Here is a 1079316-nt window from a genome sequence, read left to right as displayed (position 1 = left end):
TTGAGCTCTTACTGTTTGCAGAGCACTGTACTAAGCGCTTGGGGAAGTACAAGTTGGCAACATAGCCCACCCCATGCTGTCCCCAGCCACTGCCTTCCAGTGGAGGCCTTAGGAGGCCTTCCCAGACTGAGCCCCTTCCTTCCTCTCCCCCTCGCCCCCCTCTCCACCCCCCATCTTACCTCCTTCCCTTCCCCACAGCACCTGTATATATGTATATATGTTTGTACATATTTGTTACTCTATTTATTTATTTATTTATTTATTTTACTTGTACATATCTATTCTATTTATTTTATTTTGTTAGTATGTTTGGTTTTGTTCTCTGTCTCCCCCTTTTAGACGGTGAGCCCACTGTTGGGTAGGGACTGTCTCTATATGTTGCCAACTTGTACTTCCCAAGCACTTAGTACAGTGCTCTGCACACAGTAAGCGCTCAATAAATACGATTGATGATGATGATGATGATGACGGCCAGGTTGGCTGCTGCAGACCTGACTTCCAAGGTTACTTCCTCCACGACCTCCAGGTAGGTACCCACTGGCGTGATTCAGGCCGGGCCATTGAAGACTTATAGCCCAAGTTAGGCTACTTAAAAGAAAAATGTGATGTTCCTCCAGGTTTGGGAGGTTTCAGACTTTTCTAGTGTGGCTTCCAGATTTCAAATGTTTAAAGGGAGATATATTCATTCATCCAATCGTATTTATTGAGCACTTACTGTGTGCAGAGCACTGTATGAAGCGCTTGGGAGTGCAATATAGCGATAAACAGACACAGTCTCTGCCCACGCTGAGCTTATAAAAATAATATTAATAATAATGATAATTGTTAAGCACTTACTATGTGCCAAGCACCATTCTAAGCTCTAGGGTAGATACAAGATAATCAGCTTGTCCCGCATGGGGCTCACAGACTTAATCTCCATTTTACAGATGAGGTAACTGAGGCACAGAGAAGTTAAGTAACTTGCCCAAGGACACACAGCTGATAAGAGATGGAGTCTGTATAGCCGAGACTCCTCACTCGCGGCTTCAAGGCTGTCCATCCCCTGGCCCCCTCCTGCCTCACCTCCCTTCTGTCCTTCTCCAGCCCAGCCCGCACCCTCCGCTCCTCTGCCACCGCTAACCTCCTCACCGGGCCTCGTTCTCGCCTGTCCCACCATCGACCCCCGGCCCACGCCCTCCCCCGGGCCTGGAATGCCCTCCCCCCACCCTACCTCCTTCCCCTCCCCACAGCACCTATATATATGTCTGTACAGATTTATTACTCTATTTATTTTACTTGTACATACTTCCTATTCTATTTACTTTATTTTGTTAATATATGTTGTTTCGTTGTCTGTCTCTCCCTTCTAGACTGTGAGCCCGCTGTTGGGTAGGGACCGTCTCTATATGCTACCAACTTGTACTTCCCAAGCGCTTAGTACAGTGCTCTGCACACAGTAAGTGCTCAATAAATACAATTGAATGAATGAATATAGATACAGAGATACAGATATCTGTCTCCCACTTCTAGACTGTGAGCCCGCTATTGGGGAGGGACCGTCTCTATATTTTACCAACTTGTACTTCCCAAGCGCTTAGTACAGTGCTCTGCACACAGTAAGTGCTCAATAAATACAATTGAATGAATGAATATAGATACAGAGATACAGATCTCTGTCTCCCCCTTCTAGACTGTGAGCCCGCTATTGGGTAGGGACCGTCTCTATATGTTACCAACTTGTACTTCCCAAGCGCTTAGTACAGTGCTCTGCACACAGTAAGCGCTCGATAAATGCGATTGATGATGATGATGATGATGATGATGATAAATATGATTGATTGAATGAATGAATTAATGAATGAATAAATATAGATACAGAGATACAGATATCTGTCTCCCCCTTCTAGACTGTGAGCCCGCTGTTGGGTAGGGACCGTCTCTATATCTTACCAACTTGTACTTCCCAAGCGCTTAGTACAGAGCTCTGCACACAGTGAGCGCTCGATAAATACGATTGATGATGATGATGATGATAAATATGATTGAATGAATGAATTAATGAATGAATAAATGTAGATACAGAGATACAGATATAAAGATTTAGCCTGAGGTTGGGCTCCCAGGCTGTTCAGAGTAATGCTGGATTCCTCCTTGATACCTGGGACCACAAGTCCCAGGAACCGTTGCAAGTGTAAGCTCCCCATTCCTTCCTCCCCCCTCTCAGAATGACCTAGTGGAAAACACATTGGACTGGGAGTTGGGATGCCTGACTTCTAACCCCAGCTCTACCAGTTCATTCATTCATTCAATCATATTTATTGAGCGCTTACTGTGTGCAGAGCACTGTACTAAGCGCTTGGGAAGTCCAAGTTGGCGACATCTAGAGACGGTCCCTACCCAACAACGGGCTCACAGTCTAGAAGGGGGAGGCAGACAACAAAACATGTGGACAGATGTCAAGTCGTCAGAATAAATAGAATTACATTACCACCAAAGTACCATCCTTCTGAACAGCATTTTACATATCCACCTCACTTCATACTTCAGAGTGCTTCTGAGTAAGGCTACTTACTAGGTGTCCCCTTTTGTCCTGAACAAAGCCCATTTTGGGGATCTCCCGCCTTAACTAACACATCCCCAGCTTCAGACAAAGCCAACGTTGACTCACAGTGACTATTGCTCCCATTTCTTCCAAAAGACCAGGAAGAGCACTTAGTACAGTGCTCTGCACCCAGTAAGCACTCGGTATCAATCAATCATATTTATTGAGCGCTTACTGGGTGCAGAACACTGTACTAAGCGCTTGGGAAGTACAAATTGGCAACATATAAATACGATTGAATGAATGAATGAAAGGTGGGACAACCTGATCACCTTGTATCCCCCCCAGCGCTTAGAACAGCTCTTTGCACGTAGTAAGTGTTTAACAAATACCACTATTATTAGTATTATTATTATTATTCTCTGAGCCTCAGTTACCTCATCCGTAAAATGGGGATTGAGACTCTGAGCCCCAGATGGTACAACCTGATTACCTTGTATTCCCCCCCAGCACTTAAAGCAGAGCTTAGCCCATAGTAAGTGCTTAACAAATACCATCACTATTGTTATTTTTCAGTTTCGACTCTTTGGACACAACCCCAATACCCTCTTGCCTTTCCTTCGGGACCAAGGGCAAGCGGGCAAGAGCGCAGGCTTGGGAGTTAGAAGGTCATGGGTTCTAATTCTGACTCCACCACCTGTCTGCTGTGTGACCTGGGCAAATCACCTCACTTCTCTGGGCCTCAGTGACCTCATCTGTAAAACGGGGACTAAGACTGGGAGCCCCACATGGCTCTGACTGCCTTGAATCTCCCCCAGCGCTTAGAACGGTGCTTGGCACATAGTAAGCGCTTAACCAATGCCATCATCATTATTAGTTGTCTCTGCCTCAGCTACCTCATCTATAAAATGGGGATCCAGAGTGTGAGCCCCATGGGGGACGGGGACTGTGTCCAACCCGATTTGCTTGTAACCACCCCAGCACCTAGTTCAGTGCCTGGCACAGAGCAAACGCTTAACAAATACCCTAATTATTCATTATTATTATCCCAGATGAATGCTGTGCCTGTGTGTAAGCATCATTTAACTTCTCTCGGCCTCAATTTCCTCATTTATAAAATGGGGATTCAATAGCCGCTCTCCCTTCTTCCCTCTTAGACTGCGGCCCCAGGTGGGAGCGGGCCTTTGCCCACACTGCTTACATTGTATCTACCACAGAGCTGGGCACACAGAGAGGGCTTAACACATGCCACAAATATTACTATATTTTAGTAATATAAATTGGCTAAAGGGCCACAGGATTCAGGACGTTAGAAGGACCTGGGTTCCAATCCCCGCTCTGCAACTTGTCTGCTGTGTGACCTTGGGTAAGTCACGTCACTTCTCTGTGCCTCAGTTAACTCATCTGTAAAATGGGGATTAAGACTGTGAGCCCCATGAGGGACAGGAACCGTGTCCTTCCTCTCCCCCTCCTCCCCCTCCCCATCCCCACCACATTACCTCCATCCCCTCCCCACAGCACCTGTATATATGTATATATGTTTGTATGTATTTATTACTCTATTTATTTATTTTATTTTTACATATTTATTCCATTTATTTTATTTTGTTAATATGTTTTGTTTTGTTCTCTGTCTCCCCCTTCTAGACTGTGAGCCCACTGTCGGGTAGGGACCGTCTCTGTATGTTGCCAACTTGTACTTCCCAAGTGCTCAGTACAGTGCTCTGCATACAGTAAGCACTCAATAAATACGATTGAATGAATGAATGAATGAATGTTGCCAACTTGTACTTCCCAAGCGCTCAGTACAGTGCTCTGCACACAGTAAGTGCTCAATAAATACGATTGTATTATCTTGTAGCCACTCCAATCAATCAATCAATCAATCAATCAATCAATCGTATTTATTGAGCGCATACTATGTGCAGAGCACTGTACTAAGCGCTTGGGAAGTACAAGTTGGCAACACATAGAGACAGTCCCTACCCAACAGTGGGCTCACAGTCTAAAAGGGGGAGACAGAGAACAGAACCAAACGTACCAACAAAATAAAATAAATAGGATAGAAATGTACAAGTAAAATAAATAAATAAATAAATAAATAAATAGAGTAATAAATATGTACAACCATATATACATATATACAGGTGCTGTGGGGAAGGGAAGGAGGTAAGATGGGGGGATGGAGAGGGGGGCGAGGGGGAGAGGAAGGAAGGGGCTCAGTCTGGGAAGGCCTCCTGGAGGAGGTGAGCTCTCAGCAGGGCCTTGAAGGGAAGAAGAGAGCTAGCTTGGCGGAGGGGCAGAGGGAGGGCATTCCAGGCCCGGGGGATGACGTGGGCCGGGGGTCGACGGCGGGACAGGCGAGAATGAGGTACAGTGAGGAGATTAGCGGCAGAGGAGTGGAGGGTGCGGGCTGGGCTGGAGAAGGAGAGAAGGGAGGTGAGGTAGGAGGGGGCGAGGTCATGGACAGCCTTGAAGCCCAGGGTGAGGAGTTTCTGCCTGATGCGCAGATTGATTGGTAGCCACTGGAGATTTTTGAGGAGGGGAGTAACATGCTCAGAGCGTTTCTGGACAAAGATAATCCGGGCAGCAGCATGAAGTATGAATTGAAGTGGAGAGAGACATGAGGATGGGAGATCAGAGAGAAGGCTGGTGCAGTAGTCCAGACGGGATAGGATGAGAGCTTGAATGAGCAGGGTAGCAGTTTGGATGGAGAGGAAAGGGCGGATCTTGGCAATGTTGCGGAGCTGAAACCGGCAGGTTTTGGTGACGGCTTGGATGTGAGGGGTGAATGAGAGAGCGGAGTCGAGGATGACACCAAGGTTGCGGGCTTGTGAGACGGGAAGGATGGTAGTGCCGTCAACAGAGATGGGAAAGTCAGGGAGAGGACAAGGTTTGGGAGGGAAGACAAGGAGCTCAGTCTTCGACATGTTGAGCTTTAGGTGGTGGGCGGACATCCAGATGGAGATGTCCTGAAGGCAGGAGGAGATACGAGCCTGGAGGGAGGGGGAGAGAGCAGGGGCAGAGATGGAGATCTGGGTGTCATCAGCGTAGAGATGATAGTTGAAGCCGTGGGAGCGAATGAGGTCACCAAGGGAGTGAGTGTAGATTGAGAACAGAAGGGGACCAAGCACTGAACCTTGGGGAACCCCCACAGTAAGAGGATGGGAGGGGGAGGAGGAGCCTGCAAAAGAGACTGAGAAAGAACGACCGGAGAGATAAGAGGAGAACCAGGAGAGGACGGAGTCTGTGAAGCCAAGGTCAGATAGCGTGTTGAGGAGAAGGGGGTGGTCCACAGTGTCAAAGGCAGCTGAGAGGTCGAGGAGGATTAGGACAGAATATGAGCCGTTGGATTTGGCAAGCAGGAGGTCATTGGTGACCTTTGAGAGGACAGTTTCCGTGGAATGAAGGGGACGGAAGCCAGACTGGAGGGGGTCGAGGAGAGAGGTGTTGTTGAGGAATTCTAGGCAGCGCGTGTAGACAACTCGTTCAAGGCGTTTGGAAAGGAATGGTAGGAGGGATATGGGACGATAACTAGAAGGTGAGGTGGGGTCAAGAGAGGGTTTTTTTAGGATGGGAGAGACATGGGCATGTTTGAAGGCAGAGGGGAAGGAACCAGTGGAGAGTGAGTGGTTGAAGATGGAAGTTAAGGAGGGGAGAAGGGATGGAGCGAGAGATTTCATAAGATGAGAGGGAATGGGGTCAGAAGCACAGGTGGCCGGAGTAGCACTTGAGAGGAGGGAGGAGAGTTCCTCTGAGGATACCGCTGGGAAGGATGGGAGAGTAGCAGAGAGTGTTGAGAGCCAGGGTGATAGAGAAAGGGGGGAAGAGACTTTGGGGAGGTCGGACCTGATGGATTTAATTTTGTTAATGAAAAACATTAACAGTGCTTAGTACAGTGCCCAGTACATAGTAAGCACTTAACAAATACCACAGTGCTTCCCAAGCACTTAGTACAGTTCTCTGCACACAGTAAGTGCTCAATAAATACGATTGAATGAATGAATAATAATAAAATGATGGTATTTGTTAAGCGCTTACTATGTGCATAGCACTGTTCTAAGCTCTGGGGGGTTACAAGGTGATCAGGTTGTCCCATGTGGGGCTCACAGTCTTAGTCCCCATTTTACAGATGAGGGAACTGAGGCCCAGAGAAGTGAAGTGATTTGCCCAAGGTCACCCAGCTGACAAGTGGCAGAGCTGGGAATCGAACCCATGACCTCTGACTCCCAAGCCCATGCTCTTTCCAGTTATTATTATTATTATTCAGGGCAGTCACCGGGGTGGGGTGCCCTGGTTTTGACTCATTTTTCCTGTTTCCCAAATTATCAGGCATTAGCGATGACTTCCTTTCATGTTCCTGGAGTGGCCCCCTGGGCAGTGCAGTTGATGAAATGGGAATCAATCAATCAATCGTACTTATTGAGCGCTTACTGTGTGCAGAGCACTGTACTAAGCGCTTGGGAAGTACAAGTTGGCAACATTTAGAGACAGTCCCTCAGTGGGCTCACAGTCTAAAAGGCGGGAGGGAGGGGGGGAAGAAGAGGGAAGGATGTGGCCAGGGACAACTCTCATTGCTGCGTGTTATCCAGGCTTTCATCCCATGGGGAAGGCATCCAGGAAAAATTATTCCAGTCCATGCAGCCAAATCACATGGGAAGCCTGGGGATTTTCGGGACCAAGTCACCTTATCCCAGGGCCGCCAATAATTGGAGTCGAAAACTGGAGTTCGACACCGTGTTTGTCATAGCTCTGTCCCGAGAGCACGGGAGCTTCTGGGAGGTGGCAGAGGCACCAACTGGAGAGGGGATGGGGCGGACACAAGCCCGCTGCCTTGGGTTCCTCGTAAGAAGGCATGGAGAAGTGCGAAGGAATGAGTTTGAACATCAGTGTTCTCTGACTCGGACGTCGATTCAGATTTCCCCGCCGTTCGTGCCGCTCGGACGTGCCTCAACCTGAAATCGTTACCAAAACGAATTTGCTGCCTCTGTGTTCAAATTACCTGGAGACTAAGTGTCCCGGTGGGTAGGTTTGCTGCTGATTGACAGGGGTGAAAGATTGTTTTTAGTGAGAGGAACATTGTGTTTTTGTCCTGCGTAGGTACACCTGCCTCGATTTCACGGGCGTGACGTGAGCCCTCCTGGTCTAGAAGAAGAAAGGGAATGTGTCTGCCAACTCTATTGTATTGGATTCTTCTCCCAAGCCCCAAGAAGAGGGCTAAGCGCTCAATAAATACCATTGATGATGATTAAGAAGGGAGGGCCCGGCTGTATGGTCCAAATGGACAATGTCTCCTCGCTTCTTCCCAGGAAGGAGGGCGGGCGACGCTTCATCCTCAGGAGAATGCTCTTGGGTTCTTGGTCTTTTCATGCTGCTTTGTCTTTCCGGATGAAATCCCTCTTCAAGGGTCCATCGCCAACCCCCCAGCTCTTCTTTAGCACCAAGTTTCTGCTCCGACATGAGCTTCCAGAAGAGTCCTCTCCTCAGGAGCGCTGGATGGGAGGGAGAGGAGAGGAGTAAGAGGAGGTTTAATCCAGAGATGTGGAATAATATCTGCAATGACAGGTATATCTGTGAAACAGTTACTATGTGCTGAGCATTGTGTTAAACTCTGGGGAGGAAGCAACCCAATCTGGTCTGACACAGTCCCTGTCCCTCCTGGGGCTCACAGCCGAAAGGGGAGGGAGGACTTGTATTTTGTCTCCATTTTACCGATGAGAAAACTAAGGACAGAGAAATCAAAGGACTTGCCCAAGGTCACGCAGCAGGAAAATGGTGGGAGTCAGGGTTAGAATCCGGGTCTCCCGATTCCCGATTTCCACTAGGTCATGCGGGAAGCAAATGTAGCAAATAATTAGGTATGTGGCAAGATCAATAACAGAAAAGATGGTGTCAGACCATGACATATGAATTCTGTTCAAATATTGGACCATTTGACACTGAAAGAAAATGGTACTAAAATCTCCTGGAATGGATCACCAGAGGCAACCAGGAAAGCAAGAACTGACATCTTCATCTAGGGTGGGTTGGGAGATTCATTCATTCATTCAGTTGTATTTATTGAGCGCTTACTATGTGCAGAGCAATGTACTAAGCGCTTGGGAAGTAGGAGTTGGCAACATATAGAGACCGTCCCTACCCAACAGCAGGCTCACAGTCTAGAAGGGGAAGACAGACAACAAAACAAAACATGTGGACAGGTGTCAAGTCGTCAGAATAAATAGAAATAAAGCTAGATGCACGGCATTAACAAAATAAATAGAATAGTAAACATGTACAAGTAAAATGAATAGAGTAATAAATCTGTACAAACATATATACAGGTGCTGTGGGGAGGGGAAGGAGGTAGGGCCGGGGGGGTGGGGAGGAGGAGAGGATAAAGGGGGCTCAGTTTGGGAAGGCCTGGGAGATACAACGCTAGCCCATACCTGCATTACCTCAGCTGTCTTACAATAATAATGATGGCATTTATTAAGCGCTTACTATGTGCAAAGCCCTGTTCTACGCGCTGGGGAGGTTACAAGGTGATCAGGTTGTCCCACTGGGGGCTCACAGTCTTAATCCCCATTTTACAGATGAGGTAACTGAGGCCCAGAGAAGTGAAGTGACTTGCCCAAAGTCACACAGCTGGCAAGCGGCAGAGCCGGGATTTGAACCCATGACCTCTGACTCCAAAGCCCGGGCTCTTTCCACTGAACCACGCTGCTTCTCCCTTATCTCGTCTGCAAACCCTCATCTCTGGGAAAAAGCCAAATCCAGCCGCCCATCCCGGTTCAGTTTGAATCAGACCCAGCAACCCTCTGTTCTTCGGCAAAATAAGAGGGGCTTCCTTTGCCTTTCACCGCTTCCTGTCTGGGAGCAGGAAATCGGTTGGAGCCGACCTGCAGTTGAGTTTCTGGGTCACTTTGATTTCCCATATAATAATAATAATAATAATGGCATTTATTAAGCGCTTACTATGTGCAAAGCACTGTTCTAAGCGCTGGGAAGACATGCTGGGAAGATATGCATGGGAAGACAGTGGCCTCTCCACAGGGCGAGGGGAGAGGGAGAGTTGGTAAGAAGGGAAAGAGGAAGATGGAGAGAGAGAAAGAAAGGAAGTTGGACAAGCCCTTCTAGACTGTGAGCCCACTGTTGGGTAGGGACCGTCTCTATATGTTGCCAACTTGGACTTCCCAAGCGCTTAGTACAGTGCTCTGCACACAGTAAGCACTCAATAAATACGATTGAATGAATGAATGAAGAGAAGGGCCTCTCCCAGAGAAAACACGGTAGTAAAACTTCCTTTCTGTTCTCCCGCCACTTGGAAGGTTCCCTAGAAAGCAGTCCTGGAGGGCTCCTCTGTTCAGGCCCATTAGGGCAACTGCTCAAGTTCACTCTGCCAGGAATCCCAAGACTATTTATTTTATTTTGTTAGTATGTTTGGTTTTGTCCTCTGTCTCCCCCTTTTAGACTGTGAGCCCACTGTTGGGCAGGGACTGTCTCTATGTGTTGCCAATTTGTACTTCCCAAGCGCTTAGTACAGTGCTCTGCACACAGTAAGCGCTCCATAAATACGATTGATGATGATGATGATGATGACACGTGGAGAGGAAAGCAGGTTTGGGCCTGGAACCGTGCTGCTAGAGCCTCGTTCGCTCAGTGGCATTTCTTGAGCACCTGCCGCAGGTGAAGCCCCATTCTGCGCGCTGGGGAAGAACACCATAAATAAAGGGTAATAAAGAGGATTTGAACCCTGGCCCTCAGGGGGCTCTCAGTCTAAAAGAGGGCTGGGGGGGTTGGCGATGAACCCTTGAAGAGGGATTTCATCAGGAAAGACAAAACAGCATGAAAAGACCAAGAACCCAAGAACATTTCTTCCTATGAGCAGGTGGCTCAGAATCCAGTCACATGATGCAGTGGTTAGAGCACAGGCCTGGAATTCATAAGGTCATGGGTTCTAATCCTAGCTGTGCCACTTGTCTGCTGTTCTATTTATTTTGTTAATGATGTGCATTTAGCTTTGTTCTGACGACTTGACACCTGTCCACGTGTTTTGTTTTGTTGTCTGTCTCCCCCTTCTAGACTGTGAGCCCATTGTTGGGTAGGGACCGTCTCTGTATGTTGCTATCATGTACTTCCCAAGCGCTTAGTACAGTGCTCTGTACACAGTAAGCACTCAATAAATACGATTGAATGAATGAATGAATAAAGACTGCCCCTAACAATTGACCATATTCCTTTCTTCGCATCCATACTCCATTAACCCTTCCTCTCCTCCTTTAAGGACCATCTGTTTTAGTATGTGCTCAATAAATGCAATTGAGTGAATGAATGCTGTGTGACCTTGGGAAAGTCACTTCGCTTCTCTGGGCCTCAGCTAGGTCACCTGTAAAATGGGGATTCATTCATTCAATTGTATTTATTGAGCGCTTACTGTGTGTAGAGCACTGTACTAGGCGCTTGGGAAGTACAAGTTGGCAACATCTAGAGACGGTCCCTACCCCACAGTGGGCTCACAGTCTACAATAATAATAATGGCATTTATAGATAGCAGATAGTAAGCACTTAATAAATGCCATCTGTTCTATTCTATTCTATTCTATTTTATTTTGTTAGTATGTTTGGTTTTGTTCTCTGTCTCCCCCTTTTAGACTGTGAGCCCACTGTTGGGTAGGGACTGTCTCTATATGTTGCCAACTTGGACTTCCCAAGGGCTTAGAACAGTGCTCTGCACACAGTAAGCGCTCAATAAATACGATTGATTGACTGATTGATTAGACGGGGGAGACACAGTCTAGAAGGATTGAGACTGACAGCCCCTTGTGGGAGAGGGACTGCGTCCAACCTGATCTCCTTGTATCTACCCCAGTGCTTAGTACAGTGCTTGGCACACTGTAAGCGTTTAACGAATACTGCAGTTATTATTTTGATTATCCCAAACCGGCCCAACGGTCTCAGATGCTGGGAAGCATCGGACCCCTCCCCAACGGCCCCGTTCTCCCAGACGGTCGGGATGGCCCGGCGGAGGTGAAGCCAGATCCTGGATGAACATGAATGAACATCCCAGAGGAGAGGCGGGCGTGTTTTCCAGGCTGGGAGGGACAGGGAAGCCACAAGGAGAGCAAGTTGGCACGGAAGGCGCTCACTCCCCTGAAAGCTTCCCAGGCTCAAGCTCCTCTGGTGATTTTGGCTCTGCCAGGGGCCTACACCCTCATGGAGCCCAAGCGGATTAATCCAACGAGCCTTCTGGGCACTTCCGAATATCGGTATTTAAGCACTCAAGATTTCCATTGCAGAGCAAACTGGGAATTAAATAGGGAGGCAGTGGGGTTTAGTGGAAAGACGCCGGATGTAAAGGGACCTGGTTCTATCACCAGCTAGTTCTGTGATCTCAGCTGCCCCGCGGGCCTCGGTTTCCTCATCTGTAAAATGAGGATGCTAATACTTGCCTCACCATATCTCCAGGGATGTTGTGAGGACAAAAGAGAGTTCAGTAATATGGAAGTGCTCTGGAAAATTAAAATGCTGTATAAATTCAAGGTAACACGTAACACATAAATTTTAGAGAAGCAGCGTGGCTCGGTGGAAAGAGCCCAGGCTTGGGAGTCAGAGGTCATGGGTTCAAATCCCAGCTCCGCCAATTGTCAGCTGTGTGACTTTGGGCAAGTCATTTGACTTCTCTGGGCCCCAGTTCCCTCATCTGTATATATATATATATATATATATATATCTGTATATATGTATATATGGTTGTATATATTTATTACTCTATTTATTTATTTATTTATTTTACTTGTACATATCTATCCTATTTATTTTATTTTGTTAGTATGTTTGGTTTTGTTCTCTGTCTCCCACTTTTAGACTGTGAGCCCACTGTTGGGTAGGGACTGTCTCTATATGTTGCCAATTTGTACTTCCCAAGCGCTTAGTACAGTGCTCTGCACATAGTAAGCGCTCAATAAATACGATTGATGATGATGATGATGACGATGATGAAGTTCTAATCCCGGCTCTGCCACTTGTCAGCTGAGTGACTTTGGGCAAGTCACTTCATTTCTCTAGGCCTCAGTTCCCTCATCTGTAAAATGGGGGTGAAGACAGTGAGCCCCACGTGGGACAACCTTGATTACCTTGTATCCCCTCCCCAGCGCTTAGAACAGTGCTTGGCACATTGTAAGTGCTTAACAAATACCAACGTTATTATTATTATTATTAACACAGGTGGAGGCAAACAAGCAAAGGCCTCTGGGAAAGGCACTGAGTCAATGCCAATGGACTGAGGTTGGATCGAACCGGATGATAGGCGAGGCAGCGTGGCTCAGTGGAAAGAGCATGGGCTTTGGAGTCAGAGGTCATGGGTTCAAATCCCGGCTCTGCCAATTGTCAGCTGTGTGACTTTGGGCAAGTCATTTGACTTCTCTGGGCCCCAGTTCCCTCATCTGTAAAATGGGGATGAAGACTGTGAGCCCCGCGTGGGACAACCTGATGACCCTGTATCTCCCCCAGCACTTAGAACAGTGCTTGGCACATAGTAAGCGCTTAATAAATGCCATTATTATTATTATTATTATCCGGTGCCGCAGGGAGCAAGGGCCTGAATTCCAGTGGACAGGCTGGTCATGACGAGCAATTGAATACTCTCCGAGCAAGTCTGAAAACCAGCCAGCAGTCAGGGACCGAAAGCACCTGTCCCGCTTCTGCCCAGCTGTGTTTTCTGGGGTTTTTCTTTAACCCTGGAGAGGCCTGTCCCATGGATCCTGGTTCGGGAATCCATTCCCAACCTAGGACCAATCTCCAGTCTCCACTTGGAGTGGCACAAAGGGAAGGGGGGTGAGATGCTTTGGTTCTGCTTTCCCATTGCCTCCAAGCTCAGGGAGAAGCCAACCACCTGCAAGCCTAGTGGTCTATTGGACCCTATTAATGTGGTATCACGGTAGCGGAGTTGATGTCTATTTAAGCAACCTGTGAGAGAGACTAATGTCCCTGGGTGAACCCTCTCTCTGTCGTTTCAGCAAAGCGGTCATCACCTAAATGAAGCTTCGTCTCGTCGTGTTTAATATACTCACCTCCACTAAAAGACACTCGGAGCTGCTGTGGTAGGCTGCGCAACTGAATTTCACTGCACAACTTTGGGTTCGTCAGCCAGATCAGGACAGTCATATCATTGGAAATGCAAGTAAGCTGTCTGGTGCCTATTAATAATAATAATAATGATGGCATTTATTAAGCGCTTTCTATGTGCAAAGCATGGATCTAAGCGCTGGGGGAGGTTACAAGGTGATCAGGTTGTCCCACGGGGGGCTCACAGTCTTCATCCCCATTTTAGAAGTCAGCTGTGTGACTTCGGGCAAGCCACTTCACTTCTCTGGGCCTCAGTTACCTCATCTGGAAAATGGGGATGACGACTGTGAGCCCCATGTGGGACAACCTGATCACCTTGTAACCTCCCCAGCGCTTAGAACAGTGCTTTGCACATAGTAAGTGCTTAATAAATGCCATTATTATTATTATTTTACAGGTAACTGAGGCCTAGAGAAGTGAATTGACTTGCCCAAAGTCACGCAGTTGACAATTGGCAGAGCTGGGATTTGAACCCATGACCTCTGACTCCAAAGCTCGTGCTCTTTCCACTGAGCCACGCTGCTTCTCTGAGTCTCTTCTATTAGAGACCCGTTTGCCCGAATGAAGGGTCGGCCCTGGGGAAGGGGGGGAGTGGGCAAACTGAGACTGTGGAAATGAGGAAAGGGATGAGATTAAGTCCTTTGGCTGGGCTAGGGAGGTGAGGCTGGCCCGCATCAGGCCCCAGTCCAGGCCCCAGTTTTGTGTGACCTTGGGCAAGTCACTTCACTTCTCTGAGCCTCAGTTCCCTCATCTGTAAAATGGGGATTAAGACTGTGAGCCCCACGTGGGACAACCTGATCACCTTGTATCCTCCCCCAGCGCTTAGAACAGTGCTTTGCACATAGTAAGCGCTTAACAAATGCCATCATTATTATTATTATTATTATTATTATTACTCTGCCCCTCACTCTCTCTCCAGCCAGAGAACTAATAGGGAGCACTGGACACTGCAGCAGTGAGCAGGGAAACAGTGGAGCCCCCCCCACCTTAGCCAAAGGTACCACTGTGAACCCGTGAAACAATGCAACCGGGTTGAGGGGACAATAACTTAAACTGATGCTCTATTTCCATTATTGAGAATCAATCGATCAATTGTATTTATTGGGCAAGTCATTTGACTTCTCTGGGCCTCAGTTCCCTCATCTGTAAAATGGGGATGAAGACTGTGAGCCCCGCGTGGGACAACCTGATGACCCTGTATCGCCCCCAGCACTTAGAACAGTGCTTGGCACATAGTAAGCACTTAATAAATGTCATTATTATTATTATTATCCGGTGCTGCAGGGAGGCAGAGCACTGTACTAAGCACTTGGGAAGTACAAGTTGGCAACATATAGAGACAGTCCCTACCCAACAGTGGGCTCACACAGCATGATGTGGTGGATAGAGCAAGGACCTGAGAATCAGAAGGTCATGGGTTCGAATTCCTGCTCCGCCAGGATTTGCTCCTGGGCAAATCATTTCACCTCTCTGTGAAAGTAAAAGAAGCAGTGTGGCTCAGTAGAAAGAGCCCGGGCTTTGGAGTCAGAGGTCATGGGTTGAAATCCCGCCTCTGCCACTTGTCAGCTGTGTGACTTTGGGCAAGTCACTTCACTTCTCTGGGCCTCAGTGACCTCCTCTGTAAAATGGGGATGAAGACTGTGAGCCCCCGTGGGACAACCTGATCACCTTGTAACCTCCCCAGCGCTTAGAACAGTGCTTTGCACATAGTAAGCGCTTAATAAATGCCATCATTATTATTAGTTACCTCTTCTGGAAAATGGGGATTGAGACTGTGAGCCCCATATGGGACAAGGACTGCGTCCAACCCAATTTGCTTGTATCCACCCCAGCACTTAGTACAGTGCCTGGCACATAGTAAATGCTTAACAAATTCCAGAATTACTATTATTATTATTATTATTATTATTATTAGGAGAGCAGAGAGGTATGGTAGGAAGGAGCAAGGTGATTGAGTGATTGATTGATCAACCTGCCAATGGTACTTGATCTCTTAACTCACTTCTCCCACCCTGTTTTTCCATTTCTACTGGAAATAGGAGTGACGTTTACTGAAGCACCATGGCGCAGGGGATAGAGCATTGACCTCATAGTCTGAAGGTCATGGTTTCTAATCCCGGCTCCACCATTCGTCTGCTGTGTGACCTTGGGCAAGTCACTTCACTTCTCTGTGCCTCAGTTACCTCACCTGCAAAATGGGGATTGTGACTATGAGCCCTACCTGTGACAGGGGCTGTGTCCAACCCAATTTGTTTATATACAACTCCAGCGCTTAGTACAGTGCCTGGCACACAGGAAGCGCTTAACAAATACCATAATCATCATCATCATCAATCGTATTTATTGAGCGCTTACTGTGTGCAGAGCACTGTACTAAGCGCTTGGGAAGTACAAGTTGGCAACATATAGAGACAGTCCCTACCCAACAGTGGGCTCACAGTCTAAAAGGGGAGGTAGTAAGATTTTAAATTTCCATGTTATAGATAAGGAAACTAAGGCACAGAGAAGAGAAGTGGCTTGCCTGAGGTCGCACAGCAGACAAGTGGCAAAGAAGAGATTAAAATCCAGGTCAATCAATTGTAACAATCAGTTGTATTTAATAAGCGCTTCCTATGTGCAGAGCACTGTACTAAGCGCTTGGGAAAGTACAAGGTAGCAGGGTTGGTAGATGCAATTCCCTGCCCACAGTGAGCTCACAGACTAGAGGGGGAGACGGACATTAATATGCCTCTTTCTCGCCTGTCCCACCGTTGACCCCCGGCCTATGTCCTCCCCCTGGCCTGGAATGCCCTCCCTCCACACATCCGCCAAGCTAGCTCTCTTCTTCCCTTCAGTGAGCCCACTGTTGAGTAGGGACCGTCTCTATATGTTGCCACTTGTACTTCCCAAGCGCTTAGTACAGTGCTCTGCACACAGTAAGCGCTCAATAAATACGACTGATTGATTCAAAGCCCTACTGAGAGCTTACCTCCTCCAGGAGGCCTTCCCAGACTGAGCCCCCCCCCCCCTTATCCTGTGCTCCTCCTCCCCTCCCCATCACCCCCACTGCCCTTCCTCCGCCCTACCCTCTTTCCCTCCCCACGGCACTTGTGTATATTTGCACATATTTATTACTCTATTGATTTTATTAATGATGTGTGTATATTTATAATTCTATTTATTTTGATGGTATTGACACCTGTCTACTTGTTTTGTTTTGCTGTCTGTCTCCCCCTTACAGACTGTGAGCCCGCTGTTGGGTAGGGACCGTCTCTATATGTTGCCAACTTGGACTTCCCAAGCTCTTAGTACAGTGCTCTGCACATAGTAAGCTCTCAATAAATACGATTGAATGAATGAATAGGGACTCTATATGTTGCCAACTTGTACTTCCCAAGTGCTTAGTACAGTGCTCTGCACACAATAAGCGCTCAATAAATATGATTGAATGAATGAATGATTAGGGACTATATATCTTGCCAACTTGTACTTCCCAAGCGCTTAGTACAGTGCTGTGCACACAGTAAGCGCTCAATAAATACGATTGAATGAATGAATTAATAGGGACTCTATATGTTGCCAAATTGTACTTTCCAAGTGCTTAGTCCAGTGCTCTGCACACAGTAAGCGCTCAATAAATACGATTGAATGAATGAATTAATAGGGACTCTATATGTTGCCAAATTGTACTTTCCAAGTGCTTAGTCCAGTGCTCTGCACACAGTAAGCGCTCAATAAATACGATTGAATGAATGAATGAATAGGGACTCTATATGTTGCCAAATTGTACTTTCCAAGTGCTTAGTCCAGTGCTCTGCACACAGTAAGCTCTCAATAAATATGATTGAATGAATGAATGAATGAATAGGGACTCTATATGTTGCCAAATTGTACTTTCCAAGTGCTTAGTACAGTGCTCTGCACACAGTAAGCGCTCAGTAAATACAATTGAATGAATTAGTGAATAAATCAATTATGGTTATATACCTAAGTGCTGTGGGGCTGAGAGAGGGGATGAATAAAGGGAACAAACCAAGGCGACACAGAAGGGGGTGGGAAAAGAGAAAATGAGGGCTTAGTTGGGGATGGCCTTTTAAAGGAGATGTGCCTTCAATAATAATAATAATAATGGCATTTATTAAGTGCTTACTATGTGCAAAGCACTGTTCTAAGTGCTGGGGAGGTTACAAGGTGATCAGGTTGTCCCACGGGGGGCTCACAGTCTTAATCCCCATTTTACAGATGGGGGAACTGAGGCACAGAGAAGTGAAGCGACTTGCCCAGAGTCACCCAGCTGACAACTGGTGGAGTCGGGATTTGAACCCGTGACCTCTGACTCCGAAGCCTGGGCTCTTTCCACTGAGCCACGCTGCTTCTCAATAAGCCTTCTGCTGCTTCAGTAAGGCTTCAAAGGTGGAAATCCAAACCCGTTGGGTTGGAAGAGAGAGAGTGTTCCAAGCCAGAGGCAGGATGTGAGCGAGAGGTAGGTGGCCAACTTGTACTTCCCAAGTGCTTAGTCCAGTGCTCTGCACACAGTGAGTGCTCAATAAATACGATTGATTGATTGATTGATTGATTGAGATAGGGGGGATCGAGGTACATACAGAGAGTAGGTTGACATTGGAGGAGCCAAGTGTAGGGACTGTCTCCATATGTTGCAAATGTGTACTTCCCAAGCGCTTAGTACAGTGCTCTGCACACAGTAAGTGCTCAATAAATACGATTGATGATGATGATGATGATGATAATAGCAAACCCTGCCCTCTCCCTGACTTTCCCATCTCTGTTGACGGCACTGCCATCCTTCCCGTCTCACAAGCCCGCAACCTTGGTGTCATCCTCGACTCCGCTCTCTCGTTCACCCCTCACATCCAAGCCGTCACCAAAACCTGCCGGTCTCAGCTCCGCAACATTGCCAAGATCCGCCCTTTCCTCTCCATCCGTACCGCTACCCTGCTCACTCAAGCTCTCATCCTATCCCGTCTGAACTAATGCATCAGCCTTCTCTCTGATCTCCCATCCTCGTGTCTCTCCCCACTTCAATCCATACTTCATGCTGCTGCCCGGATCGTCTTTGTCCAGAAACGTTCTGGGCATGTTACTCCCTTCCTCAAAAATCTCCAGTGGCTCCCAATCAATCTGCGCATCAGGCAGAAACTCCTCACCCTGGGCTTCAAGGCTGTCCATCACCTTGCCCCCTCCTACCTCACCTCCCTTCTGTCCTTCTCCAGCCCAGCCCGCACCCTCCGCTCCTCCGCCGCTAATCTCCTCACCGTACCTCGTTCTCACCTGTCACGTCCTCCCCCGGGCCTGGAATGCCCTCCCTCTGCCCATCCGCCAAGCTAGCTCTCTTCCACCCTTCAAGGCCCTACTGAGAGCTCACCTCCTCCAGGAGGCCTTCCCACACTGAGCCCCTTCCTTCCTCTCCCCCTCGTCCCCCTCCCCATCCCCCCCGCCTTACCTCCTTCCCTTCCCCACAGCACCTGTATATATGTATATATGTTTGTACATATTTGTAACTCTATTTATTTATTTTACTTGTACATATCTATTCTATTTATTTTATTTTGTTGGTATGTTTGGTTTTGTTCTCTGTCTCCCCCTTTTAGACAGTGAGCCCACTGTTGGATAGGGACTGTCTCTATATGTTGCCAACTTGTCCTTCCCAAGTGCTTAGTACAGTGCTCTGCACACAGTAAGCGCTCAATAAATACGATTGATGATGATGATGATGATGAGGTAGGAGGGGACAAGGTGATTGAGCATTTTAAAGCCAACAGTAAGGAGTTTCTGTTCGATGCAGAATTAGATGGGCGACCGCTGGAGGTTCTTGAAGAGTGAGACACACTGCCTGAACGTTTCTGTAGAAGAACGATCTGGACAGCAGAATGAAGTATGGACTGGAGGGGGGAGAGACGGGAATCAGGGAGGCTGATACAGTAATCAAGGCAAGATGGGATAATCAATCAATCAATCGTATTTATTGAGCGCTTACTGTGTGCAGAGCACTGCATTAAGTGCTTGAGAAGTACAAGTTGGCAACATATAGAGACAGTCCCTACCCAACAGTGGGCTCACAGTCTAAAAAAGTGCTTGGATTAAGGTGATAGCGGTATGGATGGAGAGGAAAGGGTGGATTTTAGCCATATTGTGAAGGTTGAACTAACAGGTTTCCAAATTCCCAGTTCTCTTATGATTGTATGGGTATGTCTTCCCACAGACCGACATGTAAATTGGGGCTCTGTTCCAAAACCTCTGAAAAAACAATCTAAAATTATTTTATGTAATAATAATAATGATGATGGCATTTATTAAGCGCTTACTATGTGCAATGCACTGTTCTAAGTGCTGGGGAGGTTACAAGGTGATCAGGTTGTCCCATGGGGGGGCTCACAGTCTTCATCCCCATTTTACAGATAACTGAGGCACAGAGAATCAATCAATCGTATTTATTGAGTGCTTACTGTGTTCAGAGCACTGTACTAAGCGCTTGGGAAGTACAAGTTGGCAGCATATAGAGACAGTCCCTACCCAACAGTGGGCTCATAGTCTAAAAGGGGGAGACAGAGAACAAAACCAAACATACTAACAAAAGAAAATAAATAGAATAGATATGTACAAGTAAAATAAATAAATAGAGTAAAAAATACATACAAACATATATACATATATACAAGTGCTGTGGGGAAGGGAAGGAGGTAAGATGAGGGGGATGGAGAGGGGGACGAGGGGGAGAGGATGGAAGGGGCTCAGTCTGGGAAGGCCTCCTGGAGGAGGTGAAGTGACTTGCCCAAAGTCACCCAGCTGACAAGTGGAGGAGCCGGGATTTGAACCCATGACTTCTGACTCCCAAGCCTGTGCTCTTTCCTCTTTCCTGCTCTTTCATGTGCTCTTGCTATAAACTGGGGTATGTCTGTATACATAAATGAATGTATTTCCTCTGTGAGAAGCAGCCTGGTGTAGTGGATGGGCTTAGGAATCAGAAATTCATCCCGCTCCCCCACTTGCCGGCTGTGTGACCTTGTGCCTCAGTTCCCTCATCTGTAAAATGGGGATTAAGACTGTGAGCCCCAGGTGAGATAGGGACTGTGCCCAACCTAACTACCTTGTATCTACCCCAGAGCTTCGAACAGTGCTTGGCACATAGTAAGCACTTAACAAGTACCATAACCAAGAGCTTAGTACAGTGCTCTGCACACAGTAAGCGCTCAATAAATACGATTGATTGATTGATTGATTGATAAGTATTATTATTATTGCTCTGATGTATTCAGGTATTTCATCCTGGCATAATTGATCCTCTACCCTATTTTATCTTTGTCCATCTGTTCCCACTATAGGTAATTTCTGCGTCTACCTCCCTAGATTGTAATGTGTGGTCTGTTTCTGCTGTTCTCTTTATTTTGTTAGTATGTTTGGTTTTGTTGTCTGTCTCCCCCTTTTAGACTGTGAGCCCACTGTTGGGTAGGGACCGTCTCTATATGTTGCCAACTTGTACTTCCCAGGCGCTTAGTACAGTGCCCTGCACACAGTAAGCACTCAATAAATACGATTGATTGATTGATTGATTGACAGTATCAGCAGGCATTCAGTAAACAGAACTGATTGATTGATTTACCCCGAGGAATCGTGGCCTTCTTCGAGAAGCAGCGTGGCTCAGTGGAAAGAGCCCGGGCTTTGGAGTCAGAGGTGATGGGTTCAAATCCCAGCTCCGCCAATTGTCAGCTTTGTGACTTTAGGCAAGTCACTTCACTTCTCTGCGCCTCAGTTCCTTCATCTGTCAAATGGGGATGAAGACTGGGAGCCCCCCCGTGGGACAACCTGATCACCTTGTAACCTCCACAGCAGTTAGAACAGCGCTTTGCACATAGTGGCTCAGTGGAAAGAGCCCGGGCTTTGGAGTAAGAGGTCATGGGTTCAAATCCCGGCTCCGCCAATTGTCAGCTGTGTGACTTTAGGCAAGTCACTTCACTTCTCTGCGCCTCAGTTACCTCATCTGTCAAATGGGGATGAAGACTGGGAGCCTCCCCGTGGGACAACCTGATCACCTTGTAACCTCCCCAGTGCTTAGAACAGTGCTTTGCACATAGTAAGTGCTTAATAAATGCCATCATCATTATTATTATTATTGGACAAAGAGGATATTGGCAGAGATGGGAAGGTTAAGGGAGTGATTTTAAGAGGAAAGGTGACACGTTCAGCTTTGGCCATGGTACGTTTGAGATGCCGATAGTGTGAACGTCCTGATGACAAGGGGAAGTGCAAGAATGCAACTGGAGCGAGGTCAATCAATCAATCAATCAATCAATCGTATTTATTGAGCGCTTACTGTGTGCAGAGCACTGTACTAAGCGCTTGGGAAGTACAAGTTGGCAACAGGTACAGGTCGGAACTAGCGAGGTAGATTTGGGAGTCGCCCACAAGGAGGTCGTAACTGAATAAATACGATTATGTTACCAACTTGTACTTCCCAAGCGCTTAGTACAGTGCTCTGCACACAGTAAGTGCTCAATAAATACGATTGATGATGATGATGATTGAATGAGTGAATGAAACCAAGAGGGACGATGAAGTGCCCGAGATTAAGAAGCGCTGGGGATCTCCCGGCGATGGGCTTTTCCAAACCAGGCGGAGAGATGGAGACCATATTGGGAATACACTTCCTTACCCACCCAAAGCTCCTCAGGAGATTTTGGGTCTCTGGTATAAATGCAAGCTCGATAGCCACCATTCTGCCTGCAGAGAAGACCACGGAGTAGCACACTGGGGTTTCCCCCACCCCCGGTCCCATTCAATCAATCAATCAATCAATCAATGGCATTTATGAGCGTGGCTCAGTGGAAAGAGCCCGGTCTTTGGAGTCAGAGGTCATGGGTTCAAATCCCAGTTCCGCCAACTGTCAGCTGTGTGGCTTCGGGCAAGTTACTTCACTTCTCTGGGCCTCAGTGACCTCATCTGTAAAATGGGGATTAAAACTGTGAGCCCCCCACTGGGACAACCTGTAACCTTGTAACCTCCCCAGCGCTTAGAACAGTGCTTTGCACATAGTAAGCGCTTAATAAATGCCATCATTATTATTATTATTCATCAAACCCACACTCGCCCCATGGAAATGTATGAAAAAAATCACAAAAGCCGCAAGTCTCTTTGCATATAAATGAGTGGCTTTCAATTTCTACAGCTGCCCCTGGCGTGTCCTGAAAAGTGGATTTTCCTGGAAATATAGGCTCTTTCTGAAAAATAACCCAAAGGATCTTAATACAGGCAGACACCAGGACAAAAGGCCTCATCTGGTTTTAGTCTCCCACCGTCCGGGAGCGCCCAGTTTGGAAGGGCTCACCAGTCCTCGTCCCTCCTCCAGCAGGTACACGGGTGGGCAGCAGCCCCCAATTAATAATAATAATGACGGCATTTATTAAGCGCTTACTATGTGCAAAACACTGTTCTAAGCGCTGGGGAGGTTACAAGGTGATCAGGTTGTCCCACAGGGGGTTCACAGTCTTAATCCCCATTTTCCAGATGAGGCAACTGAGGCACAGAGAAATGAAGTGACTAACCCAAAGTCACCCAGCTGACAAGTGGTGGAGTCGGGATTTGAACCCATGACCTCCAACACCAAAGCCCATGCTCTTTCCACTGAGCCACGCTGCTTCCCGATTGACATCTGGAGCTTAAGTAAGGTTGTGGCTGCTGAAGAGCACGGTTAATTCCAATCAAGAAAGTCCCGGGGCCCAGAGTTATTAACTTTCATTGCTTCCTGTTTATTCTGTCTGTCTTCTTTGTGAGGGCCATGGAGGACAATCGAGGTCCAAATACCCCACCGTCAGCTGTGTGGCTTTGTGGATAGGGCCTACGCCCGGGAGTCAGAAGAACCTGGGTTCTAATCTAGGCTCCACCACTTGTTGGCTGTGTGACCTTGGACAAGTCACTTCACTTCTCTGGGCCTCAGTTACTTCATCTGTAAAATGGAGATTAAAACCGTGAGCCCCATGTGGGACACGAACCAATCCGATTACCTTGTATCTAACCCAGTGCTTAATACAGTGTCTGGCACAAGACAAGCATTTAATAATGGTATTTATTAATCAAGCAATCAATCAATCAATCATATTTATTGAGCACTTACTGTGTGCAGAGCACTGTACTAAGCTCTTGGGAAGTACAAGTTGGCAACATAAGCATTTATTAAGCATATTAAGCATATAAGCATATTAAGCATTTACTGTGTGCCAGGTACTGTACTGTGCTTATACCGGGGTGGATACAAACAAACCGGGTTGGACACAATCTCAATCCCCATTTTACAGATGAGATAACTGAGGCACAGAGAAGTGAAATGACTTGCCCAAGGTCACACAGCAGACAAGTGGTGGTGGAGCTGGGATTAGAACTCCTGACCTTCTGACGCCCAGGTCTGTGCTCTGCCCATTATGCCATTAACAAATGCCATTAAATAAATAATAAAAAAAATCATCCATCCTTATCATCATCATCAATAGTATTTATTGAGCGCTTACTGTGTGCACAGCATTCAACTAAATCCTTGGGAGACCACAGGGCAACAGAGTTAGCGGACACATTCCCTGCCCACAACGATCTAGCACTTGATATAGTGTTTTACACATCCCAAATCCTTGATAAATGTTATAATCGACATGGAATCGTGAGCCTCTTCCCTAGTGAATTTCACTCTGGCCTCTCTTAGGTGTGGCAGAAGTGACAGTTTGCCAGGTCACAATGACATTCACCTCAGAAATCCAATCTCCAGTGCTTAGAACAGTGCTTGGCACATAGTAAGCAGTTAATAATACTACTACTAATAATAATGTTGGTATTTGTTATGCGCTTACTATGTGCAAAGCACTGTTCTAAGCGCTGGGGTAGATACAAGGTAATCAAGTTGTTCCACAAGGGGCTTACAGTCTTCATCCCCATTTTACAGATGAGGGAACTGAGGCCCAACAAATACCATAATTATTATCATGATAGTCATTTCTTTACTCTTCTTCCTGCATTCACAGAAATGTGAGGGGTCAGGGCCCACAGCTATTTTGGAACTTTCCCAGTGACTCTGTGGGATGCGGGAGCCTGAAAATCTTCAGCGGGCACGTTCCTGTGCGCCCGGAGAGTTTCCGACCCAGTGGGGCGAGTGGATTAGTGGTGAAAGGATTTTCTGCTTTTAAACCCATTTGCAAGATTCCCTGCCCTGCTTTTATTAGACACTCTCCTCCCTGATAACTTGCGTCAAGTCCAGAAAAATAAAACTCACGGGGAAAGGATTAGTGAGCTGCAAGCCCTGGGCTTCATTTGGAAAAAAATGTACTCTGTTGTTTTTCTGTGGAACAAATTCAAGGGTTAAGATCTCGCTTCCCCCAGGAATGAACCTTCAAAGATTGTGTTTCTGACTCCTATTTTGCCTGATTTCGTACTGTGAATCGAAATTTCTGTAGTCCAAAAAACTCCAAAAGACCAAAGTTCAGAAGGAAGTTGGTTATGGCAGCAATCCCTAATAATAATTAATACTAATTATGGTATTTGTTAAGCACTTACTATGTGCCAAGCATTCATTCATTTATTCAATTGTATTTATTGAGCGCTCATCTCCTCCAGGAGGCCTTCCCAGACTGAGCCCCTTCCTTCCTCTCCCCCTCGTCCCCCTCACCATCCCCCGCATCTTACCTCCTTCCCTTCCCCACAGCACCTGTATATATTATATATGTTTGTACATATTTATTACTCTATTTATTTATTTATTTTACTTGTACCTATCTATTCTATTTTATTTTGTTAGTATGTTTGCTTTTGTTCTCTGTCTCCCCCTTCTAGACTGTGAGCCCACTGTTGGGTAGGGACTGTCTCTATATGTTGCCAGCTTGTACTTCCCAAGCGCTTAGTACAGTGCTCTGCACACAGTAAGCGCTCAATAAATACGATTGATTGATTGATTGATTGATTGTTCAGAGCACTGTACTAAGCGCTTGGGAAGTACAAATTGGCAAGCACCGCTCTAAGCACTGGGGGAGATACAAGGTAATCAGGTAGTCCCACGTGACGCTCACAGGCTTCATCCCCATTTTCCAGATGAGGTAACCGAGGCACAGAGAAGTTAAGTGACAGGCCCAAAGTCACACAGCTGATAAGTGGCGGAGCCGGGATTAGAACTCACGACCTCTGCCTCCCAAGCCCGGGCTCTTTCCACTAAGCCATGGTGCTTCTCAGTTTCTTCTTCAGTTTCTGCTTCTTCTAATCTCCTCAGTTTCTATTCCCACACCTATGACTTCAGTATTTCTGTACCCTCTAACCACGACTGTGTTCACAAACTCCCTTGTTAACCATGAATGTACCTTCTGTACCTCAATTTAAGCACCAACTCATATCTACATACCCCTTCCCTTCTCTCTGTAAATTATTTTACTGCTTCTTCCGCAGCTAAATTGTAAACTCCTTCTGGACCGTGCCTGTTTAAGGTATCCTCCCAAGCGCTCAGTACAGGGTTCTTCCCACAGCTGGGGCAGGGGCGGTCAATAAATAATATTGAACATCAGGTTAGACTTTAAAATTCCCGTCTCTAGAAAGACCAAGGACAGGGAAAGGTGGAACTCCCAGAATATTTGCTGAAAAACACTATATTTATTCTTGATGGAATAGGGCAGCTCTACTTAACCAGAAACCATGAAATAACATCAGCAGAAGAATTATTTTTATTGATCTTTTGGGGAATACAATGCTCCATCCTGGTGATTACAGGTAGCAATCTGAAGATTTAGTTAAAATGTATATTTGAAAAATGAACTACTAATGGGAGCATACTGTGCCCACAAGGATTCATTCTGTTTAAAAACCTTTGCACATAACTTTCAACAAAAGACATGGTAACAGCTATTCATATACAGGTATAAAGCTTACTGAAAAAAGTACAAAAATAACAAAAGGTTAAATGAAATGCTAACCTAGAATTGCGGTCACTTGTCTAACACGTTTTTTTGCCACCTAGATACATCACAGTTTAAAAGGCACAGAAGAGATGTTTTGCAAACATAAGATCTAATGTAGATCTAAAGAAAAGAATAAGCTTGTAATTGCATTTCACAGATAAAGGCTAAGTTCTGGGATATGAAATATTTTACCTAACCCACAAAACGTACCTGAGATGACTCCTATTAGATTTTTTTAAATATGCAATCCCCTTCCATTAAATTCAAAGATTCGTTTTTCAAAAGGCATCTCATTCAAGAGCTTAGTACGGTGCTTTGCATGTAGTATGTGATCAATAAATACCATTGAAATTTAGTTAATGATCAAATAAGCTTGAGGAATTATCTGAAATGGAGATCATGCCTCATATTACAAGGCGACAAAACTCCATCTGCAGTGTAGCCCGGTAGAGCCACAAAACAAGAAAAACGTGACCACAGCGATTTGTCTTTACAGTGGTGTTTTTTTTGTGAATTGTACAGTGAAGTCAAAGGGGGCAGATGCTTTTCAGGTAAAAGTTAACACGGCCAATTCCTTGTTGGAGAGGTGTTCCGGACAGAACACAGTGGCAGGAAAGGAACGGCTCTTCCAACTTGGTGTCTCTGCCCAGCAGGATGCGGTGATGGATGGGAGAGACGGCCGTGAGCAGTGGGCCGGTGTTGACGGGAGACAGGGATGGTTTTCCTTAGGACAACGTTCTGCAAGATCGTGAGACACCTGCTCTAGAGGAGAACTGACGGGAATCATTCCATGACTTTTCTTGCTGCTGCGTAACCTTCAAAATTGACAAGGAAAATGCCACTGCACTTTTTGAACATTTCTGAGTTAAGCTTACCTCCAGGTGAAATATTATCGACAAAGAAGCTAGTCTCCATTCAAGTTAAAACCTGGTGTGTCTGACATTCTTTTTCTAAATTCCAGGTTCTTCAAGTCTAGAACATTGAAATTCATGGGAGGGGGAGACATCTCAGTTTTCCTTTTACTAGAACAAAACTCTCTGATTTTATTATCTGCTGAATTTAAAGGGGGCTGAGCTAAAACACGTATCTTTCTGATTCATTTGTCAACTTCACTTTGAAGGAGACGATTCTATTACATCTGTCTTGTCGTTTGGAACCATTCATTGATAATTAAACAATTGAGTGTGAAATGTCTATGATGCCATTATCTGGTATTTCCAAAGCAGTTTGAGAGATGGAAAGGAGCAGAAACTTAGAAAACATCTAATTTTCTCATTCATTCACCACCCAGATCTGAATTTCCACTACCTTCGGATGGAGTCAAGCACATTTTCCAGGTAAGGTTTGAAATGCAGGTGTAAGGACAATTATTTAGATCACAAATCCAGAAGTTATTGTGGTTTTTTGCCCCCATGATGATTAAAGAAAACATTTTGGAAGCTCAAAAGGGATTTTCGATGTGAAAAGATATGCCACCCTTAAATCAGTTCCTCTCCTATCTCTTTTATCAGTACTTCTTTACTGCTTATGAATAAATGTAGAAGTTCTTTGTGCACGTTAAGTACAATTTGGTGATGTGACCGTTTTAATTCATACTTGAGACGAAATGAAATCAGTGCATCACGTTCACATCTGCTCTGAAATGTCATTGTGCTTGTAATCAGCTCTTTGTTTCTATAACACATATTCGTAAATACTTTGGAAAATACAAGGCAAGAAGACATGAGCCTGAAATGGTAACGAGCAATCACCATAAAGCATTAAAACCCACCCTACTGACACAGCAGGAGAGAGACCAATCTCCGATTCTCCTCTCGAAACTAGCGCCTTGGCCCCAACCTGTAAAATCCCTCCAAACCCAAATCAAGAGTTGAGGAAGCGACACCAGGCAATGAGGACTAAAACCCAGCTTTGTGTGTGAGGGACCTTTACGGATTTCAAAGGAATGTCTTGGGAGAGCCCTCTGACAGAGCCCAGAGGTCTTCCTTAAATCACATTTTGCCTTCTAAAGCTTAAGCTTTGCGGTGTCAGCACCGTATTTCCCAGGTCTCCTCGACTGTTTACAGCCCTCAGGTCTTCCTGTCAGTTGTTCATCCAGTTCCAAGAGCTGCTTCCCCTCACTTCTCGGGCTCATGACTAGTCCCCTTGGGCTCATTCTCCCCCATGCGCAGCCCCCGGACCCCATCGATGGCAGAGGGAGACTCTGTTTCCTCCCTACTACAAGGCTGCTCGCCTTTCACTGGCTGTCTTCCTCCTCTTGCAGTCTTTGGACAGCTTTATCCAGAAGCTCCATTGACTCCCTAAGGGTAACATTGATTTTAAACGGCTTGGGTTTGATAGTCAACCCGTAGCTGAACTTCAGGTTCGCGAGCTCGTCCGGATCGGCCACGAAATTGCACTGGTGGGCGAGGATGGCGGTGAAGAGAAACAGCTGTAATTTGGAGAGCTCTTCTCCGATGCACCGCCGTTTGCCCAGCGAGAAGATCATCACGCCGCTGGCCAGATCCTTGTCCACGAACCCTTTCTCGTCCAGAAACCTGGCTGGACGGAATTCCTCCGGGTTAGGCCATTTCACCGGGTCGTGATTCACCGACCACTGGTTGATGAACACCACGGTGTCTTTGGGAATGTGGTACCCCAGGATCGAGGTGTCGGATGTGGTGGCGTGAGGGATGGTGACAGGCACGAAGCTGCTGAAGCGCATGGCCTCGTAGAGGAAGGCCATAAGGTAGGGCAACGCTGGCTGATCGGCCATACACGGCAGGCGCTCCCTTCCCACGACTCTATCCAGTTCTTCTTGCACTTTGGCTTGCACTTCGGGGAACCTGTTTCAAAAAGCACCAAAGAGAATAACGGGACAAGGTGATTCCTGGTGGCTCTAGAGACTCCTGTCATCCATGTATTATTCTCTCATCCTGCCGGTTTCAATCATGCACTCTGGGGGAAGGAATTCCACATAACCCTTGGGGATTCATTCATTCATTCAATCGTATTTATTGAGCGCTTACTGTGTGCATAGCACTGGACTAAGCGCTTGGGAAGTGCAAGTTGGCGACATAGAGAGACGGTCCCAACAATGGGCTCACTCCACAGCTGGCTTAACTTAAGCATTTCTTCAGGGGCAGATACAGAGACTACGGCACGGTAGTGGATTTGAACTAGAGAGGATTACACCTAGACCAATTCTAAGGTGGAAAAGCATCTCTTAAGTTTCCTTTCACTTTTACCTAAAGGGTACCAAAAAAAAAAAAAACTTTGAGTACCTTGGCAATGTCCTCTTTCTCTCGATTTCCCTAAATGGCAGAGAAAGTTCCACTGGGAAGTGAACATATATACTTCTGGACCGTGAGCCCATTGTTGGGTAGGGATTGTCTCTATCTGTTGCAGAATTGTACTTTCCAAGCGCTTAGTACAGTGCTCTGCACACGGTAAGCACTCAATAAATATGACTGAATGAATGAATGAACATATTTTTTTCACCCAATCAGGAGTATTTACTAAGTGCTTACTGTTTTGCTTTTTGTTTGTTTTTTTTTTAAATACTATTTGTTCAGCACTTGCTATGTTCCAGGCACTCTACTGAGTGCTGGGGTAGATACAACCTGATTAGCTTCTATCTATCCCAGCATTTAGTAGAGCTCCTGGCTCATAATAAGCACTTAAGTACCATAAAAATAAAACAAAGTTTCTCATGTTGGACATGGTCCATGTCCCACGTGGGGCTCACAGTCTTAATCCCCATTTCACAGATGAATGAACTGAGGCTCAGAGAAGTTAAGTTTGCCCAAAATCACACAGCAGACAAGTGGCAGAGCTGGGATTAGAACCCGGGTCCTTCCGACTCATGGGCCCTTGCTCTATCCATTAGACCGCACCGCTTCTCTGTGTGCAGAGCAACGTACTAAGTGCTTGTGAATGTGTAATGGTGCTAGTTGAAATGATCCCTCCCATCAGGGAGCTTACAATCTAGCTGGGAGAGGGAGACACTGAAAGAAATTACAGGTAGGAGGAAATGAGTATAAAGAGATATCTCTAACTGCAACCGGAGTGTGGGGTATACCCAAATGCTTAGGTAATGAGGAAATGCTGAAGCGAGAGTTGGAGCCGATGTAGGGTGGGGAGATGGAGTATAATAACAATAATAATAATAAGAAGAAGAATAGTACTGGTTATTAATAATAATAATGATGGTATTTGTTAAGTGCATACTACGTACACCGTTCTAAGCACTGGGGTAGATACAAGATGATGGTATTTGTTAAGTGCATACTATGTGCACTGTTCTAAGCACTGGGATAGATACAAGGTGATCAGGTTGTCCCACGTGGGGCTCACAGTCATAATCCCCATTTTCCAAATGAGGTAACTGAGGCACAGATAAGTGAAGTGTATATATATATATGTTTGTACATATTTATTACTCTATTTATTTATTTATTTTACTTGTACATATCTATTCTATTTATTTTATTTTGTTAGTATGTTCGGTTTTGTTCTATGTCTCCCCCTTTTAGACTGTGAGCCCACTGTTGGGTAGGGACTGTCTCTATGTGTTGCCAACTTGTACTTCCCAAGCGCTTAGTACAGTGCTCTGCACACAGTAAGCGCTCAATAAATACGATTGATTGATTGATTGATTGATTGATTGAAGTGACTTGTCCAAAGTCACACAGCTGACAAGCGGCAGAGCCGGGATTAGAAACCAAGACCTCTGACTCCCAAACCCGGGCTGTTTCCACTGAGCCACGCTGCTTCTCTAATATGCCAAGCACTGTTCTCAGCACTGGGGTAGATACAAGTTAATCAGGTTGGACAGAGTCCCTGTCCCACATAGAGCTCACAGTTTTAATCCCTGCTTTACATACGAGGTAAGTGAGGCCCAGAGAAGTGAAGTGATTTGCCCAAGGTCACACAGCAGATATGTGGCAGAGCTGGGATGATGATGATGATGATGATGATGATGATGGCAGCATTTATTAAGCGCTTACTATGTGCAAAGCACTGTTCTAAGCGCTGGGGAGGTTACGAGGTGATCAGGTTGTCCCACGGGGGGCTCACAGTCTTAATCCCCATTTTACAGATGAGGGAACTGAGGCCCAGAGAAGTGAAGTGACTTGCCCAAAGTCACACAGCTGACAAATGGCGGAGCCAGCGTTTGAACCCATGACCTCTGACTCCAAAGCCCGGGCTCTTTCCACTGAGCCACTGGCTTTATCCATTCAGGGAAGGCCTTCCAGAAGAGATGGGATGTCTGCTGGGCTTTGAAGTTGGGTACTTCCCAAACGCTTAGTACAGTGCTCTGCACACTGTAAGCGCTCAATAAATACGATTGAATGAATGAATGAATAAGAGAGCAGACAAGAGCAAGGAAAAATAGAGGGGAGAGAGAGTCGGTTGAGTGCCTCGAAGCTGTCAGTCGGGAACTCTGAAGATGAATAAACAGTCACTGAAGGTCTTTGGCGGGGAATGAGGTGGAGAGGTGAGAGGTGCATAGAACAGTGTTTTTGAAAAATGATTCAAACAGCAGGGTGAGATGTGGACTGGAGAGAGGAAAAACTAGATGCAGAGAGGTGTGGGAGCAGTGATGCAATAGTCAAAGGAAAAACATTTGTTTTGGAAGGTTAAAATATTCCATTTATATTCTGTAGAGCTGAAAGGTTTGGGAAATCCCTTCCGATTTGGTGTCTAAAGAAAGACGGCCTTGGAAAACAGCCCAAATGTGAAGTCATTAGGTAAGTATTTAGTAGTAGAGAGATGAAGTGTGGCCACAGCTCAGGCCTGGGAGTTAGGAGGAACTGGGTTCTTTCTAATCCCAGATCTGCCACTTGTCTGCTGTGTGACCCTGGACAAGTCACTTCATTTTCCTGCACCTCAGTTACTTCGTCTGTAAAATGGGGATTAAGTCTGTGCGTCCCATGTGGGATGTGGAGTGACCAACCTGATTTGCTTGAAACTTGTCCAAGGTCCCAAAGCAGACAAGTGGTGGAGTTGGAATTAAAATTCAGGCCCTCCAACTCCCAGGCCCATTCTCTTTCCCCTAGGCCACACTGTGTGGCACAGTACTTAGCACACTGTAAGCATTTAATAAATACTATAGCCAATAAAGAACACAACGTGAACTCCTGAGATTTTCAGGGGCGCTTCAAATCGGAGCCTTGCTTCTGAATCTGACCCTTCCCTTGAAAGAGAAATCATTATACCAATCCTGTTCTACAGGTCTGGAATACAGGCTTTAGATACTTTTAACCCAAGTCACCTAAACCCAATAAAGGGATTTATTATAGTGGTCATAAATAGAGGGCAGGTGACGTACTGCCCATGGTCCTTTTCTTGCTTCAAGGAATCCTAAATCGAAAAATACGATTGAATAATAATAATAATGATGATGATATAGCATTTATTAAGCGTTTACTATGTGCAAAGCACTGTTCTAAGCACTAAGCACTGTTCTAAGCGATTGAATGAATGAATGAATGAATGATAAATAGAGGGCAGGTGACGTGCTGCCCATGGTCCTTTTCTTGCTTCAAGGAATCCTAAATCAAAAAATACGATTGAATAATGATGATGATGATAGCGTTTATTAAGTGTTTACTATGAGCAAAGCACTATTCTAAGCACTAAGCACTATTCTAAGCGATTGAATAAATGAATGAATGAATGCAGTCGATGCTCTGAACCGGAGTTCTCCCAGGTTGAAATTACTGGGCTGGAAGGGATTACTGCAGCTGTCTAGTTCTGCGCTGCTTCGCCTTCTCCCTCTTCTCCCCTCTTTTTTATAATAATAATAATGATGGCATTTATTAAGCGCTTACTATGTGCAAGGCGCTGTTCTAAGCGCTGGGGAGGTTACAAGGTGATCAGGTTGTCCCACGTGGGGCTCACAGTCTTGATCCCCATTTTACAGCTGAGGTGACCGAGGCCCAGTGAAGTTAAGTGACTTACCCTAAGTCACACAGCCGACAAGTGGCGGAGCCGGGATTTGAACCCATGACCTCTGATTCCAAAGCCTGTGCTCTTTCCACTGAGCCACACTGCTTCTCCCCCCAGTTCCCTGCAACTCCATCACTCGTGCACTGAGTGTAGTGTTTTTGGTCCTTGGTTCAATGGGATGGGGCGCCCAAGGCTCCCTGCTCTGCCTGGGCCTCCATTCATTTATTCAGTCGGATTTATTGAGCGCATTTCGTGTGCCCAGCACTGTACTAAGTGCTTGGGAAAGTACAGTGCAGTGCAATACAATGATAAAGCAGTGACACTCCCTGGGGGTTCTCCTGGACCCTCGCTCTGCAGCATCCAGTCCCCCTTCTTCCAGAACCAATGGCTGAAACCCTCACCCTGGGGTGGGGAGGAGGGCTGAGGGTTTCGCGGAGCAGCCCTGCTGTCTGGCCAGGGACCGAGGGACTGTGAGCCCACTGTTGGGTAGGGACTGTCTCTATATGTTGCCAACTTGTACTTCCCAAGCGCTTAGTACAGTGCTCTGCACACAGTAAGCGCTCAATAAATACGATTGATTGACTGATTGATTGAATGTCCACAGCCAATCCACCCCTGCGGGATCGGCTATTCATGGGGGTCGGAAGGTGGGAGCTGTCTTGAGCAGGGAGGAAGGGCGCCTCTAAAGCGGGTTCCCCAGTGGGTTTGAGGAACTCTTTTGTCATCTCTTGCACCCGGCCGGCACCCCAAGAAATATCGGCAGGGCAGGCTCGTGGGCAGGGATTGCATCTGTTTATTGTTGCATTGTCCACTCCCAAGTGCTTAGTTCAGTCCTCTGCACGCTGTAGGTGCTCAATAAATACGATGGAATGAATCAAAGGGAATTCCCAGATCAGGCCGCGGATGGGCAAAGGAAGGGGAAGGGGCAGGGGGGAGCCCATCCCCACCATGGAACTGGTACCTTGAGGGTCCTCAAGACCCCCCTCCTGCCCCATTACCACCACCACCACGTCGACCACAAACACACCAAGCGAGCGAGCGAGCCCCGGAGTCACCTCCCTGAACCAGCTTTTTGGCTGGGGCGGGAGGGTGGGGAAAGGTGGATGCGGCATTGGCTGGGCAGTCGCTCCATTTCATTCATTCAATTGTATTTATTGAGTGCTTGCTACTACTACTACTACTACTACTACTACTACTACTGCTACTACTATTACTAATGGCATTTATTAAGTACTTACTATGTGCCAAGCCCTGTTCCAAGTGCTGGGGAGGTTATAAGGTGATCAGGTTGTCCCACGGGGGGCTCAAAGTCTTCATCCCCATTTTACAGATGAGGTAACTGAGGCCCAGAGAAGTGAAGTGACTTGCCCAAAGTCACACAGCTGGCAATTGGCGGTGCCAGAATTTGAACCTGTGACCTCTGACTCCAAAGCCCATGCCCTTTCCAAGGAGCCACGCTGCTTCTCTACGGGAACTGAGGCCGAGAGATGTCAAGTGATGTGCCCAAGGCCACCCGGCAGATGTGTGGCGGAGCAGGGGTTAGAACCCAGGCCTTTCTGACTCGTAGGCCCGGGCTGTAGCCACTACATCAAGCTGCTTCTCCTCCATGCTGCTCACTGTGTGCAGAGCACTGTACTTAGAGAAGCAGCGTGGCTCAGTGGAAAGAGCCCGGGCTTTGGAGTCAGAGGTCATGGGTTCAAATCCCGGCTCCGCCAATTGTCAGCTGTGTCACCTTGGGCAAGTCACTTAATTTCTCTGGGCCTCAGTTACCTCATCTGTAAAATGGGGATTACAACTGCGAGCCCCACGTGGGACAACCTGATCACCTTGTAACCTCCCCAGTGCTTAGAACAGTGCTTTGCACATAGTAAGCGCTTGATGAATGCCATCATCATCATTATTATTATTATTATTACTAAGCACTTGGGAAGGTACAATATGGCAACATAGAGTGATAATCCCTTGCTGAACCTCCATCTCTTCCCCCTCGCCTCCAACCCCTAGCCCTTGGCCTGCCTCTGGCCTGGGATGCCCTCCCTCCTCAAATCCGACAATTAGTCTCCCCCCACCTCCATAACCTTATTGAAGGCCCACTCCTCCAAGAGGCCTTCCCCGACTAAGCCCTCAATTCCTCTCCTCCCACTTCCTTCTGCATCACCGTTTTGCACCCTTTATTCCCCCCTTCCTCAGCACAGCACTTATGTCCACTGATCTGTCAATTATTTATATCAGCATCTATCTCCTCCACCAGAGTGCCAGCTCGCTCTGGGCAGGGGACGTGTCTACCAACTCGGCTGTATTTCACTCTCCCAAGCGCTTAGCACCGTGTTCGGGCTTGGGAGTCAGAGGTCATGGGTTCCAATCCCGGCTCTGCCACTTGTCAATCAATCAATCAATCAATCAATCGTATTTATTGAGCGCTTACTGTGTGCAGAGCACTGTACTAAGCGCTTGGGAAGTACAAGATAGCAACATATAGAGACAGTCCCTACCCAACAGTGGGCCCACAGTCTGAAAGGGGGAGACAGAGAACAAAAACAAACATACTAACAAAATAAAATGGATAGAATAGATATGTACAAGTAAATAAATAAATAAATAGAGTAATAAATACGTACAAACATATATACATATATACAGGTGCTGTGGGGAAGGGAAGGAGGTAAGATGGGGGGGATGGAGAGGGGGACGAGGGGGAGAGGAAGGAAGGGGCTCAGTGTGGGAAGGCCTCCTGGAGGAGGTGAGCTCTCAGTTGTCAACTGTGTGACTTTGGACAAGTCACTTCACTTCTCTGGGCCTCAGTTCCCTCATCTGTAAAATGGGGATTAAGACTGTGAGCCCCACGTGGGGCAAACTGATCACCTCGTATCCTTCCCAGAGCTTAGAATGGTGCTTTGCACATAGTAAGAACTTAACAAATACCATCATTATTATTGGTTCTGACACCTGTCTACATGTTTTGTTTTCTTGTCTGTCTCCCCCTGTGAGCCCATTATTGGGTAGGGAACGTCTCTATATGTTGCCTACTTGTACTTCCCAAGCGCTTAGTACAGTGCTCTGCACACAGTAAGCGCTCAATAAGTACGATTGAATGCTCTGCACACCCCCAGAGAAACAGCTTTGCGTAGTGGCTACAGCCCAGGCCTGCGAGTCAGAAAGACCTGGATTCTAACCCCTGCTCCACCCTCGTCTGCCATGTGGCCTTGGACATGTCACCTGATTTCTCTCGGCCTCAGTTCCCTTATCTGTCAAATGGGGATGAGGAGTGTGAGCCCCATGCGGGCCAGTGACTGCATCCAACCTGATTGACTTGCATCTACCCCAGCATTTAGAACAGGGCCTGGCACATAGTAAGCACTTAACACATACCATAATTATTTAACGTTATTATTTATTCATTCATTCAATCGTATTTATTGAGTGCTTTCAGTGTGTGGAGCACTGCACTAAGTGCCCTAGGCTCTCTGTGAATCCCTCTCTGCTGGATGACTTGAGGATGGGTGGAGGGGGAGCAATTAACTGAAAAAGAGGAAGCGCAGCCAGTGCCAGCGCTTACAACAGTGTTTGGCACATAGTAAACGCTTAACAAATACCATAATTATTATTACTAGGTGCTCGATGAACCCCCCTCTGATGGACGCTGGAAGATGGGTTGAGGGAGGGATTATTCTTATTCTTACTAGGCTCTCAGTGAATCCCCCTCGGATGGATGAATGGATGGACAGAGCAATTACCTGATGAAGAGGAGCAGCAGTCAGTGCCAGCGCTTAGAACAGTACTTGGCGCATAGTAAGTGCTTAACAAATACCATAATAATAATAATAATTATTATTATTATTATGTATTAAGGCTCTCAGTGAATCCACCTCTGATGGGTGGCTTGAAGGTGGGTTGAGGGATGGATTATTGGTATTCTTGTTAATAGACTGTTGGTGAATCCCCCTCTGATAGATGGCTTGAGGATGGGTTGAGAGATGGATTATTATTTATTCTCATTCTTACTAAGCTCTCAGTGAATCCATTCTGATGGATGGATGGATGGATGGATGGATGGATTTACCTGACAAAGAGGAGCAGCAGCCAGTGTCAGAACAGTGCTTGGCACATAGTAAGTGCTTAACAAATATCATTATTATTATTATTAATTATTATTATTATTATTATTATTATTGTTAAGGCTCTTGGTGAATCCCCATCTGATGGATGGCTTGAAGACAAGTTGAGCAATGGATTCTTCTTATTCTGATGGTGTATTTAGGGGCTGGGTGAATGGACAGAGGGCCTGAAGGTAGGTGGAAGGAGAAGGATTTACCTAATGAAGAGGAGCAACACCTAGATCCAGTGCTTAGAACAGTGCTTGGCACATAGTAAGAATTTAACAAATACCATAATTATCATTATTATTATTATTAGGTGCTCGGTGAATCCCCCTCTGAAGGATGGCTTGAAGAGGGATTGAGGGATGGATTATTCTTATTCTTGTTAATAGGCTGTCAGTGAATCCCCCTCTGAGGGATGGCTTGAAGATGGGTTGAGGGATGGAATATTATTCATTCTTATTCTTACTAGGCTCTCAGTGGGTGGATGGATGGATGGATGGATGGATGGATGGATGGATGGATGGATGAACAGAGGGCCTGAAGGCAGGTGGAGGGGGAGGGATTTACCTGACAAAGAAGAGCAGCAGCCAGTGCCAGTGCTTAGAACAGTGCTGGGCACATAGTAAGTGCTTAACAAATACTATAATTATTATCATGTATTAAGGCTCTCGGTGAATCCCCCTTGGATGGATGGACTGATGGATGGACGGATGGACGGACAGAGGGCCTGAAGGCAGGGGTAGGAGGAGTTATAATAATAATAATGATGGTATTTGTTAAACATTTACTATGTGCCAAGCACTGTTCTAAGCGCTGGGGTATATACAAGGTCATCAGGTTGCCCCACGTGGGGCTCACAGTCTCAATCCCCATTTTACAGATGAGGTAACTGAGGCAAAGAGAAGTTAAGTGACTTGCCCAAATTCACTCAGCTGACAAGTGGTGGAGCCGGGATTAGAGCCCATGACATCTGACTCCCAAGCCCAGGCTCTTTCCACTGAGCCACGCTGCTTCTCATTTATCTGACGAAGAGGAGTAGCACCCAGTGCCAGTGCTTAGAACAGAGCTTGGGACATAGTAAGCACTTAACAAATACCATTATTATTATTATTATGTAGTAAGGCTCTTGGTGACTCCCCCTCTGATGGATGGGTGAACGGATGGATGGATGGATGGATGGATGGACGGACGGACGGAAGGATGGATGGATGGATGGATGGATGGATGGATGGATGGAAGGATGGAAGGATGTATGTATGTATGGATGGATGGATGGATGGATGGATGGATGGATGGATGGATGGATGGATGGATGGAAGGATGGATGGATGGATGGATGGACGGATGGATGGATGGATGGAAGGATGGATGGATGGATGGATGGATGGATGGATGGACGGGGGTCGGAAGGTGAGTGGAGGGGGCAGGATTTACCTGACAAAGAGGAGGAGGAGCCAGTGGAGTGCAGTGGAGAGGGTGTCCTGGCTGGCGCCAAAGATGTCGGTGAGGGTGGCAGGCACGTGGTTCTCAGGGAGCGGGGACCGTACCCCACGGGCAGCATGGACGAAGGCGTCGAGCATGTGCCGGGGAGGGTGCCCGGGTGGCGGGGCGGGCCGACGTTGGCACTGGCGGAGGACGAAGCCGTAGAAGCGTCGGTTGAAACGCTGGAAGTCTTGGAAGGCAGAGCGGGCAGGGTTGGGGAAGCGTCGCAGCCAGGGCAACGCGTCCACTAGCCCGCCGGCGCCCACGGTGCGCCCAAACTCCTCGTTGCAGCCCAGCAGCTGGCGGAACTCGGTGTCGTCGGGACCGGCCCGACGACCGAAGCACAGGGCGCTCATCACGTTGGCCACGGCCAGGCCGGCCGGTGGGGCCGGGTCCAGGGAGGCGCCACCCACGCTACCCCGTGCCAGGCTCCGCACCAGCTCCCGCGCCTCGCCCAGCACGGGCATCTCCAGCCAGGCCCGGACGGAGAAGGCCCGCACCGTGCCGTGTGCCAGCCGCCGCCGTGCCCGCCAGATGTCCGAGTAGGGCCCGAAGGCCATGCTGCGGCCTCCGGACACCTCTCCGAAGGACGGGAAGGCTGGCCGGCTGGCGAAGGCCGGACCCTGCCGGACCAGGGCCTGGCGGATGGCCCGCTCACCGCTCAGCACCACCACCGGGCGGGCACCCAGGCGGATGCTGAACACGGGGCCGTAGCGCCCGGCCAATGCACCCAGGGCCAGATGTGGGGCACCGCCCAGCTGCAGCAAGTTGCCCACCAGTGGCCAGGGGAAGGGGCCCGGCGGGGTCCGCAGGCCGCCCCGAGGACGCCCTCGCAGAACCAGCTGTGCCACCGCCAACAGGGACAACAGCACCAGTAGCAGCAGAAGAACCAAGGCCGGGCACAGGCCAGGACGCCCCGACTCGCCCTCTCTCGACGTGGCCATCCTGCAGAGACACGATTGATTGATTGATTGACCGAGTTGCACCACCCAAGCGCCTAGTCGTTCATTCGGTCGTATTTATTGAGCTCTTACTGGGTGCAGAGCACTGGACTAAGCGCTTGGAAAGGACAATACGGCAATAAAGAGAGACAATCGCCACCCAACAGCGGGCTCACAGTCTAGAAGGAGGAGACAGACGACAAAACAAAACAGGTAGGCATCGACAGCATCAAAAGAGCGCTTGCTTACTGGGTGCAGAGCACTGGACTAAGCGCTTGGAAAGGACAATACGGCAATAAAGAGAGACAATCCCTACTCAACAGCGGGCTCACAGTTTAGAAGGAGGAGACAGACGACAAAACACAACAGGTAGGCATTAACAGCATCAAAAGAGGGCTTGCTTACCGGGCGCAGAGCACTGGACTAAACGCTTGGAAAGCACAATTCGGCAACAGATAGAGACAATCCCTACCCAACAATGGGCTCACAGTCTAGAAGGGGGAGACAGACAACAAATCAAGTAGACAGATGTCAATAGCATCAAAAGAGTGCTTGCTTACTGGGTGCAGAGCACTGGGCTAAGCGCTTGGAAAGCACAATTCGGCAACAGATAGAGACAATCCCTACCCAACAACGGGCTCACAGTCTGGAAGGAGACAGACAACAAAACCAGTAGACAGGCGTCAGTAGCATCATAAGAGTGCTTGCTTACTGTGTGCAGAGCACTGGACTAAGCGCTTGGAAAGCACAATTCTGCCACAGGTAGGGACGATCCCTACCCAACAACGGGCTCACAGTCGAGGAGGGAGAGACAGAAAAGAAAACAAAACAAGAAGACAGGCCTCAATCCAGTGCTGTGCACACAGGAAGCGCTCAATAAATAGGACCGAATGAATGCGTGAAGGGCAAGGGAGACGTGCCGTTATGGGGGGGCAGCCCGGCCCCCTCTCTGCCCCAGGCTGATCGAAGGGGGGGACGAGAGGGGACTGGGTGGCGAGGGATCTGGTGCCCAGGAAAAGGTGCCCTTCCCTCCACCCCCTGCCTCCCCTCACCCCCTTTTCTCCCAGGGCACAGCGGGTCCTTGGGCACCCAACTTGTACTTCCCAAGCGCTTAGTACAGTGCTCTGTACACGGTGAGCGCTCAATAAATACGACTGATTGATCTCCGGGTGCAGAGAGGGAAGGTTCGCCACCCACCTGCCCCCTTGTCCGCCCTCCGACCCCCAAGGCGCTTAAGTTTGCACCAGCAGTCCAGAGGAGGGCACGGGAGAGGACTGGGTGGCGAGGGACCCGGTGCCCAGGGGAAGGTGCCCTTCCCTCTGCCCTCAGCCTCTCCTCGCCCCCTTTGCTCCCCAGGGTGCGGAGAGGGGCACACGGGTCCTTGGGCACCATCTCCGGGCCCAGAGAGGGGAGGTTGGCTCTGCACTCCCCCCTCTCCACCTCCTGACCCCCAGAGTGGTTTGGGTAGCGCCGGAGGGCACGGAAGGGGACTGGATAAAGACATACCTGGTGCCCAGGGGATGGTGCCCTCGTCTCCGCCCTCTGCCTCCCCTCGCCCCCTTTGCTCCCTAGGGCGCTTAGGTTCATTCATTCATTCAATCGTATTTCTCGAGCGCTTACTGTGTGCAGGGCACTGTACTAAGCGCTTGGGAAGTACAAGTTGGCAGCGCAACTTTTGTGCTCCCCAGGGCGCTTAGGTTTGCACCGGCAGTCCGGAGGAGGGCACGGGAGGGGCTGGTGCCCAGGAGAAGGTGCCCTTCCCACCGCCCCCTGCCTCCCCTCGCCCCCTTTGCTCCCTAGGGTGCGGAGAAGGGGCGCACGGGTCCTTGGGCACCATCTCCGGGCACAGAGAGGGGAGATTGGGTCTGCACTCCCCCCTCTCTCTGCCCCCTGACCCCCAGAGTGGTTTGGGTAGCGCCGGAGGGTACGGGAGGGGACTGGATGAAGAGGGACCTGGTGCCCAGGGAATGGTGCCCTCTTCTCCGCCCTCTGCCTCCCCTCGCCCCCTTTGCTCCCTAGGGCGCTTAGGTATGGTCCAGCTGTCCGGAGGAGGGCACGGGAGGGGCTGGTGCCCAGGAGAAGGTACCCTCCCCGCCACCCCCTGCCTCCCCTTGCCCCCTTTGCTCCCCAGGGTGCGGAGAGGGGCACACGGGTCCTTGGGCACCATCTCCGGGCACAGAGAGGGGAGGATGGCTCTGCACACCCCCCTCTCTGCCCCCTGACCCCCAGGGTGGTTTGGGTAGCTCCGGAGGGCACGGGAGGGAACTGGATGAAGAGGGACCTGGTGCCCAGGGGATGGTGCCCTCTTCTCCGCCCTCTGCCTCCCCTCGCCCCCTTTGCTCCCTAGGGCGCTTAGGTTCATTCAATCGTATTTATCGAACGCTTACTGTGTGCAGAGCACTGTACTAAGCGCTTGGGAAGTGCAAGTTGGCAGCATAACTTTTGTGTTCCCCAGGGCCCTTAAGTTTGCACCGGCAGTCCGAAGGAGGGCAAGGGAGGGGCTGGTGCCCAGAAGAAGGTGCCCTCCCCGCCGTCCCCTGCCTCCCCTCGCCCCCTTTGCTCCTTGGGGCGTGGCGAGGGGCACACGGGTCCTTGGGCACCATCTCCGGGCCCAGAGAGGGGAGGTTGGCCCTGCACTCCCCCCTCTCCACCTCCTGACCCCCAGAGTGGTTTGGGTAGCGCCGGAGGGCACGGGAGGGGACTGGATGAAGAGGGACCTGCTGCCCAGGGCATGGTGCCCTCTTCTCCGCCCTCTGCCTCTCCTCGCCCCCTTTGCTCCCTAGGGCGCTTAGGTTCATTCATTCATTCAATCGTATTAGTCGAGAGCTTACTGTATGCAGAGCACTGTACTAAGCGCTTGGGAAGTACAAATTGGCAGCATAACTTTTGTGCTCCCCAGGACGCTTAGGTTTGCACCGGCAGTCCGGAGAAGGGCACGGGAGGGGCTGGTGCCCAGGAGAAGGTGCCCTGCCCGCAGCCCCCTCCTTCCCCTCGCCCCCTTTTCTCCCCAGGGTGCGGAGAGGGGCACACGGGTCCTTGGGCACCATCTCCGGGCACAGAGAGGGGAGGATGGCTCTGCACACCTCCCTCTCTGCCCCCTGACCCCCAGGGTGGTTTGGGTAGCGCCGGAGGGCACGGGAGGGGACTGGATAAAGACAGACCTGGTGCCCAGGGGATGGTGCCCTCTTCTCCGCCCTCTGCCTCCCCTCGCCCCCTTTGCTCCCTAGAGCGCTTAGGTTCATTCATTCATTCAATCGTATTTCTCGAGCGCTTACTGTGTGCAGAGCACTGTACTAAGCGCTTGGGAAGTACAAGTTGGCAGCATAACTTTTTTGCTCTCCAGGGCGCTTAGGTTTGCACCGGCAGTCCGGAGGAGGGCACGGGAGGGGCTGGTGCCCAGGAGAAGGTGCCCTCCCCGCAGCCCCCTGCCTCCCCTCACCCCCTTTGCTCCCCAGGGCGCGGAGAGGGGCGCACGGGTCCTTGGGCACCATCTCCGGGCACAGAGAGGGGAGGATGGTCTGCACTCCCCCCTCTCTGTCCCCTGACCCCCAGAGTGGTTTGGGTAGCACCAGAGGTTACAGTAGGGGACTGGATGAAGAGGGACCTGGTGCCCAGGGGATGGTGCCCTCTTCTCCGCCCTCTGCCTTCCCTCACCCCCTTTGCTCCCTAGGGCGCTTAGGTTCATTCAATCGTATTTATCGAACGCTTACTGTGTGCAGAGCACTGTACTAAGCGCTTGGGAAGTCCAAGTTGGCAGCATAACTTTTGTGCTCCCCAGGGCCCTTAAGTTTGCACCGGCAGTCCGGAGGGGGGCAAGGGAGGGGCTGGTGCCCAGAAGAAGGTGGCCTCCCGCGGCCCCCTGCCTCCCTTCGCCCCCTTTTCTCCCTAATCAATCAATCAATCGTATTTCTTGAGCGCTTACTGTGTGCAGAGCACTGTCCTAAGCGCTGCGGAAGTCCAAGTTGGCAACAGGGCACCCCCTTCTCGACTGTGAGCCCCCTGTTGGGTCGGGCCCGTCTCTCTCTGTTGCCAACTCGTCCTTCCCGAGCGCTTAGTCCAGTGCTCTGCACACAGTCAGCGCTCAATCAATACGATGGATTGATTGATTAGCCCAGTGCTCCGCACACAGTAAGCGCTCAATCAATACGATTAAATGACTGAATCTCCGGGCCCAAAGAGGGGAGGTTGGGCCTGCGATCGGCCCCTCCTGGGGCGAGGGCACTGACCTGGTTCCGGGGGTCGTGCGGGTGGGTGGGTGGGTGGGCACGGCTCAGGGGGCGGCCCGCCCCATCCTCCCCGGGCACCGGGCCGCGGGGCTACCAGGGCCCCCGCCGCGGCTACTTATCAGGTAGCTGGGCACCGGGGGCGGGGAGGGGCGGGGGGAGGGACGGGAGGAGGGACAAGCTGCCCAGCCGGAGCCCCCGGAACCAGGCCGGAGGGGGCAGGACCGCCCCCCAATCCGCCACGCATCCCATCTCCTTTCGGGAGCGCTCACTGGGTGCACAGCACTGGGCTAAGCGCTGGGAAAGGACAATTCATTCATTCCTCCATTCCTTCTAGACTGTGAGCCCGCTGTTGGGGAGGGACCGTCTCTATATGCTGCCAACTTGGACTTCCCAAGCGCTTAGTCCAGTGCTCTGCACACAGTAGGCGCTCAATAAATAGGATTGATTGATTGATTCCTTCCATCGTATTGATTGAGCGCTTCCTGGGTGCAGAGCACTGGACTAAGCACTGGGAAAGGACAATTCATTCATTCCTCCATTCCTTCGAGACTGTGAGCCCGCTGTTGGAGAGGGGCCGTCTCTATATGCTGCCAACTTGGACTTCCCAAGCGCTTAGTCCAGAGCTCTGCACACAGTAAGCACTCAATAAATACGATTGATTGATTGATTCCTTCCATCGTATTTATTGAGCGCTTACTGGGTGCAGAGCACTGGGCTAAGCCTTGGGAAGGACAATTCATTCACTCAATCGTATTGATTAAGCACTGACTGGGCGCAGAGCACTGGACTAAGCACTTGGGAAGGACGATTCATTCACTCAATCGTATTTATTGAGCGCTGACTGGGCGCAGAGCACTGGACTAAGCGCTTGGGAAGGACGATTCATTCATTCCTCCATTCCTTCTAGACTGTGAGCCCGCTGTTGGGGAGGGACCGTCTCTATATGCTGCCAACTTGGACTTCCCAAGCGCTTAGTCCAGTGCTCTGCACCCAGTAAGCGCTCAATAAATACGATTGATTGATTGATTCCTTCCATCGTATTGATTGAGCGCTTACTGGGTGCAGAGCACTGGACTAAGCGCTGGGAAAGGACAATCCATTCATTCCTCCATTCCTTCTAGACTGTGAGCCCGCTGTTGGGGAGGGACCGTCTCTATATGCTGCCAACTTGGACTCCCCAAGCGCTTAGTCCAGTGCTCTGCACACAGTAAGCGCTCAATAAATATGATTGATTGATTGATTCCTTCCATCGTATTGATTGAGCGCTTACTGGGTGCAGAGCACTGGACTAAGCGCTGGGAAAGGACAATCCATTCATTCCTCCATTCCCTCTAGACTGTGAGCCCGCTGTTGGGGAGGGACCGTCTCTATATGCTGCCAACTTGGACTCCTCAAGCGCTTAGTCCAGTGCTCTGCACACAGTAAGCACTCAATAAATATGATTGATTGATTGATTCCTTCCATCGTATTGATTGAGCGCTTACTGGGTGCAGAGCACTGGGCTAAGCCTTGGGAAGGACAATTCATTCACTCAATCGTATTTATTGAGCACTGACTGGGCGCAGAGCACTGGACTAAGAGCTTGGGAAGGACGATTCGTTCACTCCATCGTATTTATTAAGCATTGACTGGGCGCAGAGCACTGGACTAAGCACTTGGGAAGGACGATTCATTCACTCAATCGTATTTATTGAGCGCTGACTGGGCGCAGAGCACTGGACTAAGCGCTTGGGAAGGACGATTCATTCATTCCTCCATTCCTTCTAGACTGTGAGCCCGCTGTTGGGGAGGGACCGTCTCTATATGCTGCCAACTTGGACTTCCCAAGCGCTTAGTCCAGTGCTCTGCACACAGTAAGTGCTCAATAAATATGATTGATTGATTGATTCCTTCCATCGTATTGATTGAGCGCTTACTGGGTGCAGAGCACTGGACTAAGCGCTGGGAAAGGACAATCCATTCATGCCTCCATTCCTTCTAGACTGTGAGCCCGCTGTTGGGGAGGGACCGTCTCTATATGCTGCCAACTTGGACTCCCCAAGCGCTTAGTCCAGTGCTCTGCACACAGTAGGCGCTCAATAAATACGATTGATTGATTAATTGATTCCTTCCATCGTATTTATTGAGCGCTTACTGGGCGCAGAGCACTGGACTATGAGCTTGGGAAGGACGATTCATTCACTCAATCGTATTGATTGAGCGCTGACTGGGCGCAGAGCACTGGGCTAAGCCTTGGGAAGGACAATTCATTCACTCAATCGTATTTATTGAGCACTGACTGGGCGCAGAGCACTGGACTAAGCACTTGGGAAGGGCAATTCGGCAATTTATTCCATCGTATTTATTGAGCGCTTACAGTATGCTGAGCATTGGACTAAGCACTTGGGCAGGACTATTCAGCAATTCATTCCATCGTATGTATTAAACACTTACTGGGTGCAGAGCACTGGACTAAGCGCTGGGAAGAATACAATTCATTCATTCATTCCATCGTATTTATTGAGCACTTACTGGGTGCAGAGCACTGGACTAAGCGCTGGGAAGAGTACAATTCAGTCATTCATTCCATCGTATGTATTGAGCACTGACTGTGTGCAGAGCACTGAACTAAGCGCTTGGGCAGGACAATTCAGCAATTCATTCCATCATATGTATTGAGTGCTTACTGGGTGCAGAACACTGTACTAAGCGCTGGGGAGAGTACAATTCATTCATTCATTCCATCGTATTTATTGAGCGCTTACTGGGTGCAGAGCACTGGACTAAGCGCTTGGAAAGGACAATTCATTCATTCATTCTATCACATTTATGGAGCACTTACTGGGTGCACAGCACTGGACTAAGAGCTTGGGAAGGACAATTCAGCAACTCATTCAATCGTATTTATTGAGCGCTTACTGTGTGCAGAGCACTGGACTAAGCGCTTGGAAAGGGCGATTCATTCATTCATTCCATCATACTTATTGAACGCTTACTGTGCAGCTCTTGGAAAGGATAATTCAGTGATTCATTCATTCAATCGTATTTATTGAGCGCTTACTGTGTGCAGAGCACCGTACTAAGCGCTTGGGAAGCACAAATCTGCCACATATAGAGACGGTCCCTACCCACCAACGGGCTCACGGCCTAGAAGGGGGAGATAGTTGCTTGACTTCTCTGTGCCTCAGTTACCTCATCTGTAAAATGGGGGTTGAGACTGTGAGCCTCAGCCACCCCCCGGAAAAGCCCAACATCTTCAGACAGATGTTCACAGACCAACAGAGCAGTGGCGGGGCTTAGAGGAAAGAGCCCGGGCTTGGGAGCCAGAAGGTTCTGGGTTCCAATCCTGCTCTGCCACTCGTCTGCCTGTGTGACCTTGGTCAAACCACTTCACTTCTCTGAGCCTCAGTGACCTCATCTGTAAAATGGGGATGAAGACTGTAAGCCCCACGTGGGATGATGATAATGATGGTATTTGATAAGCACCTACTGTTTGCCAAACACTGTTCTAAGCGCTGGGGTCATCAGGTTGTCCCATATGGCGCTCACAGTCTGAATCCCCATTTTACAGATGAGGGAATTGAGGCACAGAGAAGTCAAGTGACTTGTCCAAGATCACACAGCAGACAAGCGGCGGAGCCGGGATTAGAAGCAGCGTGGCTCAGTGGAAAGAGCCCGGGTTTGGAGTCAGAGGTCATGGGTTCTAATCCCGGCTCTGCCGCTTGTCAGCTGTGTGACTTTGGGCAAGTCACTTCACTTCTCTGTGCCTCAGTTCCCTCCTCTGTGAAATAGGGATTAAGACTGTGAGCCCCACGTGGGACAACCTGATCACCTTGTAGCCACCCCCACCACCCCAGTGCTTGGAACAGTGCTTGGCACATAGTAAGCGCTTAACAAATACCATTATTTTTTTTTCAGCAAATCTGATGCGAACCATATGTTGCGGACACAGGGATTACTGGACTCTCCAGCCCCCCACCCTGTCCCCATATCCCCCTCCCCAACCCCCCGGCAGCGGCTCCGACTCGGGGGTGGGCTTAGTGGAAAGACAACGGGCTTGGGAGTCGGCGGTCGTGGGTTCTAATTCCGCTCCCTCATTCATTCATTCATTCCATCGTATTTATTGAGAGCCTACTATGTGCAGTCAGCTGTGTGATTTAGGGTTTAGTAAATGCCACAGTTCTAGACTGTGAGCCCATTGTGGGCAGGGATTGTCTCTCTTTGTTGCTGAATTGTACTTTCCAAGTGCTTAGTCCAGTGCTCTGCACCCAGTAAGCGCTCAATAAATACGACTGAATGAATGAATTGTCCTTCCCCAGCGCTTAGTCCAGTGCTCTGCATCCAGTATGTGCTCAATAAATACGATGGAATGAATGAATATGTTGTACTCTCCCCAGCGCTTAGTCCAGTGCTCTGCACCCAGTAAGTGCTCAATAAATACGATGGAATGAATGAATATATTGTACTCTCCCCAGCGCTTAGTCCAGTGCTCCCCTTTTAGACTGTGAGCCCACTGTTGGGTAGGGACTGTCTCTATCTGTTGCCAATTTGTACTTCCCAAGTGCTTAGTACAGTGCTCTGCACATAGTAAGCGCTCAATAAATACGATTGGTGATGATGATGATGCTCTGCACCCAGTAAGTGCTCAATAAATACGATGGAACGAATGAATGAATTGTACTGTCCTCAGCGCTTAGTCCAGTGCCCTGCGCCCAGTAAGCGCTCAATAAATACGATGGAATGAATGAATGAATTGTACTCTCCCCAGCGCTTAGTCCAGTGCTCTGCACTCAGTAAGCGCTAAATAAATACGATTGAATGAATGAATGAATTGTACTGTCCTCAGCGCTTAGTCCAGTGCTCTGCACCCAGTAAGCGCTCAATAAATACGATGGAATGAATGAATGAATTGTACTCTCAGCGCTTAGTCCAATGCTCTGCACCCAGTAAGCGCTCAATAAATACGATTGAATGAATGAATGAAATCACCTAACTTCTCTGGGCCTCAGTTCCCTCATCTGTAAAATGGGGATGAAGGCTTTGAGCCCCACGGGGGGCAACCCGATCACCTTGTATCCTCCCCAGTGCTTAAAACAGTGCTTTGCACATAGTAAGCCCTTAACAAATACCATCATTATTATTATTATTATTATCTGTGCCTCAGTTCCCTCATCTGTAAAATGGGGATGAATGACAACCTGATCACCTCCAGCGCTTAGAACAGTGCTTTGCACATAGTAAGCGCTTGATAAATGCCATTATTATTATTATTGTATCTCCCCCAGCGCTTAGAACAGTGCTTGGCACATAGTAAGCGCTTAACAAATGCCATTATTATCAGGATTATGATTTAGCAATCCTCCTGGAGCTGTCCCAATCCTCCCTCCTTCCTTCCTCCCCTGGGGAGGGGGCGGATTCCTCCTGCAGCTTCAGAGGGAGAGTGGGGGAAAGGGGCTTGCCTTGGCGTGCGGAGCGTGTCTTGCAGTGCTTAGCGTGCGCCTGGGCGGGAAAGCCGGCCGGGGCCCCTCCCGTTGGCCTGATCCCTCAGCCCCGGGTCCCCAAACAAGGACCCGGACCGCCCCTCCCTCCTCACATCCTCAGCGCTTAAAACAGTGCTTTGCACATAGTAAGCGCTTAATCAATCAATCAATCAATCAATCGTATTTATTGAGCGCTTACTGTGTGCAGAGCACTGTACTAAGCGCTTGGGAAGTACAAGTTGGCATCATATAGAGACAGTCCCTACCCAACAGTGGGCTCACAGTCTAAAATTATTATTATTATTATTATTATTATTATTATTATTATTATCCACTAAATTAGCTCTCTTCCCCCCTTCAAAGCCCTACTGAGAGCTCACCTCCTCCAGGAGGCCTTCCCGGACTGAACCCCCTTTTTCCTCCGCTCCTCCTCCCTCTGCCCCATCCCTTTCCCCTCCCCACAGCACTTGTGTCTCTCTTTATTTTATTTATGGTGTGTATAAAGCTATAATTCTACTTATCTATTTTGATGCGCTTGATGCCTGTCTACTTGTTTTGTTCTGTCGTCTGTCTCCCCCTTCTGGACCGTGAGCCCGTTAATTCATTAATTAATAATGGCATTTGTTAAGCGCTTACTATGTGCAAAGCACTGTTCTAAGCTCTGGGGAGGATACAAGGTGATCAGGTTGTCCCATGTGGGACTCACAATCTAGTGGAAGGAACAAGGGGCTGGGAGTCAGAAGGACCTGGGTTCTAATCCCAGCTCCGCCACTTGTCCGCTGTATGACCTTGAACAAGTCATTTCACTACTCTGTGACTTCGGGCAAGTCACTTAACCTCTCTGTGCCTCAGTTACCTCATCTGTAAAATGGGGATTGAGACTGTGAGCCCCACATGGGACAACCTGATCACCTTGTAACATCCCCAGCGCTTAGAACAGTGCTTTGCACATAGTAAGCGCTTAATAAATGCCATCATTATTATTATATTATTAATCCCCATTTTCCAGATGAGCCACGGAGAAGTGAAGTGACTTGCCCAAAGTCACACAGCTGACAAGCGCCGGAGCCGGGATTTGAACCCGTGACCTCTATTTATTCTATGTATTTTATTTTGTTAATATGTTTTGTATTGTTGTCTGTCTCCCCCTTCTAGACTGTGAGCCCACTGTTGGGTAGGGACCGTCTCTATATGTTGCCGACTTGGACTTCCCAAGCGTTTAGTACAGTGCTCTGCACACAGTAAGCGCTCAATAAATACGATTGAATGAATGAGGTTCACCTGTTCACCGGGATTCCCCAGCGTCCCCAAGACCCTCCCTATTCGTCCCCACCCTGCACTCCTTTTCCTTCCCCTTGAAATGTCTCTGCGTGCGTGTGTGTGTGTGAGAGAGAAAGAGAGATTGAACGATCCATAGCTCGTTCATTCATTCAATCGTACTTATCAAGCACTTACTGGGGACAGGGCACTGTGCTAAGCGCTTGGGAAAGTACAGTACAACAATAACGAGCTCTTGGTCTCAGGGGGCGGGGGAGAGACATCAATACACATAAGCAGACATCAATATAAATTAATAATAATAATGGCATTTGTTAAGCGCTTACTATGTGCAAAGCACTGTTCTAAGCGCTGGGGGGATACAAGGTGATCAGGTTGTCCCACCTGGAGCTCACAGCCTTAATTCCCATTTTACAGATGAGGTAACTGAGGCCCAGAGAAGTGAAGTGACTTGCCCACAGTCCCACAGCTGACAAGTGGAGGAGGCGGGATTAGAACCCATGACCTCTGGTTTCCAAGCCCAGGCTCTTTCCACTGAGCCACGCTGCTTTTCTAAATACAATTAATGAATAAAATTACATCCTCTCCCGTTACCCGTCCCATCTGCCCTCCCTCAACCCCCCATTCATTTTTTTTTCCCCCTCTGCTGCAGAAGAAGCTCAGATAGGAATGGCTGGAAAACTAGCTGCGGAGACTTGGTGCGGGCAGGCCTGTTTTCAAGGGTCTTTCCGAAATTAATGATGGCATTTGTAAAGCACTTACTAGGTGCAAAGCACTGTTCTAAGCGCTGGGGGGATACAAGGTGATCAGGTTTTCCCATGGGGGCTCACAGTCTTACTCCCCATTTTAAAGATGAGGTAAGTGAGGCACAGAGAAGTTAAGCGACTTGCCCAAAGTCACCCAGCTGACAATTGGCAATGCTGGGATTAGAACCCATGACCTCTGACTCCCAAGACCATGCTCTTTCCACTGAGCCATGCTGCTTCTCTATCCTGCTTTCCTAAAGCCCGTACTAGGCGCTCCCATGAGCTTTCCATCCAACCACAGGAGAGGACCTGCACCTGGGAAACCACTCCAGGCCCAGAAGCACAGTCCTGCTCTTGGAATCAGGTAGGGATGGGTGAAAGTATCTGCTTGGGGCCTTCTGGGATGACCTTTCTGTGATTTTAGTGGTGGAAATTCATTCCGGTCAATCAGTGGCTATTTATTGAGGTATTTCCGTGCATAGGGACCTGTACAAAACGTTCAGTATAGTACGACAGAGTTAGTAGACACGGGGGAGACAGACTTTAAAAAAAAAAAACTATGGTTATGGACAAAGTGCTGTGGGGTTGAGGGTGGTGTGAATATCTGGAGCTTAAAGGGTACTGATACGAGGGCCTCCCTTCAAAGCCTTACTGAGAGCTCACCTCCTCCAGGAGGCCTTCCCACACTGAGCCCTCTTTTTCATTCATTCATTCATTCGGTCGTATTTATTGAGCGCTTACTGTGTGCAGAACACTGTACTAAGCACTTGGGAAGTATAAGTTGGCAGCATATAGAGATGGTCCCTACCCAACAGCGGACTCACGGTCTAGAAGGGGGAGACAGACAACAAAACAAAACACATTAACAAAGTAAAATGAATAGAATAAATATGTACAAATAAAATAAATAAATAAACAGAGTAATAAATACGTACAAACATATATACGTATATACAGGTGCTGTGGGGAGGGGAAGGAGGTAAGGTGAGGGGATGGGGAGGGGGTGGAGGGGGAGAGGAAGGAGGGAGCTCCTTCCCATTCCCCAGGCCCTACCTCCTTCCCCTCCCAACAGCACCTGTATATATGGTTGTACAGATTTATTACTCTGTTTCACTTGTACATATTTACTATTCTATTTATTTTGTTAATGATGTGCATCTAGCTTTATTTCTACTCATTCTGATGACTTGACAGGTGTCCACATGTTTTGTTTTGTTGTCTGTCTCCCCCTTCTAGACTGTGAGCTCGTTGTTGGGTGGGGACCGTCTCTATATGTTGCCAACTTGTACTTCCCAAGTGTTTAGTACAGTGCTCTGCACATAGTAAGTGCTCAATAAATACGATTGAATGAATGAATGAATAGTAAGTGCTCAATAAATACGATTGAATGAATGAATGCCAAAGGGAAGGAGAGTCAGGGAGACGAATGCTTAGTCAGACGGCCTCTTGGAGGAGATCAATCAATCAATCAATCAAGCATCAATCAATGGTATTTATTGAGGGCTTACTATGTGTAGAGCACTGTACTAAGCACTTGGGAGAGAACAATATAATGGAGTTGTGATTCTAGGAGGACTTTAAAGGTGGAGAGAGTGGTGATCTATCTGCTAGGAATGGGTTCCAGGGAACTTCAGGAGAGAGGGAAGATTCATTCATTTAATCGTATTTATTGAGCGCTTACTGTGTGCAGAGCACTGTACTAAGCACTTGGGAAGTACAAGTTGGCAACATATAGAGACGGTCCCTACCCAACAGCGGGCTCACAGTCTAGAAGATGTGGGGAAGGGGCAAATGGTGGGTTAGGCAAGATTAAGGTACAGTCAATACATGGGCATTGGAGGAGAGAAGCGTGCAGGATGGTTGCAGTGGGAAATCAGCAAGGTCATTGGATCTGGCAAGAAGGAGGTTGTGGGTGACCTTGGAGAGGGTAATAATAATAATAATAATAATGGTATTTGTTAAGCGCTTACTATGTGCAAAGCACTGTTCTAAGTGCTGGGGAGGTTACAAGGTGATCAGGTTGCCCCACGGGGGGCTCACAGGTTTAATCCCCATTTTACAGATGAGGTAACTGAGGCACAGAGAAGTGAAGTGACCTGCCCAAAGTCACACAGCTGACAGTTGGCGGAGCCGGGATTTGAACCCATGACTTCTGACTCCAAAGCCCGGGCTCTTTCCACTGAGCCACGCTTTTTCAGGGAGTAAAGGGGGGCAGAAGCTGGATCAGAGGGGGTCAAGGAGACAATAGGAGGAAGGAAATTGGAGGCAGTGGGTGTAGGCAACTCACTCCAGGAATTTGGAGAGGAATGGTAGGAGGGAGGGTGGAGAGATAACTGGAGGGAGCCGTGGGGTCAAGGGAGGGTTTGGGTTTCGGGGTTGGGATAGGGGAGACATGAGCACGTTTGAAAGTGGGGAAGAAGTCCCCACGAGAAGCAGCATGGCTTAGTGGATAAAACACAGGCATGGGAGTCAGGAGGTTATGAATTCTAAACTCGGCTCTGCCACTTGTCTGCTGTGTGACCTTGCACAAGTCATTTCCCTTCTCTGCACCTCATTTACCTCATCTGTGAAATGGGGATTGAGACTCTGAGCCCCACGTGGGACAGGAACTGTGTCCAACGCTAGTTACTTGCATCCACCCCAGCGCTTAGTACAGTGCCTGGAATATAGTAAGTGCCTAACAAATGCCACAATTATCATTACTAAGTCATTGGAAAGTGAAAGGTTGAAAATGTTGGCCAGGAAGGGAAGAAAGGAGGGGTGAGTGATTTGATAAGGTGTGAAGGGATGGGGTCAGAGGCAGAGGCCTAGGTGGAGGGGGTGGATTTTGAGAAGGGGGTGAGAGAAGTTTCCGGATATATTCATTCATTCATTCAATTGTATTTATTGAGTGCTTACTGTGTGCAGAGCACTGTACTAAGCGCTTGGGAAGTACAAGTCGGCAACATATAGAGACGGTCCCTACCCAACAACGGGCTCACAGTCTAGATAAGCCCTGTGGGGGTGGGGTGAGTTCCTATGTGCTCAGGGGTTAGGACTAAGTGCATGTGTGAGGGAGGGAGGGAAAATAATAATAATGGCATTTATTAAGCACTTACTATGTGCAAAGCACTGTTCTAACCACTGGGGAGGTTACAAGGTGATCAGGTTGTCCCACGGGAGGCTCACAGTCTTCATCCCCATTTTACAGATGAGGTAACTGAGGCACAGACAAGTTAAGTGACTTGCCCAAAGTCACTCAGCTGCCAAGTGGTGGAGTCAGGATTTGAACCCATGATCTCTGACTCCAAAGCCCGCGCTCTTTCCACTGAGCCACGCTGAAAAGGGGGTGGGGGAAGATCAGAATGTAATCATGGAAGGCTTCCTGGAAGAGATATGATTTTTTTTAGTAGGGCTTTGAAGACGGGGAAGAGTGCGGATCTGTCAGATATGTGGCACGAGGGATTTCCAGTCAGGAGGGAGAGGATAAGGAAGGTGTCAATGCAAGGCAAAGTGAGAGTGAGGGACGGTGAGTAAGGTTGGTATTAGAGAATTGGTATTGAATTAGAGAATTAGAAATAGAGAATTAGAGGTTGGTGTTGGGAAGCAGTATGGTGAAGAATTTCTGAGAACAATTTTTAGGAAAATGATCCAGGCAGCAGAATAGATTGGGGAGGGACTGAAGGCAGGGCAGTCAGTGAGGAGACTGATGCAGGAGTCAAGCACTTAGAACACTGCTTTGCACATAGTAAGCACTTATTAAATGCCATTATTATTATTATCATTATTATTAGAGGAGTGAAAACAATGAGGATAAGTAAGGAGGAGAGAGCTAGTTGAGTGCCTTGAATCTGATGGTGAAGAGTTTCAGAGAACAATTTTTAGAAAAATGTTCCAGTCTGCAGAATGGATTGGGGAGGGACTGAAGGCAGGGCAGTCAGTGAGGAGACTGATGCAGGAGTCAAGCGCTTAGAACAGTGCTTTGCACATAGTAAGCACTTATTAAATGCCATTATTATTATTATTATTATTTTTCAATAAGCTTTGAACTAGAATTGTCAGCCAAGCCGGACACAACTGCGTGCCAAGAAAATACCACTCAGTAGCATCGCCTTCCACTCGGAATGCTAGTCCTAAACATTTAATAATAACGATGGTATTTGTTAACTGCTTACTATGTGCGAAGCACTGAGAAGACATAGCCTGTCTTCAAGGAGCTCGCGCTGTTGAAAAGACTTCTGAGACGCTGTTGTTCGGTTAATTAACGCTATTTCGGGTAAGTCCTCACAAATCCCCGCTTTCTCCACAGCCAGAGGTATTTCTTCTCTTCTCTTGCCCAGTTGCTATTAGCACATATAACAATTATTCCTTTTCTCTGTGGTTTTCTTTGGATTCCTTTGTTCAACCAGCACCTGTTAGGATTTGCCAACTCCATTGGAGTGAGCTTTTGGAACACTGGGCCCTTTCGCTTCCCCCTTAGGTTTCTCTTTGCACGTTGGGTTGAACTGCAATGTCCCCAACAGTAACAGCAGTAGTGATATTTATTAGGGCTTTACTGCCTGCAAAGCACAGCGCTGAGCGCTGGGAAAAAACACACAGTAAGAATTGGACACTGTCCCCAGCCCCTAAGAGATTCACCATCTAAGGCTCACAATCTAAAAATAAAAATGATGATGATGATGGTGGTATTTGTTAAGCCGTTACTAAGTGCCAAGCACTGTTCTAAGCAGTGGGATAGATACAAGGTAATCAGGTTGTCCCACGTGGGGCTCACAGTCTTAATCCCCATTTTACAGATGAGGTAACTGAGGCACCGAGAATCAATCAATCAATCAATCAATCAATTGTATTTATTGAGCGCCTACTGTGTGCAGAGCACTGTACTAAGCGCTTGGGAAGTACAATTTGGCAACATATAGAGACAGTCCCTACCCAACAGTGGGCTCACAGTCTAAAAGGGGGAGATAAAGAACAAAACCAAACATATTAACAAAATAAAATAAATAGAATAGATATGTACAAGTAAAATAAATAGAGTAATAAATATGTACAAACATGTATACATATATACAGTGAAGTGACTTGCCCAAAGTCACCCAGCTGATAAGTGGCTGAGCCGGGATTAGAACTCATGACCTCTGACTCCCAAGCCTGTGCTCTTTCTATTAAGCCACGCTGTTTCTAAAGACAAGGACAATGATAACTACAAAAAAACTCATAAAAAGCGGCAGGGCACTGTGATCAGAGGAAGAGTTGCAGCTTCCATACCAAGTTAGGACCCTTCCTAGGAGCTTTGTGAATGGTCAGAGTGATTTACCCACCCACTTCTTCTCCAACTCCCCTCCGTTAGTCCCTTCCATCTGATGAAAGGCTGAAATGAAAGAGGGGATCGGCAGGTAATTCGTAGTATTTATTGAGTGGTGTTCCATGCTTGGGAGTGTGCAATAGAGCAGAAAGAGGGGTGATTTTTAGAGAGGATTGGGATGTGGCCGGAGCTGTGGTCTGTCTGATCTTGGAAGGGAGGGAGGTCCAAGCTGGGGGGACCAGCGAGGGGATGGAGGTGGAAGGGTCAAGAATGAGCTATAACTAAGAGGTTGGCTTGGCAGGAGCGAAGGCAGTGTGTTGGGGAATAGTGTGAAAAGGAGCAGAGAGGTAAGGTGAGGCCTATGAGAGTGCTAACCCTTGGGAAATAAAAAGCAAAGAAGTAGCCCCTTTTCTGCCCACAAGGAGCTTACACTCTAAGGGGGTAGACGCTCATAGACATGGAGCAGACTGAGCCCCCCCACCTTTTTCCTCTCCTCCTCCCCATCCCCCCGCCCTACCTCCTTCCCCTCCCCACAGCACCTGTATATCTGTTTGTACAGATTTATCACTCTATTTATTTTACTTGTACATATTTACTATTCCATTTATTTTGTTAATGATGTGCATTTAGATTTAATTCTATTTGTTCTGACGACCTGACACCCATCTCCATGTTTTGTTTTGTTGTCTGTCTCCCCCTTCTAAACTGTGAGCTGGTTGTTGGGTGGGGACCGTCTCTATATGTTGCCAGCTTGTACTTCCCAAGCGCTTAGTACAGTGCTCTGCACACAGTAAGCCCTCATTAAATACGGCTGAATGAATGAATGAATGAATGAAATAATTGAATGGATGTGTAAAGGCTGAGGAGGTGTAGAAGTAAGTTCATTGGTGCTTGAAATGGCTAATAGGATTATATGAATTTGGGAGTTAATCAGGGAAGGCTTGTTGGAGGAGGTGAGATTTCAAGAGGGTTTTGAATATGGGGAGAGCGGTGGTCTGTTAAAGTCGGGGAGGATGTCCCTAGTCCTCGGAGCTTGATTTAGAAGGTTGCTAGTTTCTTTGCCCCTTGTTCCCTCAAAGTCATCGTGATACCCAACTTGTTTCTAGTTAATGCACTTCGAGCGGTGGTCTGTTAAAGTCAGGGAGGATGTCCCTAGTCCTCGGAGCTTGATTTAGAAGGTTGCTAGTTTCTTTGCCCCTTGTTCCCTCAAAGTCATCGTGATTCCCAACTTGTTTCTAGTTAATGCACTTCGTTCTGTTTTACCCAAGCCTCATCCATTTAGGACATTTGGCTTCATTTATTTGTTAGTTGCACTTGTTCTTGCTACTCGTGCTGTTTTTTTTTCCAATATAGAGGATGGGTAAAAATGCTTTTGAGTGTTTTTCCATGTGTTGTCACTTGGAGGGTGCAGGGACCTTGGCCTCATCCTAAATGATTCTGCGTGACAGTGGGGCACTGGAGAAGGAGCTGCAAGGGTAATCCAGTCAACAGGCAGCTTGACATTAACGAAAGAGTACGGGATTGGGAGTCAGAGGATCAGAGTTCCAATCCCAGCTCTGCCACTTCCCTGCTGTATGACCTTGGTCAAATCACTCCACTTCTCTGAGCTTTTGCTTCAACTTCCTGTACTTATACATAGTACATAGTAAAGGCTTAACACATAACATTATTATTATTATTGTTGTTATTATTGTTATTATATTCCCACATTTCCTTATCTCCTAGAGCTTCAGCTGGGGGAAATGTGGGAATGTAATAACAATAATAACAACAACAATAATAATAATGTTATGTGTTAAGCATTTACTATGTACTATGTATAAGTGCTGGGGTACAACTAAGATAACCAGGTTAGACATAGTCTTTGTCCCACATGGGGCTCACAGTTTAAGTAGGAGGGAGGAAAGGTACTTAATCTCCATTTTACAGGAAGTTGAAACAGAAGCACAGAGAAGTGGAGTGATTTCCCCATAGTGAAAAATCCTTATCACCCTTCTGCCTGTGGGAAGTTTCCCTTTTTCACCATGGGGAAGAACGCTTAGAACAGTGCTTTGCACATAGTAAGTGCTTAATAAATGCCATCCAAAAAACATTTGCGATGTCCAACCATAGGGTGTTTACACCTCCTCGATCCCCATACTCCCAACTCTCCCTCAAAGCGATGTTTGGCCCACCAACCGGTCACCAAGGGGCTCAGTAGCACATAAAATGACTTGGGGATATATCAAATCATGAGGTCTGGTTGTCACTGATGCCCTTGAAAGTAGGCAGCACCCAGAAATCCAACATCACATTCCCTCCTGAGGTAAATGGCGGGTTGGCCCGAAACCATGTCTTCCAAGCTTTATTTCAGTCTTTTTTTTTCTAATAGTATTTGTTAAGTGCTTACTATGTGCCAGGCACTGTATTGAGCACTAGAGTCATAATAATGTTGGTATTTGTTAAGCGCTTACTATGTGCAAAGCACTGTTCTGAGCGCTGGGGAGGATACAAGGTGATCAGGTTGTCCCATGTGGGACTCACAATCTTAATCCCCATTTTACAGAGGAGGTAACTGAGGCACAGAGAAGTGAAGTGACTTGCCCAAAGTCACACAGCTGGCAAGCGGCGGAGCAGGGATTAGAACCCATGACCTCTGACTCCCAAGCCCGGGCTCTTTCCACTGAGCCACGCTGAGTAGATATAAGATAATTCTGGTTGGACACAGTCACTGTCCCACATAAATAATAATAAATAATGATGGCATTTATTAAGTGCTTGCTATGTGCAAAGCACTGTTCTAAGCGTGGGGGAGGTTACAAGGTGATCAGGTTGTCCCCTGGGGGGCTCATAGTCTTAATCCCCATTTTACAGATGAGGGAACTGAGGCCCAGAGAAGTTACATGACTTGCCCGAAGTCACACAGCTGTCAATTGGTGGAGCTGGGATTTGAACCCATGACCTCTGACTCCAAAGTCCATGCTCTTTCCACTGAGCCACACTGCTTCTCACCGTCTTAATACCCAGGTAGCTGAGGCACAGAGAAGTTAGTGGCTTGCCCAAGGTCACACGGCAGACAAATGGAGAAGCCAGGACTAGAATACAGGTCCCTTTTTGAAGGGTGTAAGAAACTTGCCCTCATCTTACATGATTCTGTGTGTCAGTCGGGCACTCTCCCCCTTCTAGACTGTGAGCCCGTTGTTGGGTAGGGACTGTCTCTATATGTTGCCGACTTGTACTTCCCAAGTGCTTAGTACAGTGCTCTGCACACAGTAAGCGCTCAATAAATATGATTGAATGAATGAATGAATGGAGAAGGAGCTGCAAGAGTAATCCAGTCAACGCCCATGCTCTAACCACTAGACCATGCTGCTTCTCAGGCTGATGCCTATCTGCTGCCTATCTTTTAGACTGTGAGCCCACTATTGGGTAGGGACTGTCTCTATATGTTGCCAACTTGTCCTTCCCAAGTGCTTAGTACAGTGCTCTGCACACAGTAAGCGCTCAATAAATACAATTGATGATGATGATGATGATGATGATGCTAGTTCTCCACTGGCACCTCTCCCTCTCCCCCTCCCTCCACGTCCATGAATGAGTTTGCTTTAGTCTGGGTCCTGCTGCAGAAAAGCCTAGCACGGAGCCCTCCAAGATCCCCAAACCATTCCCAGGATTTTGTCAGGAATATCTAGCTTTTAGGATTCACCTTTGTTCTATATAATAATAATGATAACCGTGGCATTTATTAAGCACACATTATGTGCCAAGCTCTGGGGTAGATCCAAGACAATCCAGATTGACACATGGCACTGGTATGTATTCTCTATTTCCCGGGTGCCAAACAATAGGGGAGTCAATCGTTCTTGCAACAAGTCATTGTGAAAATGGCCATTCTGGAGCCTGTGTTGCATTCCTTTGTCCTGGGCAAAGTTGCGGTATTGAGAAACTTCACTACAGGACCAAGTCATCCGGATTCCAAGCAGGTGTTAAGTTTGAAATACCAAGGTACATTTCTTCCTGATTTCATTGATCTCCGCCGCAAGGGGAAGGCCAGCTCAGATGGTTGCAGGACTATCACCCCCAAAACAAGGGCAGAACCTCGCAAAAGTTCGTCTCTAGACTCTAAGCTCTTCGTGGGCAGGGAATGTGTCCATTTATTGCTAGATTGTACTCTCCCATGAGCCCACTGTTGGGTAGGGACTGTCTCTATATGTTGCCAACTTGTACTTCCCAAGCGCTTAGTACAGTGCTCTGCACACAGTAAGCGCTCAATAAATACGATTGATTGATCTAGTGCTGTGCTTTGCACATGGTAAAAGTTCAGTAGATGCTAGTGAATGAAGGAATGAATAAGCTTCTGAATCCACATCAGGAGGAGACTCGCCTGATTGATCTATAATAATAACAATAATGATGGCATTTGTTAAGTGCTTACTATGTGCAAAGCACTGTTCTAAACGCTGGGGGAGATACAAGGTGATCAGGTTGTCCCACGTGGGGCTCACAGTCTTCATCCCCATTTTACAGATGAGGTAACTGAGGCAAAGAGAAGTTGTGATTTGCCCAAAATCACACAGCTGACAATTGGCAGAGTTGGGATTTGAACCCGTGACCTCTGACTCCTAAGCCCGTGCTCTTTCCACTGAGCCACGCTGCTTCTCTGAAGGTGAAAACTACTCCAGCCCCAGGGACATTTGGTGGCATTTACCAGCCAGTGAGAAAGGTGGTGATGATTTCTGGGCCAGGAAACAGAACCATAGGTCAGAAGTCATTTTTCTGTACAGAAGGTGAAGCCCCACTAACAAGAATCCCCTCCTCCCCCTCCCTATCCCCCCCTTACCTCCTTCCCCTCCCCACAGCACCTGTATATATGTATATATGTTTGTACGTATTTATTACTCTATTTATTTATTTATTTTATTTGTACATATTTATTTTATTTTGTTAATATGTTTTGTTTTGTTCTCTGTCTCCCCCTTCTAGACTGTGAGCCCACTGTTGGGTAGGGACCGTCTCTTTATGTTGCCAACTTGTACTTCCCAAGCGCTTAGTCCAGTGCTCTGCACACAGTAAGTGCTCAATAAATATGATTGAATGAATTAATTAAGGAAAGAATGCCCTAGAGGTGGCTGAGGTCTGGAGCAGCGGGTTGGCAGGGGGTGGGATAGAGAATGAACGCCTGGCAAGTTGCAACGGCCCACGATGGGCCATTTCTCCTGCACGCTTTCCCTGAGTCCAGCCGGAGAGGACCACCAAGAAGGCGTTTTTTAGGTGGATCATCTCTCCCTCAGCCCCACAGCACTTATGTAGGTGTCCATAATTTATTTCTTTATATTAACATCTGCCTCTCCCTCGAGGCTGTAAGCTCCTTGTGGGCAGGGACCCTGTCTACCAACTCTGTTGTATTATTCTCTCCCAAGTACTTACTAATCAATCAATCAATCAATCAATCGTATTTATTGAGCGCTTACTGTGTGCAGAGCACTGTACTAAGCGCTTGGGAAGTACAAGTGGGCAACATATAGAGACGGTCCCTACGCAACAGTGGGCTCACAGTCTAGAAGGGGGAGACAGAGAACAAAACAAAACATATTAACAAAATAAAATAAATAGAATAGATGTGTACAAGTAAAATAAATAAATAGAGTAATAAATATGTACAAACATATATACATATATACAGGTGCTGTGGGGAAGGGAAGGAGGTAAGGCGGGGGGGTGGAGAGGGGAAGGAGGGGGAGAGGAAGGAGGGGGCTCAGTCTGGGAAGGCCTCCTTTGTGTCCTTTGCACAAGGTAAGTGCTCAGTAAATACGATTGACTGACTAACACAGGCACCTGGGCATCAAGCCCAGTTTTTGCACAGCGCTCTGCACAAAGTAAGCACTCAATAACTACCATTGATTGATTGATTGATGATTGACTGGAGAAACTGTGAGCCAGTATGGACTCCCATCCCTTGGCTTCCCTTCCCTGAACTGATCCCAGCCAGAGGGCGAAACAGACATCAAAATAAATTCCGGATACCAGTCAATTAATGCTATTTATCAAGCACTTACTGTGTCCGGCTCACTGTACTAAGCGCCTGGGAGAATACACTACAACAGAGTTGGTTGCCAAATGTCCTGCCCACAACGAGCTTACGGTCTGGAGAGGGAGACGGGCATTAATATAAGTAACTGAGTTATTGATAGGTACGTCAGTGCCGTGGGGCTGAGGGTGAGTAAAAGATACAAATTCAAGATCGAGAGAGACAGAGAAGGGAGGGGGGCAGCGGGAGTCTGCTGTAGGCCCAGGCCTGCCCGTTGTTGGCTTTCCTCCGCCTGCCCACCATCACAGCAGGCCGAGGTGTGAAGCACAAACAAACGAGCCCTGCCCTTGGATTCCCTGAAAAATAAATAGCGTGATTCCATGAGCCCACCTCCCCCCGGCCCTCTCCCTTACTCCCTCCCCGGCTCTGATGATTGCGGCTTTCCATGAGCTTTTAATTTGTGCGCAGGTGAGTACAAAAGGAACAACCGGATATACCTGTTATTTCCCAATGACCTGGGACCCTGTAGTTTACGTTAAGCCTTGGGTTATGGTAACGTTTGCACGCGATGCCTCTTGCCTCAGTGCATTTGCTGCAGGCCACTGATAGGTGGTAATGTTGAAGGGCGGAGGCGAGTTTTAAAGCAACAGACGGTGCATGATTCAGTCCCCCCCTTGAGCCTTCCAAGTATGCGGCCTGTCTTATTTTTTGTTAGCATGTAGCTGAGGCTATTTACTCTACTCGGGCAAGAGATGCGTAATTTAAACCACATTTCTGCTGAGCACTTGCCATAATGCGATAATAGCAGTCACCAGGAGTGTGCCCCCGGCCCTGATTTTAAATAGTGGGGAGGCACCCTTCTCCCCTCTTTGAATTTTACGTGCCCTCAATCAGAGGACTGCGTTGGGCCCACATGGGACAGTGCCGCCCCTTTCCTTGGGGTTGGCCTGAATAATAATAATAGTAAGAATGGTATTTGTTAAGCATTTATGATGTGCCAAGCACCATTCTAGTACTAATAAGCCCCATTCCAGTTCGTATTTCACTCCACTGTCTGGATCATTTTTCTTAAAAAAAGTTCAGCCCGTTCATTCATTCGTGAGCTATTCAGCCCATGTCTCCCCACTCCTCAAGAGTAATTCCTCTAGCGCCAGCTTGCTCACTGTGCCCCAATCTGGTCTAGTTCACCACAGACCCCTTTCCCACGTCCTGCCTCTGGCCTGGAACTCCCTACCCTGTCCAAATATGCCAGACCACCGCTCTCCTCACCTTCAATGCCATTTTATTTTGTTAGTATGTTTGGTTTTGTTCTCTGTCTCCCCCTTTTAGACTGTGAGCCCACTGCTGGGTAGGGACTGTCTCTATATGTTACCAACTTGTACTTCCCAAGCGCTTAGTACAGTGCTCTGCTCACAGTAAGCGCTCAATAAATACGATTGATGATGATGATGATGATGATTAAGGTCACATTTCCTCCAAGAGGCCTTCCCAGATTAAGCCCTCTTTTTCCCTAACCCCCTCTCCCTCCTGAATCACCTCAGCACTTGGATAATAATAATAATAATGGCGTTTATTAAGCACTTACTATGTGCAAACCACTGTTCTAAGAGCTGGGGAGGTTACAAGGGTGATCAGGTTGTCCCACGAGGGGCTCACAGTCTTCATCCCCATTTTCCAGATGAGGTAATTGAGGCTCAGAGAAGTGAAGTGACTTGCCCAAAGTCACACAGCTGACAACTGGCAGAGCCGGGATTTGAACTTCCATGACCTCTGACTCCAAAGCCCGGGCTCTTTCCACTGAGCCACGCTGCTTCTCATACCCTGGATCTGTACCCTTGGGGCATTTAGTATTCACCCCACCTTCAGCTCCACGCCACTTATGTAAATTATTTATTGATTTTAAGTGTTTGAATCCCCCTCTAGACAGTAAGCTATATGGTTGTACATATTTATTACTCTATTTATTTATTTATTTTACTTGTACATATCTATCCCATTTATTTTATTTTGTTAGTATGTTTGGTTTTGTTCTCTGTCTCCCCCTTTTAGACTGTGAGCCCACTGTTGGGTAGGGACTGTCTCTATATGTTGCCAATTTGTACTTCCCAAGCACTTAGTACAGTGCTCTGCACATAGTAAGCGCTCAATAAATACGATTGATGATGATGATGATGATAAGCTCATTGTGAGCAGGGAACATCTCTACCAACTCTGTTGTTTTATACTCTCCCAAGTGTTTAGTACAGTGCTCCACACACAGTAAGCACTCAATAAATACCATTAATTGGTTGATAATGATCCCAGCCTTCCATGCCTGTGGCTTCCTTCTCCAGCATGCCAGGATGGACGGAGAAGCTCTGGATTCCCTCTGTAGAATTCATTCATTAAGTCACTTGTATTAATTGAGTGCTATGTGCAGAGCATGGTACTAAGTGCTTGGGAGAGTACAATATAACAAAAAACAGACACATCCCCTGCCCACAATGAGCTTACAGGTAGGTCCTACGATCCAGCATGGCCAAGAGAGGAGTGGGGTTGATAGAGAGCTGCTTTTGGATTGGGTTGGGTTGGCCTGGGGCTGCTTTAGAGAAGCAGCATGGCTCAGAGGAAAAAGAGCACGGGCTGTGGAATCAGAGGTCATGGGTTCAAATCCCTGCTCCGCCAATTATCAGCTGTGTGACTTTGGGAAAGTCACTTCACTTCTCCGTGCCTCAGTTCCCTCATCTGTAAAATGGGGATGAAGACTGTGAGCCCCCCGGGGGACAACCTGATCACCCTGTACCCTCCCCAGCGCTTAGAACAGTGCTTCGCACATAGTAATCACTTAATAAATGCCATTATTATAATTATTATTATTATTATTCAGTCCCAACAGGTGGCTGGAGGAGCCCAGAGAGGCTCCAGGGCTGACATCCTCCAGACCCCCAACTCCCACCTCATTCTCTGGCGGGTGCCCCGACTGCCCCACTGTTTTAAGTGGAAGAAGCCCTCCCTCAGCCAGTCTGTGAAACTGGTCTCCCTCTCTAACTTGTTCCAAAGTTACCCCCAAAGAGGCAGAACTACAGTTTAATAATAATGATGGTATTTGTTCATTCATTCATTCAATTTATTGAGCACTTACTGTGTGCAGAGCACTGTACTAAGCGCTTGGGAAGTACAAGTTGGCAACATATAGAGACGGTCCCTACCCAACAGCGGGCTCACAGTCTAGAAGGGGGAAACAGACAACAAAACATAGTAACAAAATAAAATAAATAGAATAAATATGTACAAGTAAAATAAATAAATAGAGTAATAAATATGTACAAACATATATACATATACACAGGTTTGTTAATCGCTTACCATGTGTCGGGCACCGTACTAAGTGCTGGTGTGGATATAAGCAAATCAGGTTGGACACAGTCCCTTTCCCAATCTTGGTCTCAATCCCCATTTTACAGATGAGGTAACTGAGGCACAGAGAACAATATTAATAATAATGATGGTATTTGTTAAGCACTCACTATATGCGAAGCACTGTTCTAAGCACTTGGGTGGGGGGATACAAGGTGATTAGGTAGTCCCACGTGGGGCTCACAGTTTTAATCCCCATTTTCCAGATGAGGTAAGTGAGGCACACAGAAGTGAAGTGACTTGCCCAAAGTCACACAGCAGACAAGTGGCAGAGCCGGGATTAGAACCCGTGACCTTCTCACTCTCAGGCGCCTGCTCCATCCATTATTCTATGCTGCATTAGATCCAGTAAACCGACAAATGACATTTGCTCCCACTGGGGATTTGGATTTCTCCAACAGAAGGCAGGAAAATCCTCTGAACAGGTGCTTGAAGGGCAGTTGTATTTTGAAGTGGATGTTTCTAGAGAGACTTTCTTTCCTGCTGTAATAATAATAATAATGGCATCTATTAAGTGCTCACTATGTGCAAAGCACTGTTCTAAGCACTGGGGAGGTTATAAGGTGATCAGGTTGTCCCATGGAGGGCTCACAGACTTCATCCCCATTTTACAGATGAGGTAACTGAGGCCCAGAGAAGTGAAGTGACTTGCCCAAAGTCACACAGCTGACAAGTGGCGAAGCCGGGATTTGAATCCATGACCTCCAAAGCCCGTGCTCTTTCCACTGAGCCATGCTGCTGTGTTTGCAGAGGGAAAATTCCCCTCTTAGCCCCAGGACCCTGTTTGCCTAAGAAGCTCCTGTCAGACAGTATGGATGTCTCTGTCCTTAATACAGCCATTAGCAATGCCGCCTTCTTCCCATCCAACATGCACACACTGGCCTCCATTCCTGATCAATCAATCAATCACTGTACTGAGCGCTTGGGAGAGTACAATACAGTTAGTAGACATGATCTTTGCTCACAAGGAGCTTACAGTCTAGAGGGGGAAACAGACATTAAAATAAATTATGGATCTCAATCAATTACTGGCATTTATTGAGCACTTCCTGTGTGTAAGAGTACTGTACTAAGCTCCCAATCAATCAATCAATCAATCGTATTTATTGAGTGCTTACTGTGTGCAGAGCACTGTATTAAGCGCTTGGGAAGTACAAGTTGGCAACACATAGAGACGGTCCCTACCCAACAGTGGGCTCACAGTCTAGAAGGGGGTGACAGAGAACAAAACAAAACATATTAACAAAATAAAATAAATAGAATAGATATGTACAAGTAAAATAAATAGAGTAATAAATACGTACAAAAATATATACATATATGCAGGTGCTGTGGGGAAGGGAAGGAGGTAAGGCGGGAGGGATGGAGAGGGGGAGAGGAAGGAGGGGGCTCAGTGTGGGAAGGCCTCCTGGAGGAGGTGAGCTCTCAGTAGGGCCTTGAAGGGAGGAAGAGAGCTAGCTTGGTGGATGTTGGGGGGGGGCGGGGGGGCATTCCAGGCCAGGGGGTGTATGCGGATGTGTAGCGGGTCAAAAGCGAGTAAAATTGAGGAGCTGGATGTTCCCCAATACTGCAGGTGCGAGATCCAATTTTTCTTCATAAAACCGAGTAACTAAGCAGAAGCCATCATGAGGCCAAAATGCAAGGGTTCTGCCGAAGCGGTAGCAAGCCAAGACTAGATGGCTCCATCTTCACGCCTCCTAAAGATGATTTCTTACTTTGTCATCGGCAGGCATTGACTGAAAACGTTTGTCTGTGGGGTGTGATGAAACCAATCCAATAATCTGTTTGTAATGCCCAACTCCTCCTCTAAACTCCTTGTGGGCAGGGGTCCCATCTACCAACTCTGTAGGAGCGTACCCTCCCGAGCGTTTTGTACGGGGCTCTCCACAAAGCCAGCGAGCACTCAGTATATACCAGAGATCAGTCGATAACCATCGACAGATAAGCAGTATGGCATAGGGATAGAGCACAGGCCTGAGAGTCAGAAGGCTTGCTGCCATTTGTCTGTTGCATGACCTCGGGCGAATCACTTAACTCCTCTGTGCCTCAGTTCCCTCATCTGCAAAATGGGGATGGAGACTCCCAGGAGAATGCAATGCAACAGAGTTGGTAGACATTGGCCCTGCCCACAGTGAGCTTTCAGTCAAGGTGGGGGGGAGATGAGTACTAATAAAAATAAACAATTTATAGATAATAATAATAGTAATGATGGTGTTTGTTAAGCACTTACTATGTGCAAAGCACTGTTCTAAGCACTGGGGAGGATACAAGGTGATCAGGTTGCCCTCTAGGGGGCTCACAGTCTTAATCCCCATTTTACAGATGAGGTAACTGAGTCACAGAAAAGATAAGTGACTTGCCCCAAGTCACCCAGCTGACAAGTGGCAGAGCTGAGATTAGAACCCATGACTTTTGACTCCCAAACCCAGGCTCTTTCCACTGAGCCAGGCTGCTTGTACATAAGCAATTTCGGGCTGAGAGTGGAGTGAGTAAAAGAAACAAATCCAAGATCGAGGGTGACACAGAAGAGAGAAGGAGTAGAGGAAATGGGGGCTCTGTCAGAGAAATCTTCCAAGAGGAGAGGTGACTTCAATAAAACTTTAAAGGTGGAGAGAGTGGTGACGTTGGATGTGAAGCCGGAGGATGTTCCAAGCCAGAGGTTGTCTACGGCTGCCACTCTCTTCATAGATCACTCTGGAGCTATTTTGACCTGAGTTCAAAACCCACCTTAGGCCCAAGAAGGCACGGGGTCATGAGGTCAAAGGTTAAAGGTCAAAAATGGACTTCAAGCCCCACGTTGACAAAGAGCCAAGTGAATAATAAAGAAGCTCCTTGGTCAGTGAAGGGCCGGGAATGACATCTTGTAATTGTATAGCCCTTTCATTTTTCCACTGTGCTTTCACCTTGATAATCTCATTTCATCCTCTAAACATCCCTGGAAGGTACCAACGAGGAAACCGAGGCCTAAAGAGGTTTAGTGACTTGCCTAAGGTGACACAGCAGCGGGCCAGGAGAAGAGCTGAAACTAGAATCAGGTTTATCCGACTCCCAGGACATAACGCCTTCGTTTGTATTGTACTGTCTCAAGTGCTTAGGGCAGAGTTCTGCACCCAGTAAGCGTTCAGTATAAATGATTGATTGATTGATTGCTTGATTGAGTGGGCCACCCAGACATTGAGAGTCCTGGAGGTGTTCACTAACAGGAGAGTTCCAACCCTTACTCTCACTGGTAGCTTTAATGGAAAGAGAAGCCAGTGCGAGGAAGGCTTAAGCGCTTAGTACAGTGCTCTGCACACAGTAAGCACTCAATAAGTACTATTGAATGAATGAAAGTGAAAGGCAGTGTTGGTGAACGAGTGAGAAGGACCTGGTTGAGGAATAGAAGGCGAAGTGAGAGAGAGTGTCAGAGCGAGTATCATTTCCCAGAGAAAGTTTTATTTTTTTTTTCATTCTTGAAGCCCCCAATTTTTTTTTGCAGGGATGAGGAGTGGGGGGCGGTAACTTAAATCTACCGTTGCCTTGCTTGTGGAGTGACACAGTACGTGCCCTGAGAACTGATGTTGAAATTCCAGTCCAAATCTCTGGGGTTCTATCTCACGGATGTCGAAAATGAAACGTCTGGCTTTCAGCAGGCTCATTTCCCTAGTCATTATTTTGCAAGTTAATTCTGTACTTCCAAGGAAAGTTGAGCACTCACGATCCTGTACCCCTAATAAATAGGTTCCCAAGAGCTGCAGGCAAGTGGAAAGAACTGGAGGAGAGTAATGGTATGGGAGTATTTTATTTGAATGCTTCCTACCTAGAATTGGAGAGGTGAGCCTGTTGGTCGAACACAGGGTTTTCCAGAAACAAAGAAAGTTTTACTAGAATGTTAATAGGGCAGACAGGAAGCTATATGTTACTAACTTTGCATTTAGCTTCCTGACTGCCCCATTAACATTCCAGTAAAACTTCAAGTTCAAAGCAATGGTGAGATTTTATGGGTGCATGTGACTGATTTATCCAATGTGATCATTCTTCCCACCTCATGTCACATTTTTTTGAATGGTATTTATTAAGCATTTACTACGTGTCAGACACTGTATTAATTGCTGGGGTAGATACAGGATAATCTGGTAGAACACAGTTCCTGTCCCAAGTAGGGCTTACAGTCTTAATCCCCATTTTACAGCTGAGGTAACTGAGACACAGAAAAGTGAAGTGACTTGCCAAGGTCACACAGCAGGCAAGGGGTGGAGCTCATATTAGAACCCAGGTTCTAATAGACTTCTAGACAGTCTAGACTTCTAGACTGTGAGCCCGCTGTTGGGGAGGGACCGTCTCTATATGTTGCCAACTTGTACTTCCCAAGCGCTTAGTACAGTGCTCTGCACACAGTAAGTGCTCAATAAATGCGATTGAATGAATGAATGAACCCAAGTCTTCCAACTCCCAGGCCCATTCTCGTTCCCGCTAGACCAGAGCACTTCATGCAAAGCTTGCCCTTCATTGTGTGGTTGCATTTGTTACCCACAGTGCTGATGTTGTTTTCTTCCTCCCTTACCCCAAATCCTCCCAGGAGAAACAATCTTCCCCCAAACCTTGTCCAAGAAGAAAGGATAAAAACAGCAATTCTGATTGTTCTCGCCAGTCTGACCTGTCTTCTGCAGATGTCTCCCAAGTTCCCATTGCTAAGCCATAGTGTTTGAGGCTTTTCTTCACTGATTTTTAAAGTCTCTTCTATTCTCTAGACAGTAAGCTCACTGTGGGCAGGGAATGTGTCTACCACCTCTGTTCATTCATTCATTCGATCATATTTATTGAGCCCTTTCTGTGTGCAGAGCACTATACCAAGTGCTTGGGAGAGTACAATATAGCAATGAACAGATACATTCCCTTGTCACAGCAAGCTTACAGTCTAGATTATGTTGTAAGAAAAATCATGATACTGATGGTATTTATTAAGCACTTACTTTGTGCCAGGAACTGTACTAAGCACTGGGGTGGATACAAGCAAATCGAGCTGGACACAGTCCCTGTCCCATGTGGAGCTCACAGTCTCAATCCCCATTTTACAGATGAGGTCACTGAGGCCCAGAGAAGTGAAGTGACTTGCCCAAGGTCACATAGCAGACAAGTGGTGGAACCCATGACCTTCTCACTCCCAGGCCTTTGGTCTACTAACTATGCCATGCTGCTTCTCCCAAGCTCTCTCCCAAGCACTTAGTACAGTCCTCTGCATTCATTCATTCACTCAATTGTATTCATTGAGCGCTTACTGTGTGCAGAGCACTGTACTAAGCGCTTGGGAAGTACAAATTGGCAACATATAGAGACGGTCCCTACCCAACAGTGGGCTCACAGTCTAGAAGGGCACTGTACTAAGTGCTTGGGAAGAAGAAATTGGCAACATATAGAGATGGTCCCTACCCAACAGTGGGCTCACAGTCTAGAAAGGCACTGTACTCAGTGCTTGGGAAGTACAAATTGGCAACATATAGAGACGGTCCCTACCCAACAGTGAGCTCACAGTCTGGAAGGGCACTGTACTAAGCGCTTGGGAAGTACAAATTGGCAACATATAAACACCTCCCTCCGCCCGGCCTTGGAGGAGCACAGACACTGCGGGCTGAACGTACCCTTGAGGCGATGGGAGCTTCCCGGGTGATGGAAAAGCGGGCTCCACGGGCAGCGGTTGCTGAGGCCGCACACAGTAAGCAGTCAATAAATACGATGGATTAATTGATTGATTGATTCTCCTTTACTGGGATTCTTCCATTTCAGCTCACCATGCAGCAGCTGTCTGAGTAAGCCTCTGTGGGTATCCAGTTTGAGCTTTCTCACCCTGCCCAGTGAATGTACTTTAATTGCCCCACCTCCCTGTTCACATTATTCCAAACCTCTTGTATAATTAGCTCCTTGTCCCCTTCCCTATCTCCAAAGCAGTGGGACGATTCCCCCTCACTTTCACCCAAACCCTCTAGCTTGGTCCTCCTGTTTCTAAACCCCTGACCCCAGCAGACGTCCTTAGGGAGAATATCATTGCCACAGGGCCCAGGTCTTCCAGCTCCTAGGCCCATGCTCTTTCCCGCTAGATCAGAGCATTGAGGAGCAGGCCGGTTCCATACAGCAACCTATCCAATTGGCTTGTTGGCAAATTCTCCATTTCCACCTGCTCGATGCTCTCCTGAATTGATATTCTGGCTTTTATTTTCATTTTATGGTATTTGTTGAGTGCTTACTATGTGCCAAGCACTGTACTAAACACTGAGTAGATAAAAGATCCCCTCTCAGAGTCGCAGCTGAAGAGTTTCCAGTACTCTACCAGTCACGACTACAGGAGGGAGAGTCAAGCATAAGCCAACCCTTTCCATCCCTAGCTCGGGCAGAGGCTATCAATCAATCAATCAATCATATTTATTGAGCGCTTACTGTGTGCAAAGCATTGTACGAAGCGCTTGGGAAGTACAAGTTGGCAACATATAGAGACAGTCCCTACCCAACAGTGGGCTCACAGTCTAGAAGGGGGAGACAGAGAACAAAACCAAACATACAAACAAAATAAAATAAATAGAATAGATATGTACAAGTAAAATAAATACATAAATAAATAGAGTAATAAACATGTACAAACATATATACATGTATACAGGTACTGTGGGGAAGGGAAGGAGGTAAGATGGGGGGGATGGAGAGGGGGACGAGGGGGAGAGGAAGGAAGGGGCTAGTGAGTGGAAGGCAAATCTGCTACCACTCAAAACTCACCTGTGCCAGGCAGCAGCAGCATGGAAGAGAGTCGAGGGCAGAGACTCATTTACTGTGTGGAAGGAGGCAGTGGTAAACCACTTCCATATCTTTACCAACAAAACTCTATGGATATGCTACCAGAACGATTGCAGATGGAAGTGGGGCGTTCTGGGAGAGATGTGTCTGTGGCGTCGCTATGAGTCGGACACGACTCGACAGCATAAGACAACAACAGCAACAAGATAAAAGATAATTAGGTTGGACACAATCCCTGTCCCACTTAGGGCTCACAGTCTTAATCCCCATTTTACATATGGGGCTAACTGAGACACAGAGAAACAAAGTGACTTGCCCAAAATCTCACAGCAGACGTGAGGTGGAGCCAGGATTAGGACTCAGTTCCTTCTGACTCTCAGGGCTGTGCTCTATCCACTAAACGACGCTGAGCCTCACACTTAATGCTTAACATTTCTCAATCTCGACATTGTCACAAATGAGTTCTTTATGTGGAGAATCAATCAATCAATCAATCATATTTATTGAGTGCTAACTGTGTGCAGAGCACTGTACTAAGCACTTGGGAAGTACAAGTTGGCAACATATAGAGATAGTCCCTACCCAACAGTGGGCTCACAGTCTAGAACCCATCAGTAGGATGCTGGAAAGCCAAAAACGTCATCATCATCAGATTCAAACCTTTGCATTTTAAAAGCAACCTAATGGTTCAATTCTGCCATTTGAAAGGTCGTAAAAGGTCAACAGGATGACCTGGAACAAAAGCATCGTGAAAACACAACTCAAATTGCACCCTCTTCTAGTACCCCTGACTTTATATTGTACTCTCCCAAGCACTTAATATAATGCTCTGCACACAGTAAGCAGTCAATTAATACCACCGATTGATTGATTGATGGATTGTTTTGCCTTCCACCACCCCACAGGCTGAACTCTTCCCTGTCCAATGAATAATGGGACAGTAGAGGAAACAGTCGGGGAATCCAGTGAAAAAGTCAAAAATCGTTGGGATTTTTCACAGCTGGAAAGTTCCCAAGTCTAGCCCTCTCCCTTCCTAAAAAGTTATAGAAAACAAAATTAAAGAACTGCTCATTGGATGCATTTTTGGATAAATGCAATGTAAACATTCATGGCAGGGTGCTGGGGTCTGAACTTCAAAACCAGTGGATCTGCTTCTGTTTTAATGGTGCTACTTCTTCTGTCACCGTCTTCCAACTAGGTCAGCCCAGAGCTCAGGCAGGTTGTTTTTTTCCCATGTTAGCAGAAAAATGGCCATTCAAGTCCACCTCCTCCAGAAAGCTCTCTCTGATTTTCCCCTTCCCACTACCAAGAAGCAGCATGATTCAGTGGAAAGATCCCGGGCTTTGGAGTCAGAAATCATAGGTTCAAATCCCGGATCTGCCAATTGTCAGCTGTGTGACTTTGGGCGAGTCACTTAACTTCTCTGTGCCTCAGTTCCCTCACCTGTAAAATGGGGGTTAAGACTGTGAGCCCCTTAGGGGACAACCTGATCACCCTGTAACCTCCCCAGTGCTTAGAACAGTGCTTTGCACATAGTAAATGTTTAATAAATGCCATTATTATTATTATTACCAGTCAGCGGGCACAATCCTTGTTATAGTGTATTCTCCCAAGTGCTTAGTACAGTGCTCTGCACACAGTAAGTGCCCAATAAATATGATTGAATGAATGAATGAATGAATGAATGAATCTTTGACTATTAATTCCTAACTGTGTATTCATATTCTTAACATCATGTCAGTGGAGATTTGTCTCTTTAATACCTATTGCTTTAAATTCTCATTTCCACAGTGAAACCATCTCCCCAGTCGAAATGGATGTCTCCGCTGCCATTTCATTTCCCAACTTAATTATAGGTTCACCTACAGCCAGCCTACGTGCCAGGATTCATTTATGCCAGTTTTTGTTTTTGAACTGAATCACGCACAGCCCATACTCCTTAATTGGATTACAAAATGTGGTTGGCAGAATCTGATCATAATGCCCAGTTCACCGCTAGTTCCTGAGTCAAGGCCCAACAGAGGGGCTGCATTGGAGTGACAAATCTTTGGGGGGCACAAAGATCTTCCCTTTCCTAGGACACCTCACCACCCCCAGGCTCGAACCTTTTATGAGCCTCTTTCTCGAGACAAGGCATTGACACTCCCATCCCCAAACACGAGTGGGCAAGTCGTATTCTGCAGCTGAAATCACTGTTCCCGTCAGCTTCTCCCGCCCAGTTGCGATCTTCAAAACCCAGCCCCTATTCTGAACATGCAGTTCTATGTCCTGTCAAAGTTCCCTTTGACTCTCTTCATTGAAGCAGCGTGGCTCAGTGGAAGGAGCCCGGGCTTGGGAGTCAGAGGTCATGGGTTCAAATCCTGACTCCGCCACTTGTCAGCTGTGTGACCTGGGCAAGTCATTTCACTTCTCTGGGCCTCAGTTCCCTCATCTGTCAAATGGGGATGAAGAATGTGAGCCCTACGTGGGACAACCTGATGACCTTGTATCTACCTCAGCACTTAGGACGGGGCTTGGCACATAGTTAGCGCTTCATGAATACCAACATTATTATTTTTGCTTCAGGAGTTACAGTGAGGGAAGTTGAAATATAAGCCGGGCGTTAGCTCCAGCGCTTCAAGCTGGCAGGGCCGTTTGCCCAGAGTGCCAGCCGGAATAACTCTGCTCTCCATAGAACTAATGATCGATGTCGGTCGTGATCTCTCTGAAAATGACAGCTTCCCCAGCTGGCCCCTTGGGCCTCCCTGTTTCTGAGTAACGGCGACTGCTTCCCCCAAGCCCGGGGTGGGCAGAATGTGCAGATAATGGCTGCACAATCCTCCTTTCATGGTCCCCTGTCTCAGATGCTGACAGAGAGCAAGGATGGATGGATGGAAGCTCATGGATCCCAAACGCTCCAATCTTGGTCCACTGGCGTTCTCGGAAAGCCGATGACTCGGGCATGGACTCCCTGGGGTTCGGGGTTGGAATGCCACAGATCGCTCTGGTGATCCTGTGCTGCAACTATTTTTTTTCTTTTTGTTCCCTGTGTTGAAAGTTGGCCCCCATCAAGCTTCTGTTCTAGATAAACTAACAGGTTTGAAGGTGTCAAGGACCTAAGTAGTGGGCAGGTAAGCTAAGGCTTATGGGGAAGCTTGACCCTGTGTGTGCATAGCTGGATGAGCCATCAAGTCAACACACTCTTGGGGTTAAATGTCAATTTCTCAGCTCAGCTCTTAGAGAGCAGCTTAAAGAAGAACCGGTCTTTAGCAGCGGTCAGCCGGGCACTCAAAAAGGTGGACTTGGTGATCCTTTAGTTCATGTTTCGGTTTTGTTTCTCAGGAGACTGGAGGGTGTCAGAGTCCCTCTTTCTGGGGCTGAGTGGGCTGTTGTTGAGGAGGGTCTGAAGGGGCTGTTGTGAGGGGAGGGACTGAGGGGGCTGTTATCAGGGAGGGTCTGAGTGGGCTGTTGTCGGGGAGGATCTGAGGGGACTTGTAGGGGAGAATCTGAGGGGGCTGTTGTTTAAGAGGGTCTAGTGGGGCTGTTGTCGGGGAGATGCTGAGGGAAAATACAAACTCTGTTCTCGACCCATATCTGTGCTGTCTCCTCTTCCCAGGCCCTTCTGCCTGCCCTCTGACAGACCACTACTGTCCCCTCCTTCAAAGCCTTACTGAGGGCCCAATTCCTCCAAGAGGCTTTCCCTGACTAAGCCCCCCTTTCCTCTTCTCCCTCTCCCTTCTGTGTCACCCTGACTTTCTCCCTTTGTTCATTCCCCCTCCCAGCCCCACAGCACTTAATATACATATCTGTCATTTATTTATTTATATTATTGTCTGTCTCCCTGGCTCTATGCTGTAAGCTTGTTGTGGGCAGGGAACGTGTTGTTCATTGTTGTACTGTACTCTCTCAAGGGCATAGCACAGTGCTCTGCACACAGTAAGCACTCAAAAAATACGATTGAATGAATGGAAATGGGAGCCAGGAGGACCCCTGGTACAACGAGGGGCAGGAAGAGAGGCCTATCCTGTCCCTCCCTGATGTAACCAGGAGGCTTTTCCTGGTACATCTCTCCTCTTCCCTCCCCCTCTCCCTCGCCAATCAATAAATAGCAGTGATTGATTGACTGAGGAGCCATAAACGAGGAAAGCCCTCATAGTTTTCAGGATGACTCCAGCAGCTGGGAGAGGGATAGCTGAATGAGGCCATTCACTGCACTGTTTTCTGTTGAACAGCCGAGAAGCATCATGGCCTAGCGGATAGAGCACTGTCCTGGGAGTCAGAAGGACCTGGGTTCTAATCCCAGCTCTGCCACTTGTCTGCTGTATGGCCTTGGGCAAGTCACTTCACTTCTCTGTGCTACAGTTTCCTCATCTGCAAAATGGGGATTAAACTGTGAGCTCTATGTGGGACAGGGGCTGTGTCCAACCCGATTATCTTGTATCTATTCCAGCACTTAGTGTAGTGCCTGGCGTAGTAATCACTTAACAAATATCACTATTATTATTATTACTATTATCAGCATGCTGTTTTTCTGGGGTTACTGCAAAGGTGATTGGAAGCAGAAGGTAAGGTGTTTTAGGCTGTTTCAGAATGTCTTCTTAGGATAATCAATCAATCAATCAATCATATTTATTGAGCGCTTACTGCGTGCAGAGCACTGTACTAAGCGCTTGGGAAGTACAAGTTGGCAGCACATAGAGACAGTCCCTACCCAACAGCGGGCTCACGGTCTAGAAGGGGGAGACAGAGAACAAAACCAAACATACTAACAAAATAAAATAAATAAAATAGATATGTACAAGTAAGATCTTACCCCCACATCTTACCTCCTTCCCTTCCCCACAGCACCTGTATATATGTATATATGTTTGTACATATTTTTTTACTCTATTTATTTATTTATTTATTTATTTATTTTATTTGTACATATCTATTCTATTTATTTTATTTTATTAGTATGTTTGGTTTTGTTCTCTGTCTCCCCCTTTTAGACGGTGAGCCCACTGTTGGGTAGGGACTGTCTCTATATGTTGCCAATTTGTACTTCCCAAGCGCTTAGTACAGTGCTCTGCACATAGTAAGCGCTCAATAAATACGATTGATGATGATGATGATAAATAATTAAATAAATAGAGTAAGAAGATATATATTGCCAACTTGTACTTCCCAAGAGCTTAGTACAGTGCTTTGCACACAGTAAGCACTCAATAAATACGACTGAATGAATGAATGAATGAATAAGTGCTTAGTACAAGTGCTTCGTACAGTGCTCTGCACAGAGTAAGTGCTCAATAAATACAATTGAATGAATGATAATTGCTCCATTTGCCCCTCTGTGGAAAGAAAGAAATGCTGGACCATCTTGCCGACCCTGCCCTCCTGCCTTGTGAGGTTAAACTTTCCCATCAGACAACCTCACAGTGTCCTGTGGTGGCAGAAACCTAGACAACAAACATTTTTTTCTGCTTCCTGGAGGGCAGTCTGCTGGGGAAGTGTGATGGGAAAGCAGCCTGGGAGAACAGGAGAGGCTGTAGAGGCTGAGAGCCCTGAAGCTACCCGAACCTATGATAATAATGGTGGTGACATTTTGTTGCCAAGGTTTCATCTTATTCACAAAACATGTTTGAGTTTAAGTGGAAAGCTAGATTGGGTAGCTAAACAGAAGTAAATTTGGTCAGTCCCTGGGGAAAATCAAAGAAGCAAAGTTAATTAAGATAATCCTAAAAATGTTCAGAAAACTAAATACAATTTGAATCATTACTGTTCAGGGTACCAACTATACTTGTCTAGCTAAATCCTCAATGACCTAAGCTAATCTCAGGGTAATTAGCTCAAATAATCAGCTCTTTTACCCTACTATTATGGCAAAGAGTTTCTCATAGGAAAAAAGTAAATATGCTCCACTGTTGAAATAAGATTTAAAATGCTACAAGTTATTGCCCAGCAATTTGCTTTTTCTGGCTTCGCCCTCGTAACTCTGGAGAAATATTTGGGTAATGGACTAACGTGATCCAGATTACCTGCTTCCCCAAAACCAAATTTCCCATATCTCTGCAAATAAAAGCAAAGCAAAGCCATCGCTAGACTAGATTATGGCCAATCCAAGTCAGAGTTCTATCTCCAACTGTGGCACCAGGATGCTCAGAAGAACTACATGATGGATGCCTTCTAGGACATAATAATAATAATGATGGCATTTATTAAGCGCTTTCTATGTGCAAAGCACTAAGCGCTGGGGAGGTTACAAGGTGATCAGATTGTCCCACGTGGGGCTCACAGTCTTAATCCCCATTTTACAGATGAGGTAACTGAGGCACAGAGAAGTGAAGTGACTTGCCCAAAGTCACACAGCTGACAATTGGCAGAGCTGGGATTTGAACCCATGACCTCTGACTCCAAAGCCCATGCTCTTTCCACTGGGCCATACTGTTTCCCAACGGACATCCATTTAGATGATTAAGGAGAGATATTCCAGCTGTCTCTGAATTTAATCGATCCCCTCTTAAACATACTGGTGTTTTTAAGCTACATATTTTTTGGTGGTAATAAATTATGTGTGCTTATTAGCCACAAGGTGAAGAAGTGTCTAACTATAGTTATTTTTTGCGGTTCAAAGAAAACACTAATTGATGATGTGAGTTTATCAGTCACTGCCAGAGTGATTGATAAAACTATTTTGTGATGAACGATCTCTTCCATCTCATGGGCATTTGTCCCAATCCTTCTCCTATCCTTCACTGCTATCTTCAGCCTATCACTTTCTGTTGGCACCTTCCCTTCTGCCTCCAAACATGTCCAACCCCCCAATACTTAGAAAGCCCTCTCTTCAAAATAATATTTAATAATCACGGTATTTGTTAGGTACCTACTTTATGCTATACACTGTATTAAGCACTAGGGTGGCTACAAACAATTCAGGTTGGACACAGCCCCTGTCCCACGTGGGGCTCACAAACTCAATCCCCGTTTTCCAGATGAGGTAAATGAGGCACAGAGAAATGAAGTGACTTGCTCAAGGTCACGTAGCAGACAAGTGGTGGAGCTGGGATTAGAACCCGTGACCTTCTGACTCCCAAGCCTATGCTCTCTCCACTCTGCCAAGCTGCTTCATCCCACAGCCCCCTCCACCTATTGCCCCCTCTCCCTGCTCCCATTTCTAGCCAAACTCCTGAAACAGGTTGTTTACACACGTCACCTTTGCTTCCTCTCCGCCAGTTCTCTTCTTCACTCCTCTGCAATCAGGCTTTCAACCTGTTCACTAAAACTACATATACTCTCTGAGCTATGATTTCCTTAGAACCAAACCTACTGGGCTCTAATTCTCCGTGACCTCTCGGCTGCCTTGGCACTGTGAACCACACACTCTGCCTCAAAACAGGTAGACTGTGAGCCCGCTGTTGGGTAGGGACCGTCTCTATATGTTGCCAACTTGTACTTCCCAAGCGCTTAGTACAGTACTCTGCACACAGTAAGCACTCAATAAATACGATTGAATGAATGAACTGAATGAAAACACCATCGGGGCTTTTATTTTGCTGACATGGTGCTAACCTAGTTTTCCTCTCTGCCAACTCACCCCATCTTACAGCGTGGCTCAGTCGAAAGAGCCCGGGCTTTGGAGTCGGAGGCCGTGGGTTCAAATCCCAGCTCCGCCACTTGTCAGCTGTGTGACTTTGGGCAAGTCACTTCACTTCTCTGGGCCTCAGTTCCCTCATCTGTAAAATGGGGATGAAGACTGTGAGCCCCTCGTGGGACAACCTGATTACCTTGTATCTACCCCAGCGCTTAGAACAGTGCTTTGCACACAGTAAGTGCTTAACAAATACCAACATTATTATCTTACAGATCTGCTGTCGTAGCCCACTACTCCTCAATCTGCTGTCTTCCCCCCTCCTAAATTCACTTGGTAACTGTACCTCACTCTCATCTACCTCCTCTGTCCCCCCGCTCGTGACTTTTCCCTGGTTTGGAACTCCCACTCGCACACAGATCCGTCAGACCACAGCCCTCCCCAGATTCAGAGGCCTCCTGAAAGTTCACCTTCTGCTACAAGCCTTCCCTGATTAATTCCAACATCCCAAGTAATAGACACCCACTAGCCATCTCCAGCATTTATGCACTTATTTAGAGAGATCAGGGCTGGAGATGTAGATTTGGGAATCATCTGCATAGAGATGGTAGTTGAAGCCATGGGAGAAAATGAGATCTCCAAGGGAGTAGGTGTAGATGGAGAATAGAAGGGGATCCAGAGGAGGGATCCATGAAAGAGACAGAGAAGTAGAGTGACTCAGTGGAAAGAACACGGGCTTTCCAGTCAGAGGTCATGGGTTCAAATCCTGGATCCACCAATTGTCAGCTGTGTGACTTTGGGCAAGTCACTTAACTTATCTGTGCCTCAGTTACCTGATCTGTAAAATGGGGATTAAGACTCTGAGCCCCACATGGGACAACCTGATCACTTTATACCCTCCCCAGCACTTAAAACAGTGCTTTGCACATAGTAAGCACTCAATAAATGTCATTACTGTTATTATTATTTTACCAGTATACCAAATACCCTTAGTCATTTGTGCATTCCATTATTCATTTGATTATTCTGTCTATAAATACCTGTATGTTACTCTACCCCATTAGTAATCTCCATGTGAGCAGAAAATGTGTCAGCATTTTGCCAGCACTTAGTATGGTGCATTTCAGGCAGTGGGCATTCCATAAATGCAATTTCTAGTATTACTACTACAGTGTGTACACATAAATCTGGTTTTTTGTTTGTTTTGTGCCACAAGGTTAAAATCCATCAATTAATCAATCAATTAATAGTATTTATTGAGCACCTACAATCTGCAGGGTCCTGCACTAAGCAGTTGGAGAGAGAACAGTGGATAGAGGAAACATGATCTCTGCTCACAAGAGTCTTACAATCTAATGGGGGAGGCAGTCAATCAGTCAATCAAAGGTATTTATTGAGTGCTTCCTACGTACAGAGCACGGTTCTAAGCGCTCGGGAGAGTACAATGCAATAGAGTTGGCGGACATGTTCCCTGCCCACAGTTAGCTTACAGTCTAGAGGGGAAGACAGACATTAATATATATAAATAATTTATCATATATAATTTAAAGATAGGTACATGCATTCTGTGAGGTTGAGGGTGGGGCAAATATCAAATCCCCAAAGGTCACAGATCCAAGTGCAGAGATGACGCGGAAGGGAGAGGGAACAAGGAAATGAGGGGCTTCATCGGGGAGGCAGACATAATTTATTCACAGGAGAAAAAAGAGTATGGTAGAGTGTGGCAGTAGATAGGTACAAAAGTCTAGGTTGCAAGTTAAACAGGGCTAAAGTGGTACAAAAATGTTAGTTGGAGGAAATGTATCCCAGGGAGAAGAAAAAGGAAAGAGGGAAATCATTCTCTGACCCTTGGTGAGCTTAGTTTTGATGAGGCAGGACATATCTGGGGGCATCCTCTGCGTTCAGGAGGGTTGGAAGTCCAGAGTGAGACTGCTGCCTCTTCAGCAGTCCATCAATCAATGCCACGGTCCACCTCCTCATAAAATAATTTGTTTAGATTGCCCACCCTCAGCAGGCCCTACCCTTGAGTTGTTTATGAGAAGCAGCGTGGCTCAGTGGAAAGAGCCCGGGCTTGGGAGTCAGAGGTCATAGGTTCTAATCCCGGCTCTGTTGCTTGTCAGCTGTGTGACTTGGGGCAAATCACTTCACTTCTCTGGGCCTCAGTGACCTTATCTGTAAAATGGGGTTTAAGACTGTGAGCCCAATGTGGGACAACCTGATTACCTTGTATCTCCCCCAGCACTTAGAACAGTGCTTGGCATATAGTAAGTGTTTAACAAATGTCATCTTTATTATAATTATTATTATTATCTGGTATTGGTGATGGATTGAAATGAGCCATATATACCCTTTGGCCCAGTTCCAATTGAGCCAGGAACACATGTTGTGAGATGGCTAGCCAGGGCTTCAGAAATTACCAACCATTAACTCCAGAGTCATAGTAATAATAATTATTATTACGGTATTTGTCCAGAACTTACTATTTGCCAGACACTGTACTAAGGTCTGGGGTGATTACGAGCAAATCGGGTTGGACACAGTCCCTGTCCCACGTGGAGCTCACAGTCTTAATCCCCATTTTACAGATGAAGTATCCGAGGCCCAGAGAAGTGAAGTGACTTGCCCAAGGTCACGCAGCAGACAAGGGATGAAGCCGGGATTGGAACCCATGACCTTCTGATTCCCAAGCCCATGCTCTATCCACTCTGCCTTCAAGGCCAATATGGAATCAATAATCATACTTTTGAAAGCCAAACAACCTGTTGGACCCACGAAACACTTTGACCCCATGGGTCTTCTCCTAGCTGTCTGCATGCACGCTGGGATATCAGCGCTCACGCGAGATGCACAAACAAGAATCCTAATGGCTGGAAAGTTTGTGAAATAAACACCGTCTCATCAACCGTGAACTGCAAGGATCCTGACGGCAAGGCAGAATGATATCATTTCTTGGCAAATACCCGTGACAGCCTGAGTTTGATTTAAATTGTATTGGACTGATAACACTATGTACATATGAAGCTCAAGTAATAGCAAGAATACTAGCGCTTAATAAGGTTTCGGATTCCGTGTTAGTGCTTGAAATGTTGCAGATGGGAAATTTGCTGATACTCTGACATTTACACTGCCTGTATTTGAAGACACGGGCCTGGTTAATGTAAATTCTATATCACTAACCCAGTAAATATGATTACAGCTGTACTAGAAAAAGTACTAGCTTAACGGCAATGTTAACTGAATGAGTGCCATTTCAACCAATGGCTGCTTCTTTTTAGTTCCTAAAAGCGATCAAATAGCTGTCTTACATTAATAGCATTTTCCACCAGAATTTAGCCATTCAAGTGCTACTCCTTCCTGAAATGTCAGATCACTTCAATCTGGAACAGTATTTTGAGAAGATGGAAAAGAGGCGGAAGTCATTTTTCTCCTCAACACTTACTGGGAAGTGGGTTTGGGTGTGTAGAACATCAATCAATCGATCAATCAGTGGTATTTTATCTAGTGCTTACTGTGTGCTGAGCACTGTGCTAAGGCTTGGGAGAGTAATAATGAATTGGGGTATTTGTTAAGTGCTTACTAAGTGCTGGGGTGGATACAAGGAATTGGATTGGATACAGTCCCTGTTCCACATGGGGCTCACAGTCTTAATCCCTCAGCGCTTAGATCAGTGCTTGGCACATAGTAAGCGCTTAACAAATACCATCATCATCATTACACATGAGAGAACTGAGGCCCAGAGAAGTGAAGTGACTTGCCCAGAGTCACACAGCGGACGAGTGGCGGAGCTGGGATGAGAACCCACGACCTGCTGATCCCCAGGCCCTATCCACTAGGCCATGGGAAGACACGTTCCCTCACCACAACAAGCTTTCAGTAATAGACAATAAATGAGATGACCCGAGCTCTCATTTTGAGAACTATATTTGTTTCTTCATCTACAATTTTATTACTGGCTCAGGCCCAGTGGTCCATCCGGCCCAAGATTCTGACTCTGGCAGCACTCACAGTGTTGTGATAACTACTTTAACCTTTCCAACCTTAACGTCCAGTCTGTTTTTTCAAGGGGAGGGAAAACACGTAAGTGAAAATAGAAGAGCACGCTAAAAGTGAAATGGCAAAATGAGCCCTACAAACAATAAGCGATGGTTTCACTGCAAAACTATGGCATTTCTTGGAAACTCAGAAAATAAAGCCCACTCAACAATTCAGCTTTTTTACTTCCCGTGGAGCTGGATTATAAAATTGAACAGCTCTGAACTTACCGGCCAAACTGTTAGTGTAGGGCATCAGTAACCCCTTCTCACTAGGTTTTGGCTTTATTTAGGCCAGTAAACTCGAAGGTTAAGACTTTCCTTGAGATGCCAATTGGTAATACCTACCTTATGAAGAAGGCCTCTCTCCTCAGCCCTGTCTGCCCAGGTTCATAAAGGAAGCAGCACAGGCCTAAAGGAAATCAGCCGTGTGTTTAAAACGATCTGTCTCACCAGTCCTCTTTTGTCTGGATTTTGTGGGAATTTGATGGCATTGTAAGCTATAGATTTTGCTCAACTTAAGATGTGGGGGAGCAGGAGAAGGGGATAAGAATAGCTGGGATAGAGAAAAATGGCAGGGCTAGTGCCAATGTAAAAGGTGTGAGTTGACCACAGTTTTGTAGGCCTAATTGAAACCATGTAGCAAGTAAGAATTAAGCCATTTTCAAGCTGTGGCTGGGTTGAAGTGTATTCTGGATCATTGGAGTTTTCTCTGGCATCCTCCAATTGTATTGCCTGATTCTCTTGTGCTTCTGCTGTTTAAGTGTGTACACACTGAAAAGTGGGCTGGGAATATCTCATGTATGCCTCCCAATGAAGACTTCAGCGGGCCAGTTCTAGGCAAATTCCCAAATCTGGTGTCAAACCTCAGTATTGGTAATAGAATTGCTGGCCATTTTTACCTCGAGAGTCACCGTTATATGATGCATACCTTTTTCTGCTTTAACCAAGAGAGCAAAGCAACTTCAGTAATGAGCAAAGATGATTGTGTATTAAATATTAACATAGCCTCACCCTTCCTTAACAGAATTAATGGGTGTTCCAGCTGTTCCACTGTTACATTTTAATTTCAAAAAATGCACACTTTGCATTGCAGAAATGGAGCACTTGCATTTAATTTCCTTGTTGTGTATAAATCTAGCATAAAGGTCAGCCATTTGCTTTCCAGTGGGTTTTGTCATACAACATTTTTCTTAAAAAAAATAACAATAGAAGTCAGTTATTATGCTGCTCCAACTTTCTAGAACTTCTCCCCCTTCAAGTGGAGACCAACAGCGTTGCAATTCTTGGCCAAAGGAGATGTTTTCTGAACAATCAAAGTGGGTGGGGGAAGAGATGCAGGCAGTTGGGTTGAAGATCTGTCCGTGACATAAGGGAGTGGCTTGGTTGGGTTTCCAGCTTCTTTCCATCCCTCACTCTGTCTCCTCACACAATCTTTATTTTTGTTTCCTCAGGGAAGCTAACCAGAAATCCCAGAAGGTCGGAGGCAGTTCATTCATTCATTCAGTCATATTTATTAATGTGTGCAGAGCACTGTACTAAGTGCTTGGGAAAGTACAATACAAAAATAAAAATTGACAATCCCTGTCCACAACGAGCTCACCCTGGAACAGTCAGTGATCCCTACAGTCAGCGATTCCATCTCAGACGGTGGCTTTGAGGGACACTTGGAATGAACTGAGTGATGGCTGCCCTCTTGAATGTCCATCTTCATGGTTTTGGATGGACCCAACTCCCATCCCTTACTTTTCCTTCTAAGAATCCATCTTGCCCTGGGAACCACTGAGGTATGTAACTCTGCCCAGACCTTCGCATATCTCTAAATTTTCCCTCTAAGACCCCAACTTTTCTCTCCTGATAAACAGTGAGGGATTGTATCACACTGAAACCCTCTTCAACGTACTCATATCTTTGCCTGGGGGGACCAGTTGCATATTGTGTCCCTTAGATTTGCTTTAAATCTTCCACCTTCAAACTATTGAGTGAGTAAATGATATGGGATTTGGTGAACAACAATTCGATTCCCCCTGCCCCTGCTACAACCCTTCATGACGTTTAAGCTTAAATCACGTTCTCACTCAGCCTTCATCTTTCCAGACTGAAGGGTCCTAACCCTCACAGCCTAGTCTTCTCCCTCTCCTTGATCATCTCGCTTGTTGGTTGGTCGTTAAAGCAGCGAAAAGTAGGTATTGTATAACTATGGCTCTTGAAGTAAAAATGGAGGACAATTCTACTACCGATGTTGCAGTTTGTCCCCAGATTTGGGAATTTTCCTAGAACTTATCCAGTAAAGTCTCCGTTGTGATGCACACATAAGATATTCCCAGCCCCCTTCCCAGTGCATTCACAGTTACACAGGGAATGTGTCTACCAACTCTGTTATATCGTACTCACCCAAGCGCTTAGTACAGAGCTCTGTAGACACTAAGTGCTCAGTAAACACCAGTAATTGTCCTTCTTTGCAGTGATCATTCAATCGTATTTATTGAGCACTGACTGTGTGCCAAGCACTGTACTTTGCTTGTAGCATTCCAGGTATGGATTCATTTTGAGGTCCCAGTCTCAATTCTTTTCTCCTAGCACTCTCTTCTTCTTCTTCCAAGTTCTCCCCGTCCTCAGGAATAAGCTGGGAACAGCTCTGAGGGGGCTTCCGGGGGTGGGCAGTGGGCAGTAAGTTTGCGGCTCCTACATGGGAATCAGCATGGCTCAGTGGAAAGAGCATGGGCTTTGGAGTCACATGTCATTCATTCATTCATTCAATTGTATTTATTGAGCGCTTACTGTGTGCAGAGCACTGTACTAAGCACTTGGGAAGTACAAGTTGGCAGATATATACACATCATTCATAAAGTAAATAGAATAATAAATATGTGCACATAGATACAAGTACTGTGGGGCGGGGAGCGGTGATTATGGAAGAAGACAGGACGTTCTGGAGAAAGTATATCCATGAAGTTGCTATGAATCGGAAATAAAAATCATGGTATTTAGGTGCTTACAATGTGCCAGGCACTGTACTAAGCGCTGGGGTGGATCCAAGCAAATTGGGTTGGACACAGTCCCTGACTCACGTAGGGTTCACAGTCTCAATCCCCATTTTACAGATTAGGTGACCGAGGCCCAGACAAGTGAAGTGACTTCATTCATTCATTCAGTTGTACTTATTAAGCACTTACTGTGTGCAGAGCACTGTTCTAAGCGCTTGAGAAGTACAAATCAGGAACGGATAGAGACGGTCCCTAATCCCAGCTCCACCAATTGTCAGCCGTGTGACTTTGGGCAAGTCACTTAACTTCTCTAAGCCTCAATTCCCTCATCTGTAAAATGGGGATAAAGACTGTGAGCCCCACGTGGGACAACCTGATCACCTAGTATCCTCCCCAGCACTTAGAACAGTGCTTTGCACATAGTAAACGCTTAACAAACGCCATTATCATTTTTTTTATTATTATTGGACCACGTTGGAAAGTAGCCTAAATCCAGCAGTGACTTATCTCCTCTGGATGAATGTGGGTATTTATCCTCTTGCGACTCCTTGGGCTCGATACCGATGACTCGGCCTTCTGGTCAGCGGCCAGGAAACAGGCCCTGATTTGGAAAGCATTTTTGAAGAAAACCAGGGCCAGAGCGCTAAGGGAGGAGTGGGGTGGTGGCCCGTCTGGGGTTTCACCAGTACCATCGCCTCTTTTCAGTTGGCACGTCTCCCTCTCTGGCCCCTGATTCCCGTGATGACTCCTTTCATGGCTGTTCCACAAGCCTACCCGTGCTCTCCCGGGCCTTGCAAGATGGCAGAGCAGAGAAGAGGTGGGGATGACTAGGAGCCGTGGTACAGGGTGGGTGAAAACTCTAGGCTTTCTGGAAACAGGCTGCCTAGCCCACAGAAGTCTAAAACTACACTGGCATTTTCTTCTCCAATTTCCAAGTCCTGTCATTAACTTAGCCGTTCCAAACTGTGAAGGGTTGATGGCCAGAGGTATGGGGCCTATGGCCACCCTGGGAAAGATCTGCAGCTGAAATATGCACCTCTGAATAATAATAATAATAATAATAATAATGGCATTTGTTAAGCGCTTACTATGTGCAAAGCACTGTTCTAAGCACTGAAGCAGTGTGACCTAGTGGAAAGAGGAGAGGCCTGGAAATCCAAGGACCCGGGCTCCAACCCTGGGTCTGCCACTGCCCTGCTGTGCGACCACCAAGTCACTAAACAATAATAATAATAATAATGGTATTTGTTAAGCGCTTACTATGTGCCAAGCACTGTTCTAAGCACTGGAGTAGATACAAGGTAAGCAGGTTGTCCCACGTGGGGCTCACAGTCTTAATCCCCGTTTTACAGATGAGGTAACTGAGGCACAGAGAAGTTAAGTGGCTTGCCCAAAGTCACACAGCAGACAAGTGGCGGAGCCGGGTTTAGAACCCACAACCTCTGACTCCCAATAATAATAATAATAGTAATGGCATTTGTTAAGCACTTACTATGTGCAAAGCACCATTCTAGGCACTGGGGAGGATACAAGGTAATCAGGTTGCCCCATGTGGGGCTCACAGTCTTAATCCCCGTTTTACAGATGAGGTAACTGAGGCACAGAGAAGTTAAATGGCTTGCCCAAAGTCACACAGCAAAGTGGCAGAGCCAGGATTAGAACCCGCAACCTCTGACTCCCAATAATAATAATAATAGTAATGGCATTTGTTAAGCACTTACTATGTGCAAAGCACCATTCTAGGCACTGGGGAGGATACAAGGTAATCAGGTTACCCTATGTGGGGCTCACAGTCTTAATCCCCATTTTACAGATGAGGGAACTGAGGCACAGAGAAGTTTAGTGACTTGCCCAAAGTCACACAGCTGACATGTTACGGAGCCAGGATTAGAACCCATGACCTCTGGGCTCTTTCCACTGAGCCACGATAAAAGAGAAAGATGGAGCTGGTAGAACCAGAACTCTGCCAGAACATCTTCAAGGTGCTCCCCAAACGGCTCCCCAAATCGGGAGGCAGATCAAGTGGGACGTCGGCCTTTGCCCAGTGCAGTTCCTAGGTTAGATCCGCATCCCTCCAGTCCAGGAATCATGGGACAGTTGCCATCCTAAACCCCCATCCCCATGGTTAGATTTTACCGTCCAACACATCTACCTTTCCCCTCCACATTCCTATCTTTCTCTCTAGTAATCCATTATGGGTTGATTGCCCATCTGTGAATTTATCCACACATTTAAAAAAAAATTACTTTTCTTTTTGGTATACACAACTTCCTGGGGGAAATGAATTCCACACACATGCCTTCTGCTGGGTGAAGATGTGTTTATTTATTTAGTACAGTGTTTGGCACATAGGAAACATTTAATAAATACCACTGTTCTTAATAATATTATTAGTTATGTGATAATAGTTGGTTTATTTTGAAGTCGCTACCCTCAAGCTTCACCAGATGCCTCCTTCGTTCCGGAGGTGGGGATGTGACAAACAACATTTCTGCATTTGCCCTCTCCAGTGGGTTCTGTGGGCTTCGTTCCTGATTTTGGAGACATCATCTGGCCTCACCCTGGAAGGAAGATGTGTATGGGGTGATGCAGACTTTCTGGAGGGTCAGTGGATCCAGATGGATCGTTCTTTCATCATGGTGACAGACTAGGCTGTTTCCCTTTGTGATCACAATATGTGCCAGCCTCAGTTTCCCCACTGACTTTGTCTCAAGAGGGAGGACGGGAGTGGGAGTGGAAGAGAGGGTGGAAGCATGACACTGAGTCCTGTCTTTGTATCCTTTGGAAGCGGGATCTCTCCCACTCTTGCGGGACAGCCGCAAAGCAGAGAGGAGGTGAAATAACAGATGTGGATTTGACCTGGGCTTCCGACTGGTTATTAAGTGAAATGCTGCAGCACTCAATGTCCTTAAAGCCTTGTGAGTTTTCAGACAGCACTGATTTAATTATTCCTTGGGAAACTAAGACAAGACTAAAAGTCTTTGTTTGCTAGGTATTTGTTAATCTGGAAATACTGGCTCCCGGGATTTTGGTAATCTTACAAGACCCATCCTTGCTCTGGAACTCTTTTCCCCCTCCCACTGGGGTTTGCATCACCAATTGTTCATAAGCTAAGTTCTAATGAGGAAATCATGACATTTTTTTTTTCACCATTTTGTTTTTCCACAGAGATTCTGTTAGTGCCTAAGGATATTAAAATGTATTTCACTTACAAAGAGAAAATCACCTAATCCTGAACAAACAGGGCTGGAGAGGGTCATGATTCACTTCTTAAAAGGAAGAATTATTCCTTGCCAGAGGAACGTTTCCTGGGGAGGTTAGCGAAAGGGCCAATGGGTCAGCAAGGGCACACCCCTGTCCGGGGCCCTTGGCACCATTGTGGCTCCGGACTGGGAGATGGTGAGCCGGTCACGCTACAAAATGCCTCAGTATTCCAGGGGCCCCTCACTGATGCCCGATTCTTTGGGAAAACTTTCCAGGGAACCCCACCTAGGGCTCTAATCCAACGTAATGCTCGCATTCACTTTGCTCCAGTCTGCTCTGGCTCCAGGGTTAACCTCCAGAGAAAGTACAATCCTGCTTATGCTGAAAATACAACTCCATTGTCTCGTGGCATCCCCAAGGAGCCTCCTGAGAACTTTCTTTGGCGATTCGGGACCAAAGAACTATTCCCAAAAAGATAGATGCTGCTCCCATGCACCATTCATTCATTCATTCATTCAATCGTATTTATTGAGCACTTATTGTGTGCAGAGCACTGTACTGAGCCCTTGGAAGAGTACAACACAACAATAAAATGACATTCCCTGCCCACAATGATCTTACAGTCTAGAGGGGGAGAGACAGACATCAATACAGATAAATAAAGCTACAGATACGTGCATAAGTGCTGTAGTGCTGGGAGCAGGGAAGAGCGAAGAGTCAGGGTGACATGGAAGGGAGTGGGAGGTGAGGAAAATTTGGCTTAGTCTGGGAAGGCCTCTTGGAGGAGATGAACCTTCAATAAGCTTTTGAAAGGTGGGGAGGGAGTAATTGTCTGTCAGATTTGAGGAGAGGGAGGGTCGTTCCAGGCCAGGGGAGAGGAATTTGAGGCAGCGGGATAAGAGAACTCACTCTAGGAGTTTGAAGAGGAATGGTAAGAGGGAGACAGGGCAATAACTGGAGGGAGCCATGGGGTCAAGGGAAGTTTTTTTTTAGGGTAGGGGAGACATGGGAATGTTTGAAAGCAGTGGGGAAGAAGCCATTGGAGTCTTTCCCTAACATGTCATGGAGCCTCTGAGGGTTCCCCTCTCTTCTTTGGCATTTTTTAGGGTATTTATTAAGCACTTACTATTTGCCAGGCACTGTTCTAAGCACTGAGGTAGGTACAAGCTAATCAGGTTGGACATAATCCCTGTCTCACATGGGTCTCAGAGTCTTAATCCCTGTTTTACAGATGAGGTAACTGAGGCACAGAGAAGTGAAGTGTCTTGCCTATGGTCACGCAGCAGAGCTAGGACTAGAACCCAGGTCCTTCCGACTCTCAGGCCTGTGCTCTATCCATTAGGCCATGCTACATCTCATTTTTCTACCCATTTGCAAGTGCTCTGCAGACACAGGCCTGACCCAACCCTCCAATGATGCCCAGTTCTGTTGGCCTAAGTTGGGACTTGTGTCCATTTTAATTCATTCATTCAGTTGTATTTCCTGAGCACTTACTGTGTGCAGAGCACTGTACTACACTTGGGAACTACAAATTGGCAACATATAGAGAGGGTCCCTACCCAACAAAGGGCTCACAGTCTAGAAAATTCATTCATTCAATCGTATTTATTGAGAACTTACTGTGTGCAGAGCACTGTACTAAGTGCTTGGGAAGTACAAATTGACAACATATAGAGACAGTCCCTACCCAACAATGGGCTCACAGTCTAGAAAATTCATTCATTCAATCGTATTTATTGAGTGCTTACTATGTGCAGAGCACTGTACTAAGCGCTTGGGAAGTACAAGTTGGCAACATATAGAGATGGTCCCTACCCAACAATGGGCTCACGGTCTAGAAGGGGGAGACAGACAACAAAGCAGAACATGTAGACAGGTGTCAAAATCGTCAGAACAAATAGAATTAAAGCTATATGCACATCATTAACAAAATAAATAGAATAGTAAATATGTACAAGTAAGTAAATAGAGTAATAAATCTGTGCAAATATATATATACAGGTGCTGTGTGGAGGGGAACGAGGTAGGGCAGGTGGATTGGGAGGAGAAGAGGAAAAAGGGGGCTCAGTCTGGGAAGGCCTCCTGGAGGAGGTGAGCTCTCAGTAGGGCTTTGAAGGGAGGAAGACAGCTAGCTTGGCGGATGTGCAGAGGGAGGGCATTGTAGAAGCAGCGTGGCTCAATGGAAAAGAGCCCGGGCTTTGGAGTCAGAGGTCATGGGTTCAAATTCCGGCTCTGCCAATTGTCAGCTGTGTGACTTTGGACAAGTCACCTAACTTCTCTGTGCCTCAGTTACCTCATCGGTAAAATGGTGATTAAGACTGTGAGCCCCCCGTGGGACAACCTTATCACCTTGTAACCTCCCCAGTGCTTAGAACAGTGCTTTGCACATATTAAGCACTTAATAAATGCCATCATTATTATTATTATTATTATTCCAGGCCATGGGGAGGACGTGGGTCGGGGGTTGACGGCGGGACAGGCGAGAACGAGCTACAGTGTGGAGGTACAGTGAGGTGAGGAGGTTCAGTGAGAAGAAAATGTGACCAGGTATCCTGTTTTGGGTGGGTCAATCACAAATTTCAGAGTTCTGTCCCACCTTTAGTCATGGTCATGGGAGGAGATACCGTAGGCTTTCAAGCAGCAGCAGCTGTGGTGGTGGCATGGAAGCAGGGAGGAGGAAGGAAGGAAAAAGAGGAGGAATAAAAGAAGAAAGATCAGAATGAGAGAGAAGAAGAAGAACAGCAGAAGAAAGAGGAAGTTGGCCAGCTTCTGTTTCCTTTTTGGTCTCAGCAGTGTGGCCTAGTGGAAAGAGCACGGGCCAGAGAGTCAGAGGACCTGAGTTCTAATCCTGATTCTGCCATCTGTCTTCTGTGGGATCTAGGGTAAGTCACTTAACTTCTTTAGGCCTCAGTTCCCTCATCCACAAAATGGGGATTCAATACCTGTTCTCCCTCCAAATTGGACTGTGAGCTCTATGTGGGACTTGATTACCTTGTATCTACACCAGTGCTTAGTACAGTACTTAGCACCTAGTAAGCACCTGGCAAATACCGCAGTTATTATTAGTATTATTGTCAGCTGTGTGACTTTGAGCAAGTCACTTAACTTCTCTGTGCCTCAGTTACCTCATCTGTAAAATGGGGATTAAGACTGTGAGCCCCCCGTGGGACAATTTCATCACCAGCGCTTAGAACAGTGTTTTGCACATAGTAAGCGCTTAATAAATACCATCGTTATTATTATTATTACTATTTTTATTAGCAGCCACCATCTTCACTGCTGCCCCAGATCTTCTGCCCCATCCTGGGGTCGAACATGGATTGTGGCAACGGTGACTGAAGAAAGCTACATTAGGGAAAAATGGTGGAGGCTGTAGCAGCACAGATAAGGATGGTGAGCCACTCTCCCTTTACTCATTTTTCTCTCTCCCCATCTTTGCTCCCCTTCCCTCCCACTCCTCATCATAATCCCACCTCCTGAGGACCCTACTTGAGTCTCGTAATGGCACTAGTCACGTTGGGCTACACTTGCAGGCCCTCCTTACTGGAGGCTGGGTGGGGTGAGCCCTGCTCTTCACATTATACAACAGACCAACCTAAACAACAAGCAGAGCCCCAGTAGGGAGGAAAAAGCTGAGATTTGACTTCTTTCACCTGGGATTGCTTTGAGCCAAAGTCACTCCACCTGCGAGGGCTCCTACCCCATCCCAATCAATTAATCAATCAATCTTGCTTATTGAGCACTTACTGGGTGCAGAGCACTGGATTAAGCACTTGGGAGAGTATACATATATACATATACAATATATATGTTGCCAACTTGTACTTTATGTTGCCAGCTTGTACTTCCCAAGCTCTTAGTACAGTGCTCTGCACACAGTAAGCGCTCAATAAATGTGATTGATTGATTGATATAACAATACAACAAGACCATTCCTTGCCCACAATCAGCTTAAAGTCGAGAAGGGGAGACTGACGTCAACATAAATGAATTACAGATATGTAAATAAGTGCTGTGGGACTGGGAGGGGGCATGGATAAAGGGAGCAAGTCACAGTGACACAGAAGAGCAGAAGGGCACGGAAGAGAAGAAAAATAGGCATTAGTCAGGGAAGGCCTCTTGGAGGAGATGTGCCTTCAATAAGGCTGTGAAGTGGGGAAGAGTAATTTTCTAAGAATAATAATAATAACGGTATTTGTTAAGTGCTTACTTTGTACCAAACACTGTTCAAAGTCCAGGGGTAGATACAAGGTAATTAGGTTGTTCCACCTGGGCCTCACAGTCTTAATCCCCATTTTACAGATGAGGTAACTGAGGCACAAGAAGGTAAAGTGGCTTGCCCAAGGTCACACAGCAGACAAGTGGCAGAGCCGGCATTAGAACCCACATCATCCAACTCCCAAGCCAGTCTTTCCACTGAGCCGTGCTGCTTCTCAGCATATACTCCTTCTCAGAATATGAGGAGAAAAGGCATTCCAGGCCAGAGGCAGGACATGGATGAGAGGTCGGTGGTGAGATCGATGAAATCAAGGTACAGTAAGAAGGTTAGCATTAAACGAATAAAGGGTGTAGGCTGGGTTGTAGTAGGAGAGTAGCTAGGGAAAGTACGAGAGGGCCAGGTGATTGAATGCTTTAAAGCCAATGGTAGGGAGTTACTGTCTGAGGCAGAGGTGGATGAACAATCACTGGAGGTTCTTGAGGAGTGGGGAAACATGCAACATGATTTTGTTGAAAAATGATCCTGGAAGCAGAGTGAAGTATGGACTGGAGTGGGGAGAGACAGGAGGCAGGGAGGTCAGCAAGGAGACTAATACAGTAATCAAAGCAAGATAGGATGAATGCAGGCAGCAGTTTGGATGGATAGGAAAGGGCTGATTTTAGCTCAGTTGTGGAGGTCGAACTCATGGGATTTAGTGGTAGATTGAATTGTCTCTCCCTGAAGACTGCAAGATCCTTGTAGGGAGAGAACGTGTCTACCAACTCTGTTGTATTTTCCCAAGTGCTTAGTACAGTGTCCTGCACACAGTAAGGGCCCAATAAATTCCACTGATTGGTTGACTGATTATGTAATGTAGATGTGCTGATGTGGCAGTAGGGAGGGAAAATGGGTGGGGAGATGAGAGGTATTCAGGGAAGGGCTTCTGGAGGAGATGTAATTTCAGAAAGACCTCGAAGCTAGGAAGAGCAGTGTTCTGCCGGATGTGAAGGGGCAGCTTGTTCCAGGAAGGTGAGAAGGTGTGGGCAAGAAGTTGATGGTGAAAGACAAGGTTGAGGCACATGGAGTAGGTTGGCATCGAGAGGAGCAAAGGATGCAAGATGTGTCACAGTGGGAGAGGAATGAGGATAAGTAAGGGGTAGAGAGCTGATTGAGTGCCTTAAAGCCAATGATCAAGAGTTTCTGTTTGATGTGAAGAGGAATAGGTAGCTACTGGAGGTTTTGGAGGAGAGGGGAGATGTATTTTAGAACATTGATCGGGGCAGCAAAGTGTAGTGTGAACTGGAGAAGGGGGAGACTGGAGGCAGGGTGATCTGTGAGGAGACCGATGCAGTAGTCGTTGGGTGCCTAGACAGCCACAGTGACAGTTTGGCCGGAATGGATTTGGGGAGTCAGAAGGACCTGGGTTCTCATCCTGATTCTGCCACTTGTCTGCTGCGTGACCTTGGGCAAGTTACTTCACTTCTCTGTGCCTCAGTTACCTCATCTACAAAATGAGGATTACGATTGTGAGCCCCGTGTGGGACGTGAACTGTGTCCAACCTGATAATCTTGTATCTACTCCAGTGCTTAGTACAGTGCCTGGCACAGAGAAAACATGTAACAAATACCATTAAAAAAAGCAAACAATGAGAGAGAGGAGTCAAGGTTATGGGCTTGAGAGATAGAAAGGGTAGTAGAGCTGTCTACAGTGATGGGAAAGTCAAGGGAAAGGACAGGGTTTGGATGGGAAGATAAGAAATTCTGGTTTTGACATTTTAAGTGTGAATCGATGGCAGGACAACCAAGTAGAGATGTTTTGAAGGCAGGAGGAAATGCGAGAGAGAGGGGGAGAGATCAGCGCTAGAGATATAGCTTTGAGAATCATCAGCATAGAGGTGGTAGTTGAAGCCATGGGAACAAATGGGTTCTCCAAGGGAGTAGGTGTAGATGGAGACTAGAAGGCGACCCAGTACTAAACCTTGAGGGACTCCCACGGTTAGGGGGTGGGAGGCAGAGGAGGAGCCCACCAAAAAGACTGAGAATGAGCAGCCAGAGGGATAGGAAGAGAACCGGGAGAGGACAGTGTCAGTGAAGCCAAGGTTGGATAACATTTCCAGGAGAAAGGGGTGGTCAACATTGTTGAAGGTAGTTGAGAAGTCAAAGAGTATTAGGATGGAGTAGAGACTATGGGATTTGGCAAGAAGGCGAAAATTTGTGACCTTGGAAAGGGCAGTTTCTATGGAGTAAAGGGGATGTGGAAGCCTGGTTGGAGAGGGTCAAAGAGAATTGAGGAGAGGAACTTGAAGACAGTGAATGTAGACAACTCACTCAAGGAGTTGGGTGAGGAATGGTGGGAGCGAGATGGGGCAATAACTGGAAGGAGGTGTGGGGTCAACGGAGGGTTTTTTTAGGATAGGGGAGACAGAGACATGTTTGAAAGCAGTGGCGAAGAAGCCATTGGAGAGCTAACAGTTGAAGATGGTGGTTAGGGAGGGAAGAAGAAAGGTGGGGTAAGTGTTTTGATAAAGTGTGAAGGGATAGGGTCAGATGTGCAGGTGCGGTGGGGGGAGGGATTTTGAGAGAAAGCAGGAGATCTCCTGTTGTGATACTGCTGGGAAAGTTGGGAGAATTGAAGGAGGGGCATTCATTCATTCATTCAATCATATTTATTGAGCGCTTACTGTGTGCAGAGCAGTGTACTAAGCGCTTGGGAAGTACAAGTTGGCAACATATAGAGACGGTCCATTCCCAACAACAGGCTCACAGTCAGTCATTTATTCAATCGTATTTATTGAGCGCTTACTGTGTGCAGAGCACTGGACTAAGCGCTTGGGAAGTCCAAGTTGGCAACATCTGGAGATGGTCCCTACCCAACATAAGTGCTCCATTTTATTTTATTTTATTTTGTTAATACATTTTGTTTTGTTTTCTGTCTCCCCCTTCTAGTTTGTGAGCCCGCTGTTGGGTAGGGACCATCTCTAGATGTTGCCAACTTGGACCTCCCAAGTGCTTAGTACAGTGCTCTGCACACAGTAAGCTCTCAATAAATATGATTGAATGAATGAATGAACTTGGACTTCCCAAGCGCTTCCCTTCTAGACTGTGAGCCCGCTGTTGGGTAGGGACCGTCTCCATATGTTGCCAACTTGTATTTCCCAAGTGCTTAGTCCAGTGCTCTGCACACAGTAAGCGCTCAATAAATACGATTGAATGAATGACTGACTGTGAGCCCGTTGTTGGGTAGGGACCATCTCTAGATGTTGCCAACTTGGACCTCCCAAGTGCTTAGTACAGTGCTCTGCACACAGTAAGCGCTCTGTTTTATTTTATTTTATTAATATGTTTTGTTTTGTCATCTGTCTCCCCCTTCTAGACTGTGAGCCCACTGTTGGGTAGGGACCATCTCTATATGTTGCCAACGTGGACTTCCCATGCGCTTAGTACAGTGCTCTGCATACAGTAAGGGCTCAATTTTATTTTATTTTATTTTGTTAATACATTTTGTTTTGTTGTCTGTCTCCCCCTTCTAGACTGTGAGCCCGTTGTTGGGTAGGGACCGTCTCTAGATGTTGCCAACTTGGACTTCCCAAGCGCTTAGTCCAGTGCTCTGCACACAATAAGCGCTCAATAAATACGATTGAATGAATGAATGAACTTGGAGGGCAGGGGGAGGAAGGGACCGGGGAGGAGCACGGGAGGCTTTAGGGAGATCATGCTTAATGGTTTCTATTTTCTCAATAAAGTAGGTGATCAGATCATTAGGGACAAGAGGTGGGGGAGGTGGGGAGACATGGGGTTTGAGGAGGGAGTTAAATGTCTGGAACAACTGGTTCCTGGCAGTGCTTTGATTTTTACTTGGGAGGCCTCCACCCTGCCCCTCCCCTCTCCCTTGTACCAAATCTAGCATCTTCCCTAACTCCCCAGCGGTCCTGGGCTCGTGCTGTGATGGGACTGCTTAAGGCCTCAGACTTGCTTCCAAATCTTCTTGATTTCACTGGGCCAGACAGCATTAGAGACAGACTATGACAGAGCCCTTTCTAATAACATTTTCTGTCTCAGTCCCCGGCGCGGGATGGCAGCAGAAAGCCCAGTCTGAGGCCGTTCCCAAGCCCTTTGCGTGTGGCAGGGCTGAACTTCCTGACTAGCCCCTCTGCTTCCTCAGTGGGGCCTTGGGAAGACCATCATACAGGGCTTGGCTCATTGCATCCTGACTGGGACTGCACTGTACCATTCTTTTGTTCATTCATTCAATCGTATTTATTGAGCGCTTACTGTGTGCAGAGCACAGTACTAAATGCTTGGGAAGTACCAAAACAAGAGAGTTAAAAAGTAGCCAGTGAATTTTAGATGAACCAAAACAATCAGCATGGTGGCCTAGTGGATAGAGCACAGGCCTGAGAGTCAGAAGGACCTGGGTTCTAATCCCAGCTCCGCCTCTTGTCTTCTGTGAAATCTTGGGCAGGTCACTTCTCTGTGCCACAGTTACCGTATCTGTAAAACGGGAACTAAAACTGTGAGCCCCATGTGAGACGGGGTCTGTGCCCAACCTGATTAGAGTGTATCTACTCCAGCGCTTAGTACAGTACCTGGCACACAGTAACTGCTTGACAAATAATTCTAAAAAGCTCCGTCCCCAAAATAGGTGTGTTTTAGCCTAAATCATCCGGTCTGGATCTTTCTATGGCTGTTTTCAAGGGTCACTTTAACCTGATCAAAACCAAACCCCCTCTTCCTTCCAGGCTGTGCAGACCCCACCTGTTTTTCCCAGGCTGCTCTGGACCCTGCCCACACTTTTTTCCTTTTTTTGATGGAATTTGTTAAGTACTTGCTATGTGCCAGGCACTGCCAACTTGTACTTCCCAAGTGCTTAGTCCAGTGCTCTGCACACAGTAAGCGCTCAATAAATACGATTGAATTAATGAATGTACTAAACACTATGCTAGTGTCATCATCTCGACCGAGTAAAGGCGCTTGGCAGATTAAGCAGATGAAGGAGAGAATCAAGAAATGGAGAAGAGGAGTTCCACTTTCTTTTGCCCCTCAGAAACACACTCTCCCCAACTCGAGAGGGAGAAGTCAACTGCTAGGCAGTTCTGCAGGAGATAGCAACACCCGAGGGCTCAGAAGAATGCAGCCTTTTGCTGAAATGTTTCTCCCACTTCAAGGATGACTCAAATGTCTGAGGTTCTGCCCCTACCAGATGAAGTCGTGGACTGACCACAATGGCTCTGAAGGGAGCCACTTTCCTGGCATTCTACAGACTAGCACGTATGGTTGTCGAGAGCCAACAGACCGATCCCTTCAGGCCAACTGTGTAGCTCTCCTCCAGGATTTTCAGGGTTGAGTCCACTGGGACTGGTATGTCCATGAATATGGTTGATCTTTGAGTTCCAGCTCCCATGTCTAACGCTAGCATCCTAATCACAAACAGCCACTGTCTGGTCACGTATGAGGTTTCCAGCTAGTGTTTCCTCAGAACGCCCCAGTAGACAGCCGCCCGCATCATCTGCTGTTTAAGTCCTGCTAAAAGCCACAAGAAGCATTTGGGGTTCATCTCACCGGCCCTGCCCACGGCGAGGCCGGGAACTGTAATTGGGAGGGATTTCCACAAGATAACATAGCTCTCTGAACGTTCATGGGGTTCACCTACCGAACACATAGGTTTTCTTTTGGGGTATGACCTGCTATCCAGGGCCCTTAGTTCTCCTGTAACCCAAACATTGCATTCTTGCAAAATTCTGCAGGAAGGAAATCTCACGCTGAAGACGGTAGTGGAAAGAACCCAGAACAGTCTGGAACCACCAGGATCAGTAAAACAGTAAGTTCCAGTGTGAACGCTCCGCTCTGAATTCTTGCCTCCTCCGCTGTGGTGCGGGAGTGGGGCTGGCTCGTTGCGTCCGGGAGTTGTTGGAAGGGACTCTGGTCCGAAAATGCCACGGCAGGGCTGGGATGCCCTTTGCTGGCTTGGGAATCTTGTGAGTGATTGTGCCTGCAAAGGAACAGATTAGCCACAAATTGGCCCTATCCTATTTATTTTATTTTGTTGGTATGTTTGGTTCTGTTCTCTGTCTCCCCCTTTTAGACTGTGAGCCCACTGTTGGGTAGGGACTGTCTCTATGTGTTGCCAATTTGTACTTCCCAAGAGCTTAGTACAGTGCTCTGCACATAGTAAGCGCTCAATAAATACGATTGATTGATTGATTGATTGAAGCTGCTGTACAAGTCACCCTCCGGCAGCGAGGTCAGCACGCCTTCGGAAGATGCGGGAGCCATTCCCCAGCGGCGAGCTGCCCACATGGCCCCTGGACACTGGCCCCTCACTGCCACAGCTGAAGCTGTTTTAAATCGCAGGGCTTCAGCAAGAAAACTTTTTTACTTACACTCCCAACCACAGGATTCACCAGTTCTGATGCCACACACATATGTACTAGCTGTGTCTTCCAACTCCACCACATGCAGACCGGTTTGTTTGGGGACAAACTTTCCCTAAATCCCAGACGCAGTTCTAGTGAAAACACACATCGTGGCAGAACTGAATGTATTTACTCGGTATAGAGGTTTCAAACAGTAGCGGTAACCTGATACAGTGGAATCTTTGACTAAATTCTGGAATAAATACCGCATTTCCCAAGTCTCGCACTCATCCTGACTTGGACCCAAAATTCCCGACCCCCTATATGCTGTTCTCATTTTTCTTTATGATATTTGTTAAGGGCGTACTATGTGCCAGACACTGTACTGAGTGTTGGGGTAGATACAAGCTATTCAAGTTGGACACAGTCCACATCCCACAAAGAGCTCGCGGTCTTAATCCCCATTTCACAGATGAGGTAACTGAGGCAGAGAGAAGTTAAGTGATTTGCCCAAGGTCTCATAGCAGGCAATAATAATAATAATAATAATAATGGCATTTATTAAGCACTTACTGTGTCCAAAGCACTGTTCTAAGCGCTGGGGAGGTTACAAGGTGATCAGGTTGTCCCACAGGGGGCTCACAGTCTTAATCCCCGTTTTACAGATGAGGTAACTGAGGCACAGAGAAGTTAAGTGACTTGCCCAAAGTCACACAGCTGACGATTGGCAGAGCCAGGATTTGAACCCATGAACTCTAACTCCAAAGCCCGGGCTCTTTCCACTGAGTCACACTGCTTCTCAAGGGATTGGATTTTAGCAGATTCCCCTATAACTCCCTCCACAGATCTCTCCTTGGCCTCAGTTGACTGAGGGGTTAGCTTCTTTTTGTTCCAGCAGCAGATCAGAGGTTGACCCTACTTACAAACCGAACATCCCAAGAAGTTTGCTCTTGCAAAAAGCCCTTCATTCCACATCTCAGGGAATTTTTATAATAGTAATAGTGATTAGGATTTATTGAATGTTAAGCAAAGGAAGATAATTCACAGTTGGGAATTAAACATGGCCCCTGTCCCTCGCGGGCGCACAGTTCAAGATCTCAATCTTTTTATAATTTTTATGGCTCCCACCTCCTTTTCCCCAATTCCTCTCTTGGAAGTGACTGTGCGCCAGCTCATTCATTCATTCATTCATTCAATCGCATTTATTGAGTGCTTACTGTGTGCACACTTACTGTATGGGAAGCGGTGTGGTTCAGTGGAAAGAGCCCGGGCTTTGGAGTCAGGGGTCATAGGTTCTCATCCCCGCTCCGCTGCCTGTCTGCTGTGTGACATTGGGCAAGTCACTTAACTTCTCTGGGCCTCAGTTCCCTCGTCTGTAAAATGGGGATTAAGACTGTGAGCCCCACGTGGGACAACCTGATCACCTTGTAACCTACCCAGCACTTAGAACAGTGTTTTGCACATAGTAAGTGCTTACTAAATGCTATATAAAAAGGACTGTACTAAGCACTTGGGAGAGTACAGTAAGATAAAGTGCTTCCAGCGCTTAGAACAGTGCTCGCACATAGTAAGCGCTTAACAAATGCCAACATTATTATTATTATTATAAAATGTCATCAGTGAGCAATCAGATCAATCAAGCAGTCATGTTTACTGAGTGCTTACCGTGTGCTGGTAGATAATGTTAATAGCTTTCCCCTGGGAGGGATCTTGGGGAAAATAGAGGTTCCCTTGAATTAGATATTTCTAGAAACTTCCATCACTGAATGGCCTGGGGAGTTTATCCCTGGCTACGCCCCATTGGACAGAAAAAGTGGAGTAGAGAGACGCCCATTCTGGTGTGCAAGCCACTTTCATTCATTCAATCGCATTTATTGAGCGCTTACTGTGTGTGCAGAGCACTGTACTAAGCACTTGGGAAGTACAAGTTGTCAACATATAGAGACAGTCCCTACTCAACAACGGGCTCACGGTCTAGACAGGGATCCTTCTAGATTCTTATCCGGATCTCAACTCACAACGGACTTGGGAGTCTCTCTCTCTGCAGGATTAGGTTGTAGAATCTTTGAGGGAGGGGAATACGTGTGCTGCTTTGGTTGTGCTCTCCCAAGAGCACGGTACCGAATGCTTTGTGTGCGGAAGACAGACACTCAGTAAATACCATCTGTGGATCTGTGGTTTGTTTGCTCGCCTCAACCTTGCTCCCACCGACCAGGCCGAAAGGAAGCTGGGGCTTTCCGCCTAGGAAATTGGCACAATGGATTGGCCGAGGCGAGGGGGAGTAGGCGGGTGTCGCTGTTGGAAGCAGAGCAGGGAGGTTTGCTGAGGCGGTGGGAGAGGCATTGCCCCACATGGCTCAGGGCCATCATCGCTGTTTCTGGTCCCCATGGTTTACTGGGAATCGGCAGATCCGGGGCGTTCAGACTTGGCCCTCTCCCTCCGGCCCACTTGGCTGTAGTTCAGAGAGCTTGGAAGAGCTGACTCAGTTGCAGTTGTGCTTATGAGAAGCAAATAGTTGGATTGCTGTCCAACCCTGGGACAGGCCCCAGTTCCTTACAAATCTGGAGTGCGGGAGATACCTAAATGGGCATCACAAGGCCGGTCATCATCATCATCATCATCAATCGTATTTATTGAGCGCTTACTATGTGCAGAACACTGTACTAAGCGCTTGGTAAGTACAAATTGGCAACATATAGAGACAGTCCCTACCCAACAGTGGGCTCACAGTCTAAAAGGGGGAGACAGAGAACAAAACCAAACATACTAACAGAATAAAATAAATAGAATAGATATGAACAAATAAAATAAATAAATAAATAGATAGAGTAATAAATATGTACAAACATATATACATATATACAGGTGCTGTGGGGAAGGGAAGGAGGTAAGATGGGGGGGATGGAGAGGGGGACGAGGGGGAGAGGAAGGAAAGTGGCTCCGAGATCAGGGATAAGTGTTGGGGATTTCCCCAAGGGGTAGTGGCTGGGAATGGAAGCAGTGTGGCTCAGTGGAAAGAGCACGGGCTTTGGAGTCAGACGTCATGGGTTCAAATCCCACCTCTGCCACTTGTCAGCTGTGTGACTTTGGGCAAGTCACTTAACTTCTCTGGGCCTCAGTTCCCTCACCTGTAAAATGGGGATTAAGACTGTGAGCTCCACATGGGACAACCTGATCACCTTGTAACCTCTCCAGAGCTTAGAACAGTGCTTTGCACATAGTAAGTGCTTAATAAATGCCATTAAAAAAATGGCCTTGGAATGCCCGAGAAAAAAAGTCACAGAGAGTGGTGTTGAGAAGGTGGTGGTGGTGCTAAAAAGCATCGTGGCCTAGTGAATAGAGCATGGGCCTCAGAGTCAGAAGGACCTAGGTTCTAATCTTGGCTCTGCCACTTTCTGCTTTGTGACCTTGGGCAATCACCTCACTTCTCTGGGCCTCAGTTCCCTCATCTGTAAAATGGGGATTAAGACTGTGAGCCATATGTGGGAGAGTGACTGTGCCAGCCTGATTAACTTGTATCTGCCCTAGCGCTTAGTAGAGTGGTTGGCACATAATAAGCGCTTAAAAAATACCACACCGTGCTATCATCTCGCTCTCCATCACCTCGCCCCTCCCACCTCGCCTCCCTTCTCTCCTTCTACAGCTCAGCCCGCACCCTCCGCTCCTCTGTTGCTAACCTCCTCACTGTACCTCATTCTCGCCTGTCCCGCCATCGACCCCCAGCCCATGTCTTGGAATGCCCTCCCTCTGCGCATCCGCCAAGCTAGCTCTCTTCCTCCCTCCAAAGCCCTACTGAGAGCTCACCTCCTCCAAGAGGCCTTCCCTGACTGAGCCCCCTTTTTCCTCTCCTCCTCCCCACCCCACCATCCTACCTCCTTCTCCTCCCCGCAGCACCTGTATATATGTTTGTACAGATTTATTACTCTATTTTACTTGTACATATTTACTATTCTATCTATTTTGTTAATGATGTGCATGTAGCTTTAACTCTATTTGTTCTGACGACTTGACACCCATCCACATGTTTTGTTTTGTCGTCTGTCTCCCCCTTCTAGACTGTGAACCCGTTGTTGGGTAGGGACCGTCTTTATATGTTGCCAACTTGTACTTCCCAAGCGCTTAGTACAGTGCTCTGCACACAGTAAGTGCTCAATAAATACGATTGAATGAATGAATGAGAGTGACCATCCACTGCCATGTCTCCATCCCATGGAAGATAAGGAATCAGGAGGGCTCTTGGCCAGCCCTTTCCTTTTCCTCCACCTCCTCCTCCCTGGTTTCCTCCTCTCCTCACAGTTGGTTGCAAGGCTTTCCAGCATTATCTCCATCTCTCTTCTCCCACCATTCCCCAACCCACAACCTTGGCTCCTCCCAAGCCAACCTTCTAGCTGTACCTCATTCTCGACATTCCCAACTCCGTCCCCTCTCTCACATGGTTCTCCCAGCTTGGAGCCCCTACCCTCCTCACATCAGACAGACCCCAGTTCTCTCTACATTCAAAGCCCTTCTAAAGTCTCACCTTCCACAACAGGCTTTCTCTGATTAATTTCCCAGCACCCTCTGGCATTTCATCCCTTCAGCTAACTCTAGCAGTTGTGAATCTATTTAGCTCCTCCTTAGAATACATATTTGTACTCATGTATTTTGACCACTCTCATTGCAAAAGCGTTTATTTATGTCTCCATTAGCATCTCTGTGGGCAGGATATGTGTCTCTTTGTTATTCGTACTTCCAAAACTTGTAGTACAGCCACCGCACCAAGTGGTTGCTCAATAAATACTATTCATTCATTCAATCAATCGTATTGAGCACTAACTGTGTACAGAGCACTGTGCTAAGTGCTAAGTGCTTGGGAGCATACAGTACAACAACAACAATAATAATAATAATGGCATTTGTTAAGCACTTACTATGTGTAAATGCTGGGGGGATACAAGGTAATCAGGTTGTCCCACATGGGGCTCACAGTCTTAATCCCCATTTTACAGATGAAGTAACTGAGGCTCAGAGAAGTTAAGTGACTTGCCCAAGGCCACCCAGCAGACATGTGGCAAAGCCAGAATTGGAACCCATGACCTCTGACTCCCAAGCCCGAGCTCTTTCCAATGAACCATGCTGCTTCTCTAAACAGACAGACATATTCCCTGCCCATAACCAGCTTACAGTCTGGACAAAAGTGTGGGAGTTGGGGGAGCCATCCTCTGCTCAATTCATTCATTCATTCAATCGTATTTATTGAGCGCTTACTGTGTGCAGAGCACTGTACTAAGTGCTTGGGAACAGGCGGGCTCACAGTCTTGAAGGAGAAGAAAGACAACAAAACATATTAACAAAGTAATATAAATAGAATAAATATGTACAAATAAAATAAATTTAAAAATTCCTTTTTAAAAAATATATATATAGTATTTGTTAAGTGTTTATTATGTGCCAGGCACTGTTTTAAGCACTGGGGCAGTTACAAGCTAATCAGATTGGACACAGCCCCTGTCCCACATGGGGCTCACAGTCTAAATCCCCATTTTACAGATGAGGGAACTGAGGCCCAGAGAAGTGAAGTGATTTGCCCAAATTAGGACAGCAGACCAGTGGCAGAGCTGGGATTGGAACCCATGACCTTCTGACCCCTGGGCCTGTGCTCTATGCACTAAGCCATTGCTGCTTCTCCTAAATATTACCACTAATACTTCTACTACCACCACTACTATTACTGCTCTTCCTCCTCATTCTTCTCACCCTTCATTCCCTTTTCCTCCTCTGCCTCCTCCTTCTCTTCTGCCATAGCTGGCCACTTCTCTACACTATCTATCAATCGATCAAGCATTCGCCTTCTCCTCTCTGCAAGGGGTCACGAGTGGGAGGAAGATGGCCAGAGAGCGGAGATGGAATTCAGCTGGGTCTAGCTGCAGCATGGATCTTTTAGACTGTGAGCCCACCGTTGGGTAGGGACTGTCTCTATATGTTGCCAATTTGTACTTCCCAAGCTCTTAGTACAGTGCTCTGCACATAGTAAGCGCTCAATAAATACGATTGATTGATTGGAGAATGCAATAGCAGGTTGAAATCAGGGGTTGGGATTTTCTAAGGGTATATGTGATCTAGGTTGCAGTCCCATTCCCACAGAGGGAGAAGAGTTAGCAAAATGAGTTTCAGTTACCTCTCTGTGCCTCAGTGACCTCAACTTTAAGTGGGGATTAAGACTGCGAGCCCCATGTGGAACATGGACAGGGTCCAACCTGCTTTTCTAGTATCTATCTCTGTGCTTAGTATACTGTGCCTGCTCGTAGTAAGTGCTTAACAGATACCATTAAAAAAAAATGGACATTACTAGATTTTCCCTGGATTCCCATGTTCCAGATGCTTCTGTTGGATCTCTAAGCTAGGATGACTCCGCAAAACAGGGGCAATCAGCCCGATTTTGCTTTTTTTATGATATTTATTACCCCTTACTATGTGCCAGGTACTGTACTAGGACAGGGGTAGGTAAAAGCTACTCAAGTTGGACACAGTCCATGACCCACTTGGGACTCACAGTCTTAATCCCCATTTTATGGATGAGGTAACTGAGGCACAGAGAAGTGAAGTGTCTTGCTCAAGTTCCAACAGTAGCCAAGTGGCAGAGCCAGGATTAGAACCCAGGTCCTAGACCACTAGACCATGCTGCTTCCTTTTCCCTAGAATTGGCTAAGTGGAATTTGCAAACCTCCCCAATGTGGGCCTGGGCCTCCGGTGGAGTAGGTGGTTTGGCTCCACCACAGAGCATGGGAGGGGTACCCAAACTCTTCCAACTTGGAAGGGTCGAGGTGGTGATGAAATCACAGTCTCTTTGGGAACCAAATGAGGTCGTCCCACGTCTGCTGAAACACCTCTTTGGGCCAGAAAACGCCTTTTCCCAAACTAGGCTGAAAACAAACAAAAGTCCCTTTTTTATCCTGGGGTCAGGATTTCCTGTTTGACCCAAATAGTCTAGGAAATTGCCTCTTGGTCTCTGGTATATCAAAAGATAACTTGGAGGGGACTGACTTCATTCATTCATTCAGAGAGTGGGGTGAATGTCAAATGCTTAAAGCGTTCAGATCCAAGTACATAAGTGACTGACTTCAATTAATCAATCAATGTTTTTTATCGAGCACTTAATAATAATAATAATAATAATGGCATTTGTTAAGTGCTTACTATGTGCTAAGCACTGTTAGTGCTGGGTGGGGGGGATACAAGGTGATCAGTTTGTCCCATGTGGGGCTCACAGTCTTAATCCCCATTTTACAGATGAGGTAACTGAGGCTCAGAGAAGTGAAGTGACTTGCCCAAGATCACACAGCAGACGTGGTGGAGCCAGGATTCAAACCCATGACCTCCGACTCCCAAGCCCGTGCTCTTTCCACTGAGCCGTGCTGCAGAGCACTGTACTAAGTGATTGGGAGATACAATATAATAGAGTTGACAGACACATTCCGACTCATCAGAAGTTTACAGTCTAGAGGAAGAGACAGATATTAAATCAAATTATGGATACATACATAAATGCCAGGGGACTGAGAGTGGGGTGAATGTCGAATGCTTAAAGCGTTCAGATCCAAGTACATAAGTGATGGAGAAGAGAGAGGGAGTTAGGGAAAAGAGGGCATAGTGTGGGAAGGCCTCTTGAAGGAGTTGTGATTTTAATAATACTTTGAAGATGGAGAGAGTGGTGTTCCCTCATATATGGAGAGGGAGTTTCAGACCAGAAGGAGGATGTGGGCAAAGTTCTGGCAAGACCCCAAGTCCCTTCCCCCAAACACAGTACAGGCTGCTAACACCAATGTCCCTACAGCCATTCTCACACTTTCAAAATTTCAGGAAACATTTCACCCAGCAGGGTGCTGCTCTCCCCAGGAAGACCCTTAAAGTCCACTGAACCTCCTCTTCTCTCTCTGTCCAAGGCATCAGCTTTGACCCTGAGTTCTGCTCCCCAATGTTAAGATGTCTCCCCTCCTAACCCAGGTGCCAGGAACAAATTCAGCAGCATCCTCTCCCCCTTCTAGACTGTTGTCTCCCCCTTCTAGACTGTGAGCCCACTGTTGGGCAGGGACCGTCTCTATATGTTGCCAACTTGTACTTCCCAAGCCCTTAGTACAGTGCTCTGCACACAGTAAGCACTCAATAAATACGATTGAATGAATGAATGAATGAATGAATCCTCAGCCTCCCCCTCCACCAACCAGCAGGATTTCGTGGGAACCCCTCTATAAACTCACTCCAGTCCAGTCCAGCCCTCACCCTCTACTCTTCTAATGGCAACTTCATCACTGTACCCTCCTTCCTACCTAGAATTCCTTCCCCCTTCATATCCAACAGACCTCCACTCTCCCCACCTCCTAAAAACACACCTCCCCCAGGAAGTCTTCCCTAACCTCACCTCCCCATCATATTTTCCCCTCCCTTCTGTGTGCCTATGCCAAGGAAATTCTCATGGCTTGGGCTGTTGAATCTACCTTAGGAAAGGGTACAGGACACTGGGTTCTTGGAGGTCATAACCACATTCTTCTACAATGACTACATGAGGAGGGTGGGTACATGTAAACATGAAGCAGCGTGGCCTTGTGGAAAGAGAACAGTCCTGGGAGTCAGGAGGGCCTGGATTCTAATCTTAGCTCGGCCACTTGTCTCCTGGGTGACCTTGGGCAAGTCACTTCCCTTCTCTGGGCCTAGTTTCCTCAACTGTAAAATGGGGATTAAGGCTGGGAACCCCCTATGGCATAGTGGAAAAAGCCCGGGCTTGGGAGTCAGAGATCGTGGGTTCTAATCCCGGCTCATTCATTCATTCAATCGTATTTATTGAGCATTTACTGTGTGCAGAGCACTGTACTAAGCGCTTGGGAAGTACAAGTACAAGTGGCTCTGCCACTTGTCAGCTGTGTGACCTTGGGCAAGTCACTTAACTTCTTTGTGCCTCAGTTACCTCATCTGGAAAATGGGGATGAAGACTGTGAACCCCACGTGGGACAACCTGATCACCTTGAATCTACCCCAGCGCTTAGAACAGTGCTTGGCACATAGTAAACGCTTAACAAATCATCATCATCATCAATCGTATTTATTGAGCGCTTACTATGTGCAGAGCACTGTACTAAGCGCTTGGGAAGTACAAATTGGCAACATATAGAGACAGTCCCTACCCAACAGTGGGCTCACAGTCTAAAAGGGGGAGACAGAGAACAAAACCAAACATACTAACAAAATAAAATAAATAGAATAGATATGTACAAGTAAAATAAATAAATAAATAAATAGAGTAATAAATACGTACAAACGTATATACATATATACAGGTGCTGTGGGGAAGGGAAGGAGGTAAGATGGGGGGCATGGAGAGGGGGACGAGGAGGAGAGGAAGGAAGGGGCTCAGTTTGGGAAGGCCTCCTGGAGGAGGTGAGCTCTCAGTAGGGCCTTGAAGGGAGGAAGAGAGCTAGCTTGGTGGATGGGCAGAAGGAGGGCATTCCAGGCCCGGGGGATGACGTGGGCCGGGGGTCGATGGCGGGACGGGCGAGAACGACGTACGGTGAGGAGATTAGCGGCAAAGGAGCGGATAATATTATTATTATTGAGACTTGGATTGTGTTCAACCTGATTAGCTCATATCTATCCCAGAGCTTAGAACAGTTCCTGGAATATGGAAAGTGCTTAAAGAATATCTTAAAAAAAAATTAGCCACTTGTCCAAGGTCACAGAGCAGGCGAGAGATGGGGGAGGGATTAGAACTCTGGGCAGCTCATATAACCTCCTTGCACCTTCCGCATGTTAAGATGAGCTTCTGGTAGCCATGGAAAGTAGTCAGGGAAAGTAGGGTGGACGACACCCAGAGACCGGCAGCGGCCAGGGCCAGTGCCCAGGACTCTTGTCCAGTTTGAGCCAAAACCACATCCTGTTCACGGCAGCATGGCTTCACCCAAATGCCATAGGCCAAGTGATCCAAACCCAGTTCTCCGAGAGGGACATAAAGTCATTGGGAATGCACTGGTTCAGGAAGTGAAGACAAAGAAAATCAGACCAAGGGAAAAAAGACAAGGTGGCACAAGAAGGGAATAAATTCAAGAGCACCAAACTTAGAAAAGATGTTTCAGTCCATTAGGGTATTTTTTGAGTCTTGCTGTGCTTCGGAGCAGACACTGCAGTAGAGTAGGTAGATGCAATTCCTGCCCACAAGGAGCTTACAATATAACAGGGGAAATAGACATGAAAATGAATCACATTATGTTTCCTTCGGCAATTCCAAAGCCGAAAGTTATGCATTTATCATTTGATTGGAGTTCCGCGAGTTCTCAGAAAGATGTTCTTTTTCCTTACAGGAAATCCCCCAAGCCCCCAGCAGACTCATAGTGGGGCCAGGCTAGAGACTGAAGAAGCCACTTCTGACCTTCCAAGACATGATTGCCGAGATTCGGTTGGCAGGCCTGTCTTCCCAGCCGTCTCCCGGTTTTCTTCTCTCAGGCTCCGTGTCCTGTCAACATTTCTCATCAAAAATGACCAAATGGAGCCCTGATAAATTCAAGCTCACCCTCTGGTGCAATGGTCTTTTTGACTTCTGGTGCCTCTGGGACAGAGCCAGAGGGGCTGATGCCAAAGCCTCTATCGTAACATTTGGGTTTTTTTCTAAAAGGATAATGATGGCTGAGATCGGGGGAGGCGTGGAGATCATCTCGCTGCATGCAGGAGGAATGTTTTGGGAACATGGGAAGGGGATTTACAGGATTGGGGTGTTAGTCCTCCCTGAGTGGGAGCAGGTTCCAGGGCTCAAACATCATTTGCGAAGGGAAAGCTGGAAATAAAGGCTCAGGGAAGAACAAAAATGGGAAAAGTCCATCAAGTCGAGATGACAGGAAGCAACTGCCAAAAGTCATTCACAACCCATTTCTTTGGCCCTGGAACAAGTCATGGAGATGCTAGGAAGAAGAGTCATTTCTAAGAAGGAGCTGGAAGAGTCTGCCATGATCCCAGCTGAGAAAACATCCCATGTTTTGGTAACCGGATCGTCACTGGAGAATACCGTGAGCGAGAGAGATACCGCAGTTCCAGTTGGGTCAAGAGAGGTGATCTCCCTTAAGGACGCAGGAGGTGGATATGAAAGATGTAATGCTGCCAAGTTCTTAGGGTGATGGAAATCACCGAAGGAAGCTAATGTTTGGCTTGGTAGCCGGACAAGGGGTAGAATTCACCGAGGTGAACAGCTGTCTGGTGGCCCCATTCTCCCTACCCTCACAGTCCCATTCAACCCGTCGTATTTATTGCACGCTTACAATGTGGAGCCCATAATGTGTGCAGAGCGCTTGGGAGAGTACTTTATAACAGAGTTGGCAGACCCTTTCCCTGCTCACAAGACGTTTACAATCTAAAGGGGGAGACAAACATGAAGAAAAATTACAGCTATGTCCATAAGTGCTGTGGCTGAGGGTGGGGTGAATGAAGGGGACAAATCCAAGTGCAAGGGTGATAGAGAAGAGAGAGGGAGTTGGGGGAATGAGGACTGAGTCGAGGAAGGCCTTTTGAAAATGTGATTTTAATAAGGCTTTGAAGGTGGAGAATTATGGCCTGTCTGACACGGAAGGGGAGGGAGTTCAGGCTAGAGGGAAGATGTGGGAAAGAGGTCGGTGGGGAGATAGACAAGATTGGGGCACAGTGAACAATCTGGCTCTAGATGAGCAAAGTGAACATGCTGGATTGTAGAAGGAAATCGGCAAGGTCTGATAGACGGGGGCAAGGTGATTGAGTGCTTTAAAGCCAATGGTAAGGAGTTTCTGTTTGATGTAGAGGTGGATGGGCAACCCTTGGAGGTTCTTGGCAGAATGGGGAAACATGGACTGAATGGGTTTTTTTAAATGATCCAGGCAGTAAAGTGAAGTATGGACTGGAGTGGGGAGACAGGAGGCAGGGAGATTAGCAAGGAGGCTGATCAGCAGTAGTAAAGGTGGGATAGGATAATAATAATGATTATGATATTTGTTAAGAGTTTACTTTGTGCCGGGGACTGTACTAAGTACTGGGGTGGATACAAGCAAATCGGGTTGGACACAATCCCCTGTCCCATGTGGAGCTCGCAGTCTCAATCCCCATTTTACAGATGAGGTAACTGAAGCCCAGAGAAGTGAAGCAACTTGCCCAAGGTCACACAGCAGACAACTGGCAGAGCTGGGATTAGAACCCATGCTTTATCCACTACACCATGCTGTTTCTCTATGCTTGGATAAGTCCTTGGACTAATGTGTTTTGATTGAGTGGAAAGGGTGAATTTTGGCGATGTTGTGAAGGTAGAACTGACAGAATTTGGTGACATATTGTATATATGGGTTGAATGAGAGACATGAGTAGAGGCTAATGCCAAGATAATGGACTTGTGAGACAGGATGGATGGTGGTGTTGTCTACAGTGATGGGAAAGTCTCGGGGAGGACAGGGCTTAGGTGGAAAGATGAGGAGTTCTGTTTTGGACATGTTACGTTTGAGGTGCCGACGGGACAGCAGGACATTCAAGTAGAGATGTCCTCAAGGTAGGAGGAAATACGAGACTTCAGGGAAGGAGAAAAATCAGGGCTAAAGTTGTAGATTTGGGAGTCATCAGCACAAGACATAGTTGCTGAAGCCATGAGACTGGCTGAGTTTTCCAAGGGAATGGGTGTAGATGGATAATAGAAGGGAACCCAGAACTGAGCCTTGAGGATCTTCCAAAGTTTGGGGTTGGGAGGCTGAGAAAGAACTTGTAACAGAGACTGAAAATGAGCAGCCAGAGAGAGAGAGAGAGAGGAGAAGAACCAGGAGGAGAGGACAGTGTCAGTGAAGCCAAGGTTAGATAATGTTTCCAGGAGAAGGGGGTGGTCCACAGTATCGAAGGCAGAAGGCCGAGGAGGATAAGGATGAAGTAGAGACCATTGGATCTGGCAAGAGGAGATCACTGGTGTCCTTTGAGAGGGCAGTTTTGGTGGAATAAAGGTGATGGAAGTCAGACTGGAGGAGATCAAGTAGAAAATTGGAGGAGAGGCAGTGGAGGCCATGGAGTTTGGAAAGGAATGTTAGGAGGGAGATGGGATGATAACTGGAGGGAATCGTGGGATCAAAGGAGGTTTTTTTTTAAGCTAGGGGAGACATGAGAATTTTAAAAGCTCTGGGGAAGAAGCCATTGGAGAATGAACAGTTAAAGATGGTGATTAGGGAGGTGTTTTGAAAAGGTGAGAAGGGATGGAGTTGAAGGCGCCAGTGAAGGCGGTGGATTTTGAGAGGAGGAGAGAAATCTCTGGAGTTACTGCTGGGAAACATGAGAGAGTAGAAGAAGGGGTATAGGAGGAGGGAGAAACCGGAGAGGAACAGGGGAGATTTTAGAGTGAGCACCCCTGATGGTTTCAATTTTCCCAAGAAAACAAGTAGCCAGGTAGTGTGGCTCAATGTAAAGAGCACGGGCTTGGGAGTCAGAAGTCTTGGGTTCAAATCCCAGCTCTGCCAATTGTCAGCTGTGTGACCTTGGGCAGGTCACTTAACTTCTCTGTGCCTCAGCTACCTCATCTATAAAATGGGGATTAAGACTGTGAGCCCCCCGTGGGACAACATGATTATCTTGTACCCTCCCCAGTGCTTAGAACAGTGCTTTGCACATAGTAAGTGCTTAACAAATGCCATCATTATCATTATTATTAGAGGGGCAGATGATGGTGGGGGTGGGGGGAAATGGATACCAGTTCAGTTTCAAACCGACTCCGGGACAGGGCGGGGGGCTTCGAGCCCTGGGCCAGGCTGAAGCTGTCATGAGGTCTCAGCCCAGCCTGGAGTCCCCAGCTGCCTCAGTGGGCCCAAGAAGGGACTCGCTCCAGGGTGGGCAACCCACAGTTGCCCTAGGCTGATCAATCAAACAATCGATGGTTTTTATTAAGCATTTACTATGTGCAGTGAACTGTACGAAGTGCTTGGACGAGAACAGTAAAACAGAATTGGCAGAGACGTTTCCTGCCCATAATGAGCTTACTGTCTAGAGGGGGAGGCAGACGTTAATATGAGTAAATAAGTAACATATACAATTTTTAAAAATGTGTAATTGCTGTGGGGTTGGGGGTGGGGCAAATATCAAATGTCCAAAGGTCACAGATCCAAGTGCCAGTGTAGTGCAGACCTGAAAATCTGAGCCCACTTGGGGAACAGTTTAATCTTCCAAAGGCCACTCAGTCCATCGTATTTACTGAGCACTTACTGTGTGCAGAGCACTGTACTAAGCACTTGGGAGAATACAGTGCAATGATAAACAGACACATTCCGTACCCACGATGAGCTGTTGATGACCTGAGGTGGGTTGGCTTCCCTTCTGGACTGTAAGGTCATTGTGGACAGGGAATGTGTCTGGTTATTGTTATATTGCTTTCTCCTGAGCACTTAGTACAGTGTTCTGCACACAGTAAGCTCTCAATAAATTTAATTAATGAATTAATAATAATAATAATAATAATAATGACATTTATTAAGCGCTTACTATGTGCAAAGCACTGTTCTAAGCGCTGAATTCATTGATCATTGACCTGGTCCAGCAGCTGGGATTCCCTTGTCCATTTTTCTGCCATGTTTCAACCAGTAGAGGTGTGATGCCGTCAGTGAGCGTTGCTTCAGTGCTGGTGGTCTGTCTCTGTTCCAGAGCCTCACTGTAGCCCCAACTTGCTGTGCGAAGGACAATAGGGCGCGTACACAGTGGTGGGCTGCAGCTATTTTGAAAGTTCATTCATTGATTCAGTCATATTTATTGAGCGCTTACTGTGTGCAGAGCACTGTACTAAGCGCTTGGGAAGTCCAAATTGGCAACATATAGAGATGGTCCCTACCCAACTGTGGGCTCACAGTCTAGAAGGGGGAGACAGAGAACAAAACAAAACATATTAACAAAATAAAATAAATAGAATAAATATGTGCAAATAAAATAAATAAATAGAGTGCAGAAGGTCATGAATTCTAATCCTGGCTCTTCCACCTGCGTGACCTTGGGCAAGTCTTTTCACTTCTCCACCACAGTTACCTCTTCTGTAAAATGGGGATTAAGACTGTGAGTCCAGTGTGGGACAGGGACTGTGTCCAACTCAATTCGCATGTAATAATAATAATAATAATAATAATGATGGCATTTATCAAGCACCCACTATGTGCAAAGCACTACTCTAAGTGCTGGATTCCCCCCAGCATTTAGTATAGGGCCTGGCATACCGTTGGCTGTGATATCAATCACTCGGTGGCATTTATTGGGCATTACCTGTGGGAGAGCAAAATAGAGTAAGGGGACACTTATCAGTGGTAGGGGTAGATCATCATCAATCGTATTTATTGAGCGCTTACTATGTGCAGAGCACTGTACTAAGCACTTGGGAAGTACAAATTGGCAACATATAGAGACAGTCCCTACCCAACAGTGGGCTCACAGTCTAATAGACTGTGTAGGGTAGATCTAGCCCTAGAGATGGAGAGGCATGAAGGTCAATAGGACACATAGACGGCAGGGGAAGAACAGCTCAAAAGTTGGCTGTGGTACCAATCAATCAATCAATGCCAATACCAATACCAATACCAATCAATCAATGGTATTTATTATTATTATTATTATTATTAATTGTTATTATTATTATTATGGTATTTGTTAATTGCTTACTATGTGCCAGGAACTGTTTTACTAAGCGCTTACTGCATGCAGAGCACTGTACTAAGTGCATGGGAGAGGACCATAGAGTCCTGTCTTATGCTGAGTCATCTCTGACCCGTAGCAACACCATGGACGCATCTCTCCCAGAACGCCCCGCCTCCGTCTGCAATCATTCTGGTAGTGGATCCATAGAGTTTTCCTGGTAAAAATATGGAAGTGGTTGGCCATTGCCTCCTTCCGCGCTGTGAACTCGAGTCTCTGCCCTCGACTCTCTCCCTTGCTGCTGCTGCCCAGCACAGGAGAGTTTTGACTTGTAGCAGATTGCCTTCCAGGCGCTAGCCACTGGCCAAGCTAGGAATGGAATGCATAGGCCTCTGCTTGACTCTCCCTCCCATAGTCGAGACTGGTAGAGGACTGGAAACTCTCCAGATGTGGCCCTGAGAGAGGCAACCATAAAGTAGACTCTTTGGGTAGGGTTAATCTCCTAGGCTTAGAGAATTGCCCTGTAGTGGGGTGAATCTTGATGTCACGTGGGCACCTAGATCTGTCTGTCTCCCAAATGCCCCGCTGTAATCTTTTGGATTACATGCTCTACTTCTTTGTCCATGCTTGCATTGCCAGACAATGGCCCAGCCTGCTAGTGGCAGGACAGACCTTTCCCCTCTTAACTGCTGGGGTCTGGACATTGCTCTCTGGAGTGGCGAGGGTCCAGAGAAGATGCTCTTTTCATGGACAAAGCTGGTAAGTGTGTGAGAGATTCTCCCTCAGAAGACACTTTCTTGGATGCAGTCTCGCCCTCAGCAACCGCACCTGTGGCCCGAAGGACCGCTCTTCTGTTTCCCGAGCGGGGTCATTGAGAGCACCTGTAGGAATGATTCCAAGGACTTGGAATCATGCTCTCTGCCTATTGTGCGTAAAGCAGCATGGTTGTAGTGGAGAAAGCACAGGCCTGAGAGTCAGAAGGTCATGAGTTATAATAATAATAATAATAATGGCATTTACTAAGTGCTTACTATGTGCAAAGCACTGTTCTAAGCGCTGGGGGGTTACAAGGTGATCGGATTGTCCCACGGGGGGCTCACAGTCTTAATCCCCATTTTACAGATGAGGTAACTGAAGCACAGAGAAGTTAAGTGACTTGCCCAAAGTCACATGGCTGACAATTGGCAGAGCCGGGATTTGAACCCACGACCTCTGACTCCAAAACCCGTGCTCTTTCCACTGAGCCACGCTGCTTCTCCTAATCCCAGCTCCACCACTTTTGCAGATGAGGTAAATGAGGCACAGAGTCATTAAGTGACTTACCGGTGGTCATACAGCTGGCAAGTGGGAGAGTCAGGATTTGAACCCAGGTCCTCTCACTCCCAGGCCCGTGTTCTTGCCCCTAGGCCATGTCGCTTCTCCATTCAGTTGTGAAATTGCTGCTAGCGAGACCTGATTTTATGAGGCGCTACCGTAGACTGAGAGAGGCTCAAGATTTTTGTCTCCGACATTTCCCGTTCTGTAATGAGGGCAAAGCTGATTTCATGCTTCTTCACTGAGGTTTGCAGACGCAGTTCAAAAATGAACATAAAGCCTTTTATTCTCTTTGGTGCCTTTATTCCTGTGGCACATTCTGGTCAGAGAGCAATGGAAAGTTGGATCGAGTTACCTTCTTAATAGCCAGGAAAGGTTCAAAAGCTAGTTTTCTCTTAAGAAACAGTATTTCATATTGAAATTGAATTACATGAGCCAACGCTGTTTTCACAATTGATAATTATTTGTAAAAGAGGCATCTAGGGAATCTTTCCTCGATGAACAGACTTGCGTATCGAGTTCCAGTCTTAGGTTTCAACATTGTCTTGTAGGCTGCCCTCTCACAAGACATGGAATTGGGGGCTGATATTTCCCACCTCCCTTGCTGGGGACCTTGGAGGGTTAGTGAGATCATTGTTTATAAAGCACTTAGACCATGGCAGATGAAAGGTGCTAGAAAGCTTTTCTGTTTCCTTTGAGTCTCAAGTCTCCCACAGCTCAGAAATGTTTCCAGTTTCAGCGTAACAAGGACATACTCTGGCAAAAATCTCATTGATTTAGCGCTTTCCATGGGCAGATCACTGAACTAAGCACGTGGGAGAGTACAATATATGGAGAGTACAATATAACAATATAACAGACACGTTCCCTGCCCACAATGAGCTTAGAATCTAATTCCTCGTCCGCCTCCTGGAGATTTCTCTGGTCTGTTGAGTCAGGTTTGTAGATTTTATTAGCTGAGAGATGAAAATCATGTTTTCGCTAATAAATCTTCCCCCAAATCTTGGGATTATTTTGCGGGATGGGTTTAAAGGTTTATTTGAGGGGCAGAATTTTTTGACACACACAAAAACAGGAGGGCCTAAAACCAGAATCCTAAGAAGAGGAAATGCTTCAGAATTATCCAGGAGGGGCTAATTACTGCGCGCTAATCCAATTTAAAATACAAACAAAGGCATTGCACTAAAGAATGGGTCTGATTATTTAGGTTTCAGAACAATATTCTGTGAAGGGCAGGCTGGCTGCATCTGCTGGGAACCAAATCAGATATCCATCCAAGGCAGGGAAATGAGAAAGCACCCCATGGTAACAGACCTTGAACGTTGAGAGTAGGGCGGGGGGTAAGGGGAAATTAAATAGTGTTATGGGAAACCACTGACTCATTTCATGTCATGACAGGTTGTGTTGTTTTTTGGAGAAGTTTGCTTTGAAAGAGTGATATGTGAAAAAAAAAGTGGAAACAGGATTGTTTTTTGTAATCATGACCGGCATTATCATCGTCATTGACGGTACTTCCCTGTGCAGAGCACAGTACTAGCTCTCTACTGCATGCAAGGCACTGTACTGGACACACCTGTGGTGTACAGATTACCGTTCTGAAAGCCTACTATGTGTAGAACCTTGTACTAGGTGCTAGAGAAGCAGCGTGGCTCAGTGGAAAAGAGCCCGGGCTTTGGAGTCAGAGGTCATGGGTTCAAATCCTGGCTCTGCCAGTTGTCAGCTGTGTGACTTTGGGCAAGTCACTTAACTTCTCTGGGCCTCAGTTACCTCATCTGTAAAATGGGGATTAAGTCTGTGAGCCCCCCGTGGGACAACCTGATCACCTTGTAACCTCCCCAGCGCTTAGAACAGTGCTTTGAACATAGTAAGCGCTTAATAAATGTCATCATCATCATCATCCCTTGGTCAATGTCAGTCAATGGTATTTATTAAACACATTAGAGCACTGTACTAAGCGCTTGGGAGAGTACAATATAGCAAGTAGGTCTAGGGCACCTACTGGGTGAAGAACATTGTACTGGGTTCTTGAAAGCATACAATTGGGAGTAAAAGACATAGTCCTTGCCATTAGCTGATCCTTCTAGACTGTTCATTCGTGGGTGGGGACCATGTCTACCAATTCTGTCGTATTGTATTTTCCCAGTGTTTAGAGCAGTGCTTGGCACACAGTAAGAGCTTAATAAATAGCATTGATTGATTGATCACATTTCATTTGTCAAGAGCCCTGCTCCACACCCCTTTCCCATCACTACTGATAAAACCACCATTCTCTCTGTCTCGCAAGCCCTCAACCTTGGCATTATCCTTGACTCAGCTCTCTCCTTCAACCCGCAAATTCCGTCAGTCATGAATCTTTGTCAATTTGTTCTCCATTGCATCTCTGACCGCTTGCTCACACCCTTATTCTAATTATTTGGGCATTTATTGGGCACTTACGTATCAAGCACTGGGTTTAAATCTGGGAACAACACAAAATAATCAGATTGGGCAGTCTCTGTCCTCACTTTAAGAACTAGAAAGAGCAAGTATTTTATCCCTCTTTTACAGATCAGGAAACTAAGGAAGAAAGGGGTTGAGTGACTTGACCAAGGTCACACAACAGGTCAGTGGCAGAGCTGAGATTAGGGTTCAGGTCTCATTAATCCCCACCCTATGCTTGTTCCACTAGGTCATGCTAGTTTCCTGGCTCCTACTTTTTTTGAAATGGTATTTATTAAGCGCTTACTCTGTGCCAGGTTACTCTCTCAGGATCGCACCTGGAAAGTTTCCAGTCCTCTACCAGTCTCAACTACGAGAGGGAGAGTCAAGCAGAGGCCTATCCATTCCGTTCCTAGCTTGGCCAGTGGCTAGCGAGTGGCAGGCAGTCTGCTACAAGTCAAACCTTTCCTGTGGGAGAGAGTCGAGGGTGGAGACTCAAGTTTCCTGCGCAGAAGGAGGCAATGGTCAACCACTTCCATATTTTTTACCAAGAAAACTCTAAGGATGCACCACCAGCCTGATTGCAGATGGAGAGTGGGGCATTCTGGGAGAGATGTGTCCATGGAGTCGCTATGGGTCGGAAACGACTCGACGGCTTAAGACAACGTGCCAGGCACTGTACTAAGTGCTAGGCAAACTAATCAGGTTGGATACAGTCCCTGTCCCACGTGGGGCTCACAGTCTTAATCCCCGTTTTACAGATGAGTTAACTAAGGCACAGAGAAGTTAAGTGACATACCCAAGATCACACAGCAGACAAGTTGTGGAGTCAGGATTAGAACCCAGGTCGTCTAATTCCCAGGCTCTACCCACTAGCAAGGGCAGCGCTCTCCAGCCAGTGACCAGGGCCGAGGGAGACCCGGGGGCTTCAGGGATTTATGGGGTAGGGGTGGGGTCTCCTGCCTGGAATGCCCCCCTCCCAACCTCTTACCTCAAATCGACCAGACTACGGCTCTCCCCAGCTTCAAAATCTTCCTGAAAATCCATATCCTGCCGTCCTCATTCCCTGATTAATCTCCTCCCTCCCAGGTCCTGTCAGCCTAACTTTCAACTTGTACTTCCCAAGCGCTTAGTACAGTGCTCTGCACACAGTAAGTGCTCAATAAATACGATTGATTGATTGATTGACTGACTGTAAACTCGTTATGAGCAGGGAACGTATCTGTTCATTCTGTTGTATTGTACTCTTCCAAACACTTAAAACTGTGCTCTGCACATAGTAAATTCTCAATAAATAACATTAGTTGACTGACTGATATACATTTCTTCATCCTCCCTTAGCCCTGATATCTAGAGAAGCAGCAAGGAGAAGTGGAAATAGCAGAGGCCTGGGAATCAGAGGACGTGAGTTAATGATGGTATTTGTTAAGCACTTACTTCTAATCCTGTCTCTGCCAGACGTCTGCTGTGTGATCTTGGGCAAGTCACTTCACTTCTCTGAGCCTCAGTTACCTTATCTGTAAAATGGGGATTAAAACTGTGAGCCCCACTGTGGGACTTAGACTGTGTCTAACCTGATTACCTTATATCTACCCTAGTGCTTAGAACTGCACTTAACAAATCAATCAGTCAATCAAACAAATAACACCATTATTATTATATTTCAATATATGTTGACTTATGTATCTCTGCTGCTAAAGCTAATCAAAAGTATTTATTGAACACTTACTGTGTGCAGAGCTTGGGAAAGTGCAATGAGTTGGTAGATTCAGTCCCTGCCCACCAGAAGCTTACAGTCTAGAAGGGGAAAGTCCCACAACCATTATATCAGTGTTTCTCTTTTTGCCACCATTTTTCAATAGTTTGGATCTGTCTGTCCCCCCTGCTAGACTGTAAGCACCCTGAGGGAAGGAACCAAATCTCTTATTGTTGTTGTTATTGTTATTTTCTCCTATTTTTGGAAGATCAGTGTCCTGCTTGGTACAGCGTTCCTTACAAGTAGGCGTTCAATAATATAGAGCTTGGGCTTGGGAGTCAGACGGTCATGGGTTCTAATCCCCGCTCTGCTACTTGTCTGCTGTGTGACCTTAGGCAAGTCATTTAATTTCTGTGTACCTCAGTTCACTCATCTGTGAAATGGAGATTAAGATTGTGAGCCCCACATGTTTGTCCAACCTGATTTGCTTGTATCCACCCCAGCGCTTAGTATGGTTTAGTGGAAAGAGCCCGAGCTTGGGAGTCAGAGGTCATGGGTTCTAATCCCAGCCCTGCCACTTGTCAGCTGTGTGACTTTGGGCAAGTTACTTAAATTCTCTGGGCCTCAGTTACCTCATCTGTAAAATGGGGATTAAGACTGTGATTCCCCATGTGGGACAACCTGATAACCTTGTATCTATTCCAGTGCTTAGAACAGTGCTTGGCACATAGTAAGTGCTTAACAAATACCATTATTATTATTATTATTATTATCATGTTAACTGTAGTCCCCACCCCACATGAGTAATTAGGGTTACCAGACATCTGTTTTTGTACAGAATAGTCTGATTTTCAGTTAGCGTGACCCCATCTGGTTCTGATAAGGTACTGGGTGCTTTTTTGTCCAATTTAAAAATTTTGGCACCATGCTTCCCTCTGCCGTGGTTTTTGCCACCAAATCCCATGGCTCAGATGTCACGCTAGAGTTCACACTGACCTGACTGAAGACTGCCAAGCTTCTGAGGCAAGTGGAAGGTTCAGGAGTCATCCCAGAGAAGCAGTCCACGATTTCATGAAGTCAGAATAGTTAGTTTAGCAAAATATCAGGGTTAGGATCTGAAAGAGAACCTTGCATTCATTGACCTTCCTGGAATCCAGGGCCAAATTGTTATATAATAATGACGGTATTTGTTAAGTGCTTCCTACATGCCGAGCACTGTACTAAGCACTGGGATGGATACAAACAAATCAGGTTGGAAACAATCCCTGCCTCACAAGGGGCTCACAGTCACAATCCCTATTTTGTAAATGGGGTAACTGAGGCCCAGAGAAGTGAAGTGACCTGCCCAAGATCACACAGCAGACAAGTGGCAGAGTCGGGATTAGATCCCATGACCTTCTGAGTACCAGTCCCAAGATCTATCCACTAAACCATGCTGCTTCTCCACATCTCACTCAATCAATCAATGATACTTACTGAGCATTTACTGTGTGCAGAGCACTGTAGTAAGTGCTTGGGAGAGTACAGTACAAAAGAGTTGGTAGACAAGTTCCCTGTCCACAAGGAGTTTATGCTCTAGAGGGGAGCTATTAGTAATAATTCTAGCTATCCTGTTTCCGTAAGGATTGAAGGAAGTTATGGACCTAGAAATTCCACCCAGGATCCCATGGATGAGGCTCTATAGGTCTCAGTGGTTGGTCATAATAATAATAATAATAATAATAACAATAATAATAATAATAATAATGGCATTTATTAAGCACTTACTATGTGCAAAGCACTGTTCTAAAGGCTGGAATAATCATCATCATCATCATCATCAATGGTTTTTACTAAGTGCTCACTGCATGCAGAGCACTGTATTAAATGCTTGGGAAAGTAAATAAACTCCCTGCCCACAGTGGCCTTACGTGATTGAACTGTTCCCATAAACAGACAAGATAAATAACATGGATTTCATTTGGAACATAAAGATTATTATAAATTTGGAACACGATTAAAATTTATACCTCCAAAAGGGATCAATAACCCCCTTTTTATCAGCTTAGTTAGAGGACCAAGGCCTTACCTGTTTGGAGCCAACCTTGCAGAAGTAGATGAAGAGACTCCTCAACTAACAGAGAGGGTTCAAAGAGAAAAAAAAAACAGCTCCAGACATTTCTTCCCAATCTCTGGAGAACTCAGGTCTTGGCTCCGCCCAAGATGGTCCCCTACTGTGGTGCAAAGAGGTCTTGAGTCAACCTCTTTGTCAACTGGGAAATGTAGTTTGTCCTTTACTTCACTGTAATTCTCTTACCAACCTTCAACAGGCTGACATAATACATCACCAACAGGTGATTCTGACTAAATGAGTTTGGTTTTGTTTTGTTTTTGTTTTTAATGGCATTTGTTAAGCACTGGCTTTATGCCAGGCACCATACTAAGCGGTGGGGTAGATACAAGATAGTCAAGTTGGACACAGTCCATGTCCCCCGTGGGGCTCACAGTCTTAATTCCCATTTTACAGATGAGGTCACTGAACCACTCAGAAGTTAAGATACCTGCCCAAGGTCACATAGCAGACAAGGGGTGGAGCCAGAATTAGAACCCACATCCTCTGACTCCCGGGCCTGAGCTCTTTCCATCAGGTCATGCTGCTTCAAATGGTGTATGCCACATGTACCTTAATTAATCAATCAATGATATCTATTGAGCACTTACTATGTGCAGAGCACTGTTTTAAGCGCTTGGGAGAGTATAATACAATATAATTAGCAGACACAATCCCTGCCCATAATGAGTTTATGGTCTAGAGGGGATAGTCTCCTTGTCTAGTATGAAGGAAGACAGTCTGTGGCCACCCATGAGTGGTAGAACCCCTAAGTCCAGAGATGCTGAGGGATTCCCCCCTTTCCCTCTCCCTTACATCTCAGTGGCACAAGTCTTTGGCAGGCCTGGGCTGAGGGGAGAGGAGAAAGGAGAGTACGAAGAGTCTGGTTTCCTACTGTTTCAGTATTTCTGCTCCATAAACCTCCCTGCCCTGGCTCAAACTTGGGGGAGGCGGGAGTCCTTGGAAAGGGGTCAGTTTAAGGAGTGGGATCTACAGCAGGTGGCCCCTCCCTATAATCAATCAATCAATCAATCGTATTGATTGAGTGCTTACTATGTGCAGAGCACTGTACTAAGCACTTGGGAAGTACAAGTTGGCAACATGTAGAGACAGTCCCTACCCAACAGTGGGCTCACAGTCTAGAAGGGGGAGACAGAGAACAAAACAAAACATATTAACAAGATAAAATAAATAAAATAGGTATGTACAAGTAAAATAAATAAATAAATAAATAAATAAATAGAGTAATAAATATGTACAAACATATATACATATATACAGGTGCTGTGGGGAAGGGAAGGAGGTAAAAGACCTCTATAAAAGGACTATAAACCCCTATAAAAGACCTCCCTGCCCACCCCCACCTCACACAGGGCACCCAGATGATGAGCACCAGCCCTGGTTTTTGGAAAACTCGTGTGGAGCCTGAAGGAGATTGTGGTTACTGAAAGTCTCCCCTCAGGGCACATGATGGTCTGAGAACTGTAGGTTTGCTGTGATTTGACTCTGGAAGTCGTAAGCATATTAAGTTGGGCTTGAAAAATTTTTATGGCCCAGAACTGGCCTGCCTGAACCCATCTGAGGTTTGGTGGTTGATGAAGAGGATTAGCCCCGAGAATTATTGGGGGTTTAAATTATTTGTGTGGGGAAGATTTAGCCATTCACCTCAAAGAGAAAGAGGGCGGAGAAGGAACTGGAAGTGCTCTCCAATGAGAACTCAGAGGCCGAGGTGACTTAGAGTGTTAGTACTAAGTGCCAAGCTGTCTGTAATGCCTGGCACATAATAAGTGCTTAACAAATACCATACAGAGCCACACTGAATGTGGGGCTGAAATTCACCGTGCTTTACAGAGAGGGGTGGTGGAGGGCATTTAACCTGCAGGGCCCTGCTGAAATAAAGCCATCACTTTCTGAGCCCAGCCCGGTCCAGCTTGAGGGAAAGGCGGGCTCCTCTTCAGAGAGGTATGCCCAAATACCCTCAGGGGTGGCCCAACCCTGTAACTACCTAAGGGGCATGCCATTTCCCTTTGTTGTGACTCTGCTTAAGCCTAGCTCTATCACCTTGCCAGGGCCCGCGCGGTACTTTTCTGAGATTAGCCCCAAGAATTATTGGGGGGTTCAAATTATTTGTGCGGGGAAGACTTAGCCCTTCACCTCAAAGAAAAGGAGGGCAGGGAAGGAAGTGGAAGTGCTCTCCGATGAGAAATCAGAGGCTGAGGTGACTTAGAGTGTTAGAACACAGTATCGATTGAGCCTACATGTGTGCCAAATACCGTACCAAGTGATTGGAAGAGTGCTGGAGCGGTAAACGATTCTATCCCTGTCTTCATGGAGCTTACAGTCAATCCAATCACAAGCACGGCTCCAAGCTTCCCCCGACCTTTACTTGTTTCAGCCCGTCTGTTCTTTTCTAAATGATCTGACTGAGACTGGGGCTGGCGGGGATGGCAGGCTGAGGCTGCATGGCTTGGAAGATGAACTTCTGAACATCTTTCCTCATGTTGTACTTGTACTTCCCAAGCGCTTAGTACAGTGCTCTGCACACAGTAAGTGCTCAATAAATACGACTGATTGATTGATGTTCCTAGTTCAGTCCAAGGTGCCTGGAGAAAGCAGCCTCATCTCCACCAGGGTCATTCCATGGGCCAAGCAAGGCCGGGGGAGGTCCACAGGGTCAAAGCTGCTGAAAGGTATGACGGTGCTCTAGACAATATCAATCAATCAATCAATCGTATTTATTGAGCGCTTACTGTGTGCAGAGCCCTGTACTAAGCGCTGGGGAAGTACAAGTTGGCAACATATAGAGACAGTCCCTACCCAACAGCGGGCTCACAGTCTAAAAGGGGGAGACAGAGAACAAAACCAAACATACTAACAAAATAAAATAAATAGAATAGATATGTACAAGTAAAATAAATAAATAAATAAATAAATAAATAGAGTAATAAATATGTACAAACATATACATATATACAGGTGCTGTGGGGAAGGGAAGGAGGTAAGATGGGGGGGATGGAGAGGGGAGCGAGGGGGAGAGGAAGGAAGGGGCTCAGTGTGGGAAGGCCTCCTGGAGGAGGTGAGCTCTCAGTAGGACCTTGAAGGACAAGAGGTGACAAGAGGTGAGCCAGTGCGGTTGCATATAATAATAATGATAAATGTGGTATTTGTTAAGTGCTTCCTATATGCCGAGCACAGCACTAAGTGCTGAGGTGGATACATGCAAATTGAGTTGGATGCAGTCCCTGTCCTGCATGCGGCTCACATGGAGCTCACAGTCTTAATCCCCATTTTACAGATGAGGTAACTGAGGCCCAGAGAAGTGAAGCAACTGGCCCAAGGCCACACAGCAGACACATGGTGGAGCTGAGATTAGAACCCATGACCTTCTGACTCTCAGGCCCGTGCTTTATCCACCATCCTCCCCGGCGCTTGGAGCAGTGCTTTGCACATAATAGGTGCGTAACAGATAACATCATTATTATCAAGTGCGGGGGTAAATGCAAGGTAATCAGAATGGATTACCTACCTCCTTCCTCTCCCCACAGCACCTGTATATATGTTTGTACAGTTTTATTACTCTATTTTACTTGTACATATTTACTATTCTATTTATTTTGTTAATGATGTGCATTTAGCTTTAATTCTATTTATTCTGACGACTTGACACCTGTCCACATGTTTTGTTTTGTTGTCTGTCTCCCCCTTCTAGACTGTGAGCCCATTGTTGAGTAAGGACTGTCTCTATATGTCACCAACCTGTCCTTCCCAAGCGCTTAGTACAGTGCTCTGCACACAGTAAGCGCTCAGTAAATACAATTGAATGAATGAATGCCCAAAGCTCTTGAATAAGTGTCAGTTCCGGGAAGGAACTCCACCTGAACTCAGAGCTGAGGGACAAAGAAAGGCAGGTATTTGAGCAAAAGCAGTGCCCAAGCAAACTGCTGCACCGCGAACTCCCAGGCGGTATGGCCGCAGTGGTAGACAGGTGCCATGACTCCCCACCCTGGGTTCCTCCAGGCTTCCCGTTTCCCAGCTCAAGGGGAGAAGTGACTCCCCTTTTCCTCCCACCAGCCTTTCTCGCTCACCAAGGCAAGCTTTGAGACTGGATTCTGGCCCAGAAGATGCCCAGATTTTACCGGGCAGACCTCTCTGATGCTGGAGCTGAGGGCCTCCTTTCCCCCACCTCCCTGGCTTCGCTTCCACCAACTATTTCAGGAGAAGGCAGAGAGAGACTGTTTGGGCTCCACTGGACCTTCAGGGGGGCAATGGTGCATCTGGGGCTGGGCAGCTAGAGCGCTCTATCCCTCTTCCCACGGTATTCCTCATCCCTCATCTCCTTGGCTTTAGGTTTTCTCCACTTCTGGGGTTCCTGGCTATGTCTCTGCCTCTTCATCTTCACTTCCCCTGCATCATCTCTCTCTCTGTCCCCCCGTTTCCAGTGCAAAGTGGAAGTTGCTTTGCAAGTCCGTGCAGATGAGAAAGTGGGGACTGGGGGTCTAAGACTAAAACGTGCCATTCAGAAAGAAAACGTATCCTAGGAATCCATAGTCGGAGAATCCTGAGATGCCGTTGATTGTCTCAGACACGGAATTCTGGGCTGGAAGGGCCACTGGTCTGACCTAGAATGGCATTTTCCACGGTCTGATAGCCCACAACTCCACAGCACTTCATTTAAACTTGAAGGTAGTATGTTCAAAATAAGGAGGAAGTTACACCATCTCCCAGAGGGAGCTGAACATGAAAATGAAGTTGCAATAATAATAATGATAGCATTTATTAAGCGCTTACTATGTGCAAAGCACTGTTCTAAGTGCTGGGGAGGTTACAAGGTGATCAGGTTGTCCCACGGGGGTCTCACAGTCTTAATCCCCATTTTACAGATGAGGTAACTGAGGCACAGAGAAGTTAAGTGACTTGCAATTGACAACAGCAAGATGGCAAGGATATTGATAGAAAATATAAGAAACGGCAGAGCACAGTAGATGGAACACGGGCCTGGAAGCTGGGTTCTAATTCTGGCTCTGTCATATGTATATTGTGTGACCTTGGGCAAGTCACTTTACTTCTCGGGGCCTCAGTTACTTTATCTGTAAAATGGGGGTTTAGACTGTGGGCCCCATGTGGGACATGGACTGTGTCCAGCTTAGATCTACCCCAGAACTTAGAACAGCGCCTGGCACATAGTAAGCGCTTAAGAAATACCATAAAAAAATAATGCTAGCTTACATTGAGCCTGGATTCCAGTTCATTCATTCATTCATTCAATCGTATTTATTGAGCGCTTACTGTGTGCAGAGCACTGAACTAAGCGCTTGAGCACTGTACTAAGCCCTTGGCAAGGGTGCTGAGCCAGGAAAATCGGAAGGAATCTGTTTCTTGAATAACTGACTTTTTCCATATCTTGTCCTGTGAACCTCCTATCCTAGTCCAGCCCCGGCAGGAGGAAGATGTCACATTATTAATACCATTATTATTATTATTATCGATAATAATTATCAATAAGAATAATAACGGTAATAATATATTGGTAATAATGGTAATATAATATAATGGTAATAATGGTATAATAATATAGTGATAACATAATATGATAATTATAATAATAATTGTTATAATTATAAATATATTGTATTTATATTTGTGGTTTATCAATTATATAAATTATGTAATTATAATTATATAATTAATAATTATGATTGTAGTTGATCGATCATCATAATTATTCATTATAATTAATAAACTAATACATGTATTACTTATAATTAGCAATTATAATGTATAGATTTATGATTTATATTATAGTTATAGTATTATAATTATAATTGATAATGATAATAATTAATTGTGATATTTGTTGAATGCTTACTATAAGTCAAGCCCTGTACTGAGCACGATGGTAGATACAATACAATAAGATCAAAGAGTCCTTATCCCATCTGGGGCTCAGAATCCATGGACTCAGCTTCCCCTACTTCCTTCAACACCAGTAACAATCAGTGACCTCCATGGACCTCCGTGGGCTTCCATTGATGCTGCCGCTCTAGACAGTAAGCTCGCTGTGGGCAGGGAGTGTGCCTACCAAGTGTTATATTGGACTCGCTCAACCATTTAGTACCATATTCTGCGCCCAATAAGCGCTCAATAAACTTCACTGATGGATTGATTTATTGCTGCTACTGAAACGAGGGTGAGAGGTACAGGGAAGACAAAACCAAGCAAGTCACCCCACTGCTAGCTCAGGAGAATGGGACTCCATTTTATTTAGGGAAAAGAATCCACCGGGCATTCTTTCAGGCAGCAGTTTTCAGTAGAGGTGAAACAAGAAGGGAAGATAATATCTCCCAAAAGGTTTTGGAGAGGTCCCCATCATGAAATATTTAGCCAGACTTCTGGGCTCAAGGGTTGAAGTATGTGCTTTGGGAGTCTAGACAGTGTTCTGTGGACATGCTCCGTAATTCACTAAGCCCCGAGACTTCAAGACCAGCAAGACCTGGGATTTTTAAAGTTCCTCCTCTCTCCCATCCTCCACCCCACCCCTACGTATGTTTGATGATGTGTGATGCTTGATGAGCAATGTCAAAAAAAGACAGCCTCCGACAAGGAAATTGGCCCTGGGGCATGCTCTGGAAATGTTGCTTCATTTCCGATCAAGTTCGTGACAGAAAGTTCTCAAGATTCTAGCACCTCCAGGAAAGAAACAAATTGGGAAATGGGGGCGGGAAAGTGGAAATGAAGTGGGGCGGGTTGGGCGGACTGTATTCACACTCTGCGTCAACAACATTTATTCAGCGTGGTAAGGACTCCACATAATATGACCCCTTAAAAGCTGATTTTCATTTCACCTGTCCAGTTCTATAACAAATAATTCTGAAATAAGAAATAATAAAATTAGTTACACTTCCACTCTGGGGGTAAGGGAGGGGAATAATAACAATACTATAATAAGAAGAAGAAGAATCCTCCTCATCATTGTCGTCATGGTATTTGTTAAGTGCTTACTATGTGCCAGGCTAAGTGTGGGGTTGGATACAAGGTAATCAGTTGGACACAGTCCCTGTCCCACGCTGGACTCACAGTCTCAATCTCCATTTTCCAGGTGAAGTAACTAAGACACAGAGAAGTGAAGTGGTTTGCCCAAGGTCACGCAGCAGTCAAGTGGTGGAACCAGAATTAGAATCCGGGTCCTGGCTCTATCCACTAGGCCACACTACTTCTCATCATCCTGTCCCCAAGACTGTGAGATAGACATGTGTACACACACACACACAGACACACACACGCAAGATTTGGGCAACAAGCATACATTATATACCTAAAATCACATCTCCTCCAAGAAGCCTTCCCCTATCGAGTCCTCTTTTCCCCAGCTCCCTCTCCCTTCTGCGTCATCTCTGCACTTGTACCTGTGACCTTTGGGGATTTGGTATTCTTCCCCCCGCCCCTCAATCCCGCAACACTTCTATACGTACCCCAGCTCTGCCACTTGTCAGCTGTGTGACTCTGGGCAAGTCACTTCACTTCTCTGTCCCTCGGTTACCTCATCTGTAAAATGGGGGTGAAGACTGTGAGCCCCTGTGAGACAACCTGATCACCTTGTAACCTCCCCAGTGTTTAGAACAGTGCTTTGCACACATTAAGCACTTAATAAATGCCACCATTATTATTATTATCTATAAATTATACCCTATAAATTATTTATTTATATTAATATCTGTCTCCCCTTCTAAACTGTAAGCCTGTTGTGGGCAGGGAATGTGTATGTTTACTGTTAAATAATACTCTACAAGCACTTAGTACAGTGCTCCGCAAACAGCGAGTGCTCAATAAATACCACTGATGAGATGATGATGATACCTCAAATGACAGCCCTGACTTTTTATTCTTCAGGAAAGTGTAAACGCGACTGTGTAATTTCATTTTTTCATTTATTACAGCAAATGACCTGGTACTTCATCATGTATCGAGAGGGTTAAACAACCCCCCTACTTTCATTTTGATTTCTTCTTTTAAGAAAGGAGATTGAGAAGGCTCGGAATGGGACCCTGTATTAAAAGAAGTAACTGCCCAAAAATTTATTTATGAAATAATCACAGCTCAAAATTTCCATTTGTAAAATTCATGCATTTATGGTTCCTCAGGTCTTTCTCCCCCTTACTTTGATTTTCATCTTTTGGACTGTTCAATGCTGGCAGCTGTGTCTAGAACAGAAAATAAAGTTCACGCCCAATTAGGATTATTCCCCTTTCCAGTTTTTCAATAGAAACAGACCCAATACAGAGGTTGACACAGACCTTCAAGACAGAATGGGGGGAGAGTGCTGGTTGTTCACGTTTTCACCTGCGTTATTAGTAATTCTTTAATAAGGCCCCTCCCAACCCCTCTAACCCAGCCCTCGTTACCAACAGATCTGCTGAACAACAGCCATTCCAGGGATGTTCAGATACCCCGAACAAGGGTTGATTAACATGTTCAGAAGCAGCGTGGCTTAGTGGATGTCAGAGGTTGTGGGTTCTAATTCCACTCCGCCACTTGTCTGCTGTGTGACCTTGAGCAAATCACTTAACTTCTCTGTGCCTCAGTTCCCTCATCTATAAAATGGGGAGGAAGACCGTGAGCCCCACGTGGGACAACATGATTACCTTGTATCTCCCCCAGCGCTTAGAACAGTGCTTGGCACATAGTAAATGCGTAACAAATGCCATCATTATTATTGTTATTATTATGTCCAATGCAGGGACATGTCTTGTGCATGACATGTGCATGAGAAGCAGTGTGGTTCAGTGGAAGGAGCCCGGGCTTTGGAGTCAGAGGTCATGGGTTCAAATCCCAGCTCCACCACTTGTCAGCTGTGCGACTTTGGGCAAGTAGCTTAACTCCTCTGTGCCTCAGTTCCCTCACCTGTAAATGGAGATGAAGACTGTGAGCCCCCCGTGGGACATCCTGATCACCTTGTAACCTCCCCAGCGCTTAGAACAGTGCTTTGCACATAGTAAGCGCTTAATAAATGCTATCATTATTATTATTATTATTATGTGCATATATGTATTTATTTATATTAATGCCTGCATCCCCTTCTAGACTGTAAACTCATTGTGGGCAAGAAATGTGCCTGTTTATTGTTATATAAACAATATATATTATTGTTATATTAATATTGTTGTACATGATATAATACACTATAATGCATTATTGTATGATACAGCTATGTGCAGTATAATATAATATATAATCCCCACCTGTAAAATGGGGATTAAGAGTGTGAGCCCCATGTGGGAATGGCGCTGTGTCCAACCTACTTAACTTTAATCGACCCCAGTGCTCAGAACAGTGCTTGGCACATAGTAAGTGCTTAACAAGAACCATTGTTACTATTATCATTATTATTATATTGTACTCTCCCAAGCACTTAGTACAGTGCTCTGCACTCAGTAAGCACTCAATAAATACAATGGACTGATGATGATTAACTGACTGATGATTGGCTGACAGGGCCCCCAAAACAGAGTTTTTACTTTAAAAGTGACCCATTTCACCCTCCTCACCCTCCTCCTCATCATCATCATGATCATCAATATTTTAAATTTTGAAAAAAGTTTGGTATTTGTTAAGCACTGCACTAAGCACTGCGGTAGATATGCTTCTCAAATAATAATAATAATGGTATCTGTTTAGTGCTTACTATTTGCAAAACACTGTGCTAAGCGCTGGGGTGGATACAAGGTGATTAGGTTGTTCCACGTGGGGCTCACAGTCTTAATCCCCATTTTACAGATGAGGTAACTGAGGCACAGAGAAGTTAAGTGATTTGCCCAAAGTCACACAGCTGATAAGTGGTGGAGTTGGAATTAGAACCCATGACCTATGACTCTCAAGCCTGGGCTCTTTCCACTGAGCCACGTTGCTTAGTTCCAGGCTCCACATGGGGCTCAGAGTTTTAGTAAAAGGGAGAACAGGTAATGAATCCCCATTTTACAGATGAGGAAACTGAGACACACTGCGAAGTTAAGAGGCTTTCCCAAGGCAAGTGTCAGAGCTGGGATTAGAACCCAGGTCCTCTGATCCCCAGGATCATGCTCTTTTCTCTAGGCCACACTGCTTCTCATTAGCCTGAATGCCTGCTAGATGTCTGCTGTGTGGTGGAAGAATCCCAAATGAGAAGGCACAGTCCTGCCCTCAAGGAGCTTCCAGTCTAATGAAAGAAACTGGCAGACACAGGTTCTAAGCAACATTCCAGTTCCTTCCATTCCCTCTCAGGAAGTCTCATGCCCAGCTGGATCCCGGACCATGAGATAAGTACCATTGATTGATAGACATACCCACTTGCTTCCCCTGCCTGTAATATATTTTCATGTTTGTCTCTCCCCCTCTACTGTAAGCTTCTTGAGAGCAGGGATCACATCTTCCAATAGTGTTGTAGTCTTCCAAGCACTGAGTAAAGTACTCCACGGAAGTAAAGGCTCAGTTGATTAATTGGGAAGGGAATCCTTAGGAAAGCTCAGCAAATAAATGACCAACTCTGCATGTTCTTCTAGAGAAGAAATGAAGCAAGAATCATTAGCAACTTCCTATGCAAGAACTGATGTAATCCCTAGCGAATCTGAGAGGCCCTGTCTTTGTATTTTATTTCGATCTCCTCCTCTTCTACCCTCCTCCTCCTCCTCCTCCTCCTCCTTCACTACCACCCTCCTCCTCTCCTCTTCTCCCTTCTGCCCTCTTTCTCCTCCCTCGAAAAGCACACATATCTTCAATGCCCTGTTCCAGTTTCAAAAGACAGTTAAGTTAAGTAAATGTTAAGACTTCCTAACAATAAAACTATCACAGTCAGTTTTATGGTCAGGGGAGCCTGAAGACATAGGTGGTTCACAGGGGGAGAAACTCCCTTTTTTTCTGAGCAGATGAGTAAGAAGGGAAGCAAGCTTTATGTTTTGCAGGAGAAGCAGCAACAAAAATTGCTTAGTTAGTGCCCATATGGGACTATGCTGTATTGGTCACCCTACGGTGCATGTAAATCAGATATCTAACTTACATTCATAAGTGGACAGCAGCCAATGTGTCTGTTTATTTTTATATGGTACTCTCCCAAGCGCTTAGTACAGTGCTCTGCACACAGTAAGTACTCAATACAATTGAATGAATGAATGGAAGTGGGAGACAGAGGGTGAGTTGAGTGCAACCTCCAACCGAATTGGGCCAGTCCGTCGATATCATCTGGCTTGTTCCAAGCCAGGAGTTTCTGCTCCCTTATATAGTGGATAGAGCAAGGGCCTGGGTGCCACAAGTTCATGGGTTCTAATCCTGGCTCTGCCACTTGTCTGCTGTGTGACCTTGGGCCAGTCACTTCACTTCTCTGGGCCTCGGATACCTCATCTGTAAAACGGGGATTGAGACTGAGAGCTCCAGATGGGACAGAAACTGTGACCTGATTATCTCATATCTACTTCAGTGCTTAGTACAGTGCTTGGCACTGGTATTACTAATAGTAATTGTGGTATTACTTTAACTCTTGGCACGTAATAAGAGTTAAAGTAATACCACAATTACTATCATAGAATATGCTGTCCTTATCCCCTTACGGCCCCTGGCAGAGGGGTCTGAGCCAGGCCACGATGGCTAAGAGTTGAATCAGGTTGAGGAGCAGGGGGAAGAGGGAAGATGCCAGCTCCTTTCCAGCTCCCAAAGGACTGTGAGCCCACTGTTGGGTAGGGACTGTCTCTATATGCTGCCAACTTGTACTTCCCAAGCGCTTAGTACAGTGCTCTGCACACAGTAAGCACTCAATAAATACAATTGATTGAATGATTGATACTCCGAAATCCTCTTCCCATGTCAGGCAGAAGCATGTACTTCATGAGGAATTCCCATCTTCCTAGATCACATCAACCTGAGCTCGAGCCTTTCATTCTTCTTTCCACCTCTCATTCAGTCATATTTATTGAGCTCTTTGTGCACCGCCCTGTACTAAGTGCTTGGGAGAGAACAGTATAATAGACACATTCCCTGCCCACAATGAGCTTTCTTTGATCTTTGCCTGTTCAAACATTGGAAAACTTGCCTAAAGTGGGTCAGACAAAGAATTAGGAGTTGGCAGACTCTTAGATGGTGAGCCCCTGGAGAGGTAGGAGTCATGTCTAATTCCTCTTTAGGTTTTTAATGATATTTGTTAAGTGCTTACTATGTGCCAGGCACTGTGCTAAGCACTGGGGTAGATACAAGCTAGTCAGATTGGACACAGTCCCTGTCCCATGTGATTAACCTGTGTGCATTTTTTCCCAAGCTCTTGATTCAGTACCATATGCCCAGGAAGAAGAAGAAAGAGGTGGAGTAGGAGAAAGAGGAGGAGGAGAAGGAAAAGGAAGAGAAGAAGGAGAAGGCGCAACCTTTGGGAGACTTTTAGATGGTGAGCCCTGAGAGATGCAGGGACCATGTCTAATTTCTTTTTTTTTAATGGTATTCATTAAGTGCTTATTATGTGCCAGAATAAGTGTTAGGGTAGATACAAGATAATCAGGTTGGACACAACCCCTCACCCACATAGGGCTCAAACCCTTAATCCCCATTTTACAGATGAGGTAACTTAGGCACAGAGAAGTGAAGTGACTTGTCCAAGGTCACACAGCAGACAAGTGGCAGAGCTGGGATTAGAACCCAAGTCCTTTTGACTTTCAGGTCCACGCTCTATCCAGTAGGCCACGCTTCTCAAAAGCACCTGTGTAGTCTTTCTCAGTGCTTAGGACAGAGCTCTGCACATAGTGAGCTCTTAAAAAAATACTATATTACTACTACTATTCCTGGATGGCTTTCCTGACCTTCTAACCTTCTAACCCACTGACAGACTCTCCTGGAAGTTGTGCTCGCCAACAGAGAGCGGAGCTGGTTATAGTTTAGCTTATGGAATGGTAGAATGAAGGGCTGGTTCCACGCTGAAGGCTGGTGTTTTGTCCATCCTTACTGTTCTCCGATCGATGTCCACTTGAATTGCGTTTCCAGATCGCGGATTCTCTCCTTTCACAGCAATACTGCTTCTAACCCCACGTCCTAAATAAGGGAATAACCAACTGCTCATATTTAGCCTTCAGAACTGGTCCCTCTTTGCCTTTTTCACCACCTGCTGTCCCCTTAAATTTGGGAGTTTTTTCCACAGAATCTCTGTGGGACTGATTATTCACATTCATCATTCTATCATATTCATTGAGTGCTTACTGTGTGCAGAGCACTGTACTAAGTGCTTGGGAAGTAAGGGTTGGCAACATATAGAGACGGTCCCTACCCAACAATGGTCTCACAGTCTAGAAGGGGGAGACAGACAACAAAACAAAACATGTGGACAGGTGTCAAGTCATCAGAATAAATAGAAGTAAACCTAGATGCACATCATTAACAAAATAAATAGAATAGTAAATATGTACAAGTAAAATAAATAGAGTAATAAATTTGTACAAACATATATACAAGTGCTGTGGGGAGGGGAAGGAAAATGGGGGCTCAGTTTCAGCCTCAGTAGTTCTGAAGAAACAGGGTAACAGCATCCAGAAAGCAAGCTTGTTCTCCATGCCCTCCTTCTTCCACTGGGCTTTTCCAGCCGGTTCAAGACTTTTAACTCCCTCCCTTCACGTAGGCTGGGCTTTCAGTGGAAAGTTACCTGAATTTTACAGGCTGAAAAATATTTCCCCAGGCCTGAATTGTCCAGGTATTTCTGGCAGATGAAAGGTTTGTGAATGGAAATATTTGGATAATTCAGTCCAAGGTGAATATTTGCTGTGGGCAGAGAGTGAGTCTGCCAACTCTGTTACATTGTACTCTCCCAAGTGCTTAGTACCAGAGCTTCACATACAGAAAATGCTCCATAAACATGACTGATGGAGTGATATTTTCAGGTTTTAATTGCCTGGATAATTTGTGTGACTGGATCTGTGCTGAACCAAAGCAATGTTTCACACACTACATTGAAAATAGAACAGGGCACACTAATGGTCAGCCCATTTGATTGGTTAGTTAAGGTGCTTCTTGAGGGTACTTCAATCCATAAATGACATTTATTGAACATTTACCATGCACAGAAAACTGTACTAAGCACCTGGAAGAGTACAATACTACAGAGTCGGTAGATACATTCTCTGCCCACTGGGACTTTACAGTCTAGATATTTATTAGGCATGTACAGTGGTAGATACTTGATCACTGCTTCAGTCAGATTTATTCCTACAAGTTTCAAACAAGAATTTGGAGCTTTCACCAAACTCCTCCAAACTGCTCTTAGTATGTGGCTGCTCTAGCCACCAGATCTCACCAGCTCTAACAGCCTTACTCTAGTCAATCCTATTAGTGTTTTGTGCCAGCCCCAGTGGATAAAACCCAGCTGCTGCCATGAATTGTTGATATCTTGTGAGGAAATATCATAAACCATCACTAAGCTTCATGATTTTTAAGCTGATGGTTTCATAAATACGACTACTCTTTTGGAAATGCTTCTTTAGCATGAGGTCAATGAGAGGCTGGGAAAGGAACATGGGAAAGAGGGAGAGAAAACCCCTCTGGTGTCAGAGTTCGAGCCTGGGGTACCAGATGGGTCAATTCAGTGTTTGGCGTGGTGGCGATTTTGATGAGAAAGGTTGGGGGTGGTGGGGGGGAGGTCATAGCCCAAACCAGCTATTCATCTGTGTGCTGAGTGCAGTTAAATGGAGAGTTGAGAGAGAAAGACCAATCATAGTGTCCAGGATGTCCCCTAGTCTTCCTTTTCTGACAGAGATCAATGCTTAAGAGCAATTTGGAGAAATTAAGATAGTAGGACGAACTCACAACTGGCTGTTTGCCCAGGCTGCCTGGCTGGACTTAATGGGAAAGTGCTGGCCGGTTTCATACGATCCTGAATAAATTCATTCTTCCAGCATAACCTTCCGTGGTAAAGTACCGTTTCTCCTGCAAGAACTATTTGGCTGAACTTTCTCCACTTATCCTGTTTAAACAGTGAGACCAAATTATTAAAAATAAGCATTCCATTTAGATAAACCTCAGTTAGTGGGTCAGGAACAGGGCTTTCTGGATCCTAGCACATGGGTGAGGAGCTTCACAAAGAGAGTGTTGAAAGGTTTCCGTGAGCCCAGGCAGGCTTCCTTGCTTGTTTACACAATTGTGCAATGTTCTTGAGGTCACAGGGTTTGCCCTCTCCCATCTCTGATCCTCAGTTCTCACCAGAGGAGATCTGAAGGGTCTTTTTCCCTGGGCTAAGGCAAACCACAGTGTAGAAGAAGTGATAAATTGGTTCTGTAGAAAGAGGTGTGGTAGTGCCCAAGGAATCACTCCAGCTCTTCATCACCTAGCTGAACTGCAGGCCTCAGTGGTAGCGTGTTTACATCAAATGTTTTTATTTTGTTTTTTCCTCATAGAGTGGCTGTAATCTTCAGAAAGCCAGCGAACCGCTTGGTGGTTGGAACTGTAGTATCTTGGGCAGATTGGATTTGTGTTAACATTGGACCGCTTAGGGAAAAACAGTGGGGCGTGATGAATCTGTTTTCAAGAGAAATTGGTAAAATCGGTCAAAGGTTAATGATTTCCTGGAGGCTTTGTCCGCAGCAAAAACAAATGACGGTTTGTGTAGGGGTCAGTGTGCGCTCTGCGGTCTGGGCGCTGACCCTGAATTTCCCCGGAGACCACAAGAGCGAGGAAAGGTGTAGCCTGCAAGTATTCTTCCCCAGTCGGGACGCCTGGGATGGAACAGGGGATAAATGGCCCTCGGAGAGAGGGCTGTGTGTGAAATGTCTCCAGTGGGAGAAGAATCTGCTCCTGGTTTGCTCTGCTCCCAAAAATTCAGGAGAATGTAGAATAATAACAGTAATAATAATTATAGTATTTAATAATAATAATGATGATGGCATTTATTAAGTGCTTACTATGTGCAAAGCACTGTTGTAAGCGCTGGGGCGGTTACAAGGTGATCAGGTTGTCCCATGTAGGGCTCACAGTCTTAATCTCCATTTTACAGATGAGGTAACTGAGGCCCAGAGAAGCTAAGTGACTTGCTCAAAGTCACACAGCTGACAATTTGCAGAGCCGGAATTTGAACCCATGACCTCTGACTCCAAAGCCTGTGCTCTTTCCACTGAGCCACACTGCTTCTGTATTTATTAAGTGCTTACTATGTGCCAAGCACTGTACTAAGTGCTGGGGTGGATACAAACAAATCGATTTGGACACAGTCCCTGTCCCACATGGGGCTCACAGTCTCAATCCCCACTTTGCAGATGAGGTAACTGAGGGCCAGAGAAGTGAAGTAAATTGCCCAAGGTCACACAGCAGATAACCGGGATTAGAACCCATGACCTTCCGACTCCCAGGCCCGTGCTCTATCCTCCACGCCACACTGCAGGGACCACCTTAGGCAAGTCACTTCACTTTTGGGTAGGGATTGTCTCTATCTGTTGCCGAATTGTACTTTCCAAGCGCTTAGTACAGTGCTCTGCACACAGTAAGCGCTCAATAAATACGATTGAATGAATGTAGTATAGTAGTACATAGTATATGTAGTAGTATAGTAGTAGTAGTATAGTATATACTACTGTATATATGTATATATGTTTGTACGTATTTATTACTCTATTTATTTTACTTGTACGTATTTATTCTATTTATTTTGTTAATATGTTTTGTTTTGTCATCTGTCTCCCCCTTCTAGACTGTGAGCCCGCTGTTGGGTGGGGACCGTCTCTATATGTTGCCAACTTGTACTTCCCAAGCGCTTAGTACAGTGCCCTGCACACAGTAAGCGCTCAATAAATACAATTGAATTGAATTGAATTCTCTGTGCCTCAGTTACCTCATCCGGAAAATGGGGATTGAGACTGTGAACCTCTTGTGGGACAGGGACTGTGTTCAACTCGATTTGCTGCTTTCTACCCCAGTGTTTAGGACAGTGCCTGGCACAAACTAAGTGCTTAACAAATACCACAATTATTATTATTATTATTATTATATTTGACAAACTGGGAGCAGGAATGGAGTCCCATCCCCACCCCCCGAGGAAAATTCCTTTCCTGATTCCATCCACCCATTACATCAGAATGGCTTTTTACTGGCAAAGCCCACCGTCTCTATCTCTAGCCAGTCCACCCTGGCCTGTAAAAGGCGGATGTCGGGATTCGGGATCTTTCTCTTCATTCATTCATTCATTCATTCATTCAATCGTATTTATTGAGCGCTTGTTGTGTGCAGAGCACTGTAATAAAACATAAATAATGAGAAACATGTGACCCAGTGGATTTATCATCGGCCTGGAAGTCAGAAGGACCTGGGTTCTAATCCCAGCTCTGCCCCTTGTCTACTGCATGACCTTGGGCAAGTCACTTCACTTCTCTGGGCCTCGGTTACCTCATCCAGAAAATGGGGATTAAGATTGTGAACCCTGTGTGGGACATGGACCGTGTCCAATCTGATTATATCTACCTCAGCACTTAGCATAGTGCCTGGCACATAGAAAATGGTTTATGAATACCATAAAACATATATATAGTCTCATCATCAGCATCATTATCAGCACCCATATGCACTGAACACTGGAGTAAGGTTCGGGAGAATACAGTCCAGTGTTTCCCAAAATTTACTAGCCTACAGTGGATGTGGAATAACCTGATCACCTTGTAACCTCCCCCGCGCTTAGAACAGTGCTTTGCACATAGTAAGCACCTAATAAATGCCATCATTATTATTTGTTTCACTGGCTTGTTCACCTCCCCTCCTCAAACAACAGCCTTTCCAAGTAAATATCGGGCAGGTTGGATGATTTATAAATTCCCACTGCTTACTACCTGCCTCGTATAATGCATTACTAAATCAAGTTCGGGACTATTGCAAGGCTTTTTAAATTGCAAGTTCCGGGCCAGAGATAGGATGTGGGCAAGGGGTTGGTGGCAAGATAGATGAGACTGCAGTTCAGTGAGTAGGTTGGCATTAGAGGAGTGAAGTGTGCTGATTGGGTGATAGGAAATCAGGGAGAAAAGACAGAAGGGGATAAGGAGCAGATGGTCTCCATCTCTCTAAAGGCCCAAACAATGAAATAGACTTAAAGACCCTGTTGCTGGGTAAGGATTGTCTCTATTTGTTGCTGGATTGTATTTTCCAAGCGCTTGGTACAGTGCTCTGCACACAGTAAGTGCTCAGTAAATACAAGTGAATGAATGAACTTAAAGCAAGAAAAATTGGGGTTGAAAAAAGGAAGAACTTCCCGTCAAGGTAGCAAAACACTGGAGTTGGTTACCAAGGAAGATCCTTGGCGAGCTTTAAGTAAAGAGATGCCCACTTTTCCTGGGTGGTTTAGGTGTTCACCTGCCTGTGGTGAGGGGTTGGACTAGATGATCTCTTGAGATCACTTTTGATTCTGGAATTCTAGGATTCTCTGCAAAGCATCCTTCAAGCAGTGTGGCTCAGTGGAAAGAGTGCAGGCTTTGGAGTCAGAGGTCATGGGTTCAAATGCCGGCTCCGCCAATTGCCAGCTGTGTGACTTTGGGCAAGTCACTTAACTTCTCTGGGCCTCAGTTACCTCATCTGTAAAATGGGGATTAAGACTGTGAGCCCCCTGTGGGACAAACTGATCACCTTGGAACCTCCCAAGCGCTTAGAACAGTGCTTTGCACATAGTAAGCACTTAATAAATGCCATCATTATATTCAAGACAGAACTGTTTGAGGACTTTATTCCAAGCCAAGGACCATAGAACCCCATTGCATTAATTATGGAATTTCATCAAAATATCACAAGGTGCCTGGCTGCATTGTCTCTGTATTGAAAAGATCCATCAGGCTATCCCATAGGTAAGTAGGGGACCCTAGAATCCTGGGTAGGAACCAAGAGGGATTTTTGATCAGACCTGATGTTATGTCAGGTGTCCCCTACCGAACCAGGCCCCTGAGTGCTTACTATGTGCAGAGGGCTGTGCTAAGCGCTTGGGAGAGTACAATGCAGCAGAATTAGCAGACATGTTCCCTGCCCATAACGGTATTACGATCTAGCGCGGTAGACAGAAAGGAGTGGCTCTTTGTCATTGAACGCTCCATTAAGAATGAGAAACAAAGAAAAACCTGAAAAAAAAGGGGCTACAAACCCTGACAATCAAGAATCCTTTTTGGAGACACCGAACGCTGACACTAAATTCCACCTCAGAGGCAAGATAAACACATAAGTTAAAAATCAAATCAAAAAAGCTCACTTGTCCATTTTGGAGACTGAAAGACAAAGTACAGCTCTAATGGCACCTCAAGTTTCAGGCCAAATAAAAAGTGCATTGAGCAATTAAAATGTCCACCCTTCCATAGGGCTATGTGGTCTCTTCAAAACACAGGCACCAAATCTGAATTCTCAAGTAGTTTCATCAGCCTCACTTGGGCGCCGCAGACACCGCATGTGACGTCCAAAGTGGTTCCACCAGCACAATTCATGTGCAGTACTTAAGACCATGTGATAAAACAGGATCACAAACAATGAGATCCAAGAACATATCCGATCAACTGGCATCAAAGCAATTCTTGTCACATCACACCTTTGCCGGGCAAGACACTTAAAGAGAGTAGATGGCAGCAAGCTACCCGAACAGCTGTTGTCTGGTGAGATGTTTCTTGAGCTGGAGGCACTTTAAACAATGAGGATAAAATAAATGCTTTATAGAAATATACGTAGGTTGTTTATCATGGGAGTTAGTCATTTTAGTTTATTGCAAGCAAACTCTTAAATACAGGAATGAAAGTGAGTCCTTTCTTATTCATCATTACTGGGCAGTATGGCATGAGGCTGATCATTAGATTGAAAATTCATTTTATTTAGTGGGGCAGGGTCGAAACTAAATTGGAAATAAAATTCAAGACATTGCACCTTAGTTACTTCCATATGTGGGGTTGATTTTAATGAATTATGTCATGGACCAAATGCCATTTATAGGAGGAACAATCTCTGCATAGGGTCCATAGATTTGATAGTTGAGCATTGAATTTTCTTCTCCCTCTTCAAATGATCCACTAAGTTCAGGATTAGTCATATTAGTGAAGAGGGCAGATCTTGATACGGGGTGACCATTGCATTTTTATGGTATTCGTTACTGTGTGCCAAGCACTATTCTAAGTCCTGGGGTAGATACAAGATAATAATAATAATGATGATGATGACATTGTTAAGCGCTTACTTTGTGCCAAGCACTGTTCTGAGAGCTGGGGGTGATCAGGTTATCCAACATGGGGCTCACAGTCTTAATTCCCATTTTACAGATGAGGTCACTGAGGTCCAGAGAATTTAAGTGACTTGCCCAAAGTCACACAGCTGACAAGTGGCAGAGCTGGGATTAGAAGCCATGACCTCTGACTCCCAAGCCCGTGGTCTTTCTAGAACCTATGCTGCTTCTCTGGGATAATCAGGTGGACACAGTCCCTGCCCCACATAGGGCTCACAGTCCAACTTGAAGGGAGGAGATTTAATCCCCATTTTACAGAGGAGGTAATGAGGCCCAGAGAAGCTAATGACTTGCACAAGGTCACACAGCAGCCAAGTGGCAGAGCCGAAATTAGGACCCAGAGCCTCCTACTCTCAGACCTGTGCTCTTTCCAGTAGGCCACACTGCTTCACTTCATCTGACTCATCCCACAGGTACCCAGAGCGCTTTGAGGCCAAATCTGATCATTAGTCAGTCAGTATTTACTTACTGTGCGCAAAACACTGAACTAAGCACTTAGAAAAGAACGATACAACCGAGTTGGTAAGCATGTTCCCTGCCCACAGGGAGCTTGAAGTCTACACGGGGAGACAGATTTAAAATAGTTTAGGGCTAGGGAAAATAGCAAAGTAAAAGTAGCCCAACAGAAAAAGCGGGGACTAATCCCAGTTCTGTCAATGGACCTCCTACGTCATCTTTGGCAGGTCTCTTAACTTCTCTGTGCCTCAGTTTCCTCATCTGTAAAGGGAAATTATATTGCTTACTCTCCCTGCCTTAGACTGCAATCCCCATATAACCCCACCTGTCTACTTGATTTGTTTTGTTGTCGGTCTCCCTTTTCCAGACTGTGAGCCCATTGTTGGGTAGAGACCGTCTCTATATGTTGCCGATTTGTACTTCCCAAGTGCTTAGTACAGTGCTCTGCACACAGTAAGAGCTCAATAAATACGATTGAATGAATGAATATAGGACAGGGACTGTGCCTAATCTGACTCTCTTGTACCTGCCCCAGGGTTTAGCACAGTGCTTGGCACATAGTAAGTGCTTACTAATATCATAGAAATAAATAAAGACAATGAAAGAAAATCTTCACTATATGGCATAGCTGGATATAATTGGGCAACAGAATTATAATCAGTTCTCCAGTACTGTAGGAGTTATGTTTTTGACAAAACTAGCAGGAATAATAATAATAATGGTATTTGTTATGCGCTTACTATGTGACAAACACTGTTCTAAGCGCTGGGGGAGATACAAGGTAATCAGGTTGTCCCACGAGGAGCTCACAGTCTTAATCCCCATTTTGCAGATGAGGAAACTGAGGTACAGAGAAGTGAAGTGACTGGCCCAAAGTCACACAGCAGACAAGTGGTGGAGCTGGGATTAGAACCCACGACCTCTGACTCCCAAGCCCAGGCTCTTTCCACTGAGCCACGCTGCAGAAAAATTCTCATTGAAGGGTCATGCCTCGATCAATTCACGGTGCTTGCTCTCTAACCATTTCTTTCCAAATTTACATCAGGTTCCATCGAGATGGAGCTGCACTCTTGGGCGCTCCCCAGTTCTCCAGTAGAGTTCTATCCTAATCTCAGAGTGAAAATACACGCTATGGAAGAATGAACTGAAGTAGACAGAACAGTCACACCTGTAGGAATTAGAAATGCAGTGATTTAGAGCTGAGGCATCAGGAAGATTGTGTAGAATACAGACTTGTTCCTGGAACAAATCCAATGGCTCATACTCCATCCTAATCCTCCTCGACCTCTCAGCTGCCTTCGACACTGTGGACCACCCCCTTCTCCTCAACACACTATCTGACCTTGGCCTCACAGACTCCGTCCTCTCCTGGTTCTCCTCTAATCTCTCCGGTCGTTCATTCTCAGTCTCTTTTGCAGGCTCCTTCTCCCCCTCCCATCCCCTTACTGTGGGGGTTCCCCAAGGTTCAGTGCTTGGTCCCCTTCTGTTCTCGATCTACAGGCACTCCCTTGGTGACCTCATTTGCTCCCACGGCTTCAACTATCATCTCTACGCTGATGACACCCAGATCTACATCTCGGCCCCTGCTCTCTCTCCTTCTCTCCAGGCTCACATCTCCTCCTGCCTTCAGGACATCGCCATCTGGATGCCTGCCTGCCACCTAAAACTCAACATGTCCAAGACTGAACTCCTTGTCTTCCCTCCCAAACCCTGCCCTCTCCCTGACTTTCCCATCTCTGTTGACGGCACTACCATCCTTCCCGTCTCACAAGCCCGCAACCTTGGTATCATCCTCGACTCCACTCTCTCATTCACCCCTCACATCCAAGCCGTGACCAAAACCTGCCGGTCTCAGCTCCGCAACATTGCCAAGATCCGCCCTTTCCTCTCCATCCATACCGCTACCCTGCTCGTTCAAGCTCTCATCCTATCCCGTCTGGACTACTGCATCAGCCTTCTCTCTGATCTCCCATCCTCGTGTCTCTCCCCACTTCAATCCATACTTCATGCTGCTGCCCATATTGCCTTTGTCCAGAAATGCTCTGGGCATGTTACTCCCCTCCTCAAAAATCTCCTGTGGCTACCAATCAATCTGCGCATCAGGCAGAAACTCCTCACCCTGGGCTTCCAGGCTGTCCATCCCCTCGCCCCCTCCTACCTCACCTCCCTTCTCTCCTTCTCCAGCCCAGCCCGCAACCTCCGCTCCTCTGCCGCCGCTAACCTCCTCACTGGGCCTCGTTCTCGCCTGTCCCGCCATCGACCCCCGGCCCACGTCATCCCCCGGGCCTGGAATGCCCTCCCTCTGCCCATCCGCCAAGCTAGCTCTCTTCCTCCCCTCAAGGCCCTACTGAGAGCTCACCTCCTCCAGGAGGCCTTCCCACACTGAGCCCCTTCCTTCCTCTCTCCCTCGTCCCCCTCTCCATCCCCCCATCTTACCTCCTTCCCTTCCCCACAGCACCTGTATATATGTATATATGTTTGTACATATTTATTACTCTATTTATTTATTTATTTTACTTGTACATATCTATTCTATGTATTTTATTTTGTTAGTATGTTTGTTTTTGTTCTCTGTCTCCCCCTTTTAGACTGTGAGCCCACTGTTGGGTAGGGACTGTCTCTATATGTTGCCAACTTGTACTTCCCAAGTGCTTAGTACAGTGCTCTGCACACAGTAAGTGCTCAATAAATACAATTGATTGATTGATTGGAACTGTAAGAAGCAAATGAAGCAACCCAAAAGGGACCGTTTTCACGTGCATCTGTTATGAGGGGAATTATGAATCACATAGCAGTCTCTTCAACTGCATTTGCATGTGTACGTAAACCTATTGCCAGGGGCAGCATCTCCCAAACCCCAAGTGTAGATGTATTAGTGTGTCCTCGTGGTTGAAGAAATCCAATGTTGACCTCCAGAGCTTCATTTAACTCAGAATATCCCAAAAGGGACTTTCTTAGGGTCTTAAAGGATAACTGCTGAAAGGTCCCTCTCCCTAGTCACACACTGTGGGTAAGGGCATTATTTTCTCAGTTAAAACTACAGGTTCCAAGGGTTTTGGCCATTCTGACTTTCCACAGTAGTAGTGATTGCATTTATTGAGCACCTATCCTGCACGGAGCACACTGTACCAAGTGCTCAAAATAAGTCTTAGCTACTTCATTTACCTTTAGAAAACTACTGGAGTAATTATTGAGAAGCGAGAAGCAGCATGGCCTATGGAAGCCCAGGCCCGGGAGTCAGAAGGACCTGGATTCTAATCCTGTCTCCACCTCTTGTCTGCTGTGTGACCTTGGACAAGTCACTACTCTGTGCCTCAGTTACCTCATCTGCAATATGGGGATTAACATGGTGATCCCCATGGGGGACATGGACAGTGTCCAACCTGATTAGATTGTATCCACCCCAGTACTTCGTGCAGTGCCTGGCAAAATGAGCAATTGACAAATACTATAAAAAAAAGATTAAAAAGCTGAGGTGACTACAGCTGACAGTAGGAGAGCAAATGAATAGAATTAAATGGAGGGAGGAGCATTTTTAAACAGCTGTTCCACCCCCAGCTACTACCAAATAGCTGTTCACCATCTCTCAGCTCTGCCTGGGAGCCCCAGCGGAGTCTATCTCATCACACCCCCCCTCGCACAGGTAAGCTTTGTTCTGAAAATTGACAGCTCTGGGATCTTTTTCTTAGAAGACAAAAACCTGTTCAATGCCAAGACAATATCCGCTTTCTCTTCCCTCCCTGCTGAATTAATGCTTTCTTTCTGAGTTGGTTTTAAAGTCTTAAGTCCTTCATCATGGCACCCTATATATAATAATAATAGTATTTGTTAAGCGTTTACTCTGCACAAAGCACTGTTCTAAGCGCTGGGGAGGTTACAAGGTGATCAGGTTGTCCCACGGGGGGCTCACAGTTTTAATCCCCATTTTACAGATGAGGTAACTGAGGCCCAGAGAAGTTAAGTGACTTGCCCAAAGTCACACAGCTGACAGTTGGCGGAGCCGGAATTTGAACCCATGACCTCTGACTCCAAAGCTCTGGCTCTTTCCACTGAGCCATGCTGTTTCTCATATGTATATATATTTATATATCTATATAATATATCTCTATATAGGCTCCAAGTTTCATGAACCTCTTTCTTCAAAGGGTTTCTCTTTCATAGACTGCTTTCTTCTTTCCTTGGGCCTTTAAGACTGTTTGGCATGAATAACAGTAAGTAGCAGTAATAGTAGCTAGTAGTAATAAAAGTACCATTTATTGAATGTTCACCGGTTGCAATGCATTGTATTAAGCCCTTGGAAAATATCCGATACAGCACTTAATTTTTCCAAAACATTTTAGCATGAATTATCTCCTTTTACCTTTACAGCAACCTGTCAGGAAGGGAGAGTCAGGAACTATTATCCCCATTTATAAATGAGAAACGGAGGCACAGAGAGGTTAAGTGAGTTGCCCGAGATCAGCCATCAGGCTAGTACAGAGCTGGAAATGGAATCCGGGTCTCTTGGTTGCTGGCCCAGACCTGCTTCTCCATATTGCCTCATTAGTCTTCTTATTTTAACTGAGTCAGCCTAGACAGTTGTGATCCTGAATATGCCTTGAATGGTCTTCTTCGCTTAATCTTAGTTTTGGAGAGGAAGGGTTGGTTGTGGGGAGGGGGCGGGGAAGTTTGATTTGACCCTCCAGAGTCCTATTTTGCCTGATGAATAAGTGCAGGGGTTTCACTGCTTGAAGACCTCACAAGGCCTAAGACAGAATGCCACAAATAAGATGCCCTCACCCTTTCTTCTCAGCCCCTTCCCGGAAGGGCAGGCCAGGATGATCAGGAAGTCCTGCTTTAGTCTGGCATCTCCAGACCAACTCAGCCCCATTCCAAATAGTTCCTTAATATTCATCACCACACTCTACATAATATTTTGGGGGGTTTTTTAGTGGTATTTGTTAAGCGTTGACTATGTGCCAGGCACTGTACTAAGCACTGGGATAGACACAAGCTAGTCAGCTTGGACATACTTCATGTCCCACACAGAGCTCACAGTCTTAATCCCCATTTTAAGACGAGGTAACTGAGGCACAGATAATTGACGTGACTTGCCCAAGGTCACACAACAGACGAGTGGCAGAGACGGGACTAGAACCCAGGTTCTTCTGACTCCTAGTTCCACCCTTTATCGGCTAGAATGTCTTTAAAGAAGCAGCGTGGCTCAGTGGAAAGAGCATGGGCTTTGGAATCAGAGGTCATGGGTTCAAATCCCTGCTCCGCCACTTGTCAGCTGTGTGACTTTGGGCAAATCACTTAACTTCTCTGGGCCTCAGTTACCTCATCTGTATAATGAGGATTAAGACTGTGAGCCCCACATGGGACAACCTGATCAACTTGTAACCTCCCCAGCACTTAAAACAGTGCTTTGCACATAGTAAGTGCTTAATAAATGCCATCATTATTATAGGTATATAGATGTTTGGATACACATATATGTAATATGTCCAACCTGATTAACTTGTATTTAAACCAGTGCTTGGAGCAGTGCTTGGGACATAGTAAGTGCTTAACAAGTACCATAATTTAATTAAATCAAATCACATACATAAAGAGTATATCTATAGGTGTTTGGTTATACATACATGTCCATATATCCAAACATCTATAGACATATTCTCTATGTAAATGTATTTACTGATATGCATATATATACATACTCTCACAGAATGCAATCTACAGTGCCTAAAAGCAGTGAATAATCCCTCCCTCTCTGACTCCTCTCAATGAATCTGTATTTGGTTTTGTTTAGTCTACAGGAGGATGCTGACTGCATCATTTCAAACCACCGGGGAATGCAGCTTCTCCACGGGCGCTTCTCCGAGCTCCAAGAAATATGAGCTGAAACTTCATCTGGAAGAGCCCACAGTCCATTTCCACAGTGAGCTTTTGTTTAAATTTCTTTCTTTCAAACTGCGATGAGCTCATATCCAAAACGTATTGACTCAATTTGCATGGCAGCATGGCAGGGTCTCAGAGAGGAGTGACCTGTCATGGGAAAGAGTCAAAAACCAGTATGTCAATAAGGCACGATCGCTTAAACAAGCTATTAGACTTTTATGTGCTGGGCCTTTTGTTCAAAGAATCTAGCAGAAAATGAAGAGGGGTCTCAGCTCCTACCCCGTTCTAACTCAAATCAACCAGTCACCTGAGCACTTGGATCTGTTTCCCCTTCAAGCACTTAATAATAATAGCAATAATAATAATAATGGTATTTAAGCACTTATTGTGTGCCAGGCACTGTACTAAGTACTGGGGTGTATACAAGCAGATTGGGTTGGACACAGTTCCTGTCCCACATGGGGCTCACAGTCTCAACCCCCATTTTACAGATGAGGTAACTGAGGCCCAGAGAAGTGAAGTGACTTGCCCAAGATCACACAGCAGACAAGTGATGATGACGATGATGATGATGATGATGATGGCATTTGTTAAGCGCTTACTATGTGCAAAGCACTGTTCTAAGCGCTGGGGGGGGGATACAAGGTGATCAGGTTGTCCCACGTGGGGCTGACAGTCATCATCCCCATTTTACAGATGAGGTAACTGAGGCTCCGAGAAGTTAAGTGACTTGCCCAAGGTCACACAGCAGACATACGGCAGAGCCAGGACTCGAACCCATGACCTCTGACTCCAAAGCCCAGGCTCAGGGCTGGGATAAGAACCCATGATCTTCCAACTCCCAGGCGCATATGATATATTACATATATATAGAATATGTCTACATGTGTGTGTATATATACACATACACATAGACATATTCTATATGTATGTAATTTAATTTAATTACGGTACATGTTAAGTGCTTACTATGTCCCAAGCACTGTTCTAAGCACTGGAGTAGATTCATTCATTCAGTCATATTTATTGAGCACTTACTGTGTGCAGAGCACTGTACTAAGCGCTTGGGAAGTACAAGTCGGCAACATATAGAGACGGTCCCTACCCAACAATGGATACAGGTTAATCAGGTTGGACACAGTACATATATGTATATCCAAACATCTGTATATCTCTACCACAGTCTAGTCGATAGAGGGTGGACCTTTGTCCCCCTCTCCATCACCCCCATCTTACCTCCTTCCCTTCCCCACAACACCTGTATATATGTATATGTGTTTGTACATATTCGTTACTCTATTTATTTATTTTACTTGTACTTATCTATTGTATTTATTTTATTTTGTTAATATGTTTGGTTTTGTTCTCTGTCTCTCCCTTCTAGACTGTGAGCCCACTGTTGGGTAGGGACTGTCTCTGTATGTTGCTAACTTGTACTTCCCAAGCGCTTAGTACAGTGCCCTGCATACAGTAAGCACTCAATAAATACGATTGATTGATTGCTTGACTGACCTGGGAGTAAGAAGTACCTGGTCCTGGATCTACCAATTGTCTGTTGTATGACCCTGGGCAAGTCACATCAATCCTCTGTGCCCTCACCTGTAAAACAGGGATTAAGACTATGAGCTCTGTATGCGACATTAAGTATGTCCAATCTGATAAACATGTATCTATTCCAGTGCTTAGTACAGTGCCTGGCACGTAGTCAGTGCTTAATAAATACCACTAAAAACCCCAAAACTATCCACTACTCCGTGCTGCTTCTCACCCCATCCTCTGCCCCACAGCAATTATGTACATATCCATCATTTTGTCCAATGACTGTCTTCCCTTCTAAACTGTAACCCCGCTGTGGGCAGGGATCATGTCTACCAACCCTGTTGCATTGTACTCTCCCAAGTGCTCAGTGTAGTGTTCTACACACAGTAGGTGCTCAATAAATAGCACTGATGCATAGATTAATGGGCAAGGGGAAGAATTCACCCATCTTTCTTTTGGTTCACAGATGGCCCCAATATTGTTTGCACAGGAGAAAGCAGTCCAGTTTGTGGGGTTGCAGGTTCCTGTGGGATGATAGATTTATTTTCAGGAAAGTAAATTTTCCTGCCATTTTGAAATTCAACATCTACCATGTTCTCTGCACTCTTCTCTTCTTAAAAGACCCCAGAAGGGAGCGAGAAGGAAAAAACCCATGAGGTCTTTAACCTGGTACTTGAAATCAATCAATCAATCAATCAATCAATCATATTTATTGAGTGCTTACTGTGTGCAGAGCACTGTACTAAGCGCTTGGGAAGTACAAGTTGGCAACATATAGAGACGGTCCCTACCCAACAGTGGGCTCACAGTCTAGAAGGGGGAGACAGAACAAAACAAAACATATTAACAAAATAAAATAAATAGAATAGATATGTACAAGTAAAATAAATAATTGAAATGATAGAAAACAAGCAGAACGGGTTTGTGGCTGAAGAAGATCGAGGTGATGTTTTCTCCAGAGGCCTCACGTTAACTCTTGGGAAACCGCAGGATAATTTCAGTCTTCTTGAAAATGTGCGGGATGACACCCTACCTCATATGACCCCACACCAAGCCCCAGTATCACTAACAAAAATTATTCATTTTTATTCTTTTATATCAGTTTACCTTAAGCCACAATCCCTTGGATTGGCATACCTATAGAGCCATTTTCTGGAACTGGTAATTGAAACTTTTTCTCTTGTTCCCACCAGATTGTTGTTGCTGTTGTCTAAGCTGATCCAGGCAAGAAAACCTGATTCTGTCTTGAAGAAGACAGCAAAGGAAAGCAGCAAGAACAGGATAGGTTAGTGGCCTGCTAATCTATGACTCCCGCAGCAGGTGATAGCTTCCAGGTAATATTTGTTCTTCAGATGCCTCCAGTTATAATTTTGCCCTCCTCTAATTGGTTACCCCAGGCAGGACCTGATGGGTGGGAAAATCTGCCTATTGAGCCCCTGCACCAGGAATGCAGGAGTTTTTGTGCCGCGATTGAAGAGCTTTGGTGGAATCTAATAGCTCTTTCCATAGGAAAAGGGGCTGGGAAAAGAGTAGCCGTTTTTCCAGTTCCTTTTCCTATGGAAAGAGCTACTAGGAAAAGGAACTGGAAAAACGGCTACTCTTTTCCCAGCCCTCCTGAGTACCAGTCCTGTGCCCTTCCATAGCAAAGGCAGCAACTGTAGGGGCAGAGCAAGAAGGTTGGATGCCACCAGGAGGGAGTTTGAGCTGGGTCACGCTCGCTGCCACTCATTCCAGCACTTAGAACAGTGCTTGGCACATAGTAAGCACTTAACAAATACCATCATCGTCATCTGAGACTGGACTCTAAATCTGTCCTCAGGCCTGGAGAGGAAGAAAGAGAGGAACATGTTGCCTAGTGGATAGAGCATGGACTAAGGAATCAGAGGACCTGGGTTCTAATCCCTGCTCTGCCACTTGTCTTCAGTGTAACTTTGGGCAAGCCATTCATTCGTTCATTCATTCCATCATATTTACTGAGCACTTTGCTTCTCTGTGCCTCAGGTATCTCCTCTGTAAAACGAGGATTAAAACTGTGAGCCCCATGTGGGACATGGACCGTGTCCAAATTGACTAGCTTGCATCTACTCCAGGGTTTAGAATATTGTCTGGCACACAGCACTTGAAAAATACCATTTACCAAAAAAAAAAAAGTGTCCTCAGTCCAGGGGGATGGAAGTGCCCTGTGGAGGAATGGAGAAATGAATCCCCCAGGAAATGTGGAATAAACTGTTCTGGATTCCCAACTAGTGCAACTAGAAGTACACAGTAGTAGTATACGGTAGTAGTGGTATTTGTAGTTATGGAACACCTACTGAGTGTAAGGCACGGGACTAAGGCTTGGGAGAGTACACAACGAGCCCATTCCTTACCCTCAAGAAGCTTACACCTAACTGGCTGGTGGAGGGAATGGGCCTCAAAATGTTAACAAATAGATAAACCAGCAAAAACAATTGAATGTTCAATTGAATAAACATATAATAATAATAATGGCATTTATTAAGTGCTTACTATGTGCAAAGCACTGTTCTAAGCGCTGGGGAGGTTACAAGGTGATCAGGTTGTCCCACAGGGGGCTCACAGTCTTAATCCCCATTTTACAGATGAGGTAACTGAGGCACAGAGAAGTTAAGTGACTTGCCCAAGGTCACACAGTTGACAATTGGCGGAGCTGAGATTTGAACCCCTGACCTCTGACTCCAAACCCCCGGCTCTTTCCACTGAGCCACGCTGCTTCCCCCAGGTGCTGAGGATGGGAATAAATAAGTACATAAATGCTAGAGGTGGCAAATGAAATAATATGACTTGGGGTGTTGGGAGTCGGTCAGGGAAGACGTGTTGGAAAAGGTGGTATTTTAGGAGGGTTTTGAATGTAGGGAGAGCCATTGCGTGTCAAATTTATAAGAGTGGGAATTTCAGGCAGGAGGAAGAGAATGGAAGGAATATGCATGTGCCCATGAAGGCCTAAATTTCCCAGATAATTGGCTACGGAAGATCAGTGTAGCTGCAATGAGTGATTGGCAGATAGAACATCAAGTGGGGAAGGGCCGTGCTAATACTGAGCTTTGTCTTTTTTGTGGCAAAAAAAATTGGAGATTGCTTATCCATGTAGGAAATGACTGCTAGCTTTCTTGTTTTCTCATCAAAGTTGACTCTACTAAGCCCTCTTTCCTTTTCCCACTCCTTTCGGCTTTGCCCTTGCACTTGGATTTGCACCCTTTATTCACCCCTCCCTCAGCCCCACAGCACTTCTGTCCATATCCATCATTTATTTATTTATATTAATGTCTGTCTCCCCCTTTAGACTATAAGCTCCTTGTGGGCAGAGACCACATCTACCAAGTCTGTTATATTGTACTCTCCCAAGTTCTTAATGCAGTGCTCTGCATACAGTAAGGACTCAATCAATATGATTGACTGATTGACAGTAGTAGGATTTATTAAGTACCTACTGTGTGCAGAGCACACTACTAAGCACTGGGAAAAAAACCCAGATGAGAATTAGATTTGTTCCTTGGCCCTCCAGGGGCTCACAATGTAAGAATGATGTGAAGAATGATGTAGAGAAGCAGCGTGGCTCAGTGGAAAGAGCACGGGCTTTGGAGTCAGAGGTTGTGGGTTCGAATCCCGGCTCCACCACATGTCTGCTGTGTGACTCTGGGCAAGTAACTTGACTTCTCTGTGCCTCAGTTACCTCATCTGTAAAATGGGGGTGAAGACAGTAAGCCCCACGTGGGACAACCTGATGACCTTGTATCTATCCCAGAGCTTAGAACAGTGCTCGGCACATAGTAAGCGCTTAACAAATGCCATCATTATTATTATTATTATTATGTGGGGAAGGATTTGACAAGAGACATAAAGAAAAGATGAAATTATATATATATATATGTATATGAAAATGACCTAAATGACAAATAATGGAGTCCATCAAGTCCAGTGGTAAAGGGAACCAGGAGCCAACCAGGTCATCAAGAGTTCAGTCACAACCTAAGCATGCTAATGATGAAATTACAGCATCTGTGAGTGTGGGCAGAGTGAGAAGGCCCACCCCAGAGAAGTGGTGTGGCCTAGTGGAAAGAATATGGACCTAAGAGTCAGGAGGACCCGGGTTCTAATCCCGGTTCCACCACTTGTCTTTTGTGTGACCTTGGGCAAGTTGCTTTACTTCTCTGCACCTTATCTGTAAAATGGGGATTAAGACTGGGAGCCCCATGGGGGACAAGTACTTATCTTGCATCTACCCCAGTGTGTAGTAAAGTGTCTGGCACATAGTAAGCATTCAACAAATACCATTTTTTTTAAAAAAAGGACTGATGAGTAATGGCTGGACAAGTCCCTCCCCTCTTTACACAAACAGCATTTTTTGCTGGGCTGTGGTGTTCACCATTGGCAAGACCAGGCATTGTTCTCTATGCTATCACTCGCTATCATGATTTTTCTGTTGTAACTGCAGTTCAGAAAGACCCATACCTTTTTGGTTACTAATTGCTACAAACTGGTCTCCCACCCTGATGGATTTCACTGAACCTTTATACTGTTTAGAGGTATTTGTCAAGCACTCACTATGTGCCAACCACTGTACTAAGCACTGGGGTAGATAAAAGTTAATCAGGTTGGACGTAGTCCTTGTCCCACATGGGGCTCACAATCTTAATCCCCATTTTACTGATGAGGTAACTGAGGCACAGAGAAGTTAAGCGAGTTTCCCAAGATCTCACACAAGTGACAGAGTCAGGATTAGAACCCAAGTCCTTCTGACTCCAGTTCCATACTCTATCCACTAGGACATGTTGCTTCCTCTACCTTCCTTGTTCACCATCTCCCCCTCTTCGACTTTCCACAGGACAGCAATTTCCTCGTTTCATTCCACCAACTACCTTTTCATTGGGGACTACCTTAAAATGACCCTTTTCCCAATCTGCCTGACTTTCTCTACCCTGTTGCATAAGGAAGTTTTTAGAAAACCACTAGTATGTGCTTCTGAGGAACATTTGACCACATAGCTTCCTAGATTCAAAACACATTCATTTTGTGGGAAGAAATGCATTTCTCCCCTTCTATTCCAATTTTGAATTGATTTTCTTTCTGAATAATAGACACCGCCTTACGGTGGCATTAAAAGAGCAAAGCTTCCTTAAACCCAGGAGGCCGAGACACGGTGAGAACCAATAAAGTGGAAATGCAGGGAACAGCCTAGGGTACAAACTAAAATTCTTTCCAAATGTGACATCGCAGGACCCAACTGGAGTGACAGTGATGAGGGGGCTGGGATAATAATAATAATAATAATAATGACATTTATTAAGTGTGAAGCACTGTGAAGCACTGTTCTAAGTGCTGGGATAAGGAGATGGTGCCAGGGAGACGAGGGAGGAATGTAGAGCCTTGAAGCCAACATCAGGGTCTTGTGGCACCCGACGGAGGCCATCCAAGACTGGATTAATTAACACTTTGGGGATTCTCAGTCATGTAAGGTAGGCAGACTCTAATAATAATAATAATAATAATGGCATTTATTAAGTGCTTATTATGTGCAGAGCACTGTTCTAAGTGCTGAGGAGGTTACAAGGTGATCAGGTTGTCCCACGGTGGGCTCACAGTCCCCATTTTCCAGATGTGGTAACTGAGGCCCAGAGAAGTTAAGTGATTTGCCCAAAGTCATACAGCTGACAAGTGGCGGAGCTGGGATTTGAACCCATGACCTCTGACTCCAAAGCCCGGGCTCTTTCCACTGAGCCATGCTGCTTCTTATAGGAAAAAGGGTGAGGAGAAAAAAGAGAAGCAAGGAAGAAGGGAACAAATGGAAAAAGGGGGAAAGAGAGAGGCAAAGAGAGCAGAAAAAGAGCAAGTTCTCCTGTTCTGCTGCTGTACCAAGGCTACTGCCGCCAACACCGCCACCGCCGCCATCACCACCACCACTGCAACCACCACTGGCCACTGCCACCACCACAACCATTGTCCCGGCCTCTACCGCAACAACCACCAGTCATCCAGCAGTGGTGCCCGGCCCAGAACAGGCCAGCTCAGTGTTTCAGCTGCTGCTTGGATGGTGTCAGAGGGTGGGAGAGTGAGCCAGAGCTTTTGCAGGTCAGCCTTTCATGGCAGTCTCTGAGGCCAGCTCTCACCCTCTGCCCCAGGGCCCCTGCCTTACTCTCTGGATCTCCTCAGGGAGAGGAACCTACAACCCATACCTGGAAGCCAGTGGCTGTAAAAGAAACCTCATGGGCATGGGGGGTGGAATTCAGGAAGCCCTGGTAGGGGACAAAAATAGCACTGCAATCTTGGCTCTGCTTTAGACCCCTTTCCACTTGGCCCAAAAGTCTGACTCATCATCATCATCATCATCAATCGTATTTATTGAGCGCTTACTATGTGCACAGCACTGTACTAAGCGCTTGGGAAGTACAAATTGGCAACGTATAGAGACAGTCCCTACCCAACATTGGGCTCACAGTCTAAAAGGGGGAGACAGAGAACAAAACCAAACATACTAACAAAATAAAATAAATAGAATAGATATGTACAAGTAAAATAAATAAATAAATAAATAGAGTGATAAATATGTACAAACATATATACATATATACAGGGGCTGTGGGGAAGGGAAGGAGGTAAGATGGGGGATGGAGAGGGGGATGAGGGGGGGAGGAAGGAAGGGGCTCAGTCTGGGCCACCACGAGCGGGACTCCCTGAATGAAAACTTGTTCCCTGCATGCCCCCAACTTATCCAGGACTGAGACCATCTGAGAGCTCTATAATCAAGGTGGGGAGTGAAATAGGGCCCAGCATATCCCCACAGCTGCCTACCTGAGGCCCGAGGCCAAAGACAGAGCCCAGAGCCGCCATTCCTTCTGGGCAGAGTAGGAAGGAGCATTGCCCAGACTGGTGTCATGTCAGATGACCATTTATCCCATTTGTTACTGGACAGTGTGGTTTTCAGATAGTCTGTCTCCTGTTCATTACCGATGCGGCATCGAATGCCTTTATGTCCAACGGCCTCCTACCACTTTAACCTTTGCTGTCGAATCCCACAACTCAGGAGAAGTACTCATATTCAGAGGGAATTGGGAGGGAGAATCCAATTCCCCTGGAACTGGCAGGAAGCCTGCGGATTTCCATAAAAGGTTTCACACAACGTCATTACTTTGCTGTGAGTAAACTGTGTAACACATATGATGTAACATGCATCTGTAACTTCTGGGTTGGCGAAAACACATCCAGGATCCATGTGTACTTAGGTAATTATAATAATACTAATAATAATAATAATGGCATTTGTTAAGTGCTTACTACGTGCACTGTTCTAAGTGCTGGGGAGGTTACAAGGTGATCAGGTTGTCCCACGGGGGGCTTACAGTCTTAATCCCCATTTTACAGATGAGGTAACTGAGGCCCAAAGAAGTGAAGTGACTTGCCCAAAGTCACACAGCTGGCAATTGGCAGAGTCAGGATTTGAACCCATGACGTCTGACTCCAAAGACCGTGATCTTTCCACTGAGCCATGCTGCTTCTCGCTGCTGTGTACATAGAGAGTCTCATTTATGTCTGTTTAATGTAGGTGTTTATCTACACCATCAGTTTTTGTTCAGCTCTTTCATCCTGGTGTGTTTGTGTGTTGCTTCTTGGTTCATAGTTGTTCTTCCTCAAGCTTTTACTTTGTATAAACCAGTTTTGTCTGCCTCTTCCTTTGGACCATCCACTCTTTGCAGCTAGGGAATGTGTGACTTGCTACTGTTATACTCTCCCGACTGCTTAATAGAGTGACCAACATTTAGTAGGTGCTCTACAGATACTATTGATTTTTTTTGGTATTTATTAAACACTTACTATGTGCCAGGCATTATACCAAGCATGGGGGTAGATAGAAGCTAATTCATTCATTCATTCAGTTGTATTTATTGAGTGCTTACTGTGTGCAGAGCACTGTACTAAGCGCTTGGGACGTACAAGTCGGCAACATATAGAGATGGTCCCTACCCAGAAACGTGCTCAGAGTCTAGAATGGGGAGACAGACAACAAAACAAAACATGTGGACAGGTGTCAAGTCGTCAGAATAAATAGAAATAAATCTAGATGCACATCATTAACAAAATAAATAGAATAGTAAATATGTACAAGTAAACTAGAGTAATAAATCTGTACAAATATATATACAGGTGCTGTGAGGAGGGGAAGGAGGTAGGGCAGGGGGATGGAGAGGAAGAGAGGAAAAGGGGGGCTCAGTCTGGTCAAATTGGACACAGTCCACGACCCACATGGGGCTCACAGTCTTAATCCCCGTTTTACAGGTGAGGTAACTAAGGCACAGAGAAGTAAAATGACTTGCCCAAGGTCACCCCGCACACAAGTGGTGGGGCTGGGATTAGAACCCACGTCTTTCTGACTCACAGGCCAATGCTCTGTCCACTATTGAACGATCGCCTGAGTGCTGTCAGCAGCCACTTGAATAATGAAGGTATTTATGAAGTGCTTACTGTGTGCCAACCACTGGGCTAAGCCCTGGAGCAGATACACGGTAATCAGATTGGACACAGTCTCTCTCCCACCATGCCCTATGGCCCCATTCCTCTCCCTCCCGTTGTTGCAGTCCTTCAGAAGCCTAAGAGGAGGCCCTCTTGGGATGAAAGAGAGAGGATACCACTATTACCACTCCCAACAAGGTGGAGAGTTGAAAAAAAAATGTGTCAGATTAGTGGCCCATATTCCCAAGGTTCCCTGTCGTTCTTATCCCTTAGTGATGTGCTCTATGAGTGATTTGGGGCTCTGAACTTTAATCTACTTGCTCTTCCACACACTCCCTCCCCATCTGAGGCAGTCAATCCATACAACTCCTCTCCCCAGAGTTAATACCAGCATAAAATCTCCACTGCCCATCACTGGTAATTGGACAGAAAATCCACCCTCAGCTTCAAGAGTCTGCCGCTCCCCGGACTCTTTTTCCTTTATGGTTTTCCTCAGGACTTGCCAGCTTGGACTGCGGGATCCAACTCCACGGTTGAGATGCTTTGGAGTTGATCTCGCTGCGGAGATGAGGTCTTCTGGTGGGAAGGGAGGTGGATTGGTAGACTGTGAGCCCACTGTTGGGTAGGGACCGTCTCTATATGTTGCCAACTTGTACTTCCCAAGCACTTAGTACAGTGCTCTGCACACAGCGCTCAATAAATATGAATGAATGAATGATTGGTTTCATGGCAGAGGTGGCTCATGTACCAATTAAGCACTTAGTACAATGCTCTGCACACAGTGAGCTCTCAATAAATGCAACTGATGGATTGACTGATTGATTACCAACCCTATCTTAAGCATGGGGCCCTGTTTTGGCCACAGAATTCCTCAGTTCATCAACAATAATTTACTTATATCTCCCAGTATGCATAATGCTCACTTAGCCACTGGGGATTCTTGTTAAAGAATAGAGCCAGCCTCCACAGAGAGACAAAGATCAGGGAGGATCAGCAGTGGAGTTCCATCTTTTCATCAACCCCGGTGTGGAAACCAACACTGCCATTAAAATGAGCTGAAATTCTTTTTTCAGTCAATTGCGGGAAGCAGCATGGCCTGGTGGAAAGAACATGGTCTTGGGAGCCAGAACTTGTATCTATACCAGCGCTTAGAACAGCGTTTGGCACATAGTATATGCTTAATATACTACAGTAGCAGTTGTGAGCCCCCTGTGGGACAACCTGATCACCTTGTAACCTCCCCAGTGCTTAGAACAGTGCTTTGCACCTAGTAAGTGTTTAATAAATGCCATTAATAAATATAATTAAAAAGTACTTATTGAGCACTTATGGGATGCAGAGCATTGTACTAAGCACTTGGGAGAGTGTAGTATAACAGAGTTGGTAGACATGTTCTCTCCCCACAAGGAGCTTATGGTCTACTCTTTTATTCCATTGAGTGGTGGCATTGTTGAGTGAACTTTCCAGGATCTCTGGCAGGCAGCTTTTTCTCTGCGGAGGGTCCCTGCCTCTGGAATTGGCTCCTCTTGGCGGAATACCAGAGCTGGTGTTTAGTGGCCCCTGAAGCACAAAGCAAGACATGTGCATTTGATTTTGTGGTTTGTTCATTCTTATTTGTTTTCGTTGTGTACCTGGCACTGGGATCAATTACTGAGTTCATCCTGGTATGGGAATCCATTCCTCCTAAGGCGCCATTGATAATTTGGAGATTTTCTTTATTGATAATTTGGAGATTTTCTTTTTCAAGTCCTCTTTCCTGAGAGCCGTGAGTTGGCCTAGCGAGTGCCAACGTGCAAAGAGACAAAGCCAAAGAAAGCCAGGGAGGGAGAACACGAGAAAGGGAAGGATGTCTTCAGTCACTCTGGCCTCCCACGAGTCCAGCATGTGCTCTGCTGAAGGAACGAAACGAAGGAGCTGAAGTGACACCAGAGATTTGGAAGAGAAGAAGTTGGCGGGACAAACATGAGGTCTGTCTGGGCTTTTTTTTTTTATGGTACTTGTTAAGCGTTTACTATGTGCCAGGCCCTGTACTAAGTGCTGAGTTGGATACAAGCTAATCAGGTAGAACACAGTCCATGTCCCCTGTTAAGCTCACAGTCTTAATCCCCCATTTACAGATGAGGTAACTGAGGCCCAGAGAGTGAAGGGACTTGCCCAAAATCACACAGCAGACAAGTGGAGGAGCCAGGATTAAAACTCAGAGTATTTCTGGGGGAGAAGGCCACAACCTGAGCAATGAAGAACTCTGCTATCTCACTGTCTCTGGGCTGTGAAAACCAGAATGACTTTCTTGGAGTACCCTGAAATTTCTCTTTCGGAACCAGTCTAATGCAGGATTTTTATATGTGAATTGTTTGGTTTTTAAAAGCAAAACTGTTTTCTCGTAACCACTGACAATGGTCAACAACACCCAAACCACCAGAAGCACTGTTCCTTTCTCCTTTTGAAGAAAATTGATCAATCAATCAATCAATCGTATATATTGAACGCTTACTGTGTGCAGAGCACTGTACTAAGCACTTGGGAAGTACAAGTTGGCAACATAGCTAACATATCCTAATCAGTGGCGGCCCATCAGCCCCAACACTCCCTTCCTCCCCTGGTGCTCCTTCTGGATATTTGAGTGAATGTTCAAGGGACATCAATCAGTCATATTTTTGAGTGCTTCCTCTGTATTAAGCACTTGGGAGAGTACAATATAACAGAGATAGTAGACAAGTTCCCTGCTCACAATGAGTTTGCAGTCTAAAGGGGGAGACAGATGTTAATATAAATTATGGATATATACATCAGGGCTGTGGAGCTGAGGGTGGGGTGAATAAAGGGTAATAATAATAATAATGATGATGGCATTTATTAAGCACTTACTATGTGCAAAGCATTGTTCTAAGTGCTGGGAAGGTTACAAGGTGATCAGGTTGTCCCACGGGGGGCTCACAATCTTAATCCCCATTTTTACAGATGAGGTAACTGAGGTCCAGAGAAGTGAAATGACTTGCCCAAAGTCACACAGCTGACAATTGGCAGAGCTGGGATTTGAACCCATGACCTCTGACTCCAAAGCCCGGGCTCTTTCCACTGAGCCACGCTGCTTCAGAGTTCAAGGTGACGTAGAAGGGAGAAGGAGTAGGGGAAATGAAGGCTTAGTCTGGGAAGGCTCCTTGGAGGAGATGTGAGTCTAATAAGGTTTTGAAGATGGGCAGAATGATGGTCTGTTGGCTATGAAGGTGGAGTGTGTTCCAGACCAGGTGCAGGATGTGGGAGAGAGGTCAGCAGCAAGATAGGTGAGATGGATGTACACTGACTATGTCAGTGATAGAGTGAAATGTACAGGATGGGTCGTAATAGCAAGTCAGCAAGGTAAAATAGGAGGGGGTGAGGTGATTGAGTCATTTAAAGCCAACAGTAAGGAGTTTCTGTTTAATGCAGAGATGGGTGGCCAACCACTGCAGGTTTTTGAGAAGTGGGGAAACCTGGACTGAATTTTTTTTAAGAAAAACAATCTGGGCAGTAGAGTGAAGTAATGGACTGGAGTGGGGAGAGACAGGAGGCAGGAAGGTCAGCAAAGATGCGGACTCAGTAGTCAAGGTGGGTTGGGATAAGTACTTGGATTAACGTTGTAGCAGTTTTGATGAAGAGGAAAGGGCAGATTTGAGCGATGCCATAGAGGTTGAATTGACAGGATTTGGTGACCAAATGCTTAATAGGGTGCTCTGTGCACAGTGAGCACTCAATAAATATGATTGATGGATGGATTGATTGACTGAGAGATTGAATATGAGGGTCAAATGAGAGAGATGAGTCAACACTAGGACATTAGCCCTATCCCTAAGCTTCCTCCCTGGGAATCATTGGAGACAGCGGAGCTTGCCCCTCCTGGGAATGAGATGGTGGGCAGACAAAGGAAGCACTTCTCCACCCTGCCTCCTGACTGCGAGCCATCACTTAACTGCTGTAGGGGACACCAATGGCAATGGGAATGGGGTGACTCCATGGCCCAATGGACCTGAGGCAAAGTGGGAAGTCCGTGCCCTCAAAAAGTCAGAGGAGCACTGTAACCTCCTTGACGGCAGGGATAATGTCTATCAACTCAGTTGAATTGAACCCTTCTAAATGCTTAGTACAGTGCTCTGAACATTTACTCTTCTAAGTGCTTAGTACAGTGCTCTGACCACACTGATTGATTGATTTCTCGACATCAGAAATCTCGGCTCACTTTTCAGGTATTCTAATGAGGATGGGCCTCGTGACCTTAGGTCACTGACTAGCCTTTCCCTGAAAGGTCTGAACCCCTAATCGACAATCCCCAGCAGTCACACTAAAGCACAGCTCACCTGCTTTATGTACTTTTGTTTGCTTCTTGAAAAATTCACAAAAAGTATTCCACATAGAAACTGAACCAGGGTCACAGGATCTCTGCAATCAGATGGAAAGTAGCCTAATGGATAGAGCACAGGTCTAGAAGTCAGAAGGACTTTGGCTCTAATCCCTGCTCCGCCACTTGTCTGCTGTGTGACCTTGGACATATCACATCACTTCTCTGTGCCTCATTTGTAAACTCTCTGTTAACTCATTTGTAAAATGGGATTGTGAGTTCCAAGTGGGATGTGGACTGTGTCCAACCTGATTAGTGTGTATCACCCCAGCACATAGTGCAGTGCTTGGCACACAGTAAGTGGTTAACAAATACCATACAAAGAAGGAAGAAAGAGAAAAGAGCAAAGCAAATAGCCATTCTTGGCAAATTTCACCCTTCCATGCTAGCGTAGCTGAGAAGAGAGATCCCAGTGCTAGCCATCCCTTTCAAACAGAGCCCATCTGAATATCTTTTTTGTTTGTGGTCCTGTCTTATTCACCCTTTGAATCCCCGGTCCTGTTTTGGGATTTCTGACTCTTCCTATAACCATCTTCCCAAAGGTCCCATCCATCTTGGAGCCTCGGGTCGGGCTGCTCTGCCTGTTGCCGCTGTCTCTCAGCAGCGCCCAGCTTTACTTAAGTATCCTTCAGACGGAGCTTCACTCTGTCCTCAAAAACCTGCTCCTGTCCTCCCTCCTACTAGAAGCTGCTCCACTCTGGCTCTCCAGATGGAAGTCGTTTTAATATAAAAGAAACAAAGTGAGGTAAAGAATAAAACCATCGTGAAATTCCTATAATCATATAAGGAGATAACATCATACTTGAAACATGCGTAGAACAAAAGTGTTTCTTTCCTCTTTAGGGGAAAGCAGTTGCTTAGCATTTCTAGAAATATATTACATTATCTACATTATCCCCCAGATCTGCCCTTTCCCAACCGCCCAAATGGCCCCCACACTGGAACAAGCTCTTGGCTTGACTAGGCTATGTCATTAGCCTCCTCGCTGCTCTCCCAGCTACTGCACCGATCCTCTTCCTGAGGCGTTGACAAGTCCTCGTCTCTTCTGTCCCCATACAAAAACTCCTCACAACTGGCTTCCAGGCTTCCTCATCTGGCCCGACCTTTCCTAACTGCTGCCTTGGTTCATCCCTAGTCACCTTTCTAGCTGCACCCCAATCCGGATAATCCTCCCTCAGTCCTCTCATTCACCCTGTTCCCCGGAGTTGGATGTCCTTCCCTCCCCAGATCATACAGACCACAGCTCTCCCTATATTGAATCCCCTCCTAAAATGTCACTTCCTCCAACAGGCTTTTTCCAATAATTTCCCAGTACCCCGAGCCTAAATCAGCCTTTCAGCCTACTCTAGCGTTTATAAGTTTATCGATACCATTCTTAACACTCATGTATATTTAGCTGCTTTATTTATTTTGGCACTGTCATAAACATTTTTTTACGTTTTTCTTCCCCATTAGAGTGTAAGCTCCTGGAGGGCAGGGAATGTGTCACTTTGTAATTCTGTATTTCCCGAGCTACTCCTAAAATAGAGGAGTACCCTAATTGAGGGCTCAATAAATTCATTCAATCGTATTTATTGAGCGCTTACTGTGTGCAGAGCACTGTACTAAGTGCTTGGGAAGTCCAAGTTGGCAACATATAGAGACGGTCCCTACCCAACAATGGGCTCACAGTCTAGAGAAGCAGCATGGGTCAGTGGAAAGAGCATGGGCTTTGGAGTCAGAGGTCATGGGTTCAAATCCCGGCTCCACCACTTGTCAGCTGTGTGACTTTGGACAGGTCACTTAACTTCTCTTTGCCTCAGTTCCCTCATTTGTAAAATGGGGATTGAGATTGTGAGCTCCCCGTGGGACAACCTGATCTCCATGTAACTTCCCCAGCGCTTAGAACAGTGCTTTGCACATAGTAAGCGCTTAATAAATGTCATTATTATTATTATTATTCTCTGTGCCTCAGTTACCTCATCTGTAAAATGGGGATGAAGACTGTGAGCCCCCTGTGGGACAACCTGATCATCTTGTAACCTCCCCAGCGCTTAGAACAGTGCTTTTCACATAGTAAGTGCTTAATAAATACCATTATTATTATTATTATTATTATTAGAAGGGGGAGACAGACAACAAAACAGATACTATTACTGGCACTGCTACTACTACTACTACTAGTACACTACTACTAATGAGAAGCAGCCTGGCTTAGTGGAAAGAGCACAGGTTTAGGAGTCAGAGGTCATGGGTTCTAATCCCGGCTCTGCTGCTTGTCAGCTTTGTGACCTTGGGCAAGTCACTTTACTTCTCTGTGCCTCAGTTACCTCATCTGTAAAATGGAGATTAAGACTGTGAGCCCCACGTGGGACAACCTGATTACCTTTTATCTGCCCCAGCACTTAGAACAGTGCTTGGCACATAGTAAGTGCTTAACAGATGCCATCATTACTATTATTTCTACTGCTTCTCTAATGCTAATCTTCTCACTGTACCTCGATCTTGTCTCTCTCACCGCTGACCTATCGCCCTCATCCTGCCTCTGGCCTGGATCACCCTCCCTCCTCATATCTGACAGACAATTACTCTCACCCCCCACGCATATTCAGAGTTTTACTGAAGGCCTCCAAGAGGCCTGCCCTGACTAAGCCCTCCTTTCCTCTTCTCCCACTCCCTTCTGCATCACCCTGACTTGCTCCCTTTATTCATCCCCCCTCCCAGCCTCACAGCACTTATGCACATATCTGTAATTTATTTATTTACATTAATATCTGTCACCCCCTCTAGATTGTAAGCTCATTGTGGGCAGGGAATGTTTATTGTTATAGTATACTCTCCCAAGTGCTTACTAAAGTGTTCTGCACACAGTAAGTGCTCAATGAATGTGACTAAGTGAATATGCCTGCTACTGCTACTACTTCATTTTATATGTACTGCAACCACAGTCTTTTATTAACCGATCTTCGTTGATCCAAGATGAGGAAACTATTCTCCCCAAATTGTTCCTACACTGTCAGACTGAATATCCTTTTTACAAAAATTTCAGGACACCCGAAGCTTTCTGTCCAAGCAGTGGCAAGTCACAAATACCTCGCTTTTTAGGAAATGACCCACGGTGGTTTGAGTAGAAAACACCCTTTTGGTCAAAAATAAACTATAATCAGTCAGTAAGTCAGTCAACCGTATTTACTGAGCGTTTACTGTGTACAGAGCACTGTACTGAGTACTTGAGAGAGTACAATACAACAATAACCACATTCCCTGCCCATTTTATTTTGCCAAATGAGGATATAGGTATATTTCTGGCTTCCCTGAGAGAATCTGACCATTAAAATAAGAGATAAGTTCACCTCTCCACAGCCTCTGGTGCCCTAGAAGGGACAGTGTGCTTCCCAGCTGGCTTTTAAAAACACTAGAAAGAAGTACTTGACCACTGTGTTTTAGAAGATGTTAACTATAAACAATCAAAGGGGAAAAAGTCCCATATAATCCAGCAATTTATGAACAAAACACTTGAAAAAAATCTTCAAATTCTGAGTCATAAATTCAAAGACATTCAGTAATAAAGTGCTCAGTTTGTTGTGTTGAAGTATAGTCCCCCGACAGTGTCAACACCCCATCAATGCAGCCCGTACAGTTTTTACCACTAGAAGCCTCATGGACTAATGGAAAGAGCACAATTCTGGGGATCGAGGGATCTGGGTTCTAATCACGGCTCCTCCACTTGCCAGTTGTATGACTTTGGGTCACTTAATTTCTCTGGGCCTCAGTTTCTTCATCTGCAAAATGGGGATTAAATACCAGGTTTCCTCCCTTTCCCCTTAGATTATGAGTCCCACGTGGGACAAGGGACTGTGTCCCTTCTAATTTATTTTATATCCACCTCAGCAGATATACAGGGCATGGCATGTAGTAAGCACATAACAAATTCCACAATTATAACCACAGGCCCCATCCTGTAATTCTGTACCTCTCCAGAACACCGCTTTTGGTATTTGAAATGAGAAGGGGCGGGCAGCTAGAGATTCATATTTAGATGAGCAGAGAGAGAAGAGGGAGAAAAGGATAATTTGTTCAGCCAGGGCAAGGGGCAAGTCATGGTAAATGGAATCCTGCTACCCTGAAATATTCGTTCTCACCCATAGACCCAAGTTCTTACTTCTTACCTTGGTTAACCAAAGAATTTGATCTCTCAAGTTTTTTTTTCCCTTGAATACAGTTACAGAGTCCAATTTTTCTTCTATCCTCACACTCCCCATTCCAATGGAAGTGAGAACTTTCTGTTAAAAAAGCAGAGAGTTCTCTTTATGGTTTTGTGGGGATCAGCATCTACTATGGTTCCCTGCAAACAGTCGGCACATAACGCAGTACTCTGCACACGGCAGTTGCCCAGAGGAAGAGAAGCAGCATGGCTAAGTGGATAAAGCATGGCCCTGGGAGTCAGAAGGATCTGGGTTCTAATCCCAACTCTGCCACCTGCCCGCTGTGTGACCTCGGGCAAATCACTTCACTACCCTGTGCCTCAGTTCCCTCATCTGTCAAATGGGGATTAAGACTGTGAGCCCCACGTGAAGCAGGGCCTGTTTCCAACCTGATTAGCTTGTATCTATCCCAGGACTTAGATCAGTGCTTGACATACAATAAGTGCTTAACACTGTTATTATTATCATTATTATTATTATTATTATTATTATTAAGACTCTGCCAAGTAAGGTGGTCAGTATAATATTTTGTACCCAGTAGACCCCTACTTCCATCCTGTGCACATAGTAGCTGCCTTACTACAATGCTCTGCACACAGTAGATGTCCGACTCAACCTAGTGTTCTTACCTACTAGACGGAGTCAGCGTTGTGATTTCCACACAGTAGGAGCTTCAGAAATACTGATGATGATTCATTCATTGATTCAATTGTATTTATTGAGCACTTACTGTGTGTAGAGCACTGTACTAAGCACTCAAGGCTCTCCATCACCTTGCCCCCTCCTACCTCACCTCCCTTCTCTCCTTCTACAGCTCAGTCCGCACCCTCGGCTCCTCTGCCGCTGCTAACCTTCTCACTGTGCCTCATTCTCACCTGTCCCGCCATCGACCCCCAGCCCACGTCCTCCCCCTGGCCTGGAATGCCCTCCCTCCTCAAATCTGCTAAACCAGCTCTCTTCCTCCCTTCAAAGCCCTACTGAGAGCTCACTTCCTCCAGGAGGCCTTCCCAGACTGAGTCCCCCTTTTTCCTCTCCTCCTCTTCCTCCTCTCCCCATCTCCCCCCTCCCTCTGCCCTACCCCCTTCCCCTTCCCCACAGCACTTGTATATATTTGTGCATATTTATTACTCTATTTTATTTGTACATGTTTATTACTATATTTTATTAATGATGTGTATATAGCTATAATTCTATTCTTTTCATTTATTAAGTGCTTACTATGTGCAAAGCATTGTTCTAAGCACTGGGGAGGTTACAAGGTGAACAGGTTGTCCCACGTAGGGCTCACACCCTTAATCCCCATTTTACAGATGAGGTCACGGAGGCCCAGAGAAGTTAAGTGACTTGCCCAAAGTCCCCAAAGTCACACAGCTAACTCCTAATCCCGTGCTTTTTCCACTAAGCCACACTGCTTCTCTATGTACATAAGTGCTATGGGGCTGGGAGGTAGGAAGAGCAAAGGAAAAATGTTGGGATGATGCAGAAGTGAGTGGGAGATGAGGAAAGGTGGGGCTAAGTCTGGGAAGGCCTCTTGGAAGAGATGTGCTTTCAATAAGACTTTGAAAGGGGGGAGGGTAATTGTCTGTCGAATTTGAGGAGGGAAGGCATTCCAGGCCAGAGGCAGAACGTGGTGAGGGGTCGGTGGTGAGACAGGCGAGATGGAGGCACAGTGAGAAGATTAGCACTAGAGGAGTAAAATGTGTGGGCTGGGTTGTAGGAGAGAAGTGAGGTGAGGTAGGAGGGGGATAAGGTGGTGTAGTGCTTTAAAGCCAGTGGTGAGGAGTTTTTGTTTGTTGCGGAGGTGGATGGGAAACCACTGGAGTTTTTTGAGGAGTGGGTTTACATGTCCTGAACGTTTCTGTAGAAAGATGATCTGGGCAGCAGAGTGAAGTATGGACTGGAGTGGGGACAGACAGGAGGCTGGGAGGTCAGCAAAGGACGTTGATGCAGTAATCCAGGCGGGATAGGATGAGTGACTGCATTAACATGGTAATCCCGGCTCTGCCACTTGTCTGTTGTGTGACCTTGGGCAAGTCACTTTACTTCTCTGAGCCTCAGTTACCTCATCTGTAAAATGGGGATTGAGACTGTGAGCTCCACGTGGGACAGGGACTGTGTCCAACCTGATTAGCTCGTATCCACCTCTGTGCTTAGTACAATGCCCTTCACATAGTAAGCACTTAACAAATGCCACAATTATAATTATCATTATTTGTAAATCATTTTATATCTGCATCTCCAACTAGATTGTAAGCTTCTTGTGGACAAAGATTATTGTCACTATTGCTAGTATAGTATTTGTGAAGCGCTTACTATATGTCAAGCAGTGTTCTAAGCACTGGGGTAGATACAAATTAATCAGGTTGGATACAGTCTGTATCCCACATGGGGCTCACATTCCACAAATACCACAATTATTATAAGAAAAAACTGTACGGTGAAGTCTGCGCCTTACCCAAAGGGTCCTCAGACTGCAGAAAGGCCCTAATTGGCATGGGGACCATTTCTCTTAGGGAAGGAGAAAGATCAACGAGGGCAGGGGACATGAGTTTGTAAACTGCACCTCCTGGGAGACTAGTTCCATGACTGGCTAACGCTGTTCGGAACAATAATTCATCATATCAGTAAACAGCATGCTTTAACAATGAACTTCCTTAATTTATGAGGCACATATTTGAGGGTCTTTGTGAAGTATTATTTCCCTAAGCAGCCAAATTAATATGGGGACTTTTTGCTGTGTCTGTTTAGAGTAAGCAGGCTCTGTGGTATAACATTCAAGGACCGCTCTCAGGAAAGAAAAAAAACAACTATGTGTTCTGAAGGAAATGGCTTAACAGTCTTTTTTCCATTTTGGGAGGCCTGATGTTGTGGTTTTTGGGCAGGTCACCTCACTTCTCTTTGCCTCGGTTACCTGATTTGTAAATGGGGATTGAGACTGTGAGCCCCACGTGGGAGAGGGATTGTGTCCAACCTGATCTGCTTGTAACTAACCCTAGCACTTAGTACAGTGCCTGGTACATAGTAAGTGCCTAACAAATACCACTATTATGATCAATCCCAGCTTTCCATTTTCTGAAATAAGGCCCCATTGCCTTTTCAAAGCTCCAAATAAAATGATTTTTAATTCTCCCCTCAGTGTGCCGTGGTACATCAGAAGCCTAGGTCTCTGTTGGCCTAGGTGGATAAGTCCCTGTGGGCAGTGGACCCTGAGAATATACCCAATTTAAAGTATCCCCAGCCTGACTTCCCATTGTCCTTTCTTGCAATTATGATTCCAGAAGTCATAGCCTAACATCCTTAAGCCTCTCACACTCTGTTCTAATGTAGCCTTCCAGTTGGCCCTCTCAGATTCGCTTCTCCAGTGGTCTGACTCTGCATTTTCCAGGCCCGTAAAGACCCGACAAGCTTTCAATTCTCAGGAGCTTTCAATTCAATTCCAGAGTCTGATCTTCAGTGGCACATGAGAATCATTAAATCACAAAGTCACAGCACTGGAAGCTTTCTCAAGATAATAACCAACCAAGCCGGCCCCTGCCTACCTCAAATATTTCCAACGGAGACCACAAAACCCTTGTCAGATGAGGCCTGATACCTCTACTGAGAAAGAAGTCATAAACTGCCTTTTTCAAAGGCGCCCTTTCTCCCGAAGTCCAAGGGCCGACCCCGATCCCCTATTAAATTGGAAGTTCACATACCAAGGGGACCCTTAAACATGCATGCTTACTTAAATACTTTCTGGGAGTTGGCGGCGGGGGTCTGAAGAGGGCACATGAACACAGAAGTCCGTTGGCCGCTTTCAGTCACAGACCAAGCTATGCATCGCATTGTTTATATAAGAAAAAGGCGCCTATTCTCGGACGGAGCCCTTTCACTGCTCCAAATGGCTGCAACCAACAGCGCGAAGGCCCTAATTGCCGCAGCCCATTAGGAATAATGAGTTTTACATGGTAGAAGCCAGGGATAAAAGAAGAAAATTCAAACATAAAAGGTTAAGAGACCAACATATACTGCCTGGAAGTGTAAAGGACATGTCACTCGGTGGCTCATTACTGCAGACCGACCCATGGGAAAAAGCATCATCCAGTTCAGAGGCTTTCCCAGGATGCGGCCGCAAAAATTACAAAAGATAAGGACGGGCCGGTGGAACGGGCTCTACTAATGAGAGTTGAAGGTTGTCTGAAATATCCCGATGACTCCGCAGATGGGATGCTGATTTCTGGCTCCTTTCTGGTCTGACGGCCCACTACAAAGCTTGGCCAACGTGCAGCCAACAGTCCGTGAAGGTGTCTCCATCCATTCTGACATAGCCGGGGCTGTAGGGACTAGAAGAAAAAAAAAAGGAGAGATACCAACCAGCTCAATGCCCAAATGTTGTGTACGAATATGTTGGGGAAACAGCGCAGGAAGGTAATCGGCCACGATTGCCTCATCACTGTGGGCTTCGCCCCGCCACTTATGTGACTAATTGCACGACCGCGCTGGGAGCAGTCCAAAAGCAAATTTAGGTCTCCAGGGTTTGAAGGGGGGGGAAAAAAATCCACTGAACTGTGTGTGCTGGTTCATCAAAGCCTCATACGGAATCGAGCCAAAGGTTCACTAAAGTCAAGGCCTAGATCAGTAACTATGGATTTGAAACTCAAAGCAGAATGTTTTTCCCAAATTGAAGTAGATGCATGGGCCAAGGAAGAATGAAACTTGTTTTTTGTCTCGAGGATTTCCGGGCCAGCTGTGCTTATGGCAGAGACCTCTTGACCTCCAGGGTGTCTCTTAGAGGTGCAATGTGAGGGCCAAGACGGGCATTTTAATTTCTTCTCCGCCACCACCTTGTTGTTTTTTCAGACACTCAGCCAGTGTCTACACAAACGAAGCCTAGAAGCTATTGAGAGTGGATAATTGTCTAGAGAATTTTATTAGTGTGGTCAATTGATTTTGAGAATTTAGGCCAAAACAAACATGTCCTTCATGCAAAAGCGGGTTTGGGGCCTATTTCCTTGGACAAATGCCTGAATAAGTTCAGCCTTAATGAATGGCAAAACGAAAATATTCTGATATGCTTCCTATAAAGACCTATTAATTGCACACACAACTTCAAAGAACCATCTAAATCAAAGCAACTTCCCTTCCATAGCCAGCCAGATTGGGTTTTATCCTGAAAGATTTTTTTTAACCCCCCAAGGAGGATAATATATCATTCAAAAAGGAAATTAGGACTCTAGAATGTTCTGCAGTCTGATGGCTTGAAATGTCATCAGCATCACAATTATTTATTAGGACCCAAGCATGACTAGGCACTGGGGAAAATACAGGGAAAATGAGCAGACAGTCCCTGCCCTCAAAGAACTGACCATCTACAGAAGAGGAAGCACAAGGAGAAACTCCATACAACAAACCCACCAGAAACAACTGACTTTAAACCACCAGCAGTGCTCAGGACCAACCTCCTTCCTGAGGCATTAGAGGTCCCGGATGTTCCCAACATCTGGAACGGACTGAATGCTGCTTGGCCAAATCTTCCCTTGTAGTAGCTCTGATGGAGGCAAACACATGATCCCTTCCTGAAAAGTGGTGGGAGTTGAGGGAGAGGCCTGGTGTTGGGTTTCATCCCTGCAGGTCTGAGGACGTCCAGAGTTTTTTCATTATGGTATTTGTGAAGCACTTACTGCCCTCTCAGGATGGCACCTGGAGAGTTTCCAGTTCTCTACCAGCCTCGGCTATGGGAGGGAGATTCAAGCAGAGTCCCAAGCATCCCATTCCTAGCTTGGCCAGTGGCTAGCGAGTGGAAGGCAATCTGCTACAAGTCAAAACTCACCCATGCTGGGCAGCCAGTGGCACGGGAGAGAATCGAGGGCGGAGATTCGAGTTTACTGTGTGGAAGGTGGCAATGGCAAACCAATTCCGTATTTTTACCAAGAAAACTCTATAGACATCCGAGCAGAACGATTACAGATGGAGAGCGGGGCGTTCTGGAAGAGATGTGTCCGTCGTGTTGCTATGGGTCGGAAACGACTCGACGGCATAAGACAAGAAGCACTTACTATGGTTTGTGTGTGTGTGTGTGTGTTTTAATGGTATTTGCTAAGCGCTTACTATGTGCCAGGCACTGTTCTGAATGCAGGGCTAGATACAAGCTAATGAGGTTGGATACAGACCCTGTCCCATATGGGAGACCCAGTCTTAATCCCCACTTTACAGATGAGGCAAGCAAAGTGACTTGCCCAAAGTCACACACAGAAGACAACGCAGTTCCTTCTAAGTTCCAGGCCCGTGCTCTATCCACTAGGCTATTCTGCTTCTCAACCACTTCGTGTCAAACACTGTTCTAAGCTCTGGGCGTATGGTCTCCTCCTGAAAAGTGGTGGGTGTGTGGGGAGAGGCCAAGTCTCAGTCTCATCCCTGAAGGCCTGGGGACCTCCAGAGCTTGTTTATTTTTTATGGTTAAGCACCTGCTATGTGATCTCCTCCTAAAAGGTGGTAGGAGTGTGAGGAGAAACTGGATCTCAGATCTCATCTCTTCAGGTCTGGGCAGCATGGCTTAGGAGATAGAGCATGGGCCATGGAGTTAAAAGGACCTAGGTTCTAATTCCAGCTCCACCACATGTCTGCTGTGTGACCTTGGGCAAGTTGCTTCACTTCTCTGGGCTTCAGTTACCTCATCTGTAAAATGGGGATTGACAGTGTGAGCCCCATGAGGGACAAGGACTGCATCCAACCTGAGAAACATGTACCTACCCCAGCGCTTAGATCAGTGCTTGTCACGTAGTAAGTGCTTTAAAAGTACAGTGATGATTACAGAGGTTCTTTTGTGTGTGGTGTTTGTTACACATTTACTATGTGTCAAACACCTTTCTAAACACTGGGCATGGAATCCCCTCCTGAAAAGTGATGGGAATGCCAGGAGAGGCTAAGTCCCAGGTCACATCCCTGCAGACCTGGGGTCCTCCAGAGTTTGTTTTTTCTATGGTATTTATGAAGCGCTTACTACATTTCAAGCACTGTTCTAAGCACTGGGGTAGATATGAGTTGGGTTGGATACAGTCCCTGTCCCACATGGGCCTCACAGTATAGGTAGGAGGGAGAACAGGCATTGAATCCTCACTTTGCGGTTGAGGAAATTGAGACTCAGAGAAGTTAAGTGACTCGCCCAAGGTCACACAGCAGGCAAGGGATGGAGTCAAGGTTAGAACCCAGGTCTTCTGGCTCCCAAGCCCGTGCTTTATCTGCTAGGCCATCCTGCTTCTCAGACTAGGGGAGCTCCAATACGTGAATGGTTCAGAAAGTTGGGGAGAAGCTGCGTAGTTTGCTGCCCTGTTTGGTCAGATACCACCCTGCAAATCTTGCCGAATAAGTTCAAGACAGCCTATGCTGAGATAGCAGCGACAAACCATCCCAATTAGGATCAATCAATCAATCAATCGTATTTATTGAGCGCTTACTGTGTGCAGAGCACTGTACTAAGCACTTGGGAAGTACAAGTTGGCAACATATAGAGACGGTCCCTACTCAACAGTGGGCTCACAGTCTAGAAGGGGGAGACAGAGAACAAAACAAAACATATTACCAAAATAAAATAAATAAAATAGATATGTACAAGTAAAATAAATAAATAAATAGACTAATAAATACGTACAAACGTATATACATATATACAGGTGCTGTGGGGAAGGGAAGGAGGGAAGGCGGGGGGGTGGAGAGGGGAAGGAGGGGGAAAGGAAGGAGGGGGCTCAGTCTGGGAAGGCCTCCTGGAAGAGGTGAGCTCTCAGTAGGGCCTTGAAGGGAGGAAGAGAGCTAGCTTGGCGGATGGGCAGAGGGAGGGCATTCCAGGCCCGGGGGATGACGTGGGCCAGGAGGTCGACGGCAGGACAGGCGAGAACGAGGCACGGTGAGGAGATTAGCGGCAGAGGAGCGGAGGGTGCGGGCTGGGCTGGAGAAGGAGAGAAGGGAGATGAGGTAGGAGGGGGCGAGGGGATGGACAGCCTTGAAGCCCAGGGTGAGGAGTTTCTGCCTGATGTGCAGGTTGATTGGTAGCCACTGGAGATTTTTGAGAAGGGGAGTAACAAGCCGAGAGCGTTTCTGGACAAAGACAATCCGGGCAGCGGCGTGAAGTATGGATTGAAGTGGGGAGAGACAAGAGGATGGGAGATCGGAGAGGAGGCTGATACAGTAGTCCGGACGGGATAGGATGAGAGCTTGAACGAGCAGGGTAGCGGTTGGGATGGAGAGGAAAGGGCGGATCTTGGCAATGTTGCGGAGCTGAGACCGGCAGGTTTTGGTGACGGCTTGGATGTGAGGGGTGAATGAGAGAGCGGAGTCGAGGATGACACCAAGGTTGCAGGCTTGTGAGACAGGAAGGATGGTAGTGCCGTCAACAGAGATGGGAAAGTCAGGGAGAGGGCAGGGTTTGGGAGGGAAGACAAGGAGTTCAGTCTTGGATGAGAGGATGAGAGGAAGAGAGAAAAATGTAAACAAAATGGCGTTTCCGTGACTTTCTCCCTCTACCGACAGTTAGGACCATTCAAGGCTATTCCCATATTTTCTCCACGAATTAACAGGAAATATCAGAGTTCAATCGCTTTAAATGTGTAATTACTTTTTCAGTTTCCCTGAATTGTGAAGGAACAAGATTTTACTGAACTCTATTCCTCAACCCACATAAATCCAAATTATTTTCATCCTTTGGCCCACCTAATACTGCGCTCGCTCTATGAGGAAGGTATGTCTCAATTCATTCATTCAATCGTATTTATTGAGTGCTTACTGTTTGCAGAGCACTGTACTAAGCTCTTGGGAAGTACAAGTTGGCAACATATAGAGACGGTCCCTACCCACCAACGGGCTCACAGTCTAGAAGGGGGAGACAGACAATAAAACAAAACATTTAGACAGGTGTGAAAACCTTCAGAATAAATAGAATTACAGCTATATACACATCATTAACAAAAATAAAGAGTAGTAAATATGTACAAGTAAAGTAAATAGAGTAATAAATCTGTACAAATATATACAAGAGCTGTGGGGAGGGGAAGGAGTTGGGGGGGATGGAGAGGAGGAGAGGAAAAAGGCAGCTCAGTCTGGGAAGGCCTCCTGGAGGAGGTGAGCTCTCAGTAGGGTTTTGAAGGGAAGAAGAGAGCTATGAGTTTAACCAATATTTTTTTTGCTGCAAACACTGAGTCTATGCCCAAAAAACTGTGTCACTGAGGCTCAGGATAAAAGCCTAGTAAATCCAGTAGTATCCTTTCCTCCTTCAGAGGTTGCCTATCATGAGAGTTCCCAGAATCCATGTCAGAAATGACACAGGCGCCAAATCAATCAATTAATCAATTGTCTTTATTGAATGCTCACTGTGTGCAGAGCACTTGTACCAAGGGCTTGGGAAAGTACAATATAATCAATCAATCATTCATATTTACTGAGTGTTCACTATGTGCAGAGCACTGTACTAAGCATTTGGGAAACTACACTATAACAAAGTTGGTAGACACATGCTCTGCCCCCATAAAGACTTGTCTTGTTTTGTCATATGCCGTTGAGTTGATTCTGACCAGTAGCAACACCACGGACACATCTCTCCCACAGTGCCACACTCTCCATCTGCAATCGTTCTGGTAATGTACTCATAGAGTTTTCTTGGTAAGGAAATGGAAGTGGTTTGCTATTGCCTCCTTCTGCACAGTGAACTCGAGTCTCCAACCTCGTCTTCCATGCCGCTGCTGCCCGGCATGGGTGAGTTTTGACTTGAAGCGGGTTGCCTTCCACTTGCTAGCCACTGCTCAAGCTGGGAATAATAATAATAATAATGTTGGCATTATGGAATGGGTAGGCCTCTGCTTGACTCTCCCTCCCATAGCCGAGACTGGCAGAGTACTGGAAACTCTCCAGGTGCGACCCTGAGAGATCCCATAACGTCTAAACTGGCATTAATATAAATACATTACTGATAAATAATGAATAAAGGATGCTAATCCAAGTGACAACGCCAAATATCATATTATGAAGTAAAGAACTGAGGCGAAAGCAAGGATACACTATCACTTAAATCTTTTTCCCTGAGAATATTTTTGCCAGTCATTCTTCCAGTAACTTTTTCTCCTTCTCCATCAAGGTAGTCAACTGGTGGTTTTCAGGACGGAGCTTGGTTTTTTTCCTTAGAAAAGCAAAACGAAGGATCAATGCAAGTTCTTTCCTCTCAGGGGAAAAAAGACATCTTGAAGATAAACAAATAGACGGTGTTTCCCCTGAATGCTGAAGTTTTCCAACTCCTGCTGATATCTAAGATCTCGATGTCCTCGGACATCTAAGATGTCAGCTGGAGTAGGCTTTTACTTTTCCAGAGAAAAGTGGCAGGGGCTAAAGGGGATTGGTCTTAATGGCCTGATGGATTTTATTGTAAATCAGGGGAAAAGCTTGAGCTTTGAGGGTAAGAATTTATTTTAAAATAATAAAAAATGGCATTTGTTAAGTGCTTAATAATAATAATAATGGCATTTATTAAGCACTGACTATGTGCAAAGCACTTTTCTAAGTGCTGGGGAGGTAACAAGGTAATCAGGTTGTCCCACGGGGGGGTCACAGTCTTAATCCCCATTTTACAGATGAGGGAACTGAGGCCCAGAGAAGTTAAGTGACTTGCCCAAAGTCACACAGCTGACAATTGGCAGAGCTCGGATTTGAACCCATGACCTCTGACTCCAAAGCCTGCGCTCTTTCCACTGAGCCATGCTGCTTCACTATGTGCTAGGCATTGTTCTAAACACTGGGGTGGATACAAGCAAATCGGGTTGGACGCAGTCCCTGTCCCACGTTTAAGCATCTAATTTGGTGTTATACATCTTAAGGACTCTAAAACTCTTGTTGTGATTCATATTATTCTTGTATCACAGATTCATCTGGTTTCCACACATCATAACAATGCACACAATAGCTAAAAATATCCAATTATATTTTGTTGAAATTTTAAAAACTCCTTTTAAAATGACAGGTACCTAACAGTTCTGTCTTTTAAATAGAGTCTGTACAAAATAAAATGTTGACTTTACATATATGTAATCCTTCCAGCAGATGAGTTAATAATTGGCTTTATTTTGCTTACTATAATTCTCTCATTCAATTCCTTTAGTGGACCCTCAAAGTTACTTATCTTCTCTGAGTCCTTCTTGACGTACATCTGCTTAAAGGAGCAGCAATATCAATAAACAACATGGGTTGGTTTTGTTTGTTTATAAAGCAGGGTTTGGACTGGGATTATTGGTAATCATCATTATCATTATTTGATTATATTGAATTAGTCTAAATCCCCAAATGAACCTTTAACATTCCCCCTATCTGAAATGTAAAGATGCCAATGTAAATGAAGGCAGAAGTGGGCTACATCCTCCGGAGTTCACTAAGTAGCCATCTGCCTGGGCTGGTTTTAGGTGAAGCTCTCCTGGAGGAGGGGCATGAACTAGAGGAACCTCCCAGCCCGATCTTTTCTGGGAAACAGTCGTACACATTCGGAGAGCTGAACTTCTAGACTGTGAGCCCATTGTTAGGTAGGGACCGTCTCTATATGTTGCCAACTTGTACTTCCCAAGTGCTTAGTCCAGTGCTCTGCGCACAGTAAGCGCTCAATAAATACGATTGAATGAATGAATGAATGAACTTCAGGTTGCTCTTCCGGGCCTCCAGGAGATCTGGATCCAAATGGGGCTCTATTTTCAGACTGAAGTGTAGCTCTTTCTTAGAGCATCGGCACAAGGAATGAAAGGCAGAGATAAGGGTCTTGCTTGGAAGCCCCATCTCTTCAAGGCCCAACTTCTTTATGAGGGACCGTCATTTCTTATGATCTAAGTCTAAAAGGGATCAAGTCAATCAGTGGTATTTACTGAGAATTTACTATTTGCAGAGCACTCTACTAAGCGTGTGGGGGAGTACAATACAACAGAGTTAGTAGACGTGTACCCAGACATGAAGGAATTTACAGCTCAGAGTGGGATACACACCTTAAAATCATTTATGGGTATGTACATAAGTGCTGGAGGGCTGATGGGGTGAATATTGAGTGCTTAACGGGGACATATATAAGTGTATAGGAGAGGAAGTAGGGGAAACAAGAGCTTATAAATGAATTACTATCAATGACTGCTGCCAGATAAAACTCTGGCATCATCAGACAGAACAAAAAGTTCATTATGGGCAGGGAATGTATCAACCAACTCTGTTGTATAGTACCATGGCTCAGTGGAAAAGAGCACGGGCTTTGGAGTCAGAGGTCATGGATTCAAATCCCGACTCCACCAACTGTCAGCTATGTGACTTTGGGCAAGTCACATAACTTCTCTGTGCCTCAGTTACCTCATCTGTAAAATGGGGATTAAGACTCTGAGCCCCCCGTGGGACAACCTGATCACCTTGTAATCTCCCCAGTGCTTAGAACAGTACTTTGCACAGAGTAAGTGCTGAATAAATGCCATCATCATTGTTATTATTATTATTATTACTATTATTAATCTCCCAAGTGCCCATTGCTGTGCTCTGCACACATAAGTGCTCAATAAATACCATTGATTGATTGATTAAAAGAATCTTTAATTTCACTGGGTACTCCCCAAGCAAAACATAATGGAATCTCTTGGGCTCAAGTTGCTGGTGATTTGCAAACTATTTCAGGTTTGCTTATTTAAGGTTAGCCTGGCCCAAGTGGTCTAGGGGCTCATGGAGATATCTGTTGGAATGAAGGCTGAGAGCAATTGAGGGCAGATGAGGCACTGATTGGTCACATCAGGTGCTTTCAAGGAAACAGTTTAAAAGAAAGGACAGCAAATTCCAACCACTCTACAGTTTTCAGTGATTCTTCCCCTATCCTCTTGTGAGTTTCTCAGGCTCTGTGATCTTAAATGATGCTAAACATTCTAAGCCTGCACTTAATATTCATTCAATTGTATGTATTGAGCACTTACTGTGTGCAGAGCACTGTACTAAGTGCTCAGAAAGTAAAATTTGGCGACAAAGACAATCCCTACCCAACAAAGGGCATGGGATAAGCTTGATTAAGCAAAGAACATAAGAGATATCATATGGGCTAGTGAAGAGAGTATGAGCCTGGGAGTTAGAAGGACCCTGGTTCTAATCCTGGCTCTGTGCCTTCTCTGCTGTATAGCCTTGAGTAAGTCACTTCATTTCTCTGGGGCCCAGTTACTTATCTGTAAAATGGGGGTTAAGATTGTGAGCCCTATGTGGGACAGGGACTGTCTCCAACCTGATTAACTTGTATCTGCCTCAGCACTTGCTACAATGTAAGTGTTTAACAAGTATCATAAAATCAGCTTTACTTCCTGTTCTAATATGAGTACAAATCTTTGTAGGCTCCATCATCATAATCATCAACAACAATAACTCCACAGCTCTTAATTGTAACTTCAAAGGGAAAATTCGAATAGCATGGAATCGGGAGAAAATCACGGAACCTGGTGATAAGTTCTCCATCTTGTGAAGCCCAACTTGAGACCAAGTGCAAGGTATGTTGGCTAAGTGTGTCCATCTCACGGGGTTGAGTAAAAGCATAGGGAATTTGATACAGCAGATGGCAGGTTGTTGGGGTGGCCACCAAATCAATCACTCAGTGATATTCACTGAGTACTTATTATGTACAGAGCACCGTACTAAGCACTTGAGAGTACAAAAAATATCAACATTAGTTCAGAACTGTATATTGTGGCACCCAAAATAGGGGACAGGATTGTAAGTAATGCTCGAAATCATTTTTGGAAAAACCAAAGTAGGTTGGAGAGAACTGTACTATGAGGACTGAAACTAAGGGGAAAACTGTCACCATTTTAGAGGAGTAGCGTAGCCTTGTGGATAGTGCAGAGGCCTGGGAGACAGAGGAACTCAGTTCTAATCCCAACTCTGCCACTTACTGCTGTGTGACTTTGGGCAGCTCAATTCACTTCTCTGTGCCTGTCTCTTCATCTGCAAAATGGGGATTCAATACCTGGTTTCCCTCTTATTTAGAGAGTGAGTCCCACATGGGAAAGGGATAGTGTCCGACCTGATTATCTTCTATCAATCTACCCCAGTGCTTAGTACTGTGCTTGACGCATAGTAAACACTAAACAAATATCACAGTTGTTATTCTATGGCTGGAGCCTCTCAGTGTGGATGAGGCATGACTATTTTGCTGGAAGCAAGACCAGCGGTTTCCAACCATGAAGCCAAGAAACAGCGTCATGTCCGATGCGAGGAAAGGAGGGGTTGAGGGGAAGGCCTGGCTACTGATCCTGAATGCTGAGACATTTCTGCCAGAAATTTATTCCCCAGTCACGGAGACAACTGGCAACTGTAAGGGATTCTAAGGCAACAGATTGTCCTTGAGTCATCCTTCTAGGTGGGGCAGCAAAAGAGACATTGGCTGGGACACTTCTGATGCAGTTAAATAGAAAACCACATGGGATTAATCATAAATTTTCAAGTTACTCAGTAAACCTAATTCAGCTAGCAGGAAGGGAATACATTGCTTCCATTTGGGAGGTGAATTAACTTGCTTCAAGTAAAATTTTTGTGCCTTTCATGAGGCCATTGACAAATGGGAGTGCAGTGGCTTGGAGGAGTCATTCCTGCTTCCCCATAATGACCATTTTACTCATTCATTGAATCGTATTTATTGAGCACTTACTGTACTAAGCCCTGAGGAGAATACGATATAATAATAAATGGATACATTCCCTGCCCACGTCGAGCTTACAGTTTAAGGCCGCATCACAGTCGGTGAGTTCTTCCAATGAGATAGATTTTTAAGATTATTTCCCTTGTTGTTCAGGTTTTCAAGAGCGTTGAGCGGGGTCACTGTCGTATGTGATGTGTGGGACCTTTGGATAAGTCACTTGACTTTGCTGCTCCTCTGGTTCCTCGTCTGTAAAATGGAGATTCAATACCTATTCTCCCTCCCACTTGGTCCGTGAGGTTCATGCGGGAGAGGTTCTGGGTCCAACCTGATCAACTTGTATTATAATAATAATAATAATAACGATGGTATTTATTAAGTGCTGTAACGCAGGAGCTTAGCTCCAAGCAGATTCATTCTGGATTCGGCAAGACCGAAGAAAGAGAGAGGAGCCTTTGCAATGGGGTTCATATCACTTTTAATCTCGCGGCGGCCAGTTGAGGTCCTGGTGCAAGGACAGCCCCCTTCCATGGGACATTCGTGGAGCATCCGCACCGCAACAGGTGTGGGGTGGGCTTTTATTACAGAAACAGATAAAGGTAGCTGCTTGCCAAAGGCTTATCTAAGGCCTACATAAGTGTGGCACAGTTAGAAATATATGGCGCATGAGCAGAAAGCAGAGCAAAGAATTCTAGGTATCATAACAGAGAGAGGGATCCTGGGTATCACGGTATTCTGTGGACATACAAGCACTTACTATGTGCAAAGCACTGTTCTAAGCCCTGGGGGGATACAAGGTGATCAGGTTGCCCCACATGGGGCTCACAATCTTAATCCCCATTTTACAGATGAGGTAACTGAGGCACAGAGAAGTTAAGTGACTTGCCCAAAGTCACACAGCCGGTAAGTGGTGGAGCCGGGATTAGAACCCATGACCTCTGACTCCCAAGCCCGGGCTCTTTCCACCGAGCCACACCGCTTCTTGTATCTACCTTGGCACTTAGAACAGAGCTTGATATTTTAGTTAAGTGCTTAACTAAAATAATAATAATAATAACAGGATGATTTGTACTCTCCCAACCACTTAGTATTGTGCTGTGCACATAAGTGCTCAATAAATAGCACTGATTTATTTATTGATAATTCCAGGTTCACATCATTTTTCTACCACACAGGAAATTTCAGTGTTCATTTCAAATGCAGGAGTGAAAGAGGATGGGATCTTTAAGGAGAAAGCAAGCGAAAAAGAATGTGGAACTACAAAGGGTTTTGACCAGCAAACAGATCAGAAAGACATGACATGGGGTCTTTTCAGCCCTGTGGGAAACTCTCCAATCTTGTCAAAGACTTAGATCGAGAAGCCTAATGGATAGACCACAGGCCTGGGAGTTGGAAGGACCTGTCTTCTAATCCTAGCTCCACCACTTGTCTGCTGTGTGACCTTGGGCAAGTCACCTCACATCTCCAGGCCCCAGTTACCTCTTCTGTAAAATGGGGATTAAGAATGTGAGCCCCATGCTGGACATGAACTGTGTCCAGCCTGATTAGCTTGTATTTACCCCAGCTCTTAGTACAGCGCCTGGCACAAAGTAACCCATTAACAAACACCATTTTTTTAAAAAAAAGGCTCAAAATTCAACTCCAAAAGCAATGAGGGTGAAATCAAAGACTCTTCCCCACAATAAGAATCAGTCAAACTAATAGTGGTATTTACTGAGTGTGCAGAACACTGTACTAGGATTTTGGAGAAGCATAATTGAGTAACATGATCCCTCCCCTTAAGGAGATCATAATGAAAGGCAGACATTAAACTAATGTTCCTCTAGACTATAAGCTCATTGTGGGCAGGGAATGGGTCTATTAACTCTGTTGTACTCACCCGAGGACTTCTCTCCACATAAATACCATTGATTGATTGATTGATTGATTTAGTTACATGTAGAGGGAGCAACTATGTGTAAAGTTATGTACCTAAGTGGGGTGGGGTGAGAACTAAGGTACTTAGAGTACAGACTCAAGTGCACAGGTGACCATAGTAGGGAGGGGAAAATAGGTTGGGGAGGTGAGAGATTAGTCAAGGCAGACTTCCTGGAGGAGATGTGATTTGGGGCTTTGAAGATGGGTCGAACAGTGGTCTGCCAGATGTGAAGGGGGAGGGAATTCCAGACAGGAGGCGGGGAACATGACCAAGCGATCAACGGGAAGAGACAGGACACCCAACCCGTATTCTTCCTGCTTCTGAAACGGGCTTGACAGATTAGATCGAACTGTTTCTTGTCCTTGAAAGGCCTTTCTCAGCAGGGTGTTCCTCTCCCTGAAAGTCGATGCCTTTTGTAACCATTTCAAACTTTCGGCTTCTGATTCACCGCCGAGCACTTTCTCCCCGTTCATTCTGCTGCTCAGTTATTGGAATCCATCCTGTTCCCAGCTGGCTGACTCAGACCCAAGAGTCTTGCCGTTGCACGCTATGCCGCAAGTATAGAATAAAAATGGAGGGTGTGCAACGGGACGGAAGGGAGCCAGCCGATTCGACGGCTCCGAAAGGAAGGCTTCTGCTCTGTCGAGCTTCATTTCAGCCCTGCACTAGAGGTTGGAAAGCAAATTCAAGCAAACTCTCCTGTCCCCCAAAGAACAGTTTAAGGCAAGGAAGACAGCCCTCTGTGGGATGATCAATGAAGCCCCAAACAGGAAGACCACCCCCTCACCCCAAAATTGGGTGGTCACCAGCTTGCTGCCTCCTTGCCTTATGGGCCAGTTCAACTGCTTCTAGCTGGCCTTCCTCCTATCTGAAAACTTGCTTTACTCCCTCTCTCTGCAGCTCAGATTCAGCTGTGGAGTGGTTAGACCACATCTGATTTTGCTTATCATTAGTCATGTTATTAGTCATATCATTGCAAAATGCTTTCCAGCCATTTATAGCAACTTCCATTTAATTTCCTTTTCTAAACTGTATTTCTCAGGAACCATTGAGGTCCCTAAGGGTTATCCAGGATCTTCTGACAGGGAGTGATTCTGGCTCCTTGCAACAACAGCATTATTGTTATTAAACAGTGCTGACTAATGGTTTCTTAGGTATTCAGCCTGATGCCCCTACCTTGGTGTATGTGTTGAGCTAAAAAAGGGAAGTACAGAAAGAAGAGTCTGTTTCTTCCCCTTGGATACAGATAAAGGGGTCATCGACCCCCGGCCCACGTCATCCCCTGGGCCTGGAATGCCCTCCCTCTGCCCATCCGCCAAGCTAGCTCCCTTCAAGGCCCTACTGAGAGCTCACCTCCTCCAGGAGGCCTTCCCAGACTGAGCCCCTTCCTTCCTCTCCCCCTTGTCCCCCTCTCCATCCCCCCATCTTACCTCCTTCCCTTCCCCACAGCACCTGTATATATGTATATATGTTTGTACATATTTATTACTCTATTTATTTTACTTGTACATATCTATTCTATTTATTTTATTTTGTTAGTATGTTTGGTTTTGTTCTCTGTCTCCCCCTTTTAGACTGTGAGCCCACTGTTGGGTAGGGACTGTCTCTATATGTTGCCAATTTGTACTTTCCAAGTGCTTAGTACAGTGTTCTGCACATAGTAAGTGCTCAATAAATATGATTGATGATGATGAAATCAAAAGCAAAATAGTCGTTCTCCAGAAATTCATCTTCCTCATAAAATTGTTACTTGTACCCGGGGGCACAGCTGCAGGAGTCACAAAGCAAGGCCCCTGGATATGTTCACTACAACCTTCCCCTTTTTCCCCTGCCCACCCACTTTTCCTCCCCCGCTGCACACCATCAAAGGTTTGTAGTCTGAAAAGCTAATGCAAAATCCCTGTGCTGCACCTCTCCCCAAGCGGAAAGTGAAGCCAGCATGACAGACATTACACGTGACAAAGCTGATGAGGAGAGGACCTAGCAGTGATCACCAGAGGACTGTAACTGGGCAGAGCCTCAGGCTGGCTGTGAGAGTTGTATTTCAGGCTGCCTCTGGGGAGAACAGCCCCCTAGGAACACTACCCTCTGAGAAATGCAGCTATCCAAGAGAACTGCCCTCTGAGGAGAGCAGCCCTGCAAGAGCTGTCTTTGGAAAGCTGCCCTCTAAGCTACCCTCTGAGGAGAGCTGACCTCTGGCAGCTGCCCTCTGAGACCTCATGGGAGAAAGCTCAGAATAATCACTGTTGAACGTAATGAGGCACCACACATTGGCCCAGCCTGGAATGGAAGGGGCCACAGGGCTGCTCTGTAGATGAAATCACAGCAGGATGGCAGAGCTGTTTTTTTAACCTTAACAAGATCTCTCATTAAAAGTTACTGGAGCCTGACTTTCCTTCTTTCTCCTCCAGTCACCCTGAACCAAGGCTGTGGGCCACATTTCCCGGAACCGGGGTGCTTGGCTCTGCCTTTGTTCCCCAAGCAATTTCAGAGTTCATCAGTAGCCTGGCGCAGAGATGACCATTGAACCATGACCCTTCACCACTGGTAGCCCAGAAGCCTACCAGGGAACAAGCTCACACAATATTTACCGTGTCCCATCTAAGTAGATTAGATTAAACCTGTGGAGCCCAGAGGAGTTTCTTTAACCAACAAACTTGGGTCATGTCATCTCAAGACCAGAGAAGAATCAGCCTAAGCTTATACAAGAAACAAGTTAGATTTTACAGGATCTGAATAAGCCCCTTTGTCAGGGTGCTGAATTGGAGTTCAGGGTTTGGAGCAGTTTTTGGACAAACACATAAATATTTTGGTCCCTGACCAGAAGCAAAACCATTTTTCTTCTTTAATGGCAATTAGCCATCTAATGTATCAAATGGTAGAACACCAGTGCTGCTAGAGAGGTCTTGCAGCACCAGATTTCCTTTAAGATCCTAAAATTTGTCATCTTAATAATAATCTTAAAAGGGCAATGTTAATATAATGATATTAAGGGATTATAATATAATTGTCAATATATTGTCAATATATTATTCTTGATGTTCCTAATATGTTGATGATAATGGTATTTATTAAGTGCTCATTATATTTTAAGCATCAGGGGAGACATGGGGTTTTCTGATCAGAGACAGCACCTCGCCCTCACCAGCCTCACAATCCATCCTCATTTTACATATGAGGAAACTGAGGTCCAAAGAGGCAAAGTGACTTGCTGAAGTTTTCACAGCAGACCAGTTCTGGGACTCTGCCACTTGTTTCCAAGCTCCACATTTTTCTGCCAATCGATCAGTGGATCTGTGGGCAGGGATTGTGTCTACCAACTCTACTATGTTGTACTTTCCCAGGTGTTTAGTACAGTGCTCTGCATTTAGCAAGTGTTCAATAAACACAATTGATTGAGTGTCTTGAGTTCAGAGTACTGCACTAAACTCTTAGGAAGGTACAACAGAAGCATAATACGTATTTTTTGTCTTCAAGGGGCTCACAGTCCAACGGGAAGCAGACATAAATTATTTTGGAAGAGTGGGAGCAGGAGAAAGAACAAAGAGATAAATTATAGCACAAATACATCTAGATGAAAATAGCTGAATAAATAGACACACTCATACATGCATACATACAGAGTGAAGTATGGACTGGAGTGGGGAGAGACAGGAGGCTGAGAGGTCAGCAAGGAGACTGATGCAGTAATCCAGGCTGGATAAGCTGTGTGATTGTATTAATGTGGTGGCATTTTGGATGGAGAGGAAATTGTGGATTTTAACGATGTTGTGAAGGTGGGACCAACAGGATTTGGTGACTGATTATGAGTGAATGGCAGCGAGGAGTCAAGTATAGTGCCAAGGTTATGTGCTTGTGAGATGGGAAGGATGATGGAGCCATCTCGTCAGTGATGGGAAAGTCAAGAGGAGGATAAGGTTTGGGTGGGAAGATAAGATAAGGAGCTCTGTCTTGGACATGTTAAGTTTGAGGCAACAGGAGGACATCCAAGTAGAGATATCTTAAAGGCAGGAGGAGATGTGAGACTGGAGAGAGGAAGAGAGATCAGGGCTGGAGATGTGGACTTGGGTTTCATCTGCATAGAGGTGGTAGTTGAAGCCATGGGTGTGAATGAGTTCTCCAAGGGAGTGTAGATGGAGAACAGAAGGGGACCCAGAACTGACCCTTGAGGAACCCCTACAGTAAGGGGATGGGAGGGGGAGGAGGAGCTCGCAAAAGAGACTGAGAATAAACGGCCAGAGAGATAAAAGGAGAGGACAGAGTCAGTGAAGCTAAGGTTGGATAACATTTCCAAGAGAAGGGGGTGGTTGACAGTGTCAAAGGCAGCTGAGAGGTCGAGGAGGATCAGGATGGAATAGAAGCTGCTGGATTTGTCAAGTAAGAGATCACTGGTGACCTTTGAGAGGGCGGTTTCTGTGGAGTAAAGGGGCTGGAAGACAGATCGGAGGGGGTCAAGGAGAGACTTGGAGGAGAGGAATTTGAAACAAGCAGGTGTAGATAACTCGCTCAAGGAGTTTGGAGAAGAATGGTAGGAGGGAGTTGGGATGGTAACTGGAGGGAGCCAAGCAACAAGGGAGGGTTTTTTTTTTTTTTAGGATAGGACATGTTTGAAAGCAGTGGGGAAGAAGTCATTGGAGAGTGAATGGTTGAAGATGGCAGTTAGAGAGGGAAGAAAGGAGGGAGCAAGAGTTTTGATAAGGTGTGAAGGGATGATGTGGTAGGATGTGGAGGGGGTGGATTTTGAGAGGAAGCAGGAGATCTCCTCTAGAGAAACTGCTAGGATGGGAGAGATAAAGAGGGCACTGGAAGGGGGAGGGACCGAGGAGGGGAGAGGTGATTTTAGAAAACTCAAACCTGATGGTGTCAATTTTCTTAATGAAGTGGCTAGGTCATTGGGGACAAAGGATGGGGGGAAGTGGGGAGACAAGGTCCCCGAGGACAGAGTTAAATGTCAGAAACAACTGGCGAGGGCGATGGGTATGGGTGTCAAGAAGGGTAGATAAATAGTTTTGCCGGGCAGAGGAGAGGGCAGACTTAAAGCATGCACAGATAAACTTGAAGTGGACAAAGTTGGCCTGATATTTAGATTTCCGCCAGCAGCGCTCTGTGGCTCAAACCCAAGAGCCACAGTGCTGGTGATTCAGGCCGGTGGGTCAGCTGTATGAGATCTACTAAGGGATAGAAGATCGAGTGAGTTGAGTTCAGTAGAGAAGGTTATGTTGAGAATGTCTGTTTGGTCATCAAGGATGGGTAGTTGGGGTATGGGTATAATACAGTGCTCTGCACCTAGTAAGTGCTTAATAAATATTATTAATAATAATAATGTTGGTATTTGTTAAGCGCTTACTATGTGCCTAGCACTGTTCTAAGCACTGGGGGGATACAAGGTAATCAAGGTTGTCCCACGTGGGGCTCACAATCTTAATCCCCATTTTACAGATGAGGGAACTGAGGCCCAGAGAAGTTCAATGACTTGTCCAAAGTCACACAGCTGAGAAGTGGCAGAGCCGGGATTAGAACCCATGACCTCTGACTCCCAAGCCCGGGCTCTTTCCACTGAGCCACGCTGCTTCCCCAGGCTTTTTAGCTAGGATAGCTAAACTGTGGGTTTCACATGAAAAAGACCTACAAAAGGCAAAGGAGACCACTTGGTGTGACCACTTGGTCACATTGGCAATTCCTCGGGATGCTGGCTCACAGAGACAGTGATTTTTCTGGGCTCAGTCTTGAGTGCAATCTCCCAGCCTATTTTCTCCATGTATCGATGGGGGGTAATCCAGATCAAGTTCAGGGAGGGCTGACAAAGGGTATGACTTGGAGCAATTCAGAACACATACCTGTTTAGTGGAAGAGGAGAAATACACGGTGACTTGTCTCATTGGGGTGGAAGAGAGGAAGAGACCCTGTAGACTTTGTCCTTCCTGTCCCCTTTTTAGCCAATAGTTTGACCCCAGACCCAATTTTGGAGAGAATTTGGTGTTTTGGTTGGAAGGAAGATTTTTCTGTCATAATAATGATGATGATGATGATAATGATAATGGTCTTTGTTAAACATTTTCTATGAGCCAAGCATTGTAATAGTAATAATAATAATAACTGTGGCATTTGTTAAGTGCTTACTATGTGCCAGGCACTGTATTAAGCACTGGGGTGTCAAATGAATTCATTCACTCACTCAATCATATTTATTGAACACTTACTGGGTGCAGAACATGGTACTAAGTGCTTGGAAAGTACAATTCAGTAGCAAATAGAGGCAATTCCTGCCCACAATGGACTCACAGTCTAGAAGGGGGAAGACAGATATCAAAACAAGTAACAGGCATCAGTAGAAATAAATAGAATTATAGCTATATACACATCATTAATGTAAATAAATAGAATTATAAATCTGCACATATATATGCAAGTGCTGTGTGGTGGGGGGGGAGGGTAGAGCAAAGGGAATGAGCCAGGGGGATGGGGAGAGGAGAGGGAGCTGAGAAAAAGGGGGCTTAATCTGGGAAGGCCTCTTGGAGGAGGTGAGTCTTCGGTAGGGCTTTGAAGGGGGGAAGTGTGATTGTTTGGCAGATTTGAGGAGGGAGGGCATTCCAGGCCAGAGGGAGGACGTAGGCCAGGGGTTGACCACATGACAGGCAAGAACGAGGCACATTGAAGAGGTTAGCGGCAGGAGAGTGGAGTGTGCAGGCTGGGATGTTAAAGGAGAGAAGGGAGGTGAGTTAGGAGGGGGTGAGGTGTTGGACAGCCTTGAAGCCAAGAGTGAGGAGTTTTTGCTTGATAAAGAGGTTGATAGGAAACCACTCGAGATTTTTGAGAAGCAGCATGATATGTCCAGAATCAATCAATCAATCAAATGTATTTATTGAGTACTTACTGTGTGCAGAGCACTATACTAAGCACTTGGGAAGTACATATCGAGACGGTCCCTACCCAACAGTGGGCTCACAGTCTAGAAGGGGGAGACAGAGAACAAAACATATTAACAAAATGAAATAAATAGAATAGATATGTACAAGTAAAATGAATAGAGTAATGAATACGTACAAACATATATACATATATATAGGTGCTGTGGGGAAGGGAAGGAGGTAAGGCAGGGGGGATGGAGAGGGGGAGGAGGGGGAGAGGAAAGAGGGGGCTCAGTCTGGGAAGGCCTCCTGGAGGAGGTGAGCTCTCAGTAGGGCCTTGAAGGGAGGAAGAGAGCTAGCTTGGCGGATGAGGGGAGGGAGGGCATTCCGGTCCAGGGGGATGACATGGGCCAGGGGTCGATGGCGGGACAGGTGAGAACGAGGCATGGTAAGGAGATTAGCAAAATCCACCCTTTCCTCTCCATCCAAACCGCTACCCTGCTCGTTCAAGCTCTCATCCTATCCTGTCTGGACTACTGCATCAACCTTCTCTCTGATCTTCCATCCTCGTGTCTCTCCCCAATTCAATCCATACTTCATGCTGCTGCCCGCATTGTCTTTGTCTAGAAACGCTCTGGGCATGTTACTCCCCTCCTCAAAAATCTCCAGTGGCTACCAATCAATCTGTGCATCAGGCAGAAACTCCTCACCCTGGGCTTCAAGGCTGTCCATCCCCTCGCACCCTCCTACCTCACCTCCCTTCTCTCCTTCTCCAGCCCAGCCCGCACCCTCCTCTCCTCCGCCGCTAATCTCCTCACCGTACCTCGTTCTCGCCTGTCCCGCCATCGACCCCCGGCCCACGTCCTCCCCCGGGCCTGGAATGCCCTCCATCTGCCCATCCGCCAAGCTAGCTCTCTTCCTCCCTTCAAGGCCCTGCTGAGAGCTAACCTCCTCCAGGAGGCCTTCCCAGACTGAACCCCTTCCTTCCTCTCCCCCTCGTCCCCCTCTCCATCTCCCCATCTTACCTCCTTCCCCTCCCCACTGCATCTGTATATATGCATGTATGTTTGTACATATTTATTACTCTATTTATTTATTTTACCTGTACATATCTATTCTATTTATTTTATTTTATTAGCATGTTTGGTTCTGTTCTCTGTCTCCCCCTTTTATACTGTGAGCCCACTGTTGGGTAGGGACTGTCTCTATATGTTGCCAACTTGTACTTCCCAAGTGCTTAGTACAGTGCTCTGCACACAGTAAGCGCTCAATAAATGTGATTGATTGATTAGTAGCAGAGGAGCGGAGGGTGCGGGCTGGGCTGGAGAAGGACAGAAGGGAGGTGAGGTAGGAGGGGGCGATGGGATGGACAGCCTTGAAGCCGAGGGTGAGGAGTTTCTGCCTGATGCGTAGGTTGATTGGTAGCCACTGGAGATTTTTGAGGAGGGGTGTAACATGCCCAGAGCGTTTCTGGACAAAGACAATCCGGGCAGCGGCGTGAAGTATGGATTGAAGTGGGGAGAGATAAGAGGATGGGAGATCGAAGAGGAGGCTGATACAGTAGTCCAGATGGGATAGGATGAGAGCTTGAACGAGCAGGGTAGCAGTTTGGATGGAGAGGAAAGGGCAGATCTCGGCAATGTTGCGGAGCTGAAACCGGCAGGTTTTGGTGACAGCTTGGATTTGAGGGGTGAACGAGAGAGCGGAGTCGAGGATGACACCAAGGTTGCGGGCTTGTGAGACGGGAAGGATGGTTGTGCCATCCCTTTCTGTAGAAAGATAATCTGGGCAGCAGACTGAAGTATGTACTGAAGTGGGGAGAGGCAGGAGGTAGGGAGGTCAGAAAGGAGGCTGACGCAGTAATCTAGTCGGGATAGGATGAGTGATTGTACTAACGTGGTAGCGTTTTGGATGGAGAAGAAATGGTGGATCTTAGTGATGTTGTGAAGGTGAGACCGGCAGGTTTTGGTGATGGACTGGAAGTGTGGGGTGAATGAGAGAGCAGAGTCAAGGGTGACACCAAGGTTGCAGGCTTGTGAGAAGGGAAGGATGGTAGTGCCATCCACAGTGACAGGAAAGTCAGGGAAAGGACAGGGTTGGACACAGCCCCTGTCCCACGTGGGGCTCACAGTCTGAAGCCCCTTTTTACAGATGAGGTCATTGAGGCACAGAGAAGTCAAGTGACTTGCCCAAGGTCCTACAGCAAACAAGTAACGGAGCCGGGAAACTAAGCGCTGAGGTGGATACAAGCAAATCAGGTTGGACGCAGTCCCTGTCCCACACGGGGCCCACAGTCTTAATCCTCATTTTACAGATGAGGTAACTGAGGCACAGAGAAGTTGAGTGACTTGCCCAAGGTCAAACAGCAGACAAGAAGCAGAGCCAGGATTAGAACCCAGGTCATTCTAACTCCCAGGCCTGTGCTCTATCCACTGGGCCATGCTGCTTCATAGCAACCCCACAGCTCTTCTGGCTCTTACCCAGTCCTGGAGCCAAGGTGAGGTCTTACACATTGCAGCCACATTTCAAAGCGAATGCATTACTGATGAACGTCTCTGGGGTTTTGGTCTCTGTGCATGGTGTTCACACTGGAATATATGTAGTAGTAGGCTGTTCTAGCATGCTACTGTGGCTTGGGGGGCCTCTTGCAGGATTCCTCTGTAATTAGAAATTGATGTTTCCTTCTGATGCTTGTAAAACAGTGTCCTACTCGTCACAAACATCTGTTTCAAAGCGAAGGCAGATTTCCCCCATCAAGGACAACATCAAAGATGTGCATGTCATGCAGGGAAACACTTCAGTCTGCAAGTGAAATATAATCCTTTTTATAACTTGTCCACCCAAGCAGCTGCAAGGACAGAAGGGGCACAATTTCCAAGAGACAGACCAGGGCAGTGAGGCCCAGGCGGTAAGGGGCTTTTTTAAGGAATCGGTCGCTTAGTCAGTCAGAGCCCATAGCCCACCACCAAATCAGGACCAATTTCTAGAGACATATACATTACCTAATGATAATCCTAACTATCTGGATTCTCGGTTCAATATTGGAGCTGAAAATTTAGTCTCAGGTGCACAGTACCATTTGGTTCCTGTGTTCGATCTTATCTCCCTCCAGTGAACTACCTGGATATACTCTATGGAATGAAAATTTGGCTAAATGCAAGCCTCTGTTTTGCCTAAGATTTGTACACCTGTCTTGGAAATTGGTTACCTAGAGTGTGACCTCTGATGATCCAACTTCTCTTGGCCCAAGTGTGACCTCTGACTGTCCAACTCCTCTTGGCCTACAGAGTGGATGACCTTTTTCTTTTAAATGGTATTTATTAAGCGCTTACTATGTGCCAGGCATTTTACTAGAGAAGCAGCATGGCTCAGTGGAAAGAGCCCAGGCTTGGGAGTCCGAGGTCATGGATTCTAATCCTGCCTCCGCCACGTGTCTGCTCTGTGACCTTGGGCAAGTCACTTAACTTCTCTGAGCCTGTTACCTCATCTGTAAAATGGGGCTGAAGACTGTGAGCCCCACATGGGACAACCTGATTACCTTTTATCCCCCCAGCTCTTAGAACCATGCTTCGCACATAGTAAGTGCTTAACAAACACCATCATTATTATTATTACTATGTTCTGGGGTAGATACAAGCTAATCAGGTCAATGTCCCACATAAGGCTCACAGTCTTAATCCCCATTTTACAGATGAGGGAACTGAGACCCAGAGAAGTTAAGTGACTTGCCCAAGGTCACATAGTGGACAAGTGAAAGAGATAAGATTAGAACCCAGACCTTCTGACTCTGAGGCCCGTGTTCTACTAGGCCACGCTACGCAGGGGCCTCAGTTGGTGATCCTCCCAAAAGACATCTGGATTCTGAATTCACATTTTGAATATAAATAGGTTCTGAATATAATCTCTGAATATTTTTCAAGTCTTGAATGCAAATACTGGATCTCTAAATGATATTGCCTAGTGCTTTTCCTGCCCAGACTTGAGAAGTGGTAGAGTTGAGATAGTGAAGACAAAGCAGTAAGAACAGAAGAGCAATTCTCAGTTCAAATGCAAGGGGTTTACTAAAATCATGAACCTATTTTTTCATGTGGTTAAAAGGGTCAGACACTAGTGCCGACCACAATGGAAAGCCCAGGGCAACCCTCCCTCTGCCTGAAAATAAAATGAATGGTAACCCTAAAATCCAAGAGTGTTTGTTTTTTTTATGGTACTTGTCAAATATTGTTCTAAGAGCTGGGGGAGATTCAAGTCAATTAGGTGGGACCCAGTCCCTGCCCTGCGTGGGGTTTACAGTCTTAAATAGGAGGGAGAACAGGTATCGAATTCCCATTTTACAATTGAGGAAACTGAGGCACAGAGAAGTTAAGTGACCTGCCCAAGATCACACAGCAAGCAATTGGCAGGGCTGAGATTAGACCCCAGCTCATCTGACTCTCAGGCCTGGGCTCTTTCCACTAGGCCATGTTGCTTCTGCTAAGTAGTGATTTAGCTTGGAGCCTGGAGACAGCTTTATGCCACAAAACAGTAAATATTCATTCATACTAAGTGCTTACTATGTGCCAACTGCTGTGGCAGATTCAATACAAACAGACCTGCTACGGTCTGAAGGAGAGAGAGAGAACAGGTATTTCATTTCCAACTCACAGAGGAGGAAACTGAGGTACAGGGATGACAAGTGATTGGCCCAAGATCACGAAGCAGACGAGTGGCGGAGTTGGAACACAGGTCTTCCAACCCCGAGCCCCATGCTCGTTCCAACTAGATCACACTTAAAAAACAATACAATGATAAAGGGTATTGAAGTGCTTTCCATTTGTCAGACACTATTCAAAGTGCTGGGGTAGATACAGGTGAATTAGGATACAGTCCCTGTTCCACATGTGGCTTACAGTCTAAGTAGGAGGGAGAACAGGAGAAGTTAAATGACTTGCCCAAGGTCACTCAGCAGGCCAAGGCAGATCTGGGATTAAAACCCAGGTCTGCTGACCCCCAAGCCCGTGCTCTATCCATTGGATCACGCTGCTTCTTAACATCGACCCATCGTCACCAACTTTGTCGACTTCAATCAGTCGACCAACAATCTGACACCTGCGACTTCTGCAGCTACAGAAGCAGCATGGTCTAGTGGATAGAGCATGGCCCTGGGAGTCATAAGGACCTGGGTTCTAATCCCGGCTCTGCCTCTTGTCTGTTGTATGACCTTGGGCAAGTCACTTCACTTCTCTTTGCCTCAGTCCCCTCATGTGTAAAATGGGGATTAAGACGGTGAGCCCCTTGTGAGATAGGCACTCTATCCAACCTGATTATTTGTATCTAGCCCAGCGATTAGTACAGTTCCTGGTGCATAATAAGCACTTAACAAATACCACAGGTCTTATTATTATCTTTCTGCCCTTGCATCTTCTGCAGACTCCATCAGTGGAGTTAGCTGATAGAGGGGCCGACTTCACCACACCCCTCACTCTCGGCTTCAAGGCTGTCCATCACCTCACCCCCTCCTACCTCACCTCCCTTCTCTCCTTATTCAGCCCAGCCCGCACCCTCCGCTCCTCTGCCGCCACTAACCTCCTCACTGGGCCTCGTTCTCGCCTGTCCCGCCATAGACCCCTGGCCCACGTCCTCTCCCTGGCCTGCAATGCCCTCCCTCCGCACATCCACCAAGCTCGCTCTCTTCCTCCCTTCAAAGCCCTACTGAGAGCTCACCTCCTCCAGGAGGCCTTCCCACACTGAGCCCCCTTTTTCCTCTCCCCATCCCCCCCACCTCCTTCCCCTCTCTACAGCACCTGTATATATGTTTGTACAGATTTATTGCTCTATTTATTTTACTTGTACATATTTACTATTCTATTTATTTTATTAATGATGTGTATATAGCTATAATTCTATTTATTCTGATGGTATTGACACCGGTCTACTTGTTTTGTTGTTTGTCTCCCCATTCTAGACTGTGAGCCTGTTGCATACAGTAAGCGCTCAATAAATATGATTGAATGAATGAATCAACATCAATCGTATTTATTGAGCGCTTACTGTGTGCAGAGCACTGTACTAAGCGCTTGGGAAGTACAAGTTGGCCACATATAGAGACAGTCTCTACCCAACAGTGGGCTCACAGTCTAAAAGAATGAATGAATCCCCCTTTCTGCCCAAACCCTTCACATTGAAATGAAACAGAAGAACAGCTGTGATCAACTCTCTGGCCCAGGATCCCTTTGATTGCAAAAGTATTTCCCCTTCGTGTGGCTGCTTTGATCGTCTACGGCGATTGTCTACGGAACAGGACTCTATTATCTGCCTGACTTAGTGCTAACCACTCTGTGCTGAGCTCCCCTGCAACTTCTAAACCTTGACTCATCTGATCTGAACAGAATTTAGGTGGCATCACGATCCCATTGGAAGGCGCCTTTCCTGTGTATTTGTTCCACCCACCCATTGTTCCCACTGCTGTTTGTTCTCCTTAGGTGGCTGTTCCCCTGGCAGTGGCCCTGAATGAGATTCTTGGTTCTATCTGGCCCTTCCCCAGCATATTGTTCCAGAAGAGAAGCAGCGTGGCTCAGCGGAAAGAGCACAGGCTTTGGAGTCAGAGGTCATGGGTTCAAATCCTGGCTCCGCCAATTGTCAGCTGTGTGACTTTGGGTAAGTCACTTAACTTCTCGGTGCCTCAGTTCCTTCATCTGTAAAATGGGGATTAAGACTGTGATCCCCCTGTGGGACAACCTCATCACCTGGTAACCTCCACAGCACTTAGAACAGTGCTTTGCACATAGTAAGCACTTAATAAATGCCATTATTATTATTATTATTATTATTATTAATCCCAGCTCTGCCACATGGCTGCTGGGTGACTATTGCAAGTCATGTAAAGAAGCAGTGTGGCTCAGTGGAAAGAGCACTGGATTTGGAGTCAGAGGTCATGGGTTCAAATCCCCACTCCGCCAATTGTCAGCTATGTGACTTCGGGCAAGTCACTTAACTTCTCTGTGCCTCAGTTCCCTCATCTGTAAAATGGGGATTAAGACTGTGATCCCCCTGTGGGACAACCTGACCACCTTGTAACCTCCCCAGCGCTTAGAACAGTGCTTTGCACATAGTAAGCGCTTAATAAATGCCATCATTATTATTATTATTTAACCTCTCTGGGCCTCAGTTACTTCATCTGCAAAATGAGGTTGAGTGTGAGTCCCATGTGGGACAGGGGCTGCATCCAGCCTGATTAACTTGTATCTACCCTAGCTCTTAGAACAGTGCTTGGCACATAGTGAGCACTGAACAAGTACCATAATTATCATTATTATTATTAGAAGACTCTGAGCCACGTGGATTCCTGGGACCCTCTCAGCATGGTCTTCTCAAAGGCCCTAGTCCCCTCCATCCTGGCAGTAGTTGCCAGAACCATGGATCCTAATCCCCAGTCCTCTACTTGTTTTCTGGGTGACTTTGGGCAAGTCACTTTACTTCTCTGTGCCTCAATTCCCTCATCTGTAAAATGAGGATTGAGCCCCACATGGGACAAAGACTGTCCAACCTGATTTGCTTGTATCCACTGCAGTGTTTAGTACAGCCCCTGGCACATAGTAAGAGCTTACCTGATTACCTTGTATCTACCCCAGCACTTAGAACAGTGCTTGACACGTAGTAACTCATCATCATCATCAACAAATACCATAGTTATTATTATTATCCACTCTTATTCCTTCCCCCCAGCTCCCACCATGAGCATCCCCAAACTGGGAACCAGTTTCCCAGTTTTCCCACAGGATCCATGCCCTTATGGTTCACTGGCAAACCAGCTTCCCCCGAACCCCCAACACCCAGTCTTCTCCTATGTCGGTTCGCAGGGTACCAAACTCTAGAATGTCATCGGTCTTGGTATTCTCTATGATTGTTTTGTTGGTAGTGTAGTTGAGGGAGAGGATTAGCACAACCTCTGAGCCAGAAAAGCTACCGAGACAGAAGCTGGGACTCCCGTTGAGAAATCCCAGCTGCCTCGGGTAATTGTGGTATTTTTTAAGTGCTTATTGTGTGCCAGGCACTGTAGTAAGTGCTGGGATAGATACAAGCTAATCAGGTTGGAAGCAGTCTATGCCCCACGTGGGGCTCACAGTCTTAATCCCCATTTCACTGATGAGGGAACTGAGGCCCAGAGAAGTGAAACGACTTGCCCACTGCAGATGGGCGACGGAGCCCTTATTAGAACTCAAGTTCTTCTGACTTCCAGGCTTGAGCCAAAGCTCTCTGGGAAGCCAGGAGGAGCAGTGTGTTTCAGCTGTGGCCCCTGGCTTGTGGTGTCACTTCCCCAAAGTGAATACGGAAGCTCCGTCTAGGAGGGAGGGAGACTTGCTGAGAACCCATCACCTGCTAGGGAGGAGGCGAGATGTGTTTAATACAGTGCCTGGCACATAGTGAGCACTGAACAAATACCATAACGGTTGTTATGTGTTCCAAAGGCACATCAGTTCTCTGAGAAGCAGCATGGCCTAGTGGAAAGAACACGGGCCTGGGAATCAGAGACCCTGGGTTCTAATCCTGGCTCTGCTAAGTACCTGCTGTGTGACCTTGGACGAGTCACTTCACTTCTCCGTGCCTCAGTTCCCTCATTTGGAGGAATCAATACCTGTTCTACCTCTTACTTAGACTGTGTGCCCCGTGTGGGGCCTTATTATCTTGTATCTACTCCAGTGCTTAGTGTAGTGCTTGACACATAGTAAGCACTTAAAACATACCATAATTATTATTATTATCATCTGATAAGCAGTGTTGCCTAGTGAATAGAGCCCAGGCCCAGGAGTCAGAAGGATCTGGGTTCTAATCCCAGCTCTGTCATTTGTCTGATGTGTGACCTTGAGCAAGTCACTTCACTTTTCTGGGTCTCAGTTACTTCATCTGCGTGGAACAGGGACCTTGTCTAACCTGATTAGCATGTATGTACCGCAGCACTTAGAACAGTGCTTGGTACATATTTAAACTCTTAAATACCATTTAAAAAGAAAAAAAAACACTCCTCTCCTTTCTTGCCCTGGGACTCGTATTCTGAACACCCCATAGGGAGCAGGAATGAACTGGTCTGTGTCTTTCTAGCACTCTGATTTAAGCTAATATTTCCTCCCCAAGGTCAAAGACAATCTTTTTTTTTTTAATGGTATCTGTTAAGTGCTCACTAAGTGCCAGGCACTGTAATAAACACTGGGGTAGTTATGAGCTAGTCAGTTTGAACACAGTCCCTGTCCCACATTTTACAGATGAGGTAACTGAGGCCCAGAGAAGTGAAGTAACTTGCCCAAGGTCACACAAATGGCAGAGCCAGGATTAAAACCTAGGTCCCTCTGACTTCCAGGCTCCCCCTGCTCTAACCATTAGGCAACACTGCATTTCTAGTTCTTTCTGCATCCTAGATAGTAGGGTGGCCAATCATCCAATTTTATACTAGGTAATCTGGTTTTCATCTTTCCTGTTTTCTGCCGAGGCCGGTGTGAAATGCGAAGCTCTGATGGCCCAGTTTTTAATTTCACAGGTGAAACCTCCCTACACTGCCATCCTTGCTCCAAGTCCCATGGCTCTGCTGTTGTGCTGGAGTTCGGTCGGAGCAGGGAGCAGCTCCAGAGCAAGTGCAGGAGTCAGGGATTCCCCGAGAAATGCTCCGGGATCAGTCAAATGTGGGCTTATGTAGTATTTATGGAACACCTACAAGGCCCTGTGCTAAACACTGAGGAAAAAATCACCAGGTGAAAATTGGTCTCTGGCCCTCCCAGGCCTTGCCATTGAAGAATAAGTTGGGGAGGGACTTGCACATGTGATGTCATCACATTATGTCAGGTGTTTTGCATGACATTTCAATCAGTTAATAACTGGTATTTGTTGTGCGCTTACTGTGTGCAGAGCACTGCACTAAGCACTTGCAGAAGTACAGTATAACTGAGTTGGTAGGCACTTTCCCTTCCCAAAAAGAGTTTACACCCAAGAGGGAGAGGTGAATGTTAATATACATAAATATTAATAAGTATTTATTGAAAATAATAAATCCTCGTATTTGTTAAAGTAATAAATGAGTGTTGTGTTCCATCCAGGACTACCCCCGTATTCTCTCTGATTCTGGTGGTGGTGATGTCATAAAACCAGCTTCCCCTTGGAATCAGAGAAGCATGGCCTAGTGGAGAGAGCAGAGGCCTGAGAGTCCGAAGGCCCTGGGTTCTAATCCCAACTCTGCCACTTGTCCGCTGTGTGACCTTGGGCAAATCACTTCGCTTCTTTGTGCCTCATTTACCTCATCTGTAAAATGGGGATTAAGACTGTGAGTCCCACGTGGGACAGGGACTGTGTCCAACCAGATTAGCTTGTATTTACAACGGTGCGGAATGCGGTTTGTACCCTAAGCATCCCCAGTTTCCCTCCCCAGGCCGGCCCCCTTCCCCTCTGAAGCAGGCTGGTCCCCAGAGGAATCAAATCTATTTCTTTCTCTGGCCCTTATCTGCTTCCCCTGAGCAAGCTCCGGCTCTCCAGGGTCAGGCCGCTCAGCCGTGACCCTGGTCTCGGTCTCCTGAAAAACTCGAGTAGGTGATGGAAACCGTCTGCCTGGCCCCTCGCTTGGCTCCTAGAGCACATTTTCACATTCTGACTTAATTTGAGGTTTTCAGACTGCGGTGAATGGTATGTGCTTTAGGGAGGGGGCACAGACAAACAGGCTGATCACGGACAAGACTCCCGCAGGGAGACATTTAATCCAACAGTCACTGACTCCTGCATTTATTGCTGAAAAGTAAAAGGTGGGGTGGAGAGGGGCAACTTGGCGCGTACCACTCTGCGGTCTGAAATTACATTGTGCTAATGAATCCGATCCCAGAGCACAAGATGTTCCAACGAGACGAAGCGGAAACAGGGGAATTGTGTTTGTGCTGCAGATTTCTCTTTCAATTTCAGGTTTATTTTATTGAGCTAAATAGCGCCTTGATTTTCCTATCGAATGTTTGTCATATAATGATAATGACTGAGGTATCTGTTAAGTTCTTGGCACATCAAGCACTGTACCACCTGCTACCAGAGATACAAGATGATCAGAACGGACACAGTCCCTGTCCCATATGTCCCTGAGTATGGTGCTCAGCACATAGTATGGGCTTAACAAACACCACAATTTTCAGTATCCGTTTTGGTCAGCTGTCTTGATCGCCTGCTGCTGCCAGGTGGAAACTTGGGCTGATTGAACGTCTTGTCCCTCCCTGTCCGGGATCTATCCTGAGGTGGGCAGCTCCCTGAATGAATAAGGAATGAGCCAGAAGGCAGATAATGGGAGACCGGAGCCGCTCTGACCCTATTCTTTGCCCTCAGACTCCCTATCCTTCCTCTGATAATTTACCCAGAATGGCTCAGTGGAAAGAGCACGGACTTGGGAGTCAAAGGTCATGAGTTCTAATCCCAGCTCTGCCATTTGACAGCCGTGTGACTTTGGGCAAGTCACCTAATTTCTCTGTGCCCCAGTTACCTCATCTGTAAAATGGGGATTAAGACTGTGAGCCCCGTGTGGGACAACCTTGTATCCACCCCAGCGCTTAGAACAGTGCTTTGCCCATATAATAATGGCATTTATTAAGTGCTTACTATGTGCGAAGCACTGTTCTAAGTGCTGGGGAGGTTACAAGGTGATCAGGTTGTCCCACGGGGGGCTCACAGCCTTAATCACCATTTTACAGATGAGATCACTGAGGCACAGAGCAGTTAAGTGACTTGCCCAAAGTCACACAGCTGACAACTGGCAGAGCTGGAATTTGAACCCATGACCTCTGACTCTACAGCCCGTGCTCTTTCCCCTGAGCCACACTGCATAGTAAACGCTTAACAAATACCATCATTATTATTATTATTACCCACCACTACCCCCTCCCACCCCCACACACATAATTCTCCCTCCTCCTCCTGCTTCTTCTTTCCCTTTCTTCCCTCGGGTCAGAGAGGGCAGAGGTGGTTAAGCTGTCCTGCTCGTGGACAAACACCTGACTGGTCTCCGGTCTCTAGAGGTCACAGGGCAGCCATGGGCCGGGCAGCTCATACCGAACCACTGGCCACAGGGCATAACTTTCTTCTCCTTGGTCCTCTGGAAGCTAGAGAAACAGATAGTCCAGGTGAACTTCAAAGCTCCCTGTGGGCAGGGATCACATCTAGCAGCTCTGTTGTATTGGCCTTTTTTTATGGTATGCGTTGTGTTTACTATGTCATGCACTGTGCTAAGCTCTGCGGTAGATACAAGCTAATTAGGTTGGACACAGTCCGTGTCCCACATCGGGCTCACGGTCCTAGGGAAGCGGTGTGGCTTAGTGGCTAGAGCATGGGCCTGAGAATCAGAAGGACCTGGGTTCTGATCCCAGCTCTGCAACATGTCTGCTGTGTGATCTTGGGCAAGTCACTTATCTTTTCTGGGCCTCAGTTACCTTATCTGTAAATTGGGGATTATTATTAATAGTAATAATTATGGTACTTAAGTGCTTATTATGTGCCAAGCACTATTCTAAGCACTGGGGTAGATATAAGGTTAGTACAGTGCTTTGCACATAATAAGCGCTCAATAAATACGATTGATGATGATGATGATAAGGTAATCAGGGTGGATGCAGTCCCTGTCCCACAGGGGGCTCATACTCTTTATCCTCATTGTTTACAGATGAGGTAACTGAGGCACAGAGAAGTGAAGTGACTTGCCCAAGGTAACACAGCAGACAAGTGGAGGAAGTGGGATTAGAACCCATGACCTTCTGACTCCCAGACTTGTGTTCTATCCACTACACCATGTTGCTTCTCATTTAGAGTGTGAGACTGTGCCCAGCCTGATTAACTTGTATCTAAACCCGGCGCTTAGAACAGTGCTTGGCACATAGTAAGCATTTAACAAGTTATTAATTATTATTATTAATCCCCATTTTTACAGGAGAGGCATCTGAGACACAGAGAAGTGGTGTGACTTGCCCAAGGCCACATGGCAGACAAGTGGCAGAGCTAGGATTAGAACCCAGGTCCTCCTGACTCCCCGCAAGTCAATTAACTTCTCTGTGTCTGTTTCCTCATCTGTAAAATGGGGGTGGGGGGGGTTAATACCTGTTGTCCCTCCCCCTTAGACTGGATCCCCATGTGGGACAGGGTCTGTGTCCGACCCTATTTTCTACCCCAGCACTTAGTAAGCACTTAACACATAGCATTATTATAGTGATTAGAAAGTACCCACAAAGTATGTAGCAATGCTTCATCCTCCACGGCCGAAATCCCTCTCTCTGACCACAGCCTTCTCACTTTCCTCCTCTCTCACACTCCTCCTCCCTGTAAATCTGTACTACTCCCCAACAGAGACCTCCGCTCTCTCGACCCCATCCATCTCTCTCAGCGCATCACACCCCACCTTGCCTCCCTACCCACTCTACCCACTCTTGATAATAATAATAATAATAATGATGGCATTTATTAAGTGCTTACTATGTGCAAAGCACTGTTCTAAGTGCTAGAGAAGCAGCGTGGCTCAGTGGAAAGAGCCCTGGCTTTGGAGTCAGAGGTCATGGGTTCAAACCCTGGCTCCACCAATTGTTAGCTGTGTGACTTTGGGCAAGTCATTTCACTTCTCTGTGCCTCAGTTACCTCATCTGTAAAATGGGGATTAAGACTGTGAGCCCCCCCCCCCCCCCATGGGACAACCTGATCACCTTGTAACCTCCCCAGCACTTAGAACAGTGCTTTGCACATAGTAAGTGCTTAATAAATGCCATTATTATTATTATTATTATTATTATTACAAGGTGATCAGGTTGTCCCACAGGGTGCTCACAGTCTTAATCCTCATTTTACAGATGAGGTAACTGAGGCACAGAGCAGTTCTTCTCTTGATCTCTTCTTGATGACCAACTATATGTTCTCAACTCCACCCTCTCTAACAACTCAACTCACTCGCTCCCCTATCCCTTCGTTGCCCTCGCACCACTAACCCCCAACCTTGGATAAATAATAAGAATCATAATAATGGCATTTATTAAGCACTTACTATGTGCTAAGCACTGGGGAGGTTACAAGGTGATGAGGTTGTCCCACAGGGTGCTCACAGTTTTAATCCCAATTTTACAGATGAGGTCACTGAGGCACAGAGAAGTTAAGTGACTTGCCCAAAGTCACACAGTTGACAATTGGCAGAAATGGAATTTGAACCCATGACCTCTGACTCCAAAGCCCGGGCTCTTTCCACTGAGCCACGCTGCTTCTCTTCTGCTTCCATGCTGGATCACCACCACTGTCTGCCTCCTTTGCTAATATGCTCAAGCCGCTGAACACTGTTGGTGGAAATCTAAACACCAGGCCAGCTTTATCTTGTCCTTTCTTGCCTTAACTCTGCCATCTCCTCTGCCCGGCAAAACTATTTCTCTTCCCTTATTGACACCCATGCCCATCACCCTCGTCAGTTGTTCCGGACATTTAACTCCCTCCTCAGGCCCCCTGTTCCTTCCCCTCCCCCATCCTTCACCCCCAACAATCTGGCCACCTACTTCATGAGGAAAATTAACACCAACAGGTCTGAGGTCCCCAGAATCACCCCTCTCCCAGGCCCCCTCCTCTCGACCCCCTCTTCTACTTTTCCATCCTTCCCGGCAGTATCTTCAGAGGAGAGCTTCTCGCTCCTCTCAAGTGCCACCCGCTCCACATGTGCTTCAGATCCCATTACCTCCCACCTTATAAAAACTCTTACCCCTCCTCTCCTCCTTAACTTCCATCTTCAACCGCTCACTCTCCAATGCCTTTTTCTCCTCTGCCTTCAAACATGCCCATATCTCCCCCATCCTAAAAACCCCTCCCTTGACCCCAAAGCCCCCCTCCTGATCACCCCACCTCCCTCTTACCTTTCCTTTCCAAACTCCTGGAATGAGTCACCTATACTCACTGCCCCAAATTCCTCTCCTCCAACTTTCTTCTGGACCCCCTCCGATCAGGCTTCCGTCCCTTCCACCCCACAGAAACCGACCTCTCAAGGGTCACCAATGACCTCCTTCTTGCCAAATCCAACGGCTCCTACTCCATCCTAATCCTTCTCGACCTCTCTGTTGCCTTTGACACTGTCGACCATCCCCTTCTCCTCAATGCGTTACCCAACCTTGGCTTCGCTGACTCCATCCTCTCCTGGATCTCCTCTTATCTCTCTGGCTGTTCATTCTCAGTCTCCTTTGTGGGCTCCTCCTCCCCCTCCCATCCCCTAACTCAACTTTTCTCCACCTATACTCACTCCCTTGGTGAACTCATTCATGCCCACAGCTTCAGTTATCATCTCTACATTGATGACACCCAAATCTACATCTCCACCCCTGTTCTCCCTCCCTCCCTCCAGGCTCGCGTCTCCTCCTGCCTTCAGGACATCTCCACCTGGATGTCCTCCCGCCACCTAAAACTCAACATGTCCAATCCAAGACTGAGCTCCTTATCTTCCCTCCCAAGCCCTACCCTCTCCGTGACTTTCCCATCACTGTGGACTGCACTGCCAGCCTTCCCTTCTCACAAGCCCGCAAACTTGGTGTCACCCTTGACTCAACTCTCTCATTCACTCCACATATCCAATCCATCACCTAAACCTGCCAGACTCACCTTCACAACATCACCAAGATCCCTCTTTCCTCTCCATCTAAACCACTACCATATTAGTACAATCACTCATCCTATCCCGACTGGATTACTGCATCAGCCTCCTTTCTGACCTCCCAACCTCCTGCCTCTCCCCACTTCAGTCTATACTTTACTCTGCTGCCTGGGTTGTCTTTCTACAGAAATGCTCTGGGCATGTCACCCGCCTCCTCAAAAATCTCCAGGGGTTGCCTATCAACCTCCATATCAAGCAAAAACTCCTCACTATTGTCTTCAAAGCTCTCCATCACTTCGCCCCCTCCTATCTCACCTCCCTTCTCTCCTTCTACAGCCCAGCCTGCGCACTCTGCTCCTCTGGTGCTAACCTTCTTACTGTGCCTCGTTCTCACCTGTCCCGCCATCGACTCCTGGCCCACGTCCTACCTCTGGCCTGGACTGCCCTCCCTCCTCAAATCCGCCAAACAATCACACTTCCCACCTTAAAGGCCCTATTGAAGGCTCACCTCCTTCAAGAGGCCTTCCCAGACTAAGCCCCCCTTTACCTCAGTTCCCCCCTCCTCCCCATCACTCCGACTCACTCCCTTTGCTCTGCCCTCCCCCCTTACCCACAGCATTTATGTATATATGTACATATCTATAATTCTATTTATATCAATGCCTGTTCAATTGTTTTGATGTGCTTATATCTCTAATTCTATTTATATTGATGCTATTGATGCCTGTTTACTTATTTTGATGTCTGTCTCCCCCTTCTAGACTGTAAGCCCATTGTGGACAGGAATTTTCTCTCTTTATTGCTGAACTGTACTTTCCATGTGCTTAGTTCAGTGCTCTGCACACGGTAAGCACTCAATATATACGACTGAATGAATGAATGAATGAAGCACTTTCTGAGCTCTGTGGTTTTCTCAGTCTGTGAGTTCCTTCTATTGAAGGATAATTCCTCTGTACTGAACAATTTCCTCACTCCTTTCTCCATAGAGAAGCAGCGTGGCTCAGTGGAAAGAGCCCAGGCTTTGGAGTCAGAGGTCATGGATTCAAACCCCGGCTCTGCCAATTGTCAACTGTGTGACTTTGGGCAAGTCACTTCACTTCTCTGTGCCTCAGTTGCCTCATCTGTAAAATGGAGATTAAGACTTTGAGCCCCCCGTGGGACAACCTGATCACCTTGTAACCTCCCCAGTGCTTGGAACAGTGCTTTGCACATAGTAAGTGCTTAATAAATGCTATCATTACTATCATTTGGTGGGCCCCAAGTGGGAAAGGGATGGTGGGAAAGAGGCTGACCCTGAATTGATTATATAAGCATGGTGTTTATACTTGATAAACTCTTTAACTTCTGGAACTCATTTACACACAGCAGGTGGAAAAATATAGAATTCGTCCCCACAGTAAGTTGTGCAGGCAGAAAATATCACTTTCACATTAACAGAAACTCCTGACAATTGGCTTTACTGCGCTTTCCCCTCTCTCCCACTTACCTATTCAGTCTCTTCTCCTACCACACCCCAGTTCACACTATTCCTCCAAGTTCATCTTCTCACAGTCTCTCCCCACTCCAGTCCATACTTTACTCTGCTGCCTGGATTATTTTTCTACAAAAAACTTTTAGTCCACGTTTTCCCCATTCCTCAAGAACCTCCAGTGATTGCCCATCCACTACTACATTGAACAGAAACTCACCTTACCATCAGTTTTAAGGCAGTCAATCACTTTGCCCCCTCTTACCTCACCTCATGGCTCTCCTACTACAACCCAGCCAACACACTATGTTAGAAGAGCGTCTAACGCCAAACTTCTCAATGTACCTCTATCTCGCCTGCCTCACCGCCGACCCTTGGCCCACGTCCTGCCTCTGGCCTGAAACCCCCTCCCTCTTCGTACCCGAAATACAATTACTCCCCCCACTTCAGATCCTTATTGAAGGCACATCTCCTCAAGAAGCCTTCCCAGACTAAACCCTCATTTCCTCTTCTTCCTCTCCCTTGTGTGTCGCTCTGATTTACTCCCTTTATTCACCCCTCCCTCAGCCCAAAGAGCATGGCATAGTGGTTAGAACACAGGCCTGGGAGTTGGATGGTCAGTTCTAATCTCAGCTCTGAACTTATCTGCTGTACACTGAAATAATAGTAATAATAATAATGGCATTTATTAAGTGCTTACTGTGTGCAAAGCACTATTCTTAATGCTGGGGCAGTTACAAGGTGATCAGGTTGTCCCACGGGGGGCTCACAGTCCTAATCCCCATTTTAAAGATGAGGTAACTGAGGCACAGAGAAGTTAAGTGCCCAAAGTCACACAGCGGACAGTTGGTGGAGCCAGGATTTGAACCCATGACCTCTGACTCCAAAGCCCATGCTCTTTTGGTAAGACAGAATTAGGAAAGGAGGGGGAGTACAGGTTTAATTGGGAAGATGGAGAGTTCTGTTTTGGACATTTTTCATTTGAGGTGTCAGTGAGACATCCAGGTGCGGATGTCCTGAAGGCAGAAGTGATAGTAATGGTATTTATTGAGCACTCATGGTTGCAGTGCATATTACTCTATTTATTTATTTTACTTGTACATATCTATTCTATTTATTTTATTTTGTTAATATGTTTGGTTTTGTTCTCTGTCTCCCCCTTCTAGACTGTGAGCCCACTGTTGGGTAGGGACTGTCTCTATATGTTGCCAACTTGTACTTCCCAAGCGCTTAGTACAGTGCTCTGCACACAGTAAGCGCTCAATAAATACGATTGATTTATTGATTCTGATTAGCACTTGAAAGTATGAAAGATCCACGGAACAAGTTTTTTACACCCATGGGAGTTTATTCTCTAATGGGGGAGGCTGACACAGAAGTATTTACAAATCCAGTGATCTAAATAAATATCTAACTGCACATCTGCATATGCATATGTACATAAATGCAGTTGAAGATGGGTATAAATAAATATGTAGGTACTTAAGGTGACTGGTGTGTTAATGTAACTTGGGCTTTGGGGGAGTTAATCAGGGAAGGCTTGCTGGAAGAGGTGGGATTTTAAGAAGGCTTTCCCCATCCCCCCGCCTTACCTCCTTCCCCTCTCCACAGCACCTGTATATATGTATATATGTTTGTACATATTTATTACTCTATTTTATTTGTACATATTCTATTTATTTTATTTTGTTAATATGTTTTGTTTTGTTGTCTGTCTCCCCCTTCTAGACTGTGAGCCCACTGTTGGGTAGGGACCGTCTCTATATGTTGCCAACTTGTACTTCCCAAGCGCTTAGTACAGTGCTCTGCACACAGTAAGTGCTCAATAAATATGATTGAATGAATGAATGAAAGGCTTTGAACTTGAAGAGAGTTTTTATCTGTCATATCAGAAGGGGAGGGAGCAAGGCCGGTGGAACAGTAGTGGTCTAGTGGAAAGCACTGGCCTGGGAATCAGAGGACCTGGGTTCTAGTACTAGCTCCATCACTTGTCTACTGTGTGACCTTGGGCAAGTCACTTCATTTCTCTGTGTCTCAGTTCCCTCATCTGCAAAATGGGTTTTCAGTACCTGCCCTCCCTCCTACTCATACTGTGCTGTCCCAGGTGGGCCCTGATCACCTTGTATCTACCCCAGCACTTAGGACAGTGCTTGACACATAGTAAGCACTTAACCAATTCCACAGTTATGATTATTAATGGCATAAACTCAGGAGTGAGGTACTGTTCGAAGGTTAGTTGAAGAGGAATGAAGAGAGATTGCAGGGAAGAAGCAGAAGAGGAGAGAAGACATCCAGAATGGACTGTTGGCAGGAAGCCTTGAAGCTAAACATGCAGGAGTCTTTGCTTGATGTGGAGACATGGAAAGCTTACTTGTCCTTCCCAAGCGCTTAGTCCAGTGCTCTGCACACAGTAAGCACTCAATAAATACGAATGAATGAATGAAGCCAATGGAAGTTTTTGAAGAGTGGAAAGATGTGTGCTGAGTACACTTTGAGAAGATGAGCCATATATAGGATATAGGTCAATGTAATTGGCTTCTGTGTTAAGGAGACAGGTTAAACAATCCTTATAAACTTCAGTGAGTTCCCATATGACATCTCATAAAGTATGTTCTTAACCATAATATCATTAGGTGAGCTCAAGCTGACTCAGAGATGGGACCCAGAGGGTAGTTATCAATGTCTTAGTGACGACCTGGATCGATATGCTGAATGGGATGATGATAATAATAATAATTCTGGTATTTGTTAAGCACTTCCTATGTGCCGAGCCTTGTCCTAAGCGCCGGGGTAGTTACAAGATAATCAGGTCAGACACAGAGTCCTTGATCCAGATGGGGCTCATAGTCTAGGTTGGTGGAAGAACAGCTATTTCCCCATTTTACAGATGAAGAAACTGATCTTCTAGACTGTGAGCCCACTGTTGGGTAGGGACTGTCTCTATATGTTGCCAACTTGTAGTTCCCAAGTGCTTAGTACAGTGCTCTGCACACAGTAAGCACTCAATAAATACAATTGAATAAATGAATGAATGAATGTAAAGAGTTTAGTGATTTGCCCAAGGTCACCCAGCAAACAAGGGGCAGCCAAGTGAAGTGAGTTGCCAAGGGTCGGAGCAAGATTAGAACCCAGGGCCTCAGGCTCCTGCTCTATCCACTGGGCCTCACTGTTTCTGAATCAGTCCTTCTGAATGAATACATTCCTACCACAGATAAATTTATTCCAAGACTTGGATGGAGTTGTGCATCGTCTCACCCGTTGCACAGAGACCACCGTATTGGGCAAGACTCTTAGCCTGTGGAAGTCGGAATAAAATTTAAAGCGACCACAATGAATTAGATAAATTAGAAAACAAAGACCTCAGAGACAGGATGAAGTTCAGTAGGACTGGGAGTGAGAAGATTCTTCAGATCTGTCCTATATTTCAAGGACAGTTCTGTCCTTCCCCTGAGTCTGGAAAGGCCAGAGCCCATCCCCTCCCTCCATGGGGTCCTCAAATAAGGGAATTGTCTGCCCACAGAGCAATAGGTAGGCCATTCCTCTCCCTCTCTAGACTCTTCTCCCCCTCTAGACTGTAAGCTCGTTTTAGGCAGAGAATGTGTCTGTTAATTGTTGTATTGTCCTCTCTCAAGAGCTCAGTACAGTGCTCTGCACACAGTAAGTGCTCAATAAATACAATTGGCTGACTGACTGACAATGGGTGAGGGGGTGGAGTCTCCATCCTGGGAGAGCTTTAAGGAAACTGACCTGAATAGCCATCATTCACATGTCTGGAGTCAAGGGGAAGGGGCCAGATAATAATAATAATAATAATAATGGCATATATTAAGCGCTTACTATGTGCAAAGCACTGTTCTAAGCGCTGGGGAGGTTACAAGGTGATCGAGTTGTCCCACGTGGGGCTCACAGTCTTCATCCCCATTTTTACAGCTGAGGGAGCTGAGGCTCAGAGAAGTGAAGTGACTTGCCCGAGGTCACACAGCAGACTTGTGGTGGAGCCGGGATTCGAACCCATGACCTCTGACTCCAAAGCCCGGGCTCTTTCCACTGAGATGACCTTTTATCCCTCCCCATCTTAGGGGAGCCACAGAGGAAGCCCTTGTCAGTCATAGTGGAGAGGAGTAGGAAAATCAGAGAAGCAGGAAGGGCAGTGGAAGGGGAAAGGGAGGGTGGGGGTCTGACATTGCTCTTAAATGATTTTGAAACTCCAGAAACACAAATAAGCTTGCTGGCCCCAGAGTCTCCTCAGGGACTCGGAGAAGCTCTAGTCTCCTGCCTCCTTAGCAATGCTTCCAACTCCAAGGTGGTCCTGGAAAAGAAGGCGAGAGTCAGGGCGCAAGCCCAAATGTCAGACCCTATTCACTAAACTCAAGTACCTGCTCAGCATGGATGTTTGAATGTTCAACAGTATGCCTGTATGTGTGCATTTATGTGAGTAAGTGTCTGTCTACATAATCATGATAATTATGTTATTCATTAAATGCTTCCTAGTTGCCAAGCAGCATGGCTCAGTGGAAAGAGCACAGGCTTGGGACTCAGAGGTCATGGGTTCTAATCCCGGCTCCACCACCTCAGCTGTGTGACTTCAGGCAAGTCACTTCACTTCTCTGTGCCTCAGTTATCTGTAAAATGGGGATGAAGACTGTGAGCCCCACGTGGGACAACCTGATCACCTTGTATCCCCCCCAGAGCTTAGAACAGTGCTTGGCACATAGTAAGCACTTAACAAATGCCATTATTATCATTACTAAGTGCTGAGGGGAAGCAGCATGGTGTAGTGGATAGAGCACGGGTCTGAGAATCAGGAGGTCGTGGGTTCCAATTTTGGCTCTGCCACTTGTCTGCTGTGTGACCTTGGCCAAGTCACTTCTCTTCTCTGGGCTTCAGTTTCCTCTTCTGTAAAATGGGGATTGAGACTGTGAGCCCCATGTGGGACAGGGACTATGTCCAACCCAATTTGCTTGTATCCACCCCAGCACTTAGTACAGTGCCCGGCACACAGTAAGTGCTTACCAGAATTATTATTAATATTACAAAATAATCAGAATAGACACAGTCCCTGTCCCACACAGGACTCACAGTCTAAGAAGTAGGGATAGCAGGTACCTTACCCCCATTTTACAAGGGGACGGGGCCAGCAGAGCCCCATTTTACAGATGAGGGAACAAAGGCACTTGCCAAAGAGGCATACCGACTTACTAGAGATCGTACAGCAGACCGGTAGCAGAACTAGGATCATAAGTGACGTCTCCTGTCTCTCAGTCCCTTGTTCTTTCCACTAGGCAATGTGCTCTCCCTTGACTGTGTGTGTGTGTGTTTGTGTGTGAGAGTGTGGGTGTGGAAGTATACACGAGCATATTTGTCTGCAAACCAGTGGGTTGGTACAAGTGTGAATGAGTGTGTGCATGTGGGTGTTTATGTGAACCTGTGTGTACATGTGAGTGTGTTTGTGCATGTGAAAGCACGTGTGTGTAGATATCTGGTGCGGGGGGGGGGGCGGTCGGTGTATATGTGTGGTATTAGTTCATGTGTTCATTTCCCTTCATGTATTCCTGGGTAGAATTATTTCTGTGCATTTCTATGTCCCACCTGATTAATTTAGAGGCACCTCTCAGATGAGTTTAAGGTCCCAGCACAGATGTCAAGTTTAATTATTAACTGACTCTGCGAGGTAAGGAAACCATCAGTGCTGGTGTGGGGCAGACATGTCCTGGGCAGTTACAAAGGAATTCCCTCCCATAATAAAAGAGAGAAGAAAGCAAACCGAAGAGCCCTGTAGAGAAGCAGCATAGTCTAGTGGAAAGAACATGGGACTCACAGTTAGGATTCTCCTGCGTTCTCATCCCGGCTCTGCCCCTTGCCCTGCCGTGTGACCTTGGACAAATCACCTAACTTCTTCCTCAGTTACCTCACTTGTAAAATGAAGATAAAACACCTTTTCTCCCTCCCTCGTCTACTAAGAGCCTCTTGTGGGATAGAGTCTGTTTCCGAGCCAATTATCCTGTATCTAGCCAGTGCTTAGCACTGAGAAATGCTGAACAAATGCCACAATTATTATTAGCTTCAAGACTAAGGAAAGGCCACCGGAGGTAACATGGAGTTATTGCTCCACTGAGAGAAGGGTTCACTGCGCTCTCCGGCTATCTCTCTGTCAGAGAGGGGAGTTGGAAGGGTGTGGGGACATAAAACCCCATCCCTCTTGCTGTTGGGAGGATTCTCAGTGTCCTCAGCCATTAGTATATTAGCTGTGCCTGACTCCTAGACTAACGAGTGAGCATAGCGTGACTGACTGCCTCAGCTAAAGGTGTACGGTGCCAGGAAAGCCGTCTGAGCCTTTGAATGTGTCTTTGTTGTCTTTGAGGTTGGGAGCTGCCAAAGATCTGTGGTTTGGCTGGAGCAGGGCGGTGGAAGCACTTTTTCTTTCACTAGATCAATGTAGTAGGCTAGCCAGCACTGAGTTCTTATTAAGTCCCCACACGCAGCGTTACCGGCCCTTTGAAGGATTGCGATCTCATCTCAGTGACTTGGAGATAGAGGATATCCTCCTGCTGCTTGACTGAGGTTTCTTTTTTTTTTCTCCTCTTGCTGCCTCTTGCTTTCTGTCTGGGTTTCCCTCCTGGGATCTGTGAAAAATAATTAATAATTATGGCAGTAATTATGGTATTTGTTAAGCTCTTACTACCCACTGGGAGCTGCAAATAACAATTAATAATTATGGTAATAATTGTGGTACTCTATAAGAGCTTACTATGTGCCAAGCACTGTTCTAAGTGCTGGGGTAAATACAAATTAATCAGGTTGGACATAATCCCTGTCCCACAGGGGGCTCACAGTCTTAATCATCATTTTACAGAGAAGTGAAGTGACTTGCCCAAGGTCACACAACAGACATATGGCAGAGTTGGGATTAGAACCCGGGTCCTCCTGACTCCCGGGCCCAAACTCTATCCACTAAGCCTAGCTACTTCTCCTAATCTTCAGCCTGCTGGTCTGAGGTTCTCAAACTCAATCTATCAATCAAGCCATCGATGATATTATTTATTGAGCACTCACATGTGCGGAGCGCTGTACTAAGTGCTTGGGAGAATGCAATAGAGAGCTGGTCAATCAAGCAGTCAACTGTTTTTACTGAATGCTTACGAGTAGCGTGGCTTAGTGGAAAGACCATGGGCTTGGGAGTCAGAGGTCACTAATTCTAATCCCAGCCCCACCACTTGTCAGCTGTGTGACTTTGAGCAAGTCACTTAACTTCTCTGGGCCTCGGTTACCTCATCTGTAAAATGGGGATGAAGACTGTGATTATGTTGTATCTACCCCAGTGCTTAGAATGGTGCTTGGCACATAATAACACTTAACAAATACCATTATTATTATTATTATTACTGTGTGCAGAGCACTGTACTAAGCGATTGGGTAGAGTTGGTCATCATCAATCAGTGGTATTAATGTTTATTGTGCGCACAGTGCTTACTAAGTACTTGGGAAAATACAATAGACTTCATCATCAATCAATTGTATCACCATATCAATCATATCAATTGTATCAATCATATCACCTGTATATATGTATATATGTTTGTACATATTTATTACTCTATTTTACTTGTACATATCTATTCTATTTATTTTATTTTGTTAGTATGTTTGGTTGTGTTCTCTGTCTCCCCCTTTTAGACTGTGAGCCCACTATTGGGTAGGGACTGTCTCTATATGTTGCCAAATTGTACTTCCCAAGCGCTTAGTACAGTGCTCTGCACACAGTAAGCGCTCAATAAATACGATTGATGATAATGATGATGAATCAATTAATCAATGATATTTATTGAATGCTTACTGTGTGCAGAGAATTGGACTAAGTGCTTGGGAGCATACAATACAACAGAACTGGTAGATATAATCCCTGCCTATAAAGAACCTACTGTCTACAGGTAGGCCTGATCCCTGTCCTCAAGGGGCCGACAATAACAATAATTATAGTTATGGTACTTGTTAAGTGCTTACTATGTGCCAGGCACTGTTCTAAGCACTGGGGGAGGTCCAGATAATCAGGTTGGACACAGTCCCTTGTCCTACACGGGGCTCACAGTCTTAATCCCCATTTTACAGGTGAGGAAACTGAGGCCCAGAGAAGTGAAGTGACTTGCCCAAAGTCATACAGCAGACACTGGCGGAGCGGGATTAGAACCCACATCCTTCTGGCTCCCAGGCCTGTGCTCTATCCTCTAAGCCCTGCTGCTTCTCATTAAGTGGAGGGAGCTAGACATTAAAAGAGATTACAGCTAAGAGAATTACAGAGATCTGAATGAGGTCTCAAAGTCTGAGCAAGGTAGTTTGGGATGCCCCAGTCCCTACCTGCTCCTAACATTCATTCATTCATTCAATCGTATTTATTGAGCGCTTACTGTGTGCAGAGCACTGTACTAAGCGTTTAGGAAGTACAAGTTGGCAACATATAGAGACGGTCCCTACCCAACAGTGGGCTCACAGTCTAGAAGTGACACGATAATGCGAGGTCACTCAAAGAATCCACAAACCGCCTTGCTCTTCCTAGCTAGTGTAGGTGGCAGGGGAGAAAATAACAATAATAATAACTGTGGTATTTGTTAAGGACTTACAATGTTCCAGCAGTCCACTAAGCCCTGAGGTAGATAGAAGATCATCAGGTCTCACATGACTTGCAGAAAGGAGAACAGGTATTGAATCCCCATTTTGCAGATGAGGGAACTGAAGCACAGAGAGGTTAAGTGCCTTACCTGAGGCCACCCAGCAGGTACGTGGAAGAGTCGAGATTAGAACCCTGGTCCTCTGGTTCCCGGACCCATGCTTTTTCTGCTAGGCCACTCAGATCCACTTGGGCCGAGAAACATGACTCTGAAGATGGACGTGGGTAGACCAAGAGTTCTGATGATGCTGACGGGCCAGTCAAGTACCCAGTAAGGTGGTGGGGAGAGACTTGCCCTCTACCTTTTGATTATTAAAGGGAGAGTCAGGTGGGGCTTATTGAATTCATTCATTTATTCAGTCGTATTTATTGAGTACTTACTGTGTGCAGAGCACTGGACTAAGCACTTGGAAAGTACAATTCGGCAACAAAGACAATCCCTGCCCACACCAGGCTTATAAGGGGGGAGACGGACATCAAACCAAGTAAACAGGCATCAATAGCATCAATATAAATAAATAGAATTGTAGATATCTACATATTCATTCAATCATATTTATGGAGCGCTTACTTGTGCAGAGCACTGTACTAAGCGCTTGGGAAGTACAAGTTGGCAACATATAGGGATGGTCCCTACCCAACATTGGGCTCACAGTCTAGAAGGGGGAGACAGAGAACAAAACAAAACATATTAACAAAATATAATGAATAGAATAAATTTGTACAAATAAAATAGAGTAATAAATATGTACAAACATATATATATATATATATATATAATATATACAGGTGCTGTGGGGAGGGAAAGGAGGTAAGGTAGAGGGGATGGTGAGGGGGAAGAGGGGGAGAGGAAGGAGGGGGCTCAGTCTGAGAAGGCCTCCTGGAGTAGGTGAGCTCTCAGTAGGGCCTTGAAGGGAGGAAAAGAGCTAGCTTGGAGGATGTGCGGATGGAGGGCATTCCAGGCCAGGGGGATGACGTGGGCCGGGGGTCGACGGCAGGACAGGCAAGAACGAGGCCCGGTGAGGAGATTAGCGGCAGAGGAGCAGAGGGTGCAGGCTGGGCTGGAGAAGGAGAGAAGGGAGGTGAGGTAGGAGAGGGCGAGGTGATGAACAGCCTACATATCAAAATAAGTAAACAAGTATCATTATAAATAAATAGAATTATAGATATATGCACATATACATAAGTGTTGTGGGGTGGGGAAGGTGGGAAGAGCAAAGGGAGTGAGTTGACGCGGAAGGGAGGGGGAGTTGAGGAAAAGGGGGGGCTTAGTCTGAGAAGCCTCTTGGAGGAGGTGAAACTTCAGTAGGGTTGGGAAACGGGGAAGAGTGATTGTTTGGCAGATTTGAGGAGGGAGGGTGGTCACTCATTCATTCAATCATATTTATTGAGCGCTTACTGTGTGCAGAGCACTGTACTAAGTGCTTGGGAAGTACAAGATGACAACATATAGAGACAGACCCTACCCAACAGTGGGCTCACAGTCCAGGCCAGAGGTAGGAAGGTGGCCAGGGTTCGACGGTGGGACAGACGAGATTGAGGCACAGTGAGAAGGTTAGCACCAGAGGAGCAGATTGTGTGGGCTGGGGTGTAGAAGGACAGAAGGAAGGTGAGGTAAGAAGGGACAAGGTGAAGGAGAGCTTTGAAGCTAAGGGTGAGGAGTTTTTGTTTGATACGGAGGTGAATAGGCAACCAATGGAGATTTTTGAGGAGAGAGGTGACATGCCCTGAACATTTCTGTAGAAAGATAATCTGGCAGCGGAGTGAAGTATGGACTGAAGTGGAGAGAGGTGGGAGGTTGGGAGGTCAGAAAAGAGTCTGATGAGGTAACTGAAGCACAGAGAAGTTAAGCAGCTTGCCTCAGCTACCCTATCTGTAAAATGGGGGTTAAAGTTGTGAGCCTCACGTGGGACATGGACTGCGTCCAACCTGGCTAGCTTGTATCTACCCCAGCACTTAGCACAGTGCCCGGCACATAGTAAGTCCTTAACAGATACCCTAAATAAACAAACAAACAAAGGAGGAGGAGCCAAGAGAAGGAATTGGGCAGAAAGCTAGATGCCAGAACCCATTGGTCCTAGAAACAGTCTGCTTTATTGGTTTATTATTTCCTGCATCAGTCTCCTCTGGGATAGATAGAGCTAATCAGTTTGGGCACAGTCCACGTCCCATGTGGGACTCACAGTCTTAATCCCCATTTTACGGATGAGGTAACAGAGGCATAGAAAAGGGAAGTGATTTGCCCAAGGTCACACAGCAGACAAGTGGAGGACCTGGGATTCCAGGCCCGTGATCTGTCCACTAGGCCTCACTGCTCACCATCTGAAAGGGTTTCTTGAGTCCCATCTGGGACATAGGAAATCATTGCTGTGACTGCCTCAGAATAACCCGGGATAGGGAGGCAAGGTGACACTGACTCCATCAGTCAGTCAGTCAATCATATTTATTGAGCACTTACCATGTGCAGAGCACTGTACTAAGCGCTTGGAGATACAATATAACAACATAATAGACACATTCCCTACCCCCAGTGAGCTTACGGTCTAGAGGGTATTGAATAGGTATCGAATCCCCATTTTGCAGATGAGGAAACTGAGGCCCAGAGAAGTCACCCAGCAGGCTAACAGAGGGGCCACCCTTGGACATGGAAAATCACTGCTGCGACTGCCTCAGAATAGCCCAGGGATTGGGATGGAAGGTGACACTGACTCCACTAGAGGGGTGGCCCTTCTCATTGCCCACCTGGCCCTTGGTGGGAAATCAGCAGTAGCTCCTGCTCTGGAGAGAGGTATCTCTTGATGCAACAGTGCTCTGCACATAGTAAGCGCTCAATAAATACGATTGATGATGATGATGCAACAGAAAGTGGCCACATTCCCTTCCAATGGATCTCCAGCTTTTTCCAGCCCTCATATAGTATTTGTCACTTACGAATGCCAGGCACTGTCCTAAACACTCCAAAGTTTTTATTTTGGAATCTTAATTTTCCCTCTCAGGACTTCTCTCCTTCCCACCCCAAGTCCCAGGACCTCCCCAAATCATCCTTTCCCCATTTTGTGAACACAAAAGATCTTAACGTGACGTGGGAGATGCCAGCAATAGACGAACCTGCCTCGTGGGCAATTGGGAGAGCAGAGACTTTGTGAAGATTGGGATTGAGGGAGAAGCTCGGAAACGGAGGGGGCCAAACCATTAGCTCTGCGAAGATCTACCCACGTGCAAACTACGTAGAAGTGAGTGTTGGTCTCAGCCATATCATCTCTTCAGACACACTCCCTGGTATTGTTAGGTCCTCCGAGGTCAGCAAAGTCATCTTCAAAAACAAAGGACAACTATCCTGTGCATAGACACACAAACACACTCCCTATTTCAGCATTGAAAATGTTGGAGTGTGTAGGCGTGTGTGTGTGCATGTTCATTCGTTTAGTCATTCATTCAATCATTTATTGAGCGCTTGCTGTGTGCAAAGCACTGTACTAAGTGCTTGGGAGACAATATAACAATGAACAGACACATTCCCTGTCCACAATGAGCTCAATGTTTCGAGGGGAAGATAAACATTAACATACAGATATATACAGAAGTGTTGTCTGGGTGAATGAAGGGAGCAAGTCAGGGCAATACAGAAGGGAGTGGGAGAAGAGGAGAGAAGGGCTTAGGGAAGGCTTTTTGAAGGAGATGTGCCTTCAAGATGTGCCACTTGCCTGCATATGTGTGCGCGTGTGTGTGTGTGTGTGTGTGTGTGTGTGTGTGTGTGTGGTTTTGTTGTCTGTCTCCCCCTTCTAGACTGTGAGCCCGTAGCTGGGTAGGGACCGTCTCTATATGTTGCCAACTTGTACTTCCCAAGTGCTTAGTACAGTGCTCTGCACACAGTAAGCGCTCAATAAATACTATTGAATGAATGAATGAATGTGTGTCCAGACCCTCTAGACTGGAAGTTTATTGTGAGCAGGGAATGTGTCTGTTATAGTATTATAGTGTACTCTCCTGAAAGCTTAGTACAGTGCTCTGCACACAATAAGCACTCCCTAAACACGATTCACTGACACTCAGTACCTCTTTCAGCATTGAAAATACAGGAGAGATTGCTGTGCTTTAGATACTGCACAAGTCACCATCCTCAACTGCACCTCTTGGCCAAATTAGACTCCCTTGCCCCTTCATGGCCCCTTTGTTGCCCTCCCTCCATCCTGCCGACCCCCCAGCCCCCAGGTCCAGGTCCACTCTGCAGTCTTCCCCTGCTCCTGGGCGTGCCCAGGCACCAGACCAGTTTCAGCCACTTCCAATTCACCCTTTCCTGCTTTAACTCCCACCGTCTTCTCTTCTCCTCAACAACACTACTTCTTTTTTATGGCATTTATTCATTCATTCAATCGTATTTATTGAGCGCTTACTGTGTGCAGAGCACTGTACTAAGCGCTTGGGAAGTACAAGTTGGCAACATATAGAGATGGTCCCTACCCAACAGTGGGCTCACAGTCTAGAAGGGGGAGACATTCATTCATTCATTCAATTGTTTTATTGAGCGCTTACTGCGTGCAGATCATGATAATCCTAAATTTTTTGCTCCAGACATTTTGAGATTAAAAGGATTTCAGGAGACTACAATTTCTTTTAAAATATGGAACCTTTAGAAAATGTAGTTCAAATGATATTTAAATATACCTAATACTGGAAGATTCTGCTTCTCTCCTGAAGCGGACACTTTTTCTAGTATTCCTGAACTTAGGTTTACACATTTTTAATACGTGGAAGGGTTCACTGAATTTTAAATTTCTCTTGTCAGGCACCGGACACAATAAAATCAGAATCAAAATGGTTTAAAAAAATGAATAGGGTAGCACTAGGGCCCCTCCGCATTGTGAGGCTGTATTCTCAGCTCCCGTGACGTTTTTTTTTTAAAGGGATGTGTGTGAGATTGGGGAAGGAACCTATGAGATCGTACCCGAATGCCATGGGGAAGAAAAATGTCCAAACTTTCAGAACTTCTACCATTGATCTATAAGATTTGTAAATGGAGGTGCTTGGGGGTTCAGTGATTACATAATTTTATGCTTTAAACCTGTAACAAATTTAAATGAAAATAGTGTTTGATTTATAAGATTAATTTACTTAAAAGAGCATCCTAGAGTATGGTATGTGTTAGATACTTATTAATCTAAAATATGGATTGCATTTTTATTTTCATAATTGGAGCCAGGGCTCCAACCTACTAATTTCAGTCACTACTGAGCACAAACAAGCACTGCTGATCTGGGAACAAGTGCAAGGAACACCAACCCATCCCAAAAGCCAATTCTTTTACTTGGGCATGTTTTAGGTACTCCCATAATAATGACAACAGTAATTATTATAATTTATAATACATAATTCTATTATTTTAATTGGAACTTATGTGCATACTTTGTGCCAAGCACAAAGATACAAGATAAGCAGAGCAGACACAATCCCGTCACACATGGAGCTCACAGTCTTGGGTAGGAGGGTGAACATGTACCGAATCCCCCTTTTATATATGAAGAAACTGAAGCACTGGAAAGTTAAATGACCTGTTTATGGTTAGCAGGCAAGTGGCAGAGCCGGAATTAGAACCCAGGTCTTCACAGTAAGGGCTCAATAAATACGATTGATTGATTGATTGATTCTGATTTCCAGGCCCCTTTTCTTTCTACCAGTCTATGCTGCTTCCCAGATTGAGCACTGTTCATTTCTTTTTGTCTCCACAGTTCAAACTTCGAGGCAACTGGTGTCCTTTTTTTCTCCCAATGGTATCTGTTAACTTCATTCTATGTGCCAGGCACTGTACTAAGTGCTGGGGTAGATACAAGACTAATCAGGTTGGACACAGTCCAATCCCCACATGGGGCTGACAGTCTTAATCCCCAACGTAACAGATGTGATTACTGCTGAGGCTCAGAGAAGTTAAATGACTTGCCCAAGGTTGTACAGCAGACAAGTGGAGTAGCCAGGATTTGAACCCAGATCCTTCCAACTCCCAGGCCCGTGCTCTATCCACTTGGCCTACAACCTACTCTCTTAGGCACACATCACCTGTTTTCTTCTAGTTCTTTTTGAATTACGCTTCTTGATAGAGCTATGATCAGCTCTATCTCAACCTAATGAAAGGTATTATAGAATGGACCATACTTTCTAAATCATATTCCTTGACTTGGTGTAAAGACAAAACACACTTATCCCATAACAGTAAATCTGACTGGTGTTAAAAAAAACGTGCCAAGTGTTTCCTAATCAAGGAGGTCAAGCAAAAAGTATAATGCTTCTTCCTAAAACTGTCCTGAGATTTGTCTTCCTTTTTAGTACGCAAAATACTAGAGAATTGTGTGTCAATTTAGGGAGTCTACAGTGGACCTAGTGATAGTAAGAGTGAGGGTTAACATCTGCTTATAGAACAGGGAGAAAAATGAAAAAAGAAAAGTGAAGAAAAAGTAAAAGTCACCTATTTGTGGAGAGGGAATTCTAGAGAGGATTTGGGATTTGGAATTAATGCTGTGTTACCTTAAAAAAAAAACCCTTGATTTTATCTTAAAAATGTTATTGAAAGTTTTTCTGGGGACTTAACTAGTGAAACTAGTAGTTCTTCCTATCTGAAGCTTATAATTAACTAAGGAAAAGACAGAACATCCATACTGCTTTACAACTGTTGGCTATCAGACTTGCGGTCTTCTTAAAGGTCTTTTCGAGGTAGTGAGCAAATCTCTCATTCTCATTTTCTTTTGAGCCCAGCTGAAGAAATTCACCATGCACCAAGTCTTCAAGGACTTGAGTTAAAACGGATACAATAGTTGTATTTCCAATTCTTGCCAGAGCCACAGAAGCTTCTTTTCACCCCAGATCTGATTTACTATGTGTTTTCCTCTTTGAGAACTTGCATCATCAATAACATCATCATGAACCCAACTAGCAGTGTGGATCATTTCTGCGATTAAGGCTATGGTGCGTTGACTTGCTTGCACATCTCTGGAGTTATAATGATGAACATTGCACGCTCGAGCCATTAGCACTACAATGATTGGTCAGAAGGCTTTTCCTCTTCCATCAAAGTAGTATTCACACATTTCCTTAAGTTCTGTTGTAGATACGAGTAATTCCTTTTTAATATCTTCATATAGATTTTTCAAGTCTCTTCGGCCAAGTTTAAATGGGTCGGTGTATTTTTCACCACTCTGTGTTTTACTAAAGCAGCATGCTACTGGTGTTGAATGATAAAACCGTGATAATAAACAGGGAAGTATATTGGGGATGGATAAAGCTGAACTTCTTACTGCTGAAGTGCTTACTATGTGCAAAGCACTGTTCTAAGCACTGGGGAGGTTACAATGTGATCAGGTTGTCCCATGGGGGGCTCACAGTTTTAATCCCCATTTTACAGATGAGGGAACTGAGGCTCAGAGAAGTGAAGTGACTTGCCCAAAGTCACACAGCTGACAAGTGGCAGAGCTGGGATTTGAACTCATGACCTCTCACTCCAAAGCCCAAGCTCTTTCCACTGAGCCACGCTACTTCTTCTTGCAGGTTCCCATATCCAGTACCCCCATTAATTATTCTGAGCCGTTAAGCTCACCACTCTCTTGTCCCTGTTGACAGAGACTTTGTTGATAAAATCCAAATCAGCAGGCATAAGCTCCCCTCGAAGTCCCTCCTCACCTGTCCAACTTTCCCCATCCCAACATCCACTTCTCTCAGCCTTCTCCAGGATGGCTCAAGAGGAGATCACCCACCTGCTTTTAAAATCTACCCTCTTACACACCCATTTCTTCTCACCTAAAAACAGGTCGGTTACTCCCCCACAGAATTTCATGAATCTGCCCTTCCTCTCCGTCCAAATGGACCACACCGGACCACACTGTAGACTGTAAATTCATTGTGGGCAGGGACTGTGTCTGTTTATTATTGTACTGTACTCTCCCAAGCGCTTAGTTCAATGCTCCACACATAGAAAGCGCTCGATAAATTTGAATGAATGATTGAATATCCCAGATGTTGCATCTGCCTCCTTTTTCATCTCCTGCCTCTCCTCTCTCCAGTCCATACTTCACTCTGCTGATGGATCATTTCTCTAAAACCCCTTTTTTTTCTGCCCACATCCCCCCGCTCCTCAAAAATGGTCATTTATTCCTCTCATCTAGCTGAAACTCCTAACTGCTGGCTTTCAGGCAGTCGACTCTCTCCCCAATACTTATCCTATCTCTTCTCACACTACATCCCGGCTCGCGTTCCTCATTCCTCTCAAGTTAACTCACTCGCTCCATCTTATTCTCATCTCTTCAGACTCCAACCTTGTGCTCTTATCCTCCCTCCCTCTCTCCTTCACTCCATTTTGCTGGGAACTTCCTCTCTTGACACATCATCAAAGCCCTTCTAAAATCACGTCTCTTCCACAAGGCCTTTTTATGATTGTCTGTTAGTCTCCCCACTTTATATTCCCCCAACTGCCATTTTAGCACTTCTATACCACCTTCGCACTTGAGTACTGACAACCCCCAGTAGCATGTATATGCATGCCTTTATCCTCTACAATTTCCTCCTATCTGTCATTTACAGTCTTTTAGACTGTGAGCCCACTGTTGGGTAGGGACCGTCTCTATATGTTGCCATCTTGTACTTCCCAAGCTCTTAGTACAGTGCTCTGCACACAGTAAGCGCTCAATAAATACAATTGATTGATTGATTTACATTAGTGTTTGTCTCCCCTGCTAGATTGCAAGCTCCATGAAGCGAGGGATCATTATCTACTCATTTCTACTGCATATTCCCAAGTCTTAGTACAGCGCTCTGCCCGCAGCAGGTGCTTAATTAATAACATTGATTGATTTAGGTAAGCAATACTGGAGGGCTGAAGAGTAAAAATAGGAGTAGTAATATCAACCAATCAATCCATCAATGGTATTTATTGAGCACTTACCTTGTGCAGAGCACCGTACTAAGCGCTTCGGAGAGTACAGTGTAACAGAGTTAGTAGACATGTTCCCTGCCCACAAAGAGCCTGCAGCCTAAAGGCAAGCTTGCAGTAATAGTATTTATTAATAAATAGTATTTATTGTGCAGAGACCTCTGTACTAAGTGCTGGGAAAGAGAAGATCCAAGGAGTTTAAAGACTAATTCTTCTAATCGGCACCCAGCTGTTACTTGGTACTGTTGTTGTTGCTTTGATATTACGTATTTGAGACTATTTTCTTTTTGTTCTCTTTCCCTGTATGGCTGTCCTTCCTGACTTCCCGCACTGCTTTCTAGACTGCAAATCTTTGGCAGCCAGAGATTGGATCCGAATTAATTTCCCAGGATTCTTCCCAGTGCTTGGTGTGGTCCTTTCTTTATTGTAAGTGTTTAATTAATGGGATTATTGATGGATTATTTAGGACCTACTTCTTGGTCCCTAGAAAGTGACTTCTGGCTGGGAGCCATCCCCCACCCTCCCAGTCGCATTCGGAAAGGTTTGTTATTATTATTATTATAATATTTGTTAAGCTCTTATGATGTGTCAAGCATTGTTCTACATGCTGGGTATATCAGGTCAAAAACAGTCACTGTTCCACTTGGGACTCACGGTCTAAAGTAGAAGGAAGAAAAGGTATTGCATCCCCATTTTACAGGTGAGTGAACTGAGGCCCAGAGAAGTTAAGTGACTTTTCCATGGTCACACAGCAGGCAAATGGTGAGCCAAGATTATAACCCAGGTCCTCTGACACCCATCTCCATGCTCTTTCCGCTAGGTACATATACTTCCCAAGCGCTTAGTACAGTGCTCTGCAGACAATAAGTGCTCAATAAATATGATTGAGTGAATGAATGAATATTTACTATTTTGCTATACTATTCTATTTATTTTGTTAAAGATGTGCATCTAGCTTTACTTCTGTTTATTCTGATGACATGACACCTGTCCACATGTTTTGTTATTTTGTCTGTCTCCCCCTTCTAGACTGTGAGCCCGTTGTAGGGTAGGGACTGTCTCTATATGTTGCCGTGTACTTCCCAAGCGCTTAGTACAGTCCTCTGCACACAGTCAGTGCTCAATATGATTGAATGAATGAATGAATGAACTAGGTGTTATTTCTCTTGCTATGCATTGAGAGTCACAGTCCAATAATGATTGATCTGTGAAGTAGTTCAGAGTGTCAAATACAGATGAAATGCCTGATATAAGCTATCAGCTGAGATCCTGTGAGAATTAGAGAAGCAGCATGGCCTATTGGAGCCAGAAGGACCTGGGTTCTAATCCCCGCTCTGCCACTTGTCTGCTGTGTGACCTTGGGCAAGTCACTTCACTTCTCTGTTCCTCAGTTACTTCGTCTGTAAAATGGGAATTAAGGCTGTGAGCCCTATGCGGGCCAGGGATTGTGTCCAAGCTGATAAACGTGTACCCTATCCTAGTGATGGGTACAGTGCCTGGCACATCATAAATGCTTAACAATTGCCCTTAAAAAAAATTAAATGGACAGAAACCACCTCTCCCCTGAAAATGGTAGCTAGGGGAATCTGAGGGGAATCAGAAGCCCAGACAAAACCGAGGCATTTCAAGCCATTCCCTGAGACCCTGGAATTCCCGGGACTCTACCACATACTAAGCGCTAGTTCCCTCCCACCCATTGCCTTGGCAAGAGGTAAAGTGATGGGCTATAAATGGGTCTGGTTGGATCAACCAGATCCCGGGGAAGCAGCATGGCTCAGTGGAAAGAGCCCAGGCTTGGGAGTCAGAGGTCATGGGTTCTAATCCCAGCTCCGCTGCTTGTCAGCTGTGTGACTTTGGACAAGTCACTTAACTTCTCCGTGCCTGTTACTTCATCTGTAAAATGGGGTTTAAGACTGTGAGCCCCACGTGGGACAACCTGATCACCTTGTATCCTCCCAGCACTTAGAACAGTGCCTTGCACATAGTAAGCGCTTAACAAATGCCATCATCATTATTATTATTATCAACAGCGATGATCCCTGTTGCACATTGGACATGTTTCCTCAGAAGAGGCAGTTCAGTAAAGGGGGGCCCTGCTCCTTCTAAAGGCTGAGTCTCATTAACAGAGATGCTCAGAGGCTCAAACCCCAGCTCTCTGGGACAACCACCTCCTTCCCAGCTGGTCTCTGCATGCCATCTGCCAGATAATAGTAATTATGATGGCATTTATTAAGCACTTACTATGTGCAAAGCACTGTTCTAAATGCTGGGGAGGTTACAAGGTGATCAGGTTGTCCCACGGGGCTCACAGTCTTAATCCCCATTTTACAGATGAGGTCACTGAGGCACAGAGAAGTCAAGTGACTTGCCCTAATAATAATAATGGTATTTGTTAAGCGCTTACTATGTGCAAAGCACTGTTCTAAGCGCTGGGGAGGTTACAAGGTGATCAGGTTGTCCCACGGGGGGCTCACAGTCTTAATCCCCATTTTACTGATGAGGGAACTGAGGCACGGAGAAGTTAAGTGACTTTCCCAAAGTCACACAGCTGACAAGTGGTGGAGCCGGGATTAGAACCCATAACCTCTGACTCCCAAGCCTGGTCTCTTTCCACTGGGCCAAGCTGCTTCTCTAGATGGGGATGCTAATAAGAAGCAGTATAGTAATAGTGCCAATAACTGGGATTGGTAGAGTGCTTTCATCTTTCCACAGCACTTTCACAACAGTTATCTCATTTTATCTTCATAACATCCCTGTAAGGAAGGGAAAAGGAGGTATTGTTAATAATCCTCATTTTACAGATGGGGAACCTGAGGCCCAGAGAAGTTAAGTGATTTGTTTAATGTCACACAGCAAGCCAGTGGGAGAACTGGGTCTAGAGCCTAAGTCTCCTGATCCCCACCCCGCTACACTATGCTGCTTCCAGGGTTAGGGTTAGGGATGGAGATATGGTTTGAGATTGAAGTTAAGGTTAAGGGGGTGATTTTTGCAGTGAAGAAGCATGGCCTAGTGGATAGGGCAAGGGCCTGGATGTCAAAAGGACCTAGGTTTGAATCCAGGGTCTGCCACCCGTCTGCTGTGTGACCTTGGGCATGTTGCTTCACTTCTCTGAGCCTCAGTCACCTCATCTGCAAAATGGGGATTGAGACTGGGAGCCCCAAGTGGCACAGGAACCGCGTCCAACCCGATTAACTCGTATCTACCCCAGAGCTTAGTACACATAGTAAGCACTTAACAAATACCATAAAAAAACACTTCTCCCTTGGCTATGTCCCTGATCGATCAATCAAACAGTGGTATTTCTTGAGAGCTTACTGTATGCAGAGCACTGTGCTAAGCCCTTGGGAGAGTACAACAATAGAGTAGGGTAGAGACAATCTTTGCCCTCCAGTTGGTTGCACTCCAGTGAGAGAAACATGTTAAAGTAAATTACAGGTAGGAGAAGCCACAGAGTATAAATTTACGTGCATAAGTGCTTTAAAGATGGAGGTGGGGAGAATAATAATAATGGTGGTATTTGTAAATAAGAATAATGGCATTTATTAAGCACTTACTATGTGCAAAGCACTGTTGTAAATGCTGGGGAGGTTACAAGTTGATCAGGTTGTCCCACGGGGGGCTCAGAGTCCTAATCCCCATTTTCCAGATGAGGTAACTGAGGCACAGGAAAGTTAAGTGACTTGCCCAAAGTCACACAGCTGACAATTGGCAGAGCCAGGATTTGAACCCATAACCTCTGACTCCAAAGCCCGGGCTCCTCCCACTGAGCCACGCTGTTAATCATTGACTATGTGCCAGGAACTATTCTAAGTGCTGGAGTAACTGGGTAATCACAGATGGTTCACTTAACTTCTCTGGGCCTCAGGTTCCCCATCTGTAATTCCATAGTTCTTGTCCCACATAGGGCTCATAGTCTTCTCCATTTTACAGATGAGAGAACTGAGGCCCAGAGAAGTGAAGTGACTTGGCCAAGGTCACACAGCAGACAGGTGGCAGAGCCGGGATTAGAAGCCAAGTTCTTCTGATTCCCACGCCTGTGCTCTATACACTGGGACATACTGCTTCGTACCTGCGTGCTTTGAAGGTGCAGACCCAAGTGGAGCAGAAGGAAGGGAGAATCAGGTAGGGAGATGAGCACTTAGTCAGGGAAGGCTTCCCGGAGGAGATATGAGTTTGGAAGGACTTTGAAGATGAGGAGAGTTCTGGTCGGTGGTTTGGTAACAATCAGTTGTATCACTTCAGCGGGTTAATAAACCCTACAAAGTGCAGCACTGCAGAAATCAAAACCTAAATATGAAGCTCACAAACTGATCCTTGAGGAGAGGGTGGGTCCCAGAAGTTAAAAAAATAGGGAGAATGACTCGTAGGAGCAAATCAATCTATTGGTCAATCAATGGTATTAACTGAGCACTTGTGTACGGAACACTGTACTAAATGTTGGGGAGAGAACGATACCACGGAGTTGGTGAACACAATTCCAGCCCACAAGGAGCTTGCTGCTGTGGAGCTGGGGTGACTATCAAAGTGATTAATGGATACACATGGGTACATAAGCGTGGCTCAGTGGATAGAGAATGGGCTTGGGAGTCAGAGGTCAAGGGTTCAAATCCTGGCTCCGCCACTTGTCAGCTGTGTGACCTTGAGCAAGTTACTTCTCTGTGCTTCAGGTACCTCATCTGTAAAATGGGGATTAAGATTGTGAGCCCCACATGGGGCAACCTGATCACCTTGTATCCTCCCCACTGCTTAGAACAGTGCTTTGCACATAGTAAGTGCTTAACAAATACCAAAAATTAAATTAATTACCAACTCTGCTATATTGTACACTCCCAAGCACTTAAAACAGTGCTCTGCACACAGTAAGCACTCAAAAAATCCAACTGACTGACTGATGGATTGATTGATTGATTGATACACAGCCAATTGCATAGTTGATGCAGAGGGGAGGGAGGATGGGGAAATAAAGGGCTTAGTCTGGGAAGACCTCTTGGAGGAGATGCGATTTTAGGGGTGTTTTTGAAGTCACTTCATATTGGACAAAGATCATCTGGGATTCTGAATTTGGCACCTCAAATTCTGATTAGTACCTGGTTACTTTAGTTTTTCATTTCCTTTTCTGTCCTGTTACCCTCCAGCCCTGAGTTGAGGCCTCGGCCTGAACCGGAATAGCCATCTTCATTTCAAGTTCCTCTTTTCACTTTAAAAAAAATTTTGTATGGTATTTGTTAAGTGCTCACTATGAGCCTGGCACTGTACTGAGCGCTGGGCTTATCAATTTTGATTCAGTCCCTGTCCCGCATGGGCTCACAGATGCAGGACCAGAGAAGTGAAGTGACTTGCCCAAGGTCGCATAGCAGATAAGGGGCAGAGTTGGGAATGGAATAATAATAATAACAATGGCATTTATTAAACACTTACTACGTGCAAAGCACTGTTCTAAGTGCTGGGGAGGTTACAAAGTGATCAGGTTGTCCCCCAGGGGGCTCACAGTCTTCATCCCCATTTTACAGATGAGGGAACTGAGGCCCAGAGAAGTGAAGTGACTTGCCCAGTCACACAGCTGACAGTGGTGGAGCCAGGATTTGAACCCATGACCTCTGACTCCTCAGCCTGTGCTCTTTTCTCTACACCCTGCTTCTCTACACCCTGCTGTAGACTCACTGACATCTAATAGTGTGGCAATAATGCCTCATAAATCAATGTCTATTGATTTTAGTGTTTCTGCACAGTGCTTAGTTTCTTTGCACTGAGGCATTGCAGGTTTCCTGCAGAAATCAATCAATCAACCATCAGTGGTATTTCCTGAGTGCTTATTGTGTGCAGTGCACTGCTCTAAGCCCTGGGGAGAGTACAACACAACAGAGTTAGTAGACACAGGTTACCTACCCACAGTGAGTTCACTGAGTTCATTCATTCAATCGTATTTATTGAGCGCTTACTATGTGCAGAGCACTGTACTAAGCGCTTGGGAAGGACAAGTCGGCAACATATAGAGATGGTCCCCACCCAACAGCGGGCTCACAGTCTAGAAGGGGGAGACAGACAATAAAACAAAACATGTGTACAGGTGTCAAGTCATTAGAATAAATAGAAGTAAAGCTAGATGCACATCATTAACAAAATAAATAGAATAGTAAATGTGTACAAGTAAAATAGAGTAATAAATCTGTACAAACATATATACAGATGCTGTGGGGAGGGGAAGGAGGTAGGGAGGGGGAGAGGAAAGAAGGGGGCTCAGTCTGGGAAGGCCTCCTGGAGGAGGTGAACTCTCAGTAGGGCTCTCTGAGTTCTTCGCTCTGCCTTCCAGAAGGCAGGTGACTCAGAACAAGAGACAGAAGACTTGGTGATAGCAGTGGGTAGGACTTCTGCATTTAAAAAGTAAGCTCCTTGTGTAAGCGCTCAATAAATACCATTGATTGATTGACTGAAAAACAAAGTGTCTTTGGAAGTGTATGTAAAGTTATGTGGATGAGACAAATGGGTCAGAAACTAGGACAGTGTGATTATTTCTGGGTGTTTCATGCTCCCTTGGCCCCAGTGGGGCAGCCAGCTAGAAAAAACACATCAGTTAGTACAGTGCCTGGCACATAGTAAGTACTTAACAAATGCCATTTAAAAAAAAAAAAAGAAACAAGCCTGGGTGTAAGAAGACCTGAGTTCTAATCTTCTGCTGTTCTAATCGTCTGCTGTGTGATCTTGATTGGGCAAGTTATAACTTCTCTGGACCACAGTTTCATCATCTATAAAATGGGGATTGAACAGTCAGTCAATCATATTTATATTGTACTCTTCCAAGCTCTCAGTACAGTGCTCTGCACACAGTAAGTGCTCAATAAATATGATTGAATGAATGAATGTTTATTGAATATCTGCTCTCCTTAGACTGTGGACCCCAAGTGGGACAGGGACTGAGTCTGATCTGATTACTTGGTGTCTGCCCCAGCACCTAGTATAGGGCTTGGAAGATAATAATAAGAATAATAATAATTATGGTACTTGTTAAGCCCTTAGTATATGCCAAGCACTGTTCTAAGTGCTGGGGTAGATACGAGTTAATCAGGTTGGACACAGTCCTTGTCTCACATGGGGATCACACTCATCCCCATTTTACAGATGAGGTAACTGAGGCACAGAGAAGTTAAGTGACCTGCCCAAGATCACACAGCAGACATTTGGCAAAGTCGGGATTAGAACGGAGTTCTCTCTTTGACCCCCTTGATCCATGCTCTATCCACTAAGCCATGCTACTTTTATGGCATAAGGTAATAAGCAGTTAACAAATACCCCAGTTATCATTATTATAACACCTCAGTCTGATGATGTTGCACCCGATTCAAAATGGGAGAATTGAATGACAGTGAAATCAATCAATCAAAGGCATTTATTGAACACTTACTATATGCAGAGCACTGTACTAAGCACTTGAGAAAATACAATACCACAGAGTTGGCAGATATATTCCCACCCACATCGAGCTCAGGAGGAAGTATTTTCAACATTCCTTTTGCTGACAAACCATCTAGAAGTTGGCCTTGCCACAGAGCATTTCTCTTTTTCTTCTCTAGTATTTGGAAAATGGTGGGATGAGAAAAAATATCCCTTGCCTTGTCGCTAAGAAATAATTTCCCATGGACAAGCCTGAGTTGGTTTCTGCTTCCTCATTTGGAAAATACTGGGAAACAGGTACGATTTTCTACTAATTCGGTTGGCTGTTCCCCAAGAAGAAACGGGCTTTAGAAGATTAGAACCACGCTTGGCTCTTACCCAGGTAAGTCAGCACAGTTACAATGCCACCGAACGGCCGACAGCCCATTTTCTTTTATGTCCCTAAGCCAGGGGAATTATTTGGTTTGCTTTTGCGCTCTAACGGAATATCCTGTCTGATGTTATCAGTGACTTTCTCCATTTAACAGAGAGCTCCTTTTCACAGGTTGCAAAACACAATTCGGTGGCTCGCAGGTGGTGATCTCTCCTGTTCAGGACATCCCGTGCGACTCGTTCTGTACACTGATTTCTGCCAGAGCACATGTCTTTGCTGTGCTCAAATGTGATGGCAGAATTAAGGAGCTTTCTTCTGACAATGTGTATCAGAAATCATGTGATAGGGGTGTTGGAAGAAACTGTTGCACGCACACACCCGCCTGGGATGAACACTGCAAAGCAAGTTTTTGTTGACACAGAATTCTTCAAGAATGCAACTTTCATTATTATTCAAGAACTTCATATACTGTATTTCCATTCAAGCCCTCTTAGAAGCCATTTTGAATTGGCTCCCGTGACAATGTGGTGGTTTTTACTAGCCAAAGGAAGCACACTGAGGCTTTTTTGAAGGACGTTGAGGCTTATTGATGTTATTTGTTAAGCACTTATATGTCAAGCACTGTTCTAAGCGCTAGGGTAGATACAAGTTAAGCAGGTTGGACACAGTAGTCCCTGTCCCACATGGGACTCGTGGTTTTATCCCCAATTTACAGATGAGGTAACTGAGGCCCAGAGAAGTCAAGTGACTTGCCCAAAGTCACATAGCATTCATTCATTCATTCAATCATATTTATTGAGTGCTTACTGTGTGCAGAGCACTGTACTAAGCACTTGGGAAGTACAAGTTGGCAACATATAGAGATGGTCCCTACCCAACAATTGGCTCACAGTCTAGAAGGGGAAGACAGACAACAAAACAAAACATGTGGACAGGTGTCAAGTCATCAGAATAAATAGAAGTAAAGCTAGATGCACATCATTAACAAAATAGAATAGTAAATATGTACAAGTAAAATAGAGTAATAAATCTGTACAAACATATATACAGGTGCTGTGGGGAGGGAAAGGAGGTAGGACCGGGGGGATGGGGAAGAGGAGAGGAAAAGGGGGGGCTTAGTCTGTGAAGGCCTCCTGGAGGAGGTGAGCTCTCAGTAGAGCTTTGAAGGGAGGAAGAGAGCTTGGCGGATGTGCAGAGGGAGGGCATTCCAGGCCAGGGGGAGGACAAGGGCCGGGGGTCGATGGCAGGAGAGGCGAGAACGAGGTACAATGAGGAAGTTAGTGGTAGAGGAGTGGAGGGGGCCAGCTGGGCTGTAAAAGAAGAGAAGGGAGGTGAGGTAGGAGGGGGTGAGGTGATGGACAGCCTTGAAGCCGAGAGTGAGGAGTTTTTGCTTGATGCGTAGGTTGACTGGTAACCACTGGAGATTTTTGAGGAGGGGAGTAACATGCCCCGAGCGTTTCTGCATAAAAATGATCCAGGCAGCAGCGTGAAGTATAGACTGAAGTGGGGAGAGACAGGAGGATGGGAGATCAGAGAGGAGGCTGATGTAGTAATCCAGTCGGGATAGGATGAGAGATTGAACCAGCAAGGTAGTCGGTTTGGATGGAGAGGAAAGGGTGTATCTTGGCGATGTTGCGGAGGTGAGACCGGCAGGTTTTGGTGATGGATTGGATGTGAGGGGTGAACGAGAGTGCAGAGTCGAGGATGACACCAAGGTTGAGGGCTTGTGAGATGGGAAGGATGGTAGTGTTGTCTACAGTGACGGGAAAGTCAGGGAGAGGGCAGGGTTTGGGAGGGAAGATAAGGAGTTCAGTCTTGGACATATTGAGCTTTAGATGGTGGGCAGACATCCAGATGGAGATGTCCTGAAGGCAGGAGGAGACCCGAGCCTGAAAGGAGGGAGAGAGAGCAGGGGCAGAGATGTAGATTTGGGCGTCATCAGCATAGAGATGATAGTTGAAGCCATGGGAGCGAATGAGGTCACCAAGGGAGTGAGTGTAGATAGAGAACAGAAGGGGACTGAGAACTGACCCTTGAGGAACCCCTACAGTAAGGGGATGGGAGGGGGAGGAGGAGCCCACAAAGGAGACTGAGAAAGAACGCCCAGAGAGATAAGAGGAGAACCAGGAAAGGACGGAGTCTGCCAAAGCCGGGATTAGAACCCAGGTCCTCCGGACTCCCAAGCCCCACCATCTGAAACATGTGGTCACAGCCACTTACAGTGTGTCATGTACATTTTCATTCAATCGTATTAAGCACTCAACTGTGTGCAAAGCACTGTTTAACAGACCTAGTAGCACTTTATTTTACAAGGTTCTTTCATTTTTATTAGCAATTTTACCTTCAGTTCCACCCTCCATGCTTGGTTGGGAAATAGGATAATTTCCTGGTGAAGATACCTGCTCAGGTATAGGAAAGCTAGGAGAATTGCCAAGGCCAGGATCATGAAATAAAACATCTATCTACTCCAATAAGAGGTCTATTTTTGCAACTATTGCCACAGATAGCCAAGTTTCAGCTTCTGATATTTCCTAAACAATTTGGATGTTTTCATTATTGGTGCTAAAGTAGTCATTTTCCATTTATTTTAAAAATATCTTTTCTAGCAGAGAAACCAAATCACCTAGAATTAAGTATTTGAAGATTCACTGTTGGCTAGTTGTGAAATCATTCATCTTTCCAGAAATTGAACTCCACCCAGGAGAACATTCAGTGTAAGGCTATTCTGGGAAACACAGGCAGACTGACTCAACAGAACACCCGCACGGCAAGCAATCGTTCACAAATAGAGAAGGAGCGTGGCCTAGTGGATCGAGCATGGTCCTGAGAATCAGAAGGACCTGGGTTCTAATCCTGACTCTGCCACATGTCTGCTGTGTGACCTTGGGCAAGTCACTTCTCTGTGCCTGTTACCTCATCTGTAAAATGAGGATTAAGACTGTGAGTCCCACGGGGGACCTGGACTTTTATTCATTCATTCAATCAAATTTATTGAGAGCTTACAGTGTGCAAAGCACTGTACTAAGTGCTTGGGAGAGTGCACTATAACAATAAACAGACACATTCCCTGCCCACAACGAGCTTACAGTCTAGAGAAGGAGACCGAAGCAGCGTGGCTTAGTGGAAAGAGCCCGGGCTTGGGAGTCAGAGGTCGTGAGTTCTAACCCTGTCTCTGCCACTGGTCAGCTGTGTGACTTTGGGCAAGTCACTTCACTTCTCTGGGCCTCAGTTACCCCATCTGTAAAACGGGGATTAAGACTGTGAGCCCCCCATGGGACAACCTGATAATCTTATATCTACTAACACTTAGAGCAGTGCTTGGCACATAGTAAGTGCTTAACATATACCATAATTATTATTATAATTAAATAAATTACAGCTATATACAGAAGTGCTGTTTTCAACCCGATTACCTTTCCAACATTTAGTACAATAACTGATATATAATAAGCACTTAACAAATACCATAAAAAAAACAGGCACTTGAAACACATATCCCAAACATTCTCCTGGGAAACACTTGCTGAAATGCCTTTGCACGAGGTAGTCACAGAAAGAAACCAGCAAGAGAAAGCACTCTAAAACTCTTCCAGAGTAATACTAAACGTAGTCATCATTCATTCATTCATTCAATTGTATTTATTGAGCGCTTACTGTGTGCAGAGCACTGTACTAAGCGCTTGGGAAGTACAAGTTGGCAACATACAGAGATGGTCCCTACCCAACAGCGGGCCCACAGTCTAGAAGGGGGAGACAGAGAACAAAACAAAACATATTAACAAAATAAAATAAATAGAATAAATATGTACAAATAAAATAAATAGAGTAATAAATACGTACAAACATATACATCTATACAGGTGCTGTGGGGAGGGGAAGGAGGTAAGGCAGAGGGGGAGCATCAGAGAATGCTAGTAGGGAAACAACTCACGCAAAAATTTCCATTTGGAAATAGGATGCCAATGATGACTCTCTCAAGTCCCGGCACACCCCTTTGCCAGCTGGGACATAAAAGAGACGCATGGTATTGGGCAGATTATAGCTGGCATGTCCTTTAACGTGACGACATCATATAGAAGCCTTTGATGAAGCCCGCAAAGCATTAGGGTGCTTCTGTGGGAGACTCTCCTGACATCCCCCTTAGCCCCTTGCCCCGGACCCTTTACGTTGCCCCTCCGGACTCCTGTGGGCACCGGGCTCCGTTTTCAAACGACAAGAGCCAAACCAGAGGGATACTAAGAGCTCACAATAGAAATGCCACATATAATGGCAACCCAAACCACGCCAGTACCCAGCGAGGCTCAGATCGTCAGCTGTGTGACTTTGGGCAAGTCACTTAACTTCTCTGTGCCTGTTACCTCATCTGTAAAATGGGGATTGAAACTGTGAGTCCCCCCATGGGACAACCTGATCACCTTCCTTCCTCTCCCCCTCGTCCCCCTCTCCATCCCCCCCATCTTAACTCCTTCCCTTCCCCACAGCACCCGTATATATGTATATATGTTTGTACATATTTATTACTCTATTTATTTTACTTGTACATATCTATTCTGTTTATTTTATTTTGTTAGTATGTTTGGTTTTGTTCTCTGTCTCCCCCTTCTAGACTGTGAGCCCACTGTTGGGTAGGGACTGTATATGTTGCCAATTTGTACTTCTCAAGCGCTTAGTACAGTGCTCTGCACACAGTAAGCATTCAATAAATATGATTGATGATGATGATGATCACTTTGTAACCTCCCCAGCGCTTAGAACCGTGCTTTGCACATAGTAAGTGCTTAACAAATACCATCATTATTATTATTACCTGAAAACAAGACTCACCCATATAAAACTGGTCAAAGGGCCACCCTCTTCTAAAAGTCGTGTATAAAAAACTCTCACGGAAATTTATGGAAACATCTGTGCACAAACACTCCCAAGAGAGCACTAAAGAACGCTCTCAACAGGACATCTGCAAGAGAACAAACTCACAAAAACATGATAGAATTAAGAAAACAAAGAAGAGGAGCAACCTGGCTTAGTGGATTGAGCCTGGGCCTGAGAGTCAGAAGGACCTGGGTTCCAATCCTGCTCCGCCCCTTGTCCGCTGTGTGACCTTGGACAACTCGCTTCACTTCTCTGGCCTCAGTTCCCTCTTTTGTAATAACAATAATAATAATAGCATTTATTAAGTGCTTACTATGTGCAAAGCACTGCTCTAAGCGCCAGGGAGGTTACAAGGCGATCAGGTTGTCCCACCGGGGGCTCACAGTCTTCATCCCCATTTTTACAGATGAGGTAACTGAGGCACAGAGAAGTTAAGTGACTTGCCCAAAGTCACACAGCTGACAATTGGCAGAGCAGGGATTTGAACCCATGACCTCTGACTACAAAGCCCGTGCTATTTCCACTGAGCCATAAAATAGGGGTTAAGACTGTGAGCCCTGTGTGGGACAGGGACTGTATCCAACCTAATTATCTTGTATCTATCCCAGTGCTTAGAAGAGAGACTGGTGCATAGCAAACACTTAACAAATACCATAAAAAAACAAAATCCCCCCCTGCCCCCCGGCCTGCATGGCAATCCCCTCCTTGACCACAGCCTAATTTCTTCCAACACAGATGGGGGTGATGTCATCCAGTTCCAACTGGCTCCAGGGTACATAATAATAATAATAATAATAATAATAATAATAATAGCATTTATTCAGTGCTTACTATGGCAAAGTACTGTTCTAAGCGCTGGGGAGGTTACAAGGTGATCAGGTGATGTCCTCCGGGGGGCTCACAGTCAATCCCCATTTTACAGATGAGGTAACTGAAGTGCAGAGAAGTTAAGCGACTTGCCCAAAGTCACACAGCTGACAATTGGCGGAGTCAGGATTTGAACCCATGACCGCTAACTCCAAAGCCCGTGCTTTTTCCACTGAGCCACGATGCATGGCGTGGCCATCATTCATTCATTCAGTCATATTTATTGAATGCTTACAGTATTCAGAGCAGTGTACTAAGCGCTTGGGAAAGTACAATATAAATAAACAGATTCCCTGCCCACAGCGAGCTTACAGTTCCTTGTCTCACCCCCATCCTAGTTATAGGAATACTCTGCCACTTTTTATGGTATTTAATAATAATAATGTTAATAATAATAGTTATGGTATTCCTTAAGCTCTTACTATATGCCAGGCACTGTACTAAGTGCTGGGGTAAATAATAATAACGATGGCATTTATTAAACACTTACTATGTGCAAAGCACTTTTCTAAGTGCTGGGGAGGTTACAAGGTGAACAGGTTGTCACGGGGGGCTCACAGTCTTAATCCCCATTTTACAGATGAGGTTAACTGAGGTACAGAGAAGTGAAATGACTTGCCCAATGTCACACAGCTGACAATTGGCGGAGCCGGGGTTTGAACCCATGACCTCCGACTCCAAAGCCAGGGCTCTTTCCACTGAGCCACGCTGCTTCTCTTAGATACAAGCTAATCAATCAATCGTATTTATTGAGCGCTTACTGTGTGCAGAGCACCGTACTAAGCGCTAGGGAAGTACAAGTTGGCAACATATAGAGACAGTCCCTACCCAACAGTGGGCTCACAGTCTAAAAGGGGGAGACAGAGAACAAAACCAAACATACTAATCAGGTTGGACACATTCCAGGTCCCATATGGGGCTCCCGCTCTTCATCCCCATTTGACAGATGAGGTAACTGAGGCACTGAGAAGTGAAGTGACTTGACCAAGGTCACGCAGTGGACAAGTGGCGGAGCTGGGACTAGAACCCGGAGCCTTCTGACTTTCGGGCCCCAAGCTCTATCCACTAGACCATGCTGCTTCTCACAGGCACTGCTCCCATCACGGGTGCTGTTGTTGGACGTGGTTGGGACCCTCACCGCTTGTCCTCAAAGATAGGAACTGGCCGCACTCCCAGGTGGCCTCCCTGGCTAGCGTCTGCCTGGCTCCTATCTCCCACCCCACCAACTTCCCAACTCCTGCATGAGGAAGGAGTCCTCGAAAATCAGCTGCCTTGCTTCCTCCTTCCTGTAATTTATTTGCATGGGGGGGGTCTATCTACCCCACTGGATCATAAGGTTCTTTCTTGAGGGCGGGAGTCTCAGCTTACATGGCTTTGCCTTAATCCACCACGTCTGGACTGCAGTCCTTGGAAAGGAAACTTCACTGGATTTACACGTAAATCTTCACAACAAGGGTGGAGACATGTTGTCCAGACTCTCCGGCTGAGAAACGGTCTCTCCATCCGAACTGCTACCACGTTAGGGGAAGCAGCGTGGCTCAGTGGAAAGAGCCCGGGCTTTGGAGTCAGAGGTCATGGGTTCAAATCCCGGCTCTGCCAACTGTCAGCTGTGTGACTCTGGGCAAGTCACTTCACTTCTCTGTGCCTCAGTGACCTCATCTGTAAAATGGCGATTAAGACTGTGAGCCCCCTGTGGGACAACCTGATCGCCTTGTAACCTCCCAGCGCTTAGAACAGTGTTTTGCACATAGTAAGCGCTTAACAAATGCCATCACCGTTAATACAGTCACTTGTCCTCTCCTGCCTGGATTACTGCATCAGCCTCCTTGCTGACCTCCCTGCCTCCTGTCTCTCCCCACTCCTGTCGACACTTCACTCTGCTGCCTGGATCATTTTTCTACAGAAATGTTCAGGACATGTTTCCCCACACCTCAGAAAACTCTAGGGGTTGCCCATCCACCTTCGCATCAAACAAAAATTCCTCACCAGCGGCTTTAAAGCTCTCCACCACCTTGCCCCCTTCTACCTCCTACTCAATACTCTCCTTCTACAGCCCAGCCCACCCACTTTGCTCCTCTATTGCTAAACTTCTCAATGTACCTCAATCTCATCTATTTCGCCACAGACCCCTCACCCATTTCCTGCCTCTGGCCTGGAACGCCCTTCCTCCTCAAATCCGACAGGCAATTACCCTCCCCCATTTCAAAGCCTTCTCGAAAGCACATCTCCTCCAAGAGGCCTTCCCTGGCTTCCTTTCCTCTTCTCCCACTCCCTTCTGGGTCTTTCTGACTTGCTCCCATTATTCATCCCCACCTCCCAGTTCCACAGCAGTTCTGTACACATCTGTAATGTATTGATTTATATTAATGTGCATTCCTCCCCCCCGCAAGGCTGTAAGCTCATAGTGGGCAGGGAATCTGAATGTGTCTGTTTATTGGTGTATTGTACTCTCCCAAGTGCTTAGTACCAGTAGCTTAGAAGTGCTTAGTAGATTTGAGAAGCAGTGTGGGTCAGTGGAAAGAGCACGGGCTTTAGAGTCAGAGGTCATGGTTTCAAATCCCACCTCTGCCACTTGTCAGCTGTGTGACTTTGGGCAAGTCACTTAACTTCTCTGCGCCTCAGTTACCTCACCTGTAAATGGGGATTAAGACTGTGAGCCCCCCATGGGACAAACTGATCACCTTGTAACCTCCCCAGCGCTTAGAACAGTGCTTTGCACATAGTAAGCGCTTAATAAATGCCATCATTATTACTATTATTAGTAGTAGCACAGTGCTCTGCACACAGTTAGTGCTCAATAAATAAGTGCTCTAGAAGGGAAGACAGACATTAATACAAAGAAATGCCTTAGGTTCTGGGTATAAGACCAAATGTCAGCAGTAGGACAGTAGAACTTTACTCCCTCTTACTTATACTGTAAGACCCATGTGGGACAGGGATTGCACCCAAACGGATTAACTTGCATCTACCCTGGTCCTTAGATCAGTCCTTGAAATACAGTAAGGGTTTATTATAATAGGGCATTGGTGATCCTCCAAATGACACTCAACCGCAGCAGGGGAAATTGTAACAGCAACTTGAATACTCACAGCTGGGATGGGTCGTGAAGGAGAAGATGGGAGTGGGTGAGGTTTTGGCCTTTATGAGGTCTTCTTCCTGCCCCATTCATCAGTGCCTTCCCTGGCATTCTCCCACTGTTGTTGAAGGTTTTGAGTCATTCTCCATCCCGTACCCAACTCACTGAGTGGCAGTTTCAAAGTCTTCTTTTGTGCTTGAGTTTCCTCCTCCAGAAATCAAACCTATAATTAGAACTGCCTCTTTCCCATAGGATGCTGCCTTTGCCCGCAGTTTGGATGACATACGGACTATAAAGTCTTGTGGGGGGACAAAGGTGATCTGTCAATTACAGGGAGGAGCTGAGTCCCATTAATTACAATCCTTGGGCCTTTTTAGTAAGATTTCTCCATTGTCAAACTTTTATATCCAAGCATAATACTGGATCTAATTGAGAAGCGGTGTGGTCTAGTGGAAAGAGCATGGGCCTGGGACACGGAGGACCTAGGTTCTAAAACTGGCTCTACAGCTTGTCTGCTGTGTGCCCTTGGGCAAGTCACTTCACTTATCTGTACCTCAGTTACCTCAACTGTAAAATGGGGATTAAGACTGGGAACCCCATATGGGACAGGAACTGAGTCTAACCTGACAACCTTTTACCAACCCCAGAATGTAAGCTTGCTGTGGGCAAGGAATGTGTCTGTCACATTGTTATTTTGTACTCTCGCAAGCGCTTGGTACAGTGCTCTGCATACAGTCAGCGCTCAATAAACATGATTGATTTATTGAATGATTAGTGCCCGTTAACAAATACCATTTTAAAAAATATTTAGGGTACAGTCTGTTGCCCCCCACCTCGGGATCACACCTATAGAGTTTCCAGTCCTCTACCAATCTCGCCTTTGGGAGGGAGAGTCAAGCAGAGGCCTATCCATTCCACTCCTAGCTTTGCCAGTGGCTAGTGAGTGGAAGGCAATCTGCTACAAGTCCAAACTCACCTGTGCTGGGCAGCAGCAACATGCAAGAGAGTCCAGGGCAGAGACTCAAGTTTACTGTGCGGAAGAAGGCAATGGTCAACCGCTTATGTATTTTTACCAGGAAAACTTTCTGGATCCACTACCAGAATGATTGCAGATGGAGGTGGGGTGTTCTGGGAGAGATGTGTCCATGGAGTCACTATGGGTGGAAATGACTCCACAGCGTAAGACGAGACAAGACGGTCTATTGCACTAAATCTGATCTCTCCAGAAGGATGCTCAATGCGCACTTCACTGATAGTCTGTTACATCTGAAGAAAAAAGGGAAAGTTGGCCGGGCCTCTTCCTCTCCCTTCCCTTCTAGAGAGCCGTGTGGGCCTTGATGTCCAGCCACAGGGGGCTTAGGGCTGTTTGTCCAGCTGCTCTTTGTCCTGACACTGTTTGCCATTAGAAAGCAGACCCTGAGCGGGAAGAGCCTTTGAGTAAGAAAGAATCTATTATGCCCCCCTCTAACCCTTGCCCACTCCACCATTTCCCAGAGCCCTCTCTCTCCTCTTTGGCCTCCCCTTGGCTGAGTTCCCACCTGCCGCTGCTGACACAGCGCAGCATTCACTGGAGAGCCTTCCCGGGCTTTACTTAGCCAGCAGCTGCTCTGTCGTTGGGTGGGCTCTGAGATCCGTCTGACCCGCAGACTGCCCCCCACCCTTCGCTCCAGGTGCAGGAAGTACCCCTGAACCCGGGCCTCCAGAATGGCTGAGCAGCATGGAACAGCCAACCCAGGAGGAAAGGCCCAAGTGTCTGAGATGAGCAAGGGACAACTGGAGCATTGAAGCTGGGCCTATTTGAACTCGTGGATATCGGGGCTCAGGGTGGAGTCGCTTTCCTGGCTGGGGCTGAAGTTCTTTTGATCCTCCTTTCTCCGGCCCCAGTCAGGGTGAGCACCGCACCTGTGAGTGGCAGCGGCCGAGGTCTTGACTTCTTCCTATGCTGCAACTTCCTGCAGGACTTCAAACACCTGCAGAACTGGGAGAAGGGAGGATGAGCACCCCTCTCCATTCAGGGGAGGAAAGGACATCCCACCAAAGAGGACCACCCAAGTTAGGAACTCCACCTGGGATGTGACCTCGGACAGAACTTCCGTGACATTAAGAGTGTTTTGGTCCGGATCTTGGTCCAGATCTTCAGGAGGATTTACGGTGGTCAGGTTAACCTCCTTTCTGATCTCCCAACCACCTGTCTCTCCCCACTGTCTCTCCTCACTCCCAGAGTGAGTCCCTTCACTCTGCTGCCCAGATTATCTTTCTACATAAACGTTCTGGCATGTCACCCCTCTCCTTAAAACTCTCCGGTGGTTGCCTATCAATCTCCGTAACAAATAAAAACTCCCCACTATTGGCTTCAAAGATCTCCATCCCCTTGCCCCTTCTTACCTCACCTCCCTTCTCTCCTTCTCCAGCCCAGCCCGCACTCTCCACTCCTCTGGTGCTAACCTCCTCACTGTGCCTCATTCTCGCCTGTCCTGCCATCGACCCCTGGTCCACATCCTAACTCTGGCCTGGAATGCCCTCCCTCCTCACATCCGCCAAACTAGCTCTCTTCCCCTCTTCAAAGCCCTACTGAAAGCTCACCTCCTCCAGGAGACCTTCCCAGACTAAGCTCCCCCTTTCCTCAGCTTGCCCTCCCCTCCCCATCACCCTGACTCACTCCCTCTGCTCTGCCCCCCTCCCCGCCTGATAGCACTTGTGTATATATGTACATATTTATAATTATAATTCTATTCATTTTTATTAATGATGTCTGCATATCTAACATTTTTTATTTATTATAATGCTACTGATGCCTGTTTACTTGTTTTGATGTCTGTCTCCCCCTTCTAGACTGTGAGCCCATTGTGGGCATGGATTGTCTCTGTTGCTGAATTGTACTTTCCAAGCACTTAGTAGGGTGCTCGGCACACAGTAAGCGCTCAGTATCCCGCCTCTGCCACTTGTCTGCTGTGTGACCTCGGGCAAGTCACTTCACTTCTCTGTGCCCCAGTTCCCTCATCTGTAAAATGGGGATTAAAAGTGTGAGCCCTACGTGGGACAACCTGATTACCCTGCATCCACCCCAGCACTTAGAACAGTGCTTGACACATAGTAAGCGCTTAGCAAATACCACAATTATTATTATTAAATACAATTGAATGAATGAATGCACCTCGCTGATCACTGTGTTGCAGAACACAGACCCTTCGTAACCTACCATGAATCAGTGAAAACACGGGCTTAGAGCAATCTTCAAGCTATGAAAATTCACTGGTGTGTTAGGGCCTCGAGAATCCATGTCCTGCGATCAATCAATCAATCAATCAATCAATCGTATTTATTGAGCGCTTACTATGTGCAGAGCACTGTACTAAGCGCTTGGGAAGTACAAATTGGCATCACATAGAGACAGTCCCTACCCGATAGTGGGCTCACAGTCTAAAAGGGGGAGACAGAGAACAGAACCAAACATACCAACAAAATAAAATAAGTAGGATAGAAATGTACAAGTAAAATAAATAAATAAATAAACAGAGTAATAAATATGTACAACCATATATACATATATACAGGTGCTGTGGGGAAGGGAAGGAGGTAAGACGGGGATGGAGAGGGGGACGAGGGGGAGAGGAAAGAAGGGGCTCAGTCTGGGAAGGCCTCCTGGAGGAGGTGAGCTCTTAGTAGGGCCTTGAAGGGAGGAAGAGAGCTAGCTTGGCGGATGGGCAGAGGGAGGGCATTCCAGGCCCGGGGGATGACGTGGGCCGGGGGTCGATGGCGGGACAGGCGAGAGCGAGGTACAGTGAGGAGATTAGTGGTGGAGGAGCGGAGGGTGCGGGCTGGGCAGTAGAAGGAGAGAAGGGAGGTGAGGTAGGAGGGGGCGAGGTGATGGAGAGCCTTGAAGCCCAGGGTGAGGAGTTTCTGCCTGATGCGCAGATTGATCGGTAGCCATTGGAGGTTTTTGAGGAGGGGAGTGATATGTCCAGAGCGTTTCTGGACAAAGATAATCCGGGCAGCAGCATGAAGTATGGATTGAAGTGGAGAGAGACACGAGGATGGGAGATCAGAGAGAAGGCTAGTGCAGTAGTCCAGACGGGATAGGATGAGAGCTTGAATTAGCAGGGTAGCGGTTTGGATGGAGAGGAAAGGGCGGATCTTGGCAATGTTGCGGAGCTGAGACCGGCAGGTTTTGGTGACGGCTTGGATGTGAGGGGTGAATGAGAGAGCGGAGTCGAGGATGACACCAAGGTTGCGGGCTTGCGAGACGGGAAGGATGGTAGTGCCGTCAACAGAGATGGGAAAGTCAGGGAGAGGACAAGGTTTGGGAGGGAAGACAAGGAGCTCAGTCTTTGACATGTTGAGCTTTAGGTGGCGGGCGGACATCCAGATGGAGATGTCCTGAAGGCAGGAGGAGATGCGAGCCTGGAGGGAGGGGGAGAGAGCAGGGGCAGAGATGTAGATCTGGGTGTCATCAGCGTAGAGGTGATAGTTGAAGCCGTGGGAGCGAATGAGGTCACCAAGGGAGTGAGTGTAGATTGAGAACAGAAGGGGACCAAGCACTGAACCTTGGGGAACTCCCACAGTAAGAGGATGGGAGGGGGAGGAGGAGCCTGCAAAAGAGACTGAGAAAGAACGACCAGAGAGGTAAGAGGAGAACCAGGAGAGGACGGAGTCTGTGAAGCCAAGGTCAGATAACGTGTTGAGGAGAAGGGGGTGGTCCACAGTGTCAAAGGCAGCTGAGAGGTCGAGGAGGATTAGGACAGAGTATGAGCCGTTGGATTTGGCAAGCAGGAGGTCATTGGTGACCTTTGAGAGCGCAGTTTCCGTGGAATGAAGGGGACGGAAGCCAGACTGGAGGGGGTCGAGGAGAGAGTTGTTGTTGAGGAATTCTAGGCAGCGCGTGTAGACAACTCATTCAAGGAGTTTGGAAAGGAATGGTAGGAGGGATATGGGACGATAACTAGAAGGTGAGGTGGGGTCAAGAGAGGGTTTTTTTAGGATGGGAGAGACATGGGCATGTTTGAAGGCAGAGGGGAAGGAACCAGTGGAGAGTGAGCGGTTGAAGATGGAAGTTAGGGAGGGGAGAAGGGATGGAGCGAGAGATTTCATAAGATGAGAGGGAATGGGGTCAGAAGCACAGGTGGCCGGAGTAGCACTTGAGAGGAGGGAGGAGAGTTCCTCTGAGGATACTGCTGGGAAGGATGGGAGAGTAGCAGAGAATGTTGAGAGCCGGGGGGTTGGAGAAAGGGGGGAAGAGACTTTGGGGAGGTCGGACCTGATGGATTTAATTTTGTTAATGAAGTAGGAGGCCAGATCGTTGGGGGTGAGGGAAGGAGGAGGGGGAGGAACCGGGGGCCTGAGAAGGGAGTTGAATGTACGGAAGAGCTGGCGGGGGTGATGGGCATGGGTGTCAATAAGGGAGGAGAAATAGTTTTGTCTGGCAGAAGAGAGGGCTGAGTTAAGGCAGGAAAGGATAAACTTGAAGTGAACGAGGTTGGCATGGTGTTTAGACTTTCGCCAGCAGCGTTCGGCAGCTCGAGCATAAGAGCGAAGGAGGCGGACAGTGGCAGTGATCCAGGGCTGTGGGTTAGTGGTGCGAGAGCGGCGAAGGGAAAGGGGAGCGAGCGAGTCTAGCTGAGTAGAAAGGGTAGAGTTGAGAGCAGTAATCTGATCATCAAGACTGGGTAGAGAGGAGAGGGCGGCGAGGTGGGGTGTGAGGCGTTCCGAAATGGCATAATTATCGATTATGCGATGGCATAATTATCAATCAATCCTCTGCACCTGAAGCAGTTTTGAACTCGCCACATTCCAGTCACTTGGGAGGTGGTAGGGGTAATATCCTGCTGTCCGTGAGGTCTGTTAAGAGATTTGTGAAAGATCTTGTCCCTTCTCTCTTGATTTGCAAAAAATCCTTGCCAAACCAAGGGCATGATTAGAATAAGGGAAGTACAGAATCTGCCCAAGGCTCAAAAAAAATTCTGCATAAACATTTTGGAGAGTGGTGAAACTCTGATTAAACGTATCTGTTAACACGGTATTTTAGTTACCAGTGGTTCACTGGATCACTGGTACATGGAGTGCAAACTGCAGAATGAATAGGAATGGCTTAGTGGAAAGAGCATGGACCTCAGAGTCAGAAGAACTGGGTTCTAATCCTGGCTTTGCTATTTGTCTCTTGTGTGACCATTGGTCACACAAGAAGTTAAGTCACTTAACTTCTCTGTGCCTCAGTTTCCAAAAGTGTAAAATGGGGATCCCCTTAGACTATAAGCAGCATGATATAGCAGATAGAGCATGGGCCTGGGAGACAGAAGGTTGTGGGTTCTAACCCTGGCTCCGCTACTTGATGATGATGGCATTTGTTAAGCGCTTACTATGTGCACAGCACTGTTCTAAGCGCTGGGGAGGATACAAGGTGATCAGGTTGTTGCACGTGGGGCTCACCGTCTTAATCCCCATTTTACAGATGAGGCCACTGAGGTACAGAGAAGTTAAGGGACTTGCCCAAAGTCACACAGCTGACAATTGACAGAGCCAGGATTTGAACCCATGATCTCTGACTCCCAAGCCCATGCTCTTTCCATTGAGCCATGCTGCTTCTCTTATTTGTTTGCTGTGTGACCTTGGACAAGTCCCTTCACTTCTCTGTGCCTCAGTTACCTCATCTGTAAAATGGAGATTGAGATTGGGAGCCTCACGTGGGACAGGGACTGTGTCCAACCCGATTTACTTGAATCTACCCCAGTGCTTAGTACGGTGCTTGGCACAAAATAAGCACTTAACAAATACCATGTTAGACAGGGACTGTGTCTGATATGATTATCTTGTATCTACCCCAGTGCTGATAGAATTTTTATTTATTATTATTATTATTAAGAAGAGGAGGATGAGGAGGAAGAAGAGGAAGTAGAGGAAGAAAAGGAAGAAGAAGGAGAAGAAAAAAAGGACCTCTAAAAATCAAATAGCAACAGAATAGCAGAGCAAAAAGCCAAAGGCAATTTAGGCAGCTTTGTTATAAAGTCAGCTCAGATTGCACCTTTTTCTGGAAGTATATAAAGTTACCCCTTGGTTTAGACAAAGCCACCACTGCCGGTGAAGTTCACTTTGAGCGTGCATTCAGGTGAAGAGGCCAATACAGGACCCAGAACCCTGGCTACATTTTGCACACAAAAAGGCTGTCCCTTGTTGAAGTGTTAAGTTTAACGTTTGCAGCTATTGGTGCTGTTTTCTCTTTTGTCTCTCTGTCTCTTATTCCTTAGGAAGCTTTTGCTCAAAGAGAGTCACTTCTTTCTCGATAGCAGTATGCTATGCTGATCCGTCCTTGGCAACTGACTCCCAGTTTTCCACTGGGATGTAGTAATAATAATAATGATAATGGTATTTGTTAAGCACTTACTATCATCATCAACCATATTTATTGAGCGCTTACTATGTGCAGAGCACTGTACTAAGCGCTTGGGAAGTACAAATTGGCAACATATAGAGACAGTCCCTACCCAACAGTAGGCTCACAGTCTAAAAGGGGAAGACAGAGAACAAAACCAAACATACTTACAAAATAAAATAAATAGAATAGATATGTACAAGTAAAATAAATAAATAAATAGAGTAATAAATATGTACAAACATATATACATATATACAGGTGCTGCGGAGAAGGGAAGGAGGTAAGAAGGGGGGATGGAGGGGGGCGAGGGGGAGAGGAAGGAAGGGGCTCAGTCTGGGAAGTCCTCCTGGAGGAGGTGAGCTCTCAATAGGGCCTTTAAGGGAGGAAGAGAGCTAGCTTGGCGGATGGGCAGAGGGAGGGCATTCCAGGCCCGGGGGATGACGTGGGCCAGGGGTCGATGGCGGGACAGGCGAGAACGAGGCCCGGTGAGGAGATTAGCGGCGGCAGAGGAGCGGAGGGTGCGGGCTGGGCTGGAGAAGGACAGAAGGGAGGTGAGGTAGGAGGGGGCGAGGGGATGGACAGCCTTGAAGCCCAGGGTGAGGAGTTTCTGCCTGATGCGCAGATTGATTGGTAGCCACTGGAGATTTTTGAGGAGGGAAGTAACATGCCCAGAGCGTTTCTGGACAAAGACAATCCGGGCAGCAGCATGAAGTATGGATTGAAGTGGGGAGAGACACGAGGATGGGAGATCAGAGAGAAGGCTGATGCAGTAGTCCAGACGGGATAGGATGAGAGCTTGAACGAGCAGGGTAGCGGTTGGGATGGAGAGGAAAGGGCGGATCTTGGCAATGTTGCGGAGCTGAGACCGGCAGGTTTTGGTGACGGCTTGGATGTGAGGGGTGAATGAGAGAACGGAGTCGAGGATGACACCAAGGTTACTTACTATATGCCAAGCACTGTTCTAAGCGCTGGGGGAGATACAAGGTAATCAGGTTGTCCCACGTGGGACTCACAATCTTAATCACTGTTTTATCGATGAGGTAACTGAGGCCCAGAGAAGTGAAGTGACTTGTCCAAAGTCGCACAGCTGACAAGCTGCAGAGCCGGGATTAGAACCCTTGACCTCTGATTCCCAAGCCTGTACTCTTTCCACTAAGCCACGCTGCATGAGGCTGTGTTTTACCATGTCCCTAAAGCATTTCCTCTGCTCTCTTTGCTTCCAGTTTCAGGTCTCCATAGAGCAGTTGTTTAGGTATCAATTCAATCACATTTATGGAGTACAGTGCTTTGCACGAAGCGCTTGGGAGAGTGCAATGCCACAATAAACAGACACATTCCTGCCCACAATGAGCTTCCAGTCTAGAAGAGGGGGGAGACGGGCACTAATATAAAAAATAAATGACAGATATGCTATGGGGCTGGGAGTGGGGAAGAACAGAGGGAGAAAGTCAGGGTGACACAGAAAGGACTGGGAGAAGAGGAAGGGGGGGCTTAGTTAGGGAAAGCCTCCTGGAGGAGATGTGCCTCTAAAAGGGCTTTGAATGGTGGGGGAGAGTAACTGTCTGGTGGATTTGAGGAGGGAGGGAGTTCTAGACCAAAAGTACGAGGTGGGCGAGGGGTCGGCAGTGAAATAGACGAGAATGAGGCACAGTGAGAAGGTTAGGACCGGAGGAGCCAAGCGTGTGGGCTAGGTTATAGAAGGAGAGTAGTGAGGTGAGTTAGGAGGGGGCAAGATGGTGGATGGAGTACTTTAAAGTCAATGGTGAGGAGTTTTCGTTTAATGCAGAGGTGGATGGGCAACCGCTCCTGCTATGGCTCATTCTTCTCACATGCCTCACCCTCTGTAGCACTTTTTAGACTGTGAGTCCACTGTTTTTAGACTGTGAGCCCACTGTTGGGTAGGGACTGTATATGTTGCCAACTTGTACTTCCCAAGCGCTTAGTACAGTGCTCTGCACACAATCAATAAATATGATTGATGATGATGATGATGATGGAAAGCTATGGAGTGTGGCTTCAGTGCTAGGAATCTGGCTACATTCCATAACATCACTGTTTGTGATCTTATCAGTCAACTGACCAAAGGTATTTATTGAGTGCTTACTATGTGCAGTGCCCTGTACTAAGCACTTGGAGAATACAACACAGTAGAGTTGGTCGAAATGTTCCATGCCTGTAACGAGTCTAGAGGGAGAGACAGACATTAGAGAAGCAGCATGGCTCAGTGGAAAGAGCACGGGCTTTGGAGTCAAAAGTCATGGGTTCAAATCCCGGCTCCACCAATTGTCAGCTGTGTGACTTTGGGCAAGTCACTTAACTTCTCTGTGCCTCAGTTACCTCATCTGTAAAATGGGGATTAAAACTGTGAGCCCCCGTGGGGCAAACTGATCACCTTGTAACCTCTGCAGTGCTTAGAACAGTGCTTTGCACATAGTAAGCGCTTAATAAATGCCATTATTATTATTATTATTAATTAGCTTGACTTCTTGGGGTGCAGGCCTCTGTGAACAGTAATTCTTGAATTATTGTCTCCAGGATTTGGGATTCGAAATTAGAAATCATTTATTTATATTAATGTCTGTCTCCCCCTCTAGGCTCGCTGTGGGTAAGGAACGTGACTACCAGCACTGCTGAACTGTACTCTCCCAAGGGCTTAGTACAGTGCTCGCACACAGTAAAAAGCTCAGTAAATACCACTGATTGATTGATTGACTGACTGATCGACTCAGATGATGCTCAAAGTCCGTGAAGGTGGAAGAGTTTCAAGGAGCGGGGACCAAATTGGAATTGGCCAACGGCAGGAGTAGTAATCATAATGGTAGCTACTGACACGTGCTAATGATGATGATGACGACGATGATCGCTCATTAGTATTTTCTGGGCACTGACTGTGTGCAGAGCACTGCTGTAAGCACTTGGGGTGAAGATGAAAGTGGCAGGATCTACCTTGGAGGACACCGGCGGAGCCCCGGCCCTGAAACAAGAACGGGCTCATCTCCACCCATAGCCTGGGATGACTTGCAGTCTCTCATTCCGTCAGACAGTTCCCACCGAGGCATGGAAGGAGATGAGAAAGCAGGTAGGCCAAGGGGCGGCACATTGTAAATTGCACCTGTATCAAATAAGAATAAAACAACGATAATGTGTGGCATTTGTTAAGTGCTTATTACGGGCCAACTAAGAGCTAGGATAAATACAAGATGATCTGATCAGACACAGTCCCTGACTCACATGGGGCTCACAGTCTTGGAGGGAGGCAATGAAGGTGTTTAATCCCCATTTAATAGATAAGGAAACTGAGGAAAAGAAAAGTTAAGTGACTCAGCCAACGTCATAGAGAAAGCAAGAGGAGGAGCCCGGATTGGAAGCCAGGGCCTTTGACTCCCAGATCTGTTCTATTGCCTCCAGGAATTTATTTATTTTTATTAATTAATTTATTGATTATATTCATTTATATGACTGTCACCCTCCTTAGACTGTAAACTTGTGGGCAGGGAATGTGTCTGCTGTCGTAGTGTGCTCTCCCAAGCGCTTAGTACAGTGCTCTGCACACGGTGAGCGCTCAATAAATACAACTGAATGAATGATTCAGGCCACGAAGCTTCCGTCACCAAGAATTCATTCATTCAATCGTATTGATTGAGCACTTACTGTATGCAGAGCACTGTATTAAACGCTTGGGAAGTACAAGTTGGCAACATATAGAGACGATCCCTACCCAAGAATTATTCAGAGCAATTGCTAATGTGTGAATAGATTTTTTTTTGTTCTCTAATAAACTATTTAAAAATCCATAGGAGTTTCTTTCTGTCCAATCCCATGTACTTTGGACGAATTAGCTTGGACAATAACCAAAAATAAAAGTGAGGAACAAACCTATTCTGCCATCTGCTGCATATTAGGCAAAGTGCATACCAACATTTGCACCCAAACTTTTTTTTATGGTATTTATTAAGTACTTACTCTGTGCCAGGCATTATACTAAGCGCTGGGCTAGATACAAGCAAATCAAGTTGGACTCAGCCCATATCCCACATGGGGCTCACTGTCTTAATCCCCATTTTACAGATGAAGCAACTGAGGCACAGGGAAGTGAAGTGACTTGTCCAAGGTCACACAGTGGTGGAGTCAGGATTAGAACCCCAACTCCATCTGACTCCCAAGCCCATATTGGCTCCAATAGGCCATGCTGCTTCTCTATCTTGGCTGTACATCAAATTCAGAAGTCCGGGGAGCAATATGGAGATCGGGGAGGATTTGTAGGGTTTACGGAATAAATCTGAGAAGCAGCATGGCTTAGTGGAAAGAGCTTGGGCTGGGGTGTCAGAGGTCATAATAATAACAATAATGATGGCATTTATTAAGCACTTACTATGTGCAAAGCACTGTTCTAAGCACTGGGGAGGTTACAAGGTGATCAGGTTGTCCCACAGGGGGCTCGCAGTCTTCCTCCCCATTTTACAGATGAGGGAACTGAGGCCCAGAGAAGTGAAGTGACTTGCCCAAAGTCACACAGCTGACAATTGGCAAAGCAGGGATTTGAACCCATGACCTCTGACTCCAAAGCCCGGGCTCTTTCCACTGAGCCACGCTGCATGGGTTCTCTGCCACTTGTCAGCTGTGTGATTTTGGGCAAGTCACTTCACTTCTCTGTGCCTCAGTGACCTAATCTGTAAAACGGAGATTAAGACTGTGAGCCCCACGTGGGACAACCTGATCAGCTTGTATCCCCCCTCCCGGTGCTTAGAACAGTGTTTGGCACATAGTCAGCACTTAACAAATACCATCATTATTAATAAACATCTGACACCATCAGCAGGCATGGGCCTGAGCATAAATGGATGATTCCTGAGACTCAAAGCAGGGCAGCCAACGACTCTCCCCGGCTTCAAAGTCCTCTCCATCCCCCCGTCTTACCTCCTTCCCTTCCCCACAGCACCTGTATATATGTTTGAACATATTTATTACTCTATTTATTTATTTATTTTACTTGTACATATCTATTCTATTTATTTTATTTTGTTAATATGTTTGGTTTTGTTCTCTGTCTCCCCCTTCTAGACTCTGAGCCCACTGTTGGGTAGGGACTGTATCTATATGTTGCCAACTTGTACTTCCCAAGCGCTTAGTACAGTGCTCTGCACACAGTAAGCGCTCAATAAATACGATTGATTGATTGATTGATTGATCTCCTCCAAGCGGCCTTCCCCGACTAAAGCCTTCATTCCTCTTCTCCCACTCCTTTCTGCATTGCTCTGACTTGCTCCCTTTTTTCTCTCCCCTTCCCAGCCCCACAGCGCTTATGTACATATCTGTAATTTTATTTACTATATTAATGTCTGTCTCCCTCTCTAGACTGTAAGCTCGTTATGGGCAGGGAATGTGTCTGTTTTATTGTTGTACTGCACTCTCCCAAGTGCTCAGTACAGTGGTCTACACAAAGTAAGCACTCACTAAGTACAATTAACTGACTGGCTGACAGGACGGAGACAGGGTTTCTCTGGGACTCCCATATGGGTGTGATCATTACAAGGGAGGAATGAAAAGGGGAAAAAAAGATGACTGAATAGACAGAGATGCAAATGGAGAAATAGATTAAAAAATGGAGATTTAGAGAAACCCAGATAAATACTCAGCCAGAGATGAAACACACACTCCCTCAGATACAAGGAAACATTCATATAAGCTCAAATGTGTACAAACACACAAAAAGACTCAGAGCACTTGACCTGTTAGCTCTTCCCCGCACAGCAGCCGTGATAATAATAATTGTGGTATTTGTACAGCGCTTACTACGTGCTAAGCGCTGACACAAGAGCTGGGGTAGATACCAGATAATCAGGTATTCATTCATTGAGTCATATTTATTGAGTGCTTACTGTGTGCAGTGCACTGTACTAAGCGCTTGGAAAGTACAATTCAGCAACAGAAAGAGACAATCCCTACCCAACAACGGGCTCACAGTCTAGAAGGGGGAGACAGACAACCAAACAAAACAAGTAGACAGACATCAATAGCATCAAAATAGACAAATAGAATTATAGATATTTACACATCATTAATAAAATAAACAGAATAATAAATACGTACAAATATACACAAGTGTTGTGGGGCGGGGAAGGGGGTAGAGCAGAGGGATGGAGTTGGGGCGATGGGGAGGGGAGGAGGAACAGAAGAAAAGGGGGGCTCAGTGTGGGAAGGCCTCCTGGAGGAGGTGAGCTCTCAGTAGGGCTTTGTAGGGAGGAAGAGAGCTAGTTTGGGGGATGTGTGGAGGGAGGGCATTCCGGGCCAGAGGGAGAATGTGGGCCGGGGGGTGGATGATGGGACAGGTAAGAACGAGGCCCAGTGAAGAGGTTAGCGGTGGCAGAGGAGCGGAGGGTGCAGGCTGGGCTGGAGAAGGACAGAAGGGAGGTGAGGTAGGAGGGGGCGAGGGGATGGACAGCCTTGAAGCTGAGGGTGAGGAGTTTTTGCTTCATGCAATGGTTATAATAATAATAATAATAATAATGGCATTTATTAAGCGCTTACTATGTGCAAAGCACTGTTCTAAGCACTGGGGAGGTTACAAGGTGATCAGGTTGTCCCATGGGGGGCTCACAAGTCTTAATCCCCATTTTCCAGAGGAGGTAACTGAGGCCCAGAGAAGTGAAGTGACTTTCCCAAAGTCACACAGCTGGCAATTGGCGGAGCCGGGATTTGAACCCATGACCTCTGACTCCAAAGCCCAGGCTCTTTCCACTGAGCCGTGCTGCTTCCACTGGAGATTTTTGAGGAGGGGGGGTGACATGCCCAGAGCGTTTCTACATGGGGCTCATAGTCTAAGAGGAAGGGAGAACAGGTATTCCATGTCCATTTTACGGATGAGGCAATGCTGAGAAGATTGGTGTAATGGACAGAGCCCAGGCCTCAGAGTCAGAAGGTCCTGGGTTCTAATGTCCGCTCCACTGCTTGTCTGCTGTGTCACCTTGGGCAAGTCACTTCACTTCTCTGGGCCTCAGTTACCTCATCTGCAAAATGGGGGTTGAGACTGTGAGACGAGGGATTTTGTCCAACCCGATTTACTTGTATCCCGCTGTTGGGTAGGGACTGTCTCTATATGTTGCCAACTTGTACTTCCCAAGCGCTTAGTACAGTGCTCTGCACACTGTAAGCGCTCAATAAATACAATTGAATGAATGAATGAATGAAACCCCAGTGCTTAGTTCTGTACCTGACACATAGTAAGCACTTAACAAATACCATAAGTATTATTATTATCATCAAGCGACAGACAGCAAGTTTATCCCTCCCCCGGGAGTCCCTCCTCATGGAAGCAGACTGTACCGCCTCTTTCTGGGCATCTCATCGGCTGTGAGATTCCTCCAGGATGGTCCAGGCTTGACGCAGTCTTCTATGTGTGGGGCTGAATAATAATAATGATGGTATTTGTTAAGCGCTTACTTTGTGCAAAGCACTGTTCTAAGCGCTGGGGAGGTTACAAGGCAACAAGGTTGTCCCACGAGGGGCTCACAGTTTTAATCCCCATTTTACAGATGAGGTAACAGGCACAGAGAAGTTAAGTGACTTGCCCAAAGTTACACAGCTGACAGTTGGCAGAGTCGGAATTTGAACCCATGACCTCTGACTCCAAAGCCCAGGCTCTTTCCACTGAGTGGACCATAGCGCCTAGACGTGGGGGTAGGGAAATCAGCCTGCCACCTTCTCTCTTTCTCTCTCTCTCTTTCTCTCTCTCTCTTTCTCTCTCTCTCTCTGTGTTTTCTTGTCTGCTGTGAGACCTTGGGCACATCACTTCACTTCCTCCGCACCTCAGTTTCCTCATCTGTAAAAAATGAGGATTAAGAGTGTGAGGCCAATGTGGGACAGGGACTGTGTCCAACCTGGTTAATGTGTATCTACCCCAGCGCCTAGAAGTCTGCTTGGCATGTAGTAAGTGCTTAACAAATGCCATAATCTTTTTTTCTCTGCCCGCCACCATTCCCACCACTCCGCCCCAAGCAGGACCTTGGGGGTTCCCACTGGCCATTTTCCTGGGAAATTCAGGCAGTCCATCCATTTTTTTAATGGTATTTGCTGAGTGCTTACTATGTGCCAGGTACTGTCCTAAGTGCTGGGGTAGGTACAAGATAATCAGGTTGGAGGCAGTCCCTGTCCCACATTAATCCCCAGTCTTAATCCCCATTTTACAGATGAGGGAACTGAGGCTCAGAGAAGTGAGGTGACTTGCCCAAAGTCACACTGTAGACAAGTGGAGGAGCTGAAACTAGAACCCAGGTCCTTCTGGTTCCCAGGACCGTGTTCTATCCACTGGGCCAAGCTGCTTCCTGATGTGAAAATTCTGGCCGGATTATTTTGGCAATCCCTAATAAGGTATGCCTGAACGAAAAAATGTACTAAGAATTTAAGATTATTCCCCGAAGACTTGGAGAGCACACCTCACTGTCGGTGTTTTCTGTTTTCAGTGGCATTTGGGGATTTTGAGGGGAAAAAGTTTAAACCACAACAAAGGAGGAAACAGAGAGATGAAGCTGATCTGCCACCCTCCGGTAGGTAGGGAAACTTGTAGCGAAGCAGACTGGAGAAAATCTAGTTCAGAGAAAAATCTAATCCAAAAACACGGTGGGGGGAAGGGGGGGGCGGGGAGAGAGAGAGAGAGAGAGAGAGAGAGAGAGTTTGTGTGTGTGTGTGTGTGTTTTCAAAGCCTTAATAACATCATATCTCCTCCAAGAGGCCTTCTCCAACTAAACTCTCATGTCCCCTACTCCCTCTCCCTTCTACATTTCCTTTACATTTGGATTTGTACCGTTTATTCACTCCCACCCTCAGCCCCATGGCATGTATTTTTTTTAATGTCTGACTCCCCCTCTAGACCATAAGCTCCTCATGGGCAGGGAACGTGTCTACCAATTCTGTTATTACTGCAGACTGGAGAAAATCTAGTCCAGAGAAAGATCTAATCCAAAAACACAGGGGGAAAGAGAGAGAGAGAGAGACAGAGAGAGAGAGAGATTGTGTGTGTGTGTGTGTGTGTGTGTTTTCAAAGCGTTAATAAAATCATATCTCCTCCAAGAGGCCTTCTCCAACTAAACTCTCATTTCCCCTACTCCCTCTCCCTTCTACATTTCCTTTACATTTGGATTTGTACCCTTTATTCACTCCCACCCTCAGGCCCATGGCATGTATTTTTTTTAATGTCTGACTCCCCCTCTAGACCATAAGCTCCTCATGGGCAGGGAACGTGTCTACCAATTCTGTTATTACTGCAGACTGGAGAAAATCTAGTCCAGAGAAAGATCTAATCCAAAAACACAGGGGGAAAGAGAGAGAGAGAGAGAGACAGAGAGAGAGAGAGATTGTGTGTGTGTGTGTGTGTTTTCAAAGCTTTAATAAAATCATAGCTCCTCCAAGAGGCCTTCTCCAACTAAACTCTCATTTCCCCTACTCCTTCTCCCTTCTACATTTCCTTTACATTTGGATTTGTACCGTTTATTCACTCCCACCCTCAGCCCCATGGCATGTATTTTTTTTTAATGTCTGACTCCGCCTCTTGACCATAAGCTCCTCATGGGCAGGGAACGTGTCTACCAATTCTGTTATTACTGCAGACCGGAGAAAATCTAGTCCAGAGAAAGATCTAATCCAAAAACACAGGGGGAGAGAGACAGAGAGAGAGAGAGAGAGAGAGAGAGAGAGGGAGACAGAGACAGAGAGAGAGTTTGTGTGTGTGTGTGTGTGTGTGTGTGTGTGTGTGTGTGTGTGTATTTTCAAAGCCTTAATAAAATCATATCTCCTCCGAGGCCTTCTCCAACTAAACTCTCATTTCCCCTACTCCCTCTCCCTTCTACATTTCCTTTACATTTGGATTTGTACCCTTTATTCACTCCCACCCTCAGTCCCATGGCATGTATTTTTTTTAATGTCTGACTCCCCCTCTAGACCATAAGCTCCTCATGGGCAGGGAACGTGTCTACCAATTCTGTTATATTGCACTCTCCCAAGTGTTTACTGCAGACTGGAGAAAATCTAGTCCAGAGAAAAATCTAATCCAAAAACACAGGGAGAGAGAGAGAGACACACAGAGAGAGAGAGAGAGAGAGACAGAGACAGAGACAGAGACAGAGAGAGTTTGTGTGTGTGTGTGTGTGTGTGTGTGTGTGTGTGTGTTTGCAAAGCCTTAATAAAATCATATCTCCTCCAAGAGGCCTTCTCCAACTAAACTCTCATTTCCCCTACTCCCTCTCCCTTCTACATTTCCTTTACATTTGGATTTGCACCCTTTATTCACTCCCACCCTCAGCCCCATGGCATGTATTTTTTTTAATGTCTGACTCCCCCTCTAGACCATAAGCTCCTCATGGGCAGGGAACGTGTCTACCAATGCTGTTATATTGCACTCTCCCAAGTGTTTACTGCAGTGCTCTACAACCGTAAGTGCTCAATAAATACCACTGATTGATTGATTCACAAATGAGTAGAAATATACCCTCTTTATGTAATGTTCTGAAAATGTTTGGTTTGTAGACAATTCATAGGAGAATTTTCAAAGGCTGTTCAAATAAATAGGGCAAATTAGATATTGATGGATTGTTATTGTCAAGTTGATTTTACTAACTTAATTCCAGTACATCCTTTCCCAGAGATTCTGCCTTCCCCATCTACTTTTATCCATTCATTCATTCAATTATATTTATTGAGTGCTTACTGTGTGCAGGGCACTGTACTAAGCACTTGGGAGAGTAGATTATAAATCCTCTATGGACCAGAAACCAGGTCCAATTCAATACCCTTTCCCCATTGTTTAGAACGGGGCTTTTCACAGAGTAAGAGCTCACCAAATGTCAGGAATATAATTAATAATAATTACAGATATGCTTTCCTTTCTCTAATAGATCCAATGACCACCTCAAGGCAGTTAAACTGGAATTAAACCTGGCAACAAACAAATCAGGAAATTATCTCATTTATTCACCACTACGTGTGAATGTAATTAAGCCCATCTTTCTGGGACACATGAGGGGAGGATGTATGGTAAGAGGGAAAGGGAGCATTTTGGGAGAAGAGCAAGGAGCTGAGAAGGAGGTGGCGGCACAGAGTTTAAGGGGAGCAGGACCAGAGCTCCACAGGTGGGCCCTTTTAGCGATCATTCATTCGACCGTATTTATTGAGCACTGACTGGATGCACAGAACCGTACTAAGCACTTGGGAGAGTACAATATAACAATAAGCAGACACATTCCCTGTCCACAATGAGCTTACCATCTACAGGCGGAGATAGACATTAATATAAATAATAGATATGTAAATAAATGCTGTGGGCCTGGGAGTGGGGGATGAATAAAGGGAGCGAGTCAGGGTGATGCAGAAGGGAGTGGGAGAAGAGGAAAGAAGGGCTTAGTCGGGGAAGGTCTCTTGGAGGAGATGTGCCTTCAATAAGGTTTTGAAGGTGGGGAGAATCCTTGTCTGTCGGATTTGAGGAGGGAGAGTGTTCCAGGACAGAGATACCCACCCCAACTCTGCTCCTTTCCGTATCTCAGCTATTTTTTCCTCTCCAGTCCACCCCCAACCCTCCGAGATGCACTGATGACCGGGGAGACCAGGCGGATTGCAGTGGGCAGGCCTACCAGCACAGCCGTGATGGACTTAACCAATCTCAGTGGCCTTGCCTGACCCTGCCTTCCTTCCTCATTCTGATCTTCAGATGTCCGCAAAGCGAAGTTTCCATTTCCAACGGTGGAGTCGGCCATTTCCTCTCCAGGCCCTCCAGGCGGCCTGGCCAGGGACCTTCTTGGAGATACGAAATTCTGAAAGGCAGGAGAGCAAAATTCAGGTGATGAGGCCACGTCCGGCAACCAGGAGCTGGGTGGGGGGTAGGACATCCTCACTCCCTGGGCTTCAAACTGGTGCCACCGGACATGCAACTGGCTAGCCTGGGGCAGAGAAGCCCGAGAGAGGAAGGGACACCAACAGGTCCAGCTATCAGGGTTATCAATCCATCAACCCATCAATCGATGGTAATTACTGAGCACTTCATGTGGGCCAAGGACTGTACTAAGCACTTGGGAGAGTACAATACAATAGAGTTAGTAGACACGACCTCCCTCCTCATATCTGACAGACAGTGATTCTCCTTCCCTTCAAAGCCTTATTGAAGGCACATCCCCAAGAGGCCTTCCCTGACTAAGCCCTCTTTTCTTTTTCTTCAGCTCCCTTCTGCATCTCCCTAACTTCCTCCATTGTTCATTCCCCCTCCCGGCCCCACGGCACTTATGTACAAATCTGTAATTTATTTATTTATATTATTAATTCATTCAATTGCATTTATTGAGCACTTAATGTGTGCAGAGCACTGTAAAAAGCGCTTGGGAAGTACAAATCAGCAACATATAGAGATGGTCCCTACCCAACAACGAGCTAATGTCTGTCTCCCTCTCTAGATTGTAAGCTTGTTGTGGACAGAGAATGTGTCTGTTACATTGTTACACTGTACTCTCCCAAGTGCTTAGTAGAGTGCTCTGCAGATAGTAAACGTCCAATAAATATGATTGACTGACATGATTCCTGCCCTCAAGGAACTCATTCATTCATTCATTCATTCAATTGTATTTATTGAGCGCTTACTGTGTGCAGAGCACTGTACTAAGTGCTTGGGAAGTACAGGTTGGCAACATATAGAGACGGTCCCTACCCAACAACGGGCTCACAGTCTAGAAGGGGCATAATGATGGCATTTATTAAGCGCTTACTAGGTGCAAAGAACCGTTCGAAGCACTGGGGAGGTTACAAGATGATCGAGTTGTCCCACTAGGGGCTCACAGTCAATCCCCATTTTCCAGATGAGGTAACTGAGGCCCAGAGAAGTTGTGACTTGCCCAAAGTCACACAGCTGACAATTGGCAGAGCTGGGATTTGAACTCATGGTCTAGAGGGGGAGACAGAGACTAAACTGAATCACAGATAAGGAAAGAGGCAGAGTATAAGAAGGGGTATGTAAGTGCTGTGGGCAGAGGTGGGAAGAGAATCAAACTGCTTAGGGGATAAAAACCCAAGGGCATGGGTGAAGTAGATGGGGGGCGGGGGGTGTTAATGGGGAATTGGGGGCTTTATCAGGGGAAGCCCTCTTGGAGTAAGTGTGATTTTAGTAAGGCTTTGTAGATGGGGAGACTGATGGTCTGCCAGGCATGAAGCAGCATGGCCTAGTGGATAGAGCACAGGCCTAGGAGTCAGAAGGACCTGGGTTCTAATAATAACAATGGTATTTGTTAAGCACTTACTATGTGCGAAGCACTGTTCTAAGCGCTGGGGAGATACAAGGTGATCAGGTTGTCCCATGTGGGACTCACAATCTTAATCCCCATTTTACAGAGGAGGTAACTGAGGCCCAGAGAAGTGAAGTGACTTGCCCAAAGTCACACAGCTGACAAGTGGTGGAGCAGGGATTAGAACCCATGACCTCGGGCTCCCAAGCCTGGGCTCTTTCCACTGAGCCACGCTGCTTCTGATGGGGGGGGGGGGGAGGAGGAGGAGGAGGAGGAGGAGGAGGAGGAGGAGGAGGAGGAGGAGGAGGAGGAGGAGGAGGAGGAGGAGGAGGAGGAGGAAAAAAGGAGTGGGATTGGAGGGGAAAAGAGGGGCAGCGGGGCTGGGGTGCAGGGGGAGGGAAGAGAGGAGCAGATTGGGAGAAGAGTAGGAGGGGGAAAGAGGGAAAGTGGAGGAGGAGAAGGGAAGAGAAGGAGTGGAGTTCTGGGAGAGAAGGAGGGGCAAAAGGAGGAGGAGAGGGTTTGGGGAAAGAGGAGGAAAAAGGCTCCACCAGGCTTAGAATTAGATGTGCTGTGTGACTTTGGGCAAGTCAGTTCACTTCTCTGTGCCTCAGTTACCTCATCTGTAAAATGGGGATTAAAATTGTGTGAGCCCCCCGTGGGCCAACCTGATCACCTTGTAACCTCCCCAGCGCTTAGAACAGTGCTTTGCACGTAGTAAGCGTTTAACAAATACCATCGTTATTATCATTACTATCATTATACTGACCATCACCTTGTAACCTCCCCAGCGCTTAGAACAGTGGTTTGCACATAGTAAGCACTTAAGAAATACCATCATTATTATTATTGCTATTATTATACTAACCATCACCTTGTAACCTCCCCAGCGCTTAGAACAGTGGTTTGCACGTAGTAAGCGCTTCATTCATTCATTCGTATTTATTGAGCGCTTACTGTGCACAGAGCACTGTACTAAGCGCTTGGGAAGTCCAAGCTGGCAACATATAGAGATGGTCCCTACCCAACGGTGGGCTCACAGTCTAGAAGGGGGAGACAGACAATAAAACAAACCAAACAAACAAAAGGAGAAGCAGCGGGGCTCAGTGGAAAGAGCACAGGCCTTGGAGTCGGAAGTCATGGGTTCGAATTCCGGCTCCACCACATGCCTGCTGTGTGACCTTTGGGCACGTCACTTCACTTCTCTGAGTCTCAGTTCCCTCATCTGCAAAATGAGGACGAAGACTGTGAGCCCCACATGGGACAACCGATCACCTTGTATCCCCCCCCCCCCCCCACCCAGTGCTTAGAACAGTGCTTGGCACATAGTAAGTGCTTAGCAAATGCCATTATTATTATTAAAACAAAGCATATTAACAAAATAAAAGAAATAGAATAAATAGGTACAAATAAAATTAATAAATAAAGAGCAATAAATACATACGAACATATATACATATATACAGGTGCTGTGGGGAGGGGAAGAAGGTAAGGCAGGGGGGTGGAAAGGGGGAAGAGGGGGAGAGGAAGGAGCACTTCCACAGCACTTACATACATATCTGTCATTTATTTATATATGTTAATGCCATTTTCCACCCCACCCCCCAGACCATAAGTTCGTTGTGGGGCGGAATGTATCTGTTTATTATCTGTAATTTTATTCATTTACACTGATGTCTGTTTATTTGTACTGAAGTTTGTCTCTCCCCCTCTAGACTGTGAGCTTGTTGTGGGCAGGAATTGTCACTCTTTATGGCTGTACTGCCTTTTCCTAAGCACTTAGCACAGTGCACTGCACACAATAATAATAATAATAACGGCATTTATGAAGTGCTTGCTATGTGCAAAGCACTGTTCTCTGTCTCCCCCTTCTAGACTGTGAGCCCACTGTTGGGTAGGGACCGTCGCTTAATAAATGCCATTATTATGTTATATCAGCCCCTTCCTTCCTCTCCCCCTCGTCCCCCTCTCCATCCCCCCCATCTTACCTCCTTCCCTTCCCCACAGCACCTGTAGATATGTATATATGTTTGTACATATTTTTTACTCTATTTATTTATTTTATTTGTACATATCTATTCTATTTATTTTATTTTGTTAGTATGTTTGGTTTTGTTCTCTGTCTCCCCCTTTTAGACTGTGAGCCCACTGTTGGGTAGGGACTGTCTCTATGTGTTGCCAATTTGTACTTCCCAAGCGCTTAGTCCAGTGCTCTGCACATAGTAAGCGCTCAATAAATACGATTGATGATGATGATGATGATGATGAGTGCTCTGCACATAGTAAGCGCTCAATAAATACGATTGATGATGATGATGATGATGAGTGCTCTGCACATAGTAAGCGCTCAATAAATACGATTGATGATGATGATGATGATATTATTATAACATATAATTATGATATGTTATATAATTATAATATATAATTACAATATATGATGTACTTATAATATATGTATATGTATTATATATTATATAATATATTATGATTATATAATATGTAATATTATAATATATTATATATTTAGCGCTTAGAACAGTGCTTTGCACATAGTGAGCGCTTAACAAATGCCAACATTATTATTATCATCATATGATATAATTACATTATTATTATCAGTTCCTCCACCGATCAGTACCTCCCCCCGCCCCCCCCCCCCGGCCCGGACTTTTTCCACCAATCAAAAGTCCCCTTCAGCGGCGAGCCCACGTGGTTTCCGGGCGGCCAATGAGGAGCCGCCTCCGGGAGCGCGGCCCCGCGAGGGAGGCGGACGGGGCGCGGGAGACTGCGCCTGCGCGGGGAGGGGGAGGGGGTGACGCAGACGCGCGCGCCGCGGCGTCCGCGCCTGCGCGTGGGGGGTGCGCGCGCGCGCGTGCGGCGGCGTCTGCGCCTGCGCGCGCGGCGTCGAGGTGCGCGCGCCGCCGCCGCCGTGTCGGGGGTCGTCGTGTTCTCCTCAGAGGCGGGTCCGGTGAGGCGATGCAGCCGTCGGGGTCCCCGCAGCCCTACCCGCCCACCGGCGGGGACTTCACCTTCGTCTCCTCCGCCGACGCGGGAGGTGAGGGGACGGAGGGAGGGCGGAGCTTCCTGTGAGGGCCCCGAGGAGGCCCGGAGTCCTGTCAGGACTCTACTTTACCTCACTTCTCGTCTTCATCATCATCATCATCAATCGTATTTATTGAGCGCTTACTATGTGCAGAGCACTGTACTAAGCGCTTGGGAAGTACAAGTTGGCAACATAGAGAGGCAGCCCCTACCCAACAGTGGGCTTCACTCACTCACCCATTCATTCCGTCGTGTGTACTGAGGGCTGACTGACTGGATATGTTTGTACATATTTGTTACTCTATTTATTTTACCCGTACATACCTATTCTATTTATTTTATTTTGTAAGTCTGTTTGGTTCTGTTCTCTGTCTCCCCCTTTTAGACTGTGAGCCCACTGTTGGGTAGGGACTGTCTCTATGTGTTGCCAATTTGTACTTCCCAAGCGCTGAGTACAGTGCTCTGCACACAGTAAGCGCTCAATAAATACGATTGATGATGATGATTTTAGACTGTGAGCCCCCTGTTGGGTAGGGACTGTCTCTATGTGTTGCCAATTTGTACTTCCCAAGCGCTGAGTACAGTGCTCTGCACACAGTAAGCGCTCAATAAATACGATTGATGATGATGATTTTAGACTGTGAGCCCACTGTTGGGTAGGGACTGTCTCTATGTGTTGCCAATTTGTACTTCCCAAGCGCTGAGTACAGTGCTCTGCACACAGTAAGCGCTCAATAAATACGATTGATGATGATGATTTTAGACTGTGAGCCCACTGTTGGGTAGGGATTGTCTCTATGTGTTGCCAATTTGTACTTCCCAAGCGCTGAGTACAGTGCTCTGCACACAGTAAGCGCTCAATAAATGCGATTGATTGATTGATGATGATGATGATTGAGTGCTGACTGGGTGCAGAGCGCTGGGCTAAGCGCTGGGAAAGGACAATTCATTCATTCATCCAATCGTATTTGTGGAGCACTGACTGGGTGCAGAGCGCTGAACTAAGTGCTTGGGCAGTGTTAGTCATTCATTCATTCCATCATCTTTATTGAGCGCCGACTGGGTGCAGAGCGCTGGACTAAGCGCTGGGAAAGGACAATTCATTCATTCATTCAATCGTATTTATGGAGCGCTGACTGGGTGTAGAGCGCTGGATAAGCGCTGGGAAAGGACAAATCATTCATTCAGTCGTATTTCTAGAGCGCTGACTGGGTGCACAGCGCTGGGCTAAGCGCTGGGAAAGGACCATTCATTCATTCAGTCGTATTTCTGGAGCGCTGACTGGGTGCAGAGCGCTGGATAAGCACTAGGAAAGGACAATTCATTCATTCAGTCGTATTTCTAGAGCGCCGACTGGGTGCAGAGTGCTGGACTAAGCGCCGGGAAAGGACAGTTCATTCATTCATTCAGTCGTATTTCTGGAGCGCTGACTGGGTGCAGAGCGCTGGACTAAGTGCTTGGACAGCCTAAGTCATTCATTCATTCCATCGTCTTTGTTGAGCGCTGACTGGGTGCAGAGCGCGGGACTAAGTGCTTGGACAGCCTAAGTCATTCATTCATTCCATCGTCTTTGTTGAGCGCTGACTGGGTGCAGAGCGCTGGGCTAAGCGCTGGGAAAGGACAGTTCATTCATTCAGTCGTATTTCTAGAGCACTGACTGGGTGCAGAGCGCTGGACTAAGCACTGGGAAAGGACAATTCAGTCAGTCAGTCGTATTGACTGAGCGCTGACTGGGTGCAGAGCGCTGGGCTAAGCGCTGGGAAACGACGACAGTTCATTCATTCAGTCAGTCGTATTGACTGAGCGCTGACTGGGTGCAGAGCGCTGGGCTAAGCGCTGGGAAAGGACAGTTCATTCATTCATTCATTCATTCAGTTGTATTTCTGGAGCGCTGACTGGGTGCAGAGCGCTGGACTAAGTGCTGGGAAAGGACAGTTTATTCATTCGGTCGTATTCATGGAGCGCTGACGGTGCAGAGCGCTGGTCTAAGCGCTGGGAAAGGACAATTTGGCAATTCATTCATTCAGTCGTATTTATGGAGCACTCGCTGCACAGCACTGGACTAAGCGCTGGGAAAGGACAGTTTATTCATTCCATCATATTTCTGGAGCGCTGACTGGGTGCACGGCACTGGACTAAGCACTGGGAAAGGACAATTCATTCACTCATTCAGTCGTATTTATTGAGCACTGACTGTGCACAGAGCACTGAACTAAGCGCTTGGGCAGGACAATTCACTCATTCTTTCCATCGTATTGATTGAGCGCTGACTGTGCGCAGAGCACTGGACTAAGTCCTTGGGCAGGACAATTCACTCATTCATTCCATCGTATTTATTTTGTATAGAGCTCTGGATTAAGCGCTTGGAAACGACTGTTCGTTCATTCATTCATCCCGTCGTATTTCTGGAGCGCTGACTGGGTGCAGAGCACTGGACTAAGCGCTGGGAAAGGACAGTTCAGCAGGTCATTCATTCATTCATTCAGTCGCATTTCTGGAGCGCCGACTGGGTGCAGAGCACTGGACTAAGAGCTGGGAATGAACAATTCATTCACTCATCCAATCGTATTTATGGAGCGCTGACTGGGTGCAGAGCACTGGACTAAGTGCTTGGACAGTATAGTCATTCGTTCAGTCCATCGTCTTTATTGAGCGCTGACTGGGTGCAGAGCGCTGGAGTAAGCGCTGGGAAAGGACAATTCATTCATTCAGTCGTATTTATGGAGCGCTGACTGGGTGCAAAGTGCTGGACTAAGCGCTGAGAAAGGACAATTCAGCAATTCATTCATTCAGTCGTATTTATCAAGCGCTCACTGGGTGCACAGCGCTGGACTAAGCGCTAGGAAAGGACAATTCATTCATTCAGGCGTATTTCTAGAGTGCTGACTGGGTGCAGAGCGCTGGACTAAGCGCTGGGGAAGGACAATTCATTCATCCAATCGTATTTATGGAGCACTGACGGTGCAGAGCACTGGACTAAGCGCTGGGAAAGGACAGTTCATTCATTCATTCAATCGTATTTCCGGAGCACCCACTGGGTGCAGAGCGCTGAACTAAGCCTTGGGAAAGGACCATTCATTCATTCAATCGTATTTCTGGAGCGCTGACTGGGTGCAGAGCACTGGACTAAGCGCTGGGAGAGGACAATTCAGCAATTCATTCAATCGTTTTCATGGAGCGCTTCCTGTGTGCAGAACACTGGACTAAGCGCTTGGGAAGTTCAAGTCGGCAACGTAGAGAGACGGTCCCTACCCACCAACGGGCTCATAGTCTTGAAGGGGGAGACAGACAACAAAACAAAACATGTAAATGGGTGTCAAAGTCGTCAGAACAAATAGAATTAAAGCTTAATGCACATCATTAACAAAATAAATAGAATAGTAAATATGTACAAGTAAAAAAAATAAAGTAGTAAATCTGTACAAACATATATACAGGTGCTGTGGGGAGGGGAAGGAGGTAGGGCCCAGGGGGATGGGGAGGAAGAGAGGAAACGGGGCTCAGTGTGGGAAGGCCTCTTGGAGGAGGTGAGCTGCCCAGCTCTGTTCTAAGTTCTGGAGTAATAATAATAATTATTATTATTTGTTAAGTGCTTACTATGTGCCAAGCACTGGTGGTGGTAATAATAATAATTGTGGTATTTGTTCAGCGCTTACTATGTGCAAAGCACTGTTCTAAGTGCTGGAGCAATAATAGTAATTGTGATATTTGTTAAGCACTTACTATGTGCCCAGTACTGTTCTAAGCACTGTAGTAATAATAATAATAATAATAATAATAATAATAATGGCATTTGTTAAGCACTTACTACGTGCCCAGCACTGTTCTAAGTGCTATAGTAATAATAATGATGGCGTTTGTTAAGCGCTTACTCTGTGCCCAGCACTCTTCTAAACAGTGGAGTGATAATAATCATAATAATGATGACATTTGTTAAGGGCTTCCTATGTGCCAAGCACTGGAGTAATAATAATAATGATGGCATTTGTTAAGCGCTTCCTATGTGCCAAGCACTGGAGTAATAATAATAATGATGGCATTTGTTAAGTGCTTACTATGTGCCAAGCACTGTTCTAAGCAGCGGAGTAATAATAATAATGATGACATTTCTTAAGCGCTTACTATGTGCCAAGCACTGTTCTAAGCACCGGGGTAATAATAATAATGATAATGATAATGGCATTTGTTAAATGCCTACTATGTGCCTAGCACTGTTATAAGTGCTGGAGTAACAATAATAATGATGGCATTTGTTAAGCGCTTACTATGTGCCAAGCACTGTTCTAAGCGCTGGAGTAATAATAATAATAATGATGGTATTTGTTAAGTGCTTACTATGTGCCAAGCACTGTTTTAAGTGCTGGAGTAGATACAAGGTGATCAGATTGTCCCACTGGGGCTCACAGTCCTCATATCCCCATTTGACAGATGAGGGAACTGAGGCACAGAGATGGGAAGGGACTTGCCCAAAGTCACACAGCTGACAAGTGGCGGAGTTGGGATTAGAACCCACGACCTCTGACTCCAAAGCCCGGGCTCTTTCCGCTGAGCCATGCTGCTTCTTTCATTTATTCATTCCATCGTATTGATTGAGCGCTTACTGTGTGCAGAGCAGTGGACTAAGCGCTGGGGAAGTACAGTTCATTCACTCATTCCATCGTGTTTATTGAGCGCTCCCTCTGCAGAGCACTGGACTAAGCACCTGGGAAGTACAATTCATGAGCCCACTTTTAGACTGTGAGCCCACTGTTGGGTAGGGACTGTCTCTATATGTTGCCAACTTGTACTTCCCAAGCGCTTAGTCCAGTGCTCTGCACACAGTAAGCGCTCAATAAATACGATTGATGATGATGATGATTCATTCTTCAATCGTATTTATTGAGCACTTATTGTGTGGAGAGCACTGGACTAAGCGCTTGGGAAGTACAATTCAGCAGTTCATTCAGTTGTATTTATTGAGCACTCACTGTGTGCAGAGCACTGGACTAAGCGCTTGGGAGAGTACAATATGGCAACAGAGACAATCCCTGCCCACAACAAGCGCACAGTCTAGACGGGGAGGCAGACATCAATACAAGCAAGCAGGCATCAATATAAATAAATAGAATTATAGATATGTACATATATACATAAGTGCTGTGAGACAGGGAGAGGGGGAAGAGCAAAGGGAGGTGACACAGAAGGGAGTGGGGGCTGAGGTAGAGGGGGCTCAGTCTGGGCAGGCCTCCGGGAGGAGGTGAGCTGTCAGTAGGGCTTTAAAGGGAGGAAAAATGATAGTTTGGTGGATGTGCGGAGGGAGGGCATTCCAGGCCAGGGGGAGGACGTGGGCCGGGGGTCGACGGCGGGACGGGAGAGAACGAGGCCCGGTGAGGAGGTTAGCGGCGGCAGAGGAGCGGAGGGTGCGGGCTGGGCTGGAGAAGGACAGAAGGGAGGTGAGGTGGGAGGGGGCGAGGGGATGGAGAAATCTAAAGCTAATAGTGAGGAGTGTTTGTCAGCAGCAGCCACAATAATATTTATTGAGCACTCTCATCCTCTTGTGGCCTCCTCCGGGGCAGCCAGCCATCGGTCACCGCTCCATTCTGTCGTATTTATTGAGCACTTACCGTGTGCAGAGCACTGTAAGCAGCGTGGCATAGTGGATAGCACCCGGGCCTGGGATTCAGAAGGTCTTGGGTCCTAATCCCTGCTCCATCACTTGTCTGCTGTGTGACCTTGGGCAAATCACTTTACTTCTCTGCGCCTCTGTTCCCACATCTGTGAAATGGGGATTGAGACTGTGAGCCCCACGTGGGACGGGGACTGTGTCCAACTCGATTTGCTTGTATCCACCCCAGTGATCAGTGCCTTGCACGTAATAATAATTATTGTTATTAAGTGCCGTCGAGTCATTTATGATTCATAGCGACTCCATGGATATACTGTCTGCAGAAAGTCCTGGCCTCTAGCATAATCCGCAACCTTTCTAATGGTTCTTCTTTATCGTTGTTACGGTCTCTATCCATCTAACTGCCGGTTTACCTCTTCCACATTTTCCCTGGAATTTTCCTAGCATAAGTGTCTTCTCCAGAGATATAGTCCTCCTGATTATTTGTCCAAAATACGCTAATCTAAGTCAAGTCATTTGGCCTTCCATAGACCACTTGGGTTTAATTTGCTCCAAAATCCATTTATTTGTTTTTTGGACAGTCCGTGGTATTTGCAAAAGACTTCTCCAATTCCACATTTCAAAAGAATCAATTTTCTTTCTATCCTGGGTTTTTTTTTCTGTCCAGCTTTTGAATCCATATAGCACACAATAAGCGCTTAACAAATTCGGTAATAATACAGAACATCGGGAGCAATGTCATAGCACGTCGTGGGCAGGGGTTTGTTTGTTTATTGCTCCCAAGGGCACACAGTAAGCACTCAGTAAATATGACTGACTGACTGACTGGGCCAGGCCTGGGATGCTTGGAGAAACAGGGGGTCTGCTTAATAATTGTGGTGTTCGTTACGCGCCAAGTGCCAGCACTGTACTAAGTGCTGGGGTAGATCTACAAGCTAATCGGGTCCCACATGGGGCTCTCAGTGTAAGTAGGCGGGAGGACAGGTGTTGAAACCCCATTTTGCAGATGAGGGAACAGAGGCACAGAGAAGTGATGTGCCTTGTCCAAATTTACACAGCAGCTATGTGGCGGAGCTGGAATTAGAACCCAGATCCTCCGGCTCCCAGGCTCGTCCCCCTTTCTCTAGGCTTTGATCCTTCTAATGGGTCATGCTGGTTGTCCTTCTTGACATCCATCCCAAGGTATGTGGCTGTAGCCCTCTTACTAGCCAGGCAGAATAGCTGGAGCAGATTTAGGGAATGTGTCTGTTTATTGTTATAGTGCACTCTCCCAAGCACTTGGTACAATGCTCTGTCTCCCTCTTGTAGACTGTGAGCCCACTGTTGGGTAGGGACTGTCTCTATATGTTGCCAATTTGTACTTCCCAAGCGCTTAGTACAGTGCTGTGCACACAGTAAGCGCTCAATAAATACGATTGATGATGATTTAGGTGCAATTAAGGCTGAGGTAATTGGGAAACTGTTGGACAGACGTTTCCCACAGTAAAGAAGGGAAGCATGGTGTTTGTCTCCCTCCAGCTGCTGTCACCCCTGCCCCCAGTATAACCCACATCCCTTATCTAACTTCCAAAGTATACTGACTTTTGTTGAAGCAAGAACGTGGTGACCGTTCTAGGTAGTCTTATAGTTTAACAGGAACAAGATGATTCTTTATAGGTGCTGAGATTTTCCTCTTGGCCAGTAAAGATGAAATAAGCTTATAGTCCCTCTCTAGACTGTAAGCTCATTGTGGGCAGAAAGCGTGTCAGCCGATTCTATTGTACTGTCCTCTCCCAAGCGCCTAGTACAGTGCCCTGCACAGAGTAAGCACTCAGTAAATGCCAGTGATGATGATGATTTAAAGTGAATAAAGTGGGAAGACCGTCATACCTTGAATTGTTTTTTTCCTCTTCAGTCTAGTTTGCCTAGGTTTGTATTTGTTTTGGGATTGTTTCCTGGTTACAAAATCAATACCAACTTGCTCTGCTTTTTAGATTGAAAGTAGCTTGGCACCTGTTAGGTACTATGAAAATACATGGCTAATTCATTTGTTGGGTATTTGCCAGAACACAAAACACAGGATACTGGTTGCCTGCTTAATTCACCTGTCTGTTGGCACAAAGAGCTGAGGGAGAAGAACCTGATTTAGACAACTGAAAAAACTGCTACAATTTCTTACGGCGTTTGTCCCAAAACCTTACTATTACACAATAATTTCATTTTATTCAGTGCTTACTTTGTGCCAGGCACGGGGTAGATGTAAGATTATCAAGTTGGACACAGTCCTTGCCCTACTTAGAGCTCACAACCAAAGTAAGAATAATAATAATAATACTGATGGCATTTGTTAAGTGCTTACTATGTGTGAAGTGCTGTTCTAAGCGCTGGGGGGGATACAAGGTGATCAGGTTGTCCCATGTGGGGCTCACAGTCTTAATCCCCATTTTACAGATGAGGTAACTGAGGCACAGAGAAGTCAAGTGACTTGCCCAAAGTCATACACTTTATCAGTGGCAGAGCTGGGATTAGAACCCATGACCTCTGGGTGAACAGGTATTGAATCGCCGTTTTAGTGCTGTGGAATCTGAGCCCCAGAGAGGTTAAGTGCCTTGCCCTAGGTCACACAGCAGGCAAGCGGTAGAACCAGGATTAGAACCCAGGTCCTCTGACTCCCAGATCCATGCTCTTTCCACTAGGCCATGCTGCTTCCCAGTGCTGTTGAGTATCAGGGACTGGTGTCAATTCTCAGTAAATCTCATACCATCTTACTACAGTAACTTCCATAATTTCCCTACCACCACCGCCAAATTGTTTTGAGGGCGAAATAAGATTATTTTTTGTCAGTAGTGCTAATGGCACACAGCAGAGGAGGAAGAATGTCCTGCCTTCAGGACATCTCCATCTGGATGTCTACCCGCCACCTAAAACTCAACATGTCCAAGACTGAACTCCTTGTCTTCCCTCCCAAACCCTGCCCTCTCCCTGACTTTCCCATCACTGTTGACGGCACTACCATCCTTCCCGTCTCACAAGCCCGCAACCTTGGTGTCATCCTCGACTCCGCTCTCATTCACCCCTCACATCCAAGCCGTCACCAAAACCTGCCGGTCTCAGCTCCGCAACATTGCCGAGATCCGCCCTTTCCTCCCCATCCATACCGCTACCCTGCTCGTTCAAGCTCTCATCCTATCCCGTCTGGATTACCGTATCAGCCTCCTCTCCGATCTCCCATCCTCCTGTCTCTCCCCACTTCAATCCATACTTCATGCCGCTGCCCGGATTATCTTTGTCCAGAAACGCTCTGGGCATGTTACTCCCCTCCTCAAAAATCTCCAGTGGCTACCAATCAACCTACACATCAGGCAGAAACTCCTCACCCTGGGCTTCAAGGCTGTCCATCCCCTCGCCCCCTCCTACCTCACCTCCCTTCTCTCATTCTCCAGCCCAGCCCACACCCTCTGCTCCTCTGCCGCTAATCTCCTCACCGTGCCTCATTCTCGCCTGTCCCGCCGTCGACCCCCATGGCCTGGAATGCCCTCCCTCTGCCCATCTGCCAAGCTAGCTCTCTTCCTCCCTTCAAGGCCCTACTGAGAGCTCACCTCCTCCAGGAGGCCTTCCTAGACTGAGCCCCCTCCTTCCTCTCCCCCTCCTTCCCCTCTCCATCGCCCCGCCTTACCTTCTTCCCTTCCCCACAGCGCCTGTATATGTGTATATATGTTTGTACATGTTTATTACTCTATTTATTTTACTTGTACATATTTATTCTACTTATTTTGTTAGTATGTTTTGTTTCGTTCTCTGTCTCCCCGTTCTAGACTGTGAGCCCACTGTTGGGTAGGGACCGTCTCTATATGTTGCCAACTTGTACTTCCCAAGCGCTTAGTGCAGTGCTCTGCACACAGTACGGTCAATAAATACGATTGAATGAATGAATGAATGAAGAAGAGATAGCTCAGAACACTCTCTGCCTGTTACCTTATTTGTAAAATGGAGATTAAGATTGTGGGCCCTATGTGGGGTCATAGACTGTGTCCAACCTGATTGTCTTGTAAGCTCATTGTGGGCAGGGACTGTTTCTGTTTATTGCTGAACTGTGCTCTCCCAAGTGCTTAGTACAGAGTGATCAATAAATACTATTGAATGAATGAATTTATCCCAGCACTTTCTACAGTGCCTGACACACAGTAAGCACTTATCAAATACCAGTAACAAAAGAACACACTAATGGCACACATACAGACTCACACTGGGAATTCCTTCCTTCTCCCCTCCTTCCCTCCTCTTTTTTTCCTTCTGCTTTTTCCTCCTGCCCGTACCCTGTCTTGGGTCTGCAGAAATGTGATGCGGTTATGTAAATAAATGTGATAATTCAATTGAGTTATTTGCCATGTACATCCAGAAACAGTTAGGCAGCATAGCATCCCATAGAATTGACTTCATAACATTAAAGATTCTTGTATCCAGTCAAGTTACTATTACATAAGAAGAGATTAATTTAAATTTATCTGCTTAATTTTACATGAACAGTCTGGTAACTTTAAAAATGAGTAGCTAATTAAAATGAAACTGGAGTTGGCATTTAAGTAGACTTCCAAATGATAATAATAATAATAATGATGGCATTTGTTAAGCGCTTACTGTATGCTGAGCACCGTTCTAAGCGCTGGGGGAAATACAAGATCATCAGGTTGTCCCACGTGGGGCTAACAGTCTTAATCCCCATTTTACAGATGAGGTAACTGAGGCACAGAGAAGTCACGTGACTTGCCCAAAGTCACAGTTTATCAGTGGCAGAGCTGGGATTAGAACCCACGACCTCTGACTCCCAAGCCCTTGCTCTTTCCACTGTGCCACGCTGCTTACCTGACATCTGTTTCTATCTTTTAGACTGTGAGCCCTTTGTTGGGTAGGGACCGTCTCTATATGCTGCCGACTTGAACTCCCAAGCGCTTAGTACAGTGCTGTGCACACAGTAAGCGCTTAATAAATGCGATTGATTGAAAGAATGAATGAATGAATGAATCATGGGTTTCTCCCAGTTCATGTAGCCAAATGATATTCGTTACCTGATTGTGCAGAAAATTTCTTTTTAACCTGACTACAATAATCAGTTTTGATTTGTGGGCAATGTCATGTCAAATTGTCAGTCTCTGAGTGTCCCAAAGGAGGTTTGTGAATTTGAAGATCTCAAGATTTTGAGGTACTAGATGTTAGAAGTGGGCCATAGATGGGGTTCTTGTGTAATGCGAGGCCTGTGTTGTTGCGACGTCACCCACTAAGGAAAACTCATGCTGAAGTGCCAGTGTCCCGCATGTGTACCCGTCTGTGCGTACATGCATGCACACAATTTTTTGATAGCATGGCACAAGCAAATCCAAATGAGCTCACATAGTGAAAAGGTCGTTCTCTGGTTCACAATTGTGTCTGAGTCACAAAGTATAGTTCTAGTCAAAAAACGTATTGAAAGCATGCATTTTGGCTGTTCTGTGGTTTCTTCACTTTCTCAGTAGTGCCTCCATGAATTTATATGTTGTGGTGGAGAATTAAAACAAATGTAAGAGAAGTGTCACATCTCTGTTAGCAGAAAGACACAAACTGGGTCACAGCTTCAGATTAAAACTTGTTAGAATAGTGAGTTCTGGTAATGATCCCCTTTCAGTAGGGTCACGTGGTCACAATGCTGCTGAAACTCCCAGGATTTCTTGTAAATTATGGTCAAGAGTGATCATCCCAATCTGTGTTTTCGTTTCAGTTTTGAAGATGAGGGGTGGAAGGATTGTGGAAATAAATCATGCGGATAGATTCTGTCAAGTTATGATAAGCACTCCACAGCGAGGCACTATAGCTGGCTGGTTTTCAGTTTATCTTTCAGCCACACGATCATAATTCTATATTCTAGTTAGTAAACGCTTAAGGAGCAGGGTCATTAATTTTGGTATTTGTTATTTTTGGTATTCATTAAGCACTTAGTTCAGTTCCAAACACTGTATTGAGTGCTGGGGTAGATACAAGATAATGAGATCAGTCACACTCTGTCCCACCCAGAGCTCACCATCTGAGAGGTAGGGAGATTGAGATTTTATATCCATTTTACAGGTGAGGAAACTGAGGTCCAGAGAGGTTATGTGATTTCGACCAACGTTACGCAGCAGACCAGGGTCAGTGCTGGGACTAAAGCCTGGGGCTCAGATTCCAGTACTTTGCTCTTTAACCTGGATCCTACTGTCCTCCTGTCAATCTACATTTACTGATTACTGCTGTTGTCAGACACATTTTGAAATAGGATAAGGTAGGATTTTGTTGGGTTTTACAAGAAAGGCTAACATTTCTTTAGAATAATGCAAAATGTTATTGTTCATACCTTTATTGTTTGAGATCATCTTGACGACGAATTGGTTTCAGAGTTACAAAATAGGAAGAAATATTAAATGGAGGCCCACAGTATTGATCCTGGGTGTGGTTTTAATTTTCTTAATTGTAATGTGAATGATGACATAGGGACCGTGTTTGGCATTTATGGTGTTGGCGATCAAATTGGAAGAGAGATGACTAAATGTCCTGTACAGGAGACCAAGAAAGGGGCATCTTTTGTCATGGAAAGCGTTTCGTTATTTCAAACCAGTGATCTTAGGCTTGACTGAAACTAGGCCAGAGAGATCAGAGGAAGAAATTTGAGAGTGTTGTCGTCAAAAGTAAGGACATTTGCCCACGAAATGTCACGATGGTGAATATCTTGGACAGTCATAGTTCCGACCCTTCAATTAAGGAGAGATAATAAAGGACAACATTCTGACTTGTACTCTTTGCATCAGAATGAAAACTTCTATGTGTTTAATTTGGCAAAATTCCACAAGACCAGATGGGGAATCCTTAAAAGTCAAAGGCGTAAAAAAACAATGGATTAGAACAGATAAGAGATTTTAGATGACTCAGCACACTATCTACATTTCTGGCTTTCTTCATCTATGGACAAGAAGTCCATAGATGTACCTGTTTTAAAGCAAGGTGATCCAGTGAAATACTTTTACTCTCAATAGATGTATTTTGACTTTTTTTCTCTTCCTCCTGTGTAAAACCCAGACTGTTTTTGTTGTTGTTGTTTTTAAACACACTAGCAATAGTATATAGGAGGTCCCTTTTAAGAGCTGGTGGCCGAGTGCAGGTCAAATTTAGAGAGCGGTATGTTTCAGGTTTTAAAAATAATAAGGGTACTAAGAATTTACTACGTGCCAAGCAATGTGCTGAGCACGTGGTAGATAGAGGATAATTAGATTAGAAACAGTCCTCTGCCCTCATTGTCTAACCAGGAGAGAAAGCAGGTATTTTATCCCCAATTTACAAATTAGGAAACTCCGGCACTGAGAGGATCAGTGACTTGGCCAAGGTCGCAAAGCAGGCACATAGCAGAGTCAAGATTAGACCCAGGTCTCCTGACTCCCAGTCTTGGGCTGAATCCACTGGGCCATGCCATGCCGCTTCTCATCTGTCTTGGTAAATTAAATGGGGTTAACTCATTTTTCGGCTCTTTCGGGAACAGTTTTGCATTTTGCACTGAAGTGTCAGTGGATATTTAAAAATTCCTTTGGAGAAAGGAAACCTAGGAAGATCTTGAAGGAATTTTTGTCGGCTTTTTTGTCCTTTCAGATTTTATGTATTTAAAGTTGTCTTTTCTATTTTGTATGCTCGCATACTAAATTTTTGAGCCGAGTTCATCGTGGCTCAGATATTGAACTGTTACAAGTAGCACTGTTTTTCTGTTAAGGCAAGGAAAATTTTACCTCCTATTTTTTTCCCATTTTTTTTCTCCTAAGATCTGAGTGGATCGATAGCCTCTCCAGATGTCAAGCTAAACCTCGGTGGAGACTTCATGAAGGAATCTACAGCAACTACATTTCTAAGGCAAAGAGGTTACGGCTGGCTTTTGGAAGTGGAAGATGACGATCCCGAAGATACCAAGCCTCTTTTGTATGTCCAACTAATACCATTTTTCTTTGACAGTTACAATCAACCAGTCAGTGAATGGTATCTCTTGAGTGCTTACTATGAGCAGAGCATTCAGTCAATTAATGGTATTTATTGGGTGTTTACTATGTGGAGAGCCCTGTACTAAGCGCTTGGCCTGGCTTAGCGGAAAGAGCCTGGGCTTGGGAGTCAGGGGACGTGGGTTCTAATCCCGGTTCCGCCACTTGTCCGCTGTGTGACCTTGGGCAAGCCACTTAACTTCTCTGTGCCTCAGTTATCTCATCTGTTAAATGGAGATTAAGACTGTGAGCCCCACATGGGAGAACCTGATTACCTTGTATCTACCCCAGTGCTTAGAACAGTGTTCGGCACGTAGTAAGCGCTTAACAAATACCTTAATTATTATTATTATTATTATTACAATTCAGCAGAATTAGCAAACACCTTCCCTGCCCATAATGAGCTTATAGCCTAGAGGGGGAGACAGACATTAATATGAATAAATAAGTAGTTTATAATGTATAATATAAAGATACATACAGTATGTCAGTATTGGACTAAGTGCTTGGGAAAAATACAATACAGGCGGTAAGCATGATCCTTGCCCACAAAGGATTTGCAGACAATAAAATAAATTACAGATAGTGGGGAGGGCATTCTGTCCTTGGACAATGGAATTACCCATTTTACATTTTCAAAAATATTTGTTTCAAAATGTTGAGGTCTTGTGTGTATATATGTATATATAATATGTACAAAATATATGTTGTATATTTTCAACCAATCTATCAAAAATACTGCCACTCAATCAAACCACCTTACTGTGTGCAGAGCACTGTATTAACCACTTGAAAGGTTAAAGTAGAATTAGTAGGCATGATCCCTCCCCTCAAGGAGCTTAAAATCTACTGGGGGGTCACAAATATTAAAATCAACGGCATATAGGTGAGAGAAATAGAGAGCAGTGATATGTGCATGAGTGCTGTGGGGGAGTGCAAGCGCCCAAGTACCTTAGTGGCTGGGAGATGCTGAAATGGAAATGGAGGGAAATATAAGGCAGAGAGATTCACAGTTAATCAGGGAAGACCTTGAGGAGATGATGAGCTTTCAGGAGGGCTTTGAAGATAGATGTGGAGGGAGAAGGCAGAGGGAAGCGTAATGCACAAAACGTTGGTGTTGGGACTCATGAAAGCCAGACACGGCGTGTGGGTTAGCTTGGGAGGAATGAAGTGTGCAAGTTGGCAATAGTGGGAGAGGAGAGTGGATAATTATGGGGGAAGAGAGCCGACTGAGTGCCTAAAACCCAGTGTCAGGAAAGGAATGGGCAGCGATTGGAGATTTTTGAGTAAGAGGGAGATGTGCAGACCACTTTAGAAAAATGATCTGGACAGAGGAGTGAAGTGTGGACAGGAGAGGGGAGGCGACTGGAGGCCAAAAGATGGTCAAGGTGTCTGTTTTAGTTGTTAGGCTGGGATGTGACAAACATCTGGACCAGCGCAGTGGTCATATGGATGATGAGGAAGGGGACAGTGCTGGAAAGGCTGGGAAGGAAAACCCATCGGGTTTGGCGACAGGCTGAAAGAGAGGCAGGAGACCTAAGCATGGGCCTGAGAGATGGAGTGGATGTTGGTGGTGGTGTCACCTCAGTTGGGAAAGTTAGGTGGAGGAAAGGATTTGAGAGAGAAGATTTTGTTTTTGGACATACCGAGCTTGAGGTGCTGGCTGGAGCATCCATGGAAAGATGTGTGGAGGGAAGAGGAAATATGAGATTGCAGAGAAAGAGAGAGATCAGGGCTTGTGAGGTAGATTTTAGGAGTCATCAGTATAGAGTTGGTGGTTGGAGCACCCCGAGGGAGTGAGTGTACAGTGAGAAGGGAAAGGCCTCCAGAATACAGCTTTGAGAGGCACCCACAGTCAGGTTGCAGGAAGTAGAAGAGCCTGTGAAAGAGACTGAGAAGGATTTGACAGAGAACCAGGAGAGGTCTGTGTGAACCAATCCAGGGAAGTTATGTTGAAGGATTTTTTTCAGGGTAAGGTAGACCTAGGCACGCTTGAAGATGGAAGGGAAGGAGCCCTCAGAAAGTGAGCAGCTTCAAAACACTCCTCAAATCCCCTCTCCTCCGAGAGGCCTTCCCTGACTCAGCCCCCATTTTCCCTATCGTCCTCCCCTCTGTGTCACCTGTGCACTCAGATCTATACCTCTTAAGCATCCGATATACACCCCATCCTCATCTCTGTGGCTCTTATGTATGTATTCTTCCATACCCTCTGCCTTTTCCCGCAATGTATTTTAGTATCTGTTTCTCCCTTTAGACTGGAAGCTCCTTGTGGGCAGGGATTGTGCCTACCAAGTCTCTTGTATTGTTCTTTCCCATGTTCACTTAGGACAGTGCTCCACGTACAGTAAGCACTCAATAAATTCCATCGACTGGTTGGTTGGGAAGGGAAGAAAAGGGAGCAGACGTTTTTTAGAGGGTAAGAAGTGAGGCACAGGTGGGGGAAAGGCAAGATATCTTATGAGTGATGGTACTTCCCAAGCGCTTATACAGTGCTCTGCACACAGTAAGCGCTCAATAAATACGATTGATGATGCTGATGAGAGTGGCAGGTGCGGGGCAGAGTTGGGGAGGTCTCTCCTGACAGATTTGATTTTGACGATAAAAGCAGTGGGCAGCGTCATTGCGGGGGCAGGAGTAAGGGGGAGGTGGGCATGCCGAGGATTTCAGGAGTTAATAGTTTGGAATAACTGGTGGGGACTTAGGGCATGGGGACGGACGAGGGAGGAGAAGTAGCGTTCCTGAATGGAAGAGGTTGGCAGAATTATTATGACTTTGAAGAGGCCAAAGTTGGCCTGGTGCCTGGATTTCTGCCATCAGCGCTCGGAGTCCCAAGTGTGGTAGCAGACTAGGACACCGTGCCGACGAATCAGGGCTGGGGATCGGTGGTGCCAGATTGATGCGGGGGGGCACGGGGGCGAGGGAGCTGAGCTCAGCAGAGAGGATGGAGTTGAGGATGTGGATTTGCGCATCGAGCAGGGAGGTTGGATAGGGAGTCCAAATGGGTTATTGGCAGCGCTGGCGTGCCGGGCTGCTTCCCTATCACTCTGTATGTGAAGCGCATTGATGCTGAGTGGAGCACACCGTCATGAACTGATTTTCCGATTTTATCCTGATAATGCCCCTTTTCTGAAATTGCTCTGCAACCAGCCCGACATCAAAAACTGTATTGTCAACGATCCCCATTTTCAAATTTTAGGGAGGAACTGGACATCGACCTGAAGGATATTTACTACAAGATCCGATGTGTATTGATGCCAATGCCGTCACTTGGTTTCAATAGACAAGTGGTGAGAGACAATCCAGATTTTTGGGGCCCTTTAGCTGTTGTCCTTTTCTTTTCAATGATTTCATTATATGGACAATTCAGGGTAAGTATGCCGTATCGTTTATTTCAAACATTCTAAACTTGTGGGATGGGTCCTAAGTGCGGTCGTAACATGGGTATCTGTGGGAGATTAGACTTGAGAGTACCTCGAATAATAGAACAGTTGGACAATAGGGAGCCTCACTGAGCCAATAATGAGATTTTAGGGAGAAGTATCTGCCAATGCCAGAATACAAGCCTGTCATTCTCCAGTTAGACTTTGTTCCTTTTCCTTTTTGGAGAGATCAAAGCCTGTTGGGAAAGAAGGAAAGTTGGGAAAATAGTGAATCTGCTTCAGATCATTTCCAGGACCTGGATAATTGAGACTGTGTGTTGTTTAGACATCTGAACTTTTATCTGCCATCATTGCCTATCGATCAGTCGCATTTATTGAGCACTTCTTTGTGTGGGGTACCTGACTGAGCACTTGGGAAAGTACAGTGTAACAGAGTTGGTGGACATGTTCCCTGCTCACAAGGAGCTTACGGTCCAGAGGAAAAAGCAGACATTACTGCAAAAAAATGTTACACATATGTATGTTAAGTGTTCTGGGGCTGAGAGTAGGGCAAATAAAGGGTGCAAATCCAAGAGTGATGCAGAAGGCAGAGGGAGAAGAGGAAATGAGGACTTAGTCGGGGAAGGCCTTCTGGAGGAGATGCAGTTTTGACAAGGCTTTGAAAGTGGGGAGAGTGATCGTCTGTTGGATATGAAGGGGGAGGGAGCGGCAGGCCAGAGGCGTGAAGGGGTGGGGGTGGGGGGTCGTGACCAGATATATTTTTTTTAAACTACACTTCATATACAGCTCTGTAAAGGTATTAAGAGGGAATCTGGTATTGGTTCAAGATATTCCTTTAAGATCCATATATTCAGACATTTAGAGTAAAATACTTGTATTCTCCCTTTTATTTTTTTATTACTGTCAGTGGTTATGTGCCTTTTCTATGCCTAACACTGTATTAGGTGCTTGGAGGCTCTCTGGCTATTTATTCATGCTGTCTCCAAACTTCAAAAGCTGAGAACGTGGTTGTGTACAGTTACCGATTTCTTTCATTGAGGAGAGTGGTGGGAAGGGGAACGACCCGAGCCGAACAGCGTTGTCCTCATCATCGCTACGGCACTTCTCGAACGCCTCCATGGCCGAGCCCCGGGCCAGACTTTGAGGGAGATTAGCGGGAGAATCAAGACGACGGAGGTCCGGCCTCGATGAGCTTATAATGAAAAGAGATGGGCAAAAAGAGAAATCCCACAAAAGTGATGTCTCTATCGAGACGTGTGATGTCTCTTCTAGACTGTGAGCCCGTTGTCGGGTAGGGACCGTCTCTATACGTTGCCGACTTGTACTTCCCAAGTGCTTAGTACAGTGCTCTGCACCCAGTAAGCGCTCAATAAATACAATTGAATGAATGAATGAATATCCATTGAAGAAAGCCCTTGCCCAGCTGGAAGGGGGGTAAATTTTCGAAGCAGGTGGGAGATGTCTTTTTGAGAGGTGGCTGGGAATGATGGAAGGTGGAGGTCGGGGTAGAGGGATTGTGGTGGCAGGGACATTGGGGAACTCAGCCTTCCCTAAAGTTTGGGGAAGTTGAAATTTTCCTATAAAATGTTGCCTCGAGCAGTTCTTTACCTAAGGATGGGAGGTATATTATATTCTTAGTTTTAAAAGGCCAATGATGACTTTTCATTGTACTGCACAAGTAAAGAAATTAATCGTATGGGGTTTTATCGTCTCATTTTCTATCAAGGTTGTTTCATGGATCATAACCATTTGGATATTTGGCTCTCTAACCATCTTTTTGTTGGCCAGAGTCCTCGGTGGAGAAGTAAGTACTTTTTGAGGAATTTGTCGTATGCCTCTGCGGTAGAACTGTGGGAAATAGAAGCCGCAGGTGCTATGGGTTTGATTATCATTTTTTTAAAAAAGAAAAATCATAAGCCTCTGCTATTTGCTCATTTTAACCAAAATTAATATTAGGGAAACTGAACATTTTTCTGTGAACTGGCTTCTATCCCAAACAGCTTTTTAAACCGTGAAAGTTGCAAAATAGTCCGTCTCCCTTTCTTTACTAAGCCTTGCTTTGAACTTTAAAAGAGTTTAAACTCTGATAATTCCAGGTACCTTGCATGGCTTTAAGTTGACTGAAGAGGAATCTAATGCAGATTCATTTGGAACTTTGAAAAAAATTCTGACCTTATTTTGAGTATCAATTTCCCTAGCCTTTTTGCTTCCTAATTTTTGCAGCGATCTTGAAACCTGAAATACCAGAGCATTCCAGCTCCGGTTTTCAGGTCTGAAAAGAAGTGTAATGTAAAGCTCTGTTCGGCCCCGAGCCAGATGTCTTGCTTTCCCTTTCTTCCCCACTCCTGCCCCACCTCAAAGGGTCAGACCTTCTGCTGGTCCATTAGGGGAGGGGGGCCTGTGGCAATTGTGGGGGCAGGTTTGTGCTACTCATTGCGTGTTTGAGGACGACTATATTGCTCTTCCTCAGGTCAGATCCCCACAGCACACAGACAATCTAACATTCACATCACACACATGCAGCTCCCTCACGATTCCTCTAGTAAGGTAGTTTAAGCTTTGCCCCAACTCTCCCCCTCATCCCTCTCTCCATCTCCCCATCTTACCTCCTTCCCTTCCCCACAGCACGTGTATATATGTATATATGTTTGTACATATTTATTACTCTTTATTTTACTTGTACATATCTATTCTATTTATTTTATTTTGTTAGTATGTTTGGTTTTGTTCTCTGTCTCCCCCTTTTAGACTGTGAGCCCACTGTTGGGTAGGGTTGCCAACTTGGACTTCCCGAGCGCTTAGTACAGTGCTCTGCACACAGTAAGCGCTCAATAAATACGATTGATTGATTGATTCAGAGTCCAAACTCTTCAGAATTTTGAGCTGGCAAGGCTCTACGTAATTTATTTCTATATCTGTAATTTCTTTATCTATGTTAATGTACTTCTCCCCATCTAGACAGCAAACGCACCGTGGGGAGGGAATATGTCTGTTTATTGATACCTTGTACTCTCCCAAGTGCGTAGCATGTTTTGTACACAGTAAGCGCTCAATAAATAAGATCGAGCGAATGAAGGAATACATTGAAATACCATCTCCAGGTCCTCCGTCATGAATTCGTGAAAGTAACCGGACTCTCCCAAGATTCCCGTCGGCTAGTGGGTCTATTCCTCGATTCCTCCAAGAATGGAATCTGGATGCAAGTAGTTGTGACCCGAGTAAAGGCTGTGGCCTGAATAGACATATCCCAGGAGGATTTTCACCTAGATACAGCAGGGAGGAGGACCTCCTGTCTTTGGGTTGATAAGCCTGAGCCAGGTTGGAAGAACTTCTGCAGCCGCAGCCTGTCGGCAACCAAGCTAAACCAAGGTCAAGTGTCTGAGATTCCTGAAAAATTAGAGAGAGGTACCAAAGAGGCAGTGAAACCTGGCCCGGATTTCTTCAGGGCCAGAAGAAATTTCACCCTCTACCCCTCGACCAGTGAGTCCTTTTCTACACTTCCTGTTTCTGAGCCTAGGAATGGCCTGGAGAAAAAATTTGTAGAAGCACTTGGCTTCTCTGTACTGTTTCTGCAGTCCGTGGTTGTGTCTTCTGTCTGCTAATTCTATTGTATGGTACTCTCCAAGCGCTTAGTCCAGTGCTCTGAGCATAGTAAGTGCTCGGTAAATACCATCGATCAGATATAGATGGAAAGGTCCTTTAGTGTGGGAACGGAGGCTTATCTTTAGCGGTATTTAATAAAGGCATTCGGTTTTTCAGAGTACATCCGTAGCACGAGCCATCTCTGGGCTTAGGTGACCAGGCAGCTTGTGCTTTGCACATAGTAAGCACTTAATAAATGCCATCAGTATTATTATTATTTAAGGAAATTCTCTAATTTTTTTCAGCATTTTTGCTTTATGTAAAACATCTTTCCAGTGAGTCTTTTCCTTTTTTCATTTATGAAACGCAGATAGCTAGAACCGAGGGACTAAATAGCACTGTTATTCCGACGGTTGGGCTGAATTGAGGCCCAGCCTCCAGAGCTGGCAAAAGGGTGAACGATGACAGGGTCCTTGCCCCTGGCCTCAGGTGACAGGAAGCTTTGTGCCAGTGGCCCCGGAGGCAAGGGATTGCTTGGGGCATCTCTGTGCCTTCCCATCTTAAAATCCAGAGTCGCACATGATGATGATGATGATGATGATGATGGTAATTGTTCAACGCTTACTATGTCCCAGGGACTTTACTGAGCCCTGAGGTGGATACAAGTAAATTGAGTTGGACGCAGTCCCTGTCCCACGTGGGGCTCACAGTTTCAATCCCCATTTTACAGATGAGGTAGCTGAGGCACAGAGAAGTGAAGTGACTTGCCCAAGGTCACCCAGCAGACAAGGGGCAGAGCTCGGATTAGAACACATGACCTTCTGATTCCCAGGCCCATCACTGATCAATATGAAACTCAGTAGGGATCCCAGATTGTTCTCCCTCACCACCTTCTCTCTTCCCTCTGTGGAGAACCGGATGAAAACCTTGAAACAGGAAAAGTGCCCTTTTGGGTCGGACCAGTGGCTCCATCTGACATTCAGCAAGCTTTTTCTTTTTTAAATGGTATTTAAGTGCTTATTACGTGCCAGGCATTGTTCTAAGTGGTGGGGTAGATTCATTCATTCAGTCATAATTAGTGCACTCTTATTGTGTTCAAAGCATCGTACTAAGCGTTTGGGAGAGTACAGTACAACAACAAGCAGGCACATTCCTGCCCACAGTGAGCTCACAGTCTAGAGGCTACAAGGTGATCAGGTTAGACACAGTCCCTGTTCCACGTGGAGCTCACAGTCTTCATCCCCATTTTTCAGATGAGGAAACTCAGGCCCAGAGAAGTGAAGTGACTGGTCCATGGTCACTCATCAGACAAGTGGCAGAGCTGGGAGTAGAACCCAGGTCCTCTCACTCCCAAGCCCGTGCTCTTTCCATTAGGCCATCCTCCTTCTCCGTCGTCCTTTTCATGTGTAGAAGTATTATTTTGATTAGAGTTGACATCAGGCTGCAGTGATCTAAAGGAGTAGTTTGGGAAAATTACAAAGAAGCAATTTCTTAAAATGAGTTAAAAAAAAATCTGTACTTCTGCCGTGCCTTTGGTCACTTTACGTAATTTAAAAATTCACAGGTTGCATACGGTCAAGTTCTAGGAGTCATCGGCTATTCGTTACTTCCTCTCATTGTAATTGCCCCACTGCTCTTGGTGGTTGGGTCATTTGAAGTCGTGTCAACACTAATAAAAGTAAGTAATTTACTGCTTCGTGTTTCATTAATGTAATGTTATCCTTCACCGGGAAATGGGCATCTCTCACTAGGGATAGAATTCCAATTTACTCCCGAAGACCTTGTGCCCCTTGGAGGAGGGGGAGGAGCATAATCTCATCACTCCACCTCCCCTATTTAGCCACTGAAACTCAGGCCCTGATTCACGGGCGGTGGGGAGGGCGAGAGCGGGCACTTGTGCTGTACCCTACAGTACCACAGCTGCGAGTTACCCACCCTGATGCCGAAGTCAAGGGGTTCCCTGAGCCAGGGTCCCCCCAAATCCCCTCACAAACTCCCTGAAAGAGGAACAGGCCATTTCAGGTCAGGCCCTCTGTGCTATCTCTAACACACCTAAAGAGAACGCCTTATCTTGTTGCGTCTGTGCTGATGGAAGTTTCCTTATTCCAAAAGCTTTTGTGTGCTCTTCCCTTTCCAGTCCCTGTGATTATAGAATGACAGTTACCTGGGGGTTATCAAATACCGTATTGGTACTTTTTGATAAAAAGAGCAGAGAAGGAGGGGGCTGAGTTAGAGGAAGAGAGAGAGGGGAGGCAGAAGATAGGAGCAAAGTGCGGAGAGGGAAGGATGTCAGACTTCATTTAGCCCTGAACCCCTGTGTTCTCCCTCAAAAGGGGTTAGAGGATGAGGAGAGGGTGCTGCTGGATAGACAACGGGAGTCTTATCGGAGGTTATACTTCCTCAATCCTGTGCTCTCGTGGCTGGGCCTGGGTGGGCTGGGGAAGACAGGTGGGGAAAAGTGCAAGGGAGAAAAGGGTAGAGAGGTCGAAATCTCTGTCAGTCTCCCATTTGAATAGGGCTTTCGTACAACCCATTCTTCCAATATAGTAAGTGAGGAATAGTGTGGCCTAGTGGATAGAGCAAGGACCTGGGAATCAGAAGGACCTGGGTTCTAATCGCAGCTCTGCCACCTGTCTGTTGTGTGCCCTTGGGCAAGTCACCTAATTTCTGTTCGCCTCAATTGCCTCACCTGTAATATGGGGATTAAATCTGTGAGCCCCGTGTGAGATGTGGGCTATGTCCAATCTAATTAACTTAGATCTGCCCCAGCACCTAGTACAGTGCCTGTCACGTAGTAAACCATAAATACCATTAAACAAAGGGGAAAAAAATGGAACATACAGAACTATTACCACTGAGGTGTTTTGCTAATTCGTACTGGTCTTTAGTCCAAGATAGGTTTTATTGACTGTAAGTAGCTAAAGGCAACAGGAAAAGTTGCAGGTGAAGAAGAATGAAACGTTGCACTTCAAATTTTATCTTTTTATATTAATACCTTTTGAGTGATCATTTTATGCCATAGTAGTGAGCTTATTTTGGTCAGGGATTGTGTCTGCCAATCTTGTATTCACTCAAGCACTTATTACGGTGCTCTGCACACAGTAAACACTCATTAAATATGATTAATTGATTGTAGTAGTTTCTTGGGGATGTACAAGGAAGAGGTAAATTGAAGACTGTCCCCTTCACAAGGGGCCTAATGTGTGGGGTGGAGACAGACGTCTGAGCTAACCCTTGGGATTGGCATCGTGGTACTTCATTTCCTTTGCTCTGACCCTTCCCCTTCCAGACGAATAACAGCAAAGCCCCCAAATTCTCAATATTTACAAAGTAGGGAGTTCATCCTCCAGCCTTTTCCAATGTGGGGAGGTGAGGCTTGGGCACCCCAGCGACAGGCGGAGCAAGAGGGATCCAGCTCTGGCCCGTTCCCACTCCGGAGAGCTTGTGAAGGGGTAGGGGGGACTCTGGTCCAGAGAACCCCCTGAACTCAACAGATGGAGAACAGGTTTTTTATCCCCATTGAAGAGCTGAGGAACCGAGGCCCGGAGAAGTTAAGTGATTTGCCCAGGGTCACTCGGGAGCGAGTGGCCGAGCCGGATGTAAAACCCAGGCCTCTTGACTCCCCTAGTCCCGTCTGTGCTCTTTCCCTTAGGCGACGCTTTCCTTAGCTATGTCGGTGCCAAGAGAAGGCAAAAGGGTGCCAAATCGACCCATCGTTTTGCATGGCAGTAGATTTTCAGAAGTTTTTTTTCCACGTGACTTTTTCCAGAAATTGTCCCACGGTAGTCATAACGATCGCCCTGTAAATACATCTCTATAGGTACGTTGGCTAAGACGAGAAGGGTTCCGAAACAATGTACACGTGGTCAACTCTTCAGCGTTATCCTGTGTTTTATAACACTTTGTATTGCTTTTAAGGACATCTTAATATATATATATATATATATATATATATATATATATATGTGTGTGTATATATATATATATATATATCTTAAATATAAGGAGCTTTCGAGTGTACCCCTTCTGCAAAGATAATGTTGAGAATTTCTAAGTAGCCATGAGAACCGTCACACTGATTTCATCAACCATAGGGGTCGTGGCATATAATGCTGTTTAATACTCAATTCTGTATTCTGCGCACACTCTCTGTATGTTTTTACTGATACCAATAAAACACACGCTTTTTCTTTTTTAAGCTGTTTGGAGTCTTTTGGGCTGCCTACAGTGCCGCTTCACTATTAGTAGGCGAAGAATTCAAGTCCAAGAAGCCGCTCCTGATATATCCAATCTTTTTATTATATATTTATTTCCTGTCCTTATACACCGGGGTGTGATCGCAAGGAGCTGGACATGGGCGGAAGCAGGAATAGTGGATTCTTGTGCAGGTGGGTAAGTTTCATGTTGAAAGAGGATGGAGAGACACCGAGTGATGATGAAGGAGTCCCCGATGTTCCAGTCGACAAGACGGATTCATGGTCCAACAGCCTACTCGTACTATTTAATTAAACAACCGTAGCTATCTAGGTTTGTATCAGAATTCTAGGTTTTGTTTAAGATTCTTCTGATTTCAGTGAATAAAATATGAGGGTACCATGTTTATGAGATTGTGACAATACACAGCTGAATATCTGTGCCAAAAGCACCAGGGCTAAGCTATTATATTAAATGGAACGTGGAATATGAGAAGATCTTGTTACTATGAGTGCAATTTTTTTTCATTTAAAAAGTTGACTTTTTTCACATGGCAGATTCTGTGAGTATACATGTATGTTATGTTTGTATATATTTATGAAACAGTCCTTATTCGCCATCATCTAAAAATGAAGATACTTTAAATTTGTTGTCTCTTTAATTTGGCCATCCAGTTTTATAAATTCAGATTTGTTTAAATAAATTGTACATGATGCTTTTTTATATCTTGCGCAGCTTCCACAGTGTCTAAGTTGAAAATTTTCGGTAATGCCATAAATTGGGTTCATGACTTTTCAAGACCCAAGAATTGGATTTAAAATTCCTCTTTACGTTTCTGACCAAAGGAATGGGAAGAGGGACGCCTTGTGATGTTTATCAGAAATGATTGATCTTAGAATAATGAAGTGCAGCAAAAGCAAATTGTTTTTAATTTTAAAATGTGTGACACTGACGTTTGTCAAATTCTGTGGATGTCAGAGATTAAAAATAAGGGAAACTTAAACTCACGTGGTTACACTGAACTTATTCCATGTGGAAAAATGAAACGAAATATTTTCCAGCCCTGTGTTTTATCCAGACGTGATCTGTATTGCTTTTAATGCCATCACGTGTTAGCAAATATAAGGTGCTTTTGAGGGTACACCTTTTGCAAAGATAATGTTGAGAATTTAGCCATGAATCCCATCACACTAATTTAATGAACCGTCAGGGTCATGACCATATAAAGCTGTTTAATACTCAATTCAGTATTCTCTGTACATGTGCTGTATGTAAGTTTGTAATATTTAGGCTTGGTTCAGCTAGTTAAAACTGATGTTTTCTACCCAAGACCACTCGATTTATAACTTTAGACGATTTTCTTTACAAATAGTATCTATTTTGAAAACCTGGATAATCAGATTATTTCCAATCAAGATCTTCATTGATTTTATGAAAACAAAGGCAGCCTCTCATAATGTGTATGCAACTGTTGCTCTTAGATGTCAAAATATTCAGATATCCTTTGTCTAGGTTACAGACAGTAGAAAGCGAAATTCAAGTGTTTTAAACCGTCGGCTTTTTCAAAATGAATATAAAATTGGGAGCTTCACGTTTAGGAAGCTTTAAACACTGAGATGAGAAGTTGCAAATGTGAATGCTGAGTTATTTGGTCTTGGAAAAAATTTTAAATACCATAAAATTCCTATCAGTCAGTAGTATTTATTGAGCACCCACCGTGTGGTTAGTACTTGGGAGAGAATACAGTAGAATTAGTAGACAAGAGCCCTGCCCTTCAGGAATGTACAGTCTGGTGAATTTATCCCTTTGATTGATTTTCTTTAAAAGAGGCCTAATTAAAGTGCCAGGATTTTGTAAATTGCTTCAAAGTACTTCAGAACTCTCTGCCTTCAAATTTGAAACCCTTTTGCATTTGGTGGGAGATTTGCAAGATGTGTTTGTTCTGAATCATAGGTCTGGAATTTCCAATTTGATGATTTACTTTTATTAAAGAATACTCAATTTGCATGAATCAATTTGGACTAGTTGGAGTTTAGTTAAAAGCATTTAATTCCTTAAGGTATTAAATCTTATGTAAAATTAGTGTGCAGTTAGTAAACATCAAAACTTAGTTCATATCCTAGCAAAAATCTTAATTTCTGCTAGTTTGGATTTTTTTTTTTCTCTTGAGGGATGCTTAGTGTTTGTCACACCTGGTTCCTTAGTGGTTTCTGTTCCAGAATACGACTTTTTCATGAGCAGTGTCCCTCTTGTGAATACTTTACTACAGTATTAACTATTTTATTATTCATTCATTCAATCGTATTTATTGAGCGCTTACTGTGTGCAGAGCACTGTACTAAGCGCTTGGGAAGTACAAGTACAAGTTAGAGACGGTCGCTACCCAACAACAGGCTATGACAGCATTGGCAATTTTTAATTCAGAAAAATACCTTTAGTAACTGATTCGATTTTTATCTCTGAATGAATAAATTACATGAAACCTTAGAAAACTGGTATCTAAACCGAACATTTCCTTGAAGAGGGATTATTGATTTGGTGCTTTATAGATGTAGACCCTGTGTATTACTTTTTAACAAGCTGCAGTAAATATATATATAATTTGCCTGGTCCGTGGATTGGCATCAGATGTGTGTATTGCAACAAAACAGGAAGTTTCACTGAAATAGGTATTGATTCATAATTATATTCTGTTAACTATGAGACCTCTGGTTCCATTTTTTTTTTTTAACGCTTCTTTTGACTTGTTAAAGTTTGGTTTGGAGGCTGTTGTGTGTTGGGGCAAAGTGAATGTTTACCTCCACTGCTCCAGGTGCGCATTTAGATGGATGGTTAACCCCAGGAAAGCTTTTTAGTTTTGAACTGAATATCTGCATTTTTTTACTTTGATCTTTTGCCAAATGCTATGCAAACAGCAACTGCACACCCTTAAATGTGTACTTTATAACGACCCATCTAAATAGTTTTCATTATGCAATCAAGGAAGTCACTTTAGAGTAGCTATGAATGTAAAGTGAGTTAAAATGTATTTTATAAAACTGATTTTGAATTGAATTTATTTATAGGATGTGTAAAGATTGATATTCACTACACAATACAGACATTCCTACCTGTAATCGGTTTATATTAAATATTGAATCTTGGAATAAAATTTTAGGTGTATGGCGTCTACCAACTTTGGTTTGTTGTAGCCGGAATGCTGGAGTGTATAATTAGCCACCGGAGCAATTTCCAGTTCTTTAGAAGAACACCGCTAAAACAGTGTATTTCTTAAGGATTTAGAAGTGCCCAGGATGGTTATTAAGGCGGAATTTTATCTTCCGGTAATAGAAGGGGAAACTGACAATTTGACCAAAAACTATTGAAAATGAGACACTTTTTTAAGGGTATTTGTTAAGTGCTTATTTTGTGCCAAGCGCTAGGGTAGATACCAGCTAATTAGGTTAGACAAAGTCCCTGTCCCACGCAGGGCTCACAGTCTTCATCCCCATTTTACAGATGATTTAACTGAGGCCCAGAGAAGCAAAGTGACTTGCCCAAGGTCACACAGCTGACAGCTGGCGAAGCCGGGATTAGAACCCATGACTTCTGACTCCCGAGCCCGGGCTCTTTCCATTAGGCCACGCTGCTTCTCAACATGGTCATTCATCTGTTCTGTAGTTGCCATTCTACTGGTTAGTCTAGGCTCTCGAAACTTGTACATTAAAATTGACACAAGACAAATATTAAAGTAGAATGCTGTACATACCGAAGAAATTCTTGGGTTTCAGTCTGCGCTCTCATGAAGGCCAAAGTTGTCGTTATAACAATTACGGAAAGCCATGGGACTTTCCATAATTGGACACTTTACTATTCAGTTTTCTATTAATTTCTTGAGGAATTCCTTCCTTGGGGTGAAAGAAAAAGGACTAGTGGTTTCAGTAGTGATTATAAAACTTGGAAACAAAAAGTACAGTGCCACTTATGCCTACTTTGAAATCTTAGTAGCTATTTAGCAGAAATAATAATAATAATAATGGCATTTATTAAGTGCTTACTATGTGCATAGCACTGTTCTGGAATATCAGGTAGGACAGAGATAAAGTGCCTTTTTGAAAATGGATTTTGGAGCCCCTTGCATAGCTGGAGTGGTCAGATTTGCCTGAGGAGATTGGGAAAGGGGTGAAAGAGCATTGCTACCCTGAAATCATTATCAAGAAAAAATACTAGAGAACATGATAAACCTATAAATTAAGATTTATGGCCACACCCGAGACAGCCTTTGCGTAGGGTGGGAGTCACTCTAAAGTCCATCGTCCATCAATCGTATTTATTGAGCGCTTACTGTGTGCAGAGCACTGTACTAAGCGCTTGGGAAGTACAAGTTGGCAACATATAGAGACAGTCCCTACCCAACAGTGGGCTCACAGTCTAAAAGGGGGAGACAGAGAACAAAACCAAACATACTAACAAAATAAAATAAATAGAATAGATATGTACAAGTAAAATCAATAGAGTAATAAATATGTACAAACATATATACATATATCCAGGTGCTGTGGGGAAGGGAAGGAGGTAAGATGCAGGGGATGGAGAAGGGGAGGAGGGGGAGAGGAAGGAAGGGGCTCAGTCTGGGAAGGCCTCCTGGAGGAGGTGAGCTCTCAGTAGGGCCTTGAAGGGCCTTAAAGTCAGTACAGGAGCAGAGACCCTTAAACGTTCTCCCGGTTTGGATTCCAAGGGGGCCGATCCCGGACTTCCAACTGGCTAATCCGTGTTCCTCAACTGCATACTAAGCATTTGCCGTCCCCCCAATTCCAAAAACCAACCGTTCCAAGGCGAGACTAGCTTAAAGCAAGCAAGCTGCTCATCGGCCTGCACATTGGATTGGTAAGTGAAATTCAGCAAATGTTCGTAGCGGGCTCCCACAAACCGCCTATCCTACATTTTAGGGGTTGAGTACGTTCTATGATTTTTTTGAGGGGTGGGGGGTTACTTTTAATGGAAAGAAAGAAGGGTCAAAATGAAGAGGGCACTGGTTGATTTACCCTGTCGATTGTCACATCTGCCTTTGAAGAGGGCATGGTTGTATGCAGAGAGTAAGGGACCACAAAAATCTTCCAAAATACAGCAGTGGCTCCAAGAACTTGTCTGAGGGCCAAGCTCTGCCGTATATCTTGTTCAGGTGGGTTGCTCTGTCCAGATTTCATATTTAATAATACTAATAATAATAATGGTATTTATTAAGCACTTACTATGTGTCAAGCACTGTTCTAAGCGCGGAGGGAGATACAAGGTAATCAGGTTGCCCCACGTGGGGCTCACAGTCTTTAATCCCCATTTCCCAGCTGAGGTAACTGAGGCCCAGATAATAATAATAATAATATTGATGGCATTTATTAAGGGCTTACTATGTGCAAATCACCGTTCTAAGCGCTGGAGAGGTTACAAGGTGATCAGGTTGTCCCACGGGGGGCTCACAGTCTTCATCCCCATTTGACAGATGAGGTAACTGAGGCCCAGAGAAGTGAAGTGACCTGCCCAAAGCCACCCAGCTGACAAGTGGCTGACGTGACCTCCGACTCCTAAGCCCGGGCTCTTTCCACTGAGCCACGCTGCTTCTCTGTTTGTAAAGGAAACCGCCGCTGGACAGGCGGAGCTGAAAATATTTCCTAACCGGAATGCCGCCACCTGCCACGGGGTCGATCCAGCCAGCATCGAGGAGTGGGCCTGGATTGTCCGCGTCCTCCTCCGAAAGTTTCCAAACCAGGCCGGGGGGGAATCACAAATGGCCAGCAGAAGGCAAGAAGTCGTGGGGCGGAGGGTGAGTTAACTAGACAGACCTGTATATGTGTATATATGTTTGTGCATATTTATTACTCTATTTGTACCTATCTATTCTATTTATTTTATTTTGTTAGTATGTTTGGTTTTGTTCTCTGTCTCCCCCTTTTAGACTGTGAGCCCACTGTTGGGTAGGGACTGTCTCAATATGTTGCCAACTTGTACTTCCCAAGTGCTTAGTACAGTGCTCTGCACATAGTAAGCGCTCAATAAATATGATTGATGATGATGATGATGTTGGGTAGGGACTGTCTCAATATGTTGCCAACTTGTACTTCCCAAGCGCTTAGTACAGTGCTCTGCACATAGTAAGCGCTCAATAAATATGATTGATGATGATGAAAGGGATGGGTATCTTACAACTATCTTCTGGGACAGAAGAAAAATCTAGGAAATCTAGACAAATCTAGAAAAAGAAGATCTTAACCACAGATGGCCAGTAGAAGGCAAGAAGTCGTGGGGCGGAGGGTGAGTTAACTAGATAGACCTGTATATGTGTTTGTACATATTTATTACTCTATTTATTTGTACATATCTATTCTATTTATTTTATTTTGTTAGTATGTTTGGTTTTGTTCTCTATCTCCCCCTTTTAGACTGTGAACCCACTGTTGGGTAGGGACTGTCTCTCTATGTTGCCAACTTGTACTTCCCAAGCGCTTAGTACAGTGCTCTGCACATAGTAAGCGCTCAATAAATACGATTGATGATGAAAGGGATGGGTATCTTACAACTATCTTCTGGGACAGAAGAAAAATCTAGGAAATCTAGACAAATCTAGAAAAAGAAGATCTTAACCACAAATGGCCAGTAGAAGGCAAGAAGTCGTGGGGCGGAGGGTGAGTTAACTAGGTAGACATGTATATATGTTTGTACGTATTTATTACTCTATTTATTTGTACATATCTATTCTATTTATTTTATTTTGTTAGTATGGTTTTGTTCTCTGTCTCCCCCTTTTAGACTGTGAGCCCACTGTTGGGTAGGGACTGTCTCTATATGTTGCCAACTTGTACTTCCCAAGCGCTTAGTGCAGTGCTCTGCACACAGTAAGCGCTCAATAAATACGATTGATTGATAGGACACACCTGAAGTCACACTCCCTAAATTCCAGGCCCGCAGCCATGGGCTTCGGGAGAGAAGTGAAAATGAAATAGGCGGGCTAGTGACTTGTTGGCTACCAACGAGCTGCTGGAGATGGGGTGCTGGCTGGACGCCCCGTTTTGGGTGCACCATCCTCAGCTGGATGAATGGAGCTGCTATTGCTGCTGCAGAAAAAAATCATTTTCACCTTCCGGAAAGTTTTCTTCTATTCCGAGCACCTACCGGCCCGTTCCAGTTTTACTTCCATCCCTGCGGGCAACCATTTCCTAGTTTCCCAGCTCACCCCAAGATTCATCATCATCAATCATATTTATTGAGCGCTTACTGTGTGCAGAGCACTGTACTAAGCGCTTGGGAAGTACAATTTGGCAACATATAGAGACAGTCCCTACCCAACAGTGGGCTCACAGTCTAGAAGGGGGAGACAGAGAACAAAACCAAACATCCTAAGAAAATAAAATGAATAGATATGTACAAGTAAAATAAATAGATAAATAAATAGATTCTAGACTGTGAGCCCGTTGTTGGGTAGGGACCGTCTCTGTATGTTGCCGACTTGGATTTCCAAGCGCTTAGTCCAGTGCTCTGCACACGGTAAGCGCTCAATAAATACAATTGAATGAATGAATCCATTGGTTTTCTGAAAGGCGAACATCTCCTGGGTCTTGGGATAGAATAGTGCTGAGAACACTCATTCATTCATTCATTCACTCAATCGTATTTATTGAGCACTTACTGTGTGCAGAGCACTGGACTAAGCGCTTGGGAAGTACAAGTTGGTAACATATAGAGACGGTCCCTACCCAACAGTGGGCTCACAGTCTAGAAGGGGGAGACAGAGAACAAAGCAAAACATATTAACAAAATAAAATAGAATAAATATGTACAAATAAATAGAGTAATAAATACATACAAACATTTATTTTACTTGTACATATCTATTCTATTTTATTTTGTTGGTATGTTTGGTTTTGTTCTCTGTCTCCCGCTTTTAGACTGTGAGCCCACTGTTGGGTAGGGACTGTCTCTATATGTTGCCAATTTGTACTTCCCAAGCGCTTAGTACACTGCTCTGCACACAGTAAGCGCTCAATAAATATGATTGATTGATTGATATATACATATATACAGGTGCTGTGGGGAGGGGAAGGAGGTAAGGCGGGGATTTCAGGGACAGCTATTAGCTCAGTGCCGAGGACGCTGACCGCTTTCCTTAATTCCGGACAGGACATATCCTTTGGGTTGTGTAAATTTCCTTCCAATCCGTATTACTTTCCAAAAATCACAGCAGTTAATCAGTATATCCTCAGGAGGTGATAACTGGTGGCAGCCCAGGTTCAGTGAGAAGTAGCATGGCTCGTGGCATTAGAACCCGACTCCACCTCTTACCTGCTGCGTGACCTTGGACAAGTCACTTCACTTCTCTGTGCCTCAGTTACCTCATCTGTAAAATGGGGATGAAGACTGTGAGCCCAACGTGGGGCAGGGACTGTGTCCAACCCAATTACTTTGTGTCTACCCCAGTGCTTAGTAGAGTGCCTGGCACATAGTAAGCGCTTAACAAATGCCACAGCTATTATTATTATTACATGCAGAAGCAGTGTGGAATAGCTAAAAGAACATAAGCCCAGACCTATGGGTCAGTAATAACCCATCAGAGGACCTGGGTTCTTACTCTATTTATTTTATTTGTACATATTCATTTATTTTACTTGTACATATTTATTCTACTTATTTTATTTTGTTAATATGTTTTGTTTTGTTCTCTGTCTCCCCCTTCTAGACTGTGAGCCCACTGTTGGGTAGGGACTCTATATGTTGCCAACTTGTACTTCCCAAGCGTTTAGTGCAGTGCTCCGCACACAGTAAGCGCTCAATAAATACGATTGAATGAATGAATGAACCCCATCCCCATCACTTGCCCTCGGACAAATCATTAACTTATCTGGGCTTGTTTTCTCATCTTTAAAATGGGGATTCAATGGCTGTTCTCCCTCCCACTTGAACCGTGAGCCCCGTGTGAGTCTGTGGCCAACCTTGAATAGCTTGTATGAACCCCAGCACTTAGTTCAGTGCCTGGGATGTAGTAAGTTCTTAAATACTGTTCAAAACAAAACTGATAAACTTGTAATAATAATAATAATGGCATTATTAATAATTATAATAATAATGATGGCATAACAACAATATTATTATTATAAGCTATGTGCAAAGCACTGTTCTAAGTGCGGAGGAGGTTACAACGTCATCAGGTTGTCCCACATGGGGCTCACCATCTTAATCCCCATTTTTCAGACGCTTGATACTGTATTTGGCACGTGGTAAGTGCTTAATAAATACCTAATCATTATAACAGGGCTTAGGAGGCCTCTAAATACTTGAGTGGCGGTTAAGGGGATATTACTTGGAAAGACTAAGTTGACCCGGGCTGCTAATACTCCCTCTTCAACCTCTCATATGCCCAACTTCCCCACGAAAGCAGATGATGCCCTCACTTCACTGGGCTGCCAAGAAAAACCGGCCGTCCCATATTATTTTCCCCATCCTTCACCATAGGCTGTCGGCTCGTGGTTGGCTGGGAACCCGTCTACCCACTCTGTTGTGGTATGCACTCCCAGGTTCATTCATTCATTCATTCAATCGTATTTATTGAGCGCTTACTGTGTGCAGAGCACTGTACTAAGTGCTTGGGAAGTTGGCAACATATAGAGATGGTCCCTACCCAACAGTGGGCTCACAGTCTAGAAGGGGGAGACAGAGAACAAAACAAAACATATTAACAAAATAAAATAAATAGAATAAATATGTCCAAGTAAAATAAATAAATAGTAATAAATATGTACAAACATATAAATACAGGGGCCGTGGGGAGGGGAAGGAGGTAAGGTGGAGGGAGGGGGAGGAGGGGACTCAGTGTGGGAAGGCCTCCTGGAGGAGGTGAGCTCTCAGTAGGGCTTTGAAGGGAGGAAGAGAGCTAGCTTGGCGGATGGGCAGAAGGAGGGCATTCTCTAGAGAAGCAGCGTGGCTCAGTGGAAAGAGCCCGGGCTTTGGAGTCAGAGGTCATGGGTTCAAATCCCGGCTCCACCAATTGCAGCTGTGTGACTTTGGGCAAGTCACTTAACTTCTCTGGGCCTCAGTTCCCTCATCTGTAAAATGGGGATGAAGACTGTGAGCCCCCCGTGGGACAACCTGATCACCTTGTAACCTCCTCAGTGCTTAGAACAGTGCTTTACACATAGTAAGCGCTTAATAAATGCCATTATTATTATTATTATTATTCTTCCGGGCCAGGGGGAGGACGTGGGCCAGGGGTTGACGGCGGGACAGGCGAGAACGATGCCCGGTGAGGAGGTGAGCGGTGGCAGAGGAGCGGAGGGTGCGGGCTGGGCTGGAGAAGGACAGAAGGGAGGTGAGGCAGGAGAGGGCGCTTACTATGTGCCAAGCACTGTTCTAAGCGCTGGGGAGGTTACAAGGTGATCAGGTTGTCCCACGGGCGGCTCAGTCTCAATCCCCATTTTCCAGATGAGGTCACTGAGGCCCGGAGAAGTTAAGTGACTTGCCCAAAGTCACACAGCTAACAGGTGCTTAGTACAGGGCTCTGCACACAGTAAACACTCAACAAGTACCACTGATGGCTTGAGTGATTCAATCTGCCCTTCTAGTCTTGTTTCCCAGACCTACTATTTTCTCTTCATGTCAGTTTCTCCTTCCATTCCCAGCCCCTACCTTAGTCATCCCTACCTGAGGGCAGGGCTCAGGAATTTCATGCACTTGGGAGAGGACAATAGAATTAGCCTGGTATTCCGCATGTAGTAGGCGCTCAATTGATGCTGTCAATTAACCGGTAGACTTTGCTTTCTCTGGCCTTCCCCTTCAACTACCTTGGAGCCCTAAATTTCCCAGCTGATTTTCTCTGCAAGGGAGGCAGCGTGGCATAGGCCTGAAGTCGGAAGGTCATGGGTTCTAATTATCATCATCATCAATCGTATTTATTGAGCGCTTACTGTGTGCAGAGCACTGTACTAAGCGCTTGGGAAGTACAAGTTGGCAACATATAGAGACAGTCCCTACCCAACAGTGGGCTCACAGTCTAAAAGGGGGAGACAGAGAACAAAACCAAACATACTAACAAAATAAAATAAATAGAATAGATATGTACAAGTAAAATAAATAAATAGAGTAACAAATATGTACAAACATATATACATATATACAGGTGATGTGGGGAAGGGAAGGAGGTAAGATGGGGGGGATGGAGAGGGGGACGATTCCGGCTCTGCCGATCATCTGCTGTGCGATCATCTTGGGCCTCAGTTACCTCATCTGTAAAATGGGGATCGAGCCCCACGTGCGACAGGGACCGTGTCCAACCCGATTTGCTTGTATCCACCCCAGTGTCTGGCACGTAATACGCGCTTAACAAATATCATCATTGTTCCCAGATGAACCTCCTCACTGTCCCCTTTGTTTTGCCAGTCTCTTCTACTTCTAAGCCTTCTCTCTGTCCGCACTCAATGCCCTCAATTGTCTTATTAAAGTGAGCGGAAACATGGTGGCAGTCAGAAAAAGAGAGGTGGAACCACTGGGGAGTGGGACGGGAAGGGGAGGAGAGGGAGAAGGGGAAAAGAGAGAAAGGGAGGTGGAGGAGAATTGGCGAAAGAGATAAATGGGAAGAAGAGGTAAATAAAGGGGCAAAGGGCAAAACGTCCCTGTATCTTCCTTCCCGGCTTCCAGCTCCTGTTACTTCCAGCTGGCAGCAGCACATCATCATCATCAATCGTATTTATTGAGCGCTTACTGTGTGCAGAGCACTGTACTGTCGTCATCATCATCAATCGTATTTATTGAGCACTTACTGTGAGCCCACTGTTGGGTAGGGACTGTCTCTATATGTTGCCAATTTGTACTTCCCAAGCGTTTAGTACAGTGCTCTGCACATAGTAAGCGCTCAATAAGTACGATTGATGATGATGCAGAGCACTGCACTAAGCGCTTGGGAAGTACAAGTTGGCAACATATAGAGACAGTCCCTACCCAACAGTGGGCTCACAGCTCCGGGTGGAACAGGAGGCATGCCTGAACACACAATTTAATAAGGAAAATGTTCTATCCGCATAGTCATAGTCTAGCACGTATAATAACAATAATAATGGTATTTGTTAAGCTCTTACTATGTGCCAGGCACTGTCCTAAGCACTGGGGAGAATGCAAGCAAATCGAATTGGACACAGTCCCTGTTCATTCATTCATTCGCTCAATCGTATTTATGGAGCGCTTACTGTGTGCAGAGCACTGTACTAAGCGCTTGGGAAGTGCAAGTTGTCCCTGTCCTACGTGGGGCCCATTTTACAGATGAGGTATCTCCCTCCCCATTTGTCCCCTTTTAGACTGTGAGCCCACTGTTGGGTAGGGACTGTCTCTATATTTTGCCAATTTGTACTTCCCAAGCGCTTAGTGCAGTGCTCCGCACATAGTAAGCGCTCAATAAATACGATCGATGATGATGATGATGTGTCACTTCCATCCCCATTACTGGATGAGGTGACTGGGGCCCAGAGAAGTGAAGCGCCTTGCCCAAGGTCACACAGCAGACAAGCGGTGGGATTAGAACCCACGACCTTCAGACCCCCCCAGGCCTGTAGCCACTACACCCTGCTGCTTCTCGGCACTTCCCAGCTAGGGCCGACTTCAGGTAGTAAGGGGGGTGAGTGGTCGCTGAAGGGTGGCAAGAGGGAGGGACTCTCAAAATGGTGACCGCCCCTCTCTGCCAGAAGCACAGCAAGCATGTTCATTTAGTTCACCACTCCCCTCAACTCCACCACAAAGAATTATCCCCTAAAGGTTTGGCGTTGATTTTTTTTTTTTTAATTATTATTATTTTTGCTAGTTTGCGCGGCAGGGCGTCATGGAGCAGTGGGAAGCAACGTGATTCGGAAGCGTCCCGGAGCCACCAGCGATGCTTGCAGCGGTGATCTGGGGACGAGCGGAAGGAAATGGGATTCAGCGAATTCAAGTTGGTGCTCTCTGCCTTGGGGATGGAGGGTGAGTGGGAGCAGGGGTCTTGGGGGCGCACGGGTTAGGTGCTTGGAGGCGTCAAACGTGGGGTCTTCATGCCCCTGGACCACAGAGGCAGCTGAGGAGATGGGGGGGTAATAATTATAATAATAATAATAATAATAATAATGGCATTTATTAAGCGCTTACTATGTGCAAAGCACTGTTCTAAGCGCTGGGGAGGTTACAAGGTGATCAGATTGTCCCACGGGGGGTTCACAGCAGCCGCAGCCAGAGAGGCCTTCAGCGTCTGGAAACTCGGGGTCCCTGGGCCAAGCGGGAGCTGCTCCGGCTGTCAGAGCGAGTGGGCGCCTGGAGATGATAATAATAATAATGGCATTTATTAAGCGCTTACTATGTGCAAAGCACTGTTCTAAGCGCTGGGGAGGTTACAAGGTGATCAGGTTGTCCCACGGGGGGCTCACAGCAGCAGCAGCCAGAGAGGCCTTCAGCGTCTGGAAACTCGGGGTCCCTGGGCCAAGCGGGAGCTGCTCCGGCCGTCAGAGCGAGTGGGCGCCTGGAGATAATAATAATAATAATGATGGCATTTCTTAAGCGCTTACTATGTGCAAAGCACTGTTCTAAGCGCTGGGGAGGTTACAAGGTGATCAGGTTGTCCCACGGGGGGCTCGCAGCAGCTGCAGCCAGAGAGGCCTTCAGCGTCCGGAAACTCGGGGTCCCTGGGCCAAGCGGGAGCTGCTCCGGCCGTCAGAGCGAGTGGGCGCCTGGAGATAATAATAATAATGATAATGGCATTTATAAGCGCTTACTGTGTGCAAAGCACTGTTCTAAGCACTGGGGAGCTTATCAATCAGTCAATCAATCGTATTTATTGAGCGCTTACTGTGTGCAGAGCACTGTACTAAGCACTTGGGAAGTACAAGTTGGCAACATATAGAGACGGTCCCTACCCAACAGTGGGCTCACAGTCTAAAAGGGGGAGACAAAACCAAACATACTAACAAAATAAAATAAATAGAATAGATATGTACAAGTAAAATTAATAAATAAATAAATAAGGTGAGGTTACAAGGTGATCAGGTTGTCCCACGTGGGGCTCACAGTCTTCATCCCCATTTTACAGATGAGGTAACTGAGGCACAGAGGAGTTAAGTGACTTGCCCAAAGTCACACAGCTGACAATGGGTGGAGTCGGGATTTGAACCCATGACCTCTGACTCCAAAGCCCGGGCTCTTTCCACTGAGCCACGCTGCTTCTCGTGCTTCTCTAAGGGGTGGCAGAGAAGCGGGTTGGGGGAGCTGGGAGAGGCCGGGACGGGTGGCCGGCGGGGAGAGGGGTCGCACGAGCTGGGCCGGAGAATGGGCTGACGTCCTCCCCTTCCCTCCGGGAGGCTGTAGAGGAAGTGATTCAGGGCAGCAGCAGCCAGAGAGGCCTTCAGCATCCGGAAACTAGGGGTCTCTGGGCCAAGCGGGAGCTGCTCCGGCCGTCAGAGCGAGTGGGCGCCTGGAGATAATAATAATAATAATAATGATGATGGCATTTATTAAGCGCTTACTATGTGCAAAGCCCTGTTCTAAGCGCTGGGGAGGTTACAACGGGATCAGGTTGTCCCACGGGGGGCTCACAGTCTTCATCCCCATTTGACAGATGAGGGAACTGAGGCCCAGAGAAGTGAAGTGACTTGCCCAAAGTCACCCAGCTGACGATTGGTGGAGCCGGGATTAGAACCCATGACCTCTGACTCCAAAGCCCTTGCTCTTTCCACCGAGCCACGTTGCTTGCCAAAAAGATGGAGATGAGGTTCGGTGCTCCTCCGCCATCCCCCCGCCACGATCCCTTGGGCCTCCGTGGCCCAATAATGGTAATGGCATTTGTTAAGCGCCTACTATGTGGGAAGCACTGTTCTAAGCTCTGGTGGGGGGATACAAGGTGATCAGGTTGTCCCACGTGGGGCTCACAGTTTTAATCCCCAGAGAAGTTAAGTGACTTGCCCAAAGTCACACAGCTGACAAGCGGCGGAGTCGGAATTAGAGCCCGTGACCTCTGGCTCCCAAGCCCGGGCCCTTTCCACTGAGCCATCATCATCATCATCATCATCAGTCGTATTTATTGAGCACTTACTATGTGCAGGGCACTGTACTAAGCGCTTGGGAAGTACAAATTGGCAACATATAGAGACAGTCCCTTACCCAACAGTGGGCTCACAGTCTAAAAGGGGGAGACAGAGAACAAAACCAAACATACTAACAAAATAAAATAAATAGAATAGATATGTACAAGTAAAATAAATAGAGTAATAAATATGTACAAACATATCCATATATACAGGTGCTGTGGGGAAGGGAAGGAGGTAAGATGGGGGGATGGAAAGGGGGGCAAGGGGGAGGAGGGGAAGAGCCACGCTGCTTCTCTGCTGCTTCTAGAGGGAGAGACCTTGAAATAAGTTACAGAAAGGGGAAATGACAAGATAAGGATATGTGTGAGCAGTGTGGGCCTGAGGGTCGGGTGAATATCAAGTGCTGAAAGGGTACAGATCCAAGTTCTTGGGCGATGCAGAATGAAAAGCGATTAAGTCAGGAGAGGCCTCTTGGAGGAGATGTGATTTTCGGAGGGTCTTGAAGGTGGGGAGAGTCTGGAGGCTTTGAGCGGGAAGGAAGTTCCAGGTCAGAGGGAGGATGGGAGCAATGGGTCGGCGGAGAAACGGATGAGATCGAGGCACAGCGTAATGTGGTCACGCACAATGGGGGGGAAGGGGGGGCAATTTTTCCCTGCAGCTGAAGCCTGCCCTATTTCCAGCACAAAAAGTCCCCGAAACAGCCCCCAGGCATCAGCCGACTTACACTTCGGCCATCATTAGTGCACACTAGCTGATTTTTTTTTTTTATCAACCCTTTTTGAGGCTTGCCCTGGGCCCACATTGTCAATCTGATTCGCCTTCAAAAATAAACTCCCGAGAAGGTAGAAACATGCTTCTTTATCATCATCGATCGTATTTATTGAGCGCTTACTATGTGCAGAGCACTGTACTAAGCGCTTGGGAAGTACAAATTGGCAACATCTAGAGACAGTCCCTACCCAACAGTGGGCTCACAGTGTAAAAGGGGGAGACAGAGAACGAAACCAAACATACTAACAAAATAAAATGAATAGATATGTACAAGTAAAATAAATAAATAAATAAGGTAATAAATATGTACAAACATATATACATATATACAGGTGCTGTGGGGAAGGGAAGGAGGTAAGATGGGGGGATGGAGGGGGACGAGGGGGAGAGGAAGGAAGGGGCTCAGTCTGGGAAGGCCTCCTGGAGGAGGTGAGCTCTCAGCAGGGCCTTGAAGGGAGGAAGAGAGCTAGCTTGGCGGATGGGCAGAGGGAGGGCATTCCAGGCCCGGGGGATGAGGTGGGCCGGGGGTCGATGGCGGGACAGGCGAGAACGAGGTACGGTGAGGAGGTGAGCGGTGGCAGAGGAGTGGAGGGTGCGGGCTGGGCTGGAGAAGGACGGAAGGGAGGTGAGGTAGGAGGGGGTGAGGTGATGGACAGCCTTGAAGCTTGTTATCCTAACACCGCCGCTCTCTACACAAAGGAACTGATTGATGACAAAAGCCACCGTCGACTTTAGGGGAGCCCAAGGTTGGATCGGCCTCGCGGGATTGATCCAGTTGGCTTTCGGGAATCCCTCAGAGTGCCGGGAGCTTCTGAATCTGTGATCCTGGCCGCCCAGTTCTATACTCCGGGTTGCCTGGGAGCCAGAAGGCAACCGGAATTCCCACAGCTTCGGAGTCGGCTTCCTCGATTAGGTCGCTCCTTGAAGCCTGCTGTTAGCAATGTCATCGCCCTAGGAGGGAGTGTGTGTTCATTTTCTACGTATCTAAGGGGATAACGAGCATCTCCCCGGGATCCTGGCTGTGGTACAAAATGATTCCGAGAGTCTGAACAAACCTAATTAAAACTGCAAGTCATGCAAACTCTCTGCGTCTAATCCTACCACTCCAAACCAAGAGCTAAGATGGTTTCCTTTTTAAACCAGTGGAGAGAAAGCACTTCTGGGTGCTTATTATTGGGGGAAAATTTTCAGATTCATTCAATCGTATTTATTGAGCGCTTACTGCGTGCAGAGCACGGGACTAAGGTCTTTGAGCCCATTGCGCCCTTGAGCCGCTTTCGAATAATCTAAGCATTTTACGTTTCATATAATGTGGAACTGTTTCCAATGACAGAAATTCATGCCTAACTTTTTCCAATGAGCTTTCTTGATCTGTTGGGTTTACATCACAACCATTCTTGTAAAGCTAGCACGGAGAAAGGTAGCATAGAGAAACAGGGAAAAGTTGATTTCAGCTCAAAGTCCTGAAAAGAGACTGAAAGGCAGAGTATATGTGTCTCTTATCAGGATTTTGACCCCTCGTAGGTTATCTCCCAATCGCATGTCTAAGATAAAGAAATATCCCATGTTTTCTCTGCACTCTCGGATTTCCTCCAGCCTCTGAGACATCTCAAGTTGGGTATCATTCATTCATTCAATCGTATTTATTGAGCACTTACTATGTGCAGAGCACTGTACCAAGCGCTTGGGAAGTACAAATTGGCAACAGATAATAATAATAATAATAATAATGGCATTTATTAAGCGCTTACTATGTGCAAAGCATTGTTCTAAGAGCTGGGGAGGTTACAAGGTGATCAGGTTGTCTCACAGGGGGCTTACAGTCTTAATCCCCATTTTACAAATGAGGTAACTGAGGCCCAGAGAAGTGAAGTGACTTGCCCAAAGTCACGCAGCTGACAATTGGCGGAGCCGGGATTTGATCCCATGACCTCTGACTCCAAAGCCCGGGCTCTTTCCACTGAGCCACGCTGCTTCTACGGTCCCTAGCCAACAATGGGCTCACCGCCAACCCCTCAAATTTCTCCTGTTCCTACCCAAATTCGGTCCTCCCCCTTACTTTCCCATCACTGTAGACAGCCCCGCCATTATACCTGTCTCACCGAGACTGTAACCTCGGCATCATCTTGGACTCACCTCCCTCCTCCGACCTGCATATTCGAACCGTCACCGAATCCTGCCGGTTTTCCCTTCAGGACATCTTTCGAATCTGGCCTGTCCTCTCCATCCAGACTACCACCACGCTGATTCAAGCACCCGGTCCTATCTCACCTTGATCGCTGCCCCAGTCTCCTCGCAGGCCTCCCTGCCTCCCGTCTCTCCCCGGTCCAGTCCGACATCCCATTCTGCTGCCTGGATCATTTCTGTCAAATATCATTCAGCCCACGGTGGCTCCTATAAACAAAAACTACGTATGGAGGGAGGGGGAAAGCACTGGGGCTCAGCAGCACAAATCTGGAGTGTTTTCCTCTCCCTTTCCTCTGATTTTGAAAGTGTTTGTATACGAAATGACCGTCCTGACTCCTCGTCTGCAGTTAGGTTTAAATACATTTTGCCAATCTTAGAATCGCCAGTTCTTCATATTTTATCCTTTTCTATTCCCTTCCCTGCAACTTTCACGGCTCCAGCTCTTTTTTTGTGCTTGGTGATCTAGAGCACTCTACACCCCAGTGGGAGAGCACATTTCTGAAGTTGATTCCTGCAAGGAGTGACAAGATGTCATCGTTCTCGTGAACCTTCATTTCCCGTGCAATGCAATTATGGTACTCGTAAAGGGCCTAGTAGGTGGCTAAACACTGTGCTGAGCGCTGGGGTCGTGATACATCAGACTGGATACGACTGTTGATGAGCCCAGTGGGGCTCACACTCCGACGAATGAAGTGCATGTGTTTGACTACCTTGAGTGTCTCTCCCTCACTCCATTGCCATCTCCTTGAGGGCGGGAGTTACATTCATTCATTCATTCAATCGTATTTATTGAGCACTTACTGTGTGCAGAGCACTGTACTAAGCGCTTGGGAAGTCCAATTTGGCAACATATAGAGACGCATAACTCTATTGTACGCTCCCCAACCTTTAATACGTGGAAAGCACTCAATAAACACTATGGAGTGTCAATCCAATTTTATGGATGAGGAAACTGAGGCCCAGAAAGACTAGGTACCTCGGACCAAGTCACACAGGAGATGGGAGGATTCAAAACCCAGGTTTATCAACTCCCAGTTGACTGCACTACTACGCTATGGCTTTGTTTAATCGATCGATCAATGGTATTTTTTTGAACTCTTTCTCCGTGCAGAGCACTGTACTAAGCACCTGGCGGAGCACAATACAACAGATACGTCCCCTGCCCACAAGAGTTTACCATCGACAGGTTTAGACTCAGTGCCCACCCTAATAATAAGAATAATGATGATGGCATTTGTTAAGCGCTTACTATGTGCAAAGCACTGTTCTAAGCGCTGGGGAGGTAACAAGGTGATCAGGTTGTCCCACGGGGGGCTCACAGTCTTAATTCCCGTTTTACAGATGAGGTAACTGAGGCACAAAGAAGTTAAGTGACTTGCCCAAAGTCACACAGCTGACAATTGGTGGACTCGGGATTTGAACCCGTGACCTCTGACTCCAAAGCCCGGGCTCAGGGAGTTGAGGGGTTGCGGGAAGGGGGCGAGGACGGAGAAAGGGGAAAATTAGCAGAGAATAATTGAATTCACAAGGAAAAATTAGCTAATTGAGATCATGGGGATGGTGCAGGGGACAGAGAGAGATCATGTTTAATCAGACCTGACTTCTCGAAGGAGGAGGCAGTGTTTTGGCAGGAAACTCGGGCCAAAATGCTGTTAACCATTCATTCATTCATTCAATCGTATTTATTCATTCATTCATTCAATCGTATTTATTGAGCGCTTACTGTGTGCAGAGCACTGTACTAAGAGCTTGGGAAGTCCAAGTTGGCAACATATAGAGACAGTCCCTACCCAACAGTGGGCTCACAGTCTAGAAGGGGGAGACCGACAACAAAACAAAACACATTAACAAAATAAAATAAATAGAATAGCAAATAAATAGAGTAAAAAACCTGTATTCATTCATTCATTCCATCATATTTATTGAGCACTTACTGTGTGCAGAGCACTGTACTAAGCACTTGGGAAGTACAAGCTGGCAACATTCATTCAGTCACTCAATCGTATTTATTGAGCACTTACTGTGTGCAGAGCACTGGACTAAGCACTTGGGAAGTACAAGCTGGCAACATTCATTCATTCACTCAATCGTATTTATTGAGCACTTACTGTGTGCAGAGCACTGGACTAAGCGCTTGGGAAGTACAAGTTGGCAACATATAGAGACGGTCCCTACCCAACAGCGGGCTCACAGTCTAAAAGGGGGAGACAGACAACAAAACAAAGCACCTTAACAAAATAAAATAAATAGAATAGCAAATATGTATAAGTAGAATAAATAGAGTAAAAAACCTGTATTCATTCATTCAATCATTTATTGAGCGCTTACTGTGTGCAGACCACTGTTCTAAGCACTTGGGAAGTACAAGTTGGCAATATTCATTCATTCATTCAATCGTATTTATTGAGCACTTACTGCGTGCAGAGCACTGGACTAAGTGCTTGGGAAGTACAAGTTGGCAACATTCATTCATTCATTCAATCGTATTTATTGAGTGCTTACTGTTTGCGGAGCACTGTACTAAGCGCTTGGGAAGTACAGGTTGGCAACATATAGAGATGGTCCCTACCCAACAGTGGGCTCACAGTCTAGAAGGGGGAGACAGACAACAAAACAAAACATATTCACAAAATAAAGTAAATAGAATAAACACCCGGGTCAGGGCAGGGACAGGGACTGGGATGGGATCCCCTTCTCTTTCTGGACTAGGCTCTTTGGGACTATTGAAATCGGGAGAAAAAAAAAATAATGGCATTTATTAAGCGCTTACTATGTGCAAAGCACTGTTTTAAGTGCTGGGGAGGTTACAAAGTGATCAGGTTGTCCCAAGAGGCTCACAGTCTTAATCCCCATTTTACAGATGAGGTAACTGAGGCCCAGAGAAGTGAAGTGACTTGCCCAAAGTCACACAGCTGACAAGTGATGGAGTCGGTATTTGAACCCATGACCTCCGACTCCAAAGCCCGGGCTCTTTCCACTGAGCCACGCTGCTTCTCCATAATAATAATAATAATGATAATAATAATAATAATAATAATAATAATAATAAAATAACGACATTCAAGTGCTTACTATGTACCAGGCACTGTGCTAAGCACGGGGGGGAGGTGGGAAAGCAGCCTGGCTTAGTGGAAAGAGCACGAGCTTGGGAGTCAGAGGACATGAGTTCTAATCCCGGGTCTCCCGCTCATCTGCTGTGTGAACTTGGGCAAGCCGCTTAACTTCTCTGTGCCTCAGTTCCCTCATCTGTAAAATGGGGGATTAAAACTGTGAGCCCCCCCGTGGGACAACCGGATTACCCTGTATCTACCCCAGGGCTTAGAGCAGAGCTCGCCACATAGTAAGTGTTTAATAAATATCGTAATTATTATTATTATTATAAGCAAATCGGGCTGAACATAGCCCCTTGCCCGCATAGCGCTCATAGTCTTGATCCCCATTTTACAGATGAGGAAACTGAGGTCCAGAGAAGTGAAGTGACTTACCCAAGGCCACACAGCCCCGAGAAGCAACTCGGCCTAGTAGAAAGAGCACCGTCCTGGGAGTCTGAAGGACCCGGGTTCTAATGCCGCCTCGCTGGGAGGCCTCGGGCAAGTCACAACTTCCGTGTGCTTCAGTTCTCCTGTTCTTCCTCTTACTGAGATCAAACATCATCAGTGGTATTTATTGAACGCCTACTGTGTGCAAAGCACTGTCCTAAGCGCTAGGGAGAGTACCAAAAGAACATCAGACACATTCCCTGCCCACAAGCTCACAGTCTTACTATGTTCCCAGCACTGTTCTAAGCGCTGTGGGGGACGCAAGGTGATCAGGTTGTCCCCCGTGGGGCTCATAGTCTTCATTCATCCCCATTTGACAGATGAGGGAACTGAGGCACAGAGAAGTCAATAATAATAATAATAATAATGATGATGGTATTTGTTAAGGGCTTAAGGGTGTGCAAAGTGCTGTTCTATGCACTGGGGAGGATACAAGGTGATCAGGTTGTCTCACGTGGGGCTCCCAGTCTTCATCCCCATTTGACAGATGAGGGAACTGAGGCACAGAGAAGTCAATAATAATAATAATAATGATGATGATGGTATTTGTTAAGGGCTTAAGGGTGTGCAAAGCACTGTTCTATGCACTGGGGAGGATACAGGGTGATCAGGTTGTCTCACGTGGGGCTCCCAGTCTTCATCCCCATTTTACAGATGAGGGAACTGAGGCACAGAGAAGTCAATAATAATAATAATAATAATGATGGTATTTGTTAAGGGCTTAAGGGTGTGCAAAGCACTGTTCTATGCATTGGGGAGGATACAAGGTGATCAGGTTGTCTCACGTGGGGCTCCCAGTCTTCATCCCCATTTTACAGATGAGGGAACTGAGGCACAGAGAAGTCAATAATAATAATAATAATAATAATGGTATTTGTTAAGGGCTTAAGGGTGTGCAAAGCACTGTTCTATGCACTGGGGAGGATACAAAGTGATCAGGTTGTCTCACGTGGGGCTCCCAGTCTTCACCCCCATTTTACAGATGAGGGAACTGAGGCACAGAGAAGTCAATAATAATAATAATAATAATAATAATGATGATGGTATTTGTTAAGGGCTTAAGGGTGTGCAAAGCACTGTTCTATACACTGGGGAGGATACAAGGTGATCAGGTTGTCTCACGTGGGGCTCCCAGTCTTCATCCCCATTTGACAGATGAGGGAACTGAGGCACAGAGAAGGGAAGTGAGTTGCCCAAGGTCCCACATCTGACAAGTGGTGGGGCCGGGATTAGAACGCATGAATAATAGTTATGGTGTTTGTTAAGCGCTTACTATGTGCCAAGCACTGTTCCGAGCCCTGAGGTAGATACAAGGTGATCAGGTTGTCCCACACGGGGATCCCAGTCTTCATCCCCATTTTACAGATGAGGGAACTGAGGCACAGAGGAGTCAAGGGACTGGCCCCAAAGTCCCACAGCTGACAAGGGGGGGAACCGTGATTAGAACCCGTGAATAATAGTTATGGTGTTGGTTAAGCACTAATTATGTGCCAGGCCCTGTTCCAAGCACTGAGGTAGATACAAGGTGATCAGGTTGTCCCACACGGGGCTCACAGACTTCATCCCCATTTTACAAATGAGGGAACTGAGGCCCAGAGAATAATAATAATTAATGATAATAATAATAATGATGGTGGTATTTGTTAAGCACTAACTATGTGCCAAGCCCTGTTCCAGGCGCTGAGGTGGATGCAAGGTCATCAGATTGTCCCACATGGGGCTCGCTGTCTTCATCCCCATTTTACAGATGAGGTCACTGAGGCACAGAGAAGGCAAGGGACTGGCCCAAAGTCCCACGGCTGACAAGGGGAGAAGCCGTGATTAGAACCCATGAATAATAGTTACGGTGTTTGTTAAGCACTAATTATGTGCCAAGCCCTGTTGTAAGCACTGAGGTAGATACAAGGTGATCAGGTTGTCCCACATGGGGCTCGCAGCCTTCATCCCCATTTTACAGATGAGGGAACTGAGGCACAGAGAATAATAATAATGATGGTGATGGTATTTGTTAAGCACTATGTGCCAAGCCCTGTTCTAAGCGCTGAGGTAGATGCAAGGTCATCAGGTTGTCCCACATGGGGCTCGCAGTCTTCATCCCCATTTTACAGATGAGGTAACTGAGGCACAGAGAATAATAATAATGATGGTGATGGTATTTGTTAAACACTATGTGCCAAGCCCTGTTCTAAGCGCTGAGGTAGATGCAAGGTCATCAGGTTGTCCCACATGGGGCTCGCAGTCTTCACCCCCATTTTACAGATGAGGTAACTGAGGCACAGAGAATAATAATAATGATGATGATGGTATTTGTTAAGCACTATGTGCCAAGCCCTGTTCTAAGCGCTGAGGTAGATGCAAGGTCATCAGGTTGTTCCACATGGGGCTCACAGTCTTCATCCCCATTTTACAGATGAGGTCACTGAGGCACAGAGAAGTCCAGGAACTGGCCCAAAGTCCCACAGCTGACAAGGGCAGGAGCCGTGATTAGAACCCGTGAATAATAGTTACGGTGTTTGTTAAGCACTAATTCTGTGCCAAGCCCTGTTGTAAGTGCTGAGGTAGATACAAGGTGATCAGGTTGTCCCACATGGGGCTCGCAGCCTTCATCCCCATTTTACAGATGAGGGAACTGAGGCCCAGAGAATAATAATAATGATGATGGTATTTGCTAAGAAGCACTAAATATGTGCCAAACCCTGTGGTAAGCGCAGAGGTAGATACAAGGTGATCAGGTTGTCCCACACGGGGCTCGCAGTCTTCATCCCCATTTTACAGATGAGGGAACTGAGGCCCAGAGAATAATAATAATGATGATGGTATTTGCTAAGAAGCACTATGTGCCAAGCCCTGGTATAAGCGCAGAGGCAGATACAAGGTGATCAGGTTGTCCCACACGGGGCTTGCAGTCTTCATCCCCATTTGACAGATGAGGGAACAGAGGCCCAGAGAATAATAATAATAATGCTGATGGTATTTGTTAAGCATTAACTATGTGCCAAGCCCTGTTCTAAGCGCTGAGGTAGATACAAGGTGATCAGGTTGTCCCACGGGGGGCTCGCAGTCTTCATCCCCATTTTACAGATGAGGTAACTGAGGCACAGAGAAGTCAAGGGACTGGCCCAAAGTCCCACATCTGACAAGGGGAGGAGCCGTGATTAGAACCCGTGAATAATAGTTATGGTGTTTGTTAAGCACGAATTATGTGCCAAGCCCTGTTGTAAGCGCTGCGGTAGATACAAGGTGATCAGGTTGTCCCACACGGGGCTCACAGACTTCATCCCCATTTTACAAATGAGGGAACTGAGGCCCAGAGAATAATAATAATAATCATAATAATAATAATACTGATGGTATTTGTTAAGCACTAACCATGTGCCAAGCCCTGTTCTAATCGCTGAGGTAGATACAAGGTGATCAGGTTGTCCCACGGGGGGCTCGCAGACTTCATTCCCATTTTACAGATGAGGGAACTGAAACCCAGAGAATAATAATAATACTAATAACAATGATGGTGATGGTATTTGTTAAGCACTAACTATGTGCCAAGCCCTGTGGTAAGCGCTGAGGTAGATACAAGGTGATGAGGTTGGCCCCACATTGGGCTCCCAGTGTTTATCCTCATTTGACAGATGAGGGCACTGAGGCCCAGAGAATAATAATAATAATAATAATAACAATGATGGTGATGGTATTTGTTAAGCACTATGTGCCAAGCCCTGTGGTAAGCGCTGAGGTAGATACAAGGTGATGAGGTTGTCCCCACATTGGGCTCCCAGTGTTTATCCCCATTTGACAGATGAGGGCACTGAGGCCCAGAGAATAATAATGATGATAATAATAATGCCGATGGTATTTGTTAAGCACTAACTACGTGCCAAGCCCTGTGGTAAGCGCTGAGGTAGATACAAGGTGATGAGGTTGTCCCCACATTGGGCTCCCAGCGTTTATCCCCATTTGACAGATGAGGGAACTGAGGCCCAGAGAATAATAATGATAATAATAATAATGCTGATGGTATTTGTTAAGCACTAACTACATGCCAAGCCCTGTGGTAAGCGCTGAGGTACATACAAGGTGATCAGCTTGTCCCACACGGGGCTCACAGACTTCATCCCCATTTTACAGATGAGGGCACTGAGGCCCAGAGAATGATAATGATAATGATGATGATGATGGTGGTGGTATTTGTTAAGCACTAACTACGTGCCAAGCCCTGTGGTAAGCGCTGAGGTAGATACAAGGTGATCAGATTGTCCCACACGGGGCTCACAGACTTCATCCCCATTTGACAGATGAGGGCACTGAGGGCCAGAGAATGATAATAATAATGATGATGGTGATGGTGGTGGTATTTGTTAAGCACTAACTACGTGCCAAGCCCTGTGGTAAGCGCTGAGGTAGATACAAGGTGATGAGGTTGTCCCCCCATGGGGCTCACAGACTTCATCCCCATTTGACAGATGAGGGCACTGAGGACCAGAGAAGGGAAAGGACTGGCCCCAAGCCTCACAGCTGAGCAGGGGATGAGCCCCCCACCACCTGGGCCCAACGGTCACGGCCCTGAGGAGAAGGGTCGAGGTGGGGGGGAGGGCGGGGGGTGAGGAGGGGCTGCGCGCGCCGACTCAGAGCGGGCGGGGCTTGGCGCGCGAGGACTCAGGGCGGGCGGGGATTGGCGCGCGAGGACTCAGGGCGGGCGGGGATTGGCGCGCGAGGACTCGAAGCGGGCGGGGCTTGGGGCGCGCCCACGCAAAGAGGGCGGGGCTTGGCGCGAGCCCACTAAAAGAGGGCGGGGCTTGGCGCGCGCCCACTCAGGGAGGGCGGGGCTTGGCGCGCGCGGACTCAGGGCGGGCGGGGATTGGCGCCCACTCAAAGAGGGCGGGGCTTGACGCCCACTCAAAAGAGGGCGGGGTTTGACGCCCTCGGACTCAGGGAGGGCGGGGCTCGGCGCGGGCCGACTCAGGGGGGCGGGGCTTGGAGCGCGCCGACTCAGATCGGGCCGGGCTCGGAGCGCGCGGACGCAGAGGGCGGGGCTCGGAGCGCGCGGACGCGGAGGGGGCGGGGCTTCCGCGCGCGGACTCAGGGAGGGCGGGGGCTTGGCGCGCGCCCACTCACTCCGAGCGGGCGGGGCTTGGCGCGCGTAGATCTAGAGGGCGGGGCTTCCGCGCGCCGACTCAGGGAGGGCGGGGCTTGGCTAGCGCCCACTCCGAGCGGGCGGGGCTTGGTGCGCGCGCCCACTCACTCCTAGGGGGCGGGGCTTGGCGCGCGCGCCCACTCAAAGAGGGCGGGGCCTGGCGCGCGCGGACCCAGGGCGGGCGGGGCCTGGCGCGCGCCGACCCCGAGCGGGCGGGGCCGGGCCCGCGCCCGCGCACGCTCGGCGCGGCGGCGTGCGTGCCCCGCTGTGCGTGCCCGGCGCGGCGGCGTCACTTCCGGCCGGCGCGGGTCGGCCCGGCCCCGTCCCCTCGTCCGTCCGTCGGTCGGTCCGTCAGTCCCTCCCGCCCGCCCGCCCGCCCGCCCGGTCAGTGGGTCGGCGGGTGGGGTCCCGGCCGGGCCCCGGATGGTGACGGGCGTCGGGGCCGCCCCTCCCGCTCCTCCCCCCGCCGCTCCTCCCGCGGGTCCTCCGGGGCCCGGCCCGATTGTGCCCGCCGGCGGGAAGATGGCGGCGGCGGCGGCGGGGTCGGCGGCGTCCGCGTCGTCTCCGCCTCACCCTCCGCCCGCTCCCGCTCCCCCTCCGCCGCCGTCGGCGGGCTGCTCGGGCTGGTCGGCGCGCTGGGGCTGCCGCCCGGCGGCCGCCGCGTCGTCGTCGTCGTCGCCGCCGTCGTCGGTCCCGGAGTGGTCGGTGGTGCGGGACGGCCGGCTGCGCGGGGACGCCGACGGGCTGCACAGCCTGGCCTACCACCCGGCGCTCAACGCCATCCTGGCCGTCACCGCCCGCGGGGACATCCGGGTCATCGACGGCACCTCCGGGGCCACCCTGCAGGCCTCCAAGCTCGCCGGTCAGTCGCCGCCCTCGCTCGCTCCATCCATCCATCGACCGTATTTACTGAGCGCTCACCGCGTGCAGAGCACTGCGCTAAGCGCTTGGGAAGGACGAGTGGCCCGCGCGGCGCCCCGGGACTACGCCGCGGTGATCGTTTACTAAGCGCTCACTACGCGCGAACCACCGTTCTCAGCGCCGGGGAGGTTGTGAGGTGATCAGGTGGTCCCACGGGGGGCTCGCAGCCTTCACCCCCATTTTACAGAGGAGGGAACTGAGGCCCAGAAAACAATAGTAATGATAATAATGGTATTTGTTAAGCGCTTACTATGTGCGAAGCTCTGTTCTAAGCGCTGGGGAGGTTACGAGGTCATCAGGCGGTCCCACGGGGGGCTCGCAGCCCTCACCCCCATTTTACAGAGGAGGGAACTGAGGCTCAGAGAATAGTGATATGTTTGTTAAGCGCTTACTATGTGCGAAGCTCTGTTCTAAGCGCTGGGGAGGTTACGAGGCGATCAGGTGGGCCCACGGGGGGCTCGCAGCCTTCACCCCCATTTTACAGAGGAGGGAACTGAGGCTCAGAGAATAGTGATATGTTTGTTAAGCGCTTACTATGTGCGAAGCTCTGTTCTAAGCGCTGGGGAGGTTACGAGGTCATCAGGTGGTCCCACGGGGGGCTCGCAGCCTTCACCCCCGTTTTACAGAGGAGGGAATTGAGGTCCAGAGAATAATAATAGTAATGATAATAATGGTATTTGTTAAGCGCTCACTATGTGCGAAGCACTGCTCTCAGCGCTGGGGAGGTTACGCGGTCATCAGGTTGTCTGGCGGGGGGCTCGCAGCCTTCACCCCCGTTTTACAGAGGAGAGAACTGAGGCTCAGAAAGTAATAATAATAATAATAATAATGGATTTGTTAAGCGCTTACTATGCGCGAACCACTATTCTGAGCGCTGGGGAGGTTACGAGGCGATCAGGTGGTCCCACGGGGGGCTCGCAGTCCTCATCCCCATTTTACAGAGGAGAGAACTGAGGGTTAGAAAATAATAATGATAATAATAATGGTATTTGTTAAGCGCTTACTATGCGCGAAGCACTGTTCTCAGCGCTGAGGAGGTTACGCGGTCATCAGGTGGTCCCACGGGGGGCTCACTCAGCGCTGGGCGGGAAGACAAGGTGATCGGGTGGTCCCTCGTGGGGCTCGCAGCCTTCACCCCCATTTTACAGAGGAGGGAACTGAGGCTCAGAGAATAGTGATATGTTTGTTAAGCGCTTACTATGTGCGAAGCACTGCTCTCAGCGCTGGGGAGGTTACGCGGTCATCAGGTGGTCCCACGGGGGGCTCGCAGCCTTCATCCCCACTTTACAGAGGAGGGAACTGAGGCCCAGAGAATAATAATAATGATAATAATGGTATTTGTTAAGCGCTTACTATGTGCGAAGCACTGTTCCAAGCGCTGGGGAGGTTACGCGGTCATCAGGTTGTCTGGCGGGGGGCTCGCAGCCTTCACCCCCGTTTTACAGAGGAGAGAACTGAGGCTTAGAAAATAATAATAATAATAATAATAATAATAATAATGGATTTGTTAAGCGCTTACTATGCGCGAACCACTATTCTGAGCGCTGGGGAGGTTACGAGGCGATCAGGTGGTCCCACGGGGGGCTCGCAGTCCTCATCCCCATTTTACAGAGGAGGGAACTGAGGCTTAGAATAATAGTAATAATAATAATGGCATTTATTAAGTGCTTACTATGTGCAAAGCACTGTTCTAAGCGCTGGGGATAATAATGATAATAATAATGGTATTTGTTAAGCGCTTACTATGCGCGAAGCACTGTTCTCAGCGCTGGGCGGGAAGACAAGGTGATCGGGTGGTCCCTCGGGGGGCTCGCAGCCTTCACCCCCATTTTACAGAGGAGGGAACTGAGGCTCAGAGAATAGTGATATGCTTGTTAAGCGCTTACTATGTGCGAAGCTCTGTTCTAAGCGCTGGGGAGGTTACGAGGTGATCAGGTGGTCCCACGGGGGGCTCGCAGCCTTCACCCCCATTTTACAGAGGAGGGAACCGAGGCCCAGAAAACAATAATAATGATAATAATGGCATTTGTTAAGCGCTTGCTATGTGCGAAGCACTGCTCTCAGCGCTGGGGAGGTTACGAGGTGATCAGGTGGTCCCACGGGGGGCTCGCAGCCTTCATCCCCATTTTACAGAGGAGGGAACTGAGGCCCAGAAAACAATAATAATGATAATAATGGCATTTGTTAAGCGCTTGCTATGTGCGAAGTACTGTTCCAAGTGCTGGGGAGGTTACGCGGTCATCAGGTTGTCTGGCGGGGGGCTCGCTGCCTTCACCCCCATTTTACAGAGGAGGGAACTGAGGCTCAGAAAGTAATAATAATAATAATAATAATGATAATAATGGATTTGTTAAGCGCTTACTATGCGCGAACCACTATTCTGAGCGCTGGGGAGGTTACGAGGTGATCAGGTGGTCCCACGGGGGGCTCGCAGTCCTCATCCCCATTTTACAGAGGAGGGAACTGAGGCTTAGAAAATAATAATGATAATAATAATGGTATTTGTTAAGCGCTTACTATGCGCGAAGCACTGTTCTCAGCGCTGGGCGGGAAGACAAGGTGATCGGGTGGTCCCTCGGGGGGCTCGCAGCCTTCATCCCCATTTTACAGAGGAGGGAACTGAGGCTTAGAAAATAATAATGATAATAATAATGGTATTTGTTAAGCGCTTACTATGCGCGAAGCACTGTTCTCAGCGCTGGGCGGGAAGACAAGGTGATCGGGTGGTCCCTCGGGGGGCTCGCAGCCTTCATCCCCGTTTCACAGAGGAGGGAACTGAGGCTCAGAGAATAATGATATATTTGTTAAGCGCTTACTATGTGCGAAGCACTGTTCTCAGCGCTGGGGAGGTTACGAGGTGATCAGGTGGTCCCACGGGGGGCTCGCAGCCTTCATCCCCATTTTACAGAGGAGGGAACTGAGGCTCAGAGAATAATAATAATAATGGTATTTGTTAAGCGCTTACTATGTGCGAAGCCCTGTTCTAAGCGCTGGGGAGATTACGAGGTGATCAGGTTGTCCCACGGGGGGCTCATAGTCCTAACCCCCGTTTAACAGAGGAGGGAACTGAGGCCCAGACAATAACCATAATAATAATGGTATTTGTTACACGTTTACTATGTGCGAAGCACTGTTAATAATAATAATAATAACAATAATGGTATTTGCTAAGCTCATACTACGGGCGAACACTGTTCTAAGCGCTGGGGAGTTTATTGAGGTGATCAGGTGGTCTCACGGGGGGCTCACAGGCTTCATCCCCATTTTACAGAGGAGGAAACTGAGGCCTAGAGAATAGTAATGGCATTTGTTAAGCGTTTACTATGCGCGAAGCACTGTTAATAATAATAATAATAATAATAATGGCATTGGTTAAGCGCCTACTATGTGCGAACACTGTTCTAAGTGCTGGAGAGGTTACGAGGTGATCAGGTTGTCCCACGGGGGGCTCACAGTCTTCATCCCCATTTTACAAAGGTAACTGAGGCCCAGAGAATGATAATAATAATAATGGCATTTGTTGAGCGCTTACTATGTGCGAACCACTGTTCTAAGCGCTGGGGAGGTTACGAGGTGATCAGGTGGTCCCACGGGGGGCTCGCAGTCTTCATCCCCATTTTACAGAGGAGGGAACTGAGGCCCATCCAATAACCATAATAGTAATGGCTTTTGTTACGCGTTTATTATGCGCAAAGCACTGTTAATAATAATAATAATAATGGTCTTTGCCAAGCGCATACTACGTGCGAACACTGTTCTAAGCTCTGGGGAGTTTATTGAGGTGAACAGGTGATCTCACGGGGGGCTCACAGGCTTCATCCCCATTTTACAGAGGAGGGAACTGAAGCCCAGACATAACCATAATAATAATGGCATTTGTTACACATTTACTATGCGCGAAGCAGTGTTAATAATAATAATGATAATAATAATAATGGCATTTGTTAAGTGCCTACTATGTGTGAACACTGTTCTAAGCTCTGGGGAGTTTATTCAGGTGATCTCACGGGGGGGCTCACAGTCTTCATCCCCATTTTACAGAGGAGGGAACTGAGGCCCAGAGAATAATAATAATAATGGCATTTGTTAAGCGTTTACTATGCGCGAAGCACTGTTCTAAGCGCTGGGGAGTTTACGAGGTGATCAGGTAGTCCCAAGGGGGGCGCACAGTCTTCATCCCCATTTTACAGAGGAGGGAACTGAGGCCCAGAGAATAATAATAATGATGATAATGGCATTCGTTAAGCGCTTACTATGTGCAAAGCACTGTTCTAAGTGCTGGAGAGGTTACAAGGTGATCAGGTGGTCCCACGGGGGGCTCACAGTCTTCATCCCCATTTTACAGATGAGGGAACTGAGGCCCAGAGAATAGTAATAATAATAATGGAATTTGTTAAGCGTTTACTATATGCGAAGCACTGTTAATAATAATAATAATAATAATAATAATGCATTTGTTAATTGCTTTCTATGTGCGAAGCACTGTTCTAAGCGCTGGGGAGAATACAAGGTGATCAGGTGGTCCCACGTGGGGCTTACAATCCCCATCTCCCTTTTAATAATAATAATGAGGGTATTTGTTAGGCGCTTATTAGGTGCCCGGCACTGTTCTAAGCGCTGGCATAGGTATAAGGTGGTCAGGTTGTCCCACTCAAGTTTCGTCATCCCCCTTTTATTAATAATAGTGAGAGTATTTGTTAAGCGCTTATTATGTGCCCGGCACTGCGCTAAGCGTTCGGTGTGGGGGGGAATACAAGGTGATCAGGTGGTCCCCCGTGGGGCTCGCAATCCTCATCCCCCTTTTAATAATAATAGTGAGGGTATTTGTTAAGCGCTTATTAGGTGCCTGGCACTGTTTTAAGCGCTGGCATAGGTATAAGGTGATCAAGTTGTCCCACTCACAGTTCCTCATCCCCTTTTTATTAATAATAACGAGGGTGTTTGTTAAGCGCTTAATAGGTGCCCAGCACTGTTCTAAGCACTCAGGGCAGGGGGGAATACAAGGTGATGAGGTGGGCCCCCGTGGGGCTCACAATCCTCATCCCTCTTCTAACAATAATAGGATATTTCTTAAGCACTTGTTAGGTGCCCAGCACTGTTGTAAGCGCTCGGGGAGGCGGGGGGATACAAGGTGATCAGGTGTTCCCCCCGTGGGCCTCACAATCCTCATCCCCGTTTTAATAATAATAGGGTATTTCTTAAGCGCTTATTAGTGCCCAGCACTGTTCTAAGCGTTCGGGGTGGGGGGGATACGAGGTGATTGGGTTCACAGCCCTTGTCCCCCTTTTAATAATAATAGTAATGGCATTTGTTAAGCGCCTACTAGGTCCCCAGCACTGTTCTAAGCGCTGGGATAGATATAAGGTGATCAGGTTGTCCCACTCACGGTCCTCATGCCCATTTTAATAATAATAGTGATGGTGTTTAAGTGCTTACTAGGTGCCAAGCACTGTTCCCCGGGCGCTGGGGGGATTCAAGGTGATCAGGCTTTCCCAGGTGGGGCTCACAGATTTAATCCCCCTTCTAATAATAATAGGGATGGTATTTGTTAAGCGCTTACTAGGTGCCCAGCACTGGTGCAAGTGCCGGGATGGATATGAGGTGATCAGGTTGTGCCACGTGGGGCTCACGGTCTTCATCCCCGTTTTGTAGTAATAATAATGACGACGATGGCGTTTGGTTAAGCGCTTACTAAATGCCAAGCCCTGTTTTAGGCGCTGGGGGGGATTCAAGGGGATCAGGTTGTCCCACGTGGGGCTCCCAGGCTTCATCCTCCTCTTAAAGATGAGGGAACTGAGACCCGGAGAAGGGTAGTGACCGCCCCACAGTCGTACAGCTGACAAGGGGCTGAGGCGGGATTAGAACCCCCAACCTGTGACTCCCAAATCCGGGCTCTTTCAGTTAAACCGCGCTGAAAGCGAAAGAGTGGGAGAGGCCAGCCCGGGAGCGGCAGGGAGGGAGGGATGGGCCCCTCTGGTGGTGCGCTGCGCTTTCCCCAGCGCTCAGCACAGTGGCCCGCGCTCAATCAGTGCGGTCGGAGGAGAAGAAGGGTCTGGCAGGGAGCCACCCAACGACTCCCTGGCCCCCCACCCAGCCCTCCCTCCCGCATTCATTCAGTCATTCATTCCATCGTATTTATTGAGCGCTTACTGTACGCAGAGCACTGGACTAACCCTCCCCTCCGTCCTCAGGCCCGGGGGTCAGCCCCCCCCCCGAGAAGGACCGGCCCGGCACCAGGGCCGCCCGACGCACGGTGATCATCATGATGATGGGATTTGTGTAGCGCTTACTCTGTGCTAAGCGTGGGGGGGGCAATCCTCTAGACTGGGAGCCCGTTGTTGGGTAGGGACCATCTCTATCTGTTGCCAGTTTGTACTTCCCAAGCGCTTAGTCCAGTGAGCGCTCAGTAAATACGATTGAATGAATGACTTGTACTTCCCAAGCGCTTAGGCCAGTGCTCTGCACCCAGTAAGCACTCAGTAAATACGACGGACTGAGTGAATAAATAGTACTTCCCCAGTGCTGTGCACACAGTAAGCGCTCAATAAAGACGACGGAATGAATGAACGATCCAAGCCAGTCGGGGCGGACACACAGTCCCTGGCCCCCGTGGGGCTCACAGTCTCATTCCCCATTTTACAGATGAGGGAACCGAGGCCCGCTGGACCGTAGGCCCGGGGCGGGTGGGGACTGCCTCTCTTTACTGCTGAATTGTCCTCTCCCAAGTGCTTAGTACAGGGCTCTGCACACGGTAAGCGCTCGGGAAATACGGTGGGGGTGACTGAGAGCGGAGTGACTTGCCCAAGGTCAGCTGGCAAGAGAGGTGGTGGGGCCGGGCTTAGAGGGCCAGTAGTCAGCAGTAGGGCCAGGTGGCCCTGGGGAGGGGAGGCGGGACCCCCGGGGCTGCCAATGGGCTTGAGCCCCCATCATCATCATCAATCGTATTTATTGAGCACTTACTATGTGCAGAGCACTGTACTAAGCGCTTGGGAAGTACAAATTGGCAACGTATAGAGACAGTCCCTACCCAACAGTGGGCTCACAGTCTAAAAGACTTTTAGACCAGGCTTTTGGTTGCCGTTGGCCCCCAGCCCCAAACCGACCGGCCCCAGGGTAGTCCTTCCCCGGGCCTAACCCAGGGAAACACCACGGGCCCCCGGGCAGATTTAGTAGTACTAATAATCATCATCGTAATCAGGGAATCTGTTAAGCGCCTACTATGTGCCAAGCACTAGTCTCAGCGCTGGGGGAGATACAGGGTAATCAGGTTGTCCCACCTGGGGCTCACAGGCTTCATCCCCGTTTTAACGGATGAAGGAACCGAGGCCCAGAGAAGTGAAGTGACTTGCCCAGAGTCCCACAGCTGACAAGTGGCAGAGCCGGGAGGAGAACGCATGACCTCTGACTCCCAAGCCCGGGCTCTTTCCACTAAGACACGCTGCTTCTCTAAGCGCTTGGTACAGCGCTCTCTGCCCACAGTAAGCGGTCAGTAAATACGATCGAATGAAATTCCGGCTTGGCCGCCTGCCTGCCCGCCCGCTGGCCCTGTCACCTGGAGCCAGTCACTTCTTCAGCACTTGGAGTTGTGCCTCATCTGTTGAATAATGACGATGGTATTTGTTAAGCGCCTACTAAGGTGCCAAGCACTGTTCTGAGTGCTGGGGGTGAATGAATACAGGTTGTCCCACTGAGGCACAGAGAAGTGAAGTGACTTGCCCAAGGTCACACAGCAGGCGAGTGGCAGAGGTGGGATTGCAACCCACGTCCTCTGACTCCCAAGCCTGGGCGCTTTTCAGTCCCTGTCCTCCCTCCTCCTCCTCCTCCTCCTCCTCCTCCTCCTCCGGGCCTCATATGGGATGGGGTTGGGTCCGACCAGATTGTCATGCAGCGTGGCTCAGTAGAAAGAGTATAGGCTTTGGAGTCAGAGGTCATGGGTTCAAATCCCGGCTCCACCAACTGTCAGCTGTGTGACTTTGGGCAAGTCACTTAACTTCTCTGTGCCTCAGTGACCTCATCTGAAAAGTGGGGATTAAAAGCTGTGAGCCCCCCATGGGACAACCTGATCATCTTGTAACCTCCCTAGCACTTAGAACAGTGCTTTGCACATACTAAGTGCTTAACAAATACCATCATCATCATTATTATTATTACCCCAGCGCTCGGTACAGTGCTTGGCATTTAATAATAATTGTGGTACTTGTAAAGTGCTGACCGTGTGCCAAGCACTGTTCTAAGCCCTGGGGGGAGATGCAAGTTAATCAGGTTGGACACCGTTCCTGTCCCACGTGGAGCTCCCAGTCATCATCCCCATTTGACAGGTGAGGTCACTGAGGCCCAGAGAAGAGATGGGACTTGCCCAAGGTCACACAACAGACAGGTGGCAAAGCCGGGATGAGAACCCAGGGCCTTCTTACTCCCAAGCCCTCCACTAAGTTGTAGCGCTGTATTGTGCTTCCCAAGCACTTACTAGAGTGCTCTGCGTGCAGTCAGCACTCAATACATGCGACTGAAAGAATGAATGAAGCCTCGCTGCTTCTCTTAGCAATTATTATTTATAACTTTATTATTCATTCCTAGAGCAGCATAGGTTTTTGTCATTGTGGGGATGGGGATAAAGATAAAGAGAAGCAGCGTGGCTCAGTGGAAAAGAGCCCGGGCTTTGGAGTCAGAGGTCATGGGTTCAAATCCCGGCTCTGCCAATTGTCAGCTGTGTGACTTGGGGCAAGTCACTTAACTGCTCTGTGCCTGTTACCTCATCTGTAAAATGGGGATTAAGACGGTGAGCCCCCCGTGGGACAACCTGATCACCTTGTAACCTTCCCAGCACTTAGAACAGTGCTTTGCACATAGTAAGTGCTTAATAAATGCCATTATTATTATTATTATTATATGTATAAAGAGATATATATGTGTATATTATACACACACACACGTATACACGTATATATACATATACACACATTGTACAGGATCTGTGATCTGGGCTAATAATGTCCAGTGATATAGGGAGAGTCGTTATAAGGGTGAATGTGGGTTGACGAATGAGGAAGGGGGTAGTCAGGCTCTGACTGAAATGATATTGTGGTGGGATTTGAAAGAGTTGGGGTGGTTCAAGACATAGTAGGTGGTTCAAAAGTGGCATTTAAACAGGTAAACGGAAGACGGATCTGGAATGAGTTTGGTTGCAAAGGAACGTGCTTCGTGAATGATCGGAATGGGGTTCTAATGATGTTTAGGTAACTGTTGAGAAACTTAATTTAAAGGTATATTTTCAAGACTAATGAGAATTAATGTCAAAGTAACCCGTCTTCTCTGATGAGAAGGTTAGGAGTGCGCTACGGCAGGGGCTCTGTAGAGGTTGAGTGGCACACACGTTCTGATTAGAGGGTCTGACCGCCCGAGCGTACGGACACACTTCGGTAAGTGGGATTCGTTGGAACTTGAGTGAGCACGGGCATCCTAACTGGCGTGAGTAAATAATCAAATTACCACATTTCTGATCAGTCGTTCGTTATGGGGTTTTCCCCCTTCTGGACTGTGAGCCCGCTGTTGGGTAGGGACCGTCTCTGTATGTTGCCAACTTGTACTTCCCAAGCACTTAGTACAGTGCTCCGCACACAGCGCTCAATAAATACGATTGAATGAGTGAGGTGTGTGGGGTATCCACGTGCGTACATCTGGATGATTAGAAAAGTCCACAGTTGGGTTTCGCATGTGCAGTGTACGTAAAGGAAGAAAGAAGAACCGGAGGTGTGGATATTTGTGACGGACAGACGGATGGATGGATAGTCGCTGTGGTGACTGTATTTGTGACAGATAGATATTTGCAGCGGTTAATGATGGGGATGTTTGAATAACGTGCATGTGCCTTTTAATTATCAGTGATTCTGAGGAGAAGATGGTGTAAGCAGAACCCGAGGGAGGGTGGTGGCAATAGTTGATGTGCATCAGTATTTTTTTAAGTTACCAGGGGGATGACCGTCGCCCACCTCGAACCCTTTAGTCTCCTCTTCGTCTTCATCCATCCACATCCCTCCCCTTCTTCAAGCACCTCCCCAAAAGACTTCTTCAGAGGCACTCCTTGATTAACCCTCTTGCCTTCCCAATTATGCTGTCCTGGCTTTTGTGTACTTTGTTTATTCTCTTGGGTGTATAATTTGTATTATCTGTCCTCTCTGTATTTGTCCATTTAGCTCCACTTTCTCCTCAGATCAGACGGTAAGCTCCTTAGGCAGGGTTGAAGTCTTCTGTTTCTTTTGACGGTTTACCACCTGCTTAGTCCAGATGCCCGGTAAATCCTGTCGATACTGGTAGCGATGGGTGCGTTTCAGCCTTTTGAATGGAGAGAAGGTAGTGGTGGGTGCGTTTCAGCCGTTTGGATGGAGAGAAGGTGGTTGAAGCTTTCTTATCTGTTAGGTGAGGGCTTAAGTCCACTTCCTGGAACCTGATTATCTGACGAGGTAGTAGTCTCTTTGACGTGAAGATTAATAAGCTTTTTGGGAGTTCAAAGCGTAGCACGCATGGGGCGACCCAGTAAGTACTCAATGACTTTGAATGCTAGAAAAATACATATCTTTTCAGTTTAATCAACCCCTGTATTATGTGTTTGTTCATGGATGGCTTGTTTGGGTATCGTGGTTCAGTGAAAGGACAATTTGGGAATTGGAAAATAGCGAGAGATCCGTGGTTCGGTGCTTGGCAGAACTGCATGGAGTTTCGGGGGTGTACGCATGTGTAGTGCTAGAATATTTGTAGATGGCTAGCGAGGAGGATTGCAGCGTGGCCTAGCGGAAACAGCACAGGCCTAGGAGTCAGAGGACCTGGGTTCTAATCCCAGCCCCGCCACCTGCCTGCCGTGTGACCTGGGGCAAGTCCGTTCAATTCTGTGCCTCAGTTTTCTCATCTGTAACCCCGAGATTCAATTCTTGTTCTTCCTCGCTACTTAGACTGTGAACCCTTTGTGGACCGGTACTGTGTCCAACGTAGTTAGCCTGTGTCCGTAGTTAGCCTGTGTCCGTCTCAGAGCTCAGTACAGTGCTTGGCGCAGAGTAAGCGCTTAATAGATACCACGAGTATCAGAGGCTGGAGGTATCCGTGTGCCAAGGATTCGGACGGGTGGAGATCTTCGGTTGCGGATGTGGGATCCCGAGGATCAGGTTGGATTGTGGTTTGTGTGTGCCTGTTAATAGATGACTGGGGCGGGGGGTGAGTGGATCGCAGAGCTTATATTATTAAATAGAGGGCGGGTCAGTTCCCTGATGAGTATCCGGAGCTGGGTAGGTAGAGATGTAAACGGATGGATCGGTGAGCGGTGAGGGTGGATGCAGTAGATGAGGGTGAATGCGTAAACGGCAGTTTTATAGCCGTCTGGGAAGAAGGATCTCTGGAAGGAGCCAGTGGTAGGAAATAACTCCAGGGGTGACCCTTAGGTCTCTTTCCGGCTAAGGCAAGTCAAGACGTTGTGCAGAGCTCTTAACTAAGCTCTTTGGGGAGTTAAGAACTTTACACTGTTATGGGAGCAGGGAAAGAGCAAGGGCCTGAGAATCAGAGGGACCTGGGTTCTAATCCAGGCCTCGCCCCTTGGATGCTCCGTGTGACCTTGGACGAGTTGCTTCACTTCTCGCGTACCTCACTTCCCTCCTCTGTAAACTGGGGATTAAGGCTGTGTGTGAGCCCTATGCGAGATGGGGACTGTGTCCAACCTGATTAGCTTGGGTCTGCCCCAGCGCTTTAGAGTGGTGCCTGGCACGTAGGAAGTGCCTAACAGGTGCCACTAAAAAAAAATAAACGATCAGGTGGGAAAATCTAAATACATAAATATGGATGACAGACACCAACATGAAAAGGTACACGAGAGCTCCTAAGGTTGTGTAGGAATGCTGTTGGCCTGTGAGAGGGGCTGGAGTCAGGTAGTGTGATTTAGAATCTGGCTTAATAGGGTAAAGAACTCCAACTCAGAGTCTCTCCTTTTCCAACACAAGCACTTTTGTTTTCATAATTCATAGCTGAAATGGGGGGAAGTGCATTTGGATAAGTAATAATAATAATTATTATTATTTGTGGTATTTGCTCAGCGCTTATTGTGCGCCAGGCACTCTGCTAAACGCTGGGGCGGTTCCAGAAATCGGGTTAGACTCAGCCCCCGTCCTACCCGGGGCTCACAGTCTTCATCCCCATTTTGCAGGTGTGGTAACTGAGGCCCAGAGAAGTGAAGTGACTCACCCAAGGGCAGACAAGTGGGGGAGCCGGTATCAGAACCCAGGACCACTTCTTCTCCAAATTGGCAAATAATAATGATTATGTTAAGTGCTTACTTTATGCCAAGCCCTGTAGTAAGCGCCGGGGTAGATGCAAGATAATCAGGTGATGTTCCCTGCCCCACATGGGGCTCACGGTGTAAGCAGTGGGGGAGAACAGGCAATGAATCCCCATTTTACAGATGAGCCAGTGGGCACAGAGAAGTTATGTGACTGGCCCAAGGTCACGCAGGAGGCAAGTGGCAGAGCCAGGATCAGAACCCAGGTGCTCGATTCCCAAACCTACGCTCTTCCGACTAGGCCACAATGCGTTTAGGTATTAACTGGGATTTCAGAAATTTGGAAGGTCAGAGAGTGACTGGTAACAAGGCAATAGATATTCATTTCCCCTTTCTCTTCTGCTCCAGCTCTGGAACTTCTGGAAGCTTTGACCAGAAGCAGTCAGCTCAGTGGAAAGAGCCCGGGCTTGGGAGTCAGAGGTCATGGGTTCAAATGCCGGCTCCGCCACTTGTCAGCTCTGTGACTTTGGCCAAGTCATATAACTTCTCTGTGCCTCAGTTACCTCATCTGTAAAATGGGGATGAAGACTGTGAGCCCCATGTGGGATAACCTGATCACCTTGTATCCTCCCCCAGCGCTTAGAACAGTGCTTTGCACATAGTAAGTGCTCAATAAATGCCATTATTATTATTATTCAACCGCTTGATCAAAGCCTTTTGTCTGAATTAAAGCTCAGACCTTAGCGTTACCCACCGCAAATGTTTCTCTGGATATTTTGTAGAGAAAGCTGGTTAGGCCAAGTTAAGCATTTGCAGTTCTAAAGCAGCAAATCAAATTCTGTGGGTGGAGTTCAGCCATCATCAGCCAACCTTTCCAATTATTCTTAATTTCTCCACTTCTTCGAATCAAGCCAAGCCAAAAGAACTCCAAATATAATAGCAGGGAAAGTCCAACTACACCTGGGAACCAGTGAAACTCGTTACTTCTCAGTGCGGTCTTTTCTGGGTTATCGACTATACAGTTGTGCTTACTTTTCTTCACTTACAGCTGGCACTTGGCTGGTGAACCGTGTAGTGCTTTCAATTCATCTCCCGGCTTTTGTGAATGGCACTTTTGGTATCAGAGGTCTTTCCTTCCCAGTGTGGAAGAAAAACTTCACAGACTCTACGTTGTGTTTAAAAAAGGGTATGTCAGAGACAGGTTTATTAGCTTCTCGCACTAGTAGGGAGTGGTGGTTGATGGGCAGAGTCTCCTCGGCTCGTCAAGGCCAGCTCAACTTCAAACCATTCAGAGTTTCTTGATATTGGTTGGTTGGTACAGCATTCGTAGTGATCAGAAGAGTACAATACAGAAATACTCTAGGATAAAAAAACAAACAAACTGGTAAGTAGGTTCAAAAGGTATCTCCGTCCAGCCCCAGGCCTGCTTTATTGTAGGTTCATTCATTCATTCAGTCGTATTTATTGAGCGCCTACTGTGTGCAGAGCACTGTACTGAGCGCTTGGGAAGTACAACCAATTATCAGCTGTGTGACTTTGGGCAAGTCACTGAACTTCTCTGTGCCTCAGTTCCCTCATCTGTAAAATGGGGATGAAGACTGTGAGCCCCCAGTGGGACAACCTGATCACCTTGTAACATCCCCAGCGCTTAGAACAGTGCTTTGCACATAGTAAGCGCTTAATAAATGCCATTATTATTATTATTACAAGTTGGCAACATTGAAGAGACGGTCCCTACCCAACAGCGGGCTCACAGTCTAGAAGGGGGAGACAGACAACGAAACAAAACAGATTAACAAAATAAAATAAATAGAATAAATATGTACAAGTAAAATAAATAAATAAATAGAGTAATAAGTATGTATAAACATATACATATATAAAGGTGCTGTGGGGAGGGGAAGGAGGTAAGGCGGGGGGTGGGGTGGGAGGGGGTAGGTGATTTGGTCCTACTGATAAGCAGGGCCAGGGGTCTTGATGAGTTGGAGGGAGTATTGCTAAGCTAAGAAGGGACAGAAGAAAGAAGATATGTTGTGTTATGTTTGCCGTGATTAGCGAGGCTCAGCAGTACTTGGGTTCCTTGTTATGAGTCAGTCAAGTAATCAAGCAGGCCTAGGGTTGAAACAGCTCCGAGGGGAAGGTCAGAGAGCAAAAAGGGGCAAATGCACGCCCTTGACCATTATGCTGCCACGCCGGTAAATTCCATTAAAGCCCTCTCAGGAAGTTCCCACTTGTATAATCTATTCAGAATATTTAGGTTTGGCCAATCTACCTCTCATTTTCCACCTCCCTCCTAGGACTTCAACTGGGTTGTAGTAACTGGTCTCTCCAGAGGCCCTAAGGTTTTGTCAAAAGTGCGGTAGCACAGAAGTTTGTGAATAATGGCCTCCTGGTGATCTCCGGGGGGCGGCGGGGTCAGACCTTTTCTGGCCCCTGAATTGGCCGGAGAGCCAGGAAAACAGGAAGTTTTCTGGGGGCGGTAGGTAACCCCACCCCTGGCTGGGATCCCTCTCTGGTCCCGAGCCAGCAAATCTCCGATCACTTCCTCCCGCTTCAGAAACAGGATGGGATGTGCTTCTCCTCTTCAGTTCCTCCGTTAACGAGGAAAATTGGTTCCCTAAAAAAGCGTACTCTCATAGCTTAGCGGCCCTGGGTTCTAATCCCGCCTCCGACACTCATCCGCCACCTGACCTTGGGCAAGTCACTTAGCTTTTGAGCCTCGGTTCCCTCACCTGTAAAACGGGAATTTGATTCCTGTTCTTCCTCCTACTTAGACTGCGAGCCCCATGTGGGACCTGATGATATTTTATGTGCCCAAGCACTTTAATGCTTAGTAAATACCACTATTATTGTTGTTACTTATCATAACTATTCTCTCACATCAGCTGACTCCCTGAACTTCTGTCTCATCTTTCTCACCATCAACCCCTTGCCCACATCCTTCCTCCAAAACTCCCTCCTCGTCATATCCGGCAGACATCTCCCCGCCCCCAACCGCCCACTCTCCCCACCTTCAAAGCCATACTAAAATCATATAACCTACAAGAGGCCTTCCCTGACTAAGTTCTATTTCCCCGTCCAAACCCTCCCTCCGTCGCCTCCGTGCTTAGGTGTGTACCCCTTAATTATTTTGATGTTCATCCTTCCCCCAGGCCCACTGCACTGGTGTACGTAGCTGTCTGTAATTTATTTAAATACCTGTGTCCCCCTCTGGACCGTAAGGTCCTTGCGGGCAAGGATCATGTGTGCAGGCTTTCGTGTTGTACTCTCCCAAGGGCTACACTACTCTGAACGCACTCAATAAATGCCACTGTTTGATGATCAAAAGTAGTGTCTGTGGTAGCAGATTGACATTAGAGGGTGGCTCTGCGGATGCTCATCTCCTCATAGGCGTACGTGTAGACTACTGATTTTTGCGTTTTGTCGTTGGTGGATTTCTACACGTGGAAATTGATCTGTTTTGTAGGTTGTGTATTGGATAGATGAGTCAATCGTAGTTATTGAGCACTTACCGTGCTCAATTATTTATTATTTCGTTATTGAGCACTTACCGTTTGCAGAGCACAGTACTAAGCACCTGGGAGAATACACTGTTACAGAGTCGGTAGACATGCTCATTGCCCACAAGGAGCTTACAGTCTAGAGGAGTATATTGAAAAAGTTTGGTAAGGTAGCGGGTTTTGTGGTGGAATATGCTCCTTAATCCTTAAAGGCCACAAGGTGATAATGAGGAAAGCTAGGTTAGGGTTACTGTCAGTATCAAAGGAGAGTGCCTATTATGCCCAGAGAACTCGAGAAAATGCTTGGGGAACAAACACAGTTTTAGGTAAATGAAAATAAGTCAGTCACTTAGTCACTGTGTCCTCAGGCTTACAATGAGAGAGAGAGAGGGAGGGAGAGAGAGAGACACACACACACATACAACACGAACAGATATCCCATTTATTATCACTGAGCACCGAGGTGCCAAGTACTGTACTCAGCACCAGTGTAGATACAAGATAATCAGGCCAGACAAGGTCCCTGTCCCTCATGGGGTTCACAGTCAAAGTAGGAAGGAGAACAAGTATTGAATCCCCATTTTACAGATGAGGAAACTGAGGCTTAGAGAACTTAAGTGACTTGCCCCAGGTCACGCAGCAGGCAAACGGTGGAGGCGGAATTAGGACCCTGGTCCTCTGGCTCCCAGGCCCGTGGCTCTTTCCACTAGGCCACACTGCTTCTCGCTGTTTCCCGCTCGACTTCCCAGTCGACGTAAATGGACGAGTATATGCCATGGTTAAGAGAGGATTTAAATGCGTTCGAATGAATAAATAACCAAATAATTAAATTGAAGAATACTCATCCTGTTGATGGAATGGCATGATTTGGAAGGTGGGGCATTAATGGTACAGTGCTCTGCACACAGTAAGCGCTCAGTAAATACGACTGAATGAACAGCGTTTCCAAGGGAGGTGGCGTTTTAAGCGGGCTGTAAAGGAGGTAATAGATGGAGTCGGGCAAAGCTGAGAGGAGGCGGGGCGGATTGCAGGAGGGTGGGGGCCGTTGCCCAAAGTGAAGCAGCATGGCCTGGTGGATAGAGCACGGGCCCGGGAGTCGGAAGGTCCTGGGTTCTAATCCTAGCTCTGCCACTTGTCTGCTGTGTGGCCTTGGGCAAGTCACTGCTCTGTGCCTCAGTTGCCTCTTCTGTAAAATGGGGATTGAGACTGGGAGCCTTATGTGGGACAGGCACTGCGTCCAACCCGATTTGCTTGTCTTCTCCCCCTCCCTCCCCAAGCGCTTCGTATAGTGCCTGGCATGTAGTAAGTGCTTAACAAACACCATAAAAAAAGCAAATCCTAAAAGGGTAATACTAAAGTATGTTAACTTATGACAATTCACCCTCGGGAGCTGTCGTATTTCTCCTTTCTCTACAGTCACCTGTACGATAATGCAAGTCTCCTGCCCAAGCCGTTGCTGTCATCTCTTGCAAACACCTGCATTCCAGAAACAAACGCATGCATTGCATCATTATCATCCCAAGCAGCATTTATTTCAATACCCACTACATGTGGAGCACTGAACAAAGTGCTGGGGATACACACCCTACAATCTTCCTTGTACCACATACCCATTAGCAGTCTTCTAATTACCCACGAATAAGCCCGTAAATATCTGCAGACCTCCCCAGTGATCTGTGGCCCACTGCAGAACACATCACTGACTGCAGAGAGAAGCCTAGCGGAAGGCTTAAATAGGCTGGGGAGTCAGAGGGCCTGGGTTTTGATCCTAACCTCTGCCAGTTGCTTGCTGTGTGACCTTGGGCGAGTCGCTTTACTTTTCTGGGCTTCAGTTTCCTCAACTGTAAAATAGGGATTCAGTCCTACTCCCTTCTACTAAGACCGCGAGCCCCATTTGAGACGGGGGCAGAGTCCCATCCGATTGACTCCTATCGACCCCTGCCCTTAGGACGGTGTTCGACACATAGTAAGTGCTTAATGAATACAATAAAAAAAGAGTAATAAGTCGCTCATTATCTACAGAGCCCCGTTTTTGGCTGCAAGTTACTTTTGAAGGCCCAGATAGCGGACACATTAAGACAGAATCCATTAACTGGTGTGGGTATCTGCTGTCACGTAATAAAATAGTAATAATGATAGTATTTGTTAAGTGCTTATCAAGTGCCAAGGACTGTTCTACGTGCTAGGGTGTATACAAGGTAAGCAGATTGTCTCAAGTGGGGCTCACAGTCTTCATCTCCATATTAAAGATGAGGTAACTGAGGCCCAAAGAAGTGAGGTGGCTTGCCCAAGGTCACACAGCAGACAAATGGCAGAGCCTGAATTAGAACCCAGGTCCTTCTGATTCCCAGGCCCGTGCTCTATCGACTAGACCACACTACCTCTCAACATATCAATAGTCACAAATGGTGGGAGCCCTAGGATAAGAGAAGATAATAGTAATAATCATAATGATGGTATTTAAGCACTTACTATGTGCAGAACACTGTTCTAAGTGCTGGGGGGGGGGTACAGGGTGATCAGATTGTCCCACGTTGGGCTCACAATCTTAATCCCCATTTTCCAGATGAGGGAACTGAGGCCCAGAGAAGTGAAGTGACTTGCCGAAAGTCACACAGCTGACAAGTGGCGGAGCCGGGATTCGAACCCATGAGCTCTGACTCCCAAGGCTGGGCTCTTTCCACTGAGCCACGCTGCTTCTCTGTTGAGACTTGAATGAAGATACCAGAGTGAAATGTCAGGACAGATGAGTAATCTGTATGTACACTCAAGTGGTAGAGGTGGATGTTGTTTCGATAGAAGCTCTGTGCATTGGGAAGTAGGTGGGGCAGGCTTACTGCAGGTGGTGGGGTTTTAGGAGATCTCTGAAGATGGAGAGGGCCGAGAGATTTGGAGGGGAGGGGGTGCCAGACCCGGGGACCTGCGTGGACAAGGAGAGGCGAGAGGAAGAGACACTTTTAAATAGGCATGGAAGGATCTTGGGGAGTTGGGGGTGGACGAGAGCCGGCTTTTAAAATGGAAAAAGTTGGGGGACAGCCTTGAAGCCAGCGTTAAGAAGCGTGATGTGTGTGAAGAGCGGGAGCCATTGGAGACCCGTGAGGAGATCATCATCATCAATCGTATTTATTGAGCGCTTACTGTGTGCAGAGCACTGTACTAAGCGCTTGGGAAGTAAGTGCTTACTCTGTGCCAGAGCACTCTGTGACTAGCTGGGAGGGATAGAAGACAAGTAGACTGGGCCCTGTCCTTGTCCCACATGGGGCTCAAAAATGTAAGAGGTAGGGTGAGCATTTCGCGGATAAGGAGGCAGGCACAGAGATTCATTCATTCAGTCGTATTTATGGAGCGCTTACTGTGTGCAGAGCACTGAACTAAGCGCTTGGGAAGTACAAGTTGGCAGCATATAGAGACGGTCCCTACCCAACAACGGGCTCACAGGCTAGAAGGGGGAGACAGACAGCAAAACAAAACATGTAGACAGGTGTCAGAATCGTCAGAATAAATAGAATTATAGCTATGTGCACGTCATTGACAAAATAAAGACAGTAGTAAATATGTACAAGTAAAATAAATAGAGTAATAAATCTGTACAAATATACGCAAGTGCTGTGGGGAGGGGAAGGAGGTAGGGCGGGGGATGGGGAGGAGGAGAGGAAAAAGGGCGCTCAGTCTGGGAAGGCCTCCTGGAGGAGGTGAGGTCTCGCTATGGAGAGACCTGCATAAGGAAGCGTCAGAGGCCATTGACAGAACTGGGAGTAGACCCTGGATCCCCTGACTTTCATTAGGCCCCCCTGCCTTCCGCCCGTGGGCCGTTAGGGTCAATCAGGAGTCCTCAAAACTGGAAACTGGATCGTGCCTCCATGTTGGGCTTATCATCATCATCATCATCAATCGTATTTATTGAGCGCTTACTATGTGCAGAGCACTGTACTAAGCGCTTGGGAAGTACAAATTGGCAACATATAGAGACAGTCCCTACCCAACTGTGGGCTCACAGTCTAAAAGGGGGAGACAATCCCTCTCTGAATATCCAGGAGTTGGCTTATAGTAATGACCCCTCATTTTTGGTATCTTGAAAATGCAGTCAGGAGAAACCCCAAGAACGGAGACGAAAAGAGTTCTAAGGACGGTAGAGTCAATACGCTTCAGACTTTGCACTGCCCTCAGACACTGCCCTGGATTTCCTTCATGGCATCAGTTTCAAACATACACACACAGGCACATGGAGGCACATTTTATTGGTGGGATGATTGAAATACAACGTGAGGATACAGTATAAGCTCTTGTCAGGTAAAGTTCTGTGTTGTCAGTGGTCCTGTGAATAAAACGGCCCGAAGTGAACCCTGCTGCCTGAATAAGGTTCATCTGAGTGGCCTTGTCCAACTGCTTCTGTTGCATTTAGAATCTCCTTTCCTCTCCCCCGCCACCACCCTCCTTCCATCAGTCCTTGCTTCTCCTTTATTGAGCCGCAGCAAGGGCAACTGTTGGTCTTGCGAAAATACGACTACGGCGGCATTCCAGTGATCACTGATTTATGGGAGTGAGGCAGGTGTCTTGTTTTTTTTTGAAACTCAGCATTAAATACAGGGTGTACCATTTGCATTTAGTCAAGCTCGACTGGTTGTTTTTCTCTCCTCCTATGGAAAATAGTTTAGGGTGGGAACTTGTTGAAAATAAGCACTGCGTCTAGATGGCCTTGGGCCACCCAGTTTGTGTAACAAATTGAAACAAGTTGGAAGCCGGAATGGTAGCAGTTCATCGAGGAGAGTAGCCCAGGGAGTCGTTTGGAGAGACATAACGGATTCCCACTAGAGTGGAGGAGTTGGAGAGAATTTTGGCAGTGAGCTCATTGCGGGCCGGGAATGTGTCAGTTGTTGTAGCCTACTCTCCCAAGTGCTTAACACAGTTCTTTGCACACAGTAAGCGCTCAGTAAATACAAATGAGCCAACGAAAGGGTAGCACAGTGTAATCCGGTGACCTACAGACATTCTGAGAATGACCACTACCACCAGTGATTTTTCCCACCGTTTTCAAAGCATAAATTGGGTCCCCGTTCTAGGGTGACGGCCTGGTCGTTATTTTTCGGTCTGCCAAGACGTCTAGGTCTCGCCCTGCCGAAATATCCCAAGAGCTGATAAAGAGTAATCTGTAGATGTGGTCCTTGCTCGAAGCACCGCAACCGATTTGGAAGTTGGTCTGTTCGGTTAGTGAATGTGTTCGGAACTTCACCCGTTTCTGAGAATTGAGCTGAACTGCAACTGCAGAAGTGGTCCTGATTTATTTGTTTTCAAACATGAGAGAAAGGACTCTTGACCTCAGCTGAATGAGAAATAATCTCCCCCGAAATAATAATAATAATGATGGCATTTATTAAGTGCTTACTACGTGCAAAGCACTGTTCTAAGCGCTGGGGAGGTTACAAGGTGATCAGGTTGTCCCATGCGAGGCTCACAGTCTTAATCTCCATTTTCCAGATGAGGTAGCTGAGGCACCGAGAAGTTAAGTGACTTGCCCAAAGTCACACAGCTGGCAATTGGCGGAGTTGGGATTTGAACCCATGACCTCCGACTCTAAAGCCCAGGCTCTTTCCACTGAGCCACGCTGCTTCTCTAGAAGCAATAGTCTCTTGGTACTTGGTACTCAATAAATAGTCTCTTGGTACTTTAAAGAGATGCGGCACACACCTCGGGGGGCCGGGCGAGACCCCCAATTCCACAGTCCCATGGTGGATTCAATATGATAGCCCAGAAACGAACCCTTCCCAGATTATTTCAAAGGTGTCAGGTGTGATGATTGAAAGCAATTTCCTGCATAGTTTTTTCTCTTTGACATTTGTAGTCTGCTTCAGAATGTTCATTCTGCCTATGCTGTGGCTAAAGTCTGAGGATTTTGCAGGCTGAAAGCACTTTTTTTCTACTGTCCATCTTATGGCCATTTTCCTGCCTATGTTTTCTTTTTTTTTTTTTAAATGGCATTTCTTAACGGCTTACAATGTTACGCACTGTCCGAAGTCCTGGGGTAGATACAAGCTAATCAGGTTGGACACAGTCCGTGTTCCACACGGGGCTCAAACTCTTAATCTCCATTTTTCGGACGAGGTAACTGCGGCACAGAGAAGTGAAAGGACTTACCCATGGTCGCACAGCAGACACGTGGCAGAGCCAGGGTTAGAACTGAGGGCCTTGTGGCTGTGCTCTATCCACTAGGCCATGCTGCTTGTCATCTCTTCCAAAGGGTGGCCGGGTGAAGGAGGAGGATTGGAAAGCTCAACCAGGCCATTTAGTAGCACAGGGGAAAGGTTTTGTGGGAAAGGAGGATGAAGGAATGTGGCCTAATGGAAGGAGCCCCACCCTGGCATTCATTGGATTTGGGTTCTAATCCTGGCTCTGTGACGTGGTTCTCCTCCGTGACCTTGAGCAAGTCACTTCTGTGCCTCAGCTTCCTCATAATAATAATAATAATAATAATAATAATAATAATAATAATAATGATGATGATGGCATTTATTAAGCGCTTACTATGTGCAAAGCACTGTTCTAAGCACTGTGGAGGTTACAAGATGATCAGGTTGTCCCACGGGGGGCTCACAGTCTTAATCCCCATTTTACAGATGAGGTAACTGAGGCCCAGAGAAGTGAAGGGGCTTGCCCAAAGTCACACAGCTGACAGCTGACTGAACCCATGACCTCCGACTCCAAACCCCTTGCTCTTTCTACTTAGCCACACTGCTTCTCATCTGTAAAATGGGGAGTAAATCCCACCCCCTTGGCTTAAACTGTGAGCCCCATGTGGGGCTGGGTCCCACCTAGATATCATGTATGTATCTCATGGCTCAGTGGAAGGAGTTTGGAGTCAGAGGTCAGAGGTTCAAATCCCGGCTCCGCCACTTGTCAGCTGTGTGACTTAGGGCAAGTCACTTAACTTCTCTGGGCCTCAGTTACCTCATCTGTAAAATGGGGATTAAGACTGTGAGCCCCCCCGTGGGACAACCTGATCACTTTGTAACCTCCCCAGCACTTAGAACAGTGCTTTGCATATAGTAACGCTTAATAAATGCCATCAATCAATCAATCAATCGTATTTATTGAGCGCTTGATTGATTGATTGATGGCATTTATTAAGCGTTATTATTATAATTATTATTATCATTATTATGTCTCTATCCCAGTGTTTAGTAGAGTGCTTGCCACATAGTAAGTGTGTAACAAAGTGATTAATTAAACTTTTTTTTTTACTAAAACACCCCTTTTATTTGGTTAGCAATTGTATTATCTCCATCATCTCTCCATCTACCACTGCTGATAACTTAAAGGTTTACATTGAAGTGCTTCTTTATTTACTAAATTTTGTAGGGCAAGACTGTCGTATATTTAATTTGGAAAGGGGATGCACAGCCCGGGTAGGAAGAGAAATGGTGCTATCTTCCCCCGCATTCCCTTCGGAGAAGTGAGTTGGGAGAGGGGGCCGCTAGGCAGACCACTAGGGTGTTTTCAGGGGACGATTGAAAAACAGAGTCTCTTTCCCTGCCCTCGGACCGTACGATCTGTTGGGGGAGGCCAGGCACACAGGTATTGAATACATTAACTAGAAAAGGAGTAAAAGCACAATCCCAACCGGTAAAATAGAAAGAGAACAGCATGGCCCCTCGTGGATGGAGCACCTGTCTGGGAGTCAGAAGGTCCTGGCCTATAATTCTGGCTCTGCCGCGTGACCTTGGACAAGTCACTTCACTTCTCAGTTCCCTCACCCGTGGGGACTGATCCTGTGAGCCCCAAGTGGGACAGGGACTGTGTCCAACTCAATTTGCTTGTAATCCACCGCAGCTCTTAGTGCCTAGTAAGCGCCTAACGAATGCCAGCATCATTATTATTTCTACAAAGAATAAGCGGAAACTCTGCAATCTGCAGCACAGAGTCCTGTCCTATTCTCCTTGTTGCTTGCAGCCTTAAGGCCCTAGTACAGTGCTGTGCACATAGCAAGCACTCAATAAATGCTATTTATTGAGTATTGTTCTGTGGTAGCTTTGAAGCCCCAGACTACTTGGGAATTTTGCCTGTAATTTAAATTCACTGGGCTATAGGAGCATGATTTCTATAGTTTGCTGTACCATACCAACTCCGTTTTATTGTACTTTCCCAAGCGCTTAGCACAGTGCTCTGCGCACGGTAAGTGTTCGGTGAATACGGTTGACTGATATGGTCCCTGAGGTGTCATTTAATGGGTAGGGGTCGGCCTGCTACATTCACTAAAGAGGAGCAGATGGCTCTTGAAAGCGAATATCAATTCTCCTAACTAGAATTTGAGAGTGCGTGGTCAGAATTGCACTGCCGTGGGAAATCTAATAACCAGTCTTCTTTGGGATTTAGTTCCACGTTATTAATCTCCTCTCATGTTGCCTCTTTGGCAACTTTAGGGGTATTCAATTTCTATTTAAGCATATTAAGTTCTAGAACTTTTTAGATTTGGTGATAATATAGTGAACAGTGGATGTCACTGAAGGCTACAAGTTGGGAAATAAACATTGAATTTTATATTCTTTAAAATGCTGACTTCTTAGCCTTTCACATGCCTTTTAGTTTCTTTTGCCTTTTTGTTTATGCCGTGCAACCCATGTTCTCAGGGACTGTTTTCTTCATCTGTATAAACATTTATAAAGATTTTAAACATTTGTGCTTTACTAGGTTGGCATATATAGGCGCTTCAACAGTGGTTGGAAAATGGCAACGTTTAGTCGTCAGTCCGCTTATCTGACCTGGATTTGCATGTTGTAGTTCACTGAACCAAAATTCCTTTCCTCCCCCGGGCTCCTATTGGCGGGAATAATGTTGCTAATGCTGCGAGGATGGAATTTGTGTTTTGTTAAGCCTTAGAACCCAAGTCTATTTTTACTCTGTTTTTTTTTTTAAGCAGCGGTACTGCCAATGCACTACAGACTGCGTCGTTTTAGGCAGCCCTCTCTGTGGTTTTAATTGATGAAATATGTAAAATCCCTTGACATTCAGAAATCGCAGAAGCTATATGCACTCCTAGGTCTTTTGTATTTTTTGAAATTTGAGGTATTGGGGGTGGAGAGCTGTTCTACCGTGGCATAAAAGTTGAATCTAAAAAACATATACAGATGTTCCGAACCCTCTGTTTTGTCTTAGCAATTTTGAAGGTACATTATGTGTTAGGCTATGTGTGGAGTACCTAAAATATCCATTTGTAGATTCAGACTCCTGGAGGTAAGCACTGAACAACTACCCACTGGCTCTGACACGAGATATTATGGTGTAATTTTCCCTGAAAGGATTGGGACAGTTCAGATTGAAAAAGTGTAGGCCGAGAGGGGACATGATTGAAATCTACAAAACTGCAGATCGTGGAAAGGCAGAAAGCTCATACCACTGAGGCAAGGGACCATCCTTTAAAGTTCGAAGGTGACAAATTTCAAGCTAAATGAAACATTTCCCCCAGCAGGCGGTAAGCATATGGATTTGGTTACCACAGGAAGTCGGGTTGGCCAAAAATATAGGCAGGAGGAAGCGGAGTTTGGATAAATTATTTGTGGAGAGTTCCAAAAATGTTAGGAAAGGGAAGATTGGGAATAAAGGGCAATTGAGGGATTGTAGGTGACACATCCCTAAACATTGTAGTAGGGGTTAGAGAGAGCAGTCCTTCCCATGGATCTTCCAAGCAGCCTGTGGTCTAACTGAGTTAATGGCACGGCTAATAGTAATGATAATAATAATATTTGTTAACCATTACTCTGAACCAAGCACTGGGTAGTGGATAGAGCAGGGGCATGAGAGTCAGAAGGTCATGGGTTCTAAACTCGGTTCTGCCACTTCCCTGCTGTGTAGCGTTGGGCAAGTCACTTTGCCTCTCTGTTTCTCAGTTACCTCGTTTATAAAGTGGGGTTGAGACTGAGTGTCCCATGTGAGACAGGGACTGTGTCCAATCCGATTTGCTTGTATCCACCCCAGCGCTAAGCACAGTACCTGGCTCATAGTGCTTTTAACAAATGCCACAGTTATTATTATTATTATTATTATTATTAAGTGCTGGGCTAGGTGCAAGATAGTTGGATCTGACAGACCCAACCCACGTGGGGCTCACAGCCCACATGGGGCTCAAATTGTAAGTAGGAGAGAGAAAAGGTAGTGAACCTCAATTTTACTGGTGAAGAACCTTAGGCACAGCTAAGTGACTTACCCAAGATTGCATAGCAGGCAAGTGGCGGAACCAGGATTAGAACTCAGGTCCTCTGACTGTTCCTCTGTTCTATCATGTTAGTCTGCCAAAATGTGTAATGAAAAAGGACATTATAACAGAAATGATTGTACATTCATTCATTCAATCATATTTTTTGAGTGCTTACTGTGTGCAGAGCACTGTACTAAGTGCTTGGGAAGTACAAGTTGGCAACACATAGAGACGGTCCCTACCCAACAGTGGGCTCACAGTCTAGAAGGGGGAGACAGAGAACAAAACAAAACATAATAACAAAATAAAATAAATATGTACAAGTAAAATAAAGAGAGTAACAAATACGTACAAACATATATACATATATACAGGTGCTGTGGGGAGGGGAAGGAGGTAAGGCGGGTGGATGGGGAGGGGGAGAGGAAGGAGGGGGCTCAGTGTGGGAAGGCCTCCATTACATGCGTAATTCATTCATTCAGTTGTATTGAGAGCTTACTGTTTGCAAAGCATGAGAAGCATCGTGACTGACTGGAAAGAGCACGGGCTTGGGAGTTGGAGGTCATGGCTTCTAATCTCGGCTCCGCCACTTGTCAGCTGTGTGACTTTGGGCAAGTCACTGAACTTCTCTGTGCTGCAGTGACCTCATCTGTAAAATAGGGATGAAGACTGTGAGCCCCACATGGGACAAACTGATTACCTTGTACCTACCCCAGAGCTTAGAACAGTGCTTGGCACACAGTAAGTGCTTAGCAAATGCCATCATCATCATCATCATCATCATCATCACTGTACTAAGCGGTTGGGAAAGTTCGACAGACACAATCCCTGCCCACAATGAGCTTGCAGCTTAGAGGGGTAGACACACATTGGCACACATAAATAAATAAATTACATATATATACACATATATGTGTATAGATGTGTGTAATATATACATATATGCAAATATGTGTGTAATATATACCTATATATGTATATGTGTGTAATATATGTACATATATATGTGTATGTGTGTGTAACATATACATATATGTGTGTGTAACATATACATGTATGTATATGTGTGTGATATATACATATATGTATGTATGTGTAATATATACATATGTGTATGTATATATTTGTTATATATATATACATATATATGCTATGGGGATGGAAGGGATGATGAATGAAGGGAGCAAGTCAGGGTGATGCAGAAGGGAGTGGGAGAAGAGGAGGGCTCAGTCAGGGAAGGCTACTTGGAGGAGATGGACATAAATGTGTAATGTAAGAGATGGGGATTGAGGGGAGAGCCAGGGGCCAGTTGGAAAGAGCTGGTTGAAGGGATCTCAGGTGATGGGAAGCCTCCTTCCAGCAGGACCTCCCCGTCGAATCTCTCATCTCCCCATTTTATATTATCCTCATTTACCATTTCTGCATTCTCCAGTAGACCAGCTCCCTATGCTCAAAGAGCTTATAGTGTACCAGGTCTGTATCTAGCTACCTGTCTGTGTATAAATTGAGTGCTTCCTCCTACCTTTAATTTTAGTGTCTGTCTCTTCCTCTAGATTGTAGACTCCTTGAGGGCAGGGAATTGTACCTGCTAGTTCTGGATATTCCCCCGAGTGCTTAGTTGACTGCTCTGCAGAGAGTAAGTGCTCAGTAAACACTATGAACTGAAGGTTTGAGGGCCGGTGAGAGGCCCAGCTCTGGAGACCTCGTCTCTTTCGGCTGCTTCTCGGCCCCCCCTTTGCCGGGCTGGAGACGGAGCGAGAGAGAGACCCCACCCCCAGAACCGCTCCTCGGATCTTCGCCAGGTTGGGTCGCGGCCCGCCCTTTTTGTCGTTCTTTGCTTTGGAGAGCCAGATGGGTGGTGGATGGATGAACTCCCCACGGAAAATCCCAGCCAGCCCCCGCCGTGTTGTGGTGGATGTGTGTGTTCTTTTTCCCTAGCCAATAAATAACTTCAAAGCGAGCTTCAGCCCTAACCCATATGGTCCTTGCTGTTTGGGAATACTTTTCAAGATCCTTTTTATGCGTCCTGGGTTGCTGAAGAAACACGTCTTCAGTAGGATGTGTAAGGTAGGACTGAGATGTGTGAAACAAGACTGAAGTCGTCAAACTCACCTTGGCGAAGCGGTCACGTTACCTTGGTGTTAAATGGTAGTGAAATTGTTATGTTTCCCAAGTCCTAATTTCTAAATTCTTTGTAAAGTGTCCATGTGGCCAACTTTTTTTAAAAATATGGTATTTGTTAAGTGCATACTATGTGCCAGGAACTGTATTTAGCACTGGTATAGGTACAAGCTAATTAGGTTGGATTCATTCATTTAGTTGAATTTACTGAGTGCTTATTGTGTGCAGAGCACTGTACTAAGCCCTAGGGAGAGTACAATATGCAAATAAACAGATTCCCTGCCCACAACGAGCTTACGGTCTAGAGGGGGAGAATGACATTAATATAAATAAATTATAAATATGTACATAAGTGCTGTGGGCCTGGGAGTGGTGATGAACAAAGGGAGCAAGTCAGGGTGATGCAGAAGGGAGTGGGGGAGGAGGAAAGGAGGGCTTAGTCAGGGAAGGCTTCTTGGAGGAGATATGCCTTCAATAAGGCTTTGAAGAGGGAGAGAGTAATTGTCTGTCGGATTTTAGGAGGGAGGGCTTTCCAGTCCCAGAGGCAGGTTCTGGGTGAGGGTCAGTGGTGAGACAGACGAGATCGAGGTACAGTGAGCAGGTTAGCATTAGAGGAGCAAAGTGTGCGGGCTGGGTGGTAGTAAGTAAATAGCGACGTGAGGTAGAAGGGGGCAAGGTGATGGAGAGCTTTGAAGCCAATGGTGAGGAGTTTTTGTTGGTTGCGACGGTGGATGGGCAACCATCGGAGGTTTTTGGGGAATGGGGAAACATGTTCTGAACGTTTTTATAGAAAACTGATCCAGGCAGCCAGGTTAAGTATGGGCTGGGGTGGGGAGAGACAGGAGGTTGGATGTCAGAAAGGAGGCCGATATAGTAATCGAGGTGGATAGGCTAAGTGACTGGATTAATGTGGCTGCAGTTTGGATGGAGAGGAAAGGGCCGATTTTAGCCATGTTGTGAAGATGGGAATGGCAGGATTTAGTGATGGATTGAATATGTGGGTTGAATGAGAGGAGTCAAGGATGACATCAAGATAACGGGCTCGTGAGATGGGAAGGGTGGTGGTGCCATCTGCAGTGATGGGAAATTTAGGGGGAGGACAGGGTTTGGGTGGGGAGATAAGGAGCTCTGTTTTGGATATGTTAAGCTTGAGGTGATGGGAGGACATCCAAGTAGAGCTGTCTCGAAGGCAGGGGAGGAAGTACAAGACTGCATAGAGGGAGAGAGATGAGGGCTGGTGATGTACATTTGGGTATCATCTGCAGAGAGGATGTCCCATGTGGGCTCTCAGTCTTATCCCCATTTTACTGATGCGGTCACCGAGACAGAGAGAAGTGAAGCGACTTGCCCCAGGTCCCTTAGCGGACAAGTGGCGGAGCCGGGATAAGAACCAAGGTCCTTCCGACTCAATCTGGTGTTCTATCCACTAGTCTAAGCTGCTTCTTCTACCGATGCAAGTTTGTCTTTTTGTTTATTAGGTGCGTTTGCAAAACACATTACTTACTGGGAATCTGACACTGGCAGACTTAGAAACAAACTCCAATTATCAAACACTAAATTGCCCTCCTGCTTAAAGATTGTGAGCCCTTTGAGGGACAGGCCCCCTGTCTGATTCCCACTTGTATGCTCTCTCCCAGAGCGTTGTAGAGTGCTCTGCATGCAGGTAGCGCTTTAGTGAATACTGCATCTCCCACTAAAGTAAGCCTGTCCCATAATATTTCAGTAGAGACTGTGAGCCCATTGTTGGGTAGGGACCATCTCTACATGTTGCCAACGTGTACTTCCCAAGTGCTTAATACAGTGCTCTGCACACAGTAAGCGCTCAATAAATGCGATTGAATGAGTGAATAGAGATGAGGCCCTACCATAGTCTACCTGGCGGAGTTTTGGTAATAACTACATAAGTAGGAGCCATTTCACCAAAGCCAGTTTCAAGATCTGTTTTTCCCAAGGTGAGGGCCTCAACAAGGGGTGTGAGAGGTGAGCAGAACCGTGTGCCCTGTCTTCATTTCTCTTCTGGCGGTCCTTAGGCCAAGCTCCTTAAGTCCTCCCTTGCCGGGCAGCAGGATACACAATGGCCAATCCTGGAAAGCCCCCTGGATGGCTGGGACTGGGCTTGCAACATTCAAGTGCTTAGTACAGTGCTCTGCACACAGTAAGCGCTCAATAAATGCGATTGAATTTAAGGCAGCTGGAGCTCTGCCTCCCTTTCCAAGCTTGGCCTGGGGTAGTTCCTCACCTGCTAGGTTCCGTCCTAGGCCCCTCACCCCTTCCTCTTCATTCCCCTCCAACCCCAATTACCAGCGTGGCTCAGTGGAAAGAGCACAGGCTTTGGAGTCAGAGGTCATGGGTTCAAATCCTGGCTCCGCCACTTGTCAGCTGTGTGACTTTGGGCAAGTCACTTAACTTCCCTGGGCCTCAGTTCCCTCATCTGTAAAATGGGGATTAAGACTGTGAGCCCCCCATGGGACAACCTGATCACCTTGTAACCTCCCCAGTGCTTAGAACAGTGCCTTGTACATAGTAAGCGCTTAGTAAATACCAATATTATTATTATTATTATTATTACATGAAACTCTACAGTGCCTGAAAAAAACCTCGCACCAACATTTGCTGGTATTTTCTCCAAGGACAATGTGGTTCATATACAATGATGGTATTTGTTAAGCGCTTACTAGGTGCCAGGCACTGTACTAAGTGCTGGGGTCGAACTAGGCCCAGACCCTGTCCTGTGTGGAGCTCACAGTCTTAATCCCCTTGTTCCAGATGAGGTAACTGAGGCACAGAGAAGTGAAGGGACTTGCCCAGGGTCACGCAGCAGACCCGTGTGGTGGAGCTGGGATCGGAGCATGTGACTTTCCATTTCCCAGGCCCATGCTCTTTCCACTAGGCCACACTGCTTCTATCTAAGCGTGAATGTGCTCAGTACAGCAGCCGGACACCTTCGACCGCGACTCGTGGATGAGTCAGTTGATAGATCACTTTAGGAAGCACGCTGGTGGTTTCGGGCGAAGGTGTCCTAAATGTGTCGAGGAGCCACTTTTTGTGATAAGGCTTCCCCGATCGATCCCGGCTACTCTCCAACTTCTCAGCACAATTCCCGAGGTCTGCCGTCTCCCCGTATTTACTCTTGGAGGTAACGTATGTCTCCGAACTCATTCGTACTGATTGTGTATGGATCTATCTTGGAATGCTACGAGGTGGACGTTCACTTAGGGCTTTCCCCGCTGCCTCCTAGTTCCTGGTAAAATGCGATTGATCCTCTCGATGCTCAAATACTTCTCAGTTGATTGGGTGGCAGTTTTCAAAATCCGGGATCATATTCCAGCTACGTCATTATTTTTTGGCTCCGGAGTGGGTTTCTCAAAAACATCTAGCTAATGAAGGATAATTAAAGGAAGGGGAAAAAAAACAGATTTTGAAAGTGCATTCTAGCTTTCACAATTCGTGCGTTTAAGCACCCCGCAAGAACTCGAGACAAACAGTCTTAATTTTCAAGATTCTAAAAATCACATGCATCTGGAAGCATAGTCAACTTTTAACCGCCTTTTTGTCAAATTGATTAAATTGGCCTGACCACGGATCCCGGAATATTTGGTTGTAGTAGCAGGGAAGCAGCATGACGTAGTGGATGGAGCATGGGCCTGGGAGCAGAAGGTCATGAATTCTAATCACAGCAGAGCGAAGTATGGACTGGAGTGGGGAAAGACAGGAGGCAGGGAGGTCAGCGAGGAGGCTGATTCAGTAATCCAGGCGGGATAGGTGAGTGATTGGATTAACGTGGCAGCAGTTTAGATGGAGAGGAAAGGGCAGATTTTAGCCATATCGTGAAGGTGGGACCGACAGGATTCATGGATAAGATGCTTGAATTCATAAAAATACTGAAGTTAGTAATAGAGGTTAAATTTCAAATAGTAATTAATTCAGTGAACTAGACTGAGCAGTACGTGCCAAAGAATAAAATCCCCCCCCCCCCCCCCCCCCGGCCACATCTTCCTTTGTGCAGGGCACTACACTAGGAGGTTGGAAGAGTACAGTCTATCAGTGGTATTTATTGAGTGCTTTCTGTGTGTAGAGCACTGTACAGTACGATTGATAGACCTGATCCTTGCCCTAGAGGAGTCTACGATTTAGGAGATGTTCGATATTAAAAGAAATTACAGCTAGGGGAAGCAACTGAGGATAATAACTTCCCACCACCTAGTGCAGTGCCCTGCACACAGGAAATGCTCGGTAAATGCCATCGGTTGATTTACTATAAATATATACCCAAGGGCAGAAGAAGGGCAGGAGATGGGAATTGGTCCGAGAATGCTCGTCAGGTGAGTTTGACTTTGAGGACAGCTTCAAACAAGGGGAAAGCTGTGGTGTGCTGAATATGACCAAGGCTTGAGGAACAGCCTAGGTGAAGGGATGGTGGCTGGCGAGTTGATAATGAAGCATACTCAGCTTGAGAAAAACAAAGAGACGAGGTGGGGAGTCGTGGGTGAAGAGAACTGACACCAGTCCATCAACCAGTCACTGGTATTTATTGAGCTGTGTCACTGTGTTTGCAAGGCACTGTACTAAGCTCTGGGTTGGGAGAGTACAGTACAACGGAGTAGGTAGGTACAATCTCTGCCCACAGAGAACTTTCAGTCTATCGGGTGAGTCAGACATTCAAATAAATTACAGATACGGGAAATGGCTGAGTGTACAGCTATGTACCCGAGTCCTCTGGGCCTGGAATGAGGTGACTATCAAGTGCTTGAGGAGCACAGATCCCAGGGCATAGGTGGCACGGAAGGGAGGGTGGACTGGGAAAATGAGGGTCTAGGGACAGGCTTTTGGAGGAGATGTGATGTTAGGAGGGCTTTGGAGGTGGGGAGAGCTGGTCTGTTGGATCTGAGGAGGGTGGGAGTCGCAGGCCAGAAGGAGGACGGGAGCAAGAGGTCAAATGGGGGAATAGACAACATCAAGGTACAGAGAGTAGCTTGGCGTTAAAGGAGTGAGGTCTGTGGGTTGCGAGAGCTGATTGAGGGCCTTAAAGCCAGCTGTTAAGAACGAGTTTCTATTTGATACAGAGGTAGATGGGCAACCGTGGCCGGTTTTTGAGGATTGGAGAGATGTGGACTGAATGTGTTTTTTACAGAATGTTGATCGGGGCAGCAGGGTGAGGTATGGACTGAAGAGGGGAGAGACAGGCAAGGAGGATATTAAGGTGGCTTATCCTCTAGACTGTAAGCTCATTGTGACCAGTGAGTGTCTGCTATATTGTTAGATCGTACTTACCTAAGTGCTTAGTACAGCGCTCTGCAATCAATCAATCAGTCGTATTTATTGAGTGCTTACTGTGTGCAGAGCACTGTACTAAGTGCTTGGGAAGTACAAGTTGACAACATATAGAGACGGTCCCTACCCAACAGTGGGCTCACAGTCTAGAAGGGGGAGACAGAGTACAAAACCAAACATATTAACAAAATAAAATAAATAGAATAGATATGTACAAGTAAAATAAATAAATAAAGTAATAAATATGTACAAACATATCATCATCAATCGTATTTATTGAGCGCTTACTATGTGCAGAGCACTGTACTAAGCACTTGGGAAGTACAAATTGGCAACCTATAGAGACAGTCCCTACCCAACAGTGGGCTCACAGTCTGAAAGACAGTGGGCTCACATATATACATATATACAGGTGCTGTGGGGAAGGGAAGGAGGTAAGACGGTGGGGATGGAGTGGGGGACGAAGGGGAGAGGAAGGAAGCGCTCAGTAAATATAGTTGATTGGATAGAAGTGCTTGGATCAGTGTGGTAGCAGTTTGGGTGGAAAGGAAGAGTTGGATTCTAGAGATGTTGCAAAGGTAGAACTGACAGGATTTGGTGACATTGCACGTGTGAGGAATCGAGGCTAACACCAAGGTTATGGGCTTGTGAGATACGGAGGGTGGTGGTGCTATTTTCAGGGATGGGAAAATCATGGGGAGGACCGGGTGTATGTGGGGAGATAAGGAGCTCTGGCATGGACGTGTTAAGCTTGAGATGCGGGAAGGGCATCCAGGTGGAGGTGTCCTGAAGACAGGAGAAAGTGGGAGACTGCAGAGAAGGAGAGAGATCAGGGCTGGAGATGTAGATGTGGGAATCATCTGCATAAAGGTAGCAGTGAAAGCCATGGAAGAGAATGATATCTCTGTGGGAGTGGGGGTAGATTCCCGAAGGGAGTTGGTGGAGAGTCTTGTGGTCAGTTATGAGGCGTCTTGAATGCGGTAACAATTTTATGAAGAAGATGAATTGCTGGAGAACGGCCATTTTGCTTTTGATTTCATTACCCCTTTATCTGTACCAGAGGGGAAGAAACACACTCTGCTCTTTGTACTTCCCGATGATGATGATGGTATTTGTTAAGCGCTTACTATGTGCCAAGCCCTGTTCTAAGCGCTGGGATAGATACAAGGTAATTAGGTTGTCCCCCGTGGGGCTCACAGTTTTAATCCCCATTTTACAATGAGGTAACTGAGGCCCAGAGAAGTTAAGTAACTTGCCCAAAGTCACACCAGCACATACATCAAGGTCAAGGCAATGGAGCATCAGACCGAACAGCTGTGGAGCCATTGAGGAGGCTTGTGATTAGTGTGACAAGTGTTTGAACCCAGGGTACTGGTAATTTGGGCAGAGGGGAACTCTACTGTTTAGGGCAGTTGTTTTCATCTTCGTCTTAATCTGGCCATCAGCGAACTCATCCATTGAGCTGTTTCCTGATTCATTTCTTTATATGCAGGGCCTCACTCATGCATCACATAATGCCTTATTATCTCTCCCTTACTCTCAATCCCCATATTAGTAAATTATAGAAGGCAGGGATCATTTCTATTTCTGTAGTGTGTTTCCCCAACTACTGGAACAGTACTCTCCGCTCACTAGACTCTAACCTCGTTGTGGGCAGGGAATGTGTCCGTTTATTGTAGCATACTCTCCCAAGTGCTTAGTGTAGTGCTCTGCACACAGTAAGCGCTCAGTAATACAACTGAGTGAATGAATGAAATGCCGTTGCTAGTGGTGGGGACAAGAGAAGTTTGGGCCTGACTCATTTTGGCTGCTTTCCATTGGTGAAATTGTTATTAAGTTCATCTTTTTCCTGTTTCACAACAGTTTAATGAGAATTTACCTGGTGTTCTGAGTTTTCTTTGGACCCTGAACGGGATACACATTCCCTGTAGGGAAGTGCAACAGGAGTATAAGTCTCACCCAGTTAAAATTCACATCAATAGTCCCCAAAGTAATTGTCATTATTGAATAATTTTGAGGATGTACATTTTCTCTTGGTAGTTTGCATTTTAATTTTATTTTTGGATATAAGCCGGTTAAGCCATATTGACTTTTTGTGAACTGCACGTCAGTATATATGTTGATCTAAATTGATTGCCGTGTTTTGATTTTTAAATTTGATTCTGGAATTTTAAGTCTGAAACTTGATTTAAAATCCAGATTAGATTCAAATTCCATATTTCTTCTTTGCGACGTGAGCAGCATGAACCCCCTTCACAAGCGGACAAGCTAAAGGCATCAAGAAACGCAAGTAACATTCCAGAGCTCGTTCATGACACAATTTGGGCTTGAACCCTGGCTACTAATCCAATGCCCTATCCATTCCATAATACTGCCTCTGATAGAGTCCTGTAAAAGGCTTAATTCTGAGCACCCATTTTCTCAAACGTTGAAGCTCTAGTTGAGAGAAACTGTAAGAGATTAAAATGAAAACTTGAAAGTGTGTCTGCAAATGGTTCATACAAAGTGTTTAGAGAAGCAGCACGGCCTAGTAGATCGAGTCAGGCCCTGGGAGTCAGAAGAACCTGGGTTCTAATCCCGGCTCTGCCACTTGTCTGCTGTGTGACCTTGGGCAAGCCACTTAATACCTCAGCGCTTCAGTTATCTCATCTGCAAAGTGGGGATTAAGACCGTGAGCCCCATGTAGGATATGGACTGTGTCCAACCTGATTAGCATGCCCCAGAACTTAATACAATGACTGGCACCTCGTAAGTGCTTAACAAATTTCCATTAAAAAATAAATAAAATAAAGATAAAAGTGAAATTATAGTGTCAGCTCGGGTATTTGAAATTTTCAGTCCAAACAGTGAAAATATTGAGATACTTTAAAAAACTTATTTTTGTTGTGGTTGGGGGCGGTGGGGGGACTCTGATGAGAAGCTCAGAAGTGTTTTATGAATAGTTTTAGTTTTCACAGAAAGGTCAGTCTGAGTGCTTAGTACAGTGCCTGATGCATAGTATATGCTTAACAAATACCGTTGTTGTTGTTATTATTATTATTATTATTATTATCATCTTTCATAACTCATTTGCAAAGTCATCATCTGGTAATAACCAAGCAGCATAGAGGGCTTGGTTTTGCTTCGTGGGACCTTTCCTAAATCTCTTGTATAGCATGTTGGGGGTAAGGCCTTTTTATTGTTCAGGTTGTGCATAGTTCAGTTCTTCAGTAGCTCATGCAGGTGGATTCTGGATGATTGATCGCTGGGGTCTCTCTGGAAATCCAGGGGTGCCCTGGTTGCTTTTCCCTGGCCACCAGATTCTTGAAAACGGTGATGAGAACGGCGTCTTGGAAGTTTTGTGGGACCTTTCTGTGTTTGTGCAGTTGTCGGAGCTTTAGGTCTCCTCTTTATGTGTAAATTTCGGCAGGAATGCCTTTGAATATCATCATCAATCGTATTTATTGATGAACTGATTATGAATATGATGAACTGATTCAAATCCAGAGGGGTTGAGTTCTCCTAAGCACTTGGAAGAGTACAATCCAAGTTGGGGGGCATGTTCCTTGCCCACAAGGAACTTATTCATTCACCCAGTCATATTTACTGAGCACTTACTGTGTGCAGAACACTGTACTAAGCGCTAGGAAAGTACAATTCAGCAACAGAGACAATCTCTGCCCAAAACGGGCGTACAGTCTAGAAGGGGGGAGACAGGCATCAAAAAAAGTAAACAGGCATCACTAGCATCAGTATAAATAAATAGAATTATAGAGAAGCAGCATGGCTTAGTGGAAAGAGCCCGGGCTTGGGAGTCAGAGGTTGTGGGTTCTAATTCCGGCTCCACCACTTATCAGCTGTGTGATTTTGGGGCAAGTCACTTAATATCTCTGTGCCTCAGTTACCTCATCTGTATAATGGGGATTAAGACTGTGAGCCCCACGTGGGACAACTTAATTACCTTGTATCTACCCCAGCTCTTGGAACACTTGGCACTTAGTAAGCTCTTACGTGACTCAGTGGGAAGAGCCCGGGCTTGGGAGTCAGAGGTCGTGGGTTCTAATCCCAGCTCTGCCACATGTCTGCTGTGTGACCTTGGGCAAGTCACCTAACTTCTCTGAGCCTTTTACTTCATCCTTAAAATGGGGAGTAAGACTGTGAGCCCCACGTGGGACAACCTGATCACCTTGTATCCCCTCCAACGCTTAGAACAGTGCTTTGCACATAGTAAGCGCTTAACAAATGCCATCATTATTATTATTATTAACAAATACCACCATCATCACCATCAATATAAATAAATAGAATTATAAATACATACATATATACACAAGTGCTGTGAGGGGGGTAGAGCAAAGGGAGCGAATCGGAGCGATAGGGAGGGGTGAGGGAGCAGAGGAAATGCTTACAGTCTAGGGAGGAAGACAGACATTAATATAAATGAATAATCTATAACATATATCTGATTGATAGTGATAGCTCACCAAATGAGTGAGGGCCCAGTGATACCTGCTGCTCAGGAGATCCCAGACCCTCCGTTCCCATCTAGTCTGGAGGTCCCAGTTCTCCGGACCAGCTGTTTTCCAATGCTGACCGGGAGATTGTAAAGGTTTCATCACTGCTCACCGGGAGATTGTAAAAGGTTGGGAAGAGAAAGGAAAGGTTTATTTTACTGTCCCAAGGACATGCACTTTGTTTTTCATAATAATAATAATAATAGTACTTGTTAAGCGCTGGGGTAGATACAAATTAATCAGGTTCGACACAGTCCCTGTCCCAGCACCCTCTCCCCCCTCCTTCTGCCCAGTGGAGCCAGGCAAATATTATAATATTATTATTATTACTCCTCTTATTTTTAAGACCTTACTACATGCCAAGCATTGCACTGAGCAGTGAGGTGGATGCAAGATAATCGGGTTTGGACACTGCCCCTGTCCCACATGGGGCTCACGGTCTGAAATAGGAGGGGGTTGAATTTAATCCCCATTTACAGATGAGGAAACTGAGGCCCAGAGAAGTTGTGACTTGCCCAAAGTCACGCAGAAGACAATTGACTGAGCTTGGATTAGAACCTAGGTCATCTCACTCCCAGGTCTTTTCTTTGCAGGGACAAAGTTTCTATTGACTCTAAGATGGAAAGTCGTGGGCATCCCCTCCTCTTCTCCCATCCGTATCCCACCTTTTGTTCCATTGCTGCCTTTTCATCCTGTTGGTTCCCGTCTGGACTGTAAGATCGTTGCGGGCAGGGGACGTGTCTGCCAACATTAATCGCTCATTAAATACTACTACTAATAATGATGGCATTGATTAAGCGCTTACTATGTGCAAAGCACTGTTCTAAGCGCTGGGGAGGTTACAAGGTGATCAGGTTGTCCCACGTAGGGCTCACAGTCTTAATCCCCATTTTACAGATGAGGTAACTGAAGCACAGAGAAGTGAAGTGACTTGCCCAAAGTCACACAGCTGACAAGTGGCGGAGCTGGGATTTGAACCCATGACCTCTGACTCCAAAGCCCGGGCTCTTTCCACTGAGCCACGCTGCTTCGGCTACTACGGATTGATTCCCTACTCCTTGCTCGTTTTACTCCAAAGTGTAACCAATCAACCAATCATCTCTGTCTTCCCTCTGCTCTCCCCACCCCCCCCGGCCAATTCCTCTTTCACGGCTCTCGGGCAGCTGTGCTTTGAGGCAAGATCCAAATGTTCTCTACGGGACCGCTGGCGGGGCAGCTGTGGGAACTGAACGTGGCCGTCCAGAAATTTGGCAGGGGATCTAGTCACCTGTGACTTCAAACCATTCATCAATATTAGCCTAGGTGTTAAGAGTCACAGCCACAGCAAATATTCTTTAAAGGACTCTTGGGCGATTCCAAAAGTTATCCAAACTTCAAAGGTGATATTTCTTTCCCTGTTCTCCCTCCCTGCCGTCTCCTGCGTCCCTCATTACTTTCACCGTGCGGCTGTGTATTTTGAAATGACAGCAATTCACCACCTTGCTAATCTAGAGAGCAAGGTAATGAATTTTGGGAGTTATTTTTTCTCTCGCTCTTTGGGCCCCTTGTATCATTCAGGTTGGAGGTGCTCTAATCTGATCCAGAAAGAATTGCATTCTTTGAAAATAAACAGATTTACTGGTCTAACGGAGACTTGGTTGTAGGGCAGTCATCTAAGCCACCTATTTAAGTGCATTTAGTGATGGATGAATCAGTCTATCAGTCCTTTGTATTTGAATGCTTACTGTGTTCATGTCACTGTCCCAAGTGCTTGGTAGAGTACAAGTACAACACAACAAGGTAATAGACACATTCCCTGCCCACAACTACCTTGCAGTCTAGAGGGGGAAACAGATATTAATATAAATAAGATACAGGTATGTATACAAGTGCTGTGGAGCCGGGAGGGGGGCTAAATAAAAGGAGCCCGTCAGGAAGATGCTGGATTTGATGGGAGAAGGGAGTTGAAGAAAAGCTTAGAACAGTGCTTGGCACATAGTAAGTGCTTAACAAATACCATCATTATTATTATTAAAAGGAAAAGAGGTCTTAGGCAGGGAAGGCCTCTTGGAAGAGCAGTACCTTCAATAAGGCTTTGAAGCAGACGAGAGTAATTGTCAGAAATGAAAAGGGAGGATGTTCCAGGCCAGAGGCAGGATTTGGGAGAGGGGTCGGTGGTGAGATAGATGAGATGGAGGTATAGTGAGAAGGACGGCATTAAAGGAGTGAAGTGTGAGGGCTGGGTTATAGTAGGAGAGTAGCAAGGTGAGGTAGGAGGGGGCAAGGTGATGGAGGGCTTTAAAGCCACTGGTGAGGAGTTTCTGTTTGATGCGGAGGTGGATGGATAAACTACTGGAGGTTCTTAAGGAGTGGGCAAACATGGACTGAGTGTTTTTCTAGAAAAATAAGCAGCAGAATGAAGTATGGACCGGAGTGGGGAGAGACCGGAGGCTGATAGAGTAATTAAGGTGGGATAGGATAAATGCTTAGATTAACATGGTAACAGTTTGGATGGAGAGGAAAGGATGGGTTTTAGTGATGTCGTGAAGTTGGAACTGACAGGATTTAGTGATGGATTGATTATGTGGGTCGAATGAGAGAGGGGAGTCAAGGATAATGCCAAAGTTACAGGCTTGTGAGACAGAAAGGATGGTGGTGCCGTCTACAGTGATGGGGAAAGTCAGGAAGATAGGGTTTGGGTGGGAAGATAAGTTCTGTTTTGGACACGTTAAGTTTCAGATGACGGCAGGTCATCCAAGTAGAGCCGTCTTGAAGGCAGAAGGAAATGGGAGACTGCAGAAAGGGAGAGAGATCAGGGCTGGAGATGTAGATTTGGGACTCATCCGCATAGACGTGATCGTTGAAGCCATGGGAGCAAATGGGTTTTCCAAGGGAATGGGTGTAGATGGAGAATAGAAGGGGAACCAGACCTGAACTTCGAAGGAACCCCACAGTTAAGGGGTTGGGAAGCAGAAGAGGAGCCAGCGAAAGAGACTGAGAATGAGTAGGGAGAGAGAGAGAGAGAGGAGGAGAACCAGGAGAGGACAGTGTCAGTGAATCCAGAAGAAGGGGTGGTTGACAGTGTCAGAGAGAACTGAGAGGTCAAGGAGGATTAGGATGGAGGAGAGGCCATTGAATTTGGCAAGAAGGAGATCATATGACCTTAGAGAGGTTGGTGTCTGTGGAAAGAAGGGGATGGAAGCCAGATTGGAGGGAGTCAAGGAGAGAATTGGAGGAGAAGAACTTGACAGCAGGTATAGACAACTTGCTCAGGAAGTCTGGAGAGGAATGATAGGAGGGACATGGCGATAACTGGAGGGATCCATGGGGTTTTTTAAGAATAGGGGGACATGAGACATGATCATGTTTGAAAGCTGTGGGGAAGAAGCCATCGGAGAGCGAACAGTTGAAGATGGCAGTAGGGAGTGGCCAACTGTTTTGATAAGGTGTGAAAGGATGGGGTTGGATGTGCAGGTGGAGGGGGTGGCTTTTGAGAGGAGGCAGGAGGCGATCTCTTCTAGAGATACTGCTGGAAAAGATGGGAGAGTTGAAGAAGCGGGAGGAGGAGGGAGGGACTGGAGAGGAACACTGGAGATCTTAGGGAAATCACACCTGATAGGTTCAATTTTGGTAACAAAGTAGGTAGGTCACCCCGTTAGGCCGCAGCCATTTTTTGACAGTCGGTAGGCACTACGGAGGTATCAAATCGTGGCCTATTTGGTGGTTAGTCAGGGAGACCTGGTTAGGAATGATCACAAGCCCATTATCACTGTTCAGCAGTTGCAACTGATTTCCAAATTTGGGGACCCCCCCCCCCCCCCCCCCACCGGCACCTTTGGTCAGCTTTTTAAAAATTAGCATCATCCTGCTTATGCTTATTTATTATCTGAGCCCAAAGCCACCTCCTGAGGAGTGTTACTCTGCTAACTTCCACAGTGTTCCTTTCCCCGCCACCAATCTGTCATCTGGAACGTGTCCCGCTGGACAGCAGTTCCTCTCCAAGCTCATTAGAAACCTCAGTAGTGTCGCTGGACTTCTTTAAAATGTTGCGGGTCAGACATCAGGCCCGGAAGCAGTGTGGCCTAGCAGATACAGCCTGGGCCTCGGAGTCAGAAGGACCCGGGTCGTGATTCCGCCTCCTCCATTTGTCTGCTGTGTGACATGGACCAACTCACTTTATTCATTCAGTCGTATTTATTGAGCGCTTACTGTGTGCAGAGCACTGTACTAAGCCTTTGGGAAGTACAAGTCGGCAACAGATAAAGATGGTCCCTACCCAACAACGGGCTCACAGTCTAGAGGGGAAGACAGACAATGAAACAAAACATGTAGACAGGTGTCAAAGTCATCAGGACAAATAGAATTAAAGCTTCTCTGGGCCTCAGTTATCTGTAAAATGCACATTATGACCGTGAGCCCCATGTGGGACAGGGACTGAATCCAACCTGATTAGCTGGTATCTACCCCAGAGTTTAGTATAATGCCTTGTGTATAGTAAGCATTTAACAAACACTGTGAAACAAACCAAACAAAAGAGAATTTTGGAGAACATTACATGATGAGACCAGGCCCTGGTAGTATCTGAACCAATTTACTGGTGGTGCTCAGTCAGCCTTACCTCGATACATTTAGGTAGGTTCGATCCCACCGTGACCTATGTACTTCTCTCAGTCTTGTCTTAAGCCTAGTATAAGTCACCTTCAAATCCTCCTAGACGGTCCCAGACACACCCTTTGCTCCCCAAAACATGAACGTGCCTACCCTTATTGGATTTTGTTCTAAGCGCCAAACAGGAGCGCTTATTAAGCGCTTAATAAATGCCATTTAAAAAAAGCGAGCTGCGCAGATTGGTCCCTGTTCAGTATTTGTTGAGCACTTAATGTGTGCAGAGCACCATATTAAGCTCTCAAGAGAGTACAGTTGAACAGACTTGGTAGACACGTTCCCTGCCCACCATGAGCTTATAGTCTGAAAAAGAGCACTGTAAGAGCTTACCTTTGGAGATAAAGTCGGCGTGGGCAGACGCAGATCATGCTGGTAATTGAATGGATACTTAAACACAATATGCCTTGAGTTTAAGGATCTGTTGCATTTTTGTCAGGAGGTGAGGCAAGGGCAAATTATAGCAGTTGCATGTAAGCCAAGGTGAGTTGAAACAGAGGTAGCCACCTGGGCCTTAGTGTTTCATGGAGAACGCCTTGAAGCTTTGTGAGTCTTGGGCTAGCTCCGAGGGAAAGTAGAAAGCCCAAGTCATTGGGCCCCAAAATACCGCCTTTGTACATCTCCCAAAATGGTGATACGTGTTGTGCTGGGTTGTTATCCTCTAGCATTAATCACAATTTTCCGGCAGCTTCTCTGAAATACTGTCCTCATTCTATATCGGATCCACCAGAATGCGTATGTAGGGTGTTTGAGCCCTGGTAGTACGAGAGTGACTCTTCCCTAGGCTTTCCCTTTTGGGCATTCTTGAGAATCTTCTCAGACTCGGGCTTCTACCAGCCTGCCTGCCTGCCTTCCTCCTCTTCTCCCTCCCTAGCATCTGGCTATCATCATCATCAATCGTATTTGTTGAGCGCTTACTATGTGCAGAGCACTGTACTAAGCGCTTGGGAAGTACAAATTAATATATATATTAATATATATTAATATCTGGAAGGGTTGCACTCATCTCGCTGAGTAGAAGTGATAGTGTTGTTTTGGGGAATTCAAGTCGAGTTCTGGGGTGGTGTGCTGTATATATCCGATTGGGAGAGGAAGCGCAGCGGAGATTATCAAGAGAGAGGAAATAGGTCCACAGTGTCAGTTGCTTTTTCAAGAGAGATTCGTTTAGAGAATTTGCGTCTTTTTAATTACCTGCCATTGAGTCTTGAACTGTTCTAATTATGGTGGATTATTGAAGTCTTTTGTAGTCCAAAACACTTAAATAATTTGCAGGGAATTTAAGGTTTTTTTGCCCTTCTCGTCTTACTTCGTTCCAGTCAGCTATGACCGTTTTTCATCTCTGCTTAACTCCCCTTCACCTCCTAGTTGTCGGCCTTCCCTGTCCCTTGGTGGGGTAGGAGGGGAGGGTCTTCTCTCTGCTTATTTTGCTTTGAGTGCCTGCTTGGTACCAGACTTGCTAAAGAGTTATTTCTCTGCTCTTTCACCATCCCAGAGTCTTCTCATGGCTGCCTCGGTTAAGGTGCTTATTCTTCATTTATCTTTCCACCAGGTAGAGGATGTGTGACAAAGACTTCTAAATTACATTGATTAAAGTCACTGCCGAATGTTTGGTTTGGGAGTTTGCCATTAGGGAGTCTATCAAAATATGAGCCTTTGTTTTTGTAAAGCCACTACTTTGTGGGTTGGGAGAAGGTGGATTGTCATTTTTCCTTCTTTAGTATTGTTGAAAATTGGTGCATCACGAATTACTGATGGAGGATACTGGGTTAAGTGAGGGATGTCAGGGTAGCCACAGGGAGTGGCCAGTGTGTCAGGAGCCCTAACGGACGATCAAGGAGGATAAGGGTCAGAACTGAGAGCCGTTCAAACAGGAATTATTAATTTTTCAGAACCCTGAAATTCAGTTAAGGTCAAATGATGTAGAACTCGAAAAAAGAAAATTGTCCCCCCTCTATTGGAAATGGGTCTTGTCATTAACTTCCAGAGAAGGCGGTCATTGCATCTTCAGGAGAATTGGCAAAGAAAGAACTGGAATTAAGATGCTAAACCTTTAATTGCTTCGGTTACAAATCCACCCTTGGAAACTCTCTTGGTTTTCTGACTAACCTTCATGCTCGGCCGATCCTTAATAGAAGTGTTTTACGGTACTGCAACGTGAAGAATAAGGAAGAATCATGAGCTAGTGCCTGGCCGTCAGGGATGCCAAGAATTTCTTCTTATGCTAACAACACTGACTTTTGTATAAATCCATCCCAGTTGTATAATCTCTTGGGGATTAGTTCCTTTGTGCTAAATGTTGCTAACACAAGGGGTGGGCAAGTTATGGCCTGGGAAATCACATCCAGCCTGTGACATGATTGAATCTGGTCCACCGCTATGTCTGGAGAAAAAAAAAAATGTGTGTATGTATCGCTATCTTTATATAATGTATGCACCATCATCACTCCAACTAAAAACATATACGGCACTGTGGACTTGGTACTAGTAATGAAAAAGAAATATTTTCTGAAAGTGAGTTCTTTGAGGTGTTGGAAGTTTTCAGGAAATTACTACACTTCTTCCAGGATACTGAAAGTGATCTTGGTGTCCTGAAAGGTTTAATTAGAAATCTGAGTCATTTACTTTTCACTGCAAATCAATCAATCAATCGTATTTATTGAGCGCTTACTGTGTGCAGAACACTGTACTAAGCGCTTGGGAAGTACAAGTTGGCAACATATAGAGACAGTCCCTACGCAACAGTGGGCTCAAAGGGCAGGCACATTAAAATTGCCTTGAACTTACCTAATCGAGTACATTAATTTCCATTTCCCTTTGGTAAATAATAATGGGTAATCTTGTTGTCCATATCTGAAGTTCCACCTCATGCCTGCAGTACTGCCGACTTTCTGGGTATGATGCACCTGCCCGAGGAAACTTGAACCCGTAGCAGAGCTCAGTGTAAACCATCTCTTCGGTAGGTTTAGCGTAAAAAAGAAGCTTTCCCCTCATTTCCAGTAGTTACTCTGTAGGGGAGAAAACCTTCAGGTTAGCCGACTAGTCACCAGAGGGCTGGAGTCAAGTTGGTTTAACCAGTATTGCATGTGCCCCCAACACAGCCAGTGGATACTTAAATCACATTTTAAAATTATTCTTAAGACAGTTCCCTGATTATACCCCCAGTCAGGAAGGGAGGTAATTAATTAGGGGGCTGGGATTCCGATTAGACTGTAGGTTTTAGGGGTGGGGGTGCTAGGGTTTTTTGAGGTGGCGATTTAGTCTATCTAGGCCAGCCCTGTGGTTGGAGAATCCACTGCCTTGTAGGCAGTTTGTCTTTCTCCTCTCATAGTTGTGTACTTCTAAGCGAGGATGAGGGGATCTGGACACGAACCGTACAAGCGCTCGGGCTTGGGAGTCAGAGGACGTGGTTTCTAATCCCATCTCCGCCGCTTGTCTGCTGTGTGACCTCGGGCCAGGTCACTTCACGTCTCTGGACCTCAGTGGCCTCATCTATAAAATGGGGATTAAGACAGTGATCCCCAAGTGGGGCGACCTGATTATCTTAAATCTACCCCGGTGCTTAGAACAGTGCTTGGCACATAGTAAGCGCTTAACAGGTACCATTGTTGTTGTCATTATTATTATTATTAAATATTTTACTCAACCTTGAGGTAGATTGGAAAACTAGGTAAAAGAACAGCCAGGTAATGAGCATTCAACAGGTATCTGCTGTAGAGTTTTGAACAGCATTAGTGCCAGGCCTGAAGAGTATAAAATAAAATGCAGTTACAAAATACAGTGTTTTCCTGTCTCCTGATTTAATAATTATGGTAATTGTGGCACCTGCCAAGCAGTGAACTAAATTGAAAGTTTCCAAAGCACTAAGGTGTTCAAAGTCTTTAGTAGTCCATCTACCCAAGGCCTCTTGAGACTCGTCCCTTAGCTGTCTGTGTTTCTCTCTGCTCCACATAGTTTTTTTCCTGGCTGAGTGGGGCAGTCTGCGTTGCCTCCCAAAGTGAGAGTCTTCAGAGAAGAGCCTTGACTTGTCAGGGCCCACCAAGACTGGCAGTCGGGGGAGGGTGACAAGTTGAGTCACGGTAGGGAGTGAAACTTTACTTGTCAGTCAGATGCAATGTCAAGTTTCCCACTGGGCTCAGACGTCCTTGAATCTGCGTGGTAAAACTTCTGCCGAGTGTGGGGTGATGCTCAGTGGTAAGCTGGTCCTCAGGAGATTTAAGTCCCAAAAGGATTTATTCATTGACTCTTTTTTTAAAATATATAAAGTCTCTTCTTGAAACACCCTTATACTGTGTAGACCAGTCCAGTTTGTGGCTTAGGTGTAATTTGGAGGTGATCTGATTTTTTCTCAAGAAATCTTTTGGAACCTTGCAGCTGTTGGAAATAAATTATGAATGTATAAGGAGTTGTCTGAACCTTAAACCTTGAGGGTAACTATCCCCATACTTCAGTTAAAATGAAGATTTCCCTAAATGCAAGCGTGCTATCTTTGCCACAGAGCAGTGGGACCAAGTGGAGAGATCAGAGGCCCGGGGTTCCAATCTCAGTTCTGCCGCGTGTGACTTTGGGCGAGTCATTTCTCTCATTTTTAAAATGTGGATTCAGTACCTGTCTCCCTCAGTCGGTAGTATTTGTTGAGTGCTTCCCGTGTGCAGAGCAGTGGACGAAGTTCTTGGGAGAGTACGATATAACAGAGTTGATATCTAACCTGTGAGCCTCATGTGGAACAGGGTCTGTATTTGACCTGATTATCTTGAATCTACCCTAGATCTTAATACAGTGCTTGCCACATAGTAGACACTTTACAGATATCACTATTATTATTCTTATTATCATTGCTTTATGTTTAGCCAGAGTGACCGTTGAAGCTGAATTATTTTCCGTACTGCAGGACACTTTCTAAATGTCTAATTATTCTCTTCCCTATGCAGCGAAACCAGGTGGACGAGTAAAATGTCAGTATATTTCTGCGGTGGATAAAGTGATCTTTGTGGACGATTATGCAGTGGGATGTAGAAAAGACCTTAATGGCATCTTGTTGCTGGACACAGCTCTGCAAACTCCGGTGTCCAAACAGGATGATGTGGTGCAGCTTGAATTACCCGTTACAGAGGTAAGTCGAACGCTCTTTGAGTGCGTTTGAATATAAGGCTCGGCACTCGTGACACCCATTTCCTCCTCCGTGTACTGGAATGGACACCGAGAGGCTGTACTTCTAATGACATTGCATCGTCCTCCAAACAGCCCGACTAAAGCAAAGAAGACTTTTATCACTTTCGTGACCGGGGAGCCTTGCTCAAACTTCTGATGTACCTAAGAACCAAGCTTATTTGCTGAGGGGAGTAAAATCCTGTAGGTTATCCCGAGGCTACATGGTCATTGCCAGCCTTTTGAAAAACACAGATTGAATTTAAGTGATCTAGATTTTATTATAGTGTCAAATTGTAGTTGCCCAGTAAAAGTATTCCAGTTTCAATCTTTGCTTCCAGCCAGTTATGACTTTTGGAAAATCATTTTTGGCTGACCCAGATATCTTTAACCGCTCTTTGAAAGCATTTTTTTCTAGCGTTCCGAATTCTTTTGCTATTTTGTAGTTTGAAAAATACCAGGCACTAAAATTATATTCTTAAATGTGGAAATAACCTGAGAGAAATATCCAGATACTCTTGTGGTAATATGCATAAGTGGACCTGACAGCGAGTTGTAGATGACTAATCATTTTGTTTGAAAACCAGTGATCGGCTTCAAAAGCAGTGATTTTTGTGTCTAATTTCTTCCTAATATCATCTGTCAGCAAAATGTCCAACACGAACGGATGCCAGCCACAGCATCCATGTGACTCAACTTGCCAAGCTAGCTACATTGTTTTTAGGGCTTTTGTTTTTTTTTTAATGGCATTTAGTCACTTCCTGTGTGTCAGACCATGCCAGCACGACTTTGACAGAAGTTGTGACGTCCCGACGAGGGCGTCTCCGTGAAGTCGCTGTGGGTCGGAAATGACCCGACGGCATTTGAAAAAGAGGAAGACAGTGTCAGGCAGTCTGCTAAGTACTGGAGTAGATACAAGGTAATCAGGTTGGAGACAGTAGATGTCCCACATGGGGTTCACGGTCTTAATCCCCATTTTACAGATGAGGCCCAGAAAAGTGAAGTGCCTTGCCCAAGGTCACCCGGCAGGCTAGTGGCGGAGTTGGGATTAGAACCCAGCTCCTTTGAGTCCCAGGCCTGTGCTCTTTCCACTGGGCCACACCGCCTCTCTAGTTGCTGCTTTTAGTTGTAATGGATAACAGTGGATTTAATTTTACTTTATTCCTTTGCACACATTTCTTTGCATTTAGGCCCTACATTGGGGCATTATGTCACAGTGGGGCATAGTATGTCAGTACACTCAGGTAACTGCCCAAGGTGAGGAAGGAAAGAAAAATTTAATGGCACCTAGATTGCAATATGGGAAGATTTTTGGGAAACCAAATTAGCATACTTAAACTAGAGGTAGGGCAGCCAGTAAGTATTCAATAATAATAATAATAGTAATAATAATAATAATAATAATGGCATTTATTAAGCGCTTACTATGTGCAAAGCGCTGTTCTAAGCGCTGGGGAAGTTACAAGGTGATCAGGTTGCCCCATGGGGGGCTCACAGTCTTAACCCTCATTTTACAGGTGAGGGAACTGAGGCACAGAGAAGTGAAGTGACTTGCCCAAAGTCACCCAGCTGACAAGTGGCGGAGCTGGGATTTGAACCCATGACCTCTGGCTCCAAAGCTCATGCTCTTTCCAATGAGCCACATTCAGAATCCATAGGTGCAAGGCACTATGCTAGTTGTTTGGATACATGTTTGTAACTAGAAATAATTGTGGTGTTTGCTAAGCATTTACTATGTGGCAAACACTGTGGCAAGATCTGGGGTAGATAGACGATTATCAGGGTGGACACTGTCCAGGTCCCAAATACTGATGGTATTTGTTAAGCGCTTACTATGTGCAAAGCACTGTTCTAAGCGCTGGGGAAGATACAAGGTTATCAGGTTGTCCCACATGGGGCTCACAGTCTTAGTCCCCATTTTACAGATGAGGGAACTGAGGCCCAGAGAAGTGAAGTGACTTGCCCAAAGTCACACAGCTGACAAGTGGCAGAGCTGGGATTCGAACCCATGACCTCTGACTCCAAAGCCCATGATCTTTCCACTAAGCCACAGCTGCTTCTCTAAGCCCAAATAGGGCTCAAAGGCTGAAGAGGGAGGTCAGGTACCTATCCCCATTTTACAGATGGGGGAAACTGAGGCCCAGAGGAGATAAGTGCCTGACCTATAGTCACACAGTAGGCAAGTGGCAGAGCCGGGATTAGAAGCCAGATCCTCTGATTCCCAGGCCCTGGCTCTTTCCGCTAAGCTGTGCAGCCTCTAGAAATTCTTTATATCCGGTAGAGTTGGACAGCGGAGCTCTCCTACTATTCAGGCCAAAGGACTGCAAGTGATCACTACACAATCTTACCCTTAACAAATGAGGGAAATACTTGGGAATGGTCAGCGTTTCAGTGAACTACCTTGTCTATTTGAGGAGCTTTCAAACCTTTCTAAGAAACTATACTTCTGCCGTCGGAAGGACTCCTCCTGTATGTACGCCTTCACATCCGGATTCCCTCTAATCACTCAGCCTCTCCAAGCCCCCATCCCCCGTTTCTGTTCTCCCACCCTCAAAGTGCCCATTGGCAGTAAATAGAGGGAAGAACAACTGAAACGTGTGGCGGAGGGCCTGAGGGAACAATTCCTGCTCTGTCTTGGCTTATTTTCCCTCCTGCTCCTACCGCTTCTCAGCGGGCTCTCTAGAGCTTCTTTTATTTGTCCCCGTATCCGCTGGAAAGGCAGCACCCCCATCTAGTCTCTCGAAGCTCCCCGACGGGGGGTACATGATCTCCCGTGAAATCTGCCTGTCTGCGTGGCGGTGTCTGGATCGGACAGCTTTGAACAATACTGGACGGCTCTCCCTACCCTGCTCGACATTTTGATCCTCTAGACTGTAAGCTCATTGTGGGCAGGGGATGTGCCTGCCAATTCTGTGGTATGGTGCTCCCTCAAGCCCCGATCAACAACCCTGCACAACCAGTTCCAGAAAATATACAGACTAGTAGATAATAATAATAATGATGGTATTTGTTAAGCTCATTCTCTGTGCCAAGCACTGTTTGAAGTGCTGAGGGAAGATGGATAACAAAGTTTCCGAAAGATGAAACCCTCCCCACGCACCTTGGTGACAGTATCACGGTGATCCTTTCTGAGTTCTGTAAGTGGTAACATTTGACACCAGTAAGGGACTTGAGCTATAATAGGGATCAGAATAATGGTATTTATTAAGTACTTACTATGTATTCAGCACTGTACTAAAGGGCCGGGGTAGGTAGACGCAAGAAAATCAGATCTGAAGCAGACCCGGACTCATACCAGGCTCGTAAAAGGGAGGGAGGACAGGAATTTAATCCTCATTTTCCAGGAGAGGAAACTGAGGCACAGGGCAGTTAAATGACTCGCCGAGGTTACACAGTAAAGAAAGTGGCAGAGCTGGACTAGAAGCCGGATCTACTGACTCCTCACCCTGAGAAGCAGGGTGGACTAGCGGAAAGGTCACAAGCCCGGGAATCGAAGGATTTGGATTCTAATGCTGGCCCTGCCCCTTGCCTGCTCTGTGACCTCGAGCCAGTCGACTTCTCTGTGGGTGCGATTCTTCATCTGCAAAATGGGCATTCAGTCTGTTCTCCATCCTGCTTAGACTCTGGGTCATGGACTGTGTCCATTCTGCATGTTTCTGTGTCTACCCCAGTGTATTGTACGGTGTTTGGCATATATGTATTGTATTGTACAGTTTTGTACAGTGCTTAACAAATACCACTATGGTTATTATCATTACTACTACTACTACAACTCTTTCCACTGGACCACACTGTCTTTCAAGTGACTGCCTTCTGAACTGATCCTTCCCAGACTTCTTTGAACATTAAAAACATTGATGTAAAAACAGCCTCTTTGACTTTGAAGTCAACACCCTCCCTCCCTCAGTGTACATTAAGTGATCCTGGATTGTGGCTTGTAAATTGAGAAACAGGCTTGCCCGCTCCTTAGGGAATAGAGGCTCTCTTAGAATAGTTAACCTGGTTTTGCGGAGTTTCCAGAGAGTGAAAGCAAGTTGAGCCATTGCTCAAATTGTGAATGACTCATTTTTACTGCCAGCAGTTTGAAGCAGCTCTGGGTAACAAGTCCTCTTTTAATTAACCTCTTATTTAGTTATATGCAAAAATGCAGCATAGGAACTAGAAATAATTTAGCAGGTGCCTGACCCTTTCAGGGGAACTCTCTTCCCTTCACTCGACTGTAGTTCAGTGCCGAGTGCTTAATACAGTGCCAAGCGCTTAGTACAGCGCTCTGCACACAGTAAGCGCTCAATAAATATGATTTAATGAATGACTAGGTCTTCAGGAAGAAAAAAAACCCTTTGAGATGCTTAGTGTCTTTAGGCTTACTTCCTAGCCCATGAAATGAACTCCATCAGCTTATGGGTCTGGTTGGGTAGCCCATTGTTGGTAGGGGTTGTCTCTATCTGTTGCCGAATTGTACTTTCCAAGTGCTTAGTACAATGCTCTGCACACAGTAAGCACTCAGTAAAAACGACTGAATGAATGAATGGTTTCGACCCCGACACCCCCCTCCCTTTCCCCTCTTCCCCCCGCCCAGAATTGGCGCAATGCTCTTGATACTCATTCTTGGAGAAGTTTGAATTTCAAACCGTCTGCACCAGAGAAGCCACACTTACAAATTATTCATTCATTCAGTCGTATTTATTGAGCACTTAGCATGTGCAGAGCACTGTACTAAGCGCTTGGGAAGTACAAGTTGGCAACATATAGAGACGGTCCCTACCCAACAATGGTTTCACAGTCTAGAAGGAGGAGACAGACCACAAAACAAAACATGTAGACAGGTGTCAAAACCGTCAGAATAGAGTTACAGCTATATGCACATCATTAACAAAATAGAGTAATAAATATGTCCAAGTAAAATAAATAGAGTAATAAATCCGTACAAATGTATTAGTATTTTCATCTATAATGCTGCATATGTTTACTGAATTATTTGACCTCAGGTGTACCCTATCAAATCAGTAATCCAAAAAAATTAAGGAATGGAAAAAAAAACTCATTTCAAGAGAACAAGGACACCTTTTGGGGATTATCCACCATCTGGTTCCAAAATGGAATCACTTTTCCATCCCAGCTAATAGTTTACAAAATAATATGGGTCATCATGACTGATTGCTCAGAGTCAGAGTTTTGCCACGTGGATCACTGTTGCCACTGACATCTACAGACTTCTGTCACATTACATAAACAAGGTGTCATCTTACATCAGAAGCAGCGTGCTCAATGGAAAGAGCCTGGACTTGGAAGTCAGAGGTCATGGGTTCTAATCCCGGCTCTGCCACTTGACAGCTGTGTGACCTTGGGCAAGTCAGTTAACTTCTCTGTGCCTCAGTTCCCTCATCTGTAAAATGGGGAATAAGACTGTGAGTCCCACATGGGACAACCTAATTACCTTGTATCCCCCCAGCGCTTAGAACAGTGCTTGACACATAGTAAGCGCTTAACAAATACCATCATCATTATTATTATTATCCCAAAAGCAAGGCTCTATTGGCTTTAAAACCATTAACAGCATGATAGGAGCTTTCACCATGTCCTCTTCAGAAAGAATGTACCTTTAATATTTTTCTTTCATTCATTCACTCAATCATATTTACTGAGCGCTTACTATTTGCAGAGCACTGTACTAAGCGTTTGGGAGAGTGCAACAGAAAACGGATTCCCTGCCCACAATGAGTTATAGTTTACAGGGGGAGACAGACATTAATATAAATAAATTACAAGTATATACGTAAGTGCTGCGGGGCTGGGAGTGGGGATAAACGAAGGGAGCAACTCAGGGTGAAGCAGAAGGGAGTAGGGGAAGAGGAAAGGTGGGGCTTAGTCGGGGAGGCCTCTTGGAGGAGTTGGGCCTTCAATAAGGCTTTGAAGCGGGGGAGAGTAATAATTGTTGGATTTGAGGAGGGAGGGCCTTCCAAGACGGAGGATGTGGTTGAGGAGTCGGCGGTGAGACAGATGAGATCGAGGTACAGTGAGGAGCTTAGCATTAGAGAAACGAAGGATGGTGGCTGGGTTGTAGTAGGAGAGTAGCGAGGTGAGGTAAGAGGGGGGCAAGGTGATTGCTTTGAAGCTAATGGTGAGGAGTTTTTGTTTGATGCGGAGGTGGATGGGTTACTACTGGAGTTTCTTGAGGAGTGGAGGAACATGTCCTGAATACTTCTGTAGAAAAATGATTGCGACAACTGAGTAAAATAGGCGGCTGGGAGGTCAGCAGGGAGGCTGATTCAGTAATCAGAGCGGGATAGGACAAGTGATTGGATTAGCGTGGTTGCAGTTTGGATGGAGAGGAAAGGGTGGATTTTAGCGAGTTTTTTGCTAGGTTGACATTGAATAAAATGAATGTATATAGAACTTTAGACATGAGGTTATCCAGCTCATCCTTCTATCCCAAGGACAGAGAAGTGGATGTTTATTCCCTATTTCATGCAGGTTGTATTTTGGTGTTTATAGAGTGTGCAAAGTCAAAATGACTCCCTTATGGTAGTCCATTGGTAGTGATTGATTATTTTGCATTCATGGAAAGCATCATTCAGTATTTGTGTCTCTATAAATCGCTCACAAAAGCCACAGCCCTTCTGAATGTACGTGTAAATCGGGATTACAGAAACGTACTCCCCAGTGGATCAAGCCCTGAATTTGCAGATAAAACCCTTTGAATCAATGTAATGTTTAACAGTCAGTACTCTGACCCTCGAGCAAGACACTGATTTCTTTGAGCCCTCATTTTTCTACTCTACTTCACATTCATCCTAAGTTCATCCAGGATATTGGGGGCTGTGCGGTTGCAAATATTCCCGGGGCAAGGTTAATGAGCATTTGTTTGCTCCTGAAGGAATAAATGCACTTTGTCACCAAAAGAGCACTTGACTTGTAAATCGATATGTGGGTACTGGTGGGGAATTTATAGCTTATGATCATGATCCCTCTGGTTTTAACCTGGGATTCCCCCCCACAAAAAGGACATTCATTATTTTAAAGTGCATTCAGAATAGAGGGTAATTGGCTGCTTTTTCAAGGAACGGTAATGAGGCATATCACGATTGCTGCCGATATCATATTGATAAATAGAACAGGAATCAGGCTTCCAGATGCTTTCCTTTCCCCTGAAATACGAAAGGCCAGGTTGGTGTGACGTATGCTTCTTTCTAATACATAGCCAGTCATAGAGCACCCCCTTCTCCAAATTAAATGTCTACGGGCCCTGATATTAGCACTCTGTGGTCCTGATACCTTCCATCTATTTCATACATATTGCACTGAATCTGTGATAACATTTTGTTGGTTCCAACAAGAGCTCAGTGCCAACTCTTTGCTGAAACTGAGAACTGTAGAACTTGTACTTCCCAAGCGCTTAGTACAGTGCTCTGCACATAGTAAGCGCTCAATAAATACGATTGATGATGAACTGTAGATTCAGACCCATCTCCATTCACCTCTGACAGTGGTCCTTAGAGAATCAACCATTTTCAACAGCGTCATCTTGAAGCATTCCAGCTCAAACCCATCTTTCTACCTATCTAATGCCCCTTAAATTTATTCCCTACACCTCTTACCTCTAGCTTTCCTAGCAAGCCCTGGCATCAAATAACAAGTTTGGGATTCTGCAGAATGCTATTGTTGTTTTTGAGTTAAAAAATTCAAGATGGATTTATTTGGGGATATGTGTGTGTGTGTGTGTGGATTTATTTGGGGATCTTGAAAATCCGTCTCGAATTATTTGAACTTAAAAACAACAATAACGTTCTATATATATATATTTATATATAAATTTGAAATTTGTATGTGTGTATATATATGTGAAGTTTACATTTGTATACAGACATGCACACAGCAGTTTGCGCTAAAGGTGAATAGCTGTAAACACTTCAAAACTCCTAATGTCTTTATTTCTGCTTTCCTATGAAGTTGATGTCACATCATCCTATTTTGGAAATGGAGAAAGCATTGCAAATCATCTCTCAATTATTGGATTTCTTTTGGGCTTCTCTGAGTGTTAGATTAGTCCTTTTAAAAGTTTTGCCATAATGAATCGTAGACTAGATGAACTAGAATGTAAGCCCATTGTAGGCAGGAATTCTCACTGTTGCTGAATTGTACTTTTCCAAGAGCCTAGTACAGTGCTCTGCACGCAGTAAGCGCTCAATACATATGATTGAATGAGTGAATAAATAGAACTATTTACCGCTCTCAGGACCACACTGATGCTACTCTCCCTCCAGTAAAGTGGGCCTGAGAGATTGTTGTTTGAGAACTAGAGTAGCAGATCATATCGCCTCTTTTGGTATTTTCATGACGTGTGTGTGTAAGTGTGTAAAGATAAAGGACAGTTCACAAAGAGAGAACTCTGCTATAAGAACCATGAAATAATTAAAAAAAAAAACCCACCGAGCATTTATATTGCATAATCTTGGTCTTCTCTGCAACTTTTTTAAAAAGTCCATATTTCCTCTCTTCCTTTCCAGCAGAATTCAAAAATCTAATTTAGAGCAAAAGAGCCCAGAATAGTCTCCGGAATAAAGTTCTGAATCGCTAAAATACTACAATCTGGGTTCCAGGATTGATTTAACTTTGTCATCTTTCCTCACTTTTTTAGGCTCAGCAACTGTTATCTGCTTGTGTAGAGAAGGTAGATGTTTCTAGTACAGAGGGATATGATTTATTCATTACACAGCTAAAAGATGGACTAAAAAATACCTCGCATGAGACAGCAGCAAATCACAAAGTTGCAAAGGTAAGAATTAAAAACAAGCAAGAATTGACTTGAGATAAAATGTCCTCTCCCCCACATTACAAAGAATGTCAGTAAAACATCCTCTCTGTTGAGAAGAATTTAAGTCTGTTTTTCCCACGCTGTGGTTAAAATAACTTCTATTGTGCTGGTGACAGTCAAACTGTAGATTTAAAAAAACGCGTTTGTTAAGCGTTTTTAAACCTTGTTCATATCATCGTGAAATGTAAATTTTTCTGAGGTAACATTCACTGTGTGAGAATATACGTGAACATATGGGAAAATAGATGCTCATGAACTGAAAGAAAGCACTTTCCATTCTTGTGGCATTTTCCAGCTTTTAATGTAATAATTAGTTGCTCCTTTATTTGACAATTGGAAATGAAACTTAAAATGAATGACATGCCCAGGCTTCAATAAAAAAGTGGCAGAAATCAATCACATGGATAGAAAGACTGGTTTCAAGAAATCTGCGTCAGTTCAGTCAAGGAGAGATCTCTGAAGACTTCACAGCCATTTTACATCATTACTAGATGTTCCCAACTCCTGGGCTTGTAAAGGGACACCTCAAACAACAGAAAAACAGTAATTAGTTTCTGTTTTCTATCTTGTTACTTTTCATGGGGGTGTGTTTGAAGGTGGTTTTTGGGGGGTGCTTATCTGCAAATTTAAGTAGATAAGTTAGTGGTGTGTGGATGTTAGAAACAGGTATGTGTGGCTTAGATAAGTTTATATTGTGGGCAGTGTAAAAACGTCACACTTTTCAAAATATTTTCAAGACCGAAACAAAAACATACTATATTTCTCTGCTGGAACCTTATCCAGGGGTAGAACTTGTGATTAATGATGTGTAAAGAAGACACTGTAATTATTTTTCTGCCTCACCTGTGTTCACTACACCGATAAAATTAGAAGCGGTTCTGCTCAACAGTGGGTTGCTCACACTGCAAGCTACGGTATTGAAGGACAAGAATTTTTTCCCCAAAATACCTAGGGCAGGCAATTAAAGCATATTCAGTGCCAACGTCTCAAAGCACTAGGAATGAGATACATTCACAGGGGGAGAGATAGAGGTTTGTCAGAAGGAAAGGACAGTGTCAGTTGGTAAGTACCAGCTCATATCAGCGTACATTTTTCAAACCATGAGCCTATTAGTCACAATGGTAGTGGATAACAAACGCAAGTAATTTTGCCACTCTATTCTTTCCATGCAGATGTTTATTTTGTCTTTTCTTCCTCTTCTCTCTTGCTTCATTCCTGCTTGCAATTTTGGTTTTACTTTTAAATGAGGTAACTTGTTTTATCTGAATTTGCTCAAGTTTTATGCATTTATCCGTTGCAAGCTTCAAATCTGAATGTCAAGCTTTCTTTACAAACCAAGTATTGACTTGAAGTGGTCCCTGGTATTGTGAATTGTGATACTTTTCACTTGCATTTGTGCTGTCCCTTTTCGGTGTACCGATTTGAAATTAATTTTTAGTTTCTCTTTCTCCCCGCCCCCCTCAACTTATTCTAGTGGGCAACGGTTACGTTTCATCTTCCTCATCATGTATTGAAGTCTGTCGCCAGTGCCATTGTAAATGAACTCAAGAAAATCAATCAAAATGTTGCTGCCTTACCTGTAGCCTCCTCTGTGATGGACAGGTTGTCTTACCTCTTACCTAGTGCACGGCCAGAACTCGGAGTAGGGCCCGGTCGATCCGTAGACAGGTATGATAATTGCTCATTTTACTGTTGAAACGTCTTAACATATTTGGAGCTGTTAGCAATATTCAGACCACCCTTTATAGAGTGACAATCTGACAAGTTACAGTAGAGAGAGTCGGGAAATAAAAAACATTTGATTGCAACGTTTGCACTTCTCATTGTTCCATTTTTTTCTTTTCCCCTTACCATATGAAGTAGGGGATGGGGACGACGGGGATATGCAACAAAACGCCCTTGCAGGATCCTAAACTCTAGTGAATACAAGGGAAAACTGTCTTATGCTTTAGATTTTGAGACATAGATGCTATTGTTATTTGAAGCAAATGGCCTGTAGGTTAGAGTGTTCTGCCCTTTACTAATGACTGATCTGTTGCCTTTCACTCTTGGCAATGAGGTTTGGAAGAGATGAATGATAATACAGTAAGCTATTTAGTGTCAAGAAAAGGAAAACAATGCATTCCCACTACATAAAAAGTGAACTTGTGTCCCCAGTACCTTGATGGGTGCACGAATTCAGTTTAGAGGAGTTGGCGAAGGGCAGAGATTTTGCAGTCGTGACTTTAGTCCACCACCAAATCTTGGCGTTACCTGGAATTCAAATTCCTAAATTTCGACGTTTTTCAGAACGTTAGGAGAATTGGGCTCAATATGTTAAAGCCTTCAAATAATTTTGTATTTGGTGTGAACTCAATGAATCAGTTATTCCTCTGTGGCACTGTTTTGCTGAGTTTGAAATTCGGTTGATAGGATTTTATTTCATGTGGTTACACAATTCTTGAGTCATAATGTAAAACTCCTCCCGGGGCAATTTTTCTAATTCCAACTCTGCTCCCTGTCAGTGGTTAACTGTTTCTATCCATGTGCCTTTTTCTACCATCACACATGGATCTTTGGCTTTGAGGAGTCCGTTGGGGAGAGCAGAGAATAGCTGCGCTGGTTTCTGTGGGATGAGTGTGAGATGAAGGTGAATTTGGAGGAGGGGGAATGAGAGAGCCTTTGTGGATGCAGAGAAAAGGAAGGAGAGAGAGAGAGAAAGAAGAGAGAGGTATGATTGAGGAAGAAGACAGCCAGGAGAAGGAAAAGGATAATTAGCAAAACATGAGGGCCCTAGGGAAATCCCATACATGGCAAGGTTTGAGAAAGGGTTCATGATGGAAGCAGCATTGTGAGGTGATGGGAAGAGGAGAAATAAAAAGCCACCCTTCAGCGCTGCCTCCCATCGAGAAGTAGCGTGGCGTATCGAGCACAGGCCTGGGGGTCCAAGGTTATGGGTTCGAATCCCGGCTCCGCCACTTTTCTGCTTGTGACCTTGGGCGAGTCACTTTGCCTCTGGGGATTAAGACTGAGCCCCACGTGGGACAGAGACTGCGTCCAGCACTATTTGCTCATCTCCACCCCAGCTCGTGTACAGTGCCTGGCACATAGAAAGTGCTTAACAAATACGGTTATTATTATTAATGCCTAAATCCACGGTGACATGAGTGGGATTTGGGGGGTTCTTCTAGTCTGTAAGGCCTTTGTGGACAGGGAACGTGTCCACCAACTCTGTTGTAGTGCACTTTCCCAAGCACTTAGTACAGAGCTGTGCACACAACAGGCGCTCAGTAAATACCATTGACCGATCAGAACAGAAACAGCCATGTTGCCTGAATCCGGTACGGCAGTAACATTGAAAGAAAGGTCTGACCACTACTCCCTCCCCTCCTGATAAAATAGGCAATCTTAGAAAATTTATGGAGCTAGAAAGAAACAAAGAAGGAAATGCGATCTAGAGATGTGATATCAATCCGTCGTATTCATTGTGCACTTAGTGTGTGCAGAGCAAAGTACTGAGCGCTTGGGAGAGTACAGTATAACAGAGTTGGTAGACATGTTCCCTGCCCACAAGACGCTTGCAATCTAGAAGGGGAGTCAGGCATTAATCAATCAATCAATCGTATTTATTGAGCGCTTACTGTGTGCAGAGCACTGTATTAATATGAATACATAAGTGACAGATATGTACTAGGGTGCTCTGGGGCCAAGTGCAAGGGTGAGGCAGAAGGAAATGGGAGAAGAGGAAATGAGGATTTATTCTAGGAAGGCCTCTTGGAGGAGATGTGCCTTCAATAAGTCTTGAAGGCGGAATGAGTCATCGTCTGTCGGATATGAAAAGGGAGGGTGAGGCATTCCAGGCCAGATTCAGGATGTGGGCGATAAACACTGAATTAGATGACTCCAAAGTGGGCTAGTTTTTAACATGAATTTGTGTAAAATAAAAATCGGTTAAAAAAACCCAGTTCCAGAGCAATAATAACTTATGTAGTAGACATGTTTTTTTATTCCGTGATATCCCAAGCATTGGAGCGTCATTACTCCGAGAGCCTTAATTTTAGAATGTTTTGACTTATTCCGTGGAAACTTGCAGTTTTCACTTAGTAGCTCGTTTTAGGGTAGCCATTTAGCATTTTTGTACATATAATGTGTGAATTTAAATCTCATCACCTTTTCAGGAACTACCGTTTCCGAGGACAGTCAGGCTATAATTCTGAGGTCCTCAACCGTAACGATGTCTTTAAAACTGATCTGAGCCATTAACGTCCACAGATCAATTGATAATTGTTGAAGTGTTCTGCTTACTCAGGCTTGCTTTTCCCTTTTTTGTTAAATACTTTAAAAATCATTACAAATTAGTTTGTGGTGTATTTAAAAAAGTCACTTTAGTTTGTCTTGTTAACAGTTAATTGGCACTTGAGGATGGAAGTTGATATGTTTTAAGTAAATGCATTATCAATAGACCGTTACCATCCCTCTTGCCTTTAGTCACAAATTATTGCACATAGTAAGCGCTTAACAAATGCCATCATTTTTATTTGAATTCCAAAATCTGTGTAAGTTTAATAATGACAGTCTTGTTCTAGCTTTCTTTGTGCCATTTAGGTAATGTACAATGTGTTTCCTTTTAGGTCATTGATGTATAGCGAAGCTAACAGGCGGGAAACATTCACCTCGTGGCCTCATGTAGGGTACAGGTGGGCACAGCCCGACCCTATGGCTCAAGCTGGCTTCTATCACCAGGTAAAAAGACAAGTCTTGGAAATTTATATCGTTTAACACACTTTATACAACGCCTATAGGCGAGAAGCAGTGTGAAGTAAGCTCTTAACAAATGCCATCATCATTATTATTATTCAGCGGATAGAGCAAGGGCCTGGCAGTTGGAGAGACCTGGGTTCTAATCCCAGGTCCGCCGCTTGTCTGCAGTGGGCAAATCACTTCATTTCTCTCTGCCTCGGTTACCTCCTCTGTAAAGTGGGGATTGAAATTGTGAACCCCATGGGGGACAGGGACTGTGGCCCGACCTGATTTGCTTGACCTACCTCAGCGTTTAGAATAGCGCTCGGCAAACAGTCAGTGAGAAGCAGCGTGGCTCAGTGGAAAGAGCACGGGCACTGGAGTCAAAGGTCAAGGGTTCAAATCCCAGCTCTGCCAATTGTCAGCTTTGTAACTGGGCAAGTCACTTAACTTCTCTGTGCCTCAGTTCCCTCATCTGGAAAATGGGGATGAAGACTGGGAGCCCACCGTGGGACAACCTGACCACCTTGTAACCTCCCCATCATTTAGAACTGTGCTTTGCACATAGTAGGCGCTTAATAAATGCCGTAAAAAAACACCAAAAATGTGTCACTCTAGCCTATGCAGATTTTTTTTTAGCAGTTCTCTTGAGAGGTGCAGATAAAATTAGCATTTTCTACTCCCATGCCGTGTATTCATGATTCATCTAGTCTGACCATTTGGTTGCCCCAAAATTTTTCCAAAGACCGGATTTTAGTATTAGTAAGTCTGTGCGTTTTGAAAATGGATCATTCAGTTGATCACAAAGTATTTTTCTCCCAAAGTGTTATTTTCATTAACTAACTTAACTGCAAACTTAGTTTTGGAAGATATCTCTCAAGGTGAGTCTGTACTTATTCTCTTGCGTCTTCCACATGTTCTGTCTTGTGGAGAATCAGTTTTTAGTGTTGAGTCCTCCACGTTTCCTTTTTTTGGGATGTAATGGTCATCAATCAGTCAGTAAATCAGTGATATTTACTGATTGCTTACAGTGCACAGATTACTGTACTAAGCACTTGGGAGAGTATGATAGAAGACAGTTATATAAGCCTATAAATCCATGCCCTGATTTTTGTGGTGTTACACCTCATTCACCTCAGTGATAAAACAGTGAAGAAATTTCACAGGACAAATCAACGGTTGTTAAATAATGCAGTCAGAAAAGAAAATTTGTCAAATATTTCAGCGGTTTGAGGGAAGCCTGGGTACCATTGCAATTTTAAGAGACCATCATTTAGAGTAAATCAAGATTCAGAGTACTTGGGGTTGTATTTTATTCCCCATATGCATCTCATAGAAAATTATTAGAGCATCAGTGTTCTGGACCTTTGCTGATGCCTGGTCAGAGAAGTAGAAAGCCAAGGGAAAGTGACTGGTGTTTCTGGGCATTAGGGTCCCATGTGGAGGCAGACTAGCCTCTCACCTCCACCCCTCCCCGCACCCACCCTCCTGGAGTAGAGAGTGGGCAGGATCTTGCCATCACGTCAGGCCTAGCTTTAGAGCTTTGGGACTTTTAGACTGTGAGCCCACTATTGGGTAGGGACTGTCTCTATATGTTGCCAACTTGTACTTCCCAAGCGCTTAGTACAGTGCTCTGCACACAGTAAGCGCTCAATAAATACGATCGATGATGTTGATGATGATGATGTGGGTGGCAGTTTGTGGCCAGGATCGGTTTGCCTGGACTGGCGAGTAGCCGTTGGGCACTTGGTATTTGCCTCACCCTCAGCACCACTTATGTACCTATCTATAAATCATACATAATAAAATATCTATCATCGTCAGTCTCCCCCTCTAGACTGTACGCTTGTTGTGGGCAGGAAACCTGTCTACCAACCCAGTTGTATTATACTCTCCCAAGAACTTAGAACAGTGCTCTAGAACAGTCTTCTAGAACAGGTCTACCGGCTCTGTAATACTGTACTCTCCCACCTAGCAGAGTGCTCTGCACACAGTACGTGCTCAATAAATACCATTGATTGATTGATTGAATCCTCCTCTGGTTTGCCAGAGCCTCCTCATGACCCCCCTCCCCCTTCCTCCAAGACATACACGCCAGAACGTCTTAGTAGACCTGAAGGCAGTGTTAAGCTACTCGACTCACCGTACCACTGTGTAGATCCACTCAGTATTTAGGAATTCACACAGCGCTCAACACGTGAAAGTCGAAACAGCAGCAGTAAAGAGCCAAGGGATTTTTACAGCAGCCAATCCAGTCCCCAAGTGGAGCCTGCCGAAGATATGAAGCCTGCTACACATACCAGCACGCAAGGGCATATGCATAGGTACACACGTACCCACATCACAGTTTGAGGTGGCTCAGTTTTTATTCACCAAGTTTGAGTTTTTCAGAAACGAAAGATGTAAGTCAAATAATTAGGTGGTGTTTCTGAGGGTTTGTTTTCATTGACTATGTCGACATGTAAATGGTATTTTTTTTCTAACTCCTTTGTGTTTCTGTATTCCTTTGAAGCCCGCCTCTTCAGGAGATGACCGAGCCATGTGTTTTACGTGTAGTGTGTGTCTGGTTTGTTGGGAGCCTACTGATGAACCTTGGTGAGTTCTAAGCTCATTGTGAGTTGGGAATATGTCCAGTTATTCTTATATTGTCCTCTCCCAAATGGTTAGTACAGTGCTCTGTACATAGTAAGTACTTAATAAATATGATTGAGTGTTTGGTAGACTAGGTGAAGTGACATTGTCATACCAGGAGGCTCCCCAGTGCATCCCTCCCTTCTCTCCTTCCCCATTCACCCATAGTCTCATTCTTTAAGTGTGGAAATAGGCGTGATGGTGAATACGGGGAATGTGTCGGTTTATTGTTATATTGTACTCTCCCAAGTGCTTACTACAGTGCTCTGCACACAGAAAGCACTCAATAAATACGAGTGAATAAATGAATACCCTGTATCTCTGCCTCTACATGTCAAGAGTGGGAAGGCTCTGTGAATCTACACGGTCATTCTCCGCCCAGAGTCTGGGGTCTTGGACCGTGAGGCTTTCGGCAGCTGCCCGCTTGGCAACAACTGCCGTGTCGGTAGGATAGACTCGCACTGCATTGGAGCAAGGCTAAATTGGTTTTGGAATGAGGTTTGGCTGCCTGCTAAGTGTTCCCTTTCGGGCAGAATTCTCGAGTCATTTTGCGTACACCGCACCCCCGACTGCCCGAAGCCCAGGAGCCAGTGTTGTAAAGTCAGAATCAGGGTGCTGCAAAGCCAAAATAAAGGTATATGTTCGGATTGGTCAGAGTACGTTTCTTAACTCTAAACATCATAAGTCAAGGGGTCCCTATTTAGAGAGAGAGAGAGGTCTGGAATCCATCCTCGGTGTTGAAGCCGAACGGGGACACCATAGGGCCTCCCACAATATCTTCACTGCCGACCCCTTCGCCTGGCGTTATTTTTGATAGCATTTCGGCGGCTGTAATTTCCAAGCTTGGATTAGGCTACTTTGGAAGCAGCAAACCGGCTGATATAGGATAACCCCAAAACATAATAATAATAATAATAATAATAATAATGGCATTTATTAAGCGTTTACTATGTGCAAAGCCCTGTTCTAAGCGCTGGGGAGGTTACAAGGTGATTAGGTTGTCCCACGTGGGGCTCACAGTCTTAATCCCCATTTTTCAGATGAGGTAACTGAGGCACAGAGAAGTGAAGTGACTTGCCCAAAGTCACACAGCTGGCAATTGGCGGAGTCGGGATTTGAACCCATGACCTGACTCCAAAGCCCATGCTCTTTTCACTGAGCCATGCTGCTTCTCTATGACATGACATGACCCATTGAAAACATGATACAGGCTAAGTTTGTGCTTCACCAACTCAGTTAAGATTATTGGTTCTAAAGAACTGGTGTTCTCATTTTCTGGCACACTAATGTACTGATTTTGTCTAAAGATTAATTGTAAAAATTGTACAGTTTGATCACATTCAGGCTTGTGTTTAATGAGCAGAGGTGGTCCTCAGATTTATGACACAATAGGGGACAGCTGGCTTGATGTGACCAGTCGTCTCAGGAAGAATTTTAGAAATAGGGTTCATGATTCAACAACTGGTACCTGATTTTTAACAACATTACTCAGAATGTTGACCTGAGCTGCGAGAGACATGAGAGAGAGACACACGAGAGCATATGTATATAAAGTCAGAGCAGTTCTACAGTGGAGTCAGCTGAAGTATTTCATTGGAAGAGAAATGGACACATCAGCCTTTCCTGATGACTCCAGCTGACAGTCACCAGAACACCTCTTCATCTGTACTCTTCAATGTTATCCCCCCCCCAAATGTAGCTTTTAAAATTTTCTCTATTTCTTGAAAAAACCTATAGCAAACTAACAAAGCTCGTAGGGAAGTTAGGAAAAATTGCCGAGCTGGTGTAGTCATAGGGGACTCTCTCCTCCAAATTTATGTGTTTAAAAAATGAGGTGATGGCTCAGTTTGAATGTTGTAATTAAGGCTTTTTTCCCCTTCTGGCTTTCACTTTGGGGAGTACAAACTGGCTGTGCTTGAATAACTTTTTAAATTTTTTTATTTATTCGTGTTAAGGTCTGAACATGAGAGACATTCCCCTAACTGCCCGTTTGTGAAAGGTGAACACACACAGAATGTACCCTTGTCGGTCACACTTGCAACAAGTCCAGCCCAGTTTCCCTGCACTGACGGCACTGACAGGATATCCTGTTTTGGGTCTGGGAGCTGCCCTCATTTTCTAGCTGCTGCAACAAAACGAGGAAAGATCTGCATTTGGGATGTTTCCAAGCTTATGAAGGTATACTTTAATTTCAAATAACAAGAGGGTTAGGCTCTTTAGTTCGGCCGGAATAACGTCTACTTTCTGCCCGCTTAGGTGCACTTGAAGTTTGAGATCAATGCCTATGATCCGGCTATCGTGCAGCAGCTGGTCTTGTCAGGGGAGCAAAGTGCGGGAGTTGACTCGAGGAGGCCAACGTTAGCGTGGCTGGAAGACTCCTCCAGCTGCTCAGATATACCCAAATTGGAAGGAGACAGGTATGGCAACTTTCAACATTTAAAAATCTGTAACAGCGGTTAACTTGGGATTCAGCGTATAACATTTTCTCTCCTGGAAAACTAATTGCAGTTCCCCTCCAAGCAAAAAGAAAAGCTCTTTCTGACATTCCTCACCAGAGGAAAAATCTAGATAAGCTTGAGTCGACAGGGCTGTGATATCCAGTTTTCATTGGTACTGCATTTCTCTTCTAAAAAGCAAATTCTCTTCTGTTACCCTGTTTCCACTCTGAAGCGTTAATGACGTGAAACAGGGTGGTAACTCTCCATCGGTGGCAATGGGAGACAGGTATAAATGAAAGCTTATCATTGCTCGTGGTTTTGTCCGTTTCCCCTCCCCGTGACCCTTTTATTATAGCGGCTAAGGAACAGGGAAATCTTTGAGTTTCCTCACCCTCTCGTCTAGGGAAACTGATGGATGATGGGTTGGCCAAAAGTTGGTCAGTGATAGGAAGGAGGAAAAGAAGCAATAAGGCATGGCTCATCGCCCCCTTGGGAGTGTAATCTGATGTAAAATGGTGATGATGATCATGGTATTTGTTAAGCGCTTACTATGTGCCAAGCACTGTTCTAAGCGCTGGTGGCTACTGGTAATACCTTTGCCCGCCTCTGGATTCTGCAGGCCCGGCAGTAATATGTGGTATTTCAGGCAATTGAACCAGCTAGTGTTTTTAAGCAAGCAATTCTGCAAATGGGGGGAAGGAAGATAAACCTGGTTCTCAGGTCGGACTCTCCCTGCCAGTCAGACAGCACTCTGTGTAGAAGGGGTGGGCCAGAGTCTCCTCAACCCTCCTCCTGGGCTGAAATACCCCCCATAACCCTCCCCATCCCAGCGGGGGTGGTGGTGGTGGGGGGCTCAGGGGTTAGGAGACCACCACAGAGCAAACTTCAATTATTTGGTGCTCAGGCCGCTTACCACTGCCCCGAGGCTTTCAGATAAACACCCCGCACAGTTAGGGCATCTTTTGAGGTCCAGCCCACCATCACACTTGTCGAGGTTGGCCGTTAGAAGCTTGGAGAAATCGGATATCCCCCTTCCCAGGCTTCCTCAGCCAACGGATGCCCTTCTGGTGACTTGGAGACACCCGCCCAAGCTCCCCAGAACCATGTCCTGCTACCCAAGGGACCCTTATGTTTAAAACGGTGTGGCCTAGTGGAAAGAGAAAGGGCTTGGGTCCTGGCTTCTGCTCCTGCCACTTGCCTGCTGGGTGACTGTACCTCAGGTTCTTCATTGTAACACCAGTTCATCCTCCACTTTAGACTCTGAGACCTCTGTGTTTGTCTGTTGGAGATGATTACATTTTGTCTACCCCAGGGCCCGGCACAATGCTTGGTGCATAGGAAGCACTTGATAAATTCCATTATTATTTATCTTCAAACATGTTCATGGAAGATTTCGGGATCTGAGTATTCCGTTATCATCAATCGATCGATCGATGCATGCTATTTATTGAGTGCTTACTGTCTGCAAAACATTGTACTAAGTGCGTGGGAGAGTACAACAGAGTTGACAGACACCCTCCCTGCCCAAAGTGAGCGTACAGACTATACGGGGAGACAGACACTAATATAATTAAGTAATTGATCCTATATAATTTATAGATGTGAAGGTATCCCCTTCACATCCCTATGGGGATGAAGGTGAGGCGAATACCAAATGCCCGAAGGTCACAGATGCAGGTGTGTAGTAAGGAAAAAGAGGGCTTAATTGGGGAAGGCCTCTTGAAGGAGCTGTGGCCTTAATAAGACTTCCAAGGTGGGGTGAGTGGTGGGCTGGTGTATGTGGAGAGGGAAGGCGTTCCAGGCCAGAGGGAAGGTGTGGGAAAGGGGTCGGAAGTCAGGTAGATGAGATCACAGCGAGCAGGCTGGTTCTAGAGGAGCAAAGTGTGCCAGCAGGACTGTAGAAGGAGATCAGGGAGTTAGGGTAGGAGGGGGTGAGCTGATCTGAGTTCTTTAAAGTCAGTGGTAAGGAGTTTCTGTTTGATGTGTTGATGGGTGGGTGACCACCGGAGGCTTTGGAGGAGTGGGGAGATGCGGACTGAGTGATTTTTTAGAAAAAATGACCTGGGCACCAGAGTGAAGGCAGGACCTAAGTGGGGAGAGACAGGAGACAGGGAGGTCATTGAGGAGGCAGGTGCAGTATAGTGAAGGTGGGATAAGAGAAGTGCTTGGATCCACCATTTGGATGGAGAGGAAAGGGCAGATTTGAACAACGATGTCATGGAGAACTGACAGGATTTGGTGACAGATCAAATATATGGGCTGGTTGAGAGAGGTGAGCCGAATAATGCCAAGGTGACTGGCTTGTGAGATAGGGAGGCTGGGGATGCAGTCTACAGCTATAGGAAAATCGGGGAGGACAGGGTTTGGGTGGGGGGTAGGTTAGGATTTCTTGTTTTGGACAAGTTTAGTTTGAGGTGTCGGTGGGACTCCAGGTAGAGATGCCCTAAAGGCAGGAGGAAATTCGAGACTTGAGAGAAGGAGCCCCTGTGTACATATCTGTGTTTTATTGATAATGATGATTGATGATGATGATGGCATTTGTTAAGTGCTTGCTTTGTGCCAAGCACTGTTCTAAGCACTTAATGTCTGTCTTCCCCGCTAGACTGTGAGCTTGTTGTGGGCAGGTAATGTGTCCGTTTATTGTTCTGTTGTACTCTCCCAAGCGCTTAGTACAGTGTTCTGCACACAGTAAGTGCTCAAGAAATATGGTTGAATGAATGAATGAAAGATCGGGGGTAGAGTTGTAGATCTGGGAATCATCTGCATAGAGATGATAGTTGTAGCCTTAGAAGAAAATGAATTCTCCAAGGAAGTGGGTATTAATGGAGAATAAAAGGGAATCTAGAGGGTGTGAGGCACAGGAGGTTCAAAGAGACTGAGAAGCTGCGGCCAGAGAGATAGGAGGAGAACCAGGGGAGGACAGTGTCGGTGAAGCCAACGTGAGATAAAACTCCAGGAGAAGAGGGTGGTTCATTATGTCAAAGCAGCTGAAAAGGCGAGGAGGACTGTCACCAGAATGCGTGCGTGAATTTTTTTTTTTAAAACGGTGCAGAGGGGAACCGGTGTCGGCCATGGGTAAGACAGGGAGGGAAGGCCGTTGGCTTGGCCATATTGTGGCGGGGGGAAGGGGTGCCCAGAGCATGCAGGGAGGCGAGCCCGTGGGTGCCAGATGTCACATTAGGCTCTGAAGGCGAAGAAGGGCAGAGAAGGCAGAGCATTGGCTTTTATCCCGAGCCCGACGGGCACAGAACACGACCCCGGTGGGCAGGCAGAGAGATCGTCAGCCACGGTCGGGTGTGTGTGTGGGCAGGCGGAGAGGGCTGAGGCTGTGGTTCTCAGATCTTTTGCTCGACTTTGGAATCCAAGGAAAAGGTTTTTAGGAGAGGATGTTTTTAGTATTAAGAAACAAAGCCTCAGCCTCAGAGGAGATGGGAAATCTGTGCTGGGGGCTGATGTTCACGTCTCTTTTCCTCTGGTTCCATTCCAGGTGAGGGACTGTAGATGAACAGTAGGAGAGCACACTATCCCTTCTCTTTCCCTCTCCCTCTTTTCACAAAGGGAAATGATCTTTTAGTTGAGAGAAAAAGGCAGTTAATTTCTGATTTTTGCTCACCCTTCTAGGGGATGTTTTCTTCCTCTCTACCTTTATTTCTCCAGCCTTCCTTTCTTCTTTTCCTTCCTTGTGGGTTTTTTTTTTATATGTGAGTCTCAATTGAGACCTCCCTATATTTTCAGCCTGTCCTGATTTTCGCGAGCAAAAAATTTCCTGTATAAACCAGGTGCCAGTCGAAACAAAGGGGAAAGTGTAGCTTGGACGAGCCAGAGAGAATTGACAGACTTCCAGGATTAAGGAGAAAGTAAAATGGATGAATGAAGTAGGCTTCCATTCTGGAACATCCTGTTTTTGGAACAATATGATCTTCAGCATTGCGCTTTGGAATTCTATTATTTTTCTGCCTAAAATCCCTTTGGCATCTCACTAAATGTCAGTTTCCCCTTTTATAGTTAATTCCCAGCATCTTGCAGTGGTGTTTTAATCTCCCCACAAAAGCCAATCTTTTAGGGCGGTGCCCCACAACCCTTTCAGTTTTTATCCTTTTCCCACTCCTCTAATCTTGGATTGATTTTTGGCATCTGTGGCTGGCACAGTAGAACTCCACAGGAGTCACCGAACCGTAGGATCCCCCAGACTCTGCTTTGGGGGAATGCCGGTCGAAATGCCCAACCTAAAATGGGAGGGTCAGTACTCTCTTAGGTGCCAGGTGTAGCTTTCCCACTAATTAGCGGTGCCTTTAGGGTATATAGTTGAATCATGCAGCATTTCATGTTGCCAGTTTCTCAGATGATTGAAAAAGATGTTCACTGGCCTTGAAAGGTGGGTCCTATGATCTAAGCAAACCGTAAAATGCACTCAGAGTTCTGGGTGGAAAGTCTTTCTTGTATCTGCTCTTTTTTGTGTTGAAATTAAAAATCTTTGCCAACTTCTGTTTTGAATTTAAGTGATGACTTACTGGAGGATTCGGACAGTGAAGAGCACTCGAGATCAGAATCAGTGACAGGTACGTGAATCCACGATCATCTCTCTAACCTACCAACTTGAGGAAAATGAAAAGAAAGTGGACGGCTCATGCCAGCTGCTTGCTGGCTATGGTGATCTCAGTCTCAATTTCAATGCAGGGAAAAGGGGATCAGTTGACCGTGGGGCAGTGAGTCAATCAGTGGTATTTGTTAAGCACTTACTACATGCAGAGCACGGTACTAAGTGCTTGGGAGTGTACAGTACAACGGAGGTGATCTCAGTCTCAATTTCAATGCAGGGAAAAGGGGATCAGTTGACCGTGGGGCAATAAGTCAATTAGTGGTATTTGTTAAGCACTTACTACTTGCAGAGCACGGTACTAAGTGCTTGGGAGTGTACAGTACAACTGAGGTAGCAGGTTTCCTTCCCACAATGAGCTTACAGTCTAGAGGGGAAGACAGACATGAATAGAAATGAGTAATTTATATTAATGGAGGCACGCTCACCAGTCTGTGTTGCATGCTTCTGGTGCCCGTCTCCAGATTGACCTGTGAGACTATCAAATAGCAGCTGATTCTCAGAAGGCTTCAGCTTCCCTCTCCCCCATCTCCTCTTCACTCCATCTCTCAGGTTTTGGAGAAGACTATAAGGCCATTCAGAGTAGCAGTGGCAGACTGGGAAGAGGGCCTGGAAATTGATGTGAGGACAGTGAGGCCCATTCATTCATTCAGTCATATTTATTGAGCACTTACTGTGTGCAGAGCACTGTACTAAGTGCTTGGGAGATTACAATACTGTAATAAACAGACACATTCCCTGCCCACAACGAGCTGACAGTCTAAAGGCAGGGAGGCAGACATTAATATAAATAAATAATTTACACGTATGTACGTAAGTTCTGTGGGGCTGAGAGAAGGGAAGAACAAAGGGAGCAAGTAAGGGCGAAGCAGAAGGGAGTGGGAAAAGAGGAAGGGGGGTGCTCAGTCAGGGAAGGCCTCTTGGCTGAGATGTGTCTTTAATAAGGCTTTGAAGTGGGGCAGAGTAGTTGTTTTTCAGATTTGAGGAGGGAAAGTGTTCCAGGCCAGAGGCAGGATGCGGGCGAGGGGCCGACAGGGAGATAGGCGAGATTGAGGCCCAGTGATAATGTTAACATTAGAGGAGTGAAGTGTGTGGGCAGAGTTGTAGTAGGAGTGGTGAGGTGAGGTAGGAGGGGGCAAGGTGATTGAGGGCTTTAAGCCAATGGTGAGGAGTTTTTGTTTGCGGGGATGGGTGGGCAACCACTGGACTTACTTGAGGAGTGGGGTGACATGTTCTGAACGTTTTTGTAGAAAGATGATCCGGGCAGCAGAGGGAAGTATGGACTGGACTGGGGAAAGGTAGGAGGCTGGGAGGTCAGCGAGGCGGCTGATGCAGTAATCCAGGCGGGGTAAGATGAGTGATTGTATTACCGTGGTAGCAGTTTGGATGGAGAGGAAAGGGCAGCTTTTAATGACGTTGTGAAGGTGGGACCGACCGGATTTAGCGATGGATAGAATATGTGGGTTGAGTGAGAGAGAGGAGTCAAGGATAATGCCAAGGTTATGGGCTTGTGAGACAGGAAAGTGATGGGAAAGTCAGAGATTGGATGGGAAGATAAGGAGTTCTGTTTTGGACTTGTTAAGCTTGAGGTGATGGGAGGACATCCAAGTAGAGATGCCTTGAAGGCAAGAGGAAAAGCGAGACTGGAAGAAGGAGAGAGATCAGGATTGGAGGTCTAGATTTGGATATTATGTCCATAGAGTTGGTAATTGAAGCTATGGTAGAGAATGAGTTCTCTAAAGGAGTGGGAGTGGGTGGAGAAGAGTAGGGGACCCAGACCTGAACTTTAAGGGACCTTAACAGTTAGTGTGTGGGAAGCAGAGGAGATGCCCACGAAGGAGGCTGAGAATGAGTGGCGAGAGAGGTAAGAAGAGAACCAGGAGAGGACAGTGTCAGTGAAGCCAAGGTTGAATAATACTTCCAGGAGAAGAGGACGGTCACTAGTGTTGAAGCCAACCGAGAAGTCGAGGAGGATTAGGGTGGAGTAGAGGCTGTTGGCTTTGGCTAGAAGGAGGTCATTGGTGACCTCTGAGAGGGTGATTTCTGTGGAGTGAAAGGCACGGAAGCCTGATGGGAGAGGTCAAGGAGAAAATTGGAGGAGAGAAATTTGAGACAGTGAGTGAAGACGACTTGCTCGAGCAGTTTGGAGAGAAATGGTAGAAGGGATATGGGGCATGCCTGGAGGGAGCCGTGGGGTCAAGGGAGGGTTTTTTCAGGATAGGGAAGACCTGGCCATGTTCGAAAGCACTGGGGAAGAAGCTGTTAGAGAGCGAACAGTTGAACATGGCAGATAGGGAGGGAGAAACTGAGGGGATGAGAGAGTTTTGATAAGGTGCAAAGGAATGGGGTTAGATGGGCAGGTGGAGGCTCTTCCAGATGGGGCAGTGATTGTGGCACTTTAATGTGGTCAGACTCCAGGGATGTGAGGCTGTGGGTTCCAGATTTCCTATAGATGGAATCACAGTCAAAATGGCATTTTCTCGTTAATCAGTCAATCAGTCATATTTATGTAATTGAAATATTATCGATCAATTGCCTGTGTTGTCACCCTGCCAAATCGGGATTACATTTTGGGAATAAATAGCACTTCCAGATGTCTGTATTTACTTAATATCGCCTTATCACCGATCATTTACTCACCTAAGAGAATCCCTGGCTCAACAAGTGAAGGGCAGTGAGTAACAGAGCTATATAAGAGCCAAACCAGATATTATGAAATTAATACTGATCTTTTTAACCCCGATATCTGAACACTTCATAACCAGTGATTCACTAGCCGTTTTTTCCTTACAATTCAATGAGTCTAGTTTTGTAAGGATGACAGATTGATCACCCGTTTAAGCATACAATGTTCTTGGAAAAAGTACCTGGTATTTTTAGAGGCTCAGAGGTAAAGGACATGAAACAAAAGTGCATTTTTAATAAATCTAAAAAGGTACGGAAGGGTGGATAAACTGAGACGATGGTCTAAAAGGAGCGATACTATCATGTGCAAGCAGCATCAATTCTCAACACTTTTAACATTAATTTTTGAAGATAGTCATGCATCAGTGTGAGCAGTCACAGGTTTTTCAGTTAAGTGTGTAGTTGTCAGTCTGGGGATTATCTTTCATTTTCTTGCTTGTACAAGAAAAGGGGTAATCTTTCATTTTCTTGTTTGTACAAGAATATAAAATTCTTAAAAATGAGCTAATTGCTGTATTTAAGCATACATAGAACCAGCTATATACATTTAAATAAATGACTGCAGCCTACTTTTGAATTCTAGATGGACTGGAGGATAATCAAAATTCACAGATAGTCCAGAATTGTCGTTTTCACCATTTATTTCAACCTCTCCTCGTCCACACCAAACTGTCCTTCAGAAGTGCGATCCTTTATTACAGTCAGTAGCTCTTAGTTGCACTCTCTCCTCCATCCCGAAGTCCACAATGTATGGAGGTGCACAAGAGAACAGACATGAACAAAGGCAGAATAGGATGGGAGAGGAAGGAAAACAGGGTTATGATCTTCCCCACATTGCATAACCACCCCTTGCGTGGTCATTATTTTATTTTACTTCATGACCTGCCTCATGATAGTCTTCTGGGCATGTTAAAGGTGCTAGTTTGCCCTTGGCGATGCTACCTACCCTGCCTCATTTGGACCCCCTTTCTTGGCCCTCGATTCTTTTCTCCTTCCTGTAGTGGCACAGTAATTTTAAAGGCAATTTGGGATAGTGTGTTAAAGTTGGTGCCTGCAAAACGGGGCAGAATTTCCATCATGATGAGGATAAACTAAATGCCAAAGAAGGCACAGTGTTGGTGTTCAGGGCATAACTTATAATACGGGTGGTAAGACTTCTGTGTCTGTGTAGTCTTACCTATTGGTATGGAATTGGATTTTTCTACTGAGGTCACTAACTGAATGATGTAGTATAAAATGTGCCAATAATGAGCCCTGTTTCCCCTGAAAATGAAAAGATTTGAGAAGGAATTATTAAAGCCCTCACGTTTCTCTCCTTTTTTTTTTATGGTATCTGTTCAGCGCTTTTACTATGTGCCCAAGTGCCGTTGTAAGCGCTGGGGTAGGTACTGGTTAGTCAGGCCAGATACAGTCACTGTCCCGCATGGGGCTCACAGCCAAGGAGGAGGGAGAACAGGTATTGAATCTCCTTTGTGCAGATGTGGAAACTGAGGCACAGAGAAGTTAAGCGACTTGCACAAGGTCACAGAGCAGACAAGTGGCCGAGTCGGGATTAGAACCCACGTCCTCTGTCTCCCAGGCCCGTGCTCTGTCCACTAGGCCATGCTGCTGCTTATTAGGCGCATACTATGTGTCAAGCACTGTTTTAAACACTGGGGTAGGTACAAGTTTATCATGTTGGACACAGTCTCTGTCCCTCGTAGGACTTGGTCTAAATTGGAGGGAGGAAGTTATAATCCCCATTTTACAGATGAGTTAACTGTGGCCCAGAGCAGTGAAGTGACTTACGCAAGGTCACACAGCAAAGTGGTGGAATCGGGATTAGAACCTAGGTCCTCTGACCCCCGGGCCCGTATTCTTTCCACTGGGCCATATTGCTTCTCCCTTGAGGGAAGAGTCTTTTAGACTGTGAGCCCACTGTTGGGTAGGAACTGTCTCTATATGTTGCCAGCTTGTACTTCCCAAGCGCTTAGTACAGTGCTCTGCACACAGTAAGCGCTCAATAAATACGATTGATTGAGGGCAGGGATTGTGTCTGTCAACTCTGTTGTATTGTTCTTTCCCAAGTGCTTAGCACTGTGCTCTGCACACAGTAATCCCTTTATAAATTACCATTGATGGATGGGTTTGGAAAGCTTTGGGCTTGATCAGGGTGTCTTGAATCCCAGGATTTCTAGTCCCCCTTCCTGAGCAAGCCCATCTGGAGGAAAGCGAGCCATTCGGACTACTCATCCTTCCCTATCTGCCTCCAGACAGCTCTAGCCGATACATCCTGAAGTTTCTCAGATAGTGAGCCGCGACCAGCCCGCGTCTTCTTGGATTTGAACCGCCAAGAGCCACACGGGTAACTTTGCGGGTGGTTAGCTGCTGCCCTGTCTCCGTGCAGCCTCAGCAACTGGCTGCCGACAGAAAGCGGAAAGCCAAAAGCCCCGGCTCCCTCCTCACCGGCATAGCTTGGATTCCCCAGAGTTTGTGAGGGTACGGAGATGGGTGGCCCAGGCCCCAGTCCCTATAGGAAAAGAAGGTTACAAGTACAAATCGTTATTTTGTGCAGAGAAGATTTAGGCATAGCCATTACTGACGTTTAGCTGAAAGAGAGTAAAGACAGCAGAAACAGAGATCAAGAAGAAAGGACTTTCGAAATGCAATCCGGCTTAACCGTTGTTTACCCATGCCCAGCACTAAACCTCAGTTTAACCTGGGCTTTCCCCAAAATAACAATATCATTTGTCTTCCAATATGGCTCTTATGACTGTATTACTCTATTTATTATTACTCTATTTATTATTACTCTATTATTACTCTATTTATTATTACTCTATTATTACTCTATTTATTATTACTCTATTATTACTCTATTTATTATTACTCTATTTATTTATTATTACTCTATTTATTATTACTCTATTTATTATTACTCTATTTTACTTGTACATATCTCTTCTATTTATTTTATTTTGTTAGTATGTTTGGTTTTGTTCTCTGTCTCCCCCTTTTAGACTGTGAGCCCACTGTTGGGTAGAGACTGTCTCTATATGTTGCCAGCTTGTACTTCCCAAGCGCTTAGTACAGTGCTCTGCACACAGTAAGCGCTCAATAAATACGATTGATTGATTATGACCTCGGAGTTCATAATAATAATAATAATAATGGCATTTATTAAGCGCTTACTATGTGCAAAGCACTGTTCTAAGCGCTGGGGGATACAAGGTAATCAGGTTGTCCCACGGAGGGCTCACAGTCAATCCCCATTTTACAGATGGGGGAACTGAGGCACAGAGAAGTGAAGTGACCTGCCCAAAGTCACGCAGCCGACAGTGGGCAGAGCCGGGATTTGAACCCATGACCGCTGACTCCAAAGCCCGGGCTCTTTTCCACTGAGCCACGCTGCTTCTCCATGACATAAGTTCATGACATAAGCCTCAGCTTCTGAGCGGTGGGAGGCAGAGGCTTAGGAGCCAAGAGGGCAAGACCCGAGGCAAACCTCAGATATGTCTTTACCTTGGGTCTTAACCGCTCTTTCTTTCTTTCGTTCATTCATTCGACCGTATTTATTGAGCGCTTCCTGTGTGCAGAGCTTGTACTAAGTGCTTGGGAGAGTAGAGCAGAACAGTAAACAGACACACTCCCTATATTCAGCTCTGCACATAGTAAGCGCTCAATAAATACGATTGATGATAAATACGATTGATGATTCAGCATCACGCCTACCTCCCCACTTAAAGAATGAGGGACTACGGGTGAATAGGGAAGAGAGGGATGCATTGGTGAGCCTCCTGCCGTGACCAGACTTTCAAGTTTGTCACTTCACCTAGTCTAGCAAATATTCAGTCATTCAATCATATTTATTGAGCGCTTACTGTGCGCAGAGCACTGTACTAAGCGCTTGGGAGAGGACAATAGACCAGTAAACAGGCACCCCTTCCCAGAATGTTCATTTCCCCTTTCTCCAATCCTGCAGTTGATTTGGCTCTTGACTTTATCTGATACCCAAGTGAGCTGGCCCTCCAAGGTCGCCAGCCGGAGCCTGCACGCGGCCAAAAAGCTCTCCACATGTGGCCTTCTCTCGGTGCCAGGAGAGCGCTCAACTGAATGTCATACTTCCCAAGCGCTTAGTACAGTGCTCTGCACATAGTAAGCGCTCAATAAATACGATTGATGATGATGATAGCGGCACTTGTCAATTTCTTGCTGCACTTTGAGGGAAGAATGCAACTGCCCAGAGTCCCTTTGAAGAGCTGCCAAAACGTGGACAAAATGCCATCCCAAGTAACTCATCCTAGAGAAACCCCTTCCATTCATTCATTCATTCACTCAATTCATTCAATCGTATTTATTGAGCGCTTACCGTGTGCAGAGCACTGTGCTAAGCGCTTGGAAAGTGCCATTCAGCAACCGATAGAGACGGTCCCTACCCGACAGTGGGCTCACAGTCTAGAAGCGGGAGACAGACAACAAAACAAGTAGACAGGCATCAATACCATCAAAATAGATAAATAGAATTATGGATATATGCACATCAGTAATACAGTTGTGGCAATTTGTGCTCTCTTGTGGCACACGCTGAGAGTATGAGGTCTACACTTCCGCTCACAGACTTGGGAGTGCAGTTCTGTAATTGAAATATTTTGATGGTGAAAAGTGGGTTTTATTTGTGGGATTTGAAATGACTTGTTGATTTGTGTGCTTTTGGAGATCATTCGATTAATCGATCGTATATATTATATTGATGGTACTTGTTAAGCACTTACTATGTGCAAAACACTGTTCTAAGCGCTGGGGTGGTTACAAGGTGATCAGGTTGTCCCAGTGGGGCTCACAGTCTTAATCCCCATTTGACAGATGAGGTAACTGAGGCACAGAAAAGTGAAGTGACTTGCCCAAAGTCACACAGCTGACAGTTGGCGGAGCCGGGATTTGAACCCATGACCTCTGACTCCAAAGCCTGTGCTGTTTCCACTGTTTGTGCAGGGCACTGTACTGTGTTTGAGAGACTACAACACAACGAAATAACAGACACTTTCCCTGCCCACAAGGAGCTTACGGTCTAATTGCAAAGGAGACTTTTTTTTTACGATTAATACTTTGGAATTTGGCTCTGTACAACTCTGCATTTTAACCATGCGGATGTGTTCATGTTATTTATTAGCCTACAGCTCCTAACCGGTATGCAAGATTTTTATCGTCTCTTTTGACGTTACTTATGACAGTGATGCGTCTCCTGGCAGTGACAATATAAATTATAGAGATGTGATCAGAGGTTTCATAGGGATAGCCAAGAGATTATCTGATGTTTTTGTAGCCTGGCTATCTCAAGATGTGGGATTCTGGGATTAAAAAACCCAAAAAACCCATCAAACCCTTCAGTAATGTTGAAGGGAAATGTGAATTTTGAATGCTAGCTCTCTTCCCCCCTTCAAAGCCCTACTGAGAGCTCACCTCCTCCAGGAGGCCTTCCCAGACTGAGCCCCCCTTTTTCCTCTCCTCCTCCCCATCCCCCCGGCCTTACCTCCTTCCCCTCCCCACTACACCTGTATATATGTTTGTACAGATTTATTACTCTATTTATTTTACTTGAACATATTTACGATTCTATTTATTTTGTTAATGATGTGCATCTAGCTTTAGTTCTATTTATTCTGATGACTTGACACCTGTCCACAAGTTTTGTTTTGTTGTCTGTCTCCCCCTTCTAGACTGTGAGCCCGTTGTTGGGTAGGGACCGTCTCTAGATGTTGCCGACTTGTACTTCCCAAGCGCTTACTACAGTGCTCTGCACACAGTAAGCGCCCAATAAATACGATTGAATGAATGAATGAAAAGGAGTCCGAGATCATCCCATTTTAAATTTTAATACCATTTTGAAGATAGGGCCTTTTGGAATACTTTCCCCATCTCTTAGTCTCTCTCTTATCATAGACCATGGAGTAAAAATTCTATAGCAGAGAAGCAGCGTGGCTCAGTGGAAAGAGCACGAGCTTGGGAGTCAGAGGTCATGGGTTCTGATCCTGGCTCCGCCGCTTTGTGCTTTTGGGCAAGTCACTTCTCTGTGCCTCAGTGACCTCATCTGTAAAATGGGGATTAAGACTGTGAGCCCCACGTGGGACAACCTGGTTACCTTGTATCTCCCCCAGTGCCCAAAACAGTGCTTGGCACATAGTAAGTGCTTAACAGATACCATTATTATTATTATTATCGCGTCAACTTTTCGGGCTCCACCCTCCTGTGCGTAACCCACTGCCTTATCTTTCAGGGCATACGTCCCAGAAGGAAGCCATGGAGGTGAGCCTGGATATAACATCCCTGAGCATCCTCCAGCAGCCCGAGAAACTTCAGTGGGAGATTGTGGCCAATGTCCTTGAAGATACGGTTAAGGATCTCGAAGAACTAGGGGCAAACCCCTGTTTAGCCAACTGTAAGAGCGAAAAGCCGAAGGAGAAGCACCTGGAACAACCCACCATTCCCTTTCCCTGCTTGTTAGCTGGAGGTCTGTTGACTTACAAATCTCCCGCCACCTCCCCCATCAGCAGTAACTCTCAGAGGTCGCTGGATGGCTTAAGTCGGACGCGGGGCGAAAGCGTATCGGAGCAAGGGTCAACCGACAACGAGTCCTGCACTAATTCCGAACTGAACTCCCCTCTGGTGAGGAGGACTTTGCCCATCTTGCTCCTGTACAGCATCAAGGAGTCCGACGAAAAGGCGGGGAAGATCTTCTCGCAGATGAACAACATCATGAGCAAAAGTTTACACGACGACGGTTTCACGGTGCCGCAGATCATCGAGATGGAGCTGGACAGCCAGGAGCAGCTGCTGTTGCAGGACCCCCCCCGTGACGTACATCCAGCAGTTCGCCGACGCGGCGGCCAGCCTCGCCTCTCCGGACTCCGACAAGTGGAATGCCGTGTTTCCCAAGCCCGGGACCCTGGTTCAGTGTTTGCGGTTGCCAAAGTTCGCGGAGGAGGAGAACCTCTGCGTTGACTCCATCACCCCGTGCGCGGACGGAGTTCACTTGCTGGTGGGGCTGCGGACTTGCCCCGTCGAGTCCCTGAGTGCAATAAATCAAGTGGAGGCCTTGAATAATTTAAACAAATTAAACTCGGCGCTGTGCAACCGAAGGAAGGGCGAGCTGGAGCCCAGTATGGCGGTGGCCAACGGCACGGGGATCGACGTGATCCAGCACGAATCTCCTGCGGACGCGCAGACCCCTTTAATCATTCAGCCCGAGCAGAGGAGCGTGAGCGGCGGCTATCTCGTGCTGTACAAAATGAACTACGCCACCCGGATCGTCACCCTGGAGGAGGAGCCCATCAAGATCCAGCATATCAAAGATCCCCAGGACACAATTACCTCGCTCATTTTGCTCCCGCCGGATATATTGGATAACCGAGAGGACGACTGTGAGGAGCCCACCGAGGAGATGCAGCTGATGGCTAAGAACGGCAGCGAGCGGGAGAAAAAATCGCTCTCGACTCTTGGACACCTGGTGATCACTACTCAGGGAGGCTACGTAAAAATCTTAGACCTTTCGAACTTCGACATTTTGGCCAAAGTGGAGCCTCCGAAAAAGGAGGGCACTGAAGAGCAGGACACGTTCGTGTCTGTGATCTACTGCTCGGGCACGGACAGGCTGTGCGCGTGCACCAAAGGTAGGCTGGATTTGGGGGCTCGAGTGCCCTTTACCGAAATCTGCGGGGGATATGGGAAGGCGCGCGTGGATTTCAAGTCAGTTTAATCAGGACCATTAGCCGGGCCATCTAAGCAAGGTCCCCGGGGAGAGTTTAGTCACGTTCTTGTAGAACAACGAACTTTCGGCATCGGGGATGTTGGTGGCGGCGGGGAGGGGGCTTTTTCCTTCGCCTCTTTGGCTTTGTAAATCAGTATTTGTTGGACATCTGCTGTGTGCAGAGCACTGTGCCAAAGGATTTGGGAGAGTGTGGTGTGGTCACGACCCCTGCCTTCAAGGGATTTGCAATCTAGCGAGGAGCCAGACAGAATAGTTTGTAGTTAGGATGAAAAGGAAATGCGTATAATGTAGTGCTTAAGGAATAAGATACGTTAGAGTCGTGTGTAAATCATCTGGGAGGCTGTGAATGCACACGTGTATGGCCAAAGAGCCGACAGGTGGGCAGAGAGAGGGGATGGGAGAGATTCCTTGGCGAAGGCCTCCTCCAGGAGATGGGATTTCAGGAAGGTTTTAAAGATGGGGGAAAGCTCTGGTCAGTCGGGTTTAAAAGGTGAGGTCCTTCCAGGCTAGCGGAAGGACGCGAGTGAGAGTGAGGCACGGTGAGTCGGTTAGCTTGAGAGGAACAAAGATTACGGGCTGGATAAGTAGCAGGTAGAGAGCTGATTGAGTGCCTTAAAGCCAGTGGTCTGGAGTTTCCCCTTGATGCTGAGGGGACGAGGCAACCGACTGTGGTTTTTGATGAGTGGGGAGCCTTGTGCAGAAAGCTATTTTGGAAAGATGATGCTGGCAGCGAAGCGAGGAGGTTAAGGTTCCCTTTCTGTGGACTCATCTGTTGTATTTACTGAGCACTTATCGGATGCGACGTGCTTTACTAGGTACATGGGGGATGAATGTACAGAAGAATCCCTGCCTTCAAGAACCTTAAAATACTGCAGGAAGGCAAGAAGATGTAGATTGATTTTTTTTTTTTAAATCTAGTTAAAAGTGAGAGGAGATACAAATCAGAAACCCAGTTAAATACATTAATTAAATCAGTATGAAATAAAAGGTAAGTACAGGAGGATACTGGGTTAGCTTGGAGAAGTTATGATTGGGAGCTTGAAAGTATTGTAGACTGTAAGCTCATAATAATATAATAATGATGGCATTTGTTAAGTTCTTACTATGTGTGAAGCACTTTTCTAAGCGCTGGGTGTGGGGGGATACAAGGTGGTCAGGTTGTCCCACGTGGGGCTCACAGTCTTTATCCCCATTTTACAGATGAGGTAACTGAGGCACAGAGAAGTTAAGTGACTTGCCCAAAGTCACACAGCTGACAAGTGGCAGGGTTGGGATTAGAACCCATGACCTCTGGCTCCCAAGCCCGTTCTCTTTCCACTGAGCCACGCTGCTTCTCTAGACTGTAAGCTTGTGGCGGGTGGGGAATGTGTCTACCAACTCTGTTGTATTTTATCCTCCTGAACACTTAGTACAGTACTCTGCTCACAGTAAGCACTTAATAAATACCACTGATCGATATTCTCTAATGCTTTGTGGAGGAGATGACCTTTTAGAAGAGATACAAAGTCAGGGAGGAAAATAGCTTGGTGACACTTAAGGGGAAGATGGTATTCCAGGTTGGGGAAACGTGAGTTGTGGGTTGAAAGTAGGAGAATTGAAAAGGAGGGACAGTTAGGAGGTGAACTAACTCTTATATTAGTAAAGGTTTTCTTTGTCTCACTAACATCTGTGTTCCTTTTCTTTAAGGTCTTGAATTTAATCATCTCATACTCTTTCCTTCCAAGGAATTCTGCCATCTTTATGTATGATTTACTCTTTCATATTAGTAAGCATTAAATTAAGAAGAATGTTCTGGTTGTCCCCTGTCTAATCAGTCGATCGGTGATTTTATCGAGTGCTTACTGTGTGCAGAGCACTGTACTAAGCTCTTCGGAGAGTACAGTGCATCGGAGTTGGTAGACCCATTCCCTGCCCACAACGAGTTTACCGTTTATTGGAGACAAACATTAATGTAAATAAATAATTTAGAGATCATATAGATTTATAGATAAGTGCTGTCCAAACTAGGAGATTGTTTCCAGTGCAGTCTAAACAACTCTTTGATCGGTGGTCTACTGAATGATTATCATTTATTGATGGAGAGTTTTTAAATTGCAATAGCTAATGTTGAATTGTACTTTCCAAGCGCTTAGTACAGTGCTCTGCACACAGTGCTCTGAATTGAATGAATGAAAAGTCCTTTATTTCCACCAGAACTTGCCTGAAGTCACTTTGGAGAGCTGTAGTGGTTTCTATCGTGGTACCGTCATCATTCTTGTTATTTTTCACACTTTCCCAGAAGCTCTTCCTGTGGCTTTTCAGCGAAGGCATTGCCTAATGACCACTTGTTTTTTATCCACTTATTTTCTATCCTTTTAGTTCCACACCCAGTCAGTAATGCTGTCCTATCAAGTCATGGAACGGCGCTCTTGGGAAGAATCAATCAAATCTTCCTTATTCTCATGCCGATTGCCTTCTTGAGTTATCCCATCCGATTTCCTCTTTGTTGCCATGTCACCCCTGTGGGAATTTCTGGGCTCACCCTAGAGGTGCCGTCTTTCCCAGCTCAATACAAATGACATTTCCAGTTGGGCTTTGTAGATCCATCCCTGGCCAACCTAGTTTAAGATCTTCTTTTCCTAGATTTGTCTAGATTTCCTAGATTTTTCATCTGTCCCAGAAGATAGTTGTAAGATACCCGTCCCTTTCATCATCATCATCAATCGTATTTATTGAGCGCTTACTGTGTGCAGAGCACTGTACTAAGCACTTGGGAAGTACAAATTAGCAACATATAGAGACAGTCCCTACTCAACAGTGGGCTCACAGTCTAAAAGGGGGAGACAAAACCAAACATACTAACAAAATGAAATAAATAGAATAGATATGTACAGGTAAAATAAATAAATAGTGTAATAAATATGTACAAACATATATACATATATACAGGTGCTGTGGGGAAGGGAAGGAGGTAAGATGGGATGGAGAGGGGGACGAGGGGGAGAGGAAGGAAGGGGCTCAGACTGGGAAGGCCTCCCTTTCTTTTTGAGGTAGATCCTGGAAGCCCTTTTTCCTAAGGATGATCTCGTTCTTCAGGATTTTGAAGTGTTCTCTTTGTCACCAGTCATCTGTTGGTCTTCAGGATTCCCCTGCCCCAAAGTAGCCCTATTCATTCATTCAATCGTATTTATTGAGTGCTTACTGTATGCAGAGCACTGTACTAAGCGCTTAGGAAGTACAAGTTGGCAACATATAGAGACGGTCCCTACCCAACAATGGGCTCACAGTCTAGAAGGGGGAGACAGACAACAAAACAAAACATGTAGACAGGTGTCAAAACCGTCAGAATAAATGGAATTACAGCTATTTGCACATCATTAACAAAATAAACAGGGTAATAAATATGTCCAAGTAAAATAAACAGAGTAATAAATCTGTACAAGCATCCTTATCCTATCCTTGGACTAGGAGGATGGATCAATCAATCAATCAATCAATCAATCAATCGTATTTATTGAGCACTTACTGTGTGCAGAGCACTGTACTAAGCGCTTGGGAAGTACAAGTTGGCAACATATAGAGACAGTCCCTACCCAACAGTGGGCTCACAGTCTAAAAGAGAGGCTCCACATCTCCTTCACCTTTCCTCCGTGAGCCATAGTACCCAAATATTGTCTCGCTTCGAAAGTGGAAAGAGCCTGAGCCTGCGAGCCAGAGGACCGGAGCTCTAAACCCAAGCCCCGTCTCTCGCCTGTGGCGTGATTTTTGGACAAGTCACCTCATCACTTACCTGTGCCCCAGTGCTTGGAACAGCGGTTGGCACATTGTAAGCACTTGAAAAACCTTTTTTTGGTCATTATCGTCATCATTCTTTTGACCCAAAAGGATGAAGGGGCCGGGGGTAGTAGCAATCAGGTGTTATCTCAGGTCTGGGCTGCTGCTGACTTGGTGTCTACATAGCCGGGCATCTACTGGTGCCCTTTGCGTTTGGCAGCTTTCTCCAACACGGGTCCGCCTTTTTTCTTCTTCCAGCCACCGCTGACTTAGGTCCCTTCATCCCTAAATCGGGACAGTCGCTTCTTCCCGGGAGATAGGGTTGCCGTGTTGGCTCTTGCTGTCCTTTAGCTCGAGGAGCACCTGCTCACCGTGGAAATTTAATGAATTAAGGAAGTGGCCAAGTGAGTGCACGGAGTTGTGACTAAGAATAAGTTTCAGAGTGTCTGATTTTATTTTTGACCCTGAGTGGCCTTCTCTTTAGTTTTCAGAAGCTAAGTAGGCAAGGTGCGGGTGGGTACTTGGAAGTTTTCCACGGAAAGGCAAGGTGTGGGAGGGATGACGGGGAGATGTAAAGTTCGCTCCTGAGAGCTGCTGCTTCCATTTTAATGTTTCAGCAGCTTTAGGGGCCAGAATCCTTTGGCAGTGGCGAGATTGGCGAGATCTGGTTAGGATTCGTGTTTGACGGTTTTAAGGTGATTGATTACCCCACACCTCCCCCGTTCTGTATTTCCTTAGGGATGTGGTGATCTTCTTAATTTATTACAAACTTTCTCATTTCATTCATTCATTCAAAGCAGCGTGGCTCAGTGGAACGAGCACGGGCTTTGGAGTCAGAGGTCATGGGTTCAAATCCCGCCTCCGCCAATTGTCAGCCGTGTGACTTTGGGCAAGTCACTTCTCTGGCCCTCAGTTACCTCATCTGTAAAGTGGGGATTAAGACTGTGAGCCCCCCGTGGGACAACCTGATCACCTTGTATCTACCCCAGTGCTTAGAACAGTGCTTGGCACATAGCACTTGATAAATGCCATCATTATTATTATTATTGATTGAGGGCTTACTGTGTGCAGAATGCTCTGTTAAGCCCTTTGAGAGAGTACAATGCAACAATAAACACATTCCCTGCCTACAGTGAACTTGCAGTCTAGAGAAGGTGAGATAGGCATTAATGTACTTACTGTCCTCTTTGTTAGGCATGTGGACCCTTCCCTTCAAGGCCCTGCTGAGAGCTCACCTCCTCCAAGAGGCTTTCCCAGACTGAACCCCTTCCTTCCTCTCCCCCTCGTCCCCCTCTCCATCCCCCCCATCTTACCTCCTTCCCTTCCCCACAGCACCTGTATATATGTATATATGTTTGTACATATTTATTACTCTATTTTACTTGTACATATCTATTCTATTTATCTTGTTAGTATGTTTGGTTTTGTTCTCTGTCTCCCCCTTTTAGACTGTGAGCCCACTGTTGGGTAGGGACTGTCTCTATATGTTGCCAATTTGTACTTCCCAGGCGCTTAGTACAGTGCTCTGCACATAGTAAGCGCTCAATAAATACGATTGATTGATTGATTGACCATTTTCCCAAGTACACTCCACTCCTTTATTTAATCCCGGGCTGAATTTCTGGTTTGTGTATGGTGAGACATGCCGGCAGTCTTCAGGTACAGTCACTTCCCCCTCAAGCACGGGGGTTGGTTCGTCCGTGTGTCTGCAGGAAGTCTAGCCGCTGTAGCCCCTCCGTGCTCAAGGCGACACGCACACAGGAGCCCATCCCTTCCCTCCGACCCCAAATGCCCCCGTACCCAGGCCGACGAGGGGTAGCGGAATAGTTCCCCGCTTCTGCCATCCTGCTCGCTCCAAAAATGTATAACGGAAACAGGCCTTCCTGCTCAGTCGGTGGAGCATAGGACTCAAAGTTAAGGTCCCATGTTGGGTGAAATCCTTTCTTCTCGACTGTAAGCTCATTGTGGGCAGGGACCGTGTCTGCCAACTGTTATAGCATCCTCTCCCAAGAGCTGAGTACAGTGCTCTGCACACAGTAAGTGCTCAATAATAATAATAATGATGGCATTTGTTAAGCGCTTACTACGTGCAAAGCACTGTTCTAAGCGCTGGGGGGGATACAGTGTGATCAAGTTGTCCCACGTGGGGCTCACAGTCTTAATTCCCATTTTTACAGATGAGGTAACTGAGGCTCAGAGAAGTTAAGTGACTTGCCCAAGGTCACACAGCAGACTTGTGGTGGAGCCAGGGATTCGAACCCATGACCTCTGACTCCAAAGCCCAGGCTCTTTCCAGTGAGCCACGCTGCTTCTCTATAAATACAATTGACTGAACCTTGCATCACCTTGCTGGTCTGGGGCCTGCTTAATTGGGTATTAGTGCCTCTTCCAGGGGTAAGAAATGAAGGGAAGCTTAGAGAAGCAGCGTGGCTCAGTGGAAAGGGTAACGGGCTTTGGAGTCAGAGGTCATGGGTTCAAATCCCGGCTCCGCCAACTGTCCGCTGTGTGACTTTGGGCAAGCCACTTCACTTCTCTGGGCCTCAGTTCCCTCATCTGTAAAATGGGGATTAAGACTGTGAGCCCCCCGTGGGACAACCTGATCACCTTGTAACCTCCCCAGCGCTTAGAACAGTGCTTTGCACATAGTAAGCGCTTAATAAATGCCATCAAAAAAAAAGGCAATAGATGTGGCTTTTCTTTAGCGAGGAGTCTGGGTGGAAGGAAGCTTCTGGATTATTTCTGGAGTTCATTTATGCAATCTATCTCCGTCCCCCATTGTTATGGATGATTTGAGTTGGCTGTGATATTTTCAGTTATTCAGAAATCTTTTTGCTGTGGTTGAAGGGTAATTTTTTTTAATGGATTTAATGAAGGCAGAGTGGTATTGGCATGTTTCAGGTGTCTGGACCAGTATCTTGCTCAGCATTTCCTCTCAATTTTCACAGATTTTCTATTCAGGCTATTTTATTGTCCTTTCCCAAGCTGTTGGTACAGTGCCCTGCACACAGAAATCACCGAGTGAATGTCGTTGATTGAGACCTCTCTCTCTTGTGATGCTTCCTTTCAGTATGGATGAATAAATTTGCTAACATTCCTTAAAATTTTAGGTATAGTAGTGTTTAAATAGTCTCTCTTAATGCCGTAGAAGATTAGAGTGGGCTGAATTTTACCTTTAAGGTAAATTAAGAAATCAACACCTGAAAAAGAGTGTATCTGGGAGAACTTGGGTAATCCCAATTCTTTGAGTTTTATTATCTGAAGCACAGACTACATTTTTCATGACTCCATCTGTTACTGAGTTTACGTGGACCTGAGATGCCTTGCGGTCTCAATGACTGTTGTTAGGAATGGCTTTTAGAGAGTGCTCCGGTAAAAAGTGTAGGACAGTCTGCAGCTCTGTTTGAGTCAGATTTTGGTGTCTGAGCCCCCTCCAGTTTGAAAGGATTTCCCTGCAGTACGGCCGAAACCAGTTTTAGATCATTTTAAGTTAAATATAAACTGTGGGAGGTGATTAGATTCGTAAAACATTCCGATTGTAAGAGTTTGTCTCAAAAAGCGTTTTTGTTTACCACAACCTATGCAGGGCAAGTGTTTCTTCTGTAATATTACTCCTTTCAGCTGTTTACAAATTATGCAATTGGCTAAATTGGTACCTGACATCACAGATCTCAGTTTAGGCAGCCCAACTCAATTTAGGGCACCAGACTCCAATGTCAAATCCTATCTTTGCAGTATCTTTGAGAAGATATTTGAGAAGATATTGGTTTAGTGGATAGAGCAAAGGCCCTGGAGTCAGGGGCACCTGAGTTCTTATTCAGCTTGTCCGCTGTATGACCTCAGGCAAGTCAGTTACCTTCCCTGGGCCTCAGTTAACCTCCTCTGTGTAATGGATAGAGATTAAGAATGTGAGCCCTATGTGGCATAGGGACAGCGTGCAAACCCAGTTAACTTGTATCCACACCAGCGCTTAGTAAGTTTCATAATGAATTTTACTTGGTGTTTCTGAATTTATAACGCTTCCCTCTTAAATAATTGCAAGCAGCTGGCCATTCACTCTGCAAACAGGGCAGTCTCATTTGAATTACAGTATCAGTGCAGCACATTTAAATGCTGGCTTCTCAGAGCCTCTGGAAGTTGGGGACAGCAGCCGGCTGCTTAGATATCTTGAGGAAGAACTCTTGGCCTTTGGAAAAAAAAAAGGAGTATTTGGTCTAATAAAGCTTAGTGACATTTTTCTTATTTTAGGCTGCATTATTCTGATCTCTATGAGTAAGACCCCTTCTTGTGCCGTGTCCTTCTAGTCTTTGTCCTTCTGTCATATGCCACCACCTTTCCAGCCTCTCTGTCTCCGCCCCCTTTCCGTCTTTATTTGTTTCTCCGAGTCCTGCTTCCACTTCCCCATCCCTCCTTACTCATTTCCATTAACTCTTCCCTTCAGTGAAAAGAGCCCAGGTTTGGGAGTCAGAGGATCTGGAGTCTAATCCCGGCTCTGCCTCTTGTCTGCCGTGATGTGCGCTGCACACAGTAAGCGCTCAATAAATACGATTGATGATGATGGTGACCTTGGGCAAGCCACTTAACCTCTCCGTGCCTCAGTTACCTCATCTGTAAATGGGGATTAAGACTGTGAGGCCCGTGTGGGACAACCTGATTACCTTGTATCTAACCACAGCACTTGGCATGTGGTAAGCACCTAACAAATACCATTATTATTATTATTATTATTCCTTGCCCCCCCCATTGCCAGTGGACTTGGAGTCCCAGTGGAGGCCCACCTTACCCATCCGGCGACTCTCTGTTGCATTCATGTCTGAGTTTAGCCTAGTTCCAGAGGCTAAAATTAGCTCAGCCGCAGCCTTACAAGCTAGCGGTTGGCTGAGGTGTCTCAGACTCCCTGGAGCAGGGGGATGTCAAGCAGGAAGCGCCAGACCAGGCTCCGAGGCAGAGATTCATCACTAGCTTTCGACTACGATTGCAAAGCAAGTAGGGGGTCATGGCGTGACTATCATTACAGTTCCTCAGGCATTTTTTTATGTTAAGCACTGTCAGGCACTGTACTACTGTACCAGGCCCTCAGATAGATACAGGCTCATCAATCAGTCAATCAATCGTATTTATTGAGCGCTTACTGTGTGCAGAGCACTGTACTAAGCGCTTGGGGAGTACAAGTTGGCAACATGTAGAGACGGTCCCTACCCAACAGTGGGCTCACAGTCTAGAAGGGGGAGACGGAGAACAAAACCGAACATACTAACAAAATAAAATAAATAGAATAGATATGTACAAGTAAAATAAATAAATAGAGTAATGAATATGTACAAACATATATCCATATGTACAGGTGCTGTGGGGAAGGGAAGGAGGTAAGATGGGGGGATGAAGAGGGGGACGAGGGGGAGAGGAAGGAAGGGGCTCAGTCTGGTTGGTTGGACAGGTTGGACGCAGTCCATATCCCACAAAGGGGCTTAATCCCCACTTTTCAGAGGAGGTAACTGAGGCCCAGGGAAGTTCCGTGACTTGCCCAAGGTCACACAGCAGGCAAATGGTGAAGTCTGGATTACAACCCAGGTCCTTCCAACTTCCAGAGCCATGCTCTATCCTTTACGCCACATTGCTTCTCGTTTTCGTCCCGTGACCTTCCAAACAATGTCACCGTTCTAATTTCCCTCAAATTCCCTCCGATATTCCTAATTTGGTCTCTCGTCAGCATCCTATCCATAAAGCGATTTGAATTTTGCCTGAACCTCCCGTTATTTTCGGCACGTACAGCTTTCCCTGTTAATTCCAAGTGCGCAGTATCAGCCGCATAAAAAGTCGTCTCCTACTGCAGTTGGCTCTACCAAGCTTTGCGAGTGCCTCGTTGAGATAGAGATGCGGAATCTGGTGGTAAATTCCCTGCAAGGTCAAGGACAGCATTTTTTAAAATTTTGTGTTCCCCAAGCATTTAGTTGAGGGTACTGCATACAGTCCTTGCTCAGCAAATGGTACTGAGGATGGTATGTTGAAATCTGAAGGATCAGATCAGCTTTTCTTGCCTTGTGATTTTATCCTCACGTTTTATCTCAGCCCTGCCGCATCATGTGCTTTCATTCAGGAATTGCAGATAATGAAAACTAGTGGAATTAGGACCGTTCTTCCGTAAACTCACCTGTCCAGAAGGAATGTGATGTAAAGATGCCAGAACAAGCAGTTGTGCCCTTGGTTATAGCTTGAATACTAGAGTGCAAATTTTCATGAGTTCATGGTTCTTAATAAATGCAGCTTCCATATTTATAAATGAACTTTTCACACGAGGCTAGATCTAGATTTGACGTTTTGTTGGTTTTGTGGTAGTTGTTAAGCACTTACAGTGTGTAAAACACTTTTCTAAGCATTGGGGTAGGTACAAGTCAATTAAGTTGGGCACAGCCCCTCTCCCACATGGGGCTCACAGTCTTAAGTGGGAGGGAGAGCAGGCATTACAGTTGAGGAAACTGAGGCACAGAGATTTTAAGTGACTTGCCCAAGGTCACACAGCTAGCAGTTGGCAGAGCATTTGGCAGAGCCGGGATTAAAACCCAGATCAATCAATCAATCAATCGTATTTATTGAGTGCTTACTGTGTGCAGAGCACTGTACTAAGCGCTTGGGAAGTACAAATTGGATCCTCTGATTCCCAGGCCCATGTGGTTTCCCCTAGGCCTTGCTGTTTCCCTGGTGTTTCAATTATGATAATAATAATAATAATATAGCAATTATGGTATTTGTTAAACCCTTACAGTGTGCCAGGCATTGTACTAAGCACTGAGGTAGATACAAGATAATCTGGTTGGACACAGTCCCTGTCCCACATGGGATACACTCTAAGTAGAAGATAGAAGTAAAAATAAGAAGAATAAAAATAAGAAGATAATCTGGTTGGACACAGTCCCTATCCCACATGGGATACACTCTGAGTAGAAGATAGAAGTAAAAATAAGAAGAATAAAAATAAGAAGTGGGGCTTTGGAGTCAGGGGTCATTGGTTCAAATCCCGGCTCCGCCAATTGTCAGTCGTGTGACTTTGGGCAAGTCACTTAACTTCTCCTTGCCTCAGTTACCTCATCTGTAAAATGGGGATGAAGACTGTGAATCCCCTGTGGGACAACCTCATCACCTTGTAACCACCCCAGTGCTTAGAACAGTGCTTTGCACATAGTAAGTGCTCAATAAATGCCATCATTATTATTATTATTATAGAACAAGTACCAATGAGGATGCTGAGGCCCTGAGAAGTTAAGTGACTTACCCAAGGTCACACAGCAGGCAAGTGGCAGAGCTGGGATTAGAAGTTGGATCCTCACACTCCCAGGCCTGCGCTCTCTCCATTAAGTCACCCTGTGTTCAGTGGCCAGTGGTAAAACAGTGACTTAGTTTGTACTGGAAGTATGAAGTAGAGACACCAACTATTTCTGTTCCTCGCCTCATTTGCACTCATTTTAACCGATGACAGGAGAATTTAGAATTTTATTGCTTTACTAGAAGAAAGTAAATATTCAAGATAATTTGAATAACACCTCATTCAGTAGATTAAAAATTGGTATAAATGAAAACGTTGGAATATGGCTGTTGTGGGTAGGTCATTTTTTCCAAGTGTTCTGGATTTTTCTGTTATCTACTCATAGGACTTTTGGATTATCTGGGGGTTAAAAAATTCAGATACTTGCTATTTTACCTGTTTGTTTTTCATCATTTCAAGTACTTCATCAGAAAATAAGCCAGGTCTGATCAATACCACTCTAGTTAATATAAAATTAAACAGTCGTATTTATTGACGCTTACTGTGAGCAGAGCACTGTAGTGATCTCTTGGGAGAATGTGCAGTGCAGTAGAGTTGGTAGACACAGTCTCTGTCCGCCAAGGGTCTTACAGATGAGAGGGGGAAACAGACCTTAAAATTACAGGTGGATATGTACCTAAGGGCTGTGGGGTTGGGGTAAAGAATCAAAGCGGTTAAGGATTACAGACCCAAATGCATTGGTAGTGCAGAAGGGAGGGCACCTAGGGGAAATGGTGAGGGTTTTATTAGGTAAGACCATGAGGGAGATATAATTTGACTGGGGCTTTGAAGGTAGGGGGAGTGGAGGCCCGCTGGAAAGAAAGGGGAAGGAGTTCTGGGCCAGCGGGATGATGTGGGTAAAGGGTCAGTGGCCACCATATGAGATCGAGATGCGGAGAATATGTTGGTGTTAGAGGAGTAAAGTGAGCGGGCTGGGATGTAGAAGATAAGTGAGGTAAGGAGAAGGGGGATAGCTGAGTGAGGGTCTTAAAGGCCACGGTCCATCTCTGTTTGATGTGGAGGTGGATGGGCAATCATTGAAGGTTTACGAAGAGAGGGGATGCATCATCATCATCATCAATCGTATTTATTGAGCGCTTACTGTGTGCAGAGCACTGTACTAAGTGCTTGGGAAGTACAAATTGGCAACATATGGAGACAGTCCCTGCCCAACAGTGGGCTCACAGTCTAAAAGGGGGAGACAGAGAACAAAACCAAACATCCGAACAAAGTAAAATAAATAGAATAGATATGTACAAGTAAAATAAATAAATAAATAGAGTAATAAATATGTACAAACATATATACATGTATACAGGTGCTGTGGGGAAGGGAAGGAGGTAAGATGGGGAGATGGAGAAGGGGACGAGGGGAAGAGGAGGGAAGGGGCTCAGTCTGGGAAGGCCTCCTGGAGGAGGTGAGCTCTCAGTAGGGCCTTGAAGGGAGGAAGAGAGCTAGCTTGGCGGATGGGCAGAGGGAGGGCATTCCAGGCCCGGGGGATGACGTGGGCCGTGGGTCGATGGCGGGACAGGCGAGAACGAGGTACATGAACTGAGAGGCTTTTTTGTTTGTTTTGTTTTTTTTTTTTAAGAAAAATGATCCAGGCAAGAGAGGGAAATATTGACTGGAGAGAGGAGAAACAGGAGGCAGGGAGGTCAGCGAGGAGGTTGATGCAGTTGTCAGGGTGGGCTCTGTTGGGAGCTTGGATCAGCAAGATAGCAGTTTAGATGGAGAGAAAGGGTTGGATTCCAGACACGTTGTGAAACTAGAACCGACAGGATTTGGTAGCAAAACGAATATGAGAGTCGAATGAGAGAGGTGAGTCAAGGATAATGCCAAGGTTGTAAGCTAATGACAGGGAGGATGATGGTGTTATCTACAGTTATGGGAAAGTCTGGAGGGGGACGGGGTTTGGGAGGTAAGAAGGAGTTTTGTTTTGGGCATGAAAAGTTGGAGGTGTCAGTGGACATCCAAGTAGAGACCTCCCGAGGTCAGGTGGAACTGTGAGACTGCAGGGAGGAGAAAGATCAGGTAGATTTGGGAATCATCCATTAAAGATGGTATCTGAACCCATGGAAGTGAATGAGTCCTCCAAGGGAATGAGTGTAGATGGAGAAGAGAAGGGGACCCAGAACTGAGCCCTAAATTCCGCCAGCAGTGCTCTTTGGTGCACCAGAGAGGAGGAAGCATACTGTGCGTCGATGGTATTTCATTCATTCATTCATTCAATTGTATTTACTGAGTGCTTACTGTGTGCAGAGCACTGTACTAAGCGCTTGGGAAGTACAAGTTGGCAACATATAGAGACGGTCCCTACCCAACGGCGGGCTGACAGTGTAGAAGGGGGAGACAAACAACAAAACAAAACATATTAACAAAATAAAATAAATAGAATAAATATGTACAAATAAAATAAATACATAGAGTAAGAAATACTTACAAACATATACATATATACAGGTGCTGTGGGGAGGGAAAGGAGGTAAGGCGGGGGGATGGGGAAGGGGAGGAGGGGGAGAGGAAGGAAGGGGCTCAGTCTGGGAAGGCCTCCTGGAGGAGGTGAGCTCTCAGTAGGGCTTTGAAGGGAGGAAGAGAGCTAGCTTGGCGGATGGGCAGAGGGAGGGCATTCCAGGCCAGGGGGAGGACGTGGGCCGGGGGTCGATGGCGGGACAGGTGAGAATGAGGGACGGTGAGGAAGTTAGCGATGGCAGAGGAGCGGAGAGTGCGGGCTGGGCTGGAGAAGGACAGAAGGGAGGGGAGGTAGGAGGGGGCGAGGGGATGGACAGCCTTGAAGCCAAGCTGAGGGTTAGGGGAGCAAGAGGGTTATTTAATTCAGTGGAGAGGGCAGAGTTGAGGGTGTGGACTTGAGTATCTCTGTACCTCGATCTCATCTAGCTGGCCATTGACCCTTTACTCAAGTGAGGCATGATGACTTTGGAGAATCGGAGGGGGCTGAGAGATGGGAGGTCCCCGGAGGGCAACGGGACAGTGTTTTGAGAAGGGGATGTGTGGGAGAGAAGGCGAGTGAGGAGGTTGTACACTTGTGAGTTGGTGAGGAGTAAATGACTAGAGATGGTGAGATTGAGTGTGTGTCCAAGTTGGTGGAGTGGAGCAGGATGTTGGTGGAGTTGGAGTGAGAGAACACAGGCAGTGGGAAGATCTTCAGGAACAGCCATGTGGATAGTGAAGACCCAGAGGATCAGCGTAGGGAGGGAGAAATAGAGAAGAAAAGTTGGAGTTGGCATCTGGAGGGCAGTAGGTGACTGTGACCTACTGTGATGTGGGCTTCAAAGGGAGGGAAAGAGAGGGATGGTGGAGGTGGAATGGTGCAAATGTGGCACTGGGCCCTGCTGAGAGCTCACCTCCTCCAGGAGGCCTTCCCAGACTGAGCCCCTTCCTTCCTCTCCCCCTCGTCCCCCTCTCCATCCCCCCCATCTTACCTCCTTTCCTTCCCCACAGCACCTGTGTATATGTATATATGGTTGTACATATTTATTACTCTATTTATTTATTTATTTATTTATTTTACTTGTACATACCTATCCTATTTATTTTATTTTGTTAGTATGTTTGGTTTTGTTCTCTGTCTCCCCCTTTTAGACTGTGAGCCCACTGTTGGGTAGGGACTGTCTCTATATGCTGCCAATTTGTACTTCCCAAGCACTTAGTACAGTGCTCTGCACATAGTAAGCGCTCAATAAATACGATTGATGATGATGACTGGGGAGTGAGGAGGACGCCAACTCCTGACGGATGGGGGTGAGCGGGTGGGGGCCGAAGTGAACGGAGGGGGATGGGGGCGGCTCTGGGAAAGGACAGAGAAAGGGCGATTAGAGAAGGGGGATTGAGGAAGCACGTGAGGTCAAAGAGGTAGAGGGGTTTTAAGAGATAATTGTCCTTGACAGTGACAGTTTAATCTGCTAAAAGCACAAGAATGAAAGAGTGTTCCAGGAAGCTTTGACATTTTTCAGTTTAGCCGTGGGGATTTTTGAAAGGGCACTTGTAGGCAGCCACTCCTGCTAACGGATTTTCACCATCTGATAGGCGGAGAGCTTCATTTTCTCCAAATTGGCGGCACCTGCGATGACATCGACGAAGCTGATATTCTTGTGGATGGATCCCTGTCTAAAGGGGTTGAACAGTCATCAGAAGGCATCAAACCCATATCTAACCCTTCGAGCCCTGGAATTTCAGGTAAACTGTCGACATAAATGGTGATAACGATGCTTGAGGTTGAATTGTGGTCGTGCGCTTGTGCTGTAGGAAAGTGTTTTTCTTTTCACTTAGATATAATTATCTTATGTAGTAACTGACATCACCCTGGTCTTCGAAGTGTGATGTGTTTGTGACTGAACAGCCACGCAGGGGAGTGAGGGGGATAAATTCTATTAAAAGAATCAGGCAGAATGATCGGGGAGAAGGTGTAACCATTATTAGAGAGAAATTAAATTTGACAGTTTTAATTTAAAGGGATCCACAGAGCCCTGACATAAAAATGGTACTGTTCACCGAAATTGGGATTAAAAATATCGAATCCCCCTTCTAGACTGTGAGCTGTGAGCCCGTTGTTGGGTAGGGATTGTCTCTATTTGTTGCCTAATTGTACTTTCCAAGTGCTTAGATAAATACGATAAAATAAATATTCAAATAAATGTTCAATAAATACGATTGACTGATTAGTACAGTGCTCGGCGCACAGTAAGTGCTCAATAAGTACGATTGAATGATTGAATTCAAAATACTGAGTTTAAATGTTGTCGTTTTTCCCTCGCCCCGCACTGCTTGACGAACACTCAGGAGTCGATCTTTTGGTGGACCAACCGTTCTCCCTGGAAACCCTGACGTCCTTAGTGGAGCTCACCCGCTTCGAGACGTTAACCCCCCGCTTCTCGGCTACCGTCCCGCCGTGCTGGGTGGAAGTCCAGCAGGAGCAGCAGCAGCGGCGACACCCCCAGCACCTGCACCAACAACACCACGGGGACGCGGCCCAGCACACCCGAACATGGAAGCTGCAGACCGATGGGTAAAAACATTTCCTTGAGATGGCTAGTTTCTGCCCCCCCACAACCCCACAATATGGTTTTAAAGCCAACATAGGCAGGGGTTGATTCCTACCGACCCAAAAGACACTTCTCCACTGTTTCTTTTCGACCAAGGATGGGTTTGAATGGTGGCGCGCCCGCCTGTACCGATTTTGAGGGAACCTCGGCACGTGCAGGCGGAGGGCTGAGAGTGTGATAGAGTCCCCGGACTCTCCTGAACCATGCTCTCTTTCTCTCTCTCTTTCTCTTTCTCTCTGTCTTTGGCAGCTTGTCTGAATAACACTTGGCATTTCCGTCCGGCTCTCTAGTCCCCGATTAAGTGGTCGCAGCTCCCCCATTGCATGCTGTGGCTGGAATAGCGTCTCTATCTCGTACTCTTTTGTCTTGGATCAGTGGTCTCTTAAGCACACAGCTGGGGTTCTACCAACCCTCTAATAGCTTACTGTCCCGAGCGCTTAGTACAGCGCTCTGCACACAGGAAGTGATCTTTACATACTGTTGATTGATGAACTGAATGTTGTCTCTACCTCATGGTCTTCCATCTTGAACCAGTGTTCAGGGTTCTCGTGACTCAACAGCTGGGGTTCTCTCGACTATTTATGTACATAGTACTACATATATGCATACTATATATATGAGTAGACTGTGAGCCCACTGTTGGGTAGGGACTGTCTCTATATGTTGCCAATTTGTACTTCCCAGGCGCTTAGTACAGTGCTCTGCACATAGTAAGCACTCAATAAATACGATTGATGATGAGTATATATAATATATATAATGCTAGGTATATACTATATACACACTATACTCAAGTGTGTGTGTGTGTGTGTGTGTGTGTGTGTGTGTGAGCGAGCGAGAGAGAGTGAGTGAGTGAGCTCTCACCATGGACCATCAAGGAAGCCCCATTTGGGAAGGCAGTTACCTGAGAGTAAGGGATTAGATGAAAGTTAGGTATTACTACTAATCACTGTGAAGCATTTACACTTCCATGTGTAACAACGTAGGTGAAAAGACTGTGAGCCCCCCGTGGGACAATGTGATCACCTTGTATCCTCCCCAGCGCTTAGAACAGTGCTTTGCACATAGTAAGCGCTTAATAAATGCCATTAAAAAAAAAGATTCAGATATATCATTCATTCATTCAATCGTATTGAGCACTGTACTAAGCGCTTGGGAAGTACAAGTTGGCAACATATAGAGACGGTCCCTACCCAACAGCGGGCTCACGGTCTAGAAGGGGGAGACGGACAACAAAACAAAACGTGGACAGGTGTCAAGTCATCAGAATAAATAGAAGTAAATCTAGCGGCGCATCATTAACAAAATAAATAGTAATATCACTAGGGTATTGTAGTTCATTTTCAATTTCAGAACTAAACTCAAGAATCAGAAGTATTCTAGGTGATTAATAGTTAGAAGTTGGTAGTTCTGCATCTGGAAAACAGTGCGCTGTGCTCGTTCTCAACCTAGGCTCCCGTAAACTACGCACGGGCAGAACTAGTCCCTTCCGCTCCAGTTCTCCCTTCCCCAGCAAATGAATAAAAATCGATAGATACGAAAAGTAACGCAGTAATGTTGGTTTTATCTATAGATGGAAATTTTAAGTAGCAGCGTATGTATTCATTTTCTTTTTATCCTTGTTTGGCAGCAACAGCTGGGACGAACATGTCTTTGAGTTGGTTTTGCCCAAAGCCTGTATGGTCGGGCATGTCGACTTCAAATTTGTTTTGAATTCCAACATCACAAATATTCCACAGATACAAGTGACTCTACTGAAGAATAAAGCTCCAGGCCTAGGGAAGGTCAACGGTAAGAAGGAACACTTCCCTCTTTACAGGAGATTTTACATCATCGTTCATGTATCAGCAGTCTGTTTTCTTCCCAGGCAATGTTTGGATTCCTCTTGTCTCTTTCCTTCCCATTAGGCTTGCTTTGGAATGGGGAGGGAGAGAATGGGAGAGAAAGTTAGATGATTTATATATGGAAAAATTCCGTGATTTAGAATATTCAGCAATGCAGCTTGTGTGCGGATCTGAACCTTGTTCCTGCTCCCTTTGAACTGAAATCAGATAGTTCTCTTTCTAAGTCAGTTCCATATGTGAATTTAAGGTATAATATACTGGTTAGAAATTATTACAGTTAAGGGCAAAGCAATTATGTTTCTACTCTTAACAGTTAATTAAAAGGATTAGAGATAACTGTAGAATATTAGAACCGTGGAATAGTAAAAGAACTGGCAACAACCTGGGTGATTCGTATCTAAAGAAGTTTGTGGCCTTCAGAAGTATGTTCTTAAATTTAATAAACTACTCTGAATGCCCATGTTTGCATTCAGGATTGCCATGAAGTAAGAGCTTTGTTCCAAAGTGGAAAAAAATTGGGGCCGGTAGAAGATGTTTTTTTAAGCATAAAATTGTGTGAGGCGAAATAGTTGGAGAAAAATTTGAACAGACTCAACCTTTTTGATTTGAATCCCAATTCACATTTTATGTTATCTCTGACCAAAAGCACAGAAGGGATTAATTTTGAATGAAATTTAGCAGAAATGCAAAAATATACCCCTGCTATCTGAGGCATTTAAATAATATTAAATCTGCTCATGGTTTTATCCTCTAGAAGCAGCCGTTGATAGACAGATTACATTTCCTCTGTCTCCAGCCCTTAATATTGAAGTGGAACAAAATGGAAAGCCAGTTCTTGTTGATTTGAATGAAGAGATGCAGAACATGGATGTAGAAGAATCACAGTGTAAGTTAAATTCATTCATTCATTGTCGCATTTATTGAGCACTTACTGTGTGCAGAACACTGTACTAAGCGCTTGGGAAGTACAAGTTGGCAAAATATAGAGACGGTCCATACCCAACAATGGGCTCACAGTCTAGAAGGGGGGAATTGTTGCATTTAAGCAGTAACATGAAGACGTCAAGAATGGAATATGTATCAGAAAACCTCATTTAACTATGTATCAGAAATTGTATAGGCCTCATCTATTCATATAGCCGCATTTTCTTGAAACGTTTTTGTAGCATTCAAACACTTGGGGCTATTAGGCAGGCCATTTGAGAATTAAGTATAGCAATAAGAGGAAGACGAGAAAAAGTGGAAAGGAAGGGAGGAGAAAGAGAAAGGTAAGGGGACACATGAGACTGTATCTCTTATTTCTGTGGCACTTTCTCAAGTCCTGCATTCAAAAAGACAGTCAGTGAATTACCTCCTCTCCTCATTCCGTCCAACCTATGCTGTATTGTCTCTTCCTCAACCTTTTGCTGCTCGTAGTCCTCCAAGGATATCCCTGGCACAAAAAATGAACTTACTTACCCCTCAAAAATCAGGGTCGGTCAATTACCTGAGCAAATGCAGTGCTTCATTATTGGGGTGAAGTTAATATCTCTACCCTTATACTTTAGAGGCGTTTTATTCCACTTTTGACGATACAAGCATCCCTTTGGCTACAGTGAATCAGTGACATTTATCAAGCGCTTCCACTGTGCGTAGAGTTGGTAGATGGGATCCCGGCCCGCGAGGAACTTACGGTCTACAGAGGGAGACAGCATTAAAAGAAATTACAGATAGGGGAAATAGAGTATAAATAAGAGTATGGCTAGAAATTGTGGTATTTGTTACTTGCTTACAATATGTCAAGCAATTTTCTAATGGCTGGGGTAAATTCAAGCTAATCATCAATCGTATTTATTGAGGGCTTACTGTGTGCAGAGCACTGTACTAAGCGCTGAGCTAATGAGATTGGATGAAGTCCCTGCCCCGTACGGGGCTCACAGTCTAAGTAGGATGGACATCAGACATTGACTTGGCATTTTGCAGATGAGGAACTGAGCCACAGAGAACTGAAGTGACTTGGCCAAGGTCACACCGCAAAGTGTCCGGGCTGGGATTAGAACCTAGGTCCTAGGTCATGCGGCTTCTCACGTACGCTGTGGCCAACACGGAGTGAGGGCCAACAGGGGAAATCAGGGCATAGTCAGGGAAGGCCTCTTGGAGGAGATGTAAATTTAGGAGGGTTTTGCCTCTGCCCCTCCACCAAGCTAGCTCTCTTCCTCCCTTCAAGGCCCTGCTGAGAGCTCACCTCCTCCAGGAGGCCTTCCCAGACTGAGCCCCTTCCTTCCTCTCCCCCTCGTCCCCCTCTCCATCCCCCCATCTTACCTCCTTCCCTTCCCCACAGCACCTGTATATATGTATATATGGTTGTACGTATTTATTACTCTATTTATTTATTTATTTTACTTGTACATATCTATCTTATTTATTTTATTTTGTTGGTATGTTTGGTTTTGTTCTCCGTCTCCCCTTTTTAGACTGTGAGCCCACTGTTGGGTAGGGACTGTCTCTATGTGTTGCCAATTTGTACTTCCCAAGCGCTTAGTACAGTGCTCTGCACATAGTAAGCGCTCAATAAATACGATTGATGATAGATGATGATGATGATTGATGAAGGCAGGGAGATTGGTGGGCTGTTTTATGTAAAGAGGGAGGGAATTCCAGGCCCAAAGGAGGATGTGGGCAAAGGGTTGGCGGCGAGATAGTCAAGATTGAGGTAAAGAGAGTGGGTTGGTTTTAGAGAAGTGGAGTGTGTGGGTGGGTTGCAGTTGATGGGAGAGAGCCGATCGAGTGCCTTAAATGATCATGATGGCATTTATTAAGCACTTACTATGTACAAATCACTGTTGTAAGCGCTGGGGAGGTTACAAGGTGATCAGGTTGTAATAATAATAATAATGGCATTTATTAAGCGCTTACTATGTGCAAAGCACTGTTCTAAGCGCTGGGGAGGTTACAAAGTGATCAGGTTGTCCCACGGGGGGCTCACAGTCTTAATCCCCATTTTACAAATGAGGGAATTGAGGCACGGAGAAGTGAAGTGACTTGCCCAAAGCCACACAGCTGACTAGTGGAGGAGCTGGGATTTGAACCCATGACCTCTGACTCCAAAGCCCGGGCTCTTTCCACTGAGCCACGCTGCTTCTCTGGTGATCGTTATTCACCTTTATTGGTGCCGGGGGGGCGAGACCGGCCGAGTCCTCGGCCCGAGGGGGTGGGCAGCGTCCGTCGGTCCCGGGGTTGTCCCACGAAGGGCTAACAGTCTTAATCCCCATTTTACAGATGAGGTAACTAAGGCACAGAGAAGTTAAGTGACTTGCCCAAGGTCACACAGTTGACAAGTGGCAGAGCCGGGATTAGAACCCACCACCTCTGATTCCGAAACCCGGGAGGTTTTGTTTGAGGTGGAGTTGGATTGGCAACATTGGATTTACACTTTCAAGTCTGTCATGGATTTACGTGCTTGATGTGTTCCAAGCATGTGCTAAGTGCCGGTGTAGGTAAACGTATCAGACACAAACTCCCATAGTTTTGCCGATGAGGCCCAAGGTGGAGAAGTCATGTACAACTTGTACTTCCCAAGCGCTTAGTACAGTGCTCTGCACACAGTAAGCGCTCAATAAATACGACATTGATTGATTGATGTACCCCAGGAGGTCACACAGCGGGCGAGTGGCAGAGCTGGAACACAAGCACCGTTGGTGCTCTCTCAGTCCTGCTCTTGTTCTACTAGGCGTGGCACCCTTCGGGACATCTTGGCCCATGGAGGGAACACACCTATTGACGCCTGTGTATTGCACTCTCCCAAGTGCTTAATACAGTGCTCTGTCCACGGTAACTTCTCAGTAAATGCCAATGATGATGAAGATATCTAAGCAATCACATTTAAACCCTGCTCACTACTCAAAAATCTCCAGTGGCTACCAATCAATCTGCACATCAGGCAGAAACTCCTCCCCGCTGGGCTTCAAGGCTGTCCATCCCCTCGCCCCCTCCTACCTCACCTCCCTTCTCTCCTTCTCCAGCCCAGCCCGCACCCTCCGCTCCTCCGCCGCTAACCTCCTCACTGTACCTCGTTCTCGCCTGTCCCGCCATCGACCCCCGGCCCACGTCATCCCCCGGGCCTGGAATGCCCTCCCTCCCAACATCCGCCAAGCTAGCTCTCTTCCTCCCTTCAAGGCCCTACTGAGAGCTCACCTCTTCCAGGGGGCCTTCCCAGACTGAGCCCCTTCCTTCCTCTCCCCCTCGTCCCCCTCTCCGTCCCCCCCATCTTACCTCCTTCCCTTCCCCACAGCACCTGTATATATGGATGTATGTTTGTACATATTTATTACTCTATTTATTTATTTATTTTACTTGTACATATCTATTCAATTTATTTTATTTTATTAGTGTGTTTGGTTTAGTTCTCTGTCTCCCCCTTGTAGACTGTGAGCCCACTGTTGGGTAGGGACTGTCTCTATATGTTGCCAATTTGTACTTCCCAAGCGCTTAGTACAGTGCTCTGCACATAGTAAGCGCTCAATAAATGCGATTGATGATGATGATACTAGTATTAGTACTAGATGATCGTTGTAGCTCCGTCATCAGTAATATCATTTTTGACTGATATGCTTTGTAACTGATTTATTCCAGGCACAGTTCTTAAGCATAGCAGTAGAATTTCATCATCCACAGTTTTCTAACATTTTTCTAAACTCTTTTAAGTAAAGGTTCGTTACCGGTGAGAACCCGAAACCCTTTCAAAGCCTCTTTCTGTTAGTGTGTTTAAAGGGGTTAATGGTTAAGTATGTAGTGTGTCCATTTCGTAGACGTTTCCATTTAATATGGAATATATTTGCTAGGTCAGTGAAAGTGTAACATTGTATGACAGGCGAAAACTAGGCATTTGTAGTTCACACTGTGTGAATAGCTCAGTGTTTTGCAACTGTCTCAGTTGGTATGGGCAACTGTTGTTGAAGACTTCTGTAGAAAATATAGATAAATTGTGCAAATTATATATGAGTGGGAAGTAGCTTTCTGGAAGGTGGGCACCCTCAGACAAGTAACAGTGGCTCGGTGGAAAGAGCACGGGCTTGGGAATCAGAGGTCATGGGTTCAATCAATCAATCAATCAATCGTATTTATTGAGACCTTACTGTGTGCAGAGCACTGTACTAAGCCCATGGGAAGTCCAAGTTGGCAACATAGAGACAGTCCGTACCCAACAGTGGGCTTACAGTCTAAAAGCGGGAGACAGAGAACAAAACCAAGCATACTAACAAAATAAAATAAATAGAATAGATATGTACAAGTAAAATAAATAAATAAATAGAATAATAAATATGTACAAACATATATACATATATACAGGTGCCGTGGGGAAGGGAAGGAGGTAAGATGGGGGGGGGATGGAGAGGGGGACGAGGGGGAGAGGAAGGAAGGGGCTCAGCCAGGGAAGGCCTCCAAATTCTGGTTCAAATTCTGGCTCTGCCACTTGTCAGCTGTGTGACTGTGGGCAAGTCACTTACCTTCTCTGTGCCTCAGTTACCTCATCTGTAAAGTGGGGATTGAGACTGTGAGCCCCATGTGGGACAACCTGCTTACCTTGTACCCCCCCAGCACTTAGAACAGTGTTTGGTACATAGTAAGCGCTTAACAAATGCTATTATTATTATTATTACAATTCTTCTTCTTCTTCTTATTATTGCCTTGGCATGCTGACTATCCTTTGGTAGCTTTCTGTAGTGTTTTGCTGGGAAATTATATCAACTCATAATTTATTTTATGGTATTTGAGCCCTTACTGTGTGCCAGGACTGTTCTAAGTGCTGGGTTAGGTAATAATAATGGTGTTTGTTAAGTATTTACTATGTGCCAGGCACTGTAGGTTGGACACAGTCCCACCTGGAGCTTACTGTTTTAATCCCCATTTTACAGATGAGGGAACTGAGGCCTACAGAAATGAACTGACCAGCCCAAGGTCAAACAGACAAGTGATCCCTAGGCCCCTGCTCTGTCCACTAGACCATGATACTTCTCTCATTTAATCCTTTAGAAACCTTTTAGTATTTGCAGAGTACTTAAAAATGAAAACCATTTTTTTTTCCCGCTTCCAGGTCTGAGATTGTGCCCATTTTTAGAAGACCATAAGGAAGATATCTTATGTGGTCCAGTTTGGCTGGCTAGTGGCCTTGATCTATCGGGACACGCTGGGATGTTGACATTAACGAGTCCTAAACTTGTTAAAGGTAAATGAGTATGGTTTGGCAAAGAATGGGGAGACCCAGATCTCTTCCAGATTCTTTCAATTTACTTGTCATTTTGCTGTGCATGTGGCTTTTAGACAGTCATCACCTGTTTAGGCAGAGTTTTTCTGTCTGAAAATGGTAATTACAGACCTAGCTGGCTGAGGTGGTGAGCTAATTCATGGTTGTGGAAGCGCTTAAAAGCACCACTGTTGGGAAACTGAACATTTTATAGGGACCACGAACAGAAAAGGTTGTAAACCTTTGAAAACAGAACAGAAAAGGTTGTTAAATCGTAGTATCACCATGTTTTCTGTCAGTGTCTTTGTGTTATGTGCTCCTTATCAGGCTGTTGCTGGTTTGTGCCTGTCACTTCAGCCAGAGATAACAGCCCGGGTACAGTTGTTTTATAATAGCTGCTTGATGTAAAGCTCCATTCAAAGGTGGGTGCCATGTGGTGGGTTCTGCCAGACCCCTCATTTTCCAACCCTTTCTAACTCCAACGAGGCACCTTCACTTTCTGTTCAATCAAGCGGTTAAACCTTCATTGTATTTTTTGTGAAATTGTCTGTTACTTGGAAACCGGATCAGCTGTGTCCTCCCTCCTAGAATTTGGAATGTGAAAGCATTGGCGTGCTTTCTTGGGCTTTTGGGCCAAAAAGAAGTTTACATTTAGTAAACTGCAAAGATGATTCCCTCCTACTTTTCTTCCCCTAGGAATGGCGGGAGGCAAATACCGTTCATTTTTAATCCACGTCAAAGCCTTGAATGAGAGAGGAGCAGAAGATATCTGTAACGGCGGCATCCGTCCCGTCGTTAGAATTCCATCTCTGAAACCGCAGAGTAGCAAGGGACATTCTCTGGCTTCATTACTGGCAAAAGTTGCAGCAGGAAAGGTATGGAAAGCATGCATTTATTAAGTATGTCAAAACACTACCGCGCCTGTCAGTCGAAAGATCCTTCGGCCTCGTCGTTTCTCAGAAACTGACTCCTGTGATTTTTGGGTCATGGACTTCCCTTCTTTGTCCTCTGGTTTTTGGATATAAACCATGAATGATGGTAATTGCCCACACTGGGAAACAGCTAGGGAGTTCAGACATATTAGTAGAGAAGTTTGACCTTTGGGAGAGAAATTTACTCTGTTAATGCAGTTTGGTTGAATAGACATCAAATAGACATCTTTTATATGGTATTTAAGCACTTACTATGTGCCAGGCACAGGCTTACATTTTACAAATGAGTTCATTGAGGTACAGAGAAGTTAAGTAACTCACTCTAAGTCACACAGCCGACAAGGAGCTAGGATTAGAACCCAGGTCCTCGGACTCTTAGGCCCATGCTCTTTGCCCAAAGGGGCGCTGCCTCCCTGATTTGTGTTTTGAAACTATCCCATCCGGATTTTTATCGGTGTTATTTATTGAGCTCTCACTGAATGCCCAACACTGCAGTGCTTGAGAGAGTGTGATAAAGGTAGCTATCATCTTCACCCTCAAGGAGCTTATGATCTAGACTGGGGAGACAGACCCTGTAAATCACCAAAATTATATATGGCTAGGAAGGAGAAGTGAAAGCGGCTATAGCCGAGTACTAGTAGTGTAGTATTAAGCACTTACTTTTTTATTCATATTAATGTCTGTCTCCCCCTCTAGACTGTAAACGCGGTATGGGCTGGGAACGTGTCTGCTTCTTCTGTTGTATTGAGAAGCAGCGTGGCTCATTGGAAAGAGCACGGGCTTTGGAGTCAGAGGTCATGGGTTCAAATCCCGGCTCTGCCAATTGTCAGCTGTGTGACTTTGGGCAAGTCACTTAACTTCTCTGGGCCTCAGTTACCTCATCTATAAAAAGGGGATTAAGACTTTGAGCCCCCTGTGGGACAACCTGATCACCTTGTAACCTCCCCGGCACTTAGAACAGTGCTCTGTACATAGTAAGCACTTAATAAATGCCATCATTATTATCATTATTACTCTCCTAAGCGCTTAGTACAGTGTTCTGCACACTGTAAGTGCTCAATGAATGTAGTGGTGGCAGAGCACCTGTAGTAAGCGCTGGGAGAGAATGCACAGGTCGGGGAGGGCTTGGAGACAGACCCAAGCAGGAATGAAGAAACATTAATGCACAGCACAGGAGATACACAAAATAAAAATAGGATCAGTATGGAGCTGTGTCTAGAGGAGCAGAATTTTCCAGCTGCTCCGGGGGCTCAGGCTTCGGGGCACCTCCGCAACCACCAGGCTTCCCGGGGTTTGTTGAGGCTTCATGCTATGGGGGAGTATGGAAGTGTTTTTTTCCCCCCACCTTGATGAGCCCAGAGAATACCCAGGAGCAGGGACCCTCAGGGAGTGCTTAAGTAATAGGGTGTGTAGGTTGATACGTTCCAGAGTGTTGGTTTCACGGTCAAACAAAGCCTCAGACAGTGCCCAGCTGAAAACCCAGCACTCAGTCGTTGCGACAGTCCAGCGTGTCTGTCCCTTTAAGCAATAAATAGCATCATAAGCAATGAGAGACAAGAAGGCAAAAGGGAAAACAGCCCCAGGTGTTGTAAAACTTAAGCATAACAATAGAAGGGAGAATCTTTGTGGGTACAGTGTTGCTGGCAGAGTGGGCATTCCATTGAGGGGGTCTTCAGCCATACACATGCTCATAGTTGAACTTTTAGACTGTGAGCCCACTGTTGGGTAGGGACTGTCTCTATATGTTGCCAACTTGTACTTCCCAAGCGCTTAGTACAGTGCTCTGCACACAGTAAGCGCTCAATAAATACGATTGATTGATTGATTGAGTAGACAGAGGACAGTCAGCCAATCAGTGGTATGTTCTCGAGGACTTACAGTGTGCAGAGCGCTCTCCTAACTACTTGGGAGAACACCGTACAGTAAAGTTGGTAGTGCTCAAATCAATACAATTGATCTATTGATCGGCATCATCCCTGCCCTCAAGAAGTTTGCCACGTAGCCTGCAGTCATCTATACAGGAAGGTGTTTGTGAGTACGTAAGCGTGCGATTGACGTAGAAATGCCGATGTGGAGGGAGAGTAGAGGAGAAATTAATTGGGGAAGACCTCCTGGAGGAGATGAGATGTCAACGGGACTTTGATGAGCGGGAGTGCCGTGGTCCGTCAGGTTGAATTCTAAATAGAAAGGAGGACGGGAGCAGGGTGTTGGAGCCATATGGAAGAGAACTAGGCAGAGAAGAACAAAACTGGTAGACTAAGTTGTCATGTAGAGGGGAGACTTTACCCAGTTTTTAGTTACCAATCCCTCATATGATGGGAGGTGTACAAGATTGGACCTTATGGTTGTACTTCCCCTGTAAAGCATGCAACAGGGGAGGGAATAGCTTCATTTTTTTATCTAAGTAATTTGTGAGTTTTGATTCACTCTGTGCCAGGCACTGTACTCAGTTCTGGAGGAGGTGCAAGCTAATCAGATTGGACACAGTCCATGTCTCATGTGGGGCTCACAGTCTTAATCCTCATTGTACGGATGAGGAACTGAGGCACAGAGAAGCTGTTTTGTTATTTTTTGTGGTGTTAGCTAAACACTGTGTTTAAGGTACTGTTCTAAGCGCTGGGGTAGATTCAAGGTAATCAGGTTGAATACAGTTCATGTCCCACATTGAGCTCACAGGTTTAGTCCCCATTTCACAGATGAGGCAGCTGAGGCACAGTGAAGTGATTTGCCCAAGGTCACACATAAAAGTGTCAGAGCGGGATTAGAACCCAGGTCCTTCTGACTCCCAGCTCCGTGCTGTTTCCGCTAGGCCACAGTGCTTCTAACGTTACCACTGTTAGTCCTCATAGAATGACTTATTTTCATACCATTTTAAAAACTCTTTGGAATTTAAAGTGGCCAGTTTTTTAAACTCCCATAACTCTTTGAAAATCTCCTCAGAATTATAAATCAATCAATCGTATTGAGCGCTTACTGTGTGCAGAGCACTGTACTAAGCGCTTGGGAAGTACAAGTTGGCAACATATAGAGACGGTCCCTACCCAACAGTGGGCTCACAGTCCATAAAGGTTTGGAACCTGGAAAAACGTGGCATAGAGAGTATCATGTTACTAGGCCAGGCATTTTTAAAAATCAAGATGTGCTCTGGTCCACTCCAGGTGGCATGATGTAATTACGTAACGATGCCATATGTTGTCAACCAACCCGGACTCTGAAACTGCTGGCCCAGCTACATGTGCCGGGGTCCCATTTCTGAGTGAACGGTGGGATCCAGGGAAGTTCTCTGAACCCTGCCCCTAGAAAAGGGACCATTGGTCGCCCCACAGCTGTAACAGTAGGATTCAGCTGGGAAGGTCACTGAAAATAATTGCCATTCCGTTTTGCATCCTGCGCCTCCCAGCTGGGATTTTCTTATTTTTAGCAACCGGATGAGAAGGGGGCGATGGCCTAAGCAAAGAGGCGGTTCACTCCGAGTCAGAATGTTTGTAATAACCTACTTTTAACCCAGCAAATGTGCTCTGAAAGCAAGCACTTCAGAAACTTTTTTGGAACACTCAAGGGAACCACAATTTTGTTCCCAATATCCACCATGTAACGCAGTTCCGTAAGTGAATAGAAATGATGAAATGTATTTTTGTCGGGAGTATGTTGGGTATAGTTTTAACACGCAAGTGGTTTCTCCTGTCTTGGTTGATGCATAAAGCTAACAGTCAGGAAATCTTTATCGACGATATTTGTATTTCTTCTGAATAATAAGGAAAAGTCATCTGCAAGTAAAAGTGAAACCAGTAGTTCTTCCCGAAAATCCGAAAATCTCCGCGGCTGTGATTTACTTCAAGAAGTTTCGGTTACTATTCGGAGATTCAAGAAAACGGCAATTTCTAAGGAACGGTAAGTTTTAATGGCCTCGACATCTGAGGAACTGAAAAGATGTCAATATTCTTTATCCTTTTCTTGAAGTGATATTGTATCACATGTTAGCAGCTGTACTTACTCTGTTTCAATCAACAGAGTATTATTAGTGGTATTTATTGAGCACTTAGTCTGGGCTGGGTACTGCACTAAGTGATCAGGAAGGTACACTAGAACAGGTGAACCCAATCTCTGCTCTCAAAGGTCTTACAGCCTCGTCGGGGAAGACCAACATTAAAATAAATTACATGTAAGGGAGGCAACTGAATGTAAGGATAGCATGTATGTACTGTGTGGTTGAGGATCTGTTTGGGACGAGTGCATGGGTAAGGCAATAGGGTGGGGAATGAGAGCTTAATCGGGAGATAATATTTTTGTAGGGATGTGAAGTTGGGAATAGGGGTGGTCTGTTGGATATGAAGGAGGAGAGCGTTCTAGGCAGGAGGAAGAGGGTGAAGAAGGGAGAGAGACAGGAGTGAGATACAATGAGTAGCTTGGTTTTTGAAGGAGTGAAGTGTGTGGGCTGGGTTATAGTGAGAGAGGATAAGGATTAGGAGGGGGAGATTGCTGATGGAGTGCTTTGAATCTGCAGAGGTGTTTTTGCCTGAAGAGATGGATGGACAACCTTTGGAGGTCCTTGAGTCGGGAGACGTGCACAAGATGATTTTTTAAGAGACATGGTCTGGGCAGTAGAGTGAAGTTTGGACTGGAGAGGGGAGAGGCAGGAGGCAGGGAAGTCTGCGAGGAGATTAACGCAATAGTCAGGGTGAGATATGACAAGTGCTTGAAGCAGTGTGGAATCGATTAATGAATCAGTGGTATTTATTGAGGGCATTCTGTATGCGGAGCACTGTGCTAGACGTTTGGGAGGGTTCAGTGCAGTAGAGTTGGTAGTACAGTGCTCTGCACACAGTAAGCGCTCAGTAAATACGATTGATTGATTGATTGATGGGTAGACATGATCCGTGCCCACAAGGAGCTTTCAGTCAAGAGTGAGCAGTAGACGTGCAAATCAATTACATAAAGGGGGGAATTCTCAATTGGTCATTCTCCAAACACCATCCATGTTTTTCATATTATGTGGCATTTAAAATCCTATATGTCTGTCGTGCTTTAGGTCCTTATTCTGAAGTATTATGAAAGTTTTATTTAAAAAAAAAACCTAGGTTTTCAATATTCGAGCCCAAAAATGTGCCTTAAGGGAATTCTTCAGACATTTCAAACCATTGATTTACATTGTGGGTGATTTTAAGTGAAACCCCACCACCATTTGCCTGGCCCCTGTTCAATTTTTTTGGTAGCAGATTCCTTTTCAGTGGCTGAACTTCCAACATTTTTCATTCCCTAGAGTTCAGCGTTGTGCCATGTTGCAGTTTTCAGAATTCCACGAGAAGCTCCTTAACACACTCTGCAGAAAGGCGGATGATGGTCTGACTACGGAACACGCTCAGAGCCTTGTGTTGGATACCTTGTGTTGGTTGGCTGGAGTACATTCCAATGGACCTGGAAGGTAAAAGAAAACTGTGGATTAAGTGCGTGTCTTGTTTTTCAGCGTCCAGAGTGGGAGACTGTCTTTCTGTTGGAGCTTTCTGTTTGGCGGCTAAATTTGGGATGCTTATATTTTTCAGCTCAAAGGAAGGAAATGAGAGTTTGCTCTCCAAAACCCGTAAATGCCTCCCAGATATCGTACGGGTGTGCTTCTTTGAGGCAGGACGAAGCATAGCCCACAAATGTGCACGGTTCTTGGCATTATGCATAAGGTTGGTTCGCTTTCTTTTAATTGGGAAGTTTCTGCTGGCCTGTGCCTATTGATTTTTGTTGGTAACTGAGTCTGAGATTTTTTCCCTTCCTTTATAATTGTTTTAAAATGCACGTTGAAGAAATATCAAGATCATTATTGTCTATTTGGTCTACAGTGGGCAGTTGACAGTTTGTCAAAACCATTTTCAGAGTCCTCATAGGGACATTGGCGGTTAATGTAGTCTTTATGAAAACCTCGAGTTGTTTGCAGAGATGTTGCCATGTGAAAAAGGAGGCCATATTGTTCATCTGAAAACCATAAAGAAGTCCGGTCCATTCTTGATTGGGTTTAGAGAGCTCCAAAGAATCCCACACCTCTTCACCTGCTTCTAATCGCCCAATTGTTTGCATTTCTGTAGTCCTTAATTTGCAGAGTGTACTGTATGATTTCATTCCCTTGAGTCCCAGAATCCCAGAGAAGGGTTCCGTTGGAGGCCGAGGGCAAAACTGACACTCAGAAGAGGTTAGTCGGTGCAGGATCTGCCGACATTGTTTGTTCTCTGAAAACATGATAAGGGAGGGCTGTGTGGGCACCTTGTTGTTGCCCCACTCCATCTTAAGCTTCGGCGAGAGGTAAGGTGCTCGAACCCCTCTTCTGCTCTTTGGGAAACTGCAGAACCCAAGAGGATCTGGGCTCTCCTTCCTAATGTGAGAGGGTGTCCAAGATGTACACCTTACCATCCTTGAGGATTCGGTTAAACATGGCTCCTAGAGTAGCCAGCCCACGACTGAGTGGTCACTTGGGCCGTGACCCCTTGGCTGGGGCCACCCGGTTGGCGGAATAGAAAACGGAGGCTGTAAAAGTACGGGTGCTTTCATGCTTAATCAATCCATCAGTCGTATTTATTGAGCGCTTACTGTGTGCAGAGCACTGTACTAAGCGCTTGGGAAGTACAAGTTGGCAACATATAGAGACAGTCCCTACCCAACAGTGGACTCACAGTCTAAAAGGGGGAGACAGAGAACAAAACCAAACATACTAACAAAATAAAATAAATTTCTCCTACCTGGGGAGACAATGTTTTCCTGGAGAGTGAGCCCAACGTTTGAAGCCGTGACCTGGAAACCCAGCTTATCTAATGTGGGGAACAGCAGGAATGTGTATATTGCGTATCTTGTGCCCTTTATCCCACCATTGTTGTTTTTTCTTTTGGCAGCAATGGAAAATGTGATCCAAATCAACAGGGATTTGGGTCCGTCCTGTTGAAGGCTCTGCTGGACAATATATCCTACTTACCTGCAGCTGCCACCGGCGGTATGAAAAATAATTGTTTTGCAATTAAACGGTGTCATTTGACGTCTCGAGTCTGGATGGAGATGACTTTAAAATATCAAGAACTGATGTTTTCAGATTCTCTCTCTTCTTTCCTTCCTTCCCTCCCTGGTAAACTCTTTGCCCATTAGCATCTCTCCAACAAGGCTGAAAAGGGCTAGGAGAAAAATTCAGTTGGGTCAATTTTGTGACCGTGGCCAAAAGATAGGGACCTTTACACCACGTGACCTGAACTCTGTCGCTTTCAGGTGGCGGTGAAGTTGAGATGTGGTGGCTAGGGAAACTACGACTCTGTTTCCTCTTTACCCCACTTTAGCTTTTACCCTTCTTTACTCTTCTGAGCCATACCCCATGGGGGAAAATCCCTAAGAAAATAGCTGTAGTTTGGGGGGAAAAAAAGGGAGTAGGGAGGACATCTCCGATCCACTCTTCCAAGTAGGCTGCCTCTTTGGCAGATGGCTGTCCTGAAACAATAATCAGTCAATCAAAGGTATCTTAGTAAACGCTTACCGTGTACAGAAAACTGTATTAATTGCTTGGCAGAGTCCAATAAAGTAGACGGTGATCTCTGTCCTCAAGAAGCTTATTATCCAGTGGGGAGATAGACACTCAGATTAATTCCTGGTAAGTGGGAGCCACTGACAAGAAGAGGAAAGCCCTGACGTGACCGCATTGGAAGTATGCTGGAATCATAAACTAAAAAGGGTCTGTGCGCCCTTGGGGATCTCATATATTTGTTGCTCCTGTTCCTCATCATCAGTCATCATCAATCGTATTTATTGAGTGCTTACTGTGTGCAGAGCACTGTACTAAGCACTTATAATAGCATTTGTTCAGTGCTTACTATGTGCAAAGCACTGTTCTAAGTGCTGGGGAGGATACAAGGTGATCAGGTTGTCCCATGTGGGGCTCACAATCTTAATCCCCATTTTGCAGATGAGGCAACTGAGGCACAGAGAAGTTAAGTGACTTGCCCAAGGTCACACAGCTGACGATTGGTGGAGTCAGGATTTGAACCCATGACCTCAGTGACCGTGGGTCATGTATTCCTCTTACCCAAAGAATTTGAGCGGTTTGAAAAACAAGCCAGCGTAAAAAGCGGAAATGCACACTTCTCTTCTGTCCTGTATTTACCCTCGCTCAAAGATTTCACCTTCTGTGTTCTCATTTATTTGGGAAGGGATATAAAATAGACCCCTTAAAAGGAAAATTCTGGGAAAACTGATCACGTTTGGGGGAAAAAACATGCATTTAGAATTGATACTTGAATCAATAAGGACAGTTGCAGTTACTGTCTTACATTTATTTGTGAAATCATTGAGCCTCAGATAAGCCCTCTCGCTCGCTCTTGTTCACCACTTCTTTCCATTGCAAGTTCTAGTGATAAGTGGAGGAACTTTTTTGTTATCCATTGAAAAGCATATTTAGTACCGGAACCCTGAATTAGTGTTGAAGGTTTTTTTCTGGGCCTGCTTGACTGTCAGCAGTTATAGCCTTCTTTCTTTAAATTGAAAATCCGAATCAAAGAAATGCTGTAGCGTGCTAACCCTAACTAATATGCCACTTCTCTATGTCTTTTAGGGTCCGTGTATTGGTATTTTGTCTTGCTGAACTATGTTAAAGATGAAGATTTGGCTGGGTGCAGTACGGCTTGTGCCTCTTTGCTCACTGCTGTCTCTAGGCAGCTGCAGGACAGGCTGACACCCATGGAAGCCTTACTTCAAACAAGGTATTGAACAGAAATAATTTACTTGAGTCTGACGAAGAAAAACGTTGTCGTTGTTCAAACTGATGCTGTTAGGTTCGCTTCAGCTTTTAACCTGTTTCTTTCCTAGTGATGTAACTGAAGATGAGTCAGTTGTATTTATTGATAGCTTACTAAGCACTTGGGAGAGTACAAAATAACAATAAATGGACACATTCCCTGGCCACAACAAGCTTACAGCACTGTAAGCTAAGGAGGTAGCAGGGTCTAATGGACCCTAATATGTACTTCAGTCTAATATACTTCAGTGCTTAGCATACTGCTTGGCACATTGTAAGTGCATAAGAAGATTTTTTTGTAATTTTATTCTGAATTCTACTTTTGGTTTTTCGTACGAGAAGTTTTATTTGGAGAATTTTGGTAGCGGTTTTCATTTTATCAAAGAACCTGGAGAAGAACTTCCTTAAAGCCATCTTTTCCAGTGCCCTGCCCCGGGACAAGTGAATGACTCAACCATCCAAGGCAGATAGTTTGGGTTTTTTTCAATCAATCAATCAATCGTATTTATTGAGCGCTTACTGTGTGCAGAGCACTGTACTAAGCGCTTGGGAAGTACAAGTTGGCAACATATAGAGACAGTCCCTACCCAACAGTGGGCTCACAGTCTAAAAGACTTTGCATTTCCTTCCCTTGAACAGCATTTGACAATATCCCTAAGCTAATTCCAGGGTTTTATCATCCAAAATAGCTGGTGAATCTTCTGATAAAAAGCTTTCAGATACCTAAGTCATTCATGAACTACTTATTCTTTCTTCTGTGGCTCTGGAGACCCAGTTTTCCATAAAAACATTCGTAGAATTGAGGACTTTAATAAAAACCTGCGTTTGACCCTTTAATAGGCCTGTCCTAACAACCCGATATCTTTAGTCTTTATATTCCCATTTATTTAGGTAATTTTGTTGTGTTGTCTGGTCCCTCTCCTTTCAATTTCAAAATGGGATGACTAAAACCCACTATGGTATCTACTAAGGATTTGGCCAATCGACAATATAGAAGAAGGATACCTTCCTAAGTCTTTCAAAATATTACTCTGTTAATGCATCCCAGAACAAGATAGGCTTTTTAAATGATGCCCCAGTATTGCTGATTGCATTCCGCGTGTCTGTGGTGCTTGAACACAATTTGTGCTTTAGCATAAAATGAACTGATGATTACTGAAAACTCTGGGTGCTTTTTCACTTGACATAGTGCTGATGGTGGATTTTCCATTGGCAAAAAATATGTTGGAATTATTTAAGGAACGACTTGTGCCTAAACTTTCACTTGTTTGCTCTGGGGCAAAATGCTTTAATACACCAGTCTGAAGTATGTACGAAATTGTCTTTAACTCACGATTGTTCTGCATTTTTTAGGAAAGCCAGGCATACTTTACTCTTAATTGGAGTTAAGGCTGATTTCTTAAACTCAGTTATTTTTAAATGAAGAACTGTGAGTGAAAAAAGAAGGAGCTGGAGATGGAAATGAGCACCAAGGAGAAGTGACTATTTTCACATTTAGATTAGAATTGTTTTTAGTTTTGCAGCACAACAAGATGGGCAATAAATTCCTTGGATTTCCTTTTCACACCAAATCATGTTCACTTTTCAACACATTTTTGCTAACTCGGTTTCTTTAAAGAAAAACAACAACGAAACACAAATACAACCAAACCTTGATTCAAACCCAAAAATGAATTCAGAATTGGTAGTGAAGGCATTGTTTTTCATGCAAATAAAAGATACTTTTATCTTCTGAACTACTGTGCTTAGGAGACTGTGGAATATTTAGTAGTAGTAATGATGGTATTTATGAAGCTGTGAAATGCTGACGTGTCTCGGGTATTTTCCTTTTACTTGTTTCCTAGCCAAGCAGCTATTTGGCAGAGAACTTTTAAGGAACGTATGTTTACTTTTCAGGTATGGACTATACAGCTCTCCATTTGACCCCGTTCTGTTTGATTTGGAGATGAGCGGCTCCTCCTGTAAGAACGTGTACAACAGCAGCATTGGCGTCCAGTCGGATGAAATTGACTTTTCAGATGTTTTGTCAGGTATGGCCACTTGCAAAAATGTGTAAACAGGACTTGAACTGGCGTGGTTTTACAGGCCACGTATGTTTTTTTTCCAACCGATTTGTTTTCATCCTAGGTTTAAGCGGTAAACCTGAAATGCATTCTTGCAGTCGTATTCAGAGCAGGAATCGATAGATTGCTATCTCACTGTTTAATAATAATAATTATGGTATTTGTTAAGCGCTTACTATGTGCCAAGCACTGTACTAAGCGGTGGATGCGAGCAAGTAGGATGGGACACAGGGGGCTCACAGTCTCAATGCCCATTTTACAGATGGGGTAACGGAGGTACAGAGAAGTAAAGTGGCTTGCCCAAGGTTACGCGGCAGACAAGTGGGAGAGTGAGGATCAGAACCCATGACCTTCTCACTCCCAGGCCTGTGTTCTATCCAGTATGCCACGTTGCTTTTGCTATATCACTTACCAAGCCATTATAAACACGGTCTTTGAGGTTAGATTCTTTGCAACTTGATTTTTTTGGGGGATTCATCCCTTTGGTTTTGAAGGTTTGGGGAGTTTCCACTTTTTTTTTTTTCTTTCTGTAGGTGACTTGTTCTCTGATATTGCGGTGATTGCGTGAATAGTTTTCTAGAAGTGTAAAATATAGTGATGGTTAAAGTCTTCATTTTTTCTCTTTTGTAGCCATTGAGAACATTTTATGTGTCCACAGAAAGCATAGCAAGGCCACATATTGAAGAATAAGTGCTGCCCTTTCCCATTAAAGATCTATACATCCAACAGGATGGATTATTAGGAATAATCTGTGGTTTTTCCTCCATCGAAAGATTACAAGTATTCATTGTTGGCCCATTTTCCCTGTCACAGTATTTGAGAGTTTTGTTTCTGAACTGATTTATTCTCTCTAGCATTTCTTTCTACTGGTGATTGAGAAGTACACTGATTGGGAGTCCTTTAAGGGACAGGATCCATTTCTAATTAAGTCATACATTCATTTGCTCATTTATTGAGTGCTTACTGCGTGGAGAACACTGTACTAAGCACTGGGGAGAATACAATACAGCAATAAACAGACACATTCCCGGCCCCCAACAGGCTTACAGACTAGAGGGGGAGACAGACGTTAATATAAGTAAATAAATTACAGATATGTGCATAAGCGCTGTGGGGCTGGGAAGGGGGATGAATTCCCACCCGGGTACTCTTTCCCCAGCGCCTAGTACAATGTTCTGCAAACAGTAAGTGCTTAAATAAAATGCTACTAACTACTAAAACCACACACTCAACAAAAATGGTAACTGTAGGACTGTCGCATTCTAAAGGGGCCATTTAAATAATTGCCAAACAAATACAGTAATAGTGAAAAGAACCTTCAGTTGGCTGTAATTTATATCCCACCTCAACCTACATATCTCACTTGATCTTGGGAATGAGTAGGTAAGTCAAATTGAGATTAAACCCTCTGTCATCAGGTTTAGGTATGAGGGAAAATGATCTGTCTTTTCCCCCGTACCCTCATTAGAGAGTCCTATATAGGGATGCCTGCTCCGCTTCTGAAGTGGCCAGTACTGCTATTGGCTTAGCTGGTGCTAATCTCTCTTTCTTTTTCTTTTTTTTAAAAAAAATTCTCAAATTATCCTGTTCCAGGGAATGGAAAGGTTAGTAGTTGTGCTGCTGCTGAGGGGAGTTTTACTTCTCTCACTGGACTCCTCGAAGTTGAACCTCTGCACTTTACCTGTGTTTCAACTAGTGATGGGACCAGAATAGAAAGGGACGATGCAAGTACGTTTACTGGTATATACAACTTTTATTACTATATCCCTATTTCAAATCGAGATGTATGTGCGTTGTATGTGACTGTCGAAATCATTTATAATTTCCAGCAGACGTAGCGGTGATGCATTCAGAGATCTATTTATTTTTTTGACATTTTCTTTGCCAATGAACAGCAGGTTGCATAGACTTGGTAAAAATGATAGTGCTTGAGAACTTTATCTGATTTGCATGTAGTTTTGCTTATGACAGTGGTAGAATTAAAATGTCAATCTCACACAGGCATTCATAATTTGTATGAAGCAACTGGGTTTGTTCCATTACTGAAAAATAGAAGGTGTGTGTGTGTTTATAATTGTTTGCACACATATATCTTTTAAAAAGAAACCTACTCTTCTGTACATATTCTGAATAGGTTTTCCCATAAATAGCCATCTTGACGAGTAAGTTTGGCTATAAACCCTGAGCACCATGCAGAATAATGTGAGGGTTTTATTAATTGAAAAGGGGCTTGCACATTTTTGGTCCAATGATGGCACTAAAGTTTTGTTTTTGCTGACACTATCTGCAAGTATTATTGTAGAATAAGGCGGCAGTGATCTGATGATCTGGCCGTGGCTGATGTCGCGGACGGTTGACACTTTAACTGTAACGTGTTCGGGACGGTTCGTTTACTTTCATACCGACAAATTTTTATCTGCAGTTTTATCTCCAGTTTTCTTTCTTCACCCTGATGTTCTTTTGTTTTGGTTTTTTTTTGTCTCATGCCAGTGAGTACCTTTGGGGTTACCCCTGCAGTAGGTGGCCTTTCATCTGGGACAGTTGGGGAAGCCTCGACCGCACTGAGTTCGGCAGCCCAGGTAGCTTTGCAGTCTCTCTCTCATGCAATGGCTTCAGCCGAGCAACAGCTGCAGGTGCTGCAAGAGAAACAGCAGCAGCTTTTGAAGCTTCAGCAACAGGTTGGAGGCTCTTTGGCTATTTATTCATGCTGTCTCTAAACTTCAAAAGCTGAGAACGTGGTTGTGTGCAGTTACCCATTTCTTTCATTGAGGAGAGTGGTGGGAAGGGGAACGACCCGAGCCGAACAGCGTTGGCCTCACCATCGCTAAGATACTTCTCGAGCGCCTCCGTGGCAGAGCCCCAGGCCAGCCTTTGAGGGAGATTAGTGGGAGAATAAAGACGACGGAGGTCCGGCCTTGATGAGTTTATAATGAAAAGAGATGGGCAAAAAGAAAAATCCCACAAAAGTCATGTCTCTGTCGAGACACGTGATGTCACTTCTAGACTGTGAGCCCGTTGTTGGTAGGGACCGCCTCTATATGTTGCCGACTTGTACTTCCCAAGTGTTTAGTACAGTGCTCTGCACACAATAAGTGCTCAATAAATATGATTGAATGAATGAATGAGCAGTAAATGGAGGCATAATCTGCCCGAGCAGTAGCGGTAGTTCATTAGCCTCAACAGGATGTTGTTTTGGAGGGAGTTCTCTTGGTGTTCTTCAAGGATACCTAGAACTGAAGAACGTCTCTACTCTCTTAAGCAGTGCCTGGATTTAGACCAAGAATAGCCTCTATTCTCTTGGATAAGAAGATGCTCAAGTACAACTTTCCTTCAATTTTGAAAGCAGTACCAAGCACGAGTAGCCCTTTGCATAATTCGTGTAGCCTCAGAGTGCTGCCTAGGCAGGGAGTTGCAGTTGGTAAGGCTGCTGTAATGTTCCACCACGCCTCCGCTTCATGGCACGGGATCCCCCCTTCCCCTCCTTCCTGTCCCATGCCTCCTCTCTCCCGCAAATGGGAGCACCCTTGCTCTCACAGTAGTGCAAGTCTCCCTACTTCGTTGGAACTGAACCTTGTGAAACGGGGCAGCCCGGAGCCGTGCGTTCCTTCCGTGACCTTTGATCAGGGGCCCTTGGCTCGTACCCCGCCTTTGTCGATTTCGATTGAAAAGGTGGGGGTGGGGTGGAGTTTCACCAAACAAGTGTGGCAGGTAACCCCAGCGTGCCTGCGGGCGGGATCGGGCGGCCCACAGCGTCTTTCACCTCTTCCACAGAAAGCCAAGCTGGAAGCCAAGCTGCACCAGACCACTGCCGCCGCCGCCGCCGCCTCGGCAGTCGGGCCCGTCCACAACTCCGTCCCCGCCAACCCCGTGGCGGCCCCGGGCTTTTTCATTCACCCGTCCGACGTCATCCCACCCACCCCCAAAACGACGCCCCTCTTCATGACCCCGCCTCTGACCCCACCCAACGAGGCCGTCTCGGTGGTTATCAATGCCGAACTCGCACAGCTGTTCCCGGGTTCGGTCGTCGATCCCCCGGCGGTCAACCTTGCCGTGCACAACAAGAATGCGAACAAGTCTAGAACGGTAATTGGCTGGGCCGGAGGAGTAATCATCATCAATCATATTTGTATTCCAGAATATGTGGAATATAGAATATATATTCCAGTGTATTCCAGAAATGGGACGGGGGAGCAGTTTGGGCGAAGCTCGGCCTCAGGGCCTCTGTTGCGACCCACCCATCTGTTTTTCTCAGCTGCTCGTAAAGGGAGTGCTTTTCAAGCGAAGGCAGCCACGCAAATGAGAACTTAATGAAATATAAGACCGATCAAATTTTCAACGTTTTTTTGTTGGTGTTCCCATTCGAGAACCTCTAGCATAGACGCGAAGTGGCCATATTTTGAAATACAGCCTAATCAGGGAGGCGAATACCATGTTTTTTTTTTTTATGGTATCTAAGTGTTTACTGTGTGTCAAATACCGTTCTTAGCGCTAGGCTAGATACGAATTAATTAGGTTGTACGCAGTCCCCATCCCGCATGGGGCTCAAAGTAGGAAGGAGAACGGCAGAACCGAGGCGGAGAGCAGTTGTGACTTTCCCAAGGTCACACAACAATCACCTGATAGAGCCCGGATTAGAATCCAGGTTCTGTGATTCCCAGCGCCCTGCTCGTTCCACTAGGCTATGCTGCTTCTCTTTGTTTCCGTGACTTTTTTATGCTCGAGTAAATTAATTTTCAAATTACCGCCTATAGCTTTCCTACCCATTTCAAGTCCAGGAAGTAGGTGGTAGCATTTTTACTTCTCCTCTAAGGAATGGCTTCTGCAAAGAGTAGTGTCATTATAAATGCCAGGATTTAGAAAGTGAAATATTTCAATTTTCTTTAACTTTTATATTTTTTTCCTACAACATGGGCGGGAAGTGTATGTTCCCGGGGATGGCCAAACCGGGGATTTGCCGTGAGATCTGTGCACGTACACCTTGTAGTTTTTTAATTCGCTGCAGTGTGCCACTGCTCCGGGCCAGGGAAAGGCCACAACACTTCGCCCCATCCCTGCCACCTCCCCAGGTCCCGGCCGCTTCTCGCTCACCGCCACTGCCCACCGTTAAAGACTTTTTCAAATCTGCTGCTCTTAGCCTGGCCATAGGACGTTTTTGGTTTTGAGGTTCATGAGGCTTGACGGCCCCGCCTCCAAGTATATTCCGTTTCTCTTCTGAAACAGATTACAGTTTCTTTGAATTCAGTTTCTAATTTCATGTATTCTTTTCCCCCTTCAGAATCCACTCGGTTCTGGCCTTGCCCTTGCAATTTCTCACGCATCCCATTTCCTTCAGCCACCGCCTCACCAGTCTATTATTATAGAGCGAATGCATTCAGGTAATACCAGACTTTCTCCTTAAAGAATTTAGCTTTCGTTTGGTAGATTCTTGTGTGATTAATAGTCTTTGTTTTATTCTCCATGTAATGTAAATGTATTTGATTTATCAAAATTTTGCATAGCGCTCAAAATGCATGCTCACCAGGTCGGGGGAAAAGGTGCTACACAGCGTACTCGAAAAATCCCTGGAGATGATTGATTTGACTTATGTATGACTCACCCAGGGGACTACAGATGCCAGAAACTGTAGATCTTTGTAGTAGCCGGTCTATCTTGAAGGAACGTGATATTTTTAAAAAATGAGATTTTGGTTAAGGGTTGGGGAAAGCTTACCAATGGAGTAGAACGTGGACTATTCTTGGAAGCAGGGGATAGATTTTTTCAGTTTGGGTAATCAATTTGGTAAACAATAGCCAGGTGCCCTAGAGAAGTTGTATAGGTTGGAAATGGAAACTTGGTTTGATTTCTCAGATTAAGCACTTGCAAAAGTTGGACTCATTCTTTCACAGCACTGAAAAAATTACTTTTATAGTGTCTGAGTCAGGTCCCTTACTACATGAAAGAGTCTATGGATAGCAGTGTGAATAGGGGCCACAGAAGATCATTTGTTCTATCCCACTCCCTGCAGAAAGATGAATGACATTCCATCCAGGCCCAGGTGGCTGCCCTTTTTTTTTTCCTTAAAATTCTCCAGGGATGGCAACCCCCACAACCTTCACCACTCTTCTTTTCCAGGGTTTTATTACTCTGAGAATGAAATTCTTCTGAACTCTCGTCTCTTTTTAAATATAATCTCATTTCCCTCTTTTTAATTCCCTGCGGACTTGGAGAATTAAGTATCCGTCTTGCTCTTCATAAAAAACCCTTCACTCGAGGACAGTTAAGTCACTTTATAACCAGGCTAAACAACTGCAGTTTCTTTTGTCTTTCTCCACAGAACCCTTTTTCCTGCCATTGAACCAATTTTTGATGTTCTCCAGCCCTACTCCAGTTTTTCCATTCACCCGATAGAGTGCTGTGGCAAAAATCATCCCCAGTAAACCCAGAAGAGACAGTGTATTAATGCAGAGTATAGTGGAAAGGTTAATTAAGGCTCACTGAATAGTGTTCTTTTAATACATCTGGTGCCATATTGGGCTCTTAGATGACAACGCTACAGTAATAATAACAATTAACAATAAGCACCACTGATTGATTACCTTTCTTCTTCTTCTGGGCAATCTCTGCTCCTAGAATTTCTGCCTGTTCTTTAATTATTTTTGTCGGAGAGTGGGCCCTTCCTGGTTCCTAAGTGTTCTGCTCCTTGCACTTTTCTCTGACGCATTCCATATTGCCCACCACTTTCTCAGTTTATCAAAAGTCAGTTTGAACTTTATTTTGGTATTCCAAAATGTTGGCAACCCAGACAATTTAGTGTCTGTAACAAAAGAAACAAGCGTCACATGCCTTGCCCACAAGATGCTCACACTCTATTAGGGGAGCTGTAGACGGGCTTATGGAATGAATAACTAAAGTAAATAATAGAATGTGCGGTTGAGTAAATGTATCTTTAGGAGTGCTGAGGATGAATATATGTTGGAAAATGGGTGCTAGAGAGAGTTACTGAGTATATGTGATTTGGCGTGCTAGGAAAGGCATGTTGGAAGAGGTGATCTTTCAGGAGTGCCTTAAATAGCTGTGGCCTGTTGGCCTTGTGACTTGTGATGTTAGCAATATGAAAGCCAAGACTAACAACTTTTAATTAATTTTTTTATTATTTGCTAGTTGCTCACTATGTGCCAAGCACTGTTCTAAGCACTGGGGAGGATACAGCATAATCAGGTTTTCCCACTTGGGGCTCACAGTCTTAATCCCCATTTTACAGATGAGGTAACTGAGGCACAGAGAAGTGAAGTGACTCGCCCAAAGTCACACAGCTGACAGAGTGGTGGAGCCGGGATTAGAACCCGTGACCTCTGACTCCCAAGTCTGGGCTCAGACAGTTTCCAAGCCAGGGGAACAGTGTGAGCGAGGGGCCAGAGACAGGAGAGTTGGGCGATGAACAGCTAGGGTAGATTGGGAGAAATGGAGAGAGTGGGAACATGTAAGATGGCATGAGTTACTGGATATCTCGGAAAGCAGTTGGGAGGAGTTGATTGAGTGGGCTACAGGGTGTCAGTGGTGGTATCTTAGAAGTGGAGAGACATGGGTTGAGTAACGCTTCAGGAAGATGATCTTTGCAGCGGTGTGTAGTGTAGATTGGAAAGGGAAGAGGCCGGAGGCGGAGAGACCAGCGAGGAGGCTGATACGGTAATCTAGTCACGTGGGACCAAAGCTCGCACTAAAATAGTAACTGTTGGGTGACAGATCCAGGAAATAATTTGTAACAACACCAAAAGCCCTAAATTTAGTGAGGTGTCAGGGAGAATCAGTTCATCAGTCAGTAGTATTTATTGAGCCCTTACATTGTGCAGAGCACCATACTAAATTATTGGAAGAGTAAAGTAGTAGATCCGATCCCTGCCCTCAAGGAGCTTACTTCGAATCTAGTGGGAGAGAGACATCTTAACTGGTGTCTGGGTAGGTTTCATCTTTGGGGTCTCTCACATTGGTACAGTTTAATTTGTTCAGGGTGATTTGCCCTTACCCAACCTTGGCGGCTGCTTAATACTGCCATGAGTAGTTGAAAATGTATTGCTTGATTTGTATCTTTTGAGGTATCCCTCTAAAGTAGAACATTCTGTGAATACCGGAATCATCCTTTTTACCTTGTGTAGGTAACTCAGTTTTCCAGTTCTCAAAGACTTCCCCTATCCTGCACGAGTTTAAAAAAATAATAGCTACCCGATCTGAAGTAACTTCTGACAATTTCTAAAGCACCTTTTCGTGAGAGCCCTAAGTTAGCATCCTTTGGCTGTACATTTTCTAGTCTTATTCTTTCTCTCTGTCCCTAATCTGGTTTGTCTGAGTTGGACTTTCCTTGTCCTCATGGTCCCAGTTGATCTTTTTCTGGAAAAGAACAATGGAAAGAAATGTAAGTCTCCAGTCTTTCACAGTCATTTGTAAATTTTCCCTCCCTGCCTGTCAGGCAGCAGTTGGAAGGAGGCTTTGGTAATTTGGGCTAACTTTATCCCCCTTTCAGCTGTAGTTGTGCTTCCTTATACCTAAAAATGGATTCTGTTTCTTTATAATCCTCTGGACTGATTTTGGATTTTTATGCATTTCCCATTCACTCTTCAAGTCTCAATAAGACCTCTAGTTTTAGTCAACTTGGAATCTTGGCAATCTTTATTTCCCACATGCCCTGCTGTGTTTTCTTTCTAGTCCTGAGAAAATGACCTCTTGAATTCCAGCTAGTTTTCTTGAATGCCTTTGCCCTTTTACCTTTCCTTTCATTGGTTCCTTTGCAAAAGTGGCCCACGGCTGTTAAATCTGCTTCCTAGCCCGATGACTTCTCCCTTTCCTTAAGGTTTCCCTCCACAAGGCAGCCACCCATTCTTAAATCTTTCCCGTTGGTAAAAAAAAATCAAAAAAAGATCATTCAATCAATGGTATTTATTGAGTGCTTACTGCCTGCAGAGCACTGTACCAAGTGCTAGGGAGGGTACAGTATAGCAGAGCTAGTAACACATCCCGTGCCCACCGTGAGCTTACTGGCATCTTGAACTTCCTGTGTTAAGAAATAGCTCACGTTGCACCCAAAAAGTCTGTTTGAGGATGGGACTGAGGTTTGCTGAATATCCTGAAGGTGCCTGGTAGCGTGAAAAGCCCCAACTCCTGTCCTGAATGAGCTGTGAAGAAGTGATCAGAAGGATCTCTTCTGAACTAGAAATGAGGCCCTCTTCTAACTTGCTTCATTTCTGTACTTTGGAAAGTGTAAGTCCAGTGGGGTATTCTCAGGTGTCTTTGTAAGCTTTGGCTCAGAGAGTCAAGATGTAGGCTCGTAGGTCATGGGTTCTAATCCCTGCTCCGCCACTTGTCTGCTGTGTGACCTTGGGCAAGTCGCTCCCCTTCTCTGGGCCACAGTTTCCTCATCTGTAAAATGGGGATTGAGACTGTGAGCCCTACATGGGACAGGGACTGTGACCAACCCGATTTGCTTGTATCCACCTCAGCGCTTAGGACAGTGCCTGGCACATTGTAAGTACTTAACAAATGCAATTATTATTATTATTATTATTATTATTATTATTCTTATTACAGTGTCTGGCACATAGTAAGCACTTAAATGCAATTATTATTATCATTATTATTATTATTATTATTATTATTATTATTACAGTGTCTGGCACATAGTAAGCACTTAACAAATGCAATTATTATTATTATTATTATTGTTGTTGTTAAAGTTTCCTTCCTGATTTTAACAGCTCTGCCAAAAGAAACTCTATGTGACTATTAAGTGCTTACTATGCACTAACACTGGGGTGGAGTTATAAAGTCTCGAGGTCTTACACAAAGTCTTGAGGTCTCACACAAGGGTCGCAAACTTATCTTACCTCCATTTTCCAAACAAGATAAAAGGTTCCGGGAGGTCGAGCGACTTGCCTGGCGATCACACAGCAGATTTGCAGCAAAGCTGGGATTTTGTACCGTGATCACGGAAACCTCCTTAAAACCGGCAGAAACACATGTGCTTGAAAAGATCTTTCACGGTCTAAAGTAGATCTGACCGTTTTGAGAGCGAATGGCCAGGATGTCATTGGGATTCTCGGAAGTATGTCAAAGGTGCCGATTTGTGAAACTCAAACTAGGAATTCCAAATTGCGGTGTTAGTAATTTGAGAGCCAGCAGCTTTTTAATGGTCTGCATAATACTCAACTTACCTTTTATTTCTCGAGGATTGAATTACCAAAATGATCATCTCTAGGCAGTCTTATGCTACTGAGTAATTAATTTAATAATTCGGATATAAAATGTGGATAATGATACTTGTCAGGAATTGTTTTATATAGGTTATTTCAGGTATTACCTCATAATCCTGTTCTTAAAATTTTGTTTTTTAACAGAGAATTTTAAAATGGGGCACTTTGGTTCATCAAACTGTGATTCAAATGAGAATAGCCACAGTCACGTCTTGCTACATTTTTTTTCGTCATTTAGTCATTTTCTGGTTTATTAGTTGTTAGTGTTCGTTTGTTAAGTGATTGCCCTGAAACCTTTGTTCGGTGGATCTCTTGGTTACTTGACGTATGATCTGTTTAGCCAACCCTGCTTTCTTTCTCTTAGGAGCAAGGAGATTTGTGACCTTAGATTTTGGCAGACCTGTACTGTTGACAGATGTATTGATCCCCACTTGTGGAGACTTGGCCTCCTTATCAATTGACATTTGGACATTAGGAGAAGAGGTGGATGGAAGGCGATTGGTAGTGGCTACTGATATTAGCACCCATTCGCTCATTCTTCACGACTTAATACCACCTCCTGTTTGCAGGTTCATGAAGGTAAAAAATCTTCAAGGCAGCTTAAAATGGGGAAACGTTTGTTAAATTTTCACTCATGAGAATTTCCCACAGCCGCAAGTGATCTGAATTCCTAATCCATATTTCGGACCAATTACTCCCAAAACAACCCCACTGACACTCAGTCCCTTTTTTCTTTTTTTTTTTTTTCGATCGTTTGCTGAATTTCCCTCGATTTTTATTGTGGCAGATGCGTATCGTCTTTCATTTCAGATCACCGTCATCGGCCGTTACGGGAGCACCAACGCCAGGGCCAAAATTCCGTTAGGTTTTTACTATGGGCACACCTACATCCTGCCCTGGGAGAGCGAACTGAAGTTAATGCACGATCCCCTGAGAGGAGAAGGCGAATCTGCCAGCCAGCCTGAAGTGGACCAGCACTTAGCCATGATGGTTGCCCTGCAGGAGGACATTCAGTGCAGGTGAGTGGAAGCTCCGTCTCTCCAGAACATACCGCCGTGAGTCGAGGCGGCTGCCATCTCTTAGTTGGGCTAGGAAGAAAGAGGAAAGTGAAGAAGACCTGTTACAGAAGTCTTTGTAATGTAACCAGGAAGGCTTTAGAGCCGTTGTATGGTACTGGAGAAGCAGCGTGGCTCAGTGGAAAGAGCCCGGCTTTGGAGTCAGAGGTCATGGGTTCAAATCCCGGCTCTGCCAACTGTCAGCTGTGTGACTCTGGGCAAGTCACTTAACTTCTCTGTGCCCCAGTTACCTCATCTGGAAAATGGGGATTAAGACTGTGAGCCCCACGTGGGGCAACCTGATCACCTCGTATCCCCCCCCAGTGCTTAGAACAGTGCTTCACACATAGTAAGTGCTTAACAAATACCATCATTATTATTATTGTATGTAACATCCTTTCCCCGCCCTGCACCCTCCTGCCGCGCACTGAGACTCCCTCCAGTCTACAAACAAGTTCCCTTGCCCAGCTGAATTAGCAGGTAGGGTTGGATAAAGAAACCCTGGGACGGATATCGAATGGGTACAAGTACTATGGGCACACAGTGCTGCTGGAAATGTGTGCTTTCTTTAGCTGTTCTGGCTAGAACGCCTCAGCAGAATTAGAGAACGTTCTTATGACAGAGTGAGCCTGTTTATACACAGCACAGGGTGTGCTTGAAAACAGTTGTTCTGCGCACGTGTTGGACGTGGTGAATATTACAGCGTGAATGTCATTTAAAATGCAGGAATGCAGCTTGCACATTGAAGAAGTGACTGTTTGTACTGGTACAGGCCTTTGAGCCAAGCTGGTCTCATTGATTTATGGGGGACCTTGCTTGACTATCGTCCTAGAGACATTCAGTAAGATAAACTGTGAAAGGTGGCATAGGTCACGAGGAGGCAGTCGATATTTCGACAGGTAGAAAAAACAGACCTTCCACCGGGCCACGTTTTGGAACTATGTGGCCCGTGTTTCTGCCGTTTGAAGTGTGAGTTTGTGTTTGCGTGAACGTGATGTGGGCCCACTTAATAACTATTATTATCAAATTGCTAGGTAGCTTGACGGAGCTATATTATCAACTTGCAGCAAAATAATACTTTCTGCTGCCACCATTGCATATTTTTCAGAAATATGCAAACTCGTCAAGTTTTTGAGTAGAAGAGAATTGTTTATTCTGTGTAAAACGTTTTGAGAACAAAATCAGCGCTTGGAAGTAGTAGGAAAACATTTAAACTAATGTGCTAGAGATACCTGTTTTCCCTCCTATTTGGACTATCAGCTTCTTGTGCAAGCGCTTAAATACAATAATGACCATAATAATAATAATAATAATAATAATAATAATAATAATAATAATAATAATGATAGTTATACCAAAGCAGGCTTGATTCTGATGGTGTATGTCTAAAGTCTTTAACTGAATGATATTCATTCTCTCAAGTTAAGTTTTAGTGATTTGATTTCAGGGTGTGTTGAAATCATAGCCAGTGAAAGCCAGTGAAGCGGAGTGGATTAGTGGATAGAGCACATGCCTGGGAGTCGGAAGGACCTGGGTTCTAATTCTGGCTCTGCCACCTGTCTGCTCTGTGACCTTGGGCAAGTCACTTCATTTCCCTGGGCCTCAGTTACCTCATCTGTAAAATGGGGATTAACTGTGGGACAGGGACTTTGTCCAATCTGCTTAACTTGTATCTACCTCAGTGCTCAGAACAGTGCGTGGCACATAGTAAGCACTTAACAAGTACCATTATTATTACGTTGCTTCTTTTTTCTCTTCCCAGGTACAATTTAGCCTGTCACCGACTCGAAACCCTTTTACAAAGTATTGATCTGCCCCCTCTGAACAGTGCCAATAATGCACAGTATTTTTTGCGGAAGCCAGACAAGGCAGTTGAAGAAGACACTCGAGTTTTTTCTGCCTATCAGGACTGTATTCAGCTACAGCTTCAACTTAATTTGGCTCATCACGCAGTCCAGCGGCTCAAAGTAGCCCTGGGGGCAAGCAGAAAAGCACTGCACGAACTTCCGGATCCAAAAGATTTAATTCAGATGTCTTCCACCGAACAACTGCGCACCATCATCAGATATCTTCTCGACACTTTACTCAGCCTCCTTCATTCTTCCAATGGTTTGTGTTACCCGTCATTGGACTATAAACCTTCTAACGTTGGGAGGACTAGGCCCGAAGGCTCTGCCTGATCTTTGGTCTATTACCTCTCCTTTATGTCAGACATGACTCCCATGTCCTTGAAGAGCATTTTAAGAAATAGGATATGTTTAGGCTCTGAACCAGATTTTGTGATTTTGCACTTCACTAGGAATTCAAATTTTCTTTTTGTGGTTTTCCTTGTTCCTTATGTCTTATTAGTATCTAACCAACTAAGCAGAAGACGTTGCCTAGAAACCTTAGCATGTTTCTAGATAATCTGGTCCTTGACTTGCCCGCACCAACTAAATCATTTTCATTTTGCTTTTTATTAGAAAGCCTTAACTAGCAAGAAAAAAATTCAAGGTCAAAGCAAGTGGTGATGAACTACTTCTTGGGGAAATAGTCAAATAACGAAAGAGGTGTGCATGTTGTAGGCCATAAAGTACTCCAAGCTTTTGGAAAGGAGAGTATTTCTGCAGTCAATACAACTTTCTTTTTAAAGGGCCAACTTCCTCTTTTCCTCTCAACAGGACACTCTGTTCCAGCAGTTTTACAAAGCACATTTCACGCACAGGCGTGTGAGGAGCTGTTTAAGCACTTATGTATTAGTGGAACCCCCAAAATACGACTTCATACTGGCCTCCTGCTCGTTCAGTTGTGTGGAGGAGAACGATGGTGGGGGCAGTTTCTCTCCAATGTCCTTCAGGAACTGTACAATTCAGAACAGCTGCTCATTTTCCCACAAGACAGGTAGGCTGCTTTGAGAAAAATAACTTGTACGTGGGAATCGATTTCATGGAAAATATGTCCAAGCAGTAGTGGGAATCGACTTGGGGACTTCATGCAAATTGCAGTGCATTAATAGTTTACAGTGGTGAGTCAGTAAGTAGAGCAGTCACCCCACGTCTGATGCGTCTCATATGTTGGGAAGTGACTTTTTAACTTTTGGAGGGTTGAACACTCATTTAAAGCTATCAGTCATATTTATTGAGCACTTAACTGTGTCTAGAGCACTGTGTTGAGTGCTTGGGAGAGTACAGTACAGATGAGTTGGTAGTGACGTTCCCTGCCCACAGCAAGCTTACAGTCTAGAGGGAGAGACAGACAACGTAAATAAATTACAGATCTGTATAGAAGTGTTGTGAGACTGAGGAAGGGGTGAATAAAGGGATCAAATTCAAATGCAAGGGTGACGCAGAAAGGAGTGGGAGAACAGGAAACAAGGGCTTAATCAGGGAAGGCCTGTAGGAGAAGATGGGCCTTGAATAAGGTTCTGAAAGTGGGGATGGTCATTGTTGCATACTGAGAGAGAAGGTGTCGCAGGACGTCGGCAAGAGGTCGGTGGTGAGATAGACGATATTGAGAGAGGCTCCTCGCTTATCTCCCATTCATTGAAGAGGAATATTTCTTGTCGCAGGATGTCGGCAAGAGGTCAGTGGTGAGATAGACAAGATTGAGAGAGGCTCCTCGCTTATCTCCCATTCATTGGAGAGGAATATTTCTTTGGCAAAACTGTCAGCCCAGGAAATAACCCTCTTTTTCCCTGTAGAAGTTCCTTTCCTCCTCCTCCTCTCGGTTTAGGAAGCTAGTCTCCTGTTTCATTTCTAGACCGTGAGCCAGTTGTTGGGTAGGGGCCGTCTCTATCTGTTGCCGACTTGTACTTCCCAAGCGCTTAGCACAGTGCTCTGCACACAGTAGGCGCTCAATAAATACGATGGAATGAATGAATGAATTTAAAGCCTTTCTCTCTTGTTTTATTGTGTTGTATTTTTGCTGACCTCTGGTGGCCAAATGTAGACATAGGTATTGGAAAGAGATTCCCTTAAATTGCAAGATTTTCATCATCAGTCGTATTTATTGAGCGCTTACTATGTGCAGAGCACTGTACTAAGCACTTGGGAAGTACAAATTGGCAACATGTAGAGACAGTCCCTACCCAACATTGGGCTCACAGTCTAAAAGAGTGGGCTCACAGTCTAAAATTTTCCTGGGGAAGTCAAAAGTGTCGAGGGTAGATTCCGTAGGAAAGGTCACCCCTTGGTCTAATACGTTCAAGAAAGTATATTATGACTAGATTGTGACTAATGTTGGTTATTTTCACCCGAAGAACAATTTGTTCTTAGGGTATCCAGTATGAAGTTCACTGTTACTTAGCATGAGCTGTTGTGTTCATCCGCAGAGTCTTCATGTTGCTCTCCTGCATTGGCCAAAGATCCCTTAGTAACAGTGGAGTCTTGGAAAGCCTCCTGAACCTCCTGGATAATTTACTGTCACCTCTTCAGCCGCACTTACCCATGCACAGGCGTACGGAAGGTAGCATTTTCACGTTTGATGATTTTCAGTTCGCTAAGCTTTGAGTGGGCATTTGAGAACGTTTTAATAAATGTGGCTTTCTGTCAAGAAAAGAACGCACACCTGGCAGGGGGAAGTTAAAAAGCAGCCATTCCTCGCCCGGCAGAGGTGAAAGAAATTTGTTAGGAAAATATGTCGGTAATATGGGCTGGTTGTAGGAGATGAGTGGGGAGGCCTTTGCTGTTTATCGTTTGCTTCAGTACGGAGGCTGAGACAAATCATTTTGTATTTGTAGGCTTTGGTTTCCTCATCTATAAAATGTGAGTGATATCTCTCGTCCCCTACCTGCTTCCCAGGTGAACTAGGTGGGTTCAGGTGTGTTAAGTCTTGGAAAAGAGAGAAATCTGAACAAATGCAAGATAATTATAGTAATTGTGCTTATGTTAAGTACTTGTTAGAGGCCAAGCACTGTACTAAACCCTGGAGTATATAGAGGGTAATCAGGTCGAATGAGATCATCTGGTGGTCTTATTAATGTGTCAGCAACCTGTCATGAAGGTGCTAGAATTCTGAATTTGAGAACATAGCTTCTCAGAGGTCTTATTACTTGGTGAATGATTAGGTGCCTGAAGCTTGGGTATTTTGTTCCCTTTTTCCTTCACAGGAGTGCTGGACATTCCCATGATCAGTTGGGTTGTGATGCTGGTATCCCGATTGCTGGACTATGTTGCAACTGTGGAGGATGAAGCAGCGGCTGCTAAGAAACCCTTGAATGGCAAAGAGAGGGAGAGGTTTCTGACAGGTATTAAATGCCTTCGGAAATATGTTGAGGGGAGGTGTTGAAGATGATACAGATCTCTCCCCCATTTGACCTCTTGGCACAATGAAATTACCTCTTCCATCCTGATAAAAGAATTGGATAGTTTTTCAAGAATTCTCCGGCTCAGGAATCCCGATTGATTCTCTCTTCATTTGGTTGAAGTTCTAAACTGCTTTTATCTGAATCAGTGCTTCTCACTGCAGGGTATTCATTCATTCATTCAATCATGTTTACTGAGCGCTTTGTGTAGAGCACTGTACTAAGCGCTTGGGAAAGTACAATACAGCAGTAAACAGACATATTCCCTACCCACAACGAGCTTACAGTCTAGAGAGTACCCAAGGGTATCTGAGTGTTGTCCAACATTTCATAAACACATGTTAAAGGAATGTGCTGCTTTAAGGGAAGCAGCATGGCTTAGTGGAAACAGCCCGGGTTTGGGGGTCAGAGGTCATGGGTTCTAATCCCAGCTCCGCCACTTGTCAGCTGTGTGACTTTGGGTAAATCACTTCACTTCTCTGTGCCTCAGTGACCTCATCTGTAAAATAGGGATTAAGACTGTGAGCCCCATGTGGGACAACCTGTTGACCTTGTCTCTCCCCCAGTGCTTAGAACAGTGCTTTGCACATAGTAAGAACTTAACAAATGCCATCATTATTATCGTTACTATTACTATTTAAATAATAACTCTATTACTGGAGACTGTTAGGCTCTAAGGGTAGAATTGGGAGCTGGATAGAGGGTCATCTTAATCGTGTCTGCGTTTAGCTAGGCCTTCTGGAAAATTAAAAGAAGCAGCAGCCAGATTGTCAGAACTTGGCCTCCCCGACTCCTGTAGTCTCGGGGGGTTCCCTTGACCTCTGCAGCCAGAGCTCAGGGCATCAGTCTGAGGATCTGCCACCTGTCCTTACCTTGAGAATCACCTCCCCTGTTCTCCATTCCTGCCTCTCCATACCTGCTTCCTTTTGAAGGGCAAGATGGGAAATGGAGAAAGGAGAAGGGGTGCTCTTTAAAAACAGACAGCCTCACAACCTTTTCCAGCCTGGGTGTTCGTTCTCGTGCCAAGACTAGTGATGCTCATGGAACAGTTCCCTTTTTGTCTTTCCTACTGACAAGGGTCCCAAAGGTTCCAACCGAAAGCAACTTCTGAAATGTATGTCTCTCAATTGCGTAGAATTAAGCCAACCTGTCTCCCCCCCGCCGCCCCCTGCAAATTCTCAGTTGTTTTTTTCCCCTTCAGCTCTTTAAACAAGTTGGTTTGCTCACCTCCTGCCTGCGTATGTTAATATTGATGCGTGCTCTTCTTTCGCAGCTGAGATGATTTGAGGTGCATCCCCTCCCTAATCTGTGATAACAAGCTAGATTTTAGTAATTGCTTTGTTCATGATACTAATCAACTTTGTGCTTTGGCAATTGGGAAAACTTGGGAAGAAGGACCGTGTGTCAGAGAGAAAAGCGGGTAACTAAAAGTCCAGTTGGACTTTTAAGAATGAAGACTTTGCTCTGATTCTTTAAATCCAAGTACAGTTGCCTGCTGTCTGAACCACCAGCAACCAAACCACCCTACTGAGACAAGGGACACCGTAATAGTCCAAACTACATATTTTGCTTATTTTTAGTTTCCCTGCTGAGAAGCGTGTAAAGTGTTGAGCTGTGGCAGTACTAGTATGGTAGAATATTAGTACAGTATGGTATGTAGAAGTGCTGAAAGGTGTGAAAGAGGTCATCCGATTTAGCTTCCTGTCTCTAGGTGGCTTACCTAAACCGTCTTTCTAATTTTCATGGACTGCTATCTGAGTTTCAGAGAGAACTAGGACAGGGGATGGTGCAACTTCTTTTGGCAGCCTGTTTCCTATGGGCACTTTCAAGAAAATTTAGATAACATACTTGAAAGGATTGAACAACAGGTCATTAGACTGTTAACTCCCTGAGGACAGTGTTTATGTGCTTAGGGGTACTCCATCAGCTCTCCCCCTCCTAACTGACCTTGCTCCTCTCAAACTGCAACCCAGCCTGTACTCTCCACGCTTCTGACACCAACCTGCCTTGGTCTGTTCTCTCTTGCCGTCACCCCTTGGCTCATGTCCTCTTCTGCGTAGAACTCCTTACCCCATCATATATAACAGGCCAGAGTGCTTCCCATCTTCAAAGCCCTCATAAAATCACATCTCTTCCAAGAAGCCTTCCCCTCCTAACCTCTCCTTTCCCCACCCTCTTCGCCCATCCTTCTGCGGCCCCCGAGCACTCGGCTTTGTACCCCCATAAGTGGTTAGTCACCCTGCCCCCACCGGGAATAAGTACATCTCCTCTATCTGTAATTTATTTTAATTTCTTGCTCCCCCACTAAATTATAAGCTTCCTCGTGCAAGGGATAGGGCCTGCCAACCCTATTGTAGTGCACTCACCCAAGTCCTTAATACAGTGTCCTGCACAGAGTAAGCACTCAAAAAATACCATTGTATTTTTCTTATGCCATCGAGTTGTCGCCAACTCTTAACGACACCATGGGCACATCTCTTCCAGAACGGCGCACCTCCATCGGTAATCGTTCTAGTAGTGTTATCCATAGAGTTTTCTTGGTGAAAATACGGAAGTGGTTTACCATTACCTCCTTTTGCTCAGTCAGCTTGAGTCTCCGCCCTCGACTCTCTCCCATACCACTACTGTCCAGCAAAAGTGAGTTTTGACTCAGCAGATCACCTGCCACTCACTAGCCGCTGCCCAAGCTGGGAATGGATTGGGGAGGCATCTGCTTGACTCTCCCTCCCATAGTTGAGACTGGAAGCACTCCAGGTGTGACCCGAGAGGTGAAATACCATTGACTGAATGGTTATAGTGTCAATTTATGTTTTTCTCAATAGGTAATCAGTGGAGTTTTATCAACAATAGCCTGCATACCCAGAGCCTAAATCGGTCTTCCAAAGGAAACAGTAGTCTTGATAGATTATACTCCAGAAAGATCAGGAAGCAGCTCGTACACCATAAACAGGTAACTACAGTGCGTACTGTTCTTGTGATGCCTAAACGTTCTGTATAGTGCTTCGTAAACACCCTGTTGTCGTTCACAATTATTCCTAGCATTGGGTAGGAATACCTCTCCAAGCAGGTAGTAATCAGGTTACAAATTCATTCTTCCTTTTTACAGTTCTTGTCCAGTTAAGAAACACAAGGTCTGTGGAAGTCACCACATAGCAGTAGTGGGCTTCTCCCTATAGCAGATGGGATGAGAATGTTGTCCTTTGTAACTAGAGAACAGCAGGAGCTGTAGCCCTAGATATACTCCTGTACAACTTGCTTTTGGGTTCATTGTGGTAGTAACATTTGATGAAGAGATGGTGTGAATGTCATTCACCAGAGTTGTTCTGTAAAACAGCACGATTATTAGGTTCATTAACACAAATAATTCAGTCATATTTATTGAGCGCTTACTTTGTGCGGAGTACTGTACTAAGCGCTTGGGAACTACAAGTCGGCAACATATAGAGACGATCCCTCCCCAACAGCGGGCTCGCAGTCTAGAAGGGGGAGACAGGTATGAACATTGGGGGATGGGATAGTGAAGGATTTTAAAGACTATTTGGCTGTTTTAGCTGTTGGCTTGGGGAAAAGAAAATCACTTGTTTTTCTCTCCTCCATTCTAAATCTGAGTGGGACTTAGGACTCTCTGTGTTAGGACTCATATTTTCAGATATTCAATTGCAAACCTCACTAGGAAGATCTTCAAGGGGGAAGACAAATCTCACACAATTGTTTTTTTCCTTAACCGTCACTATACGTTTTTTCTAGAGCATCATTTCCCTGTATATGAAACAATGTCGTCATGACCCTCTTTGGTATCTTATTGCTTATACTTTCTTTTTTTCTATTGCCTTTATTTTTAGCAACTGAACTTACTAAAAGCAAAGCAGAAGGCTTTGGTGGAGCAGATGGAAAAAGAGAAAATACAAAGCAACAAAGGATCATCGTACAAACTTTTGGTAGAGCAGGCAAAACTTAAGCAGGCTACTTCAAAGGTACAATGCTGTGAAAGCCGTGTTTTAAAAAACCCATTCTGGAAAAGTCTTATTTCCCTTCAGACTTTTGAAAGAATTAGGGTGTCAGATTCCGATTCTCACCGGTGATGGTCTGTTTATTTGCTGGTTATAGGCCACTTGAAGTATACTACTTAGGGAAGGTTTCCAGTTGATTCTGTTACCCTTTTATCTGATCATAGATAAAGCAACTTTGATGATTCAGAAGCCTTAGTACTTTCAAACCGATCTTGGAACACTAATAATGTTTATAATTATTCTTTGGCATCTACTTCAGTGGTTTTAATGAGGCTGGTTTCTGCATTGTAGCAAAAGCCTATAATCAAGTGTTGCTGGCCCCAGCTGAACCATCGCAAAGTCACAGTCAATGAGAACTTTATCCTGATTTGGAAAACTCGGTATAGCTTCCAAACCGATGAAGTCCATATTTTGAAGCGTAAACTCAATGTTATAGGTTTGTTTCCCCGGTCATTTTTGGAAAGAACCTCCCCAAGTACATCAGAATCCTGTTTAACTGCAGGGATCAAAATCAACGGTATTCATTGAGCGCTTACCGTATGCTAAGTACAAGGGTGGGTGCAGTACAGTAGAGCCGATGGACACGTTCCCTGCCCACCAGGAGCTTTCCGTCAGAACGGAACATTTCCAAGATTGACAGTTTCTCCAGAGAAATGAAAATGGTCCAACTGGCCTGTTAAAATCCAGAGAGTGCTTGGGCCCAGTCCGTGCTGGCAGAATGGACCGAATAGGAAAGGCCACAAAGAGGTTGGATGAGCGACTGACTGCTCTTGGAGCAACCCCACTTTGCTGAGTGCACACTCCTTGTCGAGCCGTTCTACTACTCAGGAGAGATGGCAGCCCTGGCGGGCTCAGACTTTAGGAGAAAAATGATTTCTAAAATATTGGTTCACTTGTAAAATGGGGCCTGATTCCTCCCCACTTACTTCTTGATAAAAAGACTCCATGTTTTGTGTAAAGTGATAAGGCTCTTCACAGCCTTGCATTCAGGGGAAAATTTGCTGGCACAATATTAAACCAGCCCCCTAATTAAAAAGCCATAAAGTTACAGAGGTATTAAAGTTTTTAATTCAGTGGCCCTTCATGCCATTCATTACCTAGGTATAAAAAACTTCTTCCCTATGTTTAAAAAATCTTGGGGTTTTTAAAAATGGTATTTTTAAGTGCTTGCTAGGTATCAAGCAGGGTCTTAATTGCTGGATTAGTTACAAGCTGAGCAGGATAAACCCAATCCCTGTTCCACTTGGCGCTCAGTCTAAGTAGGAGGGAGAACGGGTATTGAATCTCCATTTTACAGTTGAGGAAACTGAGGCACAGGGAAGTGAAGTGACTTGCCTAAGGCCCCGCAGCAGGCACCTGGCAGTCTGAGATGAGAACCCAGACCCCCTGACTCCCACTTTCCGCTAGGCCACACGGCTCGACAATAGCATACCTAAATTTAGAGGTGGGAAAGAGATCCAGAGGGTGAATATTCCAACCAGCTAATGCACCTCCCTGAGTTGAATGTGAAAAGAGCAAGGGGATATTGTACTAAATTAACCAACTTGGCAAAGTTATTGAAAACCAGAATTATGGAGAATGAAGTCACTTATTTCCCTTTTATTGCATTTTTTTTTCAGTGCCAGATCTTGTTTTAGTGCTTCATTTAGGAGTAGTCTATTCTAGTTCAGCAGTAGAAAGAGTGGTCATTCAGTAGTCCAGTTTTCAACTTTTCTGCACCCTGAAATATGGGACTGATGCCCGTCGCTTGGCCTGAATTCAGCCCAATCATAGACAGTTTATTCAGGCTCCACTGGCTAATCAACACAAAAGGATTAAGTGCTTAGTACAGTGCTCTGCACACAGTAAGCGCTCAATAAATTTGATTGATTGAAAAGGATTAAAAGAAGCAACTACTAACCTTTTCTGATAAAGTTTGTCGGACAAAACAGTTCATTTATTTTTATGCATCAGCATGATTCTAATGCATTTGCACTAATTAGGATATAAAATAAATGTCCTTTGCGGCAAGACATGTAACTCAGGCCACCTAGGGAAATCAACATGCTTGACCTTAGGCCTGCCGTAAATTTCACAAGTCCCAGATTGGAGGCCTTTTCTAGAGCTGGCCTAAGGATGATGGGCTAGGGGAAGGTGTTCTGAAAAGTTTAATTTTCAATAATCCTGTCTCCTTGACGGTTTGAAAAACGTCAGACGCCCTCAGTATTCTGCACGTGTGTATATTTTCTCTGATGGCATTAAAGTTTTTGTTCTCACTGCTAGCAGCATTAAGACCATGCTCATGTGACTACGATAGTAAAAATGGTCATTTCTTTATACAGCACTTTAAGGATTTAATCCGCTTACGTCGGACTGCAGAGTGGCCTCGTTCTACATTAGACACCGAAGTCTCAACAACAAAGGAAAGTCCGGAGATAGAACCTCTTCCATTTACTCTGGCGCACGAGCGATGCATCTCTGTAGTGCAGAAACTTGTTCTGTTTCTTTTGTCTATGGATTTTACATGTCACGCAGATCTACTGTTGTTTGTCTGCAAGGTAAATGATAGTGTGACTTAAGGCAAGTAGAGTTATAAGGGGAATCTGTCTGAATCATAAATATTTGCAAATAGACGTTTGTTATAAACTGTGTTGATAATACATGGCCAACGTACCTATAAGGGCATTCTTTTTGCCTTAGCAAAGAAATCTGATAGTTTGATAGTGCTTACCATAGTACTGTCACGGTACTTTGATGCTACTTCCTAAAGAAATCCTTTTTTCAAGTTCAGTTTACCTTGGCATTTGCTATGTAGTGTCGATCTACATTGTGCTTTTGGCAGAATCAACACCAGAAATTTAGAAGACCAGGGCAGACATGGAGGTGGGGTGTCTTCAGATCCTATAACGGCTTCCGCGAACTAGTGAGGAAAAAAATTTAAGTAATGCCAATCATAGGTGACTGTTCCATCGAAGTGCCCACCGTCTTCCTGCTGGTTCCCATATTCCCTCTCAGACTTGGCTGTGTGTTAGCAGGTGTTAGGGCTGATGCGATTTGCTAAGGAAGCAACCATTCCTCCGAGGTTTAGTACGGGTAGAAAATCCATTGTGAGGGCAATTCGCCCTAGCTCTAAGAGGCTCGCACCAGGTCTCTTCTGCAAAAGTAGTTTGGTCAGTTTTGAATAATGAAGAAAATGAAATGCTAGAGCTTTAATTTTGTTGTTGTTGTTCTTTTGCTTTCATAGTGGGTCAGTGGCTGAACATAATACATATGATGGGTTCTGACTTTCCTATTACCCTGCCATTATTTATAAAGTTAAAGATGTTACGCTTGAATACATCTAGCAGAAGTAATGTGATGGGTAGGCTACTAAAGCTTTTATCGCAGTGTTTGTGACAGCCTCTATGTGCTATTGTATTTCTGCCATTTGGCATTAGTTTTCTCCACCTAAGATGCCGAGACTAACTTCCATAACATTCCACGCATCCCTGATAAGTGCTACCGCCTATTCCCGTTGAGAGGTTTGCTCTCTACATTTCTGTGTTTTTCCTGAAATATATTCCAGGTTCTCGCTCGAATCGCAAATGCCACCAGGCCAACAATCCACTTGTGTGAGATTGTGAACGAACCTCAACTGGAAAGACTCTTGTTACTTTTGGTGGGAACAGACTTTAACAGAGGAGACATCTCTTGGGGAGGGGCCTGGGCTCAATATTCTCTCACGTGTATGCTTCAGGACATTTTAGCAGGTACAGTAGATTTTTATTCATCTTTTGTCCTCTGCATCTGGGCCTGTAATGCCCTCCCTCCACACATCCACCAAACTAGCTCTCTTCCTCCCTTCAGAGCCCTACTAAGCGCTCAATTCCTCCAGCGGGCCTTCCTCTCCTCCTCCCCATCGCCACCCCCCCAACCCCCCTGCCCTACCTCCTTCCCCTCCCCAAAGCACTTGTATAAATTTGTACGTATTTATTACTTTATTTGTTTTACTTGTACATATTTACTACTCTATTATCTTAATGCTGTGCATATAGCTGTAATTCTATTTATTCTGACAGTTTTGACACCTGTCTACATGTTTTGTCTTGTTGTCTGTCTCCCTCTTGTAGACTGTGAGCCCGTTGTTGGGTATGGACCGTCTCTATATGTTGCCGACTTATACTTCCCAAGCGCTTAGTACAGTGCTCTGCACACAATATGCACTCAATAAGTACGATTGAATGAATGAATGAATCTGGGCAAAACAAACAGTGAAATGTTGCAAAACAAATGAGTTTCTGTAACGTATAAGCAGAAAAGGAACTGCCAGACTATCTGGGGAATTAGGAAATTAATTACGGTGATAGCCTGTGGGAAGTGGTGCTAATCAATCAATCAGTCGTATTTATTGAGCGCTTACTGTGTGCAGAGCACTGGACTAAGCGCTTGGGAAGTCCAAGTTGGCAACAAATAGAGACAGTCCCTACCCAACAGTGGGCTCACAGTCTAGAAGAGACTGCTAAGGAGATAGAGCGAGGGAAAATTGAAGGAGATGGCAATAATAAGGAAAAATAGTAATAAGGAGAAATGGAAATAGGAAAATAACAAAAACGGAGATATGGAAAATCACCCCTCCGATTTTACTCAAAAATAATGATCGTTTGGGAAGAAAACCGGACTTGATCTAGTAGTTCTGACCCTTGTCATTGGCTTAGGAGAGTTGTTGGCACCAATCGCTGCAGAGGCGATGGAGGAAGGTGCAGTGGGAGAAGAAGCAGGAGCCTCTGCCGGAGACTCTGATGATGCACTTCACCAATCGTCAGTTCAGCTGCTGGAAACCATAGATGAACCTCTGACCCATGACATCTCAGGTGAGCGGATTTGGAGCGGGCAGTGCAACCAGGGTTTTTTTGTTTCGTTTTTGTGGATGCTTAAAATAAAAACGTTCTGGCTCGAACTTACGAGGGACCCGTTGGAAGCCAGAACCCTATCGTCATATGGTGCTAATTCTGTTGTACCGTGCTCTCCTAACCGCTTAGTACAGCGCTCTGCACATAGTACCATCTTACGTCCTTCCCTTCCCCACAGCACCTGTATATATGTATATATGTTTGTACATATTTATTACTCTATTTATTTATTTATTTATTTTACTCGTACGTGGCGATTCTATTTATTTTATTTTGTTAGTATGTTTGGTTTTGTTCTCTGTCTCCCCCTTTTAGACTGTGAGCCCACTGTTGGGTAGGGACTGTCTCTATATGTTGCCAATTTGTACTTCCCAAGCGCTTAGTACAGTGCTCTGCACATAGTAAGCGCTCAATAAATGCGATTGGTGATGATGATGATAGTAAGCACTCAATAAGTGCCATTGATTGATTGATTCCAATAATGAGTCCTTAGGTTCTGTACCATCGGAAAGCAAATTTGCGATAGGGTGATCAATATCAGATCACGCGTGTCGCTCAAAGCTTTGATTTGCTTAATATTTGGTGAGGTGCCACTCAGGTGGAGTTGGAACTTGAGACTTTCTCTTATTGAATGTGGATTGGATTTAGAAAGTGGCAGATTGCATTTTTCAACAATTAAGTTGCTTAAGGATTCTCCCAAACATTTTTCAATTTGTGTCGACAGTATGGGGTACAGGTTAGGGGATCTCAATCAATCAATCAATCGTATTTATTGAGCGCTTACTGTGTGCAGAGCACTGTACTAAGCGCTTGGGAAGTATCTCGCCATAAAGCGATGAGCCGAAAACCACCTTGACTTCTATAATAAATTGCATAGTTGTTGCAGCTAAGCTTTAGGGTGGAGAAACCTATTTTTTAAATCGAAGTGCCTTGTTGACAACGTGTAAAAATTATAGAATGGGAAGTTATGGATGTGCGATTGTGTAGTTGATGCGTTTCAGCCATATTTTAGGCAAGGTACCCTCACATTAAAGTGAATGTTAAATGTCTAAAGGTGCTCCTCCACTCTCATCTTTGGAAAAAGATAAAGAAATTGACCTTGAGTTGCTACAAGATCTGATGGAAGTTGATATTGATCCTTTAGATATTGATTTGGAGAAAGATCCCCTTGCTGCCAAAGTCTTCAAGGTAAGTTACACTTACAATGAGAATGAGAAGTAGCATGACTTAGTGGAAAGAGCACGAGCTTGGGAGTCAGAGGTTGTGGATTCTAATCCTGGCCCCTCCACTTGTCAATTGTGTGGCTTTGGGCAAGTCACTTAACTTCTCTGTGCCTCAGTTTCCTCATCTGTAAAATGGGATTAAGACTGTGAGGCCCCCATGGGACAACTTGGCAACCTTGTATCTACCCCAGCGCTTAGAATAGTGCTTGGCACACAGTAAGTGCCTAACAAATCCCACGATTATTAAAAATGGTCCGCATAATTTCTAAATTATGAAATTATGTAAAGCAGCGATGCCTAACTGTAATGGGATCGTCCCCATAGCTGTCAAGGAAAACCATTTAGAGAAGCAGCATGGGTCAGTGGAAAGATCACGGGCTTTGGAGTCAGAGGTCATGGGTTCAAGTCCTGGCTCCGCCATTTGTCAGCTGTGTGACTTTGGGCAAGTCACTTCACTTCTCTGTGCCTCAGTTACCTCATCTCTAAAATGGGAATGAAGACTGTGAGCCCCCCGTGGGACAACCTGATCACCTTAGCACTTAGAACAGTGCTTTGCACATAGTAAGCGCTTAATAAATGCCATTATTAATTAATTAAAATTAAGAAAGTAATTTTTTGTCTCTAGTACTTTCTATTAAAATCCCTAAAGAATCGAAAATTTTGGCATTTAGGAAATGAACAAAGACTGGTTTCTAATGTAGCTGAAGGGGAAAAAAAGGCTAGTGATGGAAACAAATGAAAAACCTTGTTTATTTCTTTTGATAAAGCCCATTAGCAGCACGTGGTATGATTACTGGGGAGCTGATTACGGCACCTATAATTACAACCCATATATTGGAGGAAGTCTTGGAATTCCTGTGGCCAAACCACCCGTGACCACGGAAAAAAATGGATCCCAGACTGTGAGTGTGTCAGTGTCTCAAGGTGAGTATCATATTTTATCTCTCAGGGGTTTGTCTCTTAATGTTACTGTGCCTTAGTATTATTGGTTGATTATAATTGTATAGGCTGCATATTAAAATTCATTTCTAATTGTGTTAAATGGAAGTTGAACCTGAAGAGGAGTGACATTCAGATGGTGATCAAAGCACACCTACTCTCTGATTTCTAATGCATAAAGTCCTAACCCGTAGTTTCTTTCATTCATTCATTCAGTCATTTATTGAGCACTTACTGTGGGCAGAGCACTGTACTCAGCACTTGGGAAGTACAAGTTGGCACCATATAGAGACGGCCCCTACCCAACAACGGGCTCACAGTCTAGAAGGGGGAGACGGACAACAAAACAAAGCATGTAGACAGGGTTCAAAGCAGTCAGAATAAATAGAATTAAAGCTATCTGCACATCATTAACAAAGTAAATAGAGTAGTTTTGTCGTGGGTTCGGGTTAAAAATATGAACAAAAACCCTTCTGACCGAGGGAAAGATTTTTTTGGAGTAGGTGGCTGGTGGTGGGCATCTGATTGTAACAAAAGTAATGAATTGGCTGTACTGTCTGGAAACTCCAGACCTATTCTTGAATATGAAAATGATTTAATCGAAGCTGGGATGTAGGTAGATGGGTGGTGCATTTCAAGCGTGGTTACTTAGGAAGGTTGACCACATTTTCATGAAAATATGTGTTGCAGTGCCTGCAGATAGGTCTCCAAATCCCATGTCAGGGTGGGACATACAGCTCCTTTTCTTTTCCTTTTTTTTCTTTTTTTCTATGGGCCAGGCACTGTACTAAGCTCTGGGGTAGATGTGAGGTTGAACACAGTCCATGTCCCACGTGGGACTCAGGTTCTTCGTCCCCATTTTACAGATGAGGTAACTGAGGCCCAGAGAAGTGAAGGGACTTGTCCAAGGTCACACAGCAGACAAGTGTGAGAGCCGGGATTAGAACCCAGGTCCTTCTGATTCCCAGGCCCGTGTTCTCTCCACTGGGCCACGAGGTCTTGACACTACCACCTTGCACGCCGCTGTGCCTGCAAAGCCGTGTTATTACCAAGAGTGCCATGGCTGTCCCAGCTAAGGTGGCACTTTGCCGATGGGTGGTGAGGCTGTTATGCCGCTATCTCAGGAATCACTGTATTTACGTGGGCCTGCTTCTGAATTTACAAACGTTTCTGTAACCTGTCATCCTAATCCTCCTCAACCTCTCAACTGCCTTTGATGTGGTGGACCACCCCCTTCTCCCTGAAAACATTATCCAGTCGTGGGTTTGCTGACACTGTCCTCTCCTGGTTCTCCTTTCTCTCTGACCGTTCCTTCTCAGTCTCTTTTGCAGGCCTCTCCTCTGCCTGCCCACCTCTGACAGTGGGGCTCCTTCAGAGCTGAGTTCTGGGTCCCCTGCTGTTCTCCATCTCCACCCACTCCCTTAGAGAACTCATTCGTTCCTATGACTTCAACTTCCATTTTTGCGTGGGTGATTTCCAACTTTACCTCTCCAACCCTGACCTCTCTCCTTCTCTGCAGTCTCACATTTCCTCCTACCTTCAGGACGTCTTTACCTGGATGGCCTACCTAAGCTTCAAAATTAACTTGTCCAATACACAGCTCCTTACCTTCCCACCCAAACCCTGTTCTCCTCCTGTCTTTCCCGTCACTGTAGACAAAACCGCCATATTCCCTCGCAAAAATCCGTAATCTTGGCATTATTCGACTCACCTCTCTCATCCAGCCCTCATATTCTAGCTGTCACCACACCCTGTCAGTTACACCATCATCATCATCAATCGTATTTATGGAGCGCTTACTGTGTGCAGAGCACTGTACTAAGCGCTTGGGAAGTACAAGTTGGCAACATATAGAGACAGTCCCTACCCAACAGTGGGCTCACAGTCTAAAACGGGAGACAGAGAACAAAACCAAACATGCTAACAAAATAAAATAAATAGAATAGATATGTACAAGTAAAATAAATAAATAGAGTAATAAATATGTACAAACATATATACATATATACAGGTGCTGTGGGGAAGGGAAGGAGGTAAGATGGGGGGGATGGAGAGGGGGAGGAGGGGCAGAGGAAGGAAGGGGCTCAGTCTGGGAAGGCCTCCTGGAGGAGGTGAGCTCTCAGTAGGGCCTTGAAGGGAGGAAGAGAGCGAGCTTGGCGGATGGGCAGAGGGAGGGCATTCCAGGCCCGGGGGATGACGTGGGCCGGGGGTCGACGGCGGGACAGGCGAGAACGAGGTACGGTGAGGAGATTAGCGGCAGAGGAGCGGAGGGTGCGGGCTGGGCTGGAGAAGGACAGAAGGGAGGTGAGGTAGGAGGGGGCCAGGGGATGGACAGCCTTGAAGCCCAGGGTGAGGAATTTCTGCCTGATGCGCAGATTGATTGGTAGCCACTGGAGATTTTTGAGGTGGGGAGTAACATGCCCAGAGCGTTTCTGGACAAAGATAATCCGGGCAGCAGCATGAAGTATGGATTGAAGTGGAGAGAGACACGAGGATGGGAGATCAGAGAGAACGGTGATGCAGTAGTCCAGACGGGATAGGACGAGAGTTTGAATGAGCAGGGTAGCGGTTTGGATGGAGAGGAAAGGGCGGATCTTGGCAATGTTGTGGAATTGAGACCAACAGGTTTTGGTGACGGCTTGGATGTGAGGGGTGAATGAAAGAGTTACACCTTCCCAACCTCTCTAGAATCCATCGTTTTCTCCCCATCCACCCTGATCCAGTCACTCTGTGTGACCATGGGCAAGCCACTTCATTTCTCTGTCCCTCAGTTACCTCATCTGTAAATTGAGGATTGAGACTGTGAGCCCCACGTGAGGCGGGGACTGTGTCCAGCCCGATTTGCTTGTATCCACCCCAGCGCCTGGTATAGTGCCCGGCACTTAGGAAGTGCTTAACGAATACCATAGTTCGGAGAAGCAGCATGGCTTAGTGGATAGAGCGCAGTCTTGATAGAAGGTGATGGGTTCTGATTCCGGCTCCATCACGTGTCTGCTGCGTGACCCTGGGCAGGTCACTTCTCTGTGCCTCAGTTCCCTCATCTGTAAAATAGGGATTAAGACTGTGAGCCCTATGTGGGACTGGGACTCCGTCCAACCCAATTATCTTGTATCTCCCCCAGCACTTAGAACAGTGCCTGTCACATAGCAAGGACTTAACAAATACCATAATCAATATTATCATTATCATTATCTTCTATTGCAGAACATCTTTGAAAGTTATGATCCAGTGTTAGTAGTGCTGTGATCATTCGGTGATTGGCCTGTCTAGTCCTTTAGAGAAATGAGTAATTGATAATAAAGGATCGATCGAAAGTTCAGCACAATAGGAGATTTTTGAGAATTAAAATAAAGCAGTTCCAATTTCATCACTAAAGCAATATCATCAAATTGGAGCCTAAAAAAAGGGGAAGTGATGTTATGGTTTCTCTTTGGAATTACCGCATGTAATATTTTATTTTCTTGTCACTTTGTTATGCTCGTTGCAGCTCTTGATGCCCGCCTAGAAGTCGGACTAGAGCAGCAGGCAGAGCTGATGCTGAAAATGATGTCTACGCTGGAAGCTGATTCAATTTTACAGGCTTTAACAAACACATCGCCCACACGTAACTGAAATTCATTTCTAAAAATATTTCTAAAATGTGACACTTAGGCTTTCCTCCCTGTTATAATAAAAGGCCTGAACATTTCATACCTTGATTACAAGGTTCTGCATAGTCTAGAAACATCTTTTTTTAAAAATAATCCCCTCAAAACTCAGTCCCCATTTTTCAAGCAGTGATGCTCTCAAATGGCATATTTTAGTCTCTCTGTGGGGTTGATAAATGTGATAGGGGGTCCAAAGGGAAAACCCATTAACTAATTATGAAATAATCATCTGCTAATTTATATCAGTTACCTGCATAGCTGTTCACTAGTTATAAATCTGTTTAGAAACTAGATCATGGGAGTTGTTCCTGTGATCTTCCCACAAATTATCGAACCTCATGATGTCAGATCAGATTTTTTGTGTGTGGGCTGTTCGGAGAGTTTTGGAGTCACGAGTTTATAATCTGGTCTCCCATGCACTTGATATCGTGCTTTCCACACAGGCACTTAATAAATGTTAATCGATTTGATTACAGTTCTGGTTGGTGCCGTAAATTTGAACCTTACACCCAAAGCATCTAAACAGCAAGAAAATAATTACTTAGTAGATATTTATGGGTACTTCGTATGTAGACTCACGGGAGCACCTGATTTACTTTTCAGTAACCCAATCGCCCGGTGGAACAGATGACTCACTGCTAAGGGGACTACCTCCACCCAACCAGACCAGTCAGCTGATTATTCAACTCTCCTCCATCCCAATGCTGAGCACTTGCTTCAACAAACTCTTTTCCATGCTGCAGGTCCATCATGTTCAGGTATGGCACTCAACTGTTTTATGTGACTGTGAGTAAACATTGCTTAAAACTATTTCAGGAAGATAAATGAGTGTGGGATGAGAGAACACCGGCAGACCTGGGATGACGAAGTAAAGGAGCCTGTCTTAGTTTAATGACATAGCTTCTCACCCTGGAAGTGTCTGACGTCCAGAGTTGTCGGTGAATCTGAATGTGCCAAGATGGTGCAGACTGTTCTTTAGAAAATATTCCTTCAGTGGAAATGGGATCACTTAAGTGATCTTCACATCTTGTCCTTTCAATTCTGTCTATGAAATTTGAATATAAATAGGCACACGTAGAAATAATGGTAAAATGTGTATTTTTATGGTATTTGTTAAGCCTTTACTATGTGCCAGGCACCGTACTGGGGTAGTTAAGTAGGTCGGACACAGTCCATGTACCGCACGGGGCTCCCAGTCTTAATCCCCCTTTTCCGGATGAGGGAAATGAGACACAGGGAATTTAAGTGACTTGCCCACTCTCACACGGCAGCCAAGTGGCCGAGCCAAGATTAGAACCCAGGTCTTTCCGACTCCCAGAGCCTGTGCTCTATCCAGTGTGCTACACCGCTTCTCAACAGAACCATTATTTAAGAAGAATTTAGACTATAAGTTGATATTCAGTAGTATTTTGATTTAACCCTGCAGTGGCCTAATTAAATCATTCATTTGACAGAATTATTATATTTTGATTTGAAAATACTTTTTTGAGCCCTAGGTTGCTAACTAGGGAAATGAGATATTTGACTTAGGCATTTGCCAGAAAAATATCTTCTCAGATGTTTTCCAAGTTGAGTTTGTTGTGTAGAAGTTGCGTGGGTGATCCCATTACTATTGGAATTGGACTATTCCTTTTCTGTCAGTGTCTGTCATCCTTTTAAACTTTTGTTTTTAGTTGGAATCCCTTCTACAGTTATGGCTCACTTTAAGCCTGAATTCTAGCTCCTCTGGGAGTAAAGAAAGTGGAACGGACATTTTCTTGTACAATGCTAATCGGATACCTGTCATTTCGCTAAATCAAGGTGAGTTTGGTTGTTGAATAAGAATCACTGAAAACGTAATATTCAAAAGCTTCAGGGAATTTGGGGAAAGAAATCCATATTCTGTTGGGGTTTTTTTTTTTACTATTTTTTTATTGCTGGGGGAAATATTTTTGCCGCTTCATTTTGAGTTGATCATGAACAGCCAATCTGTCACAAAATTCTGTTGGTTATACCTTCACAATATTTCAGAGGAGCTTTTAATGGTGAAGCTATGTTAGTGCTCTGAAGAAGTAGTAAGTTTAACTAGTCTAGTTTAAGAACAGATCCATGTTTTCATGTTCTTGGGAATATTGAGGATTTCTGTTTTGAAAATCATTCTTTTTCTCTTCTCTTTGCAGCATCAATAACAAGCTTTCTAACGGTGTTAGCGTGGTATCCCAATGCATTACTCCGGACATGGTGCCTTGTGCTTCATAGCCTAACACTCATGACAAATATGCAGCTTAACTGTAAGTTATATTGGAATTTGATGCTTTTTTAACGCAGAGTTACCCTCAGAAAATGATTTCGGAAGACTGTTAGCATTTTAGTGTAAAAGCAGTTTAGTTCTATGGACTGTGCCCTTTCCAAACCCTGTCTTTGATTCCGATCCAAGCTATATCTGATATGTCCTTGTTGACCTGTGCACTACGCATGTGTATTCCGTGAAGCAAAAGCACTGAATAACAATAACCTTGTCATTTATCAAGCGCTTAATGTGTGCCAGGCACAGAACAAAATAATCTGATTCCTCATGGGGCACAGTCTAGGAGTGAGAACAGGTGTTGAATCTCCGTTTTGCACTCAGGGGAACCGAGGCACCGAGAAACGAAGTAACTTGCCCGAGGTTGCATGGCACCCAGGTTCTCTGACCCCCAAGCCTATGCTCTTTCCACTAGGGCACACTTCCCTTTGTTTCACTGAAGTTACTGCAGTTCTCCTTACTAGCTGAAAGAAAGGCCAAAATTATTGGCATTTGGAAATTGTTACTCACGTCTACTCCAGATTAAAGCTAAGGAAAACAAAGAAGCCTGCGATGTGGATAGGCAGCAAGTGGGAAGGAAGCATGGGTGTGAGCTGTGATACCTAGTTTCTCATCCCTTTTCTGTCACTGACCTACTGTGATATCATGGGCCATTGACTTTACTGCTCAGTTCCTTAGCTTCCTTGCCAGTAAAAAAATGAGAATTACATATCTGCCCTTTAATCCATGAGGCATTAATTCATGTTAATGTCTGTCTCCCCCTCTAGACTGTGCTCTGCACACAGTAAGCGCTCAGTAAATACGACTGAATGAATGAATAGACTGTAAGCTCAGTATGGGCAGGGAATGGATCTGAAAATTCAGTCATATCGTACTCTCCCAAGCACTTAGAGCAGTACTCTCCACATGGCAAGCGCTCAGTAAATACCATTGATTGATTGAGCCCTGTGAGGGACAGCGATTGTGTCAGATTTTTATCTACGGCTCCAGCGCTTGGCACACCGTAGGCACTTAATAAGTGTCACAATTATTTTATGGAGGTATAGAATGCTTTGTCACTGTCCTTGATGTTTCTTACAAGTTAAGACTTTTCAGCTACAAGGAATAAGACAGAAGGGATGTATTTTGCTCTAATGAAATGACCTAAAAGGTTTCTGGGCAGTACTAACTGGGATCATCATTATAAGTGGCATATTTTGAGCGCTTTCTGTGTGCAGAGCATTGTAGTAAGCGACTGGAAGAGTACAATAAAAGAGAGTTAGCTATCTTGTCAGACTGGAAATATAAAACACTGAGGTTTCTGTTCCCATTATAGCGCCCTACATGCAGACCAACCTTACAAGGGATAGAAACCCCCTTTTTTTTTAAAGATATTTGTTAAGCGCTTACTGTGTTCCAAGCAATGTACCAAGCGCTGGGGTCGATTAAAAACTAATCGGACTGGACACAGTCGCCGTCCCACATAGGGCTCACAGTCTTAATCCTCATTTTACCGATGAGGGAACAGAGGAACAGACTTGCCCCAGGTCACACAGCAGACGGGTGGCAGAGTCAGGATTAGAACCCAGATCCTTTTGACTCCAAGGTCCGTGGTATATCCACTAGGCCATGCTGGATTTTTTTACTGAGTGAACCTAATATTTTTCACCTCTAACAATGGGGCTACTCAGTGCCAATCCAGCCCTATAAAATGGAACTTCTCCTGAGCCCGTCCCGTGACCGCTGATGGACATATGTTCTCCTTTCCTCAATCCAGCCACTCTGGCCCTGTACCCCAGCTTCTGCTGCGGCACAGTAAGGCTACCTTTTGAGTTTCTCCCTTTTTCCTCTGGTGGCTACTACAGTGGGACGGATATAAATCGCAAATCCTTTCCTGACAAGAGAAAGAAAAATCAGCTTCCTTGTCTAGTGTCTGTCACAGGCAGACCTCGTTGCCACAGAGAAGCAGCATGGCCTAGTGGAATAGAGCACAGGCCTGGGAGTTGGAAGGACCTGGGTTCTAGTCCTGGTCCACCACGTGTCTGATGGGGGACCCTGGGCAGGTCACCTCAGTGACCGCATCTGTAAAATGGGGATTACGATTGTGAGCCCCATATGGGATAGGGACTTTGTCCAACCCCATTTGCTTATAACAACCAAAGCAGTTAGTACAGTGCCTGCCACATAGTAACAAATCCCATAAAAAAGTCACAATCCCAACTCTCAATCTTATATATACATTCTCTCTCAAATATTAGCTCTCAACTATTTCAGCTAATATGCCACAGAACTAGTTTCACATTTTCCTTATGTTTCACTGGATGAGAGGAGTGTCAGCATTCTCATCATCAAGAAATGTTGGACAGGTTTTTGTTTTTTTTTTATTTTTGTGGGGGTTTTTTGGAAGTAGATCACTCATTTGGTCTTCTGTAGACACAGCCCAGGGCTGGCTTTGTGACTTTTTTTTTTCTCTTCTTGTTCTTAAATTTGGCAGTTGGTTCATGCATTCTTTGACCCACTTGTCTCCATGTAGGAGAAAATGGTTTTATTTGAACACTAACTGAGATTGAAGCAAATGACGCAGCATATTTCAATTGTCATGGAAGGTGGATTTAAGATGCTTGTTTCTGTTTCCGAACTTGTTTATGATTTGATTGAAGAGTTTCCATGGTCCACGGTGAAAATGAACTGATAACTATTGTCCAGTTTTGTAGGCATCAGCTAAGGAATAAGCAAAGCAAATGCCTTGGGTGGAGCTTTTCTCCACTGAAGGGGAATAGTGGAAGGCCAAAAGTTGGATGCTGCTATTCCTGAAGCCCTAAATCATTTCTGACTCGTGGGAAACTCTAGCTCTCAGCCCCAGAACTGAAGAGTCCTAGGGGTCACTCCTGTGTTTTAGGCCCTGGGCTGCTCTCACTGTATCTCCTAGAAGGGAAAAGGCTCAGCAGGCAAAGAGCAGCAGACGAAATGGCCATCCTTTCACACACACAATCTTTTGTTCCGGATTTACAAGGCAAATGCTCACAGAGTCCGGCCGGTGTCCTTTGTGCGTTATATTGAGGAGATGCACTAAATTATTCCCAGAACTTTGAAGAGGGTTTGCTCTCGCCGTATCTCCTAGAAGGGAAAAGGCTCAGCAGGCAAAGAGCAGCAGACGAAATGGCCATCCTTTCATACACACACACACACACACACACACAATCTTTTGTTCTGGATTTACAAGGCAAATGCTCACAGAGTCCGGCCGGTGTCCTTTGTGCGTTATATTGAGGAGATGCACTATGGTATTCCCAGAACTTTAAAGAGGGTTTTGGAGAAAAAGGGGCAGGGGGCCGGGAAGTAGACCCATATAACTGATGGGCAGTAGGAAATGGAGCTGGGTGGAATTAGGATGGGAAGCAAAGGAGACTGTAGACTGTAAGCGTTATGTGTGCCAACTCTGTTATATCGAACTCTCCCAAGAGCTTACTACAGTCCTTTGCCCACAGTAAGCCCTCAGTAAATACCACTGATGGATTGATTGAACAGCCATTGTGAGATTGCAGTTCACTGAGCAAATATACATTCTGTCCATCATATAAAAGAAGATGAAGATAAAACTCATAAAGTAGCACATATTTCTTGGGATAAATTGTTGGCCAAGATTCCGTTATGAACAAGTCTTTTCTTTCATTTCTTCTAGCTGGTCCAAGCAGTGCCCTTGTGGCTCAGGAAAGCACCGCTCATCTGTTGGTTTCAGATCCTAACCTCATTCACGTGTTAGTAAAGTTTCTTTCTGGCACTAATCCTCATGGAACAAATCAACACAGCCCACAGGTAATATAACTATTGGCAATAGTAGATTGTACAGTCAAACTTTAAACAGAAGTTAACTTCTTAAACTTTGTCTTTGCGATTATAGTGCCAAATCGTTTCCCAATCATTTAGATTGTCTTGTGCTGCATCTCCATAGTGAAGTGACGATTCAATGACCCTTGATTAATTTGATGATTGTAGACTGTTTAAATCTGGTACTTATTTCCTGAGAACACCTGAGCTCTGTAGACGCAGGACTAGAGTTTAGAGGTTTTGCTTACTTATGCTATTTCTGCGATAACATAGTCTGTTAAGAGCGATAGAAGAAAAATCCTTAAGTGAACTCTTTTTCCAGAAGCCCAATTCAGTGGATTTGAGGACTGTGTATTTGGAAACATTAATATTGTTCTTTAAAAGCGGATATCATGTCTTTTGCTCCTGCCATACGTTTCCCAGTGCCTGGCACAGTGCTCTGCACAAAGGAGACAATCAAATTCTGAAAGTATTAGGCTGGCGTCATAAAATTTAACTTGCCTACCACCTCGAGACATGTCGACAGAGGTCTTTGTTTTCATAATAATTGATAATTGTGGTATTTGTTAAATGCTTACTATGTACCAGGCGCAGTACTAAGCGCTTGGGGTGGATACAAGCAAGTCGGGTTGGACCCAGTCCCTGTCCCACATGGGGCTCAGGGTCTTGTAGGGACACCCGAATAATTTATGGTTTGTCTAGATATTCTTTGATTTCCTTTCTTTTCCACAACTCGTGTCCCAGAAACCGTATTGTCCGAACAATATCTTTTCATATGGTACTCAGTTTGCATGGCGTAGGAAGCCATCAGTGGAAAATGGTCATGAAAAAGTCAAGATAACATTCTGTTTGGGTTAAAATATCATGGATGTGTAATACTTCTCATATAATTGACAAAATGATTAGCATGATTATTTACAGATAAGTTACAGAATGTGAATGCAAATTACCCTGGCCACTCATTTGGCCCTTCGAGTGGTTAGGGAATTTCTAAAGAGTTACTAAAATCTCCCTACACTCTGTTTATGTTTAGAGTTCTTAAATACTGTTAATGGCGATGGTCAGAAGCAAGCCATCCCAGGACTTGTTCAGCAGTTAGACTTATTCTAATTTCATTCTTAATGTACCCTGGAGTCTTGTGTTCCCGGGATTTAAATGGAATGTAAATCTCTCAGTAGTGCTTTGGCTTAGCTATATATGGGTTCAGAGGAGCATTGGGCCCACAAGTATTTTCACAGGCCTCAGTGGAAACGATTATCCTTTCCCTCCACCTGCAAACCAAGGCACACCCTTCTCTTTTCTGTTATGTGTAATTCTGGGTTAAGAAAATAACCACACATGCAGATGAATATATTTGATGTGTTTCCATATAAGTAAATTTCTGTCAAAGCTTAACTTAAGAAGAAGAGACGAGCATATGAAATTTCTTTGATACCTTCTCCTACATTTCTTGTTGGGTACATGTTCATTTGCCTGATGGCCTTACTTATTGTAGGTTTTCTCATGGCTCACAAACCAAAAAGACATGTTCGAGTAAGAACTGAATGTTTTTGAAATAAATTACTTTAGCTCCAAATGAGGTAATATTCTCTGTACGATGAAGCGGCGTGACCCAGAAGGACCTGGGTTCTAATCCTAGCTCTGCCACTTGCCTGCTTTGTGACACTGGCCAAGTCACTTAACGTCCCTGTTCCTCAGTTACCTCATCTGTAAGCCCCATGCGGGACTGTGAGCCCCATGCGGGACAGAGATTATGTCCAACCGGATTTGACTGTATCCACTCCAGTGCTTAGTACAGTGCCTGGCACGTAGTAAGCGCTTAACAAATATTATTATTATTGTTATTATTATTAGTAAGGGCCTGGAAAAGTCATTCAAATACATGTTCAACTTTTGGAGAGCCATAATGTTCATGTCACTGGGTAGAGCACTGAATTTCAAACTTCTGATATTACAACTTCCTTGAAGGTTTTGATATTCCCTGTCCTCATCTCCCAATCATCTTTCCAGTACTGACCCCTTGAGTACATTCTCCCTTAGCTCTAAAAGTTCCTCCACCTTCAAGTCTTCCAGTCCACTACTCTCTCCACCATCAAAATCCTTCCTAAAATCACATCTCCAAGAAGCTTTCCAGAATAAACCCTTATTTCCCCTATATGCCCTCCCTTGAGTTACCTCATCTGTAAAATGGGGATTAAGACTGTGAGGCCCCCGTGGGACACCCTGATCACCTTGTAACCTCCCCAGCACTTAGAACAGTGTTTTGCACATAGTAAGCACTTAAATGCCATCATTATCATTATTATTATTATTATTATTATCATTATTCTGTGTCATCTAGGCATCTGGCTGTATAACCCTCTGATGCTTATCCCAGCCCACAGTTCTTTTGTATGTCTCCTTATACTCTGCCTTTTCTCCTATCTGTAATTTATTTTAATGTCTTTCTCCTCATGTAGACCGTGTCTACCAACTCTGTTGCATTTTACTTCTCTTCAGTCTTGTATCTCCTCCTTCCCCCAGGACATGTCTACTTGAAGATCCCATGTAATGTGCCCCAAAACATAACTCCACGTCTCGTCACCCAAACCCTTCCCTTCGTTCGACTTTCCCATCACTGTAGACAGCATCATCAACTCCCATATCTTATAAGTCCGTAACCCAGGCGCTATCCTAGACTTATCTCTCTCATTCAACCCACATATTCAGTCTTGCCAAATCCTGTCGGTTCCGCCTTCACAACATTGCCAAAATTCACCCTTTCCTCTCCGTCCGAACTTTTAAGATGCTGGTCGATCCTGCCTCCTGCATCTGCTTCCCCGCTGACCTCCTTGCCTCCTGTCTCTCCCTACTTCAGTCTTTACTTCACTCTGTTGCCCAGATCCTTTTTCCAAAAGAAGTTCAGTCTGCACTTCCCTACTCTTCAAGAACCTCCAGTGGTTTTCTGCCTACGTCCTCCTCAAACGGAAAATTCTTACCATCAGCTTCAAAGCACTCAATTGGCTCGCCCCCTCCTACTTTTACCTCAGTGATCTACAACAGCCCAGCCCACACACTTCCTCTAGTGCTAGCTTACTCATTGTGCCCCATTCCTGTTGATCTCACCAACCTTTTTCCCCTCCCTCTACCTCGGAACTCCCTCCCCCTCGGGATATACCAGAACACCACTCTCCCACTTTCAAAACCTTATTAGTGTCAGCGCTCCTCCAAGAGGCTTTCCCCAATTAAGTCCCCTTTTCCCAGACTCCCTCTCCCTCTGCCACCACCATCTCTAGCTGATCAGAGCCTCCTCAGTCAGTCTTCCAGAAATATAGTCAGCTTTGTTCACGGAGCCTTTTATAGGGGTTTGGGATGTATTTCCTTTTCAGCCGCCTACAGTCACCCTAGGCATCGCTTTGTGAGTCATTCTCATTGTCTGGAGCATCCCGTCAGTGCTGCTTCTGTAACTTTCCAGAAGTGAATCACAAAGGCAACCGAGCCGTCGGTGGCTTCTGAAGAGCTGGTGCTGTCAACTGCGCTCAGAGACGGAGAATCAGTGCTGACAGCTTGGGTCTTTGGGAAGCAACGCACTGCGTAGTTTCTTTGTCTCGCCTGCCTTGCCGGAAGCCCTGGTCTCCCAGCCGCACACCGGAGTTGTTGTGGTTGTGTGGCTTCGAGCAGCGGGCAGCTGTCAGTCGCGACTACTGCTTGCAGGCATTAAGCAATGGTGCAGTAGGTGCAGTGTTGCATAGTGGATAAAGCACGGGCCTTGGAATCAGAGGATCTGGATTAATAATAATGATGGTATTTGTTAAGCGCTTACTATGTGCAAAGCACTGTTCTAAGCGCTGGGGAAGTTTCAAGGTGTTCAGGTTGTCCCACAGAGGGCTCACAGTCTTAATCCCCATTTTACAGATGAGGTAACTGGGGCACAGAGAAGTTAAGTGACTTGCCCAAAGTCACACAGCTGACAGTTGGCGGAGCCGGGATTTGAACCCATGACCTCTGACTCCAAAGCCCGGGCTCTTTCCACTGAGCCATGCTGCTTCTCGGATTCTAGTCCCAGCTCCGCTTCTTGTCTGTTGTGTGACCCCTGGTTAGTCACTTCACTTCTCTGGGCCACTGTTACGCCATCTGGATAATGGGGAGTAATACTGTGTGCCCCATGTTAGGCAGGGACCGTACCATCTTGATAATAATAATAATAATAATAATGGCATTTGTTAAGCACTTACTATGTGCCAAGCACTGTTCTAAGCTCTGGGGTAGATACAAGGTAATAAGGTTGTCCCACGGGGGGCTCACAGTCTTAATCCCCATTTTACAGATGAGGGAACTGAGTCACAGAGAAGTTAAGTGACTTGCCCAAGGTCATACAACAGACAAGTGGTGGGGCCGGCATTAGAACCCATGACCTCTGATTCCCAAGCCCGGGCTCTTTCCACTAAGCCAGGCTGCTTCTCTCGTGATTATCTTGTGTCTACCCCGACACTTAGATCAGTACCCGAAACATAGTAAGCACTTAACAAATACCGTTTTTTAAAAAAGGGAAGGAAGTCAAAGGCCAAAAGATTGTTACTGGTGGACAGGTATCCTCTTTAAAGTAAAAAAACAAACAAAAAAACCAATGGAAAGGTATTGGATACTGCATAGTCAAGCAGTACTGCTCTTGATTTATTCATGTGGTCATATTTATTGAGTGCTGAATGTGTGCAGAACATTGTATTAAACGCTTGGGAGAATACAATATAACAAGCGGACCTATTTCCTGTCCACAAGGAGCTCACAGTCTAGAGGGGCTGCCCTCTTTAGAAAGCAAGAAAGGACTTATTTTCTTTTTTCTCTGATAGGGTATGCCTGATCAGACCCTTGCTCATCATAAAGCATAGCAGTAGGGTCCCTGACATCTGTGTATAGAGCCCAGAACCTAGAGGCAAAATGGCTTCGGCCAAGTTCTCTACTAAAATAGTAGTCCTGCGTTTTCTCTTGAAGTCTTCTCAGTTTCTGTTTTTCCAAATTGTATGTGTTTTGAGTTTGTTGAAATGCTTGGAGTTTGCCTTGTCTCACTGAAAATACTGTAAACAAGTCTATCGTATCTCACAGTGTCATGGGATTCTCTCTGTCTCTCTAAACGCCACGTCAATTTGAGAAACAGTAGTGTTTATCAGTTAAGATGAAAGTATGCATACACTGCAGTGACTCATATTGAGACAAAGATTTGTGTTGGACTTATTCTTCCAAAGAGTGGCAGAAGAGAAACAAAGTAAATATTGCCCCAACTGTGTTGGGATTGGTTCAAATGAAATAGCCATCTAACTTTCTCGACAGGAGGTTAATGATCCCCCGAAATTCACGACAGAAATAGCTGTAAGTGTATGTGATTGTGACATCATTCCTAGGCGATTCAATGACACGTTGGCTTCTTTAACTATTCCTCTCAAGCCATGCTACCCTGTATGCCTTGTTCTCACCTCTCCTAACGCTAACAACTTTCTCAGACCCTCTCCCCTGCTGGAACTCCCTTGTCGGCATCTGATACACCAGTCTTCCTCCCTCCCATCTTCATGCCCTTTTAAAACGACATTTCCTTTAGGAAGCCTTTCCTGATTAAGTTCTCATCTTTCCACTTTGTATCCCATTTTTCCACTTGCCCAACTGCCACTTCAGTACCACCCACAGTTGGTTAATCATGTTCACCATCCTCGACCTTCCCCATTCAGAAGCACTCGTATACTTACATCTAAGATCTATTAGTTGGTAGTGATAGTAGTAAGTGCTTTTTGTGTGCAGAACACTGTACTGAGCCCTGGGAAAAAATAGAGAGGAATTAGACACGGACCCTGTCTGTTGAGGAGCTCACTTGATCTTAATGTCTGTCTCCCCAGTTAGACTTTAAAATCCTGGAGGGTAGGGTTCATATCTATTAATTCTATTGTACACTTCCTACTGCTTAATTCAGTCCTCTGCATACAGTGTAGGCGTTCGATAAATGCTCTCAATTGCTAGTACTCATTCTGTCTACTGAAGGTGGAGGTGCACTCTCACTATTGCCTTCTTAAATGTCGAAAGATTTAAGTGTTATAGTGAGTGTAAACCACCTCTGTGGAGAGATATTGGCTCAGGAACCCAAGAGCTAGAGAGATTAGACCCTTATTTGAAAGTGATTGATCTGCATGTGTTAGAATTTTAGCAAAAACTGAATATTGATCCATGTGTGTCATTGCAAGCTTGGGCAAGGCTAGCAAAATTTTACAGATGCTAACCTCAAGGTTTGGTGGCTATTTATATCACAGAGAAGAAAAATGAGTGTGGATGGTATGATATATGTTTGACAAGGCAGGGTTAGCCGTCAAGAGCTGCTAAAAATTTCACTCGATATTATCCATCCTGATAATGTTCAGAAATGAACCCAGAAATTAGCTTGAGTGATGCATTGCTTTTTCTGTTCTCCTTTTTTATTACATGATGTTTAACCATTAAGCTTTCTCAAATCATTTTATTTCCCATCAGGTCGGACCAACAGCCACACAAGCTATGCAAGAATTTCTTACCCGATTACAAGTGCACCTTTCTTCAACTTGTCCTCAGATGTTCAGTGAATTTTTGCTCAAGTTAATTCATATACTTTCAACAGAAAGGTAAAATTGAATGTTTCCGCGTTCTTTCCCGGTCAAATGTGAACTATTTCAGAAAATGACTCCGTTAGTAGAAGACATTCTGATCAGCTGGTTTTCTTAGACAAAGTGTGAGTAGTAGCTTCCAGTCTACCTCTGCGTCAAGCAAAAACTGATGTCAGTGGACATCGAGGCTGTCTGCCGACTTCCTTCATTTTACATATTGGCTGTCTTTACCCTCTTTTTCACCATCTCACTCATTTCTCCAGCTCGCCTTCTCAGTGGACTTCGTTCTGATTGTCCTGTCTCCATCCCCTCAAGCCTGTACCTCTGTCCTCTCCTCCTCGGTCCCCAAATCCACCAGAGCGTGGCTCTTCAAAGCCTTCCCGAAACCCCAACCCCATTTGGAAATCTTCCCAGCACCACAAATTGTACTGACTCAGCAGTCCCCTCCCTAACACTTATGTGTTTATACCCATAGCACTTGTTGAAATATGAATTCAGTCATTTCTGACTCCAAAGCATTCGCTACCGCTGGATATTTTTTATAGTGGGGAGAAAAGAGGGGGCACTGGAGAAATTGATCTATTAAATATAGCCTGTGGCTGGACCCACTGAGAGAAAACTGAACTAGGAGACCAGAGTTTTATCTTGATCTCTCCTCTTGTTCAAGGATTCAGTCATCGATGGACGGGACAGCTCTTCGCACAAATTATCTGAGGAGTTGCTGTGCCCATCAGTTGGCAGAATTAACCGAGAGATATTATGAAGGATAATGTCTCTAGACTATAAACTTGTTGTGGGCAGGGAGCCTGTCTGGTCATTGTTATATTGTGCTCTCCCGAGCGCTTAGCACAGTGCTTTGTACACTTGATTCATTCAGTCGTATCTATTGATCGCTTACTGTGTGCAGAGCACTGTACTAAGCGCTTGGGAAGTACAATGTGGCAACAGCTAGAGACAATCCCTACCCAACAGCCAACAAAACAAGTAGACAGCCATCAATGGCATCAAAATAGATAAATAGAGATGTATATACACATCATTAATAAAATAAATAGAATAATAAATATGTACAAATATACACAAGTGCTGTAGGGCGGGGAGGGACAGAAGGAGGGGGTAGGGGCCATGAGGAGGGGAGGAGGAGCAGAGGGAAAGGGGGGCTCAGTCTGGGAAGGCCTCCTGGAGAAGGTGAGCTTTCAGTACGCACTCAACAAATACGATTGAATGGTGTCATGCATTTTACTTGTACATATTTACTATTCTATTTATTTTGTTAACGATGTGCATGTAGCTTTAATTCTATCAGTTCTGACAACTTGACGCCCGTCCACATGTTTTGTTTTGTTGTCTGTCTCCCCCTTCTAGACTGTGAGCCCATTGTTGGGTAGGGACCGTCTCGATATGTTGCCGATGTGTGCTTCCCAAGTGCTTAGTACAGTGCTGTGCACACAGTAAGCGCTCAATAAATACTGTTGAATGAATGAATGAATCTTTGGGCTTCCCATTTTGGATTTTTCTCTGGTCATCTCCATCTTGGCTCCCTACAGATGTCGCTTACCAATTGCTCTTGCTTTATAAGCTAGACATCTGAGGATTTAGAAGTACATTCTAGAGAACCCTGCAGTGTCATGAAAACCAACAAGACAAGCAAGGAATTTATATTCATTTGTTCCAAGAAGGATGTTTTTGTGGCTCTCCACAGAAGTCTTTGAGCATCTTTAATCAGTATATTAGCAATCTTTGGTAAAAACCTCTTCTGCAGAGTTAATAAGGGGTCAAACTATAACCTTACCAGTTTGCCATTCCACAAGACTTCAAGGTCCCTTCCGCTGCTTCCGCAGTTTGGAGGAGCAGGAGTGGAGGACTCATTCTCGAGTCACCCCTTGAGTTCTCCTTAAGACAGGCCACTTTGGCCCCGTCCAACCGGAAAACACAGGTGTATATTTTGTCTTTGTCATTTAACAAGTCTTGGCTGACAGTTGACGGAACTTGCACTCGTGTTTTTGAAAAGCTGTAAAAGAAGGAAAAATCCACTAGGCTGTAAGGAAAAATCAAATAGGCGGCGAAGCCGCGTGAGCTCAGTGGAAAGACCGTGGGCTTTGGAGTCAGAGGTCATGGGATCAAATCCCGGCTCTGCCAATTGTCAGCTGTGTGACTTTGGGCAGATCACCTGTGCCTCAGTTACCTCATCTGTAAAATGGGGATTAAGGAGGCCTTCCCAGACTGAGCCCCTTCTTTCCTCTCCCCCTCGTCCCCCTCTCCATCCCCCCGTCTTACCTCCTTCCCTTCCCCACAGCACCTGTATATATGTATATATGGTTGTACATATTTATTACTCTATTTATTTATTTTACTTGTACATTTCTATCCTACTTATTTTATTTTGTTGGTATGTTTGGTTCTGTTCTCTGTCTCCCCCTTTTAGACTGTGAGCCCACTGTTGGGTAGGGACTGTCTCTATGTGATGCCAATTTGTACTTCCCAAGCGCTTAGTACAGTGCTCTGCACATAGTAAGCGCTCAATAAATACGATTGATTGATTGATTGATTGATTGATTAAGACTGTGAGCCCCCCGTGGGACAACCTGATCACCTTGTAACTTCCCCAGCGCTTAGAATGTACATAGTAAGTGCTTAATAAATGCCATTATTATTATTGTTACATGAAAATCTACACGGAGGCAAGAGAGTAAATTACCAGCGAGCCCATAAAACGTGAATCAAGCATGAGTTCTGTGTTCAATCAATCGTATTTATTGAGCGCTTACTGTGTGCAGAGCACTGTACTAAGCGCTTGTTAGTACAGTTTTGTGTTCTCACGGCTAGTGGATTTCCCGGATGTACCTCTTCCATAACGCCGTTTCTCACGCTGCCGATGGCGGCCCTGTAGTGAATATTTATTCTTTGCCTTTTCCTTTTCGCAGAGGTGCTTTCCAGACCGGCCAGGGACCTCTCGACGCTCAGGTTAAGCTCCTGGAGTTCACGCTGGAGCAGAATTTTGAAGTCGTTTCCGTGAGCACCATCTCGGCAGTGATCGAATCCATCACCTTCTTGGTGCACCACTACATCACGTGCTCCGACAAAGTGATGTCCCGCAGCGGGTCGGACAGCTCCGTGGGCGCCCGGGCGTGCTTCGGGGGGCTCTTCGCCAACATCATCCGGCCCGGCGACGCCAAGGCAGTGTGTGGGGAAATGACGAGGGATCAGCTGATGTTCGACTTGCTGAAGCTGGTGAACATTTTGGTGCAGCTGCCCCTCTCGGGCGACAGGGAGTACAGTGCTCGGGCGGCAGCGGCCAGCAGCGCCTCCGACAGCGTTTCCGACGAAGAAAAAGTCTCGGGCGGGAAGGACGGGAACGGCGGCGGTTCCGGCAGCCAAGGGTCCACCGCGTATGTGGCTGACTTGGTGTTGGCCAATCAGCAAATTATGAGTCAGATTTTGTCCGCGCTGGGCCAGTGTAACAGCAGCGCCATGGCCATGATAATCGGTACGTAATGTTCCTCTGTCGGTCCTGATCGATTATTCATTCATCCATTCATTCATTCAGTCGTGTTTATTGAGCGCTTACTGTGTGCAGAGCACTGTACTGATCGCTTGGGAAGTAAAAGTTGGCAACTTAGAGAGACGGTCCCTACCCAGCTGCGGGCTCACAGTCTAGAAGGGGGAGACAGACAACAAAACAAAACATATTAACAAAATAAAATAAATAGAATAAATATGTACAAGTAAAATAAATAGAGTAATAAATACGTACAAACATATATACATCATCATCATCAATCGTATTTGTTGAGCGCTTACTATGTGCAGAGCACTGTACTAAGCGCTTGGGAAGTACAAATTGGCAACATATAGAGACAGTTCCTACCCAACAGTGGGCTCACAGTCTAAAAGGGGGAGACAGAGAACAAAACCAAGCATACTAACAAAATAAAATAGAATAGATATGTACAAATAAATTAAATAAATAAATAAATAGAGTAAAAAACATGTACAAACATATATACAGGTGCTGTGGGGAGGGGAAGAAGGTAAGGTGGGGGGATGGGGAGGAGTGGGAGAGGAAGGAGGGGGCTCAGTCTGGGAAGGCCTCCTAATGATTATTCATTCATTCGTTCAGTTGCATTTATGGAGCACTTACTGTGTGCAGAGCACTGTACTAAGCGCTTGGGAAGTCAAGTTGGCAACATACAGAGCCGGTCCCTACCCAGCAGCGGGCTCACAGTCTAGAAAGGGGAGACAGACAACAAAACAAAACATGTGGACGGGTGTCAAGTCGAATTAAAGCTAAAGATTAAAGATTAGAAACATTCCTCTGGCAGCCAACTGAATTAGTTTTCTGGACACTCTGTTGAGCCGGTTAATTGACTGTGTATCAGGAAGTGGTTGTTTTCAATGCTACTCTTTTCTCTTTTCAACATTCCCACTTGATATTGAGTCAACTCATCCTTGTGGCTCCATTCCAGTGTCCAGTGCTGATTGTGGCCTTGAAGAGCATCATTCATGGCGTAGTGGATAGAGTACGGGACTGAGGGGCAGAAGGTCACGGGTTCTAATTCCGGCTCGGCCACATCTCTTCTGTGTGACCTCGGTCAAGTCACTCTACTTTGCTGTGCCTCAGTTATCTTGTCTGTAAAATGGGGATTGAGACTTTGAGCCCCACATGGGAAAGAGACTGTGTCCAACCCGATTTGCTTGTATCTACCCCAGCGCTTAGTACGGTGCCTCACACGGAGTAAGCGCTTAGCACGATACCATGAGTAGCATTATCATCAGTTGATTTTAAGAAGAAGAGTTGCATATTGTTTTGACTGTTGTTTTAATAATTACAATCAGTAGTTATAGTATTTAAGCACTGACTGTGTAGTAAACACTGTCCCATGTGCTGGGGTAGAGGCAAGTTAATGGAGTCAGATACAACTCCTGTCCCATACGGGGCTCCTAATCTAAGTAGGAAGGAGAGCAGGTATTATATAGAAACCGAGGCACAGAAAACTCAAGTGACTTGCCCAGCATCACCCAGAGAGCAATTTGAGGCCCTTGGTTTTCCCACTAGGTCGCAAAGCTTCCCTGCCAAGTTGACTGGTGTTTTGCTGATGTGGTATCTAACTATTCTTACTCGGGGAGGGCAAGGAGAAACCAAACTGGTTACCCCACTTTTCCCCATTATTCATCTTTTTAAAATTAATAAACACCTATCTAACCCTCAGTCAATCAGTCAGTGGTATTAATTGAATACGTAGTGTGTTCAGGAGCCTCAAACTGTCAATCTGTATTGGGGATTATGATAAGACATTTTAGATAGGGTCTGCTTAATCATGAAACCCTATCAGAGCGAATCAGTTTTTCTCTTCCTCACTTAAGATATTTTTGTAACGTCAGTTCATGCAGCTATCCTATCAGCTTTAGATTGTTTTAACAATAAGGGTGGAGTCTGAGTTTTAGTTTTTCAGAACTAATCTCCTCACCGTGCCTCGTTCTCGCCTGTCCCGCCATCGACCCCCGGCCCACGTCCTCCCCCGGGCCTGGAATGCCCTCCCTCTGCCCATCCGCCAAGCTAGCTCTCTTCCTCCCTTCAAGGCCCTGCTGAGAGCTCACCTCCTCCAGGAGGCCTTCCCAGACTGAGCCCCTTCCTTCCTCTCCCCCTCATCCCCTTCTCCATCCCCCCCTTCTTACCTCCTTCCCTTCCCCACAGCACCTGTATATATGTATATATGTTTGTACATTTTTATTACTCTATTTTACTTGTACCTATCTATTCTATTTTATTTTGTTAGTATGTTTGGTTTTGTTCTCTGTCTCCCCCTTCTAGACTGTGAGCCCACTGTTGGGTAGGGACTGTCTCTATATGTTGCCAACTTGTACTTCCCAAGCGCTTAGAACAGTGCTCTGCACACAGTAAGCGCTCAATAAATACAATTGATTGATTGATTTTTATAAGCCATAATTCTATGACATAAGGACTTAAGATTGGCTGGAGTATATGGCAAATCAGGGAGTAACCTGAAGCTAAAATGAGGTTGGGTTTGCGGTCATTCATTACTTCCTGAGTACTTTTATTTTCCCGGGAAGCGGATGGTAGGCTAGTCCCCAGTGACCTCTGCATCTTTGGGGAGATGCCCTTAGCCGTAGGGTGGTGCCAACAAGAGGGATACTGGGACTTGGGGTTAGCGAGCAGGCCCCCCTAAACCTGCAGGAGAACGGGAGCTTTAGAAGGCTTAGGGTCCTGCGGGACCCCTGAGTGCTTTTTCGACCAGCCCCTCTAGATTCTAAGCTCCCTGGGGGCAGGGAACATATTTGGCATCTCTCTCGCCAAAATTGTACTCTCTGAAGCACTTAGTACCATGCCCTGCACACAGCACTCAATGCTATTGATTGACTTTTTTGGCAAAGTTTATTTTTGGCCTAGTGTGATTTTTATCCTTAAAATTTCTTGGGGAAAGGACAGGGCAAAATCGTATCTGTTTTTCTTCCAGAATTTGGTTGTGGATTTTTGAGTGCATTGCAGTCTACCTCGGGAGGAAAGCTAGGTGTAGGTGACAGGACAGTCCGATCATGCAGCGCTTAGAACAGTGCTTGGCACATTGTAAGCGCTTAACAAATACTATAAAAAAATTAATGCTTCTTTGGTATTAAAGAAATGGGCCTGGGAAAGAAGGTCATGGGTTCTATGAGCACTTTCTTGCACATCCTCATACTATTTCAAGCGCTTAGTACAGTGCTCTGCACACAGTAAGCGCTCAATAAATACGATTGATTGAAATAAGCACGATTGATTGAAATTTCAGGTGATATGTTTTGCCCAACTCCTCCACATGTCTGCTTGGTGACTTTGGGCAAGTCAGTTCATTTCTCCAGACCGCAGTTATCTCATCTGTGAAATGGGGATTGAGACTATGAGCCCCAGGTGGGACAGGGATTGTGTCCAACCGGATTTGCATGTATCCACCCAGCGCTAAGTACAGTGCCTGGCACATAATAAGCACTTAACAGATACCACTATTATTATACTTTCATTTTTAATCACCTATATCAAATTGTTATTCTTCTAGTAGAGCGTGAGATATCAGTTCAGTAATTCCACTCTTAGTTGGCCAAATAAAAAACCCAAAACATCATCCCTGCCATTTCTGATGCCACCTGCCTAGTAGTAAAATCTACCATCTAGAATCCTGCGTCAGAGATCTGGAGTCCTTTGGTTTGGTGCCAACTCCATTACCGATTAGCTGTGCATCTTGGAAGTTTATAAAGCTTTATGCTGCATTCTTGCTACTGATGAGGATTAAGACCGTCAGTATCTGAAGAGCAGTTTTTTAGGATATTCATGTTACAGGGACTATGTGGAAAATTATAATAACAGTAGTAATAATAATAGTTGTATGTGGAAAATAATAACAGTAGTAGTAATAATAGTTGTATTTCTAAAGTGCTTACTATATGCCAAGTAATGTACTAATCGCTGGGGTAGATAGATATAAGATCGCCAAGTCCTACCTACATGGGGAACACAGTCTAAATAAAAGGGAGAACGGGTATTTCATCTCCATTTTGCAGATAAGGGAACTGAGATCCAGAAAAGTGAAGTAACTTGTCTAAGGTTAGACAGTGGGTAAGTGGCGGAACTGGGATTAATCAATCAATTAATCAATCGTATTTATTGAGCGCTTACTGTGTGCAGAGCACTGTACTAAGCGCTTGGGAAGTACAAGTCGGCAACATATAGAGACAGTCCCTACCCAACAGTGGGCTCACAGTCTAAAAGGGGGAGACAGAGAACAAAACCAAACATACTAACAAAATAAAATAAATAGAATAGATATGTACAAGTAAAATAAATAAATAAGTAGAGTAATAAATATGTACAAACATATATACATATATACAGGTGCTGTGGGGAAGGGAAGGATTAGAACCCAGGTCCTCTGACTCCCAAGCCTGTGGTCTTTCCACCGGGCCATATTGCTTTTCTGAGCAGCCTGACTTCCAGAGTGGCCCTGTTTTGCCCCGACCGTTGTTATTAGCACTTTGTTGCCCCTCCTCATAAAATTTCAGGTGACACGTTTTGCCAGAGCAATCCTTGATAATGATGTGACAGACACGTGTGGTCCTTTCATTGTTCAGCGCTTTGAACAGTGCTTTGCACATAGTAAGCGCTTAATAAATGCCATCATTATTATTATTATTTGCACATTATATATGTTCACAATGCTGTATGACCAGTTTAGTGTTAGCTAAACATGTGCTCTTGCACATGTTCACATCTATTTCACCTAAAACTCTTTATTACTACCAGGTGCCAGTGGCCTACATCTCACCAAGCATGAAAACTTCCACGGTGGATTGGATGCCATATCAGTTGGGGATGGGTTGTTTACCATACTGACAACCCTCAGTAAAAAATCAACCTCGGTACAGGTGATGTTGCAACCAATCCTAACGTACATGGCCTGTGGATATATGGGAAGACAAGTAAGTTCCTTTTAGCCTCATTATGGCCTTGAATTACTTCTTTTCAAACTCTGCAGATAGGGCACGTTAGGGAAAAGAAGACGTCCCTGACATAGATTGGGAAGGAGCGAGTGTTGAGCTGCCGGGGATGGGTATAATGGGGGTGCAGGTCATTTTGCACTAAAGATTGTATTGTCGTCAGTAATTAATACGGCAAGCGTTAATTGAGGGCATTCAGAAAGCAGTGCAGAATTTGGCTGTGCATTACAAATGCGCTTTCCTTTGCAGTGATAGAAAGTTCACAAGTAGAATGGAAAATTACTGCAAATAAGAAATGCAGTCTTGGCACAATTAGAGCATCACAGACATTTATTGAACACTAATTAGATGCTTGCACAGTAATAGGCATTATGCTCCCATTGTATAAAACTACTTCTCGCTAATTATTCTCAGGGAGCATATCAAATATGAATGTCGATCACATAAAGACACTTTGAGGAAGAGAAAGGGTGACACTTTTTACTGTCTTCTCAGGTTCAGGTCACGCTTAAAATGTGGCCTTAAATAAGCATCCGATAAGGATGTCATAAACATCAAAAACATGTACCAGCATTTTCTAACTGGATTGTAGTCTTACAGCCTTGCAGAGGTATGCTTAATTACTAATGCTATTGTAGAAATATTCAGTAGAAATACGTTATGAACATAAATACATACCAGGAGAAACTGCCCCTGCCGCTGTCAGCTTTCCGTAGCAGTCCTAGGAGCCCACATTGTGGGAAGTGGCAGTGCTAATGGCAGTTCTTTTCAGTGAGCGTTCTTTAGTGTGAGAATCAGAGCAGCAGAAACAGAAGGGGGATCTCTCTCCTTTCCCTCTACCTTTTTTTAGAAGTAAAATAGTTGGGTGAGGAGAGGTGGGCGAAAGGAAAGCATGCCTCCGATGAATCTCTTTGTTTTCAACGACGGATGAAAAACCTCACACGCTAACTGACTTCCCCGGGAAGAACAAGAACTTCACAACTGCAGTTTCAAGCTCTGGAAGTTGTTGACCACGGTTTTTAAATAACACTAAGTGTGTTTTGTGGGGGTTCTGAGGGAGAAGCGTCTAATTAGTTTCCTAAGGTGGAGGGTATACGTGTCTTTTCGTAGCCTTTTAATGAAGAATCCCTTCATCTTCCAGGGCTCACTTGCTACCTGCCAGTTATCTGAGCCCTTGTTGTGGTTCATCTTGAGAGTTTTGGACACCAGCGAGGCACTGAAAGCGTTCCATGATATGGGTAAGAGAAAAAATATGAACTGGTAAAATTTGCGGGGGGCTCTACTGTCATTTAGCTTTATCATAACAGCAATCGATCCCTTGGTCGAGACGCACTGATGTCAGTCATCCGCATAACTTCCCTTTAAGTGTCAGACCACCTGATCATTACAGTTCCACAATTTATGTTGCTCTTCAATTTCAGGGGGCGTTCAGCTCATATGCAACAATATGGTGACCAGCACAAGAGCTATAGTAAATACGGCGAGAAGTATGGTATCAACCATTATGAAATTCCTTGACTCTGGTCCCAGCAAAACTGCCGATAGCAGTTTGAAGGCAAGGGTCCTGGCATCTGAACCGGACAATGCAGAAGGGATCCATAATTTTGCCCCACTAGGTAGGAGAGTCTCATTGAATTTCAAAGCGAGAGTTTGTTTTGTACAGTTCATTTAATGATTGTTTTAAGTAATGTCAAAAATAAGTATGTTTTGTAGCGGTGTTTTCGCCATTACGAAGGAAATAGATTTAAAAAACTGGGGGCTGTAGATGAGTATGAAGGTGTTATTCTATTATTCTGCTAAAAGGAAGTTGAAGCACAGTCCAAGAAGATATTGAGGCTTGTCTTGACGAATTTGCCATAGAAGCACATCTTTTCAACTGGCCAAATGCTACTCGGGAGTTGGTTGCGAAAGTTTTTGAATGTAATTACGCCAACTTGGGTTTTATATTTTATACAAAATATAAACAAAACAATATATATATATTTTACAATATGATGCTTTGTTCAACTCTTCTTACGTGCCGGGTGTTATTCTAATAGCTGGGTTAGATACAAAGTAATCAGGTTGGACACAGTCCCTGTTCCACATGGGGCTCCCAGTCTTAATCCCCATTTTCCAGATGAGGTAACTGAGGCCCAGGGAAGTGAAGTGACTTGCCCAAGCTCACACAGCAGACAAGTTGCAGATCTGTGACTAGAACCCAGGCCCTGCTGACTCCTGGGCGTGTCTGTGATCCATCCCCTAGGCCACACTGCCTCTTAAGGTTTCTAAGTACTAAATTATTTGCCTTTGATGCTAGATTTTATATTTAGTTGATTAGCTTTAGTTGGTTCTGAAGAAGAACCTTCCAGTATTGGAGGAAGCAGCGGCAGTGCTCTGGATGTACTTGAAATGGGGTAACAAACCATTAAGATTTTAAAATTCCTCTCCGACACTTCCTTCACCCTGAAAGTGCTTACGGTTGCCAAAGACCAGCACTGTGGGTCTGCCTTGGTTGTAAGTTCTTTAGCTAGGAATAACTTGATTTATTAAGCTTAAAGGCTGAAAACTAAATCAGAAGCAGCATGGCACAAGTGGATAAAGCTCAGGCCTAGGAGTCAGAGGTCATGGGTTCTAATCCCGGCTCCACCACTTGTCTGCTATGTCACCTTGGGCAAACCACTTCACTTCTCTGGGCCTCAGTTACCTCATCTGGAAAATGGGGATTGAGACTGAGCCCCAAGCGGGACAAGGACTGTGCCCAACCTGATTAACTTGTATCTACACTTTGGCACTTAATGGTTGCTTAACAGGTACCAGAATTATTATTATTATTATTATCATTATTTTGAGACGGATAAATTTTTGCAGAATTGGCTCTGTCTTGTCTTTATTATTCGTTCATTCATTCCGTTATATTTATTGAGCACTTACTGTGTGCAGAGCACTGTATTAAGCGCTTGGAAAGTACAGTGCAGCAAAGAGAGACATTCCCTGCCCACAATGGGCTCACAGTCTGGGAAGTTAACTGGTCCCTTTAGAACTTAGATAGAGGTTAGTTAGAGCTTAACTGTTGCTAGTTATACTCTCATGATCAAGGAGGACGGGGTACCCGTGGGAAGAGGAGAAACAGCCAGAGAGCCAGCTGGTAGGATAGTTTTCGGAAGGGGATGCAGAAGGTCAAGGAGAGGTCCAATTAATAATTGTGGTATTTGTTAAGCGCTAACTCTCTGCCAGGCACTCTATTAAGCCCCCTTCCCATCCCCCCCGTCTTCCCCCTTGCCATCCCCCCGTTTTACCTCCTTCCCTTCCCCAAAGCACCTGTGTATATGTATATATGTTTGTGCATATTCATTACTCTATTTATTTATTTATTTATTTTACTTGTACATATCTACTCTATTTTATTTTGTTAGTATGTTTGGTTTTGTTCTCTGTCTCCCCCTTCTAGACTGTGAGCCCACCGTTGGGTAGGGACTATATGTTGCCAACTTGTACTTCCCAAGCGCTTAGTACAGTGCTCTGCACACGGTAAGCGCTCAATAAGTACGATTGATTGATTGATTACTAAGCGCAGGGGCGAATGCAAGCAAATAAGGTTGGACACAGTCCCTGTCCCAGAGAGGGCTCACAGTCTCAATCCGCATTTTACAGATGAGGTGACTGCGGCCCAGAGAAGTAAAGTAACTTGCCCAAATTCAGTCAGCAGACAAGAGGCAGACTTAGGACTAGAATCCATGACCTTCTGACTCCTAGGACCATTATCTATCCACTACATAATGCTGTTTCTCAATTGGTTCCTCACGCCTGGGGGGTCTCGTTAGTTCCTTGGTGCTCTCATCGTCAATTGTATTTATTGAGCGCTTACTGTGTGCAGAGCACTGTACTAAGTGCTTGGGAAGTACAAGTTCCCTTCCCAAGAGGAGGAGGAGTTCCTCTCCTTCCCAAGACTCCCTGGCTCTTTCCACAGCCCTTCTTCCTCCACATGATGATTTGGGAGAAACTGCTGGTGAAAATATCAGCTGTTTCCGAGAAGCAGTCAACATCCTGGCTGTGTTACAAGGATAGATCATCATCATCATCAATCATATTTATTGAGCGCTTACTGTTTGCAGAGCACTGTACTAAGCGCTTGGGAAGTACAAATTGGCAACATATAGAGACATTCCCTACCCAGCAGTGGGCTCACAGTCTAAAAGATAGATGTTTCAGAGGTGGCCAGTTCCGGCGGTTCCCCCGCACTAACAGAATCACATTTCAGGTTTCTGTCATTTAAGTCCTTCCTACGCGGTCGTGACTTTTCACGGGATCGGTTTCTTAAAAATGTATCCTCTAGGTACGATCACATCCAGTAGCCCCACGGCCCAACCTGCGGAAGTGCTGTTACAGGCGACTCCACCGCACAGAAGAGCGCGCTCCGCTGCTTGGTCATACATCTTTCTACCCGAAGAGGCCTGGTGTGACCTGACGATCCACCTTCCGGCAGCCGTTCTTCTAAAAGAGATTCACATCCAGCCTCACCTCGCCTCCCTAGCAAGTGAGTGCGTTCTCTGAGGCCAAAAGCTACTGAGAAACTTCAAGGTGTATCAACAGACATAGGGAAAATGCTGAAAATTGAGCTCAGCTTGTGAGGGGGCACTGAAAGGTTGAAAGCCAACAGGCTTACAGCTATTCACGTGTTTCAACTGTAAAATTGTGCTTTCATCTAGAGGTAAATCCCACGTCACAACCAGCTGAGAGTCCCTGAAAATTTAATTGTATCATGGGGTGTGTGTCCGGTAGATTGATATGTTATAAGTTGGGATCCGTTCCTTAATTTGCAGTTCTTTCTGATGGCAAATATTGCAGGGAGCACCCATTTAGTCTTTCCTAAGGTAAATTAAGTAAATGAGAAATTGTAATGTGATTGAGTCTTTTCAGGTTTCTGCCGAAGTAGAGGTGTTCACTTCTGTTGACTTCTCTGCACATCTATAAATTCCTCTGAGTCATCATTTTCAATTATACTCGTCCTCTCTTTTGAAAATTTATGTATGGCTTCCCAAGGTTTTAGCTGGTGGTAGAGAAACCACAACAACTTCATCCGTTTTGTCTCGTGCAATGATTCCTTGGGTTGTTGACATTCGATGAAGTCCTCTTTGGACAACAGTTCTTCTGAATGAGGAATGAGAAATCAGAATGAGTAATTTCGATCCCTTTCTCACATTCCTTCTCTTTCTCCATCCCTACATTTATCACTGGATACCACAGTATCCACCTAGATGTTCCTGACGACCCTCCCTCCGCCTGTCTTCTGTCACTCTTTAACTTCACTGACCTCCTGCTCCACCCCAACCTCATCCAATCACCAAGTTGGGCGCACACTCAATCTCATCATCTCTGGTCACTGTACAATCTCTACCATCCCCAACTCTGAAATCCCTCTATCTGACCAAAGCCTCTTCCCCCTGCCCGCTCTCCCACACACTTCCTCCCCACAAATCCGAGCTTTTCCCCACAGAGGCCTCCCAGACTCCCATTGCTTCTGTTCTTTCTGCCAGCGGGACCCGGCCACTGTGGTATTCCCCTCGTCCACGCCGAGCCCATTGGACTGCTGTGGTTGGAAATGCCTTGCTGTTCCTCCGCACACCTAAAGCTAGACTGATTGGAAAGAACCGAGCACTTCGAAATGCCTTGACCCTGTCCCCATTCCATAATGAGACTGTGCTTCTTATCACGGATAAAAGTAAAAACCATCGAAACCAGTTACAAAGAATAGTAAATAGCTATTGTCGACTGAAGAGCAGTACTTTTGAAGCTTCATGTTTTACCTGCTTCTGCCTGTAAACCTCGTTTTCTAAAACTTTTTTTAGCCTCTTGTCCTGACTAGGGCTTTTTTAAGACTCTTGTTCCTTGTTAATATCTTTTCCATCTCCTGCCCTATCGTGTTAACACTGGTTCCACTCTGTGACAATCCAAAAACTCACGGATACAGTGTCTTCATGAGGTGCTGTCTTCTAACGTAAGGTCAGCTACTTCTAAGCAGCAGTCTAAGGTCTTGGTAGTTTTGGAACAATGTCTCATCCAAAGAGATGAATTTTTAAAGGTACTGTTTTCTTAATTTTTACCTGTAAATTTTCTTGAAGATAGAGAAGGTGATCCTAATTTCCTAATTCTCCTAGTTCCTGAAGTTAGGAATCAGGCAGGTACTTTGGAAGAAGCAATAAATCTTTCAGATTTCTAATGACTGATCTATTTGTAGCATGCATTGGGCTTTATGAGAAGCATCGTGGCTCAGTGGAAAGAGCCCAGGCTTGGGCGTCAGAGGTCGTGGGTTCTAATCCCGGCTCCGCCACTTGTGTGACCTTGGGCAAGTCACTTCACTTCTCTGGCCCTCAGTTTCCTCATCTGTCAAATGAGGATTAAAACTGTGAGCTCCACGTGGGACACCCTGATTACCTTGTATCTCCCCAGGAGCTTAGAACAGTGCTTGGCACATAGTAAGCACTTAACAAATGCCAACATTATTATTGTGTAATGCATTAAACTGTCTTCTTGAGGTCTGAAAATATTCATGTTTCTCCTGAAGTTCCTTTCTTCCAGGGAGTTACAGCTATCCACCTCTGGCATTTAAGCTCTCAGTCGCTCAGTGTAGCACTTACTGTGTGCAGAGCCCTGTACTTAACGCTTGGAAAAGTACAATTCCACGAACTTGGTAGATCCATTTCCCGCCCGCAGTGAGCATTTTCTCTCAGGCTCTTCTTCAAGTGGGAACTACTTTTCTTATAGTCTAAGCTGTTAAGTTCTCCAGACCAAGACAGTGTCTTTAATACAAGCACATCGTTGCAGTAAGGGAACCATCTTAAGGGCTGTAGGGTCTCAGTCATGTAATCAGTTTTTTCAGCCATATGTATAGTTTTTCCTAAGTATGGACATGATAGCCTTTTAGTCAAATAATAGAATGATATGGTCTGGGCCTAACTTAATAATAATGATGACATTTATTAAGCGCTTACTATGTGCAAAGCACTGTTCTAATCGCTGGGAAGGTTACAGGGTGATCAGGTTGTCCCACGGGAAGCTCACAGTCTTAATCCCCATTTTACAGATGAGGTAACTGAGGCACAGAGAAGTTGTGACTTGCCCAAAGTCACACAGCTCACATTGAGGTTTTCCCCGGTGAGAAACAAGGAATTCCAGTTGTCAGATCTTGGCCACTCATTGAACAAATGCCTTTCCACTAAATGCCTCTGTTCCTCTTTTGCAGCATGCCCTTCCTCAGTCTCTGTTGAAATAAGTGCAGACGGAGTGAATATGCTCCCGCTCTCCACTCCCGTCATCACCAGCGGCCTGACGTACATAAAAATCCAGCTGGTCAAAGCCGAAGTGGCCTCTGCAGTCTGTCTTCGGCTTCATCGCCCTCGAGATGCTAGCACCTTGGGTCTCTCTCAGATAAAACTATTGGGCCTCACGGCATTTGGAAACACTTCCTCAGCAACGGTTAATAATCCATTTCTGCCATCTGAAGATCAAGTGTCCAAAACAAGGTAGGTCAGCATCAGCGTAGGACATAAAACTATTCTTTTCATTCATTCACTCATTCAGTCGTATTTATTGAGCGCTTACTGTGTGCAGAGCACTGTACTAAGTGCTTGGGAAGTACGAGTTGGCAACATATAGAGACCATCCCTACCCAACAGTTCTAGTTTAAAAGCTTCTATCTGAAGGAGCACTTGAAGAGGAGTAGCATTCTCATCTTGCTAGGATACACTGAATATTGGGTAATTTATCTAAAGGCTGGTAAGGGTCTCAGTATCACGTGAAATATGTCCATGTATGCTTTTCTTAGCAATTAGGCATCTTTGTTTGGATTGCTTTTTGGGTAGCCGTATTGCCACCAAATTTGGCTTGCCTGGTTCTACGTCAGGCTAACGTGACTAGGTTTAAGAAGCTCGGAGCCCTCCGAACCACTTGGCCAGTCTGAAGATGTGCTGTCAACATTTCCACCGTTGTGGAAATGACGATTAATCATCTGATAGATAGTAATCCGAAGAAATAAAATAGCCATACTGTGCATTGTATCTTCAGTTTCAGTCCAAGGTCTTCTTGCCTGCTGTGTTTTAGGTGTAACCTGATGCAGGCTGCATGCCGTGGCTAAATTTGCGTGATTGCTCTAATCAGTCTAGAAGCAGCATGGCTTAGTGGAAAGAGCAGGGCCATGGAAGTCAGAGGACCTGGATTCTAATTCCGACTCTGTCACTTGTCTGCCGTTTGGCCTTGGGCAAGTCATTGAACTTCTCTGTGCCTCAGTTACTTCATCTGTAAATGGGGATTAAGATTATGAGCCCCACATGGGACATGGACTGTGTCCAACCTGCTTAGCTCGTACAGTGCCTGGAACAGAGTAAGCGCTTAACAAATGCTATTTTTTAAAAAATACATGTCCCAACTAACAACAAACTGGAATTCAGAAAGGATCGGGAAGTAGAGAGTGATTGGCCAGATTATCAAGATAAAGCTCCATTGGGCAGCCAAGCAGCCTACCTAACTCAAAGTTCAGAATGACTCTTCATTGCGATTTTAAACTGGTTTATTGCATTTTGATGTTCATCATCATATGTTTGTACATATTACTCTATTTATTTATTCATTTTACTTGTACATATCTATCCTATTTATTTTATTTTGTTAGTATGTTTGGTTTTGTTCTCTGTCTCCCCCTTTTAGACTGTGAGCCCACTGTTGGGTAGGGACTGTCTCTATATGTTGCCAATTTGTACTTCCCAAGCGCTTAGTACAGTGCTCTGCACATAGTAAGCGCTCAGTAAATACAATTGATTGATTGATTGATTGAGATCTTAAAGCAGAAGTTACGGAATTCATTCAGTCACAGTTTATGCTTACTGTGTGCAGAGCACTCTACTAAGTGCTTAGGAAGTACAAGTCGGCAACATATAGAGACGGTCCCTACCCGACAACGGGCTCACAGTCTAGAAGGGGGAGACAGACAACAAAACAACTGAATGTCTGCTCTCCGGAGTTGTTCATTTGATCTGTGGGAGGTCTGACAAAGGGGCAAGTAGTATTCTCAGCGGGTTGGTTCTTCACCATTTCAGCATCGGGTGGCTACGGTTACTCCATCACTGCCTCACCCACATGAGTGACTTGGAAAACATGATGGCGAGCGCTGCCGCCCCCACGGCGAACCTGCTGCAGACGTGTGCCGCCTTGCTGATGTCCCCCTACTGTGGCATGCACTCACCCAACATCGAGGCGGTGCTTGTCAAAATCGGCCTGCAGTCCACGCGGATCGGGCTGAAGTTGATTGACATTCTCCTGAGAAACTGTGCGGCGTCCGGCAGCGACCCCACAGGTGAGGTTTCATTCTTCATTGAACCGTAGAAGTTAGCATTTTATGTATTTATTTTTTACTTTGTTCTCTCAGTGCCCCTCGGAAATAGTCTCGTCCATTCGCAATCCATCAGCGGTGTTCCTTGACCACTTTGTGCGGGGCACTGTACCAAATACTTGGGGAAGTTCAGTCGGTAGAAGTGAGAAGCAGCCTGGCCTAGTGGATGGAGAATGGGCCTGGAAGTTAGAAGGACCTGGGTTCTAGGCCCGGCTCTGCCACTTGCCTGCTGTGTGACCTTGGGCAAGTCACTTGTCCTCTCTCTGCCTCAGTTACCTCTTCTGTGCAACTGGGATGAAGACTGTGAGCCCCATGTGGTACAGGGACTGTGTCCAACCCGATTTAGACTGTGAGCCCACTGTTGGGTAGGGACTGTCTCTATATGTTGCCAATTTGTACTTCCCAAGCGCTTAGTACAGTGCTCTGCACATAGTAAGCGCTCAGTAAATACGATTGATGATGATGATGATGATGATTTGCTTATATCCGCCCCAGTGCTTAGTACAATGTCCGGCACATAGTAAGCGCTTAAATACCACAATTGTTATAATAATAATAATAATAATAATAATGTTGGCATTTGTTAAGCGCTTACTATGTGCAAAGCACTGTTCTAAGCGCTTGGGGGGGATACAAAGTGATCAGGTTGCCCCACGTGGGGCTCGCAGTCTTAATCCCCATTTTACAGCTGAGGTAACTGAGGCTCAGAGAAGTTAAGTGACTTGCCCAAGGTCACACAGCAGACATGTGGCGGAGCCGGGATTCGAACCCATGACCTCTGACTCCAAAGCCCGGGCTCTTTCCACTGAGCCACGCTGCTTCTTCTTCACGCTGCTTAAATTATCATCACTTAAACCCGATTTGCTTATATCCACCGCAGTGCTTAGTACAATACCCGGCACATAGTAAGCGCTTAAATACCACAATTGTTATTATCATCATTTAAACCCGATTTGCTTATATCCGCCCCAGTGCTTAGTACAGTGTCCGGCACCTAGTAAGCGCTTAAATACCACAATTGTTACTATCATCATTTATTATAGACACAGTCCCTGCCCTCAAAGCGTTTACAGTCTAATGAAGGAAATGGAAGTTGTCTATTTTTTTAAATCACTGAGTTACTACAAACTTACTGGATCAAGGGGAGTGTTCTAAGAATGTTTCTTTCCTAAATTAGTTTTGTTAACTCGGAGACACTATTGAGTACTAATTTTTTTTCTCTTATTTCTATATGACAAGATTTGAATAGCCCTTTACTTTTTGGAAGACTAAATGGCTTATCATCTGATTCTACAATAGACATACTCTACCAGCTTGGAACAACTCAGGATTCTGGGACAAAAGACAGGTATAACCATTTAAGTTCCATTAATGTGGTTGTCTTTTTTAGCTTGTCTTCCAGTTATTCCCCTTTGTTCTTGGTTTCTTGTGAGGGTAATGGCCAGCGCTAAACAATATGAGTGGCTGATGTTGAGAAATGACTCAACTCTCTGTGCTCCTGCAGGCTAAAGAACCAAATTTTGAAACCATTTTGCAGAGAAGATTTCACTTAAGTACTTGTAAAATCAACAAAAAACACATTTTCAATTTCACAACTTTTGAAAAAATTATTATTGGAAAATTACAAACTATTTCTCCAGTATATCATTCTATAATACTCTTAAAAGCATAGAGGAAAATTAGATGTGATGAATGTGCTTCTCTACCAACTCAACAATTCCCCAAATGGGGCCCATTGGAAAGGAAAATGCCAACTTTTGGAATTCCAAACCCTGATACTTGTGGGTTTATGGATGGGGAGTGTGTCTGCCATCTCTGTTTTATTGTCGTCTCCCAGCACTTAGTTCATTGCTCTGCCCATAGTAAATACGACTGATTGATTAATTGTTTAACTTCAAGTGTTTCATTACTGTAGTTGGGGCCACAATGCCGAGCCTTGTAATTATCTCCTATGAAAAGAATTTTTAAAATGTCAATGTGAACTCAGTACTTACAAAAGTTCCATGCTCCAGATAGGTGCCCGAGTTTTTCAGTGTTAGTAAATGAGTACATTTTTTTTCTACTTGGCTGTAATTCTGGCCACCCCTAACGAATTCGTTTGTCACAGTTCTTTTTCTCTATGGATTTTTAAAAGTGTTGTCTTAGCCAAATAATCCATTTCACTGATCAGAATAGCGTACGATCCCGTAGCACAACTGGGTATTTTCTTTGGTATTTGTGAAACCTTCTGAAAGTATTTTTTCCTTTTTAAAGTACCCCAAATAGTAATATTTTCGAGATGGGGGATTTTCGGGGAAACAGTGGGTCTGTAGTTTGGAATTCTACTCTCGACTCTGCTATGCAACCCCTCCAGATGTCACTCTGCTGCTACTGCTACCCTACTGTACGCCACTGCTTCAATTACTAGATGAGGGAGTCTCTGATGACTTTTTTTTTGCTTCAAAACATTGCTGGGGCCACAGGAATGAAAAGCTCCTTCAGACTGGAGGGAATTTCGAGACGATCACTTGACCCCTCCCATTCGGGGCAGTTGTTGTACAGCTTCAGAGCGCGTACATTGTCATTTCTAGGTGTCTGCATGTGGCTCACAAGCAGCCTCTGATGTCCTAAGCCAATGAATTCAGTTTTGCGTGCCGACAGATAGGCTGGGAATGTATTCCAGTGAAGCCGCTGAAAAAGAGGCCTACTCGCAGATGAAACGGCATAGCTGGAACCGGCAACGAGAGGCAGCTGTCTCAAAACTGAGCCACCTCTTTGGATTAGGGTCTTTGAGAAGAGAAGGTGTATAGAACCAGATGTGATTAAGTCCCATCTCGGAGGCTTTCATGTAGAATGGTTCCAGTTACCTTGTTTATATTTTTATTTTTTAATAGTATTTGTTAAGTGCTTACTATGTGCCAGGCACTGTACTAAATGTTGGAGTAGAAACAAGCTTAAGCTTGTAACTTTAAACTATCAGGGGAAAAAGAGCATGGAAAGGGGACCGTCAGTTGTCTTTTGGGCAGATAAGAGTGCTAAGAGGGCGTGTGTTTATTGACCGTTGTGTGTCTTTCTTCCAGAATTCAGGCCCTCTTGAAGTGGGTCAGTGATTCCGCAAGAGTCGCTGCTATGAAAAGGAGTGGTCGGATGAGTTACATCTGTCCCAACAACTCAATAAGAGAGTATGGTCTTTTGATGCCATCTCCCTCTCATTTGCACTGTGTAGCAGCAATTTTGTGGCATAGCTATGAACTCCTTGTAGAATATGACTTACCAGCATTGCTGAACAGAGAACTCTTTGAGTAAGTACCGCATGTATGAAATCTTTATTAATTTTCAGGCTTTGGGTTTTTTTTTTTAATTTCTGGAAAGAGCGTTTTACATCGATTTAGTTATCAATTGCACTATTCCTCTACTGCTAATAATAATGTTGGTATTAAGTGCTTACTATGTGCAAAGCACTGTTCTAAGTACTGGGGAGGATACAAGGTGATCAGGTTGTCCCATGTGGGGCTCACAATCTTAATCCCCATTTTACAGATGAGGTAGCTGAGGCCCAGAGAAGTGAAGTGACTTGCCCAAAGTCACACAGCTGACAATTGGCAGAGTCGGGATTTGAACCCATGACCTCTGACTCCAAAGCCCGGGCTCTTTCCACAGAGCCACGCTGCTTCTCCTGAACCCTCCCCTCTCCACCAGCTTCAGTTCCTTCACTCCTTTCCCCTCCTCCCCGCCCCCTCAATACTCTCACGTTACCAATCTTCAGTCCCGGCTCGTCCCACAGGCAGCATGGCCTAATGGATAGAGCCCGGGCCTGGGAGTTAGGACCCGGGTTCTAATCCTGGCTCTGCCACTTGTCTGCTGTGTGACCTTCGGCAAGTCACTTCACTTTTCTGGGCCTCAGTTACCTCATCCATCATCCATCAATCGTATTTATTGAGCGCTTACTGTGTGCAGAGCACTGTACTAAGCGCTTGGGAAGTACCAACATATAGAGACAGTCCCTACGCAACAGTGGGCTCACAGTCTGTGAAAAGGAGATTAAGAATGTGAGCCCCATGGGGCTGATTATTTTGATCTACCCCAGGACTTAGAACAGTGCCTGTCTCATAGTAATCGCTTAACAAATACCAGAAAAAAGTACATTTCTTCTCCTCCTGTGCTCATCCTGCCAAGTGCTGTTGGCCGTAATCCAAACACCAGGCTGCCTCGTCCTACTTCAGATTCACCTTTTCTGGCTTGTGACTCTTCCCTTCCTTCTGCTCACATCATTAGTATTCCTCTCTCCCTAACTCCCACGACCCATGCCCCAGCTAATCCTCCAGATCTTTAACTTCCTCGTAGAGCCCCCACTGCCTCTGCCTCCCCCTCTTGCCCCTGACAACCTTGACTACGTCTTTGTAGAAAAAGTCGAAACGGTCAGAAATGAGCTTCCCAAAGCCGCCACTTACCTCCTACTCCCTCCTCTCCATGCACCCACAATCTCAAAAGGAACCCCCGTCCTGCTTTCAAAATCAGGGCCTCTGACCTCATTCCCTCTCTTCTCCTAAGAACCCTCACAGTCGTCTTCCCTCCCTAACCTCCATATTCGGTCACTCACTTTCCCATGGCTCCTTTCTATCTGCCTTCAAGCCTGGGAAAGCCTCTGCTTACTAATAAGTCATCTTGGGATCCCACTGCACCTTCCACCGTATCCCTCCTTCTCCCCGTTCCCATTCCCTCCCAGACTCCTTGTACCGGTTGAATGCACCGAGACTGTCCACTTTGTCTTCCTCCATCTCCTTGTAGGGGACTCTGCAATCTGATCAATCAATCAATCGTATTTATTGAGCGTTTACTGTGTGCAGAGCACTGTACTAAGCGCTTGGGAAGTACAAGTTGGCAATATATAGAGACAGTTCCTACCCAACAGTGGGCTCACAGTCTAAAAGCAATCTGCAGTCTGATGTCCTTCACCTTCACTCCACTGATATTGCACCTTTCAAGGGCACTAGTAGTCTCCTTTTGACCAAATATAACAGCATCTTCATAACCCTCCTGGACCACTTGACCATGTACAACACGCTTTCTTTCCACTGGAAACACTACCTCTCCCGGTTCTCCTCCTTATCCGGCAGGTCCTTCCCAGTCTCTTAGGCACTTGGTATTCACCCTAGCTTCAGCCCCACAGCACTTATGCACCTATCCGTAATTCATTTATTTGCATTAATGTCTGTCTCCTCTTCCAGACTGTAAGCTCGTTGTGGGTGGGGATCATGTTTTCTAGACTTTAAGCCCGGTGTGAGCAGGGATTGTCTCTCTTTTGCTGAATTGTACTTTCCAAGCGCTTAGTACAGTTCTCTGCATACAGTAAGCATGGTTGATTGAATGAATGGATACCAGTTCTGTATCCCAAGCACTCATTACAGTGCTCAGCTCCCAGTAAGCGCTCAGTAAATACGATTACTGGATGGATCCCAGGAAAACCTCCATCAGAAAGTTGCCCATAACACTGATATTAGTGCACGGTAGTACCTATGCGTGTTCCCGATGCATTTATTTATCTGTTAATTCTTCCAATGCTGAATTGTACTTTCCAAGCGCTTAGTACAGTGCTGTGCATACAGTTAGCACGACTGATTGAATGAATGGGTACCAGTTCTGTATCCCAAGCACTCATTACAGTGCTCTGATCCCAGTAAGCGCTCAATAAATGTGATTAATGGATGGATCCCAGGAAAACCTCCACCAGAAAGTTGCCCATAGCACTGATATTCATGCACGACTCCCGATGCACTTATTTAGCTGTTAATTCTTCCAATGCTTTTGATTTTGTCGGCCATTACGTTTGGTGAGTGGATGTCTTGTGTATGTCAGTCATCCCTGACATATCCCAGAATATCAACTTCTTCCCCTTTTAGACTGTGAGCCCACTGTTGGGTAGGGAGTGTCTCTATATGTTGCCAATTTGTACTTCCCAAGCGCTTAGTACAGTGCTCTGCACATAGTAAGCGCTCAATAAATACGATTGATGATGGTGATGATGATCCCTGTTAAACTGTAAGCTCCTGAGGGCAAGGATCGGGTCTCTTATTCCATTGTGCTCTCCTAAGGGGTTAGTACAGTGCTTTCCACATAGTAGGTTCTCAGCAAATTCCCTCAATGAATGGATTGCATAGTCTCGTGGAGCAGAGAAGACTGGGAACTCGGAACGCCTCCAGGACTGAGTGTCTCCCACTCCGCCTGCTTCTCCGTGGATCTGGGGAACAGGGGCCAGCATTGGATTTCCTTCCCCCTCTTGTCAGGCTAATGCCTAAATGTCCAACTTCTTTGTTCCCTGTAAGACGGCCTGAGTTGAACGCCAGCCACCGGAACCTTATTTCCCGGTGACAAGGCATAAATTCACCCGCAGTTGGAGCAGTTTACAGTTCACGGAGAAGCGCTGAAAGTTTTATTTCTCTTCAGTTGAACCCACAGGCCGAACTCAGGGGGAGAAGATAATGTCTTCTGAGCCCTCTAGCAGGGCAGGGACTGCCCGACTTGATTAGCTCGTATCTACCCCAGCGTTCAGTACAGTGCTTGACACATAGTAGGTGCTTAAAAAAAATCACAGTTATCATTAGTATTCAATTTATAATGTGTGATTCATTCATTCATTCATTCATTCAATCGTATTTATCGAGCGCTTACTGTGTGCAGAGCCCTGTACTAAGCGCTTGGGAAGTACAAGTTGGCAACATATAGAGACAGTCCCTACCCAACAGCGGGCTCACAGTCTAGAAGGGGGAGACAGAGAACAAAACAAAACATATTAACAAAATAAAATAAATAGAATAAATATGTACAAATAAATTAAATAAATAAATAGAGTAATAAGTATGCACAAACATATATACATATATACAGGTGCTGTGGAGTGCTTAACAAATATTATTATTCATAAGTGCTTAACAAATATTATTATTATTATCATTATTATTATTATTATTCCCTGCTGACGAACAGCTCGCAAGCTACAGGGATGAGCTTTCTAAATATAGCAGTGAGCCTTTCTGGTTACGTTTCATTACCCATAAACTTCCGCCTGGGAACAAAACTCAACGCCGAAATCGATGACCTTCTTACCAAAGTGTTGAAAAATCGTGATCGATAAAAATTAGGGTATTTGTGTAAGCGCGTACTATGTGCCAAGCGCTGTCCCAAGCACTGGGCTAGATACCAGATCATCGGGTTGGACGCAGTCGCCGTCCCACAGAATAATAATAATTAATAATCAATCAATCATATTTATTACGCACTTACTGTGTGCAGAACACTGTACTAAGCGCTTGAGTTAGACACATCAGTGCTCTGTGAATGCAGTGCACTTGGCAGTGTACTGTACCGCCTCCTGCTTTCTTTCCATTGAATGGGACTCACCTTTGGCTTTCAGGTCATTAAGAGATCGTTAAGCCTTGAATTATATCAAAGCCCTACTTATTAATCAATCAGTCGTATTTATTGAGCGCTTACTGTGTGCAGAGCACTGTACTAAGCGCTTGGGAAGTACAAGTTGGCAACGTATAGAGACAGTCCCTACCCAACATTTTGGCATCCCCACGATTCTGGACATAAACATGAGGTTATAAGTAGCATCATAGGAAATCTTCCGTTCTTACGTTTCCGTTCGATCGCTTATTGGGGATGTCAGACTATTAATGGATTTTTAATGGATTGTGAAGCAAAGTCGTTGTTTTCAGGCGGGGGTGGTAAAACTGGTATCTCAAATGCCACCTGGCCGTTTGGAAAGTACGGTCAGTTCGTACCCTAATGGGTGTTCTCACTGAACATTTTGGATGGAGCACTGTTAGGGAATGAGAGGGCGTTTTTCTGTAGCCCATGTCTCGTCTGGATGGCACTTGCTGGAACGTCAGGGGCAGCGGTTGTGCACATGTGCGTGGTGTTTGTCAAGGTGAATTTACTATGACGAGAGCCTCCCTTCTCGTGGATTATATAAAAAATGCAGTATTCCATATTGGAGGGGTACTGTGTGTACAATAGAAGGCACCTTTTACATGTTTGCTGAGACCAGCAGATCAGGGACGGGATGCTGCAATCGAGGAGAAGCTATCCCCAAAATTAATTGCTATTTAGTAGTTACAATAATAATTGCATTTGTTAAGTGCTTACTTTGTGTCAAACATAGTTTCAGCAGTAGGTATGATACAAGCTAACCGGGTTGGATACAGTCCCCATTCCGTATGGGACTCACAGTCATAATCCCCATTTCAGTTACCTCATCTGAAGCCCAGAGAAGTGAAATGGATTGCTCAAGGTCACAGAGCAGACGGGTGTCGGAGCTGGGATTAAAACGGGATTCCCAGGCGCCGCGTGCTCTATCCACTAGGCCATGCTACTTCCCATGGTAATATTATTACTACTAGTTAGTGGTAGTAGTAGTAGTAATAATGATATATATTAAGCACTTCCATGTGCCAAGCATTCTGTTAAGCGCAGGAGTAGATATAAGACGATCAGGTTGGACACAGTCACCGTTCCACATGGGGCTCACAGCCTCAGGAGGAGGGAGTAGGGTTCAATCCCAGTTGATGAATGAGTTGTGGCCCAGAGAAGTTAGGTAGCTTGCCCCAAATCACACAGCAGGCAAGTGGCAGACCTGGGATGAAAGCCCAGGCCCATGTTTTTTCCATTAGGCCCCGCTGCTCCCCCCATTATTGTAGTATAGTAGACAATATTAAGCACGTCTTCAGTGGTGGGTCAGGGGAGGGGTGGAATCATGTGTAACTCACTTCCTAGGCCTTCTGACAGTGTGCGAAACAAGAGTCTTTGAAGCGGCTAAGCCAACAAATCTGTTCCCGCTCTCCATGTCAACAGTTGGGTGGCAGCTAAGCTGGTTTCTGGCTACCCATTCACTCTTCCAGAATGTTTCAGAGGAAGGCTACTGCCCAACAGGAAGGCAAGGGCAGATGTTCCAGCTGTTCAGGAGTCATTCATTCATTCAATCATATTTATGAGCGGTTACTGTGTGCAGAGCACTGTAATAAGCGCTTGAGACGTACAACTTGGCAACCTACATACATAAATAGTACTTAGTCTACCGCAGGGCCACAAAGGCCCTTCACTTTGCTAAATATTGTGTAAAATTGGAGAAGTCAATCAATCAATTAAGCAATCGTATTTATTGAGCACTTACTGAGTGCAGAGCACTGTACTAAGTGCTTGGGAAATACAAGTTGGCAACATATAGAGGCAGTCCCTACCCAACAGTGGGCTCACAGTCTAAAAGGGGAGACAGAGAACAAAACCAAACATACTAACAAAATAAAATAAATAGAATAGATAAGTACAAGTAAAATAAATAGAGTAATAGATATGTACAAACATATGTACATATATACAGGTGCTGTGGGGAAGGGAAGGAGGTAAGATGGGGGATGGAGAGAGGGATGAGGGGGAGAGGAAGGAAGGGGCATAGTCTGGGAAGGCCTCCTGAAGGAGGTGAGCTCTCAGTAGGGCCTTGAAGGGAGGAAGAGAGCTAGCTTGGCGGATGGGCAGAGGGAGGGCATTCCAGGCCCGGGGGAGGACGTGGGCCGGGGGTCGATGGCGGGACAGGCGAGAGCGAGGCCTAACGGTGAGGAGGTTAGCGGCAGAGGAGCGGAGGGTGCGGGCAACCGAAGTCTTTTGGTTCCAATGGTTTTTGCAGGGATTCGGTCCATTAGAGTTCATCATAAGTTGCAAAAAAGGGGCCTCTCTCTCTAGTTCATGATCTCCGAAATCGGGTTCTTAGACCATTTCTTCCCCATTGTCGGGGCAGGTTTTGCCACACCTCACTCAGCCTGTCTTGTAGGAAAACATTTTCAGACCGTCCTGGAAAATGCCAACGTCCCCACGACGAACTAATCTGTTTCCCCATCTCGCTTTGTCCCTCCGCAGGTCGCTTTTTAACTGGTCGATGTCTCTTCCCTGCAACGTGGTTTTGAAGAAGGCCGTTGACAGCCTGCTGTGTTCAATGTGCCACATCCACCCGAACTACTTCTCCCTACTCATGGGCTGGATGGGCATCACCCCTCCCCCCGTGCAGTGTCAGCACAGGCTGTCCATGACGGACGACAGCAAAAAGCAGGACCTTAGCTCGGCCCTGACGGACGACTCGAAAACCGCTCAAGCGCCCCTTGCACTAACCGAGTCTCACCTGGCCACCCTCGCCGCCTCCTCTCAGTCTCCTGAAGCTATCAAGCAGCTGTTGGACTCAGGCCTGCCCTCCCTTCTGGTGAGGAGCCTGGCTGGTTTCTGCTGTAGCCACCTTTCCAGCTCAGACTGCGCGGCGCCGCCCTCGGACCCGACCCAGGACCGACTCAGGAGACACCACGGCCCCCAGCACTTTAACAAGATGCCCGTGACCGCGGACCTGGTGGCGCCCGTTCTCAGGTTTCTGACCGAAGTCGGCCACAGCCACGTCATGAAGGACTGGCTGGGTGGCTCGGAAGTCAACCCCCTCTGGACCGCGCTTCTGTTTCTCTTGTGCCACTCTGCCGCCGCTCCCGGAGGGCACAACTCGGGGGCCCAGCAGGCCAGCGCGAGGTCTGCTTTGCTCTCTCCGGCGGCCGGATCGGGGCTGACCACCCAGCAAAGGACCGCCGTCGAGAACGCGACGGTTGCCTTCTTTTTGCAGTGCATCTCCTGCCATCCTAACAACCAGCGGCTGATGGCCCAGGTAAAGGCGTCGCCGACGCTCTGGGAGCCGGTCGTTTCGTGGAGGGATCGGGGAAGAGAAAAATGGCTTAGCGCTTTGGCGGGCCCTAGGTTGGCAGGTTGGTTGAGTGACTGGGGTTCTTGCCAGGCGTGGTAGGCCTACAGAAAACGCCTGGCACCGAGTCACTAACGGGCCCGGATCGATCTTGTCCACACCTGCGTCGTGATCATAAATAGGCAGTTGGTTCACGTAGTGCGATTCACTTTTATCATCATCATCATCATCAGTCGTATTTATTGAGCACTTACTGTGTGCAGAGCACTGTACTAAGCGCTTGGGAAGTACAAGTTGGCAACATATAGAGACAGTCCCTACCCAGCAGTGGGCTCACCGTCTAAAAGGGGGAGACAGAGAACAAAATCAAACATACTAACAAAATAAAATAAATAGAATAGATATGTACAAGTAAAATAAATAAATAGAGTAACAAATATGTACAAACATATATGCATATGTACAGGTGCTGTGGGGAAGGGAAGGAGGTAAGATGTGGGGGATGGAGAGGGGGACGACGGGGAGAGGAAGGAAGGGGTTCAGTGTAGGAAGGCCTCCCGGAGTAGGTGAGCTCTCAGTAGGGACTCTAGTGCAGATGAGCTCCCTTGGCAGTATGAATCAATCAATCAATCGTATTTATTGAGCGCTTACTGTGTGCAGAGCACTGTACTGAGCTCTTGGGAAGTACAAGTTGGCAACATATAGAGCAAGATGGGAATTAACTTCCTTTCCGCTGAAGCTCACAGTGACAGATCGGGATTTTTGGTCAATTCTCCTGCCGGGAATACTTGGCAGCCGCTCAAGGATTTAACCCTGGAAAACGTAGTTTGTAATTAAAACAGTATTTTATGCCGGTGGGTTTTTCTTTCTCCGTTCTCTCGTCACTTGATCTCGCCCCGGGGTAAATTTCGGTGGGTGACTTTTGGCTATCGTCCCCCGTGGTAATGGTCGTGGTAATGTGTTGGATGGTAACCGATGTTTCCATTGAGTAGGAAATGGGCCTGTTGAGCAGGGGAAGGTTCTGAAGGCCTTACCTGAACTATCCTGTCTCTGCTGACGACCCTGGTGCCCCCATTTAAACTTCCCATGCCCATCTGGGGGCTACCAAGGGCCAAGGCTCATGGGGGCCAGGCTTCACCTCAACATTTGTTGGGACTGAGTCAGTTTGGCCTTTGAAAGTGGCCAGCAGCCTCTGAGACTCTGGGCTTCCTTGGTGACATCTGAAGGAGGAGGAAAGGGGAGCTGCGAGAAAAACACCTGCTCAGAAAGTGGGAGGCTCTCTACAGGGAGAGAGTGAGTGAAGGAGGAGAATGGGAAGAAGAAAAAGGGTGAGGGTAAGAGTTTTAATGGGTCTAAATTAGAGCACAGGTGGCCAGCAGGCATTTTGTGCCCCAACTGCCGGAAGCCAGAGTGTTGGCTGTTCGGTAGAAGTCCCTTGTAACCATTTGAAATGTCTTCCTTCCTCCCAGGTTCTCTGTGAACTGTTCCAGTCATCCCCTCAGCGAGGGAACCTCCCGACCTCTGGGAACATTTCAGGGTTTATCCGCCGGCTTTTCCTCCAGTTGATGCTGGAGGATGAGAAAGTGACCATGTTCCTTCAGTCTCCATGTCCAGTAGGTATATTTGATTTCCCTAGGGCACCCCCCCGCCCCACTGATGTCCCGGAAGAATCCCGGGGAAATCCTTGCATTCAGTGAGGACGTCACTCACCCTTGCTTCTGCAATCTGTCCTCATTGCTCTGCTCTCCGCAGACCCATTCTGAGGCCGGGGCGGGCGGGGGGGAGGGATAGTTATTTTAGTAGTAATAATAGTATTAATTGAGCGTTTACTGTGCGTAGAGCACTGTACTAAGCCCCGGGGGAAAAAGACACAGGTGGGAAATTGGACCTCGAGGTGCAAACAGTCTAATAATGGAAGGGGGAGGAGAGGAGCGACGACACAGTCGACATGTTGCAAGGCAGGAACCAATAGGCGAGATGAAGACCCAGGTCAGTAGGGTGGTGTAACTGGAGGAGATCCACAAGTTAAGCTTCCTAACATGGTTTACTCGAAGGAGGTAAGCGTGCTTCAGCCGACCTTTGATGAGGCATCTTCTGATGAATTGCCACCCTACCTTCTTCTGGGTAACAGATGTTCCCAGCGTTTCCGTGTGGGCCTTCTCTCAGCCTTCTGCTTTGCCAGTCGTTCGCCATCTGCCACCTGAACGTCCGGGCCGATGAAATTTCACCTTGATCCATCACCGGGCGTCTTTTGGAAGGACACCCTCTTCTACACCGTAGAGCCCAGTCGTCCTCTATAACCCCTATCGCCTTGTTCGCCAGCTTCTTCTATTCACTGCCTGTCCTTCCACCCCTTTAGAAAATTCTCTCTGATGCTCTGGGTACCGTCGTTACCGGCACTCTTAGCGAAGTAATGCAGAGGATCAGGATTGGTGAAGTTGGTGTTAGGATTTTGTTGTTATAATGCATTACAGAGCAGATTTTTCTGCCATGTTGATTGCTCGAAGCTTATCATTTCAGTCTTCATTGTCTTTTTGCAACTGAGGCCTAGTTATACAGAATACCATGTCACCTTCTTGCCAGTGCTGAAAACGCGAAGAATAGTACTGCGCCGAAGGCTGGCTACATGCTATGTAATTCAATTTTAGTAATAATAATAGTAATAGTGGTAGTGAGTGCTCACTGTTTGCTCATTCATTCATTTTTGAATGCTTACTGTGTGCAGAGCACCGTACTAAGCGCTTGGGAAGTACAAGTCGAGTACAAGTACAAATGCTCAGCACCATACTGGAACAAAATCATCAGATTAGACACAGACCCTGTCTCTCTCTTTTTTTTTTAAATGGCATTTATTAAGCACTTACTATGTGCAAAGCACTGTTCTATGCGCTGGGGAGGTTACAAGGTGATCAGGTTGTCCCACAGGGGGCTCACAGTCTTCACCCCCATTTTGCAGATGAGGGAACTGAGGCACAGAGAAGTGACTTGCCCAAAGTCACACAGCTGACAAGTGGCAGAGGTGGGATTTGAACCCATGACCTCTGACTCCAAAGCCCAGGCTCTTTCCATTGAGCCACGCTGCTTCTCCTACAGTGATCATGGTGTAAGTGGGAGGGAGTATAGTTATTTAATCTCCCTTTTAAGCCGAGGAAACTGAGTCCCAAAGCAGTAAACCAGCTTGCCCAAGATCCGTCAGCAGGCACGGGTGGTGGCAGAGCTAGGATTAGACCCCAAGGTACCTTGCTCCCGGGCCTGTGCTTTTTACATTAGGCCTTGCTGCTGTTCTTAAGGCAAAAAGTCTTCAATCAATTTGAAAACATAAAGAGGAATGATAGTTTGAACTACCAATCCAGGCTTCCTAAAACTAACTACTGCTTTGTAGGACATCCATTCGTATGATAAAGGATATACCTTTTACATCCCTAACTTTTCCTGTCATCCACCATCCTGCACCATCCTTTCTTGAACCTTCTCTAAAGTACAGAAGAAATATTTTCTATATCAAGGAAGACATAATAATAATAATAATAATGGCATTTGTTAAGCGCTTAGTACATGCAAAGTACTGTTCTAAGCACTGGAGAGGATACAGAGTGATCAGATTGTCCCACGTGGGGCTCACGGTCTTAGTCCCTATTTTACAGATGAGGGAACTGAGGCACAGAGAAGTTGTGACTTGCCCAAAGTCACACAGCTGACGAGCGACGGAGTTGGAATTTGAACCCATGACCTCTGACTCCCAAGCCGTGCTCTTTCCACCAAGCCACACTGCTTCTAATTGAGCTCTCAGGGAAAAGAAAGATTATTTTTGCGTATTTAATATGTTCTCCGATTTGGAATGTCCAACTGCTATTTAAGAACTTATTCCTCATCATAATTTCTTGTCATCATTTGCCAGGTTTACACTTCTTGGGCATATACGATTGGGTGATCATCATCATCATCATCAGTCGTATTTATTGAGCGCTTACTGTGTGCAGAGCACTGTACTGAGCACTTGGGAAGTACAAATTGGCAACATATAGAGACAGTCCCTACCCAACAGTGGGCTCACAGTCTAAAAGGGGGAGACAGAGAACAAAACCAAACATACTAACAAAATAAAATAAATAGAATAGATATGTACAAGTAAAATAAATAAGTAGAGTAATAAATATGTACAAACATATATACACATATACAGGTGCTGTGGGGAAGGGAAGGGGGTGATGAATATATTTGTCAATTCCCATGGATAGGCAGTCACTTCCGCATGCGATGACAATTAACTTCACTTTTAAAATTTCATTTTTAGCTGTACAAAGGCAGAATTAATGCGACCAGCCACGTGATCCAACATCCGATGTACGGAGCAGGGCATAAGTTCCGCACCCTTCATTTGCCAATATCAACCACCTTAGCGGAAGTCCTGGATCGAGTCTCAGGCAAGTTTACGTTTCTTCACGTGGGCTGTGGGAAAAGAGATAAAGGAATCCACAGTATGTGACTATCGCTATTAGTGATAACTTTGAAATCCGAATTATCCTGTGAATTGCACTGCAGTTCAATATCCTGCAAATATCCTGTGTCTATTGTTTAATTGTTCATTATATAGAGAGTGAGAACTTCTAATATATGCGTTCATGTCTGATTTTGCTTCCAGGACGTTTAGGTATATGTATGCAGATTAAACACTGAAATTAGCCTGTTCCTTTTTTCTGACATTCACAAGTAACTCCTTTAGAAATATTCCTGAAACGTCCCTTCACAGAGTATAAGGTACAAATTTTCCTATATCCCATCTCCCAAGTGAGAATAATCGTTAGAGATAATATACAGAATTGGGACAATTGATTGAAAGAGTAACTAAACAAGGGGAACATCACACCACAGAGATCCAGACATTCAAATTCATTCATTCATTCATTCAATCGTATTTATTGAGCGCTTACTGTGTGCAGAGCACTGGACTAAGCGCTTGGGAAGTCCAAGTTGGCAACATATAGAGACGGTCCCTACCCAACAGTGGGCTCACAGTCTAGAAGGGGGAGATTGGAAGAGTACATGCAAGGACATTCTGAACATTGGAGTAGTAGGAAAGCCACTCAGCAAATTATCAAAACTACCAACTACGTAGTGGTTTTTCTACAGTTGCCGGGATCAAGGTAGTTATTTCTGATATTATTGTAGCAAATCATTAAAAAAAAGGATAAGCTAAACTTCTTTTGTAACAAAAGAATAAAAATCGTCAAGTTGCGGCTACAGTTCTTAGCAAGTGACTAAATTTAGTTCTTTTTAACATTGCCCACAACGTTTTTGCATTAAATAGCATCCTTACAAATACCAGGGAAAAATGTGTTGTATAATAGTAACAGTGGTATTTAAGCGCTCACTTTGTGCCAAAAACCAAAGACAATGCACTGGGATAAATACAGGTGAACCGGTTCAAACACAATCCCCATCCCCCGTGGCTCAGTGGAAAGAGCCCGGGCTTTGGAGTCAGTCGTCATGGGTTCAAATCCCAGCTCTCCCAATTGTCAGCCGTGTGACTTTGGGCAAGTCACTTCACTTCTCTGGGCCTCAGTTACCTCATCTGTAAAATGGGGATTGACTGTGAGACCCCTGTGGGACAACCTGATCACCTTGTAACTTCCCCAGCGGTTAGAACAGTGCTTTGCACATAGTAAGTGCTTAATAAATGCTATCATTATTATTATTATTATTACTTGGAGCTCCATTCTAATAATCATAATAATGGCATTTGGTAAGTGCTTACTATGTGCAAAGCACTGTTCTAAGCTCTGGGGGAATACACTGTGATCAGGTTGTCCCACGTAGGGCTCACAGTCTTAATCCCCATTTTTACAGATGAGGTAACTGAGGCTCAGAGAAATTAAGTGACTTGCCCAAGGTCACACAGCAGACTTGTGGTGGAGTCGGGATTCGAACCCACGACCTCTGACTCCAAAGCCCGGACTTTTTCCACTGAGCCACGCTGCTTCTCTGCAGGAGAGCGAACAGGGCTGGAATTTCTATTTTACAGGTGAGGAAAGTGAAGCACCGAGACTAATAATAATAATAAATGTGGTATTTGTTAAGTGCTTACTGTGTGCCAAGCACTGTTTTAAGCCCTTGGGTAGATACATGGTGATCAAGTAGGGCCCTGTCCCTGTCCCACTTGGGCTCACAGTCTTAATCCCCATTTTCCAGATGAGGCAACTGAGGCTCAGAGAAGTTAAGTGACTTGCCCAAGGTCACACAGCAGATATGTAGCGGAGCTGGGATTAGACCCCAAGTCCTCTGACTTCCAGGCACTAGGCCCCGCTGCTTCTCTAGTTAAATGGCTTGTCCAAGGTCACATAGGGGGCTTATGGTGGAGCCGGGAATGGAACCCACATCCTCAAACTCCTTTGACTCCCAAGCCTGGGCTCTTTCCTCTAGTGCATTAATAGAAAAGGATGCATAGTTAATTTTCGTAATAATAGTAATAATGATAGCATTTATTAAGTGCTTACCATGTGCAAAGCACTGTTCTAAGGGGAGGTTACAGAGTGATCAGGTTGTCTCACAGTCTTAATCCCCATTTTACAGATGAGGTAACTGAGGCCCAGAGAAGTGAAGTGACTTGCCCAAAGTCACACAGCTGACAATTGGCGGGTCCAGGATTTGAACCCATGACCTCTGACTCCAAAGCCCATGCCCTTTCCACTGAGCCACGCTGCTTCTTTCCGTGTGTACAGCATTCAGGGTTCTAGTGATTTATCAAAGATATATATTAGGTAAAAGAAAACATTTACCCGATCCCCCCTTGTAAAGTGAGGCTGCTGTAGAGTATCACCGAACCTGAATTTAGTCACAATGGGAGCATTATTCGGAAAGCTATTTTAACTCCTGGGCATTAAATGATTTGGGAATCTGCCTGCCATTCCCTAGCTGTGGGGCTGTCTTAAGCCTCAGTTCTAGGTCCCGTTCTGTTCTCCGTCTCCATCGGCGATAGAGATCCAAGTCTCCCTTGGGAGACTTAATAGCTCCTGTGGCGTCCACTACACCTCTATGCAGACGGATCTTCACTTGCCAGCCCTGATCTTTCCCCTTCTCTGCAGTCTCACAGCCAGCCCTGATCTTTCTCCTCCTCTGCAGTCTCACATGTCCTCCTACCTTAAGGACATCTCTGCTTGGATGTCCCGCCCACAAGGGAAGTAGAGGTTTCATATCATCATCAATCGTATTTATTGAGCGCTTACTGTGTGCAGAGCACTGTACTAAGCGCTTTCATATCTGTTCTCACAGTGACCATACTATGAGTCATACTTGTTTTTTGTGATCTGCTCAATCAAAGGACTGCAGGAGGGGGAATTGGTTCATTCATTCAGTCGTATTTATTGAACACTTACACAATCAATCAATCAATCAATCGTATTTATTGAGCGCCTACTATGTGCAGAGCACTGTACTAAGCGCTTGGGAAGTACAAATTGGCATCACATAGAGACAGTCCCTACCCAACAGTGGGCTCACAGTCTAAAAGTGGGCTCACAGTCTAAAATGCATTGTACTAAGTGCTTGCGTGAGTATCATATAACAATAAAGAGACTCATTCCCTGCCCACAACGAGCTTACGGTCTAGAGGGGCTAGACTGGCCATGCAGTGCCATAGTTCTTCCCGATGTCCTGCGCTCACCTGCTCAGGGTGGGGTTACAGAAAGAGCAGAGGAATGATCAGGAATGGTGCCAAGGGGAGGAAGGGGGAGATGGCAGGCAATCAAAGCCCCCGGGTCATTTGCTGATAGTCTGAGGAATCACAGTAAGATCTGGGATTGTTCATTTATTAGGTTGAAAACAGGTCTTTCATGATTGTTCATTTATTAGGTTGAAAACAGGTCTTTCATCTGACTGAATGCCGTAAAAACTTTGCTGTTTGGCAGTTTAGCAACCCCGGGGGTTCATTCTCTATAAAATCCTTTGAAGCCAAAACACCACCTGAATGAGCAAAATGTGTTGGCGCTATCCCCGTATGGTAGGGAGGGGTCAGAAAGCCAAACTGATTAGAGTTCAGCTCTCCCTGGGGGAGATGGCTGTCTGGGTTGGGCCTGGAGCTGCTGATCAATCAATCAATCAATCAGTCGTATTTATTGAGCGCTTACTGTGTGCAGAGCACTGTACTACGCGCTTGGGAAGTACAAGTTGGCAGCATATAGAGACAGTCCCTACCCAACAGTCTAAAAGGCTCACAGTCTAAAAGGGGGAGACAGAGAACAAAACCAAACATACTAACAAAATAAAATAAATAGAATAGATATGTACAAGTAAAATAAATAAATAAATAGAGTAATAAATATGTACAAACATGTATACATATATACAGGTGCTGTGGGGAAAGGAAGGAGGTAAGATGGGGGGATGGAGAGGGGGAACTGATGTGATCGGCGAATATTCTCCCTTGACGACAGCGTCAGCTTCAGCAGGCGGTTGTGGGATAAGATTTCCAGGGGCTTAGTGCATCCCTACCAGGTGCCTTAACTTCAGCGTAGCCAGCCTTTAGCCAATCTGCTTCTCGACTGTCTATCCCTGCTAGAAAAATGTGCGGCACTAAGTGATCTGCAAGCATCATTAACGATAATAATAAAGTTAAAATCCATCTTAAGTGCCTACTGTATGCAGAGCAGTATACTAATCAATCAATCAATCGTATTGAGCGCTTACTGTGTGCAGAGCCCTGTACTAAGCGCATGGGAAGTCCAAGTTGGCAACATAGAGAGACAGTCCCTACCCAACAGTGGGCTCACAGTCTACAAGGGGGAGACAGAAAACAAAACCAAACATACTAACAAAATAAAATAAATAGAATAGATATGCACAAGTAAAATAAATAAATAGAGTAATAAATATGTACAAATATATATATATATATATATATATATATATATAAATATGTACTAAGCCTTGGGAGAGTATGGTTCAGCAAAATGAGTAAGTCACAGCCCCTGCCCACAAGGAGCTTACAGTCTAGAGGGGAAGACAGACATTAAAATACATTAAAGATACATAAATGTTGTGGGGCTGGGGTGCTGAAGGATACAGAGCCAAATGCTTAGTTTGCCAAGGAGCTTACAGTCTAGAGGGGGAGACAGGCATTAAAATACATTAAAGATATGTAAATGTTGTGGGGCTGGGGTGCTGAAGGATACAGAGCCAAATGCTTAGTAGAGTGCTTAGTACAGGAGATGGGATTTTAATAAATTTCAAGCGCTTAGTACAGTGCTCTGCACACAGTAAGCGCTCAATAAATATGATTTAAAAAAAAATAAGTCTTTGAAGTTGGGGACAGTGGTGGTCTATCATATGAAGGGGGAGGGAATTCCAGGTCAGAGGGAGGACGTGGGGAAGATGAGCTCGAGATACAGCATGTAGGTTAGCATTAGAGGTTTGAAGTGTGCAATCTGGGTTGAAGTAGGAAAGGAGCGATTTATGGTTGGCGAGGCAGAGCTGATCAAGTGGTTTAAACTGATCTTTTAGACTGTGAGCCCACTGTTGGGTGGGGACTGTCTCTATATGTTGCCAACTTGTACTTCCCAAGCGCTCTGCACACAGTAAGCGCTCAATAAATACGATTGATTGATTGATTTAAAGCTGTCGGAAAGGAGCTGCTGTTTGCCGAAATGGATGGGCAATCACTGGCGGTTGTTGAGTGGGGAAACATGGACTGAACATTTTTGTAGAAAAAGCATCCGGGCAGCAGAGCAAAGTATGGAGCGGAGTTGGGAGAGACGGGAGGTTGGGTGGTCAGCAAAAGAGGCTGTTGCAGTGGCCAAGGTGGGGTGTGCTAAGTGCTTGGATCAGCATTGTAGCAGTTTGGATCGAGAGGAATGGGCAGACTTCAGCGGTGTTGTGAAGGTAGAACCGATAGCATTTGGTACCAGATTGAACATGTGGATTGAAAGAGAGAGGCGAGGATAATGCCAAGGTTATATACTGGTGAGTCAGGGAAGATGGTGGTATTATCTACATCGATGGGAAAGACAAGGAGGACGGGGTTTGGGTGGGAAGGCAAGGAGTTTTGTTTTGTAAAGTTTGTTCTGTAAAGTTTAAGGTGTCGACAGGACAGCCGGGTAGAGGTGTCCTGTCAAGCCTTCAGGCCAGCTGAAGGATCACCATCATCATCATCATTAGAGAAGCAGCGTGGCTCAATGGAAAGAGCCCGGGCTTTGGAGTCAGAGGTCATGGGTTCAAATCCCAGCTCCGCCACTTGTCAGCTGTGTGACTTTGGGCAAGTCACTTCACTTCTCTGGGCCTCAGTTCCCTCATCTGTAAAGTGGGGATGAAGACTGTGAGCCCCCTGTGGGACAACCTGATCACCTTGTAACCTCCCCAGCGCTTAGAACAGTGCTTTGCACATAGTAAGCGCGTAATAAATGCCATCATCACCATCATCATCATCATCAACAGATTCCCACTTCTGCTGACGCCCGTGCTAACTGGCTAATTCAGGGCCTTTATTTCGGCGAGAGGACTCTTGCTGTCTCTCTCTATTATCTATGCAAAACTCCCTCCTAAGACTGTTTCCTAGGGCAGTGCCAAATATAGATGCCAGTTTTTCATTTTGAGGTCAGGGACAAAAATGGAACAGGAATTTTGGTAGAGTTGGGGATTAGGAGAAATCAGACTTCACATTTTAGAATGTGAAGGACTAGAATGTAAAGTCCTTGAGGGCAAGTATCAAGTCCTCTAATTCTAAGACTGTACGATTTTTCGACTGTAAGATTCTTAAACTGTAAGACTGTAAGCAGGGAATATGTCTACCAACTCTGTTCTACTGTACCTTCCTAAGCATGTAGTAAAGTGCCCTGCACACAGGAAGCACTCAATAAATACCATGGATTGATTGTTTATGAACTCAAGCAGTTTGTCAGGCTCTGTGTAAATGCTATTGATCATGATTCTTCACTTTACCATTAATCCATAATTTAATCACGTTCAAATTTTAAATTTTGAGCTAAGAGCTCCATTTTGGAACAAAAGTTATTCTGATAAGTATAATGCATAAAACATGAGCAAAAACTGATTATGGATTCCAGTTTCCAAAAGGAAACCTCAAAGTCTTTACAGGGGGAGATGGAAATTCCCAAATCAAATAATTGGAACATTTAAAAATGACCAAATTTCCACATATCTCAGTCCCAAATACATACTGACCGTATTGAAAATACTGGGGATGTTGATCATTTATTATACAAATTGACTTGTCAGTTTTTGAATTCATTTAATTTTCTCACAGATGACTTCAGCCCATTTTTGCAGTAAAAATGTTTTTTTTTCTGAAAATTGAAAAAAATTGTTGGTTCTTTACAGGTTTAACCTGATATTGTAAACCAATTACTTGAGGTTTGGGAATAGGATTAAATGGCTAGTAACTCATGAGATTGCAGATAAATGCTGTTCTGCCCTGATTATGCACTTGGGCCTGTGGCCTTTCTCCCTCCTTCACTCCCGAAACATATTCAGCTGTTTAATGTTCTGTCAAATGCCTAAAAATAATAATAATAATAATAGCTGTGGGATTTGTTAAGCTCTTACTTTGTGCCACGCACTGTACTAAACTCTGGGATGGATACAAGCAAATCGGGTTGGACACAGTCCCTGTCCCATGTGGGGCTCACAGTCTCAATCCCCATTTTACAGATGAGGTGACTGAGGCCCAGAGAAGTGAAGTAACTTACCCAAGGTCATTCATTCATTCAATTGTATTTCTTGAGAGCTTACTATATGCAGAGCACTGTACTGAGCGCTTGGGAAGTACAAGTTGGCAACATATAGAGACAGTCCCTACCCAAGGATGGGCTCACAGTCTAGATGGGGGAGACAGACAACAAAACAAAACATGTGGACAGGTGTCAAGTCATCAGAATAAATAGAAGTAAAGCTAGATGCACATCATTAACAAAATAAATAGTATAGTAAATATGCACAAGTAGGCCTTCCCAGACTGAGCCCCCTCCTCCCCCTCCCCATCCCCCCACCTTACCTCCTTCCCCTTCCCACAGCACCTGTATATATGTTTGTACAGATTTATTACTCCATTTATTTTACTTGTACATATTTACTATTCTACTTATTTTATTTTGTTAATGTGCTTTGTTTTGTTTTGTTGTCTGTCTCCCCCTTCTAGACTGTGAGCCTGCTGTTGGGTAGGGACCGTCTCTATATGTTGCCAACTTGGACTTCCCAAGCGCTTAGTACAGTGTTCTGCACACAGTAAGCGCTCAATAAATACGATTGAATGAATGAAAGGAGAGAAGGGAGGTGAGGTAGGAGGGCGAGGTGATGGACAGCCCTTAAGCCGAGAGTGAGGAGTTTTTGCTCGTTGCGTAGGTTGACTGGCAGCCACTGGAGATTTTTGAGGAGGGGAGTAACATGCCCAGAGCGTTTCTGCACAAAGATGATCCGGGCAGCAGCATGAAGTATAGACTGAGGTGGGGAGAGACAGGAGGATGGGAGGTCACACGGCACACAGGTGACAGAGCCGGAGATTAGAACCCATTACCTTCTGACTCCTGGGCCCATCGTCTATCCACTATGCCATGGTGCTTTTTGCACGGTGAAATCCAGTCTCTTGCCAAAAATGCCTTCCGTCTTTCTCTCTGTCTTCTGGCCTTCTCCTGACCTCGCCTACCTGGACAATAATGCCGCCTAATCAATCAATCAATCAATCAATCGTATTTATTGAGCGCTTACTGTGTGCAGAGCACTGTACTAAGCGCTTGGGAAGTACAAGTTGGCAACATATAGAGACGGTCCCTACCCAACAGCCTAACCCTAATGAGGCTAAGCCTTCTTAACTCCCTGTCACTTACACGATCTCCTGTACTCCCCGCTGGCCCAAAGCCAGTCAAAATTTATAGGACCGCAGCTCTTTAATATCATCAATCGTATTTATTGAGCGCTTACTATGTGCAGAGCACTGTACTAAGCGCTTTAATATGTGTCGTCTTGGTAGGGCAGACCTTGGAAGTTTTCAAAGCCAGCCACAACTCCTCTGCATTGGCATGGGAATTGGAGAGTTAACTGTCAAGAGTCTTTATAGTTTTATGGCACATTAAAATCTTCTGATATGTCACATTGCTTTGCCTTTCCCAAGCCAAATGGATCTCATCAATATTGTTCTGTGATAGGAAAATTGTTCTGCTGAAGTTTCTTTGTCATTTTATTGTGCTGATCGCAGTACAAAGGAGTTCAACAGAATTAGCCATGCTTTTTAAGAAGCTTGTAAAACAGAACGGATGGATGAGCACATTCACAAAGCAAGACCAGCAAAAGACAAAACCAGAAGCAACATGGCAAAGTGGTCACAGCACGGGCCTGGGAATCAGAAGGACCTGAGTTCTAATGCCGGCACCGCCACTTGTCCGCTGTGTGACCTTGGGCAAGTTACTTCACTTCTCTGTGCCTCACTGACGTCGTCTGTAAATTGGGGATCGAGATTGTGAGCGCCACGTGGCACAGGGGCTGTGTCCAACCCTATTTGCTTGTAATAATAATAATGATAGTATTAAGCGCTTACTATGTGTCAAGCACTGTTTTAAGCGCCAGGATAGATACAAGGTTATCAGATTGTCCCACATGGGGCTCACAGTCTTCATCCCCATTTTACAGATGAGGTAACTGAAGGACAGAGACATTAAGTGACTTGCCCAAAGTCACACGCTGACAAGTGGCGGAGCCGGGATTAGAACCCACGACCTCTGACTCACAAGCCTGAGCCACACTGCTTCTCTGTACCCACCCCACCCTGTACCCTTTGTACTCTACTGTACCATTCTCTGTACCCATCCCAGTGCTTAGTACAGTGACTGGCATATAATACGTACTTAACAAATACCATAATAATAATTACTATTATTTGTCTGTCTCCCCCTTCTAGACTGTGAGCCCGTTGTTGGGTAGGGACCGTCTCTATATGTTGCCGATTTGTACTTTCCAAGCGCTTAGTCCAATGCTCTGCACACAGTAAGCGCTCAATAAATGTGATTGAATAAATGAATTAAAAACCGAACAAAACGGCAAGCAGACGCAGAAGCTTGGGACCAAGCCAAAGAAGAGAATAAATAGGTCTTTACCAAATCGTATGTCCACGTTGCGCTCTCGGAAGGTTGAAGGATAAGTTTAAAATCACCATTGCACGTTTACTCAGTCAAGCTGGTTTCCCAAAGAGATCATTAGAAGAGAGGGGATCTAGATTAGAAGGGAAATGATTCGCCCTCTCCTTCACTCTTCTGCTGCTGATCTCTGAAATCACATCCCTCCAGGAGGCCTTCACTTCTTGACCGGTAGCACCCAACTGCCCTTCCGTCCCCTGTTGCATTCCTGTACACATCTTTATGCTATATTATTTCCTGCTATCGATACATTTATATTGATGGACTGATCCACTGACTGATGTAGAATGTCGTGTCAGTGATATATAGAAAGGCAGAATCAGGACAAGGAGAACCAGACCCAGGAAGATGGGTAGAAAGCTGGAGTTGATGACAGAAGCCAGGGGGTGTCTTGACCAATAAAAAATGAATGCGGCAGATGAATTTGCCGTTCCGTACAGTAATAAGTCACTGCTTTAGTCTCACATTTGACATTCGCTTCCAGGAGTAATAGGAATTGTTGTATTTAAGGCTCACTAAATGCCAAGAACTGTGCTAAGCGCCATGGCAGATACAGTACCAAAGTCAGACCCAATCCAATAATCCAGGTCCCACTCGGGGCTCACGGTGTTTTACAGGTGAAGGAACTGAGGCACAGAGGAGTTACCTGAAGCAGCGTGGCTTAGTGGAAAGAGCACAGGCTTGGGAATCAGAGGACGTGGGTTCTCATTCCAGTTCCGCCACTTGCCTGCTGTGTGACCTTGGGAACGCTGCTCAACTTCTCTGAGCCTCCGTTCCCTCATCTGTAAAATGGGGATTAAAACGGTGAGCCCCACGTGGGACAACTTGATTGCCTTGTATCTACCCCAGTGCTTAGAACAGTGCTCGGCACATAGTAAACGCTTAACAGATACCATTTTTTTTTCCTGGGGTCCAGCAGGAGGCAATTGGCAGGGTTTGAATTAAGTCCGGTTCCTTTGTTCCCCTGGACCCGAGCTCATTTCACTAGGCAATGCAGCTTCTATTCATTTTGATTAGTAAAATGAACCTGATAGGTTATAAACTCCTCGAGGGCAGGTAGGGATCACAAATGCCAGGACTGTTGTATTCACTCAAGTGGTTAGGGCCGTTTTGGGTAAATGGGCACTCAATCAGAAACATTTAATAATAAACAATAATTATAACAATAAATAATTTTTGGAATAATGTCAGTAATAAATCAGTAATTTTGATTGGAGTCAAATTCCTGTGGAATTAGTACAGTGCTCTGCACACAGTAAGCGCTCAATAAATACAATAAATACGATTGATGATGATTATGCCTGGGTAATCACCAGACGGTTGAAAGCAACCAAGGGCATCGTTGAATGAAAATGAATGCATCTGGACAGAGCACAGTGGGAGAGGACACCATGATCAATGAGCTGTAGTTTTACTTAACATCCAGATCAGTGACTTGAAGCTGGAGGAAATAGTGTTTTAATGAAAATTGCAAACCCCGTTAAACTAGGAAGTATAAAGAACACTATTAAGGACAGAGAAATTAGGTAGAACGAAAACCCTCTTGCGTTTGTTAGAAACTCAGGCCCAAACCTCAGAAAGGTGTGAAGCGATTGGAAAATTTGCGCCGTGGACTCAAAAAAAGCTTGTTTTGCCAAAGGATTTAATCAATCAATCAATCGAATTTATTGAGCGCTTACTGTGTGCAGAGCACTGTACTAAGCGCTTGAGAAGTACAAGTTGGCAACGTACAGAGACGGTCCCTACCCAACAGTGGGCTCACAGCCTATGATTCATAATAAGCAGCAAATTAAATGCATGTGGACTTTGGTGGTAGTAGTGTCTGTTTATCCAAACCTCGCAACATCAGTGTCACAATATTTATGTAGCGGTATTTATGGCCGTGTCTATATTAAAGACATTGTTCTTGAGAATATGCAGTTCTCTGGAAAATTTGATTGGGCTCCTTCTATCTGACCAGAGCTCAGGGGAATGCAGAGAAAAAATATTATACGTGGTTTTTTAGCGGAGGAAAATTTTCGGCTCATTCCAGTTTCCCTCATGGTGAATTTCTTGAATCCCCAGGACCGTGCTTTTGTAATGCCCGACAACTCTTGCGAGTTTTCCTTATGCCTCCTCTCCTCCATTTGTGTCTAGAGGTAGATGATATGTGTAGTAACACTCCCTCAGAATTGGTATTCTGTATCGTGGAGGTGGAGATTGCTGCTCGTTGTGGGCAGGGAATGTGTCTGCTTGTCGTCATGCTCTCCCCAGTGCTTTGTACAGTGCTCTGAGTGCAGTAAGCACTAAATAAATACGACTGAAGGAATGAATGAGTCATTTGCTCCACTTCCTTGCATGGGCCTGAGCCACTGGAAGGATCTGTTTTTCTAGGTCCTGAATCTCCCGGAGTTGAAACCAGGTTTGTGTCTGGCTGCTGAAAATAGTGTTTTGTAAATCAAGTTAAAGGAAATTCTGGCTGCGCTAGACAGGCTAAGGGAGGGAACCAGCAACTCCAATCAATCAATCAATCAATCGCATTTATTGAGCGCTTACTGTGTGCAGAGCACCGTACTAAGCGCTTGGGCAGTACAAGTTGGCAACATATAGAGACGGTTCCCTACGCAACAGTGGGCTCACAGTCTAAAAGGGGGAGACAGAGAACAAAACCAAACATACTAACAAAATAAAATAAATAGAATAGATATGTACAAGCAAAATAAATAAATCAATAACTAGAGTAATAAATATGTACAAACATATATACATATAAACAGGTGCTGTGGGGAAGAGAAGGAGGTAAGATGGGGGGATGGAGAGGGGGACAAGGGTTGTTGACTTGTAGTTGAGCAAAAGAGGTGAGTCGTTTTTCAGAGCTGCGTATGAATAAGCTTAACCAGAGAGACGGGGGTAAAATTGTCAGGAAAAATATAGACGGAACTGGAGAACTTTCTAATGGTAAGGTTTGTTATCGCAAGTGGTGGGAAGATCATCTGAGAAAGCAAAAAGGGTGGGAAATGGGGCGGGTTCCTGTTTTTTGAAAGATGGAACTGGATGAACTGATAATTTGGTGTGATTCTTAACTAGTATATTGTTGTGGAGAACATTCAGTTGAATAATTGCGTTGATAATCTGTCCCCCCAGTAATTCTTGCTAGTTCAACATGCCTTTAAAAATTAATCTCCTCTCCACTACTTGTTCAGTCGTATTTTTTTAGCGCTTACTCTGTGCAGAACACTGTACTAAGTGCTTGTGAGAGTACAGTACCACAATAAACAGGCACGTTCCCTGCCCACAACGATACTTGTCTTAAGTGACCTTGGGCAAGTCACTTAACTTCTCTGTACCTAAATTACCTTATCTGTAGAATGGAGATTAAGACTGTGAGCCCCAGGTGGGAAGTGGACTGTGTCTAAACCTGATGAGCTTGTGCATGGCCTAGAGGAGAGAACATGGGGTCTGGAAGTGAGAAGGACCTGGGTTTTGTTCCAACTCTGCCACTTGTCTGCTGTGGAACTTGGGCAAGTCACTTCCCTCCTGTGCCTCAGTTTCCTCATCTGAAAACTGGGGATTTAGAGTGTGAACTCTGTGTAGAACAGGGACTTTGTCCAACTCAGTTACCTTGCGTCGACCCCAGCGCTCAGTACAGTGCCTGCCATAAGACTGTGAGCCCCACGTGGGACAACCTGATTACCTTGTGTCTACCCCAGTGCTTAGATCAGTGCTTGGCACATAGTAAGCACTTAATAAACACCGTCATTATTATAAAGTAAGCACTTAAATAATTACCACAGTGATTATGTTTGGTTTTGTTCTCTGTCTCCCCCTTTTAGACTGTGAGCCCACTGTTGGGTAGAGACTGTCTCCATATGTTGCCAACTTGTACTTCCCAAGCGCTTAGTACAGTGCTCTGCACACAGTAAGCGCTCAATAAATACGATTGATTGATTGATTATCATTATCTATCCCGGCACTCAGTGTCTGGCACCTAGAAAGTGCTTAACGAGTACCATAAAGAGAAAAGAAAAAGAAAGGAAGATATTTTGATGTTTGCTCATTCTTTGGGTCATTAAATGTAGGATTCCCCCAGAGTTCCATCATTGTACACAACAGTTTAAAAACGCTAGAAACTCAGTGGGACTGTGGGTCTCTTGGCTCAGTTATAATTTTCCGGGGCATCACTGCGGAGTAAAGATAAATATCGTCATTTGATAAACAGTTGCAAAATTAATAAAGAATTTCATTCGATTTGCTCCCTCTAATCCAGAGTTTGTGGTAATTCGGCTTTTTCCCTCCCTCATTCTTCCTTCCGCTGGTAGAGAAATGCAACTTTGATCCACCGAAGGAAGTTATTGTTCTGCAGTATGACAAAACCTTCATTAAGGTGCATAAGCAGTGGAGAGGAAGGAAAGCAGTCTTTTAGACTGTGAGCCCACTGTTGGGTAGGGACCGTCTCTATATGTTGCCAATTTGTACTTCCCAAGCGCTTAATACAGTGCTCTGCACATAGTAAGCGCTCAATAAATACAATTGATGATGAAAGCAATGGGAGGAGGACAGAAGAAACTGGGAGGAGTTAGAAATAGTCTGTGAGTCTCCAGCCGCCTTGGCAGATTGAGAAAGACAGCAGTCCAGATGCAAAGCTGAGCACAAATGAAATGGTTCACCCTCGACCCGCAACGTACAGGAAGGTGCACGTACCACGGGGCAATTCGAACTCATCACTAATTTCAGTTTGGGATTTCAAAGCCTCCGCTTCCTTTCGTAGTATTATTGAGATGTTGCACTAAGCCAGTGAAAATGAGATGCTCATTGCACAGCCAACACTAATAATGGTGGCGTTTATTAAGCCGTTACTGTGTGTCTAGTACTGAGCTAAGTCCTGGGATTGTCTCTATATGTTGCCAACTTGTACTTCCCAAGCGCTTAGTACAGTGCTCTGCACACAGCGCTCAATAAATAGGATTGATGATGATGATGATGATGGGATAGATTCAGAGTAATCAGACCAGGCACAGTCCCTGCCCCACCCAGGACTCTCCCCACTTCAAAACCTTATTGAAGGCACATCTCCAAGAAGCCTTCCCTGACTAAGCCCCCTCCCCTCCCCTTCTGCATCACCCTGACTTGCTCCCTTCAGTCATCCAAGCACAGCGTGGCTCAGTGGAAAGAGCGTGGGCTTTGGAGTTGGAGGTCATGGGTTCAAATCCCAGCTCCAGCTACTGTCAGCTGTGTGACTTTGGACAAGTCACTTAACTTCTCTGGGCCTCAGCTACCTCATATGTAAAATGGGGATTAAAACTGTGAGCCCCCCCCATGGGGCAACCTGATCACCTTGTAACCTCCAAGTGCTTAGAACAGTGCTTTGCACATAGTAAGCGCTTAACAAGTACCATCATCATTATTATTATTGGGGGTCAGAGGTCTTGGGTTCTAATCCTGGCTCCACCATTTATCAGCTGTGTGACTTTGGACAAGTCACTTAACTTCTCTGTGCCTCAGTTACCTCATCTGGAAAATGGGGATTAAGACTGTGAGCCCCCGTGGGGCAACTTGCTTACCTTGTATCTACCCAGCACTTAGAACAATGCTTGGCATATAGTCAGCACTTAACAAATACCAAAGTTATTGTTATCATTCTCCCTCCAATCCCCATAGCACATACGTACATATCTATAATTTACTTATTTATGTTAATGTCTGTCTCCCCCTCTGTGTGAGCAGGGACTGTGTCTGTTGTTATATAGTACTCTCCCAAGCACTTAGTACAGTGCCTTGTACACAGTAAGTGCTCAGTAACTATGACTGAATGATGACTTGACACCTGTCCACATGTTTTGTTTTGTTCTCTGTCTCCCCCTTCTAGACTGTGAGCCCGTTGTTGGGTAGGGACCGTCTCTATATGTTGCCAACTTGTACTTCCCAAGCGTTTAGTACAGTGCTCTGCACACAGTAAGCGCTCAGTAAATACGATTGAATGATTGAATGAATGAATACTGTCCTTTGGTATTCAGAAATCTGCTAGTGAAAAAAAATTGCTTCACGAGGAGTTATTTTTCTCCCTTTTTAGCGAGAAAAGCTACCATTCTTCTGCTTCTAGTTCAAACCCGGGAAACCAATTGTGAAAGGCTGTTGTGAGATGAAAAATCAAAACTTCCAAGATAACGTTTACAAAATTGCTCATATAAGGGTCTAGATGCAGAACATTAAGACCGAGTCAATAACAGAAAAGCGGCCCGGTTCCTTTGCTAGTTGCCATAGCAACAATACTGGAACCACCTCACTTATCTAGAGTACACGAGCGCTATCCATTGCAGTCATGGAGATATGCATCGAACATCTGTCATACCACCATCCTTGCAGGAGATAGAAGTAGTGAGAATAGAAAGTCAATTACCTCAACTAATTAGGGTTAAAAGTCCAATTCCAACCTGAATTTAGTTTGGACCTGGCTAACCCAGATGAGCACCTACTGGATTTTGTTTAGTCCCTGCAAATCTTTTCTCCCCGCCCCCTTCTTTTCCTCTTCGCATTTATCTGTCTGAGTCTTCATTTGGGTAATCAGCTCCTCGCTGTCCATAAATGAAGTGATTTGATTTACGTCCTCGCGATCATCTTCCACAAACATCCCGCACCGTCGAGGGCCTCCAGCGGCATGGACGGTGGCAAGCAAGAGTGGTTTCCTCGCCGCCCTGACGGGAGGATCGGCAGCCGGGACGTGAGAGCTGTCTTCTAGACTGTGAGCCCGTTGTTGGGTAGGGACCGACCCTAAGAGTTGCCAATTTGTACTTCCCAAGCGCTTAGTACAGTGCTTTGCACGCAGTAAGCGCTCAATAAATGCGATTGAATGAATGAATGAATGATGAGAGCCCCGGGGGCGGTGGGCGGGAAGGGCAGGGGCAGGACAGTGATGTGGACTTTCAAAATCCCACTTCAGGACTTGGAATTGGATTCAAGATTTCCTATTTCGGTCTACTACAGGAACCCTCTCCTCTAGCAATCGGTGCTAGGCTGAAAATTTATTTAGGCTATTTATTTATTTTACTTGTACATATCTATCCTATTTATTTTATTTTGTTGGTATGTTTGGTTTTGTTCTCTGTCTCCCACTTTTAGACTGTGAGCCCACTGTTGGGTAGGGACTGTCTCTATGTGTTGCCAATTTGTACTTCCCAAGCGCTTAGTACAGTGCTCTGCACACAGTAAGCGCTCAATAAATACGATTGGTGATGATGATGATGATGATGAAAACAGTGCTCAGAACTGTTGGAAGGGGAGGAGGCTTGAGAGCGGAATGAAAACTGTAGAAAAAATGAAAACTATTCATATTAATGTCTGTTTCCCCCTGTAGCCTGTAAACCTGTTGTGGACAGGGAGCGTATCTGCTAATTTGGTTGTATTGTACTCTCCCAAGCGCTTAGTACAGTGCCTTGCATATAGTAAGTGTTGAATAAATACCGTTTGTATTCCCAATCAGAAGGGAAATACGGAGACTTTGGGAATCAGCGTGGCTTGGTGGATAGACTACAGGCTTGGGAGTCAGAAGGACCTGGATTCTCATCTTGGCTCCACCACTTGTTTGCTGTGTGACCTTGGGCAAGTCACTTAACTTCTCTGTGCCTCAGATACCTCAACTGTAAAGAAGAGATTAAGACTGTGAATCCTATATGGGACAGGGACGGTGTCCAACGTGATTAGCTGGTTATCTACCCCAGCTTTTAGAATAGTGCTTGACACATAGCAAGCACTTAACAAATGCCAACGTTATTATTACTAGTAGTAGGATCATTATTATTATTATCATTATTATTATCATTATTATTAATATTATTATTACTATTACTCCTGTCACTGGGTGGAACTGCTGTAATGTTGGGAGAAGTAGGTGGCAAAGACTCTTTTTTTTCCCCTTCCTCTGACTTGAGAGCCTTGCTGTTCTCTGCCTCTACTCCAGTCTGTCCTTCAGAGAAGCAGCGGGGCTCAGTGGAAAGAGCCCGGGCTTTGGAGTCAGAGGTCATGGGTTCAAATCCCGGCTCTGCCTGCCGTCAGCTGTGTGACTTTGGGCAAGTCACTTCAATTCTCTGGGCCTCAGTTCCCTCATCTGTCAAATGGGGATTAAAACTGTGAGCCCCCCGGGGGACAACCTGATCACCTTGTCACCTCCCCAGCGCTTAGAACAGTGCTTTGGCACATAGTAAGCGCTTCATAAATACCATCATTATTATTATTATTATTATTAACCCCCGACACCACACAGGCACCGATGCTACCTGTGAGACTGGAGGAGGGCCTTCCTGGGAGCGAACCCGGGAATCTGGCAGGAGTCTGGAAGCACCAGGTTCTTCATTCATTCAGTCGTATTTATTGAGCACTTACTGTGTGCAGAGCACTGTACTAAGCTCTTGGGAAGTACAACACGACAATAAACAGTGATATTCCCTGCCCGCATCCAGCTTACAGTGAGGAAGCACTGACACCTGCTAGTGCAAAGACTTGAAAAATCAATCATCCAAGGAGGAAGAGTGGAGTCGGGCCCCAGGGAAGGGGACTGAAGGAGAGAGGGCGGCCAGTACAGTCTTTGAAGTTCACATTTCCTTACTTTACCTCTTCCCCTGTGGCATCCAGCACACCCTCGCCTCCTGGCACCCACCTCGTCTCGATCTCCTTCGCTCTCAATCCCTCCTTCACAAACCCATTGTTGGAGACTGGCTATTTCCTGGAGAACTCTTCTTGGGTCTGTCATCACTTGCCCCAGGCCCCACACCCACAGAGGCCACTCCTGGCCCTGTTTCATCATCATCATCAATCGTATTTATTGAGCGCTTACTGTGTGCAGAGCACCGTACTAAGCGCTTTCCCTTGACCAGTTGCTTGACCTTTCTGTACTTGGAGTTGTAAAAATCTCTAGAATAAGGGTGGCAAAGCCAACTAAATTGGTCATACGTTCTGGGCAGTTTCAGTCGATCGGTGGTATTTATTGAGCATTTATTGTATGCAGAGCACTGTACTGAGCGCTTGGGAGAGTACAATATGACAGTTGCTTAATAACAATACATCTGCACACCGTGGTAATCAATCAATCAATCGTATTTATTGAGCGCTTACTATGTGCAGAGCACTGTACTAAGCGCTTGGGAAGTACAAATTGGCAACATATAGAGACAGTCCCTACCCAACAGTGGGCTCACAGTCTAAGGTGTTAAGGAAGAAGATGTTCCGGGTTCAGATCCTCCACTTTCATTTTCTCACCGAGCGAACAATGTGCGTCCCTAACTGAGGTGGGATGTTCATTAATCAGGTGACAGTCTCTGTTTCCCTCACAGAGGGACAGTAAAGCAGCGTGGCTCAGTGGAAAGAGCCCGGGCTTGGGAGGCAGAGGTCATGGGTTCAAATCCCGGCTCCGCCACTTGTCAGCTGTGTGACTTTGGGCAAGTCGCTTAACTTCTCTGGGCCTCAGTTATCTCATCTGTAAAATGGGGATTAATCAATCAATCAATCGTATTTATTGAGCGCTTACTGTGTGCAGAGCACTGTACTAAGCGCTTGGGAAGTACAGGTTGGCAACATATAGAGACAGTCCCTACCGAACAGTGGGCTCACAGTCTAGAAGGGGGAGAGAGAGAACAAAACCAAACATATTAACAAAATAAAATAAATAGAATAGATATGTACAAGTAAAATAAATAGAGTAATATGTACAAACATATATACATATATATATAGGTGCTGTGGGGAAGGGAAGGAGGTAAGACGGGGGAGATGGAAAGGGGGACGAGGGGGAGAGGAAGGAGGGGGCTCAGTCTGGGAAGGCCTCCTGGAGGAGGTGAGCTCTCAGCAGGGCCTTGAAGGGAGGAAGAGAGCTAGCTGGGCGGATGTTGGGAGGGATTAAGACTGTATGCCCCACATGGGACAACCTGATCACCTTGTAACCTCCCCAGCACTTAGAACAGTGCTTTGCACATAGTAAGCACTTAATAAATGCCATTATTATTATTATTATTATTATTGCCGTGAAGAGGTGATTACGTGCCTCCAGGCAGCTAGGGCCTGAGAGTAGCTCTGTTTCTCCACCTTAGCCATACTTGGGCAAAGAGGACCTCAGGGTCCTTTTTGGAATTTTGCCACTAGGCAATCAATCAGTCATCTTTACTGGGCCCTTACTGCATGCAGAGCACTGTACTAAGCGCTTGGGAGAGCACAGTATAGCAGTGGATTAGTAACAATACATCTGCACACCGTGGTAAGGAAGAGGATGTTTTGGCTTCAAGTCCCCCGCCTGTCCCTCACATCCTGAGGAATCTGGAGGAGTTTTCCACCTAATCTATTTCCTCATCGAGAAAGCAACACACTTAGTGAACTAATAGAGGTGGGATGCTCATTAGTGAGGTGACAGTCTCTATTTCCCTCACAGAGGGACATATGAGGTGATTACGTGCCTCCAGGCACCTAGGCCCTGAGAGTAGCTCCTTTTCTCCACCCTAGCCACAATTGGGCAAAGAGGAGCTCAGAGTCACTCAGTCAGTCGTGTTTATTGAGCCCTTACTGTGTGTTTAGCACTGTACTATGCAGTTGGGAAAGTACAATTCATTCAGTAGTATTTATTGACTGCCTACCGTGTGCAGAGCACTGTACTAAGCACCAACAGTACAACAGACACATTCCCTATCCACAGTGAGCTTACAGGGCCAGCGATGCAAGTGTCCGTTGCCTTCTCCTGGATTTGCTCAATCTGCTCAATCTGTCATTTTGATGATTTTTAGTGTTCCTTTCAGGGTTTTGTTCTGGATAAAGGGACATGCTCAGGCAAAAACTCCTCACCCTGGGCTTCAAGGCTGTCCATCACCTCGCCTCCTCCTGCCTAACCTCCCTTCTGTCCTTCTCCAGCCCAGCCCGCACCCTCCGCTCCTCTGCCGCCAATCTCCTCACCGTGCCTTGCTCTCGCCTGTCCCGCCCGTCGACCCCCGGCCCATGTCCTCCCCCTGGCCTGGAATGCCCTCCCTCCCCATCTGCCAAGCTAGCTCTCTTCCTCCCTTCAAAGCCCTACTGAGAGCTCACCTCCTCCAGGAGGCCTTCCCACACTGAGCGCCCTCTTTCCTCTCCCCTTCCTCCCCATCCCCTCCGCCTTACCTCCTTCCCCTCCCCACAGCACCTGTATATATGTATATATGTTTGTACGCATTCATTACTCTATTTCATTTGTAGATATTTATTCTATTTATTTTATTTTGTTACTATGTTTTGATGTCTGTCTCCCCCTTCTAGACTGTGAGCCCACTGTTGGGTACGGACCGTCTCTATATGTTGCCAACTTGTACTTCCCAAGCGCTTACTACAGTGCTCTGCACACAGTAAGCGCTCAATAAATACGAATGAATGAATGAATTTGCTCTCTGTGCAGCCTTAAGGATCTCTTCCTGTGGTTCAGGTGTCTGCTTCCCATGCCCCGAAGCCATGCGACAAGAGCTTCAGGCAGCAGCTGAACAATTCTGAGCTCTGTTTATTTCTCCTTCTGTCATTACCATGCAGTCCTACAGAACTTCCAGTTCACGAGCGCGTGGCTGAAGATGGAGAATGTGAAAAGAGGAAAGAAAGGCAGCTCTTTTTGCCACAATCACAGGACATGCTGCACCCTCGAAGCTGCGAGGGGGAAATAGAAATGATCATTGATAACTCTCACCGAGGTTTTTGGAAGAAGAGTGTTCTCTCAGTTTTAGAGCAGGGGAAAAGATCATTTCAGCGAGCGCTCACGAGAGCTCAGTCTGTCATTTTGATGATTTTTAGTGTTCCCTTCAGGGTTTTGTTATGGATAAAGTAGCAATAATGTTGTCTTTAATTTCTACTGGCCCCCTCTCCCAACAAGCTTTGTTTCCTCAGTGAGGCTTAGAAAGAATGGCTCTACTCAAATGATGGCCAGACCGAAACACTGAGGTGGGAAGAATACCCCAGCTACACAAAGAGAACGAGTGGCAAATTCTGAACTAAACTCTGACTTATAAAGTAGTTTTCTGCCCCTTGACCTATCTCTTTATCTTGGTTTAGGGGTACGCAGTTCCTCTGCATTTAGTGACTCATCTATCAAGTGACATTTCTGGGCATAGGAGATTGAAACTTCCTCGGATGGTTTAATTTTCTTTTCCACTCTAGCGGACCAAAACTAATTTTCCATCCCTAATTACATTGTCCCCATGATACCAGCTTCTGGACATTCCGTCGAAATACTCCAGTATCTAGAGTTGGTTACAAGTAAAATATTGTAAATTTGTTTTCTTCTACAGACACCCCAAGCATCACAGCTAAGTTAATTAATGAGCAAAAAGATGACAAGGAAAAGAAGAACCATGAAGAGAAGGAGAAAGTTAAAGCAGAAAATGGATTTCAAGACAATTACAGTGTTGTTGTGGCCTCTGGTATGTGTTTGTATTTCTTATCCCTGCCATTATTTTCTTTGTTTCGTCAATCAGTCGATGGTGTTTACTGAGCACTTTCTGTGCGCAGAGCACTGTACTAAGCCCTTGGGCGAGTACAATGTAACAGAGTTGGTAGACACGTTTCTGCCCCACAAAGAGTTTTGTGTATCCCCAAAATCGCTAAACAAGTTTCCACCCAGCATAGCACATTAGTTTGATATTGCAAAAGACAGGACAGAGCCTTTGGTGTAGCAGATGGAGCAGCGCAGCTGGGAGTGAGAAGGTCATGCATTCTAATCCCGGCTCAGCCGCTTGTCTTCTGTTTGGCCTTGGACACCTCGCTTCACTTCTCTCTACCTCAGTTACCTCACCTGTAAAATGGGGATAAAGGCTGTGAGCCCCATATGAGACAGGGGCTGTGCTTATATCCGCCCCAGCGTTTAACAAATACCATAATTGTTATTATTATTATTGTCTCCAAAGGATGTGATCATGCCCAAACTAGAACTGTTTTTAAAAAGTTACCCTTTTAGTGGACACAAGCAGTGTGGCACAGAGGAAAGAGCACAGACTTGGGAGTCAGAGGTCATGGTTTTTAATCCTGGCTCCGCCACACGTCTGCCGTGTGACCTTGGGCAAGTCACTTAACTTCTCTGAGCCTCAGTTCCCTCATCTGTAAAATGGGGATGACGACCGTGAGCCCCACGTGGGGCAACCTGATCACCTTGTATCCCCCCCAGCGCTTAAAACAGTGCTTTGCACATAGTAAGCGCTTAACAGATGCCATCATCATCATCGTAAACTTAAAATAATGTACCATTGTCGATGGACATGCATGCACCGACCCTAAATATTCTAGTCTGACAGCTTGACCCCACCCAGTCCCGTGAAGCGGAATTTACAGGTTTTAGGAAAGCACGGGAGGATCCCACGTATCATTTTAAAGGAGAGGACAGGCAGTCTATCATTTGGCCAGGCAGGGGCAAAGAACAGAAAGCGATGGGGAAACAGTGTCAGAGAAAAGTCGCCTTTCAGCCTCTGGGGCTATTGGGAATGGTTAGCTGTGACAGGTGAGGCGCGGAGGGAGGGGATGCCTCCAGTGGGCCTACTGGGACTAAATAATAATTTTGGTATTTGTTAAGCGCTTACTGTGTGCAAAATACTGTTCTAAGCGCTGGGGAGCATACAGGGTGATCAGGTTGTCCCTTGTGGGGCTCACAATCTTTATCCCCATTTTACAGATGAGGGAACTGAGACACAGAGAAGTTAAGTGACTTGCTCAAAGTCACACAGCTGACAAGCGGCGGAGCCGGGATTTGAACCCACGACCTCTGCCTCCCAAGCCCAGTGCTCTTTCCACTGAGCCACGCTGCTTCTCTAAATAGAGCTATTGGACTTGCACTTCCCAAGCGCCCAGTACAGTGCTCTGCGCACAGTAAGCACTCAATAAATACGATTGAGTGAATGAATGAATGAATGAGACGCTCATAGAGGTGTTAGAGAAGCAACATGGCGTAATGGATGGAGAATGGGCTTGGGAATCAGAAGGTTGTGGGTTCTAATCCTGACTCCACCCCCATCTGCTGTGTGACCTTGGGTAAGCCACTTAACTTCTCTGTACCTCAGTTACCTCAGCTATAAAATGGGGATTAAGACTGCCAGGCCCACATGGGACAACCTGGTCACCTTGTATCTGCCCCAGCGCTTAGAACAGTGCTTGGCACGTAGTAAGCGCTTAACAAATACCATTATTATTATTATTATGTGGGGGGACTCACTCAGCTTAGAGGAAATGGGTTGGGCATGAAGAACACTACTGCGCTGGATGTAAGTATCATTTGCGATGGCGCTGAGGCCAGGGTTAGTGAAGGTGCGATTCCTCTCCTAGGGTTGAAATCTCAGTCGAAACGCGCAGTGTCGTCCACCCCACCTCGCCCCCCATCCAGAAGAGGGAGAGCCATGGCGGATAAAGTGGGAAGCTCTTCCTCGGGAGCGGAATCTTCCAGCAAGACCATTACTGTCCCAGTATTTCATCTGTACCACAAGCTGCTGCCAGGTAACTTTCAGAACAACCCCATTTCTCATCCTATCCCGTCTGGACTACTGCATCAGCCTTCTCTCTGATCTCCCATCCTCGTGTCTCTCCCCACTTCAATCCATACTTCATGCTGCTGCCCGGATTATCTTTGTCCAGAAACACTCTGGGCATCTTACTCCCCTCCTCAAAAATCTCCAGTGGCTCCCAATCAATCTGCGCATCAGGCAGAAACTCCTCCCCCTGGGCTTCAAGGCTGTCCATCCCCTCGCCCCCTCCTACCTCACCTCCCTTCTCTAGCCCAGCCCGCACCCTCCGCTCCTCCACCACTGATCTCCTCACCGTACCTTGCTCTCACCTGTCCCGCCATCGACCCCCGGCCCACGTCATCCCCCGGGCCTGGAATGCCCTCCCTCTGCCCCTCCGCCAAGCTAGCTCTCTTCCTCCCTTCAAGGCCCTGCTGAGAGCTCACCTCCTCCAGGAGGCCTTCCCAGACTGAGCCCCTTCCTTCCTCTCCCCTTCATCCCCCTCTCCATCCCCCCATCTTACCTCCTTCCCTTCCCCACAGCGCCTGTATATATGTATATATGTTTGTACATGTTTATTACTCTATTTATTTTACTTGTACATATCTATTCTATTTATTTTATTTTGTTAGTATGTTTGGTTTTGTTCTCTGTCTCCCCCTTTTAGACTGTGAGCCCACTGTTGGGTAGGGACTGTCTCTATATGTTGCCAATTTGTACTTCCCAAGCGCTTAGTACAGTGCTCTGCACACAGTAAGCCCTCAATAAATACGATTGATGATGATTTCTAAATGAATAATAAACTGCTTTTCGTTATTCTTCAGCAATAAACTTTTCTGTAAGTTCCATTTAGATAGCGTGCCATGGTGATCATCTAGTCAATCAATCAGTCGATGGTCTTTGTCGAATTCATTCATTCATTCAGTCGGATTTATTGAGCACTTACTGTGTGCAGAGCACTTGGGTAGTACAAGTTGGCAACATATAGAGACGGTCCCTACCCAACAGCGGGCTCACAGTCCCGAAGGAGGAGACGGACAACAAAACAAAATATGTAGACAGGTGGCAGAATTGTCAGAACAAATAGAATTATAGCTATTGGGTGCAGAGCACTGTATTAAGCGCTTGGGAAAGTACCATGCAATAGAGTTGGTAGACAGGTTTCCTGTAAGCTTGCTGTGAGCAGCAGCGTGGCTCAGTGGAAAGAGCCCGGGCTTTGGAGTCAGAGGTGATGGGTTCAAATCCCGGCTCTGCCAATTGTTAGCTGTGTGACACTGGGCAGGTCACTTAACTTCTCTGGGCCTCAGTTGCCTCATCTGTAAAATGGGGATGAAGACTGTGAGCCCCCCGTGGGACAACCCGATCACCTTCATCATCATCATCATCAATCGTATTTATTGAGCGCTTACTGTGTGCAGAGCACTGTACTAAGCGCTTGGGAAGTACAAGTTGGCAACATATAGAGACAGGCCCTACCCAACAGTGGGCTCACCTTGTAACCTCCCCTGCACTTAGAACAGTGCTTTGCACATAGTAAGCGCTTAATAAATGCCATCATCATCGTCATCACAAGCGCCTGGTACATTGCTCTGCACACAGTAAGCACTCAATAAATACGATCGATTGGCTGCTTACAAGGGATTTCCATTCTTGCTGATGGCGGTAATGCCTCTTAAAGGGTGCTTTGACAATTTCTTAAGAATTCCACTCTTTCACCTAGGTACTCATCATCAATCGTATTTATTGAGCGCTTACTGTGTGCAGAGCACTGTACTCGTTACCCATCCAGGCAGGCATAGCTGGATTCTTGGCCTGTAGCTGCCCCCCCAAAATTTGAGGGGCAGAAGAGTGGCAAGCCTCACATCACTGCTCCTAAATTCATCATCTGGGGAGGTTAAAGAAGGGATGGAAGTTGATGAGGTGGAAGAAGTGGGGTTTAAGTGGTGCTTTGCCATCTGTTGTAAACGAGCTTTTTGCTGTGGTTCCTCTGGCTGAACAGTGATCAAAATAACTGCGGTAATTGTTAAGGGCTCTCTGTGCGCCAGGCACTGTGATAAGCGCTGGGCTAGCTGTAGGATGACCACTGTTGGGTAGGGACTGTCTCTATATGTTGCCAATTTGTACTTCCCAAGCACTTAGTACAGTGCTCTGCACATAGTAAGCGCTCAATAAATACGATTGATGATGATGATGAAATTGGACAGAGTCTCTGTCCCACATGGGCCTTGCAGTCTAAGTTGTACGGCAACAACTCCGAATGTCTTGGCAGATGAGGACTATGTGTTGCCAACTTGTACTTCCCAAGCGCTTAGTACAGTGCTTTGCACACAGTAAGCGCTCAATAAATACGATTGAATGAATGAATGAATGACTCAGCAAGGCCTAGTGGGAAAGAGCTCAGACTTAGGACTCAGAGGATCTAGATTCCGTTCCTGGCTCTGCCACTTGCCCGCTGTGTGACCTTGGGTAAGTCATTCACCTGTGCCTCAGTTTACTCATCTGTAAAATGGGGATTCAGGACCTGTTCTCCCTTACTTACAGAGACTTGTGACCCTGATGAGACTGATGAAGATACAACGTGATTACCTTGTATCAATCAATCAATCAGTCGTATTTACTGAGAGCTTACTGTGTGCAGAGCACTGTACTAAGCGCTTGGGAAGTACAAGTTGGCAACATATGGAGACAGTCCCTACCCAACGGTGGGCGCACAGTCTAGAAGGGGGAGACAGAGAACAAAACCAAACATACTAACAAAATAAAATAAATAGAATAGATATGTACAAGTAAAATAAATAAATAAACAGTAATAAATACGTATAAACATATATACAGGTGATATATACAGGTGTATATATCATCATCATCATCAATCGTATTTATTGAGCGCTTACTGTGTGCAGAGCACTGTACTAAGCGCTTGGGAAGTACAAGTTGGCAACATATAGAGACGGTCCCTACCCAACAGTGGGCTCACAGTCTAAAAGGGGGAGACAGAGAACAAAACCAAACATACTAACAAAATAAAATAAATAGAATAGATATGTACAAGTAAAATAAATAAATAGAGTAATAAATATGTGCAAACATATATACATATATACATGATATGTGTATATGTATCCATCCCAGGGCTTACCCAAAAATAAGCACTCAACACATACCACAATTATTATTCATTATCATCATAGGCAAAGTATTCTTCGCTGTCCTATGTATCTCTAGACTGTGAGCCCACTGTTGGGTAGGGACTGTCTCTATATGTTGCCAATTTGTACTTCCCAAGCGCTTAGTACAGTGCTCTGCACATAGTAAGCGCTCAATAAATACGATTGATGATGATGATCTCCAGCATGCGCTGCTCCTCGAGTCCCAGAGTGCAGAGAAATGCCCGCTTTCTGTCTTGGAGAGAGTAAATCCATGACAGCAGCTGCAGAATTACATGAATCGATCTACTGTCTGAAATAAGAGCACCGGGAAAAAAAAGTGAAAGCCCGTTGAGTCGAGGTGCCAGCTGTTTGGAAGCAGTGGTTTTCCAGCAGTGGGGACGAAGCCCTTTTTTCCTCCACCATAAACTGTTTGGACTAAATTTCCAGCCTCAATCAACTCAGGCCTCAGTGAAGTTCGCAACTTCCCAGAATCTGATCCCGCTGACTCATTAACACTTCAGAGTCTACCTGCCGTGCCCAAACTCCATGCGTGTCATCTAACATAAAGACCCCGGCCTCTGTCAGTCGGTCTGTCGTATTTATTGAGCATTTACCATGTGCAGAGCACTGTACTAAGCGCTTGGGAGAGTACAATATAACAGAAACATTGCCTGCCCTCCATTTGTCCCCAGTCTCACCATGAAAAGTTGGCCTGCCTCCAACATCCTTTTTGACCAAATTGGAGTTTACCTGGGGGATTGAATGGTTTTTCTTTATAAGGATGGTATTTTAATCATTCTTATGTATTGAGGTAAAAATGCAGTAAGTTTCTAGAAACTTCTAAAAAATGCTGCATGGTGATTTTTTCTCTTTTTCTTCACGTGATCAAAATGGCATCATTCTTGAGGTACCGGCTACGGACTCGACAAGGCACAAACTCCACTCCACTGCTGCATGAGTGATTATGGGGCTGCTCATTTAGTTGGTGCATTTCCTAGGTCCTTGCCCTCATCCTGCTTGCCTTTTGACCATTTCATTGCTCATTAGCACCTCACCCAGAGGACAAAAGGAGCAGGGAGAGGTAAAAGCCAAATCAGTGGCTATGGCTGTGTAACTTTGGGGCAAAGTTGGGCTGAAGAAGAGATTAAAGTGCGAGTAAAATGAGGTTTTTGGATTTCTGGGATTTTTATTTTTTGGCCTATCTCTGTTCCCTCTTTCCACTAATAATCGGCTCTACGGGTAGACCAGATTTAATGGAATTTACAGTGTTTTACTTTTGTAGGGTTTAGTTCAACGTCTGATTTACTACTGTTAACTACTGCTTGTTAGCTTCATTGAGTCACAAAGTACCTCAGATATTCTGTAGCCCAGCAATACCAGTGAGCGGTGAATAGAAGAATAAAGTATCTCAACTTTCTTTTTTTACCAGTAAAAGGGGTCTCTAAGAAAAAGGCATGTTTTTGCAATGGTGCTGAACAATTTAGTTGTAACATTAATTTTGGAGAGATGTGGTTTGAAGTAGGTTAACAAGACCAAGCATTCAGAAACTTAAAATTTTTGCCCAACAAATGAATTTTATTTCCCCAAAAGATGTACAATGCCGTCATTTAATCAAACCAGCATTTTCATAGGTTATGAGTAATGGTAAGTCACGACTTGAATGCTTGAGTCAACCAGGATTTGAATATCCTATTCCTAGCTGTTGGTACGCAATCAATCAGTTATATTTATTGAGCACTTACTGTGTGCACAGCACTGTACTAAGTACAATATAACAGTATAACGGACACAGTCCCTGCTCACAACACGCTTACGGTCTGGAGGGAGAATTTGTGTGGGATTATCAATCAATCAATCATTCGTATTTATTGAGCGCTTACTGTGTGCAGAGCACTGTACTAAGTGCTTGGGAAGTCCAAGTTGGCAACATATAGAGGCAGTCCCTACCCAACAGTGGGCTCACAGTCTAAAAGGGGGAGACAGAGAACAAAACCAAACATACTAACACAATAAAATAAATGAGCCCACTGTTGGGTAGGGACTGTCTCTATATGTTGCCAATTTGTACTTCCCAAGCGCTTAGTACAGTGCTCTGCACATAGTAAGTGCTCAATAAATACGATTGATGATGATGTACAAGTAAAATAAATAAATAAATAGAGTAATAAATATGTACAAGCATATATACAGGTATATATCACATTTCTCTAATACAGAAACAAAACAAAAGGGGTAAAATTCAGTTAAAATTAGTTCTCATTTACTTATAGCTCTATTTAACTGGCATATTTACTCTCCAGGCCAGCCACTGCCCGCTGAGATGACCCTCGCCCAGCTTTTAACTCTGTTGTATGACCGGAAGCTCCCTCAAGGATACCGCTCGATAGACTTGACTGTTAAGCTGGGGTCCAAAGTGATCTCAGACCCAAGCTTATCAAAAACGGATTCCTTCAAACGACTCCATACTGAGAAAGGTAAGTGATGCCCGCTCGATTTTGTGTGGCGCCCGCTCGATTTTGGGTTTTTTTGTCACGTGTGGAAACCGGGCAGCTCCCCCAGAAGTCTCTCCACCTTTTCACCCCCGCTTTTCTAAGGATCCCTACTAACCAGACGGAGAAGTGGTGGGATCCTTCTTCAACTTTACATCTCAAGGGGTGACTCCCAAATTGGGAGGGGGAGGGCTCTCTGTATGTGTGTGTGTTTGGGTAACTTATCAATCAATCAATCAATCGTATTTATTGAGCACTTACTGTGCACAGAGCACTGGACTAAGCGCTTGGGAAGTACAAGTTGGCAACATACAGAGACAGTCCCTACCCAACAGTGGGCTCACAGTCTAGAAGATAATAATGGTATTTGTTAAGCCCTTACTATGTGCAAAGCACTGTTCTAAGCGCTGGGGAGGTTACAAGGTGATCAGGTTGTCCCACGGGGGGCCCACAGTTTTAATCCCCATTTCTCAGATGAGGTAACTGAGGCACAGAGAAGTTAAGTGACTTGCCCAGAGTCACACAGACGACAGTTGGCATTGTCGGGGTTTGAACCCATGACCTCTGACTCCCAAGCCTGGGCTCTTTCCACTGAGCCACGTTGCTTCTGAAATAATATGTATAAGCCTTTGTGCTCTGGAGCAAAAAGCTAAAATTAAGCTCATTTGTGTATATTCAGAGTAGGGGAAACGTAATTATCTCTGTCATTTGTTCATGCCAACTTCTTTTTCCTACGTATTATTCTTAGAGAAGCAGCGTGGCTCAGTGGAAAGAGCCCGGGCTTGGGAGTCAGAGGTCGTGGGTTTTAATCCCGACTCCGCCACTTGTCAGCTGTGTGACTTTGGGCAAGTCACTTCACTTCTCTGTGCCTCAGTTCCCTCATCTGTAAAATGGGGATGAAGACTGTGAGCCCCATGTGGGACAAGCTGATCACCTCGTATCCCCCGCAGCGCTTAGAACAGTGCTTTGCATATAGTAAGCGCTTAACAAAAATCTGTCTTATTTTTCCTTCGGGCCTCTTTACTGTAGAACACAGTGACTTACTTGGGAGCTGTCCAGAAGATGATGCGATCGCTGCAAGTGAGGAGTGTATGGAAGCGATGCTAGATGAATCTTTTCTCGAAACGTGCCCCATCCAGTCTCCGTTACAAGTGTTTGCAGGAATGGGTGGATTGGCTCTGATTGCGGAGAGACTGCCTATGCTTTATCCAGATGTCATTCAGCAAGTAAGTCATAGGAGCTCTAGAGGTGCATTTTTCCATGCCTTCATCACTGTTTTCTGCTTTCCCTACCTTTCTTTCCTTCCCTTCCTCCCTTTCTTTCTCAAATGTTCCTTCTACTCTCTGGATGTAAAGCACCAGATTTGTCATCCAAGCGGCCTTTTAGGGATTCTTTCGGCTAAAGCGACGAACTGGGCCCCTGGACTCAATCCATTGCAGAATAATACCTTTGATTGATCAATCAATCTGTACCTGGACGTAGGCCACATCAGCGTGGCCTCGGAGGCAAGGGAATGTATAAAAAATGTGCACTATAGAGAGAGCATTTGCCTTCCAATAGGTCTTCCCCACAATCCACCATCCTTCCTACCTCCCAGTCAGGGTCTGTTGGAAAGTAATAATAATAATAATAATGGCATTTGTTAAGAGCTTACTACGTGCAAAGCACTGCTCTAAGCGCTGGGGAGGATACAAGGTGATCAGATTGTCCCACGCGGGGCTCACAGTCTTCATCCCCATTTTACAGATGAGGAAACTGAGGCAAAGAGAAGTTAAATGACTTGCCCAAAGTCGCACAGCTGACAAGTGGCGGAGCCGGAATTTGAACCCATGATCCCTGATTCCCAAGCCCGTGCTCTTTCCTTTGAGCCACGAGTAGTGATAGTATCGGATAGGCGCTTATTTTGGGCACTTAGAACACTGATCTATGCACTGGGAAAGAATACACAGGTGGGAATCAGCCCACCCCTGTCCCCTGGGGAGCCGGGGCGGGGGCTCACAACCTAATAACACAGATAACACAGAGAAGCAGCATGGCTCAGTGGAAAGAGCCCGGGCTTTGGAGTCAGAGGTCATGGGTTCGAATCCTGGCTCCACCAATTGTCAGCTGTGTGACTTCGGGCAAGTCACTTAACTTCTCTGTGCCTCAGTACAGAAAAATGGGGACTAAGACTGTGAGCCCCACGTGGGACAACCTCATCACCTTGTAACCTCCCCAGCGCTTAGAACAGTGCTGTGCACATAGTAAGCGCTTAATAAATGCCATCATTATTATAATAAGAGAATGAAAGTAGGGTGCCTTGTGAGTCCTCCACCTTTTCTGTGAGTTAATCGTCTTCAAATATTCCTGCCTATCCTTCAAATATTCCTTCCTATCCTTCCCTTATTTATTGGCTATGGCCAAGGCAGGCACTGTATTTCACATACTACAGAATGTTAATTTACATTGTTAATTGCTCTTGTTTTCTGCTATGGGGTGATTCTTTATATTTCTGCCCTGGAGCAGGTTGGCCAGGAGATTGGTTTAAAATAAATTAATTAATTAAAAACCCTTTCTTCACCCTGGAGGAAAGAAGGACAGGGTATGTCCCTCATGCTTAAACCTGCTTACTAGCCCTGAGATATGATCCCAGTGGAAAAGATTGTAATGTCCTTGCAGAACCGATTTTCTGGTCCTGAAAAGGAATACCTTCTCCCAGTTGTCTGTTAGTATCTAGAGTGGAAACAAGACATTACCAACTTTATGTTGCTTGAGGTAGCCCTGTATACAGTCTACATTCCATGTTTTCACCCAGCAGTGAGTCAGTCAGTGATGTTTATTGAGTGCTTCTGTGCAGAGCACTGTACTAAATGCTTGTGAGAGTCTAATAATAATAATAATGATGATGATGGCATTTATTAAGCACTTACTATGTGCAAAGCACTGTTCTAAGCACTGGGGAGGTTACAAGGTGATCAGGTTGTCCCACAGGGGGCTCACAGTCTTAATCCCCATTTTACAGATGAGGGAACTGAGGCCCAGAGAAGTGAAGTGACTTGCCCAAAGTCACACAGCTGACAGTTGGCAGAGCTGGGATTTGAACCCGTGACCTCTGACTCCAAAGCCCGTGCCCTTTCCACTGAGCCACGCTGCTTCTCTAATACAGTTGGTAGATACAGTCCCTGTCCACAGGGAGTTTTTGATCTTAACAATGGCCCCTTTTGGGGTATAATGGAGGATGAGACTCAATCCTCCTGCTCTTTCCTACCTCATCTCTCTGATTTCCACCTACAACCCAGTCCTAACACAGAATTAAATACCACACGAACCCAAAGTAGCAACTCTAATAATAATAATAGCGATACTAATGGTGATATTTCATGAACACTTTATGTGTCAAGCACTGTTCTAAGCACTGGGGTAGATTCTAATTATTCAGGTTGGACACGGTCTCTGTCCCACGTGGAGCTCACAGTCTCAATCCCTATTGTACAGATGAGGTAGCTGGGGCAGAGAAGTTACGCTTCCCTAAGAAAATGAAGTGGAACAAGAATCAAAACCCAAAATTTCCCAGAGTAGGAATGATCATCATCATCATCATCAATCGTATTTATTGAGCGCTTACTATGTTCAGAGCACTGTACTAAGCGCTTGGGAAGTACAAATTGACAACACATAGAGACAGTCCCTACCCAACAGTGGGCTCACAGTCTAAAAGGGGGAGACAGAGAACAAAACCAAACCTGCTAACAAAATAAAATAAATAGAATAGCTATCATCATCATCATCAATCGTATTTACTGAGCGCTTACTATGTGCAGAGCACTGTACTAAGCGCATACACAACTCACCTGAACAGTTATGTTTGTCATTCTGGAAGCTGACAAAATGGCTCACGTTTCTTTCCTATTTCCCATTCTTCTCTATTCACCGTGACTCAAAGTCCAGTATCAGAGTGCAGGGAGCAGTGTCCTGAGGGTTAGAGGACCTGGGTTCTAACCTGGCTCTGCCATGTACCTGCACTGTGACCTTGGGGAAGTCAAATATTTCTTTCTGCATCAGATATTTGAGAGACAGCTATAAGACTGTGTTGAAAATACAATTGAGGCTTTTTCATCTTGGCTGGGTCATCACAACACTGTTAGGAAATATTTGGACAGTGTTAACAGCCTTTGGAAAACATTTAGTACATATTTACTATTCTTTTTATTTTGTTAATGATATGCATATAGCTTTAATTCTATTTGTTCTGACGATTTTGACACCTGTCTCCATGTTTTGTTTGGTTGTCTGTCTCCCCCTTCTAGACTGTGAGCCCTTTGTTGGGTAGGAACCGTCTCTATATGTTGCCGACTTGTACTTCCCAAGCGCTCAGTACAGTGCCCTGCACACAGTAAGCGCTCAATAAATGCGGTTGAATGAATGAATTTCACTTCTCAGGACCTCAGTTGCCACATCTGCAAAATGGGGATTCAGTCCTGGCTCCCTCCTAGTTAAATTGTGCACCCCTTACGGGACCTGACGATCTTGTATCTACCCCAGCACTTAGTTCATTGCTTGGCACATAGTAAGTGCTTAACAAAAAATCACAATTATCAATAATAATAATAATAATAGTAATTGGCTTACTATGTGCCAGGCACTGTTCTAAGCAGAGTGAATGCAAGCAAATTGGATTGGACATAGCTCCTGTTTCACATAGGGCTCACAGTCTGTCATTCAGAAAAGTTAAATTATCAGTGCACTCTGAATGTGTTCGTGCCTGTGAATAAGTTCTAACTAGATTTCTTCCCTTCACAAGAGGAGCAGCCTGGCCGGTGGTTAGAACACGGGCTTGGGAGTCATTCATTCATTCAGTCGTATTTATTGAGCGCCTACTGTGTGCAGAGCATTGTACTAAGCGCTTGGGAAGTGCAAGTTGGCAACATATAGAGACGGTTCCTACCCAACAACGGGCTCACAGTTTAGAAGCAGAAAGACCTGAGTTCTAATCCCGGCTCCACTGGGAACCCCATGTGGGAGAGGGACCGCGTCCCAGTAACATCTGTTTAATACAGTGCCTGGCACATAGTAACTGCTTAAGGAATACCGCAGTTATCATTATTATCATTTTTAAGCTTGCCACCAAAAAAGATGTACTTCCTAACTCTGCCGTCTGTGCTTAAGAAACTCTCAGCCTGTGAACCTGTCCCACAGAGGCTACCACCCAGTCGTTTTTCTGAGACCTTCCCAGAAAATGGGTGGAATTGTCTGGATTCCCTGAGTCTCCTAGTGTGGTTCAGCTCTCTGTTAGAAGCCAGGTAATTGATAGGTTTTTTTATGGTATTTTTGAAGTGCTCACAATGCCAGGCACTGTACCAGTCAGATCAGATCACAGTCCCTGTCCCACATAAGGCTCACAGTCTTAATACCCATTTCCCAGGTGAGGGAACGGAGGCACAGAGAAGTGAAGTGATTCGCCAGAGGTCACACAGCAGACGTGTAGGAGCCGAGATTAGAACCCAGGTCCTCTGGCTCCCAAGCCCGTGCTCTCACCAGTAGACCACACTGCTCAGTGTTTGGGTAGAACAGTGTCGACTGAGTACCCTGCCAGCTCCCAATTCAGGTAGCCGTATAATACTTGAACAGCAGAGAAAATTAAGGTCAGCCACACCATGAAAGTCCCGTTCAGTTGCTTCTGTATTCACTCAGTTCACGTCTAAAGAGGGGAGTCAAGAGGACTGTATTGAACGGACGAAGCTTTCAACTTGTTAAGCTGTTAGCAGACAACGCTACCTCTGCTCCCTATGAAAACTCCAGTTTCCTGCCTCAGATAATTAACTGTAGCTATCAACTGTTTAGATTTGAGGGAATTGCAGTCCCAACATAGACCCTGGGATGCTCTGTTTACCAGTTCACAGAGGAGGTCCAGCCCAGATTAATTTCATGCACTAGTTCCCTTCAATGCAGTTGAGATGTGGTTACATCCCGTGGCGTGGTAATAAACAAAAAGTCATCAAGTAGAACAACTTTGGGCATAATATTTGCCCTTATTATACCCTTAGTATGTGCAGTAATTTAAAAGCCTGAAAATTACGTTCATCATCAGCATTATAGAGAAAAGGCATTTTAGCCTTAGCGAAAAATATTTCCCCATAAAACTTGTTGTAATTGTAGTTTAAGCATAAATATTGAGAACTTTCCTCTTTAATCCTACACACCTTTGCCAATGTAGTTATGGAATCCCTTTCATTATCTACTAATTACAAGTCACATCCTTTTTCAGTCCCTGAACAATAATGTAGAGAAACCTTTGCTTGGAAACTGTCATTCCAGAAAGGCGCTCACATAATTTTGTGGGACATAAATCAGTAAGGAAGCAATTTGAATGCTAAAAGCACTTACAGAATTAGACACCTTGAATGTGAGGGATGAATATCTTTTCAGCAAATTGAGATAAAACATAGTCGTGTCTTTTCTAAATTTATTAATGTCAAACACAAGGTGACTTTTCAATTTCTCCATTAGATCATATATAACTTTCTCAGAAAGGGGCCCGTTTGTGGTGATGCATCAAGACTGCATCTGTTAAACCATTGAAATCAAAACCTTTCCAATTTTCCTGACCTTGTAACTCCCATCCATATTTTTTCACTTGCGATTTGATTCGAAGTTACTTAAACTTTGCCTTTCCTCTAGAATGATTTACCCTACGTTCCCCACAATCTAGTATCCATTTAGGATATTGTCCATGGGGAAAACATCACTTCTTAAAAGAAAAGCCAAAAGAATCCAATTTGAACTGGGGGCCATTTGGGGGAATGTGGAAATACTTCTGTGTCACTCTCTTCGTTTTAAATGATCACAGATTATTATGGCGAGAGGAAGACAAAGTGACTTGAGGTGTTTTTTAGATTATTTTGGAATTGCATGGTGGTGTGTTTCGTCTGCGAAATCTAGTAGTGCATTAGTGTAAATCTCTCTAATCACCTGTTGATGATGAAGACATCCACCAATATTTCTGAACTAGATTTAAAAAAAAAGCGTTCAATCCAGTTGGCCTAAGTAGGATACACACTCATCTCTTTTTAAGAAATAATAATCCATAGAAGGAGGTACCTAATCATCTGGTTGTGGGGTGACACATCTGTCTTGACTGACCCAATATTCAACTTAGTGGAAACTAGTAAATAGGTTTTTAGTAAAGTTCCAAGCTAGAGAATACTTACTTCTTCCAGAGCCCCAGTTGAGCCAGAATGTCAGGATTCATTCAGTCAGTCGTATTTATTGAACACTTACCATATGCAAAGCACTGGGAAGACTTTTCTCATTCACATGTTGAAATCTGTTCAGTAAAACCGCGGTAGTGCTGCAGTGGTCAGAGGGATTAGATTCGGAGTAAACTCAATATATAGAAAAAACCCAAATCAGCTTCTCGGTTTAGCCAGATATCTTTTTACACTTTACGTTGGAGGCAGTAAGTCTTAGAAAAATGAGCTGAACAGTAAATCATACAACTTGCTGAAGTGTGAGATGTAGAGAAGCAACATGGCCTCGTGGATGGAGAACAGGCCTGGGAGCCAGAAGGACTGAGTTCTAATCCTGGCTCTGCCACCTGTCTGCTGTGAGTCCTTGGGCAAGTCACTTAAATTGTCTGTGCCTCAGTTATATCATCTGTAAAATGGGGATTAAGACTGTGAGCCCCTTAGAGAAGCAGCGTGGCTCAATGGAAAGAGGACGGGCTTGGGAGTCAGAGGTCATGGGTTCAAATCCCGGCTTCACCAATTGTCAGCTGTGTGATTTTGGTGAAGTCACTTCGCTTCTCTGTGCCTCAGTTACCTCATCTGTAAAATGGGGATGAAGACTGTGGGACAATCTGATGACCTTGTATCCTCCCCAGCGCTTAGAACGGTGCTTTGCACATAGTAAATGCTTAACAAATGCCATCATCATTATTATTATTATTTTTAGGTGGGACAGCAACTGTCCACTCTGATTAACTAGTGTCTTCAGCGATGTTATCAAGCTTAAACCAACAGTGACGGATTGAACAGGTGGATTGAATGAAAGAGCTGAATCAAGGCTAACGCCAAGGTTACGGGCTTGTGAGACGGAGGATGGTTCTGTCTACAATGTTATGGAAGTCACTGGGAGGGCAGAATTTGGGTGGGAAGATGAGGAGTTCCGTTTTGGATATCTTAAGTTGGAGGCGTTGGCAGGACATCCAGGAGGAAATATGCGACTGCAGAGAAGGAGAGAGATGAGGGCTGGAGATGGAGATTTGGGGATCATCTCCATAGAGATGAAAGTTGAAACCCTGGGAGCAGCTGAGTTCTCCAAGGGCGCAGGTGGTAGATGGAAAATAGAAGGGGCAGGGAGGTAGAGGAGGAGGCAGTGAGAAACTCAGTCATGAGTAAAATGAACACAGAAGAAAATTTTTTTACATCAAAAAATATGTTATTAATAGTCTGTAGCTTATGAGTTGTTCCACTTTAAATTAAGGGGTGTTTCCCAGGAAGAGCATGGTGTATTTTGTCCTCCCGATGCAGCCCGAATAACGCTAGGTGTTAGGAAATCACTTGCAAGGCCTCGCCTTCAGTGGCCCCAAAAGGCAGGTTAGCAGTATCATCTTCAAAGTGAAGAGCACATGATTTCTCTTCTTCCCCTTCCTCCCTGTGCCTTCTTTCCTTCTTTTCACACATATGTGTGTCTCTCTTTCTCTTGCACCTCCTCCTCTGCCCTCCTCCGCACCCCCAGGTGCTTTATTTGAAACTGTCATCTAACGTCGTCCGGAGACTGGCTGTAATGATTTCGACCTAATGGCCCTTTTTTCTAGGTCAGCGCTCCGGTAGTTGCAGCCACCACTCAAGAGAAACCGAAAGACAGCGATCAGTTCGAGTGGGTCACCATTGAACAATCGGGAGAACTGGTTTATGAAGCCCCAGAAGCGATTGCTGCCGAGCCACCACCAATCAAGTCAACGGTTCAGACGATGTCGCCCATCCCTGCTCATTCTTTGGCTGCCTTTGGATTATTTCTGCGCCTCCCTGGTTATGCTGAAGTGCTGCTGAAAGAGAGAAAGCATGCCCAGTGCCTGCTTCGATTGGTGCTCGGAGTAACCGATGATGGAGAGGGAAGTAAGTCTAAGACCGAAAATGCAGTTGTCCAAGTTCAGAAAACATGTATATATATTTTTGGTAAATGGCCAATTATTTGATATTCACCCTCTGGGCCGAATCCTGTGAGTACCTTCTGGGGACTTGCGAACTGGAAATTCAAATTAGCCAGATGCTTGGGGATTTGCCTAGGGTATTTGGTAATTTGCACACCTGATATGTTTCATCTGCTGCAGTCATTCAGTTATTGAATGGAATTGAGCACCTCCTGATTGCTGAGCACTATTCTAAGCACTTTGGATGGTAAAACAAAAGCGTAACCTACGTTTCCTTCCCTCAAATGGAGGCAGGGAGAGAACAGCAAATGTTGCTTGCCAATAATGGGAGATGGGGAAGAATAAGGATATTGCAGGAAATGATATTGGGATGAAGTAGTTGAAAAAATAATTGAATGTTTAACTAAGTTTATCAGCATACCAAAGGTATAGTTTATTTCCAGTTACATATGTACATGTATGCATGTGCGTCCAGAAATGCTGATGGTTGAAATACATTCATGAGCGCTAATATGAGTGTTGGCTTGACACAGCTGGGGAGTTATGGTATTAATTGGAAAAGCTTTGATGGAAGAGCAAGGTTTATTTTCGGGGGGTGGAGACGGAGCAATTGGCTTGAAGCTGAGGCCAGGTGGATTTGACGAAGAAGAGAGGTCCGCAAAGATGGAGCAGGATGAGCATAGAAGTGGAAGAGCTGGAAGCTTCAGTCTTCACAGATTCAAAAGACTGTAGCTCTCTGCAGAGGGCTGGCATTTAGCTCTGGGTCACCATCCACAGCCTTCAGGCGTGTGCCGATGAGCTACTGGAGTGGATTTGGAGCCACTTGGTTACCCTGGGGACAGAGTGCTTATGAGTGAATCCAGATGGATCTCAGTTCTGCATTACAATCCTGAAATGATCCCCATTCTAAAGACCTGGATGCAAATCCGTAGGAAAAGCAAATTGATGTTGTAATAATAGTGATGATGGTATTTGTTCAGTGCTTACTCTGTGCCAAGCACTGTTCTAAGCGCTGGCGTAGATACAAGGTAATCAGGCTGTCCCCCGTGGGGCTCACAGTCTTAATGGCCATTTTAATCAATCAATCAATCAATCCTATTTATTGAGCGCTTACTGTGTGCAGAGCACTGTACTAAGCGCTTGGGAAGTACAAGTTGGCAACATATAGAGACAGTCTCTATCCAACAGTGGGCTCACAGTCTAGAAGGGGGAGACAGAGAACAAAACCAAACATACTAACAAAATAAAATAAATAGAATAGATAAGTACAAGTAAAATAAATAAATAAATAAATAGAGTAATAATAATTTTAAAGATGAGGTAACTGAGGCACAGAGAAGTCCAAAGTCACACAGCGACAAGTTATACTGTAGCTGTTGCCACACACACGTTGTTACACCACAGTGATCTAGCTCAGCAGTGAAGATGAAGCCCAACACACTGAGCCCGACTGGCCTGTGGCCTAAAATTGCCACCTAGTAGTAAGTCAGGTGTTTCATTAATTCCTCCTGGCAATGAGGGGATCACTTATTTGCCGCAGGTAGTCAGTAATGTGAAGCTAACGAAAGGACAGGGAAACCTACTGGTGGAGATCATAGGATATCGCACCCCAAAATGGGATTTTTGAATACCAGTTTATTTGGTATAGGGTTTGAATAGTAATAATTGTGGTGCTTACTATGTGCCAGGCAGTGTTCTAAGCGCTGGGGTGGATACAGACAAATCGGGGTGGACATAATCCCTGTCCCACATGGGGCTCACATTCTTAATCATTTTACGGATGAGGTAACTGAGTCACAGAGAAGTTAAGTGACTTGTCCTAGGTCCCACAGCAAACACGCAAGGATCCGGGATTAGAACCCAGGTCCTTTTGACTCCTTAGCCTGTACTCTATCCATTAGGCCTCACTGATTCATTCCTATGGAAGAGCTTTAGAACCCAGTCTCAAAATTTGTGTTGTTGACTTGGCTTCCAAGATTACAGTAGAGTCCCCTGAAAGTATTTTACCTGAGGTCTGGATTTGCAGAACGTACGAATTCTTTTTCCGGGGATAATGTTTCCATTTTCAGTAAGGGCCATCGAGAGTGAATGGCACGTGCTACCCTACTGTATCTACTCATTCATTCAGTTGTATTTATTGAGCGCCTACTGTGCACGGAGCACAGTACTAAGCAGTTGGGAGAGTCCAGTACAACAGCAAATGGCCACATTCCCAGCCCACAGCGTGTGGTAGCCGTGCATCACTTACGGAAACCGAATCTGTTCCGACGTCTTTTTGCTTTCCGGCCTTAGGTCACATCCTGCAGTCTCCGTCCGCCAACGTGCTCCCGACTCTCCCTTTCCACGTGCTACGCAGTTTATTTGGCACCACCCCCTTGACCACCGACGACGGCTTATTGCTAAGGCGGATGGCTCTGGAAATTGGAGCGATTCATCTCATTCTCGCCTGCCTGTCTGCACTGAGCCACCATGCCCCTCGCGTTCCCAACTCCAACCTGAATCAGACCGAGGTAAGTCCGGTCTTGGATTTTAGTAGTAGTGCTGGTATTTATTAAGCGCTCACTGTGTGCAGAGCACTTGAACGAAGCACTGGGAAAAAAAACACAGGTGGGAATTGGACCCTATCCCTGGCCCTTGGCTTTTAGACTGGTGCATAAAGATGTCCCGGCCTTAAACTTGAAGCGAAGGGTTCATTTTCAAATCTAATTTAGGGTTATGGCCGTTCTCCCCCTGCGTGGGGAAAATGTACCCCATACCATAAAACTCCACATCGAGGAAGTTCTAAAAGTCAATGGAGTAATTTTCCACCGTGGGGCAAAATATCGCTATTGATGAAATATACACAATGGAAAACGTGATTTTTTTACTTCCTGTTAAACTCAAATTTTAGAGAATCCTAAAATCCTGGAAATATCATTTTTCAGGTAGTCACATTTTGACATCTTTAATTGAATAATAGTAATAATTGTGGTATTTAAGCACTTACTGTGTGCCAGGCACTGTACTAAGCAAAACCCTCCCAGTCCCAGGTAGGGCTCTCTCAGTCATAATCAGAGAAGCAGCGTGGCTCAATGGTAAGAGCCCGGGCTTTGGAGTCAGAGGTTGTGGGTTCAAACCCCTGCTCCGCCAGTTCATCATCATCATCAATCGTATTTATTGAGCGCTTACTATGTGCAGAGCACTGTACTAAGCGCTTGGGAAGTACAAATTGGCAACATATAGAGACAGTCCCTACCCAACAGTGGGCTCACAGTCTAAAAGGGGGAGACAGAGAACAAAACCAAACATACTAACAAAATAAAATAAATAGAATAGATATGTACAAATAAAATAAAATAATTAATTAATTAATAATAAATACAACAAATAAACAGTTGTCAGCTGTGTGACTTTGGGCAAGTCACTTCACTTCTCTGGGCCTCAGTTACCTCATCTGTGAAATGGGGATTAAGACTGTGAGCCCTCTGTGGAACACCCTGATCACCTTGTAACCTCCCTAGCGCTTAGAACAGTGCTTTGCACATAGTAAGTGCTTAACAAATGCTATTATTATTATTATTATTAATCCCCATTTTACAATTGAGTGATTGGAAAAAGAAGGCTGCGCTGTAGTGGTAGCAGTTCAGAACTCTTTCAGCAGAGGACTTGGGTTGCCCTCCAAAACTTCCAGCGCATTCTTATGCCAGGGCTTCCTGTGTGTGTGACGTACCTTTTTTTCTCTATTGCCCTGAAAGCTAGAGCTTTCTCTTTTTCCCTTCAACAATTCAACTTCATTCCTCTTCCCCCTCAGCAGATGGAGACAACTTCGGCCTTTAGTTCACCTAGTAAACGTTGTAATTATTTCGTTGCATCTTTTTACATTCAGGTTCTGACTCTTAAGATATCCTTTCAAAAGTCAGTAGATCCTCATGGGAGAAAATCAGCCGCGCGAGTGGGCATAATTGCACTGTGTCTTTTTTTTAGCCACAGGTGTCAAGTACGCATAACAGCGCGTCCACAGAGGAGCAGCAGCTCTACTGGGCCAAAGGCACAGGCTTCGGAACGGGCTCCACAGCTTCGGGATGGGATGTGGAGCAAGCCCTAACAAAACAAAGGCTGGAAGAGGAACATGTGACTTGTCTTCTGCAGGTATTTAATGCTACTGTTGAAACGAGGAGAATTTTTACATCGCTGTTACAATCGAATTATTGATGCAGCCGTTTGGATGTGTGTGGTATTTAATTCTGTGTTGGGACCTGGGGACTAGGTAGAAAGCAGAGAGGTAAGGTAGGAAGGAGCAAAGTGATTGAGAATTTTATAGTCATTGCTCAGGAGTTTCTTAGCATTTATTATGTGGGAAGTACTGCTCTAAGGGCTGGAGTAGGCACAACTTAATTAGATTGATGGAGCCCCTGTGCCAGCCGGGGCTCACAGCCCAAGTAGGTTGGAGTGTTCTTAATCCCCATTTTGCAGATGAGGAAATTGAGGCACAGAGAAGTTAAGTGACTTGCCCAAGGTCAACAGCAGGCAGTTGTCTGAACTGGGATTACCACCCCGGTTCTCTGATTTGTAATAATGATAATGGCATGTACTTAGCGCTTAATATGTGCAAAGCACTGTTCTAAGGGCTGGAGAGGGTACAAGGTGATCAGGTTGTCCCACGGGGGGCCCACAGTCCTAATCCCCATTTTACAGATGGGGTAACTGAGGCACAGAGAATAATAATAATGGCATTTGTTCAGTGCTTACTATGTGCAAAGCACTGTTCTAAGCGCTAGGGGATACAAGGTGATCAGGTTGTCCCACGTGAGGCTCAGATGAGGGAACTGAGGCTCAGAGAAGTTAAGTGACTTGCCTAAGGTCACACAGGAGACATGTGGCGGAGCCGGGATTTGAACCCATGACCTCTGGCTCCAAAGCCTGTGCTCTTTCCACTGAGCCACGCTGCTTCTCTAAGTTAAATGACTTGCCCAAAGTCACACAGCTGACAGTTGGCGAAGCCGGGATTTGAACCCACGACCTCTTGACTCCAAAGCCTGTGCTCATTCCATTGAGCCACGCTGCATATCTATCTTGTCAACCGCTTATATGGTTACTTTAAATTCAGTAAAAATACCCAATCTATGCAGCAGTTTCTTAGTCTTTCCTTTCCTCACCACCAGTCGCATTCCCCTCCCCTGCGAGTTGGACTGTCATTCCCTGGACTCTTAAAATTATTCGGAGTTATCAACTTTTCAGGGTTGTAATTAAAAAATAAAGTGGCAACACTTTCCAAAAGATCATTAGTATTTCCCAAGCTCTTTGTGTTTGAGTAGTAGTGGTGGTGATGGGATTTATTGAGGATCTACTAAGTGCAGTGCACTAAACACTTGGGAAGTACCAATCTCCCCGTCTGGACTGTGAGCTCGTTGTGGGCAGGGAACGTGGCTGCCAACTCTGTTGTATTGGTCTCTCCCAAGTGCTCTGTACAGTGCTCAACATGCAGGAAGCACTCATACCATCTATTGATTGATCCCACAGAAGCACAAGACGAGTTAATAATAATAATAATAATAATAATAATAGTTCCCTCCCCACGAGGAGTATAGGTGTTGTCGTCATCAATCTGCACCTAAAATGAGGTGGGTCAGCAGTATCAGATAGAGCGTGAGACAGAGAAATGACTGATTTGCTCGGGTTCACAGCTGTTCAGTAGCAATTGAGCCATCAGTGGTGTTTCTTGAATGCTTACCGTGTGAAAAGCCACTGTACGAAGAGTTTGGGAGAGAACAGAGAGTCGGCCGACATGCCCCCCACCGCGAGGACCGTACAGTCTAATGGACCGACTGGATGTTGACTTTCAGGCTACTTCCATCCTAATCATCATCATCATCATCAATCGTATTTATTGAACGCTTACTGTGTGCAGAGCACTGTACTAAGCGCTTGGGAAGTACAAATTGGCAACATATAGAGACAGAGAAGCAGTGTGGTGGTTACAGAGGGGAGAGAATCGATTTCACTGATCATCAGGGGTCCTGAGTAATCACTACTGCGGCCAGCTTCTACCCTGACTATTCACCTGGACAGCCTCCTGAGAAGAGCATCAGAGAAGCAGCATTGTATAGTGGATAGAGCCTGGGAATCAGATGGTCATGGGTTCTAATCCTAGCACCACCACCTGCCTGCTGTGTGACCTCGGGCAAGTCGCTTCACTTCTCTGGGCCTCAGTTCTCTCAACCGCAAAATGGGGATCCAGTACCTGGTCTCTTTCCTACTTCAGCGGTGAGACCTGATGATCACGTACCTACCCCAGCACTCAATACAATGCTTAGCCTATAATAAGCACTTAATAAAAAACACAACAATAATAGTGATAAATAATATTATCGTTAGTTTTGTTATTGCGTGAGTGCTAAAAAAAAAAAAAAACATTTTGAAGAGGAGGGCTAGGGAGGGATCCAAGTTGTGTCCCTTGTCGGCCAATGCTACAGTCTGGGTCTCCGTAGGCTCGACTGTCTTCTTCCACTAAGGTCGAGAACCACGAAAGTCTTCCCAGGGGTGCTGCTTTCGACTTGAAATGACGGGAACTCCCTCCCTTCCGCTCCCAGGATCCCTGAGGAGCCTGGATCATTTTCTACCCAGGCGCTGCATCGTTTATTGCTGCATAATTCCTGTCCTTGCTTCTCTTCTACTGAATATGCGTGTGAATAACACATCTGTCTAAATTATTTTCTCGGGGGGGGGGGGGCGGGGGGGGAGCATGCAGGCATGGGAATAACTGCCAGCAAATGAAATTTAATGTAGTTTCTTGTTGGAACTGCAGTTCCTTACATCACTTGAGCTTGTCTTTATCCAAATTCTCACTGGGTAGAGTGGTATTTTCAGAGTAGAAAACTGCAAGGGCATTTAAGGTTTTATAAATGGTATTTTGAGGGGCTGGATCACATAGCCTCAACCACTGTGCAGACTTTGTGGTTGGGGTTAGAGACGTGCTGATAAATTATACTCTTCCAGAATTCCTACTTGTAAAACAACTCTTGCCATTAGATAATCTCCTTGACAGGGCCGCATTTTTCACTTCTATTTTATGTTCCCTCGGCACACAGAGTGGTGGCCTAACCGCAGCAGACATTCAATAAATGTTGTTTGTTAATGATAGTAGAGATGATGGTGGTGATAAGAACAATTTCTTTTTATCAACTTGTCCAAATTAAAGTTTAGCGTGTGTCTCAGTGACTTCTAGACTGTGAGCCCACCATTGGGTAGGGACCGCCTCTATATGTTGCCAACTTGTATTTCCCAAGCGCTTAGTACAGTGCTCTGCACACAGTAAGCACTCAGTAAATATGATTGATTGATTGATTGATTTCCGTTTTCAGGTTCTTGCCAGCTATATAAACCCTGCAGGCAGCACAGCTAATGGAGAAGCCCAGTCTGGTCATGAGGGGAGAGGGCAAAACTGCAGTGCACTTCCATCCGTTCTTCTAGAACTCCTTAGCCAATCCTGCCTCATCCCAGCAATGTCCTCTTACCTCCGCAACGATTCAGGTAATGCATTTTTTTCCTCTTCCAGACCAGACCTGTTGTGTGTCCTTTGTGGAAAAAAAAAAAAACACGTTGGAGTTTTTTTATTTGAAACTATTGTAAATAAGAAAGTTCACTGGCAAGAAAGTTTTGCATTCGTTCTACTCGGTATGTGCATCCCATAAGTTTATTGTTCCTTCATTTCAGTTGTACGAAATACAAGGACCGTGGCTCAGTGGAAAGAGCCCGGGCTTTGGAGTCAGAGGTCAGGGGTTCAAATCCCGGCTCCGCCACCTATCAGCTTTGTGACTTTGGGCAAGTCACTTAACTTCCCTGGGCCTCCGTTACCCCATCTGTAAAATGGGCATTAAGACTGCGAGCCCCCCGTGGGATAACCTGATCACCTTGTAACCTCCGCAGCGCTTAGAACAGTGCTTTGCACATAGTAAGCGCTTTATAAATGCCACCGTCATCAAGCAGAGTCCCAGAACCCTAGTTTGATTCTAATTCTGTCTAATCTGTTGGTTTACCTGGTCTTTCAGTGTGATTGGTGATGGTGGGGGGTGATGTTCAAACTTCTTTTACGTCCCTGTTGTACATAAATGGCACTTAACTGGGAGCACAGTCTGAGAGAATTTGGTCTCAGCTACTCAGAGGGTGATTATCCTGCATTTGCTTTACCTTGTCTCCTTTTTCTTTATCCGTCTCCCTGCATTTTGGTCAGTTCATCATCAACCGCATTATCAGAAAGGGGGCAGGGAAACCTGAAAACAGGTGAATTGCTAAGCAGCCAGTTTGGCTTCTTGCTAACAGCCTTGGGAAATGGTTCATTGGAAGGAGAGGTTGGAATTAGGAACTAAGTAGCAGATAGCAAGCTCTTAAGTGTCCTGAATCTTCACCTTTGTGTTCCTTTCAGCCATCCACGGGGCTCATGCTTTAATTAAAGAAGCCTAGCTTGTTAATGTCTTGACTTTTTGAATGTTTTAATCCTCCCGCTGTTATCAGTTTGAAACAAAGTACACTGGCTTAGTTTATGGTGGTTTCAAAATAGCGGCATGTTCACTGTCCTGCTGTGTAGTGAAAAGAGGGCTTGATTTTGCTGACTTTGGTTCCATTCTTTAGAACTTGAATAAAAAAGAGCATGGGTGGGTCGTTCTTTATATGGATGTTCTGGTGTTTTCTAAACAGCCCGTTTGGCTAGACCTTCCTTCATGCGTGACAAAAAAACAAACAGTAGGGAGATTCACCTTTGGGTGCTTTGTGTGGTTGTAACGGTCAGTGTCTGCGGCATCTGGTTCTGATTTTCCCTTTGCCGCCAGTCCGTAGGAAGCACGTGGTCAAAAAGAGCTATTCCTTTCTCGATTTCAGTGCGTCCTCTCGGTTTATCTGCAGCAATTTCTGAGGCGCGGCATTATCTGTGGCTTCGTTTTACCGTATCCTTAAAATATTTCCATTGAGTAGCTGCTCGTGTAATCCACTCTCCTCACTTGTCCCATCCAGTGGCTACCACGTTAACCAAGGTCTAATGCTGGGAGACTGACTTTGCGCTAGTACTTTGTTGTTCGTTATCACGCCTTGCCGTTCAGTTTGTACTTCCCAAGCGCTTAGTACAGTGCTCTGCACATAGTAAGCACTCAATAAATACGATTGATGATGATGATGATGGTGATGGATATAACCCTTAAGCTGGTATTGACACCTGTCTGCTTGTTTTGTTGTTTGTCTCCCCCTTCTAGACTGTGAGCCTGCTGTTGGGTAGGGACCGTCTCTATATGTTGCTGCTTTGTACTTCCCAAGCGCTTAGTACAGTGCTCTGCACAAAGTAAGCGCTCAATAAATATGATTGAATGAATGAATGAATGAAGCGGGGAAGTTGGAACTGCTTGAGGTGTGTGGTATGGTGTCCAGGGGTTGAGGTTTCCCAGCCGTAGATAAGGTCGGACAGCACTCGAGCTGTCACGACTTCTAATTTGGTCCAGAGCCTAATGCCGTACCATCAAAGGAGAAGCAGTGTGGCTCAGTGGAAAGAGCCCGGGCTTTGGAGTCTGAGGTCATGGGTCAAATCCCAGCTTTGCCTCTTGTCAGCTGTGTGACTTTGGGCAAGTCGCTTCACTTCTCAGTTTCCCTCATCTGTAAAATGGGGATTAAGACTGTGAACCCCACATGGGACAATCTGATTACCTTGTAACCTCCCCAGCGCTTAGAACAGGGCTTTGCATATAGTAAGCGCTTAATAAATGCCATTATTATTATTATTATTATTATCAAAACAGGCTGTTCGGCCAAGTCTCCCACAGGATATGCCGATCTTGATGGATTTGATTTGATTTCTACTTGTCTATTACTGCATTGCTGATCGGTGTGCTGCCAGTATAGACTCTTCTATGTCCAATATAGATTTTCGACTGTGGGCAGAATTTCCTTGATAAATCAACCGATCGGTAGTATTTATTGAACGTTCCTTGTGTAACAGAACTGCTTGGGCGAGTACAGTACAACAGAACGAGCAGACAAATTCCCCACCCATAATGAGCTTACAGTCGAGATGCGAGCAGATTTATTAACTCGGTTTTCTTGAGATATAGTTATTGTCAATAAATACATTGCCGTATTTCAGTAACTTCTGGGGTGCCGGAATTTAAGTCGTTCACTCTTGAAGGGCAGTCCCTGGGGCTTTCCGATAGTGCTCAAAATCTGTGGAGTTGGAAGAGTTTCCCGGAAGAATGGAAGTGTATTCTGAGACCCGCATCCAAGTCTCTCGTGGCATCTCCAGCACGCCTGCGGAGGATAAATTAAAACCGGACAAATGAAAATTAAGTGGGAGATGCCGAGGACACATCCCTGGAGGGTTGTGATCCTTTGAGAGGATTTAGACTTTTATTTCCAAGTCACATAGCCACTAGACGCATCAGTTTCCAGCTGGTGCTGGAGTCCTAGATGATGTAGTGGTATTGATTGAGTGCTTATTGTATGCAGAGCACTCTACTAAGCACTTGGGAGAGTACAATAATAATAATAATGATGGCATTTGTTAAGCGCTTACTATGTGCAAAACAATACTGGACACGTTCCCTGCCCACAAAGGAGCTTACAGTCGAGAGGTGTCAATAGCCATCTCTTTCTGTGCTTTTTTAACATGTGATCGTAAATCTCTCATTTTGTGTGCAGACTTTACATTAGGTGATTTAAGTTTTTTAGAATTGGATTACATCGTGTTCTTGTAGGAAGCAGTGGTTAACGTGATGCTGGGGTGTTCAAAAGCACTTTGCCTTATTAATGCAGGAATGTCTGTTTTTAATACTAGGTAGAGGCTAAGAATTAAGCTCCCCTCTAGACTATAAGATCATGGACATGGGCAGAGAGTGTGTCTGTTTATATTGTTCTCTCCCACGCACTTAGTATAGTGTTCAGCATGCAGAAAGCGCTCAATAAATATCATTGAATTTATTGGCTATATAGAAGTTTGTTGAAGAAAGGAATTCTATTTTAAAAGTTTCAAATTTTTGATGACCACAATAACTCACGCCTGCTTAGAGCTGGCATGTTAATTGATCAGTTGAATAGGCGACTGTGTAGTTTTCCGGGCGGTATTGTCACAGAAAAAAAAGGTAAAGGGGTTTAATTTCCATCTAAACCAGATTGGAACACTCACAGTTTTGTTGTTTAGTTTGTGATCTGAATGATCCAGATTCATTAATTCATTTGTTCAGTCGTATTTATTGAGCGCTTACTGTGTGCAGAGCACTGTAGTAAGCACTTGGGAGGGTGCAGTGCAGTAATAAACAGACACATTTCCTGCCCACAGTGAGCTTACAGTCCAGAGCAGGGAAGACAGTCATCAGTGCAAAGAAATTAAGTGCAGATATGAACATAAGGACTTTGGGCCTGGGACAGGGGAAGAGCAAAGGGAGCGAGTCAGAGTGACGCGGAAGGGAGTGAGAGATGAGGAAAGGGTGGGGCTTAGTCTGGGAGGGCTTCTTGGAGGAGGTGTGCCTTCAGTAAGTCTTTAAAGGGGGGGGAGAGTAATTGATAGTCTATGAACTGAACATCAATCTTTGTCAGTCTTTTCATCTTTTGATTACTGATGTATTTCCATGCTCCATATTGTGAACTCTATAATCAATTTTCGGTGATCCAGGGGGAGTCTTTAAGGACTTATTTAAAAGCATTTCTTTGTGGGAGGGATCATGGCCTAGAGGGGAAGGAAAATGGGACCGGGAGTCAGGAGACCCGGATTCCAGTCCCGAGTTCTGCCAGTTGACTGCTGTGTGATCATGGGGCATTCACTTAACTTCTCTGTTTCTCAGTCTCCTCATCTGGAAAATAGGGAGAAAGTACCTGTTGCCCTTGGGTCAGCCCCGTGTGGGACGGAGTCTGATTCGTTTGGCTTGTGTTCACCCCAGTCCGTATCACAGTGCTTTATACATTCTATGCCCTTTATAAACCCCAAAGGCAAAAAATAAAATAAAATTAAAAAATGCAACCGCAGGAAAAAAGGTAGACACTGATTAATGGTTGCTTAACCCTATCAGATTTTTGTATAGTTTGCTCACATCTTAATATAGGGTTCACCTTTCTTCAATTTTCAAATATATGAAAAGTCAATGAATATTAACTCTAAAGTATGTAATCCTGAGAACTCTTTCATTGAAATATTCCTTTTGATTTAACTGGATGATCAAAATATTCATCCGAGAAGAGCTCTGCACACAGTAAGTGCTCAATAAATACTAATGACTGATTGATTATTTGGCATCGTTGGCTAAAATGCTCCGAGCTGATGGAATAACCTAAACTATTCCAATCAATCAATCAATCAATCAATCGTATTTATTGAGCGCTTACTGTGTGCAGAGCACTGTACTAAGCGCTTGGAAGTACAAGTTCCCAAGCTTAATTCCAGAGCTAAGGCGTTAACAAGTAGTTCATTGCAATTTTGTACTATCGTCCTTTATCATAAAGTACAGCGCTAGGCACTCTAGCATTTTAAATGAGACTAATAAAGTTTTTCAGCTACCACAAGGATGATTAAATCTCAGAGCAATACATTTTTCCCCAAATTGATTAGGCTGATACAGCCTTAAAGAAGTTAGCATATGACAGGAAACCCTGAAAAATCCTTGCGTTTTTTTTTTTAAATCAGCAGATGGAAATTTAAAAGGATTTCAAGATCCTTAGCTTCTATTTTTCAAGTGTAATTGAAGTTGCTCTTAATCATGTGCAATCGTGATGATTTAGTAATCTGGCTTCTCAGACAGGTCAATTAGAGGTGAATCAGAGAAGCCACACGGCCTAATGGAAAGAGCATGGGCTGGGAGTTAGAAGGAGCTCAGTTCTAATCCTGCATCCTCCACTTCTCTGCTGGGTGACCTTAAGCAAGCCACTTCACTTCTCTGGGCCTCAGTTCCCTCATCTGTAAAATGGGGATGGAAACTGGGAGCCCCATGAGGGACTGGGCTGTGTTCAACCTGATTAGCTTTTACCTACCCAGCGTTTAGTTTGGTGCCTGATACATAGTATTAAGCACTTGACAAATGCCATCCTTGTTGTTATTATTATTTAAGTAAAGACTGAGCCCCTTCCTTCTTCTCCCCCTCGTCCCCCTCTCCATCCCCCCATCTTGCCTCCTTCCCTTCCCCACAGCACCTGTATATATGTATATATGTTTGTACATATTTATTACCCTATTTATTTATTTATTTATTTTACTTGTACATATCTATTCTATTTATTTTATTTTGTTAGTATGTTTGGTTTTGTTCTTTGTCTCCTCCTTTTAGACTGTGAGCCCACTGTTGGGTAGGGACTGTCTCTATGTGTTGCCAATTTGTACTTCCCAAGCACTTAGTACAGTGCTCTGCACATAGTAAGCGCTCAATAAATACGATTGATGATGATGATGATGAAGTAAAGTCTTCCAGGACTTCGAAAGAGTCCTTCTTGCCCCAAGTTCTTTAATCCCGGAGGAAAGGACAGGAACTGTGTCGAACCCAATTTTGCATCTACTCCAGCACTTAGTACAGTGCCTGGCGCACAGTAAGTGGTTTACAAATGCCACAGTTATTATTATTATTACTATTATTATTATTAAGTGCTTGTCTTTCAAAGCGATGGGAATGAATGAACGTGCCGACCAGCTCTTTTACAACGTTCTCCCCCAAGTGCTTAGTATAGTGCTCTGCACACCGTAAGCGCTCAGTGAATACCATCGTTGCCAACTTGTACTTCCCAAGCGCTTAGTACAGTGCTCTGCACACAGTAAGCGCTCAATAAATACGATTGAATGAATGAATGAATGATTGTTTTCTGTGAACTGCAGCTGCCTTTATTTCTTTTGTCAGCTCGTTGGTAAAGGACGAGCACAAAAACAGGAAAAATACCAGTAGATGAAAATTGCATCTTCTGGCACCTAAGACATTTAAGAATAGATGCTATTCTACCCAAATAAGATTTGTCACATTTTTAGCACAGCCCAACATCAAAATTGGGGGTGTATGCAAATGAAGAGTTGTTGCCATGGTAATGCGAGTCTTTGGAAGGCATCCGAAATTAAACTTTAATGAGGTGAATTGCTGATATCCCAAAGAGAAGTCTTTTAGAGCGTGTGTGTTTCTAAAAACGAAACTGGGATCCCTTACTAGACTGTGAGCCCACTGTTGGGTAGGGACTGTCTCTATATGTTGCCATCTTGTACTTCCCAGGCGCTTAGTACAGTGCTCTCCACACAGTAAGCGCTCAATAAATACAATTGATTGATTGATTTCCAGGAGGATAGACAGGTCAGAAAATGCCGTCATATTTAGGGCTATCGAAGAAGCGCTTAGTACTGTGTTCCGCACATCATAAGCACTCTTTAAATACGATCGATAGATGAGCGAGAGTTTACAGTTGTCCATTTGGGGTAGTTTTACCCGTCTTTGAGGATACATTGCCTGGAATGTCCTCAGTGAGGGGATTTCCTGTCTTGATAGCAGAGCAGAGAGCAGGATAGGGGGGAGAAAAAATCAGTTTATCCGAGGCCACTCCATTCTCTGGCTGGGAAAGGCTTCTCTGACCCTACTGGTTACAGGACAAGCTGCCAGGCCACCCTTCCAACATAGCCAGCAGCGTGGCTCAGTGGAAAGAGCCCGGGCTTTGGAGTCAGAGGTCATGGGTTCAAATCCCGGCTCCGCCAAATGTCAGCTAGGTGACTTTCGGCAAGTCACTTCACTTCTCTGGGCCTCAGTTACCTCATCTGTAAAATGGGGGTTAAAATTGTGAGCCCCCTGTGGGACAACCTGATCATCTTGTAACCTCCCCAGCGCTTAGAACAGTGCTTTGCACATAGTAAGCACTCAATAAATGCCACTGATTGATTGACCTAGCTGGGGAGCGGGACTGTGGCCCTTCCCTGTGGCAAATGGAGCTATAATAATGATAATAATGACACTCATGACACGGGGGACACAGACACTCATATGAATACAAAAGTAATTCATAACCAGTAATTTAAAAGTATGTACCGTAACCATAACCAGTAATTTAAAGGTATGTACTATCATATGAACGACACAGACACTCATATGAATACAAAAGTAATTCATAACCAGTAATTTAAAGGTATGTACCATAACCATAACCAGTAATTTAAAGGTATGTACTACCATATGAACGACACAGACACTCATCTGAATACAAAAATAATTCATAACCAGTAATTTAAAGGTACGTACTACCAGAACGATTGCAGATGGTGGTGGGGCGTTCTGGGAGAGGTGTGTCCATGGCGTCGCTATGGGTCGGCGACGACCCATATGGATTGGCGACAGTAAGTGCTGTAAATCAGCCAATTCCCTATTGTCCCATTCCACTCATTTGATCCTGGAACAGAAGGCTGATGATCTAGTGACCAGACTTCTGGTGGCTCACGGGTAAGGAGTGGGCACAGGGCCTACATTGGAGTGGGAAGCACGGAGAGGAAAGATGGCCGTGGCAGTGGGAAGGAGAGAAAGGGGCCGAGATGGTGGAAAGGAGGGAGGGAGGGAGAGAAGAGGTAGGGGGAAAAGTGATATGAAGAAGTTGGTGCCATCCTCCACCCCAGGTTCCCAGATGAAAGTAGCAGCGACCCAACCCGGGTCAGCCGACTCGACTTGGGGTGGCGGACTCCTTCTCCGGGTGGAAGGTGGCGGCACGGCCCATCCTTGGGCCGGATTTCGGGGCCGCCTCTGCCGGCAGATGGAAGCGATAATGGAAATCGTCGTTTTTGTCAGGCACCTACTATGCGCCGGGCACTGTACCAAACCAAGCGGCGGAAGCAGCAGCCCTGGCCTCGTCTCAAACGGATCGTTGGAGCCGGCGGCCAGGCCCTTTGCCTCCAACCCAGTCCTGGCAGTCGAGGCCAGCCTTCTCTGTCCTTCACCTGGCACGGAAGCGTTAGCAGGTCCAGCATCTGCCTGTGCGCATGCTCGGGCCTAGGCTGTGCCGACGGAGAACTGGAAGTGCCCTGTGCCCTAGTAAATCCCATCGTGCCCAGCCCCAAGAGGCCGAAACAATTGCAGCAATGGGTGCAGCAGAGTCCCAACCCAAACGGAAGGCAAGGCCGAAACGTGGCGTGCCTTTGGCTTTGAGGGGTGGGAGGGGGGGAAGGCAAGGGGAGCTCAACATTTGTCAACATCTTACTAATTTACAAATCACTGCAACGATAATAATGACAGTAATACTTGTTCATAATCGTAATAGTAATGATTGCATTTATTAAGTGCTTACTATGTGCAAAGCACAGTTCTAAGCGCTCAGGAGGTTACAAGGTGATCAGGTTGTCCCAGCGTCCGGAAACTCAAGGTCCCTGGGCCAAGCGGGAGCTGCTCCGGCCGTTAGAGCGAGTGGGCGCCTGGAGATAATAATAATAATAATGATGATGGCATTTATTAAGCGCTTACTTTGTGCAAAGCCCTGTTCTAAGCGCCGGGGAGGTTACAACGGGATCAGGTTGTCCCACGGAGGGCTCACAGTCTTAATCCCCATTTTACAGATGAGGTCACTGAGGCCCAGAGAAGTGAAGTGACCTGCCGAAAGTCACACAGCTGACAATCGGCGGAGCCGGGACTTGAACCCATGACCTCTGGCTCCAAAGCCTGTGATCTTTCCACTGAGACACGCTGCTTCTCTAATCAATCAGTGGAATTTATTGAGTGTTAGGTGCAGAGCACTGTACTAAGTGGTTGGGAGTATAATGCAAACAGAATTAGCAGACAGATTCCCTCTCCATAACAAGCTTAAGTGCGTACTGTGAATCAAACACGTGAACCGAGTGGTGGGGTAGATGCAAGGTAATGGGGTCGGACTTAGTCCCCATCCCCTTGGGGCTCACAGTCTAAGTAGCAGGGGGTAGGATTCAGTCCCCATTTGACAGGCGAGGGCCCAGATGCCCAGAGGAGTGAAGTGATTCACTTCTTCTGTGCCTCAGTTACCTCATCTGGAAAATGGAGTTGAAGACCGTGAGCCCCACATAATGACCTTGCATCTCGCCAGGGCTTGCTTGGCACATAGTAAGCGCTTAACAAATACCATCATCATTATTCCTTCCCCCTTCCTTCCTCTCCCCCTTGTCCCCCTCTCCATCCCCCCCATCTTACCTCCTTCCCTTCCCCACAACACCTGTATATATATATATATGTTTGTACATATTTATTACTCTATTTATTTATTTATTTTACTTGTACATATCTATTCTATTTATTTTATTTTGTTAGTATGTTTGGTTTTGTTCTCTGTCTCCCCTTTTAGACTGTGAGCCCACTGTTGGGTAGGGACTGTCTCTATATGTTGCCAATTTGTACTTCCCAAGCGCTTAGTACAGTGCTCTGCACATAGTAAGCGCTCAGTAAATACGATTGATGATGATGATGATGATTATTCCATTAGGCCACTTCGCTTCTCTGCTTCTGGATACAGTACATGTGCAAAGAATGACTGTGAGCCCGTTGTTGGGTTGGGACCGTCTCTATATGTTGCCAACTTGTACTTCCCAAGCGCTTAGTGCAGTGCTCTGCACACAGTAAACGCTTAATAAATACGATTGAATAAATGAGTGAATGAATATCATTCTGTATAGCAAAAATGCTGAATCAGGCCACTGTCGACAATTAGCAGGGAGCGATTAATTGGAAACGTTGGAATTAAAAAGGAAAATGTTTTATGCAAGGGTGTACAAAATGGGCATCCCTTCAGGCATGCTAATTTTAGTGGAATGAGGGGTACCTCTATGCATATGAAATTAGCTGGAGCAGCTGCTCGTAGAAGCTGCCTGGTCAGTATTCCTTCATGTTCACCTCAGCGGAGACACTGAACGGAAGAAATTGTTTCGGCGTATGGATGTGAGGTGACCGAGAAATTCCACAAAAACCTTCACTATGAAAGTTATCCTGATGTACCCGTTCATTAACTGATGCGTCTCCATTCGTCATAATCGTATTTATTAAGCACTTACTGTGCGTTTAATGCTGGGAAAGAATTCCCAGGTGGGAATTAGTCACAGATCTTGTCTTTCGAGGGGCTCACGGGCTAATAAGGAAAGGGGTGGGGGGAATGTCGACTGGCTCTAAAGGAGAGTTGAAATCCAACAGTAAGAGGACGTGAAGACAAAAACAAATATCAGTAGGGTACTGCAGCGAGAGGAGCAGAATCTGTGGCTCCAGTACTCTTCTATATCACCCCATTGGGTTGTTTTTTTTTCCCTTTCCCCTTCCCTCCTCCATCCTCTTGTTTGATTTCCCTCAAACCTTTCCGAGATATTGAACTGAGTGAATGATTTTAGTAGCCGGGTAGGAGGGGGAAGGGGGCAAAGAATTAAGGGGCCTGTAGCCATCAAAACATCTTCTGAGACTAAGAAAACGTTTATTAGAAGTAAGATTCCCAGGATCCATGTAGGAAAGAGAGCATAAGGCAGTAAAGATCATCACATGCAGTGCTCTATGGATTTTAGTATTTATGATGTGGGTGCAACTTAACCTCTTCGCTCCTTGCACATTCCACTGCTGTAATCAATAGAACGGCGGTCCGACAACCCAGCCGACTTAGCGGCGCTAAGAAGAGTTAAGCAGTGATTATTGTTGCGGAACGAAAATCGAGCCCTGAAATCAATCCTGAAATAAGCTGAAGTGTTTCAGAGGTCCTCGCCATCTGAATGTCAGGTGTAAAGTGGAACGCCACAAGGTAGACGGACTCATGAATCGAATGAACTCCACTTTTAGTTCTAGGAGAGGGCACGGAGCTAGAGGCAAGCATGGTTCCCTGGCCTCTTGGCTAGACCTCTTTTAGACTGTGAGCCCACTGTTGGGTAGGGACTGTATATGTTGCCAACTTGTACTTCCCAAGCGCTTAGTACAGTGCTCTGCACACAGTAAGCGCTCAATAAATACGATTGATTGATTGATTGATTGACCTTGAGGGGGCAGGGGCGGAAGGGGGGGTCTCAGGAACAGAGACCAGAATCCAGAAGCCCCATTCAAAGAATCAGTCAGTGGTTCTCGAGCGCTTCATTCATTCATTCATTCAATCGTATTTATTGAGTACTTACTGTATGCAGAGCACTGTACTAAGCGCTTGGGAAGTACAAGTTGGCAACGTAGAGACAGTCCCTACCCAACAGCGGGTTCATAGTCTAGAAGGGGGAGACAGACAACAAAACAAAACATATTAACAAAATAAAATAAATAGAATAAATGCGTACAAATAAAATAGAGTAATGAATCTGTACAAACATATATACAGGTGCTGTGGGGAGGGGAAGGAGGTAAGGCGGGGGGATGGGGAGGGGGGAGAGGAAGGAGGAGGCTCAGTCTGGGAAGGCCTCCTGGAGGAGGTGAGCTCTCAGCAGGGCCTTGAATGGAGGAAGAGAGCTAGCTTGGTGGATGTGTGGAGGGAGGGCATTCCAGGCCAAGGGGAGGATGTAGGCTGGGGTCGAGCACTTACGGTGTGCAGAGCACTGTACTGAGCACCCAGGGGAGTTCGGTGGCCCAGCCCCCAGCCCTACCCCCAGCTTTGGCTTCCTGCCGTCTCTGATGCCGGGGGTGTCGGGGGAACGTGGCGATTGGGACCTAACAGCACGGCGGAGAGAGTTAAAAAGAGAGTGTAGGTGGGGAGGGGGGGCAATAAGAACTTACCATCCGCACCCCTCCACACACACACACACACACACATGCAGATCACCGGCTTCAGGGAGTGAGAGGAAACAGGGCCCCGGAAAAGTGGTGACGGCTGCCACTCTGGGAAGTTGGCCGGAGGGATCGTGGGAGCATCTTCTCGACCATCTCCTGACTTAAAGCCCCATGGTCCCCTCCTGCCCTTGCACTTGTTGCTGTTCATCTCCCCTCCAGCCAGGAGGGAGCGGTGGCCCCAGCAGGTCTGTGATGGTGACGGTGACAACGATGGTATCTGTTAAGCGCTTACGACGAGTCGAGCACTTTCTAAGCGCCCGGGGTCGATGCAAGCTAATCAGGTCGGACACGGTCCCTGTCCCACAGGGGGCTCACTGTCTTAATCCCCATTTTACAGATGAGATCACTGAGGCCCGGAGAAGTGAAGGGACTTGTCCAGGGTCACCCAGCAGACAAGCGGCGGAGCCAGAATTAAAACCCAGTTCCTTCTGTCTCCCAGGCCCGTGCTCTATCCAGTAGGCTGCCGTGCGGCAGCCTGTTCTCTGGGAGGGGCCGTCATTGAGTTAAAGAGGAGAAGGAGGGGGTGAGGACTGGAGCCACCGTTGGGGGAGGAGCGGTGGCGTCATCCCTCCATCATCATCATCATCATCAATCGTATTTATTGAGCGCTTACTATGTGCAGAGCACTGTACTAAGCGCTTGGGAAGTACAAATTGGCAACACATAGAGACAGTCCCTACCCAACAGTGGGCTCCACCCCAGCCAACAGCCCTCGTAGGCCTCCTCCCCATCCCCTTTTGGCCCACCCGTCTCGGACTGATTCCGTTTTTGGTTCGCAGCTCTCACGAGGTTTGCCCCCACCCCGGGTTAGAATTTACAGGGTCAGATTCATAACTCATAAAGGCCGCCAAAATGCCATTTAGGACATCGCTACTGTGCAGTGTTCAAGTATTTAAAAGATGCATTGAGGCAAAATTCCTGGCGATAGTATATAACTCCCCCCCTCCATCCCCCCCCAGCGTACCTCCTTCCCTTCCCCACAGCACCTGTATATATGTATATATGTTTGTACATATCTATTACTCTATTTATTTATTTTACTTGTTCATATCTATTCCATTTATTTATTTTGTTAGTAGGTTTGGTTTTGTTCTGTGTCTCCCCCTTTTAGACTGTGAGCCCACTGTTGGGTAGGGACTGTCTCTATATGTTGCCAACTTGGACTTCCCAAGCGCTTAGTACAGTGCTACAGTAAGCGCTCAATAAATACGATTGATGATGATGATGATGATGGACAGAGAAGATAGGCCAGCACAGCGAACCCCAGTTAGAGTCGGGGAAGCTAAGAGCAGAGCTTTGGAAGTCACCGCGCCAAGAACAGGAACCAACGGTGTTGGACTACAAAGACAGAAAATGGTATCATTCAGTAAGGAGGGATTGTTCCCTGCACCTACACATGGGAGGGATTTTCGGTCAATCATCATCATCATCAATCGTATTTATTGAGCGCTTACTATGTGCAGAGCACTGTACTAAGCGCTTGGGAAGTACAAATTGGTAACAAATAGAGACAGTCCCTACCCGACAGTGGGCTCACAGTCTAAAAGTGGGAGACAGAGAACAAAACCAAACATACTAACAAAATAAAATAGAATAGATATGTACAAATTAAATAAATAAATAGAGTAAAAAATATGTACAAACATAGATACATATATACAGGTGCTGTGGGGAAGGGAAATCATCAGCCATACTCACAAGCAGTGGTGTTTATTGAGCCCTTACTATGTGCCAAGCACTGTTCTAAACGCTTGAGAGAGAAGCAGCGTGGCTCAGTGGAAAGGGCATGGGCTTTGGAGTCAGGTCATGGGTTTAAATCCCTCATCCGCCAATTGTCAGCTGTGTGACTTCGGGCAAGTCACTTAACTTCTCTGGGCCTCAGTTCCCTCATCTGTAAAATGGGGATGAAGACTGTGAGCCCCCCGCGGACAACCTTATCACCTTGTAACCTCCCCAGCGCTTCGAACAGTGCTGCACATAGTAAGTGCTTAATAAATGCCATCATCATCATCATTATTATTATTATTACAAGATATACAATAGAGTTAGCAGGCACGTTCCCTGCCCGCAACAAGCCTACAGTCTAGGGGACAAGCTTGCATACGCTTGTCAGAACTGTCTTTTTCGGAACTCACCGGAGATATGTATTTATGGGTTTGATTGGTGGAGCAAATTAAAGAATAATAATTGTGGTATCTTTTAAGCACTTACTATTCATTAATTCAGCCATATTTGTTGAGCACTTACTGTGTGCAGAACACTGTACTACGTGCTTGGAAAGTACAATTCAGCAACAGAGACAACCCCTACCCAACAATGGGCTCACAGTCTAGAAACGGGGGGACAGACACCAAAACAAGTAAACAGGCACCTGTAGCATCACTATGTGCCAGGCACTGTACCAGCAATTGAGGTTGGACACAGTCCTGGTCCATTGTGGGGCTCACAGACACAATCCCCATTTTCCAGATGAGGTAACTGAGGCACGGAGAAGTGAAGTGACTTGCACAAGGTCACACAGAAGACAGGTCGCAGAGCTGGGGTTAGTCCCGAGACCTTCCAAGCCCGTGCCCTATCCACTGTGCCGTGTTGCTTCCCTGAAAGAGCTTGACGTGAAAATAGAGTAGACTTACTGGCTGGAGCCCATCCATTATTTGTGTCTTAGGTGATATAGCGGAGTAGTTCATTAAAATGCCCTTCACGCAGGGCAGTATAATTTTGCAAAGTTTGCTGCCACACACCATCATATCCTCTCCTTATTCCACGGAAGGCACTGCCTCATTATATGGAATGGGAGTGTCGGACCCCCCCAGCCTGCCAAGTGGGTTTTGGACCGATATTTGCTTTCTCTGCTCTTCTCATCCACCAGTGATAATTGTTGGTTCAATTATAGCCGTCTTTTAGCTTTGTTATCCCATCATCTAGAGTGTTTGCCAAAGGGCTATCTAGCAAATTATCCTATGTAAGAGTCTTAGCATAAGTCCATTAATTTAGTAAATCACCCAACACCAGTACTGACTTCTGCTCATCATCTTTTTTTTTTCTTTTTGTATCCGAAGCTAGTGGTAGACCATATTATATTGCCTCTGCGTGCTCTTGAGCAACAAAAGCAAGAATTTTACAGACTCCCCGTTGCATTGACATTTCACAAATAGAGACAATCCCCAGGAGGTTCCATTTCATTTTTTTCAACTGTTATTTTTCCTGAAGGGATTCTTTCTATTTCTTTTAAAAAGGAAATTTTCGATGAGAGAGGAAAGCACACCGGAGTAATTCTTTTCCGTCGGTGCTGTGCTGGAAACTCAGGGTATCATGAATAATGTCTGGCGACTTTGTTAAAAAAAAAAATTGGCAATCGAAATTTAATTTGTTCTGCCTGCTCTCTGTCCTGCACTGATAATGTCAGGGCTAGTGTTCTGAAATTAAAAAAAAGAAATGTGTCATGGCAATATTTACAACCACAGAAAGGTTGGAAACCACTGAGTTAAGAAAATAACTTTCAAGTAAGCGATGGTAATCCAAACACATTACTCAGTATGTGTTGACTTTTTCCATTTGTGACACACATAATCTGTAATACCATTCTCCTGGAAGGAACATCATGATCAGAAGTTCTTCACAGTATAAAGCAGTCATTTTAATGAGATTTGCTGAGAAGTGATTGATTGCGTGTGGGAGGCCGAGAAGAAAACTGATTGCACTCCTTTGGGCTCTCCGTGGCACGGATAAATATGCGCCTTTTAGACACAACCTGAGACCAGAATCCCACTGTGCCAGCAGATGTTGCCAACTTGTACTTCCCAAGCGCTTAGTACAGTGCTCTGCACACAGTAAGTGCTCAGTAAATGCGATTGATTGATTGTTGATTACTCTGTGATCATGAATGCATTACTGTTATCTCCTTACCGCAATATCCTCACCTGTATTCATTCATTCATTCATTCATTCAGTCGTATTTATTGAGCACTTACTGTGTGCAGAGCATCATCATCATCATCAATCGTATTTATTGAGCGCTTACTGTGTGCAGAGCACTGTACTAAGCGCTTGGGAAGTACAAGTAGCAACATACAGAGATGGTCCTTACCCAATACCGGGCTCACAGTCTAGAAGGGGGAGACGGACAACAAAACAAAACATGTAGCCAAATCTGTTGTAAGTAAAGAATTACTTCTTGATTGGTACAGACTACCAGAGACAAATTATAGGGTGTCCAGTCTTGGTAATCTTAAGAAAAAAAGTAAGAATAATCTGTCCTGGTGCTCATTCCCCAGCCTAAAAACATAAATAAATCCAGTGACCTCTCAAGATCCTTTCAATTCCCTGTTTTCAGCCCCATGACTCTTTAAACAAGTGTGCTGTGATATATACGCACATAGCTCCCAAAAGAACAAAGAATGTAGACGTCTTCAGACATATCTAATAGTCTATGATTGCCACAATGTTTAAAACTGGACTCCTGCAAAACTATAAATATTTTAACAGAAAAATGTCTAAGCACATTAGATCATTTTGCCCATTTCCTTTCAACCTCGTCATCAATCGTATTTATTGAGTGCTTACTGTGTGCAGAGCACTGTACTAAGCGCTTGGGAAGTACAAGTTGGCAACATATAGAGACGGTCCCTACCCAGCAGTGGGCTCACAGTCTAGAAGGGGGAGACAGAGAACAAAACCAAACATACTAACAAAATAAAATAAATAGAATAGCTATGTACAAGTAAAATAAATAGATAAATAAATAGAGTAATAAATATGTACAAACATATATACATATATACAGGTGCTGTAGATTGTGCACTTGACCACTGACCATCATCATCATCAGTGGTATTTATTGAACACTTACTATGTGCAGAGCACTGTACTAAGCGCATGGGAAAGTACAATCCAACAGAATTAGCAGCAGAATCCCCTGCCCATAACGAACTTACAGTCTGGGAGCTGGACGGGGGCTGGGGGAGGGGAGGGGAGATAGATATTAATGTGAAAAAATAAGTAATTTATAAGTGTACAGTTGAAAGATTCATCATCATCAATCGTATTTATTGAGCGCTTACTATGTGCAGAGCACTGTACTAAGCGCTTGGGAAGTACAAATTGGCAACATATAGAGACAGTCCCTACCCAACAGTGGGCTCACAGTCTAAAAGGGGGAGACAGAGAACAAAACCAAACATAGTAACAAAATAAAATAAATAGAATAGATATGTACAAAATAAATAAATAAATAGAGTAATAAATATGTACAAACATATATACATATATACATAAGATTCATTCATTCAGTCGTATTTATTGAGCGCTTACTGTGTGCAGAGCACTTCAGTCGTATTTATTGAGTGCTTACTGTGTGCAGAACACTGTACTAAGTGCTTATATGTCCATAAGTGCTGGGGTTTGCAGGTGGGAGCAGATATCAAATGACCAGCAGTCACAGATGACCAGAAGCGAGGATGAGCTGTGGAAAAGAGGGTTTAATAGGGGAAGGCCTCTGTCAATCGAATAATGATAATAATGATGGTATTTATTAAGTGCTTACTATGTGCAAAGCACTGTTCTAAGCGCTGGGGAGGTTACAGGGTGATCAGATTGTCCCACAGGGGCTCACAGTCCTCATCCCCATTTTACAGATGAGGTAACTGAGTCACAGAGAAGTTGTCACTTGCCCAAAATCACACAGCCAACAAAGACCCTCCCAAAGGGCTGAAGCAACAGTTCTTCCCGGTCCCACAAAGCTCTGCCGAGGAAACACTGGTCAATTATGTGAAGATGGGGAGGCAGGCTTCTTCCTCTGCACGTTAATTCGTACACCTTCTGGCCCACATCCTCGAGATCTAAAAGGCCATTCTGAAAACGTCCGAGCCTCTGGATATGATTTTGTCATTGCTGACTTGCCCAAGGTCACACAGCAGACAAGTGGCAGAGCTGGGATTAATCCAGTCTTAATCCCCATTTTACAGATGAGGTAACTGAAGCACAGAGAAGTTAAGTGACTTGCCCAAAGTCACACAGCTGACGAGTGGCGGAGCTGGAATTAATCCAGTCTTCATCCCCATTTTACAGATGAGGTAACTGAGGCACAGAGATGTTAAGTGGCTTGCCCAAAGTCACCCAGCTGACAATTGGTGGAGCTGGGATTTGAACCCATGACCTCTGACTCCAAAGCCCGGGCTCTTTTTCACTGAGCTAGGCTGCTTCTCTGTATAGGCTAGGCTGCTTCTCTGTATAGTATAGGAGAAAAGGCCCTAGGTCTTGAAACATGCAGGCTAAATCATTTTTCTAAACATGCAATTAAAAAAATTTTAAGCGCTTTATCTCATTCCACAGAAAACAAAGGGCTTTGTCCCTTTAAAAGAGTTTTTTTCAAAAAAAGAATTAATTTTTAAATCAGTTAACTTTAAAATATATTTCTGTGTCCCGAAAACATTTGAACACTGAGCTTTTTATGTGGTTAGCGCCTGAATCCAAATCCGTCGATTATTTATATTAATGTCTGTCTCACCCTGTAGACTGTAAGTTCCCTGTGAGCAGGGACTGTTTATACCAGCTCTGTTCAGTTCAGTCGTATCTATTTAAAGTCGCTTAACTTCTCTGTGCCTCAGTGTCCTCATCTGTAAAATGGGGATCGAGACTATGATCTCCAGGTGGGACAGGAACTGTGTCCAACATGATTCATTCATTCATTCAGTCGTATTTATTGAGTGCTTACTGTGTGCAGAGCACTGTACTAAGCGCTTGGGAAGTACAAGTTGGCAACATATAGAGACGGTCCCTACCCAACAGTTCATAGAATTAAGACACTACGATAAATTTGGTTATGAACACAGCTTTAAATTCCCATTGTATATATTCCCTGTATATATGTTTGTACATATTTATTACTCTATTTATTTATTTATTTTACTTGTACATATCTATTCTATTTATTTTATTTTGTTAGTATGTTTGGTTTTGTTCTCTGTCTCCCCCTTTTAGACTGTGAGCCCAATGTTGGGTAGGGACTGTCTCTATATGTTGCCAATTTGTACTTCCCAAGCGCTTAGTACAGTGCTCTGCACATAGCGCTCAATAAATACGATTGATGATGATGATGATGATTGTTCAATTCACCCCTGGACTCTGTGACAATACGCAATTAATTTTAGAGGGGGAAAATGCACAAGAGCCCAGGAAGAAAGCCTTTTGCTAGTTATCAATCATATTTATTGAGTACTTACTGTTTGCCAGGCACCGAACTAAGCGCTTGGGAGAGTACAAACAACAAAATAACAGACACATTCCCTGCCCACAACGAGCTTGAAGTCTAGAAAATGGAAATGAGTTGCCAGGCACCGAGATTGCTTTGTATCTACCCCAGCACTTACATCAGTGCTTGGCACATAGTAAGTGCTTAATAAATATCATCATCATTATTATTATTATTATTATTGAGTGCTTACTGTGTGCAGAGCACTGTACTAAGCACTTGGGGAGAGTAAAGTGCTACAGAAACACATGCATTACCTGCCCACAACCAGTTTACAGTCGAGAGGTGGGGAGACAGACATTAATGTAAATAAATTACAGATTCTGTTGGGTTGCACTCTCCCAAGCACTTAGTACAGTGGGCACACAATAAATACCACTGACTGGTTGATTGAATTCATTCAATCGTATTTATTGAGCGCTAACTGTGTGCAGAGCACTGTTCTAAGCACTTATGCTTAGACTATGCTGCTAACCTTGTGTCTTACTGACAAAGCTATTTTACCCAGGTGGTATGACGTTTTTCGTAACTGGATCCTTTTTTCACAGGCTTCCTGCCTCCCTTCATTTGAGCTGTGCCCTATAGAAATTTGGTCACAAAGGTCCACTGATGCAATTAAAAGTGTAAAATTTTGGCTTTAAATGCAGTGTAGTGATTCTTCCGCTTGTTCGGCTATTATCCAGAAAGTCTCCTTTTCACTCTGAGTTCTTTGAAGAGAAAATTGCTAGCCAGAGCAATTGCTAAGCATATCTTTTTTTTGTACGCTCCAAATTTCAAATAGCTTCATAGATTTTTAGATAAGTTTTCCATAGATTCTTGCCTATAGGTTAAGACTGAAAAATCAAGCTTCTTAGGTTTTTGTTTATAACCCCTGAAGGGTTTTTTTGTTATCATCATCATCATCATCAATCGCATTTATTGAGCGCTTACTGTGTGCAGAGCATTGTACTAAGTGCTTGGGAAGTACAAGTTGGCAACATATAGAGACAGTCCTAGTAAAAAGTGTTACAATGGAAGTCTTATTTTTAGCTCCCTATATTATAAATATTTTTTTGTAATTCATTCAACCGTATTTTATTGAGCGCTTACTGTGTGCAGAGCACTGTACTAAGCACTTGTGCTTAGACTATGCTGCTAACCTTGTGTCTTACTGACAAAGCTATTTTACCCAGGTGGTATGACATTTTCGTAACTGGATCCTCTTTTCACAGACTTCCCTTCATTTGAGCTGTGCCCTATAGAAATGTGGTCACAAAGGTCCACTGATGCAATTAAAAGTGTATAGTTTTGGCTTTAAGTGCAGTATAGTGATTCTTCCGCTTGTTCGGCTATTATCCAGAAAGTCTTCTTGGCTTTAAGAGTAGTATAGTGATTCTTCTGCTTGTTCGGCTATTATCCAGAAAGTCTCCTTTTCACTCTGAGTTCTTTGAAGAGAAAATTGCTAGCCAGAGCAATTGCTAAGCATATCTTTTTTTTGTACGCTCCAAATTTCAAATAGCTTCATAGATTTTTAGATAAGTTTTCCATAGATTCTTGCCTCTAGGTTAAGACTGAAAAATCAATGTTCTCGGGTTTTTGTTTATAACCCCTGAAGGTTTTTTTTGTTATCATCATCATCAGTCGTATTTATTGAGCGCTTACTGTGTGCAGAGCATTGTACTAAGCGCTTGGGAAGTACAAGTTGGCAACATATAGAGACAGTCCTAGTAAAAAGTGTTACAATGGAAGTCTTATTTTTAGCTCACTATATTATAAATAATTTTTTGTAATTCATTCAGTCGTACTTTATTGAGCACTTACTGTGTGCAGAGCACTGTACTAAGCGCTTGGGAAGTACAAGCCTTAACTATTATAAAGTGCTGTATTTTGCATGTTAGATCAAGCAGTCAAGTTTATTGAGCGCTTATTACGGGTGAACCTTATACTAAGCACTTGGAAGAGTACAATGCAGCAAAGTTAACAGACCCGGACCCTGCCTCTAATGAGCTTACCAGTCTAAAGGGGGAGGCAAACATGCAAGTTCTGATTTAGGGTAGGGACTGTCTCTATATGTTGCCAATCTGTACTTCCCAAGCGCTTAGTACAGTGCTCTGCACATAGTAAGCGCTCAATAAATACGATTGATGATGATGATGATTTAGCGGTAAGAGTAACTGTGAAACTTGCTGAGCTTTGCCCACGCAAACGTTTTAATAAGAACTCATTCAAAAAATGGCAACATGCTGAAGAAAAATCATCTCTCCTGCGGTTGAGAATTTGGAATAATACCTGCTTGTGTGTGTGCTGAATAGCCGTATTTGGTAATAAGCCCTACAAGTAGGGAACGGCCATTTTACAAGGACAGAAGCTTTCGGTATTTTTACTGGTTAGAGTAAGCCCGGTGTTTTCGCATTAAGCGTCACGGGACTGGCCAGTGCTAAACTGGGAGAGCCAAACGGAGGCTTTTAAACCAAAGGGAGAATTCTTCTGCCTCTTAGAGATCATCATCAATCGTATTTATTGAGCGCTTACTGTGTGCAGAGCACTGTACTAAGCGCTTGGGAAGTACAAATTGGCAACATATAGAGACAGTCCCTACCCAACAGTGGGCTCACAGTCTAAAAGCCCAAGTCTAAGTCTTAAGTCTAAGATCCCAAGGGCCCAACCATTTTCCCTAGAGAAGCAACAGAGGAGAAACCCCCGGCGCTCCCACACTCCCCCGCTCCCTGTTGGAAGCCAGTTTAAGTTCTGGTTCGAGAGAGGCATCACTTGACTCGTGCCGCCTCTACCCGTTGCACGTCCCTGGAGATGTCGGAGGGGAAAGCGGAACAGCAGCGGCCGTGCGTGATGAGCTCACCTCAAGAGTGAGCCCCTCCTCCCCAGCCGTCCCCCGATACTGACGGCTCCCCGAAAGGGTGGACTAGTGCCCTGCCTGCCGTGGGGGCTGCGACTCCTGGCCGGGCTGGAATTGCCCTTTGAGGCGGGCAGGGCCCCTTTGGAAAGAGAGAGGGGTTCAGGTCTTAGCACTGCCCAGAGGATGAGCAAGACTAACCTCCTCGAGGGCAAGGAACGCGCCTTGCCGACTCTGTTAATAATAATAATAACGGCATTTGTTAAGCGCTTACTATGTGCAGAGCACTGTTCTAAGCGCTGGGGGGGGAATACAAGGTGATCAAGTTGCCCCACGTGGGGCTCACAATCAATCCCCATTTTGCAGATGAGGTAACTGAGGCTCAGAGAAGTTAAGTGACTTCCCCAAGCTCACACAGCCGTCATGTGGTGCAGTCGGGATTCGAACCCATGACCTCTGACTCCAAAGCCCCTGCTCTTCTCACTGAGCCACGCTGCTTCGCGCTCTCCCAAGTGCTTAAATCAGTGCTCTGCACACAGTATGCAGTCAGCTAACCTCCTCACTTTGCCTCATTCTCTGCTGTCCCGCCGTCGACCCCCAGCCCACATCTTCCCCCTGGCCTGGAATGCCCTCCCTCCACACATCCGCCAAACTAGCTCTCTTCTTCCCTTCAAAGCCCTACTGAGAGCTCACCTCCTCCAGGAGGCCTTCCCACACTGAGCCCCCTTTCTCCTCTCCTCCTCCCCATCCCCCCGCCCTACCTCCTTCCCCTCCCCACAGCACCTGTATATATGTTTGTACAGATTTATTACTCTATTTTACTTGTACATATTTACTATTCTATTTATTTTGTTAATGATGTGCATCTAGCTTTACTTCTATTTATTCTGATGACTTGACACCTGTCCACATGTTTTGTTTTGTTGTCTGTCTCCCCCTTCTAGACTGTGAGCCCGCTGTTGGGTAGGGACCGTCTCTCTGTGTTGCCAACTTGTACTTCCCAAGCGCTTAGTACAGTGCTGTGCACACAGTAAGCGCTCAATAAATACGATTGAATGAATGAATGAATTTCCTCCCACTCTGTATGCAAAAGCAGCATTCCTACCTGTGGTGAAGAAAATGTCAACTCAGCTACAAATATTTTATTATGAGGAAAAATCCTCTCCCCTGTTACGTCTGAAAGTATTCAGGTGGAAAGGTTACTGGTAGCTGAATCAGATGTGGGAAGGATATACTCGGTTAATGTCTCTATTCTTTACCCAAGCTTCTCTCCCACTTCCCAAGCACTTAGTACAGTGCTCTGCACACAGTAAGCGCTCAATAAGTACAATTGAATGAATGAATGAATGGTTGATTATAAATTTATTCTTAAAGAGTAGCCTGAATTGCAAGACTTTGCTCTACAAGGGACAGAAAGGTTCAACTGGTATGACGTATGTCCAGGAAATCTAAAAATAGCTGCATTTTACTGGACTTTGGGGATTTCAAACAGCATTCTGTTTCATTTGACAGATTTATACAGATTTATCACTCTGTTTTACTTGTACATATTTACTATTCTATTTATTTTGTTAATGATATGCATTTAGCTTTAATTCTATTTGTTCTGACGACTTGACACCCGTCTCCGTGTTTTGTTTTACTGTCTGTCTCCCCCTTCTAGACTGTGAGCCCGTTGTTGGGTAGGGACCGTCTCTATATGTTGCCAATTTGTACTTCCCAAGCGCTTAGTACAGTGCCCTGCACACAGTAAGCGCTCAATAAATATGATTGAATGAATGAATTTGACAGCTGCAAGGATGTTAAACTCCCCAAAGCAGAAGCCAGAAGGAAGGGGTGGATCGTTAGCATAGACTTGCCCAATCCTGGAGGGATAAACCTCCCATTTGGGAAGTAGGACGAGTTGGCCCGGGCTGGTGTGGAGCAGGTTCAGACTTTGCCAAAAATCTTCCTTAACCTGTGTGATATGGTCTTCCACAGACCTTTTCTCCAGGCATCCGTTGACCCTTGGCTAGCCGGCCTCATTTCGTGGGTTGAGGTCGAATTTGGAAAGGAAGACCTAAAATAGAAAATGGCAGGGACCAGTTCTCAAGCTTAGTTTGAGGAGGTGGAGTTCGAGGGGGGAAACAGGGAGGATAGATGAGAAATGGGCAGAATCCAGTTTCTTTGCGTCAGGGTGACTCGCTGTAGACCCCTCACCTTGTCTACATGTCACTTTGGTACTTTCTGAGAAGTGTAGGCCAAAGAGTAAAATATCAGAATCATAGACATTTAGATGACTGTGACCAGGGTGATTATTCTGAGGGACCGTTTGGCAGTTTTAAATATAAATCGATGGATTATAGGTTATGTTTGAAAAGTTCATTTATCACATATTTCGTGTAGTATACTGCAATATTGCATATTGCATACTGCATCAGCCTTCTCTCTGATCTCCCATCCTCGTGTCTCTGTCCGCTTCAATCCATACTTCATGCTGCTGCCCGGATTATCTTTGTCCAGAAACGCTCTGGGCATATTACTCCCCTCCTCAAAAATCTCCAGTGGCTACCAGTCAATCTGCGCATCAGGCAGAAACTCCTCACCCTGGGCTTCAAGGCTGTCCATCCATCCCCTCGCCCCCTCCTACCTCACCTCCCTTCTCTCCTTCTCCAGCCCAGCCCACACCCTCCACTCCTCTGCCACTGCTAACCTCCTCACTGAGCCTCACTGTCGCCTGTCCCACCATCGACCCCCGGCCCACGTCATCCCCCGGGCCTGGAGTGGCCTCCCTCTGCCCATCCGCCAAGCTAGCTCTCTTCCTCCCTTCAAGGCCCTGCTGAGAGCTCACCTCCTCCAGGAGGCCTTCCCAGACTGAGCCCCTTCCTTCCTCTCCCCCTCGTCCCCCTCTCCACCCCCGCATCTTACCTCCTTCCCTTCCCCACAGCACCTGTATATATGTATATATGTTTGTACATATTTATTACTCTATTTAACTTGTACATATCTATTCTATTTATTTTATTTTGTTAGTATGTTTGGTTTTGTTCTCTGTTTCCCCCTTTTAGACTGTGAGCCCACTGTTGGGTAGGGACTGTCTCTATATGTTGCCAATTTGTACTTCCCAAGCGCTTAGTACAGTGCTCTGCACGTAGTAAGCGCTCAATAAATACGATTGATGATGATTGATGATGTAGAGAGCAAAATCTCTCTGTAGGAGCAGGGCAGCAGTAATTCAGGAGAAGTAAGTTGTAGGGTACACATGGAATATTTTTTTTTGTTATGCCAATCAATGGAAGGTAGGGTTTTTGCTCCGCAAGTTACATTCCGTAGACTAAACTTAGCTCTGATGGGTCCCGAAGACAAATGCTGTTAACCTATAATGTATGTTTATGTTGCCTCTTCCTCTGCACTCATCTGTTAGAATTTCAATTCTAGGATTCTGTTGAACTTTCAGGAGTTGTTTTGAATTAAATTGAAGGAAATGCATTGGTGATAGTTGCAGTTTCTCTGCTTAAAATGATGATTTCTGATTGTCAAATAAAGGCTAAAGACAGGCTGAAGGAAGAAATATGTAATTGCAGACTCCTCCTAATGTGGAGAGGAAACATTTTTCATTTTAAATGACCGTAGCAATGCAAAATTGACAGAGAAACCGGTTTTAGTTTCCCAGAAAAGCATCATTTAAACATTGCTGAGATTGGAGTGCCTTGGAGTAGACGTTATTATTTTAGTTTTCAGTCTCTACACATGATATCTTCTGTAATATATTGCTAACATTTACCCAGAAAAAGATCAGAAAACACTTGAACTCTGTCGCCAATGAAACAACTTACCTATCTATGGTATCCTTATTTTCGGGTTTTCCCAGGTATCAAAATAGTGTATTTTATAAAACATGCATTGGCCCTGACTTCTGACGAAGGTGCAGAAATCAAGATGGCTAGTTGAAAATGTTGTCCATGTTTTAATAAGATTTCCAACAGTGTTAGACAGGGTAAACAGCGGTGAAAATTTTATTTGTTTACAGTAATTTGGTTATTTTACGGTATGGGAAGAAAAAAATGAATTATAAGTCCAAGGGTGAATAAGGTTAGAAAAAAACTTCCAAGATCTATTTAAGCAAGTCCCTTTTTCCTTCCCATGGTTATTTTTCCATACAGGTAGGTGTCTTGTCAAGAATCCCAGGAAAGTAGTGGGGGTTTTATGGGTGTTAAATTGTCAATAAAATAGATACTTTACAACCTCATAACGATTTCAGTTTCTCCGTTCACAATGTTAATTTTACGGTCGTAAAACAGTGATGTCCATGGCTGAAACCTTTCCAGTCTGTGATGTATGAGAAGTTGGGGACTGGGTTTCCAGGCGCGTCCTGCTATCTCTGGTGGGGTGCCCTGAGCCGAGCCACTTGGCTCTTGAATGTGTTTGCTGACTTTTTTTTAATTTTTGGAGCCATGCTTTCTAAAGGCAAAGTATTAAAAACACATTCTCGGCAGAGCTGATCTGTGCCCTGCATACAGCTGACACTGGAAAAATCCCATCAGAGCGTGGTGTAGATGTACACAAAAACAATAACAAAGAGATTCAGTACCGTTCCAATTATTCCCAGCATGGCTAAAATAGATTCTTCTTTTTCCTCTTTCTCCTCTTGCCTTTTTACATCTTCTGCCGTGGGGATGGCAGAGATGCCCATTTTCCCTGCCGATCTCTTCACCAGTATTTTGACAGCTAGCTAGAGAAAAAGAAAAACGAATGAATCAAATCCTTGGAGCAGGTAGCTTTGAGTTATTTGCAGCAGCTGTAATACGTATTCTACAGATGCGGGGCTCCATGTAAACCTTGGAATGAAGCAGGTTAATTTGCGGTTCATCCGGGAGCAGATGTGTCGTATTCTAGTTCCGTTCCTTTAGCTGTGCGAAATCTATTGGTCTGTGACTATATAATCAAGTAATTTAGTAAATCACAAGAGCTGTAATTCTGTCGGTCCTTCAAAAAGTTCATTTACAATCAAGGCATAATTGAAAGGGAACATGAATGAGGCACAGAATTGGATAGTTTAATTTTTTCAGCATACACATTTGGTTTTGGTCTTAATTTTGCTGCGTGGTATAAAAATGCATAAAATTCATGTTTACAGAGAAATCAGGTACTTGGTTTTTCATTTTTAAAGAAACCACAAACAACTTTTGAAAGGATATTTCTATTTCCTAGCTCTAGGGACAAAAAAAAAATTAATGCTTTCCTCTGGAAGATGTAGGGAAGTCTTTGTTCAGTATGAAATTTCGTATCTATAGTAATTGCAACTCTCAAATTAAGTCTATTTCTGGAGTTTCTAACCTCACAATGCCTGTGATCGAAAATAACATTTTAGGCGATAACTGAGTAGTTTCCAGGGTCAGAGGCAATAGTCTTTGCTAGCCCAGACTCGAAAGCCCCACTTTTCAACGGTCTAATCCAGTACAACTTCATCTCTAAGTCTGTTTTCTATGAGGTGCTTTAAAAGAAGGAAAAATATTCTTACCCTACATTGCATCAGGAATAAAATATCATCAGACATGCTTCTTAGTCCACGATACACTGATGAACCAACCCTTTCTCTTCATGCAAGGCTGCTCTTTACACTTGGAGAAAGAGATGTCTTGTTACGTTGCAAGCAGTTGCTTGATAAAGAAGTGAAATTTGGGGAAATTTGCTCTCGGTTATCTTCAAAAGTCATGGGCCTTAGCCATCAGTAATCCATTGTAAAATCCATTATAAGCATGCAGTAAAAGAAAAAAAAACGACCTCCTACTATTGATCGGAACCATAAATATATTCCATTTTCAAAGGTAGAAATTGTTGGGCGCTTTTGTTTGTTGGATGTATTTTTTTAGTTCCTGCAGTTTTCCTGAACCAGTTTAACAATGCCTGCCTTTCAGGTTTTCACTTGCATAGGGGGTTTAACAAAAAAGAAGAAGAAAGAACTAGCACGCTGCTGCTCTTGTTTGTAGTTATTTCTCTTGACTTTCCCTTCAGATGAGCCTTTCAACTGCTCTAGTTTTTGTCAGCCGTATGAAGATGCTCTCTCTCGTTGGAATGCTATATCTCCAAATGCAGGAAGCTGTGCGTCTGATTACGGTCATCGTGGTAGTCAGTGTTTCAGAAAAGCCGGGAAGAGGGGTTTTTTGGCAGTATAATAGGAATCTCCCATGCCTCCACTCACAGCCTTTGATGATAATTCCAAGGTATTCTTGAGAACATTGCTTAGCTTAGCACCGAGGCACATCCGAGGAAGCGGAGGGCAGCGGCTTCCGTTTGTTACCGGAGTGAGCTGTGACATTGATTAAACACGCACTTGGCACTCGCCGAATAAAGAAGGAGCCACCCTTGCAGACGGCGCGTTGCATAACGGCGTGCCACGGCCCTGCCTCCTCATTGTCAGGCCGGGCACATCTGAATCCCATAACCACAGCGATGCACACCGTGAGGAGGGACGCCGTGCCAACCGACCGGAGCTTTCGGTTTTCCGACGAAGCGCTGCCTGACAGCTAGTGACACTGAGGAAGTCAGGCTTGAAGAGGTGTTCCGTGCCTTTTTTTTGCCTTTGGATGCTCTGACAGTTCATGAAGGAATTGCTGCTCTTCATTGGCTTCCCTGGAATGCACCATCCACGTTATGCAGGTTGTAAGTAATAGAGGGAAGTGTTATCAGTCGATCAGTCAGTGATGTTTTTTTCAGTGGTTACCGTGTGCAGAGCACTGCATTAAGCTCCTGGAAAAGTACAGCGTGACCGATTCAGTAGATGTGATCCCTTGCCCTCGAGGAGCTTTTCATCTTCAGGAGCAGACAATCAATCAATCATATTTATAGAGTGCTTACTGTGTGCAGAGCACTGTACTAAGCACTTGGGAAGTACAAGTTGGCAACATATAGAGACAGTCCCTACCCAACAGTGGGCTCACAGTCTAAATGGGGGAGACAGAGAACAAAACCAAACATACTAACAAAATAAAATAAATAGAATAGATTTGTACAAGTCAAATAAATAAATGAATAGAGTAATAAATATGTACAAATATATATACATATATACAGGTGCTGTGGGGAAGGGAAGGAGGTGAGATGAGGGGGATGGAGAGGGGGAGAGGAAGGAAGGGACTCAGTCTGGGAAGGCCTCCTGAAGGAGGTGAGCTCTCAGTAGGGCCTTGAACATATGGGGAACAGCGTGGCTCGGAGGATAGAGCACGGACCTGGGGGTCAGAAGGTCCTGGGTTCTAATCCCGGCTCTCTTGCCTACCGTGTGATATTGGGCAAGCCACTTCACTTCTCTGTGCCTCAGTTAGCTCATCTGCAAAATGAGGATTCAAACTATGAACCCCATGTGGGACAGGGACTGTGTCCAACCCAGTTTGCTTGTATTCACCGTAATGCCTTTCACATAGCAAGCGCTTAACAAATAGCATAATTATCATCATTGTTATTATTGATAAAGTCAGCCGCAGACAGAATTTTACCAGTGAACATTATGCCATTTAAATGACAATGCTCTTTCTCCTCAAAGAATGGGTAATTGGAGTCCTCATAACCACATTAAATATGCCATCGTTTGGCCTGTTGGGTTTTCAGGAGTGCTGTGAATGGTTTTAAGTTGATGTTATCAACAGCCTCCCCTCAGTAGTAGGAGATTTTACCAATTCCACCAGGTTAATCAGTCGGTAACTAATGTTTATTGAGCACCTGCCTACAGAGCTTCAACTACCACCTGCACTAAATCCCAGGGTGGATCTGACCTAAAATAGTAACGATACCAGTCTCCAAGCAGAATTCCCGAAGTATGTATAATACCCAGGGTAAAAAAGGATCCTTTTCATTTTAGTTCACACCAGAACACTTGAAAGAGCAGATTGTCTCATCTTCTGCCTAATCTCCTCCAATTCCTCCACTTGGAGATGCCCAATAATGAAAGTCCCCCAACCTGCTAGGCTGTGAGATGCACCAACTTTCAGACTTTGCATTACCTGTATTTCCCATTCGTTAACCCCTCCTAGCTGATGCAACTTGCTTCCTAAATTAAGAATAAAGTGCTACTTGAGTGCAGCACCATCGAGAAGACCCAACATGACAAATCCCATTGGAAATCCAGGAACTCAGAGAAGAATGGTTTCATGTCTTTCTCACCTACAGACTCATCACTTAGGCTCACTTCTGGGCGTCTCCATCCCAAGCAAGGGAGCCATGATGAGAATAATAATAATTGTGATATTTAAGTGCTTACTATATGCCAAGCACTGTACTGAGGGCAGGGCTGGAGTAGATGCAAAATAATCAAGTCAGACATAGTCCCTGCCTCTTGCGGGGATCACCGTCGTAGTAGGTGGGAGACAGATGATTTAATCCCCATTTTACGGATGAGGTAACTGAGGAGCAGAGAAGTGGAGTGACTTGCCCAAGCTCACACAGCAGGGAAGTGGCCAAGTCTGGATTAGAACCCAGGTCCTCTGTTTTCCAGGCCTGCGCATTTTCCAGTAGGCCACTCTGCAGTGCTGATTTGCTTGATTATTTGAGGACTAATAAATCCCACTTGGGGAAAAATATAATCAGCTTGTCCTCTTCTAATACATTATTTCCTGCCCTAAAGTAAATGCAGCTCATTCATTCATTGTCATATTTATTGAGCGCTTACTGCATGCAGAGCACTGTAATCAGCACTTGGGAAGTACAAATCGGCAACATATAAAGATGGCCCCTACCCAACAATAGGCTCACAGTGTAGAAGGAGGAGACAGACAACAAAACAAAAAAGACAAATTCTAAATGACTTTAGTATTTGTCAATTCAAAATTCAGTTAATGCCATTTGATAATAATAATAATAATGATGATGATGGTATTTGTTAAGCACTTACTATGTGCCAAGCACTGTTCTAAGCACTGGGGTAGATACCAGGTCATCAGATTGTCCCACGTGGGGCTCACAGTCTTAATCCCCATTTTACAGATAACTGGGGCACAGAGAAGTGACTTACCCAAAGTCACACAGCTGACAAGTGGCGGAGCCGGGATTAGAACCCATGACCTCTGACTTCCAAGCCCGGGCTCTTTCCACTAAGCCATGCTGCTCCTCCTCCTTTGGCTTTTGTCCAGCAAATTCTCTTCCTCTGGTTTGAAAATGTAATAAATCTTTTCTCCACTCTCATTGTGCCCAGATGATGAAACAGCCCTTAGCAGTTTTCTTGAATTTTTAGAAAGCTAATCATTTGCTGGCACAAATACCTTCAGACACATATGTGTGTTAAGTTTGTCACCTAGGATTTCTGTGTTAAGTCACAAGAAAATTATCGTTGCTTTCGAGCAGCAGTGTCAGCCAAATTTTAGGCTTGAAATGACTGGCTAACCATGGACAGTCTGCCAGTTTTTGTGTTGGCTAATAAGAAGAAGAAGAATTCCAGCTGATTTGAACTACTAATAATGGGTTTCCCAAAGACCTCTCATTAATCCCCAGAATTCCCTTTTCAAACTTTAGGAATTGAGTGAAATTTTTCAGAAGGCTGTACAGTTCGGAAGCAGCGTGGCTTAATGGAAAGAACATGGGCCTCGGAGGCAGAGGATTTTCGTTCTGATCCCGGCTCTACCACGGGACTGCTGTGCTTCTCTTGGCAGCGTGGCTCAGTGGAAAGAGCCCGGGTTTTGGAGTCAGAGTTCATGGGTTCAAATTCCGGCTCCACCAATTGTCAGCTGTGTGACTTTGGGCAAGTCGCTTCACTTCTCTGGGCCTCAGTTCCCTCATCTGTAAAATGGGGATTAAGACTGGTAGCCTCCCCGTGGGACAACCTGGTCACCTTGTAAACTCCCCAGCGCTTAGAACAGTGCTTTGCACATAGTAAGCGCTTAATAAATGTCATCATCATCAAGTCACTTCACTCCTGTATGCCTCGATTTTGTCAACTGTAAAATGGGCATTCGATAGCTACTCTCCTTCCTCCACGTGACTGTGACTGACTTCATTAGTCTGTATTTACCCCAGCTCTTAGAACAGTGCTTGGCACTTAGTACGTGCTTAACGAGTTCGATTAAAAAAGAAAAAAGTTTGATTTTTAGATAATGCCCTGTTAAGTGGCATACCATTAACTGTGTCAGTGTGACCCATGGGTTTGTTACTGTTATTTTGAATAAACATGTCAAATCCAGTTCAACACAGAATTGTAATTTCATGAATTAAGTAAAGTTTTAAAACCCACCAGACGGATAGCCTTGTTCTAGGGACTGTGCAGTTGTGACCATCCATGAAGATCTAAAACCCTATAAAAGACCAAGCTAACAAATATAAATATGAACATGACTGTGTTTATAGTCTAGTGAACAGACCACCAGCTGAGTGCTAAGACAAACTGATTCTAATCTTGGTGCTGGCACTGCATCCAAACTTAATCAAGTCACAGAATCTCTTCCATGCCTCAGTTCTGACATGTATATAAGGGGGATTCATTCATTCACTCATTCAATCGTATTTATTGAGCACTTACTGTTTGCAGAGCACTGTACTAAGCGCTTGGGAAGTACAAGTCGGCAACATATAGAGACAGTTCCCTACCCAACAATGGGCTCACGGTCTAGAAGAGGGGAGACAGACAACAAAGCAAAACAAGTGTATATATCCATACTGTAAAGACCATTTTAAGCGCTTAGTACAGTGCTCTGCACACAGTAAGCACTCAATAAATATGATTGATGATGATTTGAAGACAAATGCTTTTATCGTAAAGACTCCAACAATGAAATTCTCCATCATCACTAGCAATAAGCTATGTCCTTAAAAAGTCTCTGCAGAAAAAAAACCCTTCATATAACTCTGAACCGATCCTTTTTGACTTGGTTAGGAATTGGTTTTAACGAATTTGCCCAGATTCTTAAATGAGAATCGGGCAAATACACACATGGGGATCTACGTTAGCCCTGATTATGTGGGATAATACAACCCAATGCCTCATCTGCGTTGGCATGGTTTCGTGGAGGAGGTTATATCGTCTATCTCTATTATCTTTACAACATCTGTGCACTGTAGTGTTATCTTTTCTATCTGCAGTTTATATGTATATATGTTTGTACATATTTATTACTCTATTTTGCTTGTACATATCTATTCTATTTATTTTATTTTGTTAGTATGTTTGGTTTTGTTCTTTGTCTCCCCCTTTTAGACTGTGAGCCCACTATTGGGTAGGGACTGTCTCCATAAGTTGCCAACTTGTACTTCCCAAGCGCTTAGTACAGTGCTCTGCACACAGTAAGCACTCAATAAATACAATTGATGATGATGATGCAGTTAATAATGCCGGAGAATTGTATTAGGGCAAGCACAGTTATTTATACCTGACTTTATTTGGGCTGATTTCAGTTTTTAGACTACAGAGAGTTCTCCTGTGATGCCAAGATCAAGTTCTTGAAGAACTCAGTGTTTTGAGGGAACTGTCTTTATTAACTATTAATTTAATAGGAATTAATTAATTGGGGGTAAGGGGTTCGAAGATACCACCGTAACTAACTTTATAGTGACACAATTTGTGTGGCTTAGGGGAGAGAGCGGAGGCTTGGGAGTCAGAGGACGGTGGGTTCTAATCCCGGCTCTGCCACTTGACTGCTTCCCAGACGGAGCCCCCTTCGTCTCCTCCTCCCCTCTCCATCGCCCCACTCCCCCGCCCTACAGCACTTGTATATATTTATACATATTTATTACTCTATTTTACTTGTACGTATTTACTTATTTTATTAATTTAATGGCATTTTATTAAGCGCTTACTTCGTGCAAAGCACTATTCTAAGCGCTGGGGAGGTTACAAGGTGATCAGGTCCTACACGCGAGGCCGGAACAAGTGAGGGCTCTTTCTCTCTTTGGTGACTTCTGCTGTTTGTGGCGCAGTCAACCCCGGACACTGGTCTCTACCGGTCACAATGGGCTGAAAATGGGTGTTAGGGCCAGAGGTGGGTGGGCGCATTGTGGGCGGGTGGTGTCATTAGGTCTGTCCATCAACCTTAGGGGAGGCCTTCCCAGACTGAGCCCCTTCCTTCCTCTCCCCCTCGTCCCCCTCTCCATCCCCCCCACATCTTACCTCCTTCCCTTCCCCACAGTACCTGTATATATGTATATATGTTTGTACATATTTATTACTCTATTTATTTATGTATTTATTTTACTTGTACATATCTATTCTATTTTATTTTGTTAGTATGTTTGGTTTTGTTCTTCTCTGTCTCCCCCTTTTAGACTGTGAGCCCACTGTTGGGTAGGGACTGTCTCTCTATGTTGCCAGCTTGTACTTCCGAAGCGCTTAGTACAGTGCTCTGCACACAGTAAGCGCTCAGTGAATACGATTGATTGATTGACTGATCAGGTTGTCCCTCGTGGGGCTCACAGTCTTAATCCCCATTTTACAGATGAGGTAACCGAGGCACAGAGAAGTTAAGTGAGTTGCCCAAAGTCACACAGCCGACAATTGGCAGAGCCGGGATTTGAACCCATGACCTCTGACTCCAAAGCCCGCACTCTTTTCCACTGAGCCACGCTGCTTCTCTAATTATTAATGATGTGCATATAGCTATAGTTGTATTTATTTTGATAGTTTTGAAACCTGTCTACTTATTTTGTAGTCTGTCTCCCCCGTCTAGACTGTTGGGTAGGGACTGTCTCTGTATGTTGCCCACTTGTACTTCCCAAGCACTTAGTACAGTGCTCTGCATACAGTAAGCGCTCAATAAATACTACTGAATGAATGAATGCTGTGTGACCTTGGGCAAGCCACTTAACTTTTCTATGCCTCAGTTACTTCATCTGTAAAATGGGCATTAAGACTGTGAGCCCCATATGGGACAAGCTGATTACCTTGTATCTACCTCAGTGCTTAGAACAGTGCTTGGCACATAGTAAGCACTTAACAAATTTCACTATTATTATATGATTATGTCCACATCTAGAAAAATGATTGGCAATTGTCAATCAATCAGTCGTATTTATTGAGTGCTTACTTTGTGCAGAGCACTGTACTAAGCGCTTGGGAAGTACAAGTTGGCAACATATAGAGACAGTCCCTACCCAACAGTGGGCTCACAGTCTAAATTGTCGTTTTATTAATTAAAAGAAGCACAAATCACTGCCACGGTAGTACACAGCGAAGCAAGGCATCATCACAACTTGACCAACACTACACACGTGCACAAAATAGGTTCTTTGTTTCTCCACCAGATCTGCTTATTGCCAGGTTGTGGGTCAAGCTTAGGCCTTCATTCAATCATATTTATTGAGCGCTTACTGTGTGCAGAGCACTTTACTAAGGGCTTGGAAAGTACAATTCGGCAACAGGTAGAGACAATTCCTGCCCACGGAGTGCTCTCAATCTAGAAGGGGGGAGAAGGACAAATCTGATCTGTACTGAAATAAAGCACTAAAAAGAAACTGTAATTGTGTCTTTGGTCTAGGGCAGAGAATGTGATCAAGCCTTCATTTCCAGAGTCACCCTCTCATCTCCTTTCCTCTGTTCTGTTTTCTTTTAGACTGTGAGCCCACTGTTGGGTAGGGACTGTCTCTGTATGTTGCCAATTTGTACTTCCCAAGCTCTTAGTACAGTGCTCTGCACACAGTAAGCGCTCAATAAATACGATTGGTGATGATGATGATGATCTGCATACTCTCTGCATGTGGCTCTGTGCACTTGATATTCACCTCGCCCCCTCAGCCTCTTACACTCTGCCCCTCCCCTTTCTGCAATTTGTTTTAATTGTCTTTCTTCCCCTCTAAACTGCATGCTCCTCGTGGGCAGGGATCTTGTCCACCAACACTGCTGTATCGTACTTTCCCAAGTGCTTAGTTCAGTGCCGTGCGCATAGTAAGCACTTTCTCACCCCCAGATCCACGCTCTATCCATCTCCAAACCAGAATGATCTTTACTATATCCTGGACTAATGTGATGAAAAAGCATTTTTCTTAAAAATGTTGTACTCAAAAAGGTTTATGACCTAAACAACTTGTGAAGAAAAGTAATTTCTGAGTGAATTATTGGGCATCCTGTATAATTTTAGGGTTAACTAATTTCTTTAAAATCAGCCCCAGAATTTAATAGTTAATGCCCCCATTTTATTTTACCTCAGCTTTATCCCAACCACATCCAAAAGGGCTCTGAGTTCTAGGAAAAATAAAATATTTCTTCTGGATTATGTATTTGAATATTGTTCTGAAACAGGGTGTAATGTATGGGGGGTTTTTTTTTGCTTCTTTTCTGCTAGAAGATATTTATTCCTCACTTACGCTAGTCTCCCCCTTCTAGACTGTGAGCCCACTGTTGGGTAGGGGCCGTCTCTATGTGTTGCCAACTTGTACTTCCCAAGTGCTTAGTACAGTGCTCTGCACACAGTAAGCGCTCAATAAATATGATTGATTGATTGATAAATACCATTGATTATCTGCTTTAAACCCAAACTAGCACATGTTGTGGGAAGAACTTATGCTTCAATCGTGTTATAGGTGGGTCATGTAAAGAGAGCATATGTTAAAGCAGAATGGGCGAGTGTTTGACATCTTATTTTGATTGAAACAATTTGAAGTTGGATTCCTAGAGGATGCAGTCTGGCTTGTTCTACCTAGTAGGTATTTGAAGTCGTGGAAGATATAGTGGAATGTAGTTCGGTGCTTCGCACACAGTAAGCTCTCAGCAAATGCGACTGAATGAATGAAATGTCTTTTTGACCCAATTTTACAGTTTTGTTTTCGTTCTCAGGAGCTCAGGCCAGTAGGTCATTTGACTCTGGAGATGGTTTGATGCGACTTGCTTTATTTTGGATTATTTGCCATAATCAAATGCTTCTTATCCAATCTGTGTGAGAGCAGTTGTCACTTTTTGAATGTTTATGAAGAGCTGATACGTACAAGGCATTGTGCTAGGGTAGATACGGGGTAATCAGGTCAGCATTCCTGTCCCACATACAGGTATCTGTAGTCGAAAAGGGCAGAAAAACAGGTGTTCACATTCTACACCCTTTTTACTAGTGAGGATGCTTGAGGCACAGAGAAGTTGGGACCTGCCTGCGGTCATGTAGCGTGCATGCTACAGATTAGCACAAAAACCCAGCTCTCCTGACTACCGTCTCGTACTCTTTTTACTAGGCCACGCTCACCCTGGTTTTAGGCCCAACCCATTCTTGGCGTAGCATTATCAATTGCCTGTGCTACGTTTTTTAGCCTTGTGCGCTGCCATTTTTTTTTTTTAATTTTACTTAGCGTACCACCCCTTAGCTCAGGATGCACATTCTCTTTCCATAAATCACTCTTCAGCTAGGGCGATTCAACCTGTCACCAAATCCTGTCGGTTCAGCCTTCTCCGTATTGCTAAAATCTGCTCTCTCCACTCCATCCAAACTGCTACCGTATGTTAATCCAAGCATTTATCCAATTCTGCCGTTATTACTGCGTTGTCCACCTTACTGACCTCCCTGCTCGGGTCTCTCCCCATTCTGGTCCATACTTCACTCTGCTGCCTGGATCATTTTTCTACAAAACCATTCAGTCCCCGCTCCTCAAGAGGCTCCGGTGGTTGGCCATCCACCTGTGCATTAAGCAGAATCCTCTTAACGTAAGCTTTAAAGCCCTCTCCAATCTCCTACTACCACCCGGCCTGCACACTTCATTCCTCTAATGCCAACCTACTCAATGTACCTCCATCTCATCTTTCTCACCACCGACCCCTGGCCCACATCCTGCTTCCGGATTTTATTCATTTTATTCATTTTATTTTGTTAGTATGTTTGGTTTTGTTCTCTGTCTCCCCCTTTTAGACTGTGAGCCCACTGTTGGGTAGGGACTGTCTCTATATGTTGCCAACTTGTACTTCCCAAGCGCTTAGTACAGTGCTCGGCACACAGTAAGTGCTCAATAAATACAATTGATTGAGGCCTTCCTTGACTAAGCCCTCTTTTCCTCTACTCCCACTCCCTTCCACATCACCCTTGTAGTTGGATTTGTACCCTTTATTCACCCCTCCCTTAGCCCCACAGCATTCATTCTTTCAATCGTATTTATTGAGCGCTTACTGTGTGCAGAGCGCTGTACTAAGCGCTTGACTTACGTGCATATCCATCGTTCATTTATATTAACATCTGCCCACCCCCGCCCAAGCCAGTAAGCTCGCTGTGGGCTGGGAATGTGTCCACCAACTCTGTCATATTGTACTCTCCCAAACACTTTAGAACAGTGCTTTGCGCATGGTAAGTGCTTAACAAATACCATCGTCATTATTATTATTACAGTGCTGTGCATATAGTAAGTGTTCAGTAAATGCAATTGATTGATGATTAGTACAGTGCCAGCGTGGCTCAGTGGAAAGAGCCTGGGCTTTGGAGTCAGAGGTCAGGGGTTCGAAACCCGGCTCCGCCACATGTCTGCTGTGTGAACTTAGGCAAGTCACTTAACTTCTCTGTGCCTCAGTTACCTCATCTGGAAAATGGGGATTAAGACTGGGAGCCCCCCGTGGGACAACCTGATCCCCTTGTAACCTCCCCAGTGCTTAGAACAGTGCTTTGCACATAGTAAGCGCTTAATAAATGCCACCAAATAATAAATAAATAAATAAATAATACCATTGATAGATCGATTGGACAATATATACAAGAGAAGAGGCAGGGAATTGTGGACAGAGGAGCAGAGTTTCAGGCTCCTCTAGGCTCAGAGTCCAACAGCCCCAGTGGCAGCAGCAGCAGCCTTCCCGACGTTCCCGAAGTTGAGGGGTGTTCCTGTGCTCTGCCCGCTGCTGCCAACCCTTCCCGGCTGGGCGAGGAAGGAACGCTGGGCATCCCGGTGGCGCGGATGGGGGCGAGGGCGGACGTGTGCTTTCTCCTAGGCAGCAGTCCAATGCGGAGGGCCTGACTGTAGGGTGCTGCCGCAGTCTGCAATCATACTGGTCTTTTGGGTACTACTACTAATAATAATAATATAATGGCGTTTTTTAAGCGCTTACTATGTGCAAAGCACTGTTCTAAGCGCTGGGGGGATACAAGGTGATCAGGTTGTCCCGCGTAGGGCTCACAGTCATCATCCCCGTTTTACAGATGTGGTAACTGAGGCTCCGAGAAGTGACTTGCCCAAGGTCACACAGCAGACGTGTGGCAGAGCCGGGATTCGAACCCATGACCTCTGACTCCAAAGCCCGTGCTTTTTCCACTGAGCCACGCTGCTTCTCTGGTACTGACCCAACCCCTTAATTAGCCATCTGCACGTGGCTGATAGAATCTGTTGGCATAGAAGAGCAGCATGGCCTGGTGGCAGGGGCACGTGTGATCATGTGAGGTGCTGGGTTCTAATCCCGGTTCCGCCACTCATCCGCTGGGTGACCTTGGGCAAGTCACTACACTTCTCTGGGCCTCAGTTACCTCATCTGGAAAATGGGGATTGAGACTGTGAGCCCCACGTGGGACAACCTGATTACCTTGTATTTACCCTGGCTCGTAGAACCGTGCTTTGCACATAGTAAGCGCTTAACAAATACCATCATCATCATCATTGTATTTACCCTGGCGCTTAGAACAGTGCTTAGCACATAGTAAGTGCTTACCAAATAGGATAGTTATTATCATCATTATTAGTGGGAAACTGCCCTTAATGCTGTTTCATCTGATAATCTTGAAAAGAAAAGTCAGGAAGAACCAATCAATCACTTGTATTTATTGAGAACTTTGCTGTGTGCAGAGCACTGTATTCAGTGCTTGGGAAAGTATAATAGAACACATTCCCTGCCCACAACAAATGTATAGCCTGGAGGGGAGGACAGACAACAAGATAAATATATCAATTACAGATATGTACCAAACTGCCGTGGGGCTGATTGTGGGGGCTGAGTAAAGGGAGCAAATCAGGGTGAAGCAGCAAGGAATGAGAGAAAAGGAAAGGAAGACTTAGGGAAGAGCTCTTGGAGGAGACATGCCTTCAATAAAACCTCAATAAGGAAGAAGCTGCCACAAGGCCTGCTGCCCTTATTTTGACATGGTTTTTACCTCTTCAGCTTTTCTACCGGGTGAACTGTTTTACCAACAGCTTTATCATGACATTTGACATATCAATCAATCAATCAATATTTATTGAGCGCTTACTGTGTGCAGAGCACTGGACTAAGCTCTTGGGAAGTACAAGTCGGCAATATATAGAGACGGCCCCTACCTAACAGTGGGCTCACAGTCTAGAAGGGGGAGACAGAGAACAAAACAAAACATATTAACAAAATAAAATAAATAGAATATGTACAAGTAAAATAAATAGAGTAATAGTAATAGAGTAACACATGCATATGTGTTGTCATGGATTTTCTCCCTTCTTGGTGAGTACCTGAGTTGAAAGTGAAACTGAAGAGAAGCAACGTGGCCCAGGGGAAAGAGCACAGGTCTGGAAGACGGGGACCTGGGTTCTAATCCTGGCTTTGCCACTTGCCTCATGTGTGATCTTAGGCAAGTCACTTGACTTCTTTGTATCTGTTTCCTCCACTATAAAGTGAAATTAAATTCCTGTTCCCCCTCCCTTTTAGATTGTGAGCCCCATGTGCGATAAGGACTGTTAACTTGTATCTACCCCAGCGTTTAGTGTAGTGCTTGTCACAGAGCTCTTCACAAATACCACATCATTATTATTTTTATTATCATCATCATCACCATCAGTCTGGATAGGTATAGTCCGCCTCTCCTAACTCTCCTCAACATCTTCCATTCCTTTCCTCCTTCTCTTCCATACACAGCACCCAGTCTTCACAATAGCTAAATCTCAGTTTTCAGGCAGATTGCTCCAAAGAAAATGTCTTTTCCATCGGAAATTGTGACTCCGGCGAGTCATTTGTCAATTTCAAAACTTTAGAAGAAGGATTCTGGCACCTTGGCGCTCTCGCAAACCTTACTGATAGCAACAAATGTTCTGGTATCTTTTTAATCAACAAATAGTGCATTGGGTTAAATACCTACCATCAGTTATTTCTCACACACAGCATGTGGAGTTAAGTGTAGAACTTGAAGCTACTAAATTTTTCAGCTGGATTGAATATACAGTGAATTAAAGGTCAAGCCTAGAAACCTGAATCATCCAAGCAGTGTTAGTAACCGGAAGCAAATTTCTAGCTAATCAGGATATATAAACAATTGTACAGAACCAGGAAAATAATTGCTGTGCACCAATAAATGGTAATACTGCACTCACTGCTTCCAAGATTCACTTCTTAGAACCTGCTTTTTCTCCCCCTTTTAGACTGTGAGCCCACTGTTGGGTAGGGACTGTCTCTATATGTTGCCAACTTGTACTTCCCAAGCACTTAGTACAGTGCTCTGCACACAGTAAGCGCTCAATAAATACGATTGATTGATTGATTAATTGTAAGAAAAATTAATTTTTTTTCTGATTTGGAGAACACTTGAGAATTGGATCAGCCGAACTACGGGGAAATGCATTTTTCCTGACTATGTTAAATATCCTGGACATTTTCATAGGCAACACACTTGTTCTGGAAGGCAACTGGAACCTCTCCTCTAAATCTATTTAAAGCAGGAGGGACAGGATTAAACAACAAAGATGTCCTGGAGTTTGGTTAAATGCTGAGAAAAACAGGGGCATCGTGGCTGCTATGATTCGATTCATTAAAGATTGGCCAGAGAGGAATTTGGGATCACCTTGTGCCTGAAGCATAGGACTGTAGACTTCTAACTTCCCTCTAGACTGTAAGCTCATTTGTATTATATTCTCCCAAGGGCTTAGTTCAATGCTCTGCATGTAGTAAGCGATCAGGAAATAGAATTGATTGATTGCTTTCCTTCTGTTCCCTTAGGGAATTTGATCAAAGAAGCCTGCAATAATGACCCATTCATTCCTCCTTGTCAGGAGGAGCCATTCAGAATTCTGACAAGGGAAAGGACCAAAAGGCCCTTCATCTCTTTTTGTTCACAAGTGGATTGAGGAGGAAAATCCCTTAAATTGGTGTCCGGTCTTTTCATGCCTAGGCTGTCTGTTATTCCGTGTGTTTGCTTACCTCTGCAGGACAAGAACTTCTTTAGAGTGTACGTGTGTTATAGTCACATATACACACATATAAAATGGAATAAGATATCTGTAGCCTTGCCTACTACATTCAACTCCTCCCTCCCCTCCAATGAATCAGGCAACTTTTGCGCTGGACATGTATTAAATCACCGAGTCGCCACGTCATTTGAACGATTCCTTGCCAAGCACCCCATTAATTCGGTTTCCTATGCCAGTCACGTTGGGGATGGTTTCATCTTCGTGGTTGTGTATTCCGAATGGCAAGGGAGAAACCTCAGTTATCTCTTAATTGGGAATGCTAACTAGGAGGAAAATGATTGTGCCATTTTAAGGGAATTGTGGAATTCTTGCAGTCATTCTGGCACTCAAGAAATATGTTTGCTGCTAGAAGGTTTTTCAGGTATGCCAGTGAATTTGTAATGTTCTCACATGAAGAATTTTTGTCTTTAGCAGTCAGTATAGTGTGTTGTACCCAGGGGAGTAGAAATAGGTTTATCTTCAGTAATAATTAAATTCTATCATTAACATAGGAAATTAGGGGAGAGAGAGAGAAGCATGCATATATAATCAGTTCCTTGGCTTAACTTCTTTCATCTGATACAGCCAGATGAGGCCAAAATCTCAAATGCCCATCTGTTGCCAAATAAGATGCAAAATTGTCTGTGCTAATTCCTTTGAGAACTTACTCCACCTCTTAGTTGTCCCAAAATCTCTGATTTTAATTTACCTGATTGCATTTTATAGTCCCTTTTTTAAATAATGGCATCTTCTATAGTTGAATTTGACTGGGGAGCTCAAAAGTGATCCTTTGTGTTCACAAATCTCCTGGGAGGCGGGTGGATTGTGTGGAGAAAGCAGACCATTAAAGCCCCCAGAAGGAAAGTGACTCACTAAGAGTGCATCCTAAAGGAACAAGCAGGGCCAAGTTGAACACCACAGCACTGCTAAGACTTCTTCCTGAGAAGGAGGGAATCAGAAAACAATTGAATTCGTATTTGTTGGTGCCCCTGGCTTATGAATTCAGTATGATTTCATTTTCCGTTGGTTCCAGGTCACTAGTTAAGGGACTCCGCATGAAACGTTTTTCTGTTCCTGTGTGTTCCCAGATGTGGTACCGTTTTAATTCATTCATTCAGTCGTATTTATTGAGCACTTACTGTGTACAGAACACTCTATTGAGCGCTTGGAAAGTACAATTCAGCAACAGAGACAGTCCCTACCCAACAATGGACTCACAGTCTAGGAGACATTATTATTATCACTTAAGGACATTGGCTTTGACAAACACCCAAGGTTCATTGGAGTACTCGGGATGGCACCTCTACGCATTTAGCTGCACTCTAAAACATTTCATGGGAGTCATCATCATCATCATCAATCGTATTTATTGAGCGCTTACTGTGTGCAGAGCACTGGACTAAGCGCTTGGGAAGTACAAGTTGGCAACGTATAGAGACAGTCCCTACCCAATAGTGGGCTCACAGTCTAAAAGGGGGAGACAGAGAACAAAACCAAACATACTAACAAAATAAAATAAATAGAATAGACATGTACAAGTAAAATAAATAAATAAATAGAGTAATAAATATGTACAAACATATATACATATATACAGATGCTGTGGGGAAGGGAAGGAGGTAAGATGGGGGAGATGGAAAGGGGGACGTGGGGAAGAGGAAGGAAGGGGCTCAGTCTGGGAAGGCCTCCTGGAGGAGGTGAGCTCTCAGAGGGCCAGAATTGAACAACTTAGATATGCCCCAGATCTTCTCAACATTTTCAGTTTTCCTTCCTCTCATCAATGCCTAGAGTAACGTAGCGGCTTACGAAGAAAACCTCTATTTTTCACCCCGGAAAAGAAAGGAGAAAACCACATTGTGAATGTTGGTTTTTTTTTTTTTTGTTATCACATTTTCAAATGGCCATTTTAGAAAATTGAACAAGTCGATCATGCATTTATTGAATTGCCTGTCTTCTAAGATCGTAAACCCCTTTTGGTCGGGGATCATGTCTACCGTCTCATGTGATTAGAACACAGCTCTGCCCGCTAATGGAATGAGCATGCGAACTTTACGGCTGGCATTAAATTGAAACTTTTGATCATTGGTTTCAAGGCTTTTTACCAGAATCAATCAATCAATCATATTTATTGAGCGCTTACTATGTGCAGAGCACTGTACTAAGCACTTGGGAAGTACAAATTGGCAACATATAGAGACAGTCCCTACCCAACATTGGGCTCACAGTCTAAAAGTCTAACAGTCTAAAAGTCTAAAAAGTCTAAAAGTCTAGAATGACACCTGGAAGCATTACATTTCTGAAACTTGGAAGTCAGCCTTACAAAATCCCTGCCGGGGAATGCCTAGTTAGCTGGTGCTTTGATCTCCATGGCAGTCCTGCCGTCTGCCATAAACACTAATCTCAGCTCTACTGCTAATCTGCTGTGTGACCTTGGGAAAGTCCCTGCACTTCTCTGGGCCTCATCTGTCAAATGGGGATTAAGACCATGAGCCACATGTGGCTGATTAGCTTGCATCCACCCCAGTGCCTGCAACTTAGTAAGCACTGAAGAAATACCATTAAATAAAACAAAAACCAAAAAACACCCAATATTTCCTCTCAGCCATCCACACTCCTGGGACTGCGTGGGTTCATTTTGCTTCCAAAGGAAACAGAGGTGGAAATTGATGTGCTTGGAGCCCTTGTACAAGAACCAGGGGATACACAGAGTGTGTTCCCGCTTCTGTCGTTGATTTGGGGATGAGTGGTTGGATCACGTGACACAAAGATTGACCCTCTGCTATTGCATTTGTCCTTTAAAAAGTGTCATGATGGAATTCAAGTGAAAGAATCATTGCAGCTAGTGAACTGTTAATATAGCCAATCCCCCTAATTGAGTTGGGGAAGCGAGCTTCACATTAAGAAATGGTTTTCTTAAACATTGAGCTTCAGTAGTATGGATCCCTGTGGAGCCATGTTTTCCCGATGAAACATTTCCTATAGCAGAGCTCCTGCCCCTTAAGTTTTACATTTGGTTCTCAAGAATTGCTATAGCATTCATCCCAGTGGAGGAATGGCCACTTGGAACTCCAGTTATAATCCCAGACCCTGTGTTTCTGTCTGAGAAACACAGTGCTTAGTACAGTGCTCTGCACATAGTAAGCGCTCAATAAATACGATTGATGATGAGACAAAGTCACTTGACCCCCAGGACCGGTTCTTCACCTGTATAGAGCGCCACTCTTCCCGTGTCTCCCTAGTACCAGCCAACTGATCAATCCCTGGAACTTGTGTCAAAATAGTTGCTTCATGCAGTAAATATTCCTCCAAGGAATGTGATTTCATAAATCTTTTAATTCTTTCCAACCAAACCTCACAAAGCAGCAGAGCGTGAAGCATTTGGAACGGACATTTCAGCCAGCAGTGTGGGCTGCAGTCACAGATCATGTGTTTGGAAAGGTACAGTAAAGAAACAGGACCGGGGAAAGCCTGTAGTCGTAAATTATTTAGCAGCATTGGGAACAAAAGCCTGGCCCTTTGGGGACTCAGTGCCGAGGACATTAAGTGTTTGGCTGTGGTCATAGCAACGGGCCTGGCCTTCGAGCTTTTAATTAGAAACGCATATATTTGTACAATATTTGGTTCCGTTGCTCTCATTTCTTAGGGCGACAGTGCTGGGTTTGAATTCTTGAACTCATCAGAGTGTAATGAATGAGTATATATGTACGTATTTCTTATTCTATTTTATTAGTGATCTGTATATATCTATAATCCTATGTATATTGATGCTATTGATGGCTATCTACTTGTTTTGGTTTGTATCTATCTCCCCCCTTCTAGACTGTGAGCCCGTTGTCGGGTAGGGATTGTCTCTGTTGCCGAATTGTACTTTCCAAGCGCTTAGTACAGTGCTCTGCACACAGTAAGCGCTCAATAAATACGATTGAATGAATGAATGTTAATGAGATTAGTGAATCGGTTGGTAATTTGAGCACGCTAAAAGGTCTCAGGTCTTGGAGCAGTATTATAGTTTCACGGCAGAATTAATATTCTTGAATAATTGCTTTGAGGTATTGTGTATTCTCTCCTGTAGCCCCTCCGGGCAGATTTCAAACCTGATGTGACATAACCTCAAAAATACATTTTACACCGGACTTGAATGATCTCACTCTCAGGGCTGGCGAGGAATGGTAATTGTGTGTTGTCTGTCGCTTCTGTCTTTTGTACCCTCGCCAGCACCAACCCAAATTTCATATGCAAAAATGAGCGACGGACATTTCTGTGGAAATAGTCAACAGAGCTGTCACAGTAAAATAAGACAAAAAATGATGTGGCAGTTACTTGCCTGCCTCGAGGACTCTCATATTTGTAATTGCCTGTGGTGCTTGCAAGAAATATCAAGATCTCTTTATGCTAATAATAATAATAATAATGGCAAAGCACTGTTCTAAGTACTGGGGAGGTTACAAGGTGATCAGGTTATCCCATGTAGGGCTCACAGTCTTAATCCCCATTTTACAGATGAGGGAACTGAGGCACAGAGAAGTGAAGTGACTTGCCCAAAGTCACACAGCTGACAGTTGGCGGAGCCGGGATTTAAATCCATGACCTCTGACTCCAAAGCCCGTGCTCTTTCCACTGAGCCACAGTGCTTCTTTAATCAAAGCAAATGTAATCTAATCAAATGGTTGTTGAAAATTACTGCCACTGAATCTCAGAAATCATCTTAATGTGTTAAATATTTGTTTAGCTATAGCTCACGCTTCAGTCAACCCCCAGTTCCCAGAAATTAGACTGAGCCCCATGTGGGAAAGGGACGGCATCCAACCTGATGATCTTGTACCTCCCCCAGGGTTTAGTACAGTGCCGGGCACCTAGTAAGCGCTTATCAAGTACCATACTAAATCCATTAAAAAAAATATGATCTCCCCTTCCACTTGAAAGGAAATTCCAAGGCAACAGCAGTGTGGCTTAGTGGAAAGGCGCATGGGTTTGGGAGTCGTAGAACCTGGGCTCTATTTATTTATTTATTTATTTTACTTGTACATATCTATTCTATTTATTTTATTTTGTTAGTATGTTTGGTTTTGTTCTCTATCTCCCCCTTTTAGACTGTGAGCCCACTGTTGGGTAGGGACTGTCTCTATATGTTGCCAACTTGGACTTCCCAAGCGCTTAGTACAGTGCTGTGCACACAGTAAGCGCTCAATAAATACGATTGATTGATTGGTGGTGTATAATGCCTGTTTTTTGTTCCCCCTTCTAGACTGTGAGCCCGTTGTTGGGCAGGGACCGTCTCGACATGTTGCCAACTTGTACTTCCCAAGCGCTTAGTCCAGTGCTCTGCACACAGTAAGCGCTCAATAAACACGATTGATTGATTGATTGGTGGTGTATAATGCCTGTTTTTTGTTCCCCCTTCTAGACTGTGAGCCCGTTGTTGGGCAGAGACCGTCTCGACATGTTGCCAACTTGTACTTCCCAAGCGCTTAGTACAGTGCTCTGCACACAGTAAGCGCTGAATAAATGCGATTGAATGAATGAATGAATCATCATCATCAATCGTATTTATTGAGCGCTTACTATGTGCAGAGCACTGTACTAAGCGCTTAATGAATGAATGAATCCCGGCTCCCACCACTTGCCTGCTGTGTGACCTTGGACAAGTCACTTCTGTACTTCAGTTCAGACTGTGAGCCCCAAATGGGACATGGAGGGTGGCCAATCTGATTAGCTGGTATCTACCCGAGTGTTTAGAACAGTGCCTGGCACATAGTAAGCACTTAACAAAACCATAAAAAAAAAAAAAACAGGGATTCCCTTCAGCATACCAACAAGAGACTAGGGAGGGATTCTGCTCTCAGTGCTTCTCTGACAAAAGTGGCCATGGACTTGCCTCAAGACACTCCACCAACTCCCCCATCCTAATAATAACTGGTGTTTAGTACAGTGGTGGGATTGAGGCAGAATAATCAAGTCTGACACAGTCCCTGTCCCAAGTACATAGCGGATAGAGCATGGGCCTAGGAGTTATAAGGTCATGGGTTCTAATTCTGGCTTCACCACTTCATTCAGTCATATTTATTGAGCACTTACTGTGTGCAGAGCAATGTACGAAGCGTTTGACCACTTGCTAACTATACTAACCACTAGCCTGCTGTGTGACCTTGGGGAAGTCACTTCACTTTTCTGGGCCTCATCTGTCAAATGGGGATTGAGATTGTGAGCCCCACGTGGGACGGGGACTGTGTCCAACCCGATTTGCTTGTATCCACCCCAGCCCTTAGTACAGTGCCTGGCACATAGTAAGCGCTTAACAAATACCATAATTATTAAATGGGGCTCACACTCTGTGTAGAAGGGGAAATCAGGTTTTTAATCTCCATTTTACAGATGAGGAATCTGTGGTACAGGGAAGCCAAATTCATTCATTCATTCAATCGTATTCATTGAGCGCTTACTGTGTGCAGAGCGCTATACTAAGCGCTTGGGAAGTACAAGTTGGCAACATATAGGGACGGTCCCTACCCAACAATGGGCTCACAGTCTAGAAGGGAAATGACTCTCCCAGGGTCACACAGCAGGCAGGTTGTGGAGCTGAGATCAGAAGCCAGATTGTCTGATTCCCCCAGACCCATGCTCCTTCTTTCTGTATCAGCCCTCTTCACCTGCTCTTCTGCACATCTCCCTCTTCTAGTTGTACCTCGCTCCCGACTCTCCCACCTCCACCCCTTGATTCACACTGTTTCTCATTCATTCGGTCGTATTTATTGAGCGCTTACTGTGTGCAGAGCACTGTACTAAGCGCTTGGGAAATACAAGTTGGCAACATATAGAGATGGTCCCTACTCAACAGCGGGCTCACAGTCTAGAAGGGGGAGACAGACAACAAAACAGAACATGTGGACAGGTGTCAAGTCGTCAGAACAAATAGAATTAAAGCTAAATGCACATCATTAACAAAATAAATAGAATAGTAAATAGGTACAAGTAAAATGAATAGAGTAATAAATCTGTACAAACATATATACAGGTGCTGTGGGGAGGGGAAGGAGGAGAGGAAAAAGCCCCCCTCACTCACCCCTCTTCCAAACCACAGCTCTTTCTACCTTCAACGCCTTCCTAAAATCCCCACGCCTCAAACAAGCCTTCCCCTCTCAACTCTAAAAGCCCAACCCTTAATAATAATGGCATTTATTAAGCGCCCTTGGCCACCTCACACACTTACATGTTCACTTATTTATACACTCCCCCATCACTCATCTACATAGGAATGATTGATGGGCCAAGCAATTTATTTAGCCCGATGATCCTCATTTTAAAACACTTTTATGCCCGTCTCTCCCAGTGGAAGGTAAATTTCTTATGGCAATGTAATGTGTCTCATGCTTCAGGTACACTTTCCCAAGTGCTTGCCGCTTGACTTGAAAGGAAGCAAGAAGGAGTTCATTTGGGTCTAGCCTGGATTAAACCCTTTTTCCAGGCATTTTCCCAAGCAGTGCCTTCAGACAGCTCCGTGATCAAGCATATGGAGTTTGGGTTCTGGCTTCCAAATCATAGTAATAACTGTGGTATTTGTTAAACACTTTTAGAATGTGAGCCCACTGTTGGGTAGGGACTGTCTCTATATGTTGCCAATTTGTACTTCCCTAGCACTTAGTACAGTGCTCTGCACATAGTAAGCACTCAATAAATACGATTGATGATGATGATGATGATGTGCCAGGCACTGTACTAAGCGCTGGGGTGCTACGATCAAATTCGTTTGGATACAGTCCCTGCCCCGAGCAATGTGGCTCAGTGGAAAGAGCACAGGTTTGGGAGTCAAGAGGTTGTGGGTTCTAATCCCGGTTCCATCGCTTGTCAGCTGTGTGACTTTGGGTAAGTCATTTCCCTTCTCTGTACCTCAGTTACCTCATCTGTAAAATGGGGATTAAGGCTCTGAGCCCCTCGTGATTACCTTGTATCTCCCCCAGCCCTTAGAACAGTGCTTGTAAACAGTACTTGTAAACTTCCAAGGGCAGGGATCACAATTTGTTTAAAAAGAATGCTTTTGTGTTTTGTCAGCAGTATTTTGCACTCAGTAGGTACTCAGTAAGTATTGTGCTGTTGATTCATATCTGGATAATAATCTTGGTTATTCTGAGCACCTTGAGAAAATTGTTTTCTTTATGCGCTCGCATCAGTCAGCCAGGTCAGTGAAATTGGTTTAATGAGATTTTTTTTTTTTTTAATTTTCAGGAACTTGGCACTGATAACATTTTCCATATCTTCCATACAAGGGCTGTTTTCTTCCTTTTCCTTGATGTATAAAAAGCAGAAGTATTCATCTGGTTCAGCGTATCTAAGCTCTTTTAAAGATGTTCTCGCTGTCTTTTTGCTTTCAGAAAACTTGCAGGTTATCCAAAATAATTACTGCTCTTGCTGTCTAAGGGCCATCAAAACCTCTACTCCTCTTTTCAGAATTCTGTCTTGGATTTGAATCTCCTCCTGGTGCTTGCTTGCTTGCTACAAAGAGAGAGAGCAAGAGAGAGAGAGACACGGGAGACTTTGTGGACCAGTATATTAGGAACTAATATTTTGTCCATCCTTTCTCTATGCTATTATGAATTTGCCTGTACTGTCACCTTTTCCAATTCAGCTGCACTCAGAATGCTAAATTCGGAGCAACAGCATGGTACAGCTCACTATTAATATTGAGTGGGCCACTAGGCTCAACTGCTCTTGGGGTGAATACTTGGGAATATTAAAGGAGCCTTGAGTGAGATGGTCACGCTCTCTGTATTTTGAAATACTATGTTTAAAAACCTTTTTTGCTGATTGATCATAGGTGGGTATTCTTTTGGACTGTTTTATTTCTTCGGCAATTTTTGAACCACTTGGAAACTCAGTAAAAGAAGTAAGGGCAATCCAGTTTTCAACGTGGGTGTCTATACCTGTTTTTTAGAAAGAATGCTCTGTATTTAGAGCCTATCAAAGTTCTGCACATTTTTCAGGAAATAATCTTTTAAATGAGGCTTGTAGTTTGAGTGCTATCCTTGAAGAAATAGATCTCTTTATTACTTTTGGTAGAGTATTTTCTAAAACAAATTTCAAGTATTTTTTGAGATACTAATGGAAGACCGATAGTGGAATAGTTGTTTCACGCTGAGTTGACCACTCCTTTTTCTGCTGAAAGTCTGTGAAAAACTGATGTTCTCTTTCTGACACATCATTCAGCTGAACAAAGAGATTGTTCCTAACATTACAGCATTTATCTACTAACCATGTATTGCTATCTCAACAGATGGGATATTATCATGTGTTTGTCATACATTATCTAAGATTGGGTATTTTTTCCTGGCTAAAATGCAACATTGTGGAAAGGCCCTATCGAGTAAGCCCGCTGTTTGTACTTTATGCAAGTAATTAGCTAAATATATTACATGCAGACTCAGCCTCAACTGCAGGTTGAAATGATCGGCAATTCGTTTTCCCAGACTCGATGGTTTTCTGATTCACATTTAAAAAAAATGTGATGGCAGATACAAAAGGCAGCATCTACTATCAACACAGGCAGAACCCTTTTTTCAATTTGCCCTTTTCATATTTTTGAAAAGGACAGTTTATGGCAGCTTGGTAGAATTAGAGCTATTAGAATTTATTTTAAAACCATGGACTCATTTAGTTCTGCATTTTCCTTCGGAGCAAGATGGGTCCCCTTCCAACAGAAAGGAATTATATTGGAAAACCATTTCAGAAAACATTTACTCTGCATCAGAGACGGTGAAATTGGACGTCTTTTCTCCGGCTGATAAGCTGTTGAATCAGAAAGTGCCCGAGTCCACTCGGGGTAAGCGTATTTTTGGGTGGCTGAGCCCGTTGTGGGCAGGGACTGCCTCTGTGTGTTGCTGAATTGTACTTCCCAAGCGCTTAGTACAGTTCTTTGCACACAGTGTGCGCTCAATAAATATGATTGAATGAGATGCTTCAAATCTGAGTCCGCATGGGACAGACTTAACCCTCGGACCTTCGGTCCCAACCCACTGTCGTCAGGGCTTCGAGGATTGGGCCTTGTAGACCATAGTAGTGCTTGTAGAACCACGGATAGTCCTGCTTTGAACAGCCCCTCCTCTCCCTCCCAGGATTCATTCAATCATATTTATTGAGTGCTTACTGTGTGCAGAGCACTGTACTGAGCACTTGGGAAGTACAAGTTGGCGACATATAGAGGTGGCCCCTACCAACAACGGGCTCACAGTCTTGAAGGGGGAGACAGACAGCAAAACAAAACATGTGGATAGGTGTCAAGTTGTCAGAACGAATAGAATTAAAGTTAAATGCACATCATTAACAAAATAGAATAGTAAATATGTACAAGTAAAATAAATAGAGTAATAAATCTGTACAAACATATATACAGGTGCTGTGGGGAGGGGAAGGAGGTAGGGCGGGGGGATGGGGAGAAGGAGAGGAAAAAGGGGGCTCAGTCTGGGAAGGCCTCTTGGAGGAGGTGAGCTCTCAGTAGGGCTTTGAAGGGAGGAAGAGAGCTAGCTTGGCGGATGTACGGAGGGAGGGCATTCCGGGCCAGGGGGAGGACGTGGGCCGGGGGTCAATGGCGGGACAGGCGAGAACGAGGCCCGGTGAGGAGGTTAGCGGCGGCTGAGGAGTGGAGGGTGCGGGCTGGGCTGGAGAAGGACAGAAGGGAGGTGAGGTAGGAGGGGGCGAGGGGATGAAGCCCAGGGTGAGGAGTTTTTGCTTGATGCATAGGTTGACAGGCAGCCACCGGAGATTTTTGAGGAGGGGAGTAACATGCCCAGAGCATATCAGGCAGAACCTCCACGTTGGGGGCTCACGCCTGTCCGTCTCTCCCCCATGCTCTCAGGAAGTGGACACCCCCGTGTTCCTTCTGAGTTGGACTGTGTATGTGCCAGGCAGAAAACCTGGGGTTGGCCTTACTCTTTTCAGTTCAGCTTTCCCATCCTCAGAGTCGAGGGGTAGGTTTGGGGACCTCCTAAATTCGACCAGCTCGTCGTGGGTAGGGAATGGGTCTGTTGTTATATTGTACTCTCCCAGGCACTTAGTACAGTGCTCAGTACACAGTAAGTACTCAATAAATTATGTCAACTGACTGACTGAAAAGAGACTCTGGGTGTATTTCCCATTGGACCCGACGCCTATACACATAACCTTCAGTTGGCCACCGCCAGCACATTTAATTGAATGTAAGGTGTTAATATGTCCGTTATCACCCTGCCAGAGGTTTTTCCATAGTAAAGATAGTTAAAGTCTTCCTAAAGAGTGGCCGTTTGCACTCAAAGAGGCCGCCATGGATTTCAGGGGGGCTTACTTAAGGGTGCGTGTCTGTGGCTGGAAAGCCACAATCCCACTCCCACCTTGCCCCCACAGTGACTGTACTTACTACTGGGCAGTGCCGGCGTGTTCGTCATTACCTTTCATAATTTTGCCAAAGCTCTGCTCGGAGCCGTTCCTCTCGTGATTGCAGTGTGCCTTGCTGGTCTGGCGGCCAGAGCGGCCTCCCAGGTTTTAGCCGAGAAATTCAGGGCGTTTTTCTTCCCTAATGCATTTCCTCTGTCCCCGCAGCTTCTTAACAACGTAATCGTCTACGTCCTGGCATGCTCCTCTATTGGCAAATCAATTTAATGGTGCCATGATGTAGATGATACTGTTTATGTCCTAAGAGAAATTATCCTGTTTGTGAAAATGAATGGGGCTTCACCCTGAAAATTATTTTAATTCTTAAACATTTTTTAAAGCCTGCCTACACCTCAAGTGGATTCTTTTATTTGCTTCACAAACAGTGCTGCTGGGATAAAATCCGTGCCTGCGTTTGGGCTTTCACTTTCTGGCTGCGTTTCAGTTGAGGCGGTGCTGTTTTGAGGTGGACTAATATGTCGATCTTTATGAAAGAATGGTCAGCTTCTTATTCCGGTCACTGTTTTGTATTAGCTCTCAGTTCTTTGGAAGCATTATAAAATCTGACTGCTTAAGAGATGTGTGCAAACACGAGTGTCGAAATTGGCTGAGCCACCCAAAGCACCACTGTGGGATTTGGTGGAAGTCTTGTTTAGCTACTGCTGACTTCAGAAGCGTCTGTAACAGTCTAGTTAGGAAGCTTCTTTTATGTCATCTGTAGAAGCAATTGGCAGAGTTTATCAGGGTGGCAAACTAGCAGATGATGTAGGAGGGTTTGTTCCAACGTTTGTCATATAAACCGGTATCTCCAGGTGACTCTTCTGATTGAGATTCATCCACTTTTATGTCTCTGAAAAGTCAATGACTTTTGAAAAGTCAAAAGCCTTTTATGTCTCTGAAAATGTGATTCAACATTGTGCATATGGGGAGTTTTTCCCTTTGCTATGCTGTGTTATTTGCCGTTTGCCGTATCTGGTGGTGTTTCCAATTCAGCTTAAATTGAGTTGTTCAGGATCGTTAGTGCTATTCATTCAATCGTATTTACTGAGCTCTTACTGTATGGTTACCGAATAGTGTCATTTCCTCTTCCTTGTCAAGCATCCAATATCCTGAAGCAATCACAGGAAGCAGTGTGGCATAGTGGGTAGAGCACGGGCCTGGGATCCAGAGAACCCGGGTTTTAATCCCAGCTCCACCATGTGCGTGCTGTGTGACTTTTAGCAAGTCAGTTAACTTCCTGTATATATGTATATATGTTTGTACATATTTATTACTCTATTTATTTATTTATCTTACTTGTACATATCTATTCTATTTATTTTATTTTGTTAGTATGTTTGGTTTTGTTCTCAGTATCCGTGGATACTTCCCAGAGCTTAATGCAATGCTTTACATGTTGTAAGCATGTTCTGGATGTTCTCATTGATTCGCGATTTTGTGAGTTTTCTCTTGTCTCATGTTATTTTAATGCTCAAGCGGCTTGGCCTAGAGGATAGTGCACAGGCCTAGGAGTTAGAAGGTTCTAATCCCGGCTCGTTCTCTTGTCCACTCTGTGAGCTTGGGTAAGTCACTTCATTTCTCTGTGCCTCAATTTCCTCATCTGTAAAATCGGGGTTGAGACTGTTAGCCATAGTTTGTATCTACCCTGGTGCTTAGTATAGTACCTGGCACTTAGTAAGCGCTTAGCAAATACCACAATTATCGTTATTATTATTATCTCTCTTTATGTGTCTGTTACCAGGCTCCTCTCCCTCTTCATGAGACCCACAGCCTTTGCCCTATCCAATATTTTCTTTCCCTGGGCTTAGTATGCAATAAGTGCTTAATAAATAATCTTACTACTTCCTTGCCTGTCTTTGCATCATTGGTCAGCGGGCTGGCAGTGACATTGTTGTGTAGATTTTGGGTTGTACTTAGGGGTTTCCAGGTGCAGGCTTTTACGTCACCTTGGTTGCCTTTAAACTTATCATTAGCCCATAATGCCTAGCTGATTCGGTAAGACATTTTGTAACCCTCTGCATATCCTTTTAGGTGTGTGCCTCTAGCGGGGTACTAATAACAACAGTAATATTAATTGTGGTATTTGTTAAGTGCTTATTATGTTCCAGCACTGGGGTAGATAAAGTCAAATTGGGTTGGACATAGTCCCTGTCCCGCATAGGGCATAGTGGATAATAGTAATAATAATCAATCAATCAATCGTATTTATAACAGTTATAGCAGTAATAATAATAATAATAATAATAATGATATTTGTTAAGCACTTGCTATGTGCCAAGCACTGTTCTAAGCGCTGGGGAGGTTACAAGGTGATCAGGTTGTCCCACGGGGGGCTCACAGTCTTCGTCCCCATTTTACAGATGAGGTAACTGAGGCCCAGAGAAGTGAAGTGACTTGCCCAAAGTCACACAGCTGATAAGCGGCGGAGCCAGGATTAGAACCCACGACCTCTGACTCCCAAGCCCGTGCTCTTTCTACTAAGCCACGCTGCTCCTCTGCTTCTCTAGTCAGAGGCACAGAGAAGTGAAATGACTTACCCAAGGTCACACATCAGACAAGTGGCAGAACAGGAATTAGAGCTCCCAGACCCACGCTCTATGCGGCCACATACAACGATTCTCGAATGATTGCCTCTAGGACTTGGGATGATGCTTGAAATCTCTCAGTTGCCGAGTTTCCCAGGGGGACGGCGGTGAATTTTGGCATCGCCATCCCACGTCTCTGGATTCATTCTCCACTGCAGCAGCATAGACTCAGTCGTACACGATCGAGCCCACTCCGCATCCACATGATTTTATCCAGTTGGTGACCCGGAGCAGATGGTCAGAGACTGGCCGACCATACCGTTAGAAGTGGTCTCGGAGTCTTAATGAGCTTCTCGGGACAGCCACACTTACAAATCCCCCCCCATCTTACCTCCTTCCCCCCCCATTTTACCTCCTTCCCTTCCCCACAGCACCTGTATATACGTATATATATTTGTACATATTTATCACTCTATTTATTTTGCTTGTACATATCTATTCTATTTATTTTATTTTGTTAGTATGTTTGGTTTTGTTCTCTGTCTCCCCCTTTTAGACTGTGAGCCCACTGTTGGGTAGGGACTGTCTCTATATGTTGCCAATTTGTACTTCCCAAGGGCTTAGTACAGGGCTCTGCACACCGTAAGCGCTCAATAAATACGATTGATGATGAAAGCAGAATCCAAACTGCAGATCTGCCAGTGAAATCAATTGCTTTCGTAGAGTCTTTGAAAACCACGTGTGGGGATTTTGGTGCCGCTCGCTGTGGTCTTCCCCTACCTGATGCTGCAGAGAAAGCAATCCATTAAAATATTCCATCGGCCCGCTTTTAAATGGTTATATTCTAGGGCGGGTTGTAAATTCCCATTTGATCGTAAGGCCTTTGAGGCAGAGATTGTGTCTTATTCTTCAGTTGCATATTCTCTCAAGAACTTCCTGCAGTTCTCTGGACCCAGGAGGTACTCAGTAAATACTGAGTGTAATATTCAGCGCTTAGAACAGTGCTTTGCACATAGTAAGCGCTTAATAAATGCCATTATTATTATTATTACTGGTGATGGAACGGATAAGCGTTTTTGAAATTGTGTTGCTATTGCTGTGGCAAAATGAAGATGACTAGCATTTCACCCAAAATGTTTCATGGGTACTGACACAGTTATCATCCTGAAGATTGAGAAAACATGGCATGCATTTATGCTGCCGCGACTTTGCTCAGGAGGGAAATAGCCTGGCGTAGCGGTTTGTTTTTGGGTTCGAATCCCTGCTCTGTTGTTGGTCTGCCCTGTGATCTTGGGCAAGTCGCTTAATTTTGCTCTGCCTCAGTTACCTCATCTGTAAAATGGAGATTTAAGACTGTGAGCCCTGCGTGGGACATGGACTGTGAACCTGATGAGTTCGTATCCACCCAGCACTTAGTACAGTGACTGGCGCATAGTAAGCACTTAACAAATGCCATTTCAAAAAGGCCGGAGGAAAGGCAAACTAAAGAGCAATAAACGTTTATGGTGTGTCAGAATGAAACTTTATAAATACGCTCCACCTGGCTTCGAGTTCCCCTTTTAATAAGAATTGTCCATCACTCTACTTTGGCTGGAGAAAGCAAGATTCTTTTTTTTTTCCGTAGTGTAATTCATTTGCAAATGCTTACAGCTAGTAAATGGGTTTTCTCTGCAGTCCTGTGGAAGTAGTGAGGCTTTATGAACAGAGGAAGTAGCTGAATAAAGCATTTATAATTTATAAGGACTACAGAAATGATGAAATGTTTCCGCAGATATTATACTCATGCCGTGAATTCATTCCTGAAGGGTAAGCCAGAATAAGGGGAAAACAACCATTCTGTTCTCTAAATCTTTTGAAGTCAAAAATGTAGTAACGTCGTTGGTAAATCATGGTGACAAATAAGTGTTCCTTTTCATCACGCAACTCTATCGTGAATTTTATCAGTAAGCCATATACACTCTGTCAGCCTTGATTAGTTGCCTGATGTTAAACATGATGTGACAGAATCTTCATTTAATTTGATTATTTTCTGCCATAAACTCAGCTAATTGAATTTAGATTAATGCATATGTTCTGAAATGATGGGCTGCATATGAAGTATTTTTCCTGACACATATATGGGGATTGGAGTAAAAGAGAAAAATAGAAGCTGATATAGCTGGAAATTGAAACAAAGCAGTTCACTTTTCCTTGGGAATATCTGTGTTCATTGTTTCAAATAGTAAAATGAATAGGCAGGTCCAGAAGTCACCATATGTCTTAATGTTTGCATGCACATAAAAGAATTGAAGAAAAATATTTCATTTTGAGGAAAGAGAAGATTGGGACTCAAATGAAAAAATATGAAAGTGCTGAGACTGTAAAGTGCCAAACAGTAGTGACCTGGATCTATATAAAAATTATGCATCGACGTCATGAGGTCTTTGTTATAGTAGTTCACAAAAGTATTCCTATAAGTATGTGACAGAAAAAATGTGATTTTAATGAAAAGGTAAGTTGCAGTTAATAGATTAAGACTGGGTATTAGTAGATGTAGCATTCTTAAGCAAACACATTACGCTAGAGACCTTTTTGATTGTCCATGGTCAGATTGCATTTTACAAAGACCGCTGATCCTTTGTTAAATAAAGAACTGGAGTTTCTTACGCCCCGTCGCTTTTAACTCCAGGAGACACTCTTTTTAAATTTATCACTAATGCTCACAAATTCAGTATCCTGCAGAATGGAGTTTTCACTTTAATCTTCATTTCTAGGCTCAGCCTTTCTCAATGTATGATGAGAGTTTTTCTGCCACATTTCAGTGTAATGGCATGTGTAATTATGGGTCAGATTTCATTATGGCCACCCCAAATCAGTATATGCAAATATATCTAATCTGGTGGAGAAGCTGCCACTGCCAAGTGAAAGAGGAAAGCTGACAGCCAGGGGACTCTGCTTTTTTGACGTCCCTTCCCTTAAAGGAAGAGTCCTGGATCAAGTTGGAGATTTCAACTTCACTCCAGGACCAGTGTCTGGATGTGAGGCTAACATTCCCTGTGGGGAAGTAGTTAGGGTTTGGTTCACTGCTGTTTTTAATTAGGCCTGCAAGTAACTCTGCCAGTGGAAGAGCTCTCGGAGTCTTAGTTTTTGAGAGGAAGCAGAGCTACTGTTGAGAATCAGTCTGGATCCCAGTGTGTATCCAGGGTCAAGAAAATGTGCTGGTAAGAGTAGTAGAAGAGATCAAGGAGTGAAAAGATGAATCACCTGGGTTCCCAGCCCCGCCACTTATGTACATCCCTTTAAACTTTGTTGCCTGCCCCTTTCCCCACCCCACTAGCAGTTTATTTTAATGGCAGCTTAAAATAAAATAAATGGCAGCTTCCCCTACTCCTTGAGGACGGGGATCCTGTCTGCAAATTATATTATGCTATCCTAAGCTTTTGGTCCCATGATCTGCCTAGAGGACGTCCTCAGTCAATACCATCAAATGATTGATGGAGGTAACGCACGCCTTGATATAGGCTGAATACCACTCAATATGCCTCAGCTCCCACTTTCTGGTTCCCTGGAACTGAAAGTATCCATAAAATCTTGCAGAAGAAAAAGAATGCTTGGCTGAGGAGCCTGCTCATCTCAGAAGATGGGCGGGGAGTGCTCAGAGAAGGGGAGGAAGCAGCATGGCATACTGGATAGAGCACGGGCCTGGGACTCAGGAGGTTGTGGGTTCTAGTTCCGACTCCCCCACCTGTCTCCTGTGTGGCCTTGGGCAAGTCACTTCGCTTCTCTGGGCCTCAGTTCCCTCATCTGTAAAATGGAGATCGAGACTGTGAGCCCCACGTGGGACAGGGACGGCGTCCAACCCTGATTTGCTTGTCTCCACCCCAGCGCTTAGTAGTACAGTGCCTGGCACAGGATAAGCGCTTAACCATTCATTCACAGTTATTCATTCATTCAATCATATTTATTGAGCGCTTACTGTGTGCAGAGCCCTGTACTAAGCGCTTGGAAAGTACAGTTCGGCAACACATAGAGACGGTCCCTATCCAACAGCGGGCTCACAGTCTAGAAGTTATTCATTATTGAAGTGGGGAGAGAGCTTCCTGAGTGAGTGAGGGCCTGTCAGCACCAAGTCTAGTGTAGGAGCTGGGATTGGGATGATCCGTCCTGGCCACCAGCCTCGCCCCGGTAACCACCTGGAGCCACTTTATTCCGGAGGGCCGGGGAGGAGTGTCTGGCACCTGGAGGTCGGCAACGGGCCCTGAACCACCTGGTCTGCCATGGGGGGTGTCCTTTGTTGCCCAGATTGGAGCAGCTCTGGGGGGGATTCTGCTGCCCTGGCTCAGAGGACAGGATCTGGCCAGACGGTCCGAATCAATCAATCAATCAATCGTATTTATTGAGCGCTTACTGTGTGCAGAGCACTGTACTAAGCGCTTGGGAAGTACAAGTTGGCAACATGTAGAGACAGTCCCTACCCAACAGTGGGCTCACCGTCTAAAACCCTGTCTAAAGTCTAAAGCCTTCCAGGAGGGCTCGGGTTAACAGATTTGAAAGAGGAAATTCTTTACCTTGCTGTTGCTTGTCTAGGATCCTAGCATTGAAGGATGCTATTTCATTTTTTTAGAATCGGCACTACAGTTATTATCTCTTGCTAACTACTGATAGTTTGTACTGTTTAAAACCCACAGCTCTGTGCCATATCTGATTACCTTGTATCTACCCCAGCGCTTAGAACAGTGCTTGGTACATAGTAAGCGCTTAACAAATTTAGACTGTAAGCCCACTGTTGGGTAGGGACTGTCTCTATATGTTGCCAACTTGTACTTCGCAAGCGCTTAGTACAGTGCTCTGCACCCAGCAAGTGCTCAATAAATACGATTGATTGATTGATTGATTAACAAATACCATCATTGTTGTTATTATTTATCTTAGCAGAGGTGATCGTAAGTTTTTTTTTTTTTTCCTTGAACCCGGTACATTGTCTTTAATATTAGGTACAGTGGAATGTGCCAGGTATTGAATGACTTGCCTTTTCCAATAATATATGTAAGGAAAAAGAAATAGCGTGTTATTTGCAATTTTTTGCGATTCCAGTAGAGAAGCAGCATGGCCTAGTGGGTAGAGCAAGGGCCCGGGAGCCATGGGTTGTAATCCTGGCTTCGCCACTTGTCTGTTGTGTGACCTTGGGCAAGTCATTTAACTTTCTAGACTGTGAGCCCACTATTGGGTAGGGCCCGTCTCTATATGTTGCCAACTTGTACTTCCCAAGTGCTTAGTACAGTGCTCTGCACACAGTAAGCGCTCAATAAATACGATTGATTGATTCTCTGAGCCTCAGTTCCCTCATCTGTAAAAATGGGGATTAAGATTGCGAGCCCTATGTGGGACAGGGACTGTGTCCACCCCGATTATCTTGTACCTAGAACAGTGCCTGGCATATAATAAGTGCTTAACAAATGCCATTATTGTTACCATTATTAATATCAATATTGTTGTTGTTGCTGTCACTCTTTTTTTGATAGTAGGAGTGATAGAGATTACATACTTAGGTTGTTTTCTTCTTCCTTTAGTTCTGGATATGGCCAGACATGTCCCGCTGTACAGAGCACTGTTGGAATTGCTCCGCGCCATCGCATCGTGCCCGTCCATGGTGCCCCTGCTGCTGCCACTTTCAACTGAACACGGTGACGAGGAGGAGGAACAGTCAGAATCTCAGGCGTCCGTTGGTACTTTATTAGCCAAAATGAAGACCTGTGTGGATACTTACACCAACCGATTGAGGTACAGTTGAATGGATTGTATTTTCTCCTTGTCTCTCTGGATTTCCAGAACTCTATTTTGCTCTTTACTTCTGGGTTTGTTAAGCCAAAGTGAATTTTGGTAATGCTTGCTGTTGTTCAATTAGTACTTCCCAAGTGAAATTCTTTACCTTGCTGTTGCTGGTCTAGGATCCTGCACATTCCAAGCATTGAAGGATGCTATTTCATTTTTTTAGAATCGGCACTACAGTTATTATCTCTTGCTAACTACTGATAGTTTGTACTGTTTAAAACCCACAGCTCTGTGCCATATCTGATTACCTTGTATCTACCCCAGCTCTTAGAACAGTGCTTGGTACATAGTAAGCGCTTAACAAATTTAGACTGTGAGCCCACTGTTGGGTAGGGATTGTCTCTATATGTTGCCAACTTGTACTTCCCAAGGGCTTAGTACAGTGCTCTGCACACAGTAAGCGCTCAATAATTACGACTGAATGAATGAATTAGTGTTCCACCGCAAATTACCATGCATTCAGAATATTGGATGAGTTTAAGCTTCTTCCAGTTGACTTTTGTCTTAGGAGGGGTTAAATTTTAAGTTGACGTGGCCCTTTAAATGTTGTCCTCTATACTAGATTTTTCTTAGTTCTTTGTTGGCTTGTCATCTAGGTTACCAATACTTGGAACCTAGAAATGTTTTCCCCTGTTTTCAGTCATTAGATTGTAGGAAAATTGACTTTAAAGCTGGTTGCCTCTGTCAATCTTGTTTTGAGAACATTCTTTCCAACGTAGCTGCCAATCCCACATCTGTTTTCTTCCCCTCCTGGGATCTGCTTCTGACAGAGGGTCGGAGGTGAGTAATCCAAGCAGGCCGTAGATAGTATCAGTGCTAAAGTTGGAGGAATTCTCTGCGCACAGTAAGCGCTCAATACAGTGCTTTGCACAGAGTAAGCGCTTAATAAATGCCTTCATTATTGTTATTAATAAATACCATTGATTGGTTGATTGATTGACCCAGCCCACAGATAGGATTGCTTGATTGAAGCAGCAATATTCTTGCAGGGATGAAGAGGATCCCTAAGCCCTGGTATGGAGACTCAGTCATATTTATTGAGCGCTTACTGTGTGCCAAGCACTGAACTAAGCACTTGGCCCGTTGTTGGGTAGGGCCCATCTCTATAAGTTGCCAATTTGTACTTCCCAAGTGCTTAGTACAGTGCCCTGCACACAGTAAGCGCTCAATAAATGTGATTGAATGAATGAATGAGAGTACAGCATAACAATAAACAGAAATAATCCCTGCCCACAATGAGTTTACAGTCTAGAGGGGGAACATTGTCCATTCCCTCAGCAAAGAACAAACAGCGAATGATATTGGAACTTAAACCTAAGTAAAAACAATGTGAAGAGCACTGTGCTAGGCACTTGGGAAATTATCATAATAACAAACAGCGAATGATATTGGAACTTAAACCTAAGTAAAAACAATGTGAAGAGCACTGTGCTAGGCACTTGGGAAATTATCATAGTTACTAGATGTGATCCCTGCCTTCAGTGAGTTTTCAGTCTTCCAGGGAAGATAGGCAAAGTATAATAATTGTGCTATTTCTTAAGCACTTACTATGTGCCAAACACTGTTCTAAGCACGGGGGCAGATACAAGATAATCAGATTGGACACAGTCCCTGTCCCACATGGGGCTCACAGTCTGAATCTCCATTTTACAAATGACATAACAGACCTAGAGAAATGAAGTGACTTTCCCAAGGTCACACAGCAGACATATGGTAGGGCTGGGGTTAGAATTTAGGTCTTGCAACTCCCAGGCACTCTAATAACCTCCAGGGTGAATACAAACAAATCAGGTAGGACACAGTCCCTGTCCCCCATGGGACTCACAGTCTTAATCCCCATTTTACAGATGAGGTAACTGGGACACAGAGAAGTGAAGTGACTTTCCCAAGGTCACAGAGCAGACAAATGGTGGGCCCAGATTAAAACTCGAGGCCTTCTGACCCCGAGGCCTGCGCTCTATCTAGTAGGCCACGCTGCTTCATGGTGTTAAAGGTGATATGAGTATGTATCACAAAGTGGTTGTCACGAAGTGCAGGAGGGGTTGTTGGTGAGATATTAACAGGGGAAAGGAGAATTAATCAAGGAAGGGCCAGATGGAGAAGCAGCGTGGCTCAGTGGAAAGAGCCCGGGTTTTGGAGTCAGAGGTCATGGGTTCAAATTCTGGCTCCGCCAATTGTCAGCCGGGTGACTCTGGGCAAGTCACTTCACTTCTCTGTGTCCCAGTCACCTCATCTGTAAAATGGGGATTAAGACTGTGAGCCCCAAGTGGGACAACCTGATCACTTTGTAACCTCCCCAGCGCTTAGAACAGTGCTTTGCGCATAGTAAGTGCTTAAGAAATACCATTATTATTATTATTATTATTATTATTATTATTATTATTATTACATGTGACCAGATTTGGAGGCTTATGGAAATTCAAGGAGAAGTGTTTCAGACTGCAGTAGTCTCATTACAGTGATATATAAGCAACTTTCTCAGTGTGTGTGTGTGTGTGTTTTATTAAGACAGCAACCAGTATAGTAAATCCCCTTTCCTAAGGAGCACTACAGTAAACCAGGATAATTAAGGTCACTCAATCATATTTATTGAGCACTTACTATGTGCAAAGCACTATACTAAGCATTTGGTAATAATAATAATCACTTGGTAGAGTACAGTATAATGATATAACAGGTGCATTTCCTGCCTACAAGAAGTCGACAGTCTAGATGGGGAGATATACATTAATATTCATTCATTCAATCATTTATTGAGCGCTTACTGTGTGCGGAGCACTGTACTAAGCGCTTGGGAAGTACAAGTTGGTAACATACAGAGACGGTCCCTACCCAGTAGCGGGCTCACAGTCAGTTGGTAACATATAGAGATGGTCCCGACCTAATAGCGGGCTCACAGTCTAGAAGGGGGAGACAGACAACAAAACAACACATATTAACAAAATAAAATAAATAGAATATTAAATATGTACAAGTAAAATAAATAGAGTAATAAATCTGTACAGATATATATACAGGTGCTGTGGGGAGGGGAAGGAGGTAGGGCAGGGGGAATGGGGAGGGGGAGGAGGGGGAGAGGAAGTAGGGGGTTCAGTGTGGGAAGGCCTCCTGGAGGAGGTGAGCTCGCAGTAGGGCTTTGAAGGGAGGAAGAGAGCTACTTTGGCGGATGTTTGGAGGGAGGGCATTCCAGGCCCGGGGGATGATGTGGGCCGGGGGTCGATGGCGGGACAGGCGAGAACGAGGCCCAGTGAGGAGGTTAGCGGCGGCAGAGGAGCGGAGGGTGCGGGCTGGGCTGGAGAAGGACAGAAGGGAGGTGAGGTAGGAGGGAGTGAGGTGATGGAGAGCATTGAAGTCGAGAGTGAGGAGTTTTTCCCTGATGTGTAGGTTGATTGGTAGCCACTGGAGACTTTTGAGGAGGGGAGTAACATGCCCAGAGAGTTTCTGGACAAAGATGATCCGGGCAGCAGCGTGAAGTATAGATTGAAGTGTTCACTTCAATAACTTCGTTCTCGCCTGTCCCGCCGTCGACCCCCGGCCCACATCATCCCCCGGGCCTGGAATGCCCTCCCTCTGCCCATCCGCCAAGCCAGCTCTCTTTCTCCCTTCAAGGCCCTACTGAGAGCTCACCTCCTCCAGGAGGCCTTCCCACACTGAGCCCCCTCCTTCCTCTCCCCCTCCCCCCCCATCGCCCCACCTTACCTCCTTCCCTACCCCACAGCACCTGTATATATGTATATATGTTTGTACGTATTTATTACTCTATTTATTTATTTTACTTGTACATATCTATTCTATTTATTTTATTTTGTTAATGTGTTTTGTTTTGTTCTCTGTCTCCCCCTTCTAGACTGTGAGCCCACTGTTGGGTAAGGACCGTCTCTATATGTTGCCAACTTCTACTTCCCAAGTGCTTAGTACAGTGCTCTGCACACAGTAAGCGCTCAATAAATACGATTGATTGATTGGAGACAGAAGGATGGGAGATCAGAGAGGAGACTGATGCAGTAATCCAGTTGGGATAGGATGAGGATAATATAAATAAATACAATTACAGATATGTACCTAAGTGATGTGCGGTGGTATACAACTGATCGTAAAATTAAGACACTAAAATCCTCCTTGAACTGTAATTACGTATACATTTGGCACAGAAACAAGAAGGATTTTAGTGTCTTAATTTTACGATGTGTACGTAATTGCAGTTCATTTTTTGAAATTGCATATTTTGCCTCGGATTCCTGAGATTTGCAGAGAGTTATGGTATCACCTAACATTCCATAATCACGATTTACCAGATAGTTATTCCCACATCCATGAACCTTGAACACAAGTTGAACACTAGAGGCTGTTGCTAAAAAGCAACTTTCTAAATATGCTACCCATGGGAAAATAAATTCATGTTCACGGAACTTGTATAGCAAAACTGCCTGGTTTATCCGCTACGTTCATAAGAGCAACACTTTCTTAGAAATCTTTGTCAAGGTAATAAACTGAGTTATTACATTACTCACTCTCAAAAAGCCTCAAATGCGTGACCAAACCCTAGGAATTATTTCTGAAGCCTAGATTAATCGGAGTTGGCCGGTCTTTTGCAGAGAAGCCAAGGGTGAATAAGAGAATCTTTCAGTTTGTATCTTTCAGGAAACAGAAGTAAGACTACCAACAGAGTTTGCTCAGAAAACTTTTCTATAATTCTGTCTTTTATTGAGTGCAGAGGAGGGGCTAAGTGCTGGAGGGGAAAAATAGGATATAAAGTCAGACACAGTCCCTATCCAACATGGGCGTTTGCAATCTCTCAGTGGTATTCATTGCGCGCTATACTAAATTCTTGGGAAGAGTACAGTACAATAGGTAAATATAATCCTTGCCCACAAGGAGCTTACAGATTAGAAAGGGAGATAGACATTAAAATAAATTCCAGATGGGGAAATGAGAGGATTATTTAGGCTATATAAGGTTACATGTGAAATTATAAATACAAGAGTATAACGCTAGACTGTAAACTCTTTGTCCGACTCTCTATCTGGACTGTAAGGTCCCTGTGGGCAGGGAATCAGAAAGACCTGGGTCCTTATCCATGTGTCTGCTATGTGACCTTGAGCAAGTCATAACTTCTCTGTGCCTGAGTTATCTGTAAAATGGGAATGAAGACTGTGATCCCCACGTGGGACTGTGTCCAACATGATATCTTTGTATCTACCCCAGTACTTAGAACAGAGCATGGCACATAGTAAGCACTTAACAAATGCCATTAAAAGAAAGTTTCTGCTAATCCTATTGTATTGTACTTTCCCAAGTGGTTAGTACAGTGCTCTGCACATAGTAAGTACTCAGTAAATAGCATTGATTGATTACGGGGGGAACCTGTCTACCAACTCTGTTGCATTGTAATAAATAATAACAAATGGTATTCTTTTTAAAAACGCCTCCCCTTTTAATCAATCAATCAATCGTACTTATTGAGCACTTACTGTGTGCAGAGCACTGTACTAAGCGCTTGGGAAGCACAAGTTGGCAAGATATAGAGACAGTCCCTACCCAACAGTGGGCTCACAGTCTAGAAGGGGGAGACAGAGAACAAAACCAAACATACTAACAAAATAAAATAAATAGAATAGATATGTACAAGTAAAATAAATAAATAAATAAATAGAGTTATAAATAGAGTTTTAATTGAGATAGACAGAATCCACTATAGCCCAGTGTTCGTGAATATGATGTTGTGGTGGTTATTCACAACTTAGGAACTGTGGGTCTATTAAAAATTTAGAGATTTATATTAATTGTAACAGCAGATTGAGTGCTGGCTATTAATGAACATTATCGATGAAAATAGATTGGAAACAAAATCAGTCCGTACAACAAAAAGTAAAAGATTAGAGTGTGCTGTTATTCATTCAGTCATGTTTTATTGAGCGCTTACTGCGTGCAGAGCACTGTACTAAGCGCTTGGGAAGTACAAGTCAGCAACATATAGAGACGGTCCCTACCCAACAACGGGCTCAAATTCAACATTGTTAAATTTACACTGAGCACGATCCAATTTACCTCCAAAATTTCAGCATAGGCGAATAAGTATCAGTACTGCCATCACAAATTAAATTTTCCTTGGGAGATGTATTGTCATTCATTATTCATTTGGCACAGTGTTAAAATAAGGATGTCATCTGGCCCATACGAACTTAAGACTTTTAAATTAGTGTGCATTTTGCTGTCTCTTCTAATGGTGTACTGTCAAAATGCGGGTAAATTTTCCATAAAATGTCAGTATTTTAAACTTGACCTGTCAATCTTACTTCTTTTTTTTTTTGACATTTATTCAAGTGCAGCGTTCTGAATTATTTTCCAGTTTGGTTTTCTCTCCACTTTCCCTCTATCTCTAAGAAATCATGAGTGGGAAATTAGTCTGATAATCCCAGATCCCGGCGGCATCATTTTTTTGTTTTGTTAGAGAAGTAGCACGGCCTAGTGGAAAGAACACAGGCTTGGGCGTCGGAGGACCTGGGTTCTAATTTTGACTCTTCCTCTTGCCTGCCGGGCAACCCTGGGCACCTCACTCACTTTTACTGAGCCTTAGTCACCTTACCTGTAAAATGGGGATAAGATGTCTGCTCTTCTCACTCAGTAAACTGAGCTCCATGTGAGGACAGGGACTGTAACGTGATTAACTTTTATCTACCCCAGCATCAATACAGTGCTTGGCACTGTAAACATGGAAAAAATGCCATTATTATTATCATCATCATTTATTATTATTATTATTATTATAAGAAGCAGCATGACCTACATGGACCTGTGTAAGCATATAAAAAGTAACATTATCAGCATTTATTATTATTATTATTATTATAATTATTATTGTTATAAGAAGCAGTATGGACTAGTGGAAAGAACATGGGCCTGTGAGTTAGACAACCTGGGTTCTCATCCCGGCTCTGCCACTTACCTGCTGTGTGACCATGGGTGAGTCACTTCACTTTGCTGTGCCCCCATTCCCTTACCTGCAAAATGGGAATTTAACACCTATTGTCCCTCCTACTTAAGACTGTGAGCCCCGTGATGGACCTGATTATCTGGACCTGATTATCTCGTATCTGCTCCAGTGCTTAATACAGCACTTGTTACATATTAAGTGCTTAACAGATACTATCATTATCCAAACAAATTGTCGATTTGAGAGCAATCCCACCAATTTTTGTACTTAACAGTGATGCAGTTAATAAAAGCAGGATCACGGTTAGGAAAGCTAAATAAGCATTCGTCTAATTTAAATTCAATAGCCTGGAAAATATTAACTTGCTCTGCATTTTTAGTAGATTCCAGGGGAACATTCTCATTAAACTTTTCTCCATAATTAGTGTGCAGAAGATCTACCTTCCGTAGAGGCTGCTCTGCTCTGAATTTTGAATCGAATATAGTTCCCTATCCAGCATCCTTTTCTTGCATAACGACTGCAGGATCCCTTGGGCCGTCTGTCCCTGCCCACAGAATTCTTTCTTTGAGTCCCAGTTTTTGTGACTAAAAAACATCTTACTGTCCTTCAGGGATTCTATTCAACGGGGTTTGAGTGATTTTTGTGCCTGATCGCTAGTATTTCTGCTATGTATCTTAATGATTTCTCTCTCCGCCCGCTTTGCTGTATTAAATGCTTACTCTGTGGGGCTGGAAAGAACACCAAATTTGAGGACACTAGCCTCCAACAAGCTAGTTGCTCTAATCTTCTGTCAAAGTGCATTTGTATAGTACTGAGAAATCATTTTCCAAGAGATATGAAAACCTGATCATTAAAGATTTGGACTCCTTCCCTTCCTACCAGAAAGCCAAGATTGGATTCTGACGTTATTGCTCTTGTGTCTGTTTATAAGACCTTTAGGAAAAGATGCATTTATTTGACATTCATGTCTCTGAGTAGTTCATATGAAATGTTGACTGTAAGGTGCCAAAGAATACAGATCTGTGGGGCTCAAATTCATATTGAAACTATTTTTCACGGGTCTCTGGATTTTGAACTTGCTGAAATAGTCGAATGCTTTCCATAGTATACGGTGATGTGTTCCAACCCATCGCTCTCGGTTCATTCCTCAATTGTTTTTTGAACTAACCTGCTCTTAGTGCTGACCAAAGTCCGGGTTTGTTTTGAACGTGTACATGAATGCAGTAAGTATCCACTCTGCCAGCCTATGTACCATCTCTTGGGTACTTTTGTTTGCTTAGTAAAGACAATATCACATAAATTTTAAACTCCCTACTTCCCTGTACACATTAATAATGCTTCAGAGGTCCAGAAAGGAATGTGAAGGAAATGATTGCATCTTTTTCAAAAAAAATCCTGCACGTACCTGTTTTGACTAGAATTTTAACAGGTCGGAAGAGCAACCTGCAAAATAAAAAATTATATATTTGTCCCAGCATATTCCATAGTAGGATTATCTATTCCAAAAGATTTTTATATTTGAAAAATGGAGTGGGTCACTCTTCATTTTGCTAGTCTTTCTCGGGCCAGCTAAGATTAGAGCAGCCTTTCTGTGGACAGTCTTCTCAAATGATGAAACCAGACATGAAGAAGAAACCCACCAGGAATTATATTTCTTTCATTTTTAAAGTCCTTGAAATCAATCAGTTTAGCTCTCACAACTAAACTAGAAATGCACGTAAGGAAACAGAGGTATTCAAGTAAAATAAACGAGTCCAAGATGTACGGTCAGCTTTCAGTTTCTCAATTATTAGAGCATAATGCTGATACATTACAGTGGGAAAAGTGCCTAGTCCAGTCCAGTAGAATTGGAGAGATCAGATATTTCACTTTCAAAGATGAAAGCTTATCAAGATGTTGGCAATTTGTTGAATCCCTTTTCATCTTGGACTCCACTAAAACAGGGTACTCTTCACACTTTCCAAGTCCTGGAAATCTATTACTACTAAATAAATCCTTTGTTATTCCTAAACTATGCCATAACGTAATAACATTTGCAAAACTGATCTTATTATAACTGCAAGGTGTTACATGATTAGTACTCAGTGATGCCTTCATTCTCTGTTGCACAGCAACATGGTTTTGGTGAAAATATCAAAGATTTGCGGATATTCAGTTCTAGGTGACTGGTTTCCTCTTTAAAATTAGCTTCCTTGTTCATGGTATTCAACCCCTTATAGACCACTGAACTGTACTAACTGAAGGAGGCAACTCAGGACGTGATTCCTCCAGCTCTGCAGACCCAATCTAAGTTCTCTTCGAACTAGTTGATAAGATTAACTGTTTAAAGTTAGCTCACAACTTTGTTGATGTAGCCGAGTGCAAAATAGAATCTAACTGATTCTACAGCCCTATGTTGCATGTCTGATAATATTAAGGTGTAGACTTACTTTCCGTTAAAGACACAACTATATATTGGATTGTGACCGTCCATCCAAATCTTTAACTCCAAGGGACCCAGAGTAGAAGCCTCCTTTAATCCATTCATTCAGTCAGTCATATTTATTGAGCGCTTACTATGTGCAGAGCACAGGACTAAGCGCTTGGGGAGTCCAAATTGGCAGCATATAGAGACGGTACCTACCCAATGGGCTCACAGTCTAGAAGGGGGAGACAGACAACAAAACAAAATAAGTAGGCATCGATAGCATCATAACAGATAAACAGAATTACAGATATATGCACAGTCTAGATCAGAGGGAGGAAGTTCCAGGTACGGGCGAGAGGTCAGCGGTGAGATAGAGCTATAGTGAGTAACGTGTTTTGTTTTGTTGCCTATCTCCCCCTTGTAGACTGTGAGCCCGTTGTTGGGTAGAGACCGTCTCTATATGTTGCCAACTTGTGCTTCCCAAGCGCTTAGTACAGTGCTCTGTGCACAGTAAGCGCTCAATAAATATGAATGAATTAATTAATTAGAGGAGTGAAGTGTGCTGGACTGGTAGGAGAGAAGCGAGGTGAGATGAGTGCTTTAAAGCTGATGGTTAGGAGTTTCTGTTATCTATTGTAATGTCTGACTCCCCCTCTAAACCGGTAAACTTCTTTGAGGCAGAGATCACATCTCCCAACTCTGTCATATTTTCCCAAGTGCTTAGTTCAGTGCTCTACACACACAGCACTCAATAAATGCCACTGGTGATTATGTTTTCCTACTAGGATAAGAATATATTGCTGTGACTTTGCTAGCAACGTCAGACAATGTGTATTCAGTCCTCTTGTTTTCCTGGGGGAGTTTATCCCCCGGAGTTTATTCTCCAGTCGTTCATTCTCAGTCTCTTTTGCAGGCTCCTCCTCCCCCTCCCATCCCCTTATTGTAAGGGTTCCTCAAGGTTCAGTGCTTGGTCCCCTTCTGTTCTCAATCTACACTCACTCCCTTGGTGACCTCATTCGCTCCCACGGCTTCAACTATCATCTCTACGCTGATGACACCCAAACCTACATCTCTGCCCCTGCTCTCTCTCCCTTCCTTCAGGCTCGCGTTTCCTCCTGCCTTCAGGACATCTCCATCTGCATGTCTGCCTGCCACCTAAAACTCAACATGTCCAAGACTGAGCTCCTTGTCTTCCCTCCCAAATCCTGCCCTCTCCCTGACTTTCCCATCGCTGTTGATGGCACTACCATCCTTCCCGTCTCACAAGCCCGCAACCTTGGTGTCATCCTCGACTCCGCTCTCTCGTTCCTCTCACATCCAAGCCGTCACCAAATCCTGCCGGTCTCACCTCCGCAACATTGCCAAGATCCACCCTTTCCTCTCCATCCAAACCACTACCCTGCTTGTTCAAGCTCTCATCCTATCCCGTCTGAATTACTGTATCAGTCTCCTCTCCGATCTCCCATCCTCCTGTCTCTCCCCTCTTCAATCCATACTTCCCGCTGCTGCCCAGATCGTCTTTGTGCAGAAAGGCTCTGGGCATGTTACTCCCCTCCTCAAAAATCTCCAGTGGCTACCAATCAACCTACGCATCAGGCAGAAACTCCTCACCCTGGGCTTCAAGGCTGTCCATCCCCTCGCCCCCTCCTACCTCACCTCCCTTCTGTCCTTCTCCAGCCCAGCCCACACCCTCCGCTCCTCTGCCGCTAATCTCCTCACCGGGCCTCGTTCTCGCCTGTCCCGCCGTCGACCCCCGGCCCACGTCATCCCCCGGGCCTGGAATGCCCTCCCTCTGCCCATCCGCCAAGCTAGCTCTCTTCCTCCCTTAAAGGACCTACTGAGAGCTCACCTCCTCCAGGAGGCCTTCCCAGACTGAGCCCCCTCCTTCCTCTCCCCCTCCTCTCCCTCTCCATCCTCCCCCTTACCTCCTTTCCCTCCCCACAGCACCTGTATATATGTATATATGTTTGTATGGATTTATTACTCTATTTATTTTATTTGCACATATTTATTCTATTTATTTTATTTTGTTAATATTTTTTGTCTCTGTCTCCCCCTTCTAGACTGTGAGCCCACTGTTGGGTAGGGACCGTCTCTGTATGTTGCCAACTTGTAATTCCCAAGCGCTTAGTACAGTACTCTGCACACAGCGCTCAATAAATACGATTGATTGATTGCCAGCTTGGATATATAAAGACTTTTTTCTATCAAGTGGTCCGAGGCCCGTGATACATGTGCCTTCTTCCAAATTAGCAGAATTAATTTCCAGATCTCCTTTAGGGAGATCTGGAAAAAGTTCACAAATACTCCACCACCCTTAAAACAGAGCTTCACGAGTTTGCTTGTATCAGTCTGGCAAGCCGTGGTCACTATTCTGACCCTGAAAGGGGTAGGGCGTGAATTTAGGGCTAATGGAGTGAAAAAATGCATTTTGTCCTTCGGTTTTTACTGTCTCATTGGTGGTTTCAAACTATAAAACTAACCTCAGGTATTCCTCTATAACCCACAATTTTGTACCAAGCTGAGGCAAATTTGAATTCCTCCATTTGATAAATGGGTATAGGTTGTTGAAATCTTAAGTCACTGTTTTTAATTTGTTCCAGAGGGAGAAAATTTTCCGATCAATGGCTCTTTCATATGCATTTCGAACATCTGGGAAAGATCTTTGAAATAGAGGCAGTGACCACTTTCAATATTGTAAAATCGTATTCGTATTGTGAAAGCCCTACTTGGATTTGTTGGGTCAAAGGTTTTTTTCACTGTGCATTACTAGCAGTGGCAAATTTGGTGGGCTGGAACTTTGGTGTTTTTATTCTGCCAGAGAATGACTTTGGGAACTTGGGCAAACAATGAAATTCAGTTTGCTGCTTCAGTTTGGTTGCCTGTAAAAAAAGCCACAGACAGGAAGCTGACTACACTAGTCAAAAAATTGACCTGAGTTCCTGATTGATTCATGTGGCTTCCCTTGGTGGTTAATTAGTTGCATGACTATCTTTCACATGACTGTGTTTGTGCGTACATGTGTGCATGTGGTTACACACACACACACACACACACACAAACTCTCTCTCTCTCTCTCTCTCTCTCTCTCTCTCTCTCTCTCTCTCTCTCTCATGCTTCCAAGTAGCAGCTCTATTTCTGGGGTCCTATAAAATAAAACCAAGCCTTCACAGTGTCTTCGTAAAATGCATTTAAAAGCAATATTAAACCGATATTCAGCCCCAATGAATATCCAGATCTATTTTTTTTAAGTCCTCTAAGAAAATAGAAACCGAATTAGGAAACAGTTTGCCACCTGTAAAATCAATCTGGGATTCTCACATTGTGCAGCAGATGCAACTGTCAAGCCTTTGTTGTTTGTAATGACATTCAAAGGTAAGGCTCAGCTGTAATTAGAGATGCCGTGGCCCTTTTCACAGTGCCCCGTTCCTGGGCAGCTACCAATTTCTGTGATTACATTCTGAGCCCGTTGTCGGGTAGGGATTGTCTCTGTTGCCGAATTGTACTTTCCAAGCGCTTAGTACAGTGCTCTGCACACAGTAAGCGCTCAATAAATACGACTGAATGAATTCTGCCTGCCTAAAATTCCACGTGTGATTTCAATTAAGATAGCTCATTGTGGGCAGAGAATTTGGCTACCAACTCTGCTGAATTATACCCTCCCAAGGGCTTAGTACAGGGCTCTGCACCCTTAAAAGTGCAGTAAAAGTGCTGTTGATTGATTGGTTGCTCTGCCTGACCTCTGGACACGGGGAAATTTGTGGTGAGTGGAATCAGCCCTCCAGTCCCCATTCCCTGGCGTTACCTTGCAGGCCTCTCTCGGCCTCGTTAGCCTGTTGAGGAGAGGTGAGCCCCTGATAAGAAGGGGCCCAAATATTCTGGAAGAGCATCCCACCTGCTCACCATGCACTCAGCGCTGGAAATCGGGGTGCTTTTCAGGGCACCCCCTCTCTTCCTGTACCTCCTCAAGGGCCAGATGTCTCTGAGTTGTCCTCCCCATTTCAGTTAGCGGGGGACGGCTGGCAAACGGCCTTGCCATCGAGACGGTTGGGCTGGTCACATTTTGCAACTAGTGTGGACTAAGGCGCTTTCAGCCCACTGTGTAGAAAACGCGTAGTGATAAAGAAATCACTTGACATTCATATTTTTTATGGTATTTGTTAAGCACTTACTAGGTGAGTTAGAGAAGCAGCGTGGTTCGGTGGAAAGAGGTCTTTCCATTCCACAGTGGAAAGAGGTCTGGCTTTGGAGTCAGAGGTCACGGGTTCAAATCCCGGCTCCGCCACTTGTCAGCTGTGTGACTTTGGGTAAGTCACTTAACTTCTCTGGGCCTCAGTTACCTCATCTGTAAAATAGGGATTGAGACTGTGAGCCCCCCGTGGGACAACCTGATCACCTTGTATCTCCTCAGCGCTTAGGATAACCTAATTAGGATAAACTAATTATCATGTACCTACCCCAGACCTTTCAACAGTGCTTTGCACATAGTAAGCGTTTAACAAATGCCATCATCATCACTATTATTATTATTATGTGCCAGGCACTGTTGAAAGCTCTGGGGTAGGTACACGATAATCAGGTTGGACACAGTCCCTATCCCACTTAGGGCTCACAGTCTTCACCCCCATTTTACAGATGAAGGAACTAAGGCACGGAGAAGTTAAGTGACTTGCCCAAGGTCACATAGCAGACAAGTGGCAGAGCTGGGATTAGAACCCATGACCTTCTGGCTCCCAGGCCTGTGCTGTAGCCACTCGGCCACGCTGCTTCTCCTCATTTTAAAATATGCTGCCAAAAAGTCATTGGATCTGCATCTGCATCTCTCAAGTGTAGACCCCATTCCCTAAATCTTGAAAGAAACCTGATTTGCTCTGTTACCAAAAAGACAGCCTCTTTTATCTGTGTGAGTTATTACCAGAATGCCCTTCCTTTTATTCCAGTTTCACATTCGGAGCAGAAAGAAAGCAAAAACTTAATGCTGCATGGACTTTTCAGTGTAGTTTTTATTAGCTCTACTAATTGTGTGGAGCAGTGAATTAGCTGCTGTGGGGCATCACAAAGGAGAAAACAAGACACACAGTTCCTGCTCTTGCCGACCAGTCAGTCTACTGGGGGAAGGGGGGAATCAAAAGTAGCCAAGTAATACAATAATCTAATAAGAAAGTGGACAATATAAGTAATTTGAGGTACAGGCAGGGTGAATGGATCATTCACAGAGAAAACCATGAGCCCTCTGTGGGGCAGGAAACAAGAGGGAGTGGAATGCTTGGCCAGGTGGGTCAATCATGGAAGAAAGAGGTTTAATTTTGATGGCGGAAAGGGGTGTATTGTGTGGGGCCTCTGCATGGCCGACCCCAAAAAAAGACATTCAGTGCTTAAGTTTCAAACATGTCCGTGTGAAGCCCATCAAAGATCATTCACAGTTTTTAATGAATCAGTCCTCCCCCCAAGTCCAGTATAGATGGAGAATGAAATTGCAGATCTCTGTACTTTCTTAGCTGTTGAGAAACCACAAAAGAGAAGTGAGTAGTTGGAAAAGACCTGTACAGATTCGCTAAAGCTTTTGACAGCAAGAGACGTAGCACTTCAATCAGTCAGTCATATTTATTGAGCAGGTACTGTGTGCCGTTTGGGAAAGTATTACTCTGTTTATCTTGTACATATCTATTCTATTTATTTTATTTTGTTAGTATGTTTGGTTTTATTCTCTGTCTCCCCCTTTTAGACTGTGAGCCCACTGTTGGGTAGGGACTGTCTCTATATGTTGCCGACTTGTACTTCCCAAGTGCTTAGTACAGTGAGCACACAGTAAGCGCTCAATAAATACGATTGATTGATTGATTGATTGAAACAGAGTTGGTAGACATGCTCCCTGTCCACAGGGCGCTTATAGTCTAGAAGGGAGGGAGAGAAACATTAAAATAAATTTGGGATATGTACATTAAGTGCTGTGGGACTGAGAGTAGAGTGAATGAAGGGTACAGATCCAAATGCAAAGGTGATGCAGAAGGGAGAGGGAGTAGGGGAAATGAGAACTTGGGAAAAGCTTCATGGAGGAGCTGTGATCTTAGTAAGGCTTTGAAAGTGTGGATATAAAGGGGGAGGGAGTCCCAAGCCAGAGGCGGGGAGGTGGGCGAGGAGTTGGTGGCGAGATAGGTGAGCTTGAGGTACAGTGAGTAGGTTGGTGTGAGAGGAGTGAAGTGAGCGTGCTGGATTATAGCAGAAAATCAGTGAGGTAAAATAGGATTAGGATTAGGGTTAGGGAGATTGAGTGCATCAAAGCCAGTAGTACGGAGTTTCAGTTTGATGTGGTGAATGAGTTATTCTCGGACTCCCCCTTGCACTGGCCAGCACCATTCTTGGTTGAGACAAGGTTTCAGCCCCCCAATTGCCATCTGCTCCATTTTCACCCTGTTCATTCAGTTCATCGAATGCTTGTTTTTTATGGTGTTTGTTAGGCACTTAGCCCGTTTGGGGGGGTACCCAACTCCCTCAAATGCAAATTGTATCTTGCTTTGCAACAACATCTTTTTATGGCAGTAATTCACAGAGAATTCAATCATTGGATGAATTGAAGCTTCCAGTAAACAAGCAAAGGTACCTCTCTCCAAATGTTCCCGGTCTCCTAGAACTCATTAAGAGTTGTATTCATAATTTATGGTCCTCCAGACCTAAAGCCTTTCCTCTTCTGGTTGCCTGACTGCCTTGATCAGTTTTGGTATTTGGCAACTTAGTCCGCTTATAGCCTCTAGTTGGGAATCTCAGTTTCATATGGGGGAGAGGAGATGTGGAAATGGGTGGGCCTGCCTTGCCACCATTAGAAATGATAATAATAATAATAATAATTAATAATGGTATTGGTTAAGCATTTACTATGGGCCAAGCACTTTACTAAAACCTGGCATTAGATACAAGATAAGCAGGTTGGATATAGTCCCTGTCCTAAATGGACCTCACACTTAAAGAGGAAAGAAGAGGTATTGAATCCCCATTTCAGAGATGAGGTAACTGAGGCACAGAGAAGTTAGGTGACTTGACCAAAACCACATGCCAGGCAGTTGGCAGCACCAGGGTTAGATCCCGGGTCCCCTGTCTCCCAGTGGCTGGATTGCGTAGATGATCTGAGGACCAGCGGCGAAGCCCCAAGTCAAATGAACATAAAGCCAAATGGAGAAGTTCGGAACCGATTCAGATGCCTGACCAGTACCCAACTAATCCCATTTGAAATCCTAGCAGCTATTCAGCTGCTTAACCAGCACTGATGATTTACCAGATTGGAAATGCAACTTCATGTGGACCATGGTTTTGCACGTAGCTTACTGGTGCTCGAATCCAGGACTGCAGCATTCATCAGCACGAAGCAGGGAGGCAGGCAGTGCCCCCCAGGAGGGAAGTCTGAGCAACTTTCGGTCCCACCTGGGCTACCGTTACATCCCTCCGGTTCCTGGTTCACACCGTGACACCTTTCGTTTGTTTTTCTTTTGTTTGTTTTGAGATCCAAGGTTCGACACAGTCCATGTCCCAAATAGGGCTCATATATGGTCTTAATTCCCATTTTGCAGATGAGGGAACTGAGGCACAGGGAAGTTCAGTGACTTGCCAAAGGGCTCACGGCCGACAAGTGGCATAGCAGGGATTAGAACTCAGGTCCTTCCGACACCCAGGGCCGTGCTGTGTTCCTAGGCAACGCTGCTTCTCTGGTTACTGGCAAGACTCACTGCTAGGATGCATTTTTTTCCGATGTGTTATTCAATTAACTGTGAGTGATAAGAAGTAGTTTCCGACACTGCTCACATCCAGCCCTGTATATTTCACAGTCGGAATTTGCTCGACTCAGTGTTAGCCGAGTAGTGGGATTCACAATGTAGTGGGAATGTTTGCAGATGATTTGTGCAATAGCAACAACTTCAGTTACTCCTTCGTTTCCTTTAAGACAGGGACCACATCCAATCAATCAATCAGTCATATGTATTGAGCGCTTACTGTGTGCAGAGCACTGTACTAAGCACTTGGGAAGTACAAGTTGGCAACATATAGAGACAGTCCCTACCCAACAGTGGGCTCACAGTCTAAAAGACTAAAATCCAGTCTAAAATCCAGCTTCAACATAGGCACAAAGCGGTGGGTACAATGGTAGTGGCCGAGTTGGATTTATTATCTGTCACAAAGACCCACTGTAAGGTAGGTGCCCTGAACTGAACTAGTTTTTTCCCACAGAGTTCAGGATTCGAGCCAAGGTGTGGCCCTTCTTATGAGCAGGGCCTACATTTGGGGAGACCGTCCCCAAAAATTACTATGTTAGAGGGACTCTCAGCTGAAGCCACGGGTCAGATAATGAATACTTAGCTGTCAGCTGTACACAGGGAGTGAAAGTGAAGCAGCATGGTGTAGTGGGTAGACCACAGGTCGGCCATCTGAAGGACCTGGGTTCTAATCCTGTCTCCGCCACTTGTCTGCTGTCTGACCTTCACTTCGCTTCTCTGGGCCTCAGTCACCTCATCTGTAAAACGGGGATTAAGACTGTCAGCTCCATGTGGGATGTGGGTTATGTCCAACCTGATTAGCTTGTATCTACCCCAGTCTTAAGTTTCACTCTTGGTTTCAGAGTGTGTGTGACTGGTTTACTGGTTACCGTAAGGAGCTGAATCACACTGAATTTTCCTCCCATTTTAAAAGATGAGTGTGTTCGGGAGAATATTACACAGTCATACAGAACACCATCTTCCCTCGTGTTTTCCCTTACAAGGTGGAGATTTGTGAATGTGTGAAATAAGGGGTAATTTGGGAGTTTGCTGCAACAAATGCTGTGCACCTTTATCCTCCTTCTCCCTTCCTCTGCCAGTCGCCTGGGGTTTGAAAGCTGACCTCCTGGTAATGACTGTTGCCCATCGAGCCATTCATGAATGTGGATAGCTATCAAACTGTGCTCACAAGAGAATCCACTACTCCGGGACAGGCCATTCGCTTTGTTACTGAGTTCTGTCTTGGTCTGGAGTTGCCCAGTAGTTGGTGAAATCCCTGCTGCTGATTGTTGGCATTGACTCTTGCCTGAACTTAATCCATTCTGCGAGTGATTGTTTCAGGGCAACTGTTGTTGGGAAGTCATTTTTCTTCTAGGATACGAATGTCTGGAAGACTCAGCTTGCTGATATTATCCATTCATTCATTCATTCATTCAATTGTATTTGTTGAGCGCTGGAAAACTCAGCTTGCTATTATCCATTCATTCATTCATTGTTGTATTTGTTGAGCGCTTACTGTGTGCAGAGCACTGCACTAAGCGCTTGGGAAGTACAAGTCGGCAACAGAGACGGTCCCTACCCAACAACGGGCTCACAGTCTAGAAGGGGGAGAAAGACAAGAAAAGAAAACATGGAGACAGGTGTCAGAATCGTCAGAACATATAGAATTAGTGGTGCAAAGTTCAGAGATTAGATTCCAAGATCATATATTAAATTACCTTGAATCTTGTAGCAGTTTAGCATTTATACACTGTTTCAAATGGTCTAAAAGTCCTTTAGTGCCTGAAGAATTCAGTGACAGACGTATGTTTTGAGTAGCAAATAAGTAAAGGGGTCATGTCTAGGTGAATGAAATATATGTTTTTGAGTGAGTGCCTGTAGTAGTGAATAAACAGAGCACCTAGTGAGTTTGGTTACAACTTTCAGTTGACCCTGAATGAACTGCTACTTCAGTTAGGAGCTGGAGATACTCCTTCTAGAAGTATTCGTTATTTCATGTTCTTGAGTGAATAAGATGGTGACATCTAGAAAAATAATTTCACTGGAGTGTCATAGTTTAGTAGAGTATGAGGGGAAATTGTTGGTGAATCTAACGACTGTTGTTAAGATTCTTAAATCAATTATTTTGGGTAGCAATACTTGACAGTGTTAGATTAGGGATTTGGCAATCTATATTAAGAATATTAATATCCAGGTCAGAAAGGGAACAGGACTCCAAAACAAGCAGTAGGTGAGCTCTGACTAGATATTTGCATATAAGCCTTCCCCTTGTCAAACACTTTTGGAATATCCACTTTGAATTTTCAGTGTACCATTTTAGCTACCCCTGTTTACAGTTTGAGAAGTCACAGATTTCAGAAACTTTCAGCTAAGTCCCCTGCATAATGCAGTTACAGAAACAGGGCCATCTCAGCAACAGAGGTAGCTGGGGAGAGGCAGCCAGCTCGAGACAGGATTAGAAATTTGTTTCCATTTTCCCCAGCGCTTCTCAAATCTCCTGCACCGTGACTGTAGCCGGCCCCTCCCCAATCCCCTTTTTCCATGCAGTTTTGTCAGACGTAGGGACTTGCAGGACCTCAGACCCCGGAGTAGCATAGGGGAAACTGATGTATGTTTGCAGGAAGGAAAAGGTTGGGAGGTTTTTTTGTTTGTGGAGGAGTGGCATTGGGAAAAATCCATTCAATTTGATTGCAACCGAGTTTTTCATCAGCATTCTTTTTTTAATGCTGCTGACCACCCATGCCCATTTTCAAAGTTCAAGGAAGTAATTCTCCCCCAGGTTGGTTCTTGTGTCTGGGGTAGTGAGGATAATTTGATGAATTTTGCAGTTTCCTCAGCTGCAAAATGGGGATTCAATACCTGTTCTCCTGCCTATATAGACTGTGAGCCTCATGTGGGACAGGGACTGTGTCTGACCTAATTAACTTGTATGTCCCCCAGTGCTTAGCACAGTACTTGACACATGGTGAGGGCTTAACAAATACCATATTTTTTTAAAAAAAATGACTCCTTGGTGATGATAAATGACAATCGCGTCACTCCTTCCACTACTGATCGGGTCAAAGTAATATTCATCTTGCTGCAGCTGAGTTGTGTCAAGTCCTGTAGTTTAATGTTTTCCTCTACTCTTTCTCCATTCAAAAATCTCAGGTCCAAAAAAGATAAAGCAAAAACAGGAGTGAAACCAGATGCTTCTGATCAAGAACCTGAGGGACTTACTCTGTTGGTACCAGATATCCAAAAGACGGCTGAGATTGTTTACATTGCAACCACCAGTTTGCGCCAAGCAAATCAAGGTAATGCAGTGCAGCGCTACTTAATGGTCCCTTGTATTAGAATAATATGCTCATTTACCCAAACATTGGTTGTCTGAAATCCAGCTTTAGAACTCGGATTGGTTGGTTTGGCTTTATCTTCCATTACTTTTCACAAGAGATCCTGTGTACATAGCATACATTTAAAGCTAAAAGCATACTCTAGGGTAATAATTTGTCCTTTTTAAATTAATTCTTAAAAATTGAAAAGGTGAGAGATGCCAATGCTGTTGTTACTATTTTTACTGATCATGGGAGTTTGGTGCATGAAAAATCAATGGATGTGTCTATGGAAAATCCTGCCAACTCTTGTCAGAAATTGTTTTAAAACTCATGGGATATTTGTAGCCCTGCCTTAAGTGCCTGAACTGGGGGTGAAGGATTGCTCTCCCAAAAAAATTTCTGAAAACCGGAGGTCAGGAGGTGACTGAAATGATTGCTGAATTTTATGGGACCAGCCTTTATCTGTTTTGAAATATTAAATTACAGAAAAGAAAATGGCCGAATATTCCAAGAAGGCTGCTGTGAAACCCAAACCTTTGTCCATATTAAGGTCCCTTGAAGAAAAGTATGTGGCTGTAATGAAGAAATTGCAATTTGGTAAGTAAAAAAAATCTTTGTTGGGGTAGGAAAAGGTATCATCCTGCAATTGATTTGTTTACAACCTTGTGGTTTCCTGACAGGTTACTGGGGTATTTCTCTTTCTTGGGTTATTTCAGTGTAAAATGGGCTTCATGGGAAAATCTGAAATAATGTTGTTTATTTTTTGTGTACTATGATTTGTAGTCCTTTTCTTTCTCCATATTAACAGGCTTGAGATAGGGCAGTGATGAGATTGCTGTTTTAGCAGATGAGGAAATTGAGGAGTAGACACCACGTACTGAGTCTGAATAGTGGGATTTGAGAAAGCCTAATCTTTGAGTTTGTACCCACTAAACGCTCGCATTTGATTCTGCAGTACTTTGCTTTTTTTTCCTTAAGTCAAACCATGCTGGCACTCTAGACTGTGAGCCCGTTGTTGGGTAGGGACCATCTCTATTTGTTGCCAACTTGTACTTCCCAAGCACTTTGTCCAGTGCTCTGCACACAGTAAGCGCTCAATAAATACGATTGAATGAATTGTTATCCGTACTGTTTGTCGAGTCCCTATTTTGGACTTTCCAATATGCTTCATGCTGTACTAGGTATATCAGTCAAACTGACAGTATTTGTAAATGCTAACTCTGTGCAGAGCACTCCTAAGCGCTTACACGGTGGGGGACAGCTGAAAACCAGTGTTCCTGCCCTCAGAGTTTCCAAGATAGCAGGGGAAGGCAAGTAACCCAGAGGCGATAACCATGGGAAACATTAACATGGGGGTTGCATTTCCCAGCCCCCCCACTTTATATTCCTTCATTGCCACTTCAGCCCTTCCTCTCCACCTCAATGCTGAACTCCTTGTAGCCCCCCAGAGCGATTTTGTGCCTATCTTTATGTATTTTACTTCTTCCTCCTCTCTGTGATTCATTTGTGTACCTCTACCTCCAGATTGCGAGATTTATACAGCACTGGAGGGCAGGATTTACGTAGGCACTCTCCCAAACGTTCAGTACACTGCTGTGCACATGGTGGGCACTCAGTTAATAGTATCGATTGACTGAAGGAACAGATCTGGGACACTCGGGCGAAGCCCCTTGAGTCCCCTGACCCTGTAAGGAAGCGCTGTCACCAGGGCGTAGCGGCGTCTGCCCCATTTCAGTCAGCTGGGGACTTTTTGCTGCCTCAAACGACTGCTCGTATTTATCGATCAATTGGTGGTATTTATTGAGTACTTAACTGCTTAGAGAGTCCTGGACTGAGCAGTTGGGAGAGGACAGTACAGTAGACTGTACTCTCTCCATCCCCCCGTCTTACCTCCTTCCCTTCCCCACGGCATATATATAGAGAGAATGTGTATATATATAGATATAGATATAGATAGATATCTATATATAGATATCTATATATATAGTATATAGTAATATATAGTAATATTAGTATATAGTATTAGTATATAGTACATATAGTATAGTATACTAGTATATAATAGTAGCATATAGTGTATATAGTAGTATATATAGTATATATATATGTATATATGTTTGCACATATTTATTACTCTATTTATTTTACTTGTACATATCTATTCTATTTATTTTATTTTGTTAATATGTTCGGTTTTGTTCTCTTGTCTCCCCCTTCTAGACTGTGAGCCCACTGTTGGGTAGGGACTGTCTCTATATGTTGCCAACTTGTACTTCCCAAGCGCTTAGTACAGTGCTCTGCACACAGTAAGCACTCAATAAATACGATTGCTTGATAGACTTGGTAGACACGATCCCTGGCCACAAGGAATTTGCAGTCTAGTGGCACTATTTTTTAACCTTGAAAAAATCAACCCATTCCGACGCCTGAGGCTTTCAGCATCACAGCTGAGGTCCTGGGCTTTTTTCTAGAGTTTCGCATTCTTCTCGGTGCCAAAGTTGCTCACCCACACCCTCCGTGGGAGCCAAGACCGTCGCCGTATGTTCAGGTGCTCTCTTCGGGGCCTGCCAGGGAATGGCAGTGAATCGGCTTCATCAGCGTAGTCTAGCAGATGGAGCACCGGCCCGGGAGGCGGAAGGACCTGGGGGTCTAATCTCGGCTCTGCCATTTGTCTGCTGGGTGACCTTGGGTAGGCCACTTCACCTCTCTGGGCCCCAGTCCCCTCTTCTGTTAAATGGGCATTAAGACTGTGAGCTCCATGTGGGACATGGACTACGTCCAACCTGATTAGTTTTTATCTACCCCAGCGCTTAATATAGTGCCTGGCACAGAGTAAGTGCGTAACAAATACCATAAAAGATAAAAAAGAAACTTTACATCCCTCTGACTGCAAACTGCTTTCCCCTCTAGTTTATCTGACTCTGCCATGGTCCAAAGTTGGGCATGCTTCGATTTTCAGATTCATTAGATTTTGAGCAGTATTGGACAAACGATTCTGCAAATGTTCATTTTTGCAATATTGGTGGAAAATAACCTGAAGCCTTCTCCCACGAGCAAACAGATATTTCCCCGATTTTTGTCCTTAGGTGACAGAGAAGCAGCATGGCTTATTGGAAAGAGCACAGTCTGGGGAGGAGTCAGAGGTCGTGGTTCCAACCCCGGCTCCTCCACTCATCAGCTGTTTGACTTGCCCTTCTCTGGAACCTTTCACTGTGCTCTTTCAGAAGGGCCATACAGTTACGATCATTATTTGCCGAAGATCTGTTTTAAATTTTCATAAGTCATCCGGGAGCGTTTTTCTTTCCCCTTTGAATTTTTGCAACTCTCCCCTCATTTCTCTTGGAGGCAACTCTAGGCCAAAAGTCATGTATGCCCCGGTTCTGTACAGCAAACTTTTAGTTTTCCATAGATTGCTTTCCCTTAGTCTGTGCTGCGCATTCTTCTCTGTTAAGCTGTTTTAGCCACTGATTTATGCGTTGGGTGACTTTCCTTTTCCCTCCCAGCCTGTAACAGGCCTGGTTCAGGGGGGTGGTTGCCAAATCAGTCAATCAATCAATCGTATTTATTGAGCGCTTACTGTGTGCAGAGCACTGTACTAAGCGCTTGGGAAGTACAAGTTGGCAACATATAGAGACAGTCCCTACCCAACAGTGGGCTCACAGTCTAAAAGAGTCATTACGCTGAGTATTTTCTCTTATACTAAAGTCCCATCTTAATCCAGTTTCCGTTCATTGGAGCACTGCTTAAATTGTTTACAGGGTATTTGGGCTTTAGTTGGGTCTCGGTAATATTTTCAAGATGGTACCTCCTGAAAACATTAAAATCAAATTTGCCCTTGAGTTTTTAGGAAAGGAGCAGGACTTGGGGCATTGAACTGGTACCTTCCCAGTGCCACAAGCGGACCAACTATTTTAAAGGAAATCCGTGACTTCAGAATGACCACGAAGCTGAAGCGTGTACTCTCCTCCTGTATGAAAGGCCTGAGGGGAGGGATGAAGGGTGCTGGGGTGCTGGGGAAAGGAGCAGGAGACGTGAGGAAGGGCAGAGCTGAACAAAAAAGGGCTCTGCTTAACCCCAAGGTACATCTCAGGAGCTCGTGAGGGACGGGGTTCAGAAGCCACAAGGGCCCTGGGACTTCAGACTCTTGGCTGAATGGCCAAGTTGCTTCTAGCAGATGGAGGGAAGGGGTGGGGTTGCCGTTTAAGTAATAATCTCATTCAGCTACCCAGTGAGCGACCTAAAATGGTGTGGTATTGTTATGCCCATTTTGGCTCCAGAGAATCTTCCACTGGCACCTGTATCTCTCCTCTTCGCGATCATCTTTAAGATTCTCCTCCATCTGGCCCAACGTTACCTTTGTCTCTGAACTCCTTTCCCCTTTCCCTGCCCAGCTCACTCTTAATAATGATCATTGTGATGTTTGTTGAGCACTCAGGCACTGTGCTAAGCGCTGGATAGATACAAGCAAATCAGGTTGGACACAGTCCCTGTCCCTCGTGGGGCTCACAATCTCAATCCCCATTTTACAGATGAGGCAACTGAGTCCGAGGTCACACAGCAGACAAGTGGCAGAGCCGGGATTACAACCCCATGGCCTATCCACTATGCCCTGCTGCTTCTTTCCTGCCAAGCCACCCTTCTTGACTCTCCATCCCCTCGCTCATGTTGTTCTTCTAGCTTGAAACTCTCTCGCTCCTTACGAGACAGACAGACCCACCCAGCTCTCCCCACATTTAAATCCCTCCTAAAATCTCAGCACCTCCAACACTCCGTTCCCGATTGATTACCCTGCCTCCAGACCCATATCATCCCTTCAGCTCACTCTAGTACTTATGTCTTATCCCCCCCATTGCATTCTTGCTTGTATGTGTATTCAGTTTGTAATTTTGAAAAGAAAACCACTCCCAGATGACTTTTGAAAACTTGAAATCGATATTCCGCAAAGAACAGTCATAACTGTATGACACTTGCGAAAGAGCCAGTGGTTCTTTTGTCTCCCTCGTTCAAGTGCGATTCATTCTTTCAATCGTATTTATTGAGCACTTACTGTGTGCAGAGCACTGTACTAAACGCTTGGGAAGTACAAGTTGGCAACATATAGAGATGGTCCCTATCCAACAGCGGGCTCAGTCAATCAATCAATCGTATTTATTAAGCGCTTACTGTGTGCAGAGCACTGTACTAAGCTCTTGGGAAGTACAAGTTGACAACATATAGAGACAGTCCCTACCCAACAGTGGGCTCACAGTCTAGAAGGGGGAGACAGACAACAAAACAAAACATATTAACAAAATAAAATAAATAGAATAAATATGTACAAATAAAATAAATAAATAGAGTAATAAATACGTACAAGCATATATACAGCTGCTGCGGGGAGGGGAAGGAGGTAAGGCAGCGGGGAGGGGTAGGGGGAGGAGGGTGAGAGGAAGGAGGGGGCTCAGTCTGGGAAGGCCTCCTAACCTAAGTGTTGGGAAGGAAAAAAAATTCCACAATAAAATAAATGACTTAGAGGAAAGCAAACTGTAACAGATATAGGACACTAGTAAGGAGCATATGAAAGAAAAAAGCTAGTACAAGAAAGCAGGTTGTTCTTCAGAGGGACATTTTAGAAAAGGAACAAACTATATCATAGTAAAGCTGGTTACAGGATATCAAGTCGACCAAGCCCAGAACTATACTAACTACTACACGGAAAGCAAAAGAACTAGCTACCAAGAATGGAAACTAAGCTAGATCACTAAAGAGAACCAATGAGGAGGCTCATGAATTTACAAAATTAGAAAAGCTCAAGGCTAAAAGCGTGACACCAGCATTCATTCATTCAGTCGTATTTATTGTGATCTCCTTGTGGGCAGGGAACATGGAACATTTTTATCCTGACCTCCCTGAGGTGCCTAATTCAGTGCCCTGCAGCAAATGAGCACTCTAACTGCTGCCACCACTACTAAGAACTCGTTAAGGTCCCACTCACTGGCAGAGCCAGGACCAGAGCCCAGATCCTCCAGTTCCCCATCCGCCGTTTTTTCCGCCAGATTGCTTTGATTGAACGTTTTCCGGGTTTGATTTGCTTACCACAGTTCCCGGTATTTATAAATGAAAAGCATTTCTCTGTCAGCTCACTGTTGGAAAAATTGAAAATTGCTGGGAATTTCAAAGACGTCATTCATTGATTGTGTGTCTGTGGGGAACATGCCCATGGCATGGAACATTGAATTTCAATTAGGTGGGAAGAGATTTTCTAGGGATTCTGCCTACCAGTTCATGTTTACCAAATTTGAGCCCTAGTTCAAAATCTGAAATTGGTCAAAGATGTTGTGGCAGAATTGCATGCTGGTGCCCGAGGTATGTGTATTATATGAAGTGGTCTTTTCTTAGTATTTAAGGCAGCATTGTGGCTTAGTGGAATGAGCCCAGGACCTGGATTTTAATCCTGGCTCCACTGCAAACCTGCTGTGTGACCTTGGGCAAGTCACCCAACTTCTGTGCCTTAGATCCTTATCTGTAAAACAGGGATTCAGTAACCGTTCTTCCTTCTGCCAAGATTGTGAGCCCCTTGTGGGACAGAGACTCTGTCTGACCTGATCATCTTCTGCCTTTCGTAGAGCTTGGGACCGCACTTAGCACATAATAGGCACTTAACAAATGTCCTAATCATTATTACTGTTAACATCATTCATTCATTCATTCAATCATATTTAGTCAGTGCTTACTGTATGCAGAGCACTCTACCGTGAGCTTGGAAAGTACAATCGGCAACAGAGAGAGACAATCCCTGCTCACAGTGGGCTCACAGTCTGGAAGTGGGGAGACAGACATCAAAACATTCACTTGTTGATTCATTCAGTCATATTTATTGAGCACTTACTGTGTGCAGAGCACTGTACTAAGCGCTTGGGAAGTACAAATCGGCAACATATAGAGACGGTCCCTATCCAACAACGGGCTCAGGTTCCAGACACTTGAACGGAAGATTGGAAAGTAGGTCAGATTGTTGTGGATGCGGTTACTTGGCCCCTGTAGCCCTAACTCCTGGTGACCTTAGTCAAAAATCTAACCAACTTTTGAGTTGGTGCCAGTATTTGATTAGCTGCTGCTACTCCTAAGAACTTTTGAAATCATCCAGCTCTTGATCTTTGGAGTCTGGCTGCTTAACTAAACTCATTTTATATGTGATTGCAAAAATGCAAATGCAGCACAAAAATGTGATTGCATTGAGGTGGTGGGGGAGGATTCTGTACATTTTCTGTGCTGTACGCATCATGTTCTTATTATTTCTCCGTATTGCTATACTCTTCTCTTCCTTTCTACCCAAATGATCACCTCCCTAGCTCAAGTTCTCATCACCCTCATCCCTCTTCATTCTATTCTACACTTCACATCATCTTCTTAAAACCTTACTCTGTCGACATCTATTACCTCCTCAAGAATCGCCAGTGGCAACCCAAGCAAAAACGCTTCGTGAAAGAAGGGAAGATCATTCATTCATTTATTTAATCTTATTTATTGAGTGCTCACTTTGTGTTAAGCACTTGGGAGAGTACAATACAACAACAAACACACATTCCCTGCCCACAACGAACTCAGAGTCTAGAGATAATGACTGTTACACCGAAAAAGCTATATACGGGTAAACCCAATCAGTGGTATTTATAAATATTTATAGAGAAAGAGCATGGGCCTGAGAATTTGTGTTCTAATCCCAACTCCACCACAGGTGACCTTGGGGAAATCCCTTCACATCTCTGAGATGTATATATGGGATTCCTCTGCAAAGAGATGGAAGTCAAAGCCATGGGACAGAATGAATTTTCCAAGGGAGTGGATGTAGATGGGGAATAGAAGGGGACGGAGAAGGAATGGTCAGAGAGATAGGGGGAAAACAAGGAGAGGACAGTGTCTGTGAAACCAAGAGAAATAGGATGGTCCACTGTGTGGAAAGCAGCTGAGCGGTCAGTGGAGAATGCTGTATTTGGCAAGAAGAAGGTTATTGTTCCCCCTCGTCCCCATCTCCACCCCCCCCATCTTACCTCCTTCCCTTCCCCACAGCACCTGTATATGTGTTTATATGTTTGTACATATTTATTACTTTATTTATTTTACTTATACATATCTATTCTCTTTGTTTTATTTTGTTAATGTGTTTGGTTTTGTTCTCTGCCTCCCCCTTCTAGACTGTGAGCCCACTGTTGGGTAGGGGCTGTCTCTATATGTTGCCAACTTGTACTTCCCAAGCGCTTAGTACAGTGCTCTACACACAGTAAGCGCTCAATAAATACAATTGATTGATTGATTGGTCACCTAAGAGGGGAACATTCCCACGGAGTAATGGGGTGGAAACCAGCTTGGAGGGGATCAGAAAGAGCATTGGAGGAAAGGAAGTGGAGACAGCAGGTGCAACAACTTACAAAGTGTGGAGAGGAATGGTAGGAGGAAGATGGGATGGTAACTGGGGGGAGGCATGAGGGTCAAGGGAAGTGGGTTTTTTTTTTGAATAGGGGATGCTTGAATGTGTTTGAAAGCCGTGGGGATGAAGCCATTGGAGAGTGAGTGGTTGAAGATGGCAGTCAAGGAGGAAGGGAGTGAAGTAGTTTTTGGTTCTTCACTGTTCCAGTTGTTACAGCTGTCCCAACCTTCTAAGATCGATAAGGGGGATTCTGCCCTCCCCGCTCCAGGGAAACAGTGTTCACCCAGTCTTTAGCAGGGGTTGTAGAGGGGTGTTGGTCCTGGAGGAGTTCCAGGTTAAGTGGGTATAGGACTATTTTTAGAGATATAGATATATACAGTATATATAGTATATGTATAGTCATGTATATTTGGAATTTATCCTGAGTCTTGGTTTGTTTTTGCCTCCTAATGCATTTGTTTTTGGTGTTTTTTCTCCTCCAGACACTTTTGAAATGGTTTCTGAAGATGACGACGGAAAACTAGGTTTCAAAGTCAATTACCACTACATGTCTCAGGTTAAAAATGCGAGTGATGCGAACAGCGCTGCCAGAGCCCGGCGCCTAGCCCAGGAAGCTGTGACCCTTTCCACATCACTGCCACTGTCGTCGTCTTCCAGCGTCTTTGTCCGCTGCGATGAAGAGCGACTTGACATCATGAAGGTAGGAAGTGGAGCTACCTTCTGGCAGCTTCATAAGAATTCTTATGGCACCAAGCGGACAGAGTCCGGGCCTGGGATCTGGGGGACCTGGGTTCTAATCCCGGCTCCGCTGTGTGACCTTGGTCAAGACTCTTCCCCTTTCTGTGTCTCAGCCCATCTGTAAAATGGGGATAAAATTCTTGTTCTCCCTCCTAGTTAAACCATGAGCCCCAGTGTGGGACAGAGACCATGTTCCACTTAATTATCTGGTATCCCCGGAAGTGCTTAGTTCGGTGCTTGCAAGGAGCAAATGCTTAATAAGTACCACAGTTATTATTGCTACTATTAGCAATACTTAGGTAGTTTTTTAGGTACACCACACTCGGGCCTAATTAAAGTTTTTATTGCTACTACTGGGTTATGTAGCCTATGGATTGCCAGGCATCTGGGAGTCTTTTGCCTTTCTCGACCAGTTTGTGTAGTTCCTTAATCAGTTAGTGGCATTTAGTTAGCTCTCACCGTAGGCCGAGTACTGTACTCAGCACTTGGGAGAGAAGGTAGAGTTGGTAGACATGATCCCTGCCCTCTAGGAGCCATCTAGGGCTCTCATTCAAACCCAGTCCTCCACCCATCTTTCCCATCAATGTAGACAATACCACTATCTTCCCTACCTCAGGATCCCATAATCTAGGCGTTGTCCTCAACTCATCTCTCTCACCCAGCCCACACATTAAATCTGTCACCAAATCCCGTCGGTTCTGCTTTCACAACATCGCTAAAATCCTCCCTGTCCTCTCCATCCAAACTGCTGCTATACTGATCCACGCACTTATCCAATCCTGCCTTGATTACAGTATCAGCCTCCTTGCTGGCCTCCCTGCCTCCTGTCTCTCCCCGCTCCAGTCCGCACTTCACTCTGCTGCCCAGATCATTTTTCTACAAAAAAAATTTAGTCACAGCCTTCACACTTCTCAAGAACTTCCACCTCTGCAGCAAACGGAAACTCCTTACAATGGGCTTTAAAGCCCCTCAGTCAGCATGCCCCCTCCTACCAAACCTTGCTGATCTCTTTCTACAGCCCAGCCCGCACACTTTTCTCCTCTAGCTCCAGCTTGCTCACTGTGCCCCAATCTTGTTTCACTCGCCGCCGATCCCTTTCCCACCTCCTCCCCCAGGCCTGGAACTCCCTCCCTTTCCATATACGCCAGCCCACCACCGTCTCCACCTTCAAAACATTGTTACGGTCACATTCCCTCCAAGAGGCCTTCTCTGATTAAACCTTTGTTTCCCCGGCTCCCTCTCCCTTCTACATCGTCTGTACACTTGAATCTGGGACCTTTGAGCACCTCAGCCCCATTGCACTTGTGTGCCTTATCCACAATTCATGCATTTATATTGTCTGTCTGTCTCCCCCTCTAGACTGGAAGCTTGTGGGCAGGGAATGTACCTGCCAACTCTGTTGTTTTTGTATTCTCCCAGGCGCTTAGTACAGTGCTCTGCATCCAGTTGGAGCTCAGTAAATAAATACCACCGATTGATTGATTGTTTGGTCCACTGAAGCCTTAAAGAGGAGGTTCCGAGACAGTCATCTCTCTTTTTGTTCAATGTGATTGTAGCCCGACGGGTCACGACTGTTGCTCTGAAAGTCAAAAATCAGAATTCTCTCCCCCTGGCCATCCATGGAATTTTATCTGGGTCCTGGATCTCTATCATCATCATCAATTGTATTTATTGAGCGCTTACTATGTGCAGAGCACTGTACTAAGCGCTTGGGAAGTACAAATTGGCAACATATAGAGACAGTCCCTACCCAACAGTGGGCTCACAGTCTAAAAGGGGGAGACAGAGAACAAAACCAAACATACTAACAAAATAAAATAAATAGAATAGATATGTACAAATAAAATAAATAAATAAATAAATAGAGTAAAAAAAATATGTACAAACATATATACATATATACAGGTGCTGTGGGGAAGGGAAGGAGGTAAGATGAGGGGGATGGAGAGGGGGACGAGGGGGAGAGGAAGGAAGGGGCTCAGTCTGGGAAGGCGTCCTGGAGGAGGTGAGCTCTCAGCAGGGCCTTGAAGGGAGGAAGAGAGCTAGCTTGGCGGATGGGCAGAGGGAGGGCATTCCAGGCCCGGGGGATGACGTGGGCCGGGGGTCGACAGCGGGACAGGCGAGAACGAGGTACAGTGAGGAGATTAGCGGTGGAGGAGCGGAGGGTGCGGGCTGGGCTGGAGAAGGACAGAAGGGAGGTGAGGTAGGAGGGGGCGAGGGGATGGACAGCCTTGAAGCCCAGGGGGAGGAGTTTCTGCCTGATGCGCAGATTGATTGGTAGCCACTGGAGATTTTTGAGGAGGGGAGTGATATGCCCAAAGCGTTTTCATTTTTAAAATGAAGATCCTAGGTATAGGACCTGGGAGATCCTTGTGGAGCAACAAAACTGTCAGAGTTTTGTTGGTTTGACTTTCACCGTTAAGATGAACCCTGGCCTCTGAAACATTGCTTGTTCATTTGCAGAATCCTGTTTTGGAAGGGGCTCTGGAGGAATGTCCTACTAGGAATGTTCTCTCCTAGTTCTCTAGCAAGATATAGTAGCCCCAACAGAAGAGTTTTTCTTTCTGGACAGAACCTCTCCCGGAACGGGGGCGGAGTTTCCCTTTGTGGTTAATCTGTAAATCCTTGGAAGCAGACTGGCCTAGTGGAGAGAGCATGGGCCTGGAAGGTTGAGGACTTGGGTTTTAGTCCTGGCACCACCACTTGTCTGCTGTGTGACCGTGGGCAAGTCACTTAACTGCTCCGTGCGTCAGTTCCCTCATCTGCAAAATAGGGATTCAATACCTACTTCAAATGAAAGCCCCATCTGGGACTTGATTATCTTGTATCCACCCTAGCGCTTAGTACAGTGCTTGACACGTAGTAAGCATTTAAAAAGTACCACAATTATTACAACTGCTGTTCCTGGAAGCCAGAGCTATCACTACTGACTCAACACCTGAGATTCTCTGTAAGGGAAATGCTTCGTTTTCATCCTCGGCATCTTCAACAACATTATTTCACTGTACTAAGTCCTGGACCCAGCTGATTTTTTTTTTTTTTTACTCATTCCCATCCCACATCAATAAGTCATCAGCATCGCAAAGAAGCCTCTTTGCCTTAACGAGTCAATTACTGGTTAAGAGGAAATAGGGTGAAAATCAATTTCCTCCCTCCCTCTCCCTTGCCCCATATTTTGGAGCTCCTGGAAATGGACAGTACTCCTTGGAACGACAGCGCATCTCCGGTTTTCAGTGCAGGTGGGAGGGCAAAGAGAGACTCGCTGAGGATGGAGTTGAAAATCAATGGAATCTCACAGAGTAGGAGAGGGGCGAGAAGAGCGTGAGGGGAATCTGTACTGATGAAATTAGACTTTTCTGCTGGGGCATGTTGAGTCATTTAACCTTTCTGGGTTCACTTTCTGAATATATAAATGAGAAATAGTACCCGCTGCCCCTTATGTCGTAGGGTTTATGAAGTCATCTGAGATCATTGATTTGAGACCCTTTTGATAAAACAAAAGCACTGTAAAAATTCAGGGTATTGTTATTGTTACTGTCATTATCATTACATATTTGCTCAAAAGATTTGCACACCCACAAAATATGTGGTAGTAAGTGTGGAAGAGCTTAATAGTAAAACAGTCACCTGATACAGAAGTGATCACAAAGCCTCCTCCTAATGGGTGGTGGCTCTTCGTTCGATCGAACAATGATAGAATTGTTTCAGAGGACATAAAAAATGCAAAAATAACTTGATTTTTTTCCTTAAACTTTTAACTGGCGATGCATTCTTGACTTCAATCCGGCAATAGAGTCCAGTAGCCATTTCAACCAAACTATAACATGTAATCTCTTTGTGCCACTAGGTTCTCATAACCGGCCCGGCAGATACTCCTTATGCAAATGGATGTTTTGAATTTGACGTCTATTTTCCACAAGATTATCCAAATTCGCCCCCCCTTGTCAACCTGGAGACGACCGGCGGGCACAGTGTGCGGTTCAATCCAAACCTTTACAACGATGGCAAGGTAACGTCCTTGGCGAGCCTTCTCTGTCCTGGTTGGGGACTCTTCCCGAGTCTGCGCCTCCGGCGGGCCTGGGCTAGGTGAAATTCCAGTTGCGTCCTTACACCGTCTGGGCCCGTGTCGGGGATGTGGGCTGACTCGGCCCAGACAGTGAACCCTAGAGGAGTGGAAACGTGGCGTGGGGAGGAAAGAGCCCGGAGACCATAGCCCTGAGGTCCTTATAATAATAATAATAATAATGGCATTTATTAAGCGCTTACTATGTGCAAAGCACTGTTCTAAGCACTGAGTGGCTTCCTCTCCTACCCTCCCACCACCCCCAGCAGCCCTGGCCAGGGTCCTCTGAGGGTTGGGGCTTTCCTCCCAACACAATCTGGGTTCTGCAGCCTCCTAGCCTGTGACACCCCTTGGCACCATGTTTACACCCGTGTGTGACCTTGCCTCCACCTTCCTTTTCTGCCTCCATTATTACCCCTGGGGCTAAGCAGGTGCTCCCCGGAGATGTGAGGTAAACGAGGAAGGTGAAAAGGGCAGCACCAATCTCCCTTTTTGCTGCCGAGGGACTCTCCTTCACATCAGCAGCATCCCCTCAGCTAACCGAGGAAAGATCCACCCACAACCCGAGCTGAAGCGGAGGTGTCGCTTCAGCTCCTTTTTTCAGAGGGGGTTTTTGATGAGGAGCTCGTCAGTCTACCGAAAGGCGATTGCTGCTGTTTGAGACAAGGAAACGCAGCGAAGGAGAATCTTGCAGTAACAAGGGGGTCTGTCTTCTAGGAAGTGGGCTGAATGACTTGGGTGAAGATGGTCTTGTCCAAACTCCCCGAGCCCCGTGACTCAGTTCTAATCCTCAAAACAGCCTTTTATCCACACTTTGAGTGGAACGATGTACTTTTTCCATAATTACTCAACACACTTGGGCCTACCGACACCCAGGGCGACCCTAAGATCAAGGATGTGTTTCCAGGCTCACCTTTCTCTCATCCCTTTATAGACTCCAGCTGCTCAGTAGCCTGCCAGCAAGAAAACACCAACTGCATCTCCAACCATCAGAGCCTCCCACCTCCACAAAGCTTCTTCTCATTTGCCCCCATCATTGTCCCTCTTTTCCCTCTTCGCCCCAACCCAGTTCTCTCCCCTCCATGTAAACCTAACAGCCCAGTAATCTCCCCCAGAGAGCTGTTTTTTTGGAAAGCGTTTATCATTTTCTGTGAAAATAAACTGCCATGCCACACAGATTATAAAAAATCTGTTGTTATTGTTGCCGTTTTGGTCCATATCTGAAAATGCCAATGCATTTCAACAGCCAAAGCCTCCTGGGGTTCGGTCTAGTGTGGCACGTGCCAATTCTTCTGAGTTGCTGTTTTTTAAGTTTGGGTGTAGCTCATGTCCGCTTTGCCTTGCAGTGTTTTACAAAGCTTGGTCTCTCTTCAGGTTTGTTTAAGCATATTAAATACATGGCACGGAAGACCAGAGGAAAAATGGAATCCTCAGACGTCAAGCTTTTTGCAAGTAAGTAGCTTTATTCTGCCTTTTGGCTTTGACAGAATGCCACATATAGTAGGTGAGAGAAAATCTTGCTTTAGAACTACCCCCGTATTTACAGGCTGGATCTTGTTAAAGTTTAGATCCCTCTGACCTGGCCGGGACATGGCATTGCGTATACCAATAGACGCATCATTTCGGCTCTCACTTGAGGTCCCAAATGACAAAACATCACAGCCTAGAGGGAAGGGCATGGTCCTGGGAGTTAGAGGACCTGTGTTCTAATCCCAGCTCCTCCGTTTGTCCACCATTTGGCCTTGGGCAAGTCAGCTTCTTATCTGTAGAGCGGGAATTAAGACTCTGAGCTCCATGTGAAACATGGGCTGTATCTAATCTGATTAGCGTGTATATGTCCCAGTGCTTAGTACAGTGCCTGGCATATAGTAAGGGCTTAATACCGTTTTAAAAAAAGATAATAGGATAAAATGAACATCATCCAGGGCTGCCCAGTGCTGACTCTGCAGCTGTCGACATAAGACTTAAAATGCACATTGAATAGTATCGGTTCTCTCAGAGAGAGCAAGGGGGTTGTCTGGAAAAAGAAAGCCATGCCATTCATCAGTGGTATAATGGAGCATAGGCTGGGATTGTTCATTCATTCATTCAGTTGTGTTTATTAATAATAATAATAATAATGGCATTTATTAAGCACTTACGATGTGCAAAGCCCTGTTCTAAGCGCTGGGGAGGTTACAAGGTGATCAGTTTGTCCCATGGGGGGCTCACAGTCTTCATTTTCAGTTGACAGATGAGGGAACTGAGGCCCAGAGAAGTTATGACTTGCCCAAAGTCACACAGCTGACTTGGAGTGCTTACTTTTATTGAGTGCTTACTCTGTGCAAAGCACTGTACTAAGCACTTTGGAGAATACAAAATAACAATAGACCCATTCCGTGCCCACAATGAGCTCCTCTAGAATGGCCGGCTATGTGCCTCCAAAGCCACGGATAAGTGGGGTGGGCCCTTCTCCACGGGCGATCTTGTGGAAGAAACAATTAGCTTCGAGACACTGAGTCAAGTATTAGAAGCTACTAGAGGCTTTCAAGAATAAATGGGACTTAGTAAAAATCATTTTACTTGTATAATAAACCTGCTGCAGTACTAAATGCCCACCTGACAGGAGGCCATCCTGAACCTTTGGGAAGCCGGGGGCAGACCAGGCTCAGAAAACTTGGGGTCGATTCCTTGTTCTGTCCATCCCTTGTTTGGATCCTTGCAGCACTGATTTTGGGACTCGTAAATCCATTTTTGCAACGCCTCTGTGCCTCAGAAGCAATCAAAATTCCTTCTTGTCCTCATTATTTGAATCTGGGTTTGGTTTTTTGTTTTGTTTTGGGTTTTTTTTTGGTGATTATCTGTAACGAGAAATTCTATACACGTATATGAACGGGTGACTAAGCAGTGCCTCTCTTCCCAGCACGCAAATGACAAACTCAACGGTGGCATCCAAGAATTAAATAGAAAATCATTGATAGGTTTTCACCTGTTCAGGACAGCCCAGTACTTTTTATTCTCAACTTGTCTAATTCTGGAGAAGCTTTCAGGATTCCAGTTTTAGCAGCTGCCGCTGTTTGCATTTTGAGATGTTGTTAGTTGTAACGTAAGCTGGTTGGCTTGGTAAATATGGTATTAGACATGTTTTTCAGGATCTGCCATTCTTTGTGTATTGATAATCAATTTGAAATGTGTTTTGTCTTTCAAGTTCTCTTAGGGGTATTGGTTGTGATGGTGACCTAGCTCTTCCCTCTTTAATTCATTTCAGGGGTGATTGTGTGTCCCCATTTATTTCGCACTGTGTCTTTGGAATAAGGAAAGTGGATTTCATTTTGTCCCTGGAGTCTGTGTCTGAGAAAATTCATTTCCATGAAGCATTGCTCCATTCTTTATTTACTAGAAGTATTTTCTAATCAGTCAGTGATATTTACTGAGCACTTGCTATATTCATTCATTCATTCAGTCGTATTTATTGAGTGCTTATTGTGTGCAGAACACTGTACTAAGCGCTTTGGAAGTACAAGTTGGTAACATGTAGAGACGGTCCCTACTCAACAACGGGCTCACAGTCTAGAAGGGAGAGACAGACAACAAAACAAAACATGTAGGGAGGTGTCAAAACCGTTAGAATAAATAGAATTATAGCTATATGCGTATCATTAATAAAATAGAGTAGTAAATATGTACAAGTAAAATAAATAGAGGAATAAATATGTATGAGTATATACAAGTGCTGTGGGGAGGGGAAGGAGGTAGGGCGAGGGGGGTGATGGGGAGGAGGAGGGGAAAAAGGGGGCTCAGTGTGGGAAGGCCTCCTGGAGGAGGTGAGCTGTCAGTGGGGCTTTGAAGGGAGGAAGAGAGCTAGCTTGGCGGATGTGTGGAGGGAGGGCATTCCAGGCCAGGGGAAGAGGACAAGGTTTGGGAGGGAAGATAAGGAGCTCAGTCTTGGACATACCGAGTTTTAGATGGCGGGCAGACATCCAGATGGAGATGTCCTGAAGGCAGGAGGAGATACGAGCCTGGAGGGAGGGAGAGAGAACAGGGGCGGAGATGGGGATTTGGGTGTCATCATCGTGGAGATGATAGTTGAAGCCGTGGGAGCGAATGAGTTCACCAAGGGAATGAGCGTAGCTAGAGAACAGAAGAGGCTATATGTAGAGCGCTCTACTAAGCACTTGGGAAAGTACAGTGCAGCAGAGTTGGTAGGCACGTTCCCTGCCCATAATGAGCTTAGAATCTAATGGTTGAATTCCCTGCCCCTCCTTTGCCAGCTACAAGTAAGGAATAGCTTTTCCATTTTGCTACTAATTTCACTGAGGCGGATTGGGATGGAGGTGATTGTTGTGGGTATAGTCATTCTGGTATTTGTTAAGCACTTACTATGTGCTGAACACTGTTCAAAGCACTGGGTTAGATACAAGATAATCAGGTTGTCCCACAGGGGGGCTCACAGTCTTAATCCCCACTTTACAGATGAGGTAACTGAGGCACAGTGAAGTTAAGTGGCTTAACCCAAGGTCACACAGCAGACAGGTGGCAGAGCTGGGATTAGAGCCCACGTCCTCTTGACTCCCAAGCCCGTGCTCTTATGTAGTGTGTGGACACTGGGATACCCCAAAGAGTCTTAACCGATAATAATAACAATTGTGGGATCTAAATGCTTTCTGTGATGCAGGCCCCAAGGTAGGTACAAGATATCTTACAAGATACAAGTTATCTTGTACCTCCCAGTTCCCACATGGGGCTCACAGTCCAAGTAAGAGGGTGAACTGATAGATATTCAACAGTTATTGGGCAGCAGTGTGGCCTAGTGACCCAGGTCTGGAAATCGGAGGACCTGTGTTCTAATCCCGGCGCCATCACTCGTCTACCGTGGTGACCTTGGGCAAGTCACATCACTTCTCTGGGCCTCAGTTACCTCATCCGTAAAATAGGGATGGAGATTGTGAGCCCCATGGGGAACACTGACTGCACTCAACCCGACTCCCTTATATCCACCCCAGCGTTTAGTCCAGTGCCTGGCCCATGGTAAGTGTTGAACACATGCCACAAAAATAAAAAAAAATCCCTGTTTTACAGGTCAGGGAACTGAGGCACAGAGGAGTTGTCTGAGGCACAGGGTCGCACAGACAAGTGACGAGCTGGGTTTAGAACCCAGGTCCTCTTGACTCCCAAGCCTCTGCTCTTTCCATTAGGCCACCCTACTTCTCTATTTTCACAGGATACTCAAATTATAAATTTGGCCAAAGTGCAGAACTCAGAGAGAAACATTAATTCTTTCCCGTATCACTGGGCAAACATTTTCCCCTTCACAGCTCTCATATGTTAGCTAGCTGCTTGAGTATTTACGTTAAGCAGCAGACGTTTGCCTGCAGTGAATTTTCTCATGGTAGATTAAAATCTCTATACTGCTGGAGTCATAATAATGTCGCTTCATAACATGACTCAAGGATGTGTAGGAATCTGGAGACTCGGAGACCCCTTCTCTGCATTAACTCTTGCAGTGCACCGGGGCCAGCGTGAACATTTATTTATTTGGTATGGCACAAGAACATGAAACTACTTAAGGGCTCAGTGGGGAAGGGGGAGGGAGAAGGAGCTTTCGTGCAAGAGCTCAAGTCCAGCGCTTAGTACAGTGCCTGGCACATAGTAAGTGCTTAAAAAATGCCATCACTGTTGTTATTACTGAATTCAGGGCATACATTGCAGGTGATGTTTTAGTGACTACAGTTCACAAAATAGACTGTCATGAAATAGAAAATGTAGTATGCTGTAGATGGATGTGAGATTTTTAAAAAAAGGGATGTGTTGGCCTAAAAGTCTTCCCCTTCTGAGAGATGGGCAGTCAAACAGATTTAGCTCATTTACCAGGAGACCAGCCAGGTTTCTGGGAAGTTTTTGGAAAGTGACAGCACGGTTCTATCAATCAACCAATTAATGGTGTTTATTGAGCGCTTACTGTGTGCAGAGCACTATATTTACCCTTGGGAGAGTACAGTACAACAGTGTTAGTAGGCTCCTTCTGTGTAAATAAAGCAAGCTATGTTGTGACCGAGCATTTACTCAAAAAATATTCAACTTGGGCTCTTAGAAAGCTTCATCATATTTTATTCCATTGTAAAACTAAATCCCTCTAGTTATGAAAACTGAAACGAGTAAACACCGTCATCTTCAAGGGATCATTGCCGATGTGTCATGCCAGAAGTTGATTCAATCAGGAAAATGGTATTTAGTGCACATTTGCTGAGTGCAGAGCACTCTGCTAAACGTTCCTGAAATAGCCGGTCTGAAGTTTGATCAACAGTCTTGTCTTTGATATCTGAGGGATAAGTGAGGGGAGCGGTTTAAGGAAAGTGCTTGGGAATGGTCTATTCTTGGGTACAATTGCTTTGCAATATTCAAGATTTTCTGAGGCAGTTCATGCAATTCACCTTTCACAGTGCCATCTTCATTGGGGACAAATCTGCTCTCCTTCCCCATAAATTAGAGTTTAGATTTGCCTAGTTGGAAATTATCTTGTAAAATTTCCGTTAATGCCAGGTTTCAAACTTAGGCGAATTTGCCACTTAACCAAAATGTTCATTTGTCCTCTATGAATCATTCTTGCTACACACACTCCAGTTGGATGTTCATTGAAGTTACTTGTTGATCAGCAGAGACTCAACCAGTATGTTAACATGTGCAAATTATTAGAGTTTGATTATTTCATCAGTGTGCATCAAAAAGGGAAACTTTCTAGAAACCGACCTGTAATTTTAAGACTACTAAAATAGCATAATTTTCCAGAGTCAGCTGGTTAACATTTTGAAATGATTTCAAAATATACGAATTAAGGTGGGTTTTTTTAATCCAGATGTTCTTCAAACTACCGTTCTATATTGCACATGACCTTTTCTGAGCATTGCGGTATTGTAGGGAAACAGGATTTTCTCTTGTCGTGAAAAGCGATGTTTTCAAAATCGAATGCTGTTGTAATTTTTAAATTCTTGGTAATCTTAATACTTTGTAGTTTTTCCTTCATGTATTTGCCCACATTCTGGATCCATCCTCTTGGGTAGGCCTACTTCACAGGCTTTGAATATTTCCCTCGGGGAAGCATTCTTTCAAATAATTAATAGGCTAGTGATGCATGCTAGAGAAAATGTTTTTCTCTAGTATGAATGAATCCTTTCTTTCAATCCATGTATGAAATGGAAAGGAATATTCAAATATGGCATGAAAAGTAAAATAAGTTTAAAGCGGTGAAATTCTGTGCACACTGTAGCAGAATCATTGGTGTTTCCCTGAGTTCCTGGGCTCAGTAAAGGAGAGAAGCTGAATTGTTTTTAATCTCAAGGATCATTGTCAATTCATAAAACTTTTAAACCAGCCGTCACTGGTTTAAACCAATTAGTACTCTCAATTGTTACCATGAAAAATAGAGGTAAGGGATTAAAGAAAATACAGTTTCCCAAAGGGAATAATGTAAAATGCATCAATCGATCGTTATTATTGAGCACTTAGTTTGTGCAGAGCACTGTATTAAGGGCTTGGGAGAGTACAATATAATTCTGTCTGTGAGAAATAGAATCACAAAGACTCGGTAGACACATTCCCTGCCCACAAGGAGCTGCACCAAAACAATATAAGAATATTTTAAAACCATGATAAAGGCATAAAATGTAGGTACATGGTGAAATAGCAAGTATACCAATGATGAAAGATTTGATGTAGTTTTTAAAATATATGTAAATGCTACCTAAATTTTAACATGTTATCTTTCACATCCTCTTCATCCAAAAGTCATCTTGGTCTAATGCAATAGAGTATTAAATCAAAATAGCCTTTAATCTCTCTATCCAAGGCACTCAAAATACTTCAGAGGGTGAAGGGGCAGGAAGGTTTGGAACTCAAGGCAAGCCTCACAGCATAATCTCAAAGTAAGAAAGCGCTCTTGCCAGCATTTAATTTCATAAGGGTGATCTTGAGAACTTTAAAAAGTTCTAACGGGATGGTTGTCTTTAAAATATGAGTTGAACTCTTTTTCTGTCACTCTTTTTCTCTCCATCTAAATTTCCTATAGTTGTCTTGGGGCGTCAGGCAGCATATATGAAACTCAACCGGCAGTGTTTAAAAGAAAACCGTTAGTTTAGTACTATACTGTGACCTTGGTGTCTGTGTTCAAACCTTTGCAGGCTAGGTTTACGGTGGCCGAGTAATGGCCCTCAATTTCTAGTGGCATTCTAATGTGAGAATTCCTGGACTTCCGTGAGGAGAGGATTATACTTTTTTCTTAGACACAAGTCTTGCCCTTGAAGAGCTTGCAATCCAATAGGGTGATGTGAGCTGGTATAGATGGGTGAATTGGGTTCCAGACCCACTCTTTTGAGATATAGGGCTGTGATAGGCAGCAGTGGATCAGAGAGATTGTGGTGCGTGGTGGAGAGAGTGGTGCCTTAATGGCAGAAGCCGACATGGGGAATGACTTTGATAGCAGCCCAGAGGCCCCATAATAATAATAATAATGATAATAATAATAATAATTGGCATTCGTTAAGCGCTTACTATGTGCAAAGCACTGTTCTAAGTGCTGGGGAGGATGCAGGGTGATCAGGTTGTCCCACGTGGGGCTCACAGTCTTAATCCCCATTTTGCAGATGAGGGAACTGAGGCTCAGAGAAGTTAAGTGACTTGCCCAAGATCACACAGCAGACATGTGGCGGAGCCGGGATTCGAACCCATGACCTCTGACTCCAAAGCCCGGGCTCTTTCCACCAAGCCACGCTGCTTCTCTGGAATGGAAGCAAGGCTGGCGGCCAATGCCGAAGTCAGTCATCCGATGTCAATCAGTCAATCAACCAGTGATAGTTATTCATTCATTCAATCATATTTATTGAGTGCTTAGTGTGTACAGAGCACTGTACTAAGTACGTGTTTATTGAGCCCTTACTGTGAGCAGAGCACTCTACTAAGCGTGTGGGGGAATATAATATATCACAGTTGATTGACACATTCCCCAGGGCCTGGACTCCAGCTTTGGCTTAAAAAGTAGGAGTACTAGGTGGGAGTCAAGCGGTGTTTTGAAGCAGAATAGAAAGGGAAAATGTCTTCATTGAAAGTTGGGTTAGGAGGGTGATTTCTCACAAACAGAGTGTTTGCAGTGGGCCGGAGTGAAGGCAGAGAGGGGGGATCAGTAGAAAAATTAAGGACCTTGGCCATGGGTCCTTGCAGTTTTGGTAGACAGCCTGATTCCCTCAAGACAACAGTTGAATGCAGGGCTTTTCAGGGAAATAAATCAATCAGTCGTATTTATTGAGCGCTTACTGTGTGCAGAGCACTGTGCTAAGCGCTTGGGAAGTACAAGTTGGCAACATCTAGAGACAGTCCCTACCCAACAGTGGGCTCACAGTCTAGAAGGGGGAGACAGAGAACAAAACCAAACATACTAACAAAATAAAATTAATAGAATAGATATGTCCAAGTAAAATAAATAGAGTAATAAATATGTACAAACATATATACATATATACAGGTGCTGTGGGGAAGGGAAGGAGGTAAGACGGGGGGATGGAGAGGGGGACGAGAGGGAGAGGAAGGAAGGGGCTGAGTGTGGGAAGGCCTCCTGGAGGAGGTGAGCTCTCAGTAGGGCCTTGAAGGGAGGAAGAGAGCTAGCTTGGCGGATGGGCAGAGGGAGGGCATTCCAGGCCCGGGGGAGGACGTGGGCCGGGGGTCGATGGTGGGACAGGCGAGAACGAGGCCCGGTGAGGAGATTAGCGGCGGCAGAGGAGCGGAGGGTGCGGGCTGGGCTGGAGAAGGAGAGAAGGGAGGTGAGGTAGGAGGGGGCGAGGTGATGGACAGCCTTGAAGCCCAGGGTGAGGAGTTTCTGCTTGATGCGCAGGTTGATTGGGAGCCACTGGAGATTTTTGAGGAGGCGAGTAATATGCCCAGAGCATTTCTGGACAAAGACAATCCGGGCAGCGGCGTGAAGTATGGATTGAAGTGGGGAGAGACACGAGGATGGGAGATCAGAGAGAAGGCTGGTGCAGTAGTCCAGACGGCATAGGATGAGAGCTTGAACGAGCAGGGTACCGGTTTGGATGGAGAGGAAAGGGCGGATCTTGCCAATGTTGCGGAGCTGAGACTGGCAGGTTTTGGTGACGGCTTGGATGTGAGGGGTGAACGAGAGAGCGGAGTTGAGGAAATGTCAGAAGAGGTGAGGTGTAGAATGAGGAATCTATCACGATGTATCCACATTTGTGCTTTTACCATCCTTGGCTTGAGTTACTTAAGTATGATACAGTGAAATTGACTTGGTTTATCTGTTTTCTTTTTCACACCTTATTGCCTCAGATGGGGACCCCTTGCTTGGCATTGCCCTTTGGTAGTGGATGTGCAGCTTATGAGAAGCAGCATGGCTCAGTGGAAAGAGCCCAGGCTTTGGAGTCAGAGGTCATGGGTTCAAATCCCGGCCCCGCCAACTGTCAGCTGTGTGACTTTGGGCAAGTCACTTAACTTCTCTGTACCTCAGTGACCTCAGCTGTCAAATGGGGCTGAAGACTGTGAGCCCCCCATGGGACAACCTGATCTCCCTGTAACCTCCCCAGCGCTTAGAACTGTGCTTTACACATAGTAAGCGCTTAATAAATGCCGTCATCATCATGTGCAGTGCTTACTATGTGCCAAGCACTGTATTAAGCACGGGGGTAGGTACCATGATAATGAAGTTGTACACAGGCCCTGTTCCATGTGGGGTTCACAGTCCAAGTAGGAGGGAATGGGATTTAACTCCCATTTTAGAGATGAGGTAACTGAGGCACAGAGAATGTAAGTGACTGGCCCAAAATCACACAGCAGACAAGTGGCAGACCTGGAAATAGAACCCTGGTCCTCTGACTCTCAGGCCCATATTCTTCCCTCTTTGATTTCTATTTGGAAATTATGGTGTGTGTTATTGCGGAGAGCTGGGAGTTAAGACAGCGAAAAGCCTATGCTGAAGCCCGATTTTGCTTGGAAAAGAATTAAAATTCACACAGGATCTTTATTGGAGCAGCTCTCTCTTTCGTAGAAGTGCTCCTAATTTTCATCTCATTTCTTAGAAGAAAACGTAATTTACAAATGCAAATGCGGAATATTTTCTTCTCAGCTTATCCTGCACTTCTTTGGAATTTGGTTTGCAAAACATCAAGAAAACATATGAAATTAAACCACTGGGTGGAAGAAAGTCACACTGCAGAGCAATTAAGAAAAGAACAGCGGCAGAATTAAGACAGTTGCTAGAAAAGAATCGAGTGCTAAACGGCCCCTAGCAGATTCCTTGCTGAAAGATTGCAGCTCAGTAGCCTGGTCACGCTAGATGGTACAGTAGTTGAAGAGTCTTGTTCAGATGTGAGACTGTGTCTGTTCATTGGGGGCCAAGGTTTTCCCTCAGTGGAACCAATCACTCAGTCAGTGATACTTATTGAGTGCTTACTGTGTGCAGAGCACTGTATGAAACGCTTGGGAGAGTAGATTGCTAATGATGGGGGACGTGGATAATAGCCTCATCATCGTCATAGTAATTGTAGTATTGAGTGTTTACTTGGTGCCAAGCACAGTACTGAGCACTGGGGTAGATAAGTGGTAATCAGGTCAAGTACAGCCCCCATCCCGCATGTGGCTCAAAGTCTAATCAGAAGGAGAAATTGGCCTTTCATTACTCTGCACGTGGTAAGTGCTCAAATACCACTGATTGATTGATTGAATCCCCATTTTATAGATAAGGGAGCTGAGTCCCACGGAAGATAGGTGACTTGCCCTAGCTCACCGAGCTGAGATTAGGATTCAGGTCTTCTGACTCGCAGGCCCTTGATCTTTCCACAAGGCCACGCTGCTTCATTCATTCATTCATTCAGTCAGTCAATCGTATTTATTGAGTGCTTACTGTGTGCAGACAACTGTACTAAGTGCTTGGTAGAGACGGTCCCTACCCAACAGCAGGCTCACAGTCTAGAAGGGGGATACAGACAACAAAACAAAGCATATTAACAAAATAAAATTAAGAGAATAGTAAATATGTACAAGTAAAATAAATAGAGTAATAAATATGTACAAACATATATATAGAGGTGCTGTGGGGAGGGGAAGGAGGTAAGGTGGGGGGGATCATCATCATCAATCGTATTTATTGAGCGCTTACTATGTGCAGAGCACTGTACTAAGCGCTTAGGAAGTACAAATTGGCAACACATAGAGACAGTCCCTACCCGGCAGTGGGCTCACAGTCTAAAAGGGGGAGACAGAGAACAAAACCAAACATACTAACAAAATAAAATAAATAGAATAGATGTGTACAAATAAAATAAATAAATGAATAAATAGAGTAATAAATATGTACAAACATATACATATATACAGGTGCTGTGGGGAAGGGAAGGAGGTAAGATGGGGGGATAGAGAAGGGGACGAGGGGGAGAGGAGGGAAGGGGCTCAGTGTGGGCAGGCCTCCTGGAGGAGGTGAGCTCTCAGTAGGGCCTTGAAGGGAGGAAGAGAGCGAGCTTGGCGGATGGGCAGAGGGAGGGCATTCCGGGCCAGGGGGAGGACGTGGGCCGGGGGTCGACGGCGGGACAGGTGAGAACGAGGCCCGGTGAGGAGATTAGCAGCAGAGGAGCGGAGGGTGTGGGCTGGGCTGGAGAAGGACAGAAGGGAGGTGAGGTAGGAGGGGGCCAGGGGATGGACAGCCTTGGAGCCCAGGGTGAGGAGTTTTTGCCCGATGCGTAGGTTGATTGGTAGCCACTGGAGATTTTTGAGGAGGGGAGTAAGATGCCCAGAGCGTTTCTGCACAAAGACAATCCAGGCAGCGGCGTGAAGTATGGATTGAAGTGGGGAGAGACAAGAGGATGGGAGAGCGGAGAGGAAGCTGATGCTTCTCATGGTTAAATAAGATGTCAAGCAATCCAATTCATCCATGACTATTTGAGAGCCAACAGTAATCAGATGGGCAGGAAAATGTCTGTTTTTATAATGAAGAAAACTGTTTCCCGGACTGCCGCCCAGGGGCCCAATGCCGACTTTATCGCGGGACAGCCTGATGCGCCCAGCAGTGAGTGGGGGGCGGGGGCGTTGCTCTCATTTCCTCAGCTCTCCCTGCCGTCCACTGCAGGTGTTGGTGTCCGTCCAGTCGCTGATCCTCGTCGCCGAACCCTATTTCAACGAGCCGGGGTACGAACGGTCGCGGGGGACGCCTAGCGGCACCCAGAGCTCCAGGGAGTACGACGGCAATATCCGGCAGGCGACCGTCAAGTGGGCAATGCTCGAGCAGATCAGGAACCCTTCTCCATGCTTCAAGGAGGTGAGACTCGGGGAATTTCAAGGGCGCCCTCGGCCGCCGTCGAAGGTCACCCAGCAGATGGTGGACAAAAAGCTCAACCTTTACAATTCTCCCGGCTGAAATGTAATGGTGGTGGGCAGGGAGTGCCTCTGTTGTATTGTTGTGTTGTACTCTTCATTCATTCAGTCATACTTATTATTAATAATAATAATAATAACGGTATTTGTTAAGCACTTACTGTGTGCAAAGCACTATTCTAAGCTTCCAAGCCGTTCATTCATTCATTCAGTCATACTTATTATTATTTATAATAATAATAACGGTATTTGTTAAGCACTTACTATGTGCAAAACACTATTCTAAGCACTGGGGGGATACAAGGTTAACAGGTTGTCCCATGTGGGGCTCACAGTCTTAATCCGCATTTTACAGATGAGAAACTGAGGCACAGAGAAGTTAAGTGACTTGCCCAAAGTCACACAGCTGACAATCGGGCGGAGCCAGGATTTGAACCCATGACCTCTGACTCCAAAGCCCGGGCTCTTTCCACTGAGCCACGCTGCTTCTCTGTTTATTATTTATTGAGCGCTTACTGTGTGCAGAGCACTGTACTAAGCGCTTGGGAAGTACAAGTCGGCAACATGTAGAGATGGTCCCTACCCAACAACGAGCTCACAGTCTAGAAGGGGGAGACAGACAGACTACAAAACAAAACATGGAGACAGGTGTCAAAATCGTCAGAACAAATAGTATTAAAGCTATATGCGCAGCACTCTTCATACAGTAAGTGGTCAATAAGTACCGTTGATTGATAGTTTGGGGGGTAATTGTAATTCCGCAGAAGCATCCCAAGAGTCTCAGCCACGGCCATTTCCCGGGAGACGATCAAAACAAGGCATGGGCCGGGGCCCATTGATAGCAAACTGAAAAAGCGGTTGAAAGTCTGTGTCCCGTTGGGTTGTATGTCTCTAGAATCACTGTCACCCCGGGAAGAGAAAATTCCCTAAGCGCCCTGAAACAGAGCGACAGAAAGGCCACTCTTTGTAGAGCTGAGAGATCCGGCGCTTAGAACAGTGCTTGGCACATAGTAAGCGCTTAACAATGCCATCATTATTATTATCATTATTATTATTATTAGAGAAGCAGCGTGGCTCAGGGGAAAGAGCACGGGCTTTGGAGTCCGAGGTCGTGGGTTCAAATCCCAGCTCTGCCAGTTGTCAGCTGGGTGACTTGGGGAAAGTCACCTCACTTCTCTGTGCCTCAGTTCCCTCATCTGCAAAATGGGGATGAAGACTGTGAGCCCCCTGTGGGACAACCTGATCACCTTGTAACCTCCCCGGAGCTTAGAACAGTGCTTGGCACATAGTAAGCACTTAACAAATGCCATTACTATTTTTATTATGTGTAAGGCCGTCTCTGAGCAGCTGCAGCCCTGTGGCCAAGATGTTCGTCCTGGGCAAATAGGGAAGAATACTGACCTCCGTATCCTAACCGTTGGGCCAGCTGGTGAAAACAAGTTGCCCGTGAGCTGGTTAAGCTTTATAGTTCTTCACAGCACCGGACCCCAGGGGCTTTGTGAAAGCAGGAACTTGCAGCCTAAAGGCCTTTTTTTCGGTTCGGGGCTAATTTACAAAACAGAAGTTCTTCCCTGGCAGTTTCCCGGTGCGAGTGATTATCTGAAATCCCTTGGAATCCCTGCCCACACTCGCCGAATGTCAGCACTTCTCTTGCATCTTGCCAGCAGGATCAGTGTGAAGGAGGGGCGCAGGGGTAGAGGGTTGCTTGCGTGAGCAGGGGCACGCTCACGATGACGCGAAGGAAGCATGTGTACAAATGAAATAGAGTCATAAATATTAAGAGCTTACTATGAGCCAGACGTCAACGCATAGAGAAGGAAGTCGGAGCGAGGCTGCGGCCAGACTGGTGACTGAGCGAGCGAGCTGGGTTCCTAATTTCCTGATTATCGGCCCCCTTCGGGCTGCCCAGCCTCGATCCCATCCCGGATGCTGCCTCAGCAATCAATCAATCGTATTTATTGAGCGCTTACTGTGTGCAGAGCACTGTACTAAGCGCTAATGTACTCAGCAGGCCTCTGGAGCGCCTGCCCGTCTCCCTGGGATGCGCCGGCCGAAAATAGCATCGTCCTTTTCGGCTGCCCCGTCGCATTAACTCAGCAGCCCTCGCTGATGTATCCGCATCCTGACGTGCTCTCGCTCTCCAAGTGGTTTCCCACAGCCACGGAACTGTTGACGTTGCCGTGGAAACTCTTGGCTGAGAATGGATGGGTCTGCTGCTCGGAAGAAGGCTTAGGAACAATAATAATAGTAATAATTGTGGTTTTTGTTAAGTGTTTACTGTGTGTCAAGCACCGTACCAAGCACGAGATACAAGACATTCAAGTCCCACATGGGGCTCATAATCTAAACAGGAAGGAAAACAGGTATTGAATCCTCATTTTGCAGAAGAGGGACCCGAGGCCCAGAGAAGTTAAGGGGCTTGCCCCAGAGCACACAGCAGGCAAGTGGCAGAGGTGGGATTGGAACCCAGGACCTCAGACTCCCGGGCCTATAATGATAACTTTCTAGACTGTGAGCCCACTGTTGGGTAGGGACTGTCTCTATTAGTTGCCAACTTGTACTTCCCAAGCGCTCAGTACAGTGCTCTGCACACAGTCAGTGCTCAATAAATACAATTGATTGATTGATTGATAACAGTAATTGTGGTATTTAAGCGCTTATTATGTAACGGGATCTGTACTAAGCACTTGGGTGGATACAGGGAAATCAGGTTGGACAAAGTCCCCGCCCCCCATGGGCCTCATGGTGTTAATCCTCATTTTAGAGATGAGGTCACTGAGGCCCAGAGAAGGGAAGTGGCTTACCCAACGTCACACAGCAGGGAAGTGGCGGAGCCAGGATTAGAACCTAGGTCCTTCTGACTTTCGAAACCATGCTCTTTCCGCTAGACCATGCTGCTTCCCACCATTATAGCTTAGCAAGCAGATTTAAATCAATCAGTGATGTCTGTCTGTGCAGAGCACCTGATGAATTCCCCACCCCCAAGGAGCTTACAGTCTAGTTTCGGTTTACGGTTTAGTATTCATTTATTCGACAGTGTTTACAGAGTATTGACTGTGCAGGACGCACAGCCCTGGGTGCTTGGGGAAGTACAGAATAGGTAAAGGATAGTTATTGCTCTTGTGGAGTTTCCAGACTAAAAAGTGGGACATTTGTATTTACAAGGCCACAGAATCCCACGTAGACGCTTCTCCCTCTCATCCGACAGTTCGGGCAATCCTACCCCACCACGCCAGAACCGTTGGTGCAAGGATGTTTTGCTCAAATATCCAGCACACTTTTAGATGGGGTGTGAGTGTGATTTAAATAACGTGATTCTTTTGGTTACCGTTTGCCTCATTGCGATTGTATAATTCCATGTAAATTGTTGAGAAGCTCTGGGAGATCTTTACCTATGATGCCCAGGAAATACCCCTGCAGCTGAGTGTTTGTTCTGTACGACTGGGTGGGCCCTTGAGCACCAGGAATCAGTCAATCAATCGTATTTATTGAGCGCTTACTGTGTGCAGAGCACTGTACTAAGCGCTTGGGAAGTACAAGTCGGCAACACACAGAGGCAGTCCCTACCCAACAGCGGGCTCACAGTCTAGACAAGGAAGGCCTTGTCTGCTCACAAGCAGGGCAACGCCCACAAACGAGACACCGTGACTTGATGGGGCGAACAGATCGTCTGTGCAGTCATGGTTTTAAATGCTTCCTTTTGGGCTTGCCAGTGAGACTCTTTGGTGAGAGGGAAACATGTTCTTGTTCTAGACCAGCTGAGTGGGGAAGGACGAGGAGAGGCATCATCATCATCAATCGTATTTATTGAGCGCTTACTGTGTGCAGAGCACTGTGCTAAGCGCTTGGGAAGTACAGGTTGGCAACATATAGAGACAGTCCCTACCCAACAGTGGGCTCACAGTCTAAAAGGGGGAGACAGAGATCAAAACCAAACATACTAACAAAATAAAATAAATAGAATAGATATGTACAAGTAAAATAAATAAGTAGAGTAATAAATATGTACAAACATATATACATATATACAGGTGCTGTGGGGAAGGGAAGGAGGTAAGATGGGGGGATGGAGAGGGGGACGAGGGGGAGAGGAAGGAAGGGGCTCAGTGTGGGAAGGCCTCCTGGAGGAGGTGAGCTCTCAGTAGGGCCTTGAAGGGAGGAAGAGAGCTAGCTTGGCGGATGGGCAGAGGGAGGGCATTCCAGGCCCGGGGGATGACGTGACAGGTGAGAACGAGGTACGGTGAGGAGATTAGCAACCAGGGAGGCATGATTTAACATATCTGGGGTTCCCGCCCGGAGGTGAGCCGGGCTGACCACTGCTGGGCCCCGCTCAGCCATGGGCTGGGTCCGGCACCCCGGACCACGTCTGCTTCCTCACCCAGGCAACTCTGGGAGCCTCCGAGCCAGGGGGTGTGGCTCCCACCCCACCGGGCCCCCTTGGGGTCCTCGGTGCAGAGCTCCTGGGCTGATGTGCCAAGGAAACGAATTTTCCTGGGACGGCCCCTCCGCCACCGGGTTTTACTGGTTCCACCTGGCTGTTTCCCACCATGCCAGGCGGCCCCGGGGTAGAAGCATCAGATGGCACCTGCGGCCTTGATGTTTGGCACTTCGGCTTCCCATCCAGAGGATCTTAAGGAAAGGTGCGGGGCCTGTCCACGTGAGGGATTCCCCGGGCACACAGCCCCACAGTGGCTCCCGAACCCTCCACCGTCCAGATCTTGCAGCCCGGCGGTGGGGCTCGTGAACGGGGAACGTGCCGACCAGCTCTGTTCTGCTGCATCCTCCCGAGCGATTAACACAGCGCTCTGCACACAGTAAGCACTCGATAAATACGACTGATTGATGGCTGCATAGCTTCCGGAGCAGGCTGCGGGGAGTTCAAACAGCTCGTCTTTTCACAGTTCTCTCCACTCGACCAAATAGAGGCCCGTGCCCCCGAGGGCCCGGAATCCCGGCCCCTCAGAGGAAAGGGCCACGTGGGAAAGGAGACGGCGGGGAGGATCTAGAACCTAAGTGACTGAGAAGCAGCGTCGCTTAGAGCACGGGCCTCGGTGTCAGGAGGACCTGGTTTCTAATCCCGGCTCTGCCACGTGTCTGCTCTATATGTTGCCAATTTGTACTTCCCAAGCGCTTAGTACAGTGCTCTGCACACAGTAAGCGCTCAGTAAATACGATTGATGATGATGCTCCGTGACCCGAGGCAAGTCACCTCACTTCTCTGGGCCTCAGTAACCTAATGATGAGATTCCATTTAAATGCCTGTCACACATGGGGCTCACAATCAGGGGAAAGGATTGAGGATTTTATCCCCTTTGTATGGGTGAGGGGACCAAGGCACAGAGGAGCTAAAACACTTCCCAAGGTCACAGTGCGGCAGAGCGCGGGGTAGAACCGTAATCCCCTGACTCATAACCCTGTTCTCTCTCCACAAGGCCGTGTTCCCTGAGTTGGGAGAGAGGAAGTGATTTAGTACCAAGAGGGAAGAGAATCAGGGAAGCTGGTTGTATCAGTTCTTGCAGAGAAATTCTGAATTTCTAGTCTGTCCCTTTGGCCTTTACAATGGAGGCAATTCAGTGTGGCCTGGTGGAAGGAGCTCGGGACTGAGAGTCAGGAGATATGGGTTCTAGTCCCGGCTCCGCCACTTGCCTGCCGTCTGACCTTGGACGATCAATCAGTCAATCAGTGGTATTTATTGAGCATTTACTGTGTGCAGAGCACTGTACTGAGAGCTCAGAAGAGTATATGTATATGTGTGTGTGTGTGTGTGTGTGTGTACACACATATTTTATATATTTACATATATAAAATATATGTAAATATATATAATTTATATAAATATATATGTATTATATATAATATATATTTATATATATATTTACATATTTTATTTGTACTTATTCTATTTATTTCATTTTGTTAATATGTTCTGTTTTGTTCCCTGTCTCCCCCTTCTAGACTGTGAGCCCACTGTTGGGTAGGGACCGTCTCTATATGTTGCCAACTTGTACTTCCGAAGTGCTTAGTACAGTGCTCTGCAAACAGTAAGCGCTCAACAAATACGATTGAATGAATGAGGGAATGAATAACAGAGTTGGTAGACATGATCCCTGCCCACGAGGCGCTTACGGTCTAAAGAGGATAAAATACATGTTCTCCTTCTTAGACTGGGAGCCCCATTTGCTCTGTAAACGGTAAGCTCTCAGTGCATATGATAAATTGATTGATTGACTAGCGTCTACAGAGCGAGTGCTTTAATAATGCCATTTTAAATTATTATTTTCATTATTAGACACTAGCCATTATCTTCCTTTCTATTTTTCTGTACCCTTTAAATAAGCCTCGGGTCTTCCTAATGATTTGTATCGGGTCCGCATCAAAGTCAGCCGGCCGAGAAAGCAAAAAGGAAGTAATGTAGATCTAAGTGGGTTTAAGTACTGTAGATATAGTGAGTTTTGACCAGTACAACCGCATTCACTCACTTGGAGCCCAAAACGACCTTTACAAATTGATGTCTCTTTTAAGTGTCTGAACTTCTGAAGTGAATGAAATGACGGTGCGGTTCACCACCGGTGCAATCAAAGGGTCCAAGGGAAACCTAATTCATTGCAGGCTCAAAGAGGAAAGTGAAAATTGTCCGTAGAGTCTAAAGTTCAGCTTGCCAAAAATCGGGGAATTTCGAATTGTAGGAGAAAACCCAACCCGTGAACTTAACTAAAGTTGGAGGAAAGAATCTGGCAGATTAATTCCTGCTTCCCGGTTTGAATATGTTCGTTTTTTCCATCTTTAATGTTATTTGTTAAGCGCTTACTATGTGCCGGGCACTGTACCAAGCGCGAGCTAATAGGGTTGGACACAATCCACGTCCCACGTAGGGCTCACAGTCTTAATCCTCATTTTACAAATGAGGCAACTGAGGCACAGAGGAAGTGAAGCAGTTGCCCAAAGACACACAGCAGACAGGTGAACGGAGGCAGGATTAGAACCCGGGTTCTCCAACGCCCATGCCTGGCTCCTTTTCCATTAAACCACGCTGCTTCGCTTGTTGGTTTTGTCTCCCCACTAACCGGTCCTAGCGCTGTGCTAAATGCGTAATACACAGCTCTCCAATCAATCAATCAATCAATCGTATTTATCGAGCGCTTACTTGGTAAGTACAAGTTGGCAACATATAGAGACAGTCCCTACCCAACAGTGGGCTCACAGTCTAAAAGGGGGAGACAGAGAACAAAACCAAACCAAAACCAAACATACTAACAAAATAAAATAACTAGAATAGATAGGTACAAGTAAAATAAATAAATAAATAGAGTAATAAATATGTACAAACATATATATATATATACTCTCCAGACAGTAAACGCTCAACAAATACTATCGACTCTTTGGTTAGCCCGGTTACCCAGTCCCTTTGGAGTCCATCATGCCCTGAAACGTCCTACCTTGACTAATTCCTGCCTTCAGATTAAATGGGCAGAGAAGATCATTTGGGCTGTTGGGAGTTTTGCAGGGGGAAGGGCTGAGTAAAACGTGTTCTGAGCAGGAAACATACCTGCTAATTCTGTTGTACTGTATCAATCAATCAATCGTATTTATTGAGCGCTTACTGTGTGCAGAGCACTGGACTAAGCGCTTGGGAAGTCCAAGTTGGCAACATATAGAGACGGTCCCTACCCAACAGTGGGCTCACAGTCTAAAAGGGGGAGACAGAGAACAAAACCAGACATACTAACAAAATAAAATAAATAGAATAGATATGTACAAGTAAAATAGAGTAACAAATATGTACAAACATATATACATATATACAGGTGCTGTGGGGAAGGGAAGGAGGTAAGATGGGGGGGATGGGGGGGATGGAGAGGGGCACGAGGGGGAGAGGAAGGAAGGGTCATCTTGGCCGCTCCCTGGGAATGGAGTTTACCAGCTCCTCCTTCCCATTTCCTGCCATGGAAATTAGTATTTTAACCAGAGAGGAAGCGGCACATCTGGTGTGACTCAGAATCGTGCCAGAGGCTAAACGGATGGAAGGGGATGCTTGCCAGCCAGCCAGCCAGCCAGCCTGCCAACTAGGATTGATGGCCTTTTCCCCACTTTACAACAAATCACCAGGCCAGGAGCACTGGGAGAGGATATGCTGATGATTAACGGCATATCCTGGTGTTGTGTCAACCTAAGCCCCATTTGTAGATTTCATTTTTGCCCTGTTATACCGACTTTAGAATAGAAGTAGAAGAGTGGTTGTTCGACTCTGATTTGGTCCCCTTCGATAAATGAGGGGACTCAGATTATATTTTTTTTTTACCCGAAAATCACAGCAAGGTAAGTTGGTTGGGTTAATCAGTCAGTGGTATTTATTGAGCGCTTACTGTGTGCAGAGCATTGTTCTAGGCGCTTGGGAGAGTACAGTACAAGAGGGTAGTCACGTTCCCTGCCCGCAATGAGCATACAGTCTAGATGATGCATACCTCCTCCAGGAGGCCTTCCCAGACTGAGCCCCTTCCTTCCTCTCCCCCTCGTCCCCCTCTCCATCCCCCCGTCTTACCTCCTTCCCTTCCCCACGGCACCTGTATATATGTATATATGTTTGTACATATTTATTACTCTATTTATCTTGTACCTATCTATTCTATTTATTTTATTTTGTTAATATGTATGGTTTTGTTCTCCGTCTCCCCCTTCTAGACTGTGAGCCCACTGTTGGGTAGGGACCGTCTCTATATGTTGCCAACTTGTACTTCCCAAGCGCTTAGTCCAGTGCTCTGCACACAGTAAGCGCTCAATAAATACGATTGATTGATTTGATATAAATCTGTGGGTCATCTTCTGAAACGAGCAGAGCTACAGATGGGAAATTCCAAGTTGTCCGTGGAGAAGCAGTGTGGCCTGTTGGAAAGAGCATGATCCTGGGTGTCAGGGGACCTGGGTCCTAATCCCAGCTCCACCGCTTGTCTGCTGCATGACCTTGGGCAAGTCATTTCACTTAACAATAATAATAATTATAGTATTTGTTAAGCGCTTACTATGTGCCAGGCACTGTTCTAAGCACTGGGGTAGGTAACAAGGTAATCAGGCTGTCCCACATTCATTCAATCGTATTTATTGAGCGCTTACTGTGCTCAGAGCACCGTACTAAGCGCTTGATGGGGCTCACAGTCTCTGTCCCCATTTTACAGATGGGGTAACTGAGGCCCAGAGAAGTGAAGTGACTTGCCCAAAGTCGCGCAGCAGACAAGTGGCGGAGCCGGGATTAGAACCCACGTCCTCTGACTCCCAAACCTATGTTCTTGCCACTAGGCCATGCTGCTTCTCTGTGCCTCAGCTGTAAAATGGGAATTAAGGCTGTGAGCCCCACCCGACCATCTCCTATCTTCCCCAGCAAGTAATACAGTGTGTGGCACAAACACTTAACAGATACCGTATGAAATAATTGTCCCCTTTCCTCTGTTCGGTCCACACCCATATCCATTATCATCATCATCAATCATATATTTATTGAGCGCTTACTATGTACAGTATGTCAGAGTCCAGAGAAAGTATTGAAATGGCCCAACCCCAGCCTTCTGAAGTCTGCCTGAAACGTATAATAATAATGATGGTGATGGTATTTGTTAAGCGCTTACTAATAATAATAATAATAATGGCATTTATTAAGTACTTACTATGTGCAAAGCACTGTTCTAACTGCTGGGGAGGTTACAAGGTGATCAGGTTGTCCCATGTGGGGCTCACAGTTTTAATCCCCATTTTACAGATGAGGGACCTGAGGCCCAGAGAAGTGAAGTGACTTGCCCAAAGTCACACAGCCGACAATTAGTGGAGCCAGGGTTTGAACCCATGACCTCTGACTCCAAAGCCCGGGCTCTTTTCCATTGAGCCGCGCTGCTTCTCTTATGTACTGTGTGCCAAGCACTGTTCCAAGTGCTGGGGTAGATACAAGGTAAGCAGGTTGTCCCACTTGGGGCTCCCAGTCTTCATCCCCATTTTACAGATGAGGGAACTGAGGCCCAGAGAAGTGACCCTTTTAGACCCCCCCTTTTAGACCGTGAGCCCGCTGTTGGGTAGGGACTGTCTCTATATGTTGCCAACTTGTACTTCCCAAGCGCTTAGTACGGTGCTCTGCACACAGTAAGCGCTCAGTAAATATGATTGATTGATTGAAGTGACTCGCCCAGAGTCACACAGCTCATAAGTAGCGGAGCCGGGATTAGAACCCATGACCTCTGACTCCCGAGCCCGGGCCCTTTCCACCAAGCCACGCTGCTTCTCTAAATGTACCCTTTTGTAACACGGGCCTGCTTTGACTAGAAAGACTTCTTGACTAATTTTCACAGACAGAGGCAGATTGAGGAGGCTATTTATAATAATAATAATAATAATAATAATAATAATGTTGGTATTTGTTAAGCACTTACTATGTGCAAAGCACTGTTCTAAGCGCTGGGGAGGTTACAAGGTGATCAGGTTGTCCCACAGGGGGCTCACAGTCTTCATCCCCATTTTACAGATGAGGGAACTGAGGCCCAGAGAAGTGAAGTGACTTGCCCAGAGTCACACCAGCTGACACTTGGCGGAGCCGGGATTTGAACCCATGACCACTGACTCCAAAGCCCGGGCTCTTTCCACTGAGCCACGCTGCTTCCCCTTATCAGTAGTAACTTGTGCTTCCCAAGCGCCAACTTGGACTTCCCAAGCGCTTAGGCCAGTGCTCTGCACACAGTAAGCGCTCAATAAATACGATTGAGCCCACTGTTGGGTAGGGACTGTCTCTATGTGATGCCAATTTGTACTTCCCAAGCGCTTAGTACAGTGCTCTGCACATAGTAAGCGCTCAATAAATACAATTGATTGATTGATTGATTGATGATGATGATAGTACACTTTGCTTCCTCTTCCCCTTCTGGTCCTGATTATTTAGAAGAAGAAACCGATAGCAGCCCAAGCTCCAATTGGCCCGAACAAAATACTAAAAACAATTTTTCTGACGGGTTGGAGAGGTGATCACCTTCTTGGGGCAGATCTAGGTGTCAAGAGCAGTGGTGGCGCTTAAGTCAGTGTTGGGCAAGGCGAGATCGGGGCGATGAGCGTATGGAGACCTGAGCTCCTTCCCCATCCCCGCTGCTGCCCGGCAGTGCCTGCGGTGCCAGGATCTGCCTGTTCCTCGGGGTAAGAGAAGCAGCGTGGCTCAGTGGAAAGAGCCCGGGCTGTGGGTTCGAATCCCGGCTCTGCCACTTGTCAGCTGGGTGACTTTGGGCAAGTCACTTCTCTGGGCCTCAGTTACCTCATCTGGAAAATGGGGACCGTGAGCCCCCCCCGTGGGACAACCCGATCACCTTGTCTCTCCCCCAGCGCTTAGAACAGTGCTTGGCACATAGTAAGCGCTTAACGAATACCGTCATCATCATTATTACATCCGTCTCTGGGGGATGGCCTTCAGTTCCAAGGGATCTGCAGTGAAGTCGGGTGGTCCAGCGGCTTCAGGGGGAGCCCGTAGGAACCGCGTTTGGACCTCCCGGCGGTCTTGGGCAAAGGAATGCCCAGCCCCGGTTCATTCATTCATTCATTCATTCATTCAGTCGTATTTATTGAGCGCTTACTGTGTGCAGAGCACTGTACTAAGCGCTTAGGAAGTACAAATTGGCAACATATAGAGATGGTCCCTACCCAACAGTGGGCTCACAGTCTAGAAGGGGGAGACAGACAACAAAACAGAACATATTAACAAATAAAATAAATAGACTAAATATGTACAAATGAAATAGTCATAAATATTAAGTGCTTACTATGAGCCAAGCGCTACGGTGGATACAAGCAAATCAGGTTGGACACAGCCTGTCATTCATTCAGTCGTATTTATTGAGCGCTTACTGTGTGCAGAGCACTGGACTAAGCGCTTGGGAAGTCCAAGTTGGCAACATCTAGAGACGGTCCCTACCCAACAGCGGGCTCACAGTCTAGAAGGGGGAGACAGACACCAAAACAAAACATATTAACAAGTGAAATAAATAGAAAAAATATGTACAAATGAAATAGAGTCATAAATATTAAGAGCTTACTATGAGCCAAGCACTACGGTGGATACAAGCAAATCAGGTTGGACACAGCCTGTCATTCATTCAGTCGTATCTATTGAGCGCTTACTGTGTGCAGAGCACTGGACTAAGCGCTTGGGAAGTCCAAGTTGGCAACATCTAGAGACGGTCCCTACCCAACAGCGGGCTCACAGTCTAGAAGGGGGAGACAGACACCAAAACAAAACATATTAACAAGTGAAATAAATAGAAAAAATATGTACAAATGAAATAGAGTCATAAATATTAAGAGCTTACTATGAGCCAAGCACTACGGTGGATACAAGCAAATCAGGTTGAACACAGGCTGTCATTCATTCAATCGTATATATTGAGCGCTTACTGTGTGCAGAGCACTGGACTAAGCACTTGGGAAGTCCAAGTTGGCAACATCTAGAGACGGTCCCTACCCAGCAGCGGGCTCACAGTCTAGAAGGGGGAGACAGACACCAAAACAAAACATATTAACAAATGAAATAAATAGAATAAATTTGTACAAATGAGAGTCATAAATATTAAGCGCTTACTATGAGCCAAGCACTACGGTGGATACAAGCAAATCAGGTTGGACACAGGCTGTCATTCATTCAATCGTACGTATTGAGCGCTTACTGTGTGCAGAGCACTGGACTTAACGCTTGGGAAGTACAAGTTGGCAACATCTAGAGACGGTCCCTACCCAACAGTGGGCTCACAGTCTAGAAGGGGGAGACAGACAACAAAACATATCAACAAATAAAATAAATAGAATAAACATGTACAAATAAAATAGAGTAATAAATATTAAGAACTTACTATGAGCCAAGCACTACGGTGGATACAAGCAAATCAGGTTGGACACAGGCTGTCATTCATTCAGTCGTATTTATTGAGCGCTTACTGTGTGACTAAGCGCTTGGGAAGTACAAGTCGGCAGCATACAGAGACGGTCCCTACCCGACAACGGGCTCACTGTCTAGAAGGGGGAGACAGACAACAAAACCAAACATGGAGACAGGTGTCAGAATCGTCCCATGTGGGGCTCACAGTCTCAACCCCCACTTTACAAGATGAGGCAACTGAGGCAGAGAAGTGACTTGCGGCTGGCCGGGGCGGCCCACACCACCCCTGACGTTGGCACACCCCCTCTCCCCCATCCCTCCTTCCCCCCCACACACACACCCCATGTAGGCGACAGCGGGGGGAGGAGTTCCCACCTGATTTTCCCTCTCGACTTTTAGACTGTGAGCCCACTGTTGGGTAGGGACCGTCTCTATATGTTGCCAGCTTGTACTTCCCAAGCGCTTAGTACAGTGCTCTGCACACAGTAAGCGCTCAATAAATACGATCGCTTGATTGATTGATTGATTGACTGTAAGCTCTCTGTGGGTAGGGAATGTGTCTGTTAGATTGTACTCTCCCAAGCGCTTAGTACAGTGAGCGCTCAACAGATACAATGGTCTGACCAACAATCCGGGGATGTGACGAGATGCCCCTCCGGGGTAGCGGGCCATCACCTGGTCATAAAGGTAAGGGGAGAGAAGAGAAGAGTGCTCCAATATTGAGCTTTACTGCAAAGACAGCTAGCTTTAGTATAGTGCCTGATCCCCACTGTTGGGTAGGGACCGTCTCTATATGTTGCCAACTTATACTTCCCAAGCGCTTAGTCCAGTGCTCTGCGCACAGTAAGCGCTCAATAAATACGATTGATAGATCCATAGTAAGCGTTCAACAAATACCACTATTATTATTACTATAAAATCAATCAATCAATCGTCTTTATTGCGCGCTTACTGTGTGCAGAGCACTGTACCGAGCGCTTGGGAAGTCCAAGTTGGATCCTCCTGGCCCACACGGTGTCACCTCAAGCCTGCCTTTCTGCACTTCTGCTCCAACCACCCCGACTGAATTTCTCCGGGGTGCTTCCCCGCCATTCCCCAAGGCCGGAGAACGGCCCGTGACTGAACCTCGGCAAAAGGATTCATTCATTCAATCGTATTTAAAGACTCCAGACCACCTCGGCGTCCACAGGACGAATGCAGGCGCCTCCGGGGGACCGGCCAAATAACCTCATTGACCCGAATTTTCCTGTTCGGCCCAACCCCGAGCCCTGGGCCGGCATCTCCTCACGCTTGCCGTAGACGCGTCCTTTGGGGTGGGTTTTCTGACTCTGTCGTTTTTGCCCCACAGGTGATTCACAAGCATTTTTACTTGAAGAGAGTGGAGATCATGGCCCAGTGTGAGGAGTGGATCGCTGACATCCAGCAGTACAGCAGCGATAAGCGGGTGGGGAGGACCATGTCCCACCACGCAGCGGCCCTCAAGGTGAGAATCTCCCCCGAGGGGCCCCCGCGGGCTGGGCAGCAGGGTCTCTCGTGGGGCTCTTTTGGGTCCCGGAGCCCCAGGGAGTGGGGAGGGTTCAATGAATGGGGTGAGATTCAAAAGTCTCTGCCCCTGGTACGAAGAGAAGCCTCTGGGGCGAGTGTCTCAGAGGCGATGGTGCTCGGCGTTGTTACTTTCTTCCTCCTGAGAAAGAACCGCGTTCATCGCGGCGCCCTGCCATCGTCTTTCCCGAGCGGTTGGCGGGAGCGGGTCTCCGGGTGGGGTGTGAGGGGTTTTTGAGGGGACCCGTTGCCCGGCCGGAGTCGGGGCCCCAAACCCAGCCGAGAGGGTAATAATAATAATAATAATAATGGTAGCGTTTATTAAGCGCTTACTATGTGCAAAGCACCGTTCTTAGCGCTGAGGTAGCCCCTGAGGTAACGGCCCAGGCCGCGCTCTCCCCACGGCAGCCGCGGTAGGGGCGGGGGGCTCGAGGGCCGACCCCGAGACCGGCGACGGGACGCCCGCCTGAGTCCCCCTTCTTCGGAAAGCCCCCGGGTCCGCGGCGGTACCGAGTTGGCCCTTCCGGAGTCCGACGTCCCCCCCCTCCCCACGGGCGGGACTCGGATGACCCGAAACGGCGGAAGGAACCGGGGCCGGGGACCGCGGCCAGGTGCTGCCGTCCCCCTTTCTCCAGAAAGGGCCCGGCCGCTCGGCATCCCGAGAGGATGGCAGCTCCTTCTGAGCGCTTACCACGTGCAAAGCGCTGTTCTAAGCGCCGGGGGGATACAGGCTGATCAGGTTGTCCCGCGTGGGGCTCACAGCCTCCATCCCCATTTGACAGAGGAGGGAACGGAGGCTCAGAGAGGTGAAGCGACTTGCCCAGAGTCACGCAGCTGACAGGTGAAGCAGCGCGGCTCAGTGGAAAGAGCCCGGGCTTTGGAGTCGGAGGTCGCGGGGTCGAATTCCGGCTCCGCCACCTGCCCGCCGTGTGACCTGGGGCAAGCCACTTCACTTCTCTGAGCCTCAGTGACCTCATCTGGAAAATGGGGGTTGACTGTGAGCCCCACGTGGGACAACCTGATGACCTCGTATCCCCCCCCCCCCAACCGGCGCTTGGAACAGTGCTTTGCACAGAGTAAGCGCTTAACAAATGCCGTTATTATTATAATTATTATAATATTATAATATAATAATAATATTAGTAGACTCTTTTAGACTGTGAGCCCACTGTTGGGTAGGGACTGTCTCTGTGTGTTGCCAATTTGTACTTCCCAAGGGCTTAGTACAGTGCTCTGCACATAGTAAGCGCTCAATAAAGACGATTGATTGATTGATTATAATAATATTATTATACAATATAATAATATAATATATAATATAATAATATTATTATTATTATTGTCGGAGCCGGGATTTGAACCCATGACCTCTGACTCCAAAGCCCGGGCTCTTTCCACTGAGCCACGCCGCTTCTCTGTGCAGCTTGAGCTCCCCCGGCCCCTCCGAGCGACGCCCGCCCGTCCTCCGTCCCTCCCGCGACCCAAGGGGATCCCCGGGTGGGGGACGGCGCGTCCCGCCTCAGGAAGCACAATCAGTCATCCTCATCATCAATCGTATTTATTGAGCGCTTACCATGTGCAGAGCACTGGACTAAGCGCTTGGGAAGTACAGTCGTATGTATTGAGCGCTTACTATGTGCAGAGCACTGGACTAAGCGCTTGGGAAGTACAGTCGTATGTATTGAGCGCCTACCGTGTGCAGAGCACTGGACTAAGCGCTTGGGAAGTCCAAATTGGCAACGTATGGAGACGGTCCCTACCCGACAGCGGGCTCAGGGTCTAAGAACAGCTAAGCCCTTGGCACGCCCAGTCAATACGGTCGAGCGAAGGGGCACGCGCGGGCCCCCGTCCTCCAGCGCCAGGGTCGTAACCGCCCGCCGTGTCTCTCCCCCTCCGCCCGTCCGTCCGTCCGTCCGTCCGTCCGTCCGTCAGCGTCACACCGCTCAGCTCCGAGAAGAGCTGCTGAAGCTGCCGTGCCCGGAGGGCCTGGCCCCGGACTCGGCGGACTCCCCGGAGCCGCGCGGCCCCCCGGCCGGGTCCCCGGACCCGCCGCCGCCGCCGCCGCCCCCCGACCCCGTCCGCCCCGGCGGCAGCAAAGACGGCCCCGGCGACTTCAACCTATGAGCCGCGTCCCCCCCGTCCCCCGTCCCCGTCCCCTCCGGACACAGAGGCTTTGAAGCACAAGCCAAATATGTCGATATTTGTACGTAAGAAGCTAACTGCGCACTAGGTAACGGAACGGGAACCCCGCCACGCCCTCCAGGATAGACGGTCGGCCGCAGAATGATCTTTTCTTTACCTGTACGAGAGTGTAAACTTTTCCGTGCTTTTATTTTTCGATTGTGAGAACCACTGATTGGTCACGTTTAAAAAATGTATGTACACAAGGAACGGAGAAATCACTGCTATATAAGGGAAACTACCTTAGGGAAGAATGTTTACTGAATGTTTATTATTATTTTTTACTAGTCGAGTGAGGGCGGTTGTAACAAAGAATATATATTGGTCATTCTTACCGCTACTATTTAAAGTCAGCAACTTTTCACGGAATTTGATAGATTTTTCTGTTCGGCCATACCTTCATGCTCATGTTTGATTTCTAAAGAAGACTTCCTGTATACTTCAATAAAAGTTCAATGGATACGCTCCCTCTTTTATGATTTCCTGGTACATTTTTTTTTTTTTTTTTTTAAATAATAAACCTGCCGTAAAACACACCTGTAGCTGGACGCGTTCACTTGCTTGGCTCCGTTTCTTGCACCCTCCGCGTGTCGGCAGGGACGCGCTGATTAGAAAACGTGAAACACGGTTTCCTCTCGCGTCGACCGGCCTCCGCGTTGCATCCGTTTCTCCAGCGCGGTTTTAAGTGGTAGCGGTATTTACTGAGCGCCCTTTCGGTGTCGGCACCGAACCGCGGAGTGCAGATGGAAGAAAGCACTTGCGCCCCGCCCGCAAGGAGATAATAATAATGATAATGGTATTTGTTAAGCGCTTACTATGTGCAAAGCACTGTTCTAAGCACTGGGGAGGTCACCAGGTGATCAGGTTGTCCCACCGGGGGCTCACAGTTTAAATCCCCATTTTCCAGATGAGGGAACTGAGGCCCAGAGAAGTGAAGTGACTTGCCCAAAGTCACCCAGCTGACCAGTGGCGGAGCCGGGATTTGAACCCATGACCTCCGACTCCAAAGCCCGCGCTCTTTCCATTGAGCCGCGCTGCTTCTCATAGAATAATAATAATGGCATTTGTTAAGCACTAACTATGTGCAAAGCACTGTTCTAAGCGCTGGGGGGGGAGGATACAAGGTGATCAGGTTGTCCCGCGCGGGGCTCACAGTCATCACCCCATTTTACAGATGAGGGAACTGAGGCTCTGAGAAGTGAAGTGACTTCCCCAAGGTCACTTAGCAGACATGTGGCGGAGCTGGGATTCGAACCCACGACCTCCGACTCCAAAGCCCGGGCTCTTTCCACTGAGCCACGCTGCTTGAATGATGGGAGATGGTTCTCCCAAGTGTGAGAGGGGACCCCCAAAATATCCCACGTCAAATCTCGATGGATTCGCCCGCCCAGGGGCGACTCCCAGTCCATCGGGGGCATTTATTGAGCGCCTAGAGGCCTCTAAGCCTCGTTTCCCCTTCTCCACCTCCCTTCTCTGGCCCCACAGCGGCTTTCCCGCGCTCTACCGCTTGTCTGCTGTGTGACCTCATTCCTTTGGGCCTCAGTTCCCTCATTTGGAAAATGGGGATGGAATGAATGAATGAATGATGGCATGTGTTAAGCGCTTACTATGTGCAAAGCACTGTTCTGAGCGCTGGGGAGGATACAAGGTGATCAGTTTGTCCCACGTGGGGCTCACAGTCAATTGTATATATTTTTGTACATATTTTTTGCTCTATTCATTTTACTTGTACTTTACTCTCCCCCTTCTAGACTGTGAGCCCACTGCTGGGTAGGGACCGTCTCCATATGTTGCCAACTTGTACTTCCCAAGCGCTTAGTCCAGTGCTCTGCACACACTCAGCGCTCAATAAATACGATTGATTGATTAACTCCCCCTCTAGATGGTAAACTTCCCCTCTTCTAAACTATAAGACTCCTGTCAAGACGATCAACTTGTTGTAGGCAGGGAACGTGTCTATCAACTCTGTTAAATAATTATAAATAATTATCATGGTACTTGTTAGGCGCTTACTATGTGCCAAGCACCGTTCTAAGTGCTGGGGTGAATACACGTATTTTGGATTGGACACAGTTCCTGTCCCATATGGGGCTCATGGTCTTAATCCCCATTTTGTAGATCAATCAATCGTATTGATTGAGCGCTTACTGTGTGCAGAGCACTGTACTAAGCGCTTGGGAAGTACAAGTTGGCAACATATAGAGACAGTCCCTACCCAACAGTGGGCTTACAGTCTAGAAGGGGGAGACAGAGAACAAAACAAAACATATTAATAAAATAAGTAGAATAAATATATACAAGTACAATAAATAAATAGGGTAATAAATATGTACAAACATATATACAGGTGCTGTGGGGAAGGGAAGGAGGTAAGGTGGGGGGATGGAGAGGGGGAGGAGGGGGAGAGGAAGGAGGGGGCTCAGTCTGGGAAGGCCTCCTGGAGGAGGTGAGCTCTCAGTAGGGCCTTGAAGGGAGGAAGAGAGCTAGCTTGGCGGAGGGGCAGAAGGAGGCCATTCCAGGCCCGGGGGAGGACGTGGGCCGGGGGTCGACGGCGGGACGGGTGAGAACAAGGCCCAGTGAGGAGGTTAGCAGTGGTAGAGGAGCGGAGGGTGCAGGGTGGGCTGGAGAAGGAGAGAAGGGAGGTGAGGTAGGAGGGGGCGAGGGGATGGACAGCCTTATAGCCCAGGGTGAGGAGTTTCTGCCTGATGCGCAGATTGATTGGTAGCCATTGGAGGTTTTTGAGGAGGGGAGTAACATGCCCAGAGCGTTTCTGCACAAAGACGATCCGGGCAGCGGCGTGAAGTATGGATTGAAGTGGGGAGAGACAGGAGGATGGGAGATCGGAGAGGAAGCTTGATACAGTAGTCCAGACAGGATACAATTGAGGATGATAGTATGAGAGCTTGAACGAGCAGGGTAGCGGTTTGGGTGGAGAGGAAAGGGCGGATCTTGGCAATGTTGCGGAGCTGAGACCGGCAGGTTTTGGTGACGGCTTGGATGTGAGGGGTGAATGAGAGAGCGGAGTCGAGGATGACACCAAGGTTGCGGGCTTGTGCGACGGGAAGGATGGTAGTGCCGTCAACAGAGATGGGAAAGTCAGGGAGAGGGCAGGGTTTGGGAGGGAAGACAAGGAGCTCAGTCTTGGACATGTTGAGTTTTAAGTGGCGGGCAGACATCCAGATGGAGATGTCCTGAAGGCAGGAGGAGATGCGAGCCTGGAGGGAGGGAGAGAGAGAGCAGGGGCGGAGATGTAGATTTGGGTGTCATCAGCGTAGAGATGATAGCTGAAGTCGTGGGAGCGAATGAGGTCACCAAAGGACCCCTGTTGCTTTATGATTAATCATTTCTTATTCATTAAAATGATATGCGATTTTCACAATACTTGACACAATCCACTTGTTATGCGCCACCGTTTTAACTCAGCTTTGGATAGAATTAAATTGAACTGACTTGAAGTTCCCTTCAAACCTTTGTGAGCACGGAAGCAGTGGGAGCAACAACAGGAGCGGGAGTGAGGAAGAGAATAAAGGAGCTTTAGCTGGTCGATGACAATTTTTTTTCAATTTGTTAAGCGTTTACTACGTGCCAGGCATTCTACTAAGCTCTGTTATATACGCACGTTAACCAGGTTGGAAAAAGTCTATATTCCACATGGGGCTTACGGTCTGCAGATGAGGTAACTGAGGCCCAAGGAAGTGAAGTGACTTGCCTAAGGTCACACAGCAGACAAGTGGCAGAGCCAGGATTAGAATCCAGGTCCTCTGAGTCCAAAGTCCATGCCCTATCCACTAGGCCACAGTGTTTCTCCCCCTCTGGTAGGGGAGAGATTGCTCAGTGACTAGATTTACTATTTGTTATTATATTATTTACTATATTATTATTTATTTGGTAGGGGGTCACGGTCCTGAAACCCAGGGCCTCTGGATATTTATTTATTTATTTATTTTACTTGTACATATCTATTCTATGTCTTTTATTTTGTTAGTATGTTTGGTTTTGTTCTCTGTCTCCCCCTTTTAGACTGTGAGCCCACTGTTGGGTGGGGACCGTCTCTATATGTCGCCAATTTGGACTTCCCAAGCGCTTAGTACAGTGCTCTGCACATCGTAAGCACTCAATAAATACGATTGATGATGACCCCCCCTAAAACCTCCAACAATGCAGCCCCCCAGCCACACAAGCTGCTACTTCCACTGAGGCCCCTACCCCTGCCAAAAGGAGCCCTCGAAGGCGATGATCTAGATTGTAAGCGTGTTGTGGGCAGGGAATGTGCCTGTTCATTGTTTTACTGTACTCGCCCAAGCACTTAGAACAGTGCTCCGCACGTCGTAAATACCTTTGATTGATTGATAAGCTACAACATAATCGGTGGACACGTTCCCCTCTCGTCTCAATTCTTCTGCCATCCCTTGGCGAGGACTGCAAGACAGATCGATTTGTCAGAAATTCCCAGTGTGTCTGTAGAAGATTCAATGGCTCTGCTGTGTGGAAATAGTAGGTAACATTTTCCCATTTCTTTCACCGTTATCCTCTCATCATCTTTACGTAGGACACACAGAAGCCCGCCCCGTTTCTAAATCAGGATGTAGAGTGCTGCATCTGGGGAATTTAACTTTGTGAAGCAAAACTGCACTGACGTCTGAAAGACCTGTGGGGCCGAACCCAAGCCCGTCTTCCTTTGGGGATGACGGGAAGGTCCCAGGGAAGAGAACAACCTCTATGCAATCTATATTGCAAAGTCTTTGCCGAACAAAACAATTTCCCCCAGGAAACTGTTAAGGCTGCAGGGCAGTGATACTGTATATTGGTTCGTATCTTGTGATTTTTTTTTCAACTAAAGATGAGAAACAGAGAGGCTCCAGGAATCCAGAGTGAGAGGAAAACGTATTACCTTCGTGTAAACTGGGAATTCTTCCATTGAATTTTGCGTTGAAGGAACAATTCCATTTGCCCCATCTTTTGCACTTTTTGTTAAACCCACCGAAATGGAACATTTTCTGTGCTTAATGACTTGGCTAGAAGTTGCAAGGTGGTATCAGATAACTTTCAGACAGGAGATCTATTGCAACACAAACGAAGAGCAAGATTACGCGGCAAACACTGTATCCAGCGAATTTGATCATCTGTCACCGTTCCAAGAAAAATCGGTCAGCTTATGAATGTTACGAATTTAGGCATGTACTAAAAAAATGCTATTTATGCGTCAAGGGAAGTCGCGGGTATTTGCTTAGTTTAACCCTGAATTACTCAGTAGATGCAAAATTACAGTGAACCAATTAGAGAAAAATCACTTACGCCAATTAGATTATTTAAAAGGTAGTTGAAAAATTCACCATATTATGGTTGCTTCATCTGCTGGTTTGTTGGGAGGGGGGGAGGGAGGGGCCTTGGGTAACAGTGGAAAACAGATGACTGCACTGAGTAGAGGCTTTCCCCGAATAATAATAATAATAATAATAACGGCATTTATTAAGCGCTTACTATGTGCAAAGCACTGTTCTAAGCGCTGGGGAGTTTACAAGGTGATCAGATTGTCCCACGTGGGACTCACAATCTTAATCCCCATTTTACAGTTGAGGTAACTGAGGCCCAGAGAAGTTAAGTGACTTGGCCAAGGTCACACAGCTGACAATTGGCAGAGCCGGGATTCAAACCCATGAACTCTGATTCCAGAGCCCGGGCTCTTTCCACTGAGCCACGCTGAATGTAGGGACCGTCTCTATATGTTGCCAACTTGTACTTCCCAAGCGCTTAGTACAGTGCTCTGCACACAGTAAGTGCTTAATAAATACGATTGATTGATTGATTGAATAGATCTCTAGATCGTTAGCTTGTTGTGGGCAGGAAGAATGTCTACCGACCCTGTTACATTGTACTCTTCCAAGCTCTTAGAACAGTACTCTGCACACACGAAGTGCTCATTAAATGATTGATTGATTCATTCATTCTTTCATTCATTCAATCATATTGATTGAGTGCTTACCGTGTGCAAGGCACTGTACTAAGCGCTCGGGAGAGTACAAAATGATTAAGACTCACTTCTAGACTGTGAGCCCACTGTTGGTTAGGGACTGTCTCTATATGTTGCCAACTTGTACTTCCCAAGCGCTTAGTACAGTGTTCTGCACACAGTAAGCGCTCAATAAATACGATTGATTGATTGATTGATTGATTGATTAAGCCCTCTTTTCCCTGGCTCCATCTCCCCTCTGTGTCATTTATGCGCTTGGAGCTGTGACCTTTGAGCATTTGCTATTCACCCCACAGCACTTATACATTATCTACTATAAATGACTTAATATTACTGCCTGTCTCCGCCTCGACTGACTATAAGTTCGCTTGTGGGCAGACACATGTCGACCCACTCTGTTATACTGTACTCTCCCAAGAACTTAGCACAGTGCTCTGCACAAAATAAATGCTCAATAATTACCTCTGATGATGATGATAATTAGAATGAGCAGCCAGAACAACCAGTCAGCACCAGGAATCTCTGTCATCCTTTTCTGTTCTTTTCTTCTGGGGCCTGGGAGCCAAAGTGAGACTTCTGAAGATGCATCTTGCCGCAGTGGAGGTTTGTGTGTTGTAAACAGCCACACTTAAAAATCCCAAGTCCAGTTTCCTTGGAAGAAATCAGAAGACTTCGAAATTGAGCACCTGCCCCATATGGAAAAGTTGCAGCAGGACTTAAATCAAACTGGGTCTGACCAGGGCAAATGTGATCTGAAATATGCTCAATCAGTGGTGCTTATTGAACGCTTACTGTGTGCAGAGCACAGTATTAAGCGTTTGTGAGAGTATGATACAACAGTTAATGGACACTTTCCCTGTCCACAACAAGCTTACACTCTAGAGGGGGAGATACACATTAATATAAATAAATAAATAGTATTTTTAGTATAAATATATAAAATATAAATATAAAATATTAATATATTAATTAATAATATTATGATATTAATATGTTAATTTTATATTATATGTAAGAATTATATATTATATAAGTTTAGTATATTTTAGTATGAAATATAAATAGTATATGTATATAAGTACTGGGGGCTGAGGGAGGGGTGAGCAAATCCAATTGCAAAGGGGATGCAGAAGGGAGTGAGAGAAGAGGAAGAGAAGCAGCATGGCTCAGTGGAAAAGAGCCCAGGCTTTGGAGTCAGAGGTCATGGGTTCTAATCCCGGCTCCGCCACTTGTCAGCCGGGTGACTTTGGGCAAGTCACTTCACTTCTCTGGCCCTCAGTTCCCTCCTCTGTAAAATGGGGATGAAGACTGTGAGCCCCCCGTGGGACAACCTGATCACCTTGTATCCTCCCCAGCGCTTAGAACGGTGCTTTGCACATAGTAAGCGCTGAATAAATGCCATTAAGAAAAAAAAAGAGGAAATGAGGGTCTCGTTGGGGAAGGCATCTTGGAGAAGGTGTGCCTTCAGTAAGGCTTCTGAAGATGGGGGAGAGTCATTATCTGTCGGATGTGGTGATCCAGGGCAGAGGCAGGACTTGGGTGAGAGGTCAGTGGCGAGATTTTATTCATTTTATTTTGTTAGTATGTTTGGTTTTGTTCTCTGTCTCCCCCTTTTAGACCGTGAGCCCACTGTTGGGTAGGGACTGTCTCTCTATGTTGCCAACTTGTACTTCCCAAGCGCTTAGTCCAGTGCTCTGCACACAGTAAGCGCTCAATAAATACGATTGATGATGATGATGATGAGATAGACACGATTGAGGTGAAGTGAGAAGGTTGACACTTGGAAAAGACAGCATGGACGGCTTCCAGGTAGTCATTAATTGCCGATAAAAAGTTCCACAGGCTGTGGGACACTGAAGAGAAGGAGCCACATCTGTCCCTTCCCGGGCCCCCTGCCCACCGCCCCCGCTCCCCGCATTCGTTCATTCATTCATTCAATCGTATTTATTGAGCACTTACTGTGTGCAGAGCACCGTGCTAAGCGCTTGGGAAGTCCAAGTCGGCAACATAGAGAGACGGTCCCTCCCCAACAGCGGGCTCACAGTCTAGAAGGGGGAGAGAATGAAGTGTGGATGGGAGCACCTCGGAGTGTCTCTTCTCCCCAGGATGAGGGAAGCGAGATGAACGAGGCTCCCGCTGCCGTCGGAGGAGTCTGAGGGGCGGCTGAGGGGCCGGGCCGGCCCACCTCCTGCCACCCTTCACCTCCTTCAGGGTCATCTCCACCTTCCTACCCACTCAACATCCCACCAGCCTTTGAGCGGGGGGTCTGCGCTGCGGGGAAATCCGATAGACACTTACTCTCCCCTCTTCAAAACGTTACTGAAGGCCCATCTCCTCCAAGTGGTTTTGTTCTCTGTCTCCCCCTTTTAGACTGTGAACCCACTGTTGGGTAGGGACTGTCTCTAGATGTTGCCAATTGGTACTTCCCAAGCGCTTAGTACAGTGCTCTGCACATAGTAAGCGCTCAATAAATACGATTGATGATGATGATTGATGAAGAGGCCTTCCCAGACTAAGCCTCACTTTTCCCCCTCTCCCACTCCTTTCTGTATCGCCCTGACTTGCTCTTCCCCCTTCCCAGCCCCACATCTGTAATTTCATTTATTTGTATTGATGCCTGTCTCCCCACGTCTAGACTGTAAACTCGTTGTGGGCAGGGAATGCGACCGTTTGTTGTTGTGTTGTGCTTTCCCGAGCGCTTAGTACAGTGCTCTGCACAGAGTAAGAGCTCTGTAAATAAGAATGAAGGAAGGAATGGGGAGGAGGAAGGGCTTTCAGGAGGTGGGACGGCTGCGGTGGCAAGTGGGCTTTTAAGGGAGGGGAGGAGGAGGAAGGGGCTGTCCCATTCATTCATTCAATCGTATTTATTGAGCGCTTACCGTGTGCAGAGCGCTGTACTAAGCGCTTGGGAAGTACAAGTCGGCAACATATAGAGACGGTTCCTACCCAACAACGGGCTCACAGTCTAGAAGGGGGAGACAGACAACCAAACCAAACATGTAGACAGGTGTCAAAATCGTCAGAACAAATAGAATTAAAGCTAGATGCACATCATTAACAAAAGAAAAATAGTAAATATGCACTAAACGTTTTCCAATGGCTGTTAACACTGCCCAAATATTTCCTAACATAGGGTTTTTTTTTTTATAATGGCATTTATTAAGCGCTTACTCTGTGCAAAGCACTGTTCTAAGCACTGGGGAGGTTACAAGGTGATCAGGTTGTCCCACGGGGGGCTCACGGTCTCAATCCCCATTTTACAGATGAGGGAACTGAGGCCCAGAGAAGTTACGTGACTTGCCCACAGTCACACAGTGGCGGAGCCGGGATTTGAACCAGTGTTGTGATGACCCAGCCCAGAGGAAAAAGTCTCAATTGTATTTTCAACACAGTCTTATAGATGTCTCTTAAATATCCGATGCAGAAAGCAATATTTGATAGCACCAGCCACCCTCCCCTCCCTCGCCTCCCTCGCCACCCCAGAACGCTCATTCCGGAGCCGACTTCTGGCCCGTTTGGGTTTACTTCCCGCACCGTTCCGGGTGACTTGTTTTCCGTGATGTCTGTCTCCCCGCTCCTAGACTGTCAGCCCGTCGTGGGCAGGGATGGTCTCTCTTTATTGCTGAATTGTACTTTCCAAGCGCTTAGTACAGTGCTCTGCACACGGTAAGTGCTCAATAAATACGACTGAATGAAAGAATGAATGACTTCCACCCCTGACTGAGCACTTGGGAGAGGACACCGCAGGAAGGGAAAGCGGAATAGCCTAACGGACAGAGCACGGGCCTGGAGTCAGAAGGAGCTGGGTTCCAATCTTGACTCTGCCAGTTGTCTGCTGTGCGACCTTGGGCAAGTCACTTCACTTCTCTGTGCCTCAGTTACCTCATGGGGATTAAGACTATGAGCTACGTGTGAAACACGGCCTGTGTCCAACTTTACTAGCTTGTATCTACCCCAGAGCTTATTGAAACGTGGACTGTGTCCAACCTTATTAGAGCTACCCCAGAGCTTATTATAGTAAGCACTTAACAAATAGTTATTATTATTATTAATAATAATAATAATTTCTAGACTGTGAGCCCACTGTTGGGTAGGGACCGTCTCTAGATGTTGCCAACTTGTACTTCCCAAGCGCTTAGTACAGTGCTCTGCACACAGTAAGCGCTCAATAAATACGATTGATTGAATAATAAGAAGAAAGAAGCAGTGCGGGCTATTGGAAAGAACACCAACCTGGGAGCCAGAGGATTTGGGTTCTACTCCTGGCTATGCCAGTCGTCTCCTAGGGTGACCTTGGGCAAGTCACGTCACTTTTCTGTGCCTCGGTTTCCTCGTCTGTAAAATGGAGATCAAGACTGTGAGCCCCATGGGGGACAGGGAGTGGGTCCAACCTGATAAACTTGTATCTCCCCCAGACCTTAGAAAAGTGCTTGACACGTAGTAAACACTTAGCAACTCCTGATTATTGCTTGTACTTGTACTTGTACTTGAACTTGTACTTCCCAAGCGCTTAGTACAGGGCTCTGCACACAGTAAGCGCTCCATAACTATGATTGATTGAATAATAAGAAAGAAGCAGTGTGGCTTAGTGGAAAGAACACTAACCTGGGAGCCAGAGAACCTGGGTTCGAATCCTGACTCTGCTATCTGTCTGCTAGGGTGACCTCGGACGAGTCCCTTCCCTTCTCTGGACAGACAACAAAACAGAACATATAAACCAAGTAAAATAAATAGAAGAAATATGTACAAATAAAATAAATAGAGTAATAAATAAGTACAAACAAATGTACATATATACAGGTGCTGTGGGGAGGGGAAGGAGGTAAGGTGGGGGGGGGATGGGGAGGGGGAGGAGGGGGAGAGGAAGCAGGATGTGTGACTTTGGGCAAGTCATTTGACTTCTAGACTGTGAGCCCGCTGTTGGGTAGGGACCGTCTCTTTCTGTTGCCGACTTGGACTTCCCAAGTGCTTAGTACAGTGCTCTGCACACAGTAAGCACTCAATAAACCCGCCTGAATGAATGAAGGAATGAATGCTCTGGGCCTCAGTTCCCTCATCTGCAAAATGGGGATGAAGACCGTGATCTCCCTGTGGGACCACCTCATCACCTGGTAACCTCCTCAGCGCTTAGAACGGTGCTTTGCACGTAATGTAACGATGGCATTTGTTAGTCAATCAATCAATCGTATTTATTGAGTGCTTACTATGTGCACAGCACTGAACTAAGCGCTTGGGAAGTACAAATTGGCAACATATAGAGACAGTCCCTACGCAACAGTGGGCTCACAGTCTAAAAGGGGGAGACGGAGAACAAAACCAAACATACTAACAAAATAAAATAAATAGAATAGACATGTACCAGTAAAATAAATAAATAGAGTAATAAATATGTACAAACATATATACAGGTGCTGTGGGGAAGGGAAGGAGGTAAGATGGGGGGATGGAGAGGGGGACGAGGGGGAGAGGAAGGAAGGGGCTCAGCCTGTTAAGCGCTTACTATGTGCCAAGCCCTGTTCTAAGCACTGGGGGGATACAAGGTGCTCAGGTTTACCCGTGTGGGGCTCACAATCTTCATCCCCATTTTACAGATGAGGTAACTGAGGCTCAGAGAAGTGACTTGCCCAGGCTCCCACAGTAGACATGTAGTAAGCGCTTAATAAACGCCATCATTATGACAATAGTGAGGGCTTAGCGAATACCCGAAAAAAAACTACGATTATTATTGTTTTTCGTCTTATTTTGGCGTCAAACGATGGGAATCAGGCCTGAAGGGTGAGGGGGCCTCGTGCCCCGCCCTCTTTTCCACACGCGGACGCCCGGCGCCGCTCTGCGCATGCTCGGTGGGCAGGGAGCCTCTGTGCGCATGCTCAGTAGACAGGCACTGCTCCGCGCATGCGCAGTAGGGATGAGAGGCAGGCTCAGTGGGCAGGGGCCGCTCCGCGCATGCTCAGTAGGCTGGCGCCGCTCTGCGTCCGCTCGGCGGGCAGGGGCCGCTCCGCGCATGCTCGGAAGCTAGAGGCAGGCGGCCCGGTCCCCCCAGCGGAAGTGACGTCGGCGCCGCCGTTTCCCAGCAGCCCCCGGGCGGGTGTCATGGCGACGCTTCCGGCGGGAGGCATGTGGGGGCCGGAGCTGGCCGTGCTGAGGGGAGCGGTCGGCCCCGACCGCCGGACCCCGACCGACGGCGGCACAGGTGAGCCTCCTCTTTCATTCAGCCATTCACTATTTATTGAGCGCTTACCGTGTGCAGGGCACTGTACTGAGCGCTTGGGAAGTCCAAGTTGGCAACAGAGAGAGACGGTCCCTATTCATTCATTCATTCATTCAACCGTATTTATTGAGCGCTCACTGTGTGCAGAGCACTGGACTAAGCGCTTGGGAAGTCCAAGTTGGCAACATATAAAGACAGTCCCTACCCAACAGCGGGCTCACAGTCTAGAAGGGGGAGACAGACAACAAAACCAAACATATTAACAAAATAGAATAGAATAAATATGTGCACGTCAAATAAATACAATCAATCAATTGTATTTATTGAGCGCTTACTGTGTGCAGAGCACTGTAGTAAGCGCTTGGGAAGTACAAGTTTTTTTTTACTCTTATTTATTTACTTTATTTGTACCTATCTATTCTATTTATTTTATTTTGTTAGTATGTTTGGTTTTGTTCTCTGTCTCCCCCTTTTAGACTGTGAGCCCACTGCTGGGTAGGGACTGTCTCTATACGTTGCCAATTTGTACTTCCCAAGCGCTTAGGACAGTGCTCTGCACACAGTAAGCGCTCAATAAAGACGATTGATGATGATGATGATGATGAAGTTGGCAACATCTAGAGACAGTCCCTACCCAACAGCGGGCTCGCTAAAAGGGGGAGACAGACAACAAAACTAAACATATAAACCAAATAAAATAGATAGAATAAATACGTGCAAGTAAAATAAATACAATCAATCAATCGTATTTATTGAGCGCTTACTGTGTGCAGAGCACTGGACTAAGCGCTTGGGAAGTGCAAGTCGGCAACACATAGAGACAGTCCCTACCCAAGAGTGGGCTCACAGGCTGGGGGGGGGGGGCGGGGGCAGAGAACAAAACCAAACATACTAACAAAATAAAATAAATAGAACGGATAGGTACAAGTAAAATAAATAAATGGAGTAATAAATATGTACAAACATATATACAGGTGCTGTGGGAAAGGGAAGGAGATAAGATGGGGGATTGAGAGGGGGAGAGGAAGGAAGGGGCTGAGTGTGGGAAGGCCTCCTGGAGGAGGTGAGCTCTCAGTAGGGCCTTGAAGGGAGGAAGAGAGCCGGGGTCTCACAGTCTAGAAGTCTGGCCTCCCGCTGCCCGGCCGGAGCCCCCAAACAGTAATGATAATAATAACAATAAACATCATAATGATGGCATTTATTAAGCGCCTACTATGTGCAAAGCCCTGTTCTAAGCACTGGGGAGGTTACTGAGTCCGCAAGCGAAGTTGGCGTGACTGACTCCATCTTGTGCATACCAATAGTAACCCTCAATTTGGTGCAGACCGAAAGCACTCCGGTGTTTGTGAAATAACATTAACCAAAGTGGCTCCTCACTGTCTGGAGTGTCCCCATCCTGGGTTGGCCGTTATCTCCTGATAACGTTCACTCATTCAGTCGTATGGAGCGCTTACTGTGTGCAGAGCACTGGACTAAGCGCTTGGGAAGACCAAGTTGGCAATATCTGTTGTCAATTTGTACTTCCCAAGCGCTTAGTACAGTGCTCTGCACATAGTAAGCGCTCAATAAATACGATTGATGATGATGATGATATAGGGAGATGGTCCCTCCCCAACAGCGGGCTCACACTCTAGAAGTCTGGCCTCCCACTGCCCAGCCGGAGCTCCTAAACAATAATAATAATAACAGTAATCATCATCGTCATAATGATGGCATTTATTAAGCACCTACTATGTGCAAGGCTCTGCTCTAAGCGCTGGGGAGGTTACTGTAGTCCGCAAGCAAAGTTGGCATGACTGACTCCATCTTGTGTTTACCAACAGTAACCCTCAATTTGGTGCAGACCGAAAGCACTCCGGTGTTTGTAAACTAACATTAACCAAAGTGGCTCCTGTCCGTCTGGAATGTCCCCATCCTGGGTTGGCCGTTATCTCCTGATAACATTCATTCATTCAGTCGTATTTATTGAGCGCTTACTGTGTGCAGAGCACTGGACTAAGCGCTTGGGAAGTCCAAGTTGGCAACATAGACGGTCCCTACCCAACAGCGGGCTCTCGGTCTAGAAGTCTGGCCTCCCACTGCCCGGCTGGAGCCCCTAAGCAATAATGATAATAATAACAATAATCATCATCATAATGATGGCATTTATTAAGCGCCTGTTATGTGGAAGGTACTGTTCTAAGCGCTGGGGAGGTTACGGTTGTCCGCAAGCGAAGTTGGCATGACTGTGAGCCCACTGTTGGGTAGGGACTGTCTCTATACGTTGCCAACTTGTATTATCCAAGCACTTAGTACAGTGCTCTGCACACAGTAAGCGCTCAATAAATACGATTGATTGATTGATTGATGACTGACTCCATCTTGTGCATACCAATAGTAACCCTCAATTTGGTGCAGACCGAAAGCACTCCGGTGTTTGTGAAGTAACATTAACCAAAGTGGCTCCTCACCGTCTGGAGTGTCCCCGTCCTGTGTTGGCCGTTGTCTCCTGATAACATTCATTCATTCAATCGTGTTTATTGCTTCTCATCATCATCATCATCAATCGTATTTATTGAGCGCTTACTGTGTGCAGAGCACTGTACTAAGGGCTTGGGAAGTCCAAGTTGGCAACGTAGAGAGATGGTCCCTACCCAGCAGCGGGCTCACAGTCTAGAAGTTTGGCCTCCCACTGCCCGGATCCCCTAAACAATAATGATAATAATAACAATAATCATCATAATGATGGCATTTATTAAGCGCCTACTATGCGCAAGGCACTGCTCTAAGCGCTGGGGAGGTTACTGTAGTCCTCAAGCAAAGTTGGCATGACTGACTCCATCTTGTGCATACCAGCAGTAACCCTCAATTTGGTGCAGACCGAAAGCACTCCGGTGTTTGTAAAATAACATTAACCAAAGTGGCTCCTCACCGTCTGGAATGTCCCCATCCTCTGTTGGCCGTTATCTCTTGATAACATTCACTCATTCAGTCGTATTGAGCGCTTACTGTGTGCAGAGCACTGTACTAAGCGCTTGGGAAGTCCAAGTTGGAAACATAGACAGTCCCCACCCAACAGTGGGCTCACAGTCTAGAACGGGGAGACAGACAGCAAAACAAAACATATTGACAAAATTAAATAAGTAGAATAAATATGTACAAATAAAATAGAGTAATAAATCCATACAAACATATATCCAGGTGCTGTGGGGAGGGGAAGGAGGTAAGGCGGGGGGGGGGGGGAGGGGGAGAGGAAGGAGGGGGCTCAGTCTGGGACTGGGATAACGTCTTTTAAACAGGGATTTTTAACACTAACCAAACCATGACAAACGGTTGTACTTTAACTTGGGATCAGGAATGCCAAGGCCTCACGCACGGCACTACTCTCGGGAATCCTTTGTGTAGCTCGGAGTTGAAACCCAATAAAAGAGGAAGAAGCGGCCGGGATCGGGGCTGCTTGTCACTCGTCCCTCTCCCGGGAGGTGAACGGGCAGGTAGCCACTCTCCTTCCTTACTTTTGTATCTGAACTCATGTCTCCGAGTCCTTTTTCCTATCTGCGTCACCACCTTGGGTCCACGAACCCTGCGGCCGATTTACACCGATTAACTATTTTGCATCCTCCTTTTCGATAACAGTTACAGGGTGATCAGCGTGGCTCAGTGGAAAGAGCCGGAGCTTCTAGACTGTGAGCCGCTGTTGGGTCGGGACCGTCTCTAGATGTTGGCAACATGTACTTCCCAAGCGCTTAGTACAGTGCTCTGCACACAGTAAGCGCTCAGTAAATATGAGTGGTCCTCAGTTCCCTCATCTGTAAAATGGGGATTAAGACTGAGCCCCACATCAATCAATCAATCAATCATATTTATTGAGCGCTTACTATGTGCAGAGCACTGTACTAAGTGCTTGAGAAGTACAAGTTGGCAACATATAGAGACGGTCCCTACCCAACAGTGGGCTCACACCTTGTCTATATCCCAGGGCTCAGAACAGTGCTTGGCACATAGTAACTGCTTAACAAATATAGAGAAGCAGCGTGGCTCAGTGGAAAGAGCCCAGGTTTTGGAGTCAGGGGTCACGGGTTCAAATCCTGGCTCCTCCACTTGTCAGCTGGGTGACTTTGGGCAAGTCACTTCCCTTCTCTGTGACTCAGTTCCCTCATCTGGAAAATGGGGATGAAGACTGTGAGCCCCCCTCCGTGGGACAACCTCATCACCTTGTAACCTCCCCAGCGCTTAGAGCAGTGCTTTGCACATAGTAAGCGCATTGTAAATGCTATCATTATTATTATCAGGTTGTCCCTCAGTGGGCTCACAGTCTTAATCCCCATTTTACAGATGAGATAAGTGAGGCACAGAGAAGTCAAGTGATTTGCCCAAAGTCACACAGCTGACAAGTGGCGGAGCGGGATTTGAACCCGTGACCTCTGACTCCAAAGCCCGGGCTCTTTCCACTGAGCCACGCTGCTTCTCTATATTTGTTAAGCGCTTACTATGTGCCAAGCCCTGTTCTAAGCCCTGGGATAGAGACAAGGTGATCAGGTTGTCCCACGTGGAGCTTCACAGTCTTCATCTCCATTTTACAGATGAGGGAACTGAGGCCCAGAGAATAGTAATAATAATGATGGCATATGTTAAGCGCTTGCTATGTGCCAAGCACTGTTCTAAGTGCTGGGATAGAGACAAGGTAATCAGGTTGTCCCACGTGGAGCTGCACAGTCTTCATCCCCATTTTACAGATGAGGGAACTGAGCCCAGAGAATAATAATAATAATGATGAGGGTATTTGTTAAGTGCTTACTAAATGCCAAGCACTGTTCTAAGCACTGGGGGAGATACAGGGTAATTAGGTTGTCCCACGTGGGGCTCACAGTCTTCATCCCCATTTTACAGAAGGGGGAACTGAGGCCTAGAGAATAATAATAGTGATGGCATTTGTTAAGTGCTTACATGTTCTAAGCGCTGGGGTAGATACAAGGTAATCAGGTTGTCCCGCGTGGGGCTCAAAGTCTTCATTTCCATTTTACAGATGAGGGAACTGAGGCCCAGAGAATAATAATAATAATAATGATGGAATTTGTTAAGTGGGCAGGAATTGTCTCTACTGCTGTATTGTACTCTCCAAGTGCTGAGTACAGTGTTGTGCATACAGTTAGCGCTCAATAAATATGATTGATTAAGTGCTTACTATGTGCCAAGCACTGTTCTAAGCACTGGGAGGGCTACAAGGTGATCAGGTTGTCCCACGTCGGGCTTCACAGTCTTCACCCCCATTTTACAGATGAGGGAACTGAGACCCAGAGAATAATAATAATGATGCAGCGTGGCTCAGTGGAAAGAGCCCAGGCTTTGGAGTCAGAGGTCATGGGTTCAAATCCCGGCTCCACCACTTGTCAGCTGGGTGACTTTGGGCAAGTCACTTCATTTCTCTGGGTCTCAGTTCCCTCATCTGTAAAATGGGGGTGAAGACTGCGAGCCCCACGTGGGACAACCTGATCACCTTGTATCCTCCCCAGCGCTTAGAACAGTGCCTTGCACATAGTAAGCACTTAACAAATGCCATTATTATTATTATTATTATGCGCTTACTATGTGCCCAGCACTGTTCTAAGCGCTGGGGGAGATACAGGGTGATCAGGTTGTCCCAAGTGGGGCTCACAGGCTTCATCCCCATTTAACAGATGAGGTAACTGAGGCCCAGAGAAGTGAAGTGACTTGCCCAAAGGCACCCAGCTGACAAGTGGTGGAGCGGGATTAGAACCCACGACCTCCGACTCCCAAACACATGCTCTTTCCGTTGAGCCACGCTGTCCCACGTGGGGCTTACAGTCTCCATCCCCATTTTGTAATAATAATAATAATGATGATGATGGTATTCGTTATGCGCTTAGAACAGTGCTGGGGTAAATACAAGGTCATTTATTCAGTCGCATTTTTTGAGCACTTACTGTGTACAGAGCACTGGACTAAGCGCTTGGAAAGTACAATTCGACAAGAGACAGAGGCTCACAATCTTCATCCCCATTTTGTAATAATAATGGTGGTATTTGTTAAAGCACCTACTACAAGCACTGTTCTAAGTGCTGGGGTAGATACGAGGTAATCAGGTTGACCCATGTGGGGCTCGCAGTCTTAATCCCCATTTTGTAATAATAATAGTAATGATGGTATCTGTTAAGCCCTTACTATGTGCCAAGCACTGTTCTAAACGCTGGGGTAGATACGAGGTAATCAGCTTGACCCACGTGCGACTCACAGTCTTCATCCCCATTTTACAGGTGAGGGAACTGGGGCCCAGAGAAGTGAAGTGACTTGGCCGAGGTCACACAGCAGACAAAGGCAGAGTCTGGATTAGAACCCACGTCCTCTGCCTCCCAAACCCGGCTCTTGCCACTAGGCCGTGCTGTTTCTCATAGTAAGCGCTTAACAAATGCATTAATAATAATAAAAATCATAATAATTAGTATTACTAACAGGCTTATGAGCCCCAGGCCGGACTTTGAGATTTAAAGGGTAGAATTGAGATATTTACAGTCGTATGTTTTTATTCGTGACATCCAAAAGGAGCTTGAAACGGCGACAGAAACAGGAGGAGTAAGAGGGGTAAGTGGGAAAGTTGAATTATGAGGTGACTTCGGAAGGACATCTGGGGCCTCTTTAAGTCTCTCTTTCCTTGGAGACAGGAATACCTCCCAGGAAAATCGGGTTTGATTTCAAGGGTTTCGTCAGGGATGAAAGTATTATATTCTCCCAAGTGCTTAGTACAGTGCTAGGCACACAGTAAGTCCTCAGTAAATTCCATTAATTGATTGATTGGTTGATTAAAGGGGTTATTTGCATTCGGTCCCTAGTTGCATCGCTGTTCGTGAGCCCCTTCATTGAACCACTGAATAAATAATACCGGTACTTTCCCTCACCCCAACAATGCGTGACGGAATAATGTAGGGAATGTAATGTAGGGAAGGGGTTGCTCCCCTGATTCTCGCAGAGGATCAGATGCCCAGATAATGATGGGAATATAATGCAGATAAATGCTCTCTCCCATTCTTCAGTGATTGGTAGCAGTAATTTCTGCTCTGACTTCATGCAGTATTTGAGAGTAGTCATTGTTGCATATTAAAAATTGCTTGTGATGAACACGAAACCAGATACCAGGGTCTTGGCGGTATCACAATGCTACTTAGCCCTCGTGCGCTTGTGGTGCTTGAAAGTGAGTGGGAAAACAGTTTAGAAATTGTCAAGATCGAAATTAGTGCCAGTTTATGGAGTTGTAACCTATGTTGCTTGAGAAAATTGCGTTGTCTTCACTATGCGTCTGAACGTGTACGCCGTGAACATGATGATTAGTAATTTCATGAATGAGAGAAGCAGCGTGGCTCAGTGGAAAGAGCACGGGCTTTGGAGTCAGGTCATGGATTCAAATCCCGGCTCCGCCAATTGCCAGCTGTGTGACCTTGGGCAAGTCCCTTAACTTCCCTGGGCCTCAGGTACCTCATCTGTAAAATGGGGATTAAGACTGTGAGCCCCCGTGGGACAATCTGATCACCCTGTAACCTCCCCAGCGCTTAGAACAGTGCTTTGCACATAGTAAGCGCTTAATAAATGCCATTAAAAAAAAAAGCCTTTGAGCAGGTGTCTATAGGAGGTTGCACAAGCAGAGAACATGGTTTCTGGAAGCATATTAGAAGGGAAAAGTTTGAGATTTCCCAAAGTATGCCTCAGTATAATGGCCTGAGTGGCCATCGTGGAAAGGGCACAGGCTTGGGAGCCAGAGAATCTGGGTTCTGTTCCCGGCTTTCTCAGTTGCTTTGGGCAAGGCCCTGAGTTTCTCTGTGCCTCAGTTTCCTGAACTGTAACATGGGGAGTAAATCCTACTCCCTCCCACTTAGACGGTGAGCCCCCATAAGGGACAGTGACTGTGTCCAATCTGATAAACTTGCATCCACCCCAGTGCGTAGAGTAATGCTCGTTACATGGTAAGCGTTTAACGGGTACCATAATAATAATAATAATAATAGCATCACTTACCTGCACAGTAGGTGTTAAGAAGGCAGTCATCGCTCAGTTTTATTTTTGAGTGTTTACCCCGTACACAGCGCTGGGAGAGTACTCACTATCTCTGCCTTCAAGGAAGGTAGCCAAATTCCAAATAAGGTACACATATGTAGAGGCTATCTATTTGGGATCTGTATTTACAGGACACACAGTACGCTCAATAAATGCGATTGAATGTAAACAGATTAAAAAGATGCAACACGCACACACATGTATGTAGAGGCTGTCTATTTGGGGTCTGTATTTACAGGAAAAGAGTTCCTTGGGAAATTGCTTTGGGCAAGGTTTCACCCGGTTTTCACTACCTCTCATTTGGTCACAAAGACCTTGCTACTCAGGATAAAGGCCCAGACATGCATTAGGTGTGACAAAATTGTGATTTAATAAAAGTAGCACCAATGGGAAAAGACCCCAACAGAAAATATTAAAGTCAGGGCTCGCCAGGGATATTCACAGCCGCTGAAGACGTATTTCAGAGAAGTTATGCGGTTAGGCCGCGTGGCTTGCCCGAAAGCGGGCCATGGGGAGAGGGCTGCGAAATTGGGTTTAGTGTAAAATAATCCCCAAATGAAAATGATTTCCCAGTCAGGTGGCTCAGGCTTGCCTTTCACCCCAGGCACAGCTAAGTAGAGGGAAGTCCATTGACTTCTGTGTGCTCTGCACACAGTAAGCGCTCAATAAATACGATTGATTGATTGATCTCACAAAGATCTCTCTCTGTTCGGGTTTCGGAGGAGCAGGCCGGCTGGATCTCGTAAATCACAGGTGCTGCCGCTGTCCATCTTCCCTCTGCTCTGCCCTCATGAGAGATCAGTACAGTGCTGTGCACACAGTAAGCGCTCAATAAATACGATTGATGATGATCAGTCCTGCTGTTTGAGGTGACAGTGGAGCATTCCCACTGTCGGCAGAGGAGTCATCAGCCACCGGGAAGCGGCATGGCCTACAGGATAAAGCCCGGTCCGGGGAGCCAGAGGACTCGGGTTCTAATCCCAACTCCGCCACTTACCTAATAATAATAATAATAATAATAATAATGGCATTTGTTAAGCACTTACCACGTGCAAAGCACTGTTCTAAGCTCTGGGGAGGATACAAGGTGATCAGGTTGTCCCACACGGGGGGCTCACAGTCTTCATCCCCATTTTCCAGGTGAGGTGACGGAAGAGAAGTGACTTGCCCAAGGTCACCCAGCTGACAATTGGCGGAGCCGGGATTTGAACCCATGACCCCTGACTCCAAAGCCCGGGCTCATTCCACCAAGCCACGCTGCTTGGGCAAGTCACTTCTCGGTTTCAGTTTCCCCATCTGCAAAATGGGGATTCAGTATCTGGCTTCCTCCTACTTAGACCAGGAGCCCCGTAGTAAGACCTGATTAGCTTGTAGCTGATCAGCTTAGTAGAGTGCTTGGCACATAGTAAGCGCTTAACAAATACCACGGTTATTCAAATGTTCCAAATGACTGGGGAGGTGGGGGAGGCCTGTGACTCCGCCGCCTAATAAGACGGCCGGCATAGCTTAGGAGCAACACCTGTCGGCTTGGCTTGGAGCAAAGTGGTGTTTTCTGGTTCGGGCTCCCATCCAGCGGTGATGATGATGATGATGGCATTTGTTAAGCGCTTACTATGTGCAAAGCACTGTTCTAAGCGCTGGGCAGGTTACAAGGTGATCAGGTTGTCCCACGGGGGGCTCGCAGTCTTAATCCCCATTTTCCAGATGAGGGAACTGAGGCACAGAGAAATGAAGTGACTTGCCCAAAGTCACCCAGCTGACAATTGGCGGAGCCAGGATTTGAACCCATGACCTCTGACTCCAAAGCCCGGGCTCTTTCCACTGAGCCACGCTGCTTCTCTACTGAGAAGCAGAGTGGTTCTCTACAGAGCGGTTCTCTGCCGATGGGTCTAAATATGGTGCAATTCCTTGGTTCTTATATGTTGCCAACTTGTACTTCCCAAGCGCTTAGTACAGTGCTCTGCACACAGTAAGCGCTCAATAAATACGATTGATGATGATGATGATGATGATGATGATGATGATGATGATGAACAAGAGGGCCCTGAGTGGGGAACTTCAGTGTGGTAAGCGTGGCTCAGTGGAAAGAGTGCAGGCTTGGAGTCAGAGGTCATGGGTTCAAATCCCCGCTCCGCCAATTGTCAGCTGTGTGACTTTGGGCAAGTCACGTCACTTCTCTGGCCCTCAGTTACCTCATCTGTCAAATGGGGATTAAGATTGTGAGCCCCACATGGGACAACCTGATCCCCTTGCCCAGCGCTTAGAGCAGTGCTCTGCACATAGTAAGCTCTTAACAAACACCAAAATTGGTATTATTATTGTTATTACTTGCATCCAACAAGTAGGTGCTTCCTCGCGGTAGGTGTGCCACTCTAAAATAAGCATTGTCTACCGTTTTAATTCAGTATACGTCCAATAAGGTCGATGCCTAATGGTTGCTCATTCTTCAAATTGCAGAAAGCGCATCCTTGTTGCAGTTGCTATTAGAAGGGAGCTATGAAGCCGTTTTCTTCGACCCAGTGATCCAGAATGTTTTCGCCCCCCCCCTCGACCGCGGAGGAGAAGATTGACAGTTACCTGGAGAAGCAGCTTTCAGCATACCTGGACAGGCCCACGGGATTTGACCAAGCCGAAAGGTTCGAAATTTTTTGGACATGGGGAGGGAGGCTTTGGGAGACAGGGTTGTTGTTGCTTTTAAGCAATAGATATCGAAAGTAACTTTAGCTGAAAGAAACTTGTTTAATTTTTCTCCTGTAACGAAGTTGTGGTGTGTGGTCCCTTGAAGTGATTAAATAAATTATTTTGGTGACCAATGCACATGTTGGGTTGGGGGATTTACCCTTTTTGTTCTGCGGAACGGAGGACGGGGGGAAAGCAAAATCAAGTAGGCACAAATTAAGTCCGGGGTATACTCCTCTAGACTGTAAGCTTGTTGTAGGCAGGGACCGGGTCTGTTATATTCTTGTTTGTACTCTCCCAAGCACGTAGTACAACGTCCTGCGCACAGTAAACGCTCAGTAAATACAGTTGATTGTTTGTAGCCATACACACGTACATTAAAACAGACCAACAAGAGCACGTATAGACCCGCTGGAGAAGATTCTTCCAAACCAGAGATTGAATTTGTTTTGGGAGATTAGTACTGGGAGGTTTGGGTTATGGCAGTCAGGAGACAGTATTTATTGAGGGCCTGCTGTGGAAAATTACGAAAGAAGACTACAGTATGTTTCTTATGCTTGAGAAACTTAACAGTCTAATGGGGGAAAACAACGCAGAAACAAACATGGCAACATAATCGCAAAGCACAAGTGATCAAAATATATCAAGCGCTTAGTACAGTGCTCTGCACACAGTATGCTCAATAAATGATTAAACAGATTAAACTATAAACAGATTTATACAATATTTATAAAAAATGTATATATTATATATTTATAAAATATTTTTAAGATGTAAACATATTAAAAAGATGCAACACGCACACGTATGTAGAGGCTATCTATTTGGGGTCTGTATTTACAGGACCCACAGTACACTCAATAAATGCGATTGAATAGGAACAGATTAAAAAGATGCAACACACACACATGTATGTAGAGGCTATCTATTTGGGGACTGTATTTACAGGAAAAGAGTTCCTTGGGAAATTGCTTTGGGCAAGGTTTCATCTGGTTTTCACTACCTCTCATTTGTTCACAAAGACCTTGCTACTCAGGATAAAATCCCAGACATGCATTAGGTGTGACAACAGAGATCCTTTCGGTTAGTCCGTTAAGTTAGAGAAGCAGCGTGGCCTAGTGGAAACCTCGGGCCTGGGACCCCGAGGACCTGAGTTCTAATCCTTGCTCCCTTTATTCATTCGCACAACCCCACACCACTTATGTACATACCTGTAATTTATTTATTTATTTGAGCCTAGACTCTAGGTCTGTCTATAGACTATCCCTCTAGAGTATGAGCTGGTTGTGGGGCAGGAATTGTTTCTGTTCTGTTGTCCTCTCCGAAATACAGTGCCCTGTACACAGTAAGTGCTCAGTTAATACGATTGATTGTTTGCTGGGTGACCTTGGACAAGTCTCTTCACTTCTCTGTGGCTAGGATTAGAACCCAGGTCCTGCTGGGCCCAGGAGTCAGAAATCCCAACTCCCCATAACAAGCCTTCTCCAGTGAATTTCCCACAGCCCACATCATACAAAACCACCAGCCGACATTTTACTTATAGCCATCCCTAACACTTCTAGCGTATTCAAGTACGATTATTCGATTCATATTCGATTATTTGGAGTATTTTGACTTTAATTGTATGTGTGTTTCCCCCATTATTGTGCAAGCTCCTTGAGGGTAGGGAACGTGTCATGTCTTTGTTTTCTACTTCCTGAGTGCTAGGTATAGTGCATCGTGCCCAGTAGGCACTCAGTAAATGCTGTGTGAACTCGGGCAAGTCACTAAACTTCTCTATACCTCAGTTACCTCGTCTGTAAAACGGGGATTAAGACTGAGCCCTATGTGGGACAGGGACCATGTCCAATCTGATTAGCTTGTAGCTACCCCAGTGCTTAGAACAGTGCTTGACACATAGTAAGCACTTAACAAATACCATTATTATCATCATCATCATCATCAATCGTATTTATTGAGCGCTTACTATGTGCAGAGCACTGTACTAAGCGCTTGGGAAGTACAAATTGGCAACATATAGAGACAGTCCCTACCCAACAGTGGGCTCACAGTCTAAAAGGGGAGACAGAGAACAAAACCAAACATACGAACAAAATAAAATAAATAGAATAGATATGTACAAATAAAATAAATAAATGAATAGAGTAATAAATATGTACAAACATATATACATATATATAGGTGCTGTGGGGAAGGGAAGGAGGTAAGATGGGGGTGATGGAGAGGGGGACGAGGGGGATTATTATGATGATTATTATTATTATTTGGAGGACCTTGAATGTGGAGAGAGTTGTGATCTGTCAGATTTGAAGAAGGAAGAAATTTGAAGCTGGGGGACTGTGTGCGCAGGGGAACTGAAGCGCTTAGTACAGTGCTCTGCACACAGTAAGCGCTCAATAAATACGATTGAATGGAGAGAATTGAGAGCCAGATACATGTAGGTTCATTCATTCATTCAGTCGTATTTACTAAGCGCTTACTGTGTGCAGAGCACTGTACTAAGCGCTTGGGAAGTACAAGTTGGCAACACATAGAGACGGTCCGTACCCAACAGTGGGCTCACAGTCTAGAAAATGTTATGTTGGGTTGGATTCTTTCCCACCAGTTGGAAATCCAAGATCATAAATTATTTGATCTTGGATTATTTCAGCACTTAGAACAGTGCTTAGAACAGTGCTTGGCACATAGTAAGCACTTAACAAATGCCATCATTATCACTATTATTATTTGGAAAACAATTTATTGAATACTATAAGGAGTAATGGGAACAAGAGTCCCATGAGGTAGCCAAGCTAGGGAATGGGGTATAATTCCTTCATTATAATTTATTTGCCCCCCTAGTCTCCCAGTATTAATGAGAGAGGTGTTGGAATAGAATCTGAGAAAAAGATACACGGAATCAGTAAAAGGAATCAGTTCAGGTTCATATGTGTGCAGCCCCATGGACTGTTACATACCTTTTATTCTCTACTGTTTTATCAAGAATTATGCCTATTTTTACCACTGTAAATTGGTACCTCATTAATCAGCAGTATTATTTATTAAATACATACGATGTGCCAAGCACTTTACTAAAACGTGGGGAGAATATATGGTTATTAATTAAGACACGGCCTATTATCCAAAGCGTGGTTCAGCGGAAAGAGCCCGGGCTTTGGAGTCAGAGGTCATGGGTTCGAATCCCGGCTCCGCCACATGTCTGCTGTGTGACCTTGGGCAAGTCACTTCACTTCTCTGAGCCTCAGTTCCCTCATCTGTAAAATGGGGACTAAGACTGTGAGCCCCACGTGGGGCAACCTGATCCCCTTGTGTCCTCCCCAGCGCTTAGAACAGGGCTTTGCACATAGTAAGCGCTTAACAAATGCCATCATCATCAAAGGGATCACATTCTAAATGGGGGAGAACAGATACTGGGAAAATGCAACAAGAAGTACAAGATAGCTAGCTAAATTTAGTGATTGTAAAGCAAACCGAGGAGGAAAAATAGTTCTTATCGTTTAGTAAATTTTTTATTTTGCGAATAATATATGGATCAGTAGATTGCGTTTTACTAATTGAGGGGTTTTGCTGTGGGCTTTTAAAGCCTGAGAATTCCGTTATGTGTATTTGATGGTGTCTGTTTTTCCTTTGAACTTCCTTGTAGGCAGCAACAGCTCTTCTTGCTTGGAGTGAGCAGTTTGCAGCTTTTTGTTCAGAGCAACTGGACAGGACCGCCTGCGGACTTACGGGCCCAGGATTTTTTGCCCTCTGCTTTGATACAGCAGTTTAGTGAGGTATGATTATCCATTCAGCTGGTACCATGGCATTGGCCGCCGTCTCTGAGAGCGCCAGAAGGGCTTATTTTCGGCGGTGATGCACTTCGGGAAGTAGTCATTTGCCACAAAACTACTGTCAAGTCGATGATCACTGCGAATATATTTTGACGTTCCTGAGATGAACGAATTGGGGACCGGTCGGGGGATAAGAAGGACGGAGGACGTTTGATCGAACAGGACGCTCCAGTCGAAGCGCGGCTGTCGACCGTTGAGGAGCGGTGTGGTCTAGTGGCGAGAGCACGGGCTTGGGAGTCGATTCTGATCCCAGCTCTGCCACCTACCTGCCTTGGGACCTTGGGCAAGTCGCTTCACTTCTCTGGGCCTCGGTTCCCTCATCTGTAAAATGGGGGTTAAGGCTGTGAGCCCCATTTGGGGCAGGGATTGTGTCCAACCTGATTAATTTGTATCTACCTCAGTGCTTAGTACAGTGCCTGGGACAGGGTAGGCACTGAAAAATACCTTAAAAAAAAAGATGTTTTTATTTGGTCCCTTTCAAGGGCTCCCAGAAGCCCCCGGCCGGACCCCGGCTGCCTGCCGGCTACCAAGTAGTTGCCAGCTAGCCCTGGCGACCACAATTCCACTGTGGACAGTTGACAGTTATTTGAGCGGACCTGGAGGTTTGGTCGGGACCCAAGGGGACCTGATGGACCTGAATTCATTCATTCATTCATTCATTCATTCATTCAAGCGCTCAATAAATACGATTGAAAGAATGAATGAATGAGGGCCCCGAGAAAGGGCCGGGGCGGGGAGTGGGGAACACAAGTTCTGCTTCCTCTAGACCGTAAGCTCACTGTGGGCGGGGGATGTGTCTGTTTTGTCGTTATGCTGTGACCTCCCCAGCGCTTAGTACAGTGCCCTGCACGCAGTAAGCACTCAATAAATACGACCGACTGACTGACCGGCCGACCAGCTAGGGTAGGGCCAGGAAGAGTGTGAAATGCCATTCCTCTAGTCACAGCACCCTACTGGATTTTGTTTTTATTCTGTATATTTGTCCCCTTTTATGCTGCTTTACTGTTGGACTGTCTCCTGATGGGTCTTGTCTCCATGTATTCTTACACGGATCGGGAGGCCCTCCAGGGCCAGGAACTTGTGTTTCATTCCCACACATGTAGTCATTCCCAGCTTTTAGTACTGTGCTGTGTGCACAGTAAGCACTTAATAAATGCCGTTATTCCTGGGTGTCCCTGGGCTGTCCAGTTGAAGAAAGACCCTTCTGTGACTCCCACCTCGAGCGATAGAAGATACCCATAGGGATCACCTTTTCCACCAGAGCTAACAAGGACACAAAGACTTGGGATAAAGGCGTGAAGAGTTTTAGGGGCGGGAATAAAGGGAGCAGTGCTCCTTGGCTAGGGAAGCAGCGTGGCTCAGTGGAAAGAGCCCGGGCTTTGGAGTCAGAGATCGTGGGTTCAAATCCCAGTTCCGCCAATTGTCAGCTGTGTAGTCACTTAACTTCTCTGGGCCTCAGTTCCCTCATCTGTAAAATGGGGATTAAGACTGTGAGCCCCACTTGGGACAACCTGATCACCTTGTATCCCCCCAGCGCTTTGCACATAGTAAGCGCTTGACAAATGCCATTATTATTATTATTATTATTATTAGCTATGGACAGCAATCTACAACGCTGCAAAGGTAACAGCTCACTTACCGTATATCGACTGTGAGCCCACTGTTGGGTAGGGACCGTCTCTATATGTTGCCAACTTGTACTTCCCAAGCGCTTAGTACAGTGCTGTGCACACAGTAAGCGCTCAATAAATACGATTGATTGATTGATGGACTGTGGTTGCATGGCAGGCCCATTCTCTATAGCACCAAAACCTTCAGTAGTTTTTCCATTACCTTGCTGTTCAATATGTATTTTCAAATGCGCCGTATGCTTAATGATAGCAGAATAAATATCGTTGTGGGGATCCTAACCTTTAGCTTCTCTGTGTTCTTGAAAATATAAAAATGTCTGCTACAAACAGATCCCGTCACACAGCAACTCTGGAAGCACATTCAGAATTCAATCAGAACGTCGGCCTTAAATTCCCAAAGGAGGGTCAAGATAACTTGTGCCTTCGATTTTTCATGCCCTTCAATTTTTCTCCCCATTTGATATGAAACGTAAAATGATTTGTGATGAAATATAGCCTTTATGATCAAGCTGTTAGTAACAAACCACCATTTGGTTTGGATTTAGACACTCCTGCTAAACGCTCCAGTGGCTGCTAAATATGGTAGGGTAAATCATTTTTTTTTTTAATCGTAGTCGACAAGCCAGTTAAGTATAAACAGTATCGATTCCTCTTGCGAATGCTTCAAAAATGTAAATCCACCAGTTACTTCTTAACCACAAATGTAGAATCCATTTTCTTTCCAGGGGGAGTAAATGGTGTGGTTATTTGGTAGACAGATAGCCGTCCAGTACATTGACATCTGATGCTGCCGAGGGTAAAATTGCATCCAATCGATCAGTCATCAGTGGAATTTATTGAGGGCTTACTGTGTGCGGAGCACTGGACTATAAAAGATTGGGAAAGTACAATAGAACAGAGTTGGCAGACACAGCCTTGCCTAGTGGATAAAGCATGGGACTCGGGACCTGAGTTCTAATCCTAGCCCTGCCACGGGTCTGCTGTGTGACCTTGGGCTAGTCACTTCACTCCTCTGTGCCTCAGTTACCTCATCTGAAAATGGGGTTTGAAACTGTGAGCCCCATGTTGGTCATGGATTGTGTCCAACCTGATTATCTTGCATCTTACTCCAGCACTTAGTACAGTGCCTGGCACATAGTAAGCACTCAACAAATACCATAAAAAAAAAATCAGTCTCTATACGTTGCAGACTTATAATAATGATGGTATTTGTTAAGCGCTTACTATGTGCTAAGCACTGGGGGGGATACAAGGTGATCAGGTTGTCCCATGTGGGGCTCTTAATCTCAATCCCCATTTTATAGATGAGGTAGCTAAGGCACAGAGAAGTTAAGTGACTTGCCCAAAGTCACCAGCTGACAAGTGGCAGAGCCGGGATTAGAACCCACAACCTCCGACTCCCAAGCCCGGGCTCTTTCCATCGAGCCACGCTGCTTCTCCAAGCTTGTACTTCCCAAGCGCTTAGTACAGTGCTCTGCACAGAGTTAAGTGCTCAATAAATACAATTGAATGAATGAATGAATGATAAGGGCTGTGGATAGGTGAACTGTCCACAAGTGGCGAGGGTGACTGTTGGCTGGGTACGAACCGGACAAGTTGTACTCTCCCAAATGCTTAGTACAGTGCTTTGCACACAGTAGGCGCGCAGTAAATATGATTGAATGAATAAATAAGTGAAGCTTCTCAGGGGGGAGCTGGGTTTTCAGGAAGTAGTAATGGAATGGACTGAGTACCCCCTAGGTACTGTGCACTTTACTACACGCTTCAGTCAATCCATCGTATATCTTAAATGCTTCCCATGTGTACAGCACTATACTAAGCGCCGGGGACGGTACAGTATAGCAGTCGGTAGACATGTTCCCTGCCCACAAGGAGCTTGCAATCTAGCAGGAGAGACTGACATTAATATAAGTAAATCGATCGTGCTATGGGGTGAATAAAAGGCGCAAATCCAAGGGCAGTGCTGCTGCAGAAGGGAGATGGGAGAAGAAAGCGAACAACTGAAGCAGGAGCCAGAGGTTTTACACTCTGGGAGGCAAGACATAAAAAAAAAAAAAATTTAAATAGAGTAGTCATCATCAATCGTATTTATGGAGCGCTTACTGTGTGCAGAGCACTATACTAAGCGCTTGGGAAGTACAAATTGGCAACATATAGAGACAGTCCCTACCCAACAGTGGGCTCACAGTCTAAAAGACTGAATGAATAATCAGAATAGTCAGAATGAAGAATCAACTCAGTGCAAGTGCTGAGGAAGGATGTATTAGGATTATGGTTACTATTATGGTATTTTCTAAGGGCTTATCATCATCATCAATCGTATTTATTGAGCGCTTACTATGTGCAGAGCACTGTACTAAGCGCTTGGGAAGTACAAATTGGCAACATCTAGAGACAGTCCCTACCCAACAGTGGGCTCACAGTCTAAAAGGGGGAGACAGAGAACGAAACCAAACATACTAACAAAATAAAATAAATAGAATAGATCTGTACAAATAAAATAAATAAATAGATTTATGTGTCAAGCACTGTTTTAAACTCTGGGGTAGTTACAAGATAATTAGATCAGACACAGTCCCTGTCCCACCCGGGACTCACAGTCTAAGGAGAGAGGAGACGGAGGCGTAGAGGAGTTGTGACTCGTCCAAGGTCACACTGCAGGCAAGGGACGGACTGGGATTAGAAAACAGGTCCCCCGAGGAGTTGTGACTTGTCCAAGGTCACACTGCAGGCACGGGACGGACTGGGATTAGAACACAGGTCCCCCGAGTCCCCAAGCCCTGCTACGCCGAAGGATGTGCTAGAGGCGGTAGTTGGGTTGATGTGATTTGGGGGGACAGGAGTCAGTTGAGGAAGGCTTGTTGGAGGAGATGGGATTTTAGGAGGCCTTTGAGCAAGGGGAGAGCTGGGTAGCGCTCAATAAATACGATTGATTGATTGATTGATAGTGTCCCATCTGAAGGCGGGACGCTCCAAGCCTGGAGAATAATGCGAGGGAAGGCTGGAGGTGGGAGTCCAGAGAGGCGTACAGTTAGGAGGCTAATATGAGAAGAGCAGTAAATAGTATTTTTTAAGAGCAGAGCACTGATCAGCGTGGCTCATCATCGTCATCATCATCAATCGTATTTATTGAGCGCTTACTATGTGCAGAGCACTGTACTAAGCGCTTGGGAAGTACAAATTGGCAGCACATAGAGACAGTCCCTACCCAACAGTGGGCTCACAGTCTAAAAGGGGGAGACAGAGAACAACACCAAACATACCAACAAAATAAAATAAATAGGATAGATATGTACAAGTAAAATAAATAAATAAATAGAGTAATAAATATGTACAACCATATATACATATATGCAGGTGCTGTGGGGAAGGGAAGGAGGTAAGATGGGGGGGATGGAGAAGGGGACGAGGGGGAGAGGAAGGAAGGGGCTGAGTGTGGGAAGGCCTCCTGGAGGAGGTGAGCTCTCAGCAGGGCCTTGAAGGGAGGAAGAGAGCTAGCTTGGCGGAGGGGCAGAGGGAGGGCATTCCAGGCCCGGGGGATGACGTGGGCTCAGCGGAAAGGGCACGGACTTGGGAGTCGGAGGTCAGGGGTTCAAATCCCGGCTCCGCCACTTGTCAGCTGGGTGACTTTGGGCAAGTCACTTCGCTTCTCTGGGCCTCAGTTCCCTCATCTGGAAAATGGGGATGAAGACTGTGAGCCCCCCGTGGGGCAACCTGATCACCGTGTAACCTCCCCAGTGCTTAGAACAGTGCTTTGCACATAGCAAGCTCTTAATAAATGCTACCATTATTATTATCGGGGAAGCAGCGTGGCTCAGTGGAAAGATCACGGGCTTTGGAGTCAGAGGTCATGGGTTCAAATCCCGGCTCCACCAATTGTCAGCTGTGTGACTTTGGTTAAGTCACTTAACATCTCTGTGCCTCAGTCACCTCATCTGTGAAATGGGGATTAAGACTGTGAGCCCCCTGTGGGACAACCTGATCATCTTGTAACCTCCCCAGCGCTTAGAACAGTGCTTTGCACATAGTAAGCACTTAATAAATGCCATAAAAAAGATCATCCACAGAACGGAGCTCTTGGGCGAGAACCTCAGCCACCTTTGTCTCCAGTGAGAAGCAGCGTGGCTCAGTGGAAAGAGCCCGGGCTTTGGAGTCAGGCGTCATGGGTTCAAATCCCGGCTCCACCAACTGTCAGCTGTGTGACTTGGGGCACGTCACTTCACTTCCCCGTGCCTCAGTTACCTCATCTGTAAAATGGGGATTGAAACTGTGGTCACCTTGTAACCTCCCCAGCGCTTAGAACGGTGCTTTGCACATAGTAAGCGCTTAACAAATACCATCATCATCATCATCATCACTGAACTTAGCTCTGGGAGGAATGAAAGGAGAGACGGAGTAGTGGATGAAGGGAGCCTGGTCCATATGATGGAGAAAATTGGTAGAGAACCTTGAAGCTGATTGTCAGGAGTTCTTGCTTGATGGGAAGAGAAATGGGAAGCTTAGTGGAGGTTTTTAAGGGGTGGGAAGATAGATGCCGAGGAACGGTTCAAGAAGATGATCCATGAAGCGGTATGTAGTGTAGATCGGAGTGGGGAGAGGCGGGGGCAAGGAGCTATTTAAAGAAGAAAGGAGCTTGCGGTCTGGCAGTTTAGAAGGGGAGAGGGAATTCCAGGCATAGTGAGCCTGAATCAATTAATCGATAGTATTCATCGAGCACTCACTGTGTGCAGAGCACTGTACTTAGCATTTGGGAGAGTACAAAACAGCATGGCTCAGTGGAAAGAGCCCGGGCTTTGGGGTCAGAGGTCATGGGTTCAAATGCCGGCTCCGTCAGTTGTCAGCTGTGCGACTTTGGGCAAGTCACTTCACTTCTCTGGGCCTCAGTTGCCTCATCTGTAAAATGGGGATTAAGATTGTGCTTAAGCGGTTAGTACTGTGCTCTGCACATAGTAAGCGCTCAATAAATATGATTGATGATAAAGATTGTGAGCCCCCCGTGGGACAACTTTATCACCTCGTAACCTCCCCAGCGCTTAGAACAGTGCTTTGCACATAGTAAGCGCCATTACTATGTCATTATTAATAATAATGCCATTATTATTATTATTAGAGCCAGTAGAAATGATCCTGGCCCTCAAGGAGAAGCAGTGCGGTCTAGTGGAAAGATCACAGTCCTGGGAGTCAGAGGACCTGGGTTGTAATCCCAGCTCCGCCACTTGTCTTTTCCGTGACCCCGGGCTAGACGTTTCACTTCTCTGTGCCTCAGTTACCTCATCTGTAAAATGGGCTTAAGACAACCCTGAGCCTCTGTAGGACGGGGACTGTGTCCAACCTGATTATCTTGTGTCTATCCCAGTGCTTATGACTGTGCCTGGCAAATTAACAAATACCACTTAAAAAAATAAAGGATCTTACAGTCTTGAGGGGGAAGAAAATGTCAGAGGCAGAAGACCAGTGTGACCAGCTCGGGTGGGATGGAGAATGTGAGCTTGTGTCGGGTAGAAAATTAGACCCTGTAAGGGAGAGAGCATGAAACACTCCGCCTCTTCCTCAGCAGGAGACCCCAATCGGCCTCCCTGTATTTTTTAGATGACTTTATTTTAGGGGTCGGGAAAGGAGAAAGCTCATTCAATTGTATTTCTTGAGCGTTTACTGTGTGTAGAGCACTGTACTAAGTGCTTGGGAGAGTACAGTATAATAGGACAGACACAAGAAACTTGCAGTCTAGAGGGAGAGACAGACATAAAATAAATACATTACAGATATGTACCTAAGGACTGTGGGGATGGTGTAGAGCGCTGTACTAAGTGCTTGGGAGAGTACAGTATAATAGGACAGACACAACAAACTTGCAGTCTAGAGGGAGAGACAGACATAAAATAAATAAATTACAGATATGTACCTAAGGACTGTGGGGATGGTGTAGAGCGCTGTACTAAGTGCTTGGGAGAGTACAGTATAATAGGACAGACACAACAAACTTGCAGTCTAGAGGGAGAGACAGACATAAAATAAATAAATTACAGATATGTACCTAAGGACTGTGGGGATGGTGTAGAGCGCTGTACTAAGTGCTTGGGAGAGTACAGTATAATGACAGACACATTCCCTGCCCACAACAAACTTGCAGTCTAGAGGGAGAGACAGACATTCAATAAATAAATTACAGCTCTGTACCTAAGGACTGTGGGGATGGTGTAGAACACTGTACTAAGTGCTTGGGAGAGTACAGTATAATAGGACAGACACATTCCCTGCCCACAACAAACTTACAGTCTAGAGGGAGAGACAGACATTCAATAAATAAATTACAGCTCTGTACCTAAGGACTGTGGGGATGGTGTAGAGCACTGTACTAAGTGCTTGGGAGAATACAGTATAATAGGACCGACTCATTCCCTGCCCACAACAAACTTACAGTCTAGAGGGAGAGACAGACATTAAATAAATAAATTACAGATCTGTACCTAAGGACTGTGAGGATGATGTAGAGCACTGTACTAAGTGCTTGGGAGAGTACAGTATAATAGGACAGACTCATTCCCTGCCCACAACAAACTTACAGTCTAGAGGGAGAGACAGACATTAAATAAATAAATTACAGATCTGTACCTAAGGACTGTGGGGATGGGAGGGGGTATGAATAAAGGGAGCAAATCAGGGTGACGCAGAAAGGAGTGATTAGTCAAAGAAGGCCTCTTGGAGGAGATGTGCCTTCAGTTCCCTTAGAGAAGAAGCGTGGCTCAGTGGAAAGAGCCTGGGCTTGGGAGTCAGAGGTCATGGGTTCAAATCCCAGCTCCGCCGTTTGTCAGCTGTGTGACTTTGGGCAAGTCACTTAACTTCTCTGTGCCTCAGTGACCTCATCTGTAAAATGGGGAATGAGACCGTGAGCCCCACATGGGACAACCTGATCACTTTGTATCCTCCCCATCATCATCATCATCATCATCAATCGTATTTATTGAGCGCTTACTGTGTGCAGAGCGCTGAAAAAAGCGCTTGGGAAATACAAGTTGGCAACATATAGAGACAGTCCCTACCCAATAGTGGGCTCACAGTGCTTTGTACATAGTAAGCGCTTAACGAATACCAAAATTATTGTATTGTTATTATTATCCAATAAGGATTTGAAGCTGGGGAGAGTAATTGTCCGTCGGATTTGAGGAGGGAAGGGGTTCAGGCCAGGGGCAGGATGTGGGCGAAATCGAGGTACAGTGAGAAGGTTAGCGTTAGAGGAGCAATGTGTGCGGGCTGGGGTGTAGTAGAAAGTTTTTTCCTACCACCAGCCCAGTAGGAGTTGGATGTGCTTTTAAAGCAGTGATGATATTGAAGTTTCCCCCCCACATGTCCAGCAGCACGTGTCATCATCAATCGTATTTATTGAGCGCTTACTGTGTGCAGAGCACTGTACTAAGCGCTTGGGAAGTACAAGTTGGCAACATATAGAGGCAGTCCCTACCCAATAGTGGGCTCGATGTGATGGGATGAGGAGAGCGGGCGCAGCCTGTGATCGTCGAACAGACCGTCCGTGGAAACACCTCGTGAGCAGCAGCATCCTTGACCCATTTTTCACGAGCCACTATTGATCACGGCGCTCACTGTCATCTTGCTGAGAACAGTGGAAAAGTACAACAAAAACCAGGGTTAGGAATCAAAAACCGAAAGGAAAGAAATACAGCCAACCAACCAACCAGGAAAGACAGACAGGGACCCCACGGTGTAAAGTGGAGAAAAGAGAAGGAAGACTTTGAAAGGTTGGCTGTCCTTTCTATCCGTATGAAAAGTAGCTCCTTCCTTCTCCCCCCGCTAGCCCCGCAAATATCCCGCCCGCCCATGCCCCTTCTTCTAGATCCCAGGTTGATAAACCAGTCTGCACCCTGCAGAAACACCGTGGTGCAAATGGAAATCACGAGACCACTGAGAGTTCTCCGGGCTGATGCTGTCATCGTCGTTATTATTATTGTTATCATCATAATTATTGTATTTAAGTACTTACTATGTGACAAGCACTGTTGTGAGTGCTGGGGTAGATAGCGCTCTGCACATAGTAAGCGCTCGATCAATTCCATTGACGGCTGCCAGTTAATCAGGTGAGACACAGTCCCTGTCCCACCTCACGGTCTAAGTAGGCGGGAGAACAAGTACCGCATCCCCGTTTTACAGTTGAGGAAACTGAGTCCCAGGGCAGTTAAGTGAGGTCACAGAGCAGGCAAGGGATGGAAGTGGGAGTAGAGCCCGGGGCCTCCGATTCCCGGGTTTGTGGTTTTCCCAAGAGCTACTTTCCTTAAGGAAGGGTCATTAATTAATTCATCTTGTCTCGGGGAGCGATGTGAGGTCCTTCATGACTTTAGAATGAACCCTAGTGGGGGGGCATGTTCTTCCACTGAAAATAAGCAGTTTTCTGATAACAGTTGGTTTTTCTGTTGCCACCCCTACACTGTCTGTTTGGTTTGGCTGGTTTCCTGCTCCTTCTCCCTTACTCCCTCACTAGTTTCAACATCAAGAGGAGTAAGGATTGATCCACACCACTGCTCGCTGATCCCCGTAGCCTCCACAAGCATGGAAAAATAGTGAGAGAAAGGGATTGGTCATTCATTCATTCATTCAATCGTATTTATCGAGTGCTTACTGTGTGCAGAGGACTGTTCTAAGCACTTGGGAGAGTACAGTACAACAATAGACACATTCTCTGCGCACAAGGAGCCGACAAATAGCTCTATTTTTGTGTCCTCAAGAGGATGGGAAATGCAAGCTCTAACTAGACTGAAATGCAGTAGGACAGCTGCATTGAAAACAGACTGGCTTTAAGATTCGATTAATCTTTGCTTTGATTTGCTCAAAATTCTTTTTCACCAGAAGACTGGATCCTGCTCAGTACGCTTGACATTTAATCAAAATTTTGAGGATGATAGAATGGAAATTTAATTTCAGAAACTCTATCCTTGCCAAACCCATTTCTTCGGTCTTTGGCACTAGTTTTAATAGTAGTAGCTGCAACAACAGTAGTAGATGATATGAACCCCCACGGGGTGCAGTGTACTGTACTAATTGCTTGGGAAGTACATTTCAATGAAGGGAGGTGTTCCCTGATCATAAGAAGTGTTCAATTTAATGGGGTAAATATCCGCAAACGGAGAAACTGAAATGATCAAATATGTATATTTGGGCAAACATAGGCGCAAAGGTGCCGAAGATCAGAATAAACAGGTAAATAAGAGTGCTAGAGATGGAACCAGAGAGATTTATGTGATGAGGATTTTTCTTGGGAATTAATTAGAAGGCATGGGATATCAGGAGGATTTTCAGTCACGGTTATCTCCGCTTCTGTCTTAGTGAAGCAAGGATTTTACTTTTCTGTGCATAGCTGAAGATGAGTGCTTAATAATCCCACCTCCAGCACTTGGCTGCTGTGTAACCTTGGGCAAGTCACTTAACTATTCCGTGCCTTGGTTTCCTCATCTGTAAAATGGAGATGAAAAGCCTGTTCTTCCCCTTCTGAAGGCTGTGAGCCTCATACTGCACAGGGACGGTATCCGATCTGATTACCTTGTATCCACCCCAGAGCTTAGGAGAGTGCATGCACACAGCGGGTACTTAACAAATACCACAATTATCAGTAGTAAAGTAATTATTATTAGTATACTACTAATAGTGGTATCTGTTAAGTGCCTCCTAATACTGCAGTAATCTCACCTTGGATTTGCCTGGGAATTTTTACTCCCTAAATGTGTTGAACATCGCAATACCACTTGATTCAAGAATCTCCATTTCGTGGACCACCTAATCTCAAAGCCCAAAGATTCCCGAGACCCAAACTGACTGCAGGAAGACAATCTGGCAATTAGTCCTCTTGATGAATCTGGGCAATTGACCCACTCTGGAATATTGGACTTGTCTGGCATATTTGTTGATTCGACAGAAACTGGGAAAGATTAAGTGATGTGGAGGAGTTGTCAAGAGTAATGGAGGGCAAAGAGAGGGCTCTGATCTCCCGGAGACCAATGTCTTGCCCTTCTGAGGTAGTTTTTAGCTGAGTTTCACGTATGGATCCTTTATTAATCATTTATTAATTATTATTATTATTAATAATAAGCGCTTACTATGTGCCAGGCACTGTTCTAAGCATTGAGTTAGATACAAGGTAATCAGGTTGGACACAGTCCCTGTCCCACATGGGGCTCACAGTCTTAATCCCAATTTTACAGATAAGGTAACTGAGACATAGAGAATAATAATAATAATTGTGGTATTTATTAAGCGCTTACTACGTGGCAGGCATTGTACTAAGCGCTGGCATAGGTACAGAGAAGCAGCGTGGCTCAGTGGAAAGAGCACGGGCTTGGGAGTCGGAGGTCATGGGTTCCAATCCCGGCTCCGCCAATTGTCAGCTGTGTGGCTTTGGGCAAGTCACTCAATTTCTCTGTGCCTCAGTTACCTCATCTGTAAAATGGGGATTAGGACTGTGAGCCCCACGTGGGACAACGTGATCACCTTGTAGCCTTCCCAGCGCTTAGAACAGTGCTTTGCACATAGTAAGCGCTTGACAAAATGCCATCATTTATTTACAAGCAAATCAGGTTGTACACAATCCCTGTCCTACGTGGGGTTCACAGTCTCCCTCCCCATTTTACAGATGAGGTAACCTGAGGCACAGAGAATCAATCAATCAATCAATCGTATTTATTGAGCGCTTACTGTGTGCAGAGCACTGTACTAAGCGCTTGGGAAGTACAAGTTGGCAACATATAGAGACAGTCCCTACCCAACAGTGGGCTCACAGTCTAAAAGGGGAAGTGAAGTGGTTGGCCCAAATTCACACAGAAGACAAGTGGCCGAGCCGGGATTAGAACCCAGGGCCTCTTACTCTAGGCCATGCTGCCTTTGTTTGTTTGTCCGCAAGGTACAGAATTTTTTTATTCTGAAAGAATTACATTAGTGACAGAAACTGGGAAATATTGTGATGCGAAGGAGTGGTCAAGAGTAATGGAGGGGAAAGAGAGGGATCTAATCCCCCAGAGACCAATGTCTTGCCCTTCCGAGGCAGATTTTACCTGGATTTCACTTCTGGATCCTTTATGGGGGTATAGGATTTTCTTGGCCTGGAGAAGAATCACTTTGATGATGTGGCTGGGGGTAAAAGGACATCAGCAGTGTGTTTCGAATGCATCGTCCATCCCTTCCACCTTGAGTCCTTGCTGTGTCTTCTTGCAAAGCATCAAACATTTTACTGCACCGTGACTTGCTGGATCATAGGTTCTTGAGTTGCCCGACATGCGGAAGATGCTTCCGCAGATTCGTTTGCTGGGGTGCAGTAGAGTGGAGGGGTTGAAAGTCATAGCTAAGGTCCTCCCTGTCCCCTCTGCTGTGCGTGATGAGAAGCAGTGTGGCGTAATGGAAAGAGCACGGGCCTGGGGGGGTCAGAGGACCCGGGTTCTAATCCCCGTTCTGCCACGTGTCTGCTGTGTGACCTTGGGCAAGACACTTCATTTCTCTGGGCCTCAGTTACCTCATCTGTCAAATAATAATAATAATAATAATAATGATGATGGCATTTATTAAGCGCTTACTATGTGCAAAGCACTGTTCTAAGCGCTGGATGGGATTAAGACCGTGAGCCCCCCATGGAACAGGGACTGTGTCCAACCTCGTATCGACCCCAGCGCTTAGAACAGTTCTTGGGACACCGTAAGCGCTTCACAAATACTGTTATTATTATTACTGTTTCCCCTGCCTTAACAAGGAAGGCGGGCAGGGACTGGAGCTTCGGTGTCAGCCCTCTTTTTGGAAGCAGAGAGGAGGAAGCATCCAGGGTTCAGCTTTTTTTTCCCTGCTGCTCTCCTCCCCAGACTTCGAGTAGCCCTTTCTCCCGGATTGCTTTGCGTCCAGTGATTGTTCACTGAGTTCTCAGACAAAAAACAATGAAGCCAAAGGAACTGCGCATTAGCTCTTTAAAGCAGAGTGAAGTCCAGCAGTTTGTAATCCTAGTGATACATTGGTTGTGATGGATGGTGATTGAGTTCTCCTTATCTCCGCTACTCCCAAGCTGACCTCTTCACGCGTCCTTCACACGCTTGCAGTTTTCCTCTCCACCCCAAACTGCTACTACGCTGATCCAAGCATTTTTCTATCCCACTATGACTACTGCCTCAGCCTCTTGCCTCTCCCCACTCCAGTCCATATTTCATTTTTCCGTAAAAACCTTCAGCCCATGTTTCCCCATTCCTCAAGGACATGCAGTGGCTATCCATCCACCTCCACATCAAACAAATCCGGCTTCAAAGCACTCAGTGAGCTCACTCCCTCCTACCTCACTTGGCCGATTTCCCACTACAACCCAGCCCATGCATTTTGCTTCTCTATCTACTCACTGTACCTCGATCTTCCCCATCCCCCTTATGCTTGACCGAACACTGCTCTCCACACCTTGGAGAAGCAGCGCGGCTCAGTGGAAAGAGCCCGGGCTTTGGAGCCAGAGGTCATGGGTTCAAATCCCGGCTCCGCCAACTGTCAGCTGGGTGACCTCACTTCTCTGGGCCTCAGTTGCCTCATCTGTAAAATGGGGATTAAAACTGTGAGCCCCCCTGCCGTGGGACAACCTGATCACCTTGTATCCTCCCCAGCGCTTAGAACAGTGCTTTGCACATAGTAAGCGCTTAACAAATGCCATCATTATTATTATATTCAAATCGCATCTCCTTCCCTGATTATTAACCAATGATCAGGTTGGACACAGTCCCTGTCCACATGGGGCTCACAGTCTTAATCCCCATTTTACAGGTGAGGTTACGGAAGCCCAGGGAACTTAAGTGACTTGTCCAAGGTCACACAGCAGACAAGTGGCAGAGGCGGGATTAGAACTCAAGGCCTCTCAGGCTCATGCCCTGTCCACAAGGCCGTGCTCCTCTTCTGATTAAGCCCCCATTTCCCCATCTCCCACTCCCTTCTGCCGCCTTTCAGAGGGGAAATGTTTGATCCGTAACCTGAATTGACTAACCACTTTATTTGTTGTACCGACACACAGATGTTTATTTGTTGTACCGACACACAGATGTTTGTTTCTCTTTGTCCTCTTAAGCACTCAGTCCCTCTGGAACCCAGGGCAACCAAACTTTGACCCAATTTTGACCCAGTTTCCCCTGTATCCAGGCGCAGGTTTAAGGCTACTTTCGAGCAGTCATTTTGATACTGCTTACTTTTCTTAGGATCGGTTTTATGTTGTACGTTCAAGCGTTGAGCCTAGGGAAGAATCTTTTTGTCTTTGCTCCCAAGGGAAAAACAACAACAAAAAAACCACTGTGTACCATCTTGCTTTTGTTTCTAGCATTTTCAGGAGAGCATATATGCACTTTAGGCAATAACCTAAAATCAATTGAATTTTCCCGTGTAACACCAGACACCAGGCAACTAGTAGTGGAGAATTAATACTTAATGGGGAAAACCAGACCTAGAATTCCTAGAACACTTGTTTTTCATTAATGGATCGAGCATTGACATGGATATCGATTAAGCAGTCAATCAATGGTCTTTATTGGACATGTACCAACCCTGGCGTTATCCTTGACTCCTGTCTGTCATTCAACCCACATACTCAATCCACCTCTAAATCCTGTCGGTCCCACCTTTGCAGCATAGCTAAAATCCACCCTCTCCTCTCCATCCAAACTGCTACCATGTTAATACAATCACTCATCCTAACCTGGTGAAGCAGCCTGGCTCAGTGGAAAGAGCACGGGCTTGGGGGGGGTCAGAGGACCCGGGTTCTAATCTCAGTTTCGCCACTTGTCAGCAGTGTGACTTTGGGCAAGTCACTTAACTTCTCTGTGCCTCGGTTACCTCATCTGTAGAATGGGGATGAAGACTGTGAGCCCCACGTGGGACAACCTAATCACCTTGTATCCACCCCAGAACTTAGAACAGTGCTTTGCACATAGTAAGCGCTTAACAAATGTCATCATTATCATTATTATTCTTAACCTGCATGGATTACTGCATCAGCCTCCTTGCTGACCCCCAAGCCTCCTGTCTCTCCCCGCTCCAGTCCCATACTTCACTCTACTGCCCTGATCATTTTTCTACAAAAACGTTCAGGACATGTCACACCGCTCCTGAAAAAACTCCAGTGGTTTCCCTTCCACCTCCGCATCAAACAGAAACTCCACACCATTGGCTTGAACATTGCCAAGATCCGCCCTTTCCTCTCCATCCGCACCGCTACCCTTCTCGTTCAAGCTCTCATCCTATCCCGTCTGGACTATTGCCTCGGCCTTCTCTCTGATCTCCCATCCTCGTGTCTCTCCCCACTTCAATCCATACTTCATGCTGCTGCCCAGATTGTCTTTGTCCAGAAACGCTCTGGGCATGTTACTCCCCTCCTCAGAAATCTCCAGTGGCTACCAATCAATCTGCGCATCAGGCAGAAACTCCTCACCCTGGGCTTCCAGGCTGTCCATCCCCTCGCCCCCTCCTACCTCACCTCCCTTCTCTCCTTCTCCAGCCCAGCCCGCACCCTCCGCTCCTCTGCCGCTAACCTCCTCACCGCACCTCGTTCTCACCTGTCCCACCATCAACCCCCGGCCCACGTCCTCCCCGGGGCCTGGAATGCCCTCCCTCTGCACATCCGCCAAGCTAGTTCCCTCCCTTCAAGGCCCTACTGAGAGCTCACCTCCTCCAGGAGGCCTTCCCACACTGAGCCCTTTCCTTCCTCTCCCCCTCGTCCCCCTCTCCATCCCCCACATCTTACCTCCTTCCCTTCCTCACTGCACCTGTATATATGTATATATGTTTGTACATATTTGTTACTCTTTATTTATTTATTTTACTTGTACATACCTATTCTATTTATTTTATTTTGTTAGTATGTTTGGTTTTGTTCTCTGTCTCCCCCTTTTAGACTGTGAGCCCATTGTCGGGTAGGGACTGTCTCTATATGTTGCCAACTTGTACTTCCCAAGTGCTTAGTACAGTGCTCTGCACACAGTAAGCGCTCAATAAATACGATTGATGATGATGGTTGAAAGCACTTCACCACCCTGTCCCCTCCTACCTCACCTCACTTCTCTCCTTCTACAACCCAGCCCACAAACTATGATCCTGTAGCGCCAACCTGCTCACTGTGCCTCGGCCTCGCCTGTCTCACCACCGACCCCTGACCCACGCCCTGCCTCTAGCCTGGAACGCCTTCCCTCCTCAAGTCTGACAGACAATTACTCTCCCCACCTTCAAAGCCTCCTCCAAGAGGCCTTCCCAGACTGAGCCCCACTTTTCCTCCTCTCCCACTCGCTTCTGCCTCGCCCTGACTTGCTCTCTTTGCTCTTCCCGTCTTCCCACAGCACTTATGTGCATATCTGTAATTTTATTTCACTTTTTTGTACTGATGTCTGTAAGCTTGTTGTGGGCAGGAAATGTGACTTTTATTGTTGTAAGCGCTTAGTACAGTGCTCTGCACACAGCGCTCAATCAATCAATCAATCGTATTTATTGAGCGCTTACTGTGTGCAGAGCACTGTACTAAGTGCTTGGGAAGTACAAGTTGGCAACATATAGAGACGGTCCCTACCCAACAGTGGGCTCACAGTCTAAAAAGGGGAGACAGAGAACAAAACCAAACATACTAACAAAATAAAATGAATAGAATAGATAGGTACAGGTAAAATAAATAAATAGAGTAATAAATATGTACAAACATATATACATATATACAGGTGCTGTGGGGAAGGGAAGGAGGTAAATATGATTGAATGAATATATATGGAGAGAGATCTATGTTGTCGGCAGGGAATGTGTCTACTAACTTTGTTATATTGTACTCAAGTGCTTAGTACAGTGCTCTGCACACAGTAAGCGCTCAATAAATATGATTGAATGAATGAATATATAGAGAGAGAGAGAGAAAGAGAGAGAGATCTATGTTGTTGGCAGGGAATGAGTCAACTAACTTTGTTATATTGTACTCAAGTGCTTAGTACAGTGCTCTGCACACAGCGCTCAATAAATATGATTGAATGAATATATATAGAGAGAGAGATCTATGTTGTCGGCAGGGAATGTGTCTACTAACTTTGTTATATTGTACTCAGGTGCTTAGTACAGTGCTGTACACTCAGTAAGCGTTCAATAAATATGATTCAATGAATGAATATATATATATAGAGAGAGAGAGAGAGAGAGAGAGAGAGAGATGTGTGTTGTCGGCAGGGAATGAGTCTACTAACTTTGTTATATTGTACTCAAGTGCTTAGTACAGTGCTCTGCACACAGCGCTCAATAAATATGATTGAATGAATATATATATAGAGAGAGAGATCTGTTGTCGACAGGGAATGAGTCTACTAACTTTGTTATATTGTACTCAAGTGCTTAGTACAGTGCTCTGCACACAGTAAGCGCTCAATAAATATGATTGAATGAATGAATATATATATATAGAGAGAGAGAGAGATCTATGTTGTCGGCAGGGAATGAGTCTACTAATTTTGTTATATTGTACTCAAGTGCTTAATACAGTGCTCTGCGCACAGTAAGTGCTCAATAACTATGATGGATGGATTTATCTATCTATGAATATGTGTATATATATATATATATATATATATATTGAACTATAGATGTATTTATATAGCTCTAGATATAAATAGAACCCATCGAGGTTATGCCAGAATTGTCAAATTACTAACCACCAAGGATGGCTTATTTCAAAATGAAATGAATTGGAAATAGCAAGTGTATGAATACCGCACACTTTTTTTAAAGAAATAGACGATGAATAGTTTCTTTTCCAGTAAAAGGTATCTGACTGTATTATAATTATTCTGCAAATTTCATATTTTTCAGCCCCAAGCACTAAGTGCAAGTGCGCTGAATTTACTGGTTCTAGATGGTGAATCAATCTACAGTCTGACGTCCAGGCCCATTCTACTGCTGCTAGCCCGAGTAATCCTCGTCAATTTAAGGCACAGATTCCCATCTATCCAGGTAAGCACACCAGTCGAGATCCATTTTCAATTTAGATGGCTTATTTTAACCTACCCTCCTCTCCATCTTGTTCTGTGTGCGTTATTTACTTGTTAAATTTTCTTTTCTTTTTAACCATCAATATAATTTCTTAAAATTTCCCATTTTTCTCCCTGATTTTCTTTTTCTTTTTCCAGTAGCTATACAGTAAGGAACACCTTCAGCCTAAGAGCCACAGGGTTAGAAGATTGGCAGGAGCTAAAGGAAATTATGCTTTGAAATGCCTTTATCAGCTTTTCCACTTGAGTGTTGGGAACCCCTATATCTGCTGAAGATGAATTGCAGTAACTCTGTGGTTGGCGGTAGTTTTCTTGGCAAAAGTAGGATGTCTGTGAAAAGTGGAGAACAACAATCTGTTGCTATCAGGCATCTGAATTGCAAAATAATGAAATCCTTATGCACCTTTTCCATATAGACCACTCCACAGACAGCTCTCCCACTGAAAGCAGTTGAAGTGGGGAAAACTACTCAGAACTATTGAATACATCATGTTTCTCAGTGTCAGAATGTGATGACAAAAGGCACTTAGGTAAAATGTTAAACCAAGTCTCCTTGTTTAGGAGAATTTTCTCCTTGTTGACCCACAAACTACTTTATTCTGATTATTTGTGAGGTACCTGGCACTACATTCATTTTACTGTCGTTTCAAGAGCATTTGCACATTTTTTTTCAGGAATCTTCAAAAATCTCAGGGATTCAAACATGGACAGTGCACTTTGTGAGTTATCCAGGGCAGAATTAGTCCATGATTCCACCGTTGCCTGGGTAGACCTGGACTCCCGGCAACCCAGGCTCATTTGGGGTGTAATCTAGGTAAACCCCCTTCTCCATTCTACCCTTCGCTGAGAATCCCTTTTTCTCGAAAGAATTCCTTGCTGTTTAGTTTTCTAGAAAGTAATTCTCCCCGCTGGCCACCCATCCTCTTTTTCCCCTTTCCCTCCATAAGTTTGTGATCGTTTTGCTATTTTGGGTCCTTGTTCCATGCTGAGCTAGCTTTGACCCAGTCCTCTTCTGAGGCTTAGAGAAGCAGCATGACCTTGTGGAGAGAGCGTGGGCCTGGGAGTAAGAAGGTCATGGGTTCTAATCTTTGTCTGCTGTATGACATTGGGCAAGTCACTTCACTTCTCTGGGCCTCAGTTACCTCATCTGGAAAATGGGGATTGAGACTGTAAGCCCCAAATGGGACAGGGACTTTGTTCAACTCTATTTGTTCGTATCCACCCCAGTGCTTAGTAAAGTGCCTGACACATAGTGAGTGCTTAGCAAATACTGTTATTATTATTATTATTTCCATCCGTGGGGGCTGGAGGCCGGCCAGACCAGACACTTTAACGAGAGCTATGTGGCCCCCCAGCCTGAGAAACCGGCGAGGCGCCTGTCCTGGTAAGGCTCCCGTTGTCCCGGAGGTAAACCTTTGCTGCTTCAGAAAATCCATTCCTTGGATAAGAGCTCGCTTCCTGCTTTCCTGGGATTAATAGGGTTTTTTGGTAACTGCTGTTTTAGATTGGCTTTATCTCTCCATCCCTCTACTCCTCCTTCTCCCCCCGCAACATTAGTCAAGAGTGGAGAGTCTGTTAATCATCTGGGAGTTTTAATTATTCCCACACTTGAAATATACTTGGGTTTTTAATTCAGTCATGAAAACAGCCACGGTGTTTGGCCACATGTACCCCTCTAGGATGCATTATGGGCAGGGGACGTGTCTGCTAATTCTGTTGTATTGTACTCTCCCAAGCGCTTAGTACAGAGCTCTGCACACATTAAGTGTCCTGCACATATTAAGTGCTCAATAAATATGATTGATCAATTGATGAGAGTTTTAATTTTGAGCGGCTTAGTTTTAATTTTTATGTTCATACCTGTAATTTATTATATTAACCTTTCTCTCCCCCTTTAGACATTACACTTGTTGTGGGCAGGAAGTCTGTCAACTTTTGTTTCGTACTCTCCCAGGCACTTAGTACAGTACGCTGCACATAGTAAGAGCTCAATAAGTACGATTGAATGGATGAATGGATGCAGGAGAGATTTAATGATATTTCCAGGACCCGATCAGGGATCAGATCTCCTTCCCACAGCTCTCTCTTTGGTTGATTCGAATGAATTAATCCGTTTTTAGGCTCAAGTGCTCTGCTAGGTTTGCTAGGAAGTGCATCGCTACCTTGATTGATTGAAGGCACGTCGGGGCTCGGTAGGGTGGCCACTGGTGACCCTCTTCACGTGCCAGAGAGGGAGGGAGAGGCATCCGACGGCCTCTGTGGAACTCGATGCTATTTTATGGACGTTTGCTGGCTTTATGCACTCCCAAAGTATTTGTCTCAGGGGACCTTTCAGCTCCTAACTTACTCCAGAGCTTTTGTCTTCCTCTCCCTGGCCTGTATGAACTCTGCCGACATATCAGAAGTGGGGAAGTTCCTCAGGGGCAGGATCTGTGGAAGAGGGGATAATTGGAGCTGAAAGCAGTGCTGCACACTGAGAGGTAAATTAGGTCTAATCTACCCACCTGGGTAGACAAGCAGCGTGGCTTAGTGGTTAGAGCATGGACCTGAGTGTCAGAAGGACCTGGGTTCTAATCCCGGCTTCACCACTTCTGTGTGACCTTGGACAAGTCTCTCAACTTCTCTGGGCCTCGGTTATCTCATCTGTAAAATGGGGATTAAGAGTGTGAGCCCAATAGGGGACAGGGACTGTGTTCAGCCTGATTAACCTGCCTACCCCAGCGCTTAGAACAGTGCTTGGCACATGGTAAGCGCTAAACAAGTACCATAATTATTATTATTAGACAAAAGTGGACAGAAGGAGAATAGGGTCGAGCGTTGATCAGTGATGCCTGATTGCAAGATGACCCTCTGGGTTTGAGCTCTGGCACGGTTCCTGACAAGGAGCCAATATCCACTTAGATCTGCCCTTTCCTTCCTATGATACATATTAGAGCACGTGATTTGGGCATAAAGCATGGCTCAGTGGAAAGAGCCCGGGCTTTGGAGTCAGAGGTCATGGGTTCGAATCCCAGCTCCGCCAATTGTCTGCTGTGTGACTTTGGGTAAGTCCCTTCACTTCTCTGTGCCTCAGTTCCCCCTCATCCGTAAAATGGGGATTAAGACTGTGAGTCCCCCGTGGGGCAACCCGATCTCCTTGTAACCTCCCCAGCGCCTATAACAGTGCTTTGCACATAGTAAGCACTTAATAAATGTTTGAGAAGCAGCGTGGCTCAGTGGAAAGAGCCCGGGCTTCGGAGTCAGAGGTCAGGGGTTCGAATCCCAGCTCTGCCAATTGTCAACTGTGTGACTTTGGGCAAGTCACTTAACTTCTCTGGGCCTCATTACCTCATCTGTAAAACGGGGATTAAAACTGTGAGCCCCCCGTGACACAACCTCATCACTTTGTAACCTCCCCAGCGCTTAGAACAGTGCTTTGCACATAGTAAGCGCTTAATAAATGCCATTATTATTATTATTATTATTATTATTATTATTATTATTATTATTTGGAGCCATACAGAGGATCTGTCATCCGAGAATGGGATTCTTCATTGGAAAATTGGGGTGCTGGCCACCCGAGTTGTCCGCGCTGCCGCCTTTGGTATCATAGTGAGGTCAGAGATAGTGGAGTGTGCTGTTAATTTTTTTGTTTTTAAAATGCTACCTGTCAAGTGCTTACTATGTACTAAGCGCTGGCGTTGAAACAAGATACTCAGGTTGGACACAGTCCCTGACCCACGTGGGTCACACAGGCTGCGTAGGAGGGAGTAGGATTTAATCTCCATTTTACAGGTGTGATTTGCCCACAGTCCCACAGCGGACAGTTGGCATAGCTGGGGTGAGAACCCAGGTCTCTAACTTTCCGGCCCGTGACCTATCCACTAGGCAACACTGCTTCTCCGTGCTTGTCGGGGCACTCTGTTGTGCTTTAAACATTATCTTCTAGTACACATTCCTTGGCAAAGCAGTTTTCTAACATCATTGTACCACATGATTCCCAGAGATTAATGTTCTAAACAGGTCAGTAAAGTTAATCAATGGCATTTACTGAGCCCATACTATAAGCAGAGCATGTACTAAGTGTTTAGAAGAGTACAATACAGTGGAGATAGGTGGTAGACGTGATCCCTGCCCGCAAGGAGCTTATAGTCTAGAGGGCAGCTCGCAGCCTAGAGATGTCAATCAGTAGTATTTATTGAGTGCTTACTGTGTGGTGAATTTATTTTTTCAGTTCTGAATCGCGGAGTCCCCTCACTTTCCACAGTTCACTGGGACCGTCTCTATATGTTGTCAATTTGTACTTCCCAAGCGCTTAGTACAGTGCTCTGCACATAGTAAGCGCTCAATAAATACGATTGATGATGATGATGATGGTAGTGGTGATGGAAGGCTGAAACAGAGGCAAGAGATGAAAGGATAAACTCAAAGGTTAATCTTTTGCCTTTCTGGCATATTTTCACCCTTTCCTTGTTATAGCTTTTCTTTGCTTCCTTTGTGATTAGATTATTTACCTACTAGTGGGTTGTGGGATGAATATTTATCAACATCATGTATATCATCACCGGTGTCAGCACTAGGGTGCATTATTATTCTGATTTCTTAATGCCTACCATCATGTGCTCTGTTTATGAATATGACCTGAAAACAATTTTTAAGAGGAATCCTCCCAGACCCCTCAGCCGCTTTCGACACTAGACCACCACCTATTCCCGATAACATTACCCAGCCTTGGATGCATTGACATGGTCATCTCTTGGTTCTCCTCCTGTCTCTGACCGCTGCTTCTCAGTCTCTTTTGCTGGCTTCTCCTCTGGCTCCTACCCTCCGTCGGTGGGGGTCCCTCAAGGCTCAGTTCTAGATCCCTTTTTATCCTCCTCCTCCACCCAGTCCCTTGGAAAACTCATTCATTCTCCTGGCTACAGTTACCATCTCTGTGCACATGCTTCCCAAATCTCTAATCTCCAGCCCTGACCTCACTCCTTCCTTGCAATTTTGCATTTCCTCCTGCCTTCAGGACACCTCAAACACGTCCAAAACCGAACTCCTTATCTTCCCACACAAACCCTGTTCCCCTCCTGTCTTTGCTGTCCCTGTAGACAACACCACTATCCTCCCTAGCTCTCTTCCTCCCTTCAAAGCCCTCCTGAGAACTCACCTCCTCCAAGAGGCCTACCCAGACTGAGCCCCTTTTTTCCTCTCCTCCTCCTCATCCCCCTGCCCTACTTCCTTCCCCTCCCCACAGCACTTGTATATATATTTGTACAGATTTATTACTTTATTTATTTTGCTTCTACATATTTAGTATTCTATTTTGTTAATGATGTGCATTTAGCTTTAATTCTGTTTGTTCTGACGACTTTGACACCTGTCTACATGTTTTGTTTTGTTGTCTGTCTCCCCCTTCTAGACTGTGAGCCCACTGTTGGGTAGGGACCGTCTCTCTATGTTGCCAACTTGGACTTCCCAAGCGCTTAGTCCAGTGCTCTGCACACAGTAAGCGCTCAATAAATACGATTGAATGACTGAATGAATCTCACAAGCCCGCCACTTGGGTGTTGTCCCCGACTCATCTCTCTCATTCCACTCACCAAATCATGTCGGTTCTGTCTTTACAGCATTGCTAAAATCAGTCTTTTCCTCTTCATCCAGACTGCCTTTATCCTATCCCGCCTTGACTACTGTAACTTCCTCCCTGCCTCCTGTCTCTCCCCACTCCAGTCTATACTTCTCTGCTGCACAGATCATTTTTCAGCAAAAACATGCAGTCAATCAGTCAATCAATGGTAGTTACTGAGTGCGTAGTATGTGCTGAGCACTGTATTAAGTGCTTTGGGGAGTCAATACAAGAGAATTAGCAGGCATGTTCCCTGCCCATAACAAGCTTAGAGTCTGGAGACGAGCTCACACCTCCAATGGCCGTCCATCCACCTCCTCATCAAACAGAAACTCCTTACCATTGGCTTTAAAGCACTCAGTCAGCTCCCGCCATCCTATGTCACCTCACTGATGTCTTTTTATTTTATTTTATTTTATTTTATTAGTATGTTTGGTTTTGTTCTCTGTCTCCCCCTTCTAGACTGTGAGCCCACTGTTGGGTAGGGACTGTCTCTATATGTTGCCAGTTTGTACTTCCCAAGCGCTTAGTACAGTGCTCTGCACACAGTAAGCGCTCAATAAATACGATTGATTGATTGATTGATTGATTACTACTGCCCAGGCCGCACACTCCGCTCCTTTAGTACCACCTTACTCACTGTGCCCCGTTCTCAACTATCTCATCACCGATCCTTTCCCTATGTTCTCCCCGCTGCCCCCCGAAACTCCCTCTCCCTGAAAATATATGTCAGACCACCACTCTCTCCACCTTCAAAGCCTTATTAAGGTCATGTCTCCTCCAAGAGGCCTTCCCTGACTAAGCCCTCTTTTCCTCATCTCGCTCTCCCTTCTACATCATCTATACACTTGCATCTGTGACCGCTGAACATTTGATATTCACCCCACCCCTAACCCCCACAGCACTTTTGTACATAGCTTTAAATTCTATATTATAAATTACTCATTTATTCATATTAATGTCTCTCTCCCCTTCTAGACTGTAAGCACGTTATGGGCAGGGAAAGTGTCTGCTAATTCTGTCACGTCGTGCTCTTCCAAACGCTTAGTACGGTGCTCTGCATGTAGTAAGCGCTCAATAAATACCACTGATTGATTAAATAGTGTACAGTTAAACATAAAAAAGCGTATTCCAAAAAAAGGCAGTTCATTCATTCATTCATTCAATTGTATTTACTGAGCGCTTACTGTGTGCAGGGCACTGTACTAAGCGCTTGGGAAGTGCACATTGGCAACATAGACGGTCCCTACCCAACAACGGGCTCACAGTCTAGAAGGGGGAGACAGACAACAAAACAAAAAACAAAACCAAACATTTGGTCAGGTGTCAAGTCACCAGAATAAATAGAAGTAAAACTTCTATTTACTATTTAAAGCACATACTATTTTCTATTTTCTATTTAAAGCACATCATTGACAAAATAAAAAGTATTAACCTGTTCCGCTTGGGATTCAACTTTGCTGTGCAGTAACTGATAAAAAATGATTTTATTTTAATAATAGTTTTCATAACAAACATTTGGAAATTTAATAAAAAATAATTATTAAGTGCTTAGTACACACCAAGCTCTGTGCTAAGTGCAGGGTAGACATGATAAACATAAATAAGACAGTCCCTGTCCCACTTGTGAGATCTTGTGAGATCCCGCCCTTGGGAGCCCCAGGACTTCATTCAATCAATCAATCAATCAATCAATCAATCGTATTTATTGAGCGCTTACTATGTGCAGAGCACTGTACTAAGCGCTTGGGAAGTACAAATTGGCATCACATAGAGACAGTCCCTACCCAACAGTGGGCTCACAGTCTAAAAGGGGGAGACAGAGAACAGAACCAAACATACCAACAAAATAAAATAAGTAGGATAGAAATGTACAAGTAAAATAAATAAATAAATAAATAAATAGAGTAATAAATATGTACAACCATATATACATATATACAGGTGCTGTGGGGAAGGGAAGGAGGTAAGACGGGGGGATGGAGAGGGGGACGAGGGGAGAGGAAAGAAGGGGCTCAGTCTGGGAAGGCCTCCTGGAGGAGGTGAGCTCTCAGCAGGGCCTTGAAGGGAGGAAGAGAGCTAGCTTGGCGGATGGGCAGAGGGAGGGCATTCCAGGCCCGGGGGATGACGTGGGCCGGGGGTCGATGGCGGGACAGGCGAGAGCGAGGTACAGTGAGGAGATTAGTGGTGGAGGAGCGGAGGGTGCGGGCTGGGCAGTAGAAGGAGAGAAGGGAGGTGAGGTAGGAGGGGGCGAGGTGATGGAGAGCCTTGAAGCCCAGGGTGAGGAGTTTCTGCTTGATGCGCAGATTGATCGGTAGCCATTGGAGGTTTTTGAGGAGGGGAGTAATATGTCCAGAGCGTTTCTGGACAAAGATAATCCGGGCCGCAGCATGAAGTATGGATTGAAGTGGAGAGAGACACGAGGATGGGAGATCAGAGAGAAGGCTAGTGCAGTAGTCCAGACGGGATAGGATGAGAGCTTGAATTAGCAGGGTAGCGGTTTGGATGGAGAGGAAAGGGCGGATCTTGGCAATGTTGCGGAGCTGAGACCGGCAGGTTTTGGTGACGGCTTGGATGTGAGGGGTGAATGAGAGAGCGGAGTCGAGGATGACACCAAGGTTGCGGGCTTGTGAGACGGGAAGGATGGTAGTGCCGTCAACAGAGATGGGAAAGTCAGGGAGAGGACAAGGTTTGGGAGGGAAGACAAGGAGCTCAGTCTTCGACATGTTGAGCTTTAGGTGGCGGGCGGACATCCAGATGGAGATGTCCTGAAGGCAGGAGGAGATGCGAGCCTGGAGGGAGGGGGAGAGAGCAGGGGCAGAGATGTAGATCTGGGTGTCATCAGCGTAGAGATGATAGTTGAAGCCGTGGGAGCGAATGAGGTCACCAAGGGAGTGAGTGTAGATTGAGAACAGAAGGGGACCAAGCACTGAACCTTGGGGAACCCCCACAGTAAGAGGATGGGAGGGGGAGGAGGAGCCTGCAAAAGAGACTGAGAAAGAACGACCGGAGAGATAAGAGGAGAACCAGGAGAGGACGGAGTCAGTGAAGCCAAGGTCAGATAACGTGTTGAGGAGAAGGGGGTGGTCCACAGTGTCAAAGGCAGCTGAGAGGTCGAGGAGGATTAGGACAGAGTATGAGCCGTTGGATTTGGCAAGCAGGAGGTCATTGGTGACCTTTGAGAGCGCAGTTTCCGTGGAATGAAGGGGACGGAAGCCAGACTGGAGGGGGTCGAGGAGAGAGTTGTTGTTGAGGAATTCTAGGCAGCGCGTGTAGACAACTCGTTCAAGGAGTTTGGAAAGGAATGGTAGGAGGGATATGGGACGATAACTAGAAGGTGAGGTGGGGTCAAGAGAGGGTTTTTTTAGGATGGGAGAGACATGGGCATGTTTGAAGGCAGAGGGGAAGGAACCAGTGGAGAGTGAGCGGTTGAAGATGGAAGTTAAGGAGGGGAGAAGGGATGGAGCGAGAGATTTCATAAGATGAGAGGGAATGGGGTCAGAAGCACAGGTGGCCGGAGTAGCACTTGAGAGGAGGGAGGAGAGTTCCTCTGAGGATACCGCTGGGAAGGATGGGAGATTAGCAGAGAGTGTTGAGAGCCGGGGGGTTGGAGAAAGGGGGGAAGAGACTTTGGGGAGGTCGGACCTGATGGATTTAATTTTGTTGATGAAGTAGGAGGCCAGATCGTTGGGGGTGAGGGAAGGAGGAGGGGGAGGAACCGGGGGCCTGAGAAGGGAGTTGAATGTACGGAAGAGCTGGCGGGGGTGATGGGCCTGGGTGTCAATAAGGGAGGAGAAATAGTTTTGTCTGGCAGAAGAGAGGGCTGAGTTAAGGCAGGAAAGGATAAACTTGAAGTGAACGAGGTTGGCATGGTGTTTAGACTTTCGCCAGCAGCGTTCGGCAGCTCGAGCATAAGAGCGAAGGAGGCGGACAGTGGCAGTGATCCAGGGCTGTGGGTTAGTGGTGCGAGAGCGGCGAAGGGAAAGGGGAGCGAGCGAGTCTAGCTGAGTAGAAAGGGTAGAGTTGAGAGCAGTAATCTGATCATCAAGACTGGGTAGAGAGGAGAGGGCGGCGAGGTGGGGTGTGAGGCGCTCCGAAAGATGGGTGGGGTCCAGAGAGCGGAGATCTCTGTGAGGGAGTAATACGGATTTACAGGGGAAAGGAGTGTGAGTGAGGAGGCAGGTGAGAAGATTATGATCAGAGAGAGGGATCACAGAGTTGGTGAGGGTGGACACAGTGCAGCGGTAGGAGATGATGAGGTCGAGGGTATGACCAAGTTGGTGAGTGGGTGAGGTGGGGTGGAGGAAGAGGTTGGCAGCGTCAAGGAGAGATAGAAGGCGGGCGGCAGAGGAGTCGTTAGGGATATCCATGTGGATATTGAAGTCTCCGAGGATCAGAGTGGGCATGGAGAAGGAGAGAAGGAATGTGAGGAAGGGGTCAAAGTCGTTAAAGAAGTTGGAAGTGGGGCCCGGAGGGCGGTAGATGACGGCTACAAGAATCTGGAGGGGGTGGTAGAGGCGAATAATGTGGGCTTCAAAGGAAGGGAAGGAAAGGGAAGGGGGAGGGAACGACTTGGGAAGATTGGGAGTCAGAAGTCGTGGGTTCAAATCCCAACCCCGCCAGTATTGGATTTTGAGAATAATGAAATGAAAAAATCTTTCAATGTTCATAATGTTTATATTTTTTTTTAGAAAAACCTGGTCCATCAGTGAACATTTTGCGGCTACTCACAGTTTTTCAGTGACGTGTTCTTCACTGTACTACTACCCTAGCAATGAAGCATCAGTGATGACAAACATGAGTAGCTTTGAAGGACGGTAGCAGGCCCATAGATAGCATATTTAGTTCTTGGCCACAGATTAATCTATTTCTTACCCCAGGGCTGTGGTCATTTCCCGGCCGCTGTGGCGGTTTGAATTTCCGATTAATTGTCCTGGTTATAAGTGCCGGACTCTGCCGTAGTTTGCCGGCTTAATATCATCTAATGGCTAGATGGGAAGCATCTGAATTGGATTATTAATCCCGGCAGTTCCGTTACAAAGTTCCTTAAAAATGGACCCAAGCCGTATAGCATGCTAAAGGCAGGATTTGACCAATCCAGTTAAAGCGAGAACATGCTGAATCTATCAAGTGTTTTTTCTGGAAATAAACACATGACTCTGAAATAGTTATCTAAAACACATTCAGGAATAGCTGCTTTTCCTTCTTGACTAACCATCCTTCCCAAAATACTTTCTTTTTTATATTTATCACCTTTTCCCCTAAATTATTGCCAGCAGGTGGCATGCCAGGTTATTTTTTTTTTTTGGTTAAAAATAACCAAAAAATTAGACAATTGGACAATGCACCTGTCTAATTTCATGCACCCTTTCATCTGGAAAATAGATTCACCAGGATTCGGGGGGCACGCCTTATTATTCTTTCATTTATTTTTATAGGACGTCTTTGGTTTTGTTTTTAATCACAAGTTGCATTTCTTAAAAAAAGTGTTGACTGAAGGTGGTTTTGTGGCATGTTTTTATGGCCTTTTTGGGGGGTTTCCTTTTTAAATGGCGATGATATTTCTGGGGTGTGGGCAGTCATTTCTCCCATTGTACAGCCTGGTAAATTGAGGCATAAAATAGCTAATCTATTTTCCAAGACCACACAGTGTTCTAGTAAAAGAGACGGAATGCTGATCTCCTGTTGATTTCAGCTGAGTAAATAAAGATGAGAAAAGAAGGGAGGAAGCATTATGAGCAAAAGGAACAAATGGCATTTTACAAAACTAAGAAAACTGCGAAGAAAATAGGTTAGTAGCCAACAACCCCCAGCACCCTGCAGCTCCTCTGTTTGTAACATTTCTGAAGAAAGTACACAACTTACTGATTTCCCCTCAGATTTTGGGAGAACGCTTTGAGGCTACTGAGTATGAAGATTTATTTTACAAGGAATTTCATTCCCTCAAAACAAACACCCCTAAATACCCTGGGCTTTCACATTAAGAATACATGGGGATTCACCCCCACACCAAATACTTTGGAAAATGCTTTTCAAAATTGCCTCTTGTAAACTTCAATCCGCGAATTAACGAAATGTAAGGGTCCGATTTTTTCACCAAGACCCTGCTCATGCTCCTCTAAGCCATTCAGTTGGATGTTTTGTCATATATCATTGCTCTTTTACATTCACCAGCAAATACCCATTTTATATCTAATTTTAGGGCTGTAGTAATCAACTGCATTTGGTTGTTTAGACTTGAACTCTTCACCTTCCCCTGTCTCTTGTCATCATTTACGTAAAATGGGCCTGTTTGCAGATAAGACAGCTACGTACTCACCATTTTTTCTGGTATCCTTGTTCTGTCTCTGAATGAATGTATATCTGAAAACACCAAATTATACACTTATAAGCCATATCAGGGAGGCTGTTAACATTTAGGGAAAAGTCCTGACTGAAATCCCGGCTTTTTGCTATGGCCTGAAGGAGAACCGGTTTGAACTCTTTTGCAACTGGAGAGAAAGACTTTCTTAGAAGATTTTCTGCAGAGAAATGGCCATCTTTATCCCAAAACAGCAGCTCTCCAACTTTTCCAATGCCCAATTCCCATGGTACTGACTCACTCCACCCATCAAAATGTCACAATAATCAACCAATCAGTGGTATTTATTGAGCATTTACTATGTCTAGGGCACACTCTATCAAGTGTTTAGGAGAGTACAGTTCTTCTCACAAGCATCACTATCAACAGTCAAGTTCTAGTAGCCCAACATGTTTGTTCTCTGCTACCTCCCCTTTCCTCCTCCCCCTCCCCTCACCCTCTTCCAATCAATCAATAGTATTTATTAATTGCTTGATCTGTGCAGAGCACTGTATTGACTGATGGGCAAAGTGACGATATTTAGGAGTAGTCATCCTGCTCCTTAAAGGAGTGTACAACATAGCACGGGTGACAGACACTAAAATATGTTACAGATGGGGGAAGAAACAGAGTTCAAACATATGTGCTTTGGGGTGCTAGAGGAGTTTGTGCGCCAAATGTACAAACCCTCCTAAATTACATATCTTCCAAAAGGCATGCTTTGCCTAAGCCTTCATTTCCCCTACACTTTCCCCTCTGCATCATCCATGTCCATTTTTTTCCCATTCAATCAGTTGTATTTATTGAGCACTTTCTGTGCAAAGCACCGTACTAAGCACTTGGGAGAGTACAGTATAACAACAGGCACATTCCTTGTCCACAACGAGGTATTTATTATTATTATTATTATTATTTGTTAAGCATGTAATGTATGCTAGGCACTGTACTAAGTGCTGGGGTAGCTCTTCATTCAGTCGTATTCATTGAGCGCTTACTGTGTGCAGAGCACTGTACTAAGCGCTTAGCACTTCCAAGTTAATCAGGCTGGAAACAGTCCTTTTCCCACATGGGGCTCACAGTCTTAATTCCCATTTTACAAATGAGGGAGTTGAGGCACAGAGAAGTTAAGTGATTAGCCCAAGGTTGCACAGCAGACACATAATAGGGCCGGGATTTAAAATCTAGGACCTTCTGACTCTCGGGTCCTTGCTCTATCCACCAGGTCATGCTGTTTCTCAAATTTTCTCTCTCTCCCTGTAGACTGTAAGATCCTTATATGCATCGATCTTGTATACCAACTCCGTTGTATTTTCCCAAGTGCTTAGTGTAGTGCTTTGCCCACAGTAAGCGCCCAACAAATTCCACTGATTGGTTGATTGATTATGTAATGTAGAAGTGCTGATGTGGCGGTAGGGAGGGAAAGTGGGTGGGGAGATGAGAGGTGTTCAGGGAAGGGCTCCTGGAGGAGATGTAATTTCCCAAAGACCTTGAAGCTAGGAAGAGCAGTGTTCTGCCGGATGTGAAGGGGCAGCTTGTTCCAGGAAGGTGGGAAGGTGTGGGCAAGAAGTTGACGGTGAACGACAAGATTGATGCACATGGAGTAGGTTGGCATCGAGAGGAGCAAAGGATGCAAGATGTGTCATCGTGGGAGAGGAATAAGGATAAGGAAGGGGTAGAGAGCTGATTGAGTGCCTTAAAGCCAATGATCAAGAGTTTCTGCTTGATGTGAAGAGGAATAGGTAGCTATTGGAGGTTTTGGAGGAGGGGGGAGATGTGTTTTAGAACATTGATCAGGGCAGCAAAATGAAATGTGAACTGGAGAAGGGGGAGACTGGAGGCAGGGGGATCCGTGAGGAGATTGATGCAGTAGTCGTTGGGTGCCTAAACAGCCACAGTGGCAGTTTGGCTGTGCAGATTGGGATGGATTAGGGGAATCAGAAGGACCTGGGTTCTAATCTTCATTCTGCCACTTTTCTGCTTTGTGACCTTGGACAACTTACTTCACTTCTCTGTGCCTCAGTTGCCTCATCTATAAAACGGGGATTAAGATTGTGAGCCCCGTTTGGGATGTGAACTGTGTCCAACCTGACAGTCTTGTATCTATTCCAGTGCTTAGTACTGTGCCTGGCACATAGGAAGCATGTATCAAATACCATTAAAAAAACAAACAGTGAGAGAGAGGAGTCAAGGATAATGCCAAGGTTATGGGTTTGAGAGACAGAAAGGATGGTGATGCTGTCTACAGTAGTGGGAAAGTCAAGGGAAAGGACAGGGTTTGGTTGGGAAGATAAGAAGTTCCGTTTTTGACATTTCAAGTTTGAAATGATGTCAGGACAACCAGGTAGAGATGTTTGAAGGCAGGAGGAAATGTAAGACTGTAGAGAGGGAGAGAGATCAGCGCTGGAGATACAGCTTTGAGAATCATCAGCATAGAGGTGGTAGTTGAAGCCATGGGAGCAAATGGGTTCTCCAAAGGAGTGGGTGTAGATGGAGGCTAAAAGGGGACCCAGTGCTGAACCTTGAGGGACTCCCACAGTTAAGGGGTGGGAGGCAGAGGAGGAGCCCACCAAAAAGACTGAGAATGATCGGCCAGAGGGATAGGAAGAGAACCGGGAGAGGACAGTGTCAGTGAAGACAAGGTTGGATAACATTTCCAGGAGAAAGGGGTGGTCGACATTGTTGAAGGTAGTTGAGAAGTCAAAGAGTATTAGGATGGAGTAGAGACTCTGGGATTTGGCAAGAAGGCGATAATTTGTGACCTTGGAAAGGGCAGTTTCTATGGAGTAAAGGGGATGTGGAATCCAGGTTGGAGGGGGTCAAAGAGAATTGAGGAGAGGAACTTGAAGACAGTGAGTGTAGACAACTCGCTTAAGGAGTTGGGTGAGGAATGGTGGGAGCGAGATGGGGCAATCGCTGGAAGGAGGTGTGGGGTCAACAGAGGGTTTTTTTAGGATAGGGGAGGACAGAGACATGTTTGATAGCAGTGGAGAAGAAGCCATTGGAGAGCTAACAGTCGAAGATGGTGGTCAGGGAGGGAAGAAGAAAGGTGGGGTAAGTGCTTTGATAAAGTGTAAAGGGATGGGATCGGATGTGCAGGTAGTGGGGGTGGATTTTGAGAGAAAGCAGGAGATCTTTCTCTTTTAGAGAAGCAGCGTGGCTCAGTGGAAAAAGCACGGGCTTTGGAGTCAGGTCATGGGTTCAAATCCCTACTCCGCCAACTGTCAGCTGTGTGACTTTGGGTAAGTTACTTAACCTCTCTGTGCCTCAGTTACCTCATCTGTAAAATGGGGATTAAGACTATGAGCTCCCCGTGGGACAACCTGATCACCTTGTAACCTCCCCAGCGCTTTGAACAGTGCTTTGCACATAGTAAGCGCTTAATAAATGCCATCATCATTATTATTATTATCTCCTGTTGTGATACTGCTGGGAAAGTTGGGAGAGTTAGGAAGGGACTGGGGAGGAACATGGGAGGCTTTAGGGAGATCATCCTTAATGGTTTCTATTTTCTCAATAAAGTAGGTGATCAGATCATTAGGGGCAAGAGGTGGGGGAGGTGGGAAGACGGGGTTTGAGGAGGGAGTTAAATGTCTGGAACAACTGGTTCCTGGCAGTGCTTTGATTTTTAGTTGGGGGGGCCTCCACCCTGCCCCTCCCGTCTCCCTCGTGCCAAATCTAGCATCTTCCCTAACTCCCCGGCGGCCCTCCGCTCTCATGTGTGAGCCACAGAGCGCTGTCGGTGGAAATCCAGATATCAGGCCAACCTCGTCCACCGCAAGTTCATCTCTGTGTGCTTTAACTCTGCCTGGCCAAATTATTTCTCCATCCTTATTGCTTGCCATGCCCACTGCCTTTGTCAGTTTTTCCAGATGTTTAACCCCCTCCTTCACCCCCACCCCCCGCCACCCCCATCTCCTGCACCTAATGACTTGTACTTTATTGAGAAAATTGAAACCAGCAGGTGTGATCTCTCCTGCTTCTCTCCAGTCGCTCCCCCCCTCCTGCCCCTTCTTCAAGTCTCCCATCTTTCCCAGCAGTATCTCAAGAGGAGATCCCCTAACTTCTCTCAAAATCCTCCCCCCTCCACCTGTGCATCTGACCCCATCCCTTCACATCGAATCAGAACACTGGCCCCCTCCCTTCTTCCTTCCCTGACTTCAACTGTTCCATCTCCAGTGGCTTCTGCCCAGCTGCTTTCAAACATGCTCACGGTTCCCCATCCTAAAACAACCCTCCCTTAGGCCCACAGCTCCCTCCAGGTATCTCTCCATCTCCCTCCATCCATTCCTCTCCAGACTCCTTGAGCCAGTTGCCTACACCCTTGTCTCAAGTTCCTCTCCTTCAGTTCTCTCTTTGACCCCCTCCAATCTCGTTTCTGTCTCCTTCACTCCACAGAAACTGCCCATTCAGAGGTCACAAATAGTTTCCTTGTCAAATTCAATGGCCTCCATTCTAATCCTCCTCGACCTCTCAGCTGCCTTCCACTCTGTTGATCAGCCCCTTCTGGAAACGTTATCCAACCTTGATTTCACTGACACTGTCCCCTCCTGGTTGTCCTCCTATGTCTCTGGCCGCTCATCCTCCGTCTCTTTCGCGGGCCCCTCTCCTGCCCTCCACCCCCTAACTGTGGGAGTCCCTCAAGGTTCAGTTTTGGGTCCCTTCCTATTCTCCATCTACACCCGCTCCCTTGGAGAACTCATTCGCTCCCAAGTACCATCTTTATGAGGATGATTCCCAAATCCACATCTCCGGCCCTGATCTCTCCCCTTCTCTGCAGTCTTTCATTTCCTCCTGCCTTTAAGACATCACAACTTGGATGACCTCCATCACCCCAAACTTAACATGTCCAAAACAGAACTCCTTATCATCCCACCCCCAAACTTCCCCCTGACTTTTCTGTCACGCTAGATAGCAGCACCATCTTTCCTGTCTCACAGCCTTGGCATTATCCTCTACTCATCTCTCTCATTCAGTGCACACATTGTCTGTCACCAAATTCTGTTCAGCCTTCACAACATTGCTAAAATCTGCCCTTTCCTCTACATCCAAACTGCTGCCATCTTTAATCCAAGCACTTATCCCATCCCATCTTGATTACTGTATCAGCCTCCCTGCCTCCTATCTCTCCCGACTCCAGGCCATACTTCACACTGCCCAGTTCATTTTTCTCTCAAGATGTTCAGTCCTTTTTTCCCCACTCCTCAAGAAACTCCAGTGGTTGCCCATGCACCACATCAAACAGAAACTTCTTACCATCAGCTTTAAAGCACTCGATCATCTTGCCCTCTCCTGCCTAACACTGCTGCTTTCCTTCTACAACCTAGCCTGCACACTTTACTTCTCTAATGCTAACCTACTCACTGTACCTTGATCTAATCTGTCTCGCCACCAACCTTTTGCCCACATCCTTCCTCTGGCCTGGAACGCCCTCCCCGTTCATTTCCAACAGACTATCACTCTCCCCACCTTCAAAGCCTAACGGATGGCACATCTCCAAGAGGCCTTCCCTGTCTAGACCCTCATTTCCTCTTCTCCCACTCCCTTCTGCCTCACCCTCGCACTTGGATTGACACTCTTTATTCCTCCCTCCCTCATCCCCACAGCATTTTTCCACATATCCATAATGGATTTATATTAATCTCTGTCTCCCCCCTTTACTGCAAGCACATTGTGAGCAGGGAACATGTCTACCAACTCATACTGTATTCTTCCAAGTGCTTATTGTATCCATAATAAGCTCTCATTAAATGCAATTGATTAACCCGCTTAGAGGTGGTCGTTGAAGCCTTGAGAGTGGATGAACTGCAGGAGGAAGTGCGTGTAAGTTGAGAATAGAAAGGTCCCAGATTCTTCACCTCCCCTCCCCACTTAGTCCTAATTTCCATTTCATGCAACACTGGATTTTAGAAATAAGTGAGATTCTTTAAAGATATTTGTTCATTCAATCGTATTTATTGAGGGGTTACTATGTGCAGAGCACTGTACTAAGCACTTGGAAAGTACAATTCGGCATATATGTGTATGTATATATACATACAAGATATATATGTATATCTTGTATATATATCTCCCACTCATATATCATTTATCTTGTATATACATATATATAAGATATATCATATGTCTTATATATATCTTCCACTCATATATCATATATTTTATATATATATATATGATATATCATATATCTTATAAAAGATATATCATATATCTTATATATATCTTCCACTCATATATATAAATATAAGATATATGAGTGGAAGCGGCTGCGGGAGCACAGGGGGAACGTATATATGATATTTCACATATCTTATAAAAAATATATCATATATCTTCTATATATATCTTCCACTCATATATATAAATATAAGATATATGAGTGGAAGCGGCTGCGGGAGCACAGGGGGAACGTTGCTTCCCAAGTTATGTTCCCAATATCTTCAGTCCTTATTCTCTCTCATTGTTAACCCTGTTTGTGTAAGAGAAACTGTTCTCCGACATGGCTCTCCCAGGGCTACAAAGGATGTTCTTTTTTTCCAAAGCGAACTGACTTTGAAACGCCAGTCTTCAGGGCCTATTTCACATAAAAATTTCCTTGATATTCCATAGCAAATGAACCCATACCATGCAAGTGTTAATGATGCCCTATCGAGGGGAAAAGATTTCTTTCAAGTCTGCCTGCAAATGAAAACGTCCTTAGAGCGAGGCTATAGCTTTTTCCTCTGGAACCCGACTAAGAGCTTCGAAAAAAGAAGTGCCAAGGCATACGGCTCCCATATGATATTTCTCGTTAGCTGCAGTGAGACAAACCGGGTAGGACGGGGCGAGTGACGCAGTTTGGATTTCTGGCAGCCATAAACCTTTCACCAGCAAGTATGGCAAGCATTATTTGAAAGAAGATACCATTCCGTGTCAACAGTTTAATGAAATAAGTAAACATATGCAAGCAGCCCTGTCTGGATATCGTTCATAGAGAGGAGGTGAAAGAGGCAGTTAATGAGAGGAGAGTCTTCGGCTGCAAAACTTTTCTGACTCACTGCAGGTATTGAGGCTCTTTCTCTAGGTTGTCTATATTTTGGAGAGGCAGATTTGGTTGTAGCGTTTTTTCACATATACATCCTGTGATGAAATCATCTTCCCTTGTTCAGTGAAGCTTGATGGATCACATTCCCACCTTCAGTACCAGGTCCTGAAAATCACCTTCTCAACAATCCCAAGAAGTCGGTCCCTGTAAAATAGGACAGAACAACTTCCACTCTGCTAATTCATGTCCCATCACGCTTTAGATTTACCGTGGACTATTTAACTCTGTTCAGACTGCCGTTGGTATTCATTTTATTGTTCTTTGTACCTCAGAATTTTTCAGAATTTTCAGGATTTCTAAAAACGTTTTGATTTACATTTTATCCGGTCCAATAACCACCTGTCATATCAAGAAGACCGCTGTCCTGGACACAAGGTGGTATTTCCTCACTAACCGTCCATAAGGGCTGGGAAGGGAGAGGAGCTGGAGAGAGGCCTGGGGGAGCTGACAGGGGGAAGGTCGAAGAGAGAGAAAGAGAGAGAGAGCCCATGTGAGTAATGGTCACAGTCCTCACACCTCAATTTTCTCAAGCTCCCCAGGCCAGCCTCTTTGGCCATCACCCCTTTCGGTTTCCCCTCCCGCCCCTGTCCTTGGTGGGGCCGTTTGTCTAACCAAGCATTCGATCACGCAAATGCCGGAGCCTGCAAATTGGGAGGCAACGTCTGTAGTATAGTGGCCTGAAAGTAGGTTTCTATTTCCATTTCAAGGAAACAAAATAATGCAGATAATGATAACAGTAGCATTCAGGTACACTTCAACACACTGGTCCCGGAACCGTTTTCAGTGCTTAACCCAGCTCTCTTATAAATAATGCCCTTTAGGTTTTGTAGTATCGCATTTTCTGCTGATAGAAATGGAAATTTTATAGCTCCAAAGGGTCTTACTGCAGGGTCGGGGTGATCAGTGCGTGTTGAAAATCATCTGAAAAATCTCATGCTCTTTGGCTTTTACCATTCCCTTCTTTGTGGACTGTGGTGCCAAGGCATCAGTTTCTGGGTAGGAAATCAAGACCGCTGCACATCATCATCATCAATCGTATTTATTGAGTGCTTACTGTGTGCAGAGCACTGTACTAAGCGCTTGGGAAGTACAAGTTGGCAACATATAGAGACGGTCCCTACCCAACAGTGGGCTCACAGTCTAAAAGGGGGAGACAGAGAACAAAACCAAACATACTAACAAAATAAAATAAATAGAATAGATATGTACAAGTAAAATAAAATAAAATAAAATATGCACATGTCTCCGTTCTCCTCTCCCCAGTCATTCCTTGACGGGTTGGTCTTTTGCAGTCCCATTCCTCTGACCCTTAAATTTCCTTCTCAGGTATTTGGATCTCTTTTTTTTTTCCAGCATCCTTCTTTCATTCTCCAGTTCACTATATACCTTGAGCGGAGGAGTCAGTCAGGAAGTGTTTCAGTTTTACTCCTTCGGACCAGATTGTCATCAGGTTGCTGAGCAACTTAACTGTGGGGGGAGATGAAGGAAAGAGTTGATGCTTGGTCCCCTTCTGTTCTCGATTTACACGCACTCCCTTGGTGACCTCATTTGCTCCCACGGCTTCAACTATCATCTCAACGCTGATGACACCCGGATCTACATCTCTGCCCCTGCTCTCTCCCCCTCTCTCCAGGCTCGCATCTCCTCCTGCCTTCAAGACATCTCCATCTGGATGTCTGCCCGCCACCTAAAGCTCAACATGTCGAAGACTGAACTCCTTGTCTTCCCTCCCAAACCTTGCCCTCTCCCTGACTTTCCCATCTCTGTTGACGGCACTACCATCCTTCCCGTCTCACAAGCCCGCAACCTTGGTGTCATCCTCGACTCCGCTCTCTCATTCACCCCTCACATCCAAGCCGTCACCAAAACCTGCCGGTCTCACCTCCGCAACATCGCCAAGATCCGCCCTTTCCTCTCCATCCCAACCGCTACCCTGCTCATTCAAGCTCTCATCCTATCCCGTCTGGACTACTGCATCAGCCTTCTCTGTGATCTCCCATCCTCGTGTCTCTCTCCACTTCAATCCATACTTCATGCTGCTGCCCGGATTATCTTTGTCCAGAAACGCTCGGGGCATGTTACTCCCCTCCTCAATAATCTCCAGTAACTACCAGTCAATCTGCGCATCAGGCAGAAACTCCTCCCCCTGGGCTTCCAGGCTGTCCATCCCCTCGCCCCCTCCTACCTCACCTCCCTTCTGTCCTTCTCCAGCCCAGCCCACACCCTCCGCTCCTCTGCCGCTAATCTCCTCACCGTACCTCGTTCTCGCCTGTCCCGCCGTCGACCCCCGGCCCACGTCATCCCCTGGGCCTGGAATGCCCTCCCTCTGCCCCTCCGCCAAGCTAGCTCTCTTCCTCCCTTCAAGGCCCTGCTGAGAGCTCACCTGCTCCAGGAGGCCTTCCCAGACTGAGCCCCTTCCTTCCTCTCCCCCTCATCCCCCTCTCCATCTTACCTCCTTCCCATCCCTACAGCACCTGTATATATGTATATATGTTTGTACATATTTATTACTCTATTTATTTATGTATTTTATGTGTACATATCTATTCTATTTATTTTATTTTGTTAGTATGTTTGGTTTTGTTCTCTATCCCCCCTTTTAGACTGTGAGCCCATTGTTGGGTAGGGACTGTCTCTATATGTTGCCAATTTGTACTTCCCAAGCGCTTAGTACAGTGCTCTGCACACAGTAAGCGCTCAATAAATACGATTGATGATGATGATGATGATGCGAAAACCATACCGCACCACACCATGCTGTGTTAAAAGAGTTGCCAATCCCTCACCAAGTCACTGGGCACCCAACTACGGACTTCCAGGGAGATGCCAGGAACGGTCCGGCGGACCTGGCCTAGGCTGGAAATCTGGAATGTTCTTTGAGCCAAACAGTATATATTTGTGTATTTGAAAGTTGATCCCTACAGTCATTTTTTTAAACACTAAAATGGAATTACAGTTTTGTGTGTAAGAGAATTCTATCTCTGTACGGATTCTTGTCGTCGCAATTGAAATGAATTCCCGCTTTATTGGGACACATTGTTTCTTCCTGAAAAAGCAGGGATCCTCTCTAAATTCACACCTAACAGAGTCTGAAGATCCGTCCTTGAATGGTTTACTGCAGGTGTTAGCAGTAATATTGGAGAAGGACAGGGAGTGAAAGAAAATGAAGCAGGGCATCAGGGAATTCACTTAGTGGCTAATGGGAACCGTCCTTCTCCGTAGATCTTACCAGTTTCCTTATGTGCGGGGCAACTTGGCCCAGCCTTCATCCCAAACAAGAAGAGTCTGAACATGATTATTGATGAGAGAGCTTCCATGTTGTGACACTCAGTGAAGGAATTTGCTAAAGAGCTGCTTTAACATCCTTTAATGGATTGAGGGGAATTACGTTCAAAGCGAAAAATCACCAACTGCTGTCACTGAGCCGAGCATTCGCCCCCTCTTGTAAACCCATTTCAAAATGAAAATGATTCTTTTCCCTTCAGACCTTATTTTTATTTTGTAGGCAATGTGGTATGCATTGTTTTGCTCTAGGGCCATTGAAACATGATGGCTGCAGATAGATCAAATAATTTTGAGATCGACTACCTTCAGACCGGTCTTTATTGGAAGGAAATCTCTGACTCGTCCACTTGCCTAGTTCAAATGACCTTTTCTCCTTTTTAGACTTTGCCTTGGTGGACTCTGCGTTGTGTCAAAGTTCACCAGCAATTGTTAGAAGAACGCTCTCCCAGCCTCTTCACCCTTGCCCAGGCCTGCATAGAACAAGGTAAGTGAGAAATCATCCCATTTGTGCTGGTTTTCAGCCGTCTCTCATCGCAGGAGAAGTGGTTCGTGGGCACCGTCTGTTCAATCATTCAATCAGTAGTATTTACAGTCAATCAATCATATTTATTGAGCACTTGCTGTGTGCAGAGCACTGTAGTAAGTACTTGGGAGAGCACAGTACAACAGAAATGGTAGACACATTCCCTGCCCGTAACGAGCTGACAGTCTAGATCCAAATAGATATATTATGGAGTGCTTACTCTGTGCAGAGCACTCTATGAAGTGGTTGTGACACTAATACCAAGGGACTCGACTAGTTGTAGATCATTTTTCTGGGAGGGGGGGGCAGGTTGTTGAGCATTTAAAGATCTTTTAAAATTCATTAAAATTAAATTAATTAAATTAAAATTAAAATTCATTAAAATTTGAATTAGTGGAAGAGCCCTACCCTGTTCCATCATGGTGCTCCTAAACAGGTCATTTTATGCTGCATATGCTAATTGGTGACCTTAAAATAGTTCAACATTCACTGACTCCAAATTTCTGACAAGTTTGAACCATCCCTCACATCTAATGGTTTTCTTCAGGCCTCTATGGAATTGAATTTTGGTTGTTTACATACAACTTTCCCAAAAAGAAATTGGGCAAATTTCACCTTTCCTCTCCTTGATGGATTCCTGTATTTCGGTTATCTCAAGGGCAAAATATATATGATGGTTTTTCCTCCAAGATCGTATTGAATAATGTGAGAAGAAAGGGCCTCATTTGTTTTGAACAGAGTGCTAGGAAATCAATCAATCAGTCGTATTTATTGAGCGCTTACTGTGTGCAGAGCACTGTACTAAGCGCTTGGGAAATACAAGTTGGCAATATAAATATTGGTGACAGATCATCGATGGGAAGATTAAAAAATGCCATCAAACAGAAACGTGAATTTCAGAATGACCTTGATTTTTAGCTGAAAATATGGTTAGTTTTTCCCATCTACCCAACTTGTTTTGGTCCTTATTAGTCATGTGTGGAATGGTCCATAGATACTGTTAAATGCCATCACTTCAGGTCCAGTTTTTATTTATGAAAAGGTGTTTTGTAGTGATCATTATTATGACACTCATAAAGTGCTTACTCCGAGCAATGAATACAAGCATGTCAGATCAAAGAACTCACAGTTTTCCAGATGGGGAACTGAGGCCCAGAGAGGTTAGGAGTCTTGCCCATGATCATACACCGAGTCAGTGTCAGAGGTGGGGCTAGGTTCCTGGTATCCCGATTCAGTCCCAAGCTCTTCCCACTCAACCACCTTGGCCGGGATTTTGGTCAGTTTAGCAATAATCGGTCCCAAAATTCCCTAGACAAACTTCAGAATTAATGCTTTGGGGTTCCTCGTATTTTTATGCTAAGCTTTTGAAAACCTTTCAGATGGAACTTACTGTACTTGTGTTCCAGCCTCCCCTCCAAATACCTACAGTAGGTATGGACGGTGACATTTTACTTCCCAGCAAACCTTGATCACCTTATTGGCAGTCTTCTCTTGTGCGAAGTCTTTGGGAAACTGTGGCCTAGTGAATCGAGCATGGACTTGGGAGTTGGAAGGACCTGGATTCTAATCCCGGCGCCACCACTTGTCTGCCCTGTGCCCTTGGGCCAGTCACTTCTCTTCTCTGGGCCTCAGTTACCTCATCTGTAAAATGGGGATTGAGACTGGGAGCCCCATTTGGGGCAGGACCGTGTCCAACCTGAATAGAGAAGCAGCGTGGCTGAGTGGAAAGAGCCCGGGCTTTGGAGTCAGAGGTCATGGGTTCAAATCCCGGCTCTGCCGCTTGTCAGCTGTGTGACTTTGGGCAAGTCACTTAACTTCTCTGGGCCTCAGTTCCCTCATCTGTAAAATGGATATTAAGACTGTGAGCCCCACATGGGACAACCTGTTCACCTTGTATCCCCCCAGCGCTTAGAACAGTGCTTTGCACGTAGTAAGCGCTTAACAAATACCATCATCATCATCATCATCCCGGCTCTGCCGCTTGTCAGCTGTGTGACTTTGGGCAAGTCACTTAACTTCTGTGCCTCGGTTACCTCATCTGTAAAATGGGGATTAAGACTGTGAGCCCCACGTGGGACAACCTGATCACCTTGTATCCTCCCCAGTGCTTAGAACAGTTCTTTGCACTTAGCGCTTAACAAATGCCATTATTATTATTACCTTGTATCTACCCTAGTGCTTAGAACTGTACCTGGCAAATAGTAAGTACTTAACAAATACCCCACCCCGCCTCCGCCAAAAAAATACCCCCCAAAAAGCAAGATTGGTCTTCTGACCCCAAAGGTAGTAAGGAGTTACTGACATCAAAAACCTGCTGTTTAAATTTCCACGTTAACAAAGAAAATATTGTTTGAAACCATGTGGTTGCCTTGTGCTATCAAAGTCGTTAGATGAGTCAGTTATGTGTATTTGGAGAACCCAGGAGGGGAGCCCAGGTTTTTTCCCCAATGAAGTTAGTAGAGCAGTGAGTCAAGGACTTCAGGGCCGGATCCTGTTAGGATTTAAGAGGGGAGAAGGGAAAGTTTAAAATACAAGCTTGACTTTTTTGAGCTTTCTAGTTCTCAACAGCAGTGTGGTGCCACGACCCCACTTCATTTAAACATTATCATTGATCATCATCATCATCATCAATCGTATTTATTGAGCGCTTACTGTGTGCAGAGCACTGTACTAAGCGCTTGGGCAGTACAAATTGGCAACATATAGAGACAGTCCCTACCCAACAGTGGGCTCACAGTCTAAAAGGGGGAGACAAAACCAAACATACTACAAAATAAAATAGAATAGATATGTACAAGTAAAATAAATAAATAAATAAATAGAGTAATCAATATGTACAAACATATATACACATATACAGGTGCTGTGGGGAAGGGAAGGAGGTAAGATGGGGGGGGATGAAGCACTTGGTGGTCGTTAGGTTAAATACAGTGGGTCATTGTACTATTCCAGTTTACAGGCCTTTTTGCTTTTTGAGAGTGCAGGTTTCCTGGGGAAAAATCTCTTTTATATTAAAGTCAGTGCTCTTGGATTTAGGAACAGGACATTATTTGATATGATAAACAGATAGGCCACATGGTAAATCAGAACTTATATTTTTAAGGTTTGTATTGTGATCCATAACTCAGTCTTGGAAGAATGAGCTCCTTGTTTTAAGTTCAGCTCCAATGGCCTAATGGAATGCCTTCCCGATGAGAGCTTGGAGTCTGTCTAAAGTGGGTTAGGCAATCTCAGTTTCATCTGATTAAGAGTTCACGTGAACACCAAGCGGACATGAATTTTAGCTTTTCTTTCCCTCTGACGTGTACTTTAAACATTTTGTGCTCAGGGGCATTCAGTCAACACTCGATCATTCACTCTGGATGGAAATTGGTTGAATATCAAACTGTGATTCGATATTTTAAAAAAGCAGCAGTGCCTATGCAGAAGGCTTGGAAAGCGCTCTTCGTTCCTTCCCAGTAATTGATGGTACAAATTGGAGGCGGCCAAATTCCTAGAGCCGTGCTTTACAGTTAGAGTTTCCTTGATTTCCCCATCGTGTGCAGAAATTAGCCAGTGGTGTATTTTACTGAGTGTAGCAGGAAGTCCAAAGGTGGGGGAAAATCAGGCATCTCTTTCATTGGGGAGTCAGGGCTACATACTGAGCACTTTTTCAGGCCTGGTGCTGCATCTTGAATATCTCCCACTCTCAATCATCATCATCATCATCATCATCAATCGTATTTATTGAGCGCTTACTATGTGCAGAGCACTGTACTAAGCGCTTGGGAAGTACAAATTGGCAACATAATCAGTCGCATTTACTTTATTCTGACGACTTGACACCTGTCCACATGTTTTGTTTTGTTGTCTGTCTCCCCCTTCTAGTCTATGAGCCCATTGTTGGGTAGGGACTGTCTCTATATGTTGCCAACTTGTACTTCCCGAGCACTTAGTACAGTGCTCTGCACACAGTAAGCGCTCAATAAATACGATTGAATGAATGAATGGATTTACTTAGTGGTTACTGTGTGCAGAACAGCGTACTAAACGCTTGGGAGAGTTCAGTATGACAGAGTTGGTAGATATGTTCTCTGCCCACAATAAGCTTGCAGTCTAGAGGGATTTTTTTTTAATGGCATTTATTAAGCGCTTACTATGTGCAAAGCACTGTTCTGAGCGCTGGGGAGGTTACAAGGCGATCAGGTTGTCCCACAGGGGGCTCACAGTCTTCATCCCCAACGTACAGATGAGGGAACTGAGGCACAGAGCAGTCAAGTGACTCACCCAAAGTCACACAGTTGACAATTGGCAGAGTTGGGATTCAAACCCATGACCTCTGACTTCAAAGCCCATGCTCTTTCCACTGAGCCACGCTGCTTTAATAATCGTAATAGTAATAATTGTTATGTTGTACTCTTCCAAGCACTTAGTACAGTGCTTTGCACACCGTAAGCGCTCAATGCATATGACTGAATTGAATGAATGAATAAAAATTATTATCATGGTATTTGTTAAGCACTTACTATGTGCCAAGCACTATTCTAAGCCCTGGAGTAGATACAAATAAATCAGATTGGCCACGGTCCCTGTCCCACCTGAGGCTCACGCATTTAACCCCCTTTTTGCAGATGAGGTAACCGAGGCACAGAGAAGTGAAGTGACCTGTCCGAGGTCACACAGCGGATATGTGATGGATCAGGATTAGAACCCAGGTCCTTCTGACTCCCGGGCCTGTGCTTTATCCACTAGGCCATGCTGCTTTTGGGTGCTCCCCGTTCCCTACGGCGGGCCAGGGTCGTCTGTGCCTCACCCACCGGGCCTGGAAATCGATGCCTCAGCGGCCCCATTTTCAGTTGGGGAAGGAACGCTCTACCCCTTATTCATCATCATCAATCTCATTTATTGAGCGCTTACTGTGTGCAGAGCACTGTACTAAGCGCTTGGGAAGTACAAATTGGCAACATATAGAGACAGTCCCTGCCCAACAGTGGGCTCACAGTCTAGAAGGGGGAGACAGAGAACAAAACCAAACATACTAACAAAATAAAATAAATAGAATAGATATGTCCAAGTAAAATAAATAAATAAATAAATAGAGTAACAAATATGTACAAACATATATACATATATACAGGTGCTGTGGGGAAGAGAAGGAGGTAAGATGAGGGGGATGAAGAAGGGGATGAGGGGGAGAGGAGGGAAGGGGCTCAGTCTGGGAAGGCCTCCTGGAGGAGGTGAGCTCTCAGTAGGGCCTTGAGCTCTCAGTAGGGCCTTATTCGTGGCTACCCAAAGGCCCAGATGGTCCCTGGTGGGCAGAGCGGCTGGGGACCACTAGACTGTAAGCTCGCTGAAGACAGGGATGATACCTGTTGTGCTCAAGAAATGCAATCGATTGAATGAACTGCAGGGAAAGTTCCTCGTTTTCCTGATCCCCCACCATCCTCGGTCCCACTCACCTGCATTTTCATCTCTGCGTACTTGCTGCTAATAAAAGCAATCGGCTAAGTGTTCCCGGTCCTTAAATAAATACAGGACTTTCCACCAGCAGTGAAGAGAAACTTTTATACAATATTCCTTCCTAAATATACAATTCAGCTGCTTAGCGCACCCCTGAATGTATCTAATCAGGGAAGTATGTGGCCCTGAAAAGCCAGCTGCAGAATGTTAAGTCACTGGCCTGCTCCGAAAGATATGATGTCACACTTTTTTTGATCAGGAATCTTGGTTATTGGACGATGATAAGGCCTTTGTCTCCCTCACCAGCGGCTGTTTCCTTCGTCTAGGTCGAGGAGCAGCTGTATAAAATCCGTAAGGATCGAAGCTCGTGTTTTCACTAAGGCTTTTGGGAATTGCTCCTGGTGCACTCTTGCTGCCATTAAAAACAAGTTGCAGCCTGAAGAGAGAAGAATAGAAAATCCGTTCATTTTCTCAGCATTCCAAGCTTGAAGCGTGGCGTGAGGCAGCTTTTGGCCCACGTTTCATTGTTTTCCAACAGAGTGGGGGTCTTTATCCCCGTTACGGGTTTTATCAGGGTTTTTAGCCCCTTCCTTCCTCTCCCCCTCGTCCCTCTCTCCATCCCCCCATCTTACCTCCTTCCCTTCCCCACAGCACCTGTATATATGTATATATGGTTGTACATATTTATTACTCTATTTATTTATTTATTTATTTTACTTGTACATTTCTATCCTATTTATTTGATTTTGTTGGTATGTTTGGTTCTGTTCTCTGTCTCCCCCTTTTAGACTGTGAGCCCACTGTTGGGTAGGGACTGTCTCTATGTGTTGCCAATTTGTACTTCCCAAGCGCTTAGTACAGTGCTCTGCACATAGTAAGCGCTCAATAAATACGATTGATTGATTGATTGATTGATCAGGGATGGTAATTTTGCAGAAAGGTGGGGCCTTAGGACAGAGTGGAAATGAACAGTAGGAACCGTCTAAATTGGGCCTTTACTGCTTGTTGTCTCTTCCACGAGAAATCACGTATCCCAACTTGCCCACTCAGAATTTTATTTTTTATGGTACTTGTTGAGTGCTAACTACGTGCCAGGCACTGTGTGCTCAGTGCTGGGTTAGGTACAGAGTAATCAGGTTGGATACAGTCTGTGTCCCACATGGGACTCACGGTCTTAATCCCACAGATGAGGTTGCTGAAGCACAGAGAAGTTAAGTGATTTTGCCCAGGGTCACACAGCACACAAGTGGCGGAGCCGGGATTAGAATCCAGGTCCTCTGATTCCTAGGTTCGTGCTCTATCCTCTAGGCCTCGCTGATCACCATTTGCTACCTACAGCATTTGTAGTTTTTCTGGAAATTATTAGGATTTCCTCAAGCATTTTCCTGTTTTTAGCATCTAGGGACTGCCCTTCAATTTCCGAAGCATTTCCAAAGCTGCATCTCTTCATTCCCACCGATGATGGGGATGGACAGACTCATCTTGAGTTTCCCTTCATTCAATCGTATTTATTGAGCGCTTACTGTGTGCAGAGCACTGGACTAAGCATTTGGGAAGTACAAGTTGGCAACATATGGAGAAGCGGCGTGGCTCAGTGGAAAAAGCCCGGGCTTTGGAGTCAGAGGTCATGGGTTCAAATCCCAGCCCCGCCACTTGTCAGCTGTGTGACTTCGGGCAAGTCACTTCACTTCTCTGGGCCTCAGTTCCCTCATCTGTAAAATGGGGATGAAGACTGTGAGCCCCATGTGGGACAACCTGATCACCTTGTAACCTCCCCAGCGCTTAGAACAGTGCTTTGCAAATAGTAAGTGCTTAATAAATGCCATTATTATTTATATAGAGACGGTCCCTACCCAACAGCGAGCTCACAGTCTAGAAGGGGGAAACACAACAAAACAAGGCATGTTAACAAAATAAAATAAATAGAATAAATATGTACAAATTAAATAAATACATAAATAGAGTAATAAATATGTACAAACATATAGACATATATACAGGTGCTGTGGGGAGGGGAAGGAGGTAAGGTGGGGGGGGATGGGGAGGGGGATGAGGGGGAGAGGAGGGAAGGGGCTCAGTGTGGGAAGGCCTCCTGGAGGAGGTGAGCTCTCAGCAGGGCCTTGAAGGGAGGAAGAGAGCTAGCTTGGCGGATGGGCAGAGGGAGGGCATTCCAGGCCCGGGGGATGACGTGGGCCGGGGGTCGATGGCGGGACAGGCGAGAGCGAGGTACGGTGAGGAGATTAGTGGCGGAGGAGCGGAGGGTGCGGGCTGGGCTGGAGAAGGAGAGAAGGGAGGTGAGGTAGGAGGGGGCGAGGGGATGGACAGCCTTGAAGCCCAGGGGGAGGAGTTTCTGCCTGATGCGCAGATTGATTGGGAGCCACTGGAGATTTTTGAGGATTTTTTTCCCTTCATGTGCCTTCTGTCCCCGAGGTGGGCCGAAGTGGCACTGAGTTGAGACGGACTTAAGGCCTCAGAGAACCCATGCAGCGCAGTCCTTTAGGCAGCAGGGCTCAAACTGCACTCACCCACCGCCACAGCCCTGTGGCACGGAAATCTCAGCTTCCTTGTGGGCCAGTGCTAGAGAAGGTGGCTCAGCCCCAAGGCGACCAGACACCCCCCCATTCCAAAGGTACTGTTCAGACAGGATATAGCTTGCTGCCCATTTAAGCTTTCTGGGAAGTGTTCATGTCCCCAAGAGGTAAGGTTTACCGGGAAGCCGTTCCTTTGAAAAATAAAAATGGCCTTGACTAATGGCCATATAGAGAAAGGGGAAGAGGAGGAAGGAATGGAAGGGTGGTGGGGGTGGGCCATGGGAGTGGGGTGCTCTCCCCCTAAGGGCTCACAACCCTGGCGCTCTTGCTGCCTTTATTCACCCCTCCCTCAGCCTCACAGCACAGCTTAGTGGATAGAGCACGGGCTTGGGAGTCCGAAGGTCATGGGTTCTAATCCCCACTTGTCGGCTGTGTGACCTTAGGCAAGTCGCTTCAACTCTCTGGACCTCAGTTACCTCATCTGCAAAATGGGGATTGAGACTGTGAGCCCCACCTGGGACAGGGACTGTCCAACTCGATTTGCTTGATCCCACCCTAGTGCTTAGCACAGTGCCTGGTACGTAGTAAGCGCTTAACAAATGCCATCGTTATTATTAATTGTCATTATGTCCATATCCCTCATTTATTTATTTATGTCAATGTCGGTCTCCCCTTCCAGACTCTTAAGTTTGTTGTGGGCAGGGATCGTGCCTGCCAGCTCTGTTATACTGTCGTCTTCCAAGTGCTTAGTACAGTGCTCTGCACACAGTGCTCAATCAATACCATTAATTGATTGATTGATGGACTGATTGCAGACCTTTCACAGCAGGGCTCAAACCCTGACCAAATGGGTTGTAGGTTGAGTTAGGATCACCACTCTTATAATAATAATAATAATTTTGGTATTTGTTAAGCGCTTACTATGTGCAAAGCACTGTTCTAAGCGCTGGGGAGGATACAAGGTGATCAGGTTGTCCCATGTGGGACTCACAATCTTAAACCCCATTTTAGAGATGAGGTAACTGAGGCACAGAGAAGTTAAGTGACTTGCCCAGAGTCACACAGCTGACAAGCGGCAGAGGCGGGATTTGAACCCATGACCTCTGACTCCCAAGCCCGTGCCCTTTCCACTGAGCCACGCTGCTTCTCTTATTCATTCATTCAGTAAATCGTATTTACTGAGCGCTTACTGTGTGAAGAGCACTGTATTAAGCACTTGGAAACTACGATTCAGTAACATAGACACCATGCCTATAATAATAATAATAGCATTTATTAAGTGCTTATTATGTGCAAAGCACTGTTCTAAGCGCTGGGGAGGTTACAAGGTAATCGGGTTGCCCCGGATGGGGCTCACAGTCTTAATCCCCATTTTACAGATAGGGAACTGAGGCCCAGAGAAGTGAAGTGACTCGCGCAAAGTCACACAGCTGACAAGTGGTGGAGCCGGGATTTGAACCCACGACCTCTGACTCCAAAGCCCGGGCTCTTTCCACTGAGCCACGCTGCTTCTCGTTGCTTCAAGTTGCTTATCCAAAAACGGGCTAACACCAATACCCTTCAAGCAGGCAGCCGCGGTCCTGGCTCGTCCGGTCTTTCTTGGGCACTGACGCCATCATCAAAGTGCAATTTAAATGAAACATAAGAATGCTCATTGTTCACTGTCCATTCATTCAGTCGTATTTACTGAGCGCTCACTGTGTGCAGAGCACTGTACTAGGCACTTGGGAAGTACAAGTTGGCAACATAACAGCGCTTTGCACTGTTCAATCTTGAGCAATTTTAAATACTTGGGAGTCTTTTGCATTTACTTCACTTATCAAGGTTGAGCTGAAAATCTGCCATGTTGGACAGATACGTCTGTATTGAAAAATTTGGATCCGATGCAGAGCAACAATAGATTTATTTACCAGTCACCATAGAAACCACATGACAGAGAGCCAAAACTATCAATTTGCTACCCAACAAAATCCTGCCGGTGTCACCAGGGTGTTAAATTTATTGGTAACGACTTTTCCATTTTGGGGGACAGCGGTGTTGAAATGAGAAATCCACATCTATAGGGTAGTAGAAGATTTATATGGAGATGATTCTCATAACTATTCAAGTGGTAATGTCTTGTAAACATGTCTTCATTTTCGGGGGGCAAGGGTGGGATTCTGCTGTACAGTTTCAGCCGATTTCAGTTCCCGATGGAACTGATGGAAGAGCAGTTGACATCCCAGAGGGCTCGTGATAAGACTCTTAAGAGTTTGCTTCTTTATTAAAAAAAAAAGGCTGAAGTATTTTTCCAAACAAAATCCCCCCACAACCCACTGTTCAACGTCTAAATGATCCTTCTTAGTTTAAACCACTAAAACGCATTGCTTTCGCCCGCAAATATAAATTTTATTTCTTGAAAGGAAGAAAGTGGTGCAGCATTATTGCAGTGAACTTTCTTAGGTGTCAATGATGTGAGCATCTTTAAGGATTATGAATTCCCCAGGAGCCCTGAATGGTCCCAAAGCGCCATTGTAATCACTTGAAGCAATAAAGTCCTTTTTTCTATTACCCGATCACGGTAGATTTAAGTATTTACATTGTGACATGAGCCACTCTTTTTCCACGGCTTTCTTTTCAGTTGGGAACCACTCCGTGGGGAAAGTGGTGGGAAGCAGAGATTGTGCCATCCCATAGAGAAGCAGCGTGGCTCAGTGGGAAAGAGCCCGGGCTTTGGAGTCAGAGGTCATGGGTTCCAACCCCGGCTCCGCCAATTGTCAGCTGTGTGACTTTGGGCAAGTCACTTCACTTCTCTGGGCCTCAGTTACCTCGTCTGTAAAATGGGGACTAAGACTGTGAGCCCCATGTGGGACCACCTGATCACCTTGTAACCTCCCCAGTGCTTAGAACAGTGCTTTGCACATAGTAAGCGCTTAATAAATGCCATTATTATTATTATTATTATCCCATTGAAACTTGTGTTTTCTATCAAACTAATAGTTCAGAACCACAGTAAAGTCACGTGAGCTTCGCGGCCTGGAAACAGCGTACCGCTTGATAAGCCACGAAGCGCTGCATGGGGTCCCTATATAGCAAGGAGTTCCTAAAGTCCTCTGCTTCCATGCAGGGAAACTTGCATTTTAGTGAGGGACTCCACCCCAACCCTATAAAGTGGAGGGAAACGGGATTTCCGAATGCTATTGAGAGCTGTTCGCAGCCGCATAGAAAATTGTATATTCTCTGGGAATCTTGGGATCCTTCAAGCAGGCCTTGCGCTATAAGACTGTGAGCCCACTGTTGGGTCGGGACTGTCTCTATATGTTGCCAACTTGCACTTCCCAAGCGCTTAGTACAGTGCTCTGCACACAGTAAGCGCTCAATAAATACGATTGATTGATTGATTGATAAGTTGGGCTTGATATAGGGAGGTATCCTGGTGTTATGGAAGAACGGATGATCGCCATTCAAGCCCAGCTTCATTTCCCCGTGTCCCGCTCTCCTCCTCCCCTTCCTCTTCCCAGGAGGGGTGGACGAATTTCGCCCTGGACCCCCGTCATGCTGAATCCGACAGCGTCACATCCGGGTCTGACCGAGTGGGCTCCTAAGAGGCCTCTATCCAAGGAACTCACCCAGGCTAAAACCCTCCCCTCGGTTCTCTTTCTGGTTTTTCATCCGCCCCCTCCAGATTTTCCGCTCCTTGAGGGGCAAGTAGGGATTTTGCCTGCTTGTGTGTAGGGAACTCTTCCAAGTGCTTAGCCAAGAGGAGGTGCTCAATAAATACCAGTTGACAGTTGGGTCAGGCCTTCTAGGGTGGATTTTGCACTAGCGGCTGCGTAGTTCAGGTGGAAAAAGCCAGATCCAGGAGCCGGCTGCAATTTGTCAACCTCCATTTGGCGTTGAGACGGCGATATTTACAGCCAATTGTGGAGGAGGCAGCACACGATTCCATTCCGTCTCTAAGTAATAATAATAATAATGTTGGTATTTGTTAAGTGCTTACTATGTGCAAAGAACTGTTCTAAGCGCTGGGGTAGATACAAGGTAATCAGGTTGTCCCACGTGGGGCTCACAGTCTTCCTCCCCAATTTCCAGATGAGGGAACTGAGGCCCAGAGAAGTGAAGTGACTTGCCCAAAGTCACCCAGCTGACAAGTGGCGGAGCCGGGATTTGAACCCATGACCTCTTGACTCCAAAGCCCGTGCTCTTTCCACTGAGCCACGCTCCTTCTCAAGTAGCCCAGGAAACAATGACTTTGTTCCAGGTTGTATCGATTTATGATAATCAAGGCACTATCTGTTCCTCTGACCAGCATTATTTACTGGATTACCCAAATACTAAATGATTCTGGAGTCTGGCAGCCTAAAGACCTTTCTCGCCGCTTCTATATTTAAACAGGATAGAGATTTTAGATAATCCGTTGCCACTCTGCCCCCTGACCTTCTTCCAAATAAAGATTTTAAGGGATTAAATTTCCAGATCTTGCTTTCATTTTGGAATGGCTTATAATATCTCCTCTTTTGTCTTGCAGTGAAGAAATTAGAGACTCTGTTTACAGATAAAGCATGCCAACATCTGGTCATTCAGTTCCATCTTGAGTGTGCTTATACTTTTCTGTATTATTATGAGTATAAAAAAGCAAAAGATGAATTTGATGCAGCCAAAGACTCAACCAAACTGCAAGTGGATTTGACTGGTAAGTTAGTATTTTTTTCCTCCTCCGGTATACTTATATCTAATTAAATGCTGTCATTTCTTTGTTAAAGTCATTAGTTCTAAGTCATTTACCATTATGGAACACTGACCCATTGTTGGATGATTTATTTGTGTTTCATTAAAATGTCAGAAGCTTCTGTAAGGAACTTGAAAATACTGAAATAATTTTATGTATTAGCATTTCAGTGGTAATAATATCAAACCACGTGAGAAAATAACTTCAACCTTGCATCTAACGCTTGTTGGGTGCTATCAAAAAATGGATTACAATCGCATATTTGTTATAGAAACAAAGCTAATCATGCAAAAATTCCATTGGTTAAAATGATTTTTATTAGTGTTTCAATTACCTTCTTTTATGTAGCACACAATGGCTTCACTTTTATCTTTAAGCTGCTCCCTATATGAACACAGTAATTGCTTAGGAATTATTTAATGACAAATAATCAAGGAATTATTGATTGCCGTGTGGTCCTCAAAGTGCTGATGCTTTATGGACTTAAGAATTTTCAGAGTACTGTTTAGTTTCATGAACCCGTTGGAAGTTATGAGAGTCATTTCCCATTTTGAAAATGCATCTGTCGTGGCTACAATTGCTTTTGCATTTTATACATTTCATTAACTAGACTCTGTTGCCATGATATTTGGATAAATAGATCAGTGTTCTGGGGTGTTTTATGGTGCTTGTAATTTCATGATACATTTCCAGATTGTCCGAATGGGCAAGAGAGTAGGAATGAAACATTTGATTTTTCCAGGCTGATGGACAGGCCGGCTGAATAGAACAAGATGTAGAATTAGTCTCTTTAAATGTCTGGTTTTTATTACAAGCGATCGAATTTAGGCATCGAAAGTGGAGAAGAAGAAATTAATTCAGTGCCCTTTTTGTGTGTGAAGACTAATTGTTAGCAGTCTCCTCTGTATTGGAATTCATTAGCAGATGTTATGGCTGGCCATTTTGAAAACATCATCTTTACCACTAAACCTAATCGTTGGTATTTGCTGAATCCATATACTGTGTGCTGGGCACTGTTCAGAGTGCCCGGGAGAGTACAATGCAGTTGATAGAAATGATATCTGAAACAGATGGGGCCACTTTTGTTGTGAAACGTTATAAGGTGATGGAGCCTCCTGTTTTCACCCATCTTTATCGTTGAAAATGAAACCCTGCGCCCTGCAGAGGTATCGCTTTTACTATTATTATCACCAAGTGCCGTCGAGTCGTTTCGGATTCATAGCCACTCCGTGGAAATACTTTCTCCAGAATGTCCTGTCTCTGCCATAATCCACAACCTTTCTAATGATTCTTCCGTCATCGTTGTTATGGTCTCTATCCATCTAGCTGCCGGTCGGCGTCTTCCAAGTTTTCCCTGGATTTTTCCTAGCATGCTTTTACTATAGGGCCCTCAATTTGCCCTTAATCATAGTCAGACGATCAGTAATATTTATTGAGCGCTTACCGTGTGCACCATATGATACTAAGCCCTTGGGAAAGTACAATACAGTAAATAGAGTTGGTACATATACACCCTGCTCACAAGGAGCTTGCAGTCTAAAAGGGGGGACAGACATGAAAATAAATGACGGATATAGACATAATTGCTGTGGGGCTGAAGATAGGGTGAAATCAAGTGGTTTTAAGGTATCCACTTTGTCGTGTGACCTTGGGCTAGTAACTTAACTGCTTTGTGCTTCAGTGTCCTAATGTATAAGGCCATGAGCTCCATGTGAGACAGGGACTGTATCCAACCTGATTATCTTGTGCCATGCGCTCAGTACAGTGCATGGCTCATAGTAAGTGCTTAACAAATGCTAGAATTATTATTATTATTATTATTACAGATCCAAGTGCATAGGTGATGCAGAAGTGAGAGAGTGTAGGGGAAATGAGGGCGCAGTTGGGGAAGGCCTCTTGGAAAAGATGAGATTTTAGCAGGGGTTTGAGCGAAGGGAGCAGCAGAGAAACAGCATGGACTAGTGGAGAGAGCACAGGCCCGGGAGTCCGAAGGACCTGTGTTCTAATTCCGACTCTTCTATTTGTCTGCTGTGTGACCCTTGCCCGGTCACTTCATTTCTGTGCCTTAATTTCCTCATCTGTAAAATGGGAATTAAGACTGTGAGCCCCGTGTGGGACATGGACTATGTCCAACCAGATTATTTTTTATGTATTCTAGCACTTAGTACAGTGCCTGGCACACAGTAAGTGCTTAACAAATATTATTAATAGAGCTGTGTGTGGGCAGGGCTGGGGGTTGGCCTGTTTCTGGACTTTGGGGGAAAAGCAATCAAATTCAAATGGCAAAACCTTCCCAGTGCCATTGAAATTCACATTTCAGCTACATCCCTGTTGTTTTCAAGGCACAGTTTCTCCTTACGGAATGAAGATTTGGTGGGGATGTACTGCCCCCGAGTAGCAAGACCAAGAAACCTGAACCCAGCCTGCCCCGGCCAGAAGTTTACCAGGACTCTTCTGCCTCCTGAAAACCTGAACCAAAATCCGGGTCCCCAGCTCACCTCTCCCTGGCTGGAGGGAAGTAATAATAATATTATTAATAGCAGTGAAGATGATAACAGCAATACCAATAATAGTAATAATAATAATAATGATGATGAAGGCATTTATTAAGCGCTTACTATGTGCAAAGCACTGTTCTGAGCGCTGGGAAGGTTACAAGGTGATCAGGTTGTCCCACATGGGGCTCACAGTCTTCATCCCCATTTTACAGATGAGGTAACTGAGGCACAGGGAAGTTGCCCAAAGTCACACAGCTGACAATTGGTACAGCCGGGGCTTGAACCCATGACCTCGGACTCCAAAGCCCGTGCTCTTTCCACTGAGCCACGCTGCTTCTCATAATAATATCTGTTAAGCATTACTGTATGCCAAGGATTGTGCTAAACCCTGGGGAAGGTACGACATAATCAGTCTAAGGATGAGGGAGAATGGGTTTTAATGCCATTTTACAGGTGAGGAAATTGTGGCACAGAGAAGTCAAGGGACTTGTCCAGGGTCAAACCAACAGGCAGCTGGCGGAGCCAAGATTAGAACTGGCCTCCTCACTCCCAGCCCTGTGCTCTTAACACTCAGCTACGTTGTTTCTCAAGATGAAGGTGCAGGGAAACTACATTCCAAGCAGCCCCATTTGGAAGAAGGAACCTGAGCTAAGAGTAAATGACGTGGACTGTCAGTGGGCATTTGTCAGAGACATTTTTCCAAGGGGCAGCCGTCAAGACAGAAGAATATTGGAAAGGGACAACGTCAAGATGGGTTCGACTTCATCATCAATCGTATTTCATTACATGACTTCATTACACCTCTCAGTCAATCAACCAGTAGCCGGAAACATCTCATGCACAGGAATTGTGTCCTTGTAATGTCATCACTGGAACTTCACTAAGAACAAAAATTGTGGTCTTTGTTCAGCTCTTACTGTGAGCCAGACACTGTACTAAGCGCAGGGGCAGGCACACGCCCTTGGGAAATCAATCAATCAATCAATCAATCGTATTTATTGAGCGCTTACTGTGTGCAGAGCACTGTACTAAGCGCTTGGGAAGTACAAGTTGGCAACACATAGAGACAGTCCCTACCCAACTCACAGTCTAAAAGGGGGAAAGTACAATACAGTAGAGTTGGTCTATATACACCCTGCCCACAAGGAGCTTGCAGTGTAAGAGGGGAGACAGACGTGAAAATAATTGACCCATTCCCTGTTCCACATGGGGCTCACAGTCCCAATCCCCATTTTGCAGATGAGGTAACTGAGGCCCAGAGACATGAAATGACTTGCCCAAGGTCCCACAGCAGGCAGGCGGTGAAACGGGGATTAGAACCCAGGTCCTCCTGATTCCCGGGCCCGCGGTCTGTGCACTAAGCCCTGTTGCTTCTCGCGGCCTATTGATGCTTGGAGCAGTGCAGTGCGTAAGGCAGTTAGCTAATAATAATTCTGACGATGATAATAATGAGCAGATTTGTTTGGAGACGCTAGACTGTAAGCTTGTTGTGGGCGGAGAACTTGTCTCCCAACTCTTTTATAGTATGCTCCCAAGCGCTCCGTACAGTGCTGTGCACGCAGTAAGTAATAATAATAATAATTATGATATTCATTAAGTGCTTACTGTGCTCCAGGCACTGTTGTGGGCGGAGAACTTGTCTCCCAACTCTTTCATTGTATTCTCCCAAGCGCTCCGTACAGTGCTCTGCACGCGGTAAGTAATAATAATAATAATTATGATATTCATTAAGTGCTTACGATGCTCCAGGCACTGTTCTAAGCGCTGGGGTCGATACAAGATTATCTGGTTGGACACAGTCCCTGTCCCAGATAGGGCTCACAGTCTTAATACCATTTTACGGACGAGGGAATTGAGGGCCAGAGAAGTGAAGTGACTTGCCCAAGGTCACACAGCAGACAAGTGGCGGAAACAGGATTAGAACCCGTGACTTTCTAACTCCCAGGCCGATGCTCTATTCACTAGACCGTGATGCGTCTCAATTAAGTGCTCAGTAAGTGCTCAATAAATGCCATTGCTTTATTGGAGAGCGGCTCAAAACCGCTTCTTTCGTGATTTCGTGATTATCACACCAGTTGCCTCTCAGCAGTTTGAAACTGCAGTATAATTGCACCCTTTGAGTACTTCTTCCAGCCCTTTTCCTTATGGTCAGGCCATCCATCCCTGTATATATGTATATATGTTTGTACATATTTATTACTCTATTTATTTTACTTGTACATGTCTATTCTATTTATTTTATTTTGTTAGTATGTTTGGTTTTGTTCTCTGTCTCCCCCTTTTAGACTGTGAGCCCACCGTTGGGTAGGGACTGTCTCTATATGTTGCCAACTTGGACTTCCCAAGTGCTTAGTACAGTGCTCTGCACACAGTAAGCGCTCAATAAATACGATTGATTGATTGATTGATTGATCCATTTCTGCTCACTGTACAGCAGCTGGAGGGGTATTATATACTCATCCATTATCCTCACGTGTCTCAGCCAGTGAAGCTTCGTTGAGGTGGGCAGAGCTTCCTCGTGTGGGACCCGATCATCTCATCTCTTGGTACAGTGCGTGACACATAGTTGGGGCGCAACGAATCCCACCATTATTATTAGTGGGATGATTTTGTTGCTTGTAATTCGGTCCGGCGATTCGAGCAGGACATTTCGAGGATACTGATGGAACTGCCCAGGAAACCAGGTATAACATTCGGGTTGGGCGAAGAGATCACAACCGTATAGAAGATTGGAGAGCTTCAGCTGGGTCTGCAGCTTAGCACCTCAAGCAATTAGTGCTCTGCACACAGTAAGCGCTCAGTAAATATGATTGAGAATGAATCCCTTCCTTCCTCTCCCCCTCTCCATCCCCCCATCTTACCTCCTTCCCTTCCCCACAGCACCTGTATATATGTATATATGTTTGTACATATTTATTACTCTATTTATTTTACTTGTACATATCTACTCTATTTTATTTTGTTAGTATGTTTGGTTTTGTTCTCTGTCTCCCCCTTTTAGACTGTGAGCCCACTGTTGGGTAGGGACTGTCTCTGTATGTTGCCAATTTGTACTTCCCAAGCACTTAGTACAGTGCTCTGCACATAGTAAGCGCTCAGTAAATACGATTGATGATGATGATGACGAATGAATCCCATCTTCAGTTTGGTCTGCAGCTTGATTCATCGTTACCACCACGCTGTTGATCTGGAAGTCCGCCTAAAGAGAGGCTCGGCGGTCTCGATTGAGTGTCTCATCCGCTTGGCTCTCCATAAGTCGTTGGACGGGCTTCTCCAACCTGCAGCATCTGCATGTAACAGCTCCCAAATTCCTGTCTTTAGTGTCTGCGATGTGCGTGCCCATCGAGCGGAAAGATTTTCTGGACTATCAGGAAGCCCAGCATTCAAGTCTCTTGTTGCATTCTCTAGCTCAGTGATATAGAATTAGTTGAATCAGACCGATCTACCGCACAGCCTCGCTTTTCCCTGTGGGCTATAGAAAAAGCTCAGGCAATAATAATAATGGCATTGATTAAGCGCTTATGCCTTGTTTTGTTGTGTTTCCCCCTTCTAGACTGTGAGTTCGCTGTTGGGTAGGGACCGTCTCTATATAAATAATAATGGCATTTATTAAGCACTTACTATTTGCAAAGCACTGTTCTAAGTGCTGGGGAGGTTACCAGGTGATCAGGTTGGCCCACATTGGGCTCACAGTCTTCATCTCCGTTTTCCAGATGAGGGAACCGAGGCCCAGAGAAGTGAAGTGACTGGCCCGAAGTCACACAGCTGACAAGTGGCGGAGCTGGGATTTGAACCCATGACCTCTGACTCCAAAGCCCAGGCTCTTTCCACTGAGCCATGCTGCTTCTCTGTATGCTGCCAACTTGTACTTCCCAAATGCTTAGTACAGTGCTCTGCACACAGTAAGCGCTCAATAAATGCGATTGAATGAAGGGAAACTCAAGATGAGTTTGTCCGGCACCCCTAGGTGGCTCCGCGGAAAGAGCCCGGGCTTGGGAGTCAGAGGTCCTGGGTTCTAATTCCGGCTCCGCCACTTGTCAGCTGGGTGACTTTGGGCAAGTCACTTCACTTCTCTGGGCCTCAGTTACCTCATCTGGAAAATGGGGATAAAGACTGTGAGCCCCAGGTGGGACTAGCTGATCGCCTTGTAACCTCCCCAGCACTTAGAACAGTGCTTTGCCCATAGTAAGCGCTTAATAAATGCCATCATCATCGTTATGTGCCAAGCACTGGAGTAGATTTTATTTGTTAAGTATTATTATTATAATTATTTTTATAGTATTGGTTAAGCGCTCATTATGTGCCAGGCACTGTTCTAAGCGCTGGGGTAGATACAAGCTAATCAGGTTGAACGCAGCCCATGTCCCACATGGGGCTCGCAGTCTTAATGCCCATTTTAGAGATGAGGGAGCTGAGGCCTACAGAAGTGAAGTGACTACTTGCCCTAGGCCACACAGCAGATAAGTGGCAGAATTAGAACCCAGGTCCTGACTCTCAGGCCCTTGCTCTGTCAATCAATCAATCAGTCGTATTTATTGAGCGCTTACTGTGTGCAGAGCACTGGACTAAGCGCTTGGGAAGTACAAGTTGGCAACATATAGAGACAGTCCCTACCCAACAGCGGGCTGTCTACTATGTGCAAAGCAGTGTACTAAACGCGAGTGAGTAAATACAACAGAGTTGGGAGACACAGTCCCTTCCCACAAGGAGTTTACAATCTAGACATAGATCTAAATGACGGAGTCAGATGCTTTTGATCTGCTTAGTGCTTCGCACATAGTAAGCACTTTACAAATACTATCATTATCATTATTCCGGCAAACCACGGCGGCTGATCTGCTCCTCTCCTTTGTCCAAAATGCTGCAAAAAATCACAGCTGCCGCACCTGCCACCCTGTACTTCCCAAGCGCTTAGTACAGTGCTCTGCACACAGTAAGCGCTCAATAAATGCGATTGATGATGATGATGATGCTTTGTGACAGTGGAGGGTGAAATTTTGGAGTGCTAAGCATTAGAAGTGGTGTCATACGTCCTTTGTCAAAGAAGCTACCCCTATTTTTGAGGTAAGCGTGGTTTTTTTTTCAGATTTTTATGAACTAATTTAGCAGCAAATAAGGTCTTTAAATTTTTAGGAATGATTCCATCTTGAGGAATTCCTTAACGTTTGAGTTGCTAATTGTTCCCATGTTTCGGTATTTATCCCATATTTTAGAGGGTGTCTTTAATATGAATTGATTAGGTCTGCCTTAAGTCTCAGTACTTATTGTTCTTTGTAGATTGAGTAATAGTTGGTGAAGTGAAATGTGAATGAGTTCCTGTAGTATAATAGAGAGTAAATTACGCAGCTGATCAAATTAGACCTTTTTTGTCTAGAAATTAAAACAACTCTTCAAATTTAAGCCAAGATGTGGCGTTCTGATATGTTTCGAATTAAACATATACCGATTCCTAGAAAAGAATGTTTTGTAAATTGAATTTTATAAGGAAGGTTTTAAAAAATTCCTCCAAGGGTGCATTAATCTAAATTTACTAAACAAAAAAAAATCTAAATTCAAACTGGGGTTTGGCACTTAAACTGTTCCGTGATCATGAACAGTTTCTTCTCCCATTCTAAGAAACCTCAGTTTTTTGGGGGTTTTTTTGTCAGTTGCTCTCAGGCCCCGGAAACAGCAGTAAGTCTCTTTAAAGGAACAATTTCTGGATGAGATTTTTTTTCTCTCTTTTTCAAGGTCTTAAAAACCATTAGCAGGTCTTGCCAGTGATTCATTTGTCTCAGAACAGTTGGAAAATGATGGAATATCCTGTCGGGGACCACAGCTAAACCGTGATATCGAGACTTGGAGATCAGAAAACTCGCACGCAGGAGAATTGTTTCTACTACTAGTGGCTTGCCCTGCGCCACTCACACTCTCATGGCCTTAGAGGCGGTTTTTCCACTGGGTCCCAGAGTGCAATGAATGAGTAATAATAATAATAATAATAAATAATAAGTCATAATAATAATAATAATTTTAAGCACTTAGTAAAATAAATAATAATAAATTATTAATAATAATAATTTTAAGTGCTTAGTAAGATAAATAATAATAAATAATAATAAAGTAATAATAATAATAATTTTAAGTGCTTAGTATGTGCCAGGCACTGTACTAAGCACTTAGTACAGTGCTCTGCACACAGTAAGCGCTCAATTAATACGATTGATACGATTGATTCCCCCTTTTAGACTGTGAGCCCACTGTTGGGTAGGGACTGTCTCTATATGTTGCCAATTTGTACTACCCAAGCGCTTAGTACAGTGCTCTGCACATAGTAAGCGCTCAATAAATACGATTGATGATGATGATGATGATGATTGAATGAATGAATGTATTGGACCATCTCTATATGTTGCCGACTTGTACTTCCCAAGAGCTTAGTACGGTGTTCTGCACACAGTAAGTGCTCAATAAATACGATTGAATGAATGAATGAACAAGCAAATCGGGTTGGACACAGTCCCTGTCCCATGTGGGGCTCACAGTCTCACTCCCCATTTTCCAGCTGAGGTAACTGAGGCCCAGAGGAGTGAAGTGACTTGTCCAAGATCACACAGGGGGCAAGTGGCAGATCCGGGATTAGAACCCATGACCTTCTGCCTCCCGGGCCCGATGATGATGATGATGATGATGGCATTTATTAAGCGCTTACTATGTGCAAAGCACTGTTCTCACTACACCCTACTGCTGCAACGCCGTAGTGAGGTTCTTGTGACGTCTTCCCCTGCCTTAACCAGGCACAGACGGATCTGGGACAAGAATGGAGAAAGCCGGGGCCTGGTGGAAGGAGCCAGGGCCCGAGGGTCAGGAGACCCGAGTTCTACTCCCGACTCTGCCACTTGTCTGATGTGCAACCTTGGGTAAGCCACTTCATTTCTCCGGGCCTCGGTTTCCTCATCTGTAAAATGGGGAGGAAGACCGTGAGCCCCATGGGGAGCAGGGACTGTGTCCGACTCAAGGGCTTGGGAGAGATGAGACTGAGGCACAGTGAATAGGTTAGTTGAGAGCAACGGAGGGTGTGAGCTGGGAAGTAGTGAGCGAAGATCTTGGGGAAATAGAAGGAATAGAGCTGATTCAGTGCCTTAAATCAGTCAATCAAAGCTATTTACTGAGCACTTATCCTGGGCTAGGCACTAATAATAATAATAACAATCATGGTATTTATTAAGCGCTTACTATGTGCAAAGCACTGTTCTAAGCGCTGGGGAGGTTACAAGGTGACCAGGTTGTCCCATGGGGGGCTCACAGTCTTCATCCCCATTTTCCAGATGAGGGAACTGAGGCCCAGAGAAGTGAAGTGACTTGCCCAAAGTCACACAGCTGACAATCGGCGGAGCCGGGATTTGAACCCACGCCCTCTGACTCCAAAGCCCGGGCTCTTTCCACTGAGCCACGCTGCTTCTCTAACTACACTACACTAGCAGAAGCAGCGTGCTGCTTAGAGAAGCAGCGTGACTCAGTGGAAAGAGCACAGGCTTTGGAGTCAGAGGTCGTGGGCTCGAATCCCGGCTCCGCCACATGTCTGCCGTGTGACCTTGGGCAAGTCACTTCACTTCTCTGAGCCTCAGTTACCTCATCTGTAAAATGGGGATTAGGACTGTGAGCCCCACGTGGGACAACCTGATCACCTTGTATCCCCCCCCCAGTGCTTAGGACAGTGCTTTCCACATAGTAAGCACTTAACAAATGCCATCATCATTATTATTATTATTATTATTATTATTATTACAGTACGCATTTGGGAAGGTACAGTAGAGTGAGCAGACATGATCCCTTCCCATCCCCCCAGCACCTGTATATATGTATATATGTTTGTACATATTTTTTTACTCTATTTATTTTATTTGTACATATCTATTCTATTTATTTTATTTTGTTAGTATGTTTGGTTTTGTTCTCTGTCTCCCCCTTTTAGACTGTGAGCCCACTGTTGGGTAGGGACTGTCTCTATATGTTGCCAATTTGTACTTCCCAAGCGCTTAGTACAGTGCTCTGCACATAGTAAGCGCTCAATAAATACGATTGATGATGATGATGATGATCCCCATCATTAAGAAGCTTACCATTTAGCTAGAGAAGCAGACCCTAAAATCAATTTCAAGTTGGGGGAAGAAGCATGTAGTTTAAAGAGACGTTCTTAAGTGCCTCCAGAGGCGGTCTCAAGGGTTTTCTGGGTGAATACCTTCCCAAGCGCTTAGTACAGTGCTCTGCACACAGTAAGCGCTCAATAAATACGATTGATGATGATGCTGAATACCCTAGGGTTCGTAGGTGATGCGGAAGAACTGAAGTAGCATTAGGGAGTAGGGAAATGAGAGTTAATCAGGGAAGGCCTCCTGAAGGAGATGTGCTTTTAGTAGGACCTTGAAAAAATAAAAATAAATAAATGATGGCATTTGTTAAGTGCTTACTATGTGCAAAGCACTGTTCTAAGCACTGGGAAGGATGCAAGGTGGATCAGGTTGCCCCACGTGGGGCTCACAGTCTTAATCCCCGTTTTACAGATGAGGTAACTGAGGCCCAGAGAAGTGAAGTGACTTGCCCAAAGTCACACAGCTGACAATTGGCAGAGCCGGGATTTGAACCCATGACCTCTGACTCCCAAGCCAGGGCTCTTTCCACTGAGCCACGCTGCTTCTCTGCTTCTCTCGAAGAGGAGGAGAGTAGCGGTCTACTGGTTGGGAAGGGGAAGGGAGATCCAGGTGGGAGGGGAAGCTGTTCACATTCATTCATTCATTCATTCATTCAATCGTATTTACTGAGCGCTTACTGTGTGCAGAGCACTGGACTAAGCGCTTGGGAAGTACAGGTTGGCAACATAGAGAGACGGTGCCTACCCAAAAACGGCCTCACAGTCTAGGAGGGGGAGAAGGACAACAAAACCAAACAGGTGTTCACATGAGGTCGATGGGGAGAGATGAGAACATAGCACAGGCTACAGGTCGGTTTGAGAGTAGGGAAGCGTGCGAGCTGGGTGGAGGGGGAGAGGAGCAAGCAGCGTGGCTTAGTAGAGAAGGCCCAGGCCTGGATGTCTCAGAGGACCTGGGTTCTAATCCCCCCCAGCTCTGCCATTTGCCTGCTATGTGACCTTGAGCAAGTCACTTGACATTTCTGAGCCTCAGTTCCCTCCACTGTAAAATGGGCCAAGAGGCTTTCCCAGACTAAGCCCTCATTTCCTCTTCTCTGGTTCCCTTTCGTGTTGGCTTGGACTTGCACCCTTTATTCACCGCCTCCCTGGGCCCCACAGCTGATTCTAATTGACTTATATTAATGCCTGTCTCCCCCTTTAGACTGTAAGCTCGTTGTGGGCAGGGAACGGATCTACCAACTCTGTTACATTGTACGCTCCCGAGCGATTAGCCCTGTGCTCTGCACACTGTAAGCACTCAATAAATAAGATCGATCGATCGATCTTATATATATATATATATATATATATATATATATATATATATATCAATCTTGTATATATGTATATATGTTTGTACATATTTATTACTCTATTTGTTTTACTTGTACATATCTATTCTATTTATTTTATTTTGTTAGTATGTTTGGTTTTGTTCTCTGTCTCCCCCTTTTAGACTGGGAGCCCACTGTTGGGTAGGGACTGTCTCTATATGTGGCCAATTTGTACTTCCCAAGCGCTTAGTACAGTGCTCTGCACATAGTAAGTGCTCAGTAAATACGATTGATGATGATGAGGGAAGATAAAGTATTTTGTTTCCCAGAGCAGGGCTCTTTCCACATAGACTAAAAGAGGGCCGTGAGTAGGAATGTTTGCTTAATCTAACTGTGTGATAGTTGTCCTACTTTATATCCAAATCAGTCTTACTTGTACATATTTACTATTCTATTTATTTTGTTAATGATGTGCTTTTAGCTTTAATTCTATTTGTTCTGACGACTTAACACCTGTCCACATGTTTTGTTTTGTTGTCTGTCTCCCCCTTCTAGACTGTGAGCCCGTTGTTGGGTAGGGACCGTCTCTATATGTTGCCGACTTGTACTTCCCAAGGGCTTAGTACAGTGCTGTGCACACAGTAAGCGCTCAATAAATACAATTGATTGATTCCCAACCGCTTAGTACAGTGCTCCGCACACAGTAAGCGCTCAATAAATTCGATTGAATGAATGAATGAATCGTTTTCCCCTCTATGTTCCCTCTATCAGCTCATTTTAGGCCTCGCGTCCGCAGATTTATCCAAACTTCTCTTGAACCTAGTGATAATTTCTGCCTGCACAGCTTCCTGTGATAACACGTTCCTTATGCTGTTTAAAGAGTGTTTCCTTTTGCTTATTTTGGATCTCTCTCCCTCAAGCTTCAATGGGTGCCGCCTCATTGCGGTCCTGTTATATCGTACTCTCCCAAGCGCTACGTACAGTGCTGTGCACACAGTAAGCACTGAATAAATACGGTTGAGTGAATGAATGAATGTTGGCTGCCCCTGCCTGTTTCCTTTCTAGTGCATAAAGCAAATATCCAGCCAGGAAGTAGTGAAATTCTAGTTCCTTCTCACCTCACCCCATAACAGGGTAAAGGAATAGTGAAAATAATAGCAATAATTGTGGTATTTGTCAAGTGCTCTGAGCCAAGCACTGTTCCCTGCACTGGGGAAGCTAATCAACAGCAAATATGAGAGTAACCAGAAAATAAGAGGAAACAAAGGGATGCAGGAGGTGGGTTGGGATTAAAATGCCTATTTATGGAGGCTTCACCCCTTACTATAATAGGAATAATCGCCAGGTGTCACGTCTCCATTCGTGCATTCAAAAACTGCAGACTCTCAAAGGATCAATACAGAAAAACATCAGAGGGTATAAAAACATCCAATACAGCAGACTATTCAAGTATCTTTTAGGATCGTTGAGAGGAAAAGTGTGGATGAAAAGAACTGGTGTGTGCAATATTTACTTCTGCTACCAAGCTGCGTAGGCTGGTGAAAAGCTTATACAGTCCTGGGAGTCAGAGGACCTGGGTTCTAATCCCGGCTCTGCCACTTGCCAGCTGTGTGACCCTGGGCAAGTCGCTTCTCTGTGCCTCAGTTGGCCTAGCAGATAGGGCCCAGTCCTGGAAGTCAGAAGGACCTGGGTTCTAATCCCAGCTCCGCCACTGAATAATAATAATAGTAGTAGTAATTTTGGTATTTGTTAGGCGCCTGCTGTGTGCAGGGCACTGTTCTAAGCACTGGGGAGGATACAGGGTGATCAGGTTGTCCCATGTGGGGCTCACGATCTTCATCCCCATTTTACAGATGAGGTAACTGAGGCATCAAGAAGTGAAGTGACTTGCTCAGAGCTGACGAGGGGCAGAGCCGGGATTTGAACCCATGACCTCCGACTTCCAAGCCCGTGCTCTTTCCACTGAGCCACGCTGTCTGATGTGTGACCTTGGGCAAGTCATTTCTCTAGTTCCCTCATCTGTGAAATGGGGATTAAGACCATGAGCCCCATGTGGGACAGAGACCGTCCAACCTGATTAGCTTGTATCTCCCTCGATGAGCCTTCTAGACTGTGAGCCCACTGTTGGGTAGGGACCGTCTCTATATGTTGCCAACTTGGACTTCCCAAGCGCTTAGTACAGTGCTCTGCACACAGTAAGTGCTCAGTAAATACGATTGATTACTTCACTGACAAAATGGGGATTAAGATTGTGGGACAGGGGTCTGTGTCCAACCTGATTATCTTGTATTTACCCCAACATTTAGCACAGTGCCTGACGTACAGTAAGCTTTTAACAAATGTCGTTGAAAGAACGTGGCGGAGCTGGGATTAGAACCCATGTCCTTCTTACTTCCAGGCCTGTGCTCTATCCATTCCCCGCCCCTCTCCAAAATTCCCACTTCAGCACTCCCACGTCACCCAAGAACTTGGATATACCCTGCTCCCTGGAGCACTTATTTATATATTTTTGCACTCTAGTGCTTCCTCCATCTGTCTTCCTTGCCGTATTGCAAACTCTTTTTGAGTTTGGTTTCGTGTCTATTGATTCCATTGGATTCTCCCAAGAGATTCCTACAGCGCTCTGCACACAGTTGGCACTCAATAAATGCTATTGGGTGATTGATTCCAGCAAGAGCTGCCCCGTAATTATTAAAGTTAAGCCTCTTAATTATGAAGGCAGAGGAATCAGTTGGGAGGACTGATTTATCCGAAGGACATAAAAATGTTTGAGTTACATTCTAGTAAATAATGGATTCCTGGGACCAATGTTTCTGGTTTAATGGAGATTTTCTTGATAAAGGAATTTATCAGGTGTCGTAAACTGAAAAAAAGATTGCTAAACCTGAAGCGACTTAATGCACTTTTTATTTTATGATGGCGGCAACAAATTTCTGCCTGAGGTTGGTGAACATTCCAGCGTCTCATCTGCTGCCTGAACTAAAACCGGCCCAAATTTGCTTCAGAGGTTGGTTTTATTCTAATCGACACAATTTAGAGAAGAGCCTGTCTTTTGTCACCGTAGGGAAGGAAGAACCAAGATCCAAAGGAATATCTTATGGGCAAACAACGCCTTGCCCCAGCCAGAAGATTACTGGCAGGAAAGATAAAGCCCCTTCTAGACTGTGAGCCTGCTGTTGGGTAGGGACCGTCTCTATATGTGGCCAACTTGTACTTCCCAAGCGCTTAGTATAGTGCTCTGCACACAGTAAGCGCTCAATAAATACGATTGAATGGATGAATTAAGCGCTAATGGGCTGCACAAGCCACTAGACGGAAATCAATTCCTCCTTGCAAGCTTCTTAGACCCCAGATCTCGGGACCAAGAGCCCACTGTTGGGTAGGGATTGTCTCTATATGTTGCCAACTTGTACTTCCCAAGCGCTTAGTATAGTGCTCTGCACACAGTAAGCACTCAATAAATACGATTGATTGATTGATTGATTCCTGACTGGAGACTCAATCACTAATGGTTATTTTCTGTCTATTAACCCAGCTGTATTTCTCAGAGCCATCCGAGAATTGGTCTGTTAATCGGGTACCCCTCCGCAGCATCTCCTCCAGTACTTTCTGGAAAACCGTTTTGGAAATTAACTAAAGCCTCTTTACGGGGACCTATGGAGATTTTCTATAATAATAATAATTGTAGTATTTGGTAAGCGCTTAGTGTGTGCCAGGCACCACACTAAGTGCTGGGGTGGATACAAGCTAGTCAGGTTGGACACAGCCCCTGTCCCACATGGGGCTCCCAAACTTAATCCTCATTTTACAGATGAGGCCACTGAGGCACAGAGAAGTGAAGTGATTTGCCCAAGGTCACACAGCGGACAAGTGGCAGAACTGGGGTTAGAACCCAGTTCCTCTTGACTCCCAAGCCCCATACTCTGTCCACTGGGCTGCTTCTAACGACTGTACGGATCAAAGTTCTCCATTAGTCCCAGAAACCCACTCTTTAATATCCATTCAAGGATTTTCCATGGTCTCTACCGAAGGTCTCTAAAACTGATCTCAGTTTTTATTTTAAAGAGCTTTTACACTTTCATCGTTATGATGATGATGGCATTTGTTAAGCGCTTACTATGTGCAAAGCACTGTTCTAAGCACTGGGGGGGATACAAGGTGTACACAATCAAAATATTTTCTAAAAGGCACAGCATCAATCACATAAAATCAATCAGTGGTATTTATTCAGTGCTTGCTGTGTACAGAGCACTGCACTAAGCCCTTGGGAGAGTACAGTACAAAAGAGTTGGTAGATGTGTTCCCCGCCCACAATGAGCTTTCAAGCTGCTATATTTCCAAAGTGACCCCATGATTGACATTGACCCATATAGTTGATCTGAGACGGAGAAGATTAGCAAATATTCCTAAAGAGTAAATCGGGTGTCCTCAAACTCATCCTTGTACATATCCTATTTTTTTTATTTTGTTAGTATGTTTGGTTTTGTTCTCTGTCTACCCCTTTTAGACTGTGAGCCCACTGTTGGGTAGGGACTGTCTCTATATGTTGCCAACTTGGACTTCCCAAGCGCTTAGTACAGTGCTCTGCACACAGTAAGTGCTCAATAAATACGATTGATTGATTGATCCTTATTCTCTCCAGGGATGTGAGGATGCCATGGGAAAATTAGTCTGAGGGTGGTTTGCGTGTGCGGGGAGAGAGGCTCACTATAAACCCTAGGTATTCTGTTGCTGTTCTCTCAAGAGGCAACATTCCAAGAACAGAAATGTAGAGAAGATAAATCAGTCAATCAATCGTATTTATTGAGCGCTTACTGTGTGCAGAGCACTGTACTAAGCGCTTAGGAAGTATGCACATGGGATGGACAGAGGTGGGGCAACTGCAGCATATGAGGAAATAGAAGTGCCGCCAAGGGAGCCCAGTTAGCAGCACCTTGGCACTTTCATGACTCTGCCTACTCTACTTAAAAATCTTAAAGAACTAGAGATTGATTTTATGCTGGCCTAAGGTCCAAATAATATTTCTGGGTGATTTTTAAGCTCATACACATGAAAAGCAGCGTGGCCTTGTGGAAAGAGCTCAGGTGTGGGCATCAGAGGACCTGGGTTCTAATCCCAGCACTGCCAATTGTTTGCTGTGCGACCTTGGGGAAGTCACTTCGCTTCTCTGTGCCTCAGTTCTTCTGCTCTCCTTCCTACTTAGACTGTGAGCCCCATGCGGGACAGGGACCGTGTCCAACCTAATTAACTTGCATCTATCCCAGTGCTTAGAACGGTGTTCGACACATAGTAAATGCTTAAGAAATACCATACAACAAATGGAAAAAAGTACATACTGTCCTTGGCAAATGCCCATGGCGTTATAGTGTGCGAAGGCTGGATGAAGCCAAAAAAACCACAGGAACAATGATCTTCGTCATCCACTTATCTGTAACGGTGTTTCTGTTGCCCTTTTGATATGTTCGGAAAGAAGGGCCTAATTTGTTCTTGTGCTTGTGGCACTCATCCCATCCTAGAGCCCTGGGACCTTGGAAGGGACACACGACTAATTTTCTTTGGACAGAGTCTCCAGCGAGATGGTTCTCCACTCAGACTGATGTAAGGGAGGCCTGAAGGGTAAAGGCAACAGAATTTCTGCATTTCTATCCTTTCAGTTACCTCCACTCTCCCCTTTTCACCTCTCCACCTGCTCTCAAGCTTCCCAAATTGGGGGACTCGCACTTCTCCAGATAAAAATGAAGGAGCCAGAGAAAAGGCTTCTGCCAAGAAGCAAAAGTTTTGAAAACATGACCGGTAGGTCAGAAGACCCCCATGGCCACATTAACAACTATGTCCTTTGCTTCTCTAGGTGCTTTAGGCAAAAGGACCCGATTTCAGGAAAACTACGTGGCCCAGCTTATCGTCAATGTCCGTAGAGAAGATGACGTCCTTCCCCACTGCGAACTCAGCCCAGCTCCCACACCTCTGGAAAATTTAACGAAGGTAAGCAGAAGAATAATTCTGTCATTCGGCTCGTATTTAGGATTATTACATCCAAGTCACAGAACGGGAGCCAAAGGAAACAGGGTGTCAAACTGTGTCACTCTAATGATCCAGCAGCCCCTTATTCTGTCTTTGAGGGTCATAGTGAAGGATTCATGGAGAAACAGTTTGATAGTTACCTCTATGGACATTGTCTTTCTCCCCCTTCTAGACTGTGAGCCCGTTGCTCGTTACGGACCGCCTCTATATGTTGCCGACTTGTACTTCCCAAGCGCTTAGTCCAGTGCTCTGCACACAGTAAACACTCAATAAATACGATTGAATGAATGAATGAATCCATCCACATTGTTAGGGAGGTATCATTGCCAGCATTTCCCGCACAAACCTTCTTGAATCTATAATCCGTGGGTCTATCTAAATGCACTTGAGCCTTCCAGCGCTCTTAACTTCGTATTCTAGTAACCTATTAAGGACCTCTTTCCCATGAATTTATGGGAATTTTCTGCCCGCACAACTTCCTGCGGTAATAAATTCCATATGCTTACCATATGGCGCAAAAGAGATTTTCCTTTTGTTAGTCTGAAGCTTACCGGTCTCAAGCCTTGGTGGATGCTCCGTGTCTTGGCTTTGTGGGACTCGGTGAACAGCCGTTCCACAGTCACCCTATCCCCACCCTTCATTATTTTTAGTGTATTTTGTCCCCTCTTGACCTTGGTAATAGTATCATTAATAATTATGGTACTTGTTAAGCACGTACTATGTGGCAGGCACCGTTCTGAGGGCTGGGGTAGATTCAAGTCAATCAGGTTGGACACGATCCCTGTCGTACATGGGACTCATGCTCCTAACCCCCATTTTACAGATGAGGCAACTGAGACCTAGAGAAATGAAGACTTGCCCAAGGTCACACAGCAGACACGTGGCGGATCCAGGATTAAAACCCAAGTCCTTCTGATTCCCAGGCCCATGCTTTATCCTCTAAAGTCCTAATCTGCTAGGCCCTCCCATTCCTAGTTTTTGGTTCCAGAAGGAGGTCAGGTTATTGTTGCTGTCCACAGGAGAGAGGATAGCTTTTAAGGAAATTAATTTGAAGTGTGTTCAGATCGGTTGCCCTTAACCAAAGGCAAAGAGCAGCGAAAGAAAATGTTTATTATCTTTACTTGGTTAGAAAACCCTATACTTCCCTCCCCAGAAATGTGAACCAGAATATCTGTTTGTTTCTTGGACCTGTTCGGTTATTTTGGATACAAGTTTTCTGTGATGTTCGGACCAAGTTGTACACGAGTTTCTGATCCCTTCATCTGGTTTGAGGCTTCTGTCCCCTTTTAGTGAGCCTCTGACAGTTGAAGATCGTCAGTAGATAGCATATCCAGCCTGACCGTTCTCTTACCGCCTATTGCTCCGGGAGATGCTTCCTACATTTTGCTGCTCCCCATTCCCCGGTTTGGAATTGATTATCTTGAGCCCTTCAGGCCATTTTTCTCTTGTTCCATAGGCATCAGTCAAATGTCATGCCCTACTTCTGAGGGAACCTGTGGCTAGTTACGCAGGGATCTGTGTCTGCAATTTTCTACCTCATCATCCATCATCTACCTACCTGTCAGTTTTGAAGGAGAAGGGCTGGTGGGTGGAGGATAGCAGGAAGCAGAGCCCCCCCATAGACCTGGCCGGACAATCCTGAATCCCTCCCCCAGTCAAGTCAGATTCCTCTGACAGGCTGTGTGGTGCATAGTGCGCGCTTAAATACCACAATTATTGTTATTATACTGTTTTTCATGTGCTCTCATCAATGAAATGTGACCAACTGAAGATCAGCTAGACTGGGGGATGGATTGGGTGGAGTAAGATGGGGGAGAGGGTGGCCGGCAAGGGAAAACAGACCTTGAAAATGATCCCACCAAGACCTTGGGCCCGGGACTAGGGTAGGATTTTGGAAAGTTCAAGATTGTAAGCTCCTCTGTAGACTCTCAGCTACTTCAATCAATCATATTTATTGAGCGCTTACTTTGTGCAGAGCACTGTACTGTCCCAAGTTCTTACTAAAGTCTGCACACAGCAAATATTAAAGAAATACCATTGGTTGATTGAGAGAGGAAAAATACTGCCTTGTACTTGATATATATTGTGCTCACACTCATTCAAATGTCTGAGACTTCCTTCTATAGCCTGTTTCTCTCCTCTGATGCCAACCTGCTGAGAGCTCACCTCCTCCAGGCGGCCTTCCCAGACTGAGCCCCCTCCTTCCTCTCCCCCTCATCCCCCTCTCCATTCTCCCCGCCTTACCTCCTTCCCTTCCCCACAGCACCTGTATATATGTATATATGTTTGTACGTATTTATTACTCTATTTATTTATTTTACTTGTGCATATCTATTCTATTTATTTTATTTTGTTAATATGTTTTGTCTTGTTCTCTGTCTCCCCCTTCTAGACTGTGAGCCCACTGTTGGGTAGGGACCGTCTCTATATGTTGCCAACTTGGACTTCCCAAGCGCTTAGTGCAGTGCTCTGTACACAGTAAGCGCTCAATAAATAGGATTGATTGATTGATTGTATCTCAATCTTGTTTATCTTGCTGCTGTCTCTTGTCTGTTTCCTCCGTTTGGCCTGTAACTCCCTCCCCCTTATAACCAACAGCCTACCACTCTCCTCACCTCCAAAGCCTAATGAAAATCACATCTCCTCCAAGAAGCTTTCCCTGACTAAGCCCGCATTAAGAGAAGCAGCATGGCTTAGTGTCAAAAACCCAGGCTTGAGAGTCAGAGGTCGTGAGTTTTAATCCCAGCTCCGCCACGTGTCTGCTGTGTGACCTTGGAGAAGCCACGTAACTTCTCTGGGCCTCAGTTTCCTCATCGAAAATGGGGGTTAAAATGACGAGCCCCAGTGACACAACCTGATTACCTTGTATCTACCCCAGCGCATAGAACAGTGCTCGGTACATAGTAAGCACTTAACAAATACCACAATTATTTAGTTATCATTTCCCCAACTCCCTCTCCCTTCTGACTCACCTGTGCACGTGGATCTGTTCCCTTGAAGCCCTTGATATTCACTCCACCCTCAGCTCCACAGCACTCAGGTATATAACCTATAATTGATTTTAATGTCCGTCTCCCCATCTAGACTGTAAGGTCCTTGTGGGCAGGGAATGTGCCTACCTTCTCCGTTGTATTGCCCCTAATGCTTAGTACAGTGCTGTGCATACAGTAATGGCTCAATAAATATGACTGTTTGATTACTGATCTTTAATTTTGGGGGGAAGATAACCAAACTTTGACCCAACTTCCCTTGCATCTACCAACTCTATTGTATTTTATTCTTCCAAGAGCGTAGTACAGTGCTCTGCACACAAGTAGTCAATGAATTGATTGATCGATTCCCCAAGATCACCGATGATGAAAAATCTAGTAACAATAAGAATAGCAGAGAATTCCAGGCAAATTTGCCAGAAATCCCCCCAAATTCCACCTAATTCCATTTTTCAGTTCCACACTCACATCTAGGGCTGCCTCCCTCCATCCCAAATCTTCTATTTTCTTGCTCTTGGCCAGCACTCGATTTCGTACTTCCACGGAGGACCACCCCTATCCCCCATTTCAACAAAACATTTCAAGAGCTGCCTTTTCAAACTTAGGGACCTTAAAAAGTATGTTCAACTCCATTTCTGGAGAACACCGAGTTAGATTCAGGTGAACGCATTTTCAGGTGAGCAAATACAAACTGGGATGCCTAAAGATACTCTGAAGTAAGCGTTTTGTAAGTCAGTTACCCCATGTTGCCAGAGTACCATACAACCCTTCCACCTCCCTTTATTAGATTTCCTCTTTAATGCAGTGTATGAAAGATCAACGTCCCTCCTTCAGCACGTCCTTTCTCTTCCCTTTCATCATGTTCCTATACTTACTCTCCTACCCCCACCAGCTGATGCTGCTTCAGTCTGTGATTGATAATCAGAACTCCGATTTTTTTTTTTTTATGGAGTTAAGTGCTTACTATGTGCCAGGCACTGTTCTGATCACTAGGGAAGATACAAACTAAAAAGGTGGGACTCAGTCCAAATAATGATGGCATTTATTAAGCGCTTACTATGTGCAGAGCACAGTTCTAAGCACTGGGGAGGTTACAAGGTGATCAGGTTGTCTCACGGGGGGCTCACAGTCTTCATCCCCATTTTACAGATGAGGGAACTGAGGCACAGAGAAGTTAAGTGACTTGCCCAAAGTCACACAGCTGACATGTGGCAGAGCCAGGATTAGAACCCATGACCTCTGACTCCCAAGCCCGGGCTCTCTTCCACTGAGCCACCCGGCTTTTCTAAATGCCACAAGGGGATCACAGTCTTAATCCCCAATTTGTAGATGAGGTAACTGAGGCACGATGAAGTGAAGCTACCTGCCCATCTTCACATAGCGAACAAGTGGCGGAGCTGGGATTAGAATCCAGATCCTTCTGACTCCCAGGCTCCTGGCCTATCCACTAGGCCCAAGTTTTGTTTGGGTTCCCTTTTAATATGGGTTTCGGCAAAAACAACTGGCAGGCACAGCAGTTGGATTATTAAAAATTTTGATTTTCACCTTTTAGATATTTTTTTTGAGCCTTGGGTTTGATAAACCCCAAAACAGGTGTTTAATTTTAGAAGTTCACTTTAGATTCAACAGTCACAGTAGAAAACCAGGAATTTTGAAAATGTTTTTTCAGACCATAAGAAATTTTCATTAAAAAATTTTGGGAGAAGGTTAATTTGAGGAAGACAGGTAACTGTCCATGATGTGCTGTTTCACCTGAGCGTTGTTTCTGATTTCATTATATTAACAACCAATCCACTGCTATTTTAAAGGGTATAAACAGGCCAGGATGACTTATTAATCATCAGATGAACATTTTGTCCACATTCTGCAAACGTTAGCATTTTGTGGGACTGTTGTTGGTTTGTATTTCATTGTCTCAGTCATAGATGAAATAGCAAATGGATTTTTAATCACCATGTTAAACCTGGTGGCTCAATTGTCCTTTGGGCCATTTTCTGCAAGTTGTACTGCAACAAGCATTGCTCTGGTCCAAGACAGCAAATTGTAAACTCCTTTGTAGCAGGGATTATGTGGAACCAAAACTGTAAACTCCTGCACCTGGTTAGCACCTGGAATACACTCAATATATTGGCTGCTCACAATGATGACAGGTATCTTTTAACCTTCAGGTGTAATCCTTCCTCCTCCTTAATCCACTTGAAGGGCAACTATTGAGAGCTAAAAAATTCCAGCTCTCAACTTTTGATAATTTCCAAAATAGCTTTTGTCCACACGTCATTTTTGTTGTTACATCTTACCAGAAAACATCGGTGAAGCTGAAAGTAGTTTAGTATCACTATCAATCACCCTTGGTAGATGGTCTACATTTTTTTCATGTTTTCCTACAGAATTTGAGCTAAATGATGATACTGAGGTAAAACTAGCTGATTGTGAATGGTGTCAGATTCCTGAAAGTGGTTCAGTATCACTGTCACCCTTGGTAGATGATATACATTTTTTCATGGTCTCTTACAGAATCTTGAGCTAAATGATGATACAGTATTGAACGAGATAAAACTAGCTGATTGTGAGCAGTATCAGATTCCCGACTTGTGTGCCGAGGAGCTTGCCGTCATCCTTGGGATTTGGTAAGTCGTTGGGACAATTTGCTCTTTTAGTCATTTTGCAAGTCTTTCGGGAGCACCTCACAGCATATTCAGTGCCGCGACATACCCAACAGTACACCCGGATCGTATTAGGGAAGGCTATTGTTGCAGAGCAAGGAATTCGACTTTTAGAAGCCTAGTGCTAACCGCCTACCTGATTCATAGTGGCTGTCCGCAGAGAGTTGAATTGGAATGTAAATTCATTCCTTGTGAAAGCAAATTTAAGAACCAGCCACTATAAAGAGGCTTAGAGCAGGAAACAGATTTAGTTCATTTGTCATTCTTGCCAATGGGAGTTACAGATCAGCTTAGGGGAGGAGGGTGGGTGTTGTTCACCCAGGGATTTTTTAATATCATCTTCTAGGCGACAATTTCACTTTCAGATCTGCTTATGGGATGCTCTTGCAGATCAGCCCCGAGGCTTCGCAGAAGCTTTTGAAAACATCAGTGTTGGGGGTGGCAAGAGTGAAGCGATAGTGTAGCTCTGTTTCTGAAGCGATAGTGTAGCTCTGTTTCTTCCAAAACACACAGAAGAAGAAAATTCAGATTAGACAGTTAATTGTCCAGGTTTCTCAATCATTACGTTCTGCATTTTCTTTACCTGGGTGAAAAACAATATAATAATAATAATAATAATAATGGCATTTATTAAGCACTTACTATGTGCAAAGCACTGTTCTAAACGCTGGGGAGGTTACAAGGTGATCAGGTTGTCCCTCAGGGGGCTCACAGTTTTAATCCCCATTTTACAGATGAGGGAACTGAGGCTCAGAGAAGTGAAGTGACTTGCCCAAAGTCACCCAGCTGACAAGTGGCAGAGCCGGGATTTGAACCCATGACCTCTGACTCCAAAACCTGGGCTCTTTCCACTGAGCCATGCTGCTTCTCACATGTTCCCTCGTCTCAAAGCTATTGAGCAAGCATATGTTGTCTCTTTTTATCCTGGTATATAGTCCACGGCTCAGCGGATGATTTACTGACAGGCTGCTTTTATTGTTACTGAAATTGAGTTGAGGCTCGTAGCAAAAAGAGGTATTACAATATAGGGCCCTATCAGCACATTCGCAATTCAGTGAAAAAAATGGAAAGTATGCATTTATTGTAACAGGTGACTATTGGTAATGTTTAATAGGACATTTGCTATTCATCCCACCCTCAGCCCCACAGTAATTATGTACATAACTAGTAATTATATATTATCTATTATGTATTTATATTAATATCTGTCTCCCACTCTAGACTGTAAGCTTCTTGTGGGCAGGGAATATGTCTACCAACTCTGTTTTATTCTTACTCTCCCAAGTGCTTAATACAGTGCTCTGCACACAATACACATGCAATAAATACCATTGATTGATTGGTTGATGACTTGTGTACAATATATGTACATAAATACACATGCAGATACAGCTGTCCTTCATATTCGAAGAAAACACCACAAACAGTGAAATTCACCTATGAGTTTGTTGCTGAAATGGCCAGTTTGCGGAGCACAGGAATGGCTTTGTGGCAAAACAAAAAGATGTCCCTAGTTGTGTTTTATTTGGTTTGTATGTTTTGTTTTGTTGTCTGTCTCCCCCTTCTAGACTGTGAGCCCGCTGTTGGGTAGGGACTGTCTCCATATGTTGCAAACTTGTACTTCCCAAGTGCTTAGTACAGTGCTCTGCACACAGTAAGCGCTCAATAAATATGATTGAATGAATGAATGAATGAATGTGTTGCCATGCTCAATGTTTGCAATGTCTGGCGTTTTCCTTTTTGCCTCCTCGAGTCTCTTACCATCAATAAAAGAATGGTATAGGGTTGTTTTTTGGATAATATTGGTCATGAACTGTTCAGTAGAATAGAAGAATACAGAATTCTTGGTTATTTTCTTCTCAGTATTTTAAATTCTTCAGTTATTTTTTATAAGTTCCAGCACACTCTTAAAAGCCTTAACTAAGAGAAAAAAATGAATCAAATAATTGCGTTTTTCAGTCTGCCTTGGTTTTTGCTCTCTTTATCTTAAAATTAATACCCACTAACTAATAACTAAGGTGGTTAATATGAAAACTTTCCTGCAAGATTAAATTTTAGTGTAACTAGGACTTGAGTAACAGAAAACTAATATGGGGCCCCATTCCTGAAGTCTGGCTAGGTAGACAGTGTATTTTTTTTTTATTCAGCAGCATTGTAGTGGAGTCAAAGTCTAGTGATTTCAGAAGGGCTTTGGATTCCTGATTTATTTACTAGAGAATCAGAGACAAACCATGTCTAATTTTTAACCATGTACCTTTCCCCAACATTTGGTAGAGAAGCAGCCTGGGAGTCAGAGGACCTGAGTTCCAATCCCAGCTCCACCACTTGCCTGCTGTGTGGCCTTGGACAAGTCACTTAACTTCCCTGTGCCTCAGTCACTTCATCTGTAGAATGGGGATTAAGACTGTGAGCCCCATGTGGGACAGGGACTGGGTCCAACCACTTAGATTGTATCTCCCCCAGTGCTTAGAACAGGGCCTGGGACATAATAAGCACTTAACAAATTACCACGATTATGATTATTATTATTATAATTACTTAGTTCAGTGTTTGGCACAAAGTTGGTGCTTTGTAGGTATTCCTTTTCTTCCCTAGAGAAGCAGCGTGGCTCAATGGAAAGAGCACGGACTTTGGAGTCAGAGGTCAGGGGTTCAAATCCTGGCCCCGCCAATTGTCAGCTGTGTGACTTTAGGCAAGTCACTTCACTTCTCTGGGCCTCAGTTCCCTCATCTGTAAAATGGGGATTAAGACTGTGAGCCCCACGTGGGACAACCTGATCACCTTGTATCCCCCCAGCGCTTAGAACAGTGCTTTGCACATGGTAAGCGCTTAACAAATACCATCATTATTATTATTATTATTATTATTCCCCAAGTCCTTGCAACAGAAGCCCCATACTACAGCCCAGTCAAGTCTTCTGTAGCAGTTAAGGAAGCCTTACCTCCCCAGCCTGAATGGCGTGATCGCTTGCAAGGACTGAGGTTCTTCTCTCCCCTCCTTTCCCGGGCTCTGGTGGGGCTGCTCAGGGGTGTGCGCCCTTGGGTGCAACAAGGGGAGATGCCCGACGAAGATTGACAGGCAGCAGTGACTTTCGGGGGGCTTGTCTTGTTCTTTGTCCTTGGGCGGGACCTCGACAGAGCTGTTGCAGAAGGGCGATGCTCTGAGCCCATTCTTAAGACTTCCAGAGGAAGGTTCCAAATGACAAGTTCTCCCTCAGCCCCCTCACTCAATATTCCCGACCCTCAGAGTCAGGAAGTCCTTCCATCTATCCAACCTAACTGCCTCGTATTGCATTCTAACCCCCCCTTCTCTTCATCTGTTCTCAGGGTAGATGCAGGGAGGAGCTGATCATTCACTCTCGTTTAATGACTATTGTGCTCGAGGGTCTTTAAATTACTCCTCTGCTGCCTTTTCCTCACATGAAATAATCCCGAGGGGTGGAGCTGATCATTCACTCTCGTATAATGACTATTCTTGTGCTCCAGGGTCTTTAAATTACTCCTCTGCTGCCTTTTCCTCACACGAAATAATCCCACTTTGGCTAGCTTCATCTCCATTCCTATTTCTCATCCCCTTACTCATCTCCACTGTTTTCTTCTGAACTCATTTTCAGAGAATCTCAAGTTCTGGAAGTGCCTTGAGAGGGGCTGTGAGCAGCATTGGTTATCATGGGGGATTTCTTTTCTGTATATATGTATATATGTTTGTACATATTTGTTACTCTATTTATTTATTTATTTATTTAATTATTTATTTATTTATTTTACTTGTACATATCTATTCTATTTATTTTATTTTGTCAGTATGTTTGGTTTTGTTCTCTGTCTCCCCCTTTTAGACTGTGAGCCCACTGTTGGGTAGGGACTGTCTCTATATGTTGCCAACTTGTACTTCCCAAGCGCTTAGTACAGTGCTCTACACACAGTAAGCGCTCAGTAAATACGATTGATGATGATGATGATGATTTCTTTTGGGTTTCTACATTCTGAGCTTGCCATGCTCACATGCCTGCGATCTGCTGTTGTACTAAGTAGCACTTACGGTTTGCCTAACTACGATTGGGTGCTCCGCTGGTTAAATTAATAGTTTGGGGGTGGCTGGGAGGGACAAAATATCTTCCACCCACCGGGATAGCACACTTTATCTCTCGGGTCCACTCAGGGTTCAGAATTACTCGTCCCTGTGTGACATCAGGTTAGAGCCATTTTCTCCTTGGTGGAGGTCTAGTGTATTTTAAATCTTTGGGATTTGACGATTTGGAGGAAACATTTTCCAACTGTTCGACTGCAGTGCAATGAGACGTTTTACCGTCTATGCAATTTTTGTCTTTCAGCACCAACTTCCAAAAGAACAACCCTGTGCACAAGCTAACCGAGGAGGAGCTGTTAGCATTCACATCAGTGAGTAGCTTATCTTTCTCCCCAGGGGCACATTCCTTTCTTCTAAATCGCTCTGCCTTGTCTTTTCTTGGAATGAAACAATTGCATGGTCGCCCAAGTTGTTGCCACCTGGACCCCCTGAAATGTCAGAGTTGTACAGCACACATTGCTTGTAACCTGCTGCAAATGGTTGATTTAGGGAGAAGAGAACACCTGTGATGTCAGCTTAGCATCCCTAAAGTTTATGAACCTTTTATCTCTCTCTTCACCTCTCAGTGGCCAAAAAAACGAAACCTGGAGTCCTTTTGCCGATGCTTGGAAAAAAGGGATCATTCCCATTCTATACAATTATTGTGCACTAGTTTTGTTTGTTAGCTTGAGCACTGAATGGAAAATGATCACAATCTAAGTAATTTCCTGTTTTTCATGGGCTGCTCTAATCACATAAATATTGGAGCGGAATTTCACAAAAAACTTCCCCCGGGCATTATACAAATGAATAGAAGTAGAGAAGCAGTGTGGCTTAGTGGAAAGAGCACAGAGCTGGGAGTGAGAGGTTGTGGGTTCTAATTCCGGCTCTGCCACTTGTTAGCTGTGTGACTTTGGGCAAGTCACTCAACTTCTCTGTGCCTCAGTTACCTCATCTGTAAAATGGGGATTAAGACTGTGAGCCCCACGTGGGGACAACCTGATGACCTTGTATCTACCCCAGCGCTTAGAACAGTGCTTGGCACATAGTAAGCGCTTAACAAATGCCATCATCATCATCATCATTAATAGTATTTGAACACCCACCGGATGCAAGCCACTGTACTAAATGCTCAGGAAGTACAAAAACTACCGAGCGATATGTTCCCTGGCCACAAATAGCTTTCACTCTAATGGTGAGGGAAAATTTTTGTTACAAATAGAGGAATCAAAGGAAGCAATTGAATAGCAAATATACAAAAATGCTCCAGATGGATCTAAATGAGGAAGGGTGCTGGGAGGTAATCTTATTATTATTGTCACATAGCAGACATGTGTCATAGCCGGGGTTAGAACCCATGACCTTCAGATTCCCAGCCCTGTGCCATATCCACTAAGCCATGCTGCTTCTCTAGCAAAGAAAGCGAGCTGGGGAATAATTGGTGGAGTGCACATATGCAAGATGGGGCGAGTTGGTTGTGAGTCCCGAAGCCGACTGTGAGGGATAAGGGGATAGGGGAAGCCAATGGAGGGTTTTGAGGAGTGGAGAGGTATGTATTGAGTGACGTTTTAGGAAGACGATCCATGTTGCAATGTGCTGTGTATATTGGAGCGGGAAGAAGTTAGAAACAAGGAGGGTAGTATGGAGGACCATACTATGGTAGTATGGTAGTAGTATGGTGGTGGTGGTGGTGCTGGTGCTGGTGGTGCTGGTGCTGGTGCTGGTGCTGGTGGTGGTATTTCTAGAGCCTGGACCAGGTCAGTAGCTTTCTGGGTGGAGAGGAAGCACCGTCTCCAGGGAATATCGTTTAGGAAAAACTGCAGGAACTAGCATTGGATTGAACGTGAGATTGGAAAAAGGAGGAGTCCAGAAGGGAGGGAGAGTCAAGCAGAAGCATAGTTATTCTATTCCTAGCTTGGTCAGTGACTAGCCAGTGGAAGACAATCTGCTACAAGTCAAAACTCAACTTTGCTGGGCAGCAGTGACGTGGGAGAGATTCCAGGACGAAGACTCAAGTTTACCACGCGGAAGGAGGAATTGGTAAACCACTTCCGTATTTTTACAAAGAAAACTCTATGGATGGACTACCTGAACGATTGCTGATGGAGGTGGGGCGTCCTGGGAGAGCTGTGTTTATGGGGTCGCTATGAATCGGAGATGACTTGACAGCATAAGACAAGACAAACCAAACTAAGAAGGTGTGGCAGAGAGGTTGGAGGAGGACTGGTTAATTCCTGTCAGCGAAACCAGGGCCAGATATGGTTTGGAAGAAGTCTGTAGTGTCAAAAGTAGCTGAGAAGTTGAGGATTGGGCAGGAGCGGAGCCCTTTGGGCTTGACTATATGGTGAACCTTAGGGAATGCAATCTCTGGAGTGAAGGAGTCAAAAACCTGACTGCAGTGGGTTTAAGAAGAGTTTTTATGAGAGGAAATGAAGCCAGTGGGTGTTTCTAACGCGTTTTAGGAGTCGGGACAGGAATGGAAGTGGGGAGATGGGGTAATTGCTGAGGGGGCTGTAGGACGATCAAGAGAGGGCTTTTGTAGTCTGGGAGAGGCCTGAACATGTTTGAAAGTAGAGAGGAACAAGCCAGCAGAGAGTGAGAGTGTGAAAAGTGCAGTGAGGTGAGGAAAGAGTGGGAGCAGTGGCTTCGGAGGGTGAGTGTGGACAGGGTCAGGGGCTCAGGTACTGGGTATATTTGGGGAGCAGGCGGGAGCACTCTGGAGAAAAAGCTGGCAATCAGGAGAAAGGTGAGGGGGTGATGGAGAGACCTTGAGGAGTTTGTGCCTGATGTTTTCAATTTTATCAACAAAGTAGTTGGCAAGGGTATCAGGGGCCCGGGGTGGGGGCTGGGTACTGGACATGAGGAAAGAATCTAAGAATTGTCAAGTGGAAAAGAAAGCTGAGTAAAATAGATTGGCAGAGATTAAAGAGTTATGATCTTATTAGGAAAATGATGATTTCCCCTCTACCTCTCCGAGACCCAAATATTCTCACCACTCTTGTCGTGGCTATGATTGTAGGCACGATATTAGCTCTAAACTGTAAACTCATTGTGGGCTGGGAGCGTGTCTACCAACTGTGTTATATTGTACTCTTAGTACAGCGCTGTGCACATAGTATGTGGTCAATAAATATGATTATTGTCTGCCCAATTAATTATTCCAGCACCCTACCTAAATGGCGTTTTTTAATGGGAGAAAATTTTTCTGCGAGAAGAAAAGCACGTTTGTACATTATAATTGCATTATGCTCTTTCTTCCTGTAATCCATTATATGATTTAATTTCCTGTGAAAGCAGGGAATTCCAGTGAGCAGATTTTAAAAGCTCTTCAAACCACCATAAGGAGTACTAGACCGATACCTGGAAAGCTATAACTGCATTTGCTTTTTTGATATCGTTTTGGCATTTTACCATATTTCATTTGTAAGCGTCATGCCTGCCTGATTGTCAGTTTTAAGCGAAAGTCCCCAAGCTCTGCTCATTTTGATTATCTGCTAGCAACCATTTCATTACCAAAGCCATTTGGCAGCATGACAGTATATTCACTTGCAAAGCCTTAAACTCCCTTTTTGACAACAGTTGCCAAGGTAACAATTCCATGTAACAGTCAAGTGCTAAACAAACATATATTTTCTTCTTTTATTCAGTGGGTCCTATGATGGGTAGTTCAGATTCCCCCAGAATAAGAATGATGGCATAATAATAATAATAATGAATAAGCCATAGCCTTCCACCCCAGCGATCAACTAGCAGAGTGGACCTGCTTGGAGTAGAGGGAAAAGCTTGGGTTTCAGAGTAAGAGGACCTGGGTTCAAATCCCAGCTCCACTACTTGTCTGCTTGTGTGACCTTAGGCAAGTCACTTCACTTTTGTGCCTCAGTTACCTTGTCTGTGAAATAGAGATTAAGACTTGGAGCTCCACGTGGGACGTGATCCGAGTCAAACCTGATTATATTGTATCTACCTCCGCACTTAGTACAGTGCCTGGCACATAGTAAGCAAGCACGTAACAAATAGCATTTTAAAAAAACAACAAAAAAAATAGTAATGATCATAATAATGATGATGATTCAGGTAGTCTGAATCATAGTATATCTTAGATAGATATAGGTATATAATGCATAGCGTTGATTCTTTTTTCTATAAACATAGTGGATTGAGCACAGGACTGGGCCCAGTCAACCTGCGTTCTTGTTCTGTTCCGGCCGTTTACTTTTGTCAAATTATGGGCAAGTCACTCTGCCTCAGTTTTCTCACCTGTAAACTGGGGTTAAAATATCTGCTCTCCCTGTTTCTTATTCATTCATTCATTCAGTCGTATTTATTGAGCACTCACTGTGTGCAGAGCACTGTACTAAGCGCTTGGGAAGTACAAGTCGGCAACATATAGAGGCGGTCCCTACCCAACGGCGGGCTCACAGTCTAGAAGGGGGAGACAGACAACAAAACAAAACATGTGGACAGGTGTCGTGTCGTCAGAACAAATAGAATTAAAGCTAGATACACATCATTAACAAAATAAATAGAATAGTAATTATGTACAAATAAAATAAATAGAGTAATAAATCTGTACAAACATATATACAGGTGCTGTGGGGAGGGGAAGGAGGTAAGGCGGGGGGGATGGAGAGGGAGAGGAGGGGGAGAGGAAGGAGGGGGCTCAGTGTGGGAAGGCCTCCTGGAGGAGGTGAGCTCTCAGTAGGGCTTTGAAGGGAGGAAGAGAGCTAGCTTGGCGGATGGGCAGAGGGAGGGCATTCCAGGCCCGGGGGATGACGTGGGCCGGGGTCGATGGCGGGACAGGCAAGAACGAGGTACGGTGAGGAGATTAGCGGCGGAGGAGCGGAGGGTGCGGGCTGGGCTGGAGAAGGAGAGAAGGGAGGTGAGGTAGGAGGGGGCGAGGGGATGGACAGCCTGGAAGCCCAGGGTGAGGAGTTTCTGCCTGATGCGCAGATTGACTGGTAGCCACTGGAGATTTTTGAGGAGGGGAGTAATATGCCCAGAGAGTTTCTGGACAAAGATAATCCGGGCAGCAGCATGAAGTATGGATTGAAGTGGAGAGAGACACGAGGATGGGAGATCAGAGAGAAGGCTGGTGCAGTAGTCCAGACGGGATAGGATGAGAGCTTGAATTAGCAGGGTAGCAGTTTGGATGGAGAGGAAAGGGCGGATCTTGGCAATGTTGCAGAGCTGAGACCGGCAGGTTTTGGTGATGGCTCGGATGTGAGGGGTGAATGAGAGAGCGGAGTCGAGGATAACACCAAGGTTGCGGGCTTGTGAGACGGGAAGGATGGTAGTGCCGTCAACAGAGATGGGAAATTCAGGGAGAGGACAAGGTTTGGGAGGGAAGACAAGGAGTTCAGTCTTCGACATGTTGAGCTTGTCTTTCATGACTTCTTTAGATTGCAGCCCTTCCTCTCCATCTTAACGTACTACTTAGCCGATCCAAGCATTTATCCTTTCCCACCCTGACTTCTGCATCGTTGACTTCCGTGCCTCACCCCCTCCAGTCCATACTTCACTCCGTTGCCCAGATCGTTTTCTGTAAAACTATCCAGTCTGCATCTCTTCACCTCCCCAAGAACCTCCAGGTGTTGCCCAAACTGCATCAAACGGAAACTCCTGGCCATCAGCTTTCCCCTTTACCTCACCTCGTTGATCTATTACAAGCCAGCCCACACATTTTGCTCCTCTAATGCTAACTAACTCTTCCTTGATTTTGTCTCTCTTGCCACTGATCCCTCTCCCTCAGCCCTAGAACTCTCTCCCCCTTCATATCCGACAAGCCATTTCTCCCCATCTTCCAAGTCCTCCTGAAATCCCATTTCCAGGAGGCCTTCCTTGACAAAGCCCTCGATTCCCATATTTTCCTTCCTTTCTATGTCGCCTGTGCACTTAGATCTGTACTTCTTAACACTTGGTATTCACCCCACCCCTTGATCCACAGCACTTATTTACATCTCCTTATTCCTTACCATTTCCCCTTTCTGTAATTTATTGTAGAACAATGCTTGGCACATAGTAAGTGCTGAACAAATACCATCATTATTATTATTATTATTATCATTATTGTAATGTCTGTCTCCTTCTCTAGACCGTAAGCTCCTTCTGGGCAGTGATTATGCCTACCAACTCTATTGTACTGTACTCGTGGCTCAGTGGAAAGAGCACGGGCTTTGGAGCCAGAGGTCATGGGTTCGAATCCCCACTCCGTCACTTGTCAGCTGTGTGACTTTGGGCAAGTCACTTCACTTCTCAGTGCTTCAGTTCCATCATCAGTAAAATGGGGAGTAAGACTGTGAGCCCCCTGTGGGACACCCCTATCACTTTGTAACCTTCCCCAGCGCTTAGAACAGTGTTTTCAGTGCTTAGAACAGTGCTTTGCACATAGTAAGCGCTTAATAAATGTCATTATTATTATTATTATTACTCTCCCAACCTCTTAGTAGAGTGCCCTGCACACACTAAGCATTCAATAAATACCATCAATTAATTCATTGGTTACAGTTGTGGAATGCATATAATAAATAAATATGTAATGATGGCATTTGCTAATCAATCAATCAATCGTATTTATTGAGCACTTACTGTGTGCAGAGCACTGTACGAAGCGCTTGGGAAGTACAAGTTGGCAACATATACAGTCCCTACCCAACAATGGGCTCACAGTCTAGAAGGGGGAGACAGAGAACAGAACCAAACATATTAACAAAATAAAATAAATAGAATAGATATGTACAAGTAAAATAAGTGCTTACTATGTGTGAAGCACTGTTCTAAGCACTGTGGGGGGAGATACAAGGTGATCAGGTTGTCCCACGGGGGGCTCACAGTCTTCATCCCCATTTTACAGATGAGGTAACTGAGGCCCAGAGAAGTGAAGTGACTTGCCCAAAGTCACATAGCCGACAAGTAGCCGAGGCAGAATTAGAACCCATGACCTCTGGCTCCCAAGCCCATGCTCTTTCCACTGAGCCACGCTGCATCTCTGCATATGCCTTTTGTACTGTCTCCCCAGAGAAGAGATTACATTTCACTGAGTCATATAATATGCCTTTTGATTACCGTGGCATTAAAAATGACCCTCTTATTCATTCAACATGCCAGAGAGGAGTATCCCAGATAAACCTGCTAAAAACGCTATCACTGTATCGTCTGAAAATAAGGATTCTATAGTAAAAAGCCCTACTATATTTCTTTTCACAGTCTTTTCTAGACTGTGAGCCCACTGTTGGATAGGGACTGTCTCTATATGTTGCCAACTTGTACTTCCCAAGCGCTTAGTACAGTGCTCTGCACACAGTAAGCGCTCAATAAATACGATTGATTGATTCTTTTCCCCATGTATGTGTAAAAATTGAGCTCAGTTCCCATCTATTGGAATCAGTTTTCTTCCTTATAACTAGTCACCCTCCAATTAAAAGCCATGTCTCTGAGATGGCTTAAAATATTTAACACTACTAAAATTCTCAGTATTCTGTGGCTTACGGTCGGAATGGAACATGGCAAAAATCATTTTAAGTCCTTAAAGGGCTCCTTCAAAATAATGTGAAATAATCCTTTCCCGAGCACTGTATTGTAGGTATATAAATACAGTTCTCTCCTCCCCATCTCCAGTAACATTCATTCATTCATTCATTCATTCATTCATTCAGTCGTATTTATTGAGCGCTTACTGTGTGCAGTGCACTGTACTAAGCGCTTGGGAAGTACAAGTTGGCAACACGTTATTGCTTATGTATGTTGCACTTCCACAGTTTGTGTACATGGTGCATAGCACAGCATTGGAGTGGTCCTTTCCCAGAAGCCTGTATTCTCACTTTACAGAGTGATTCATGCAAACTACACTAGATCCTTCCTATTCAAAACAAGAAACAGTATATCGAGTATATCAAACGTGGTAAAAATTCCTTTCTCCTTATAGTTTTTGTGTTCCCTTATTATCTCTTCCTGAATTTTTTGAAGTGTAATATATTTTGTTGGAATGCTCGGGCCCAGTGATTCAAGCTTTTGAGAAGGTGTGGGTATATTGAATTTATTTCACTTGTGTTGCATGTTATAGAATTGGTGAGCTTCACCCTTGATCTGTAGTCTATCTATTGTAATAATAATAATAATAATAATAATAACGATGGCATTTGTTAAGTGCTTACTATGTGCAAAGCACTGTTCTAAGCGCTGGGGAGGGTACAAAGTGATCAGGTTGTCCCACGGGGGGCTCACAGTCTTAATTCCCATTTTACAGGTGATGTAACTGAGGCACAGAGAAGTTAAGTGGCTTGCCCACGGTCACACAGCTGACAATTGGTGGAGCCGGGATTTGAACCCATGACCTCTGACTCCCAAGCCCGTGCTTTTTCCATGAATGTTGGAATGGTTTTGGAAGAGGGAGATGAGTGGGACTTGAAAAGGAGGCAAGACAAAAGGGCAGTGCTGATGGTGATTTCAGGGAGGAAGTAGCGATTACCATCTACCCCTGATTTTTCTTCCTCTCCCAGTGGATTCTCCCTGGATGTTTCCTCCGCCATGACCCCTTTCCAGAGGAATTTTAAGGCTCCCAAACCCCTGTTTGAAAAAGCAGCATGGCCTAGTGGCATGACCACGGCCTTGGGAGTCAGAGGATGTGGGTTCTAATTCTGGCTCCGCTACTTGTCTGCTGTGTGACCTTGGGCAAGACACTTAACCTCTCTGTGCCTCAGTTACCTCATCTGAACTGGAGATTAAGACTGTGAGCCCCACGTGGGACAACCTGATTACCTTGTATCTACACCAACACTTAGAACAGTGCTTGGCACATAGTAAGCGCTTAACAAATGCTATTATTATTAATATCATTATTATTATTGTGTTATACATTTCACATTGAAATGTGACCTTGAATAATGGAGTCGTTTAGACAGCAGTCCCACAATCCAAGGGTCCTCAGCGGATGTTTTATGGTGAGAGATGTGTGAAATTGAATTTGGCTCCATTAGACTGCAGAGACACTCAGGTATTTTCTACACTGAAAAGGACGCTCACAGCAGAATGATTTTCTAAAACTGAGTGGGTTCAGGTCTCAGTTAATTTTGGACAACTGTTCTTTCCATCAGGGCATCAGGATTTTCCCAGGATCCCAGTTCGCCTTCCAGACTCTAACAATCTTATCTGTCCTGTTACCTGGGTTGTTATTATATGTACAGTTTCCTGTCCCACAGAATTGTTCTCCTATTTCAAACTCCTTCTCTTTTGCCTTAATTCTTGTCTCTTAAAAGCCAAAACTGTAGCCAGGTTTCGCAGCCATTTATGTTAGTAGACACTCCTCGATCCAGACTGGGAAAGAAACAAAGCCAATTTAAATGAAATCAGCTTCCTGGCAAGACATCATTTAGTTTAACTCCTTGAGAGCAGGGAATAATGTGTTTTACTTGCCTGGTACCTCCCCAGGTATTTAGTACGGAACACTGCCCACAGGTGCGCAATAAATACTATCAGTTGATTAACGTGGATTAATCAGAATTAATCGGATCCGAACTTCTGTAGATCGTTGATTCTTATCCGTTTGTTATATCCTCACTGGGAAGCCTGGAAGTAATTTATGAAAATGTTTTAGGCCGATGAACGATCAGAAACTATTCCCGAGGCCGATTTTATGCATCTTTTGAAAAGTGATTCAGTAACTATCGGTTAGATGATTCGGCCTCCCTTCATCTGTGTTGCCCGGGCCTTCTTCCCGATAAGGGCCAGCAGTTGGGGCCCTGAGGCCGCCGTGGCCGAAGGCTGTGCTTTGCACATAGTAAGCGCTTAATAAATGCCATCATTATTATTTGGCAGCGAGAGCCGTGGTGCTGAACAGACTGCTCTCCACCCTGCGGCTCTTCCCGCCGAGGCTGCAAGGTCTGAGGATCGAAAGTGCCGCCACTTTGGCTGTTAAGGGAGTGCCCTCGAACGAAGGGGTTGCCAACCTCCGCAGAGCCATGCAACCTCCGGGCGCCTCATGGTCCAACAGCTAGAGGGGCATGCCTGAGCCAAACCTCATCAACCCAAACCACAAAAGAGGCATTTTTCCATTTTTATGAATCTGCTTTTCCGGCCGGCGCTGGCCAGGAAAATCCAGAGTCTACGCTTCTGGTGGGCAGGGAACGTGTCTGTTATAATCTTCCAAGTGCTTAGTAGAGTGCTCTGCACACGGTAAGAATTCAATAAATATTACTGATTGATTATGATCACGGCAGGCTGTTCTGATTGAGTTCAATCTTCTTTACAAGTATAATTTTGCTCAGGCCTCACAACAACTCGTGGTGAGAAGTTTCTTTCACTCAGTCCTTTCTCCTTGAGTAATTGCCGTGACTCCGTAGCTGTCATTTCTTGGCTGGTCTTCGTCTCTCACCTCCGGTCTTAGAATGAAGGTCAGGAGTTCAAGTTCCATTCAGGGCCTTGGACGCTGACCGGACAGTGTATTATGTAGTTGAAGGTGAGATTCTTTTCACCTTCCAGCTGTCAGCGTATCGATCTGCGTGGAATTGAGTGGGAGCGGCCCATCTTCGGAAATAGCTGCAAAATCTTGGGGGGGAAACTGATTGGGGTCTCTGTTGCTCCATTCTCCCCTTTTAGCTTAGAGCTGCTGTCCTGAAGATAAGGGAGAAAATGAGGAATGGGAATTTGATGGCATCTTTGATGCCAATTTGTACTTCCCAAGCGCTTAGTACAGTGCTCTGCACATAGTAAGCGCTCAATAAATACGATTAATGATGATCTTTGAGGGGTGGAAGTCAGAAGAGGGTCCTAGACACCCTCTATTTGATCAGCATCTGCTGCACGTTGTTCTCTCCCACCGAGCATGCGCAGAAACCCCAGAATCAGCAGTTGGATGGCACGGACCGTAAGCTTGGTACGCGGAGAGAATGTTTCCCCCAATTTGGCTGCATAGTATGCTCTCCCAGGCGCTTAGTAGTGGTCTGCACATAGTAAGCAGTCAATAAATACCACTGATTGCTTACAGGCAGCTCAGATGGAACAACCACCAACAAATTCCCTAAATATTGATCCCCCACTCCTAGCTTCTTAGCCAGCCTTTCTTGGAACCTGAACTCTGCGCATCCTTTTCAGCTGAGCGTTGATATGGTATTTGTTAATAATAATAATAATAATAATGGCATTTGTTAAGCGCTTACTATGTGCAGAGCACTGTTCTAAGCGCTGAGGGGGAATACAAGGTGATCAAGTTGTCCCACGTGGGGCTCACAGTCTTAATCCCCATTTTACAGGTGAGGTAACTGAGGCTCAGAGAAGTTAAGTGACTTGCCCAAGGTCGCACACAGCAGACATGTGGCAGAGTCAGGATTCGAACCCATGACCTCTGACTCCAAAGCCCGTGCTCTTTCCACTGAGCCACGCTGCTTCTCTAAGCTCTTATTTTGTGCCAGACACTGTACTAAAGCACTGGGGTAGGTACAAGACGATCCGGTTGGACACAGTCCCGGTCCCATGGAGGGCTCATAGTCTTAATTCACATTTGACAGATGAGGTAACTGAGGCACAGAGAAATGAATTGACTTTCCCAAGGTCTCACAGTAGAAAAGTTGCTGAGCTGGGATTCGAACCCAATTCCTCTGATTCACAGGCCCTGCTCTTTCTGCTAGGTCACGCTGCTTCTCTAAGTGCTGTGACTAAAATTCAGCGGTTGCGATGATAGAATGAAAACTAAGATAAGTATCATCTGCACCGAAGTTTTTAGTAGCCTTATTTTATATTCTGTGATGGGCATCAAGGATTTTCTACCAAAACTGAGCTTTTTAACTTGGGAAAAGGTCGCTGAATAGATAACCAGTGAAATGAACTTATTTGCAAGCTCCCCTTGGCAGTGTCCTGAACTTTTCCATAACTTTGACAACCAAAAGACCAGTTTGCAGAAATCATGTCACTGCTATCAACAGCGCCATTATGTTGAATATTTAGTATTTCTTTAAGCAACTTCATTTTAGAGGAAAAAATGCTTATTTCCAGTCCATCTTCCATGTTTATTAAATCTGTGAGTGTAGCATTGACTTGTTCCCATTTTTGTATTTTAAAGATGGTCAGATTGTGTTTAGTTCCAATGATGCCAATACTACACATGTTCTAATATGTTTTCTTACTTGGGCTTTTTATTTGAAGTGTCATAGTAATAATGATGATGGCTTTTGTTAAGTGCTTACTATGTGCCAAGCACTGTTCTAAGTCCTGGGGGGATACAAGGTAATCAGGCTGTCCCATGTGGGGCTCAGTCTTCATCCCCATTTTACAGATGAGGTCACTGAGGCCCAGAGAAGTGAAGTGACTTGCCCAAAGTCACCCAGCTGACAAGTGGCGGAGCCAGGATTTGAACCCATGACCTCTGACTCCAAAACCCGTGCTCTTTCCACTGAGCCACGCTGCTTCTCCTTCTTCTGTCATGGTGATCTTTAATGAAAAAATAAAATCTAAAGTGGGTTTTCTAAAAGAGATGTTCATTTGAGCTTTACCTAAGGATGATAACCTTTAGAAACCCCAAATATTGCCTGAAAGTACTTTTATAAATCACTCATTATCATCACTATCATTTTGGTGTTTGATAAGCATTTACTCTGTGTCAAGAATTGTTCTAAGGGCTAGGGTACCTGATGTTCATCCTTTAGAAATAATAGATCTCTGCATTTTTTAAATTCTCAATGCATTTAAAGTAGCAAAAAGGGAGGTGTTTGAGGCTTCTGAAGTTCCGTACAGTAATACTGAGTAATTTTAAGTAAGATAGTGCATTATCAATCAGTATTTATTAAGGACTTACTATGTTGGGACACTGTACTAATGTGCTTGGGAGAGTATAATACAGTAAAATTGATTTGGGAAGCAGTATGGCCTAGTGGAAAGGCCACTGATTTGGGAGTCAGAGGACCCTGGGTTCTCATCCTAGTTCTGCACCTTGCCTGCTGTGTGACCTTGGGCTAGTCACTTAACTACTCTGTGCTTCACTTTCCGCATCTGTAAAATGGGGATTAAATCCTGCACCCTCCTACTTAGACTGTGAGCCCTATATGGGACAGGGATTTTGTCCAACCTGAATATTTTGTATTTACCCCAGGGCTTAGAACAGTGCTTGGTACATAGTCATTCATTCATTCAGTTGTATTTATTGAGTGCTTACTGTGTGCAGAACACTGTACTAAGCGCTTGGGAAGTACAAGTCGGCAACAGATAGAGACAGTCCCTACCTATCAGTGGGCTTACAGTCAAGAAGGGGGAGACAGACAACAAAACAAAACATATTAACAAAATAAAATAAATAGAATAAATATGTACAAATAAGAATAAATATGTACAAATAAGTACATAGTAAGATCTTACCATCTTACCATCTTACCTCCTTCCCTTCCCTACAGCACCTGTATATATGTATATATGTTTGTACATATTTATTACTCTATTTATTTATACATATCTATTCTATTTATTTTATTTTGTTAGTACGTTTGGTTTTGTTCTCTGTCTCCCCCTTTTAGACTGTGAGCCCACTGTTGGGTAGGGACTGTCTTTATATGTTGCCAATTTGTACTTCCCAAGCGCTTAGTACAGTGCTCTGCACATAGTAAGCGCTCAATAAATACGATTGATGATGATGATGATGATCTTAATAAATACAATAATAATAATAATTGATAGATGTCATCCTTGCTCACAAGGAGCTTGCAGTCTCGAGGGGAATTATAGAGGAATTATTTCTTGTTCTTGATTAACAGTGTGTTCCATATTTTTTTAAAAAAAGAAAAACTAAACTCAAAGTAGTGAATGCGGTAAATATATTTTAGTGGAATTCTCTAAAGGCTTTATAAATATTCCATGCTAGGCAGTATCCATGAAGGAGGAGACACTTCAACCATTTTGCAGAGGGACTGCAATGAAGAAGAGCAATCACATTTTGAAATAGGTAGCTGTAACTATTTTGTGGCAGAAATGGAAGTACAGCTTCACCGTTCCGGCAAGGAATCCAGTGCTAAAGCACTAACTATGAGATTTCATTTATATTTGGAGGAGAGAGAAATCAGTCTTTAAAAAGTAATGTTTTGGAATTGTGTAGGGATTGCAAGAAGGCAGCGTAAATCTAAGTCCTCGGGGCATTTTCGCTTTCATAAGTCATCAATATGATGTGCTTAAGGAAAGCTCTTGCAACTAATCCATTTCGGGAAACAGCATCAATATGAAAATATCCCTTATTATTTCAGCGACCCTTTTGTGTTGATTTGGCTAGAGCATTTAAAATCAGCTGGCCTAACCACATTATTACCCTACAGAGGAGCCAAGTCTAGTGACATACAGTCGGTCTTTTAACTTCCTCTCATTGTTGAAAATGAGAACAACATAGTTTATGCCCGCAGGTGTTTTCATTTTCATTGGCAAAAGTTTTGCTTTGCGTGCATTGATATGTCAGTGTTCCCTCAGTCTGTAGGATCTTTTTGTGGACTTTAGAAAAAGGGCAAGGAAGTGGGGAAGCATCTGTCACCCATCGCCTGGGGACAAACTTAATTCGGGATTCGGCATGGCAAGAGAAAGAGACTGGGGACAGAAAAGGCTGAGTTTTATACAAAATATATTCTGCGAGGTGAATTGAATTATCTGATTATTTTGGATACAGAGAATCCCAGAATTCCCTTTTGGGAGGAATATGATTATTTAATGATATTAGAGCTTTCCTATCGGGAGGAATATACTTATGTGTTGCCCATGGCGGAACACTTAAGTCCCACCCATGAACGCTTCCCATTCAGGAGGAATTCACTTAGGTCTTGTTCGCATGTGACGAGGTGGCTAGCTTCCACCCATGAATATTTCCCACTCTCGAGTGGGGATCCATTTATGTGTTACAAGCCCGTGGCAAAGCACCCTACTTCCAGCCCCATGAGCATTCAGCGGGACACTCACCCATCCCATGTCAAGGCCCTACTGAGAGCTCACCTCCTCCAGGAGGCCTTCCCAGACTGAGCCCCTTCCTTCCTCTCCCCCTCGCCCCCCTCTCCATCCCCCCATCTTACCTCCTTCCCTTCCCCACAGCACCTGTATATATGTATATATGTTTGTACATATTTATTATTCTATTTATTTATTTTACTTGTACATATCTATTCTATTTATTTTATTTTGTTAGTATGTTTGGTTTTGTTCTCTGTCTCCCCCTTCTAGACTGTGAGCCCACTGTTGGGTAGGGACCGTCTCTATATGTTGCCAACTTGTACTTCCCAAACGCTTAGTACAGTGCTCTGCACACAGTAAGCGCTCAATAAATGCGATTGATTGATTGTAGGCATAGCAGGCATCCCACGCTCTGAGCAGAGGTGACCCACAGCTGGTTGCTTCAAGTCTCGATCCGCTGCCCAGGTCAGAGGCCACAGGTATTTATTACCTGTGCTCCTAGGCCATTCCAGCTTCCAGCCTCCGTCTATTCAATCTCCACCCTCCCTCCTTCCCCCATTCCTTATTTAATCAGCACGGAGGTGAGGGACACCTATTTCCGCCTCCCTGGCCAGAGAAATCTCATGGTGTCAGAAGTCACGGATAGCGTTTCGACACCAGGTTCACCTTGGCACAGCATCTAAAAAGCTACATCGTATAAACGATGATGTTTCTTCTTTTAGTGCATACATTAGGGTACAGTGACTTGTTCGACTATACCAAAAAATCAAAACCGTAGGATGTGTGTGTATTTGATAGCCTTATTTCCTTTTTCTTGACATGTATTTAAGATAACAGACATGGGAAATCATAAATAGTACAGTGCTCTGCACACAGTAAGCGCTCAATAAATATGATTGAATGAATGAATGAATGAATAAATGTTTTCTTGCAAGAGGTACGGGCCCAGCTGCTAGAAATTTGCTTTATCAAGCTGTTAACCAGTGAAGGTTCCCGTTGTCAGAGGCAACACACTCCCTGTTACAAAAAGAAAAAAGATATTGACTATTAGCGATTACTGGGAGAACAGTTGGAGAAATGACCGTTTTGGAAGTTCAGTCAATCAGTGTTGTTTATTGAGCGCTTTCTGTGTGCAGAGCACTGTACTAAATGCTTGGGAGAGTGCAACACTACAGAATTAGCAGACACAGTCCCAGCCTACAAAGAGCTTACAGTGTAGAGGTCGAGTTTAAGTTCCTCGATTAAAAAAGGACTAGTAGAAAAATTAGCCTGAGTAAAGGACGAAAACTTAAGTGAAGAATAAAAATGACAAATTGTCAATAGGTTTGTAAGGGGATGAAGAGAAAACAAGAATAAGAAATAAACCGGAGAGACTGATTCAGTAAAGGAAAAAGTGACTCTGTTGCCATGTCTATGAGCAGAGTTAAATGCCCCACAGAGACGTCTCGGGGGCCACGATTACTAGTAGGAACCACAAACCGCAGCCCAGTGCGCTGTTGGGGACAGTCACATGACCAGATTGTGGCCGTACACAAACATTTTGTCCGGGATGTGTCATCCTGATCATCCATTCCGGTCCGAGGAGGCTGTTGACAACTTGGCGTGAAACAAAAGTAGTGAAAGAACAACCAGGACCTTTAAAGTTGTAAGTAACGGAAACAGATGGAGACAATAGGCCATGGATGGTAGCCACCACACAGCCACAGATTATAAGGGAGAATAAAAGCGCAAGGGAATTCATGAATGAAGTTTTAACTTTGAGGCCAAAGTGTCAAATATTTCCACCCTGCAGAGCTTTTCCAAGAACATTTTGGGAACTTTTATTTGCTCCTGGTTTTCATAAGTTTCCCCAGCCTATGAAACTGTGTACTACCATTTCACAGGGTAGGAAAATCCAGTTGCCATTTCGGGACCCCGTTTATTCTGGAGGGGTTCATTGCTTTCGTGTATCTCTTGGCCTACTTGTCTTACCCTGTCAAGTTGTTTCTGACCCATAGCGATTCCATGGATACATTTTTCCCAGAATGGCAACATCCATCTGCAATCATTCTGATAGTGTATCCCTAGAATTTTCTTGGTAAAAATACAGAAGTGGTTTACGACTGCCTCCTTCCGCGCAGAAAACTCGAGTCTCCGCCCTTGACTCTCTCCCGTGCCCTGCTGCCCAGCACAGGGGAGTTTTGACTTTTATGAGATTGTCTTCCACTGGTTAGCCACTGCCCCAGCTGGGAATGGCATGGGTAGGCTTCTGCTTGACTCTCCCACCCGAAACCGAGACTGGTAAAGGACTGGAAACTCTCCAGGTGTGATCCTAAGAGGGGTAGATAAGTGTATACTGTCACATAATAACCTTGCTTCTGACTGGGTATGCTACAGGGTTTCCCGTCGGCAAATTAGCCACCATTAGCATTTTAACCACAATGCTCGACTCTTTCAGCTGTTTTCATAGGTACCACGTCGGCATTAAAATGTGAATGCTATGGGCAGAAACAACACTGGAAAAGGCAGATGGATTCTAATATTAGGATAGGTTCATTCATTCAATCGTATTTATTGAGCACTTACTATGTGCAGAGCACTGTACCAAGCGCTTGGGAAGTGCAAGTCGGCAACATATAGAGATGGTCCCTATCCAACAACGGGCTCACAGTCTAGAAGGGGGAGACATACAACAAAACAAAACATAATATAATAATAATGATAGCATTTATTAAGCGCTTACAATGTGCAAAGCACTGTTCTAAGCGCTGGGGAGGTTACACAGTGATCAGGTTGTCCCACAGGGGACGCACAGTCTTAATCCCCATTTTACAGGTGAGGTAACTGAGGCACAGAGAAGTTAAGTAACTTGCCCAAAGTCACACATTAGAGGGGGTTGGCCTACTATTATCGTAATATTTCCATCTCATGCTTCTGGACTATGAGCCTGTTGTTGGGTAGGGACTGTCTCCATATGTTGATGATTTGTACTTCGCAAGCGCTTAGTACTGTGCACTGCACACAGTAAGTGCTCAATAAATATGATTGAATGAATGAATGAATCAATCAATCAATCGTATTTATTGAATGCTTTCTGAGGGATTCATTTATATAGAGAAAGTGGGAATTCATCTATAAGTGCCTGGGTGAGGGAGGAGGGGGAAAGCATACACTCTTAACTTTCCTCTGGTCTTTTCACTTTTCCCAGCACAGTCCTCTTACCTCACCTTGCTGCTCTCCTACTACAGCCCAGTCTTCACACTTCACTCCTCTAATGCAAACCTTCTCTCTGTGCCTCGATCTCGTCTATCTCATTGCTGACCCCTCGCCCACATCCTGCCTCTGGCCTGGAATGTGCTCCCTCCTCAAATCCAATGGACAGTTACCATCTCCTTCTTCAAAACCTTACTGAGATCACATCTCCTCCAGGAGGCCTTACGTGACTGAGCCCTCCTCACCTTTCCTCTTTTCCCACTCCCTTCTGCGTCTCCTTGACTTGCTCCCTTTGTTCTTCCTCCTCCCAACCCCACAGCACTTATGTACATATCTGTAATGTGTATATATATATATATATATATACACACATTATATATATATATATATCTCCCCCACTCTAGACCAAACTGGGCTGGGTGTGTGTCTGTTTATTATTGTATTGTACTCTCCCAAGCGCTTGGTACAGTGCTCTGCACACAGGAAGCACTCAGTAAATACAGCTGGCTGACCGAATAAAAATGGTCTCTAGGCAGAAAAGAAATATATCCTGTGCTAGTGATGACCACCATATAAAGGGTTCACTTCACTCATGCATGCATATTTGTTTTAGGTTTCTGACTTAACTGACCACTATTAAACTGTCTCTGTGTGTGAGAGAGAGAAAAAGAGAGGGGGATATAGTCGGGGTTGGGGGAGCAAACACAAGCATCTCAGCCTTAAACGTGGATTCTTAAATCTGCTGTTTGGTTAGATAATAATAATAATAATAATGGCATTTGTTGAGCACTTACTATGTGCAAGGTACTGTTCTAAGCGCTGGGGGGGGGATACAAGGTGATCAGGTTGTCCCACGTGGGGCTCACAGTCTCCATCCCCATTTTACAGATGAGGTAACTGAGGCTCAGAGAAGTTAAGTGACTTGTCCAAGGTCACACAGCAGACACGTGGCGGAGCTGGGATTCGAACCCATGAACTCTGACTCCAAAGCCCGGGCTCTTTCCACGGAGCCACGCTGCTTGTCATACATTCATGTGCTATCTGTTGAAATGTATCTTCCCTGGAGAAAGGAAGACCTTTGGAGATATCTTAGGAATGCATCAAAAATGAGCATAAAGTTAGTCATTTGATTGATGAGATGAGTGAAGAAAATTGTCATATGGACCCCCAAATCCAAATTTAACTTAATACCGAGTTGACAGAAGCTAACATTTTTTTCTGTTGGCATTCACTCTTCAAATACTAAATCTTTTTACTGTCAAAGTTGGGGGTAGACAGGGAAAGAATATACAGGGAATCCTTGCTCCAGTCCAATAACCAATTTCTGAAATTCAAGAACTAAATTCTTTTTCAGAAACTGAGTGAAAAAACCACACCATAGCCATGTATTTTGCCACCTCAAAGTGCCGGTTGGACCTCTTTCCAACTAATCAATCCATGATATTCACTAAGTGTCTACAGGGAACTAAGTACTTGGGAGAGTTCAACAGAGAGACCTTGGTTGTGAAATCCCTAACAAAACCCTGTTAACTCCCCTAGCTTTGCCCAACCTCCTCTAGGCTCCCGAGCCTCCTGGAACACAAGGTGGGCAGTGGGAATTTAATTCTTTGAAGAGGGCTCACTGTGATTGATTTTGATCTAGTTACCCACCTTAAAGGGCTGCATGCAGCCCTTGACTTTTCTGATCCCACTGAGGTTCACAAAACCTCCATTCCGCAAACTTCACTCCTCTAATGCCAACCTGCTCCCTGCACCTTGATCTTATCTATTTTGCCAACGAACTCTTGTCCAAGTCCTCCTTCTACCCTGAAACTCCATCCCCCTTCATATCCCCCTCCCCCTCATCCCCCCTCCATCCCCCCATCTTACCTCCTTCCCCTCCCCACAGCACCTGTATATATGTATATATGTTTGTACATATTTGTTACTCTATTTATTTATTTTACTTGTACATATCTATTCTATTTATTTTATTTTTTTAGTATGTTTGGTTTTGTTCTCTGTCTCCCCCTTCTAGACTGTGAGCCCCCTGTTGAGTAGGGACCGTCTCTATATGTTGCCAACTCGTACTTCCCAAGCGCTTAGTCCAGTGCTCTGCACACAGTAAGCGCTCAATAAATACGATTGATGATGATGATGATGATATCCAAAAGACCACTACCCTCCCCACCTTGAAAGCCTTATTAAAATCCTATCAACTAGCAGAGAGCTTCCCCAGCTAATCCCCCATTTCCCCTACTTCCTCTCCCTTCTGGTCACCTTTGCATTTGGATCTGTACCCGTTAAGCAGTTGATACCCACCCCATCCCCTTATCAATTATGTATGCAAAGTAATTCATGTTTCTATATCGATGTCTGTCTTCCCTTCCAAACTGTAAGCTCCCTATGAGCAGGAAACAGGTCTACCAAGTCTGATGAATTGTACTCTTCCAAGTGCTTAGAACAGTGCTCTGCACAATGTCATTGACGGATTGATTGATTCCCCTGTGCTACCTTTATTTTTAGGTTACCAGCTCCTTTGGGCATGGGCAAGTCTTAACTTTATTTCATTGTGCTCTCCCTAATGGATAGCACTGTGTTCTGTGCACAGTAGACATTAATAATGTATTAATGATGATCATCATTATGAATTAGTTCTGGTTAGTTTTGTTAGTATGTTTGGTTTTGTTCTCTGTCTCCCCCTTTTAGTCTGTGAGCCCACTGTTGGGTAGGGACTGTCTCTATATGTTGCCAATTTGTACTTCCCAAGCGCTTAGTACAGTGCTCTGCATATAGTAAGTGCTCAATAAATATGATTGATGATGATGATGATGTTGATGGTAAAATATTAGATGAGGTGATCACCCAGAGAACTGCAGGGAGCTATAACCAACCATGTCAACAGCCTTACAGGTAGTTTTGGACAAAGAAAATCAAAATGGGGGCTTAAATTTCAAGCCAACTCAGTAACATTAGGATGCATGTATTTAGAAAAAAATCCACACTTTTTAACCGAGGTATTTTCTTCCTACATGTCTTTTATACATGTAATTCCCCTATATATTCCTTTGATTTATATTCGAGTTCCGTGGATTTTTCCTCTAAACATGCATTCTCAGCCATTGCTGGAGAACATCTACCGTTCACTGCCTCTTTAAAAATATTACTTTCCTGAAAGAATTGGTTTTGTCCAGGGCTGAGGATGGGCACACTATGAACTGGCAGAAATTCTCCCACGTAAGAAGGAGAAGCTGCCCTGCCAGGCATTGCAAGGTTTAAATAGGAATAACAACCTTAGTCACCCATAGAAGTTTTACAGTTTGCCACAGGCCTTTCTCCCTGATTTGCCAAGGAGAGAACCCTAATAATAATAATAATGGCATTTATTAAGCGCTTACTATGTGCAAAGCACCCTAATAATACAGTGCATTGTCTTTAAGACAAAGACAAGACCTAATTTGGAAGGGAATTTGAATGGCTTATATCTTTTTGAAAAATCAGTGATGGGAAACGACCCTCTTTCCATTGATTGGAAGCTTTCAGGTTTGTTAGCACTGCAAAATTAATGCAGATTCAATGATACATAGCAGGAGCTCTCTCAGTGTAGCAAATGGATAAGCAGTGGAAATCGTTTCCAATTTAATTGTCATTTATTTCCTTTCTTGTTGATGTTCTCATGTCAGCAAAGGACAAAATTTTCATGAGAGAGCCAGAAACTTTTTCAGCTCCAAACCAAGGAATGCTTCAGTTTTAACTTTGAAACCAAGACCGTGCCTTTTTTGAATTATTTTAAAAATTCCTTGTTATAGAGTTTTCCCTCTGATGTCACTGATGTGGCTGAGAGCCAAGCTTATCGTTACAGAAGTATTTATTATTCTTAAAAAATGTATCCCCACAGTCCCAAGATGCTTATTCCCGTACCAACCTCATTTTCATCCCTGAGTGATCATCGGCTGATGGTAGAGCATATTAATAATAAAAAGAATGTTAATTGAAATGCCCTAAAACAGAGCTACCTGGCTGATGTTACACACTGAAACAGGGAAACTATTCTACCTCCTTTAAGTCTCCAATAAAACAATCCAGCATGAGTATAGTCAAGTAATAACCTTCGTCCTAGCCAAATAACATGTTCAACCATGAATTTAATGAACTATGTAATTGAACATAATCTTGAAGTTAAATTAGCAAACATAGCATTAAGCACACCCTGTACATCAGCGACTGTGAAGGCATTATTTTATATTCTGCCTTGTTCACCAAGCCAGAAAACTTTTTTTATGTCTAATATTTGGAATGTCCATGAGTTGTAGCCTTTCTACCCTTACCTCATCCTTCAAAGTAAAGCAAATGAGTAGAAATGTAAAAATATGTCAATTAATATGTATTTCCCTTTCTCCCTTCAAGTGGCTCCAGAAATTCTAGGATTTGCATTTTAAATCAGCATGAGAAGTGGGTCACAAGCCTATATCTCCACATGCCAGTGTTAAATCCTGAACCAAATGAGATAGACACAAACTCCCACCCTGTAGGACAGGGTGGGGCAGTTGTTCGGCCTGAAGGGCGACTTCACGAGTTTTAATAAGCTGTAGGAGACTACCCATATTTGATGGTCACAATACCCATCCAAGAAATTGTTCTGGTATTCGTTATATAAAAACCTTGTCAGTTTTTCCTCCCACAAATTTACACAACGTGTAAAAAGTCAGCCAGTTCTCCTGTAACACTGGAGTTGTGTTCCTGAAGTACCTTGTGTTACAGGAGACTCAATACTCACATTGTGACGGAAGGGGAACTTATGTGCAATGCTTTTTCTTCCAATAGCATGTCAATCAATCAATCAGTGGTTTTTATTGCATGTTTACTGTGTGCAGAGCACTGTAGTAAGTGCTTGGCAGGGCACAATACAGCATAATTAGCGGATACGTTCCCTGTCCACGACGAGTTTGTAGTCTTACCACTCCCCGGGACCTCTGGATGTCACATTGAATTCGGACAGATACAATGCTGTATGATTTGAGTTTCCTAGCTGCTTGATAGCTCCCTGTCTAAAAAGCATAATGAAAACACACATTGCAGGAGAGTTGACTGACTGCAACTAAATTTGACAACAGTATTGTTGTGTACAACGATGGTATTTGTAGAGCACTTACTATGGGCCAAGCGCTGTTCTATTCACTGAGATAGATACAAGTTAATCAGGTTGGGCACCGTCCCTGTCCCTCATGGGGCTTGTACTCTTAACCAAATTTTACAAATGAGAGAACTGAGGCACAGAGAAGTGAAGTGACTTGCCCAAGGCTCAACTGTTACATTCCCCCAAGTGTTTAGAACAGTGCTGTGTGCACAGTAAGCACTCAGTAAATCATCATCATCATCAGTCGTATTTATTGAGCGCTTACTGTGTGCAGAGCACTGGACTAAGCGCTTGGGAAGTCCAAGTTGGCAACATATAGAGACAGTCCCTACCCAACAGTGGGCTCACAGTCTAAAAGGGGGAGACAGAGAACAAAACCAAACATACTAACAAAATAAAATAAATAGAATAGATATGTACAAGTAAAATAAATAAATAAATAAATAGAGTAATAAATATTTACATACATATATACAGGTGCTGTGGGGAAGGGAATACAATCGATCGATTGTAAATACAATCGTAAATACAATTGTAAATACAATCGATCAATCCAGTCTGCTATCCTGTTGATCCAAGGACTTACCCTATCCTGCCTTGACTGTTGAATCAGCCCCCTCGCTGACCTCCCTGCCTTCTGTCTCTCTCCAGCACAGTCCGTACTTCACTCCGCTGACTGGATTATTTTCCCAAAAAATATTTAGCCTGTGTTTCCCCACTCTTCAAATACCTCCAATAGTTGCCTATCCGCCTCTGCATTTCACTCAATTGTATTTATTGAGCGCTTACTGTGTGCAGAGCACCATACTAAGCGCTTGGGAAGTACAAGTTGGCAACGCATCGAACAGCAACTCCTTACCATTGGTTTTAAAGCACTCAGTCATCTTGCCCCCACCTCTGTTACCTCTCTGATTTCCAACTACAGCCCAGCACGTTCATATTGCTCCTCTAAAACCAACCTGCTCACTGTTCTTGAATCTCATCCATCTCACCACCACTCTCTTTCCCACACCCTCCTTCTGACCGAGAACTCTCTCCACTCCTCATGTAACACACACCCACTCTCCCCACCCTTAAATCCTTATTAAAAAATCACATCACCCCCAAGAGACCTTCCCCAATTAAGCCATCTTTTGCCCTACTCCCTCTCCTTTCTGCATCGCCTATGCATTTGGATCGGTACCCAGAAGGTCATGAGTTATTATGACCTTATGTTGCCAACTTGTACTTCCCAAGCGCTTAGTACAGTGCTCTGCACGCAGTAAGCGCTCAATAAATATGATTGATTGATTGATTGATGAGTTCTAATCCTGGCTCCGCCACTTGTCTGCTGTGTGACCCGGGGCAAGTCACTTCACTTCTCTGTGACTCAGCTACCTCTTCTGGAAAATGGGGATTGAGACTGTGAGCCCCATGTGGGACAAGGACCGTGTCCAACCCGATTTGCTTATATCTCCCCCAGCGCTTAGAACAGTGCCTGGCACATAGTAAATGCTTAACAAATACTATTATTATTATTATTATCATTACCCTCTGGGCACTTGGTGTTCACCCCACCCTCAGTCCTTAGGCTAGTCTTTCTTTACCTTTAAGTCAACCATTCCCATTGAAGGAACCTGACCCTAATTAACTAGATTTCAATCCTCTGTCGTCTCTTGGTTTTAAATCAGCCACAGACACATGGTTCCCTTTCTGTTCTGCAGTTTGGAAATAACAGTTCGGCGAAACGGTGAATTAGCTCATGGAACTGGAAGGCGAATCGATGAAGTACTTGCAGTAGCCAATGCCAGCGACCTTCCGTAGCTGGAGGAGGGCCGAGTTTGTTCCAGGGTTTCATCTTGATCACCTTGTAACCTCCCCAGCGCTTAGAACAGTGCTTTGCATGTAGTAAGTGCTTAATAAATGCCATTATTATTATTGTTATTATCTTAATATCTGTGCTGGAGCACTGACCCTCTGGGACTGGGTGTCAGAAACTCTGAAGTGCACAACTCTATGCCCAGCAAGCTCAGAGGTAATGATATCCCCAATTGCCAAAACTCTCGCTTTTGGGGCCAAAGTCACTTCCTCTGGCTCTGCTCTGAGGACTCAGTCCCAGAAATAGATGGGCAGAATAGACGGCTGCCATCGCTGAGGTGACCTCCATTGGAGAGGCTTGGATACCTAGATTCTCCTCCTTTCTTTCTTTCTTTTTTACCTTCATTCATTCTTTCTCTCTTTCTCCAAATTAAGCACTAATTCGAAGTCTGGCATGGTTTTTATTCAGGTCTACCATTTCTGATTCAACAAGGTTTACTAGAGCATTTGACCAGTGTCCTATTCATAGCTCTCCTAAAATTTAGCCCCGAGGAGGGACGGAAAAGTACCTCATTAAAGGAAGAGGATGAACCGAACATAAATAGGGTGAGGCTGGATATTTGGGATGTGTCCAGTTGGAAGGTTACCCAAAGCACTCTTGTAGTCTTCAGTTCATTTAAGAGGTTATACTTTACCGTCATTTGTATAACACAGTAATTACACGTATTATGTGGAATTTTCAGCAATATTTTATTCATCTTTGTAGGCCAAATTCAGGCTTTTTCCCACTAGTTTTCTCTGGTGTGTGCTTCGTTAGTCCATCAATCAGTCAATCAATTGTATTTATTGAGCGCTTACTGTGTGCAGAGCACTGTACCAAGCGCTTGGGAAGTACAAGTTGGCAACATATAGAGACAGTCCCTACCCAACAGTGGGCTCACAGTCTAGAAGGGGGAGACAGAGAACAAAACCAAACATATTAACAAAATAAAATAAATAGAATAGATATGTGCAAGTAAAATAAATTAATAAATAGAGTAATAAATATGTACAAACATATATACGTCCTTCATTGGAGACTCTATATGGAGTGGGCAGTTCTTCAGAAGTTTTTTTTTTTCCACATTAGCTGATACTATTTTATGTTTTGGGGGCTGTTCCATTACCTGAGACTTACTGACTATTCCATGTATCGTTAGCTCGCGGTTAACCTTTTCTCAGTCAGATGAAGCCTGATTTATGACTTGAATTGAGGCCATCGGAAGTTATTCCTCTGATATGAAGGGGAAATCTATTCTTAAAAGTATCGTGGAATCGATCCAACTCTGTATCTTTAAATGGAGATGATACCACCACTGCCAAGCAGGCAGCAGTAGGACAGTAAGTGTGTGTGTGTGTGTGTGTGTGTGTGTGTGTGTGTGTGTGTGATTGTGTGTAATACCTAACTCATGACGTACCTCAAATCAAGCAATATTTTAGAAGGGGCAGTTGTTCATTCAGTCATTCATTCAGTCGTATTTATTGAGCACTTACTTTGTGCAGAGCACTGTACTAAGTGCTTGGGAAGTCCAAGTCAGCAACATATAGAGATGGTCCCTACCCAACAATAGGCTCACAGTCTAGAAGGGGGAGTTGTTGAATCTTGCTAGAAGTGATAAAAGCAACTATAACGACTTGGCCTTTCCCACTCCATAATTAAAAGGCTCCATAAGTTCTAACATTAATAAACCTCGAAAAAAATTTCCCAAGGAAGTCATTTTATGAATATGTCAGAGAAGAAAATTTGTATCCTCATTTAATTGTGAAGATTCTTCATTTTGGACAGTGGATGCGGTCAGGTAGGTAAAGGAGGGTCAGGATAGAGGGGAGACCTTAGATTTTGCCAGAAGAAAATCATTAGGAAATCTGGCAATTTCAGTAGAGAGAAGAGGGTGAAGTTAGGTGGGGTAGGGGTATCTAGCAGATAGGGAAAGAGCCAGTGGGTGTTAATGTCTTATTCAAAGGATTTTAAATAGCACATCAAGCAATCTGTTATTATTTATTATCTGTTATCTCCTCCTCCCCATCACTCCCCCCCCCACCCTACCTGCTTCCCCTCCCCACAGCACCTGTATATATGTTTGTATGGCTCTATTACTCTATTTATTTTACTTGTACATATTTACTATTCTATTTATTTTCTTAATGATGTACATTTAGCTTTAATTCTGTTCTGACGACACCTGTCCACGTGTTTTGTTTTGTTGTCTGTCTGAGCCAGTTGTTGGGTAGGGACTGTCTCTATATGTTGCCTACTTGTTCTTCCCAAGCGCTTAGTACAGTGTTCTGCACACAGTAGGCTCTCAATAAATACGATTGAATGAGTGAATGAATTTATTGGAAGTCTTGTTTGCAGAGCACTGCCATAACACATTTATCATAGAAGGTGTGATTCCTGGCCTCAAAGATCTTGCAGGGCAATGTGAGCAGGAGAAAGAGGGATAATTGGAGCAAATGGTAGGGTCAAGAAATTTTTCTTTTCAGTAGAGAGGAGATCTGCACACAGTCAATGATATGTATTGAGTGCTTACTATGTGCAGAGTACTTACTAAGCACTTGGGAGTTTGCAGTTCAACAGAATTAGCAGACCCATTCAATCAATCAATCAATCAATCAATCGTATTTATTGAGCGCTTACTATGTGCAGAGCACTGTACTAAGCGCTTGGGAAGTACAAATTGGCATCACATAGAGACAGTCCCTACCCAACAGTGGGCTTACAGTCTAAAAGGGGGAGACAGAGAACAGAACCAAACATACCAACAAAATAAAATAAGTAGGATAGAAATGTACAAGTAAAATAAATAAATAAATAAATAAATAAATAAATAGAGTAATAAATATGTACAACCATATATACATATATACAGGTGCTGTGGGGAAGGGAAGGAGGTAAGACGGGGGATGGAGAGGGGGACGAGGGGGAGAGGAAAGAAGGGGCTCAGTCTGGGAAGGCCTCCTGGAGGAGGTGAGCTCTCAGCAGGGCCTTGAAGGGAGGAAGAGAGCTAGCTTGGCGGATGGGCAGAGGGAGGGCATTCCAGGCCCGGGGAATGACGTGGGCCGGGGGTCGACGGCGGGACAGGCGAGAGCGAGGTACAGTGAGGTACATTCCCTGCCCATAATGAGCTTAAAGTAAGGGCTCAATAAATACTAGTTTTCTTTTGCTGTCTGTCTCCCCTCTTCTAGACTGTGAGCCTGTTGTTGGGTAGGGACCATCTGTATACATTCCAAGTGCTTAGTACAGCGCTCTGCACATAGTAAGTGCACAATAAATACGATTGAATCAATGAATAAATACCACCAATCGATTGATTTGGATACAAGCTTAGAGTCATTCATTCATTCAGTCATATTTATTGAGCGCTTACTGTGTGCAGAGCACTCTACTAAGTGCTTGAGAGACTACAACAATTAACTGTCATATTCCCTGCCCACAGCGAGCTTATAGTCTAATGGGGGGAGACAGACATCAATACAAATTGATAAAATGACAGATATGTGCATAAGTGCTATGGGGATGGGAAGGGGGGGAGAACAAAGGGAACAAGTCAGGGTGATGCAGAAGGGAGTGGGAGATGAGGAAAAGTCTGGGAAGACCTCCTGGAGGAGATGTACCCTCAGTATGGCTTTGAAGTGGGGGAGAATAAATGTCTGTCGGATTTGAGGAGGGAGGTTGGCAGCGAGGTAGGCAAGACTGAGGCCCCTCGAGAAGGTTAGCATTAGAGGAACAAGCTGGGTTGTAGAAGGAGAGAAGTGAGGTGAGGTAGAAGCAGGCAGAGTGATCGGGTTTTTAAAGCCAATGGTGAGGAGTTTTTGTTGGATGCGAAGGTGGATGGGCAACCACTCAAGTTTCTCGAGGAGGGGGACAGTGTGTCCTGAATGTTTTTGTAGAAAAATGATCCGGGCAGCAGAATGAAGTGGGGAGAGACAGGAGGTTGGGAGGTCAGCAAGGAGGCTGATGCAGTGATCCAGGCAAGATAAGATGAATTATTGTATTAACATGGTAGCAGTTTGGATGAAGAGGAAAGGGCGAATTTTAGCAGTGTTGTGAAGGTGGGACTGGCAGGAATCAGAAGGGAAAGAGCCAGAGAGTACAGCAGTCAAAGAGGGGAGGAGAAGGGGGGGAGCGGGAGCATTTTTAAGAGGTGAAAAGTATTGTTGTAGATGGGTAATTAGATAGGGCAATATGAGAGAAAATGAAGATGGTTGAGGTGATAGTGTGTGTAAATGTGGGAATGGCCCCTGCACATTTCTGCAATGAAAAATTATTGGAATGTATCTGCAAACAGAACAGTGCTCGGCCCATAGGAAGCGCTTAACAAATGTCATCGTGATTATCATTATTAAACGCTATCCAATGTGTGAATGTTCACCAGTGTGGCTTTTTGAAGTGGCCCAGTCTGCTGGGACATTAACTTTATGGCAGACCCCGACCCAACTTGTACTTTCCAAGCGCTTAGTACAGTGCTCTGCACACAGTAAGCACTCAATAAATACGATTGATGATGATGACCTTCGCCTGGGACTCTGATTTTGGCCGTGTAGGAGATGATGGGGGGGGAGTTATCAATAAATTATTAGTTATCAGTTAATCATGTCCATAAATATGATTAATTGATTGAGTTCATCTGTTGGCAGCAAACCTCTCCCTCTTCTTTGTTGTTTCTGCCATTTGGTTTAGTTGGTAATAATAATAATAATGGTGTTATTTTTAAGTGCTTACTATGTGTGAAGCACTGTTCTAAGTGCTGAGGGGGTTACAGGGTGATCAGGTTGTCCCACGGGGGGGCTCACAGTCTTAATCCCCATTTTACAGATGAGGTCACTGAGACACAGAGAATCAGTCAATCGTATTTATTGAGCGCTTACTGTGTGCAGAGCACTGTACTAAGCGCTTGGGAAGTACAAGTTGGCAACACATAGAGACAGTTCCTACCCAATAGTGGGCTCACGGTCTAAAAGAGAAGTTAAGTGGTTTGGCCAAGGTCACGCAGCTGACAAGTGGCTGAGCTGGGATTTGAACCCATGACCTCCGACTCCCAAGCCCGGGCTCTTTCCACTGAGCCACGCTGCTTTCCCGTAGGAGGTAAGTGGTAGGAGGAACTGAGGCCTGTGGGATAGGCACTGCCAATGTCCAGTCATTTTTTCTCAGTCAGACATCAATCAGTGATATTTATTGAATGCCAAGGGGAGAACAGTGTATACTAAGTGCTTGGGAGAGTATAAGAGGTGGTAGACGCTGTTCCTGCTCTCAAGGAGCTTACAGCCTTTTCTCCTTGGTCCTGGGTATCCTGGTTCAGTGGTAAACTGATACCAGATCACCGATATTTCCACGTAGAAGCAGGAAAGAGAACCTTATAAGGTATAAGTTTTATTTATTTATTTATTTATTTATTTATTTATTTTGCTTGTACATATCTATTCTATTTATTTTATTTTGTTAGTACGGTTTTGTTCTCTGTCTCCCCCTTTTAGACTGTGAGCCCACTGTTGGGTAGGGACTGTCTCTCTATGTTGCCAACTTGTACTTCCCAAGCGCTTAGTCCAGTGCTCCGCACCCAGTAAGCGCTCAATAAATACGACTGATTGATTGATCGATACGTCTTGTTTTCCTGTTCTAGTCCAATACCTCTCTCTCCAGTTCAGAAAGACCTCACCGCCTCTGCGAGGGTATAATGTGCTAGTTCCTTCGAATCCTTCCTGCAGAGGGTTACAAGGAGGCAGATAGAGTACCGCACTCTGTTTCTTTACTGCATTTTGCTGAAAAACTGACAAGGAGAACAATTACAGATTCACACACAGGACACAGAGACATAAAACTGCTCCCCTGCTGTGCAGAGAAATGAGTAAGTGCTCTTCCTCCCTTCAAGGCCCTGCTGAGAGCTCACCTCCTCCAGGAGGCCTTCCCAGACTGAGCCCCTTCCTTCCTCTCCCCCTCGTCCCCCTCTCCATCCCCCCCATCTTACCTCCTTCCCTTCCCCACAGCACCTGTATATATGTATATATGTTTGTACATATATTTTACTCTATTTTATTTGTACATATCTATTCTATTTATTTTATTTTGTTAGTATGTTTGGTTTTGTTCTCTGTCTCCCCCTTTTAGACTGTGAGCCCACTGTTGGGTAGGGACTGTCTCTATATGTTGCCAATTTGTACTTCCCAAGCACTTAGTACAGTGCTCTGCACATATTAAGCGCTCAATAAATACGATTGATGATGATGATGATGCTGCTCAACTGATTTTGGCAGGAATTGGAATGAAAGGACAAAGAAAGAGAAGCAGCGTGAATGGAGCAAGGGCCTGGGAGAAGAAAGACCTAAGGTTCTAGTCCTGGCTCTGCCACTTGTCTGCTGTGTGACCTTGGACAAGTCACTTAACTTACCAGTCACCTCTCCTTTAAAGTGGAGATTAAGACTGCGAGCCCATGTGGGACAGGGAATGTATCCATCCTGATTATCTTATATCTACCCCAGCACATAGTACAATGTCTGGCACAGAGTAAGTGCTTCACAAATATCCCAGCGCTTAGAACAGTGCTCTGCACATAGTAAGCGCTTAACAAATGCCATTATATATGTTTGTACATATTTATTACTTTATTTATTTTACTTGTACATATCTATTCTATTTATTTTATTTTGTTGGTATGTTTGGTTTTGTTCTCTGTCTTCCCCTTCTAGACTGTGATCCCACTGTTGGGTAGGGACTGTCTCTATATGTTGCCAATTTGTACTTCCCAAGCGCTTAGTAAGCTCTGCACATAGTAAGCGCTCAATAAATACGATTGATGATGATGATGATGATTATTATTTATATCTTAAAAGAAAAAAAAGAAAGAAAGAGGTCAGCTGTGCCTCACCCACCCTCGTTAGCCTTGATTGTCCTCCTCGCCAACCTTGAGAGTGGAAAGGGATCATTAACATTCAAAACCGCCATTTCTCTCTAACATTCGGAAAGGCAACCAACTGGACCCTGCAGAAAATGTCCGGTTGCCACTTGTGGGGACAAAAGGGAGAGGGTTTTCTTTGTTTCTTTCCTTGATCTCCATGGGGCCGTAAAACAAGAATCCACGGCCCCGTCCCGCAATGTGGAACAGCTTCACGGCTCCCATAATTGGCCGCCTAGATACCCAGATGAGGCTCTGGCAAATTTCACCGGCCTGCAGTGCTTAGAAATGAGTGCTTAATCAGTTTTAAACTATTCAACAAATTTCTGCCTGTCCAAACAAGACCCTTAAAGCCAGATGGGTATCCATTACCTACTAGAATGATTGCAGCAACTTTGCCTCCCTAGGGTAGAGTATTCGGGACTGTTTGAGCTCTGCTTGAGGGCTTGGCAGGAGACCACGGCGTTGTCTGCTATTCCGTAGCCCGTCCAGTTCCCTTGACTTTAAAGGTTTTGATTCCTTGACTACGCTTACTTGGAATGCATTGAAGAGGTGGCATGATTTGCATTTCAGTATAGCTTGGCTTTGGAGGCGGTGAAGTGACATTGACATCAACCATAGAAAATCAACCCAAGAATCAGTCTTCCAGTGGTATTTATCGAGCGCTTACTTTGCGGAGCGGTGAAATAAGCTCTTCGGAGAGCATAAAAGAATTGGTTGGTACGATTCCTGCCCTCCAGTAGCCCCTCCCCGGTTCGTGCATTGCTGGTGTCTACCAATTCTGTTATATTGTACGCTCCCAAGTGCTTAGCTCAGTGCTCTGCACACAGTAAGTGTCAATAAGTACGATTGATTGATTGGCGACTAAATGCCAACTAGCCCAAGTGTAGAAGAGGTGCAAATTCAGAATCAGAGTAAGGCTTCTGACTGGATAAAATTTGCGAAAAAACCCAAGACGTATAATATGAGGCTAGGCCATTTTCCGTATTCTCTTTGTTATGGCCTAGAGTGATTGTTACCTTTGGGTAGAGAATGTGTCTGTTATATTGTGTTGTACTCTCCCAAGCGCTTAGTACAGTGCCCTCCACCCAGTAAGTGCTCCATATATACATCCATTCCCATGGCGGTGGATGTACTTACTGCTTACCATCCCAAACTTTCTCCTTCATTCTGGAACCTCGTACCACTAACCCACAGCCCTGGATCACTGCCATCGTCCGCCTCCTTCGCTCTTATGCTCGAGCTGCCGAACACTGCTGGCGAAAGTCTAAACACCATGCCAACCTCGTTCACTTCAAGTTTATCCTTTCCTGCCGTAACTCAGCCCTCTCTTCTGCCAGACAAAACTATTTCTCCTCCCTTATTGACACCCATGCCCATCACCCCCGCCAGCTCTTCCGTACATTCAACTCCCTTCTCAGGCCCCCGGTTCCTCCCCCTCCTCCTTCCCTCACCCCCAACGATCTGGCCTCCTACTTCATTAACAAAATTAAATCCATCAGGTCCAACCTCCCCAAAGTCACTTCCCTCCCTTCTCCAACCCCCCGGCTCTCAACACTCTCTGCTACTCTCCCATCCTTCCCAGCGGTATCCTCAGAGGAGCTGTCCTCCCTGCTCTCAAGTGCTACTCCGGCCACCTGTGCTTCTGACCCCATTCCCTCTCATCTTATGAAATCTCTCGCTCCATCCCTTCTCCCCTCCTTAACTTCCATCTTCAACCGCTCACTCTCCACTGGTTCCTTCCCCTCTGTCTTCAAACATGCCCATGTCTCTCCCATCCTAAAAAAACCCTCTCTTGATCCCACCTCACCTTCTAGTTATCGCCCCATATCCCTCCTACCATTCCTTTCCAAACTCCTTGAACGAGTTGTCTACACGCGCTGCCTCGAATTCCTCAACACCAACTCTCTCCTCGACCCCCTCCAGTCTGGCCTCCGTCCCCTACATTCCACGGAAACTGCCCTCTCAAAGGTCACCAATGACCTCCTGTTTGCCAAATCCAACGGCTCATACTCTGTCCTAATCCTCACCGACCTCTCAGCTGCCTTCGACACTGTGGACCACCCCCTTCTCCTCAACATGCTATCTGACCTTGGCTTCACAGACTCCGTCCTCTCCTCGTTCTCCTCTTATCTCTCCGATAGCTCTTTCTCAGTCTCTTTTTCAGGCTCCTCCTCCCCCTCCCATCCTCTGACTGTGGGGGTTCCCCAAGGTTCAGTACTTGGTCCCCTTCTGTTCTCGATCTACACGCACTCCCTTGGTGACCTCATTCGCTCCCACGGCTTCCATTATCATCCCTACGCCGATGACACCCAGATCTCCATCTCTGCCCCTGCTCTCTCCCCCTCCCTCCAGGCTCGCATCTCCTCCTGCCTTCAGGACATCTCCATTTGGATGTCCGCCCGCCACCTAAAGCTCAACATGTCGAAGACTGAACTCCTTGTCTTCCCTCCCAAACCTTGCCCTCTCCCTGACTTTCCCATCTCTGTTGACGGCACTACCATCCTTCCCGTCTCACAAGCCCGCAACCTTGGTGTCATCCTCGACTCCGCTCTTTCATTCACCCCTCACAACCAAGCCGTGACCAAAACCTGCCGGTCTCAGCTCCACAACATTGCCAAGATCCGCCCTTTCCTCTCCATCCCAACCGCTACCCTGCTCATTCAAGCTCTCATCCTATCCCGTCTGGACTACTGCATCAGCCTTCTCTCTGATCTCCCATCCTCGTGTCTCTCTCCACTTCAATCCATACTTCATGCTGCTGCCCGGATTATCTTTGTCCAGAAATGCTCTGGGCATGTTACTCCCCTCCTCAATAATCTCCAGTGGCTACCAATCAATCTGCGCATCAGGCAGAAACTCCTCACCCTTGGCTTCAAGGCTGTCCATCCCCTGGCCCCCTCCCACCTCACCTCCCTTCTGTCCTTCTCCAGCCCAGCCCGCACCCTCCGCTCCTCCACCGCTAATCTCCTCACCGTACCTCGTTCTCGCCTGTCCCGCCATCGACCCCCGGCATCCCCCGGGCCGGGAATGCCCTCCCTCTGCCCATCCACCAAGCTAGCTCTCTTCCTCCCTTCAAGGCCCTGCTGAGAGCTCACCTCCTCCAAGAGGCCTTCCCAGACTGAGCCCCTTCCTTCCTCTCCCCCTCGTCCCCCTCTCCGTCCCCCCCATCTTACCTCCTTCCCTTCCCCACAGCACCTGTATATATGTATATATGTTTGTACATATTTATTACTCTATTTATTTATTTTACTTGTACATATCTATTGTATTTATTTTATTTTGTTAGTATGTTTGGGTTTTTTTTTTTTCTCTGTCTCCCCCTTTTAGACTGTGAGCCCAATGTTGGGTAGGGACTGTCTCTATATGTTGCCAATTTGTACTTCCCAAGCGCTTAGTACAGTGCTCTGCACATAGTGAGCGCTCAATAAATATGATTGATTGATTGATTGATTGGACCCATTCCCAGTTAAATATATTTGGACTTTTTTTGGACCTCTCTGGTAGTTTTCCAATAACTTCATAGTCCCTTCAATAATCGGTTATGGTGATTTTCTCCATTAAAATGTTCAATGTTCAAATCCCTTTTGAAGCCGTTAGTGTTTCTTTGCCTGTGGTAGACACACTCCATATGCTGATCTTTCAGGATGTCGTAGATCAGGACATTACAGTAACTGCAGCTTCATTTTGTTTCGCTGGCTGGGTGTGGGAGTTAAATATTTTATTTTACATTTGATTTTTAGTGAGGGGGGCACCTCCTTTTTAAGACTGGTGAATTATTTGATTTGGTTGCAGGGTGCTGGGTGATCACATTTACTAAGAATTCTCAGATCTAACTGGAGGGATAATGAAACATCTAGAACATATGAATATTTGCTTAGTCCGTTGAATTTCTGAACATCTTTTCACCTAAGAAACTGTGAGTTGGGGAGAGTCAGTGATGATTGTGAGGAGTCAGATGTGGTAATAATAATAATGGCATTTATTAAGCGCTTAAGCACCGTTCTAAACACCGGGGAGGTTACAAGGCGATCAGGTTGTTCTACGGGGGCTCACAGTCTTAATCCTCATTTCACAGATGAGGGAACTGAGGCACAGAGAAGTGAAGTGACTTGCCTAAAGTCACACAGCTGACAATTGGCGGAGTCGGGATTTGAACCCATGACCTCTGACTCCAAAGCCCGGGCTCTTTCCACTGAGCCATGCTGCTTCTCACAATACCAAGGCCAGCGTGGATCTCCAGTGCAGACAACTGCTTTGTGGGTGGCCTTGGTAGTAAAAGAAACTCTGACCCGTTGACATGTCTAAAAGTAGGTACCAAAGAAGCATTCGCGTATAATTGCCAATGTTTTCCCAACTGCCTGTGACTTCAAACACTCTATATTACAAATAATTCCACTAAATGCACCCCTATTTTCTCATTGATATACTTTATTCCATTTCAATTTAAAACGGTTAGTGAAAATGAAATGATGAACATTTTATGTTTCTGGTGGTGCCGTCTTACAATTTCAGTGTTGTATTGGGCAAAGTAAAATTTCACTCTGTTCTCACTGCACTTTCTTGTGATGCAACTCCCCGAGGTGACTGCCTCGCACCTGAGTTTAATATCACGAGAAGTATTTCTAACAGCAGGAGTACAGTCTTTTAAGCCCAGCTCTGCTCATGATCAGCTAACACCTGTTGTGACGAATTGCTATTTTCATAGTGCAGTGTGAGGATTATTTTTATAGACGAAAATAAACCCCTGACATACACTTGAGTGAGCCACTTTAGGCTCTGGAAAAAGCATTCTGAATGTGCGGTCTAAAACTAACTGAGAAATACATGGGGCATTAGATTAATTATAGAAGTTTTGCTGGGGGCACATTTCTCAAAGATGCTATCACTCTTGTTGTGTAACTAGGAGTTGCCTGTTGTTTCTAAAGGTTTCTCCATATTTTAACCTTTTCTAAATTCTTGTGGACTCATTTCAGCCATTCTCTAAAAGTTGGGGTAGATCATATCCGCACATTGGAAATGGTATTTGTTTGTGGATTCCTTCAAGGACAGAAGAGAATCAATCAATCAATCAATCGTACTTATTGAGCACTTTGTGCAGAGCACTGTACTAAGCGCTTGGGAAGTACAAGCTGGAATGGGGACTAGGAGCACGAGGGGCTTGGTCAGATGGATTTAGAACTTCTAACTCCCATAGTTCCTCCTCTCCAGTTAGTAGGAAATCACATCAAAATCACCTGGAGATAGGGCACTGCACTGGAAGCTTAGGGGCATAAAAAATAATTGAAGAGAGACTCTCTATGAATTTATAGTGTACATTTATTTATTTTTCAAAAATCATAATCTCATGTGCCACCATTTTACCGAAAAGGAAACTGAGGAACAGAATGGTCCCCACATTCCTCCCCACATCCGCCAAGCTAGCTCTCTTCCTCCCTTCAAGGCCCTACTGAGAGCTCACCTCCTCCAGGAGGCCTTCCCACACTGAGCCCCCCCCTTCCTCTCCCCCCCATCCCCCTCTTCATCTCCCCCATCTTACCTCCTTCCCTTCCCCACAGCACCTGTATATATGTATATATGTTTGTACGTATTTATTACTCTGTTTATTTTACTTGTACATATTCTATTTATTTTATTCTGTTAATATGTTTTGTTTTGTTCTCTGTCTCCCCCTTCTAGACTGTGATCCCACTGTTGGGTAGGGACCGTCTCTATATGTTGCCAAATTGTACTTCCCGAGCGCTTAGTCCAGTGCTCTGCACACAGTAAGCTCTCAGTAAATACGATTGAATGAATGAATGTTAGCCAAGCTGGACAAGGAAGGGAAATGGTTAACCTTCCCCTCAGCCCCTGGGCACCCAGCACAGAGTTGGCGACCTCGGCTATCAGCCCGCTGGCAAGGGTCGGGCTCAAGAGCTGCCCCCTCACTCTGGGGCAGCTGCAGTGAATTGGATTCTGGGCCGGGGGCCGCCGGCCAAGTCTGGCGGGGGTGAGGGCCACAGGAGGAGGAGGGACCAAGCAAGATGCCCAGTGCTCTGTTACTCTGGCTCCTACCTCACCTCCCTTCTCTCCTTCTCCGGCCCAGCCCGCACCCTCCGCTCCTCCGCCGCTAACCTCCTCACTGTCCCTCGCTCTCGCCTGTCCCGCCATCGACCCCCGGCCCACGTCATCCCCCGGGCCCGGAATGCCCTCCCTCTGCCCATCCGCCAAGCTAGCTCTCTTCCTCCCTTCATGGCCCTACTGAGAGCTCACCTCCTCCAGGAGGCCTTCCCAGACTGAGCCCCTTCCTTCCTCTCCCCCTCGTCCCCCTCTCCATCCCCCCATCTTACCTCCTTCCCTTCCCCACAGCACCTGTATATATGTATATATGGTTGTACATATTTATTACTCTATTTATTTATTTGTTTATTTTACTTGTACATATCTATCCTATTTATTTTATTTTGTTGGTATGTTTGGTTTTGTTCTCTGTCTCCCCCTTTTAGACTGTGCGCCCACTGTTGGGTAGGGACTGTCTCTATGTGTTGCCAATTTGTACTTCCCAAGCGGTTAGTACAGTGCTCTGCACATAGTAAGCGCTCAATAAATACGATTGATGATGATGATGATGATGATGATGATGATGATGAGTAAGTTATTCAGGACCTTTCTACCCGGCTTCCTGGATACCTCCCACAGCCAGTCAGTCCAGCGCTTAGAACAGTGCTAGGCACATAGTGCCAAGGCCCTTCAAGGCCCTACTGAGAGCTCACCTCCTCCAGGAGGCCTTCCCAGACTGAGCCCCCTCCTTCCTCTCCCCCTTCCATCCCCCCCCCCGCTTTACCTCCTTCCCTTCCCCACAGCACCTGTATATATGTATATAAGTTTGTACGTATTTATTATTCTATTTATTTTATTTTGTTAATATGTTTTGTTTTGTTGTCTGTCTCCCCCTTCTAAACTGTGAGCCCACTGTTGGGTAGGGACTGTCTCTATATGTTGCCAACTTGTACTTCCCAAGCGTTTAGTACAGTGCTCTGCACACAGTAAGCGCTCAATAAATACGATTGATTGAATGAATGAATGAATGAATGAATAGTGAGCGCTTAACAAATGCCATCATTATTATCCCTTGTGGAAGAGGATTTTGCCCTGCTGAACCTTCCCCAGCAAAGGGGTGTCACTCCCCGGAGGTTTCAGTATAAACTCTGCTAATCTGATTAACAAATTAGCAGATATTTTCAGTTTACCACCCAATATTGATCACTCCCCACTGCCTGATGTCTGTTTCTCTGCCTCGGGCGCTGTTTTTGGATTTTCCAGGAGTTGTACCAGAATTCCTTAAGCAGGACAGAGTATGCTGTTCTGCTCATGTAATTAGCAAACAGTTCCATCTTCTTAACTCCAACTGCAATTTGCAGTCATCATCATCAATCGTATTTATTCAGCGCTTACTATGTGCAGAGCACTGTACTAAGCGCTTGGGAAGTACAAATTGGCAACAAGTAGAGACAGTCCCTACCCAACATTGGGCTCACAGTCTAAAAGGGGGAGAAAGAGAACAAAACCAAACGTACTAGCAAAATAAAATAAATAGAATAGATATGTACAAGTAAAATAAATAAATAAATAAATAAATAGAGTAATAAATATGTACAAACATATATCTTCTAGTCTGATCAGCAAACAGTCCCTGGCTAGCCAGGATTCACTAAGTCCCCTTCCTGGCGCTTTTAAATGGGCTTTATTCTAGCTTTCTCTGCTGCATGATTTTCCAAAGCCCCTTCTTCATCAAATCTGATGCGTATTCGTCTGGAAGTTTTGAATAAGTACTCCCCAAAGTGTTATTGGTAAAGGAACTAGTCTCTAGTTGGGTTTTCAGTTTAAATCACAGAAGGAAATCAGATCCTCCGTCCTCTGGAAATTGAATTGAATATGAGAGGAGGCCTTTCAGATGCAGGTACAACAATGCATCCTCCCATAATAATGTAAGAGAAGCAATCAATCAATCGATCGTATTTATTGAGCACTTACTGTGTGCAGAGCACTGTACTAGGCGCTTGGGAAGTACAAGTTGGCAACATATAGAGAAGGTCCCTACCACAGCAGGCTCACAGTCTAGAAGGGGGAGATAGACAACAAAACAAAACATACTAACAAAATAAAATAAATAGAATAGATATGTACAAGTAAAATAAATGTCCCTGGGGTTCCCCTCTGTGGACCGGACAGGAATATAATCATTACAATGGGAGGGGAAAAAAACAGCCCAACTCGTAGATAATAATAATAAAAATTGTAGCTATGTAATATTTTGGAATAGTATTGGGACTATTCCTCCCGTCTGGAATACATTTTTAGGTGTCACACCTGCGAGATAGCAGATCTTGCCGTTGTTCTTGTTTCAGAGTTGAGAGGTCACCTCGCTCATAGCCAAAATCCTGAAATGACTGGAATTCGCCATCACATCTCGATAAGGAGTCCTGAGTGGGATGGAAATCAGAGTTCAAGGTTTAATAGGATCAGCTTAAAGCCATACCTCGCCTTGGTTAACAGCTAATTCCACGGCAAGTGTTTGGAATTTAAATCCTTTCTTATGCTAAATACCCGACATCAATTTCTCCACACCCATTGGTATTAGGGTGGGAGAGGTATTCTAATGTTGATCATGTTGCCTCATCGCTGTAGTTAAGTCCCTGAATTTGTAGTTTGCCAAGGAGATTAAAACACAGTTCCTAAGTGGTGTAAATCCATCTGTAATGCATTAAGAGCCTGCTGTGGAAACTGCATATTCAATCAATCGTGGTATTTATTGGGAAAGTAAAGTACAACAGTAATAATTATAATTATGATATTTGTTAAGCGCTTACTATGTGCCAGGCACTGTACTAAGCCCTGGGGTGGGCACAGGCAAATCTAGTTGACACAGGGTTCACATTCTTCACCCCCATTTTACAGATGTGGTATCTGAGGTACAGACAAGTGAATGTGGTTTGCCCAAGGCCATACAGCTGACAAGTGGCGGAGCCAGGATTAGAACCCATGACTCATAGAACCCATATATACCTGTATATATGTATATATGTTTGTACATATATATTACTCTATTTATTTATTTAGTTTACTTGTACATTATCCTATTTATTGTATTTTGTTAGTATGTTTGGTTTTGTTCTCTGTCTCCCCCTTTTAGACTGTGAGCCCACCGTTGGGTAGGGACTGTCTCTATATGTTGCCAACTTGTACTTCCCAAGCGCTTAGTACAGTGCTCTGCACACAGTAAGCGCTCAATAAATGTGATTGATGATGATGATGATGATGACTCCTAGGCGTGTGCTGTATTCTGTGCCATGCAGTTGGTAGATGAGATACCTGTCCACAAGGTGCGAAAACTCCGTAGAAGGAGACAATTATTAGAATAAATCACATAGATGGAAGATAGTAGAGTATAAGGCTATGTACATAAGTGCTGTGGGGCTGAGGTGAGCATCAAAGCATTTAAGGGATGCACTGCCTAGCTGGTTGTCAACACAGAGGGGAAGATACTTCCCAAGTGCTTAGTACAGTGCTCTGCACACAGTAAACGCTCAATAAATGCGATCGAATGAATGAATGAATGAATGGAGAGGGGAAGTGTGGGCAGGGAATGTGTGTGTTTATTGTTGTATTGTTCGGTCCCAAGCAGTTGGTACAGTGCTCCACACACAGTATAAGCACTCAATAAATACGACTGAACGAATGAATGAATTTAGTCAGGCAAGGCCTCAGTCTGTCAATCATCTTTATTGAACACTTACTGTGTACAGAATACTGAACTAAACGCTTGGGAGAGTGCAGTATTACAGAGTTGGAAGACACATCACCTGCCTCTTGGAGGAGATATGATTTTAGGAGGGTTTTCAAGATGGGGAGAGTGGTGGTCTGTCGATTATGTAGGGAGGGGGAGTTCTGGCCCGAGGGAGGACATGGGCAGAGGGGAGTCTGAGGGATGTCAGATTAAAATACAAAGAGTAGGTTCATTCTTTCATTCAATCGTATTTATTGAGCGCTTACTGTGTGCAGAGCACTGTACTAAGCGCTTGGGAGAGTGCAGTATTACAGAGTTGGAAGACACATCGCCTGCCTCTTGGAGGAGATATGATATTAGGAGGGTTTTCAGGATGGGGAGAGTGGTGGTCTGTCGGATATGTAAGGAGGGGGAGTTCTGGCCCGAGGGAGGACATAGGCAGAGGGGAGTCTGAGGGATAAGTCAGATTAAAATACAAAGAGTAGGTTCATTCTTTCATTCAATCGTATTTATTGAGCACTTACTGTGTGCAGAGCACTGTACTAAGCGCTTGGGAGAGTGCAGTATTACAGAGTTGGAAGACACATCGCCTGCCTCTTGGAGGAGATATGGTATTAGGAGGGTTTTCAGGGTGGGGAGAGTGGTGGTCTGTCGGATATGTAGGGAGGGGGAGTTCTGGCCCGAGGGAGGACATGGGCAGAGGGGAGTCTGAGGGATAGGTGAGATTGCCAACTTGGACTTCCCAAGCGCTTAGTACAGTGCTCTGCACACAGTAAGTAATAAATATGATTGATTGATTAAGATACAAAGAGTAGGTTCATTCTTTCATTCAATCATATTTATTGAGCGCTTACTGTGTGCAGAGCACTGTACTAAGCGCTTGGAAAGTACAAGTTGGCAACATATAGAGACGGTCCCTACCCAACAGTGGGCTCACAGTCTAGAAGAAGAAGGAGAAGAAGTCTAGAAGAAGAAGGTTGGCTTTAGAGAAGCGAAGTGAGAGGGCTGGTTTCACTTCTGGCTTTGCAGCTATCAATCCAAAACCTTGCAGGGTCTTTGTGTTTTTCCTGTAAGAAAAGTAATTAGAAATACTTTAGAACTGCAGTCAGTTAGGAATCTCCTAGTTTATTCAGTGGTAGTAGTAGTTGGAGGTATTAAGTGAGCACCCATGGCGTAATATATCACACTTGTCCTGCCAAAACCTCAAACTTAACACATCCAAAACTGAGCTCCTTATTTTCCCACCCAAATCCTGTCCTCCCCCTGACTTTTCCATCACGGTAGACAACACTACCTTTCTGCTGTCTCCCAAGGCTGTAACCTTGGCAAGCCCGTGACCTTGGTGTTATCCTTGACAACTCTCATTCAACCCAAAATTTCAGCCTACCATTAAATCCTGTCAGCCCTCCAGCAGACCTTCCTCTAAGGCCTTGACTAAGCCCTCTTTTCCCTTTCTTCCACTTTTCCCTTTCTTCTACTTCCTTCCATGACACCTTGACTTGCTCCCTTTATTCATCCCCTCGCTCAGCCCCATGGCACTTGTTTACATATCTATAATTTATTTATTTATATTAATGTTTGTCTTCCCCTCTAGATTCTAAGCTCATCGTGGGCAGGGGATGTGTCATATCATTATATTGAACTTTACCAAGCACTTAGTACAGTGCCCTGCATACAGTAAGTGCTCCCAAAATACAACTGATTGATTGATAGTCGGATCAATTCTCTCGTCATCCAAAAACCAATCATTCATTCATTCAGTCGTATTTATTTAGCGCCTTACTGTGTGCAGAGCACTGTACTAAGCGCTTGGGCAGTACAAGTCGGCAACATATAGAGACGGTCCCTACCCAACAACGGGCTCACAGTCTAGAAGGGGGAGACAGACAAGAAAACAAAACATGTGGACAGGTGTCAAGTCATCAGAATAAATAGAAATAAAGCTAGATGCCCATCATTAACAAAATAAATAGAGTAGTAAGTATGTACAAGTAAAATAGAGTAATAAATCTGTACAAACATATGTACAGGTGCTATGGGGAGGGGAAGGAGGCAGGGCGGGGGGATGGGGAGGAGGAGAGGAAAAGGGGGCTCAGTGTGGGAAGGCCTCCTGGAGGAGGTGAGCTCTCAGTAGGGCTTTGAAGGGAGGAAGAGAGCTAGCTTGGCAGATGTGGGGAGGGAGGGCATTCCGGGCCAGGGGCAGGACATGGGCCGGGGGTTGACGGTGGGACAGGCGAGAACGAGGCCCGGTGAGGAGGTTAGCAGCCGCAGAGGAGCGCAGGGTGCGGGCTGGGCTGGAGAAGGAGAGAAGGGAGGTGAGATAGGAGGGGGCGAGGGGATGGAGAGTCTTGAAGCCCAGGGTGAGGAGTTTTTGCCTGATGCGTAGGTTGATTGGTAGCCACTGGAGATTTTTGAGGAGGGGAGTGACATGCCCAGAGCGTTTCTGTACAAAGATAATCTGGGCAGCAAAATGAGGTATAGGTACTTTCCATAAAATTGGAACTATGAAGAGAAAGTTAGCATGGCCCTTGTGCAAGGATGACATGCAAATTCTACTTTTCACCTCATTTAAAGAAAGTTTGAATCTCTGAGAGAGATGCTGTTGGGTAGGGACCGTCTCTATATGTTGCCAACTTGTACTTCCCAAGCGCTTAGTACAGTGCTCTGCACACAGTAAGCGCTCAATAAATATGAATGAATGAATGAATGTTTCTCATCTTAAAAAAATGCTTCAACATCCTAATTTCTAAAATTACCATTTCTGTGTACCGATAACTAAATTTGCAGTATATAACAGGAAAATGTGATTTAGTATAAAATCGCTAGTTGATTAACTTAATTCTAACCAAAAATAGTATTCATATCTATTTTAATCTTTGTTTCATTTCATTGTTTATGCTTTTGATAATTAGATCATTAAACATTTGGAGGTTTTTTTTAATCTTGGGTTCAGTGGCCGTCATTTTTATCATCTGATTAACATGTGAGGTAGGTATGTCCAATTTCAAGAAGGGCTATTTGGCAGAAAGCATGTTTGATTTCCCCCATTCTCCGTAGTTTTAACAAAGTGAAAATCACTTTGTTATTCTGTACTGATCAAAAATTCTGGTGTCCTTACCACCCAAAGAGTAGGATGACCAGTAAGACGGTGGTCAATTCTGAAGTGGGGTAAAAAGAAGATATGGGCTTTGAAAAAGAAATTTGGCCTTTAGTAAGATAGCAATCTCTTAAACCCGGAATACGTCTGGACAGACATTTCGCATCAAACATTGTGGAGAAACATGAACCAAAACTGAACTACGAGGCCCAGGAACACCAAATGTTTCCCTTATCCCGTTTAATTGACATTTTAGTGTAGTCTTTTGCTTTCCCTTTTCTGTGGCCCTAGATTTCCATCTTTTTTCATTACAGTCTGAAGACCTGTCCATTCTGGAAATAATTTCCTTTTTAGGGGAGACTGGAGCCACATGATTGTATGCCTTTAAATGGAATTTTTATGTTATCTTACTTTTTCCATTGTACTGAAATATGCGGCGTTCACCGCACTCTCGGGCACAGTGAAGAAAAATCAGGACAAAAATGGCTCCATATTCTAACATCAGATCAAACAAAGGAAAGGGTCCAATTAATCCCATTTATTTCGTGCTTACTGTGTGCAGAGCACTGTAGTAAGTGCTTGGGAGAGTACAATACAGTTTTTCATGCCTGGAGATATCGTCTGCAGTAGCGATGTCATCCCCAGTGATTCCATGGCTGATGTGCCTGGACAATGAGGGCGTTATCGGAGGAAAAAACCCTATCTTTGTCTCATCGATTTTTGCATTTATATTAATTTTGACTATTGGAATCCTGAGCCTGCTTTGTTTGAGCATCCTTTGGTCCTGGATGTGACTCTCTGTTCTTCTGGTTAGATTGTAGCCACTCTCCTTGTTCGTTCATTCATTCATTCATTCATTCATTCCCTTCCCCACAGCACCTGTATATGTGTATATATGTTTGTACATATTTATTACTCTATTTATTTATTTATTTATTTATTTATTTTACTTGTACATATCTATTCTATTTATTTTATTTTGTTAGTATGTCTGGTTTTGTTCTCTGTCTCCCCCTTTTAGACTGTGAGCCCACTGTTGGGTAGGGACTGTCTCTATGTGTTGCCAATTTGTACTTCCCAAGCGCTTAGTACAGTGCTCTGCACATAGTAAGCGCTCAATAAATACGATTGATGATGATGATTCATATTTATTGAGCGCTTACTGTGTGCAGAGCACTGTACTAAGCACTTGGGAAGTACAAAGTTGGCAACATGGACAACTTTGTGTGGCCAACAGGTTCAGTTTAAACATCTGGATGGGTTCAATTGAAACAGTTGTGGTTTTTTTTTTATATTTGTTAAACGCTTACTATGTGCCAGGCACTGTACTGAGTGCTGGGGTAGATACAAGCTAATCAGGTTGGACACAGTCCATGTTTCACACCACGTGGGGCTCACAGTCTTAACCCCCATTTTATGGATGAGGGAACTAATGCACAGAGAAGTGACTTGCCCAGGGTTATCCAGCAGATAAGTGGTGGAGCTGGGATTAGAACCCAGGTCCTTCTGCTTCTCAAACCCGTGCCTCAATGGAAAAGGCACGGGCTTGGGAGTCAAGCTCTTAGTACAGTGCTCTGCACACAGTAAGCGCTCAATAAATTCGATTGATTGATTGGGAGTCAGAGGTCATGGGTTCTAATCCCGGCTCTGCCACTTGTCAGCTGGGTGATTCTGGGCAAGCCACTTAACTTCTCTGTGCCGCACCTCATCTGGGAAATGAGGATGAAGACTGTGAGCCCCACGTGGGACAACCTGATCCCTTTGTATCCTCCCCAGCGCTTAGAACAATGCTTTGCACATAGTAAGCGCTTAACAAATGCCATTATTATTAGAGAAGCAGCGTGGCTCAGTGGAAAGAGCACAGATTTAGAAGTCGGAGGTTGTGGGTTCTAATTCCGGCTCCTCCACTTGTCAGCTGTGTGACTTTGGGCAAGTTACTTAACTTCTCTGTGCCTCAGTTACCTCATCTGTAAAATGGGGATTAAAGACTCTAAGCCCCACGTGGGACAACCTGATCACCTTGTATCTCCCCCAGTGCTTAGAACAGTGCTTGGCACATAGTAAGCACTTAACAAATGCCTTTATCATTATTATTATTATTATTAAACCCGTGGTCTATCCATTAGGCCACGCTGCTTCTGGTATAGAAGCATCTATACATCTGTACCAGATGTATACAGGTATACATCTATACCAATGTATAGATGGTGCATATCTCATTTTGAAAATTTTCATATGGTATTGTTTAAGCGCTTATTGTATATCAAGATCAGGTTGCATTTAGACCCTGCCCCACTTGGGGCTCATAGCCTTAGTAGGAGGGAGAACAGGTGCTGAATCCCTAGTTTACAGTTGAGGAAACTAAGGCACAGAGAAGTTATGTGACTTGCCCAGGGTCACACAGCAATTCGTGGCCCAGTGGAAAAGAGCACAGGCTTTGGAGTCAGAGGTCATGGGTTCAAATCCCGGCTCTGCCACTTGTCAGCTGTGTGACTTCGGGCAAGTCACTTCACTTCTCTGGGCCTCAGTTACCTCATCTGTAAAATGGGGATTAAGACTGTGAGCCCCCCGTGGGACAACCTGATCACCTTGTATCCTCTCCAGCGCTTAGAACAGTGATTTGCACATAGTAAGCGCTTAACATCATTATTATTATTATTTGGCTAAGCGCTGGGGTAGATACAAGGTAATCAAGTTGTCCCATGTGTGGTGCTCAGACTTAATCCCCGTTTTGCAATCAATCAATCAATCGTATTTATTGAGCGCTTACTGTGTGCAGAGCACTGTACTAAGCGCTTGGGAAGTACAAATTGGCAACACATAGAGACAGTCCCTACCCAACAGTGGGCTCACAGTCTAAAAGGGGGAGACAATAAGATTTGCAGATAAGATAACTGAGGCACAGAGACGTTAAGTGACTTGCCCAGGGTCACACAGCTGATAAGTGGTGGAGTCAGGATTAGAACCCATGACTTCTGACTCCCAAGCCCGTGGTCTTTCCACTAAGCCACACTGCTTCTCACAACCTCCTAGATAAGCCCCATAACACTGTAATAGTAATGGTATTTGTTAAGCACTTACCATGTGCCAAGCACTGTTCTAAGCACTAGAATAATAATACTACTAATGATGGTATTTAAGCACTTACTATGTGCCACGCACTGTTCTAAGCGCCAGAGTAATAATGATGGTATTTGTTAAGTGCTTACTATGTGCCAAGCACTGTTAAGCACCAGGGGAGATACGAGGTCATCAGGTTGTCCCACGTGGGGCTCACAGTCTTACCCATTTTACAGATGAGGTCACTGAAGCCCAGAGAAGCTAAAAGTGACCTGAGCTCTTTGCCACCAAGTCACACTGCTTCCCTAAGAGTGCCATATAACACGTATTCAGTTCAAATGTATTAAGTTTACTCTGTGCAAGGTACTGTACTAAGTGCTTATTATTCTATTTTACTAATGATGTATATATAGCTATAATCCTACTTATCCTGATGGTATTGACACCTGTCCACTTGTTTTGTCGTCTTTCTCCCCCTTCTAGACTGTGAGCCCGTTGGTGGGTAGGGACCGTCTCCCTATGTTGCCGATTTGTACTTCCCAAACGCTTAGTACAGTGCTCTGCACACAGTAAGCACTCAATAAATACGATTGAATGAATGAATAAATATCTGGGGGGCCCTGCCAGGCTTCTTCTTCTTGACATTTCATCTTGGCCAAGGCCTTCCCTACGTTGCCAACTTGTACTTCCCAAGCACGTAGTACAGTGCTCTGCACACAGTAAGCGCTCAATAAATACAATTGATGATGATGATGATGATGATGGAATAGGAAGAGCCGTACTTCCTCCGAGAAACGGAGCAGATGGAAAACTTCACAGAACCTTCTAACTGCGCCCCGAGGGCCTGAAACCCCTTCACAATACCCCCTGCTCTCTCACGCAGCCGTTACGCGCTCCAAATGGGTTCGTAAATTCCGTGATTTTAATAATGTCATCTGGAGGTGCTGGGTGAAAGAGGTGACGTAATGTGAAAGGACACGACATATGTACCGGGTTCGCAACGACGTGGTTTCACCAAAATATAATGATAGCATTTATTAAGCACTTACTATGTGCAAAGCACTGTTCTAAGCACTAGTGACTTGCTGTGCTGATTCCTTAGGTACTAGCATTTTCGCGTTAATGGGCCGACCACCTACTCTCTTGTTACCACCCAGATACTTCCTCTCCCCCTCACGCACACTCATCCAATCTCTACAAATACTCAATCAATCAATCATATTTATTGAGCGCTTACTATGTGCAGAGCACTGTACTAAGCGCTTAGTACTCCCCCACCCTACTCTTTCCTGCCCTTCTACCTCTTCAGTGTCCAATTTTTCACCCACATCCTCCTTCCCGAGCATTTCAGCCCTCTCATTTTCCTTGCTCCTCCAAGGCCTCTGTCTTGTCTTATGCTGTCGAGTCGTTTCCCACCCGTAGTGACTCCGTGGACACATTCAATCATATTTATTGAGCGCCTACTGTGTGCAGAGCACTGTACTAAGCGCTTATCTCTCCCAGAATGCCCCATCTCCACCCGCGATCGTTCTGCATAAGAGTTTTCTTGGTAAAAATCCGGACGTGGTTTACCATTGCCATGCAGCGTGGCTCAGGGGGAAAGAGCCCGGGCTTTGGAGTCAGAGGTCATGGGTTCTAATTCCGGCTCCGCCACTTGTCAGCTGTGTGACTTTGGGCAAGCCACTTCACTTCTCTGTGCCTCAGTTACCTCATCTGTAAAATGGAGATTAAGACTGCGAGCCCATCGTGGGACAACCTGATTACCCTGTCTCTACCCCAGCGCTTAGAACAGTGCTTTGCACATAGTAAGCGCTTAACAAATACCACCGTTATTATTATTATTATTATTCTCTGGGCCTCAGTTCCCTCATCTGGAAAATGGGGATGAAGACTGTGAGCCCCCTGTGAGACAACCTCATCATCTTGCACCGCTTAGAACAGTGCTTTGCACATAGCGCTTAATAAATGTTATCATTATCATTTTTATTATTATTATTGCCTTCTTCCACGCAGTAAACCTGAGGCTCCACCCTAGACTCTCTCCCAGGCCGCTGCTGCCCAGCACAGCTCTGCACACAGTAAGCGCTCAATAAATACGATTGATTGATTGACTTGGAGCAGATGGCCTTCCACTCGCTAGCCACTGCCCAAGCTAAGAATGGAATGGGTAGGCCTCTGCTTGATTCTCCCTCCAGTAGCCGAGACTGGTAGAGGACTGGAAACTCTCCAGGTAAAATCCTGAGAAGGGTTCTAAGGCCTCTATTCCTCATTTATTCTTATTTTAGCCTTTCATTTCCTTGCGTGTTTTTCTCTAGATTGCACTAGTCAGCAAGGCTCATTGTGGGCGGGGAGCGTATCTTCCAACTCTACCGTTCCGAACTCTCCCGAGCACTTAGTTCAGTGCTCTGCACCCAGTAAGCGCTCAATAAATACCACTGATTGATTCCAGTCCCAACCTATTCCTTGTGCCCAATTTCCCTATCTCCAGTTGCATATATGAGAAGCAGCATGGCTCAGTGGAAAAGAGCCCGGGCTTCGGAGTCAGAGGTCATGGGTTCAAATCCCAGCTCCACCAGTTGTCAGCTGTGTGACTTTGGGCAAGTCACTTCACTTCTCTGTGCCTCAGTTACCTCATCTGGAAAATGGGGATGAAGACTGTGAGCCCTGTGGGACAACCTGATCACCTTGTAACCTCCCCAGCGCTTAGAACAGTGCTTTGCACATAGTAAGCGCTTAATAAATGCCAGTTTTATTATTATTATTATACATCTTCTTTCTTTTCATTCTTATCTTATCATCTGCCACTCATCTGCTGTTTCTTTCCCCCTTTTGCCTCTCCCCTCTAGCTCTACTCTTCCATGACCGTTTCATGATTCCCATAATAGAGCCAGCATAGGAAATCTTCTTTAAAGGGATTGGGGTGGAGAGTTCCTAGCCATTGCCCAGATTACTCTGCTATGGGCCACCGCCCTTAAAGTTTGAGACTTTCTCCCCCTCTCCCTCCTTTAAATGCTTTTTCATAAAATCAAGGGCTATCTTTCAGTCTTGGGACTTATGAATAACAGAATCTCTTCTAGATGTGTCCTTTGTGATGTCCTTGATGATGATGAGTGAGTCTCCCTTCCAGAATGACCAATTAGTCTCAGGACTGAGACTGAGAAGCTTCATGAGTCATTGATTTGGGCAGCACGGCTTACAGCCTCCTTTATCCCTGCCAGCCTTGTTCCTTTCAGGGCATAGAGGGTCGCGAACTAGAAGGCAGACAAGGGAAATTCCTTTCCTTAGGCTTTGAAATACTGGATTGGCTCTCCCCATCCTACCTTGCCTTTCCGATTCCTTACTACAACCCACCCTGCACATTTTACTCCTCTAGCACTCACCTTCTCACTGTGCCTTGATCTCATCTTTCTCGCCACCGACCACGTCCTCCCTCTTCTTTCCTCCTTCCCTTCCCCACAGCACCTGATATATGTTTGTACATATTTATTACTCTATTTATTTATTTATTTATTTTGCTTGTACATGTCTATTCATTTTATTTTGTTAATATGTTTGGTTTTGTTCTCTGTCTCCCCCTTCTAGACTGTGAGCCCACTGCTGGGTAGGGACCGTCTCTATATGTTGCCAACTTGTACTTCCCAAGCGCTTAGTACAGTGCTCTGCACACAGTAAGCGCTCAATAAATACGATTGATGATGATGATGATATCCAACAGACCACCTCTCACGCCTTCTTCAGAGCCCTGCTAAAATCACATCTCTCACAAGCCTTCCCGAACTAAAGCCCTCACTTCTCTGTCTGAGTCTCCACCCATGTCGCCTATTCACTTGAGTCTGTTCCCCTTCAGAACATTTATATTCACACTCCGCCAGCTCACTGCACTAATAATAATAATAATAATGGCATTTATTAAGTGCTTACTATGTGCCAAGCACTGTCGTAAGCGCTGGGGAGGTTACAAGGTGATCAGGTTGGCCCACGGGGGGGCTCGCAGTGTTCATCCCCATTTTACAGATAAAGGAACTGAGGCCAAGAGAAGTGAAGTGACTTGCCCAAAGTCACACAGCTGACATTTGCCCACAGCACTTGAATATATGTTTGTACAGATGTATTACTCTATTTATATTACTTGTACATATTTACTATTCTATTTATTTTGTTAATGAGGTGCATATAGCTTTAATTCTATTTGTTCTGACGATTTTGACACCTGTCTCCGTGTTTTGTTGTCTGTCTCCCCCTTCTAGACTGTGAGCCCATTGTTAGGTAGGAATCGTCTCTATATGTTGCCAACTTGTACTTCCCAAGCACTTAGTACAGTGCTCTGCACACAGTAAGCACTCAGTAAATGCGATTGAATGAATGAATGACTTGCCGGAGCCAGGATTTGAACCCATGACCTCTGACTCCAAAGCCCATGCTCTTTCCACTGAGCCACCCTGCTTCTTTATGTACATAACCGTCTGTCATTTCTTTCACTGTCTGTCAATCAGTCAAACAATCAGTGATATTTATTGAGCATTTATTGGTGCACGATGCGTGTAATATTCTTGTGGGCAGGGATCATCTATACCTATTCTTTTGTATTGTTCTCTTCCAAGTGCTTAGGTCAGTGATCTGCACCCAGTAAGTGCTCAATAAACCATCTGTCATTTCTTTCACTGTCTGTCAATCAGTCAAACAATCAGTGATATTTATTGAGCATTTATTGGGTGCGCAATGCATGTAATAGTCTTGTGGGCAGGGATCATCTATACCTATTCTTTTGTATTGTACTCTTCCAAGTGCTTAGGTCAGTGCTTTGCACCCAGTAAGCGCTCAATAAACCATCTGTCATTTCTTTCACTGTCTGTCAATCAGTCAAACAATCAGTGATATTTATCGAGCATTTATTGGGAGCGCGATGCATGTAATATTCTTGTGGGCAGGGATCATCTATACCTATTCGTTTGTATTGTACTCTTCCAAGTGCTTAGATCGGTGATCTGCACCCAGTAAGTGCTCAATAAACCATCTGTCATTTCTTTCACTGTCTGTCAATCAGTCAAACAATCAGTGATATTTATTGAGCATTTATTGGGTGCGCGATGCATGTAATGTTCTTGTGGGCAGGGCTCATCTATACCTATTCTTTTGTACCGTTCTCTTCCAAGTGCTTAGGTCGGTGATCTGCACCCAGTTGGCGCTCAATAAATACCACTGGTTGATTGATGTCAGGTGTTTTATCAAGCAGGACCCAAATACGATGAAAGGGACCAAAACATGGGGCCAGTGCTACGCCAGGTCACCCCCCCAACATGCAGTTGCCTGGGTAGTGGCTACCTTTGGTCAGCTATCTTTTTTGAGGATTTCTGCTGGGCTCAATCAATTCACTTGACGCTTCAAATTAATAACAGACTACCACCCTCTCTACTTTCAAAGCCTTATTAAAATCACACCACCTCCAAGTAGCCTTCCCTGACTAAATAAGACTTCACTGTTGTGGGCAGGGAACGTGTAGCAACCCTGTTATAGTGTACTCTCCCAAGTGCTCAGCACACAGTGAGTGATCAATAAATGCCATTGATTGATCAGTAGGCACTTGGAAGAGTTTGATAAAAGCAAAAGGGACGTGCTGTTAGCGAAGAGGTCACGTATTCATCCCAGCTGGCCAGACCACCAGGCAGATGTCTGAGAAGAAACCTAACGGTTGAACGTCCCATTTCTTATAAAGAGAGAAGTTTAGCAAGATGAATAAAAGAAGACCCGATTGCAGTTAATTCACGTCAGGGTCCCGAATTGTATTTTTATCCAGTTAAAATTCCAGGGTGTTTTCATTGAGTCACATCTAATAAAAAGCAGGATCACACAAAGCATCTTATTTTAAACTGTTCCTGTTCACAGTGGTCTCCATTCATGGGAAAGTCTCAAGGGATTTCCCCAGCCCAACTGATAAAAAAGAAACGCTTTCTTACTGATACCATCTTTCAGCCTGCCAAGCCTTTAAAGCCTTTCATACGCCAGTTGGCAGATTACATTTTACTTTTAACTTTCCAGTGAGAACATTTTGCTTGCCATTTGCATAAAGCCTTGAGGAGTCAGAAAGGAAACATTCCTGCAAGGCAGTTTTTCGGTGGAAAACATTTCCTCTAAGATAACTACATCAGGTGCCGATTTAATGCAGATAGACTCTCTCCTTAGGTGGCAGGATTGGGGCTCAACGTGGTCAATTCCCGTAGTTTCTCTGCTGGCACCGCACAAGTGAGGCTTCATTTAAATTGTGGCTAATGCTGGTGGCGTTTGTGTGTGTAGGGAAGAACAGCAGTACAGATGGGGAAGACAGACTTGGCTTCAAATGTCCTTTCAGAATTCAGATCAAATGCTCTTTCCCCTCAAAACCTCAGTGTTTAAGTAGAAAAGGGCCAGGGCTACATGACCCCTGCAATTTCAGATTTATGGATGCCAAAACCATTTAAGAATAAGAATAATAATAAGGGCATTTGTGAGGTGCTTACTATGTGAAAAGTATAACAGTGCTTTGCACATAGTAAGCGCTTAATAAAATGCCATTATCATCATCATCAAAGCACTGTTGTGAGCGGTGGGGAGGTTACAAGGTGACCAGGTTGTCCCACGTGGGGCTCACAGTCCTAATCCCCATTTTACAGATGAGGCTCAGAGAAGGACTTGCCCAAGGTCACACAGCAGACGTCTGGTGGGGCCGGGATTCGAACCCATGACCTCTGACTCCAAAGCCCGTGCTCTTTCCACTAAGCCACGCTGCTTCTCCAGCATTTCTACCGGGAAACAAATGGGAAGCTGTGTTCTTGCAGCTCCTATGACTGACCCCACTTCTCCAATGTCCCCGACGCTCATTAAACTTAGACACTCAACGAAAGAGCTCGATGAATGCGGCCATTTGTCGGACTTGGTAACAGCGGGCTATAGCGATAGTGATGGCCTAAGTGACTGTAGGAGAAGAGACTGAGACATTTTTCCTGTGTTTCAACAAGGATGTGAAACAATACAGCAATTCTGCTCAGTAAATCTTCAGGGTAAAATTTCTTCATTTAGTTAGCAGCCTGGGTTATAGAAATCTTGCTTGAGTAATTTTTGGCATTCTAAACATCAGTTGTCTCCATTCTAATTGTGCTTGTTGTATTTGAACAGATCATGGCTCACTAAAGGGTTTCCGGCGTTTGGTAATTTAAGAAACAACACATAAAACTTTTCAAATACTAGGGAGGCGGCAGACAGGTGCAACTTCGTAGTCTTTGATGCTGTCTTTCGCGATTGGTTGGTAATTGGAAACTATTTGTGAGCGATGTCTGATGAAATACTATCAGTCAACCAGTGGCATTTATTGAGCACTTACTACATGCAGAGCACTGTCCTAAGCACTTGGGAGAGTATAGTAGAATTATTAGTGCAATAGAGTTGTAGTTTTCCCCTAGTCCCCTTCCTCAATCAATCAATCAATCATATTTATTGAGCGCTTACTGTGTGCAGAGCACTGGACTAAGCACTTGGGAAGTACAAGTTGGCAACATATAGAGACAGTCCCTACCCAACAGTGGGCTCACAGTCTAAAAGGGGGGCGACAGACAACAAAACCAAACATACTAACAAAATAAAATAAATAGAATAGGTATGTACAAGTAAAATAAATAAATAAATAGAGTAATAAATATGTACAGACATATATACATTTGTACAGGTGCTGTGGGGAAGGGAAGGAGGTAAGATGGGGGGATGGAGAGGGGGACGAGGGGGAAAGGAAGGAAGGGGCTCAGTCTGGGAAGGCCTCCTGGAGGAGGTGAGCTCTCAGTAGGGCCTTGAAGGGAGGCCATAGCCCACCAAGAAATGGCAGAGAAGCAGGAAAAGGCCTAACTCTAGGAGGGGGAGTCTAACGAAATAGTAACTTTTGAAGTTATCATTCTTTCTTAAGTATTCATGCCTCGGGGAACATATGTGGGAACACATAAATTCTGAATCCCAACTTTATGTTTGGCATGTCTTTCGTTCCTCATGAGAACTAAGTTAGGAACTGAGAGGTCCTCTCCATGAGCTCCGTCAGTGGTTCCCAAGAGAGGCCCCCCAGTAGGACCTCATGTTCTCCTCGTGCCTCCAGCAGCAGTGATTTAAGGGCAAGACATGCTACTTATATGTTTGTACATATTTATTACTCTATTTATTTTACTTGTACATATCTATTCTATTTATTTTATTTTGTTACTATGTTTGGTTTTGTTCTCTGTCTCCCCCTTTTAGACTGTGAGCCCACTGCTGGGTAGGGACTGTCTCTATATGTTGCCAACTTGTACTTCCCAAGCGCTTAGTACAGTGCTCTGCACACAGTAAGCGCTCAATAAATACGATTGATGATGATGATGATGCCTCTGAGCGGCTGCCCCTTTAAATCACTGCTGCACAGCACCTGTATATATGTATATATGTCTGTACATATTTATTACTCTATTTATTCTACTTGTACATATCTCTTCTATTTATTTTATTTTGTTAGTATGTTTGGTTTTGTTCTCTGTCTCCCCCTTTTAGACTGTGAGCCCACTGTTGGGTAGGGACTGTCTCTATATGTTGCCAACTTGTACTTGCCAAGCGCTTAGTACAGTGCTCTGTACACAGTAAGCGCTCAATAAATACGATCGATCGATTGATTTAGAACCCCAGAATCTCCCCTACGACTTTCCCACAAGAGTTTTAAGGGGCTGCAAGCCAGAGGTGCTCAGTGTACAAACCCCCTTCTCCCCCCTGCCCCACAACTTTAAATCATGGCCCTCCTGGATGGCAGCTCCTGACTAAGGAGGTGGCATATGTTGCCAACTTGTACTTCCCAAGCGCTTAGTACAGTGCTCTGCACACAGTAAGCGCTCAATAAATACGATTGAATGAATGAATGAATAAATAAAGCCTCTTTTTGAGGCTGCAGTCTACCTGTTCTTAATAATAATGATGAGAATAACTATTATTCTCATACTTTGAACCAAGTATAATGATGAGACTAACTATTGTTCTCTTACTTACTTTGAACCAAGCACTGTTCTAAAAAGTGAAGGCTAAGAAAAAACCTAAGATGTTTCAGCGTAGAACAAAGAATTCACTGTTTAATATGAGAGCAAGTTGAAATGGGATTGAGGTATTGGAGGAAACCTTTAGCGGGATGTGGATGACGTTAATAATGGCAGCAGCATCACCCGATTGCTTTATTTCTTTATTGTGTGTTTTCTTTCCAGTGTTTACTTTCACAACCGAAGTTCTGGGCCATTCAAACCACAGCCTTGTTCCTCCGAACCAAAGTGGAGAGGGGAAGCACCCGCCGAGTAGAGCGAGCAATGATGCAGACCCAGGTGGGAATTACCAAAACAGTTTTGCTCCTATTCCTTCCCTTGCCTCCTTTACCTGCCCCCAACATTGACTTCATCTCGTAAAAGTGTGTTTGTTTAAATCATCCTAATGCCCAGAGGCAGTTCAGTCAGCTTTCAAAAGTGACCTTTGGAAAGGATAAGGATGGCTCTGGTGTAAAAATTTGTGTAATTTGGGGGTAGTTCTTGGATTTTATTTTGATTTAAATTTTAAATTTCAAAATTTGGAGAAACTTTTTTCACCTTTGTCTCCTCGGTAATAACTCTTTATTTGTGTTGGCGAACACCAGGGTCAGTCCAAGTCAATATTAGGATATTGTTTTATTGTCAAGGGAGGCATTGGAAGCAGCGTGGCTCAGTGGAAAGAGCCCGGGCTTTGGAGTCAGAGGTCATGGGTTCAAATCCCGGCTCCCCTAATTGTCAGCTGTGTGACTTTGGGCAAGTCACTTAACTTCTCTGCGCCTCAGTTCCCTCATCTGTAAAATGGGGATGAAGACAGTGAGCCCCCCCGTGGGACAACCTGATCGCCTTGTATTCCCCCCAGCGCCTAGAACAGTGCTTTGCACATAGTAAGCGCTTAACAAATACCATTATTATTATTATTTGATTTGGAAGAAAATAATGACATTTGTACGCAAGACATAAACAGAATTTCATTCATTCATTCAGTCGTATTTATTGAGCGCTTACTGTATGCAGAGCACTGTACTAAGCGCTTGGGAGGTACAAATTGGCAACATAACCAATTAACCAACGGTACCAGTTCTAACAATAAAATTCTGATTTTTTTTCCCAAGTGGGGAAAATCTCCAGAAAAAGTATTTACGATGAATTTAAAAACGAGCATACTTTTCAGCTGTCACATTCCAAAACTATGCCCATTCTGTTGAGAGTGGAGATGCTGAGAGTTCATTACGCAAATGAACTAAATCTCCTTAAATTGGCCAGGCAGAAGTATAAGGATTCATAAACTGGCTCAATTGCATTTTGGCACTGAGAATGTAAGAAAAATGTAAATACATTTCAAAATAATTTTTTTCAGATTTTGGGGGGGGGGGGGGGGCAAAATTGTGGGTTAGTAAATGGGTTAAAGATGGTAAAGCCCCAAAATACCAGTCCACATTCCTGAGGAAGAGCTTATTAGCTGAGAATATCAAGCACGTTAAGTAGTTATAGAACTAGAAGTCACCATCCATGTATCAGTGTGATGTTTCAGATGGGATGTTTCAGATGGTCTTATTTTAATATATATATATTTTTTTAAATTTAGAGGCCTGTATTTTTGTTTCCTCTTGGTGATTCATGCCCTTTGATTTATAGAGGGGATTACTTCTGCTCTATTTTGAATGCAGACTTGAAAGCCTTTTCAGAGTTGAAGAATATGACATTAGGACTGTGCATACTTAAGGATCTTGGTATGCAACAATTCCTGGCACTCCTCAGTATATGATGGAATTAGTCTTCCCTGGTTTTAGTCAGGATTAAAATCTTTGCGTAAAATGAAAGGATGTTGGAGCTGGTTTTGTACCCAGGGACTCCAGAATTTGAGAGGCTGCTTTTAGGAGGAGAGAGGTTACCATAAGAAAGCCTGAAACCCCAAAGTAGCTTTTTGCTGTGGCATATCCCACCATGGCCAGCAAAATCCTCCCCTCTGGTTTCCTTCTAATTGGAGGGATTGCTCTTTCTGTAGGTGAATTTTTGGTCATGTTTGCTCTATGGGTAAATTAAATTTTTAGTCCTCTTCGAAGATCTTAAGCCTTAAGGGTCGAGTGCTTTCAATACTCTATAAAACAGCTCTAGTACTACCAGGTTGGGCAGCAAAATCTGTTGAAGAGAAGAATGGAGGCCTATATATGCAGATGGAGAACCATTCCAAGTGCAGCGGCAAACTGAAATTGAAGATGTCTGACAAAAAAAAAGAACATTTGGAGATGTGGAGCTGGTGTGAAAATTCAGAAGAAGCATCCGTGTCGTATGTGAAAGTGGTTGGGGGAGATTTAGTTTAATATCTTTGATTCATATTGGCCTGGTCAGTGTTTAGCATTTTGGCATAGTGGATAGAGCACAGGCCTGAGAGTCAAAAGGACCTGGGTTCTAATCCCATCTCCACTACTTGTCTGTTGTGTGACCTTGGGCAAGTCACTTCACTTCTCTGTGCCTCAGTGACCTCATCTGGGAAATGGGGATCAAGACCGTGAGCCCCACAAGTCACTTCTCTCTGCTTCAGTTACCTCTTCTGTAAAATGGGGATTAATTGTGAGCCCCCCATGAGACAAGGACTGCATCCAACCTGATGACCTTGTGTCTACCCCAGTGCTTAGAAGAGTGCTTGACACACAGTAAACGCTTAACAAATACCACCATCATTATCATCACCATGAGGTAGTTTGCCATTAGGAACTGATGCTATTTTATTCAGCCCCGCTTGAAGATGTAGCAGTAGTCATAAAAACTGGTGTCTGAATGTAGCAGCAAATTCCTGGAGATATTCAACCGGGAAGTACTGGACGTCAATGACCGCTGAAAGTACGCTCCTACAAAATGTGAAAATAATACAAACTCATTTGCTAGACCTAAGTAATGCCATGGACGGATAATAAACTTGAAATACACTGAGGTTATGCACCAACTTGCCCTTGGGAAATGGTATACACAGGCCAAGAAAGCTGAAAGCTGTCAATGAATTCTCCTGCTGAATTAGTGCACTGTCTCATGCCCGAACACAGAGGTAGAAAATCAAATCAAGAAGGTCACCATCTTCCTTGAGAGGCCAGATAACAATAGCGTTTGGGAGAAACAGTAGAATTAGAAGACCTTCCCTAAAAGATCAATTGAGTATGGGAAACAGAAACAAAATTATTTCCAGATGGGAAGTTAGAAGAGAATGTAAAGATGGATATAGAGACATCAAGAGTAGAGTCATTAAATTGATACGTGAAGCAGCGTGGCTCAGTGGAAAGAGCCCGGGCTTTGGAGTTAGAGGTCGTGGGTTTAAATCCCGGCTCTGCCAATTGTCAGCTGTGTAACTTTGGGCAAGTCACTTCACTTCTCTGGGCCTCAGTTCCCTCATCTGTAAAATGGGGATTAAGACTGTGAGCCCGACGCGGGACAACCTGATCACCCTGTATCCCCCCAGCGCTTAGAACAGTGCTTTGCACATAGTAAGCGCTTAACAAATACCATCATTATTACTACGGCAATAGTGATTACCATATTAGGTAATTACCTAATTAATTAGGTAGCGTAGCGTGAAGGGCTGAGAAGAAATATTAATCAAGGACAGCCTCCTGGAGGAGGTGGGACTTCAGGGGGGCTTTAAAAATGGAAGAGAGCTGTGGTCTGTGACACTATGAAGGGACAGGGAGCTCCAGGAAAAAGGAAACGTGTGAGCATGGGATGAGAGGTGAGATAGATGAGAACGAGGTACTGTGAGAAGCTTAAGACGGTAGGAATAATAATAATAATAATAATGATGGTATTAAGCACTTACTATGTGCAAAGCACTGTCCTAAGCGCTGGGGGAATCAAGTTGGTACCATCATGTTTCTCAGCAAACATGGTGGTATCCAATCCTTCCCATGATTCTGATGCTTGTCCTTTCAAAGACAACATCCAGCTTCTTGAACAGTTTCATCAGTGCCCTACTGAGAGCTCACCTCCTCCAGGAGGCCTTCCCAGACTGAGCCCCTTCCTTCCTCTCCCCCTCGTCCCCCTCTCTATCCCCCCCGTCTTACCTCCTTCCCTTCCCCACAGCACCTGTATATATGTATATATGTTTGTACATATTTATTACTCTATTTATCTTGTACATATCTATTCTATTTATTTTATTTTGTTAGTGTGTTTGGTTTTGTTCTCTGTCTCCCCCTTCTAGACTGTGAGCCCACTGTTGGGGAGGGACTTTATATGTTGCCAACTTGTACTTCCCAAGCACTTAGTACAGTGCTCTGCACACAGTAAGCGCTCAATAAATACGATTGATTGATTGATCAGTGCCCAGGAAGAACTGGCAACCTACACATCGAATTCTAAGAGTAAGCAGTTTCATCAATCAATGTCGTATTTATTGAGCGCTTACCATGTGTCGAGCACCGTACTAAACGCTCAGGGGAGTACAGTGTAACAGAGTTGGTAGACACGTTCCCTGCCCACAACCATCAGTCTTGAGATGAAGCTGCATCAAGGTGGTATGTGGTCCAGAATGGGGACACCTCTGAAAAAAAGCTCTGTTTATTTTTGAGACCTAAAATTTGGCCCAAAAAATCAGCTTATGCTAAACCAGCTTTGATTAACATATTACAAAGAAACCTTGAGGCGCAAATGGGCTGACATACCCCTTCGACCTGCATTGAAGCAATACAACATGCAAAGTGAAAACTGAAGTTGTTACATTTTGATTAGTGTAGCAAATGCAGTAAAATGCCCATTTATTCAGTGCTCTGCACACAGTAAGTGCTCAATAAATACGATTGATTGATTATTCTGATGACTTGACACCCGTCCACATGTTTTGTTTTGTTGTCTGTCTCCCCCTTCTAGACTGTGAGCCCGTTGTTGGGTAGGGACCATCTCTATATGTTGCCAACTTGGACTTCCCAAGTGCTTAGTCCAGTGCTCTGCACACAGTAAGCGCTCAATAAATACGATTGAATAAATACGATTGAATGAATTTATTTTCTCAGCCCATATTTTACTATTATGTGTGTACTGAAGTTAGGTCTTCATCACTGTCATCAGCATTTATTGAGCAGGGCCCCTATGGTGTACAGGGCTTTGTTCTAAGTGCTTGGAAAACATAAACTAGCAGTAAAAGATGTGGTCCCTGCCCTCAAGGAGCGTAAAATCAAATAATGACGTAACAGCAATTGCCGCTGATTTTGTTTAATTCTGGCATTTCTCAGTGCTTGGACAAGGTCTAGCCTTAGGTATGTTCAGCTATTGAGTTTGGCCTGATCTCATACTATAACAGAATGTAGGCCAGATCTGTGGAGGGAAAGAAAATAAACCTTCTGATTTTAAATTCTGCCTTTAATTTAGGTAAATATCCATTGAATGGAATTGGAACCGACTCACGGTTAATCCCCGTCATCACCTTATCACTAAAACACAGATCGAGCTCCCATCTACGTGTTGGATCATTTAAGGGCCCAGTTAGATGATTGGGGAGGGATAAGAATGAGAGCAGCCAAAGCAGCACGGCCTAGCACATAGAGCACAGGCTTGGGGGTCAGAAGGACAAGGGTTCTAATTCTGGCTCCTCCACATATCTGTTTTGTGTCCTTGGGCAAGTCACTCCACCTCTCTCTGCCTCAGTTACCTCATCTGTGAAATGGGGATGGAGACTGAGCGCCCCACATGGGACAGGGACTGAGTCCAACCCGATTTGCCTGAATCCACTCTAGCGTTTAGTATAGTGCCTGGCACATAGTAAGCACTTAAATATCATTATTGGTATTATTATTATTATTGGGGGGAGAGAAAAAAGTTATTATAACCAGGGAGAGACTGCCCCATCTCCCTCATTCCACTTCCATTCAACTCTTTGAGTCGGTTGTATATGGCTGCTGCCTCAATTTCTTTTTTCCAACTCCGTCCTTGACGATCTATGATCTGGTTTCTGCCCCTTCACTCCAGTGAGATTGCTTTCTCGAAGCTTCCTAATGACCTCCCTCTTGACAAATTTTAGACTGTGAGCCCACTGTTGGGTAGGGACTGTCTCTGTATGTTGCCAGTTTGTACTTCCCAAGCGCTTAGTACAGTGCTCTGCACATAGTAAGCGCTCAATAAATACGATTGATGATGATGACAAATCAAGTGGACTCTGGTCCTGGTCATTCTTGATTGGAAACACTATCTAACCTTTATTTTTCTGACTCAAGTTCTCTCCCGATTCTCCTCCCACCCCTCTGCCCCCTCTTCTCAGTCTCTTTCACTAGCTCTTCCTTTCATTTCCACCCCTTAGCTGTAGATGCCCCTCAAGGTCCCTTTCTCTTCTCAGCGTACACTCACTCTCTTGGAGAACTCATCCGTTCCCTCAGCTCCAACTCCCACCTCCCTGCAGATGATTCCCAAATCTTCCTCACTCACCCTGACGTCTTAATGCAACCCCATTTTTCCTCTTCCCCTGGAATAAATACGATTGATTGATTGATCGATTGGAACAAATCTACCTGTCCCACTGTCACCTCAAGCTCAGTGTATCCAAAATGAAACCCCTCACCTTCCTTCCCACATCCTTTCCTGCTCCTAACTTCCACAGCATAGTTGACAGCGGCACCATCCTCCCCGTCTCTGAGGTCCACAAGCATGGCAACCCGCCCTCTCCTTCAACACCTTTCACCAGGCTGTCTCCAAATCCCGTCGGTTCTTCCTCTATTTCCAGGATCTGCTTTTTCCTCTCTGTCCACATGGCCACCATACTTTTCTAGGCACTTGCCAAATCTTGGCTTTCCTAACACGTCGACCACCTTGCAGTCGACCCTGCCTCCGGTCTCTCCCCTCCCCAGTCCCTACGTTTCTGCCCAGAGCATTTTTCTAAAATGACATCCTCCCCGCATCAACTCGCTCGTAAAAAACATCTAATGGCTGCCCATTCCAGCTGAAACTCCCGACCTTTGGCTTTAAGGTACTTAATTAGCTCCCTCCTATCTTTCCACTCCTCTCATCATATCCCATCGCACACTTCATTTTTCTCAAGCTAACCTTTGGGCCTTCCCCTGCCGGCCTCTCATTCACATTCTCCCTCCTTCCGGGAACACCCTTCCCCTTCCCTTCCAGCACACCACTAACCTCTCCATCTTCAAAGTCCTTTGGTAATCACATCTCCAGGAGGCTTTTCCCGACTGATTTGCAGTCTCCTCTCTGGATATCCCCAACTGCCAGACCAGGACTTGGTTCCCTAAGCACTTGGCTATGCCACAGCCCCACTTTTAGCCTCCATCTACATATCCGATCGTGTCTGCCGGTTCTCTCCGACTCTCCCAGACCCTCGTTGCAGCGCACCGCACACTGTAGACACTCAGTCAACGCTGCCGGAGTGATATCCAGCTGCGGAGAACCCAAATATGCTGGCCTCTCCATTCATTCAATCGTATTTAAATAATGATGGCATTTGTTAAGGGCTTACTGTGTGCAAAGCGCTGGGGAGGATACAAGTTGATCAGGTTGTCCCACATAGGGCGCACAGTCGTCACCCCCATTTTACAGATGAGGGAACTGAGGGCCAGAGAAGTGAAACGACTTGCTCAAAGTCACACAGCTGACAACTGGCGGAGCCGGGATTTGAACCCATGACCTCTGACTCCCAACCCCGGTTTCCACTGAGCCACGCTGCTTCTCTATAATAATGGCATTTGTTAAGCGCTTACTATGTGCCAAGCACTGTTCTTAGGCGCTGGGGGGAGATACAAGGTAATCAGGTTGTCCCACGTGGGGCTCGCAATCTTAATCCCCATTTTCCAGATGAGGTAACTGAGGCTTGCCCAAAGTCACACAGCTGACAAGTGGCGGAGTTGGGATTAGAACACATGACCTACATATTGTACATATTTATTACTCTATTTGTTTTACTTGTACATGTCTATTCTATTTATTTTATTTTGTTAGTATGTTTGGTTTTGTTCTCTGTCTCCCCCTTTTAGACTGTGAGCCCACTGTTGGGTAGGGACTGTCTCTATGTGTTGCCAATTTGTACTTCCCAAGCGCTTAGTACAGTGCTCTGCACATAGTAAGCGCTCAATAAATACGATTGATGATGATGATGATGATGATGATACAAGGTAATCAGGTTGTCCCACATGGGGCTCACAATCTTAATCCCCATTTTCCAGATGAGGTAACTGAGGCTTGCCCAAAGTCACACAGCTGACAAGCGGCGGAGTTGGGATTAGAACACATGACCTCTGACTCTCAAGCCCGGGCTCTTTCCACTGAGCCATGTTGGTATTTTTTGAGTGCTTACCGTTTGCAGGGTGCTGTACTAAGCGTGTTGTACAATACAAAAGAGATGTTCCTTGCTCACAAGGAGCTACAGTCAGCCATTGTGGGGGTCTTCCTGTGGGGAGCTTGCTTAGGTAACCTCTTCCTGGCTGGGTGGTTTTTTAAAAGGCCAAGTCACTGCTGCCCCTGGGCTTGATTTATTTTCGAAGGCTACCGTGGCCGTTAAAGAATGTGCATGTTTCGCCTTGAATTATACTTCTCAGCCTCTTAATACTGACCCTAATTTTGCTTCTCGTGTCGTATATTCAGGTGATGCCACCGCTGATAGCAATAAAAAAAACAAACCAAAACACAAGAGACTGAGGCTAAACCCAGAATGTGTTTTGGATGGGAGCTCGTAGAGAAGAGAGTTAGATAAAATGTTATAGCCAGTTTTGAAAATCCTGCAGTTATTAGGAGTTTTAATATACTTGTGAATGTATATATGATGGCGTTTATTAAGCGCTTATTATGTGCAAAGCACTGTTCTAAGCACTGGGGAGGTTACAAGGTGATCAGGTTGTCCCACGTGGGGCTCACAGTCTTACAGATGAGGTAACTGAGGCACAGAGAAGTTAAGCGACTTGCCCAACGTCACACAGCTGGCAAGTGGCGGAGCCGGGATTTGAACCCATGACCTCTGACTCCAAAGCCCATGCTCTTTCCACTGAGCCATGCTGCTTCTGTAATAAGCTCATTGTGGTTAGGGAATGTATCTACCACTGCTGTTGCATTGTATTCTCCCATGTGCTCAGTACAGTGCTGTGCACACAGTAAGCACTCAATAAATACTGTTGCTTAATTGATGTTGATTATGTGTAGTAGATTCAGGAAAGTTGGGTGAGTTTTCCCATTATATTTGCTGGAAAGGAAATACTGTAACAGGTAGCTCCTGTGTAGCTTTTCAAATCAGCAGTGGTGACATGTCAGACTACTTTAAATTTAAGGGAAAATGAGCTTAAAAATCCTTACAAAGGAGCCCAGTAGAGAGCAAGCTTCCCAAACCTGGGTTATCCAAATGACTATATATCTGACCGATTACCTTGTTCAGGTATAAAAGAGGTTCTGTGCTTAGTACAGTGCTCTGTACACGGGTGCCCAAAAAGACTATGGATTAATTGATAACTGTGCAAAACTGTGTGCACATCTGTCCAGGTTTGCCACGGATGCATTGATATGCTTTTCTTCTTTCATTCTCTCGGATTTTGATCACACTGATAGTTCTAGATGCTTGTTGAGGTTTTGGTTCCCTGTCGATGGAGCGGGGAGGTGGAAGGATTTAAACAAAAGCTTTTATTGAGTCCAGAATAATGCTTCTATACATTAGAGTTGTTAGTATTACATTTAAGTCTTTTTCCCCAAATGGTCTTCATGGCACCTACATGCTCTCGGATTTTGATCACACTGATAGTTCTAGATGCTTGTTGAGGTTTTGGTTCCCTATGGATGGAGGTGGGGAAAGGATTTAAACAAAAGTTTTTATTGAGTCCAGAATAACGCTTCTATACATTAGAGTTGTTAGCATTACGTTTAAGTCTTTTTCCCCAAATGGTCTTCATGTCACCTACATTCTCTCGGATTTTGATCACACTGATAGTTCTAGATGCTTGTAGAGGTTTTGGTTCCCTATGGATAGAGCTGGGGGGAAAGGATTTAAACAAAAGCTTTTATTGAGTCCAGAATAATGCTTCTATACATTAGAGTTGTTAGCATTACGTTTAAGTCTTTTTCCCCAAATGGTCTTCATGTCACCTACATTCTCTCGGATTTTGATCACACTGATAGTTCTAGATGCTTGTTGAGGTTTTGGTTCCCTATAGATAGAGGTGGGGGGGAAAGGATTTAAACAAAAGCTTTTATTGAGTCCAGAATAATGCTTCTATACATTAGAGTTGTTAGCATTACGTTTAAGTCTTTTTCCCCAAATGGTCTTCATGGCACCTAGCACCCAAAGGCTGCTGAGCACATGTGCAGAATTACAGAAATGTCCAATTAAACTTTACAGACCCAACAGCAGTTCCCTGAAAAGGAGGAACGTTGGGAAGGGCATTGCCTAATGGGAAAACGCCAGACCAAATAAATAAATGCTGCAATAACCTCCAAAGGCTAATAAAGCTAGGGCTCCTTAAGGTAGGCCAGGAGGTGGAAGGAAAACATTTCTCCCTCCCGGGACCCGCCGAAGACTGGGACTTTTGTCAGAAGCCTGCTGCTGCCTGTTCTTAATTGGCTTGGCCAAGGGGCAGCCCGATGTCACAGGTGACTGTGGCCTGAACAGTGTACCGTTTTATAGATTCGCAAATTTGACAGGCTTTCCCCCGTGGGGCCTCCAGCCAGGGTTGACTGATTTCAGTCCAACCCCATTTAGACCCGGCTCCTACCTTTATCTAGCAGATACTGCCCCAGGCAGGAGAAGTTACTCTGTTGCCAATTTGTACTTCCCAAGCGCTTAGTACAGTGCTCTGCACATAGTAAGCGCTCAATAAATATGATTGGTGATGATGATGATGATGGAGGATGGTGCTGCAGATCATATTTAGGACCCTCGTTGTGGGCCCTCAAGAAGTTGGCCTCCTGCTACATGGGGTGCCGTAGAGACTCCTGATTTAATGGTCTGCCGGGAAGCTTTCTAACTTCTTTCGCTTTGGAAGCCTTGATTTTTCAATGAGCAATAATTGGTTTGAGAACTCTATTTATTTATTTTACTTGTACATTTCTATCCTATTTATTTTATTTTGTTGGTATGTTTGGTTCTGTTCTCTGTCTCCCCCTTTTAGACTGTGAGCCCACTGTTGGGTAGGGACTGTCTCTGTGTGTTGCCAATTTGTACTTCCCAAGCGCTTAGTACAGTGCTCTGCACATAGTAAGCGCTCAATAAATACGATTGATTGATTGATTGATTGATTAATATTAATAATAATAATTGTGGTACTTGTAAAGTGCTTACCGTGTGAGTTAGGTTGGACACCGTCTTCGCCCCAAATGGTGCTCACCCTCTTACTCCTTAATCTTAATAGAAATAATCTAGCTTTATGTCTATTTATTCTGATGACTTGACACCTGTCCACATGTTTTGTTTCGTTGTCCGTCTCCCCCTTCTAGACTGTGAGCCCGTTGTTGGGTAGGGACCGTCTCCATATGTTGCCAACTTGTACTTCCCAAGCGCTTAGTACAGTGCTCTGCACACAGTAAGTGCTCAATAAATACGATTGAATGAATGAATTAATGAATCCCCATTTTACAGTTGAGGTGACTGAGGCCCAGAGAAGTCATGTGATTTGCCCGAGGTCACACAGCAGACATGAGGCGGGCCGGGATTAAAACCCAGGGCCTTCTCCCAAGCCCGTGCTCTATCCACTAAGCCTCGCTGCTTCATTTCATCAATCGTATTTATTGAGCGCTTACTATGTGCAGAGCACTGTACTAAGCGCTTGACTAAGCGCTGTACTAAGCGCTTCATTTAGGTTACACTAGGCTTGACTCCCTACAAGGTTGATTCTGCAAAGCCCAGCTGTTGACATGCCCTTTCCTCACCCGATCAGTGCCTCTGTTCTCTGACCTTGAGCGGCAGTGCTTTTAGATTTCCTCGCTTGCTCTTCCTTTTTTTAAAATGGCATTTGTTAAGGTGCCAGGCACTGTACTAGGGACTTTAAACAACTCTAATGTATAGAAGCATTATTCTGGACTCAATAAAAGCTTTTGTTTAAATTCTTTTGCCCCCTAGTACAGTGCCTGTACTGTACTGGGCACTGGAGTAGATACAAGATCATTAGGCTGGACGTAGTCCTTGTCCTGATGGGGATCACGGCTATTTATTTTCCAGATGAGGGACCTGAGGCCCAGAGAAGTGAAGTCACTTGCCCAAGATCACACAGCTAACAAGCGGTGGAGCCAAGTTCGAACCTGGGTCCATTCAGTATCTGTTAGGCCTACATTGAGACTCCTCCTCTCAAGTTTATGTGATAGGGCGTGTAATCCTGAACTAATGGCAGTCTAACGATGATGACAGCGATAGCGGTTTTCAACCCTTAGATCTCCCTCACCTGCTTCTGGAAACAACATCTAAAGTCCGTTGTCCCTGTGCCTCAGTCTCCGTCCTTCCTTAGCGTTCAGGGGACATTCTGTCCTCATGATTTTTTTTTTCCTCCGTTTGAGCTTTTTTAGTATCTCGGTTACTGATCATTGCAGAAATAGCCATGTGACAAGAGCCTGGGCTTGGGAGCCAGAGGTCGTGGGTTTTAATTATTATTATTATCAATCCCGACTCCGCCACCTGTCTGCTGTGTGTCCTTGGGCAAGTCACTTAACTTCTCTGTACCTCAGTTTCCTCCTCTGTAAAATGGGAATGAAGACTGTGAGCCCCACATGGGACAACCTGATTACCTTGTATGTACTCCAGCGCTTTGAAAAGTGCTTGCCACATAGTAAACACTTAACAATTACTATAATTAGTATTGTTACTATTATTAGCTGTTGCTTTAATGGTTGCTTATTTATTTTATTTGTACATATTTATTCTATTTAGTTTATTTTGTTAATATGTTTTGTTTTGTTCTCTGTCTCCCCCTTCTAGACTGTGAGCCCACTGTTGGGTAGGGATCGTCTCTGTATTTTGCCAACTTGTACTTCCCAAGCGCTTAGTACAGTGCTCTGCACACAGTAAGCGCTCAATAAATACGATTGAATGAATGAATGAATGAAAGTCCGTCTGTTTTCCACCGTGGGAGATTTGGCCAGTGTACAACTTCCTCACAGTGCACAAAGGTGAAGATGACCGAGTCCCCTGTCCCATATAGGACTCACGGTCCAAGTAGGAGGGAGAATGAGTATTGCCTTCCCATTTGACAGATGGGGAAATTCAGGCAAAGTGAAGTGACTTGCCCAAGATCACACAGCAGGCCGACGAAAGGCCCGGGGTTAGAACCCAGGTCTTCCGATTCCCAGGTCAGGGCTCTTTCCACTAGGCCACACAGCTTCTTTGAGAAATACAGGGGCTACAGAATCAGTAGAGAGTGATGACGGGAGACAGAACAAAATAGGCATTATACCATCTGGAAGTTGGTTGCCTTGTTGCGGGGGTGGCTTCAAAAATTTCATTCATCCCGACTCCGCCAGTTGTCAGCTGTGTGACTTTGGGCAAGTCACTTCACTTCTCTGGGCCTCAGTTGCCTCATCTGTAAAATGGGGATTAAGACTGTGAACCCCAAGTGGGACAACCTGATCACCTTGTATCCTCCCCAGCGCTTAGAACAGTGCTTTGCAGGTAGTAAGCGCTTAACAAATGCCGTCATTATTATTAGTATTATCATTCAAATTTTCCTAGTCCTTTCCTAATTAAAGCGGTTTAACTGCTGATAAAAAAAATAGATCCGTGGTCAAAAATCCACAGATCTAGAGTTGCATTTTGTTCTTCATTTGCGATTTATGCTGTAACCTTTGTCGTCAAACCAGATTTTCACAGTCAACTGCCTCCGTTTACTGTTTATTGAGTTCCCGCATTACACCAGCAATATGTCAGTGTAGCACCAGGACGAAGGACATTATTAAGTTTCAGAGATTTAAGATAAGAAACTGCAAATAAAAATGGTTGGGAATAGTGCTTTCTCCTGTGCCCTTTTAGAGCAAGTCTCACCTTGCATTTGGGGCACATTGGCAAATTTGAAGAGAATAAGAAAGTTCCAATCGTTTTGCAAATTATCTCCACCTCTATTTCCATGCAAATGAATTGTTCTTTCAATTCATCTATAAGTTTATCCACATTATCCGCATTGTCTTTTTTACATTTAATTTTTTTGTAATAATAATAATGATGGTATTTGTTAAGCGCTTACTATGTGCCACACACTATTTTAAGCGCTGGGGTAGATACAAGGTAATCAGGTTGTCTCACATGGGGCTCACAGTCAAAATCCCCATTTTTCAGATGAGGTAACTGAGGCTCAGAGATGTAAAGTGGCTTGCCCAAGGTCACCCAGCGGACAAGTGGCGGAGCCAGGATTAGAACCCATGTCCTCTGACTCCCAAGCCCAGACTCTTTCCGCTAATCCATGCTGCACCTCCTAAAAAATATGAGGAAAAGATCTACTATTAATAATATTACTAATTGTAGTATTTGTTAAATGCATGCTACATGCCAAACACTGTACTAAGCACTGGAATGGATACCAGATAATCAGGTTTTTTTTCAATTTATTCAAGGAGAGCTGAATGGGAGAAAATGTTAAAGAGCCAACTTCAAGTCACTTTTGCTCCCTCTGTCCTTGGCATCCGCTTCTAATCCTGCCATTCCCATTTCTTTTCCCCAGAGCAGAAGCAGGAGAAGAGCTAAGGACTTTATATGCTACCGTTGAGGAAAACTATTTTAATTTCTGTTTTAAAGTGGGTTGTGCCTAGCCAAAGAAACCATATAAAGACGTGAACTGTTCTGAGTGAATCTTGGCATTAATCACGGGATAGAACGAGGAGAAGAGGCTATTACAGTCGGTCATTCAGGGGTACTTACTGAGCAATCACCATGTGCAGAGCACTGTACAAACAAGACTTATCAACCCAGCGGTTCTCAAAGAATGTCAAACTCTGCCAGCTTTTCCAAGCTCCTATTAAGACCAGGCAAGATTGAGCTCTGTTAGCCAGGTCTTGGCAGGTGTAGCTCGTCTAATGATCCCATTAAATGCTTCAGTTGAGGACTTTTTCAGTTGCCTTTAATAACAGCTGAAAGCTGTGGGCGGGGAACGGAGGGAGACCTAGAGCATAATACTCCGTCACATCCTTGCCCGGTGTGTGGCAAGAGGAAGTCTAACCATAGAAAAGACAGTGGTGATAAATCCAATTTTTTATGATTATGATATTTGTTCCGCATTTGCTACGTGCCAGGCCCAGTACTAAGCACTGGGGTAGATCATCATCATCAATTGTATTTATCGAGCGCTTACTGTGTGCAGAGCACTGTACTAAGCACTTGGGAAGGACAAGTTGGCAACATAGATACAAGCTAATCAGATCGAACACATTCCATGCCCCACGTGGGGCTCACAGTCCTAATCCCCATTTAAAGATGAGGTAACGGAGGCCCAGAAAAGTGAAGTGACTTGCCCAAGGTCACACAGCAGACAAGTGGCAGAGCTGGGATGAGAACCCAGGTCCTTCTGACCCCCCAGGCTCGCGCTCTGTCCACTAGGCCATGCGGCTTGCTGTGTTCATGTATTTCACTGAATAGCTTCAGGCAACAGCATCATCATCATCAATCGTATTTATTGAGCGCTTACTGTGTGCAGAGCACTGTACTAAGCGCTTGGGCAGTCCAAGTTGGCAACACATAGAGACGGTCCCTACCCAACAGTGGGCTCACAGTCTAAAAGGGGGAGACAGAGAACAAAACCAAACATACTAACAAAATAAAATGAATAGAATAGATATGTACAAGTAAAATAAATGAGTAATAAATATGTACAAACATATATACATAAATACAGGTCATTAGCTAAAGCCTGGCATTTCACTTACTGACAGGGGGCTAAATCTTAGATCAATACATCAATCAATGCAATTTATTGAGTGCTTATTGTGTACAGAGCGCTGTCCTTAGCATTTGGGAAAATGCAATATTCATTCATTCATTCAATCGTATTTATTGAGCGCTTACTGTGTGCAGAGCACTGTACTAAGCGCTTGGGAAGTACAAGTTGGCAACATATAGAGATGGTCCCTACCCAACATTGGGCTCACAGTCTAGAAGGGGGAGACAGAGAACAAAACAAAACATATTAACAAAATATAATAAATAGAATAGATATGTACAAGTAAAATAAATAGAGTAATAAATACGTACAAACATATATACATATATACAGGTGCTGTGGGGAAGGGAAGGAGGTAAGGTGGGGGGAATGGAGAGGGGGAGGAGGGGGAGAGGAAGGAAGGGGCTCAGTGTGGGAAGGCCTCCTGGAGGAGGTGAGCTCTCAGTAGGGCCTTGAAGGGAGGAAGAGAGCTAGCTTGGCGGAGGGGCAGAGGGAGGGCATTCCAGGCCCGGGGGATGACGTGGGCCGGGGGTCGACGGCGGGACAGGCGGGAATGAGGCCCGGGAGGAGATTAGCGGCAGAGGAGCGGAGGGTGCGGGCTGGGCTGGAGAAGGACAGAAGGGAGGTGAGATAGGAGGGGGCGAGGGGATGGACAGCCTCGGAGCCCAGGGTGAGGAGTTTTGGTTGGCAGTTATGATCCATGCCCACAGTAGAATAATAATAATAATGATGGCATTTGTTAAGCGCTTACTATGTGCAAAGCACTGTTCTCAGCACTGGGAGGATACAAGGTGGTCGGGTTGTCCCACGTGGGGCTCACAATCTTAATCCCCGTTTTACAGATGAGGTACCTGAGGCTCAGAGAAGGTAAGTGACTTGCCCAAGGTCACACGGCAGACATGTGGCGGAGCCGGGATTAGAATCCATGACCTCTGGCTTCACTATGAATGGGAAGAGTGGATGGGGTGGGGAGGGAGATGTATGTGTGTGTGTCTGTATGTGTGTGTGTGTCACTGTCTTAAGTGCAGGGCTTGGGTCAAGGAGGGCCCCTGCCCCCAGCCCTAAATCATATATATTAATATCTGTTTCCCCCTCTAGACTATAAGCTCTTTGTGGGCAGGGAATGTGTCTTCCAGCGGTTGCATTTTACCCTCCCAAGTACTTAGTACAGTGTTCTGCTCACATTAAGCACTCAATAAATGCCATTGATTGATGGAACGCACAGGTCAAAGTTAATAATAACCGTGATATTTGTTAAATGCTCACTATATTCCAGGCACTTTCCTAGGCACCGGGTACTGTGCCAAGCTCTGCAGAGCCAGTTCAAAACTGAGAGCCTTGATGAAATCCAAGAGTTTCTTGAGAGCTGTTCCCAATCCCTGCTATGTTGGTGGAGTCAAAGCCGGCTCTCTCTCTCTCTCTCTCTCTCTCTCTCTCTCTCTCTCTCTCTCTCTCTCTCTCTCTCTCTCTCTCTCTCTCTCTCTCTCTCTCTCTCTTTCTCTCTCTCTCTCTCTCTCTCTCTTTCTCTCTCAATCAATCAATCGTATTTATTGAGCGCTTACTGTGTGCAGAGCACTGTACTAAGTGCTTGGGAAGTCCAAGTTGGCAACATATAGAGACAGCCCCTACCCAATAGTGGGCTCACAGTCTAGAAGGGGGAGACAGAGAACAAAACCAAACATTCTAACAAAATAAAATAAATAGAATAGATATGTACAAGCAAAATAAATAAATAAATAAATAAATAAATAGAGTAATAAATATGTACAAACATATATACATATATACAGGTGCTGTGGGGAAGGGAAGGAGGTAAGATGGGGGATGGAGAGGGGGACGAGGGGGAGAGGAAGGAAGGGGCTCAGTCTGGGAAGGCCTCCTGGAGGAGGTGAGCTCTGAGTAGGGTCTTGAAGGGAGGAAGCGAGCTAGCTTGGCGGATGGGCAGAGGGATTGGGGGCATTCCGGGCCAGGGGGAGGACGTGGGCCGGGGGTCGATGGTAGGACAGGCGAGAGCGAGGTACGGTGAGGAGATTAGCGGTGGAGGAGCGGAGGGTGCGGGCTGGGCTGGAGAAGGAGAGAAGGGAGGTGAGGTAGGAGGGGGCGAGGGGATGGACAGCCTTATAGCCGAGGGTGAGGAGTTTCTTCCTGGGAGAGTTTCTCTCCTCCCCTCTCCCTCCCACCCAAGAATTGGGGATGACAAACACAGTAATTCACTGCAAATTCAAAATGCTCCACACCATCAGTCAACGGAATTTCCTGTGGGCATTCTGTTGGTAAATGTAAATGTCCTGTCTTATGCCGACAAGTCGTCTCTGACCCATAGCGACTCCATGGACACAGAACTCCCCACCTCCATCTCCAATCGTTCCGGTGGTGGATCCAGAGAGTTTTCTCGGTCAAAATGCAGAAGCGGTTGACCTCCTTCCGCACAGTAAATTTGAGGCCCCGCCTCGGCTCTCCCATGCCGCTGCTGCCCAGCACAGGGGAGTTTTGACTTGTAGCAGCTTGCCTGCCACTCACTAGCCGCTGCCCAAGCTAGGAATGGAATGGCTGTGCCTCTCTTCCTCCCATAGCCGAGATAGGTAGAGGACTGGAAACTCTGCAGCCGTGATCCTGAGAGGGGAAATGTAAATGTGCTCTAAGGAAAATATCATGTCAGTTGGGTTGGGCAAAGCTGCTCCTAAAGGCTTCCTCCCACGTCTAAATTCCCACCTTTGTATTTTTTTCCAGCACTTATTACAGTGCTTTGCACACAGTGAGCTAAATAAATATTATTACTACTACTGCCACTACTCCGCTGCAAAATGATCCACTTCCTGTATATATGTTTGTACATATTTATTACTCTATTTATCTTGTACATATCTATTCTATTTATTTTATTTTGTTAGTATGTTTGGTTTTGTCCTCTGTCTCCCCCTTCTAGACTGTGAGCCCACTGTTGGGTAGGGACTGTCTCTATGTGCGGCCGACTTGTACTTCCCAAGCGCTTAGTACAGTGCTCTGCTCACAGTAAGCGCTCAATAAATACGATTGAATGAATGAACAAGAAGCAGCATTGCCTACTTGATAGAGCAAGGGCTCGGGAGTCAAAGGGACCTGGGTTCTAATCCCAGCTCCTCTGTTTCTCTGCCTAATCAGGCATAGTCAAAATATGCCTGATTATGACTATGAATACATAGTCATAACTTACATAGTCAAAAAACAATGTATCGGTGTACCTGTACTAGTGATAAAGCATTATATATTTAACCGTTAAAAGTTAATTAAATATAATAATAATGATGGCATTTATTAAGCGCTTACTATGTGCAAAGCACTGTTCTAGGCGCTGGGGAGGTTACAAGGTGATCAGGTTGTCCCACGCGGGGCTCACAGTCTTCATCCCCATTTTACAGATGAGGGAACTGAGGCGCAGAGAAGTGAAGTGACTTGCCCAAAGTCACACAGCTGGCAACCGGCAGGGCCGGGATTTGAACCCATGACCTCCAACTCCAAAGCCCGGGCTCTTTTCACTGAGCCACGCTGCTTCCCAGCCCTCCTGGGGCCCAGAGCATGTACACAGCTAAACCAGAGTGCTCTAGGAAATACTGGGATTAAAATGCAGTAAGACTATCTTGGATGAATGTTAAAATAAGATATTACCAGAGTGCTATAGGAAATACTGGGATTAAAATGCAGTAAGACTATCTTGGATGCATGTTAAAATAAGATATTTGTAATAGGGGATGGCTGAATGTGGCCGTAAAGGGACCTGAGATAAGCTTTTATGCACCATAGCCCACGAAATAAGATTGCAAAAGCTTGAAGAATTAAAATTTAGTCAAAATGGTATGTTCTTAATTCAGAAATTGAAATGTAAAAATAGGCCCCAACGCAGCTAAAACCAACACTGGGCAGGAGACCAACTTTCATGTCGTTATTTTCCGATGAAATTTTCACCTAGCCCATCGGCAGTGCTGAACGATTGTCGTCTCAAATGAATAGAATAAATAGCACCAGATTTGATTGTAAGCAGTGTGGATAGACTGTGGGCCTGGGTGTCATAAGGTCATGGGTTCTGATCCCGGCTCTGCCACTCATCCGCTGTGTGACCTCGGGCAAGTCACTGCACTTCTCTGGGCCTCAGTTACCTCATCTGGAAAATAGGGATTGAGGCTGTGAGCCCCACATGGGGCACGGACTGGGTTCAACCTGATTTGCTTGTATCCACCCCGGCACTTAGTATAGTGCCTGGCGCATTGTAAACGCTTAACAAATACCACAATTATTATTATTACCCATTTGGCAGCCCAATTCGAAGCCAAGGGCAAACAGTGCAGACTGATCATCTTTATGATGATCGTTTGGGGGAAGCAGCATGGCTCCGTGGAAAGAGCCCGGGCTTTGGAGTCAGAGGTCATGGGTTCAAATTCCGACTCCGCCACTTGTCCGCTGTGTGACTTTGGGCAAGTCACTTAATGTCTCTGTGCCTCAGTTACCTCATCTGTAAAATGGGAGAAGCAGCGTGGCTCAGTGGAAAGAGCCCGGGCTTTGGAGTCAGAGGTCATGGGTTCGAATCCTGACTCCGCCACATTTCTGCTGGGTGACCATGGGCAAGTCACTTCACTTCTCTGAGCCTCAGTTACCTCATCTGTAAAATGGGGATTAAGCCCGTGAGCCCCACGTGGGACAACCTGATCACTTTGTACCCCCCCCAGCGCTTAGAACAGTGCTTTGCACATAGTAAACGCTTAACAAATGCCAACATTATTATTATTATTAAAATGGGGATTAAGACTGTGAGCCCCACGTGGGACGACCTGATCACCTTGTAACCCCCCCAGTGCTTAGAACAGTGCTTTGCACATAGTAAGCGCTTAATAAATGCCATTATTATTATTATTATCAATCAATCATATTTATTGAGCACTTACTGTGTGCAGAGCGCTGTACTAAGCACTTGGGAAGTACAAGTTGGCAACATATAGAGACAGTCCCTACCCAACAGTGGGCTCACAGTCTAGAAGGGGGAGACAGAGTACAAAACCAAACATATTAACAAAATAAAATAAATAGAATAGATATGTACAAGGAAAATAAATAGAGTAATAAATATGTACAAACATATATACTTATATACAGGTGATGTGGGGAAGGGAATTTATTATTATTTATGTTAGTCTTTAAAAGTACTCCCAATCCATCCAGTAATTGTGGAAAGGCTTCCTTACCCAGATTGAGGAAAAAATTCATATTGGGTGAATAAGACTGCTGTGTTCACTTTTAGACTGTGAGCCCACTGTTGGGTAGGGACTGTCTCGATATGTTGCCAACTTGGACTTCCCAAGCGCTTAGTACAGTGCTCTGCACACAGTAAGCGCTCAATAAATACGATTGATTGATTGATTGATTCACTTATTGACTACCTATATAGTTCTAATGTGGGGGGTGGGGGTGAAGTGGGGGGAGCCAGTTAAAAAAGTAACAATCATTTAATCAGTCATTCAATCAGTGGTATTCTTTGAGCACTCACTGTGTTCAAAGCACCGTTTTAAGCACTTGGGAGAGAACAATACAGTAGAATTGGTAGACATCATCCCTGCTTATAAAAGGAGCTTACAGTCTAGATGGGGAGACGGTCATCATCATCATCAATCGTATTTATTGAGCGCTTACTGTGTGCAGAGCACTGTACTAAGCGCTTGGGAAGTCCAAGTTGGCAACATATAGAGACAGTCCTTACCCAACAGCGGGCTCACAGTCTAAAAGACATTAAAATAAGGTACAGTTAGGGGAAATGGCCGAGTATCAGGGGAAGTTCTTTGGAGCTGGGTGTGGAGTGAGGAGCTGAGATTTTAAGGGATACAGACCAAAGTGCAGCATGGCTCAGTGGGAAAGAACCCGGGCTTCAGAGTCAGAGGTCATGGGTTCAAATCCCGGCTCCGCCACTTGTCAGCTGGGTGACTTTGGGCAAGTCACTTCACTTCTCTGGGCCTCAATTCCCTCATCTGTAAAATGGGGATGAAGACTGTGAGCCCCACGTGGGACAACCTCATGACCTTGTATCCCCCCAGGGCTTAGAATAGTGCTTTGCACATAGTAAGCGCTTAATAAATGCCATCAAAAAAAAAAAGTGCAGGCGAGGTAGAAAAGCGGATAAATAGGGTGAGGAAATGAGGAGTTAATCAGGGAATCCTGTGAACCCACATGGGACAGGGACTGTCCAAACTGATTTGCTGGTGTCCACCCCAGTGCTTTGTACCATTTCTGGCATAGGGTAAGCACTTAACAAATACCACAATTATCATTATTGTTATTATTATCATTACTGCTATTGCTACCGGAAGCCAATTCTTCTGTCTTTAGCTGGCTGATACAGTACAGTGCTCTGCACACAGTAAGCGCTCAATAAATACGATTGATTGACTGCTAAATTGGCTATCATTAGAGCCACGGAGACAGAGTCATGATGCTTTTTTTAAAAAATCTACCATTCGGGTTGTCTCATGAAGTTTGTGACTTTGGAAATTTGGGCTTGTTCATAGTAGCAGCTGTTGTTGTTGTTGCATAAAATTCACAGTCTTTAGGTGTTTTCAGCTGCCCCTGAAGTAAGTTGTAAGATAAAGCAGTTTTTAAACCCAGGCAGTATTTACAGAAAACGCAAAAGTGCTTTATTTAGGACTTGGGAAATAACAGTCAGAGCAGTAAAGTGTAACTTACAGATGTAAAACTCATTTGCAAGCGTAAATATTTCTATTGTAGATTGGAGATGTAGTTTGGTGGGAACGAAATGATCCGAAATGAAAAGCTTTGTGCACAGTATCTGTCCTGTTTTTGCTTCTGTGAGGTTGAAAATTAAGAAACTTCCAGATGTAGGCAAGGAACACGTCTGCTAACTCTACTGTACTGGTCTCCTCCAAGCGCCTAGTTCCCTGCATGGCACATAGTAGACACCCAATAAATATTGATTGATTGATGTAGGGGCAGACCAGAAAGTCGCTTGTCCGTAATCACACAGCAAACCTTTCACAGGGTTGGGTTTGGAACTCAGCTCTTCAGATTCCCGTTTTCCTGGACTACACTCCCTCCTTCCTCATCATCATCAATCGTATTTATTGAGCGCTTACTGTGTGCAGAGCACTGTACTAAGCGCTTGGGAAGTACAAATTGGCAACATATAGAGACAGTCCCTACCCAACAGTGGGCTCACAGTCTAAAAGTAATCACTCAAATTCAAAGCACGGATTTGACTGTCCACTGTATCAGACATTTGCATCCAACCTCATTTTACTTGTGTACCCACGTTAGCAATCGGAAGTAGGATTTGAAGGTTATTAAATGCTTTAATTGACTGTCTCTTTCTGTAGCTTCAGCGGCTCACGGGTGGACTATTAAAAACAACGTAGCCCCAGTTCCAATAGATAGGTTCAGTTTGAGGGCTGCGTGTATTTCGCTCAGCACAAATCTTTAGAATAAAAGCCCTGCTTGAAAAAGTGTTAGCTACAAAGCAGCATCAGGTGATCCGGCATAAAATCAATCAGTTCTTTGAGATTGCCGGCGAGTTTCCGCCTGGCTGTTCCCGAAAGCAGATACGGGCTTTGATAGAAACCTAATGAATGGCCCAGAATTAAAGGGAATATCGCCTTGTCCTTTTGAAGAGCCGTGTGTTGAACTCGCGGATATGGTCAGTTCTCCGCACGTAAACAGAGCGGTTTGAATCATACCAGGTTCTGCTCGGGACAGCCCTTACAGATTACAGCCTGCACCATGTGTCTGGGTCGAAGGTAAAATGTGGAACAAGGAGGGTATTTGTCCCCTCCTAGATTTTCCTCCCTAAATATCCCTCCCGCCCCACTCTAGATTGTAAGCTCGCTGCTGGCAGGGAACGTGTCTACTGAGCCTGTTTAGTGGATACAGCACTGGTTTATTCTATTTATTTACATATCTATTCTATTTATTTACATATCTATTCTATTTATTTACATATCCATTCTATTTATTTTATTTATGTATCTATTCTATTTATTTTATTTTGTTAGTATGTTTGGTTCTGTTCTCTGTCTCCCCCTTCTAGACTGTGAGCCCGCTGTTGGGTAGGGACTGTCTCTATGTGTTACCGACTTGTACTTCCCAAGCACTTAGTACAGTGCTCTGCACACAGTAAGCGCTCAATAAATACGATTGATTGATTGATTGATTCCCTCCCGCCCCACTCTAGATTGTAAGCTCGCTGCTGGCAGGGAACGTTTCTACTGAGCCTGTTTAGTGGATACAGCACTGGTTTATTCTATTTATTTACATATCTATTCTATTTATTTACATATCCTATTTATTTACATATCTATTCTATTTATTTTATTTACATATCTATTCTATTTATTTTATTTTGTTCGTATGTTTGGTTTTCTCTGTCTCCCCCTTCCTGACTGTCTCTATGTGTTGCCGACTTGTACTTCCCAAGCGCTTAGTACAGTGCTCTGCACACAGTAAGCGCTCAATAAATACGATTGATTGATTGGTTCCCTCCCGCCGCACTCTAGATTGTAAGCTCGCTGCTGGCAGGGAACATGTCTACTGAGCCTGTTTAGTGGATACAGCACTGGTTTATTCTATTTATTTACATATCTATTCTATTTATTTTATTTACATATCTATTCTATTTATTTTATTTTGTTAGTGTGTTTAGTTCTGTTGTCTGTCTCCCCCTTCTAGACTGTGAGCCCGCTGTTGGGTAGGGACTGTCTCTATGTGTTACCGACTTATACTTCCCAAGCACTTAGTACAGTGCTCTGCACACAGTAAGCGCTCAATAAATACGATTGATTGATTGATTGATTGATTTGATTCCCTCCCACCCCACTCTAGATTGTAAGCTCGCTGCTGGCAGGGCATGTGTCTACTGAGCCTGTTTAGTGGATACAGCACTGGTTTATTCTATTTATTTACATATCTATTCTATTTATTTTATTTACATATCTATTCTATTTATTTTATTTTGTTAGTATATTTGGTTTTGTTCTTTGTCTCCCCCTTCTAGACTGTGAGCCCGCTGTTGGGTAGGGACTGTCTCTATGTGTTACCGACTTGTACTTCCCAAGCACTTAGTACAGTGCTCTGCACACAGTAAGCGCTCAATAAATACGATTGATTGATTGATTGATTGATTTGATTCCCTCCCACCCCACTCTAGATTGTAAGCTCGCTGCTGGCAGGGAACGTGTCTATTGAGCCTGTTTAGTGGATACAGCACTGGTTTATTCTATTTATTTACATATCTATTCTATTTATTTACATATCTATTCTATTTGTTTTATTTACATATCTATTCTATTTTATTTTGTTAGTATGTTTGGTTCTGTTCTCTGTCTCCCCCTTCTAGACTGTGAGCCCGCTGTTGGGTAGGGACTGTCTCTATATGTTGCCAACTTGTACTTCCCAAGCACTTAGTACAGTGCTCTGCACACAGTAAGCGCTCAATAAATACGATTGATTGATTGATTCCCTCCCGCCCCACTCTAGATTGTAAGCTCGCTGCTGGCAGGGCACGCGTCTACTGAGCCTGTTTAGTGGATACAGCACTGGTTTATTCTATTTATTTACATATCTATTCTATTTATTTACATATCTATTCTATTTATTTACATATCTATTCTATTTATTTTATTTTGTTAGTGTGTTTGGTTCTGTTCTCTGTCTCCCCCTTCTAGACTGTGACCCCGCTGTTGGGTAGGGACTGTCTCTATGTGTTGCCGACTTGTACTTCCCAAGCACTTAGTACAGTGTTCTGCACACAGTAAGCACTCAATAAATATGATTGATTGATTGATTGATTGATTCCCTCCCACCCCACTCTAGATTGTAAGCTCGCTGCTGGCAGGGCACGTGTCTACTGAGCCTGTTTAGTGAATACAGCACTGGTTTATTCTATTTATTTACATATCCATTCTATTTATTTACATATCTATTCTATTTATTTACATATCAGCGCTGGTTTAGGAGTCAGAAGGACCTGGGTTCTAATTCCGGCTCCGCCACATGCCTGCTGTGCGACCTTGGCAAGTGTCCCAAGGTGACCCCGGGGTACCCACCATCTCAAGGTCAAATGCTATCTAGTGGCCGCCTTCGAGGCGGAACTTGGACGTGCGGGGGTTATACAAGGGACCCACAAGGAGGAGTTCATTTTTACTGAGCAAAAAGGAGTTACATGATAATGATAATAATAATAATAATAGTATTTATTAAGCGCTTACTCTGTGCAAAGCACTGTTCTAAGCACTGGGGAGGTTACAGAGGTACCATTAGAAAAATACAGCAAATTAGGTATGGAGGAAGGGGGAGGGCAGAGACTGGACAAACTGAGGCCAGAAGCTGGATTGGCCTTGGAGCACAGGTGATCAATACCTGCGGCCTCTGCCCTTCTGTGCGGCGGATCATCATCATCATCATCAATCGTATTTATTGAGCGCTTACTATGTGCAGAGCACTGTACTAAGCGCTTGGGAAGTACAAATTGGCAACATATAGAGACAGTCAATCAAGACTTGCAGCAGCTGGCTGCGGGTCACCTCTGCCCAGAGCGTTGGATGCCCACTCTGACTGCACCAAGTGAGAAGCTGTGGGATGGGGGAGTGTCCCGTCCCCCTGAACGCGTGTCCCAAATGATCAAATAATTCAATTCGCCTCGTGGAGTAAATTTTGTATAAAACTCATCCTCTCCATCCCCGGCCTCTCTCTCCCTCTCCCTCAATCAATCAATCAATCAATCAGTCGTATTTATTGAGCGCTTACTGTGTGCAGAGCACTGTACTAAGCACTTGGGAAGTACACGTTGGCAACATATAGAGACAGTCCCTACCCAACAGTGGGCTCACAGTCTAAAAGGGGGAGACAGAGAACAAAACCAAACATACTAACAAAATAAAATAAATAGAATAGATATGTCCAAGTAAAATAAATAAATAGAGTAATAAATATGTACAAACATATATACATCTATACAGGTGCTGTGGGGAAGGGAAGGAGGTAAGGTGGGGGGGATGGAGAGGGGGACGAGGGGCAGAGGAAGGAAGGGGCTCAGTCTGGGAAGGCCACGCCAACTCCCGAACGAACCCAGCCCCGGGCGATGGGTGACAGCAAGTCGCTTCACTTCTCTGGGCCTCAGTTCCCTCATCTGTAAAATGGGAATTAAGGCTGTGAGCCCCACGCGGGACAACCCGATTATCTTGCATCTACCTCAGCGCTTGGAACAGTGCTTGGCACATTGCCATCACTATCATTATTATTAACAAGTATTACCCTCCCAAGGTTTAGTACAGTGTTCTGCCCGCAGTAAGTGCCCCCAAAACACCATTGGTTGATTCTCTAGGCATTTGTTCCCTTTTCTCTGCTTCCTGCTGGTTTGCTGGACCATGAGTACGTTACGTGGCATCCAATCCATGGCACTCATCCCTGTGTCCAGCCCAGTGCTACGATGGTGTGTAGATTTTTGTCGTGATGGGGAAGGGGCAACGCGAAGAGGAATTACCCTTTATTGAGCCCCATTCTCCCGCGATCAAAGTTGCTATGGTTCCTGTGCATGCTCATCGAACGCATTAACATCAAATGACTCGTGACATTAAGTATTTGCTAGAAGTAGAAAAATAAACAGCCTACGTGCAGCAGTTTTCCATTTATTTTCCTAGAATTTATAGTGCCTGTTTTAGATGTAGCTGCGGGGGCCTACATCAACCCGAGATACGGTCACTCATTAGTAAAACAAGGGACCCACAAAGAGTATTCCATTTTTCCTGAGCAAAAAGGAGTGACGTGAATACAGGGGTACCGTCAGAAAAACACAGAAGGCATGTTTTCACTTTGTGTTTGGGTCGAATACAAAGCCGGAGATTAGGGGTTATGTATCCCACATGCGCGTGGCATCAATCCAAGTACACGTCGTATATGGCTTGGTGAATGAGCGCAGGAGTCAGAGGTTGTGAGTTCTAATCCCTGCCCCACCACTCGTCAGCTGTGTGACTTTGGGCAAGTCACTGCATGGCCTAGTGGATCGAGCAAGGGCCTAGCAGACAGAAAATCCTAAATTCTAATCCCAGCTCTGCAGCTTGCCTGCTCTGGGACCTCGGGCAAATCCTTTAACTTGTCCGGGCCTCAGTTACCTCATCTGTAAAATGAGGGTTAAGAGTGTGAGCCCATTGTGGGGCAGAGACCGTGTCCAACCTGATTAACTCGTATCTCCCCCGGTGCCTAGAACAGTGCTCAGCACATAATAAGCACTTTACAAATTCCATTTTCATCGTCAATCAATCGTATTTATTGAGCGCTTACTATGTGCAGAGCACTGTACTAAGCGCTTAGCTTAGCTTAGCTTTTCAGCACTTAGAACAGTACTTGGCTCATAGTAAGCACTAAACAAATACCATCATTGGTTCTAATTGGTTCTAATCCCGGCTCCGCCACTTGTCAGCTGTGTGACGTTGGGCAAGTCACTTCACTTCCCTGAGCCTCAGTTCCCTCATCTGTAAAATGGGAATTAAGACTGAGCCCCACGTGGGACAACCTGATCACCTTGTATCCACCCCAGCGCGTACCCAATGCTTACTTTGTACCATTCATTCAGTCGTATTTATTGAGCACTTATGCAGAGCACTGTACTAAGCACTTGGGAAGTACAAGACACTGTAAGCGCTGGGGTGGATACAAGCAAATCCCTGTCGTGCGTGTGGCTCAAAGTCTCATTTTACAGGTGAGGTAACTGAGGCCCAGAAATGTGACCCAGCATCCCAGCGCTTAGAACAGTGCTTTGCACATAGTAAGCGCTTAATAAATGCCATCATCATCATCATCATTATTCTCTGTGGCTCAGTTCCCTCATCTTTAAAATGGGGATTAAGACTGAGCCCCTCATGAGACAACCTGATAATCTTGTATCTATCCCAGCGCTTAACACAGTGCCTGGCACATAGTAAGCGCTTAACAAGTACCATCATTATTATAATGCTAGGTTTTTTAACAAGGAGAACATCACATTAAAGTGTGCCCTAATCAGCAGTATTTTCTGAGCCCCTGCTCAGTGAACTGGACCAAGGTGCTTGGGAAACATTCAGTGGAAATAAAGGATGCGATCCCTCAAGGAGATTACAGTCTCCTGTAATTATAACCTCCTGGGGAGGTTACAAAGCGATCAGGTTGTCCCACGGGGAGCTCACGGTCTTAATCCCCATTTTACAGATGAGGGAACTGAGGCCCAGAGAAGTGAAGTGACTGACCCAAAGGCACACAGCTGACAAGTGGCAGAGCTGGGATTTGAACCCATGACCTCTGACTCCAAAGCCCGGGCTCTTTCCACTGAGCTACGCTGCTTCTCTGGGCCCTAGTGAGCATAGTAAGCACATAGTAAATACTGGGGTAGGTACAAGTCATTCAGGTTGGACCCAGTCCCTGTCTCACAGGGGGCTCAGAGTCTCAAGACCCATTTTGCAGATGAGGTGACTGAGGCACAGAGAGATGAAGTGACTTGCCCAAGGTCACACAGCAGACATGTGCAGCATGGCTCAGTGGAAAGAGCCCGGGCTTTGGAGTCAGAGGGCATGGGTTCAAATCCCGGCTCCGCCACTTGTCAGCTGTGTGAGTTTTGGCAAGTCACTTCACTTCTCTGGGCCTCGGTTACCTCATCTGAAAAATGGGGATGAAGACTGTGAGCCCCCCTGTGGGACAACCTGATCACCCTGTAACCTCCCCAGCGCTTAGAACAGTGCTTCGCACATCGTAAGCGCTTAATAAATGTCATTATTCTTCTTCTTATTATGTGGTAAAGTTGGGATTAGAACCCAGGTCCTTCTGACTCCCAGGACCGTGTAAGATCAGGTATCTGGCCCAGGCCCAACTGATCACCAAGAGGACTGCGTCTGTACTCAAAAGCAGCATGGCAGAGTGGATAAAGCAGGGGCTTGGGAGTCCAAAGGTCATGGGTTCAAATCCCGGCTCCGCCACTTGTCTGCTGGGTGAACTTGGGCAAGTCACTTCACATTTCTGGGCCTCAGTTACCTCACCTGTAAAATGAGACTTTGAGCCACACGCAGGACAGGGATTTGCCTGTATCCACCCCAGCGCTTACAGCGTCTTGTACTTCCCAAGCGCTTAGTACAGTGCTCGGCACACAGTAAGCGCTCAATAAATACGATTGAATGAATGGTACATAGTAAGCACTGGGCCTAGCAAGCACTGTTCTAAGCACTGGGGAGGTTACAAGGTGATCAGGTTGTCCCACAGCGGGGCTCACGGTCTTAATCCCCATTTTACAGATGAGGTAACTGAGGCACAGAGAAGTGAAGTGAATTGCCCCAAGTCCCACAGCTGACAAGTGGCCGAGCTGGGATTTGAACCCAATAGTGCTTGGCACATAGTAAGCGCTTAACAAGGACCATTATTACTGATTTTTGGATACATTTTGTAGGAAAAGATCTTTTTACATAGTATTTGGGTTTTAGCAAAATAAATAGAGAACTGCCGCATTGCTGTTTATTTTTCTGCTTAATGAGCACATCTCTCTTCTTGTCTAAGACAAGCTTATTTGATAAGATTTTTGCTTTTTATGAAGTCATCCACTGTTCTCTTTATCCTTCTATTACAACCACATGCTTTTAGTGGAAGCTTTCCTTCCCTCCTTCCCCTAACTAAACAGCGTTCGGCAGAAGTGTGGGGCTTTTTCGCTATTCAATTTCTGTGAAGTAAAGCCAAGGAGCTTGGAAAATATTCTGACCCTTATGGTTTAAAGGGTCAGTTATGTCTCAGTTTGTTCTGATTGTCTCGATAGTAGGGCCCTTGCCTAGGCAAATATATGATGTAATATGCGTTTCCTCACTGTTTTCAGATTTATAAACATTTCATTTCCAAGTCTATTGTAGGATTAAAAAAAAGGGATTGGTCAGAGTGTAGAGAAGGTAAGAATCCATGCAAGCCCGTGAAATCAGTTTTGTATTTTGCTCGCATTTTTCTTTGATTTTCGTGGATGTTGAGCAACAAATCCCATTTCAAATCAGCAATCATCTCTTGCAGCAAAAATGCCTTTTCATTCATTAATGAGCTTTGGTTGTGACTAATAAGGCTGCTAATTGGGGCAAGACTTTCTAGTGGGAGGAAGATAGCACATAGGTTTCTTCTTTGGCATCTCTGTCTTCTCTCTGCCTCCGTCTCATAGTGTAGGAATGTGAAACACCGGGCTACTTCTGTTGAATTACTCCTCCGTGTGACATGATCCTTAACTGAGGTCACTGAGGTGCTGCATTTATTTTAGAATTTGTTCAATTTGAGTAGGGGATATTTTATGAACCATTTTCCAAGACCTTCTTGGCCATCTAACTTGGGTTAGCTGAAAGCCTGGCACTTGCAATGGGATCCTGGAATAATAGTAGCAACAATTATAATCATCCTTGAGAAGCAGTGTGGCTTAGTGGATTGAGCATGGGCTGGGAGCCAGAAGGACCTGGGTTCTAATCCAGGCTCCTCAACTTGTCTGCTGTGTGACCTTGGGCAAATCACTTCACCTCTCTGTGCCTCAGTTCCCTCATCTGTAAAATGGGGATTTAGACTTGATTCCCCACATAGGACAGGGGCTGCATCCAACCTGATGACCTTCGAACAGTGCTTGGCACACAGTAAGCGCTTAGCATTTACCATCATTATTGTAGTTTTTTTAAGTTTTCCAATGTACTTTCACATCAGTTATCTCGTTTTAGCCTCGCAACCGTTTGTTAGAGGCACGTATTGTAATTCCCATTTTACAGAGGAGGGATTTTGGTCCAGAAGCGTTAATTGACTTGTCCAAGGTCACGCCGAAGACCAGCGGCAGAGCTGGGAGCAGAACCAGGGCTCTTTCCACCTATCATAGACCCAATCCAGTTTGAAATCGCATGTCAAGTACTTGCTATTGAATGAAAATTCACAATCCAGCCTGTCGATCAATCAATTCATCAAACTATGGGGAGAGCTCTATATCTTGGGGTGGGGAAGAGTAAACCCAACAGGTTATTATATGAAATCTAAAGGTTACTGCTTTGCACTGTACCCTTCCTGGGTATCTAAGAGAATTTGTGTGTGTGTTCTTGACTTTTCTGTAAGGCATTTCATGATTAGTTACTATTACTTCAAAATCCAAATATCTAAAATTATAGTGCCAGAAGGGAACTCATGCTATTTTTCAAGTAAGTCCTTTATCTCCATCTAATCAAGAGCTATAGTTTAGCTCTGGCCTTAAAATTCCCAACTGACCCTTATAAGGTACTGAATCTTATGGCCAATTAATGATAATGGCACATTTGTATATTGAGCCCACTTACAATCATAGCGGGGGAATCCCGCCAGGTTTTAAGGCCCATTCTGGAGATGATTTAGCTCTTTTTGACCCCGTGTAATTTCCCAGTGAGGAAATTACCGCTTCCAGGAATTCTTCTTCTAGAATGCCTCATTTATAGCCAAGGAGTAACCTGCTCACTCGGCAAAATCAGGCCATTTGGTTAGTTAGACCACTAGTGTACTTGAGGGGCAAGTAAATATTGCTACTCATTTCACAGAGGAAGAAAAGGAGATAAATGCCAGATAGTTTTCCAAGACCACACAGCAAGTTGACAACTGCTTGATCTGTAGTAGGACTTGCCTATTCCCAGGCCTGTCAGCCAACCTTCAGGTGGAAAAATGGGACAAATGGGGAAAGCTCATTCATTCAATCGTATTTATTGAGCGCTTACTGTGTGCAGAGCACTGTACTAAGCGCTTGGGAAGTACAAGTTGGCAGCATATAGAGACGGTCCCAACCCACCAACGGGCTCACAGTCTAAAAGGGGGAGACAGACAACAAAATAAAACATGGGGACAGGTGTCAAGTCATCAGAATAAATAGAAGTAAAGCTAGATGCACATCATTAACAAAATAAATAGAATGGTAAATATGTACAAGTAAAATAAATAGAGTAATAAATCTGTACAAACGTATATACAGGTGCTGTGGGGAGGGGAAGGAGGTAGGGTGGAGGGGATGGGGAGGAGGAGAGGAAAAAGGGGGCTCAGTCTGGGAAGGCCTCCTGGAGGAGGTGAGCTCTCAGTAGGGCTTTGAAGGGAGGAAGAGAGCGAGCTTGGCAGATGTTGGAAGGGAGGGCATTCCAGGCCAGGGGGAGGATGTGGGCCGGGGGTCGACAGTGGGACAGGCGAGAATGAGGTACAGTGAGGAGGTTAGTAGCAGAGGAGCAGATGGTGCGGACGGGGCTGGAGAAGGAGAGAAAAGAGGTGAGGTAGGAGGGGGCAAGGTCATGGACAGCCTTGAAGCCGAGAGTGAGGAGTTTTATTAGATTCTGTTAAGATTTTTGCCTCAGGAAGATGAAATCTAGAGCTTTTAGCAGTATATCCCCATATTTAGGGTCATTAAAGGAAACCATGGAATTAAACACTCCATCTGGGATTCAATTGTAAGGTCTGTGTAATCGGTCAATCATTGGCATTTATTGAGCACTAACTGTGCAGAGCATTGTACTAAGTGCGTGGGAGAGAACAGTACAACAGTTTATAGACATTTTCCACAAGGAATTTACAGTGAAGAAGGGGAGGCAGACATTAATGTAAATGACAGGCGTATAAGTGCTTAAGGGCAGAGGGTGGGGCGAATGTTAAGTGCTTCAAGGGTACAGATCCAAGAGCAGAGGCAACGCAAAAGGGAGAGGGAGAAGGGGAAATGAGGGCTTAGTCAGGGAAGTCTTCTTGGAAGAGATGTGATTTTAGGAGGGATTAGAAGTGGCTGGGAGAGTGGCATTGTAGCGTATATGAAGCGGGAGGAAGTTCCAGGCCAGAAGGAGGATGTGGGTAAGGGGGGTACAGGGTACCTGTCCGCCTGTTTTGTTTTGTTGTCCGTCTTCCCCTTGTAGACTGTGAGCCCGTTATTGGGTCGGGACCGTCTCTATACGTTGCCAACTTGTACTTCCCAAGCGCTTAGTCCAGTGCTCTGCACACAGTAAGCGCTCAATAAATACGATTGAATGAATGAATGAGACCAGATGGAGGTATAGTGAGTAGGTTGGCATCAGAGGAGTAAAATGCACAGGCTGCGTTTTAGTAGGAAATCAGCACGGTAGGCATCAGTCGTGCCCGAACTAGATTCCCAAAGAAGTTAATGAGCAAAATCAGGACCTAGTTAGTACCACGTAATGGAAAAGATCACAACAGAAAATACCAGAGTTGAGATTGGCAAGGTAATATTTCAAGCCTGTAAGGTTCAAGACTGCCATAGCCAACTGGGTGATCTGGCTATGTGAAATTAGACATCACGAGCTTCAAGGCTGTCCATCACCTCGCCCCCTCCTACCTCACCTCCCTTGTCTCCTTCTACAGCCCAGCCTGCACCCTCCGCTCCTCTGCCGCCGCTAACCTCCTCAACTGGGCCTCGTTCTCGCCTGTCAATCAATCAATAAATCAGTCTTATTTATTGAGCGCTTACTGTGTGCAGAGCACTGTACTAAGCGCTTGGGAAGTACAAGTTGGCAACATATAGAGACGGTCCCTACCCAACAGTGGACTCACAGTCTAGATGTCCCGCCATCGACCCCCGGCCCACATCATCCCCCTGGCCTGGAATACCCTCCTTCCGCACATCCACCAAGCTAGCTCTCTTCCTCCCTTCAAGGCCCTACTGAAAGCTCACCTCCTCCAGGAGGCCTTCCCAGACTGAGCCCCCTCCTTCCTCTCCCCCTCGCCCCCCTCTCCATCCCCCCCGCCTTACCTCCTTCCCTTCCCCACAGCACCTGTATATATGTATATATGTTTGTACGTATTTATTACTCTATTTATTTATTTATTTTACTTGTACATATTTATTCTATTTATTTTATTCTGTTAATATGTTTTGTTTTGTTCTCTGTCTCCCCCTTCTAGACTGTGAGCCCACTATTGGGTAGGGACCGTCTTTATATGTTGCCAACTTGTACTTCCCAAGCTCTTAGTACAGTGCTCTGCGCACAGTAAGCACTCAATAAATATGATTGAATGAATGAATGAATTGGCCAGGTAATATTTTAAGCCTCCAAGGTTCAAGACTGCCATAGCCAAGTGGGTGATCTGGCTATGTGAAATTAGACATCACGAGCTTCACCCTGGCTGCCTGAAAGCTGTGTTTGGGGAAAAGCCTCAGAGGCTGGGTTTAATAATTGTGGTATTCGTTAAGCCCTTATTAAGTGCCAGGCACTGTACTAAGCGCTGAGGTGGATACAAGCAAATAGTCTGGGATGCAGTCCCTGTCCCATGTGGGGCTCACAGTCCTAGTCCCCATTTTTAAAAGCGAAGTGACTTGCCCAGGGTCACACAGCCGGCAAGCAGTGGGGCCAGGACTAGAACCCAGTTCCTTCTGAATTCCAGGTCTGTGCTCTATCCATTAGGCACTGATTCTGGGAGCTGGAAGGGTCTAAGCCATGGCAACCTTTTACTTTCCTCAGCATGCAAGTAGTCTGATCTAGTGGAAGTATCAGAAGTACAACCAAGGCATTTTGAGAGATAATGGTCATTCATTCATTCATTCAATCGTATTTATTGAGCACTTACTGTGTGCAGAGCACTGGACTAAGCGCTTGGGAAGTACAAGTTGGCAACATAATAATTATACAGTAATAATATAGTGCTTACTATGAACCATCATCATCAAGTTGGCAACATAATAATTATACAGTAATAATATAGTGCTTACTATGAACCATCATCATCATCAATCGTATTTATTGAGCGCTTACTGTGTGCAGAGCACTGGACTAAGCGCTTGGGAAGTACAAGTTGGCAACATATAGAGACAGTCCCTACCCAACAGTGGGCTCACAGTCTAAAAGGGGGAGACAGAGAACAAAACCAAACATACTAACAAAATAAATAGAAAAGATATGTACAAGTAAAATAAATAAATAAATGCACCAGGCACTGTACGAAGCCCTGGGATGGATACCATCAACAAATCGGGTTGGACACGGTCCCTGTCCCACGTGGGGCTCACGTTTTCAGCCCCCATTTTACAGATGAGGGAACTGAGGCACAGAGAGGTGAAGTGGCTTCCTCAAGGTCACACAGCAGACAGGCCGGTATTAGAACCCATGACCTGCTGACATCCAGGCCCATGGGTTACATATGAGTTGGGCTACTGGTCTTCGGAGTTAAGGGAGATCATCATCATCATCATCATCAATCGTATTTATTGAGCGCTTACTATGTGCAGAGCACTGTACTAAGCGCTTGGGAAGTACAAATCGGCAACACATAGAGACAATCCCTACCCAACAGTGGGCTCACAGTCTAAAAGGGGGAGAAAGAGAACAAAACCAAACATACTAACAAAATAAAATAGAATAGATATGTACAAATAAATTAAATAAATAAATAAATAGAGTAAAAAAAAATATGTACAAACATATATACATATATACAGGTGCTGGGGGGAAGGGAGGGAGATAAGTAGCAGCCTCTATCTTTGGGTAGTTTGGAGATGAGATGACAATAGGCTACTTTCCATAGACTTAATAAATTGGTCCTTGAAAATATGACTATAAAAAGGGTAACAAAGAGCTTTCGAGGTGCCTTCCTGGAAAAGGGTAGGATGGCCATTGTGCAGCCGGGGATTGTCTGGGAAAACATGTTCTGATGAGAGCACATCCCTAAGCCTAAGGAAGTCGTCCAGCAGGAATGGCGTGGTTTGTATTGGACTGCTGGCTGGAGTCCCATCCCCAGATGAGATATCCTGCACTCCTGGACGACATTAATGAGAATGATAATAATTATTATGGTATTTGTTAAGCGTTTATTATGCGCCAGGCAGTGTACTAAGCGCTGGGATGGATACAAGCAAATTGGGTTGGACACAGTCCCCGTGCCACATGGGGCTCACAGTCTCAATCCCCATTTTCCAGAAGAGGTAACTGAGGCCCAGAAAAGTGAAGTGACGTGCCCAAATCATACAGCAAACAAGTGGAAGAGCTGGGATTAGAACCAGTGACCTTCTGACGTGCAGGGCCTTGCTTTTTCTACTGTGCCATGACACGCAAGTGCCCAAACGCCTGCGCTTAATTAATAATGGCATTTGTTAAGCGCTTACTATGTGTCAAGCACTGTTCTAAGCGCTGGAGGGGATACAAGGTGATCAGGCTGGCCCACGGAGGGCTCACAGTCTTAATCCCCATTTTAAGGATGAGGGAACTGAGGCTCAGAGAAGTGAAGTGACTTGCCCAAGGTCACACAGCAGACATGTGGCGGAGCTGGGATTCGAACCCATGACCTCTGACTCCAAAGCCCGGGCTCTTTCCACTGAGCCACGCTGCTTCCCTCTTCCTCTGTGCCACCTGGAACCTTAGAGCTTTCCCCGTTCCCAGGTATCCAGGCGGAAACACAGAAAGCCCCCTAGGGAGCCAGCGTGAGGTGTGGTCCTGTATATATGTATATATGTTTGTACGTATTTATTACTCTATTTATTTTACTTGTACATATTTATTCTACTTATTCTATTATTTTGTTAATTTGTTTTGGTTTGTTGTCTGTCTCCCCCTTCTAGACTGTGAGCCCACTGTTGGGTAGGGACCGTCTCTATATGTTGCCAACTTGGACTTCCCAAGCGCTTAGTACAGTGCTCTGCACACAGTAAGTGCTCAATAAATACGATTGAATGAATGAATGGGGAGAGAGCAGGAGGGCGTGAGACTGGATGGCAGGGCAGGAAAGACCAAGACCAAAAGCTAACATTTCCTCTTGGCACGATGCAGTTATAATCACAGAAGTCTTCAGTATATTCATGCGTCTACCCCAACTCCCCTCCCCACTTGTGTATATACTTCCCAAGCGCTTGGTACAGTGCTCTGCTCACAGTAAGCGCTCAATAAATACGATTGAGTGAATGAATATATGTACATGTCTACAATTCTACTTATAATAATAATAATAATAATAATAATGGCGTTTATTAAGCACTTACTATGTGCAAAGCACTGTTCTAAGCGCTGGGGAGGTTGCAAGGTGATCAGGTTGTCCCACAGGGGCTCACAGTCTTAATCCCCATTTTACAGATGAGGTAACTGAGGCCCAGAGAAGTTAAGTGACTTGCCCAAAATCACACAGCTGACAATTGGCAGAGCCAGGATTTGAACCCATGATCTCTGACTCCAAAGCCCATGCTCTTTCCACTGAGCCACGCTGATGGCATTTATTAAGCGCTTACTATGTGCAAAGCACTGTTCTAAGCGCTGGGGAGGTGCACGGTGATCAGTTTGTCCCATGGGGGGCTCACAGTCTTAATCCCCATTTTACAGATGAGGTAACTAAGGCCCAGAGAAGTTAAGTGACTTGCCCAAAGTCACACAGCGACAATTGGTAGAGCCTGGATTTGAACCCATGACCTCTGACTCCAAAGCCCAGACTCTTTCCACTGAGCCATGCTGCTTCTCTAATATATTGATTTTGAATAACATTTTAAATAATATATTTATTCATATTGTTGCCTGCTTACTTGTTTGATGTGTACATATCTATAATTCTGTTAATTTGTATTGATGCTAGTCTTTTAGACTGTAAGCCTTGTTTGGACAGGGATGGTCTCTCTTTATTGCTGAATTGTACTTTCCAAGTGCTTAGTACAGAGCTCTGCACACAGTAAGGGCTCAATAAATATGATTTAATGAATGAATGCACAAAGTAAGCACTCAATAAATACAAATGAATGAATGAATGAATTCTTCCATCTGTGCACCATTATTAATTTGGTGCCCAAATTAGTTCTCCCCCTCGTCCCTCTCTCCATCCCCCTCATCTTACCTCCTTCCCTTCCCCACAGCACCCATATATATGTATATATGTTTGTACATATTTATTACTCCATTTATTTATTTATTTATCTTGCTTGTACATATCTATTCTATTTTATTTTGTTAGTATGTTTGGTTTTGTTCTCTGTCTCCCCCTTTTAGACTGTGAGCCCACTGTTGGGTAGGGACTGTCTCTATATGTTGACAACTTGTACTTCCCAAGCGCTTAGTACAGTGCTCTGCACACAGTAAGCGCTCAATAAATACGATTGATTGATTGATTGATTGATTGATTGATTGATTCCTTCCCGCTCTAATGAGGTTCTCGTTTTTGGACATCTGGTGGGTTCATGTAGCGTTTACAGCAAAAAAATATTCCTGGGAAATTTTTCACGCATCGGTTTTGTCCGTTCACTTTACAAAAAAAGTCACACTTGTATTTAAGTAAATGGACATCATTGTTACGTTTTGTTTCAGGCTCTGGCGGATCAATTTGAAGACAAGACTACCTCAGTATTAGAACGCCTGAAGATTTTTTATAGCTGCCAAGTTCCGCCACGCTGGGCCATACAGGTAGAAAAGAAAATACCATCCTGACAGAGTATGCAAGTGTTCCTTGAAAGTGGACAGTAGTTCAGGAAACATCTCTCCTCACCGTACCTCGTTCTCGCCTGTCCCACCATCGACCCCCGGCCCACGTCCTCCCCCTGGCCCGGAATGGCCTCCCTCTGCCCATCCGCCCAGCTCGCTCTCTTCCTCCCTTCAAGGCCCTCCTGAGAGCTCACCTCCTCCAGGAGGCCTTCCCTCACTGAGCCCCTTCCTTCCTCTCCCCCTCGTCCCCCTCTCCATCCCCCCATCTTACCTCCTTCCCTTCCCCACAGCACCTGTATATATGTATATATGTTTGTACTTATTTATTACTCTATTTATTTATTTCTTTATTTTACCTGTACATATCTATTCTATTTATTTTATTTTGTTAGTATGTTTGGTTTTGTTCTCCATCTCCCCCTTTTAGGCTGTGAGCCCACCGTTGGGTAGGGACTGTCTCTATATGCTGCCAACTTGTACTTCCCAAGCGCTTAGTCCAGTGCTCTGCACACAGTAAGCGCTCAATAAATACGATTGATTGATTGATCTCAATCTGGTGGAGTCTGGCGACTTGGATGTAGCACCCAGTCCTAGCAGTGACTCTCTCATAGATTGTGAACCCCATGGGGGATAGGCACAGGGTCTGAGGTGATGTACTACTTTTCTCCCAGTGCTTAGCACAACGTGTAACACATAGTAGGCACTTCACGGATATCATCGGCTTTACCATCTCCTTACTGTTGACTTGAAAACACCAAATCAGCTCTCCCCGTCCTTTCTCGCCTCACTATTTCCCTGCTGCAACTCAGCTCGTGGCTTCGCTCCTCCACCGCCATCCAACTCACTGGATCTCAATCTCGTCCATCTCACCACTGACCTCTCACCCATGTCCTGTCTCTGGCCTGCATCTCCCTCCCCCTTCATATAATAGTTACGGTATTTGTTAAGCGCCTACTATGTGCCAGGCACTGAACTAAGCGCCGGGGTGGATACGAGCAAATAGGGTTGGACGCAATCCCTGACCCACGTGGGGCTCACGCTCTCCATCCTCATTTTACAGATGAGGTAACTGAGGCCCAGACAAGTGAAGTGAGTTGCCCAGCGCCACATGGCAGACAAGTGGTGGAGCTGGGATTTTTTTTTTTAATGGTATTTGTTAAGCGCTTACTATGTGCAAAGCACTGTTCTAAGCGCTGGGGAGTTACAAGGTGATCAGGTTGTCCCATGGGGGGCTCACAATCTTAATCCCTATTTTACAGATGAGGGAACTGAGGCCCAGAGAAGTGAAGTGACTTGCCCAAAGTCACACAGCTGACAAGTGGCGGAGCTGGGAAATTCTCTTCATAGAAGCAGCGTGGCTCAGTGGAAAGAGCCCGGGCTTTGGAGTCAGAGGTCATGGGTTCAAATCCCCGCTCCGCCAACTGTCAGCTGTGTGACTTTGGGCAAGTCATTTCACTTCTCCGGGCCTCAGTTCCCTCATCTGTAAAATGGGGATGAAGCCTGTGAGCCCCCCATGGGACAACCTAATCACCTTGTATCCCCCAGCGCTTAGAATAGTAAGCGCTTAATAAATGTTATTATTATTATGTGACAGACCACCACTCTCTCCACCTTCAAAACTACTTGTACTTCCCAAGCGCTTAGTACAGTGCTCTGCACACAGTAAGCACTCAATAAATACGATTGAATGAATGAATGAATGAATATTAAAATCACATCTCCTTCAAAATGCCTTCCCTGACTAAGCTCTCATTTCCCCTCCTCCCTCTCCCTGCTTCATCGCCCATGGATCTGTACGCTTTAATCACTAGAGATTCCGTTCACCCTCAGACCCCCAGCACTTAAATACGATTGATTGATTGATTGATTATGTAGATAGCCGTAGTTCATTTTAATGCTCGTGCCGCCCTCGAGACTATAAACTACTTGCGGGCAGAGATCATGTCTACAAACTCTCTTGAATTGTTCTCTCCCAAATGCTCAGTATGCCCTTGTGTTCTCTGCCCACAGTAAGTGCTCAATAAATATAATGGATTGCTTGAAATGTTATTATCAAAATTGTTACGTGACTCTGGGCAGGTCACTTATCTTTCCTGTTCCCCTGATGACAGGAATTATTATACCTGCCCTTCCCCGGTCTGCAGAGGTATTGTGGGAATGAAAATGAAATGGGATCCACGAAAATGGATGAAGTGATTAGTAAGAAAATACTACAGAAACTCAAGGGAGTGTTGTTGTTATGTTCCTGTTGGAGAAATTGCACATCTGGAATACAGCAACCAGAGAAAATTGATCAATAGGGTGCATATCACTCTTTCACCTTTGACCTCAAAGAACTGCTGAATTTATTTTACTCTGTTCAGACTCCTTTTCATGAGACACTAAATGTACATTTTGCGGATTTCCCTCACGTTACCCTCTGACCTTGACCTCCGGAACGTCTTCAAGTTTTCCCATCCAGCCATTCCTCTATTGTTTAATTTCCTCAGAGAGTCAACTTCCAAATTGTCTTCTCACTGATTATTTTATACTTCCAGGGATTATAATGGTTATTATGGGAAAATAACTCAGCTGTCACAGTGAAGCATAGTCTTCTCAACCTTGGCCTCCACTCACTCCTTTGCATTCCCACCCTCCTCCGCCCCCAACTCCAGTTTTGAGGGGTTCATTTTCTCTGTGACCTTTGTGTGATTTGGGTTCCATTTAGGCAACAAAACCACCAAAAGGGAGAAACTGTTCCCCTTAATTATGAGACTTCTTTTTAAAGGGAGGATTTTGCCATCCAGAAATATTTGAGCAAAACTCCAAAAAATTTCTGAAAAATTCCGTTTGTAGAGGTACCCATGTTTCGGACAGCATGAAGTACAGTTGGTTTAATAGCTAAAACATCCACCCAAAAAACTGGTATTGAAGATAAACAGGTAACGGACAGAGTGAACCTATAAAAGAAACGGGCTATCCGCTGTAGAGCAAAAAGCCTTAGTAACTTTATAATTTGATTTTTCCCAGCGCCAACTTGCAAGCTTACTCTTTGACTTGGGATGCACCAGTTCTGCTCTTCAGATCTTTGAGAAGCTTGAAATGTGGGAAGACGTTGTCATTTGCTACGAAAGGACTGGGCAGCATGGGAAGGTAAGGAAAGTTCCGCAGGCATGGATAAGTCCTGATAGACTACTCCTGTGAGTTGGTTTCATACATTTTTTTCCACATGTGGATGTCACAGGAGCATTTTATTTTGCCCCTCCTTAAGCCATCCCCTCTTCTTCACATGTTCTTCCAGCTTCTTTTTCCCAGACCTACTTTGGTCCATTAGCTTCCATTAGTTCCATTCATTTGGGGGAGATCATTTGAGGCAGCAAACATGAAGCGTGTCAACAGTTGAGATCTTCGGGGAGAACGGTGAAAGATTTTGAACACGCTGTGGTCGGTATTTAATTTCCTTCCCTAACTGCTCCCCAGTCAGCTTCACTGTAGTTTGCAGCTGTCCTCAGGGCAGGCATTTTAAATTCCGTCCTTACAGGAAAGTAGAAATCCTGGAATATTTCTATTTCTTTCTGTGGTGGTTTTGTTCTCTTTTGAAAGTGGGCAAAATTAAGAGAGCCTCTTTGGTCAAGTGGTACACTGAAATCACAAGCTATTGGTACTAGGATTCAAACCCAATGAATTAACGAGTAAATTGCTTTCAGCTGTTATCATGGCTCAGTCTTCTCCTGTATTATCTGAAACAACGCTTTGTAGTTCAGAAAAACAGGAGGCATTTTTTCGTTCTCTTCTCATTTTAGCCATCCCCTTATTTTGGACTTCCCTCTGGAAAAGCCTTGGGAGTAAATCACTTCCGTGGACAAACAGAGGAATCTCTGAGGTGTTTAAAGCATCAGTAGTCAATAAAAATTAGTGTTTCTAAAGTGTCATTCATTCTCCGAGGAGTGGCAGCTAGGCCGGACCTTGGGTTGGTAGAAATGAAACAGTTGGCCTAGCTCAAACCTTAATAATAATAATAATAATGGCATTTGTTAAGCGCTTACTGTGTGCAAAGCACTGTTCTAAGCGCTGGGGAGGATACAGGGTGATCAGATTGTCCCGCGTGGGGCTCACATCCCCATTTTACAGACGAGGTAACTGAGGCACAGAGAAGTTAAGTGACTTGCCCAAAGTCACACAGCGGACAATTGGCAGAGCCGGAATTTGAACCCATGACCTCTGACTCCCAAGCCCTGGCTTTTTCCATTGAGCCATGCTGCTTCTTAGTGACACACAGCACCATTCAGGCGGTATCGACAGTGTCGACTGACTGACTCCGTGGACTTCAGCAGCAGCTCGGTGCCAGGGATGAAGTTAAGTCAGTCAGTCGATTGTATTTATTGAGCACTCACTGTGTGCAGAGCACAGTACTAAGCACTTTGGAGAGCACGATATAATAGTAATAATAATAATTGTATTTGTTAAGTGCTTACTATGGGTCAGGCACTGTACTAAGCAGAGGGGTGAATACAAGCAAATTAGGTCGGACACAGTTCCTGTCCCACATGGGGCTTCCAGTCTCAATCCCCTTTTTACAGATGAGATAACTGAGGCCCAGAGAAGTGAAGCGACTTGCCAAAGGTCACACAGCAGACAAGTGGCAGAGCAAGGAATAGAACCCATGACCTGCCGTTTCCCAGGCCCGTGCTCTGCCTAACAGACACATTCCCGGCCCACAATGAGGTTAAGAACCAAACGATTGCAGCGGCAAGAAGTACCGCTCCTTAAACCGTCCCTCTCGCTCCCCCCACCAACAGCCGTGCAGCTGGGTGATGGGCACCCAGCCTTTCATTCATTCATTCATTCATGCGTATTTATTGAGCGCTTACTGCGTGCAGAGCACTGTACTAAGCGCTTGGGAAGTACAAGTTGGCAACATAAAGAGACGGTCCCTACCCAACAGCGGACTCACAGTCTAGAAGGGGGAGACAGGCAACAAAACAAAACATACTAACCAAATAAAATAAATAGAATAAATATGTACAAATAAAATAGAGTAATAAATATGGACAAACATATATACAAGGTGCTGTGGGGAGGGGAAGGAGGTAAGGCTGGGGGGATGGGGAGGAAATAGAGTAATAAATATGGACAAACATATATACAGGTGCTGTGGGGAGGGGAAGGAGGTAAGGCTGGGGGGATGGGGAGGAAATAGAGTAATAAATATGGACAAACATATATACAGGTGCTGTGGGGAGGGGAAGGAGGTAAGGCTGGGGGGATGGGGAGGAGGGGGCTCAGTCTGGGAAGGCCTCCTAAGCACTCCTCTGTCAGGCGCTTACGGTGGCGCTCAGTAAATAGAGTCGGATTCATTCGATCGTATTTCACCCCTAGTGGGACAGCTGGGACGGCAGGAAGCCATTCTGGTGCTTTCAAAAGTTGGTAAGTCGTGGGGAATCGTAGAACAGGAGAACTCTACAGCCCCTCAGTTAGACAAGCACTCTGCTTGTCCCTTCCCAAATGGAAACTAAAGTCAAAAAAACCTACGTGTGCGTAATGATGATGGCATTTGTTAAGCGCTTACTATGTGCCAAGCACTGTTCTAAGCGCTGGGACAGATACAAGGTGATCAGGTTGCCCCACTTGGGGCTCACAGCCTTCATCCCCATTTTACAGGTGAGGGAACTGAGGCACAGAGAAGTTGTGACTTGCCCAAACTTACATGGCTGACAAGTGGCGGAGGCAGGATTAGAACCCACGACCTCTGACTCCCAAACCCCTGCTCTTTCCACTAAGCCACGCTGCTTCTTGGCATCTGTAATGAATGTTTTCCAACATGTTGTTCTGTACTGATGATTTTGTAAAACATCCATGGACAGATTCTCCAGGATTTCCACTTTATAAAAGAAGAAACAGCATGACATATTGGATAAGAGCACGGGCCTGGGAATCAGAAGGTCATGGGTTCTAATCCTGGCTCTGCCACTTGTCTGCTGTGTGACCTTGGGCAAGTCACTTCACTTCTCTGGGCCTCATTTGGAAAATGAGGCTTGAGACTGTGAGCCCCACGGGGCACAAGGGACTGCGTCCAACCTGATTTGCTTGTATCCACCCCAGCGCTTGGAACAGCGCCTGGTGTTGCGAGCCCCCGGTTCATACCAACCAGGACCTTTCTGGACCGGGGGAGCCTCGGAGTCCCATAGTAGAGCTCAAACTACACCCCTGATCACCAAGGTGACCGTGAAAAGTTTTTTACTTGGTTTTACCAACGTGCAAGGGAGTGCCACCTACTTACATACACTCACTCCACCTCCCCAAGGTCCAGTACCAGTCTGTGGTCAAAGGAGCCCGTTCTGCCGGTGTTTCTTCTTTCTGCTTCCGAATGCTGTTCTTTTTAGACTGTGAGCCCACTGTTGGGTAGGGACTGTCTCTATATGTTGCCAATTTGTACTTCCCAAGCACTTAGTACAGTGCTCTGCACACAGTAAGCGCTCAATAAATACGATTGATTGATTGATTGATTGATTGGTGCTCTCAGCGTGCCTCCAACTGCCCTCTCGCGCTTCAACATAACCGCCTTTTATCAGGCAAAAACTCCTCACCCTCGGCTTCAAGGCTGTCCATCATCTCACCCCCTCCTACCTCACCTCCCTTCTCTCCTTCTCCAGCCCAGCCCGCACCCTCCGCTCCTCTGCCGCTAATTTAACTAACCCCACCTGGCACGTAGTAAGCACATAGTAAGCACTTAACAAATACCATAATTATTATTAGTAGAATTATTAGTAAAGGAGATGAAAGAGGGAGTGAGCAGTGATAAGTCCAAGTTCTCAATGGGCCCTGAAGGTTTATGGTGTTAATAGTTCGGTGAAGCTGAAATGTGATGGTTGGTTTCCCATCTTTACCTGTAAACTCCCCTCTAGACTGTAAGCTCCTGGTGGCCAGGAACGATGCCTATCATCTTTATTATATTGTATTTTCCCCAAGCGTTTGGTCTGCACATAGTACATGCTCCATAAACGCCATGGATGAAAATGCTAAGTAGATAGGGATTTGCTGCTGTAAGTGGGCAGAAAAGTGGCAGAAGAGCTTCAGCATGAGCAAGTGGAAGGTAATGCATATTGGGAAAATAATCCAAATTGTAACTACATGACAACGGACTTAAATACGTCACAGTTTGGGAAAGCACAATTCCTGTCCCTTCCCCTTAGATCAGCAGGACTATGTTTGCTTTGTTCGGCTCTGTTTTTACAGGTCTGTTGTATGTTGAAAGCAAACAACCCCAAATAATTGAAAGTTTGAAGATTTTCTCTCAGTGCTTCCTATGTCACATAAAAGATTGATTAGCCCCCCCTTTGTTTTTATTACGCAACTCAGGGAGATCAGATTAATCATGAACCCTGCAGTTTTCCACAAGGCTGCAAATATTTTTCTTCCCAACTCAGCCCTTCTCGTTGTGCTACCCTCTTAGTTCATCACAGGAAGCGGTTCTTGCCAACTACTGATTGTCACTAACTTGATTAGATGTGGTCATTGTGAAATTTTATCCATCATTTAATGGCTTAATAGGGTTGACCTTTCCAAAGCCCTGGAGAGTGTGAGCAGGGAGTACGTGAAATCACTGTCCCTGAAGCCCCACCACACCAATGTAAGAGTTATCACTGAAGTTCAAAGGTGGAAAGTGCGAAACAAACTAAAGGAAGAATCTTTACACAGTAGGCAAAATTCATTATCACTGGAAGTCATGCCGGTTCAAAGGCTCGGTGATATCAGAAGGGGTTTGGGTAGATAAATGGGCAAAAAAAAGAAAATCCTTACGGTTTACTTAAGAAAATGTGAGGGATCCTCGATAGAACATTCAGAATCATTTGGATAGATACCAAGGGGAGCAACCATCACGTTGTTGTAAATATCTTTTGGCCATTTTGACAGACCAGAACCTGGATTGACCATACCATTGGCCCGATCCAGTTACAGCATTGTCTAGCGTCTTATCCTCCAGCGGACTCTCCCAAGGTACCCAAGAGGGCCTGCTTAGCTGCCTTTGATCCGCTCCCTACCCTATCTCTGTGTGTGTGTGGGAAGATTTGGCTCCAGATTTAAGAGAAATAATCAGTTTAAGAGCACTGTTCCATGTCCATTTTGAGTCTCCCTTCATTTTAATCGTTTTTCCGGACCTCGTAGCTTCAAAATGGCCCCCTTGTTGTCAATTAGAAAAATGAAACCACTCCAGATATGCCCACTTTCCTCTCCCCGCAAAACCACTTGCCGCCCGAGTGTTCAGAGGGTGTGGGAGTTTCCCATCAGTAGAAACCCCTGCTCCTTTAGGAGGGAATGGAATTGTGGACAATAGAGGGAATTTGCACAAACAATGTCATTGCTTAATCCTTGAAATAAAGTATTAGCAGATTACATTTTTCATTTATTAATAATTGTGTTCTCTTCGAGTGGGAGAAATAGGCACAACAATGAGCCTGCCTTTTTTCAAAGAGGTGTGCTAATCAGATGAGAAGCACGCCAAGAAGCAGTATTGAATTATTCCATTTAATCTCGAACGTGGAATATTTGTGTTGGCAAATCATCCTTCCCCGACTGGGGCCAAGGCAGGCTCTGTGCTGTAAACCTAAATATGGGGCATTTCTTTTTTGCTGCTAAGGACCAAGTTTCTGAAGTGCACCCATGAGTGCCCACAGTGAGCAGGTGTTGCCTATACACCTGGTGATGGAATCACGGGTGCCAGGACCACCAGAAATTGGAGTCCGATCTGAGGTTCAGTTTTGCCGGAACCATGGACATGCGTGGGGTCTGTGGAGGAAGGCCAGAGACTTTCCTTTAAAGAGCTGGAGTGAAAGGACACCTGAAACATCATTCCAGCGCAGTTCAGCCACCAAAAAAGCCCTGCTTCAATGTAAAATGCAGTTCCTGTTCAGTGGGCTGAGTGGTGATCGCACTGAGAGCTCTCAGCATAGCGCCTGGCACATAGTAGGCTCTTAACAAATACCTTAAAAAAACACAAAAAAAGATCTGGAGCTGGGGCAATATTGGCAGAGAGGCGGAGAAGAGCGTGCTGTGTAGTTTTCATCTCCTAGCTGTAATTCGGGAGTTCAGGAATTTAGTCCAAGAAGCAACCAGCTTCCCTGGCACCTTGGATTGTTGAGTTTATAGTGAGCTTTAGTCGGTGTATTTTGAGATCCACAATCAATACTTATTCATTGTACCACAGGAGTAGTTTGGATGAGTCAGGAGCAGGAGAAACAAAAATCATGAAAAGATATCTCTAACTGCCATTCTTCTTTTTACTGCTGTTTGGGGTGCTCCAAAATGACAAAAATGTCTTATTGACATCTTTCAGTTTCGCTAGTAGGCTGATGGCCTTTTAAATATATCTGTGCATGTTCTGGGCTTTATTTTTATCCTAATGAGCAGAAGTTTGCATGAATATCCTCTCGCACATTGCTGTAAAAATACGCAGCTATATTTGCCCCGAGAAAAGTCTGGGACCCCAGCTGTAGGAGGTTTTGAAGCATTTACATTCTCTAACCATCCCTTGCCCGCCCACATCTTCAGCTTGGCACAAAATAGATCCCCACACCGCCTTTGAGGCACTCCAGCCGTCAGCCACTAGACCTGTTTTTGGTCCAGCGTTCCCCATCTCTCTGGGGTGAAGCAGATGGATTGAGAGAAGCTTCATCAATCAATCAATCAATCAATCGTATTTATTGAGCGCTTACTGTGTGCAGAGCACTATACTAAGCGCTTGGGAAGTACAAGTTGGCAACATATAGAGACGGTCCCTACCCAACAGTGGGCTCACAGTCTAGAAGGGGGAGACAGAGAACAAAACAAAACCTATTAACAAAATAAAATAAATAGAATAGATATGTACAAGTAAAATAAATAGAGTAATAAATACGTACAAACATATATACATATATATAGGTGCTGTGGGGAAGAAAAGGAGGTAAGGGGGGAGGAGGGGAAGAGGAAGGAGGGGGGCTCCATCTTTCAAAACCATTGGGCAACAGGAAAGGGCATAGTTGGGAAGGATTGGGAAGTGGAACGGAGGAGCAGAAAGAGAGAAATCTGCAATGCAAATGGGATGTGAGAGTAAAGGATGGAAAATAATGACCTCGGGAAAGGTGATTCTGCTGGCAGGATGGTGGGGCTTGAAAAAAGAGAACGAATGAATTCATCCAGCACAATTTCCCCTATCCCTAATTTGTTTTAATGCCCATCCCTCCCTATAGAAGGTAGGAAGACGGTAAGCTCCTTGTGGGCAAGGATGGCTTCTACCAACTCTTGTGGATTGTACGTTCCCAAGCACTTAGTACAATGCACTCAGTAACTATCATTGGTTGATTATGGTTATTTGTTTAGCACTTACTGTGTCCCAAACACTGTACTAAGCGCTGGAGTAGATACAGGCTAATCAGTTTAGACACAGTTCATGTCCCCCATGAGCTGCAGAGAAGCTAAGTGATTTGCCCAAGGTCATGTGGACCTGAGTTCTAATCCTGGTTCCACCACTTACCTTCTTAACTTCTCTGCCTTTGCCCTCTACTTAATTTGTGAACCCTGTGTGGGACAGCAACTGGGCCTGACCAGATCATCCTGTATCTTCCCCAGCATTTTAGAACAGTGCTTGACACATAGTAAGCATTTAACAAAAACCACAGTTATTGTTATTATTGCTTTCGTTATTATTATTCACCCTGCTCCCAACCCCACGGCAAATTATTTATTTTAAATTATTTATCCATATTAACGTCTGTCTCCCCCTCTGAACTGTAGACTGCTCATTATGGGCAGGAAACGTATTTGCTAATTCTCTTGTATTGTATCCTTCCACGTGTTTAGAACAGTGCAGTGCACATAGTGAACGCTCAATAAATACCATTCAGTGGAAGGAGCACGGGCTTGAGAGTCAGAGGACGTGGGTTCTAATCCCGGCTCCCCCACATGTCTGCTGTGTGACCTTGGGCAAGTCACTTCACTTCTCTGAGCCTCAGTTACCTCATCTATAAAATGGGGATTAAGACTGTGTCCCCCCCAGTGCTTAGAACAGTGCTATGCACATAGTAAGCGCTTAACAAATGCTATTATTATTATTATTGTTATCAGTGTGGATGGGATGTTGGTGTCCAGCTGCACTGCAGCAAGGCAAACCTCCATTGCTTTTGTTCTCTGTCTCCCCCTTTTAGACTGTGAGCCCACTGTTGGGTAGGGACTGTCTCTATGTGTTGCAAACTTGTACTTCCCAAGCGCTTAGTACAGTGCTCTGCACACAGTAAGCGCTCAATAAATACGATTGATGATGATGATGATGGTGATTGCTCCCAAGAGCATGTGCAGGAGCCAGGTCAGAGCAAATTGGTTCTTTGCAAGGCACATTATTTGGGATTTGCTTGAATCAAAAAAGTTTGGCTACTTTCTCTTCTGATAGACAGGGGTGAACTTTTTTTTTTTAATGGTATTTGTTCCACACTTAATTGGGCATTACACCAAGCGGTGGGGTAGATACAAGCTAATCAGGTTGGACACAATCCACATCCCATGTGGGGCTCACATTCCTAATCACCTTTTTACACATGAAGGTATGGAGGCACGGGCTGGGAATCAGAGGACCTGGGTTCTAATCACGACTTGGCTAATTGCTTGCTGTGTGACCTTGAGCAAGTCACTTAACTTCTCTGTGCCTCCATTTCCTCAGGTATAAAATGGGGATTAAATACCTTTTCTCTCTCCTGCTTAGTCTGTGAGTCCAACGTAGGGCAGAGACTGCATCCGACGTAATTAACTTATACCTCCCCGAACACTTAGAACAGTGCTCGACACATAGTAAGTGTTTAAAAAAATGCTATTTAAAAAAAAAATAGCGACTTGCCCAAGGTAACCCAACAGGCATGTAGCGGACCCAGTATTAGTACCCAGGTTCTTGCCAACTTGTACTTCCCAAGCACTTAGTACAGTACTCTGTTCACAGTAAGTGCTCAATAAATACAATTGATTGATTGATTGATTGATTGACTCCCAGTCCTGTTCACTTTCCACTAGGTCACACTGCTTCTCAGTAATAACAACAATAATAATAATAATAATAATAATAATGATATTTGTTAAGCATTTCCTATGTGTCAAGCACTATTTTAAGCTCTGGGGTAGATACAAGTTAATCAGGTCGGTCACAGTCCCTGTCCCACATCAGGCTCGCAATCTTCACCCCCATTTTACAGATGTGGTAACTGAGGCCCAGAAGAGTGACTTGCCCAAGGTCACACAGCAGGCAAGGGGTGGAGCTTGGATTAGAACCCATGACCTGTATATATGTATATATGTTTGTACATATTTATTACTCTATTTATTTATTTATTCATTTTACTTGTACATATCTATTCTATTTATTTTATTTTGTTAGTACGTTTGGTTTTGTTCTCTGTCTCCCCATTTTAGACTGTGAGCCCACTGTTGGGTAGGGACTGTCTCTATATGTTGCCAACTTGTACTTCCCAAGCGCTTAGTACAGTGCTCTGCACACAGTAAGCGCTCAATAAATACAATTGATTGATTGATTGATTGATGACCTTCTGACCCCCAAGTCCGTGCTCTAGCCACTCTGCCATGCATTGAAAGATATGCTGCCCCAACAGTAGACTCTTGCTTGTTACGTACTTCAAGTGAGGTTATCCATTCATTCAATCATATTTATTGAGTACTTACTGTGTGCAGAGCACTGTCCTAAGCGCTTGAAAAGTACAATTCAGCACAAGGACTTAATACAGTGCTCTGCACACAATAAGCGCTCAATAAACATTATTGAATGAATGAATGAATCCAGTGGAGGCCGGGCCACCAGTTGAAAATAACAGCCGTCCCGTCGGGTGATGGCAAAAGTATCCTGGAGAATTCCTGCTGAGATTACCAGCCTTTAATCAGAGCAGCTTCCACAAATGGCCAATGTTCATCTCTCACCTAGACGTCACCCAAGCTCCCGGGTGGAGTATTCAGTCATTTCCGAGACGAATCTTCTGTTTCCTTCTTTAGAGAGGTACTATGCATGTTATAGTATTGTTCGTATGACTCCTAGGCAGAAGAAATCCTGAGGCAAGAACTGGAGAAGAAGGAAAGCCCGAGATTATACTGCTTGCTGGGCGACGTGCTTCGCGACCACCATTACTACGACAAGGCGTGGGAGCTGTCCGGGCATCGAAGCGCCAGGGCCCAGCGCTCCAAAGGACTCCTACACTTGCGGGGCAAGGAATTCCGAGAGTGCGTGGAGTGCTTTGAACGCTCCGTGAAGATTAACCCCATGCAGGTAAGGAGGCAGGAGGCCTCAAGTCTACGGGAGCTTTCCCCCATCGTCTTTGTCTCCTTTTCTCCTCCAAGCAGTCAATGAGAGGATCGTTCATTCATTCATTCTGTCGTATTTCATGAACACTTACTACGTACAGAAGCGCTTGGGAGAGCACAGTACAACAATAATCAGACACATTCCCTTCCCACAACGAGCCTACAGTCTAGAGTCGGCAATACAAATAAATAAATTACAGATAGGTACATAAGTGCCGTGGGGCTGGGAGGGGGAAAGAACAAAGGGAGCAAGTCAGGGTGATGTAGAAGGGAGTGGAAGAAGAGGAAAGAGGGGGGGGCTTAGTCTGGGAAGGCTTCTTGGAGGAGATGGGCCTTCAATAAACCTTTGAAAGGCAGAGGGGGAGGCGGAGTAATTGTCGGATTGAGGAGTGAGGGCATTCCAGGCCAGAGGCAGGATGTGGGCCAGGGGTTGGTGGTGAGACAGGGGAGACCGAGGCAGAGGGAGAAGGTTAGCTCCAGAAGATTGAAGTGTGCAGGCTGGGTTGTAGAAGGAGAGTAGTGGGCGCTTAGAACAGTGCTTTGCACATAGCAAGCGCTTAATAAATGCCATCATTAAAAAAAAAAATGGCAAGGTGGTGGAGTGCTTTAAAGCCATTCTTGAATCTGGAAGCGGTCCCTCTCGCACTCGTTTTTCACACAGGTCAGCACAAGTAACACAAAAATAACCTGACTTTTCTCCTCCTGTTAACTGCTGGAAGTCTTTATCGCTTCCCTACTTCTTCCTGGAACTATCAATCAATCAATCGTATTTATTGAGCGCTTACTGTGTGCAGAGCACTGGACTAAGCGCTTGGGAAGTACAAGTTGGCAACATATAGAGACAGTCCCTACCCAACGGTGGGCTCACAGTCTAAAACTACTCAGGTCTAGGTTTGGCAGAGAAAGTGGGAAAGGAAGGGACCTAGAGACACACGGAGGTCGTTGTTTGGGAAGTAGGTATAGTAAAGCCTAAGAGAGAATGGTGGAGAGAGGACCTGAAAAGTTGAAAACAGAGGGAGGGTGAATTTTGTTTTTTAATGGTATTTGTTCAGTGCTTACTATGTGTCAGGCACTATACTAAACTCTGGGGTAGATCTCATATGGGGTTCACAGTCTTAACCCCCATTTTACAGATGAGGTAACTGAGTCACAGAGAAGTGAAGTGACTTGCCCAAGGTCACCCAGCAGATAAATGGCAGAGCCGGGATTAGAACCCAGGTCCTCCGACTCTCAGGCCCATGCTCTATCCATTAGGTCACGCTGCTTCTCTTTTCTCTCAGGATCTGAATTGAACAATGTCCGGGGCTGAAGTCTCTGACTAGAGCAAAGAAGGGAAATTAGAATTAAGATGGAAAAGTTTGCCCACAAGTTTCCACACTGCTGTTGAATTTAGGCGTTCCTGCAGTGAAGCCACTTGGGGCTAGTGGGCTAATTCATTTTCTTCCTTTAAAGACAATGTGGGGCCAGCAAGAATGGCGTTTGAATCTAATAACTGTATTATGGCCATGAATGAACCCAAAGGGTCAGCACAGAATTAGATGAGCAGTGTTTGCTTGTAGGAGGCTGCCCATTTAAGGACAGCCCTCTTTGAAGCTAGATTGCATAATGATAACTTCAATTTATTGCCTGAGTGGTAAAGAGCATATTGTGTTTGGCTGCTGTGATCTTCAAAAATTTGGGGTCTGGCTCCTCTCCCCAACCACCACACATTCCAGAGTGCTGTTACCCCAGACCATTGAGTAACGATCAGTGGGTTGAAGGGCGTTGTGCTCTGCCCTATTTCATTCATTCAATTGTATTTATTGATTACGGACTGTGTGCAAAGGTCTGTTCCAAGCGCTTCTTCCTTTTTCCTTTTCCCATTTTCCCTTCTTGACTCTGCTGGCCGGCCCTTCCCACACTAACCTCTCTCATGGGGTCTACAGGACGGGGAAAGGCAGGAGGGACGGGGAAGGAGGAAAGAGGCCAACAGAAGTCAATCAATCAATCAATCGTATTTATTGAGCCCTTACTGTGTGCAGAGCACTGTACTAAGCGCTTGGGAAGTACAAGCTGGCAACATATAGGCAACATGTACGTATTCATTATTCTATTTATTTATTTATTTTACTTGTACATATTTATTCTATGTATTTTATTTTGTTAATATGTTTTGTTTTGTTGTCTGTCTCCCCCTTCTAGACTGTGAGCCCGCTGCTGGGTAGGGACCGTCTCTAGATGTTGCCAACTTGTACTTCCCAAGCGCTTAGTACAGTGCTCTGCACGCAGTAAGCGCTCAATAAGTACGATTGAATGAATGAATGAATACTATTCTATTTATTTTATTTTGCTAATATGTTTTGTTTTGTTGTCTGCCTCCCCCTTCTAGACTGTGAGCCCGCTGTTGGGTAGGAACCGTCTCTCTATGTTGCCAACTTGTCCTTCCCAAGCGCTTAGTCCAGTGCCCTGCACACAGTAACTGCTCAATAAATACGAATGAATGAATACTATTCTATTTATTTTCTTTTGTTAATATGTTTTGTTTGTTGTCTGTCTCCCCCTTCTAGACCGTGAGCCCGCTGTTGGGTAGGAACCGTCTCTATATGTTGCCAACTTCTCATTCCCAAGCGCTTAGTACAGTGCCCTGCACACAGTAAGCACTCAATAAATACGATTGAATGAATGAATGAATATAGAGACAATCCCTACCCAGCAGTGGGCTCACAGTCTAGAAGGGGGAGATAAAGAACAAAACCAAACATACTAACAAAATAAAATAAAGTCGGATTCTAATCCCGGCTCCACCACTTGTCTGCTGTGTGACCTTGGGCAAGTTGCTTCACTTCTCTATGCCTCATCTTTAAAATGGGGATTAAGACTGTAAACCCCATGTGGGACAACCCGATTACCTTGTATCTACCCCAGCACTTAGAACAGTGCTTGGCACATAATAAGTGCTTAACAAGTACTATCTCACCATCATCATCAAACAAACAAACAAACTGCGGAGCTCCTCAGGCATATGAGGAATATGGTCATGGGTTCTAATTCCGGCTCCGCTGCTTGTCAGCTGTGTGGCTTTGGGCAAGTCCACTTGACTTCTCTGTGCCTCAGTTCCCTCATCTGTAAAATAGGGATTAAGACTGAGCCCCCCATGGGACAACCTGATCGCCTTGTATCCTCCCCAGTGCTTAGAACAGTGCTTGGCACATAGTAAGTGCTTAACAAATGCCATCATGATTATATGAGCAAGTAGGAACAAGGCATAGCTCGGTGGTCTGTGCCTGGGTCCATTGGCCAGGACTCTGCCGTGCCCAGCCTGTCTGTGCCCATCCGTGCCCCTCTGTGCTTGGCATAGCAACTGCGGTAGAAGGATGGTTTCTGGCTTTTGTGCTCAGAAGCCTTGAGCAGTAAAGTCCGACCCCATCGTAGGCAGGAGATGAAAGACAGGTGGCAGAATGGGAAGAGGGAGGTTATAAGTAGATTTCCGAGGTGGGCCAGACATAATTACCGCACCCTCAATCAATCAATCAATCAATCAATCGTATTTATTAAGCGCTTACTGTGTGCAGAGCACTGTACTAAGCGCTTGGGAAGTACAAGTTGGCAACATATAGAGACAGTCCCTACCCAACAGTGGGCTCACAGTCTAAAAGGGGGAGACAGAGAACAAAACCAAGCACCATCGACCCCCGGCCCACGTCATCCCCCGGGCCTGGAATGCCCTCCCTCTGCCCATCCGCCAAGCTAGCTCTCTTCCTCCCTTCAAGGCCCTACTGAGAGCTCACCTCCTCCAGGAGGCCTTCCCAGACTGAGCCCCTTCCTTCCTCTCCCCCTCACCCCCCTCTCCATCCCCCAATCTTACCTCCTTCCCTTCCCCACAGCACCTGTATATATGTATATATGTTTGTACATATTTATTACTCTATTTATTTATTTATTTTACTTGTACATATCTATTCTATTTATTTTATTTTGTTAGTATGTTTGGTTTTGTTCTCTGTCTCCCCGTTTTAGACTGTGAGCCCACTGTTGGGTAAGGACTGTCTCTATATGTTGCCAATTTGTACTTCCCAAGTGCTTAGTACAGTGCTCTGCACATAGTAAGCGCTCAATAAATACGATTGATGATGATGATGATACTAACAAAATAAAATAAATAGAATCGATATGTACAAGTAAAATAAATAAATAAATAGAGTAATAAATATGTACAAACATATATACATATATACAGATGCTGTGGTGGGCTCCATGGGTAGGTTAAAAATTGGGGGTGGAGTTGGAGTTGTGGCAAGAGAAAATTCAGGTCAAGAGACAAAGAGAAGGAAATGCTGGAATGACGTTTCAGGTGAGAGCCACTAACGCCTCAGAGGAAGTGACTGAAAAAGAGAAAATAGCTGTGGAGAAGGGAAACGTGAGTCACGTCGGGTGGTCCCAGAGAGGGGAGATATTTTAGGTGGTCTGAAAGAGTTGTTTGTCATTCAGCGACGCCCACTCTCCGTCAGCAGTCCGTGACTGGACATCTAACAGGGCAGGTGATTACTCAGAAGTGATTGGATCTCTCCCTGGTCTCCCACGGGATGTTTACCTACTGAGGAAACCAGAACCACCTTAGTCATCTCTGTGGGGATCCCTTTGAGTCAGGAGATAGGACACAGGAGATTCTCCCCCTTTTAGACTGTGAGCCCACTGTTGGGTAGGGACTGTCTCTATATGTTGCCAATTTGTACTTCCCAAGCGCTTAGTACAGTGTTCTGCACATAGTAAGTGCTTAATAAATACGATTGATGATGATGATGATGAGATAGGGACCGGGGGAGAATGGAGTGTAGAGTACGTTACACTTCACTACGTACGACTAATAGTGAAACGTTCCTTCTTTCCTCCCTCCGAAAGCAAAATTCCAAAGCAGCTGATGCCCAGCCGTGTATTTTCTTCATTGACTCATCAAGGGAAATGAGAAAAATATATGCCAGCAATGGGCTATTCATCCTTAAACTGAAAATGCGATGATAGCTGTTCATATGGGAGAAAGGGACATTTGTGGATCAGCCTTGAAAGTTAAAAGAACAGAGCACAGCACTTATATACGTATCCATATTTACTTATATTAATTTCGGTCTCCCGCTCTAGACTCTAAGCTCCTTGTGAGCAGGGAACGTGTCTACTGTGTTGTATTGTGCTCTCCCAAGCTGTTAGTATGGTGCTCTGCATTCAGTATGCACTCAATAAATACAATTGATCAAGATAGGTGAACAAAGTGAATTACTGTGCAAATTTTGGGGGCTCTGGGGGGCTTTTTTATAGTATGTTCCTGTCATTATGTGTCAAGCACTGTGTTAAGAGCAGGGGTAGGTACAGTGTAATCAGGTTGGTCACATGGGTCTCACAGTCTCAATCCCCATTTTACAGAGGAGGTTACCGAGGCGCAGAGAAGTGAAGTGACTTGCTCAAGGTCACACAGCAGACACGTGGCAGAGCCTGGATCAGAACCCCGGTCCTTCTGACTCCTGAGTCCATGCCATGTTGGTGGCCACTGTAGTACAGCCCCGGGCATTCTGGCTGCCCACGGTTCACCGGGTTGCTTTAAAGCTTTCAGGGGTAACTGAGCGGCTTCCCTCCTGTTACCCCTGGTCTGTGCAGGAGCCCTCTGCTTTGAAATACAGCTGAGCGTGAGGGTCAGAGCTTTAACCCCTGTGGAAATCCAGGTGTCCTCTTTGCCACTCTGATCCTCTTTTCGTTCATTCAATCATATTTATTAAGCGCGTACCATGTGCAGAGCACCATACTAAGCACTTGGGAAAGTACAATACAACAGTAAACAGTGACAGTCCCTGCCCACGACGATATCAGTCTAGAGGGGGGGAGATGGACATCGGTACAAATAAACAGACATCAATGCAAATAAACAAAATTACAGATATATCCATTGGTGCTGTGGGGCTGGGTTTGGGGGGACAAAAGGAGCACGTCAGGGTGAAGCAGAAGAGAGTGGGAGATGAGGGAATGTGGGACTTAAGTCTGGGAAGGCCTCTTGGAGGAGATGGGCCTTCAGTAAGGCTTTGAAGGAGGGGTGAGCAAGGTCGGGGCGGGGGTGAGGGAGAGTTTTCAAAGTAAACACTTTTTGAATTAGAAAATTTGCAGAAACAGGAGCCTCCACTTCACAGTAAGTTGTCCCTCCTTGCGGACAGTCAGTCAATCAATAGTATTTATTGAGGGCCCACTGTGTGCAGAGCCCTGTACTAAGCTCTTGGGAGAGTAGAGTACAACAATAAACCCACACATTCTCTACCCATAACGAGCTTACGTCCAGAGGGGTTCACAGACGTTAATGTAAGTAAATAAATTACAGATAATGGGTATTTAAATGCCTGGCCCAACAAATCTCCCAGTAAGGGTTCTTAAACCACAATAAACGGAACTGCTTCAGGGTTTTGAAATAGAGGCAGATCAGCATTCCCGATCCAAACACACTGCTGAATATGCATTTGTGTATTTATTTATTTATTATGGTATTTGTTAAGCGCTTCCTCTGTTCATTCATTCAATCATGTTTATTGAGTGCTTACTGTGTGCAGAGCACTGAACTAAGCGCTTGGGAAGTACAAATCGGCAACATATTGAGACGGTCCCTACCCAACAACGGGCTCACAGTCTAGAAGGGGGAGACAGACAACAAAAAAAGTGTGCCAAGCGCTGGGGTGGATCCAAGCAAATCAGGTTGGACCCCGTCCCTGTCCCACGTGGGGCTCACAGTCTCAATCCCCACTTTACAGATGAGGTAACTGAGGACCAGAGAAGTGAAGTGACTTGCCCAAGGCCGCACAGCAGGCTAATGATGGAGGCGGGATTAGAACCCATGACCTGACTCTCAGGCCCAGACTCTATTCACTGCGCTGTGTCACGCTTGGAGGCACAGTTATTGCAAGATGGTGTGTCTGTTCCAGTGTCTGCTTCCCAGACTGAGCCCCCTTTTCCCTCTCCTCCTCCCCATCCCCCCTGCTCTACCTCTTTCCCCTCCCCACAGCCCCTGTATATATGTTTGTACAGATTTTTTACTCTATTTATTTTACTTGTACCTATTTACTATTCTATTTATTTTGTTAATGATGTGTATATAGCTGTAATTCTATTTATTCTGATTGTATTGACACCTGTCTACTTGTTTTGTTTTGTTGTCTCCCCCCTTCTAGACTGTGAGCCCGTTGTTGGGTAGGGGCCATCTCTCTATGTTGCCGACTTGTACTTCCCAAGCGCTTAGTACAGTGCTCTGCACACAGTAAGCACTCGATAAATACGATAGAATGAATGAATGAATGCATTTTGGGGTCTGCCGTCCACTCGACATTTGCTTCTGTCGGTGAAGAAACCACGGCACCCCTTGGGTCCCACACCTCATTAGAGTCTAGGGACTGTGTCTACCGACTCTGGTATATTGTACGCTCCCGAGCCCTCGATACAGTCATCATCATCATCAATCCTATTTATTGAGCGCTTACTATGTGCAGAGCACTGTACTAAGCGCTTGGGAAGTACAAATTGGCAACATATAGAGACAGTCCCTACCCAACAGTGGGCTCACAGTCCTCTGTACACAGTAAATGCTTGATAAATACCATTGATTAACTGGTCCCTGTATCCACTTCAGCCCCTGCCAGATGGAGTCTTTTAGGATAGAAGTTTTGTATGCTTGCTGGATGTTTGCAAAAGCTTAATATTCATTCATTCAATCATATTTATTGAGCGCTTACTATGTGCAGAGCACTGTACTAAGTGCTTGGAAAGTACAATTCGGCAACAAATAGAGACAAACCCTACCCAACGATGGGCTCACAGTCTTAATATCTTAATCTTAATATTCCTTCATATCTTTATATCTTAATATCCGTTAATATAATTCCTTAATTATAAGGAATTCCTTACAAATAAGGAATTCCGTAATATTCCTTGAAATTCCTTAATTATAAGGAATTCCTTACAAATAAGGAATTCCGTAATAGTCCCTGAAATTCCTTAATTATAAGGAATTCCTTACGAATAAGGAATTCCGTAATATTCCTTAATATAATTCCTTCATCTTTCCTCTCTGGAAGGATGCTGTAAAGTTAAATAAGGAGTAAGCTGCCCCTTCTAGACTGTAAGCTTGTTGTGTGCAGGAAATGTGTCTGTTGTATTGTTATATTGTCCTCTCCTGAGTGCTTAGTACAGTGCTCTGCACATAGTAAGCCCTCAATAAATATGATTGACTGACTGACTGACAGTTCTTGACCGTACATGTTAAATTACTGGACACATTTCTAGTGTCATTTTACGTGAATATTCAGAATTTATATTGAACCGTATTTTCCTCTTCAAATGGAAGCTACCTTTCCTAAATCCCAGGAAGAAAGACTTTCCTTATTTTTTTTAATGAATAGGGTTTCAAATTAGAACAGTGCTTGGCACATAGTAAGCGCTTAACAAATACCATCATCATAAAATCAGATAAAATGCATTAACGTAGACTGGAATTAGAACTAAAAACAACCTTCATTCTTTTACTACTTAGGCACAAAAGATTGCACTTCCATAGCTTTTTTGATGTAATAGTAATAATGATCGTGGTATTCATTAAGCGCTTACTATGTGCCAAACACTACTAAGTGCTGGGGTAGATACCAAAGGGTCAGGTCTCATATGGAGCTCACAGTCAAAATTAGAGGGAGAACAGGTACTGAATTTTCATTTTGCAAATGAGGGAACTGAAGTGTCGAGAAATTAAGGGACTCACCCAAGTTCCCACGGGAGACAGTTGGTGAAGGCAGAATTAGAACCCAGGTCCTTTGACTCCCAGGCTTGTGCTCTTTCCACCAGGCCACGATCCCACGTAACAGAGTTTTTGGTCTTAGAAAATGAGGGCCAAAAAAATCTTCAGAACCTGTAGAAAAGGAAGAACTTCAAATAGCCAATTTCAAAAAGTTTGAGATTAGCATTTCCCTCCTGCTAAGAGTTCATTCCTGTGCAATTTGACAAGGATCACTTTGTTTTTGACGGCGAATTTGCTCTTTTTGTCTCTACAGCTCGGGGTCTGGTTTTCTCTTGGCTGTGCCTATTTAGCACTGGAAGACTACGGAGGTTCCGCAAAAGCATTCCAGCGCTGCGTGACATTGGAACCTGATGTACGTCTGATTTATCCTTCTTTTTCCTCTGCTGTATCCTTATTTAAATTCCCTAATAAGTTACCGCTCACCGGTCGTAATGATCAGATTTTCATGTTATGGGAAAGGCAGTCACTGAATTTTTTATTGAAGGTTCTAGTTTCACTTTGGATAGCAGAAAAAGAACTGGTACTTGCCCATCAGACTGTGAGCCCACTGTTGGGTAGGGACTGTCTCTATATGTTGCCAACTTGTACTTCCCAAGCGCTTAGTACAGTGCTCTGCACACAGTAAGTGCTCAATAAATGCAATTGATTGATTGATCAGAATTTCCCAGTAAGAGTTTTGTGAAACGGGACTCATCCCTTTACAATGGGGCAAAATTTTGCCAGATTCCATTCCCTCAATTTTGTGAAACTTTTCCAAATTAAAATACAAGTAATATAAATCCTCTCTCAATTACTAAATGCCAACACAATGTTGAACCCATGTCATTCGAGAAACTAATTTGACAACTTGGCGTAAAAATCTCTCGATTTTTAAAAGGAAAACTTAATGGGTGGGTTGCTATATCTTCTCTGTCACAATTTAAGCTTATTACACAGTCTGTAAACTAACACCTGCAGGCCACAATAATATGAACATTATTATGGTGTAACTGTTTCCCCCCAAATGAGATATGGTGTTTTGTTTTCATAACTGTTTTTTTGTTTTTATAACTGATTTCTTTATTATCACTTCAGAATGCTGAGGCCTGGAACAATTTATCAACGGCTTATATCAGATTAAAACAGAAGTAAGTACTTCAAACATATTCAAGAACATTGTTTCCTGAGTAAATACATCTGCTTTTCTCTTTCAACACTGAACTTGTCTTTTCCACAAGGGACCTCACTTTCTCACTCCCACCCCACTTTGGCTTAATCAGACTATCTTCCATTTGGCATGATTGGAAATTTTAAACTATTCTCTTGATGCAAAATATTTAATTCTCTTGGAAAATGCAAGTTTTCATTCTAGATTTTAATGTTAAAATTTGCCAGATGAGAATAATAATAATAATAATGGCATTTGTTAAGCGTTTACTATGTGCAGATCTGTGTTCTAAGCGCTGGGGGGGATACAGGGTGAACAAGTTGTCCCACGTGGGGCTCACAGTCTTAATCCCCATTTTACAGATGAGGTCACTGAGGCTCAGAGAAGTTAAGTGACTTGCCCAAGGTCACACAGCAGACATGGTGGAGTTGGGATTTGAACCCATGACCTCTGACTCCAAATCCCGTGCTCTTTCCACTGAGCCATGCTGCTCTTCATGAGAAGAGCTCATGAACTCATGCTGTTCTGTTGAACATGAAACAATTGTCAAATCAAGTAAGAAAACAGATATTAAAATAGATTTAAAGTCTTAAAATCAAAGCTGCTTAATGATCTTCTTTCCCCTTAATTCTTGTAGATTAACCCCACACTATGGCAGTTAATCAATCGGTTGTATTTATTGAGTGCTTTCTGTGTACTGAACACAGAACTAAGTGCTTGGGAAAATAACTGTACTTTGTATTGTACCGTTGTACTGACAGTTGGTATTGACATTCCTGGCCCACAACGAGCTTACAGTCTAAAGAGGGAAACTGACATTAAGCAGAATTGCGTAGTGGATAGATCACGGGCATGGAAGTACGAAGGTCATGGATTCTAATCCCAGCTCCGCCACTTGTCCGTTGTGTGACCTTGGGCAAGTCACCTCACTTCCCTGGGCCTCAGTTATCTCATCTGTAAAATGGGGACTGAGACTGTGAGCCCCACGTGGGACAGGGACTACTGTGTCCAATCTGATATGCTTGTATCCGCCCCAGCGCTTAGTACAGTGCTTGGCACATAGTAAGAGCTTAACAGATACCACAAATCTTATTATTATTATTTTCATAAATGCTGTGGGGCTGAGGCTGGAGCGAATATCAAAGGGTACAGATCCAACAGCATAAGCAATGCCCAAGGGGGAGAGAGTAGGGGAAGGGAAGGCTTAGTCAATCAATCAGTCGTATTTATTGAGTGCTTACTGTATGCAGAGCACTGTACTAAGCGCTTGGGAAGTCCAAGTTGGCAACATATAGAGACGGTCCCTACCCAACAGTGGGCTCACAGTCTAGAAGGGGGAGAGGAGGAGGTGTGATTTCATGAGAGCTTTAAGGGTAGGGTGTTTGGGGAGGGAGGATGAGGGAGTTCTAGGCTGGAGGGAGAACATGGGCTTGGGTTAGGCGGTGAGATCAAGGTACAGCAAATAGTTTCATCATAATAATAATTATTATGGTATTTGTTAAGCACTTACTCTGTGCCAAGCACTGTTCTAAGCACCGGGGTAGATACAGGGTAATCAGGTTGTCCCACAGGGCGCTCACACTTTTAATCCCCATTTTACAGATGAGGTAACTGAGGCACAGAGAAGTGAAGTGACTTGCCCAAGGTCACACAGCAGACAAGTGGCGGAGCTGGGTTTAGAACCCACGTCCTCCGACTCCCAAGCCCGTGCTCTTTCCACTAAGCCATGCACTTAACTTCTCTGCGCCTCAGTTACCTCGTCTGTAACATGGGGATTAAGACTGTGAGCCCCAAGTGCTACAGTTCGATTACCTCGTATGTACCCTAGAGTTTAGAACCGTGCTTGGCACATAGTAAGCGCTTAACAAATGCCGTAATTATTATTACCTTTTTTAAAAAAAAAAAAAAACGCTCAGACAGGAATCAGTGAATCGGTGGTATAGAGATGCAAAGCCTGCAGGCCAGGGTAAAGTAGGAAGTAGCTAGCTGACTGAGTGATTTAAAGCCAATTTCTGTTTGATTCATTCATTCATTCATTCATTCATTCATTCAATCGTATTTAATGAGCGCTTACTGTGGGCAGAGCACTAGACTAAGCGCTTGGGAAGTACAAGTTGGCAACATATCGAGACAGTCCCTACCCAACAGTGGGCTCACAGTCTAAAAGTGAACACAGCAGTCTTATTCACCCAATATGAATTTTTTCCTCAATCTGGGTAAGGAAGCCTTTCCACAATTACTGGATGGATTGGGAGTACTTTTAAAGACTAACATAAATAATAATAAATTCCCTTCCCCACGGCACCTGTATATATGTATATATGTTTGTACATATTTATTACTCTATTTATTTTACTTGTACATATCTATTCTATTTATTTTACTTTGTTAATATGTTTGGTTTTGTTCTCTGTCTCCCCCTTCTAGACTGTGAGCCCACTGTTGGGTAGGGACCGTCTCTATACGTTTGATGCGGAGGTGAATAAAGGGGCAGCAACTGGAAACCCTTGAGTAGGGCGATCTGGACTGCTTACTGTGTGCAGAGCACTGCATTCATCAGCCCAGAGGCTCTCCCACATTAAGCCCTTCATCTTCCCTATCTACCCTCCTCTCTGCAGGGACCATGTACTTGGCTGACTACCCATTAAGCACTTAGACACTCATCCTAGCTGCACAATACTTCTGTAAACATGTTTTAATCTCCTCTCTCTCCCTTATCTGTAATCTGTTTCATTCATTCATTCATTCAATCGTATTTCTTCTAGGCCGTGAGCCCACTGTTGGGTAGGGACCGTCTCTATATGTTGCCAACTTGTACTTCCCAAGCGCTTAGTACAGTGCTCTGCACACAGTAGGCACTCAATAAATACGATTGAATGAATGAGTGAATTTATTAAGTTTTTACGGTGTGCAAAAAGCTGTACTAAGCGCTTGGGAAGTCCAAGTTGGCAACATAAAGAGACGGTCCCTACCCAACAACGGGCTCACAGTCTAGAAGGGGGAGACAGACAACAAAACGAAACATGTGGTCAGGTGTCAAGTCATCAGAATAAATTGAAGTAAAGCTAGATGCACATCATTGACAAAATAAATAGAATAGTAAATATGTACAAGTAAAATAGAGCAATACGTCTGTACAAATATATATATACAGGTGCTGTGGGGGGGATGAGGGGGAGAGGACTAAGGGGGCTCAGTCTGGGAATGCCTCCTGGAGGAGGTGAGCTCTCAGTAAGGCTTTGAAGGGAGGAAGAGAGCGAGCTTGGCAGATTTAATATCATCCCTCATAGCCCAGAATCTCCTTCTGGGCAGGTATCTTTTATGCCCACTCTGTGGTATTGTACTTTCCCAAGTGCTTAGTACTGTGTACTGCATATAGTAAGAGCTCAGTAAATAGCAGGGATTAACTGATTGATTGATTGACTGGGGAAAGAAAGAGAGGAGAGAGAGAGAGAGAAAGAGAGAGAGAGAGAGAAAGGAAGGAAGAGAAAGAAAGAAAGAAAGAAGGAAGGAAGGAAGGAAGAAAGAAGGAAGGAAGGAAGGAAGGAAGGAAGAAAGAAAGAAGGAAGGAAGGAAAGAAAGAGAAAGGAAGGAAGGAAGGAAGGAAGGAAGGAAGGAAGGGAAAGAAAGAAGGAAGGAAGGAAGGAAGAGAGAAAGAAAGAAGGAAGGAAAGAAAGAGGAAGGAAGGAAGGAAGGAAGGAAGGAAGGAAGGAAGGAAGGGAAAGAAAGAAGGAAGGAAGGAAGAGAGAAAGAAAGAAGGAAAGAATGAAAGGAAGGAAGAAAGAAAGGAAGGAAGGAAGGGAAAGAAAGAAGGAAGGAAGGAAGAGAGAAAGAAAGAAGGAAAGAAAGAAAGGAAGGAAGAAAGGAAGGAAGGAAGGAAAGAAAGAAGGAAGAGAGAAAGAAAGAAGGAAAGAAAGGAAGGAAGAAAGGAAGGAAGGAAGGAAGGAAGGAAGGAAGAGAGAAAGAAAGAAAGAAGGAAGGAAGGAAGGAAGGAAAGAAAGAGAAAGAAAGAAAGAAAAAGGAAGGAAGGAAGAGAGAAAGAAAGAAGGAAGGAAGGAAGGAAGGAAAGAGAAAGAAAGAAAGAAAGAAGAAGGGAGGAAGGAAGGGAGGGAGGGAAGGAAAGAAAGAAAGAAAGAAAAAGAAAGAAAGAAAGAAAAAGAAAGAAAGAAAGAAAAAGAGAGAGAGAGGGAGAGAGAGAGGGAGAGAGAGAGAGAGAGAGAGAGAGAGAGAGAGAGAGAGAGAGAAAGAAAGACTAGCCACAATGGCAGGATGATCTAAGTGCAGTTAGCCAAGGATCATCAACTCTATGGTGCCCAGACTTGAAGTCTGTCAGTCTTGTGGGTTCAGCTCTGTGGTTTAGAGTTCATTTCCCCATCTCCCTTACCCTGCCCTCTCTGCCCTCTTCCCCTTTTGCTGACTTTATGAATCGCTTATTGTGCAACAGTGATGAATCCAGAGGTAAATCACCCTCTCTCCCCCACCTCCCTCCCCGCTTTCCTCCCCTTCCCGTCTTGCGGCTTTTGACTCATTTGTGACATCAGCTATAAATCACCAAGGCTTCAGAATGATTGGAAAGACCTAGTAAATCATTGCGTTCATGCCCCCGTCATCTCAGGATGGTTCCTGATGGGACCCCATTCAGCTTCAGAGTTATAGAAGTTGGTTCCAGACTTTTTTTTTCCTTTCTCTAGCCCCAAACCACTTCGACCAAATTCCTCAGCATTCCAGGTATTAACACTCTGCGTACAGAGTGGCTGTACCATGGAAAATAGCATAGCTTAGTGGAAAGACCACAGGCCTAGGAGTCGGAGGACCTGGGTTCTAATCCCGGCTTTGCCAATCGATCAGTCATATTTATTGAGCGCTTACTGCGTGCAGAGCACTGTACTGAGTGCTTGGGAAGTACAAGTTGGCAACATATAGAGACGGTCCCTACCCAACAGTGGGCACGCAGTCTGCTGTGTGACTTGAGCAACTCAGTGAAGTCTCTGCCTCAGTTCCCTCATCTGCAAAATGGGATTTAATACCCGTTCTCCCACCTACTTAGACTGTGAGCCTCTTGTGGAACCTGATACCCCAGCACTTTGTACAGTGCTTTTCAAATAGTAAGCGCTTAATAAATACCACGATTATTATTACCATTGGCCAGTTCTGTTTCCTGTGTTAAAGACAAGCACTGTGCAAATGATTGCTGTTATTACTTTTGTCATGACATTGTTCTTTGTTAAAACAAGCCAGAGTTTTGCCAATTCCTTGGAGAGGTTCCCCCCGGGGTGAAATGAACCACAGTGCACACGTGATGTAGTAAGAAAGGGAGTGTCACTCCCTTTCTTCTCAGAATAGATGACTGATGATCTGTTTCTCATTTATGTGTGACAATCACATACAAAAAACAATTCAGGCTCTACCCCTGAATTGTCTTCCATCCCAACCTAAATAGCCTAATCATCATAAGTGTGGCATTAGTTAAGCACTTACTACGTACCAACAAGCACTATGCTAAGCGCCGGGCTACTTACATACAAAATAATAATGGGTCCAACCCATTCCATCTCCCATTTTCCTTATTTCAAAACCCAGGCCGCTCTGGCATGATTCTTCTGCATGTCCAGCTACTAAATTGCATTTTCACAATAGTTATTTTCGAAATGACTTCTCTAACCATGTAACTATGCTTCAGAATTGTGTTCTGCGAGTCTGTTATTGTTCAGTCATACCACTTCCTTCCATATCAGACCTCCTGGCCCTTTTACAGATGTTTTTCAGTGTTGTCTGTAGCTCACTGATCTCTCCAGTTTGTAGGACCTCCCAGTCTGTGAATTTCATTAATGTATTATCTTGTCGTCCAGGTCAATCAGTCAACCAGGCAGCCAGGGGTATTTTTCGGGTACTTGTCCTAACACTGTGTTGAACATCTTCACGAAGTCCTGAACTCTGAGTGCTACAGGAGCAAAACATAGTCCTTGCCCTCAAGGAGCTCACAATCTAAAGGGCGAGATGGAAAGAAAAAGTTTATTTTCAAATAGTGTGAATAGGAGGCTATATCAGGGAGTAGTTCAATTATAGTAATAATAATGATGGCATTTGTTAAGCACTTACTATGTGCAAAACACTGTTCTAACACTGGGGAGGATATAAGGTGATCAGGTTGTCCCACGTGGGGCTCACAGTCTTAATCCCCATTTTACAGATGAGGTCACTGAGGCACAGAGAAGTTAAGTGACTTGCCCAAGTGACACAGCTGACAAGTGGTGGAGCTGGAATTATATCAGGATGAGGTGGCAGCATAAATCATTAACACACAAAATAGAACTCCAAATTACAGTGTACTCAAGTGTTGAGAAAAGGAGTAAAATAAATTAGTGGATGGATATTGTGTTGTTACTAATGAGGTGTTGGGAATTAATAAATAATAATGTGTGGTCTTCGTTAATAATAATGGCCTTTATTAAGCGCTTACTATGTGCAAGGCACTGTTCTAAGTGCTGGGGAGGTTACAAGGTGATCAGGTTGTCCCACGGGGGGCTCACAGTCTTAATCCCCATTTTACAGATGAGGGAACTGAGGCTCAGAGAAGTTAAGTGACTCGCACACTTACTTTGTGCTGAGCGCTGTAATAATAGTAATTGTGGCACTTGTTAAGTGCTTAGTATGTACTAGGCACTGTACTAAGCGCTGGGGTCGATACAGGCTGATTGTGTTGGACATAGTCCCTGTCCCACACAGGGCTCATAGTCTAAATACCCATTTTACAGATGAGGTAACTGAGGGACAGAGAAGTGAAGTGACTTGCCCAAGGTCTCACAGCAGACAAGAGGTGGAGCCAGGATTAGAACCCAGGTCCTTCTGACTCTCAAGGCCCGTGCTCTGTCCACTAGGCCATGCTGCTTCCCTGAATCAGATTCCACATGGAGCTCACAATCTAAATAGGAGGGAGAACAGGTATTGAATTCGTAGTTTGCAGATGAGGGAACTGAGGCACAGAGAAGCGAAGTGACTTGCCCAAAATCACACAGCAGACCAACGGCAGAGCCAGGATTAGAACCCAGGCCCTATGACCCCCAGGCCTGTGCTCTTTCCACTAGGCAGCACTGCTTCTGGAAGACTGTAAGCTCATGGTGGGCAGCGTCTACCAACTCTGTTATATTTTATTCTCCCGTGCGCTTAGTACAGTGCTCCGCATCTCGTTAAGTGCTCAATAAATCCGATGGATTGATTGACTTCCTGAAGGAGATGGCATTTTAGAAGGGCTTTAAAATTGGTCTGGTGGATTTGGGGATTGGGAGGAGGACTGTGAGGGAGAGAACGAAGGCTAGAAAGTGCAGACCGAGACACAGTTGGATCGTTTGAAAATAATGCTGAGCAAAACCCAGCCTCTTCCCCAACTCCTTTGCGAAATATCTTTCCAGTCTTTAAATTAATCCATTAAATCTATTAATCAGTAGTATCTGCATGTTCCTTTTCTGTGCAGAGCACTGTACCAAGTGCTTGAGAAGTAAAATTAGAATTAGTGGACATGGTCCTTAGATAGACTATTGTCTATAAAATAGTTTCATCCCATTTACAATGTTAAAATTTTGAATTACTCAGTTCCCCCTCTTTGCCATTATCATAATCATTTCGGACAAGATGTATTAAATGTCTACTCTGCTCAGGGCACTGTGGGAAGCATCTCCTGGGAGCAGAGTACCTTGTACCAGAGTACCCACAACACCTGTATATATGTATATATGTTTGTACATATTTATTACTCTATTTATTTATTTATTTATTTTGCTTGTACATATCTATTCTATTTATTTTATTTTGTTAGTATGTTTGGTTTTGTTCTCTGTCTCCCCCTTTTAGACTGTGAGCCCACTGTTGGGTAGGGACTGTCTCTATATGTTGCCAACTTGTACTTCCCAAGCACTTAGTACAGTGCTCTGCACACAGTAAGCGCTCAATAAATACGATTGATTGATTGATTGATTGATTGCTAGGTACTTGCAGAAAGCAATTTAAAAGATTATACAAATGGTTAAGTGACTGACTGAATGACAAACAAAACTCTGAATTAGGTTCTGTAGTAAAATTACCACTCTTTCTCTTTACCAGCCCCAAATCAAAACAGAGTTGCTTTTTTAAAATTGCTTTCTGTTCCTCCCTTTTGTTCATGTAAAATCTGTTTTAATTCCTCCCAGAATTGTCTTCTGGTTGTTAGATTCATGTGTCAACATTCATTGCATTACTTTAAGATAGGAGATAATTTTTACCAGATGGTGAACATCATAATCACTCTTGATTAGTTCATGGTTTTATGATGTTTGGTTTCCATACTCATTTACAAATGGGAAGTATTACGGCCTAGTAGATAAAACACAGGCTCCGGAGCCGGAGGGCCTGGGTTCTAATTTTAGGAGCACCACTTGCTTGCTGTGTGACCTTGGGCAAATCTGTAATCTTTTCTGTGCTTCAGTTTCCCATCTGTAAAATAGGGGTTCAATATCTGTTCTCCCTCCTACCATGAGCCCTATGTGGGACAGGGACTGTCCCTTCTGATTAACTTGTATCTACCCCAACTCATAAAACAGTGCTTGACAAAATCACAGAATCACACAAAGTCAAACACTTAATGAGTACCATTAAAAAAAAATTAGTAAAAACCACCGATTACTGTATTACCTAATTTCCTGAACACTTCCTATAACAATATTGTATGACTGTTCAGAGATCTTCAGAATATCACAATCTGCTTTGTTTGTGGAGTCCTATCTCCTTAGCTGGCTTTACCATATTCGGTAGTATTAGCAGAAGAGAGGACAAAAAAAGAAATTGTGCATATGTCTCTTAAAGATTTTTGCCTTTATCACAAAATCTTGCTCTTAGAGTTTTGAGGTCTGAGTTCTGTGTATTTGATTGTGTTCCCCTTAATTCATATTTACTGCTTGATGGTCTTATTCACTCTCTGTACATTTGTGTGCCTCTGCCTTGCTCTATTTTTGATGTTTAACTTTGCTTCCCCAATGAGTGTCCAGCCCTTGTTTTATTGTGACAGCTGAAATTGTGTGTCAGATGATTTACATTAAAAAAAGGCAGTTGTCTCTTTTCAGAGCCCCCTTACCTCTTCTTTCACCCATTCTCCCTCTGTGGTCTCCCCTAAGAAAAGCTCATTGTTGAGTTTAGGTTGGTGATACCACAGCAGGAAGAAAGATTATTCAGTGATTGGGGAAGGGCAAGACCCTGGCTGACAAGTCTTCTTATATGTAGCGACAATGCTCGACACTTGGCTCCATCCAATTCAACGTTCCCCTGAAAATTAGAAACTCTATATAAGTTGACTAGAGATAGAAGACGGAGCCATCAGATATCGGCTTGGGTATTCCATCGGACCCTGGATTGATGTCTGTGAACTCGACTATAATTTAAATAAAGAAAATTACCGTAGCTCATCGATTTTTCTAGCTAGGAGGGAGAGCCCTTTGGATCGTTCACTTCTTCCTCCATCTGAGAGGCTGAGGGTATGTCAGACGTCAGTCTGCCCCTAGTCCCACGGGCGACATTTTCTGTTGCAAATTTTTTAAATCAATCATTTCCTGGAAGAAGCACCGGCCTGAGAGTCAGAGGACCTGAATTCTAATCCTGGCTCTACTACTTGCCTTTTTGTGTGACCTTGGGCAAATGGTAGGGCCAGGATTAGGCTTAAGATCTCAATTTCCTCATCTGTAAAATGGGGTTTAATACCTGCTCTCCCTCCTTCTTAGACTATGAGTCCCACTTGGGACAGGAACTCGGTCGGGCCTGATTATCTTCTGTCCTCCCCCACGCTTAGTACAGTGTTTGGCCCATAGTGAGGGCCTAACAAATATCATTAGTAGTATCATTACCATTATCTGCTTGTCCTTAGCAGTGTTCACAGGCCCATTTCCTCTTTGGAGTCTCTTCTTTCAAAATGCTCTACCTTGCAGAGGATTTTCTGGGTCAATGTGAAGGCCAGTGGAGGAGGAACTGGGTTCAGATGACCAGGGGCATGGAAGGCGGGTGTTTAACGAGCTGGCATTCTACCGTGATGGTAGTAGTCTCTAATTGTCTGAGCCCAAGAAACCGTTGAGCACATTCAAGAAGCATTTGACGGAGAAAATTGACAGTAGCGATTACGCAGGGAGGACAGAAGAAACTAAAATAAATAAAATTCAACCCATACCCCTTTTGCCAAGTCTCCTTTTAGCAGATCCTCGTGTCTGCAGTGGGAATCAGTCATCAGGAGCAAGATGATTGGAGTTGGCTGGGTCTTGCTGAGCCTAATCTCTGTCTCACTATATAAGGAAACTACCTGTTTTCATTTGGCGTGGGAAGGCTTAAGGGCATTCAGAATGTATTATTTGGAAGTGGTTCAGCTTGATTCAAAAGGTTAAAAGCCATTCTGCTCCTCTGACTCAGCCACAAAATGTGGGTTACTGGTTAAAGGAGCCAAACATGTAGCTCTAGCTGGTAAGGGCGAGGCCTGACTTCGGGAGAAAGTTTTGGCTTAGCTCCCAGCTTGACCAGGATGCCCTGCATGTGGCTTTGACCCATCATTTCCCGTCTCTGCACTGCAGTTGAAGAAGCACCGTGGCCTAGTGGCTAGAGCACGGGCTTCAGAGTCAGAAGGACCTGGGTTCTAATCCCGGCTCTGCAACCTGTCTGCCTGTGTGACCATGGGCAAGTCACTTCACTTCTCTGGGCCTCAGTTACCTCATCTGTAAAATGGGGATTCAGAGTGTGAGCCCCATGTGGGACAGGGACTGTGTCCAACCTGATTAACCTGTATCTACCCCAGTGCTTAGAACAATGCTTGGCATGTAGTAAGCATTTAACAAGTACCATCCATCTAATACTTCTCCTCCTTCTCCTCCTCCTTCTTCTAATTATTATTATTGTTATTACTATGAAAACTATACTATACCTGGCTTGCTCCAAGGAGAAATAGGCAGGAGAGGCAGAGATCATGGAATAAGGAGGGAGGAGGGAAATAGAAAATGAGAAAAAGTAACTGGGCCCTCATTACTATTGAAACATGAAGAACATCCATCCCTCCTGAACTGAGGACATTCATTTGTGGTCTTTGGAGGAAAGACAATGTGAATATAATCAATCAATCGTATTTATTGAGCGCTTACTGTGTGCAAAGCACTGTACTAAGTGCTTGGGAAGTACAGGTTGGCAACATATAGAGACAGTCCCTACCCAACAGTGGGCTCACAGTCTAAAAGATAATATAGTAGGCTGTTGATGTTCTTGTCAGTGGGAATAGGTTGAATATCAACTTAAGTCAGTGAAAAAGCATTACAAAGCCACATGTAAAGTTATCACCATCTACACAGAAGTAATGTTGGCCTCTTTTAAATGGTACAGAGCCATTTCTTATTTTAAAGATTTGTGTTTGTTATAATAGTCTTGATAAAAATGATTTTAGAATCTCTTTTAACTGTAACACAATTCCCCCAGCAACAGAGAGATTCTGTTCGTTGGAAGTGCTGGCAGGGTTCAGGTTCAGTCCTGGAACTATGGAAAGCGAAAGACCACACTCCAGGATAGGATTACAATGAAAAGGTGTATTTAAAATGTCACTGTAGACTCCCTTCATGTTTGCACGAGGTACCACCCAATTGGAATGTAGGATTTAGGACTTGCCCAAACTTAATGCAGCCACACTTATTGATGAGTTATATTTTAGAGTTCCATTTTTTTCCATATTTAATAATAATAATAATGGCATTTGTTAAGCGCTTACTATGTGCAAAGCACTGTTCTAAGCGCTGGAGGGGATACAAGGTGATCAAGTTGTCCCACGTGGGGCTTCACAGTCTTAATCCCCATTTTACAGATGAGGTAACTGAGACTCAGAGAAGTGAAGTGATTTGTCCAAGGTCACACAGCAGGTATGTGGCGGAGCCGGGATTCGAACCCAGGGCCTCTGACTCCAAAGCCCGGGCTCTTTCCACTGAGCCACGCTGCTTCTCGTGGCAGCGTGCAGCCACGTGGCATATTTGCAGGATATGTGCTAGGCATACCAAACGTTTTGCTTCCATACCATTAGGAAATTAGGAAAGAAGCAGCGTGGTCTAGTGGAAGAGCAGAAGACCTCGGTCCTAATTCCAGCTCTGCCAGATGTCTGCTACATGACCTTGGGCAAGTCACTTCACTTCACTGGGCCTCAGTTACCTCATCTGTAGAATGAGGATTAAGACTGTGAGCCCCACGTGGGACATGGAATGTGTACAACCTGATTAGCTTTGTCTACTCCAGCATTTAGTTACAGTGCCTGGCACGTAGTAAGCACTTAACAAATGTCATTTCAAAAAAAAAAAAGCGGATTAGGCATCTGCATAAAAGGTGGCAAACACAAAAACGTATCTTTTTCAGATTCAAGGAGCAGCTTCTGTTACTGTGGTTGGTGAAGGCACGGTTAATTATCACTGGCAAGAATTCCAAATCACAACTCTATAATAATATAATGGTATTTATTAAATGCTTACTATGTGCAAAGCACTGTTCTAAGCACTGGGGAGGTTACAAGGTGATCAGGTTGTCCCACGGGGGGCTCACAGTCTTAATCCCCATTTTATAGATGAGGTAACTGACTTGCCCAAAGTCACACAGCTGGCAAGTGGCGGAGCCAGGATTTGAACCCATGACCTCTGACTCCAAAGCTCATGCTCTTTCCACTGAGCCACGCTGCTTCTCAACTTCAACTCTGTGTTGAAGTTCATATAACAGAAAACCGGTACTAGCCAGATGAAACTAATATTCACTTGAGTCAGGTTTGGGAGATAAGGAAAGTCTGTAAAACCGCAAGATATGTTTTGAAAAGATTACAAAACACTGTGTCCATTCAAGTGAAATGCTACAGATACAACTTCAGTAAACGTATATGGGTATGTGAATCACTACCTACCCGCTTCTGCCATTCCCTTTGGGAACCCCCAAACGCTTGAGATCAGGTACATCAGATAGGAGCATTTAGTTGTCATTCATAGAAATTCTAACTTAGAAAAAATAACACCTAAAAACCCTGCCAGCTAATCGTGGCTTCAGACAGGGTAATTATATTCCAGGAGGACCTGCTTTGAAGAGAATGTGGAGAGTAGTATTTCTAGACCCGTCATTGAAAAGTTGAGGCCCCGGGCATTTAGAAAGTGTCCATCACCGTGCCTAAAATGTCTGCCTCTCCTTGGGTTATAAATTGCCTTTGAGTTTAAGGCCACCATTTGCAGGGAAGAAAAGGCCAAAATAAAGAGCCATAATTTTTTAACAGAAACACCAAATTCAGTTCCTTATCCAATTTATTGTTAGTCAAGTTGGGTTAAATTGCTCATCAGTGTGAGGAATTAAAACACTCAGGGCCACCCCCAGTAAACTTAGCTTAGGCAAGTATATAATGATAATAGTGATAATGATAATAATGGTATTTATTAAACACTTACAAGCATTGTATTAAGCACTGGAATAGCTTCAAAATAATCTGGTCCGACGCAGTCCCGGTCACAAACAGGGCTCACAGTCAAAGAGGGAGGGAGAGCAGGAATCGAATCCCCATTTTTGAGATGAGAAAACTAGGACACCCAAAGAAGTTAAGTGACTTGTCCAAGATCATCATCATCATCAATCGTATTTATTGAGCGCTTACTATGTGCAGAGCACTGTACTAAGCGCTTGGGAAGTACAAATTGGCAACATATAGAGACAGTCCCTACCCAACAGTGGGCTCACAGTCTAAAAGGGGGATCACACAAAGATCACACAAAACTCACATTTGAACTCAGCTCCTCTGGCTCCCAGGCTCATTCCACTAGGTCACGCAGCTTCTTCTGAAGCATCATGTGAAAAGAGAGGTTTATCGTATCAAGACCGCAGAGTTGTTGCATAGGCAGTTAGCATTTTATGTCGTAGCATGTCAGTTCTCGTGGCCAGAGGAGAAGCCAGACCCACCTGGCTTTCGACCCGTCCAAATGGTAGTGCCGATACAGGATTAGGAGCAGGCAGTGTGGTGAGCTATAATGCAGGAATACCGTATTCCTTATGCACCCGTAATGCTGGATTGAGATGAGTAACCTGAATCAATCAATCAATCAATCAATCGTATTTACTGAGCGCTCACTGTGTGCAGAGCACTGTACTAAGCGCTAGGGAAGTACAAGTTGGCAACATATAGAGACAGTCCCTACCCAACAGTGGGCTCACAGTCTAAAAGGGGGAGACAGAGAACAAAACCAAACATACTAACAAAATAAAATAGAATAGATATGTACAGGTAAAATAAATAAATAGAGTAATAAATATGTACAAACATATATACATATATACAGGTGCTGTGGGGAAGGGAAGGAGGTAACATGGCGGGGGGATGGAGAGGGAGACGTGTCGTAACATGTCAGTTCTCGTGGCCAGAGGAGAAGCCAGACCTACTATAGGTAGTGCCTATACATGATTAGGAGCAGGCAGTGTGGTGAGCGATAATGTAGGAATACCGTATTCCTTATGCACCCGTAATGCTGGATTGGGATGAGTAACCTGAAGCTAGTCGGGCTCCGATCAGGATAGGCCCAGTTCCGACTGCCACTGCCCGGGATGCTGGAAGCAAAGTGGCCTAGAAAACAGCATCCATGATGTCCGTCTCCCCGGCTAGACAGTGAGCTTGTTGTGGGCAGGAATGTTTATTGTTATATTGTACTCTCCCAAGCGTCTAGCACAGTGCTTTGCGCACAGTGAGCGCTCAATAAAATTGAAAATTGAATGAATGCTAGCGACATCAGCACCTGCAACCCCCACCTTGCTCACTGGAATGTTGTGCCAATTGAGAGGTGTTCAGAAGAGTCGCCCGGGCTTGTGATCGGAAAGGGTACATCCCCTTAACGCCAGACTTTCTTCTCTTCTCTGCCTCAACCTCAGCTGAAGGTCTGCTGGCAAAGAGACCTCGGTTTTCAGGAGACCCTCAAACTTATCCTCAGCCCCTCTGCTGCTCCAGTGATTGTGCGGAGTTGAAACGAATGTCCTTATCACGCTCTGATAATCCAGTGATTCCCCACTGGAACGAGTAACAGTCCTCACTCACTGCTGCTTAAAAAGTCTTGTGGGTCTCATGTTGAAATAAAGGACTCTCCTGGAGCCTGCCCATCGGTGCCTTGTGGGGCAAGTGGAATTCCATTTGGACTGTCGGTTCATTCATTCAGTTGTATTTATTGAGCGCTTACTGCATGCAGAGCACTGTACTAAGCGCTTGGGAAGTACAGGTTGGCAACATATAGAGGCGGTCCCCACCCAACAGCGGGCTCACAGTCTCGAAGGAGGAGACAGACAACAAAACAAAACATATTCACAAAATAAAATCAATAGAATAAATATGGACAAGTAAAATAAATAAATAGAGCAGCTGGTTATGTAGCCATAAAGATTCATTCATTCATTCAATTCCTTCAGTTGTATTTATTGAGCTCTTACTGTGTGCACAGCACTGTACTGAGTGCTTGGAAAATACAATTCAGCAACAAATCATCATCATCATCATCATCAATCGTATTTATTGAGCGCTTACTGTGTGCAGAGCACTGTACTAAGCGCTTGGGAAGTACAAATTGGCAACATATAGAGACGGTCCCTACCCAACAGTGGGCTCACAGTCTAAAAAAATAGAGTCAATCCCTGCCCATAATGGGCTCCGAGTCTAGAAGGCGGGGAGACAGGCGTCAAAACAAGTAATCAGGCATCAACAGCATCAGTATAAATAAAATTATAGATATATACACATCATTAATGTAAATAAATAGAAGTATAAATATTTACATATATATACACGAGTGCTGTGGGGGGGGGGTAGAGAAAAGGGAGGGGAGCAGAGGAAAAGGGGGGCTTAGTTTGGGAAGGCCTCCTGGAGGAGGTGAGCCTTCAGGAGGGCTTTGAAGGCGGGGGAGTGTGATTGTTTGGCGGATTTGAGGAGGGAGGGCATTCCAGGCCAGAGGAAGGATGTGGGCCAGGGGTCGGCGGCGGGACAGGCGAAAATGTGGCACTGTGAAGTTAGCTGCAAAGGAGCGGAGTGCGGGCTGGGCTGTAGAAGGAAAGAGGGGAGGTGAGGTAAGAATGGGCAAGGTGATAGAGAGCTTTCAGAAGCCAGGAGTGGAGACTTGTATAATCAATCAATCAATCAATCGTATTTATTGAGCACTTACTGGGTGCAGAGCACTGTACTAAGCGCTTGGGAAGTACAAGTTGGCAACATATAGAGACGGTCCCTACCCAACAGTGGGCTCACAGTCTAAAAGTAATAATAATGATGGCATTTATTAAGCGCTTATTAGGTGCAAAGCACTGTTCTAAGCGCCGGGAAGGTAACAAGGTGATCAGGTTGTCCCGCGGGGGGTTCACAGTCTTAATCCCCATTTTGCAGATGAGGTAACTGGGGCCCAGAGAAGTGAAGTGACTTGCCCCAAGTCACACAGCTGACAATTGGCAGAGCGCGGATTTGAACCCATGACCTCAGACTCCAAAGCCCGGGCTCTTTCCACTGAGCCACGCTGCGCTCCTTGTTGTACTGTACTCTTCTACAAACTTACAGTGTTCTACACACAGCAAGCCCTCAATAAATATCAATAAATATCACTGATTGCTGGATTCTGATTTAATTATAGAGATCTCTCTGCTCCCTGAGTTCCCAAGCACAAGAGCACAAATTGTGATCACAAATTTTAGACTGTGAGCCCACTGTTGGGTAGGCACTGTCTCTATATGTTGCCAACTTGTACTTCCCAAGCGCTTAGTACAGTGCTCTGCACACAGTAAGCGCTCAATAAATACGATTGATTGATTGATTGATCAAGGCGTTTTGGGCCACCAGGAAGACTGGGATACAGTAGTATTAAGTGTTCCAAGAGTGATCGTTATCAGGGCTGTCTTTGTATGTAATTTTTGAGTTGTCTTAATGGTGTTATTTTTTTTTTCATTTAAGAAATACTTATTTTATTCTAAAGCATTTGTTAAGCATTTGTTAATTTATGAAATTTTCCAAAGTCAAGGTTACTCTAAAATATTTAATTAGGCAATCCCTTAAACTCAAAATAAAAAATGAGCTTTGGATCCCACTCTCAATTTTCACCTCGTTAGTGTCTCTTACCCCAAGCACCTTAATGGGGTGATAATGGGAAAATGTTAACCCCTCTGAAAGTTAGCCTGTGATTCACTCAATTCCGAATTGAATGCAATAAACCAGCTGATCAACTAACAAGTATTAATTATGTTACTTTTATCATTCTTCCACAATGTGACAGTACACCAAACTTTAGAACTGCAAGTGGAATTCAGATATTCAGATAGAATTCAGGAATTCAGATAGTGAAGCAGCGTGGCTTAGTGGAAAGAGCCTGGTCTTAGGAGTCAGAGGACGTGAGTTCTAATTCCGGCTCCGAGTGTGACCTTGGGCAAGTCATTTAATTGCTCTTTGCCTCAGTTACCTCATCCGTAAAATGGGGATTAAGACTGTGAGCCCCACATGGGACAACATGATTATTTTGTAACCACCCCAGCACTTAGAACAGTGCTTGGGAGACCGTTGTTGGGTAGGGAAGCGCTTAATACAGTGCTCTGCACACAGTAAGCACTCAATAAATATGATTGATTGAATGAATGAATGAATAGTAAGCACTTAACAAATACCATTATTATTATATGAGATAAGAACATGTGAACTTCCCCCCAAAAGACACAAATTTAAGCACTTTACGATCCTCAGAATGAAAGGTTACAGGGATGTTAAGACAGAAAACTCCAGTACTAGTCTTACTAAACCTGGGTCTCTGTCCATCAATCAATCAGTGATATTTGTTAAGTGCTTACTATGTGCAGAGGACTGTACTAAACACTTGAGAAAGTATAGTATAATAAAGAGCTGGTAGCTGTCAACCCTGCCCACAAAGAGCTAACAGTTTGTCCTTAGGAAACTTAAATTTTAGCTCCTCAAAAAGCCAAAGCTAACTCATAAAGAGAATACTTTGCATCAACATCCAAAACAACTTATTGCTAGGGCCTTGCTAAAAGCACCTGGAAAAAGAAATCCCTTAGTCCTTTTTTTTTTGAATGGTATTTGTTAAGCGCAGACTATGTGCCAGGCACTGTATTAAGCGCTAACTTGAGACTCTGATCATGGAAGCCCTTTTTTTCAACTCCAGACAGTTAAAGGAGTGACATCCGCTGCTATGTGCCAGAGCCACTGGTAGAGAGGGCCCAGAAGTATGTCTGTTGTTATGACTGGGGAGGAACAGTAATGACATTGAGCAGTTTCGTTTTTCTTTTTATGAGAGGTGGAAAATTAAGACTAGGGAATGCTCTGGGACATTTGTCAGTAGTTTAGCTACTGTGAAATTGAGAAAATAAAAGGATTGGGAGTGTTTCTTCTCTCCTCTCTCTCTCTCTCTCTCTCTCTCTCTCTCTCTCTCTCTCTCTCTCTCTCTTTCTTTCCCTCTCCCTCTCTCTCTCTCTTTCCCTCCTTCCTTCCTTCCTTCCTTCCTTCCTTCCTTCCTTCCCTCCCTCCCTCCCTCCCTCCAAGCTTTTTACTGGCGGGGAGCATGCTTACCAACTGTATTGTACCTTCCCAAGTGCTCTGCATACAGTCAACTCTCAATAAATCCCATTGATTGATTAGATTGATTCTCCAACTGCATTAATCCAAAGTCTGCATGATATCTAAAATGGAATTTGTTGCCTCCCAAACATTCATCCTTTCCCATCTTCCTCAATCCTGTCGACAGGAGTAGCCTCATAGTTTCTCCTTATTCCCTCAACAACAGCCTTAACCGGCGAAGCGAACCGCTTGGAGCCTGACTTACTGAAATAACTTCCCTGAAGGCTCTACTGCTTCCAATTTGTTCCCCATCCAATCCATTGTACACACCCACACTCATCATCAATCGTATTTATTGAGCGTTTATGAGATTATGTGTTGTATGTCTTGCGATGGCCACCTCACTCCCCTTCTCAGAGACCAACAGTGCCTCCCATTTCAGTCAATCAATCAGTGGTATTTATTGAGTGCTTATTGGGTGCAAAACACTGTATTAAGCGCTTGGGAAAGTGCGGTACAATAGAGTTGGCAGGCACAATCCCTGCCCACTAGGAGCTTACATTCCACAGAAGCAGTAGAAAGTAGAAAGTAGCCCATGCTCAGTAGAAAGAGCATGGGCTTTGGAGTCAGAGGTCATAAATTCAAATCCCGGCTCCGCCAATTGTCAGCTGTGTGACTTTGGGCAAGTCACTTAACTTCTCTGTGCCTCAGTACCTCATCGGTAAAATGGGGATTAAGACTGTGAGCCCCTGTGGGACAACCTGATCACCCTGTAACCTCCCCAGCGCTTAGAACAGTGCTTTGCACATAGGAAGCACTTAATAAATTCATTCAATCGTATTTATTGAGCGCTTACTGTGTGCAGAGCACTGTACTAAAATGCCATCATGATTATTATTATTATTATTACAGGGGAAGTCTCGTCTTATTTGAGTCATCTCCAACCCACAGCGACTGCATAGACACATCCCTCCCAAAACACCCCACCTTCACCTGCAGTCATTCTGGTAGTGTATCCATAGAGTTTTCTTGGAAGTAAAACAGGCAGTAAAATAAATTACAGATAGGGGAAACAGTAGAACATAAGGATATTCACATAAGTGCTGCGGGGCTCGGGTATCAAAGTGCCTGCCACTTGCAGCTAATTACAATTTGTGAGCATGGGCTTGAAGGTCTCCTGCAGGCTGCACTACCTCTTGCTGCTCTCATATTCTCTGATTGCTTCTGCTAATCACTGACTCTTGCTCTCTAAGGTTTAGCCAGGCCTACCCGTTCATTATAATAATAATAATAATAATAATAATAATAATAGGCATTTGTTAAGCGCTTACTATGTGCAAAGCACTGTTCTAAGCGCTGGGGAGGATACAGGGTGATCAGGTTGTCCCACGCGGGGCTCACAGTCTTAATCCCCATTTTACAGATGAGGTCACTGAGGCCCAGAGGAGTGAAGTGACTTACCCAAGATCACACAGCAGACATGTGGCAGAGTCGGGATTCGAACCCATGACCTCTGACTCCAAAGCCCGGGCTCTTTCCACTGAGCCAAGCTGCTTCCCTGCACAAGACTCTCCTCTCTGCAAGCCTTTGCCCCTACAGTGAATACCCTCTCCGCTGCCCTCCTTCGATTCCCTGAAAATTCACCTCTAACATGAAACCTTCCTAAATTAACCCACCCAGCTTTAGTCGGCCTAATAATATCTCAGCATTTGTATTTTTTGAATGGTACCTGTTCAACACTTAATTTGTGCCGGGCACTGTACTAACCGCTGGGGTAGACACAAGCTAATCAGGTTGTACCCAATCCACGTCCCCCATGGGGCTCACAGTCTTAATCCCCATTTTACAGATGAGGTAACTGAGGCACAGAGACATCAAGTGATTTTCCCAAGGTCACATAGCGGATAGGTGGCAGAGCCGGTTTAGAACCCAGGTCCTCTGGCTCCCAGTCTCGTCCCCTTTCCAATACGCCATACTGCTTTCCAATTTCCTGGGAATAGGTAACTTGATTATCTATTTCTGGAATTTGTGTTTTAATGTGTCTTCATTGTGTACAAGAATTGTGTTTTTTTTCCTCCCTGTGGTTTGTAAGTTTTTCCACGGAAGCAAACGCATCTTGAACTCCATGCTCCATAATGCATGGTATTTATTGGGTCCCCAGTACCTGCTGCCTGATTAATTATTCTGAGGAATAGTGTCTCTTCTTTCTACATATGCGAATATTGTGCTTCATAGCTAACAAGAACATTAGTTTGTCACGGACATAATCTTTTTAATTTTGTCTTCCACAGACTCAAAGCTTTTCGAACCTTGCAAGAAGCTCTCAAATGCAACTATGAACACTGGCAGATTTGGGAGAATTATATTCTTACCAGCACAGATGTTGGAGAGTTTTCAGAAGCCATCAAAGCTTACCACCGACTCATGGATTTACGAGGCAGCTACAAAGATGTTCAGGTGAGAAATGGAGATTTAGTCATCATCATCATCATCATCATCAATCATATTTATTGAGCGCTTACTGTGTGCAGAGCACTGTACTAAGCGCTTGGGAAGTACAAGCTGGCAACATATAGAGACAGTCCCTACCCAACAGTGGGCTCACAGTCTAAAAGGGGGAGACAGAGAACAAAACCAAACATACTAACAAAATAAAATAAATAGAATAGATATGTACAAGTAAAATAAATAAATAAATAAATAAATGAATGGAGTAATAGAGTACAGCAGTCCACTGTAGTCCCTAGGAATCTGAAATATAACATTTGAATACCCAGAGACTAGTAATATTATTATCCCTGTCACAATGGTGGGACAGAAAAGCTTGTTTTTCTGTCTGAATATTTCCTTTAGCTGAGCTGGAAATTATACATTCTGTCTTTGTGTGTGCTCTTTTAATAAGTCGTGAATATTATCGCAATATTAAATCTAAATAGAGGGTAATTTGAGGAGTTGAACTTGATTTTCGGATTTACGTCAGGTCAGCCAATGGCATTTATTGAGCACTTATTCTGGACAGAGCTGTAGTAATGACTTTTAAACATATCACAGAAGCAAAGAACAAGGTTCCCCTCCTTAAAGCGTTTACAGTCTAACCGGAGGAGAGTTTGCCATCCTTTGTCATACTAAAGGGAAGGGCAGGGAATGGAATTGGTGGCCAGAGAGGAATCGCCTTAGGGAGATTTGTAGGGATGCCAGACAGGAAGACAGAAGCCAAACCCTTCCAGCCTCTCTTCCATTGTTACACTCTCTCCGGGCCTGCTCCCGAAACTTTTTGTTACTCCTCAGGGCCTTGGACAGAATGGTTGTTGATTGATCAGGGACTCCTAGCTGTCTGATTGGCACGATAGAAGAAATACTTGTCCAAACAGCAAGCTACGGAAGGATTAACCTGCTACCCCCTGAGCAGGGTCCCTCCAGGGCTGTGTAGTAGCAGGTGGCTCTTCAGAAACTTCCGAGGGGTTCCCAGTCTGGTAACCGCAGCACACAGTTCAGGGAAGCCAATCCTGAGCTAAGGACATCGATATTACCTCCTGCCCGAAGGGCTTGTTTTGCTTTGGCCCATAATGGAGATGCAGGACTGATCAAGTCTGAGATGAGGAACCAGCCCAGAACACGATGGGCTGACATCACTTGACCTGGTGATCAGGGAGCAGATTTGTAAGTTAGAAAGAGTCCTGCTAGAGGATTTACATCCTTCTCCCATCAAAACTGAATGAGCTGCTGTCTAGATGGGAACCTCCTCCAGTCTTTAAATGTTCTAGGGGTTACTCAAGAACCAGAAAGCCCATTAGAGAGAAAGCCACATGAATTTCAGCAGGTGGAGTAAGAACTTGGTCGTTGATTAACAGAGCACAAATCCCTAGTGAGCTGCCCCAGCAGGAATAATCTGCAGTTAGCTAGCCTCCTGGAGAAAACTAAAGATGTCATGGCCGATTGCCACACCGCTGCATTGATTATCCTCTGTACTTCAGTGGGGCTCCAAGAACAATTCCTTGCCAAGCTATTGAATACACAGTTCTCTGGGAACCTTCTCTATGGAAGTGAAAGGCCTCAAACAGTGATTCCCATCCAGCATCAGTCACTGTGCGGGCCCTCTCAAAGGGGGGAGCGGAGTGAATGAGATCTGTTAAAGGGAAGACCACGTAAGTCTTTCAAGACTTTTACAGAGCTGACATGAGGAGCACTTAGGGAAGGTAAAAAGGCAGTGCTGAGCAGCGGATTTCATTGTGCTGTGATTCACCCTGAGCCTGTTCTGACAGAGCAGACAGGACAGGCCAAAGCATTTTTCAGGACAAAGGACGAGGCTGGTTTTCACATACATTGTTCCCGCATTTTTGCCGACGACTTAACGCCGCTATAGTTTCATCATCAATTTATTTTGGAGCGAAACCGAAGGGGGATTTGACGTTGGATTGACAGAAAGGGAAAAAATGCTGCCGAGGACTCATTACCACTGGTGATATTCTTTCTCTCCTTGTGACCCTTTTCATTTGTCTAAGCCCAAACCCATTTGGGTATGACATTTCTCACAGTAAGCCTGGAGCCAGTTGAAATTTATTGAAATTCTAAAGAGAGAAAGGAAAAAGCCTAAAGAAAGTATGCTCGAGTCTTTGAGCCAGATAAGTCATTTTTGTTTTTGTCCTTCCTCTCTCCCGGCCCTGCATCATGAAAACACTTCTTTCTTTAAGTTGAAAATGACTTTGCGCATGGGGATAGGAATTTAGGAAAAATAATTGGTCTGTAAGAAGTTTGAGTTACCAGTGATTTCGAAATGTGGTTCTGAGAAGGAACTAAGTCTTTTTATGCTCTCTCAAAGAAGAGACACTCAAGGAGGGCCAGGGTATTGCCATATCTATGTTAACTCTTAAGGAATTTATATGTCTACCCAATCAATGCAATAGATTTTAATATTATTTTTACAGGCAAAATTCATTTTTTGTGTGTGCCCTCTTTCCCTACCCCTGTGAGCCCTAAGCCACAGTCTTCTAGACTGTGAGCCCACTATTGGGTAGGGACCGTTTCTATATGTTGCCAACTTGTACTTCCCAAGTGCTTAGTACAGTGCTCTGCACACAGTAAGCGCTCAATAAATACGATTGATTGATTGATTGATTGATAAGTGGGATAGGGGTTGTGTCCAGCCTGATTAGCTTGTCTCTAACCATTCCTGCCAAGCTAACCTTCTCACTGTGTCTCATTCCTAACTTTCCCACATCCAACCCCTTGTTCCCACTCTTCCTCCATCCTGCAACTTCCTCATTCTTTAAATCCCCCACACCACTGTACTCCCCATTTTCAAAGTTCTCATCATCATCATCATCATCAATCATATTTATTGAGCGCTTACTATGTGCAGAGCACTGTACTAAGCGCTTGGGAAGTACAAATTGGCAACATATAGAGACAGTCCCTACCCAACAGTGGGCTCACAGTCTAAAAGGGGGAGACAGAGAACAAAACCAAACATACTAACAAAATAAAATAAATAGGATAGATATGTACAAGTAAAATAAATAAATAGAGTAATAAATATGTACAACCATATATAAATATATACAGGTGCTGTGGGGAGGGGAAGGAGGTAAGATGGGGGGGATGGAGAGGGGGACGAGGGGGAGAGGAAGGAAGGGGCTCAGTCTGGGAAGGCCTCCTGGAGGAGGTGAGCTCTCAGCAGGGCCTTGAAGGGAGGAAGAGAGCTAGCTTCAAGTTCTCCTGAAAACCACCTCCTTGGAGGCGTTCTCTGATTGATCTCCATCTTTCCAGGCCCTGTCCTTTCACCAGTAGCCCTTAGCACTTGGGTGAATACACCTACCTTACCATGACTGTGACTATTTCTGACTCTTGATGGTATTAGTTAAGCACTTATACAAGCTCATCAGGTTGGACACAGTCCCTGTCCCACATGGGGCTCACAGTCTTCATCCCCATTTTACAGATAAGGTACCTGAGGCACAGAGAAGTGAAGCGACTTGCCCAAGGTCACACAGCAGACAAGTGATGAGGCCGGGATTAAGATCCAGGTCCTTCTGACTCCCGGGCCTGGGCTCTATCCATAGGGCACGCTGCTTCTTATCTTAACCTGCACTTATGAAGGCTGTATCCAGTCTGTTAACCTTGTATTTTAGCAAATAGAAAGTGCTTAACAAATGCACTATTTCTGCTATTCAGTCGTAGGAATGCTATACCTTGTGTCTTTCTCCTCCAACTATTTGGCGAAAGAATCCTCTCAGGACTAACATTTTAGGTAATCCTGACTCTTATTTGCCCCTTTCTTTTGTGGGAGAAATGTTGAAATGGTGGCTGAGTAATTGCAGGTGTGTCTCGATCGGAGACACACCTCTCCATCCCCCCCATCTTACCTCCTTCCCTTCCCCACAGCACCTGTATATATGTATATATGTTTGTACATATTTATTACCCTATTTATTTATTTATTCATTTTACTTGTACATATCTATTCTATTTATTTTATTTTGTTAGTATGTTTGGTTTTGTTCTCTGTCTCCCCCTTTTAGACTGTGAGCCCACTGTTGGGTAGGGACTGTCTCTATACGTTGCCAGTTTGTACTTCCCAAGCGCTTAGTACAATGCTCTGCACATAGTAAGCGCTCAATAAATACAATTGATGATGATGATGATCCTCTTCTGTCAGACTGTTTTCAGACCAGCGGGGCTGAGGCAGACTTTATCAGATGCTCAAAACTAGACTATGAAGAGCCATCCTTGCCGACTGTGTTAGATCTGTCAGAAGCCTGAAATAGAGTTGATCACAGGGTGCTGGTAGTGAGGTTAGAGTTTCTGGCGGGTGTGGGCAGAATCACTCCTTAGTGATTAAAGGCAGGGGTGGGTAGCGATGGTTGACATCATATTTTTTATTTTTGACCCAAGGACTCTCCTGAAGAATGCTAGTAAGTTCCTCCCTGTCCTCAGTCTTCTTTGCTATACATGAGGCCACTCCCTAGAGGAGTATGGATAACTTGTGAATTGTGCGTGGCTCAGTGGAAAGAGCCCGGGCTTTGGAGTCAGAGGTCATGGGTTCGAATCCCGGCTCCGTCAATTGTCAGCTGTGTGACTTTGGGGAAGGCACTTCACTTCTCTGGGCCTCAGTTCCCTCATTTGTAAAATGGGGAGTAAGACTGTGAGCCCCCCATGGGACAACATGATCACCTTGTAACCTCCCCAGCGCTTAGAACAGTGCTTTGCACATAGTAGGTGTTTAATATATGCCACTGTTATTATTACTTCTGTTGAGGAAATTGTAAATTTTCCCTAGACAAGATCATTCTGTTCTAAGGGTGGAGAAGATTAAAAGACATTGCAGATGAGTTTTACTTACACTTCTGAAGGTTGAAAGGGGCAGAATTCAGGGACCACATTGGCACCACCATACACCCTTTTTACAAGGCTGAGCGCTTAGTACAGTGCCCACCTACAGTTAGTTCTGTTCCAAAGTGGCATCACTTGAGGTGTAGCAGGAAGCTCACACTTCACTTTCCAACCCCTGCCAGCCCTACATTTTGCGATTCATTCCTTCATTACCCTCTGTGAAGACTTCTCCTTCCCCAGGACAGCCTGCTGGGTCAGTCAGTCAGTCAATCAGAGGTATTTATTGGGCGCTTGGGGGAGTATAATACAACAGAGTTGGTAGTCACGCCCTGGCCCTGGCCCAGCTTCAGCTCTGACCTTTCCTCCCGTCGTCTCTGGCTCACCCGCAGGCACGTGCACACACACACGTACACACACACACACACACACATAATAATAATAATAATAATAATAATGGCATTTATTAAGCGCTTACTATGTGCATCTGGCTCACCCACAGGCACGTGCACACACACGTACACACACACACACACACACACACACACTAATAATAATAATAATCATGGCATTTATGTGCAAAGCACTGTTCTAAGTGCTGGGGAGGTTACAAGGTGATCAGGTTGTCCCACGGGGGGCTCACAGTCTTCATCCCCATTTTACAGATGAGGTCACTGAGGCCCAGAGAAGTTAAATGACTTGCCCAAAGTCACACAGCTGACAGGTGGCGGAGGCGGGGTTTGAACCCATGACCCCTGACTCCAAAGCCCATGCCATTTCCACTGGGCCATGCTGCTTCTCTGTGCGTGCGCGCGCATCCGTGATTCCAGGGCCAACAGGAGCCGTGGGTTCGGAGGTGGCAGCTGCTGAAGTAGTTGGGATCCGGAGAAAAGGGGTGTGGGGGTTTGGCCAAGATGGGCTGGGGAATGAGAGTGTGGAGGGAGGGGGTGGGATAAAAGCATGGCCCACCACGTTGAAGTCCCCTGCCCTTCAGGGTGGCATCGTGAAAAGCGGCCTAGGCTGCCCACCCTCTTTGCAGTAGCACTTTTCAGAGATCCTCTTGGCTCCCATTTGAGTTCTCAGGGTGCATCAGTTCCAGGGAACCGTAGAGGGAAAATAACCTTCCTCCTTCCAGCCACAGGCGTGACTGCTGTCCCGCCTGTCCTTCCCCAAAGCACCACTTCTCCTTTGGACAAGTAGATTAGTGGCCAGAGGCCCCTGGCCTAGTGCTTGCCCAGTAGCTTGCCCTGGAGTGACCCCCAAATGATACTAAGCACAGTCACCGAGGAAGGAGAAAATTACTTACTTTCGCTTCACTCTGGGAGAATGTTTTTCCTAGTGTTTTTCCTGGTTGTCACAAAGCTTCTTACCGTATGAGGCTAATTCACTCCCTTCAACATACCAAATACCTTCTTTTCTATCTCCTGTATATATGTATATATGTTTGTACATATTTATTACTCTATTTATTCATTTATTTATTTATTTTACTTGTACATATCTATTCTGTTTTATTTTGTTAGTATGTTTGGTTTTGTTCTCTGTCTCTCCCTTTTAGACTGTGAGCCCACTGTTGGGTAGGGACTGTCTCTATATGTTGCCAGTTTGTACTTCCCAAGCGCTTAGTACAGTGCTCTGCACATAGTAAGCGCTCAATAAATACGATTGATGATGATGATGATGATCTCCTTGTAATACCAGATTGCTTAGGGTTATGGGCATTTCAGTTCCTAAACACCTCTGGCTGTGAATAGGGAGCCAGATTCATTCATTCATTCAGTCATATTTATTGAGCGCTTACTGTGTGCAGAGCACTGTACTAAGCTCTTGGGAAGTACATGTTGGCAACATATAGAGACGGTCCCTACCCGACAGGCTCACAGTCTTGAAGGGGGAGACAGACAACAAAACAGATCATGTGGTCAGGTGTCAAGTCATCAGAAGAAATAGAAGTAAAGCTAGATGCACATCATTGACAAAATAAATAGAATAGTAAATATGTACAAGTAAAATAAATAGAGTAAAAAATCTGTACAAACATATATGCAGGTGTTGAGGGGGAAGGAGGTAGGGCGGGGGGATGGGGAGGGGAGAGGAAAAAGGGGGCTTAGTCTGGGAAGGCCTCCTGGAGGAGGTGAGCTCTCAGTAGGTTGAACACAGACTTAGGAAAACCAAGTGAATTCCAGCTCTTGACACATTTTCAGTCAGTCAGTCAATCGTATTTATTGAGCACTTACTGTGTGCAGAGCGTTGTACTAAGTGCTTGGGAGAGTGCAATATCACACTAAACAGACACATTCCCTACTCATAACGAACTTACTGTTATCTCCTCCAAGTTTTTCAAGTCTGCAAGGGACCGTGTTAATTTTATAAATACTTTTTAATTAAATGGTGGTGAGTTTGGTATTTTTACTTGTGGTTAAGCTCTCTGAGTTCCCGAGTAAATAGTTTGACAGAAAAGTGAATTTTGCTTTGAGATGCTACTGCCTCTCGATCGACAGAAATGATAACATTTCTGATCACATCAGTTAACTGATATTTCTTTTGGGTTAACTGTTATTTCTTCGGGCCGTGTACCTTAACCAACCCCTGCGACTCTAACAGGGACATTTTGATTCAATGAATTCATTCTCAGGGGTGAATTACATTACCTTCAATTTGCAGGAAGGCTCCTTCTCTTTTTCTTAGCCTACAAATCGTTCCAAGTTCAGAGAAATCACCTCTTTTAAAAATTAAATTTCAATTTAGGTCTGTTAAATACCACTTACTATGTGGTGCCCTTCTCTGCTTTTGACAGTCTGGGTGGCTAATGGGTCTTGAAATTGCCCTCTTTTTTACTGCTTTCAGGTCGGTTACCTCCTCTGTAAAATGGGGATTAAGACTGTGAGCCCCACGTGGGACAACCTGATCACCTTGTATCCTCCCCAGTGCTTAGAACAGTGCTTTGCACACAGTAAGTAATAATAATAATAATAATAATAATAATAATAATAATAATGGCATTTATTAAGCGCTTACTATGTGCAAAGCACTGTTCTAAGCGCAGAGGAGGTTACAAGGTGATCAGGTTGTCCCACGTGGGGCTCACAGTCTTCATCCCCATTTTACAGATGAGGGAACTGAGGCCCAGAGAAGTTAAGTGACTTGCCCAAAGTCACACAGCTGACAAGTGGCCGAGGCGGGATTTGAACCCATGACCTCAGACTCCAAAGCCCAGGCTCTTTCCACTGAGCCACGCTGCTTCTCATAATAATGGCATTTGTTAAGCACTTACTATGTGCAAGGCACTGTTCTAAGCGCTGGGGGGGAATACAAGGTGATCAGGTTGTCCCATGTGGGGCTCACAGTCAATCCCCATTTTACAGATGAGGTAACTGAGGCTCAGAGAAGTTAAGTGACTTGCCCAAGGCCACACAGCAGACACGTGGCGGAGCTGGGATTCGAACCCATGACCTCTGACTCCAAAGCCCGGGCTCTTTCCACGGAGCCACGCTGCTTCTTGCATTTGATAGTAAGTGCTTATCAAATGCCATTATAATAATAATAATAATAATAATAATAATAATAATAATTTCCCCTGATTCCATTGGTATGTGCTCTGGGGGGCTAGAGGCACAGGATTTCATTTTTCAGAGCAGTGGATTGGGCACTTTACAAAAGCACTTAAATTTACGTGGGGAATATTACCAGTTACACAAGATCCTGGGTAGGCTAAGCTAGGTGACTGCAAAGAACCAGTGAAAACTGAAATAGTTGACTAGACCAGAAATGCTGCCTTTTGTGTATTAATTAGGCCGAAGAATACCACCTGACAGAGTGACTTAGTCTGCTTTGTTTGCCCGAGTTGCTAGCGGCTGCAGGGGACCGTTCAAAACCCGCTAATTCCGGAACTTTCCACATAGCGCCGATCCCTTAAAACAATTAGGGAATGTTCTAGGTTATTAGGGGATGATGGACAGCAAGGGGTCTGTGTTTACCTCTTCTTTATGCTCCAGTGCTTTCAGAAGGCAAACTATCCACACAGGGTTGTACAGGCAAGAATGCACAGGAAGACTCAATGCCCGGGCCGCTTTGAGCAAACAAAAGGCAAGGCCCAATTTGGTTTTCTTTGCTTCTGCTGCCTGTCATCATCCTACATGTTAGGAGCAGGAGCAGGAACTGGTTTTCCCGGTGACGTGTAGAATCCAGAGTGGCGACTGCGTCTCGGCAGGGCTTCCTGCGGTCGGAATGGTCCTTAGTTACGAGAAGCAGCGAGGTCCTAGTGGAAAGAGCCCGGGCCCGGGGTCAGAGGGCCTAGTTTCTAATCCCGGCTCCACCGCTTGTCTGCTGTGCGACCCTGGGCAAGTCACCTCAGTTTCCTCATCTGTAAAATGGGGATTAAATGTTTGTTCTCCCTCCTACTTAGACTGTGAGCCCAATGAAGTACAGGGATTCTGCCCAGCGTGATTCTGTTGTAGCTCCACCAGGGCTTAGTACAGTGCTTGGTACCTAGTAAGCGCTTGATAAACGCCACAGTTACTATGATTTTGCTGGTGCTGATACGAACAACACACATTCTTATCAATCAATCAATCAATCAATCAATCGTATTTATTGAGCGCTTACTGTGTGCAGAGCACTGGACTAAGCGCTTGGGAAGTACAAGTTAGCAACATACAGAGACAGTCCCTACCCAACAGTGGGCTCACAGTCTAAAAGGGGGAGACAGAGAACAAAACCAAACATACTAACAAAATAAAATAAATAGAATAGAATAGACGTTCTTCCTTTCAACAGTCAATCAAGAAAGCCATGTAAAATTATTTTTATCCACTACTCACCCTTTTAACTTATCTTTTAGGGCTGCGCTTATCCATTCCATTCCACCCTGGAAATCCAAGGCGGGGAAAGTTATAATTAAATCTGTCCCATTCCGCCCTCTGAGCCTCGACTTGAAGCCAGAGGTGGCAACTTTGGGGGCTGGAGCTTTGAGGGGACTCATTTTACTTGTACATATTTACTACTCTATGTATTTTATTAATGATGTGCACAGAGCTATAATTCCATTTATTCTGATGGTTTTGACACCTGTCTACTTGTTTTGTTGTCTGTCTCCCCCTTCTAGACTGTGAGCCCGTTGTCGGGTAGGGACCGTCTCTATATGTTGCCGACTTCCCAAGCATTTAGTACAGTGCTCTGCACACTGTAAGCGCTCAATAAATACAACTGAATGAATCAATGAATGAATCAATGAATGAATAAAAGGCACAGTGGAAAGATAACAGAGGGAGAAAAGAGGCAGAGGAAGGGAAGAGAATATTTATCCCCTGTTACTGGTCGTTACCAGCTTAGTAATAGTCCAAGAGGCCTCCCCAGATTAAGCCCTTTATTTCCTCTCTTCACCTTCCCCTCTGCTTTGACTACACACTTGTCTGTGGCACCCCTTGAGCACTTAGAACAGTGCTTTGCACATAGTAAGCACTTAATAAATGCCATCATCATCATCATCATTTGGAGACTCACCCCAACCCCACAGTACTCATGTACGTAGCCTTATACTCTATTATTTCCTTTATTTGGAATTTATTGCCTTGTCTCCCCCTCAAGACTGTGGGCAGGAATTATACCTACCAACTCTGTCGTAGTATACTCCCCCAAGGGCTTAGTACGGTGTTCAGCGCACAGTAAGTACTCCATAAATACCATTGATTAACTGATAGGAGTAGTAATAAATGAATGTTCACTGTCCCCTGATGGTAGCCTACTATTTATTTATTTTACCTGCACATATCTATTCTATTTATTTTATTTTGTTAGTATGTTTGGTTTTGTTCTCTGTCTCCCCCTTTTAGACTGTGAGCCCACTGTTGGGTAGGGACTGTCTCTATGTGTTGCCAACTTGGACTTCCAAAGCGCTTAGTCCAGTGCTCTGCACACAGTAAGTGCTCAATAAATACGATTGATTGATTGATTGATTGTTTGCCTGCTGGGTGCTCAACCTGAGCCACTCTCTTTCTAAGAGTCCTGGTAAAATCCTTCTGGGTGTGTCCCGAAGCAGCATGGCCTAATGGTTAGAGCATGAGCCCGGGAGTCGGAAGGACCTGGGTTGTAATCCCAGCTCCGCCACTTTACTGCTGTGTATCCTTGCGCGAGTCACTTCACTTCTCTGCGCCTCAGTTCCCTCATCTGTAAAATGGGATTAAGATTGAGCCCTAGAGCCCTACTGTGGGACGGGGACTGCGTCCAACTGGATTATCTTGTATCTACCCCAGCGCTTAGAACAGTTCTTGACATGTAGTAAGCGCTTAAAAAATACCGTTATTATTATTAAGCAAGGAAGCAGCGTGGCTCAGTGGAAAGAGCCCGGGCTTGGGAGTCAGAGGTCATGGGTTCTAATCCCAGCTCCACCACTTATCGGCTGTGTGACTTTGGGCAAGTCACTTCACTTCTCTGGGCCTCAGTTACCTCATCTGTAAAATGGGGATTAAGATTGGGAGCCCCACGTGGGACTACCTGATCACCTTGTAACCTCCCCAGTGCTTAGAACAGTGCTTTGCACATAGTAAGCGCTTAATAAATGCTATCATCATTATTATTATTATTATTATTGGGAGCCCCACGTGGGACAACCTGATCACCTTGTATCCCCTCAGCGCTTAGAACAGTGCTTTGCACATAGAAAGCGCTTAACAAATGCCATTATTATTACTACTACTACTATTATTATTATTCTAGAGGAATAATTATAATAATAATTATTATTAATAATAATTTATTATTATTATTTTAGACTGTGAGCCCACTGTTGGGTAGGGACCGTCTCCATATGTTGCCAACTTGTACTTCCCAAGTGCTTAGTACAGTGCCCTGCACATAGTAAGAGCTCAATAAATATGATTGAATGAATGAATGAATAGAGGAGCATCTGCCCTCGGTTGTATCCCCTGTCGCAGTCGTCCTTTGGCATCCTAGTGTCAGTGAAACAGGTGGGGAGATGGGCCAGGTGTGGCAGGAAAACCCTACAGAATGTTTCCAGTTTCCCGTTCCTGGGCAAGACCAAAGAAGAAGCATGGCCTAGTGGATAGAGCATGGGACTGGGTTCTAATCCTGGCTCCACCACTTATAATAATAATAATAATAATAATGACATTTATTAAGCGCTTTCTATGTGCAAAGCACTGTTCTAAGCGCTGGGGAGTTTACAAGGTGATCAGGTTGTCCCACGCGGGGCTCATGGTCTTAATCTCCATTTTACAGATGAGGTAACTGAGGCCCAGAGAATTTAAGTGACTTGCCCAAAGTCACACAGCCGACAAGTGGCAGAGCCGGGATTTGAACCCACGACCTCTGACTCCAAAGCCCGGGCTCTTTCCACTGAGCCATGCTGCTTCCGTCACTTGTCTCCTATGTGACCCTGGGCTAGCCACTTAATTTATCTGGGCCTCAGTTACCTCATCTGTAAAACGGGGACTAAGGCCGTGAGCCTCCTTTGGGACACGGACTGTGTCCTGATCTACCCCAGCATTTAGTCCAGTGCTTGGAACGTGGTACTCCCTTAACCAATACTATAGGAAATTTGAAAAAAAAAATGACCCCTGTTTAGACCCAGATTACATGGGACAGCATTTGCTAAACCCTCGAACATCTGGGACTGGGAAGTGCAGTCGAGGAAGAGCAGTTCCTCCGTTCTTCTTAATTTACCCTTCAGAGACCCATATTTCCAGGCTAGTCCACCGGTTCGTTTTCCGTATCCTCTGTAAAGGTCCTGAAAATCCTGGTGCGTGCGGTGGTGGACGGAGTGGCCGAGCGAAGCGGAGCCGTGGCCGCCGGCCTGAAAGGGAAACTGCAGGAGCTGTTTGGCCGAGTGACGTCAAGAGTGACGAGTGACGGGGAGATCTGGAGGCTGTACGCCCAAGTGTACGGGAACGGTCAGAGTGATCATCCGGACGATAATGACAAGGTATGCCCCAGCTGTGTGAGAGGCCCTTGTTCTCAAGGACTTGTCGGTAATAGTCTGGGTCCTTTGGTGAGCTTGGGCATGTTGGAATTTCTTGCTCACTCTAATCCCCCTTTGAAGAATGGGGTCTCCAGCTAGTGTGGTTGCTCTGGGGTATCCCCTTTCTCCCTTCCCCTTAGATTGTGAGCCCCCTTTCTCCCTTCCCCTTTGATTGTGAGCCCCGTGTGAGGCAGGGACTCTGTCCGCTTGTCCTGTATCTACCCCAGGACTCACGTAGATAGCGCCCGTTGTTATTATCATTATAATTGTATAACATTATTGTTATTTCCAAATCAGTGGGTGAGGAAGAGGGAGAGCATTTGAGAAAGCATAAAGGATGACTTGGCAATGCAGATAGAGTCAGAAGCTTTATAAAAACAGGATATCCTGGCACCCAAAGACAGGGCTAAACCCTGCCTGTCCATTAACTCCTCACTAACAGAAGCTTTATAAAACCAGGATATCCTGGCACCCAAAGGCAGGGCTAAACCCTGCCTGTCCATTAACTCCTCACTAACAGAAGCTTTATAAAACCAGGATATCCTGGCACCCAAAGGCAGGGCTAAACCCTGCCTGTCCATTAACTCCTCACTAACATAGGCCCCTCTCCTCGTGCCTCTAGATTGATATTCCCAACACCCCCAGTCTAAACAAAGATGAAATACATCTTTCCCTTTTCATCTATCTTAGCTGGTACTGCTTCTAAAGGAGCTGAGTCCTTTCTGTAAAGCCTAATATACATTGAGAACTTAACGTGTGCAGAGCGCTGTAGTAAGTGCTCAGGAGAATACAATATAACAGAGTGGGTAGATATGTTCCCTGCCCAGAGAAGCAGGGTGGCTCAGTGGAAAGAGCCTGGGCTTTGGAGCCAGAGGTCAGGGGTTCAAATCCCGGCTTTGCCAATTGTCAGCTGTGTGACTTTGGGCAAGTCACTTCACTTCTCTGTGCCTTGGTTACCTCATCTGTAAAATGGGGATGAAGACTATGAGCCCCGCATGGGACAAGCTGATCACCTTGTAACCTCCCCAGCGCTTAGAACAGTACTTTGCACATAGTAAGCGCTTAATAAATGCCATCATTATTAGAGGGGGAGACAGGTATTAAAATAAATTACAAATATGTGTGTGTGTGCACGCATGTGTGTGTGTGTATACACACACAGATAGATAGATAGATAGATAGATAGATAGATATGTTTAAATCCTGTGAGGCAGAAGGTGGGTTGAATGTCAAGAGTTTACAAATCCAAGAGCAAGGATAATCAGAAGGGAGAAAGAGTAGGTGAAATGAGGGCTTAGTTGAAGGTGGTCTCTTAGAGGTGATGTGATTTAAGTAAGGCTTTGAAGGTGTGGAAAGTGACGATCTGTCAAATATGAAGGGGGAGAGAGTTCCAGGCCAGAGGGAGGACATGGGTGAGGGGTCAGCAGCGAGATCGAAGATCAAGTTTAGAGTGAGTAGGTTGGTGATAGCGGAGCAAACTGAGGTTACTGGGTTGTGATAGCAGATCCGAGAGGTAAGATAGGAGGGGACAAGGTGACTGAGTGCTTTAAAACCGACAGTAAGGAGTTTCTGGTTGATGTGGAGGTGGATGGGCAACCACAGGAGGCTCTTGAGGAATGGGGAGATGTTGACTGAACGTTTCTTTAGAAAAATGGTCTGAGCAGCAAAGCAAAGTATGGAGTGGAGTGGGAAGGGACAGGGAGGTTAGCAAGGAAGCGATGCAGTAATGATAATAAAAACAATAGTGATGGTATTTGTTTTACTATGTGGCAAAGCAGCGTGGCTCAGTGGAAAGAGCCCGGGCTTTGGAGTCAGAGTTCATGGGTTCAAATCCCGGCTCCGCCAATTGTCAGCTGTGTGACTTTGGGCAAGTCACTTAACTACTCTGGGCCTCAGTCACCTCATCTGTAAAATGGGGATTAAGATTGTGAGCGCCCGTGGGACAACCTGATCACCTTGCAACCTCCCCAGCGCTTAGAACAGTACTTTGCACATAGTAAGTGCTTAACAAATGCCATTATTATTATTATTATTATTATTATTAAGTAATGTTCTAATCACTGGGAAAGATACAAGTTAATCCTGTCAGGCGTAGTCCTTGTCCTTCACAGGGTTTACAGTCTAGGAAGGAGGAGAGGTATTGAATCCCCATTTTTCGGGTGAGGAAACGAAGGTACAGAGAAGTGACTTGCCCGCGGTCTCAAACCAGGCGAGTAGTAAAGTCGGGATTAGTAGCCAGGTCCTCTGATTCCAAGGCCTGTGTCCAGTGGCACCCACCTGTGGCCAGGCCCCCTGCCATTGGGGGACAGGGGCTTGGTCAGTGGGAATGTGGCCGCTCAGTTTGCAGGGAGATGCCAGAGTGCAGACCACATTGGATATGCCCCCGATTCGCCCGGGGTTTACTCAGCTCACCACCGGGTCCCTGGGCTGCTGCTAGTCCCGGCTTGGCAGGCAAAATCTTGGCCACCTGTCAGCTATGGGAGAGGCGTGGGAAGACAACTAGAGTTATGTACAGATCTCTCAGTGGGTTGCGACTCCAGCAACAAATCTGGGCTTTAAGAAGCTGGGGAACCGTGGCATGACCCAAGAGTTCAGAAGTAGCGTTGCCATGATTGACCTCCCCATCACCACTGGGGTACAGAGGAGCACAGGCAAGAGATGTCCCGAGAAAGCTGATTGAAACACCTTAATAGGGAGCAGCCCACATGAACACAAACCAAAAATATGAAGCCCCCCCTAAATAGATACACTCTTAAGAGTCTTTTAGACTGTGAGCCCACTGTTGGGTAGGGACTGTCTCTATATGTTGCCAACTTGTACTTCCCAAGCGCTTAGTACAGTGCTGTGCACACAGTAAGCGCTCAATAAATATGATTGATTGATTAAGAGGTAACATGTTGTATAAACTTCTGAGACAATGAGAGTTACGTACAGATCTTTCAGTGGGCCGCGACTCCAGCAACAAATCTGGGCTTTAAGCGGCTGGTGAACCGTGGCTTGACCCAAGAGGTTAGAAATTGGCATTGCCATGATTGACCTCCCCATCACCACAAAAGAGGTCCCGAGAAAGCTGACTGAAACACTGACGCAAACACTTTAATAAAGAGCAACCCACAGGAACACAAACCAAAAATTTGAAGCCCCCCAAAATAAATGCACTCCTAAGAGGTAACATGTTATATAAACTTCTGCTTCAAATTGGAAGTTGGGGAAATAAAAATGACTCCCAGCTTCCTGGAAGGAAAGCACATATTCAGCCCGTTGTTGGGTAGGGACCGTCTCTGTATGTTGCTGACTTGTACTTCCTACAGTGCTCTGCATACAGTAAGTGCTCAACAAATATGATTGAATGAATGAATAAACACCTTGTGGGCAGGGATCATGTCCACCAACTCCACCGTACTGTAAGGTGGGATAGGACTGGTGCTTGGTTCAGTGTCGTAGCAGTTTGAATGGAGAAGAAAGGGTGGATTTTAGCAGTTTTGTGAAGGTAGAACCAACAGGACTCGATGACAGATCGAAAATATGAGTTGAGGATAATGCCAAGGTTACAGGCTTGTGAGACAGGAAGGACGGTGGTGCTGTCTTCAGTGGGAGGACAGGGTTTGGTTGGGAAGATGAAGAGTTCTGTTTTGGTCATGTTAAATGTGAGGTGTCAGCGGGCATTCATTCAGTCAGTCAGTCACATTTATTGAGCACATACTGTGTGTGGAGCACTGTACTAAGCACTTGGAAAGCACAGTGCAGCAATAAAGGGAGACAATCCCTGCCCACACCGGGCTCAGGTGGAGGTATCCTGAATTCATTCATTCATTCAGTCGTATTTATTGAGCGCTTACTGTGTGCAGAGCACTGTACTAAGCGCTTGGGAAGTACAAGTTGGCAACATATAGAGAAGGTCCCTACCCAACAACGGGCTCACGGTCTAGAAGGGGGAGACAGACAACAAAATAAAAACATAACGTGGTCAGGTGTCAAGTCATCAGAATAAATAGAATTAAAGCTAGAAGCACATCACTGACAAAATAAATAGTAAATATGTATGTTTTGAGCAATTAAAATCTGGAAGAAATGTGAAGAGAAGCAAATTTTTTTTTCCATTCACCTAAAAGGGCATTAGAAAGAATGGGAATTAAAAAATACATACTTGAATTATAGAAAGTGTAATTGGCAATGCCTCTTGGAACCCTTATGCATCACCAGCTGTTAAACTTGAAAACTATTGCATGCTAAGTGACGTTGAGCCACAGAAAGCATAATTAAAAGTTTTGTTATAATATATAGACTTAAGTATAGCAATAACGATGAGGCTGTAGTCATTGCTTAAACATTTCATAGTTTTGCACATTTCGTTTAAAAACCTCAGAGACCTATAGCATCATTAACAGCATTTCAGGAGATATCCATTACATATATTATTGTAGCCATTGCTAAGATTCAAGACATTTTCAATGGAAAATTTACTTGAAAGAGGGCCCCAGACTTATAATGAATGCAGGAGGAAACCCCGAGACTGCAGAGGAAGAGAAAAGAGGGGGCTGGAGATGTAGGTTTGGGAATTATCCACGTAGAGATGGTATGTGAAGCTATGGGAGCCAATGAGTTCTCCAAGGGAATGGGTGTAGATGGAGAATAAAAGGGAACCCAGAGATGAGCTTTAAGGGACTATGCATCTGTCAACAGAGTTGATAGACGTGTTCCCTGCCCACAAGGAGCTTATAACCCAGAATTACCGCTTTCCCGAATGGACTCGATATCATTCAACATCCTCACACGTGCCTGAGCTTTGTTGAAAGCATTATGCTTTTCCTCCTCCGCAGGTGCTCCAGTACCTCTCCAAGGCGCACAAGTGTGAAATGCAGTCCGGCGCTTGGGAGAAAGACATTGCCTCGTTCAAGGAAGTGGTCAGAGGAGCCTTAGAACTCGCACATGGTACAGTTTTCCTCCAATGGTGCTTTTTAGGCTTTTTTGTCTGTTTTCAAAGGAAGGGTAATGATGAAAAAGGAAGACGTTGAAACCTTTCAACGTTTTAAAAGTTGAAAGAGAAGCAGCGTGGTCTAGTGGAAAGAGCATGGGCCTGGGAATCAGGTGACCTGAGTTCTAATCTTGTCACCTGTGTGACCTTGGGCAAGTCACTTAACTTCTCTGTGTCTTAGTTCCCTCATCTGGAAAATGGAGATTCAATATCTGGTCTCCCTCGTACTTAGCCTGTAGGACCTGATTATCTTGTATCTACCCCAGTGCTTAGTACAGTACTTAACACTTATTAAGTGCTTAACAAATAACCGCAATTATTATAAGATTACATGATTATCAGGCTGGACACTGTCCACGCCCCACATGGGGCTCGCAGTCTTAATCCCCATTTTACAGAAGAGGTAACTGAGGCGCAGAGAAGTGAAGTGACTTTCCCAAAGTCACACAGCAGACAAGAGGTGGAGCTGGGCCAGGTCTTCTGACTCCCAAACCCATGCTCTTTCCACTAGTCCTAGTCCACTAGTCCACTAGTTCCACTAGTCTGCACACGGTAAGCGCTCAACAAATACGATTGATGATGATGATGATAGTCCGCCGTGCTGATTATTATCAGTATATTTTTATCATCATCATGATCAATTATTAGCAGCCTTTGTAGCAGTCCAGCAGCATTGGAGATTAAGCAACGAGTATTCAAGTTTCTCCAACTCCCCAGTTTAGTCACAAGGAAACACTGACCAAGTAATTGAACTGTTCCAAGCCTTACCTTGGAGCTTTCGGTGGGACTGGTGTCTGGTCATTGCAGAATACTGAAGGTATTTGTTTTTCCCACTAGCCAGACGGTCCCGAGAAACGCTGAAGATACCGTTCGAGATTGTGTCCTCTGAAACTTTCACCTTTTGGTCATAACCAGCGTCACTCCTTATCTAGCCGAGACGCATGCCACGCACTTGGGATTCCCACGTGGCCTGAGCTGCGTCCCCTTCTCTTCCTTCTCCTCTCCCGGACATCTAGGCCCGTGGCTTTTCGGTTGGGCCTCAGATCCTCTACCCTTTCTGATGCCTCACGGAAAGAGCATGGGCCTCGAAGCCAGAGGGTATGGATTCTAATCCCAGCTCTACCACTTAACCTGCTGTGTGACCTTGGACAAGTCATTTGGCTTCTCTGGGCCTCAGTTACTTCATCTATAAAAATGGAGATTCAAACCTGCCTTCCCTCCTACTTAGACCGAGAGCTCCCTGCGGGACAGGGATTGTGTCCAACCTGATTATCTTGCATCTGCTCCAGCGTTTAGTACAGCGCTTGGCACATAGTAAGTGCTTTACAAATACCACAGTTATTATTATAGTTATTATTGCCTTGCCCGCTTCCCAGCTCTGGGCTTCCTCAGGATCTGTGATCCAGACCTCTTCACACTCCTCCGGCTTCCGCCATGGCTTCTCCCATAATATTCATTCAGTCAGTCAGTCGTATTTATTGAGCACTTACTGTGTGCAGAGCACTGTTCTAAGCGCTTGGAAAGTACAAGTTGGCAACATATAGAGACGGTCCCTACCCAACAGTAGGCTCACAGTCTAGAAGGGGGAGACAGAGAACAAAACAAAATATATTAACAAAATAGCTCACAGTCCCACCCTCTGGGATCCCAATCTATCTCTTGATTCCAAATTCACCTCATACTCCAGTCCATTTTCCCCAAGGACCCCAATATTCCTTATGGTATTTAAGTGCTTCCTATATGTCAATCACTGTTCTAAGCGCTGGGGTTACCAGATTGTCAAGTTGGACACAGTCCCTGTCCTACATGGGGCTCACAATATAGGTTGGAGGGAGGAGGATTGAATCCCCATTTTACAGTTGAGGAAACCGAGGCACAGAGAAGTGAAGTGACTTTTCCAAGGTCACACAGCAGGCAATTTGGCAGAGCTGGGATTAGAATCCTGGCCCTCTGGGGCCCAACCTGAAGAGCCACCTAGGAGTCTGGGGCTGCGGATCTGAGAAGGGAGAAGGAAGAGAAGGGGATGAGGCACAGACCACATGAGAATCCCTTCCCTGCCTGCAATATGCCAGTGTTGATAATGCGGAGGCTTGTAAATGTGGAATCTAGGTCTCTAGAGTTTCAATATTTTTTAAGATTTTCTTCAGCCTGGTGAGAAGTTTAAGTGATTTCTGTGTGTCGCACTGACAGTCAATAATCAAGAAAACCCTGGTTAGACCCATCTACAGTTTTAGCCCCTGGGAAAGAGCCAGGATCCTTGATCATTTAAAGCCTTAGTGTGTTCTTCATTGGAAGAGCATCACTTTTGGCAACATGTAGTAGACCCTTGACTTTCTGGCTCTGGCAAACAAGAAAACCCAAACGACTAGAAATAAAAAATATCTCTCTCAGCTGAGGTTGGTGGTTTGTTAGCTCGGGCAAGCCACTGCGTCCTCCACTCCCGCGGTGGACTCAAACTAAGAGGTTTCCTGCCTTTCAGCAATCAATCAGTGGTACTTACTGTGTGCAGAGCACCATACTAAGTGTTTAGGAGAGTACAGCGCAATAGAGTTGGTGGACATGTTCCCTTCCCACAAGGAACTCACCGTCCAGAGGGGAAGAGAGACCATAAAATAAATACATAAATTGTGGATATGTCTGTAGGTTCTGTGGGGCTGAAGGGGCTGAAACAGGTGCTTTTCATTCAGTCAGTCGTATTTATTGAGCGCTTACTGTGTGCAGAGCACTGTACTAAGCGCTTGGGAAGTACAAGTTGGCAACGTCAGCTCCAGACCAGGGCTAGTCATCCTGCTAGGACTGCCATCTTCTTCCCCACCTCCTTCCCTCGTTTTTTTTTAATGGTATTTGTTAAGTGCTTACTGGGTGTCCTGCACTGCACTAAGCTTACAGAAATGAGGTCAGACACAGCCCTTGCCCCTCATGGGGCTCACAGTCTAAGTAGGAGGAGAACAGGTATTGAAACCCCATTTAAGGATGAGGAAACTGAGGCCCAGAGAATTTAAGTGACTTGCCCAAAGTCACGCAGCAGCCAAAGCAGCAACTCAGGTCCTCTGATTCCCCGGCCCATGCTGGTTCCTCTAGGCCATCCTGCTTCCCCTCTCTCCCTGCCATCCCCAGTTTGCCTTCCACTTGCAGACGTAAGTGAACGGCTATCCAATAACACACACGACCCACCCAGATGTTGAGCTCTGTGTTTACTGTAGCTCCACGGATTTCAAGACATTGGAGTTGTTCATGGGAGCAGGTTTTTTTTTTTCTGATCCTTTACATTCCTGGAGATTGTAGTTTATGGCTTGTCTTTTCCTGAACTGCAAACTTTTAGTATTTGGTAAATGGTAAAATGGCTTTAAAAAATAAAAGAAACACCGATGTGTTTCTTTCTAGGAGAAGCAACGTGGCTCAGTGGAAAGAGGCCGGGCTTTGGAGTCAGAGTTCATGGGTTCAAGTCCCGGCTCCGCCAGTTGTCAGCTGTGTGACTTTGGGCAAGTCACTTCACTTCTCTGGGCCTCAGTTACCTCATCTGTAAAATGGGGATGAAGACTGTGAGTCCCCCATGGGACAACCTGATCACCTTGTAACCTCCCCAGTGCTTAGAACATGCTATGCTATGTGCTTTGCACATAGTAAGCGCTTAATAAATGCCATTATTATTATTATTATTATCATTCTTATTGTGTTGGAGTCATTTATGGTGCTATTAACTATTGTGGGATAATTTGCTATTGTATGCTGCAAACTCTCAAACAGCTGAAATGATTAATTTTCCCCCTATATTTCATTTAACAGTGGCAGTGAAGTGCAGTGAAAGTAAATCCAGTCCCCAAGAGGCAGTGCAGGTGCTTTCATCATCTCGACTAAACCTGCGTGGTTTGTTGTCCAAAGCCAAGGTGAGTTGGAATCACATCAACAAGAAAATGCAGTTGGAAAATCTTTAAACCTCAATATCCTGTCTTAACCCTTTCCCTTCCATTACCATCCAGAATCTTTGCATCAGACCATTTTTTCTTCTTTCATTTGCAGGGTGTGTGTGTGTGTTTGGGGGGGACTTTTTTTTTTTTTGGTTTTATCTCCCTTAGTTTTTCAGGTCTAACATTTATTACTTTCCATAGGTATGCAACAAAGTTCCTTCTGCATCGTCCGTTGCTCCTTCCCCACAAAACGAAAGTAAAATCAGAAAAGCAAAATGAAAAACTAAATGAGAGGGAATACAGGATAAGAATAATAATAATAATCATGTATTTGTTAAGTGCTTATTATGCTCTAAGCACCGTTTTAAGCACTGGGGTAGATATCAGATAATCAGGTCCCACATTCATTCATTTATTCAATCGTATTTATTGAGCGCTTACTGTGTGCAGAGCACTGGACTAAGTGCTTGGGAAGTACAAGTCGGCAACATATAGAGACGGTCCCTACCCAACAATGGGCTCACAGTCTAAGCAGGACAAACAGGTATTGAATCCCCATCTTGCGGATGAGGGAACCGAGGCACAGAGAAGTGAAGTGACTTGCCCAAGGTCACAGCAGGTAAGTGGCAGAGCCAGGATTAGAACCCAAAACTAGAATTCCACACATTATGGATTTCTATGATTTTCCTTTTCCCTTTTTACTCTAAGAAGATACCACTGCCCGTGAAATTCCCCCAGTGACTGCATGGGTGTCTAAAACGGCTGATTCAGAGCCCCAAACACCCCAGTGCTCCCACAGAAATTAAAATATGCAAAGGTTTCATCCCCAGACTAATGCTAATTGAGAAATTTAAGCTTAAGGTGCTGTTTGTTTCTAGAACACCATAAAACTCGAAATTTTATCTAATTCCCGAAAACAAGTTATCTTTATGCTGAAGTTAACTTTTCACATCTTTAAATTACAAGATGAATTTCTTCCTCCGGATAGCAAAGTTGTCTGAGTAGAATGATAATATGAAAAGATGGACGTTTTGCTTCAGGCTAAACCTCAGGTAATGTGCAGTAGATTTATCATTCGTTAACTGTGTCGAGTGGCCAAATGCTTCTTTCGAAGCAGCATTGCCTAGTGGATAGAGTATGGGCCTCGGAGGCAGAAGGACCTCTGCACACAGTAAGCGCTCAATAAATTCGATTGATGATGATGATGACCTAGGATCTAATCCCAATTCTGCCACTCATCTGCTATTCGACCTTGGCCAAGTCACTTCATTTCTCTGTACTTCGGTTATATCACCTGTAAAATGAGGATCGAGGCTGGGAGCCCTGTGTGGGACAGGGACCGTCTCCAACGTAATTAGCTTATATTTACTCCAGTAGTTGGTACAGTGCTTGGCACATAGTAAGCGCTTAACTAATACCATAAAAAAAAATGGAATGTCTTCTAGACAACTGCGAAGCGCACTGAATTGCTACCTGCTCCTACAATCATGCCCCACCTGCTTTTTGTTTAAAATACCTCCCCTAACCCAGAGTCAAACCCTTGGCCCATAAAACTAGAACCTTGAGCTTCCAATAGTGATGAAACCTTGCACGTATGTGAGTTGCATTTGTATTATCGTGCAGCCGTACATCCTTTTGCCAGGTCACTGTAAATCTTCCAAGAATCTGCAGAAAGGCTAACAGTCACCGTCTGGGTTAGATTTTTCTCTCCTGAGGTGCCCGGGGGACATCTGAAAGAGGAAAAAAAATCCATTTTAAGCTCCATATTTTGGGTCTTTGATTATGTAGCTTTAATAGTAGACAGATGCCTCTTTTACTCCACCAGAGACATTGTCCTCCCAAACGAAGTTGGGCTGCTGGAAGAGTCTTCTCTCTTGCATTATTGAAAAAGCTTCAAGTTGAGACAGTTGGATCGATGGGTCCAAAGCCCAAGCAAACTGGATTTCCTCGGCAATGTTCAGTCTTCCCCCTCCAGCTCAGACAAACCAGTGAACTAATCAACTCCTGGAATAAGCCAAGTCTAAAGACACACCTAATAGGGCTGAATCACCTAGCCCAACCACTCTCTCAGCCTAAAGTTTCCCCCTGGTTCTTCAGGTCCACTGCATTTTTGGGAGGTGTGGTTTTTTACTTTAATTTTTCTCTATGGTATTTGTTAAGCATTTTCTTTTTGTCAGACACTGTACTGAGCACTGTGGTAGTTACAAGTTACAGTCCCTGTCCCACATGGGGTTCACAGTATAAGTAGGAGGGAGCATAGGTATCCCCATTTCATGGTTGAGGAAACTGAGGCACAGAAAAGTCAGTCAGACACTCATATTTATGGAGCACTGAGCACTGGGGTGGTTACAAGTTACAGTCCCTGTCCTGCATGGGGTTCACAGTATAAGTAGGAGAGAGAATAGGTATCCCCATTTTGTGGCTTAGGAAACTGAGACACAGAAAAGTCAGTCAGTCAGTCATTCATATTTATGGAGCACTTATTGCGTGCCGAGCACTGTATTAAGCGCTTGGGAGAGTACAATATAACAATGATCAGGCACTTCCCTGCCCACACAAGCTTACAGTCTAGAGGAAAATTTAAAAGTCCCACTGAAATTTGAACTCGGGCTGCTGGATTCAGAGTCCAGAGTGCTAACCATCACACCATGGAGGGTTTGGCATTCGAACCGCTAATCAATCAATCAATCAATCAATCAATCGTATTTATTGAGCACTTACTATGTGCAGAGCACTGTACTAAGCGCTTGGGAAGTACAAATTGGCAACACATAGAGACAGTCCCTACCCAACAGTGGGCTCACAGTCTAAAAGGGGGAGACAGAGAACAGAACCAAACGTACCAACAGAATAAAATAAATAGGATAGAAATGTACAAGTAAAATAAATAAATAAATAAATAAATAGAGTAATAAATATGTACAACCATATATACATATATGCAGGTGCTGTGGGGAAGGGAAGGAAGTAAGACGGGGGGATGGAGAGGGGGACGAGGGGGAGAGGAAGGAAGGGGCTCAGTCTGGGAAGGCCTCCTGGAGGAGGTGAGCTCTCAGCAGGGCCTTGAAGGGAGGAAGAGAGCTAGCTTGGCGGATGGGCAGAGGGAGGGCATTCCAGGCCCGGGGGGTGACGTGGGCCGGGGGTCGATGGCGGGACAGGCGAGAACGAGGTACGGTGAGGAGATTAGCGGTGGAGGAGCGGAGGTTGCGGGCTGGGCAGTAGAAGGAGAGAAGGGAGGTGAGGTAGGAGGGGGCGAGGGGATGGACAGCCTTGAAGCCCAGGGTGAGGAGTTTCTGCCTGATGCGCAGATTGATTGGTAGCCACTGGAGATTTTTGAGGAGGGGAGTAATATGCCCAGAGCGTTTCTGGACAAAGATAATCCGGGCAGCAGCTTGAAGTATGGATTGAAGTGGAGAGAGACACGAGGATGGGAGATCAGAGAGAAGGCTGGTGCAGTAGTCCAGACGGGATAGGATGAGAGCTTGAATGAGCAGGGTAGCGGTTTGGATGGAGAGGAAAGGGCGGATCTTGGCAATGTTGCGGAGCTGAGACCGGCAGGTTTTGGTGACGGCTTGGATGTGAGGGGTGAATGAGAGAGCCGAGTCCAGGATGACACCAAGGTTGCGGGCTTGTGAGACGGGAAGGATGGTAGTGCCGTCAATAGAGATGGGAAAGTCAGGGAGAGGACAAGGTTTGGGAGGGAAGACAAGGAGCTCAGTCTTCGACATGTTGAGCTTTAGGTGGCGGGCGGACATCCAGATGGAGATGTCCTGAAGGCAGGAGGAGATGCGAGCCTGGAGGGAGGGGAGAGAGCAGGGGTAGAGATGGAGATCTGGGTGTCATCAGCGTAGAGATGATAGTTGAAGCCGTGGGAGCGAATGAGGTCACCAAGGGAGTGAGTGTAGATTGAGAACAGAAGGGGACCAAGCACTGAACCTTGGGGAACCCCCACAGTAAGAGGATGGGAGGGGGAGGAGGAGCCTGCAAAAGAGACTGAGAAAGAACGACCGGAGAGATAAGAGGAGAACCAGGAGAGGACGGAGTCTGTGAAGCCAAGGTCAGATAGCGTGTTGAGGAGAAGGGGGTGGTCCACAGTGTCAAAGGCAGCTGAGAGGTCGAGGAGGATTAGGACAGAATATGAGCCGTTGGATTTGGCAAGCAGGAGGTCATTGGTGACCTTTGAGAGGGCAGTTTCCGTGGAATGAAGGGGACGGAAGCCAGACTGGAGGGGGTCGAGGAGAGAGTTGTCCTCCTCCTCACCGGGCCTCATTCTCGCCTGTCCCGCCATCGACCCCCAGCCCACGTCATCCCCCGGGCCTGGAATGCCCTCCCTCTGCCCATCCGCCAAGCTAGCTCTCTTCCTCCCTTCAAGGCCCTACTGAGAGCTCGCCTCCTCCAGGAGGCCTTCCCAGACTGAGCCCCTTCCTTCCTCTCCCCCTCGTCCCCCTCTCCATCTCCCCCATCTTACCTCCTTCCCTTCCCCACAGCACCTGTATTTATGTATATATGTCTGTACATATTTATTACTCTATTTTTTTATTTATTTTACTTGTACATATCTATTCTATTTATTTTATTTTGTTAGTATGTTTGGTTTTGTTCTCTGTCTCCCCCTTTTAGACTGTGAGCCCACTGTTGGGTAGGGACTGTCTCTATATGTTGCCAACTTGTACTTCCCAAGCACTTAGTACAGTGCTCTGCACACAGTAAGTGCTCAATAAATATGATTGATTGATTGACTGATTGACTGTCTCTATATGTTGCCAACTTGTACTTCCCAAGCGCTTAGTCCAGTGCTCTGCACACAGTAAGCACTCAATAAATACGATTGATTGATTGATTGAGTGAACCCAGGATCTACTAGACAGGTGGTCTAAGCAACTAAACCATGGAGAGAAGTGAAGTGACTTGCCCAAGGTCACAGAGCAAGCAATTGGTAGAGCCGGGATTAGAACCCATGTCCTTCTGGTTCCCAGGCCCATATTCTCCACTAGGCCATGCTGCTTCAGGCTGTGTTGCAGAGGAGTTGCTTTCTAGAAAGACAGTTCCAGGGGGCCGGTGATGAAGAGGGATCCATGAAAGGCAAAAACGAGGCCACGGGGTGAAGAGGTTTTTGCGGACAGGTGAAGTGGAGTATATTGAGAAGCAGCCTGACCTAATGGCAAGAGCCCGGGCTTGGGAGTCAGAGGTCATGGGTTCTAATCTCGGCTCCGCCACGCGTCTGCGGTGTGACCTTGGGCAAGTCACTTCACTTCTCTGTACCTCAGTTACCTCATCTGTAAAATGGGGATTAAGACTGTTAGCCCGCATGGGACAACCTGATTACACTGTATCCAACCCAGCGCTCAGAACACTGCTTGGCACATAGTAAGCGCTTAACAAATACCATAGCTATTATTATTATTGTGAAGAGACGATTATGATAACACCGTGGTGATGTGTTTTGGTATTTCTCCTTTCAGCAACTTTTTCCAGATCTAGAAAGCGGTGACGTTTCCAGCGATTTAGCTGACGACGTGAAGGCTATGGAGAGTTTGTTGTCAGAGCTCCAAGACAGGAGCAACCAACTGAGGAATCAGTACTGAGCTGCCCAAGAAGTTATTTTGTGGGAAAGTTGAAGACCATCATCTGTTAAACTTCCTCCGTCTCCAGTGGTAGATCTACGCAGTACAAAACTAGCGCCCTTTAAAATAAACACCTTCACCATGTCCAATGTTTCCTTCTTCTGGGCTTTTCCAGGGACTCCTCAGCTCCTTGGAATACTTTTTAAAAGTCTGTGTTTTGCCTGCTCTGGTAGATCTAGGCCTTCTGCAAGAAGAGAGTTTGCCATTTCCCAAGTATTTCTTTAGGATCGGCGCTCAAGGGCTAGAGACTGAAATCGACTCTAGCAGTTGGCCGTATCCATTAAAGTTGGGGAAAATTAGAATGATGCTGTTAGGTGTGGAGTGAGATTTGGGCCGAGAGACTAAAATAAGAAGGCTGTATCAGTAGGGCAGAGTTGCGTTGTGGGCTCTCCTAAAATTATCGTTGCAGTTCCCGCGTGCAGTGCCCTTGCCTTGAATGAAAACATTTAACACTGTAAGCTAAATAGTATCCATTTGTGTGGTCTCACCTGGTCCAGTCCAGTCACCCGCAGCACTAATCTGTGTAACCTAAAATCAATTCTGAGGAATCTCCTAAATTTCCAAATGAATCGCCATCCTCTGAATTGGTAAGCAGTCCCTTTGGTAAACAAGGAGAGATGATCTAACATCAAAGACAAAAAAATCATGAGAGCTAACCTGAAAGTAGATTTCCATTTGCTTTGTGGTGGAGGTTTGGCTCTCTTAAAAGTAGTTGGATCATCCTCTGGAGAAGCTCACTCCAGACAGGAAAGAAAATTAGAGTCTGTGAATTTATCAGTGAGGTTACCAAGATTGGCTGCCATGGGATCCAAAAATGATTTTTTTTTTCCATTTTAGTGGATTTGGTGTTGGAGGTGCCAGTGCCTCTCAAAGGCTGTGTTTGTGTCAGAAGGACAGAAGCTTGGCAGCCTTAGAGTTGAGGCAGTGATTTCATTTTTGAAGAAAGTAAATAGAAGAAAAATGGGCTCCAGCAGAATTCTCAGTGGGCAAGGGGGCATAGATTAATTGCATGTGTGAGTGACCCCAGTGAGGATGACCTAGTAGGGTTATTGTGGGGAAAGATAGCCAGAAATGGTACTCCAGGAGAAAAACTCCAAAGAAAAATGTTATCATTGTCCTAGCAGAGAGATTCCAAAATCTAAATGCTCACGTTTAGCCTCCTCATCTCTAAATCTCGTTCTGAGAAGCAGCGTGGCCTAGTGGAAAGAGTCTGGGAGTCAGAGGACCTAGGTTCTAATTCCAGTTCCACTGCTTTCCTGCTTTGAGACCTTGGGTAAGTCACTAAACTTCTCTGTGCCTCAGTTTCCTCTTTCGTAAAATGGGGATTAAATACCTTTTCTCTCTCAGAACTGTTGGCTCCGCCACTTGTCAGCTGTGTGACTTTGGGCAAGTCACCTTCGCTGGGCCTCAGTTACCTCATCTGTAAAATGGGGATTAAGACTGGGAGCCCCACGTGGGACAACCTGATCACCTTGTATCCTCCCCAGAGCTTAGAACGGTGCTTTGCATATAGTAAGCTCTTAATAAATGCCATCATATCATTATTATTATTATCTAATGTGGAACAAGGGCTATGTCTGACCTGATTCTCCTGTGTCTATCCCAGTGCTTAGTACTATGCTTGGCACATAGAAATCTCTTGACAAATAACATCATTATTATTATGATTATTATTATTGTTATCATTATTATCCGCTACTGTCCATTTATCTCCATTCCTCTAGGCTGAGTGTGTGTGTGTGTGTGTATGTGTATGTGTATGGATGACAGGAGGAATTGCTGCTTGCATACAGAATTGTGATACCAGGATGTCACTAATGATGAAGAAATTTTGCCCTTGGAGGTATGTGATGTAGATGTAGGGGAAGCAGCATGGTTCAGTGGAAAAGAGCACGGGCTTTGGAGTCAGAGGTCGTGGGTTCAAATCCCGGCTCCTCCAATTAGCTGTGTGACTTTGGGCAAGTCACTTAACTTCTCTGGGCCTCAGTTACCTCATCTGTAAAATGGGGATTATGACTGTGAGCCCCCCGTGGGACAACCTGATCATTTTGTAACCTCCCCAGCGCTTAGAACAGTGCTTTGCACATAGTAAGCGCTTAATAAATACCATTATTATTATTATTAAAAACCCGATGTAGCCATTCAGTGCACCAGAATGGCAATCTGTTTTGCTGTGCATTTGACAAATAGCTCCACTCAGTAACACAAATTCCTAGGAAAACCTGGGAAAGGAGATGTGGGAAAGAGAACCAAAAGGATTAGATAGTAAGGTTCCTAATGGATATTAGGTACTCCTGCACGTAAAACTGGGCAGTGTTCCATGTTCCTGTGGAGAGGAAAGGCAAAAGAGTGATACAAAGGGAGGGAGGCAAAGAGACACATTTATTATCTGGTTATCTTGTAAATTACCTCTCCCGGAGTTTACTAAAATGCTTAACCGATTTGTTTTATGCCAAGAGCTGGAGCACGTGGCTCCGAACATCACTGTGTTGAATCCTTCCTAGGTAGGGAGAGCCTGTCTACTTCTCCCAAGATAATAATCTCTGAGAGATTGTCAGCCAGATGGGTTTGAAGCAATAAGCTTGATGTCCAGTTTTTCTGAAGTCCAACAAGTGCATCTCCCGCCTCCGTAACGGCCCGGAGTAGCAGCCTTTTTGTCTCTACTTCACTCTGGTTGGGGGCGGGTCTACACTAGGGCAGTAATGCATTTCTGGATCCTCAAAGCTATGAGTGTGGTTTTGCTTTCCATAGAGCTAAAGGAAATCATTCATTAACACTTGTGAAGCATAGCTTAGGAAGTCTGTTTACATAGTTTAAAAGCAGTTAGGACAGTGCTCTACACTCAGTAAGCCTGCAATAAATACGATTGATTGAGAAGGTTCCACCCAACAATAATAATAATAATGATGGCATTTATTAAGTGCTTACTATGTGCAAAGCACTGTTCTAAGTGCTGGGGAGGTTACAAGGTGATCAGGTTGTCCCACAGGGGGGTTTATAGTCTTAATCCCCATTTTACAGATGAGGCACAGAGAAGTGAGGGTGACTTGCCCAAAGTCACACAGCTGACAAGTGGCGGAGCCGGAATTTGAACCCATGACCTTAGTACAGTGCTCTGCACACAGTAAGCGCTCAATGAATACGATTGATTGATTGATTGATGACCTCTGACTCCAAAGCCCGGGCTCTTTCCACGGAGCCACGCTGCAAATACTTTCTAACCAATATGGAGTGGTCACCAAGGAAGGGAAAAGGAGGGGGTGAATCCAAAAGCTATCCCTCTGCTCGGAACCCAAGCTTTGCCCCTGCATTTGCAACTGGCTCCACCCGCAGCTCCAGTTGGCACGTCAACAGCCCCGACCCCCTACCCACTCGGCAGGAAAACACGTCGTCCCTTTCAAGACTTGGTTCCAGACGCCGGAGGGGATCGGAACCCAACGGCCGCCGTTGGCGATGTCCGTCTGAGCAGTCGGCAGGAGAAGCAGCGTGGCTCAGCGGAAAGAGCACGAGCTTTGGAGTCAGAGGTCACGGGTTCAAATCCCGGCTCCGCCAATTGTCAGCTGTGTGAGTTTGGACAAGTCACTTCACTTCTCTGGGCCTCAGTTACCTCAGCTGGGGATTAAGACTGTAAGCCCCCCCGTGGGACAACCTGATCACCTGGTAACCTCCCCAGCGCTTAGAACAGTGCTATGCACATAGTAAGCGCTTAATAAATGCCATTATTATTATTATTATTATTATTAAATCCTCCTGGGATCCTACATCGGGTAACCCAGGACTTACTAAGAACTGAACAGAATGGATTGACTTATTAATGGCCGGCCCTAACTACTTATATAAGTATTTGTGTTAGAAATTGAAAAACAGATTCCGGAATGGTAGTAACAACAAGGGTGTAACTAGCAGCAAAAGCCAAAAAATTTGAATTCGGGATGACTTTGGTTATTACCTCACCGCAGTGCATTTAAGTGCCAGCACATATGCATTCTCACTTTGGTCTTTGCTACCGTAAGGGCATGGCAGATGAGGCCAAATCAGTTCTGTAATTGCTTATGCACGTTAGCATTGACCCGCCAATGCCTGAATGGAGAGAAGATGTTCACTCCCTGTGGAAGGCCCTTTCTCTGAATTCTTCCCACCAACTGCCCTGCCATTCTTATCTTGCATGTATTTTGTATGTGTGTGTGTGTGCGAGCACACACATGGAAGCAGCGTGGCTTAGTGGAAAGAGCCCGGGCTTGGGAGTCCGAGGTCGTTGGGTTCCTATCCCGGCTCCGCCACTTGTCAGCTGTGTGACTTTGGGCAAGTCACTTCACGTTTCTGTGCCTCGGTGACCTCATCTGCAAAATGGGGATTAAGACTGTGAGCCCCACGTGGGACAACCTGATCACCTGGTAACCTCCCCAGCGCTTAGAACAGTGCTATGCACATAGTAAGCGCTTAATAAATGCCATTATTATTATTATTATTATTATATATTATTATTATTAATATTATTATTATGTTATTAACTTTGTATCTACCCGAGTGCTCAGAACAGTGCTTGGCACATAGTAAGTGCTTAGCAAATACCGTTATTATTATTATTCCTTACCCTTTGAAATGGTATAGGAGTGTTCTTCTGGGCTCCTTCCTGCCTGTTGGTGTTCCTTTTCCTTTACAGTGCTTGGTACATACTAAACACTTATCAAATGCCACTATTATCATTATTAGTATTAATTAATTCATTCAATCATATTTATTGAGCGATCCCTGTCCTCAAGAGTTCCTGGATTGCGGAATCGCTCATGAACAAGCCAAGCATCATCAGACAGTGATTTCAAGAGTTGCCAGTTCATGCTGCTTCTAAAATATCCGTGAGACTTGGTCCCACATTTGTGATAACGATTCAAGTTTAAAAATTCAAACATTTCCGTGAATTAAAGAACTTTGCTGTTCCATGTTATTTTAAGATCTCAGTGAAAAGGGTAAAACTATGGAAAATGATCTGCCCACTTTGAGAACTAAACCTTGCCCAGACAGATGAATAATTGAATGAAGCAGCATTTCTTTCTCTGAATTCAGAATTCTTCCCACCAGCTCCACAGGCCTGGGAGTCAGAAGGACCTGAGTTCTAATCCCTGCTCTGCCACTTGTCTGCTGTGTGACCTTGGGCAGGTTACCTCACTTCTCTGTGCTTCAGTTACCTCATCTATAAAAAATGTGGATTAAGACTGTGAGTCCCATGTGGGACAGGGACTGTGTCCAACCCAATTTGCTTATATCCACCCGAGTGTTTAGTACTGTGCTTGGTACATAATTAATGCTTAACAAATGCCAGTATTATTATTATTATTATTAACAATAATAATCAGTCATTGGTATTGAGTGCTTACTGTACTAGGCACTTGGGAAAATGCAGTGCAACAAAATTGGTAGAAATGATCCCTGTCCTCAAGGAGCCTACAGTCTGCGAGAAACAGCATGGCATAGTAGATAGAGCGTGGGCCTGGGAGTTGGAAGGTTATGGGTTCTAATCCTGACTCTTGTCTGCTGTGTGACCTTGGGCAAGTCACTTCACTTCTCTTGGCCTCAGTTACCTCATCTGGAAAATGGGGACCCGAGACTGTGAGCCCCAATTGGGACAGGGACTGTGTCCAGCCCGATTTACTGGTATCCACCCCAGTGCTTAGAACAGTGCCCGACACACAGTAAGCAGTTAACAGACACCATCATCATTATTACAGGAGGATACAGACAGTAAAATAAATTTCAGATAGGCAAAATAGCAGAGTATAAGGCTATTTTACATAAGGGCTGTGGGGCTCTGGTGGGTAGCAAAGTGCTTGAAGAGTGCACAGGCAAAGGCATAATTGACGCAGAGGGAAGGGCAGATAGGGGAAATGAGGGCTTAGGGAGGGAATGGCCGTTTTATCATCCAAATTTAAGGAATGAAATTTATAAATGGATACCACCCTGTTCCCCTCCTCTTCCTCCTTGAGCGGGATCATTGGTAAAAATGGCCAAAAGGGCCTTCAATTTAGTGGTGGAATCCACACCACTGGACTACAGATCGATTTCTTACAACATTCAGAAGTGCTTATAAATAGATAGGTTTCAATCGACACGTAGCTTATTCAGGCATGCGCTCAAATATAGTAGCTGCATTCATTAGACAAACATTCCTACTAAGCCCTGGACTATACTAATAAAAGCGTCACCCCTCGTGGGCTAAAGGTAGTGTTAGCCTGCTTTCAACTATTAAAAATCCTTCGCAGACCAAGGCCTAATAATAATTGTAGCTGTGCTTCGTGTTCAGCAAGCAAATTCATAGAGGACCAGGGCTCTGCTACTTGTCTGCTGTGTGACCTTGAGCAAGTCACTTATCTTCTCTGTGCCTTAGTTACCTCAGCTGTAAAATGGGGATTTTTAAGACTGAGCCTCCTGTGGGACATGGATTGTGTCCAACCTGATTAGCTGGTATCTACCCCAGCGGTCAGTACAGTGCCTGGTAAACAGTAAGCACTTAACAAATATCATAAAAAGGTCTAGCTTATCTTGGTGTTTGCCGTTGGTGGACCCTGTTATTAAAGAGAGGGGCAGTTCCCCTCCCAGTAGCCGTTTTTAGGCCATCCGTTTTGGAGATGGGTTTGCTTTTCCCACCTCATAATGGGCCTTCCTTCCCCTTTTTGCGGACGGAAATGTTTGTTTCTTTTTTCCAGTACATCCTTAACTCCCACGGTGCAGCAACTATGCTAACTTGGTGGTCATTGTGGTCAACTGTCCTCGCGGTGTAGTTTGTTGCTTTTCTCACGCATGTTTTTGACTTGAGATTCGGCCTAGTAAGCCAGCCCCTTCCCCTTCGTCCACAGGATTTGAGCTGTACGAGATCCGCGTGCCGTTTTTCTCACTCCGATGACGTCAGATACCCCTTCCCATCCATTATTCCTACTTATTACCAACTCCAGTGACCACGAGCCACAGCATCTCTCGGCCCCAGATCAACGTGTGATCTGTGAAAAGGGAGATCGGCCAAGAGCTAAGAAGCAGAAATCTGGGATTATTAAAGGGGCTCACTTGAGCAGAAGTTGGGCAGCTTGCAAACTTTCTTGTGGAATTATGGGAAAAAGGTAAAAAGCCTTTGTTCAATAATTAAGACATTAACCCTTGTGCCGCTAGCATTTTCCAGGCAGCCTTTTCCCAACAGATTCTTTCTCCATCACATAACGCATGGGAGTTTGTGAGACCAGATAGAAATAATAATAATAATAGTAATAATGACATTTATTAAGCACTTACTATGTGCAAAGCATTGTTCTAAGCACTGGGGAGGTTACAAGGTGATCGGGTTGTCCCGGGGGGGCTCTGGGCAAGGTAACTGAGGCACAGAGAAGTGAAGTGACTTGCCCAAAGTCACACAGCTGACAATTGGCAGAGCTGGGATTTGAACCCATGACCTCTGACTCCAAAGCCCATGGTCTTTCCACTGAGCCATGCTGCTTTGATATTTTCGTTGAAGAGGCCTGAGGAGGGAGAGGAGGTTGTTTGGTGAATCCAACAAACAGCTGGTAATTGGGCTCGGAAATATCCACTCCCAAAGATGCGCTATTGAATGCCGCAGAGAGCGAAATATGATTTATCCAAATCAATCGATCAATCTTATTAAGTTCTTACCGAGCCACGCCTCTCTGCGCTTGGAGAACTGAAGTCCAGAGATGTGTGTGTAAACTTGGGCGATGAGGGGATGGAACCAAATCGTTTAGCTCCAGGGAGGGGCTTCAAACAGCCACCTGACTAGGAGGATTGGGAATGTTTGGCCAGACTCCAACACTAGCTTGAACTTTTCATCGGTTCAATTGCTAGAGCCGCTACACCTTACCTGGTTCAGTTTCTGCTACGGTCAAAGCTTGCCCCTTTTTGCCTTTGTGTTATACAGCAGCTCTTTGGTTTCTAAGATTTACGGCAGGTCTGAAATGGGGTGGTTGAGATGGCGCGTGAGAATGTGTCCATGTCTTCCTCCCCATCAGCAAAATAAGAAAACCAAAAATTGGCTGAGTGGCTCTCTGACTCTATGTATTACACGGAAACAGTGAGTGGATTTTAAGGCTTTTCAGGCTCTCACATAGTCAACATTGATATCCTTCCAAAGTAAAGGATCATTCTGTTAACCATGTAGTATCTGTGTTGAACAAATTTCCTTTGAGCTGTTCTTCCGCGTGTTTCATTAAACATAGTTTGTAGTTATTAATAACTCATGTCATTTGGTACATTCATTTCCGTTATAGTAGAAGGTGCTGTTTGTATAGCATAATAAGAGAACACGGAAGATCGGCATTATTCATTCATTCATTCAATCTATTTATTGAGCACTGTGCTGAGCGCTTGGGAGAGAACAATATACAACAAACAGATGCATTACCTGCCCATAACGAGCTCACAGTCTAGAGGGGGAGACAGACATCAATATATATAAATAAATAAATAAATTACAGATATATACGATTGGGCTGTAGGGATGGGAGGGAGGATGAATGAAGGGATCAAGTCAGGACAACACAGAAGGGAGTAAGAGAAGAGGGCTTAGCCAGGGAAGGCTTCTTGGAGGAGATGTGACTTCAATAAGGCTTTGAAGCAAGGGATTTGAAGCAATTATCTGTCTGATACGAGGAGGGAGGGTGGTCCAGGCCAGAGGTAGGATGTGGGTGAGAGATCGGCGGGGAGATAGACAAGATCAAGATACAGTGATAAGGTTAGTATTAGAGGAACGAAGTGTGCGGGCTGGGTTGTAATAGAGGAGTAGTGAGATGAGGTAGGACGGGCAAAGTGATTAAATGCTTTAAAGCCAGTGGTGAGGAGTTTTTGTTTGATGTGGAGGTGAATGGGCAACCACTGGAGTTTCTTGCAGAGTGGGGAAGCACAGTCTGAACTATTTTGAAGGAAAATGATCTGGGCAGCAGAATGGATTCTGGACAGGAGTAGGGAGAGACGGGAGGCAGGGTGGTCAACAATGAGGCTGTTACAATAATCAAGGTGGAATAGGATAAGTGCTTGCATTAACGTGGTAGCCGTTTGGACGGAGAAGAAGGGGCAGATTTTGGTGGTGTTGTGAAGGTCGAATTGACAGGATTTAATGAGGGCTTGAATATCTGGGTTGAACAAGAGAGGAGTCAAGGATAATGCCAAGGTTACGGACTTGTGATAGAGGAAGGATGGTGGTGCCGTCAACAGTGATGGGAAAGTGAGCAGGAGGACAGGATTTGCATGGGAAGATCAGTTTTAGCCTTATTAAGTTTGAGGTGATGGAAGGACATCCAAGTAGAGATGCCTTTACGGCAGGAGGAAGTGCAAGACTGCAGAGAGGGAGAGAGATCAGGGCTGGAGATGTAGATTTGGGTGTCTACTGTGTGAAGCTGTGTGAGTGTTCCCCTTTTAGACTGTGTTCCCTGTGTTCCCCTTTTAGACTGTGAGCCCACTGTGGGGTAGGGACTGTTTCTATATGTTGCCAATTTGTACTTCCCAAGTGCTTGGTACAGTGCTCTGCACATAGTAAGCGCTCAATAAATACGATTGATGATGAGTGAATGACTTTTCCAAAGGAGCGGGTGTAGGTGGAGAAAAGAAGGGGACCCAGAACTGAACCTTGAGGGACACCCACAGTTAGGGAATGGGAGGCAGAGGAGATATTATGGTACAAATACCATGATAAACAAATGAAATAAGTGTGTGATTGTATATATGTGGGAGGGCATGGAAGAAGACAAGATATCTGTCTGTTGGTTTGCAACAATACCTCTATTTGTCAAGCCTGTTTAGAAAACTGAGTTCAAGAGCGTAGGTCTGAACTCCAAAAGAGCTTGCCATGCCTACCCCCATCACCAGTATTCAGTCAATCACTCACAGACCACCTGCGTGCTAAGGAGACAGTGCCGAAACCTCAAATTAAAAGTGGCAGGGTGCCAGAGATAGAATGGTAGACGGTAATCAATCAATCAATCATATTTATTGAGCGCTTACTGTGTGCAGGGCACTATACTAAGCGCTTGGGAAGTACAAGTTGGCAACATATAGAGACAGTCCCTACCCAACAGCGGGCTCACAGTCTAAAAGGGGGAGACAGAGAACAAAACCAAACATACTAACAAAATAAAATAAGTAGAATAGATATGTACAAGTAAAATAAATGAATAAATAACGAGAGTAATAAATACGTACAAACATATATACATATAAACAGGTGCTGTGGGGAAGGGAAGGAGGTAAGATGATGGGGGACGAGGGGGAGAGCTCTGCCACTCTGCCACTTGTCAGCTGTGTGACTTTGGGCAAGTCACTTAACTTCTCTGAGCCTCAGTTACCTCATCTGTAAAATGGGGATTAAGACCGTGAGCCCCCCGTGGGACAACCTGATCACCTTGTAACCTCCCCAGCGCTGAGAATAGTGCTTTGCACATAGTAAGCGCTTAATAAATGCCATTATTATGATGATGATGATGATGCAGAACAGACTTGAAGTAGAATCAGCTTGAGGGAACACTTGTGAGTAGGAATTGGGTCTACCAACTGTTATATTGTACTTTCCCTAGGGCTTTGCACACAGCAAGCATTCAATAAATACCTCTAATTGATTGATCTGGAGGGAACAACTGTTCATTACACACAGGGAACGTGTCTGCTAATTCTGTTGTGCTGGACACTCCCAAGCGTTTAATATAAAGTGCTCTGCATATAGTAAGCGCTCAATAAATTCCATTGATTGATTGATTGATTCCCAGAAAGACTCTTAAGTAAACTGAGGAGCCAAGTAATCTCAACCTCACCAAACCAACCCCCTTCTCCGTCCAGGGACTGCCCCACTATGGCAAACTCTCGATGTTCCTGAGTGTTTTCAGGTCCTGAGAGGGATTCAAATGATCGCAAGTCAGCCCTTACCGCTTTGGGTTTCTCCTCCTCAGGAATGTCGCTGGTGCATTCCTTTAGGGAAGAAGACAATAGCAGGAATAGGATGAAGGGTATTCCATTTCATTGATGCAGAACAGTAAAGTGTCTTTATGGTCCCCAGTGAGAAAGGCGCTTACATCAGAGTAAATAAAGTCTTAGCCCTGAGATAGAATTGAAACAAGGGAAAAGGGTGTGTTTCATGATGGGGGTGGAAACATGACTGTGAGCCCACTGTTGGGTAGGGACTGTCTCTATATGTTGCCAACTTGTACTTCCCAAGCGCTTAGTACAGTGCTCTGCACACAGTAAGCGCTCAATAAATACGATTGATGATGATGATTCCTCTCCATTGCGTTTGTGAGCTTCTGGGTTCCCATCTGCTTGGGGGCTGGGTTAGCCAAAGACCTTTATCCCACTCTGAGAAGCGGTGTGGCGTGGTGGATGGACCACGGGCCTGTGAGTCCGAGGGTCATGGGTTCTAATCCCAACTCTGCCACTTGTCTGCTGTGTGACCTTGGGCAAGTCAGTTCACTTCTCTGGGCCTCAGTTCCCTCATCTGTAAAATAGGGATTGAGACCACGAGCCCCACATCGGACAGGGACTGTGTCCAACTCAATTTGCTTGGATTCACCCCCAGTGCTTCGTACAGTACCTGGCACAGAGTAAGCACTAAACAAATACCATTACTATCCCATCCTTCAATCCCCAGGAGCCCCAGCCCCCTTGTCCACTCTGTGCCAGAAAAGCCACTCAATACAATTTTTTATTCAACCCGGCCCTCTCAGGTAGAGAGAGGAAGGCATACCCACCTGTGCCGGTCTTTCATTCATTCAGTCGTATTTATTGAGCGCTTACTGTGTGAACAGCACTGTACTAAGCGCTTGGGAAGTACAAATCTGCAACATATAGAGACAACAACGGGCTCACAGTCTCCAGGGCTCCAAGAGCGGAGTGGAACTTGGGAAGTGTTGTGGCCTCATGGAGAGAGCTCAGACCTGGGAATCATAGGAGCTGAGTTCCAATGCCGACTCTGCTACCTGTCTGCTCTGTGACCTTTGGCAAGTCACTTCTCTTCCCTGTGCCTCAGTTCCCTCATCTGCAAAATGGGGATTCAATTCTTGTGCTCCCTCCTACTTGCGAGCCCCATGTGAGACCTGATGATCTTGTATCTACCCCAGTGCTTAGTACAGTGCTTGGCACATAGTAAGTCTTCATCATCATCATCATCAATCGTATTTATTGAGCGCTTACTGTGTGCAGAGCACTGTACTAAGCACTTGGGAAGTACAAGTTGGCAACATATAGAGACAGTCCCTACCCAACAGTGGGCTCACAGTCTAAAAGTGCTTAACAAATACCACATTTATTATTATTATTGTTATTATTATTATCATTATTAATAATAACCACTTTTCCTGTGTTCTCTAGCAGCTTCAGAAGCTTGTATTAGGCCTGGTGGATCTCCTTTGGAGTCCGTGCTCCTTTTTTTATGGTATTTATTAAGCACATTTCTCTGTCAAACACTGTTCTAAGTGTTCTAGATACAAGTAAATTAGGTTGGCCCTAGTTCCCAATCCGCATGGGGCTCCCAGTTCATCCATTCATTCAATCATATTTATTGAGCGCTTACTGGGTGCAGAGGTACTAAGCGCTTGGGAGAGTTTAATATAACAATGAGCAGGCACATTTCCTTTCCACAAGCAGCTTACATTCTAGAGCGGGAGACAGACATTAATATAAATAAATTACAGATATCATCATCATCAATCGTATTTATTGAGCGCTTACAATGTGCAGAGCACTGTACTAAGCGCTTGGGAAGTACAAATTGGCAACATATAGAGACAGTCCCTACCCAACAGTGGGCTCACAGTCTAAAAAGGGGAGACAGAGAACAAAACCAAACATACTAACAAAATAAAATAAATAGAATAGATATGTACAAATAAAATAAATAAATAAATAAATAGAGTAAAAAATATGTACAAACATATATACATATATACAGGTGCTGTGGGGAAGGGAAGGAGGTAAGATGGGGATGGAGAGGGGGACGAGGGGGAGAGGAAGGAAGGGGCTCAGTCTAGGAAGGCCTCCTGGAGGAGTACAGATATGTACTTAAATGCCTCTGTGTGTGTGTGTGTGTGTGTGTGTGTGTGTGCGTGCGTGCGTGTGTTTTAGGTTGGGCGGGGGAGAGAGAGAGAACAAGTGAGGAAGCAGGAAGAGGGAAGAAAGGGGAAAAGAAAGGGCACGGTGTGGTCAGAGAACAAGGGGGAAAGGCACATACTGAGAGAGAGATTCCTATCCAGATGTATTAATTATCCAAAGAAATACCTGGAGTGATTTATGTTTGTTTGGTTTAGATGAATTGGCTTCCCTAAGGGAATAGTTTAGTAAGCCAAGTCAACGGGCATCACCCATCCACCAAGCATCGGTCCCACCCACTTTCCTTTCCTGTTTCCAATCCTGCCTGCCAACATAAACTACCACCAGGTCCTGTTAAAGGGGACCAACTCTCTTCTCTCCGCCAATGGAAACAGGATCCCCAGGACCTTATTGTGTTCTGAAGAAAGAACCTAAACATTCACTCCTGCCCGCTTCAGGCAAGGGAAACTGATGCGGAGTAGGCCGACGGAAAGCTATTTGTAGAAAGTTGCCACAGATCCAAGCGTGTTCCTGTCGGGAAACAAAGATACAACCGGTGACAATAAAATGGGCAAAAAATAAAAAATAATTAGAGGGGATACTGATTGCGGTATTTGTTAAGCGCTTACTATATGCCAAGCACTGTACTAAGCACTGGGGTAGATACAAGATAATCAGGTCCCACATGAGGCTCACAGTCTGAGTGGAAGGGAGAACAGGTATTTGAATCCCCATTCTTGCAAGTGAGGTAACTGAGGCCCAGAAAAGTGAAGTGACTTGCCCAAGGTCACACAGCAGACAAGTGGCGGAGCTGAGATTAGAACCCAGGTCCTTCTGGCTCCTAAGCCTGTGCTCTATCCATTAAAATGGGGATGAAGACTGTGAGCCCCCCGTGGGACAACCTGATCACCTCGAGAAGCAGCGTGGCTCAGTGGAAAGAGCCCGGGCTTCGGAGTCAGAGGTCATGGGTTCAAATCCCGGCCCCGCCACTTGTCGGCTGTGTGACTTTGGGCAAGTCACTTCACTTCTCTGGGCCTCAGTTACCTCATCTGTAAAATGGGGATGAAGACTGTGAGCCCCATGTGGGACAACCTGTTCACCTTGTAATCTCCCCAGCGCTTAGAACAGTGCTTTGCACATAGTAAGCGCTTAATAAATGCCATTATTATTATTATTATTATTATTGTAACCTCCCCAGTGCTTAGAACAGTGCTTTGCACATAGTAAGTGCTTAACAAATGCCATCATTATTATTATTATTATTAGGCCGCGCAGAGGAGAAGAAATTCCTTCTCTTGTAGAGAAGGCAAATTCATCAGAGGGAGGCAGTCTGCAGGGGTCAGGGAGTAATTTGGGGCAGAAATGTGTGAGGACTGCAGAGTAGCACTCTGCAGGCCCCTTCTCATCATCATCATCATCATCAATCGTATTTATTGAGTGCTTACTATGTGCGGAGCACTGTACTAAGTGCTTGGGAAGTACAAATTGGCAACATATAGAGACAGTCCCTACCCAACAGTGGGCTCACAGTCTAAAAGGGGGAGACAGAGAACAAAACCAAACATACTGACAAAATAAAATAAAATCCCTCTATAGAGGGGTCAGTGAGCCAAGGACGGTGAGCCTCTGTTGGCCCCAGCATCTTTTTGAGGTGCTAATCTGATTTCTGGTTCAGTGCATCCACCACCTGGGGTTGAAACCCCTAAGAATCCCCCACCTTCAGCTGCCTTCCGCACTGCTCCCGAGAGGTTTGTGTTTGTAAATGACCTTCGGACTTCACACATGGGGTATTTTTAAGTTAAACCCATGGATCGTCAGCTGGTAACTTGAACGGTCTCAGATCCGTGAGATTTTTTTTAAAAAAAACAGTAGATGTGGGTTGCTATGAGAAGCCCGTGCCTTTGGTTAGCATAAATGAAAGGGAATTTCTCATTCCTTCCACTCTTTAGCCCACTCTTCTTTCCACACCTCTCCTCCCCCTCCTTTCCGACCTCCACCTTCTCTTATCTCTCTTCACTCCTCTTCATTCAATCATTCATTCAATTGTATTTTTCTGAACGCTTACCGTGTACAGAGCACTGTAATAAGCACTCGGGAGAGTACAATATAACAATAAATAGATACATTCTGTGCCCACAATGACCTTACAGTCTCCAGTCCTCTTCCTCCCTTTGGCCCCCACTTTCCTTCCTCTCCACCTCATCCCTCCCGTTAATTTCTGCTCACTCCTTCCTCCTATCCCCTTCTTCCCTGATCAATCAATCAATCAATCGTATTTATTGAGCGCTTACTGTGTGCAGAGCACTGTACTAATCTTTCCCGCTCCTGCCCTGTCCCCCTCCTTCTTCCCCTTCCTTCTCCACCTTCTCTCCGGCTCACCTTTCCCTTTCTTCCCGACTTCTCCTCCCCTCACTTCTCCTGCTACGGCCATGGGAATTTCAAAATCTTTCACAGGTTGCATTTGAGGAAACAATTGAGATGATAGTGACTTCAATCTGCTAGACCTAGCGTTTGGTCATTTCCCCGACTAGAGAAAGTGATAAATCGATTGCATTTATCGAGCACCATGTGCAAAGCACTGTAAATGGAAAAAAAAATCCTTCAAAAGCGTGGAGCCCGTAGATGTTGACTATAATAATGATGATAATAATAATAATAATAATAATGGTATTTGTTAAGCACTTACTATGTGCTTACTATGCTTTTTAGACTGTGAGCCCACTGTTGGGTAGGGACTGTCTCTATGTGTTGCCAACTTGTACTTCCCAAGCGCTTAGTACAGTGCTCTGCACACAGTAAGTGCTCAATAAATACGATTGATGATGTGCCAGGCACTGTACTAAGTGCTGTGTATAGTTGTACGTATTTATTACTCTATTTTACTTGTACATATTTACTACTCTATTTTATTAATGATGTGCATATAGTTATAATTCTATTTATTCTGACGGTTTTGACACCTGTCTACATATTTTGTTTCGTTCATTCATTCATTCATTCATTCAATCGTATTTATCGAGCGCTTACTGTGCGCAGAACACTGTACTTAGTGCTTGGGAAGCACAAGTCAGCAACATATAAAGACAGTCCCTACCCAACAATGGGTTCACAGTCTAGAAGGGGGAGACAGACAACAAAACAAAACATGTAGACAGGTGTCAAAACCTTCAGAATAAATAGAATTATAGCTATATGAGCCCACTGTTGGGTAGGGACTGTCTCTATATGTTGCCAACTTGTACTTCCCAAGCGCTTAGTACAGTGCTCTGCACATAGTAAGCGCTCAATAAATACGATTGATGATGATGATGATGATGATTGATATGTGCACATCATTAGTAAAATAAATAGAGTTGTCTGTCTCCCCCTTCTAGACTGTGAGCCCGTTGTTGGGTAGGGACCGTCTCTATATGTTGCCAACTTGTACTTCCCAAGCGCTTAATACAGTGCTCTGCACACAGTAAGTGCTCAATAAATACGATTGAATGAATGAATACAAGCAAACTTGGTTGGATACAGTCCCTGTCTCATGTGGGGCTCACAGTCTCCATCCCCATTTTACAGACGAAGTGCCTGAGGCACAGAGAAGTTAAGTGTCTTGCCCAAGGTCACATAGTGGACAAGTGGCAGAGCCGGGATTAGAACTCATGATCTCCTGGCTCCTTAGCTCTATCCGCTAAGCCACGCTGCTTTCTCTAGTAACAGAGGTGCTTAGAGTGACGGGTGGAAGGAGGAAATTCCCACCACAGTCATTCTGCCCTTCTGCATTTGCTATTCGTATCCGGTTGGCAGAAGTCTTCATCCGTATCTATGCCCCCTCTCTCCAGCATCTTTGGATAAATAATGCAGCAGAGAAGGCAGGTGCGAGATGGAAAACCACATGGGAAAGAACCTCTAAGTGGAGAGAATTTTCAACCTCCTTTTAGATTTTTCTCCCCAAACAGACCGTTTTCAGGTTTGTCAGCAGTGTTTGGGGAAAGCAGTGGTCTGTAATTCATTCATTCATTCATTCATTCAATCGTATTTATTGAGCGCTTACTGTGTGCAGAGCACTGGACTAAGCGCTTGGGAAGTCCAAGTTGGCAACATATAGAGACGGTCCCTACCCAACAGCAGGCTCACAGGCTAGAAGGGGGAGACAGACAACAAAACAAAACATATTGACAAAATAATTGCCATCCATCCAGACCCAGGACTTTTTTTTTTTAAATGGTATTTGTTAAGCACTTACTATGTGCCAGGGATTGTACTAATAATAATTGTGGTATTTGTTAAATGCTTACTACGTGCCAGGCAGTCTACTAAGCACTGGGGCAGATACAGTCAAATCGGGTTGCATACAAGCAGTCGGGTTGGATACAGTCCCTTTCCCACATGGGGCTCACAATCTCAATCCTCATTTTCCAGATGAGGGAACTGAGGCACAGAGAAGTTAAATGGCTAGCCCAAGGTCACACAGTAGATAAGTGACAGACCCAGAATTAGAACCCACATCCTCTGATTGCCAGGCCTGTGCTCTTTTAGAAGGAGTGTGGTTTAATGGAAAGAGCATGGGCTTTGGAGTCGGAGGTCATGGGTTTAAATCCTGGCTCTGCCATTTGTCAGCTGTGTGACTTTGGGCAAGTCACTTGAGAAGCAGCGTGGCGCAGTGAAAAGAGTTTGGGCTTTGGAGTCAGAGGTCATGGGTTCAAATCCCTGCTCCGCCAATTGTCAGCTGTGTGACTTTGGGCAAGTGACTTAACTTCTCTGTGCCTCAGTTACCTCATCTGTAAAATGGGGATTAAGACTGTGAGCCCCCCGTGGTACAACCTGATCACCTTACTGATCACCCCCGTCTTACCTCCTTCCCTTCCCCACAGCCTCCTTCCCTTCCCGTGTGAGCTTGAGGGGGCTTGTGTGTATATATGTATATATGTTTGTACATATTTATTACTCTATTTATTTATTTATTTTACTTGTACATATCTATTCTATTTATTTTATTTTGTTAATATGTTTGGTTTTGTTCTGTCTCCCCCTTCTAGACTGTGAGCCCACTGTTGGGTAGGGACTGTCTCTATATGTTGCCAACTTGTACTTCCCAAGCACTTAGTACAGTGCTCCACACACAGTAAGCACTCAATAAATACAATTGATTGATTGATTGATCATCTTGTAATCTCCCCAGCACTCAGAACAGTGCTTTGCACATCGTAAGCGCTTAATAAATGGTATTAGAGATGGTATAAATAAATGGTATATATAAATGAAGTAGCGTGGCTCAGTGGAAAAGAGCATGGGCTTTGGAGTCAGAGGTCATGGGTTCAAATCCCAGCTCTGCCAATTGTCAGCTGTGTGACTTTGGGCAAGTCACAACTTCTCTGGGCCTCAGTTACCTCATCTGTAAAATGGGGATTAAGACTGTGAGCCCCCTGAGGGACAACCTGATCACCTTGTAACCTCCCCTGTGCTTAGAACAGTGCTTTGCACATAGTAAGTGCTTAATAAATGCCATTATTATTATTATTATTAATAAATGCCACCATCATCACTTAACTTCTCTGTACTTCAGTGACTTCATTTGTAAAATGGGGATTAAGACTGAGCCCTACGTGGGACAACCTGATTACCTTGTGTCTCCCCTAGTGCTTAGAACAGTGCTTGGCACATAGTAAGCGCTTAACAAATACTATCACTTTTTTTTCCAGCAGGCCGTGGTGCTTCCACAGAATTTTAACAGAACCTGAGAGAGGACTGCCCGCACCCTCCACTCCTCCACCGCTTATCTCCTCACCGTACCTCGTTCTCGCCTGTCCCGCCATCGACCCCCGGCCCACATCATCCCCCGGGCCTGGAATGCCCTCCCTCTGCCCATCCGCCAAGCTAGCTCTCTTCCTCTCTTCAAGGCCCTACTGAGAGCTCACTTCCTCCAGGAGGCCTTCCCAGACTGAGCCCCTTCCTTCCTCTCCCCCTCGTCCCCCTCTCCGTCCCCCCATCTTACCTCCTTCCCTTCCCCACAGCACCTGTATATATGTATATATGTTTGTACATATTTATTACTCTATTTATTTTTTTTTTTACTTGTACATATCTATTCTATTCATTTTATTTTGTTAGTATGTTTGGTTTTGTTCTCTGTCTCCCCCTTTTAGACTGTGAGCCCACTGTTGGGTAGGGACTGTCTCTATATGTTGCCAATTTGTACTTCCCAAGCGCTTAGTACAGTGCTCTGCACACAGCGCTCAATAAATACGATTGATGATGATGATGATCTGGTCCAATGTGGCCCGGTCCTGCCCTTCCCTCTTTCGCCCGAGTCTGGCCCATGTGAGCTTGAGGGGGCTTGTGTGTGAAGCTGGCACAGGTGTGGAACCTGTGCCCGTACATGGAGCCCAGGTGGGGCATGCCTAGCCTGAGTTTCAAGGCTCTGAACTAGTTAGACTTCCCACGGGGAGAGGGGGTGCAAACAGGACTCTGTGCTTAAGCCTTGGTCTGAAGAAGAAAGGATTTCAGATTCAGCTTTTCTCAGGATCACCAACAATCCATCAATAATATTTATTGAGTGCTTACTATGTGCAGAGCACTGTACTAAGCACTTGGGAGAGAACCATACAACAGAATTAGCACATGTGCTTCCTACCCATAATGAGCTTACAGTTTAGAGGGGGAGACAACAGCTGGGCTAATTCAACTCTCCCTTTAAAACCCTCCCTACCTCTCTCCATCAAGCCTTTAATGGGAACACCTGCTACCTTGTTAACTTTCTCCCAATTCACCCACCCTGACTCTTGGCTTGGGCTTTAAAAGCAGGGCAACGGGGGTTGGCACGGGTCTAATTAGTCTTTACACGGAGTTTCTCCTCTTTCTTCCCCACCTTGCCTCCTCAAAGCAACACCATGGAGAAAACAAGAGTTTGGAGGACACAATCTCCTTATCAGGGGTTCTCTTGGCCTTAACTTCCTGCTCACAACTTTAGTTGCTAGATTGTGTTGGAGAGGAATGACATAAAAGGGCCTGCTGGATCCCAGAGTGGAGACAAGCTGACTGACTTTCTCTTCACTTATCTGGAAGCGACTTAAACCGTGAGTAAACCCTGTGCCCTTTGGCCTGAGGTCATATGTTTTCCCCTCTGAAAACAGTCTCCTCTTTCTGCAAAAAGCCCAGAAAATATCTCTCTCCTACTCCCCAGTGGTGAAACATGTAGGGGAGTCTTAAAGGTTGGTTGGCACTCTGCTTTGTCAGGTCTTTTTAGGTCAACAACCTAGAAAGTTTTGCTGAAGAAAGTTTTTCTGGTCACACTTCTCAGCTGCCCCAAAATATCTTCCTCGCAGTGGCCGGGTCTCGGGTCACTGAGGGACCAAGGGCTGGGTAGAGAATGAATGTGCCTTGGTGTGACCTTTTGAGGGTGAAAAGATCCTGAATTCCAAATATAGGAAATACCTCTGTGATAGTGGGAGTGGAGGTTTGGAGTGAGGAGGGGATGGAAGGATCCAGGGTGTTTCTTTTGCATGGTTAAGATTCAGAAAGTGCCATTCTGTCTACTTATCTTCCCAGGGACTGTTTGAGCAAAGAGGCTTCATTCCACCCCAAACCCAGGAGTTGGAAAATGATAGAAAAATCCCACAATAATAATAATTTTGGTACTTGAGTACTCACAATGTGCCAAACACTGTACTAAAAGCTGGAGTAGATGTAAGGTAATTGGGTTGGACATTGTTCCTGCCTTCACAGGGCTCCCAGTCTTATCATTTTACAGATGAGGTAATGGAGGCACAGAGAAGTGAAGAGATGTCCCCAAGGTCACAAAGCAGACAAGTGGTGGAGCTGGGATTAGAACCCAGGTCCTTCTGACCCCCAGGACCATGTTGCTTCAAAACCGCAGTGTGTTCCGGAAATCGAGGCCAAGCTCTCCACCTTGAATCCAACCCTTCCCAGGGAACATCTAATGTATTGACTGTGTCAGGCCCTGACTCGTTTTTGTTTCTGTCTGGTTCTGTCTTAATAGAGGCATCTCTCAGCTTTTGGAGAAAGGCTGGAGAGCTTCGGCCTTCTAAAGCCACTCAGTGAGGCGTGTTTTAAATAAAAAGTGTGAGATTCTTCCCTAACTATATTTATCATCGTGTCGGTCCTGCTGCTCAAGAGGTCCAGGGGCCATCCCCGTTTGACTCGGCCGTATCATCTTTAGCAGCTTGACAGCTGGGATGCTTCATCCTGGCTGCCATAGCGGGTAGAGTGGGGCGGGGGTTGGGAAGGAATTTCCGCGCAGTCCTAGAAAACCTGCGATCGAGAAACCGTCTCTGACCCTTTCTTCTCTGCTGCCTTAGGCATACCCAGCGGAGGGATGTGAAGGCTGGCGATTAGTTCTAAAATCCTCAACTGGGTTTAACCTAGAACAAAGGAGTGTTTGCCTAGCGGATAGAACACAGGGCTGGGAGTCAGAGGACCTGGGGTTCTAATCCCGGCTCACTTGTCCAATGGGTGACTTTGGGCCAGTCACTTCTCTGTGTTTCAGTCGCCTCATCTGTAAAATGGGGATTAAGACTGTGAGCCCCAAGTGGGACATGGACTGTGTCCAACCTGATTACCTGGCTACCAATCAACCTACGCATCAGGCAGAAACTCCTCACCCTGGGCTTCAAGGCTGTCCATCACCTCGCCCCCTCCTACCTCACCTCTCTTCTCTCCTCCAGCCCAGCCCACACCCTCCGCTCCTCTGCCGCTAATCTCCTCAATGGGCCTCGTTCTCGCCTGTCCTGCTGTCGACTCCCGGCCCACGTCAACCCCCTGGCCTGGAATGCCCTCCCTCCCCACATCTGCCAAGCTAGCTCTCTTCCTCCCTTCAAGGCCCTACTGTGTGCTCGCCTCCTCCAGGAGGCCTTCCCAGACTGAGCCCCCTCCTTCCTCTCCCCCTCCTCCCCCTCCCCATCCCCCCACCTTACCTCTTTCCCTTCCCCACAGCACCTGTATATATGTATATATGTTTGTACATATTTATTACTCTATTTTACTTGTACATATCTATTCTATTTATTTTATTTTGTTAATATGCTTTGTTTTGTTCTGTCTCCCCCTTCTAGACTGTGAGCCCACTGTTGGGTAGGGACCATCTCTATATGTTGCCAACTTGTACTTCCCAAGAGCTTAGTTCTGCATACAGTAAGCGCTCAATAAATACGATTGATTGATTAGCTTGTCTCTAGTGCTTTGTACTGTGCCTGGCACCCAGCAGACAAGTGGCAGAGCCAGGACTACAATTCAAGCCCATGCTCTCTCGTAGACCATGCTGTTTCTTAAGGCGACATCTTCTCCAAGAAGCCTTCCCTAAACTCTCATTTCCCCTACTCCCTCTCATTCTTTCATTCATTCAATCGTATTTATTGAGCACTTACTGTGTGCAGAGCACTGTACTAAGCGCTTGGGAAGTACAAGTTGGCAACATATACAGACAGTCCCTACCCAACAATGGACTCGCAGTCGAGAAGGGGGAGACAGACAACAAAACAAAACACGTGGACAGATGTCAAGTCATCAGAATAAATAGAAGTAAAGCTAGATGCACATCAACAAAATAAATAGAATAGTAAATATGTACAAGTAAAATAGAGTAATAAATCTGTACAAACATATGTACAGGTGCTGTGGGGAGGGGAAGGAGGTAGGGCTGGGGGGATGGGGAGGAGGAGAGTAAAAAGGAGAGCAAAATGAAGCTGCTTAAAGTAAAGAAGTACTAAACATTCAACATAATGGCACTGTTGATAGCAGTAACATGATTTTCTGCAAACTGGTCTTTTGGATGTCAAAGCGCATTACCCTGTGCAATTGGATCTGTACTCCCTAGGCCCTCTTCAGCCCAGCAGCACTTAAACATATCAATAAGTTACTTTAATGTCCATCTCCACCTCTAGATTAAGTGCCCTTGTGACATGGATCGGGTCTACCAACTTGCTTGTATTGTACTCTCCCAAGCACTTACTACAGGGCTTGATGCACAATAAGTGCTCAAATACCATTTTTTTCGTTAGCCACGTCTCATCTATTCAAGAGCCGCAAATTAAGATGGTGCCTTGGCTGAGTGCCCCAGAGGAAAATGGTGTGATGTGTGGGATTGTGGAAGACAGAGAGACAGCCTGGGGGGAGAGCCAGGGGAGTGGGGCTGAACTGTGACCCTTTATAGACCCACAAATGCAGAAGCACTTCCCCTTAAAGGGTTGAGGCTATGTCCCGCTGCCCTGGCCACTGTGGCCCCCTAATTAAATACACGTCTCAGCATGCAGAATAGTTGGGCCAACCTGCACTGGACTGTAGTAAAAGCTATCCTGAGGCAAAAAAGGAACTGCTTAATTGGCCTCTGGAGACAACATTGTGCCAGTCCCCGACTGTGGTTCGAGTTGTGTTGGTTAAAGAGGAGGCAGGATTTCCACCCAAGCACCTCACACCACCCTAAAGCAAGCTGGTTTGGCAAAAGTTTACAGAGTGGTTTAAAGCCCTATCCCTCTCAGGGGATCAAGGGTTTCCCAAGCAGAGGTGGCTGGGGTAATTGGCTTTCCTTCTGAGGCAGTGGAGCATATTGGGACCTAACTGCCACTTAGCTGTGACCATGGGCAAGTCACTTCCCTGTGCCTCAGTGACACCTGTCCACATGTTTTGTTTTGTTGTCTGTCTCCCCCTTCTAGATTGTTAGGCTGTTGTTGGGTAGGGACCATCTCTATATGTTGCCAACAGTAAGTGAGCACACAGTAAGCACTCAATAAATACGGTTGAATGAATCTGTAAAATGGGGATTAAGACTGTGAGCCCCACGTGGGACAAACTGGTTACCTCGTATTCCCTCCCAGCACTTAGAACAGTGTTTTGCACATAGTAAGCGCTTAACAAATGCCATCATTATTATTATTAAAGGGGGTTAGTTAGGGAGCAGTCAGTCCCCAAGAAATCTCCTCAGACCTGCATGAGCAGACTTGTGTCCAGGTCAGAAGGGCAGCTGGATCCCAGAGATAACCTAAGGATGAGATTTTTTTATTTTTATTTTTTTCAAGTGCCTGTCTTCACTGAAATGCAATTCATCATGCTTATCTGGAATGTCTTTGGGTCATCTAAACACCTCAGCATGATTCACTGCCTGTACCCCCTTGGTTTCCTTTATTTACTGGCTAAGGGGCTCGCGATCTTAGCCTCAAGCTCTAGAAAAGTACACAGGATCTGAGAGAGGTGTGCAAATGGCACAGTGAAAGATGTATTATTGAAGCCAAAGCCTCATGCTGCCAAAATGGAAACTCTCTCCTGTAGATCTAAAATATCAGGAATTCTCCCAGAGGAGAAGGGGATCCTAGGTAGAGATGGACTTAACTACTGTTACTACTATGATTACATTAAATTCTAGACTGTGAGCCCGTTGTTGGGTTGGGATTGTCTCTATTTGTTGTCAAATTGTATTTTCCAAGTGCTCTGCACACAGTAAGTGCTCAATAAATATGACAATGAGTTAAGTAGCCTTAAGGACTCAAAAAAAAAACCCACCAAAAAACAAAAACCCGGCAGAAGTTGTGCCACTACCCCATTTGCCTGCATCTTTTAGAAATGTTTAAGAAACAAAGACCTGTCATGAAATTTGCAGTAAAAAATTAGTTCTTCTGCATGCTACCCTTCTATTTTAGCTGGTAGACGGCTCACCTGTCTGCTACAGTCTCAAAAGCATTTACCTTTTTATATTTCTGGAGTCTTTGAGGAAGAAATCCATTCATTCAATCATTTATTGAGCGTATCTGTGTGCAGAGCTCTGTACCAAGCGCTTGGAAAGTACAATTCAGCAAGAGACAATCCCTGCCCACAATGGGCTCATAGTCTAGAAGGCGGGAGACACATCAAAACAAGTAAACAGGCATCAGTAGCATCATTATAACTATAGAATTATAGATGTATACACTAATAGAATTTTAAGTCTAAATATGTACATATTCACAAGTGCAATGTATCTACCAATGCCAAAATAATAATAATTATGGTATTTGTTAAGCACTTACCATGTGCCAGACATGGTTCTAAGTACTGGCATAGGTACAAGATAAATTGGGTTGGACACAGTCTCTGTCCCATACAAGGCTCTGTCCTAATCCTTATTTTACAGATGAGGGAACTGAGGCACAGAGAAGTAAAGTGACTTGTCCAAGGCCACACAGCAGACAGGTGACAGAGCTAGGATTAGAACCCATGACCTTCAGACTCTCAGGCCTGGGCTCTATCCTCTAGGCCAACTCTGCTCTGCATATTACATTGCTCTGCACACAGTAAGTACTCAGTAATAAATATGACTTTTTTTTTTTTTTAACTGGGCCTACTTGGTTAGCTAACCCTCAACAGAACTGGCTTTCGAAAATGAGGTGGTTCCACTCTGAGATTCTTCATTTATCATGCCACTGAGGGCCACACCCCTGGCTTCTTGTTTAACTGGAAACGCACAGGAATGTAATTAAGCGAGGAGGCTGTGCACCATTCCTGCTAATTGAGCTCATGTTAAATCCCGTAGAGACTTTTATGGAAGTGTTTCCACAGTAATTGGTTCAAACCTCCTAACACCAGATTTATAAGTGTGAGGAAAAGGTTGTTGGACATTTTCTTGCAGTGAGACTCAAAAAGAACTACCCAAGGTAGGGTACTTTTCACATCGGAAAAGCCAGCTTTTGTTACGGCTTGGGTTTCTAATCAAAACCAGAGACTGCTAGGGAACTGAACAATAAACGTGCTGGGGGTTTGTTTTTTCTAACTGAATTTCCAATGACAAAATATTGAAAGCGTTCAGCTAAGCTGACTGCCCCAGGAGATCTGCTGCTAAGATAAGACACGTGTGCTAAATGTACTCTAGTATTTATAAGCAGAAATCAGTTTGTAGAAGGCATTTAACATTTTTCTCTTTGAAGAAAATGTTCTCCTTTCCATACTTTGCAAGGTCTTTGAATGAATTTTGAAAACTGATCTCTGTTCCCTTAAGTTTTGTGGCCTGGACCCCAATTTGGACATTTTCCTACTGTCCAAATTGGCTTATGGAGTGGCCATGCTTTCAAAGTGTGCTACAATCACCAGCTGATGGTAACTGATCCAACTCAGTGTTGCCCAACTCCAGTACGCTGCAGGACTTGTTGAGGAGAGCCAGCTGGCACCTAACTCGTTGTCCTTCCATTCAGTTTTGCTGCTCCTTTATTCCTCCTGTTCCTAGTGTGGCTACTGATCAATCACTAGTATTTATCGAGCGCTTACTGTGTGCAGAGCACTGTACTGATGACACTGGTCAATACAGGACACCCTGTGTTTTGCTGATCCCACAGCATACAGACTTCTAGTTGAAAGGTTTTCCCTCCGCAAATCTAACTTGAATTGCTTTCATCTTAAAGTGCCATTCATTTATGCTAATCCCTCTATCAGTAGTCATAAAGACCGAGGGTGGGGGAAGGATGATTAAGGAGTTAGAGCTGTTGAGGGCAAGGATCATGCAAAATATTTCTGTTATACTCACCCAAACCCTTACTGCAGAGATGAAAATGCTATTGATTTAGACCGTTGAGGGCAAGGATCATGCAAAATATTTCTGTTATACTCACCCAAACCCTTACTGCAGAGATGAAAATGCTATTGATTTAGACCGTGAGCCCACTGTTGGGTAGGGACTGTCTCTATATGTTGCCAATTTGTACTTCCCAAGTGCTTAGTACAGTGCTCTGCACATAGTAAGCGCTCAATAAATATGATTGATGATGATGATTGATTGAGAAGCGATGGGGTCTAATGGAAAGAGCCTGGATCTGAAAGCAAGAGAGCCTGGGTTCTAATCTCTGCTCTCCCATTTGACCGCTCTGTGACCTTGGGCAAGTGACTTAACTTCTTTGGACCTCAGCTTCCTCATCTGTAAAACTGGGATCAAACTCATGTTCCCTTTTCCCTCCCCTTAATTCATTCATTCAATTGTATTTATTGAGCGCTTACTGTGTGCAGCACACTGTACCACCCCCTTAGGCTGGGAGCCCCATATATGTCAGAGTGTTTCTGACTTATCAATCAATCAATTGTATTGATTGAGCGCTTACTGTGTGCAGAGCACTGGACTAAGCGCTTATCTTGTATTTACCTCAGAGCTGAGTACAGCACATGACATAGTAAGTACTTAATGCTGCTAATATCTAGATATTACACCTGCCTGGCTTAATTTCAATGATGCTGTACTAGTGACACTAAATTCACTTTAACATGGTATTTGTTGAGCACTTACTATGTGCCAGGCACTGTACTAAGCACTGGGATGGATACAAATCAAGCTGGACACAGTCCCTGTCCCACATAGGGCTCAATCTCCATTTTGCAGATTAGGTAACTGAGGCAGAGAGAAGTGAGGTGACTTGCCCAAGGTCACACAGGAGATGAGCCCCCTCCTTCCCCTCCCCACAGCACCTGTATCTATGTATATATGTTTGTACATATTTATTACTCTATTGTATTTTTACATATTTATTCTATTTTATTTTGTTAATATGTTTTGTTGTCTGTCTCCCCCTTCTAGACTGAGCCCGCTGTTGAGTAGGGACCCTCTCTATATGTTGCCAACTTGTACTTCCCAAGCGCTTAGTACAGTGCTCTGCACACAGTAAGTGCTCAATAAATACGATTGAATGAGTGAGTGGTGGAGCTTTGATGAGAACCCATGACCTTCTGACTCTCAGTCCTGTGTTGTATCCACTACGCCACGCTGTTCCTCTGTGGCCATTGACTCCGATTTCCCTTTTTGCCTCACTGTGGCTGAAACTGAATCATATCAGTATAAGCAGAATGGATAATACTTTTCCTTTTGGCTTTGTAATGGAAACCTGTGCTCATAATAATTCTTATTTATTACATGCTTTAGCATCTTTTAATTTAGAATATAAACTTGAAATGCATAAGAAGGCAACCATTTGGAAGCTCATCCCAGGGACATGCCAGTGCCGTATGTGTTGGGAATCAAGGCTCTTGGCTTTCCAAATATACATCACTTGTGATCATTACTTTGTGCAGAAATTGTGGGCAATAGAGTTTCTCAGTGTAGCTTAAAATGTAGTTTCAGACCAGCAGAAAAACAGACTGTCCAGTCTTAATGTGAAAAACAGACTGTCCAGTCTTAATGTGAATGACCATCCTATTATTATCTAGAACTATAATAGGTAGTACAAGTAGAAAACTACATCTCAGGACATTTAAAATGAACTTAGTAAAGAAAGGTTATAAATAAACATTTTAGTTAGCATTTCACTTTTGTACTGAAGTCTCTTTAGAATGCTTTCAATTATACTTATTGAGCACTTACTGTGTGCAGATCACTGTACTAAGTGCTTGGGAGAGTACAATATAACAGTAAATAGATACATTTCCTGTCCCCAAAGAATTTACTGTCTAGAGGGGACAGTCCACTTATCCCCCTCCTTACTCCTTTTTTTTCCCTTTTAGTTCTGCTTAGAGTGGGCATCAATACCCTTCAACCAGGTATTTTCTGGCGACTCAGAACTTGAACAGAATGTTGGAGCTTATTTAGAATACGTTTTGCCTCCTCTGTAGTTGAATATTAACATCTTTCTATCTAGAGGAAGAGAATTGTTTCTTAAAACTTTTCCTTTGACCTTGTGGGCAGCTAGTATGCCTCTTTTGTTATCACCAGCTATTGAGATTCCTTCCTTATCAAAGAAATGCTGTTCTGAGCCTGCCGTGAATTAGCCCGGAAACTCCCGAAATGATAGCTTGAGAACTGTGGGGCTCTCTTACCTAAATTTCTTGGCACATTTTGCCCTTTGGGTCTCATATCGTGCAGAACTCACAATAACACCTTCACTTTGGTAATCCAATCCAGCCCCGAACCAATGGGTGAAACAAAACCAGCTCAAATGGGTCAGTGATTGATATTCCCTCTTGTGTTTAGTTGGGATTCTTCAGTTTCAGCCACGAAACCCGAAGTGATTAATTTTGCAAGCACTTTGAAGATGGTTAGGTTGTTTAAATCTCTTATTTGTAGGCTTGGTATTTTAAGGTCTCTTTTAGCTTAAAGGTGCATTACTATCTTTGGGAATGGCCACTAATATTGGGTTCGCACGAAGGGTAGGCTGACTGCGTGGTGTGTGGGGCTAGTGCTCTTGTGGGCCCCGGGGGTTGGGTTTCTCCAGCAGTTTCTGTGCAGGTGATCAGATTTTTCTCTTTTGAGCTAATGTTGCTTTGAATGTTCTCTTCTATTAAGCTATCCCAAACCCACAGGACACTGTTTGTGGCATTTTTAAAGAGCTTTCTAAGTGCTGGGGTGGATAGAGGATTATAATAATAATGGCATTAAGGATTTATGTACTAAGCACTGGTGTAGATACAAGATAATCAGGTTGGATACAGTTCCCACCCTATGTGGGCTTCACTGTCTAAAGCCGGGGTGGAGGAGTGAGGGGAGGAAACCTCTTCCACAGAGGAAACTGAGATACAGTGAAATGACTTGTTTGAGGTCACACAGCAGGCAAGAGGTAGATTTGGGATTAGAACCTGTCATGAGCCCCGCCCCAGTATTGCTCCCCCCACCAATATCAGATGCTTGACCTACGAGCCCTTTAACCAGGGACTTGACTCTCTTTTCAAATCAGGTGCTCAAATGACATGTTCCAAAGGTAAAACCAAACACCACTGTTACAGTAGAAAGCTTAATTTTATACTTAAACAGGGGTTAGGAGTTATTTTTCCTCTCTCCCCCCTCCCCCCTGCTCCCCATAATTACGAATCTAACTGATTTTCCCCAAGTCTTTTAGGATGATCTCACTTTGGAGAAGTTTCAAGGAGTCCAACTGCCTGCAGCTTGTCATCATCTTGGTTCAAGTCTTAGATGGTTGGCTGCGGCTGTCTTAGGTGTCTTAGTGCGTGGTTTAGGTGGTTCTTCTCCAGGTAAAAGGGGTCAGTTCTTTTTTCCCCCTTTTATCTGTTGTTTTTGGGGGGGTTGCAGCAGGGGGCTGCTCAGGATTGCCTGCTGTCTTCTGCTCGTTACCGCATAAGCCGAGGGTGGTGGGGTAAAAGACTGTAAGCCCGTTGTTGGGTAGGGACTGTGTCTATCTGTTGCCAAATTGTATTTTCCAAATGCTTAGTACAGTGCTCCGCACACAGTAAGCACTCAAATATGATTGAATGAATAGAAGTTAATAAGTTAATCAGGTCAGATACAGTCCCTGTCCTACGTGCGGCATATAGTCTAAAATGGAGGGCAATGAATACCCATTCTACAGATGAGGAAATAGAGGCACAGATAAGTTAAACTGTTAATCAGTAATCTCTAATGAGCACTTACTGTCTACAAAAACTATGCTAGGCACTTGGGAGAGTATCCAAAGAACAAGACAAGGCCGCTACCCTCAGCAACATTCCAATTAAATGGAAAGTGAAGACGAGCAGACAAAAAAAAGGATAAAAAAACTGATAAAAGCAAAAGACTGGAAGATGAATGAACAGTGTGCATTGAATTAGATGTATGTCGCTATAAACACTTGCACGGCAATATGATTTGTGCAAGAACTAGAGCCTTGCTGGAGAACTGATTCAAGAAACTAGTGTTTCTGCAATTAAAATATCAGTAAAGCAAGAGGCCACGCTGTGATCCAGGAGTTGGGATGTGCAAATTGGTGGTTGAGGAGCAAAACCACTCCCTGCAGGTGTCAGGCAACTGAATTTTCTCTAAGCTGGTGAATGGGATTTATTTGGATTCACCTGGTTCCTTTCAACCTAATCTCTGCTTTCTCCATAAGGATGATTTAAGCTTTCTTGTCCCTTGCTCTTCCCTCAGTATGCAATCCTTTGTCTCACTCTTCCTTTCCCCTACACACATGCTTCAGCACTGCTGCCCCCTGACCCATGTCAGTTCTGCTCAAAATAGGTTTTTTCTTTAGGTTTCTTGTTCTGTGGATTTTCCCCTCCCCCCTGGACTTTTACCACCAGCTAGGCTTCAGCCATAAAATCACCCAACTCACTCTGAGAAACTTATCCTGCATTAATCATGTTCCCTTAAGAAGATGCTGCTTCACTGCGCTTAGAACAGTGCTTTGCACATAGTAAGCGCTTAATAAATGCCATCATTATTATTATTATTACTGTGAGAATTTTCCTGTCATTCTTTAGCCCAAGCAGTCATTATGGATTCTTGGAAAAACCTAGGCCTCAAAATTCTTGGAAAAATTTAGGCCTCAAAATATGGCTCCTATATATTTGGAACAGCTATATTTTTAGTAGCATTTGTTGGCAACTTTTGCACTTATCTCTATCTAGATCAGTTATTGAGCACACACTGTGTGCAGTACACTGTACTACATGCTTGGAGAGTACAATGTTACAGTTGGTAGACAAGCTCCCTACCCACAGTGAACTTACAGTCTAGATGCTTGCATATATATACACACCCTACTGAACTGGGGACCATTCCCTCTTGTGAAATACTTCCTGGTCTTGATTTCATCAACACCTGGTCCTTCTCAGTTTCCCCTTCTAGTCTGTTAGCTCCTTGAGGTTAGGGATTGTCTGCCTACTCTATTGTATTGTCACCTAGACTATAAGGCTAGTCCGGGCTTTGGAGTCAGAGGTCATGGGTTCAAATCCTGGCTCCTGTGTGACTTTTGGCAAACTCACTTCAGTTCTCTGGGCCTCAGTTACCTCATCTGTAAAATGGGGATGAAGACTGTGAGCGCCCCGTGGGACAACGTGATCACCTTGTAACCTCCCTAGTGCTTAGAACAGTGTTTTGCACGTAGTAAGCGCTTAATAAATGCTATCTATTATTAATATTATTATTATTATTATTATTATTAGCTCATCGTGGGCAGAGAACATATATATTACTCTATTATCATCAATCGTATTTATTGAGCACTTACTATGTGCAGAGCACTGTACTAAGCACTTAATCATCTATTAATGATGTGCATGTATCTAATTCTATTTATATTGTTTTTTGTCTGTCTCCCCCCTCTAGACTGAGCCCATTGTTGGGTAGGGATTGTCTCTGTTACTGAATTGTACTTTCTAAGAGCTTAGTACAGTGCTCTTCGCACAGTAAGCGCTCAAATACGATTGAATGAATTAATATACTCTCCCAAGAACATAGTGCAGTGATTGTACAAAGCAAGCACTCAAATAAGATTGTTCATGAGTATGCACTCAATAAAATGATTTTATTTTTTAAAGATATCTGTTGTGTTTATATGCCAGGCATTGTATTAAATTCGGGGATAGATACAAGCTTGTCAGGTTGGACATGGTCCATGTCCCATATGGGTTTCTCAGTCTCAAACCCCATTTTGCAGATAAGGTAAGAGAGGAACGAAGTGACTTGACCAAGGTCACACAGCAGGCACATCATGGAGCTGGGGTTAGAACCTAGGTCCTTCTCCTAGGCCTGTGCCCTACGTGCTAAACCATGTTTCAAACACTGACTCCTCTTGCATTGCATCCCTCTGACTGTGGATTTCCCAAAAGATTTTGATTTGGTTCCCCCCAATTATTCTCACTGTAAATTTCTTCTCTTGAGGATCTCATCTGCCCAGATGGTTTCAGCTACCACTTTGAAGCAGTTGACTCCCAAATCTACCCCTCACCTGCTTTGCAACCTCACACTTCCTCTTGCCTAAACCCACTTCACACTCAGTGGCGTTTGTTGCTCTGCACACAGTAAATGTTCAATAGAGTTAATAATAATAATGGCATTTATTAAGTGCTTACTATGTGCAAAGCACTGTTCTAAGTGCTGGGGAGGTTACAAGGTGATCAGGGTGTCCCACGGGGGGCTCACAGTCTTAATCCCCATTTTACAGATGAGGTAACTGAGGCACAGAGAAGTGAAGTGACTTGCCCAAAGTCACACAGCTTACCATTGGCGGAGCTGGGGTTTGAACCCATGTCCTCTGACTCCAAAGCCCGGGCTCTTTCCACTGAGCCACACTGCTTTGGTAGATATGTTCTCTGCCCACAGTGAATTTACGGTCTAGAGAGGGAGACATATATTAAAATAAATTACAGAGATATCTCAAAGTGCTGTAGGGTGAAACCAATGGCATAGATCTATGTGCATAGTTGGTGGAAGGAGACGAGAGGACTTAATTGGGGAAAACCTGTTGGAGACAAGTTACCTATCTTTCCTCCATCCTCTATCTTTTCAACTCCGTCATCCTCATCAAGCGGCTGTATTTTTCAATCAATTGTAATTGAGCACTTATGTGCAGAGCATTGTTTACAAAGGCCTTGGGCAGCTATAATAACAGAATTAGCTGAAGTGTTCCCTGCCTCTGACAAGCTTACAATTTAGAGGGAGAGACAGACAATGCAAACAAGCAATTTATAATTATGAAGATTAAAGGTCCCCAAGTCACATAGACAATGCAGAAGGGAGAGTGAGGGGGTGGGGGGGGAAGAGGGCTTCGTCGGGGAAGGCATCTTGGAGAAGGTGACATCTTAATACTTTGAAGGTGGAGAGAGTGGTGGTCTCACATATAGGGAGGGGGAGGTAGTTCCAAGATGAGGGGAAGATGTGTAGAGAAGCAGTGTGGCTCAGTGGAAAGAGCCCGGGCTTTGGAGTCAGAGGTCTTTTAGACTGTGAGCCCACTGTTGGGTAGGGACTGTCTCTACTTGTTGCCAACTTGTACTTCCCAAGCGCTTAGTACAGTGCTCTGCACACAGTAAGTGCTCAATAAATATGATTGATTGAAACAGTGGTCTAAGCACTGGGGTAGATAGGTTCTCAAGGTTGGAAGCAGCCTCTGTCCTGTGTGGGGCTTACCTTATAGGTGAGGTAATTGAAGCACAGAGAAGTGAAGTGACTTGTCCAAGGTCACACAGCAGACAAGTAGTAGAGCTGGGATTAGAATCCAGGTTCTTTTGACTCTTAGGCCTGTGCTCTATCCACTGAGCCATGCTGCTAAACACTGACCAGGCCAATATGAATCAAAGATAAACTAAACTGAATCTCCCTCAACCACTTTCACATATGACACCAATGCTTATTCTGAATGTCCATTGACCAGCTCCACATCTCCAAATGTGTGTTTTTTGTTTGTTTGTTTTGTAAGGTACCTTCAATTTCAGTTTGCTGCTGCACTGTAATGGTTCTCCACTTCCATATAAGGCCTCCTTTCTTCTTAACAGATTTTGCCGCCCCACCTTGAGAAGCAACGTGGCTCAGTGGAAAGAGTGCAGGCTTGGGAGTTCAGAGGTCATGGGTTCGAATTCAGCTCCGCCACTTGTCAGCTGTGACCTTGGGCAAGCCACTTCTCTGTGCCTCAGTTACCTCCTCTGTAAAATGGGGATGAAGACTGTGAGCCCCACGTGGGACAACCTGATCACCTTGTATCCCCCCAGCACTTTGGACAGTGCTTTGCACATAGTAAGCGCTTAACAAATGCTATTATTATTATTATTATTATCATTATTATTATTATTATTATTCTCTGAGCCTGTTAACTCATCCGTAAAATGGGGATGAAGACTGTTAGCCCCACGTGGGACAACCTGATCACCTTGTATCCCCCCCAAGCACTTAGAACAGTGCTTTGCACATAGTAAGCACTTAACAAATACCATTATTATTATTAACTTGGTACCACTCTAGATGGTTTATAGAGCATTGAAACCACTTGACCCTTCCATCTATATCTCCAGAGGTGTCTAGGTCTCCCTTTTCCCTGCTCTCTCTGGGGAAGCAGAGCTGCTGGCTGGCAGGAAGTAGATTGTAGACTCCTTTAGGGCAGGAGACTTGTTTTCCCGTTTTGCTCTCGGAAGGTGGTAGTAGAAATGGTATTAAGTGCTTACTGTCTGCAGAGCAATCAATCAATTGTATTTGTAGAGCGCTTACTATGTGCAGAGCACTGTACTAAAAGTGCTTGGGAAGTACAAGTTGGTAACATAGAGACGGTCCCTACCCAGCAATGGGCTCACAGTCTAGAAGGGGGAGACAGAGAACAAAACATATTAACAAAATAAAATAAATAGAATAGATATGTACAAGTAAAATAGAGTAATAAATACGTACAAACATATACATATGTACAGGTGCTGTGGGGAAGGGAAGGAGGTAAGGCGGGGGGGGGGGATGGAGAGGGGGAGGAGGGGAGCACTGTACTAAGTTCTGGGAAACAATACCCAGATGGCAACTAGACATGGACCCTGCCCCTTAGGAGAAGCAGCGTGGCTCAGTGGAAAGAGCCCGGGCTTTGGAGTCAGAGGTCATGGGTTCAAATTCCGGCTCCCCCACATGTCAGCTGCGTGACTTTGGGCAAGTCACTTTACTTCTCTGGGCCTCAGTGACCTCACCTGTAAAATGGGGATTAAGACTGTGAGCCCCCAGTGGGACAACCTGATCACCTTGTATCCTCCCCAGCGCTTAGAACAGTGCTTTGCACATAGTAAGGGCTTAATAAATGCCATTATTATTTATTATTATTATTAGGAGGCAGAGGCAATGGGTGGGTGTATGTCCTTTTGTACTGGCAGAGCCCTCCATATGAGTTTGTGTAATGATAATAATAATAATAATAATGGCATTTGCTAAGCACTTACTATGTGCAAGGCACTGTTCTAAGTGCGGGGAAGGATACAAGGTGATCAGGTTGTCACAAGTGGGGCTCACAGTCTTCATCCCCGTTTTACAGATGAGGTCACTGAGTCCCAGAGTAGCGGTGACTTGCCCAAAGTCACACAGCTGACAAATGGCAGAGCTGAGATTAGAACCCAGGACCTCTGACTCCCAAGCCAATGCTCTTTCCACTGAGCCACGCTGCTTCTCTGAGTGACAGAAGCAAAAAGATGTGACAAAGGCCACTGCAGGACCCACAGTTAATAATAATAATATATTGCTCACTTGTACTTCCCAAGCGCTTAGTACAATGCTCTGCACACAGTAAGCACTCAAATATGATTGAATGAATAATTATAAAAATGATAATAATGATGGCTTTTGTTAAGTGCTTACTGTGTGCCAAGCTCTGTTCTAATAATAATAATAATAATGGCATTTGTTAAGTGCTTACTATGTGCAAAGCACTGTTCTAAGCACTGGGGAGTGTACAAGGTGATTAGGTTGTCCCACAGGAGGTCTCACAGTCTTCATCCCCATTTTACAGATGAGGTAACTGAGGCACAGAGAAGTCAAGTGACTTGCCCAAAGTCACACAGCTGACAAGTGGCGGAGCCTGGATTTGATCCCATGACCTCTGACTCCAAAGCCCGGGCTCTTTCCACTGAGCCACGTTCTAAGTGCTGGGGTAAATACAAGGTAATCAGGTTGTCCCAGTCAACCTGAGTCTTCATCCCCATTTTGCAGATGAGGAAGCTGAGGCCAGGAGAAGTGAAGTGACTTGCCCAAAGTTCTGACAACACTGTACATACACAGATGCTGTCACATTTGCTGTCTGCAGTGCCGGATGGTGGTTTCACTTTTTGCCTCCTTGTCTCAATTCGAATGACGTTTTTGCTCAAAAGGAACAGCTTTTTTCAATTGTTAAACAATCTTCTTGGTCTTGGCCACTGACAGCTGATTTTTCAGTTTGGAGGCAGCACTGGCCAAGGACTTGTTTCACTCTGTCCTTATATCATGTCCTCCATCCTCCTTGCTCTTAGTTTCCCACCTTCAACTCATCCTTCAGCTGCTATTTAGTTATCCTGCTTCATGCTGTGAGTCAATCGCTTCAGTTGTCCTACCTACCCAATTTAGCTGCCTTTCTGTCCTCTTTTGTCTTTTTCGTGGTATTTGTTAAGCATTTACAATACTCCGGGCACTGTACTAAACGCTGGGGTAGATACAAGGTTGGAGAAGCAGCGTAGCTCAGTGAAAAGAGCACGGGCTTTGGAGTCAGAGGTCATGAGTTCAAATTCCGGCTCTGCCAATTGTCGGCTGTGTGACTTTGGGCAAGTCACTTCACTTCTCTGTGCCTGTTACCTCATCTGTAAAATGGGGATTGACTGTGAGCCCCCTGAGGGACAACCTGATCACCTTGTAACCTCCCCAGTGCTTAGAACAGTGCTTTGCACATAGTAAGCGCTTAATAAATGCCATTATTATTATTATATTGTGGTCCATGTCCCAGCTGTGGCCACAATCTTAACCCCCATTTTGCAGATAACTGAGGCACTAAAGTTAAGTAACTTGCCCAAGGTCACACAGCAGATAATCAATCAATCAATCGTATTTATTGAGTGCTTACTGTGTGCAGAGCACTGTACTAAGCGCTTGGGAAGTACAAGCTGGTAACATATAGAGACAGTCCCTACCCAACTGTGGGCTCCCAGTCTAGAAGGGGGAGACAGAGAACAAAACCAAACATACTAACAAAATAAAATAGAATAGATAGGTACAAGTAAAATAAATAGAGTAATAAATATGTACAAACATATACATATATACAGGTGCTGTGGGGAAGGGAAGGAGGTAAGATGGGGGGGATGGAGAGGGGGACGAGGGGGAGAGGAAGGAAGGGGCTCAGTCTGGGAAGGCCTCCTGGAGGAGATGAGTAGGGATTAGAACTCAAGCCCTTCTGATTCCCAGGCCCATGCTCTACCTACTAGACAAGGTTGCTTCTCAAGAATTGCAGTGAACATAGATTCAAGGTGAGGAAACTGAATTCCTTCCAGAAGTAAATGGTTTGTGATCATGTCTTGCCTCTTGATGTTGAGCCTAGCCTATAAGGGACTCTGAAGGAAACGCTCAACCAGGTGGATATGGAGATTGTGTAGTGGACCCATGTTTTACAGTCCCAGAGAAGGTTGGACAGAACTACAACTCTCAAGGTCTTCATTTTTAGTTTGGAGCCTAACACTGCCGGTTTCCAAAGGATGTGCTGACTTTTTTTTTTGTGTGTGTGTGTGTGTGTGTGTGTGTGTGTGTGTTCCTACTTATACGCCATTAGTCAGTTGTCTGCTGTGTGACCTTGCGAGTCACTTTGCTTCTCTGTGCCTCAATGACCTCCTCTGCAAAATGGAGATTAAGATGGTAAACCCCATGTGAGACACACGCTGTCCAACTGGATTATTTTGCAGCTGCCCCAGCACTTAGTATACTGCATGGCACGTAGTATTAGTGCTTAACAATACCGCTAATTTTAAAAAAAGTAAGTTGAGCTCAAAAAGCATTACGCCTACTGCTGGGAATAATGATAAAAATAATTATGGTATTTGAGGTAGGTCATGAAGGTTGGATCCTTCTAGACTGTAAACCCATTGTTTGGTAGGGACCGTCTCTATATGTTGCTGACTTGTGCTTAATACAGTGCTCTGCAAACAGTAAGTGCTCAATAAATATGATTAAATGAATGCAGTCTCTGTCCCACGTGGGGGCTCAGTCTCAATCCCCATTTTACAGATGACGTAACTAAGGCACATAAAAGTGAAGTGACTTGCTCAAGGTCACACAGCAGACAAGTAGTGGATTCCTCACCCTTCTGACTCACAGGCCTGGGCACTATTCAGTACTCTGTGCTCCCCTGGAAACTCTGTTGGAAGGAATAACTGTACCCTGCAAAGGCAAGCCAATAGAGAAGCAGCATGTCATCTGTAAAATGGGGATTGAAATTGTGGAACAGGGACTGTGTCCAACCAGATTTGTTTGTATATATCTCAGCGTTTAGTACAGTGCCTAACAAATAGTAAAGCACATAACTGTGCTTGTACTTGTACGGGAACTTGTACTTCCCAAGCGCTTAGTACAGTGCTCTGCACACAGTAAGCTCTCAATAAATACGATTGATTGATTCCTCTCCCCCTCCACCCCCTCCCCATCGCCCCCGCCTTACCTCCTTCCCCTCCCCACAGCACCTGTATATATGCTTGTACGGATTTATTGCTCTATTTTATTTGTACGTATTTAATCTATTTATTTTATTTTGTTAGTATGTTTGGTTTTGTTCTCTGTCTCCCCCCTTTTAGACTGTGAGCCTGCTGGTGGGTAGGGACCGTCTCTATATGTTGCCAACTTGGACTTCCCAAGCGCTTAGTACAGTGCTCTGCACAAAGTAAGCACTCAATAAATACGATTGATTGATAACAAATACTGTTATTACTATTATGGCCATTTTACAAACAGATAACACAGAAAGATTCACACCCTTGTTTTTTCAGAAGGTGAAAGGGAGGTGAGGGACACTCAAACCAGTTCTGAGCTTGCATTTCCTTCTGTGTAGACTTGAGGGAGAACGTACCTCCCCTTACCCCTCCTCTCTACACAACTTGAGAGCGCGCTCAATGACAAAAGCCCCTCTGACAAGCACATGGCTTTTCTGGCAGAGAGTGCACCATAAAGTAGAGCAGTTTGACAGGGATAGGAGCAGAAGTGATTTATTCTGGGAACCTTGGCTGCATCAATCCATTTGTGTATTGTTAAATGATTCCCATATTGCTGGAGCCAATGGTTCTAGGACCTGAATTCCCTCTCCCTCTGAATTCCTGATGCTCTTTAATGCAGCGGTGACCTTTCTACTCAAGCCATTGAGTCCCCCATTTAAAGGTTGGTGGAATGCATCAGTCGACTGTAGCTTTGGAATATGGTTTATGGGCAGTTCAATCAGATGGTCAGAACATGATCCCAGCTCTGCCACTTGTCCACTGTGTGACCCTGGGCAAATCACTTCACTTCTCTGTGCCTGTTACCTCATCTGGAAAAGGGGGATTGACACTGTGAGCCCCACGTGGGACAGGGACTGTGTTCAACCTGATGTGCTTCAATCCATCCCATTGCTTAATACAGTGCCTGGCCCATAGTAAATGCTAAACAAATGCCACAGTTAACCAGGAGACCAACACATCCGGGTTTTCCTTCCATTCGCTTGTGGACTTTTGTCCTAGTGCTAAAGTTCGCTGTAGAAGGTCCCTGTTGTGACTCACATCCTTTGGGGAAGACCACCTTCAAGTGCCAAGCTCCCATTCATAGGGATACATTCACTTATTCAATCATATTTATTGAGCGCTTACTATGTGCAGAGCACTGTACTAAGTGCTTGGGAACTACAAGTTGGCAACAACTTGGATTGCTCTGTGCAGGCAATGGCTGATGTTGGTGACTGTTAATAAAAATAATAGTAATGACGGTGGTACTTGCTAAGCACTTACTATATGCCAGGCACTGTATTAAGCACTGGGGTTGTTACAAGCAAATCAGGACAAAGCCCCTCCCACCTGAGGCTCATCGTTTCAATCCCCATTTTACAGATGAGGTAACTGAGGCCTAGTGAAGTGACTTGCCCAAGGTCACACAGACACGTGGCAGAGTTGGGATTATAACCAACGACCTTTTGACTCCCAGCCCAGGACTTTATCCACTCATACCATGGCTCCTGGGGGGTATATGGGGCTGGAGAGGATAGCCTATATTCTGGCCAATCAGAAGGTATGACTATCTTATAAAAAAAAAAAAAATTTCTGAACTCAACCTAGTGCTTTTCTGTCCTTTTGGGCTGAATTACCACAAAAAAACCCAAAACCAAACAGTAGCAGCAACAACTTTCATCTGTTCTAATGAAATCTGCTCTCTTAGCCAACTCTTGCGACGAGGATTGTGATGACAGATTCAGACTCCAAATTTATAAAGGGAAAAAGACCTCTATAGGCTTTCCCTTCCTTTTGATCCTCACAAATGAGACACTTATAAAACCGATTTTGGGGATTAAATAAATGAGTTTAAAGCCCTGGAGGTAGCAGCTCCTTTGGGATTCTGTTGGAAGGGAAGGGTTAATGTTTAGAAGCCTCTGATTTTTTGAGGGGAGGGGGAGAAAAGGTAACCTTCTCCCCAGAGTAGTGTTGGTACTGAATGTTAAGAGATGGGATTAATTCAAGACAATAGAGATTTGTTGAAACCAAAGTGAAATTGCCCAGAAGCCCAGGGTAAGAGGGGAGTTGCCCACTTAGCTAACCTGTACCCTTTGTATAGCAACCAGACAGGCACAGTAGGCAAAGATAACAATTTTTAAAGAGAAACTCATTGGAATTGTCCTGCCAAGTGTTTGGAACATGCCTGCAGATTAATCAGTCAATCATATCTATTGCAAGCTTACTGTGTGCAGAGCACTGTCCTAAGCACTTGGGAGAATACAACAGACACATTCCCTGTCCATAATGAGCTTACAGTCTAGAGGGTGAGACTGACATAAATACAAATCAATTAGAGATTTGTACATAAGTGCTATGGGGGTGGGAGAGGGGATGAATAAAAGGAGCAAGTCAGAGCGATGCAGAAGGGAGTGGGAGAAGAGGAAAGCAGGGCTTAGTCAGGGACCAATCTCACTGTACCCTCCGGGCAGCTCTCAGGTCAACCACAGGAGATCAAATGTGAGCCCAAGATGATGATAATCATAATAATTATGGTACTTAAGTACGTACTATGTGCTACACACTGTTCTAGGTGCTGGGGTAGATACTAGTTAATCAGGTTGGACACAGTCCCTGTCCCTCATGGGGCTCACACTCTAAATTTCCATTTTACAGATGAGGGAACTAAGGCCCAGAGAAGTTAAGTGACTTGCCCAAGGTCACGCGGCAGAGCCGAGATTAGAATGAGCGGTTGGAGGTTTTGGCTCCCGGGTCCCACGCTTGGCCGCTTTTGCTGCTGGAGTTTGTGCTCCAAAGTCTGGGCACTGCACTCAAGGATCTCTTTGGTTTTGGGGGTCTTTGGAAGAGAGGGGCTCTCTGGGGAATAAAGTGTCTGCAAGGACCCCACCAATTAATTCCGCTCCATTTGCGTAGCAGGTATCACTACCAGATAACGGCTGGATAGGGAACTGTTTCTAGGAGTCCCTTGACCCCACGACTAACAGAACCTGGAGAGAGCTTGAATAATTGTGGTATTAAGCACTCAATATGTGCCAAACACTGTTCTAACGTCTGGGGTGGATCCAAGTTAATCAGGTTGGCCAGAGGGCCTGTCCCACATTAGTTCACAGTCCAAACGATTGGGAAAATAGGTATTCACTTTTTTTGTGGATGAGGAAACTGAGGCACAAAAGTTATGAGACTTGCCCAGGGTCACACAGAAGGCAAGTGGCGAAGCTAGGATTAGAACCCAGGTCTCCCAACTCTCAGGCCCATGCTCTTTCTGGTCATGGCTCTTGTCTCCAGGCAGGTGGCTAACTAAATTACCACAATGTTCTTAAGCAGCCTTTCCCAGAGTATGTATTGCCCTGACTGTACATACACTTTTCCCTTTATCCAGCTGAGATAGAAGTTATTTTTCTTCTTAGGCTCCTCTAGGTTAGAGCACTTATCTATGAGTCAGAGAACCTGGAGTCTAATCCCTTCTCTGCCACTTATTCATTAATTGAACATATACTCTATGCAGAGCATTGTACTAAGTGCTTGGGAGAATACATTACATTCCTCCTCTAGGCTGTAAGCTTCTCTTGGGCAGGGAAAATGTCTACCAACTTTGTTGTATTGCACTCTTTCCAGCGCTCTGCACATAGTAAGCACTCAATAAATTTGGGTTGATTGATATGCTATAATGGAGTTGGTAGGCATGTTCTTGCCCAAGATGAGCCACGGTCTATAGAGGGAAATAGACATTAATATAAACTACAGATATGTGCATATATCTGCAGATATGTATATGTATATATGTTTGTACATATATATATATGTTTGTACATATTTATTACTCTATTTTACTTGTACATATCTATTCTATTTTATTTTGTTAGTATGTTTGGTTTTGTCTCCCCCTTTTAGACTGTGAGCCCACTGTTGGGTAGGAACTGTCTCTATGTTGCCAATTTGTACTTCCCAAGTGCTTAGTACAGTGCTCTGCACACAGTAAGCGCTCAATAAATACAATTGATGATGATGATGTGCATAAGTGTTGTGGGATGAACAGAGTGCAAGGGTGATGCTGGAGGGAGTAGAGGAAGGATTCTTGAGGAGATCGGAATTTTAATTAGACTTTGAAGGTGGGGCGAACAGATATGAAGTGGGAGGGCGTACAGAATTTGGGCGAGGGGTCGGTAATAAGATAGACGAGAATGACGTATAGTGAGCAGGTTGGCATTAGAGGAGTCAAGCGAGCCAACTGGGTTTCAGTAGTAAATCCAGAAGGCGAGGTAGGAGGGGGCAAAGAGATTGAATGCTTTAAAGCCGTTGGTAAGGAGTCTCTGATGCACAGGTGTCTGGGAAATCATTGGAGATCCTGGAGGAGTGGGGAAGCATGAGTTTTGTAGAAAAATGATCTGGGCAGCAGAGTGAAGTATGGACTGGAGTGGGGAAAGGCAAGAGGCTGGAAGATTGGCAAGGAGGAAGATGCAGGAATGCTAGCTGTGTGACCTTAAGCAAGTCACTTCTCTGCCTCAGTTTTCTCTTCTATAAAATGGGAATTAAATGTCTAATCTTCCTCTTGCTTAGACTGTAAAATGGGGGTTTATTATCTGTTCTCCCTTCTAAGATTGTGGGGCAAGGATGGAGTCCTCTAGACTGTAAGTTCGTTGTGGGCTGGGAATGTGGCTGTTATACTGTACTCTCCTAAGGACTTAGTACAGTGCTCTGCACACAATACGTGCTCAAATGTGATTGAGTCTAGAGTGCTTGGCACAGAGGGTTTAAATACAATTATTTATTATTATTGAGAATCACTTCATCCCCATTTAAAAGGAAAAACAAACCCTACATATAATCTGCCTACAGGTATAAACTTGCCTCTCAGACTTTTCTCTCTCAGGTTCAACAACCCCAATTCCTTTAACCTCTGACTTCCATGACCCATTTTTATCTCCATCTTCCAAACCAACAAATAATTAGAATCGCCCCCATCAGTCTGTCTATATACCTGTATGAGAGTTGCCCTTCCTTGGACACATTAAACATTCATTATCTTATTGAAAGAGGGATCTAGGGTATAATGAATGATATCTTGCCATACAGGTCTAAGTATTAAGCAGCATCAAGGTTTTTTCAATGGCTCTCCCAGATACACTAGCTGGTGTGTGTTCTGTACATGCAGAATAACTTTTTTTTTTCTTATCACCGAGGAACACTGGGGTCAAGAGTTATTTGGCAATGGTTTTAGGAGCAAATATGATGCCCTGAAAATGGCATTTCAGGGAAGGAGAGGTGGCATTTGACCTTGGACAGCACACTGGGGCAAAAATTCACTTGGACCATAATAGTGCACAAATCCTGTGATAGCAAGGGGTGGAGGGGAGATAGAATTATTTCTAGGGAAGGAGTGTTTAATCCCTTATAGTAGTGAGTGGAGCAATTTCTCATCCTCAAGATAGGTGATGCAATCAGGTTGCATTCCTCAATCTAAGGTCTACAATGTGGAATCGGAAAACTGACTGCTTTTTCTACTTTTGGGTGTTAAACTCTCCATTCACTGGAGGCCAGCTGATGTGTTTTATATGCATCTTGTAAACTTTATTGTTCCAGGTCTTCATCACCTGTAAAATGGCTTTAGCACCATTGGCCACAAGGCCATTTAGGAGGGAACAACTGGGAGTGATTTCTGGCCAAATAAATAACGTATGTGGAAAAGGAACCTAAGCTTTCAACAAATACTGACTGTTTGTAAACTGAGACTGTCAGAGAGAAATTCTGATTACTTTTTTCTATTTGACACAGTCAGATATTTTCAAGGCAAAGCAAACCCACATTTTCCAAGTGACAGATCATTATAATAAAGTGTCCTGGATCACCTTATTAGCTTTCTTGAATCCATTTACTGTTGCATTTTTGGAAACAGATGCTTAATGCTTAACAAAGTACTTGTACAGCATTATATGACTTAGCCGCAGTAACTGGAGCCCTCACTAAGCCTACAAGGGAGTATTTCAAAGTAAACAAGTATGACTTAACATGATTTTTTTTTTAAACTGGAAAATGGTGCACAATGGATTTTAGTGAGCATATGCCATCATCAGTAGGAATAAATGATGAGCAGAAATGTCCTCATATGATATGCGCATGGAGACAGGGTTAGCTCAGGATCCAATGACAGTGTAGCCTAATGGAGAGAGCACAGGCCTGGGAGTCGGAAGGAACTGGGTTCTAATTCCTGCTCTGCCAATTGCATGCTGTGTGACCTTGGATAAGTCACTTATCTTCTCTGTGACTCAGCTTCCTCAACAGTAAAATGTTCTCCGTCCTACCTAGATTGTGAGCCCCATGGAGGACTGGGCATGTCTGACCTAATTAAGTTGTAGCTACCCTAGTGCTTAGAACAGTGCTCTGCACATAGCACTCAACAAATGTCATAAAAAAGGCAGTCTGAGAAAGGAATTCATTCAATTGTATTTGAGTGCTTACTGTGTGCAGAGCACTGTACTAAGCTCTTGGGAAGCACATATTGGCAACATATAGAGATGGTCCCTACCCAACAAAGGGCTCACAGTCTAAAAGGGAAAGACAGACAAAAGTCTTTTGTGCCTCTTAGTGGTGTGGGGAAGATTGAGAGGCAGGCAGTTTATATTCCAAGCTAGCAAACCACAGCCCCAACAAGGAAGTGGCTCCTATACCACTCCCAACACTGATAGAACCCCAGTGAAGTTCAGATTCTTACTGTGAGTAGTAAGCTTGCACTTTAAAAGGGGGACATCAGGTGATTTTTTTTTTTTTCAGAGCAAACCCTTTGCTTCAATCCTAGAACGTGTAGAAACTATGTAGAGTTTATCCCCCTACAGGAAAAATGCATCTTGCTAGAGGCAACTGTAATTTAGTGTGGAAGAATGTCTCGTTTGTCCACAATGCTTACCAAAATAGCTTTGCATGTGCTGATCTAGTCTCCAACTTCATCACAGACCTCAGTTTCTGGATTCATTTCTTAAGTATTTGTTCCATTTGGAAGTACATAACTAATTCTTTCTTTAGTGGGCTCCTAAGTGACTAGTTATTCAATGATATCCAAGCGCTTAGTACAGTGCTCTGCACACAGTAAGCGCTCAATAAATACAATTGATGATGATATCTGAGCACCTACTGTGTGCAGATCACTATTATCTTCTTGGAAGATGCAATACAAGAGTTGTAGCCAAGTTTCCTGCTCCCCAGGAACTTAAAATCTAGAATACTTTGGATTAAGTTCCTAAAAACATTTATAAATAAAAGGCCACATTATACTATTAAAATGATCAATAAAGGAAAGATTAACACGCTGACATTCTAAATCCTCTCCCCTGCATCTGGAGCACAAATGATCCCCTGATTATTAGGGTAGGGACTGTCTCTTTATGTTGCCAACTTGTACTTCCCAAGCGCTTAGTTCAGTGCTCTGCAGACGGTAAGTGCTCAATAAATACGATTGAATGAATGAATGAATTAGGGGATTTTTAAGACATTTCTGTCCTCTAGCAGAGTTTTTTGCCAGATCGTCTCCAATAGCAGTTAACAGAGCCCCAACTACAAGGTAATACTGCTACCTTTGTTAGACTAGTCACTTTCAAATTGGAAATAGCCACGAAACTAGGAATATTGTGAATAACAGATGATTGTGTTTATCACGGCTGTGACTCACCAGAATGATTTAAGCATATTTTGGCTTACAGCAAAGGGTGATGAAAGATGTGGAATCATGAGTAGTGTACAGTGTGACAGGCTTGCTTGCTTTCTGAACTGTTTGCTCTGCTTGGCGCAGGTTTTTGGTTAAGATCATTAGAAAGCCAGTATTTTGCTGCCTAAATCCTTGGATGGCCTGACCCTCTGAAACAGCCTTGGACCAAGTTTTAGAGGTGGTCTGAGATGTGAAATCCTGAAGAGCGTTTTCTTTCTCTTTTGTACATGTTCTCTCTTTCACATTTCATGTCTGTACATCAAGTCCATGAATCTGCTGGGGAAGTACCTTTCCTGATCCAGTGTTTCTGAGGGAAAGAAAGAATCTCTCCCTTGTGGTCAGGAAGGAACCGTTCCAATAATCTCCTTGGAGCCTTGCAAAGTCCGTAGGGATCTTGGAAGGGGAAAGAAAGATAGGGAAGACAGTTGCAGGAAGCCGGGAAAGGAAAAAAAAATGTGACTCACATGGGAATATTCACAGCAGTTCTCTGGGGAATAGAAGTAAAAGTTTTTGAGGCCATTCCAATTTGACAGTGAGCATGCTCTACACACGAACGCAGCTCCTGACCTCCAACAGAGTCTCATTTTGACTTTGTCAAGCGGCCTGATCAGGCCAGCCCGTTTTTTCTTTTTTTTCCCTGAAACAATTTCATTTTAAAGTGAAATTTCACTATGTATTGAAGAACGCTTCTTCCTCTCAGAATATAAAGGTAATGTGTCTAAGAAGAAAATAAATCATTGTAATTCTTGGGAGTTATTTAGAACGTGTCTTTTTTTTTTTTACCCCAAAGCCTCAAAACTCCAACGTAATTAAGATGCTTTATTTGTTTTCGTTCTTTTGAACATAATAAAGTGAGTGAATAAAACTGAATGAAGGGTAAGCAGGCCACCCACAAGCACTTTGGCACTCATCGTAGCTACAAATAAATGAATGGCTCAGTGGGGGTTTATGGCTGAGGGCCTATTTATGTATTATTCAGTACATTCTAGGAAACATGCTTTCAGCGGAAAGCATTGTTTCTGTTCAAGTGTCTCTGCATAAGAAAATGCTGGCCTCCTTATGTTCATAATGCTCGACCACTTTATAATGTATGGAGAATATTCTTTCTAGTATTGGCCCCAGAGAATGGAGTCAGTGCACAATGTGGGTCAAAGGGTGAGGGTGTCTGATGGTTCAAACTCTATCGCAAGGACGTTTTTTGTTTTAGTGGGAACTTCTGGTTCTGTGTCCGTAACCGGGCCCTAAGGAAGGCAGAGCATACTGTCCTGGCAACCTGGGAAATGAGTGGACTTCAGTGAAAGGGAGCAAATGGCTCAAACCTGCCGAGGTGCCATTTTAAGTGGCTTCTCGGGTAGAAATGGAAGATTCAGGCTTGTCACCTGTCCTTGGCATAAGGAGACATCTAGTCTCTAATGAGCCCTGAGGCTCAGCCCCATTCTCCATCCCTCCTTTCCTTTTCCCCTGCCCTCCCATTTGCCTAAATAAAGCACCAGTTTGCTCAGACAGTCCAATCAGAAATTCTGTTTTTGGCCACCGAGGTGCAAGGATTACAACTGTTTTTGCTGCTCTGAACACTCAAAGCATACGTAATCTTGGAATTTGCAGTTCATCTGGTATTCGTTTGGGCAATTTGCGATCCTTGTAAACTAGCTTAGGCAGTAATTAAATGTGGTAAATATTCATTGTGAAGCTTAGCTTTCCTGTACAAATAAATTTAACAATCAAACTCTTCTACTGAGAACAATTATGTTCTGTAACTTAATTTTATATTGGAGCAAAGACCAAACTTGAAAACTTATGAAAGAATCGTTTTTTTTCTACTATTGGCCAATCAATCAATCAATCGTATTTATTGAGCGCTTACTGTGTGCAGAGCACTGTACTAAGCGCTTGGGAAGTACAAGTTGGCAACATATAGAGACAGTCCCTACCCAACAGTGGGCTCACAGTCTAGAAGGGGGAGACAGAGAACAGAACCAAACATACTAACAAAATAAAATAGAGAGATATAGAGTGCAGGATCTACCTTAATCACATTAGAAGAATAGTTTATATTAGATCAGGACCTCCATCTTGAAGTTTCTTTTATATATTTTCATCACCCTCTCATCCCGCATGCTATTTGGATTTAATGAAACATTTGATAATAGATTTGTGGAAAAATGACTCCCACAAATACAGATACAAACACACATGACTCATGTATCTTATGTTTATAAAAATGTGTGTCTACTACTAGCTGTTTGACCAAGATAAATATTTTTCTAATGACCTAACCAGTTTCATGTTTTAAGTCTAAATGTATGCAAGGACTGCCTATTTGTAGACAACTGTCAAAATCCCTCTGACATTCCAGTGGTATACTCTAGTTTCATTCTGTGCAAAAAGTTTTATCATGGCATACTGATTTTCAAATGTCTCAAGAAATTGTGCTAGGTCAAAATTAGAGGAAAAGTTATTTAACAGAAGCTAGTAAAGGTAACTTCATAGATTAGCATGTAAAATTATTCTTCTAACATTTGTGAAAATATTGTGATGAGGTATACTTCATATTCAGCATTCATTAAGTGTAATTCTAAGCACATCAAATATCAGTAACGTAACGAATCCTCCTGTCTGCTCTAAGGTAGGAGACTCACTTTTTTTTGTTATAGGTGAAACTTAGGAAGGGCAGAATTATGTTTCTCCAAGTTGTAGTCTTGGAAAATGCCATCTGTGTTTGTTCGCTAATGACTTCGTCAATAGGAATTGGGGGTTAGGTTCTTGAGATCTCATTCTGTAACTACTTAAACTATCAACAATAAAAACCATATACAGAATCTGTGCTTTTGGCTAGCTTTTCACTTGTCTACTGGAGGGAGGGAGAGAGAGAGAGAGTGTGTGTGTACACCCTTCTGGGTGGTCACATCCTGCTGTCATTGTTTGCTTGTTTCTTCTCTGAATTTCGGTTTGAGAAGAAACATGGAAATTTTGACTTGCTCTCATAATATCTTGCTTCCATGTTCGGTACCCACAATGCCTGGTTCTGTGCATAATAGGGAAGGTATCATAGTTGATGCAGACCTTTTAACCACCAAAAAGAATAAAATCTTTTTTACCTGAGGTCAAAGGTGAAGGTGCTTTAGGAGAGATCCAGGCAACTAGCACAGGAGTTTTACAGAAGCCACTTGACTTCCTGAACTGTGTGTTGAACTTGTTCTAGGTAAACTTACCCGACTCAAGGTTTTATTGTTCAGTTTCAAGGATTATGTTTACCAAAAGCCTGACCTCACTCTGCCCCATGGTAGTTACTGTGCGCTGTTCAATTTCATGTGGGATTTTTAAGTATCAGGGCTCCTTTTAGCCCTTAACGGGCCAGTTGTAGACACGATTGGACTGCACATCTTTGGGAATGGCCTTTCCTGACTAATCACCTCACCATTTCCTCTTCTCCCATTCCCTTCTGCATCACCCTGACTTGCTCCCTTTGTTCTTTACCCCACTCCCAGCCCCACAGCACATATGTACAAATCTGTAGCTTATATTAATGTATGTCTCCCATGGCTCTAGACTGTAAGCTAGTTGTGGGCAGGGAACGTGTTTATTGTTGTGCTCTCCCAAGTGCTTAGTACAGTGCTTTGCCCGCAGTAAGTGCTCAATAAATATGATTGAATGAATTCTTGGGGTGGGTGGGTTTGAGTGATTATGATCTAGAGAAACCAACCTAGGGGAATGGACATGATTGAGGACACCTGGTTTCTTCTTCATTTACTCAGCAGCAAAATTGCCAAAAGTGGTTATTTTTAAAAATCATCTGTGGCAGGGCACGTACCAGATAATAATAATAATGATGGCATTTATAAAGCACTATGTGCAAAGCACTGTTCTAAGCTCTGGGGAGGTTATAAGGTGATCAGGTTGTCCCACAGGGGGCTCACAGTCTTAATCCCCATTTTACAGATGAGGTAACTGAGGCACAGAGAAGTTAAGTGACTTGCCCAAAGGCACACAGCTGACAATTGGCAGAGCTGGGATTTGAACCCCTGACCTCTGACTCTAAAGCCCGTGCTCTTTCCACTGAGCCACGCTGCAAGCACTTAGTACAGTGCTCTGCACACAGTAAGCACTCAATACAATTGAATGAATGAATGGGACAAGTGCAGAGTCTGAAACCAGCTCATTCATCACAAGCCGTCTCTATATGTTGCCAACTTGTACTTCCCAAGCGCTTAGTACAGTGCTCTGCACACAGTAAGTGCTCAATAAATATGATTGAATGAATGAATGGCCTGGCCCCATACACTACCTGGGTGTCCTCCTCTAGACTGTAAACTCCTTGTGGGACCTTAACATCTCCCAACTCTGTACTGTACTCTCCCAAGCGCTTAGTACAGTGCTCTGCACACAGTATGCACTTGATATATGCCACTGATGGACTGAGTGTGCCTTCAAGCCAACAGTAACCCTCTAGTGTGAAGGATAAATACCTGATTTGCAAATTGAAGTTGTTGTATGTTTACACTGCTCCCTCCTGCAGCAGACTGACCCAACTAGTATCACCATGGATCCAAGAGGTTCAGGGGGCTATATTTTAGGCAACGACAACATTTTTTTTTTTTTTTAATGGTACTTGTTAAGCATATACTATGTGCCAGGCACTGTTCTAAGCACTGGGGTAGACACAAGCTAATCAGGTTGGACATAGCCCCTGTCAATTGTACTTACTGAGTGCTTACTGTGTGCAGAGCACTGTACTAAGTGCTTGGGAAGTACAAGTTGGCAACATATAGAGACGGTCCCTACCCAACAGCGGGCTCACAGTCTAGAAGGGGGAGACAGACAACAACAAAAAACCATATTAACAAAACAAAATAAATAGAATAAATATGTACAAGTAAAATAGAGTAATAAATATGTACAAACATATATACATATATACAGGTGCTGTGGGGAGGGGAAGGAGGTAAGGCAGGGGGGATGAAGGAAGGGGCTCAGTCTGGGAAGGCCTCCTGGAGGAGCTGAGCTCTGGAGGGCTTTGAAGGGAGGAAGAGAGGTAACTTGGCAAATGTGTGGAGGGAGGGCATTCCAACTTGTACTTCTCACCAACTTGTACTTCCCAAGCGCTTAGTACAGTGCTCCACACACAGTAAGCGCTCAATAAATACGATTGAATGAATTCCAGGCCAGGGGGAGGACGTGGGCCAGGGCTCACAGTCTTAAACCCCACTTTACTGCTGAGGTAACTGAGGTACAAAGAAGTGAAATGACTTGCCCAAGGTCACAGAGCAGACAAGTGGCAGAGCTGGGATTAGAACACAGGTCCTTCCGATGTAGACAGCATGCCTCTTTTTTAGCCACCCAATATTGTAGAACTCTCTGGATGCCCAAGTTATGCCTGGATTGCTTTCATGTTTGGGGGATAGTTGGTTAAGTGGCTGGAAGGGTTGTCTCTTGATAGCATAGAGTCTTATAATACACAGCTGCCTTGGCTTTATTTCCCTCTTCTTGTTCACCTCCCTAATTTTGAGACTCTTGCTGTTATCCATTCACTGGGATGACAGCTTCTGACACCTTTGAAATGGCAAGTAACACTAGGATGCACAATGGATTGAAAAGTGAAATTGGTGTATGCTTAGAACGCTTGACTAGATATATGATACTTGATCTCAGATGCCCCATTTTGAAGAAAAAGGTATTTTTTCTCAATTACTCATAAGGAATGCTGGAAAGAACTAGATGTGCTTTCAGGTGTATTCCTTCTGTTATTTATAATTAATGTCACCATTTAAATAGCAAAAAAAAAAATGGAATCAGTGTGGTCTAGTGGAAAGAGCACAGGCCTGGGACTCAAAAGGACCTGGGTTCTAATCCCAGCTCTGCCATTATATGCTGTGTGTCCTTGGACAAGTCACATAGCTTCTCTGTGCCTGTTACCTCCATCTGTACAATGGGAATTAAGACTGTGAGCCCCATGTGGGACATGGACTTCGACCAACCTGATTAGCTTATACCTACCTCAACCCTTAGTACTGTGCCTGGCACGCTGTAAGTACTTAACATTTACCATTTAAAAAAATAGCTTTTCTGAAAGACAGCTGATTGGTTAGGGTGACCATAAGTAGCTCCAGGGTAATAATATTTGTAATGGCATATTTATTACTCTATTTATTTTACTTGTACATACCTATTCTATTTTTGTTAGTATGTTTGGTTTTGTTCTCTGTCTCCCCCTTTTAGACTGTGAGCCCACTGTTGGGTAGGGACTGTCTTTATATGTTGCCAACTTGTACTTCCCAAGCCCTTAGTACAGTGCTCTGCACACAGTAAGCGCTCAATAAATACGATTGATTGATTAAGCACTTACTATGTCAAGCACTGTTCTCAGTGGTGGGCTAGATGGAAGACAATCAGGTTAGACACAGTCCTTAACCCACACGAGGCTCACAGTCTAAAAATGGGGGAGAACAAGTATTGAATCTTCATTTTACAAATGAGGAAACAGAGGGACAGGGAAGTTGTGACTTTCTTAAGATCACACAGTAAACCAGTGGCAGAGCCCAGATTACAACCCTGATGGTCTGGTTCCCAGGCCTAGGCTCTTTCCACTGGACCAAGTGACTTGCCCAAGGTCACCCGGCAGGCAAGTGGCAGAGCCAGGATTAGAATCCTCTGGACTGTAAACTTGTCCTCTAGACTGTAAGCTCATTGTGGGCAGGGAATGTCTGTTACATTGTTATATTGTACTCTCCCAAGCACTTAGTACAATACTCTGCGCAGCGTGAGTGCTCAAGAAATACGACCGACTGACTGATTCGGACTCTCAGGCCTGGGTTCTTTCAATTAGGCCATGCTGAAATAAGCAGGGTCTACTATGTGCTAATTGCATAGCCATTCCCCATGTAACAGCCGTGAATAGTTGATTACTCTATTTATTTTACTTGTGCCTATCTATTCTATTTATTTTATTTTGTTATTATGTTTGGTTTTGTTCTCTGTCTCCCCCTTCTAGACTGTGAGCCCACTGTTGGGGAGGGACTGTCTCTATATGTTGTCAGCTTGTACTTCCCAAGCGCTTAGTACAGTGCTCTGCACACAGTAAGCGCTCAATAAATATGATTGATTGATATCATCCTCACTTCCAAACACTCAGAGGGAATGTGTATGTCTCCCCCCACCTCTAGACTGTAAGTTCACTGTGAGCAGGGAATATGTTTATTGTTGTACTCTCTCAAACGCTTATACAGTGCTCTGCACCCAGTAAGCGCTCAGTAAATATGATTGAATGAATGACTACCCTGTGTGAAGTTTTTGTTGTTTTTTTTAATGGTATTTTTTAAGCACTTACTATTTGGCAGGCACTATAGTAAGGGCTGGCATAGATAGAAGCTAATTGGGATACAGGGGACTTGGTCTTTATTCCCCATTTTGCAGATGAGGTAACTGAGGCACAGCAAAGTGAAATGCCTTGCCCAAAGTCACCCAACAAACAAGTTGCAGAACAGGGTTTAGAACTCATTAGAACCCAGGTCCTTCTTACACCAGGCCTGTGCTCTATCCACTAGCCCGTGCTGCTTCTCGTGGAAGATGGAGAAATAGATTAGGGAAGTATAAAGAGAAGCTATGATAATGCTACTGAGGTGAGGAAGGAAGACAGGCCAAATCTCAACCCAAAGGTCGCAGTACAGAATAAACTTTTGTTGAACAGAAAGTGATGAAATCCTTGAATCAGGTATTGCTAATAGGCAAACTGCATATGTCATTAGGGAATGGTAGTGGTGAATGACAGCTCAGTTGTTAATCTTTTCCATTTCTGCATTCCACTAGTCTCTCTGAAGCTCCGGTTCTACCCTTTGAATTCCCTAACACATACTAGTGTGGCTCTTCTCCAGATTGGAAGGATGCAGTGGGGAAAGAGAGAGAAAACTGCATTTTCTCTTCCAGACAATTATCCCTGGGACTCTGAGAAGTTCAGGATATTCAAAAGCAGCTGGTCTTCATAAATGTCTTGTGGGGGTAGTTGTTGCTTTCAACCCTCAACTCTACATGTGAGAGTAATGCCTTTAAAAAACAAACTAGATATCACTACAGGGATATGTCCTATGCGTTATCAGTGATCGGTGTCTGTGGCTTCATCTCATTTGTACTGTTGGGTAGGGACTGTCTCTATGTGATGCCAATTTGTACTTCCCAAGCGCTTAGTACAGTGCTCTGCACATAGTAAGCGCTCAATAAATACGATTGATTGATTGATTGATTCTGTTGGTGAGAACGAGTGTGGCCTAGCAGAAAGAACACAGGCCTGGGAATCTGAGGACCTGGGTTCTAATCCAGGATCCGTTGCTTGTCCGCTACGTGATCTATTCATACCTGGGCTGTGTTGTAACTTGGACCAAAGATGGTACTGGTGACACCACAAGCAGCGTGGCTCAGTGGAAAGAGCATGGGCTTGAGAGTCAGAGGTCATGGGTTCTAATCCCAGCTCCACCACTTGTCAGCTGTGTGACTTTGGGCAAGTCACTTCTCTTTGCCTCAGTTACCTCATCTGTAAAATGGGGACTAAGGCTGTGAGCCCCATGTGGGACAACCTGATTACCTTGTATCCCCCCCAGTGCTTAGAACAGTGCTTTGCACATAGTAAGTGCTTAACAAATGCCATCATTATTATTATTATTATTAGTAGTAGTATTATTATTACTACTACCACAAGGGTCCTAGAAATATTCTTCATTGCTGTAAACCCCTTTTGGACAGGGAACGTGTCTGCTAATTCTGTTGCTTTGCACTCCCCCAAGCACTTAGTACAGTGCTCTGAACATGGTTAGTGCTCAGTAAATATCACCGATTGCTGACTTGTTTTTGCTCTACCCTCTGTCAGATGACTTGGGGAGGGAGAGTATCATCTACCATTTGTTGTAGGAGAAGCAGTGTGGTGTAGTGGCTAGAACACGGGCCTTGGAGTCAGAAGGTCATGAGTTCTAATCCCGTCTCTGCCACATGTCTGCTGTGTGACCTTGGGCAGGTCACTTTACTTCTCTGGGCCTCAGTTCTCTCATCAGTAAAATGGGGATTGAGACTGTGAGCCCCACGTGGGACAGGGACTGTGTCCATCCCAATTTGCTTGTTTACCCCAGAGCTTAGTACAGTGCTTGGCACACAGTAAGCGCTTCACAAATACCACAATTATTATTGTTTTTACTCTTTCAAGCCCTAAATACAGTGCTCTGCACACTGAAAGCGCTTAATAAATATGACTGATTGTTCTTACTATGCATTTTGGATAGAATGCAATGACAACTAATAATAATTTTGGTATTTAAGTGCTCTAACTTCTGTTAATGTCTGTCTCCCCCTCTAGATTGTAAGCTCGTTGTGGAGAGGGACTGTGTTATAGTGCCCTCTCCCAAATGCTTAATACAGTGCTCTGCACAAAGTGAGCACTCAGATATAATTGAATGACATTGTGAGCCAGGCACTGTTATAAGCATGGGTTAGATACAAGATAACCAGGTCCCACACGGGGCTCAGAGTCTAAGTAGGAGAGAGAACAGGTATTGAATCCCCGTGTTTCAGATGAGGGAACTGAAGCACAAAAAAGTGAAGTGACTTTTCCAAGGTCACACAGCGGGTAAGTGGCAGAGCCCAGATTAGAATTTAGGGTCTTTGACTTCGAAGCCTGTGCTCTTTCCTCTGGGCCATCATGCTCTGCTGACAGCATGATGATGGAAGAGGCAGCTGGGAACAGACCTAGCGTTGGACGTGAGGTGAATCCTACGTGTGTGTCCTCAACATGGGGTTTTGCAAGAAGCCAGTCCCTTCATTTTAGGAGAACTGGGGCGTGTTTATCCTGTTTCTCTGCTTGTATTTCCCCTCTACCTTTCCTTCCTTCCCAGCATCTCCACCTGAACTTCACCCTTAGACGCCTTCTGAGAGATGCAAGGCTGCTCGCACCTTCTTGTTGCGACTCAAGTTTCGGAGTCTGGGGAAACGAAGCCGCTTGCACTGATGTGCAAGGGGGTGAAACAGAAGTGGGCAATGACCCCCTCCATGCTCCAGAAGCAGCATGGTGTAGTGGATAAAGCACCGGCCTTGGAGTTAGGAGGTCATGGGTTCTAATCCTGGCTCCACCACTTGTCTGTTGTGTGATCTTGGGGAAGTCACTTCATTTCACTGGGCCTGTTACCTCATCTGTAAAATGGGGACTGAAACTGAGCCTCACATGAGACTCGGACTGTGTCCAATTTGATTTGATTATATCCTCTACAGGGCCTGGCTCATAGTAAGTGCTTAACAAATTATTATTATTCCATTCCTGCCTTCCTCTCCTGGAGAGGAAACCTGACAAAGACATCTGTTCCTCTTCACTTTAGCCTTGCCTCCAGTTTCCAGCACCCTCAATTTTTTTTTTTCACCTGGAACCTTTTCCCCATGCCCTCCTCTAATGGTTTACTCTGAGAACTGAAACTGATAACCCTCCAGCTGTCTTTGGGCAGGCATGCATCTGGTTGCCACATTCTACTGTCTTAAGGAACTCCAGGTCAGAGGGACTATCGCCTCAACAGGCAACAGTTTTCTTCCATAAGGAAGGGAAGGGGGATTCCCTTCTAGGTTGATGGATCCCTTTTTTTCTTAAAGCAGCAGCATGGCTCAGTGGAAAGAGCATGGGCTTTGGAGTCAGAGGTCATAGGTTCAAACCCTGGCTCTGCCACTTGTCAGAGTGTGACTTTTTCCATTATTAATAATAATAATGGTATTTAAGCACTTAATATGTCCCAGCACTATACTAAACACTGGGGCAGATACAAGCCAATCAGGTTGGACACAGTCCATGTCCCACATGGGGCTCATAGTATTAATCCCCATTTTACAGATGAGGTAACATGCACAGAGAAGTGAAGTGACTTAACCTAGGAGAAAAGTGGCAGAGGCAGGATTAGAACCCAGATCCTTCTGATTCCCAGGCCTATGCTCTAAATGCTTCCAAATGGGGGAACTGCACTGTAGACGCCAGCCAATGGTGATGGTCTCAGTCTTATATCACTGTATGTTTATGGTATCTGTTAAGCGCTTACTATGTGCCATATGAAGTACTAACTACTGGGGTAGAGACAGCGTCACCATCCTTCCTGCCTCACAAACACTTAACCTTGGTGTTATCCTTGACATCTCTTGCTCTCTCTCTGTCGCTTTCTCTCCCCCCACCCCCCATATTCAATCCATCACTAAATCTTATCAGTCTCACCGTCAAACTATCAGACAAATCCTCCCTTTCCTCTCATTCATTCAATCATATTTATTGAGCACTTACTGTGTCCAGAGCACTGTACTAAGCGCTTGGGAAGTACAAGTTGGCAACATATAGAGACAGTCCCTACCCAACGGGCTCACAGTCAAGTAGGGGGAGACAGACAACAAAACAAAACATGTGATCAGGTGTCAAGTCATCAGAATAAATAGTAAAGCGAGATGCACATCACTGACAAAATAAATAGAATAGTAAATATGTACAAGTAAAATAGGGTAATAAATCTGTACAAACATATGGGTGCTGTGTGGGGAAGGAGGTAGGGTGGGGTGGATGGGGAGGGGGAGAGGAAAAAGGGGGCTCAGTCTGGGAAGGCCTCCTGGAGGATGTGAGCTCTCAGTAGGGAGGCAGAGGCATCCAAACTGCCTCCATCCATCCAAACTGCTACCATGTTAATACAGTCACTCATCCTATCCTGCCTGGATTACTGCTTCAGCCATCTTGCTGACCTCCCAACCTCCTGCCTCTCTCTCTTCCAATCCACACTTCACTCAGCTGCCTGGATCATTTTTCTACAAAAAAATTCAGGATGTCACCCACCTCTTCATACTCCAGTGGTTGCCCAGTCACCTCCATATCGAACAAAAGCTCCTCACCATTGGCTTTAAAGCACTCTATCCTACCTCACTTTTCCCTCTCTTCCTTCACCTCGCTTCTCTCCTTCTACAATCCAGCCCACACGCTTCACTCCTCTAGTGCCAACTCTTTCACTGTGCTCAATCTCACCTGTTTCATCGCCAACCCCTAGCCCTCACTTTGCCTCTGGCCTGGAACACCCTCCCTCCTCAAATCTGACAGACAATTACTCCCTCCCCGCCCCTGCCCATTCAAAGCCTTATTGAAGGCCCATCTCCTCCAAGAAGCCTTCCCAGACTAAGCCCTACTTTTCCTCATCTCCTATTCCCTTCTGCATCACCCTGACTTGCTCCCTTTGATCTTCCCCGTCCCCCAGCACGTGTGTGCATATCTGTAACTTTATTTGTATTTGTCTCCCCCTCTCTAGACTGTAAGATTGTTGTGGGCAGGGAATGTTACGGTCTGTCTATTGTTGTGTTGTACTTTCCCAGCACTTAGTACAGTGCTCTGCGCACAGTAAGTGCTCAAATACAGTTGAATGAATACAAGCTAGTAAGTCCATGTCCCACATGGGGCTCACACCTTTAACTCCATTTTGCAAACGAGGTAACTAAGACCCAGAGAAGTTGAGACTTGTCTAAAGTCACACAGCAGACATGTGGCAGAGCTGGGATTAGAACCCAGGCCCGCACTCTTTCCACTAGATCACACTGCTTCTGCCAGCTTGTCTCAATTTAGAATGCATAAGTGTTTTTGTTTTTTGTTCTTCCTTTTTTGTGTGTGTGTGTGACTGTAGAGGGAGGGAAAAGATCTAAATTTGAAAATGAGATACTTTAAAGAGAGGAAATATGTTGGTTAAATGTCTCAGAAAGCAACAGATTTGTTTGGATCTAGCAGTGTTGATTTTCCCATTACATCAAGGAAGTTAATCTTCAAGTCTATACAGGAAGAAGCGATTCACTCCAGAGATGGAGGTTTCTGAGGCAACCAAAACAAGAAGCAGGAAACTAGAAGCAGTGCTTAGCCTATCCCGGTGCCTGTGGTCTATTCACTTGGGCCTGTTTCTGGAAACTTGGCACCTTTTGGATAGAGTCCAAATATTTTTTTTTAATACTAATGACAATTATGGCATTTTAGGCACTTACTGTATGCTAAATACTGGGGTAATTTCAAGGCTCACAGATTAGACAATCCCTTTCTCACACAGGATTCACAGCTTTGCTTATCCTTATTTGTATGAAGAAACTGGCACCAGTAATGTTATCGCTTGGGCAAGATCTCAGGGAAGGCCAATTCATTCATTCCTTCAATCGTATTTATTAAGCATTTACTGTGTGCAGAGCACTGTACTAAGCACTTAGGAAGTACAAGTTGGCAACATATAGAGACAGTCCCTACCCACCAATGGGCTCACAGTCTAGAAGGGGGAGACAGGCAACAAAACATGTAGACAGGTGTCAAGTCGTTAGACCATGAGTCAGGATTAGAACTTGGATCTCCTGATTCCCAGTTCTGTGCTCTTTCCACAAAGCCACACTGCCTTAAATGGTTACTAGTCATGGCCCAGAGTTGGAGTAAAAGTGGCCAGTAAAACTGAGATTCCTGCTTCTCAATTGTATGTGTATTTGAGGGCTTACTGTGTTCAGAGCACTGTACAATAATTTAAGGGCTTGGGAGAGTACAATAAAGCAGAGTTGGTAAACATTTCCTGCCCACAGTTTAGAGGGGGAGACAGACATTAAAATAAATTACAGATATGTACATAAGGGCTGTGGGGCTGAGGGAGGGGTGAAGTAAGGGAGCATATCAAGGTGATGCAGAAGGGAGTGGAAAAAGAGGAAATGGGAGGTTAGTCAGGGAAGGCCTCATGGAAGAGATGTCTTCAATAAAGCTTTGAAGGTGGGGAGGGTCAATGTCTGTTGGATATGAAGGAGGAGGGTGTTCCAGGCAAGACGTGAGTGAGAGGTTGGCGATGGGATAGATGGGATTGAGGTACAGTGAGCGGTTGGCTTTAGAAGAGCAAACTGTCCAGGTTGGAATGTAGTAGGAGAGTAGACTGGCAAAGTGAGTGCTTTAAAGCGGATGGTAAGGAGTTTCTGTTTGATGCAGGGGTAGATGGATAACCACTGGAGTTCTCGAAGAGTGGGGAAACATGGACTGAACATTTTTGAAGAAAAATGATCTGGTCAGCAGAGTGAAGTATGGACTCAAGTGGGAAGAAGCAGGAGGCAGGGAGGCCAGCAAGGAGGCTGATACTGTAATCAAGGCAAGGTAGGGTAAGCGCTTAACGTGGACCAGTTTGAATGGAGAGGAAAGGGTGGATTTTAGTGATTCAATCATACTTATTGAGCGCTTACTGTGTGCAGAGCATTGTACTAAGCACTTGGGAAGTACAAGTCGGCAACAGGTAGAGACGGTCCCTACCCAACAACAGACTCACAGTCTAGAAGGGGGAGACTGACAACAAAACAAGTAGACAGGTGTCAAAAACATCAGAATAAACAGAATTATAGCTAAATGCACATCATTAATAATAGTAGTAAATATGTACAAGTAAAATAAAGTAATAAATATGTACAAATATATACAAGTGCTTTGGGGAAGGAAAGGGGGGAGGGAGGGAGAGGCGTTGGGGAGGAGGAGAGGAAAAAGGGGGCTCAGTGAAGGTTGAACTGATTGAATATGTTGATCAAATGAAAGAGAGGAGTCAAGGATAGTGCCAAGGTTATGGGCTTTAGAAACAGAAAGGATGGTGGTACTATCTGCATTGATGAGGAAAATCAGGGGGAGGACAAAATTTGGGTGGGAAGATAAGGAATTCTGTTTTGGACATGTTTGGGGTATTGGAATATCCAAGTAGAGATGACTTGAAGGCAGGAGGCAATGTGAGACTGCAGAGAGGGAGAGAGAGCTCTTAGATCCTCCCTCCCTTCCTCCAACCCATTCTCAAATCTCCTGAAAAGAGACTGAACTGGTGCTGGTAGAGGTATTGATTTGCTAGCTTTCTCCTGAATCTGTCCCAGGGCCAATTAAGTGTGGACTAGCAGCTTAATCAAGTTCTACAGAAGTACAGTCTTTCCCACTAGTTCAAGCATTCTTCCATTTAAAGAGAATGGGTTTGGGAGCCAGAAAACCCTGGCTCCAATCTCAGCTCTATCCCTGGCCTGCTGTGTGACCTCCTTGAGAAAATCAATTAATGTCTTTGTGCCTCAGTTTCCTCATCTACAAATGGAAATAAAATATCTGCTCTCCCTATCTGACTGGAGCCCTGAGTGGGAGGAACTGACAGATTGGATTATCTTGCATAAACATTATTACTGCAGGAAATTAATTTCCATCCTCCAACTCCCCGAGCTGAGGGGCCATTTTGGGGAACTTCAAAGACCGTTAATTGTTGTAATTAGCACTAAGTAGCAAAACAGATTTTGTTTTTTTTACTTTTAGAGGGAGGAAAAAGCTTTTTTATGATATTTAAATACTTACTATCTGCCAGACACTGTACTAAGCAGTGGGGTACATACAAGCTTATGAACACAGACCCTGTCCCACATAGGGCTTAAAGTCTCAATCCCCATATTACAGATGAGATAACTGAGGCTCAGAGAAGTGACTTGCCCAATATCACGCAGCAGGTAAGTGGAAGAGCTAGAAATAGAACCCAGTCCCTGAATCCTATGCCTGTCCTCTATCCACTAGGCCACACTGCATTCAATTTAGTAAAGTGCTCTGCACACGGTAAGCGATCAAAAAATACGATTGAATGAATTCAATTTAAAGAAAAGCCTCCCTCAATTCTTTGAGTTTTAAGCCATTTGCTGAAAGTTTTTTTTAAGATGGTATGAAAACCTTAGCTTTACAGTAATGTTGGACAGTGTGTTTTATGATCAAAGAGGAACTGATAACTGGGATCTTAAAATTCCTCAGCCTCCTCACAGAAGCTACAGTCTTTGACAGGAGGTTAAGCCAGATAAACCTATGGAAACAGATGTTAAATCCAGTTTTCAAGTTGATGTGGACAGTGGTTGAAAGCTTCTAGGCAGTGATGATGATTATGGTACTTGGTAAGTGCTTACTATGTGCCAAGCACTGTTGTAAGCTCCGGGGTAGATGCAAGTTAAGCAGGTTGGATGTAGTCCCTATCCCATATGGGGCTTACACTCTGATTTTTAGATGAGGGAAGTGAGTCACAGAGAAGTGAAGTGACTTGCCCAAGGTCACACAGCAACCAGGTGGCCGAGTGGAGATTAGGACCCAGGTCCTTCCGACTCCCAGGACCGTGCTCTATCCACTAAGCCTGTAACTTTCCAGGTGAAGGATTTATTCTTGGGGAGAAGAGAGAAGGCAACAGAGGCTCCAGGGACCTTGAGAAGCTATCTAACCCTTCTTTGGACAAGACTACCCCTCCACCACTTCGGAAAGACCTATGAGTCAATAGTATTTAGTGAGCACTGTACTAAGGACTTGGGAGAGTATAGTATAGCAGAATGGATAGACCCGATCCTTGCCCAAAAGGAGGCCTATCAAAAGACCTAGCAAAGAAGGTGCAATAACACTCTCTTATCAGAGAACTTCTTCTGGGGTTGAACAACCCCATTTCTTCCTCCATGTTTGACATAGTTCCACTTTAGCTAACACTTCCCAAGTGGTTTGGCTTCAATCAATTATAATCACACACTTATTGTGTGCAGAGCACTGTACTAAACACTTGAGTACAATAAAACAAACAGCATTGGTAGACACTCTCCCTGTACACAGTGCTCTTACCATCTATAGGAGATGGGCATAATAATAATGATGATGGCATTTGTTAAGCACTTACTACGTGCAAAGCACTGTTTTAAGCGCTGGGAAGGATACAAGATGATCAGATTGTACCACGTGGGGCTCAGTCTTCATCCCCATTTTACAGATGAGGTAACTGAGGCACAGAGAAGTGAAGTGACTTGCCCAAAGTCACACAGCTGACAATTGGCAGAGCCGGAATTTGAATCCATGGCCTCTGACTCCCGAGCCCACACTCTTTCCATTGAGCCACATTGCTTGCCAAAAAGACAGACGACGAGGACGGGATTTGAACCCTTGTGTGCAGAGCACAATGGATTAGCAGTCCAATGTCTTAACCACTTGGCCACCTCGTCACAAACATTATGGATATGTACATAAGGGCTAGGGAATAAAAGGAGCCAATTTAGTGCAATGTAGAGGAGAGTGGGAGAAGAGGAAATGAGGGTGTAGTCCGGGAAGGCTTCTACCTTGTCCTGGTGGTATCTTGGATATAAGAATAGGGTCCTCTCAGTCTTCTCTCCTCCAGCTGAATACTAGTCCCTTCCAACTTTACACTTAGCCTTTTTCCAAAGGGTCTTATGCTCCAAACTTCAAGGCTAGTGCAGTTATTACCAGGAAACCATGACATTAGGGATGTGAGAAAGCTTAGTATCCCTGCACCTATCTGACCCTCTTTGTTCCTATCTAAACTTGCTTCTTCCAAGATAGGTATTTATGAGGTTTTTTTCTGTTTGCTCTTAATGGGACTTTTTAGGTTTTTACAATATGCCAGGCACTGTACTAAGTGCTGGGGTGGGTACAGTAGGTACAGGTAGTGCAGGGTCTTACTGATTCTGACCCAAATCATCTAGAAACTCAAGGATTCCTCCAAAAACCCTTTGTCTTTGTCAGTCTCATGGAAACTTTCAGTTGCAACTGAAACGCCTTGTCATCAGCTTTACTCAATCACCTTGCCTGCTCCAAATTTACCTCGCTACTTTCTTACTACAATCCTGCCAATGCACTTTGCTCCTCTAAGGCCCACCTACTCACTGTACTTTGATCTCATCAATTTAGCTGCTGACCTCTCCCCCACATCCTGTTTCTGGTTTGGAATGCCCTCCCTCTGCACATCTGACAGACTATCACTCTCCCCACCTTCAAAGCCTTTTTGTTGGCACATCTTCTGCAAGAGGCCTTCCCCAACTGGGCCCTCATTTCTTCTTCTCCCATTCCCTTTTGCATTGCACTTGGATTTCCACCCTTTAACCATCCTTCCTTCCACCCAAGAGCACTCATGTACATAGTCATTATTTATGCATATTAATGTCTGTCTCCCCCTCTAGACAGTAAGTTTGTTGTGGGCAGGGGTTGTCTACCAACTCTGTTATATTGTTCTCTCCCAAGCACTTAATACAGTGCTCTGCACACAGTAAGCACTCAATAAATAAAACTGACTACAATTTATAGAGCCAAAGGGAGTCTGGTGTCAAAGGCTGTATTTTAGGAGTTATTTAATGCCACCAACTGGATGTGCATCCTTGAACAGTCTCAAAAATGAATGCAGATCTCTAGCTTTGGCAAAATGATTGAACCAGTTAAATTTTGTAGAGCCATATCTTTCACTGGCATTTTAGCTCCACTTAATTTTCCCTGCTTGACTCTTTGTTCCACCTTCCTGATTGCCATTAGTATGCATGAACAAGATCTCATCCTCTTTTACTGTGAACTTGAGGACTACAGGGTAGAGTTCTGAGAAGCTGAGGGACTTTAAGTTTGCATCCATTTAAACATCATTGCTGAAAACTGTTGATCCCTTTGAGGCATAAAAATGGACTTTTAAAGGATTTTGGATGAATTCCTGCAACTAACTAGATGTTTGAACTCTGTACCTCACTCCTGCATTCTATTTCTGTCCTTGCCGTCCTTATTTTCCTTATGTATTCTGGGAATATTGTAGGCCCCCTTTTGAGATCAAAATAACTTTCATAAACTTCCCTTGACATTTAGCTAATTCCATCTAGTAGATAAATCATCTACTACTGAATACATGCTGCAAATTCACCCTGCAGCATTTCAGGCAAAAATCTTTGGCTCAACAATGTGGGTTCAGTTGATCCATTTTCCAAGAAAACATGCAGCTTGTTCTTTCCACTTTTATCTCCATGCCATTCTACCTTTACGCTAAATTCAGAGCAGGTAAGTGGTTCTTTGCCCAAGGAACAAACTAATTTTTAAGAAAACAGGTTTTACCTTCAGCATAAGAAATATGGATTTGATAGGAATGGCAGGGAGATGAGGATGGTGAGGATTTGCCCTCGTTTTCTGACTAATCCTTGATGTGTCATTGTTTAGGAACATAGGTGTATCAAATCGATACATTTATGTAGTTCATAAATGTGGGTGTATCATGAAGCAGTGTGGCCTAGTGGAAAGAGCAAGCTACTGGGTTCAATTCCTAGCTCTGCCCCTTTTCTCCTGTGACCTTGGGCAAGTCACTTAACTTCTCTGTTCCTCAGATTCCTCAAGCTTAAAATGGGATTTCATACCTGTCTTCCCTTAGTCTGTGAGCCCCACATGGGACAGGACTGTCTGACCTGTTTAACCCCAGAGCTTAGAACAGTGCTCAAATTACTATTATTATTGTGAGCAGTTGTATTATGTGGTGTATCTTCTCATAGACTTAGATGCAATTTGTTAGATTTGAGCAATGGTGCTTGACTGTTAACTGAATGCAGAGCACTACACTAAGTGCTGGGGAAAGTCCAACAGTTGGTCCAGGAGCAGTGTGGTGAATAGAGCATGGGCCTGGGAATCAGAAGGTCATGGGTTCTAAACCCATATCTGCCACATGTCTGCTGTGTGACCTTGGATACTTCACTTCTTGGGCCTAAGCTACCTCATCTGTAAAAAAGGGGATTAAGAATGTGAGCCCTATGTGGGATAAGGACCGCTTTCAGCCTGACTAATTTGAACATGGCCTTTGGAGTTAGAGTTCATGGGTTCAAATCCCGGCTCTGCCAATTGTCAGCTGTATGACTTTGGGCAAGTCACTTAACTTCTCTGGGCCTCAGTTACCTCAACTTTAAAAAAAAATGGGGATTAAGACTGTGAGCCCCCCATGGGACAACCTGATCATCTTGTAACCTCCCCAGCACTTAGAACAGTGCTTTGCACATAGTAAGTGCTTAATAAATGCCATTATTATTATTACCTTAACATTTAGAAGAGTGCTTGGCACCTAGTAAGTGCTTAACAAGTAACATAATTATTATTAGTATTATGACTGGGCCCTACAAGTAAAAAAATTATATATTAGTTTTAGGCCCCTCTCTGTCCCTCCACTATTTCTAAGGCCACCCTTGTACCCCAACTTCACTTCCCAGGGCTTTTTTTTGTAAATTTGTGAGATGCATGATGGTCCCCTCAATTAAGTTGCCATTGCTACTGCTGGCAGGGGAGGGGCAGGGAAACACAACCTGGTGGTTCACACATGGGCCCTGGCTCTCAAGTAGTGGGGAGGAAGCCCCATCTGGCTGTGTCTCTGCTCTCCATCTGGCCACAATCCCGCTATCCCTCTGCCTGTACTCCACAGGTTATGAAGCCATCCCCCAGGATTGCTGCCGACATGCCTTGACTTCTCCCTTCTTTCTGCTCTCTTCCTCCACTGGCAGATTAAGACAATCACTGCATCCTGTCAACCTATGCATCAAGCAAAACCTCCTCACTCTTGGCTTCAAGGCTCTTCATCACCTCGCCCCCTCCTACCTCATCTCCCTTCTCTCCTTCTACAGCCCAGCCCACACCCTCTGCTCCTCTGCCACTATCCTCCTTACTGTACCTTGTTCTCGCCTGTCCCGCTGTCGACACCCAGCCCACGTCCTCCCCCTGGCCTGGAATGCCCTCCCTCCACACATCCACCGAGCTAGCTCTCCTCCTCCCTTCGAAGCCCTACTGAGAGCTCACCTCCTCCAAGAGGCCTTCCCAGACTGAGCACCCTTTTTCCTCTCCTCCTCCCCATCCCCCCACCCTACCTCCTTCCCCTCCCCACACCACCTGTATATATGTTTGTACATATTTATTACTCTACTTGTTCACATTTATTATTCTATTTATTTTGTTAATGTTGTGCATTTAGCTTTAATTCTATTTGTTCTGACAACTTGACACCTGTCCACATGTTTTGTTGTCTGTCTCCCCCTTCTAGAGCCCGTTGTTGAGTAGGGACCATCTCTATATGTTTCCAACTTGTACTTCCCAAGTGCTTAATACAGTGCTCTGCACACAGTAAGCACTCAATAAATATGACTGAATGAATGAATCCTCTTTAAGGTGACCACACTGGCTGCCAGTTGACACAGGGAGATGAGAGATTATTGCCATCGTTTATTGGGAGAAGGTTTAGTTTTTTGGTTGTTAAATTCCACTACACTATAAACTCCTTGAAGGTAGGGATTGTCAATCAAATTTTTGTACTCCAAGTGCTTAGGAAGTAGTGTGATCTAGGGGAAAGAACATGGGGCTGAGATGGAGGATCTGGGATCTAACTCTGGCTCACTCGTTCATTCACTCAATCTTATTTATTGAACGCTTTCTGTGTGCAGAGTGGGCTGTACTATGTGCTTGGAGAGAACAATATAATAAACACACATTCCCTGTCCACAATGAACTTGTGACCTTAGACAAGTGACACAACTAGTCTGTAGGTCAGTTTCCTCATCTGTAAAATGGGACTCATGGACTAGGGAGAAGGGAGAACGGGTATTTAATCCTCATGTGGGATGGAGATTGGGTTTGACCTGAGTATCTTGTCTCTACCCCAGTGCTTGACACATATAGCAAGCACTTAAGAAATATTTCTTATATCGATATATTAATGTCTGTCTCCCCCTCTAGATGGGAAGATCATTATGGGTGGGGAATGTCTGCTAGTTTTATTGTATTGTACTCTGCCAAGCACATAGTAAGTGCTCAAATATGATTGATTAGCAATTATAATTATGGTATTAATAATAATAATGATGGCATTTAAGTACTTTGTGCAAAGCACTGTTCTAAGCACTGAGGTAGATACAAGGTAATCAGGTTGTCCCACTTGGGGCTCACAGGCTTCATCCCCATTTTACAGATGAGGTCACTGAGGCACAGAGAAGTTAAATGGCTTGCCCAAAGTCACCCAGCTGACAAGTGGCAGAGGTAGGATTAAAACCCACAACCCCTGACTCCCTCTTTCCTCTAAGGCAAATAAGTGCTTAATATGTCAAGCACTGTTCTACGTTCATCAGGTCAGGTGTAGTTCCTGCCCTACCTGAGGCTCACAGTCTAAGTAGGAGAGGAGTATAGGTATCTAATGCCTTTTTTACAGTTGAGTAAGTGGAGGCACAGAGAAGTGACTTGCCCTAGGTCATACAGAAGGAAAGTAGCAGAGCTGGAATTAGAACTCAAGTCTCCTGATTCCTAGGCCTGTGCTTTTCCCACTAGGCTGTGCTGCTTCACTGAATACTCTTCACTCAAATGCAATTGAAAGAATAAAATGGGTGATGGGCTAATAAGGATTCTGAATCAGCAGCGGTGGTGGAGGTGGGGATAACTGCTCAGACCAGGAGCTGCAGCGTACAAGGAGAGAGATTTGGGTATTTTTGTTTTGGGGCAGTGATTGATTGTAATTTCAGATGAGCATTTAAAGGTCACATCAGTAATGTGTAAAGTATCTCCAGATTCTATAATAATAATAATAATAATGGTATTAAGCACTTACTATGTGCTAGGCACTGGGGTACATACAAAGTAATCAGGTTTCCCACAGGGGGCTCACAGTTTTAATCCCCATTTTACAGGTGAGGTAACTGAGGCACAGAGAAGTTAAGCGCCTTGCCCAAAGTCACACAGCAGACAAGTGGCAGAGTCAGGATTAGAACTCATGTCCTCTGACTCCCAAGCCCATGATCTTTCCACTAAGCCATACTGCTTCTCCAAGCATGTGGTTATACATTGTGGTAGTTGGGATAGGGGTCGGAGAGTGAGTATATTCCAGTAATCTGCTTGCAGGGCAAAGAATGGCTAAAATGGACACCCCACCTCCACAAAAGGTCCCTCCTAGTCTATGAAGCAAATGTTGAGGATGGGGACTTGTCTTCTACTTTCATTCTTTGCTCCCAAAGAACCTAGCACTAAACTGGGCACTCAGATTAGAGGAATCAGAGGGTGTTTCAAATACCCACAATAGATTCAAGCAGGGATCAAATGAGTTAATGAATTTGAGTATTAGAGGCTATATCCCTAACCGTGCGGATGAAAGTCCAGGAGGGAAATCCCCTCGCTGTTCCTTCAAACCTCCTTTTGGTGTTCCTATTGGACCCAAGTTACTGGACTGATGGATGAGCCATTACTGAGATCCACAGGACACTTAGTCTTCAAGGGCCCTCCAAGATTGGCTTTATTCCAATAACCTTTTATTAATTTTTTGACCCACTTTATTCATCTCTTGGTAACCATATGGTATGGCATTCCCAGCATGAGGGGGGGATCATGGAACAAAGGCTCCATCCCTGGGCAAATCATAATTTCTCTGGTTTCTCAGCTGCCTTGTGCAGGGATGGGAAGGGCAAGAATTCATCCATATGTCCTGCTGATTCCTTAGCTGGTATGGGTGAAGCTACATTGATTTCTTCAGATGACAGAAGTCTCAGAAGATGAAACCTAGTTTTTGGAAAATATTCTGCTTTGGAAAGAAAGCTGTGTGTTAGCCCCTACTATGGAAAATAAGGCAATTGACAAAAAAAGATGCTGAGTTGGATTGCTAAGCAAGAGTGTTGGAGGAATGTTGTTGTTCTTCCCCTTGGAAGATATTAAACATTGCTCCCAGCTTTCTTCCTGGTTGGCTTTTTCCACTCTACCTTTAGCTAACTGACTCATTCTGATGCCAAAAGGAACATTTTTCTCCTTTCTCCATAAAGAGCCACAAGATGGTTTTCATGGTTGTTGTCGCAAATGACTAAAAATAAAAACACATTGTTTCTAATCTTGTGGATTTTTCCAGACAAGGGGAAACCAAGAAGGTTTTATGACTCAGAGAAGCAAATTTCCAAGTGGGACTGAATATGTTATTCTTTCACCCTCCCCTTGAGTCTCTTTGTCTCTGTCTGTCTGTCTCCTTATTTATTCCTCTCTCTCATATTCCCCTCCATGGTACTTTTTTTTCCTCCCCTTGGTCATGAATGTGTCCGTCATATTCCTCCCTGTCTAGAAATTTTTCCATGTTGGCTTATGTCTCTGTAGGGTGCCCACATTTTTAACTCTAAGTATTAGACGACTGTTTCTGCTGCTAGGGAAAGACAAGGGAATTGCCAGCCTTATGCTTGATGAAAATTTCCCCAAATGCCTTTGTTAGATGGGATGAAGCCTACAGATGTGCTTAATCTCTCTTGCGTGGCTTCAACTAGATGACTGTCACTATCATTTAAAATATGTATACCTATAAAGACATATAGTGAGCGCCTTAAGACCCCCAAACCCAGCTGGACAAGTGAATAGCAGCATGAAGAATTGTCGATCAGATATTTTCCGAGCCCTATTATAACATCATTAAGGTTTGCTGCCAGAATCTGCATCTGGTAAAATCTTTCTTTGTCATTCGTGGTTCTAGGCTCCATCCAAAAATGCTACTGTAAAAAAAAATAATAAAATAAGTTGTGCAACCTCTTTAACTTTTTGTAAGTAGTAATACATTTTGACAAGGGTAAGGTCTCGGGAAGAATCCACAACCTGGTTGGCTTCTTGAGCTTGGACGAGTGGACAGGAAATTCTGGTAGGTGAATGACAGCCGTTCAGTGCCCAGAACAGTGCTTTGCACATAGTAAGTGCTTAATAAATACCATAAAAAAATGAATTTCCAGCTGGATCAGGGAGAGGAATTGACAAGGGCAACAAATTCCAACATCTGCGAAGCAGGCTCTCTCCCATCTTCAAGACGAAACTGTGACCAATTGTTTGTGGGAGCATCAGATGCTGCGGCCTTGATGGTTAAAACATCACACGGCTGGAGCTGAAACCACAGTCTATGCCAGTGGCTAAGCAGACATGCAAAATCACACCTGCCATCAAACTGCATACTTTTTCTTTGAAAGAACTGATCGTACAAATTGAGGCGGAGGAGACTTGAAATGAACTTTGAGATCCTACATTTTATGTCCAAGAATTGTAAGTGTCCTTGAAATAAAGGGGCAGGCACACTCAATGCAGCAGCATGGCCTAAAGGATAAACCACTGGCCTGGGATTCAGAGGCCTTGGGTTCTAATTCCTGCTCTGCCACTTACTGTGTGATCTTGGGCAAGTCACTTGACTTCTCTGTGCCTCAGTTCCCTCATTCACAAAATGGGGATTCAATATTCATTCAATCGTATCTATTGAGAGCTTTCTGTGTGCAGAACACTGTACTAAGCACCTGGGAAGTTTAAGTTGGTAGCATATAGAGACAGTCCCTTCCCAACAATGGGCTCACAGTCTAGAAGGGGGAGACAGACAACAAACAAATCCTCTTCTCCCTCCTACTCCTTGTGAGACCTGATTACCCTGCATCTACCCCTGTGCGTAATACAGTGCTTGGCATATTAGTAAGCACTTAACAAATAACATCATTATTATTAACCATGAAAATGTAGCTGTCTTGGTGTACTGTGGGACATTTCCCCCCTGCTGCCCCCATAGATATATTTGCTGTTAAACTAGTCTGCTCCAAAATCTCTGAAAGAAATGCAAGCGTGGCTCGGTGGAAAGAGCCCAGGCTTTGGAGTCAGAGGTCATGGGTTCAAATCCCGGCTCCGCCAACTGTCAGCTGTGTGACTTTGGGCAAGTCATTTAACTTCTCTGGGTCTGTTACCTCATCTGTAAAATGGGGATTAAAACTGTGAGCCCCTGTTGGGACAACCTGATCACCTTGTAACCTTCCCAGCGCTTAGAACAGTGCTTTGCACATAGTAAGCGCTTAACAAATATCATTATTATTATTATCATTATTTACATACTTCAGTGACAAACTATTATGTATAAAATGAGGAGACATCATATTGTTGTTTGCAGCTAGTTTCCCTGTCGCAGTTGGCAATATATCATGTTCCTCCCTGTCTCTCTGAAGCCCGCACCCTTGGTTTGATGAGGACTCCTCCTTCAACCCATGTAGTCTGTCAAATCCTGGCAGTCCAGAATTTGCCCCTTCCTCTCCATCTTACATGGATGAGCATGGTGGGCTTTAATTGTCGCATCCTGGTCTGAGTACTGCTTCACCTCCCTCACTGGTTTTCCTGCCTCTGGACTCTTCCCTCTCCTAGCCATATGTCACTCTTCTGAAAACTTAGTTCTGCACATATTTCACCACTTCTCCCTGCATGAAGCAGAAACTCCCGACCTTTGGCTGTATGGGACTTAATCAACTCTCACCCTGCTGTTTCTACACTCTTCTCCAGCTTGCAATCTCTATTCCGTTCCAGCTAATTTACTCACTGCCTTGTTTCCCTCTTCCTCATTTACATAGCCACTTAGACTTCTTCCCCTAATCTATAAATTATTTTTAGGGTCTGAGGTCAGTGTGGTCGGGTCTTGTTTACTAACTGCATTTTACTCTCCCAAGCACTTAGGACAGTGCTCTGCATGTACTATGCACACAGTGTCTCAATGGAAAGAGCCTGGGCTTTGGAGTCAGAGGTCATGGGTTCAAATCCCGGCTCCGCCAATTGTCAGCTGTGTGACTTCGGGCAAGTCACTTAACTTCTCTGGGCCTCAGTTACCTCATCTGTAAAATGGGGATTAAGACTGTGAGCCCCCTGTGGGACAACCTGATCAGCTTGTAATCTCCCCAGCACTTAGAACAGTGCTTTGCACATAGTAAGTGCTTAATAAATGCCATTAAAAAGTGATATTGGTCACAGGAGGCTGCAGAAGTAGAAGTTTTCTGCTGTGTAGTGTAGTTTTTTTTCCTCAAATTTAGTAAAGAATTTGTCCAAATCAGGGTTAGTCACAGCCTCCATTTGAGCAGTAATAGTATGTGTCAAACATTGTTCTGTGTGCTGAAGTTCTGGAATGAAGCTAATCTCCTAGCTTTGAAACTAATGCCCCCCTCAAAGCAGTTTCACTGGGTGGGACACGGGAGGAAACTGAGCAACATCAGACCATAAGTGCTGCATGGTTAGCTTGAAATTGGGAAATGAAAACAAGAAGGATGGAGGAAACATGTTGAGGACACAATAAAGCAAGTCAGCAGACAATGCCGCATCTGAAAATGGGGAGTTGAAACCTGAGGCTAGATCTACATGGGATTCTATCAAGAAAGGGGTGCCTCTTTTCAAGGTAAAGCTTTATAAGGAATGAATGGGAAGGCAGCAGACAAAAGAACAATTCCAGAGGCTTCAAGCCTTAAACATAACACAAGTGACAGCCTTTTTGTGCAAACAGGTCCTTTTCAGTCCCACATGCAGTCCAGAGGTGTTTGTCACCATCCGCGGTCACATCTTTGACTCTGGAGGTCTTTAAAGTAACTTGTATTAGGCCACTTCCTTCTGCTCAACTTTGGACTCCTCTCTCCATCCAGGTCATATTCTTCAATAGCTTTTATAATAATGATGGCATTTGTTAAGAGCTTACTATGTGCTAAGTATGGGGGTGGATACAAGCAAATCGGGTTGGGCACTGTCCCTGTCCCATATGGGGCTCACAGTCTTAATCCCCATTTTACAGATGAGGTAACTGAGGCACAGATAAATGAAGTGACTTGCCCAAGGTTACACAACAGAGAAGTGGCAGAGTGGGCATTAGAACCTAGGACCTTCCGATTCCCAGGCCTTCGCTCTATCCACTAAACCATGCATTTTCGTGTGCAAACTAATGCAAGACGTCTTAATTTCAAGATTTTCATGGAGAAACAATAACTACCTCATCTGTTTTGTGATATTGAAATGATGCTGTTCGACAAATCTTCAAAATGAGATGAAACTCATTAATATCTGCCTAATCCACTTAAGCGAATTGTGTCCCCAACTCAACATCTTTGATGGTCTCTTCAAAGCCTGAAAATTCTGCCCAAACCTGGCAGAACGTCCCCCAAAATCGACTCCTCTAATTACTTAAAGCTCAGCCTAGGTTGAGGAAGAGGGATTTACTTTTCGATAATATTTTGCCAGAACAAACAGGACCAGTGAGATGTCTACATGGAATAAGGTATCCCCTAAATGATGCTTGTAAACATGTTAGACCCGTATAAGGCAAGCTTATTGGGGCCAAGTGCCAGGTAATAATAATAATTGTGGTATTTAAGCAATTTCTGTGTGCCAAGCACTGTACTGAGCGCTAGGCTGGTTACAAGCAAATCAGTTGGACACAGTCCCTGTCCCTCATGGGGCTCACAACCTAAACATCCATTTTAAAGGTGAGGTAACTGAGGCCCATACAAGTGAAGTGACTTGTCCAATGTCACATAGAAAAGTGGTGGAGCCGGAATTAGGACGCATGACCTTATGGCCCGTGCTCTATCCACTATGCAGGTATTTGGGGAGCTATATTTCCTTTTTTTTTTTTTTTTTTTTGGCTTGTTTGTGTCTTCTAGTCCTTAATACCTGGTCATCTTTGACCTTTGCTATTTATTCCTTTCTACTTCTACACCCTCATAATAATAATAATGATATTTATTAAGCACTTAGTATGTGCCAAGCACTGTTCTAAGAACTAGGATAGTTACAAAGGTATCAGGTTGTCCCACTTGGGGCTCACAGTCTTAATCCCCATTTTACAGATGAGATAACTGAGGCACAGAGAAGCTAAGTGACTTGCCCAAAGTCACCCAGCTGACAAGAGGCAGAGTTGGGATTAGAACCCATGATCTCTGACTCTCAAGCCCGTGCTCTTTCCACTAAGCCACAAGACCACCTGGTGGGCTTCTTTGGATGTCTTTGGTACTCCCAGATTGTCTCATTGGAACCCACACTGGTTTCCATTCAACACCAAGAGAGCGTGGTGTATTGGAAAGAATCAGGGGACCTAGGTTCTAATCCCATCTCAGCCACTTGCCTATGATGTGACCCTGGGCAAGCTATTTGACCTCTATGGGCCTCTGTTTCCCCACCTGTAGAATGTGGAGCAGTGTGGCTTAGTGGATAGAGTGCAGGCTTAAGAGTCAGGACCTGAGTTCTAGTCCTGATTCTGCCATATTCAATCATATTTATTGAGCCCTTACTGTGTGCAGAGCACTGTACTCAGTGCTTGGGAAGTACAAGTTGGCAACATATAGAGCTGGTCCCTACCCAACAATGGGCTCACAGTCTAGAAGGGGGAGACAGACAACAAAACAAAACGTGCTCAGGTGTCGTCATCAGAATAAATAGAACTAAAGCTAGATGTGCATCATTGACAAAATAAATAGAATAGTAAACATGTACAAGTAAAATAGAGTAATAAATCTGTACAAAAATATACAGGTGCTGTGGGGAATATGTACTAGTAAAATAGAGTAATAAATCTGTACGAACATATGCAGGTGCTGTGGGGAGGGGAAGGAGGTAGGGTGGGGGGATGGGGAGGGGAGAGAGGAAAAAGGGGGCTCAGTCTGGGAAGGCCTCCTGGTGGAGGTGAGCTTGGGCAAGTCATTTAACTACTCTGTGCATCTGTTACTTCATCTGTAAAATGGGGATTAAGACTGTGAGCCCCATGTGGGGTAAGGACTGTCTCCAACCTGATTAACATGTACCTGCTGCAATGCTTAGAACAGTGTTTGGCATATAGTAAGGGCGTAAGTACCATAATTATTATTAATAACCTCATAGAAAACATGTAAGTTCAGAAATGAGATGAGAACTTCTTTGGAAAACAAAATCACTACATTCATTCATTCATTCATTCAATTGTATTTGAGTGCTTACTGTGTGCAGAACACTGTACTAAGCACTTGGAAAGTATAATTTGGCAACAGAGACCATCCCTACCCAACAAAGGGCTCACAGTCTAGAAGGGGGAGACAGACAACAAAACAAGTAGACAGGCATCAATAGTATCAAAATAGATAAAATTATAGATATGTACACATTAGTAAAATAAATAGAATAATAAATATGTACAAGTATACGCAAGTGCTGTATGGCAGTGAAGGGGGTAGAGCAGAGGGAGGGAGTAAGGGTGATGGGGAGGGGAAGAGGACCAGAGGAAAAGGGGGGCTCAGTCAGGGAGCCCTCCTGGAGGAGGTGAGCTCTCAGTAGGGCTTTGAGTTGGGGAAGAGAACTAGTTTGGCGGATGTGTGGAGGGAGGGCATTCCAGGCCAGCGGTAAGATGTGGGCCGGGAGTCGACGGTGGGACAGGCGGGAATGAGACACAGTGAGGAGGTTAGCAGCAGAGGAGCGGAGGGTGCAGGCTGGGCTGTGGAAGGAGGGAAGGGAGGTGAGGTAGGAGGGGGTGAGGTGATGGACAGCCTTGAAGCCGAGTATGAGGAGTTTTTGCTTGATTCGAATGTTCATAGTCAACCACTGGAGATTTTTGAGGAGGGGAGTGACATGCCCATAGTATTTCTGTAGAAAAAGAATCTGAGCAGCAGAGTGAATTATAGACTGAAGCGGGGAGTGACAGGAGTTCAAGATACTAATATCATTCAAATCTGGTAATAGTCAGCGTTTGGCTCTGGACCTGCTCTTAAAGCTGGATTTCCTTGACATGAGGGCTGTTTTTTTGCTCCTCTCACACACTTTCAGGGATGTTTGAAATTATCATTTTTGTCTATAGCTGGGAAGAGCCACTTTCAATAGCTTTTCATCTTAACAATGAAGATGTATTCCTTACACCTGACAGCATTTCACTGTTCCCCTTTTGCTTTGAAAGAACGGAGCATTATAATCCATGAGTTTCCATGGCAATGGATTCATTTTGCTGTATCTGTCATGTCTTCTTTTGAATGAATGACGGCTGCCAAAATGAATGATCAGGATCATTTTTCAAGATAATCAAATTCATATATTCTGTAATACTTGTGACAGTCAATAGTCAGCAACATTTTTTTTTTTTTTTGACATGTTCCAAGAAAGAAGGGAAACTGACATTTCATTTAGCAGTTGTTTGGGTGGAATGAGTGACTGGCCAGACCTGTCTAATGGAAATGCTCCACTCAGGAACACACACTTTGTGACACTGCTTGTCCCCATTCCCCCAGCTGATGGGGACAGAACAAAGATTAAAATGATGGGCCACCTCCTTTCCAGAAGGAAAGAGAGGGCAGGGAGGTCAACTGAGAGTTCTCAGCTCTACCCTCAGTGGTATTGCCTTTGATGGCGACAATGCATAAGCAGCATAGCGTAGTGAATACAGCCTGTGCCAGGGAGCTGGGTTCTAATCCCACTCCACCATGTGTCTGCTGTGTGATTTTAGGGATGTCACTTCACCTCTCTGTGCCTCAGTTCCCTCATCTGTAAAATGGGGAATAAGACCTTGAACCTCATGCGGAACAAGGACTAAATCCAACCTGATTACTTTGAATCTGCCCCAGCGCTTAGAACAGTGCCTGGTCCATAGTAAGCGCTTAACAAGTACCATTAAAAAAAAATCCAGTCTGATAGAAAAAATATGACCACAGCTTCCTGCCGGGAATGGGGCTGGGCCCCCAGGGAGTGGGAGGGATCACCTGCCAACAGCCCTTCCCCAGACTTCTTGTAGCCCCGAATCTGACAGTGGTGCTTGACTGTAAATTCATTGCAGGCAGAGAATGTGTCCGTTACATATTGTATTCTCCCAAACACCAAATACAATGCTCTGCAAATACTGAGCTCTCAAATCTCTCTAGACTGTAAGGTCACTGTGGGCAGGGACTGTGTCTGCTTATTGTTGTATTGCACTCTCCCAAGCATGGTTTAGTGGAAAGAACACCGGCCAATGAGTCAGAAAGTTGTGGGTTCTAATCCGGGCTCTGCTACATCATCAATCGTATTTATTGAGCGCTTACTGTGTGCAGAGCACTGTACTAAGCACTTGGGAAGTACAAATTGGCAACATATAGAGACAGTCCCTACCCAACAGTGGGCTCACAGTCTAAAAGGGGGAGACAGAGAACAAAACCAAACATACTAACAAAATAAAATAAATAGACTAGATATGTACAAGTAAAATAAATAGAGTAATAAATATGTACAAACATATATACATATATACAGACATGCTACATGTCTGCTTTGTGACCTCTGGCAAGTAACTTCACTTCTTTGGGCCTCAGTCACCTCACCTTCTAGACGGTGAGCCCACTGTTGGGTAGGGACCGTCTCTATATGTTGCCAACTTGTACTTCCCAAGCGCTTAGTACAGTGCTCTTCACACAGTAAGCGCTCAATAAATACGATTGAATGAACTGTAAAATGAGGATTAAGACTGTGAGCCCGATGTGGGACAGGGAGTGTGTCCAAAATGACTAACTTGAATCTACCCCGGTGCTTAGAACAGTGCTTAGCAACATAGTAAGTACTTAATAAGTACCATAATTATTAGTACAATGTTCTGCACACAGTAAGTGCTCAATAAATGCGATTGAAATGAGTGAATGAATAAAATACAAGTGATTGAATGAATAAATATAGAGGGACTGGAATGGGTGTGGGTGGATAATTACCTCCGCTCCCTCTAGAGCTGGGAGGGGTAAAAAATGGCAGCACAGGCTGTTCATGTTTCAGTAGCCTAATCTGAAAATGGGTGGCTGTGGCCATCTGGTTCGTTGATTATCCAGAAGAGGCAGTTGGAAAATGCATCAGAAAAAGACAATGGTCCAGATTATGGAGGTGCTGGAATGCTGCTTGGAAAGGAGGGTTTCAACTTTTTTTCCTTCTAATTCTAAGCTCTTCTCAACTTTACCCCTGAAAAGTATATCCGTTGAGTTTAAACCTTCACCTAGTTCAGTGCAGTTTGCATGATCTCATGGTAAATTCCATCTCTAGTCAATTGAGATGCTAGCATGGGCAATTTTTTTTTTCCAGAAGCATCCTAAAGGTTATTTACATGTGTAATGTAAATTGCTGCATGGAAACTATGTGGTAAGTATAAGGTAACTGCATCCTTAATACCAATAATTAAATGATAACTTGTATTGTTGTGACCACATTGTTGCCTACTTAGATGGTCTCACTTCATCAGAATGTTTGGGGTTTTTTGAATGTCTTTTGTACTTGATACCAAACAATGGAAAATTAACTTGAAACCATTTTTTCTTTTTTTCTACATTCTTTCAATCCCCAATCTCTCTCCAGTTGTTGTAGGGTCACCGTGCTGATAAGGGAAGGGAAAAACTCAGGTTTTTCTTAATTTTCTTAATTTCTCCTTTCCTGAGCAGGCAAACAGAGGGAGAATGAGGTGATAATGGTGGAAGAGTTAATTCAGGGAGGCAGTTAACCCACTAGCCCAGAAGAGAGAATGACAAGGATGGGGCAGGGGGGTAAAGGGGCATTTAAGTAGTAGCCTTCATCCAATTTCTTCATCATCCAGGTTCTTCTCACTTCCAGGCCTGTGCTCTACCTACTAGGCCAACCTACTTCCCCAGTCTTGTGTGGGTGTAGGATTTTAAAATAAATTACATGTAGAGGAAGCAGAGAATATAAGGAGATTGTGCACATAAAGGGGCAAAAATTCCAGAATCTACTCCTTTCTCTCCATCCAAATGGCCACCACCCTGGTTCAGGAGCTTGTACTATCCTGAATTGGCTACCGAATCAGCCTCCTCACTGGTATCAAATATCAAATAAGACTATACCAACCTTTTCTATCGGTCATAATTGAGTCCCTACTATGTACAGAGCACAGTAAATAAGTGGTTAGGTATTTTCAATAGAGGTAATAATAAATAATAATGGCATTTTTTATTAAGCACTTAGAACAGTGCTTTGCACATAGTAAGCACTTAATAAATGCCATTATTATTATTATTATTATTAAGCGCTTACTCTCTATAAGCAAAGCAGTTCTAAGCACTGGGGAGGTTACAAAGTAATCAGGTTGTCCCACGGGGGGCTCACAATCTTAATCCCCATTTTACAGATGAGGTAACTGAGGCCCAGAGAAGTTAAGTGACTTGCCCAAAGTCGCACAGCTGACAAGTGGCAGAGCCGGGATTTGAACCCATGACCTCTGACTCCAAAGCCCAAGGTCTTTCCACTGAGCCACGCAAGGAACTCAGTCTAACTGGGGAGGCACGGACACAAATTTTTACAAAGACAGGAGCAGAAGGAAGGGTGTGGATGCACCTGATAATAGCAGAAGTTAGGGAGAGATGAAATAATAAGTAAAAAGTAGCATATGTAGATTTTATCACTGATAAATATTTTTATACATATCACTGATCTGTTTTTAATATTTTACATACCTATTTCATAGTCATATAATAATATGTAAATGCTGGGGCCTAATGGAAAGAGCATGGGCCTGGGAAACAGAGGACTTGAGTTCCAATCCTGCATTTGACAAGCCCTTATTTTGTGACCTTGGGCCAGTCACTTCTCTGGGAATTCAATACCTATTCTCCCTCCTACTTTGACTGTGAACCCAGTGTAGATTGGGGACTGTGTCCAGCCTGATTGTCTTGTCTCTACCCCAGTGCTTGGTGCATAGTAAATACCAACATAAATCTTTATCATTATAATTCGAAGGGTAGAGGTTGAGTTGATAGGACTTGTACATGGGGAAGGGCTTTGAAAATGGAAAGAGTTATGGTATTGGAGGGGAAGGGAATTCCAGGCAGTGGGTCTTGTGGGAGAGTTGAAAGCAAGAGACAAACAGAAGGCTGGGTTGGGAGATGCCAGGAGCACAAAGGTGGGTAGAGATTTCCAAAGAATCTTCAGGTCTGTGGGTGCAGCTTTCCCCCAAGACGGAGGTGTATCAGAAACTTGCATTCTTGTACTTAATCAATCAATCATATTTATTGAGCACTTACTGTGTGCAGAGCACTGTACTAAGTGCCTGGGAAGTACAAGTTGGCAACATATAGAGAGAGTCCCTGTCCAACAGTGGGCTCACAGTCTAAAAGGGGGAGACAGAGAACAAAACCAAACATACTGATAAAATAAATAGAATAGATATGTACAAGTAAAATAAATAGAGTACTAAATATGTACAAACATATATACAGGTGCTATGGGGAAGGGAAGAGAAGCAGCATGGCCTAGAGGATACAGCCCAGGCCTAGTGCCCTAGGGTTTTACTCCTGACTCCTCCACTTGTCTGCTTTGCAATCTTGGGCAAGTCACTTCACTTCTCTGTGCCTCGGTTGTCTCATCTATAAAATGGGATTAAGGCTAGGAGTCACATGTGGGATATCGACTGTGTCCAACCTGATCTACCCCTGTGCTTAGTACAGTGCCTGGCCCATAGTAAGGGCTTAATAAATACCATTTTTAAAAAGTCACTACTAGTTACGCGACCCCCCCAACAAAGCCCTACTGAGAGCTCACCTCCTCCAGGAGGCCTTCCCAGACTGAGCCCCCTCCTTCCTCTCCCCTTCCTCCCCACAGCACCTGTATATATGTTTGTGCATATTTATTACTCTATTTTACTTGTACATATTTACTATTCTATTTATTTTATTTTGTTAATATGTTTTGTTTTGTTGTCTGTCTCCCCCTTCTAGACTGTGAGCCTGCTGTTGGGTAGGGACCGTCTCTATATGTTGCCAACTTGTACTTCCCAAGTGCTTAGTTCAGTGCTCTGCACACAGTAGGCGCTCAATAAATACGATTGAATGAATGAATGAATTAGCACCGTTTTTTCTTGTAATATTAATGATGGCATTTGTTAAGCACTTACTATGTGCAGAGCACTGTTCTAAGCGCTGGGGAGGATACAAGGTGATCGGGTTATCCCATGTGGGGCTCACAGTCTTCCTCCCCAGTTTACAGGTGAGGGAACTGAGGCCCAGAGAAGTTGTGACTTGCCCAAAGTCACACATCTGACAATTGGCGGAGCCGGGATTAGAACCCATGACCTCTGACTTCGAAGCCCAAGCTCCTTCCACTGAGCCACGCTGCTTCTTGTCTCATCCACAGGTCTCTAGTTTATTGCTACTGGGGTCATGGGTGGAAAATGTAAACCTCATAATTTTGGTTCCTATGATCTTTCCAGCACTTAACAGTGCCCAGCACTTAGAACAGTGCTCGGCACATAGTAAGAGCTTAAATACCATCGTCATCATGCTGGGACCTTGTGTAGCAGGCTTATTTATTAAATGCTTCACTTAACACGCTAAGCACTGAGATACACACGTGAAAGATCAGGAGCAGTCCCTATCTTACAAGGGAGTATGCCAAGATCCTGGTAATAACAGAAGGCAACAGAATCAACATGCAAAGATGACGATGTCAAGAGAAGAGAAACGATGGATTTTGGAGGTGGGAGTCACTGGGGTCTGCTCAGGGTTGTAAAATTTATCAAGGCCGTTATTCTAGTTGCACCCCGTCGGCCTGAGGCTGGGCCAGGCTCTGAGGGGGGGTGTTGTCTCTGCTCCCAGAGCTTGTCTTAAGGGGGCTCTGAGTGGACATAAATTCAGTCCTTGTGCACCCCTGCACAGCGGTGCACAGCACAGGAGAAGTTAAAGCCACAACCGCCTGCTTCCCAGTGGTCCCAAAAGAGGGACAGGCCTTTCTGAAACCAAAAGAAGCACCATGGCCTAGTGGCTAGAGCCCGGGTCTAGGAGTCAGAAGGACCTGGGTTCTAATTTTGGTTCCGCCACTTGTCTGCTGTGTGACCTTGAGAAGTCGCTTTACTTCTCTGTTCCTTAGTGACCTCGTCTGTATAATAGGGATTAAGACTGTGAGCCCCATGTGGGACGTGGACTGTGCCCAACCTGATTAGCTTGGATCTACCCCAGAGCTTAAAACAATGCCTGGCATGTAGTAAGAGTTTAAATACCACAAAAAAGTCTCTTCCAGGAGCCTACCCTGGTCAATCACTCTTTTTCCTATCCTGCTTCCCTCCCCTACTGCACTTGAGAGCTTCCCCGTCACTAAGTACTGGGTAGTTCCACCACCCTTGTGTCATTTATATACACATTCCTTCCACCTCTAACTTTCACTGTCTGGCTCCCCTGGCTTGATTGGAAATTCCTTGAGGATAGAGATTGTCCCAAATGTTTCATACAGTTCTCCGCCCAGAGTGACAGTTCAATAAATACCACTGACTGACCGCTCTTGTACTGCTCTGCCCCCCTCTCCCATCTTGGCTGCTGGGAGGTGCCTGGTTTGGGAGACACTCCTTGAAGAAAGGGAGAATCCATCCCACTAGTGCATGTCCTAGCTGGGAGCCAGAAGGACCTGGGTTCTAATCTGCCCTCTGCTACTTGTCTGCTGGGTGACTTTGGGCGAGTCACTTCTCTGGGCCTCATCTCATCTGTATCACCTCAGTTATCTCATAAGAGAAGCAGCGTTGCTCAGTGGAAAGAGCCCGGGCTTTGGAGTCAGGGGTCATGGGTTTGAATCCCGGCTCTGCCAATTGTCAGCTGTGTGACTTTGGGCAAGTCACTTAACTTCTCTGGGACTCAGTTCCCTCATCCGTAAAATGGGGATGAAGACTGTGAGCCCCCCATGGGACAACCTGATCTCCTTATAACCTCCCCAGTGCTTAGAACAGTGCTTTGCACATAGTAAGTGCTTAATAAATGCCATTATTATTATAATTATCTGTAAAATGGGGTTAAGATTGTGAGCCCCACATGGTACAGGAACTGTATCCAGCCATGTATCTACCCCAGCACTGAAAACAGTGCTTGACACATTCATTCAATCATATTTATTGAGCACTTACTGGGTGCGGAGCATAGTAAATCCTTAACAAATACCTTCATCATCATCATTAACAGCCTTCCTTAAATCGTGTATATATATCAAATTGTGGCTGTGTTATGCTTTCCTTACTGCATATGCTTGTTGCCAATTGGGATCTATTTTTCCTAGTTAGCATATGTATTATCTATGCTTCCCTGTTTTTTCATGAATAATAATGATAATATAATAATAATGGTATTTAAGTGCTTACTATGTGCAAAGCACTGTTCTAAGTGCTGGGGAGGTTACAAGGTGATCAGGTTGTTTTTGGGGGGCTCACAGTTTTAATCCCCATTTTATAGATGAGGTAACTTCGGCACAGAGAAGTTGTGACTTGCCCATAGTCACACAGCGGACAGTTGGTGAAGCTAGGATTTGAACCCATTAGACTATAAGACCCTCTAGGGTAGGGGCCTTATTTGTCTTATTTTCACTGTACTCTTCCCAGTACCTCGTCCAACAATAAAATTGTGGTATTTAAGCACTTAATATTTTCCTAGCACTACATTAAGCACTAGGGTAGATGCAATCTATGCAGAACGGCACAGTCCTTGTCCCTTATGGGGCTCACAGTCTAAGTAAGAGGGAGAGCATTCTCTCCCAGGCACTTAGTAAAGTGCTCTGCACACAGTAAGTGCTCAATAAATACCATTGATTGCTTGAATTCCCCCTTTCATAGATGAGGGAACTGAGGCATAGAGAAGCTAAACTCACCCATTTGCTGGGATTATAATTCAGGTCCTCTGTCTCCCAGGCCCATGTTCCATGAGTATTGCTGAAGGACTAAATTATTCCAGACAGTGGATTGTGGCAAAAATAAGAATTAAAAATAAGTTGGTGTTTCCTTCCTACATTTTGGCACCTGGGTCACTTTTCAGGTAATGCCTGGAATCTCAAATCATGAACCTTTTTTCCTAAATTTGAATATATTCTGAGTCTTTTTTTCCTTTGTCATTTTAAATCATGAAGGAAGCTCTGAGGCAAAACCTAACATCTTTTCCTCATTCATTCATTCATTCAATCATATTTATTGAGCGCTTACTGTGTGCAGAGCACTGTACTAAGTGCTTGGAAAGTACAAGTTGGCGACATATACAGACGGTCCCTACCCAACAGTGGGCTTATAGTCTAGAAGGGGAAGACAGAGAACAAAACAAAACATATTAATAAAATAAGTAGAATAAATATATACAAGTAAAATAAATAAATAGGGTAATAAATACGTACAAACATATATACAGGTGCTGTGGGGAAGGGAAGGAGGTAAGGCGGGGAGGATGGAGAAGGGGAGGAGGTGGAGAGGAAGGAGGGGGCTCAGTCTGGGAAGGCCTCCTGGAGGAGGTGAGCTTTCAGTAGGGCTTTGAAGGGAGGAAGAGAGCTAGCTGGGCGGATGTGCGGAAGTAGGGCATTCCAGGCCCGGGGGATGACGTGGGCCGGGGGTCGACGGCGGGACAGGCGAGAACGAGGTACGGTGAGGAGATTAGCGGCAGAGAAGCAGAGGGTGCGGGGTGGGCTGCAGAAGGAGAGAAGGGAGGTGAGGTAGGAGGGGGCGAGGTGATGGACAGCTTTGAAGCCGAGGGTGAGGAGTTTTTGCCTGATGTGTAGGTTGATTGGTAGCCACTGGAGATTTTTGAGGAGGGGAGTAACATGCCCAGAGCGTTTCTGGACAAAGACAATCCGGGAAGCGGCGTGAAGTATGAATTGAAGTGGGGAGAGACAGAAGGATGGGAGATCGGAGAGGAGGCTGATACAGTAATCCAGATGGGATAGGATGAGAGCTTAAATGAGCAGGGTAGTGGTTTGGATGGAGAGGAAAGGGAGGATCTTGGCAATGCTGTGGAGGTGAGACCAGCAGATTTTGGTGACGGCTTGGACGTGAGGGGTGAACGAGACAGCGGAGTCGAGGATGACACTAAGGTTGCAGGCTTGTGAGACGGGAAGGATGGTAGTGCCGTCAACAGAGATAGGAAAGTCAGGGAGAGGGCAGGGTTTGGGAGGGAAGACAAGGAGTTCAGTCTTGGACATGTTGAGTTTTAGGTGGCGGGCAGACATCCAGATGGAGATGTCCTGAAGGCAGGAGGAGATGCGAGCCTGGAGGGAGAGAGAGAGCAGGGGCAGAGATGTAGATTTGGGTGTCATCAGCATAGAGATGATAGAGATCAAACTAAATGAAAACAGTTTAAAATACCAAATCAGTCATCAGATACATCAAATGTGCAATGTTAAAAATAACAAAAATCAATTTTAAATGGACTAGATGGCAATTGTTTCCACTCTACAGTTCAACAATATTGAGGGTTTATTGTTTCTAGTCTAATTGCAAAAAATAAGTTTATAGTTGCTTCTTAGCTGATAAAATTAAACCAAACAACTTCAAGTAGAGTCTTGGAAGGTAATGTCTCCCTCTGTTTGGGTTTTTGTAAAAAACAAAACCAAACCAAACCCCCCCCCCCCCCCCCCCCCCCCCCCGAAATGGATTATTTCCTCAAATATCACTGAACCAAGCTAGAAAAATGATACGGTACATTTATATTGACACCAGGTCTGCCAGATCTAAGTTGTCCTGATGATGAGTTGGGTAGGGACCAACTCTATATGTTGCCAACTTGTACTTTCCAAGCACTTAGTACAGTGCTCTGCACACAGTAAGCACTCAATAAATACAATTGAATGAATGAATGAATCAATCAGTGGCATTTATTGGGCATTTATCGTGCACAGAGAATTGACCTAGGCACTTGGGAGAGTATAATACAACAGAATTGGTAGACACATTCCCTGCCCACAGCAAACTTGCAGTCTAGAATGATCATCATCATCATCATCATCAATCGTATTTATTGAGCGCTTACTATGTGCAGAGCACTGTACTAAGCGCTTGGGAAGTACAAATTGGCAACATACAGAGACAGTCCCTACCCAACAGTGGGCTCACAGTCTAAAAGGGGGAGACAGAGAACAAAACCAAACATACTAACAAAATAAAATAAATAGGATAGATATGTACAAGTAAAATAAATAAATAAATAAATAGAGTAATAAATATGTACAACCATATATACATATATACAGGTATATGAATGATGATCCATCCCTTCTCCCCACTGTACTATAGTCACTTTTCCCACTGCCAAAATCAGACTGTGTTTGAATGCTCACCTCTGAGAGGGTGAGAAGCAGTATGGCCTAGTGGAAAGACTACAGGCCTGGGAGGACCAAGATTCTAGCCCTGGCTCTGCCACTTGCCTGCTGTGTGACCTTGGTCAAGCCACTTAATGTCTCTGTGCCTCAGTTTCCTCCTCTGTAAAATGAAGAAACTCTCCATTTCTCCCTCCTACTTCGACTGTGAGCCCCAAGTGAATGGGGACTGCAACCAGTGTGATTAAATTGTTTCTATCCCAGAGCTTTAAACAGTCCTTGGCACTTAGTAGTGCTTAACAAACACCCCCATTATTATTATTATTCATACCCATGTCCCGTTTAAAACAACAACAAAAACCCAAAAAGGATCCCCCCAACTCCAGGTTCCCCCATGCTATAACTCTTGGGGAAGGGGCTCCTCTCTTTTCAGGGAGACACCGTGAGAGTAACCAAGAGATGAATGACCTTAGGTTGAGGAAGAGGCAAGAAAACTGGATTCGTCTCCCCCAGTTCCTCTATCTGAAGCACAGAATAGGACTCATTTTGGAGACTTGGAAGAATTAGGTTAGGTGACAATATGTTGCATTTAGTTCACCTTTCAAAAATCCAAAAACAAGAGGCAAAACTCATCCACTGAGGGATGTTTGACTCCTTTCTGGAACTCACCCCATCAGTTTTCCCCCTTTTCTACCACCACCAGCCAGAATGGCTTCAGAATTCCCCAGGCCCCTGTGAGAATATAATGGGAAAGAGACAGCTGCCAGCCTGGGCCGCCAGATCAGATCGCAGAGTTGGACAGGAGAAGATAGTGGTGGTCATAGTAGTATTTTTTAAATATTGACTGGGCACAAGGCAGAGAGAGCATATCAATGGGAATAGAAACAGTCCTTGCCCCACAAGGGGTTTACAATCTAAAAAAAAAGTGGGGAGAGAGGACTGATGAAAGACCAAGAAAATAAAACAATAATTCATTCAATCATATTTAGTTTGCGCTTACTGTGTGCAGAGCACTGTACTAGCTCAAAAGCAGCAAAGATAGAGGCAGGAATAAATATGAAAATAACATTTTAAAAAGTAGGGAAGTCAAAACAGCATATTTTTGAGGGTTGTATATTTTTGAACGTTAAGCAGTAGGGTGCTATGGCCAGGAGAGTACCATTTTGGGCTTCTTGCAGCCCAGAGTCCAACAGTTAGTCCCACAGCTGTGGTGTAGCAGAAATCCCCAAGGAAAGATTCCTGGATTGCAGAAATCCCAGGCAAATGACCCTTAGCCCCAATGAGCAATTAATTTTACCAAGGACTATTGGAGCAAAAGGCTTGTTTTCAGGCCCTTTGTTCTTAAACCCAAACAGCCATGAGCTCTTTCCTTTTATTCAAGGCAGTGACATCTCTCTCTGGGATTTGTGGAATATTACCTTACGAAGGATTGTCAAGCCTGTGAGGGTAGGCTATTGCTTTGTATTTTCATTTAAAAGATATACATGTATTAAGGGGCAAGGGCACTTCCTGAAGGAAGGGCAGGTTAGCGATGGATTTATGTGCACTGTTCTCAAGACAGGCAGCTGAAGAGCACTCTGGATTCTGGAGGATAGAACGACTGAATGAATCAATGAATGAATGAATAACTGGTTGACCCCCACATAGCCTTCCTTGGGTTCATGGATATAATAATTTTATTTGTTAAGCACTTACTATGTACCAGGCATTGTACTGAGCACTGGAGCACTGTTTGATGAGCTGGATAAGCAGCCAGGGCTGACACTGGAATGTCTGAGTGGGGGAAGATTGCCAGAGACTTTGCTGAGGGGGGTCACCAGTTGTACCCTATCTTCTTGTAGGGGTTCTGGCTTTGCTAGCCCTTTGCTAGCTCACCCCAAAAGAAAACAGATTTGCAGATGAAATTATTTTAGGCTGTGTTTGCTAGGACTAGACAAAAGCAAATAGATAGAGCCTTTCATTTCTTTAATCATCGAAGCTTCAGGGTGGAAAGGATGGGTGGGAAGAATCCAATGGAAACAGCTGTTGAATTTGAGAGTGCCACATGTGATAGGTCTAGGGATATGGACCCAGAATGACTTTACAAATAATCTATTTTTTTTAATTGTTGTTAAGTCCTTACTATGCGTCAAGCACTGTTCTAAGCTCTGGGTTGGATACAAGAGAATCAGGTAGGACACACTCCTTGTCCCACATAAGGCTCACAGGCTGTTGGGAGAAGGATTTAATTATCATTTTCCAGATGAGTTAACTGAGGCCCAGAAAAGGCAATTGACTTGCCCATGGTCACACAGCAGATAAGTGGTGGAGGTGGCATTAGAATTCAGGTCCTCTGACTCTTAGGCCTGTGTTCTTTCCACTAGGCCACACTGATGCTACTCTAATGGAGATTTGGGCAAACCCAGTTGGAGAATAGACTGGGAGAAAGACATTGTTGAGTAATTAATAATAATAATGACATTTGTAAAGCATTTGGTTGTGCCAAGCACTCTACTTAGCCATAGAGTAGACATAATATAAGCAGACTGGTCATAGTCCCTGTTCCACATGAAACTCACAATCTAAGAAGGAGGGAGAACAAGTATTCATTCATTCATTCATTCAATTGTATTTATTGAGTGCTTACTGTGTGCAGAGCACTGTACTAAGCGCTTGGAAAGTACAAATAGGCAACATATACAGATAGTCCCTACCCAACAATGGGCTCACAGTCTAGAAGGGGACACATCCCCATTTGTACAGATGAAGAAACTGAGGCACAGACAAGTTAAATGGCTTACCAAAGGTTACCCAGTAGGCAAACTGGTCAGATCACTGGCCCATTCAGGTTGAAACTGGGCCCAAGTCAGTAACCAAGTGTTTGCTTGGAGAAACACTGTAATGGTCAACCTCCTTATATTATCTTTATCTTTCTTTTTCCTCCCCAGAATGGACCTTTCACCACAAAAGTTCCAAATCTTTCTGGAGCCTATTGATAGTCTGCTATGCACACATGCTGTGGTATTGAATTCCATGCCCCAGTGGTTTTCACTAGATTTTTGAAGTCTTGCAATAAGAGCAGTGGGTTTTATTTGAAGTGCCTGTCACGCAGGATCTGAAAGCCTAGTCCACCTGTGGATTTTCCTAAACTCTCTGTGGCACTCCTTTGTCTTGTTTTATGCTGTCGAGTCATCACCCATAGTGACTCCATGGATGCATCTTTCCCAGAACACCCCACCTCCACCTGCAATCATTCTGGTAGTGTATCCGTAGAGTTTTCTTGGTAAAAATATCGAAGTCGTTTACCATTATCGTCTTCCGTGCAGCAAACTTGAGTCTCCTCCCTTGACTGTCTCCCACACTGCTGCTGCCCAGCAAGGGTGAGTTTTGACTTGTAGCAGATTTCCCTCCACTCTCTAGCCCCTGCCCAAGCTAGGAATGGAATGGATAGGCCTCTGCTTGACTCTCCCTCCCATAGCCGAGACTGGTAGAGGACTGGAAACTCTCCAGGTGCATCCTGAGAGGACTCTTTAGTTGGGAATTAAAATAGGACATTATCATGGGCTCTGTGGTTGATTTTTAGGAAATTACTGTTGCTCGTGGTTTTCTGGTTTCTTTCCCTACTTATCTTTCTTGTGAGTAGTTGAGCTCTCCTTCCCTCCCTGTCTGCTTGCCTCAGCACACCTGCATGAAGTTACCTGGCTCCAGGGTTTCCCCACTGTCCCCTGCATCTCCACCTCTTCTGCATCAATTCCTCCATTCTCCTGTGCTGTGACTGCACTCTAACTGTCCCAGGGTCTTTTGAAGCTGGAAAGGAAACCATTCCTTTTTTCTTTTCTTCCTTTTTTTTCCTTTTATGGTATTTAAGTGCTTACTACGTTCCAAGCACTATTCTAAGCGCTACGGCAGGCACAAGGTAATCAGGTTGGACACAGCTACAGCTTAATCCCCACTTTCCAGATAATAATGATGGCATTTGTTAAGCGCTTACTATGTGCGAAGCACTGTTCTAAGTGCTGGGGGGCGGGGGGCGGAGGGATACACGGTGATCAGGTTGTCCCACGTGGGGCTCACAGTCTTAATCCCCATTTTACAGATGAGGTAACTGAAGCACAGAGAAGTTAAGTGACTTGTCCAAAGTCACACAGCTGACAAGTGGCAGAGCTGGGATTAGAACCCACGACTTCTGGCTCCCAAGCCTGTGCCCTTTCCACTGAGCCACACTGCTTCAAACTATGCCACACTGCTTCAGGCTTGGGAAGGGGAATCTGTTCTGAGACTGCTCCCAGGGTCAGGGGAGATTGGCTGCAATTCCTGCACCTTAGCTCTTCCCCACGGGCTGCACCTACCATTCCTTTGCTCCTACCCTAAATCTGTGACAGACCCAAACTGCAGGCCATCGGGCTTCCCCTGCCTCTGGTCCTCACAAGCTACCCAATTTGTGTAGAGGCACAAAGCTGTCTTAATTTGAACACAAGAAAACATGATGAGGTATCGGAACCACAGGAAGATACGCTGAGCTCGTCTGGCGTGACTTTGAGACTAGAGAAACTACTTCCCCTTGGCCTAAGAACTCAGACATAATGCATGACATTTTACTAAAATGGACACTTTTTGAATATTGTTGCAATAATAATTATCATAGTATTTAAGTGTTTTCATGTGTCAAGTGGCTGTTCTAAATTATTCTGATTGGACCCAGTCCTTGTCCCATGGGGGCTCATAGTCTGAGTGAGCGGGACAGCAGGTATTGCCACAGTGTTTGCTCTCTGGGTTTGCACAATGTATTACTCTCTGGGTGACTGCAGTAAAGAATTTGCCCACTCTGCTGCACATCTCTGCTGCATATTTACCTGCCACTTCCTTTGGTTTTTCTTGAAACTACCACTTTTGAGCTTTACTAGCTGCCTTTTAGTCCTATTATTTTTTATTTTTTATGTTTTATTGGTATTTAAGTTATGTGGAAGGCAATTTATTAAGCACTGGGTAGATACAAAATGATCAGTTGGACACCATCTATGTTCCACATGGGGCTCTGTCACCCGTCATCTGGGGACAGGCTCGTTCAGTAATCGGCGAGGCGAGAGAGAGAAAGAGAGAGGCCTGGGACGGAAAGCCTGAGTTTTATATAAAATTTATTCTGCACGGTGAATTGAATTATGTAGTTGTTTAGGTGCAATGGATTGAGCTTCCCTTTTGGGAGGAATGTAATCAATTAGCAATATTCGAGCTTCCCTAACGGAAGGAACACAATCATACGTTAATCGTGCATGGGTGAGGTGACTAGTTCTCACCCATGTGCACTTCCCATTTGGGAAGAATCCACTTACTTTCCCACATGGGAAGAATTCACTCCATTACCCGCATACGTGGTGGGTGGTGAGCTCTCTCCATGTGGTCTCCCTACATGGGAGGAATCCACTCATGATTCCCATCAGCAGTGGGGCACCTGGGTCCCACCCACGAGGCACTCACCCATCCCGTGGCCCTTGCCTCAATGTGTCAATTCTGGTTGCAGAGCGGGCATCTGGCCTTCTGGGCAGAGAAAGACATGTGGGTTGCTACTGCTGCAGCAGCTGCTCCTCCTGCTGCTGCATGTCTTGGTGTTTTGACCCCGAAGGTCAGAGGTGACAGGTATTTATCGCCTGTGCCCTAGGCCATTCCAGCTTCCAGCCTCAGTCTATCCAATCTCTGCCCTCCCCCCTCCTCCATACCTAATTTGATTGGCACGGTGGCGAAGGACACCTTCTGTATTCCCTGCTTGGGCTGTCAATCTAGCAGTTTTGGTTGTGGGGGCAGTATCCCACCCTCCCTTCTGAGTTCTGCCTGGTGGCTCAGGTGGTCATGAGATAGTATTTGACCTTGAGATGGCCGGTACCCCAGGGTCACCTTGGGACAGGCTCACAGTTTTAATCCCCATTTTAAAGATTAGGTAACTGAGGCACAGAGAAGTTAAGTGGCATGCCCAAGGTCACACAACACGTGGAGGAGCCAGGTTTAGAACCACGGTCCTCTGACTCTCAGGCCTGTGCTCTTTCCACAAGACCACACTGCTTTGCCTCCTTACTGGTATTGTAAAATATAGAGAATAACCATTCTATATTGAACCTAGCCACACACTCCATGGTATGGTGGATTTCAATGATCTCACCTCTCAGTCTTTCTTAGCTGAAAATCAGGGCAATTCCTGGGATACAGTGAGTTAGACTGTGGGACAGGAACTATGTCTAAGCTAATAATTGTGCATGGCAATAATAATGACAATAATGGTGGTATTTAAGTGCTTACTAATGTGCCAGGCACTGTCCTAAGCGCTGGGATGGATCCAAGCAAATCAGGTTGGACATAGTCCCTTTCTCAAGAGGGACTCAGTCTCAACCCCCATTTTACAGGTGAGGTAACTGAGGAACAGAGAAGTAAAGTGACTTGCCCAAGGTCACACAGCAGGCAAGCAACAAAGCCGGGATTAGAACCCGTGACCTAATCATGGACCCAGGCCTGTGTTCTATCCACTATGCCATTCTGCTTCTCCAATAAGTGATGGATATAATAATTGTGTTACTTGTGGCATTTGGCAAATCACTGCCTTGCTTTGCGAAGAAGCTGCTTTGATCATTTTAGTTGCCCCTTTCTAAAGCTGCTCCGCTCTTCCTCCAGGTGTTGAGGTACCATTGTTTTGTAGTGTATGATGACTTCTTTTTTGGTGTGCTACTCCTTTTCTGACACGGCTCCTTCTGAAGAACAAAAAAGTCCTTGCTGTACCATGCTGCAATGCCATTCTGTCAATAAAACAATAAAAGTGAGAGGCCCAGTGAGATACTTTGAAACAGTCCACAATTTAGCTGTAAGAAGCTTTGCAGCCAGCCTCCTGCAAAGCAGTCAAGTCCAAGAGAAAGGTGGGATGGGGGAGGGAGAAAGAGGGGATTCCCTTTGAAGTTGGGCAATTTGGGAAGCGGACAGATAAAGCTTGGGAAGGATCCAGCTGTACTCTCTCCCAACAGGACTGAACTGAGCTTTGCAGGGAGTCCAGCCTTTTGGCTGATGTAGGTAAATGGGGTAGTAGTTCTCTTAGTCCTTGAGGAAAAGTAAATCAATCATTCATTATTTATTGAACGGTTACAGTGTGCAGAGCACTGTACTATGTGCTTGGGTGGATACAGGATAACTTAGCTGACAGACCCATTCTTTGTCCACAAGAAGATAAGTGCCCAGAACATTCTTCTGCTTTTTAAAAAATTGTGACGTGTTGCTTTCAGTTTTCTGTGCCTGTACTCTGGGGTAAATTTTGTTGCTCTAAATCCCCAAGTAATGAGCACTTAACTGTGTGTAGAGTACTGGACTAAGCACTGGGAAGCCCAGGGATGTGGGACTGGGCAGCATGGATTAGTGGAAGTGTACTAGACTAGGAGTTAAATTAATCCTGGCTCTGCCACTTGTCAGCTATGTGACTTTGGGCAAGTCACTTAACTTCTCTGTGCCTCAGCTACCTCATCTGTAAAATGGGGATCAAGACTGTGAGCTCCATGTGGGACAACCTGATAACTTTGTATCTATCCCAGCACTTGGAACAGTGCTTAACACACAATAAGTGCTTAACAAATGCCATCATTATTATTATTACTATTATTATTAAGTGATCTGAGTTTGTCTCAACTCTGCCTTAGGGTTGGAGAAGTTACTCTACCTTTCAAAATATGGGTTGGGGATGGGTGAGAACATCCTCACTATCCCTTCAGGCGTCATGAGGACCACTCAGCTTGTGAGTTCTTGGGAAGAGGATGAAAGCCAAGCCAAAAGTAGAGTCTAGAAGCTCAATGTGGGCAGGAAATGTACCTACCAACTCTGTGGTACTGTATTCTCCCAAGCGCTTAGTACAGTGCTCTGCACATGGTGAGTGCTCAATAAATACCATTGATTGGGTAGAGTATGGCGCTGGCTAGGGGATTAGTTTATCTGGTGTCTCATCCAAATGCTGCTAATCCTGTGATCTCTGGACCAGGGCCAAATCTTCTCCATCTGTAAGGGAGAAGGGAGGAGTGCAGGGTATGTGGGGCTGGGAATCAGTAGGCTTGAGTTTGTACCTCAGCTTTTAACAGCTCTGGGCCCCCATTTCCTCATTTTTCAAATGGAGAGCAACTGGACTGTGACTCCCATGTGGAAAAGAGACTGTCCCAGAACCTCATAACCATGTATTTACCCTAGCACTGAACATATAGTAAGTGCATAATAAATGTTAATGCTTTCAAAAATGTAGTGATCAAACCCACCCTTTTCTTCCTCAAGAAGAGTCCTTCTCTCCCTCATTGCAAAGCACTTTAGAAAGCCTTGGGGGTAATAATAATGATAATTATGGTGTTTAAGTGCTTACTGTGTGCTAAGCACTGGGGTAGATACAAGATAATCAGGTTGTCCCAGGACGGAGGGCTCAGAGTCTTCATACCCATTTTACAGATGAGGGAACTGAGGCACCTAGAAGTGAAGTGACTTGCCCAAGGTCACACAGCAGACACGTGCTGGAGCTGGAATTAGAACCCACATCCTCTGACTCCCAAGCCGGTGCTCTTCTGTATTGAAAGCCCAGTACCCTTCTCCTTCTAGCATGTGCCCAACACAAGAATTTTCAGAGACCAGTTGAAATACTTCTTTTTGGCTTTTTAAGGAATGCACTGGTTAAAGTACATCTCCCTGGAAGGTGGTAGATGCTATGGACTATAATTAACATTGTTTTCTCACTGGAGTGGGGTCTTCCACCTCATTTCAGTGGAAAGAGCACGGGCTTTGGAGTCAGAGGTCATGGGTTTGAATCCTGACTCTGCCACTTGTCAGCTGTGTGACTTTGGGCAAGCCACTTCACTTCTCTGTGCCTCAGTTACCTCATCTGTAAAATGGGGATGAGGACTGTGAGCCCCAGTGGGACAACCTCATCACCTTGTATCCGCCCCCCCAGCACTTAGAAGAGTGCTTTGCACATAGTAAGCACTTAATAAATGCCATTATTATTATTATTTCCTCTGGAAAGTTGATTAGCACTTTGGAGCCCAGCACTGGAGAAGGGCCTTGATGATAGGTCCATTTACATTGCTGTAAAAGGTATACTCTCAGACCACCAAGGTCTGGAAATAAGGAGTTCCATTTAGTCCCCTGGAAAGAACAAACTGCGTGCATGAAAAACGAACGTCCATCTCAAGGGAGGGAATAAATGCATGGATGGGAGTCATGGCCATCGAAGCAGGAGGGGCCATTCAGGCCATCCTCCTGCCTGGTGACTTGGAGTGAATTTGGCAACATTACCCCGGAAAAGCGATGTCCCCTCATGTCAAGTGCCTCACACACCAGGATTTTTCTAGGTTCCCCCCAGTGCCATCTGAAGGGAGTAAGAATAAGACACCACTGGCCACAGCCATCATCTTAGTTGTTCAAACTGCAGGTGGTGAGCTGCTCTTGAAGCCATGTTGCATTCATTCCCTACCTTGCCACTCCTACATTGATCCTTTTCAATCAAACAATGATTGAAGCATGGCTCTAAGTGCCGGTGAGAACGGGCAGGCAATGTGCCACTTGTTTATTTTGCCCTTCTCAAATGTCTAGGACAGTGCCCTTCATAATCCTGACTCTGCCACATGTCTGCTGTGTGACTTGGGCAAGTCACTTCACTTCTCTGAGCCTCAGTTCCCTCATCTGTAAAATGGGGATGACAACTGTGAGCCCCCCATGGGACAGCCTGATCAGCTTGTATCCCCCCCCAGCTCTTAGAACAGTGCTTTGCACATAGTAAGTGCTTAACAAATGCCATCATTATTATTATTATTACCAACAGTCATTGATTCATAAATATGAGCGCTTACTGTTTACAGAGCACTGTACAAGCTCTTGGGAAAGTACAATACAACAATAAACAGACACATTCCCTGCCCACAGTGAGTTTACAATCTAGAGTGGGGAGATAGACATAAATACAAATAAATTATAGATATGGACACAAGTGCTGTGGGTCTGGGAGGGGGGAAGAGTAAAGGGAGAAAGGAATGGCAACGCAGAAGGGAGTGGGAGAAGAGGAAAGGGGGAGCCTAGTTTGGGAAGGCCTCTTACAGGAGACATGCCTTCAATAAGGCTTTGAAGCGGGGGAGAGTAATTATCTGTAGGATTTGAGGAGGGAGGGCATTCCAGGCCAGAGGCAGGACATGAGCCAGGAGTTGGCAGAGACAGGCAAGAGTGAGGCACAGTGAGGAGGTTAGCATTGGAGGAGCAAAATGTGCAGCCTCGATTGTAGAAGGAGAGAAGTGAACTGAAGTAGGAGACGGCAAGGTGAGGTAGAACTGTGAGCCCGTTTTTGGGTAGGGACCATCTCTATATGTTGCCGACTTGTACTTCCCAAGCTCTTAGTACAGTGCTCTGCACACAGTAAGCGCTCAATAAATGCGATTGAATGAATAAATAGAGTGCTTTAAAGTGAATGGTGAGGAGTTTTTGTTTGATGCGGAGGTGGATGGGCAACAACTGGAGTTTTTTGAGGAGGGGGTGTGACATGTCCTGAATGTTTTTTGTAGAAAAATAATCCAGGCAGCAGAGTGAAGTATGGACTGGAGTGGGGAGAGACAGGAGGCTGGAAGGTCAGCAAGGAGGTTGATGCAGTAATCCAGGCAGGATGGGATGAGTGATGGTATTAATTACTACTATTACTTTTACTATGAATAATAATGATGGTATATGTAAAGTGTTTACTATGTGTCAAGCACTGTTCTAACTGCAGGCGTAGGTAAAAGCTAACCAAGTTGGACACAGTCCATTTGCCTCATGGGGCTCACAGTCTTAATCCCCATTTTACAGGGGAGGTAACTTAGTCATAGAGAAGTTAAGCGAGTTGCCCAAGGTCACACAGCAGACAGCTGGCAGAGCCGGGATTAGAACCTAGGTCCCTCTGACTCCCAAGCTCTAATCATTAGGCCATCACTTCCATCACTTCTATTTCTATTATTACTACTTACTATTATTAATATCACTACTATTACTACTACCACCACCACTACAGGGAAGCAGAAAGGCCTAGTGGAAAGAGCACAGGCTTGGGAGTCAGAGGACCTGGGTTCTGTTTCCAACTCTGCCAGTTGTCTGACCTTGGGCAAGTCACAACTTCACTGCCTCATTTTCTTCATATGTAAAATGGGGATTAAATCTTAACTTCTTCTACTTAAACTGGGAGCCTAATGTGGGAAAGGGTACAACCTAATAATAATAATAATGGAATTTGTTAAGCACTTACTATTTGCAAAGCACTATTCTAAGCATTAGGGGGATACAAGACGATCAGTTTGTCCCATGTGAGGCTCGCAGTCTTAATCCACATTTTACAGATGAGGTAACTGAGGCACAGACAAGTGAAATGACTTGCCCAAAGTCACACAGCTGACAAGTGGCAGAGCCGGGATTAGAACCCATGACCTCTGACTCCCAAGCCCGGGCTCTTTCCACTGAGCCACATTGCTTCTACAGTGTGAAAAACCTGATTTTCTTTTACCTACTCCATCACTGCTACAGTGCTTTCACCCATGAAGTGCTTAACAGTTATCATTTAAAAAAAGCAGAAGACACATTTCCTGCCCTTAAGATTACAATCTAGTGGTTGGGGGCAGTAAAACTTATTTACAAATAATGGGAGCAAGAGGAAAAAAAAAACAACCCAAACAAGCACATTAGGAAGTAGTATTCAACCAATTAAGGATTTTGAGTGTTTACTGTTTGCAGAGCACTGTATTAAGCATGTGGGAGAGTGCAATACAATAGAGCATAGATAGATCAGGATGAGACAAACTAAATATGCAAATAAAAATACATATGTGTATGAGTACTGATGGTAGGCATAAAATACATAAGGGCTTCCCATGGGTGCCTGACAAGTGTAACTGGTGTGTTGTCAATCAATCAAAAGACTTTCAGTCATAGTTGAGTGCTTACTGTGTGCAAAGTATTATACTAAGTACTTGTAAGACTACAATGTAACAATAAACACACACATTCCCTGCCCACAGCTTCCTAGAGGAGGTGGGATATTAGGAAACCTTTGAATATCACAGCTGAGTGAGAGAGGATTTGATGACATCAAGGGTGTGGACTTCCACCCAGTACCCTATCCTGGCTCCCAAATACACTGGCCCAATTTCTGTGCATGCTATTAACAACAATAATAATAATAATCATAATAATAGTATTGGTATTTAAGCTCTTACTCTAGGTGCTATGCACTGTTCTAAGTGCTGGGGTAGTTACAAGTTGTCCCATGTGGGGCTCACAGTCTTAATCACCATTTTACAGATGAGGTAACTGAGGCACAGAGAAGTGAAGTGACTTACCTGTCACACAGCAGCCAAGTGGTAGAGCTGGGATTAGAACCCACGTCCTCTGACTCCGAAGCCCCTGCCATTTCCACTAAGCCACCCAGCACAACTTTGGCTGTGTTAGTAAGGTGTGATTTTGATGGGTCGCAGGATAGTATTGGAAACATCAAAAAGACATGCTGAACTTGCATGTTGTAAGATTAATCGCACTAGTGCTTTGGCCCAGGGGCTGCACATTATGATAAAACAATACTTGATGTCCAGTGTTAATTTTAGTTCTGGCTTGGTCATGCTGTGCATGACTTGCATACCCCAACTACACGCTACTGCTCTTTCCTTCTGGGAGTTCTCCTTGGCAGGTGTGACTCTGTCTCCTGCATTTAAAAACTTCCAAAAAATGAAATTCCACAGCCTTTCAATGGCCCATTAATGTCTCACAACACTCCCTGTCAGGAAATGATTCTTTAATGCCCAACTTAAATCGACCAGAACTTTCACTACCGAGCACATTTCTTAATTCAGCAACAGAATAAAATCTCCTTGCTCAGTCTGTTCCACTTCCTTCCCCTCCCCTGCCAAAAAAGTCCTCTTCCTTCCTCTTCACCCCTCACGCCTGGACGATGCTTCAGTATCTCAAATTTTTTTTAAAGCCCCAAGCGATCAGAGCTTCAGCTTATTCTTGAAACCCCGCTTCATCTGGGAAGATGCTCCTCTTCTGCACCCTTCCAAGAACTATTGGTTTTTAATTCGCTTCCTGGGATAAAATGTAAATAAAGTCAGTGCAAGGGTTTCTGGCTCTGGCATGGGTTTCCTGGAGTTAAATTTAACCAATTTACCCCAGCCCAGAGCTGAGCTTGCAGGAGGATTGGGGTCCAGTTAAGTCTAACTGGATTTTGGATCTGAGGCCCAAGGTCTATTCCCTGAAGGTCCAGACTCTCTTTGGTTGAGGGGCTTCTGCCAGGACCTAGAGCCAATATTCATATGCCCCTATAAACTGTAAGCTTGCTGTGCGCAGGGAATGTTTCTACCAACTCTGTTGTATTTTACTCTCCCAAATGCATAGACAGTGCTCTGCAAGTGATAAGCACTCAAAAACCAGTGATTTATATGGCTAATTCTATAGAAGCACAAATCTTCTCAACCAGATATAGTCTGATCTCTTGTACCATTAGTCCAGTTATTATTTTTATTCTCAGGAACCAAGGTGCCAGGATATCAGATGCAGTATTCGGAGATTCAGAATGCAAAGTTGGCTGCATTACTTATATTCTTATGCTTTCTAACTTGATGGAAGTAAAGTGTCTTTCTAGAGATTTGAATAGCTTTTATATTTGCTTGCATGAAGAATCCTACATATTTTTGGAGAAAATTACGATTTTCCTAATAATCATTAAACAGCATTGATTGATGCTCTAAATGGGCCTGACCCTCTTTCTAATCCTGTCCCAGAGTTACACCAGGAGAAGTGGCATCCAGTATTTTTAGTGTGCAAATCAATAACTGAGATTCTTTCTATCAATCCTATTTATTGAGGGTTTACTCTGTGCAGAGAAGTGACTTGCTATGACATCGTCCCTTCCCCTCCAGGCCCAACAGCACTTATGTACATGTCTGTAATTCATATTAATGTCTGTCTTCCCCATTCTAGACTGTACACTTGTGGGCAGGGAACGTGTCTGCTTATTGTTGCAGTGTACCCTTCCAAGCACTTAGTACAGCGCTCTGCATCCACTAAGTGCCTGATAAATACAATTGAATGAAAGAATACTCAGCGTTTGGGAGAGTACAATATAACAGACACATTCCCTGCCCACAACAAGCTTACAGTCTACAGGGGGAGGCACATATTAGGGTTTATTTCGATGATGGGGTTGGGGGCTTGGGGTAAGCTCGTCTTCTAGGTTGTAAGCTTATTGTGGGCAGGGAATGTCTTGTTATATTGTACTTTCGCAGTGCTTAGTACAGTGCCCTGCACAAAGTAAGCACTCAGCCAATGCAATTGACTAGGGCTGGATTAAGGCAGAGGATTATAGGATTGAAGTCGTAGGACTATGGGCTAAGGGTGGGCCCCAAATACCCACAGTACTCCAGGGAGGCAAGTTCCAGGAAAAAGCCACCTGAAAGGGCAGGCTGAGGGACCACACTTTTACCCTGGAGTTGCTCCCTCCCCTTTCTGCAGCTCTAGTCTGTTTCTGGGGACAGCAACCAGGTCATCGTCTAGGCTGTAAGATCCTTGTGGGCAGGAAATGTGCCTGTAATACTGTTGCGTTTTACTCTCCCAAGTGCTTAGTACAGTGCTCTGCACAAAGTAAGCATTCAGTAAATTCAGTTGGTTGATTGAGAAGCCTAGGAGCTGGCCTGGTGATCAGGGCTCTGGCTCAGCTTTAAGTCATGGAGGGGAGAGAGGCCTAAGGCCTGCAGGGAGAGAAGTGGGGGGCAGAGGATCACCCCATCAACTGTCATCTTTTCTCCTCCTCCCAAACTGTTGGATGTGAGGGGGTCAATCATGTCAGAGCCACACCAGCTATAACAGCCCCAACTTAGCATGGTCTGAGAAGCAGCATGGCCTAGTGGAAAGAACATGAGCTTGGGAGTCAGAGGTTGTGTGTTCTAATTCCAGCTCTGCCATTTGTGTGCTGTGTGATCTTGGGCAAATCACTTAACTTCTCTCTGTCTGTGACCTCATAGTTAAAATGGGGATTGAGACTGTGAGCCCCATGTGGAACGGGGACTGTATCCAACCTGATTGCCTTGAATCTACCCCAGCACTTAGAACAGTGCTTGGCAAATAGTAAGCACTTAATACCATTATTATTAGCCTTAATTAGTGATTGCTAATAGGGTGATTAGTGAATGTGTATAATAATTTTTGTGGTTTTTGTTAAGCGCTTACTGTGCGCCAAGCACTGTGCTAAGCACTGGGGGAGATACGAGATCATCAGGTACCACATGGGGCTCACGGTCTAAGTAGGAGGTAGAACAGGTATTGAATCCCCATTTGCAGTGGAGGAAACTGAGGCACAGTGAAGTGACTTGTCCAAAGTCACACAGCAAGCAAGTGGCAGAGCTGGGATTAGAACTCAGGTCCTCTGGCTCCCAGGCCAGTGCTTTATCCACTAGGCCATGATGCAACATGGTGGAGGGCACCTGTTCTATCAGCCCTTGTTCATTCATTCATTCAATCACATTTGTTGAGCACTTACTGTGTGCAGAGCACTGTACTAAGTGCTTGGGAAGTGCAAGTTGGCAACATATAGAGATGGTCCCTACCCAACAACGGGTTCACAGTCTAGAAGTGGGAGACAGACAACAAAACAAAACATGTGGACAGGTGTCAAGTCATCAGAATGAAGAGAAGTAAAGCTAGATGTACATCATTAACAAAATAAATAGAATAGTAAATATGTACAAGTAAAATAGAGTAATAAATCTGTACAAACATATACAGGGGCTGTGGGGAGGGGAAGGAGGTAGGTTGGGGGGGATGGGAAGGAGGAGAGGAAAAAGGGGGCACAGTCTGGGAAGGCCTCCTGGAGGAGGTGAACTCTCAGTAGGGCTTTGAAGGGAGGGAGAGTGCTACCTTGGCGGATGTGTTGAGGGAGGGCATTCCAGGCCAGGGGAATGATGTGGGCTGGGGGTCAAAGGCGGGACAGGTGAGAACGAGGCCCAGTGAGGAGGTTAGCGGCAGAGGAGCCGAGGGTGTGGGCTGGGCTGGAGAAGGAGAGAAGGGAGGTGAGGTAGGAGGGGGCGTGGTGATGGACAGCCTTGAAGCCCAGGGTGAGGAGTTTTTGCCTGATGCGTAGGTTGATTGGTAGCCACTGGAGATTTTTGAGGAGGGTAATAACAAGCCCAGAGTGTTTCTGCACAAAGATGATCCAGCCAGCAGCGTGAAGTATAGACTCAAGTGGGGAGAGACAGGAGGATGGGAGATCAGAGAGGAGGCTGATGCAGTAATCCAGTCAGGATAGGATGAGAGATTGAACCAGCATGGTAGCGGTTTGGATGGAGAGCAAAGGGCAGAACGTTGGAATGGGAGAGTGGTATTGGGAAGCCGGCATGGGAATGAGGGGGGACTCCTTGCTGGAGAGAAACCCGGAAGATGGGAGCAAATATCTTCACATGCAGTGGGGTGTGCAATGGACCTGGGAAATGGTACTTCTGGGCGTTCAAGCCTATTGCCTTCCTATTGCCGCCCCCACACTGAGGGTGTCCTCTGAGAATCCCCAGACCGCAGACATTGGGTGGGGTTTAGTCAGCTTCCTCAGTTTGAAAGTCACAGGTGCAGTTCTTTAATGTGCAATCCCATCCCCATTAACTGGTCTTGCGGAGAGTTGCCCATAGTTTGAGTCCAAACACCTGGATCTCTGCAGAAGCGTGACATGAGCAGAAACTGAGACACATTTGAGTGGAGGGAGGCCCGTGGTACTAGTAGAGACTTTCCACTATGGCTCCTTAGGGCCCCTCCTGCAACCACTGACTGCCTCCAGCATATCCGGCAGGATTTTTCGTGACCCAGCCCCACTCCTGGGAGATGGGGTGAGAGGCTGAGGTTAGGATAGGGAAGAGAAGGGAAATAATGCTTTTGCCTTCTCTTTTTCCCCCAGTCCCTTCCATTTTCATCACAGCACAGCTCTGCTGGTGCAGTGAAAGGGAATTACATTAGGATCTAATCAGTTCTTGGGAACTACCTTCCAACAAGTCAGTGCTTTCAGAAGCAGGGGCCATGCCCCTCTCTGAACCATTCGGAGGGCTCCAAGGCAGGGAAGTCCCTTAGTTTAAACTACTCAGAGCCCGGGGAAGCAGCTTTAATCTCCTCCATGCAGCTCCAAACATCAAAGTAGACATGACCACTTCCCTGAGGGCAAACTTAAATCAGACGAGGCAAACACAAACATTTCATTTGAGAAAGGAAGGCTTCCTAAGTTGGGCTTGATTATTTTTTTTTAAACATTGCTTCTAGCACCCAAGCTGTTACTGATGCGAGGATTAATGTTCTGAAAGACTGAGGATGGATTTCGATCAGTAAATCAATCAATTGTTATTTGAGTGCTTACCGAATGCAGAGCTCTGTACTAACTGCTTGGGAGAGTACAATACAGCAGTGTTGGAAGACATAACAGAATTGGTGGACTCGCCCCCTGCTCACAAGGATTTTACAGCCTAAGAAGGGAAACGATCAGGGTGGTGGAAAAAAAAAAAAGCATGGGCAATACATGAGAAGCAGCATGGCTTAATGGATAAAGCACGGAGCTGGGAGCCAGAGGTCCAGGGGTCAAATCCTGGCTGCGCCACTTGTCTGCTGCGTGACCTTGAGCAAGTCACTTCTCTTTGCCTCAGTTATCTCATCTGTAAAATGGGGATTAAGACTGTGAGCTCCATGTGGGACTTGGACTGTGTCCAACCTGATTAACTTGTATCTACTCCAGTGCTTAGTACAGTGCCTGGTATATAGTAAACATTTAACAAATCCCATTAAAAAAAATAAAAAGCACTGAGCTCGCAGCTCCAAGCCTCTACTTCTTCTGGCCTCCGCAGCGCTCCTAACTGCTGCTCCTAGCCTTCTTGACTCTGCCCGAGACACATTTGATTCTTTGCTTTGCTCAGTACCACCACCTGCAATCAATCAACAATGTTTATTAATAATAATAATAATAATGATGGCATTTATTAAGCACTTACTATGTCCAAAGCACTGTTCTAAGCACTGGGGAGCTTACAAGGTGATCGGGTTGACCCACATGGGGCTCATAGTCTTAATTTCCATTTTACAGATGAGGGAACTGAGGCCCAGAGAAGGAAAGTGACTTGCCCAAAGTCACACAGCTGACAAGTGGCAGAGCCGGGATTTGAACTGATGACCTCTGACTCCAAAGCCCGGGCTCTTTCCACTGAGCCACGCTGCTTCTCAAGTGCTTATTGAGTGCTTACTGTGTGCATAGACCTTGTATGATTGGGAGAGTACAGGAGTTTGTAAGCGCATTCCCTGCCCACAACAATCAATCAGTTGGTATTTATTGAACACAATATATGCAGAGCACTGTACTAAGCTCTTGGGAGAGTAACAATGCCACAGAATTAGTAGACACGTTCCCGTAACAAACTTACCATCTATAGGCCCCCCAAGTTTGCTTGATTATTCCTTAGAAATATGTCTTGGGATTGCCTTTTTCTCTCCATTCCCTACTAGAGAGAAGCAGCGTGGCTCAGTGGAAAGAGCACGGACTTTGGAGTCATGGGTTCAAATCCCGGCTCCACCAATTGTCAGCTGTGTGACTTTGGACAAGTCACTTAACTTCTCTGTGCCTCAGTTACCTCATCTGTAAAATGGGGATTAAGACTGTGAGCCCCCCCGTGGGGCAACCTGATCACCTTGTAACCTCCCCAGCCCTTAGAACAGTGCTTTGCACATAGTAAGTGCTTAATAAATGCCATCATTATTATAACTATTATTATAGAGTCCAGGACCTGGCCATGCCCCACCTGGACTAATGTAGCTGTGTTCTTGATACAGCCCCGTTGCCTGGTTTCTTGCTCCATTAGCCTCCCTGCCTCCAATTTTTCCCCTCTACTGTCCATGCTTTACCTTGCTGCACAGATCAATCAATCAATCAATCATATTTATTGAACGCTTACTGTGTGCAGAGCACTGTACTAAGCGCTTGGGAAGTACAAGTTGGCAACATATAGAGACGGTCCCTACCCAACAGTGGGCTCACAGTCTAGAACGGGGAGACAGACAACAAAACAAAACATATTAACAAAATAAAATAAATAGAATAGATATGTACAAGTAAAATAAGTAAATAGAGTAATAAATATGTACAAACATGTATACATATATACAGGTGCTGTGGGGAAGGGAAGGAGGTAAGGCGGGGGGATGGAAAGGGGGAGGAGGGGGAGAGGAAGGAGGGGGCTCAGTCTGGGAAGACCTCCTGGAGGAGGTGAGCTCTCAGTAGGGCCTTGAAGGGAGAAAGAGAGCTAGCTTGGCGGATGTGGAGAGGGAGGGCATTCCAGGCCAGGGGGATGACGTGGGCCGGGGGTCGACGACGGGACAGGCAAGAATGAGGCACGGTGAAGAGATTAGCAGCAGAGGAGGGGGAGAGGTGATGGAGAGCCTTGAAGCCGAGGGTGAGGAGTTTCTGCCTGATGCGTAGGTTGATTGGTAGCCACTGGAGATTTTTGAGGAGGGGAGTAACATGCCCAGAGCGTTTCTGGACAAAGGCAATCCGGGCAGCAGCGTGAAGTATGGATTGAAGTGGGGAGAGACAAGAGGATGGGAGATCGGAAAGGAGGCTAATACAGTAGTCCAGATGGGATAGGATGGGAGCTTGAACGAGCAGGGTAGCCGTTTGAATGGAGAGGAAAGGGTGGATCTTGGCAATGTTGCGGAGCGGAGACTGGCAGGTTTTGGTGACGGCTTGGATGTGAGGGGTGAATGAGAGAGCGGAGTCGAGGATGACACCAAGGTTGCGGGCTTGTGAGACGGGAAGGATGGTAGTGCCGTCAACAGTGATGGGAAAGTCAGGGAGAGGGCAGGGTTTGGGAGGGAAGACAAGGAGTTCAGTCTTGGACATGTTGAGTTTTAGGTGGCGGGGAGACATCCAGATGGAGATGTCCTGAAGGCAGGAGGAGATGCGAGCCTGGAGGGAGGGGGAGAGAGCAGGAGCAGAGATGTAGATTTGAGTGTCATCAGCGTAGAGATGATAGTTGAAGTCATGGGAGCAAATGAGGTCACCAAGGGAGTGAGTGTAGATTGAGAATAGAAGGGGACCAAGAACTGAACCTTGAGGAACCCCCACAGTAAGGGGATGGGAGGGGGAGGAGGAGCCTGCAAAAGAGACTGAGAATGAATGACCGGAGAGATAAGAGGAGAACCAGGAGAGGAATGGAGTCTGTGAAGCCAAGGTCAGATAGCGTGTTGAGGAGAAGGGGGTGGTCCACAGTGTCGAAGGCAGCTGAGAGGTCGAGGAGGATTAGGATAGAGTAGGAGCCATTGGATTTGGCAAGCAGGAGGTCATTGGTGACCTTTGAGAGGGCAGTTTCCATGGAATGTAGGGGATGGAAACCAGACTGGAGGGGGTCGAGGAGAGAGTTGGTGTTGAGGAATTTGAGGCAGCGCGTGTAGACGACTCGTTCAAGGAGTTTGGAAAGGAATGGTAGGAGGGAGATGGGGTGATAACTAGAAGGTGAGGTGGGGACGAGAGATCATTTGCCTAAAATGTTGTTCTGCTCACCTCCTCCCCCTCCCCTTAAATCTTCAAGGGCTGTCTTGTTTCAAGCAGAAACTCCTGATCATTGGTTTTAAGTCCCTCTATCATGCTCTCTCGCTCTATACCCTACCTCACATTCTTTGTTTCTTTCAAGTGAACCTATTCATAGCCTGGTTCTCATCTCTGGCCTTCAACGCCTTACGTAAGCCCTTCCTCCTCCTATCTGCAACTCCCTTTCTGTACAAATCTGCTAGACCATAGCTCTTCCCATCTTCCAAGTCCTTCTGAAATCACATTCCTTCTTTCCAGGAGGAATTTATTTCCTTCTCTCCCATGGTTTTAGTCCCCCATTACCACTTCAGCATTTCTGTTTTTGCATTGTGTTGTGTTTTTCTGTGTTGTGCATCTCTATTCTCACAGCCACGTGCAGCATATTTGTACTTAAACCCTTAAGGACACATCCACTTTCCTTCCTTATGTCTGTAAATTATTTTAGAATCTCTTTCTACAGCTAGATTGTAAGCTCCTCAAGGACAGGGATCATTCCTATTAACTGTATTGCACCATCCAAAGTCCTTAACTTGGAACAGTGCTCTATGCATAGGAGGTCCTCAATAAATGCTATTGATTGTTCAGTCCATTTTGCATCCTGGAGGAAGATTCACCCTCCTCAAGCGTTGATCTAATCGTGTCATTCCCTTTCTTCTAAACCCCCAGGAACTTCCAATTACTGTTCACATCATAACTAATCCCGACCCTGTACCCTTCACACCACACTTACCAATCTGCAGCATGGCCCAGTGGATAGAGCGTGTGCCTGGAAGTCTGGAGGTTCTAATCCTGGCTCCCTCATTTGTCTGCTGTGTGACCTTGGGCAGGTCACTAAACTTCTCTTAGCCTCAATCTCCATTTTACAGATGAGGGAACTGAAACTGTGAGCCCTATGTGGGTTTATTTTATTTTGTTAATATGTTTTGTTGTTTGCCTCCCCCTTCTAGACTGTGAGCCCATTGTTGGGTAGGTACTGTCTCTATATGTTGCCAACTTGTACTTCTCAAGCGCTTAGTACAGTGCTCAGCACACAGTAAGCACTCAATAAATACGATTGAATAAATGACTGAATGAAAGAGGCAAGAGGTAGGGAGGTCAGAGAGGACAATCCCTGCCCATAGTGATCTTACAGTTTCTTCTACTCTAGTCCATACTTTGGTCTGCTGCTTGCATCCTTTTCCTCAAAAAACTTTCAGTCCAGGTCTCCCCACTCCTCATAAATCTAATAGTAATAATAATAATAATAATAACGGTATTTGTTAAGCACTTACTATGTGCCAAGCGTTGTTCTTAGCCCAGGGGTAGATACAAGGTAATCAGGTTGTCCCACGTGGGGCTCACTGTCTTAATCCCCATTTTTCAGATGAGGTAACTGAGGCACAGAAAAGTTAAGTGACTTACCCAAGGTCACACAGCTGACAAGAGGCAGAGCTGGGATTAGAACTCCAATGGTTATTACCCATTTAACTCCTCATCCAACTGCTTACCATCAGTTTTTAGGCACTCAATTCATCTCTCCCCATCCTCACCGATCTCCTACAATCCAGCTCACACCCTTCACTTTTCTCATCCAGCCTACTCACATTGGATCTCTACTTATGGCTGACCCCTCACCCACATCCTGCCTCTGGCCTGAAACTCCCACTTCATATCTAACAAATCAACTCTCCACACCTTCAAAGCCAACCTAAAATCACATCTCCTCCAAGAGACTCTCCCCAGGTATTTGCCCTCTCGTGTTCAGAGAAGTTCAGAAATTTGTGGTTCAAATCACAGCTTTATACCAATTGTACTTACAGATTATAGAAGAAATTATAGAATAAGTAACCAGAATTAATTCTTCATGCATCATCTTAAGTTAGAATGGAAAATCCACTAATAACTAGCAGTTAAATAACTACATGGACAAACAAGAACCATTGGAGAAGCAGCATGGCTCAGTGGAAAGAACACAGGCTTTGGAGTCAGAGGTCATGGGTTCAAATCCCAGCTCTGGCAACTGTCAGCTGTGTGACTTTGGGCAAGTCACTTAACTTCTCTGTGCCTCAGTTACCTCATCTGTAAAATGGGGATTAAAACTGTGAGCCCCCTGTGGGACAACCTGGTCACTTTGTAACCTCCCCAACACTTAGAACAGTGCTTTGCACATAGTAAGCACTTAACAAATGCCATTATTATTACTTTATAAACTGTTTACCAGTTTTTTCATCTGTTTACCAAAAACATCACCTCTAGCATACGGCTGACTCAACCTAACAAATAGTAAAACGTATTTAAAAGCTTAAATTAATAAGATTAAAGGAGGACTAAACTGTGATAAGTCATAGACAAGACTAAAATCACCCACGAAAGTGCACTTGGAACAGCACCTCTGAGCACTTGACATTCACCCTTCCTCCAGCCCCACAGCACTTATGTACACCTCCTTATACCTTGCCATTTCCCCTATGTGTATTTTATTTCAGCATGTCTCCAGTCTAGGCTGTAAGCTCCTTGCGGGCAGGCATCGTGTGTGTTGTACTCTCTCAAGGGCTTAATACAGAGCTCGGCACACAGTAACGGCTTAATAAATACTACTAGTGGAACAAATACCATTGATTGCTTTAAGGAGTAGAAATTGCACTTTAACAACTCTCCAACATCTAGTCACATTACAATGTGGAAGTTCAATAAATACTGCCGATGAGATCCCTACTTTCTTCACCCCGCGGGTCAGGGAAATTTCTGAGATGTCAAGCCACCCGGCAGAATTTCCAGAGCAGAAGTTCCCATGAATTTATTAAATCCTTCAAGACATCTCCGTGGGGCTGGAGAATAGGAAAGTACAAAAATGACATCTTGCCCCATAATCTGTCAGTGGTACTTGTTGAGCATTCACTGTGTGTAGAGCACTGTACTAAGCTCTTGTGAGAGTACAGTACAATAGAATTGGTAGACATGTTTCCTGTCCTCATGAGCTTACAGTCTGGGCAACTGTGATTAGATGTCCTCTGGGTCAGTTCACTCCTTCTGTTGCCTGGGTTGACATGACAGAAGGCAAGATTTAGTTTTGATGCCAAACCAAGTAAGATGCAAATTCCTGTTTGCAGAGGGGTGAAAGCCTAAGTACCCCTGACAGACGAACTTACATGGAAGTGCGTTTTTCCCGGCCTTATTACTGGACTTTCCCCGGGTGCAGATAGCTGTTGGTTTAGGTGAGAGGGGGATTCCCTCAGTCCAGACACTGCCCACTCAGGCAGCCTCAACAGGAAGCCCGGTGACCATGAGATGGATGTGGTCAGGGTCAGAGTGACGATTCTCAACTTACCTCATTGACAATAGCTATTTGCAATCGAGAGAAGTTTCAGATAGATGATATCTGGGAATTTTTAAGCTGGGCTAACCCACACCAGAGGATTTCAAAGACAGGTAGACAAGGATTTGAGAGGTGTTAGAGAATTCTTTGAAGAGGAATAATAATAACAATGATTGTAGTATTTGTTAAGCACGGGCTTGGGAGTCAGAGGTCGTGGGTTCTAATCCTGGCTGTACAACTTGTCAGGTGTGTGACTTTGGGCAAGTCACTTAACTACTCTGGGCTTCAGTTACCTCATCTGTAAAATGGGGATTAAGACTGTGAGCCCCACGTGGGACAAGTTGATGACCTTGTATCTACCCCAGTGCTTAGAACAGTGCTGGACACATAGTAAGCACTTAACAAATACCATCATCATCATCATCACTTCTTATGTGCCAGGCACTGTACTTAATGCTGGGGTAGATTCAAGCTAATAGGGTTAGTCACAGTCCCTGTCCCACATGGGACTCAGAGTCTTAATGCCCACTTTACAGATGAAGCAACTGAGGCGCAAAGAAGTGAAGCCCATCAAACCAACAGGCAGCTCAAGGCTTCTGAAATGGCCCTGACATCTCGGAGAGCAGTGGAGCACAACGAACCCAGGGAATTTGGGCTGAGATCGATACAAGATAAATTACACCTAGGTTCCCTTGGGCTCCTTCCCTTTAAATGCCAGTGAATTGAAAATTAATTCACATCTTGGCATGGGTTCAAATAATCCCTGGAGCCAGGGGCAAGAACTGAGCACAGGCAGACACTGAACCTGATTTGTAGTTATCCCCAATAGGTGGAAGATTTTCAAATTCAAAAGTAATTGAGAATAACGGTGAATGGATCTGTCTCAGCTTTGAGATTGACTCATAGTCCTCAAGTGTTTGCAGCCAGATTTGGACTAGGCAAGTCATTGGTCATTTCCCTTGATTCTCACAGGGAAGCACATACAAAGCACTTAAAAATACTATCATAATAATAATTATTATTCCTCTTCAAATCAATTCTCACCCATCAAATCCTTTACTACCTGTCTTCAAAATCCTCTGATGTGGGTTAGCCAAGCTTAAAAATTCCCAGATATCACCTACCTAAAACTTTTCTAGATTGTAAATAGCTATTGTCAATGAGGAAAGTTGAGAATTGTCACTCTGACCCTGACCACATCCACCTCATGGTCACCGGGCTTCCTGTTGAGGCTGCGTGAGTGGGTACTGTCTGGACTGAGGGCATCCCCCTCCCACACCTAAACCAACTGTTTCATGACTGTTTCATGGACAGTACAATAGTATTTCTGATTCATTTGCACTTAGCTTCTCTAAGTGTTCTGTAAGAACCCACTCACACCCAAAAAGTTGTGTGAGATATTTGAAGACTGGATTTTTTTTAACATGGAAGTTGTACTTTGTCATTGTCAATGGACTTTAAACCCCAGGATTTGGAGCCTGTGACAAACTTGTCCTCTTTGTCTCCTTCACTGCCATTTCAAAATTTTGGTGATTTTAGGGTTTTGAAATCCAAGTGACAGACAAAAAACACGAGCTCTGTATGCAGAATGCCTAATGACACTATCAGCATTTGTCAAAGAAAATGTCTGATTTGCGGTTATGCTTACAGCACACGGGACCAATCAGTGGTATTTATTGAGCATTTGCTGTGTGCAGAGCACTGTACTAAACCCTTGGGAAGGTACATTATGACAGAGTTGGTAGACCTGTTCCCTGCCCACAGTGAGCTAACACTCTAAAGGAGACTGTAGTTTATCATGTTATTTGATCAGAAAGCCTGCTAAGCTGATCATAGGGTGTGTGTGTGTGTGTGTGTGTGTGTGTGTGTGTGTGTGTGTGTGTGTGTGTTTTCAACATCACAGAGCTCCCTTTCTATGTAAACAAGTGAATATGTCTGAATGAAATCTTGTAGCTGCACCTAACAGTAATATTAATTGTGATATTTATTAAGCACTTACTATGTGGCAGGCACTGTTCTAAGCACCCCAGTGGATACAAGCAAATTGGGTTGGACACAGTCCCTATCATTCATTAATTCAATCGTATTTATTGAGCGCTTACTGTGTGCAGAGCACTGTACTGAGCCACATGGGGCTCACAGTCTTAATCCCCATTTTACAGATGAGGTAACTGAGGCACAGGGATGTTACGTGACATGCCCAAAGTCATAAAACAGACAAACAGTGGTGCCGGGACTAGAACCCAGGTCCTTCTGACTCCCAGCCTTGTGTTCTATCCACTAGGCCATGCTGCTTCCTCTCACAACTTAATTTCCCTCAGTCCCCTTGCTCAAACCATTCCACTAGCCTGGATCTACCTCTCCTCCTCTCCCAACCTCTAAATCCAACAGACCATAGCTCTCCTCATCTTCAAAGCCCTGCTAAAATCCCACTTTCTCCAATAAGCTTTCCCCAGTGAACTCCTCATACTCTAGTCACATCAACACATTGGCCACCTCTAACACTAACATATTTATTTATACCTTCCCACAGCACACATGTAAATATGTATCATTAACTGTTCGGTAATTCTGATCACTCCATTTGTAAATATTTTTATGGTTTTCCCCCAGTAGAGTATAGTCGTATTTATTGAACACTTACTCTGTATAGAGCACTGTACTAAGTTCTTGAGGGAGTCCTATCCTAAAATAGTGGGAGAGACAGACACTAAAAAACTTACAGGGGGTAGGAATCATTTGAATATAAAGATATGAAGAAAGTACAATTGGGGAGAGGGTGTGAGTGCCCAAATGCTTGGATGATGTGGACATGCTGAAGTGCTAGTTAGGGGATAAATTAAGTGGGGACATGAGTGTTTAATCAGGGAAGGCCTCCTGTAGGAAATGTAATTACCCGACTCGCTCCCTTTGCTCTACCTCTCTCCCTGCCCCACAGCACTTTTGTATATGAGGACATATTTATAATTATAATTCTATTTTTATTAGTGATGTGTATATATCTGTAATTCTATTTATTTAAAATGATGTTACTGATGCCTTTTTACTTATTTTGATGTCTGTCCCCACCCCTTCTAGATTGTGAGCCCATTGTTGGGTAGGGACTGTCTCTATATGTTGCCGATTTGTACTTCCCAAGTGTTTAGTACAGTGCTCTGCACACAGTAAGCACTTAATAAATACAATTGAATGAATGAATGATTATAAAAGGTGTTGAAGATGGGGAGAGCTGTGGTCTGCCAGATTTGAAGGGGAAAGAGTTTCAGGCAGAAGGAAGAATGAGCAAGAAGTTGGCCTTATTGAAGGCGCATCTCCTCCAAGAGGCCTTCCCTGACTTAAGCCCTCCTTTCCTCTTCTTCCACTCCTTTCTGAGCCACCCTGACTTGCTCCCTTTATTCATCCCCCCTCCCAGCCCAAGCACATATGAACATATCTGTAATTTTATTTGTTTATTTTAATGTTTGCCTCCCCCTTCAGACTGTAAGCTCATTGTCGGCAGGGAATTTATCTGTTAAATCGTACCCTCCCAAGCACTTAGTTCAGTGCTCTGAACATAGTAAGTGCTCAGTAAATTCAATCAAATTTACTAATCAAATTAAATTAGTAAATGAAATTCAATTGACTGGCTTCTAGAGAGACGATAATGAGGCTCAGTGAATAGGTTGGCTTGAGTGACAAGAAACATGAGCTGGGGTGTAGTTGGAAGGGAGTGAGGATAAGTGAGGGGAGAGCTGATTAAGTCCTTTAGAGCCAATGGTCGGGATTTTCTGCTTGAGACAGAGAGGAATGGATAGCTACAGGGGTTTTTTGAGGATTTGGGAGAGGTGTACAGAATGATACTGTAGGAAAATCATCTGGGCAGAATAATGAAGTATGGACTGGAGGCAAGGTGATCTGCGATGAGGCTGGTGCATTAGGATAGCTGGGATGTGACAAGATCCTGTTACCAATATGATGGCCATTTGCTTGGAGAGCATATCCTGGAAATATTGTGGAGAAATAACCAACAGGATTTTGAGGCAGACTGAGTTTGGGGGCGGAAAGGAGGGGATGCTATCAAGGTTGTGTGAGTCTCGTAGATGGGGAGGGTGGTGATGATGATAATGGCATTTATTAAGCACTTACTATATGCCAAACACTTTACTAAGTGCTGGAATAGATACAAGATAATCAGATCCCACATGGGGTTCACACTCTAAGAGGGAGGAAGAACGGGTATTGAATCCTCATTTTACAATTGAGGAAACGGAGGCAGAGAGAAATAAAGTGACTTGCCGAGGGTCACACTGCAAGCAAGTGGTGGAGGCAGGATTAGAACTCAGGTCTTCTGAGTCCCAGCCCCATGCTCTTTCTATTAGGTCATACTTCTGTCAACTGTGATTGAAAATTTAGGTGAAGGAGAGGATTTGGGAGGCTTGAGCTTGAGGAGTCAGTAGAACATTCATGTTGGGATATCTTAGAGGCAGGCATGGATGCAAGATTTCAGAAAAGTGGAGAGGTCAGGGCTTTTGAAGTCAATTTCTTCCTGGATGCCCTGCCGATGTCTCACACTCAACATGTCCAAAACAGAACTCCTTATCTTCCCACCTAAACTCTGCCCTCTCCTGACTTTCCCACTACTACAGATGGCATCACCATCCTCCCCTGTCTCACCACCCCATAACCTTGGCGTTATCCTCGACTCATCTCTCTCATTCAACCCCCATGTTGAACCGGTCACCCAGTCCTGTCGGTTCAACCTTCACAACACCTTTGTAATCGGCTCTTTCCTCTCCATCTGAACTGCTACCGCGTTAACCCAAGCACCTATCCTAGCCTGCCTTGATTACTGCATCAGCCTCCTCGCTAACCTCTCTGTCTTCTGTCTCTCCCCACTCCAGTTCATACTTTTTTTAATAGCATTTATTAAGCACTTACTATGTGCAAAGCACTGTTGTAAGTGCTGGGGAGGTTACAAGGTGATCAGGTTGTCCCACAAGGGGCTCACAATCTTCATCCCCGTTTTACAGATGAGGTAACTGAGGCACAGAGAAGTTAAGTGACTTGCCCAAAGTCACACAGCTGACAACTGGTGGTCGGCATTTGAATCCATGACCTCTGACTCCAAAGCTTGTGCTCTTTCCACTGAGCCACGCTGCTTCTCTATACTTCGCTCTGCGGCCTGGATCACTTTTCTACAAAACCAATCAGTCCATGTTTCCCTACTCCTCAAGAACCTCCACCTCCGTATCAAACAGAAACTCCTCACCATTGGTTTCAATGCACTCAAATCATCTTGTCCCCTCCTACACTTTATGTCCCTGATTTCCTAAAACAATCCAGCCTGCATATTTTGCTTCCCTAATGCCAACATACTTACCGTACCTCAGTGTCATCTATTTTACCGCCAACTTTTGTCCACACCCTGCCTCTGGATTAGAACACCCTCCCTCTTCACAGCTGACAGGAGATCACTTTCCCTACTCTTATTAAAGGGACATCTCTTCCAAGAGGGCTTCTCCAACTATGCCCCCAATTCCTCTTCTCACACTCCCTTCTGTGTTGCCCTTGCACTTAGATTTGCTCCCTTTATTCCCCTCCTCCAGCTCCACAGCACTAATGAACACATCTGTAATTTATGCATAATAATGTCCATCTC

At 45.2% G+C, this 1079316-nt stretch overlaps 4 protein-coding genes, 6 non-coding genes and 2 pseudogenes across 10 annotated transcripts; 6 read left to right on the top strand and 6 right to left on the bottom strand.

Moving 5' to 3' along the window:
• Nucleotides 1-28454: 28454 nt before the first annotated feature.
• Nucleotides 28455-40003, bottom strand: LOC119927335 (cytochrome P450 1B1). Its single transcript, XM_038745944.1, has 2 exons — nucleotides 39012-40003; nucleotides 28455-29369 (listed from the first exon to the last, which is right to left on the bottom strand). The coding sequence occupies exons 1-2, from the start codon at nucleotides 40001-40003 to the stop codon at nucleotides 28781-28783; spliced, it is 1581 nt and encodes a 526-aa protein (XP_038601872.1). The 3' UTR covers nucleotides 28455-28780.
• A 77419-nt stretch (nucleotides 40004-117422) lies between these two features.
• On the bottom strand, nucleotides 117423-117560 carry LOC119933985. The gene has a single exon (XR_005452828.1). It is a non-coding gene; the product is annotated as a small nucleolar RNA SNORA7 (small nucleolar RNA).
• A 3587-nt stretch (nucleotides 117561-121147) lies between these two features.
• LOC119935740 lies at nucleotides 121148-121285 on the top strand. The gene has a single exon (XR_005453429.1). It is a non-coding gene; the product is annotated as a small nucleolar RNA SNORA7 (small nucleolar RNA).
• A 54091-nt stretch (nucleotides 121286-175376) lies between these two features.
• LOC119938449 lies at nucleotides 175377-175514 on the top strand. The gene has a single exon (XR_005454437.1). It is a non-coding gene; the product is annotated as a small nucleolar RNA SNORA7 (small nucleolar RNA).
• A 47951-nt stretch (nucleotides 175515-223465) lies between these two features.
• Nucleotides 223466-235562, bottom strand: LOC119927325 (annotated as a pseudogene).
• A 32314-nt stretch (nucleotides 235563-267876) lies between these two features.
• Nucleotides 267877-293392, top strand: YIPF4 (Yip1 domain family member 4). Its single transcript, XM_038743929.1, has 6 exons — nucleotides 267877-267994; nucleotides 281377-281530; nucleotides 284783-284954; nucleotides 286693-286770; nucleotides 290113-290226; nucleotides 292748-293392. Exons 1-6 carry the CDS (start codon nucleotides 267916-267918, stop codon nucleotides 292883-292885), a joined length of 735 nt encoding a protein of 244 aa, XP_038599857.1. The 5' UTR covers nucleotides 267877-267915; the 3' UTR covers nucleotides 292886-293392.
• A 26457-nt stretch (nucleotides 293393-319849) lies between these two features.
• On the top strand, nucleotides 319850-686885 carry BIRC6 (baculoviral IAP repeat containing 6). Its single transcript, XM_038745922.1, is given in 75 exon segments — nucleotides 319850-320288; nucleotides 367744-367925; nucleotides 376599-376736; nucleotides 378250-378443; nucleotides 381386-381497; nucleotides 384007-384089; nucleotides 386081-386303; nucleotides 386382-386542; nucleotides 391064-391122; nucleotides 400099-400667; nucleotides 400669-401491; nucleotides 416684-416833; nucleotides 417437-417662; nucleotides 419330-419490; nucleotides 420298-420429; nucleotides 425617-425748; nucleotides 426463-426641; nucleotides 430456-430589; nucleotides 431959-432120; nucleotides 432239-432370; nucleotides 433568-433665; nucleotides 435265-435412; nucleotides 437344-437477; nucleotides 439104-439238; nucleotides 440001-440188; nucleotides 441282-441593; nucleotides 442786-442885; nucleotides 448095-448309; nucleotides 448541-448749; nucleotides 450548-450894; nucleotides 451446-451665; nucleotides 453095-453228; nucleotides 453872-454009; nucleotides 456889-457016; nucleotides 457909-458040; nucleotides 460398-460613; nucleotides 461621-461804; nucleotides 462750-462905; nucleotides 463999-464132; nucleotides 464935-465091; nucleotides 468594-468710; nucleotides 469357-469511; nucleotides 470427-470553; nucleotides 470913-471023; nucleotides 474699-474832; nucleotides 481334-481461; nucleotides 484368-484930; nucleotides 489737-489912; nucleotides 491072-491168; nucleotides 491352-491546; nucleotides 494246-494446; nucleotides 497153-497432; nucleotides 499002-499258; nucleotides 500534-500642; nucleotides 502354-502575; nucleotides 509186-509966; nucleotides 511469-511612; nucleotides 514294-514423; nucleotides 536386-536517; nucleotides 538406-538573; nucleotides 544028-544201; nucleotides 545246-545442; nucleotides 553011-553311; nucleotides 555639-555856; nucleotides 557310-557474; nucleotides 560687-560855; nucleotides 622598-622808; nucleotides 643093-643238; nucleotides 643746-643856; nucleotides 652149-652366; nucleotides 656252-656413; nucleotides 657842-657919; nucleotides 669564-669752; nucleotides 684046-684180; nucleotides 686172-686885. Coding segments are annotated over 75 exon segments (14769 nt in total). The 3' UTR covers nucleotides 686364-686885.
• An 11601-nt stretch (nucleotides 686886-698486) lies between these two features.
• TTC27 (tetratricopeptide repeat domain 27) lies at nucleotides 698487-962763 on the top strand. Its single transcript, XM_038747964.1, is given in 21 exon segments — nucleotides 698487-698584; nucleotides 709103-709185; nucleotides 709187-709281; nucleotides 712968-713097; nucleotides 731616-731756; nucleotides 754481-754583; nucleotides 767100-767264; nucleotides 785088-785221; nucleotides 790765-790877; nucleotides 795247-795313; nucleotides 852070-852183; nucleotides 890948-891043; nucleotides 894071-894193; nucleotides 904107-904334; nucleotides 913411-913509; nucleotides 914232-914284; nucleotides 935164-935329; nucleotides 947940-948137; nucleotides 952994-953105; nucleotides 956935-957035; nucleotides 962519-962763. Coding segments are annotated over 21 exon segments (2520 nt in total). The 5' UTR covers nucleotides 698487-698508; the 3' UTR covers nucleotides 962642-962763.
• Nucleotides 839155-839249, top strand: LOC119934351 (annotated as a pseudogene).
• LOC119934855 lies at nucleotides 844947-845084 on the bottom strand. The gene has a single exon (XR_005453024.1). It is a non-coding gene; the product is annotated as a small nucleolar RNA SNORA7 (small nucleolar RNA).
• A 63391-nt stretch (nucleotides 962764-1026154) lies between the features above and the next one.
• TRNAS-GCU lies at nucleotides 1026155-1026236 on the bottom strand. The gene has a single exon. It is a non-coding gene; the product is annotated as a tRNA-Ser (tRNA).
• Nucleotides 1026237-1053177: 26941 nt separating this feature from the next.
• On the bottom strand, nucleotides 1053178-1053314 carry LOC119938498. The gene has a single exon (XR_005454447.1). It is a non-coding gene; the product is annotated as a small nucleolar RNA SNORA7 (small nucleolar RNA).
• Nucleotides 1053315-1079316: the final 26002 nt, after the last annotated feature.

Source organism: Tachyglossus aculeatus, chromosome 1 (assembly GCF_015852505.1).
Source record: "Tachyglossus aculeatus isolate mTacAcu1 chromosome 1, mTacAcu1.pri, whole genome shotgun sequence".
Lineage (NCBI taxonomy): Eukaryota > Metazoa > Chordata > Mammalia > Monotremata > Tachyglossidae > Tachyglossus > Tachyglossus aculeatus.
The sequence above is the reverse complement of the archived record's forward strand: the minus strand, read 5'-3'. Positions and strand labels throughout refer to the sequence as shown.

Coding starts and splice junctions, on each gene's coding strand:
- LOC119927335 (XM_038745944.1), bottom strand. CDS start 40,003: ATGGCCACGTCGAGAGAGGGCGAGTCGGGGCGTCCTGGCCTGTGCCCG. Junction 29,370..39,011: donor CTCCTCCTCCTCTTTGTCAG/GTAAATCCTGCC, acceptor TTTTTGAAACAG/GTTCCCCGAAGTGCAAGCCA.
- YIPF4 (XM_038743929.1), top strand. CDS start 267,916: ATGCAGCCGTCGGGGTCCCCGCAGCCCTACCCGCCCACCGGCGGGGAC. Junction 267,995..281,376: donor CTCCTCCGCCGACGCGGGAG/GTGAGGGGACGG, acceptor TTTTCTCCTAAG/ATCTGAGTGGATCGATAGCC. Junction 284,955..286,692: donor CATTATATGGACAATTCAGG/GTAAGTATGCCG, acceptor TTTTCTATCAAG/GTTGTTTCATGGATCATAAC.